The 973,133-nt window shown below is 33.6% G+C and overlaps 10 protein-coding genes across 32 annotated transcripts in view; 3 read left to right on the top strand and 7 right to left on the bottom strand.

Annotated features, from left to right (window-relative positions):
• Window positions 1–811: 811 nt before the first annotated feature.
• Window positions 812–30,287, bottom strand: LOC113519400 (uncharacterized). 5 transcript variants are annotated; one of them, XM_052897194.1, is made up of 17 exons: window positions 30,038–30,287; window positions 16,965–17,067; window positions 15,894–15,968; window positions 14,128–14,241; window positions 12,758–12,907; window positions 12,153–12,239; window positions 11,287–11,476; window positions 10,369–10,503; window positions 9,122–9,163; window positions 8,415–8,484; window positions 7,367–7,530; window positions 6,129–6,872; window positions 5,061–5,335; window positions 4,144–4,355; window positions 3,229–3,396; window positions 2,273–2,394; window positions 812–1,579 (listed from the first exon to the last, which is right to left on the bottom strand). In XM_052897194.1, the coding sequence occupies exons 2-17, from the start codon at window positions 16,995–16,997 to the stop codon at window positions 1,272–1,274; spliced, it is 2,889 nt and encodes a 962-aa protein (XP_052753154.1). In that variant the 5' UTR covers window positions 16,998–17,067; window positions 30,038–30,287; the 3' UTR covers window positions 812–1,271. The 5 variants fall into 5 exon arrangements, with proteins under 5 accessions (XP_052753154.1, XP_052753153.1, XP_052753149.1 ...); XM_052897193.1 differs by having other exon boundaries at window positions 812–1,609; window positions 7,367–7,527; window positions 10,384–10,503; XM_052897189.1 differs by having other exon boundaries at window positions 812–1,609; window positions 30,038–30,286.
• A 3,918-nt stretch (window positions 30,288–34,205) lies between these two features.
• LOC113519408 (collagen alpha-1(I) chain-like) lies at window positions 34,206–64,526 on the bottom strand. 7 transcript variants are annotated; one of them, XM_052896976.1, is made up of 20 exons: window positions 64,377–64,526; window positions 56,913–57,008; window positions 52,670–52,846; window positions 49,541–49,683; window positions 49,217–49,390; window positions 48,583–48,711; window positions 47,985–48,368; window positions 47,568–47,760; window positions 46,458–47,089; window positions 46,069–46,177; window positions 45,420–45,529; window positions 44,521–44,692; window positions 43,334–43,432; window positions 42,506–42,631; window positions 40,137–40,295; window positions 38,586–38,700; window positions 37,448–37,581; window positions 37,031–37,251; window positions 35,957–36,284; window positions 34,206–35,110 (listed from the first exon to the last, which is right to left on the bottom strand). In XM_052896976.1, the coding sequence occupies exons 2-20, from the start codon at window positions 56,980–56,982 to the stop codon at window positions 34,353–34,355; spliced, it is 4,233 nt and encodes a 1,410-aa protein (XP_052752936.1). In that variant the 5' UTR covers window positions 56,983–57,008; window positions 64,377–64,526; the 3' UTR covers window positions 34,206–34,352. The 7 variants fall into 7 exon arrangements, with proteins under 7 accessions (XP_052752936.1, XP_052752939.1, XP_052752940.1 ...); XM_052896979.1 differs by having other exon boundaries at window positions 48,583–48,708; XM_052896980.1 differs by having other exon boundaries at window positions 49,541–49,671.
• A 2,187-nt stretch (window positions 64,527–66,713) lies between these two features.
• On the top strand, window positions 66,714–116,731 carry LOC113519391 (catenin delta-2). The gene is made up of 21 exons (XM_052896950.1): window positions 66,714–67,107; window positions 71,384–71,546; window positions 93,818–93,938; window positions 94,506–94,640; window positions 95,840–96,013; window positions 96,534–96,619; window positions 97,184–97,325; window positions 98,444–98,540; window positions 98,881–99,096; window positions 99,594–99,775; window positions 100,617–100,776; window positions 101,244–101,433; window positions 102,028–102,119; window positions 102,590–102,768; window positions 103,851–103,991; window position 104,030; window positions 104,516–104,688; window positions 105,005–105,170; window positions 105,820–105,948; window positions 108,008–108,144; window positions 109,759–116,731. Exons 2-21 carry the CDS (start codon window positions 71,506–71,508, stop codon window positions 109,882–109,884), a joined length of 2,688 nt encoding a protein of 895 aa, XP_052752910.1. The 5' UTR covers window positions 66,714–67,107; window positions 71,384–71,505; the 3' UTR covers window positions 109,885–116,731.
• A 238,203-nt stretch (window positions 116,732–354,934) lies between these two features.
• On the top strand, window positions 354,935–816,505 carry LOC113519445 (latrophilin Cirl). 8 transcript variants are annotated; one of them, XM_052896947.1, is made up of 25 exons: window positions 563,396–563,443; window positions 601,248–601,305; window positions 631,185–631,618; window positions 778,355–778,544; window positions 786,586–786,692; window positions 787,570–787,781; window positions 788,343–788,487; window positions 788,871–788,996; window positions 789,909–790,050; window positions 791,555–791,709; window positions 792,341–792,451; window positions 793,272–793,402; window positions 794,532–794,691; window positions 795,396–795,563; window positions 795,963–796,085; window positions 797,832–798,019; window positions 798,555–798,682; window positions 799,257–799,497; window positions 800,873–801,038; window positions 801,961–802,175; window positions 802,698–802,795; window positions 803,753–803,921; window positions 805,696–805,869; window positions 808,640–808,933; window positions 813,072–816,505. In XM_052896947.1, the coding sequence occupies exons 3-25, from the start codon at window positions 631,264–631,266 to the stop codon at window positions 813,906–813,908; spliced, it is 4,635 nt and encodes a 1,544-aa protein (XP_052752907.1). In that variant the 5' UTR covers window positions 563,396–563,443; window positions 601,248–601,305; window positions 631,185–631,263; the 3' UTR covers window positions 813,909–816,505. The 8 variants fall into 8 exon arrangements, with proteins under 8 accessions (XP_052752908.1, XP_031765534.2, XP_026760364.2 ...); XM_052896948.1 differs by lacking the exons at window positions 563,396–563,443; window positions 601,248–601,305 and adding an exon at window positions 354,935–355,196 and having other exon boundaries at window positions 788,346–788,487; window positions 799,257–799,482; XM_031909674.2 differs by lacking the exons at window positions 563,396–563,443; window positions 601,248–601,305 and adding an exon at window positions 354,935–355,196 and having other exon boundaries at window positions 788,346–788,487.
• A 2,473-nt stretch (window positions 816,506–818,978) lies between these two features.
• Window positions 818,979–849,591, bottom strand: LOC113519473 (growth/differentiation factor 8). Its single transcript, XM_052896986.1, has 4 exons — window positions 849,379–849,591; window positions 825,015–825,134; window positions 822,597–823,015; window positions 818,979–820,781 (listed from the first exon to the last, which is right to left on the bottom strand). The coding sequence occupies exons 3-4, from the start codon at window positions 822,771–822,773 to the stop codon at window positions 820,398–820,400; spliced, it is 561 nt and encodes a 186-aa protein (XP_052752946.1). The 5' UTR covers window positions 822,774–823,015; window positions 825,015–825,134; window positions 849,379–849,591; the 3' UTR covers window positions 818,979–820,397.
• LOC128201134 (uncharacterized) lies at window positions 838,808–844,632 on the bottom strand. Its single transcript, XM_052896985.1, has 2 exons — window positions 842,393–844,632; window positions 838,808–841,868 (listed from the first exon to the last, which is right to left on the bottom strand). The coding sequence occupies exon 2, from the start codon at window positions 841,861–841,863 to the stop codon at window positions 839,992–839,994; it is 1,872 nt and encodes a 623-aa protein (XP_052752945.1). The 5' UTR covers window positions 841,864–841,868; window positions 842,393–844,632; the 3' UTR covers window positions 838,808–839,991.
• Window positions 849,592–870,017: 20,426 nt separating the features above from the next.
• Window positions 870,018–881,672, bottom strand: LOC113521142 (glycine receptor subunit alpha-2-like). 4 transcript variants are annotated; one of them, XM_052897148.1, is made up of 9 exons: window positions 881,347–881,672; window positions 878,783–878,971; window positions 877,232–877,415; window positions 876,041–876,267; window positions 875,072–875,154; window positions 874,100–874,234; window positions 873,392–873,568; window positions 872,647–872,852; window positions 870,018–871,883 (listed from the first exon to the last, which is right to left on the bottom strand). In XM_052897148.1, exons 2-9 carry the CDS (start codon window positions 878,875–878,877, stop codon window positions 871,710–871,712), a joined length of 1,281 nt encoding a protein of 426 aa, XP_052753108.1. In that variant the 5' UTR covers window positions 878,878–878,971; window positions 881,347–881,672; the 3' UTR covers window positions 870,018–871,709. The 4 variants fall into 4 exon arrangements, with proteins under 4 accessions (XP_052753108.1, XP_052753107.1, XP_052753109.1 ...); XM_052897147.1 differs by having other exon boundaries at window positions 881,426–881,672; XM_052897149.1 differs by having other exon boundaries at window positions 881,452–881,672.
• A 3,974-nt stretch (window positions 881,673–885,646) lies between these two features.
• LOC113519398 (uncharacterized) lies at window positions 885,647–900,473 on the bottom strand. Its single transcript, XM_052897002.1, has 5 exons — window positions 896,268–900,473; window positions 894,406–894,489; window positions 892,413–893,918; window positions 891,199–891,951; window positions 885,647–889,446 (listed from the first exon to the last, which is right to left on the bottom strand). Exons 2-5 carry the CDS (start codon window positions 894,470–894,472, stop codon window positions 888,404–888,406), a joined length of 3,369 nt encoding a protein of 1,122 aa, XP_052752962.1. The 5' UTR covers window positions 894,473–894,489; window positions 896,268–900,473; the 3' UTR covers window positions 885,647–888,403.
• Window positions 900,474–900,546: 73 nt separating this feature from the next.
• On the bottom strand, window positions 900,547–962,370 carry LOC113519472 (endothelin-converting enzyme homolog). 3 transcript variants are annotated; one of them, XM_052897009.1, is made up of 15 exons: window positions 962,181–962,370; window positions 953,086–953,196; window positions 919,641–919,806; window positions 918,265–918,477; window positions 910,663–910,876; window positions 909,583–909,655; window positions 909,130–909,450; window positions 908,143–908,240; window positions 907,297–907,460; window positions 906,637–906,819; window positions 906,012–906,173; window positions 905,046–905,235; window positions 904,305–904,435; window positions 903,474–903,619; window positions 900,547–902,442 (listed from the first exon to the last, which is right to left on the bottom strand). In XM_052897009.1, exons 1-15 carry the CDS (start codon window positions 962,211–962,213, stop codon window positions 902,266–902,268), a joined length of 2,382 nt encoding a protein of 793 aa, XP_052752969.1. In that variant the 5' UTR covers window positions 962,214–962,370; the 3' UTR covers window positions 900,547–902,265. The 3 variants fall into 3 exon arrangements, with proteins under 3 accessions (XP_052752969.1, XP_052752968.1, XP_052752970.1); XM_052897008.1 differs by lacking the exons at window positions 953,086–953,196; window positions 962,181–962,370 and adding an exon at window positions 944,849–945,536; XM_052897010.1 differs by lacking the exons at window positions 953,086–953,196; window positions 962,181–962,370 and adding an exon at window positions 928,106–928,200.
• Window positions 962,371–962,896: 526 nt separating this feature from the next.
• The window catches only part of LOC113519471 (dihydropyrimidinase), a 66,808-nt gene continuing 56,571 nt past the window's right edge, over window positions 962,897–973,133 (top strand). Inside the window, exon 1 of the mRNA XM_052896984.1 lies at window positions 962,897–963,103. Within this exon, the coding sequence (XP_052752944.1) occupies window positions 963,062–963,103 (42 nt within the window). The 5' untranslated portion in view covers window positions 962,897–963,061. The remainder of the gene's footprint in view (window positions 963,104–973,133) is intronic.

The following is a 973,133-nucleotide window of genomic DNA, read 5'->3' as shown; positions in this document are numbered from 1 at the left end:
AGATTTTATCGTCACTTTCAGATATCTATGAACCCATTGTGCGATAAAAAACCACTATAACCCGTCTCATTACATTTTCTTTTTATTTATTTATGGTTCTCTCATTATTACAGCCCGCCTCATCATTGGCATGGTTACCATAACAGATTGCAATTACTATACTTATATAAAAATACATTTTAGTAAATTTTGCTATCTTAGAGAAAAAGATAACAAAATCTTTTGTAACTGTCATTTTCTTAGAAAATATGGAGAAAATAAAGCCACTACCCTAATTACTTGCAAACTGATAAATTCCGATATATAGTTTATATTTGAGACAAGACACTTTAAATTTTTATCTGGATTTACTGATTATGGAAAAAGATGTATAGCTAGCAAAATAAAAGGTTTTGATGCTAATAGAGCTTATTTCTTAGAAAGAACAAACGACGACATGGCAAACGAGTGACGATCAAAATAATAAATTTAGTATATTAAAGATAGAACTCGTGTATGTTCGTGTATCTTGGCGGCATACACTACGAGAGCTTTCGTCCTGTGTGGACAAAACGCTCGACTGTGCATTTTTTCATAATTTAATATGTACTTATATGTTTTTATATATTTATACAATACCTCACCTACCTACCTACATCGTTCCATCTTATTAAGACGCATGTATACGTGTAAGTGTCTTATATTAGATATAGAATAACAAGAAATTATGAAACCTTCATTAAAAGTTCTATGATAAGCATAATTTCCAGCTAATCTACATATCGAGTGGTTTTGTTGCGAGATGGAGGTGTTTCCATTAAAAGAATGAATATAATTCTTGCTTTAATTTAATGATCTTCATGATTAATGGCTCATTAAGGTACAAATGGAACAGCGAGTTATTGGCATCTCGTTTTAATATAGAAAATATAATCTGTCATAACAGGGATATGATTCTAATAAATATATAATATATAACGAATATACATATAATATGCGTTGTGAAACGAAAATAAAAATTAGATAAATTTACAAAGAAATATGATAAATCAAAACGGGGACAGCGAGCTGAGACTGTGCGTGAAAGAATAAAATCAAACTTTCTTTAAATAAAACAAATAGGTTAATTTATTTTACAAATTCCTTTGTTATCATATTTCTCTCGTTAAAATATGCTCTTCTTAATACAAAGATTTATCGATCACATCACCAACGGAAAGAAACAATAATATTACTGAATAGAAAATATAATATCCGCTGTCTGAGACGTATTAACTTTAGATTGCACTCGTTTACTTGGCGTCGATGCACTCGGCGGGGTGCTGAGGGGGCTTTGCGGGGGCGAAGCCCGGGGGCAGGGGGATGTTGTTGTACGCGACGCCACCCCACTGCAGCGGCAGCTTCTGGCTGCCGACACTGTGCCACTGGTGCTGCAGCAGCGGTACCGGCAGCTTGTTCACGCCGTTGGGCTGCACACCCAGCTGGTTGAATTTGGCGAATAGCTCCTGCTGTTGCGCGTTGAGGCTCTGCTGTGGCTGCTGAAGGTTCTTGCCGAAGTTCACTGATGTCGACATGATCGCTGGGTCCATTTGTGTCCAGTCTGAGAACATGGCGCTATTTGAATTGTAACCTGCAATCGATAGGTTTGTTTGACATCAACAATACTGACTTAAGGGTATTTTTTTAATAGACGAAAATTCCTATGGCAATCCCGATTGCCTAATCAGAATATTCTGGTAAGGTACAAGTGAATAATGATAGATGAGGATGCGAACTTAGATCATGAAGCAAGTCAGTTGGTCCATCGTGGCGAATTCACCAAAAATTAACCACGACTTCCAATGGGGATCAAATAGATACTTAAAAAAGAAAGCGACTTAAAAAGAATGATGGCGGTGGGCACGCCGAAATGTCGCCAACATTTTATCAAGTGATTATTCACCACAATGACAAAAACAGTCAACAAATAGCTCCAACTACTCAAATAGGAATTGTAGTTGTAAGAATTTATATATACAGGTGAAACAGAAGTCGTTAGCTATACGTAAAAATTAAGAATGCACCCTAAATATTATATCCATACATGTAATATTCAAAAACGACAAATAATTTTGAACCTCCCATACTAACTGACGAACTGGATGAGTACTGCTTTACTATCAGTGGCCCAAAATTACTCATGTTTCTTTGATTGTGTTCAGTTTGACTGCTAGAATATTCCCTTCGAAGGCATGCTAACGATTTCTATTTCAGCCTGTATAATGGTCTGCGATGTAGTGTGTCGGTGTGTCACCTTGATGTTGCTGGTGGCGCGGCGGCTGGCCGAAGCTGTTGACGGGCCCGAAGCCGGGCGGCGCCATTCTGGCGGCGGCCGCGCCTGGCCCGCCCGCACGCCGCACGCGATCCATACTGTCACTGCAAATACACAATAATTTCATACAACTTGATACATAACTGCAGATGGCTCAGGACCGTTTCTTATGGCAGTCTATGGGGGCAGCCTGTGTTCAGCAATAGACAGTTAATGGCTGAAATAATGATGATGATGATACATACTAGCTTTTGGCCGCGACTTTGTCCACGTGACCTGCATGTGTTCACTGACCAAAATAAAAAGTAGCCTATGTCATTCTCCATCCCGTATAGTACCTGTATACTAAATTTAATTGTAATCCTTTAAGCCATTGAAGCGCCAAGAGGTAAAAACAAACAAATCCACTTTCACGTTTATAAAATTAGTAAAGATAATGATCTTTCTTGAGTAATCACTGTCAGTCAATTGATAGAGTGACTATCTCAAAAATGTCGAAAAGAATTAGGCATTGTGCTTCCCTACTATATTATCGACTAAAACCGACATGATAAGGCTTAATTTTTTTTAGTATTTTGACACATACTTGTATAGATAAAACCATTCCATTTTACCTAAAACTCTAACACGCCAATTCAATAATGTGTATGAACCGGTTATTACAATATGATCATAGTCCATAGGTTTTCTCTACAGACTACAGTATGGGGTTTTTCAAAAAGGGTTAAGGTTTCTTCAGGGTCGACAACGCGCACGTGACACACCTAGTGTTGCAGGCGTACATAAGTTACAATAACTGTTTACCATCAAAAGGACTGTATGATTGATTGCCACCTTCATGGTATATAAAAAAAAGCTGTTTTCCATGGTTTTCAACACTAACAAGACTTAGTTTTTTTCTGCACAATACTTTCTACTGCAACTTTACATGCACTTACCCGCTAGAGACGGTATTCTGCATCATTTCGTTCTCCATGAGCTCCGCGAGGGCCTTCTGTGTCTCCTTGAAGGGGTCAAAATCAAGATCATCGTCCCCGTCGCCAGCGGCACGCGAGCCCGTTCCCATACTCACGCCCATGCCTTCCCCTACTCGCATGTTGTTCATTCTGAAAATGACCGTTTAATTGTTTTAAAATGCTGTTGTAATATGGTTATAGTTAGAAGCGCCGTTTTGTTTAAAAGTTTAAAATAAACAAATTTTAACCCTTAAATACCTGAAGTTACAAATTTGATACCGGGGTTTGCATTGTTTCATTGTTACATAAATTTAAATATTTTGATTACCGTAATGTCTAAAGTATCAAAAAAAAATTTTTTTTTAATAAATATATATAAAAATATCGTTTTGATTTTTTTTTACTACTTTTCCCCATTAGTAAACACAGTAAAGGGTACACTTTTATATATTTTATTTTAATTTGATTTAAAAAAATCAGGCTTTTAAGGGTTAAAAGATGACAGTGATAAGGGACGCTGCTGCCCATCCCTCGCCCTCCCTAAATCGGTTCTTACTACACCCACTGGAAAGGTAGGGGTTCCAGTAATATGTAGTATTATTTATTAATTGGTGAATTATTCTTGCAAAATAAATTTATTATTTAATTAATTCTTGATGGCGTATCAAGATAAAATATACACCACATTTTAAATTAGACCTTCAGGAATGCGACTCTGAAAACCGTATCCCTTTTGCTTCAGAAGTTTTTGCCTGATGCCTGAACCAACATACAGATACACTGATATTTTTTTTTTACATTCCATATTGCTGCCCACGTTGTCTAATTAAAATTTTATCCCGAGTTTGCCATTAATTTTCACCTACAAATACTACACATTCGACGTGCAAACGGTACCTCTGTTTGTGTTCCATCTCAAGCCGTTCAGCACTGAGCATATTGTGATAGAGGGGTTGCGGTTGTGACAATGGTGACGGCTGGTGCTGTTGGTGTGGCTGTGGCTCCACGTAACACTCCTCGGACCGTGACAGCAGTAACCGCCGCTGCTGCGCCTTGTGGAAATCGGTGAAGAACTTGTCCATGTTCTCTGCCAGGTATCTACCCTCGTTCTGTAATAATAACAATATTTATATTTCACAATCTTACATTATGGTTAAGGTTGCCATCTGTCCGGGTTTCCCAGGATGTATCCTAGTTTAGAGGGTATCCTGGAACGTCCGGGTGGGGCTAATACAGGTTTAGAAATTCAAAAACTTGGGTTACTAAGATAACTAAATAAAATGACTTAATTTAATTTTAATATATAAAATTAAATAAAAATGTGATTTATAACATTTTTAACTGTTTTTTATTACACTATGTTTAAAAAAAACTGTTGATATGTCCAGGTTTAGGCTCTTAAGTCTGGGTTTTCACGCGTTTTGTCCTGATTGCCAAATTGCAGATTGTAAATTGAGATGGCAACCCTGATTATGGTAATAATCTAAATATGGTTATAATATAGGGTTTATAACAGATACACTATTCTTAGTTATAATGATATAAATGTTAAAGTGAGATTGTTTGTAACCCCTTAACGTCTTAATAGTTTAACCAATTACTATGAAATTTGGTACACATTATGAGTTGGAGAAGAACATAGGCTATTTTTATCCTAGACTGATCATATCCGGTCACGTGAATGAAGTTGTCACAAGATTTGAATAGGTATATCGTAACTTAACAAATAGGATACTTTGTACTACTGATTCATGCAAGCAAAACTGCGGGTAACAGTTACTAGTGTTATATATATAAAAAAAAAATCAACTTACAGCTGTCTGTGGCCCATCAAATCCATTTACAAGACCTGACTGCAACTGTTGATTTTGCAACAACTGTTGATTGTGAAGCATGAACCCTCCCCCAATTGAGTTGGCTGCCAGCCCCATCGAGTTTGGAACGCCAGCGGCCATATTTCCTATATTAGCTAGGGAACTGGCCGACATTGTGGTCGATAGAGTATTGCCTAGTGAACTTGTGCCCAATGAATTGTCTACCCGCATACCGAACGGTGGAAGCATATTGGGATTTGGATGATAATTAGCACCTGAAAGTAAAAAAGTTTTGGTTTTATTAATCATTTAACAACACATTAAAATCTTACTATACTAAAATATTGTAAAGAGACAGATATACGCCTTATTAGGTCATGTGGTTCCCCCTGGAGATATAGATGAAGGACGATAGCCTAATATTATCATCCATAAAAAAATAAATAAAAAAAACTATACTAAAATAATTGTAAAGAGACAATATTTATGCATGGGACATATAGATAAGGAAATCTAATATTAGGGATCTTAATAAGATCAATAGATGCCAAAACTATTATTTTTCAGAAAATTTGTTTGTCTGTCTTAACATTTGTTTACAGGCATTACGTTAAAACTAAAGCACGAAATAAGATGACGATTTAACAGTTGTTTCTAAAAGTTTAACTTAAAATCTCGAGTATGTTTTATCTTGATAGATCATCTAGAATGGTCTATTTCATTAGTTTACCTACTTTTAAAATTCATGCGTACATAGGTAAAAAATACAGAATGCCTATTTTTATGTTTCTACTACTAAAAAGGTGTCAACTTACATTGCCTTTCTATGTAGCCTTTAGTAGTGTAAACTGTTAAGATTACCACCACAAGGCAAATATACAATGCAATGCAACTATATTAAATAATAAGTATAAAGGCGAGGTAAAAAACAGACCTCGTGGCAAAATGTCGTATATAAGTAAATGCTACTTTTTTTTTTATTTTGTAACTAGAGAGAACATTTTACAAAATATTTCTCAGTGCAGCCCTAGTTATGAAATTACAATAACGATACTCCAAAAGCCTTACCTAACATTTCACTAGAAGACTCGAGTCCTATACTAGAAGCGGGTAGATAGTGTTTGTGCTCTATCGCGCTGCGCTGTCTCGCCAACAGTTCGTTCTGTCTCATTAGCATTTCATTTCTATTCAGTTCTTCCCTTCTCATATCCTTGGGAAGTGTTATTTTTTGACTAATTTGATTAATCTGTCTATCATTACCTAGATAACTGACTGTATCCCTGTCTAATATACCGTAACCATTTAATATAGGGCTCTTCATATGCGGCGGTAAATTATTACTATCCACTAAGCCTGCAAACATTTCTTTGTGCCTCAACATCATGATCACATCATTGTTGCTATCGTTAAGAAGGTTATGGCTGTCGTCGTCTTCTAAGAGGCCGTGGTCACTATTGTCTAACAAGTCGTGATTCTCTAGCAGGCTGTGTCTATCTGATTCCAATTCGTTCAATTCATTTGATAAATAACTTGTGTGATTCTCGTTTTCGAACACTGATTGTTCTTGTGTGCTGTTCTCTGCGGGTTTTGGCTGTGGTTCCGTTTCTGTTTCGATTTCGTTTATACTATTATTGCTACTCTTTTGTTTTTTCTCGGATTTACTCTTTTTTGTTGGTCCATTTGTGCTGTTATCCTTATTGCTTCTGTTCGTTTTGTTCTCTGTGTGCTCCTTGTTGTTTTGTTTCGTTTGAGCCTGTTGTTGTGTGAGTGTGGGACTTGAGGATTCTGATGTGCCGTTTTCTTGTGACTTAACTGTAAAGAGAAGAATATATTTTACAAATTAGCAATCTCTAACACCACATGTAAATTATATTATTATTACAATAGTTACTCAATACAAGAAACAGGGTCAGTCAGAATCAAATGCCAAAAACTTCTGTCCTTACATACATTGCTTACTTCATTTATTTTTATAACTTGTCCTACGAAGAATCTTCACTCCTTTTCAGATACCAAACAGCCTACATACATAATAATATAGTTAATCTGAACTATATTAGTTTATACCTCTTTGACTGCACTTTAGCTGCGTCTTGCCACTTTAGCAATGTATTTCGGTTTTTGTAATTCATCATATCCATACCGCAGTCTAAAAAACTCCCTCCTACCAGTCGTCCAACTAGTATGTCTAGACAGTGTAATGTATCCCAAATGGTAATGTAATCGTTCGGAACTAAAATATTGGACCACTAGTTGTTCTTAATACAAAATATTTTTCTTTAATTCCTTTAGCGAAACATTCTTACCTGTAGACTGTTGTGGCTTAGGACTGGGCTGTTTTCTGGCTGGACTGTCTGATGGTGGCGAGGAACCGAGGCTAGGCCACGCTTCTTTTCCACTACCATTGCCAATTCCATTCGTTCCATTACCGCTACCTTTATCGCTGCCGCTTGCACTGCTACCACTGCTACTATAATAATAATTAATAAAATAATAACAAACTAATTATATAAACAGGTAATTAAATAAACAGGTTTACAACTATAACCTCTAATATGAAGCTTAAGGGGAAGAAGATTATTAATAATAGAGACTAATGACTGCATTGACTTCCACGCAGAAACTATCTTAGTTAATTCCTGAGTTCATTCTCATCTGTCATATGGTACTCCGCCATCGTATACCGATAGCGTAAGCGAGGTAACCACTCTATTTTCATCCCATTAAAAAAAAGGTGAAGCCAGAGGACCCACCATTGTTTTATACAATTCTGCCATGTTATATTAACTAAAATCATCAATCATTGGTGTGATGTTGACCACCACTAGTAGAGGTTCTACAACCTTCCTAATCATTAATTACACAAATGATCTAAACGGATGTTATGATTTGTAAAAAAATAAAATAATTTAATTAAATAATACAGTTTCATTGTAGATAGATGCACTCCCTATTAATACATTCAAAGTGTCATGTCATAAAGCTAGTTTAATCAGTAAATAATTTTGAATAGTACAAAAATAATATGTAGTTGGTATTTAGTCATAAATTATCGTTAAATATCCTGATCATCATCATTAACCCATAATACCCACTGTTAGCAATTATACGCAAATCTTTGCGCCATCTTTGTATGACCTCATCGACGTTAATGGTTTTTTTTTTCGAGAGTATATTTAATTATCACTAACAACTCACCCCGAACGTAGATTCGAGACAATTATATCGATTCCTTTGCAGTCAAATAGGAAGGAGACTTATTAAGCAGAAGAGTAGCAAATAATACAATGCTTAGTGCATTAAAGGAGCTAATCACATAGGTGAACGCGATCCTTGAGATCAAAACATACTCACTTAGATGAATTGACTATGTTTATATTAGATGATGTGACCACTAATGTCGGTGTAACGTTCGACTGATTACCTGCAATTTAAAAAAAAGTCTGCATTAGATTTTACCTCTATTGTTTATTGTTTTAGAGCTTACTAGCGACATTTCTTTTTTTTTTTTGTGTGTGTGTGTATAAGTTTTTTTTGTGTATTCACATTTATACCGATATCAGATTAAAAAGAAAATAACAAGGTACACAGGTGGATCCTTTGAAGGGATTTGTTACAATCAACCTTGAGAACCCAAAAAGAGAAAGTATCTATTATGAATTGTATATAAAGCGTAACATACAGTGAATAAATTATAATTTGTTTAATTGTACTAAAATATTTATCATTATCTACTACTGGCCAGCAGGCACTGTCCTAGCCAAATATCAATACTCAATTATTTTATCGTATAATTTTTTTATTAATCGTATTATTGGGATCAAAATTTCTTTGAAGGTTCCCACCTCCAAAGATATGTTATTAGTTGGGGAATGGGAATTCTTAGTGAAATGAGTGTCCCTTGCACCCATCGTGCCTAATTCTTGGTGCGATCACCTCAATAGGTCAACGAACCTGACTACGTCTTCATCTATCATCCTGTACTAATTTAAAGATTTGAAAAGGACAATTATGATCTGTTAAATTAAATTTAAATTCGTTATATAGTTTGAAATGCTCACCATCTTTTGAACTGCCTTTTTCTGCGCTCGTACTAGAGTTACCTGTGAAGGAGGTAGTTTAAATTATAATAAAGTAGTACAGAATCGACATGAGTAACAATGTTTGTATTTTGCAGATGCTGAAGCCACAACTATTGAAAATTAAGGAAATGTGATTAAACTACTACACCACTAAGATCTTATACTATTCAATAATCTTTTTAGATTACACTATATTCTTTGTTTTATAACCATTATTTACTTGTACCCACTCACTATATGCAGAAATTATAAATAAATAGATATTTATTTTGCAGACATTTACATATGCCAGGTATGGAATCTATAGGTCATTTAAATGTAATTAGGTTTTAACACACTATCACATATTATCATTTGTTTTTATACAATACATGGACAATATCTGTGTGCGTGATAATAACATTATGATAATGTGATAATGATAAGGACTTTGGAATTGATAATAAATGTGTTTACAAACAAACTCATTTGAATATAATGTATCATCATCAGTAGCCGTTAACTGGCCATTGTTGAGCATAGACTTCCACTTATTAAGGGTTTTAGTAATAGTAAATGCCATGCTTAGCTGATTGGCAACCACAGTTATTATTTGGTGTTATTTAAAAAGAAACCCTGCTGCCCATCCCTCCATCCAATACAATGTAAAATAAACCAAAATGTTATCAATTCCAAAAGTTATAAAATGCATTAACTAAATTGTGAAAACCCATAATTTATATATCGTCATAGTCATAGAATACTGACAGATCTATATATGTAATATTTGTCAGATCCGTCAGTATTCTACGACTATGACGATATATATATTTCAATGTAATTCAAAAGCGTAGACGTAGTTATCAATCCATGTTTATAAACTACACTATACCATCAGGCAACCCCTTAAGATTAAATATCATTCTTGTTTACTTATTATTTTACTCTATCACCAATCTACAAGGTGAAATGATAGAAAAGGCGGTGTTATAGCTAAGCTATTCTAGATGGAGGGAAAGAGATTGTTTGTAATGAGGTTTAACTGACCCATTGCCACCAATATACCCTATCAGGTCCACATCCACGTGGTTCCCCCTGGAAACCATCGTAGTTAAATCTAGTGGAATTCGTCACGATGTACTAACTTACCTGAATTAGCGATAGCGCAGTCGGGGTTACCATTACATTATCATCCAATAAAAAAAAGCATGAGACGGTAGACGACTTGCACAAAAAAATATATATACCTGAACTATTATTACATTGTTTGTCATCAGGTTTATCCCGCTGCGCCTGTGATAACTGATTGTGGAGCTTGCGTTCGTAGACTTGATGAAGGCCTGCATGCATCTCCTCCTTAGTAAATGATGCCTTTGGATCACCTGCAACATTCATAATCATTCACCATATCAGTCATTGATATTAATAAAAAACAACTTTAGCATACATGAACCTAATTGTTGGATTTCCTAAAACAAAGGTTTTTTTTTATACAACTTAGAATGGCAAACAAGCTGACGGTCCACCAGATGGAAAGTGATAACCGTCGCCTATAGACATGAGCAGTACCATGGACAAAACAGAGTGTACTGTTTCGCCCAGGATACCCCCATGCGTTGCCATTCCTTAGAACTCAGGTGTTATTCCTCTGTACCCTGTAAATTCACGCCATATTCCACCCTTCAAACCGAAACACAGCCATGCAAACACAACTGCTTCACGGTAGAAACACGAATTGGACAGAGGTACCCAAGCAAACGACTTTTGTACAAAGTCTCCCTCTGGTTGAATGATATGTTGACGCATTTGCTTCGTAAACGAATAATACTTATAGAAACTGGTCTGTTCAAGATTACTATGCCTGATTGTAAAATATAAGCTTTAAAATATATTTTACGGTATATTACAATCATATAATTTCTATTTACAGCCTATACAGATTATAACTTAGCGCAGTATCTAGTGGCGTAAATTAAAAGCTCCACCCCTTAAAACTACCATTGAGTTCCAATGAGGGCCCACGGATCGTGGGCTCTGCAGACTGTCAGTTACGCCACTACAGTACTTAATGGTCTTGAGCAGGTCTTCGAGCATCTCGAGTAAAACATGTCTCCTACTGACAAAAACGATTAAGGTAGAGTGGATTGGGTAGTACGTATATGTACCTAGCTCGTGCAGATACATGCAGTCCGGCTTGGGACAGGGCTGGTTTTTCATGAAGTTGGCGCAGTACTTGGTGGTCCCGAGCGAGCCCTTGAGCACGCGGCCGTCGAGCGTCACGTTGTTGACGCCCTGGATGGCTCGCAACGCGTCCGCCGGTGACACGTACGTCACGTACGCCGACGCCGACGGGCCCTGGACAACAAAGTATCGGTTAGTATCATTACATTATTCAGGAGATCATAAGTCGACACTGCCCTTATATTAGTGAAACTGGAAAATAAATCTATGCAACCACCTAGAATAACCAACACAACAAAATGAATTGTTAAACTATTTACAATAAACCTGTGTGATATTTATTCCAATGGAAAATTTTACACTATAAAAAAGCTAGGCATTTTAATACTTAATAATAATTTCATACAAATGTAATGTTTTAATCCAAGTAATATAGGCCTGAGAATGGTCAATTTATATACATTGTAATAGAGAAGTTTGTGCAAAATTCTGTGAAGTTGGTGCCACATAGAAATATGTTGACAAAACATAATAAATTTTGTCCACATTATAGCACAATAACAACCTCCTTGTAATAAACTGATAGAAAGCTTTCCTATTAAAAGGTAAATACATAGTAATTTACCATGTAATTAATAAGTGTAGTTATATTACGGGTGTTATTTGTGTATCCAACACAGTTTTGAATATAAATTTACAAATTATTTTAATATGTTCAAAGCAATGTTGGGAGGAAAGATATAAAAAAAGAATTAAGGAAATGAACAAGCGAATAAATAAAAAAAAAAAAAAACATTTAATAAAGCAATAATTATTTATGCCACCTACCAAAAGTTGATACGATTACTACCTGTGTCCCTGCATATGCAGTACTTTGGTTTATAACTACTTTGTGAATTTTTCCATATTTGCCAAAGTACTCTTGCCGTTTGAGAATCTGTAACAAAAAATTATCATATTATTTCTATTTTTCAGAAAACACTAATATTGTTGGGAAAATACTTTCGTAAATTGAAGATTTCATAGATATAGAATTTGCATATATTAAGCGTATCCTGCAGAGAACACACTACCGACTGAGAGGAACATATTAGCATAGGCGCATCGCGATTAGGTATAAAATAGCAGATCGCAAATACATTCTCACATTTTTCACGTTATATTGTTTAATTTATTGTAATACAAATAAATATTTCTTTTAGAGATACGTTCACCTATGTTCACATTATAATTCCATTTCACATAAGAAGTCTTAATTTTGAAGGCACTGAAGTCGAATGGAGAAAGGGGAGGAATAGAGAAGGGGCGACGTGAAATTTTCAAAAGTTTATAATTTATTGTAATATCAAATTTAAATTCAGAGAATAATGTGACAGAATCAATCTGAGTGCTGCATTCACAGATAAATATGTGTTTAGTTGTAGCCGATGTATATAATATGCTATAGCCAGATACCTCTGGGTCGGCGAGGCGGACGGGCAGCCCCACGACGAACACGAGGTTGTTCTGTACGACGCGCACGTTGGCGAGCGCGCGCCGCGACTCCATCGTCTTGTTGCGCCGCTTCTGCTCGCGAGCCTTCTTCTCCGTCTTTATTGCCGCCACCTGCACGAACACACACGCAAACATATACATTATATACATATTATAAACCAACCACATTGAGGGAAGTGATTGTCAGGTTAACCTCCAAATTGTTTTTCCTTCGAAACCATCAGGGTTAATTCTTGAAGAATTAGTCACGATGGACCAATGGACCTGCTACTAATTATTCTAATTATTATCCCTCATTGATCAGCCATCAGTGCATAAGGAGGGGGGGGGGATGTTTGTAATATATAATTGTGCGCCACCTACCCTTTGTCTTTTTCTCAATGTCCGCTACCCAAAGGTTGTCTAGAAGAGACTGCTTAGCGATAAAGCCGCCTTTTGTATCACTTCTCATTAATATTTACTGTATTTGTTATTACTCTTTTTACTTGATGCAATAAAGTGTAAATAAATAAATAAATGCTAGCAATATATCCAGTCAGATTAACTTCGACATGGTTCTCCCTGGAATTTATCATGCTTAATTTTAGGTGAATTCATAAAGATAAGCTAAATGATTGCTTTTCATCCTCTCCTATCATCCCTTACTGGTTGCTAGCTAGCGTATATCATTAACGCAGGCGGCGTTACAATTATATTGTCACCCATTAAAAAAAACACTAGTATATACCAACAAACAGTTTTTATTCCATGTCCATATAAAGTTATTAAATAACTTTATGCATCTAACAATCTCGGTACGTCATTTTCTTACGAAACTTTAAATAGTAAACAATTTGTTGGCTTACCTGATGGAAAATGGTACCTCGGGACTTAGTTTACTAAATGTGAGAATTTCTGTTCTTCTATGCTTTTGTTTTTTATCAAAATATGAATTGAATGAATAAAATAGGCGAATAACTAAAAAGTTTTATATTAATTCTATCTATCTACTAGACTAGCATATATCCTACTAGCAATAAGTCCACCTTTTGTACCTTATTGTATGAAGTTATTTAAATAAATATTAACATTATAAGTATGAAAATTTGTAACAATATATGGATATTTGTTACTCTTTCACGCAAAAATTACTCGACAGATTTGAATGAAATTTGATATGCAAGTAGATTAAATCCTAACTTAGAACATAGTATACTTTATATACTAATTTCGGCACGTAAAGCCGCAGGATATAGCCAGTTGATTATATAGTTTAAATAACTAACATCATGTTACAAGCATTTATTAAATATGCAAAATAAAGTAACAGATTGCAGAGTTAGTAAATTTACCTGCTCTTGACTGAGCGGAGTGAAGTCTGCAGGGTTCTCCGGGTACGCCTTCCGACACGCCGGACAGAGGCCGTTCTCGCCTTCCCGTATGCGGTTCCAGCAAAACCGACATATCTGAAACGTCCACATTGCTCTATATATATTTTATTTATTTATTGAAACTTAAATACACAATTATGTAAGTAAATGTACATAAAGCGGATTTGACAACTAACGACGTACTCTATAAATCAGCCACGAGGCAAATAGAAAATCCAGTATAGTAAATATATATATGTAAATATTAATTAGTCCCGCACATTTGCATACTGTACTTTTAACTAATATTCATTCAATTCAATTCAAATATTTATGTGTGAAATGTCCAGTATTAATATTATCATTAAGCGGACAATCATTATATCATATCAGCCTTTAATTGTCCATTGATGAAATTAAGCCCCTTAGGGGGGTTTGCCAATAGTTGCCACGCTTGGCAGACAGATTGGCAACCGCATTATGGCTTTGGAGATGTTTTAAGAGGTACGCTGCTGTCCATTCCTCGTCCTCCCTTAGTCGTCTTTTACGACATCCACGGGAAAGAAAGGGGGGTGAACTATTTCGGGACCACACGGCCAATGTGTAGACAATAATTAATTTTAAATTTCGCGTTGTTTACACATATTTTAAATACTCTATCGAGACTTAATGCGATAAAAAAAAATGTGTATTTAAAATATAGGTAATACGAGGTCTGTCCGGAAAGTTCGTATAAAAGTGTTCTGGAATGCGAGAAAGAGGAGTGGGGAGGCCAGGTAAGCGCAGGACCCCTTCCTTATGTCCCTAACAATGCTTCAGTTCTGGTCTGACCGCCGTGCGGTGCGAACTGGCTTGTCACGCCATCTGTGAAGTTACCTCTTAACGAAACCCCGTCGGCATGGAGCTTCCGTTGAAGAGCAGAATCAAGTTTCCTCGAAACTCGGCAAGAATGGCCGTGAAATTTTTGATCTCAGAACAGTTTATGGGGATGATGCTGTGAAGGAACCAACCGTCCACAAGTGGCTAAAAAGATTCAGAGAGGGCCGAGAAAGCGTTCAAGATGACCCACGTTCAGGACGTCCTTCCACTTCACATTCCGACGAAAACGTGGAAAGAATTCGAACTTGTGTTAATGGGGACCGTCGTTTAACGGTCAGACAGGTGGCTGAAGAGCTTAATTTGGGCAAAACCGTGGTCCACGAAATCAAATATAAAAAATATATAGTAAAAATTCCATTACGGTGACCGAACACCCCCCCCTATTCGCCGGATTTGTATTTAAAATATATTTGGTAATGATAAAAAAAGCTACGACGGGGCAGCTGAGAAACCTACAACCAGAGGACTAATAAAATAAAGTGCATTATGTCACAGGGGGAGTACTAAGGGGATAAAATTGATTTACTGAATAATTGTAAAATAAAATTTTTAAAAAACTTTTATACGTACTTTCCGGACAAACCTCGTATATTCTTAATAATATAATAAAATTGAAACTGAATGATGTCTGTAGATGTAAAAAAATAATTTTAGAAATTTTGGCTGTATGTCTGTTTGTATCTATGTTTGTTCCGGTATCACGCGAAAACTACTGCACCAAATTGGATGCGGTATTCACTATTGTATTTCTGAAGGTCTAACTGAAAAATTTGTGTATGCTTCATAATGAAACGCTATCTAGAAGTAATCTATTTCATTGGTTTTACTATTGCTTATATATAAAAAAAGCTAGTATAGTATAAACATACTTGATAACCACATGTGCACGGGTAGAAGTGAAGGTCGTCCACCTCCAGAGGTTCCATACACAAGGGGCATTCCACCTGAAAATAATATATACATTTTTGTCACAAAATTGAATTTTTTTTTATACAACTTAGAATGGCAAACAAGCTGACGGTCCACCTGATGGAAATTGGTAACCGTCGCCTATAGACATGAGCAGTACCATGGACATAAAAGAGTATACTGTTTCGCCCATGATACCCCCATGCGTTGCTATTCCTGAGGACTCAGGTGTTATTCCTCTGTACCCAGTAAATTCACGCCATATCCCACCCTTCAAACCGAAACACAGCCGTGCAAACACAACTGCTTCACGATTGAAACACGAATGGGAGATAGGTACCCAAGCAATCGACTTTTGTACAAAGTATTACGATTAGATTGAAACACCAATCAAGTAATAATATTCATAAAACTAAACAACTTCAAAGAACAAATTCAAAATTTCTAAATAAGCTTTAAAAGTTCTATCAAGTGACGTGGTCACGTGATCGATTTAGTATTTATTACATTTATTTTATCAGATTTATGGTCGCATGCAGCGCGGTATTGGAGAAACGAACACTTAGGTTATGGAATGAACTCCTTGTCGTTGTTTTTCCAAAAGACTCCAATATGGGGCTCTTCAAAAATGGAGTAGAGGTTTCTTCAAGGTCGGCAACGTGCGCGTAATGGCCCTGTATGGTATTGCTGGCGTTTATAAGCTACGATAACCGCTTACCATCTGGTAGGCCGTACGCTTGCTTGCCACCTCAGTGGTATAAAAAAAAATAAAAAAATATGGATTTTTTTAGACTGACTATTACTTTTGGAGCAACTTTTTAAGTTTCATTAATACTATCATTGAGCTTGGCTTTAGTATAACTTTTATATCTAACCCAGTATATATTTGAGATATTTAGAAAACGTATCTTCATGGCGAAATAGGTAATTTAAAAATTATGACAGTCTTATAATATTAGACAATAATACATTGAACTTAATCAATTAAGACAAAGATAATCGTGTTTAGGAAAAACCAACAATCTCTTTACCTGCTCTTCTCCACTCTGATTCAGCACTGACATCCTAATCCCGAGAGCTCAAGGTTCCGTAACTTCCAGTGAAATGCAAACCAATGTCAGCTTACACTGTAACCTGGAAAAAAAGATTTTATAATACAGATTAGACTATAGAGAATACAGATAAAAATAAAAAAAGTGTTTGGTCATATAAAATATATATGTATTAGGTATCCCACGACTTCACCCGTATGAATCAGTAAAGTAATCCATATTCTAAATTAGAACATAAACTACTCAGTTATCAAAATTAATTTTAATCCTTTTAGTACTTTTTACGTAAAAGAATAACAAACATTCATATCTATTTTTACAAACTTTCACATTTATAATATTAATAACATTTAGTTTTATATTTTCTGCTTTTATCAATTTAGTCCGTATTGATTTTACTATTAGTATTTTCCTCCATTAGTAATCGGATCTTAGATATATCGTCATAGTCGTAGAATACGGACGGATCTGACGAAGATTACATATAAAGATCCGTCAGTATTCTACGACTATGACGATATATGTCCGGTCCGTGTAGCAAATTTTTCGGACTTTCATTATCTTTATTTTATGCAACTTAGAATGGCAAACAAGCTGACGGCCCACTTGATGGAAAGTAGTAATCGTCGTCTATAGACATGAGCAATAGTATGGACATAACAGTATACTGTTTCGCCCATGATACCCCCCATGCTTGAGGACTCAGATGTTATTCCTCTGTACCCTGTAAATTCACTGCCATATCCCACCCTTCAAACCGAAACACAGCCATGCAAACACAACTGCTTCACGATAGAAATACGGATGGTACAAGGGTGCCAAACAAAAGCCTTCTGTACAGAGTCTCCTTCTGATATTTTATGTAGTTATAACACAGCGAATTATAATTAAATAATAAAATATGTACTATTTCTTTCAATAAACATGTGAATGCAATGAGGACTACATTCACAAAGTATCAAAAATAAAAAATCTAATTATATAAATTAATTTAAATTTTATTAATTTCGATTGAAATAAACCAATATTTCAATCGAAAGACCAATACTTCCTAAACTATATTTTGTAATGAACATGCTAAGAACTAGTTTAAAATTCAAATCTTTTTTCTATTATTAGCAGAACAAATTGTAACGTTAAGACAATTCTCAAGTTCAAGGCAACAAACTACTTTGACATTACTGGAGGCTTTGTCATCTTTATTGAGGTGAAATAAGACAGTAGACATTTTAGTTGAAACGGCAAGCTATTGGTGCATTGAAAACGACATTGGTCGAAAAATGTAAACCGTCCACTAATTGATAATTCGTTAACTGATATATTTTAAAATTCAATTTATTTAACAATATTAAAATTATCTTACGCTTCTGTTTACTATTTATATAATTTATACGGTAATATTTTAAAACAAATATAATAATAACACGGCTAGCTAGAAATTTGAATGTTCTTAAATGCTATACATATACGATATGTATGTTATTGCAAGATTAATTTTAGTCTTTTAATAATTACAATTAGAAAATATTTAATTGTATATAAACTCTCTTTTTGAGTCGTGTGGTCCCGGCATAGAAATAGACCACCGCTTTTTTTCCCGTGGGTATCGTAAGAGGCGACTAAGAGAGGGTGTTGGATGGGCAGCATTATCTCTCTCTCAAAACATCTCCAAAGCTTAACTGCGGTTACCAATCCGCATGCCAAGCGTGGCAACTACTGGAAAAACCCCCCAATGGAGAGGCTTATGCTCAGCAGTGGAGCGTTAAAGGCTGATATGGTGGTGGTTGTGGTGATGGTGATGATGATGATGATGATGATTATGATGATAAAACTCTCTTTTATACCGTTCTCTAATTATATATTCAAAATTAGAGGAATATTGCACTAGGCTTAGAGAACAATTTTAGAATAAAAGTTTAAATACACCAGAGAGTCCATTGTTTATTTTTATTCAATTCTGTTATCATTACTACCTAGATCTATTATATATTGTGTATAGTCAGACGCTACCACATTCCAGTAAAGTAAGTTTATTTTTTACCACCAACACAATAATATATAAAATATTTTTTCTAATATAAAATATACAGTATAAACTCTCTATAGTGAACTTCTATTTAATGAAAAACTAATTTTTTTAGGGTCTTTTTCAGATATATTAACCCTATCGTACCCTGAACTGATTTCTCAAATAAAGCTTTATCTACTTTTGCTAAAGAGAGGAATTAATGGGCATCAATAATTTACAGAGATGTTCATAAATTTCTAATTTGGGTTCAGCTAATATAGATTGAAAAAATTGCTAAGGTGTTTGGTTTACATTCTTACCCTTGTATTGAAACAGTATAATAATAATAAATAAATTTATTTCTTTATACAAAGTTAGTTATATTACAGGGTTTGGTATCTCCTGTTAAGCAAAGATTGCTTGTGTTAGGAGAAACCGCTCTTTCATAACAATAATTAAATTTCATAATCATTACAATTTACTTTTTTTTTAAATCAGCATTAAAAATTTTACTTTGTTTTACTTTTATACAATAATGCAAAAAAAATTGTATAGCGTTACAACTACTGTCAATAACGAAACAATACATCGTTATTTGGACCCCAATAAACTGTAGTTTCACTGACCTTGAAGGTCAGTACACAATACAGATAGAATCGTAAATATTTCTTTAAAAAAGAATCTTTTTAACGAAGATCCCACTATATCGCAAGACATGAATAAAAAACAACTGATAATAACGTTGTTATGTAATTTTTTTTTTTCACTTATTTTCTTTATGCAACTAAGAATGGCAAATAAGCTAACGGCCCACCTGATAGAAAGTGGTAACAATCGCCTATAGACATGAGCAGTACCATGGACATAACAGAGGAGTGTTTCGCGCATGATACCCCCATGCGTTGCCATTCCTGAGGACTGTATTTTTTTTTTCAAAATTAAAAGGTACTTATTTGTAAAATTATATTGTTTTTTTTTTACTCTCCGTCTACTCTACGAAAACTACAACGCATTAAAACACCCTGTACCTTCTATTTCGATTTTCTATAGTTATAGAATTGTCACTGTAAATAATATGTAACATTTTAGGACTTCATGTTGCTTTATAATTGATTAGTATGACATGCAAAATGCAATTATTGATCTTATTTCATTATATTGGAGGAGTACCTATTGAAATATATTAGTTTCTTTTTTTGACATTAATTTTGTATAACCATAAAATTATATAATCATAAGGCAATTAAACAGATGACAAAAGCTCTGTCACATGGCCTTTATTACGTTAAATGTCTGTTTAAAGCAAATAAATATTTTATTAATAATTATTTTTAAGCAAAGGATGACACAATTTTAACAAAATGCCCAGTTATAAACTCTGACAACTTGTTAATCACCCAATACTGAATACTTAATCTCTGCTTATAACATTGTTGTCTACTAACACCAAACAAAAACCCATTTATTCTTAAAGATGGCGGCAAAGAACACCTGTTATTGCACATTAGATACAAATATGCTCAGAGAAAAGTATGAATGTTACGTTGACACCAATAACGCTCAATAAAGGTACTGACTACCCCACCTGTGGATTACGTCGTAATGTATATATATAGCGTACAAATATTTACAAAATCAACAACACCAATATGCATAGGCCCGTATCAAATTAGATATTTCAAGTTACGGCACTGATAATGTTAAGTAAAGAGTCGATGATTCTCATTATGTAAGGATTAAATATTAGAAAGGCGGCAGCAAAGGTCACAACGGCTGTTTTGTACGAAAGTTGTAACGTCTTTGCGTATAACACAGTTCTTATTACGAGTCATCGGGTTAAGGCCATGATTGCAGGTGATTAGAGCAAAACAAACTCCTGAGCATGTCGGAATACAGTGTAATATCATTTATATATATATATATATATATATATATATATATATATATATATATATATATATATATATATATATATATATATATATATATATTTTTTGCAATTGTGATATACAACGTTATTGATTAACAGTGGCCAAAATAATTAGCTATCTTATGATTTGTTACACTTTTTTTTAATACTTTATTGTACACACCAATTATACATAAAAATATGACAGAGGTAATCAAATATACAAAGGCGAGATTAACTCTAAAAGAGTTCTCTTCCAGCAAACCCAAAGTGGAAAGGAGTATCAATGTTAGCGGCTAGAGCGGTGTAAAATATTGTGAAAATTTTCAAACAAAGAACTTTATTTTATGAAAAACATAGGCTTGGGAGAGGCCAAATGAGTCGTGCCCACCCGGGATGCGAACAAAGCTTCACAAAGACATGACTGAGAATACATATACGCATATATGGTAGTAAACAAACGAACAATTGAGCCGTCCATATGACAGTCTACTGATATCCAATAATAATAGAAATAAAAAACCGATTAATTGATTCAATGTTTCCATTTATCACTAATTACATTTAGAGAATATTTCCGTCACATAATTTCAACAAAATTTGGTTATGTATTTTGTTGTTGTAGTCAAATAAACTATAAAAATGTTTATTGCATACATTAATATGCAATAAAACATTAAGAAATTATTAAATTTCTTAATATTTTGACTTTATATTAACAAATTAGATAAAAAAAAAACAAAATTGTTTACTAATTGAGCCACGTGTCGATTATAGAGCAAGATATGCATGATGTTAAATGACTAACAAGATATAGAAAAATCGTACGATCTTTTATTTTATTTGCAAACGTTATGAATAAGGGTAAAAATATCACGATGCCAATAAACTGTGGGAAGGAATACTTGACTGTTAATCAAATTTCAGATCAACGTGAAATATAATCACTAATTGCTATGACACGCTCTATTATAGTTTTACCAGTAGTTGCCACGTTTGGCATTCGGGTTGGTAAACGCGGTTAGGCTTTGGTAATGTTTTACGACGGACGCTGCTGCCCATCCCTCTAGTATTAAGTTCCCTTAGTCGCTTCTACGACACCCACGGGAAAAGAAGGGGTGACCCATTCTAAGCCGAGAACACACGTTGATTTGTTACATATAAATTAATATATAACAAATCAACGTGTTATTTCTAATAAGTTAATTATAAGAACTTTTGTAATATTTATTTATATTTTTATTTTTCTAATTCAGAAATGATATTAAAATACTATAACAGTTATTATAATGATTGTTCATTTATCAATAGACTTCAAAATGAAGGAGTTTCTCAATTCGATTGTATTACTTTTATCTTTGTTACCTCATAACTGCGTCATTTTAAATCGATTTAGAAATTTCTTTTTTTATCTGAAAGTATATACTTATCGATTGGCCCCATACAAATTTTATCAAAACCGGTTCATTGTAGTTTTAAATTAAAATAACTGGTTTTATCACAATTGAAGTCAGTTCTTTTTTTATGAATAAAAAATCGCGTCAAATCAACTAAAAGTAGGTAATTTTGTCTTCTAAGTTAGTGTTTTTCAATGTGTTGATTGTGACCCGCGGTCCTAGAGGTCGTAGTTACGATTAGATACGATACAAAGTGCGCAGCTTAATGAGCACCTCCTTCTTTTTAAAGTCGGTTGAAAATAAGTAATTAGCATAAGTCATTTAAGATTTTATTTCACAAAAAACGCAACATCAAAAATTGTGTCTATTATTGAAAAAATAGGTAAATATTTTTTTATTGAAGAAAACTTAATTTTCATCATTTTTAAATATTTTGTATAACTCTATACAAAATATTCAGTAATATTTTGTATAGAGTTATACAAAATATCAATCAAAGTATGGAATTATGGTAGACTTTTCGGCTCCTTCAATTTTACAATTCAGTGCAAGAATAAAATTTAACTATCACTATATTTTCAAACAAATAATAAAAAAAATTATCAAATAAGTACGAAACACCTTAAAATAAAAAATAATCATTAAAATTGGTTCGACATTAAAAAGAGTACCTATGCATAACATAAACATAAAATAATACATTTAGTTCCACAAAAAAAAACTTCAATCGTGGAAAACCCATTTATGTTCATTTGTTTAAATGATTGAACCGACTTTGATGGAATTTTTATGGAATCAATCTGAAAGTATACCCTTTTAGATAAAACAAATATTTTTTTAGTTCTGAGTAATAAACGTAAAACAATATAAGTGAATTGAGAACCTTTTTTCTTAAAACCGGTTAAAAATAGAATATAATTGATAACTTTATTCTTTAATGCCAGTTATAAAAGAACGACAAAATAATGATAAGACTGGAAAACACCAGCAATTTCGCTTACTCGCTTCAATTACTTAAACGTATGTAGGTATGTACTATTTTAAGAGTATTCTGGCAGAATAATAAATAATCATATATCTAATCTCTATACGTAGGGGGAAAGGGATTGTTAGTATTTGAGTTTTAACAGCCTCCGTTGCCAACAATATACCCTATTAGATAGATAGATAGATACTCTTTATTGTTTCCTAAAAAAGATTACAATAGTAAACTTACTACAAACATAAACAATTATACGAAGTAATCACAATTATTATTATACTTATTAGGTCAATTTCCACGTGGAAACTATCGTGTTATTGTGGAATTCGTCACGATGAGCTACATGACATACTTCCATCCTCATCTATCACCACTCACTGGTGTCTATCTAGCGTATACCAATAGCGCTAGTAGGGTTACCATTCCATTATCACCCATCAAAAAAAAAATAGTATTCAGTGTTGAAAGCGTATCAATTCCAAACATAAACATGAAAGCGAATCTTTTAATATATTTATGTATATATATATTTTTTATATTTCTTATCTGAAATCGACCAAATACCTATAAACAGATTACTTAATAGTTACTACGTAACCAATGCCTAATATTTCCGTAGATAATTGATAACTACTTCTGAATTAAGAAATGATAAGATGAGATACGATAATAACATAATATAGTATTATCTTTTGCAAACAAAGACTTTAGATGTTTTATATTGAGCCTGACAAACGTCCGTCTATATACAAATTTTATTTATTATAATACATAAATAACACAGTATAGAATTAGATGGTCACTTATGGTGTTAGTCCATCATGCAAGGGATTTTAACGACCATGTAATTTTAGACATAGTACATTTAAATAAATACACATAATGTTAACAGAAATTTTAAAAAGTAACTGTTTAGTTTCTTGCGGACTCTTCTCAACAGATAACAACCTTCCGAATCCTGCAGTTGATTAGAAATAATGACGATTTAAGTGCTAGTAAACAAGTCTATTTGAATAAGATGATTTGAATTTGATGATTTTGAAATATTTTTGATTAAAATTTTACTGAGTATAGAGGCATAACAACTTTACCCTACTGAACGGCTACGCATGAGTGTTTTTATGGACGTTACGGTGTATTTTATAATGTGCAATATGTTACCACTTTCTATCAAGTACGCTCTCAATATACAAAATGGAACAAAATCACAATTTGACATCCCATATTTGTAATTTTCCAATTTTTATTTAGCAATTAACCAAAGAAATGTAACGTCAAATGTTGTCTTTGATCTAAATAAGAACTTACATAATATAGGCTCTCAAAATTTGACAAGAGTTATCGCAAATGGTGATAAAAATCTTGAAAATTAAAAATGAGCGGATTTTTAATCTGCCATACAAAAGAAAGTTATGTTGATTTAAGATTTTGTTGCACGAAAAGAAAATACCCGTGCCACATAAACATCAACGCCAAAAAGCATAACGTCAAAATTAGTTGTTCCGATTTAAAAACCATGACCCCATGACCTATTTTGATGAAATTGTTACATCCTTTTACATAAAAAAAAAATTTTCCAAACTGATTTATTAAGGTGACGGCCCACCTGATGGAAAGTGGTAACCGTCGCCTACAGACATGAGCAGTACCGTGGACATAACAGAGTATACTGTATGATACCTCCCATGCGTTGCCATTCCTGAGGACTCATATGTTATTCATCTGTACCCAGTAAGTTCATTACCATATCCCAACCATCAAACCGAAATACAGCCAAGCAAACACAACTGCTTTACGGTTGAAACTGGATTGAGAACTCCCTGCTTTACGACCAACTTCAAAAAGAAGGAGATTATCAATACGGTTGTTTTTTTTTTTATGTTTTTCATTTCATAACTCCATCAGTTGTAAACCAATTTGAAAAATATTTTTCTTTTTGACATACTTACAGATTGGTGGAGTAGAAACTTTATCGAAATCGGTTCAGTAGTTTTGTTTAGAAATCACAATAACTCGTTTTCCTATAACTCAAGTCTATTTTTTTCGTGAACACAATTTTAATTTAATGTCGGTTGAAAATTATTCGTAAAAATCAGTAAGGGTTAATTTTGACGCAATCGAATGGGAATCAAACAAAAAATAACAGACTTTTTCCGAGTAAAGGAGATGCTAATCCCTTTGCTAGCATTGTACCCTCAATACAGCCAAGTAACTTAACTTTATCCTCATAGTTTTTTTTTACTAACACCCTATCACCATTTAACCACGATGATTTCTAGAGGAAACTGCATGGAGGTGGACCTGACAGGGTACATTGCTAGAAATGGGACATGGGACAGTTATATCCCATCATTCACAATCCCTTCTCACCGGGGCAAAGAAGTTTCTTCAATATTAATAACGTGCGCGTATTATATCCTCGGTATTGCTGACGTTCAAAAGCTACGTTAAACGCTCACTATCAGGCGGGCCGTATGCTATATCACCCTAGTAGTTAAAAAAAAAATTACGTAAACACGTCAATACCATGTTATTTCAATTTAATCCCAAGGAATGGACGTTTCCATATCGGCACTTACAAATTAATGTGATAATAATTTTAAACTTTGTTCCGTGAAAAATAATACAGGGATTTCAATTATAACAAAAAGAATATTAAATTGAACTAAAAAAAAAAAAAGTTAAATACGTACATTACCGAACCAATTTAGTTTGATTAAACGAAGCTGTTTGACCAGTTGAAAATAATCATGAAGTAACATAGCATAAATAATGAGAAGCCACATCATTAGCTATTACAAGAGCAATTATTAAATTAATAACTTAGCTAATGAAATAATATAATCTGATATTAAAATATATTTGAGGCCACCCACAAACTACCCTTATAAGTGAAATAAGGATTACATTCACCCACGTTCATGCCGTGGGAAATACGTGGGTGTATTCTGTTTCTAACTACTTGTAGAAATCTTTTTCTATACTACAAACATTGATGTATAAAAATTTAAGATCTAACCCGACACTAAAAATCGTTATATATTGTCGATGCTCGTTACATATATATCTACACTTTGAGAAGCTCGTGATTAAATTGTTTCCCTAAGTGAACACCCTGAATAGTATAACTTAGTTAATTGTTGGAGCAATTTCTTAATGATTATAACTAAATCAATTACATTACGATCATTAATAAATTACTCTATCATAAAGCATCAGAATAAAGAAAATAAATAAAAATATATCATCATAGTCATAGTATACTGACGGATCTGACGAATATTACATATATAGATCCGTCAATATTCTACGATTATGACGATATGTGTGTAAACCTTTATGGGATAGTCAGAGGTATCACATATAATACTTGATTTATATTTGCCATTCTCACACTTCACCAAACAATTTATTAAATGGGAAATGTTTACTTCTAGAACTACACTGGTGACTCATACAATATTACATTTTATTGTGCAAACTATCTTAGCTCAAAGAATCAAAGCCTTATATCGAGTGTTAATTATGTCTTTTCTCCTTTACATCTATGTTGTTAAAATAGAAAAGCTGTTACTTTTACAGCAAAATCTTAATATAAAATAGGCAAAGAGAATAAAGTGATAAATGTCTCCTTCCACACATCTTTAATTCTATATATATCTTATGATAATTTATTATAACATATATGATAATTTATGATAAAAGGAAAATTGTAAATAGAAACAATAAGGAAAATAATCTAACATTACATACAGTATAGAAATAAAGGATGCAATTATATACTTTGATATTAATATATATATATATATATATATATATATATATATATATATATATATATATATATATATATATATATATATATATCAGATCATAATTTAATTTTAGCCATTCATTGCCCACTGCTGAAAATAATCCACTCCTATAGACACCACAAGAAATTATCCTAAATAATCTACAGGATGCCAAGTAGATTGGGACTGTGGCGCCTTAATAGTTTTAATAACCTATTTAAGAATCCAGTTATTAAACCCTAATTACCATATTCATTATATTTATACTGTACCTTGTTTAAACTACAGTTATATTTTAAGAAAATAAATTAATTTTATTCCATTTTATATTTATTGATTCCCTGAAACATACATGTGGAGTAGATTTTCTCCAGGGTTAGACAGTACACATATCAAGCAATTCGGACACCAATTTGACCACCCAATAGAGTTGTAACTGGTCATTCTTAATTAGTTGTGAAAATTTACACTTAACTAAGGCTAAGTAATAATTATATACACATCATTCTATTGTATTCAATAATTTCTAAATAACACAATATGACAGATTTACAACAATGTTAATGGCACTTTAATAAAATTTCTACATAATATTTAAATTGTATTTTGTTTTGTTATATTAATATTTATTCAATTCATTGATAGAATTGTAATGAATTAATTTATATTATTTGACTGACATAATCCAAAAGATAAGCGAGCTGAAGTGGCTATGGGCTAATAACATAGCTTGAAGAACCGACAATCAATTGTGAAGAAAGGTTTCTGAGCGATCAATCTGTGTAGGAAAATACTGTATTTGATGACCCTCACCAGATGAAGCAATGACCTCAAATACATTACAGGGAGTCAGTAGATGCAGATGGCTTAGAACTGTTTCTTATGGCTGTCTATGATGGAGGCCTAAGTTCAACAGTGGACAGTTAATGGCTGATATGTCGATGGTTTTGTATGAATTACTATTATTTAATGTATCACCTATTCTAAATATATTTGTAATATTGTATACATTCTGGAGAACCACAGTAAGCTATATGTAATTATTAAATAGTTAATGTAAAACCCAGAGATTTGTTAACAAAAATAAGATGTATAAATAAATAATAAAATAAAAAATATTACTAGATCTCATCACTGGTTATGGTAACTAGATTTTTTTTAGATTTATAATAAATGTTTAATTATCCATTATATAGTTATATGTATTATATTAATATATTATATTATGATGTTTTTGATTATTAGATTAAATTATTATTAGATTTAAAACAATATATAAATAAATCAATAGAAACCAAATTAGTATACAAATGGTAAATGACATAACATGATAATATAATACATTTAACTATATCATGAACAATTTGACATTTATTATAAATTCTCTATAAGATTCACAAAACTACAACATGTTTAAAGAGAATATATGGTCTTCAATATATTGGTCTGTATATAAAGCATACAATCACAGAAAATGCTAAGATTATAATAATACTGTTGTTGTTTATTCAGTTGTAATTTAGAAGCATCTTTCTTAACATTTATTATATAGTTTAATACCTATAGTGATACAGGGTGAGAACAAAATCATTTAAATAATTTTAAGGAAGAATTCTAATAATAAAACTGAACATTTTTCTCTCAGAGGAACATGGCTCAACAAATGACAAAAATGTTTGAGATTCTTACATTAACATGACATGTGAAGCAGTTAAATTATTATGAGAAGATTAAGTTTAAATGCAAAATATAAAAATGCATACACATTTAAATATATTATAAATTAAGTACAATTAATACTAACATATGTGAAAGTTTGTAAAGGTGTTTAGATGTTTCTGTTTGTTACTCAATCACACTTAAATGGCTAAATAGATTTGAATTAAGTTTGGTAGTCAAATAGGTTTTATTTTAACACATAAGATACTTTATATACCGATTCACACAGACAAAGCCTACTACTTTCCTATGAAAAATAATCATATGAAAATATAATGAAGTAAATTAAAATGAAACAGAATAGAATATTGAAATTATGATGATTAAATTAGATTTTTTTCACTATGAATCTATAAATATTATATGGATTTCAAACACATATTCCCATATGTTGGGTTTTTAAAATATATTGCTTCTTTGAAAATTTACATAGTTCATTTATTCTTATATTATACATGTGAAGTATATATTTAATGCCATTATTTTCAGAATAGTTTTAACAATAAGTTAGAAATATTAATATAATACATAATAAAGTTTAATGTGTAAGAATGAAACTATAGTAAACAAAGCACACAAATAGTTAAAAATTATTCATAGATAATGATGTCTATATTATTATAATAAAATATATATCTACCTATAATATTATTATGATTCATTTTAAAACAATGATATATAATAGTCTTTGTCATTAAAAAACATTATTTAAGTATTGTGATGTTAGTAGCATCATAACATGAAAAATCATGACAAGTGAGCTTAGAATGTTATCTTAAAGAAAGTAATTCATATTATAAGATTGGTAAGATAAATAGTTTAAACATTATGTGGGTCTAAAGAGATAAATGGATTGCAACAATGACTCAACCCAGCTTTTGACAAGTCCACAATTTGACATTTTATCAATGGAAAAACAATTCAATCTTCTATTCACTAATGGGTGTGTATACTTTTATAACCAAACGATCACAACCAAAATAAAGAAAATAACATCAATGAATTTACATTGAACGGTTTACGTTGCATATTAGATAGGTACCTACTCTCGTAACTAGATGTACGTCCGTCAGCTGCCATTCGAAAGAATATGTGGCAAAAGTCAAACTTTCATTTCGTACAAGGATGCACTAAAAATACACTATAAACACTCAATACACCACCTCTTACGTATGTAATATCCTAAACTATAATTTTGTCAAACGATTCAAATAAATGAGAAAAAATTAAAATCGATGTTTACCTTGTCTCCTCTTAATGCAAATCTTTTCTATTGCAGAATCGAGACTGCTAACCCTTCCGCAAGAGTTGAAGACGAATCCTTTTCAATTGACCTACAATGCGGTTCACGATTCAATTTAAAATAAAATGCAAAGCTGAAATAAATACAACTGTCCCGAGGATATTTTCTGCGAGTTACTATACATTTGTTTTATGAAATGGCCTAATCTTTTACAAGATTCCGTTCTGTATTTCCATAGACAAGTTTATATTTACTTTTTAATTTCGAATACTAAATTGAATGAGTAATTTTCCGCTTTAGTCAAGGATGCTACTTTCTCTTCATTTTCTTTTTCACATATTGCTGAACAAATAGAAAAATATTTTATTATAATTAATTATAAAACAAAAATATTATAAATTATTTGATAATAATTTAAAAGAATGTCATGCTGGCAACAATATTTATAATTTTTTTTGAGAAATTAATCCTTTTTATTAAAAAAATAATAAATTTATGTTTATTATATATTAAGAAAACAGAATTAAAGTATACTAATTAACTAAAATTTTATACATTTATTTAAATTGTCCTAAATGACAGTTCCAATTGTTTATGGTTTATGGATCGTTTTGAATTTTTCTAGATGGAGCTGTTTGTCAAAACTACAATAACCAATAGATGTCATTATTTAGATATAAACATGTTACTCTTAATATCACTATTATACAAAAGATGGAGCTAACGTAAACAATTCGTTTTTAAATCTGCGCCTGCGAATGAAAAATCTTTCTAGTAACTGCGCTGCTAGTAATATTCCTCAAGGTCAACATCCACGCGGTTCCCTCTGGTCACTATGGTTGTAAAATCCCTGGTTATTCCTGATTCGTCACGATGGACTAACTGATATAACCGTTCTCTTAGAGTGGGGAAAGGGATTGTTTGTAATGGGGTCTAACTGACCCCAACCAGGTCGCGGTTCCCCCTGGAAACTATCATGGTTAATTCCTGATGAATTCATCATGATGGGCTAACTGGCCTGTTTTCATTCTCATCTATCACCCCTCACTGGTGCTCCGCCAGCGTATCCCGTTGGCACAAGCGGGGTTATCATTCCATTTTCACCCATAAAAAAAAAACCATGATGGTTTTTAGAGGGAAGCGCTTGCCACTTGACTACTTGCCACTAGAGGGCCTGACATGTTTTCATCTTATCATCTCTCAATAGTAGAGGCCAGTAAAAGCCAGTAATGCAAGCGGGGCAATAATAATTTTATCATTATTAATAAAAAAAAAAAAACCTTTTGCGATACACAATAAGTTACTACGGATGTGATAATTACGGATTACGAGTATGAATAATTTAATATGTAGACATCGTTTAGCGTATCGTCGGCGGATATCGTGAAGGATACCTAATTATTCATTCCGTCGATGAGGCGTTTCATTACAGGTTATATTATTCTTAATGACAACGACAATATATTTATGTCAATGACACCGATCTCGGTTCCGACAAGGCCTAAAATCTGTAACGTCTTTGGCTTGAATTTAGATGAGAACTGAACTGACTTTCTTTGTTCTCATTTATAAACATCTCTGTTGAATATTTTTCCATGCAATATCATTATATCAGCCTTTAATATTAATTTAATGTCCATTGCTGAACATAAGCCTTCCCCGTGGAGGGGTTTTTCCACGCTTGGAAAGCGGATTGTTAATCGCAGTTACACTTTGGACATGTTTTTAGAGGCATCGTTTTTTTTTTTTTATGGGTGATAATCGAATGGTAACCCGCCTGAGCTATCGGTATACGCTGACGAGACACCAAGCAGGGATGATAGGTGACGATGAAAGCAGGTCAGTTAGCCAAACGTAACGAATTCCACTAGAACTAACCATAATGGTTTCCAGGGAGAACCGTGTGGAAGTCGACCTGATAGGGTGTATTGCTAGCCCTCATCACTAACAATCCCTTTCCCCCTGAGAGGCACTGTTGTACTGTTGTACATCCCCGCCCTCCCTTAGTCGCCTCTTACGACAACCACGTTAAGAGGTGGCCTATTCTATGCGGGACCACAAGGCAAATGCTGTATATAATCTTTACATTATTTTATTTTTCTTGTAATAAAAATATACTTACAATCATAATCTCTAAATAGTAATCAGTTGTGGTGGTGGAAATGGCCTCATTCGCCTTGCATGGCCTCCAAACCTATCCAATTGTCCTTCGGATTTACTATATTGTTTGTTATCCGTGGTGGTATATATATTTCATGGTGTTTTTTATTATTATCGGGGAGTTAGTGGAAATTGAAATTGGAACACAAAAGAGGACGATTCTGAAGCGCCATTTTTCTATATTAAAGGTTAATTTAAATTTAAGAATTTCGCGAAATTACTGTTTTATTGAGCATCACAAACTAAAGTTATAATAATATTGATTTAAATCTATTAAAAAAATTGTTTATATTGGTCCTTGCAATGAAAAGTTTGCTGTGATATCGCTCAGAATTGACCCCAAGTTATTGTGTCGTCCAGATAGTTTTTCAAATTTAGTAAATCCAAATAAAACATGTGTATACAAGCATATCATATATTTTTTTTATAATAATTAAGAATAAATTCTTACATCACGAGTTATAAAATAAATACATTTATTGCCTTAAATTAAGTCCAAAAGTATTCTGTACAATTATTGTTAGCGATGTACAAACGAGAACAAGTAAAAATATCCAAAAAACAAAGTAATAAAAAATAAAAAGGGGACCTTATCGTGAAATTCAGTTAAGTCTTCCACAATTCTCAGTGTGACAAATCTACTGAACAACTTAACAAATTGTGTCATAATCACAACCAATAGTTTGCATCTTAATTTCATTTCTTATCAATATTAGACAAACTATTTTATATCATTGCTCTTCGCTTACCCTAAAACAAGAACCATTCTTTACCTTACAATTATAATTACAATTAAATTAACACTATCTAAACGCTAGCGGGTGTTATAATCTGGACTGTTGTGCTGTTATTCACGAAATTGCCATGCCGTTCGTAATCTCGAGGGTCGTAAAGCGGCAGGCGGGCTGCGTGCAACACTTGGTGTGTCGAGGTGTCAGGCAATCGTGTCGTCGGGCATCGTGTAGTGGAACAGTTCATGTGTCAAAGGCTGCCGCAGCCCGACGCGACTTTACATCGCAACAACGGAGTTTCATTGCTTACAAACAAGGCGACACAAATTGAAGGCCACTGTGACATTCACAATGTGCGACTACTAGCCTAGCATATTAATATGCCCTATGTTCTATGACGTTAAAAATGTGATGATTCCGGTAATATTGGCATTATCATAAAGAAACTGAAAAAATAAATTAAATAGACATAGTTTAAAAATATCACGAAATTAAATTCACGTGGCAAATAATATGGCATCAGATTTTAAGTACTTTTAAATATTAAAAGTAAAGACTACTCGAACTAACCACTGTGTAGTCCGAAGCATATAAGTGGAGTACATTCGCACACCCTTATTGTATTGTAATATTTAAGAGTCTATTAAGGTATTGGAAGACAGAAAAACATTGCTATCAGATCAAAAGTAATAAAAAGTCACAATCTTAAAACTGGTACATTAATTTCAAAGGTTACACTGGCCGTCAGCCGAAATAATAATGATAAACCAATTTCACTAAATAGGATTTAATTAATCTAAAACTAAAATGGACAAATCGTTCATAGTAATGTACTTGTGTGTATTCCGCGTGGAGCGGACGAGGCGAGCGGGCAGTGCGCGGCCGTCGCCTTCACCGCGGGCTCGGGCTCCGTTAATTTCACATTGACTAGATAACTGTGTGCATAGGAATCGTACATAAAAATAGCTAAGTAAAGGAACCGATACACTGAAATTCTGGCATGTCTCTGTAAAAAACCGCTCCTAAACTAATTTATTGCCATAAGCAAACGAATTACGTCTAACCGTACTATAAGTTACGTAGAATACACAGTAACACGTCTAATTTTGTACAATTTGTACAAACGCATCCGCTTTCACTAACATAAAAAAATCATGCTCAGTCGAGAAACCTACGGGAGGGACCTAGTCGTACGACAGTAAACATAGGGGGTCAGCCGGCTTCTAGAACTTCACAATGAATCTCACAACATGCGGACTAACAAAAATCACTAACAAAATATTTGATCTCTCGTTTCACTGACGTACAACGGTACAACGAATTAAGTACATCCGCGGGGAGGCAGCAGACGGTGCAGACGGTGCTGGGCGCGCAGGCTACGAGACGAGCTCGCGGCGCGGACGGTCGCAGCCGCGCGGCTGCCATCACTTGGGCGGCTGGTAGGGCGGGTAGGCCTGGTGCGGCTGCGCGCCGCGGCTGCCGGTCGCGTACAGCTGCTGCTGGAAGTTGTGGAACTGCGCCGCGTACGTGGGGTCGGCCGTGGACTGCATCGCGAAGCCCTGGCCCTTGAAGCCGGGCCCGGGGCCGGCCATCGAGGGCGGCAGCGGCTGCGCGGCGCCCATGCGCACGCCGGGCCCCAGCGCGCCCTTGCCGCCGCGGAAGCCGGGCCCCGGGCCGCAGACGGCGGCCGCGGGCCCGAACGGGTCCATCTTGGGCGGCGAGCCGAAGCCGGCCGGGTAGGGCGCCATGCGCAGCATGCCGGGCCCGCGCAGCACGCCGCGCATGCCGCCCTCGGGCTCCAGCCCGCGCGCGCCCGGGAAGTACTGCACGCCCTTGCCGCCGTCCAGCTGCATGGGGCTCGTCACGCGCTGCAGGAACTCCAGGCTGGGCGGGCCGCGCGGGCCCGAGTTGCACGCCATCTGCGGCCGCGTCGGCAAGTATTGGATCGTGTTGGGCGCGCTGGCCTTCACCTGCACGTTGGCTCCGTTGAAGGGTGGCATCTTGCCGCCGCCGGGCCCACGCGCACCGATCATGCCATCGCCGCCCATCGCGCCCATGCCACCCATGCCGCCGCCGCCCATCTTCGGGCTCAGGTTTATGTCCGGCGGGAATTCGCCGCCGCCCATCATGCCCTCCATGGGCCCGCCCATTCCCGGTCCACCCATGTTGTCCATATGACAGCCTGACAAAAATAATGTTATGCCATACATGATTTATCTTAAGCTATACTCTGTCTATTATCGTATAGTGCATATAATTATTGACGACTTAGTTTTTACTATAAAGGAATGGGCAGAATACCAATATCTATAGAGTTAAAACTAATCTAAAAATCATATTTCTGATATTTTCATTGATATTTCAATTTCATTGATCCATAAGTAACATTTTAATAACAACAAATGCTCTACAAAATCAAATATTTTGTGTGACTTTTAAATAAATTTTACATTTTTATACTAATTCAGTGTCACTGATTAATAGAAATATTTCTTATAAATAAGTTATTATTAAGAAAAACTACAGTTATAAAAAACTTGATTTTAAGTAAAATTTCCAAGAACATAATCTATGTAATGTAAAAACTTAGTCCCACTATCATAGATTCACTTCAATAAATACATATGTAGCAAAAATTGTCTACGATATTTACACAAGGCTAATAGGCCTATATTTGGATTCAATAAAACAGATACTACAAATATATCTTTATGTAAAAGGCAAATTTGATATAGACAGAGCAGTGTAATCTATCATTATTTTGTCGCCGAAGATCAACCCCCCTAGACAAGCGGCAAGCGAATCCATCGATGGAATTGTTATCAGAAGCTAGTCCATGAGTTGGAATGAGACATTCGACGTTGCTATCTCATTCTATCTCACGGAATCGCTAGCGATGTCGATTACATCGATGAATTCGGTTGCCACTTGTCTAGAGGGCTAGTGCTAGATTAAAACAGTTATTTTTACACTAGATCTGTACTATACACGCATCAAATTGTATGTTAAGTATGAAACCAGATCTCACCCAAGTCGTTCATCATCATATGCGGATGCGAGTGTGGATGCATAGGATGATGTGGCAGGTGGTGCGGCTGGGGCGCAAAAGGCCCCATGGGGCCGGGTCCGGGGCCAGAAGCGCCCGGCCCGGGGCCCGGCCCCGGTGCTCCACTCGTGAGCTGTTGCGACATCTGCGCCAACGAGGAGATAGGATCGAAGGACGCGGCTGCGCCCCCCATGGGCCCGCCGGGGCCCTGATTGGGGTTGATGGGGATGTTGTCGGGACGAGTCATGCTGCACGCGCTCGGAAATGGGCCCGGTAAGCTTGTGCTGTTTGGCCCGCCCGATAACGTCGTCTAAAACGAAATTATATTTATAATAACACTCAGATTGTATACATAAGAAGAAGTACATCTATGTGATATTAACAAGTTGGAGGAAAAGGGATTGTTAGTAATGGAGTTAAATAGCCCGATTACTAGCGATATACGCTGTCAGGTCGACCTCCACGTGGTTCCCCCTGGAAACCATCGTGGATAAATCTAGTTGAATTCGTCAGGATGGGTTAATTGACCTACTTTCATCCTCATCAGTCATCTATCACTGGTGCCCCGCCAGTGTATACCGATAGCACAGGCGGGGTTACCATACCATTATCATCCATTAAAAAAAACATACTAACAAGTTAAATTGATATAAGGACAAGTAATCATTTTATCATAGAAATGATGATCATCTCATATTTCATTCCTGTGACAAATGTACTTGAGAACATGGTCATTTCTGTTATTATTGTGACAAAAGATCTGTCAGATGTGATTGACCATTTCTGTTAAATTTCATTCCTATGATTTTAGTCAGAAGAATGGATGAATGCTAACAGATATGATAATCCCCTGACATTTCTCGTCATTCCGGAGACAAAAATCTAACAAATGTGACACATTTATGTCATTTATTCATTCATTTAACAAATGTACTGTTGAACATGACCTTTTCTGTCATTCTTATGTCAAAAATGCTGACAGACGTGACAATCTCTGTCGTATTTTATTTGATCAGTACTAGCAAATGTGATGTCAAATTCTATACTATATCATACCTCACTACTAGGTGTCATATTATCCTCTATACTGCCGCTGGCGGTGGTGGGGGCAGTACTGGAAGCTACACTGCAACTACTCTTGACGCTACCCGCGCACGAAGAGGCAGACGAGGCGGGCGCGTATGGCCCCTGGTTGAGGTTTGAGTCCCGTTGTGGCGTTTTCGATGCACTGTCTTGACTTGATCTATTTGATGACGGACTTGGCCGTGACTTTTCGTCTGTAACAAAAATACACAACAAAATTACTATTTCATTGTACTAATTGTCGTAATAAATAGGACCATTTTAACGTCTAATTTATATTATACTCTGCATATAATTCTATTTAATTAATTAGTATTACTCTAATAAAAGAGAAAAAAATAAATAACCGTTTTATACTTATCTGTATAGTGGCCCACGAGGGTTAATTACCTTGTGCGCATTTAGTAGCCGCCGTGGAGGTGGGTGTCTGGGGATTATTGAACCCAGGACTCTGTTCAAGAGAGAAGCGGCCCGCTCGCTGCTCCGCCAGCGACGAGTGAGGCTCCGGCGTGCCTGGCATCATGCTGCAACACAAGATTATACTCTTACCACATCACCAAACTGGGAAAAATTATTCAAAGTTGCTTGGAGAGTCTTTTTTGTGATATTAGAATAGCAAACAAGATAACAGTGTGTGATAATGTAATAACCCCGATACTTAGTTCTCTCTACATGTTCATACACCTTCAGATCTACGATCCATTGCTACCAAAAATTAGTCAGTCAAATGTCATTTTTAGATGAATATTTTTTTTTATGTATTCATTCAAAAGTGACTTTTGTCTGCAAGTAATATGATTAAAAAATTCACAGTTTAACAGATTAAAATTAAAATTGGGAATAACTTTTTATCCTGTGATATAAATATACATAATATGTACATACTGTATACAAATTTACCACCATTTTGTTTAATGTTAATAAAAACATTATACAAAATGGCGGTAAATTATTATTACTTTAATTACAGGTTCTTCAAAACCTACCGCAAGCTCCAGTCTCTCACGAAATTGGTCTTCATATTAAATTGTACCTCAAGTTGTTACTTTATACTACCTTTTGTGAAAAGAAAATAAACCATTCATTCATTAATTCATTCCAAATATTGTAATATAATTCCTTTTAAGAATAAATCGTTCTATTATTTTAATTAATTTACATATCTTGCCAGATATCAATTAGAAAATAATGAGTGAAGATAAACACTACGATTAATCAATACGCTCTGTTTACCATGTTTTTTAATATAAAAATCTGTCCATTGTTTGTTTTGTCTTAATTACATATATTTAACTTAATCTTACAGATATATTATTCCCACTTGTTTTAGATTATTATAAATTACTAGCCTTTACTAATAACTTAGTGCTGTGTGATTAAGATAAAAAAGGTAGCATATATCCTTGTCCATCCTATATAGTACATGTATACCAAATTCATAGTAATTGGTTAAGCCGTTAAGGCGGTGTAAGGTACCACACAAACCTACATTTTTAATATTAAGATGGATAAAATTCAATATTCTTACCCAGCAGGTGATTTTTGGTTAGAACTCGATTGTGGCGTTTGACCCCCACTATTCGACGGAGGTCCGTTGTCTTTCAACGATGTGTTCGGTTGTTTCTGTATCGTTAACTCTTGACCTATCAGAACAGAAACATTTATACCATACAATTCATCGACCAGTAATAACTAGATTCACGGTCAATTTAGACAAATAATGTTCTGAAATTGTCCAAAAATGTAACAAGTGGCAAGGAACCTATTAATATACGTTTTCGTTACAGCGCGCATAAGAAAGATTATGACGCCGGATATTTCTGCCTCGTTCTATCTTAAGTATGTAGAAGCGAAAACGTATTTATTAGGTAATTCATTTGCAACTTGTCTATGGGGTTGAAAAAGCAATTTCCGGAACGCGAAAAATGACACCACGAGCACCCATATGAGGATGCAATTTCATTAGGAACATTTTTTGTATGCAGATTGTAAACTCTGCTATTGCCGGTCGAAATACACAATATCAATAAAAAAAAAGCATCATTGACTTAGAATGAAAGAACGAATTAGCCATAGAGTATGAAGATACGTATGTTAGCACATTTTCACCAACCACCACCAAAATGAAATAAATAAAAACAGCAAAAAGATCGATTATATCAAAAAGAATAAAAAAAAAAAAATAGATTAAATGTACACTTGTAAATTTTTAAATATTAGCAATATATTAAAAAATATAAAGACACATAACCATGCAAAATTTATATACAATACAATAATGTAAAACATTAAAAGTTTAAAATATTTTGTGTGCGCAATTTTATATTCAGTAACTGAAAGATGGCCATAATGAAATTTAAGTTTTTATTAATTCTGTGTCAAAGTAAACTAGTTCATAAAAATGCCTGCATAAGTATTAGTTTAGTTCTACCAGATATTTATGACTTGGTTAATTAACTCAGAAACTAGGATCCACTTGAAATAATGTTTTGGAACTGAACTGTTGACGTAAAAATTCACAGTCGGTAATTTTTTAAAATAAGTATTAATAATAATAATAATGTGAGACTCCACTACTGATTGTATGAAATCATTAACTTTTTTTATTCATTCATTCAGTCATTTGTGATATAATATATGTATAATGTGGTCAAAATTTTGGCTTCTAATAATATATCTGTTATTAGATTTTTTTTAATTCTACTTCGTTTTATTTATTCTTTCATTACTGTCAGCTACACTTTAGTGTAAATTTAATTACATTGTGCGTGTGGCCATCTTGCAGCGCTCAATATGTAATCAAAAGCATAACAAATATTGTTAACTTTGTAAAGGCTTAACTTCGTGTACAGAAGAAATTATAGTTTAACATTAAAGCTGAGGCCACAAAATAGTAGTTTTGTAACATGCAATGTTGATGTGAAAACTGGAATAACAAAACTTCTTTGTATTAAAATAAATAATTAGATGCGATAGAAATCCTTTACATACAAGTAGTGGCGTCGAAACCTAAACGAACAGAATGTAGTCCCAGCCTAATGTCCATAATTATTTCTGTCGTCAATTTAAGCCAATTTACCTTCAAACTGGTTGAGGTAGGATATTTGCTGCGGGGACGGCACGGGCATCAAACTGGGTTCCTTTGCGTGCGACCCGCCCTGTTGGTTCTTCTGCTGTTGCGCCGCCAAACATTGTAGCGTTCGGACAAACACTCCATCGTCCAACTTCTCTAGTATTTCTTATGAGGCCAATGTTTGATCCAATATTTCAAGTTTTGTCATTGTCAAGCCACGTTTGTTTCGCAAACGATTGGCGGCGGGTCCAATTTTAGGGGCCGCAATTTTAGCGATATTTTCGTTGTTATTCATCACACGATGGGATTTCAAGCATCAAGCGTTTTGCGAGAGGGAGGGGGGAAAACAAAAAATACGCATTACAACTACAGAAAAACAAAATGGAAATAAAAAAAATGCACATCCCACCAATGGCGTTTGGTGTGACGTGTGCAGAAAATAAAAAAAAAAGAAATAAACTCTTGTGGTTGGGAAAATGTCTAACACGTAAACACAGCATGCTTATCTACTTCTATGGCTTCTAATTTCCTAGTGAAAATATTTAGACATGCGATAATTTTCCCTGTTAAACGACTTACCCAATAAGTTCATTATTTTATAATCAATTTGAAGTGTTAAAAGGACGGCTTTGTATAAAGTGTTCAAAAGTGGCAGTGCGCTTGTTAAATTTCAATTATAATCTACAAAGCGACGTTCAAGAATCCCCGCGTATCTGTAATAGGCTCTCGTATACTGGCTACCGAGTGCTTGGGAGCTTTAAATTGATTGCCTCTATATATAGCGATATATAAAGCAATTAAATAAAATTATATATTATGTATCCGATGCAAGTCAAATGACCTGACTGTGCGACGGAATGAAGGGTAATTTGTTTATTACCCTCTGTATGTATTTATGTTTATTTCTTTGTTGAGACCAAATGCGCAGACCGATTTTGATGATTATTATATCATTCGATTTGTTTTAACATTGCGAATGTGACTAAGAAAGGACAGTGATCAAAATTCAATATAGCGACAACCAATCGCCATATTGGTTCTCGCTATACTGAATTTTGATTGAATGCCAATTTTTTTTATACAACTTAGAATGGCAAACAAGCTGACGGTCCACCTGATGGAAAGTGATAACTGTCGCCTATAGACATGAACAGTACCGTGGACATAACAGAGTATACTGTTTTGCCTATGATACCCCCCCTGCGTTGCCATTCCTGAGGACTCAGGTGTTATTCTTCTTCTGTACTCAGTAAATTCACGCCAATTACATTAAGTGAGTTATCATTGAATATCAAATACCTGTGTATTTGACAAACATCTAAAGATCGGTTTTAATTATTTACAACGCCATTTTGAATTACAGTGCAACGGGCGATTTAATAACAAACTGCCATGATTTTAAAAATTACTAAAAACTGTTTATAATGTAGTTTAAATAAAGACCAAAACCGTCCTTCTAATTGGATAAAGACTAAGTGTCTTTAAGGTAGGGAACGGTGAATTAAAATAGGCAATTGTCTCACCGTGGACAAGTAGCGACGATCGAGTTGGGCGAGAGATAGACAAGTCGGTGATGATTAAAAAGGCAGGGTGTTGTTAATATAGTTTGTCAATAGGCTGTGAGGTAATGTGTGAATGGGGCGGGTTATTTCTCGTACTGCTATTACTATCAGTAGCTGATTGTCAAGTTAACAACTGACAGCGATTGTAGTTAAATTACATCATTTTTAAAATATCAAAATAAGCGATTATGAAAACAAGACATATTAATTTAATAGAAACAAACTGGAAATTAAAACGGTAAATTGTCTGGTTAAGTTGATACTAGATCTATAACTAGGCCAATAATCTTTATATTCATTCCCAGTTGTAGAATGTGAGTGGATTGTTATGATAATTATTATTAATTGAGCGACAACATATATTTTTTACGCACAATAATTAATTTTAATTTTATATAGAATTAGCACAGATTTATTTTGAAAGTAAAACCTAATATAAATAAAAAAAAATTGTGAACATACGTCGAAAAATATAGGTACACGCTTTGGTGTATTTAAGATTACTTTCCAGGGAAGCCTGCTCCTTAAAAGAGGCATACATGTAAGTACACTCAGGAATTCTTGTTCGTCTTTGAGAAATTTAGTTCGCTTTTGGGGATGGGTACCAACCATACGATTCTGCGGGACGACACTCGGCTCTCCTCACTAAATATGCTTATGGGTGCACGTCAATCATAGAAACTATCTACTTTATTCAAGTCTGTTTAAAATACAGTCGCGTCTACGTCGGCGGTGAAACAAGTGCCTAATGTTAGGATGATTCGTGTTTGTGAGAGGTACGGTATGAGTAAATAGATAAGGGTGTGGACTCACCAGGCGCTGCCGGGTCCTGCTTAGGCGGCGGCTTGCAATGCGCAGGCGACGATAGAGCAGAGGGCGCTCGAGACGCCTCCGCTGACATCGGCAACTGCACGCCGCCGTGCCCGGGCGACGCGGTCGCTGTGTACGCATACACACACACATGCTCAACCTTCGTGCCAGAGGAGATTGCTAACAAAGAGAACTAGTAGCTCCGTTGCTAGCAATAAACCCTGACAAACCACGCGGTCCCCCTGAAAACCATCGTGCTTAATTTCTGGGGATTTCGTTGCGATTGGTCAACTGACTTTACTTAATCCTCCCGTAACATGTCAGTAAGTTTTTTTTTTTTTTTATGTAACATACATACATTCAAAAACATACATACATTGTTTGTATTTTATTTCAAAATGAAAAAAGTTGAAGCCGTGTATATATATATATATGTATATATATATATATATATATATATATATATATATATATATATATATATATATATATATATATATATATATATAATTATTAAAAACACATTATCCTTAATATAGATTGTATCTTTTGCTGAAAGGAAACATTCTTTGAGATTCTACCGACATACGACTCGCCCCGGCTTCGCACGGGTGCACACTACATCTCATCACATTAGAAATCTCTAAAATTATCATTTTTTCTCTATTACATTATACATATAAACCTTTCTCTTGAATCACTCTATCTATTAAAAAAAAACCACTTCAAAATCCGTTGCGTAATTTTAAAGATTTAAACATACATAGGGACGGACAGACAGCTACAGCGACTTTATTATATACTATGTAGTGATTTGATATCAGTACACACCAATAGGTACTGAGGCGGATCTGTGTAAAGGTGAGGCACCGTACGGCGGCGGCGGTAAACAACCGCCCCGCTCTGAGCACGGAGATTTCACTTGTGTACCTGTAACAAGTTAATTTTTAAAATGAGTACAATGTTTTTTGTACCTTTTACACAAGTCAATTTAAAAACTTCGTCAGTATATAGTATAATTTTACCGCCTTATTCATAAAATCTAAAACCTACTAAAAACTTCTTTAATCTATTGAACTGTTTTGTCACTTTCTATCAAATTGGGAATTTAGCATAAAAGAGAGAGATAAGATGGTTCAATAACTAAAATGGGTTTATGAAACGTTTGACGTTTATATGACTAAGTGCGTTATTACTTTACACATATAAGGGCTAGTGTTACATTCACCGTATTGTTTATTTTATGGTGATAGGACGGTTTATTGGTGATGGAAATAGATGGCGTCATTGCTAGCATTAGCAATGTAGTTCTAATAGGGCTATTTCCACATGGTTTCCCCTAGAAACCATCGTGGTTAATCCCTACTGAATATATTAGGCTGGATCAGCTGATTTCAATATCCTTCACTAGTATCCCTATAAAATGTATGAATATCTCAGACGAGATTACCATTCCATATTTATTTATAAAAATATATGTATATATGTTTTTCTTTGATATTGTAAAATTATTTTTATATAGTTTTTTCTCAAACATGCTTGGAAATATAAGCATTATTTTGACAAACTCATATTTGTCCTGTAATTTAAAAATGGAATGACCTTTTACTTCGAAACATAGCTACCAAGGAGGTAACTAATAAACGGTTTTATTTAAATTTCGAACAGGCTTGCAAATAAAAAACTATTTATTGAAAAAAAAAACAAAGAAACATTATGGCGCCTGAAAAATTATTATTGTTCGTTATTCGTTATTGAACTTAAAAAGTAAAATTGTGTTTTTAATTTCCGCGCATTTGAGAGAAGTACTATACAAGCCTTAGCCACAACTAGGCATTGATGGATTCACGTATGTGTGCCTCGGCTACGCCTCGGCCCACATTTGCACGTTCCTCCATCAATGCCTCAGTTGCTGGCCGCTGCAATAATGTACTATTGTCCACTGTTTGTTGACCTAAATAAAAAGAGGAAAAATGAGCTCTTAAAAAATAAATAAAAAAATAAGCGTAGCAACTGACCGAGTTCAGCGTCCATGGACTTGGGGTCGTCGAAGAACTGGTGGTGCAGCTTCTGCCAGTCGATGTCGGCGGCGGGCGCGGGGCTCTTGGGGCTGCGCAGGCCGCGCGCCGCGCCCGCCGCGCCCGCGCCCAGCCCGCCCGGGCCCAGCCCGCCCGGGTCGCCCGGGCCCATCTGCGTGTAGTGGACACGTATTACAAACTCTATACTCGATGCGCAACATCCTCACTTCCGCCCATCTCCAAATAGTTATCGTCGTAATAATTCGTGGCCTGTGGTATTCCACTGCTGGGCAAACCCCTCCCCTTATTTCCCACATCGTCCGAAACCGTTTGTGATAATCAAAGTAGTAGGTAAAAAAATAATAATTTTAAATTAAATAGTTGAACCCCTCCAGAACTTTATTAATCATAGAATCATCACGATTGTATTAATATACTAAAAGTTAAAATTGTTCATTCCACGATACAGAAAATCTTAAAAATAAAAAAAAAAAAAAAACTTAGTTTCCCGTTGACTATGCAAAAATATCTAACTTTCTTCTATTGCCAATAAACGATCCATTTGCAATAAAACAATAGTGTTGTCAAACAAAACAAAATCTAAGCCTTAAGAAATAGTAATAGAGAAATCTCTAATGATGTTCATAAAGCTGTTCATTTTTATAGACAGTAATTAACAGTAACTCATTTGAACCAATTTCAATAAAAAAAATTCATATTGGAAAAATTTGCTTATAGGGGAAAAAGGAGTATAAAGATACCGTTTGGAAAATATTTTTACTTATTTTTTTGCACTAACTAAGCCGAGTAGAATAAAGAATGTTGCTTATAGAGAGAATACTTATATAGAGCGTTCACTGTACTATCAATTAATAAATGAAGTTAACAAGCATACGTACGTTCCGACCGCGGCCGTATTCGTCGCACATGGGACCGTTGGGTAACGAGTGGTGGTCACCACACTCCCCATGCACCATGCCGCCCATCATACCGTCCATCATTATACCACCTGCAACAAGTATACGCAATTATAATATAATCTGTTTCAGACTGAATGTTTAGATATAGTAGTGAAATTACAACATACGGTGGCATAACAAATTAGTCATCAGGAATGCAACCCATGAGGGATACCATGGGGGTAGTATCACCCTTGAAGGAGGAGGCCTGACATTCAAAGAGTGCCTAGGACCACTCAATAACAAAGGTTCATATTAAAATTTGACATTGGCATTTGACTAAACAACGCAACTCAGTTGCCAAGAGAAACTGTCCAATGAAAGGCATTCGAATACTGGCAATACTGCTTGCTCACTCGACACCTTCCGATGGTTCATTTTTCAAAGTGATCGTGAAAAGTTACCCAGGGGCGCCAAATAAGTTACGACTGACCTGCACTGTTAATTAGAAAGGACTGGTTTGGCAGAAGGCTAAGTAAAATGATGACAAATTGGCCCTGCTGTGTATCAGTATATTCTATGGTGTTCAGATATACTGATTAACGAAATGATTTATAAAATTCTGTATATAGCGAAAATTTCGACTTACCATTCATCGCGTTAATATTAGGCCCTGGCATCATTCTGGGTCCCATATGTGGTCCACCCATCATGCATGGTTTAGGCCCTCCCATACCACCCATTGGATTAGGCATTCGCTGCAAATGCACAAAGTCAATTGTTATAATGTATAATATTAAAAAATATAATAACCTATAATGATGAATGAATAAATATTGTTATATTAATTATGTTATTATGTGTAATTGTTATAATACACAGATAACAATAAAGCAATATAAACTGCACATTAAAACTTATTAGAATTATAATTAAAGTAAAATTATTTGCAAACTACAGTCTGTGTGTGTGTGTGTGTGTGTGTGTATAAGTAAATGTGTGTGATATATATATAACACTCCTAAATGAATAACTTACCCCCATAGGGCCTCCACAACCTCTTCCCATGTGCATATCTGTACACATTCCACCTTTCATATCTGGGCCTCCACAAGCTCCTCTAATTCCTTTCATTCCACAAGGCCCTAAAGGACCCATAGGCCCATTCGGTCCCATTCCTGGCATCATTGGACCGTTTGGTCCCATCATTCCATTAGGCCCCATAGATCCGTGTCCACCCATACCCATGCCACCTGGACCACCCATTCCTCCCATTGGGCCGCCCATAGGACCGTTGGGTCCCATAGGACCACCGGGGCCCATTGGCCCAGGTCCCATGGGTCCACTAGGTCCCATCGGGCCGGCCATGCTACAGCTCGGGCCAGAGTTCATGCTATTCGGCATTGACACCATTGGTCCGTTAGGTCCGGAGCCCATGGGTCCATTTGGACCCATACCAGACATAGGCGGAAAAGGCATGTTCATGTTGCCAGCTGAGTTTGGGGGGTTAACTTCGTTGGAAGGTTGCGTGCCATCGCCTGGGCCTTGATTGGCACTGCTGCCACCACTCTCGGGGAACAACATCTGTTGCATCTTACGAATAGTCGCAAGCTGTTCCTCCCGGTGTGCACGCTGTTGAGGCGTTAAGTTTTCATCTGGTATCTTAACACCTATAAAGAAAGATAAGAAACATGAAGTACCTAGTATCTGATTAGTGAAACTTAGAAAATAAAGACCTTTACCTCTGTAACATCATTTTTGTATAATGTAGTTTGTCCTTAATCTAACCTATGCCATATGTTTAAATAAGTCACTTGAAAAAGGTACATAGTAAATAGTTGTTGAAACTAACAGCAGATACGTGTTCCTTACAGCGTGAATGGGAAAAAACAAAACCTTTGATGTCGCGGTCTTGTTCACTCATACAGTAGTTAGTAAAAATGAAAACATATGAATCAATGAATAGCATTATATTTTATAGCAGCACAGGATATTGTGCGATTTTATCATAACGATATGGCAAGTTTATTCTGGGTCAGAGCGAGACGGTAGATGAGGTCGAAGTTAAGCACCCTGTTATGACAAGTTTACTAGGAATTAGTCATGATAGCGTGTGGACCGTTGGTCCGGGGCGGTGCGTCAGGTTACCTTTGGGCCCCTGCTGGCAGGGCGCATCGGCGGGCGGCGCGTCCTGCGGCGGCGCGTCGGCCGCCTCCGAGCAGGCGGGCAGCCCGGCGCCGCCCGGCCCGCCGCCGCCGCCGCCGCCCACGCCGCTCACGCCGCCCACGCCGCCGACACCGCCACCATTGGCCATGCCGTTCGACATTACTGAGGGGTTTTTCTGCGGAACCAACCGTAATATTCTTTACATACTGATATGCAATATATCAATAGGTCTAATATGTAAATTTATATTTAAATATGAGGTATAAGGATTTTAAACAAACATCTACACTATAACATGCAATTTCAACAAAATCGTCAACATATAATATTATGGATTGACCAAAAAATTCAGTTGAGTCATTTTGAGCTACATTAAAAAAAGAAACAAAAAGTACTTACGGTGTCCCAGGGCATTTCACCATCAGCACCGATGCCGTCCATGACACCACAGGACGGGGTGCCCCCTGGAAACCCATCCATGGGGCCCATCCCCGGACCCATTTGGCCCATGGGACCGGGGCCTCCCTTCATCATCATCATTTGGTTTCCGGGACCGCCCATCCTATTAGGACCCATCATATTAGGCCCCATATGGCCCATTCCGCCGTGACCCATTGGTCCCATGTTGGGGCCCATGGGCCCGCCCATCATGTGTCCCATTTGATTAGGCCCTCCCATCATATTGGGACCACCACGCATGCCTGCCCTTTTCGCCATGGCCATATTATTAAGCCATTGCGCAGGGCTCTGTTTGTTAAACTGACCCATTTTAAGGGGATGTTTCTGTAAATATATTTAAATTAATTAATATAAGCTTTATTAATTTATACAGTTAAATATTTTTAACTAAATAAATAACAATATAGCATCAGTGTAGAAGCTTTAACTATATAAATAAACATAACTATTATTTTGTTTCGTTAGCATTTTTTTAATAGTGGCTCTACACAATATAAGCGAATGAAATAGTATAAATTTGTATACATGTAACTCGTACCTCCAGATATTTCTTAGTGCCTGGTTGAGCGCAATGATACGCTATTATAGAGTGATGCTGTCCAGAAATCACCGCCTCGGCGCCTTTGTTGGCCAGTAACGTTGAGAAAACGAAGATCTGGCTTTGCTGCTGGGATAAAACAGGATGATTTTAGTACATCTTCTCTCAGTATATAAAAAAAGTTGTAAATGTACATAAATAATGCACAAATACTCATAATAGTCATAGCATCGATGGTATACCATTTTTTTATGAAACAGAATAATCTGCTAATATCTATTTTCATTATATTACAATAAATAGAATTTTTATTAAAAGGATAAAATCTTTAATATCAGGCTCAATAATTGTACTGTATCTCAAAATAATATTAAGAATTATAATAATATTAGAATTACTGGAAAAGTTGAATAAGATTAAATTATTAAGTATGGTAATTTATTGAAATAAAAATATTTTTGATTTTTTCTAGGCTCTTTTATTTTAGAATTTATTTTGCAGTATATAATAACAAAGGAAAATTATAATCAAAGATGTGTTAAATCGAAATGTATTTTAAATTAATTAGTTAAAGTTAATATCATTGACTATGATAAGATTTGCGCATATTTTAAACTTTATTCGCCAATGTTACCTCCATGCTGCCTGCCTGTTTGCTGATGACATTAGATGGAAGAGTCTGCGCTTCACTGGCGGACATTGGCCCCATAGATACGCCTGGTCCCATTGGACCCCCACCGCCCCCCATGCGACACGACCCCATGCTCTCTGGTCCTACGTTTGGGTTTCGGCAATTTTGGTTTCCATCCTAACAGTTAAAAAACAATATTTAGTATATTTATAATATATTACTTTATATAATGATTTAATGCATCGTTTGTATAAATAATCTATACAAAAACCCACTCCATTATCATCCGTAAACAAAGAATTATTATGTGTAATAATAAAGGATTACCTGTATATTGCCAGCTGATCCACGTAGACCAGTCTGAGGATCCAATATGTCATTGGAGTCTGATGAAAGGCGTTCTGACTTCAATGATCCAGGGCCTCCTAAGTCGCAAGAAGGTGATTTTGTGGGGTCGCCTGAATGAGGAACTGTGATTAAAATAAATTTTAGAATCGAAAATAAAAAAAACCTTTAGTTGCGTATAATATAGGAACATAAAAATATTGCCATAAAATCCCCTGAATTTTATATCTTATAACGCGATTAATAAGGTGCACATATTATTTTTTACAGATATGAATAGGGTTTGTCTAGAATATCATAAAAAGTAACTAATTCAATATTATAATATGCAAAAATAAATTTCATATTGAAATCAATTCATCAACTTTTGACACAGACTGTACCTAGGCTACCGTCAGCAACTAGTATATGGAGAATAGAAGTAAGGTGAAATATACTTGTGTGTGAAAAACTGTTCCGTCCTTCAAAAGTTAGGGTGGCGCTACAGTAAAAGGTAGGTAGGTAGGTAGTAGTAGTACAAGTAGGTAATTTTTAAATGAAGCATCAAAAATACTATTTAGTATTATATACTACTTTAGTTTTATATACTACAGTTTCATAAACTACAATAGTCATCAAAAATATATTTTTTTTTCAATGGAGTGCATTTTAATCCATTGACAACTGCTAAATTCATTTCTTGCTACACTAGCGCCATTTTGATTTGAAACTGTCACATACAGTTTGCAGCCGGATACTTGCTACTGTCACCCATACGAGAGAGTTCTTCTTATCACTACCCTCCATAATCTAGTAGCTATAGGTGCCAAACATTTGCTCACTCACATAGTACAAAGTAATAGTAGTAACATTATAACATACATTGTTGTTATCTGAAGATATATAAACCTTGGCAATGTATAACTCGCAAATTAGCAAGAAATATAATTTTGTACAGATGAACTAGTTTGTTTTTTACTTATTTATTTTACTAAAAGTTAAAGTTTAAGAAATTATATGGATATTTATTTCTCAATCAAACATAAATCAACGGAATGAGATGAAAATGTAAATGGGCACAAGTATAACTGACGAGACATTGACGGACAATGTTAGGGGACAACCACTTTTATCCCAATATTTTTTTTATGATTACTTTTTTTTATGCAACTTAGAATGGCAAACAAGCTGACGGCCCACCTATTGGAAAGTAGTAACTGTTGTCTATAGACACGAGCAGTACCATAAACATAACAAAGTATTCTGTTTCGCCCATGATGAACGCATGGGAGGCGATGCCATTCCTGAAGACTCAGGTGTTATTTCTCTGTACCCTGTAAATTCACTGCCATATCCCATCCTTCAAACCGAAACACAGTAATGCAAATATAATTGCTTCATGGTAGAAACCCGAATGCGACAGAGGTGCCCAAGCAAACAACTTTTGTACAAAGTCTCCCTCTGGTGAAATTGGTGATTACTTAGAATGACGAACAAACTGCAGGTGTACCTGATGGAAAGTGGCATCCGGCGCCAATAGGCATGTACAGTGCAAAAGATAATAGGATACACTGTAATGCGATGATTATGGTATTCCTTGTGTGATGCCATTCTATAGATTATGCTATTATGCCTCCGTGCTCAGATATAGATCATTTATTCATAAGTTACAAAATTACAAGTCCAGTTTCAATTAATTATGTCATTCCCATAGCAAGTTTGTTATATTTTATTCTAATTTCGATAATATAGCGTTTTCTATATAATAGTAATAATGTTTAAAAGTAATATTAATTTATAATAATAATAATAATAATCATGTCACTGCAAGTTGCTATTACATTAATAAAATTCAGCATTAGAGATTATTTATATTTTAAGAATTCTTCAACAAATAGTAATCCTTCTCGATAAGCCTGTCTTTCAGTTTCTTTTTAAATGAATTTAGACTGCTTGTTCTCTGTAATTTAACTATGCTTTAAGCCTATATACAGCCAGCCATGTAAGTACTTAACGGTAGAAACATTACTAGGAAAGTGGTGTTTCTGTATGGGGAGCCATGCAGATGAGTTTTACAAAGTCCTCCTCTGGTCATATTTTCACGCCAGATATGATACACACATAGATGTCATACAAAAGTATGGGACCAGTTCATTCTATTCTTTCACTATGCTTTTGGTGCAATAAAGAGTTAAATAAATAAATATGGCCAACATGATGGAAGATAGTAAATATTGTCTATAGATTTGAACAATACAGATCTTACTTTCTACAGTGACGGCCATGGTACTTCTCATGAGTTGCCCCTATTGCTTTTCAGATTGAAATACAACAAAGTATCAGTACCATACACAAAGCACAAATAAGTAAGGTAGGTCGTAGTTTAAATTTTATGTGACTCATCTGGTTTTCCCCGAATACAATTTTGTGGTAATTAAAATAACGGCACAGCACAGCCTAGCTTGTTTTTTAACATCTCACAATACCATTCTAATATTTGCCATCTGACAATAATGGACGGTAATTGTTTCGCATAAAGCGTAGCTTTTAGATGTAGATATTAACAGATCCTGGTATGAATGGGTATTGACGTAGTATTTTTTATTCTAATGACCTGTTGGTCATGGTCGCTGGCCAGTTAACTGCCTTTTTCTTTTCAATAAATATAATGACAATATAGAATAGTTCAACTTTTGAAAACAGAACAATCAGTTTTCTTCTTGTGGTGATGAAGTAAGAAAACAATGTGTCTGTTTTCCAGCTGTGCTCCTGGTATGGTAGGTAGGTTTAGGAAATAATAAACAATATGTCACAATGCGAGTCACACGAACACCCGCCAGGACGTCACCCAGAGGAGTGCTGGAGCGGGGGGCTTGCAGTCTAAACTTTAATGAGTACATCACAGTAACTATGGATATGTGATATGTGCCCGCACACACCATGGGGACCCTGAATTTTCATTAAAACCCGATTATTGTGTTATAAGCAGTTATGTTTAATTGACTGGTTAATTAAACATAATGGCTTACTATGATGACGAACCAATTGTCTAGACCTTCCTCTCTCTGCCCCCATTCCTCATCCCAAAAGCCACGGCACTATGTCACAAAATTTATAGCATATTGTACTCACCATCGCTGTCCATGAGGCCATCAATTTCAGTCTTGATCCCGTCGACTGCCAATTCAGCAGTGGAGTCCTCACCACCAGACTGGCTGTGAGGCTCCATTTTGACCCTGTGCTCGTCTGGTTCCTTCTTCAGCGCAGCCGGGGTCGGTAGCGAGGCTGAAGGTGGACGAGATCCATGGCCTGAACATTATTTATTTATTTATTTACACATTATTAAAAATAGTAAATACATTTAATTGTAAATATTATTTACACAAATTCACAACTTCCCCTCTATTATTAATATATTAAGATTATACGTAAAAACCTCTAATCGTAACAAAATTTATATATTATAGGACCAACATAAGAGTAATATTTATAGTAAACTAGCTTTTACCAGCGACTTCGTCCTCGTGATCGAGATATGTTTACTGACCGAGATAAAAAGTAACTCCTGCATCCCGTATAATAGGTATATACCAAATTCCATAATATTTAAAACACTATAAGGTAACAAACAAATAAACACACTTTCACATTTATAATATTAGTAAGGATTGTTGCTATGATAGTTAAAGCGGCGGGAGAACCATTCGTGTAGAAAGGTTTTAATATCTAAATAACACTTTTGTATGTTTGTACTGTCATCATGCAAAAACTTTGTTGTTGCATTCCTTACGGTCGAGTTAAAAATTAAATGTATATATAAAATATACACCAGATTTTATGCACTATCTAGAAGTGTTCTAATACGCACACGAAGTTGTGGGTAAAAGCCAGATGATGATAATAATATAATAACAAACAAACATTTTTCTAACTCGATAAACTAATAAAATTTAACGCGATAAGGTGTTTACATATTGATACATGTGACTGTACAAGGCTAAAATCAGCAATTAGAACATGAGATGGTAAATAAATATAATGAGGGCGGCCTTCTTCAGGGAATTTGTTTTAAAATATTCCGCTCATAGCTTTTCTAGTAAGATAATTAATTATAAATCCTGATATATAAAAATCCTATGTCACGATGTTTGTTCGCGCTAATTTTTGAAACCGATCAACTGATTTTAATAAATTTATATAAAATAAAAATTACATAAAATACTAGCGGCCCGTCCCGTCTTCGCACGGGTGGACATTTTTACATTTTAAAAAGTGGCCATTAAGGCTGCACACGCGACGGAAGCTTAAAAATGGAGCAACTTCTCCCGTTTTCCCAAAATTTCCCTTCACTGCTCTGCTCCTATTGATCGTAGCGTGATGAAAATAATACTATAACCTGCCCAGGAGTATGAAGAATAATTGTACCAAGTTTCGTTAAAATCCGTCGAGTAGTTTTTGTTTCTATAACGAACATACAGATAGAAAGACAGAGAAAATTTTACTGATTGCATTTTTGGCATCAGTATTGATCACTAATCACCCCTTGATAGTTATTTTGGAAATAAATTTCATGTACAGTATTGACCTCTCTACAGATTTATTATAAGTGTAGTAAGTATAGATAGAAGATTAAATATCTTGATAAAAGAAAATTAACCCAGTGAGAATGAAACGTTTCCCGGATTAACTAGTGGACTAATATATTTTTTTTATAACAGCAATAAACGAGCATGCGACTCACCTGATGGGGGAGGGGATTGTTAGTAATGTGGATTACCGCTCCCATTGCTAGCAATGTACCCTAAGGTGGTCCCACCTGGAAACCATCGTGATGAATTCCAGGTGTATTCATCATGATAGGCTAACTGACCTGCCTTTTCATTCTCACGTATCATCCTTCACTGGTGCCCCATCAGTATATACCGTTAGTACAGGCGGGGTTACCATTCCATTATCATCCATAAAAAAAAAAAAACTCACCCGTAAAATGTGTTGCCGGTAGTTTAGAAAGGAATATGCTACCTCCGATAAAGTACCGCCTAATATTGTTTTTTTTTTTATTTAACTTGAAATGGCGAGCAAGCTAACAGCCTACTTAATGGCGAGTTGTAGTATTCACCTATAGACATGAGTAGCACCATAAAAAAGTGAGAGTAACATTAACAGTTTTGTTTTTTTTTTATTTTGATGAGAATTGATTGAATTGAGAATTGCAATACCTACCTTGAGGATTGCAATAAACTAAGTACGTATTTTAAATAATGAATTAAGTCACAAGTAAATTAAAATTATTAAATATTGAATTATTAAACTTAAAAACTGGTACTAACTAAATAGATTCCATATACTCCCTGGTATAGCCAACTTATTTTTACCGGAAAATTAGCACAAACGTCTGCTTGGGTTAACCTATTAAGCAAGCAGACGTTTCCTCTGTATCAGAAGTATTTCTGTTACTAAAAATTTCTGATTACACGTTTTACTTTTAAAAGTGAAATAATAGCAGTGACAGTGGGTACCGAGACAAGACCATAATCTTTAGTAATGGATACTGTAGCGATTAATTCCGCTACCTCTTTTTAGCCGCGCCAACAATTTTGTCGAGGTGTATTAAATGCATATGTTATCGGTTTGTGATCAGTAATAATTGACAAAGGCCTTGCTTCTACCATAAATCGAAAATAGCGAATGGCTTCATAAATGGCCAGCAGTTCACGATCATAGGAACTATATTTCTTTTGCGATGAATTTAACTTTCGCGAAAAAAAAAAGCAAGTGGCTGTGTTCCCGTTTAAAATCTTTACCGTTGCGTTGTTGTAGAACTGCTCCTATCGCAGAATCTGAAGCATCGGTTTGGATAACCAAATCTGCATTCATATTAGGATGTACGAGAAGGCCATGGGCGTCAGAGTGTATGTGTGTCTGTGATGTCCACAGTGCTATTCTAAAGGTGGCGATTATATCATTTAATCATGTGGCCTACATGATGAAAAATGTGCCAGTTGTTTACAATTCAAAGTTCCATAAAAATATCATTGTTTATAAACATATATTTAGGATGGTTATTTCTGTGACTCGTGAACGGAATAATAGATTGCAAAGCGGTTTTTATTTAAACAGCTGGTTTTATTAAGATAGTTTAATGGTAATTTGTGTAACAGTCCCTATATTGTATTTATCAGGTCTATAAAATAAAAAAAAAATTATCATAAAAAACCAAACTTATACATACATAGATATCTGTCTCCCATTAGGGTAGGCAGAGACAATGGAACGCCAAATGTTTCGATTCAAACAAACCTCTTACGCATCTTCCACATTCATCAATATTTTCATACACGCGTGCCCGTTACAGGTTCCTTTAATTTTGACCCTTCTTCAGTACGTCGCCTATTTGGTCAACACACGTCGGTCTAGGGCAGCCCCTATCGACATCTCCATTCATTATTGCTCGATAAATTTCTTTCGTAATTCTTCTCGAAATGACCAAAGCAACGGAACATTTCCATTTTTTTCGAGCACAACAGATAAAATTGCGTTACGCAAGAACGGTCTAATAATTTATGCATAGGTATGTTAGAATTAACAGTAGAGAAGTTTATACTAGTTTCTTTGAAATTATTGGTAATAATAATAAATGAGATGAATAGATTACATGCATCGCTGAGACATACGCAGTTTTGCTTTCACCATTAATTTCATTGCATGGTGAGAAATTGATTAATGGTTGTATGAATATTTTTTTAAATATGTATTCACCCGATTCAAAATTTGTCAATTTTACATATATTATGATGATATGGCAGTGAATGTAGAGACTAACCTCCCCATTACTAACAAACCCTTCCTCCTATTAAAGGGGAAAGGGATTGTTAGGAATGGAGATTGACACCCCTATTGTTAGCAATATACCCTATTAGGTCGACCTCCACGTGGTTCCCCTGGAAACCATAGTGAACAATTCTTATTGAATTCGTCACGATGGGCTAACTGACTTGCTTCATCCTCATCTATCATCCTTCACTGGTGCCCCGCCGGTGTATATCGATAGCGCGGGTGGGGTTACCATTCCATTATCACCCATTAAAAAAAACCTTCCTCCTTAGAGACAGAAGTTGGTCAGAGCTGGCCTTTTAGCTTATTTAAGACAAATCTTTGATGGTAGCCGAAAAAAAACATTGGAGGTGTGAGTGAACAGTTAGTGCTACCACTAAGTTGCGGGATTTTCTTCTAGCAGCATTTGATGTAATTCCTTGCGTACTCTTAGTTCCTTTTAGGTCTCAACGGGCTTGGTCTGCGCATGCCCCCACCCCCTCCCCTTCTTAAAGCCAATACAGTAGTCTTGTAACAATTTGAAAACAATATTTATGCTCACCAGGCTCAGCAGGATCGTTGGGTTCGTCCTTGAGGCGGGCGCCTCCGCCCTTCTCCTTCTCCTTGATCATACCCCTGCGTGCCTTCGCCAACTTGACTGTATTACAATAAACATTGTGTTTAATATAGCAAATATGAATTGTAATACTGTTATTACTAATTATGTGACAGGTGGCGCCCTCTGTCACCATATAACTTTTAGAAACCTTAATAGACATGACAGTTGGGAATTATTTTTATCTTTCTAATTTCAATAAATAAGTAGGACATACTCACTTGTTTACTAAAAATATGTAAACCATTAGATGGATTCCAATTTTTTATTGGAGTTTCTAATGAAAATATAAAAATAAGTGTGAATAAATGAAAATTAAAATATTTAAAAATAATGTACCATAAAAACAATAACAGTGATCCCAAAAATTATCTACATTTTAACAACTATGTGCTATAACATTTTCCACATAATAATACATAATGTTATAAAGCATAGGCATAAAGCATGGTTTCCTAATATATAAAACAAAAAAAAAATCTGTTTCCTGATGGTGTTATTTAAGGTTTGATATTGACTTAATTTTTTTTTTATTTTTAATTGAAGGCTAAATTATGTTAGTGTTTATTTTAACACTTGTTTTTTTTTTTATTATTATTTTTTCATTTACACGATATATAATATGAAATAAGAATAATACAAAAAAGAAACTATCTGTTTAATATTTGTGTTTATAATGTACTCTGTTTTAATTTACCTTTACCTTATATTTTCTTAATTTTTTTAATACTGTACATTAACTTATCACTTGGTACTAAGCGTACTATTCTTTTTATTTTTTTTAGGGTATACTAATTTTCTTCTCATTATCTAAAATTATTTTAATTTACCCTACATGCATACAATTGTAATTGATGTTTTTAATTGTCACTATAGTATTGACATCTGAACTGTTGTCACTGTCAAAGTCACTAATAATAATTATGGCACTTTAGCATTTTGTTTCTGTACAACACTAGTTTCTAATAGCTATTATTGTTCGAGATTAGACTGGATACCCACTATTCTTAAACTTTAGTTATTATTATATTGTATATAATTTTTATTTTATATTTACATACATTCATATAAAATAAAAATAAGAATAAGCAATAACAATGAAACACCAAATGCTACCGATTCAAACAAACCTCTTTCTATTTTCTATTTATATTATATTTTTTATTTTATTGAAATTTGGTTGTATTATGTGTCTAAGTTATTTCTTAGATTCATTTTATATTAACTACATACAGCTACTCTGTTTGTTATAAGTTCAGTCTATCTAGCCAACCTACACAATTAAGGTAAAAGTAATTAATTTTTATTATTGATATTACAAATTAAATCAATATAATTATTACATTGATTTAATATAATTACACAATATAATTACACAATCAATATAATTACACAAATAGACATCTTCATAAAAAAATTAACAGTAAGGTACATTACCTGAATAACTTATTACATACATTGACATGTCGTCATAGTGACATTTTGACATTTTTTGATACTAATAGTTTTATTAGTGATTTTTATTTGACAAAAGATACAATGTATCTTTCTAAATCATCTAAAAATAAAATAGCCACTTTAGTGGCTTATAATATTGACTACATGAACAGTTTACATGGTAAACTTAAACATAAAAATGCTGACATAACAGATAATTCTATTAATATTTGTGACATAAGTACTATGACTGCAGATTTAAACTGCTCACAAAGACAAAGGGAAAGCAATCAGAATTAATAATTGTTCATCAGAACATACAAAGTTTTCCATTATACAATTATTTTTAGAAAAGTATAATATTGATATTGTCCGTTTCACAGAACATTGGCTTAAAGAAAGCAATATGATGTTCAATTTAAATAATTATAACGTTGTCAGCTGCTTCAATAGAAAGTCAGTTAACAGAGGCGGGTCTATGATAATTGCAAGAAATAATATTAAAGTAAAGGAACGTGCTGACATTGTTAGACTTTCTATTGAGTGTTGTATAGAATTATCTTGTATAGAACTAGAAAATTATATCCTTATATGTGTGTACAGGCCTCCTAATAGTGATTACAATGTTTTTGAAGGGGTGATGGAGGATATTTTAAAAAAAGTATTTAATAGTATTAAAAAAATTATTGTATGTGGAGATTTTAACGTTGATATTCTTTGTAACACACCCACATGTACAAAAATTATTAGTTTATTTCAGTCATTTGATTTATGTCATGTCTTTCATGAACCCACTCGTGTAACTGCCACGTCTGCTACTTGTCTTGACAATGTTTTTTGTAACTGCGAGTATACAGAAAAATTCATAATAAATAAACTTCCTTCAGATCACTGTGGTCAAGTTGTTAAGTTTAGCAGTCAAATCAATAAAGTCAACAATAATAAAAAATCAAAAAGACAAATAAACGTTTACAATATTAATAAATACAAAAGCGCGATTAAAAATAAATTGGATTTGCTGTTACAATCTAGTAATAATCCTGATTATCTTTACACCAAGCTAATTAATATTTTATCCGGAGAATATGAACAATTTTTCAAGAAAAAAAGAAGTTCATGTTAAATCTAAATTCACGGAATGGGCAACAGTAGGAATACTTAAAAGTAGAAATATTTTGTTTGATTTATACGATCAAAAAAATATCGATTTGATGACAAATTCACCACTTATGTAAAAAATTATTCTAAAATTTTTAAAAAAGTTTGTATTATGGCTAAGTCTAATTATTTTAATAAACAAATTAAGCAGTCTTCTGACAAAATTAAAACCATCTGGAGCATTATAAATAAAGAAACTGGAAGATCTAAAATAGCCTGTAATCAATTTACATTAAATTATGATAATAAATTAATAACAACAACAAAAGATGTAGTTAATATTTTTGAAGATTTTTTTGCTAATATTCCGATTGATATTACATCTTCTCTGGACTCATCTCAATCTCGAGCAAAAAAATTACTAGAGACTAATATCGGTTGTTGTTCTTTAAGATTTAAATTTTCACATGTTAGCCCCTTTCATATCATAAAAATATTCAAACAGCTAAATTTAAAAAATACGGAAGACCTTTGGGGCATGTCTGTAAAAGTAGTTAGTTCTTTCATAGATATTGTTGCTCCATATCTAGCCACTATTTTTAATAAATGTATTGATAATGGCGTTTTTCCATTTAATGAAATTTAGCAAATTAATCCCACTATTTAAATCAGGAGATAAATTTGAGCCAGGGAACTATAGACCTATATCTATTTTGCCAGTTCTAAGTAAGGTGTTTGAAAAGATAATGTTAAATCAAATGTTACATCACTTCAGGGTTAACGGACTGCTTCACAGTCAGCAATATGGTTTCACCGCCGGCAAGTCTACCACTGACGCAGGTGTTGCGCTAATGACACATATTTTCGAATCTTGGGAGAGGTCACAGGATGCACTCGGAGTTTTTTGTGACCTATCAAAGGCATTTGATTGTGTGGATCATAAAACGCTTTTGTACAAGCTCGAACATTATGGTATAAGAGATAATGATCTAAAATTAATGAGAACTTATTTAGAGGATAGGGTTCAAACTGTAGATATTGACGGTGTAAAATCTAAGGGAGCTAATATTAAGATGGGCGTTCCACAAGGGTCAATCTTAGGCCCCTTTCTCTTTTTAATCTACATAAATGACCTTCCCTTTATGGTAGAGAAAATTGCAGATATAGTGCTGTTTGCGGATGATACTTCGTTAGTGTTTAAAATTGGACGTCAAAGTAATCAATTAGACGATGTAAATTGTGCTATGTCTGCAATATTAAATTGGTTTACATGTAATAACCTATTATTAAATTCCAGCAAAACAAAGTGTATAAAATTTACACTTCCTAATGTAAGACTAATAAATACACAGTTATTGCTTAATGACGAAATAGTAAATTTTGTTAATGATACAGTTTTTTTAGGTATAACAGTGGACTCGAAATTACAATGGGGGCCCCATATTTCAAAATTGGCCAGTAGACTCAGTTCTGCTGCATATGCAATTAGAAGAATTAGGCAATTAACAGACGTGGCGAGCTAAACTTGTATATTTTAGTTATTTCCATAGCATAATGTCTTATGGCATACTGCTGTGGGGTAAAGCAGCCGATATAAATACTATATTTGTTTTACAAAAGAGAGCCATACGTTCTATTTATGGTATGGGTTCAAGAGAGTCATTACGTCAGTGCTTTAAAGACTCAAATATCCTCACAGTTACTTCACAATACATTTATGAAAATATTATGTATACACGGAAGAACTTAGCGAGTTTTAAAAAACTCAAAGACTGTACAAGTAGAAACTTACGCAATATAAATAAGCTTATTTTACCTAAATGCCGTCTGCACAAAATCAGTAATTCATTCTATGGTAATTGCATAAGATTTTATAATAAACTGCCGGAATCTGCATTAAATCTGACAGAGAGGCAATTCAAATCTTATATTAAACAATTTTTATGTAAGAAAGCCTATTACAGGATAGACGAATTCATAGATGACAACATATCAAGTAAATAATTAGTTTATTAGCATACAACGTTATAATTTTTTTTTCTCATTGCTTTCTTGATTTAATTGATTAATTTTAGAAATATGAAAGCGTAGCGGTTTTTTGTATTAATTGCCGCATGCATTCTTATGTAAAATGTGAATACTATAACTATCAGATGGCAATTGTGAGTAGCTTTGACGTGGTCTAGTGTTTTGAGTAGTCATGCTCACTAAAATGTCCAGACTTGTGGCGGCGTGGTGGGCCGGGTCATTTCCCTAAAATATGGTCGAGCGCAGTGATGGCTGGCTCATCCGTCATACTCGTGAACGGGTGCTGCTTGTAGGGACTGGTCTGCTCTAATCACTATGACTGATTTCCTCTTATTAATTGTTTAACCAGTTGGTTATGTATTCAATTTTTTTTTTTTTGAGTATTTAATTGAATTAGTGCTAATTGGTGGTTTGTATTCACACAATTAAACTTAAAAATGTAAAATAATAATAAAATTATTTAAAAGAGCATCACGCAAGTTTCTTGCTCGTTCTTCTTGTGATGAGACAGCTTTCCGAACGAGCAGTAAATTAAAAAAAATGTAATGACTTTTCAAAAGTGCTTCAATGTAAGTTTATTTGAATAAATGATTTCTATTCTATTCTATTATTTATTTTTTAATAAAATATAACACTAAGAAATATAGGTAAAAGGTATACTTTACATCAAACTAATCTTCTGTATCATACTAAAATTATTATAATAGTAATTACTAAATGAAATTACCAGATTTGAGTCAGGATTAGTAAAAATATTGCATGTTATACTTACAAAAAAAAGTCAATTGATATCCTCCTTATTTATGCACTTAGTTATTATTAAAAATAAAAGTAAATAAATGATTTGTTTTTAAGTAATTAAATTATGGAAAAATATAATATTCACATTACTCAATTACATTAATTCAGTTGGTGGATGACATTAAAATGTTTTTATACTTTAGGGATCAACTAACAAATAAATTATTTTATTCTACCAAATTCATAGTCTTTATGTCATTAATGCAATTTTTCTGCATAGACTGTGGCAGTGACAAGAACTTAATCCAACATCATATATTATAGAATATGATTTTATGCTATACTGATAATATTAGTTCAGTTAAAGTTTACCTAAAAATATATATATTTAATTTGCTAAATTTAAAAAAGAGGTTCTCTATATTATGTTTGTTTCAATTATCAATATGTATCCAAAACAAATATATAAAGAGTTGCTATATATATTTTTTGCTTTATACAGGTAATTTTAATTTTAGAAGGAAAGAAAATATTTTCATGTGAAAGTTGTTTGTATATTTTCTACCAACAGTTTCCTTCCTTTTGTGGATAGCTATAATTTTTACTTTATCTATCAAGAATGTTAACAATAATGAAAGGATGGACGTAATTAAGTTACCAAGCCCTATAATTGTATATACAGCTATTATATATACAAATATATAAAAATATATTAAAATTCATAAATTTTATTATATACGAGTTGATTTGATAGTCACAAGCCAATTTTTATTGTTAGTCTATGACAACTCCAATGATAGACTGTTTACCAAAATAAATCAACATATTATTAGTACATATTGCTCCAAAATTCCAGACACACATATACCTGAATATTATTTTCCATTCCATTCTTCAGCAGTTGGATGAAAATATGTACTATAGCTCTGTTAACATTTTATCTATTATTTAAGTATGAATAATTTATTATTTAGTCATGTTAATAATTTTTAGGAGTAAAAGAATTCAAAATTATTCTATTTATCTACTACAAATATTATAAACTATCATTCAGTAGCATGAAAGAGTAACAAATATCCAACCATCTATTTTTAAAAACTTTTGCATTTATTATATTAATAAGATTATCAAATTTATTTGTTTGTCCATCTTATTTATAAAATACCAATTTCTAAAAAAATAGATGTAAGATTGTTTACTATAGCAAAAGTAAAAAAAAAAAACAGTTTATAAGTATTATCACAATTTGTAAATAAACTACAGAATAACAATATATTAAATCATCATAATATGAAGTAAGTATATTATGAGGCCAATCATGTTTTTAATACTGGCTAAGGTTATGATTTTGACATATTAATTTAATTACAATTATTATTTAAATTCATAATTTATAAATATAGCAACTATTGTTGTTATGTTTGGTATGTGATACCAACTCCAAATAACTACTCATATTATTATTATTTGTTTCATGATTTTTGTTGATATTTTGTGACCAACTATGGTTTAATATCAATACCTTTTCCACAGACTCCATATTATTGTAAACATATAAAATGTATGGACGCGCTCTCGTCACGATCACAATTATTGGCACATGTCCCGCAAATTCAAACGGCTCTTCATTACAAGAATGTCATTATACTACACCAAATGATCGAGATTATTATAAATAGAGACGTGAAAAAACCTTGATCCTCGATGGGACGCTAGTCAGGTTGCACGTAGTGGTTCCGCCGCGATGATCAATCGTCACAATACCTGATCGTATCCAGATATTCAATTAAAACGAGAATACGCCGTGAAACCCCATAAAAATTCCTGGCTTATTCTCCATACATAAACAATGAGATAGGTCGGGTGTAGACGGGCGCGAGCACACGAAACGCACGTTTACTATGGCCGATTTATTGCTTGGGGAGTGCTATTCAAGCAAAAACACGCCGCAGGAGAAAGCATATAACATTATTTTATATCATTCGTGTGATCTAATTAAGGTATAACGATGGGTATGCAGTGAGAAACAAAAAATCGGGATCGCTGACATTTTTGTTTATGGTACATCGACGAGATCCAGAATCCACAAATAGCGAATAAACGTACACGATTACCGCCTTCCGACGGATTCACTTGCACTTGATAACACAATACACTGCGTTTCTTCACATTTATGTTAGTTTCATCGTCAAAATAAAGCTGATTTATTTAATTTCTATTCTTTCTATCAGCGTTAACACAAATCACCACGCACACACAACATACAGATACAGATACATAAAATATGTGCACACACATGGACACTGTATAGTGATGCCACTATGATATTAAAATCGATATTCAATGCATTCGATTTATGATACAAAAATATTATATAAGAACACTTGTAATAATATAAATCATAGTTGTCAAATAATAAATCATAGTCAATAGTTGATGAAACAGTTATCTAAAGTATTATATAATTGTTAATTTAATAATTAATAATTCCGTATATTTTATCCACTTTAGCGTAATATGGATGATAACAGAAAATTATGAAATTTTACTGTAAAAATTTTTACTACTGAAATTTCTAGATCACATTATATAATAATTAAAATAGATAATAGAATGTATTTTTTATTTAAAAAACATAATTATATATTATTAGGAGTATAATAAGTCTGTGCAGTTAAAAATTTGCTTTTTTACCTATTTATAGTAATGGAAAATTTTTATTTTTCAAAATAGTTCTTGAAATTATGTAGGATTTTTACTCATTTATCTTGAGATGCTTATCTGGATCGATTTGTTATTTTTGTAATCAGTTAACACAACACTAAGAAGATAAACTAAAGGACTATATACATTGCCTAATTGCGAGTATTAATGAGTGATAATGATATGGTAACCCCGTCTGCGCTATCGGTGTACACTGGCGAGGCATCAGTGATAGATGACTGTTGAGGATGAAAGCAGGTCAGTTAACCCATCCTGACGAATTCAACTAGAATAAACCACGATGGTTTCCAGGGGGAACCACGTGGAGGTCGACCGGATAAGGTATATTGCTAGTAATGGGGCTATTTGACCTCATTACTAACAATCCCTTTCCCCCTAATTGCGAGTACTAGCTGCAAAGAACATTTAATTCTTAAATCTTTGACCAGATGAGAACAAAATAATTAGTGTGATCTATATAACAGTTAACATTTTGACAGTTTTTACTATAAAGTAACTGAGTTAGGTATTTAAACTTTCAGAATCAAAAATAATATTATTATCAGAATTCACTATCAAATATTTTTTTAATTTCTAAATTACGTTTTAGATTATCAAGGATTATTTTATTTATTTACTTATCATCAAAAGAATAAATTAAGATTATTATTAAATAAAGATATTGATGATTACTATGACAATGTCAAATAAATTATTACTATATATTTGTTGATATATTAATGATTTTGATAACTGTAATTGCATCCCATATTTTTGAAAAATACTTTAAGAAATTATTTTTAGGGTTTCATACTTCATAAGGAAAAAACGATCCCTTATAGGGTTACTTTGCCTATTCGCTGGCTAACTAATAGACAGACAGAAAATCTAAAATTATTATCTAATATTCAAGTCTGCAATCTCTTAAAGTTGTGAAAAATTAATTCTTTAAGTCAACACAATTATATGATACGACTATTTATAACGTATATTTTGACATTTGCAAGGAAATCAAAATTTATTTAAAATATATTTGGTAATATCGTGCAGTAAAAGCTTTATTTAAAAAAATCCTAAACTCTTAATTTGTAATTACATGACAAAAAATCATTGCAATTTCTTAAAATTATATTTGTATGGAATCTTTAGTGCGTGAGTTCGACTCGCATTTGGTCGTTTTATATTCAAATGCATAATTATTTAAATGTGATATTATATTATCTAAACAAAGTATAGTTTAGAATCCAATGCTACAAGTTGAGTATTTTCTTTGAAAGAACCCTACTCTATCTTTAATCTTTGGTTACTTATTCTTTATCTATAATTTTGTTTAACATTTAATTCTTGACAAAGAAAAGTCCATGATGCTTTTATTCTTATATTCAAATTATATTTATCATAGATTGATGTCAAAATTAGTTTACCACAGATAATATACATAATATTGTGTTGTTTAACTTACAAGAGCGAATTAAAATAAAGAGGTGTTGCTGCAGATACAATCCCTTTATAAACACTGTACAAAAGCATATCACTTAATGCATCATGTAAATAAATTGGATTCGGGTTAAAATATTTGCTTATGTTGGAATAAGAATTTAAGAAATTTACTTAATCGGTTAACATTATAGTTACGGTTATCTAGTTATGATCTTTTTGGCTGTGTAAGTAGTTTCCATTGCATTCAATTTTAGGAACGTCGTAGAAAAGTATAACTATATTGTCTATGTTTGGTTTACGGTGAAGGGAGGAGGGACTATTCGCTTCGTTGTCGCCCAAATTAATTTCATAGTGATTTACGACATGATCTTCATATGTGAATTAAAATAAATTACATTATTTAGTGCATGATTTGTGTATAAGTGTGAATTTAAAACCTCCTTTACCGCTTGTTTATTGCTACCGATTACATTCCGACCGCTCCCTGCATATAGGTAGTACGTCAGTCGTCAAGTATTTTTCATGCCTGTTTGTACTACTTACTCTAGTAGCGGCCGTAATAGTAAAAGCTGTTGGAAAGTGCATTCGTAGTGGAAATTGTTAGTGTAAAAAAACTATCCCACGCTCCATATAATAACGAGCGTTATGAGGTGATTGTGAGGCTGTGCATTTTGCAAGATTGTAGCCATTTTCGGTGAGTGCCTAGTTTTTCACAGTCTTATTTACGTGTCGATTATTTGATTTATAAGTATCACATGGATAATTTGATTGTAACGAAGAAGTAAATAAATTCGATTGTAATGTCAATAATATTCAACGTATACTACTTTAATGGTAAGCACTATTAGGAACAGGGCTTAAAATATATCAAATTTCAGATTTCTTTTAGATGACGAATATCACACGTTTTATTTTTTACATTTTATTAATAAATGTTTAAAGTTTAGTTAATTAATACATAGTGTCAGAATTCTAAGATTCTAATTGGATATTTAAGCTATTTTTCATAATGACATAGATTTAGAGTTAGAGATTAAAAACAGTATTTGTGACCTCATTGAAATATGAATGCCTCATTCACTGTATTGTGTATCTAGTAGATGTCATTTTCCTATTTATTCAATGTGTATATGAATATAACATGCTTATAAATAATAATTACTAGTATAGAATTTTCTGTGATGCATATAGTATGCTTCATGAAATGACATTTTTAGGTGTTACAGTATTGACCTTTTATATCTAGTGTTTTCATTATAATTTTTTTACAATGAAACTTGAGTAAGTAAACACTGTTTTGTAGTAGAAACATAAATATATAACTATATTTATACTAGGAACCTGGATAGATTTTGTCCGATGACCATATTATTATTTAATCCTGAATTGACCATATGCTGTTCAATTTTGATGAAGGGATCTCTTAAATCATTTAGGAGGGCCATTTAAATTTTGCAGTGTGACGAATATATGACATTAATATAGTATTTTGGGGACACAGACAGTTTTATTCCAAAGTCATCATAGTTTTTGATGGGAGTAATTTCTAGAGGATGGATTATATGCATTTCTTACCATTTATCAAAAAATATCTTAAAGTTTTAATTCAGCTATAAGGCATATATAATACATTAATATTCCACTATATTTATAGTTGCTGTCTATAATATTTTTTTTTTATATTTGCAAAAATTTTAAGTTATCTTTTACAAACCCTTGTGCATGATTACATGTTCAATTCAAAATGAAAGGTTTAATAATTTTACACATTAATCATGTTTCTTAGAGAAATGTGGGAAAGTGTGTATTTACTTTGTTCTATTTTATTAATACTGTTGCTGTGTTGGGATACTCATACTCCTTCCATTGCTCTTTCTATAAACATATTGAGCAAACAAACCAACTAAGACAATCAGCTAAATCATAATTGTATAAATGTGATACTCATTAACTTTATATTGAAATGTATTATGTGTAGAGAAAGTAGTATTGTCTGTGTGTATATAAAAGTTAAAATTTTCTCATGTTGTTTGCACATTTGTATGGTGTGAACTTTATCATTTTTAGTGTCATAGATGATTGTATGATTATGAGAGAAATAAATCATTATTATTTAAGAATTAGCAGTAGTATTTATATAATATATATATATGTTTTATATATATATATATATATATATATATATATATATATATATATATATATATATATATATATATATATAAATATGTGTACTTAATGCAAAATTTTTCTTCCAGTCATCTATAAAACCATTCAAATTATTTTGTGTAATCACATTACTATTACTGATAAAAATACATAGTAAAATTACATATATAAATTTTTAAATTAAATATATATGAATAAGTTGTATAACTTACACATATATCGACATATACTATATTTTTTATATGAAATAACAATATAAAGTACTTACTGATTGGTAAAGTAAAAATTTTATTTTTTTGAAAGACAGTTTAGTCAGTAATCTCTTAATGGCATCAGGAAGCGTGTTCCAAAGTCGTGAAGAATGTAGGAGAAAAGTGTTTGAAGCATAACCAGTATGGTGAGAGGGGAAGGATAATTGGAGAGTATTATTGGAACAAAGGTTATGAAAAAAAACCATTCAAATTATTTTAATCAAATTTTCAACTGACTGCAAAAAAAGGATGTTCTCAATTCAGTTGTATATATTTTTTTAATATTTAACTGATGAGTTCAATAAAAAAAAAATCCATTTTTTTTTTGATTTGAAATGACATACTTACAGAAAACATGAAATTTTATCTAAAATTGGTAATAGTTTTTCCACAATTGAAATCAGTTTTCTATTTGTGAAACATAATTTAAATATGTGAATGTGTATTGTTTCTTTCAACTTGATATTATTGCAAGAGGCAGGGTAGTTTTTATCCCGATATAAACAAATAGATCCTGTAAGAGGCAAAACAATTTTATTGGGTTGACAAGTTTAGCTATGAACAAAAACAACATATTTTACAATAAAGCCAGTAGTACAGAGTACAAATATTTTAAATAATTGCATAATTATAATTAATAGATAAAATTATTTTTTGTATAATTTTATTTTTTGATTGTACCTATAGTTTTTTTTGTATCTATTTTATTTTGAAATGACTAACTAAATTAATACAAGTAAATAATCAAGATTGTATGTGTGTGTCTAGTATAGAAGAATCAAGTTTATATGAATACATGTTTACACTATATAAAATTTGAAGAAAAAGGGGAATCTAGTAAATAAGTTGGGACCAACTTGATTGAAAGTGGTAACTGTAGCTTATATTTATGGATCACCTCATCACTCACTTCTGATCACCATAGATATCACAGAATACACTGATGTCTATGGTATTTATAAACATTGTAATTCCTGAGACCTAATGTGTTATAATTCCATATCAGTTTTCCGGTTACATAGACGAAGTTGTCAGTAAAAAATAGACTAGTTAAGCTAATTTTTTAAATGTGAAAGTCTGTAAATATGTTTGTTATTCAGCAGTCACACTTAATGGCAGAATGGATTTCAATGAAGAGTAAGATACTTTATATACTGATTCACGCGTGAAAAGTCGCAGTAAATAGTTAAAAATAAATAATATATATTCGATATCTAAGATGCAATGCGGAAGTTAGAGGCACGTGATGTAGTCTCGCTATAGCACCGTGGCTAGAACAACGACCGGCAAGTTTAGCACGTGCTGCCATGGTCGCCGGCGATGTACCCACCGATACATTGTTGCTACCGTATCGATTTTAATGTCGAAGGCTATAGAGACTAAGAATAAACGTTCTTCTTAGCTGAAATTAATATAATGAATTTAATACATAAATTTTCTATCCATTTCACCATACCTAAATATCCTATCCTACTTGCATCCATTTTGGTCCCGGCCTGCTGGCAAATTACGAACCATCATTTGGGTGGTCGTCTCTTACCGCAAGTGGGAGGAAGGGATTGTTAGGAATGGGGATCTTACAACTCCATTGCTAGTAATTCTTGTGAATTTCGGTACGGTGGATTAATTGAGCTGTTTTCATCCTCACGTATCGTCCTTCATTGGTGCCCCGCCAATGTGAACCGATAGCGTAGGCGGCGTTCCCATTCCCATATCACCCATTTAAAAAAAATTTACCGCGAGTGAAAGATGGGATTGTTAGTAATGGAGACTAGCGGCCCCATTGCTGGAAATTTACTGTCAGGTCGACCTTCATTGTGGTTTATTTGTGTGTCCTGCTTAAGTATATCAATAGCACAGGCGAGCTGATCATTCCTTACATCTAAAACTGTTGGTCACGTATTTTTTATGGTTTCTTACTTTTACAAGTGAAAAAGCTTCAGCTTCTTTATTCTCCATAGCAGAACTTACGCAGTCCTACATATGTAGAATACTAGTACAATCCATAGAAATAGGGGGAAGGATTTGTTAGAAATGGGATTTAAACTGTCCTATTGTTAGCAATATATACTATCGACTCCAATCAGTCTCCTGAAAACCATCCTGTTTAAATATTGTTTAATGATTCATGATGGGCTAACCTGCATCACTTATCACCCTTAATTGGTACCTCACCAGCGTATAAAGATAGCGCATGCGTTATCACTATTTCATTTTCACTCATAAAAAAAAAAAAAAACTTACTAATACGAGTACTATAAATGTGGAATTGAGTTTGTTTATTTATTACTTTTTTTTTATACCACTGAGGTGGCAAACAAGCATACGGCCCACCTGATGGTTACCTGATTACCTCTTAGGAGCTTAATCAATCACTATAAAATCTGGGATGCACATACTATAGGGGATGAAGAGGGACATAGGTTACTTTTTATTCTAGTCAGTGTACATGTCCTGGTCACTGTGAACGAAGTCGCGGGTAAAAGTTAATACAATACAAAGTACAATGTTTTATGACAGTCGTATCACTGTATTTATTATTTGTTCTAGGTGACCCAAATCAACGTGCAACAGTATTATCAAGAGCAGCTCACAATGACTACTCCCTTTAACACATTAATTGACAATTAAGTAAATAGTGAATTAGACATGATAAGCATAACACAACAGAAATGGACGGCGTGAAGAAAATACATTCCGGAACACTGTATCGGTAAGTTTTTAAATTAAAATATATAGAGAACATTAGCGTGTGTTGCTATGAATAGTGATTGAAATTTTTGCCTGATGAAGTGGTTACTCAGTTGATACCTACTGATTGTTTTCGGTATCGCAAAAATAGTATAAAGTATATATATAGTGCGATAAAATTACTTATGACGATTATAATTACGGTTCGGTGATGGACTGGCTCTCTCTCACGTAGGATTCCAATATGCTTGGTGAAATGTGGGCATGTCTAATAGTAGACTATGTTTTCATATTTAGATCTGATTTTGTCTGAATTTATCTTGAGAAGTAATAGCATTCAGATGATAATCTGAGGGCTTACCATAAAATGTTTTATGAAATTTCCTAACCAAACACAAATTTTATCTTAAAATTACATAATACAAAGCTACGGTTAAAAATATTAAAAATAATATATCGTTCCTTTAGACTATTATAGTAGGATTTATGACGAACGAAATGTCAAGTGTCATTTACTGGATCGATATCGGTATGAACAAAATTGAGTCCTAAAATCCTGAATATGAAGATGGTTGTATTATGCAACATTTTAAAAATGGCGATACGAACTGATTGCTCACCCATTGGAAGGTGGTAACCGTCGTCTAAAGAGATGAACAGCACCATTCCTGGGATACACGGTATGCGATGCTACTTCTGAAAACTATGATGTTATGTTTCCGTACTCTGTAATTTTACTGCCATATCCCAACCTTAAACCCAAACAGTTATCCAAGAACTGTTGCTTTAGCGTCAGAAACACGATGCTCCGATCTGCTCCAAAATTGTCCAAGTATATGACTTTGTACAAAGTTGCTCTTCCTGGTAAAGCTAGTTAGCCCGTAAATACAATGTCATATAACAAAATGATGCGATCCGACGAAATGGTCTCCATATGCTTACTGCCTAATTCACATTCATACGTCGTCTGTAGCGACTCCGCTGGGTATTTGAATTCGGTCAATAAAAATCACATGTGTATATTCTATTTTTTATAGGAAATTGATGTTTTTGTTTGAATGTTTTATGTACACTATTGTTGACAGAGGAATGTTGTAGAACATGGTTTCTCAAATTTATGGTTCTACGTAACTCTATTAGGCTTTTTAAGGGACTCGTCGCGGTATATACATAAAAACGTATAAACTCATCGCGGTATAAACTATCGATTAAAGAAAGAATTCTCAAAAACAGTTCTGTATTGGCGGCTTAATAGACAATTTGTTTTTTATTTATAGAAAAGTATATAAAGGGTTAATTATATATTGTATTTTTAATTCTGTCAACCAATTTGTTGGCAATATAAATTGAAAACCGTCTTTTTTGAAAGTTGTTTAAATTTTACTTCAGTATAATTTTAACGTAATAGTGTGCCAGTACAAATGTTAAGTTTGCGACCAAGACATCTCGCGACTGAATGGATACCGAACGTTATTCAACTCGTGTTACAAACTAGCTTATGAATGCCTACCTCGTCTGAAGGCATATCATGGAAAGGCAAAATGTATTAAGCACCATATTGGCTGATATTGAGTTATATACATACGTCATTTAATAAATTAATCAGTGCAGTTGGTAACCATTTAGCCACTTTTTGCCATCGACTCCCGGTCGTGCAACCCAATAACTTAGAGCCTGGATGGTCGCGTAAAGCGCGGTTTCAGAGATGTTTCCACAGAAACCGTGAAATGATGAACGCTCACGTTATGAAATTAGCTTCCTATCGAGTTTTTCCAAGACATGGAACTTTCAAAAAAAGGGGTATAAACATTTCAGGGTCGGCAACGTGCGCATAATGACCCTCGTATTGCAGGCGTTTATAGGGTATGATAACCTTTCAGGTGGGTCATATGCTTATTTGTCACCTCAGTGCTATATAAAAAGAAAATGTCTTTTCGCTTCGTTTTTTGCTCTTCTGTAAAATTTGCTAAATGGCGCTTATTACGTTTTGCCTTTCCATCATCGATATTTATATTGTAGACGTAGAACGTACAGCTAAGTGCTTCCAGTAACATACGACTAGATATCCTGAGTATTGTATAAAACAAGTTTAAATTAACAACAACAAACTACTCACTGTTGTATTGTTAGTGAGTACTATTTTAAATATGCCATCTTCGAGTACAATAGAGTTCTAAGATTCATTGTTAGGATTTTTTAAAATATATTTATGCTGTATACAGGCTCTTTTTAGGCGACTTTAAAAGGAAATGTGTTCTCATTTGGATGGTTTTTTTTTCGGTGTTTTCTCACCCTTCTGTGTCCTTCTTTTAATAGGAACACGAGGGCATACTATTTATGTACGGGATATTTTCGTCAGTTTTAAATTTGAATTTTACTTTTTTTTATTTTGCAGCCGATGACGTTTACTCTCGAACTGATTCCATACTGAATTGTTTGAATTATTGATTGAAACTTTTTTTTTTGTGGAATGGTATCCTAAAATATAAATTTATTTTTATACAAGCTGTTTCTGCATTCGCATCTAGTATGTATCTCATAAAAAGTAGTCTAGATTATTCACTTTGCCATATATTACGTATATCCCGAACTTTATGAAGATTGGTCGAAGTGAGCTGTTAGGTTACCAAGTAAGTTTATTCCTGTAAAAACGATTATAAAAATCTGTATATTATATACACACAAAAAAAATATAGATGAAATGAGCGTCTTTTCCCGAATCTCCTCCTTTATGAAGTCACCTATAATAAAAAAGACTGAGATGCCTTCTTTTACTAGAATATTAAGAATACCAGCGAACACGAAATATAAAAGCGCTGAAAAATTATTTCGATTCTATTTTTATAGGTACAAATATTATTATGTATTTGTTTGAATTGTAAATCCCTTTGTGTTATATACTTTTGCAATTTACATTCTGTGCTCTTCACAGTGATACCACCCAAGAGGGGTTTTGTTTGAAGATTTTATTTTCTGTTACTGAAATTTTCGCACTTTTTACGACCACGATAAAACGAGAATTTGTACACTAACTCATTCATCACAATCTTGTGGTCAAGCCGTTTGTGCGCTCGTAACATATCTGTACTCGTATCAAGTAAATTTTATACAAGAATACAGGACTTTAATTATCATAAATTTATTTTAAACTTAAATAAACTTAAACACACCGGAAACGAATGTAAAATTTAGAATATAGAGTCGTGAGTATTAGAAGGTTTGTTTTGCAATAATCAGGAGTTTGACTGAATTTCTTGCGTCCTCTGAATAGGGCAGAAGACGTCCACAGTGATCCTCCATTAAGATCGATTTTGAATCAGGATTTACTCGGCAAAAAATATTAATCGACACAAAATTATGGAAGTAAGACGGGCATAAACCTTATTTGTTTGTAAATATAATTATCAAAGTAGCTTGAGAATTGTCAAAGGCTTTGCGTAATTTTTTTTAATGGATAATAATTAAATAGTAACTAATATACTATAATATACTAGTTAATTAAGTATTATTAATAATCCCTCCCCCCCTAGGCCTCACGTAATATAACCACATCGAAATAGAGAAGATTATGAACTACCTTATTTAGGAAATTGTTTAAAAACTAAATACATTTCTTGTTAGAGGAGTCGTGCTACAAAGTAAATAATATATATATTTACTTAACTAGGATTATAAAGAAGAAAGATTTTAATTGTTTTGTAATAGGTAAACTTAATAAATGCTTATTTTAATTTTTTTTTTTCCTATAAAAAGCTGCATTATCAACGAGTAACATGTGCTGTATTCTATTAAAAAAATAAAAAATAAAGATCTATCTATCTACCCGAGCGAAGTCGGGGTTAGTTGCTAGATAGGATTATATATCGTTATATCGTTGTACAAATATACATATCTACTCTGCACTAAACATTTACTATTTATTTACCTGTTATTGAAAACCGTGCAGATAGGTTCTATAAACTGTGCACGCGAGTTCGTATTGAGATCACCTGAATTGCTTTGGGCGTGTAAGTTGTTTCGCGGTGTATTTTCTTTGTAAAAATAGCTCGTGTATCGGGTATATGTTGGGAGGAAAAATGGCCACATCTTTCACCAATGCGTTCTGAAGGTAAGCAATTTGCACACTTATGACGCACAGGTAAATTTCGTAGGTGTTTTCACTTCGATATAGGTAGGATTTGTGTTTGACCTGGTAAACGTTTGTTCCAGATCGTCTCGTTTACTGTTAATCTAGCTCTTGTTATTATATCCATTTGGAGTTTTTTTTATTATGAAGTAGATATTAATAATGTTAGAGGAGATGCTTTTGCGTTCGCGGTGTTTTAAAAAGGTATTCAATAAATAAAATAAATATATAGTATTATTATTTATTCTGTTTCATCAGTTAATCAATATAAATTGTGGTTTCAAAGAAGTTTTCTACCGCGAACGCTTAGGCTGTGAAATCAGCTCCTTGCCGAGGTTTTTCCTAGAGACTACAGTATGGGGTTCTTCAAAAAGTGTATAATAAGATTCCTTCAGGGTCGGCAACACGCACCTGATACTCTTAGTATTGTAGGTGTCCATAGGCTACAGTGGTCGTTTACATTCAGACGGTTTTTATGCTTGTTTACCACCTTCTTGGGATATTTAAAGAAAGGTCAGCTTGTTTTATATTCCCAAAACTATAAGGAAATCACAAAATTTGTTGACTATAACTTAGTAACCACTACTAAAAATTTTTACTGTGTACCAAATTTGTGAAAGAGTCGCTTTTCATACGAAATGTATGGTTTGGTCTATTTGTTATTCTATACACGGATTCATCGATGCGCGAAGTAGCACCCATAAACCGCTTTACACCTGTCCGACAATGAATAGACCACATAGGCACAGATGTGTAGTTCACCAAGGTTGCCCATTGTTAGATAAACTCGTTAACTAATACAAGCTGCCGTGGAAAAAACACATTTTTGCTGAAAATCGTTCAGAGCAAATAAATAGTAAATAAACCTACTATCTAAAAAGAAATCGAAGATTCAATCTTGTATTTGAGCGTTATCTTGACGCCGAGACCTAAAGTGTAGAAGAAATGTTTTTATTCATGTATTTGTTTTTACAAGTCGTTAATTTGGTTTCGGCCCCGTGAAATTTGAAAGTTTGTAATGTTATGTCATACAATATTTTGGTTTGGCCAGATTCAATTTTATGTGCCAATTAAAAAAAAAAAACAATCATTCTAAAAAGATGATGTCTCCAATGTTTTTTTTTTTGCTAGCAGTAGCTGAAAATACAGGGTACATACATAACGCCGTATTTATCAGGAATGGTAACGCATAAGAAATATCATCAGTATTAGATTGTACTTTCTAGGTAGGTACTCTTTATGTTCATAGGCTACGGTTACCACTTTCCATCAGGTGGGTCATCAACCTGTTCGCCGTTCTAAAAAAAGCTATAATAGGGTGAAATCGAAGTCGTTAGCAGTATTTCAAAGCAGTGATGTATCCGTGATATATTATCATTTGAACTAATATTACGTAATAAACGATGCCCGCCTAACCTTGGCAATGTGGAGTTGTATTGCACGCATTGTTGTGTCACGCATTTATAGTAAGACAGTTGTATATATGTACTCAGCCGGGTTACGCAAAAATTCTACCGGTTCGAAATATTTCTTGAATGTTAGTGATAGAATATTGCATTTTTTGTATGTTTGTGTTTGATGTATCACATTAGATGTTTTTTTTTATTGATTTATTGATAATGTATTGGTAACCCCGCCTGTGCTAACGGTGTACGCTGGCGGGATACCAGTGAGGGGTGATAGATGAGGATAAAGCAGGTCAGTTTGCCCATCGTGATGAACTTACTTGGAATTGAACATGATGGTTTCCAGGGGGAACCGCGAGGAAGTCGACCTCGTAGATTATATTGGAGTTGTTAATCCCCATTATTAAAAATCCCTACCCCCCATGTTGGATGTTAGGTACATGTAAGTAATTACTTTGTCTGCGTGATCGGAATATATGGATTGATTGAAATAAAAATAGTTTATGTTCTTCTCTCTCAATTTCATGACAATGTTTTAATCCGTTAAAGCGCCAGGATATTTAGATATTTATAATACGAGTAATTATATTATTAAGGATTTACTTTTTGTAATTTTGTTTAGAGGTGGAAGAGCATTTGCATATTGCATTTTCCCCATGATTTGATGCACTTCCTCTATATTAATGCATGCTTGATAATTTCAAGTACTTTGCATTCATGAGATCAGTAAATTGCAATTGGTTTAACTAGTTTGAATTATGCAGTTGATGGCGTTGGGGCCAATATTGCTACTATCGTACTTTATCATATTTTGAATCATTATCGATTAGATAAAATATATTATAACAATATTATAATTTAGAATATGTAGCGCGTCATTGAAAGTTAGCGCATGTGAATATGCGATGTGAAAGATGTTTTTGTTAACAACGAAGATAGTTTTTGTGAAAAAAGTGCTTTAAAAATGTTGTATAATATAAAGTAAATTGTAATTACAATTCTGGAATTTTCTTTGTCTGTTGCTGTTATGGGGAAATTGATCGATTAGGTTTACGTTTACATTGCCGGGTATATCATTACCGTTGGCAAGTGGCGACCGCACTGTCGTCTCTCGAATTTAATTTTGTCAACGATGTTTAACGTTACTGGAGTGTCGTCGGAAATTTTAATTGACACAAAGTTTTGGTTAATCCATAACCATTGAATGAAGTCTTTCTATTGAGTTTGGTAGTCGACTTACGACTATCGAATTATTTGATTATTATTGTTTACATTTTATGCAAATCTTTTAATCTCATTATTAAAGACTTTCGGAGGTGTTATGTCATGAAAGAAATATATTTGATTTTTTAATCAGAACCTGAATTAAGTTTTGATCAATAAATTACAGGTTTTATGTGAATTTGTATTATTATTGTGTTAAGTCACATCATTTACCCTTCGACGTATCGCAACATGATCCATCTTCTATTCAAACATGATGCAATTTTCCCGTTTTATTGTAAACATTTATTATGGATTGTGTTAAATCAATGTGACAAGGCAGTATAATCCGTGACACCGGTGCCTCCTGCACGAAATAATATAAAATATTCATCGACATTGACTTCATTATTGGGTGGCTGGTGCGAACTTGACACCGGCGTGATTTATAGCGAGAGGAGCGATGTCACTCGGATTTGGACACTTGTTATTTACAATTACTCGTGTCATATATCACACAGTTTGTATTTATCCTCTTATCCTTTTGAACATTATTATTTAAATATATTCTCTTAATTTATCTGATAATCAACACTCCAAGTTACTAACAAAATGGAGAAATGTTGCGTTACACGATTTTGATTGACGACGGTCTGGCAATGCTTTGAGATTTGACAAAGCTTTATGATTCTGCTTTTGGTATTCATATGGTAAATGCTTGTGATGATGTCACGTCTTACATTTTAATATTAGTAATTATATGTATAATTTTAATCTTTTTTTTCATACTATTTATTTAAAATGGAAAACAAGCTAACGACCCATCTAATAGAAAGTGGTAACTGTCGCCTATAGACATGAACATTACCATGGATATAATAGATTGTACTGTGTTACCCAAAATACTCTTTATGCGTTGCTATTCCTGAGGACTGCCTCTGTACCCTGGAATATTTCACATTGAAAATTGTTTTACAATAGAAATACGAATGGGACTAACTCTGCCTGTTATATTAACTATCTTGGATTCACATTCTTTTTACACATCATCTTTATCTCAATTCATACATCTTTGACCTTTCTTTGCCTTCTTATGGCTAACATGCATATTTATTCTTTTAACTCCACAATTTTGTCTTTGTTTACTACCTATTTTCTTCAAATTTTATATCTTGTCTTTATTAATTTAATAAAGTTGTTTTAACTAGAAATACTAATGGGACTAATAAGACTAGTTATATTAACTATCTTGGATGTCCATGTTACTTTTGTCTATATCATCTTTATCTCACTTTCCATCTTTGATCTTTCTTTGCTTGTTTGCTATTCTAATTGTATTCTTTTAAAAAACCAAAATTTTTTTTTTGTTTTGTGTGTCTGTATATTTATTCCGGCAACACGCACAAACTGCTGCACTAACTGGGATACGATTTCCACAGTTGTGTTCTTAAAGGTCTAACATAATATCTGGTGTATGTTCTTCTTAATATGCCATCTAAAAATGGTATATTTTTTTTATTGATTTTCCTATTTCTGAAATCTACGTATACGAAGTAGCGGGCAAAAGGCTAGTTTGGTAATAACTCTTGTTTTGTCATTGTTACCGCGCAAAATTTTCTTATTATTAACATATCATTTTGACCGCTTTAAGTATTAATTCAAATTTATACATTCATTGGTCTTACAACTTCTTGTGTTGATAAATTTTATTTGAAAATTGTGGAATGCTCGAATACCACGAATTTATTATTAGGATAGTTATGATATCTAATTATATATAACATTCGGTTTTGAACAATATAAAACCAACTTCAAATTTATACATTGCTATAATAGGTTATAATGAACTTAACATATAAATAAAGTTGATATTTTTATAATTAAAAAAGTTTAAACTATTAAACCACATTAAAAGCTGTTAATCTGAGTATATTCTTTCTTTTCTTTGCAGTATTCTTGTAATAAGTACAAATAATTTAAGTAATTACATCATCATATCAGTCTTTAACTGTCCACTGCTGAACATAAGCCTTCCCCTTGGGGGTTTTGCCAGTAGTTGTCGCGCTTGGCAGGCGGATTGGTAATCGCAATTAGGATTTAATTAAGAGATGTTTTAAGAGGGACGCTGCTGCCTATCTTTCGCCCTCCCTTAGTCGGCTTTTACGACACCTATGGGCTATTCTATGCCGGGACCACACGGCAATTACATATTTCCACTTATTATGATTTTTATATAGCCGATGCTATGGTGTACATATATTACCATGTTTATATTAAGTGTTGTAACGAGTTGTACGTAACGCTCTCGATGTACCAGTCAATAAATATATAAGACTAAGTAAAATCTTCATACAAGAGCGCATCTGGATTAAGTCTCTTCCTCCATTATTGTTAATTGAAGCGTGGTGTATTTGTAAAATTTATGTGGAATTCTGTCTAGGTTACAATATTCTATAATAATTGCAACTATTTTTGTTTCAAGGTCAACCGATTTGGGATTATGATCCTGCATAAATAAATCATTAAGATCGAATAAAAGGGTTGCAACCTTTAAGTGGTCGGATGTTTTAAAATTAGTTTATCGCCTTCTTGGATAATGGGTTGAAATTAATTAAATCAAATAAGCACTTTCATAATCATGCACATGTTTGCACGCACTGTATACATTATCTTGTAAAGGTCGAGATACGTGCTTTATCATGTTCTGGCCGGCGGAAGAATTTATCTTTTAACCCCATTGTGTTTATAATAGAAAGAGTTAATTTGGATTAATTTATAAAATTTTGGATACTCTTATAGAAAAGATTAGTAAGGATCAATTTATTAATACATGCTAATTAATACTAAAAACCAATATAATATTTTTTAAGTAGGTTCAATGGTAAAAAATATATTCACGAGAGCTTCGAAAAGTGCATCACCATAAACCAGCTTCTCAGAACCTCCAAGTTAATAATGACGCATAGTATTTTTTTTTTATTAAAAATGTAATTGTAACCTCGCTTGCGCTATCGGTACACGCTGGTGGGCCACCAGTGAGAGATGATAGATGAGGATGAAAAAGGTCAGTTAGTCCATAGTGATGAATTCATAAATAACCAAGATGATTTCCAGGGGGAACCACGTGTATGTCGGACTTGACAGGGTATATTGCTAGCAATGTGTCAGTTAGATCCTCATCGCTAATAATTCTTTTTGCCCCTGTTTCAGTATTAGTACTTCAATGCTTAGCTTTTGATTGTGAATACGGCCTAAAATACATTTAGGAATAGGAATAAATATGTAATCTATTGCAATCTAAGTGGCATATAGTTTTTTTTTTTTTTTATTTTCTATTTTAAAAGTTCTATTATACCGTCACGATTAATTATGTGTTATACTGATGATGCAAAATCGATTAAATTTTAATTCCAATACCCCAATGGATCCATTGTTAATTCGGCTTGTCGTTCATGGCTATTAACTGCTCTGTTACAAGGTTGCTTCCGATTGTTTTAATGATTACGGTCGATTTATTTACGATTGTAATTAAAAACATTAATATATTGTTAAGGTATTATTTTTTATGCCTATTATGAACTGGTTTTTGCCCGCAAAGTCATAAGAGTTTATTTTGAACAAACAAATAGATAAAATACTATATATATTAAACTAGCTAGATATTATCAAATTAGCTTTTTGCCCGCTGCTTCGAATACGTGGATTTCAGAAGTAAGAAAATTAATAAAAATTTACGTCTTCTAGATAGCGTATTAAAATGATGATGATGATACACTAGATTTGAAGTTGGAACTTTAGGAACACAATTGTAAAAGCCGTATCCAATTTGGTACATTAGTTTTTACGGGATGCCGAAACAAATATATAGAAGAAATAGAAAAAAAAAACTAAATTGTATTGCTTTTTCTGCTGCTCATATTGAGACCCTTCATATCAATTTTTCTTTAATATCTCTTAAGTGCAGGCATAGTCTATTTGCAATCTTATATGTATATGGGTATGAAATTTAGTTACTGGCTGGCATATAACTTCAACCATGACCTTGATGCGCAGTAGCATATTTTCCTATAAAATTTTACCTGCGCATCATTAGTAGCGCCCAATAAACGCCGGAACTATAGCTGCTTTGAAAATGGATAAATGTTTTTAGGAAGGGAAATTTTAACTAGATCGTGTTTATATTTTCTTTCCCTAAAAACATTCACTAGAACCTTTTTAGCTTCAGTGCCCACACTCGTGTATTTGTAAAAGCAATGATGTTACTTGTTTTTACAAAACTGTTCAAAAAAGAAGTGTGCTGTTTTCAGAGTTTATATATATAATTATGAATTTCTTTAATCCACCATAATTTTTAAATTCCAGAACAGTATGGGTTATTGTTAATCCTCAACATACATCAACCAGAATAACACTGGTTATACATTTTTTAATTAGTAGGACTTTTGGCAGGGCTGCCGTGGTTTTTAATTTGCGGAAAATGTACGCGTAATGGCGAAATATACCTATTTGTTATTATCCGGGTAATTAAATTGATTATGTCATTATGTCGCCAAATTCGTCTGAAATCTACAATTGGAGTCTGGTTTCGATTAAGCAGTTATAATTGTATTCAAATGCCACTCCATTGTTGAGTGCACCTATTTTGTATGATTAAGACATTGCGCTCTCGGGGATTAGTCATGGATTGATCGATAATGATTTAGTAACAAAAGTAACAATATTCTTTATACTCATAAGGTAATTCCAAAAGGCGAGGGTTTCTAATAAGCAGGTATTTTTCTGTGTATTATGCACTAGACTATTATATTGATTTATTAGCTGTATCTCGCGGCTTTATTTGCGTGAATCAGTACGTAATCTTTTATAAGTTAAGGTAGGATACACCATACCCGAATACCAAAAGTCATTTGAATCTGTTCAATCGATTTTGCGTGAAAGAGTAACAAACATTCATCCATCCATCGTTACAAACTTTTGCATTTATAATATTAATAGGATTTATTTTTATAACAAGCTGACTGTTCACCTAATGAAAACTGATAACTGTCACCCATTGAAATGAACAACATCATACATATTTCATGTTATCTCAATTTTCAAATTCAACGAATATTTCTATAGAAACTGTACTTGAACTGGATTTGAATAAAAATTTACTTATTATATCCAGAGCTTTAATATTTTATTGGTTCACACAATTGATATATACAACATCCCACTCTGTCACGCTACGTTGACAATATTACCATCTCTTTTTCACAGATTGACCGCAGTATTTATATAAACCAATTATTGTTGGAATCAAGAGGTATTAGAGCACCCTTCAAGGATAAGATCACATTAATGCTTACAGACTTTGCATAGGTACTATTGAGGTCAATGAAGTTCTGAATGATATTAGGATGAATTAATAATTTTTTAACATCAATTATTTAATTACATAAAATAGATACTTCATCGTGATAATTTTTTTTTGACTAGTAATTTACTATTCTTAATTGAAAACGAATAAAACTTACCCATCCATATACAATGAGATGTTTTTTTGAATTTTAATTCAGAATTCGGAATCTTGTGTGTACAAGTAGATTGTGGTTCGAAGAATGGTTTCAATCGTCACAAAATTAATATGGAACCGATACGGGATTAACCCTACCTATTGTAAATAAATGTTAAATTTAGAACCTCCTCCTAGTTGTAGTGTCTTAATAAATAAGTTTATGATGTTGTTTGTGTAAAACAAAAACTCTCAGAAAGCAGGTAATAAATAGTACAAATTTTTTAGACTTAATCAAAATGGCGATGGCCAAGACGAATTTTATTCTGACTCCACCCCTGCAAATAAACAATTTAAGTGAATTGAAGTTTTGCTTTAGAAGTTTCGTGTCGGTAGGTGAGGATCCCAAATTGGATTGCACAGTTTGAATGCCACAATCCCAAACTCCAAAGTTTTCCGCTGATTCTAAAGAAGTAAAACTCATATTTTTGCACTGTGATTTTGTAAAACGATTACTCTTATCTCTCTTATTTCCTTTCAATATAAAGTGACTATTACTCGGATATACTTGAGTATTAAGTTTATAGGTTTGTGATAAATATATCTCAGACGTATATAAATGTTGGTACAAATATTGTTTAGTTTACTACTGTTTATTCTCGTCGTGCCTGGATTCAATACAGTAAAGTGCTATCGAGAGAACAATACAGTTATCCCAAGTTCGCACTTAGGGATTAATATAGTTTTTCATTACGTTTGATTCTCAAACTTTGTGCAGATAAAAATGTAATGTCTTACGTTTAGTTTTGTGCGTAATTTAATATCTCATCTTTATATGTAAGAACTTGCGAAACCACTGTATAAAAGTATATCCATCGTAATATTTATGCCTCTACTAGAAGTATGTAATGCTAAACGGATTACTTTGCGATTTACTTATTTATTATTGCTATCGTATTCTATGTGTTTAATGGTAATCCTGTATAAATTGTCTCCGAAATCCTTCAAATATAAAATGTGAGACAACCCAATTATGCTCGTAAGCTGGTATTATGAATGTTAACTCTAGAAATGTATTAGTTTTTTTTCTATAGAGGTCATTCGTATTCCAAGATGTGTTATTTGGTAGTCTTTTATTTTACGTACTCTACCGAGTTTATCCCTTATTTTGTTTTGCTTACCATTATTTCACTGTATGCATAGATGTCATTTCAAGCAACCACCAAATAAATGGGGTTTTCAATTCGTCTCATTTTTTTGCGAATGTTACACATTTACCTCGGCAAATCTGGATCAATTTTCACAGAGTACATATTCCAGCCGACAGGGTTTATTCCCGTATTAGTACCATATTATCATCTTTCAATGGTGTATGTGTGTGTGTTTGCATGTGTGTGTGACTTCAAGATTAAAATTGTTTTTTTTTTTTGCGGAGAAAAATGTACTTGTTGAGTAAGAAACTACGAACATATTTGTAGGTATGCCATTAAGTTATGGCGGAGGTAGTTATTTTGACTGTCTAAATGGTTCACTCATTAGTTATCAGGCGCCCCATATTACAAATACCTGGACCCAGCGATGAGTTGTAGTTTGGTCAGGTAGTTGACACCACCATGCTGTACACTTGTCTATTATTCTAGTATATACATATCTAGTGTATTTGTCAGACAGAATTTTTGTGAAGCTTGTAATGGGAAACGAGAGTTGTTAAACTGATGGAAACTGATTACGGTTGAATATAGACACAAACATCAGTATGATGTTTATGTCACGTGGTACTTTGACGATTTGTTCAATTATTTTGTTACCTGCAGTTTACACATGATTAATTCAAATTCAATACATTAAAGCCAATTATAATTTTTATTCATGAACAATTTTTTTAAAAATTTAGAAAATTTAATATAAATTTTTATTATTATAAGAAATTAAGAATATACTTTAAATCTACATAATACAATGTCAGATTTGTAATTTAACTTAATTAATTTCATTCAATGTTCGCCTTAATCCTCAGAAACCTGAGGACTGTTGTGCCTTCGTTACGCCTGTTATGCCTTCGAAACACAGGCATGCTAGCTGGTTATCATTATAGTTTTCAATTCAATTATTTTTATTTAATTTTGCTGTTATTGAAGCGTCATCCATTTGTTAAGCTTTGTAATATTATCCCGAATCTCAAAAGAAAAGCTGCCAACATTTTGGACGCTTCGTTTTTACTAATACAAAGGAAATCTTCGGAAGGAGCCTAAAGTATTTCTTTTTATAGCCGTTTATTATCCATTGACTTCCAAAAACAGATATTATCGTCTTTCCTATTGAAACTCTCAATATAGGTAATGCCCTACACTTTATAACAAGTGTACGAGTACACTTGAACATTCTTAAAAATAAGTTGCCTTCTCATCAAACAAGTCTGATTTATTTTATATAAAATATGTGAATTAAGTATAAATGTTACAATGGAAATATTATTTTCTGTGTTCTATAAAACGTTTGCTTGTTGTAAAGTGTAGGGAACTTGACCATCTTATTTATCTTTGTCATTTCTCTTGTTAATTGTACATTACTGAAGATTACATTACTCGCCCCCCATTTATTTTCAAGGATTCACCTGTATCCATGAATTATGGATATGTCGTGGGCAGATCTTGAAATTGATCACTTCATAATGTGGTCGACTATTTCATGAAATGGTTGTATTTCATGATATGACCACTTAAAACTAATTATATCGGTTAAACGTCACATCATATTTGATTTTGTCATTCTATCTATTAGGAGTATTTTTTGCCATTATTTTGGAAGATTGACTTTGACTTATCACATTCTTCAGTATAAATCATAAATATAGGAGTGGTGTATATACACATCAGCCCCCTGATATGACATGACAAAACTGCGTCAGTATGTCAGTATTTCTATGTTTATATATAACAGCAGGGTAACTTTTTAGTTGGAGCTATCGAATTGGGCTCAAATAAAATTGAATTCACATGAAACAGAGGTCAAATATAAGGATAGGTTACTTTAATTTGACGTCTTCTCGATTTGATTCAATTCGGTCTCGTTAAAGTCCTTCTGTTGATTCACATAGTTGTGAGTAGGTTTGGGTAATATACGGTAAAATCTATACATTTAAGTTACAATATCTGTATACTGGTCCAATGATAAATATGTTAAAAATCTGTTATCTAAAAATAATATTGTATAACAGACGTTTAACATATTCGAAAATAGATATCCGATCGGTATGGACGATGATCTTTTTTCAGCCATCAATGTTTAGAGGAATCCAATATATAGATATTAGATCAGTATCTACCATATATTACCTATGCCTAGTTGATAGCCCTATTGAAGTAGGTATCAAATTACATAGACATACTCATACAACTCGACAATTAGTACTCGCATATTACTAGCCTACTAGCCACGCATCCGAGGACTCTAATTCGAATCTTACGGTAACTAATGAACGCTTAACGGTCACATACTCTATAAAGCGATGTATAGCAAATTAACCAACTACTGCGTTACGTAGATTCAGTTAGCGAGCTAACTTGTTAGGAGCTTTGTTATTTGTGAACTATGGTTTCAGTGATAATCGCAAATAAGTTGCTCTTGTAAAGCGGCAGAGTTACGAATACAGTTTGAGGCGAACGTCTAATAGAATGAGACCTTGTTAGATGAAACGGAATACCCGTATTATTGTACGTTTCTAAGAGTAATGACAAATCTTAAGTACAGAATCTGTTACGAGTTCAATTTTTCAATAGACTTTAAAAGGGAGGTTTTCTATTAGGTTGTACTTTTTTATGTTTGCTATCACAAAACTTCGTCAGTTCCAAATAGATTTGGAAAATTCTTTTTTATTTGCTATAATATACTTACTTCTTGCCCCAATAGAAATTTTATTAAAATTGGTTTAGTAGTTTAGTTTTAGATAAAAATAAATGGTTTTTTCACGATTGAAGTCAGTTTTTTGTGAGTTACAATTTTTAATTATTCTCATAACGTTTAGGAAATGTTCATTTCTAAAGGAGTTGAGGTCAGCACAGATAGATTTTATAATTACGTATCAGGTGGTTATAGAGTCAATGTGTCGTGCTAGTACAAAAAGATGCACTATGTACAGTGAGTACAGTTTTCTCTTGGATTATAAAATAAGTAATAATAATATTGAGGACAATTATGATAAGAAATTAGTTAATTATTACAAGCATTTAGTTTGAACTAGTTCGCAGGCTAAGCTTATAATTGATCTGATCGTGCGTGTGACTTCTCCATTTTAACACCAAGAAAGTTCGTCGAGATAGTCTAGTCAACAGGGCTATTTAACTAAGATAGGGCAAGTAACGTGCCCATTATTCCGCCGTGCGAGTTGTTAATACAATTTTGAATTAACAATTATGTATTTCTACCGCCTTATATATAAAAAATAAAAATTTTAAAAATATGGTGATGACTGAATTCCCTAATGAGATAGAAGCTTTTTTCGAGGATTTTTTCAAATATTATTGTAGTGGTTAACGTAACACTCGGCATACTCAAATTTTGCCGAGCATATTATAATTCCACGTGGAAGTCATTCCATCACTCGGATTTGATTTATTATTGACGGCATATTTACGAAATCATATTGTATTTCTGTATTCGTGCAAATAAAGTTATCAATTATTCATTCATTCATTGTCTATGGTTTATAAGAGACGGGAATTAACGCCATCATTTAAGTAAGCTGTGATAACCTGGGTTCGACCAGGTTGAATCGGCCGTGGTCACGTGTAGACTGTTACAGTAGTCCCTTATACCGCATAAACAACGTAGTGCAAAGGTCTAAAAGTTAATGTCGTCTTTTAGACGCAGACAAAGGCGCGGGAACAATATGTGCTATAAATAAAGTCAGTAGATTGATCATACCATAGTCTGACTGATAAAATTAGCAGCTGCAAGTCTTCTGAAGTCCATTAGGTTAATTATACCCATGACTATATTTAGATGCGGCAGTTTATACCAGTTAATTACAATTGGCGACGGAAATTGGTTATTTTGGTCGATATATTATTGAAATTGTTATAAATTTTCGTGTTCCTTATTGGTTAGACGTTTCTACTGCTTTAGAATGGGGCTCTAAAATTTAAGTTTAGAATAATTAATATTTATCAACACCACTTTTTTACCATATACTTATGTTTTCAATAAATTATAAATAAATATATGAATAACTAAGTAATAAAAGAGTTACACATATACAGACAAAACAAGTTATTTATTACAAACAAATAATCAAATCTTTTCTCTTTAGAATCTTCGTATAGATAGTAATCTAAAAGCTTGTAAAAGCGTTTGTATGTTTGTTGCTTAATCATTTTTAAACGGTTCAACGGATTTATATGAAATTTGGTACACGGATAGATTATATTCTAACTTAAATAGTATGACTGTAGCCATGGTACTCGAGTAACGCTGCCAGTATCTTGGAGACACTGCCACATGATCCAATTTGTTGGTATGTTCAATAAATCCATTATCGTCTCAGCCATTATCTGTCCTAGTGGATATTCAGTAATCTGAATATAGGTTTTTCCCATGTACTGTCATAAGGAACAGTTTTGAGCCACCTACTAAATCCTTACAAATTTTATAAATGTGAAAGTGGGTTTGTTACCTGTTAGCGCCTTAACCAATTACTATGAAATTTGGTATACACGTACTATATGGCATAAAGAAGTTTATAAACTACTTTTTGTCCCGATAAGTGAACATATCCCGGTCACACGGACGAAGTTGCGTGTAAAAGCTGATGTAGAATACATTTACAACTGATTGATTTGCATAGGGAAAATACGTGTAAAACAAATGTATTAAATATTTGAAAATTACTTAAATGGGGCAACCCGTCAGGTAATTATTATTACAATTTTATTGTGGAAGCCTAAAAAGTGATTTAGCAAATAAGATACTAGAAAATACATCATGAAGAACAATATTACATAGATTTTCAGTTTGGCTGTAGTTCTTTCTTTATACGTAAGAAACATACTCATAGGATAAATTCCCTTTAGTGTTAAAATATAATGGCGGATTTCATAAAACTTAAAACGTTATGTATGCATGTATGGTAAATCTTTTTTAATATGTCCAATGTAAAGAATATACAATAACGATTTTACAATACAATACTCATATTAATACTTATAAAAGTTACATTATCGTTATGGGTATAATACAACATTCAAATACGACAGCACGGATTAAGCCCCGAAATTAATATAATTAATAACAAATTTTATGATTGATGGCATCCGATATAAATTAATAAAAGCCGAACGGCCTATAATTTGAACCTTTTAAGCTTTAAATCAGATTCACAAATAGTTCCTTTAATAGAATGTACTAATATGACTATATAAATTGATTCGTTTATTTAAGTGTCAAATGTTTGGTCGTCGCGGGTCGACATTTATTATTCAGAGCCCCAGAGAGTCCGTAATGTGTTCCCGGCTAAATCCACCCGATTGCGTTCTCGTGTCCGATATAAGTTCAAATAGGTTTAGTGGATTTTACACATTTTTCATTATTGCTATTGTTCCCACGAGGGCCAGTGTTGCCCTTGCATGTAGATTAGTAGCGCTATCTGTCCTAACACCAAATGCTATTATCTTCAACAGCACAGCACACACTACTGAGTCAGCAAACTAAAACTTTAGTTTCCATATTCATTCAGTATTTACTAACATAAATTCAAACATATATTCTTATCTTTCAACCTTAGATAATTAAATATTGAGTCTTTAAAAAAAACAGACTTCAATTGAGGCAAAACCAGTTTTGATTTTTAAAACTAAAGTCCTGAACCGATTTTTATAAAATTTCTATAGGACCAATCTGTAAGTATATCCTTTAGGTAAAAAAATTAATTGTTCAAATCGGCTTAAAACTGACGTAGTTAAGAGATATCAAACATTAAAAAAAGGACCGAACCGAGAATCTTCTTCTTTTTAAAGTCTGTTGCAAATAGCTTTAACTGAATTTTTTTTTTTAATTCTTCTAAATTGTATTTTCCATAACCGGAGAATTAAAAAAAAATATAATATATTTTAACATTTTTTTTGTGTCAGCTACGTTCCAACTACCTTACCTAGTGTATCCTACTACATAGGCGAGGAGGTAGGTACCACTGGGTCACAAAATACAAAACAAATAATAACCATTGCACAATTTAGGGCACCAAAATACGTATAGAGTTCAAAGAAAGTATGTTATTTAACAGTAATTACGTTTATAACGCGCTAAAATGAATATACTTGCCCGAATTAATGGCAATTAACGCGTTAATGGCACAATTAAGGTCGGCACGTCACTAGTAGAGTTTAGCGAGTGCATCAAACGGAATCTAGATTTAAAAATATACCAATCAATATTGTTCGTGTTAAAGGGATATTAGGCAAACAAGCTGACAGACCACCTGATAGAAAGTAGTAGGCGACGCTTATAAACATAAATTATTATGGTTTGGGCATAGCTATTCATGTTTATATGCGAGATGACCGTGATATCATGACGGATATGATCAAGATTTCGCAAAACTAGGACTGTGTGTTTGTAATCTACCTTTGTGTATTAGGCGTTAACTGCCCACTGCTGAACATAGCCTCCCCCATAAGGGGGGTTTTGCAAGTAGTTGTCACACATGGTAGGCGGGTTGGTAACCGCAGTTTGGCTTTTGGTGATGATACTGCCCATCCTTCCACTATAAGTTCACTTAGTCGCCTCTTACGACACCCGCGGGAAAGGAAGGGATGGCCTATTCTATGCCGGGACCTACTCGGTACTACAAGAATCAACCTTTATCATAGTTTAAATAATTCAAGAAACAAAGTGGATAGACTATTACTTAGCGCATTTAAGTGGAGTTTCACATGAAATGCAACTACATCGTCATCATTTCTATTTATAACGGCTTGAGTCCGATAAAAATATCAAGTCAATAATATAAGTGCCTTTGTTCACGTATCTAGATATATAATTCGCTTAGCTTATTTGGTTTATTATTTTTAAATTCCAAATAGAATGAAATTTTCAATTGAACGGTATTTTTGGTTACGGAATATTTGGCTACTTTTGATAATTTTACTCCTATTCCATCCAGATATTTTCCATGTTTCTCCCCATAATAATATTACAAAAATCTTAAGTTATTATTAATTTTAATTATAATATTTTTATTAATTTATTTAGTTATTTTTTTGGCAGTCTATGGGGGAGGCCTACGTTTAGCAGTGGACTGATAATGGCTGAGATGATGATTTTAAAATTTCTTTCACCTTTAGAAAGCTACAATATTAACGAATATATCTTCATCATCATATCAGGCGTCGTCTGTCCACTGCTGAACATAGACCTCCCCCATAAGGGGAGTTTTGAACGGGTTGGAATTGGAATTGGTGACGGAATAACATTTATATATATTATTTTCAAAAAGTCTGTCTACCCGTGCGAAGCCGGAACGGTTCACTAGTTCATAATATTATAGGAAGGAGAATAAACACCTTGCGACCCCATCAACATAAGGTCGCGACTCCACCGGGATAAAATTATATTTGGAGCTCTGTAATTTTATTTTTATATTCGGCCATATTCGCAGCCGAGTCTGCCTGTTTACTCGTTCCCGGGACATGTGACTGGGCAAGTGTATCGACGCAGGCATCCCACTCCCACACCAACGCTAAGCCCATTGCCTCGGATACGAGATACACACCGTCCGGTGTTTTAACGGCACTATACTATCTGATGATTATATTAGGAAGAGAACAGATTTGATTGTTTGTTTGTAATGGATAAACTCAAAAACTCAGCTAACTTTGAAAATTCATCCACCAGTCAAGGTTTTTCTAGACTGCAGTATAGGGTTCTTCAAAAAAGGGGTAAACAGATTTCTTCAGGGTCAGCAACGCGGACACAATGGCCCTAAAACTGCAGGCGTTCATAGATTACCGTAAACGCTTACCATAAACTTATAGAAAGCTACTTTACAATATACTTATTATTTATCTATCTACTTACCAGATGGTAGTGAATTTACAGGGTAGAGAGGAATAACACCTGAGTCCTCAGGAATGGCAACGCATGGGGGTATCATGAGCGAAACAGTTATGTCAATGGTACTGCTCATGTATTTAGGCGACAGTTACCATTTTCTATCAGGTGGGCTGTCATCTTGTTTGTCATTCTGTTTGCATAAAAAAAAAGAGCAGCCGGGACGGATTGCTAGTAAAATATGTAAAATTGACGACGAAAATGTTCATTACAATTAGTTTCTTAATTTTCTCCTCGAATTGCTTAAATTAGTTAGCAAGGCTAATTAAATCATAAATGCGTAAGATGTTAATTAATGTGCGTCAGGTAGCTGTTTTTTGTGAGACACATATAAGTTCATACTGTGACATCGCTTCGAATTACAATAATAAGTATTCTTGTTTTGAACCGGCTCAATATTGATAGATTCGTTTATATTAAAAAAAAAACGCGTCTCATTTTATAGACAAGTTGCGATATGCTGTTTTGTTCACTTGAATTGATTTATTTATTTAATAAGGTTCACATACAACTTTTACATTTTACATGCTACTTAACCAATAACACAAAATAATTTTGCCTAATGCAAAAGTCTTTTACAGGCGAACACCACATGCACTATTATAATATTTAATAAATCATTAACAATAACAATAAGATTATTGATATGAATATCCTATGTGTTTATCTAGGATTATTATGGTCCATATGAGTATCAAATTTTATTCAAATCTGTTCTGTCTAAACGTGAATATTAGCAACAATTGTTAAAAGTTTCTTTAGTATAAATTACATTATAACTGTAATAGTGCTCGGACTTTTGAGTAAATTAATTTAGCATTCTCGACAAAAATACACTTAATCCAGTTGTTTTCACAGTTTAAATACTAATAACAATTAACTAAGTATTATAGGTTTTGTCAGTACTGCTATTATTTCTGCAGAGCAGAATTATTTCAAGTATTCCGCTTTTGTTTCAGCAACGGTCCGGTGGAGGGCGCGTACGGTCCGCAACACAGTCCGGTGTCGCGGTCGGACGCCTCCACTGAGGACGCGGAGCTGTCGGCTGCGTTAGCGCATCAGCATCATCTAGCTATGCAGGTCAGTTGGTGATATTGTTAAGTATGTTTATATATATAGGGTGAAGTTGGAATCGTTAGTCTCATGTAAAATTAAGAATCCACCCATGTTATAGACGAGCGTCTCCTGGGCGTGTCGTGTTAACATGGGAGGCTCTAAACTTATTGTCGTTTTACGACCTGTTTCTTTGATGATAATGTTCAGTCTCACTGGTAGAACATCCTTAAAGGAATATTAACAATTTCACCTGTATATAGTTTTTAAGAAGTATCTGCGTGATTTATATATATTAATTGACTGAAAATCAAACTTAGTACTTTTGTAAAGCCATTAGTTAAAATTAAAAGAAAATTGGTTAAAAAAATAAATTTGACAGCTATGGTTTTTTTTTCTGCAATGGACATGAAATTGTTCTTTTATATAATTTTTGAGCATTCAATGTTATGATAGAAATTTCCACCATTATGCAAAGAAGGGTTAAAATAGGTTTGTAATATGTTTTAATTTTTATGAATGAGGAGTTATTCTTTTGCATTAGTTATTACGTCTAACACGAGATTTATGTGGTTATTTTAATTATTTTTAAAGGCTGGCGATTACCAAGTGGGCGGCGGTGTGGGAGTGGGAGTGGACGCTGACTACGGGCAGTATGTCTCCTCGCCGGCCACGCATTACAACCACATGGGACATTTGACTATGGCGCCGTCACAGAAATACCCACACGTGAGTCCGTTCTGACCAGTTGACTGTTTCACAGCGATGATTGAGTCCCAGTTCATGCCTCTATATTTTCTAAATTGATATGTGGGTTATTTAGATTTATATGTAGTCTTAATGATGATCGTCAGACTCCATAATCAGATTTTTATCATTATCTGCCAGCTAACAACTTAGTAATGAGATTATAATTTTATCTAAGTATAATGTTGTTAATATTTTTCATTACATTATTTTTATTAAGATTTTGTTAGTTTGTTTCTGTTATACTATTTTCAACTGACTTTAGAAAAGAGGAACTTCTCAATTCTGTTGTATTTTTTTATGTTTGTTACCTCATAATTCCCTCAGTTCTAAATCGATTTGGAACTGTTTATATCTAAAAGGATGTAGGTATTTACAGATTGGTCCCATTGAAATTTTATCAAAATCAGTTATATAGATAGATAGATAGTTCTGTCTATTGTAATAAATTATATATATATTTGATTTATATGACTAATGAAAAGAAATATAGCGTAGACTAGATAAATTTTTGACATTGTTAATAATTTGCACGCCGACACAGAGGCGGAATGTATACGGGAAATGTAAACCTCTTTCATCGAAAACTACCTATTCTAGCAAAATAAATTAATTTCATTTCATTTTATTTCGGTAGTTCAGTTTTTAAATCTAAATTACTGGTTTTGCACAACTGAAGTGGGTTTTTTCGCGAGACACTTCACACTTTCACAGACATCTTTAATTACGAGTATTCTGCATTCAACGCCATCTAACGGTAGTAATATTATTGTCGTTATTGGCGCTAGATGGTGCTACATATAGAAATTTAGGGTTTAAGAAGACATCAACGGATGATTTTGAAAAGAACAGACTTTTAGTTTATATATATGTATATAATTTCGTATTTTGGATTTTCTTTATGAATGTATAGAGGCTAAGTGCTATATGCATACTAACATAATTTTATACTTACATTATATTACTGTAACTTATAGATTTAACAAATTAGACATGCATGTATTCTATTATTATTATACATTATTATATTTAGAATTTATTTAATAATTTTCTAAGGTCTCCAATGTTTGTTATTTTTTTATAGTCTACTCATGTCCCACAAATAAATAGCAATCTTTTCTTATATATTTTTTTTTATTTAATACATTTGTATTAATGAAAAATTATTCACGCATTTTCAGGTAATGGACTCGGTGTCTGTAAGCGGTGGTGGAAGTTACGGCGGTGCGGGGGGTGCCGGTCATTACGGCACTTACGGACATTATGGAGCCGCGGCGTACCAACCACAGCCAACCTATATGGTTGAGCCACAAATGGTCGACGCTCCACCACAAGTTGCTGCCTATTTGGGACCGGTAAGGGTCTAGTTTCAATTAATTTTTTTTTGCAACAAGGACTTGAAAACAAGCTAATGGTATACCTGATGAAAGTTGGCAACCATTGACTATGGACATGTACAGTGGATATCACAGAATACATTGACACCAATGGTACACTATGTGTTGCTATTTCTAAGGACTCCGTATGTTATGATGCTATTCCCTATAATTTTCTCTGCCATATCTCACCTTTCAACCTGAAACAGTCATGTATGCAGATGCTTTATATGTGGAAAAGAGGTATGCTTTGATAAACAAAATTTCATATGTAAAAAAATCCCAATTTATTACTATAGTTAATGGTTGTAAATTGTAGGTTTGGATACCAAAGGATGTACTTTCTGTTATGTACTTTAGCACCTTAATTGTGTGATTCTCAGATTAGGATATACATATGACTTACTTCAAATTAAACAATGGATTGATTCTACTCAGAACACGGGATCGTATACGTGCAAGCAATATATTTGCTATAATAGTGTCTATTAATTTACAGGAATATGGCGAGGGGGGAGGCAGTGCATCACCTAGAAGTGCATCTCCTGGGGCTTTACCACAACACAATTTACACTTACAACAAAGGTAAGAAACAGTAATAGCTCAACCATATAAAGTCAACTAACTCATTTAGTGGGGCGTGCATACGCTGTCTTTGGAGGGCTAGTATTTTGAAAATAAGGCAAAGTTGACTATTAGAATATTTATACTTGACATATTTGAGGTCATAATGGACGGTTATGTGTTTACAATTTAGCAATTGGGTCTTTTATGGAATATATTAGCGAGAAGGGAGAAATATTCTGATCATTAATCAATTTTAGTTAATAATTATGAAATGTGACGTTTACATTCAGATAAGCTAGGCGTAACAGACGCACGCAAAAAAAACGTTAACCCTATTACAAACCTATTTTTTTTTATACAACTTAGAATGGCAAACAAGCTGACGGCTCACCTGATGGAAAGTGGTAACCGTCGCCTATCGTCTGTTTCATTTATATTGACTGTTTTGTCATTTTCATTTTATATGAATAAGGAGGTATGAAGATACGGCCATTGTGCATATTATCTTAAGGTTGTTATTCGAACTCATATATATTCTAACAATTTAATGGTGTATAAATATGGTGTGCGATGTTTCTGTAGGTACGACTCGGCGTCGCTGGAGCAGCTGGGGCGGCACTACTGCGTCACGTCCCCGCGCGGCGAGTACGCGGCCGACGGCTACGGCTATCAGCATTACCCGGCCGCGTACGACCCGCCCCCGCACCAGCCGCCGCCCTTCAAGGTATCACCACTACCTAGGGTTGCCAATAGTTCCCATGCCAAAGCACAGTATGTTACCTGTAAATAAAAATACCATTAATAACAAGTCACATTCATACATATCACCTTCTCGCTGCTGTGAAAAATAAGCACCCGAAACACTATCAAAATAAATTACGCGTGCCCAGAATTAAATAGCTAGACTAGAGATTTATGCTGTATCAAATCGCAGCTTAAGTCAATTAAGACGCTTAAGCTTAATACTCATCTCTTAATCGCGAACCAAATAATATTGGAAAAAAAAAGCACAATATGTATAGCCTTCCTGCAATTGCCAACAGTCGCAGTTAGACTTTGCATACTAGTGATGGTTTAAGAGCGACACTGCTGCCTATCCCTCAGCCACTAAGTTTCCTTAGTTGCCTCTTATGATACTCATTGGAATGGAAGGGATGGCCCATTCGGGACCACATGGCAATAATTACAATTTATACATACATAATAATATAATCTATACGTTATTGCAATGAAATTTATTACTTCTAATACTATTTACTTTTAAAAAGGTTTTCTTTTATTTACATATAACTAGGTGTTATATGTACGCTCTTTTGTAGTTAATGTTTGAACGAGTATTTAACATCTATTTATCGCATATTTATCTTTTTGTGGTACAGGTTACATAGTGTTATCTCTGTCACTTATTTGAGATATTATTTCGTTAGCAATCATTCGATTATCTCTTTCTAAACATTCAAGATGGACGATTAGAAAAGATCATCACCAACGAATTATATTATTTATTTTTTTAACACGAAACCAAATTTTGTCTCAGGAATCAGAGTATATATTGCACTAAAACATACAGTAACAACAATAAGTTAATAACAATGTTAGCAAAGGTGAACTTATCTATATATATAACTATACTTAGAGTATGATAGGGTTGACTTACCTAAAGAAGGTAAAAGACCTTAAGATATAAAGAAAAATTTAGTGTTTGATAAACTTTGCAACAGATTGGATATTAGTAATGTGTTGACAGTACTAAATAAAAACACTAGATACTGGAAAGGTCATCATATTAAGATGTAAATGTTTATCACTTATTTTTAATATATTTTTCATTTTATTTTACAGGACTCGCAAAATGGACTCAGCCTAGGCAGCGCGGGTGGTCAGTCGATGTATGGTGATGAAGAAGAACTACAGAAGCAAATGGCAGGAATGGCCTTAGGTATGTACATATTACGATTTGTAATTAACATATCAAATCAAACTTCGCCTCGTGTCCTCAACGACCATTTTTGGCATCTATTTAGTCATAGCATTGAAATGGACAAGTGAATATCGTTTTTTTTGTTGAGTAGCTTTTATTTCTTATTAGTTTATTTTAAATATGTATAAAAAATAACGCAAAAGATTAAATTAATAGTTTACTTTCAATTCAAATAAAATTATGCTTTATTATTTAAATTTAAGGTATCTTAATTATCGAAGTAATTTTTAGTAACAATATTGTTATAACTCCAAGAATTGACACAATAAAATAAATAAATGAATGACAAATTTCACAGATTCATATGCAGTGCACGGCGTGGGCGTGGGCGGTGTGGGCGTGGGCGTGGGTGGGCGTGAGGACGGCGGCGGTCTGCAGTGGCGCGACCCCAACCTGCCCGAGGTCATCGGCTTCCTCAATTCGCCCTCTGACGTCGTCAAGGCGAACGCCGCTGCCTACCTCCAACACCTCACATATATGGACGATCCTAACAAGCAGAAGACGAGGAGTTTAGGTGTGTGCATTTTAATTAAAAATTTTTTTTTATGTTTAATATGTTTATGCCAATTCTAAATCGATTTTGATAAATTATTTTTCAATCTATAGGGTTTTCTTTTTTTTTTCGTAGTGATAATTTTGTTTTGAAGTGAAATGAATATTTATTTGTCAAAACATGATGAGTAAATAGTTTTTTAAACAAAGTCAAGCATACAAAAGTCTTGTATGCTGTTGAGACAAAGTGTAATAGAAGTGTGGTAAAAAGCAAAATCCAATGATACTGTTAATGAAATTTAATTTTTAATCAACTATAAAGTATGGAAATTTTATATTGATCAAAAATATGACTGTCATCATGGTAGTATTAAAGATTTTCAAATTCTTTATATATATCATAAATATCTTTAATTTTAAAAATTTATTTAAGTATTTGGTAAATCCACTGTAAGATAGAGCTATAAATCTATTTAAGACATTATATATGTTTAACACGCGACGATGACGTGTGCGCAGGCGGGATCCCGCCACTGGTGCGGCTGGTGTCGCACGAGAACCCGGAGGTGTGCCGCAACGCGTGCGGCGCGCTGCGCAACCTGTCCTACGGCCGCCAGAACGACGAGAACAAGCGCGCCATCCGCGACGCGGGCGGCATCCCCGCGCTCATGGCGCTGCTGTGCCGCGCCGCCGACATGGAGGTGACGCCGCCCACTCGCTACCCGACCGACCCACCGACTGGCCGACTGGCCGATCAATCCATCCACTGGCCGATCAATCGACCAATTGACCAATCAATCGACCGACTGACCAATCAATTGACCGTCTGACCAATCAATCGACCGACTGACCAATTAATCGACCGTCTGAACAATCAATCAACCGACTGATCAATCAATCGACCAGCTAACTGATCAATCAATCGACCAGCTAACTGATTAATCGACAGAATGACCTATCAATTAACTGGCTGATTAACAAATTGACTGAATGACCCACCAATCGATGGATTAGTCAACCTACCTGGCGTACGATGTTCAGAATGATGAGAACAAGAATTTCATCTATAAATTAACGGCATATAGGATCGCATGATGCTTTTACATTGCGTCATTTAACCAACTTATCAATCGATTGACCAATCAACGTGTCGACCAAGTGACTTAACTATCGTCAGATTAACCAATTATTCGACTCACTAATCGAAGAACCTGAGTATACGCACGGCCGTCAGCATGTTAACAAGCTAACGTTTAAGACTTAGAGCAGTAATCAATCAGATCTTAGAACGATTAGAAAAAGCTCATGTAAATCAATTAGAAGACTATAAATTGAAATATTGAATGTTGTTCATCTTGTTGACGTAAAGGTTATTGTCTTGAGAGATAGAGAGAGAAAGAGAATATATTTTACTTGGTGTTACAAATGAGGGTTATAACTTCATTTATATGACTTATTTCTTTCTTATATAATTGTGTGTCATATTTAGAATAATAACGGCCCATCTTTAATGGTATTGATAATAATTTTTCGTTTTATTAGGTGAAGGAGTTGGTGACTGGAGTCATATGGAACATGTCGTCGTGCGAAGATCTGAAACAGTCAATAATAAACGATGCAGCTCAAGTGATTGTCAACAAAGTCATCATACCGCATTCCGGGTGGCATCCCACCAATCCTGGTGACACTTATTGGTCTACAGGTTAGTTGAATTTTTAACAATAGGTATTATAATTTACTTTATTTGCTATTATTTGTCACACTATATTGAGAATTATACTTATACTTAAGGTACTGCTTTCGAATGGTGTAGAATGAACAATTGTAAAAAACTAATAAGTGTTATTTCTCTATACTTTGTAACTTAATTACTATATCCTTTCTTTTAAAACGAGGTACAGTCATGCGAGCATAGCTGCTTCACAGTAAAAACACGAGTGAATCAGGGTTATCCCATATAAATGACTTGTGTACAGTCTCCCTTATTTTAGGTATCTTTAGTCATATGAGTGAGTCTTTATCAACATGAGTAGTCCATGTTGATTGATCTTCGGAGCAATATAATCGCGAGTAATAGTTCGTATGTAACTGGTATCGGCGAAGATATGTGACCGAGGATAGACTTAGTATAGCTGAACCATTAGTGATGGTGTTTGTGTGGGTGCGCAGTGTTCCGCAACGCGTCGGGCGTGCTGCGTAACGCGTCGTCGGCGGGCGAGTACGCGCGGCGGCGGCTGCGCGGGCTGGCCGGGCTCAGCGAGGCGCTGTTGCACGCCGTGCGCACCGCCGTCGCAGTCAATGCCATCGGCACCAAGATCGTCGAGAACTGCGTCTGCGTGCTGCGCAACCTCTCCTACAGGTGCAACATGCAACATGCAACACCGCACGCAACGTGCCACATACAATATCCTTAATAATTGAGAGCAAAATATACGTGGACTTAATACCATATGGTGATAAGTCCGTTTACATTGTCTAGGTATATTAAAATTTAATAAATAAACAAATAAACATGGAGTGGCAAAAAAGCGAATGCCTCACTTGACAAAAAGAGGTAACCGAATTTTATAAAAATGATCAACATCATTCCCTTTTACTTTATGTGTGAATTTCAGATAAAGAAAAACCAATCAAATAGATCTCTTTTAGTTGGGGCATCAAAATAAACGATATGCTACTTTTATGTTTTACTTTCAGGACCACAACTTTGAGAAGCACATTCAATTTGGTACAGTAGTTACATATTGACAGACAGCCAAAATTATTATTTTGGCATTGATTGCTCTTATTAAAACCCCCTATATTAAGTTAAATATTTCCCATATATATACACCATCTAGTTACGTTTTGATTAAATTAGTAAGATTCACCATAAAGACAGCTATCAAGAAATATCTATATTTGATTATCCCATTTTTAGATTACAGTTGTGAACACAATTTTTTATCTATAGATGTCAAGAAATTGAAGACCCGTTTTACGACACAAGAGCACCACCCACACAGTCATCAGGGCAAGCTAGAATACAGGCTAGTGCTTCCAAAGGTAAGTAAATTGGTATACATCACAGATAAAATATTTTGTAGAGACGTTAGACGTCTCTACAAAATATTTTATCTAATGTGTATGTAATCTATGTATATCGTATATATAAGTCATATAAAAATATATTAATTATCGAAATCTTTTATTTAATTAAAATCTGTATTGTAAGATAAAAATATTTTGATCTAGAATATTAAATTAAGAAGGGTGAAATTGAAATCGCCATTTAATAGTAATTTCAAGATAAAGAATCGTTTGTTACGTAATTTTAGTTCTAAATTATTTGAAATTAAAATATGTCCTTACTTTTAAATATTTAAAAAAATACCTATATTTTTTCAATTCTCGGTGTTGTCTTTACGTTATTTAACTTTATAAACTTTTACTGCTGTGATGGTTGTAGGTGCATGGTGTGATTAAATAGTAGATATTTCTGTTAATTGTATATTAATTTTATTTGCATCATGCAGGCGAGAATCTCGGTTGTTTTGGTGGCAGTAAAAAGAAAAAGGAAGGCTCATCATCATCAAACTCGACTAGCCCACTTGGAAAGAGTGAACCGGAGAACCAACCACTGGGGGACACCACACCGGACCCACAGCTCGGGTACAGTGTACCCAAGGGTACTGAAATGCTGTGGTCTCCTGAGGTTAGTTATAAAAAATATTGTACAGTGCCTCAACACTAAACTACATGTTTAGCTTGCTAATTTTCTGTTCATTATCCTGTGTGGAGAAGGGTTGTAATGAAATTTGGTTATTACTTAGTGATCTAGAAATCGCTAAGTTTTGATCCAAATAATATGTAAGTTACAATTGACTTAACAAAAAAGGATGAGAAAATTTTCTGTTACTTCCATCCTTAATAATAATACTTCCATTTTCGTAACCAATGACACTGACAGCTCACTAGCGAAGGACGATAGCTGTGAATAAAGACTGGTCATATGGTTCAATATGACAAATTCACCATAAATTAACCGTGATGGTTTGGACTTAGTGGGGAGTATTTAACATTTAATTGATGGATCCTTTATAATAGATCATGAGAAATGGATATAGTCTACTATTATAAGGTTGACCACGTAGTTTAGTATAGGGTTTAAAATCGAGTTTTTTTTTTTGTATTGGTGTATTGTGCTTTTTTCCCTTAGTCGCCATCTTAAAAACTTTGATGGTGTAGTCGTTTAATATACAGCTGCACTTTTCGATCGTCGCGGGTACGATCTCCGTACAATACAAACATTTATATTCATGAGTATATATGTTCGTGTTGGTGTTTTTTGTGGGTGACAAAGAAAACCAGGAATGGAAATAGGAAATATATGTATTATATTAATTGTTTCATTTTGGGAAATATATTTTTGTAAAAATATAAAGATTAAATTGTTAGATTCATGTTTTGGTATGACAATGCAAGAATAAAGCTGAAGTCAATTACAAGATGGCGGCTAATCGACCGGAAATAATAATTAATAAATTGACAATCAAAAATTAAACGCGCGTGAGGTTCGTAAACTGTCATGTGTTTGATTCGAAGCGTTGACATTAATCAAATAAGTTTAGAAAACCAGGGTTGTGAAGGGGAGTCAAAGGGAGTAATAGAAAGATGTGTCAATTTTAAATTTGGAAGATAATAATATAAAAAACTATATATAAGTGGCCTGTACTCCAGTTTTCTTTTTTTTTTTTTGTAAAATAATAATGTTTTTACTGCATTACTTGCCCGCAGGTGGTACCTCTATATATGGCGCTGCTACAAACGTGCTCGAACCCTGAGACGCTGGAGGCAGCGGCGGGCGCGCTGCAGAACCTCGCCGCCTGTTACTGGCAGCCCTCCATCGACATCCGTGCCGCTGTCAGAAAGAGAAGGGTACGTTATTTTCTAAATAAACATATATATGAATATAGGGTGAAAAAACATTTGCAGTTTAGAATGGTAAAAAAGTTAACTCACTTGAAAGTTGGTTGGGAATATCATACTCTGTGTTACGCATGGTACCCCTTCTGCGTTGCTATTCCTATGGACTATAACGTTATTAACTGAAACAGCCATGCAAACAAGGCTGTTTCTCAGTACAGGTACCCAAGCAGATAAGCGAATATAGCGCCTTCTTTATCTAGTAGCTTTTTATTTTGTATTCATCATTATCATGTCAACCATTAAGTGTCCACTGCTGAATATAGGCCACCCCCAATGGGGGGTTTTGCCAGTAGTTACGTTTGGCAGGCGGGTTGGCAACCGCAGTTAGGTTTTGGTGAAGTTTTAATAAGGACGCTACTGCCCATTCTTTAACTATTAAGTTTCCTTAGTTGTCTCTTATGACACCTATGAGAAAGGAAGAATTTGTTTTATATATATATATAAAGTGTAAACGCTAGCATAATGATGTGCAGGTCTACCAATTCTGGTGGAGCTGCTGAGGATGGAGGTAGACCGCGTAGTATGTGCGGTGGCGACGGCACTGCGCAACCTGGCCATCGACCAGAGGAACAAGGAACTCATCGGAAAGTACGCCATGCGGGATCTCGTGCAGAAACTGCCAAGTGGGAACCAGCAGCATGATCAGGTATCCGCTTCTCACAAGCCACCAATAGTTGTATGTTGTTGTATCAACCGTTAACTGTCTACTGTTGGACATAGTCTCCCCCATAAGGGGGGTTTTGCTAGTAGTTGCCACGCTTGGCATGCGTGTTGGCAACCGTAGGCATTTGGCTTTTGGTGATATTTTATGAAGGACGCTGCTACCCATCCTTCCACCGTAAGCTTCTTTAGTAGCCTCTTACGACATTCACGGGAAAGGAACGGTGGCCAATTCTATGCCGTGACCACAAGGTAGATTCAGCACAGTAATTTATAATAAATCAATGGATTGTTACGCTTAGGGTACGTCCGACGACACGATAGCAGCGGTCCTGGCGACGCTGAACGAGGTGATAAAGAAGAGCGGCGAGTTCTCGCGGTCGCTGCTGGAGGCGGGCGGCGTGGAGCGGCTGCTCAACCTCACCAAGCAGCGCCACCGCCACACGCCGCGCGTGCTCAAGTTTGCCGGTACGTTAATAATTATAACTGGTTTTTTGTCCGCTGTTTTGTACGCGTGGATTCCAGAAGTAGAGGAATCAATAAAATAAATCACTTTTAGTTAGCATATCGAGATAAAATACACCAGTTTTGAAGTTACATCACTTTTAGAGGTTGTCTCAAGATAAAACATCAATTTTTAACTTACATCAGGAGCACAACAGTGAAAATCACATCCAGTTTTATGCAGTAGTTTTTGTGTGACGCCGAAACTAATATACATGTAGACAAAATTTCTAAAAATTATTGTTTTGGCATCTATTGCTTTTATTAAAACTCCTTACATTATTTTTTCTTAAATATCTTCCATGTGCAAACATTACCTGGTTACAATTCTCAACTAACTTCAAAAAGAAGGGTGTTCTCAATTTGATTGTTTTTTTAATGTTGATAAGTCTGCAAGTTATAACCCGATTTGGAAAGTCCCATTTTTTTTATTTGGAAAGATATACTTACAGATTGATTTCATTTTGTAGCATTTGAAGTCAGTTATATATTTTTTTCGAATTCAATCTTATGTCCAGTACTTACGTGAATTTAAAGGTTGTTAACGTAATATTATAATTATAGTTAAGCCCGTTAGTAGTGATGCTGACAAGGGTACGTCATGTGCACACAGGCCAAGTACTAATGACGATGTGGTCGCACGCGGAGCTGCGCGAGGTGTACCGCAAGCACGGCTGGCGCGAGGCCGACTTCCTCACGCCTGCACGCGCCGCGCAACCGAGAGGCTCTTCCAACAGCAGTGGTCAGTATATTATATTATTTTTAAAATTTATTGAGATTTTTTACCAATCTAAACTAATATTATAAAGAGGTCGAGAGAGATTTTTTTTTGTTTGAAATTGATAAACACAAAACATAGTCAACCGATTTTTTATATTGTTTCACCTATAAAAACTACATTTTCGACTAGTAACGTAGGCTGTATTTTGTTAAAAAAAAAAAAAACAATCGGGTACGGGTTGTTAGTAACTAGAAAGAATTTAAAAACAAGCGAATTCGTCGATGAAATCGACATCGCTAGCGAGTCCGTGAATTGGAATGAGACATCCAACGTTGCTATCTCATTTAAGCTCTAATATAATATTATTGGTAAATGGCATATCAACCAGAGACACTTTTGATTAATAAAACTGAACAACATTCCTTAAGAAATACAGTCGGAATATTTTATAGGTAATTGTTTAGATAAACAATTTTAAGTGAAATATATGTAGTTATAAATTCTAATTTTTTTAGATCGGCATAATTCAGACTCAACATAGTGTACGATCACAAAGCGAATCGAAGAACACTTCTTTGTAAATACATTTGCCTGACTCCACTGTTCACGTGTGTAAATGTTGTATCGTGTACAGAATGCCTAGTTTTAACGTGTTCATATCATAACTATATCATAGTCATGCTGATAATCACTCTAACTAGTAACCGCCTAATACAGTAACAAATTTACCTACTTACTTACTATTTAAGTAAACTTTTCCAGGTCTAAACAAAATTGGCCATATTTTATACACACTTGTTTTAAACTCTTGACGACAACAATGTTTAAACGTTGGATAAAAACAGATTTTTCACTTTTAATTCCTGTATAATGTAACATATACGCGTAACTCATAATTTTACCTTTAAGTTTTACTATGGCCATGGAGTCACCTCTAACTTGTCGTACACTTTGTCTGATATTAGGGGTGGGTAATATATAGCAATATCTATATATCTTATATACAATATCTATATACTGGTTCATAACGAACATGTTAGAAGTCTGTCATCCAAAAATTTATATTGGATAACTGACTTTAACATATTCGAAAATAGATATCCGACCGATATTGGCGATATCGAAATGAGTGATGACCTTTTTTCTGCTATCAATGTCCAAAGAAACCCAATATATAGATATCAATCGGTATCTATATTACTCATGCCTATCTGATACAGGTTTTGTAATGAGAGAAAAAGCGAATAATATAAAAGATATATAATTTTCATAGATGAAACATTGCTTTTGAGAATCTTCAAATTTAATTAGTACCGTGATTAGTTTTCTAAGCAAATTTAAATAAATTGTATTAGCTTTTAGTGATTTTATTATTTATTAGATGAAGAATGTGCACTAATGCGTATTATGTTCGCTTTGTCTCGCATTGTTTGACTTGTATTTGCATATATTGTCATTATATTAACCCGTAAAAGGAAACCTCATATAGTCTGGTCGTATTTGTCAAGTTTTCGCATTGAATTTTTAGTTTTGTATCGAATAACGGTATTAAGAGACTTTAATTCCATATAACGAAACTGCGTATTGCACATGTATGGTTAAAAATTTAAGACTGTCAGAACACATGGGTGTTTACCCTAAAGTAAGTAACTAAACTAAGAAGTAGATCGGTTATGACATTTACGGCTAGGCATAGTGTAAGGGTACGTTCAGATGACAGACGTTAAACGCACGTTGAGAGTGTGTTAAGTTGCTGTGTAGTGTATGCCTGCTATTACAGTAAATCTAACATAATAAATAAAAAAACTATTTACGCGTTGATTTACCAACTGTACGTTACATTAAAATATAACTGTACATTAAATCTATGAGTCAACATGCATTAAATTTCGCTAATATGTAGTAATAATACAATGTACGGTAGCTCAGTATCAATAGTTCTGTGTCGAACGCTCGTCGGCATATCGTGAACACCTCTATCATCTGGTTAGTGCGTTCGTTTACCGTCTGTCACGTGAACATGGCTAAATGCCGGATGGCGCTTCGGTTGTACATTGCGCGTGGTGGTTGTACGCGGCAGCAGGGCAGGGCACGCCGTCGTCGGCGGCGGGCGGCGCGCCGCACTCGCCCAGCAACGCCAACAGCACGCTCAGCCGGCCCATGGCCTCCACGGGCGGCACGCGCTACGAGGACCGCACCATACGCAGGCATCGGGAGGTACTGCACACTGGACACCATACACCATACATCGTACAGCAAGCACACGACGACAGAAACACGCACACACTACTACTGGCACGCTCGTCTACACGCAACGCACGTACACGCACGCACCCATGCACGCATGCTCGCACACTAACTTTTAGTAGATACAGTACAGAACAATGTTTTTTTTTTTTATTATTGTTTATGAAGGTATATTAAAGAACAATTATTGGGTTGGAACACATTTTATTTTCCTATTATATCGAGACGATAAAATTGTACGATATCGCTCACGTTATGGTTCATTATATTAACGTATTTTAATGTTCCATAGCTTCTGTCTACTTCTAAAATAGTAGTCAGGTGTGATGTTTTATGTGTATAGAAAAAAAATCTTAGATTGTTAAAAGATAATAGTTTGAATTCTATGAGATCGAGTTAATAATTAAGTGTATTAAAGGATTTTTTTTTAATAATATTGAGAATTTCGAAAATCACAGTTATGCATACAATGTAACATTATTTTATATTCTCAAGCGAGAGATTGAGAGCGCTATGAATCGTATAGCGCAATCTTATTTGCAATCGACTTAGCGTTGCTATTGTGGGCTTTTATCTTTCCTTTTTTATTCGTTTTGTGATGACAGCTATTTGAAGGGTGGGATTCACAGTGCTTTTTTACGTACATGAATATGTTAATGCGTAATAAATAATCTAATTTGTAATCTAATTTTTTTTCTACTATTTTATTTGGTTTTGGTATCGTATTTTACAAATGGTTTTTGCAACGTAAAAAGCAGTGACTTTAATCGTGGCAAAATTAATGTGAGACTAAAACAAAGATTCTGTCGATTGCAAAAATAACTATTAAAATCGGTTTAGGACTGGGGAAGATGTTGTGTTATAAGTACAAGTATTTACTTTGGTGTACTATTTTATTTTTAAACGACTGCTTGCATTAAAAAGACAAGTGAAAGAAAACAGATTAATAGCTACTAAAATCAGATTCATAATATTAATCTATTAATATATAATGGCATGCATGACACTCATACATACATGTACAGCTTCTTGTATAAGATACTCTAAAGATTTCATATGATAGGTACATTGGTAATCAGTTTATTGTATCAAGGTAATATAATGAGCTTAAAATTATGCAGTGATTGCACTTTCCATTAGATGGGCCGTCAGTTTATTTACCATTCGAATTATTAAAAAATAAACACTCAAATTTAACTTTAAGATACATACAGTCTAAAATAAGTACCCTGTGAATAATATGATAGGATTTTTTTTTTCATATAGCGCTACTTTATAGTTATATATTGTTTTCTGGTTTTGCTTCAGCCTTGTGATAATAAAGCATGTTTTGGTTTTTTATTATTGAAATTTTACATTGAAAGACCATATGATCGAATATGGATAAAGTGTTTCATTGTAAACTAGCGAGAAGTCTTCACGTTACCGTGTTGGGCTCGTATTTACATCAAATTGACTTTGCCTTATATTTGACGTTTACTTAATGAATCAATATGAGTATAACATATTCAATTTGATCCCTACACAATTCCGTCAAATGTCACTCCGTTTATTCTTATATAACCAACAAAGAATAATTTCCAGAACGATGACATGCCAGCGATGGACGTGAACAGCTATCAGGACGGACTCGGCATGGGCAACCCCAACGGGCGGCCTATGAACCTTCAGGGCGTCCAGGCACAGATGCCGCCACCGAGCAGCCGTTAGTCTGCACTAGGTGAGCCTCGACCGGCTTAGCTAGTCGCCACTCACTCACAAACGAAATTGAAGGCTTCGCGAGGAGTCCCAACATCCACCATAATTTAATTAAGATTACTCTTAAATTGATGTGCGGTAATTTTTTTTTGTGTAATAAATTATTTTTGTTCCTTCCTGTATCAACGCTGTATGAATTATTAGAAAAAATCTTGTACTTTTACTACGAATTGGAGACAGTTATGCAGAAAACAGCCTTCTCTTATCGGTATCCCAAATAATTTTGTTGTTTTCTATAAAATTAGCTCCAATTGTTAGGTTTATTTGCTGTTATAAATTATACAAAAAAATTGTCATAGAACTCATTGGTTATGTCAATTATTTGATTTTGCCTCTCGAACACCGAGAAAAAACATTTTTAACCTACTACAGATATTTCTAAAAAATAGAAACTAAATAGATGAACATTTGTAATACTCATAAATGACTTGTAATATCTTTAATGATGATATTGACTATGGATATGTAAAGGTAAAAAAAAAAAAATGATATTAATAAATAAGCAATTATTAAAATTACCCCATTAGTCCATTGCGTGCAATGGTACAGTCATTTGTAATAATATGTAAAAACTAAGCCGTTTACCATTAATTTTACTGATAATTCGAAATATTTTCTTATACAGTTGTAATTGTAAACGGCTAAAGCGATACAAGTGTTTAATTGCATGTACACCACACAGGGTTTGTGTTTTTAGATCTTTGTATTGACTATCGTCGGGTACGCAAGCTTAACATATTGTAACCTATAATATCTAGTTCTCTCCAATATTTGATATAGGAGGCATATACTGTAATGCATGTAGTCTTCTTTCCATGTCTATAGTGAGACAAACAAGAGCATATTTATAAACAGGCTGACTAGAGAAGTTGTCGCAAGCTTCAAAAGGATTGCTCCCGAATGAAAGAATTATTTCGCTTCGTGCGCAGTAGCACCTAGGTAGTAGTATATTTTGATTGCCGGCCCTGACTAACATTGTTATGGTGGCCTTTGTTAATGCGTTCCATTTAGAAGACTGTTTTGTTTGCCACTCTATATGAACTCTTGTATGAAGTATCTGCGAATACAGCCTTGTTCAACTTGTGTACCGGACACTGTGGTCCATCCTGTATTTTAATAAATTGTTTTTTTTTATTACTACATAATATTAATTCAAATTTTGCTCATCTGTCTCAAAGTGACTATTGTTTTTCTATATACATTGTTAATGTGGTAATACAATTGCTACCTTTAGATGGTGGGCTTTACGTAAATTTATAAAATCTAAAAGATTTATGGACAAAAACTTTGTGAAAGTGGACATAGTTGCAAAAAATTAAAGTAAAAAAGGAAATAATAATAATAAGGAATTTTTTTATTGATGGTCCGAAAAAAAAGTAAGTAAAAATAAAGGCATTCGAGAACGATACTATTAATTGATGATAGTATCCTTGGGTTTCGAGTGAGTATGCATTTTTTACCACAGTGCCATTCAATAAAACATGTTTTTTTAATTGTCTTTTTTACTTAAATTTTTCATAATTAATATTAATTAATTATTTAAATTGTAAAATTGTAATAAATTTACTATGATTTGTTATATTTTCTCGCGAAGTCATACTATTGAAATTAAATGAGAGGAATTATGCACAAGCATATATTTATGTCATAATTATGACAGTAGTATTTTCCCGATATTTTCCTAACGATGGTAATGGTATGCCTATTCCTGATAGGGTCAAATCACATATGTTTACATCTATTCGCTTTAACTCGCAATTATTTACATTATGTTACCATTTTTATGTGCAAATATCATAAAATTAATATGTTCTATATTGCGTTTAGTTGCTGACACGTGTGTTTTGTCCCTTATTGTACAGTTATTTACAATAATTTCTCAATAATAGATATTGAGCTATAGTAACTAGATATCGCTTTATTTATTTCACACAATGGTATCTTGTGTAATCTTTTAAATTATAAAATTTATGATTATAAGAATCATTCATAAATCATTGTAATGTAATTATTATAAATTTTGGTTTCTGTTGGAAACATTTATAATGAAATTATTGATATGACTGTACTATTAAATATTTAGAGCTTTAATGATACTGTAATTCAATTAGTTTATCTCAGATTATTTAAGGGTTTGCGCAGACGCGACGCAAGTGACAAATCAGTTTAATGACCTTTCCGATGGTCGCGATTTCGATTCTCACACGATTTAATTAATATTTTTTTTTATATTCATGAGTATTTCTGTTTGTATTGGTCTCAGTGTTTATATGATAAGTAAAAAAAAAATTAGTATACTGTTACAATGTCTATTTTGTTTAACCTAAATGACGCTAAGTAATTAGTCCAGTGGCATATATTATAAATATTTTTTTTAAAAAAAACATGAAATTATAAGCTTCTTGGGATCCCCAGACTGGAAGAAGCGTTTTCTATTTTTTATATTGTTGTGGGCAAAAAATAGATAGATAGATACTCTTTATTGTTTCCTCCATAAGATTACTATAGTAAACTTATTATAAATACAAAGAATTACAAGAAAATATTACATTAAGAAAACAATGGGTGGCCTTATCGCTAAGAGCGATAATACGCCGAGGCTTGTCTCTAGTTTGCGCAGACTCTCTATTTATTTATAAAAACTAAAGTATTCTATAAACCTAATTTAACTATTACGTGTTTTGCCACTTTCTTACATGTTAGAAATTTACCTTAAAATAGAAAGGCAAAACAGTTTAACAGTTACAATTAGATTTATTACACGTTAGAGGTTTTTGTAAATAAAGCGGTGAATATGTATTATTAAGGTTCTAAATACCGTGTCCATTTATAGCGTAAAGGCCTAATGTTAAATTCATTTACCGCCATTTTATTTATGGAGCGATCATGTCAATTCCCAATGTATATACTCGTGCCATTCGTGTATTTTTAATATATATAAAACAAATGGGGGTTTCATGTAGTGTTGTTTAACGAATTTTCTATTTGATCGGGACTCATCGGTATTGTAATAGAATACAGGTCGTTCGATATTTCGAACAATACATCCATGGTTTTGTGTATATAATATTATATACACACGAACAATTGTGGTTAACATTTAAACTGTTTGTGTCGAATAGGTATCGCACGGTGTATTCTTAATAACCTCTAAATATAACGATGTAACAAGTTAATAACAATTTATAATATTCGAAATTTGAATATTACTGTTATTATTTATTAACAATTAGTTTTGTAGTGAACACGTAGCCGGAAGCGGTAAATCGAAGGACGTATTTTTTGTCTCGTTCCAACGCTGCGCGCGCGAGGAGTACGGGTAATACGGTCGATTTCGAAGTCAGTGGCTGAATAGTTTATACGATATAGAGTTTTGTAATATTTTGTATCCATTCCATGACCCTTTATGAATAATTGTAATATAGGTGTCTATGTCCTCTTATTGTATTAAGGAATATCCGTCTTATATTTAGCGTAAGATGCATTAATCATGGGACGTTTGTGTAAGCTCTCAGATGTTTCGTTTTTAGGCGGTGTGTGTATTTTGGGAGGGACAGTGCAAAATTAATGCGGCACCCCTACTACGGCGCTGATACGATATGATTGGTCAAGTGGATAGCAAGTGAGAATTGACGTATGGTTATAACGTTAATTATGCAATAAAATTCTTATTAAGCTGGCACTATACATTTGGATTTTGATGGGAAAAATGTATTTTAAAATTTATTAAACAAAATATGAAGTAGGTGCAAAGTTTTTGATGTTAGATTTATATGCAATGTACTTTATGATTTTCGTTGTCGTTCATTAACACAACACTTTTTAAATTATCAATTAGAATTATAGAAAAATGTTTATTTGTCTTTGAAAAATGACAGACGATTCCAACGTTGCCATATTTCGGTAAATTAAATTATGAATGTTCTTAAAGCATAGACAAATATTCGTATCTTATATCGTTTGTTTGTTTGTTACACTTAATAAAGACTTAAATTATAGAATACAAAGGTGTTAAGAAAAGAATGCGTACTATGGCGGACTTATTCCTTAAAGGAATCTCTTCCAGTCAACCTTTGAATGTCTGATAAAATTGTGAATTAACGGAGAGGAGAAAAATAACTAATTAAAAAAAAAAAAAGAAAAATACTTGGTGTTCCATTTACAACACGAGCACAACATTGATACAATCGTCTTTTTTCTTATAAATTGATTCCTTGTATGTACTTAATAAGTTCATCATAAGAGATTATTTGTAAATGCAATTTATTTTACAACACGTAAATAGAAATAAATATTAATTTGTCATATATTTAAAATAGCGTAAATACATATGGAATCTTTGTGTACAAATGTTTATATGCTCTCTAAAGTTTATTTATTCTATTCGAAATACAGTGTTTCGGTTTTGTTTGATATTGCACTTAAAGTGGATATCATCGACTTGAAACTAGTAGGGGCGCCGCAAAAAGCCTTGCATTATTAATCCCAAGAATATGTCATAACGTTGACACTAGGTTATAGTGCAGCTAAACCATATCTACGTGTTATTAAGAGCGTTGCTGATCATGATACGGTTACGCCATTTGTAATATTGTATACCATATTGAGTGAACCTTAAAAACAGTGGTATGTACTAATTCCTTTATTGATAAAAACTTTAAACCTCTTATAAACCTATTTTGGCTATTGTAATGTTTTGTCTTTTTCTTCTGCGCTATTTTCGCCATTTGACAGACACTGACAAAACAGTTTAATAGTTAACATAGGTTTGTAACACGTTTTAGTTTTCATGAATAAGGTGGGTCAAAAATATGCGAAGTTCGGTGCCTGCATTTGACTAGTTTTGATTGAACCCTACCAGTTTTATTTAAATTATTTCTATTTATAAATTTTTGTAAAAGGAGAATATAAAATGGGTAATATAGAGGGCGTAGTCGTGCACTCGTCGCGTTGACAGATGGCGCCACCGTCCCCGCATCGTACCCATGAGCATGATATTGTGAATGCAGCTTTAAAAGTGTTTATTTCGGTTGATTTCCCTCCGTCGTCGGTTTTACTTTTAGTGTAATTATTTATTTTACATTAACGTGTAAGGTTTAAATTTTATTAGATGGTAATAAATATAAGGGTTTTGTGAGGACATTTTTTGGATATATTTTTATGCACAATAATGCATTTTCTATACGTCCGCGGCAGGATGACTTGACTGAGTAACCTGGTACAAACTACCTTCATCCAGTGCATTATAATGATTTAAGTACCCGTGTATGTAAGTTTTTGTATCATATTTTTATTAAAATGTAAGCGAATGTACAACACATCATATACCATATGCTTGCCAGGGCGTCGTCGCTTCTATGAAGTGATTTATAATATAATTTTTCACTGGAATATTTTCCGTGTACTTCGGGTTTTGTGTTAGATTTAAGAGTTATTTAATCACCATTTTTATTTTTTTTTTATTTATCGCCTTTTAGACGTGAGTTAGCAAATGGTAGAGTAGATATATTGTTTCAAAGGTATAAATAGTTTTTTTTTTTATTTTAATATATCATCCGGTTTATGTATGTAAACCCTTGTATAGTGAATCCATGTATTTTATTTAATATTTTTGTTTATTAATATAGAGCTGCCTTTATACAGATCTCTCGAACTTCAAAATTATTTTGTAAGTTGTTGTAGTGTCACCATATTATCCGAGAACTTATCTAGTGTTACACCACGGTTTTAAAATATATAAATGTCTATGGTCAACCATGGGCCATAGTGTTGTTGGAACAGTAATACTCTATTATTTATATTTTATTTAAAATTTTATATTGAAAATTATTTAGCGTGTTCGTTTGTCGTTGCGACATTATAGTAGTAATGTAATGGTTCTTATGTCATGTTGTATGTAGATTTTATAGAGCATTATTCACTCTTGCATAAAGATAATTATTATAATTAAAGAAATATTATTATCACAGAGAATTAAATGAATGATTTTTTTAATTTTCGTTTTCTTTTTTGTTTAACCTTTACTTTTTATTATTTAATTTAGACATATAGGTGATATTATTAAAAAGTGGTTGTTTTAAAAGTTGTATGTATTTTGGAATTTCTAAAATAAGGAGATGTCAATCGGTATTAAAGGATTTGTATGCTTTTATCATCGCAGTATATTTCATAAGTGGCATTATATATATTAACGATTAGTTTAGTTTATCATGGCTTCCATTTTGTTTATTTACCAAAAGTTTCTTTTAAGTAGTCCCCCCCCACACGGTTTTCTAGTTAAAAATTAGGTATTTTTTACCGACTATCGATAATTGGGTACTAGGCAATGTTGTAGTAATATGTACAATTATTATTAATTATTATTATAGTAGTAAAATACGATTTTTTATCTGTTATACTTACCGTGTCATAGAACGAAATGGTACAACGTTGATTTCGTGGTGGAATCGCTTATTGGATTCCATGGTTTTGTGTGAATTATTAAATAAAAAAAAAAATCTTGTACTAATCGAAAATATATGATAAGTGAAATTTCCTATTTGTATGAATGCTCACATTTTATATTTATCAGTAGTGTCCTTAATCAGTTATTGAATTTATAGATGTAATAGGCGTGTTAACCGAGTATGGGGTTAAGTATTAGGGCATGCACGGTTATGGTGATATATATAGGTATCATTTTTTACTCGTACCATCTGACAATGCGGTGTTCTGTTTGCGGACATCGCTAATTACACAACAGTATTATTCAATAATCATGTACCAACGTTGCTAATACACTTACCTACATTTAAATAATTATGCGAGTTTTATTTCTTCCATCCCTTAGATATTGTTATTGTTAATAAATTATTAAATATTATAATAGTGCATGTGGTGTTCGCCTGTAAAAGACTTTTGCATTAGGCAAAATTATTTTTTGTGTTATTAAGTAGCATGTAAAATGTAAAAGTTGTAGGTGAACCTTATTAAATAAATAAATCCACAATGTAATTAAGAACGGTATATAAAAAAACTCGGCAGGTAAATTTAAGTAACATGTTTTGAAATAGGAAGGTAAGGAAGTATAGACGGGGAATAATAAATGGTAATAGTGGGGTCGATTCTGAAGGATAAACCTTTATCTAAAATTAAAATATTAATTTGATATCACAGCGAAATCTTTATTGTGAAAATCAATATCAATTAATTTTCTCATAGTTTTAAGTCAAAATTATTGAAATTGTAATTTGTGATTGTCCATAAAACAATTTCGTGAAATTATCAAATTTATATTTAGGTTATGTAATAGGTTTAGGGAAATGGCGCTTCAGAATTGGTCCTTAATGACATTTGTAGTAAGAGAAGAATGGCAATAAGTACAGAAAAAGGAAAAATAAAAACAAATGCATTCTCAAGTAGGGTTGCCGTCAGGCGTCATATTGGAAGGTAATGGAATGGTAACACCGCCTGCTTTATCGGTATACGCTGGCGAGGCATCAGTGAGTGGTAATAGGTGAGGATAACAACCCGTTCCCCCTGGTTGATTTCAGGTAGGCGGTCGGTTGTAAGACAGTCAAAACAATGAATAATATCGATAAAGTAATATTGCGTCGACTCCAAATATAATAATTGGAGATAAGCAAAATTGTGTCTGCAGATCCAGGCAGTATTGCCGATTAGAGGGTGGCGTGATCAAGATCAAGGTTGTGCAGTATATTTATAAACCCAACATACTGTCATTACTGATTTAAAAAATTGCCCAAAATTTAACCAAACCTAATTTTGTTTTAAGTATTTATTTATCTATTTCAATGGACTAGAAGCTTCGTCTTTGCTATCGATACATCCTGGTACCAGTAAAAGATGATAGGTAAGGATGAAAGTAGGTCAGTTATTCTATCATGATGAATTCAAAAAGAATTAACCACGATGGTTTCCAGGGGTAATGAAGTTCGATCTGATAGGGTATACTGTTAGCAATGGGCGTATTAGAGCCTAATACTAATAATTCCTTTCCCCCTATTCTAAGTAGCTAGGTATATTAAGTACTTAGAATGATTTATTATTATTTATTGCAATTAATAAGTACACGGTATGTAGGTTGGGTTGGGCGTTAGAATTTGATTCACCTCTAAATTACACTTGATAATGTTTATGTTCAAAGGTGTGGTTATGATTTACGCATTAATGCAATATTATTTTGCTAAATGTAAGCAATATAACACACCATATAGAACTATTATAAATCAGCTTGTTTTGCTTTAAACATGGTAAGTGGAATAAATTCCTAAGTCTATTTACGTACATAATGTAAGTACATAAGTAAAGGTTAACATAGTAACGTAAGGGGAAAAAGGGAATGTTAGTAATGGGATCTAACAGTAAGAGTGAGAAATATATAGCAGTATCACCAGAGGGAGACTTTGTACAAAAGTCGATTGCTTGGATACCTCTGTCTCATTCGTGTTTTAACCGTGAAGCAATTGTGTTTGCATGGCTGTGTTTCGGTTTGAAGGGTGGGATATGGCGTGAATTTACTGGGTACAGAGAAATAACACCTGAGTCCTCAGGAATGGCAACGCATGGGGGGCATCATGGGCGAAACAGTATACTCTGTTATGTCCATGGTACTGCTCATGTCTATAGGCGACGGTTACCACTTTCCATAAGGTGGGCCGTCAGCTTGTTTGCCTATATATCTATACATATATTGGCCCAATAACAGATATATTAACTATCGGTTATTATATAATGTCGAAAAGAAGAACCCGCTCATAGTGAATGTAGATATTCTACTGATCTTATCTAGTAGGTATTCGAGTCAGCTGGAGCCGGTACATCACTACTGTCGATTTAGTACTTCGAGCACATCATTACCTAAGTATACGAGTCAACTGGAGTGTGCATATCATTTTTGTGAACTTAGGACCTGATTTAAACTCTTGGATTTTGAATCAGCTATTGAGTGTAAGATTTTTAAGCGATTTTAAAGAACAATATTTTTTAATTTGATTACATTTTTTGTGTGTATGTTATGACGCATCCTAGTCAATTGTAAACCGATTTTGAGAATTATTTTTACAATTAATGGGGCTTACTCTTTTCCTCCAGTTAGTGTTAGGTATATTATTTTTGCTACGACCGACGTGAGTTCTTAAGAGAAAAAAAAATAAAAATATATTGATGATATAGACATATTACAACAAGGTAAGATGACCAAAGAGTGCTTTTACTTCAACTTAGTGAAATTTTTTTTTTGATGCATGATAATGAAATGGTAACTTCACCTTTGCTAACGGTATACGCTGACGGGGCAACAGTGAGGAATGATAGATAAGAATGAAAAAGCAGGTCAGTTTAACCATCGTGATGAATACACCTGGAATTGAGCACGATGATGTCCAGGGAGGAGCACATGGAGGTTTGCTAACAATATACACTTTCAGATCGACAAAGTGAATATTGTTAGCAATGGAATCAGTAGTCCGCATTACTAATAATCTCTTCTATCAACTTAGTGAAGTTGGTATGATAAACCGTGAAATTATACCATAAACTACCCACAAATAATTAAATTCTAATTATCCTCCCCATAAAACTAGCAAAAAGCTGAAATAGCGGTGTGGTGCGAGCAATATTTTCAGGGTAACTGAAGCGGGATTGCAACGTCTTGCCTCGTTTAAACGGATAACTGTTTAAGGTTGTATTTTATTTTTTGCGCAATAAATAACGATGAACCCAACGGGCTAAGCTGCTAAATTAATTATCCTAGAATTGTGATACGCTGTGCGGTGTACAGTTTATTTCTTACTAGTTTTTTAACCGTGATTTTGTTCGCGTGCTCAAGGTATGTTGACGTACAGAGATAAAAAGTAACCTACGTCTTTCTCAACACCAAAAACAACGTGTCTACTAAATTTAATGATAATCAAGAAACACATATCTATTCCTATGTAGGTACCAAGAAGTTTATATTACCTAGTAGGTAGGTATATAGTTTTTTATAATTGATGATAATGGGACGGTAACTCCGCCTACGTTATCGGTATACGCTGGCGGGGTATTAGTGAGGTTTGATAGATGAGGGTGAAAATAGATCCGTTAGCCCATCGTGACGAATTTCACTAGAATTAACCACGATAGTTTCCAATGAGAACCGCGTGTAGGTCGACCTGACCTGATAAATTAGACCCCAATACTAACAATTCCTTTACTTCTAAAAAGGCAGATCAGTTAGTCCATCGTGATGAATACACCTGGAATTTAACGCGATGATTCCCAGGGTGACCACGTGGAGGTTGACCCGACAGGGTATATTGCTAGCAATGGGACTGGTAGTCCACACTAATAATTCCTTCTCCCCTGGTTAGGTAAATTTTTTAGAAAGTCTCTTTTTTAGTCTCTTTTTTTGTTATTTTAGAGGTTTTATTATAACCGGAGAGAAATTTAAGCCGAGTGTTGTCTCTATTATGACTTTATAGCATGAAAAAGCGGGGTAAACGCAAAATCAAATTATGTTATCAAAGAAAAATCCTTCATCTATGCAGGCCATTAACATAATAAAGCAAACGAGATTACAATGGTTCTCAAAGTACCGAGTACAGGTTGCGTTCCGGATTCCACCGCGAACACCTATATATGCCATATTTTATTGATCCTGCAAGCCATAAATAAGCTAGTACATGGCTGTTTGTACAGTTAGCTCGGGGCACCATTAATCTGATCAGGATCTGCGCCGACGATTACGTGCGCCTATAGAAGCCGCCATTAGATCGCGAGATGTTAAAATTACACCTCACTTGCGACTTAAATATACATATATACTTACACATTAATATACTTTAATAATACACGACACGGACGCGATTCGATTCTGTGGAAGTATTGTGGTTTATTGTTAAGAAGGTATTTCTTTAACCGAATTAAAATGTGAGGTTTTTAATTAGATAGATACTCTTTAATGTTTTCTCCAAAAGATTCCAGTAGTAAACGTATAATAGATATAAACAATTACAAGAAATGTTCACATTGAGAAAACAATGGGCGGCTTTATCAATTAGCTTATATTTTTTTGAGCAGTTACACAAAATTGGTTTAAAAATAAATTTTGCATAAATTTCTGGTTGATAGAATTAGCAATGATATCACTCGTATTTTTGTTTAGCAAATCTGTATTTAAAGTTAGAATAAAATACGGATTAGTCAGAATTTAACCATGTGTTTTTAATTACTTATTTTCATCATTACCATTATTAATCTCATATAGGAATTTATTTCAGTCTATTAATAACTTCAAATGATCTGACAGTTTATAGACTACATACCTATACTTACTTAATTTGCTATTTTTTTTAATGGGTGATAATGGAATGGTACCCCCACCCGCGCGATCGGTATACACCGGCGGGACACCAGTGAAGAATGATAGACGAGGATGAAGCAGGTCAGTTAGCCCACCGTGACGAATTCAACAAGAATTGTTCACGATGGTTTCCAGGGGGAACCACGTGGAGGTCGACCTAGTAGCACATATTGCTAGCAATGGGTCTGTCAAATTCCATTGCTAATAATCCCTTTCCCCCCTTAGTTTGCTGTTGTATAAGTGATGGAGTAACGCAAATTAACAAAATAACGGCTCATAAGGTGCATAAAGCATATGCTAAGTTAGGACCAAGCTTTAGATTTTTTTTAAATTCATTCTGTACTTTTTGCGTAAAAGAACTATAAACATTTAATTATCCATCCTTACAAACTTTTTGCATTTATAATATTAATGGGATTGCATTATTTATAAACATTCCCAACGATTGCGTAAAGAGAAAATACATATCGTATAAAGTGTAAAGCTAGTTTACAGAGCAACGGTACGTGGGCGGGTTACGGTATATAAAATGAAATATCGACATATTATGCGGCAAGTCGGACGTCTTAATTATCCTCACGCCAAACCGTCAATGATGGCTGGTGGGCTGCGGTCAGCAAGTGTTAATTATACTCCATTTTTGTAACCTGGTTCACCACAATTTTATTACCTATATGGTTTTTTTTATATCTGATTGCGGAAAACAAGGAGTGTATTGAGACCAGGCTGGTGCTAAATTAAGTTCTTTTTTTTTAAGATGAAACTACTAGAAGAAAAGTAGAAATTAAATTAAGTAATTTGATTATCATGTATGTATTTTTTTTTTTATTTATTTAACACTATTGCGCTAATATTAGTTGGAATTGTTGAAGAATTTTTAATAAGTATAGTATAGTATAAAAGGCGGTCTTATTGCTAAGCAATCTCTTCCAGACAACCTTCGAGTAGAAGGAATTAAAGAATATATATATATATATATATATATATATATATATATATATATATATATATATATATATATATACTTTTTACTTATATATATACTTTTTTTAATGGATGATAATGAAATGGTGACCCCGCCTGCGCTAACGATATACGCTGGCGGGACACCAGTGGGAGATGATAGGTGAGAATGAAAAAGCAGGTCAGTTAGCTCATTGTGATGAATACATCTGGAATTCAGCACAATGGTTTCCAGGGGGAACCGCGTGGAGGTCGACCTGACGGGGTACATTGCTAACAATGGGACTGGTATCCCACATTACTAACAATCCCTTTCCCCCAATATACAATATTAACATACATATATAACATACTTTTGGTATCACATATATAAATTGTACTCATGATGTAATCAAGTAATTTGAAGCAAGTCATGCTTACTATAGGGTTCAGACTGGTGTCGGCATGGTAGGCAGTTTCATTGAGCTCCCTAAAATATGGTTAAACACAATGATAGCTTGTTCATCTGTCAACCCGTGACCGGGTGTAGCTTGGGGGGACTAGTCTGCTCATTTTTGCTTGTTTATTTTTAATGAATAATACATTTAAATAGAAATCAGTGTCAATTATAGTCAGAATGCCCATATAAATATAAAATTACCTTGTACATAAATAAATTGAAAAGAGCAACTGTTGAGTTTCTTGCGGATTCTTCTCAGCAGATAATGACATCCTGAATACAGCAGTAGAATCACAAAACAATGACGATTTAAAAGAGAGAGAGAGATACAAAACAAGTTTATTTTAATAAATATTATTCTATTATATTCTAAATAATAATAGTTCACCATTATACAATAATTTCCATAAAAAATAATAAAAACTTACGGAGACTTCAAGAAACAATTATTTTAATAGCGTTGAGTGGTATTGATTTATTTTAATAGTATTTTTATATTTTTTTGTTTTAGTTTTATTCAATAAAAAAGTGTTTACAATTAAAAATATTTAATTTCAATACATATGTATAAACATATTACGCGAAAGAGTACGTACTTGCACTGTATCTTATAACGCGTGGGCGCCATTATTTCTGTAGGCATCTTTATAACTGCCATTAGACGTGGCTTAAAGGAATAATAAATACATTTTTAATACGGCTGAGTCGTTTATTGTAACCGGCCGAAGCTTGGAACGCTCTTTTATGGAAATTGTGTATTGTGGTCCCACCGTTGCGAGATGTGGTGAAAGGATTAACGCTTACAGAAATCGTAGATAACCTTAGTTACTTTTATATTGCGTGTACTAGTGACCTGACCCGGCTTCACACAGTTTTTTGAAAATATAAATACAGCTTAAATTACTCGTTGATAATGTAAGGAACTCATACAAAATGTTTGGCCTAAGTGATAATAATAGACTATCACTCATCTTCATAAAATCTAAAACGTCCTACAAACCTATTTTAACTATTAGATTGTTTTGTCACCGCCATTCAAATAACGAGTTTAAGTGCAGAAGAAAATTATTAGAAATGGGGTCTAATAGCTTCATTGTTAGCTCCCTGAAAATAATTTTATTTAATTCTTGTTGAATTTATCATGATGGACTAATTGAACTGCTTTCATGCTCACCTATCGTCACCAATGCCTTTTTAGCGTATATAGATGGTACAGGCGAGGTTACCGTTTCATTTTCACCCGTATAAAAGTACAAAAGAACACAGGGTTTAGAAGGTAAATTTTATCAATATTATTAGTTGTATACTGCGATTTTGCTCGTGTGGATCAGGATAAAAAGGACTCCCTAGTACACAGTTTAAGTACCTATATCTCTGTTTTCCCTCCCGGTCAATGAAAATATCTCAGTCACGCGGACGATGACCCGGCCACAGCTACTACAATGTAAGTTAAGCAGAGAAAAATTGTAGTCCATTGTTTTATTTTTATGTTAGTGCTCAAAAGACGAACGAAACGAAGCGTGCGGAATGAGCACGTCCTGAGTAAATTCAAATTCCGAACTCGAGATGTATTCGCGTTCGAAATTCCACGAATGGTGTTGGAGAAAACTTCAAATTTGAATGTGGAACGCTAAACTTTAGAAATGGTGGGACCAGACGAAGATGCTGTAACGGACTCGTGTTGATGTCGTTTGTGTTAAACGTAAATAAAAAACATAAAATGTATTAAAAATATGCTCATGTTTATACGAGTATTATCTACAAACAAGCTATTAATGTATTAAGTATTCTCCGATGACAGATTTTCAGCAATTGGATGTTATTAAAAGTGTATTTAATGAGTCTTATTAATACTGTATTTATATGTATGTTTATTTTATGAATGTTTGTATGTATGCAATTTGCCACATTGTACTAAAATATAAATAAATTTATTATTTAAACAGCCATCGAGTGTCTCTGCACATCCTAAAGGTTGATTGGTAGAGAACGCCTACAGCATTAAGTGCACCATTATCTTGGTCAATAAAGTTTAAATAAAGAAATATATACCTTAATGTTAAGGCATTAGTTTAAAGAAATTCTATAAATATAATATTTTTCAAAAATGTATCCAATGTAGTACTTACAATGTACTATATAAAAAGCCTTGTCCAAATTTTTATTTTTTATTTAGTTATTTGTGAAAATTTGTAAATGACTCTTGAATGAATTAATATACTAAATGTATTCTTTAAGTTAGCTATAAAAATTTTAGTTACTTTAAACAAAATAATTAATTAGATTGAATTCACTGTCCGCAACAGGAGGGACGACGGTGGCAACAATTTAGCGGGAATTAGGGAAGTGGGTCAACACTAGAGCGAACAAGCGCGGCCGAAACGACACCACCACATACAGCACCTACTCGTATCATTGCATTTACAGATGCAATTCTTAACACAAAGTTTTAAATATAGCTGCTCTATAATTTAGTGTGTAATATACATGTTATTGACTTTTTTTTTAATCAACCGCTTAACGTTGGTGCAAATCAAGCATTTATAATATTGTATTCTCTCTCTAGATTCTAAATTTATTTTACAACTAGTTTTTATCCGCAACTTCGTCCGTGTGACGGGGCTGTGTTTACTAACTTTTTCATCGGATATTACTAAATTTGATTGCAATTAGTTAAGCCGCGACTTAATAGTAAAGTAATATACAAGCAAACTCAATTTCAGATTTATAATATTAATCCGTGTGGATCGGGCATAGAATAGGCTACTCAGAGTAACCAGCAAGATTAAGTTATTAAAGGTAAAGTGATTTTTTAAGGAATAGGTGCTCAATTTATGTTTAAAAGCTAGTTTGCTTAGAGTGGGTCTTATGTTACGCGAGACTGAGTTCTAATGTTTTATAACCTGAACAGTGAAGGAATTGGAAATGAAGCCAGAACGATGAGCAGGCGTGTGAAGAAGATTCCAGCAAGGACGAAGTTTATGATTGGTAATGTCCCTATGAAATTGATATTTACACTTAAGGTAGTAGGGAGAATTTGCATCGAATAAAATGGAATGCAGAGTACACAATTTACCAGAGGGAGACTTTGTACAAAAGTCGATTGCTTGGGTACCTCTGTCCCATTCGTGTTTCAAACGTGAAGCAGTTGTGTTTGCATGGCTGTGTTTCGGTTTGAAGGGTGGGATATGGCGTGAATTTACTGGGTACGGAGGAATAACATCTGAGTCCTCAGGAATGGCAACGCATGGGGGGTATCATGGGCGTAACAGTATACTCTGTTATGTCCATGGTACTGCTTATGTCTATAGGCGACGGTTACCACTTTCCATCAGGTGGGCCGTCAGCTTCTTTGCCATTCTAAGTTGTATAAAAAAATAATAATAATAAAAAATATGCGTGTAATTCTACGCAGTCGGATAGGGAGCCACTTAAACTGAGCGCGATAGGGAGAGATTGTTTGAGTTTTAATACTGGCTGTTGACTCTGAGGTTTTTTTTAGAACAATGTATTATTTTTATGTTTGTTCTATATCAGATTTTATATATGACATGTCTCGTATTTTTTTCACTAAACTTATTATTTTATATCACAAATACATATATGTTTTACTACTGCATCCTGCTACTTACAACAGAGATATGGTCATACTTACGAAGATTAAAAATAAAACATATGCTATCGTTGAGAAAATGATCCAATTTGTTTAAGAAGTCTTCTTTGATGTCTGTGCAGAAGACTATCGTAATCAAGTATGGGAAGAATAGGAGACTGTACCAGCAAGATTTTAGTGCTAATAAGGAGAAAATCTTAGACTATATAGATAGTGTTTCTATACAAATGCTTCGAGAAAAGTGGGTCAACTTTTTCATACATTTTTGCATGATAAATAGTTATGAGTGTTTCCTTTATAACTTCTATATTTATTTTGTTAATTTTTACATCTTATTAATGCATAAAAATGTGTTTCGTTTACTTGTATTTTATTTTGTGCAAATTCTAGTGGCTACCAAATTACTATTTAAGTATATAATTATGTATTATTTTAGCTGTTTGTTTGCTTTAAATAAATAAATATATAGAACGTTAATAAAAAAAACGAGTCAGCTAATTAGCGGACAAAATGTTGACCCGTTTTTGAGACTCGATGCTCTATAATGTAAGGAGAGAATATTTAAGTCGGTAAAGATTGTGCAGCGTAAGCGATATTTTAGTGCTAATTTTGTTAATGCAGCCTTTCCCAAAGTGGGCGATAACGCCCCCTTGTGGACGCTGCAGGCCTAAAGGGGGGCAGTAAGAGACCCAGATAATTTGATTAATTTACACAATTTACGCAATAATTGATTAATTTAATTTGAAGTAATAGTAGTTTTTAAGTAGGTGAAAAAATGGGGGCGTTGAAAAATAATTTATTCTCAAATTGGGCAGTAGATAAAATAAGTTTGGGAACCCTTGCGTTAATGTATCAACAACGTTAACCTATCATCGCTCATTTCCTCTTTTCATTTAAAAGATCCTTAAATGACACAAATACACGAAGGAATATTCACATATAACATTTCCAAACCCCATTTCCCAGTCAGCGTCAAAAGCACTGGCTATGTACAAGCATTGATTTCTGCCGACGGTGCGACGGCAGCCGAACGCAAATGAAAGCTGTCGGCCGCACGTCACCGAACATTGTACGCCGGTAACGGATTGCCTGTATGGAAGTGTATATAGGTGACGTACGAAATACCATATCGGTTAATATCAAACACAAATCTTACAAGTCAGATTTTTAGTTGGAAATAATGTTGTACACGGTTTAAGATGGATGGTTATTACGTCTTAAAATAAAGTAAATAATTCCTACTTATGAAAGTGAAATGTCTTACTTATAGATCGCTGTGTGGTCATCTGTTTCTTTCCCGCGAATGTCATAAAAGGTGGTCGAGGGATGGGCAGCAGCGTCCCTCTTAAAACATCACCATAGCCTAATTGCGGTTGCCGACCCGTCTGCCAAGCGTGGCAATTACTGGCAAAGCCAAACACACAGCAAAACTACAGACTATATGCCATATGAAATACAAGACTTGTCTACATTTGCTGTTAGTGATTGCTAAATTGACATCAAAAAAGGAGGTTCTCGATTCGTCCGTGATTTTTTTGTGTAATACCCTTGTCGATTCTGAACCGATTATAATTTTTTTATTTCGAAGGAGTTTATTCCCGTATTGATTTTATATTAACTGTCGCTTGCATTTTAGAATAGAACAGAATAGAATTTTATTGTTAAATATGTACATATAACATTATTACATAGTACATATTATATGTAAAAAATTAAACATTGCTTTGGACTTGACACCAGTATCGACAGTTATACCCTAACGGGCATATAATAAATTTATAATACACAATTAGCAAATATACAATTATTAAAATATTCATAAATATTACGTAGTTGAAAATAAATATGAATTATTTGGCAATACAATTAATATAATATAGAATAATCAAAATTAAATTTTAAGTCAAACATAAAATTATATAAATGCAAGCCAGGTAGATATAATTTCGTTTACTCGTTGTATTTAGTTTGTTTATTGAATATAGAGTTTTAATATTAAAGTATTCATTCAGATTATGAAAAACATTATCAAAAAGCTAGGTTTTGAGTTTAGTTTTAAATATACGCTTGTCTTGACATTTAACGTCTAAGGGAAGATGCTTAAATATTTTATTACCTCTTACAATTACTAAGCACTTTTTCTATAACTATTTTCTCTTGGTAGACAAAAGACAAATATCATATTTGTATTTATTACGCAAATTATTTCGAGTATCGCTTTGCACTCGCAGTGTAGTGTTTCTGGTTTAACCTTTCTTAGCGGACGCTTACTTTATAAAGTAAACTTATGTTTCAAATTTCAGTTTTCTAGACTTAGCAATTTTGGCTGTGCGACAGTCTGGATGAGTACGTGCTCCACCGTGCGTTTTTCAAGACACTTTCTTCGACGCACAACCACTCTTTGGAATCAACTTCCAGCAGCAGTATTTCCGAACCGATACGACAACATAACCTTCAAGAAAAGAGCATATTCCTTTTTCAAAGGCCGGCAGCACACCTGTAATGCCTCTGATGTAGTGGGTAATCATGGGCAGCGGTAGTCACTAATCATAAGGTGAACCGTTTGCTTGTTTTTTTAATGGATGATAATGCTATAGTAACCCTGCTTGCGCTATCGGTATACACAGGCGGGGCACCAGTGAGGGATGACAGATAATGAAGCAGGTCAGTTAGCCCACCGTGATGAATTCCACTAGAATTAATCACGATGGTTTCCAGGGGGAACCGCGTGGAATCGACCGAATAATCGAAAGGTTGTATTGCTAGCAATGAGTCAGTTAGACTACATTACTAACAATCCCTTTTCCCTCGCCGCTTGCTTGTTTGTCTCCTGTGTTATAAATTAAAAAACAAGTGAAGACAAACGATTTAATAAGTATTTAATTTTTCATAACTGAAGTTACAGTTTCTTATAGGACAATATCTAATTGTATTAACCATCTACCGAGTAGTTTATTTAGAACAGTAATTTATTATGTTAGACTAGTTATCTAAATTAGACCCAGATATAGCATTATTCGTACACATTTACCTGCTAACCCTTTGTACGTGAATGTGATGAATGGCCGAGCCACCTCGCAATCGAGCTCACGTCTTGAGCAACCTCTCTTAACTTTGAAACTATTTGCAGTTGTTAATTAGTTGTGCATAATTTGTTTTAGGCACGTATTAACGAGTCGTGTTTTACTGTTTATCTATATCTTTAGGTATTTTTAGTACTTTAAGCTGCTTAGAGTTGCGGATTTCAATACTGTTTTATCAGGCCGTCGGTGGGTTATATTGTTCAAATTGTATGTTTTATGATTCTGAATGCAGAGTTACCATTTAAAAAATATTTTTAAAATTCTTAGTAAAATTTGTTTAAGTGTTGGTGATAACTATTTCCATATACATACACAAGCGCTGCGGGTTCGATTTTGGTATTAGGTTAGTGGGTATTTTTTTTAAATTTTGAAACGTAGCGTCCATATTTGTTAAGACTTTCTATCTTGACATTAGAGAGTGCTACAGTGTAAAAGATAGGTATTTCTAAGATCATGGATACTATTATTTGGTCTATTATAGTGATCTAACTTGGTAAATTTGTTTTAGTTTCCTTGTTGATTTTAGTTAATTAGAGTTAAATACTGTAGAGTGCATGAATCGTCTCATAATCCACCGCGTCTACCTTTGCGAAGATCTAAACTTCGTCAGTAGAAATAATCGTACATTTTCTATTTCTGAAATCCACGCTTACGAAGTAGAGGACAAAAAGCTGTTATGTGTATGTATAAGATAGGAAAATGTCGTGTAAACTTGCTAACAAATCAATTTGAATGTCGCCTTGACAGATTAATCAGACCTCCGTTTAATATCGCACGCGTGTGACACAATTTATTTAATGTCACCGGGAGCGAATTTAATTCTGGCATAAATTATTGTATAACAGTAAAACAATACTTAGCTTTTACTGTAAAATCCTCCATGATCGATGAGTGTGGACGTGCAATGAATAGTTTATTTTCAAACTAATAGATAAATGTCGCACGGTGTGTAGAGTAGAATGATCTGTTCATGTATTTCAGAAAACTTGATTTCTTAGGTCTCAGATCAGGTCGCTCTTCACGTGGTCTCTTCTAGACATAACATAGTGCTGAATCTCAGGTGTATTTATCATGATTGGCTAACTGACCTGCCTTTTTATTCTCACCTATCATCCTTCAGTGGTGCCCTGCCGGCGTAAACTGTTAGTGCGAGCGGGGATGCCATTCCATTATCATCCATAAAAAAATCTGTGTTATATCATTACGTGTTTATTATACTATGTTATTACGACATATCCAGCTGTTAAGTTAATATGGGAGGCCCAAATTTATGATGTTTCGACTCGTGTTTTTTTGGGAAAAATTTTCAGTATCACTGGCAGAGCACACACTTAAAAGAAAACTCGATGATTCTTATATATTAATTTTATTCATACTCTTAGGTCTACCAGATTATCTCTAGACAAATTATTATTCTTATGTGATATTTTTTCTATTAAAAATGTCTGTATGAATTTGATAGTAGACCACCGGCGTGGATTAATGTCGCAGAAGATTACAGCATCGGGCGTATGATTTATACAATACAACAAACCGACGGTGGCTTACTGGATCAGGTAGTACAGGTACAGGGACACTGTGTGGATTGCCCAGGGCAACGCGTGTGGATGATATAGGACCGAAAAATTGGTATAACAATAAAGTACAAACCTTACTATAAATATTAGAAATGTGAAAGTGAGTTTGTTTATTACCACTTTTGAACCTTAATCTTAATTAATTACTATAAAATTTGGTATATCAGTACTATATGTAATAGATAATCATATAAGATTACTTTTTTATCCCAGACAGTGAACATATCCCGGTCAAGGGGGCGAAGTTGCGCGTAAAAACTAATAGAATATTATATGTTAAGATGTATTCTTAAAGATAAAAACTGACTTTAATGCTGAAGACTAGCAAGAGTTTAGGACAGAGTCAAATAAAGTAGATTAAAAAATACTCATTGAAATAGGCAGAGAAGTATGAGTTATTTCAATAGAATATAATAAAAATGTAAAATAAACATTGGAAGAGAACTGTTTTAGAGTTAAGCTCGCCTTTGTACATTTGATTACATCTGACATACTTTTATGTATAATTATTGTACAATAAAGTGTTAAAAAAACGAATGATTAATTTACTAAAAATATAAATAATAAATAAAAAAATATTTATTAATTGAATGTTTTGTTTCTAATTTTATTCAGACAGTATGTCTGTAATGAATTAATCAAACCTTGGCTGCCTTTTCATAAAATTTTATTCTTTTAATTCAAGTATGAATTGAATTAGAATTAAACGATTTCGAAAGGTCCACAAGGTGAAGATTATTGATACGAATGAAATTTTCGAAATTGCAAGAAAAACAAAGTTGTAAACTGAATTTACTTATTTCTTTTAAGAATTTTAAATTAATACAGAATTTTTGATACATATTACATTTGAATTTATCAACAAAATGTTACTAATGTAATAACATTTTAACTAGACTATGTATGTTTAAAAAAAAATGTATAAGAGGTCTTAATAAGACTAAACCAAAACCAAAACAATATTTTTTTAAAGTTTTGTCTCTGTGTATGTATATTTGTTCCGGCATTACGCAAAAATTATTGCCCCAAATTAGATACAGTTTTCACAGTTATATACTTGAAGGTCGAACTCTTTTTTTTTATATAACTTAGAATGGCAAACAAGTTGACAGCCCACCTGATGGAAAGTGGTAACCGTCGCCTATAGACATGAGCAGTACCATGGATATAACAGAGTATACTGTTTCGCCCATGATACCCACCATGCGTTGCCATTCCTGAAGACTCAGGTGTTATTTGTCTGTACCCTGTAAATTCACGCCATATCCCACCCTTCAAATCGAAACATAGCCATGCAAACACAACTGCTTCACGGTAGAAACACGAATGGGACAGAGGTACCCAAGCAATCGATTTTTGTACAAAGTCTCTTTGTGAAGCTGGTGTATGTTTATCTTAATTTGTCGTTTAGAAGTAGTAAATTTCATTGGTTTCTCTATTTCTGAAATTCACGCGAACAGAGTAGCGGGTAGAAAGCTAGTATAATATATATTCATCACTTCCCACTATTCAAGATTATAATTCAAAATTCCATTTACTTGATTGTACAATGTAAGGCGTTGGCAATCGTATCTGAATTACGCGAGATATCTCACAGATCTGATTGACACCACGACCTACCGCTCCCACCGTCGACGGTTTGTTGATACGCTTTCTAAAGGCGACTGCCCTCTTGCGATTAATCGCTGCGATCAGTCGTATCACTAGATAGTAAATATGTCGCTATAAATTGTGATTTAAAACGTCAATTTTAAAACGATTTATACAGGTATATTTACTTACCTTAGTTGCAAAATACGTCTGATTATCTTTTTCATTACGTATTTATTGCTAACCAAACGCTGGCAGCAGTTTTTAAAAGGTATTGTATTTCTAGGGTTAGATGTCGCGTTTAATTGCTTTTAATGATTAATTAAAATGCCAAACTTTTATTTTTATAAATAAACTAATAATAATGTTAAAAAAAGAATAATGGAATTGGGTTCTCAACTTTCAAGTAACACCCTTATTGGATATCGACAATAGCATTTAATTGAATTTAAATTTATCCACATTACTAGCTTTTATTCATGACTTCGTCCATGTGGCCATATGTTTTTACGTGAACGTGAATGTATATTCTCTGAAAAGTAGCTTATGTTCGTTTCCACTCACTCGTTAAGGCACTATGAGATAATAAATAAACAAATTCACTTTCATATTTATAATATTAGCAAGGACGTAAGAATTTGTAAGGATGTACTACTATTCGTACTTACGTAGAGTTTTCTATTTTACGATCGCAGCGATTTGTCGTAGTGTGTGTGGATTACCTAAGATTGCAATAGATATAGCTACTATTAAGTAACTAACGATAAATGCCACGTAAAGGAATGGATTTTATACTAAAATAATCACTCTCAAGCACTTCTTTTGATTTATGATATGTCAGATCGCGATTTGCGTTGGTTCTAGATACTCGAGACTTTTCCCTTAGCTTGCGAGATGCCATCTATTTTATTACGATACTAACTTTTCCCCGCTACTTTGTACAGATGCATTACACAGTAGGAAAACCAATGAAATAGACCACCGCTAGATGGCGTATTAAGATAAAATATACACTAGATTTTATGTTAGACTTTCACTAATGCAACTGTGAAAACCGCATCCAGTTTGATGCAGTAGTTTTTGCGTGATACTGAAACAAAAATACAGACAGATATAAATAAAATATTGTTTTTGCTTATTGAGATTCGTCATATTAATTTTTTTTTAATATTTTTCTTATACATATATTTTATTTTTTAATGAATGATAATGGAGTGGTATAGCCTGTGGTATCGGTATACGTTGGCGGAGCACCAAGTGAGTGATAAAAATCATCGTGACGAATTCCACTAGAATTAACCACGATGGTTTCCAGGTGGAACCGCGTGGAGGTCGACCTGACAGTATATTCCTAGCAATAGGTCAGTTGGACCCCACTACTAACAAACTCTTTCCCCCCATATACATATATTTTCTAGTTATAATTTTATTAGATAGGTATATAAGTGATATTACATCCGTGTTTTTCAACCTTCAATTTACTTTAAAAAAGAAGTTAATATTTAGACTGTACTAGCTGCTAATCGCAACTTTGTCTGTGTGATCGAGATATGTTGTTTCATCATCATCACCATCTCAGCCATTATCTGTCCACTGCTGAACATAGGTCTCCCTCATAGACTGCCATTAGGAACGGTCCTGTTCACCAGAGGGAGACTTTGTACAAAAGTCGATAGCTTGGGTACATCTGTCCTATTCGTGTTTCTACCGTGAAGCAGTTGTGTTTGCATGGCTGTGTTTCGGTTTGAAGGGTGGGATATGGCGTGAATTTATAGGGTACAGAGGAATAACATCTGAGTCCTCAGGAGTGGCAACGCCTAGGGGGTATCATGGGCGAAACATTATATTCTGTTATGTCCATGGTACTGCTCATGTCTATAGGCGACGGTTACCACATTCAATCGGGTGGGCCGTCAGCTTGTTTGCCATTCTAAGTTGTATAAAAAAAAACCTGCATCCACCGATATGTTGATTGACCGTAATATATGCAATATGTCTATTTTCATACTAATCGTATTTAAGGCGCTAAGAGAGAACAAACAAACTCACTGTTACTTTTATAATATTAGTAAGTATATCATCATCATCATTTCAGCCATTATTCGTCCAGTGCTGGACATAAGCACTAGCCACCTGCATCCACTGACTGTAATGAATTTCAGGTCGTCCCTCCATCTAGTGGGGAGTCGTCCTATACTGCGTTTGATCCATACGGGGTCGTCACTCAAGAAATAGTAAGTATATATGTATGTAGTAAAAATTGGGTGATATCTTTGCAAATTTTGGATTCTTCCAATTTAGTGATTCTTTTGCTTGAAAGAGTTTACTCACGTTTTGATCTGATACTTATTTTGGCAAGATTAAAGTCAGTTTTTTATACAACATCAATTATTAAATTATGAAGAACTATAATATAAAGTACAATAATATAATTAATAGATACTTAAAAATAATCTAGTGACCCCGAGGCCATGAATCTTTTCAAAGAGATTTCACGCCGACTGGTAGAAACCTCTGGCGACCAGAAGGCTGGTCTTTACTTTGGTCAACGTATTTCCATAGCTATTCAGAGTGGAAATGCAGCAAGTCTCCTAGGTACCCTATCAGCTGGCAGTGATCTTAAGAAAATTTTTTATCTTTAACTATTTAAATTTATTACATTAGAAACATTTATTTAGATAGGTATCTAGTAATATAATATTCAACGTTGTGTACATGAATAGTTATACCAAATTATTACAGTTATTACTGAATCTAGTAATGTAAATGAACAAAAAATTTTATTAATAAAGTTACTATGTAACATTGTTAATTCTTACAGATCGGTCCTATAGAAATATTATCAATCTAGTAATAGATAGTAATTTATTATTCTTAACAATCTTGTAATTTAAAATTATGTTGTATCATTAAAAAGATGATCATTAAAAATAAGATTAGTACGTTTTGTATAGAAAAACGATATTATCAATATTTTAATTTGGTTACATTCATTTTTACTTATCATTAACTTGATTAATGAACAGTAGCACAGTACTTAATACATTTTTAAGATTAAAATTTATCTATACGATTCCTATGTATACTATTAATATTATAAATAATTACGTAATTAAGAAACTTATCAAATATTCATTGATTGGCCAAAGATACACGATACAATCTCTGGATTCGTGTTAGAGAGGTCTAATTTATGTCCGTATGCAGCGCGGGCTGGTTGCATGCGCTTGCGCAAACATAATCGACGATCTATCGGTTACATCTAAACTTTAACCAGGAAGGGCTCAGAGTGCCTTTTGTGTAAATTGACAAACTAACGGTTTGTCATTTATTACTGGTTTTAACCTGCGACTTTGTCCGCGTGATTGGAATATTTTAATTGACCGCGATAAAATTTAGTTAGTTTAGTTAGTTATGTCCTTTTTCTTCGTCAAATATGTAGTATGTGTATAATAAATTTTATCAATATTGGTCGAGCTCTTAATTTGACACTTTATAATATTACAAACTTTTACTCGCGGCTTCGTCTACGTAACATAGATACTCGTATGTACACTGACTGAGATAAAAAGCAACCAATGCCCTTCTTCATCCCATATATAATAATACGTATACAGCAAAACTTTGCAAATGTTCTCAGCAAATTTTATAGTGATTCGTTACGTTAATTTGTTAAAGCGCTGATAATAGGTTAACAAACAAATTAACTTTCACATTTATAGTATTAGTAAGGATAAATATTTTTTAGAAGTTTCATTCGCGTAATAAAATGTAAGAAAATATTGTTAAAAATACGGATAATGCGATATAAAGGTTCTTAATACGCTTTTTTTAATGATCAGTCCAGATCAGAATCAGATCAGAACGCAGAGATTTACTAGATTAATTTAGTGCATAAACTGATAAGGCAGGAAATGCCGTCATATTGACCCGTGATCGTGACGTCACATCATGATGACGTTAATCTCCGGTCAATCATCAACTGTAGTTCACTATTAATAGACAAGGAATTTCAATATCTACAGATATAATATATGATTTGTTAAAGATTGACAGTGTGAAAGATGATATGGCCAGATTGGGAGTGACTGGAAATGACTGCGAAGACAGAAGAATGGATGAGAAAAATTAAGTCCCGATAGCGTATTTAAAATAATTGTTGTTACTTTTTTTTTAATGGATGATAATGAATGACGATTAATTAGTTATACACTGGCAAATCCACCAGTAATCTCATGATAGGTGGGGATGAAACAGGTCAAAAGTCACCGTGACGAATCTAACAATAAATCAGTCACGATGGTTTCATGGTAAATCAAGAGGAGGTCGACCTGACAGTATTAGTTTGTAGCAATGGGGCTACTATCCCCATACTTACAATCCGTCTCTGCCCCCACTGTTACTTTATTATGTGATCGTGACGTCACATCATGATGACGTTAATCTCCGGTCAATCATCAACTGTAGTTCACTATTAATAGACAAGGAATTTCAATATCTACAGATATAATATATGATTTGTTAAAGATTGACAGTGTGAAAGATGATATGGCCAGATTGGGAGTGACTGGAAATGACTGCGAAGACAGAAGAATGGATGAGAAAAATTTATTATGCCGACCCCAAAATAATAATTGGCGTAAAGACAAAAAGATGACGATTAATTAGTTAAAGTACTTCAAATTTACCAATAATCTCCAGTATTAGAGGGAGACTTAGTGTAAAAGTCATCGGCTTGGGTACCTCTGTTCCACTCGAATTCATGTCGTGAAGTTGCTGTGCTTACATGACTATGTATTAGTTTGTAGGGTGGAATTATCATATCAGCCGTCTGCTGCCCACTGCGGAACATAGGCCTTCCCCAAAAAGGGAATGTTGCCAGTAGTTGCCGCGTTTGGCAGGCAGATAGGCAACCGCAGTTAGTCTTTGGTGATGTTTTAAGAGGGACGTTGCTCCCATCTCTCGTCACTTGAGGTTCCCTTAGTAGTATCCTATGATACCTACGAGAACGGGAAATAATTATGGATTTTCACCCATAAAAAATAACACTTTAGTCCTCAGGTATCAGTAACGCATGAAGGGTATCCTGGGCATCATAGTATACTCTCCATGATGTATATAGTGCTGTTCATGTCTACAGGTACAGGTTACAGTGGTAAAAGTGGTGAAAGTGTTCAATGAGGTGCACCGTTAGAGATACCTATTTTTCTCAGGTTGGCGAATAGAGAATGTCTATAACATAAAGTATTTATAAGGTACGTCATTTTATTACTAAATAAAGTTAAAATAAATAGTTGTTGAACGTACTGTTACTTAGTCACTTTCTCTTTGTTGACACATATTTTAAATACATCATATAGTGTATTTAAAATATTTATAGTATATACATACATATCTGTATATATAGGCAAAAAATGGAACTGTTTCGATTCAAAAATATCCAGTATATGTACATATATTAAAAAAAACTACAACTTCAGCATACTCGTAAATATCCGGTATTATTTACATGCAATTTTTCGTCGTGTTAAGTCCCGATAGCGTATTTAAAATAATTGTTGTTACTTTTTTTTTAATGGATGATAATGGAATGGTAAACCCGCCTACGCTATACGGTATACACTGGCGATCCACCAGTGAGGGATGATAGGTGGGGATGAAACAGGTCACTTAGCCCACCGTGACGAATCTAACAATAAATCAGTCACGATGGTTTCCAGGGTAAATCAAGAGGAGGTCGACCTGACAGAGTATATTGCTAGCAATGGGGCTACTAATCCCCATTACTTACAATCCCTTCTCCCCCCCACTGTTACTTTATTATAATGGAGTGCTTGTGAACTGTAAAGACATGATCAAAATAATGTTGTTATCTACATTTCCCCTTTGCAGTAAGTACAATAAGTGTCAAATTCCTATTAGAAAGTGCACAGGCAGCCATATTGTAATTGCTTTTATAGCGAACTCATATTAATCATTGTTCAATAGAGATGTGCTCTTTTGGGAGCCAAAGTTAAGCATTAAATCCGCCTTGTACCTACACAAGTGCAAGACTTATGTACAAGGCTTAATAATGAATGAAATATAAATATAAAGAAAATATTTATTAAATAATCCTAATTCTTGACCAATATTTTAAATAAGTTTGAAATTATTAAATCACGTTTAACAGTCTCATCATCATTATATCAGCCGTTAACGTCAATGGTTGCTATACTTCGCAGGCGGGTTGGTAACCACAGTTACGTAGACTTTGATGATATTTTAAAAGGTACATTGCTGCCCATCCTTCGACTAATAAATTCCCTTAATCCCTACTTACAACACTTACGGAAAAATAAAGAGGAACTAATATTAATAAAAGAAAATATTTGATAGCGTTTCTGTGATAATCATAACAAAATTTGGTTATCTTTTTATTGAGTTCTGTATCTATCTATTTTGAAACTGTCTACACTAAGTACTAGTATCTTACATCAGATCTGAATGCCATTGGTACATCACTATTAGTCTATTATACCGCGTAATCGACCTAAAATCTTTAGCCGTTGCCCTACGGCCGCAGTTTAGAACCTAAACGATACATTGCCACCAATTTATGGCTAATCTCTTTGCGAATTATGCGCCTACTTATTGGGACAAAGCGTATATACCAATCGGACAAAGTTTACAACGCATTTTATAAACGCATTTCACGAGAAAGTCACTCTTAATACTATAACGGTAAAGACTATTTGAATTTAAATTGAATGGAATTAATATATTCTTAAAATAGTTTATGGAAGGTATTAAATGCGTTTTCTGTGCCCACACCGACCTTTTTGCTCTACCTATTTATATAATTTATCGCTTTTAGCGACTATCTAATTATGGAGGAAATTAGTAAACTGTCATGGCTTCTATTATAGGTTTGACATTGGTATTTATTGTGGACACCTTAATGTATATTATAGAGTATAATTTAGTATGTGATTAGGTATATACAAAAGTCAAAAGTCTGTTGCATCAAACATGTAGATAACTATTCTTCAACGGTAAATTTTTTAATGGAGCGAGTGACTTACTTTACTATACGGAATTCTGTATGATTTCTTCCAAATGTGAGCCGATTTTGATGTTTTACATGTTTTACATGATGTATGACCATGGTACAATATAGTCTATTATATTAATGTCTATAGGCGACGGTTACCACTTTCCATCAGGTGGGCCGTCAGTTTATTTGTCATTCTTTGTTTTTTTTTATGCAATTTAAAATGGCAAACAAGCTGACAATCCACTTGATGGAAGTTGTATAAAAAATATTACATTTAAGGCACAATATATATATGTAGTATTAAATATTACTAACTTAGAATATAATATATAAATTATAATAGAACTAAGTTAAGATCTAAGAAAGCTTAGTTATAAGTTAATAATAATACAAAGGAAAACTTGCCTATATATCTTCAATATTTCGTTATACATAAAACGTCCCACTTCCATTTTAACAAAGACAGGAGAATTCTAAAAATAAACTTAAACTTACATTAAAAAAGAATAATACAAATTGGGTTTAAAATTAGGATGAAATCGGTGTTTTTATGCGAACAAAATATGCGCCAAAAACCTCATCCTTAAATTCTTGAGACATGAAACTAACTTTTAATAATTAAAAGTATTTATACTTTTATACAACATAAAGACATAGTTACGTATATATTCTTATATTTATACTTTCCATTTCAAATTAAGTAATGTAAGAATTTAACCACCGCCGTATGCTTGTTTGTCACCTCAGTGAAATTAAAAAAACTGCGTAAATTAATAAAATCTTTTCCCTCATCAAAAATATTCTATTCACGTTTGCCATTTCTTTCACAGTTCAATACTATCTGACCGGCATATCTATGGTTTTCCTATGCCCTTAAATATACCACATGCAGGAATCTTCTTCATACTTATTAATAAGTATTTAATTTGCCACCATAATAAGCTCTAATAAACCATTAAAATAGCCAAGAGACATAAGAAGCCACTACGTTACTAGTTCTTACTTGCCTCATTAGGAGTATATCATTACGGCATAGCCGCAGGTAGATAGACAGACGTCTGTCAAGATTATTACCTACTTGCTGTTTTTATTTTTACTTTTTTTTTACTCTTGAATTACAATTGTAAAGTATAATCTGTATGGCATATTTAGTAAGCAATCTAGATATGTCTCTTTTTTTCAAAATCGATCATTTAGGTTCACTTTATTCGTTGATAATGTAGTTGTCTTACCAGAGGGAGACTTTGTACACCAGAGGGAGACTTTGTACAAATGTCGATTGCTTGGGTACCTCTGTCCCATTCGTGTTTCAACCGTGAAGCAGTTGTGTTTGCATGACTGTGTTTCGGTTTGAAGGGTGGGATATGGCGTGAATTTACTGGGTATAGACGAATAACACCTGAGTCCTTAAAAATGGCAACGCAATGAGGTATAATGGGCGAAACAGTGTACTCTGTTAAGTCCATGGTACTGCTCATGTCTATAGGCGACGGTTACCACTTTCCATCAGGTGGGCCGTCAGCTAGTTTGCCATTCTAAGTTGTATAAAAAAAATTGTCTATATGTGAAAGATCTTTTTAAATCGATCATATATATATATATATATATATATATATATATATATATATATATATATATATATATATATATATATATATATATATAATTTATCCATTGCAAACAAAAAACCAAATTATTCCTCTCAATAATATTTAGTATAGACAAATAAAGTCTTAAAGTTTTTAAACGATTTTTAAATGACGGAAATTCTTAATTCTTTTTAAACAAAACATACAAAAAGAAATCGTGATATATTCGCGATTCGAGCGCAGTTTATGTTGTTAAGTCATAGATATACCAAATTTAAAAAGAAGATACAGAGTCCTTCTTTTTGATGTCGGTTGAAAATTGCGATATATTGATTCGGGAGCAATTTATACTGTTAAGCCACAGATATACAAAATTTACAAAGAAAAAAAAAACTCTAGATACACAATCCGAGAGCAAAAAATTGCAGTATTTCTTCATTCTTGTCTTGTTTTGTAATTATTTCTTATTTAAGTTCCATAGAGTTTAACTTCTTTGATTATAAAATTTAAAACCTTTTAGTAATCTATGTTAACTATTAGAGTGGTTTGTAACTTTCGAATTTAGAGCAAAAGAAAAAAAAAATATTGCATATACCTAAAATAAATAGGTTTATGAGACGTTTGTCCTTTTATGGATAAGAGTTTTTGTGTTTAACAATGTAAATCTAGGGGGAAAGGGATTGTTAGTAATGGAGACTGAGAATCCCATTGCTAGCAATATACGCAACCAGGTCGTCCTCCACGCGGTTCTCCCTGGTAACTATCATGGTTAATTCCTGATGAATTCATCATGATGGGCTAACTGGCCTGTTTCATTCTCATCTATCACCCTCCACTGGTGCTCCGCCAGCGTATCCCGTTAGCGCAGGCGAGGTTACCATACCATTTTCACCCATAAAAAAAAAAAACAATGTAAATCTGGATTCTTATGTATATCAATGATTTTAATTTTATTATTATTTAGTTGAAAGGAACACCTATAAAACTGTCTATCTATAATTGTTTAAATTAAATTACATATTTATGAGTTTTAACTAGAGAACAGGCAAATAGTTAATAGGTAATTGCACTTACAATGCAAAGTACAGTGATGTCAATCAGTAATATTGTATTCGCTTTTAACAACGTGTTTTGCATTACAACTGGCCGCCACGGAATATTGTAGAGTCAGCGACAAAAGTAGACGAGTTTGTACAAAAGTCGATTGCTTGGGTACCTCTGTCCCAATCGTGTTTTAGCCTGCACAAAAATTTGGAAAATAATTTTCCCACTTTTTTTTTATACAACTTAGAATGGCAAACAAGCTGACGGCCCACCTGATGGAAAGTGGGAACCGTCGCCTATAGACATGAGCAGTACCATGGACATAACAGAGTATACTGTTTCGCCCATGATACCCCCCATGCGTTGCCATTCCTGAAGACTTAGGTGTTATTCCTCTGTACCCTGTAAATTCACGCCATATCCCACCCTTCAAACCGAAACACAGCCAAACAAACACAATGCTTCACGGTTGAAACACGAATGGGACAGAGGTACCCAAGCAATTGACTTTTGTACTTTTGCTTAAATTACTATTATTTATACATTTTAAAGTCATATTGATTATTAATTTTTAAGAAAATATATGTATATTCTTAATTTTTTGCTAACTGTACTACCGACTCGACTCTTGCGCAGGTCGTGCCAATGAGCTTTGCTAGAGCTTGTGACTATGTGACTAAAGAGATTGTCTTTATTTGATAAATAAATGAGAATATTGATACTGTAGGTTCAGAGTATTATATTCTATTGACTTCATCAAGAGCATTTTGCTTCAAAGAAAAAAAAAATTATTAGTGTTCATATAGAAAAATAACAACTTATTTTAGTTTAAAAAGCGTAATTTAAGATTTTGTTCTATAAAAAACAAAACATCGTCTTTAATCGTTTAAACCAGTTATTTTGTTTTATAAACTGAATTACTGAATCGAATTTGATAATTTTTTTATGAAACCAACCTGAAAGTATTGATTGACCACCACTATTATTACTAGAAGTTCCACAACCTTTCATATTAGCTATCAATCTCCGACTGCTACCTTGTTCACGCACGTTTTGTGACATGTGTATGTTGAAAGCAAATTCTTTCAGATAAAAAAACTGGTTCATAAATGATGTAGTTATCAGACAAAAATACGAACGAATTGAGAATTTTCTCCTTTTTTGAAGTCGGTTAAAATATATGGCGGCCTATACAGAAAAGGATCAGATTATGCGACAAAGATATACGAAGCCGTCAAGTTACCCCGTTTGAGTTAATACTATGCCGACAACTAGAGATAGAAACTCAATAATTAAGATATTGTTTGGCCGTAATGAATTGTAACACTTTGATTTATATACTGTGTCCACGGCGGCGGTATTTTCCTGCTTTCAATTCTGTTGTTGTCAACAGAACAAGATCTGTTTGTTATACGATGAATTAATTATGAAATGCCATAGAAAATTTCCTGTGGTATTTTTGTCTTGCCTGGATAAGTAATAATAATTAATTATTTATTGTTTGTACAAAGCATTTAGGTACAGATTTTTTATTTTTTTTAGAAGGCAAGCGAGCATGCTGCTCACCTAATGGTAAGTTATTGTTGTCGCTCTTAGGCATCCACAAAATCAAAAAAATTCAGGTGTGTTGCTGGCCTTTTAGAAAGGAATATATAAAAATAAGAATGAGTATATCTCTTTTTTTTAATGGGTGATAATGGAATGGTAACCCACGCTATCGGTATAATGTGTGATTAAAAACATAACACCTAGTACAGGCTCAACTCAACAAGGTACGAGTACAACTACAAATAATATTGTTAAAATGGTCTGCAACTTATAGGTAATAAATCTTTAATTGTTTGTAGTGAGAAATAAATAAATACCTACTGCGGATTTTTACCACCGTTCAACCCGTCATAAACTAAAGTTCCATCCCAACTATCTAGATGTGTGGCGGTCGTCCACCATGCTTTTTTGAAGGCATTTTCTTCCACACACATCCACTCTTTGGAATAAACTTCCAGCAGCAGTATTTCCGAACCGGTACGACATCATAACCTTCAAGAAAAGAGTATATTCCTTTTTAAAAGGCCAGCAACACACCCGCAATGCCTCTGATGTTGCGGGTGATCATGGGTGGCGGTAGTCACTTACCATCAGGTGAGCCACATGCTGGTTTACCCTTGTAATGTTTAAAAAAATTACAAAGTTTCAATCAATCAATCAAGAAATATAACACTCTCTGGCCTGACTACTAATAATGAATTTGTATATAAGTAAAATCTTTAACATCTTTATTTGTTGAGTGTTCTGGCAGTGAAACTCAAAATATTTTTTATATGGAAACATTTTTATAAAAAATCGAGCCTAAATTGGCGCGTCCAGGTTTTTAATTAGTATGAGAACCTCGCATATTTTCGTTATTTTTCCATACATGTTTCATTGTTATAATATTATGATAAGTAAATAAAAAAAATCTTCATTAAAAATCCCTCAAAGACTTATTTTATTGATAGGCTCGTATGATTGTGCTAAAATTACTGATGTAGTATTGTTTCTGTTTAAGAACCGTGTAATTAATGTATTTAACTATTCAATATTGTATGCCTTAAAAAGGTATATTACGGATGAACTATCTAAATTGTAAGACCTTGTAAAATACACCCATAATGAAGAACACCAATAAAGAATAATACAATTATGTACATAAAGTATGTAGCAAAAAAATTGCAATATTGATGATGTTATGAACAAAAATACTTGGATTTTCTAGTTTACATCACTAAATTATCTATGAAATCGTAAATTTATGTGAATGGCCGCTTTCGCACGTCGTTTATGCAATATAAGGTGTGCTATTCGATTCCGGCGGTAAATATCTTATAGTTGCCTCGGTGCCTTTCACGTGTACGTAAACTAGTGAGCGGGTCGAGCCTAGGGCCAGTCATCCTATTTATAGAGACCTAAGGGCCTATCCTCACCAACTGCATGGACGATATACGATATTTAGTTGAAAAGACTTTAATATCATTGTGTTTAAATGCAAATTAGCTTGTAAGATATTTGCTACAAAACCTAAAATTGTTAAAATTTTAAATTTGATGCTATTTTTATGATTTAAAAGTTAAAGAGCTAGCAAATTTGTTGGTGACTACTGTTATCTATAGGTATCCGAGAAGGAATCTTATGTGCATTGCTGGTTTTTCCGGAAAATGTCTCTCTTCAGATGTACGCTCTTGAATTCGTGCGATTGAGGTCCAGCAGCAGGAAAATATACCTTCGACCTTTCTGAAGATATAAAAATAAAGTATCGGTTCGGAAATACATTTTTTGATTGCCTGGATTTGGTGCGTGGGAGAAAGGTGTACCTTCACTCATTCCAACGGTCGATATGAAACTTATTTATGGATTGTTGTTTGGTGACCAAATTCAATAGCTGGCGTCAGTTTGAATAATTCTTCAGAGTTATTCCACATACTATCTATATACGACAGATTATGTGACAGAAAATGAAAAATTTTACGTTTCAAAAATAGACAAAAATTAATTTAGTATATTAAATTTTTTTTTTTTTTATAAAACAAAACGTTGAAATGAAAAATAGATAATTATGATTTTGGATAGAATGAACCCAAGACAATTAATTATTAAAGATATTTTTAGAGATGAATACAAACAAAACGTTGTATTGAAATGAAAAAGCATCTTTTGATTAAAAATATATAAAAATTATATACATATATACACACATATATACACAATCACATACATATACATATCAATCAAACAAAATTATATAATCCCATGCATATATGTTAAATATGAGAATAATTATGTCTATTTTATATAAATACATAAATAAAGTAATTTTTTTAAATGAAGAAAAAATCAGATAGAGAAAAGATAATCTTTCACTTGTCGTTTGAAAGCATCAATGGATTTTATATGAGTAAAGCTAGCTTTCGATTATGTTTTTTCTTTCTATTTTTATTTGTAACTTGAGATTCAACCGGTAGGTACGTACTAAATTGTGTATTTGATCTTGATTTGCAGACACAAATTAAAATAAAAAAAAGTATTTGATTGTTTTTGGCGTATACAGGTATAAATTTTTCCGAACATATACAATTCAAATAAACCGACAAAGTAAATAGGCGTTGCTAAGTCGTAAAAAAGCCAGATATAAAATTTCTAAAATATTTTTTTATATAGTATCTACATAATTACACAAATGCCTTGGTCTTCTAGCTAGGATGTATGTATGGTAATACATTATGAAGAACTAAGCAAGAATCTTCTGGTGATATAATCCAAGAGCATAAAAGTATTCATAAAAGCATTCTTTTCTAAATTGGCCCAACCGGGAATCGAACTCATAATCCATCAAATCGTTCCGTTATACATTGCGTTAAAAACCCGGGAAAAATTCCTGTTACGAAATATTGGTTTAAGGTTTTTCTATCAAGATTGCTAAGCTAGTAGTTTAATCAAAAACAATGAATAACCGGGAACACAGAGTAGACCACTTAATATTAAGTTCATACAAATAATCCCATTCATCTTCTTTTTTTTTATACCACTGAGGTGGCAAACAAGCATACGGCCCACCTGATGGTAAGCGGTTACTGTTTGAACGCCTGCAATACCAGAGGTTACGCGCGCGTTGCCGACCCTAATATCTCTCGGGAAAACATCATCTCTTACCACTTTCCCTTAACCCCACTATTTACTATCTTACTAATATTATTATAGTTACAGTTCGTAAGTTGTTTAATTACGAATAAACAGTTGGATGGATTTGGGTGAAATTCAGCACATGGATAGACCATATTTCAGATTTAAACAAAATATTATCCAGTCACTACATTCTAATAGGAAATTCACGAAAGAGAAAGTAAGTAGATGCTAAGTATACTATAACTTGAAATTATTATATAATATAAATAACTTAAAGTTATATCATGTCTATAAATTTACTACTTCCTATGCCACTTTCTTAAATAGACAGGAAGAGGTATCTTTTAGAGATAAGTTCACCTTTGTTTACATAGTTTCTAATTGTCATTATTACTGTATGTTATAGTGCAATAAAGAATATTTATTTATTATAAGTCCAACTAAGTTGAAAATTTAAATTACAGCTGCAATACTTAATGGTCGAGGGATTAATAGCAGCGATCCTTTTAAAATACTACCAAAAGCCTAATACAAGTTACTAATCCGCCTATCAAGCGGTAACAACTATTGGAAAAACCTCTTATGGGGAAAGTCTATAGTCAGTGGTGGATTATAGACTTTCCCCATAAGGGGGTTATTATGGCTGATATGATGATGATGATGATGATAGCTATAGGACCCTGTTGTTTTATTATTTCTTAAGATGGACGAAAAAGTATGATTCAGCTACTGAGAAAGGCTTGCGATAATCTATAATGATCGGACAGACTTTGTTGTTTCTAGTATATGGAGTAAGATTCTTAGGAAACAGCGTGTGTTGAGGTTTTATTTGTTACTTTTAAAAATAGAATTTAATTGTTTTCTTTTTTTTTTGTCAATTAATATTTTGTAATAAGAGAACGTCATTTCTAAATATCACTATTATAGTACTAGAAAACAAATTTCTTTATTCAGTATTTTCCAATTTATTGTACTACACGACGAACCCTTTACAGGGTGCATGCATTTTTTTTATTACATAGTTGTAATATGTTTATGCATTACACAGATACAACATAAACCACTATTTTTTTTGTGTATTTCTATATATGTTTGTTGTTATTTGTAAGCAATGCAAATAAATTATATATCTATCTATAACTCAGTTTTACCATGTACCTGAAGTGTATGCGACGTTGTGAAAGTGGGTAAAAAAAAAAAAGTGCGAATATGCAAGCATAGGCAGAAACGGATGTCAATAGCTATTCAGTTTATTCTACTCACATCGCAAGAACCTGAAGTTAGATAAGTTTGGTCGGCTTTAATGTAAAAATAGTATGCCAGTTAAGGAATTAGAAGTATCAAATTAAAATGTGAGCGTTCATTACCTTCAAAATTAAAGCCCATTCTTCTGTAGTAGCATTAATTTTGTCGTATTGTCCTACAGTATAACTTTTATTAATTATAATAACCTACATCCTTATTAACATTGAAATGTGAAAGTGAGTTTGTTTCATACCTCTTGGCTTCATATTTTCTATGTTTATTTAACAATTTTATTATATACATAGATTACTATCTTTTACCCGTGACTTCTTCCTTTATAGTGCGTAGGTATATGTCGAATTTTATAGTGATTGGTTAGGCTGTTGACGTTATATTTATAATACTATTAGATAGATAATAATAAACAAAAAAAAAAGATACAAAAGCAAACTCTCTTTAAAAAAAAAAAAACAAAAACTAAAATTTTTTTCTTCATGCGTGAGCCACAGCAATGCAAAATGGCCACAACTCAGCTTTTTGCTTATTACGTGTATTAAGGAAGCAAAGGATATTTAAATTTCACGCAAAGTTGCGGGTACAACCGCTAGTTTTCTTATATAATAAATAAGATAACGCAAGTCCGATCGTCGGCGGTGGTATTTCGCTTCTATCTCGGTGTTTATCTTCTAAAGCGGTTGTAAATATACTAGCGCCGTGTAATGATATTGTGTTGTGACACTGTGAACCGGGATAGTGTAAATGTTGACACACTAGCGCGTACAGAGGTACATTTAGTCCTAGATTAGCCATTTGTAAGATAGTAAATTTGCTCGGTGTATGTAATAATGCTGTGTCTTGTGTGAGATTACTTGGCGCCAATTTCTATACTTTCATTTCCTATTAAATTCTCTAACATAGGCGTGTTTTAGGAGACTTCTTCTTTAGGCGGTGTCTATGGAAAAATTATATAAAAAAAAGCGTGTTGATTTGTTGGGGACCAAAAGTTAATCCATATATTTTTTGGTAATTAACTAATATTTTGTGTAAACTAAGTATTTTTTCTATTTTTTTTATGCAACTTGAAATGACAAATAAACAGACAGCCCATCTGATGGTAAGTGGTAACTGTCGCCTATAGATGTGAACAGTACCATGAATATATCTATGGTACTGTTCATGTCATGGTTCTGTTATGACAGAGTAGATATATTGTCTCCTAAATTAATTAAATTATTTCAATAATTTGCTTATTAAAGAAACGTTTAAAAATATCCCAGGACTAATAAAAATTGTTGCAGCATTTAGCATTTTTTTATGATACTCAGAAAGGAAAACAAGTTGTCGGTCAAACTGATGGAAAGTGATAATTGTCGTTTATAGACATGAACAGCACTATGGAAATCATAGGCCTCCCGTACCCTGTAATTTCATTGCCACATTCTATCTATCACATCTAAATATAGCCATTTAAGCGCTGCTGTTTTTGGCCGAAACATAGGTGGGACAGAGGTACCCATGTAAATACATTTTGGTTAACAAAAAGTAAATATCATTGGATTATATTACACAGCGCCATCTAACTAAAGTAAAACATATTTTATGGATATTAAACAACTATAGATAGATTAATACATATTTTTTGTAAATATATGTATATTAAACATAAAAAATACCCATTTTACAAATACATATTTTTGTATTATGCAGGGATCCAATTTACGACCATCGGAAGGAAAAGCAGTGTATTAAGACCACCAAAGTCGTTAATGACTATTTCGAAATACGGTCCATAAATACAAAACATCCATAAACAGTAGACTGTGTGATAAGCAGTGTTGCCAGATTGGATTTTTTATTTTTACCCAATTGTCATATATTTTTTCTTCAAATCGATACAATATTTGTTCACAATCTCGGATCGATTTTTCGATTTTCACTACGTTTTGCCATTTAACAACAAATAAAAAGCTTTTAATTTTCTTGCCCTCTATTTTGTTACTTACATTGATGTACTCGTATTTTATTCTATTTACACACCGCTAGACAGTTAACAAATACTGAAGTATCTAAAAAAAACCCAAAATATCTCTAAGCCCATTTAATTTTTCTCCAAAGATTTCTCCAAGCATTGCATTTGTCAAAAATGTATCAATCACAAAAATGTTTACTTAAAATTGCGAAAAAAATATTCAATGTGGCAACACCAGTTGAGCTTGCCCAACATCAGTTACTACAGAGGCAGCATTAACGGATAATTAACACCAAGCCGATAGATTACGTCGCAGACTGATAACTGGCCTGGGGTTACGATAAAACTGGCTACAGCCGCGATTGATTGGTGGTTTGGGCTGGCGTTGCACCGGTGACGCGGCGCGGTGGTTTCGTTCCACCATCGTAACTTATTTATTAACTTTATCGTTTTTATTGATTATTTTTTATATGTATTATTATAATTTTAATTTATTTTTTTTATTATTTACTGAATACTTTATTGCACTAATATTACATGAATTATTGATGGTTATTAAATAGGTATAGGCAATCTCTTTCAGACAATTTTTGGGTGGGGAGGTATTAATAAATAGATGTTGTTATTTATTATTATTAAATAAATAATAATATGTATTCATTAATTCCTATTCCTATTTTTATTGAATAGATGTTACGCGACGAAGTTATTATTTTTAAATGACACTAAATAGTAGGACAATGTTTGTTGGGTTTATGACAGTGTTGCCATTGCAAGGTCGCTGAACCAAAATAAAATGTATAATGTATAAATCTTTTTATTTAAAACTTATGTTAATTTTTTAATAAAACTCCAGTTTTGCATGTGTGTACAAAGTCCTTTATAGTAAGAAAAGATTCAAAATGATTTAGAGAGAGAGAGAGAGAGAGAGAGAGAGAGAGAGAGAGAGAGAAGAGAAATATAATTTTATTGTTAATAAATATAAAATTAAATAATTCTAATTATATAAGGAGCGAAAAGATAAAAAAAAGGAAGGAAAATAGTCATGAAGAGCAATCCCGTGCAACTCATTGTAGGTAAAGGAAAACGATTAGGAATTTAATTCAAAATATTTATGATCACAAATATTTTGAACAATTAGGCATGGGCAATATCGGTACCGCAGAGATATCTATATATTGAGATTCACTCGATATTGATGGTGGAAAAACGGTCATTATCCATATCAAAATCGCACATACAAGTCGGATATCTATATTCATTTAAATTTATTTCTTCATTTTGATATTATATACTGGATAATAAGTTTTAACGTATTCCTTATTGAGCTAATATAAAAATATGGGGGAAAGGGATTGTTGGTAATGGAGACTGAGAATCCCATTGCTAGCAATATAACCAACCAGGTCGACCTCCTTGCGGTTCCCCCTGGAAACTATCATGGTTAATTCCTGATGAATTCATCATGATGGACTAACTGGCCTGTTTTCATTCTCATCTATCCCCCTTCACTGGTGCTCCGCCTGCGTATCCCGTTAGCGCAGGCGGGGTTACCATACCATTTTTACCCATAAAAAAAAAATATATATAAAAATATTCTAATTAAAACATATAGATCATCATATCAGCCTTTAACTGTCCATTGCTGAATATAAACCTCCTCCTTGGGGGCTTTTGCCAGTAGTTGCCACACTTGGCTAGTGTATTGGCAACCGCAGTCAGGGTTTTAGCCCGCCCTCCCTTAGTCGGCTCTTACAAAACGCACGGGAAAAGAAGGGGTGGTTTGTTCTATGCCAGGACCACACGACCAAAACATAGATATTATTACATATTACCCGTCCTTAATTACAATATAATAAAATTAATTTTGTAAACAAATTTTGAACATAATTTTATATGAAAAGTTTTTTAATTACATAGCTTGGCTTTTAAAATGAATCGAATCTCAACTACATTTACTGGTACTGATAAATAAAGCAACTGCTGCTACGCATACTCTTGGATATATTATCACGACTCCTGGTTGCCAAATAAGGACCAGTCTGAATCTAATCTAACATTGGCCCTATAAAGTAGTAAACGTACAGTCAATTAGTTAAATGGATTTTTTTTTTAAATTTTACTACCTTTTCTTTTATTCTACTAAAATTATAAATGAAGATTTTATTTAGCGTTTAGGTAAAGAGATAGTAGTTTCAGATGTAATGCCAAATTATGTTTTTTTTTCTTAATAAGAGAATGGCAAATAAGATAATTTGAAACTTGGAAAGTGATAACCGTTTATAGATATGACCTATAGAATACTTGTAATAATAATATGATGCCTATAGAATACTTTCTTAGCTTTCATACGTTGCTATTCCTGAGGACTATGGTATTATGCTTCAAAAGAAATATACATACTATAGAATACCTATTAAATGTTATATTAGACTTCTGTTCAATATGGCATGTCTAGTATTGTCTAGTGTTATTATTGTTGAGATGGTTGGATAGAAAAATAGATGAGAACTTTTAATATTGCTTATATTTTATTTTAATACATATTTTAGACATGCAACGCATGTGACAGAGGAAATCAGAGAGAGAAATACAATATGGCGTGCGCTGAGTTATTCTCAAAGCGATAACAGCTGGCGCTACGTGTCCCTTTTACATAATACGATTATTGAATTTAACCTAATTACAACAATTATCATCATCATATCAGCCCTTAACTGTCCACTGCTGAACATAAGCCGCCCCCTTGGAAGGTTTTGCCAGTAGTTGCCACGCTTGGCAAGCGGATTGGTAATCGCAGTTAAGTTTTTGATGATGTTTTAAGAGGGATGCTATGCATCCCTCCACTATTAAGTGCTCTTACGTCAACAACGGGAAAGGAGAGGGTGGCCCATTCTATGCCGGGACCAGACGGCAGAAACAGGCTGTAACATATATTATTTATTTAATAAAGTACTTTGATAAAATAAAAATATGCTATTAAAAATGTTGCATAAGTTTGTGAAATTCACTTTTATTCGCGACTGTAATGCGGTATACAGACACTACCAATAGGCATCTACTATCAAGTAGATCTTCGGCGAGTTGAGACGATTTTGATGTTGTTTTAAGTGGCCGATAGACTGAATAGATTGAGTTTCTTATCCTATAAAGGTTATTGCATTCAAATTAGCTTATAAAGTGGTGTAATTTATCTAATGTTTGTATTAATAACTTAACATTGTATTCTATAAAAAAGTGTGGCAAAACCAGTTTTTTAATTTAAAAACTAAACTTATTGAACCTATTTTGATAACATTTCTATGAGATCAAACTGTAAGTATATTCTTTCAGATAAAAAAAATATTTTTTTTATACAACTTAAAATGGCAAATAAGCTGACGGCCCACCTGATGGAAAGTGGTAACCGTCGCCCATAGACACGAGCAGTACCATGGACATAACAGAGTATACTGTTTCGCACATGATACCCCTCATGCGTTGCCATTCCTGAGGACTCAGGTGTTATTCCTCTGTACTCTGTAAATTCACGCCAATGATTTTTCTAAGTCGGTTTATAACTGATATAGTTATGAGGTAATAAACATAAAAAAATACAAACTAATTGAAAACCTCCTTTTTATTAAAGTCAGCTAAAAAGTAAATTCATACTAATAAATAATAATAAATGTTACTGAGGATTATACAGTGTCATCCAGTCCCAGTTTTTTTTAATGGATGACAATGGAATGGTAACTCCGCCAGCACTAACGGTATACGGTGGCGGGGCAACAAAAAAGGTAGGTCAGTTAGTCCATTGTGTTGAATACACTTTGAAGCCAGCACGATGGTTTCTAGGGAGGACCGCGGGGAAGTCGACCTGGTTTGGTATATTGCCAGCAATAGGGCCCTTAGTGCCCTTTACTAACAATCCCTTCCCCTGTCATCTAGTCCCAGTGCGTGACAGAGACCCAAATCTATATCTTTCTTTATCTCATATAGTATATCAAAGTTCATAGTAATTAAGGCGCCTTATATACATTACCTTATAGGTAATAAACAAACTCTTTTTTTTCTTTTTTTTTTCTTATATAATTGCAAATTTGTATACCTCGATAGATGGGGTTGATCCTAGAGGACTTATCTTGTTTTACCATCCACTGTTACTTATGTATCACAAAATAAATAAATAAATAAAACTCACTTTCACATTTATAATATTAGTAAGAATTGTTTGCCACCTTCTGCGGCCTTAACGGCTTAACCAATCGCTATGAAAATTAATAGGTATATAGTTACTATATAGGATGGAGAAGGACATTGACTATTTTTTATTTCGATCACTGTTATACGAATGAAGCCGCGAGAAAAAGCTAGTTGTAGTTAGTTGTTTTTTTTTTACTTTTAAGATTTATCAACAATCAACCTGTATATTATAAGTGTGAATCAATAGAGACTGTTTTTATATAATTCACGCAAAGCACAAGAAACAAAACACTGTTAAATTTTTTATATAACTTGACATAAAAAAATAATTAAAATAGTTCAAAGTTAGCAAACATACAATATGTTATAATTTACACATAGAAAAAAAAAAAAAACAAAAATTTAGAACTTCTTCATTATGAAATCAGTTAAAAGTACTAAGCACATAATAGAATTCACTTTGCATAAACGAAACATATCTCGTAGTGATGAATTCATCAGATTGCGTTTGCGTTAGTGCAATTACAGTATATCAAGATTTTGCAAGTACCTACACAGTGCCCATAATTAGAATGTCCAGTTAATAATAACCGCAGTAAATAGCATTAAGTTTAACGCTAACATTTCTTACAACAAATCAAACGCACCGCAACGTTATCTGCCGGACAATATTGCTTTAAGTAAGGCTGCACATTCACCGACACGATAAATAATCGCAATTCTCTGTCTGGAATAAAGGTAGAAATACAGTACCCGTATTGAAATATTAAATGAATATAGAAAACTAATAAAGTTGTAATTAAAAAAATAAATTAAAAAAGATTCTTTATTTAAGTTCATATACTCATATCATGTAATCATTCTTGTACATTGTTTTTTTTTAACAAGAGTATTTTATAAAGTGTATGCATTGTTTATAAGAATCAATAAACTTAGGAACCTTTATATCCAATGAGCAATGTATAAATACATAAATTCTAGATATATATATACGTAGACAGATATTTTTTTTGGTGGATGAAAATGGAATGGTAACCCCGCCTGCGCTAACGGGATACGCTGGCGGAGCACCAGTGAAAAGTGATCGATGAGATAGAAAACAGGCCAGTTAGCCCATCATGATGAATTCATCAGGATTTAACCATGATAGTTTCCAGGGGGAACCACGAGGAGGTTGACCTGGTTGGGTATATTGCTAGCAATGGGATTTTTCTTTGTCTTCATTACTAACAATCCCTTTCCCCCAAGTAGACAGATATTAGTCATGTGTAAAATGGTCACTGAATGTCAAATATAAAAATATATTTGGCATTTTTAATTACTTCTTTAGTCACGATATTTGTGTCTATACTATATTTTATTTATTTATTTATATTTTATTTATTTACTATATTTTATCATACAATATTAGTCGTTAATTCTTCACTGCTAAACGTAGACTTCCCTCTATTGATGAGTTAGCAATAATTACCACCCTAGGCAGGTGGGTTGATAACCACAGTTAGGTCTTGGAGATGTTTTAAGAGAGACGCTGCTGTCATCTCTTACGATACCCATAGAATAAGTAGGGATGGCCTATTATACGCCGGGACTAGAAGGCAATTTTATTTAGTTATGTAACTTTTATGTACATAACAAAGTTACACATGACGGATTATTTATAAACGGAAGAAAAAATGGGGGTTGCGTTTCAAGCGATAGCTCAAATTCTGTACTAGGTTTGTATTTTAGTCGGATTATAATATTGTTATCGTAACGTGAATGGGTAATACTGTAGGCCCGCGGGAGCGCAGGTCTCTCGCCGCATTCCCGGCAGAACATGCGACGGCTCTTGCCATATTGTAGTGGTAAATTTTACTGCCGGGAACTGGGAATCTTACTGTTACCATCATACTATTTAGGCTCCCAGTGTTTTTTTGTAATAATCTCACAAATATAATGCCAATTTTACTAATATTTTACAAGTAAATGTGAACGTTTGTAAAGATCATAGGATGTTTAAGGCTGAATACACTAGAATGAAGTTTTGAACTATTACAAGTGATGCCGGAATGTTTCTATTAGTGAGTTATTGTGCAAACTCAACTAGTTTACACTCAACAGTTTTGACTTTACGTATGTTCTAAGCATAAATTACATATGTAGATAGTGTATACAATATGTCTATACAGGGGGGGAAGGGATTATTAGTAATGAGGTCTAATGAACCCATTGCTAGCAATACACTATCAGGTCGACCTCCACGTGGTTCCCCCTGGAAACCATCGTGAACAATTCTTGTTAAATTCGTCACGATGGGCTAACTGACCTACTTCATCCTCATCTATCACCCTTCACTGGTGCTCCGCCAGTGTATACCGATAGCGCGGGTGGGGTTACCATTCCATTATCATCCATTAAAAAATAAATGTCTATACACATACTTCCACAAAAACGGGTCAACTTTTTCAAACAATTTTGCGTGATAAATAATTATAAGTATTCCCTTTATAACTTCAATATTTATTTTGTTTAAAATTTTTTAATGCGTACATATTAACTTTATTTATTAAATAAATAAAAATAGATAAGTCAAGATACATTATGTGCGTAAGTATATAAAAGACTGATAAAAAACAAGTCAGCTAATTTCACAATTAGCTGACAAAAAGTTAACCCGTTTTTGAGACTTGATGCTCTATTTATATAATTTAAGATTCTAAGTTTTTTTTAGCACAGAAGCAAAGAAGCATGTTCACTAGAAGGCGACACGATTATAGGGGGTTGTTAGATATATTAGTAAAAATGGGACTAGCGACCCCATTGTTAGCAATGTACTTTTTCACACGGTCCCCTTTGGACACAGTAGTGCTTAATTGTAAGAAACTTCCTTAAACGTAACCTAAACCAATAGAGTAAGCGGATTATTATTTCATTCGTTTATGTCACTTAGAACGGCAAACAAGTTGGCCCACTTGATGGTAACTGGCAACCATCGTTTACAAACATGAATAGTACCATATGGACACCATAAATAACACTATGATGTCCAAGATACCTCTCATGTGCTGCCATTCCGCAGAACTATGGTGTTATCTCCATATCTTGTAATTTCATGCTGTGATTAGAATCACAGCCATGCATACACAATTGCTTTACTTAATTTAATCAATTTTTTAAAATTTACTAATTTATTCAAATGAACTGGGATGTGATGTTGTAAAATAAAAAATCATAAATTTTTTAGCACTGTGGCAACCCCAACCACTCTCTGTTATAGGTCATTCACAAAACTTATTTTATATCATATTCATTACTATAACTTTAAATCGACTCGCGGTAAACTACAGAACGTGACTGTTCTATCTCGCTTGCACAGTATTGCTATCTCGTGCACACATTCCGATCTCTCTACAGATGTGATTGTGCCGATTTTGGGAAATTCGTATCGAAGTGCGATATTATCGTGGCTTAATGCGTTTAGTGTTGCCAGATCAACGGATAGTAATTATGGCCTTCTGCAGTCTTATTGGAGTAAAAATAGCATATCAGATTTGCTATACTATAAGTATTTATTTTTAAGATCACTGAAACAATCAGCATTTCATTAAGGGACTTTTTCTTTTAGAGAAACTAAACTTAGTTTCAAAGAAATGTGAGGCAAAAAACAATAAAATATTTTGAGTCTTTTTACTTATCTAATATAGTGAAACCATGGAGAAAACAGTAAAAAAAAGGTCAAAATTATTGCCATTTTTAAACTCATCTAAAATAATAGACTTATCAGGTGGGCCGTCAGCTTGATTGCCATACTAAGTTATTTAAAAAAATGTAATAATTTAAATAACTCTTTATTCAAATTTATAACTGTAAAATCTAATTTTGTATGAAAAATGCAACAGTCGAGTTTATTAAGCGTTCTTCAACGCTGAAATTGCATTCCGAATAGCGGTAGAATAACAAAAAGTAACTATTTTAAAATGCTTATAATTAAGATTATTTGAATAAAAATCATTCATATTTCTACGGTAAATAAAACTGAACATACTTTGTTCAAATCCACTGATATGAACCTATAGTTTTATTTTAAGATTTATTTTTCTTACGCTAATATATTGTGGATGTATTATTGATGATGGTGAGTAGACGTTGATGATGAGCATGTTTTAAGAAAGGTATTAAGGATGAATGGAGTTTTTTTTAATAAATAATAATGAAATAGCAACCTCGTGTGCGCTGTCAGTATTCACTGGCGGGGCATCAGTGAGGGATGATTGGTAAGGATGAAAAGGAAAGTCAGTTAGCCTATCATGACGAATTCAACGATAAATTAGTTATGGTAGTTGACAAGGGGAATTCCGTGAGGTTTTTTCTTTTTTATGGGTGCTAATGAAATAGTAACCCCACCCGCGCTATCAGTATACAACGGCGGGGCACCAATGAAAGATGATAGATAAGGATGAAGCAGGTCAGTTAACTCATTGTGAAGAATTCAACAAGAATTGTTCATGATGGTTTCCAGGGGGAACCACGTGGAGGTTGACCTAATAGGGCATATTGCTAGCAATTGGGATGTCAAACTCCATTGCTAACAATCCCTTTCTCCTCTCGTGGAGGTTGACCTGATAGGGTATATTGATAACAATTGGGACTAATCTCGCTATTACTAAGTAGTACTAAGTATGGCTATAAAGGTAGAGGAGGACCTAAAAGGATATGGATGGACTGCGTGAAAGATGATATGGCCGAAATGGAAGTGAATGCAGAAATCACTATAAACAGAGAAGAATGGAAGATGAAAACATATTATGTCGACCCCAAATAAATAATTGGGATTGGGTGATGATGACACTGACATATTATGATTCTCGTAGTTTTGCTTTTTTTTGCGATATTTTGAAGACGACAAAGAGTAGTGACTTTGTTTAGTTATTTATTTATAGCACAATAAAACTTTGTATAAGTGGCGAGCTTAATGCCATATTGCATTCTCTACCAGCTAACCATTAGGTAAAAATAGAAAGGGTATGAAGAGCAGATGTGGTGAAAAATATGAGACATAATTATAGTAACATATTAAAATATTTATACATAATAATACATAAGAAATACACATATGATACATACTAATATTTACTTTGTCATTCATTATACTGTAGAAGTTATGGGAAGAGATTCGTGGTCGACAGTAACACATAAATGAGTTATTATAGCATTGTATAATCGAACAGTAATTATATAATCGAATTTGGTTTGAAGGGTGGGATATGGCGTGAATTCACTGGGTACAGAGGAATAACACTTGAGTCCTCAGGAATGGCAACGCATGGGGGTATCATGGGCGAAACAGTATACTCTGTTATGTTCATGGTACTGCTCATGTCTATAGGCGACGGTTACCACTTTCCATCAGATGGGCCGTTAGCTTGTTTGCCATTCTAAGTTGTATAAACAAAAAGAATAATACAGCTATTTGATAAGAAATCTTTTGATTTAAAACTCCAATATTTAAATATAACATTTGTTATGTTATTTCTGAATATTGACAACTGTAAATTATTTAGGCATTGGCAGGGCCAGTAATGCATCAAGAGCGATGATTGTGTCGGTAACCATGGAGGGCGGAGTCGATAAATATGGCGAGTTATGTGTTTTGTATTTTCGATTGTCGAGATCAGTTTTCGAATGTGTTAAGATTTATTTGGGTGGGTGTTGAAATTGATAAGGGGTTCGCATTTCGTTCGATCGTATAAAAGTGTGTATTTATTATGCATTATAATTTTAAAATAAATCAAATTAAATGTATGGTAATTTTTCATAATGGGTGATAATTGAATGGAAACCGCATAATCGGTTATGTTGGCAAGGTACCAGTGAGTGATACTAGGTAAGGATGAAGTGGGAACAGTTGGGCCATTGTGACGAATTCACGAGATATCGACCACGATGATTTTTAGAGGTACCGTATGGAAGTTTTCTAGAACGCATTATTAACGATCCATTTTTTTTATTTAGAAACAGAAATTTTATATACATTGTGACACGCACATCATTTTAAATAAATGAGGTACTGGATTCAATTCCTAGTCGAACAAAATTAGAAAGTGAACTTTTCTATATGGTCCTGGGTTGTGGCCTCTAGATGTTCTTCGACAGATTTTTGCCGTTATACTTTTTTTTTATTATTCTACAAGTTACCACAACCATTTGCATCCCATGGTAACGCCTGTCTGGTTGAGATGGGAGGAGGGTGACATACAATTGGCTTGAATAAATATAAATATAATATAATATTATTTTCTCATAAATTATTTTCTAAGGACAAAGAGGCTGCAGTCTGTTTGGATATGACGACAATTGTAGTATAATACAATTTAATTCTAAATCTTATTTCAAATTCAAATAATCTTTATTTAAAAAGACTTGTTTATAAGCACTTTTATCCTAATCTGTTCGATATATGTAACAATAAAGACAAAACTACTTTCTAGTTTTATATATAGATATATATTACGTATTATAAAGAGAATAGGTATTCCAAAAAATAGAGTTAAGATGTTCTTAAGAACAATTATTAATGTCAGGTTAATGATATATAGTTTTTGACAAATCATTCTAAACAAAATTGCAGGTAGTTGCTGCGTTTGGATTTATTCGTGATTCATCGGCTGCAGTCGGTCTACAAAGAAATGAAATCACAGCAGACGGCCGTCTGAGTCGTATAGAACGAGCGAATAGAGTTTGCTGCATTGCATTAAAGTCTTTATTCACTCGTTCTTATCATAAAAATAATTTTATCATTTTAATAGCAAATGTAACAAGTGTAACATTATGTCATTGCCAGCGAAAATGATTGATGAAATGATAGCATTTGTGATAATACTGTTAATAAAAATAATTATTTCACAAAATAATAATTAATTAAACCTAGCAATAATTTCCATGCTTAGTATGCAGAAGGAATAATGTAGGTGAACGCTGGCGGGGCACCAGTGAGAGATGATGGGTGATGAGAGTTAGGCATTGCTCTTAAAAGCATTAATAATCTGTTACCCGCTACCATCGTCGCTGTCATGAGAACCGCAGCTCCAACCAAGAACCTCAAGCATACAGTGACGTCACAGCTGGGAATTCAATAAACCCAGCGGACGCCATAAATTGAGGGCGCTATCAAAAGCCGGCTGTGTCGTATTTTAACCATCGTGATATAAGATACGTGAAATTAATATCCGAATTTGTGAGACCATCGCTGACAATATCTTTTGATATGTGCGAAGAGATACCGTACGCGATCTGCTGGATATTGTTGCATATGTTTAAACCGGTAATTTATTGTTGTCAACGTGCCATTTGTAGCGTATGACTAGTAAGGGTGGATAATATATAGCAATATCTATATATTTAAGTTACAATACCTATATACTGGTTCAATAATGAATATGATAACAGACTGTTATTTAAAACAAAAAAAATTTTTATACAATTTAGAATGGCAAGCAAGCTAACGGCCTATCTGATGGAAAATGGTAACCGTCGCCTATAGATATGAGCAGTATCATGGACTTAACAGAGTATGCTGTTCCGCTCGTGATACCCCCTACGCGTTGCCATTCCTGAAGACTCAGGTGTTATTCCTCTGTACCCTGTAAATTCACGCCATATCCCACCCTTCCAACCGAAACACAGCCATGCAAACACAACTGCTTCACGATAGAAACACGAATGGGACAGAGGTACCCAAGCAATCGACTATTGTACAAAGTCTCCCTCATTCTTAAAAGAATGTAACCATATGTGAGCAAAGTTCGCGGCCATTGGACATTGTTATTAATATAATTACTTCCACTGTTCACGTTCAATCGATAGACGCACCATATTTTCCAAGTGTTTGCACAGCTTTGAATTATTCCTTATGTGTGAACCGGTGAACTTTGTTTAACATCCCTTCTGATGAGCGAGCATAACTTGGCAATGAGCTAACATGCTACGCAGCAACAATATAACTCAAACCTAACTTAACTGTAAATGAAATACAGAGATGTGTAGAGATGTTACAATATCATCTACGTACACAGCGATGTTCATGTTGCATAAAGTAATTTTGCATTATCTTGTGTCCTGGGTGAGTGCAGCGAGCGATTTTGAAACTATGCTAGGAGTTGTACGTTGGGTAGGAATGCCAAATTTTTGGGGAAACCCGCAAAAATATTTGTGTTATTGTTTAATGTAGTATTATTTAATGAAAAATTAAAAATAAAGGTGAGGGGGGGGGGTGAATGTTAGTAATGGGAACTAGCAACCCAAGTGCTAGTAATATACCTTATTAGGTCTACCTCAATGTGGTTCCTCCTGGAAACTATTGCGGTTAATTTATTGTTCAATTTGTTACATTAGGCCAACTGACCTGCTTTCATCCTCACCTGTCATTACTCACTGGTGCCCCCTATCAGGATATATCTATAAACTTTCTGAGCAGTCTATTCTTATGTTTTACAAATCAATGATTGATTGATGATCCATGTCCAAATACTATGTGTACGCCAAATTCTTTATATAAAATTGAGCGGTTCAGCGCTAATAGGTAAGAAACAAACTTTGATTTTTATAATATTAAGAACACTAGTTATTAACTGCGACTTCGTCCACGTGACTGGATTATGATCACTAATCTATAACTACGAGTATGTCCTTGGTTATAATACTAGTTTATATCCGCAACTTCGTTCATGTGATCGGGTTATGTTCATGACTATGTCGTTCTCCATTTTGTATATTTATTTATACTTTAGTACAGGAAATGTATAATGAATTATATATGATTCATAAGCCGTTAAGGCGATAAGAGATAACAAACAAACTCACTTTCAGATTTATAATATTAATAAATATTATTCAAGTAACAACACATCGCTAGCCCAGCTAGGACAAACCCTTATTACGTTCGCTTCGGCGTTTCGCCTTCGTATAGAGCGCAATGAACTGTACAGCTCTGTACATTACTGCAGTCAGTTATGGCTCCCCCACCAATTAAGATATGCGGGCTTAGTGAATTCTGTGGCTAGAATTCTGATTTTAGATCACAAAAGATGACACAACAATGTTGTTATATCTAATTTGAATGTTTGATCATTTACCTGTGGGAGATGATTTGTCTGCATGGCTAACACTGTCGTATTAACTTGGCTGCTAAGCAACTCATCCCTAGTGTATATTGATAGCGCAACGGGAATGCCATTCCTATCTTATTCATTAAAAAAAAAAAAAATTTGCTCTGCAAAAAAAAATAGTGAATTTGATCATAATAAAATTAAATATAGACTTGTAATGTCACTATTTTCATTCATTAAAATGAATGAAATACACCGGAGGTGGAGGATGGCAATGTATATATTTAGTTTATATAGATAGAGAGCCTCCATACAAATGTCGTCAAAAACAGGTCAAGTTATCTACATCTATGTGTTGGATAACTATGTGTGTGTGAATAGGGTTACCATAATGTACATTTATTACTTAGTTATATGAGAGAATTGTATTGTAGGATTAAATTGAGAAATGAAAACGATATAAAATTACTATGAATATATTTGAAAGAACAAGATAAACAGTACATAATGATTAGTAATGATGCTTACCTTTATTGATTACTTTGTTTTGTTTTTAAATATAGACTTAAATATGTTTTTGTTTTTAATTCGTTGGAAAAAGTCGTTTTATATTTATATTATATTTATAAAATATTAAATCATATTAAAAGGCCGGCATGATTATCTATACACCTACAATGACTATGGTGTTGTGGGTGATCATGGGCGGCAGAAGTCACTTATCATTAGGTGAGCCGCATGCTCGTTTCCCTCTGTGTTATAAAAATATATATAAGGTAAGTAATTCTCAATTCGAATTTAAAACCAATTTGATCTGAAATTTTTTTAATCCAATTACTTGCAACACCGAAAAATGGCGTCCATTATATGTATTTGTTAAAAAGAATATATTTCAAAATTTAGTCAGGCAAAGTGACTTTTATCTGACTGCATTTTGCATTTAGTTTACCTATTTTTATAACTAGATACTCTATCTATATAATTTAAGTTTGACACATCACATTTAAAAAAGAAAATTTGAATTTAGAATTTGGAATCATATGTTTACAAACATATATGGCTGCTTAAGTTTTGACAAAATTATTATGGGTCCGAAACGAGAGTAAACCTTGTCAATTGCAAGAAAAATAATCAAAACAGATCCGCAAATAAATAAATAAGATTATTTTAAACTTATATAACTTTGCTAGAGCGCCAACCATTAAAAATGTAAGCATCCAAACGGACTCTTTAAGAGGGAGCTTCGCGCTTCGCCCCGCATATCCCTGTACCCGGAGTTCCGGGATTGTCCACTCCGAGCCGGCAACTTGTTAGTACTGTTTGTGCTTAATTAGTTAAATTCTCCCTGCGATTCGCTTGATTTCACTGTCTGTTTTTAACTCCCAGTCTGAGCGTTTAGGTAAATAATTTATTAGTTAAAGTACCATTGTTTTGCTCTATATTTTTATATTTTTCTTTTCTTTGTACCGTTTAAAGTTTAATCTATATAGATAAAAATAATGTTTGTTGGAAAGCTTATTACTTGAGTACGGCTGAATTGATTTGACTATTGTTGGCGGATTGATTGAGACGACGAGATTGGAAGAGACTTATTGTTTTTAATGACTTGTGATTAACTTATAACTGACAATATAAACAAATAAAAATTATTTTATATACTGTTGAAGTTTTAATACTGGCTGTTGACATTCAGATTTTTTTAGAACAATGTATTATTTTTAAGTTGGTTCTATGTCAGATTTTTATAATTCTTGTATTTTTTTTATTAAACTTATTATTTTATATCTCAAATACATATATGTTTTATTACTGCATCCTGCTATTTACAACATATACTAAATACAAATATAGGAAATTAGGATAATAATGGTAGGGTGACACATTAACCTAGTACGTGCAGTGCTAAATTAGCAATTATTAAATTTCTTAATAAACAAACAATTTTCTTATTGATAGATATATAATATTAATATTTTTTATATTGGTAATAGCAAAAAAAAGTTATGAAAGATTTTGGGGAATGCAAAATTTGTATGTGGACAGTGTAACGTCTTTCGGGTAAGCTAGTTTTATTTATTTACTTTTAATTGGTTTTATTTTTAACAGCTATTTTCTGCCGCGTGTTTCAGTTCGTATCGTATTGTCCGCGTTCTTCAGAATACAAAGTCACCCTATGTGTTTAGGATATAACTTATCCAAGTACCAAATTCCATTAAAATCCGTTCAGCCGTTTAAGCATGATTGAGTAACAAACATCCAAATATACGTCTTTACAAACTTTTATTATTTATAATATTAATAGAATTTAATTTCTGTTTGTTTGTAGCTTGTTTTAATAGATAGGCACCTAATTAGGATCAAGATTATTCGTACATACTTAATATCTACTACGAAATTAAATAATATTAACAATGCAATAAATAAATTATTATATTGTGAAAACAATCACAAATTTACCTACCAGCTAATCATCATCATGATCAATATTTTAGCCATTCATTATCCCCTGTTAAACATGGGCCCCATAAACTACTACAGGGAACGGTCCTGAGCCATCTTTACTTAAGTATTTATATTTAGAATACGGATAAATAACGTACCTATCTGTAGGCTCTAAAAATATTTTATCCGTTTTAAAGATATATAAGCAATAATGAAACATACTGTGAAGAAATATTCGTTCAGTGATATTCAAGACATTAAGAGGATGTTAAAAATGGTTGGATGTAAATCATTTAGGTACTGTACGGTTGGCATAAAAATACTCATTGCAGAAAAAGTGTAATACATTTATTATCTTTACTTGTTCTCATTCGCAACAAATACACTTATACATTTATAATATTAAATATGAAAGTGAGTTTGTTTGTGTGTCTGTTACTTATTAGCGCCTCAAGGCTTAATTCATCGTTACGTAATTTGGTGCATTTGGGAAGAAGAAGGATATAAATGAGTTACTATCTATCCCGTTCAAACAACGTGTCCTATTTAGATGGACGAAGTCGCTAGTAAAGTCTAGTATTTAAATCCTAATACTATTGTAAATGTGAAAGCTTTTGAGAATGTTTGTATGGGTGGAAATTTATTATTTTTGCAAAAACTACAAAACGAATTTGAAATAAATGTGGTACACGGGTAAGTTATATCCTAAATTAGTAAATAGAATAATTTATATGTTAGTTCTCGCTGACAGAGCCACAGGATACACAATGCTAAAAAACTGGAAAATAGTCCATAAAAATCCATTAACATCCCATTACTAAGTATAAGATATACTCTTTACACACTCTACATTAGTGGAAGATATTAGTTCAGTATTAGCTAGCTAGCTAGATGGCTTAGTTAGAATTTTTTTTTATACATATAACTTAGAATGGCAAACAAGCTGACGGCCCTAATAATGGAAAGTGGTAACCGTCGCCTATAGACATGAGCAGTACCATGGACATAACAGAGTATACTGTTTCGCCCATGATATCCACCCATGCGTTGCCATTCCTGAGGATTAGATGTTATTCCTCTTTACCCAGTTAATTCACGCCATATCCCACCCTTCAAACCGAAACACAGCCATGCATATAAACTGCTTTACGGTTGAAACACGAATGGGACAGAGGTACCCAAGCAATCGACATTGATAACGATGATATCCTGATGATGAATACGAGTGGCGATATATGCTTTCACCGACACTACACGGATAAATAATAATAATAATAATTGTAGTACACAGCGCCATCGAGTCCTAAACTAAGCAAACTATGTACTAGAAAACTTATAGGGAATTGTTATGAACAGAAAAAACACAGACCACAGATATCATGAAGATCATGAAATCAAAAGTCTGTGTTGTTCAGAGATCGAGCACGCGATCACGGAAAGTAAGCCAATGTGTTCAACTGCTATATTAAAATTTAGCTAATTTATAATTTAATTTGCTGACCGTACAACCACAGCCTACGAGACAATGTTACCCGTCTACCATTCCCAGATGTCGATATTTTCAATAACATTAATAATCATCGATACATTACAGAACGACAATTAATAGAATGCGATGGTGGTTTAATAATGTTTTTGCTCTGGAACGATCCAATTAGGTCGAATCCCCGTTCGGCGAGCAACCGATATGAATATGAATAAAAGATGTCCTCATCTGATGAGATAATAAATCTTTGACGAGCGACAGTCGACTTCGTTATAGTTCGGTATAGGAATGTCAATTAATTATCGATAGTGATAATGGATTTTGCATTTACTTCAGCAAGTCTCTGAAATTTTTAGGCGTCGAGAACTTATGAACAAATTCACTTTAACATATTACTAATATAATGAAATTGTAATTAGATGATGTCTGTACATGGGAGATATCTAAGATAAAATGATAAGAGAGATCTTAATGAGATTAAGAAGCCAAAATACTTTTACACGATTAAGCGAAAGTAAATTTTGAGTCATATTGCCTCTTACGTGAAAGAAAGTTTCTATTCTAATCAATTTGCTTGATTTATTTTATTTTTTACTTTGGTAAAGACTATGTTTAGTAGTGGACATTGAATTGCTAAACTGATAAAGATGAAAGTTTAACACGACTTTATCAATAAACCTAAACTACTGTTGTTACCATGGACAAACTAGAGCTATTTATTAATATTGTATTTGTAAAATAAAATCCTATTTTTCAAGCTCTGGTTTAATTAATTTCAGATTCTGGAACATTTGTAAATATTTGTAAATTTTTGTATATATTATTAATAACAAATATTTGTATGTTTCTTGTAATTTCATGTGGAAATATTGATAAAATATTTTGTATTTATTTATTCTTTATTGCACAATAAAACTTTGTACAAATAGAGAGCTTAATGTATGGCATTAAGCTCTCTATTTGTACAAAGTGGCATTCTCAGTATTTTACTCAGTGTATATATAATAGTAAGTCATCGTTGATTTTTATCGATAATACCACTTGAAATCACTATTACACTTGCAAGCCTGTCTTTTCTAGATTCTTTTTACAATCCATATAAAAAAGCAGCATTCGATAATAATGTTATTTAAAACTTAGCCTTTATGAATATTTTTCTTAAAAATAAAGCGTCATAACGCAGGCAGTTTTGCGTTTTACCTTAGCTCATTTAGAAAATTAATAACAGCACCTACCGAAAATTTAATAAAGAAGGACTAGCGGAGTATTTTTCAGGGATTCGTTTGTTGATAGATTAAAACGGGGAATGTTGGTTATTCCTTCGGTTTGTAAACCATAAGATGAGAACAAGTTGTTGGGGTTTCTTCGAATAACTTTTTACCAGAGAGTTTTACCAGAGGGAGACTTTGTACAAAAGTCGATTGCTTGGGTACCTCTGTCCCATTCGTGTTTCAACCGTGAAGCAGTTGTGTTTGCATTGCTGTGTTTCGGTTTGAAATTCATGGGATATGGCGTGAATTTACTGGGTACAGAGGAATAACACAACTGAGTCCTCAGGAATAGCAACGATGGGATCATGGGCGAAACAGTATACTCTGTTATGTCCATGGTACTCCTCATGTCTATAGGCGACTGTTAAACTTTCCATCAGTTGGGCCGTCAGCTTGTTTGTAATTCTAAGTTGCATAAAAAAAGAAGAATAAATATCTATTAAATTCATTATTTTGAAAACAGAATCCCAAAAAGAATATGCCAGATTCACATACGCACGTTTGTCACTACAATTATAGCTTTTTATATATACTTATAAATTATCACATGCACGCTCCCACAATCATACATACACACACGCACGCACATAAAGTACACAAAAAATGCGAAATATTTTTTTACTTGCAGGTGTTTTAATTTATTTATTTATTTAAGACAAACAGACAGCTAGAACAATACATAATTACAAACATATAGTAAAGGAAATACAAAATGAAACAATACTAAATTAACCAAATTAAACAATACTATTGAAAACTACAGCAACATTGTCAATAATAATGCTCAGATGTTAACAAAGCCATCCATTTTTTGAGAACAACACATTATTTGAGAATAATACCTGTATAACTATTAAAAACATATTAAAAAGTAAAGTATGTAAACAAATTTGAATAAAAAAAAAAATAAAAAAAATTAAGACTTCTGATTGTATATTTTTTTTTGATGGGTGAAAATGGTATGGTAACCCCCGCCTGCTCTAACGGGATATGCTGGCGGAGCACCAGTGAAGGATGATAGATGAGAATGAAAACAGGCTAGTTAACCCATCATGATGAATTCATCAGGAATTAACCATGATAGTTTCCAGAGAGAACCGCGAGGAGGTCGACTTGGTTGGGTATATTGCTAGCAATAGGATTCTAAGTCTCCATTACTAACAATCCCTTTCCCCCCTCTGATTGTATATTAAAGAAAAATTATGTAAAAAAGGTATTTTACCTGAGTATATAAATAAATAAATTAAGTAATATTCTTGCAGTGTAATTACTGAATCAATTTGAATGAAATCTACAAGAGAAATCCTGAATGCGAAGATGTAACGTGGTCACAAGTTTTACACTGATGAATGTGTGTTAGTATTGTAATTGTAACAATAACTGGATTTGCTTACATAGATTTGTTGGGAATGCTCGACTAGTTTAGGGACCGGCTGGAACTCCGGGACCCTTATTCATGAGTGACTAAATCGCAGAAACGGGATTTACACAATTAAAACATAAAATATATGTACGGATATATCTTATATTTTAATTATTATATGTTTACGAAATTATAAACAATAAAATGTTTTAATAATGAAATGGATCGGATGTTTTCGGTCATATTACAAAAAATATTCAAAACATTGTTTTTATCCCTATCCCCGTCCCTATGTATGCTTAAATCTTTAAAACTACGCAACACATTTTGAAGCGGTTTTTTTAGCAGATAGAGTGATTCAAGAGGAAGGTTTATATGTATAATACATGCATAATATTGTAGAGAAACACTGATAATTTTAAACGTTTCTAATGTGATGTGATGTAATGTGCACCCGTGTGAAACCGGGGCGGGTCGCTAGTTATTTATAACTTACATTTTCATCCGCAACTTCGACTGCTTGACAAGATAAATACATTGAAAGGTTCCTTACATTCTTTTTCAATCCAAATACAAATTGGTTGAGCCTTTAAGTCATCAAGTGGTATCAAACAATATTGGTAGGAATGTATCTCACTCTTTCTTAATATCGTTTACATTTGAAGGAACCTTGCCATTATAAGCAAAATACACACATGATCGCGTCGGTCATTGTTTTCACAAGTTTTTATATATTCATCGCGTCAAATACTTGACATTGCTATCTCTCGTGCATTTTCATAAACATTCGCGAGGGACAAATTTATGGTACCCGGATAAGAATCTTGAACAAAATGCTTGTAATTTCAACGATTTCTTTTTAAGAGGGATTCCGTTTTGTTGTCTCTGGTCATTCAATGTTCGCTTCAGATGTGTGGATAATTCGACTGCTAAAGGGATATTTGAAATTTTTTTTTATCTATATCATTTAAAGAAGTAAAGAAAAATATTTATTTAGTACTTCATTTGTTATAGCGAATATTATATATTTAAAATTTTATCAACATAAAAATTTGTTACTCTTTAACGAAAAATCTACGAAATGGATTTGAATAAAATTTGGTACAAGGGTAGGTTATATCTTAAATTAGCACATATGATATTTTATGTACCAATTCATGCAGTCGGAGTCGCGGGATACTGTTAGTAATAACGAATTGTTAAAACTAAAACGAAACTGTATATATATTCTTAGTGTTGGCTACATATAATTGTTGTAACAATTTAAACTCGTTTCTTTTTTTAATTCCAAATTATTATGTTCAATCTCATCAATTTCGTGTTACCCACAAATTACACAGTACTAACTGATAAGGGTTGTAATAAAAAAGCCATGAATTTGTCGCAATCCTGAACACTAAGTCCGAGAAATCCGGCCTTCTTACAGCCCTAGTTTTACAAATCAGATAAGCCGTCTGTAGAAATATTTTATCATCGCTTCCCATTTCATGCAATAGAAAGAAAAGTAATAAAAGGGACGCCACATTTAAATCATTGTAGATGAAATTAATGCGACAGTAGGTATCTCGATTGTATAAAATTGCTTCATTAAAACAATCGCCGGCTTTATTAAAATTTCTCTTGTTAAAAAAACGGGACGAATGTGAATAGAACTTGGGCAAATTAAATTATTATCAGTATAAAGTTATGTACAGACGAAGGACAATTTGTATGTCAAGCAATTTCTTTATGTGTAGCTGTGTACTGGTATACAACATGTTTATGTTTTTTTATCTGTAAATGCGTGAATATGGAATGGTGACCCTGCCTGCGCTATCGGTGTACGCTGACAAGGCATTAGTGAGTGAAGATAGACGAGGTTTGAAGCAGGTCAGTTGATCTTGATGAATTCAACAAGAAATAACCACGATGGTTTCTAGGAGGAACCGCATAGAAGATCTGATAGACTATTTTACTAGTAGCGAAATTTATTACTAACAAACGCTTTCCTCCCATACGTTAATTACTATATAAAATGAATAATATTTTAAGAGTTTATTATGATCGGTTAAAATTTATAGCGGGTATTGTATACCTCGGGCCTTAAAACTAGACAAGACTAACGTAAAAGAATTTTTTTCCGCGGATTTAATTTAATTTTTATTAAGATTGGTTAAGTCGTTAAGATGCCAAGTGGTACTAAATAAAATCGCTTTTCTACTATTTTTTTTTATAATATCTACGTGTAGTAAGTATACTATTATTTTTTTAATTATTTTTTTATTTCGTTATTTGTACTATATATAAAGAAATAATAACATAATAAAAATATTAGTATACTGAAGTGACTTACATCACTATAATATTGTATGGCATGATATGAGATTATCGACAATTTTTGCTTTTTTTATGTTAATTTATCGATTGGAATTTTTAGGTACAACATTGTAATCGATACACACAGGTCTGTAATGGAATCCATCGGTTAGTCGACAACCTGATATTATCGAGTGGCGCGAAAAAGCACACAAATCACACCACTAATTCTTGCATATTTTTTTTGAGGCACCGGTAACACGTTTCTGCAGCCAAACAGCTATATATTTTTTCCTTTTTACACGCCTCTTTACAAGTAATCTTTTTTCTCTGGCGTAGTTAAAGTCGCTTAGGCGGTGTAATAACATGTGGGAGGCTTCAAAACTTGTTGTTTAAAACTTATGAACTTTTTGTTTCGTTGTTTAAGCTCCCACTTATTGTTTTGATGGCGTTGGTACCGAAGCATATTGGAATATAGCAACGTTGCCATTATCTGTCAAATTTTAAAGAACAATTGCACATTTTTAAATGTCTTATATATTAAAATGCCGTGTGGTCCCGGTGTAGAATGAACCATTTCTTCCTTTCTCGTGGGAGTCGTAAGAGACGACTAAGGGAAATTAATGTTTGCATCCCCCAAACAGTAGCAATGTAGTAGCATTCCTCTTAAAATATCGCCAAAGTCTAATTTCGGTTGCCAACCCGCCTGCCAAGCGTGGCGTACCCAGTAAGGTAACCCCTCCTGATGAGGGAGGCCTATGTTCAGCAGTGGACAGTTAACGGGAAATATGATGATGATGATATGTATTAAAATGAATAGCTATATGTTTGGAGGTAGTGTGGAAAGGATTGTTGGTATTGCGGACTACCAGTCTCATTGCTAGCAATACACTCTATCAGGTCGACTTCCACATGGTCCCCCCGGGAATCTATCGTGCGGAATTCCAGGTGTATTTATCATCACAGCATCAGCATGACAGTTAACTGACCTGCCCTTTCATTATCACATATCATCCCTCATTGGCGTCCCACCAGCGTTTATCTTCAGCGTAGGCGGGGTTATTTATTTATTATTATTTTATTTTACAGTACTATACTTTATTTTATAGTATAATTACAGTAAATATTAACGAGAAGTGAAACAAAAGGCGGCCTTATCGCCAAGTAATCTCTTCCAGACAACCTTTACTTACCATTATATTATCATCAATTAAAAAATAGCTGAATGTGTAGCTAAGCACAAAACTCGGGACCGACTGGACCAATTCGGCGATTTTTCTTTAAATATTTGTATTACTTTGAGGGAGGGCTTATAAAGAAAGAAAAGAAAAGATGTTTTTTTGAAAAAATGTAAAAATGACATTTTTAATTTTTCCCACAAAATTTGTTCCTATTTCCTAGTTTGTGGTAGGTAGAAATAATTAAAAAAGTGATACTAAATTTAAATACTAATATAAGATAAAACAGTACAGCGCGGTTTCAAAGGAGATTTCTTCCGCGAACGCTCAGGCTGCGGAATGAGTTCCTTGTCGAGGTTTTCACTAGAGACTACAGTTAGGGGTATATTAAGGTACCTTCAAAAAGGGTATGTTAAGATTTCTTCAGGGTCGGTAACGCGCACGTGACACCCCTAGTGTTGCAGGCGTCCATAGGCTACAGTGACTGTATACCATCAAACAGGCTATATGCTTGTTTTGCCACCTTTGCGGTATAAAAAAATAATTATTTTTTAATTTAACTTAACTGTCCACTGCTGAATATAAGCCTCCCCCTTGGGGGGTTTTGCCAGTAGTTACCACGCTTGGCAGGCGGATAAGCAACCGCAGTCAGGCTTTAAAGATGTTTTAAGAGGGACGCTGCTGTCCATCTCTCGCCCTCCCTTAGTCGATTCTTGCGACACCCACGGGAAAGGAAGGGGTGGCTTATTCTATGCTGGTACCATACGGCCATGTTTTTTAATGTTGACAGATAATTTCGGTATTGCCACACTTTAATACAATTTTGATACTTGAGGATGGGATATAGCAGTGAATTTACAGGGTATAGAGGAATAACACCTGAGATCTCAGGAATGGCAACGCATGATATCCTATCATGGGCAAATACTCTGTTATGTTCATGGTACTACTCATGTCTATAGGCGACGGTTACCACTTTCCATCAGGTGGGCCGTCAGCTTGTTTGCCATTCTAAGTTGCATAAAAAAAACATAGAATGTAATGCTTACTTAAGTATATAATTTTGGCTTGTACATTATCTAGACAAATTGCATAAGTCCTTTGTTGTAATGTAAATGCCAATGTTTAACATTCAGTGATATTTGGTGTACCAAGAATCTAGGTGTATAATTATAGGATTACGCCTTTATTTATTTGGGGCCAGTAGAAACAACTGGTCAATACTTGATTCTATTCGGACACACCCTCCCAGTTTATTCTGCAACATTATACTCTTTTCTTCGAATGTCGGATAAAATCAAACAATAAAACAGTACTTCATTAAAAACCTGACGCGATTATAGTTTTCATTAATCATTATTTATCATTAATATCTGGCTGACTAAAGCTGTACACCGGTTATTCCTGTACCAAAAGGTGCATATTAAAATTAAAAAAATCAAACAAAAAGTATATATCAAAATCTTTTATTTGTTTGGATTCCTTTTAAATAAGGCATAAACTTGGTTCCATGTGTTTTACAAGATAAACGTAAGCAATTTATATCATCAATTTTACGACACAGTACACTCGAAGGGAAAAATATGAACTTGTATAGTATTGATATATTTTTTTTTATAATTGTCCATTCATTATCTACGTTTCAGGTTATCCGTCGTTAATGACATGTGTGTTTATGACTCAATCGACTCATCCTAGGGCCTACACTAATGTCGAAGGAAGGAGGGGCGGGGGGGGGGGGATTGGATTAGTAGTAACGGAACTGTTTATTAAATTTGAAATCTATCATTGAACATAATTATCAAGGTATTCTACATTAACCATGCTGTGCTGGCAACTTGGATAAGAATTTATAGTATTTCGAATTCGTGTATTTTCTTTGTTCCTGTAAACGTGTGGTGATTGTTTGTTTTTTCATTATGTAACTGTATAGTAGCTGATTTTATTTCGTATTAACTGTAGCCCATTATACCATTTACAGTGACTAAACTCGTATGGAATGCTAATAATTTGTAGGGTGACAATAGTTTATTAAAATTGCAAATGTTTCTTTTTTTAATTGAAAACTTTTGTGTACTCCTTCTATACTAAATAATTTTATAATAATTACAGTTTTTCACTTTGAAATAAACCTTAAATTATATAAAACAAATTAAACAATTCCTCGACCTTTTTACAAACAATGTGAAGAGTTGTCTGCTATAGACGGAAACAAAGAAAGATATTCAGTTAAAGTAAAGAGTCGTGAAACTAGTTTGCATTTTCAATTTTAAGAAGATTTAAGTTTTAAGTTTCCAGTTTAAGTCACCAAAGATTCCACTGGGGAAGGATTTATCGTTAAATTGTTTCTACGGCTTCTGATGTTAGATAGTAGCGTTGATGGTTCGTGTCTATTATAGTTTCGAATCTTTTGTCCGGGTCAATTTATTGTAGACTATATGGGTACAAATCTTAGATTATATAGATAGAGCATCGAGTCTCAAAAACGGATCAACTTTTTGTCAGTTAATTGTGAAATTAGCTCACTCGTTTTTTAACAGTTTTCTATATATACTTACCATACACATAATGTACCTTGAGGTATCTATATTTAATTATTTAATAAATAAAATTAGTCTTTACGCATTAATACGATATCAAAATTATAAAACGAAATAAATATAGAAGTTATAAAGGAAATACTCGTAACTATTTATCACGCAAAATTGTATAAAAAAGCTGACCTGCTTTTCTCGAAGTATTTGTATGGAGACACTGTCTATATAATCTAAGGTACAAATACATAAATTAGTTTTTTGAAAATTTGGTTAATTTGAAGGGCGTTTGCTTTACGGGATTTTCAGTACGAATTTTTATACACCTGAACTTTGGTATTTATAATATATCTATACTAATATTGTAAGAGAAATGATTTGTTGGTTTGTAATGGATAGACTCAAAAACTACTAATCCGATTTTAAAAATTATTTTACCTACAGAAAGCTACATTATCAGCGCGTTACATAAGCTATATACTATTTTCAAAAATTGTATTTACACATACAAAACCAGGCCGGATCACTGGTAAATAATATAAATGCGATTGTAGTTGTTCGGAGGAAATAAATATAACAACTAACTTTGTCTATTTACATATATTATATACAGAAGGTAAATATTATATACAAAGGAATATGTAGAAAATAATATATAAAAACGGAAGTTAAGAGTGTAAGAGGCGAACGATCGAGATGGAGACAGCAGAAATGAATGTAAGAAGTAAACGTCGCTGTCATGTACGTACGACCAGTCCGAAGGAAAGAAAGAGGTGAAATATCTATGTACAATTTAGCTAACCTACTTGATGGAAAAGAAAGTAATGATGTTGACAAGTGGCTATGAGATGAATATGTACAATATTTGTTTACAGACGCCACACGATGTCGGATTTATTTATAGAAATAAGGCCGACTTCCTTAATTTGTGCTTTTCTGAGATATATTTACAGGTTATAAATAACTAAATAATGGAAATACACCTACCAGATGGATATGCCTATAATACATAGGCGGATATTTTTAACATAAATATTTATTTATTTATTAAACTTTAATACACCTAATAAGTGTAAATGGCGGACTTAACACCATATCGCTTTAACTGCCAGTCGACCTTAGACAGGAATAACAAAAAATATAATTGACAGAGCAACGTAATAAACAATGTTAAATTAAAGCAATAATTAAAACATACATATTATACTCGTATTATTTACATATATATATATATATATATATATATATATATATATATATATATATATATATATATATATATATATATATATATATATATATATATATATATATATATATATATATATATATATATATAAATAATGTATATTTTATAAATATATATTTATGGTAAAAATATCCGCTTAATTAATGGTCACCCACCTACCGTGGGTATTAATTTCTCAAGAACACAACCCAGAAGCTGGCGCCAAAAAGCATCAAGTTTCCAGATTAGCAGTAATTCGCAACAGGTTCCTTGTAAATAAACCGATAATATGCGAAAAAAATAAACTAAACCAATATTATGACGATATTTATAATCATTAGAATTAATCCCCGTCTCTTACCAACTTTTTGCATTACGTGTCATTTTTAAGACGCAATTTTATAAGGTTTTAATATTTAATTCCATGATCGGCAGCTTGCGTCTTTCTTATTATTTAAATCGTATTTTATTAACTTAGTAGGAAATAAGTTATTATTGGACTTGGATCCATTTTAGGGTTCCGTTGAAACGTTATATTCAAGTAAAGAATTAATGTTAGGTATGTATTTATAAATGCCGTGCGATCCTGGCATACAATGGGTCACCACTCCCTTCCCGTAGATATCGTAAGAAGCGACTAAAGGAATTTAATGGTCGAGAGATGGGCAGCAGCTTCCTTTTTAAAACAACATCAAAGCCTAACTGCGGTTGTCAACTCACTTCTCAAGCGTGGCAATTACTGGCATATCCTCTTTTTATAAGAGAGGCCAATGTTCAACAGTGAACAGTTAACGGCTTATATGATGATGATGATGACATAATTCTGTGGTGATCACGGGCCAACTAAATACGCATATGATTTAGGGCTCTTATGGTAGTATTTTTGTTTTTGTTGGGTGAAAATGGTATGGTAACCCTGCCTGCGCTAACGGGATACACTGGCAGAGCACCAGTGAAGGGTGATAGATGAGAATGAAAACAGATCACTTAGCCCATCATGATGAATTCATCAGGAATTAACCATGATAGTTTCCAGGGAGAACTGCGAGGAGGTCGATCTGATTGGGTATATTGCTAGCAATGAGATTCTCAGTCTCCATTACTAACAATCCCTTTCCCCCCTCTTATGGTAGTGTTCATGTCTTAAATTTTCATAAGGTAACCCGTCAGTTTATTTGCTATTAATTAAAAAACTCTCTTATGATGCTGATATTAGTACTACATAGTACATAGTGCACTTACTATTCCGTAAGCAAGCAATGTGACGATGTTCTAGTCGGTAAAATCTACTTAAAAATAGTGTTTTTTTTTTTATTTAAATTAGGTGTTTTTTAAATTAAAGTTTCTATAAATAAATACAATTGTACCGAGAGTTTATATGAGAAGTTACAACTATCGTTAATATTGTCAAGAGAAACGTTTCTAACGAAATGCGTACTGTTAGGTAATCAATAAAAATATTGCAAATAATATAGCACACAATAAATATGTTGCCTTTTAAAAAACCAATCAGGTAAATTATTGCATTCGATTTTCAATTCATAAGATTTTAAATAACTGTTTAATTTTGACAGCTGTCATCCGTCTGGCTGACATTTGAAATTTTTTAATTGTTCACATTAAAAACTTTCACGATTGATTCGCGCAATTCAAATACTATTTATTAAGATTAGATATTGAGTAATGCGTTATTGTAATAAGTACATCATCGTGATTTTGAAAGAGCAAGCAGCATGTTTCGGCGATGTTAGACTTTCTATTTCATTTGTTTAAAAATGTTCGGACAAATTAGTTTGCAGAATCATTCGTTTGATGAACTCAGAGACCTTATGTCTTTAAGCGTAAGGGTTAAATTAATTATAAATATATTTTCTAACAGAAAATATCAGATCAACGTGACATGAAGTGCACTCTTGTCTATGTTGTTGAGTTTCATTTTAACAAGTGGTATTACGATGCGAATGTTGTTTATTAAAAAAGTTGCGTCCATGAGTATTTTCTTTTATTAAAAATTGTAATTATGTAATTTTTATTGTTAATTTCGTTTGTACTTGGATTGTCTTGTAGTTTATTTGTAGATTTTAGTTGTAGTATATTTTAAACTTTGTTTTTTTTATGTTTACTAGCAGTTTATTTTTGTGTGGATATTTTAGTCTATTTCTCCTTTTATTTATTATATAGATTGTAAAATAAAGATTTCTATACATTTTAATTTTTAAAATTTCTAATACAGCATCCATACGAAGTCTGGCAATGTCTGCATAAGTCTATTTAAAAAAAAAGTAACTGATTTCAATATTTCTGAATAAATTTAAAAAATGCTCTGTAAGCGAACTAATACGTTTATCATAGAATATATTGCATATAAATCTAATAATTTTGCAAATATTTTATATTTTGTTGAAGAATATTCAAAATATATTTTTGGTATAGCAATCCTAAATTTCAGTGATAGTTTATTAAGACTCTTATGGCATGAGTAGTTTTTGACATATTCACTAAATAAAAAGTCTTTTCCTATCTCCATATAATATAGTACACGTATACCAACTTTCATAGTGATTGGTTAAGCTGTTAAGGCGCTAAGAGGTAACAAACAAACGAACTAACTTTTACATTTATAATTATTGTTATATATCAGTCATTAACTTATTTATAAATGTCAGTCTTTAACTGTCCATTGCTGAACATATGCCTCCCCCTTGGGGGGTTACCACGCTTGGCAGGCAGATTGGCTTTGGAGTTGTTTTAAGAGAAACGCTGCTGTCCACCTCTCGTTCGTCTTTAGTCACCTCTTACGACACTCACGGGAAAGAAAAGGGCCTATTTTATGCCGGGACCACATGGTCACATTTATAATATTAGTAAGGGTTTCATTATAAGACGTTGTAAATTTCCTATTATGAAACGGCTTTTTAAATAACTATTTAGAAATATTAAACAATGTTTAATTATTATGAATATACAATACAAACGTTGATAATGCAGATGTTCTCAAACTTCAGCGTAAACACTCTTAAGTCCGGTCGTCTATTAAGACGTGAACGTGTTTAATTAAATCAGTTTGGAATGAGTTAGAGGTAACGCTTAACTCATAGTTGAGGGATCTCTGTTTATTATGTGCCATGAAACATAACACGTTAAATTCTGTGATTTTACTCCATAATTTTTAATGAAAATAATTTATTTAAGTTTTATTATAAAATTTGCTGAGTTTCCTCAGACAGACAACAGAAGACTCCTATTACTAATACACACAAGTTGAGGACTCTAACTGGTCATTTGTAAATACACAGTTTACTCACACATTCACATTATAGTTGTTAAACTAGATTTTTGCCTTACTTCGTACACGTGGATTTTAGAAGTAGGAAAAACAATGACATATACCAATTTTAGATGACGTATCAAGATAAAACATAGCTCAAATTTTAAGTTACCATCAGGACCATCAGACTTTCCATCAGGTGGGCCGTCGGCTTGTTTGCCATTCTAAGTGGTAAAAAAAAAATATTTACAGATGTAAATATTATATAAGTAACGTTAACTTTAGAAGAACTTTTTCTAATTAATTTAGACTTGTTAGTAGATATCTAGATATAAGTATTCGGTATTGGTCAGATTTAATCACATATTCATTGAGGTCTTATTTGTTAAAGTAATATTAGTAGACATTATGAAGTATTTGAGCATATATTATCTTTATTTTCAAAAATACAAAAGATTCAATATCTGAGATTCCATTCTCTAAGTTTATCTTTAAAATGAATATTTTAATTTTCTAGTTTCGCAAAAGTACTATATTTAATAACGTTATAAACCCAATTTATTATAATTTTGATTTAAATGTATTAGAAATTTATTTCGTTTTGGTTCTCAGAATAAAAATTTCGCTAATATTTCAAATTTAGAAGATAATTTTAGAAAAAGGCGCTTCAGAAGCGACCTCAGTATTTCTATTCGTATCAAGAACAACAATGATACTCAACTTTGAAAAAATAAATTAATAAATTACTACAACTTCGTCACGATGAGAGACGTGACGTGACAATTTATACAAAGCTCTATTGTGACATTTCAAGGCGTTGCAATAAACATTCTTTAACAATTAGTTTTTGTTACAATTAATCTAATTAGGAATCCATCAGATGTCATCAACGTGAAACATTCCTGTCCTGATATGGAGGAGAGCTATGCGCGTTACACTATGTCTTGCAAAAAGTGCTAATTGACGAGGCTCAGTATATTCCACTTTTAAGAAGGTTTATACTAGGGGTGGGTAATATATAGCAATATCTATATATTTTAGGTACAATATATGTTATACTGGTTCATTAACAAATATATGTTAAAAGTCTGAAAGAAAGTATCCAAAAAATAATATCGGACAACAGACTTTTAAGATATCCGATCGATATCGCGATATCGAAATGGGTGATGACCTTTTTCCTGCACTTAAAGTCTAAAGGAATCCGATATATAGATATCGGATCGGTATTAATATTACCTATGCCTAGTTATCGTAAGATGAAACAGTGGGGTCGATTGTGAGGTGTTAGTTCTCTAAACGAAGTTATCAGGTAACAAACATCTAAAAAATACAACCGTATTGAGAACTTCTTTCTTTTTGAAGTAGATTAAATAGAAAAAAAAACAATTATTTAAATAGTGAAAAATTTTTCCACAGAATATTTCTTTATCACAACATGGAGAAAAACTTTTTAAGTTTCCCATTTATTAAGTGGTCACAGTCTATTTTCATAGAGTACCATTTCTTTGCCATTTTACTGTTCATGCCTAATTTTTACATTAGTTTAAAAAATCAATATTTCTGGTCATTCTAATGCTGGGTGCTTGAAACGTTTCTCACAGTCACAACTGACAATTTTGCTCTAATATTGAATTTACTGACAATTTATTAACTATGTAACCCGGACAGCTATAAATATGAAGTAACTGAGTTATGACCTAACATAAATCTTAGTTTGTAGCTTGTTCGTTTTTATCATAAGTAAAAACATAACTAAATATCTATGCAACACACAGGTTGATACCTGAACATTCTATATATTAGAAAGAAAAAAAAATAAAACCTTATTACTTCGTTCCCGCGCAATTCATTATTTATGTTTTGGCGGGAGATAAAATATGTGGCTTTTGACATAATAGTGTTGATTCGGATAAATTTATTTCTTTGGTGTAATGGCCGTAAATGGATCGTCACTATGGTTAGGTGGTAGAGAATGCCATATGGCATTAAGCTCGCCATTTGTACAAATTTTATTGTTCAATACAGAATAAATAAATTTTAATTAGGTATATAATTAGATAAAAGTGATTCTAAAATTGAAATATTTTCTATTCCTAATATATATATTTTATTATTACAAATATATATATATATATATATATATATATATATATATATATATATATATATATATATTTACAGTCGTTAATTGTCGATTGCAGAACTTTGCAACCCCCCCCCCCCCCCCCTCGCCATAAAGGGTTTTACTAGTAATTGTTACGTTTGCCAGGCAAGTTGGCAATCGCAGTTAGTATTTGGTGGTGTTTTAAGAGGGACGTTGTTGCCTATCCCGCGATCTTTAAAATAACCATTACTTGCCTCTTATACATGGGTAAGGAAGGAGTGACTCATTCTATGCCGCTATCACACGGCTAATATATTATTAATAAAAATGTGGACGGTTCAATCCATCGAATAATAGGTACTAGCTATTCTTAATTTTATAATAGGTAAATTTACTGCTTTTCTTTTTGCAGAGAATAATCTACTCTGTCTAAATGTGCTAAGAGACAGCTAAGAATTCTGAGAGTCTAATTTCTAAAAGCAGTCTTTCGTTGTTGAGCTGCATTTGTGAACAATTTTGTACATTATTCTTGTACTTATTCTAGTTTAAACCTAGTAAGCATTGGATATTTCACAAGTACAATATTAAATTTCATATTAAATGTAAAATCATACCTTTTACTTCGCTTCATATAAATTGTTGTAAGTGACGTTAAAGGACTTTTAAATTATGAATAGTTGCTGCGATCGGATATCATCGTGATCAATCGGCGGTTCTCGGTTAATTTTGCTGGGCAAATTATTGTACTCGTAATAATACAAAAATAACTTCATTAAATGATAATGAACTAAAGGTAACAGCCATTTTCATCTCTAGAATCTAGGTTCCTGTTTGAGCTTTTACATTGTGCTCTTTGTTCTTTAAGTCTAAACCTAGAGGTTCCAGTGGGAATAAATGTAAGAAAATATTCAGATTCCTGGAACATAATAATTATCCTACTTAGGTAATGTTATAAAAAATTCGAAATGTTGTGGTATTAAGGCTATGTTTATATTGATAAGATTTTTTATGGTTGAAATTGAAAAGGTCATCATGTCTGTGCTATTTGTAGATATACGATATGGCAAGGCATTAGTGAGAGATGATGGGTGAGGATAGAAGTAAAGTAGTAGAAATAAAGTAGATCAGTTAGTCCATTGTGACGAATTTCATAAGAATTAAAGGGTTTCCAGGAGGGATCGCGTGAGGGTCATGCTGCAAGCAATGGAGCTGTTAAACCCTATTACTAACAATTCCTCCCCCCCCCCCCTCAGGTGGTTCTGAGCTTATTTACCATTCAGTGTCATAAAAAAATCTCTTTTGATGTTTAAATATATATTTCAAATTAAATCACGCTAAGTGTCTAAAAGTGGCTAAATGGTTTTGGTATATTTGAATCATCTTGGTTGATACATATAGATTACTAAGGATTACTATTTGTCTAAGTTACACGGGCAAAGTTGCGGGACACAGACAAATGTTGTTAAGATTTGGATGTTGCAAGAATAATATAAACAGTGCATTATGTTTCGTAATGATCATATTAGCTTTTACTTGTCCACTGCTGAACATAAGCCTCCCTCTAGGGGGTTATGCCAGTAGTTGCCACGCTTGGCAGGCGGATTGGCAACCGCAGTTAGGCTTTAGAGATGTTTTAAAAGAGACGCTGTTGTCCATTCATCGCCCTGGCTTAGTCGGCTCTTACGACACCCCGGGAAAGGAAGGGGTGGCCTATTCTGTGCCGGAACCACGAGAGTATAATTGATATAAAATAAAATTATTAAAAAAAATACAAAACATATTTATGTTAAGAGTAGATTACATGAGTGAACGAGTGAATAAAACACCAACAGAAAAATAAACCGGCGTTATCTTTAATAGGCAGTGGAAAGACCTTTTACATAGAAACTCCAATAAATTTACCTTCGTACAAACGAGCTGGGTTTTTAAGGATTTCACTCGTTGAAGTGTTGTTTACGCGGTATTCTTATACAGTTCGCGAGTCGCTGGAAATACACGAATAAAACTAGGACAGAAAAATATAACAGACAATCAAAATGAAATGTGTCTCAAGTATAAACGAGGACCGAAATTTTATTTATTTATTTAAACTTTATTGACCAATAAAATATGGTACTAACGGCGAACTTAATGCTATAGGCATTCTCTATCAGTCTACCTTTAATTTTGTGACTTAATTTTACATTATTATTTTTTCCACAGTAAGTTTTTTATAATGGGTCATCCCTACCATGCACCCTAACGCATGGGAGGTATCATGGGCGAAACAGTATACTCTGTTATGTTTATGGTATTGCTTATGTCTATAGGCGACGGTTAGCACTTTTCATCAGGTGGGCCGTCAGCTTGTTTGCCATTCTAAGTTGCATAAAAAAAAATCTATCCATATACAGCAATATATCGCTGTCCTTATTTAAATACACACTAAAGAATCGCATCAAACCACCTGCAGTTGATGATACAAATTCATACAAGCATAAAAAAGTTTGACGGATTATAGCGAAGCATTTCTAGAGAGATTCTTCATCTAAGTATTATTAATCTATGTCTAAGGTATTCCAGTATTGAAATAGGTTTATATTATCTACCATGCTCGACGATTCTAATTGTACCTATACCTAGAATATAATAAACTATTTATATTAGTAATATTGATGTAAATTATTATACTACCTACAGACCTATCCAATTAGATTAACGGATATACTCCCCGGTTGGATCGGGTATTGAACCTAAGACACAAATATAGATAGTGAAGGAAATAGGCACTGCCAAGGAACCCGGCGAGCCAGGTGGCTTTTATAAATTTAACGCTATAAAGGTATGCGGCGGCTGTTTCTTTGATAGCGATAAGCGGTATAATAAATATGAATAATTTAATATACGAGAAAATTATGGGATACAAGAAATATAATTTGCAACCCCGTCGGATTAAATTAATTAATTATCAGAGGGAGATTTTGTACAAAAGTCGTTTGCTTGGGTATCTCTGTCCTATTCGTGTTTCTATCGTGAAGTAGTTGTGATTGCATAGCAGTGTTTCGGTTTGTAGGGTGGGATATGGCAGTGAATTTACAGGGTACAAAGAAATTATATCTGAGTCCTCAGGAATGGCACCGCATGGGGGTATCATGGTATATAGTATATAGTATACTCTGTCATGTCCATAGTACTGCTCATGTCTATAGTCGACGGTTATCACTTTCAATCAGGTGGGCCGTCAGCCTTGTTTGCCATTCTAAGTTGTATAAAAAAACAAATTAAAATGTTGGGAGGTTACATTTTTAACTATTCTAAATCCTGAAGTATGATTTAAGAAAAAATATTTATATAATGCAAGGTATATGTTAATTTTACTTGATCACATATATTTTAGATACATTCTCAAAAAAAATTTTATGTAACTTATCATTCATAAATTTTGTTAAAAACATACCTATTTTCTACTCTGCGTGAATTGTTAATGGGAATACTAGAGTTTATAAAAGGACAAAAGTATATTTGAAGGTTATGTCGAAAAATAACAATAATATAAAATTGTCACGTTTATATTTGAAAGAACGAAGTTGTGACCATTTTGTGTTACTGTGGCACACGCATGAAGGGAAAAATTGTTACTTCTTTTAAGCATTTTTTTTAATTTTTATTGTAATTTTTTCACTGTGCCTCTATGTCTGTTGTTGTTTGTGTGCTGTAAGTAATGCTAATAAATTATCTATCTATCTACCATGTGATCAGGTGAGCCGTATGCTTATTTACCAACTCAGCGGTATATATATATATATATATATACCGCTGAGTTGGTAAATATATTTAGACGATTCTGATAATAATGTGATTAATATATGTGTATTAATTTGTATATATTTACATTACCTGAGAAATATTTTTTTAAAATTAAATTTAAAAAAGTAATCGATCTTGGAAATTTTCAATTAAAATTACTAGCAACATTGAAAAAAGACATGATTTTGTTGACTTAATTTTGACTCCTTTTCGACACTTGATTCTCCATCTTGAGGTGTATGACTTATGTTGTTATGTAAACGCTTGTCGCTTATACTAAGAGGTTGGGCCTTAGTTTGACATTTCAGGCGTGCTCCGAAGGCCGCCGTCACTTTATTCGATTGTTCACCTAATGTGATAGGTCTTATCCTCTTGTCACTGCGTTATTGGCAAATGCACAGACAATTTTTAGCATGAGAACGGCAGTGCCTTCTAAAGATCGAAGGGCTCAGCTAAGGAGTGGTCGTTTGTTTAGTTTCTGGTTGGCATTATGACATTTTGTTTAATATATTCAAGCTATTAATCATAAGGGTGTATATCCGGTTGATTTTGTGAAAATAGTGGATGTTTCGCACGCAAGTGTTACGGGTTTGGTCTCGAAATTTGAGAAAACATTATTTTATTTTACTTTTAATATAAATGTCTTAAATTTAGGTATAAATTGAGTTTAGTACGTGAACCCTTTAGGGTTTCGATTGTTATCATTAAATGGTATTTGTTATTAGTGATAAAGTCACTTTATATGGCAATGTAGTATGCCATATGACCAAAATAGCGATAGTAAGCTATATTGTCAAGAGGAGGGATTCATGCCCAACTGTGGGACGTTAATGAGATGTTATGCAACGTTATGATATGCTCATCATCATCATATTAGGCCATTTTAAAAGGCCGGCAGCACACCTGCAATGCCGCTGGTGTTCTGGGTGATTATGGGCGGCGGTAGTCACTTACCATCAGGTTAGCCGCATGCTCGTTTGCCCACTGTGTTGTAAAAAAAACTGTCCACTGCGGAGCATGTCCCTTATAAGAGGGTTTTTGCCAGTAGTTGCCACGCTTGACAAGAGCGTTAATAATCACAGTTAATCTTTGGTGATGTTTTTATAGTGACGCAGTTGCATATTCTTTGCTAATTAAGTTCTTTTAGTCGCCTTTTACGATAGCCACGGGAAAGGAAGGGGTGGCCTATTCTATGCCGGTACTACACGGCATATGATGGTATAATAAACTGCTAGCGTGTGCTATACAAGTATATCATGCTAGAAAGAGATTTTGTATAAAAGTAGTCTGCAATACCTCGATCTTCGATCGTGCTTACATGACTATGTTTAGTTAAAAAGGTAATATGAGTTTTAATTTATAGGATACTAGCGATCGAGCCTGGCTTCACACGGATAGATAGAATTTTCGAAAATAATATATAGCCTATTGTGAAACAATTTTTAAAATTAATTTAATTATTCCCTCAAATTAAAAAAAAATCGTTCCACTTTATTATATTAGTATAGATGTGGAATAATTTTAGATAAGAGGTAGCCAACTTGACTAGAGCCGACAGCATGGGGTTCTTCAAAAGGGGGGTAAAGAGGTTTCTTCAGGGTCGGCAACGTACGCGTAATACATCTGGTAGTTAGTTAGTAGTGCAGGTATTCATAGGCTACGGTAACCACTTACCATCAGGTGGGCCGTATGCTAGTTCGCCACCTCAGTGGTATAAAAAAAAAGCCAAGATCTACTGTTTACTGACGAAACTCTGTGCGATCTATTAATTACATACTTCTTGAAATCTCTAATGAAACAGCATTTATAATGATTTATAATTTATGTAAATATTGATTTTAACTTCTGTTTAGCACTACTACTGCCCACTCATTACTTCCTATGCCACTGCGTTAGGTTGACTGGAAGAAATCTCTTTTAGAGATAAGTTCGCCTTTGCTAACATTGTTATTAATTTATTGTTGTTACTGTATGTTTTAGTGCAATAAAGAATATTTCACAAAAACATAGTTGAGTACACAATTTATGTATGTAATACTGTATTATTTTTTGTTTAATTATTCTTAGTAACTACTTATTTTTTTTAAAGTGTGAAAATGGCATGGTAACCTCGCCTGCGCTATTGGTATACACTGGCGGAGTACCAGTGAGAGGTGATAAGTGAGGATGAAAAGGCAGGTCAGTTAGCCCATTGTGACGAATTCAAGGATAAATTAGTCACGATAGTTTCCAGGGGAAACCGCGTGGAGGTCGACCTGATAGAGTATATTGATAGCAATAGTCCCTATTACTAACCTCCCCATTACTAACAAACTGTATTACATCTCCGATATCTAGAACTAACAAAATTTTTCATCGTGCCTCCTACTAAATTGTTTATAATTACTCCTTTCCATCCAAAAGTTGCCTGGAAGAGATCGCTCTTAGCGATAAGGTCCCCCATTGTTTTCTCATTGTGATTATTTCTTGTAATTATTTACATTTATAATAAGTTTACTATTGTAATCTTTTGGAGGAAACAATAAAGAGTATCTATCTATCTATCTATCTACCTACCCTTACCCCGTAACTACTTGTTTATATTTGTGTGAGCATTGCGTCTGAGTATCTCCCGCTAGATTAGCAAGATATTATATTTTTGCCTTGCTACATTCGACTAGACTAATAGTCGCGATCGACCAGTCGATCACGATCGACCAACATTAATATAGTTGGAGGGTTAATGCTCAAGAATGGTTTTTTTTTTTTTACAACACAGGGGGCAAACGAGCATGCGGCTCACCTGATGGTAAGTGATTACCGCCGCCCATGATCACCCACAACACCAGCGGCATTGCAGGTGTGCTGCCGGCCTTTTAAAAAGGAATATACTCTTTTCTTGAAGGTTATGTTGTCGTATCGGTTCGGAAATACTGCTGCTGGAAGTTGATTCCAAAGAATGGTTGTGCGTGGAAGAAAGTGCCTTGAAAAACGCACGGTGGAAGACCGCCACTCGTCCAGATGATTGGGATGAAACTTTAGTTTGTGGCGGGTTGTACGGTGGTGAAAATCAGCAGCAGGTATCAATCCGAACAATTCCTCAGAACACTCCCCATGATAAATTCGGTAGAAGATGCACAGAGATGCAACATCTCTGCGCAGTTTCAGTGGATCAAGTCGGACAGTAAGGCGTTGACTATCGATAATTCGAGCCGCCCGACTCTGAATGCGGTCTAACAGAAGGAGTTGGTACTGTGGCGCTCCTGCCCACAGGTGAGAACAGTATTCTATATGCGGCCTGACTTGGGCTTTATATAATTTCAGGCGGTGTTCTGGCCTGAAATATCGTCTCACCCTATTGAGCACTCCTAACTTTTTGGAAGCTATCTTAGCCTTCTCCTCCAGATGACCGCAAAACTGGACGTCGCAAGATATATCAACGCCCAGAATTCCTAGACTCGACTTTTCATCAAGGGAAGTGCCCTGAAAGTGAGGAGATACGACAAACGGCGTCTTTTTTGCGGTAAACGCGCAGACTTGTGTCTTTTTGGGGTTAAATTGGACAAGATTTTGTTCACCCCAGATCGAAACTTGATGGAGTGAAGTTTCGATTTCAGAACAAGTCTATTCCGGCACTCATCGGTATGTGCCCGCGAGATCTTTGCATGACCGGTATATAATGTATCTCCTGTACTGTCGTCTGCATAGCAATGAATATTACTTATCTGTAACATATCATTGATATGCAGAAGAAACAGAGTCGGAGATAGTACACAGCCTTGCGGGACACCAGCATTCAAAGGTTTTAAATCAGAGCATGCTCCGTCGACTATGACCTTAATGCTACGTTCCTTGAGAAAACTGGCGACCCAAATGCACAGTCTCGCAGGCAACCCAAATGAAGGTATTTGAAAGCAGCGCTCTATGCCACACCCGATCAAAGGCCTTCGCAATATCCAGACTAACTGCTAAGGCCTCTCCCTTACTCTCGATTGCCACTGCCCATCGGTGTGTTAAGAAAGCTAAAAGATCACCGGCCGAACGTCCCTGTCGAAAGCCGTACTGGCGATCACAGATCAGCTGGTGCTCTTCTAGGTACCGGAGCAGTTGACGGTTAATGATGGATTCCATAATCTTCGAGAATAAGGAAGTGATAGCTATGGGCCTATAGTTAGCTGGATCTGAGCGATCTCCCTTTTTAGGGATCGGATGCACCAGAGCAGTCTTCCAAAACTTTGGGACTATGCCCGATGAGTAGCTAAGCCGAAAAAGACGCGTAAGAACCGGAGCCAACTCTGGTGCGCACGTCCTAAGCACAATTGGAGGAATACCATCGGGCCCACTCGACGCATGTGGAAGCGTTACAGTTCATGGTGTCTTGTATACATGTGTTAGTTACCATTTACCAATTCCCATCAGTCACTTTATTTGCTAACTTGCATAAAAAAAAGTGTTAATTTAACCCTTTGCACTCCGTTGTCGCCGTATTTGCGACATTAAAATGCTAACATTAAATCCACTGTCGCGGTTACGGCGACGCGATTGTTTTACTGACTCAGCGCCCTTAACACTTAGGTAAACGAAACCGTCTGTGTTTATCCTATAGTATTTGCTAAATGTTTATAATGTTTACATTATAATAAATTATTGTCAAGTTAATGAGTTATTGGTATTCTCTATGAGTTATTGGTATCCTCTATGAGTTACTAGGCTGGAGTGCAAAGGGTTAAAATAATGATGACGTTTTTCTGTCCAGAGAGAGACTTTGTACAAAAGTCGATTGCTTGGGTACCTCTGTCCCATTCATGTTTCTACCGTGAAGCAGCTGTGTTTGCATGGCTGTATTTCGGTTTGAAGGGTGGGATATGGCGTGATTTTATTGGGTACAGAGGAATAACACCTGAGTCCTCAGGAATGGTAACGCATGGGGGGTATCATGGGCGAAACAGTATACTCTGTTATGTCCATGGTACTGCTTATGTCTATAGGCGACGGTTACCACTTTCCATCAGGTGGGCCGTCAGCTTATTTGCCATTCTAAGTTGTATAAAAAAAAACCTAGTAATTCTACTGATATTTCTATATTTCAAAACGGAACAAAGCACTTTTACTTGATTTTAAATACCATATATGTGTGAAACAGAGATTAGCTTGACGACTTTGAATATTACGAAAGCGACAAGTATACGGCCTGTCTGACGGTCAATAACTTACCCTGGAAAACTTAACACAACGAATGAAAATTAAAATGCAATTTGGTATTTTTTTTTCTAATCCGAATCTTGATTTAAAAACTCCGTTTCCGAAAACGCTAACTTTTGGTACATATTACATCTATAATAATGACCGTCACTAGGTTAACATTTACGCGAAATTAATTTAACGGCTTATGGAATAAGGCTCTTTTTTGAATAGTGTTGTTTAAAACTACCATTATTATTTGCATTTCTATGGTTGAATTTTTATATGAAGTAATTTCTTGTAACAGAAGGGTGATACTCGCGTGTAAATATGGTAATTCAACTTTAGGGATGTACCTAATACTAGATTAATTTCACAACTATATTAAATTAATGTAAACGATATTTTAGAATCTTTTGTATTTAATTTTGTAGAATTTTTTGTATTGATCCGCAGATCGTATTTCATATTTTTAATTAAAATAAATGACTTTAATATTGATTTAGGTCTAATATCCGTACTTTCCATGAACTGTTTATATCTATAGACGATGGTTATCAGTTTTCATTACATGTGTTGACAGCTTGTTAGCGAATGCAAATGTATTATATATATGTATAATTAGTATGTATAATATTATCCATCAGATGGGCCGTCAGCTTGTTTGCCATTCTAAGTTGTATAAAAAAAAAACTACTTTGTAAGTAAATAAAAAATAAATAATAATAATTAAAATTAACACACACGCTTCTACAGATACAAGAATATTCTTCAATTTAAAATTGGTTAAGTTTTGATGATTTTATGTTTAAAAGACAAAAAGGATTTAAAGAAATTTTTTTATAAAAAAAACTAATACTTTTTTTATATATTAATTGAAATGGGCAAAGCCACAAAATTCTGTCAGTAGACTGAAGTAGTTTCATCCTTTACTTGATGAACTTACGAACTGACAGAAAGTAAATTCTATATTACCAACAAAACTGAATTATATAAACATTAGAAAATGTCATACATTTTATAATGTTTCTATAATTCAGTTTCTTATAAAATCGTGATTCGTATTATTCGCATTTTTATCTGACGTTTATATACTATAATTATTAGATCCTTTGTGCTAAAGCTTTCTAAAGTAAAAGAAGAAAGAAATAAGCTAAGGACGTTTATTATCTCACAATGAACAAGAACAATTAAATAATAATATCATGAAACTAGAAACATAAATACTATGTATTTTATTTTAACCGTTAATTGTCCACTGCTGGACATAAACCTTCCGTATAAGGGGAGTTTTGCCAGTAGTTGATATGCTTGGCAGGCGAGTTGGCAACAGCAGTTAAGATTCTAGAGATGTTTTAAGAGAGTCGCTACTACCAATCCCTCGCCTTCCCTTAGTCGCCTCTTACGACACTCACGGGAAAGGAAGGGGTGGCCCATTCTATGCTGGGGCACACACGGCGAGTACTATGTATAATTACTTAGTATTATAATATAGGTATAGAATAGTATGTTTAATTTTAACTAGGTATTTTTAAGTTTTATCTTTGGATGTACAATTTTTATTCTCGTACTTTCTATAGTTTTTTTTAGCTTCTCAAAGATTGACTGCAAATGATTTCTCTTTAGGATAAGTTTGCTATTGTATATTAAATCTTTTTATTTTATTTTTTATTTATTCATTAGTACAAATATGTGTACATGGCGGACTTAATGCTAAAAGCATTCTTTCCCAGTCATCCATAGGAAGTGTCAGAATACTCGAATGCGGTACTAGTAATTATTGATATACATACATATTAAAATTACATATATAAACGAATAAATATATATGAATAATACGTATACTTACACATATATGATATATACTATATTATACACGAATTTGGGAATAATATAAAGCACTTATTACTCGGATAAAAATAAAAAGTGAGCGTGAACGCTTTGTTTATCTTTATGTAAAGTATGTAAGTATATAGACATTTTACAATACAATATTTTATACTATGAATATTTTATGAATTATTTACTTCGGGTACCTATAGTTTTGTGAGCTTACGGTGTTTCGACGCAGTTTTAAGTTTCTATTACAAACACGGGCTTAAATGTTTAAATTCCGCGATCTAAGTTTAAAACGGTGTTTAATTATTTATTAACACCATGGGTTTGGATATCTTATTCACATCACTAGCACCGGTACACGAAGGTACAAACCAGTCGGGCGATTCGTCGCGCGACCTGTTTGCCCATTCGTCGTCCAATCGTCCATTAAATTAGCTACAGACGGCATTAAATTTGTTCACGAGCAACAGTACGGCCGAACTGACACTTCTTAATCGTTATTATTTTATTTTCTCATTGGGGAAAAGGTCGTGAACCGATTTGCGACGGTGCGAGTAATATGCTAAAGTGATTAATATTGGGCAATTATATTTTAAGAACAATTTATTATTACATTTATGGTGGTGAAGTAAAATCTCCTTTTCTTTTCCAGGGGTTTTTTTTAATGACTGAAGATGAAATGGTGCATTCACCTATGGTATCGATATACAATAGCGAGCACCAATAAAAGCTAAGATAGGTCAACTGGTCTGAGGTAGTTGACCTATCGTAGCGAATATGATAGGAATTAACTTTAATGGTTTCCAGGGGAGATGGTGTGAGGGCCAGGAGTCAGTTTATCACGATAGGCTACCTGACTTGTCTTTTTATCCTCACCTATCATCACTCACTGGTACCCCGTACATGTATATCGATGGTGCAGGCGGGGTTACTACATTATCACCCGTTAAAAACAACAGGAAGTATTGTTAGTAATGGGAATTAGTGTCTCCATAACTAATAACACCAATCTCGCTTAGAGGAGAGCTTGTTGGGAGCTCTTAAAATGTGACAGTTAAACTGCACTGTAAATTGACATTAAAAGTAAAGATAAAATGGACTCTGGAATGGAGTTTGTACTCACTTGACTTCAAATTGTTTGAAATTTTTCTAGTTTTTTAAATTACGTAATAAGGCTCAAGAATGTCATGACATAATATAAAATAATATATAATACACCAGTGTAGAGGGAAAGAATGGGGTCTAGCTGCTCCATTAATAGCAATAAAACCCTAGATCCACGTGGTTCCCCTGTAAACCATCATGGTTAATTATTGTTCAATTTGTCAGAAAAAGCCAACTGACCTTCGTCGTTACCTGTCGTCTCTCACTAGTGCCCCACCAGCATATATCGATAGCACAGGTGGGATTGTATTTCATTTTCACCCATTAATACATTTGCTGAGTTTTCCAAGTCGGCACTTAATTATGATATCCTAGAAATAAAAAAGAGTAGTGACATACTGTATTATTACTATTTATAGAAATAAAAGAATATATTGCCATCTAAAATCATCATTTAAGGTATCTGTACTTCAATAGACAATTCATGTCTAAAGATGACGATCACCACTTTCTATCAGTTGGTTCAACACCATCCAAGTTATATAGTAAAATTTACCTTGATATCCGTTTGTCTGTCTGCTTGTCTATTCTAGTTTTCTTCGGAAAACCAGCTGTGAGTATTCGGTATTTCTATTATGAAACCGATCACAATAAATGATTTAAATATTACACTGATTAAAATCACAGGATTTATTGTGCAAAAAATAATAATTACAAGATAAGCCACGTTCAACCAGTTCAGATTTTTTTAAGTGACAGACAGACAGAGACAGAGAGCGAGAGCATTAGCCATTACAATGAATTTTGATCTGTGTTGGGTTGCCAACACCAGCTAAAGTTAAATTTCTGTCAAACTAGCTATTACTTGCGACCTCGACTGGAATATATTTACTGACCGGGATAAAAAGAAGCCTATAGCCTTTTCTATCCCATATAGTACATATATATATATATTCTTTATTGCACAAAAACATACAGTAACAACAATAAGTTAATAACAATGTTAGCAAAGGCGAACTTATCTCTAAAAGAGATATATCAAATTTCATAATGATTGGTTAAGCCGTTTGGACGTTACGTGAGGGAGACTTTGTACAAAGGTCGATTGCTTGGGTACCTCTGTCCCATTCGTGTTTCTATCGTGAATCAGTTGTGTTTGCATGGCTGTGTTTCGGTTTGAAGGGTGGGATACGGCGAGAATTTACAGGGTACAGAGGAATAACACCGGAGTCTTCAGGAATCGCAACGCATGGGGTATATCAAGGCAAAACAGTATACTCTGTTATATCCATGGTACTGTTCATGTCTATAGGCGACGGTTACCACTTTCCATCAGGTGGGCCGTTAGCTTGTTTGCCATTCTAAGTCGTATAAAAAAAACTATAGTAACAAACAAACAAACTTACTTTCACATTTATAATATTAGTAAGGATATTAAATATGCATCTAAATTTGATAACTCAGTAATAAAGTGTTATAAACTGGGTAAATTCAAGTTTATAACTTAATTAATAAAAAGTTATGGATTGTCAAATACGTATTTCCTTAGATGGGTTAACTACTTCGTGATTCAGTTTAATAGAACACGCGTTCCAGTCTTTGACACAGCCCTAGATGGGTTTCCACGAATTTTTCGCTTGTTTTGGGTATTGAATTGGGTACAAAGAAAGTATTTATAAGTACTATAAGTAAATTAATGTCTAGCTTAGAATGGGTTACCTCTTCCTTTGCCGCGGGTGTTAAGGCAATTAATGGATCTTTTTTATATAACTTAGAATGGCAAACAAGCTGACGGCCCACCTGATATAAAGTGGTAACCGTCGCCTATAGACATGAGCAGTACCATGGACATAACAGAGTATACTATTTCGCCCATGATACCCCACATGCGTTGCCATTCCTGAGGACTCAGGTGTTATTCCTCTGTACCCAATAAATTCACGCCATATCCCACCTTTCAAACCGAAACACAGCCATGCAAACATAACTGCTTCACGGTTGAAACACGAATGGGACAGAGGTACCCAAGCAATCGACTTTTGTACAAAGTGGGAGACTGGTGAGATAAAAATCACAAATCGCTTTATAACTAACGGAAGTATGAGGTAGCGAATATAAAAAATGCAACACAAATGAGAACATTTTTCTTTTTGAAGTCATTTGAAAAAACTAAGGATAAAAATAAAAGCTTTGTCTTACTTCTCTTTAAGCAGTAAATATTGTTATTGTTCTTGATTTATTAGCCTGTGTTTGAACATAAACACAGTTACAAATATCATTTAACGAGTACTCCGATTTTACTATAATCACAATGTCAAATGTTCATACAATAGCTTTTATGTAGTGGGTGGAGGTGCAGATGTTGAAAAGAACTAGAAGTGACATTTGCAAATAATTTATATACGCGTAAATTAAACTTAGAGGGATTCTTATTACATAATTATTTACTAGAGAGAGAGACTTTGTACAGAAATCGACTGTTTTATGTACATCTATGCCATTCGTGTTTCTGCTGTGAAACAATTATATTTGCGTGGTTATGTTTCAGTTTGAAGGGTGGGATATGGCAATAAAATTACAGAGTACAGAGGCATAATATCTTAGTTCTTAGGAATGACAACGCCGTAAAGGGTATTATGGATAACACAAAACATATTAGGTATGTTCGTGGTACTTTTTTTAATGGATGATAATGGAATGGTAATCCCGCCTGCGCTGTCGGTATACACTGACGGGGTACCAGTGAGGGATGATAGGTGAGAATAAAAGCAAGTCTATACCCATCGTGACGAATGCAACAAGTATTAGTCATTGTGATTACTAGGAGGTGGTTTTCAGGAGGAACACATTGCTAGCAAGATCTATCAGGTCGACCTCACCTGATAGATCTTGCTAGCAATGGTGTCATTAGTCCCCATTAGTAATAATCCCTTTCCTCTGTTCGTGGTACTATTAATATCTATAGACGACGGTTACCTTTTTACCATCAGGTGGGCCGTTTGCTTGTTTGCCATTCTGAGTTGCATAAAAAAGCTTTGTCTTCCAATAGTTGCGAGTTCGATTCTCGTACAATACAAACTAGTCATGAGTATGCCTGCATTTAAAAAAAAAAGATTTCTATCAGTTGTTTCGTTATATCAGCCTTTAACTGTCCACAGCTGAGCTGATCCTCTCCCTTAGGGAGTTTTGCCAGTAGTTGCCATGCTTTGGCAGGTGGATTGGCAACCGCAGTTAGACTTTAGAGATCTTTTAAAAGGAATGGTGCTGCCGATTCATCTACCATTTAGTTCGCTGAGTCGCCTCTTACGACACCCTCGGAAAAGTAAGGGGTGGCCTATTCTATGCTGGGACCACACGACCAAGTCAGTTGTTTAATATCTATTAATTTTGGATCTTCTTCATCCTCGCCTTACGTGTGTAATAATCTAGTATCAAATAAAAACAGAATTGGTGTATTTAAATGTTAAAATGCGCTACTAAAATTATTGTTAAGAAACAAGCATTTAGTGCAGTGTTCAAATTTGACATAGATGGTTTTATTATCTGTATACATATATTATACTCGTGCTATTACAAATTGGATATCTAAGAATTCGTCTAAATTTATTAATGGAGGTGCATTAATAAACACAAATTTTAATTTGAGATAAGCTATGGTCATTAGTAGCTTTCAATATGTTATCTATCGTTCACTAACGTCTAAAACCTGAGTTTTAAAAGATAGTGAAACGTATAAGAACCTCTATTGGTTACTGATCGGACATTTCGAAATGTCAAAGAGGCAAAAGTGTGATAAACAATATGAACATATTAACATTTATTATTAGTTAACTTTTTTTTGAGTGTTTTCGTAGATCTTGGTAACATATGGTTAGAACGAAATGTGGAATATTTTAATAGTTTTTAATATTTAAGTCAAATAAGCAATCGAGAAAGATTATCTCACTTAGTACATAGTTTTACTAAGATCTACACAATTATATTTGAGTATGATCCTAAGGTTGCCTGGAAGAGATCGTTATTTAGCGCATAAGGCCGCCCATTGTTGCCTCTTTATTTTGCTTTTATGTAATTAAGTTTATGTAATTAATTATTCATTTTGTTTGTGTACTTATTGTTAATCTTTATAATCTGTATCATTCATTGAAGGAAACAATAAAGAGTTTTTGTCAATTAATTTATTGTTTTAATTTATTTACACGGTTTTCAAAATTCGTTAAAAAATAACACTGACACTAATATCATTGGCTCAATAGTTAGTAACAAGAAAAGAATGAAAAAACTTTTAACTTTATTACAATATTGTTTGTAAGAGGGGCGTATTCCAGTTCGTGTTAAAGAGTGTTAAAGAAAAGATATGGCAGTGACATGTGATTTCCAAGATACCAAGTAGTTATCGCAGTTCAAGGATTTCATGGACTGTTATAATTACTGATCGTTAATGGTGGTTTGGTTAATTTTAAACTTTTGCGTTTACACACAAATTTAAATACACGATCTGGATTTAACGCGACATGATTTTTTTTTTTATTTATTAAAGGTATACACAACAGGTTACAATCAATAACATTATATAAAGATAATAGTATGAACTGGATTGAGACCCAGACAGGTGTACACACAGCATGGTTAAAGCAGTCGGTAAACAATGTTAAATTATAAAGTTATATAAAGAAAGCATATGAATGTTTACCATATTCATATGCTTTCTTTATATTCATATAACAATGAACGATTTCAGGTAAAAAGTAATTATATAAGTAATTTAAAATCAGGCATGTAGGTAGTATTTGTAATCAGGCCCTGTTAACGTAGGACTACTTAAGGATATGGCTTATTTGCAAATATAAATGTTTTTTTTTGCTAATTGATTTATTTACGTAAGACTATCCGATATAAAAAGCAAATGTTAATTAATACTTAAATATTAATGAACCTAATGAGTTATATCGCTTCGATTCTAGCCTATCAATTTAGTTTTAAATATTCTGACTTCATGCTTAGGAATCAAATTGTTTAGTTAAAATAAATAAATTATAACTACTAAAATAATAAGGTCAGAAAGGAAAAAAATGTTAGGACACTTGATACGACACGACGAACTTATGAACATTATAATAGAAGGTAAGATAGAACGGAGAAGGGAAAGAGGGAGACCAAGGCATAATTACATCAGGTAGATCAAGGAAAAAGTTGCTGTCGTGTCGTATCAAGAGGTAAAGAGACTCGCAGAATATCTTAGTGAGTGGCAAGAGCTCCACCGACAAAAGCGCAGCTCTTAAATAGGATAGATAGATAGAAATAATTAATGGATGCCGTGGGAGTGGCAACTAGTAGTTAAGCTAACACTGTGCATCCGAATTGCAATGCCATCGCAGGAGTAACGTGGACCTAACAAAATATAGACGAATATGGACTCAGATGGAGGAGGTCTTTATACGCAAACGAATGCCCCAATAATTATAATAACAATAATATACTCATACAAACAATATATGAATGCAAAAAAATTATTATTTTTTTCTTTTTTTTTTTATACAACTTAGAATGGCGAACAAGCTGACGGTCCACCTGATGGAAAGTGGTAACCATCACCTATAGACTTAAGCAGTACCATGGACATAACAGAGTATACTGTTTCGCCCATGATACCTCACATGCGTTGCCATTCCTGAGGACTCAGGTGTTATTCTTTTGTACTCTGTAAATTCACGCCATATCCCACCCTTCAAACCGAAACACAGCCATGCAAACACAACTACTTCACGGTAGAAACACGAATGGGACAGAGGTACCCAAACAATCGACTTTTGTACAAAGTCTCCCTAAAATATAAAACATTTAATGTCACATCTAGAATGTTCTATTTCCACACGAGTGAATTCTTTTAATGTCAAGAGTGGGCTTCTCTGCAGGGGACACACAATAATTGCTTAAATCACTTAGGCTCAAGTAGTACGTTCATATTGAACATATATTACTAGTGTTACAGATAATATTTATAAATATTTCTCATTATTATCTATTGTATAAACTATTTATAGAGCAAAACAAACGATAAAAGATATATTTCACAAGAAACAAATTTAAGTGTGTTTCAATCGACATCAAAAAGACGGTTCTGGGAAATAAATAATAAAATTTTCGTTCTACGGTGACGGCGTATATCTATTTTTGTAGAGAATTTATGATCTTTAAACTCTTAAGTCTATTTGGTTGAGTTTACAATTAAATTTCATGTATGGTATACTTACTAAATTTACCTTCATAATAAATAATATCCTCTTAGAGGATAATATCTTATTAGTTTCATTATTTGCCTTATAATTTTTTCCAGGTTGTAAGAGATTGCTTTTAGCGGTAAGGCCACCTTTTGTATATGCACATTCTGTATAAATACTCCTTGTATACATCTCTATTGCGCGCAAAAACTATTATTAATTTTTGGTCTTATTTAGTACAGAAAAAAATCATTTTGTTTATTAAATAAATAAATAAAGATACGTTGTGTGCGTATGTATATAGAATAATAATAATAAAAAAAAAAGAGTGAGCTAATTTGACAGTTTGACAATTATCTGACAAAAAGTTGACCCTTTTTGTCAGCTAATTGACTTGAGACTTGAGGCTCTATCTATACAATTTAAGGATTAATCCTATTAGGCATAATATAAATGCATTTGTTATTCTTTTACATATTAACTACTGGATAAATTTGAATGAAATTTGGTATACGAGTGGGTTATAAAACGACTGTGAATATTAGATACTTTATGTAATTATTCACATGGGCGAAGCTGCAGTACATACCTAGTTAAGTATAAATGTAAAAGCAAGTTTGTTACCTCTTAGCGCCTTAACACTTCACAAGTTATCGTGAAATTTAGAATAAATATAGTATATGAGATAAAGAATAACATAAGATCCTGCTTTATCAATATATTCTAGTAATGAGAACGAAATCGTGGCTGAAACCTTAGAATGGCAAGCTCACGGCTGGACTGATGGAAAATAGTAACCATTGCCTATAGATATAAACAAATTCTAATCATCTAAAAATAATCTATTCAAATAGACTTGTTTACTAGCACTTTTAAAGCATCATTTTCTATGAATCTATTACAGGGTACAGAAATCGTTATCTGCTCAGAAAAAACCTGCAAGAAACATTTAAATCTTTAACATTATATGTATTTATTTAAATGTACTATATCTAAAATTACATGGTCATTAAAAAGCTCGTGAATGTTCAACTAACACCATGCACATTTGTCATTCAGGTAATCGTTTAGTTTGTAATGAGACTTTGTTCAATAAGTGTTATTAAGTTTTTTTAATAAAATTTAAAATGTTATTAAAAAACTTAATAACATTTTAAATTTATTAAACGCTTGATCCAAAATATCCTTCAGTATCTTATTATAACATTTATTACCCATTCCCATAAAAGACTTATTAACTTTTTCTAAACGATATTTCGGAACAGCAAGTATGAATTTCTATCTAGCGTTAAGATTCGCTGTTTTTAAGAAACAGTTGAAAATTCCTGCGTATATACAAAATGTTTGCAAAACAGTACCACTGTAATTACAGAGTATACTGTGACGCCCATAATACCATTCATACGTTACCATTCCTGGGAACTAAGATATTATACCTCTAGTTATAAACTATAAACTTATATATCCTTATAAACTGGTAACAAACTTGAAAACATAACCCTTCTTTCCGTCAGTCGGCTAGAAAGAACAATATACACGAATGATTGCACTATCCACGGCATCTATAGATCAGCCACGGCTTAATTACAGCGATAAAACAATTGAACCTCTCGGGCAGCGTCTTAAACGCTCATTACGTACCATTAATGGGGTTGGCGGGGGCCGATAAATGGCGGTGTCTCGGATAGACGAAATGGCGAAAAATGGCGGGAATAAAAATAGTGGCGTCCACGGAGTGGTTTGAGACGTTTGTCGCTCATAGTATTATCGTTTGCTGATTTAGATGGTCGTTAGTTAGGTATTATGTTATTTCTATAACTAATAACGCAACTTTTAAAATATTTGTTGTCTAGTGTTATTTAATTCATTATAATTGTTACTTTATTTTCTCGCACTGTATAATTATGTTAAAGTAAATGCTGTGAATACCTTTAATAGGCATGTGCATTAATATTGTATCATATTTAATGTTTGTTATATGTGTTATAATGCAATATGCTATTAGTGTTCCTTTAAATAAATAAATATTATGTATTAGAAATTAAAAATTAATAAAAACAATAATTTTATTGTATATTATGATTTTACCTGCGACTTTGTTTGTGTGACGAGGATAAAAAGTAGCCTATATCCTTCTTCAGCTCATAATGAACTTGTATACCAAATTTCATAGTGATTTGTTGACGTTAAGGTTCTATAAAATATATAAATAAATAAAACAAAACAAACAAACTTACTTTCATTTTTACAGTATTAATAAGGATTATTGATATTTATTAAAAAACAATATTTGTATTTACGTGTATTTCGGTAGTAAATGTACTGCCTATTTAATTTTCTGTTTGTTTTATGGTAATAACAATTATAATTATTTCAAAAGGAAATATATATGAAGATAGTACTTTTATTACCATTATTTATAAAATTTATTTTATTTATTTAATAATATTTTTGGTGCATACATACATACATACATATCTGTCACGCCTGTCTCCCATTAGGGTAGGCAGAAACAATGGAACGCCAAATGCTTCATTCAAACAAACCTCGCTACATTCATCAATCTTGTCATACACGCTCGCCGGTATTTAATAAAGTTCTTCAGCACGTTATTTGGTCGACATACGTCCGTTTATTGCACCAAAAAAAAACTTATCTGAATTTAATAATTCTTTCTGCAATTAACTCACATGTCGGATAAATATTTATTTATTTATTTATTACATCAACTGGATGAGCTTTACAGTCTTTCAATACGCTCACCTAGGAAAGCATTAGTACAATGACATATGTATATAAAAAAGGAATAATACATATAAATAAAAGGAATAATGTAAAAAAGATTTAATAGAAAAATGACATTAGAGCCTGAATCTCTGAACACAAACACTCTGTGGTCATCCAATTGTGGATACCGGTCCAAAATATCTTCTTTTTTATATAACTTAGAATGGCAAACAAGCTGACGGCCTACCTGATAGAAAGTGGTAACCGTCACCTAAAGACATGAGCAGTACCATGGACATAACAGAGTATACTGTTTCGCCCATGATACCCCCCATGCGTTGCCATTTCTGAGGACTCAGATGTTATTCCTCTGTACCTTGTAAATTCACTGCCATATCCCACCCTTCGAACCAAAACACAGTCATGCAAACACAACTGCTTTACGGTTGAAACACGAATGCTACAGCGGTACCCAAGCAAACGACTTTTGTACAAAGTCTCCCTATGGTAATCATTGATATTTAATTACAACAGACGAGAATCGAACTCTTAGCACATTTCATAGTGATTGTTTAAGCTGTTATTGTGCTAAGAGGTAAAATAAATAAACAAATACACTTTCACATTTATAGTATTAGTAAAGTTTGTTTGCTAACATTATAAAATTTTATTACGAACATTCTTTCGTTTCTAATAAATTTTTTATAAGCGACGAAGTGAAAATAGTCGATAATAGTATTCGAAATACACCAGTGCTTCCTTCCCAAACTTATTCGAGTGACCTTGAGCTCTGTTAACCGGAAGATATAAATGGGGGAACTGTCTGTCATTGGCTGTTTTATTCATGTAGAAAAGAGATTGGGAGCCCGGGTGATTTAGTGTTAATAGGCCAACTTTATCTACTCTAACCCCCGCGATGACCGCGCCCGCCGACGTACGGAAATGTTCAAGCTATCCTTACCCTAACGTTTAATTTGTATAATCTCTACTAATATTGTTTTCTTCGTGAGTTGTGATGACAAAGTATGAATTCTTACTTCCTTAGTAATATTATAAATATATAAGAGAGTTTGTTTGTAACCTTATAGCGCTTAATTTATTTATATTATACTTTATTGTATACATAAATATATGACAGAGGTAAGTAAATGTACAAAGGCGAGCTTAACTCTAAAAGAGTTCTCTTTCAGCAAACCCAAAGTGGAAAGGAGCATCAATGTTAGCGGGTAGAGTTTTAACGACTTATTCAGTCTGTATGAAATTAAGTATTCATGTGGATGTATGGAATAGCCCCGCCAGTATATACCGTTAGCGCAGGCGGGGTTACCATTAAAAAAAAACTATATGGAATGAACAAGGACGTAGGCTACTTTTTATCCTGGTCAGTAAACATAAGCTAGTACAATATTATACTTTTTTGGAACACACAAAATCATAACATTACTGTAAATATTTTTTTTAGATGCAGAGTTTGTGCAAAAGATTCAGCTTATACTTCTGTTCCAGTTGTATTTATATATGTATAGTAGGGAAATTACCAGGTACAGAGGCACACCGCCATGATCCTCTAGAAAAGCAATGTTTGAGAGGTATCACGGGCGTCAAAGTACAATCTGCGACGTCCATATTGCTGTTCATGTATATAGGCGACGGCTACCACTTTCTATCCACTTGGTAAAAATGTCTGCTTATTTGTCGTTCTCAGACCCATAAAAATATCTCGATTATAAAATGTGTAAAGTAATAAACTGACTACCCCTCAGTTTATTACTTTACGCATTTTACTGTATTGACCAAAGTTCTCTTGTGGTAAAAATTATCAAAATGTGTTCAGAATTGACGACAAAATCAGTTAACATTGTAAAAAAACAATAATGTAAAAATATAGACTTATATAAGAACCTTCTTTTTTTCTGAAATCATCTTAAAATGCATTTACTATTTTACCAAACACAAAAAAAATCATCTGTAAATTGTAAGCCTCATGGTTATGTTATTGTTGTTATGAATGAAATACGGTAAAATAGGTCAAGAGAATCAGGGAGATAATATACATAAATATCGGATCCACACAACAAAGTTACAAAACAATTAATATTAACAAGAACAGACAGCAGGATTTATAAGCAACACCGATAAATTCAACCGACACGTACACTTACGCGCAAAAGTTATATTTGCGTCGCATAAAATTAACCCTGGTCGCGGCACCATATTTATAATGTCCTGTATAAAACAGTAGTAAGTCGAACAAAATATCAATTGGGGCGGTGTTGTCGTTTTTTATAGCGAGCACTGTAAAACATCGGACTCGCGTGTGCAAGGCCTTATGCGTGGTTGGCACGCGATGGGCGCTCGCGTACAAAAGTGATATGCGTTTCTTCCGCAACTATTACCCGCTAATATGCTCATTTGGAGGAATTAAGCATTAATTTTATTGCGCTCGAAATAGAAACGTAATTGTGTTTGTTTTGATGATGTAAGATTAAATATGGGAAATAATAACAGATTATATAAAGCACGAAGAGGTATAAAATTTCCTTCATGGTATTGATTATGTAATTTGTAAACATCGTTTAGATACCAACTTAATGTTTTAGGATGTATTGTGTATTTTGTTATAAGTGTATTATGTTTATTTTGTGTATTGTATTGTGCTTGTTGCTACTATAAAGAAAATATAATTTAAGGATGTGTTCCACGAAAAAAAATCTATTTCAATTGTGGCAAAATAGTTATTTTGATTTAAAAATTAAACTTCTGAATCGATTTTAATATAATTTTTATTACACCAATCTGTAATATTCTTTCTATATTCATTGAGATAAAAATAAATTTTGTAAAACAGCTTACAATCGATTAGAGAACCTTCTTCTTTTCACGTCATTTAAAAAATGAACGATATAATGAACACTGAAATTGTCTGTCCTGAAAAGATCTGGGCCTAATAGTAGAATAAAAACATATATATAATTATGATTGTTCTAATTGTTCCATGGTTATCTGAATAGTCTTCATCCATCATATTTTTTAATTCTTTTTCTTCACATTTATTGCTTTATTTTTTTTACTTTACGTTACTTGAAAACCTCTTTTGTATATCTATACGTTATCAATTGTATTCAAATGTATGATAGTATTTAGAGCTTTTTGATTCTGTCATACATCAAATCTCCATTAAAAAACATAGACCCGTTTTCATATTATCTTTGATATAAATATAAAAAAAAAAAACACAGTTTCTTATTAAATTTTATTAATATGTTAATTAAAATCACTTGTCCAATTAACAGTACTTAAACCCTTTTGTATTTTTTAAAGGCAGCGCCTCAGCCACGAATGATCGAATGCTCCCAAACCATGTTATACATTTAAACTTATCCGATTTGAAATGTAGTAATTTGTTAACTATTTGGAAAACGTTTGTACTTGCAGTAAGTTTCATGACATCACGTAACACGTTGTAGAAATTATAATATTATTTTATTTTATTTTTTAATACACACATTATTTTGGGAGTTACGATATAGAAACTAAAATTAGAAACACAATTCACTACCTTGGTGGTGTTTCATTACCTCGTTTTGAGAAGGTCGCGGGTTCAATTCCCACGCAATAATAGTATTTGTATTCATGTTCATCTGGGCGTTTTCTATGTAGGCATAATTTGTAAGTATTTACAAGAAAAAGTATCAAAGTATATTTATCGGCTTTTATTAGTTCTATAAGTAGGTTATGATAATTATAGGGTATAAGTAGGTCTAAGGTTTGGGACTTTTTTTTATGGGTGAAAATAGTATGGTAACCCCGCCTGCGCTAACGGGATACACTGGCGGAGCACCAGTGAAGGGTGATCGATGAGAATGAAAACAGGCCAGTTAGCCCATCATGATGAATTCATCAGGAATTAACCATGATAGTTTCCAGGGGGAGCCACGAAGAGGTCGACCTGGTTGGGTATATTGCTAGCAATGGGATTCTCAGTCTCCATCACTAACAATCCCTTTCCTCCCGCTTAGTTTGGGACTATATGACGCTGCGTAATGTGTCCTATGATATCAATATACATATATTATTATCATTATTATTGAGAGACGAGCTTTTTCAGGCTGAAAAACCTGTGACACTGCAATCTTCCTATGATCGTTTTTGCTCACCCATTTTCAAAGTTCGCTGCTAATGACTATCAGTGATAGGAATTTTAAGATTTTTTTTGTAATGATGTTTTTTTTTATTTTCTCAGAATATAAAGTATATTTTTCAAAAGATATATTTCGTTTTAGTATAAGTATATTTTTTAATGATAATACATTAGTTAGTATTATTATACATATACCAATTCAAAAGTCCTTATAATAATCGAGATCTTAAACATGCAATATTTAAAATGAGTATTTACCTCTATAATTCTTCATATTTTTATCTGTAAAACTGAAGCTTGAATTTAATATTAGAGCAAAATCAGTTTTACAATAGTATAAACTAAATCTATCGATAAAAGTCAATTATCGAATGAATGTAAGCGCATCACTTTAGAATAGTTGCAATATTTGGTACGAATATTTTTTTTTGTTGTATTTTGTATGAAAGAAAATGTTTGAATAATCTATCTAGCTAGCTTTAAAATAAAATTCAGTAACAACTGTTTTACACTTAATTCTTAGTGATCCTTAACGTAAATATTGAATTAGGTGTCTGAGAATCGAATCGTGTCGTTTGAGTTACGTGTATACTTTATAGCATTGTATGTATTTAAACCTCACATGCCAATATCCTATTAAACAAATGAAAATTGCAATTGGACACCGACAGAATGCCGTGTTGTTGCAACATAACGCGGCGAGAGCTTTAAAACTAATTATTTTTATTTAATTTATTTATTGAGAGATCGCCGCACGCGAGACTTGAACCCGCTCTCACGGCGGGAGTTGCCAAACCTGTTGCTCACAATAAAGGCAAAAATAAAATTGTCGACTTGTACTGAAGTACACTCAGATACGTCCACCTTCTAATCTCTGAAGGCACATGTACTTACTAAGCTATCAAAGGAGTACTTTGTATATAATTAAAAATTGTGCCCCATAACAAAAAAAAAAGATTTCAGTCGTGACGAAATCAGTTTTGTTTTTAAATCTAAAGATTTAAAAACGAAAACTATGGACCGATTTTGATAATTTTTCTATAAGACTAATCTGTAAATATGTCCTTTTTGATAAAAAAAAGTATTTTACAAATTAGGTTAGAACTAACGGAGTTGTGAGGAAATAAAAAAAATACAGCCGAATTGAGGTCGGTTTTGAAGTCCGTTGAAAAGTCATGTACCTATATACCTATATATAGTACCTGTATCCCATTCGTAATTCTGCTGTAAAACAGATGTAGTTTAATAGATGATAATGGAATGGTAACCCCGTCTATGCTAGCGGTGTATCAGTGAAGGATGATAGGTGAGATTGAAAAAGGCAGGTCAGTTAGCCCATCGTGATGAATACACCTTGAATTAAGCACGATGGTTTCCAAGGGAGACGACCTTCAGATTGACCTGATAGGGTATATTGCTAGCAATAGGATTGGTAGTCAGCTTTACTTCCCCCCTCACACTGCAACAGCTGAAGTTGCATGACTGTGTCTCGGTTTGAAGGGTAAAATATGGCATTTAAATTACAGGATATGGAGGCGTAACATCGTTGTCCTCAGGCATACCATGGGCAAATTAGCATATTCTATAAAATCCATGCCAATGGTTTTTTTAATAGATGATAATGGAATGGTAACCTCGCTCGCGCCATCGGTATACACCGGCGGGGCACCAGTGAGGGATGATAAGTGAAAATGAAAGAGCTGGAATTCAGTACGATGGTTTCCAGGGGGGACCACATGGAGGTCAACCTGTCAGGGTATATTGCTAGCAATAAGACTGGCAGTTTGTATAACTAAAAATTCTTCCCCCCATGGCAATAGTTAACACTTTCCATCATCTCATTATGATAATGATAATGAATATCATCAGCATATTTAAAGTTCCTTTATAACTTTGTTTTAACCAATACCTCTAAGTTCTATAATAGTACAAGGTAAGGCGACTATAAGCAATTTGCTTAACTTATTACTGGACTATAAAACACCCACCATCAGTGTTGCTGGCCGGTGTACTTGCGAAAGTGCTGTAATTAAGTGCTTCGTATTACCTACCTATACGATAACGTCGTTACTTGTACACCAACGGTTTATATTAACTGTAGCGTCAAATTGAAGTCTTAATTCTTTTTTAAATTATTTTTACAACACATCTGCTCATATTGATTAAAAGTTTTATTCAAGATCTTTTTGTCTTATGGCTTTGCATAGTAACATATTACATACCGTCTGAAATTATTAGTCATTAGTATCTGTTTAAAGGAATTAATTATTTAATTAATCTGTGACATTGATAATTTGTCCTAAAGAAACATGAATAAAGAGGATTTTATCAGAGGGAGACTTTGTACAAAATTCGTTTTCATGGGTAACTCTGTCTCATTCGTGTTTTAACCATAAAGCAGTTGTGTTTGCATGGCTGTGTATCGGTTTGAAGGGTGGGATATGGCGTGAATTTACAGGGTACAGAGGAATAACACCTGAGTCCTCAGGAATGACAACGCATGGGGGGGTATCATAGACGAAACTACGGGTTGCAGATAGTTGGAGTTTAGATTATTGTAAACCGTTACACATTCCCAGGTGTTCCTTAAAAAAAATTACAGTAAATATTTTTAAAGGTGAAAAAGAAAGAAATAAAGAAATATTTATTTAGTGTTTAATTTCACTCATAGTAACAAAAAAACCTTTAACAATAAACAAAAATAGTGTCACTCAGCTATATGCCATGTTTTTTCGAACATAACGTTGATTTTCAGTGGTACCAATTTGTTAGAGAGATTACTATACAATTTCTTACTACGAGTATCTTCTCATTTAGACTGTGAACAAGCATGTAACAATAAGGAAAGATAAAATAATTTCGGCGACTGTACAAACAGTATGAATAAACATGTCACAAAGACGTCCTGTTTTAATTACAACAAGTTCTTACACACGTTCAGGTCCGATCGCTCGTCCACAATGCGTCTCACATTCCCGTTCGATCACGATCCACAATCTGATCGATAGCGTGATATCCCTCAATATTTGTAATTCAAAATTGTGCACAATGTTCGTATGATATTGATCGGCGCACATTGATGTAGCGTTTGTACTAATTTGTTGTACAGAGGAATGAGAAATGACTTACATTATTACAAAAGATATTTAATTGGAAAAATAATTGTTACTTAATAAATTTAATTCGATATTATATATTTACGATATTATTAAGATAGAAGATTTACTGTCACAACAATTTTTTTATACAACTTAGAATGGCAAACGACTTGACGGCCCACCTAATAGAAAGTGGTAACCGTCGCTTATAGACATGAGCAGTATCATGGACATAACAGAGTATACTGTTTCGCCCATGATACCCCCCATGCGTTGCCATTCCTGAGGACTCAGGTGTTATACCTCTGTACCCTGTAAATTTATAATTTTCAGGGTACAGATTTTTATACAAACAATATTTTATAATTGTTATAATGATTCATTCATTCATATCGGTCATCAACTGCTGAACAAAGGCCTTCCCTTATAAGGGGTTTTGCCAGTAATTGCCAGGCAGTTAAGCTTTGATAATGTTTTAAGAGGGACGCTGCTGCCTATCCCTCGACCATATAGTTCCCTTAATCGCCTCTTACGATATTTACAGAAAAGGAGGGGATGACATCTCATGGTGCTGAGCTGATGATGGAAGGTACAACTCCTCAACGGTTAGGAGTTAGATGATAATTAAAATATATCAACATTTGGAATCTGGAAAATTATAGATATAAGAAATATAAAAATAATAAGATATAGTAGTGAGTTTATTGAATATTGAGAATCAAGGTCTCTATACCTTAAGGATCGATAACAAGCAAGTAACGATTCTGGCTTTAGATTCATTCATGGTCCGAAGCAGTAATTTACCATCAGACGGGCCGTATGCGCTCTACTCTTGATGCACAAAAAATAGTATCATCAATGCAATTCAACGCTTATTTGGAAATCCTGGTGTTGCAGCGGTGGAACACGCCGCTTTATCTACCAGTAGTACGGATTCGACTCCTGTTCAAACATTTGTATTTATATCTGTTTGTGAAGGTATATTACCTTATTATATTATATTACCATATATATATAATATGTATTTACGAAAAAAAGTATTTAAGCATTACTGTCACTTCTCTTGTGCTTATAATACAAGCTCTGTTTATTTTTAAATTTTGGCGTTATTTGCATGTATTTTAAATACACTATAGGAACTTAATGCAATGAACAATTGTTTGCAAGTCAATACTACCTACATACCTGCTTCTTCATTGCCCACGTTTCCTGCTTTACATTACCTGCAAAAAAAAATCTCAATAAATGACGATAGTATATTTAAAATACGCTCTGTTTAGTTTAGGACTAGATGGCGCCATGATGTATGTTCAAGAATTTTCTATATTATTTATTATGTAAATAGGAAAATATTTTACAGACTTAGCGGAGAATGTAACCAGTTTACCATAAAGTGGCATTGTGGAGATTATGGACATTAATGTAAAGCAAGATGATGGATGTTGCATGTGTGCTCCGTGTAGTCACGTGACGAATCACAGCTGGCGGCCGCAGAAAAAGCTTCCTACGGCCACAAAGTTGCAATCCCGGTTTACGTGAATGATATAATTCAAATGGAGGAGGTAACTGACTAGTTAGGTAGTTGACTGTCCGGTTACTGCATTTAGACTTTAGTGATGTTTTAAGAGAGACGCTGCTGCCCATCCCTCAAGCACTAAGTTCTCTTAGTCACCTCTTACGACATTCACGGGAAAGGAAGTGATGGCCTATTTTATGGCGGGACCGCACGGCAATGAAACGATTTAAAATATTATTTTTCTATAATCATATAATAGTTTTTAGACAGAGGGAGACTTTGCACAAAAGTCGATTGCTTGGGTACCTCTGTCCCATTCGTGTTTCAATCGTGAAGCAGTTGTGTTTGTACACACAGGAAAGTCAATAGATATTTAAATTTTATTACCACATCTAAAGACCTTTTCAAAATGTGGATCCATGGTTGCCGGTTCCACATTACCGATCGGCTACGCGCGACGCGAGCTTGCCAACCTTGTAATAATAGCGTAACATACATAATTACTATAATGCCGCATCTAATATACAAATTTAATTTCCTTACTACATCCCGGTTAATATTTTTCTTTTGCTCCTATATTGAAAATAAAAGCTAATATAGTTACCTTTATATTCTTTGTTTCTTTTTTATATATATAACTTGTGGTAGTCTGTATATTTCTGTACCTTTTTTCAAAAATAAAATTTATATTCATTTTTCTATATCTGTTATCGCCAGCGGAACAACCAGAATTAGCAATTTGGCCCAGACCTGGTTTAATTATGATTTTAGGACGATTTCTTAAAGTTTCAAGGTCAGGGAACCGTGGTATTTGGACAGCGTCGTCGGAAATGTACTAAACTGAGTTTACATGAATATAGCTATTTTCGTTTAATTGATTTTTTATACAACTTATAATTAAATTATGTTCCACGAAAACAAAACCACTTTCAATTGTAGCAAAACCATTTATTTTAATGTAAAAACTAAACTACTGAACCGATTTTGGTAAAATTTCTATGAAAACAAACTTATGCTTACAGTTTTCAGATAAGAAAAGAATTTATCAAATCCGTTTATAACTAACGATGTTGTGAGGTAACAAAAGTAAAAACGAAAACCAATTAAATTTGTAATCTTTTTCATTTTAAAGTCGGTTGAAAATGGCAAACAAGTTGACTGCCCACCTAATGAAAAGTCCACGAACACAAATAGAAACATGGAGATTATAGAATACACTGTGACGCCCGTAGTATCTTTCAAACACAGTCATTTTTTATTATTAAAGCTTTGGTACACTGTAATTTCACTGTCATATTATATATATATATATATATATATATATATATATATATATATATATATATATATATATATATATATATATATATATATATATATATATATAAATATATATATATATATATATATATATATTATTACAACTGTCCACTGCTGTACATAGGCCTCCCTATAAAGCGGGTTTTGTTAGTATTTGCCATGCTTAGTAGGCGGGCTAGCAACCGCAGTTAGACTTTATTGAATGAAGCTGCTACCCATCATTTGACTATTAAGTTCCCTTAATCGCCTCTTATGACACTCATGGGAAGGGAAGGATTAGCCCATTTTATGCCGGGACCACACGGTAAACTGCCATATCCTTGAAATAAAGCAAGCACAGCTGCTTGGCAAATGAAATATGAGTATCTATTCTATATAAAAAATATCAATATAAAAAAAAACTGTATAGATTTTTTCAATTCTCTCTAGTTAATAAATTAGGAAAAAAATGTACACCAGGCTTTATACTTGTCTAAAACAAAGGAAACAATTATGAATAGGCACCTATTTTAGGAAATCTTTTTATAAAACTGGACTTAAACGGACTTTGGAGCTCTTCAAATGAGATTCTCAAGGAAAAGGTTATGAAAAATTAAGACGGCACGACTTCGTATACTATAACTGCAAACCGTGACTTTGCCTGTGTAAAATTTTTATGCGTCTGTGCTATGAAGTCGGTACGTATGACGGCTTCAGGGGGAACCCGCCGGAAGTCGACTTGATAGGCTATGTTGCTCATGATGGAATTAGTGTTTCCATTACTAACGATCTCTCTTCTCTCCGTGCCTTCGTGAATTAGTATCCATCCAGTTATCAAATCCTTATGGGTGCTCTATATTTTTTGGCCCCATGTTTCTTTGGTGAAAAGATTTAGTATAAGTTGGTGTTATGACCTTAAAAATAGGTAGATTACGTAGGCATAATTTTTATATACTTTTTCGCTTCATACTTTTTGGATAAAATATTCAGCCCTCCTTGTAGAACTTGAAAAGCGTGATAATGATGTTTTTTTTTTATACAACTTACAATGGCAAACAAGCTGACGGTCCACCTGATGGAAAGTTGTAACCGTCGCCTATAGACATGTGCAGTACCATGGACATAACAGAGTATATTGTTTCGCCCATGATACCCCCCATGCGTTGCCATTCCTGAGGACTCAGATGTTATTCCTCTGTACCCTATAAATTCACGCCATATCCCACCCTTCAAATCGAAACACAGCCATGCAAACACAGCTGCTTCACGGTTGAAACACGAATGGGACAGAGGTACCCAAGCAATCGACTTTTGTACAAAGTCTCCCTCTGGTAAATGATTTTAATTTTTCAAACATTTATTTTATTCTATTCACAATGAATACAATATAAGTAGAGATTACTAATAATAACACTAACGTTACTAATATTGGATATATTAGCTTTTGAATTATTAATACTCGTATTAGACGACGCGTACCCAATAGCGGAGCATAAATAGTTCACTAAGTGGAAAGTTTCACTTATTTCTTTTCGTGAACGGAAACAGTAAATGTCTGGCACAGCGGTTATATTTCCTGTAATAATTTCTAGATTTTCAGCGTAAACAGTTTCAGATTGTTCGCGTTGTGGACTCTGTGCCTAAAGAAAGGAGCTAAGAATCTGTTTTTCGATTATAAACATGAAAGTTTCTTCAATAAGCCAAAATATTAAAAAAAAATACATGTTCTACTTTTTATTTAGAGATAGATTTGCAATTATTAATCTTTTTTTTATACAACTTAGAATGGCAAACAAGCAAACGGCCCACTGATGCAAAATGGTAACCGTCGCCTATAGACATGAGCAGTACCATGGACATAACACAGTATACTGTTTCACTCATGATACTCCCCATACGTTACCATTTCTAAGGACTCAGGTGTTATTCCTCTGTACCCTGTAAATTCAATGCCATATTCCACCCTTCAAATCGAAACACAGCCGAAACATAACTGCTTCACGGTAGAAACACGAATGGGACAGAGGTACCCAAGCAAATGATTTTTGTACAAAGTCTCCCTCTGGTAAATTATTACTATTATTAAATTGTATTTTATTATTAACCAATTTGAAAAAGAGGAGATTCGTAATAAGACAGTAAGATTTTATTTTCTTTATAGGTATATTACCTCGTCTATGGAGGAGGCCTATGTTCAGCAGTGGATATATATATATATATATATATATATATATATATATATATATATATATATATATATATATATATATATATATATAATGGTTGATATAATCATGATGATGATGATTATCTTTTTAAATTAATTAGTAATCTTGTATCACTCAGGTAATCACCCGATTCACACGAGTCAAGATTAAAGTCGATTGTTTAAAAAAAATGCATTCTTCATCCGTTTGAAATTGATTCCTGAGGTATAGTTGCGTGTTACATCTAGTTCATCAGCACTTACTAACGCATGACTGAATAATAGGCAATTATGGCAATATTTTTAAATTTAATTATATCTAGTAATTAATTACTACATAGTTATTACTATTAACATAATTCACAGTAGTTGGATTAGGGTTTTAAAGGAAAGAAAAAAGAATTCGGTCAGAATTACACCTGTTAGTTAGTATTGAATAAAAAGCAAAATTTTTAGCCAATAAACAAATATTTCTCTACAACATTTACAGCCAATAAAACTATCCTTTTATTCGTCTTTTTTTACATACAGCAACATTGCTAGTTGGTACAAAGCTTGTCGGCTCCTTGATGAATGGCGGTATTATCAGCCATTAGCTTGTCACTCAACTGTCAATCTACCGTATTCAGTGTTTCAATCAAACAATACTTGATGCTGACATCAAGAAACTGGTAGATATTTAAAAATAGCAATTACTAGCTACCGTGTAAAACTTTTTTTTTTGTTTTAATATCTACTTCGTTCCTTTTATTCTTTTCTTTTCATTCATTCCAACGTTTGACTGAGGTATCAGGGTCTCAAGATTGAAACGCAGCAGAGACCAGCTTCAGAATTTCCCAAATTTATCGTTCGTTTAAAAATTATTGTCACTTGTATCATGGCTCGGAGGGATCATAAAGCCATTACCTCGTAAGCTACTTCAAAGACCCTCGTGTATGTAATGTAGAATATTGGCCTAGAAATTATATTATCAATTTCATATGGCAATGAAGATAGTTTAAAATTTTGTTCCACAAAAAAAAAAGACTTTATTTGTGGTATAACTTGTTATTTTGATTTAAAAACTAAACTACGCAATTGATTTTGACAAAATGTCTATGAGACCATTTTGTAAATATATCGTTTTTGACAAAAAAAAAAGTTTTTCAAAACAGTTTATAACTGATGGAGTTATGAAGTAATGAACATAAAAAAAATATGTAACTGAGAAGCTTCTTCTTTTTCAAGTCGATTGAAAAGTTAGAAGAATTTAAAACTGTTTTTTGGAAATAATTTTAATTATTCATTTATTACAAATGGCTAATAATCGTTCGGCTAATAATGACAAATTTTAAAATCTTATTGTGACTTAAAGCAAAGACTGCTTTTAGCAATAATATCTCCATTTGTGATTTGCATATTCTGTATCAACTTTCTATGTATTTTGTACGCAATATATACTTTGTTATGTTAAAGTCATCTTTTGCCAACTGAATTGTCTAATCTGAATCTTATACTTAAAAAAAAAATAACTTCTACATTCCCCAATGAACAAAGCCACCGCAGTTGTGAGTTTTTGCAGCGACGCATACCTCGAATAACTATGCAAGCGTGTTTTTGCACCCTGTTGAAACGGACGCCTTAATTAACTAACTAAAATGCCACCGTCATTTTAAATGAGAATATACGGATTTGAAATTTAGGAATAAATAAGATAATTAAATAAAATGTAACGAATAAGAAGCACAAATTCGTTGGCGTTCTTACATCTGACCAACTTGTGTTTTAAAGAAGTAGATGGAGACGCATTGCGAGGACTTCAATCGCGAAGGAGAACCTCATCGACGATCTACTATCATTATAAAAACCACGACCATTCTGCCAAGAGTGTACGACTGAAGAGAGAGAAAGCTATACACTTATTATAGCTATACACTACTGTACAGTTGTTTTGCCTTGAAAGGTGAAGTCATATTTTGTCACAAAGTATGATTTTGCATCATTTGAATTTTGGCCACTTCCATCGTGAAGGGGATATAGTAGTAAAATTTCAGAGCATGTAGGCATTATAACCTTAGTCCTCAATAAGGGCAATGCACGAGGTGTATCTTGGTGTCACAGTAGTTTCCACAATGTCCATGGGGCAGATGCTTCATATCTATAGGCGACGGCTAGCATTTTTTCGTCAGCTTGTTTGTCGTTCCAAGATGTATAAAAATTAGTTATTATCAGCCAATCATTTGATGTTTGTAAGCCTTCAAAGTAGAGTTTTAGTTTATTTCTTTATCTTGGCACGACACATTGACTTCATAACCATCTGCTGGTAATTATGAGATCTATCTGTGTGTGTCACAGGTTTTTTATTTGGTCTTTTAGTGCCTAAACTGCGACTTATACTCTTGCTTCCTAAGATGAAATGTGAAATTAGTACAAAGCAAGAATTTATAATGAGCATTGCGAGCAATGTTTGAAAATTCCAGTTAGCTACAAAGGAAAAGGGCCACTATAAAATAAATGTAATTATGGTCCTCGCAAGGATACTATTCCATTTTTATTAGATGGTTTTCCCGGTCTGTTTGCGAAATTATTTGCTGCACCGACGGGGCAAATTGATGGAGATGTCGTTAGGAAAATAAAATTGTTCCGTCCAAGTGACTGAGAGCTTTCTTCTATTGGTTTTGAATGGTCTGTTTGTCATGCTGTAAAGGCAATTTGTGTTGCTTCAGAATCTGTATTCTAGTTTAAACAAGAAGGGTTTTGTTTTGCAAAAAAACCAGCGACTATAATCGTCAAATGTAAACACTTTGCTGACCGGTGACGTGTAAACTCGTCATTGCACTAGCGTGTAGGTACGTCCTTCTACCACGACGGGCAAGACCGTTTGGATTACCAAGCGTTCATGACTAAAAAATTTTCATTATATTTAGGTTTCTATCAAAATTTTAGTTTAATTCCAAAGATTTCAACCATAACGGAATTCCCGTTCAGCAAAGTGTTAATATGGGTATGAATATACCGTGTAATATACAGACAAAACTATAATCGAATTGAGATCATATTGGAAGTGTCTTAAAAATAAACTCTTCGGTGATGGAAAACGTTAATAGGAAGTAATTTGTCTAAGCATTTCGACATGATTGCACCATTATGGGTCTCATTTACCTGAGTTAAGTACATACAATTTCTGAATTGGACGAATAGGAAATCGAAATTGAAACCTCAATTTTCAATAGCATAAACCTGATTTAGTATAAAGTTTATTTAGTTAAGGAGATTTCCAGGTTAGGTTCTTTTTCTAAATCTGACATTGTGAGCGTTGTCACGTCTAGCACCCATTATTCTCATAATATTATATCCAGTTATCATAATAAACTCTATAATATTGTAGCGATATCTCCAATCAATGTGCCAGATAAGGGATGGTTCACGTACGCTAAATGTGGCAGTGAAAAGGACATAGTGACGTCATCAATCGAGTTAAATTGCAGAGCGACGTGTGTAGACGGCCAATGGAATGCATAAAGGTACAGTCGACGGATAGCGGAGACCGGCCTTTTCGTCCACGGCGTGAATTACTAGGGGATTTTTTGTTGTTACTACAACTTGTACATAACATATTGATAAAGACTTATTATCTCTTAGGCTTTTATACTATGATTTAGGCTAAGATTTTTTTATGAGATAATAATGAAATAATAATCCTGCCTGCCTGCCCAATTGTTATAAAATTGGCACGAGTGAGGCTGAGGATGAAATTAGGTGACAAATTCAATTAACCACTATACTTTTTAAGAGAAGTCACCTGAGCTAGAAACTTTAAAAGTTACTTACATTCTTTTCCAGGGGGGAAATGGATTATTAGTAATGGGTATCTGTGAATATCAAATTTTATGATGATTAAATGAACTATTAAGGTGCCAAGAAATAATTTAAAATTATTCCGCAAAAAGCGACTTAAATTGTGGCAAAACCAATTATTTTGGTTTATTTAAAACAAACCGTTAAGAACCTTCTTTTTTTGAAGTCAGTTGATAACAAATAAACAAACTCACTTTCACATTTATAATATTATTATTATTAACACACAAAATTCTTGTTCTAAATTGTATATACTTTAAATTGGATACATGAAAAACATTTAATATACAATGGCGGACTTATCATTGGATAAGTTGTCGTTCCAAGTATTTTATATTGAAAAGACATATTGGATAAGTCTGCCATTGTATTTTAACAATTTACAGTAGTATTATTATTATACGAAGCGTATATTTTCCGCTATAAGTTGAACCTTACAGTCTGCATAGTTATATAGAGGAGTTACTTTTACCCACACCGCAGACGCGACATGGCGTACATACGACACATAACGAATGTTTCGCTAATGAAAATCAGACTACTAACGTTTCACTACATACAACTAACTAACTAGAAACCATTTTAAATGTAGTGCTAATCATTTTGAGTAGTTCCAGAGAGTTTATTTGGTTCAATTATGTGAGAGTATTGATGAGATTGCGAACACATTGTTATGAGAATTTTGACGGCGATTTTCTAACGAAAATGATTTATTGGTATTTTATTGATACACTAGTGATCCGCCCCGACATCATACATGAAGATACAAGTACTATAAGTTCTTAATTTTTTTTAATAAAATATAGCCACTCACTACATTATGTAGCTTTCTATAGATGAAAAAAATTTCAAAAATAATAATTTTTTTTTATTTATCTGTGGCTCACATTGTAGCACTATATCTGGAAACCGAAACCCTTCAATATATTCATACCTATTAATATTATAAATGTTAAAGTTTCTTTATAACTTTTAAACTGTAAAGTCGATATTGATAAAATTTCTATAGGATCAATGTGAAAGTATATTTATTCAGATAAAAAGAATTTTCCAAAACAGTTTGTAAATAACGGAGTTCTAAAGTGTCCTAAAATATATAAGAATTGAGTACCACTTCCTTTTTTGAAGTCGTTTGAAAATTGTCTACAGGTTAGAACTGATTCTTTCTACGTTTTTATAACTTAAAAAAATTCAGACAGACAAGGAGTTGATTTTGTGACTTTGAACTGAGGACGCGGAATCATTATCTAATCGTGTTATCAGAATATAAAAAAATTTAAACAAAAATCAGACCCAATAACTCTGGATAATTAAAAATATAAAATGTAAATTCATATAGATCATTTTTGTCCTTATTATTATTACATACCTGCCCACTGTGTTTCTTATACATTAACGTTTTGTAAGCGGAGCACACACAGAACGCTAACATTGATTTACGTGTGTCCATTCACAGCGTAATTGCACAGTGGGTTAAAACGCTATCTCCCGGACAATATTGCCAGATACGAAAGAAAAAGTGCCCGATAGGATTGCCTTTACAAAAGTTTTATTTTTCTTTTCTGTTGAGCACACTACCTATTGTTTAAAAAAGCCATTTGACCGATGTGTCCAGACAAAGCGGTTTTCTTATAGCGTATATGACATTATTTCTAATGGAATACGTCATTTGGGAGGTGAGATGTCAGGACAGCTATTACAATAATGGATCTTCATCTATATACTAAAAGTCTTGTGTCTAATACGATTTATCATCAGTGAGTTTCTCATACAAACTTTCGTACACTATTTAAACCTTTTAGAGGATGAAGTAATTCTAATATTATAACTCCTTGTGGTCTTGGAATGCCATGTGGTCCCAACATAGAACATGGTTACCTCTTTCTTTCCCGTGAGTTTTGAAAGGGACGAATAAGGGAACTTAATGGCAGAGCTGCTAAGCTGCTAAGCGTGGCAATACCCTCCTTATGGGTATTATCCTCCTATGTTGCGGGCGGGCAGGGTTACCATTCTATTTTTACACATTAAAAAAACAAATTAATTTAGTATGAAATCTGTATTTGTTAATAAAAATAAGAATGATCTCCATGGCGCAGTGGTCGGGTTCTAGATTGTGACTCCAACTGTTCCTAATAAGACAGGGTTTTTTTATGGATGACAGGAGAATGGTAGTCTCGTTTGCGCTAACGGTATACCTTGGCGAGGCGTCAGTGAGGGATAATAGGTGAGAATGAAAAGGCAGGTCAGTTACCTCATCGTGATGAATACACCTGAACAACTGGAATTCAGCACGATGGTTTCCACGGGGAACCACGTGGAGGTCGATCTGATAACGTATATTATTAGCAATGTTCGCATTACTAGCAATCCTTTCACCCCATAACATAGGGTATCCCAGATTGAGGACAAGACGAATCGTGTGATAGTGTGGAAAAAATATTCTGTTAATTATCCATGGTATGTGGACTGTACGTACCCAGTACTTATACGTGACCGGACTTAGGCCTCATAGAACTTTAAATTAATATAGGTACGTATCTAGGGACTAACTTATTATAACTTTAACTCTCGAAGCCTTATAGAAACTTATTATCTACACTTTGCTGTAACTTAACTACGAATAGGTATATAGATATAAAATTAATGTGTTACGTGCTTATACGACCATATATAACTAGTTTTTGATCGTGATTTCGTACGCGTGGATTGCGGTGTATGTCTTATATATTAAAATTTAATTCCAACCTTCAAAACACGACTGTGATTACCCTATCCAATTTAGTTCAGCAATTTTTGAGTGATGCTGAAAAAAACATACAAATGGATGGAAATTTTAAATATTATTGTTTTGGCTTCTATTGTTTTTATTAAATTCCTATTCTTATTATAACATTCTTTTAAAATATATACAATAAACAGTGCAAGTTAACAACTTGTACTGTTTATTGTTATAATTACATACATACATACATACATATCTGTCACGCCTGTCTCCCATTAGGGTAGGCAGAAACAATGGAACGCCAAATGCTTCGATTCAAACGAACCTCTTTCGCTTCTTCCACATTTATTAATCTTTTCATACACGCTCGCCGGTTACGGGTACTTTTAATTTGGCCCTTCTTCAGCACGTCGCCTATTTGGTCAACATATCTTCATAGTCGTAGAATACTGACGGATCTATATATGTAATATTCGTCAGATCCGTCAGTATTCTACGACTATGACGATATGTCCGTCTAGGGCGACCTCTACCCGACATCTCCATTCATTCTTGCTCGATAAATCTCTTTCGTAATTCTTCTTTCATTCATCCTCTCTAAATGACCAAACCAACGCAACATTCCTTTTTTATTGTCACTAATGTAATAAATTTGTAACTAAATGTCTGTACATGGAACAAATTTGAGAAAATATGATATAAGCTATAATGAATATAAATAATTGTCATTTGGTCCTGTGTATGTGTGTGTGTGTGTGTGTGAAATCTTTCCTATTGGTGTCATAAGAGGTAACTAAGGGACCTTAATGGTCGAGGGATGGGCAACAGCGTCCCTCTTTAAATATCATTAAAGCCAAACTGAGGTTGGCAACCCCGCCTGCCAAGCGTAGCAATTACTAGCAAAACCCCCCAATAAGGGGAGGCCTATGTTTAGCAGAGGACTGTTAACGGCTGGTATGATGATGATGATGATAAGTAAGAGCAATAAAATTTAAAAAAATATTTTTTAGAAATTTCTATCTGTCTATGTATATGTTTGTTTTGGCATTACACCAAATTAAATGCGGTTTTCACAGTTGTGTTCCTAAAAGTCTACCTTAAAATCTAGCGTTTTATTTTGATCTTCGCCATCTAGAAATAGTCCTTGGTTCCCTGGAACTGGTTGGAAATTTACACATACAAAGTAACAGGCAAAGTTAAGTTAAATAAAAATCTGTGGAAGTAGTACAAGTGTTTTCTCACTTATAAAGAGCTTAAATTGTACTTAACTACTAGTTGTTTAATTTAATTCTTCAATAATACTTAAAAGTAAAATGCTTTGTAACGATAATTTGTAAATGACATCGGTTATTACCCGTGTTCTGAGGAAGCGGGTAATTTTATATGTAAACCCGTCTACATTTCTTACCACAATAATTTCACTAAATTACCGAACTAATTTTGTATTAATAACATGAAGGATAGTCCGTCTGTTTCCTTAGAGTAATGATATTTTTGTTATTAAGTACATGTATATTTTGTTAGCTTTAAATACATTTTTATTTTTGTGTGAGTGAATTTGTATGAATATTTGCATTTTATTTATACATTGACTTAGAGATGTAAGGGTATGCTTGAATCTTTACATAGTATAAACAAAGTCGCTTCCCTCCATCTTGTACACTTAGATTTTTCAAACGATTTTGATGCGGTTTTAATCATTCGACAAAGTGATTCAAGAGGGAGATTTATATGTATAATATAATACACAGGATAATATAATTGACAGCACGCATGCAAAGTCGAGGATAACAACTAGTATAAATACTAAAATATTGACAATTACATAAAACTCAGAAAAAGGTGCGTACATTAAAAAAAATAAAGCTTTGACATTATGGTAGCTTAATACTAATTTAAATTAAGTACAATTAAATCAAGAATGTTTACTTGTATTTCTGCCGACATACATACATTAAACTGTAATTGTTAAAATATCAACGGAATAAAGTTTGGACTTAATTCGAGACAACTAAGTAACTAAATCTAAGCTCTTACAAAAGTTTACACGTAAATCTTTTGTTTTGTTCACTTCCTTGGTGACGGACAAAGTTGAGATTTGTTTAAAATTTATTCCCGTGGAAAGTATTCTATTTTGTTTTCCCTTATATTCGTTGTTAGAATTCTAAATGGGCGGGAAAGTTGGAGCAACTTCTTTTAGTCCGACGCGCAAAAAATCCACGTAATGTACACGAAAATTTAATTTAGGAAGTGTGTTTTTTTAATTAAACATTTCTAATATACTTTTTTAATGAGCTGTGTGTTTATTTTTTGTCTATGGATCGATCGACGACTTAGTCGACGATCAAATATACCAGTACGTTCGTAAGTATTACCACCATGCCATGATTGCAATCTTTCACTGTGGTATTATTTTCAATCTATGCCTTTCTTATAAGATGATATATATTCATATTATAAGAAAGGAGGAGGCTTATATCCAGTAGTGGACTATTAAGGGCTGATATGATGATGATGATGGTAGTGGTGATGATAAAACGTATAACACAGCGCCATCTACTCGGCAATTAACTAAGTAGAGGTTGTATTATAGTTACTAAACAATGGACAGACATACCCAGGAACACAATTATACTGTACACGGATCGGATTCGTGACCACCGAAGCATGAGGCAGTATGATAAACCGCTACACCACCAAATTAGTTTTAATAATTATTTTAGTCACTATGGAGAAAATTAGTTTACAGTGGACGTCTGCAATATCAGAGGGCTTCATTCTAATATCAACGCAATTCACCAGTACCTTGAAAGTGCGGAACCGACTCTGTTATTCCTCATTGAGATGTAGATCTCGTGTCCGGCTGATACATCGTACTTTGCCTGTACATCGTACCCAGGTTGCAAACTTGAGCATAAATTTGCTCGTCATGCCGGGATTTGTATGTGTATCCGGACCGACGTTTGTTATCACAGTCTGTATGGCTTTAAAGATAGGGACCTGTCTGTTATATGGACACGTGTAGATTACGGGAACCATACTCGTATCTAAGCGGACATTTACAGGTCTCACAGTGGTGACTTGGATACTTTCCGTTTTTTTGAGCACCTGCAAACGGCGACTGATCAAGTTCTCGAGTTCTCTTTTGCAAAGTTAGTGGATATTAATAATAATAATATTTCTCTATTACAGATTACTAAGATTCCTTTTTGTTAGTAACAATTGGCTTAAACTATGTTAGTAGAAAAAAAAAAAACAAAAATCATTTTATGGCCCCTATAATAATTTTGATCCACAATGAGAGGATCGGGCTATCGTATTTACTACACAATGCCCACAGAATGCTGTTACTGCTGCCACGCAGTTGTTATAAAAGAGATGCGATCCGTTAGCGTCTGGTGGCATAGAAGTCATCTGTCGATGCTGCTGCAAATATTGTGGATGCACTACAAAAACGTGGCAACCGTAACAACACCCTGAAAACATTATTGTATTGAACACGCAGAGCGCTGTATGCCCGCCGTGTACAGTCACAGGCTGCTCGTGTTAAAAGAGTAACAATATGACTTGAACAATATTATTTTGACTTCAGTCGAGCAACGAGCAAACCTGCGCGCCAACATATTACCCCTTACTTGAAGACTTTAATGCTTATCACTCTGAGTGGCTTCGTTCTCGGTCCACTGACTACGCGGGGAAGGCTGCTCATGAATTTGCTCTGACTTACGGTTTCTCTCAGCTGGTCTTTTCTCCAACGAGAATACCAGATATAGAGAATCATACAAGCTCCTTACTGGACCTTCTGCTGACAACATACCCGGATGGATATTCTGTAAGAGTGGATGTGCTACTTGGCACGTCCGACCATTGACTTATCCGGGCTGATGTCTCCAATACGCGACTTAATCCACCTCATCTATCTATTGGGATCTCTATAGGGACGGACTGCAACAATTTTTCGCAGCATCATATCAGCCATTAACTGTCCACTGCTGAACATAAGCCTTTCCCTTCGGGGGTTTTGCCAGTAGTTACTACACTTGGCAGGCGGATTGGCAACCGCAGTTAGACTTTAAAGATGTTTTAAGAGGGCCCTAGTAGGTCGATGTTTTCCCCTGCTGATCTACTTCATCCTCACCTATCATCCTTCACTGGTGCCCCCCTGGTGTATACCGATAGCGCGGGTGGGGTTACCATTCCATTATCACATATTAAAAAAAAACTGTCTATTGCTGAATACAAGCGTCTACAAGAAGAGAGGTCTTTTATTGTTTTAAGAGGGACGACACCGGTAAAGGAAGGGGTAGCCTATTCTATGCCGGGACCACACGGCTGTTATATTTTGGACAAAAGGTGGAAACTCATTACATGCATAGAATCACTAATAATTAAATTTAAGTACCTTAATAGTTATAATCTGGGGGGAGAGGGATTGTTAGTAAAGGGGAAATGCTCCATTGTGAGCAAAATATTCCGTCAGATTGACCTCAATGCAATTCCTGGAAACCAACTTATAATTTTTGATGGAATTCCAATAAAATATGGCAATCCATATTTCGCCTTTTAAAGAGAAATGTACACACAACTGCATGATTTTACTGCATAAATTTACCAAACGAAGATTTTGTATAAAAGTCGTTTGCTTGGACACCTCTGTCCCATTTGTGTTTTTACCGTGAAGCAATTGTGTTCGCATGGCTGTGTTTCGGTTTGAAGGGGATATGGCAGTGAATTGACAGGGTACAGAGGAATAACACCTGAGTCCTCAGGAATGGCAACGCATGGAGGTATCATGGGCAAAACGGTATACTCTGTTATGACCATGTTACTGCTCTTGTCTATAGGTGAAGGTTACCACTTTCCATCAGGTGGGTCGTCAGTTTATTTGCCATTCTAAGTTGCATAAAAAAGCAGTCAACTAGCCGATAGGCAACAAACAAACAAACAAACTCACTTTCATATTTATAATAATTAATAATGATAATGGCCATAAAAAATAAAAAAGACAACTTTTAAGCACTTACTTATTTAATGAATAAATTAAACTCCCAAAAACGGCCTTCTTTGTAAGTATTATACTAAAAATGGTAATTGTTTCAAAGATTTAGTGTTTTCCGCCAAAAGAAAACTTTTCGGGTTTTAAAATTCAACGAAGATAATTTATTCTGGTCATTCCCGTTTAGCGTAATTTTATTACAAGTTATTCATTGACTAGTTGGTTTTTTTGGGTTTCATTTTGGGCACTAGAAATATTAGGGCTCTTAAATATTTATTTCTTTGAGGGAATATAAAAAAGAAAGCTTATGTACTTGTTTTCTTTTAAACCATCAGCTGTATTACACGGTTTTATTCACGTGTATTATAATAAAATATATTGTGTTAAGCTAGCATATATATGTGTACAAAAATGCAATCATATTCTGTTAGTCCTATATGTAAAGTTAAGACATAACCTATCCGTGTAACAATATTAATTCAAATCAGTTTTGCCTTAAATGTGACTGAGTAACATACACCCAAACATCTATACAAACTTTCACATTTACCTGTGTAAATAAAATTAAATCGCTGAATGTATTGCCAAGTTCAATATTTGAGAACAGCTAGGCAAATTCAGCAAATTTTTTTTTAATTATTTGTTGAAGTTCGTGGAAGGTAATTTATATTAATATTATAAAGAGGACAGGTTTGATTTTTTATATATTTGTAATACATAGACTCAAAAATAACGCATACGTTTTGAAAAAATATTCACGTATCAAAATATCAGCGAGTAATATAGGCTTTATATTATTTCCAAAAAATAAAAGATTTAAAGTTAAATTAACCTTTCTATCTACGTATTTACCCGTGCAAAGCCGGGGCAACTAATATGGTAAAAATATGAAAAAATATTAAATTGTCCAGAAAAAAGTGAATTTAAATACATTTTTCTTTTTTTTATACAAATTGTTAGTAAACGGACGGACAGAGTTTAATAACTTCTGACAAAACATCTGTTGGGTCAACAAAATAATCAATCATAATAAATAAATTAATTATTACTTATTATTTTATTAATAATAGTAATAAATAATTATTACTAGTAAAATAATTAATTAATTAAAATAAATGATTTTTTTTTTTAATATTATATAAGCGAGATTATAATAAAGGTTAACCGGTTTAAACAAATTTTTTAATGGTTTAAAATTTATACGAATACAAAGGTATACATCTGGTTCTAGATAACGGTGTGTCTAAGCACTTCCCCACTTACTAGCAATGAAAAGCTCCGTAATAGTCGGTGGGGAAGTAGGAGCCCGTGCGCCATTGTTGGGCCGATGCGTTTTTTTTAAAAGCGCAACAAAGCCACAAGGCGTGCAATGTATACAGCTGATAGACGTCCCTAGACATTCACTACATACAGGCTGTTGTGTGTTTAGAATGTTCAAGAAAATATGCATTGACAAACAAAATTGTAAATACATATAGTCTTCACCAATATTATGAATGTAAAACTGTGTTTGTTTGTTACATCTTGGCATTGTAACAGCTTAAAATCACTTTGAAATTTGATATAGACACACTATATAGAATAGAGAGGAATATAGCTCGGTATTTAAAACTTATGGTTTCCAGGGGAGACCGCATAGAGTAGTAATAATATTTAAATTTAGAACTTGAAATCATATATCTTTAATTTTATTTGGCGAAGCAATTTATGTGTTCTCAGAGAAAAAGTACTTTAATAGTCTTAAAATTAATATGGGAATAAACCTAATCATGTAAGAAGCACTTCAAAAATCGATTCAAAATTGGCGATATATACGTTTAATATATATATAACTGTATTGGTAAAATTGTATATTTCTTTTTTTTATTACATTTTAACACATTTATATATTTGTATACTCTTACCTTAACAAATGAATTAAAATAAATGTCCCTAAGTTTGGGAGCCTGATGATCTGTAAAACGGGTTATCCTAGTTCTGACACCAGTCTCTCACAAAGATTATTTTAAATTATAACCTATGTAGCTGTAAGTTGTATTATGTTGTTAAAGAAATAAATATATATTTACTTATTTGCTTATTACTATTATTTTTAGAATTCAGATATATAACCAGAAACAAACATATGTATATATAAATTGACGAATTAAATTGATATTTTTTTTATTTCGAAAGTCGCTACGTCAATAAATAAATACGTCTACAATGCATTGCGATCTATCCAAATTATTGACAGTGCAAAAAAAATAGTATAGCTTTAAAAATATACACGTAAAAATACAGTTCTGACACTACTATTCCAGAAACATTTCAAAAATTCTAACAACAAACAACGTTCAATTTAAACATCACACATATCAATACCAAAACCGTTATTGTCAATTCTTTTACCGCAACAATCTGTTACGCACACGCTGTATATGGAGCAATAAGCAAAGTGCAGACAGCTTTGTGTCGTATCATTTTAGATACAGGCTGTTGTGATGTGTTGTCATTTTTGTTTTTAATTACGGTGAAAAACGTCGAGCTTTCGCCAATGGAGCGAGGGATAAACGCCTACATTTGGTAACACAACACTTGTGATTATAAAGACTGATGATGGTCTATGATGTTTTTCATATTTTATTAAGGCTACGGACGTTATTATTGTCCTAATTCTATAGCATGGGTAGATTATAAATTTTATATACAATTAATGATTTCACCCTGTATACATTTTACCTTAAAAATATAAACAGTGCTGTTAAGGTGCATATTGTTGACTTGTATAATTGTTACCTTACTAATTATTATATTAGTAATTAGTATTAATATATTATTAATTAGTTATAGTGTTACTATAATATTACATTAGTATTACTATTAGTAATAAATTTTTTTGAAAAGTATAGTCGATTACATAATATTTCACTTTTAGGCTTTTGCACCGCATATTTTATGTGATATAAAAGACAGATATTGGCGTTTAATTAAAATTAAATAATGAAATAATTAATTAATGAAATAAACAATTTAGTTTACCTAAACGATTGTGTAAATACCCGTCTCTTATAAAACATAATTTTATAATTATTCTATAAGTTAGTAAATATTTTTATTATATTTTTTAAATGTAATTATAAAAAAAAAAAACTTGTGTGGATTAAAAAAAAAACAGTAAATCAACCTAATTCCGTGACCGCGACATGTTGATTGTTTGAGATAAAAAATACTTTATATCTTTCTCCATTCCAAATAATAGGTGTACACCAAATTTCTTGATAATTATTACGTTAAAGCGCCAGGCAGTAACAAACAGACTCACATTCACTTTGTAATAAGGATATTAAGAAGGATTGTTATTAACTTACGTTAATAAAAACATAATTCGCTTAAAATTTTTCCTTCACCATTATTAGTTTCGGAAAAAAGGGGGAACATTATTAAAACGAATTAAAAAGCCATGAAAAACCCATGAAGGCCCATGTAATGATATTGTTAATTAAACTACGTTATTTTTTACACTAAAACAGCCAAGAATATACGAGTAAATCCCTTTCGACGTGCGTAAAGCACCCCTCATTTATAGGGGGCGCCATTGTAGCCGGTTGTTTGCGGATTTCTAGCGGATAACAATGCCGGCCGATACCGGGCTTTGTTTTCACTTATCCGGGAATACCGGGTGCTCGTTACTCAAATAGCCCTCGCGATGTGTAGGGTTACCAATAAATTGTGTGCCGCGCGTGACTTGATCCGGTACATATATGTTATATGTTTATTGAAAAATGTTTACTTCAGAAAATGTGGGGCAGAAATATAAAGTGCATTGAAAATAATTCCTTTTACATAAAAATAACTGGTGTGAATAACAGGTACATTATATTCTGCAAGAAAAAGCATTTACCGCAATTATTATTATGTTGTGAACACATGAGCATTAGACGAAATATTTCGTAGAAACATTAGTTTGAAAATATTTAAAATATTTAATTTATTTAATACGGAATCATGTGTCTACAAATATACGAGTATTTTGTTTTACATCAAGTAGCTTTTGCAAGCTTATATTTAATTTGAAATGTATGTTATTTTGTTTAAATTTTCCTTTAGTTCTGGTGACAATACAATATGTAAAATTTTTAATATTGTAATTTATTTAAAATGGCTGCCGTCACAAGATGGCGGGTTATGTAATTTTCTGAACAGTAAAAATTGATAAGTTGGCATTACACTATGGCTGCCACTCTAAGTTATTTTATAAAAGCATGTTATTAAAAGTGTTTTTAAGCAGATTTGTCCTAATATAATTATAAATAATAATAATGTATGTTACGCCCAAATGTATGTATATCATTAGTGATACATTTCATTTGCGAGCAATGTTTAAATCATGGAAAGGAGGTGAGTTTTGTTACAGAGGGGTAGGGTAAGTAGGTAGGCAGGGATGACACTATGCTGTCACGGCTGTCAGAGTTTTCTAACATATTTATATCTCTCTTTATATCTTATTTGTATTTTAGGATTATACTTTTTTTTTTATACAACTTAGAATGGCAAACAAGCTGACGGCCCACCTGATGGAAAGTGGTAACCGTCGCTTATAGACATAAGCAGTATCATGGACATAACAGAGTATACTGTTTCGCCCGTGATACCCCCCATGCGTTGCCATTCCTAAGGATTCAGATGTTATTCCTCTGTACCCAGTAAATTCACGCCATATCCCACTCTTCAAACCGAAACACAGCCATGCAAACACAACTGCTTCACAGTTGAAACACGAATGGGACAAAGGTACCCAAGTAATCGACTTTTGTACAAATTCCCCTTTTGGTTTTGTATTATTATTATTCTGTAGTGCATATTTGTGAATAATACAACTAAACAATTGTACTTATGTTTATATTAAAATTTTAGAATGTATAATTTCAAATTAATTAACAAATATATTTTCATTGGCAAGTAATATTCGTGTTACAGTTCCTAGTAACAAATCAATGATTATCAAGATTATATTAATGTTAATTTTAAAATTCACAAGAACTTCAGTAGAAATTAATTAAGAAACCATGCGAATGGGATTTTTTGCAATCCTATTTGAAACGGATATAGTTTTGTGTACTTGTTGTACATATTACAGTTATCACTTGATATTCCTATTACAATTCTTAGTAGCGCATAAATAATTATTAAGAGAATAAATATCAATTTCAAAATTACCAAGAATTTTAGTGAACGTGAACTAAAAAACCGTGCGAATGGTATTTGTAACAACCCTAGTCGAAATGGGCATAGTTTTGCCGTACTATTATTTAGTTGGCGATTTTGTTTAAACCTATAGATGCTTAGTTATGATGTAAATTCAAAAGCAAATACAGACACTGAAATATTATAAACGATATTCGAGGAATTAAATAATGCTAAATTCTAGAATTATTTCTGTGAGTCGAGTTGAATAAATTTAATTAAAGAATTCATGGAACTGACATCCTTTTCTAATTGTTGTTTTAAAAGTTCTTCCAATATAGACAGACGAAGGACTGAAACCATACAGCCCAGTCTTCTTGTTTTTTTGTTTATAAAATTTAAAATTGGTGACGTATTGTCTTATATTTCATATTCACATGACACTAAATACATATATTAATTGTTTATTAGTCTATATTACATGAAAATTATGACCTTGAACTTTAACGACCTTGACATTTAATAGTTCATATTGTCTTGTTTGTTTGTTTATGAACGTTATTTGTTATAAACCCTGTTATGTACATATAATTTGGCATTTAAACACTTTTGTTATGCTAAGTGGTGGTTTGTGCAAAACGTCAATTGTAACTGAAATACAATAACAATAACATTTACATACATATGTATATATATATATATATATATATATATATATATATATATATATATATATATATATATATATATATATATATGAGTGTAAAGTTCTATAAAGATAATATATTATATGCATGGAGTTAGTATATCGCTATAAATGTTTTGTTAAAAAAAGCATATCTTTTTATACTTGTGTGAGTCAATTTATAATTTATATCATAGACTACACGTAAACTTACGCAATTCGTATGTGTGTGTGTAAATAAATCTTAAATGTAAATAAAAAATTGCCGTGTGGTGGTGGTGTGTCGTAATAGGCAACTAAGAGAACTCAGTGCTAGAGGGATGGGCAGCAGTGTTTCTCTTAATACATCACCAAAGCCTAACTGCGGTTGCCAACCCGCCTGCCAAGTGCGGCAACTATTGGCAACTTTATGGGGGAGACCTATGTTCAGCAGTGGACAGTTAACGGCTGATATAATGCTGATGTCGTGTAAAAAAACAGAATAGAATAGAAATAGTCTTTATTTAAATAGACCTAAGGGTCTACTATGAAATATTTTCCGAAATTTCGGGGATGAACGAAACAGAAATTTGATGTAAAATGACATAATACATGCCGTTTAAAATTATAAAAATGTTAAAATATCGTTCCTCTGGACTATTAGGATAGAATTTTTGATAAACGAAATGATTTATGGTACTGGGTCGATTTTGATACAAACAAAAACACGAAATTGAGCCCGAAAATTCGAAATTTCATTTCATGGTAGACCACCTGATTACAAGCTTTTTTAAATCGTCCAGATTAAAGGTAAAATAATAAGAATAATAACAAAACCGAATTATTACAGTCATTATGGAAAAATCTTATTTTATATAGTTAAAAAAATTTTTACATCAATCTTTAGTTGGTTGACTGTTTTTTAAAACGTTTTTTGATATATCATTTAAGGCGATGAGAGTTAAATAATAGTTCAGATTAATATCTGCTACTGATTTTCACAACCGTACAACCTGCTATGAACTAAAGTTTCACCCCAACTATCTGAACGAGTGACGGTCTACCACCGTGCGTTTTCAAGGCACTTTCTTTCACGTACAACTACTCTTTGGAATCAATTTCCAACAACAGTATTTCCGAACTGATACGACATCATAACCTTCAAGAAAAGAGCATATTCCTTTTTAAAAGGCCGGCAGCACACCTGCAATGCCTTTGGTGTTGTGGATGATCATGGGCGGCGGTAGTCATTTACCATCAGTAGCACAGGCAAGATTACCATTCCATTGTCATCCTTTAAAAAAAAGAACACTTATTTAGTACATAGCTATATTACATTCTTACTTAGTAAGTAGGATGCTTTATATGCATGCATGCGGACAAAGCCGCAGGAAACAGTAAAATAATCATTACTATTTTTACTAGTGTAATAAATGTGACAGTGAATTTGTTTGTTACCTTACAGCGCCTTAACGGCTTAACGAATTACTATGAAATTTGGTATACGCGTACTATATGGGACGGAGAAGCACGAACGCGGACGAAGTCGCGGCTGAAAACTAGTACTTTTCTAAATTTAAAATTGCCCTATCCTAAAATCGGTTTTCTTAAGTCCCACCCCCATTCACAATCCATCAAACATTCTCATCACGCAGCAGACGGGCCATCAACAAATAGTTTAGAATTGCCGCACAATTTTATGCCACATCGTCAGTCTGTCTGTGAATTTTTTATGTAATGGCGTCTGGGACGCACCGTGAATTACATGTTGATGGCGCATCTCGAATGTTATCCAAGATAGCCGCGGCGTATTATAAATAATGAAGTAGAATAATAAAGTCATTTGAATAAAGACTTCAAAAGAAATCGTCATTAATGTTATAATATGAAAAACTGAGTTTGTTTGTTACCTCTTGGCGTCTTGACGGATTAACCAATAGTTTATTTAAAGTGGAAAAGGATAAGATAGATAATGGAAGGAGATGAGATTGTTAGTAATGGATTTAGAAATCTCATTGCTAGCAATATACCTTATTAGGTCTACTTCCACGCGGTGCCCCCTGGAATTCTTCGTGTTTGATTTATTGTTGAATTCGTCAAAATGGGCCAACTGACCTGCTTCATCATCATCCATCATGTGTTATTGGTACCTACATCACTAGTAAATACCAATATTACAGGCAGGGTAATCGTTCCATTATTATCCATTTAAGTATTACTCTCAGTCGCGGGTAAAAGTTAGGATTAAATAAATCCAAGTATATCTATTTAATCCTGCCAAAAACTTACTTTAAACGTGAACACACATACACACAAACATGGTGACAAGATCAATGTACGATGAAATATTTCATAGATATATTAGTATTAAAGTATTTGAATTAAGAACACGGATTCAGGTCAAGTGATCTTGATTCGTAACAAGCAGTTTTTGTTGTCCGCAAATAAATACTCCAGCTTCCATACTCATAGTGCCTCTAATGCTTTACTGTTCTTAAGGACTAAGGTGTTATACCTCCATACACTATAAAGCCACTGTCATATTCCTTTAAAGCGAAACAGGGCATTTTTACTAAATTATCGATTTAACATTTAAATTTTAGAGATATTTTTTTATATACCCCATGTCTAACCCCAGAATTCTGGGGGGAAAGGGATTGTTAGCAATGGATTTTGACAGCCCCATTGCTAGCAATATGCCTTATTAGGTCGACCTCCACGTGGTTACCCCTGGAAACCATCGTGAACAATTCTTGTTGAATTCGTCACGATGGGCTAACTGACGTGCCTCATACTCACCTATCATCTTTCACTGGTGCCCCGCCGGTGTATACCGATAGCGCGGGTGGGGTTATCATTCCATTATCATCCATTAAAAAAAAACCAGAAATCTTTGATGGGTCAGTGGTTTTCTCGACTATTACTTATCAAGGATATATAGATAGATATTCTTTATTGTTTCCTCTAAAACAGTATACGATAGTAAACTTATTATAAATACAAACAATTATAAGAAATGATTGCAGTGAGCAAACATGGGTCGTCTTATTGTTAAACGCGATCTCTTCCAGGCAACCTTTGTATGGAGAGGAATAATTATAAAAAAAAAAGAATAAAATAGAAACAATCTTTGTTCAAATAGATTTGTTCAAAAGCTCTTTTAAATCGTCAATTTTATATGATTGTACTGCTGGGTGTTGTTATCTACTGAAAAGACAAGTTTGATCGGAAGCACGATGTTTTTTTTTTTGATGGATGATGATGGAATGATAACCCGATAACCCCACTTGCGCTATCGGTATATACTAGCGGGGTACCAGTGAGGGACTATTGGTGAGGATGAAAAGGCAGGTCAGTTAGCCCATCGTGACGAATTCAATGATAAATTTGTCACGATGGTTTCCAGGGGGAACTGCGTGGTGGTCGATCTGATAAGGTATATTGATAACGTTGGGGCTAACCTCCCTATTATTAACAATCCCTTTCCCCCGGAAGCACGATGTTAGGTATTTGATTTCATGCCATTTTTTTTTCTTTTCATCTATTTATCCTAGATTAAGAGAACAGTAGGTACCTACCTGATAACTGACCCCATTATATCCAATGCTACATGATAACAATATTACGTTTCAGGAATATAGATACACAACAATATTCCAGAAAGAGCCTCAGGAAAGGAAAGATTTAAAATGAACAAGCTTCGCTGAAAACAAAGCCAATCATTGGCATAACGAACTCTTTTAGTATTTTAATAACAAAACAAGAGAAACATCTTAGAAATGGTGGCATTTATTATTTGGCTGTAAGGGTTCCTGTATACGTGCCGTTGACATTAACAAATAGTTTAACAAATTATTTAGGATATATACATATATAAGAATAAAGTATTAAGATTATGTATAGAGCATAAATTGTCAAAAACAAGTCAATATTTTGTCAGTTAAACGTTTTCAGTATTGCATCTAAATTAATTAAAATTTTTCAAATCAGGTCGGTTTTTTCTTATTTAAATTGGGAACTCTTTTTTCTAATAAGATATAAATGCACAAATTTACATTAGATAATAATTGAACATAAGCATAATTATGTACCATTTAGTATTGTTTTATTAGTACTTTGTATTGTTATATTTTTCAATTTAACCTTACAGTATAAATTTCTCCCACATACTTAGTATTAATTAAACGTTATGGTATCCCAATTTACGCATACATTGATAAAAAATGGCGTGTTTTTTGCGACGCATTTATATTATAGAGACCTCAAATAACGTAAGTGCAAATCAACTGTTACCAAAAACGTACCCTGAAGGGAAAAGTTTTGGTTAATAAGGATATTTATATTGAAATATAAATGTGAATTTTCAAAAAGATAATAATGTTCAATAAATTTCGACGAATTTTTCAAAATGTAATTTAAAAGCAAACAAAAATGTTAATCATAAAATAAGTCGCATACGAGTATTTTATTAGAAAATTTGTATCCACTTTCCATTTTGCTTCAAAAGTTTTCATTTGTTTTATTGCTATAGAATTCCAAATTTTCGGTGACAGCTAAATAAGTAACCAATTTCACGGTTAAAATTACAATTTGCGATCAATTTAAGATGTTTCGATTCACAAGTAATTTCGACGTTCCGTTCGACGATAATTTCGTCATTGGTTTTCTTCCATGTAGTGACGGAATTCTATACAATATGTTACATCTTTTGAATTTTAGAATCTCGTAAGAGGCAATAAATTGAATAAAGCATAAATTAGTAAGAGAAGAAATTCCTGAAATATAGATATATATATATATATATATATATATATATATATATATATATATATATATATATATATATATATATATATATATATATATATATATATATATATATATATATATATAGATAATGAATTTAAAGACATACACATAAAAAGAAACAAAAGAATGAAAAACAAAAAAAGCAACAAAAAAAAAACAAAAAAGCAAAATATATAAAACAACAATTTCCTTCTTTCATGCGTGTGCCATAGTGACACAAAATGGTCACAATTCAGTTTATTGCTTTACCCTCAAAACATAAGTCATCCTGTTGCGGCTAAAATGTATGCGTATATGACACCACTTAACAAATGTAGTATCTAATAGTTGTCTATATCCTACTCTTATGGGTAGAGATCCAAGTCCAGCAATGGGATTAATGTGTAGTTGAAATATTTGTCTATCTGTCGCCCGCGTGCAGACGCCCTAGTGGCTTTTACGTTTTTCCCTAACGAAATAAATTGATTGTCTAGCTCTCTTCCATATTGAGTGGGGGAAATTTCATTATTATGGACTTATTGATGTTATTTACCAGAGATTCTGAAGATGGTTGTGTTCTGAGAGTACTGCGGTTCCATTTTGTAATATTTTATTGGGTTTTATATGTTTCTAGAACATTCTATGTTGGTTTGAGTATGTGGAAATAATGTCGGATAAAAGAAAGACTAAATGGATTTTATATTTACAACTTTTTACCAGAGGGAGACTTTGTACAAAAGTCGATTGCTTGGGCGCCTCTGTCTTATTCGTGTTTCAACCGTAAAGCAGTTGTGTTTGCATGGCTGTGTTTCGGTTTGAAGGGTGGGATATGGCGTGAATTTACTGGGTACAGAGAAATAACACCTGAGTCCTCAGGAATGGTGTCATGGGCGAAACAGTATACTCTGTTATGTCCATAGTACTGCTCATGTCTATAGGCGACGGTTACCACTTTCCATCAGGTGGGCCGTCAGCTTGTTTGCCATTTTAAGTTGTATAAAAAAAAAAAGACTTGGAATGGTAAGCAAGCTGACGGCATTCGGTTGGAAAGTGATAACTCTCTCTCTCTTTCTCCAATAAAAACCTATTCTCTTAAAAACTCAAAATGTTATTAAATTTTTACTATACTTTGAATAAGTTTTATTTTATTTTAGTTTTTTTAATCAAATATTAATAAATATCGATTTTTATATTATTAAGAGTATAGTGATTGAATATTTCTCGAACATACTATATATACTGTTATATAATAAAATATAAAGTAGTTATAAAAATCTACGAATATTAATTTTATTTTATTATGTTGATACTACTGATGGTTGCATAGACTTATTTTCCAGTGTTTTTAATATAGGGCAGTGCCGTCTCTTAATAACATTGTGTTTACATACACAGTGGCTAGGACAACCTATGTAATTTCCGTCATTGTTGCATAAGAAGTAAATAAAACTCGATATAATTATACTTTAAATTTAAAGGTTCCTTTTACCAACAATCAGTTCCTTCCATCATCGAGTACCGTATGCATACAAAAATGAGTTCAAATTTACATTCATAATTTTTTAAGAGCGTTCATAAGAGATGCTGATAAAAAGTGGTAACTGTTGTATATAGATATGAGCATGAGATCCATGGCGCTGTATGGACTTCATAAATTACACTGTAATGTTTATACTATTCTTCATACATTTTTTTAATTGGCGATAAAGAAATGGTAACCCCGCCTGCGCTATCGATATACGCTGGCGTGGCAACAGTGAGAGATGACATATAAGGATGAAACAGGTCAGTTGGCTTATCATGAAGAATTTGACAAAAATTAAACACGATGATTTCCAGGGGGAGCCGTGTGAATGGCGTTTATTATCATCACTGTCACTAACTGTCATTTTCCCCCATCCTTCATGTATTGCAGTTTTGTTTACTTTTCATGACTATGATATCGATTGTTAAAATGCCTAATGTTAATAAGGAATGATATATATATATATGAAATATCTTCTTCTCGTGGTAGGATCCACGTCCAAAAATCAAGCTAAATGCAGAAAATGTAGTACATAATGTTTTAAATTGGATAAATATTGGTGCACTGAACAAATATTGTCAGTGGATGCTATTATTGTATGTCTTCTTAAAAGTAGTAGGTATAGCTATGTTTTCAATATCATATACACCGCACTAGAGTGCCTCGACTTGATACTACTGGTTGTCTAAGCTAAATCATATGGAGATGGCTTCTTGCAAATTGCATTTGATAAAATAATCTAAGATTTTGTTTTACAAAATCTTTGTACAAAAGTCGTTTGATTAGGTACCTCTGTCCCATTCGTGTTTCAACCGTAAAGCAGTTGTGTTTGCATGACTGTGTTTCGGTTCGAAGGGTGGGATATGGCAGTGAATTTACAGGGTACAGAGGAATAACATCCGAGTCCTCAGGAATGGCAACGTATGGGGGGTATCATGGGCAAAACAGTATACTCTGTTATGTTAATGGTACTGCTCATGTCTATAGGCGACGATTATCACTTTCTATCAACGTATAAAAAAAAAAAGAAAAATGAACTCAGTTCTGGCAAAAAATAAATTGATTTAATACATAAATTACTGAACCTATTTTGAAAAAAAAATATGGGACCAGTTTGAAAGTATATCTTTTCAGATAAAAAAGAATTTTCCAAATATTTATATATATATATATATATATATAAGTTTATAAATAACTAAGTTGTGAGGTAACAATAAAAAAAAACTAAATTGAGAACCTCCGTTTTTGAAGTCGGTTGATAAAACCTTAGTATAGAATCCTTAAGCCTGCTATAAAAACAAAAAAGTTAATAAGACTTATTTTTTGTATTTCTTTCTTATAGAGTTATATTTACGTCCACATTGCCATTCTAAGTTGTATAAAAAAAAGACATTTTCTACTGGCTGAGCTATTTTTGTACTAGTATTTTTTGGGTGCGTTGTTTTTATCTTTGTATCGTCACAGCATCTAAGCGGTTAGACCAATATTGACTAATGATCATTAGAATTATGTTACAGTTACGACTAACAATAGATTAAATGAACAACGGTCAAGTGTGCGTCAGCATTGCAAAAAAAAATGGTTGTTTTTTATTTATATTTTAGTTGAGGGTTCAGTACCTAGTACTAACTCTATCAGTACTAACTACCTAGTACTAACTAACAGTATTGTGATCGTCAGTTTGGCAAAGTTTTACAATATTTTTTTAAAAAAATTTTTATCTGTTTTTAAGGCGAATGTTTGTCCCAGCATCACTATTTGTTTCATAAATAATTTAGTATAAAAATTGCAGATGCAGTTATTTTTTTATTAATTGATATCCCTAAAGGAGTATTTGACTTATAAATCTAGTATATATGTTAAAATCTTGATGTTTGTCCTTCTAGTGGTCTATGTTGTTGTGGTCTAGTTTCTCTACTTATGTGATCCACGCGTACAAAGTAGCGAGCAAAAAGCTCTAAAGAGTATATAAGGTAAAGATTCATAATAATCCAAAGAAACAAAGATTTTTGAGAGCTTAAAAACGACCCGAGCGAAGTCGTAGCTGAACGCTAGTATACCACAAATTGTAATTACAATACACAACCATTAGTTGTTTAACAATTGCTTGAACTGACTAAACATGTGGTTGATAAACTTGGGTTCATTATTAGGGTCGATGTGTGTTTGCATGTCCCAAGTCTCCCGGGACGGCGACACGCGGCGCTGGAGTGATTACGTCAGTTATTTATAATTTTAATAGTCCATATCCATAGGTGGTCTGCGTTGTGACTTGAAAATATTCAATCTGTCAATTTATTGGCATGTTCGAAATTGTATACTAATACGACGACTCGTAGATGCAATTAGAAGATTAATTTACAATTTTTATATTGAAGCTAATGGGCTATTTAATTTGTCGGAGCACGGTACGATATCGTACGATTTTAACGTTACGATAATATTATATTAGGAGATTAGAATTAGTGCTGGAAAGGCAAATTGTATTTACTGCTACTTTAGTTGATTTTGAGTTAAGTACATAAACTATTGAATTCAGTTTTTTTCAACCGACTTTAAAAATAAGAAGGTCTCATTTCGGTTACCATTTTTTTGTTTGTTACCTTATAACTTCCTCAGTTCTAAACCGATTTGGAAAATACTTTATATCTAAAAAAAACTTACTGAATAGTCAAAATCAGTACAGTAGTTTAGATTTTAAATCGAAATAAATGGTATCGCCACAATTGAAGTCGTTTTTTTAGAACGCAACCTTTAATAATTGTTTGAATGGTGGTACCCTTGTTAATAAAAGAGAAAATAAGCTTGTTTATTTATTAGCGCGTATTTAATCGTGTACCTTTAGCCATATGGTCCCGGCATAGAAAGGGCCTCGCCTTCCTTTCTCGGGGGCGTCGTAAGAGACTATTAAAGAAATTTTATGGTTAAGGAATTGGCAGCAGTCACCAAAGCCTAACTGGGATTGCCAATTCACCTGCCAAGCGTGGCAACTATTGGTGAAACCCCACAAGGAGATCTATATTCCACAGTGGACAGTTAACGACTTTACCTTTGCCTATCCCTATAATGAAGTACCGCGTTCGTGATTTACTGTTAACCCCAAAGTTTGACTGGTAGAGAATGCTACTAACATTAAGTCCGCCTTTTGTACCATACTTTCTGTTAGTCGGTAAAGTTATTTAACTTAAATATTCTTGTAAAGTTGTCGCTGTATAAATATACAATTTAATAGAAAAAATGTATTTGAAAAATTCTGAAAGAAAACATGAAATGAGTGCTAAGTTTTTAGTGGTTGATTTATATGCAATGTTTTCTATGAACTAACGCTTAGATTAACGTTTTAGTTTTCTAGCAGAGCTATTTTAAATAATCAATCAGAAATTTTGAAAAATTTTCAATTGTATTTTATAAATTACAAATAGTCATACTTCGTTTTGAACTTTATTTTTTTTTTTTTACTAAAACAACTTTATTTTATTTGAAAAGTCGTGCAGAGGATGGTACATAATATTTAAATTTTGTTCACACTTTTCATCAGAGTCTGGCATAAAAAATCATTTAATTGTGCTATGAACACAAAACAAAAACCGAATGTCACACAATACGAGTATATTTACAGTGTCAACATATTTAATTATTATTAAAATAAATCTTAAAGTCCTTCTCCATAATCTCTAACAGCAGCCACAACTCTGTAATTGAAATCGTCTGCCCAGGAAACGTTACAATAGAATTTTCTCGAATGGAAATAAAAAAAAGTGGCAACTGCACGTCTAATTCCAGTGTCCTCTCAGAGGCAGGGAGGCGCTAATTCAGAGTATAAATTGGTTTTTAAATAAAACTCTCCCTGTGCAGGTACAGGCCTATTGGAAAAAATTAAAAAAATATGAAACCCTCGATTTGTTTGTTAATTTAGTGTTGGATATTGCTTTATTTTGTCCGTAATTACCACTCTTGGCAGGCGGGTTGGCAACTGCAGTTAGGCTTTAGAGATGTTTTAAGAGGGACGATACTCCCATCCCTCCCATCCATGCAACCCCTTAAGGCTTATGTTTAGCAGTGATCAGTTAAAGGCTGATATAATGATGATGATGATGATTGCTTTATTATTGACAAAGATTTGTCTTGTAGTCCCGGGATAGAATGGGTTATCCCTTCTTTTCCCGTGGGTATCATAAGAGGCGACTAAGGGAGCGTGACCAATGAACGGGCAGTAGCATCGCAGACAGAACCAAAGCCTAACTCCGGTTGCCAAACCACTTGTCAAGCGTAGCAACAACTGGCAAAATCTCCCTTACGGCGATAGAATAAAATAGATTAAAATAAATTTAAGCAGAGGTTAATAGTTGATATGATAAATTAGAAAAACAGACCACTTTGTTTTGTATTATTTTTATATTAGTTGTTCTACGGTTTTACTTATGAGGTTTATTATAAAAAGGTTATTATAATTTCATGTATTTATTTAGGATATAATCTATTTCTATACCGAATTCCATTTAAATCCGTCCAGCCGTTTAAGTTAAACCACTGTGGTGAATTCTTCACAAGTTTATCACGATAGACCAAATGGCCTATTTTCATTCTTACCTATTGACTTTGATTAGTGTCTCGCTACTATATACCCGCAGCACAGAAAAGAGGTTAGCATTTAATTATTATCACATTTGTCACAGTTGAATTCGATTTTTTTATATGGGACGCAATCTTTAATCATATTAAATACCAAATTATATGAACCATAAATAAATAAATAGGAATAAAACCATACCTACCTCAGGTATGAACATCGATTATGCCTAAATAAAATTTATCTGCTGGAGGTGAATTTTTTATGATTATTTCACGAGGAAATTGTTCATAATAAGCATAGAATGCAAGGGTGTTGTACTAATGACTCAATTGAAAGATAGTGATGCGATAATGGTGATTTATTTGATATATCGAATATCGATAAATTAACTTTTAACTGTAACATCAAACATGAATTGTATATCAATGAATAATCCCTGAAATAATAACAATCAGATATTAGAATTTTAGATATTAAAAAGTATATTTTATACTGTTATTATCAATATATAAGTTAAAAATAAATTCGATTACTTATCCTGTACTCGAAATAAATCGATTTAGTAAGCTTTCTGACCCATTTGATTTTAGTAGATTAATATCCCTTCGTATGCATGAGGAGAATTCATGCGCAGTAAATCAACATTATTAGGTTATTATATATGGATTAAAATTGGTATTAATGAGAGAGAGTACTTTTCTGAAGTTTCTGTTACATTTTTTCAAATATTATGTCATATTTTACATATCTAAAAACGTATTTACTAACTGTTAAATCAATTTAAACAATAAATTATTGAAGCTGCTGGATCTTTATTATAATAACTTTAGGCTATACCTCAATCTGAATCGCTAAGGAATAATTTATGTAAATTCATGTCTTGAAATGGATCTAGTGATACTCGTAGTGGAAATATTAGGTCTAAATTATAAATGTAAACTAACTCATAACTAGTATTAAAGGACAAATCGATATTAACAAAACACAAAATTACTAAGTCTAATACAATGATGTCGATGATGAATGTATGTGTAATTAAAGTCAGATGACAAAGCATATTGGCTCTCCTTTCTTTCTTGAAATGAGACTTGACAGTAAGATACGTAAAGGAAAATATCTGAAAATATACAACAGAAATGATTATGGTATAAAAACTTGTGGATAGTTAGTTTTTTTATTGTACCTATCTGTCCATGAATAATGTCTTAATAAAATTTTCTTACTGCTAAAAACATTTACACACTCGATTCCTATTTTTTATTTCCCTGTAATATTTAACGTAATGTCTATTATTAAAATGTTATACTAACAATAATAATATATTCTAAAAAGTGTGTGACCAATATAAATGATTTTTCTAAAATCGAATAATAAAATATGAGAAAATCGAATAAGAAAATATATAATAGAATCTGCGAAATATTTTGTTAGGCGGATATTTTATATTAAAAAAAATAGTTTACAATTAATATTAAGAAGAATTGGACGCTCTGTTTTGTTTTAAGAAAATATGCGTCAGCGAAAACCACTAATGATTGACTGTTTCTTAGCTCAATTAATTTAATTTAAGAATGTAAGTTATATTTGAATTTAGAATGCGGAATTGGGTATCTCAAAATTTACTTTGATTCACAAGAAGAGATATAACTATACTAAGTAACTTATTACAACATATTGTTTTTTTTTTTATTTATCACAATGTAAAAGGGCGGCTATAATAAGGACCAACAAAGTGCAAATCCTGTCGATGACAAAAAGATGAAAATCGGTATATAATTGGCAATATAAACGCGTAATACAGTCACAAAATAAAAAAAAAAATCAAACGAATTTATAACCTACTTCTTTTGAAAGTCAGTTAATAAAAAGAACTTGGTTAAAATAAACATTATTTATCGACTGGCTGTACTAGCGACATCGTTCGCGTGGCGATTATTCATATTTTTCCATGGGAATGAGACAATTTACCGCAATAAAAAGAATTGTGTATGTTGACCCAGATACTAAGTTATCGCCACACCACATTTATCAAAATCCGTACAGCAGTTTTTGCGTTATGCGTGCACGATATTCGGTTACAATTTTATTATATGTACCGATAGACATAAAAGAAAAGGATCAATATTTCCAAGTATGTTAATTTAGGCGATCAATAATATCTACATCGATATGTGTGACATCACTAGCTTATAAAAATCAAAGTTGTTCGTTTTAGGGCGGCAATTTTGCAATCGTAAAACACCGTACCTGTCGGGCCGGCGTGGGCATGCTAATGATGGCTACAATGTATCGATGCTAATGAGAATTCTCGATTATGTGGTGGAGAAATAGTTCTCCGCTGTACCTGAACTATTAGATATTTTACCATTTAGAACTATTGATATTTAATTTTTTTTTTTACAACACAGGGGGCAAACGAGCATGCGGCTCTCCTGATGGTAAGTGACTACCGCCGCCCGTGATCACCCACAACACCAACGGCATTGCAGGTGTACTGCCGGCCTTTTATTTGTCATAACACTATTGTTTTGTATGTCAAATAATTCGTCATTGGATACTATAAATTTAAAATCTATATCATCATATCAACTGTTAGCTGTCCGCTGCTGAATTGAGAGGTTTTGTTAGTAGTTGCCACGCTTGACAGACGAATAGCAAACGTAGTTACGCTTTGGTGATGTTTTAAGAAGGACGTTGCTACCCATTCCTCGTGTATTAAGTTTCCTTAGTTACTTTTTACAAACACGGGAAAGGAAGGGAATAACTATATATTGTGTAAAAACCCCAATAGGATCTATGTCCAGCAGTGGACATTTAACCACCACCACTGTCATGACAAAGTTAGAAAGTATACAGGCATTATATAGGCTACATTTTATATCTAAAAATTTTCTACATTCCAGCAAAATTAATAAATTTTGTCCATAATAAAAAACTGAATATTTCAAGACGAACCCTCGTTACAGTCTCATAGTTTATTTCACAGTATACCTAGTGTAGCGTGCCTCACAGAAACAGCTATTTTATTCAACTGTAACCCAGTATTGGACACTAGTTAGAACGTTGCATTAAAAATGCAATAATTCAATCGTTCTTCTAGGAAACAAGTCTATTCCTCGGCCTCGAATACACCGCAACTATTGTTTGTTCCATTTATTCAAAATGGCTTGTATAATTCGTTTTATAATTTTATTTGTTGCTTTTTGTTTTGCTCGTTTGATGATTTAACTAAAATTTATTCATTTAATAAATACAATAGGCATAGTTACTAGTTTTACCAGAGGGAGACTTTGTACAAAAGTCGATTGATTAGGTACCTCTGTTTCATTCGTGTTTCAACCGTGAAGCAGTTGTCTGCATAGCTGTGTTTCGGTTGAAAGGGTGGGATATGGCGTGAATTTACAGGGTACAGAGGAATAACATCTGAGTCCTCAGGAATGGTAACGCATTGGATGTATCATGGCCAAAACAGTATACTTTGTTATGTCCATGGCACTGCTCATGTCTATAGGCGACTGTTACCACTTTCCATCAGGTGGGTCGTCAGCTTATTTGCCATTCTAAGTTGTATAAAAAAAAACCTGATTTTACTGTTGCTCCACCAGCGTATATCAATGGGTCATCATTTTACTTCATTAATTATTTAAGAGTGCGTTCAGAAAAACAATCGACATCAATTATGGCAAAATCAATTATTTTAATTTCAAAACTAAATTACTGATTCGATTTCGATAAAATTTCTATGGGAACAATCTATAAGTATATCGTTTCAGAAAAAAAAAAGAATTTTCCAAATCGCTTTGCAATTAACGGAGTTTTGAAATAACAAACATAAAAAAATACAACCGGATGGAGGACCTTTTTTTTTAAAGTCGGTTGAAAAATAACTCAATCTCAATTTAGTTCAATGGTAGTGGTAGAAATAGCGTGAGTGCCGCCGGCCGGTAGGTGGCGTGACCTAGCTTTAATAGTTCGACACCACTGCATTTTGATTGCAATTTCAAAAACATGGATTTATGTCATAGATAGGGTAATTGCACTGATTACCGTCAGTCTTTGCGAATTATGTTAATGTTTCCTTCATTATATCTTATTTTAGGTTCCAAGTATTGGTTGATCAAGCAATATGAGATATTAACTGCTCCCCGCGACTTTGTCCGCGTTAATCAGTATATAAAACCGCTACATTTTAAATTGGGTTAGGATATAATCTTGTCGTGTGGTCCCGGCATAGAATGGGCCAACCCTTCCTTACGTATGGGTGTTGTAAAAGGCAATTAAAAGAAAAAATTAAAAGATTTGCCAAGCTGTCTGCCAAGCGGGGCAAGTACTGGCAAAACCCCTGTTTATGGTGGAGGCCTATATAGACGAAAAAAAATTATTTGAGCAATGTTTCTCAAGGCATATGCAGTTTCACTGCTACTAAAATACTAAGATAGTGTTTATTTGTTAAACATGCAAATGAGTTCCATTTCCCTCGGTATAAATGCATATACTACCTACATATAGCTATAGGTGCATTCTTCAAAACATTCTCATACAATATTCTCACATTATATTATTTTTATTGGCATAAATCTTTGTCAGTGACTCAAGTCCACCGTCACGCTGTGAGGTCGCCGCGGGTGGTCACAAAACCACTATAACTGTACCCCTCAAAGTCATACAAAATCTTCAAAACCGTATTAAATCTAGTAATGAACTTATTCGTCACAGGTCTACTTAAAATGGATATCGAAAACATCGCTTTGAAATACATCGGGAACTCCTGTCAACGAGAATTTTAGCATTCTTTAATAACATTTAAATATAAACTATATTATGGTGATAATAAGATCATTTCTTCAGTGTAGTTCTTGGATTCAGTACATAATTTCTGAGAATCAATTTGGTTAATATGATTATATGAGGTAGACCTGGTTCTGACATTTTTGTCATAATTTAGTATTTACAGTTTGGTATCAAAATAGTAAACTAACTGCCTTAATACGTAATTCATATCTATATATCAGAAATTTCTTCGTCAAGATAGAAAATCTAGGTTTATTACGATGGTTTGTAGGGAGAACGACGTGGAGGTCGATCTGATAGAACATATTGCTAGCAAAGGGGCTGTTATATATATATATATATATATATATATGCGTGTGTGCGTGGGTGCGTGCGTGCGTGAGTGCATGAGTGCGTGAGTGTGTGTGTGCATGTGTGTCTGTGAAAATATTTGTTCGTGTTACTTAATCATATTAAATTAATAGAACAGATTGAAATTTAGTAAACGGATAAGTTGCAGATATCCTAATGTAGGTAAAACCACGGGAAACAACTGCATAATAATATTATATTACTCGTATCTGTTACTAGAGTGGAACCATCATCATAACTATATGGTTCGGGAAGTAATATACGAGGTCTGTCCGGAAAGTTCGTATAAAAGTGTTCTGGAATGCGAGAAAGAGGAGTGGGGAGGCCAGGTAAGCGCAGTGTGTGTGTGCTTCAGTTCTGGTCTGACCGCCGTGCGGTGCGATGTGTGTCTGTGAAGTGAAAATGGAGCCCGCTTCCGTTGAAGAGCAGCGTCGTAATCAAGTTTCTCTCGAAACTCGGCAAGAATATTAAAACAGTTATGATGAGAACAAAAAGATTCAGAGAGGGCCGAGAAAGAGTTCGATGTTCGGGGGATTGTCCATCAAGAATTCGTCTCCAGGCCAGACAGTTGATGGAAAATTCTACGTCGATGTGCTCAGACGCCTCAAAGCTCGTGTGGCACGAGTTCGTCCAGAACGCGAGAGGGGCGTGGATTCTTCATGCCCCTGCCCACACCTCTCTTGTTGTCCGTGAGTTTTTGAGTAAAAATATTATGACCGAACACCCCCCCCTATTCGCCGGATTTGGCCCCGTGTGACTTCTTCTTGTTCCCAAAAACCAAATTGGTACTTCGGGGGCGGCATTTGGGGGACATAAATGAGATAAAAAAAGCTAAACCACAACCAGAGGACTTTCAAGGAGCCTTCTCACATGGAAACGGCGTTGGCACAAGTGCATTATGTCACAGTTTGAAGGATAAAATTGATTTACCTGAATAATTGTAAAATAAAATTTTTAAAAAACTTTTATACGTACTTTCCGGACAAACCTCGTATCTACTAACAGTTCAGATATCACAAGCAACATTGTATGCTAACTTATAGTTGCAATTAATCATGTAATTTATATGCAATGCATAATTTACTACCAAAATGAATTATTTTAATATGTATATCGAAGTTATTAGTTAAATGTGAAAGGCAACTTTTCAACAGGTGTAACGGACCGTCGGCATGTTTTATATTTTAATATAAAAAATTTTTTCATCCGTCATCATTTATAAATACAGGATAAAAATAGAAACAGAAAGATAATAGATATATGAACAAACAAGATTATAGAACAAAGCCGCCGTGTGGGATAACTCATTCTTGTGTGACAGTTGACAGCGGACTCGAAACAGTAAGCGTTGAAAATGTTTTGCGGCCTGTAAAATTGTCTCCAAGCATTCAGAGTTCCACAGATGTTACAATACTATATATTAATATTCAGGGACATTTATGCAAACCCCGCTGTTGATTCCAAAAATCTAAATAAATATTATAAAAAAATAAATAATAAAAATTGATTTTATGTTTGCAATGGATAAAATAAAAAAATAAATAAATAAAAAAAACACAACTGATTTTTAAATTCTTTCGCTTATAGAAAGCTACAATATTAGTGAGTACAGGGTTAGACTGTGCCAGAAGGGCCCGGACGACTGACTACAAGCCCGGGGCCCGAAACTAGATGACGGTAGTTGCACCAGTTGGTAGTGGCACCGCAAACCCCGCAAGCCAGGCCCGTGGGGGGCCCACGCAGGCTGGGAGCCGGCTGGCAATGCCACCTTGACTATATGGCCAGTCCGACGCTGAGTGAGTACATTGCTATTTTTGTATTCTGTTCAATTAATCATAATTTTATACTGGCCAAGATCTCAGTATCTTGTAGTCTATGATCTAGTAAAAAATGTAACTAGGATTGTCTATGATTTGATCTCCTCTTCCTTTGGCGCTCGACAAGCGAGCGTGTCTCAGCGATATAATTCAGAAAATATAAAGATGGATGTGAATTCAGTAATTATTAGTTTCGTTTACGGAACCATTAAAATTGCATATTCCCGCGATCATAATAATTGCATGCACAATGAGCTATATATATATATATATATATATATATATATATATATATATATATATATATATATATATATATATATATATATATATTGGTATGTATGTATATCATATATAATAATTAGTAGTATGCATTCGAGTATTCTGACACTTCCCAATGGTTGACTGGGAGAGAATGCTTTTAGCATTAAGTCCGCCATGTACACATATTTGTACTAATGAATAAATAATATATATATATATGTATATATATATATATATATATATATATATATATATATATATATATATATATATATATATATATATATATATATATATATATATATATATATATATATATATATATATATATACATTATCTATCTATTTAACTACCCAAGCAAAGTCGCTAGTTTTAAAATACATTAAGATGAAAAATGTAATGGCATTCATTTCGTACCTAAGTTTGACAACGTCTGAGTAGCGTCTGTTTTCAGAATTAATTGAACGGTCTACGAGTTTGTAAATAAAAATGAAATACTACTCCTTAGTAAGCACATCACTTGAGAATGAGTCGATTCAGCTATTTTCAACTGACTTTAAAAAGGAGGTTTTCCAACGTTCAAAGAAAAAATGGAATTCTTATAGGATCACTTCGTTGTCTGTTCGTCTGTCTGTCAAGATCCTTTTCCTTAGGAACAAGTGGAGGTATCAAGTTTAAATACTCAGGTCTGCAATCTCTTAAGGCAGTGAAAAATAAGCTTCTAAATCGATGCAATCAAGAAATACTTTTTATGTTCCATTTATATCGCATACTTTGATATTCGCAAAGGGAATCAAGACCTATAGAGTACTTCCTGTTGACCTAGAATCATGAAATTTGGCTAGAAGCAATGTCATGTAGCACAAGTTTGAAAACCGTAAATTGGTAGTTATTTCACAAAAAAAATTGATGATTTTGTACGAAACCCTCATTGCCCGAGCCTGACTTTGATCGGTTTTTTTAGCTTGTTATCTCATAATTCCTTCAGTTGGGGGGAAGGGATTGTTAGTAATGGAATGTAACATCTCCACTACTAGCAACATATCCTCTCAGGTCGAGCTCCATATGGTTCTCTTGGATACCATCCTGGTAAATTCTTATGGAATTCGTCACGATGAACTAACAGACCTGCTTTTATCCTCACCTTATCATATATTACTGGTGTCCCGTCAACGTTAAACGGAATTCAATGTAATTTGTTAAACAAGTAGGTTTTTTTTTAATTGGTGATAATGGAATGGTAACCTCACCTGCGCTATCAGTATACACTGGCGGGGCATCAGTGAGGGATGATAGGTGAAGCAGGTCAGTTAGCCCACCGTGACGAATCTAACAATAAATTAATCACGATGGTTTCCAGGGGGAACCACAAGGAGGTCGACCTGACAGTGTGTATTGCTAGCAATAGGGCTACTAATCCTCATTACTAAGAATCCCTTCTCCCCCCTAAACAAGTAGGTTATATATCATAATTCAGCACATAGGATATTTTATGTGCCGCGCTTAGTTGATTTCCGCGGGCGTAGTCGAGATGTAAGATAGCGAGGAATAAGTATAGTATTTTTTATACTCTAAAATTAAAGTATTCCCTTCCAACTTCCTCCTCCTCAAAAGGAGAGCTTCCTACTATAACGACAGATGACAATTATTAAAATAGTCACCCTATAACTCGATTATACAAAATCCTAGCGACCTTGTCTGAACAAGGACAGCGATACTTAAGCGAAGCGATGGTCTGTGAATGATTTATGCATGCCATTTCGTTCATTCTCCTCTCTCGGAGGGACAATGTGTGAATTGTGATTGTATTTTATTGAATATTCTGTGTATTATCTGCTTTGTTGAAGGCGTGTAATTGTTGTTTAGTTACGTACTATTTACGCTGATATTTTAAACATTTTTATGCATGTTAAAATGGCAAACTGACGGCCCACCTAATGGTAAGTGGTAACCGTCACCTATAGATATGAACAGGATCATATACATACTAGAGTAAGATAAAAAGTCATATTTTTAACCGACTTAAAAAAAGGAGGTTATTAATTCGGTGATATCGTTTTGTGTTTGTTACCTTAGTACTCTTAAAAATTTATTCAAAATCTACTGAGAAATTTTGTTTTAAACACAGAATAACTGATTTTGCCATAATTAAGTCGGTTTTTTTGGGGAAACAGTCTTAAATTATTTGTTCTTTTTTTTCTATATACTTATATAATTTGGAATGACAAACAAGCTGACAGCCCACCTGATCGAAAGTGGTAACCGTCACCTATAGACATGAGCAGTACCATGGACATAACAGAGTATACTGTTTCGCCCATGATACCCCCCATGTGTTGCCATGCCTGAGGACTCAGGTGTTATTATTCCTCTGTACCCTGTAAATTCACGCCATATCCCACCTTTTAAACCGAAACACAGTCATGCAAACACAACTGCTTTACACAACTGCGACTTTTGTACAAAGTCTCCCTCTATTAATTATCTTATTTAATTAGTTAATCTGGTGGTCCTTGTGTAATTTAGAAAAGCATACAAGTTGATGGAATACAGAAGACACTTTCTGTATGCCATCATATTCATCATATATATATATATATATATATATATTATCATCATATATATATATATATGAAAAACAATATGAACATTGCAGAGTATACTGTGCAGTCATGTCCTTCATTCAACGAAATACGGTCATGTAAGCACAGCAGCATGCATCGTAAAAGTACGAGTGTAATATAAAAAGCTGTGCATATTACTTTTGCACATAGTCTCGCATTAATTTTTGCCTACTTGTATACGAGTATGTTTAAATTACTGAATTATTAAATATTTGAATGAATAACTTTATATTTTGTTTCACATGTAAACTTTTAAAAAATTACATTTTCGATTAAAAATATTTTTATTTTATAAAAACTTTGATTTGCAAACAAGTTGAGTGTTCACCTTAAATTCAAATTAAGCACAATATTTTCCAGGAGGAACCACGTGAAGATCTGAACTGACAGAGTATATCGTTAACAATGGGATTTTTAGTTCCCATTACCAACAATCCCTACTCCTCGTGCCTTTTCTGAGTTCTAAAGTGCCTCTGTTGCCTATAATTTCACTGCCATATTCCACTCTCCATAACAGAAATTCGTGTGGGACAGAGGTACCCAAAACAGATGACTTTTGTACAAAGTAAGATAAAATATTACGTATCTGCATACAAAAACTATGCCTAAAATAGAACTTGTAACTTGACTTAACCTTTCGATTGTCCTCGAACTTATATAGTTACTACTTAAGCTCCGGTCTGTTCATTTCCTAATAATTATGCCACGGAAATAGTCCAATCGACTGGCAAATTGTGAATCACATTTTTAACGTTATTAACGGTTAACGTGCTCTCGAGGGTTAATTAACATTTTTCAATTTAATATTTAAAATTCCCTAATTTTTTTAAATTTATACAACGCTTTAGGATTTATCATGTATCAAATTAAATATTACAAAATTACGAGTATTAAGACTTGGAAGAGATACTACAATTACGTCCTGAGTTGTTTGAAAGCAACTTCTTTTTATGCAACGACAATGGGAAAATCTCATGGGAATATCTCACCCTTCAAGCTGAAATACAGCATGCAAGCGTGCAGAAATAGGTGAGAAATACCTTGTGTTTAGATATCTATGTAAAATTCCCACGAATGTAAAATTATGTAATTTTCATAATACATGTACAATTAATGTAAATACTACATGATTTTTTCATGTAGTATTTAAAGACGTAATAGTATTTAGTAGAAACTCATTGCGTAAATGTTCGACCATTTTTGACCAAAATAATTCCTCTTTTAAGAAATCTGTTAAAACAATATTAAACTTATTAAATTAAGAACAAACGTAATATTGAGTATTTCGAATGTATATAGAAAAATACAAACGAAAACATCGCTCGGTTAATCCAACACAATTCATGTCCCAAATAGCTGAACATTTCAGTAACGTTACCCCACTTCCAATACAAGATATCAACGGACCGAAAAAAAATTCGGGCCCTACAATGGCGCGTGGCAAATAAAAATAATAAATGCGCAATTCTTTAGGCAGGGCTGTAAAACTGTCGGTCGCACTCGTGCCCTTCAGTTGTTCGACCCCCGGTTTGGGAGCCCTGCCGATTGATGCGATGTCAGGGCTGTACAATTGTTTAGAATTATGATTTTTTTGTTAGCTTTCTATCGTTTTATTTTCTTTTTAATAATTACGTTTTTTGTTTAATTGAATTTAATTGGCGATTGAATAATGAATGTTTTGTTAGACGTCAAAAAGGAAGTTACTAATTTGGCTGTATTTTTTTATTGTACTATTTATCAGACCCGGCTTCGCACCTGTAGATTGATTTTCGAAAATAATATGTAGCCTGTGTTACTTACAGATAGAGCTTTCTTCCGAGAGAGAGAAAGACATACTGTTGTTTATTAATGCAGTGTATTCTGGCGTGGACGAAGTCGCGGGGAAAAGCTAATATTTTCTTTATACAAGTGAAGGCTCCAATGTGGAAACATGTTTATTATGTGTTCAGTAGTAATTAAGTTTATCCATTACCACAGATAATATAATACAAACAGTCAAATCTTTCCTTTTTATAATATTAATATATGTGGATAAAAATGGCTCGTGCCTATCAATTGTAGTAATTATGATTCTTTTTAGTTCAAGTTATTTTTTTTAAATTTTTTTCTATTAAGCAAATAATTGGACTTACTTGAATTAAAAAAATAAAAATTAAAAGAGTTTGAAAAAATATATAAAAATTACAATGTATTTTTCCTTATGAAGTCAGAATGTAAACACTTATTTTATAATATAATACATATTAAAATATGAATGTGAGTTTGTTTGTCGCCTCTAAGTATCGTAATCGTTCAGTCCAACATAATGAACTTTGTTTAACTATTTGAGATAGAGAAAGACATAGGCTATTATTAATCGCAGTTCATCAACGTATTCCGGTCACGTGGACGAAGTCGCGGAGAAAAGCTAATATTTTCTTTATACAAGCTGAAGGCCCAGTTGTTAGAAAGCGGTAACCGTCGCCTATGGACATAAATAAAACCGTGGACGTAACAGAGTATACTATGTCGTCCATGATACTACTCAAGCGTTGCCGTGGAATAATTTGTTATGTTAAAATAATATATCACAATTATATTATTTTATTTTACTAAAATTATGAACTTTTTTTTAACTTATGTTCTGCTTATGTAGCGCTATACGTCACAGCCTCGTATACAGTGGGTTTATTAATTTCCCATATGTATATCCAATACTGTGATAATTCTCAAATAAATTGTCTGTATACCAGTAACTGATTACTTCAACAAGTTAATTCATTGACACCTCAGTATTTAAGTGGCATATTGAAAATGGGGTCCCTCTGAAGGGTTAAATTTAACTTTTGTAAAAGAACTTCGGTGCCGTCGGGACCTCAACTTTGCTGTTCTGTCAAATAGAATATTTACATTGGCCAAAGTTGGCTGTAACAATATTGAAATAATTCAAAAGATTATTTTTGTCATAATTTTATGACGGAAAATGCGGTTCTTATAAATTGTTATTGTGTTTGCAATTTATATTAATATATTTTTTTTATATATATATATATATATATATATATATATATATATATATATATATATATAATACAGTAAGGTAAAAATTATCCTATTAATTTTATTAGAGACACCGATGTCCAATAGTGGGGTTTAATGGGTTGGTGTGAAATTTTTGATTGCAATTACAAGATATAATAAAGTCATTGAGAAGATATGATGCAGAATCGATATATAACAAAAAAAATATATATTTATATATATATATATAAAAACTGAAAAACACATTTTAAGTAAATTTAAACACAATTGAACTGTATGTGGTTATATAAAAGTTTATATAACTTAAGTTTTTGTTATACAAAAAGAAACCGACTTCAATCGTGACAGAAGCAGTTATTTTGTTTTCAAAACTAAATTTATCAGAGGGAGATTTTGTACAAGAGTCGTTTGCTTGGGCACCTCTGTCCCATTCGTGTTTCTACTGTGAAGCAGTTGTGTTTGCATGGCTGTGTTTCAGTTTGAAGTGTAGGATATGGCAGTGAATTTACAGAGTACAGAGGAATAAAACCTGAGTCTTCAGGAATGGCAACGCATGGGAAGTATCATGGGTGAAACAGTATACTCTGTTATGTCCATGGTACTGCTCATGTCTATAGGCGACGGTAACCACTTTCCATCAGGTGGGCCGTCAGCTTGTTTGCCATTCTAAGTTGTATAAAAAAAAAATTACTGAACTGATTCTGATAAAAATATCTATGGGACCGATCTGAAAACATTCATATAATTTCATATAAAAAAAGACTTTTTTAAATTGGTTTACGAGCATAAATGACGAAGTTATTATTAGGTAACAAACCTAAAATATATACAAGCGATTTAAAAACCTCCTCCTCTTTTGAAGCTGGTAGAAAATTTGTGTAAATGCCGCAAAATTACCTAATCTACCTGCTGAACTCACACGAGGGTGGGGAGTATAAATAGAGCAGCCCCATTGTTAGCAATATGCCATTCTGTTGGTAATAACAAATGGTATATTACTAACAATGGGACGAAAATTCAGATTATATTACCTTTATTATTATATTTTTTTGTTAACGTGTGTAATTTTTGTTTAATTTTAAGTGGTAGCTCTCCCTTTTTAAGAAATTGATGCTACTGAAAATCAACATCACGCCCAAAGATTAAATAGGCTACGTCATGTCAAAAATGACCTGGTACGAGTATATAGCTGAGTGACACCATTTTTGTGCATTTCTTTTTGTTAAGTGCTAAACATATGTATTTTTTTTTAAATTAAGTGTAGAATTAAGTACTAAATGAATAATTATTTTATTTTCTCTCCCAATCCAAAAACCTTGTGAGATCAATTTTCACGGAGTCCTCCCTGTAACCCATTGCATGGTTACACTGCGGCGAAGAATAAATTCGTTAATTATGGGATATAGCAGCTACAAATCCTATCAGGTTGACTTCTATATGGTCCCTCTGAAACCCAAAATGGTTAATTAACGTCGAAGCATTAATTGAGTTGACTTAATCCTCACTTATCATCCCTCTCTTGAATAAACCTATAGAATCAATCCACTTTCATTCATTGAAAAAAAAAAAGAAATACTTTTATCCAAATAAACTTAGATTAAAATATTTTTGAATAGTAATTTTTTTGTTATTATTATTATTACGAATAGGCGATACTATTCGGAACGGGTAAGAAACTCAGCTGTTGCTTTTCTCAAAAGTTTAATTATATAAATAATGAATTTTTTTGAACACAAACTTCTAACCAGTGTCAGAATATAAAATTTAAAATATATAGTATATAATTAAAATTAAAAAAAACTATAAGTTTATATTTATAGACATACAATCCAAGATTATCCAACATAACACAAAAAACTGTATGTGTACAAATACATAGGCGGTTTTTCAAGGTCCGCAAGAAATCATTTAAACCCTAGGTCAGTGGGGCCGACCACAATAAATAGTAATAAATCTAACACTCGACTTTGATAAATGAACACGAAAGTACAGTCCGACACCGTTCAAGTTATAAACGAGACAATGAAACGTAGGAAAACTTTCCTACACTCCGTAGTTACGGGATATGTGTTTTTTCACTGCGATACGTAACGGTAATGAACGTTTTGATCGAGTTTTATTTTTGTTTTCCCAACTTTTCCTTACAGATTTCCTCTTGATCTCCTACTCTGATTAAGAATACTATTTATATCTATTTCTATTCTAACTATTTGATCACGCTTGATTCTTTACAGGATATTTAGAAATAAACGTGGAAATATTGGCATCTAATCTTATATAGAATTGGTAATATAACAGTTACAAAAAATGTTTTTTTTTTCAGTGTGATAATTTGATATTTCAATTTTCAATCGACTTCAACCAGAAAGAGGTTTTCAATCCGGTTTTGTTTGTTTTATGTTAGTTATGTAATATCTCCATCAGTTATAAACCGATTTGAAAAATTCTATTTTATCTAAAAGAATATATTTTTGGTGCCATAGAAATTTTATAAAATTAGTTCAGGAATTTAAAATTAAAGCAGTTATTTTTGCCACAATTGAAGACAGTTTTTTTTTTTATGGACATCAACTCTTTCATTATGTTTAATTAAATTTATAACTAATACAGATGCTCTTGATCTTTTTAATAATATAATCACAATTAAATTTTATTACAGATAACTATGATCTATTTTTGTCAGTAATGTTTGACCTAAAACTATGTTAGTAAAACAAATCATTTTATGGCCCATATAATAACTTTGACCCAAAACGAGTGGATCGGACTGTTGTAATTATTGTATGATGCTTAGAGAATGCTGTAACTGCTACCACACAGTCTGTGTAACAGAGATGCGATCTGTTTCCGTTTGATGGCATAAAAGTCATCTGCTGTCGCATAGAAGTCGATGCTGCTGCAAATATTGTGGACGAAACATGTCAACCATAACAACACCCTAAAATCATCATCATCAGATATGTTGAAGCATAAACCAATCATATATGGTAAAATAATGTCAAATGTGTTAAGAAATCATTATTGTATTTTTTTTTAATGGGTGATAATGGAATAGTAACCCCACCCGCGCTATCGGTATACACCGGCGGGGCACAGTGAAGGTTGATAGCTGAGGATGAAGCAGGTTAGTTAGCCCATCGTGACGAATTCAACAAGAATTGTTCACGACGGTTTCCAGGGGGAACCACGTGAAGCTCGACCTTATAGGGCATATTGCTAGCAATGGGGCTGTCAAACTCTATCGCTAACAATCCCTTTCCCACCTCATTATTGTATTGAACGCGCAGAGCGCTGTATGCCCGCCGTGTATGGTCAACCCACAGTTTTCTCGTATAGAAAGATTAGCACTTCGTCTTGAATAAAGTTATTTTGTTATTTTGTGCCGTGTGGTCTTGGCATAGACTGGGCCACCCTTTTTTTCCCGTGGGTATGAGAGGCAATTAAAGGACCTTAATAGTTGAGGGATGGGCAGCAGCGTCCTTCTTAAAACATCACCAAAGCCTAACTACTGTTCCTAACCCGCTTGCCAAGCGTGGTAACTACTTGCAAAACTACCCTTAATGGGGACGCCTATGTTCAGCACTGGACAGTTAACGGCGGATATGATGATAAACGTTATTTTGAATTCAATTTATTTTTATTTAACATTAGCATATATAAGTTTAATTTCCAGAAGGATGGGGGAATGTAAGCCTCTAAAGAACATTCACAACGTACTCTCGGATATGTTTCTATACATACGCACCACTATGGGGTAGGCACCACACAAATCTGGGATGAGCACAGTCTACCTGGCCCTCCTTTGAATACCTCTATGCTGCTTAATAAATTTACTTAATTCATTTACCATTTAGGTATTTATATCTGGTTCTTTAATTTATACATTTCTTAACCTGTTAATTATGGAGGAGAAAGGGTTGTTAGTAATGCGAATTAACGTTCACATTGCTAGCAATATATATAGCCTGATAAGGCATCAGGTTAACCACACGGTGCACGGTGCCCCCTGGAAACTATTGTGATTGATTTATTGTCGAATTAGTCACGATGGGCCAAGTGCCTCGCTAGTATATATCGATGACGGAGGTAGGATTACTAGTCTATTATCATGCATCCATAAAAAAAATCTTTAATTGTTTCTGGTATTCAGAAATAATTTATTGATTGAGAAATCTATACATGTTTATTTGTTTATTTATAGGAACACCAACAGCATATTACGTTATAACACATATACATAACAAACATTAAATACAAGACAATATTAATGCACATGGCTTTTAAAGGTATTCACAGCATTTGCTTTAACATAATTATACATTAGGTATGAAATGAAGTAAACAATTTTAAAAAATTGAATAAAACTAGACTATAAATATTTTAAAAGTTGCGTTATTAGCTATGGAAATATTCATGTAACCTGAGTTGTGAGTAATATCAGTAAATACTATTATAAGTGAATTAAATTAACAAATTTAAAAAAAATATAGTATTATAATTAGAGTTACTTATTATACGATTATTGTAGAAAGTGTTTCAGCAATTTATTTCTGTAGGAATTCGCACTATTATGCATTATATTAATTTCAGGTAATTTAGCATTAATTTTATTGTATAATGTACAAATCCTGACCAAAAGTTGATGCAAACCTAGGTTAGTTCTGTAGCGCGGTAAGCTAAATGCTCTAGTTATAGGGTGTCGAGGATAATTTAGAGGTATCGCCATTTGGAGTGAACTCAGTAAATCCGCACTATGAATTTTATTATTGAGAATTTTATGAATGAACATTAAATCTGGAATCATACGACGCGTCTTAAGAGAGGTAATGTGAAAGAATGATATTCTTTGTATATAAGGTTAACTATACGATATGTTAGGGGTTATGTAAGCTAGATGTCTAGTGAATGCTCGTTGAATATTGTCTATTCTTTGAGATGAAGAGCTGTAGACTGGATTCCAGGAAACAGAGGCAAACGTCAATCGACTACGTACTAAACTGTTATAAAGAATTAATCTAGTTTGCCTCAATTTAAAACTTTTTAAATAACGTTTGAGGAAACCAAGCATTTGTGCTTCCCGAGTGACAATATTATTTATGTGTACATTAAATTGTATATATGTATTTAAATGTCTATTTTCTTTACAGAGTATTCAGAAATAAATAAGTATTGTAATACGTACAAAGCGCTTATGAGAATACACGTTTTCTGTCCAATACGAAATAACAATAATAAATTATTTCGTTCAGTTTAACATATATTTGCCTTTGTTTTTATTACAGATTGCCTTTGGCTTTTTTTTAACAAATTGATAAATGTTATTCTAGTTTAATACATATATTATATATTGCCTTATCTCTCGCAGGATATCATCATCATATCGTCATCATCATCGTCATATCATCATCATATATCATCGGGGGATAAGGATAAGTATGCAGACATAAGTAAACGCAGAAAACCTTTGATCACACTCAGCGATATCGAGAAATACATGTTTCTTTTTCCAATGCATTTTTAATGAGTTTTTTTTTACAGAATTAATTTTAATCTTGTTTTTCGATTGACTAGCTATTAAAAAAGGAAGTTCTCAATTCGGTTATATTATTTTTATGTTTGTCACCTCAGGGCTCCGTCATTTATAAACCATTTTGGATTTTTTTTTATCTAAAAGGACATACTTTCAGAGTGGTCCCATAGAAATTTCATCAAAATCACTTTAGTAGTTTAGTTTTCAAATTAATTGGTTATGGCATGACATGAGTAGGAGTTTTTTTTTCACGGAACAAAATTAAGTTATCCTTGTTAATCGATTATGAATCTGTTTTAATCATAATACCTTAAAAATATAACTACAATAGCCCCAGCACAGATAGGATGATAAAAAAAAACATTTACCATAAAAATATATATATAAGTATAATATAAAAAATCTAAAAATAAGCGACCCCCACGAGGCGTCCGTAAACGATTTTATTATTTAAAAAATACCCTTACGATATTAAAAATATATTTTGGCAATGCTGACCGAAACACTACCAAAGGGCTGTGCGACAAAGAGTTCACGTTTGCCATTCTAAAACGACCTTTATTGCCTAGACAGTACAGTTTTATGTTAATGGTGCGTTCCGTAATTATTTTCGGCTTTTCACATGTAACACGGATTAACTGTAATTAGACATGTCCTTTTTTAATTTAGAAGCGTTAAAATAAACAAGCGTTCACATTGGATCATGTAGATATAAGTACAAATTGTTTAGCAAAAAAAAAATTGTAATATTTCCCACTGGATTTTCTGAAATGTATATTTGAATTCCTTTGAGACTCTTATAATCTTAGTCTTTCCTCCAATTCTTTCTCACTTCTCATATAATTTCATAAATCTAGTCTTCATTATCTGACTCCTCTATCATCCAAGTTTCACGACTCAGGAATGCACTACCTGATGCAATTCGGAAGCTTTCAAGTAATAATATGTTCAAGAAAAGAGTCCATGCTCACCTTTTGAATTCACTGAAACGACAATAACTAGTCATCTTCTTCCTTTTATACTTTACTAGCTATTACCCGCGACGTCGTTCGCGTGTCCGGGACATATTTACTGACTAGGATAAAAAGTAGCCTATATCTTTTTCCATCCCTTACAGTATGTGCATACTAAATTTCAAAGGGATTGGTAAAGCTATTAAGGTGTTATGCGGTAACAAACAAACAAACTCACTTTCAAATTTATAGGCCTCCCCAAAAAGGAGATTTATTGGAGATGTTTTAAAAGACGCTGCTGCCTGTCCCTCGACCAGTATGTTCCCTAATCGCCTCTTACTACCCACGGGAAAGGAAGGAGTGGCCCATTCTATGCCGGGACTACAGGGCACATAATTATATATAATCTATAAACTGCTAATAAGTCATTTTCTCTTTTCATTTAACCCTTCTTTGTATAATGATGGAAATTTCCATCATACCATTCAACGCCCAAAAATTATATAAAAAAACAAGTTCACTTTAAATTGATCATGTCTGGATACCTTTTTAATGTCCATTGCTAAAAAAAAACATAGCTATCACATTTATTTTTTTAACCATTTTTCCTTTAATTTTTAAAATGAATTATATCACCTTGATTTATTTCACCAATAAAAAAAAATATGCAAGGAAGTGTTAAGAGTTTCATTTTGTCGGTGCAACTAATGCATGCATTTTCCTCCAGCTAGCTCTATCCCATGCCATGTCTTTAAATAAATATTATTTTTCATGAGGAATAAATAAATGTAAAGAGTAGATTACAATAATATCTATTGTGATTTACCGCAAAAGGTATTTTTCATTCGCGCAAATATCTGAAAAAATGGCTGGACCATAAATACACCATAAAATGCATCATAAACTATCGTAGCCACTAGGGAAAGCACTTTAAAAATTATACCTTTTATTGTCGCAGTAAAAAATCCTACAGCTACTTAATAAGTACGTACATACGAACAGACACAATGTCACTGATGTAAAAATAATAAATTTTAGGTAATTTATAGAATGTTACGTAGACATTCATTCAATCACTGGGATTAATTTGATTCATTATCGATGTTTTGATTCTCTTTTTTTTTATACCACTGAGGTGGCAAACAAGCATACTGCCCACCATATGGTTAATCTTTACATCCATTAAAAAAAAAACTACAGCAATCAGATGGTTATTCGCAACTTCGCTATCCGCTAACATAACCTAATGAAAACCTATCAAATATTCTATGAACAACTCGGCGCAAAACTACAAATACAATATTAGCTGGTACCTTCTAGAAATAACTAGAAGCAGAGCCGGCCAATTCATACAACGATCGCGGAGCTGTAACAATATAGTGATTCGACAGTAAAACTGGAAAATTGACTTGTAACAATAAAGTACTCGTATCGAGGCTTATGTACCATTATTTTCAGTTTACAATATTATTAGTACATGGGTATTACAAAGTTTGAAATTTATAATGTTGTTGTAAAACTATATGTGTTATAGACGTGTTGATCGAGCTTGTATAACTGGAAATAAGTTCGCTTAATAATAATAATAATAATAATATATATATATATATATATATATATATATATATATATATATATATATATATACATATGTAGATTATATATGAATATAAATCTACATATGTAAATAAGAATATATATACATATACATATGTTAAATACAACATATAAATATCAAATAAAAGAGAACACAATGATGACAGTCTTTTATATTAAAAAAAAAAATATATTTTAATTTATCAAAAAATGTATTTTTTTTACACCACGAAGGTAGCAAGTTAGGATACTTTTAGTCCATTATTTATTTATAGACCATTTCCTTTCAGGTTTTCTAATTTGTCATTACATGGTAAATAAAAAATGTTACTTAGATAATATTAAGATTAATTATTAATAATTTGTATTATATGACAGTTTTAGGTTCGAAAATGAAATAAATAAATACTAGTAGTTACCCGCGACGTGAGGATTTTAAACAATTAGAACTCTATGCAAGATATAAAAATGTGATGTAAACGGAGAAATACTCTAGTATTTCGTAATACGTATTATTATAAACAAACAGTATTGCAGATGGACCATTCTAAAATTGACTTCAAAACACATCGCTCCATTTAGTTCGGCAATAAAAACGATGACCTATAAATGCATAGTTTATCACATATAAGTATTATTTGCTGAGGTTAATACAAGAGCTGACCTCACTCGTGCACTGTTGTGATATTTTGATATCTTTGTACAAATGTTTTATAGGACGAATGGACTTGTTTCTCTTTATAAATAGAAGATAGACTAACCGATGCTAATGTACTTATAAAAATATATAGGTAAAAAATAATACCCACTAACTTACATATAACCCTATATATATTATAAATGAGAAACATTGTAAAGATGTTTGTATGCTTATTGCATTACATTTCAGCCATTATCCGTCCACTGCTGGACATAGGTGTTGTAAATAGCAGGATGCAGTAGTAAAACATATATATATAAAATAAAAAGTTTAGTGAAAAGATACGAGACATGTCTTATAAAAATCGAACATTGAACAAATTGAAAAATAATACATTGTTCTAAAAAACTCAGTGTCAACAGCCAGTATTAAAACTCCAACAATAAGCCTCCCCCATAGAATACCATAAAGAATGGTCCTGAGCCACCTGAATTCACTGACCCCAATGCAATGCATTTCAGGTCGTCATTCCATCTAGTGAGGGCGGGGTCGTCCTATACTGTGTTTGCCCGTACGGGGTCGCCACTCAAAAACCTTTCTACTCCCATCGGTTATCGGTTCTTCGAGCTATGTGACCAGCTCATTGCCACTTCAGCTTGCTCATCCTTTGGGTTATGTCAGTTATTTTGGTTCTTTTGCTGATATCCTCGTTTATTGTACAATTGCGCTTAAACGGCTGAACGGATTTGAATGGAATTTTGAACACGGATAAATTATATCCTCACCTATCACATATGATACTTACTAATGTACGTTGACAAAGACGTCTAATACGGCTAATATATACATAAAAAATACAGTTCAATTGAACTTCCCCTTTTTGAAGTCGGTTGATGCGTGCAAAATTGTTATCAATGGAGTGGATAATATAATATTTTACGGCTGAAGCGACGGATTAACCTATAATTAAACCGATAATTGCTCAATTTGCCAAGAAATGTAGGGCGAGCTCATTAATTTTTTTCATTTGGCCCTCAAGAAGCGATTGCAGAATTATTTGTCATAAAAGATTTTATGAAAACCCAAGGGAATAACTCTAAGAATATATAAGTCAATATATAATAATATTATTCAATTTTGCACGCTTACAATCTTATGGCAATTAAACAGAGGTTAAAAATTCTATCACATAAGTTATATGATGTTTATTTATTTGTACTTTTTTTTATTTGTTTAATACAAAAATCCACAGCTCTTAAAAAAGAACAACTTACATGCTAAGCCTCTTATAAATACAACCAATAACGGATTTTAATTATACAAACGAAAATTATAATTCTTAAGCAAGGTAGGCAAGTTAGAGTGGGTATGTAAGTAATATAAGTGCATGTATGAAAGAAACTATGTATAACAATGAGTGTCCATAATGTCAGGTTGATTAACATACAAAATAAATAAAATCCATGGTGCTACCGTCAAGATATTTACAGCAATGATTAAGTAATACAATTACATGGCAACTAATTGCAGTAAATTGGACGTGGCTACTTTTGGTCATGATTTGTAAACTTATTTGTTAATTTAAAAAATATATCTTCAGATTGGTCTCATAGAAATCTCATCGAAATCGGTTCAGTAATTGTAATAAATGGTTTCCAAGTGGCTTCAAAATGAAGAAGATTCCCAGTTTCGTTGTATATTTTTTATGTTTGTTACCTCATGAAAGGGATTGTTAGTAATGGAGACTAAGAATCCCATTGCTAGCAATATACCCAACCAGGTCGACCTCCTCGCGGTTCCCCCTGGAAACTATCATGGTTAATTCCTGATGAATTCATCTTGATGGGCTAACTGGTCTGTTTTCATTCTCATCTATCACCCTTTACTGGTGCTCCGTCAGCGTATCCCGTTAGCGCAGGCCATACCATTTTTACCCATCAAAAAAAAACTCAGTGAGTTGTAAACCGATTTGATTCTTTTTATCTGATAGGATATGCTTATAGATTGGTTCTGTAGAAACTTTATCGAAATCGATTAGTTTTTCAATCAAAATAACGGGTTTTGACATAATTGATGTCAATTTTTTGTAGTAATAACCTAATCCTAAATATAATTATAAAAAAAAAATTATTGAATCAAAGGTTTTGTTTTGATTGAAATCCATATTTTTGTGATACAAAATCTACTTTTTTATTTTACAGAAAAAGTATATTTTATGTTTATAAAGTTTGAAATTAGAAAGATCTTTCTGAACTATATTCTGAAACAACTTTTAATATTGTCGAGTACCTACTATGTTTGAACGATTTAAAAAAAAAACAATGCGATTACGAACCGAGCCCGCTAAAGTGAAACTGGCAAGCGCTAATTCTTTTTAATTTCGAATAATTATTTAAATAATCCCACCCCTACTCCGGGCACAATCGTCGCACCGACAATTAACAGGGCTGAGATAAAAACTGGGCAACCCTTTGGCTTTATAAAATTACTTTTTAGGCCTCATTCATATTGAACTAAGTCATTAGGCTAATGGTGTTACAGTACGTATGAGTATATTTATATAATTAGTGGAAACAATCAACTTTAATATTGATCAATTTAGAATGGGAATTGTGAAGCGAATTCTATATTTGAAATGAAATTATGCCATTAACCGCCATGTAATCTCGGCCACACCTTCTTTTACCGTGGGTGTCGTAAGAACTTAATGGTCGAGGGATGGGCCGTTGTGTCCTTCTTAAAACATCGCTAAAAGTCTTACTGCTGTTGCCAATCCGACTGCCAAGCGTGGCAACTATTGACAAAACTCCCATTATGGCTTATGTTTAGCAGTGAATATTTAACGGTTAATCGGATGATACAGCATAAAAGTAAAAAATAGAAAAAGTAAATTTTTCATTCCGAAAAGAATCATTCAAATTGGTTTACTATTAGTGAAGATATTATGTGGCATACATATAAAAAGTGTCTAAAAGTTCAGCTAGTTCATCTTGAGAGGGAAAGAATAAAGATGGTCGTAAAGACAAAACAAGTCGATTCGAAATTACTTACTTTTATGATATTAAAAAAAAATCAATTCGAAATTTGAATTTCGATAAAAGAACAAAAAACGTTTTACGGTAATATCCAGAAAATTGGTATCGATGAAGTAATTTGATAAAACACAACCATCAAACACTCAAGTGGCCATGTAAGACAAGTCACTTACACACAAAACACATCGTTCCTCGAAGAAAAAAAAGGTTCGCTCATTTCGGAAACCATTTTTAGCGGGCAAAACCGAGTTTGTACACAGTTTTACATATATTATCATGTTCCGGTTTTTGCGGACCTCTTTTATTACAATGGCTCTTGAGTCGAGGAAAGGACTTGAGATGGCCCTTCTAACTGCTAGGTAAGATATTATCCTGTAAGTGCTTTACTAGCAATAAAAAAGTGCCATTCAAAATGATATTGAGGAGGTCCGATGATGGAAGTTAAAGGAATTATTACAGTTTTTACTTGAATACCGAAAAATGTGTTTTTTTTTTTTAATATGAAAATTATAAAGGTTGAAATAATAGATTGTCTATGATCAGATCAAAGGTAGGAAAGGTGGGTACAGAGGAATAACACCCGAGTCCTAATGGCAACGCATGGGGGGTATCATGGGCGAAACAGTATACTCTGTTATGTCCATGGTACTGCTCGTGTTTATAGGCGACGGTTACCACTTTCCATCAGGTGGACCGTCAGCTTGTTTGCACTTCTAAGTTGTATAAAAAAAAACACAAAGTTGTCTCCATTGTATATATTTTACACTTTGTGAATCAACATAGATACGTCTGTAACTATGTATTTATGTACAAAAATTTTGAATTGTTTTCACCCATAATTACATTTTTGTATTGCCAAAAGTCGAGAGAATGTTACATAGTAATAAGTCCGCATTTTGTACCAAATATGTTTTGTAATTTGATCAAGAAAGAATAAATAAAATACACTAAAGATACGCCTGATGAAAAGTGGTAACCGTTAAATAGACACTGATGAAATAACATGGAAGTTGGTTTTTGTTGAATAATAACTATCTTCAATCATACTGTATTGTAATTATTTACTCACGTCTTAAAGCCGTGAACTGCGCTCATGAATAAGAGCTCCTATTTAATTCTAGTCTAGATCCTATCGAAACTAGTCTGAAATCCTCAAATTAGAAATAATTACCAATATTAATAATTACATGTCGATTTTTCTTAGCAACAAACAAACTTATTCTGCAAATTATAAAAAAGTTCATTTGTCCCAAAATCAATATAGGACCAACATAGCAATACATGCTGTCAATTACAAAATGAATAAATTAGTTCAAAATTGGCGATACAGTTGTGTAAATACATAGTCATAAAATTATGTTCCATAAAATCGACTTCAATCATGACAAAACCAGTTCATTGATTTAAAAACCACACTGCTGAACCAATTTTGATGAAATTTCATGGGACTAATCTTATAGAAATTATATAACTTTTATATAACTTTTTAAATAAAAACAAAATTTTCTTTATCAATTTATGAATGACGAAGTTCTGGTATAATAAACATACTAGTAAAAAAATAAACAACCATATTAGGAATTTCCTTTTTTTGAAGCCCGTTAAAAATACAAACATAATGTAGTCCTTCTCTTGGAAATCGCTCGATGATAATATTCATAATAACAATATGTGTTTGTTTAGGAATAATATTAAAAACAGTAGCGGAACGATTTTCAAACTTAAATGCCGGGAATAAGGTTAAAAATGATTATCGAGATTTCCAAAGTGCATACGTATATAATGCAACATTTTCATGTGAAGTGTTATTTGAAAAATTTCGAAATGTAAGCATTGAAATTACTATTACTAGGTGAAATTCTGAATTTAGATAAAGCGAGGGTAGAAACAGCCGAATCATTTCCCGCCAATATCTTGGGAGGATTTGTTTAAAATTTATTTTTAATCCCAAGAAATAAGGGGCTCGGGCAAAATCAATTTATATCAGTTTATTTTATCCCCAAGATGGATGGAACGATCTGTTAGGTGTGTCAGGTTTTGGTATGCAAAATGGGTGTTTTTCTAAACTAATATTATATAATAGAGGAAAGATTTTTTGTTTGTAATGGATAAACTTAATAATGTAGGATTTTTTACAATTATTTATGCTTTTCAGAATGTCATATGACAACGAATTAAATGGGCGGTGATGCTTTTTCCAGTAACTGACAAACTGACAAAAAAATATAAATACTCACAATTGTAATCTCTAATAGAGTAATTATAGGAACTTGTCATTTAGAAAGAAGCAGTAGAATAACAATAATAACCTATCTATTCATTATTTAGCAAAAAGATGATGTTCAACAAGAAAAAACCGACTTTAATTGTGACAAAATAGTTTATTTCATTTAAAAACTAAAATGCTGAAACGATTTTGATAAAATTTCTATAAGACCAATCTGTAAGTATATCCTTTCAGATAAATAGGGAATTTTCCAAAGTGGTTAAGAACTGAAGGAGTTTTGAGATAACAAACAAAAAACACAACCGAATAGAAAACCTGCTTTTTTAAGTCGGTTAAAAACAATATGTATCGCCAACATAGATGGAGCGAAGCTAATTGGCCCATCGTGTTCAATTTATTAGAAATGAACCATATTGTTTATCACGTTATTATTCACGATTTTTTAAACTATTCACTAATTTATTATTTTGTTATTTTCAAATTATAAATCAACAGTATCGAAAAAGTCTTTATTTCCACCAAATTAAAATAAATCTCGAAAATAAACAACCCCTGCTTCCCCACTCAAAAAACCAGTCAAAACTTAAGACCTCTGCTATTCTATACTCTGTAATTTTGAATAATGGAACATCAAATCAACTGTTATTCTCTTCTCTCCCTACCATTTAAATTTTAATTCCAACAATTACTGTCATATATAAATTTTAAAAAGTAAATTATTCACTTTACACAAAAGCTCACTGATCAAATTTTCGAGGCTATAAAAAAAATTAATATGACATATAGCGTCGGTCGGACAAACAATGAGTGGACCGTGGAAAATTTAATTTGTTTCAAAGTTGCCAGCCTAATTCGTTTACCCATTCGGGAAATTAAATAGATGGGTAATTTGGCAACCCCATTAGTGGGGTCCGACGGTTGAGAGTGAAGACCTAGGCCAGTCCTAAATCACCCTCGCATTTTGAGGGCCGTGACAAATGTTGTTTATATAATGTTATTAATATATTATAATTATTTAATATAACTGAATTTACGATTGTTTAAAATATTTCGTTTACTTTAAAAGATTTTTTCTTATATTTAATTCATTTTAGGTTTTCAGTGTATACCATATTTGTTTGGAAATGGAATGATAGGTAAACAAGTTTTTTTTTATACAACTTAGAATGACAAACAAGCTGACGGCCCACCTGATGGAAAGTGATAACCGTCGCCTATAGACATTAGCAGTACCATGGACATAACAGAGTATACCGTTTCGCCCATGAGTTCCCCCATGCGTTGCCATTCCTGAGAACTCAGATGTTATTCCTCTGTACTCAGTAAATTCACGCCATATCCCACCCTTCAAACCGAAACACAGCTATGCAAACATAACTGCTTCACGGTAGAAACACGAATGGGACATAGGTACTCAAGCAATCGACATGTTTCGCCTAATAAGAAGTGGTAACTGTAGTTTATAGATGTACCATAAAGAGATAGTCAGGGCCGGATTTTCTATTAGGCAGTGTAAGCAACTGCTTCAAATCGGTTAAAGGGCCGGACAAATTTTTTATAAGAAAATTACTTTAAGCGAAACTTACATTTGAAGAAATGTATCTAACAAACCCATTAATAAATATATTAACAAAACATAATGCATTTCTAGGTGTGTAGAATAATATAAAAGGTTTTTTTTTATTTATAAGCGACATGCTTAATCCGGCCCTGTACCCTATGCGTCTGGCAAGAGCGGCAGCTTTTTGTTATAACACAGAGGAAAACGAACATGCAGATCACCTGATGATAAGGGACTATCGCCGCCCATGATCACCTGCAACACTATAGGCATTGCAGGTGTGCTATCGGCTTATTTAAAAGAGATATGCTCTTTTTTAAAAGTTTATGTTGTATCGGTTCAGAAATACTACTAGAGTAACCCCCAAGGAAGGCCTATGTTCAACAGTGGAGAGTTACGGCTGATACAACGACCCTGTAAGGTACGGAAGTATAATGGAGTGAAAATAAAATTTCTCATAACAGATTCTTTCGAAACACTGCCAGCAAGCGCAGTAAGCAGCAAAAACATGAATGATATACCTAAGCGGAGAAACATTATACAAAGTAAAAATTTTGTATCAGTTCTTCATACTCTCTATTCCAGTCAATAAAAATAAAAATCTATAGCTGGCCGCAGTTTGTCCTCACTGATATAGGACATAAACAGGGATCGGATTTATGCATATACGATTTATGTGATTCGATTCGTTAGTTTTATATTAAATTGGGATCCACCAGTCACTCAGTCTTTCAGTGCTCCAAATGTAATGAACACCATTAATAATGCGACTGAACTGTTTGAATCAAACAATAAAATAAAGCGTCGACTTCTTTTTATATTTTTAAATTGGTTAGTTTAAAATATTGATGTCATTATATATCACTGACAAACCAAATCCAAGTGACGGCGAAAGGACAACATTCGCACCTACCACGTTTGTTTCTAATATATTCGTCGAAATGTGTCGAATGTAGTCACCTACTTCTCACAATGATATCAACTGGTAAATTCTGCGATTCCTATTTTGAATATTTATTCTTGAGGTGTAGTTATGATGCATCAAATCATCATCATCAAATCAGCCTTTACTATCCACTGCTGAACATAAGCCTCCCCCATAAGAGGGATTTTGCAAATACTTGGCACGTTTGACAGGCGAGTTGGCAACCGCAATTAAGCTTTGGTGATATTTTATAAGGGACACTGCTGCCCATCCCTCAACTATAAAGTTCCCTTAGTCGCCTTTTATGATGCCCATGGGAAAGGAAGAGGTGGCCCATTCTAAACTGGGACCACACGATATTAAGTCATATTACATTGCTATTTGAACAGTTTTATTTTTATGCCGAAACGTGGACACTTACAATACTACAAGTCCACCAATTCAAACCCGCTCAGCGAGCTATTAAAAGAGCCATGTTTAGTATTACTCTAAGGGATTGAATCCGAAACGAAATAATTCACCAGAGAATCAAAGTTAGCGACATAGGTCAACAAATTTGCAGAGTCGAGTGACAGTAAGCTGGTCATGTCTGCTGTAGTATTTATAACTTTTGGAGTAAATGTATTTTCGATTAGATCGCGAATTAGCAAATCCTTTATGATTATGATTTTTTTTGTTTTTTACCTCTAAGGTGCCTTAACCAATCACCATGAAATTTAATATACACATGCTGTATGGGATAGAGAAAGAAATAAGTTATTTTTTTATCCTGTTCAGTAAACATGGCCCCGATTATGCAGATGTAGTTGTAGGTAAAAGCTAGTATACTATAGGATGACAAATAATAGATGAAGACCTGAAGATCGTGCCCGTTGCCTTTTTTTATGATATTTAGAATGGTAATTAAGTGGTAGGTCCATTTGATAGAAAGCATCAACGCACAATCAAAACCGCTGAATCTAGAATCTTAAAATTTTGCAGATAGGTTCTTTATGTACGTATACGCACCATAAGAAATAAAATTTGAAAATCAACCCCTAAGGGGATAAAACTTCCAAAATCCATGCGTATGAAGTCGCGGGCAAAAGCTAGGGCAGTCAGTCAGTGATAAATAATCAACATTTACTCTAATGCGGAGACACGACTTAGCAGACACAGTGGCGACTCGTGATTCAGTTTATTTACCGATCATACAGAAACTTGGCACCAAGATGGTGTAGATTGAAATCTAGGCTAAGTTTGTTTTCTTTATTCAAATATACATATGTAGATTTAAACTTAGAACATTTTTACGAGTTATAAATGCGGGAGTGAACTTGTTTCTTTGCATCTTACTTTTTTTTTTACAACACAGGGGGCAAACGAGCATGCGGCTCACCTGATGGTAAGTGACTACCGCCGCCTATAATCACCCATAATATCAGCTGCATTACAGGTGTGCTGTCGGTCTTTTAAAAAGGAATATACTCTTTTCTTGAAGGTTATGTTGTCGTATCGGTTCGGAAATACTGCTGCTGGAAGTTGATTCCAAAGAATGGTTGTGCGTGGAAGATCTCATCCAGATGATTGGGATGAAACTTTAGTTTGTGGCGGGTTGTACGGTGGTCAAAGTCAGCAGCAGGTATCAATCCGAACAATTAATATCTTACTTTTTGATGTCTTAATGGACTTTCACAGGTTTCAACCGATGTATGAATGAAAAAACTGCAATAGGATTTTTAATGAGTAACTAATTTAATGGGTAACTCCAGTTACGCTATTACTATACGCTGGCGGGCACCAGTTTTCACTGAGGTGAGGAAGAAAGCAACTCAGTTGTTTCAGGGTTTTTTTATACTACTATGATGGTATATAAGCAAAGAATCGAAGTGATGGTAAACTGAATGTAACACCAGAGATGTCCCGTGCGCGTTGTCGACTCTTAAGAAATCCTTATAGAAAACCTTTTTAGAAAACCCCATATAATATCTTCGTAATCGTGGGTATAAAACGATATACAAATGGTATACAAAACTATCTTATCACCGTTCATGTAATCATTCATATTTAAGAGCTGCTCTCTTGTTGGAGGATCTCTTGCCACTCACTACGATTTCAGCTAGTACGTTCACATTTTGATACGACACAATAATAATTTTTTCCCATAAATAGCCCGATGTAACTAGATGTCGGTTCTTAAAACATACTATTCTATCACCAGTCAATATAAATAATACATAATCTTCATGATAGGGAATTAGATGAAATAGTATGGCCCACACCTACCTTTTCCATGGGGTTCGTAAAAGACGACTAAGGGTATTTAATAGCCGAGAAGTGGATAGCAGCGTCCGTCTTAAAACATCACTAAAGCTGAACTGCGGTTGCCAAACTGCCTGCCAAATATGGCAACTACTGACAAAATCCCCCCTTATGGAGGAGGCCTATGTTCAGCACTGGACAATAAAGGCTGTTGATGATGATGATGGCTATCGGATATTTTATGGTTTGTTTTTGACGAAAAACATGCTTGATGTATAAAAAAATTAAATCGCTCTCAAGTCATGCACACCTTCATCCAATTTATTCAACTTTTTAAATAGATTACGTGCAAATAAAGTTTTTTTCGTATTTGGTATTCAATGGAAGCATTAATGGAGATGAATAGTATCTGGCGAGACGCCAGAGTGATTGTGTTTCGCTCTTACTATTTGCCATCATTGTGTCATTTTGAATCGATTCGAGTTATATTCGAGTATGACTCAATTTTCTCCATCTCCGCAAATGTAAAAGTCATATATTTTATGGAGGAGTACCAAGTGACGGAAACGATTTACAATTTTATCAATCAATCACGTTTGGTTAGAGGAATGGAATAAGTAATACTAATAAGTAATGGGGACAAATTGCCCCGTTGCTATCAATATAATCAAGTCGATCACCGCGTGGTTCTTCCCAGAAACCAGCGTACTTAATTCTTAAATTCGTCGTTATACACCAACTTACCTGTTTTTATTCTCACCTATCATTCCTCTCCGGTGCCCAACAAAGGTACACCAATAATGGAGGCGGGGTAAATATTTCATCGCCAGCCATTAAAATTCACGTTCGGTTAATAAATTTGACATATTTTTTTTAAATAAAAGAGGACAATAAATTTGAAAACAAATTTTGTTAATTATATCTGTCATTTATCTTAAAACTAAGTACTTTACCAATTGTAATTATTTTTTTTAATTGTAAGAATTTACTTGATTTTATTTTTGTTATTATGTTTCATTTTTACATAGTTCTTTTAATTAATATAAGAAATTAAATAGTAAGAACAATAGTAGTGGATTGTTATTTTCACTTTTTGTTAGCAAAAGACCTTGTTAAACAATTTTATGTGGCGCTGTTCACATCCTCTAGATTGGTATTTCACTAAATGGACGATTAACTGAACTCGTGTCTAGACTAAAAAAAAAACATTACAGGCAATTAATCGCGCGAGAACACCAATAAATTGCCCCTAATAGAAAGCATAAAGGGTAAATTATTAGTATATAATCCCCCAGCCTGATGTCCCTCGCAGATTATGTAGCTTTTTATATGTAAAAGTTTTTTTAAACCGGTAAAGTATATTTTTTGAAATAATCCTTTACAAAATAACAGAGAATTATCATAATAAAATAATTTATTTAAATAATACTAATTCCATTTCATTTATTATAGACATTATATAGAAATATATAAAAAAATAGCACTATTACTAGCAATATACACTGTCAGGTCGACCTCCACGTGGTTCCCCCTGAAAACCATCGTGGTTAATTCTAGTTGAATTCGCCAGGATGGGCTAACTGACCTACTCTCATCCTCATCAGTTATCTATCACTGGTGCTCTGACAGTGTATACCGATAGCGCAGGTGGGGTTACCATACCATTATCACCCATTAAAAAACCCTATTTATACGGCATGGATAAAAAAGTTTACCTGTTTTTAGCATTTGTGTGGAGACACTATATGTACATAATCTAGTTTAATCAATTTTATAAATTTCTATGAGACAAATCTGTAAGTAAATCCTTTCAGATAAAAAAAAATAATTTTTACAACTGACAGTGTTATGGGGTTACAAACATAAAACCTACAATCTAATTCAGAACCTCCTTTTTTCGAATTCGGACGTAAATATATATCTACGTTATACACGTATGTACTTATATACTACAGTTGTGTACTTAGTAAATGACCCAGTTCAAAAGAGGGCACTTTTAGACAAACTACGCGAACTATATCCCAGTTTTCACTCGTTAGTTCCTCTTCGTGAACGAGTGAGTTGAAAACAAACAGCAGCAGGAGTGCAGTTACGCAGTAGCGGATGGTGGAGATCTTCTTTTATAGCTTTCGACTGAGAATTAATGAACTAAAAGAACAACATACTTGTAGTACGCCAAGGGCATTCGAACTGAAGTGACCGCTCTTAACCGCAAATTATATATATAATATAATATAAAAATATACTACGTAACCTGCTCGAATTTTTTTTTTCAAACTTATTAAATACTAGCGGTCCGCCCCGGGTACGCTTAGATAGTTAGATAGCAAGAAGAATTAGTATTTTGTATTAGCTTTATTTTATTTATTTTTTTAATAGGCGTTTTGCCACGCCTGGCCAACTCTCCTTATGGGGAAGGCCTATGTTCAGCAGCGGACAGTTAATGGCTGATATAATAATAATTAATAATAAATTAACTTTAATAGGCAAGTTTTTGATACTTTGAATTACATTAGGGTTAGAAGTTTCGTTGGAATTTCTTATTTTTTTTTAAATAAAATGTAGTCTACATGTTACTTTTTTTTATGCAACTTAGAATGGCAAACAAGCTGACGGTTCCTAATGGAAAGTGATAACTGTCGCCTATAGACATGAGCAGTACCATGGACATAACAGAGTATACTGTTTTACTCATGATACCCCCCATGTGTTGCCATTCTTAAGAACTCAAGTGTAATTCCTCTGTACCTTGTAAATTCACTGCCATATCCCACTCTTCAAACCGAAACACAACCATGCAAGCATAACTGCTTCACGGTAAAACCACGAATGGGACAGAGGTGCTCAAGCAAACGTCTTTTGTACAAAGTCTCCTTCTGTAACTTGTGGATGATGTAGCTTTCTATTGGTAAAAGAATTTTTAAAATCAATTGAGTACTTTTTAAAAAATACGTTATCGGGACTTAACACGACGAAAATTGTAGATAAATATTACCTACATACCATCCGATATATTTAATTAGAACTTTTGATTTGTTTGCAGTGAAGAAGAAAACTTTATTTTGTAATTATTTGGATTGTCACTTGATACGACACAAGATAATGTGTTACATGAACATTATTTTTTAATAGAAGGTTTTTTTTTAAGATAGAAGGAAAAAAATAAAGGGAAAAATTAAACATTATTATTCATCAGGCAATATCATTTATCATTTCACAATGTTGGTGTCGTGTCGTATCAATAAGAAGAGACTCGCTGAATATTTTTTTGATTAATTTTAAGAGCTCCACCGACAATTTTAAATACATTATCTGGATTAAATGGATAGATAAATATTACCACATACCGACACTACATAACATCCATTCTCCCAAAAATCCATAATTATAAAGCATCTAAATGAATCATCTCATTCTTTGTTCGTTTGTTTATTTTACAAGCGTTTCTCTCATTTGTTTATTTCGATATTCAAACAAAACGTCAGGCAAGCTATATGAATAAGTAAAGAATATTCATATCGACAGAATATCATTTGTAATGAAAATTAACGTCATTTAAAATTTACAATAGACACGGCAAGTTTTGACGTGCCAATAAAACCGCCAAATAATATCATGCTGGCAGTTTAATAATTCATTCCAAATTCAAAATTCATCCGTCCGTGACTGTTGGAACAAGCGTACCGGCAATTCATCAGAATTAGCGACGATTGGCGGAGAGAGTGATGACGTCATCAATATGCAACTAACCATTTGACCGATTCGAAATTTGTTTTATAAATTATTTGGTATCGCGGGTAAACATTTGATTTACACAATATCAAATTATAGAATTTATATTTGTTACGTACAAATATGGTTAGATTTAGAATAATAAGTGTAAATATTAAAATGTTAAAATTACGCACACATTGAATCTGTGGAAAAAACGTAAAAACATTCTGAGATACGAGTCAAAGTCTTACAATTTGGTTGTTCATAAATAATACAGCTTTTTTAAAGTGAAGTTTTAATATTTAACAATTACGTACATTAAACACACAATAGGTTTTTAAACATAAACTGTACTACATCAATAATTTTAGTACAATCATACGTAAGAATCATACATACATAGTAAAGTAATAGAGTGTATAAAATTGTATAGTAATATATATTTAAGTAATCTAAAGGAATATCTGAATTTTTGGATGCAAGTTGTAATGGCAAACAATCTGATGGTCCACCAGATGAAATGTGGTCACTGTGATGAAACCGTCACTAACAAATAAGAGCAGCACCACATGTATCACAATACACAAGCTTAACAAGATGAAATTCAAATCTTTAGCGGTCAGAAATTTCGGAGATCAAAAATTTACAGTCGACAAAAAATTTTTATTCTTCCATATTAACTAAACAGATGAAAGACAAATAGTAGGTATGTACATGCCTTGTATTATGTAGTACCCTTGGTACACATACAGGTTGCTCTATTTTAGGAAGATTTTAATTTTTTGTCTTAATAATATAAATATTTTTAAGAAAATATTTTTAAGACCCTATTAATGAATACTAATACCAGTTTTAAAGAATAAATTACGTTTATTAACACACTATATTCTGATTCACGCAGATAGAGCCGCCGGATAGTTACTTCAAAACATACTAAAACAATTCGAAGCATTTGGCTTTTCATTGCTTCTATCTACTCTAAAGGGGGCAAGGCGTGATAGATATGTATGTATGAAACATTCCGCAAGTGTACAAAATTTTTATAAACTAATTTTTCATTGTCATATGAACTTTTTCCAATAAGATCCATTTTGAATCTGTCTATGATTTTAACAATCAAACTTTTGACAGTATCCTAACGATGTCTAGGTACTAGAAACTTCAAGTCACATACGAGTATACAGAAATACGGTGGGATGTCTCAATTGCATTCACAGACTCCATTATAGCAGTTAACGAGTCACAACTCGCGTGCTCAATTATTTATCGTGAACGCGGATTTATAGTTTATGGTGCAATAAATTTTGCTTCGTATTAAGGTTCTTTAATTATTTTGCATCATTACTTGATTAGGTGGGAGTGCGTGTGGCTCCCCTGAGTGGACTTCGCCCTTAGAGCAACAAAAAAGTATGGCTAGAATACTATCAAATTGCAAAGGTAGACAAAGTAGACGTTTCGTAAGCACACTGTATGTACACGACGGCTTGCCAACACAGTCAGTAACACGGCAGATGAAGAGGAAGTCTACAGAGCCCAGCCATTCATACCCGAAGATTTCCGATCGCAGCTTTACTTATCAGCCACGAGCGCCAACGAATTGCGCTCAGCGGGCCAAAGCGCGCAGTCAGGCTCGCAATTGTGTCACAGCTACTCATGATTAAGGGTCTCAAATTGGTCCCGAAACTAATCGAACTCTCTCGTTAAACCGATAGTTATTACATTAAAATAACGTAGAAAACTATCAAATTACAATTTGAAGCCCTGATTTTGGATTTAAGTGTGCAAGTCAATATATGCATTCATTTTTTTTTTATTAATAAAACAATTTACACAGTTTGGAGCAATTTTCATTAATTTAGAAATGGATTTATGATAATTCCGTCTGTGCTGGCAAAGTGCAAGTGAGACATGTGAGAAAAAACCACGGGACCAGTTGTTTCTGTTAGCACAATACTATCAATCTGCAGTCCACGATACTAGTAAGAGTTCTTATGCTATAACAGTCAATAAAGGCCTTTAAAAGGTTTTACAGATTATACGCATATCAAAGCGGCGAGTGTGTAAAGGATTTAAATAATAAAAATTTTATTTTTATTCTACTATACTTAATAATTCCTAAACTAAAACAGCTTAAATTTATCATCCAAAACTGCAATAACTAGTGACGTTTATTACCACTAGCTTATTACTAAATAACTCAACATGATAGCTCGGGTTGGTGGACGGACACAGCGCGCTGCTCTGCGGTTGGTCGGCCGACGCGTATTGATGACGTCATCACTCAGCGCGCCAATCTGCGCCCGCCTCCGTTGAAACTGATTCGAGTTTTAGTTTAGTTCCAAATTCAAATTTGTAACGTGTCTGTTTAGTTTACAACGAACAGTGCAGTTCGGTCATGGAATAAATAATAGCGTTGTGTTATATATTAGTTAAATATATTGTCAGTATGTTTTTATCTATATAGGGTGATATTATTAAAAAAAGATTGTGTCCCACAAATAAAAAGCACTTCAATTGTGACAAAACCAATTATTTTAATCTAAAAACTAAACAACAGAGCTGATTTTGATAAAATTTCTATAGGACCAATTTGTAAGTATATTCTTTCAGATAAAAAAAAAGATTTTTCCAAATGAATTGATGGAGTTATGCGGTAACAAACATAAAAAAGAAGCACATTGCAATTGAAAATCTCCGTTTTTAAAGTCAGTTGAAAATCTTTTTAACAGAATATTGTACTAATAGAACTGAAAGGTTTTCCAAAAAGAGTATAGGCCGACAAAAAGCCAAAAAGTCAAGCTCAAAAATCAATTTAAACTGTTATTCTCTCACATTTTTTGGCATTTTTTATATCTCAATTTAAGAATAACTTAGTTTCACAAACAGCTAAAGATTTCGACTTCAGCCTGTACTCTAATTGTAAAAACATTTAAAAGGAAATACCTTAAATATGTTACCCGTGTGGTCCTGGCATAGAATAGGCCAAACTTTCCTTTCCTGTGAGTATTGTAAGAGGCGACTAATGAAACTTAATGTTTAGGGATGGGCAACAACGACCCTTTTTAAACATCACCAAAGCTTATCTGCAGTTTCCAACCCACATGCCAAGCGTGGCAACTACGGTCCACCTAACAAGGTATATAAGGGGGGAAGGGATTGTTAGTAATGCGGATTATTAGTCCCATTGCTGACAATATACCCTAACAGGTCGACCTCCCCGTGGTCACCCTGGAAACCATCGTGCTGAATTTCAAGTGTATTCATCGCGATGGGCAAGCTGACCTGCCTTTTCATCCTCATCTGTCACCCCTCACTGGTGCCCCGCCAGCGTATACCGTTAGCGCAGGCGGAGTTACCATTTCATTATCATTCATTAAAAAAAACAAGGTATATAACTAACAATCCCTTCCATCCCTCTACATTTATATTTTTGAATTGGCGTGAATTTACTGGGTACAGAGGAATAACACCTGAGTCCTCAGGAATGGCAACGCATGGGGGTATCATGGGCGAAACAGTATACTCTGTTATGTCCATGGTTACATAGTTAATTCCTGATGTCTATAGGCGACGGTTTTTTACCACTTTCCATCAGGTGGGCCGTCAGGCGGGGCTACCATACCATTTTCACCCATCAAAAAAAAAATACTGCAACTATAATAATATCATTATCATTTTTTTTTTCAATGTATGATAATGGAATGGTAATCATGTTCTATTGGTTTGCACTTGTTTGCCATTCTAAGTTGTATAAAAAAAATAATTATAACGATACTTTGAATGCAAGGTAAAATAGGAATAAACCAACTCAGTATAGTAAGACGCTAGACATTTGTTGGTAGGTATTACTTATTATAAAATTGTGAAACTCAGATATAATTGGATGAGCAAGGAACAGTTGACTGACTCACAGACATAACTATATACAATACAAACACACATAACGAACTTTTCTCGACTTACAAGTTTAAAACTTAAAACTCAAAAGTTGGAACAGAGTTGTTCAAACAAGCGATGGTTATGTACTGGAAATACAGAAACTACGTCCGATTTTTTTTTTTTTTTTTTTGTAGTTAATATTTTTGAAGATTTTTGTGCTAATATTCCGATTGATATTACATCTTCTCTGGACTCATCTCAATCTCGAGCAAAAAAATTACTAGAGACTAATATCGGTTGTTGTTCTTTACAACACAGGGGGCATAAAAAATACGAGCATGCTCCATATCTAGCCACTATTTTTAATAAATGTATTGATAATGGCGTTTTTCCACATTTAATCATTTAAATCAGGTAAATGACTACCTATATCTGCCCATGGTCACCCACAACACCTACGGCATTGCAGGTGTGCTGCCGACACATTTTAAAAGAGGTCAATATCATATCAAAGGCATTTGATTGTGTGGATCATAAAACGCTTTTGTACAAGCTCGAACATTGATCCTGTGTATTATAAAATTTTTTTTTTAAATCACCCGTTTATTATCCTCTGCTGAATATAAACCTGGGGGAGGTTTATGTTAGGAGGAGGAGAAGTAGGCCAATTTTATACAACGTCTCCCTCTGTCTTATTATACAGTTATGTCATAAATACTGCAACTGGGGGGAAAGGGATTGTTAGTAATGGAGACTGAGAATCCCATTGCTAACAATATACTTAACCAGGTCGACCTCTTGGCGGTTCCCCCTGGAAACTATCATAGTTAATTCCTGATGAATTCATCATGATGGGCCAACTGGCCTGTTTTTATTCTCATCTATCACCCTTCACTACATATTATGCTCCGCCAGCGTAAAAAACTCAAAGACCAAGTTAGCGCAGGCGGGGTAATTGCTAAGATTTTATAATAAACCATTTTCAGAGAGGCCCATCAAAAAAAAAACAGGATACTGCAACTATAATAATATCATTATCATTTTTTTTTTTTCAATGTATGATTAATTTTAGGAATGGTAATCCCGCATTGTTCTATCGGTTTGCTTTGACGTGGTCTACATGCTCACTAAAATGTCCAGCATTGGACACAATGGCTGATCCGTCATACTCGATAATTGGTCTGCTCTAATCACTATGACTGAAGATGAACCATTTAATTGAATTAGTCAGATGTAAAATAATAATAAAATTATTTAAAAGAGCATCACGCAAGTTTCCCATCGTCGAACGAGCGGTTTAAAAATAAACCAATCACGATTTATTTGGTTTCCTATTAGTGAAGATGAACCAGGTCAGATGGCCCATCGTCGAATTTAATAATAAACCAATCACGATGGTTTCCAAGGGGAACTGGGAGGAGGTCAACCTGTTATAGTACATTGCTAGCAGTAGGGCAGTTGGATCCCATTACTAACAATCCCTTCCCCCTACAAATTGAGGGATTTTAGTAGTTATCATGTTTGGCAGGCGAGTTCGCAACTGTAGTTAGGTTTTGATAATTTTTTAAAAAGGACGTTGCTGTCCATCCCTCAACCATTTAGTCGTTTAGTCCTTTAGTCCATTTACTCCTTTAGTCGTTTTTTATGATAACATATTATCATAATTATTATTAACATCATAACAATATAACAACATCCATCCGAATATGGATCCATCTGAATTTTCATAACAGGAGGATATTTGGCAAAAAAAAAATAGTAAAAAATCCTTTCTCTTTGTAATATTATTATAGGATGGCCATTGAGTGTTTGTGTTCACATAATTAAAATATAAAATATTATTTTTATTATTGTTATATAGTAATTCAGTATTTGTTATTATACTGACGCTGTTCTGGGTGAGCGTATTGGGAGACTGTAAAGTAGGCATGGGTAATATGGATATCGATCCGATATCTATATATTGGGTTCTCCGTGGACATTGATGGTAGAAAAAGGTCATCGATCCAATTGTATTTTTTTGGAAATATATTCGTTATTGGATCAGTGTAAAGATATTGTAATTAAAATATATAGATATTGCTATATATTACACATTTCTACTATAAAGTTTATTCAATTGGTCAAATAAATAAATTAGTTTAGATATAGATCTATGGCCGCAAATAACATTCGTACTGATATTAATCCCAAACAATGCACATACTCTGTTGGAAATTTCAAAATGCAATTAGAGAATTGTAATTACGCATCACAGGGTTATGCGACTAAATAATCAAGGCGAATGGATGCCCCTAATTAAGTGCCAGAGCCGTGATGAATGCAGTTGCAGGGTTGCCAGTTTGCAAATTTACCTACCTATTTGGTAGTTTCGATAGCTTCAGTTGTTATTTCTTGTCGTAATTTATCTGATAATTTCTCCTTGTATATGGCATATAAAAACACGAATGGGACAGAGGTACCAGAGGTTGTACAAAGTCTCCCTCTGGTAAGGTTCTCAATATCATATTATATTTGACTATATTTTTTTAATGTTGTGCATTTTCACGAAACATGAACCAATTAGGATATTGTTTGTTTTTTCAAGAGGTATATCAGCGTTAATCCAAATTATATCTATACACCAGAGAGAGACTGTACAAAAGTCGTTTGCTTGGGCACCTCTGTCCTATCGTGTGTCTACCGTGAAGCAGTTGTGTTTGCATGACTGTGTTTCGGTTTGAAGGGTGGGATATGGCAGTGAATTTACAGGGTATAGAGGAATAATAACTAAGTCCTCAGGAATGACAATGTATGGGGGTATCATAGGTGAAACAGTATACTGGGTTATGCCCATGGTAGTGCTCATGTCTATAGGCGATGGTTACCATTATCCATCAGATGGGCTGTCGGCTTGTTTTCCATTCTAAGTTGCATAAAAAAAATATTATATCTACTGATTTTGTCTAGATAAACAAAAATGAAATTAGTTTGTTTTTGTGAAACAAAATTCATATTCATTCTTATGGCTGTAATTAAAATGTTTTAAAATTAAATATATGTATGGGAATACTTACCATTTTTGTTTTCTTCTATTTTTATATCACACAAATAATTTCCCCTTTTCTTTTCTTTTTCAGAAAACCATTATACATATTTTCAAGGAAAATGTATTTACCTAATATTCCAAAAGCTTTTCTACTATGTAAATCAAAATAAATGATTTCATTTGACGCTAAATATATTGTACTCATTTTCACGAAGGGTTCCGTTTAACGACTTGGAAAAATTTTTGCCCGACCTTTGTAAGGGACGGAAATATTTGTATTTTCGCGTATAGGAAAGAGACAGCTATAGAATAGAGAGTTTCCGTTGAACACTAACCGGCTTATTGATGTCATACATTGTTCTAATGCACGCCAGATGTAGAAGGACGTAATGTTTTTAGATTGTCTTGTCCTGAAAGACTTGTATGGATGTTTGGGACTTTGCCGTATCCAATATAGGTCGCTATGGGGTTTATTACATTGTTAAATATATAGAATCATATAGCTATTATGTATATTGATACAGGATAGTACAGTAAGTGAAACAAATGTTTATCATTAGACTGTGTCCGCGGCTTTGCACGCTTGGTATTGTGTTTTCCCTTGATGTTGAAATTTTCAAATATCCGTTCTTAATGGATTCTTACGTCATAAAGCTATGTTCCGAGTTGCAGCTTGTAAATTTAGTAGTTTTGTAAGTTGATAGTCAGGACAAACGATTTTATAAGTATATCACTATCATCATCATCATCATCATATCATCATCATCATCATCATATCAGCCTTTAACTGTCCACTGCTGAACATAAACCTCCCCTTGGGGGGTTTTGCCAGTAATTGCCACACTTGGCAGGCGGATTGGCAACCGCAGTCAGGCTTTAGAGATGTTTTAAGAAGGACGCTGCTGCCCATCCCTCGCCTTCCCTTAGTCGGTTCTTACGACACCCACGGGATAGGAAGGGGTGGCCTATTCTTTGCCGAGACCACACGGCTATTACTATACCAGAGAAAAAAATATCGATGCTATTACAAAATTTTAAAGAATGTTGTCGAATTAATCCTGCTGTTTTAAATTTATGCGCTTATCAACGATAATCATCATCATCAACAAATCAACTGTTAACTGTCCTTTGCTGCACATAGGGCTCTCCCTAATGGGGGGTTTGCCAGTGGTTCCCATGCTTAGCAAGAGGGTTGGCAACCGCAGTTTGGCTTTTGGTGATGTTTTAAGAGGGACACTACTGCCAATCGTTCAACCATAAGCTTCCATAGTCGCCACCCACGGGAAAGGAAGGGGTGGCCTAATCTATGTCGGAACCTACATGGCTAACTTGCGTACGTTTAAATAAGTAAATATAAAATTACTGTAATAAATATAAGGCAACGTTCAGCAGTGGACAGCTGATACAACAAACGTATGCAATAATGTGTATTCGCATGATTTTTATCATCGCACCGCTCGCCATCGACAGAGGATCCATTCTCACACGCTTGAACCTAAATGGTAGCGTACAGTGCTGTTTCAGAGAAATTTTCTCCCACGAACTGCTGTAGAGAAAGAGGGAGAGTTTGTACAAAAGTCGTTTGCTTGGGTACCTTTGTTCCATTTGTGTTTCAACCGTGAAGCAGTTGTGTTTGCATGGCTGTGTTTCTGTTTGAAGGGTGGGCTATAGCGTGAATTTACAGGGTACAGAGGAATAACACCTGAGTCCTCAGGAATGGCAACGCATGAGGGGTATCATGGGCGAAACAGTATACTCTGTTATGTCCATGTTACTGCTCATGTCTTTAGGCGACGGTTACCACTTTCCATCAGGTGGGCCGTCAGCTTGTTTGCCATTCTAAGTAGTATAAAAAAAAGACTGTAGGATGAGCTCCCTGCCGACATTTTCTCTAGAGACTACAGTATGATGTTCTTCAAAAAAGGAATATTAAGATTTCTTCAGGCTCTTCAAAAAAGGAATATTAAGATTTTTTCAGGCTCTGTAATGCGCACGCGATTTCCCTAGTGTTGCAAGCGTCCATAGGCTACAGTGACCGTTTACCATCAGACGGGCTATATATTTGTGTTATATATTGTTCACATTGCGCTGGGACACTCACAGCATCCGCTGAGCCGGTTCCTTTTGCCGGGTGTGGGACACTTTTTGTATATGTCATTTATATTTTATATTGTAAGTTTACTGGCAATAAATGTTTCTATTCTATTCTATTCTATTCTATATATTAAAAAATATTTTATTTAATTGAAGTATTGTCAAGTAAAATCGCACTCGAATAGAATTCTCACAAATTAATGGCACAACACGTAATTCACAATAAACGCTACATTTAACAATCTCCAATCATAAATTTTTCCATCGTCCATATTCTTTTCAACTAAGATTTAAGCGTCGTTATGGATAAAGAATCTGCTGTAGTGGAAACTTGTCAATTATTCAAATGGTCCTCAGTCGCTTTATCATTAATTCAAGTGTCTAGCTAGACTTGCAGGCAGTACCGTTACAGCGATCCCAATAATAACTTATGTAGGCGCTTAATTAATGGACTAAAATGCATATTATTTTTAACTTAGTTCTTTTCGAGTATACTTTTTTAGTAAGTCTTATTGAGATTGTGTTCCATAAAAATCGACTTAAATTGTAGCAAAACCAATTATATTGATTTAACAACTAAATTACAAATTCGATTTTGATTATAATATTTGTATGGGTTCAATCTGTAAGTATATTCTTACAGATAAAAAAATACAGTTGATTTATTTTTTGTGAACGAATTGTAATATTTAATTTTAACAGTTAATATTATTTTCTATTATCATAATATTTAAAAAACTTTACAATATCTTTTTTTATTTAAAAACCTATTACTGTACAGAAAAAAATCTATGCTATTACGAAATTTTAAAGAATATAGTTAAATTAGTTTAATTATATTAAATTTATTCGCTTATCAACGAAAAGCATCATCGTCTCTGTTCATCAGTGCCGTTAACTGTTCACTGATGAACAGATATCGTCCTCGTGGGTGTCGTAAGAGGCAACTAAGCGAGCATTAAGTTCCTTTAGTCGCCTCATACGATTCCCACGAGAAAGGATGGAGGAAAGAAAAATGTAAAAGTTATTTATTCTTAATAAAATTAAATAACGATTCGAGGGACCATTCCTTATTTGAGACATCAATACATAACATAGGTCACGTTTATCATTATCATCAGTGGGCAAAATAGCTACAAAGATGATTTTTCACACATATTTTTACGTAAATAATGAAATTATCTGATTGAATTGACTGTATAGAAGTTTTTTCATCAGTCATATAAAGACATGACTAATACTAAGAAAAAGATTTTTTTCTAAATTCCCACAGTTACTGCAAATAATGGTCCTCGCTTCGACATTGATGATATCTGGGCAAATCTACATGAATATCCTAAAGTTTAATATGCTAAATATACACTTATATCTGTATATTCGATTATTAATACCAGGAATCAAAATATAAATTGGGTATCACTATCAGACGTGAATTTACAGGGTACAGAGGAATAACATCTCAGGAATGGCAACGCATGGGGGGTATCGTGGGCGAAAAAGTATACTCTGTTATGTCCCTGGTACTACTCATGTCTATAGGCGACGATTGCCACTTTCCATCAGGTGGGCCGTCAGCTTGTTTGCCATTATAAGTTGTATAAAAAAATTTAAAAAAAATCAGTATCCGACAGTATCCGTTACATAAATTATTCCACATATCTCTATTTAGTTTCGATTACCGTTACAATAACTCCGTCAAAATATTTATATAAATCGTCATAGTCGTAGAATACTGACGGATCTGACGAATATTACATATATAGATCAGTCAGTATTCTACGACTATGACGAAATGTCTTCAAACAACAATATCAATTAGATATATATAAATGTGATTAATATCACATTCATATATACTTATTTATATATTATTTATTTATTTATATACACTTTATTTAACCATTTATAAAAACAACAAATACGGTAAATTTTAATGACAAGTGATGCAAATGGCGTCCTTGTCCCTAAGCAATCCCTTCCAAACAACCTTTGGGTAGAGGACATTGAGAAAAAGACAAAGGGTAGGTGGCGCATTATTATATAGATACTGATATATACAAACATATATACATATAAACAAATATATACATAAACGTACACATACTTAATAGCACACATAAAAGAATGAATAAGGAAGATGAAGAGAGAACACAAGAAACTGCCACGGTTCCGTCCACATTAAACAGAGCATAAAGTTTTCTATTTACTAAGTTAGTATATAACCTATCCATGTGTCAAATTTCAGTTAAATTCGTTCAGTAATTTTTGTGTGAAAGAGTAACAAACATATCCATTCATCCATCGTTACAAAATTTTGCATTTATTATATAAATAGAATCTGAAGAGAATAGTCTGTCTGTCTGAGTAGTCCCGGCATAGAATGTGCCCTTCCTTTCGTAGTGTCGTAAGAGGCGATTAACTTACCTTAAAGGTCGAGGGATGGGCAGTAGTGTCCCTCTTAAAACGTTACCAAAGCCTAAGTACAATTACCAACCCGCCTGCCAAGCGTGGCAACTACTAGCAAAGCCCCCTTATTGGAGAGGCTCATGAGCAGTTAATTGATGATAACTAGATGACGATGAAAGCTGATAGGATGATGATGACGAATAGAAATAAAAAAACGTATTTTTCATTCTTCATCACAGAATATTATGTAATTCAAGGAAATGTGTAAATATTATTGAATTCGTATAAATTCTAAATTTAAACTCAATAAATGTTATTTAAATATAAATTCTAAATTTAAAAATATGTTATGGGTTATCACGCGTCATATTGATAAGTAAACATTTGGCGTATTTGTTGTAATGTCAAAGAAATACCTTAACGTACGTGAGGACGGATTTTTTATCGGCAGTTGGAGCATAGCACCAGCTGCGCTCTTGTCGAAGGTTCACAACATCAATAAGCCATTCTGGGGAATGTCCGTAAAGTGGATGTTACATTATACGACCTTAAGTATTCGCTTTATAATACTTAAGTCATCAAACTAAAATGAAAAGATAAATTTCAATTGTAATTTTCGAAAATTGCAATTTAAAATTTGGAAAGTACTTTTTTTAAATAAGTTTAATTGTTTATACTTATTATAGCGAAATATATTTTTAAGTTTCAAGTTTCTTGCCAATTCTCCGCGGCTGAATAAAAGATACAGTTAAAAAAATTTAGGTGTCTAAGTTGCCAAATATGTCCTAAATATATATAAATTATTACGATATCGGGATATTGTCTTGACTTTTCAATTTTTTTATATTTAAATCAACATTTTATTATATTTTAAATAATTTTAATTAAAATATGAAAATTAAATATATATATATATATTATATACACATGTTCTAAATACTATAATTACGTTGGTAATGCCATCTATCCTATAGGTTTATCTTAAAAAGAAATTAAAATTTATTTATTTAAAATAGTATTGACATACTGTTCAGAGTAAACATTTGTAAATAGTATTAAATAATATAAATATTAAATTTAAAATAAACTGTTCATATAAATGGTTATTAAAATTTAAAGTCTCAGAAGGATTTAACATTGACCATCAGTGACGTCATACTTTCAATCATTTATTCAACTAGTCAGAGCTAGACGTCCAGAAATCCCCACAGCATCCTTCTAGCTAAATTGAACTTGGAGTAATGTTGTTTCCCAGGCTTCTAAATAATCCATCATGTTTTAGAAAAGTTATAACAGTAAACACGTTTGTTATCGGTAGATACCTGTAAGTGGATGTATCAGAGGATTCAAGGTCATTGTTATTTTAGTACATTATAGTATGATGTAGAGGTTTAAAGATGCGAATAACAAAGAAAACTTTTGTAGTAGTTATCTGTAGTTGCTTGCATGGCCGTATTTCGGTTTGAAGGCTGGAAATAATATAATTATAAGAAAACTAATTAATTAAATTATTAAATTAAAATAATTAGTTAATTATCATAATATAAATTAATTTTAAAACATATTTTTTATTAAATCTAAATTAACTAATTAATTGTACATTAATTGTGCGTGTGCGTGTGTGTGTATGTATGTTCACGATTGAATGTTCTTATGCGGAGCAAAAGGCATTTCTTATAACCACATTATTACAATAAATTTTATTATTCCATGCCGTATGGTCCCGGCATAGAATGAGACACCCTTTCTTTTCCCGTGGGTGCCGTATGAAGCCGACTAAGGGAACTTAAAAGTCGAAGGCAAGGCAACAGCGTCCCTCATAAAACATCACCAAAGCTAAACTGCGATTGCCAAGTTACCTGCCAAGCTATTGGCACTTTTATGGGTTATGTTTAACAGTGGACAGTTAATTGCTAATATGATAATAAGGATTACAATAAAGAATTATAAAGTGCCTAATAATAATAATAACAAGTATTGTATTAAACGCAGCGTAAGAACACTAGCATGGCGTAAAAGGTTTCAAATGTTGCCCACTTCAAATTTTATCAACCACTCAATAATTATTGAAATATGATTTTAATATTTTTATTGTAATGTATTTTTGCGAGCCGCGTATTGAGCGCGGTGGGTGTGAAAGCAGCTTTACCCTTTCCACTGTATGTTTATTTATAGGGCATTAGAAAAGACGAATACACGTTTTCTGGAAGCCCTGCTTGTTGGGCAGTTACCGTTGTATGGACATACTCAATCTTCACACATACATACGTATTTACTTTGTTTATATACATTTTATTGTCTGATAGTCTAGACGAAATGGAAATAATTTTAATATACTTATAAACTTTGTCGTTTAAAACATTTTTACACTAATATAACGAGAAGAGATCCGATTTTTGTTTGTAATGGATAAACCAAAAATCAATACATATAATTAAATCTTATGTGTACATTGGAACTGTACATTGGAAGATACATCAGAACGGCTTAACCGATTTGGATGCGATTTTCACTAATGTGTTGCGGTTTGCTCCACTTAATATTTGGTAATTTATATTATTTCAATCGGTACATAAATAAAAAAGTTATATCAATCTAAATAACCACATGTAAAATGCTGTAAAATAACCGATCTGTCGAATTCGCTGAAACTTTATGAAGGTATTACGTACATTGCTATCATTTAAGTATATAATACAATATAAGACCGGATTCATGAAGAGTTCCAACAGGAATGATATATGGGAATTACATAGAAGCGGGCAACGTCGCGGGAATTGGCTATTATATATATGTATATACTACTAACGATTTTTTTTTATACAACTTAGAATGGCAAACTGAGCCTGACTGCGGGCCTTATTAATTCAGTTATTGTTTTGATTACTATTGGCTTATATCAATCATTCTTATATATCTATATTAATAATATATAACCCTAGTAAGGATTGGATTTGCCTGATACACAATATTAATAGGTATTTATTGATTACCTATATTATAACCTATGTCTCATAATGTAATATCGAATGCCTTACATTCCCGACATAACCACGGCCTGCGGTTATGGTCGCATACCGTACGAGGATACCTACATGTTTTAATACTTAAACTACTTGTATTTCGCCGCTTTGCCCGCTTAAATAAAAAGAAAATAAGATACTCTGTATTAGGGATGGGTAATATACAGCAATATCTATATATCTTAGTTACAATATCTATATATTGGCCCAATAATGAATATGTTAAAAGTGTGTTATTAAAAAAATTGGATAACAGACTTTTAACATATTTGAAATAAGATATCTGATCGATGAATGAATGGAGATGTCAGTAGGGGCCGCCCTAGACGGACGTATGTTGACCAAATAGGCGACGTGCTGAAGAAGGGCCAAATTAAAAGTACCCGTAACCGGCGAGCGTGTATGAAAAGATTGATGAATGTGGAAGAAGCGAAAGAGGTTTGTTTGAATCGAAACATTTGGCGTTCCATTGTTTCTGCCTACCCTTATGGGAGACAGGCGTGACAGATATGTATGCATGTATGTATCTTATGTATGATATCTGATCGATGTAGGCGATATCTAAATGGCTAATGACCTTTTTTCTACCATCGATGTCTAGAGGAACCCTATATATAGACGTCGGATCGGTATCTATATTACCAATGAGTCTGTATATTGATTTAGAATATAATATATATTATAAATTTCATCACAAACTTGTTCTGCCATTTAACTGTCGTTGAATAATAAATATTTAAATTTCATATTTATACAACCACAAAAATAACTGTAGCTATGTAGATACGAGAGAGAGTCTTTGTACAAAAGTCGATTGCATGGGTACCTCTGTCCCATTCGTGATTCAACCGTGAAGCAGTTGTGTTTGCATGGCTGTGTTCCGGTTTGAAGGGTGGGATATGGCGTGAATTTACAGGGTACAGAGGAATAACACCTGAGTCCTCAGGAATGGCAACGCATGGGGGGTATCATGGGCGAAACAGTATACTCTGTTATGTCCATGGTACTGCTCATGTCTATAGGCGACGGTTACAACTTTCCATCAGATGGGCCGTCAGCTTGTTTGCCATTCTAAGTTGCATAAAAAAAATAGTTACATAGTAAAGTAGATTCACAATTGGTGCAGATATACAAATAAAATATTGGCAGTACAATTAAAAATCTCCTCGGTTTTAAAGTCGGTTAAAGAGACGGTTTAAAAATTAACAAATATTCAGTTAAAGTTTAGTTTTATCTTATCTGACTGTGGAAATTTTTTAAAGAAAGATAAATAGGGGAATTCCCGTATTTAATCTACTGTAAACTATACCAGGAAAAGCATGGTCTGTTATAATACAATTATGACCATAGGCGTATTAAAGGGGAAGGGAAGGGACTGTATTTTTTTAATAGGTGATAATGGAATTGTAACTCCTCCTGTTTGGGGGGAAGGGATTGTTAATAATGGAGACTAAGGACCCCATTGCTAGCAATATATCCAACCAGATCGACCTCCACGTGGTCCCCCCTGGAAAACCATCGTGCTGAATTCCAAGTGTATTCATTACGATGGGCTAACTAACTTGTCTTTTCATTCTCACTTACCGTCACTCACTGGTGCCCCGCCAGTGTACACCAATGGCGCAGGGTTACTATGCCATCATCAATCATTAAAAGAAAATCCTACTGCTCTATCAGTCTACGCTGGTGGGACACCAGTCCAGTCAGATGGTTCGTCGTGACGAATTCCATAAGAATTAACTACGACGATTTGCTGATAGGGTATATTGCTAGCAATGGGGATTAATACCCCCATTACTAACAATACTCATTACTAATAACCCAAATCTATCGGAATTCTTGCTAATTTAGGGATTATGAAAACGAGTTTAATTAGCTGCTAGGATAAATTCCGATATGTTCGGCGCAATGAGAGCCCGAGAGTTCGTTCATAAAAACAGCAACATTCGTCGAATGCCTCTAACCACTCCGTCAGCGGTAACAGTCTTGAGCATTGAGATGTTTATTTGTAAATGACTAGATAGGAACAATCCATTATAACCCTCAAGAAAAGAGTATATTCCTTTTTAAAAGGCCGGCAGCACACCTGCAATGCCTTTGGTGTTGTGGATGATCATGGGCGGCGGTCATTTACCATCAGGTGAACCGCATGCTTGCCCTCTCTGTTATAAAAAAAAATAGTTATGCAGAAAACAGCTATCTTTTTCAGATATTCTAGCAAATGTGGCTGCTTTCTACAGAACTAGTGCCAATTTATCTTGTCATAATACTTGGCTGTTTTATCTTCTGTTTTCTTCTGTGTACCGTCTCAATGGCGGCTGCCACGTTCCACTTGATTAACTAAAGCCTTTAGATGTTGAAAATTAAAGTTTTCCACAACAATAAAACTAAATATCCAGATAGAACCGACATTTTCCTGGACACGATAATAATAATAACGTCAGCGCGCTTTTTTTCGAAATGCTCACAAATTTGGCTCGTTTTTGTTGAATTATTGTAATACTGTAGGTGACCTTTACATTACGCTATTACAGCGTCCCTCTTAAAATATCACCAATGGCCTAACTGCGGTTGCCAACCCGTTTGCTAAGCGTGACAACTACTGGCAAAACCCCTCAATAAGGAGGATGCCTATGTTCAACACTATAGTAGGCGATTGATATAGTGATGATAATTATTAAGTTACTATACGTCGGCCTAATTATCAAAATGTGTAAGTCCTTCTGAATGAACTTTACAGGAGCAAGTAAAAACTGTTTATTTTTACTATACGGGTAAATAATAATATTTCGATGCAATTATGAATCTAGTAGTAAAAATGGTCAAGGAATTCAAAAAGAAGATTCATAATTGCATCGAAATGTTTCCCCCATATAGTAAAAATAAACAGTTTTTACTTGCTCTTGTAAAGTTCATTCAGAAGGACTTACGCATTCTGATAATTAGGCCGACGTATAGCTTCCTTCAGTACAAGTAAATAAATAAATAAAACAAAAGAAGGTAGGTATAGGGATGTCTCTTCTACCCATTCTATTTATTTTTATATCATCAACTGTTCATATGTTGGATTAACGAGTTGAGTGGAGACTTTATTGTTCAATATTTCATTGTCCTACGAGTAAATATATAAAGACAACGTGAATGAAGTCACAGTGTAACTAATAGTATGCTACCTTTGTTCAGTATATCCACTTTGTCTTCTCTCCAACTCCAGTACACCAGTGCAAGGATAAATCGAATATAACTATTACAAACTATGTAGCGATGTGAGAATAGTAGGTTAAATCAGTATCTAGCACGTTAATGTTATTTAAAACTGTACTAATTATAGCTTTTAGTATTACCTAGTTAGTTAATAGCAACTTTTTTGTATGTATTTAATTTCACTATTTATAATAATAACATTCAGTAAAATTACCTTCTAAATTTATTATGATAATCAAATAAAGAAAAATGTAGTAAGTAAATGTAGTAGTCTATTTAGTTTTCTGCCTACGCGAGTGCTTCATTACATCATTTTATCTAATATCTATACATTTATTTATTTACTTATTACATAAACTGGATGAGCTTTACAATCGCCCAATATGCTCACTATATATATATATATATATATATATATATATATATATATATATATATATATATATATATATATATATATATATATATATATATATATATATATATTAGGTATACAACTCAGAATGGCAAACAAGCTGACGGCCCACCTTATGGAAAGTGGTTGGGGTATGGTAGACATGAGCAGTACCATGGACATAACAGAGTATACTATTTCGCCCATAATACCCCCCGTGCGTTGCCGTTGAGGACTCAGGTGTTATTCCTCTGTACTCTGTAACTTTACTGTCATATCCCATCCTTCAAACCGAAACACAGCCATGCAAACACGACTGCTTCACAGTAGAAACATGAATGGGATAGAGGTACTCAAGCAAACGACTTTTGTACAAAGTGTCCCTCTGGTAATCCTCTAGACTAGACATTGATGGTGAAAAAAGGTCATTAGCCATTTAGATATCGCCTATATCGATCAGATATCTTATTTAAAATATGTTAAAAGTCTGTTATCCAATTTTTTTTAATAACACACTTTTAACATATTAAATAGAAACATGAATGTGATAAACGACTTATGTACAAAGTGTTCCTCTGGTATATATATTAGTTGAAGCCCGCAGCTAATAAAACATTCTTGCTCGCGCCGTTCAGCCGCGTGAATAAGTATATAAAATTCCTTATGTGCTACATTATGCTATAACGTACCTGTGTACCAAATTTCATTCAAATCCGTTTAGTAGTGTTTGTGTGTAAGAGTAACACATCCATTTATCATCGTTACACAGTTTCGCATTTATAATATTAAATAGGATTTTTATATGACTACATAGAATTTTAATTATTCCTCTCCATCTTAAGGTTGCCTGTATGAGCTCGTTATTTAGCGATAAGGCCGCTCATTGTTGCCTCTTTAGCTTGCTTTTATACAATTAAGTTTATGTAATTAATTATTAAATTAATTTGTGTGCATATTGTTAATCTTTATAATCTGTATCATTCATTGAAGGGTATAAAGAGGTTTCTTTTTTTTTTACAACACAGGGAGCAAACGAGCATGCGGCTCACCTGATGGTAAGTGACTACCGCCGCCCATGGTCACCCACAACCATACATTATCTGAATGATTAACAATATATTTCACTGTTTTCTTAAATATCTTGAATAATTTGAATCATATTTAACACACAAATTCATTAAAATGTTATAAAATTTTGCGCGCAAATAGTTTCCGACGCGACTGTATATCTGTCACGTCTGTCTCCCATTAGGGTAGGCAGAAACAATGGAACGCCAAATGCTTCGATTCAAATAAACCTCTTTCGCTTATTCACTTATTTCATTTATACATTGATCTATAATATCTACGACTAGCGATCCAACCCGGCTTCGCACGGTTAGATAGAATTTTCAAAAAATAATATATAGTCTATGTTACACGCTGATAATGTAGTTTTCTATAGATGAAAGAATTTTTAAAAGTATTTTTTGAGTTTATTCATTACATGAGCTCCCTGCCGAGGTTTTCCCAAGAGACTATAGCATGGGGTTCTTCAAAAGGGGGGTAAAGAAGTTTCTTCAGGGTCGGCAAAGCGTGCGTAATACCTCTGGTATTGCAGGCGTTCATAGGCTACGGTACCATACTTACCGCTTACCATCAGGTGGGCCGTATGCTTGTTTGCCACCTCAGTGGTATAAAAAAAATAATCAAATCTTTCCTATGTTATAAACATTAGTATAGACAATCGTAGAATCCAAATTAGTTTGTTTTATAGACTTTTACTATTCATTACTGTGCAAGCTAATTTGGAATTTTATGAAATCGTAAAATGAAATTAGTCTCGTCTTTATTTGTAGCTGTGAAAAAAACTGTCTGTAAGTCTATAGGATGGAATCTAAATCATTAGAATTACCTTTAAAAGGTTAAGACAGTGTTTTAAGTTAAACTATACATTTTATCTAAAAAAAACATATGTCTCTGTATGTATAAAAACATGTGGGAGCATATCTCTCATATTGTTGTGGTTGTTCCGCAACAATATGAGAGACATGCTCCCGAGAGACAGTCTTCAATTTTCCCTTTACAATATAATATACGGGGAATTTCAAAAAGTGCCTACAAATATTTAAAAGGCCGGCAACAAACAAGCAACTCCTCTCGTGTTGCAGATGTTCATGGGTGACGGTAGCCGCTTTCCATCAGGTGGACCGTCTGCTCATTTGCCTTTATAACAATAAAAAACTAACCTTAGACTTGAACTTCCTCTGTGTGTTCGTTTCTCTCTTTCTATAGCACTTACATTATCACCACAAATCCAATGAGTCCTTTTTTAATTTACATACATACATACATATCTGTCACGCCTGTCTCCTATTAGGGTAGGCAGAAACAATGGAGCGCCAAATGCTTCGATTCAAACAAACCTCTTTCGCTTCTTCCACATTCATCAATCTTTTCATACACGCTCGTCAGTTACGGGTACTTTTAATTTGGCCCTTCTTCAGCACGTCGCCTATTTGGTCAACATACGTCCGTCAAGGGCGGCCCCTACTGACATCTCCATTCATTCCTTTTTTAATTTATTCCAATAATTAGTACAATTTACAGTCACTTAAAATTTACAATTTCTAATAATTTCAATACAGTTTGAGCCGAATATTCGTATATATATACAAACATACACGACATTTATTTATTTATTTATTCATTAGTACAAATATGTGTACATGGCGGACTTAATGCTAAAAGCATTCTCTCCCAGTCAACCATAGGGAAGTGTCAGAATACTCGAATGCGGTACTACTAATTATTGATATACATACATACTAAAATTATATATAAACGAATATATATATGAATAACAAATATACTTACACATATATGATATATACTATATTATACACGAATTTGGGAATAATATAAAGCACTTATTGCTCGGATAAAAATAAAAAGTGAGCGACATGTATCTACAAAGCATTTTTCACCATTCTTTATGGTTAAATGAAAACGCAACCTGTGTAATTTTATCACAACAGTTTGTAAGTTTCACGTTACAACTTTTGCAGTTAAGGTTCACTAGTTATTAAACTTTACAAGAAAATGCAAATTACATGGCCACCTTTACAAATAGTTTTTACATTAACAACCGTTTAATATTCTTAATGGACCTTCTTATTATAATTTTTTTTATACAACTGAGGTGGTAAACAAACATACGGCCCGCCTGATGGTAAGCGGTTACCGTAGCCTATGAACGCCTGCAATACCAGGGGCATTACGTACGTGTTGCTGACTTTGAAGAAACCTCTTTATTCCTTTTTTAACGAATCCCATGCTATAGTCTCTTGGAAAAATCTCGACAGGGAGCTCATTCCATAACGTGAGTGTTCGTGGCATATTATACACTAATCCTCTTATTTACAATAAATAAAACCTATTTTAATTATTATACTATTTTCTCACTTTCTTTAAAATTTGGAATTCAGAGTAAAAGAAAGAGACAAAACAGTTTAACAGCCAAAATAGGTTTATGATAGGTTTGATATTTTTATGAATAAGGGGGTAACTTTTTTTCACAAAGTATCCTGCATGGTAAATTAATATATAAACTGACTGTGTTCAAATTTCCATTAATATCCGTTCAGCCGTTTGACCGTGAGTAGGTAACAAACATGCAAACATCTTTACAATTTTTCACATTTATAACATTAGTATGAACTGAAATAAATTAGTCACTTAAAATAACGTATACTGTGTCGCAACTGTACTTTTATAAATTTACACTGTGACCCCATTACGCTATGAATTGATTAGAATACGTATGTTCTTATAAATTGTCATAATTCTTCTTTTATAATTTATTAGTTCAACTTCATATTTCTTTAAAATTAATACAAATATTATACAGGATCACAATTGTAAACTAATAGTTTAGTAACAATTGAAGATACCATTTTTCTTTTCAGTACAAAACAATTCTTGATTCGAGGCCATATTTACATAAAACACGCATCTACAACGAATCCCGTGTTCTAGATTCAAATATTTTCAATTCAAGATGGCTACGATGTATTTTATTCATCGATACAGGATTCAAGTTGTGTTTAAGGACTTTTTTATGAAGTAAAATTTATTAATAAGACACAAGATAAATACAAAGAGATTTATATACTATGAACTTACTATAGTTTGTTTCAAAATGACTCAATAAACTCTTGCAAATGAATTATTTCATTTCAAAATTAAAATGTAACCAAATTTTATTGAAATTATCATATAAACGAAATTCATCTCTAAATAAAATCAATAACAAATCGAAACATTGAGTCGATTAATCTAATTTGGATTTGTAGTATCATTTAAAAACAATAGATTGTCTTATAGTCAGATCGATTACTCGTTTATTTTACTACGTGAATTTCCCATACTTTCACATTCCTGCATTTAATTCTGTCAAGAATTATAAACGTAAGCATATTTATTGAAGACGAATCTAACGACAGCCCATTTATAATAATCAATCAGCTCTTTGACACTGCATTACGCTAAAGACATGTATAAACATACATAAATATACCCAAAAAAAATATCTACCCTCCTTCGAGTGTAAAGAATAATTTAAATATGTCACAAGTGATGAAAAAATCGGCAACCCTAGCAAACGTCGCGTCTCAAAGAAATAAAGGAGTATGTGCACAAGATTATCTCGTGCACATTCTCTTAATATTATAATTCGTATTGAAAATCTCAGCGTTCTACCTGTGAACCGTAGCCGAATCCTCTCCCCATCATCCCTTGAGTATGTAAGATATTGATTGGAGTTTTCCCTCTGTTTTCAATACTTTATTCCATCCCCGCAGACCGAATATCCATTGTCTAGCGAGATTGAACTGATACCGCGATGATTAACTTTTTGTTTTTCTTTCCTCTTGTGTATTTTGCCTACGTTATGGCAATCCTTTTATATTAAAATGCAGATTTCTTGTTGATTAATGTATTTGTATTTATCAGGATTAAAGTCATATAATATATATATATATATATATATATATATATATATATATATATAATATATATATATATATGTATGTATGTATGTATGTATATATATATATATATGTATATGTATATATATGTATATAACAAACCAAGGAAATATAAAGAGCAATAAATTAACCGAGCACGTATAATGCTAAATTGACATTTAATAACTAATTAAATTATAATTATGTTCCACAAAGGACAGACTTTAATTGTACCAAAATCAGTTATTTTGTTGTATTAAACTACTAACCGATCATGATAAAATTTCTACGGAACCAATCTGTAAGTATATTCTTTTAGATAAAAAAGAAATTTTCTGAATCGGTTTAAAACTAATAGAATTATGAGGTAACAAACATGTAAAGCAATTCTTCTTTTTGAAGTCGCTTGATAAGTAGCGAGTGCTGTCGCCTTGTATATTATTTAGACTTACATTTTTTATAGATTATAAAGTTCATAGAATCTAATTTGGCTGAGCTTGTTCGAAATGTTCTACTTACTCTTCGGTGGTACGCTATAAAATACTTTATATACTGTTTTATGCAGATGAAGCCACAGAATTCACTTAGTGATTTATAATTTCAGAAATTTAGGCTGAGATTCGATCTTTGCTTTTCCCGGACCGCAATCACGCATTGTCCGACTGAGCTATTATCACCAATGGTCCAGATAAAGAGATGTAATTACAAGACAATCAGCAGCGTACAATAGAAATTTCGTAACTCATCACTCTGCCTCACTTATATCTGATAATCTAAGTACGTCTACTAATATTATAAATATGAAAGTTCGACAATAAAATAAAAAAACATCATTACCTTGTACCTGCATCCAGCATAACAAGGGAAAATGAACGAATGAGAACTCTTTACACAACAGAACAATAAAACGAGACATAATATGGGGACGTAAAGTCAACATTTTATTCAAGAAATCACAACAGAACATCTCGCGTCGTAATAACAATTTGAACAATACAATAAACAATTCGTTCCCATTCAAGCTCTGCTTGAAAACTCGCAACTTAATCGTCATAATTTGTAACCGCATAGCTTAAATTACGGCGACGTAACTCAAGTTATACTAATTCGTGTTAAACAAACGATGCTTGGATTACATACGTGGCATTCCTGAGGTGTAGGTAGCTAAACAATAATAACAATTAGTGGGGCACAGCCCTGAGGTTGCGTGCTAATTTTGCGGTCTAATGGCCGACATGCGAGTGTCAGCAATGGGGACGGATTCAGCTAATCAATAAAATTAAAGTGATTCGCTTTTTGACGATATATGTTACTGACGTAAATTACACGTTCAGCCCAATTCATTTTATGCTCTATATTATTTTTTTATACAACCTATGTTGTATAAACGGCAAAAAAACTTATGAAAATTGATAATGGCAAATATAAATAGCATCATAAATATCACGAAACATACTGTGACATCCATGGTATGGTACCCCGTACGCTTTTCCATTCTAGGGGTTTTATGTCTCCGTATACTGTAATTCCATTGCCATATATCCGACTGTTCAAACCGAAAAACAGCCATGCAAAGTACAACTGCTTCACGGCAGAAACACAAATGTGATAGGAGTGCAGAAGCAGGCGACTTTTATACAAAGTCTCCCTTTGTTTTATTATATAATTATGTTATTAATACTGCAACTATTATTATATCATTATATCAACCCTTATCTGTCCACTGCTAAACATATGCTAATCCCATAAATTGAGGGGTTTTATACATAGTTGCCACGCTTGGCAGGCGGATTGGCAACCGTAGTTTGGTGATATTTTGAGAAGGGTGCTGCTGCACATCTCACGATCATTAAGTTCCCTCAACTCTTACAACACCAACGGTAATGGAAGTGGTGGCATATTCCATACCGGGACCACATGGGAATAAATAATTAGACTTCCAATTGCGTGCAAAAAGTGTTTTGGTCTGCAAAACATTATAAAACTGTATTCCACGGTATTGTTGTGCGTACAACTGACCTTGTAAACTAAACGTAGCCTCTAGCTATGTATATCCCATTCAAAAGTTTTGTACACGTTTTGTTAGTAATTGTCTTTTTTATACTAAATAGATAAACTCTTTATTAGAATATAAGATTTTTTTATTAGAAGATGGGTTTGCGTTTGATCTTATCTCACTTGATGGTAAGCTATGATATTATCTAAGATGGAGAGCGGTTGCCTAAAGATATCATCGATTTGAAAAGTCTCAGATTGTATTTCTCCGGGAACTCAGAAGTAGGAAATACATTCCGTTCTTTAGCAGTTCACATTGTTGCTAACAACAAAAAGTATTTTCAAAAATATGTTTATTTTCAACTAGTGGCGCCACCTGGTGTCGTAATATAGAATTTTCATTGTGATAGTGTCCGTACTCTAAACTGATCGGTCGCTTTGTGTTCAATATTTTTAGCTAATAAATATGTTCAAATACACCAATTTTGTATAATCAGTATTTTAACACAACAAATATACTAAACGCTCTCAAAATACGTTATAAATGACATGAAATTATATTACTTTATGGAATTTTTTTCACTGTTAGATTACGATTCTATTCAAACACGCTATACCTATTATTCGACAGATAGACGTCTCTGATTATGTACTCATAATATTTTTTTAATATAATTTGACCATTAACTTTAAATAATAAAATATAAGATATCGGTACTTATATTATCATTTATCTGTTTAAAAAATGGTGTGGTGTGAAGTGTGGACTGAAAGTCGATGTAGTGACCAAAATCGAAAAAGGAATGTTGCGTTGGTTTGGTCATTTGGAGAGGATGGATGAAAGAAGAATTACGAAAGAGATATCGAGCAAGAATGAATGGAGATGTCGGTAGGGGCCGCCCTAGACGGACGTATGTCGACCAAATAGGCGACGTGCTGAAGAAGGGCCAAATTAAAAGTACCCGTAACCGACGAGCGTGTATGACAAGATTGATGAATGTGGAAGAAGCGAAAGAGGTTTGTTTGAATCGAAGCATTTGGCGTTCCATTGTTTCTGCCTACCCTAATGGGAGACAGGCGTGACAGATATGTATGTATGTATGTATGTTTAAAAAAAAAACAAAAATTATAGAATGTTGTTTGAGATTATTAAATTCCCTGTACATAAATTGAATTACATGGTACCTAGAAACATATTTGATTATTTAATTAACCCAGATTAATTTACCAATTACATCCCTGTTAATCATCACTGAGTAGGGTTGCCACCTATGAAGTAATATTAAATTACTTTTATAAATCATTTAATCGGCATAATACGTAGGAAAAAGGTTGCCAATACGGTTTAACATATAGATCAAAAGATATCAATAGGAAATTGAAAAATCTACATTTATTTCAAATACTTACAGTCCACATTTATTACTTATGCTCATACATTACGTTAACAATAATGATTTTGCTATTGATATGTGGTCCCACCATAGAATAAGCCATCCACGAGCGTCGTAAGAGGCGACTAAAGGAACTTTAAGGTTGAGGGATGGGAAGCAGTGTCCCTCTTAAAACATCACTAAAACCTAGCTGCGTTTGCCAACCTGTCTTCCAAGCGTGGCAACCATTGGCAAAAACCTCAATGAGGGGAGGGGAGGCCTAATAACGGCTGATATGATGATAATGATGATGAGTGGACAATTAACGGCTGATATGATGATAATGATGATGATGAATGGAAAGGTATTTAAATAAAATATTGATCTTGTATTAATTAACCGATTTCAGAAAGAAGTCGGTTGATTAATTTTTAAAAAAAGTTTTTTTTTCTGTTTGTAATCTCATAACTCCGTCAGTCCGGCATGAATTAGTTGCACCGACAAGAGGAAACTCTTAAATAAAAAAAAAAACTCAGTCAGTAGTAAACCGATTTGGGAAATTCTTTCTTTATTTGACAGGTTGTACTTACAGATTGAACTCATCGACATTTTACCAAAATGTTGTAGTTTAGTTTAAAATCAGGGTTCCACAAAGAAAACCTGCTTCAATTGTTGCAAAAACAGTTATTTTGATTTAAAAACATAATTCTGAACGAATTTGAATAATTTTTTTATGATCCAATCTATAAATACTTTTACATCCTTTCATTAAGAAAGAAAAATCCCAATTGGTTTCTAATTGACGGAGTTACGAGATAGTAAACATGAAACAATAGAATCGATTTGAGATCCACTTTCTTTTTAAGTCGCTCGATAACAATAATCAAATTACAAGTAAATGTTATTTTTGTCACGACAGATGTCGCTGTTTTTTTACAGAGCAAATTTCTACTTTATTTATCCGAGTATCGTTAATAATATTCTACACCACTAAATCAATGTTGTTAGCGTCATACATTAATTTAAAAGGTGAACAGGTTCAACCTATTTTTATCTATTGGAATACGTTCATCATTAATCAGTAGGTCATTAGGTTGAGATTGGATACTTGGTACATTGAAGTGTGTTTCTATTAATAAGTAGCTTCTAAATGAACGAATATGTTCTGTGATGAGAGTAATTCATCACCATCATCATCACCTTTGATCGCTATAGTTAATTTATTGGTATTATAACGCATTATCGTGTATGTTATTATGATATTATATCTAAATACGTAAAAAATATTAGTACTTGGTATATTGTATTTCTGTAAGCATTTTTTAAATGGATTATATTGCTAACAATGGGACTAGTACGCATTACTAACAATCCCTTCCCCCCACTATTAAAAGAGGTCTAGGTCGCGAGTGCTTTAAGTATAAATTATCCATATATTTTAACTTGTTTGCCTATATCCCTGAAGTTTTTAATATAAGAGTCTTAATATGCCATTTTTTTCTTAAATATCTGCCATGTACAGCGTTCGTCAAGCAATTTTCAAACATCTTCAAAAAAAGAAGATTGAGAACTCAATTGTTTTTATATTAGTTTTTTTTTATAACTTAAATTATGATCAAGTGACGTTATTGGAATCTGGTAGTCGCCTATAGACATGAGCAGTACCATGAACATAAAGAGTATACTGTTTCAACATACTCCCTATGCGTTGCCATTCCTATGACTCAGGTGTTATTCCTCTGACATAAAATATACCATATCCTACCCTTCAATGAAATACAGCCATGCAAACATTTGCTTCACTAAAAACACGAATGGGACTGAGATGTCCAAGCAAACGTCTTTTGTACAAAGTCTCCCTCTGGTGATACTCATAATTAGGATTGCAGTTTATAATCTATTTAACAATTAAGCAAAGATCTAAAAAATAAGGCCATCTTATAATAATACTTTTTATTGACATAAAATTACAGGTGTTAAATGTGAATTCCCTGATTTCTGAACTAAATAAGAGCTGTGTTTCAGAAGTCAGTGTGAAATTCGTTCATTAGTTTTTACGTTAAAGAGTAACAAACATCTATCCATCTTTAATAAACATTTGCATTTATAATATTAGTTAGTGAGTACGATGTTTTATCATCATCATTTCAGCCATTATTCGTTCACTACTGGACATAGGCCTCCCCCATAGACTGCCATAAGGAACGGTCCTAAAACATCTGCATTACTGACTCCCTGCAATGCATTTGAGGTCATCCCACCATCTTGTGACGATATTAGACATTATTTTAATCTCGCCCTTGTTTATTTTGAGACCTACCTGTTGAGAATCATCATTGACGTCATTGAGCATAGTATTCAGATCCTCCAGGGATTCCGCCATGATTACTGTGTCATCGTGAATGTTTTATGGTGCAATTAAAAATTTATTTACTCATTAAAAATCCTACTATTCAGTTTTGGTTACAATGTAGAGTGACGATTATGGTATGGCCACTAGTTCAACACCCTGCACTTGCTTCAATAGGCGTTGTCATCATAAATTAATGTAAACAATTTGTAGAATATTGAGGGCTGGAGATCATTGACCTCTGCTGTCCGTCACGGATAATGCAATCTCGAGTGTCGTACTTGGCCAGTTGCATTAACGAAAATGATGTGAAAATATGTCATTTTATCTAATGTAAATGTAACATGTATTTTTAGTATGTATTTGTTTATTTTTGCGATAGCGATAAGGCAGTCTGTTTCGGCGTATTTTTTTTTTCTTATTTTTTTTCCAAAGTTCGACTAGTAGAGAATTTCCTTAACATAATATATGTTTTTGGACGACATTTTTTTACTCATTATATCAGCCGTTAACTGTCACTGTTGAACATAGGGATCCCTCTATTGGGAGGTTTTACCAATAGTTGTCAAGCTTGCCAGGCAGGTTGGTAACCACAGTACGGTCGTTGGTCGTGTTCAGTACAGAAGATGCTGCCTCGACCATTAAATTCCCTTAATCGTCTCTTACGACACTCACAAAGAGGGAGGGGTACCGACATTCTATGCCGGGACCACACAGCACAGTATTTTTTGCTTGGCTATCAAAAAATGAAATGTTTTTAGGGTTCATTTGTGTATCTGTGGATTTTTTTATTTCACTTATAGCTGTTCCCGGGACTTAGCTCGTGTGAATCTGTATGTCTATACATTGCCTGTTTCTTCCATGATACCCCTCATACGTTTCCATTCCTGAGGACTCGGGTGGTAAATTCATTGCTCAATTCCACCCTTCAAACCGAAACACAGCCATTTTTTTTTATAACACAAGTCAAACGGGCATGCGGCTCACCTGATGGTAAGTGACTACCGCCGCCCATGATCACCCACAATACCAGAGGCATTGCAATTGCCATGCAAACACAACTGCTTTACTGCTGCTTAACTTACCAATTTATCAAAATTTATTCAAATCCGTTCTGCTGTTTAAGAATGGTTCAGTAACAAATACAGAAACGTCTTTTCAATTGTTACATTTATAATATTAATACGAACTAATGACTGAATAGATTTGGATATATGTGGTAACATTAGGTGCTACATCGTCTCGAGTAACATTGGCAATAAATTTTCAAAAATTGTTCGTTTTTGACAGTGTATTTTAATTTTCCTTGTAAAATGTACTTATTCAGCAGTACTCTTCCTAATCTTTAATGGCTTTGGCATTTAAACAAAATGGTTATTGAAATGTAAATATAAAATATTTTGCACAACATTTTATTCTTACTAATCTTTACTAATATTTAAAATGTGACAGTTCATTAGTAGTTATAGTCATGCATGCGTACCAATCGACTTAAATGTTATAGTTAAAAATAAATAAATAAAATATTATATAAATAAAATAAAATATTATAAATAAAATATCATATGCCCTCTGTCCCATTCGTGTTTCAACCGTGAAACAGTTGTGTTTTCATGGCTGTGTTTCGGTTTGAAGGATGGGATATGGCGTGAATTTACTGGGTATGGAGGAATAACACCTGATTCCTCAGGAATGGCAACGCATGGGGGGTACCATGGGCGAAACAGTATACTCTGTTATGTCCATGGTACTGCTCATGTCTATAGGCGACGTTTACCACTTTCCATCATGTGGGCCGTCAGCTTGTTTGCCATTCTAAGTTGTACAAAAAAAGCAATATTTAAATATTGTTCACACCTTTCACCAGAATCTGACATACACAGTTCATTTAATTGTGTACCGAATGTTACATATTTGCTTATGTCGTCATATATTTTTTTTGATGGGTGAAAATGGTATGGCAACCCCGCCTGCGCTAACGGGATATGCTGGCGAAGCACCAATGAAGGATGTTAGATGAGAATAAAAACATCAGGAATTAACCATGATAGTTTCCAGGGGGAACCACGAGGAGGTCGACCTGGTTGGGTATATTGCTAGCAATGAGATTCTCAGTCTCCATTACTAACAATCCCTTTCTCCCCGTCATATATATATTTGTCAACATATTTACTTATTAATAATACATTATATCAATTACAAATTAATTGAGTCACATTTATATTTAATGCTTTGAAATGATTAGAGTGAGTTTTTTTGTTTATAGTGCCTTAAAGGCTTAACCAATCACATTTTTGAGTACATGCAATGAATTTTGGTATACACATACTATATGTGATGAAGAAGGACATAGGTTACTTTTTATTCTGGTCAGTAAACATAACCCGGTCACATCGACGAAGTCGTGGGTAAAAATGAGTTGGTCAATAAAACTTAAATAAATAAATAAACTCGAATGCGAAATTACTAGTTATTTTCGCAACTGATATTAGTAAATAACGGTCCAGACTAAAAGTCAATATATCGTTATCAAAGAGGCTGATAACATACAACAATATTGTGATACCAACGTCCTCGATAAAATTAATATATATCATACAAATTCAATATTGGACAAATTCACAGAATATGCCGTCGACTTGTGGCAAAGAAAATTATTAAAAATTACTTTTTTTTTTATTTCATTTTGTTTACCACATATACCTATATATATTCAAGATATTAATATAAAATTCAGGTTTAAGAGCATTCATGCCTAAAAAGGCAATATGAGAATTATCTCTCGCTTTTCAAAAGCAATTTAACAACCATATTTAATATTTCTTTCAACATTCCTGATTTATTTTATTTTATTTTTTTATTATAATTATTATATGTCATATAATCCTGAAGTCTAAAGATGAAAATCTTTGCTAAATATGTTATGTGTAGCCAATTATGGGATTTTAAACGCAGTCACATACTGTTAGCTGTATGGGATGTTTCAAGTCGCTCAGTGAGCTATGGAGAGGGCTATGTTTGGATTTTTAATGCATGATAGGATCCGGAACTTTGAAATCCACAAAAAAACTAAATTTTCAAACATAGTCCGAAAAATCTGCAAGCTGAAGTGCCAATAGGCCGGCCATATAGTTCAAGCAACTGATAATCGATGGGAAAGAAAAGTTTCGAGTAGCAACCCCGTGTAGTTGAGTGAAGTATGGAGCGATGCCCTGCGAGATGGAATGGCGATCTCAAATTACAGGATTTGGTGTAAGGATGCAAATAGCGTAGGATCGTAGTGTGTGGCTCAATATAATAAGGCCTATGTTCAACAGTTAATGATGGATAAATTGTACCTGTAATGATGATGATGATGATACAGTCACGCTAACCGCCTGGTCATCAGGCTAGGACACTGTGTGTTAGGAGACACCAGGCATCGAACATCTAGAGGCACAACCCAGAACACTTGAATCAGAGACAATTTCTTTTACTTTAATCGAATTTTGAACCTTACTACGCAAAGCAGTGTTGTTGATGTAAAAATATATTTGGAAACTTCAGAAGCAAAAAATTAATTATATGCAATATTTTTAGTACTAAATTTATTTATGTACAATTCATTATGAAGCACCATACGACAAAATTAGTCCAGCTGCAAACATTATTTTTCCTCGATGCAGCAAAATTGTTTCGTTGGAAACTCCAAATTATCAGAGTAATGTGAAGAAATTTAAGTGTGGAAATTTATATGACATTAAAATAAAGTTACGGAATAACATTTAAATTTTTCCTATTCCTGTATAGTATATGAGGTCTAGAAAGAGTTCGTTTTGATAAACCATTTTAAATAAAACCAAATATGTGTATAAATAAGAAAGTTTTATGTAACGACTAAGCCGTATGCTCGTGACGGAACAACTTTATTATTAGCTTAACCTTGTTTATACCTAAAGATATACGATGAAATGATATTTAAAGCTAACCTTGTACAATATATATGTATTATTATGTATTTATTTTAATATACGTAAGATGGAATGGATGAAAATCCATACTGTATGTTTAGCTGAGTTAATAATTAATATTTTGAACAAAGATTTATTTGAGATCAACGAAAAGTTAGGGCTTAAATTAAATTAAGTCTGAATTAACGATTAGGTATATAACTTAACGTAAACAATAATTAAATTAATAACTTTTTCCTTTTTAAGATCGGTAAAAAATTAATAACGATTGTTTTTATCAGTAATTGAAAATAATATGAACTCCATATTTGATTAATTAATTTTCTCTCTTTCTTCTAAAATGTCAGTTTGAATGAAAGTGACAAATCAGTGTAATAATTAAAATAGGTATATAGGAGGTTTCAGTTTTCTACAAATAAAGGAGTAAATCTATACTTCCGAAATAGTCCTATACAAATTAGCTTTAAATTGAATAGAGCTTTGTTTGACAGAAATAATTATATTTTATGAATATTCGTTGTCACTGTACCACTGGCTTTAATGCAGAGGATCGTAAGCACACGTGGTCACAATATTTACTTGAGGGACGCACTCTGCATATTTTCCGCTTAATTAAAGCTACTATATTATATCTTTATGTGAACTATATGGGAGGAGTAATAAATGTTAACAAGGATAACTTAATTGTTTAATAAGTTTACAGAAATTTTGGGATGAATCTACTTAGCTGTCTTCAACTTAAGTGATTATAAAGATATGCTAATGAAACCGAGTACCGTAGACCTCTATCCATTCCTTAGATACATCTCTTGCTTCATTCAATTTCATAACTAGTCTCGTATATACATATATGCTAGTTTCGGAGACTTGTTCTTTGCAAGGTAAGTATAAAAAATTGAGCGCCAAAAAAAAAAGCGCCTCTATCATTAACTACGACTACATCTCTTGCCTCACCCACTTAGATAAATAATCTCGGACATACGAAAACATGTTGATTTCGAAGACACTTGATTCGTCACTCAGACAGTATACGGTTTATCTGATTGAAAATCTGATAAGAAAATTATAATTTTTATTGAAATCAGATTCGAAAGTCTTATTTTTGCTTTTTATAATTAAATCCATTTTATAACTTGAAAATTTTCTTGTTTAATTCGTGTAAAATTGATTTATCACGTATTGACGTTCTTACGAATCATCATCATGTTATATCAACTGTTAACACTCCATTGCTGAACATAAGCCTTGCCCATAAGGGGAGTTTTACCAATTGCTACCAAACTTGGCAGGCGAGTTGGCAACCATAGTCAGGCTTTTAGAGATATTTTAAGAGGGACGCTGTTACCCATTTCTCTACTATTAAGTTCCTTTAGTCGTCTTATACCACCGGGATCGTAATATACACCCACGGGAAAGGACAGAGTGACCTATTCTATGCCGGGACCACACGGCTTTCTTACAAATATATTTGACAAAATCACTTATTACTTTTTTTGTTAATGAGTTTTAGGGCCCTCGGTTGAGTATATATACACTTACAATAAATTGAAAGTTTTTTCATGCAACTTACAATGACTAGCAAGCTAACAGCTCTCCTGATGGAAAGTGGTAACTGTCGCCTATAGACAAGAACAGTACCATGAATATAACAGAGTATACTATATCGCCCATGATACCAATAAAAGCTAAAAGAAAAAAAAAAATCTTATTTAAGATGCTTTATTAAGAAGATGATAAAATGCTAAGAAGCTTGTTTCTCAAGATGTTTATTCGATATTTTACGAGCTCTCATGAATTTTATACAAGAAAAAATATTCAGAATCCTGCTCTTTATTGAATAAGTATGCTAAATAATAGAGGTAGTTAGTAATTTAGGTCTATTTATAAAATTTTGTGTAATGAAGCCCTTTTTTAATTCAGTTTAGCCTGAAAACATGCCACCGAGCTGGCAACACTGCGCCTAGTTCAGTACAAGTGAGCGGACACTAATCGGTCCACAGCTGCTCGTTCATTCAGTATAAATTATCCGCATTAATCCATCATTTCAATAAATGCCTATTGATTTATCCACGACCCAGGTGCTCGTTCTAACAACGTTACACTAAAATATTTCTACTATAATAAAATGGTAGTGAATCAAGATGTAAAAGGACTCTTAAAATTTATATTTGTCTTTTATTTCATAAAACTAATGGCCTGAGAAGAACAGTTCTGAGCGAGTTCTTTTTATCGCGTGATAGATAGAATGGGACCTATTCTTAGGTGCTATTTCTTTTAGTCTATCTCTAAAATTAAAATTTCAATTTGATATCACAGCGAAGTTTCTGTTCTAAGGAACAATATAAACTAATCTTCTAATAGATTTAAGCAAAAATTATTATAAATTTAGTTTATAAAACAGTAATTTTGCGGAACTTGTCCCATTGGCAAACAAACTGACGGTTCACCTAATGGATAGTGGTAACCATAGATAGAAGCACCATGGAACTTACAGAATATGCTATTATATCCTTGATATACTTGCGTCCAGAAGCTGTAAAGGTCATATGTAAAGAAGTATAATAGCAGCTTGAAACCAAGCCTATGTAAATTCTACCAAGCAATTCCTTAAAACTACGAAATTATGTAGATACTCGTATATAGTTTTTTTTTATACAGCTTAGAATGTTTATACTGTATGACTAGCTTTTACCCGTGACTTTGACGTAACCGAAATATGAATGAACGAATGTGTAATCTAATTCGTTACTCTGTAAACCATGTTTCATAAAAATAAAATTGGTACTTCGGTGTTACGAGTAATCCCCATAACTCTCGCTATCTGAATGATGGACGAGTTTATTATCGAACACCTATTGTGATAATATTCGATTTCGAAGAACTCGTGATATACCCACTCAAAATATATTGCAGCATATTGACGATACTGAAATTATATAAGGTTTATAGCAGTTTATATAGTTATTTTTTTTTCAACTTAGAATAACAAACTAACAGCATGAACTATATATTCACTCTTGCAAGTTTCACCTTGCCTTATAGGAAAGTAAACCATAATTAACGATAGAATTTACTGATAATTCGTCATCATATCAGTCAATAACTGTCCACTGCTGAACATAGGCCTCTTTCTTGGGGAGGTCTGCCAGTAATTGCCATGCTTGGCAGGCGAGTTGACAACTGCAGTTAGGCTTTGGTGATGCTTTAAGGGAGACGCTGCTGCCCTTCCTTCGACTATTAAATTAAAAAAAATATACGTGATCGAATTTTATAACAGAGTAGCATACAAATTTTATCTTATTAGAATACTATTTGATTTTAACAACGCTTATTTAACTTCTATTTCATGATTTTACTAATAAATGTCGTGATTTATACCTTATTTTTATATTATCCTTGAGTTATTGACTTATGTTGCTGGCTGCATATAATTGTTACTTCTTTACTAATAATATAAATATAAAAGTGAATTATGTTTATTTGTTTGTGTGTTACCTTCTATCCATCGTCACGAAGCTTTCTTTTAATGGATGAAAATTGCATAGTATCGCCGCATGCGCTATTGATATATGCTAGCCAAACACCAGTGAAGGATGATAAAAGGAAAGCAGGTCAGTTGACCCCATCATGACGAATTCAATTAGAACTAACCGCGATAGTTTCTAAGAGGAACCGTGTGGAAGTAGACCTGAGAGGATAGGGGAGGGATATTGCTAACAATAGGGCTTTTAGACCTCCATCACTGGCAATCCCTTTCCTCCTTTCCTCACGATGTTTTTTTTTTTAATGAGTGACAATGAAATGATAACTCCGCCTGCGCTAACGGTATACGCTGACAGGGCACCGGTGAGAGATGATAGCTGAGAATGAAGAGGCAGGTCAATTAGCCCATCGTGATGAATACGCCTGGAATTTAGAATGATGGTTTTCAGGAGACCACGTGCAGGTCCTCCCCCTCCCTCCACATCATCGCGATGTTAGTCATAAGTAGAGTGTATGTGATGAAGGAGGCCATAAGCTACTTTTTATCTCCGTTGACCGATATATCCCCGTCACACAGGCGAAGTCGGTATGATTTTTGTTCCAATAAATATTTTATTTCTATTTAATATTTTGTTTTTAATTTTGACTTTTTTTTTGTTATAAAAAAGGCAAAGCAAGACATGTAAAGGTTAAGGTCTTTGACACTCGGTTCCTTCTGTCTACAATACTTGGTAAAAGTCGATACGTTGATAGACTTTCTTCATAAATTTTCTTTAATCAGTTTCACTTCAAAGGCCTTGTGTTCGTATTGGTATAATGTTTCTTGATTACCTTTAATGTACTTTTGATTGGTTCCAAAAGGTTATTATTACAGTGGTACGCTTGTTGCTGTGTAGTTATTTATAAATATATAAATATTATATAGAATGTATTAATATATCATGCGCAGAACTGACAGCCACTTTTTAAAGGAAGTGTTAAGTATGAAAGTGAATTAATTTAAAGGAAGAATGACCAAAGAACAGGTTGGACAACAAACACATATAGACATCACCACCTTACTGACCGACTTGACCCACTGAAACTGCGCAGAGATGTTGCATCTCTGTGCATCTTCTACCGAATTTATCATGGGGAGTGCTCTGAAGAATTGTTCGGATTGATACCTGCTGCTGATTTTCACCACTGTACAACCCGCTCAAACTAAAGTTTCATCCCAATCATCTGGACGAGTGGCGGTCTTCCACCGTGCGTTTTTCAAGGCACTTTCTTCCACGCACAACCATTCTTTGGAATCAACTTCCAGTAGCAGTATTTCTGAACCGATACGACAACATAACCTTCAAGAAAAGAGTATATTCCTTTTTAAAAGGCCGGCAGCACACCTGCAATGCCGCTGGTGTAGTGGGTGATCATGGGCGGCGGTAGTCACTTACCATCAGGTGAGGTTTTTTATAAAAATAACGTTATAATAATAACTACTGTTTTGACATAAAACTTTATCCGTTTCGATCAACGGTTCTCAAAGTGTATTATTGATTAAGTTTCCATACCTACCAGAACAACGATTGTTTAAAAATTTTAAATGTAAATCAGTAATTAGTTAGTCATTGTTAATTTTCTTCGATTCACCTGACGGTAAGTGAATACTCCCGCCCATGATCACCCACAACACCAAAAGCATTGTAGATGTGCTGCCGGCCTTTTAAAAGGAATATGCTCTTTTCTTGAAGGTTATGATGACATATTGGTAAATAAAGTTAATACTGTTGCAGGAAGTCGATTCCAAAGAGTGGTTTTGCTTGGAAGAAAGCGTCTTGAAAAACGCACGGTGGAAGACTGCCACTCATCCTGATGGTTCGAATGTAACTTTAGTTTGTGGCGGGTTTGTACGGTGATGAAAGTCAGCATCAGGAATCAATCCGAACAATTCCTCAGAGCTCTCCTCGGTAGAAAATGCACAGAGATACAACTTCTCTACGCAGTTTCAAAGGGTCGAGTTAGAGGTAGACGTTGATTGAAAATAAGTTTGAGAACCTCTGCATATAAGTAGGGATTACGCGAATAAGATAGAATACTTACAAGTGCAAATAATTCCACTAAGCTCTGCAGTATAGTATTGGTTGTTGGCAGTAGATTAGAAGTATTTATTTCTATGCATTTACGTTTCTATTATTAGCAAGAAAAATGAAAATATGTTGTACTGTCACAGAAGAATACTATTTGTTCTGTGATATGATTAAAGAAAATATCAAAATATTTACTACCTAAGTTTCTTTCTTGGAGGTTTTCTAATAATTTCTTAAAGTATCTCGTCGGGTACATATTTGTTTTTTTTTTGTGTCTAAATATTCAAAAATATATTTATATTGTTACAACTTTAATTATTTCAAACTAGCTTTTATCTGCGACTTTGTCCGCATGACCAGAGCGCCTACCATGAAATGTTATTCGAAATTTCGGAGCCGAACGAAACACAAATTTGATGTTAAATTTACATAATATTTACCGTTTAAAAACATTAAAAATATAAAAATATTATTCCTTTAGACTTTTTTGGTAGGATTTATGACGAACGAAATGTTAAGCTCCACTTTACTTGGCCGATTAAGGTATGAACGAATACACGAAATTGAGTCCGAAATTTCGGAATTCATTTCATTGTAGGCCCCCAGGATATGTTCAATGACCGTTATAAAAAGTAGCCTATGCCTTTCTTCATTCCATATACCTTCACACCATTTATATGTAATATTTACCATATTTCAAGGTCCGTACTGGGTCTTCCTCATCGGTTGTTGGTTCTTCGAGCTATATGACCAGCCCATTGCCACTTCAGCTTGCTTACCCTTCGGGCAGCCGATCACTTTGATTCTTTTGCCAATATCTTCATTTCTAATTCTGTCACTGTTATATTATATGTTCACGGCCGTGTGGTCCCAGCATAGAATAGGCCACCTTTTCCATGGATGTCGTAGGAAGCGACTAAGGAAAGGCGAGAGATGGGCAGCAACGTCCTTTTTTAAACATCTCCAAAGCCTAACAAGTAAAGCAAAGCGGTTGCCATCCGCCTGCCAAGCGTGGCAACTACTAGCAAAATTCCCCTAGGGGGAAACTTATGTTCAAAAGTAGACAGTTAAAGGTTGATATAATGATGATGATATACTCACGGGTAGATCTAGACAAAAACCGATTGCTTGGGTACCTTTGTTCCATTCGTGTTACAACCGTAAAGCAGTTGTGTTTGCATGGCTGTGTTTCGGTTTGAAGGGTGGGATATGGCGAAAAATTTACCGGGTACAGAGAAATAACACCTGAGTCCTCAGGAATGGCAACACATGGGGGGTATCTTAGGCGAAACAGTATACTCTGTTATGTCCATAGTACTGCTCATGTCTATAGGCGACGGTTACCACTTTCCATCAGGTGGGCCGTCAGCTTGTTTGCCATTCTAAGTTGTATAAAAAAACCTCAGTTTAACATATGGTTAATACCTTCATTTTTTCTTGTATGTACTTTACTTAATTCATAAGCACTTTAAACGATGATGAACAATAATAACAGTAATACTTTTCAGGTAACACCACCAGGTCGTTGACCGGTCAATAGCGCTAGGTTTCCATTTACATGGGGTTCCGTCCCTTATTGTTATTGTATCGAATTACGCTATCATTAGCCTCCGATCATTGTGATTGGATTGGCCGGCATCGTTCTGTATTGCCTTACTGGTAAGGGATAACGTTTACAGTAAATATACATTAATGCTTAAAAAAATTAACAGTTATTGACTTTAAAAACAGAGCGAATTACTCTTTTACTTTGAATATTAGGTTTTTTTTTCAATAAATGAAAATAGGGCACAAGTGAGGGATGATAGGGATGAGAGATGAAATGGCAGATCAGTTTTTTTTATGGGTGAAAATGGTATGGTAACCCCGCCTGCGCTAACGGGATACGCTGGCGGAGCACCAGTGAAGGGTGAAAGATGAGAATAAAAACAGGCCGGTTAGCCCATCATGATGAATTCATCAGAAATTAACCATGATCGTTTTCAGGGAGAACCGCGAGGAGGTTGACCTGGTTGGGTATATTGCTAGCAATAGAAATCTCAGTCTCCATTACTAACAATCCCTTTCCCGCCAAAGGCAGATCAGTTAGCCTATCGTGATAAATACACCTGAGATTCAGCACGATGGTTCCCTGTGGAGGTCAACCTGACATGAATATATCCATATTGCTAAGAAGGACAGGGGAGAAAGGGATTGTTAGCAATGGGTGCTCTAGCAGCCCCATTGCTAGCAATATACCCTATCAGATGGGTAACTCTTGAAATAAATTTCAATAAATCGATATTGTAATTGAGAAATTTCGCCCTCTCACATTGCAGTACTAGGGACATAATAGTTCCATATTGTTCTGATAGATGCATGTTAGTGTGACTTGCCAATATGAACTATTGTAAACCGATCCCAGTTATAACCTAATTTCTAACTGTTGTTTCAGAGGTGCAGTATAAAATTGTCATTGGCAATAGATTGGATTGATATGAGATTGAATTGCATGGCTGTGTTTCGGTTTGAAGGGTGGGATATGGCGTGAATTTACAGGGTACAGAGGAATAACATCTGAGTCCTCAGGAATGGCAACGCACGGGGGGTATCATGAGCGAAACAGTATACTCTGTTATGTCCATGGTACTACTCATGTTTATAGGCGACGGTTACCACTTTCCATCAGGTGGGCCGTCAACTTGTTTGGCATTCTAAGTTGTATAAAAAAAAAAAAAACAAAATCTCCACGAGACTCCCCCTTGAAAACCATTGTGGTTAATTCTTGTCAAATTCTTCACGATGGGCCGACTGACCTGCCTTCATCCTCAACTATCATCTATCACTGATGCCCCGTCAGCGTATACCGATAACGTAGACGGGATAATCATTCCATTTTTACACATAAAAAAAAAATAAGGACATAGATTACTTTAATCCAGGTCATGTAAATAAATCCTGGTTAAGCGGATGAAGTCGCAAGTTAAAGCTAGTATAATTAATAAACTAGTTACAATTTGTTTCAATAGAAAATAGAAGGTAACAAAGTTTTGTTAAAATTATTAACATCTTATCTTTAACTGTCTAAATAAAATCTTATTAATATTATAAATGTGAAAGTTTGTAAAGATGTTTGTCACTCAATCACGCTGAAACAGCTGAACAAATTTTAATGAAATTTGGTACCTGGATAGGTTATGTACTAACTTAATACGTAGCATATTTTTTTTACCTACATATTTAATATAGCATATTTTATAGACAAAACCGCAGGAAATAATTTGTGTTCTTGATAATAAATAGATATTATTTTTCAAGCAATATCTGGGAAAATAGAATGCAACTGTTTTATAATTAATCAGGCGGTAAAATGTGCGCTTTGATGATTCAGTCAATCAGGATAAAATCTAGATTTATGTATATTAGGTAGACCAGAATTGATAAGGTCCTGTTATCTCAACAAGCAGATTCTCCGGTGTCTTAATGCAGTCGCAATAGAGCCTTGAGGCGTTAGTGTATTTATATTGGTAGGGTGACCATGCGAGTTTATTACTATAGGATAAAAATAATATTTTTTCAGTTAGCAGTTTATATTTTTTATTATAAAAAATATAAATTAATTGAAAAAAAATACAAAATTGTCTTAATCACTTATTAATTTTTGAGACTTTTACTAATTTTTGTTTTACGTAAGACATATTAAAATCATATCTATGGTCATGTTATGATTGCATATATAATATAATTACAAAAGCTGTATGAAGAAACAAAATTAAACAATTTCAGCGGCATATTGCTAAAAACGTTCTACGTAGTGCAACTAACTATGACAGTGCGGTGCAACTAACTAAAAATTTTAAATTAATTAATTAATTAATGAAGTTAAATTAATGAAATTCCTATAAATGTACTCGTAATTTTTTCCATGTTTTGGAAATTCTTTGTTAAGTATGCAGTGTCATACATTCTATGGATTTATATATTTTATAACTTATTATTATGATATCTATTCTGTAACTAATCAATATAAATAAATAAATGTCTATTTACTAAATCTTAACTATTATTATAAATGTAAAAGTGAGTTTGTTTGGTTCTTCTTAGCACCTTAACTACTTAGACAATCACTATGAAATTTAATATACATCTACTCTTTGAGATGGAGGACATAGGCTACTGATTATCCCAGTTAATCTACACACTCCAATTATGCGGATAAAGTCTTATATAAAAGCTAGTAAGTACATAAATATAGAGAGTCTCATTACAAAATATAACTTGTGGTCCCTCTACACTTTACTTCAGTGGGCGTAGCGTAGGCCTGACTGACGGGGTGTCCATGCTAATGATACTGCTCTGAGCCGCTCCAGTCTTTAATGACCTTTATTTACCACTAAATGGTCGCTTATAGCTTCATACAGGTAACCGTTTAAGGATATTCTAAGCTTAACTTGAAATAAATGTAATGGATGGTTCTCACCTTGTTTCTTGATGCACCAGTATATTTTTTTATACAACTTAGAATGAAACTGACGACCCACCTAATGGAAAGTGGTAACCGTCGCCTATAGACATGAGCATAATGCATAGAGCATGGACATAACAGAGTATACTGTTTCGCCCATGATACCCCCCATGCGTTGTCATTCCTGAGGTCTCAGGTGTTATTCCTCTGTACCCTGTAAATTCACGCCATATCAGCTTGTTTGCCATTCTAAGTTGTATAAAAAAAACAAAAAAATCCATATGGATCAAAACAAAGTACCATATATTAATGCTAAATAAACATCACAATGTTGTTAAAAGTTTTTTTAGCTTTATAAATTTATTTTTGTAAAATTATATTATGTTAAGTTATTAAATTATTATTTCAATTAATTACATAGTTCAATACCTCGTCACGAGATGGCATTAAATCTATTTTACATATATGACGAACCGTCACTATAGTGGCAAAAAAGCATACGGCCCGTCTGATAGTAAACGGGATTACCGTAGCCTGGAACTCCAGGAATGTCACGCGCGCATTGCTAACCCTTAAGAAACCTTAATACGACCTCTTGGAAAAGTTCTCTTGGAAGAACTCCATACTGTAGTCTCTGGGGAAAGTTTATGGAACATCATAAACTAAAATTATAACAATAATGACCTTATAATTTTCGCTGTGATATGAAATTAAAATTTTTATTTCAGAGATAGATTCTAATTCAGAAATGGCGCTTCAGAATTGACGCCAATGTTTGCCTCAATGAGAGCACTAGCATTGAATATAACAGACGACATGCCGTTCGTATTAAATCGCGAGAACATGGCGTCTCTCTGTCAGAACCTTGAACTTATTTAAAAAAAATCAGGTCAGTTGATTTCAGAGGGAACCGCGTGAATGTCAAACTGACAGTAAATTACTATCAGTATCGACTAACACGCCCATTACTAAAAATAACATACGATATGTTCAATTTACTATTTTCATAAATAACAAACCTTCAATTTAGATAAAAATAACATCAAAAACCAATACAATCCCACGGCATTGGAAATAATTGCCTTAATAATCATTAAACCATTAAGCGAATAAAAAATAATATAATTTCCATTAACTTTCGCCTTTATTAAACCGATAGGTACATCACTACATTAATAGTTCTCAGATCGTGATCTTTATAAATAATGTAATGTAAAAATTTATAAAATTAAATCAATACCATCTTCTAGTGGATCAAAAGCGTGACCGGTCAATGATCGGTGCCGTCCCGATGTATCGATATGAATTATCGATGTACAATCTAACGCAAAAACTATTCGACCGTTATCGATATTCAACGGATAGTCAAGGGTCGCATCTAAATGGTTTTGTAAAGGTGAATTTGGAGTAAAAGAATGAAGAGCCCGCAGCAAGAGCTAGTACATTGAACTATAGTTGCGAATTTAGTTGAAAACAAAAAAAAGGACGCGAAATACATATAATCTTTACTAATATAATAGATGTGAATGTCAGTATGTTTGTTTGTATGCTAATAATGGCCTCTTAGCGCTTTAATAGCTTAACCAGCCATTATGAAATTTGTAAGTGGATTTTTAATGTAACATTTAATATTCCCTTAATATAATAAAGTTGTAGGTATATACTAATGTAGAACTGCAGTTGCCAACCTTGCCTGCCAAGCGTGGCAACTAATGGCAAAATCCTCCTTATGGGTGAGGCTATTTTCAGCAGTGAACAATTAATGACTGGTACAATAATACCGGTACATAAGAGATATTTAAGAAAAACTGATACAGGGGTTATAATAAGGGCAACATAAACCATAAAGCACCACCAACGGGGGGAAAGGGATTGTTAGTAATGGAGACTGAGAACCCCATTGCTAGAAATATACCCAACCAGGTCGACCTCCTCGCGATTCTCCCTGGAAACTATCATGGTTAATTCCTGATGAATTCATCATAATGGGCTAACTGGCCTGTTTTCATTCTCATCTATCACCTTTCACTGGTGCTCCGTCAGCGTATCCCGTTAGCGCAAGCGGGGTTACCATACCATTTTCACCCATAAAAAAAAAAAAACAAACCATAACAGTAAGTTTTAAAAATTATTGTCTATTTGCAATTTGTATCTTCGAATTGAATGCAATTTTACCGGTTGTATTTCTAAAGGTCTAATGGTCTGGTGTTTTTTTAATTCGACACATTATTTAGAAGTAGTTAAATACAAAACCAATGCGTACTAAGTTGAGGACAAAGCCTAGTAGGTATGCAATAACAATCAAAAATTCCAGCAATCACTTCTTCCGATTCCATAAAAAAATATCAACAATCATCAGTATTATTATAACACAGAAATATTTTTTTTAAACTATAATCCTTAGTTCATACCTTTAAGTACCTTTTAATTGAACCCACATTGAACCATAGCTATAAATTTGACGCGAGCATTCATTTGTAGTCTATGGTATCTTGACAACACTACGCGAATGACATCACTACAAAAGGTAGATGTAACAAATGATCAAGGCGTCGTAAAAGGATACAATCAAGAGGCACAATGCATTCATTTATGCTTCGTGTCATTTATTTATCATTGATTTACTATAAAGTGATAATAAATGAATCTACATACAACCTTGATAATTCTAGAGTGCAATAATGGTTTCCCGCCAAAAGGTAAAACTGTTTTTTTTATTAACGCGTCATACTACAACGTCTGGAAACTTCTGCATAGAGAATAAGTTGACAGTCTTAATTGAATTTTAAATATTTAAAAAAATTGTCTAAAATATTATTATTTTAAGAAAAACTATAGTAAATAATGAAAAAGTTAATAATTAAAATACTAATTAAAACGTCATCATAGAATAAGTTGGCGTCATATATTTAAATTAAGAACATACAAAAATATTTTTTAATCTAACCTAATTTTTGTACATACTAAATACATATTCATATTTTCATACTCTAATCCGACCATGGAAGTTTTGTTCCGGATTTGCATGAATTTCTGGAAATCATTTGGACCCTATATTCAGAATTTTAAGTTTCTAACCCCAATTGATTGGGGGAAAGGGATTGTTAGCAATGGATTTTGACAGCCCCATTGCTAGCAATATGCCTTATTAGGTCGACCTCCACGTGGTTCCCCCTGGAAACCATCGTGAACAATTCTTGTTGAATTCGTTACGGTGAGCTAACTGACTTGCTTCATCCTCACCTATCACCCTTCACTGGTGCCCCGCCGGTGTATACCGATAGCGGGGGTGAGGTTACCATTCCATTATCACCCATTAAAAAAAAGCCAAATGATTAGACTTTTACTTATTGAGCGATTATTATTATGCGAGTTTTACTTATTTTAATTTCTTTTTATAAGTATTAAATTCTTTTGATTGAGAAATTTCTAAAAACTGCACTGTAGTGAAGCCGAGACATACAAATGTCTAGGCAAGTAACTCATGCAAGTATCTAGGTAGCTTAGAAATAAGATATGATTATGGAGATAATATAATATTATCATCACTCAGTATAGTAACACATTGGCTGCCATAAACAAACTAATCTACGTGCAAATTAATGACATGCACTTTAATTTTTCTTTTACAACATATTTATTGTATGACTACTTATATAATATATTTTTATAACAGAGGGGCAAACGAACATGTGGATCACATGTTATTAACTGCCGTCGCACGTGAGTACCCGCAATACCAGAGGAATTGCAAATATGCTGCCGGCTTTTTAAAAAGGAATATGCTCTTCTCTTGAAGGTTACGATGTCGTATCTGTTCGAAAATCAGCAATATTTCCTGAAAGTTGATTTCAAAGCGTGGTTGTGCGTGGAAGAAAGTGTTTTGGAAAACGCACGGTGGAGGACCGCCACTCATCCAGATGTTTCGGATGAAACTTTATTTCGTGGTATGAGCCCGAACAATTCTTCAGAACATAATATCTAATTAAAATTATGTGCATAACAAAAATTGTACAACTAACTCACATCTGTCACCAATATTGTAGATTTTACACAAAACATATAAACATTATGGTTGATTACTTACGCCCGCTATTTAGCGATTCCTTTCTTTTTTTGAGCTATTGTATTACTTAATAATTTATTTGCGTAAACATAGGTACAGTAAATAGCATATTCCTATTTAAAATGCCGAGAAACACACCTGCATTGCCTCTGATATTGCGGGTACTCAAGGGCAGCGGTAATCACTTACCATCATGTGAGCCACATGCTCGTTTGCCCCCTGTGTTCCAAAAAAATATAACTATTGAACTGTGTTGTCTCTTTCGTTTAATTCCGAATTTGAAAGGAAATGATTAAACAGTGTAATAGTTAAAATAGACTTCTAGAAGGTTTTAGTTTTCATTAATTAAGGGCATTAGTATTTAGATGTTTGTTACTCAATCACCCTTAAACGTCTAAACGGAAATTAATGAAATTAAATACATTGGTAGGCTATATCCAAATTTAATACATGGATGTGTTTCATTCTGATTCACGCGGGAAAAATCGCGGGAAAAAGATAGTAAATAAATAACACTTCAAGTCCAACAAAATTGTTTTCAGCAATAACCCATCGCGCTCAGTGGTCTAGCCCCAAGGTAAATACTGGGGCCATTTTTATCTAAGAATCTAGGTCGCAGGATGGCTCGAGAGTGCAGCAAACAACCTCTAGTGCAATTGTTATATATAGAACGGAAAATTGAAATTTATTTCACTGAGTTTAGAACGATGTGGTATGTGGTAGATACTAGCTACTTATTGTTGTACGAATTACTTAGGCTTATTGAACATTCATCCTTTTTATGGGATGAAAATGGAATAGTAACCCAGCTTACGTTTTTAGTATGCTGCATTGGCAGGACACCAGTGAGGGATGAAGTCACATCAGTTGACCCATGGTACTAGATTCATTAGGTTTCAGAAGCAGGTCGAATTAAAAGTGTATTATACTGGCAATAGGATCGCTATTCCCATATTCTCTTTTTTCTAACATTGAAGATTGAATACAATCCATTTATATAATGAGAGGCGAGGGCCTCTAATAATAATAGGGAGTAGTGCATCCCCGTAATAAGCAATATGTCCTATCAGTTCAACCATGCGGTCCTCTTTAAATATCGTCGAGGTTAATTCCTGGTGAATTTATTGGATTTATCGCTAAGATCCTCATTTTTCGCTGATTCCCCAATAATATAAACCAATAGCATAGGCAGGGTTACCATTCCATTTTATCTATTAAAATAATCCGTTTGAACTTTAATAGTTTTGTTCTAATAAAAAAAACAGTTTCAATTCGGAATAACAGAAAAATCTAAATAAATAAGATGTAGATACCCTCAAATTCTTAGATGGAGACTTTGTAATCGTAAGATATACATCGGATCTCGTCTACACAATAATTAAAGCGGCCACAATGCCTAATGACGTCGGCAAAAAATCCTCTGAATGCTATCCGATGCTAACAAAAAACTGGTTGCCGACCGCCCAAAATAAAATGTCAGAAGCGACATTGAAGTATTTTTCATTTTCCTATTCACATGTGGCTCTCAGAGGTCATCACACGATTGATAATATTTTATAGTAAATTGGCAAATTTATCGACAAGTTGTTTTCAATAAAGTTAATAAAAAAAATTAAATCTTTTTTATTTCTCTATATGTATTTCAAAAATAATGAGCGAAATAGGATGCTCATCTTAGGATCATGTTATTATATGCATGGATGGATGTTTGTTCCTTTTTCACGCAAAAACTTCTGAACGGATTTAAACGGAATTTAGTACACGGATAAGTTATATCCTAACTTAGAACTCAGGATATCGAGTGAAGTCATGGGCACAGCTTATCCTTATATATTTTAGTAAATATGTTATCTAGTTACATACTCTTCTTCAATTAAACTTACTTTACATAAAATTTAAGATTTTATTCCACAAAATAGTAATTAAATTATTTTTATAAGATGGATATTATCCCTATCAATTGAAAAAAGAACTTTGAAAAAAGTTCCAAAACTATGAAAATATTGCATCATATAATAGCACTTTAGCCAACTTTTTCTTATAGGCATATAATCAGGGTTAACAAAATGTCGCATCTATGTTTCAAATGTCATAATCTATGCAGAGTCGTGTACATAAAAACTTTGATATTAAGTAGAGGCGATGTGTTGCGAATGAGATGATTCAGCCTTTTTCTCACTGGCTGGACCCTTGAAAGGGTTCGATAGGCAAACATACGGTCTATTGCCCCATTGTTACTTCAGTTTTATGATATTTCCGCGCCAATTTTCTCGAGGTTATTTTCTTATTCTTACATAGTATTTAATGTTTGACCATAGATAAAGAATAATACCTATTGTATTCTCTATCTATGTATATCTGTAAGAAATATAATTTGGAATTGAAATTATATTCTATTCGACTCCGGTTCGAAACTGAAGAGAGTTAAAGGACGGATAAAGGTTTATTTCTCATATTTTAGCTTTTTAATCAAATCAATGTTATAAATGTTTGCGTGTCGACGTTAAAAAGAGTCATCAAAATCAGATTATAGTTTTTTAATGGGTAAGATTGAAATAGTGACCTCATCTATTGGTATACCTTTTTGGGGCACCAGTTAACGGTAATAGGTAGGATGAAGCAAGTCATTTAGCCCATCGTGATGAATTCAACATTTACTAACTACGACGGTATTCTAGGGGGAATCGCGTGGAGATCGACGTAGCAATGAAGCAGTTGCATGTACGTGTGTGTGCGTGTAGTCGTGTGCGTGTGCGAATGCATGTGTATTTATTTTTGATGGGTGAAAATGGTATGTAACTTCGCCTGCGCTAACGAGATACGCCGGTGGAGCACCAGTGAAGGGTGATAGACGAGAATGAAAACAGGCCAGTTAGCCCATCATGATGAATTCATCAGGAATTAACCATGATAATTTCTAGGGGGAACCGCGAGGAGGTCGACCTGGTTGGGTATATTGCTAGTAATGGGATTCTCAGTCTCCATTACTAACGATCCCTTTCCCCCTATGCATGTGTGTAATAAAGGTGCTTAATGACAGTACTCAGCTCAATTTGCTCAATTTGTACAAATTAATTTGGATTGCTTGATAAATAAATTTATAAATTCGCAACTAAACCGTCTGAACTGAACTATATAATGTGAGTAGGTTTGATTTTAAGAATCGAATGGATCTGTGTCAGTTCGTGTACTTTTCAATTCACACAAATTGTTTGTGTTGTATACACACAAATTGTGTTCATATACCAAATTTTATATATTTCTATCAATTTCAAATTAAAAATTCAAATCATCTTTATTCAAATAGACTTGTTTAGAAGCATTTTTAAATAGTAATTTTTCTATGAATGCAAGATTCGGAAAGTTGTTATCTGTTGAGAAGAGCTCCCGAGAAACTCAACAATTACTCTTTTAAATCTCTGTTAATATTACGTGTATTTATTTAAATGTACTATGTGTGAAATTACATCTATAATTGCATACATAAGCGTAATTAAAGAGTACATTTCTTAGCATTTTAACAAACTTTCACATGTATAATATCACCAGTAAACCGATCCAGCCCTGCTTCGAACGGGTAGATAAAATTTTCGAAAATAATATACAGCCTTTACCCGCGACTTTGTCCACGTGACCAGATTATATTCACTAAGCGAGATAAAAAGTAGTAAAGTACCTTCTCTATTCCATATAGTACGTGTATACTAAATTTCATAGTAAATGAATAAGCCGTTTAGGCGTTAATAAGTAACAAACAAACAAACTCACTTTCATATTTATTATATTAGTTATAATTATGTAATGTTACTCGCCGGTAAGTAACTTTTTATAGGTGAAATAATTATTAAAATCAGTAGAGTAATTTTTGAGTTTATCCATTACAAATGAACAAACTAATATGTCTTCTTTCTAATATTAATACAGATTACTAGGATGGACATTTACAAAAGGTATTTTTATGTAAATATATTTACTATTCTATAAATGGTGCAATATAGTGTAAAATAAATAAATAAATATTTTACACAAACATTATTGTATATTATTATTATTAAAAAGTATATAGAAATATATTGTTGACAGAAATGATAATCTCTGGTCGTCTCAAAACCAGTTCTGTGCACTTGAACTGAGTACTGTAATACATACTTCAAGGTCAGCGTCCGGAGTCATTATGGTACCTTAGCTCATAATCACTGCATTGTGCACCTTATATTACTTATATGTAGTACTTAATTTTACAGTACGACATGAGCCTCTTTATTACAGTGACGGGAATGCCGCCTTTAACCGACTGTAAAAAGGAGGGATCGATTGCACGAATCGAGACAAATGTAACCTCTGATACGGCTTTAAAAGAGCGAATAAGTACAGCTTTGCTAGATTGAGTATTTTACTTTTTTTTTTCAATTTTAAGTTAAAAAAAATGCGTGGAAGAAAATTGAAGAAATACAATTGTTGAGAAGTGTGTGGAGATAAAATTGTGAAGAATTTTGGGTAATTTAGTTTGGAAACTTGTTAACGAAGTATAGAATAGAAACAAAATTTTTTCATAGTTCGTAGTATTGTTAGAAGTAAAGAAATTTTGTAATTTAAATGGTTCATATCTATAGGCGACGGTTCCCATGGGTCGTCAGCTTATTTGCTATTCCAAGTTGCATAAAAATACTTTTTTTTTTTAATATAAAAACATGTGCAACTTAGATCCGAAAGTTTTTTTTATTCAACTTAGAAAGTCAAACAAACTGGCAATGCACCTAATGGAAAGTGGTAACCATCGCTTAGAGACACGAACAGTGTCATAGACGTAACAGAGTATAAAATTTCACATACTTTTTAATGAATTAATTAATTTTATGCAACGTTGTAAATACGTGCAATTTTCCCTTGCTACACATCTGTAATTTTTTGGTATAAATGACTATTTTTCGAACTGTCTCATTCGGACACAATATCTCCTGAATGCTTACGAAGTAGGTTCCTTTAAATAGATATTTCAGACCAAACTGAACCCCTGTATTCCTCCAAAAGTATCCCTAATAGGCCGTCAGGGCCCAATAGTTTTGTGATCTGTATTGAAGACCATTGATCCGTACATTCCCGGATCACTTCTAAACTAAACTAAAGCCGGATAAAGGTGTAGCGAATTCACTTTCTGATTTTGCTACTTTGATTTCACGGTGTAACGACTTTTGGGCCGAGGCTAATCGGGGTATAAAGCACGTGTCGGCAAAGTTACGAAAATCCTTCATTACATTAGAATAAGCTATCAACTAATTAACTATTCTGTTAGTTTTATAGCGGTTTTGCCTGCGTGTGTTTGGACAAAATGTAAATTATGTGTCAATGTAGAACATGGTTGATTTATTTAATTTACACTTTGGTTTAAGCAAATTATATTTAAATAATTAAAAAAAGACTAAATATCTATTCAATAATAATAACTTTATAATGCCGTGTGATCTTGGCATAGAAGAAGCCACCACTTCCTGTCCCATGGGTGTCGTATGAGGCGATTAAGGGAATTTAATGGTCAAGGAATTGGGAGCAGTGTCCCTCTTAAAACATCACCAAAGCCTACCTGCGGTGCCGACCCGCCTGCCAAGGGTGACAATTATTGACAACACCTAAACCTATGTCCAGCAGTGGACAGTTCATAACTGATATAATAATAATAAAACTTTATAAAGTTTCACATTTATAAAATATGCAAAATGATCTGGTTCTCTTATTTATATGCTTTGACCATATATTATAACTTTTGGGTTTTTTTTATACAACTTAGAATGGCAAACAAGCTGACAGCCCACCTGATGGAAAGTAGTAACCGTCGCCTATAGACATGAGCAGTACCATGGACATAACAGAGTATACTAAATTATAGAAATTCTTCAATGGAATGGAAGGTGTGGCCTATTCTATGCCAGGACCACACGGTTACGGAAAAACCTTAATAAAAAAAAAACTATTAATAAATAAGTAAAAAAAAAAAGTATTAATAATTGGTAGTTTTTTTTTTATCAAGTACCTATATTTGTTGAGTATTCTTTCAATACGAATATCATTCGAGGCCGAGACAAAATTAAATGGTATTATCATTTGATATACATATAAATAACGCAATAAGCAATATGTTGTTTGTCTTTATCAACATACTTCTCACACTATGGGTCAATACTGATAACATTTCTGACGTCAGTTTAAAGGACGCAGAACGGACGAACTATTCAAATACAATTTTATCGTTACTAATCTTTACTCGCCGTGTGGTCCCGGCATAGAATGGGTCTTTCTTTTCCGTGGGTATCACTAAAAGGCGACTAAGGGTTTAATATTCGAATGATGGGTAACATTTCTTAAACATCACCGTTAAATACGGTTGCCAATCCGCCTGCCAAGAGCGGCAACTACTGGCAAAATTCCCTAATAGAGGGAGGCTTATGTTCAGCAGTGGATAGTTAATGGCTAATATGGTGAATCCTTACTGATGGGGGAAAGGAATTGTTAGTAATGGAGACTGAGAATCCCATTACTAGCAATATACCCAACCAGGTCGACCTCCTCACGGTTCTTCCTGGAAACTATCATGTTTATTTCCTGATGAATTCATCATGATGGGCTAACTGGCCTGTTTTCATTCTCATCTATCACCCTTCACTGGTGCTCCGCCAGCGTATCCCGTTAGCGCGGGCGGGGTTCCCCATCTATTTTCACCCATAAAAAAAAATAATCATTACTGTCTTTACCATGCTAATATGAAAGTGAGTTTGTTTGTTTTGTTATTAACTCTTAACGCCTTAGTGGTTCAACGATTTATTTTTATTTATTTATATATTCATTAGTACAAATATGTGTTCTGTTGGACTTAATGCTAAAAACATTCTCTCCCAGTCAACCATAGGGAAGTGTCAGAATACTTGAATGCGGTACAACTAATTATTGATATACATACATACTAAAATTACATATATAAACGAATATATATATATATATATATATATATATATATATATATATATATATATATATAATACGGTTACACACATCACGGAATGCCAATAATGTAGACTAGGCTAGTAATCTCACTGGTTCCCCCTGGAAAATCAAATCACTGTGCTTAATGATTATCGTAGCCATTATCTGTTTATTGCTGACCTTATGCCTCCCCCATAAGACTACCATAAGGAACGTACCCTAACTTAACTGTGGTTAATGCCTGATGACTTTATTAATGATGCCTCATTAGAGTATACCGACAGCGTAGGCGGTATTAACTTTCCATCATTATCCACTTATTTTATTATATACTACTTTTAACTAGCTACTAGTTAGCCAGAGGGAGACTTTGTACAAAAGTCGATTGCTTGGGTACCTGTGTACCATTCGTGTTTCAACGGTGAAGCAGCTGTGTTTGCATGGCTGTGTTTCGGTTTAAAGGGTGGGATATGGCGTGAATTTACTGGGTACAGAGAAATAACACCTGAGTCCTCAGGAATGGCAATGCATGGGGGGTATCATGGACGAAACAATATACTCTGTTATGTCCATGGTACTGCTCGTGTCTATAGGTGACGGTTACCACTTTCCATCAGGAGGGTCATCAGCTTGTTTGCCATTCTAAGTTGTATAAAAAAAAACTTCGTTCACGTGGTTTCAAAAGTTGGAGAACCAATGAAGTAAACCAGTTCTAGATGGTGTATATAGATAAAACATACACCAGATAGACCTTCAGACACACAATTATGAAAACCACATTTAATTTGATGTAGCAGTTTTTGCGTGATGCTGAGACGAACATAAAAATACACAGACAATATTTCTAAAAATTATTATTTTGGTTTCTATTGTTTTTATTAAGATCCCTCAAATCAATTTGTCTTCAATAACTCCTATCATATATACATGTATGTATGTATGTCTGTAAATCGTCTAGTTATCTACAATTTTACTATGTATATACAGATGTTAGTATACCTGTCATACCCAAGATTAAGCAATATTTCAATATTTTTTTAGGGAATATGCGAGATTGGCTACAATTTTAAAACGTATTGTGCAGACTACACTTAAAAGATTTAAATCTTGCAGATGTAGTAAATTGGTCGAGTAAGGCAACTCGTGCCAGTACTTCTGACGTTACATTTAGTTATTCAAAGTACATACCGAGTGTTGCTATGTTATTTAATCAGAATGTGTTATGTACAATATTTTTATTGGCTATATATTCTTATGATCGTTTAAAATAAATAAACATAACTGGCTTTTTTCTAACAACTTTTAATATAATATTAAATTACTAGCTTTCTACCCATTGCTTTGGACGTGTGGATTTTAGAAGTAGGTAAACCAATGAGGGTCTCATCATTGAGTAGAGGGGTTTTGCTATTAGTTGCTATGCTTGGCAGGCGGATTACCAACCGCATTTTAGCTTGTGATGATGTTTTAAGACAAAGACTACTGCACATCCCTTCACAATTAGCTCCCTTAGTCGCTTACGACGCCTACGGGAAAGGATATAGCTAAGCCTATTCTATGCCGAGACATACACACAATATACCATGTACTGCTACAAATATGTACTAGACGGGCACACCCATTACAATCCCCCCCCCCCTCCCATCACCGCTTTCTTATGTATCAAGATAGTATTTATTAGTTGTTTAATAGTCATTTAAATATAAAAAAGAAACTTTAAAACAAATTTAACTACATCCTAACTAATACCCGGGTCGTCTTGAGTTGGGATTAAGTTTATATTGTTATTTTATGCATGCAGATTACGCATACAGTTGCCATAATTCAGAGTGTCTCTTATATATCTTAGAGGAAACAGTGACTCCATTTCCCTGCTTATTGTTTCAGCTTCGTTTCTTCGAATGTGTACTTACTATATTTGCATAAAACAATTTTAAAGTTTGTTCCGTAGAAAATAAATCGATTGCAATCGTAGCTATACTGCTACATCGCCAAGGTCATCACAAAGTTAAATGAACAAAGATATGTCTGAATGTGATATAAATACGTGGTGAACGGAAAGTTAGGTAGATAAGATAAAATGCGGACTGTTATCACGGACTGAATGCATATATCTGTATTCATATTGCTGATCTGATATCATAATCTCCAAATCTAAACCCCTCCAAAATATTAGCACTGTTTCCATATAAAAATGAATGAATGAATGAAAATTTATTTCAATAAACCATAACACTTACATATACTTAGATTATAAATATCTTAATACTTACTATTTCTTTCATTTTTTATATAAACATATGTAAGTTATATATAAAAAACAGCGATATTCCTGTTATAGGTGAAGCATACAAATTTGCCGTTTGGGCTCGGCATAGAATAGGCCACTCTTTCCTTTTCCGTGTGTCGTAAAAGACGACTAAGGAACAGCGAGGGTTGAGCAGCAGCGTCCCTCTTAAAATATCTTCAAAGCTTAACTGCTGTTGCCAATCCGCTTACCAAGCTTGCCAACTACTGTCAAAACCAAGAGGAGGGTTTAGTTCAGCAGTGGACAGCTAAAGCCTGATATGATGATGATGATGATACGAATTTGAAAATATTACAATTACTATAAACAATAACTTATAATACATTTGTTACTAAACTTATTATTTGATAATTATATTATTATTAGCTTTTAACCCGCGACTTCGTCCACGTGACAGAAATATGTTAATCGACCGAGATAAAAAGTAGCCTAAGTCCTCCATCCCAAATAGTAAGTGTGTACCAAATTTCATATCATTTAATTAAACCGTCAAAGCGTCGAGAGGCAACAAATAAACAAACTCTGTTTTAAATTTATAATATTAGTATACCTCTTCCCCTCTTTCCCTCTATGTTACCTTCGATTATAAAGTTCATAAGTTCGGCGTGTCGTATCAAGTGTGCTAACATTTTTTTTTCTTTCTGACCTCAGAAGAGAATCTAACCTCAGAGGTCAAAAGAGAAGTAAAACATGTATCGCAAAACGTGCGTGGACTGAATAGCGGTCAGAGATTGATGGCTAATATGGCAGATTATAGAAATTTTTCTTAGTGTTGGCAGTCGCACACATACTAATGGTAGCGAAATTATACACAATAATTCTAATCAACTAATTAGAAATATGAACTTACGCAAAAAAGTCCTAGTTTAGTAAAATAGCCCTAAAAAAAATTACATAAAATATCTTTAAATATAACTAGTCCTTGTAAATGAAATGTTATATTGCCAATTCTGGACTCGTATGGAACACGCAATATTAATTATTTTGTTCGCTTTCTTACAGAGGTGAAATAATAAACGTAAGTAACACATTTAATTAAACCCCTGGGTGGTGTACGGAACCTATATGAACGTTTATTACTGCACTATCTCTAGTGGAACTTTATTTTTAGCCGATGAAAGAGGTTTTCAATCCGTCTGCGTTTTAGTCTTATTGTAAAGGATATTTTTGTCAAAAGTGAAACTGTTTTGATGATTACTTTTTATTAGAGATGGGTAATATACTTATATATCAATATCTATATATTGTAGGTACAGTATCTATATATTCAAATATAAATATAATAATATTTGAAAAGTTGTAGAAATAATTAATGTTACTGTAAAAGCCTGAACATTGACAAATCTTAAATTTAACTAATAAATCTTAGGATTGGCCAATATGAGTTAGTGATCATAAATGTTTTGTTTAAAAAAAATCCTTAATATTAATAAGATAATGTCTATTTTAATATTAATACAACTATGTCTATTTTTTTTTATATTTACCACACTTCTGATGTTGATATAGAAAAGTTTAGATTTACCGCAAGTAACAGACATAATATTTAGACACGTTTCGTGCGCGGTGTTCGTGATAAGAAACGTTACGGTTTGATTTGGTGAAAGCCCATAAAATTATTTTCTATCATAAAATCCTTACATTTGCCAACTCTTAATTTTTTTTATACAACTTAGAATAGCAAACAAGCTGACTTCCCACCTGATGGACAATGGTAACCGTCGCCTATAGACATGAGCAGTATCATGGACATAACATATACTATTTTGCCCATGATACTCCCCACGCGTTGCCATTCCTGAGGACTCAGGTGTTATTCCTCCGTACCCAGTAAATTCACACCATATCCCACCTTCCAAACCGAAACACAGCCATGCAAACACAACTGCTTTACGGTTGAAACACGAATGGGACAGAGGTACCCAAGCAATCGACTTTTGTTGGGAAATCCTAAGATTTACTAATTAAACCTAAGATTCATCAATGTATAGGTTTTTACAGTAACATATATATATATATATATATATATATATATATATATATATATATATATATATCCAATTAGTATATTAATCCTTTATTTTGCGCTTGTTCGAGCAGTTTTAGAGTATAATGCTGTCATATGGTCTCCCCAATATAGCACTCATATTGATAGATTGGAAGCTGTTCAGCGGCGCTTCCTTCGTAATTTAAGTTCAAAGCTTGGCATGAGACGTAAGCTATCTACATATGAAAGTCGACTAAATTTTTTTGGTATTACTACGTTAAAATCTAGACGTTCAATCCAAGATTTGAACACGCTATATAAAATTATAAACGCAAAGTGGGATGCTATCGATCTATTAGGCCATGTTCCGTTTAAAACAGAAGGTAATAAGAGAATATTAAAATTATTTCATGTACCTTATTGTAATAACAATGTAACTTTTAATGATCCTCTCTTCCGTATGTGCAGATTGTACAATAATTGTAATGAATTGGACATTTTTGCTTATAATTTAAATTCTTTTCTTAAAATGGCAAAAGAAGTGTCTGAGTTTAATATATAATTGTTCTCATTTTCTATAGTTATTATATATAGTGTTGAATCTAGTATAAGCTAACGCTGTGCGTAGCAATTAATGGTATACAATTTTAAAACAATTAATTATAAAATTCATTATATTTAATTTAATGTGAATTGTAATACTGTTGCTGTGCCCAAATAAATAAATAAATAAATAAATAAATATATATATATATATATATATATATATATATATGTGTACATATTACATATATGAAGTATAATATATATTATATTATGGTCTTATCGCTTAAGCAATCTCTTCCAGACAATCTTTAATATTATTAGTACAATAATCATTATTATAATTGTCTAAAGCTAAAAAAAATCAAAAACATATTTATCTACTTCCTGTTATACAAAGTTATACCACAATATAAATAATTTTGTCAAATGGGCCCCATTTTACTTCACATATAACACCATAATCCTTATTTACGAGAATAATGGCGGCAACAATCCTAGCCGATCCGGAGCGTTCAAAATTCTGCGGATCAAAGAACGGAACGGTCTCAACTAACGAGGCATTCAGTATGCAATTTATGTCAAATAAAGTAACACGTGCTACAACAATAAATAGATCTTGTCGACGACTAGGGTCATAGTTTGTTAATAGAGCATTCGCGGGAGCGTGAAACATCTCGCCGAGCGAACTGGTACATTGCGAATTCCGATTTAGAAATTAATATGTGACGTTACAATAATAATAATTAATATTTATTTAATTTAAGGCTCATTTTGTTAGTTACAAATTTCTTTAACCTATGTCAGTAAATGAGCAGTCATGACGCTCTTGCACTGATAACCTATCCCGTCCAATATTTTAGGATGGGACAGTCCATTTTACACTGTTTGAATACTAATAATGAATGGCCTTATCAACTCTTCTATTCTTAATAAGAACAAAAAGTGGCGTATGTTCTTTGAGAGACCAAATACTACATATATACCGAACACTTTTACATTCTTATATCTATTATTATTTATATTTATAAATGTGAAAGTGAATTTGATCATCTATTAATTCTTCGTACTTTAACGGCTCAACCAATCGTAATATCTAATACAAATATAATTCTTTTTTTTTTACAAAATTCCTTAAATACTAATAACAATTAAAAGTAATCTCCCAACGCACCACACCGAGGCAGCGTACCCAAGATACTGGCAGCATTACCTCTTTGGATTATCAAACTTATCTTTTGGGCAAAGTAGCTACCAGCTCTTGGGTCACCAGTAACCTCGATGAGGCGCGCTGCGATCGTCCGATAAAAATTCTTTGCATCTTAAAATCAATCATCGTAATATGGAAATTTGATATATATGTAATATTTCAAAAGTATAATTCTATAAACTGAATTTTAACTTTACCCGCATGATAGAGTCGGGGTCAAAATCTAACTGATGATGTTACCAATGATTATATAATAGTATGTATGTCACTATACATATAGCATTATATTAAAACGATGATTAAAACTTAATTATTTTAATTGGTTGCTGTAGAGCCGGTCGTATAGAGAAATAGAGTTTTGCTTTCAGTTAATGAATCCGCTGTCTCTTATACACAATAACCGCACCCGGCGAGTTAGCGAGCGGTCAACAGCTGCCTTCACGAGTGGATTAAAACAATTGATTAATTCAAGTACAACTAGCTGAATGGAGTTTCTGGACGCCTTCCAGATGCCCTCAGACATGCAAGCCTTGTTTATAGTACAGGGTGTGATGTATACGGTACTTGTACAGATATACGGTGTCTTACTATTGTAGGGTGACCAATTTAATTAGTTTTTCGGAGACTAGGATAAAATTATGAAATACATTTGGTTCATTGTTAATCTCTGAAAAGTAACTTATATGTATTATAAATGTGAAAATGAGTTTGTTACGTAAAGAGGTATCTCTTTAAATAACATGCTCATTTTACCAATCCTTATGATATTCGGTTATGCATATGTTGTTTGAGATAGAAGATATAGGCTTCTTTTTATCTCAGTCAAATGATATATCCCAGTTACGCGGACGAAATTGAAAGTAAAAACTAATATTATGTAGGAGAAATTTTTGGAGACACCACGAATGAGCTTAGAATTTTTTGAAAACTTTTCAAGGATCGATTCTCAGGTTAGGAACACTTAAATAATGCAATAATTTTTTAATCTGTACATTATTTTATTTTTAAAGTAATAAGAAAACTAAGGCAATTATTATGTGAAATGTATTTTACCAGCTATAAACTGAATTTGATTGCGTAAACTGGATAAAATGTTATCCTACGTATATTATTACCCTAAGTAATGTAACTAAAAGTTAAAAGTTTTCCTATCATATAAAAATATTACATTTAAATTTATATTATTATTTTCTCTTACATAAAAATATTGTTTGTTTTTGTACATCTATTGCAACGAAAAGTTGGCCACCCTAGCAATCAGTACTATTAAAGTCAGGTATAGTGTAGTAGAGTGATTTATTTTGTTTCTGATCTTAATGTTCTTCTGTGATCTAAATTAACTATAACCTATGTATGGGTATAAATTTTATTATATTTTTGTTCAAATTTGGAAACAGTTTGGATTTTTTTATCTGTACATCTTAACCTTAACACAGGCGAAGAATTTATTATTATGACTTACCTACTGTACATATATTTTTTTATGAAATTTAGAAAGACAAATCTAATGGGAAGCGGTAAGGGTTGCATAGAAGTTTTTATCTGTATTTATTTAATATTCGGTGAGACAGATTATCAATGTAAGAGTGTCTTGACCGCTCATTTACTAACATAAGTTAAATAAATTATAACTAACAAAATGGACCTTATGTTGTCTGAATAAATAAATATTATTATTATTTGTATTTAGCTATTTATTTTTGTACAATTATAATTATTGTCTATATCCTTATTAATATTATTAATCTACTATATAGGATGGAGAAGGATATAGGCTACTTTTTATCGGTGTAACCCTATTGCGGCATCGTGGACGAAGTCACGGGTAATAGTTAGTTATATTATAAAGAGAAAAGTCCTGATTGACTAGCTCATCAACGCACAACCGAAACCATTAGAGGAGGAGGGATTGTTAGTATTTCGGAGTACCAGTTGCATTGCTAGATTTATACCCTATCAGGTAGATCTCCACGTGGGCCCTCCTGGAAACCATCGTGCTGAATTCCAGGTGTATTTATAACGACGGGCTAACTAACCTGCTCTTTCATTTTCACTTATCATCCCTCACTGGTGCCCCGCCAGTGTACATCGATAGTGCAGGCGGGGTTAACATTCCATTATCATCCATTAAAAAAAAACCGAAACCACAACAATTAGAAATACTAAATTTCTTTACAACATAGATGGCAAACGAGTATGCGGCTCACCTGATGGTAAGTGACTACCGCCACCCATGATCACCCACAACACCAACGGCATTGCAGGTGTACTGCCGGCCTTTCAAAAAGGAATATGCTCTTTTCTTGAAGGACTAAATTTTGACAATACATACCTTTTATGACCTACGTAATAATAATGTATGTAAAAATGTATAACATTGGTACTAGCTAGTGAATAGGTTAATAAATAAATTAGATATCACTATTATGAATAAACCATTGTATTCATGTTCTCAATGTCCTGATAGCGACGATATATTTATCAAGCGTGAACGTTCAGTTAACTTAACCTTCGCAAGGTTGTCTAGGACGATTTAAGTGATGGCTAAGTTAACATGTAGTATTTAATGTACTAGTATTTGGCGGGATGGTGACAAAGTATAATTAATATTGTCGTATCAATCAATACATATAATAAAATCGTAATTAGTCACTGTCTGTACATGGAAGATGAGACTTAAGGAACTTAATAGTAGAGGGATGGGTAGCAGCGTTCTCTTTAAAATATCTCTAAAAGCCTAACTGCGGTTGCCAACCCGCCTGCCAAGCGTAGCAACTTTTTTTTATACAACTCAGAATGGCAAACAAGCTGACGGCCCATCTGATGGAATGTGGTAACCGTCGCCTGTAGACATGAGCTACTAACTACTACTATACTATAACTACTGGTAAAACTCCCCTTATGGGGAAGGCTTCAGTCCAACAGTGGACAGTTAGCGGCTGAAATGATGATGATGATATTCCATAACATCCATGATGACCATCATATTACCACTCTCAATGAAGTGGGTTGTTTGCCAAGTTATAAAAAAACTATAACAATGAGCAAAATATAGTTAAAAATATCGTATAACACCCACAAATAATTTTTTTATACAACTTAGAATGGCAAACAAGCTGACGGACCACCTGATGGAAAGTGGTAACCGTCGCGTATAGACATGAGCAGTACCATGGACATAACAGAGTATACTGTTTCGCCCATGATAGGGTATCATGCGTTGCCATTCCTGAGGACTCAGGTGTTATTCCTCTGTACCCAGTAAATTCACGCCATATCCCATCCCCTTCAAACCGAAACACAGCCATGCAAACACAGCTGCTTCACGGTTGAAACACGAATGGGACAGAGGTACCCAAGCAATCGACTTTTGTACAAAGTCTCCCTCTGGTAATTCTGGTAAAAAATATCATTGAATTGAGCAATACCTCATTTTTTTCATAAAATACTTTTAAAAATAGAAGTGCATTCTCTTCATTTAGTTTCCTATTTAATTTTCTAGCGATTCAGCAAAGGAAACGATATCCATAAAACTATAGAGCTACGTCCACTTAGTTACATTTACACAGACAAAAAACTAAAAAGAAACCGGCGCCGTTGGCAACGTAAAGTAAAATTCATTGGACTTAATTTCGTTTATAATTCGTTATTTACAATAAACATATGAGATAGTCAGAGGTGTTTATGGATTCTACTTGAAATCTACGTCATAAAGCCAGAGTTTTTTTTTTTTATAATACTTAGAATAGTAAAAAAGCTGACGGTCCACTTGGTGAAAACAGGAAACCATCACTTATAGACGTAAACAGTACCACGAACGTCACAGAATACACTGCGATACCCATAGTACAATAACCATGGAGGGGGGGGGGGAAGGTATTGCTAGCAATATATCCTGTCAAGTCGACCTCCACGTAGTCCCTCCTGGAAACTATTATGCTGCATTCCAGGTGTATACATCACGATGGATTACCTGACCTACCTTTTTTGTTCTCACCTATCATCCCTCATTGATGCCCCGCCTGCGTATGCGCAGGTGGGATTACCATTTTATTAGCATCTATTAAAAAAAAATTACAATGACCATCATGCGTTGCTGTTCCCAAGGATTAGTGTGATATGCTTTCGTACTCTGTAATGTTCTGAAATATCTCTCATGTACAAACATCGTCTAGGTACATTTTTTTTTTATTTTAGTAAGATAAAATGTTGACAATTTTCAATCGAATATTCATAAAAAAAAATTGCAAACTCCTCAAGTAAAATCTATTAAATATGTATTTTAATATTTATTACACGTAGCGATAATAAAATATTTAATCCCGCTATGTCTCCAAGTTTTATTAATTTCAATAAAAACACGGCTAATGACAGTAAGTTGGGTGATAAAAAATTTTTTTCGACACGAAATTTAATATTCAAATTTTTGCCAATCAAAATTATATTCCTATTTGTTTTATTTCTTTTAATAATTAATGACGTCCATAACTCTCGTCGAACAGGTTATGTATCTATTATTACTTTTCGTAAGCATTTAATATAATTTTTATGATCTGCATTTAAATAAATCGGGTCTTTGAACATTATTTTGATTCAATTTAAACATTTATTGGTCTAAAAATATTTCTAACTCAGTTTAATTTAAAAATTAAATTGTATTACACATATTTTTGTTTGATTCGTTTTCAAATATTTTAATTTTAGATTACAATTTTGTCTCCTGTGTAAAATGAAACAAGGAACGATTCCAATAACAAAAAATATTTATGTTTTCAAATAAAAATATATACACAAAATAAAGCTTAAATCAATAATTCAAGTAGGTACTTAACATTATTTTCACTTAGACATTGAAAAGGTGGATTCTTATTCGTCTATCTAAAATAAAACGTAAACTCATTCCATGAAAAAGAAATGTGTTTTCCAATTAGAAGCGTACAATATATATATAGTTACCGTGTGGTTCCAGCATGGAATAGGTCACCCCTTTCTTTCATGTGGGTGTCGTAAGAGGCGATTAAGAGAGGGCGGGGTATAGGCAGCAGCATCCCTTTTAAAATATCTCCAAAGCCTAACTGCGGTTGCCAATCCGCTTGCCAAGCATGCCAACTACTGGCAGAACTCCGCAAGGAAGAGGCATATGTTCAGCAGTGGACAATTAAAGGCTGATATGATGATAATGAATATATATAGATAAAACAAAGCCTAATTCTTCTTTGCATAATATTGGAAATTTCCGTCATAACATTGAATGTTCAAAAATTACATAAAAGACCAAGTTCACTTTAAGTTAATCGTGTCTGGATATCTTTATAATCTCCATTGCAAAAAAAAAACAAAACATAGCTGTCAAATTTATTTTTTTAACCATTTTTGCTTTAATTTTGAATAATCTTCTGTCAATGTTCTGAAATATCACCTTGATTTATTTCACCAATAAAAAAAACATGCAAAAAAGGGTTAAATCAAAATCATGTACTTGACATTACTTTCAGTTAGAAATCTAAGTAATTTCTTAATGTTTTTAAAAGGAAAATGTTCTTAATTCATCACAAACTAAAATCCCATCCCAATCAATCGGACGAGTGACGATTTTCCACTGTGAGTTTTTTCATGGTGTTTTTTCAACGCACAACCACGGTTTTGGAATTAACTTCCAGCAGCAGTATTTCCGAAATGGTACAACATCATAACCGTTAAGAAATGAGCATATTTCTTTTTAACAGGCCTATAATACACCTGCGATTTCCCAATTCTGAAGATGCGAGTACTCATGAGCGGCGGTAGTCACTTATCATCAGGTGAGCCGCATGCTCGTTTGCCCCCTGTGTTACGAGATAGTCTATAGTTTTTGTAATGTTACGCGATTACGACACTAATTTTGAAACAATTTTAATATTTTTTGTTGTAGTCAATAGGGTTTACTCCTTTGTAGATTGCGACTACTCTTTCAAAAGGGGGGTAAAGAGGTTTCTTCAAGGTCAGCAACGCGCGCGTAATACCTCTGGTATTGCAAGCGTTCATAGGCTACGGTAACCGCTTAGCATCAGGTGGGCCTTATGCTTGTTTGCCACCTCAGTTGTAATAAAAAAATAAAAATCTTTGCGAAGCAATAATAACTGCTCATTTCGAAGTAAATAAACTAAGATTAACTATCATTTAAACTCGAAATACATAAGAATCAAAATAACATCATCATCATCATTTCAACCGTCGACTGTCCACTGCTGAACATAAGCCTTCTACAGGAATTTTGGCAGTAGTTGTCACGCTAAGCAACCGGGTTGTCACGCTTAGCAACCGGGTTGTCACGCTAAGCAACCGGGTTGTCAACCGCAATTAGGCCTTTGGGTGTTTAAAGTGGGAAGCTGCTGCCGATCCCTCAAACATTAAGTTGCCTTAGTCGCCTCTTACGACACGCACGGGAAAGCAAGGGGCGGTCCACTCTATGCTGGGACCACACAGGATCGAGAGAATCAATATAACATAGGGCTCAAAACGTTCACGTCTCAGAATATCTAAGTATTAAAAGATCTAAGACTCAAATTATCTAAATATCAAAAGATCTAAGAGGCTAGCTCAAACGATGGGCATAAGTCTACTATGAGAAGTACAACGTTTTAATTCGTACTAGCTTTTACCCGCGACTTTGCATGACCAGAATATATTCATTGATCGATTGATTCTCCATGCCTTACGTTATGTGTATACCAAATATCCTGATTGGTTAAGCCGTTAAGGTACTACAATATTACGTTTCTAATATTGGTAAGGATTGGTAAGGAGTACGGCCTTGTAATTAGCCGTGTTGTCCCAAGATAGAATAGGCCACTCTTTTCGTTTCTCATTGGTGTTGTAAGAGCGACTAAGGGAATTTAATGCTTTTTTTTTTTTGATGGGTGAAAATGGTATGGTAATCCCGCCTGCGCTAACGGGATATACTGGCGGAGCACCAGTGAAGGGTGATCGATGAGAATGAAAACAGGCCAGTTAGCCCATTATGACGAATTCATCAGGAATTAACCATGATAGTTTCCAGGGAGAACCGCGAGGAGGTCGACCTGGTTGGGTATATTGCTAGCAATAGGATTCTCAGTCTCCATTACTAACAATCCCTTTCCCCCGGAATTTAATGGTTGAGGTTTGGGCAGCAGTGTTCCTCTTAAAACGTTACCAAAGCGGTTGCCAACTCGCCTACCAACCGTGGCAAACTAGTGGTATAACTCCACATATAGGGAAGGCTTATGTTCAGCAACCGGTATTTAATGGCTGGTATGGTATGACGAAGAATTAATAAACAAATCTTCAATTAAAATAGATGAAAAGCCTATCATGTCATAATAAAGCCAGTTTTCGCTCTATACATGCATAGACAGACAGAAATACTCCATAATTGTAGTGTCAATACAAATATGATATTTAAGAGACGAGTAAAGATTTACAGTACTAGTACTTTAGAAGGTAACGAAGATTTATAGCATTATATAACTTAGTGACATACAAACACATATATCATAACCCAGTTAAATTTCCCCAAGTGACTGAGTTCAAACTTTATATAGAGACAATCCAATGCGAATAAAATAATGGTTTACATCTTTTAAACACATTTCGCGAGGGGGGAAGGGTTTGTTAGTAATGGGGATATAAAACAGCTTCATTGCTGCTGCTAGCAATATACCCTGTCAGGTCGACCATCACGCGGTTCACCCTAGAAAACCATAGTGGTTGATTCATATTGAATTCGTCACGATGGACTAACTGAACTGCTTTCATCTTTATGCATATCATCTCTCACTGGTGCCCCGCCAGCGTATACCGATAGCGTAGGCGGAATTGCCATTCCATATTCATCCATTAGAAAAAAACATATTTCGCGGTTCCATAGCTAAAAGAAAGTTTCGTATCCGTCTGTCTATCACTACTTTTTGTCCCAGCAACTACAGTATATACAATTAACATGAAGGGTATTATGGACGTCATAGTAGAGTGTGTGTCGTCCATAATAGTGGATGACATTGGTACTGTTCATGTCTCTTTAGACACACCACCTGATGAAAGTCGTAACGGTTGCGTATATATCACTATTATGAACGTCACAGTACAGTATACTGTGTCGTCCATAATAGTGGATGCCCATGGTTCTGTACATATCTCTATAGACACCACACCTGATAGAAATTTACTTTTCATTTTACATCTTTCCGGTAAGATGTAAAATGAAAAGTATTTTCATTCATATGAAATTACTTTTCATTTTACAGGTGGACCGTCAGCTTGTTTGCCATTCTAAGTGGCATAAAAAAAAACAAACAAACGAATTAACTTTCATATTTATAATATTAGTAATTATGATAGAGATCTATAATTTCCATCATAATGTAATTAATATGTCTGTTCTCGCGATTTGAAACATTTCAGATTCTTAATATAGAATGTTCTAGAACCGATCCGAGGTCTCCGACTTGCCCTTAAAATTTAAGGGTGACCGCGTGTAGGGCGAGGAATATAACCGTAATATTACGTTTCATTATCTTAATGTCTGTGCTTTATTTAAATTTTACTTCATGAATATAGTTTAAAATGTAAAACGTAATCTTGCAGTAATTTTACTTCACTATATAATTGATAAACTATATATATATATATATATATATATATATATATATATATATATATATATATATATATATATATATATATATATATATATATATATATATATATATTTTTTAAAGTATTTTTTTTAAAGTTACTCTGTTTGGTTTGACCGACTTCAAAAATAGCATGAGGTTTTTACCAGAGGGAGACTTTGTACAAAAGTCGATTGCTTGGGTACTTCTGTCCTATTCGTGTTTTAACCGTAAAGCAGTTGTGTTTGCATGGCTGTGTTTCGGTTTGAAGGGTGGGATATGGCGTGAATTTACAGGGTACAGAGGAATAACACCTGAGTCTTCAGGAATGGCAACGCATGGGGGGTATCATGGGCGAAACAGTACAGTCTGTTATGTCCATGCTACTGCTCATGTCTATAGGCGACGGTTACCACTTTCCATCAGGTGGGCCGTCAGCTTGTTTGTCATTCTAAGTTGTATAAAAAAAAATATATCATCATCATAATATCAGCCTTTAACTGTTCACTTGCTGAACAGAAGCTTTCCCTTTGGAGGGTTTTGCCAGTAGTTGCTACATTTGGCTGACGTATTGGCAACCGCAGTTAGGGTTTAGAAATGTTTTAAGAAAAACGCTGCTGTCCATTGCTCGCCTTCCCTTAGTCGGCTCTTACGACACCCACAGGATAGGAAAGGGTGGCCTATTCTATGCTGGGACCACACAGCTATTAATTCACTTATATTTTTTTAAATATGTTACCTCAGAACTCCGTCATATATTTAATAAATCGATTTGGTGAATTCTTTTTTTACTTAAAAAGATATTATACCTTTAGATTGATCCAACAAAAAATAAATCAAAATGGTTTCAATAGTTTGATTTTTTTTTTTTTGTAGCCGGATATATATTTTTTTGCAAAATTAAATCTACTTGTTTAAAAAGCAAAATTTACGTGTAATTCTGACATTTTAAATGCGCATCCACTTCCATTTTGTGGTCGGTTAATGTTCACAGAGAGCAGTCAACATTTACATACAAACAGTGTACTGAACGCGGAAAGGAATCTGACGTAGCGTTGAACCCAAATCCAGGGATTAACTTCAAAGGGTGCTCCGGCAATTCTGAAAATGCGTTTTTATAGAATACCCCCTTTGACGACAAAGATTTCGTCAACGAATTGCTGATAGATAGAAGAATTTGGATGGCTCAGCCGATTCCCTATCCTGTTCAGGAGGTAGGTCATTTCGAGGAATTTGCGATGAGGTCACGGCATATAAAATATAACATCCCATGTGTGGCATGTAAAAGTACGTCCATAAGCAATGCGCACACCATTAAAAATATTCTTTGAACTTGAGATTTGTATTAAGTAAGCATTTTTCTTAGGATTTTTCCACTGAAGGTAATTTTTACATTATAAAAACTAGCTATTTCTTTCTTACATTCTTCTATTAATTTTACAAATAAAGGAAGAAAAAGTAAGAAATAATTTATATAAAGAATCATGCCACTTACACATTAGCGTACAAAATAAGAACAGAACAAAAGAAACAACAAAAGTATACAAAATAAAACCGTTTTCTGTTCAATTGTCAAATTCTAAATTTAAAAATAAACATAAATAGGTTGCAAATTAACGAACAGACAGACTCACCATTTCATATTTATTTCATTAAAGAAATATTACTTCCTCTTTCTTGGCTATTTGAATCCAACAGATAAGGGTGTGTAACTGACGAGTTCTCTGTGGTTACTTCGTTTGTTAACACAATTTTTCTGGTTTTTGAAGGTATAAATTAAAAAAAGAAAAAAAAAAGAACAGGTGACATTCTATTTTTATAACATAGGCCCTATGCAAATCCATCAAATGGGCGTTTAAACCTTTAAAACGCGTTGGAATAGTATAATATCAGGCAGTGTTGCCAAATTTGATATTCGTAATTATGGGTAGAAATGTTTCAGTACGCAAAATTTTGGAATAATGATATTCTTGGAGATATTTGGGTAATTTTTTTTTGTCAATTTTCGTATTTGTAAATCATACAGCTGTACATAAATATAATAAAATATGCCAATAAATTGTTGCCAGGGGTGTACTCCGCTATTGATCTGACAGATTTTAGAATAAGGTCATACAAGTAAACAATCCTGGCCTCTTGAACCACTGCAGTTTCTAATCAATATTCTCTCCGGAACTACAGTGTTCCTTTTTCCTTTTTCCCCTAAATTCTTCCATTTTTTTTTCCAGCATTCTATGCTCACACTTAACGTTCTACTCCTTTTTCCTCTACTTTTTTCTTCACACCATAGATGGCAAATACCACCATTCAATGAATTCCTAAAAAAGGTTGTCAGGCAAGCAACAGGTCGTAAAACCAAAAGCCAAAATCTTGGGCAATATGAATAAAAACACAAATATTACAGCGATATTAATTGGGATAACGGCAGGAAGATGACGAGGAGAATGAAAATGTGCCAATGAAGATAGTAAAATAGCAGGTAAGAGAAGTTAAATATAGAGAAAAGTGTTTAATTCTCGTCGTTCATTTTGCCGTTACGTAGCAAAACGGGACAAGACTAGCTATTTTAATTTAAAAACTATACTAGTGAACCAATTTTGATAAAATTTCTATGAAATCAATCTATAACTGTACCTATCCTTTCAGATAAAAAGAAATTATCCAAATCGGTTTAAAACTAACGAACATATAAAGTAATAAACGTACCATGCAACCCAATTAAGAACTTCCTTGTTTTTTAAATCGATTGAAAATCAGCACAATTTTGTAATTGGGTAAAAGTGAAGATAATCGTATTAATTTGGAGAAAAAATATTTGACATTTGGATAAAAATAAAAAATGGTATGTGGCAACTCTGATATCAGATGCGTGTTGACGATGGTTAATGGACTTGAATATAAAACACCACGTACGCTTGTATGAACATATAATTGTTTTACTAGATCCAAATATGTATTTACCTGTATTTAATTACATACTATCAAATCATCCCGGTTTCGCACGGTTTTTCAATAAATAGTTAAATAAAATGGAACCCGTATTACTCGATGTTACTGGTATGTTACGGTAAAAGTTTTTAAAATCTATTAAGTATTTTTTTAATTTATACATTGCAAACAAAAAAAATCTAATCTTTCTTGTTAATGATATTACTAGCTTTTACCCGCGACTTCGTTCGTGTGACCGGGATATATTTACTGATTAAGGTAAAAAATAAATATTATATTGCCTATTGCCTTTTGTTCAAAATAAAGCCTTTTGTAATAAAACACAGATTGTTTACAATATTGGAGTCCGTCATTATTATTTTTCTCCCACTTTACTTTAACGAATAAAAAAAAAAGTACTGACCGAATGGAGGCGTGTGCTCAGACGCTTGCTCCTGAAAAATAAATATGATTTGTGTTTTGTAAACTGTATGTGCCCTGAAGAACCTGTAAGAACTTGTATGTGCGTGCATATAGAAGTTGAGGAAAAACTGCCGATCACCTACAGCAGAAAAATTCACGAAGCCGATGCCAGGTTAGTCCTCTTCGACAGACAGAGAATCTTTCCCTATTAAACGCTTCCACTGCGGTGTTTTACCTTAAACACCTTTTCTATCCCATATAGTACGTGAATACCAAATTTCATAGTGATTGGTTAAGCCGTTAAGGCGCTATAAGGTAACAAACAAACTCACTTTCACATTTATAATATTAGTTTAAATAAGAACGTTTAACCATCCATGACGATGATGACAGTCTATGAAGGAGGCTTATGTTCAGCAGTGGACAGATAATGGCTGAGATGGTGACAATGAGCAACGACCTAACCTGACCTAACTGGCAATTGTGGGGGAAAGGGATTGTTAGTAATGGAGACTGAGAATCCCATTGCTAGCAATATACCCAACCAGGTCGACCTCCTCGCGGTTTCCCCTGGAAACTATCATGGTTGATTCCTGATGAATTCATTATGATGGGCTAACTGGCTTGTTTTCATTCTCATCTATCACCCTTCACTGGTGTTTTGCCAGCGTATCCCGTTAGCGTAGGCGGGGATATGATACCATACCATTTTCACCCATAAAAAAAAACTGGCAATTGTAAAATAGTTGTAAAAATTATTTCTAACCTAGGTACAATCTTCTTTTCTATGTTACCTAGAGATTTTTTTTAACCAATATGCTAACAATTTATCTTAAAATCAATTCTTTCTGTTTTAATATTAAACTATTTATTAATTAATTTTACAATATGAATGTAAATAATTATAAACTACAGAATATATTAAATAACTATATAATACTAATAACAATTACGATATGAATAGATACACACCAATACTTAAATAATGAATAATAATAACAGTAAGAAAATACGTAACTATCGCGATACAATTTCAATGACTGGATAATATTGTAACAGGTCCTTAGACTATTTCTAAAGTGAAAAAAGTTTTGTCCTCCTCTCTCCTACTTGCTGTGCCCAACGAGGTCCATAATTGGAATGTTATCTACTAATTATATTATGTAATGCAATAAGAAATAAATAAATAAATAATAGTTTCATTGGTTTCTACTACTTACTACATATATAAATGCGAAAATTTGTAAGTACTTTTGAATAGATATTTTTTACTAAAACTACATTCAGACGTTTAAGCGTAATTGAGTAACAGACATATAGACAATATGAATGTTCACAGTTATAGTATTAAATAGAATTAAAAGTATGTACACTTTATTGATTAATATAAGATACGATATGCCTATTGCATCATATTTTTCAAAAAAAAAAATGTGGTATAGTAGACATACAACATTTTATATTGCAATTTATTAATCACTTATCATTATATGTATTTAAATTGCCATGTAGGCCCGGCATAGAATGGGCTGCCCTTCATTTCCTGTGGGTGTCATAAGAGGCGACTAAGGGAACATAATGGTCGAGGAATGGGCAGCAGCGTCTCTCGTAAAACGTTACCAAAGCCTAACTGTAGTTGCTAACCTGTCCGCCAAGCATGGCATCTACTGGCAAAATCTCTCATTATGGGGAAGGCCTATGTTCAACAGTGGGCATTTAACGGCTGATATGACAATGAGGATGGCATTTAAATTATTTATTTTAGCCATTTTCACTAATATTTAGTAATAAAAAGATGTATCACGTAGCATACTGACAACTTTAATTTATGACAATTAATTAATCAAATTATTGAAAGAAACAATAGCCGAGTCTCTTGCATGTTTTTCTTAGCCGAAAATACATTCCGAATGGACAATAGAATCATAGAAATTGACAAAGATTCAGAAATACTCGTATTTAAGTTTACTTGAACAATTTTTTTTCTTTCTTTGTCTATAATTCTGTACAGGCAGGCATTCAGTTTTGTTTGTTGACAAATCTGATAAAACTTATATTGCGTGAAACCTAACGTTGTTAGACTCAAACTTTCCAAAAACTAACTAGCTTTCCTAATCTGACTTCACCTATATTCTTATCAGATTTAAGTTCCATCTAATCATGTCTATCGGTGTTGGTAGACTAATTCTATTAAGGTTCTTTGAAACGTAGATAAGCTTAATGATATAAAATAATCTTTTGATTCAATAATTTCATTAGTGCATAGTAAAAAAAAAAACAATAAATCGATATTTTTTTTGTAACGAACATGAAATAATAAACAAACTGACAGTCCACCTGATGGAAAGTAGTAACCCTCGTCTATAGATATAGATATTTTTAACATGGTTATCAGATAGTATTAGCCATGTGGTCCCAGCATAGAGTAGGTCACCCCTTCTTTTCCTGTTGGTGTCGTAAGAGGCGACTAAGGAAGGGCGAGGGATGGGCAGCAGCGTCCCTCTTAAAACATGTCTAAAGTCTAATTCGGTTATCAATCCGCCAGCCAAGCGTAGCAACTACTGGAACTAGGTACTAGAGAGAAACTATGTATGTACAAAAATCATCTTTTTTATATACAACTTAGAATGGCAAACAAGCTGACGACCCACCTGATGGAAAGTGGTAACCGTCGCCTATAGACATAAGCAGTACCATGGACATAACAGAGTATACTGTTTCGCTGACTCGAGATATATATATATATATATATATATATATATATATATATATATATATATATTTTAATTGTTAAGTTGTATAGTTAGGCCAACAGATCTTCTTTCATCGTTACAAACTCAAGTTATTGGGTGGAGAAGGGATTGTCAATAAAGGAGATTAGACAGAAATATCAGGTCTCACCTCTATACAGTTCCCCCTGGAAACCATCGCAAAAATAGGTTTATTATTTTTAATCAGTGATTACAGAATTCCTTGTATTTTTAAATTATTCATTTTATTTAAAGAAAATATTAATGTATCTTTGTTATCTGTTATCAAATCAAATAAGAAATGCGTGAAGATTGATTCGGAATCGTGAGGGGGTTCCGTACATTTTATATATTTAAACTACTACCGCTTATTATGATTTTTTCAACTTACAAATTTATTAATGTAATATTATAATTTATATTACAATCTTTACTTCTATCTAACGATTTTAGTAAAATCAAAATTGTGATAAAAGAAAGCAACGAAAGAAAACTGTTAGTCTTTTTTCGTTACGTTTAGCTATAAAAAAGTGTAGTTTCAACTGAATTTAAATAAATATCTGCCTAAGGAAAAGCACTAAAATTTGCCTTTTAAATATTCCACTCACATAGTCCACAGTCGGTCCCTCTATCCTTCCTAGCCGCTAATGATAGGTTAGTAAGTACTTAATTATATTTACAGAGACAATCCGTAGAAAATTTAATATTACTTATTGGTAGACTTTTAATTACAAGTTACGTTGTCTAAATATTGTTTAATAGATATTTAGTTGAATATCTAGACCAATCCTAGGTATTTCATAAATACGTGAAATTAAACGCTTATTAAATACCTAAAGGTAATAATTATTTATTCTAATAGGTAGATATTAAATGTCTAAATAATTTAAACTACAAAGAATATTGGGTAGAATAGTATTACAGTATAAGAAATAGTACTACGCACTTGTAACTATTTGTAAAAACTTCAGAAATGCAATGCAAGTAAGCTCTCCTTGATTGTAACGCCTGCAGACAAAGACCCCACATCTTGTCCTACAAATGTGACCGCTGCGATACCTTTCTTGTTACTTTATTAACTTAATCTATCACACCATACATTGCAGTTCAATCATAGATTCTCTCTAGGTTGATGCACTCAAAACACGTGCATTACTCACAAAATATTTTCATAAAACCGACTCGAACTAAACGCAGCACCCGTCTCCTCCCCGCCCCGCGCCCTCGAGCAAAACCAGTTCAGTTTGTGCCGGGCCGCCGTCCGCGTCGCTTGTCGTGTTACACTGAATCTGCGCCGCGTTGTTTTACGAAATAACCATCTTTTGTACCCAAACCAAAACCAGTGTTGTGGATTCCTACAGTGTACGTGTGAGATTGTGCCATTTTCATTTTGTGATGTTGCTACTACATGTTATAGTGGATTTGTGTTGAAGCGAGACGGGTTTGGGTGCCTCCGCCGGTCGCCTCTCCGATCTCGGGATATCATTAAGGTATTTATTGTTACACCGGCTCATTGTTGTAAGGAATTCTTTCTACGACCCTCGTGTGGAGTTAAATCGATAGCCCGATTCGTTTTCGTTTGCTGGTACGGAGGTGCCGCGTTGTAACGCGTCCGTTTTGCTCGATCGTTGATTGTGGATACAGGATTTGCATTGTAGATGTGCTGTGTGCAGTCGGGGTAAACAACGAGCCAGAGAACTGGTTCGAGTCCGGACCCTGGCAATTTGAGTGGGCGAGTATTAATTACGCGGACGATACAACGGTACATCAAAGTTGCTACAAGAGTACATGGGGGTCAAGTAAAGATCTTTTGATAACTTTTGTTGCTGGACTTTCGTTGCGTATTAGTTGAGTCACTGCTTGTTTATGTCAGTTACCTATTTATTCTTACATTTATCGTAGTATAAAAGAACAGCAATGGTAGCTTTATAATAGGTATCTACTTTTATAAATATGAGGGTTAGTAAATATTGTTAATGTTGGCGTTGCGACTCAATGACGCTTAAACGGTTCAACGGATTTGAATGAAACTTGTTACATGGGTCCACTATATATTGATTAATATTGATAATCCTAATTCACGCAGACAAAGCAACAAAACAGGGCTAGTTATCACTGGGGTCAATTCTGAGCAACCATTTCTCTAAAATTTAAAGCTTCAATTTAATATCACAGCGAGATCTTTATTGTAAGGACCAATATGAACTAATAAATACTTTTTTAATAAATTTAACTCAAAATATTATAATTTTAGTCTATTATGGTCTATATAAATAAATCCGAGAACGATTATGAAATTAAAATATTAGATTAAAAGATAAGTTTAAAAAAATGACACATCATAATTGGCCCCATCATCATAGTAAGCCATGGTCTGTGCCATTGGTATACGTTGGCAGGGCACCAGTGAAGACTGATAAGTGAGAACGAAAGGAAATCAATTGGCTCACTGTGACGAATTACACAAGAGTTAATCAGGATGGTTTCCAGAGGGAACCGCGTGGCGGTTGACTTGATAGACTGTATTGCTAGCAATACAGCCCCAGTTAGACCCCATTACTGATAATTTTTTGCCTCTTGATAATATAGTGTTACGTCAATAGGTAAAGCGAGCAAAAAATTACAAATAAACAAATATTAAAATTGGTTGAACGCTTTTAGAGATTGGCATGAACTAACATCGTGACACGGTATTTTTAGATATTAAAATAGGTAACTAGGTCTATTTAGACTAAAAACCTATTCATTCAATTATTAAAGATCTGCAGGTAGTAGGTACCCGCCAAATTAACTTCGGTATGTACAAATGCAAATTTCTATTATTCCAATGTCTCGACAGTCCAGTAGATGGCGTAACTTTCACAAAACAATAGGCTTGACCAATACTTCGAAAGTTATTAAATAAGGGTTTATTGGACTTTTAAATATTTATATAGGATCATTAGTATTTACTAGCTTTTATCCGCGGCTTCGTCCGCGTGTACGCCGTATGACGATTGACGGGGATAAACAATAGTATGGGAAAAGGGCATACCTACTTTCTCCATCCTAATTAGTACCTTCGTGTTTAGCAAATGTTAAGGTATAACAAATAAACAAACTTTCATAATTGTAATATTACTAAGGATATTTATATGGATCAGTGGTGGCTAACCGGTCGATCGCGACTATTAGTCCAGTCGGTCGTGGCAAGGCAAAAAATATAATATTTTGCTAATCTAGCGGAAGATGCTCAGACGCAATGCTCATACTAGTATAAATAAGAAGTTACTAAGAATAACTCAGTTTTATGTTTTCCCTTTTAATAATATAAAAAATACTACAATACTACATAATTGCGTACTGTACTATGTTGTTTCATTTGTGATTTCAAGAAGTATGTAATTGGTAGATCGTTTAGGTTTTCGCCAGTGAACAGTAGATCTTGGGTCTAATCAAGTTGGCAAGTAAGTAAATTTGTAATTTTTTGTGTACAATAAAGAATAAATAATAATAATAAATATATAAGAACCATAACTTTGTGTATTTGGGTTTCACTATCTGTTTGTGCATCTCATTGACATACTCAAAATATGTACTAAAATCCCACGTAACCGATTTTAATGATATCATAAATTCCTCTCAGAAATAACGAATTTCTATTTAAAAATTTGAAATGGTTTTCTTTTTGCGTTGCTGCGGAACTCTAAAAATAATGTAGATATAAAGTTCTCAGTAAAGAAAAAATATCATAAATTATCCTAACATGATAATTATTATCAATGTATGAACAATTATTATACACCTTTATATTATTTGTATAATACGAGTATTTATAATGATACTCAACAAATCAAGTCATCATAACATCTCTATGCCAGTACTAGTTGATATAGTGTGCGCATCTTCAACTGACTTATTTATTATATATATATGTATCATCATCATCATCATCATCTTCCTACCGTTATCCCAATTATTATTTGGGGTCGGCGTAATATGGTTTTATCCATATTACAAGGATTTAGCTTATAATGCATGCAATGTATATTGCATGCATTATAACATATAGGTATAACAAACATTAAATACGATACAATATTAATGCACATGCCTATTATAGGTATTCACAGCATTTACTTTAACACATTAAATTTCTTTTTTATTTTAAGGGAACCCATATACATATACTTACAGATTGGTCCCAAAGATATTTTATCAAAATCGGTTTAGTTTTTAAATCGAAATAATTGGCTTTAACGATGCAATGAATGGTTTTCCATACAGAAATGGTATAGAATCTTGATTTATATGGTTAAAGATTTTGAGTAATGGGAAGTAAAAGCCCTGGGGGACAGGATTATTAACAATGGGGATAAGTGGACCCGTTGCTAATTTCTTGCACCAGTAACCTCATTTTTAGCAATAAATCCTGTCGGGTCGACCTCTCCGCGGTTCCCCTGGAAACCATCTTTGTTAATTCATAGTGAATTCGTCACGATGGGCTAACTGATCTGCTTCCTCCTACCTATCATCCCTTACCGGTGCCTTCGCAACCTATACCAATAGCGCAGATAAGGTCACCATTCCATTATCGCCTTTTACTACCTATCACCAGCAGTTCATTAAAAAAAAATACGATTTAGAACTGCTTATAGCTAAATCTATTTGATTAAAGATTATTTGAGTCTGAATTAAAAAATATATAGGTTAAAACTTTTTTTTTTTTAATTTACGATCTCTCAATGAACTAATATCATAATTTTATACACAATTTAAGGTTTTATTGACAGAGCGACATAGTTGACTCTGTCATAAATAGAGTCATAAATAAAATATTCACGGCGGTCGTGTATCCGATAAAGTTTATTTATTTACACTTTATTGCATCATTTATAAAAATAATAAATACGATGAATTTTAATGAAAAGTGATATAAAAGTAGATATTATGATTAAGTACTTGACTTCCAAAATACTGTATTGTATTATCGAGGAACATACGATTATTAAATAATGTCACAGTAAAATATTTTAAAAGAAAAGTAAAAAAAAAAGTTTATGGATCAATATTTGATTCAATTTGGATGGTAAATGTTGTCCATAATGTATAGTATAACAGAGGGAGACTTTGTACAAAAGTCGATTGTTTGGGTACCTCTGTCCCATTCGTGTTTCAACCGTGAAGCAGCTGTGTTTCGGTTTGAAGGGTGGGATATGGCGTGAATTTACTGGGTACAGAGGAATAACACCTAAGTCCTCAGGAATGGCAACGCATGGGGAGTATCATGGGCGAAACAGTATACTCTGTTGTGTCCATGCCACTGCTCATGTCTATAGATGACGGTTACCACTTTCCATCAGGTGGGCCGTCAGCTTGTTTGCCATTCTAAGTTGTATAAAAAAAAATAGTGATGATTGAGGACAGCACATACTACCTAAAATACAAGCAAGCGAATGGCAAATGTTAATACTGGTATGAGTACATATTAGGGGGGGAAAGAGCTTGTTAGTAGTGGAGACTGAGAATCCCATTGCTAGCAATATATCCAACCAGGTCGACCTCTTCGTGGTTCTCCCTGGAAACTATCATGGTTAATTCCTGATGCATTCATCATGATGGGCTAACTGGCCTGTTTTCATTCTCATCTATCACCCTTCATTGGTGCTCGGCCAGTGTATCCCGTTAGCGCAGGCGGGGTTACCATACCATTTTCACCCATAAAAAAAAGTACACATTAGTACATATATGTATGTATGTATAAAGATATAGATTTAGTATATAGAATTAGTATATAAGTTCATAATTGTTTATAAAGCTGTATGTACAAGAGTGCAAAGATGCAGACAAACTGCAAAGCAGTTTCACAGCACTAAGAATATTGTCTATGTAACTATTTACTTGAAAAAAAAAAAAAAACTACTATGAGTAAGTAAGTACAATTTATGAATGAATGAAACCTCTTTATTGTTCCCTTTAATGAATGATACAGATTATAAAGATTAACAAAATGCACGCAAATTAAATTAATAATTAATTACATAAACTTAATTGTATAAAAGCAAGCTAAAGAGGCAACAATGAGCGGCCTTATCGCTAAACAGCGATCTCTTCCAGGAAACCTTAGGATGGAGAGGAATAATTAAAATTGTGTCTGGTCAAGGCGTAACAGAAAAATAATAAGGCTATAAAGGACTAAAGATAAATTTAAATGCAGTACAAACAGTATAAATAAAAAATATTTACACAATATTAATAGCAAAAGTCGATTGCTTGGGTACCTCTGTCCCATTCGTGTTTCTACCGTGAAGCAGTTGTGTTTGCATGGCTGTGTTTCGGTTTGAAGGGTGGGATATGGCGTGAATTTACAGGGTACAGAGGAATAACACCTGAGTCCTCAGGAATGGCAACGCATGGGGGGTATCATGGGCGAAACAGTATACTCTGTTATGTCCATAGTACTGCTCATGTCTATAGGCGACGGTTACCATTTTCCATCAGGTGGGCCGTCAGCTTGTTTACCATTCTAAGTTGTATAAAAAAAAACTTGCATACATAAATAGACGCAAATAAATAGTACATGCATAATATATGAATATACGTTAGATTATAAAGATAGAGCATCGAGTCTCAAACGGGTCAACTTTTTGTCAGCTAATTGTCAAATTAGCTGACTAGATTTTTTATTAGTATTCTATAATATACTTACGCACATAATGTGTCTTGACGTATCTATATTTAATTATTTAATAAATAAAATGAGTTTTTACGTATTAAAAATATCCAAAAGTGTATAAAACAAAATAAATATAAAAGTTCTTATTCATAACTATGCAAAATTGTATGAAAACTTTGGCCCGCTTTTCTCCAAGCATTTGTATGGATACACTATGTATATAATCTAAGGAATATACATACATAAACTTATACAATGATAAATTTGCTAATATACTGTAATAGGTACTATAACGGAGATGATTTTATTAAATAGTATTTTTTTACTTACAACTTAATATGTAGGATAATATAATATTTAATTTCGTTTCTTTTATATACTAATATTTATATGTAATTACGTTCACATGACAAGAAAAAAGTACTTACTGTGTAACCTATATCCTTTTCCATCGCACTGAATACTTGTTGTTGATAATAAGGGGTAACAAATTTACTTTCACATTCGAGGCCTATAAAATAAAAGGCAACTAAACACTATAAAATCGATTTCATTTTCACTCTGTGCTCAATTTTTTTTTTTACAACACAGAGGGCAAACGAGCATGCGGCTCACCTGGTGATAATTCTATTAAGTAAAATTCTATTTATTACTAATATTCTATTTTATTTAAATTTAGTTTAAAATATAAAATATCGTTCCATATCCTTGACAAAATATTAGTTTGTCTAGTTATCTGGACATTTGACAGACTTGGATTTAGCTGTCTTTAATTTTATAGGCCTCATTTATAAATAGGTGTTATAACAGCGGCTTAAATAAATAAAATAGAAATATATATAAAAAAGAAAATATAAAGTAGCATGCATTTGTAATTTCTATAAATTTAAAATTTTAATTTTATTGATTAATTAATATAAAGGTGGTCCCGAATTTAAAATAACGTAGTAATTATTTCACAGATTAAAATCTGTAACGACGAGTAAAATAGTGCTTTTTTTATTGCATTAAATATATTTTAATTACAGCGCACGTGTCATATTGGTTTGCTGTTAAAAGTTAATTTATGGGTTGAAAAAAAAAACGAAATATGGGTCCGGAAGCGTTCGTGTCGCATTGACAATCGAACACATGTCGACATGTCGTAGCTACTCTGTGGCCGACAGAGTAGTTGCCTAATTGACGACTAAAACGTGAGTTATGTAAGTTACACAGTAAGGGCCGTATTACACTGTCAAATAATCATCATTATGAATTGCGTCATGCTATCTTTTATTCGCGACTTCGTCCGCGTGACCGGTGTATAAAATAACCTATGTCCTTCTCCGTATTATTAAACTTGGTATACACGTACTATACCTGTATATCAAGTTTTATACCGATTAGTTAAGCCGTTAAAATGCAAAGAGTACCTTACACTATAAGGTGCATAGTACCTTATAAAATAAATAGGTTTTTAATGTTTGACAAAATGCTAATCTTGTATTAGGGAATCTCAAAATCTGAAACTTAAAAATTTACCCAGCTCGATCTGACGGGAATCAAACCCGTGTCTTTGAGCTATCTATGTCTAGAGCGTACTCTGTTGTAACTGGGATCGCCCCGGATACACGTGTATTTTAGAATCAGAATGTATATTCTTGGCATCTAAATCTAGAATAGATATGATATCACTAGATGATTAATTACATTTCTGTTTTCCTAAACATTGACTCCGGGAGAACATTATTTTTATAGCATATAGCTCGCCTTTTGTGTTATATATTTTTTTATACATGTAGTCAATTATAAATATGCAAGGGTGAAAGGGATTGTTAGCAGTATACCCAACCAGGTCGACCTCCTCGCGGTTCTCTCTGAAAATTATCATGGTTAATTCCTAATGAATTCATCATGACGGGATAACAGGCCTGTTTACGTCCTCATCTATCACCCTTCACTGGTGCTCAGCCAGCGTATCCCGTTACTGCAGGCAGGGTTACCATAGCATTTTCACCCATAAAAAAATATTATAAATATGCAAGATGTTTGTACGTTTGTTACTCAATTTGTATGCTATAACGGCTAAACGGATTTAAATGAAATTATTTACACGAGTAGGTTATATTCTCATTTAATACATAGAGTATGAAATATGGCCATGTGGTCCAGGCATGGAATAGACCACCTCTTCCTTTCCCGTGGTTGTCGTAAGAGGCGACTAAGGGAGGGCGAGGTATAGGCAGCAGCGTCCCTCTTAAAACATTTCTAAACCCCAACTGCGGTTGCCAATCCGCCTGCCAACCGTGGCAACTACTGGCAAAACCCTTCAAGGGGGAGGCCTATGTTCAACAGTGGATAATTAAAGACTGTTATGATAATGATACTAAATGTACTGATATAATTTAATAATACAATAATTTTTTTTTCTTTATACAACTTAGAATGGCAAACAAGCTGACGGCCCACCTGATGGAAAGTGGTAACCGTCGCCTATAGACATGAGCTGTACCATGGACATAACAGAGTATACTGTTTTGCCCATGATACCCCCCATGCGTTGCCATTCCTGAGGACTCAGGTGTTATTCCTCTGTACCCAGTAAATTCACTGCCATATCCCCACCCTTCAAACCGAAACACAGCCATGCAAACACAACTGCTTCACGGTTGAAACACAAATGGGACAGAAGTACCCAAGCAATCGACTTTTGTACAAAGTCTTCCTATATAATATAGAAAGTGCATCACTCACTGGTTTAATAAATTTAATTCATGGTCCATCATATATCTATGACAGTGTAATAATCCCTAATAGAGGCACGGAGATGGTTGCACTTTGCCACATTCTCCAGTTGGAGGGCGGGTTCGGAATTTGATTTATGACGTAATTCTATAATTTTATGGCGTGTATTTCGGGCGCCGATATTTATGCGTGTTACGCCACCAAACATATATACATTTAAAACATTGATTCTCAAAGTATGCGATAATATTTTTCTGTATGAGTCTACAGAGGGCGGTAGAGAGCTCGCAAAAAAACTGTAATTTTTCCAAATCCTTACATTTCTTCTAATTTTTTCTTGTCGCCTCGATTTTTTATTTGTTGCCTCGTAATTCATTGAGTTTTAAACCGATTTGAAAAAAATATTTTTCTTTTTATCTGAAAAGATATACTTACAGATTGGTCCCAAGAAAACTTTATCTAAATCGGTTCAACAGTTTAATTTTTAAATCAAAATACACGATTGAAATGGTTCTTTTTGTGAAACATAACTGAGACTTGTTATCCTTGTGAGGCGGACGAAATAGTAGGTAAATGCTAGTAACATTCAGTTACGGATAACACCTTAACTGGTGTCGATAGTCAGTTATTGATTTTGTTATTTGAACTAAGTTAATCTTATCTGTTATGGTGATAGCAACGTCAAACTATACAGTTATAGCAGGAGTCATCAAGTATTCATATTGAAGGCAATCATAACAAGGGGGCTCAAAATGACCACTTTACAAATATCCCAAAAATATGTAGGATAACAGAAATGTGGATAATTGGTTAAGTAATAGATAACAAATATACACTTATAATATAATACTGGCGACACATCCCGACTTCGCACGCTTTTTTTTAAATAAAGCCCATATTACTCGCTACCAGAGGGAGACTTTTTATAAAAGTCGATTGCTTGGGTACCTCTGTCTCATTCGTGTTTCAACCGTTAAAGCAGTTGTGTTTGACTGTGTTTCGGTTTAAAGGGTAGAATATGACGTGAGTTTACTGGGTACGGAGGAATAATACCTGAGTCCTCAGGAATAGCAACGCATGGGGGTATTATGGGCGAAACAGTATACTCTGTTATGTCCGTGGTACTGCTCATGTCTATAGGCAACGGTTACCACTTTCCATCAGGTAGGTTGTCAACTTGTTTGCCATTCTAAGTAGTATAAAAAAATTAAAAAAAGAGATAATGTATCTTTTAATAATTAAAAGAATTTTTAAAAAGTATATTTTGAGTTTATCTATTATGAATAAAAAATCAATTCTTTATAATAGATATTAGTTAGATTAAGTAAATTAAAATAAAAAAAAAAAGAAATTGAGATCCGAGTTTCCGAAATTTTAAAAATGGAATCCTCTCATATTCTTAATCGAATTTTCATTGTTGACATTGTCATAGAATATATTAAATGTCAAACGGTACATAAACTGTAAAATCTATATTGTCACATTTACGTCGCGGAAAAACATTGTTGAAATTATTCACCCCGCGGCCGGGAGAGTGTCGGCGTCACGCGTCACGTGTCACGCGTCATGCGTCATGCGTCACGGCTCAATCATGACATGACGCACTCATTATTGTCAGCGGGACGCGTCTGCGATTGATTCAGATGAGATATCGTGAGTAAACGGTTTCGGAACGTGGCTTATGAGAGGTGCTATGAATATGTGGATAAATAACATAGTAAAATTGTAAATATAATTTGTTACAATAGAACAAAATTTGAACAGAGTACTATATTGACCCAACCATAAGACAGTCGGGGGAAAAAGGGATTGTTAGCAATGGAATTCGACATTGCTAGCAATATGTCCTATCAGGGCGACCTCCACGTGGTTCCCCCTGGAAACTATCGTGAACAATTCTTGTTGAATTCGTCACGATGGGCTAACTGACCTGCTTCATCCTCATCTATCATCCCTCAATGGTGCCTCGCCGGTGTATACTAATAGCGCGGGTGGGGTTACCATTCCACTATCACCCATTAAAATAAAACCATAAGACAGTCTGCTAATATCCAATAGTAGTACAAAGTAAATATCTATTACAGAATGTTTTTTAATTATCATCATATCAGCCTTTAACTGTCCACAGCTGCTTTGCCAGTATTTGCCACGTTTGGCAGCCAGATTGGCAACCGCAGTTAGGCTTTGTAGATATTTTTAGAGGAACGCTGCTACTCATACCTCGCCTTCTCTTAGTCCTCTCTTACGACATCCACGGGAAAAGAAGGCGTGGCCTATGACTATGGCTACCCAGGAATTAAAACCGAATGTTTTTATTTGTCACAAATTTATATTTTTGTGATAATTTTAATAAAGTTTTATTTTTTTTTTTATTTAAAAAGAATATATGTATATACATAAGAGATATTTCAGAAAAAAATATATGAGTTGTTTTAATAAGAACAATATAAGCTATAAAGTAAACTTTTAAAAACTGACTGTTTCTCTTTATTTCATTTATTTATGTATTTACTCTTTATTGCATCACAAAAATAATAATACTATATATATATATGTTTTTGTCTATGTCATGTTGTATATGTCTTTCTGTTTGTTACAGCATAACATAAAAACTATCGCATCAAATTGGATGCGATTTTCACAGTCTGTTCCTGAGATTCTTACTTAAATAGCGTACTTATGTTTTACCTTGATATGACATCTAAAAATTACATTCTTATGAACGAAGTTGCGGCTAAAAGCTAGTTACAATGAACACTCAATATAAGCTCTCAGAATGTCATTACATCATAACAATGCGTCATCTGTCAGCCGTCAAACACGCTCATTACCGTCATCGGGACATCCCTCCAATTAAACCAGCTACAGATCTATAAATCATGGATGACAATTCCTATAATTTATTACTGGCGCATATGTGCATTTCTGTAGATATTTCTTTTGCGCCCAACCAAAGTACGGTACTAACTCCCAGCAGCAGTTTTTGAACAAATACAAGATGGAAACCTATTCCTAAGATATATATAGATAGAGCATATTCCTTCTTAAAAGGCCGGCAACACATCTGCAAGTATATACAACTATGGGCGACGGTTATTAGTTACCATCAGGTGAGTCGTCTATCTTACAAAAAAACTGAAGTCTTATTTATTATTTAATACTCAATGCTGAATGAAAGAATGTACTGGTTTGACATTCCGCAATGTTTATGATGCTGCTCTTCATATCTCCTAGTAATATACTTCTAGGTAGACTTCCACAGACTCCCTGGAAACATTGCTCACGTTTGTCACGGTAGACTTTTTTTCTTTTTTTATAGTACAAGGGGCAAACGAGCATGCGGCTCACCTGATGGTAAGTGACTACCGCCGCTCATGTTCACCCACAACACCAAAAAAATTGCAAGTGTGGAATGAGCTCCCTGCCGAGGTTTTCCCAAGAGACTACTGCATAGGGTTCTTCAAAAGGGGGGTAAAGAGGTTTCTTCAGGGTCGACAACGCGCGCGTAATACCTCTGGTATTGCAGATGTTCATAGGCTGCGGTAACCGCTTACCATCAAGTGGGCCGTATGCTTGCTTGCTACCTCAGTGGTATAAAAAAAAAACTTATCATCACTCATTGGTGGCCCGCCAGAATATACCATAGATTAGATAGGGTTAGCATTTCATTTATATATCTGTAAAAAAGGTACAGTTATATTTACCGGCGGAACCTTAAAAACTAGCTTTAATGCGCAATCTCTGATCTCACGTCATTATCAATTAGTGAGTGTATGCATACATAACAGTAATATTCGTCGCCAGCCCTGTCACAATGGCTTGTCAAATTTAATTAATCCTTACTATTAAACAAACAGACATCCCAATCGGTACAAATACGTAATGCGCAGATAGGGTTGCCATTTATAAAATCTAAAAATCGGAATAATAATATCATGGAGTTTTGAGCTTCACCTAGCATATACACATAGGGTTTATTTTATTTATCTCATTTTTTTTTACTAATACTTAGTATGTAATTTATGTATTTAAATCGACAATTTCCTGTGGCATTTTGGACGAACTTTAAATATAAATATTTTTTTATCCAAAATAACTTTAATTTTCAGCATATAATTTTTATTGTTCTATCTTTTTTATTCGTTGATACAGTTTCAACCGAGCAGAACACGTAAGGAACTTGAATGTAGAGCAATACAGAGAAACTTGGACAGGTGACAACCCTATGTGCAGGTAACGGTGACCATAGTCCACTATTTTTTACTGTTAAACGACAATAAGATGGTTTATTTAGATAATCAAGAGATTCGCCGCCATTGCTGAATCGTTGGCAAGTCCAAGGACTCGTTTTCATATCACAATAATTAGTCATAGCTATAAACCACGGTCAAGTGTAAGTTGCGCTATCGCCTGGAAGTTCCGTATTGTTTTAATCAACTTCAGACTATTTTTATGGTTTCGTTACGAAATTGAATCGTTTTGAATTTCGAATTGAATTTTCTTACCTTTAGACACTTTTTATATTTGTATGGCTATCTTAGATGTTTAAAAATGAATAAATATCAAACTAGCGACATGGCTCAGCTTCGCATGGATAGATAGCATTTTTGAAAATGTATACTTTTTTTTTGATGGGTGAAAATGGTATGGTAATCCCGCCTACGCTAACGGGATACGCTGGCGGAGCACCAGTGAAGGGTGATAGATGAGAATGAAAACAGGCCAGTTAGCCCATCATGATGAATAATTCATCAGGAATTAACCATGATAATTTCCGCGAGGTCGACCTGGTTGGGTATATTGCTAGCAATGGGATTCTCAGTCTCCATTACTAACAATCCCTTTCCCCCGGAAAATGTATACTATGCTAAGATATACTATACCTATACCCTTACTAACACATTTATAATAATAAATGTGTGAGTTAGTTTGTTACCTTATATTGCCTTACTGGCTTAACCAATAACTATGAAATTTGATATACACGTACTATATGGGATGGAGAAGGCTACGAGCTACTTATCCCAGTCAGTAAACATATTCATGACACGCAGACAAAATCGCGTGTAAACGCTAGTCGCCTATATTATTCGCTAATAATAGCTTTCTATAGTTGAAAGAAGTTTTAAAATGAATTGAGTAATTTTTATATTTATCCATTGAGAACAATCAAATCTATTCTCATTATAATATTAATATAAATAACCAATAACTGTATCTTTTTAAGTCTTTTTAATTCTGTCCGTTTTTATATTTTCCTAAAGAATTCTAAAATGGTTTTATGGATAAATTTTGTGATAAATACAACTGCACATAAATATACTAACTGTTCTTGCTCTGTATTTAACAAGCAAGCAAATTCATTACATGCCTACTTGATTCTTATTTTAGTCGTATAATAATAACGTGACTTGAATATGTCAAAGATGATAAGTGCAGATGCGTCAAATATATTTAAATAACATCATAATTGTGTCGTAAAATCCTTATTGTACATAATTCACATTGAACACTGATAAATAATTTAATATACAATGACGGACTTATCATATCTCTTACAGTCAACCTTTGAGAAGCTGAAAGAAAACTGTAGAATGTACAAATTTAATAACCGTACAATTAAAGATAAACTAAATAATACCCAGTGAAAAATTGAATATATATTTAATTGTTGATTGCGTGGCAACTACGGGCAACCCCTTATGGGGGTGGCCTATGCTCAGCAGTGGACAGTTACCGGCTGATAAAATGACGGTAATAAGAAATTACTATTCAAAAATGCTTAAATCTAAGTTCACTTGAATAAAAATATTTCTTTCTTTCTGTTTTCTTTGTGATGATAATGAATATATATATATATATATATATATATATATATATATATATATATATATATTGTTATTATTAAGTACATATATATTTTTATGAGAACTTAAAAAGAATGGAACCAATAACATGTAAATTACATCTAACAAAAATCTTAAATTACCAAACTTATCAGCAATGTACAGTTGTTTAAATATTTCTCGAAGCCTACACCGTTGGCGTGTAAAAGCAATTACGATAAGATACACCAGTGGTTCTCAAATGTGTTTAGTTTAGTCTAGCGTCTATTTTTACGATATTTTTTTAAGTATCTCCGAAAATATTAACAGTTTAAAGAACATTGCAACATTGCCTGGAAGAGATCGCTCTTAGCGATAAGGTCGCCCATTGTTTTCTCATTGTGATTATTTCTTGTAATTGTTTATATTTGTAATAAGTTTACTATTATAATCTTTTGGAGGAAACAATAAAGAGTGTCTATCTATAGTAATTTGGATTATAGAGTCCCATATGTGAGGCTTATTTTGTTTTTGAGTTCGAACATAAATTTTAAATCATATACTCTTTCTTTTCTAAGGTATATATAATAAAAAAAAAATAACGAGCAAAACTACTAGTGTATAGCAAAGCTAACACCGCTAGTACCGGGGTGTTAAAACATGGAAAAAGAAGAATACTTCAAGATTTTAACTCCTTAAATTTCACCGGAGCTTTAATCGTCTCTTTGTAAGCTAGCCGCTCACATAGGGGCGTCATCGTACACTTTGAGAACCAACGAGATGCACCAATAAAAAATAGTGAAAATGGTGTCGAGACGTTGAAACCAAGTAAAATGGCTCTCCATATCTTAGAGTTTTAGATATATCCGAGCAATCTCAAGAATCTTTTGTTGTATATTTGTATGTATAATGTTATGGATATTTCACAATCTCCTTACAATAAGATATCAGTATTGAAATTAAGTTATTGCTGTTGGTAATTTAAAATTCTGTATATGCATGTATTATTTTATTTTAGTTACTAGAGGGAGACTTTGTACAAAAGTCGATTGCTTGGGTACCTCTGTCCCATTCGTGTTTAAACCGTAAAGCAGTTGTGTTTGCATGGCTGTGTTTCGGTTTGAAGGGTGGGATATGGCGTGAATTTACTGAGTACGGAGGAATAACACCTGAGTCCTCAGGAATGGCAACGCATGGGGGATATCATGGGTGAAACAGTATACTCTGTTATGTCCATGGTACTGCTCATGTGTATAGGCGACTGTTACCACTTTACATCAGGTGGGCCGTCAGCTTGTTTGCCATTCTAAGTTGTATAAAAAAAAATTACACTAGCTTTTGTCCGCGACAGTGTGCGCGTCTATTTTACTATCCTATTATCATCCATTAAAAAAAAAACTTTATCCATACTTGATACACGTGAATCAGTATGTAAAGTAAAAATATATACTAAGGGTCTTCATGACAAGCTACTAAATTTCATACAATTAGGTATTCAAGTTGAGATTGATTTGTCATTGCCGGGGTACCATCACAAATGACTGCGGAAACGTTTTCTTTGATTGCAAACTGCCGCCATTGCTTTTGAAGACTAATAAAATTCAAATGACTCGAATGAATAATTTATCAGATGTAATTACCAATTCTAGGTCGGCACCATCGCGTTTAGTTCCCATTTATATTTAAGGTTTAGTTTGCGAAACATTAAGTGGAATGCCTATTTTACTTTATTGTTTCCTTTAAAAGTTTTATGCGTTTTATCATTTCTGTTATCTGATAGTTGGTCGAATAAATGCTATCTTTTTTTTTATACAGCTTAGAATGGTAAACAAGCTGACGGCCCATTTGATGGAAAGTGGTAACCGTCGCCTATAGACATGAGCAGTACCATGGACATAACAGAGTATACTGTTTCGCGCATGATACCCCCCATGCGTTGCCATTCCTGAGGACTCTGGTGTTATTCCTCTGTACCCAGTAAATTCACGCCATATCCCACCCTTCAAAACGAAACACAGACATGCAAACACAACTGCTTCACGGTAGAAACACGAATGGGACAGAGGTACCCAAGCAATCGACTTTTGTACAAAGTCTCCCTCTGGTTGAAATTCGCTATCGTATTGATATTATAAATATGCAGTTTGTAAAGGTGTTTGAATATTTGTGTGTTTGTTACTCAATTACGCTTAAACTGCTGAACAGATTTCAATGAGATTTGGTACCTAATAGGTTATGTCCTAACTTAGTGCTTAGGATACTTTATATTGATTTAAGCGGGTAAAACCGCGGGATACGGTTAGTTTAACATATAACTAAGAAACTCAACGTTGCAAATACAATTCTACAACATCGTGAAGCATAAATAAAAAAAAAAGTAAATAAAGTATACTTATTGTATATTTGAGGATAACCACGAAATGGGGGAAAAACCTTTCATAAATATCACAAATACATCAACTGCGTTTCAACACATAAACATAAAACAAGACTATCTAAAGGTAATTAAGAGGTATTTAGATATTTCACTGAATGCACGGCCCAGTGAAAGCTTTTAGTTTTTAGTTAACTTCCCCATAACGTTGAGTCACTCTAGATGGCTATTTAAAGTAGGTATAATACTTCAACGGTTTTTTAGAGGTACTTAAAATATTTCCCTCTCTTCCACTTTAAAAGCAGTGTCCGATATCTTAGAGTTTTTGAAGTGTGGATTTTTTACTAAAATCGTGATATCATTTAGTAATGATATGACTTCAAATAATTACAAAATTAACAATAACTAAAAACTAGGCTTCACAAACATTTTTACTATTTTTTAAAAGGGTCTTTTTTAAATAATATCACCTACATATATAAGGTTATATAGGAAATTCAGCAAAGAAGCCACACTTATATAATAATTATTGTTGTTTTTGTAATAATTCCTGTTGTGGTCATTTTATATCATTATTCATATGGTGTAAAGATAGATAAAAATTCTTAAAGTATTTAAAATGTGGGACTGTAGAAGAATAGAAACGATAAGCTGGTCAAAAGTGGAACGTTCGAAGATGTGTTTTAACAAGAGTAACTAAGAAAGACAACAATACTGATGATAATAATTGAGAAGAGGAGAGGTAAAATTTAGAACAAAAAGAACGTCTTGGAAAAAAGATAGGAGGTAGGAAAGGAAGGAGAAAGATCAAGGAGTAATTGCATGGATAAGGTAAAACAAATGCTAGGTATCATGTCTTATAGGGAGTTAAGATTATTGTTTTGGGACATATATTAGAGAAAGATATGTGAATTAGTAGCTTAACTATTAAATTGCAAAGAGATTTATTCATTACTGTGAAGTAAATATAACCATGGTTAAATCTGGTAGCTTCGTATTTACGATTAAACAATATTTTCAACCGATTTTAAAAGAAGGAGGTTCTTAATTCGTCCGTATTTGTTTATGTATGTTACTTCATAAATCCGTCAGTTCTAAACCAATTTGGGAAATTATTTTTTTTTTAATATAAAAGTGTATATTTACAGATTGGTAGGTATCATAAAATTTTTATCAAAATCGGTTCGATAATTTAATAACTGGTTTTGTTACAATTGAAGTTGATTGTTTTTGTGAGACACAATCTTGTACTTATACTACTCTATTAACATTAATGATTACATTATATTAAAGAAACTTCCAGTCTTACATCAGAACAAGACCTGCGGTATATAATAATACAGCACTGTTTCCGACAATTACTTTAATAGCTAATGATTACACTACATCATTAAATCAATTCTCACCTTTAAGCGACATGCGAAATTTGCTCCGAGCTCCAAAAGCATATTTAAGAGTATTATCTAGACTTCAAGTCGAGTTATCGTCATCCGGGCACCTGTTAATACTACCTTAAGCTGTTAAGAGCAGCAATCTTGCGAGTTTTGCAACATTTTATTGTTTTATTACACCGCGGGCTGGCTTCCGCGGCGGTACGTAAGGAGCCTACATTACGGTATAACCCCGAGGCCGGCTGGTTATAAGAAAGCTATTTTATTGTCTCGTAGGTCTGCCTTGAAAATAATTTCGGTTGCCGTTAGGGTTTCAAGTTGAAAGTTTATTGTGGATTGGAATTGTTTCCAAATTATATACATTTGTTCGTTTTTTATTGTGCTCCATTGACAATGTTGCTTTAATACGGTACATTCAGTAAATTGTGGGTATCAGTTGGGTTAGATCACAAGATTACAAAGCGAAAAGCTTTTCAATCTAGCAATCAGCTGAACAAACGATCGATTCACGTAGCATTGCTTTACGAGCCCCTCCACACTTGGATCCGTCTAGAAGATACGTCGATATCGCTACTGTTGTAACTTGGGATATACTGACTTTTTCGTTGGGAGCTTCAATCGGATTTGCGTGCAGACGGAGAAATGTAACGATAACAGTGAGGGAGTCGCTAAATTAGATTCGCAAGATTAGATGTCATTGGTAAGTGTAACGTCTTACCAGCTGGATTTTACGAGCTTCGTATGACTCCGAAATCGGCTGGAAGGTTATTTCAGGGAACTCATTTGAGAAGTTTGCCGTCATCAAAATTTGGAATCGGCGAGTCATTAAATTAGATCGTGACAGAGATTTCTACGTTGTTACACATTCAGTTTTAATTGGATACATCTCGCCTCGTCATTTTACGAGTATGTATTTTTTTTATGTAAGGAATATCATCAATATTAATCGTTATGTACTATAACTAAGTACTTATCGAATAGTGACATAAATACATACGTTAAATCTATAAATTAATTGTCTATTTTACGTTTATACATTTCATACATAAACGTTACATTATAAACATATGTTAATGCAGCCAAAGCCATTCATAAAATCCTATTAAACTCCATCGAATCAGAATAAAATTGGATACTTGAGAAATGTCGCACACTTTTGTGCCCCTCATAATACCACTGTCAACGCTAGTAATAACATCAGGTAAAAATTGGAGCCCCAACTTGTCCCTTCGTAAACGAGATGGAGATAGTCCTCCCTTTTCCTCTAATTGACCCCGCCGAACAAATTCAGAAAGCCGAAACAGATGGATCACAAAACATTCGTCAGTCGGGAACATTCAGATGGAATTCAAATGCATTTAAAAAAAAAAGAATATGGTGTGTTCAAAATGATTGCGCCCGTTTATTTCCTTCGTTTTCTCCATTGAATACGTTAAACGTAACGCCATCTCTGCTCCGAAGTTAAATTGAGACATTGAATGTTTGCCATTTTCCTTTCCTTCCAATTTCCCGCCAATAGCACAAAGTAAAAAGGCGCCGATACCACCAACATGGCAGGCAATATACGAGTTTCGCGGAGAGAACCATTTCCTTTAATGTTTTCATGAGGCTCGAGAACTAAAGAGCGTGTAACGACGTATCTATTCGTTCGCTTTTAATAGCCTAAGAACCAACAAACTGCTAAGTATTAAGTTTTATCAACCATCTGCACGTATGTCACGTCTTTATTACTACTTATTCTTTGTCTTCATGAATGCAACGAGAGGAATAGACGTATCGTTGTCCCGCTTCGTTCGTTGTAGGGAATCGCGCGTCCCTCTCGTGCATAGGTGTTCAATTCGATAAAAAATGGCGTACGCGAGGTACCTGTGTATCCGCGTCCCCTGACATGTTTATATATTATACATATTTCTTATTGTTGTGTTGAGTTTTTGTTACGGATTTTTCGATTGAGATTGAATCTCTGGCGTTATTAAAAAAGTTTCCTTGGCTTTGGGTAATTCGCGCTGCCATTTCTCTGGATGCCCGCGAATTTTTTGCCAATTTATCGTTTTGCTTTCGCGCGCTTTTATCGAGTTTTTCGCATCAACTTTGATTTATGGTCCATATTTTATTGAGTACATGTGTGACTTTTCTGTGATAAAATAAAAAGTTACCTCAAACAACCGAAACCTATTTCGAGATAAATATTTTATTGCAATCCATTATGTGAGGCCAGTGCGTGGAATTTGAACTGTTCTATAAGTAGAAAGTTAATAAACTGATTTGGAACTTTTCGTAGGCATGAGTTTTCAGACAAGACAAACGTATATTCATATCATTTTTATGATGGTATATAGTAACTAGGTATAAATTATAGATACCTGGAAATTTTTGTATACCTTATTTCTTAGCCGGATAATGTTTGAAATTGACGCGTAGCATCAAGTTATTAAAACTAGTTATCCAATACCTAGTTACTGCTCATAACTATATTAAATATGTGAAACTACATAAATTTTGAAGACACAAAATTAAACTTACTACGTATTCTGTAATCCTATACACTAACCAAGTGATTTAACATTTCACTTCACACAGCAAACAATAATAGAAAACGGAACTTGCAAACAGTTTGTCTATGCTCGCAGTTTAAAAAATAAAAGTACAAAATGGCGGACGCTCGCAGTCACAGCTGATTCAGCACCGCCTTACGTCCACTCGCTATTGTGCCAGTGCCAGTACCTTCGGCTAAGCGTTCGTTCCGATCGTTACGGCGGTATTTTATCTTTCACAATGTACTCATGGCGCCTTGCTACTGGTAAGCGGTAGAAATTGGTAACTGACAAAAGTTTCACTGGTTTTATGACAATGAGGCATTATGATGCATAGAATGAGCGTCAAAGTTTAGTTCTATGTCTGAAATGCCCATTGTTCAAGTCATGCGACGGTTATCATTTTCCATAATTTCGTGGTTTGGTCACTCTGGAGTGATCCGCATTTTGAATGTCAAATTGATCAAAATTTGTCTTTAAAAAGAAACTAAAATGATCAGTTGATGATAAATCGAAAAATATACCTATATTAGAATTTATTGTAGTTACTATTTAATTTTAGGTAACACATTTTATATTAAAATTGTGACATTTAGTCATACCACTATTGTGTGCGGTTGTCATCGCTTGAGACCACCGTGACACTTGTTTTCATTGTTTACATCAATATAACCAATTCCCAATTAATCATTTTCATGATGAATAATAATAATGTCACACATTCACACAAATTGTGTTCCAACTACACTATTATATGAGAAATGTCATACTGAATATCTGGGACTTCATTCAGTATGTACTGACATTGTGACTATTCAGAAACGGCCATTTCCTAAATTGATCAGGCTTAAAATACAACGCAAAAGATTACATTTGTAAAGCTGCACACTTAGCACTATGCTGTTGAGTACACACGCCCTTAGGTTCACGTACAGTAAACATTTTCTTTTAACATATGCAGATACCGTATCCTAACTCCTAACCGTTAGATTTTCGCTACGATTTCACATACAAAGCGAGAGAGCGTTTTAAATAGTAACACATATAGAACCAGCAATTGCGCAACTAGCAGTCTCCACTTCACACGAATGAATGGGGTTCGATTCCGAGATAAGGCGGTTTGGCCGTGCGAGATGTTCTTTTAGTTGCGCAAAACGACTTATGGTTTCTGTAGCGTGTAATTAGAATTTAGAACTAAATTAATGTGATATTGTTCAACCTTTGGTAATTCTTTGAAAACGAAAGGTTTTGAATTCGCCAGTTTTTTTTTCAATTTTGCAACAAATATTACCGTGATTAAAATCAGTAATTTTCGACTTCAAAAAGGAGGTTTTCAATTTGGTTGTATTTGTTTTATGTTTGTTACCTCATAATATCATCACTTATAAACAGATTTGAAAAATTTTTGTACTTACAGATTGTTTTTGTAAAATTTTTATCAAAATTTATTCAATAGTTTAGTTTTATAAATGAAAGTTTACTAACTAATTAATACAATTGAGGTCGGTTTTTTTTTTTGTATAACATAATCTTAAATGATTTTTTGAAGGAAATCTGCTTATTCTGTACTACATAACATTTCCCTTCACTGCTCTGCTCCTATTGATCGTAGCGTGATGAAAAGTATACTATAACCTGCCCAGGAGTATGAAGAATAATTGTACCAAGTTTCGTTAAAATCCGTCTAGTAGTTTTTGTTTCTATAACGAACATACAGATAGACAGACAAAAATATTACTGATTGCATTTTTGGCATCAGTGTCGATCACTAATCACCCCCTGATAGTTATTTTGGAAATATATTTCATGTACAGAATTGACCTCTCTACAGATTTATTATAAGTATAGATTTAATTTCTTTCTATTTTATTTTTGATGGGTGAAAATGGAATGGTAACCTCTCTACAGATTTATTATAAAACAGTATAGATTTAATTTCTTTTTTTTTTTTTTAGTCTCCATTATTAATATTATTAATGTAAGGAACAATACATATTTATAGCACCACTAGGTATAATTTAATGAGTTTACAACGCTTAAATCCGTGTCGGTGAGCGAAGAACACCCGAGGGGTTATTAAACGTGTTAAATCTATGGGGAGTCAGATTATTGCATCTTAATATAAACATTATAAGATAATAGAGACATTAAGGGTGTAATAACACGTGTTTTATCTGTGTCTACCTAAGGACGAGACAAAGGATGTGAATCATAACTGTATTAAGTATGAATTTATAATATGAGTCAATCAAACTTCCGTAATTGTTCTCTCATATCTTACTTATACGGTAAAGTCTCGGTTATATCTTCAACTTTAGTTACAAAGATCATTTTTATTGTTCAAATAACAGCAAGTTAGGAAATAATTAGTTTAAAAATGTAAATGAACGTGTTCCATAAAAAAAAAAAAAACAGATTTCAATTTTAGCAAAACTAGTTTTGATTTTAAAATTAAATTATTGAATCAATGAATGTAACCAATCTGTAAATATATAGTAATATACATATATCAGATAAAAGAGATACAGATAGATAGAATAGACAGATAGATAGACAGATACTCTTTATTGTTTCCTCCAAAAGATTACAATAGTAATAAACTAATACAGTTTACCTCTAACCGTCCTTTAGTACCGATCGTGAATTGAAAATATTGTGCAATCTATTATGTTAATACAGAATGCTTTTTTCAACCGACTTCAAATAGAAGAAAGTTCTTAATTCATTGCTAGTTTTTAATCTTTGTTACCTCATAACTCCGTCGATTATAAACCGATTTGAAAAATTCTTTTTTCATCAAGTATATACTTACAGATTGGTTCTACTGGTAGAAATTTTATCAAAATCAATTCAGTAATTTCGTTTTTAAATCAAAACATCTGGTTTTGCCACAATTGAAGTTTTTTTTTTGTAGAACAAATTTAAATATATAATAATAATATAATATTAATAAAACTTTATTAACAAATACAGGGTTGCACTGTTACATATTTTTTGCCCTAGCTCACAAATTAGGGTAACCTGTGCCTTGTAAGCCAGTTCCTTCCAATACACAAGAACTAATACTTTGTATTTGTACATGCAGAATTAACAATATTAAGCTACAAATATAATAAACATGACGAAAAATAAGGAAAAAAAAAAATAAATTATTGTTTAACTAGAAGATTACAGTTAATTAAATTTTTAAATCTGTAACGTACAGTGTGTGGTGTGAGAGAAGGTGAACAGTGTGAGTGTGTGTATGTTTAAAGTGAGAGGAAGAGTGGTATAAATGTGTATACTATTTTTGTTTGTTCTTATGCTTGTTATGTTTGTTTTGTTTCTTATGTTTGTTCTTATATAAATTCAGTAACTCTATTGGTCTTATCTATATTGAATATATACAATTACGATTATGTATTTTAATATTAATAATAATAATATTTGTATATTAGCTTAGTAAGGGTATTATTACTTAGGCAAAAAAAATCCAAAGATTAACTAATTAAGTCAATTATATCAGTATCACATTTCTTACAATTACAACTTATTAAAATGGTCTTCGAACTTTCCAGTGCACATTCCGATACTCTAATAACATACGGGATACTATCTGTCTATCTCTTTCTTTCAAAGAATAAGAGCAAAAGAGATAGCGCACATCGGGATAATTTAGTCGGCTTTTAGCGAAGTGCTCGTAAATCTTGTATAGTCAATTCGCGTCGATACCGTGCGCCGGCGCACACAGCCCGCACAAAGATGCGCCGACCCCGAAGATAGTGTGAGAAACGAAATAAGTATTGGTATGGTTAAAGGTATCTATAAAGATAAATTATGTTAAGGTAGATAATATTGTGAATATATCAGTATACATTGGTAGGTAATTGGTTTTTTTTTTAGATGAAAATGGAATAGTATTCCCGCCTGTTTAAACGATATACATACATAGTAGGTATGTATGTGTATGTCTTTTTATGGATGATAATGGAATAGTAATCCCACCTGAGTTATTGGTATACTTTGGCGGGGCACCAGTGAGGGATGATAGGTGAGGCAGGAGCAAATCAGTTAGCTCATCGTGACAAAATTAACAATAAATCAATGACGATGGTTTCTTTGGCGAAATCGCGAGGAAGTCGACTTGATAGGGTTTATTGCTAGCTTTCTCTCCCCGGTATGTGTATGTTAGCCTGTGTATTGTTGGGATTGAATGAAGGGATTTTTAATGTATGAAAATGGAATGGTATCCCCGCCTGCGCTATTGGCATGCACTGCCGAGGAATCAGTGAGATATCTATTATATCTATACATGAAGGCAGGTCAGTCAGTTCATTGTGTCGAATTAACCACGGTGGTTTCTAGGAAGAACCACATGGAGATCGATATAGTAGGGTGTATTAATGGCAATGAAGCTGTTAGATTCCATTACTAACAATCCCTTTCTGATACCCACGTGGAGGTCGATCTGACATGGTATATTGCTTATTTATTTAATTACAGCCTTAGTACAGTACGTTTTTTATGCAACTTAGAATGGAAAACAAGCTGACGGCTCATCTTTCATTATATTTGCGTCTAACAAACTAGATGCTACTCTGATGATACGAGAATGATGAAAATAACATAAATATATAAGATTTATGGTTGCGTCGTAAGAAATAATAATTTATCAGATATGAGGCTGATGATAACCTGAAATAGTCGGCCAAGAACGTTGGTAATATGTCGTTGAGGTTTCGTATCCCTTTCATGTTTGCTAATGTCAAGTTATTTTACTAATATAATAAAATTGTAACTAAATATTTTTTGTTCCGGCATCACGCAAAAAGTACAACACCAAATTGCATGCGGTTTTCACAGTTGTATTTCTGTAGGTCTAATTTAAAATCCGGTATATATTTTATCTTGATACGTCATCTAAAATGGGGCCGGTTTAATTTGTTATCCTACTTCTAAAATCCACGCTTACAGAGTAGCTTGTAAAAAGCAAGCCTTTACTAATATTATAAAATTTCATGACGACTTATAACACAAAAAAATGTCATTTTGTTTAAGAAATCTCTTCCAGAAGTTGATGGGTTGCTAAATCTTCGACTTCAAAGAGTTATCCTGTATTGATCCCAAATTAATTTTGTTTTAGATAGAGATATTCTGATTTTTTATGTAATCAATTACAAAAATAATAATTAAAATTCACTCATAAATGACGACGTAATCATGTAACATACACACACATACAAGAAAAATATGAAGTTGAGAACCTTTTTTTTGGTAGTCTTAAATTCTTTGGTTGCGATATTCACACTTTAAAGTATGTGTTGTGCCATTATCACTCATGAAGATTAACGCGTTAGACTTCTATTACAGACTACCTAAGGAACCCTAAAAGGGCGCGACGGCATTCAGCAGAAGTGCTCTGTCAATCTATTAGTTGATTGTATCGCTCGATACAGAAGCAAGATGTCTACACAAGCTGCGCAATAATAAACTATTGTTGTTGTTTTTTTAATCCACGAGAAGGGACAAAGCACCAATGACATACAGCTATCGGTAGCAAAATTTTCGATGCAGTTCCTGGAAATGGTATTCACAATGCTATTTTATGACTTTACAAGTGAAAACTTCTATTTTCAACTTTATGCCGATTGTGATAAAGGTACAATTTGTACGTCATACGGGAGACATAAAATGCTGCTAGGTATTCAAGTTAGAATAGTAGGGCTTTCAGATTTAACCTGTATTGAGATTCGTGTGCAGATCAGTGACTTCATATAATGTTGGGGTATTCGTTTGGTATTCAAGCTATCTACATGCGTTTGCGCCTTATGGCGTCAGCAGAGTTAACTGAGGTCGTATTCTGTTCGGTACTCTATTTTATTAAATGCCTACAAGCAATAAACCCAACTTTATAAGGAGTTGAGTTTATAGCGTGGAGATACCCCCATATTCATAAAAACTAAAACCTTCTACAAACCTATTTTAACTATTGCACTGGTTTGTCACTTTCTTTCTTATTGGGAATTTAGCTTAAAAGAAAGAGGCAAAACTAAAACAAGTTTATGATAGGTTTGACAGTTTTATGAATAAGAGGGTTAAAGTTTGCTGTGCAAAAGTAGCTATTTTTTCGATTGTGATAAACCAGTTATAAACGCCTACAATTGACGAGATGTTTATAGAGACATTAAATTAAAAATATTCCTCTCATCAAATTTTATTCTAATTTATTCAGCCGTTTTGAGCATAATTGAGTAATATCTGAACATCTTTATAATCACATTTATATAAATAAACTGTATCCCGTGACTTTGTCCGTGGTCGTATCGCCATGTTAGATAGCGTATGAACTTCTTCAAGACATGAGCTATCTAATGCAGAAAGATTTTTTCAAATCCGACTGATAATTCCAAAGATTTTCCGCTTTATTATTATTAAAAATAAATATCACTGATCATGTGACAGAGGCAGGGGGAAAGGAATTGTCAGTAATGAGGTCTTATCACCCTTCACTGGTGCTCCGCCGGCGTATCTGAGCACCATCTCACGTTTGTTCATGGATGACTTTCCATAACAACAAGAAAAAAAAATCTAAACTAAGCAAATAGCTACCCTTGCTAGCAAGGGTCTATTGCTCTCAGGTCGACCTTCATGCGGTTCCCCCTGGAAACCATCATGGTTAATTCTTGTCGAATTTATCATAATATGTCAACTGACCTGCATTCATTCTCACCTATCATCTTCCACTGGTGCCTCGACGGTGTATACCGATAGCGCGGGCGGGGTTACTATTCAATTTTTATCTAATAAAAAAAACTCAAGTAGCCTTGCAGGTGTGCTGCCGGCTTTTAAAAAGGAATATGCTCTTTTCTTGAAGATTAAATACATAAAAATTATATTGGTAGAGTACAATGTAATATAACACAAACTCATCCATTAATTAACCGAATAGACATAATTATCTTCTAAGATCTAATTGAATTGTGCCGTAATCTCCCGCAGTTGCGTTCAGATTTAGAAAATAGGTCAGGGGTTCTGTTCCTACTGTGACACAACGGTTTTTTTATAGATAGGTACGTATTGTTTTCTTTTATCCGATTACGTCGAGGCCGAAGGGTTATGTTTTGAGTAGTTATTTGTTCGAGGATAATTTTTAATCCGATTTACAGTTATGGGGTGTTTTGTCACATCTGGAAATAAACGTATAAAATTTTTGAAGTCGAAATAATACTAATCATAATGGATATCTCGTTTTCTTTACTAATATTATAAATGTGAAAGTGAGTTTGTTTGTTTGGTACCTATTAGGTGCGTTAATGGTTTATTAAATCGCTATAAAATTTGGTATACATGTCCTATATGGAACGGAGTGGATGCAGGTGGCTTAGGACCGTTTTTATGGCAGTCTTTAGGGGAGGCCTATGTTCAGCAGTAGACAGATAATTGCTGATATGATGATGGTGATGAGACGGAGATGAATATAGGCTAAGTACTTTTTGTCTCCAAAAATTAATACTATTAAAAACTCTAAATATCATAATAGATTTGGGTTTATGGGGTGTCGTAGAATCCTTACATCTTCGATTAATACTGGCTGTTATTTATTCGAATATATTTCGTTTATGACAGGACAGTTTTGTTTTTTAATTTGCATAGAATGTAGTGCTTTTTTTTTGATGGGTGAAAATGGTATGGTAACCCCGCCTGCGCTAACGGGATACGCTGGCGGAGCACCAGTGAAGAGTGATAGATGAGAATGAAACAGGCCAGTTAGCCTATCATGATGAATTTATCAGGAGTTAACCATGATAGTTTCCAGGGGGAACCGCAAGGAGGTCGACCTAGTTGGGTATATTGCTAGCAATGGGATTCTCAGTCTCCATCACTAACAATCCCTTTCCCCCCTAGCAGGATAGTTGTGTTTTTTAATTTGCATAGAATTTAGTACTTCTTACGAAGATTGAACATATGCTAAAGTCTCAATCTAAGCATAATTAATTCTCAGAACAAAGGGGGCAAACGAGCATGTGGCTAACCTGATGGTAAATGACTACCGCATCTCATGGTCACCCACAACACCAAAGGCATTGCAGATGTGCTGCTGGCATTTTAATAAGAAATATGCTCTTTTCTTGAATGTTACGATGTTCTATCGGTTCGGAAATTGATTCCAAAGAGTGGTTGTGCGTGAAAAAAAGTGTCTTAAAAAACGCACAGTAGAAGAATATACCATTAAACTAAATAAATTGAAGTATGTATCAAATTTAATTAAAATTAGAGGAGTAACTGATTACAATAGCCTTCTCGTATGATAAAATTATAATATTATATATTTAACAATTCCGCTAGGGTAGTAATATTATACTTAATGATTCATGTAACATAATTGCTATACTCGCATACTATGTCAGTAATTATATCTAACTAGTTGTTACTCGCGACTTCGTTTCGTGTTCGTATTATATTGTTTATTGTGCGGCATAAAAAATAGCTTTATGTCCTTTCATTCCAAATACTACATATACCTAATTTTATGATATAGCGTAAATTTTTATCAATATTATGTTAAAGTGAGTTTGTTTATTTGTTACTTATTAGCGCGTTAACGGCTTCACCGATTACTATTAAATTTGGTAGTACGTATCATTATCAGTACATAGTATAAAACAAAGTCGCCTCCCCCTATCTGTCCCTATATATGCTTAGATCTTTAAACCATTTAAATCTTAGATTTTTATGCGATTTTTATTAATAGACAGAATGATTCAAGAGAAAGGTTTATATGTATCATACATGCATAATATAATAGAGAAAACAATGATAATTTTAGATGTTTGTAATGTGATGTCGTAAATAGAGACATTTTTTAGTATTTCATTTGTGCGAATCCGGGGCAGGTCGCTAGTGCTACTACATGAGATGGAAAGGTTATAGGCTATTTTTTATATCAGTGTAGTGAACATATCTCTAGCTAAAAGATGGTAGATAATAAACAAACAAACACTCACTTTCTCTTTTATAATATTATTTAACATTTAATAATTAATATTACTTTGTTTAGATATAGAGGGAAGTCATTATAATATTTAGTCAACTATAAAGTTCTCTTAAATCTGTATAGTTTGGTGTAGGGTTTAAAAAAAAATTTGAGAAAGAACATATCCATATCATACGTATCATTCCTCACTGATGATGATTGATTAGTCATGAATTCATAATCACCCCGATTCTTAAACTATCACACGAAATTGGATAGTTAGGTGCTGATTCGCTCATTCTCCGGCCGGCCGTCGATCAATGTCAACGGATGACGTCATTCTTTTTTTCCTCTTTTTACAACAGGTACCTATTTAGTTAAGGCCATTTGCAACATTGCAAAAAGCTGTTTTTTTACATTCCATAGATAATTATTATTATTTATTTATAATGTATTGTTATATGATTCATGTCTTTGTTTGTTTGTAGACAAAAGTTGCAGTGAAGTGTTTTGATATATAAGTGGATTTAGTACGTTTGTTATAATTTTCCTGTTATGCTTATATGAAGAGTATTGTTTATTGACAAATATGCCATTTATATACATATATGTATGTATGTATATATATATATATATACATACACATACATATATGTATATACATATACGTATGTGCGTGCGTGTGTGTGTACGTGTGCGTGTGCGTGTGCGTGTGTGTGTGTGTGTGTGTGTGTGTGTGTGTGTGTGTGTGTGTGTGTGTGTGTGTGTGTGTGTGTGTGTTAGAGTTTGTTTGTAGTGAACAAACCCTACAATTTGATCAAATATAATCAGAATCAGTTCATAATTGTTAAAGATATGGCGTAAAAAAAAAAAAAAAAAACTAGTCAAATTGAGAGCGTTTCTTTGTAATGTTGGTTGATCAGAAATAAAAGTATCCGTGCAATATTTCATCAATTCGTCAATCTATGACATACCTGTCTGAACTCATATAAGTGAGGCGTAACGCGTCGAGCGTCGGGGCGTACTCGATACATGAACAAATGACGATCTCTTAACGTAACCAAATGTAACGTAAAGTTCAAGTTGCAACGATTAGATTATCGACTAGTATCGATTGCTCAATAATATAACGTAACGCATTCGTGTGTTACAAGTGACGAGCGAAAGCGGAATTGGTTGGGACGGCGGAAGATTCTCATCGAAAAGAGTTGAACAAAATGTCAGTCATATTGTTAGATGTGTGTGATTAATATATCTCAAAATTTTGTTACTCATATTTTTGGGTTCTGTGTTAAAATTCTTTAAAAGTACTTATGCTATGTAACAATTAAACTAACCAGCATTTTTATTTAAAATAGCAGTAACAGTTAAAAATCCATATATGCCTTTAACTAAAAAAAACCTATCCAATTAGAAAATATGGTTGTGAGTTTATTTATTTCTGCAGTAGTTATTTACGCCATACGCCATAGTATATTTATGCTGTTCATGTCTAAAGACAAAGAAAACCATTTTTCAGCACATGGGCTCTCAGCTAGGTTGCTATTCTAATTGCAAAAAAAAGCAATCGGGATCTCTTATGTCTTGGACCAAACAAAGAAAATACCGAGTACAAAATGAGGTCGCAACTAGCGCCTCCCTGTTTCGGATCATTAATTTGACACTCGAAATAGCTCAGAAGTGTTACAATGGCGTTGTGGAACGCCCACAAAGCATCTCCGGGTTAAAGGTTGGCTATCTCTTTAAATGTAGCTTAGAACGTTAGAACAGTTGGGCAACCCTGCTTTTTGTTAATGGAATTGTAATGAGTGAGAGGTCGAACGGACCGACTCGCGATGATAATTGCCGTCTTGTATAACTTTTTAATCTCGTTCTATGAGCTATAATACATTGTCATATATTTGGGGTCAGAGCTAGATACGTTTGTAAAGATCTTAATGCACTTTTAATATAATTTTTAAGGGAAAATTTAATTTTTAATTTACAAAGGAGGAGATTCATTATTCGTCTGTCTCTATTTTAGGTGAACGTTACTCGATATCTTATAATTCCAGACAGGAATTTAATGTATTTTGTATTTGATAGGTTTTACTTACATAAGTATGTAAGTAAAATATATATGTAATTGGAGATTTTGTTTTATTTCGTTAAAAGAAAAATGTTTAAAAATAGTAACGGAATTAATATAGACGAACTTGTGTTGATCCATATATTTTTTCAATATCTTATACATAGCTTAGAAATAATCTGATTAAGACCTTAAAATGTATTTATTACCCATGTTATGATGCACCGTAGTAGGCAATATAAAATTTGGTCTGTTGTAAATGTGTGTGTAACCTGTATAGCTTCATTTTTTTTTATGATGTGTGAAAATGGAATGGTAACCCCGCCTGCGCTAGCGGAATACGCTGGCGAGGCACCAGTGGGGGATGATAGGTGGATAATGAAAAAGCAGGTCAGTTAGCCCGGCGTCATGAATACATTTGGAATTCAGCACGATGGTTTCCAGGGGGAACCGCGTGGAGGTCGACCTGATAGGGTATATTGCTAGCAATGGGAATGGTAGCCAGCATTACTAACAAACCCTGTCCCTCGTATAGCTTCATTTATATATAGACGGATTGTGAATTAATACGAATCATTTATAAATATTTTTGCAGTGACAAAATCCTTCGACCGAATTTACAGGCTAAAAAAATTATAAGTAAAATTTATGACTTGTCCCTTTAACACTTGGGTTGCTAACTTATCAACAAAACTCCAACGATTCCAAAATAAGCTCATTTTACTTTCCGAATGAAATGAGAGAGTAAAATAATAAATGCAGATACAATAGTATACGTTCCAAAAATGTTTTTCTTGCATTCAAGTTAAAATATTTCTATTATAGACCTGAGTAGAGCACTAATTAGACTGAATTACTGAATAAATCTCTCCTATATCATTTATTTAATTGACACATGTCAAACGTGTTAAAAACACGCTTACCATTTCTGTATTGTACTGAAATAAAATATTTTAAATAATATTTATCAAATTTAATTGACATATGTTGGATAAATAATTATAATATTTTTAAACACATTATCATTTTATATTTTCCTTATTTACTCGTATATTCGGTTTGATAATGTGAAAAAAAGATGATTGTATTGGTGGCTTCATGAGTATATAACCGCAGACTCCTAACCTCCCGGCCCCCCCCCCCCCCCGTCATAAAAACTAAAACGTCCTATAAACTTTTTTTTTAACTTTTAGAGTGTTTTGTCACTGTTTGTCAAATTAGAAATTAATTAGAAAGAAAGAAATTAGCCCAAAAGAAAAAGACAAAACCTCTTCACTACGACTAAGGAGGATGAGGGATGAGTTGTAGCGTCCCTCTTAAAACATCCTCAAAGGCCTAACTGCGGTTGCTAACCCGCCTGCCGAACGTGGCAACTATTAGCAAAACTCTCCTTATGGAGAAGGCTCGTGTCCAGCAGTGGATAGTTAATGGCTAAAATAATAATAATAAATAAAGTGTACCTACATTGTCTGAGTGACAAGTCTCCGAAACTAGCATACATGCATGGGACGAGTTTGGAAAATTGATAAACCAAGAGATACTCGTCTAAATGTAAAGAGTGCAGCCTATCAATATTTCTAGAATAAAATCAAATAGAACTATTGATATCAAAATTAAGTTCAGTGCCTGCGGAACTCTAAAAACGAAATACACTAAGCCAATTATGGTTAATAATTTAATAATTATATAACATTGTATAAATCATCGTTTTATGAGATACGTCTTTATTCCCCGGGCGTCGGACGCGAGCGTTTTATGTCGCTACGCAAGCACGCCGTTTTACGATAGGTACAGTCAGCAATGCATGACAGCAAACATACGACGTTATACCTTATTGGACGGCGTTAGAGTTCATTGGTGTTCAGTTACTTTTGCTGTAGCCCGTACCTTTCATACGTTTGATGGCGCTGTTATCGATATGTCGACGTGGTGATGTCCTGATTTCATATACGATATCTGATCTTAAAAGCTATTTGTGATGGTTATTTTATTGTGCGTTATTATTTATAGGTCCTCTTCAGAGAGTTTCGCAGGGTAGCGGTCGTGAGTTGCCTGCCTGAGACCAAACAATGTGCGTCAGTTTTGATATTTTGAAAGATTGATACTTGCTGCTGATTTTCATTACCCAACTGAATGAGTGGCGGTCCTCGTGTTCCACACACAAATACTTTTTGAATCAACTTCCAGCAGCACTATTTCCGAACCGATGCGGCATCGTAACCTTCAAGAAAAGAGGATATTCCTTTTATAAGGCTGGCAGCACACGTGCCTTGTCTCTGGTGTTGCGGGTGCTCATGGGCGGCTGTAGTCACTTACCATCAGATGAGCTGTATGCCCGTTTGTCCCCTGCGTTATAAAAATAAGATAGTGAAAAATCTTTGTCCAAATAATACGAGAGACTCAGAGACTCAGAGCAGTAAGCTTTCTCCCGCCACTTTACATTTTTGACATATGCCCGTTTTTCAACGGTGGAAAAAGACCATATGTTCGCCTGATACGAAGCAATTACTGATACAGCCTGTGCACGCACGAAAAAGTGATGCGCTAATTGACATAATTATAGGCTTCGAGTCCACAATGCTCACGATTATCTTTTTTGAATGTACCTCCGCAAATAGGAGAAAAATAGAACACTGCAAGTTTTTCCCAGACTAGCTATTGGCAGCCTCTGTTAGTTAAAAAAGATACAGCTGGCGCTTCTTTTTAAAATCACTTCGGAAGTACTCCGCTTTTCCTTGTCCTTTAAATATTACTCTACCGTCAATGCATTAAGGACGGCTAATTTTATAATTTACTACAGCATGGTATGATATTGTACAATTTTACCGTTACGATATAATAGATTTCGAACTCATCCAAGGTATCATTCTATTACAAGCGTCCAATTGCCCATTGCGTACATTTTACTATCCTATTGTATCGTGACGATAAAATCATACAATATCGTGCCATGCTATGGTAAATTATATTGTAAAAACGTCCAATATATATGAGCATTCATCGATACCCAAGAAGTCGATCAAAGTGGGATTTGCCTTGAGATCGGGTTCTAACCCCAGTGCGAGGGTTGCTTTACTCTTTCAAATTGAAATTTTGTTTTTATTTATACACTGTGTCAGGTGAGATTTGTCGTGTTGAATACGGAATGTGTAGGCGGAAATTTAAAGGCAATTCACACGCGAAATTCGTTGTAATGAGAATTCGATGTCGCTTCGCGCTGTCTGCATTCGATTTTACAAGCTTTGTTTGATACTACATTAGCGAGGAAAAAAATAAATTCATTTACTTATTAGCAATTCAAATAAATATGTCGTTTTATCATCTGTCCTCATTCCAGTATGGGGTAAACAGTGACAAATATATAATTGGACATAAATATTCATACTCATTATTAGATTTAGACAGATAATAATTGGTGGGACTATTTTTTTCACACCTCTTCTGTATTTATTTGGGAGCCTAATCTTAATCAATATAACATTATAACATGATTAGATGAGCATCGTATTTGCTACATAGAATTTTCTTCCACGGAGGCAAAGGAAGCCAGCCATATAAAGCCAATGAAACTCAATATAAATCTAATTTTATACTTCTTTGCGTTCAGATTGCGTACAAAGTTTTACTCGGTACAACTTGTACTGATGTTCTTTTTACAATGTTATTTAATAGAACTTCAGCCTTGACAAGAGTAAATTTAAAATTATGGCTTTACTGTGGATTTTTCTAATACAAAATATATAAATTTGTGTCAACTTTTCATTATAATTTTTATCCGCAGTCCATTAAATTATTTGCTTCGATTTTTTTAAATTGGTTTCTGGTAATAGATAATTTGGACTGATAATGGCTGATATGATGATGAATAAGGAACTTAGAGTTTAAAAAATATTTTGACAACCCCTTAGTATGGTTTTATGTGTAAGAGCAAAATGTATTTCTTTAGGTGAGTATTCTTTTTTATTTTCAACGGGATATGATTAATTAGTCGTATTTTATAATTTCTTCTGCAGAAAACACTGCATGTTACATATACGAGTATCTTTTTAAATTTGAATTTAGAATAATGTGCATAGAGGTCCGTCTAAGGTTTTGTTATTCTTTTTTAAAAAAATTGAATTTAGAATCTGTACACCAATGACACTACCCCGAGATGTACTTATTGCTAGTTAAACTCCATTACATTTCCGCTGCATCAACCCTAAATGTCGACATCTAAAATCCTTCTGTAGCAACCCTAATCTTTGGCGTCGAAGTCTCTATCGGGTTCCGGGACCGGCTCATTTCCATAAGTATTACTTCTATCTAGGATTCTAAACGCCCGGGTTAGGGGCTTGTTATAAACTTGTGCTTTAGAATTTAGACCGATTCCTTATGGCGCGTCTCGATTTGTAATTCATATATTCATTCATCGTAACGGTCGATCATTCTTTATCGTATAATTGCATGAGTACCATGTCTCCGTCATATATCTTCCCATTACAGACCACGATGGTTTCTAGAGGAACCGTGCGGAGGTCGATCTGACGGGGACGTAAATCCTAAAAACTATACGAAACAGTTGAATCTGATCCTCTCAAGCAGTGTTTGCACGCGGTTGGTAATCTCATTAACATTCACGACCCCCGTCGCTTCGATTTGATTAGACATAAGCTACTTTCAATTCTAAAGGAATATGTTCCCGTTGGATAAGTGCCAAAATACGGGTGCATTCGAATTAAAAAAATAAATTGAAAACAAACATTCACATTGTTTTGGTTTATATATATATATATATATATATATATATATATATATATATATATATATATATATATATATATATATATATATATATATATATATATATAAACTGTCGTCAATAGTAAATAAGTTAATGAAATAGAAAGTATTAAAAGTATGAAAAGCACCAATAGTGTACTGTGCCTGTGTGTGAGGAAAGCAAAAGACTCGCTTTGTTTCTTATCACCACTTCGAATTCATAATTGGAAATATCCTTTCAGCAATTGTCAACTATATATTAATTATTGAAATATATTACAAATGTTATGAAATATATATATGTATATATCGTATATGTATCTATGTTATATTTTAATACTTACAATGTATCTATAAAATATCTCGTCAATATTAATATAACTGTTTTCTTTTTAATTAAAATAAAACACATATGTAGTGTTTTTTTTTCTTGTGGAACAAACCCTCAATTGGTAACACTTGTAAATGGACGAAATAATGTAAATTATTGGTTTGTTTTTATGTTTGTGTGGTTAATTTTATTAGCACTCAGATTATTTATGACACATAATATGTTAAGACAATTGGACTACATTAAAACTATTAAATAATGGTGATGTCAGTCGGAAGTGACACGTATTTGTTATTGCAATCAAAACTCATATACCGCAGCTTAGGCATGGGCTGTATCTGTATTGCTTCAATACCTATATATTAGTTTTCTTTGGTCATTGACTTCTATTTTTAAGTCGGTTAAAACAGAATTGACTATATAATAGTTGTGCACACAAAATATAAACAAATTGACAACCACTTTCTTTTAGACGTCGTTTAAAAACTAACTTCCCGGTAGAGTTTTCAGTATTTTTTTTTTAATTTTTAAGTGTTACCTAACAGTTAACACCGTCAGTCTTTACGTGTCACATGCACTGATAGGGCCACTTAATATCTATCAACAAAACTTTTTTAAAGTAAACCTCATTATATATTTTGTTAACTAGACACCATATGGTTTACTGTATAAACAACTATCATAATATAAACTCATTTCGTCCGGTAATAGAAGCGAAAATCGATTGCCTTTAACCGTAGAGTGAGCTACTTACAACAAAAAGTTTTGCTTCATTTTACAATGTAGCCAATCGATTTTCAACTTTATTTCAACATTGTTAAGACTATAGGAAATATTACATGTTTTCTGGTCGGTTCGTTAAGTAGCAGTTTGTTTGCACGTTGAATGACGAGCGGCAACTGTGGGAGACTGTTTGGTTTAAACTTTTCGTTTGTTAATCGATCGGCTAGTGTGTTACTGGTTTTATAAATATAAACACATAATTTGTTAGTCGCCTTAACAAGAAACTTTCAAACTAAGGATGGGTATAAAATATAGCAATATCTATATATTGTAGTTACAATATCTGTACATGTAATGGGCCACTCATATCATACGCACAACGGCCCAAATGAGAGACTAAGCGCGGAAAATAGAGTCCTATTTACATTACATTTACATTTTACATGGTCCATTAACAGATATATATATTTTTTAATGGGTGATAATGGAATGGTATCCTCACCCGCGCTATCGGTATACACCGGCGGAGCACCAGTGAAGGATGATAGATGAGGATGAAGCAGGTCAGTTAGCCCATCATGACTAATTCAACAAGAATTGTTCACGATGTTTTCCAGGGGAACCACGTGGAGATCGACCTAATAGCGCATATTGCTAGCAATGGGGCTGTCAAACTCCATTGCTAACAATTCCTTTCCCCCCTAACAGATACATTAACTATCGGTTATCTTATATATAATAGAAAAGTCCGCTCGTAATGAATATAGGCATCCAACTGGTATGGTCGCTTCTCCAAAATTTTCTATCGACTCCATCAACTGTCAACCTGTAAATCGTAAAACTCACCATGGTAACTCATCGTCCATCAATCCGCATCAGAAAGGGCATCTTAAAAGTCATGCTCTCAGTACCCACTCAATGTTGAAGCCCAAATCCATCATCCATATTATAAGTCAACCAGCTGCAAACCTTTGCATACGCGAGCGTACACCAAAAGCGCAAACGCAAGTGCTTGTGAACTCAAATCCAATACATAGCACAAAAAAAACTGGTATGGTCGACATCACAATAAGTGGTCATCAGTGTTGAGAAGAAGAAGATTGCTTAGCAATAAGACCACCATTTGTACTTATACTACACTTATCTAAAATTCTGCAACAAATCTTGTAATGTTGGTGCAATAAAGTGTTAAATAAATAAATATCTATATATCAGATATCTAAATATCGGATATTACCCATCTCTATAAACTTTATTTTGAGCTGAAAATGAAAAAAAAACTTTACTTCCTGTTCTCGTGGTTTATTTTCTTTCTTGATAAAATTACTATTATATCGATGGTTATTCAATGCGTTACGTACAAAAAGACAGACTTGTAGATAATAACTGTAGAGGTTGGTTCTATCAATGGATTAGTAATAAAAAAGTTTAGACAATAAAAAAGTCAGCAATCTTATTACTGTATGATAATGAAGGTATAGAAGAATTGCTTTTTTATTTTCAATATTTGACAATGTTGAATATTGGCTGTTAGAATATATACAGCGTCATCTAGTCCAGAACTAAGCATGGTTTGTAATATAAATGCTAGACAATAGATAGGAACATCTAAATACCTTTTTTTGTAAATACATACATACTATATATATATATATATATATATATATATATATATATATATATATATATATATATATATATATATATATATATATATACTTTTCGTCGTTGTATAAATTGTATCCTCCCTTATTCACTACCATTGTCGTCTTAACATCTACGATAAATTTTAAACATTACGCTGGGTCATTCTCTGCGCCCGACTTCCGTATCCCCGATATTGTACAGCATTTATTCTGACTTCGCATTCCCGTTTTTCCCCAAAAACTTTATTTCAGGACAAAAAAGGTACCAGGCAAGGACCACTTAGAAAAAAGGCGAAATAAAGCGCGGTGTCCTACCGGAAGCCGGGCGGCGGAAGTCGCTAGGCTTCCCGGAAACGCTAGAGGGCTCTTGCGAGCGGGCCAAATTGTATTTAATCACAGTATATTGCGACTGTAACGATGGGGAGGCTGAGCAGCAATCGGGAAAGTCGAGTGTGGGACGTAGATTGTTTTAAATTGAAACGTTTTGGTCAGATAAAAAGAGTTTTATTAAATAAAATTTTTTATTCATGACTTTTTATTTGTTGTGTAGGCAAACAAGTAGACGGTCCGCCTGATGGAAAGCGGCCACTGTCGCCCACGAACACTTGCAACACGAGAGGAAGGATGGTTATACTTAAAACAAATTTGCTATAGAACTAGATAGTTCGCGGCAAAATAATCTATTTGAGGTTTTAAGCAATTTATACTCCAATTTGTTTTTGTATTTAGTAATATCGTAAAGGGAGCCTTTGTACAAAAGTCCCCACTTGTGTTTCTATCGCCAAGCAGTTGCCCTGACATGGCTGTATTTCCGTTTGAAGGGTGGGATTTGACAAAGAAATAACAGGGTAGGTAGGTATAACACCTTAGTTCACAGGAATAGCAACCCATAAGGATATCATGGGCGTTACAATTATCCAAGCTGCTGTTCATGTTTTATAAGTTTTTTTTATACTACTATAGTGGTAAACTAGCATACGGCCCATCTGATGGTAAACGGACCCTGAACACCAGAAATGTCACGCGCGCAATGCTGACCCTTAAGAAATATTAATACGCCCTTTTTAAAGAACCCCATGCTGTAATCTAGGAAAAGCTTCGGCAGGAAGATTATTTGAAGTTTCGTTACCACCTTACATCAATTAAATCGTCAGCTTGTTTGTCATTCCGAATGAAAGGAAAATATTTACAGTGGTAAGTAGCAATCACACAAACAGCAGTAATGGTACTTACTATTATTATAAGGGGTAAAACACCATTTTCTACCAACTGTGACCTTGTAACATACATACATAATTACAGTCCCCATCATACCTAGTAATGTACGTCGCACTGTACGAGTTATTTCCCTTAAGAGTATTTTAAAGCCTAACTCGCCCCTGCACATTAAGCTGAGTACATAGTTGCGAATTACGTTAAGACTGTCGTCGCTTCCCTCGAAAACTTTTATAATTTTAACCTTTAGAGACACTGCTCTTTTATTAACGGCCTCGTCGAGTATGTAAGGTTAAAGCTCTTTTCTAGTAAACATTTGCTATATCTGAACTTAAAAGTAAACTGTGGCTGCTGTTCTGAATCTGAAATGTCATTTTCTAAAGCTAGATTGAAATATTACTAATCTTAAAAGCAAACATAGAGTCGTGGTGGGAATTCTAAAATTATATGCTGTAAATTTAAGAAAAATAAGATTTCTTACATTTTATCACACAAATAACTTTGCTTTATATTTTTTTTTATTTCAATTTACCAGAATAAATGATCGCTAAGTAAACTCTGAAGTCAATTTGACTTCATTTATTATGTTTGCACGAAAACATTAATAACATCTGTAATCGTCCTAAAGTCACATGTTTATCTCGTGTTGTACATAAACTCAAAAGGCCACGACCCGGAACACGTTTAAGAGACAGTGATCAAAACAAACAGTCACATCTGTCACACGTAAACCCTGTGCGTAAACCCGTAGACCGTCTTTTAATATTTCGTAATAAAACAGCTTTGAAACGTATAAGCTAATTTCAAATCCGCATATATCAAAACATCTTATATTATTTTTGTTTACATGCATGTCAGACGCAGGCACGATCTGTCACGAGCGAGTACAGCGCCCCTGGCGGCGGGCCAACAGAACTATTCCAAACTATTTGGACTAGACTGTTAATAGTTTTACTGTTGGCGCGCGCGTGTGCGCTAAGCTTAGCAATTAATAATCGGGTTGAAATGGGCTGCGATCCAGTTGTAAAAATGACAGCTTTATATTACAGTAGCCCTGTTGAACTATTTGTGACAATACTAATAGGATTAGTGAATGAAACTGTTTATTAGTGCTGTGAATAATTAAAATGTCTATTAGCAATGAGGTTAACTACCTCTGACTGCTTTTATTGATAAAATACGTAATAATACAAGAAGCTTTTTTTTTCTGTTTATATTTTCTAATTTATCACTAAAGCTAGTATGCAACTCATTCATTTAAATTATTAGTGACTATTATATCTCTTCTAAATTATCGCCTAATCTTTACTAATTAAAATGTAGGATAGAATTTTCTTGTTACATCTTGTCGTTTAATGATTCGACTTATCATTATGAAATACTGTATACGCCTACTAGTTGGGATCAAGAAGGACGAACATAGGTTACATTTTCATGTGTCACGCAGCTGAAGTCGCGTGTAAGAATTAGTCGTAAATAAATGTTTAAAGTAACGTTGTTTTAAATCGGAGTTCAATGGCATTGTTATGAAAATACCTACTCTGTTTCATTTCAGCAAGAATGATAATAAACAACATTAATTAGTTATAATTTTAATTATGGACGAATAAATACGAAATTAAATTTATTGTTTATTTACACATTGCTGAAGTACTAAATTCATAATAGATTAGAGTCTTGACTATTATGATCGGGTAGATTGTGTTCTAGAAGACGAGTTATGCAAGTGCATAAAGCAAGAGATGTATGTAGCAATAGTGTTTTTTTGGCACTCGATTCTCTCTATGTCAACCTGCAAGGGACTGTATGAAAATAAATTAATTTGATTAGTTCCGACCGCAATAGCTCATACTGCTCCCGACACAACCGCGAATCGCGCTCATGAATAGGGGCTCTTATTGAGCGTAAAATTAGTCGAGCATCCCTGAATTTAAAACGTGAATAAAGCCAACATAAATAATTAAAATACAGTGTGACTCATGATAGTAATTTTTACTCTCTCTGTTTAGCGTAATGGTTGACTGGTAGAGAATGCCATCAGGTATTAAGCCCGCCTTGTAGAGATATTTTAATGTGTGTAAAAGTATAAATAAATAAAATAGTTATTATTCACAAAATAAATTCTACTCAAGTGTTGATAAATAAAGATACCAATAATTTAAGTTACCAATTTTTATAGTACATAAAAATGATGAAATTGGCTCACTGATCTACTATATTTGTAAAACATTGTGCTATTGGTAATTCTTTTATTTATTTATTTTTGTGCGGGATCTAATGTACTCAAGTTTTATATTAATTGTATTTAATAAATAAATAAATACTTTATCCGAACTATCAATTTAAAATTTCAATTTTAAATCTTCAGAATTATGCATCTGAATCGAACCCAATGGCAGTATCTTCTCATTTTACTCGACAACAGCGAATCCGAAAGAAGATTATGATTGTATCATTCCATGTATATTCATCTGTTCCCTTATAAATCCTAAACTACTTATCGTATTTTTGCGAACAAGATTTCATTCGATGCGTGTCAAGTCTCCGCGGTGTAAATAAATTCAATATGAAGGATTTTGAGTAATCCTTCTTCAAAATGATTGTGTGTCTCGTGTAGTTTTATTTGCATAACAAATATAAGATTACTGGTTCTGCTGTAAGCCGTGGTATATAACTAGTAATATTATAAAACAGACATTTTTTGAAAATCCTATCAATTTTATAAATTCAAAAAATGTTAAGATGAATGGGTCCATGTGATATAATGTGTTATTTGTGTTCTACTTTTTCATACGAGCAATTATCTTTTTTTATGCAACCTACAATGGCGAAGAAGTTGACGGCCCACCCTGATGGAAAGTGATAACCGTCGCTTTTAAACATGAACAGTACCATGGACATAAGAGAGTATACTGTGAAAGTCTATCGACTAGCTGAATCCCATGGTTGCTCTTGTCGTTATATCGTGATGTTCAGTAGCCTATATCTTTTACAGGAAATGAGCTATTAAATGTGAAGAGAAATTTACAAACCCGATTGAGAGTTTCAAAGATTAGCGCGTTCAAATAAACGAACAATTTTTACCTCTATATTAATTTATTAGTATAGATAGATTCGTTTAGTACGTATAAAGGGGATGGGAAATAAATACCGATTTTTAGATAGTAAAAAATAATAATAAAAATAAACTAAAATCGTAGTGCGTCGCCTACAGTATGTTTACATTAGGCTGGGATATATTGTACTCTTAGTGAATTATCTGCAAACTCGTTTGAGTTTGGTGAAATACCGATAAAAAAGAAGTGGTATCACAACCTAATTAAGGAAAAACACACTTTTTCCTTAACCCTATCTATAATTGCCTGAGGAAATAGGGTGCTTTTTCTCTTTTCTCAACTAAGTCGTGAAACCTGCTCTTGTAGAGCGATATTTCACTGAAACCCAAAGTGAGTTGGCCAGAGGTGGGTTGGTTGGTTCGGCCAGAATTTTGAAATAGATAATTTTGTTTTTATTTTATTAAGTTAAAGTCGTATATAGAATACTAGCTTACACCTACGACTTTGTCCGTGTGACTGAGATAGCTCATTGACTGGGAGAGAAGTAGCCTATATACTCCATCCCAAATAGTACATGTACATCAAATTTAATATACTTTTACATTTATACTTAGTACTTACATAGTATTTTAGAAGTACAGTTAGTGCTTTTACCCGCTACTTTGTCCGCGTAACTAAAATAAAAATAGCTTATGTCCTTTTCTACCCTATATATGTACATATATTAAATTTAATAGTTATTTTGGTTAAGCCGTTAAAATCCTATGAATTAAGAACTAACATATTAACATACTAAAAAAATATAAGATTTAGTTAGTAAGGATTTTTCATCATAAACTTAATTTAGTTACTCAAATTCTTAATTTGAGTTCGTTAACACTCCAAAATGAACCCTCATAAATATTGAACAGTGAATTTAATCGTCCATTAAGTGCATTATCCTTAATGTTTACAAGGAGTAAATATCGTGAAAAAAGTCAGTGACGTGACGACATGACGGGCAAATGGAATTATCTCCTAATGAGTGGGGTGAGTGACCTCGGGAGGAGTGAATTTTGCAACCGCAGTAGTCGCTGTCAAGTTCCCGTCTCTTGTAACTCCCATAGGGTTGCCTGTGCTCAATTATGTTTTTAATTAAAAAAATATTAATTGTATTGACCGTTGCCATTTTTCAATCGACTTCAAAAAGAAAGTTTTCATTTCGGTTGTATTTTTTTTTGTATGTCACCTCATAACTCCGTCAGTTATAAACGGATTTGGATTTTTTTTTATCTGAAAGAATATACTTACAGATTGGTCCCATGGAAATTTAATTAAATTCGGTTCAGTAGTTTAGTTTTAAATCAAAACAATTGGTTTTGCCATAATTGAAGACGGTGTTTTTTGAGGGGTCTTATATTATTCCTTTCATTTTAGTTTATTAATTAAATGAAAAATTTATTATATCCTGGTGCCAGTGGAGTATGAGGCGATGAAGACGAAGTCAGGTCAATTAGTACATTGCGACGAATTCATCAAGAATTAACCACGATAGTTTCCAGAGGGGACAGTGTGGAGGTCGGCTTGATATACGCTATATTGCTAGTGCTGGGGCCGCTAGTCGCCATTACAATTAATCCTTTCTTCCGTTTATTGTCTTTTTTTATAGATGCTAATGGAATTGTTACCTCACCTGCGTTATCGGTATACACTTGCGGGGCACCAGGGAAGGATGGTAGATGATGAAGGAGCAGGTCAGTTGATCCATAATGATGGATTCAAAAATAAATCGATAAAGATGGTTTCCAGGGGAAACCGCGTGGAGGTCGACCTAATAGGATATATTGCTAGCAATGGGATTGCAATTACTAACAATATCTTCTGTTTTATATAGCGTAGGTGAACGATAAGAAGGGAATTTTGAAAATTAAACCCCTAAGGGAGTTACTTACAAAATCCACAGATACGAAGTCGCGGGCAAAAGCTAGTGCCTGATATAATTTGTAATTACAATAGTCGCGTTGATTAGATAGCAAAAGAATTCATAACTTGCTATGCGACGAATAATTCTAATCAAATAACTAGTAGTTTTTTCAAAGCCCATAATTAATAGACTATTTTTAGATATTTGTCAATGTAAAAACATCTTAAATATACAGATAGTATAGTTAAATATGTAATCAGAGTACATAATAAGATAATTTACATTCATAGAAGACAAAGTATGTTACGCAATAATAATTTTCATCAACATATTATGGACGTTTCTAACATTGATAATAAAAGAGTTACTACAAAAAAATATTAAAATTTAATTACAATAATATTAAATATAAATTTGTAAGTATAAGCAAATATTTAAAAAAAATTGTTTTGTTGCAAAAAAAAAACTTAAAAATATGTGGAAAAGTAATTTTGTATAAAGGGTAAGTTACTTTTTAAGTTATTAACTTTACATTCGAGATTTTGCACTAAGTTTTGTTAGTTTTAAATTTTAAATTTTTAATCTATGTAATCTGACTTGTTCATCAGGCGTTAACTGTCCACTATTGAACATAGGCCTCTCCCATAAGGGCAGTTTTGCTAATAGTTGCCACGCTTAGCAGGCGGATTAGCAATCGCAGTTAGGCTTTGGTGATGTTTAAAGAGGGATACTGCTGATTATCTCTCGACTATAAAGTTCCCTCAGTTGCCTTTTTTTTATACAACTTAGAATTGCAAACAAGCTGAAGGCCCACCTAATGGAAGTGGTAACCGTCGCCTATAGACATGAGCAGTCCCATGGACATAACAGAGTATACTCTTTCGCCCAAGATACCCCCCATTCGTTGCCATTCCTGAGGACTCAGATGTTATTCCTCTGTACCCTGTAAATTCACGCCATATCCCACCCTTCAAACCGAAATACAGCCATGCAAACACAACTGTTTCACGGTTGAAACACGAATGGGACAGAGGTATTGGGTACCTTTGCAATCGACTTTTGTACAAAGTCTCCCTCTGGTACGACACCCACGAGAAAAGAAGAGGTGGTCCATTCTATGCCGGGATCACACGGCCATTTGACTTTATAAGATCTATTATTAAGTTTTAAATTGAACAGTTATAATAATATTAAATTTGGACAAGATGCTAAATTAGCGTCTCTCACTGTGGTTGGTATTTGTTTGACTTCTACGCAATTGACAAACACTAGCCGTTATTATTTATTTACTGTTTTAATCATTTTATCTCTTTTTAACCGACTTCAAAAGAGGAGGTTCTCAATACCGTTCTATTCTTTTATGTTTCTTGCGTCATAACTCCGTTATTTTTAATCAGATTTGGATAATTCTTTTTTGTCTCAAAGAGTATGATTTCAGATTGGTTCTCCAGAAATTTTATCATAAACAGTTCAGTAGTTTAGTTTTTAAACAAAACTATTTGTATTTGTCACGATCGAAGTCAGTTTTTTGTGGAACAAATCTTGAATTATAAATTATTTGATAATGTGATAAAGTATATATGAAATGAATAGATGATTAGAATGTGTTGTCATTGTGTTAAGTAATATTTTTTTTTAATTTGATTCACTTTTTTTTTCAGATTTCTATCTTTAGTTAGATAAAAGTGTCATGAAAATATATTGATGAATGTAGCGTAATAAATAAAATATATATTATTCTTTAAGTGGTGCATTAAAGAGTGAATAAATAAATAGCGACGCGACTCTTCAAGGATGAAATCTGTAACCACAGTATGATCAAATTTTGGCTTCTTATCACGTATGATTGGTTTTTAACTTGATTTGAATAATACGATTGATTTTTATTTATAGAATAGAGAATATTATAATGTATTTATAACATTAGGCAAAGAGGTTCAAGTAGCACTAGATGTCAGTGCGTATTATGTATTTAGCTTTATCCAATTTTGCACTTTGGCTTTGAAGACTTTATATTTCTCTCAGGCAATATTTAACGTCTTATTTTTGTATAGTTTATTATGTACAAAAAATGTTACAGAGTTATATTATTAAGATTTAATCTTATCTTAATGGAAATCTCATATAAACTTATAAAAATTAAAATGCTAATTTTTATGTCATTGTTATGCATTGTTAATTACTGACATTGTAACACCTTGAAATCAAGGTAATTATGTGTGTGATTAATACTTTTTGCAGTAAATACATACAAAAACATGATTAATTAACTACGGGAATCATCAAAAGAATTCAAAAGGAAAAAAAAAATGTACAAAAAACACGCGCGGAATTATACTAAACCTATTTCGAGTCACCACAGCGATTTAGCAACATAGATACCTATAAAAAAAGGTGAATATTTTCCAGCCAAAAATTGGGAAACAATAAAGTTGCGAACGTGAGAGTCAATATAACGTTCGTTCAGATAATAAAACACACGTGCGAGCGAAATCCGTAAATCTCCGCATCAAACAAGATTACTAAACAATCAACGTAGATAGAATCAATTATAGCATTGATCCAGTACAAGCGGCGATCGCCTACGCACCTAGGATCGCGCGAAAAAGATTAACACCACTTAACAATTAAGCCCCGAATATTGGAGAGACCTTAAATGGCTTTAAGTAAAAATACGACCGTGTTTTCCATTAGAGGTGACAACCCTGGCGTTCAATATCTAGAGAGCTTTCATCGGCTCTTCCAAATCGCTTACGTCTCCCCCACTTTGCCCGCCCGGGCTCGCCTTGCGCGTGCTCGAGTGCCAAAGAGTACTGAGTATATGTAGGTTTACACTATAAGCATTAGAGTGCGTACGCGTGACAGGAGCATTAAAAATCTTTTATCGGTATTTAGATAAGATTAATTACGCCCGGTCACCATTTACCATTGGTTATTAAGATGCGTTATTTTTATTGTTCCATATTTAAATGTCCATAAATAGGAACGTTGATAATGAAAAATCATTTTGTAATAGTAATATTTCATAATAGTGTTTTGTTTTTTCATTGTATTACAAAATACTGTTAAAATGGTCGAATATTTAGTTGATATTATAGGCAATTCGATGTATTATATTCAAGTTGGTATTATAGTGCAAAAGACATGCACCATACATTGAAACAAATATGGTAGCTCTTTGTTGATTATAAATTTTAATTTTGTCCACTTTCTAATTGTAAAAGTTCAAACCCAATATGTAGTTAGTAAAAAAATGTCTATACTATCTGTACTAATATTCTTAAGAGAAAAGATTTGCTTGCTTATTTTTTTTATAACTCAAAAACTGTTCAACTGGTTTTAAAAATTCTTTTACCTCTAGAAAGCTTTATTATAAGTGAGTAGCAAAGGTTATATTTATTTTGATAAAATAATAGAAATAGCTACGAAAATTACACTAATGCAGCTCAATACATCAAAATATTGCCTTTTGAAGCTAATATAAAATACACATTTATCTTTCTATCTATACGTACAAAGTCGGGGCGGATCGCCAGTATTTAATATACATGATGATATGTCGCCCATTGTTTTCTTATTGTGATTACTTTGTATAATTGTTTATATTTATAATAAGTTTATTATTGTAGTCTTTTTGAGGAAACAATAAAGAGTATCTATTTATCTTTCAATGTCTACTGGAGCAATAACACTTTGACTAAAGGAATATAGTACTTGAAATGATACCCTATGCCAAGCCGACTGGCCCGCATGCTAATATCTACCTCTTGTTACAATATCTATGCTCAGTAGTGAGGCTATAAAGGGTTGTTCTGCATTATCAAAACAATGATACATTGTTTTTAGTACTAAATTGTATTTTGTCAAACGAATTCAATAACAAAGAGATTCCTAATTCCTGAATTCTAAATAACCGGTCTTGCCAGGATCTAATCTATATATAGGTAATCTATATATGTTGAAATTTGAACTTTTCTCTAGTACACCACAACAGTGCAACACAATAATTTTTTTTTAATCGAACCAACTAGCCTTTAGTAATTTTTTTTATTACATATAAAGTTTTCCTAGGAAGCTCTTTCGAATGATTATATTACGGTTGTATGTCTGTTGTACGCTTGTTCTTTGGTGTAGGACTTTCAGAAATGTTGCCAACGCGCACTCAACGTTGTTTAAGGCGAAGTTATGGCTCACTGTGTGTCGTTCCGCCAGTTTTATGTGCGCCATCCGTTGATGTTCTTATGTCTTGTGATTTTTAACCGCCATCTTGGATTGAGATGTACCATATTTATTGCAGATTAAAAAGTATGTTGCAGATATAATTTTTATTTATACGCTTTTGTGCAAACATGGAAAATTATTTAGTTACAATGTATACAATTTCTTTGGTGATTTTACCTACTTCTTGTATAATGAAAGTATGCTTGTTAATCGATAGTGATTTGGGAATGTATAAAGGTAGATGATCTCTCATCCAACTAAAGAGAACTAGGGAATAGATTCTTAACCGATTTTATTGGTTCTTTGTACAACTGATATTTATTTTGACACGATGGAAGTGACTGTTTCTTTGCGAAGCAAATTTGCCAATTAATTCTATAGTGTAATTGGGATTACATTTGCTCTAGCATAAAGATTTAAGTTCGAAGACCGTCTGATCGAGCTATCAGAGAATTATATTTATTAACGTATTATTTGGGATTATGACAACACAGAGTTGTGCGTTTTAAAATATTTTTAAATTTATAATTTTTTTCTCTTTGTATCCGAAATGTAATTGAGCATTTATTATTCCGGTAACTCGCTGCATTATGATATTACAATATAATAACTGTTTAACAAAATTGCTGCCACAAATAAATTATGTATATTTGTTTAAAATAATCTATAAAAAGAAAATCAAAGAACATATTTATCTATTACAGTTAATTCACTAGAACGATATAGACAAAATTCATCATACGAGATTATTAAGTTTTTTAACTATAGTTAGTTCTAGTTTTCATTTTTATCAATTCCAATTTTAACGTCTATTTAAATACGTATGCAATAAATATTTCGAAAACTTATAGACTCAATAGTTATTGTTAAAAAAAAAACATGTGATATTTCAACAAAGGCATTGTGTAGAAACAGTAATTTGGTAAAGTGGTAATACCACCCCTCTCCCATCCGATACGATGGCTTTATCTGTGTACAATGCAGGCGTGGCCCTCTTTCTCGCGAAATTGTTTGTTTCCCTTTTTTCCCAAATTTGTTTATATATACCACGATATTTTGTATTTTTAACCGACATCAAAGAGGAGAAAGTTTTAAATCGTCCATACTTTTTATTATTATTATTATATTCTTAATTGCACTTGTAAATTACATTGTTAATGCATTTATAAATATTGCGAGCCAGGGTGGACTTATCTCTAACAGAGATCTCTTCCAGTCAACCTGATAGAAAGCATGTTGTTAGCGGGTAGCTGAAGTGCTACAACTGTTAATATTTAGAGTACATAAACAAATATACAGTTAAATAAAATATTAAGATACATACACTTTTTATTTATCAAGCAACAAAAAAAAAAAGGTAATAGTTCTCAATTCGGTTGTATTTTTTTGTTTGTTACTTCATAGTTCCGTCATTTATGAATTGATTTTACTTTAGGCAAAGTTATTTTTGTGTCATTGATTAAGTACCATGTAATATGTAACAAGTTGCAGGTGAACCTTATTAAATAAATAAATAATTCTTGTAAGTTCTAAATTCTTTATTATGTGAAAGGATATACTTGAACCAGTTTGGAAAATTCTTTTTATTTACCAGGATATACTTAAAGATTTGTTCTATAAAAAAAATTTCAATATTGATTAATTAATTTAATTTTTAAATAAAAATTACTTTGTTGTGTCACAAATGAAATCGGTTTTTTTTTGTGGGACACATTTTAGTTATTTGCCGAGCATAATGTACTTGCTGGAATTTCTCATCAAAGTATTAAAGAATCTTATCCGATAAATTCATTTTTGCTTTTACAACATCATCAAGTACTCGAGCCGAATTATTATAATCGTATAATCTGTGACCTACATCAAGTTCCGATAAACCTGTCAGGATCACGTGCTGCCATCTATCCTGTCATTACATCTAAAACAGGAATCCTGGCGTTTGCTAAAAGCCCACCGAATGAGGTGTGACAGTTTGCGACGTTACTAAGGGAATTTTAAGGTTTGCCTTCAATACTGTCAGAGGAGGTTTCTGTCAGATGCTGGCATTGATTACTGTATTCGACCAATAACGCGTAACTTTGATTTAACAAATATTAAAAAGGAAAATTGAGGCTGAAGTGGCAATGGGCTGGTCACACAACTAGAAGAACCAACAACTGATGGGGAAGAAAGGTTCTTGAGTGGTGACCCCGTACTGGCAAACACAGTTTAGAACGACCACCCACTAGATGAACCTCAAATACATTACAGTAGATGCAGGTGGGTCAGGACTATTCCTTATTGTAGTCTATGAGGGAGGCCTGAACATATTCAGCAGTGCTCAGATAATGGCTGAGATAGTGATGATGATGATAAATAAAAATAAATACACTCGCGGTTATAATCATTAGTGGAGTAGTTAGAGACATTTACTGATGTTACTTATTTTTAGTGCCTGCCAGATTCGAACTGACGACAATTTATGATATTTGGCGTATATATTTATAAATATTTTGGAAAAAATTTGATTAGTTTCCTGCACCACGCTTAATGGGTGATTTGAATATTTGCTGTACCACAAATAATTTTAACTGTTAATCTCTGTGATGTATTTGTGTTTGATTTTCATTAAAATCCGTTTAATCGTGATTTTATATCTTTATTTTCTATAATATTTTACTTTCTTTATTTTCCAATATTATCATACCTACTTATACAACAATTAAACCATTACCCTAAGGTTGTCTTGAAAAGATTGCTGTCAGCAATAAGACCGCCTTAATGTACTTATACACTTCTATCTTTATATTTATTGTCTGGCTTATTCCTAGTATATTAATTCATTTATCTTTATAAATTTTTTTACTTTTAAAATTTATAGGATAAGATAGAATTAAGATATAATCGTAAATGCAATATCGTGACAGTGATAAAAAAGTATCTTTGTCCTTTTCTATCCCGAATATGGCTTGTGTGATAATTTTTATAACGATTTGTTGAATTGGTATAGCAAAAAGTATTAAACGAACTCACTTTTATTAAGTCATAGTTTATGGTATCCCACTGCTGGGAAGAGGCCTTCTCAACTGCTTCCATCTCGCACAATCACTGACCAAGCCCTACCAGAACTTATAGAACGGGTCACGAATTAATTAAATTTATACTCACATTAATTTAATAACTGTAATACTTTGAGTTCTTAAGTTGACCATTCTGAGATAAGTACTCGTATGAAAGGTATACCCAAACTCGTAGAATCCGAGAATTATCATGTGAGAGTCCGACACAACAGACCAACAAGAATGAAACGTGTAAATTAATAGGACACATCTGCTCTCTGTTTAAGCAGGGTTAGCTAGGGTTGGCAATAACTATTCTACTCGCTCATTGTTATTTATTATAAGCCAGTTCAAGAAGTATATTTTAAATTCGTATATACTTTTTGTTGTGTGTATAGCTTCACCTGCTTTGAAGTTATTATGATTTTTAAATGGTCCTATATTAATTTTGTGACGATAGAAACTGCCTTTTTTTATGGAAATCTTGTTTATTGCACCCAACATCTAATTGTAGAGTTTGATTCTGAGTTCCAATTCTAAATATTTAAACATATTTGTGAAACGATTTAGGTGAAGCTGTAATGCTACAGATGGTAGCCAACAGCAGTGGATTCGTTTAAAAAAAGTCGTTAATACACGAATTTAGAATATGGTTAGTCCAATATTATACAAATTCCAAACTTTATACAAATTCGTTCATCTTTTTAATATTGATTAAGTAATAAATACCCAAACTTTCAGTAACATAATAAGTCCATTTATGTATTTAGTATTTTTTTTTTCTTTTTAAATAGTGTACAATAAAGCTTATAAAAGCAGGCATCTTTACAAACTTTTGTATGTTTAATATTGGTAAAGTTGTGCCAACCCTACGTGTGCCAAACACTTTTTACACAGTGCCGACGGGCGCAGCACCACCAGCAAGCCATAATCCCCAATCTAGTAAGTAAACAAGATTGTTTGCTTCCACTCAACACCGTACCTGGAGTTCTCGTAACCCTCCAACGCTCTTTTCGTCGAATACCGCGTAAATTTAATGTACACACTGCGTATTTTCGTTTATGGTCGTTACCTTAATTTTTCTGTGGTACCGTTATTTTATTTTAATAAAAAATGCCGTGTCATTTGTCTTTATAGTAATTTTTAATTTACTAATTAAATATTACACTTTGTGTATTAGTGATTTCAAATAGTTATATTTCAAAATGTTATGACCATGTATATTAAGACGGTGAGAATCAAGACCTTACCTGAAGTTCTCATAACACTTATAACGCTCGTTTCATCGAATACCGCGTATATTTAATGTATTAATTAGGTATATTTTTATTTTAATAAAAAATGCTCAGTCTTTTGTATTTATTTCTAATGCTTTTTAACTCACCAAGTAAGTTACTTGGTGTAAATAAATTAATTCCAAATAGTTGTAATTACTTATGTATATTAAGATAAAAGCTTAATGTGTGGTCCCGGCCTATAAACGTATTTCAATAGTGTCGCAACTGAATGTTTTTTGTCAAATTATGCTTTAATCAAGCTCAATAGAGCTTAAATTTAAATATAGAGTATTGCATATAATGTGTCCAGAAAATTACGAAAGATGACACGTATATAAGAAAAATTATATTTAGGTAACATAATTAGGTAATCTATAAAAACGAAGTGTCCCTTGTATACGTGTATTTTTGTTTATCTGTTACGTTTACATGATTAATTCATTGGACCAATTTAGATGAAAGTTAGAAAGAACCGCCAAGATGAATAAAAAAGGCCATAGAGTACGAACCGCTACAAAGATATTATCTATATATTAACTGTTAGAAACTACTATATTTACATATATATTACTACCCATGTATATACTATGAGGAACGTTTACAAATTTTAACAGATTTTGTTCTTATTTCCAGGTACTTGTTTGCTGTAAAATCAAATAAACGAGTTGACCATACCGACAATGTAAAATTTGGGTAAATATGTGTTTCTAATTATGGAGGTACCTTTGAAGGAGGACAGTTGAGAATTCCAGTGCGTCGAATTTAACAAGAAAGAAGAGCAATGTTGTTTATAGAACCGCGTAGTTTTCTCAATGTATATTGTATCTTGTTACTGACCCCCCCCCCCCCCCCCCCCTCCTTTCCATCCCATCCCGTCATGCAGGTCAAGATTATATCTATGTGGGGGACTACAAAACATTATTGGGGTAAGACGTTATTTTGATTAAAGTTGTCAGCATTAACCGTGATTAGAATTAACTAATAAATAATTTTCCATTGAACTTTTAATATAGACTATGAAAATTCGATTAAGTGTCTATACGACCATATCGGTCAAAACGGCCATTACTTTTTTTGAAAATTATACAATCACAAATTGAGTCATAAAAAAATCATTGGCAACCAACCGTGCAAACTACTAAGAAAGCAACAATCATTGTAATGTGTCTATTAGTGCGCAGGAGTTCTAACGGGGTTTCACACGAGGGTCAAATTAAAAAGCCATCAGAAACGTATTACTGACACCTCACAGGCCCTGCCTATCCTTAATCTGCTTTACGACTTTCGACCTTCCCACATCGCCATAGGAATTAACTCTAACGACTATTCTACGCGACCATCCATAAGGATGCTCTCTAAGCAATTTTAAACTTAAGCCCTCTTTAACAACGTCGATATTGGTTTGCGATCGGTAATCCCGGAAACGTACCGGCCAGAGGTCCTAAAACAGGTTTCGTTTTATGTTTTTCTTTGAGTGCATATCATGAGTTCAAAAGCGGCGGTCTCGGTTTGTTTTCTACGAGGATTTTTGTGGATATCGTGTTCGGAAATGATATTACTTTAATGATAAAATAGTGGACGTACGTATAATACAATAATATTATGTATCGGACGGTATTGTTGCTGCAACACAAAGAAATCTCGCTGTTGAATACAGACTGCTTTTTAACACGAATACAATAATTAACACTTTTGAAACCAGTTTATAAGAACTTTTTTAAACTTGTACACCATCTCAGCATTGTATAGATAGTAGCATCATGTTAGCAACAAAAAAAAAAGTGTATTGTAGTTTATTGGTAGTAAAAATGTTTCTTAATTTCAATATAAGATTAATTTAAAGTTTTAACTGACAACGATAATTGATTCGAATTTCAAAAAACTTTCATAGTTGTTTTATTTATTAAAAAAAAAAAGTTGTTCTATGTAGTAAAAATATATTAGAATAATTATTTTGTCTTAAACCGTGAATGTACTAGAAATTGTAAATTTTACTGTAATCACGAGCTCGATGAGAAATGGGACCTTGTTGTGCGCACCATAAACTCCATTTTCCTTTGACAAAGGACATTGTTTTTTGCAAAGCGAGTTTTTGCCACATAAATCATCTTTCCGTGTAATAAAATTTAAGCTTTATATTAATCTTAATAAATGTTAATTGTATATCTGCCATTCTATTTTGAGAAATATCGTTGTCACGTCTTTTTTAATCAATTTAAACGTTTTGAATAGAAGGTCAAAGTTATTGCCTATAATATGGAAATTATTTTTGACCACTTGTCTACAGAATATAAGGAATCTCGAGAATAAAGCCGGACTGTGAGTACGATATTATTATTTTCTTTGCTTTCCATTTATTGTTAAGAAACGGAAAATGTACGTATTTAATTTATACCATTTTTTTTTTTTAAAAACCTACTTCACATTTTATTAAAATTTAATAAGCATAGAACTACAAAAGTAGGTCAGTTTCCATTAAAAATAAGTTTACATTAATCGGTAAAGAAGTCTCGATGTTATTAGTGTATATACATAAAAGAAATTCTTCAAATATATACTTTTTTGAAGTTGGTGAAAAATAACTCACGCGAAGAATTCACATCAATTCAATAAGAAACGTGCAGAAAAGCAGATAAACTGAGTGTCATACAAAGTTGTAACCGATGAAGTGTTTCAGTACAACATTTGTTTTTCGCCAACTTCGCTGACACAGCATCGACGTACTTAACTTAGTTGCTCAGTGTTCAGCTCTCCAGAGTTAGGGTGACAACATTATGGGTTTATCCCAGTGGATAATTTGTACATTTAAAATATAATATTCGTATATTGACGTGAAGGTGCGAGTGACCAAAATGTAGTAAATAATCGGACAATTAGATTAATATTTTTATGTTTTTGTATTTTCCTTTATTAACCTTAGATTATTAAATAAATTAATTATGAAATTTAAAAATATAACAAAATGGATTTTTTTCAGCTTCTCTTGGTATTAAGTAAACCACTTGGAGAAGCAAAATCCGATAGGCCTTTTTTACTAAATTATTCGTGGGGTGAGTGGTGCAGTTGGATATTATGAGATACCAAATTATGCGCAGAGTGGGTGGGACAGTTAAGTAATAAGGGGCCAAATTTTGAGAGTCCAGATCCGAGCTTCAACGCGCGCCGTTAACTTAAATTCCATTTATATTTATTTGTTATGTCTTAGTCACTTGACCTAAAAACATCTAAATCGCTCCAATTGCTAAAATTAACTTGGATAATCAATTAGTAAGGAGACTCTGAAACTGCCATAGAATAATAATTGGAAGACCTACAAAGAGCTTGTTAGGATTTCATAAACATAAAAATTATCAATTGTCTTGGAATAATAAATGTACACAAATAGGTAATTACGGATAAGTATGGATTAAAATATTAAAATTTTGCTAATTTCGATCTACAATAACCTGTGTAAATTGATGTTCAATTTATATAAACATGTAATCAACACTGACCGTTAATCTGTTAATTAAAATATTATTTTTAATAGTTCGTAAAAAAAATTTTTATCGGGAACACTTTAGTAGGTACTAATCTGTCAGTCATTATATAGATCGTTAAGAGATAATAAAAATTGTATGATTGGATATAAAAACATATGTATAAGTATAAAAAAAATATGGAGCGTGCATAACATATTAAAAATTTGAACAGACTTTATTCTTTTCAGTTTCGTAACAATAAAAAATCATGAGACTAAAATAGGTCCATTTAAAATTCTAGAAGTTTCTCACGTTTGGAAAATTGTCGTGGCCCTACCAGGGTCCAATGTCCAGGTTTCCACGACCCAAGTTTACGCGCCATTCCTGTTGTACGAAGCTTTGAATTTATACGACCTACTTGACAACATGGCGACGAGCCTTTACTTTGTTTTGTTGGTGCCGCGTTTCAGATTGTGTAGTATTCATTATTATGAGACATGCTGGTTTATGTGAGATTTTACAATATACTGTGGAAATTCAGCCAAGAATAGTTCGCTTGTGTTAACGAGAGGTGCTTTGAGGTGGATATGCTTTGACTGTTACATTATTAAAGGAGGCAACATGTAAAAATTGCTCAGGGTAATTTTTCTAGGTTATATGTATGTTCGGATATTTGCTTCAGTGATTTTATAAAGAGACCATCGTTAGATTTATTTATAGATTAGTCGTTAGATAATTCTTCGTTTTATTTGTGAGAGAGTACTGATTATTTTCATTGGACAATTTTTCCGTATAACATACATTCATACATACAAAACTGTTTTTGTACGTTTTTTTTTTCGGAAAATAATAATAACTAGCAATCCGCTACGGCTTCGCTCAGATACAGATATAAATATAAATTACTATTATATATTAGGTTTAATGGGAAAATTTTTGGTATTTTGTGTTATATTATTGCGATTTTCTTTGAGATCTCTAATTATTTCAAAACATAATATAGTTTAGTTAATCGCTGATAATGTAGTTTTCTATAGGTGAAAGAATTTTAAAATCGATTAAATATTTTTTGTGTATATCCATTAAAAACAAATAAATATAAAAAAAATCACATCTTTTTTAATATTAAATACAATAGCGGAAAAAAAAACACATAATGACAACAGTGCGGATTAACTTTACCATACTTTAACTAAACGTTACACAACTGTTTATTATAATTGTGATTAACATCGAGGTTAATTAGAGTTATGTTATTCGAAATCACGGTAAACAAAGCTTTAAATACCACATGACATGACCTATCAGACTCATCTAACTTTGATACTGTTACAATTAAACAATATTATTCTATTCGCTTAAACCGACCTCCATTACTATGTCCGAGTAATTTATATGGCTTTATCTGTTCATATTTGCATAACACGTAAAAAAAATTATGTTGTAGATGTATTTGTATTGGTGACTGAGAGAACGAGCGGACGCAGGAGCGGATAATTACGCTATTGAATATATCTCTAACCGCATCGAGTTTAATAAGTCTTCATACAATTTTTAAATATTAGCTCATATTATATGTCATATATATCATAAATACTTATGTCCGTTTCCATTCTATATACTAAAAATATAAAATCATAATAAATCTTTTTATTTTAATTATATATACTCATATTTATTGCGATAATAATAAAATTTTCATGAATTATAATTTTAATTATTTTTTTTAATTTATACATTAATTAATAAAATACCTATTAAAATAATTTTCTTATAAATTCTTTTGTCATCAGGTGTGTAGTGTAGAAATACTGTCTTAACAATAGGTTTACTTATTTTCATTAATTTTTCATTAAATTTATAGTACCCAAATACATTCCTGTATATCAAACTTTATACTGATCGGTTAAGCCCGTAAAAAAGTAACAAACAAACACACAATTTCACATCTATAATATTAGTAAAGATTATTAAATTTACCGCTGTCGCGTCCGCTCAGTTACTGTGACTTAAGAACCAAAGTCCATGAACTCGTAAAAGCGTAGTCACATTAGCATACGTTAAATTCGTTATTAAGAGATATGGTCCCGCCTAATTATATGTATTTTTAACGTTAAGGCGAAACACGTTCATGCTTTAAGCATGTTTTGTTAATGTTAAACTGTATAGTTCTACCATTTAATAACTAGATAAACGAATGATAACAATTTGGTTTATATTTTCTATTTATTGTAAACTTGTATTTATTTTATTACGAGTATATTTATTTTAGTATTAATGTGTCATTTTACTTAAGATAATATTTTTATATGGTAAAACTATTTCTCAATAAAGAATTATCATTTATATCAGTTATTAAGTGTCCACTGCCAAACATAGACCTTCCCCTATTGGTGGGTTTTGCCAGAAGTTGCCACGCTTGGCAGGTGGGTTGGCATCCATCGACCATTAAATCCTCTTACTCGTCTCTTACGACACCAATGAGAAAGGAAGGGTGACGCAATCTATGTATGGTCCCATACGGCGTTAATTAATTAACTTTAATTAGTTAAAGTAATTAGTGATAGTCCGCATTATTAATAATCCCTCCCCCCTCCAATTTTGTTTTTATTATATTATGTAACATTTTATCTTTTCATTTCAAAATAAACAAGTAACTAAGAAAGAAAATAGAACTAACTTTTCTCTTTATTACGAATTTAAAATAAGATTTTTTTTTTCTAAAGGAAACTGAAAAAGTTTTTGTATTTTTTAACGAAAAACAATAATACGACTTGCCCTTAAGTATTAATTCGCAACAAATTTGAGTATCGGAGACACTGACTAATATAATCCGAGATTGATAAGCGATTAACCGAATTAAATAATGGTATTCGTAAAACTTGTTTATTAAAGTATTTTTAAAGCACTCTCGAAGGCAGTAAGACACATTTTGTGATAACAAATGTGAATTATTGATATTTCACGTCCATTTTAAGATTTGAACATTTTAAAGCAGAATTTGTTATATGATAATGGATGCGTAGGCTGTTTCAACCGTGGAGACATAACTTGTGCAATCTCTGTGATAAGGAACCAATACCGTAGTGATGCGTTTTGATGTAGTGTATGTATACGTCATTGTATAATCTGTGATAGTTACTACCTTCTATTACATGGCTCGTAAGTTTGATTCTATTTTCAAATTTTATAAAAAAAAAATTATATTATTATTTGACATTAATTTTTTTCTAATTTCTTTTTTTTTTTTGCTCTTGTACGCGTTTCATTGTTTGGCAGTCTTTTGCATCTCTATGCTTCTATTTTAAATTATTTATTTATTGGTTTCACTTTTCATCTTTCGGATGTTATGAGAAAGGGGGGAGGGAGAGATTTGATAATAACGGGGACTAGAAGCCCCGTTGCTAGCAGTACACCTTGTCGATCCCAAACTACATAATGCCCTGCCACTGTAATCCGATTGCGCGGACAGAATTGCCAATCCATTTTGACTAATATTACTATCCTCTTATAGGTATGGATCCGTACCTCCTAGTGGGACATAAGATATGAGTGCCAGCGTTCCCTTTGCTAGCAATATATAACAGTACAACCTTCACATGCTCCTGCTGGAAACCATCGTGAATTCCTAGTAAATTTGTCATGATGAGTTAACTGACCAGACTTCATCACCTAATATCTTCGCCAGCGTATACTGATAAAACAGGCGATCGTTACCATTCCATTTCCACACATTGACTAATAGAGAAACATTAATGGACTCTCATGCTTGTGATGGTAATTGACCCCACTGGTTCAATATTTACAAAATGTAACATGTACATATAGTATGTTATCTCTCAAGTGCCCTTATTACTCGAGAGTGGCAATACAGTTCATTGGCCGTGGGCGTCCCAATGTCTATGAATTCCATTATCTATACACACAGATAACCTGTACGTCTATTTTTATTTATTCAAAATAAATATTGTATTTTATATGAATAACAATTTATTGTTATCGTTACTCAGAAAAAATTGGAGTATATTCGTGTATAATATTCTCCTTACTTTCCCGTGGGTGTCGTAAGAGGCGGGTAAGGGAATCTAATAGTCGAGGGATTGGCAGTAGCGTCCTTCTTCAAACATCAAAAGTTTAACTGTGGTTGCCAACCCGCCTGCCAAGTGTGGTAACTTCTGGCAAACCCCCACTTATGGGGAAGGCCTGTGTCCAGCAGTGGACAGTTAACGGCTGATATGATGTTGATGATTCGTGTAAAATCGACATGTTAGATAAATTGTTGTCAATACATTTCCGTGTAATTTTCAAATTAAGGAGGTTTTAAATCCATACTATGCTTATTTTATTAAAATACTAGCTGACTTGGCAAACGTTGTTTTATCATATACGTTATTTCGAGAACTACACATGAAAAAATATTCTACTACAATAAGATTAAAAAACAGGAGTTGATCGTAAAAGCGTGAAAATTTGAATTTGTATGTATTTTTCAATGCTAAAATAAAAATAATATAAACAAAAATAAAATAAAAATAAAAAAATTGACAAAAAATTAAAAAATAAAAATTTACGGGTGGGTATCATTGAGGGGTATGAAAAATAGATGTTGGCCGATTCTCAGACCTACCCAATATATACACAAAATTTCATAAAAATCGATAAAGCCGTTTCGGAGGAGTTTGGTAACAAACACCATGACACGAGAATTTTATATGTTAAAATATATTGTTAATTAAAGTTTGTTATAATACGTCTCATCGTCTGGAGGTGGGTTTTATTCGTTTTAAGATTACTAGATAATACTATTTCTTGTGAAATCACCGTTATCTTTTTGTGAGGCAAAATTTGCTAAGACAGCAAAAAAAAAAAAAGATTTTTTTCTTAATACTCTATATTGTGATGGCTGAGTACAGTATGAGGATGGCTGAGTACAGTACTACTTTTACACGTTGTTCAGTTAAGTCAACTTAAAAGGCCTTCATGAAATTAAATCTTTTGGATAAAACAAAAAAGAAATGGAAAAAAAAAAAACACTTTTTGTTTCATTTTACATATAAATTGGCGCCACATTTTTCTAATATCGCAAATTTAAAAACAGACATAACCTAAGTAACATTAGGGCGGTTAAGTACCCACAACATAATTTTTACCCGTTGCTAAGTTAAGTCGGCCAAAAAGACCGCATCAAATTAAACCTTTAAAGTTGGCTAGCGATGTTTTTCTACATTTAGATTTATAGCTACACTTACCGCTTTCCCATTTTACCAGGAACACTTAAAAATTTCGCCATTAAAGCCCCAGTCATACTGGGAGAGATATACTGTCTCTCTAGACAACTTATTTTCATTAGGAATTGTATTTAGTATAACAATTTGTATATGCATATATATAATGTATATCTGTGAAGCAAAATGTCAAACGACGCGTCAATTGCTTTGACTTCCAGATGAACTTGTCGCGAACAACAAAAACACAGTAAATTAATTTTCCGTTACATATGTATATAGACATCGAATAAAAAATGAACAAGAGTTTCAAAAATTACATACATATTTACTTTTCACATGATATCTATATTTGATCATATATATCGTACACATATACCTCTATATATATATATATGTACATGTTAAAAAAAGACTCAGAAGTCAGCCAATTGTTGGCTAATTCATCATCGCGTTGTTTATGTACAGTGATTTTCAAATGTCAGAGTGTATGGAAATCTGATATTATAATAATTATTATTAATAATAGATTATGTGGTAAATCGTCAATTGCAAGATTTAAGTTTAAATGACAACAGTACGGTATTTCGAAAAAAAAAATACACTATTAAAAACGCACTTTGGAGGGAAGAGATGAAACCCGATTACTCGATTCGATTTTGGACTCGCTATTCACTCTTGTATTGACCCCATAATAGTGATGATCGTAAACGATTTGTTACGAAGCCTACTGTAACTATCCCGCGTTCTAAATTCAAATTTCCAATTCATTGCATTCATAAAACATGTAATCATTGGCAAACGTTGTCCACGACTGAGCTTGCTATTATTTCGCTGAGCAAAAAGTACTTGTTCTAAATAGGTAATGTTTTGTTTTCCTTTTTTTTTTGCGTACTTAACGTTTCAAAAGTATGCAGCTCAAGTCAACTTGCGAGAAGCTTAGGTGTTTAATTAATTTAAAAGCTCGAGAAAAAGGGGAGCTACCGTACAATGGGATTGTCCTTTTTATGTTCGTTTTGTTTAAAAATTTCAAGATTACCTTTGCTTTGTTCGCGATTAAATTCCTTCTCAGTTGAACAGTAATAGTTTCTATGTATTTTGTTGTGAATGCTGTATCTACTCAATGGGGACTATAATGGACGAAACTGATGCGTATACGATGCCCCATGAAATATGTACTAAATATATTTACCGTATAGTCCAGGCATAAAATAGGCCACCCCTTCTTTTCCTGTAGGTGTCGTAAGATACGACTAAGGGAACTTAATGGTAGAGGAATGGACAACAGCACTAAAAGCCTAACTGTCTTTTTATTTTATATAATTTAGAATGGCAAACAAGCTGACGGTTCACCTGATGGAAAGTGGTAACCGTCGCCTATAGACATGAGCAGTACCATGGATATAACAGAGTATACTGTTTCGCCCATGATACCCCCCATGCGCTGCCATTCCTGAGGACTCAGATGTTATTTCTCTGTACCCAGTAAATTCACGTCATATCCCACCCTTCAAACCGAAATACAGCCATGCAAACACAGCTGCTTCTCGGTTGAAACACGAATGGGACAGAGGTACCCAAGCAATCGACTTTTGTACAAAGTCTCCCTCTGATAAGTAAGGTCTGTCTTTGTCAACCCGCCTGCCAAACGTGGTAACTACTAGCAAAACTCCCTTTAAGAGAAAGGTTTACGTTCAGCTATGGTCGGTTAATAGCTGATATATGATGATATACAAGATTATATCTCAAGATATATCTCAATATCGATCGAGCCAGTTTTGGGGTATGGGAGGCAAATATTTTTTCTCAACTTCGACAGTCAATAAGGAGTGATATTAAGGAGGCAATATGGAGGGCCTTTGAGGTAATTGAATTACAATTTACGACGGTCTTACCGACGCACATACGTTTAAAGTATATATGATAATAAATAAAGGATCAACATTCGTGAATTTCGACTCTTATAAAGTAACATAGAGTTCGTTTTGGCGTGTATCGTTACTTGGTGTTGGGAATGATTGTTAATTTGCATATTTTTATTTAAATATAGTTTTGTTATTTTTATATAATTGGAAATCGTTCGTTTTTGAAAAAAATCTAACTTATTTACGTTCTACATTACGTTTTGGATAATTAAAGATTATTATATATCAAGATTTATATATCATCATCATCATCATCATCATCATCATCATCATCATCATCATATCAGCCTTTAACCGTATATAAGTCTCCCTCTTTACCAGTTAGTAAGTTTTTTTTAATGGATGAAAATGGTATGGTAACCCCGCCTGCGCTAACGGTATACGCTGGCGGAACACAGTGACGAGTGATAGATGAGAATAAAAACAGACCAGTTAGCCCATCATGATGAATGCATCAAGAATTAACCATGATAGTTTTCAGGGGCAACCACGAGGAGGTCGACCTGGTTGGGTATATTGCTAGCAATGGGATTCTCAGTCTTCATTACTAACATTCCCAAATCCAGTTAGTAGGTTTGACCAGTAGTTGCCATGCTTGGCAGGCGGGTTGGCAACCGCAGTTTAGGCTTTAGAGATGTTTTATGACAAACGCTGCTGCCTATGCCTTGCCGTCCCTTAGTCGCCTCTTACGACACCCACAGGAAAAGAAAAGGTGGCCTATTCTATGCCGGGACCACATAGTCATCAAGGTTTATATAAATTATGTATATTTGTGCAAATTAAACTTGAATTTTGAAAATATATCTTCTTGGGTGTGACTTTGTTCGCGTGAACAAGATAGAAAGTAGTTTGTCCTTTTTCATATCAAATGCTAAGTGTACACCAAAACGGTCGAACAGTTAAGACACCAAGAGGTAACAAACTCACTTTCACATTGATAATATACTAGCTGTATCCCGCGGCTTCTTCCGTTCGAACCAGTAAGTACTTGGCTAAAGTATCGCATGGTGCTAAGTTAGAAAGTTAGGACATAACCAAATCGTGTACTAAATTTCATTTAAATCCATTCTGTGGTTTTTGTGTGCACGAGTAACAAACATTCATCCATTTGTCATTAAAAAACTTTCACATTTAAAACATTAAAAAAAAAATAGTAATGATTCATTAACGCCATTGTAATTTTTAAATTTCTTTTAAATATGAATCACCTAGTAATATATATTTCAACCAACATTATAGTGATGCCTTACTTTAAAAAAAAATATTACGAAATAGCTATACTTCTTGCGAGGAACAGAGCAATCTATTTAATATCCTATTCCGTCCTCTAAATCGCAATTAATTATCATCTCTAACAATATGTAATACGGTACATTTTATGTTATAGTGTCTAATTTTTATCAGTACCGTTAAATACCTTTAATTTCCCAATCCAATATGGATTATTAATCCGATTTGACGTATTCAATCCCCGTTTAACAGCGCCATCCCGCGGGAAATCATCGCTACAATACCGGCACTGTGTCCAGGAAATTAATTTTTGGACTGGATAATCGATGGCTAGCGGTGACATTTTGAAAATTAAGTACATAAATTTTAATATTACTAAGAGGAACGCATCATCAAAACGAATATGGCAGCGTGGTTATAATTATATATTAGTTTTTATTGACTTGAACATTATATACTATTCAAAGATCGGAATAAAAGTAGTCTAAGTCCTCCTTCGTTCTAAATACTGATGGGTAATATATAGCAATGGGGGGAAAGGGATTGTTAGCAATGGAGTTAGACAGCCCCATTGCTAGCAATATAGGTCGACCTCCACGTGGTTCCCCCTGGAAACCATCGTGAACAATTCTTGTTGAATTCGTCACAATGGGCTAACTGACCTGCTTCATACTCACCTATCATTCTTCACTGGTGCCCCGCCGGTGTATACCGATAGCGCGGGTGGGGTTACCATTCCATTAACATCCATTAAAAAAAAAAAATATATATATATATATATATATATATATATATATATATATATATATATATATATATATATATATATATATATGGACCAATAACAGATAATGATTTAATAACGAATACGTTTGTTATAAAAAAAATAATATTGAATAACAGACTTTTAACATATTCCAAAATAGATATCCTTTAGGGTGATGACCTTTTATTTCGGAGGAACCCAATATATAGATATCGGATCGGTATCCTTATTACCCATGCCTAACTCCAAATATTGCGTTATACGAAATTAGGCGAGCGGTGTATTAAAAAAAACAACAATAAATTCAGTCCTAACAAAACCAGTTACTTTTGATTTAAATACTAAGCTAGTAAACCGATTTCGATAATATTTCTATAGAAATATTATCGAAATCGGTTTATATTTTTTAAATGACGGAGTTATGAGGTAACAAACATAAAAAAAGCAATAGAATTCCCTTATTTTTTTTAAACACACTTTTACATTTATAAAATCTTCAATCTTCAATCATCATCATCATCATCAACCATTATCTGTAATCTAACATATTTTTTATATAATATATAATATTTTTTTTAATTTTCAGATTAAAAACTGGTTTTTACCTTTTATTTCGTCCATGTAACTGGGACATATTAATTTACCAGAAGAAAATTCTCCATCCCTATTCATGTTCTTAGTACACAATATTACTTGTACTAACTAGAAATGATTACACAAGATTCCGTTACAATTACAGTTCTTCAAAAACAAAAAGAACAACATCGACAAATAATTGCTAAGCTCGTAGAAAAAAGCGATAAACTAACAATTCATTTCGTTAGTCCGTCACGGCTGGATAGCCGATCTTTCATAGAACAGTTGATTTGCCGCCAAAATAAACCGCCAACTAAATTCTTTTACTTTTTTTTTTTCAACGGCTTGGGAATTAGGTCTTGTATTCGTGCCAAGATGTTTTTATGCAAATTGAATAAGGTGTTTTTCTGTATGTTTTTTTTTCTATTTGATTTATTACTCGTTACATTGAACTATATGGCCTTTGAGAGAAATTATTGTAGCTTTTATGTATTTATGTATCATCGAGCCAACTCCCTCGCGGGAAAGACAGAGTGTGTCATAGGCTTTTATTTTCTTTTTTTTTTTTGGTATCTGGAGTTGGTTGATTGAACATCACGTACGAGTTACAGCGTCTTAATATTCATTTATTATTAACTAATAACTACATTCACCTCAGACTTTCGATAAATTATAAGTGTATTCTATAAACTGTGTTATGTGATATCTATTTTCGACTTACAAGTGCATTTAAACAGATATTTCTACGAAAAATTGGAACCTATAAAGTAAAAATACCGTCATTAAAACAATTGTGGAGTGTTTTAGAGAAATGCATAAGCGAGGCGTTGTGCACGGCGCTTACGACCCTTTTCCAGCGAACTCATAATGTACAACTGCATTGTGATTGGAATCCGGATCTTGTTGTTAAGTTTTTTATAAATAAATTGACATTTGTCATCACCTGAGAATTTTTACACATAAAGGCAGAGAACTCATTCTGCACCTCTAGGAGAAACTGTTATCCAGACATCCAATTAATCTTTTTTGTGCATGAACAAACTATGCTCAGTTGCTGAATTGCTAAATAACGTAATTGAATGACTTAAATTCGAGCTGCATACATCGTAAGTAATTTTTTACATATATATATATATATATATATATATATATATAATATGTCATTTTCATTGCATCTCTATCCTATTACTCTTCATTCATTCACTTTCATGACCTATATCATGCATATCATCGTCATATCAGCCGTTTACTGCCCACTGCTAAACATAGCCCACTCCCTTGGCAGGTTTTACCAATAGTTGCCATACTTGGTAGGCGAATTGGCAACCGTGGTTAGTCTGACTCAGCCTTTCCCATAGTGGGCGATAACGCCCCCTTGTGGGCAATGCAGGCCTAAAGAGGGGCAGTAAGAGACACAGAAAAAAATGGGGGCATTGTGTAGAGGCTTGGTGGGTGATTTGTTGATCTTGAAGTAATAGTGGTTTTTAAGTAGGTGAAAAAATGGAGGCGCTAAAAAATAATTTATTCTCAAAGAGTGGCCAGTAGACAAAATAAGTTTGGGAACCTCCGGTCTAACCAATTGATGATATTTTGAGAGGGATATCTTTTTTCATCGGAGATAATATACTTTTAAATTTTATTAAAATTTTATCGAAATCGGTTTAAAAGTTGAGTTTTTAAATCAAAGTAACAAATTTTGCTACAATGAAATTTTTTTTTTATATTTCTGTAGAACACAACCTTAAATTATTAGGTAAGGCTTTTGTATAAAAACATAGACCTATATAGAGCATGAAGCGGGGAAACAAGATCAAGAGCGCGTTGGACAAGTGTTGATAAGGTTCCGTAGAAATCTTTTAATGTGTATATGCATATAATTTTTCTTATCTAAAGATCATGACGGTTTATTTGCTGCACTTTGTATTTACTGAAACTATTTTGATTTAACTCACACTTTTCATTGTGTAATTTCAAAATGTATATACTTTGAGGATTTAAACAAGTATCTCATAGTGGAGATACTTATCAGATATTTTTTTTTTAATTTTGATTGTTTCCATTTGGTACAGCAAAAAGTAAACTTTAATGACTGCAAGGAATCATCAAAGTCGGTTCGCGTAACATCCAAAAAATACATTCGAAATGAGAATTATCTTTTTTTTTAAATCGGATGACAATTTCGAGGTTACAGACAGGTAGTGTTTCGCCCGATTTAAAAAAAATCAGTCGTACATAGAACAACTATTGGAATACGATTTTCACATTTCGATAATTTTTCCCACTAGGATTTCGTTTCCCGTTTGCTTACGGATCCCTAAAAAATTGTACGACAGGGGGCGGTAAAAAATAAATCGTGCCCGTGTGAAACCGAACACTGAGTTGCTTATTTATAATATTTGTAAAGAATACCTACTGATATATTTAGATGATATATTTCTTGTTGAAATATGAGCGTGTACAGGGTGAGTTCAAAATTTTTAGTACTCTTAGGTTGTTTATGCTTATAGGAGCGCTTTACTTATGATTACAGTAACTGTTTACCATTAGACGGGCTGTATGCTAGTCTGCAACCTTCGTGATTTAAAAAAAAATTAAATTACACATTGTCACCAAAGAAACATGCATCGAAAAATAATTGAAAAAAAAAACATTTGAATCTCTCGTATTACTAGGTCGAGTTTAGCTAGGAGTGTCCATATTGTACTGTTTATTTGATTATATATAGAAATATGGTACTGAACTCTTTCTTTTTCTGCAAAATCACACTATTTTGCAGAATTCCATATCATTGGTTATTTAATTAGAATTATTTTGTTTAATTCCGCTACCATCAGTATGTGTGTGAGTAACAACACTCGAAGATTGTCTACTACTATTACTACCCGAAGTTTCACAATCTTAATAGTAATAATAACTATAACCCTATATTAGCCATCAATCTCCGACTGCCATTTTGTTCATGCACGTTTTGCTACACGTGTTTCGCTTTTAAAAGAGGCATTTTCAAGCAAATTAATTGATTGCTTCTTGGAGCCTAATTTCAACCGTTTAGTATCCAAACTGTACAATTCGCAGTTTTTAAAAACAAAGTAGGTAGTAGTCGGAGATTGATGTCTAATATGGAAGGTAATGGAACTTCTGGTAGTAATAGTGGTGGTCGATCTTCGTGTGTTAGCAGTCACACACATACTAATGGTAGCGGAATTAAACAAAATAATTCTAATTAAATAACCAGTGATATAGACTTTTGCTTAATAGTGTTATCTTGCAGAAAAAGATTCTTTAAGATAACACACCTAGTTCAGTAAATTTTTTTCATACTGTACTTAAGTACCATTATTTATACTGTGGTTTTACGTACTGCTAACGATTTTGATTTCATCACCCTGTATATATCGCTGATACTACGCGTGGATGATTCCTCAAATTACTTATAGGAAAAAACTTTTGAAGTGTTTTTCCTTGTAACATTTCAGTGGAATTAAAGAATAAACGCGTTACTGACGTTGTAATTTTTCTTTTCTTTTATTATTAAAACGGTTTGCAATCTTATTTCGACCTTAGAGAAATTAATAAGCTTTCAAAAGAAGGAGGTTGCCAGAGGGAGACTTTGTAAAAAAGTCGATTACTTGGGTACCTCTGTTCCATTCGTATTTCTACCGTGAAGCAGTTGTGTTTGCATGGCTGTGTTTCGGTTTGAAGGATGGGATATGGCGTGAATTTACAAGGTACAGAGAAATAACACCTGAGTCCTCAGGAATGGCAATGCATGGGGGGTATCATGGGCGAAACAGTATACTCTGTTATGTCCATGGTACTGCTCATGTCTATAGGCGACGGTTACCACTTTCCATCAGGTGGGCCGTTAGCTTGTTTGCCATTCTAAGTTGTATAAAAAACAATCTCATATATAATTATTTGATAATATTTTTATTTTTTATATTGTATGAAAAAAAATTGTTCATTTATTATATCTTTTTTTAATGATCTTATCATAAAAATTAGCAAAAACTTTTGCAAGTCAATAAAAAATAATATAACATAAATTGTTATGTCGGGTGTTTTTTTTTAATGGGTGATAATGGAATGGTAACCCGCTTGCGCTATCGGTATACGCTGGCGGGGCACCAGTGAGGGATGATAGGTGAGAATGAAAAGACAGGTAGAGTCAGTCAGATCTCAGGATGCACCATGTTAGCACAGTATAAGTGGTAGTCCTAAAGTAATATTAGTATGGAGGACTCAAAACTATTTTTTTATAAATTAATTTTTATTTGGAACATTTCTGTTTTATTGGTAGAACACTAATTTTTTTCGATTTTAACACATTATTTCGATTTCAGTCTACATTCTTAGACAAATAGTAAATAAATTCGTCGATAGATACGTTATCGCTATTGCGCGCGTGAGATAGAACCAGACAGTGACATCCGAAGTCGTGTTTTTATGCTTGTACTGACGAAAACGTATCTATCGGTAGATTTACTTGCCACTTGTAAATTAGTATGTATTAGCATTCTGAATTAAGATTTATGACCCCCTTGACAACGAAAAGCATGGTAGGTTTAGTTATATGGTTTTATTTCGAGTTTTCCTTCTTGTTGAATTGTACTTTATCCCCTTCGTCCTTTTATGACATCCTAGGGACGACAAGAAAACATTGCATCCCTTATTCCATTACCACACGGAAATAAATTAAACATATTTTAATTCAGCAGCTTATGAGATGGCTTTCTACAAAAAACTTAACCGTAACCGGTGAACGCCAGATGCTTATCATAGTGCAATAACTTAATTTCATTAACAGCACCCTTTGCCAAGTTATGGCGTTTTTATAACCGTTCATTTTATATTACTACAGTTTTTCAAAAATGGATATTTTAACATGTAAATTTCGCAGCTACATCGACTTTGTTACAAGTAGATATTGCTTCGCAAATAACAACAACTTCGATCATGATAAACTATTTGAATTTAGAATGCGGCATCGTATGTATATATTCAAGATTTATAGATTTTACTACATAAGAAAACAGCAATACAACGTCAAATCAGACAATCATGACAAATATTTGAATTTAGAACGCAGAATAGTGCTGTACAAGTGGATTTAAAAATATGACACGCTTTGTTTTCATAGAGATTGACTATTGAAGACTCTTGTGCTGTTTTTTACCTTTTTTATTTATTTTTATTCAACAAACAAATATTTTATTTAGCTACAGTTACATTTTTGGAATAACAGGTTATTTTGGCAAGTAAAGGAAACTTTAGTAGCGCGTTATAGCGGTAGTCTGGTATACCTCTATGTGCTAATAGTATTGTTCCAAGTTTTACGCCATCGGCTCCCAGGAGGCACATCCCGGGACGCGCTTCCCTATCTCTTTACGGTTTTTGGCTAATCGCTTGTTGTGGCTGTTTGGGAACCGTTCGGAAGGGATAAATTGTATGGAAAGTGGGTCACGGTTATTTTGTAAGGAATCTCGTTTGCCGGCAAATTAAATATAGGAAATTGGACATTATACGATCATTCAGCGATGTTTATAAGGATTTCGCAGTGTAATTCGTTTATGGCGACTTTAATTTTGGTTATTTTGGCTTTCTAATCTAGTTGTGATAATATTACAAACGTTTAAGTTGTTGGGAGAAGTAATTAAGTTCAAACAGGAGGAATTTCACAATTTAATTATTTTATTTTATGTTAAAAAAATAAATAGTTATTTTAATCAAACAATAGTGGACTGATGATGATGACTTTTTTATTTGGAATAATAATATCCGTGGATATATCACACAGCGCCATCTAGGACCAAATTAAATAAAGCTTGCACTATTGATACAAGACGAGATAGATATGTAAGTCAAATGTTAAATATATTGTAAACCTAAAAGGAGCTTAAATTTTGAAAATATTGACACTTGATATTATTTTGTACACTTTTGATTCCCAGAATTCCAGATATTTAAATATTTAACAGGAATTTTCTTTCTAGGTTTGTCATTTCCGATAATTGTTTTGACTTCATCCGAAAGACTCATCATTACGGCGCAGCTCAATCATATAAAAGAGAAATAGAATTTAATTTAAATCGTATTTTTTTTTTTATAAATTCGACAGTTAGGTATTCACAAAACGAATATAAGTTTTAAAAATAGAATTCCAGACGTTGAAAGCCCTAATTGATCTGTATCTGAATTCTGAATTTAAAACTTTTTCGAATGCGCGTCTAAATTAGTTTAAAAGCCGTCTATCTATTCTATGGTTCGTTGCAAATCTAATTGAGTACGGCAACTTCTACATTTCGTGTTGCCAACTTTGAAACGAAAGTTTTGGACAACTGAATATTTAGTATTGTTTGATTTATGGCTAAACCAATATTAGAATACGGCGTTGTCCATATTTAGAGATAATAGAATCAACAGTGGCCTATTTGCTGGACGTTCGAGAAAAAGTCGCAAATGAATATCCGTTTTTTGTACTTTTTAATGGATGTATTACGTCAAATGAAAAAATATACGAAACAATATATTAAAACAATAATCTAGTAAGGTTAATAAAACGCAATTAAATTATGCATTAGTTAATTTAGTTATGTCCGGCGGATTTTCCCGCGTGAATCAGTATATAGACTGTCCTATTGATTTAAATAACTTTAATAACCAAAAGAAAATATGGTACAAAAGGCAGAACAGTAGCATTCTCTACCAATCAACCTTTGTAATTCATTATTAGTAGAGGTAATGATAACTAAATAATGTATATAAATTAAGTAATCAATTCTTATATTGTTAGTTTGTTTATATTTTCTTTAGAATCCTTTCACCGACAAGTTAAAAGACTCTAATCTACTTGCAAAGTTAAAATTAACTATCTATGGAAACCAGCATTTGAGTACAACATTAAACTCTCGTTAAACCAAGCTAAACATTTCGTTTTTGTTTTCTTCCTAAATATATATAAGACAAGTTTAAAATTTCACTAAATTGTTTTCGTCGTTATTGTTGGTGAATTTCACTATCTTTATAATTTTACTAATAGTATAAACTAGCTTTCACCCGCGACTTCGTCCGGGATATGTTTACTGACTGGGATTAAAAGTAGCTTACATCCTTCTTTATTCCATATTTCATATAAAGCAAGCACCTATATAAAATAGATAAAATACTATATAAATATAAAGAGAAAACTATAAAAAAAACATATGTTCAATCATATTATATCGTTGTGTTTGTAAATTACCTTGCTTATTTCCTATATTGTACAATGCAGATACAATATACTCATTAATTCATTAATATTTTACAAAACAGAGAACAAGTTTTTTCTAAAGAGTAAATATTTTGTACCAATTGTAAAGTAAAATTGCAGATAACATCCGTCAGATCTACATACATACATATGTGTCACGTCTGTCTCCCATTAGGGTAGGCAGAAACAATGGAATGCCAAATGCTTCGATTCAAACAAACCTCTTTCGCTTCTTCCACATTCATCAATCCGCCAAATCTCATTTTAAGAAACTAAGAATTGTGATGCTTCCTAGCATTACAATCTTCCAGATGGCGTTATGTGCTAGAATAAAAATGGATGACTATAGAATAGAAAATATAGTGACCCATATAAATACCAGATGCGAAACGCTAATAAATTAATAACCGTGCCGCGAACACTTAGTATATCTGTCTGATAGATTGACTCATGTGATGGACCCAGATATATATATATATAAATTATCTGACTGTGCAAGCAGTCTAAATAACTAACCAGAGGAAAGTACTTGCATAAAGTATAGCAAATGGAAAGTTAGGACATGGCTAATCCGTATACCAAATTCCATTTCAATCCGTTCTGTGGTTTTTGTTACTCGTGCACAGCAACAAACATCCATCCATCTGTCATTAAAAAACTTTCGCTATAAATACGAATTTTTTTTTATACAACTTAGAATGGCAAAGAAGCTGACGGTCCACCTGATGGAAAGTGGTATCATCGCCTATGGACATGAGCAGTATCATAGATATAACAGAGTATACTGTTTCACCCATGATACCCCCCCTGCGTTACCTTTCCTGAGGACTTAGGTGTTATTCCTCTGTACCCAGTAAATTCACCGCCATATCCTACCTTACAAACCGAAACACAGCCATGCAAATACAGCTGCTTCACGGTGGAAACGCGAATGGGACAGAGGTACCCAAGCAATCGACTTTTGAACAAAGTCTCTAGTACAAAGTCTAATATTGTAAATTATGAATAAATGATCTGTATCTGATATTAATTGGAAAATTCTTTTTTATTACAGGTAATTATTGAAAACTACACTTACGAGTAAATATTACTGGCCAGTAACTACGAATATAAAAAATAATTTTCAATTAAAACAATTAATATTGGGTATATACCAATTTTAAAACTTTCAACTATCTCCTAACGAAATGTCTCTATATTTTTTTTTACAAATCGTATTAGCAAAGGAATATGAATGAATGCTAATGCAATTCAAAATTTTCATTCTGAATGTACAAAAATAGTTCTAGATGAGTATGAACGCAAAGTTTTCTGTTCAAAATTGCTGGCTCATAGCAAATAGTCGTCTACAACATGTAATGCGCTGAGAACGGCTACATTCACGCCTACTCTTGTAAGCCAGGACTACATTAATAAGATTTCTTTAAGCCTATTATCTGTTCAGCGCATTGAATTATTCCCTCTTTTCCTTTTAGTTCCATGTGGAACAAACGATGCTTATTAAGTATTATGGTGATTGTTCATGTACGTTTGCGTGTTATTTTTCGAACGACTTCAAAAAGGAGGAGTTTCTCGATTCGATTGTGTTTTCTGTTGTGTGTATATTATGTGATATCTTCGCAAATACAAAACCGATTTTAATTTTTTTTTCCAGTCGTTAGGGTTATCTTCCGTATTGATCCTGTATTTATTTCGTCACGGTAAAAGTTTTTTTTTTTTTTTTATGAAAGGATAGTTAAATTATTTTTTTTTATGTGACAGGAATCTAGTAGTGCTATCTTATTATCCATCGTTTAAAAGTATATTACGCATATTTTCCCTTTAAAATTTCAAAACATAAAATAAATTAGCTATTATTATTTAAATATTATTGTTGAGAATTGCCATTAAGTTTAGAACTGTGAAATTTTCGATTGAAATTGGAAATCTTGTTTAGGCGCACAAGTGATGAGCATCAAGCGATTATAAGTGATATATAATCCCATTCTGCCTCAAATGAAAAACAATGCGCACATCTTTTACAAAATTTTATTGTTTTACATAAAATTGATAAATACATTTTGTTTATAATTATTAGATTTAATTGATATGTGATGTAGTAAGTATAATATTTCACCACTTCTTTTCATTCCCAAAATGTAAGAATAAACTACAGGAACAATATAGCAACGCAAGAGAATAAAAATTCAAAATAAAATCTTATACCAACTCGCCTGACAAGTGCGGAATAGTAGGGTAATTCTTATGGTGAAAGATCTGTGTCTGATATTGGGAAATTAAGGTTTTTATGGTTGCGCTACACTAGCAATCCGACTCGGTTTAGCTCGGATGGATAAAATTATTGAAATTAATATATAACCTGTTTTAATAGCTGATAATGTAGCTTTCTATAGGTGAAAGAATATTAAAAAAATCCTTAAAATCGGTTGAATAGTTTTTGAGTTTATCCATTATAAACAAATGACAATACGATCAATTTTTTCCTATGGTATAGATTGTATTAATTAAAACGAAATACGCTTGTGACTTGCACCGCAAACAGTTTAATATTAAGGGGACGCGCGTTTTCGAACTCTCGTACATTGAAGGGTCTCTTGAAGTTTTGAGTGTTGTAATTTAATTACACGCTCGTCGTACTCGAAGTAATCACGCTAGTGATTTACCATCGAACCGATAGTAGGGCCCCGTTATCGATTAAATTTTATTCGCCTTAACGAGATATCAAAAGTTCGAACCTGGGGCATAAATAATACTGGGAACATAGGCGTGGGGCAATTTAGGTACAACGTTACTTAATTTGCCCTCACCGCGAATAATATTCTAGGAGCTCATTTAAGCAATATAGATGTACTATATTAGCTAATAAATATTTAACATATTCCGCTTAATCAACTCAGTTACTCATTACATAAAATTAAGCTAGCTCAATAAAGGTAACAATGTGTAAGTCTTAGATTATATAGATAGAGCATCGAGTGTAAAAGACGTTAGGGTCGGCAACCCGCGCGTAACATTTCTGGTGTTACAAGCATCCATAGGCTACGGTAACCCCGTTTACCATCAGACGGGCTGTATGATTGTTTGCCACCAAGGTAATATAAAAAGTGTCAACTTTTACTTAGCCAAATGTCAAATGGGCTGTCACATTGTTTTTTTTTTATCAAAATGAAAACATTTTTTTTTTCAGTGTTACTAGTAATGCGATTAAATATTCCCCATATATTTTATTTTATTTTATAACTAGAAATGGGAACTATTTTTTTTATATATTATAAATATACAAATGTACAGTAATTTATTTACAAATTAATATTATATATATATATATATATATATATATATATATATATATATATATATATATATATATATATATATATATATATATATATATATATTCAATAATTTAAAAACGATAACATATTATGTCTTACTAATAACTCAATTAATAATACTCAATTATAAATCAAAGTATTTAGTAAAGATAAACGTATTTACGAATTATTATTGATTTGTTTATCTTATTCTTTTAAATGTATTCTAAGAATTTTGTATCGTTTTTACTTTTCGTTTTAACCTTATAACCCAATTTCTGTAACATACTGAGTAATAAATATACATTATGGTAACCCTATTCACGCACACATTGATAAAAAGGTTGACCTGTTTTTGGCATTTGAATACAAATGTATGGGAACACTTTAACTATATAACTAAAGTGTAGGTATTACTTGCTTTAGTAACAATACTAACATTAATATTACTAACGCGATTTATAATCCAACCAATGATACCACAGCGGAAATAAAATCGAGATCCAATCTGAAATCTATAGTTGAGTAGAGAGCTCATCTCACTGAGTTCTGGCTGCGAGCCAACAGACAGACAAACATAAAATATTCCCTTTTAATACCCGAAGAGTTTACGCGATTAGAATGATATACGAGGGCAGAAACAACATCGCGCCAATTTCTTTGCCCTTTTTTAGTTCCCGTTTTCACGGTAATTTCCTGTGTTTATTTTCTTTCAAGGCTCCATTTCTATGATAAATGAACGGGTGTGAAATGAGAAATTATTTGTTAGTACCACTGTTTCATGTAATACTTAATTTAAATTTCGAATGTAGCTGACAATCTACAGATCCAAATTTATATTCTTAAAATTTAAATTTCGAATGTTTTTAAAATATATTCTTTTTTTTATTGATGGAATACATTATAGGTATGTTCCACGACATAGCCAGCGTGAGTCAATGTATAAAATGTCCTATGCCCTAAGTTAACATATAACCTTCCAGTGTAATAAATATTCAAATAATTTTAATAGTTTTCCTGTGAAAAGTAAGAAACGTCCGTTCATACATCCTCACAAACTTTCGCGTTTAATAATAATAATAATTGAAAGAAGATCTTGATCAAACAATAAACATACAAAAATATATAAAATAATATAGCATATAGGTTTCCTGGAAGAGATCTCTATGTAGCAATAAGGCTTATTTTGCTTTTATGTAATTAATTATTCATTTTGTTTGTGTACTTATTGTTAATCTTTATAATCTGTATCTTTGTTTGAAGGGAACAATAAAGAGGTTTCATTTATTCATGTATTATAAAATAGATTATGTCCGTTTACATGCTAATTACTATGTTATATATCAATTTCAATTTTCAATTTATTTTTATTCGTTACAATACTGTATTGTGTTGAATATTTTTACAAGTGACAAGGAGATATCATAAAATATAACAAAACAAAAAAAAAAGTATGAAGCAACAAAATAACCAATAATAATTGTCAAAAATAACATTACAATCAATTTACAAATGTCATTAGTAAGGCATAAAATAGTAAGAGAGTAATCTAAAATTCATCAATTGAGTAGATGCACCTTTCCAACAAAAGAGTATAAAGTTTTATTTTCAAAATTTTCCAATCTTTAATAGTTTTTAATGCAGTGGGTAATTTATTATACAATTTAACCGCTTGAAATTTTGCGCCATGTTTCACTATATTTAGTTTTGGTTAGACATCATATGCAATATCTTTTCGTCTAGAAATCATGCGTATATTTCTCTCTTCTTTCGTTTCATTTGGCAGACGATTCTTAACATAGTCTGTTATCACAATCAATATATACAAACTGTGTATCAATAGTATATGTAATTTGAATAATATGCCATATTGTTTAATTTGCATATATAACATTTCATGGTGATTGGTGAAATCAATACTCCATTAGCTAACAAAAAAAGAAGTCAATTTCACATTTACAATACGAGTATGAATAAAAAAAGAAACCCTTAATAAGTACACTTTGAGTAAATTTCATAAATCCACAATTTTTTTTTCACATTTAAATAACAAGGGTCGATATACCCTATTTAGAAATTGAAAATTTCTATTCATTTATTTCATAAGAAGTTTCAAACATTCTTCCGGGTACATGGAAAAAGTCGTTGATTGTTCGACCCTCAACAAAAGAGGGCAAGGTTAGTCCAAACGCTCGATCCACCTTGATTATATTTTGGTTAAATAGTGATTTGCAGGCATTACACATAGGTCCGGGGAAATTGTCGTTCCGTAATCAACTCTGTTTAAATGTAATGAAAGTGTTGCCAGTTAGAAGAGGCAGGCCGTTTTGTAAGGTTCTAAATAAGATTTAGCGTTAATAGTCGATTCTATAATTTGATTCGAGAAATTAATTTTAATTTAGAATTTATTTATTGGTCGAGGGTTTTTTTTATGCATGATAATGGAATGGTAACCCCACCTGCGCTAACGGTATACACTGGCGGGGCACTGGTGAGGGATGATACGTGAGAATGAAAAGGTAGGCCAGTTAGCCCATCGTGATGAATACACTTGGAATTCAGCACGATGGTTTCCAGGGGGGTCACGGGGAGGTCGACCTGTTAGGGTATATTGTTAGCAATGGGAGTAGTAATCCGCATTACTAACATTCCCTTCCCCCCAATGGTCGAGGGTTGGGCAGCACCGTTTTCTTGAAATATCGCCAAAAGCCTAATTGCGGTTTCCAACCTGCTTGTCAAGCGTGGCAACTACTTGTAAAACACTTCAATAGAAGGAGGCCTATGTCAACAGTGGATAGTTAACAGCTGTCATAATAATTACAGGAACATAGTGTAGGATGATCCCCTACTAGATGGAGTGACGACCTCAAATGCATTGCAGGGAGTCAATGGATTAAAGAAGCTTAGGATCGTTCTTTATGGCAGTCTAAGGGGGAGAGCTATATCCAGCAGTGGACGGATAATGACTGAAATGATGATGATGATGATCATTATAATAATAAATAACTTAAAACCGAAAAACAGCAAGCGTACCTGCTTTACGGTGGAAATACAAGTGTGACAAAGGTCGATACAGTCTCTTTCTAGTAAATATGATTATATAGGAGTAGATATCTAGTGATGTGGGTAGTGAGTATTGGGATGCCTTTCCCGTCGGCTCAATTGGACAGTCTGTGGCTTGATTGGCACTACTACCGTACTTTGCATAATTGTAGTGCGCGCTGGAATGCTTATAGCATGTATGTGTCGATGGATCCACTATCTAATATTAAAATTTAATTTATTAATAATCAAATTCATAAACAAAAATAAACTTGTAATCATTATTGCAAATTGTTTTTAATTGACTTTATACTAACATTATAAAGAGGAATTATTTGATTTCTCATATGATTGTTTGTCAATCAATCAATCCGGGTCTTCTTGCCCGCCTTTAATAGTGTAGGCGGGTGAGGTAGGGGTCTCGGGGTAAACCCCTTTACCCCGGCTGTCGCGGGGTTTTTGAGCCGGCATACACTGGTGGTCTGTGTATGCCGGCGTGGTGTCTTCTTTGTTGTGGCCTCTTCTTCTTTCTTGTATATATATATATATATATTTTTTTTTTTTTTAAATTATAATTTTTTTTTTTTATTTTTATATAAATGTAATTCTCCCCTCTCGCCCGTTCCCAGATATATATAATAGATGTTAATAATAAATAAGTTGTGTTAGTAAGGGTCGACACAAGAAGTGTGTCGGCCCTCCCCCCGCTTGGACGCGGGGGATATAATTACACACTTGGAACGGGCGAGAGGAGGGAATGAGAAAGAAGAAGGGAAATGGGGAAAAAGGGTAGGTAAGTCGTCGTACTGGTAGACGAGGCAATCACGATCACTATTCGCCTGTGCACAGGAGGTCCCTAGGCGTGGGACGGCCGTCCGGTGGACGCGCATGCAGCGGCGCGAGGCCCCTTAAGTGTTGATGGTGTCCGTTGTCGGCACGGGCGAACATTTTGCTCGCCATGTCGACAACGAACCCCTCCACCGTTGGGACCCCTAAGCCGCGGGCGATAACGTCGTTACGGACGTATCTGCCCGCTCCCGTGCACAAGCGGAGAGCGATGTTTTGCTGGGCCTGCAGCCGGCGCCTAAGCGTCGGAGAGCACAGTGCATATATATGTTAACCGTGAACGGACGTAGGTCTTATAGATAGAGACCCGCGTCCGTAACGGCAACCTGGAAGTTAGCACCGGTCGGAGAAAGGCGCGCGCCGCGCGAGCCTGCGCTAACGCGACACCTGCGGCACCATTCTCAACGACCGGTCGATGTCGACCCCTAGGTATCGCACGGTGCTCTCCCACGCGATTTCCTTATTAGGAGCCTTAAGGGCGGCGGCGGTGCTGTACGACTGCGGCGGACAAGTAGCGCGACCGTTTTGTCAACATTGACGGCCATGCGCCACCTGTCCAACCACTCCGGCAGCAGGTCCAGTTGCCGCTGCATTTGAGCGGCGGCTCTCGTCTTCCAGTACGACGACGTGAAAAATCCCGTGTCGTCGGCAAACAGAGCGAGCATGACATCCCGTTCCAGGGCCAGTGTAAAGGGCTGGCTGTCCAGGACAGGGATGTCATTCGTGTACATAAAACTCCGGCGGCCACTGGGCGGGTGTCGGAGCGCGCGTCCTCCATACGGCCCCTGAGAAACGACGCCACCAGTACATTGCTGGTATATTGTAATAATTTGTATACTAGGCCGTCGTGCCAAACACGGTCGAATGCTTTTTCGATGTCTAAGAAGACACCGACCACCACTCGACCGTGGTTGCGCTCGGCGGCCAGGTGGTGCAGCACGCGCGCCAGCTGCAGAGTGGTCGAGTGCCCCGACCGAAAGCCGAACTGTTCGCTCCTATGAAATGTTCGGCCATCCGTCGGAGCAGCAACCTCTCAAACAGTTTGGCTATGTGCGCCAGTAGCGTGATGGGGCGATAGCTTCCTGGCAAACGGCGATCCTTGCCCGGTTTGGGGAGGACGATCACTCTACCCAGTTTCCAGGACTCTGGAAAATGACCTGTGCGGAGGATTCCATTGAAGAGCCTGGTGAGCGCCACCAGGCACCTTCGCGGCAGCTGCATTAACTCGGCGTTGGAAATTCCATCGGGGCCCGGCGCCTTCCTCCTGGGGAGGCGCTCCACGGTCCTCCGCAGCTCAGCAGGTAAGATGAAATCGACACCTGCGAGCGGCGGGGACTCGTGATTGTTTGTAATGGATAAACTCAGAACTACTCAACCGATTTTAAAAATTCATTATCAGCGCATAACATAAAGTATATATAATTTACAAAAAATTTAGAAATCCCTACGAAAATTACAATATAGCTAATATAAAATACTAATTTATCTTTCTATTTACCTGTGCCAAGCCGGAGCGGATCACTAGTCAAAAATAGATAGATAATTTATTTGCATTACTTACAGCACACAAATTACAACATATTATATATAGATATACGTAAAAAGCGAGATAACATAAATGATAAAAAAAATACATAAAGTCGAGTACAATATTTCTTTTGTAAATAAATTCGTAATAATAATTATAATTTGTTTTTATTTAATATAAATAAAAGCTTTTGCTGTTAAAATAATGTAATTATATTATAAACATAACTCATGTATGTCAATGGAAACAATTCAATAATAAAATATTATTTTTGATTATATTCATAAATAAAAATCTTTACTAGTCCTTACTAATGTAATAAATGTGAGTTTGTTACCTCTTAGTGTCTTAACGGCTTAATGAATCACTATGAAATTTGATATATATATGATGAAGGACGTAGATCTTTTATCCCGGTCAATGAACGTATTCCGGTCTCGCGGACCAAGACGCGGTTAAAAGCTAGTAACTTGTAATTATGATTACAAATTATTTTTATTTCTGAATTATTTATATTGTCATAAATGAAAATATAGTTGAAATAACCTTATAAGATTATTGGTAAAAGTTTTATAATAATCAGTATCAAGAGGTAATTTAGTATGTGTGTATTTGTATATAGTATTTTTAAGTTTTTTATTTAATTTAATTTATTAAAGGTTTTAATCTACTGTTCAATGAAAATTTCAAATAAATAAAATTCTATAGAAGAAGGGATGAATAAGATAGAAATATCCAATTAACGGATTACTGACGTGTAGTTAAAAAATGCAATGCGCGGACAATAAAGATCTTCGAGAGAACCTTTATTTCAGAACTTTTCAATAGGTACTTATAATGAAAGATTTTCCACTAACTTTTAATGAACCTTTTAAAATGGGAAACTAGTCGGTATTTCTTGCCAATTGTTCAATCTTTTTCAATTATTCAACGCATTAGAAGTTCTTTCGTATAGTATTTGCACGGTCCGATTGCAAGACGCGATTTATAATCTGTTGTACTGATAATAACCTATGCACGTAAATGATATTTGAAACAAAACGCATCCGAACATCCATTAAACACATTTGCGGTTAACCAAACGATTGTCTCTAATTCGGTTTTAATTTCAATAAAAAAAACGAAACGCCACTTTTTATTGAAATGATAGCCTCCACCTGTTTTAAATTACACGCTCGGGATGTATGGACGTGTGTTGAGGACATTTTTTTTTTCATAAATGGAACGTATCGTTCGAAATTTCAAATATGGATGTATTTCTGTCCCTTTCTCCCTTGTACTCTATCCTAGTAGGATGGTATTTTGCTTGCCGGATCCCAGGGGTGGATTTGTTGATACGAGATCGGTTTTTTTTCAGCCCACAGGCAGGAAGCGCCGTCGCACTGTTGTTTCGGTGTGTTTACATGTTTGTGCCTCGGCTGTTTGGGTAGGTTCTTTTGCTACATTTACGAATACATGCGGTTTTGACGCAAACTCGCCGGATGCTAGGTTTTTTGGTGGCCACTTAAGTGCACTTCAAATATTAGTTTGCAAATATTACTTTTTTTTATATATATATTTGTTTCTCTCTCGTTTACAGAAGCATAATGAAATATAGTTCGTGTTTTAATTATGTTAAATTTTTCATATTTTAAGAAATAATCTATAAAAAAATAAATCAAAATATGACTCGCACTATCTGTGCCTAGTGGAGCAAATAATGTTTTACTGGACAAAAAACATCGTTGTTTTTATCACTAAAGGTTTTCCGTAATGATAGTAAGAAACGGAAATCGTGAGCTCGGCTTAGGTATTTTGCTTTAATCGATGTATTTGTCACGAAATCGGGGTTTCCTTCGCGTGACCTTGTAGTAGTGAAAAAATGCTAAGACTTTCCCTTTGATGTTGTACCACTATAAGTGTTTACTTAGAAGTTTTGTTTCCAGCGGTTTTGCTTTTGAGATATTAAATTACATGCTCCGCATTATGTGTAGGTTGTTTGTGTAGATAGTTTTTGTTTTAAACATTCTTAGGAATTTTGAATTTTCTAATTTTATCTTTATTACTGTTTGTTAATGCCAACATTTTTATATATTTTTATTTATTTACTAATTTCTGATGCACATGTAAGTATCCTACACGATGTAAAGTATTTTATATGTGTTAAGAATGGATATAACCTGACCGCGTACCAAATTTTATTCAAATCTGTTCAGCCGTTTAAGCATGATTGAGAAACTAACATACAAACATTCAGTCTTGACAAACTTTCATATTTATAATTATTGTTAATATTTTTATTTGATTGCGCAATAAAATGTTATATGAAAGGCGGTCTTAATGTTATTGATATTAATCTGTTATTACTATTGATCTTTTGTGAAATAAAATAATTTAATATATCTTAATTGTAAATAACATTTCGTATGTAATTTCTACTACGAATATACTGTACTGTTACCACAATTATGTTATACATATTGACAATTACTGTACATACATATCGTATACGTAAACATGTTTTAAAATTTCATCGACAATGACGTAAAAAAATATACATATCAAAGAACAATACTTAATCTCTATACTTTCATATACTTTGTCCACCATGTTTGAAACACTTTACAAACCATAACAACTGCTCGTCTAATCTTTTAAAAGGTTACCGTTGTTCCAAATGCTTCGGTATTAACTATTAACCACGAACCGAATACCATACGAATAACGGAAATGATCTTAGTCACGTTTTTATCTCATTAATGCTTGAGGACTATTTATCTCAACGTTGGTTGCGAGTCAACCATTAATACATGTCAAAACGGACTTCTCCAGTGTCGACATCTCTCGGGGGACTTTTGTTTCATTTTGTCCAGTTACGTTTCCACTCGGACCACTGTGTTTTGTCTTTTTATAGGGCTCGTTTGCTATTGTACCATAGATTAACTGGCTTTAAACATTTTGTATTTTTGTTTTGCATGCTTAATTTTTATGCGAATGCCTCCGCTTGTATTTTACTTTTTATTTTTTTTGCAATGGAAATATCTTTAATCGTTTTCCTTCGCCGATCGGAGAAGGCATTGATGGAGAGATGTAATTGTTTGATGTCATTGATAAATGATACTATTGTATGGAATTTAAATTGCTTAATCAACATGAATTGTGGATTTACGTATTTAAGTAACTGAGTATTATTTATAATTCTAAACATGTTAAATTACAACACATTTAAGTATTGATATGCTTAACAGTTGGTGTAAATGTTTGTATTACAAAAGAAAATTAAATATTTTGCTATGATATACATTTTAAGAATGATCAAATGACAGTTTAACTGACCACTTAATTTACTATAATACTAAAAATAAATAAAAGAACTATTTATATAACATATCTATTTAAATATTAATCCATTCATATCCCGTCCCCCGCCATTACCTCATGGATGTTTACAATCATAGATGAATAAATTTCACATTAGCAATCTCTGGTTGGTGTTTATTTGTTACCAGAAACGAGGCAACGGAACTGTACCATACAGCTTGTTCATTGAACAATAATTTAAATCCGATTTAATTAATATAAACTTGTCATTAATAAAGAATGTGTGTGTCATAGATAATAAAAAGAGTAATAAAAAACTGGCGAAAGAACGTACCGGGATTTGCATACGCAAATGAGGGGACAAGTAAGCACACACACGGCTCAGCGTGTCTCTGAATTATTTTAATGTTGTCTTCGTATTTATGTACAAAGAGACACAGATCAAATACGTCTAGATGAAACATCGAGCCCAAATAAGCGTCCCAAAAACACGATGTGTATTTTTTTAAAGAAAATATGTCTATTGCGTTTTTGCTAAACGTAATATTGTCTAATTTTTACTTAATGTAAATGGTAACAGTTTTATGCAGGAAAGAAGGCGTTATTCATTTATTTGTCTTTGACATTTTGACTGGATATCTTGTCGGTATTGTTAATTGAAGTAATCATTTAAATTTTTTGAGACAACTGGTAAAACACCTGTCTTTATATAGCAACTCGTCAGTTGTCCATGGGCGGCACAGTTTATTATTCTGTAATATTTAAGATAATTCTTAACAACGATTAGCACTAGAGTGTCAGCTTGTTTGTCATTCTCATATATAAAAAGAAGTTGTAAAACCGTACGGTGCTAATTTACCAAAGCAAAAACTTGCTAAGTATTTTTGACCAATATTTGTATACTAAACAAATTTGATTGAGACTTTTTTGCTTCATTTATTTAGGACAATAAGCTGAGTTATACAGAAGGCTTACATTAAATACGAATGAATTTAAAAACCGCACTTTAATATCTACTAAGTACGCGATTGTTTATCTCAAGGAAAGTAAATTTCAGTACAAAAGCAATTAAGTACTTTAATGAGAAAGTAAATTAGCATATTGTAACCTGTAGCTCTTTAGACTACATCTTTAATTATAACTAGAATAACTGGCATTAAATGCAAACATTATTTTTTTATCATACAAATGAAAATCCATCGTCACCTTTCTGCCGAATTCTGAAGTAAATCAGAAATAAACTTCAAAGACACGCGGTGTACTTGAAGCGAGAATTCTTTAGGGAAACCACCGAATTTCCTTAGCCATTCATGTCGTCATTAAAAAAATATTTCCGGGGGATCATCGTGTGAAATATGGCAATATTAACCGCAGCCGTCGATCTATGCACAAAGGTTCAGGTGTCAAACGCACCGCGTTCGAATCTGTCACTGCGCTATCGAGGTTTTCGCGCGCGCGGGAAAAAATCTACCCTCCTGTTCTCTACAGATAAGAAGATGTAAATTACTTTCTCGAGGGGTGTTTAAACGAATTTACTTGGCTGCTCCTGAACGAAATTAATGTTTCAACAGCAACCGTTAGCCTGGTAATGTTCGATCAAGTTGGGCCATCGTTGCCAGATTAAGTACTTTCGCAATTTTGGGTAAAAATTTTTGTGTTTACCAAATTTTGGAGAAATGCAATTGATGGAGAATAAATGATGTAGGCTTAAGAAATTAAAGTTTTTTTTTTTTATAATTTTCATATAAACTGTGCCTGTATTCCGTATATTTTACCAATTAAAGTACTTTAATGACGTGAGAAGTCGGCGTAGAGAATGACGTTCTTTTTTAATTGACTCCATAATTAGCAGGAGGTACTCAATTCATCAAAAACTTTAATTTATTTTTATGTATGTCCCCCGATTGCTCAAAAACGCCTGGACCCATTCTAAAAATTATTTTTTTAACTGAAAGAATATTATTTCAGATTGATCCCATACAAGTATTACCAAAGTCGATTTGGTAGTGTACGTTTCAAATCAAAATTATTGAACTTTTTTTGTATCGATTGCCAAGATTTAAGTCGGTTTTGTTTTTGTAAAACACAATCTTAAATTATTATTAGTCGTTGGGGGTCTGTGATAAAACTTAGTAGACACATGTTTGTTATTAGGTAAGAGTATAGGAAATTGTATCATGTTGATAATATTAGGACAACATTTATACTTTTCTACAATAAAATTGTTATAATAATTACCTTAATGGTCTAAGGCATATTAAAAGATTGATTTAAAAATTTGTTTACTCCGTGTAATTAATTAAATAATGACTTAAAAATTAGTAGAAATAAGTAGTTAGATCAATTTAAGTAGAAGAAATAAGGCATACTGAAATATTATGAATTTATTTTAAAATGTAATGTTGCTAACGTAGATTAATTATTTCATTATTTAAATCATTACCAATTGGAAGAAAAAGTTATTTGAAAATTTAGGTAGAAATCAAAGATTGCACCTGGCAACACTGAGTTGGACGGACAGCCGACGCGTGTCAGCCGCAATAATTTAACCATACTCTTTGTTTAGGTCGCATAATAAGCTTGTTTAGAGTGGAGTTGCTTAATTTCGCAGGCTGCCACTGAGATTAGTGGAATGCATAATAAATTGAGTAATATCGTTGAGGATTTGCGTTACAGTGAGACGAGTGACTGAGTGCCGACTAACATTTAATGGGGTTTATGAACTTTTCGGCGAATTTGTCCCCTATAAGTTAGATAATTGTGTCATTACAGTTAAGTACATTGTTTATTATGAAAAACTTGCCAAATTCGCTTTTAATTGAACATGATCTATGTATAATATAACTAACAAGTACCGACAAAAGAATATTTCAGTGTAGATGCAAGCTTTAGTACGATTTTTATTCTGTTGTAAATTCTCGAATTTTAGTTTTAATATCGTTCAAGTTTCAAAGTTTTTCAAATGTACACGTCTGTGGGAACCAGAGATCTGCAAAAAAAGTAAAATCTATTATTTTTGTAAACTGGCTACAGCCATTTTATAGGCTTAAAGCTCTGTGTGCATTCGAGGATATAATTGGAACCCGTATGCAAGAGGAATCAGAATGGAAGTAACAAGTATTGGAAATGGCACAATATTGTCTCACTGGCGTAATAAGATATTGTTGTATTGTTACGTGTTGTTATTAGTTAAAAATTATTTATTAATTAGAAGAATAATATAAGGTTGCTAAAAATATATAAAATAATAAAATAAGGTTGATTTTTAAATAAAAATCATATTGGAGTGCGTTGGCCGTACTTAAGAGCTTAAAATACCTAATTTTGAAATTGACATAGTTTTTACTTAGGATGTTGGGAAATACTACAGTAGTAACAATACCAAAACATGCAGAATTACTTCAATTACAATACATTCTTTAAATTTTAGTATATTCGTTAAATAGTTTTTGAGTTATTCGTGAAAAAGTCTTTTTTTTATTTATAAACCAGAATTTTATTTTTAAATCTACTTAGTCTAATAAATAATTATGCCAAGTTCTAAGTTTGCAGCAATTTTTCAATTCCAGATCTATTTTTACTCTACTAAATTATATGTTTTAAAATTATCGACGCTTCGTCTGAAATCTAACTACTAAATAAGAAACAGAAAACCAATAACTTGCAGAAAAAATATATATCTATAGTATATTATTATATAGAGGAGAAATTTTATTATTTGGTTTGTAATGGATAAACTCAAAAACTATTCAACCGATTTTAATAATTCTTTTATAGAAAGCTACATTATTAACGAGTAACTTAGGCGACATATTATTTTCTAAAATTTTATATACCCGTGCGAAGCCGGGCCGTATTGCCAGTATTCTATAAAATATACCTCTCAAGAATTAACCGCACAGCGTATAGAACTGATATGACAGTGTACTGCGTATCTGTGCAACAAATAATTGTTTTAATTCAAACGTTGACTTAGATAAATGTAGGCGGTGTCCGCTCGATCTCGTCTTATCCTGCCTCTTATCTCCGCGTTTACGGATAATGAGCAATTCAATTCGATCGTATTAGTATAAATGTTTAATAGACGACCCGGTATAAAAATCTCACTTGCAAAGGACATCCATCAGAAGACAAGAAAGGCATCTGTTCGTATTTTATAACTTCACTGTCGTATAGCTTTATCACACCTTTATTTCATTAATAGAATAGAATAGAATAGAATAGAAATCATTTATTCAAATAAACTTACATTGAAGCACTTTTGAAAAGTCATTACATTTTTTTTAATTTACCGCTCGTTCGGAAAGCTGTCTCATCACAAGAAGAACGAGCAAGAAACTTGCGTGATGCTCTTTTAAATAATTTTATTATTATTTTACATTTTTAAGTTTAATTGTGTGAATACAAACCACCAATTAGCACTAATTCAATTAAATACTCAAAAAGAAAAAAAAAATTGAATACATAACCAACTGGTTAAACAATTAATAAGAGGAAATCAGTCATAGTGATTAGAGCAGACCAGTCCCTACAAGCAGCACCCGTTCACGAGTATGACGGATGAGCCAGCCATCACTGCGCTCGACCATATTTTAGGGAGCCCAATGACCCGGCCCACCACGCCGCCACAAGTCTGGACATTTTAGTGAGCATGACTACTCAAAACACTAGACCACGTCAAAGCTACTCACAATTGCCATCTGATAGTTATAGTATTCACATTTTACATAAGAATGCATGCGGCAATTAATACAAAAAACCGCTACGCTTTCATATTTCTAAAATTAATCAATTAAATCAAGAAAGCAATGAGAAAATAAAATTATAACGTTGTATGCTAATAAACTAATTATTTACTTGATATGTTGTCATCTATGAATTCGTCTATCCTGTAATAGGCTTTCTTACATAAAAATTGTTTAATATAAGATTTGAATTGCCTCTCTGTCAGATTTAATGCAGATTCCGGCAGTTTATTATAAAATCTTATGCAATTACCATAGAATGAATTACTGATTTTGTGCAGACGGCATTTAGGTAAAATAAGCTTATTTATATTGCGTAAGTTTCTACTTGTACAGTCTTTGAGTTTTTTAAAACTCGCTAAGTTCTTCCGTGTATACATAATATTTTCATAAATGTATTGTGAAGTAACTGTGAGGATATTTGAGTCTTTAAAGCACTGACGTAATGACTCTCTTGAACCCATACCATAAATAGAACGTATGGCTCTCTTTTGTAAAACAAATATAGTATTTATATCGGCTGCTTTACCCCACAGCAGTATGCCATAAGACATTATGCTATGGAAATAACTAAAATATACAAGTTTAGCCGTCGCCACGTCTGTTAATTGCCTAATTCTTCTAATTGCATATGCAGCAGAACTGAGTCTACTGGCCAATTTTGAAATATGGGGCCCCCATTGTAATTTCGAGTCCACTGTTATACCTAAAAAAACTGTATCATTAACAAAATTTACTATTTCGTCATTAAGCAATAACTGTGTATTTATTAGTCTTACATTAGGAAGTGTAAATTTTATACACTTTGTTTTGCTGGAATTTAATAATAGGTTATTACATGTAAACCAATTTAATATTGCAGACATAGCACAATTTACATCGTCTAATTGATTACTTTGACGTCCAATTTTAAACACTAACGAAGTATCATCCGCAAACAGCACTATATCTGCAATTTTCTCTACCATAAAGGGAAGGTCATTTATGTAGATTAAAAAGAGAAAGGGGTAAGATTGACCCTTGTGGAACGCCCATCTTAATATTAGCTCCCTTAGATTTTACACCGTCAATATCTACAGTTTGAACCCTATCCTCTAAATAAGTTCTCATTAATTTTTCATTATCTCTTATACCATAATGTTCGAGCTTGTACAAAAGCGTTTTATGATCCACACAATCAAATGCCTTTGATAGGTCACAAAAAACTCCGAGTGCATCCTGTGACCTCTCCCAAGATTCGAAAATATGTGTCATTAGCGCAACACCTGCGTCAGTGGTAGACTTGCCGGCGGTGAAACCATATTGCTGACTGTGAAGCAGTCCGTTAACCCTGAAGTAATGTAACATTTGATTTAACATTATCTTTTCAAACACCTTACTTAGTACTGGCAAAATAGATATAGGTCTATAGTTCCCTGGCTCAAATTTATCTCCTTATTTAAATAGTGGGATTAATTTGCTAAATTTCATTAAATGTGGAAAAACGCCATTATCAATACATTTATTAAAAATAGTGGCTAGATATGGAGCAACAATATCTATGAAAGAACTAACTACTTTTACAGACATACGGTCTTCCGTATTTTTTAAATTTAGCTGTTTGAATATTTTTATGATATGAAAGGGGCTAACATAAAATTTAAATCTTAAAGAACAACAACCGATATTAGTCTCTAGTATTTTTTTTGCTCGAGATTGAGATGAGTCCAGAGAAGATGTAATATCAATCGGAATATTAGCAAAAAAATCTTCAAAAATATTAACTACATCTTTTGTTGTTGTTATTAATTTATTATCATAATTTAATGTAAATTGATTACAGGCTATTTTAGATCTTCCAGTTTCTTTATTTATAATGCTCCAGATGGTTTTAATTTTGTCAGAAGACTGCTTAATTTGTTTATTAAAATAATTAGACTTAGCCATAATACAAACTTTTTTAAAAATTTTAGAATAATTTTTTACATAAGTGGTGAATTTGTCATCAAATCGATATTTTTTTTGATCGTATAAATCAAACAAAATATTTCTACTTTTAAGTATTCCTACTGTTGCCCATTCCGTGAATTTAGATTTAACATGAACTTCTTTTTTCTTGAAAAATTGTTCATATTCTCCGGATAAAATATTAATTAGCTTGGTGTAAAGATAATCAGGATTATTACTAGATTGTAACAGCAAATCCAATTTATTTTTAATCGCGCTTTTGTATTTATTAATATTGTAAACGTTTATTTGTCTTTTTGATTTTTTATTATTGTTGACTTTATTGATTTGACTGCTAAACTTAACAACTTGACCACAGTGATCTGAAGGAAGTTTATTTATTATGAATTTTTCTGTATACTCGCAGTTACAAAAAACATTGTCAAGACAAGTAGCAGACGTGGCAGTTACACGAGTGGGTTCATGAAAGACATGACATAAATCAAATGACTGAAATAAACTAATAATTTTTGTACATGTGGGTGTGTTACAAAGAATATCAACGTTAAAATCTCCACATACAATAATTTTTTTAATACTATTAAATACTTTTTTTAAAATATCCTCCATCACCCCTTCAAAAACATTGTAATCACTATTAGGAGGCTATAATGTCGTAAGTTAGCGACCTGCTTCGTCTATCCGGTAAATATGTAGATCTCAAAGGTTTCTTTTTTAACTACCACATGTTACTCGTTGTAAATAATATCTATATAGCCTAAGATACTTAATTTATTGATAATATAGCTACCAGAGGGAGACTTTGTACAAAAGTCGTTTGCCTGGGTACCTCTGTCCCATTCGTGTTTCAAACGTAAAGCAGTTGTGTTTGCATGACTGTGTTTCGGTTTGAAGGGTGGGATATGACATGAATTTACTGGGTACAGGGGAATAACACCTGAGTCCTCAGGAATGGCAACGCATGGGGGGTATCATGGGCGAAACAGTATACTCTGTTATATCCATGCTACTGCTCATGTTTATAGGCGACGGTTACCACTTTCCATCAGGTGGGCCGTCAGTTTACTTGCCATTCTAAATTGTATAAAAAAAATCTACAAGGGAAAATATTTTTAAAATCGAAAATAAGAAATGAAATCTTTCCTCTTTATAATATTAGTTTAGATTACGGTTATCAGTTACTTATTTGTGTATCAATTTTAAACTCTACAAATAGGTACATTTTGCTCTTTAAAAAAATAGCAACTTCAATCAGAGTACAACACCAATGAAACATTTATATATTTCATAGACACATTACTTTAAAAATATTTTAAAATGCTGATCATGAATTGGACTGATCATTAATTTTTTTGTTTTTTGTGATACTGTGATTATTAAAGAAAAAAATTTTTTAAAATGTGAAAATGCAAAAAAGTAGAGTCTTTGATTGTTATAAAATTAATATGGAACTAACACGGGTACACCCTGTCAATAACAAAAAGAATCATGATAATCGGTACAGAATTAGCTACGTGATCACATAATCAGAAAAAAATGGAACGAATTTATTGCTCCTTTTTTATGCGACATGGAATAGCGAACAAGCTGACGGTGCACCTGATGGAAAGTGGTAACCGTCGCATATAGACATGAACAGTAAGTACTTCCGTCTATTGATGTCGCTTAAAAATACGGTCTAATTAGGAACATTTTAATTTTTTTAAACAAATTTTCTTTTAAAAATAATATAAGTAATACAAAACACCATTCTCCTAACGACCTACGTTTGCTTGTTTGTAACATTACGAGTATTATAAATGTCTACTAAAATAATTAAGAAACTTCCTGTTCAGTGTTGCCACTTTTAGTAAGACAACTTGTTCAGTTGTTAAATCATTCAGTGTGTAACGTATAGAAGTTTGCAAATAAATTTAGAGTAGTAGCCAAAGTAAATTAACTAGAGTGCCCAAGGTAACCTCAGCTCGACTGACCGCCGAGTTGGGAATGATCCTAAAATAGCTATGGGCGAGCCGTTGCAATATAATTTTCCTATGCTGTATACGGATGAGCGTTTACTGGAGAATTATATTATACTAGCCACGCCCGCGACATTCTTCACGTGGTCGTTGAAGTTATGTATTTTAGAATTAGACGTTCAAAGTTCTACGATACGTGGATAAGTTTGTATGGAAGTCTTAGATTCTCAAACCGTCCCTTTAGAAGCGCGGCTAAGTTTTTGATACAAATTACTGATGTGTAGGTAAACAGTTGAAAAGTCGAATCGTGAAAAGTTGTAATGAATAGACATTTTATTGCTTATTTTGACATCCGTTTGCGTATGTCTGAAGGGTGAAACAACAAATGTAAATTCTAGTACAAGAGAAATACTTATCGATATGGGCGATGCATGAAAATATATACAAATCTAATAAGAACATGCCAGATTTATGGTTCCCAAAAAGCTAAATTGAAAAGAATCTCTCTGTAAATAATTTCAAGTTGGCCTATTATTGGCACATTTTAGATATCCAAAAAGATTACTCCAAATACAGGTAATAGCAAATATGTTTGCCGTATAAAAGAAAAATTTGTACGAATTAAATTCCCAACCGAAAATTTACATGCATCCTGTCAATAGATAATTCGTAGTCAGCGCTTCTAAATATATGTTCCCTTGGCAGCGCACAGTGGGTGCAAACAGCCGATAGCGCGGACAAAAAGATTCCTCCGCATTGTGAGGTGAGCACAATGCGACACCAGCCAGAGAGGAGAACTTGTAATTACTATTTTCCTACCGTCTTTTCAACTTGTATTTTTCACAAAAATGGAATATTCCCGAGCCAATTCTTTGTTGGACCATCTCTCATATCTTCATCATATATTTTGAGCGAACAGAATAAAATATTGTTTATGGCTGTTTATATTTAAATAACAGCGGTGTGAACATCTATATTCAGTGACATTTAGAACCCAATGAAAAAGATATATAGAGTTGTTCAACGCAAAATATAATGGTTTTATAGAGAGAGAAAAAAATTGTTTTATAAATTGTTTAATCGCCTAAAAAGGTTTGAACGATATTCGTGTGGTCTACCATTTATATAGGGCTTATCTGGTTATTCTGCTTTTATAAAGCCTATTTGTTCTATTATAACTATTTAAGTCGGTACTAAATCTATTTAATATAATTAATATTATTAGATAATGAAGTTATTATATAATTTTTATATTATTTGTGTACATTTTTTAGGCAATTTAGGATGGCAAATTAACTGACTGTCCATCGAAAGGAAAATAGAAACCGTCCTCTATAGGGAGTACGGGATTATATTAATAATGAAGTCACAACCTCTCCATTGCTAACAATATGCCTTAACAGGTCGACTTCCACTCGGTTGCATTTGGAAACTATCGTGGTTAATTATTGTTAAATTCGTCACGATGGGCCAACTGATTTGCTTCATTCTCCATCCATCTAGTGTACTCCAGTAGTGCACGGAGTCACTATTTTATTTTTACTCATTAATAAAAAAAAAAACGATCTCTTACAGATATGAATAGCAATACAAATATCAAAAGATGCTGAAACTACATGTGTTGTTATTCCTGAGGATTGGAATGTTATACCATACCCTGTCATATCACGTCCATATCTTACCCTTCAAACTATATTATAGTTTTTAGAATAAATATATCAAAGTGACGAAAAAAACATTTAAAAGTTATTAATTTATTCTTATTATATATCTTTAAGGTTATTGTAGTAGTCATAATAGTTGGATAAAGTCATAAAGTTATAAAACAGTGCGTGCATTTATAAACGTGGCGGGATCGCAAGCAATCGCCATCTCCTGACCGCTAGTATGTTATTACACAAATTGCTAGGTATGAACTATTAGCATATAACGCCGTACTCATCGGTTAGCGTATAATCTCACAAAGGGATCTGCCGCAAATGTAGCCAGCAATTCTCTCAATATTTACCTGAATAAAGTGTTCTTCAAAGAGCAAATGACAGCAATGAGATCTAAGGAGCGAGTGAGAGGCAGCGGCTATTTAGTTCGATGGCACATCTGTAATTATTGTACATCGTATAAGAGAGTTAAAATACCACGCCGTTTTACTTGGAGACTCGACCGGGCGATTCCAGCGCAAACGCCGGAGAAACACAAACGATTATCAACTGTATTGTCTCATTAACGAACAACCACAATTAAGAAAGTTTTCCAAAATATGCCGACATGTTATTTCGAATAATGTTCTATATTTAAATAGTTGGAAGGTGTTAAAACTTTGTTACATGGCTACAATGTGCCTAGTACTCACCGACACTTCAATTTGTAAACCTATTTCTATGCAAAGGTCAAGAGAGACATTGTGTCCGGCCTACCAGCGTGCACCACAAGAAACATCAACAAGCTACTTATTATCAATAAAATTTTGAGAGAACAACGCCTAAGTGCCATTTAAGTGTCAGTCAACTGGTCATTAAGACCTTTCGGCACCGGCGCAGCGCGACGGGCCCGGGGCGGACTGGTTTGAAGCCAAGCCGGTTGGACAAAGTGTAGCGACTTAGTAACTTGGTATGGTTACTCCTTTGTGGGCGCATTCCGATAGATACGAGCCTCGCCGAGTGAAATGCGGATAATGAAGAGCGGTTATTGTGATTTGTGTGGCATCCGACTTGAAAACTAGATGCACATTGCGTTGATACTGTTCAGTCTCGTGTGATCACCCGATTTATGGTCCAGGAGCGCTGTTTAGTCCAACAGACATCGATAAGTAGTCAGTTTAACGTTGTCGGCGCCACGATCTTAAAGTTCCTTTTCTAAAAAAGGAAGTATCCTGTTTTTAGCGCTACGTACTTGAATTGCTAAATGGAATACTTACATGTTTAGCAGTCACAGGAGTTTTTTCTTGATTTTAAATTTGACTCGAAATTTTTAATGTAAATAATTCTTCACTTAAAAATTTAAATTTGTTGAAATCGATGTTCAAATGTAAAATTTTCATGGAAAGTACTGTTTACTTAATCTATGTGGAAAATTAAAAATACTTTCCAGTTCTCGTATTGGTTATTAAAAGCGTTTTCTCTAAGTTATTTAAGTAGAACAATACATGTTTTTGTTACTAATATTTATTTTATAAGATACATAAACAATATTGTCAAATATTTATTTTATAAATGGCAACGCATGATATCATGGGCATAAACAATATTTCCATCAGTCACTTGTTTGCTAATTTTATAAAAAAAAAAAATAATTTAGGTAACATATAAGTCATAAATATGTAACAAAAGTAATCAATTAAAAAAAATTATAATTACAGATTGTATCCCATTAAAAATTCTGATTTCAGTTGTTAAAAAATCAGTTATTTTTATTTGTTTATTTATTTAAGGACAACCAACAAAGCATACATTTATATCTACTTAAAATACATTATAATAAGGTTACATTATAAAATGCTGCCTCAATTAAAAGCCGCTACGACACGCGTGTTCATGATATATATATATATAACTATTTTAATTTAAAAACTACACTACTGAGTCGGTTTTAATAACATTTCTATGCGATCAATCTGTAAGTGTATTTTCTTTGAGATAAAAAAAGGATTTTCCAAATCAGTTTAAAACTGACGGAGTTATGAGATAAGAAATATCAGAAAACACAACCGATTTTGAAGACCTTCTTACTTTTGAAGTCTATTGAAAATTTCATTATCTTATGACTTACTTAAGTAGATTTTTTTTTTATAGTCAGCGAACTTAGGTAAATACAAAGTACTGAATTTGTGAGTGCATAGCCGGTTTTTTATGCGCGAATGCGGTGTGAATCCCGCGTTCCTGTTTTTGGATCGGAACCCCGAAACACGCGAGGGACCAACCGAAATCGGGTGTTTTACGAGCGACAGACTCCGTTATTTATGTCCTGTGTTTTATTTAATAACGTTATCCAAATCAGTGTCGTTAAATACATTAACGTGTGTCGCCTTCCATTCGTCGACCACCTTAAAAGGCGAATTGGTCCCTGTGAATTTGTTTTACCTTTTTATTTTGGCGAATTCCTTTATTTGTTTAGTGAAGTGTAAACAGCAGACTTTGTCAGCAGTAGGTGGAGATGCACAAAAGCTTGTTTTTTTTTTTTTTAAATGTAATTATTTAGGGTGTTATAACAATTATAGTTAAGGTTAGGTTAGGTTAGTGCCGTGATCTAAAACTTTGTAAGCAAACTCCAATAATACCTGCAATCTTTAAATCATCATCAAAAATCGTGATTGCTTGATTAACAGTCAATATTACTAATAATTTTGCAATATTAACGCACGATAAAATTTGCCCTTTTTCAACTATTTTTTATACCTAGTCTATTATTGTGTCCTCAAGCTAGTTCCCAATGCAAGTGTGGATCGTAGAAGTAACGAACGCGTCATAATAGGTAGCATCCTGTTGTTCAGAGTCCTATGTCGTAATACAATTTACTGTAATCGCGTTAAACAGAGTAATGACATCACAGCCTACCCTTTTAACTACTGCTTGTGCTGTTACAATGGTTTTTATAGCTTTGTACATACTATGGGCTGTATAAACTGCAATTGAAGCTGTTTTTATTATTTATTCCAAAATTAAATTTACTTTAATTTTGTATCCTGGGACTTCGTCCGGGTGAATTAGTACAACAAATGTATGTGCTAATGTAGGATATAATCTAACCGTGTGCCAATTTTCATTCAAATGTGATCAGTATTTTTTGTATAAAGGATTTACAAACATATTATGAGGAATAAATATAATAATAATTAAATAGATATAATAATAATAATAATAAAATAGATAGCCACGTTCCTCTTTAAACATTGCAAAAACCTAGCTGCGGTTTCCAACCCGCCTGACAAGATTGCTAGCAAAACTTGCCTCACAGGGAAGGCCTGTGTTCAGGGAGTTTTTCTGTCTGTATTTTACAGCGATTTACTTAACAATTTATTATTTTTAGTACGCAACCGCGAAATAGCTGTTCTCTTTTACATATATTTGTACAGTCTTATAATAGTTTTATAATATTTCAAACCATATTTCCGTAGTTATATAAAAGCGCCGTTTACCTCCATTCACCACATTCAGAACAATTCAACAACTTTTCATCCCATTTCCAGTATTCCGACCATGTTGTTTATCGTACTAAGGCATAACGCAGACGATCGACAAGTTAGTAATACAATTATCAAAATCGCATACATAATGTTTTATCTTTACTGTTGATTTTGCTTAAGTTTAGCAGTAATTAGGTGTATTTAGAAGAATTGTTAAAATAAAAGCTATTTTAGTTAAACAGACTGCAAACAGTACGTGATTTTTTAAAACTTTATATTTTACTAGTTTTTCTCCGCAATTTCGTACTTATACATTTTAGAGGTAGGAAAATCAATGATATAGATAGATCACTAGATGCTATATTCAAATCTCTCACCTATTCCTTTTTCAAATATCTCCCACGTACAGACGTCGTCTAGTTACAATATTATTACATTAGTAAAACGTCAATAGGCTGTATCAAATGGACTTATTTGCCACCTTTAAAATATAATTTTATAAAAAAAAAAAAAAGAACATGAAGAAACATTAAGAAAAATAGTCCCAAAATTTATTTTTCCACATCAATTTCTGAGATAAATTCACCATTTATTTTAGCTAATCATCACGTCGAAACTCATATAGTCCCAGAGGTAAGACAAAGTTGTTACGACTCTCAACGAATTTAATCCGAAAAAGTTAATATAAGTTAGCTAAGAGACTATCTGATGACGTCAGTTTTCCTAGACAAGTGACTAACTAATCTATCGATAAATACGTTTTCGCCGTTTTATGCATGAGATAGAACGAGACAGCAACACCAAATACGAGTATATCTCGTATTCGTTATTAGTTATTGTATCGGATTTTCATGATTCTTTTTTTATTGATGAGGCATATTTTTTATTTATTTGATTGTACAATGTAAGTTATATTTTATATTATATTCGAACACCTTATAATACTATATTATTAAAAAAAATGGAAGCGAATTGAGAATTTTTTGAAAGTCGTATAAAAGTCGATCGTGTACAGTATGCCTAAATAGCTCATGGCGGCATTGTCTTGTACTCCTCGTGGAATGCCCTATCAAAATGCAAAATGCGGTGCTGCAGTGAAATTGATGCACGGTGATAAGATTCAACAAAGGATTACGGGGCCTTTATGTTCATCATGTAACTGTATGACGGCTAATGACCTGAGTATGACGGTTGATATTGATCAATAGATAAAGGGAAACGACAATTATTACGTAATCCACTGTTGGTGTTGTGATTTCTTGATGGAACTTCATTATATCAACTATAGAATATTTTTCGAAATATTTAAATTGTACTAGATTTATACCGCGGTTTCACCAGCGTGAATCACTAAATAAAATATCCTATATGCTGAGTTAGAATATAATCTACCTATATACTAGATTTCATTCAAATCCATTTAGTAGTTTTTGCGTGAAAGAGTAACAAACGTCCGTCCATTCGTCGTTATAAATAATTTAAATTGGGAATTAATAGATTATTATATATACATACATAGTTATAGGGAGAGAGATAGATTATACCAGATGGAGACTTTGTACAAAAGTCGATTGTTTGGGTACCTCTGTCCCATTCGTGTTTTTACCGTGAAGCAGTTGTGTTTGCATGGCTGTGTTTCGGTTTTAAGGGTGGGATATGGCGTGAATTTACAGGGTACAGAGGAATAACATCCGAGTCCTCAGAAATGGCAACACATGGGGGGTAACATGGGCGAAACAGTATACTCTGTTATGTTCATGGTACTGCTCATGTCTATAAGCGACGGTTACCACTTTCCATCAGGTGGGCCATCAGCTTATTTGCCATTCTAAGTTAAGTTGTATAAAAGAAAAAGGCAACTGACTAGAACATTAATAAAAATAATTAATAGAGAATAGAAGACGCAAAATGCTAAACCGTCTTATACGACATGACGATTTTTTTAAAGAGCATAGCAGAAGTAAAAATAGAGGGTCAAAGAAGAAGGGGAAGACCGGGGAATAACTACATGGGACAGATAGAGTAAACACTAGATATCATGTCATATAGGGAGGTCAAAGATACGGACAGGGATAGAGCTGGCTGGAAGAAAAAGTATGAATTAGTTGCACCAACAAGAGGAAACTTTAAATGAAAAGAGAGAGACAACTGTTATACAGACACTTTGTTTTTATTATTGACATGAATGTAAAATTATGTAACGTAACAATGCAGTTGTAATTTTGAAAACATGAATAATATTTGTAATGAAAATTATCATTTAAAAAATGACCAAATTTTTGCATGCCTTCTCAGAGACAATGGCAATGTTAGTCACTTTTATCTGAAAATCTACCTACATTCTTGCAAAATAAATTAATTTTATTTCAAACTATTTGCCAGAAATTTTACCGTCTCTTTAATTGCCATTTAATGGGCAATGCCATTGATTAATCAAGAATACAACATTAGTTATGTAGTTTAATTAAATTCAAATGAGATTCAATCAGATGAGTTATATAGGATGGATAAATGTAATGGAAATACATAACTGTCACCTAAAGAATTAAAAAACATATTTTTTCCAATATAATGAGAAACAATGAAAAAAAGAATATTTTTGGATATACAATTAAGATTCAGTATTGAAATTTAATAAACCCATAATCCTAATATATGTTGACACCATCGTTGATATTATATAAGGAAAATATTAATAGCGATTAGTTAAGGTTTCGAATTGCGACACAGTTCAACGCACCATCGCTTCGTAGGGTTGCCAATCGCAATATTATCATTTCTTGGATATTACGTAGTTAAAATAAAATACTGTGCTATAGAAAAAAAAATATTGGTTAATTATTTGAATAAAAAAGTTAGTGGTAATTTTAATAATAGATCATTAAATTTTAATTTAATAAATATGAAAGCTTTCATATATAGTAACGATGCCGCAGACGAACTAGCTAGGAAAGGCTCAGGAACGAGGGTGGTAGGCCCGTATCCACTCCTTCCTCTTCCATTCTCACAATTTCGAATGTGGATTCGTCAAAGATCCTCTGACATACAAAACCAAAGATGGATACAGGCTACTGATTGCAGACAATCAAAATTGGCCGTACCTATGTTGAATCAACGACTATCAAAACGTTTATTATATCTAGACAGAAAAAACCTCAAAACAATGATAGGGACAATAACGGGTCATTGTCCATTAAACAAACATCTATACACAATAGGAGCCACAGACAGCCCTCTATGTCGAAGCTGTTTCAACGCCGAAGAAACGGCAGCTCACGTAATCCTGGAATGTGAGGCTGTGGCCCATCAACGTTTAGAAATCCTCGGAACGGTGAGGTCGCTCCGTGAGGCCTATGAAGAACCCAGGAAGCTTCTGCGCTTCTGGACGGAGCTAGGTTGGCTGCACTAGCCACGACTCATACGCACAATGGCCCAAATGAGAGGCTAAGTGCGGAAAATGGAGTCCCTTTCACATTCACATTCACATTCACATATCGGGCGTGGTGTTGTAGCTTTGTAAAAAATAAAACTAATTATCGTGAAGTTTGATGAACATACATATGATTCCGGGACACAGGTATGTGGCAACCCTATAACTTTTGTAAAAAAGAAAACTTATTATCGTTAAGTTTGAAGAACGTGCAAATGATTCCGGGACATTGGTATATGTCAACCCTATTATCTTTGTAAAAATACTACTTATCGTTATGTTTGAGGAACGTGCATATGATTTCTGGACATGTGCCACTATGTGCCAACCCTATTCCCGTCAAAGTCACTGAGGCAAATTTTTTTCACCCACACAAGCTGTCTATTTAAACGATAATCCTATTGTGCGCTATTTAAATCCAACACACGTGGTTAGCAGGAAACCATTGTTTCGGTATTTAAAATTCATGTGAAGCAATATTCCGTTGGACATTATGTTAGAAAAGTCATAATGTTTCGGTATCACTGTGCATCTAATATTAAATCGTTAGCGCATTAGTACTTGAATGTAAATTTTGAACAATTTAACGCACTTCAAAGGCGGCGAATGTGGAACAGCGTTTAAATTTTTTATTACGTAGTAAATTAGGGTGACATTTTTTTATGTCTCTCTCTTTAGCATTAGTTCTTAGTATTACTAGTGTGAAGTGTAGGGAAACATGTGGGAAATTATTATAAAAGTTAAATTACTGAGTACGAAAGCATAACAGTTACAGCCTTTTCGTGGTAACCCAGTAATTTACATGAATAACACATGGCACTGTTCGTGTGTGTAACGGTTACCACTTTCCATCACATGTACCATCATTATAGAATCCATGGATAATAATTGATATCCATGGTTGGATGGAAACACACATGTCTTTATATCAGCATTTATATAAACAAAATATAAACAGGAAAGATTTGATTATTATGTAAGTTTGTTTGTTTGTAATGGATAAACTCGAAAACTACTTAATATATTAAAAATTATTTCACTTATAGAAAACTTCGTGGACCTGCAAGCCCCATTTTAGACATCATCGCTTTCTATCAGTTAAAGTCGTCATCAATCGCGGGACCCGTCAGTAGTAAAAAAACTACATTATCAGCAAATATCTTTACTAATATTATAAATGTGAAAGTGTGTTTGTTTGTTACCTTATAGCGCCTTAACAGCTTAACGAGTCGCTATAAAATGTGGTATACGCGTGCTGAATGAAATGGAGAAGTACATAAACTACACAGACATATTTTTATCTCAAACAGGGAACATATCCCAGTCAGGCAGACAAACTCGCGGGTAAAAACTAGTGCGTTATGTAATATTTTCTATCTATCCGTGCGAAGTTGGTGTCGTGTCGTATCAAGAGATGAAGACTCGCTGAAAATCGTAGTGAGTGGCAAGAGCTCTATCGTCAAGAGCGCAGCTCTTAAATAGATAGATAGATAGATCCGTGCGAAGCTGGGGCAAATTATTAATTCGTTATAGAGCCGTTTATATACAGGGTGTACTCATAATAGAACGAATATAACAAGCTGAAATATAGAAACAGTATTTATAAAAAAAAAAAATTATAGTATAAATAAGTGACCAAACTGTAACTTTCATCCATGGAGGGTTTTAGAAAAATATGAAAATATTTCTTTTAACTATCCACGGAAATGGAACCCTCGTGGTCACGTGATCGATTCTAATATTTCTGTCTCCACCGTCGTGGGTACCTACACGTTCCGCCAAACGACGTCATACATCATTCGGACATACGTGAGTGTACACATGTATAAATTCTTAAATTGGATTATATATACTGGGTTACGTTTACCATCAGACGGGCTGTATGCTTGTTTGCCACCATCCTGATGTAAAATATATATATATATATATATACATCTTACCAGAGGGAGACTGTACAAAAGTCGATTGCTTGTTTGCCACCATCAGTTATGTTTGCATGAGAGAAATAATACCTGAGTCCTCAAGAATGGCAAATATATGTATATATATAGGCAGGCTGAAATCGATAAAAAAAAAAGAACAAAAAATCATTAAATTTATTTTTTTTCTAAAGAAACATTGTCCAAATAGTTATACAACTGTAATAAAATCATTCGAAATAACTTCCTAGGGAAAGCTTATTTGTAGAAAAAAATTATTAACGGCTAACCTGAATGGTTAAGAATATTAAATCATTTAGTTATTACACTAGACAATTTTATTTTAATTAAACTACATTAGACTTTAATACACCAAGAAAGTGTAAACAGCGAACTGAACACCACATGGCGTTATCCGTAGAAAGAATAACAGAAAATATAATGGACGATGCAACGTATATAATCAATATTAAATTAAAACAATAAATGACTGAGTTTATAAAGTAATAAACAAGAAAATATTATCGAATTAATATATATGGACAAAACCATCTCCATTTATGAAGATGGTTGTAAAATATTGTACTTCTTATACTAACACGGTGGTATTAGCTGTAAAGTATGGGAAACTCGAATTTTTTGAGTTTTGCGACTTATAATTATTATATTATATTATTATAACAAAAGATTCTTACAAACAAAACTTTCCCTTAAAACGATGCCAATTTATTTGTTTTCCATTTACTTTTGTGGTAACAGCATTATTTAATGTTCAATCAAACTTATTTTGTCCACAAGTTACTTTGTGTGCGCATTGTGCAGCGCATATATTTTATCGTTACCAATTCGCTGAATTTTATTACGGCACGTCAGCATTTCTTTGCAATATCGCTATGTTATTATCCATTGTTATTTGTGACCGCGACGGTAGGTATGGGCAAAATATGCAATTCGATCTAAATACATCATATAAATTGATGTCCGCAAATTTCAATGTTGCACAGCCAATAAATAGTTGCCGTAAGGAATTGATACTCTAATAAAACAATATGTAATAAAATGAAGTCAAAATAGGAATAGAATTGGATGTGGCAGTGAAATTACTGGTCATTTCATCCATGAGGGGTAGCATGGCACTACAATATATATATATTATGTCCAGGATGCTGTTTTGTCTATAAGAATTAATGTATTCATTTATATTATTCATATTGTATTACTAGTTAACCTAACAGACGTTGTTGTTGTTTTTTTTTACAACACGGAGCAGACGATCACCTGATGGTAAATGGCTATGCGCCCATAATCTTCGACAACACCAACGGCATTGCGAGTGTTCTGCCGGCCTTTTAAAAAGGAATATACTCTTTTCTTGAAGGTTACGATGTCATATCGGTTCGGAAATACTGTAATGTAGGAATAATCAGATTAATTAGATAACTAAGGATCCCGGATGGACTCGAAACTAGCTGAGCTTTCTCGACTATAATACACATAATTTAGTATATTTTTTTTTATATTAAAATATAATGCGTAATTACAATACCCTTAATAGTTAAATTAACAATAAAAATGACATTTGTCTCCTTACCGCCACCTATCGTGTTAATTTTTTTTATCGGTATAAAAAGTGCTCTCTCTTTGAAGTTGAAGTAAACAATACCTTTACGAAATTTCGTAATAAACGGTTGAGGAATTTTTAAGAGTAACATGAACGAACGTCGTGTCATGGATTTTTTTACGATGGCATGTCAGCTTTTTTCCATTTCAAGTCATAATAAAATTAGTTAACACAGTTGAAATTACTGTCTTATATATATAATAAGAATTATACGTTAGTTCAAGAAGCGAAAATTTATGCATAAAAATAACATAGCTGTTGTTACTCATTCCTTTATGTGTATTTAATGATAACCGACAAGCACTTAACACGAATAAATTCATTTGTACGTACAAAACCGCAAAAAGCCTCGTATTGTATTCACGAACGGTATTTTATGACTCCAGTTTTATTGTACTCACCATAATACAGATCGACATGGGTATTAAAATTGTAAGAAACAATCACAAATCGGCGTTGCCATCTCGCTCCCACAGGCTGTTTTATTGCGCGCCGGACAGAGATCGGCGTATGATCGCGATTTATAGTCCCAATGGGCCAAGACAAGATCTGTGCAGCCAAAAAACATTTATTACAAGCCATCAATTTTTAAAAACCCATGTAACGTGACACCGGTGAAAACAAACGAATGTGTTCAAGACAACCGTAAACGTGTCCGAAAGCACAGTGGGCCGATAGCTACGCGACATGGACACAACATGTTTTTTATTCACAATCGCTTGATTAAACAAAACTGTTTTGTCCCAACACTAATTCAACATCTTAATACCGCTCCAAATTACGAGTAGTGATTCCAAGTTTAATTTGACACGAATTAAGTTTTAACGTCGTGAAAAGTGCAGAAATAACAGCGGCAGTCGCTCGTAAACTTTAGGTTTTTTTTTTATTTCTCATGGTATCTCTCGGGTATTAACACAAAAGAATTTAATGAGAGCCCGCTGGACGATAATAAACTGATATTATAATACTTTTGCTTTATAATAACCTCTGAGGGAAAATAAAAATAATAGATATGAAGGCATTAATGCGGTTCGACGCGTCGGCGAGCTGTAGGCTATAACGGATAGCCGGGTGAAAAAGCAAAAGAGATAAACTCGACAGCCATATTATATGTAGTTAATAATTTTCATTATTTATAAATGCTTCATAAAATCGATAAATCGATATCGGTTGATATATTTTTCTTTTTAATTTTTGTCCAAAGTAAAAAAATATACATAATAAATATTATTTTAATAAATCGATTTAAGGTGTTATTATATTATAAATTGAGTTAGAATTATCGGGCCGATCTAGGAAACGAACAAAAGTTCGAGGTGTTCTAAGATGGGTCCCCTTGCTGCCTGGCTCTTTATAACACAGGGTATCCAAGCTCGAGGACTAGGCGATCGGTGTGGTACTTATAATAAATCCGAAACCTAATATAAAATTGTAACTTCCTTTATGTTTTCTGGCTATTTTATCTGCAATTTAAAACCTAAATATTGTTTATAATGGTTTATGTAAATGATCAGTTTCACATATTATACCTATATATAAATATAAAACGACTTTTTATATTACTATGGAGGCAAACAAGTTTACTGTCTGTCTGATGGTAAACGGGGTTACCGTAGCCTATGGACGCCTGTAACACCAGAAATGTCACGCGCGCGTTGCTGACACTTAAGAAACCTTATTACGTCCTTATTGAAGAATTCCATGCTGTAGTCTCTAAGGAAAATGTTGGCGGGAATATTAAACAAAAAAATTGTAACATTTAAAACAAAAAATCTTTTCAGTTGTCTTATAAATATTTTTTATCTATGTACATATCACAGATTACTTTATAATATATTCTATATTCATAGATGAATATTAGTAGAGTTGGAAATTCCTAAATCTATTTTCTGAAGACATTATCAAGTATTTATCTTTCACTGCAGCGTCTTTAAAGATCTCATGAAGTCACTTTTGCATTTATCGTAACTATAAAAACTTGCTAGAAGATAAGGAATGTAAAGTGAACCTCCCGTGAGATTATCGTCTGATTATAAACTTGATAAATGCAAAAGATTTCTGTAACAGGATAAGAGAGATCTGTCTTTAAATAAGCGTTGGCAAATAATCGTTTAATTTTATTTTAACAGTCATGGTAATAAATAGCTCACGATATATTACACAGTGCTATTTAGTCATTATTTAATAGTTTGTATAAGTACATACATACTTAACAATTAACAAACATACTTAAGCGGTTAAAGCCTTTAATCGCTATTTGCAGCGCAGTTTTATCTCTAATAGAATGTTGAAACTATTATCAATACAAATCAATCGTCTTTAACTTCTCCAATATTTTTTACAAGATTTTATTTAACTTGCAATGTATGTTAGTTTTTTATTTACGAGGTTTGTCAAAGTACGTATAAAAGTTTTTTAAAAATTTTATTTTACAATTATTCAGGTAAATCAATTTTATCCCCTTCAAAGTTAATGCACTTGTGCCAACGCCGTTTCCACTGTGAGAAGGCTCCTTGAAAGTCCTCTGGTTGTAGGTTTCTCAGCTGCCCCGTCGTAGCTTTTTTTATCTCATTGATGTCCCCCAAATGCCGCCCCCGAAGTACCAATTTGGTTTTTGGGAACAAGAAGAAGTCACACGGGGCCAAATCCGGCGAATAACAATGGAATTTTTACTCAAAAACTCACGGACAACAAGAGAGGTAGGGGCATTGTCGTGGTGAAGAATCCAACGCCCCTCTCGCGCCAATTCTGGACGAACTCGTGCCACACGAGCTTTGAGGCGTTCGACGTAGAATTTTCCATCAACTGTCTGGCCTGGAGGGACGAATTCTTGATGGACAATCCCCCGAACATCGAAAAAAACAATCAACATTGTCTTGACATTTGAGCGGGATTTTCTTGATTTTTTTGTTCGTGGTTCCCCGGATGTCTTCCACTCTTTGCTTTGGGATTTTAATTCGACATCAAATTCGTAGAACCAAGACTCATCTCCAGTGATGACTCGGTTCAAAAAGTCTCTTCGGCTTCCAACCAGTCCTCACAGCAAGCAACTCTTCGTGATTTTTGATCCGGGGACAAAAGCTTGGGAACGATCTTGGCGCAATATTTTTTATTTGAAGTTCGTTTCTTAGAATTTCGTGGACCACGGTTTTGCCCAAATTAAGCTCTTCAGCCACCTGTCTGACCGTTAAACGACGGTCCCCATCATCTTGAACGCTTTCTCGGCCCTCTCTGAATCTTTTTAGCCACTTGTGGACAACAGCATCATCCCCATAAACTGTTCTGAGATCGGCAAAAATTTCACGGCCATTCTTGCCGAGTTTCGAGAGAAACTTGATTACGACGCGCTGCTCTTCAACGGAAGCGGGCTCCATGCCGACGGGGTTTCGTTAAGAGGTAACTTCACAGATGGCGTGACAAGCCAGTTCTGACCAGAACTGAAGATTGTTAACATAAGGAAGGGGTCCTGCGCTTACCTGGCCTCCCCACTCCTCTTTCTCGCATTCCAGAACACTTTTATACGAACTTTCCGGACAGACCTCGTATGTCAAATCTTGCAAGCTAAATTAGAATCACTTCATGATATCTGACGGAGATGAAATTTTGTATGCCTTTCGTTCTGATTAATATAATATACGAATATACCCAATCGTGGTTTTTTTTTAAATGGCTGCCATCACAAGATGGCGGATCAGATATTCTTTTCAACCCTCTTAATGTAAGTATTAAATTAAAGGCCTTGAAAGTAGAAAACGATAAAGTTGTTGACTTTGACATTATACTAAATTCAATACGGCCACCGCTCCAAGATGACAAACTACATTATTTAAAAAAGCTTCATAAAAATGTTTTTAAAGACTTGTTTTATTATTTTGTTTACCTCAGCTAGTAATAATAGTGACTTCAACTAAAAAATTTTAACGATTTTTTTTACTAAAGATTATTCGATGTAAATATTTTATCTATTTATTTAAAGATCAAATTCGTAGCTGTTTTATTACAAAGCGTACTTCTCTATGGATTATAAGAGATGGTAGTCGTTTAGGTAAAATATTATAATTTACCTGAATTGTCTCAACGTTTTGCCCAGGTTACACTAGCCGTGGTCTCGAATAGACTGACGTGACGCTGTCATGTTCCGCTACCGAGGCAGATTTTTTTCTACCCACTTATTTTCATACATTACACAAATTGTGTTCCTATATTGAGGATTTCTGTACACAACACTGATCGTGTCTTTATTCAATACATATTAATTCCAATCTTTTATACTTACTAAAATTATAAATGTGAAAGTGAGTTTGTTTATTTCTTTGTTACCTTGTAGAACTTTAACGACTTAACCAATCACTATGATATTTGGTACATATTCTACTATATGCATGGAGTAGGATATAGTCTACTTCTTATTCCAGTCACGCGAACAAATTCGCGGTTTAAAGCTAGTAAGCTATAAACCATACAGCGCGATAATCTAAAAGTTAATGAAACCTACCTCTAAGTTTGGACTAAAAATCCCTCTTTATTAATCTAATCTAAAATTAAAAGTACAAGAAAAAGTGGTGAACTTTTTTAAAAGCAGAGACCGTAAGCGCTATATGTAACGACTATTATTAGATCTTTTTCCGCGATGGTACGCACAGTGGGCCGACGCCGCAACTCGGCCAGTCATAAAATTTAAGCATAAAAGCGTAATAGCGCAATTACAGGCTTAATTAGCAAAGCTGAAGCGTTTGTCAGGGCAAGAGTTTTACGACATACGTGACTGAACGCGATTGGTAAAAACGATGTCCGAACGCGGCCGACGCTTGGAGGGCACGTGGGATATTTATTTTTGGGGCGAGGGTCTATTTTGTGGTGGAATTAATTACAGATAGGATTCGTAGATAACTATATCTGGCTTTCGTTCCGTGTAAGGGACATATTACACTGTCAAATGAGATCAATTTATGAGGCTATTTATTGCACTTTTTAAGCGTTTATTATATTAAATCAGATTCTAAATTCGTTTTAATTTTTTTATGGCCATGTTACACGATTACGTTGGCTATTATGAACCGACTTAATAATGTAAGAGGTTCCTATTTCGGTTGTATTTTTTTTAAATAATACGGTAACCTCTTAACTCCATCATTTATAAACAAAAATTCTTTTTATCTGTATTTTTTAATTTTGTAATTCTTTTTTCAGAATGGACCCATAGAAATTTTATCAAATTCGGTTCAGTAGTTAAATTTTCAATTAAAGTAACTGGTTTTGCCACGATTAAAGTTCTTTTTTTTTAATGAACAAAATTTTTAATTATCACAATTATTTTTGAAAATCGATTAGGATATTGCTCTCAGTATTTGTTTTGTAATAATCATAAACTGCTGTTTTTCTTTGCGGAGTAAAAAATAAGAATTCAGTGCAGACTAATGCAATGGTAGATATACGACTCCATGTTTCGAATTACAGTATTTTCAATCTAACGAATAAACAAAATAACTATTCGATAATCGGTTTATATTGATCGTCAATTAAAATAAAAACTATCGTCCATTATATTCCATATAATATGTTTTTTCCTACACATCAAAATATCTTCACAAACTGTCATATTCATATACGTATATATATTTGTATGATAGAGATACTACATCTTTGATAGTGTAATACGCCCCTAAGGTATTAAAGTTAAACGCATCATTTGTTTCTCACGTACATTATTGCGATATAAAGACAAATAAACCGTTCATGATTTGGTTATAACGGTCGTGTTATAAAATTAATATTAAACTGAGGTGATAGTAATTTTTTTTATATCACTAAGGTGGCAAACGAGCATACGGCTCACCTGATGGGAAATGGTTTTTTTTAATGGAATGGTAACTCCGACTACGTTAACGGTATACACTGGCGGGGGAACTACGTGGAGGTCGACCTGACAGTATATTGCTAGTAATGGGATTGGTAGTTTGCATTATTAAAAATCGCCGTCAAATTTGAACGCCTGCGATATTAGTGGCCATTACGCACGCGTTGCCGACCTTGAAGAAACCTCTTTATTTCTTTTTTTAAGGACCCCATGCTGAATTATTACGAATTATATATGCATGAAACTATTGAAGAATATAATAGTGTAATTATTTATACATATAACTTTATTTTACTAATAAAATATAAATCCGACATATTAAATAGAGGTTTGATGTTTGTTACTCAATCACGCTCAAACGGCTGGGGCGGACGTGAATGAAACTTAATACTTAGTTAAGCAATATCCTAATATCTTAGATATCAACCTGTTACTTGTCACTTGTCGTGCTTATTTACCAAGCAAAGTCGCAGGATACAGCTAGTGTTTTGTTAAATGTTTTTTTTATTTAAGTTATACTGCGAAAAAGCTTTTTTTTTATACAACTTAGAATGGCAAACAAGCTGGACGGCCCACCTGATGTAAAGTAGTAACCGTCGCCTAAAGACATGAGCAGTACCATGGACATAACAGAGTATACTGTTTCGCCCATGATACCCCCCATGCGTTGCCATTCCTGAGGACTCAGGTGTTATTCCTCTGTACCCAGTAAATTCACGCCATATCCCACCCTTCAACCCGAAAAACAGCCATGCAAACACAACTGCTTCACGGTTGAAACACGAATGGGACAGAGGTGCCCAAGCAATCGACTTTTGTAAAAAGTCTCCCTCTGTTCACCCAATACTTGACTGGTAGAGAACTCCTTTAGGTGTTTTTTTTTTCTAATTGGTGAAAGAGAAATAGTAAGCTCACCTGCGCTATTGGTATACATTGGTGGGGTACTAGTTAATTGATGAAAGGTGAGCATGAATGCAGGACAGTTGGCCCACCATTACGAATTCATAAAGAATTAATCAAGATGGTTTCTAGGAGGAACCATTTGGAGGTCCAACTGATAGGGTACATTGCTAGCAATGGGACTGTTAGACCTCATTATTAATAGTTCTTTCCCTCCTCCTTAAGGTGTGAACTTTAATAAATAATTCATTCTCAACATAATATCAGTCATGCGTCCACTGATTTTGCCAGTAGTTGCCACGCTTGGCAGGCGAATTGTCAGCCGCACTTCGACTTTGATGACATTTTAAGAGGGACACTTATGCCCGTTCCTCGACCATTGAGTTCCCTTAGTCGCCTCTGATGACACTCACGGGAAAGAAGGGAGTGGCTCATTCTATGCCGAAACCACGTGGCGGAATACAAAATGCAAAATAGTTGTGCACAAAAAATTAAACGTAAAAAGCACCTTAACTACAGCATTACGTTCGCTCTAAAAAGCATCAACGCAATATTACTTTGCTATATATAACCGTACGTAACATACTGTACATATGTGATACTAACTAAAACGCTTCGACAAAAAATATACCGTGCGCTTCCAAGTCGCTCTTACATTTAATAATTCTTTAAAAATTCTCTCAACTCTTAGACGTTTAATTAACTTGAGTAGGTAAGGAAGGATCCGAGAGTCGTTTCCGCACTTTATGAACAAACGTGCGCACACGTGAAGGACTTAGACCACTTTTTCCCCAGTTTCCCCCTCAACACGAGTGAAATACTTGTAAGCTGTTCTCGTATGGCGGTGTTTCCGTCTGAAGGGTGGGATACGGCAGTGAAATTACATGGTACAGAGGCATTAGTACCATAGTTCGCAAGAATAGCAATGTTTGAGAGTTACTATGAGTGTCATAGTGATGTTCATATCTATAGGTGACGGTTTTTTTAAGGGCTGACAATGAAATGGTAGACCCTGCTCGTGCTAACGGTATACACTGGCGGGGCACCAGTGAGAGATGATAAGTGAGGATCAAAATACAGATCAGTTTGCCCATCGTAATAAATACACCTAAAATTCACCACGATGATTTCATTTCGATCCAGGGGGGACCACGTGAAGGTCGATCTGGTTGGGTATATTGCTAGCATTTGGACCCTTAGTCTCCATTACTAACAATCCCTTCCCCCCAATATATGCATGGGGTAAAGGGATTGTTAGTAATTGAGTTTAACAGCCCCATTGTTAGCAATCTGGTCGACATCTACACGGTTCCCCCTGGAAACCGTCGTGGTTAATTCTTGTGGAATTTGTCACGGTGGGCTAACTGACCTGCTTTCATCTTCACCTATCATTTCTCACTGGTGTCCCGCTAGCGTATACCGACAGCGCAGGCGGAGTTACCATTCCAGTATCAGCCATTTAAAAAAATCTACCCGTCCCTAATGAATGAGAATAGATCCGTTGTGAACTCTCCATCAGATGTCTACCCCGGAATAACAATATCCTTATTAATATAATAAAATAATAAATAATATAATAAACTAGTCGGAATTTGAAATGATATGAATAAAACCGATAAAAATAATTACAATATAATATTATAAATCAGTAAGTGAGTTTGTCTGTTACTTTTTAGCGTCTTAACGGCTTAACCAGTCACTATGAAATGTGGTATACAGATACTAAATGTTATATAGAAAAACATAAACCACTATTTATTTTAATCAGTGAATATTATACTAGTCACCCGGACAAAATTGCGGTTAAATAATAGTTTAAAAATAAAAATGATATGCCTCTATCATTATTATAATTAGCGCCATAAAATGCACTATGGCATAGCCATAGCTCCATCTATTTCGAGTTTAATTAATAATGCATTGTTATTATGCATTTATGAACTTAGAAGCACGTTACGCCCACTTTGGCGAGCAGTCTACTATAATTTGAATATCAATTGTATTTTTCGTAGATAGATGTACGTGTATGTATGTATGTACTCTTTATTCTAATACCTCTTTTCATACTTCGAAGAACACAATAATTTTGTTGCTTTAATGGAGCAAAACTGACAACGTCTGCAATTATTTATTTACTATATTTCTTTTATATACCACTGAGGTGGCAAACAGGCATATATCGGTTTATAAATAACGGTGTTAGGAGGTAATAAACATGAAAACGTACAACCTTTTTTTGTCATAAGAAAAAGTAAAGAGCGTCGACTTTAAGCTCAATTTTGTATGTTAAAAAGACATTTAATTTCTAACTTATATGCACTAATAATATGTACGCTATTGTAATTACATATGAGTTAATCAGAAGCATTATTATTGTAAATAAAAGATTTGATTTGCGTACATTTTCCGAGCGTAGTATCTAACAGCATCTCTTGGACCATAACGGTGTTTTTCATCATCGGAGAGTAGGTCAAAAATTTAAATTGACGTACTTTTCGTGTCGGCTATATTTAATTCACACGATCATTTTTGTATTGTACCATTTTTTTAATATACTCGGAAATTATACTCATAGATGTAAGGTAGGAAATTAACAAAACAAAAAATAAAATTTAAATCTTTAAGTTTTTGCAATCGCAGTTGAGCTTTGGTGGTGTTTCGGAAGAATCCGCTGTTGCCCATCCCTCGATCATTAAATTTCCTTAGTCACCTCTTATGACACCCACGGGAAAGGAAGGGTTGGTCTATTTCTATGCCGGGACCACACGGCACAAGTAAATATACAAGTTTACTGGGTACGGAGGAGTAACACCTGAGTTCTCAGGAATGGCAACGCATGGGGGGTATCATGAGCGAAACAGTATACTCTGTTATGTCCATGGTACTGCTCATGTCTATAGGCGACGGTTACCACTTTCCATCAGGTGGGCCATTGTTTGCTTTTAAGTTGTAAAAAAAAGAGTAGATTACACCAGTAAAACATTCATCAAAATCGATTTTTAAACACACAAAAAGACACTTTTTAAGTCGAAAAACTAATTTCAGACGTTTTTAAAATTGTAAGTTTTTTTTTGTGTATATGTGTGAATTATATTCGCCATCAGAGTTCGGAATATTGCATGAAACGCACGCCAATTGGCTACAGTAATAAAACGGCATACAATTTGCTCTAATCGATTATTTACACTTTTGAAACGGTACGGCGACTCATAATGTCTCCATGACATCATTGGTCTTTAGACGTTGGATGGGTGACTTTGGCATGATTCAGCACCAGCACACATCAAATTAGCAATTTTTTTTTATATTATATTTTTATTATTATTATTTCAGTCATTAATTGTTCACTGCTGGAAGAGGTTTATACTTACTCCTTGGGGGTAGTCTTTGTCCTTAGCCTTTGTCTGCAGTTGCCAAACTTAGCAGGCGGGTAGGCAGTCGTAGTTAGGCTTCAGTGATCATAAGACGATTTTATATATTATGTACTATTAAACATTAGGCAAATCTTTTATGTATATTCCATGCTAGATTAATTTCCGTATTTTTATTTATACCTCTAGCAAAATGGTGTGAAGATTTGCATAATATAGGACTACAAAGTGGTGCTATTTGGGAGATGTCTATGTCCGGCAGTGGACTACTGTGGGCTGATGATAATTACTGATATATCACTAACTTCCCTTGCATTGGATCATTTCGTCATGCGGTCATAGGTCATTTTGGGCGGATAGTTTTGGAGTTTTATATATGACTCAAAATCAATCGACATCACTAATTTTGTTTTTATAAAATGCATCTCTTTCTAACATTAAACTTTCAAGATTGGTTATAGGCGTATAAGAAATAGTACTAGTCTTTACTACGTTACTATTTTTTTTTTTATATTTGTAAAGGTAAATTCTCTATGTCTATAGTATTTAAAAAACATACATATTGTTACTTATGACTGGATGATGAAATCCTTATCAATATTTAATATTATAAATGTGAAAGTGAATTTGTTCGTTTGTCTTTTAGCGCCTTAACAGTTTAACCAGTCACTATGAAATTTGATGTACACATATTATATGGGATGGAGAAGGATATAAACTACTTTTTATTCCAAATAGTAAACATATCCCAGTCATGCGGACGAAGTCGTGGATACAAGTTAGTTTTATTAAATAAATAAAACAATTCTAATGAATCTAATTATATTTGTATTGTAACTGTACAAATATAAAATTGTTCTGTACATAAATTGTTTTGAAAATAGTCATTCATATGGTTTCTTCTCGGAAAACAACAACGGTCCAAATAGTAATGGTAGATTCATAACAATGTGACGATTTTAAAAAATCTTGTAAACAACTCTATTTAAACTAAGACTAGCTTTTTGCACGCTATTTCACACGCGTAACTTTTAGAAATAGGAAAACGAATTAAATAGACTTTTTCGCCATTTAGTGAATCAAGGACAATTTTAATTATTCCTCTCCATCCTAAGATTGTCTGGAAGAGATTGGTATTGATAAGGCCGCCCATTGTTTCTACTTTATCTTGCTTTTATGTAATTAAGTTTATGTAGTTAAGTATTTTTGTTTGTGTACATATTATTAATCTTTATAATCTGTATCATTCTTTGAAGAGAACAATAAAGAGTCTTCATTCATTCATTCAAGATACAAAATACATAAAATTTTAAGTTAAACCTTCAGAAATACAATTGTAAAGGCCATATGCAGTTTTGCGTGATGACGAAACAAAGGAACAAACAGATAAAGTTTCAAAAAATATTGTTTTGACTTATATTCGTCTTATCCAGATCCCTCATACAAACTTCTTCCTATGTACAGACATCTTCTGGTTACAATTTATTATATGTATTATAATTATATTACAATATATTATTATATAATTATTATATTAGTAAGACTGTATTATAATATATTATTTAACTATAAAAAATATACTTTAAATACAGTAGAAACGTAGTGTCACTCGCGTGATCGACCGGCAACATTCTAATTACCCGTATCTCACAGTCCATCTCGCCCCAATTGGAACCAATTAGACGTTGAATCACTATGAGCGTCCCCAAGTGTCTCCAATCGAGAATAAGGCAGCACTTGTAACGACCGGACATATAAAACGAGTGATCTAAAAATGTTGGGTTGATATGCAAAAATTATTAAATAATAATTGAAATTTTTTGTTACATATAACTCACACGTTATTGGTTTCATTCTTTATAAACTTAAAAAAATACCCTTATTTCATCTGTATTAAATGGTATTGTGGGTGACACTGTACACTCTGTTATGTACATAATACTGTTCACGTCTATATCCGATAGTTACCACTTTCCATCAGGTGATCCCTTAACTTGTTTGTCATTCTAAGTCGTATAAAAGAAAATTATTGTATTTATTATGTGGTATGTTATGTTATTACGTCACGAACTCTGAATCATTTTTAATAATACATTCTGCAATACAGTTTATTCATGTTGATCACATATTAATTTTGCAATGACTGAAGTCCCTGATCGAAGTCGCAGAACAAATTCCAGCTTATTGCGATATAAAATCTGCTTGTATACACATGTATTCACATCTTATTGTTTTCATTGCGTTGGTTTGCCATGAAAACGAAGGGAAATGTATTTGGATTACAGCGTGCAATGCATGCAAATGTTTGGCGGCAGACTTTTGTACAAAATACGAGTTTCATTCTGGAGTCTGCTATAAAGATAGTGGTATTGCTTCTGATTTAATAAACAAGCAGTTTGCGGCATTAATTTTCATTGTCTGCGTAAAGTAATATCTGACTTTGGGAGTGGCGACGGACTTTAATCACTTAGACTTTTTTATATCTTGTTCACGTTATCTATTATATTTTCATGATATTCCTCGTTTTATTATGAGAAACTAAAAAGTTTCCTAATATATCTTCCATAAATACCGTTGGATATTGTTTTATAGTGAACTATAAAACCGAAGGGTGAAGTCGAGAGTTTTTGGAACCAGCGTGTTCGCATGAAACGAGTCGTGAAAGTTGATGAAGTAACGATAGGAGGACACCCCTCAAGACGCCGTGTCATGAATTTAAGATTTATCAGATGAACAAATATCGATATATTTTTCAGAATTTCGCATAATATTAACTGCTAGAAAGTGTTACTAGCATTAAATTAGCTTTTTGTACCATATTTTCTTTTGGTCAGTAAAGTAAATGAAACTAGTTATTCATACATTTGCACACATTAAAAATATTCAATTGAATGTTAATACAATACAAGTAATACAAATTTAATTAATTAATTATCTATCGGTTATAAATTATATGAATAATACAATATACATAATATTAATAGATTTATTAGTAGTTAAGTATTTTTTTTAGTTTTTTCGTCACATGCAAAACAATCTAAACCTCTTTATAATATTAGTTTAAATTAAGTTAACATCCTTTTAAAGTGATCTACCATTGAAAATACATTTTTCTCAAATAAACGTTATTCAAAATAAATAAAAAAATAAAACAAAAACAGAAGAAATCGAATCTCATAAATTAATTTAACAGTTAGACACTCCGTGTTAGTATGGGAGGTTCAAAATTTTTTATCGTTATTATAATTTTCCCAAAGAATGAGCCTTTGGAAAAAATACATACATATTCAGTTACATTGGTGGAACACCCCCCCATAAAAGAACGCCAATAACTTCGTTTACAACCTATATATAACTTCAGTTTGAATATTTTACTGAATCAAGTGTTATTTTGCAATCCATATCACTGGTTAGTTGATTAGAATTATTTTGTTTAATTCCGCTACCATTAGTATGCGTGCCACTGCCAACACTTAAAGATTGTCTACTATTATTATTACTAGATGTTCTACAACTTTCCACGTTATCCATCAATTACCGATAGCCATTTCGTTCAAGCACGTTTTGCAATACGTATTACCTCTAAACGAGACATCTACGGGCAAATTAATTAATTTGCCTAATTAATCAATAATAATAGTAGTCAATTTCCGACTGTTGGCAGTCGCACACATACTAATGTTAGCGGAATTAAACAAAATAATTCTAATTAAACAACTTAAGTTTGATTTTGACAGTATAAAGATATCAAAGGCGATGTAGCACTCACTTGTATGGTTCAATACCCACTGTGCCTTCAAAACTTTCTCCACCCTTAAATCACTCGACTAACAATAGCCAATTACAAATTGATTCTAAAGCCCGTTCACAAAATAACAGTTTAATTTATATTCAAACTTCATCCGGAAACGTTTAGTGTTTCTGTTGCGGTAATTTTTCATTATAATTACTTGTAAAATATTTATAGGCCATTGTGTAACGTTTTTATGGGGCTCCCGCGGCCTTTGGAACGCTGTATTATGGGTTTAGATATAATTGTATAATTTATATCTAATAACTTTGTCTACGACACCGGATGATTTATACAACTGTGAACGCTTGATTTGTAACCGTTTTGGATAACGTTTTGATGCCGAAGTGCAACATTGCTCTGATTCAGTTGCATGGAATTTATACAGTTACATTTTAGTTTTAGTTATTTGTAATTATTAGAATAGCTAAATAAAATAATTTCATTTTATCAATAATTATTACTTTAACAGATACGACAAATAATGTACATACACAATTTAAAAAAATATATTATCTTTGGAAAAAGATTATTTAAAAAAGACTTTCATAAAAATTTGTTAATTTTTACCCGCGGCTCTGTCTGCGTGACTGTAATATATTATCAGATACTCAGGTTTTGTATCTATTAGAATGCATTTATCATCATCATCATCATCAGCCGTTATCATTGCTGGACATAGGGCCATAGACTGTCATAAGGAACGGTCCTGAGCCACCTGCATTGCTGGGAACAGAGGGCTATTTCCTCCTGGTATTTACCATTCGGGGGTTTTGCCACGTTTGCAAATAGTTGCTACGTTTGGCAGATGGGTTGGCAACCGCAGTTAGGCTTCAGTGATGTTTTAAGAGGAACGCTGCTGGCATCCCTCAACCATTAAGTGTCCTTAGCCGCTTCTTATGATACCCACGTGAAAAGAACGTGTGTCCCATTCTATGTCGGGACCTCACGGCATACAATGGGAATAGTGTGCATTTTAGTTCATAATGTAATTCCTATTTTGGTATTTAATACAAATTTCAAATGGCACTAATTGATTCACCATAACTTGAATAGTTAACTGTACAAAGCGCACAGTTAGCCTGATTTCATTGTATAAAATAACACGAATCGATCAGATTCCAAAGCGGAGCATAAAACATTCCTGTTTTGCATTGTGTTAAGTGTTGTTACATTATTTATGGGGTTTTGTTGGGAATAAGCTGATAAGAATATTGTTAAGTATAATACCAATCACTTTATCGTAGCGCCTTAAGGATATTGCATTTGTTTTACCGACTTAAAGAACAGGAGGTTATGTGTTTGACGTGAATGTGTTTATTTTTACATTGATTTATCACAGAAATTTTGTATTGATTTTCATTGTTACTTGTATATCCAGGTGCTATACAGTTACTTTTTATTGTATTATATGTTTAATTTTAACTTAAATAAATAGTTTTGTATTTTATTTGTACGCTTCTTACCATTGAGCATTTTATAGTTTTCTTTTAGCTTCTGTTACTTTAGTTACTGTATTCTCTGTACCCTGTAAATTGATTGCCATATTTCACCCCTTCAAACCAAAACACAGCCATGCAAACGATTGTTTCACGGTAGAAACATGAATAGGACAGAGGTTATATATGAAAGTATATTTGTCTATTACCTCTTGATCATAGAAATGGACATACGCTACATTTTAACCGGATAATTAACTATTAGTCAGCATATTACGGTCACGCGGACAAAGTCAAAGGCAAAAACTGGTAACCAAATAAGTGTACTAAAAGCTTGTTTACAGGTTTGCGGAACTTAATACCTACTCTGATAGGTTAGTTTGAAATAATTATACACTGACAAATGATCTTGATAAATATATTATTGTATTTCGATGTTATTCGAATCAGTTTATTCGAATATTCTATAGGTAATTATGCTATAGACAAATGGTGATAAATATTTCTGTCTATTCTAAACAGAATATCTATTTGCAATTTAATTAATACTGATATAAACAAGTTTTCTCGTAGTCTATGTTATAATTTGATTATGTTAACTAATCAATAGACTTCAAAATTAATATCTATTTGGAAGTCTAATACGGCTATATTTTACAAATGGAAGTTTTCAATTGATTTCAATTATATGTCTAATCAAATAGATTACTTTGCCATTTCTAAACCGATTTTTAAAATCAATATTTCATATAAATATGGTATGATCAAAGATTAAGTTTCACTCATTATAATCATATGTATTATATATAATGTACATAAAAAAATAAATTTAAATATTAACTAATTTTGCAATACACACTATTTAGTCTCGTGTTGGTCTCATATTAATTTTATTACGATTGGAGCGGAGCTGCTGTTTTTGATTACGAAGTAAAATCAACTGGTAACACGCGATTCCGCGTTTTAAATTGTTTTTACAGCTTAAACTAATGTTAAATATATTAAGTTCAAAATATTTAAATTTAGAACATTTTAAAATTTGAATTAAAATAATGTAATGAATACATGGAACTGAATACATTTGAAATTAGAACGCTAATTTAAAATTAGAATAATTTAGAATTTGCATTAAAATATTTTTAATGTAAATAATAGCAAAAAATATTTAAAATTTGTCATTTGTCACTGTGAAATGATTATTATTAATGTAGTTTTCAACTGACATAAAAAAGGAGGGGTTTTTCAATTCGGTTCTATTTTTTATGTTTGTTACTTCATAATTTCGTCATTTATAAATAAATTTCGAATGTTCATTTTTTTATTCGAAAGAATACATTTTCAGATTACTCCCATAAGAATTTTATCAAAAGCGGTACAACAGTTTAGTTGTTAAATTAAAATTATTGCATTTAACATAATTAAAATGGGTGTTTTTATTTGTGATATAAAGTCTTAAACTATTTTACTAAGTAGAACATACTTAGAGGTACGCATAGTAACACGTCTACTGTCGCTAAGGTACCTTAGTACAAACCATGTAGTTAGTTCATCGCAGTCGAAATTTACCTTCTAATTAGGCTGTATGTGGTTAGCAAGTTCATTAATAATAACAAACGTCAAGTGAACACTATTAGGCTTATTATAAATAACGGTTTCCCTTACATGACGCTCCACGCAAAGAAATCACGCCACGCGGGTGTTCTGGTATTGTTTATAATGGCTCTTATATCATTTATGCGTTTATTATATACCAGGCAGGGTCGACTTGAAATACGGTGGACAATATCAGTGTTATATATAAACGTGCTGGCTTCTATTTATTTATTTAAACTTTATTGCACAGTAAAATTCTATGTACATTTGGTGGACTTAATACCGGACGGTGTTCTCTACCAGTCAACCATTGGGCAAACTGAGAAATATGTAGGCGATGTATTATTGAATAGAGGAAAAATAAAGCAATATTGATATATATAATATAAACATATAATGAGACTAATATAAACGTACATCTAATATATTAAATAAATAAATATATACATATAATAAATATTTTATATATTTATATATTACTATATAAAATAATTGAAGAAAACAACTGTAATAGAAGAGCAAATAGCAGTCTATGACACAAACAGAGTAACCAGCAGTAGAAGTTTAGAGGGAAAGAGATTTTTCTAAGAAATAGGTGCGTAATTTGTGTTTAAAAGCTAGCTTTTACTCGCGACTTTGTTCCCGTGACGGGGGTATGTTAATTGACCGGCATGAAAAGTAGTCTATGTCCTACTTCATTCCATATAGTATGTGTACTCGTATATCAAATTTCATAGTGATTGGTTAAGCCATTAAGAGGCTATAAAGTAACAGACAAACAAAATCACTTTCACCTTTGAAATATTAATAAGGATATTATATTCACTAGCTTTTACTTGCAACTTAATAAATTATATTGCTATATAATACCCATCCCTATCAGTCAGCGCTGGCGTAGAATCCGAAATGAGACATCCGCAGAAGAACTAAAGCGACTGACATAGCTCGAAGTATAAGCAAGCTAAAGTGGCAATAAATTGGTCAAAGAACAGGCAGCTGATGGGGAAGAAAGGCACTAAAGTGGTGACCCGGTACAGGCAAACGCAGTGTAGGACGCCTCTCTCGACTAGATGGAGCGACGACTTCAAATATATTACAGGAAGCCAGTGGATGCAGATGGCTCGGGATCGTTCGTTATGGTAGAGTATGGGGGATGACTATGTACAGTAGTGGACAGCTGATCTGATGATCATGATTTTTTTTATTTTTTTTATTTAAATAGCATGCATAAATACATTAAAAAAGAAACTGGATTTTTAGTACCACTTTAACCTCTTGGGCTTGTGTGTGATACTATTTATGTAATTATTATACAATACAATTATGATTAAATGTTATTTATAATTTTAAATTCAAATTTATTCAGTCAAAGATAAAAAAAAAAGCAATCTAATATTACTTTGACTTTGCAATCTATAAAGAAAATAAATTGAGAAATTCAACACGTTTCAAAAGTTTAAAAAGAGATTTTATTTGAATTGGTTATTAGATGAGTAATTAAAACTTGAATGGGTGTCCATTTGTTTTGTTATTGTCTAGTAAAATTGTAGAAATAAAAATTAAATGCTGTTCATTAGTAAACGCGTCTTGGGAAAAAATGGAACGATTAGAAAATAAAAAAAAAAATAGTTTAATCTAAGTAACAATTTTATTTATTTATTTTATTTTACACTTTATTGCACCATTTATAAAATGAAATACTTTACTGAAGTTTAATGTGAGATGACACAAAAGATGACCTTTATGCTAAGCAATGTCTTCCAGACAACGTTTGTATAAAAGAAAGAAAAGAAAAAAAGGACAGCGATGAATCAGTTAGTATTTAGTATTTTAATACGATATTGTAATATGATGGTCTACTTAAGTACTGTGGTCCACTAAGATCCTGAAATGACCTAATGTGTTTATAGAATGGCAAAAGAAAGTCGAAACGTCAATATTTTTAATATGTCAATAGAATAAATGACAGTTTGACAGCTGTCATTAGTTCGATGACAGTCAAAACGCTATTGATTATTATAATCGATGTTTTGTAATTTTTTTGCGGTATTTTGCATTAGACAAAGTATTGGATTATCGTATTGTTAAAGTTTATTTGCGTACGTTTTAAAAAATCAGACATGAATACAAATGTTTGTGTTGAAAGGGAGCCGGAGTGACATTTATTTGCTTTTTTATGCTTTCTTAGAATTTAGAAAAAAGATTTACAGCTATATTTACTTGGGTGTGACTTCATCGCACCTGTCTAAATGTGTAATTGGCGCGAAAACAACTTTTGATCATAGACTAAAAATAATTTCACTATTTCATTGAACACGCTAATGAAAGACTACAGTAACTAAGTCAATTAGTATTTTTAATAGTTTATCTACTGTTAGCTTTTGTATTTTATAAATATATTAACAGTAAATTAATATTATGTAATGCGGCGTTAAATGAGCCACTCCTTCCTTTCCTGTGGGTATCGTGAGAGACGACTAAGAGAACTTAATGGCAGAGGGATAGGCAGCAACGTCCCTCTTAAAACATTACAAAAAGCATAACTCCGGTTGCCAACCCGCCTGCCAAACGTGGCAACTATTGACAAAACTCCCCTTAACGATTAGCGGATTGCTAATTGTCAATTTAATTATGTCAATTAACGGCTGATACGATGTGCCTAAAAAAATGTACAATCGAACACATAACCTTCACCTCCCCTTTTCTGGTAGTCGGCTAAAAACGGGTAAGGCAGAGTAAACGACAAGTGCGTGTTCCCATCACTATCGTGACCCGTGAGATTATAACAGATAATTCGACGCATTTAACCGCCATTTCCTTTACAATCTCAATTTACCACACTGTATAATCACTTAATCACAAAGAACTACTTCAAATTGTTACCTAACACAGCATACTAGTACCGTATATAAAATCTAATCAACCTTCTATTCCATTAAAGTTAATTTTATAATATGCTTATACAAATGTGCAGCGGGCGTGAAGTGCGTGCAAACCACGACATCAAAGTGAGTGAGTGAACGAATGAGTGAGCCGCGAGAGTGAGCGGGTGAATGGATCGGTACGGTCCGCTGGAACTGACCGGGATGTGTATAGATAAACATAGAGGGGCGACGGATTAGAGGCGTTCTTGACGGGATGTGTACGTGTAACTAATTTATAAGCTAATTGAAAGAAAGTGGATTTATTTAGATAAATCCTATAAAACAAATTAGGTTGATCACTAAGTTTGGAATAAGTATTTGTGTAACTTTTTTAAAATCACTCACAATACGGTTTCAGAGGAGCTTCCTCCCGCGAACACTCAGGTTGTGGAATGATTTTCCTGCCGAATCTTTTCCTACTACTTCTTCTTCGTGGTTCTTTAAAAAAGGCGTATTGAGGTTTCTTAAGAGTCGACAACATGCGCGTGACATTTCTCGTGTTACAGGCATCCATAGGCTACGGCGACCCTATTTACCATTAGATGGGCCGTATTCTTGTTTGCCACCAGATTAATATAAAAAAAATACCTGATAAGATCGTGATGTCCTAATTAAATGATTAAATATTTTTAGAAATTTATGTCATGGTTATATACTACATGCGGTGCTGAACAAAAAAGGATGATTTACATTTTTTTTTTCTGAATATGTATTTATCGATTAGTCTCTTTGTGTGCCAGCATTTTACCTATAAACAGCTGAACTGATTGTGATGCAATTTTCACATTATATACGTGTATTTTTTATTTAATGTATTCAGTCATCTATTGTTAAGTAGAATATTGTCTGTAACCACACTATAAATATTAACTTATATTTTAAAACCACATTCAATTTGGTGCAGTAGTCTTTGCGTAATGAACATATATACAGACAGACAAACAAAATCTCTAAAAATTATTGTTTTGACTTTTATTGCTCTTATTAAGACCCCTCACATTAATTTTTGTTGAATATCTCCCATGTGCAAACGTTATCTAGTCACAATTTTATTATATTAGTAAGATATAAAGGTAATAATGAGGACAAAATCGAAAAGTTTTAACTCACACATTGGTGTCCGGTACAATGGACCAAGTAACCCATGAACGAATGAATGAACGAGTGAACGGCTGATTTATTTGTTAGAGCCGATCCCAGCGGAATGGTTTTGCAAGCCAATTGAGGGAACAACAAAGCTTTGTGGGATTCTTGCTTGAAATGGTTAAACATACGTAAATGACTGGCTAGGGTTCAAACGGGACATTTGGCACCCAAATAAATCATGTCTAGATTAACATTTTATGTAAATTTTCAACCCACTTAAAAAAAAAGGAGGTTCTTAATTCGGTTGTAATTTTTTAACGTTTGTTACCATATAACTACGTCAGTTGTAAATCGATTTGGAAAATTCTTTTTTTATCTGAAAAGCTATACTTGCAGATCATGAAAATTTCATCAATCTGTCTTGTACTTAAATTTAAAATGTAAATGACTGGTTTTGCCATGGACAAAGTTTATTTTGTGGACCAAAACCCACTTGTTTTTATTATCTTGCAAAAAAATAGACGTTTTATACAATATCATTATTCAAAGCACTTAACTATCTATTGCTGAACAACTGGTGTTTGCCAGAAGTTGCCACGCTTGGCAGGCGGGACGACAACCGCAGTTTGGTTTTAGTGATATTTTAAAAGGTACACTGCTGCTCTCGATGATTAAATTCCCTAAGTCGCCTCTATAAGGCACCCACAGGAAAGAAAGAGGTGGCCCATTTCTAGCCAGAACCAGACGGCGATATCAATATTCCTTCATAGTTATTATTCATTCATTACACCTAAAATATAGATTGTTTCTAAGAATAAATTTTATTATTATACAAGACATCTTTTGTGATAAGTGGCCTCGACATGAAATTCCTAATTTCATTCATTTATTCTTTTAAGGCTCACACAAAGGACTTGGGAAGGTCGCTTCAGGTGAAAATGTCTTATTAAATAGAATCAGACTAATAGTGTCATACCTAACTTAATTTAACGTACAGTTCCGTATAATAAGTAGCAAAATGTTTTATACTTCAATTACAATCGTAATGAAAATGTGCCTGATGAGAAACGACCAATACTGGGGGAGGGATTGCTGGTAATATCATCACTTGATTTCCACACTGTCCCGCTTGAAATCATCATTGTAGGGGAAGAGATTGTTGATAATGGGTCTTTTTTGATGAATGATAATGGAATGGTAATCCCGCCTGCGCTATCGGTATACGTATCGTCGGCCCGCAAGCCTCATCTTAGACCACATTATCGCTTTCCATCAGTACAGATCGTGATCAATAGCGGAATCCTTCTGTGATAAAAAAAAATATACTGACGGGCTACCAGTGAGGGATGATACATAAGTATGAAAGCAGTTGGTCCATCAAAACGAATTCATCAGGAAATTAACCACGATGGTTTCCAAAGGGACTACGTGGAGGTCGACCTAATAGAGCAGTCTTTCCCAAAGTGGGCAATAACGCCCCTTTGTGGGCACTGCAGGTCTAAAGGGGGGAAGTAGGAGACTCAGAAAAGAAATGGAGGCGTTCTGTAAAGGCTTGGGGGGTGATTTGTTGATCTTCAAGTAATAGTGGTTTTTAAGTAGGTGAAAAAATGGGGGCACTAAAAATAATTTATTCTCAAAGTGGGCAGTAGATAAAATAAGTTTGGGAACCCCTGTAATAGAGTATTTTTCTGGCAATGGGACTGTTGAATATTATTACTGAGAATACCTTTCCGCTAGTTAATAATGGATCTAAAAACCCTATTATTAGCTATATTCCCTAACAGGTCTTTCTCAACGCAGTTTTGTCTAAAAACTATCGTGCTTAATTCTTGTATTTACCACGATGGGTTAATTGATCTGCTTTCATTCTCACTTATCATCTCTTACTAGTGAGGGAGACTAGAGACGGAGTTATGTTGTAAGTATGTATGTGTGTATATATATATAATAGTATATAAGTGTATATAATGAGTAGGGATATATATTTTACGTTATTACATGTATCATATCTCTATATTAAGAAATAATAGAATTTCATCGTGCCTTCGATCAAACTGTTTATAATTACTCCTCTCCGTCCAAAGGTTGCCTGGAAGAGATCGCTCTTAGCGATAAGGTCGCCCATTGTTTTCTCATTGTGATTATTTCTTGTAATTGTTTATATTTATAATAAGTTTACTATTGTAATCTTTTGGAGGAAACAATAAAGAGTATATGTCTAAGTTTCCTTTTTCAATCCTATAAAAACTCCCGTCGCATGTATGAACATATACTATATCTGAAGCATCATGCTTAGCACAAAACATTGGTATGCAATGTACGTATAATATCGCCATCTATTCGAATCTGTGTCAGTGGGCTAAACACCATATGCGTATATACCATATATCAGCCATGAGATGATTTGGAAGGCAGACACAATGAGATTTGTGCTATGTAAAGGTGTAAATGATATCTCATTATATTTTTCAACCGACTTGAAAAAAGGATATTATCAAATCAGTTATATTTTTTTATATGTATTTGTTACCTCACAGCTGCGTCATTTATAAATCAATTTGAAAAAATATTTTTTATCCGATTGGATTTTCTTTCAGAGTCAGATACAAATTTTAATAAAATCGATTCAGCAGTTTAAAAATTACAGTAACTGGTTTGACCACGATTGAAGTCGGTGTTTTTTTTTTTTATGAAAAACCATCTTATATGGATGAATATGGAATAATAAGCTGGCGATATACGCTGGCGGGGCACCAGTAACTGATGATATGTGAGGATGAAATGAGATAAGTTGGATCATTATGACACATTCACGAACAATTAACCACGATGGTTTACTGAGGGATCTGCGTCTCGGATAATTATTGGGGCTACTAGTCTCCATTACTAATAATCCATTTTCCTCTCCCAATCTTATTGCAGTAGTATCAATGGTCGATGGACCACAAAATCGGGTCGGTTACCAATTACAACTTGAACTATACATATATCAGGGTCAGCAAAAAAAGCCGAATCAAAACCGCGTCACTTCCAAGACTCGATACAAGTACGGTGCACAAAAAAGGTAAATGCCGGTGATCTTGCCTCTCAATAGGTTTTACTCTTGAAATGTCTCGCACAAAAGAATCTTTTTCTGTTCTATGTTAAGTAGACGGCGCAAGACTTGAGCGTTGTAACGACAGCAGAATAAACATTAGAAATATATATTATTATGTGAAAAGAGATTATGTGTGTGAGAGAGAGAGAAAATTATATTTTTAATTAAATCGCTGGATAATACTTTTTTAGAATAATTTGTTTTCAAAATCAATTGACAAATTATATGTTGGTTATTTTTTTTTTAGTTAGTTATTAGAAATGAAACAAAATAATTCTAATCAAGTAATCAATGATATGGACTTCTGCAAGATTGCAACTTGTTCAGTAAAAAAAAATTTCTGTGTGTGTATTCTGGTACAGTTATCAATCGGTGTGTTAAACACCGATTTATCTTCCAATGGTCGCGGGTCCGATTCCTGTACAATACAATAACTGGTATTCATGTGCATCTGTTTGTTCTAGGTATTTTCTGTTTATATGTTTTTATAGGGTATACGTATACACAGAAAAAAGAAGTATTTAAGTAATTCCATCCGTGTTCTAGTAACGCTCCATATTTTACGACTAGATGGCGCTTTATTGCTGTTTACACTTATCTGTAATTTGAATGAAAAAAATGGGACATGTTTAAAAATACATAGACATTCTGTTGTTTAAACGTTAAATGGTTGTTTCTCTTACTATACTATGTAATACCTTGGTGTTTTATTAATTTTATATTTTTCCATTTGTTACAGGTCAGTAATTGATTAGAAAAGAAAACAACAATTCAAAATATCTACAATATTATGTTATAAAAAGGGTAAGTAGGTAGAAGACTTGAAAGACATACATAATTTCATTAGTTCATTATTTTAATAAGCGCGCACTTATCGCCGGAGCTTTTACGTATAATAATTGATTTATTTAAAAGCGTTTTATGTACCCGTAATTATTTTTAAAATCTAATTTCAAAATTAATTACAGTTTTGAATATTTATTGTATTTACTCTGTTGCAACTTAAATAATTATATATATATATATATATATATATATATATATATATATATATATATATATATATATAGGTTTGTCCGGAAAGTACGTATAAAAGTTTTTTAAAAATTTTATTTTACAATTATTCAGGTAAATCAATTTTATCCCCTTCAAAGTACTCCCCCTGTGACATAATGCACTTGTGCCAACGCCGTTTCCACTGTGAGAAGGCTCCTTGAAAGTCCTCTGGTTGTAGGTTTCTCAGCTGCCCCGTCGTAGCTTTTTTTATCTCATTTATGTCCCCCAAATGCCGCCCCCGAAGTACCAATTTTTTTTGGGAACAAGAAGAAGTCACACGGGGCCAAATCCGGCGAATATTTTATTTGGAATTTTTACTCAAAAACTATTGCAGGGGCATTGTCGTGGTGAAGAATCCAACGCCCCTCTCGCGCCAATAAATATACATATATATATCAACTGTCTGGCCTGGAGGGACGAATTCTTGATGGACATATATAACATTGTTATATACGGTTGGTTCCTTCACATATATATATTCGGCAAAAATTTCACGGCCATTCTTGCCGAGTTTCGAGAGAAACTACAAACGCGCTGCTCTTCAACGGAAGCGGTTTCGTTATAGCTAAGCCAGGCGGTCAGACCAGAACTGAAGCATTGTTAGGGACATAAGGAAGGGGTCCTCGCTTACCTGGCCTCCCCACTCCTCTTTCTCGCATTCCAGAACACTTTTATACGAACTTTCCGGACAGACCTCGTATATATATATATATATATATATATTTAAGTACAAAAGGCGAATATGAATGATTATTAAAAATACACTGATTGTGAATTAAAATCAATCAATTACCGAAAATTTATATTTAAAAAGAGGGCAAAAAATAGTATATATTTTTAAAATTTAATTATGAAGCAGCCCAAAGTTTTATGTTAGATTTATGTGCATAATGTTCTATGAATAACTTTTTAGTTCACTGTTAAGACCCTTTTTAGATAATTAATCAAAAATATTGAAAATATTTTAATTATTTTTTAAAATTGACAGATCGGTATGAAGGCTCCTAATTTTTGATAATCAAATAGTGATGTTACATTTGTTACCAGTACAGGTTAAAAATCTCATTAGAGTTATTAATGAAGGTTATTATTATTAACCATAAATCAACATGAAATTCAAACCGTTCCAGATTCCCAGTATAAACTTCTTCCTTCGGGACCATTGCGTCATCCCAAATAACTCAAAGTTGAATATCTAACAAAGTCAGTCTTAAACTTAATCTAAACCAAGTTACAGTATAATAATTTCTTACTAAAGTTTTTGTACTCTGCATTTTATTAATAATAAATAGGCTTTAATGAAATTAACTTCATTCTGTATTTAGTGTTTTTTTTTTTTCAAGAAACTGTATGGAAAAGAAACAAATTTCAATTCGGCTGTATTTTAAATTAGACTGAAAGAGTTTAAACATGAAAGTTTATGAAGATGTTTGTATGTTTGTTACTCAATCACGTTTGAACGGATTGGAATAACATTTGGTACACGGGTATGTTATATCCTATGTAGCAAAGTTTTGTTCCCTCATAAGGCCTTAACGATTTAACTAATCACTGTGAAATTTGAAACCAATGACCTTCTCTATCTCATATCTACAGAGAATGACATTGGTTTATTATCCCGATCACGCAAATGGAGTCACGAGTAAAAGCTAGTATAATATAATAATATTAGCAAGCTTTTGAGTTTTCTAACTTAACAGGAATTATAGTAACACACGTAATAAATTAAATTGATCAAACTCATGTAGAACAAGAAATGCCTAACAAAGAAACTCACTTTTGAATTTATTACTTGCGTACATTGAAATTTGTCTGCTGACGCTACTTGAGTCTCGTCAAAGGGCCGGGACCACGTCGAACAAAGGTAGCAGAAACCAATTTGTTACGTGATAATATGCCCCGCGTCCCCCCCAGCCCCCTCTATTATAATGCCGCCCCCCTCTAATTCCAAGACTTTGAATTCAACGTTTCATGCTCTGTCTAAAGTATTTTCTTGTATTTCTATGTTTTTTTTTCTAGATTAAATTTTACAGTAATGTGAGTTTATATTAGTTTATTTTGAACTTCTTGACTTCGCTGAAAATGCATCATTTCATAACTTAGCGATGAGTGGCTATGCCCACGACTTCGTTTGTGTGATCTAAAATTACTACTACTACTACATTGAATGGAAAAAAATACACTATTTTGAATGGAAAAAAGTAGTTAAATAATTTTTTTTTCCATTCAAAATAGTACATGTGTACCAAAGTACATTATATACTGATTAAAATAATTAATATTATTTTATCTAAAAGGATATACGTACAGATTGGTTTACAATGCAATTTTATGAAAATCGGTTCAGTAGTTTAGTTTTTAATTCAAAATAATTGTTTTTGCCACAATTGATGTCAGTTTTTTCGTGGAACACAAACTTGCCATGTGGTCCCGGCTTATCTTGATCCATCCCTTTCTTTACCGTAGGTGTTGTAAAAGGCGACTAAGGTAACTTAATGGTCGAGGGATTGACAGCAGCGTCCCTCTTAAAACATCACTAAAATCCAAAATTATAGTTGCCAACCCGCCTGGCAAGTGTGGGAACTACTGGCAAAACCCTCTTATAGGGGAGGCCTATGTTCAACAGTGGACAGTTAACGTCTGAGATGATGATGATAAGAACAAAAATTACAGACGAATCGAGACCCTTGTTCTTTTTAACGGACCAAGATAAAACACAACTTGATATTTATACAAAACACTCAAATATCAAATTAGCGCCTTATTTTCTCCGCTGCAAAATACATTTTCGGAAATCGAAAAATTCGTCATCGTAATTGGTTATTTCCAGTTCGTTCCAGTAACCATCCCGCTACGCAGAAGTACTCGAGTTCCGAATCAAATGGCGTATAAAATGTCGGCTGCCTGATAACGTGACCCAGGCCTGAACAAATATCGGCGTCATATTTCATAATGGCAATAAACGGCGGGTATTTTTATTATCGAGTGACGATTCGAGCATTTTGAGATGTGTCACTTTATATTTGCGAATCTTATGCTCAGAAGTTTGCATTCGTATTCGAATATTTAATGCTCAATCCAGATGAATCGAGTCATCGGAAGGAACTTTTTCAATCGATTTATAATATTATTTAGGCAAGGTTTACGCATTAAAAGTATTTAAATTTTTTACAAATGTATATCAATATCCATAATAACTGAAAGTTAACGTATCAATTATCAACTTGTCAAAACTTAAGAATACTCTTTCGGAATATTTAATAATTAAAAAAAAAATTGATTTCAGTTATCAAAATCAATTATTTGGCGAGTATTTTTATTATCGATTAACGATTTCAGCATTTTGAGTGTCGCTTATATTTGTTAATCTTATGACTGCTGCTCAAGAGTTTGTATTCGTATTCGAATATTTAAAAAAATCCATTGAATCGAGTCATCGGATGGGTATTTTTACAATCGATTTAAAATTTATGATTCTCAAATGTAAGGTTTACATAAGATAACGTATTAATTATTAACTTGTCAAAACTCGAGAACGCTGTAATAAGAAAGATTCGGGAGAATATTTAATATTTCTTAATTTAATAATACTTCAATCATCAAAATCAGTTGTTTTGATTTAAAAAGTAAAGTACTGAACTGATTCTGATAAAATTTCTGTAGGACCAAACGGCAAATGTAAAAATAGAAAAATAATTTTCTATATCGATTTACAAATTACAGAATTCTAAGGTTACAAACATAAAAAATCAACGGATAAGTCGTTGATTCTACGCCATATCCACTCGTAATATTACAATTATAGCCAAGAGTGATCCTAAGCATGTTGTTTCTAATAATTAAAAAAAAATCTTTAACCATATCTTCGTGACAAATAATCCTTACTCGTCGACTTTCTACGCCATATCTTAAATATTACATGCGTGAATTATTGAGTAAATCTTACCACGAATATTAGAGTCGCTGTACAATGGAAGGTTATAGCCGAGAGTGATCCTAAGTATTCCGAAGTAGAATTTCGAATGTTAAGAAAACCCGTACCTCCTCCCGATATTACGTCTCCAATATTCCATTCAGCCAATATTTGTCGAAAGGCCAAGATCACCTCTATAGGGCAAGTGGGGAGAGCGGTGTACGAAATTGAAATGTTTTGTAGTAGCTACCAGCTAAGCAGTAAATATAAGAGTAGACTACGTTTGGAGTATCAATATTGCTTGTTAAATAGATAGATAGATACTCTTTATTGTTCCCTCCAAAAGATTACAATAGTAAACTTATTATAAATATAAACAATTACAAGAAATAATCACAATGAAAAGACAATGGGTGTAAGTTTTATTATTGTTTCAATAAAAATCAAAATTTTCATTTATTTGGATAAGAATTTGTGCATTCATTTATTTTTTTCGAACACTCAGGTTGTAGAATGAGCTCCCTGCCGAGGTTTTCCCAAGAGACTACAGCATGGGCTTCTTCGAAAGGGGGGTGAAGAGGTTTCTTCAGGGTCGGCAACGCACGCGTAATACCTCTGGTATTGCAGGTGTTCATAGGCTACGGTAATCACTTACCATCAGTTGGTCCGTATGCTTGTTTGCCACCACAGTGGTATAAAAAAAAATTTAATCATCAACAGACTTCAAAAAGAACAAAGTTTCCAATTCGTTCGTATGTTTTTTTTTTAATTTGTCATCTCATAATTCCGTTAGTTCTAAATGATTTACAATTTTTTTAATCTCAAAGTACGAGGTCTGTCCGGAAAGTTCGTATAAAAGTGTTCTGGAATGCGAGAAAGAGGAGTGGGGAGGCCAGGTAAGCGCAGGACCCCTTCCTTATGTCCCTAACAATGCTTCAGTTCTGGTCTGACCGCCGTGCGGTGCGAACTGGCTTGTCACGCCATCTGTGAAGTTACCTCTTAACGAAACCCCGTCGGCATGGAGCCCGCTTCCGTTGAAGAGCAGCGCGTCGTAATCAAGTTTCTCTCGAAACTCGGCAAGAATGGCCGTGAAATTTTTGCCGATCTAATTCGATAAGACATCCGGGGAACCACGAACAAAAAAATCAAGAAAATCCCGCTCAAATGTCAAGACAATGTTGATTGTTTTTTTCGATGTTCGGGGGATTGTCCATCAAGAATTCGTCCCTCCAGGCCAGACAGTTGATGGAAAATTCTACGTCGATGTGCTCAGACGCCTCAAAGCTCGTGTGGCACGAGTTCGTCCAGAATTGGCGCGAGAGGGGCGTTGGATTCTTCACCACGACAATGCCCCTGCCCACACCTCTCTTGTTGTCCGTGAGTTTTTGAGTAAAAATTCCATTACGGTGACCGAACACCCCCCCTATTCGCCGGATTTGGCCCCGTGTGACTTCTTCTTGTTCCCAAAAACCAAATTGGTACTTCGGGGGCGGCATTTGGGGGACATAAATGAGATAAAAAAAGCTACGACGGGGCAGCTGAGAAACCTACAACCAGAGGACTTTCAAGGAGCCTTCTCACAGTGGAAACGGCGTTGGCACAAGTGCATTATGTCACAGGGGGAGTACTTTGAAGGGGATAAAATTGATTTACCTGAATAATTGTAAAATAAAATTTTTAAAAAACTTTTATACGTACTTTCCGGACAAACCTCGTATATACTTACAGACTGGTCTTATAGAAATTTTAACAAAATCGGTTCAGTAGTTTAGTTTTCAAATCAAAATAACTAGTTTTGGCACAATTGAAGTCGTTTTTTTATGGGACACAAAATATTTTATTATTTTAATGTAATTGTAAAGTTTATTTCATTTATAATTATTTTGTTAAAACTTTACATTGTATGAACGAGAATTATAAATTATTTTATTTCAGAAATATTTTGTTGATTCCAAGAACTACTTTATAGGGCAAATGGGAAAATCGATATACGAGATTAAAATGTTTCATAGTAACTAAACAGCTACTCTCTCTTCGTCCACTTCATTACTGAAGATCGTGTCCTTGAAAGGTGTCTGTTGCTTCTCTTAACAGCTAGGTTTAGATTGATAATAGAAAACTTTTATACTTTTGTATTTACATGTATATATTTTTTTTCTGACTTAGCCCACGTAATCAGATTTATTTGTTTTAGAATTTGTACCATTAGTAATTATTTCTTATAGAACAGACAGTGGATAAACTTATTTTAATTTTGAAGCTAATTACAGATTGTAATGTTATGTATTGTATAAGAAACACTATAATTATTATATTAAATAAATATTTATTAAATCCAAGATCACCTTTATAAGGTGATCTTGGATGTGAGGCGGGGTGGATGATGTGCAAAACTGATATGTTAAATCATAGAAGTAAAATGAGCTTGTCTTTATTGCTTTTACTATAAATATTTTAATTAGATCATTAGTAGACAATTTTTGGAGTGTGAACTATGAAATTTTATATGTGTTTTTTCATGTATGTATATACCTATTACTATTGTGTAAGATATTTGATTTATCTATTTAAGAATTTAGTAATTATTTATCGTAGAATAGGAGATAAACTAATTAAAGATTTTAATACAGTTCTGTCATTAATTAAACAAAACATACAATATGTATATTCTATTCAATAAATATTTATTAAATCCAAGATGACCTGTAGGATAAAAGTACAAATATCAGTAATAAATATTTGATATTAATATTTTATTTCTTTTAAAATTTCATATTATTACTCCAATAATATATAATCATCTAAATGTATACAAATTTTAATGCAAATAAAACTATCATGTTTCTCGGTATTTGTATACACGTCAACAATTTTTTATTTCACCATCGTCGTCATCATTTTAGCCATCCACTGTCCATTGCTGAATATAGGCCTCTCTCAAAAGGAGGCTTTTACTAGTAGTTGCCACGCTTGGCAAGTGGATTGGTAACCGCAGTTAGGCTTTGGTGATGTTTTAAGAGGGAAACTGCTACCCATCCCTCGAGTGTTAAGTTTCTGTGGTCACATCCTCCGACAGCCACAGTATATATTCACGTCTGTAACCGTTTATGTACAAGAACTTTCAATTTTTTTCATCGCATAATTAGGTACACTTCTGTTTTTCTAAACGTTGACTGGAAAATAATGATATATAGCATTAAGTCCGCTTTTCCGCTATTTCTTTGTTATGTGGTCAATAAAGAATAAATAAATAAAATAAATATATAAACCTACAACAATCTAAAATTTGAACACTAATTTATTCAATGTGCAATTGTTTTATTGTTTCAACACATTACCTTGAGACAGACAAATAAACTCTTGTATAAATAATAAGCTACAATCGAGCTACCTTAAACAGTGTGAAGACGCACAAAGATAAAATTGTTTGAAACAAAAATAAATACATACAAATTGAACATATGTAGCTATAATAAACCGAACCTGTTTAGATGAGAGTCGGAGATAGACCGAAGGGAGGATTTCCCGTTGAATTCAACATATTTTCCAATACAGGCGCCGATGGGGTTGATATTTGAATGGATGGAAGTGGCTTTATGTATGTTATAATGTTATGTATTTTTACTGTCAATAATAAACTTATTTAAAAAAATAAGATTGTGTTCTATAAACGAAAAAAAAAAAACACTTTAATCGTAAAATCAATTACTTAATGTTAAAAAATCCTGTTATTTTGATTTTAAAACTCATCCTAATTCATTGATTCACTATCGATGTTGATTCCATTGTTTACCACTTGTCTAGGTGGCTGGTCAGGAGACCAGCCACCTAGACAAGTGGTAACCACGCCACAACCACGGACACCACACAGTTCAGGAGGACTAGTAACGAATTTCCTACCTATCTATCAGCGAAAACCTAACTGCATTGGTTACTCATCAGAAAGAACAATACGTAATATTTTATCTCATTCACGCATTTGCGACAACATATCTATCGATATGTTGTCGCAAATACGTTACGGACTATAAAGACGTGGTTAACTGCTATGCCAACAATGATTGGCTGATAATCAATATTTGTTCATTGTAAACACAACTTTAGATAACACATAATGGGCCAATCACGAGGCTAAGTACAGAAATGCTTGGACAAACTCACATCGTAACGTATACATATGAACCTTTTATTTTTAATTGATGAAAATTAGATGGCAAATTGCCTACGCTACCAGTATACTCTGGCAAGGTACCAGGTAGAGGTGATAGGTGAGGATGAACAAGGTCAATTGGCTGATCGTGATGATTTCTTCAAAAATTAACCGCGATGGTTTCTAGAGAAAGTACGTGTGAGGCAGGCGTAATAACTGTTGCTAGTAATATACCCAATAATGGACCTGATGTTACATCTCTTTAGTAACAATTTCTCACCCTTACATGACCTTATTGTATGATATCACTTTTTCATATTCAGCCAATTAAAAAAAAAACAAAAATCACATCCAGTGAATGTAAATCAGTGATCAGTAGATTAATAGATGAAGCGAACTGGGAAATTTCAAAATAAATTCCATGCGAAAGGCATTTATTGACGTCCCCTCTGCATTCATTCGTTTAGCTAATTTTTCCCCGTCTACCCTTTGTGTGTCGGACATAGTTTAGTGAGTTGTCTATTTTTTTATATGATCATTATCAAAATTTAACCAGAGGGAGGCTGTACAAAAGTCGATTGCTTGGGTACCTCTGTCCCATTCGTGTTTCTACTGTGAAGCAGTTGTGTTTGCATGGCTGTGTTTCGGTTTGAAGGGTGGGATATGGCGTGAATTTACAGGATATAGAGGCATAACACTTGAGTCCTCAGGAATGGCAACGCATGGGGGGTATCATGGGCGAAACAGTATACTCTGTTATGTCCATGGTACTGCTCATGTCTATAGGCGACGGTTATCACTTTCCATCAGGTGGGCCGTCAGCTTGTTTGCCATTCTAAGTTGTATGTATATAAAAAAAAAAATTCCTCGATATCTTACTGTATTTTTTTTTCTCTAATACTAACAGATTTTCAAACACACCAATATTTATTCTATTTGTAATCTATACTAATGTTACAAAGAGGAAAAATTTGAAATGTGATCGGGGCACCAGTGATAGATGATAGGTGAAGATGAAGGCAGGTCCGTTAGCCCATCGTGAAGAAATCATAAAGGATTAACCACAATGGTTTCCAGAAGGAACCATGCAGGATGTATTGTTAGCAATGGGCTGTTAGAACCCATTACTAACAATCCCTTTCCCCCTGTAGTCCCTACTAGATGAACTGACGACCTCAAGTGCATTCCAAGGAGTTAATGAATGCAGGTGGCTAAGAACCATTCCTAATGTCAGTCTATGGAGGAAGTCTGTGTTCAGCACTGGACAAAAAATGGCTGAGATGATGATGATGATGAATAGATGAATGAAAATTCTTTCACTTAAAACTACATTATCAGCAAATAACACATATTATCTTCGACAATTCTATTTACCCGTGCGGAGCCGGGTTGATTCATTAGTATCATAAAAAAATGTTTTTAAAATATGAAATTTAATAATTTTCATTTTTGAACAACATTTAGTTTTGAGAATTTTTTTTACTTTTAAATATTTTTGTTAATAGTTCTGAAAAACTAGAGTGATCGAAATATTAAAAAAAAATAGCAAACAATCCTAGTGTAATGAATTAAATGTTTTCAATATTGTTGAAGCAGTTTAGAGGTTTGTTCTCGGTAAACAAATCTGTTTTATATGTGTATGTGTTTTTGTGTCATGTGTCAGTGATAACTGGGTTATAAACTTTACAACTCAAAGTAATATAAAGTCTTGTATGACTACTAAATTTTGAAGTTTACTGCTTAGTATATTGTTAGTTAGTTATATTGGCAAAAAATCTCCTTTTTAAAAGTCGGTTCAATAGAAAAACAACATGATCATGAAAATATTATCTACTAACTTTATCCCGCGGCTTCGCACTCAAATAGTATAAAAGCATCCTATGTTAGAATAACTCTACGTTAGGATATAACCTATCTGTGTACCAAATTTCATACAAATCCGTTCAGTAGTTTTTGCATTAAAGACTAACAAACATTGCCAAAAAATTTCATATTAATATTAGTAATAGGATCTTTAATTATTTACAGGATACGCAGAGAACTAAGAAAGGTACTTATATTAAAATATCTATTCGAAGTACACACAGCTTACATGTACCTTAATATGACGGAAAGCTATTTTACCGCGCGCATTCCCTAAAGTCGACACCCGCAATTTACATAAACGTAAGTAACCGTCACTGGCGGCCACTTAATGGACGCTGGCGCCCTCTGTGTTAATGAAAATGAAACCAACGATCTATTTTTTACCCCTTGATAAGGATCTGCGCTCACTGGTCATGTGTATAAAATAGACAATTAAATATAATGTTAAGATGCTCAGTGTTATAAATAATCGGCTAATTATTATAAATAACTAGTAATCCGCCCCGGCTTCGCACGGGTAAATAAATGAAATGATAATTTAGTATTTTATATTATTTTTAATAGAAAAATTTGGGATACTTTGGATTACATAAATTTAAAAGCAATAATTATTGCTTTTTTTTTTGTACTAATAACTCGTTAATGCTCTCGTCAATTTTCAAAAAGTCTGTAATTCATATATATATATATATATATATATATATATATATATATATATATATATATACACATTTTTATCTATAGTAATTTTAAAATTATATTGCTTCATTTTCATCGAGATTTTTCAAGTGAAATTAATTTCAGAAGCTTTGGAACATCAACAAAGTTTATAACCCAAATACCTATAGCATTTGGTTTACAAACTTTGTCAATGTTCATAAAGTGTCATCTGTGTCCCATGAGGTCACCGCCGTGACAATCGAAATAAGTATAGCGAATTTTAGATTTTAGATAGCGAGATATTAGTGAAAATATTTATATTTTACTAGCTGTATCCCACGTCTTCGCCCGTGTGAATCGGTGTATAAAGTGTCCTATGTGCTAAGTATATATGACATACTCATGTACCATTATATTACCTATAAATATTTATGTTTACCTGCGACTTTGTCCGTGTGACTAGAATATAATATAGCCTATCCTATTCCATATAGTATGTATATATATATATATATATATATATATATATATATATATACCTTTTATTGTGATTAAATAAGCCGTTATGGCGTTAAGAAGTAACAAATAAACAACACACTTTCACATTTATATTATTAATAAGGATTTGTGTATTTCGTAGCCTCTGCGCCCATCGACGTCTTAGTGTACAAGCCTTTAACCACAATGTACTGAGCAACGGGGAATCGCGCAAAAACAAATACCCACGGCGCTGTTCAAATATAATGCCCTTTCGTGTGTGCGCGCCCTACGTTTGAATCTGTCACTATTTGAATAGGGACGCGGGATGTTTTGACGCACGACAAAAAAGGTATTATATTTTTTAATTAAGACCCAAAACGTCACATTGGAGTCTATACTAATATAATAGAAAGGAAAGATTTGTTTGTTAATAATGGATAAATAGAAAAAATGCTCAACATATTAAAAAAAAATTTTTCACTTATGAAACTGCATTGTTAGCGAGTAAGGCCATATATTATTTTTGAAAATTCTATTTAATATATTTACCTTTTAACATATTTTTTTTAATGTATTAAATTTATTATCTTGTATATAATTTATGGAGTTATTATTAATACAATATTTTATATTATGATATCTTTACCAATGTCAAACAGGTCAGTTTGTTTGTTACCTACCTTTTACCGGCGTCTGCGTCTGCGTATTAGTGGCTCACCCAATCCTCATAAAATGTTATGTACTGCTAGTATTTGGAATGGCCAAATCGGAGAAAACTAGTAATAATTTTATTATTTTCAATAAAATAAATTACATTTATTATGTCTATAATATTCTATACTCGTTTACACAAAGACAAATAAATCATGAGTTTTATATTTTTTTACAGTTTATATATTTTTTTTTATAAATTTCTACGCCCTTGTCCTTTTGCTTTGAAGTATTACAATTTCCCCAATGCTCTGTATATTAATAGGTATAATTGCCTACCAGCTACTTACAATGTGACGTCCACGACTCGCTTTATACACACATGCTGTACTTAGCACACTCACATTATATTTATTAGCTACTCGCATTGAATACACAACCAATAATTAAGAGCTCCGACCTTTGATGGCTTTGATCCGTTTTCCTTTAAACTTTCCCCCGTCAATGAGAAGAGGGAGGGTCAGGATGTAATGGTCGCCTAGGGTTCGCCGTCGCCGGCACCCTATGCGTTGTAATATTCGGGAAAACTAAGAATGAAGTAGAATGCACATATTGAAAATATTGTGTTGCAGGACAATTTAATTAAGAAGTTCCGTATTTATTAAGTTACTCGTCGTAACCATTGATATAAAAATGACCAAGATACATTATCGAATACAAAAAATCGACAGAGAAAATAGAGTATTTCTTTACGCTCGTTTTTAGTCATCCAATAACGTTTGCAGTCAATTGTTTTTAACAAATTGACAAAACCGGGTCCTTTTTCAACCCCCTTCAATAATAAAGAGGTTCTCAATTCGATTATATTTTGTTATATTTGTTACCTCATAACTCCTCAGTTAGAAGCGAATTAGATTTTTTTTTTAACTGAAAGGATATACTTACAGATTGATCCGACAGAAGTTTTACCAAAATCAGTTTAGTAGTTATAAAACCAAAATAACTTATTTTGCCACAAACGAAGTTGGTTTTATTTTTTTTTTTTTTTAACATAATTGTATTTTATTTACTATCGAAATAAAAACACATTCTTAATTGTATTTTATTATCGAAATTATAAACTGTAAAGAATAAAAGAAATAAAAACTAACAAAATCTTAATTCTATTTTGTTTAATATCGAAATTAAAATTAGCACAATTCTAATTCTATTATATTTATTATCAGAATAAAATTTCTTAAATTAGACCAAACAATATATTTTACAAATATCATTAGTCTAGGATAATAAATCTTAATAAGATATATTTATATTAAGTTTTTGTGATAATCGAAACTACCTTTGTTCTGCGAAGCAAAAACTGCTTATAGATATTCACTTCCGAGTTAAAAAAATTTAATATTTTGAATACAAAGGTGCTTTTTCCTAAACCTAATGTACTTGTTGAGCCCCCGGTCAAAGTAACAAGTGTGACAAATAAAAATAAAACTGTTGTACGCTATTGTACCTACTAGGGCTGCCAGTGATTTCAAAACAGGACGCTCGTCACTTTAGGGCTTTTTGCATGCAGCCTTGTTGGCAATATCGGCTCGTGTTGTTGCAAACTTGTGTTTGTTTTGCCTAAATATAGTATACGTAAATGTATGTTTAAATTTGTAATTTGGGTTTTTGAATAATTAGTAACTAATGAATCATTATTCAGATGAGGTTTTCAATGTCTCAGGAGTACCAGGCGAAGGTCAATTAATTCAAATTTAATTTTATGTATATTTAGGGCAATGAATTATTAAATTGTTCTAAAAATAACGATATCAAAATTATTAACCAAAACGTGTATGAACCCTATTGATTATAAAAAATCGATATTGATTCTGAAAGGTTTGGAAAAAGGTCTAGCAAAAAACTACATATTTTTTTATAAAAACACAGCTCCTTACGAACACACTTTATCCGCTTATCTGAAATATTCGGTCACGGTCACTGGATAACGTGCACTTTTTTATTTAATACCCCAGCGGTCCCCTCGAATAGTGCAATGTAGTGTGGGCGCAAATTATTGCGTGCTCAGATTTACGTCGCTTCACTTTACGCCCGTGACTGACGGACGCATTTTTACGCTCTTTTTATAACTATTAATATATTATTATTGTACAGATATATACACAAATTACAATAATAATTAGTAATTTTTAAGTGCGATTTTTTTTACCTGTATGTATTGACATAACACCATAAATACTAGGCTTATTCTTCTCCATGTCAAAAACTAAGTGAACACCAAACTTCGTAACTATTAGTTGAGCCGTTAATACACCAAGAGATAACATATAAAAAGATTTACTTTAACATTTACAACAGGTAATAGTTAAACTTAATAAGACGCTTACAGTTCAGTAATTGTACTTAGCATTGTCTATTACAATACTCTATACTATATTCTTCAAATTATATAAAACCCAGTCAATCGCCTATTTGAAATATGCGATCACTCGATAACATGCAGTTTTTTATTTAATTAATTCCCTGGCGGTCCCCCTCGGACGGTGCAATGTAGTGTGGGTGCCAATTATTGCGCGCTCAGATTTACGCCGCTTCACTTTACGCTCGTGATTGACTGACGCATTTTTACGCTCTTTTTTCGCAAACAAGCCCGTTCTAGCGAGAATGTTGCGATGCAACGCACTGCCGGTGTCAAGTTTTTTTTTTTTTTTTTTTTTTTTTTTTTACAATTTATATACAACGAGGAAATATCTGCATTACCATCAGTCCCCAAACTAGGCCAGACCTGTATCTTGGGGACTATGAGTGCGATTACCTATTTATTAGTACACTTTATTTACCAAAAACTAAAATAAATAAATAAATAAGGAAAACTATGTAAAATGGTGAGTACGTGTGTGCGTGCGTGAGTGTGCGTGTGCGTGTGCGTGTGCGTGTGCGTGTGTGCGTGTGTTTGTGTGTGTGTGTGTGTGTGTGTGTGTGTGTGTGTGTGTGTGTGTGTGTGTATATGTTGTGTATGAGTGAGTGAGTGCGTGCGTGCATGCTTGTGCATTCGTGCATAATTAGGTACGTGCGTATATATATGTACACAGTCAGGATCAGGGTTTCATGAAATTCTCAGTTTCCTCATAATTTAATGAAAGTAAATAATTTTTTACAAGTCTATTAGCCTGTGATGAAGTATTATTCTTTATTTGGCAACATTTAAGTATTTTATTGTATATGTAAGGATGAAGAAAACGTGGTAAGCGACTTGCAAATGTGGTTTTAATACAAGGAACACGAATTCTATAAATTCTTTTTGTTAATAGTTTTGGGTGGTCAAGATGACAAAGTGAATTTTTATGACACGATTTAAAAACTTGTAGAATGTATAGCTGACGAACAGTTAGCACAGCAGACAATCTATATAAGTCTGTTGTAGGAAATCGAACAGGTTTTTTAAGCATTACTTTGAGTACAGATCTTTGAGCTCTTTCCAGCAGAATCAAGTGCGTTTTTGCCGCTCCACCCCACACTCTAATACAGTATTGCACAATAGACTGACACATTGCAAAATATATCAATCTGAGAACCTCCTTGTTGGCACTGTGACGTATGAGTTTAAACACATAAATTAATTTCCTGACTCGAGATGCTAAATTTACAATATGTGACCTGAATGATAGGTTTTCATCAATTTGAACACCCAGATATTTTAGGCAATCAGTGTTACTTATGCCATTGCAGTTACACGATCTTGTAACATTGTGCGTTATATGTGCGTTTGACGCTGTACATGACAATGTGTGGACTCTAATTTCTGAGAGTAAAGTAGGTCGTGAAGTGTACGTTTTAAATTATATGTCGTTCTATTACATTTTTATCTCAATTTTATCGTTAGTGATTCTAGTTTCGTTCAAGCGTAATTTATATAAATTCTGTTTATAAGGTCTATCATCCTATAAGATGATGATATATGATATCCGAATGTAAAAAAAAATACTAATTAAATTTAAATTTTTATGTAACTAAAAAACTAATTAATATTCCAAGCCGATTTTAATAATTATTCCTGAAAATCATAGATTAATCTTCCATAGTAGTTTCTTGGTAATTTTATCGCAGTTTTATTAAAATCTTAAATGAGATGATTTTTCTAGTGGTCATTTTAATTATTTTGCGTCAACGTTTACTCTCAAGTATATAACTATATGAATACTCTTTGTTGTCGACTGACGGATTTATATTTTCCGCTGACGTTTCATTACATTTATGCCAATAAAATTCGGACAGCATGGACAAATTAATTAAACAAATTTTGGTAGTGTGTCGAATTATTTATAGTATTTTTCAAAATATAATATTTATTATATTGAAGGTAACCTGTCTATTTATTAACATTTCAAAAGTAAATAAAAGCATTTTGACTAATGGACTCTTTTATAAAAATAAAAGAGTCCATAGTCTTTATGCAATAAATTAAGTTTAAATCATAATTAGTTGAATAAATGCCTATTATTTATTTATACTTTATTGAGCAATACAATATAGTTACGGACTTAATGGCCATTACTTCCATTCTCCACCAGTCAACTTTTAGTATTGTTGTTGGAGATATCTTTTTTATTTAAAAAAATATGAGATTCTTAATACGACTATATTTTTGGTGTGTATAATTTACGATTTGTAAACGATGAAATTGAGTTTATAAAAATATAGATACACATCGGTTTAGTAAAATATAATTAATGAATAATATCACAAAAATATAAAGTCTCATGTCACTTACAATACACGCTCATACATTATATTTTTTCTTAATTATAATAAAAGATTTCAAAAAACAATAGGTTTAATATGTAAGCTATTTTATGAGCACACGACTTTTGTACAAAGTCTGCCTCTGGTGAATGCATACATACCTGTTAGAGATAACAGGTATGTATGCATTCACCAGAGACAGACTTCGTACAAAAGTCCTTTGCTTGGGCATCTCTATCCCATTCGTCTTTCTACCGTAAAGCAGTTGTGTTTGCATGACTGTGTTTCGGTTTAAAGGGTGAGATAGGGCTGTGAATTTACAGGGTGCAGAGGAATAACCTGGGTCCTCAGAAATAGCACCACATGGGGGGTATCATGGGCGAAACAGTATACTCTGTTATGTCCATGGTACTGCTTACCACTTTCCATCAGGTGGGCCGTCAGCTTGTTTGCCTTTCTAAGTTGCGTAAAAAAAATAGACTATCGATTTTGTTTATTTTTATTAAGTTTGATGTAAGTGATATTGTAGGTATTAATTTTGTTAAGATCAAAGATTCTTTTAATCTACGACTAAATTTACATCTTTCATTTTCGTGTTATATTTGATACCCATAAAAAAATCATACGTCTCATAAATCTATTTTAGCTGTTGCACTGCCAGTAGTTGGTCTTTTTCTTTTAAACCAAATTCTCAATATCAAAGAAAACAACAAAACACGAATTGTTAAAAAAAGTTTATACAAGGTTTTATAACTTTAATTAAAAGAAAATTACAAAAGTGTCTTCGTCACATTCTTTCAAGTCAAGAATTTATTCGTAAGAAAGAGACAAAAGATAAAATAGCTAAAGTACGTTTATTATAGACGAGTGAAGGTTGTAATTTAATGAAAATTTTATTGGTATTTAACATTAATTTTTGATCAGTAAAGGGATAGTCTATAAACACAATGCTAATATTATTCTACCAAAAATGATGTTTACAAAAGTTCTTCGGCACCCTCTCACCTAATAAGGGTGGGGGTAAGTGAAGGGTGGAAGATAGGGTTACCATGTCACCTTTGAAAAAAATAGGATCGATAAACAGAAGCTACTTAAAAATATCGTCATCATTATCATATCAGATTGTCGATTACTGATCACAGGCATCCCCCTATGGGGGGTCCAGTGGTTTCATATTTGGCAGGCAGGTTGACAACCTCAGTTTTGATCAAAATCTGTATTTCGTATTGATGGATATTGTATTGTAAAATATTTATTGTACATGCGGACTTATCCCATACAGGGATCTCTTACAGTTGACCTTGGAGAAGCTGAAAGAAAACTATAGAATGTTTAAGGTTTTGTCATAATACACATTTATGTTTTTTGAAAATATAAATTATAATTTTTTTGGAAATTATAAATTACAAAAAGATTACGTCAATATAAAAATACGTTATTAAGGTTTTTTTTTAACACATAATTCGTTTGTTTCAATATCAATGTTAATGTGCATATATGTTGCGCCTGCCTCCCATGGGACCAGGTAGATATGATAAAACGTCAAATACTCCGAAACGAACTGGCTTCTTTTACTTTCTCACTCACGTCATCAATCTTAATACAGACTCATCAATTACAGGTTCTTTTTCTTGGCACTCTTTCAGTATATCCCTAGTTTTATAATCCTAACTAAGAAAATGTGTTTATTTGTCCATTGTAAAATTTGGTATTTACGTCTTCATGAGACAAAGAAGAATATAGGTTACTTTATATCCCAGTCACGCTGCACGCGGTTGAAGTCGCGGGTAAAAGCTAACAATTTATTTTTATTTATTTATTTATACTTTTGTACACATTAAAATATATCTAAAGGGCGGATTTAATGCCTGATGACTTTCTCTACCAGTCGACCATTAAATATTATAGTACATGGGAGTCTGTTTGTTTATTTGTTATCTTCTGACGTCTTAAGGACTCAATTAGTCGTTAAGAAGGTCATATACATTGTATTTGTAACTGAGAAGGGCATAGTCTCCTTTTTATCCCGGTAAATCCAGTCATGTGGACAAAGTCGCGGATAAAATCTAGTTATGTATTTATTTTTTATTTGTCTCATAGAAACAAGAGAAGGGTGGTGACCCTAGTTGGGCGTTAGGGTTGTCGGAAGGACGATATTGGCGTAAATGATCTCAGGCAGATCCAGGGGAGATTGAGATATGTCGAGTGTCTTGGATAGTGTCATCAAATTTATTTACGACACAATATTTTTTCTATTAAAAGCGAATATAAAATATATCTAGCATACATGAAAGTGATCAATAAGATCTAGATGGAGAATCTTACTACAAATATTTCAACAAAAATAGTATAGATTTTTAGTTGTAGAATGGCAACACTTTTTTACAATTGTATTAATCTTTCATATTTATTACTATTATTACTATTATCTTACTACTATCTATTATTATGTTACTATTATCTTTTATATTTGTAGTAATAGTTTCTTTACTGATTATCTATGTTAACCTTCTTATACATTAAAACATCAAACTTCTGATAAACCTATTTTAGGTATTAAACTGTTTTGTCTCTTTTGTGCTAAATTTCTAATTGGAATGAAAGTGACAAAACAGCTTAATAATTATAAAAGGTTTGTAGGTTTTCATTTTTGTAACTAAGAGGGTAATCTTAGATTACATAGATTAATTAATTGTCAAATTAGTTTGTAATTTACGAGTATAAACTCGAAAATTACTCCACTGATTTTGAATACTTACATCTATAGTTACATTATCATCGAATAACATAAGCTATATATTTATTTTCGGAAATTCTCTCAACTCGTGCGAAATCGGACCGAATCGTTAATACATCACTTCTTAAATTTTTTAATTAAATTTTTTAATGTATTCAATTTAAATTATGTACAATAAAGATTTTACAATACAATACGAGTACTTCTGCTTGAATATTCGAAATCGGTTTTAAATATTTTTTTAATATAATTACATTATCTTGACTCGAAGTGCAACTGGCGACTTGTCATTTACATTGAAAGTACATAAATAGTGAAGATGGTACAATAAACTTTTACATTAAGTCTGGCAAGTACTTATAAAGTATATAAGCCTATATACTGTGCCTATATTTACCGTCAAGTTCCCGTTAAAGTTCCCATCAAAGGTGAATACGGGAAAACGGAACGGAAAAAGTCCGTAACGAGAGGCAAGTTCGCCGATAGGCCGATCGGAGATACGATTTGTTGTCATTAATTGTCATTTTGAAGGCTCGCACTCTTCTGCACACTTATTGCTGGATTCTATTGTTTGATCTTTACTTGTTTCCTATGGGTTTGCCCGCGTGAATTGTGATAAAAAAAAATCTTATGCCAATACAGTATTCATAAACACGTTAGACCTCTCATAAAATTATTTTAGCTGTTGAAGTGTTTTGTCCTTTTCTTTTTCTCTACTTTTTCAATTTATAAGACGGTGACAAAACACTAAACAACAAGGTAACAAATAAAGTTGGTTTGTAGTACGTTGGACGTTTTAATTTTTATATGTGGGTATATGCGACATTTGTGTACAAAAGATAATTAATATATATATATATATATACTATACTATACTAACTTTTACTCATGACTGTTTTCTTCGTGTTTGTGATATATTCACTGACGGAATAAAAAGTAACCCCTGCCCTTCTCCACCCAGAATAGTATGTACATATATACCAAATTTCATAGTGATTGATTAAACCGTTAAATCTAGTTATATTTTTTTATATTAGTAAAATCGACCTTCTCTTGCACTTTATTTCTTTATCTTCTTGCAAAAAATTGCATTTCTTTTCAAAATATAAATTATACATGCTACAAAATAAATAAAAGCCAATTTACAACAATAGCACTAATTGCTTTGTATCAGGAATGTTTTCAAATGTAACACACGCACACACAACCAAACAACTACCTGTACTGGTACAGCAACAATATGCATTCAAATTAAGAGTATGACGTCACTGTGTAGTATACACTATACCTACACATTGTGTATGTGTACGTATAGTGCGCTTATGGAAGCTTGCGTTCTGAGCCGGTCTAGATTGCAACATAGGGTTGGTACGCCAACTTCTATGGGCTACCTAATATTAAATAAAATAAATTATTATTTGTTTAAATTAACAAATGTATTAAATTTATTTGTTTGATGTTCGTCAGCCGGTTTCTCATAACACAAGTTATTTAACTTTAGGACCTGTTGATGGTATTGTGGTTCATTCATTTTTATGTATTAAACAGAACTAGATATTATTAAATAGCAGTTAATTGATTTGAGGTACTTTAAAATTAATTCAAATTAAACAAAATTAATTTAAAATTATTAACTGAATTTAATTAAACAAAATAATTCCACACATTTGGAAACTATTCTAGTTCATAATCGAACTCAATGTCAGACTCCCATTAACTTATAATATTTTTAGCCAGTAAAGAATTTTCTTCAAATTTAATCTAGTTTTACACTTTTATTGTAAATTTTAGTATTATTATATAAACAATAAGGACGAACAAATACCCTAGTATTATTAATTGCATAGAGGAAAATAATCAGTCGCTTATATACATATATATTTTTAATTTATATATAATTTATTTTCGTATTACTTTTCACAAATAATTATACTATTGCACATAGGTATAATACTCGGGTAATGTATTTTCAATATTAATTTGATACACACATTGTTTAAAATATCGTAAATATATATTGTATTGTATATTTGATTTATTTTCCCTTGATCTTTTTTTTTTTTTTTTTTACAACACAGGGGGCAAACGAGCATGCGGCTCACCTGATGGTAAGTGACTACTGCCGCCCATGATCACCCACAACACCAGCGGCATTGCAGGTGTGCTGCCGGCCTTTTAAAAAGGAATATACTCTTTTCTTGAAGGTTATGTTGTCGTATCGGTTCGGAAATACTGCTGCTGGAAGTTGATTCCAAAGAATGGTTGTGCGTGGAAGAAAGTGCCTTGAAAAACGCACGGTGGAAGACCGCCACTCGTCCAGATGATTGGGATGAAACTTTATATACGGTGGTGAAAATCAGCAGCAGGTATCAATCCGAACAATTCCTCAGAACACTCCCCATGATAAATTCGGTAGAAGATGCACAGAGATGCAACATCTCTGCGCAGTTTCAATGGGTCAAGTCGGACAGTAAGGCGTTGACTATCGATAATTCGATCCGCCCGACTTTGAATGCGGTCTAACGGAAGGAGTTTGTACTGTGGCGCTCCTGCCCACAGGTGAGAACAGTATTCCATATGCGGCCTGATATATAATTTCAGGCGGTGTTCTGGCATGAAATATCGTCTCACCCTATTGAGCACTCCTAACTTTTTGGAAGCTATCTTAGCCTTCTCCTCCAGATGACCGCAAAACTGGACGTCGCAAGATATATCAACGCCCAGAATTCCTAGACTTGACTTTTTATCGAGGGAAGTGCCCTGAAAGTGAGGAGATACGACAAACGGCGTCTTTTTTGCGGTAAACGCGCAGACTTGTGTCTTTTTGGGGTTAAATTGGACAAGATTTTGTTCACCCCAGATCTAAACTTGATTGCGTGAAGTTTCGATTTCAGAAACAAGTCTATTCCGGCAATCATCGGTATGTGCCCGCGAGATCTTTGCATATATATAATGTATCTCCTGTATTGTCATCCGCATAGCAATGAATATTACTTATCTGTAACATATCATTGATATGCAGAAGAAACAGAGTCGGAGATAGTACACAGCCTTGCGGGACACCAGCATTCAAAGGTTTTAAATCAGAGCATGCACCGTCGACTACGACCTTAATGCTACGTTCCTTGAGAAAACTGGCGACCCAAATGCACAGTCTCGCAGGCAACCCAAATGAAGGTAGCTTTGAAAGCAGCGCTCTATGCCACACCCGATCAAAGGCCTTCGCAATATCCAGACTAACTGCTAAGGCCTCTCCCTTACTCTCGATTGCCACTGCCCATCAACGTGATTATAAATAATTTAACAGTACCGATATATATATATATATATATATATATATATATATATATATATATATATATATATATATATATATATATATATATATAAAAAATTTTGAATGGACGATATTTGTATGTAGGAAATATAAAAAAAAAAAAACTGTATGAGGGTAGTCGGGAAGAGATTTAAAGAGAGAGCTTTATGAGCGATAAGACTTTTGTACTTCATAAGTGTAATATATATGTATATTGGATCTGACAAATATATATATATATATATATATATATATATATATATATATATATATATATATATATATATATATATATATATATATATATATTCCTGTCTTTATATTTATCCCGACATCATACAATCACTACAGTACTGCATAGATTTGGTTGGGGTTTTAGTAGTTGTATTTCAGGAGGTCGAATTAAAAATCTATAGTATTTGATATACATTATCCATTATATGATTTATTTCATTAATTTTTCTTCTTGCTTTACAAAATGTCGTAGCTTCTCTGGAAAAAAATTATAAGGAATAAGGATATATAAAATCTTTTCGAGTTTAAAACTAGCCGAGTATTGTCATTCTAATTAAAAAAAAAATTAGTACATCCGTTATAAATATATTATTATTAATATATAGTGTGACTCACGATAGTTATTATAATAGAATACAAACAATATTTATTAAAATAGAATTACTGATTATGATTCTACAGCTGGTTTCGGAATGTTGTTATCTGCTGAGAAGAACTTGTAAGAATGTTATTTATTTATATATATTTATGTACAAGATAATTTTACATTCTTGTGGATATTGTGACCATAGTAGCCAGTTTTTTTAAGCATAAGTTGCTTAAAACATTTATCTATGCAAACAAGCTGACGGCCCACCTGATGGAAAATGTTAACCGTCGTTGAATATAGACATAAACAGTACCATAGACATAACAGAGTGTACTAAGTCGCCTATAGTACCTTTCATGCGTTGCCTAAGGAGTACCTTAGTCTTCTTACGCATCTTTCAGTTCGCCTCTGAGTCTCCACACTTATGTTGAGTTTAACTTCGAAATCCACGCGTACAAAGTCGCGGACAAAATTTAGTTAACAAATTTGGCAGTGCAGAAAACAGGAACAGTGTCGGATGTCGGCTAACGTCCGAATTGTCTGAAATTAATTTGACTGCTTCGTATAATTGGTAGTCGATACCGTCCGTTATGCACCTGTCAGTAACACGTTTACTACAATAACTTTGTGGATTAAAACCGGCGTAGTAACAAGTATTAACAGATTAATTCGCCATTATTGCATCCAGCCTTTGTTAAAATTATATTCGGGTAGGTACGGTGTTAAAACATGGCTTTTACAAATAATAAGAATATTTATTAAGATAATACAGATTTTACTGGTTATTTTCCTTTATGGACATAATTAAAATTATAATAAACGTGATAGAATTAAAATTTGTATATAGTTTTAATAATTAAAAATAGAACCTTTTTTTTATCCGCTACGGCCCGCCTAATGATAAGCGGTTACCGTAGCCTATGCACGCTTGCAATACCAGGGTCACATTACGCGCGCGTTGCCAATCCTGAAGAAACCTAAAAAGAAATAGGGTTCTTCAGAAAAAGGGGTAAAGCCCTTTTTTTGAAGAACCCTATGCTGTAGTCTTGATAAGGATTATAGGAAGATTTAGAAACAATTATATATATATAATATACTAGCTGTCTCTCACACTTTTGCCTATGTTAGTAGTAATGTTGGGTTTAGTAAAATTGGGATATAAATTACCTCTGTATGTAACCCATATACCCATATATATATATATATATATATATATATATATATATATATATATATATATATATATATATATATATATATATATATATATATATATATATATATATATATATATATATATATATATATATATATATTTAATATTTGTAATATTTATAATTTTAGTAGGAATACAAATTCGGGTTTTCTGCTCTCATTTATAAGATAAATTAAATCTAAACAACTAATAAATAGCAACATTAATTGCAATTACTTGTGTTAGAGATTAGTATGAATCCTTTAAGTAACATCGCCCTATTTAAACTTTCACAATCTCAAGAGGAACTGGCTGTTATTAATCATAGCCGGCTACATCGTTAAAATTCAAAAGAACACGACAAAGGCTGAACATTTTTCCTCTTTTCGTGTCGGGTGTTAAAACTTTTTATTTTGCAAGTTGGCAACCCTATGCGCTTCTTATCTCAGCGACAGGTACGCTTGACGGGGTTGCGTCAATAGACACGAATCTATAGCTCCGCAGCCGCTCGTGTGAACTCCGCGTAAGGCCTCGCCTGTGTGTGCTGTAGTCGTAACTCGTATGCATACAAGATGAATGTGTGCAAAAGGCACAGAATTGAATATAAATAGATGTCGCAACAACATGTACTTTGCGTGTCAATTATGGACCACCAGTGTATATTTGGAGTCCAGCTTTTCAATTCGGCATTCGTGCATGAGATTTATATTGATACAAGTACAGTTTACACTGTCAAAAACAATAACTTCAATTGTGAAAATATTAATATTGACTAATGATTTAACCATATTTTAAAAAATAAAAGCCACCGATGAACAATGGGATATGACGTAAACATATTCGATTGAAAGTAATTTATTTTAGATTTTATTCAAACAGGATTTTTCTTTAAGAAAAAGTAATTTTTTATCATCACAAAACTATTATAATGAACTAAATAGTTATAACGGTATTGATTTCAAAAGGAATTATCAACATTTGTTCGTAACATGACAGCAGTAAGTAGTTTAATAATGACAAATTTACTACCTAATCTATGTAATTATGTATATATATTTTTTTTTATACAACTTAGAATGGCAAACAAGCTGACGGCCCACCTGATGGGAAGTGGTAACCGTCGCCTATAGACATGAGCAGTACCATGGACATAACAGAGTATACTGTTTCGCCCATGATACCCCCCCATGCGTTGCCATTCCTAAGGACTCAGGTGTTATTCCTCTGTACCCAGTAAATTCACGCCAAAAGAAAAAGAAAAGTGCAGTAACTAAAACTACAGAACAATCTAATTATACTAGATGGTTGAGGACGTTATACATAAGAATCTTATGAATTTTTTAATATATTTCGAGGATGTTCAACTGCATAACAACTAAGCATACTGTTAGACCACACAAGTGCGTCGTCTACCTTCATCTATGTCTATGGCAATAGGCTCAGCATACATCGAGCCCGAGATGTATTTGGATTGATCTGTAACGTTTACATGGGATCTGTGAAAACAATACCTGTCTGAAGCAAGCAACTAAAATAACCTTTAAAATAATATGTTTTAAATTTCGAACCCAAAGCAATATTGTTTTATAATTTGTAATTATATTAGAATAACATAAAATAATATTGCAACATCACAACACAAACAGATCGCTAAAAATATTTTTTTTTTACATTTTTTCCGTTATATTTTTATACGCCTCTACCTTGGGAAATTTGATAAAAAGTAATATATCTATTTAAAAAAAAAAACTATTTTCGAGTCTACAGCAATTAACTACGTAAAACACGTCTCGGTAAATCCATTTTTCGTTAGACTTTTAATTTTGTATTTGTATATTTTACAATATTTGTCTTGGTAATTTAGGGCCACATATTTGTTGCAATGTCATTTCGTTCCACATTCATAAAGTTCAAATTCTATACACCATACAAAACATATTACATAGGACAATTATCCTCTTTTCCTCAACAGTCGGGTAAAATGCACCCTTCTGAATTGTTATCATCTCATTAGGGTTTTTTATCTACAAGTAAATTGCTACACAGGTCGTTTATTTCGAAAAGTCAAGTATTCTGCGTTCTATAGAGAGAAGCAAGTAACAGGTAACCGGCTATTTTTGTAACAGCGACTACGTTATGCATATTCTGTTACTAGGTAACGTAAACTCGTTATTTAATAACTAGTTTTATTGTTAAACTCTACTCGCATGTAAACATAAATTTTATACAGCACGATTGTTTTGGTGATTTATAGATATATATTTATAGATTTTTTTTCTAATATTCTGAAATTGTGTGAGTTACAAATAAAACTAGAATTGTAACATGAAGTCATACCGTTTTATGTACGTAATGTAAACATGTAATTTATATTTAATTATTTATTTTAATGCATTCATGTACATAATATCGACTTGTTACACTGTTCTTATGAAAAGTAAGTACATGAACCCTATTTGGGTATAACAAAATTTAATAATATTACAATATGTAATTTGAATCTTATTTCGATTATCATCAATCTATCTTTTCCTTGTAAATTATACAAATTTAAATAAAAAAAAATTAATGGAATTATAAAAAATAAAATGTGTATTTTTACCCATGACTTCGTCCGCGTGAAATGGATAAAAAGCAGAATATATCCTTCTTCATATACAATATTAATTACCATGTAAACCATGGTACGACTAATTACCATGTAAAACATGGTAATACATGGACGATTCGTTGAGCGGTCAAGGCACTAACAATAGTTATTAACAACAGTCACTGTAACAATAATAAAAACAGTTCCAAATCACGCTCCCAGTATCACATGATCGAACCGTTCACAATCTCGACGAAATTGCTCCGAGATTATCTTGAATAAAAATAAAAATTTCTCCTTACAAAAAAGCACCCGAAGCGTGGGTCTCCCGTTTCAGATTAAAAGCACATTCTGCAATATTTCCTACAAAAGGATACCTTAATCCTTAACAAGTGGGGAGTAAGCTGTAGGGGGCAATATTCTGAAATGTTCGCTTTAATTTTCTATTCAAAAGAATGGTGATTGCTCTGTGAAAATGCATGCAATGTTGTCTACAGCCTTTTAGCGTTTTTTTAACGTAGCGTACCAATTGTTAGTCATTTGAGATTAAATAAATCTTGTATTCATTAAAAAAATGCTTACAAAATATCAATTACATATTAAAAAGGTTTTAAATACTCGTAAAATTGTCGCAATGATTACGGTTATTGTCCATTGCTGGGCACGAGTCTCTCAAAAAATTAATATTGACTAAGTGATACTTTTCCTGCTATTACCAAATAATTATATAGCTGTATTATTCCTTAAAATCTATTATAATCCACTGAAGTCTCACTACTGAACACGGAGCTATTGTTAACAACTTCCCAGTTTCTTAATAAGAAACCCTACACTTACTGTATATTTATAACAATTTTGCAATAAAATATTCAAACAAGTTAGTGAAAAGAAATCCAAATCTATCTTAAGACTCTTCAATAAATGTCACTTTAATCACGAAGGTACATAGGTCTTATCAGGAATTTCACGGGTTGACTTTCATTTTGTGCGACCTAAGTAAATACTTGTGTTGACAGGTCCCAACGTTGTCATCAGACGAATAACCGAAATATTTCGCATGCGATAAGCAATTTATTATATCGAAAATAGCACCCTCATTTCTCATTTCAATATTAATATTCCTGGTTTTGTACACACCAAGAGATTTACTTGCTCTCCCGATTGACTACTACTATTACAAAATTGTTGAGTATTTTTTTTTTTTAATTAGAGTGGTCGAGGGCGAGTCTGGATTTTTGTCCTTTGAATTAATTTAGTTTGTAACTGACGTTTGCCAGTTGTATATATTGTAATAATAATAATATAAATAAACAAAAAATATGTTGTATGTATTTATGCAATTTCAAATAGTAATTTGTAATTTCACTCTCATATTTTATCTATGTCTTTACAATATAATCTTATTAATATAATAAATGCGAAAGCTTGTAACAATGGATAGATATCCATCTGTTTGTTACTCTTTTACGCGAAAACTACTGAATGAATTTAAATGAAATGTGGTAAACGGGTAGGTTATACCCTAACTTCGTATATAGGATACTTTACTTATTGATTCACGCGGCTGGAGCTGCGGTATATGCCTTGTCTCCCAAATTAGTATTGAACATCAAATATGCAATTATGCCCTATTCACGCATATGTGTATAAAAAAAATTACCTGTTTTGGCGAAGCATTTTTATGAAAACACTCTATCTGTATAATCTTACCTCCTTATTCATGAAAACTATATATTTTAGCTATTGAACTGTTTTGCCTCTTTCTTTTATGCTAACTTTTCAATTTGTATAAAAGTGACAAAACAGAGCAATAGTTAAAATAGATTCGTAGGAAGTTTTAGTTCTTATGAATAAGGGGTAAGCTTATAAGACTTCATAATTAGTCTCGTTCTCTATTAAAATTTACCTTATTACTACTTTGTTAGTGTAAAGTATGATAAGTTTCATCACTTCAACTCTTTCAAAGTTTCCAAGAACTTCATAATAATTATGGAAAATACGAAAATGTTGATGATGGTAAAATTACGCATTTTATAACAATATAAGTATCTAAACTCTGTCCCATTTAGGGGGACAATTTCACTAAGAAGGGTGAACTAAAACTCGAGTTACACCAAGAGTTAATTCGAGTTAAGTTTTTATGTGGCAATAAAAAACCGTCGTCCACGCTACGTTTAGCATAAATCTGCAATATTTAAAGAAGTTCCGCGCCGGGGAGACAGTTCCAGGCATTCGAATAATATATTTATGCCCGGTGTACCGGCCACCTTATCTTTTCAAGTTTTCAGACTGTGAACTGTTCAAATTTTACTATTATTAAGAACTTGTATAACAACCTCTTCTTTGTAATATCACAAAATTACACGGCATCTTCTACACTAATGGAATAATTGAAAAATGAGATTTTTTATATGTAATATTATATTTATATTAAGTATATAATATAATGATAAGATGAATATTTAAAAATCGTTACAAATTTCTATATTCGGTTTCCTAAAAGCACTACGCCATATATGCCTTTAAAAAAAAACGAAAATTTTTTTGTCAGTGATTTTCAAAATTAATTGAAAAAAAATTGAAATGAAAAATTTTCGAGTTTAGACCCAAAACTAGACTTAGAGCTACAATTAGCTTTCTTTAAAATGTCTCTACGTTGATTTTTCTCCAAGTTACAGCCTATTGAAAATCACCTAAAAATTTGAATTTTTTTATATCTTAATTTTTCCATTAGTGTAGTCTTGTAGATGGCGCTGTTTGATATTATTTTTATAACTATGATGTAATTTTATCGTATACATATTATAGTATATTTATGTATATATTACACTTGATAAACATTAATGAGATTATTTATATGTAATATTATGTTTATATTAAGTATATAAGACGAATATTTAAAAATCGTTACAAATTTCTATATTCGGTTTACTAAAAGCTTTACGCCATATATGTCTTTAATAAAATATCTTTTGTTAAAAAAAAAGAACAAGAAATACGCCACCTTCGATTATTATGTTCTTTAATGTTACTTTATGATCTTGTTTTTTAACTAATTCACTAAAAGAAATCCATTTTACGACTTGATTGATGCAACGTTATACTGGTAGAGACAATTTAAAAGTCCATTTGCAAACTTTTTTGTCGTGTCCATTTATTAATAACTTAATCGCATTAGCATAATGTTGAATTTAATTTATTTAAAACCCATTAGATACAGTTGATGTATATTAAAATGTATTTGAAATATTCGGAGAACATTTTTTTTTTTACCACAAAGGTGGCAAATAAGCCGGACCAATATACAGATCAACAGACCCTGAAGAACCTTTAATATACTCTTTTTGAGGAACGCCATACTGTAATCTGTAGGGAAAACTTTGGCAAAGAGCTCATTCTACAGCCTGAACCTTCGCGGGATGGGAATGGACATTTGACACCGCATACAAATTTATGTTTCTCAAAAAGGTCATATTAAGGTTTCTTCAGAGTCGGTAACACGTACGTGACCCCTAGTATTGCAGGCGTCCTTAGGCTACAGTAACCGTTTACCATCAAACAGGTTGTATGCTTGTTTGTTACCTTTGTGTTATAAAAAAAAATCCTTGCAGTACAATTCTATATTTTGTAATGACGTACAAAAAACGCGCCGAGGACTTTCCACCGTCTCCGCAGATCTCCACTGGACTTGGAAAGGTGCAGTAAAAAAATTAATTACAAAAACTTCGAGGGCCGTACTCTGTAGAGAACAAAAGACTTAAAGCGGTCCTCCGAGTTGTGGAAGGGTGATTTTCTTATTGGAATATAATTAAATGAGGAGGAATCGATTTTCTGCAGCTTTGTGAACACAAAGGGTTGATGGGAGGCTTTTCAATTTGCTTTCATAAGTTGTTTGTTTTGATGGGACCTTTGTTCGTTGTCACATTTTAATATTACCTCCCCCGTCGGTTGTTTCATTGATTTAATAGCCCCGATTGAATATTTCGGATATGACAAGTATAAGATGTACTTACAGGATTATATTTGGCTCCGATCTGTTAATGGATACCCACTTCTTTGTGTGCTACTGTTTTTTTGGTTTGACAAGAAGTGATCTAATTTGGAAATACCGCCTTATTTAAACTAATATTATAAAGGGGAAAGATTTGATTGTTTGTTTGTAATGGATAAACTAAAAAATTACTCAACTGATTTTAAAACTTCTTTCACCTATAGAAAGCTACATTATGAGCGAGTAACATGGATTATATGTATATTACATTCTATCTATTCGTGCAAAGCTGGGCCAGATTACTAGTACGCTATGAAAGTTTACCATGAAAATTAATCGAATAAAAAATGTTTCTCCACTACGTTACAATTAATAGAAAAATCTTAGATTTAATAAAATAACCTTGGTGTGACAGCCCTGGGATTTTGATCTATAAACTTACGCATTATATTAGTAAATAAGTCTGAATGAATATGAATAAGAGAATGAATGAACAGTGAAACAATAAAATAGGCAAACATGGCGGCCGGTGGCGTAGGAAAGTGCTCAAACAGTTTTCTAATTAAAAATTTACATTTTGAAAGGATGTTTGAATTTATTATTAAAATTTCGCGGCTCTAGTCGCTTCAACGAAATAATTCATACAATTTTCTCCTCATAATACATTATCACCTGTGAAGCTGGATTTAGATTCAAATATAGAATCAGGAATATTTACGCGATAATATGTTTAGGGCAACCCTAGGATGTTATCCTTACATTCGCTGTCAAATAGGTATGCAAAAAAAGACAATTAATAATTAAATAAATAAGTAAAAAATTAAATACACAATCGCGACTTAACGCGATGTAAAATCTTTTAGAGGTAAATAATACCTAAATACCTGCTGTAATGTGTTAACAACACGTAAGTTTAAAATAAACTAAAAAAATAAAATTATTTGTGTATAAAAATGTCAAAATTAAAAGTTATGACTATAGCTATGTATATAATTATAGTAATGAAACACTCAAAATAAACAAAATTGAAATATTTATTATTATATCTTTCAGTTTTTGTGAAGAACGAGCGTCGGTCTAGTCTAAATCCACCTTTACAATGAGTATACCCCGCATTGTTTTATTATGTTAACCAACGAAAAGGCCTCATTGTCCTTTAATTCTTCGGGCGGAATCTTTTCTAACTTCTGAATTATGGTGTTTAAGGGTAATTATTTACAGGGCTGGCTCGTTATTTTAATAATAATCTGGATGCCGCAATAAATAACTAAAGTGGAAAAGGTTTTACGTACCGACTGTGCTTTATATTTAGATACACTTCGTTATTTGAATACGAGGCTCATTAAATTTAATTCACTAAAATTAAGATTTTTGTTAAGCTCTACAGAATGTGGGAGCTAATCCAGTCGAGTGCCGAGACGATCAAGCGGCTTGAATCAAGCGCGAAAAATTTTGCGTCTGGTAAATTTTACTTAATACATGTTACTTTTTTAAATGACTTACAAAAGCAGGAAATTTTAAATTTATTCCATAAAATATGTAAAGTCTTAAAGTTAATAGTTTCTTATTTTGTCTGTTATATTTTTTTAAGGCATGTTACGCGATTAAGTCAATTCTGAATCAAGCTTAATAATTCTTTTTTGAAGTTAATTTTTCATTCTTAATTCAAATATCTGTATAATGTGTCTACGAAACATCTCTAATTCGTTTTATTGCGATTGATGTCGCTGTTTTCTTTCTACTAAACAAATATACTCATTAGTTCCTCGTAGTTTTCTGCTATTATCATATAATGACGCTCATCAAGCTGACCTTTTGATATATTTGGACTCATTTATAACCAATATCGCAAACATTTGTATCAAATTATTAAATTATTTGAATGATCTAATGTTTAGAAGCTTTTAATTTGACTTTTGTTTAGATTTTTATTTACCTTTTGTTTTTTCTTTGTTTTAATTTTTATTCCAAATTATTGTTGATATTTTAATGTTAAATTGTTTTTCTTTGTTGCAACGGAATGGCTTTGTTACAGTTGTATTTATATTGGTTCATGCTGTATGCACGCACATGTTGTTATAAATTTACCTGATTAATACCTACATTAACGTACAAGTTATTCTTTCTTTCTCAAGTTCTTTAACCAGTGCGTGTTGCCAATGATGACTTATGGATTTTTTTTTATACAACTTAGAATGGCAAACAAGCTGACGGCCCACCTGATGGAAAATGCTAACCGTCACCTATAGACATGAGCAGTACCATGGTCCTATACGATTGCCCGTATGTAAAAGCTTTAAATTATTCAGCGGGCTATGGAGAGGGCTATAGGGCACTTACCATCAGGTGAGCCGCATGCTCGTTTGCCCCCTGTGTTGTAAAAAAAAGTTTCTTTGCGTGATAGAATTCGAAACGAGGATATCTGCAAAAGAACTTAAATTAACCGACATAGCCCGAAGAATAAGCAATCTGAAGTGGCAGTGGGCTGGACACATCGCTCGAAGAACCGATACTTGATGGGAAAGAAAGGCTCTTGAGTGGCGACCTCGTACGGGCACACGTATTATAGGGCGACCCCCCACTAGATGAAGTGACGACCTCAAATGCATTGTAAGGAGTCAGTGAATGCAGGTGGCTCAGGACCGTTCCTTATGACAGTTTATGGGGGAGGCCTATGTCCAGCAGTGGACAGATAATGGCTGAAATGATCATGATGTCTTGCAAGTTATGTTTTAAGTTTATATTTGTAAATATCTGTTATGTGTGCCAAATAAATAAAATAAATATAAAATATTCTTGGTATTACTGACATGTTTTTATTACGACTATTGCAATAAAATGACAAACCGGTGGCCGTGTAATGCAAAAAACATATAAATTTTATATCAAATGCACATCAGTCACGTAGTTAGTGGCTTCATTCAGGCATCAAGCAAACATTTTAAACGATCAATCAGATTTGACTTCACCATAAAAAATGTACGTGCTTGATTCAAGCTGCTTGACCGTCTTGCAGCTCTCTGTTCGACACAATAGCTATTATTCATAATTACAGACGTGATCTCTTTTATTTTTACTGCTAAGTGACAACTCTAGCGGTGTAATGATCATTGTTTTTATATTTATCATAGCGTAGTTGGAAATTAAAGGGATAAATAGATTGATCGCATTACATACATTTAGTTCTCGTTATATGGGGGCGCGTTTATCTCTATCATGGTTGACTAACTGTGACCCCATGGTTTGCCTGCTCATTAAGTGTTATAATGAATGTCTTTTGTATTTACTTGCGGATCTGTGATTTGTTCTCCCACTGTATGGAGCAGCGATCAGAAATCGGCGAATTGATTAATGTAGTTGACTCAGGATCATTCCTTGTGATAACTATGTGGAGGTCTTTTGATTTATTTCTACGATCACGTACAGGCAAACATTTGCTTGTACGAAGTCATCACTCGATAACTTTCTGCTCTTGCCTGCCACTTCTGCTTGCACATTGTTTATTTAATTGATAACTTTCTTATCGTGTTATGTTTTCTCACCCGACTTCAAAAATTGTGCTAGATATTCTCAATACGAATGTGTATTGTCTATGCATTACGCGATATCTTTACCAATTCAAAACCGATTTTGATGATTCTTTTTGCAATCTATATTGTTTACTATCGTGTTGCTCCCGTCTTAATTTTGAAGTCGTCGTTTTACTTTAAAATCTTACTTGTTGCGAACTAAAATCTATTCAAATACGTTTGTATTTAATGTAATGTGTGTACGAGTATAGCACTATTTATAAAATAGTGTATACAGTTATTTGTAATGAGAAGTGTTATAAAAAGCGGCCTTATCGCTAAGTAATCTCCTCCAGGCAACCGTTGGGTAGAGGATATTGAAAAAAATTATAAAAAAAAAAAATTATCATACATTGATTTTTTAATTTACTTTTTTAAATAAATCACGATGTCGACTATGCACTCGAGCGTTGAATTCACAATATTAACGACACCCAGTGAACTACAGAATCATGATCCTCTCTCTAAATAGGCAATACAGGGGGGAAAGGGATTGTTAGTAATGGAGACTGAGAATCCCATTGCTAACAATATAACCAACCAGGTCGACCTCCTCGCGGTTCTCCCTGGAAACTATCATGGTTAATTTTTGATGAATTCATCATGATGGGCCTGCTTTCATTCTCATCGATCACCCTTCACTGGTGCTCCGCCAGCGTATCCCATTAACGCAGGCGGGGTTACCATACCATTTTCACCCATCAAATAAAAAAAAATAGGCAATACTCATATAATAATCTTACATTCAACAGCTATACAGTCCCTCAGGGTGTATAACATAACGCGTGCCAGCGAAGGATCCGAAATGAAATTTACCCTTCTATTGTAAGTTTTGAATGGTAAGTGAGGGAATCAAAGCCACCTACTTCTTTGTTAAACTCAGTGATATCCGGGATGATCTACCCACACTACCCAAACCCGAGGTTTTGCTTGGCCTTTTTTCACAATTTAAGAGTTTTCTCTTCAGGGACACTAACTCGTTTTCCAACAATTAGAAGTATCTTTAATCGAATGTATATTTGTTTAATTTAATGAGTTTATGCCCATTTTAATTTTGAAAGAATGTATGTAAAATATAGATTTTATATATATTTTTTATTTTAAATATATATTTTCTCTATATAATTAGATTACTCAATTTTATTCTTTTATTAGAGCGTATTTAACGAAGAAAATAAGTGTAATAAAATAATTAATGAAATAAAATGACAAATAATATCCATTATAGTTTATTTCAATATCAATGTCAATATTTTTGAAGTCCATTTGTCTCACTTCTTTACTTTTCCCTTTTCTGTATGATTTCTCAAATATTTCCTTTGATACAAACCTCGTCCTGATAATTACAAATAGCAAATAAACAAAAAATTAGTCAAATAAGAGCAGCCGTTTTAAAGTGATGCGCTTACATACATTTCGACGATTAATTTTTATACTCGTAAACCGACTTCAAAAAAGAAGGAGGTTCCTTTATATAAATCCATGATACGACTAATAAAAATGTATACGAGATATGTGTATACTCATATAAAAATCACAAACAGACACGTCCATTTCGTCCATACTCGTACGTAGCTGGGATTTTGTTTAACTCTTTTGATTTTCGATGCCAAAGTATAAGTTCTTAACGTATCTACTCCCGTTTGAAATAAGCTAAGCCTTTTTTCACTAGAAATAGAGCTGAGAAGTCCTTTTGGAAATCATTTCGTGGCACTGTTATGAATTATTCAGGTGGCATTTAATAACTAGGAGATTCGACCGGGGGCGGACGCGTGTCGCAGATTTTATTTCTCCTCTACCATCTTATCGAAGTAGAAAGAGACGGAGTTACTTCTGAGACGTTGAGCGTTTATTTCTTTTGTTTTACTTGAGCCAGTAATATATTTTTGTACAATACCGCTACTTTGACAGTGGGAGGAGAATACTATACGTTACTTCTGGGTTACTTTAGTCCTTGAAATGTATGTGAATTGTAAATAGTATCGGGTTGATTGTCAAGTACCTAATATTTCGTAAAACAAGTCTCTTTAAAAAATATTTATTTTAATAATGTTTTTGTAATACCACCTTGAGGCTGCGCTCATTTTTAAATGATCACATTTATTTTAACGCTACCTACTCTTCATGCTTTATACTCTTATTAGCATGGTTGACATAATGTACATCACCATTTTCAAAATATTACAATATTGCATTTTATTATTAATAATTACTATAGATATTGATAACAAGACTTAAAATAATAATTAAAGATAAGACATTTCTTTGAGGTTTCAAAAAAATCGGTTAGGAAGAATTGGTTCGTTAATTCAGTTTGCAAGATTAGATCTAAATAAACAATCATTGAAAGTTAAATCTTTTATTTAACTTGTAAAAACTGTGATTTAAATTATGAGAAAATTCCAATGAATGACGCTCGAAATTCAAATTTTATCAATTTAAGAGAGATCGTCTTAAATTGAAAATATTTTAATTTCGAATGTGGTAAAACCGCGCGCTTGAAGTGCCCTCTGCACTCGCCCCTACATGCGTTTGGTGAAGCTGTAAAGGCCATCTGTTGCCAACAACAGTAGAGTAGTCCGAAAATAAAAACAATACATGTATTTAAATGTAGATGTTTCCGATTTCAAAAAAGAAGAGTTTTTCAATTCAACGGTTTTTGCGTTTGTTGTCATTGTGAATTTTAAACCGATTTTAATTGTTTTTATTTTATTTGATAATTTAAATTAAGGTATTTTTTGTGGTACAAAATGTTGAATTCTTGTAGCACAAAATCTGCATTTCTTCACGTTTGTGTCTCCATCTGTTCGCTGCCTAACTTAGAAACTACTTTCTGAAAATAATGACGCCAATTAAGCACTTTCGTCACGTGTTCGGTTCCCGTTTGTTAAATTGCGGGAAATTTTCTTAATTAGCTCAGTTCTAAATTGTACGTATAGATGTTCCTACCTATTATAGTTTTTCGCGTAGTGGTTTTCACTAGCTATTTCCTGCGGCTTTGCCCATATGAATCAGTATAAAAATTCATGTATTAAATTAAGTTTTAACCTGCCCGTGTAGGGGGAAGGGGTTGTTTGTAATACGGACTACCATTTACATTGCTAGCAATATACCCTGTCAGGTCGACCTCCACGTGGTCCCCCCTGGAAACCATCGTGCTGAATTCCTGATGTATTCATGACAACTCACGGCAATGGACCCTCACTGGTGTCCTGCCGACGTATACCGTTAGAGCAGGCGAGGTCAACATTCCTTTGTCATTTATTAAAAAAAAATCTACCCGTGTACAAAATTTCATTAAAGTATATTCAGCCGTTTAAGTATGATTGTATCTATTTATTTATGATTATGTAATAAATAGATTTAGATATTGGTAGAATTATATGCAAGGGGAGAAGTCACCAATCATTGGGACTGGACTTTATACATACATAAAATGAGTTATTTTTTATGTAACTGAGAATGGAAGGTAGTAGCCATCGCCTATACACATGAACGGCACCATGACCATACATTGTGACGCCTATGGTAACGATGAAGACATTTGGTATTCGACATGGCGTGAAGACAGATACTATATAGTTATTTATTTATTTTCGAGACAAATTGGTGAATGTTAAGATTTTTCACGAGCATATTTATATTTACTTTTCGAAAGAATAAAAGTGTTTCTACCGTGAAGCAGTGGTGTTTGCATGGCTGTGTTTCGGTTTGAAGGGTGGGATATGGCGTGAATTTACTGGGTACAGAGGAATAACACCTGAGTCCTCAGGAATGGCAACGCATGAGGGGTATCATGGGCGAAACAGTATACTCTGTTATGTCCAAGGTACTGCTCGTGTCTATAGGCGACGGTTACCACTTTCCATCAGCTGGGCCGTTAGCTTGTTTGCCATTCTAAATTGTATATAAAAAAAAAGAAAAATTTTAAACAAGTAAACCCAAAAACCTCATTTTCCCGTGGTTGTCACCTTAACAGTCTATAGATAATTAATTAATTGGTAACGGAATTAAACAGAATAATTCTATTCAAATAACTAGTTATATGGACTTACGCAAGATAACACCTAGTTCAGTAATTAAGTAATTTACCCCGATCAATGACCGTATCCCGATCACACGGACGAAGTTGCGGGTATTAGCTAGTTATCAATAATTGTACAAATTCCTAGAACGGCCTCTGTTAATTTATGTGATCCTGGTAATCGCCCTTATGAAATCTTATTTCCACTCACTCGGACCTTTTGGAATGAATTATGTACGACTTGTAAACTTATACATTCCTGGTAATGCTAACCTAAGAACCTCATATAACAGCAAAAGTTTGAATTGAAAGTAAACTCTTAATACTAATAACTCCTAATATTTTATAATTACCTAGTAATAAGGGAGCTTAATGGAGCATGAAAGCCTAACTGCGGTTGCCAACATGTCTGCCAAGCGTGGCAACTACTAGCAAAACCCTCCTTTATGAGGAGCATAGGGCATAGGGTTCAGCAGTGGACATTTAATAGCTGATCTGATGACAAAGAAACTCAATAAGCAATTATTTTTTATAATTCTTTCGCTTATTCAAAATACATTTTGAGAAAGACTTTATCTCTCTATTATGATTTTTATAAGACATTTTATAATATAATTCTTTCTTCTTTCCAGGTATGTAACAAAGCAATTCAAAGCAATCTCACGCCAGGTCTGCAGTTCGAATAAGTGGAAAATATCTATTCCATATCAGGATTTTACAATTGAAGTGAGTAATACAATACATCAAGTGTTTTATGGCTGAAGTGAAAATTACAGTGCCTACAGTTATATCATTGCGTCGGACACATTCTGAATAGATTAGTGAACGAATGGGATTTTCCGATGATGACGTGGTTGGCCCCCTGATACATATGAATACCAAGTATATACACAGTGCAAGCGTAAAATAAATTTAAATAAATAAATAAATAAAACGTAGTCAGATTCTAAGTTAGAGCTCTATCTACTCAATAGTAAAATTGCTCAATAGGAATGCATTCGATCAATATTTAATCTTAAATGGAAAAATTCGCCTAAATCAATTTTCATTCCACATAAATTACTGAATTATAAATTACTATTCTGTGTAGTCCTGGCATAGAATAGGCCACCCCTTCCTTTCCTGTGCGTGTCAGTGGGCAGCAGTGTTTCTCTTAAAACTTCTCCAAAGCCTAACTGTGGTTGTCAATTACCCTGTTAAGCATGGCAAGTACTAGCAAAACCCCCCAAGGGGGAGGCATGTGTTCAGTAGTAAACAGTTACTATCGCTGTGCATATTCGAAATGTATAAATTTGTTTGAAAATACTATACAAATTTTGAGAAAGATGAAAAGTATTTATTAAGGATAAAAGGTCGTACAAAAACCGCTTACAGTACTTCGATATAGATTGACATTGTACAACAAAAACTGTTACCATATGGTAGTTAAAATATAATTAATAAATTACCGACAGATTTGGCTTAGTGTGAAATGTTTTTACTAACTTGAAGACTATTTTAATGTAAAATTTTAAGGACAAAATTCAAATTAAATATTTGCACGCCACACTGTTGAATACAGAGATACTGTTTTTATCATTAAATACTTCTAATGTAATAACATGTATTCTAAAAAATTAAGTAATCATTCACTCGTTTATCCGTTAAAATCTTTTTAGACATTTTTATATAATGACGCAATATGCTAAAAGAAAGATGTTAATATTGGAGATTCTACCATGAAATCTAATTCGCGAGTTTCGAATTTCGTGCGTACGATGTAACACGTTTCCAAATCAACCTCGTAGATTGAGATCGCTGCTTTATTCTTCATAAAACCTACCATAAAATGTTCGAACAATCGAATATGTACCATTTTATTAACTATGATAATATACCTGTGTTATCTCGACATTTCGACCAAGTTTTATAGGCCGCGGTCACGAGGGTTGTATGAAAAGACTGATGGATGTGGAGTAAGCGAAAGAGGTTTGTTTAAAACGGAATATTAGGCATTCTATTGTATTTGCTTACCCCAATAGGAGACAGGTTGTGACTTATATGTACATATATGAAGTAATGTAATAAATTATTCACCAATAGTTAATATTTAACACCGCATTATTCCTTCAGTACTTTGACCCGGATTTACGACCAATAAACCGTCACCATAACTTTATTCTAATGACCAATGAGTCTTTAATTTTAATCGTCATCTATAGCTAATAATTTGTTATGATGTATTCATTAAACATGTTTAAAAACAGTTACAGTTATAAATCTTGTGCACCATTTATGTAAAAAAGTTAGGATTTACATAAAAGTTGCTGTTCTGAATTTAAAATAAAAAAGTCAATTATTAATGGTTGGAGGAGAAAGGTTTTATTGTTAATAAGAAACCACATGAATAAACGATATATTTTAAAATGAGTACAAACATTACTGGACGGTTAGAAATGATCGTAAAATGTTAAATCTGACCTATTTTCTTTGATGTTTTTGCATCTTTTTAAATTTATTAATGTATATCAAGAAAAAAAATTTAATGTGACCGTGATATACCCATATTTCTCATTCTAAATTCAAATCGTCTTTAAAAGGTCTTTATTCGTTTTAAAATAAGAATAATGATATTATTAATCAGCGTTAATTTAGTCACAATTGAAGCTTATGTTTTTTTTTTTTTTCTAACAAAATGTACTCGTAAGGCCGAAAGTATTATATAATTGCGACATATTTAAACCCATACGTATAAAGTATACATCTACAATCTCACTAGATCCCCACATAAAGTACCGCACATCTTACCACCTTACCTACACTAAACTTTTTAAAACTTTAAAGCGCTTCTTGTGTGGGACTTGATTAATAGCTCTCTCCGTCGGTCGGAATTCTAAATCGATCTTCACGGCATCTCCCGAGTGGGGTGAGTAGAAAGTAAGTTCACTGAATTCTAAGATAGCAGTCAACATGAAGTTGGTTCACAGTAATACGTTTTATATTGTCGGTTTGTATTTTAGATTGTGAACTTGAGAAGCTGACTGGAACCATTTGTATTGTTGCCGTTTGTTTTTTATATTTATACTAATATTATAAAAAGGAGATATATGATTTTTTTGTATGTTTTTTTTTATAAGAAATAGATATATTAAAAAAACTGTTCAACTGATTTTAAAAAGAGAGTTCCTACATAATTTATAATACCGCAAAGTATCAGAAATTTGCCTATTAAAAGTTTATATAAAAACTCTCTCTTTCTATTTATATAATCATGCAAAGCCGGGGCGGATTATTAGTGGTTAATAAAGTAAAATTAAAAAAAAAATAATTCTAATTCATCTTTATTCAAATATACTTGTTTAGTAGCACTTTATATCGTAATTGTTTTTAAATCTACTGCAGGGTTCGAAACGTTGTTTCCTGCTGAGAAGAGCCCTCAAGAAACTCAGTTCCATTTCTAAATCTTTGTTAACATATACATATTATAAATACACGTATATTTATATAAATTATGCATCAAATAATTATGTATTACTACTATTATTCCGCGTGGTCCCGGCATAGAATAGGCCACCCGTTCCTTTCCCGTGGGTGTCGTAAGAGGCGACTAAGGAAGGGCGAGGGATGAGTAGCACGTCCCTCTTAAAACATAACCAAAGCCTAACTGATGTTGCCAATTCGCCTGCCAAGCGTGGCAACTACTGGCATAACTCCTTGAGGGGGAGGTGTATGTTCAGCAGTGGACAGTTAAAGGCTGATATGATGATGATTATTGTTATTCCCTTTTATATATATCATATATATATTATATGTATGTATATTAAATCTTTAAATGTTTTTTTTTTTTTATACAGCTTAGAATTGCAAACAAGCTGACGGCCCACCTGTTGGAAAGTGGTAACCGTCGCCTATAGACATGAGCGGTACCATGGACATAACAGAGTATACTGTTTTGCCCATAATACCTGCCATGCGTTGCCATTCCTGAGGACTCAGATGTTATTCCTCTGTACTCTGTAAATTCACGCCATATCCCACCCTTCAAACCGAAACACAGCCATGCAAACACAACTGCTTCACGGTAGAAACACGTATGAGACAGAGGTACCCAAGCAATCGACTTTTGAACAAAATCTCTCTCTGGTAAACATAAATTATGTATAATAAAGATTTTACAATACAATACATATTTTTGTGATTGAAAATTTGTATTTACAATGTACATCCACGTAAAACCGGGGCGTGTCACTAGTCGAATATAAATAATTGTAAACGTGACAACAATGATAAATAGACCAATGTTAATGTCCTTTTATCAGATGATGACAGGCGATAAAGCGACCTTGCCAGTACTACAGTACTGTAGTATAGAACAGTCAAAACAAACCACTATCTCTTCATTATCTTATCAAATTCTTCGTGTGAGGTTGTCTGTTCACTCGTATCTCGACAACTTTTACATAATAAAAGATAGTGCTTTTCTATTTATTTATTTTTTTAATAACAATCAAACATATTGGACCATCCGCGTTGTAATTAATATTTGTATCTGAAATCTATTAATTTATTGCGATCTTTTTTTTAATTTTGTTTATGAATTTGTTTACTAGCTCTTAACGACTTAACACCTAAACCAATTATCATGAAATTTAGTAACACATACTCTGTGGAATGGAGAAAGACACTAGGCTGCTTTTTATTCCGGGTTAATATATATCGCGGACGAAGTCGCGGGTAAAAGCTACCACGCTAAGCTGTTTTTTATTATATACCGCCTATTTTATGTTTAAATAAGAGTATATTTAAAGTACTCTATCTTAGCAATAAATTTGTGTGTTGGTTTTTTTTTTCTATTAATTACATTTAATTTTTTTCTACGTTGTGACCAATTAAGATACATTTTTTTTTCACACATTTAAATATATATACTCGTACAGAACGGGCTTAAAGCCTGATGGCATTTTCTACCAGTTAGCCGTTACACTAAACAGAGAGAGAGAAAGTAAATGGCGGTGCATTGGACTAATAAAATCAATTTGTAAATTAAATATTTTGATAGATGACAACATTAATATATTTTAAAATAAATGCAGGTACATACATGTAGAGTAATATATACATATATAAATTACATGCAATACAGTACGTATATAAGTACATGAATAACTAAGTTTGTACATTCTGGAATCATTCCTTTTAACCACAAGATGTCGTAAGTGTATTTCGTATAGAACAAAATTGCTCCGTCTAGGTACTATTAATGTCCGAAATAGCTAAAATTTGTACTAAATATCCGGGTATAATGAAGACAAATTGAGCCGGATAATTGGATTGTATTGTGCGAGTCGCCACAACCGGGTCAACTCTTGCTGCATTCTGCATACGACCCGAAATATTCGCGTAATATTTATTAACTGTATTCCGCATTTACCATTAGGCTCATGACTAAGGATCACGAATTGATCCCTAAACTAGTCGAGCTTTTTCAATCTAGTCACACGTAAGTTAATGCTTTAGTTATTACATTAAACTATAATGTGTGCTTACAAAACTTTTAAGAATAAAAATACCATTAGAATGTTTTGCCAATAGTTGCCACGCTTTTAAGGCAGTTTGACAACCGCAGTTAGTCTTTGAAGTAGTTTTGAGAGGGACGCTGCTGCCCAACCCTCGTCCATTAGGGGGGAAAGGGATTGCTAGTAATGGGAATTAGCAACCCTATTACTAGCAATATACACTATCGGGTCGACCTCCACGCGGTTTTCCCTGTAAAACCAGTGTGACTTGGTCAATTTGTCACAATGAGCTAACTGACCTGCTTCATCTTCACTTAGCATCCCTCACTGGTGCCCCGCCAGTGTATACCAATAGCGCAGCTGGGGTTACCATTCCATTATCATACATTAAAACATAAAATCATCGGCCATTTAGTTCCCTTAGTCGCATCTTACGACACTCACAGGAAAGGAAGGGTGCCCCATTCTATGCCGGGACCACACGGCGATTTAATTAAAACATATTACTCATGTTTTAATTAAATTAAATTAAAAAATACATGTGCATCTCCTTAATGTCATAATAAACTGGGTAAATTGTCATATCTTATGTGTAACAGCTATATACGTAACACTTGAGTGAAATATGAGTTCCTTTATGCACAATGCACCACTATGCGTTGCACTAAGTAGGTCAGGAGCTCCCATTCAGCGACACGTATTTTGCTCAGTGTCGACTTCCGTAAGCCTTCATGAATCCCTAGACAAGTGCTGTGCAGTTAAAACAATGTGTGTATATATATATATATATATATATATATATATATATATATATATATATATATATATATATATATATATATATATATAATCCTGTTAATATTATCATTGTTTATAAAGATTTTGGATGTGTGTATATTTGTTACTCAATCACGTTTAAAAGAGTTATTACACGAGTAGGTTTTTTTGTTAATGGTTGATAACGAAGTGGTAACTTCATCTGCGCTAACGGTATACGCTGGCGGTGCACCAGTGAATGATGGTAGGTGAGGATGAAAAGTTAGTCAGTTAGCCCATGGTTTCCAGGGGGCACCACGTGAAGGTCGATCTGACAGGGTATATTGTTAGCGTTGTGACTGGTTGTTCGCATTACTAACAAACCCTTCCCCCCATACTAGTAGTTTACGTTATATGTTACTAGCTACGTTCAACAGGCTCCATAATGCTCACTATAATAGTATTATGTCAGCAAACATCTATTGTAACATTATGAATTGCAAATAAACAAATATGAATGTCCTAATTTAATACATAGATTACTTTATTATTTTCATTCTTTATTAAAAAAAATATTTGAAATTCGAATGAGCTTAACGGATTCTGAATAATAATAATAATTTTTTATTTGCATTCTTTTCATTACACAATTTAAATTACCCCAAATTAATTTTGTTACGATTGAAGTAGCTGTTTTTATTTCGTGTTCTAAATTCAAATAAATAAAAAATGAATTAACAATAGTTTATTACAAACCAAAACCGAATTCGAAAAAGGAATTGGAGTTGGGATGGCCTTAACGAGCCTGCTCATTGCGCAATTTGGTGTACGAGACGTTAAATCTTTCATGAAAACTCGATTAAGAAGTGAATCGAGTGGAAATATTCATCTCGATAGATACTCGATAAGCCGGATCCAAAGTGCTGGCATAAATAATTTCAATTAAAACATAAAATTTATTATATTTCTCTTATTGTACAAATTTATTCATAGGAAACATTATCATAAATTAAACATTTGCATCTTTGTTGGTGTACAATTTTTAATTGTGTCATTATATCATCTTTTGTATTTTAAATATTTAATTATTTCATTGTAAAATAATAGTTTTTAGATGATACTTTATTTGGAACTTAGATAAATTGATCGACAGAGAGAAAGGGGGTTTTTCAAAAGCGGCGTAAAGAGGTTTCTTCAGGGTTGGCAACGCGCGCGTAATAGCGCTGGTATTTTAGGCATTCTTAGGCTACGATAACTATTTACCATCAGGTAGGCCGTATGTTTGTTTGCCAGCTCAGTGGTATAAAAAAATAGTCTATATCCTCCATTCTACCAACATGATAAGGAAAGTGTTGCTGTCCTATTCTCGCTCTCGTAAACACTCGTAATCTATAACATATCTGTAAATAGAAGATAATTGATAATGGCTCTATACTAGCTTTTACACGCGGCTTCGTCCACGTGACTAGGATGTGTACACAGACCGGGATAAAAGTAGCCTATGATCTCCATCGCATATAGTACGTGGAGTATACTATGTGTATATAAAAAAAAAAACCAATTAACCAATTTTTTAGTCATTGGTTAAGCCCTTAAGACATTACGAGGTAATGAACAAATAAACTCAATTTTTTTTTATACAACTTAGAATGGCAAACAAGCTGTCGGCCCACCTGATGGAAAGTGGTAACCGTCGCCTATAGACATGAGCAGTACCATGAACATAACAGAGTATACTGTTTCGCCCATGTTGCCATTCCTAAGGACTCAGATATTATTCTTCTGTACCCTGTAAATTCACGCCATATCCCAATATCCAAGTAGGTCAGTTAGCCCATCGTGACGATTTCAACAAGAATTAACCACGATGGTTTCCAGGGGAAACCACGTGGAAGTCGACCTAATAGGACATATTGCTAGCAGTGGGGCTGTCAAACCCTATTACTATCAATCCCTTTCCTGTCACTGCATGGAGGTAGAATGTACAAAGTTTTATTGCACAATAAAGAATAAATAAATAAATATGTTTGAGTAAGCTACATATTCTTATATCAGTAATCTGGTTAAGCCTTAATCATTATCCTTTGAGCTATACTAAATACAGTATATAATATATCTAATCTATATATTTTGTAATAACATCGCGTCGTAAATACTTCACAATAAAGATTTCGTTAACTATTAAGGCGCAGTCATAGGGATGAGCGTCAAATTCGATATATTGACTCGATATCTCGCGTTAATATGTTTTTTACGATCTCCCCATATTTTCTATCTACCCCACCCATTACAGTAATAATAATCTGTTTAATCACTAAAGTGGTGCAGTATAGAATGTATTATTAGATTTGGACGTTTATTTTCCATGTTATTGTTACATATAATTTTTGTGTGTGTGAAATTGGAACTGGCTTAATTTCAGTATTACGACAGTTCAAAATAAAAAATAAGTTCTAAATTTGGAATAATTAAAATTTTTAGAATATTTTTAAATATAGAATATCGGGTGGGCCATTAGCTTTTTTGCCATTCTAAGTGTCATAAAAATGTATTGTTTTACTTATCTATATCCAATCTAGATATAAACACTTAATCTTAGACTATTAATTATGTATGTATTCTCGGAAAGTGGTTGGTTTTAATGAATTAAAAATTGAATTTATGTGTATTTTCGTAGTAAGTGAGTTAATTAAAAGATAAATAAATTATTAGAAACAACAGTAAGACACTTTCTCTGTTTAAATTTATGAAAACTAGCCTTTACCCGCGACTTCGTCTGTGACCACAATATATTAATTAACCAAGACGATTGGTTAAGCCGTTAAATCGCTAAAAAGTAACAAACTCATTTTCGTATATAATAATAAGGATTTATTAATTAGATTTAATTATATTACTTCGATTGAATTTATTTCTAAAATTAATACGTACATATAATCGATATAAAGACATCTGAAACAAAACGGTCACGTTTTTAAATAACAACAAAACATCCAAAACTCGTTCACATAACGATTTTAACCGCACCAAGCGCATTTTAATGGCACACACTGCGCCCATAACCGTTCGCACGCGACACCACTCGCGGTCCCCTACGATTTACAATCGAGGCCCCTACGATTAAATTCGAGAAATAAAATGTTTTATCGATCAGAGGGTGACGCCTTAACGCGTACAGTTCGCACGGACAATATTAATGGGTTACCAACAATCGATGTTTCACTACTGCTTATAACAATTTGTGATATCATCATCATCATCATGACAACCGTTATATGTCCACTGTTGGACATAGTCCTTCTCCATAGGCCATTCCTTATGGCAGTTTACCATTGGGGGATTTTGCCAATAGTTACCACGCTTAGCACGCGAATTGGTAACCGTTGTTTGGGTATTGATGATGTTTTAAGAGGAACGTTGCTGCACGTCACTCGATCATTAATTTGTTATATAAATAGGTTTATTTATATTTAGATATACATATTTATAGTTTTGCCACAATTGAAATGTCAGAATAAATTTTAAATAAAATTTAACCAATTTCTATTTGCGCCTTAGAAAAATTTTAATTACTCCGTATATTCACACCAGTTCTGTTATGGGGTAGACAGAGAGAACCCTTTGTGTTTTGAACTCAAGGTATACGTACGCAAAATTGGCAAATGTAATATTAATAATTACAACAAGAGATGCTATTCTATTCTTGAGTCCATGAAACGGACCATAGAGGGCGTCCGTATGAATCATAGCCAATACTTTCGTTTCGCGCATCCCACACTGACGAGACAAAAACGTACCATAGTCTGTGGCCCTTAATAAAGAGCCTATTGTCCGTCCCCCCCGTATTTATTTCATAGATAATCTTTTATGCGCACTCACAATTTATGGTCGCCGTCGAATTTCATTTGTCATTTGACGGCCATTGTATGGATTCCTTTTGTGTATACGATAGTATTTGATTCGATAATCGATATTAGTGATGCGCTGTGATTTAGATACCGTGCAGTTGTAAGTTTAGTTGGCGATTGCATCAAAAATAAGTTTGAGTCATCCGTGACGGTGAAATCCGGGAAATCCTTCATCAACATACCAGTCGTTATCTGTCCACTGCTGAACATAAGTCTCCGCTATAGACTGTCATAAGGAATGATCCCGAATCACCTGCATACATTTCTTATTATAAATATAATAAATGTATTTTAATCTACATTTTAAAATGTTTCCCCTGCAGTGAGAAATTTATCACTTTGAAATAAATATAAGGAACCATTGAAAAAAATATTAAACTTTTTTGTAATAAGTTATTTTAAATATACAAATACGTATATCTTGATATGTGGTCAGAAAAAGTCACATGTTCTTTGAGGGATACCTATATATACACTACAATGTAAGTTGAATAAACATAATTATTAGTATAGACATGTATGTACATGTGTATATGTATGTATGTATATATATGTATGTATATATATGTATGTATATATATGTATGTATATATATGTATGTATATATATATATATATATATGTATGTATATATATATATATATATATATATATACTAATGAGTAGGGATAATATTTATATTATTATATGTATCACATCTCCCATATTTAAAACTAACAAAATTTTTCATCGTGCCTCCCACCAGACTGTTGATAATTACTCCTCTCCATCCAAAGGTTACCTGGAAGAGATCGCTCTTAGCGATAAGGTCGCCCATTGTTTTCTCATTGTGATTATTTCTTGTAATTGTTTATATTTGTAATAAGTTTACTATTGTAATCTTTTGGAGGAATAAATAAAGAGTATCTATCTATTAGTATAGAATTTGTCCAATAGCAAATAATAAATAATTATGGTGAAAGGGAGTTTTGTTTTTGTAATATTTATCAATCAATCATTTATTTTGTAAATAATAGGTACATACATATTATGTGGTGGTAAAACACAATGTGATCCTCTATTATCAATCTTATAGGCATTCAAAATATTATTAAGTTTTTTTTCCTCAAAACATGAAGAGGCACCAGCAAATCGGAAATTTATCCCATATTATTATCATTTGAAAAATCTGCCACATAATAATATATTTTTGATAGCAAAAATTCTTTAAGCCTTTTCTCAAATAAGTGGATGTTATTTATGTCATGCAACACAGCCGGCAATTTATTGTATATTTTTGGAGCCATACAAAAAATACGTTTATTAATAACGTAGTCATATTATTTACATTTTCGTAGTATTTACAATAATAAATTTTCCAAATTCAACATATTCTCTTTTTGAAACTGAATATTTTTCGATTAATTGTGCGTGACTGTCTTTCTTGGCTTAATACCAAATTTCTTACGATCTAGACATGACTGTATAATCTTAGTTCCTTTGCCTGCTAAGTACTCACTACTGTAACATCTTAGAAACAATGTTATTTCACTAGTGCGCCATTTTGCAGCATACAGTTCATTGTCATTCATTTTTATATATGTTATTAAAATATCTATAAATATCGAAATTATAATTTTATAATTAAAGTAATTTATTATTATTACATTTAATATTTTTTTACTGGCAACAAATTATATAAAGATATAAATTGTATGAAAGATTATTGATGAAATTTTCGATACAAATTGATTGCAATAGTTCATGTTATGATTCAAAAACACTTAAAACCAGTTATTGCGAATAATCGAATATGAGTTTACGATTTCGTATCATAATCGATTATGCGATATGTTCGAGTTATCGCGTATGAACGACTCAAGTATTAACGGTTTAATTTGTTTTGTATTTCGTTTATGTCTTAAACGATAATCGATTACAGTTACCATTTGTAAATATTGTTCTACGTATGGCTGGAATATAGGTTAAGAGTGTTTTTGCTTTGTTTTAATTTAATGCCGCTATTTTTAATGTACAATTACGATATTGATAATTTATAACGATTTTTTATAATGGCAAATACACGGAATAGAAAGTGATCACATTTATCTATAGACATCTTGGGTATCACAGTATACACTGTGAAGCCCATAGTACCTCTCATGTGTTACAATTCACACAGTCATGCAAATACAGCTGCTGCAGGTGACTTTTGTGCAAAATCTTCTGAACCATTTTTTATGTTACTTAGAATGGCCAACAAACTGATAACCTACCCGCAGAAAAGTGGCATATATCGCCTATAGACATGAACGATACTATGGACATAACAGAGTATACTGTGTCACCGAAGATTCCTTCATGAGGACTTAGGTGTTATATCTCTGTACTTAGCAATTAAAAAAGAAATAAAAGAATTAATTTAAATATGTAACTTAAAATTGTATATTTTTAAATTACCTAATTATTATTAATTAAATTTATTTTTAAATTTAAAAGGTACCTAATTTAACTATTTTTTTTTATTGTGTAATTGTTATGAAATACATTCACCAATTTGGCGCTGTTTAGTCTTGTTTGTCTTTTAGTCTTTTACCATTTTGAAAAGTAAATGAGTTTGGAACCAGTAAGGGAGATGCCCTTGAAGTTGTTTAATTAATATTTATTTATAAAAATAAATAAATTAGTATTAATAATGGAATAAATATATTTAATTTATTTTAAAAAAAATAGATTGATCTACAAAAATTTCTGGTGAAATAGATTTTTTTAGGCACATCGAAAAATCAAACAAACCGATGATCTACCTGATGGAAAGTGTCACTGTCGTTTATAAACATTAAATGTCACCATTGTGTTCACAGAATATACTGTGACACCTCATACGTTGCCATCCTCGCGGATTAAAAACTTTCACGATCTGTTTATGAGTTCTCAAAATTTATACGTATAACTTTATTTGTTAATCTTCTATTACAAATTAACTCTCTTTCGGCTCGTATAAATACAGTAACTTCTGACCAGTTATTGTTAATTGAAATTTATAGCTCGTTAAATCAATTTATGAGCATAGAAATCATTGGCAAGAAACACCATAAAACCTCGAGCAGTACACAATCAGTCCGCGCTATATTCTATTGTGCTGAGGGCTGTTAATTTATTTCTTTAGGTAAGGTGTCAGATGAGTATTAATCAAGTAAATGCTACATTAACGAAAGGGGTTTGATTGTCGAATTAAAAAAAAAGAAATGCTCAATTTATATTTTTAAGCGACTTTCCGAAATATGGTCTAGATTCTTTATGATTATATTATGCGTACTCACTTCTGAATAATTTTTTATTCTCATTTTGGTGTTATACTAATTTTGTGATGATTAAAGTTCCCATTTGTCTTCAAGGAACAGACACAATTCCGCGTTCTAAATTCAAATGTTTTCACTAGTAACTTTTCCTAATTGCAAAGCAACATTGACTTCAAGATACGAATTCGCATTCTAAATTCAAATACTTTTACTCTAATGTATGCTTATATCTAAGCAAAATTGACTTCTAGGTATGATTCCGTGTTCTAAATTCAAATATTGCATACTCTATATACATTCTACTCGTAATATTTTTACGAAACATCACATCGTTCTTAGGTATGTTTGAAACAAAATATATTTATCTCAAAGTCGTTTTTAAAGTTGATTATGTAAGTGATACGTGATCGCTACTCATTATGATTAGTGATGCGATCTAACAATGTTGTATCATATAACTAGACAATTTTATAGTTCAGCATACATTTTTAGAATAGTAACATACAAACGCACATTTCACTGCATGCACGACACACAAACAAACAACCGGAGAAACTCAATTACCACGAACAAAATGAAACCAAAAAGCAAACAAAGGCGCACTGTGCATTGCACACAAAAACAGTGCTGTACCTACGCAGTGGCTCGTATATCATAATTTTATCGCTAATGTAACCCGAAACAGGTATGTCTGTATGTTAGTTCTCTTTTGCTTCCGTATTGGTATTGTGTACGCTACGCTTGGACGAGCGGCGCGTTTAAGCCTTCGTTCCGTAGGGGTGCTACCACATTCAATATGCAAATTTAGGTACTATTTAGTATAGTTTAATAATAATATAGTTTTTTAATAATATAGTTTTCCAGCGAATTTTGGTTTCATCATTTTTGGATAGTTTAGAATTTTTAATCTTTAAAACTTTTAACATGGAAAAATAGAAATACGGTGGATTTCGAGTATAACGACGATGAAGGGACCATTCTATTTTCGTCGTTATATTCGGAAGTAGTTATAGGCGAAGGTAAAGAAATACAGACACGTACACATGTATAGTTTTTTCTTCGCACAAATCAGCATTGTTTTCGCCGTTTTTCAAATTTGAAATGATTTCCACCTTTTCTTTAACAGTGAATGTGCGTCGAGGCAGTCATACTTATTCAAAAGTTTACTAAATCCAGTTGCTACTCAGAATATTTTGTAACTGAACCATAAATTCAACTCCGAAACGTACACGCTTCCCTACCTACTTAGCTGATATCTATAAACAATAGGTAAAGGTAAACTTGCTGACCATCTGTGTAGATGTAAACAAAAAGTTAGAAATGTTTGTGAAAAAAAGAAATCTTGGTGTCTCTTTGGCGGCCAACTTCGGTTGCAATAAATGCATGGGATTTCTAGGAATTTGTTACAAATGATTCATTAAAAACAATCGCTACACCCGAACTCGGTGTTACATCCAAAGTCGCTATAGCCATATGAATTTTGTACTAAAGCATGCTTTACATTCAAGGGACTTAGATTTAACGTCGCTACAGATAAATAGTCGCTACAACCAAGGTCGTAATAAATGAAGTCCACTGTGTCTGTATACTATTTCTCCCTAAAACGCTGTGACGCGAAGCGTCGTACGCCCCCTGAAGGAGACTTTCGAATGAAGTCGAAATAATTGTCAGAAACGACAAATTTATTTATAAAATTTCCGTTACACGTGTATATGTAAACATCATTAAAAACTAACATAAGTTTTAATTGTATCATCATTACGATTATTTACAATTTACTACTAAACATACATCTTCTTAACAAGCCGCTATAACGGAATGTTGCAAGTAGATAGATAGATAGATAGATAGATACTCTTTATTGTTTCCTCCAAAAGATTACAATAGTAAACTTATTATAAATATAAATAATTACAAGAAATAATCACAATGAGAAAACAATGGGCGACCTTATCGCTAAGAGCGGTCTCTTCCAGGCAACCTTTGGATTTAAAAATAATTAATAATAAAAATAAATAAATTAATTAATAATAATATTATTAATAATAATAAAAATGATATTTTGTCCTTCTGTCTTGATGTGATGCACACACACACACACACACACACACACACACACACACATGAGAAATACACGACACAATTATCTGTTCGTGACCGCTCGATATGTTTCGCGACCTACCAATTTAGTTTAGTTCCACTATCATTAAGGAATCCAAATTACAACGGAAGGAAAACGGACGGGCGCAACGAGTGTAATATAAATAGTCCTTGTTATGTGAACGGTAACCCTTACAAATACCCGCCGCTCGATTAGGGCTGTGATACTACTGGTGTGAGGGTGGTGCCCTCTAGTATTCAAAATTACTAGACGTTACGTAACATTACAAAAATAAAAACAAAATTATACAGAATAGAAAAGAGCTTCTGCCACCCAACTCAATTATCATCACTAGAAGACCACGTCTCACTATCCGGAGGAAGTTTAGGTCCAGCGACCCGGGGATAGTTACCCCCGAAGTTCAAGCCGGGACAAAGGGGTTTGCCCCGAGGCCCCCATCTAATCCTTCTAGAAGGGTCTAGATGACCCGGATTAATTGGAAAGGAATACCTTTGATGCTCGTATGTTGATAGTCATGATTGTCGATGATTATTAAAATTTTGATATTTCGGGCTTTTATTTGATAAATACATTGCTTATTGAAGCGCCGGCAGCACACATGCAGTTCCTACGGTGTTGCGAGTGCTCATAGGTGGTCACTTACCATTAGGCGAAAAGCATGATCGTTTTGTCCTTGTGTTATAAAATAATACACATATTAATATTATGACCTGCCTGCCAAGCGTGGCAACTAGTCACAAAACTTATACTGGACTTACTGCTGGACTTAAACCTTCTCCATATAGGGAAGGTTTAAGTCCAACAGTGGACAGTTAATGGCTGAAATAATAATTGATATTATTATAAAATATTTTTGTTCTCTACCAATTGAAGTCTTACGAAGTTTATCGAACCGAAGTGCGAAACGAGTGGCAGTTTTTCCGACTTCAAAAGAAGGAGGTTCTCATCTAGGCAGTTTTTTTTTTGTTTGTTATTTCAACCTCTGTCAGTTATAAACCAGTTTGAATTTTTTGTTTGAAAGGATATACTTTTAGGTTGGTCCCAAAGACATTGTATCAGAATAGATCTAGTACTAATTTTTAAATCAAAATAACTTGTTTTGATGCTTTTGAATTATTTTTATTTGTGGAACACAATCTTAAATTATTAATTCTGGAACAGTCATGAACTTTAAAAATTTTATTCTTCGACTATCAGCATTTATAGCTGTAATAACGTGTTATACAGGACAGTATTCTTGCATTATTTATCACAGGGAGACATGGGCAGGAAAACTCGTTTCTATGGGTACCTCTGCCTCACTAGTATTTCTGCGTTAAGCGTTTGTGTTTGCATAGCTATACTTCGATTTGAATTGTGGGACCTGTGATGTACTCATTAAAGTTGAGACTGCAAGTCCCCCCGCTCCGGCCACTCCTCTGGGTGACGTCCGGGCGGGTGGTCGTGTGAGTCGCATTGTGACATATTATTGTTTATTATTTCCTACACCTACCTACCATACCAGGAGGACAGCACAAAATTGGCGACGAGGTGAAAATTTGTAAGTAAAAAAATATATATATATATATATGTCATACGACTACAAAATTACCTGTTCTAATCAGTCCAAAGAGTGTGTAACTATCGCGTTGTTATTTTAATGTAACTTGACACGAATAACATTAAACTGTTAAATTTCTAAATTCACAAGGAAGAGAGAAGATAATTTATTAATTCTTAATCAATTTATTAAATATAGAAAAGACTAAAAGCAATTTCAAAAAGAAATAAAGACTTGATTCTATAAATTGTATAGAGAAAGCAAAATATTGATAAAACATATTACGGTGCATAGTACGTTTTGTAATTTAGCGACACACTGTGACTGATTTTAACGCGTTTGCGCATCATAGTCGTACAATAACTTGCTATACATGCCTAAACAAATGGTCGGCGTTTGTTGATGTCTAGGTATACCGTACCGCAAGCTTTCTGTTTATATTTACATCACAGTATAAGTGATTATAACAGTTGAATTCTTAAGATAAGTGGTTCGGGGATACCAGCGAATACTGACTATACATACAACAAAATGTGCCTGCATGTATTAGCCGAGTCGGAGTAATTATTCTGACAAATAAAATACACCGTACAATCCGAATGAGCAAAGCCCATCAAATACATAATTCCACATAAACTGTAATCTATTTAGATACAAGTTTATGCAATTGGTGGTTCCGATTATAGAGGTTGCTTCCATAATAAATAGATTTGTATGTAGGTATAAACCTAATACAAATGTAATTATCGTAAGATAATTATGATATATTCAAACACTTCACATTAACTTCATTATTTGACAGATATTTGGTAAGAGTTGAGGTTACGATTTTATTTTTCTTACAAGGAACCAGCAGAATATTAGCGTTGCCGGTAGTTCTCTGCTTAATTCTGAGTTGGTTACCCTTTCGCCGTTGGGGCACATAAATTTACCTACGTATTTATGTTGGTTTATAAGTTCAAAAGGCTGTGTTTGTAACTGAGAATAATCCATTTATCCACCTGTACAACAAGTACAAGTATTCGCATTTACAATATTGTTGCCTACAATTATAATAGCATACATTATTACGGTAGGTAGGTATATAATCATTTAATAAAAAATAAAATAAAAATAGTCTTTATTCCTGAATTACAGATTCTTTTTTTTAAATTGTAAATATGTGTAAATAATTAATGTTGACATCAGCAACATCTTATTTTTCAGGTTGTTTTAGAACAACCATTTTAGTATAATCATTTATAAACACAAAATTCTCGGAAAAAAATATAATAATAATAACTTATAATATTTTATTCAGATTCAATCCTTGACGGGGTAGTCAGACGCATTTGTTGACTACGATATACGGTTAATATATTTGTTAATAATGGTAACATAATTGGTTATTTGTCGATTATCATTAGTTGACAGTATTTATATAAATACGTATAAATAATGTACCACCCATAAAATTCCCGTTTTGCAAATTGTCTTATTATGACATCTCAATTGTCAAATCGTAGAAAAATGCATTTCCTCAGATCTTAAGTTAAAAGATAATTCTACTAAAATAGAAATAAATATTGTGGAAGCAATTCAATAGAGACTGATGAAAGATCAGTAAAAGGACACCAAAGAAACCAAATCTTGTAAAGAGATTTCAAACGAAAAGAATATACGGTGTATGAAATGCGAGAGTACATATCAAAATAGTTATTTAATGTGTTGCAAGAAATAACTTCTTCTAAAAGTGTGGATTTATAAGCCATTTAGGTCAAAAGCAATATCGCACTAATCGAAATAAGTGCATGAATGTGCTAGCGCTAGTTATATGGCGAAATAAATAGTATAAACCAAATAATCCATCAAGTAAAAAATAAATAAAGTTACCAAACAATCATTCAACTCTCCTATAACTACATTCATACTGAATGTTGAACATACTTTATTCCATTATAAAATATCTTGCCAAAATGGTGAAACCAAATATTAACTATACTCTATTCCACTATAAAATATCTTGCCAAAATAGTGGAACTAAATGTTAACCATACTCTATTCCATTATAAAATATCTTGCCAAAATTGTGGAACTAAATGTTAACCATACTCTATTCCATTATAAAATATCTTGCCAAAATTGTGGAACTAAGTGTAACTCTATTCTATTATAAAATATCTTGTCAAAATGGTGGAACTAAATGTTAACCATCCTCTATTCCACTATAAAATATATATCTTGCCAAAGTGATGGAGTTACATTAAACATACCCATTGATTTGAGTACAAAACTAGTATACCCATAAATTCGGGTACAAAACTAACATACCCATCAATTCGGGTACAAAACTAACATACCCATTAATTCGGGTACAAAAGTAACATACCCATCAATTCGGGTACAAAAGTAACATACCCATCAATTCGGATACAAAACTAACATACCCATCAATTCGGGTACAAAACTAACATACCCATCAATTCGGGTACAAAACTAACATAATAATTGATATAATATTATATACCCATCAATTCGGGTACAAAACTAACATAATAAAGATATAAATCTGTCTGTCAAGGGAAAAGTCCTAAACAAAAAATGTGCATGCTAATCTTGGTAAAAAACATGTTACAATTACTACATAATTAAAATACCTAATATGTATTTACTGCACACACACAACAAGATAAATTTATTTGTTTATGCAAATAAATTTATCTTTATCTAAACCTGGCTTAAAAGATGCTTTTTATCAAATTGAGATTAGAGAGAATGTACTTAACTTTTTTATAACAAGCAAGTGGTTATTTCGTTTCGATTACGAACCTACTACAATAAATAATTAAAACTCTGTTTATTTAAATCTCTGTTTAAAGTGACTAAATATTATATTATTTAGTCTGTGTAACAATGGTACTTGTAATTTAACGTGTCAAAATCTATAAATTATATAAATATAATTTATTACTTTAAGTATCTTTATTTTTAATAACAGAGACTTACCTTAGTTTAAATATAAACAAATATTGGTCACGGTTTTGTAGCAAGACATGAAAACCACCAACTAATAGGTATATTATAATATACACATGAATGTTTTAAATGTAACAATTGGAAATAATCCCAAATAAAGGAAATGAATAAAACACCTAAACATGTATTGAATATCTTACACAAGATTAACTGTTTGTTTGTTAATATTTTAATTTCGAACAAATGATGTAAGGCTAAAACATGTCCTACATCTATTTAAATTCGCGATTCACAACGCGAAAGTTTAAAAATGTGTTCAACGTATTTTAACTTTGTAAGGCAAAATAATATACCTACATATCCGTACACGTAGGTTACAAGTAATGTATTAATAAAGGATTTATGTTCATGTTTAATCAATCGTAAGTAGAATTTTTAGGGCATGAGCTAATCTCAGAAAGTATTACTTGTAAGTCCCTAAAGACTATAGAATCACTTAGAAAACCAATTTTTTTGGAAAATTTTAAAGTTATAAAACTAGTAACCTATATTGAGAAATAAATATGATAATGTGTTATAATAATATTTAGATTTTATGTTTAAATATTTTAGATATATGTATAAAACTCTATATTATCAATATCTTAAATTATAAGTTGTACACAGTCACACTTATCTATCTTTATCAATTTATTGGTACACAATAAAAGAAAATGGACTCAAAATTTGGCTACAATGACTGAACAAATACGTAAAATGTTAAGGCGTAAGCTCGCTAAATATACTGTGTTCAGAGTTCTGGAAAGAAAAGCAAACATTTACAGTAATTCGTAATTTCAAAGCAAAAAGAGTTAGTAAATTGTGGACACTTAAGTTTTATAAGCCATGCAATTAGTAGTTAGATGCTCCCAGGAAAACTGAACCTTAAAGTCAATCATTACAAACTCTTTAAATACGAATTCTGAGTCCTTTATTAATGGTTTTCTATTTTTATTTCATTTGAGATAGCGTAAACGAGCATTCGCTACGACTCATGATAATTATTCTGGCACCCCGGCACTGTTGCCATAAACAGTAGATTATGTATCAAGGTACAAAGGATTGATACCAGTCTCGGTACATATAATAGATGTTGTAATCAATGTTCATGAAGAAATAAAATTTTGTCTACATGACATCTGATCTAAAACAATATATTATGTAACATTCCTAAAATTAATCGATGTCTAAACTATAATAAATGTGACATACTTATGTAAATATTGAGATTATAAATAGTAACGTCTCAAATATTGTCAGTATATGTATTGTAGGAATTATTAATTGGAATTCTGATATACTTAGTATAAGACCATAAATCTTCTTAAAAGTACATAAATAAAAGAAATTTTACAAGACTTGACACTTTATTCAGCACAACATTGGATAACTGCTTAGAATTTGGTATTAAACTATACTATTCGACACCATATTGACCGCAGTAGAACGAAGCAAGTAGAATACAAAAATGTGACATTATAATACGTGTACAAATAAATTAAAACCCAAAATCTGACTGGAGGGATAAACTCCTGCTATACCTCATAAGTTACAATATCATGCCACATTATTGATTTGTCATTAGAGATAAAATCTCTTCTATTGTAAATGCTAAGAATAATGAGATTTATTTAGAATGGCAGAGACAAATCAATAAAAGAACATTTTAAAATTGGAAGGGAAAGATATAGTGACATAGATATTGAAAATAGGAGAAAGTGTATTCGGAATATAATTAAAGAAAATATATATGCGATACTTCAATCCCTGTATACATATATTTATTGGCGCTATATCTATAAGAAAATATGGGACTAGACAAGAATTGAGATAAAATATATACACAATAATATACTTAAGAAGATGGAAGATCAGTAAGAAATTATAAGGATGATGAAACGAAAGATCTCGATGGACTTCGAGAGGAAATAGTCATATAGTTATTTTTATACAAACCAGTCTTATTATATTTAGTTGCCTAAGTTATATTTTGTAACATAATATATATGGTAGTATCATGATATTATTTTAGTTACTTATGACTGTAATGTAAAACTATATTGGTGTAGTTGTATCTATATGAAATTTGTGAGTAATTGTATCCTTTCACATTTTGTTGTAAACTCAATTTTGTTTGAAAAAAGCAACAGCTAAGTTTCTTGCCCGTTCTTCTTAGCTGAAATTGCATTCCGAATGGGCGGTAGATTTATAAAAAAAATGACTATTCAAAAATGCTTAAAAAATAATAATTAAGTTTCCTAGAGTAAAAATATTCATATTCTATTATTAATTTAAAATATTTTGAAAAGGGAGAGATGTGATGTACTCATTAAAGTTGAGACTGCAAGTCCCCCCGCTCCGGCCACTCCTCTGGGTGACGTCCGGGCGGGTGGTCGTGTGAGTCGCATTGTGACATATTATTGTTTATTATTTCCTACACCTACCTACCATACCAGGAGGACAGCACAGGACCTAACAGTGAAATTTCAGGTTACGGAGGATTGGAAGTCACAGTACTTTCCATCTATTTCAATTGTGCTGTTGAAGTTACCTGTTTTGGTCAGTTCAGCATTCCACCTTCCATAATAAAATGATCACTATAAATTATTGTACTGTCCAGAAAAACAATTCCTTCCAGTAATATCTTCGCCGGTAACAGCACGGGCCATTAAAAAGTTACTCCGAAGTGGCAACCCTACACCCATTTAGCGTTTGCGAATGTTGTTAGGGTATAAATCTACGTTTTCTCTGTTTAAGTGCGCGCCCCGGTAAAAGGTGTTTGATTTAGTGCGCTCCGTGAAGTCTGTTGCTATGCTAAGTATGGTTGAATGTACTATTCATCAATGTACTCTCCATATGCATTTAAAAATGTCAAAATTTTCATCGTGCCTCCGATCAAACTGTTCATAATTACTTTTCTTCATCCAAAGATTTTCTAGAAGAGATCACTTTTAGCGACAAGGTCGCCTATTATTTATTTATTTTTTATACCACTGAGGTGGCAAACTTTTAAAGAATCCCATGCTGTAGTCTCTTAGCAAAACCTCGGCAGGGAGCTCATTCCATAATCTGAGTGTTCGTGGTAGAAAACATCTCTAAAACCGCGTTATACGCGACCATTTAGGCTGTAGCTACGACTTTCTCACTGTAACCAATTCTTTGCATTGTTTATAATAAGTTTACTATTGTAATCTTTTGGAGGAAACAATAAAGAATATCTATCTATCTAATAAAAATGTATGATCGTTATATTTATTAGTCATTACACTAAGTCAACAGCATTAATTGAAATCAGCATATTGTTTTCTGTTAAGATATTTATTAAACTTTTCAGAGCAGTATTTTCTGTGGAACAAAGTCGGAGATTTTATTATGGTGATGAATATAGGCCTCTTCCTTGGTGGAAGGGGGGATTAAGTGTGAGTAGTTACCAGGCTTGGCAGGCGGATTAGCAACCGCAGGTGGATTTTGATGATATTTTATAAAGGACACTGATGCCCATTCCTTGACCATTAGGATGTAAAGTCAGATATTTTCATGGAAACAAATAACTTCATTAAAATGTGTCTCTCCTATAATTTCATATCATTGCCATATCCCAGCCTTCAAATTGAAAAACAGTCATGCAAACGCAAGTGCTTCACAACAGAAACATGAATGGGATTATGGAATGAGCTCCCTGCCGAGGTTGTCCCAAGAGACTACAGCACGGGGTTCTTCAAAAGGGGGGTAAAGAGGTTTCTTCAAGGTCGGCGACGCGCGCGTAATGCCTCTAGTATTGCAGGAGTTCATAGGCTACGGTAACCGCTTACCATCAGGTGGGCCGTATGCTTGTTTGCCACCTCAGTGGTATAATATATATATATATATAGTATAAAATAATATGTTAGATATAATATATAATATAGTATAAAATAGAATTGTTATCCACATCTGTCCGTTTCTCCGTTTACTTTTTCTAAATCACCCATTACGAGCTTCACTGTCATTTAGATGTTTTTCTGAAGGTTTGTATATACATACTTCGTAAATCAATGGAGGTATATGCAGGTAATTGTAACCGAAGTCGGAGCGGATTGCTAGTTCATAATGTTAGTAGAACGTAGAATAATTGGATTGCTTATATTTATGTCAAGCACATAACTAAATTTAAAGTTATTCCAAAACTTCTTAGTGCCAGTAAAGTCGTCACAAAGTTCAAAACAGCTGACCCGAAATCGAATCTGAGTTTATTTTTATTTTTCTCTTTTCATATTTGTTTCTGAAAGAAATGTTTACTTTCACAGACTTCGTATTAAATATAACTGGTTTGAAACAAATTTAATTACTTTTTTTGGGTTCCGTAGCTTTTTAATACACAAAATTTTCATAATTTCATATTCTGCACCATTATAAAGTAATGAGAGATGGCTCTAAACACAATCGTATTTCTTTGTATTTTTTCGTACTTACTAAACATGTTTTAATTTTTTGTCTACTTTTTTGATATTTACCAGGTCTCTAATGTAAATATAGAAAATTACAGATTTACCGTAATTCGGAATTTTACAGAATCAGAAATTATTATTGATTTACTAGTAAAATCTAAGATTTACCAATGTACGGGGCTTTACAGTAACATTATACATAGTACCTAATCTACACATCAATCAATTATTTTTACACCTACACACGTGGGTGTAACAATTACAAACTTGTAATCATGTAATATTATAATACTAGCTAATTACATGTCAGGTGGAACGTGTAACATTTTGTGACACCCACGTTGGAAAGGTACCAAGTATCACGTCTCCTAGGCGTCGTACGCAAAAAAATGTCCAACGAAAATTGTGACTGATTATATAGTTGTCAATCATAGTGTACTAACTAGCTTTTACCAGCGACTTCGTCCGTGTGACCGGGATATATTTTCTAAGTGGGATGAAAATTAGCCTATATTTTTCTCCATCCCATATACTATGTGTATAATAAATTGTATTATGATTGGTTAAGTCGTGAAGACTCTGTAAGATAACAAAAACTCACTCACATTTTTAATATTAGTAAGGACAAGAATTATTTCTTATATTATTCATACGTAACATATATATGTAATATATTATACTCGTGTGGTCCCGGCATAGAATAGGCTACCCTTTCCTTTCCGGAGGGTGTCGTAAGAGGAAACTAAGGGAGGCCGAGGGATGGTCAGCAGCGTCCCTATTAAAACATCTGTAAAAGCCTAACTGCGGTTGCCAACCCAAAGGGGAGGCTTATGTTCATCAGTTGACAGTTAAAGGCTGATTTGATGATATATATATATATATATATATATATATATATATATATATATATATATATATATATATATATATATATATATATATATATATATATATATATAATTATATACAAACCATATAGATGCTTTCTCGTTTCGGGTTCTCAAGGTTGACTGGAAAAAATCCTGTGCTTGCTTGCCTGCCACCTCAGCTGTGTAAAAAGAAAACTATTCAATCTTCCATAACTTTCCCGCGATAGTTTTTTTTTACTGAAATACTCTTTAAATTATCTTGCTGTTAATACGAACCCCACATATGCTTATCGCCTACAATAATATACCTCAATTACAATGGGTGGTCCGTTGTGTAATAATATTCCAACGATTGTTTTAATTGTGCAATCCGATTCATTTTCCACGTATACATCACTGTTGGCCATCGAACACGAGATGGCTGGCATTCGGTGACACAGTCACAAGTGTACAGTACTCTCTAGTGCCTTTTAGTACTTTAAAGTGCCTAGGTGTTAGTGTAATAAGTGTTATTACGTAGTGTCGTGCGTATTTTTCATGTATGATTTATGAAAATCTAATTTGTCGCGTACGCGTCAGTGCAACATTGTCGATAAGCGTCAATGTGTCGCCGATCAATCCTGGAATGACAATTATTCAGTGAAAATTTTTCAAGTAGACTGTGTTCTTTACTGGATTACAGTGCGTGGTTTTAGTTTATTTAATTTACTGTTCTTAGTTCATTAAATTTAATTATTTTTAGTTCATTAAAATTAGTGCTTTTAGTTCATTAAATTTAGTGTGTCGTATAAAGTGTTTTTAGTACATTAAAGTGCGTAAGTTTCAGTGCTTTAAATATAGAGTTAAATTAACTAATATAGGTATGTCATAGAAAGCTTTGTCCATGTGACAATTAGAAAAAACTATTTTTAGTTCTATTAATTTATTAGTTAATTTTAATGTTATATGAAGTAAGTGTACATTAACTGACTATTAAGAACTACAAAAATAAAGTAGATTGAAAGAAATAACTTTTTCAATCGTTGTAATTGATACATTATTAGCTTTTACCCTCGACTTCGTTCGCGTGACCGGGATATGCTTACTGACCGGAACATTAAGTAGCCTATATCCTTCTCTGTCCCATATAGTACGTGTATTCCAAATTTCATAGTGATTGGTTAAGCCGTTAAGGCGCTGAAAATCAGTGCTTTGCTTTTAAGCAAAACCATCACTGAGCTGTAGCCTATTTGGATCACTGCGACACACATGGCGAAACCATATATTCATATTTTATCTTTTGTTGTATATTGTAAAAAGTGTAAATAATTGGATTGTATAAACTCATTTGTAAATTTACGTGTGTCATAAATGGGTCAAATAAAAAGTTTATCTATCTATCTATCTATAAGTTAACAAACATACAAACTCACTTTTGCGTTTATAAAATTAGTAAGAATTAAAGTATTTTAACATTATTAAAAGCGTTTACTCGTGACTTCATCCGTGTAACCGCGATATATTTATTAACTTTTTATAGTATTTTGTTAAACTGTTAAAGAGCTAATAGGTAACAAATAAACAAACTTCCCTTCTCATTTATAATATTAGTAAGAAATGAGGAATAGGCTCCCTGCCGAGGTTTTCCCAAGAGACTACAGCATGGGGTCCTTAAAAAGGGGGGTAAAGAGGTCTTCAGTGTCGGTAACGCGTGCGTAATACACCTGGTATTGCAGGCGTTCATAGGCTACGGTAACCACATACCATCAGGTGGGCCGTATGCTTGATTGCCACCTCAGTGGTATAAAAAAAGAAATAATTTTTAACTTTACTTTTTATTACTGAAAGTTGTCATTTCACTCAAATATACTATTTAATTACAATACACTATTTCCAGATTCACGTTACCAATGTGTGCTGTAAGAGAACAAACATATTAAAAGCTCCTGTCGTAATTGGATTCGAGTTACCAATTTCAATTAATTAATTCAATACTACAGTTTGTACCTATTGGTGCGTAATTCAAATATCATTTTTGTTAAAACAAATGTATAAAAATAGTGTTACTTCATATACTAGTTCTAACTAATATAGATAGATAGATACTCTTTATTGTTTCCTCCAAAAGATTACAATATAAATAATTACAAGAAATAATCACAATGAGAATACAATAGGCGACCTTGTCATAAATTATTAATAATAATAAACTATTCTATTCATGCTACGGTAACCACTTATTATCAGGTGGGTCGTATGCTTGTTTGCCACCTCAGTGGTATAAAAAATGTATAAATGGTGCAATAAAGTGTAAAATAAAAATAATATATATTATAGTTATTATATTATAGTATATATAATAGGTACTAAATATATCTGCGTTACTCGTGACATCCATTTTCTTTTAACCTTTTTTTTTATATGTAACTTAGAATGGCAAACAAGCTGACGACCCACGTGATAGAAAGTGGTAACCGTCACCTATATACGTGAACAGTACCAAGGACGTTACAAAATATACTGTGTTGCCCATGATTCCCTTCATGTGTTGCCTTTCCTAAGGATTCAGATGTTGTGTCTCTAATTAATTGTAACCTGTTATATCCTGCCCTTTCCGAAAAGCAGCAATGCAGAAACTGCTTCATGGCAGAAACACGAATGGGACAGAGTTGCCCAAGAAGACGACTTTCTACTAGTCGTAACTTGACGAGCTTTACTCGTGTACTTTTAATTTCATTCAAATCCGTTCATCCTCTTAAAACATCACCAAAGCCTAACTGCGGTTGCCAATTCGCCTGCTAAGCGTGGCAACTACCGGCTTAACTTCCCTTATGGGGAAAGGCTATGTTCAGCAGTGGACAGTTAACTGATTTAATAAATCTGATAGCAAACTGATAGCAGTAACCATTCCATTATCATCAATAAAAAATATATATGTATAAATAATTGTATTAATTATGTTTAAATTTACATATATATCCGTAGACATATGAACCTGCCGGGTTTAAATATACACACCGCAAGCACAAATCAATACTTCATTAATTAAATTTCATACATTGTTGCTGAATATTCTGAAAGTGGCGATTTACCTTCGAATTAATAAGGCATCAACAACCCCGTGTAACTCGTGTTCAGCCCTAGCTTGTCTATCGCATTGTTAGGGTTGTCACCTGCTTGCCATTATTGGAATTCTTGTCATAAAATATTTGACATCAGCCCTCATTGTGTACCAAAGTAATTGTATAATTAGATATAGATGCACGTCGCGACGTTGCGTCCCTGTCAACTAATATTGAATGTTATTTACCTTTATTTACCCTTCAAAGGTAATTAACTTAAAACTGTTCATGTTCCTGTGTAATGTTTATTCGTTTAATATATTCACTAGTTGTGGCCGGCGATGCCGTCTGCGCATCTTAATTTATTTCTTACTAGTTTTTATTCGCGTGACCAAGATACCTTGATTAATCAGTATAGATGTAGCCTATCTCCTTCTTCAAACTAAATAGTGAGTGTTTACTATGTTTCATGTAAAACGAATGAGTTATTGAGGCACCGAGTGGTAATAAACAAACTCACGTTTAAATTTACAATATTAGTGAAGATTTCAGGTAATATCTGATACTCGTTTCGTATGTCTTGTTTTTAGAACCGGGTAGTATAAATTAATTATAGAGAAAGACAGAGTAAGCCTCTAATCATATATATGTATTTAAATAGATGGCGCCACTGTATATACTATGTGTTAATGTTAGAACTTAAATTAGAAAGACAAAACACTCTAATAGGTAAAAGTTCAAGTTCAGTTTTTTTTTAAAAAGGGGGTAAATTTCGAATCATAAATAAAATTTAAAATATGTGTAAATCTTTTTAATGAAACAAAAATGGAATGATGAAGTACTAGTAATATCGGTATATAATATATTGGTAGGGTTAATATGGATGAATTCACCAGGAATTCACGATTCATCCCAGTGGAGATTGCGTGGAGGTCGACCTGATGGGTTTATTAAGTGAAGAAGGGATTGTTAGTATTAGAGATTAGCAATTCTATTGTTAGCAATACCATATACCCTATCAGGTCGACCTTCAAGCAATTCCTGTTGAAATCCTATCATCCCTTACTGGTATCCCGTTAGCGGATACCGATAGCACGGGCGGAGTTACCATTCTGTTATCATTCTTTAAAAAATAGGGTATTTTTTAATATGCTGGCGGGACACCAGTGTAAAATGATAGATGAGAATAAAAAAGCAGGTCAGTACTAGCTAGATGGTTTCCAGGGGAGACCACGTGGAGGTCGACCTAACAGGATATATTGCTGGCAATGAGACTTGTAGTCCGCATTACTAACAATCTTCTCCTCCCCTCTTCTCTTCCCTCAAAGATAGGGTATACTACTAGCAGTGAGCCAGTAATCCTATCATTACTAAAAATTACCTCCCCTCTGCAAATATGTTCACCCGGTTGTGTTTAAGCTAAAACAAAAAAAAAAAAACTGGCTATGTTATTATCTTCCTTTATTCATATTTTATTTGTTCGCAGCATTGTTCGCAAACAAACCAATTTTATGTTTACAAAACAAACTCCAGATGAGCGTGCTGTCTGTTTGTTAGAGCCACTTTCCTCCAGAACAAATAAAAGTTATGCTAACTTGGCATTACAAATAGTTACAGAGCTTATTTGTCCGTTGTTAGGTCACATCGTTTCTAGTAGTATAACACAACGGTTAATATTATTTAACACATTTTTTTTTATTTTAAACGATTTATTAAAGTTACGGGACATCTCTTCCAATTTTGAATGAATTTTAATTATCTAATTAAAAAAAGTTTACTAATTTATTTTTATTAATTTATATAAAATTTTTAAACAGCTTCAAAAAGCAGTAGGTTCTCAATTTAGTTGAATTTTTTTTTGTTTGTTACCTCATAACTCCGTTAGTTCTGAACCGATTTGGAAAATTTCTTTTATTATCTGAAAGGATATACTTGCATATTGGTGTCATATAAATTTTATTAAAATCGGTTCAGTACATTAGTTATAAATAAAAATAACTGGTTCTGTTACAATTGAAGTCGTTTTTTTTTTCTGTTTAACACAGTGTTAATATATTTGATTTTCTATATTCAAATTTCGAATCTTTCAAAAATCTTTTTCTCCTTGGCCAACCCTACGACAAGTCACGTCCCAGGCGTACCAACTTCGACAATTTTGTGTTCCAACTTAGTCCAGTGTCCATCGCATAATGTATTAACCGTGACGAAATATTAATCCTGGCCGTAACGAACCGGGCAATAGTTTGGTGTGCCCGTCATAGAATAACCAGATTGGAACTAAGACTTTTTATGGGCTTTCAGTTTTCTATTTACAAATAAATTTGCGAACTCTTACATATTTTGGAATGGCCTTCTCAGTGACGTGTTCCTGCGTCCTATAACCTCGAGTCTTTTAATCGTAACGTCAAAAAGCAGTTATTGACCCAGCATAGTATAGCCAACTGTTGAATGTAGAACATTCTCTTTAATTTTTTTTTCAATGGGTAATAATGGAATGGTAACACCGTCTGCGCTACCTGTATACGCTGGCAGGACACCAGTAAGTGATAACAGGGAAGAATGAAAGCAGGTTGATTGGCTAATCGTGACGAATTCAAAAAGAATTAACTAAAATGAGTTTCAGAGTCAACCACGTGGAGGTCAACCTGCATATATATATCGGTATATATGACTATCGTCGGTATATGACTTTTTTTTTCTTTTTTTTTATACAACTTAGAATGGCAAAGAAGCTGACGGCCTACCTGATAGAAAGCGGTAACCGTCGCCTATAGACATGAGCAGTGCCATGGACATAACAGAGTATACTATTTTGCCCATGATACTCCCCATGCGTTGCCATTCCTGAGGACTCAGATGTTATTCCTCTGTACCCAGTAAATTCACGCCATATCCCACCCTTCAAACCGAAACACAGCCATGCAAATACAACTAGCAATGATAATAGTGTTAAAGTAAGATCCCTATTATTAACAATCCTTTTCCCCCTCTCTTTTCAGTTAGCATGTACCATATTGCCCTTTCGCTCAGAATGGTGTGGTCATATGTATTATAGAAAAACGAATATTATAAAAAAAAAAAAAAAAACGATGTTAATATGATGATAACGTTTTGCTGATGTCTTGTTATGAGCGCTTAAAAGCTGAGTGTTATTTTGTTACTCACAGAGATTAAATTGAGTTGCCCTGTATATTGACACTAAAAGCATAGATAAAATTGTTCAGTTTCTAATCCCGTGACCTAAACCTGTTTTTCTTTATACCACTGAGGTGGCAAACAAGTATACGACTCCCCCGATGGTAAGCAGTTACCGTAGCCTATGAACGCCTGCAATATCAGTAGCAAATCTGTTGAGTTCTGGAAAGAAGATTCTTTTAAACCATAAACTATACAACGCAAAAGTCTAAGAGTTAAGTTTTTAGAAGTTAACAATAAGTTTTTTAACTTGGAAGTAAACCTGAGTTTTCATGTAATTTAACATCTTACTTGTCTATGTATTCAGCATCACCATTGCAACCTGCCATTGTCCACTGTTGGACATAGGTCTCCCCATATTATGTCCTAAAGTATGATTCTATGTCATTTGCATCCAACAACTCCCTGTAACTTTTAAGATCACTCCATCTCGCAGGGGGTCGTCCCACAACACTACGCTGCACAGGGTCGCTACTCAAGAAATATTCTTATCGATTTCTCCAGCTACGTGACCAGTCCATTACCACTTCAGCCCCCCTAGAGAAGTGTATATGACATGTAAAGAGTCCATGAGTTGGAATGAGACGTCCGATGTTGCTATCTCATTCTATCTCAGGGACTCGCTAGCGATGTCGATTCCATCGATGAATTCGCTTGCCATTTGACTATGTTACAGATGGCAGTATTACTGACTCAAAGTATGTTCATTAACGGTTCCAAATACCATACGTTTAGGAGATTGAGCGGAACAAATGTACACACAATAACTGACGGCTTGAAGGACAAGCGCCTTACTTTATCATATTGACCTCTATCATTTTGTAGTTTGGGTTCTCACTGGGGAATACTAAAATTCATATTAATATAAGCCACGTAAATTGAATTTACGATGTTACGAAAAAGGTATACCTACAGGCTGTCAGGCAGCTACTGATGGTAATGTAGCAATCTCTCCCGGTAATCCCTGGGGATACAGGGAAACAGTAATTTTGTGCGCACTGTCAAGATTAATAAAATAACTAATTAAAATTTGTATTTTATGTGAAAAAATAAAAAAAAAAAAAACTCATTATAGCCGTACCATATGGTTTTATAACGTACTAGCTTTTACCCACGAGTTTGTCTGCGTGACCGGGATATGTTTAATAACCGGGATTAAAAGCCTATATCGTGCTCCATCCCATATTGTTTATATGTATACCAAATTTCATAGTGTTAAGCCGTTAAGATGGTATAAGATACAAACAAACAAACTCAGTTTCACATTTTCATTATTTGTATGGAATATGGCATATATAGTATATATACATGACGTATATAATATTATTCAATACTGATTGGTAATGAGAAAAAAAGACACACAAAATTGTATTATATCATACAATCTTTATCGCATATAATTTACATTGGACACATTAAAAGTTTTAATATACAATGGCGGAATTATCCCATAGTGGTATCTCTTACAGTCAACCTTTGAGACGCTGTAAAAGTGATATAAATAAGAATAGGAACTGCAAGGTAATAAAGGAATCAATTCTTGTTTCTTTAAAACTTGTATTTTTTAACTAAATACTCGTAGAAATAAATTCACTTTGTTTAACAAAATCATCTATTTTATTTTCTAAACAACAGTAAAAATTGTACAAAAATCCTTACGTAGGTAGGATAGCTATTCGTGTTTCTACTATCGAGCAGCAATTGTTTTTTTTTCACGAATCTTTTTTTAAGGTCAAATGGACAAGTTTTTTTTAGGTTTTAAATGGAATACTAACCCCGTTTACGTTATCGGTATCCACTGCCAGGACACTGAAAGATGGAGATGAGAATGAAAGCAGGGCAGATGGACTACATCGTGACGAATTAATTCAACAATGGTTTCCAAGGGCAACTGCATGGTCGACCTGTAAGGATATATTGCTTGCAATGAGGCCGCTAGTCCCCATTACTAAAAACCGACCTTAAAGAAGCCTCTTTACCACTTTTTTTCTGAATAATTCTCTTGGAAAAACCTCGACAGAGAACTCATTGCATAACCTTAGCATTTGTGGGAGAAAACAAATCTGAAACTGCAGTGTACGCGGCCATCTAGGCTCTATGGTAAGAGAATGAATTCCCTGTCGATGGCAAGCAGTACGATGGCCAATTTCTAAGTGGTTATGAGCATCATATTGAACAATTTTCTACCAAATAAGCCATCCACTTCGTTCCAAATTGAATAAATGAGTAAACAACGAGAAAAAATCCTAATTTAAACCGTAAACAATTAACATAAAACTAAACTAAATCCCCTCATTACAACTAAAATGTTTTTTGTCGCCAACTTGTAATTAATTTCACGTAATAAAGCGTCTTGTTACACTATTAACCTAAAGTAAACGGGCTGAATAACTGCGAAACAACTCATTATGTCGGTTCTGTTTTAATTAGAATCCTAATCTGTGACAATGCAGTGTAAAATGGACGATGTATTCATTGCAGAAGTTTATGTTATGGCAGTTAGAAAATGCATTTAAATTTAGAACTAACTATGTTTTATTATTGTAAAGTTATATACAATTTTGCTAATTTAATGCTCGTTATCCCTAGAGACATTGTGACCTCTATATATTTTTTTATGTCTAAAAATGGAATGGTAACCCCGCCTACGCTAGCGGGATACACTGGCGGGGCACCAGTGACCGATGAAAACAAAAACAGACCAATTAGCCCATCATGACGAATCCATCAGGAATTAACCATGATAGTTTCCAAGGGGAACCGCGTGAAGGTCGACCTGGTTGGGTATATTGCTAGCAATGGGATTCTTAGTCTCCATTAATAACTCCTACAAACGTCTCCTATAAGGGAGAAGGGATTGTTAATAATAGGGAGGTTACATTTCCAATGCTAGCAATACCCTCTGGTAATCATCTACGTTAATTCTTGTGGAACTCCTCACGATTGGATAAGTGACTTGTCTTTGTCCTCACCTGTCATTCTTCACTGGTGCCGCGCCAGCGTATACCACTAGTGTGTGCAGGATTAACATTTTATCATCATCCATTTAAAAAAACCGTCACCTATACACGTAGACAGTATCCTAGATTATACTATGTCGCCCATGATATCTCTCATGCATTGGGGGGAAAGTGATTGTTAGTAGTAGGAAATAGTAGCCCCATTGCTAGCAATATACCCTGTCAGGTTGACTTCTACGTGGTTCGTTCTGGAAACCATCATGATTAGTTCTTGTTGAAATCGTCACGATGGACTAAGTGATTTGCTTTCATCCGCTACTGTCATCTCTCACCAGTGCTTCGATAGCATAAACTGGTAGCGCAGATGGGGTTGCCACTCCATTATCATCCCATAAAAAAATTCTCATGCGATGCCATTCATGAGGACTAAAGTGTTTGTCTCACTGACCTCTAATTTCATTACCATATCCCATATACAAAGTACAGCCATGCAAACACAAATTCTTCACTTCAAAAAAACGAATGAGACAGAGGTACCCAAGAAGACGACTTTTGTACAAGTCTCCCTCTAGTATATTGATAATAAGAACATATTCATGCAAAAAAGACATACAAACAAAAAGAAGATCTAATGTACACATATATGAAAAATATGTTATTAATATTTTAATATTAAACTCTCAATATCTCCTCTGCACTTCTAAGTTATCACTTAGTTATTGTAGTTGTTTTACTTAGTCAAACCAATCTAAGTTGTGTTGACAATAATTATAAGTTATGACCATACTTCGGATTGTTTTAATGCCACTTCGCTTCTCGATCTGGTTACTAACTTGACAACCACCACTATTTACTGCTGAACTTCAACTGAAACTTAAATGCCGTGCTTAAAAGTATAAAGCAAACAATATAACATGTTCTAATATTACTATTTAATAAGAAAACATGATTGGTATGTTCAGTCCCACTCACATATATATAAAAATAATTTTACATTTAAAGTATTCTTTTCTTTAAAATTAGTGTAAATGTTTTTCCACTCAATTCTTTCTGTCTACCCTATAATGAGTCCGGCGTGTAGATAGTCAAATTATAGTATTTTTCAAAAGTGGGGTTAAGGGGTTTCTTCAGGGTCGGCAACGTGCGTGTAATGCCTCTGGTATTGCAGGCGTTCATAGGCTACGGTAACCGCTTACCATCAAATGGGCCGTATACTTGTTTGCCACCTCAGTGGTATAAAAAAAATTATATGTTTATAGTGGTAAATTAATGTGCAACATATTCTATGATTAACGTTTTCATTCCTAGTCAGAGCCCTATTTAAATAAGTTAATCTGAAACATTGACAATATTTTAATTGTTTTTGAAAATTGACAGATAATTGCGAGATTGCCACACTATTTGAAGATAAAGTTATGAACTCTCTTAAATCATATACTATCCTGTCATAATACGGTTATTTATAAAAGCATTAAGTACATATACAAATAGAAAAAAAAAATCGTGTCACGATCTTTGTTTATGCTAGTCTCCATAACTGCTCTACTTATTTTAATGATATTGTGTAAATATTTACGATGTAAGACTTGAGAGATAAGATTTTGCTTTTATCCTAAAGAAATATATGTAAAAAAGGATCTCGGTAGATGGCGTTAACGAACAAAACAATTTTTTCCGGATCGGATAGGGAAAGAACAGGAATTTATAACAAATATCAACAAGTATCAATGCGAAGTGTCCATAAAATAAAATAATATCTCAATACGTGAAATGCAAAATGCACAGCGGGGCAAAACACGGTCGACGCTGGTAAAAGTTTGCACCGAAGAAATCACGTTTCCCGCACCATTGTCACCTGCGTCCCGTACCAAAAGTGCATTTCTTCCGAACTGCCCTCCCACCTTAATACCTGAGAGAGTCGGATTTATTTTATTTTATTTTTAACCTGCGCCGTTTGCGAGTTCTCGACGTAGTCTCAACACAAATAGATGTTCAGTTATAAAAAGAAAGTGTAAATGAAATGGCGTGTAAAAATTTTGCTATGCAACATTGTTAACAAGGATATACGGAAACGTATTTTTAATATATAGCTGTTTATGATACATTACATTGTCACTAATTTAGTATTGTCTAAATAATTTAGGATTTAATTTAGTTTGTATAGTAAATTCAGAAAAGAAAAATTTAAAACATATCGAAAGCTAGCAATTGTAATTGCTGTTTTGTCGGCGGCTGTACTTCAAGAAATGTACTGATAGGCAGGAATAGTGTCAGGAAGGCCACTGTATGCAGTGTGATGCCCATAGTACCTCTCGTGTTTTCTAAGGGCTATGATGTGATGCTTCTGTAATTTCACTGCCATATCTTGCCCTTTAAATCGAAACACAGGTATGTAAAGACTGTTCCTTCACAGCAGAAACAAGGGACTGAATACCGATACATATAACTGTTGTACAAAGTCTCCCTCTGGTAAAAATATCTTAAACAACGACTCAAGCCAGATTCCAAGTCAGTCCAGTAAATTTTGCAAACTGCGCGAGCATACTAACAAAAAATATCTTAATCTCCAAATGCAATTATTATAAACCCAGTACATGACTACAAACGTTACAACTCAGCAGATTCTTTGTTAGTGAAAACAACGAGATACCTAAATATAATTCGAGCCAACCAGAGTGGGATAGCAGATGTCTGGAATAGAACAAGTTTAAATTTACGGGCTTAACGGTCACTTTTTTGGCCAACTACCACCCCGGTTCGGAACAGTGGGTGTGTAAAATTCGTGTAATATAAAACTTTGCTTGAATTACTAACTGTACTTGTATGATTAATCTTACCTTTATACAAGGAGGTGGACGGGGTTCGTTGGGGGTGGAAACTTGGGCTATTACCCCGAATGGATCTTTAAATTTCGCAATAAAAGTTTCCGCGAGCTTGTTGTTCCAATCGTATTGTGTGTTTGATATTTTGACAAGGCCTTTGAATTGAAGTTGCCAACTCCGGGAGCCGCTTAATAAACGTCTTCAATACACCTTCAGTAAATAGATATTCGCGGAGTATTTACTAAGTTCGGTGTGACTTCACTGTTTGTATGTTTTGGTGTTATGGTTGGTAGATGAAGTTGTTATTGGATTGGCTAATACTGTGTTGTACTGTGAGTGTGTTTACATATAATTCTTACTAATATTATATTATGATATTGAGTTTGTTTGTTTTTAATTTCTTGATGCTTGACGGAGATGGACATATGCTACTTTTTTATCGCATTAATGCAGACAGTGGCAAGTAAATATACTTCATATTTATATATTTTCAATCGACTTATTATGGGAGGTTATTCTCGAGTGTATTTTTATAAACCTAATCAGTATACTCTGTTCATATCTATAGACGACGGTTACCACATTCCATCAGGTGGGGCGTCTGCTTGTTTTCCATTCTAGTTGAATAAACAAAAAATTGATTTTGATCATTCTTATTACAACCGACAGGGTTTAGAGTGTTACTGTTGTATGTCTTACGAAATCTTCTAAATAAAAAAAAAAACAGTTGTGATGTATTTATTGTATTCTTACTATTTAATAATACTAATTTTGTTTATTTGTTACAGGTAATGACGCCCTATAGTTACAGTCATCAATTGAGTAAAAATGCGGTATGTACATATACGTATAGACATCCATTATATACAATTCTTTAATTTAAACTAGAATACACTTTATTGACTTATTTTTCATAAAGTATATACAAAGATTAAAACAAAAAAGCAAAATAAAAAAAAATGAATAAAAACGTATAAAATAAGTTAAATAAAAAATAAATAAAATGAAACAAAATTTAACAGAAAAACCAACGTAGGCTTCAACTCAACATAAAACTATGATTTATTTACATATTAATTCTCTTTTTATATTTTGTTGTGTCGGTAGTATTTTTATATAAAATTTTAAGTAAATTATTAACAATCTGAACATAAATACATTAATGCTTCTTTCCACTTTGGGTTTGTTGGAAGAGAACTCTCGAGTTCAGCTCGCCTTTGTACATTTACTTACCTCTGTAATATTTTTATGTATTATTAGTGTGTACAATAAACTGTAAAATAAATAAATAAGAACAATAACTTTTTTCTATTTGTTACTGTAACAAAACTAAATTTAAACTGGCTTTATTATGGAATAATAAATATTAAGTTTGTGTAATTTGCAACTTTAACAAAAATTATATATGTAAATATTTACAATTAATATTATTTGAATTTTTCTTGAATTTTCCATACAAACTGCAATCTAAAATATGTTTTGTATGAGTGGTTCAAAATTATTTCTTTGTATTTGATCCATGTTTCTGAAGGAATGTTATTTAGGTACATGAGAACGATTACTGTTTATTAAACCCTTTTTTACAGCCTTTATATATGATTAATTATTTTCTCCGAAAAAAAAAAGATCTTATTTATTAATACCATATATGGATACTCATTTTGAACAAGTTCACAATGCACCAACTTCTATTTATGTAATATCTCTAACGAATCTTGTGATATCCAAACAATACAGTTAGATAGACGCACTACTATTTGATGATAAAATAAGAATTGCAACATTGTAGCAATACAGCGTAACCCTAGCTTCAAATAGTAAATCTCATTCGGTCTTTAAGCAAGTGTTGTCTTAAACCCATAGATTATTACGAGGTAATAAATCGCACATAATTACATTACCTACAAAGGCTGAGGTATTAAGAAAATACCATACGAAAGCTAGGATAGGGGCCCGAATGTTTGCACAAACGTTTGCCACGTTAGTGCCATATCATGTAATGTATATGATTAAATACGCATATATAAAATTATGGGTCATTTGAAATTAAATGTAGTCTTCGCGTTTTCATTAATTTCCTAATATTATAATTAGTAGTATATAGTATCATAGTTCATCATATGTATATATAGGTATAATAATATAAATGAGAGAATATATGTACATATATAAAAATGAATGGAGATGTCGGTAGGGGCCGCCCTAGACGGACGTATGTTGATGTTGACCAAATAGGCAACGTGCTGAAGAAGGGCCAAATTAAAAGTACCCATAACCGGTGAGCGTGTATGAAAAGATTGATGAATGTGGAAGAAGCGAAAGAGGTTTGTTTGAATCGAAGCATTTGGCGTTCCATTGTTTCTGCCTACCCTAATGGGAGACAGGTGTGAGAGATATGTATGAATGAATATATTAATATTTGTTTATTTTATGAATGTTTCTATGCGTGTAATTTACCTTATAATAAAATTAAAAGACTACAACATGGGGTTCTTCAAAAGAAGGATAAAGAGGTTTCTTCAGGGTCGGCAAGGCGCGCGTAATACCTCTGATATTGCAGGCGTTCATAGGCTATTGTTACCGCTTACAATCAGGTGAGCCGTATGCTAGTTTGCCACGTCAGTGGTATAAAAATATATATAAATAATTTTATTTATTAAACCGCCATCGAGTATCTCTGCACATCCTAAAGGTTCACTGGTAGGGAATGATTATAAGTTTAACTGCCTTTTGTACCACATTTTATTATAAAGTTTAAATTAATGAATAATTCTGCCTACCCTAATAGGAGGAAAGACAGTTATGACTGATATGTATGTATGTAATAATTCAATTTAAAAAAATATGGTGATATTTTAACTAGGAATTCAGAAAAAAAATAAAAAAAACACTTAATTTAAAAATTTCCTTTTTATTAGGCTAAGCGTTTTAATGTGATATATTATGTACTTATATATTTACAAATAACATCTAATTAATGTACTTATTTACTTACTAAATATCGTTGTGTAGTATTCATAGTACAATACCTACTTGAACTATGTAATTATTTTGTATTTACGATAAATCTTGGTTAAAATAATAGTACGATATACAAGTATTTATAAAGAATATGTATTGAAGTATGAAAATTCATTGTCTTTATGTACATATATAATAAACATAGTATAGACACTAGAGGGCGTCATCCTCACTTGAGTAGTAGTAGTCGTCTGGTACAAATAAAAAGCCTCTACATATTCTGAAACTATTTGGCACTATCGAATATGCCCCTACATTATTTATGGCCAACATTGGCTCAAACAATTGTCCAACATACGAACTTAAGCTAAGGGTACATACCGTTAGGCGGGGTCAGTACACACCGTTAGTGACACTAGTTGGACGAGGAATGTACGCAATATTCTCGTTAAGAAATATTCGAGCGTCAAATAAAAACTTTATCTGTGTAATAATAATATTCGTATAAATGCTTGTTCATAATTCTCTTTGTCTCTCAGCGTTGTGTGTCCATCGGATTGTGTTCTTACGCAGTTATAAGGCCGTATATACATTGTGTACATTGTAATACAATGGGGTCAATTCTGGAATAACATTAAAACAACTATATTAACAACAAACTGGAATAACATTAAATATAAATAGAAATTTTATGAAAGTGAGTTCTGTAGTTCAGTTTTTAAATCAAAATTACTGGTTTTGCCAGAACTAAAGTAGATTTTTTTATAGAACACAAATTTAATTATGTCATGTCATTGCACTTCTACTGTTAGCTTTTTAATATGATGTATTTTTCTTTTCTTGTACTCGTGTGTACACTTACCTTTACTATTGTCCGTCTCACTAGTTTCTTTTGTATTCTATAACTACGCGTGGAAACCTGTTATTGGATATCTGGTTCTTATTATAATTTATTTTTACTATCTCTTTTGGAAATGCATTGCAGGGAGTCAATGGATGCAGGTGGCTCAGGAGCGTTGTTTACGGCAGTTTATAGGGAAGGCTTATGTTCAACAGTGCACGGATAATGGCTGAAATGATGATGATGATAATGATGATGATCTTCGTTTGAGAAGCTGTTGATGTTCACGCGCGCGCGTGAACATGCGCGCGCGTGCGTGTACACACGCACACACACACGCACGCACACGCACACGCACGCACGCACACACACACACACACACACTACAGTAACATTCTCTAAATGAAGTTAGTAACAAATTAAATCGAAGCTTTTAATCAATTAAAAGGTTTTTTATTTGTACTACTAATAACCATCGGCAGACTGTCTCATGGTCAGGCCAAATATTCCCTTGGTTACATTTTTAATCGACTTCAAAAAAGGAAATTATATATTCCTATAATATATATAAAGTAAAATATACAATATATTTTTATGTATGTCTACCGATTTCTTCGTCAATTGTGGGTCGATCTCAAAAATTGTTTTTATATTCGATGGAGTATACTCCTAAGGTGGTCCCATTGTCACCAGGTCAGGATCTGATGATATGAAATTCTGATGATGAAGTCGAGGGCAATCCTCAATTTTTATAGGCACCATATGTGGTGTTTCACAGTTTTTCAAAATTTATGATAAAATTCTGACTGTTCTACTGACTATTGCATTTTTTTTTATTTTATGATTACAATTCTATTGTATATAAACAAGTTATTTGAATAAAGATGATTTAAATTTTGAATTTAATTTGAATTGAAGCAAATCATACCAATTACGTTATTATCTCCATAAGGAGTATTTATTACCCCATGACTTGATGTTCACGTCAACCTGTTTACCCAAACGGCCGGGTTTCTGCATTCATCTGACACTCACCGCTTGTGGCTATCCAAAAGGTGCACAATCGATACATAAATATGCCTCTTTATGGTATCATATATTTAAATACAATATTTATAGATGTCTGAACTGTGTGTACAGTGCTCATAAATTGTTGAAAAATAATAAAGTATTCATATATTACTAGCTTTTACACGCGGCTTTGTTTTGGTCGTCGGGATATTTTTACTGGCTGAGATAAAAAGTAGCGTGTTGACGTACAAACGGCTCAACCGATTGTCATAAAATTTTGCCATTCGCGTAGTGTTTGGCAGGAAGAAGGACGTAAGACTAATTTTTATATAGCCTTAATTTTCTTACTATAATAAAATTAAATCTAGCCAATTTATGTACATGGAAAATTAATAAGAGCTTATTTATAAAAGCTAAAACAATATTTTGTTCTAAGATTTTGTCTGTCTATGTGTATGTTTATTCAGACGTCACGTGGAAACTACTGCATCAAATTATATGCTGTTTTCACATTTGTGTTCCTTAAGATTTAACTTAAAAACTGGCTATCTTATCTAAATACGCAATCTAGAAGTGCTCATAAACATAAGTTTTTCTTCTTTTAAAATCAACGCATACATAGTAAGGAGCAAAAAGTCACTAGTCAATAAATATCATTACAGTCTCTAGTTGAATTTGTACTTTTTGTTAGATAGATTTGGAAATTTTTAATTATTACTTTTAAACATTTAGAGATTTTAATTTGAAATTACTGAAATGCGTGAATTTACTGGGTACAGAGGAATAACACCTGAATCCTCAGGAATGAGAGGTATCATGGGCGAAACAGTATATACTAATACTCTGTTATGTACATGCTACTGCTCATGTCTATAGGCGACGGTTATCATTTTCCATCAGGTGGACCGTCAGCTTGTTTGCCATTCTAAGTTGTATAAAAAAATAATAAAAAAAAAAACGATTTGCATGATATGTTTTTTTTTTTGTACGATTTATTCGAATTTGTCCACTGGATAATTTATACACATTTTCTTCGTCCCATCCACTAATCACCGCTAAGCCTGGCTAATTACTCAACTAATTTGTTTGTAGAACTGAAGGTGCTCTACTTAGCGAAATTAGTTTGGTTACCGTCACACCTATTACACGGTTTTATTGTTTTTTTTTTTTACTCATATTATAAACTGGCTGTATCTCGCGGCGTCACTCGTGTTGTTGAGTATTATATTCTATATTAATCTCCTAGTTCACTGTTAAACATAAGTTTTCCCCATAAGGAAAGTTTTGTCAGCAGTCGTCGCGCTTGGCAAACGGGTTGGCAACCGCAGTTAGGCGTTTTAGAGATATTTTAAGAAGGATGCTGCTGCCCATTCCTTTACCATTCAGTTCCCTCAGTCGCCTCTTACGACACCCACAGGAAAGGAAGGAGTGGCCTATTTTATACCGGGACCACACGGATGAATAAGATGTGAATGCGTTTAAATTTTTATTACAAATGTTTGTAAGGATGTCTGTTACTCTTTCACGCAAAAATTAATGGACAGATTATATATATACACAAGTAGATTATATCCCAACTTAGAACATGGGATACTTATAATTATACGGATTCATAGAAGCAAAGCCGCGGGATAAAGCTAGTTGATGAATAAAGAAATATGAAATACTTAATAGCATCAAATTAGGTAAACTTTTCACTGAAAATCTACACGTATTAGACGATAAGTACACAGGTAGCGTATGAGCACGTGGCAGGCTAAGTGCGGTCGGGAAACACACCTGGGACGAGGTAGGGTTGCCACAACATAATTAATGAAACGAAAATACGCTTTAGCTGGTGTCGATGTTAACGGTATTCCTTGTCGTACTTTGTAACTTAATTTTCTTTGTTTTTCCTTCTCTTTGAAGTCTTTTTTATTTTACAAAAAAAAATATAATTGACCGTGTGACTTAACTCGATAACCTTATTTTTGTGTTATCATCATCATCATCAATATATCAGCCGTTATCTGTCCACTACTGAAAATAGACTTTCTCTATAAGCTGCTGTAAGAAACACGTTTGCCGTAATACGTTTGAAGTCGTCACTCCATCTAGTGGGCGGTCATCCTACATTGCGGTTGTTAATTCTTCAAGCTATGTAACCAGCTTATAGCCCCTTCAGCTTGCTTATCCTTCAGACTATATTGGTCACTGTGGTTTTTTTGCTGATATCCTCATTTCGGATTCTGTCACGTAAAGAAACTCCGAGCATAACCTTCTTCATAGCTCGTTGAATAACTTGATTTTGCACACAGGCAACCGTGTAGGATCATGTTTCATTTCCATAGGTCTTCACTGGTAACACACACTGGTTAACTTTCGTCTTCAAATTTGAGGCATTATGGATGAGAGGATGTGGCGTAGTTTTTGTGTATATTAAAAGAAACCTTAGCTTTACAAAGGTCGTTTGCTTGTATGGCTGAGTTTGAAAGGTGGGATATGGCAGTGAATTTACAGGGTACAAAGGAGTAACACCTGAGTCCTCAGGAATGGCAACGCATGCGGGGTATTATGAGCGAAACAGTATACTCTGTTATGTCCATGATGCTGCTCATGTCTATAGGCGACGGTTACCACTTTCCATCAGGTGGACCGTCAACTTGTTTGACAGTCTACGTTGCATTAAAAAAAAACAGACTTCGATTGTGGAAAACTTAACTATTTTCATTTCAATACTAAACTATTGATAATATGAACCGATTTTGATAACATTTCTTTGGTATCAATCTGTTAGTATATCATTTCAGATAATAAAAATTACAAATCGATTTATAACTAATGGAGTTATGATTTAAAAAAAACGTATAATAATAAAAGTACAGCCGAATTGAGAACCTCTTTCTTTTAGAAGTCGGTTGAAAATACGAACTTTATTTGTTAAATTAAGATTTAATTAAAAGAAATATTCATGTTTGTATTTCAGTAAGACGACCGTAAATCTTTTCAACTAAAAGTAAATCTTCAAAAAAGATCCTCAATTAGTCAAGATATCGTCTAATACAGACACAGAAAAAATACAGTCCAATTGAAAACTTCATTTTAGAGGTTGGTTGAAAATAGTTTTGGGTTCATTGCCAATTTTTTTTTAGTATAAAATGTATATATATATATATATATATATATATATATATATAAATTATAAATTATCTAAATTAATAATCCAAAAATATTTTTTATAACAGTATATTTTAGGTTTCCAATTACATATCTTCTAATAATAATCTTAATTGTATTACAACAATAATTATTTATCCAGAATAAAAACATTTTTCAGTGATGACAACCCTAGCGCTGGTCATTACCATTCGATCATTAGGTACTACATCACAATATGGGGATAATGTAAAACTCACTCACACCTGTCATATTGGCTCTGAATATTGTATACTGGTCATATAAGGATAATAGAGACCCTATCCTTATTGATGTTATGCATATAAATAATAAATAAATAAATGCTACTGGATATATTCAGGGCCGGATTGCCCATTAAGCGGTATAGGCAACTACCTAAGGGCCCCGTCGACTTGTGACCCAAAAAAATATTATTTTAAAGAAAATTCGAGTCAGCCTGATTCGGGCATGATTTTCTATAAAGAATATCTATCTTCTATATAAACAAAAAGGAATCGCTAAATGTGTTGCTAATCGCAAAACTCGAGTACGGCTGGACCGGACTGGTTTTCTTTTTTAAAATATTCATTGAAGTCCGAGGAATATTCTTATGAAGAATGGAAAACCTTTTAACTCTATTTTCCTTTTACCCATACAAATTGTCCTAGCTGTCAATTCAAACGTTTCAAACATGTATTATTTAACCAATTTGACAAGATTGTTTTTATTCCTATAAGAAAAGATGGAACTGGTGTATGTATGTTGTGTATCAATGAAAACGCCTACAGAGCAAAATTGGCAGAAATTAATTGTGACCTAATTGCATTAGGCATATTACATAATTATTTACACGGTGTGATATGATTTTTTTAAACTTATTTATATAGCAAACATTCCTATAAAATTAAAAAACAGATCATTTTAGCTGTAAAGCCGTCCATTATTTTCTCTGTGTTACCAATTTCTTATAATTTTCGTTTATCAATCTTTATAGCCAAACAGTATAGATTTGATAATTGTGTAAGTAGGTCAATTAAAACAGTGTTAATAGATCTGTGTGGAAAAGAAAATCTTACTAATGTATCATACAAACAAAATATTGTGAATAGTGGATTCGTATAAACGGATACTTTGAAATTTTGTTAAATGTATTTTACTTAAATTTAGGTACTATATCTAAAACAACAAGGTCCTTACAAATTTATACATTTCAATGCCTGTGAAAAACTAACACTATGTAAGTTTATTAAATAATTCTTTATTGTGTAACAAATTGGCTTTGCTTGATGAATAAGATTGCTGACCAACTAGATCTATGTAATTTTATTAACTCATAGCTTAGTCTATACACATTCGTTCTTTCTTACTGTCATATAAATCCAAAGAAAATTTATGATCTTACTCTATAAAGTTAGTATGAGATGTTCTACATATTTTGTCCTTTTTCAATGCATGTGTTTCTTTGGGAAAATATTATTATTTTATTTAACTCTTTATTACACCATATACAAAAATATACAATAACAATTAAATAATTCAAGTGAAATACAGTAACATAAATACAGATTGAAATATATACATAAAGGTACAAAAGGCGGTCTTATTGCTAGGGCAATCTCTTACAGACAACCTTTGGTTAAAGGAGAACAAATAGAAGTGAGTAGGTGGCGCAAGAGTAAATTAGTATTTGTTTCATGATAATTAATTAAAATATTGTTAGTATCACCCCGTAAAAGTATAGTAATGATTTCCACTTCACCTGTATACTTTGCAAGTAAATCGTTTAACATCAGTTACAATTTATATCCATTATTATCAACATCTGCGCAACGCGGCTATAATTACCAACTCTCAATTATTACCAAATTGATTACCTAGCGCCCCCCCGTACATTCGCATCAATCATTCATCTCCGGTCGACCTGCCTTCCGCCAAACGACTGAGATTGCATTAATTATATGCCGGACTACGGATGTGAAACGCATAAATCTTAGAAATGACCTGTAGTTTCGATGTTATGGTAGGTATATACCCTGCCTTATATACATAGAGTGTGAAGAAAACTTGCGAAAAACGAAATAAAACTCGTATATTGGTACTGATTTCTACCCGTGACTTCATTTGCATGGACGGAATATGTGACTGGAATAAAAGAATCTTGTCTTTCTCTCGTCCACTGTTGAACATAGGCTCCGTCTTTTTGGTATTGCCAATAATCGGAGGGAGACTTTGTACAAAAGTCCTTTGCTTGGGTTAAATTTCAATTGTTTTCATGGCTGTGTTTGCATGGCATGAAACACAGCTATGCAAACACAACTGCTTCATAGTTGAAACACGAATGGGACAGAGGTACCCAAGCAATCGACTTTTGTACAAAAGCTCCCTCTGGTATTATCAACTTTTATGGATCTTAGGTTACCATTATCAGGAATGTATTAAGTCGTACATAAAATATTCTATCCAAAACGGGCCGAGTGAGTGGAAATAAGATTTCACTCACGTGCGATTACCAGGATCACATAAATTAACACTGGCCGTTCTAAGAATTTGTACAATTACTGATAACTAACTATTACCCGCAACTTCATTTGTGTGATCTGGATATGGTCATAGAGCGGGATAAATTACTTACTTATTTATTTTACTGAACTAGGTGTTATTATGCGTAACTCCATATAACTGGTTATTTGAATAGAACTATTCTGTTTAATTCTTTAACTAAATTCTTTAAGAAACAAAAAAATTGTACTTTATAGAACATGCGCGTTCGATATTCCTATGGGGTGGATTTTTTTTTAAGATAATTTCTTGTAGACCAATTTAACTCAAACTATACACTACACGTCCATGTTCTCTATCATTGGTGCAAATTTCAACTCTTACTGTTACCGTTTGGGCTGTATATTGTTTGAATCGACTGGATAAAAGTCGAATATTGAGATTGCACTACGTTTAGACAAAATTATAGGTATACATAGTGATAACTGTTTTAGGTATCTCATGACATCATCATCAACATGACACATCACATGACAAATACGACTCGTTTACGGCTTTATTAGTATAACAAATTAATCTAATGAATTTTTGTATCTCATTTTATTATTATCTAGTGACTTGCGACTGTTCTTGAGTAAATTGGAACCATATCAACAAACTTATTAAACAGCATCAGATTCATCCTTCACATTAGTTTTTATATATGGATCGATTATTTTAGTTTTATTTTTAATAAAAGATTCTCTGTTTTAATACTATAAAGTTGTGTTTCAATAATCATTCTTATTGGCAGGTGGAGCCCGTAAGAGTTAACTTACCACTATTGCCTGTACCGGGGTTCCCAAACTTATTTTGTCCACTGCCCACTTTGCGAATAAATTGTTTTTTAGCGATCTCATTTTTGCACCTACTTAAAAACCATTATTACTTCAAATTAAATTAATCAATTATTGTGTAAATTATGTAAATTAATAAATTTTTCCTGAGTCTCTAACCGCCCCCCGTTAGGCCTGCAGCCCACCCCTTGTGGGCGCTGCAGGCCATCGTCGCCATCGCAGCGTCATCGCCCACTTTAGGAAAGGCTGGTTTAGAATTAATGTTTAATCTCCACTAATATAGCTCACAATAATTGATTAATTTCATTTGAAGGTTTTTAAGTAGGTGAAAAAATGAGGGCGCCAAAAATAATTTATTCTCAAAGTGCGCAGTAGATAAAATAAGTTTAGGAACCTCTGCTTTGATAAGATAGATAAGTATGATACAGACGTTTGGCAGTGGTTGTTTGTGATAGACGTGACAAAAAAAATCCCACAATTCATAATGTCCGATCATGTACAAGGAAATGGCAAATGGGTGATGTTTCTCGTGGCTGCAGTGCATCTTTTTTTTAGTGTTGTGATTTACGAAGTAATTTGTTGGCTGTATCGTTCTAATTTTAAATAATTTTATATCAAGATTAACATGTTAAATTAAAAAAAACAAATTGGACTTGCATAAATACAACTGAAGGTTAGTTATCTTAATACATATATAAAAATCCCGTTTCGCAATGTTAATTCACGCTCATCAATTTGACACAATCATATACGGAACTTGGCATATACATACCTTGCCACGATCAGCTTCAATTATTTTTATTATTTAAAAAAGAACAATTGTTTTATTAATCAAGGTAGTGCTTTTGATAATACAGGGCATTTACACCTTTTTTTTTTAAGTAAAAAAAAATTATTTTTTTATAAGTTGACTGATTTTATTGAATATAATAATTAGAAAATTGATCAAATGTAAAAAGAATGTTTCAAATGCGACTGGTACTTTTTTTTATACAACTATGGTGGCAAACAAGCATACGGCTCGTATACGTAAACGGAATTACCGTAACTTGGAATGAGTCATCTAGCGTTTTTTTTTTTTTGATGGGTGATAATGGAATGGTTATCCCGCCCGCGCTATCAGTATACACCGGCGGGGCACCAGTGAAGGATGATAGGTGAGGATGAAGCAGATCAGTTAGCCCGTCGTGACGAATTCAACAAGAATTGTTCACGATGGTTTCCAGGGGGAACCACGTGGAGGTCGACCTAATAGGGCATATTGCTAGCAATGGGGCTGTCAAACTCCATTGCTAATAATCCTTTTCCCCCCATGTCATCTAGCGTTGCTTTATCATTTTATCTCACGGACTCGCTAGCGATGTCGATCCATCGACGAATTCGTTTGCCATTTGTCTTCAGGCCCTGGTATTGCAGGCGTTTATAGGCAACGGTAACCGCTTACAATCAGGTGGGCCGTATGCTTGTTTGCCACCTTTGGTATAAAAATACTCGTAAATATCTTAATACTTATTGTTTCAGGTCATACATAATACATATAGTTCTAAACAAAGAAATACCAACTTCGAAGAAATTATTGCATTACAAGGAAACTGATGCCGCTTACTGTCCTGTGGTCATTAATATTATAAAGAAAGATCTACTTGTCAGTCCATATGTTGGTATATCCTAATATTCCAGTCGTCCATAGGCTACAGTGACCGTTTACTATCAGACGGGCTATATGCCTGTTTGTCACCTTTGCCATATAAAAAAAATGTTACTTTGCACAAGAGTCATCTGCCATTCCACTTGTGATTCTTCCATGATGTAGACGCTTGCATAGTAATGTTTCGGTGTGAATAGTGCGATATTGCAATGAAATGGCAAGTTATGGAGATATTATCCAACCATCTTATCCAATAACGTGACAATTCACACCTTTCTCTAATCGAATTTTCTCTGTAAACTGTTTCTCTCTGTGTGTTTCAATTATTATGGTGATATGTTAGATTGTTGACATGTTAGAAAAAAAAATATCTTATGGTACTGACTGTTGCAGCTATCTATAGGTGATTTTTATAATCTATTAAATAGTTTTTGAGTTTATCCGTTACAAACTAACGATTAAATATTTCCTCTTTATAATATTAGCGTAGAAAAATAAATATGGCTCGAATGCAACTCTATTCTAACCCTATAACGTCCTTTTTAAATGGATTATAGAATCGTCTTTAATGATAATGGAGTGGTAACCCCGCCTGCGCTGTCGGTATATGCTGGTGAGGCATCAGTGAGGGATCAAAAGGCAAGTCTGTTAGATATATTTTTTTTATACAACTTAGAATGGCAAACAAGCTGACGGACTACCTGATGGAATGTGGTAACTGTCGCCTATAGACATGAGCAGTAGCATGAACATAACAGAGTATACTGTTTCGCCCATTATGCCCCCCATGCGTTGCCATTCCTGAGGACTCAGGTGTTATTCCTCTGTACCCAGTAAATTCACGCCATATCCCACCCTTCAAACCGAAACACAGCCATGCAAACACAACTGCTTCACGGTTGAAACACGAATAAGTGACAATGGAATAGTAAGCCCGTCTGCGCTATCCGACACTGGTATCCTGCCAGGGTATACCATTCCATTATCGTCTATTAAAAACAATTGGTTTGGTTTCATTCTCGTCTTATATTCTTTACTGGTATATACCATTTGTGTAAACCAATGGCGCAAATAGGATTATTATTTCATTATTTAGTTCATACTTTGCGAAATGTCAACAAAGGTAATTATCAATGTGACCAACCCATGTGAGATTACATTCGTAAGCATATTTATTTTTAAATTATTGTTAAATTAAATTTATAACGATGTACCGTTACAAAGTATTTCTGGAATTATTACTGAAATGTATGTAATACACAGTAAGATTCAAAAATATAATACTCATACATTGGTATTATCTTATTCTGTAGAAGTTCATATCTCTAGTTAGTTGATAAATATTATTTTGTTTAATTCCGCTATCATTAGAGTGCGTGCAACTGTCAACACTCGACTTGACTACTATTATAATTATCAGAGTATCTACACCCTTTTTAGCCATTAGTCTTCGACCGCTATTCAGTCCACGCACGTTTTGCGACACATGTTTCAGTTCTAAAAGAAGCACCTGCAGGCAAGTTAATAGTTTGTTGCTCGGAACCTAGTGTTAACCGTTCGGTTACTAAACTGCAGTTTGCGCGCCAAACCGTTGTAGAATTACATAAAATGACATCTACTTTAGTAAAGTATTTACTCACATATTAAATACTGGAGGGGGCGAATACGAGTAGTTTCGAACTCAAATGGAGCCCTCATTCGTTTACGGTTGTTTCGAGAGCAGCATTGCACGACCAGCGCGCTGACTTTTGCTGTATGCATGTGGCCAGCAGCGCAGGCAGTAGTGGTTCATAAAAGGACTCCCTCACAGTATATTTTTTAATACAAGATTAAAGCCAATATAAATAATACGATATGGAATAAGAATATAAAATAATAGACTTAATAAATAATAAACAGGTAAAGAATCTATTTAATTAACAAATTCACAAAAAAAAAAAATTGCGTTAGAGCTATCTGTGGATTAGCTCCTATAGAATCATGTAGAAACTATTTTAAAAATATAAAAATATTAACAGTTACGAGTTTAGATATCTTAGAAATTGGAATCTTTGTTAAAAAATACCCACAGTTAATCAAATTTGGGAAAGTAATAAATTTACCAAAACTGCACATGCCTATATGTAAGGGTAGTCTCTATCATAACAATTGTTTTGTAATGTGCATAAAAATTTACAATAAGATTACAATAACAATTTACAATTTACAATGTATCCCAGTCACTTCGTGAAATGCCCTTTAAAATTTTCCGAAGAAAACTATGAAATTGGCTTATTGAAAAATGTTTTTACACGGTAAAAGAATTTGTAAGCCTGAATGGTAAATCAAAAATGCACTTTATGTAATAATATTAATACTTGTAATATGACATGTACAATTTTGATGTGTTTATAACTATAATATCTATATTTTCAAATGTTGACACTTGCAATTAACTAATTAAATTTGACAATTATTATGTATTTAGAATAATTATTTGGACATACGTAATTTATAAATTATTTAAAATGTAACTTTATGTTACTTTAAAATGTAAGTCACTAAAAACTAACTAACATGTGCTAAGACAAAATTTGCATGCCTTTTAGATAAGGCGACATGTGTAGCTCAATTACCATTTAAGACCATTTGTACCACATTTCGAGCAAATAAATTATTATTATTATTTATTTTTATTTAAAACAGAGATTGCTTGTTTAAAATGCTATTGAGATCTGATTTCCTCTATTTTTTTTATTTTTATAAAAGGTGTAATTTTTTTTTTTTTATATTGGTACTCCATTCCATTTTAGGTTTGCTAGAAGAGAATTCTTGTAGAATTAAGCCCACCTTTATCCAATTGCTTACCTCTGTTATATTGTTATGTATTATTAGTGTATACAATAAAGTATAAATAAAATAAATCTCTGCTCTTAATGTATAATTATTTTAAATATAAATGTATTTAATGGCTTGTCTTTTTTATTTTATTAGTTTCTATTGTTAATTAATTAACACTTATTTTTTATAATTAAAAAATATGACATAATTAAAGATGTGTTCCACAAAAAACTGACTTCAGTTGTGGTAAAATCAGTTATTTTGGTTTAAAAACTAAAGTACTGACTTTGTTAAAATTTCTATAAGGTCAACCTGTCAGTATATCCTTTTAGATAAAAATATAGTTTTCAAAATCGGTTTACAACTGACGAAGTTATGAGGTAACAAACAAAAAATACAATTGAATTGAGAACCTACTTCTTTTTGATGTCAGTTGAAAACAATGCAGGTTAAATGACCTCAACCGTGAAAAAATTTAATATACAACGAGATGTTTCGTAGGTAATAATCAAATTTCAAAAAAATAAATCACTACTTCCTATACTACGGTGTTAGGGTGACTGGAAGAAATCTCTTTTAGAGATAAGTTCGCCTTTGCTAACATTATTACTCTATGTTTTAGTGCTATATATATATATATATATATATATATATATATATATCTGTAGTGTTTATAAGTAAATTTTGCTTTATGTTTTACAGACATCAAGAATTGATACTGTTCTTTTCCATTGATTTGTATAATGATATAAGACTAATAGTGCCCGCGATTTTGTCTGCATAATGGGGATAAAAAATAGCTTATATTTTTTCCGTGCCAAATATTATATGCAAATCTCATAACAATCGGTTGAACCGTCAAAGCACCAAGAGGGAACCATACCACACTATATCACCCATTAATTATCCGGTGCTGAACGTAGACCTCTCCCTATTGGGGGGTTTGCCAGTAGTTGCCAAACTTGGCAGGCAGGGTGGCAACCGCAGTTAGGTCTTGGTGATGTTTTAAGAGGGATGCTACTGTCCATTCCCAGATACCAAATACCGGATCCAAAATTCAATAGACTCAACGCATACACAGGAACTTAAAAGTGATCGCTCACTTAAAACTTAATTAAGTAAATTTCCGTATCGCAGCTATAATGTGCCAATTTCGCGCCAAAATTTTCTGACACCAATGGCTGACAGGAATTCATAAAACGTATTCGGAAATGGAAACATTTCGCGGCGTAAAAGGACAAGACAGGCTGACAGGTGCGAAATTAAACTTTATGATATTAATTTAATATTACACTTTGACAAAGATTTGCGACCCCTGACTTTCTGGCTGTTTATTAATTTTTGACGGGGTTGAGAACAATAGGTCCGCTCTAGTTGGCAATGGATTAAATTTTAATCTTTTGTCCTTTTGTTGTTTGTTTGCTGAATTGCAATATTAGTTGATTGATTAGTTTATGTAACAATACAGATAATAACAGCAATTTTAATATACAAAAAAATACATGTCACCTTGTCTCTACACGCTTATCTCTGAAACCGCTTGACCGAGTTCAATGGAATTTTGCGAGTATATTATTTTCAGCTTTTTTTATGTTACTTTAAAATGGATACATTTGCGAGTAAAGGGTAGTATTTTAAAAATCGTTCTATAAACATGACCTGATAATATAGTAGAACCTCTCTTACGACGCCCACGGGAAAGAATGGGTGGCCCATTCTATGCCGGGACTACACGGCGATATATAGGATACGTAATCTATACTAATATATAAGACGTAAGTATATAAAACGTAAGTATATAAAACGAGTAGTTTGTTTGTTTGTTTAACTACCAAATCGGATTTGAAAAATTCTCTTTACATTTACTTAACTCATTTCTTGAGGAAGGCTGAATAGCCTTCCAGTTATTAACTATACGATCACAGCCGAAACCGTTGGACACAATCAGTATTTAATAAGAATAATTTATCTTCAACATTTCAATAAATTATTTCACCTTACAATCCATTCAGATTTCGAAAATAAATATTTAAAGGGATTTCGAATCAAATTGCGCTGGTTTTGCATTACCGCCGCAAGAGAGGAACATGACTGACAGTTGACACTTTACATTATTATTTCTGTTATAAATTCATCCCGATTAGTTCTTGAATTTCCACGGTACGTTATATGTTAAGCCGTGTCTAATGCTATTTGCAGATATGTATGTACGTATATTTTTAATGGACTTTAAAAAGAGAATCTCAATTCGGTTGTATTTTTTTTATATTTATTGCCTCATAACTCCGTCGGATTTAAACCGAAAATACTTTTTTATCTGAAAGGATATTACAGATTGGTGCCATCGAAATTTTATCAAAATCGATTTCAGTGATTTAGTTTTAAAGTAAAGTAACTGATTATGCTACAATTGAAGCGATTTTTTTTATAAGGTTGTCCTGCTGAAATTTCAAATGTAAAATTTTTAAAGGTTTGGTTGTTTCTTCTGAAAGTAATGTTTATTTACACGAAACATGGTATTTATAAAGATGTTGACAAAAATTATGTACATATAGTCCACGGTTCTGTTTTAATCTGGTATGTAGAAATGTCGAGAACAAAAATAAATAGGATTAATAATTTATTTATTTTTAATAATTTGCGTGCCGTGTAGTCTTGGCATAGAGTTGGAATTTCCTACCTTTCCAATGGCTGTCGTAAGAGGCGACTAAAAGAACTTAATGCTCGAAGAACGGGCAGCAGTGTCTCTCTTAAAACATCACAAAAAGCCTACCTGCGGTTGCTAACCACGCTACAAAGCGTGGCAACTACTGGCAAAATCTTCTTTATAAGGACGTATGTTCAGTATTAGATGAAGATAAGCCTCTCTCATCTCATAAGTGATATGATGATGATGAATAATTATTTACCACTTAAAGTACTTGAATTTGAAATTGTTTTCCTTTAAAACATAAAGAATGGAACATCATCTTTTATTACGGTATTTGTTTTGGCCCTCATTACCTCCGGCAAAATATAGACTACAGTCTCCAGATTGATGTAGTAACAAAAAAGAGAAATAACCATATGTCAATCTTTTTGTCCTCTGTGTAGCAGCCGAAATATATTACGTACGCCGTATTTACAATGCAATAAAGATGATAATTGCATGAGCGCTGCAATCGTAACAGAAAATACAGATTTGTATGGATCATGTGTCCCGCTAGCGACGTCGCGGCCAATTTACAAGATACAGAAGGACCGAATGTACATTCGACAACAGAAATCTTTACTGATATTATAAATTTGAAAGTGAATTGTTTGTGTTATTTTTATTATTATTTTTTTTATTTATTACCTTTTGCCTCCTTAACGGCTTAACCATTATAAGGTATGGAGAAGGATATGGAATAATTTTTATGCTGGACGGTGGGCATGTCATTAGTTAGTAAATAATTTACAAAATCGAGAAAATAATAGAGATTTTTAAATGTATTAGTTTTTGGATTCCCAATGCATGTTAACGCATTTACTCTAAACTTGTCTTACTAATATAAATAGATAAATATTGACACTAAATTAATTTAAATATTGACAAGGTGAATGATGTTATCACCTACTATAAATTATAATTGACAAATATGGTGATATTTAAAAATGTCAAATTTGTAAAAAGTACGATACTGTACATATGATGGATTTCAAAATTTATAAATATTGTAGCAAATTTTGTCTCTTGTTTCATTGATATTTTATAAGTCCACACAAACTACTTCATAAATGATTTCACTTGAATGTATAATTTTATAATGTTTTCAGAATTCATGTGTGTGTGTGTGTGTGTGTGTGTGTGTGTGTGTGTTTGTTTTTTTTATTATTATTATTATTATTCCACCATAATTTCTAAATGCTTGAACGGATTTTGATGTATGTCATACCTTTAAAATCCTTACAGTTGTCAATAATGCTTTCTTTCTTTATTTATTTCTTCTTTCTTTCTTTATACATCATTCTGACTAGCACTGTCTATAATTTATTTTAACATAGTTGGTTTTTTGTTTTGCAAACCTGTTTTTTTTTTTCTCTAAATTTGCAACAAAATATATAATATCAGTGGGGAAGAAATCAATAAAATCAAGCACTGAATCTAGCGCTTTATTGATTCTAAAGTGATGTAATATCTGATATCACACGTTTAGGAATTTGACCGGAGTCACGGGTAATTCGTCCTACATATTTTCTCTTCGTCCGTTCAGGCGTGTCGAATTCCATCCCAGCTTTAGCGTATCGTTGTCATAGATGGAATTCGTCGCGATGCAACAAGCATAATTAGAAATTGCTGGCGTAAAGACTTTATTAATCGTCCATACTGCTGGATCTATAATCCTGAAATTATCAATGAAGGGGGTTTTCCCAAGAGACTACAGCATTGGGTTATTCAAAAGGGGAGTAAAGAGGTTTCTTCAGGCTCGGCAATGCGCGCGTAATGCCCCTGGTATTACAGGTGTTCATAGGCTGCGGTAGCCGCTTGCCATCAGGTGGGTCGTATGCTTGTTTGCCATCTCAGTGATATAAAAACAAATCAATCTCACAGAATATCAACGAATCAATCCCGAAAAAATGCCATTATATACTAGCGGTCCGCCCTGGTTTCGTACGGATCAAGAAGCAAATTTTTGATACTTTACGTTGCATTATTGTAATTTTTGTATGGATCTGTATTTTTTTTTTTTTTTTAATAATATATAGATGAAATAATTTTTAAAGCAGTTTTAGAGTTTATCTAATATATTATAATATTCTAATAATAAATTAAAATATTAGTATAGAAAAATAAATATGATCTCTCGAATTAACTAAAATTTATAATAAGTTGTAATTTAATATTGCCATTTTCTTATCGATTGTACCTACGATTAAACTAAAAATAAAACGCGACGACCCTTTTTAATAGCTAGAACAGACGTCGCTTTAACATGTGATATTTATAAACAAACCAGTACACTGTAAATAAAATAGTTCTTTACGAGCTTTGTGGAAATGTTCCTAGAAAAATAGCAATGAAAAAGTTTACGCGACTACTGCACAGTTGTAACTCAACTGCAATGTATATATTTTATGTGCGCGGTCAGCTAAACTTATTTTTTTTATGTTCACACAAAATAACGTGAAAAATGTCTTGTTGAAAATGATATTAAACAAAGGTTTGTTATCTTTAAAATTTTTTTTTTTTTTTCTAAAAAAGAAAAATAATGATAACGTCGTTTTCAGTCATGGTAAATTAGTTAATTTAATGAAATTGCTATAGGACTAATCCGACCATATAATTTTCATATAGAAAAAAAAACAAATTTATTTATATATTATATAACAGAATTCTAAGGTAATAAACATAAAAATAAATATAACTGAATTGAGGTTTTGAGATTTCAGTTAAATTATTATTATTAATTTAATACTTTATTATACACACTAATTACTCATAAAAATATGACAAAGATAATACTTTCTCTTTGAAGTCGGTTGAAATAAATTTAATTTCGATTCAATCGTGGCAAGATAATTTTTTTTATGGGACCTATCTAAACGTACATGCTTTTAAATAATAAAGAATTTTCCAAATTAAAATATATATGACAGATATCTAAGGTAGTAAACATAATACAACTGAATTGAGAACTTTATTTTTTTGAAATCGTTTAAAGGAATTAGGCTCGTTAGTGTTTTCAAGATTCTAACGATTAATTTCTCCTTTTGTTGCATACAAATTGAAAGAGTGCTAAATTATAAGAAGCCACAGATCATTATTATAAAATGAAATATAAAAAAAACCAACTCAAAATGATTGGAAAGAACACTATTTACTTTGTACGCATTGTATGTAATTACGCTATCAAATTTAAAATCAATATCGGCAGCCCTACGTTCTGTGACATGACGGGATCCTTTGATGCTCTACGCAGTGAATTTAGCGCCAAATTGATCGAGCTAGGGTTGCCAACGCACGGTTATTTACTCAAATATGTTTATTTGGACATCCCCTGTTGATTGGAGTGGATCAATCAGTATGATATTGAAAGGGTAGAAGCATTTGAGGTAATAGAATATATGGGGAGTAGTTTAGGCTCTCTGTTAATTAATATACATAATTTTGAATTATATTTTCAACGAATTAGGGATTTTTTATTTTATTTAAATAATAGCATTAGTAATTGTTATAAAACGACCACCATAGTACATCTAATAGGAAACAACTAAATATATCATTAAGTTTTTTTTTTTTTTTTAATTGGGATGCCAAATGAGCAGTCAGTCCGCCTAATAGAAATTTTATAAACATGTTGTTCATGTTTATCATACATTACATATCAATATAGTCTATGATATTCATGTCGTCATGAATATCATAGACTATATTGTGACTTCAATACTTGGACAGTATAATATATTACACAGAAGCTGAAATTTGCCGAGTTCCGAGATGTCAAGTTTAAAACTATAATAAGTTGAAAAGATTTATCGCTTAGTTTCATGTGGGTTTTGCTCAGTCATACAAGAATCTTACCAGAGGGAGATTTTGTACAAAAGTCGTTTTCCTGGGCACTTCTGTGTCATTCGTGTTTCTACCGTGGAGCAGTTGTGTTTGCATGGCTGTGTTTCGGTCTGAAGGGAATTTACAGGGTACAGAAGAATAACACCTGAGTCCTCAGGAATGGCAACGTATGGGGGGTACCATGAGCGAAACAGTATACTCTGTTATGTCCATGGTGCTGCTTATGTCTATAGGCGACGGTTAAACTTTCCATTAGGTAGGCCGTCAGTTCGTTTGCCATTCACAGTTGCATAAAAAAAAAATTTCATAACCAGCAGTAGAATAATATAAAAGTGATTATTTAAAAGAGCTTGTTAACTTGTCTATCTGAATAAACAAGTTTACAAGCTCTTTTAAATAGTCTACTCTGTAGCCAAGTTTATTTAAACAAAATCTAAGCATAACATGTTAGTCTTCAAGAAAGCATTAGGGATATCACGGGAGGGGGGAGGGGAGTATACTCTGTTATGTATATGATACTGTTCATGTCTGTCGGCGACTGTTACCACTTTCCATCAAGTGGACCGTCAGTTTATTTGTATGACTCAAATGTAAGTAACATTTACAACTTCGTATTATCAGCAAATTGTGAGTGAAACCAGACTCTTCGCTAGTACAACGTCATGTTAAAATTCAAAAGTTTATATCCCGAGGCCTTGTTCACGATTGGTTTACTTTGCACAGTGAGAAATAATGACATGTTCCAACTTGGGGTTCTCTTGAATAAGTTCTGATTTATAATCTATGTAAATTGTCACCCTCGGTGCGGAGTGTCTATTCATAACTTAATAATGTAGCTCTGTGAATTTCGGTTTGACTTCCTTGTCTAAAAATTATGTTATGGAATTTTGTATTATATACTTTAAGTAGGTCATTATGATTGACTGGAAGGAAATGCCGCGGACGTATGTCGAACATCGCATCATCGATGTAAGGACCAAGTTTTAAGTATATTATATTGTAATAATTAGAGTTTTAAGTAATGTTCAATGTAATCGAAATAGCTCGACTAGTTTCGGGACCCTTAGTCTTAAGTGGCTGAGACGCGACCACCAAACAGATAAGAAAGATGTCGTTCGGTGAGGCATACTCAGGGTCGCGCTTCCGTCTCAGCTGCTCAAAACTAAGGGTAAAAGAATGGCCCCGAAACCAGCTTTCTCAACTATTACAAGTAAGTTAAACCGGAAATTATTATAGTAAAATATACTTGAAACTTTACCCACAGTACACCATCAATGTCTGACATACGTCCGCCACTTTTTCTTCCAGTCAGTAATAATGACCCATTTAAAGAACATAATACACAATTCCATAACATAATATTTAGACAAGGAATTCAGTCAAACCAAAAAAAACAAAAAATAAAATGCAATCGTCTTGACTGTGACCTCGTTCTATTATCTATACTTGATACGGATAAATATATAAACTGTGTTATCATTCATACGTAACTAAATAATAAGAATTCATTGAACTTACATATATACTAACTATGGTATATCCCGCGACTTCGCCCGCATTTTTAATGATAAATAATAACAAAAGACGACCTTATCGCTGAACAATCTTTTCCAGTCAACCTTTGGGTTGTAAGATATCTTTTCGCCGAGTGGTCCCGGCAAAGAATGTGTTGTAAGACTCTTACGGTAAGAGGCGACTAAGGGAATTTAATGATCGAGGGATGGCAGCAGCGTCTTTCTTAAAACATCACCAAAGCATAACTGCGGTTCCCAACCCACCTACCAAGCGTGACAACTACTGGCAAAACCCTCAATAGGGGGTGGCCTAGTGGATACTAATGGACACTTAACAGCTCGTATAACGTTGATATATTTCTGTAAAATAAAGTTTCTTTCTTTCTTTCTTCTTTCATATATCTTTTCTGTAATATATGAACATCAGAGTCATCATTTTACTACTCTTATCCTAATTATTATTTGGGGTCGACGTAATATGTTTTTCTCTTCCATTCTTCTCCATTCGCTCTTATTTCTGCATTCACTCCTCTCATTCTGGCCATATCATTTTTCACACAGTCCATCCATGTCTTTTTAGGTCTTATTTAAACAGCAGAGTATATCAACATAATACAATGTAAAGTGGACTAATTCTGTGATTTACTTTAGTACAACCACTTAAAGAACAATAACAAAAATAATAAAGAATAGAAGAGGCCAAATGCTGGGCCACCTTTTACGACATGACAATTTTAAAGAGCTTAGTAGAAGGAAAAATAGAGGGCAAAAGAGGAAGGTGAAGACCGAGGAATAACTACATGGGAAAAATAAAGGAAACACTAGATGTCCTGTCATGTAGGGAGGTCAAAGATATGGCCTGGGATAGAGCTAGCTGGAACAAAATGCATAAATTAGTTGCACCGACAAGAGGCAACTTTTAAATGAAAAGAGAGATAACCACTTAAACAGTTCCTTTTATCTAAATCGGATTTGTTAAGTAGTTGTAACATTATCTTTCGAGTATCATTTCAAGTCATCCCTCTAAAGGAAGCCCTTTAATTGTACCTAACCTTAGATAATCTGAACAATAGAAGCTATCCGCTACTTGTTCTAGAATTTAACAATGTACCAATACCGTCAAAACATTTGAACAATAGCTTCACACCCTAATAATGTAAGGGTGTGGGATTAAGTTCATTGACCCTTCAATACTTAAAGGGAACAGGGGAAAATCGATTAAAATATAATAACAAAAGGTGTATTATCCCTTGCGCTTACTTTATGTGATGTTAGAAATTTGATATTATAGAAATTCATACGTTTGTCGAGTGAACCGTTTTGCTGCTTACGTGGTATACTAATATACAGTTTAGGTTTTTTAACAAGCATACAGCTCGTTGTAAACGTTTATAGTAGTCTATGGACGCCTGCAACACCTAACGCTTGCGCCTTGTGAGCCTTGAAAAACCCTTTACCCTTTTTTAAAGAACCCCATGCTATGGTCTCTTGGGAAAACCTCGGCAATGCAGAGTACATATGATAAAAACAGACAATTATCGAATACTAAACTATGTGTGCAAAGAAAAAGATTTTTTTTTAACTAATTTAATAATAATAACATTGTGACTAAAAATCTCCTCTTAAGTCATGTTATCAATGGATTAAAAAAAAGTTATTTCATAACTACGTTAGTACTAAGCCGATTTGGATTTTGGTTTTGTCTAAAATATACATACATACTTACAAATTGGTTCCACAGAAATTTTATCAAAATAGTTTAAGTGGTTTAGTTTGTAACTCAAAATAACTGATTTTGTCACAATTGGAGTCATGTTTTTTTTTTTTTGTTAGACATAATTTTTAATTATTTAGAAAAAACTTATAGAATTGTCAGTCAAAATTATTAATAACCTCATTATCAATTCACATACGTCTTACAATAATGAAGAAAAATATACTTATATAAATTTCTAGTTTCAACCTCTATTTGTTAGAAGTGGAATATGTCTGGACGTTCTAGTATCTAGGAGATTGATATAGAAATTAGCATACGAGATAGCAAGACTACATCAATCTAGGAATTCTCATTCTTATAAAATATTTAGCTATTAAAAAAATATGAAGCATTTTACAAAGATGAAATGTAAAAACGAGTTACGATATTGAGAATCTGTTCCAGAATCTGTTACTACCATTTTACTATATTTTAGATATAAAAAAAAAGAAACTCAACTAGAAAATAAATTTGCCGTTTTATTTCATTCTTTGGGTAACGTCTTATGTTTTATCAAAATGGAAAAAAAATATGAAAATACTGTTACATCATCGCAGATAAAAGTAAGATGATATCACCTATCTAGGAATGCTGGAAAAAGTATCAAGTTTTTTTTCTAAGAATCATATTCAGTAACTCTGAAACGTAATCCAACAGGACGTAACTATATATAGAATATTAACTTTCAACAAAACACTTTTATATGCAATCGAAACATACCAAACGGTAGGCAACCGCTATTTAAACATACACAGCACCATTTTTGAATTTTACATGCAAACAGGAACACCTTAAAAGCCTCCAAAGCGAGGGTTAATGTTCAGGAGCGCAACATCCGGAGGCCGTGTTTCAAACGTTAACTACCCCCGTGAATTCATCCGGATACGTTTCCGGAACGCGTTTAATGTATAAATCTCTCATTCTAGTTGTGTTACGTAAAATGTGAGCGTTTAGACCTACAATAATTAGATTTATTTGAAAACTAGATATATCACGCGGCTACACCTGCGTTTATTGGTACGTAATGTACCCTGTGTGCTAAATTAGGATATAATCCACCCGTGTACTAAATTTCGTTCAAATCCGTTCAGTAGTTTTTGTGTGAAAGAGTAACAAACATCCATCCATTCTTTCATAGTTACAAACTTTCTCTTTTATTGTATTGTTTTCCCAAGAGACTACAGCATGGGGTTCTTCAAAAGGTACCCCCCTAAGAGATTTCAGGGTTGGCAACGCGCGCGTAATACTTCTGGTATTGCAGGTGTTCATAGGCTACGGTAACTATTTACCATCAGGTAGGCCGTATGCTTGTTTGCCACCTCAGCGGTATAAAAAAAATTATTGACTCTGTATTAACTTAATTGTTTTAGAATTAACTTAATTATCTTTGAATTTACAGGTCGAAAATTTTACTTTTTAATCCAATAGGATTCGAACACGCATCTCTCCGCTATCCGATCTGAGTTAAAATATAACCTAGCCGTATACCGAATTTCATACAAATCCATATAAGATTAATTGAGTAACAATATTTAAACATTTTTAAAAGATTTAGTAGGATTTTGCAAAAAATGAAACAAATACCGATTTTAAAATATTCTTATTACTTTTTTTATTTTTCATCAAAATGTATTTGTATGGTTTTTTTTTTTCTTTTAAAATATAAGTTATACATCAAAATAATGTGGAGTATAAAGTGTACCATGTAATAATATAAATAACTACTAAAGACGTACCTAAATATTATATGTCACGTCCCTTTAAAATAAATAATAAGCTTTGTTTAATTCACAAAATATCTCCTTTATTAACTCAAATGAGATTTGGCAACCGCGGTCCCCTCGAAACAATGCTATAATAATTCTGTCTGGTTGTATGTCACATAAAAAGCATAGGCACGGAGCGATTTCTACGTAACTTAACGCACCCCTGTAAAGGCAAATCTCGAGGGATGTGACGCCAAAGATTATAGTAAACAGAAGAGCAATTTGATTGGTGTTGAAAATATTATTCAAGTTTACAAGGAATAGAAGTTAATTTAGTGGATTGGTTCATACAACTTTTATATCTTCTTTTCTTGTAATAATTAAGAAAAAAAAAACCTAAAAACTACATATGTGCAAAATTTTGTCATTCTAGAAGCAATAGTTTTTACAGCAATGGATAGATCGATTAATACATTTATCATTATGTGTTTTAGATGATTGTTATGGTACTTTGATTTCATTTTACTAGAAATTTTCTGTATTCATTAATTTAACCTAACGAATATTCTTCTATTAGAGATTAGTACGTAAAAGTTTAGGATTATACAATTGACATTTATGTCATTGCAATAATACAATAAATTACAGATCGAACTAAACCTATATAAATAATGTAACATAGAAAATTTTAAAACAATTAGAAAAAGGAAAATTTTTGCGTGTTTGTAATAATATTATGTTCTAATTAAGATTGTGTTGTGAAAAAAAAACAGACTTCAATTGTGAGACCACTATTTATTATGATTTAAAAACTAAACTACTAAACCGATTTTGATAAAATTTCTATGGTATTAATTTCAAGTAAGTATATCCTTTCATTAGATAGATTTATAAGATACCTAACAAACATAAAAATTGCAACTGAATTCAAGTTGAACTCCAAGTTGAAATATAGGCATAACGAGTAATAAATTGTTCAGTCACAAATGTGTCTCTGTTACAAGTTTTCATTCCGTCAAATTGTCCTTAAAACTTCCCAGCAACACCGACCAGTAGGTAATCAAAACGCAAAGAACAAACTGGCATTTTAGTCTTTGCCAACTGGCGCAACGTTTTGCGTACTCGTGCAAACAAAATTGACTCTTAACCGACGGTAATAGGATTTAAGTGGCACGCAAATATATCGTTGCAATAATCAGTATTCAGAAACAGTAAGGGATGTCTGATTGGTCGAGCTGGAAGGTTCAAGTTAAAGATTTGCCCTTTGCCGCCACGCTCCAATGGTTAAGTTTAAATTTAATTCTACAGCTTTTAAATCACATTTCTAGAAACTCATTTGGGTATAATAATCGTTATTTTGATATAGCACGTATTTTGTAAATGATTGATGGAGATGAAATATTTATAATATCATTTTATCAACCTCTGATTTAAAATGTTGAAAGCAAGTCGAATGTTTTTTTTATTTTATTTTTTTTTTTTTATTTAGAATAGGTAGGTGATTTTGTATGAGTTATTGGTGTAGTTGTTTTTTAATGCGTTAATTATTACTAGTTCTAACTAATACAGATTGTAAATGTGAAAATTTGTTTGTTTGTTTGTGACATACATCTTAGTGACTAAGAAATTTAATATACTAACATAGTACGGGGTAAAGAACATGAGCTACATTTTACCCCGCTCAGTAAATATATATCGTCATATGAACGAAGTCGCGTGTAGAAGTTATAGTTGAACTAGCTTTTACACGATGAATTACAACTATCAATTTTCAACCGACTTTAGAAAGAAGAAGGTTATATATTTTCTATGTTTATTATCTCATAACTCCGTCAATTATAAACCGATTTGGAAAATTCTTTTTTTTTATTAGAAAGTATATACTTACAGATTGGTTCCAAAAGATGTTTTTCAAAATTGGTTAACTAGTTTAGTTTTTAAACCAAAATAACTAGTTTTGCCTCAATTGTAGTAGTCGCTTTTTTGGTGGAACATAATATTAAATTATCTTCTCTACAAATAGTATTTTGCTTGTTTTTATTATTATTATAAAATCTTTATTATACATCATTTATTGTGGTTTATTTATTTCTGTAATATTATCACATTAAGCTAATATTATTATGACGTATTTGCTCTTAATTTATTTAAAGTATCAATTCTATTTACTTTTTTTTTTTTATTTCAATATCAATATATTTTTAAAAGGTCGCATCTGATATTTAAGCAACTGTCATTTTTCTTTTATCATTACTAAATTTAGCATGGTAAGGGCTGTGAATGTAATCAAGTTAAAAACCACTCAGCACCATACAAAAGGCTTTCCGAAGCACAAAAAGGTAATTTGAATTGTTAGTTTAGGCACTTTGGAATGGCGTTTAATTTATGTAACCTTTACACACTCTGTCGCGTTATCCCCAATCTCCAAGTCCGCTATCTGACCTCAGGGTTATGGTGAAGGTGCTAGCTCAATTACTTCGACACAAATTTATTTATTTATTTTATTATTAACTATCTTTTTAACCGCTACTTTCTACGTGTGGATTTCAGAAGTAGGAAATCTAATGAAATAGACTATTTCCAGTTTATTTATTCAATTTTAGTTTTTCAACAACTTTTCTAAAAAATATTATTGTGACTTCTATTGATCTTATTAAGAATCTTCATATCAAATTATCTTAAATATCTTTTATGTACATATAGATGTTAGGTTATAACGAAAATGTGCACAGGCAGGCTTATTCTTTAAAGGGATTTCTTCCAGTCAACCGTGAGAACCCGAAAAGAGAAAGTACCTATAGGGCTTGTAAATGAAGTATAACATATATTGGAAATAAATAATAGGATAAATAAAAAGGTGTATTATATATCAATATAATATAATAAGGTGTATTATATATCAATATAATTAGTGACTGAATATGGGTAGAACAAATAAATAAAATTAATATAAGAGAGATTGAGATTATTGATTATTGAGATTTCACGCCGGCTGGTGGAAACCTCTGGTGACCAGAAGGCTGGCTTATACTTTGGTCAACGCATTTCTATTGCTATACAGCGTGGAAATGCAGCAAGTATCCTAGGCACCCTACCAGCTGGCAGTGATCTTTAAGAATTTTTTTATCTATATATATATATATATATATATATATATATATATATATATATATATATATATATATATATATATATATATATATATATATATATATATATATATATATATATATATATATATATATATATATATATATATATATATATATATATATATATATATATATATTTTTTTTATAATTATCTCTAATTATATATCTAGATTAACTATCTCTTCTATTTAGATATTTATAGTTAGTTCAATTAGTTCATATTAAAGATATAAACACGAAAAATTAATATATACATATATACATGTAACTCAACTGTCAAGTGTATTGTAAAATCTTTTTGTTTGACCTTTGAAGGCATGAATGATCTTCGCTGTTCTGATAACATTATATGTATATTACTTAAGTACATATTACTAATGCATTTTATTATTACTTACTGTATTTTTATATTATTTTTATACAAATATTTAATTTATTTATATCAACACAAAAATACTTTAATCTTAGTTATTTAAATAATTTTTTGTTTATTTAAAAAAAACGGAGGTAACTACGATAATAATAGTAAAACAGTACGTATTGGTTTCACTATACCACATTGAGTCTATTCGAACAAAGCCAAGCAAATTTCCTTCCTGTATACACTCAAGAAAATGCAAATACTCAAGAAAGAAACGTATTCCGGTAGAATCAAGAGGAGAGATTGCTTCTAGCCAAATCAATTGGAACAGGCATCTTAAATTAACTGCGTAGTACAAACGAACGATTGTAAGCTTTAGCACGTTAGAAATAAAGATGTAATTGAGTAAGAACATAAATTGTCACTTATTATCATTTCCAGGTCGCTGATCGGTAATGTCATTACCGTGACAACTATATTGACAGTCATTAATTTGACAGTTTGACAGTTGCAGATACGATTGTCGTACTTAATGTTAACGTCGATCGAGCTAATTGTTTCTAGGTCATTTGATAAATTTGCTAAAATATGAGGGCAGCTAAGATATTAGCAATATTAATTGTTGCTACGTACCTACCTAATTTTTAGTTAATGTTGAAAACTTTGATTGTATAGATGGAGCATCGAATGTCAAAAACGTGTCAAATTTTGTAATAGCTAAATTGACATTTAGTTGACTCAATTTGACACATTTTTTTAATAAAAAAAAAAACGCATCCTTATTACAATGTTGCAAGTAATTGGAATATTTATATTTTCCAGATCAGGTTGATTTTTTAAATTTTAGTTGCAATATTTTTTTAATTAAGTATATAGATATACGTATTGCTTACAAGTTTATACATGTAATAATAAAAACAGAGGCCATTTTCAATGATTTTGAAAACCAAAACATATTTAACATCTATACTTGGATATAAAACAAAGTAATCACTATATCAAGATGCTTTTGTTAGTTTGTAATGATCTTGCATAACTACGAATCTTCATGCACTGTTTAGTTTGTTCTTTTAAATATGCTCTTTATAGTTTTGCATCGTCTGTATTCTTCAATATAACCTTACAATATATTTTCTCCCTTATACAAAGTAATAAATGTACATTATGGTAACCCTATTCACGCACACATGGATAAAAAGTTGATCTGTTTTTGGCGAAGGATTTGTGTGCAGACACTGTATTTACACTCGTATATTTTCTAATGTTGAAAAACAACAGTACCTACACATAACTCCATTAAACTACAGTGTAGTTTAAATGTAGGTTGTAAATTGAATCACAATATTACATTGTCCAAACAACATTTTTAAGTTTTGTTATCAAAGGAAATTTTAACCGACTTCAAAAAAGGACGAGGTTCATTGCTCGATTAAATATTGTTTTTATGTTTAATTATTTTTGTGGTAAGAGAGTTATCGTTTGTATATATATATATATATATATATATATATATATATATATATATATATATATATATATATATATATATATATATATATATTATTTTTTAATTAATTATCTCTAATTATATATCTAGATTAACTATCTCTTCTATTTAGATATTTATAGTTAGTTCAATTAGTTCATATTAAAGATATAAACACGAAAAATTAATATATACATATATACATGTAACTCAACTGTCAAGTGTATTGTAAAATCTTTTTGTTTGACCTTTGAAGGCATGAATGATCTTCGCTGTTCTGATAACATTATATGTATATTACTTAAGTACATATTACTAATGCATTTTATTATTACTTACTGTATTTTTATATTATTTTTATACAAATATTTGTATGATATATAAATACACTATATTCTTCTATTTCATATTTTTTTTATACAACTTACAATGGCAAACAAGCTGACGGCCCATCTGATGGAAAGTGGTAAACGTCACCTATAGACATGAGCAGTACCACGAACCTAACAGAGTATACTGTTTCGCCCATGATACCCCCCCATGCGTTACCATTCCTGAAGACTCACATGTTATTCCTCTGTACCCTGTAAATGCACGCCATATTCACCCTTCAAACCGAAACAGAGCCATGCAAACACAACTGCTTCACGGTAGAAACACGAATGGGACAGAGGTACCCAAGCAATCGACTTTTGTACAAAATCTCCCTCTGGTTCGTTTCATTATTTCATCATTTCGTTGCATCATCAATTGTATTTATTATTTAAACTTTACATAACGTATCCATCCAAACATTCTGTAACTAAAAACCTTACAATCACGTTTTCACTATAAAAGCTTTAATGACTTTCTTCTATGGAAATACAGATACATTTGAAGTCACAGGAAAACCACTTAACTTGAATACATTTTGAATCAAAAGTAACATCCTCCTGCACCCCCTTTTACCCCCTTTGCGGGTATTTTGATTAATTACCGACTGCTAATTTGAATGGCGTAGTTTTGATACAGTATGAATGGACGTCTCCTTGATTAAATTCAGTTTATGGACAGGAAACGTCATCGCTTCTAATAATTGATCTTTATTTACAGTCTAGGGCGAAACAAGCAATAAAGTATTTATAGCGAATTGTAATTCTGTTATATATTTTTGACCAAATGTTGGCAATATATGGAATATACATTATATTTATTGCCATTTATTGTATACGTTTATACAAACGATAACTCTCTTACCACAAAAATAATTAAACATAAAAACAATATTTAATCGAGCAATGAACCTCGTCCTTTTTTGAAGTCGGTTAAAATTTCCTTTGATAACAAAACTTAAAAATGTTGTTTGGACAATGTAATATTGTGATTCAATTTACAACCTACATTTAAACTACACTGTAGTTTAATGGAGTTATGTGTAGGTACTGTTGTTTTTCAACATTAGAAAATATACGAGTGTAAATACAGTGTCTGCACACAAATCCTTCGCCAAAAACAGATCAACTTTTTATCCATGTGTGCGTGAATAGGGTTACCATAATGTACATTTATTACTTTGTATAAGGGAGAAAATATATTGTAAGGTTATATTGAAGAATACAGACGATGCAAAACTATAAAGAGCATATTTAAAAGAACAAACTAAACAGTGCATGAAGATTCGTAGTTATGCAAGATCATTACAAACTAACAAAAGCATCTTGATATAGTGATTACTTTGTTTTATATCCAAGTATAGATGTTAAATATGTTTTGGTTTTCAAAATCATTGAAAATGGCCTCTGTTTTTATTATTACATGTATAAACTTGTAAGCAATACGTATATCTATATACTTAATTAAAAAAATATTGCAACTAAAATTTAAAAAATCAACCTGATCTGGAAAATATAAATATTCCAATTACTTGCAACATTGTAATAAGGATGCGTTTTTTTTTTTATTAAAAAAATGTGTCAAATTGAGTCAACTAAATGTCAATTTAGCTATTACAAATTTTGACACGTTTTTGACATTCGATGCTCCATCTATACAATCAAAGTTTTCAACATTAACTATAAATTAGGTAGGTACGTAGCAACAATTAATATTGCTAATATCTTAGCTGCCCTCATATTTTAGCAAATTTATCAAATGACCTAGAAACAATTAGCTCGATCGACGTTAACATTAAGTACGACAATCGTATCTGCAACTGTCAAACTGTCAAATTAATGACTGTCAATATAGTTGTCACGGTAATGACATTACCGATCAGCGACCTGGAAATGATAATAAGTGACAATTTATGTTCTTACTCAATTACATCTTTATTTCTAACGTGCTAAAGCTTACAATCGTTCGTTTGTACTACGCAGTTAATTTAAGATGCCTGTTCCAATTGATTTGGCTAGAAGCAATCTCTCCTCTTGATTCTACCGGAATACGTTTCTTTCTTGAGTATTTGCATTTTCTTGAGTGTATACAGGAAGGAAATTTGCTTGGCTTTGTTCGAATAGACTCAATGTGGTATAGTGAAACCAATACGTACTGTTTTACTATTATTATCGTAGTTACCTCCGTTTTTTTTAAATAAACAAAAAATTATTTAAATAACTAAGATTAAAGTATTTTTGTGTTGATATAAATAAATTAAGTTGTAAATTGCTAAAATCGAAAAGGGAATGTTGCGTTGGTTTGTCCATTTGAAGAGGATGGATGAAAGAAGAATTACGAAAGAGATTTATCGAGCAAGAATGAATGGAGATGTCTATAGGGGACGTACTGAAGAAGGACCGAATTAAAAATACTCGTAACCGGCGATCGTCTATGAAAAAGTTGATGAATGTGGAAGAAACGAAAGAGGTTTATTTGAGGACAGAGGTACCCAAGCAAACGACTTTTGTACAAAGGCTCCCTCTGGTAAATAAGCCACTCTAACGTAACATACTTAAACGTTACGATGTAATACCAGTATGTTTAAATCGATTTAATGCCACCCATATAATGGCATCCATTAAATGATTTAAAATTAATGATGATATCTGTAATGCAATGAGAGTAATATCCAAGTGACATTTGATGTACGCTAATGAGAAATGACACATCATTCGTTCTGATGAATTTACACCGTGAAATCGTTTGGAAGGAAATTAAAATTAATAGTTTTTACCATCATATTATTGACATCATGTTATCTCTTTTTATGTAACTTCTAAAAGTAAAAGGTAATCATTTTGTTTTTTTTTTATCAGGGCTTAGTTTGATAATGATTTTTTCGATTGTTAAGGATTAGGATTGCACTCTGTAAAGATTCTGCGTTCTGTAAAGATTAAATACCCCATATTTCTTTAAAGAGCACAATCTTTACGCTATGGTAATCTTTAAGAAAAAAGCATTAATCCTTTTTTAAAATACCGACAGCATATCTGTAATGCCTCTGGTATTGCGGGTACTCATGAACGACGGTAGTCACTTACCATCAAGTGACTGTTCTCGTTTGCTCTATGTGTTATATATATATACAAAATCCTTATGTAATAAAATTATTTATATCAACCGTTCTCTGTCCGCTGCTGAATATAGGACTCCCTTATAGACTACCATAAGAAACAGTCCTCAGCCACCTGCATCTACTGACTCTCTGCAATGCATTTGAATTCGTCACTCTATCTAGTGACGGGATCGTCCTACGCTGCGTTGAAAATTGGATTGCAGACACAATTCCACGTTCTAAATTCAAATCTTTTAAAAAATATTTACTGAATGCCTATAAAATTCTAAACCTGTAAAGCTTTGTTTTGCAATGCGATATAAGAAAGATTTATGAGAAATAAATCTCAAGATTCATACATCCAACAGGGAGTCACTTTCGCCGAATCTCCTATGTTTACGTTCATCATAAATATATTGAATTTTATACCGGGACTGAGACAATAAAAATAAATTGCCGCGCCGTCCGTTTTATTATCCGTCAATACGCAACAAATAAAACAGCAATAACGGGTCCCAACGATAACTTTACAAACAGACACCGATTGTATATGTAATCTGTAACAAAGCGGGGTCGTTTGTGTGAGTGCGCAATTTTCAACTGTCAGCCCCAAGCTTTCAGTACGCGGCATTTGGCAACCACGTAGTAATGGCACAATAAATAGTTTGCAGCCCTCACCCATCTGTCACTTAACTAGTAAAATATACAGACGTCATTCAGAGACCCGCGGTGAAAAATCGCGGCTAGGTTGCGCACCCCTGGCTGGGCGCGTTCCGCGAAACAATCGATGCAGTTCTAAACCTAACATTGCACAGTTTTAGGGTACACTTTCATTCGTGTATTGGAAGGAATAAATTTAAATATTTGTTAACTTAAAATGTAACTCATGTTGCCGGAAATACAGTCTAAATTGCACGGGTGAACATTTGTTTCTTGAGTAGTCGGTTATGACACTTGAATATCGTTTTTATTGCGCACGATTTAAAGTGTAAATTCTGTTCACTTTTTGTTGTCGTTGCCGGTCTGCGTGGGGGTTATTTAACTTTGAAGTTGCTCAAAAGACCCCCGATCTGGGATTCTGGTGGATTTCTTTTTGGATTAAAGGCCCCATGAATATAATGATAATTCGTTTGATGGTTATTAAGGGTGAGACTTCGTCACGTGACGGTCTTTTAATAACATATTTTTCTTTCTTGATAAAAGAATTTTCTTTGCCGTCAATTCCATATCGTTATTTCTAAATCATCATAATATAATAAGATCAGTTAATAATTTAGATTTTTCAAAAATCAAAGTTCTTGATTTGTCAATCCTCGCCTATTTTAATTTTTACTAATATGTACTTATTACAAATACGCTTATCTGACTATCTATATGTTCTCTTAAGTAAAAATTAATGATAACTACGAGTATATATACTTAATACATACATAACCTTGGCTGAATGTATGAATGTTTGTTACTCTTTGATGATGGCTGAAATGATGGTGATGATAATGAACTACCGGTTTAAATTACGTGTAATTTAGTCGATAACGCTCAATTAGTTTCGGAACTATCCGGGGACCCTTAATTTTCAGATACATAATAATTAATAAGTAGAAACTTTACTTAGTTTGTGACTAGATGAATAAAAAATATAGATGTTTAAATAACATTATCTCGTATATGTTTGCATATTATGATATTGTATTCGTACTTACATATTTTTTTCATATAACTAATGAAATATACCCGAATGTAAATTTAGAACAGCTCATGTTCAACTCTTTGTCAACTGTAATAGAATTTACAAATTGTTTATTGACTTGTTGCTAAACATACAAACGTTTGGTTACACGTTCATACATACACGTAGTAATTAATGTTTGCGTACAGCAACAAAAGTTGTCAGGTAACACTTGCGATGAGATAATACGTTTGATCAAATATTTGTGTTGATCACAAACATTTGACAAAACATTTGTATCAGTAATAAAACAATTTTAATTGAAATATGTTCTGTCTTTTCAGTTAAGGCATTTTCAACATACACTTGTCGTACTAACTTAGGATCCAATTCTTCCCTCAACTGAATGTGATCATCTATCTATACTTATAATAAATCTGTAGAGAGGTCAATTCTGTACATGAAATATATTTCCAAAATAACTAAGCCAGTAAGTTTTGCCAGTAGTTGCCACGCTTGGCAGGCGGCAGTTAGGCTTTTACATATTATTATTTTTACAACACAGGGGGCAAACGAGAATGCGGCTCACCTGGTGGTAAGTGACTACCGCCGCCCATGATCACCCACAACACTAATGGCATTGCAGGTGTGCTGCCGGCCTTTTAAAAAGGAATATGCTCTTTTATATGTTTTAAGAAGAATGCTGCTGCCCATCCCTCTACCATATGCTCCCTTAGTCGCCTCTTACGATACTCAACCGTGAAGCAGTCGTTTGCATGGCTGTGTTTCGGTTTGAAGGGTAGAATATGGCGTGAATTTACTGGGTACAGAGGAATAACACCCGAGTCCTCAGGAATGGCAACGCATGGGGGGTATCATGGGCGAAACAGTATATTCTGGTACGTCCATGGTACTGCTCATGTCTATAGGCGACGGTTACCACTTTCCATCAGGTGGGCCGTCAGCTTGTTTGCCATTCTAAGTTGTATAAAAAAAAAAACTCACGGGAATGGAAGGGGTGGCCCATTCTATGCCGGGGCCTACACACTTACCTTACCATAGTATAAATAAACACTTATCTATGAGAGCTGTATACGCCTCTAATTGATATGGTCATCTAGACTAGAACTTACTTATAGCATTGTACTTATTCTGTTTAATTATCGTGAACATATTGTTGGTGTATTTTACATAAATAAATAAATACATTTTTGTTCTAGGTACGGGATGTTGACTTATTGGTGAATTGTCGATGTGACTTTTCGACCGCGTACTAAAGTAAGTAATAAAATAAAACAAAAATAAAATGTTATACTTTTTATTCATACTTTATATTAAGTATAATTTGACAAAAATCATAATTTCTATTCTCGTATAAAAATGTTTTATTTAAATTTTAATAAACATAAAAAATAATAAATATTTTTCGATTGTAAATTAAGGTTACTAAACAATTGTAAATTATACATACACGTATATATGTCTGTCACAATTGTAAATTATATTATATATAAAATGTGGCATGTGGTCCCGGCATAGAATACTCCACCCTTACCTTTCCAGTAGGTATCGTAAGAGGCGACTAAGCGATATACCAACCACCTGCCAAGCGTGCCAACTACTGGCAAAAGTCCCTTTCACGTGGGAGGCCTATGTTCAGCCATGGACAATTAACGGCTGATATAATAGTAATTATAAGTATATATCATATTATAATAATTATAAAATAATAATAATTTGTCTTCATCATCATCATGATCATTATATCAGCCGTCATCTGATTGTCTTGCTATCTAGAAATTGTGTACCAAATGTAAAATGTAGTATATGCAAATTTTTTATATTCATTACTTTATATGGAGGGAAAGCGCACATCCACCGTAATTTAAATGTGAAATTTATGTAAATCACATTCGCACCTTGAGTGTTTCGTGTTCAACCATCGCAGCTGTATCCAGGTTCAGAGATAAACCTGGCTCAAAAGTATTTACTCTCTTACTTTAAGTTGTTTCGATATACTGTGACAGAATCTAGCTTTCATTTCCATACTGTTTAATAACCTAAACGTGTTTCAACAACTTCTGTATGTAATATTTAAAAGATCTAATAATAATAATTTACTTACCAGAAACATACATGCATACATATCTGTCACGTCTGTCTCCCATTAGGGTAGGCAGAAACAATGGAACGGCAAATGCTTTGATTCAAACAGATCACATTCGCTTTCTCTACATTCATAATTTTTTCCACTCTCGCCAGTTACTTCTACTTTTAATTACCAGAAGAAATAGAAACATAGATTATAAATAAACATTGATGAGGAACTAAACTATTATGTAACAAATATAACCAGAATCATCAAGGTCGGTTTAGTACAGTATTCTACACCATTTTGACCACATCAGCTTTCACACAGTCCAAAAATGACTTTTGTTGTGTTCCTTATAGCCTTCCACATTTATACTTACAAGTACTCGTAATACCTTTCTTAAAACTTCTCCTACTCCTTTAATATAGTGTTATAACAACAATAACAAGAAATATATAAATATTTTAAATCAATAGAGTATTCTATATGGATCAAATCAACCTGTTCGTTCAGGATACGTTGATTTACACCAAATCAGATATCGAACATATGTATATATAAAAATGATTAGAAGACTGTCATCATTGTGTTCTCTTGTATTTGATATTTATATGTTATATATATATATATATATATATATATATATATATATATATATATATATATATATATATATATATATATATATATATATATATATATATATATATATATATATATATATATATATGTTGGGTGTCTACTTATCTACTGTATATATTTAATGTATTGTATATTTAATGAATAACAATACCTTGCAAGTTTGTTAATCTCAACTCAAATACTGTGTAATATTGAGATTCAAACTTAAACTCACAATCAACGCGTAGGCTAAGGAAACCTCGTATGTAAATTTGGGAATTTTATACATCGGATGGTATAAGGCATAAGATGTTTTGATTTGTGCAAAAAGTTATAAATTATAGAAAAATAAGTATATTCTTAATATACATATTTAACACTAGCTTTTACCTGTGACTTCGTTCGTGTTACCGGAGGATGTTGATTGATCGGGATTAATAGTAGTCTGCCCTTCTCCATCTCAAATAGTAAGTGTATACCAAGTTTCATGACGACTGGTAGAGCCGTTAAACGCCAATTAACAAAGCAATAAACAAAATTACTTTTGTATTTATATTATTATAAATATTAACAAACAAACAGTGCAACTACAAAATAATACACGTCTTTATTTACTCCATAATCAATATCCTAAGCAATATTTTTTAATTAGAACAATAGAGCGTTAATCATATTTTCGTCGTATGTATTTTAATTAGACGTCAGATAATCGCTAATCTTAATAAATTGCACCATTACACTAAGTACCCGACCAAATCCACGGTCTTCCGATTATGTATATTAGTTAACAAGTGTTGTTAAGTTTCGCATGGTATGACTAAAAGATATTTGAAATAGAGGTACAGCTTAGTAACTCGGAAAACAGCAATTTAAAGGCACTAGTTATTTTAATCATAACTCTAGAGGTGTGCAATTAGGATTCACATGGCGTGGAAAGTAACTGTTACACATTCAATTTAAAACAATGAGGGAGAGAAAGTAAGGCCCCTGCGAAACTCCATCTGTTTCTGTTAAAATTAATTCATTGTATCAATATGAGAAGTATTCTTTATTTTACACAAAAAGTTATTTAAATAGAAAAAAAAAAACAAACATAATAGTGCACAAAGGCTTATCTCTAAAAGAGACTTCTTTCAGCAAACCCAATGATGAGAAAAAGTATTCAAGCAATGCTACTATTATACCAATTTTTATGTGATCTTCATTAGAAACAGATTATCAGATTCATTAAAGAGAGTTCTTTTAGATGTTATGCCATTTCATCGTCAGCTACGAAAAGATTAACTGTATTAGTCCTATATTATCTACCTATCGTCATGTCTTTAGCGTAGTAGGCAGAGAGAACAGTGTGTAAAAGGCCTATATCCCTACATACATCTCTTGCTTTCTGCATTTTGATAGCTCGTCTCAAGCACGTACGCCAGTTCTGGAGTCTTGATTGCCCCATTAGAAAGAACACGGTGTAACTGATCATAATAGATTAATCCAAGTTTACTCCAGTACCTACATTCATCCATTTTTGCGTTAATATATCTGTTTTGTCAACCTTTACCGCCACTGGATTACGAATGTCAACGTTACTCCGCAAATTCTGCATAATTCTATCCTTTTAGTCCTCCAAAAATTTTGTGTGAATTCAAGCTAAAGTGTTCGTTTGTTTACTTATTTAATTTAAGACAACTGCGAAATTTTGCAATCACCGCATCTCAAGATCACTATTTATATCCATTTTACTCTATATAAACATAACACATTTTTTATTTACACTTTTTATTTACTTCTTCGGTTTTTACCATTTCTAGTGTCGCGTTTATTTATTATATTTTCTATAATTTTATTTATTGTATATAAATCCAGTTACTAACAATTCAAATCTCCTTCCTCCATTGGCTGAAACAAATTTTATCAATTACATATTATTGATGTATTTGTGATTTTTCTTACGTGTTTTTTCCTTATACATATTAATATAAATGTATAAATTAATGATTATTAAGTATAATTACTCATTTTTTTAATGTAATAAAGGCAAAGTCTTGATTGCGCGCTGTCAGGATCGAGATTGCGTCACAACCGCTCAAGATTAAGGGTTAGGTAATAAAAGTAGTTATTACATAAAAATATAATGTACGAGTATACTTACGAAAATTTTAGCAATAAAATATTTAATTTATAATTTAAATCAATTGAAATTTAAAACAAATATTTTTTCTTATAATTTCCCCTTTGCAACGGAAATTTTTCCAATAACGGCCTTAATGTAATTGACACCCGGCTTAAAATTTAACTTACCAAGAAACTTAGTTTAGACACTCTAAATTACCCATTATATTAAATTACTGCTCATGAGATTACCTACAATTTGAATATATAAAACTTTGGGTATAAATTATACAACTGATTTTAGTAACAGCAAAAGAAAAATCTAATGTTAATCCTATTTTCGTTTCTTCTGCTTCTATGTTAATTTTCTTCTTCTTCGAAGCTTTACTTCGAAACTGGCCCTCTTATTCAAGAAACCTAAAACTTTAATACAAAACTTATTATAACTATTATAGTTTAAAATATTTATGTTTGAAATTGGCGCAATGGAACAGAACAATACAATGGGTAAAATATATTGACTAGGCATTTTATATTTCTTTCAGAATTATTAGTACTAATATTACAATTATCATGATGTTCCTACTTTTATTCCAGTTATTTATTTTGAATCGTCGTAATACGTTTTTCTCTTCCATTCTCTTCTCTATTGGCAGTCATTTCCGCTTTCATTCCCATTCTGGCCATATCATCTTTCACATAGTCCAACCATGTCTTTTTAGGTCTTCTTCTGCCCTTATAACTATCCACATTCATACTTAATACCTTTCTAAAACATTCTCCTAGTCCTTAAACAGTGTTATAACACTAAAACAAGAAATATATCTATTTATTAAGTCAATAGTTTCGATAGAATTAAATAAAAATGTAAACAAATAATTGGCCCGACCACAAAATAGTCTGTCGATATCCCAAAGAAGTACAAATAAAAAATGGAATAATCGATTGAACTTATTTTTGTGATAATGTTAACAACAACACTAGGTTACGTTTTTATTAAGTTGTTATTGAAGCTGACTATAGTATATAGAAGTCCGAATTATTTATTTGAAAAACAAAACAGTATAAAATTAGTAGTAAAAGCTAGAGAATATGCACACCGATAGGTAATATATGCAAAATAGTAAAAGTACGATAAGTATACGATATCACGCGAAACCGACATTTTGTTAGCATTTATATAAGGCTGGAAACGCCGTGTCGCGATCAGAATGTCCTAAGCCGTTTCTACGGCCATGAGAATTTAAACTCTACGCGAACAGTTATAGAGTTACAATTTAATTAGGTAATAAATTGAGGAGTTCTATTTTAGTTAGAGTAAAAGGAACAGCTAATAATAACAAATGATGGGTCAAGGGTGAATGCAGACGAAGGAATCAAAGAAGAAAATTAGGCGGCGCCACGGCAAATGTGTTGGAATTACAGTTATAACGTCAAATACGAATTCTCAACGGATTTCCTTGTATGTATTTGTATTATTGGTTGTAGTACATTTTCTGGGGTACATTCGTTTCTCTAACAACACCGTGGTTCTAGAGTCAGAAGTCATTAAAGCGAAAATGTTTATAAAATACTGGGATTTTTTTAAGTTTTACTAAACGCGACCGTTTTTTGAATTGTATACATGCGATAGTCGTGATATTGTATAAGATTTTTTTTTTATTTATTTATAGTTTAACAATGATAACTTATAACATTTTTCAATTAACCTAATTTTTATGCGACTACCTATGTTGCGCGTTTATCTCGTCAATTCGCACGCGCGCTTTCCTTTGTGTGTGTGCGCATGTGTACATGCGTGTGTGCATCCGTGTATGCGTGCAGGTTTGTGTGTGTGTGCGTGCGTGCGTGCGTGCGTGCGTGCGTGTGTGCGTTTGTGTGTGCGTGTGTGTGCGTGTGTGTGTGCGTTTGTGTGTGCGTGTGCGTGTGCGTGTGCGTGTGCGTGTGCGTGTGTGTGTGCGTGTGCGTGTGCGTGTGCGTGCGTGTGTGTGTGTGTGTGTGTGTGTGTGTGTGTGTGTGTGTGTGTGTGTGCGTGCGTGCGTGCGTGCGTGTGTGCGTGTGTGCGCGCGCGCGCGCCTGTGCGTGTCTTTCTATGTATCTACGTTTGAAGTAGTTTTTATCTTTTTCACGGAGCAAAATATACCTACTTGTTACCGAGGTCGATAGAACAGATAGATAGATTCAAATACCGACAAATGTTACTTTGTCACACAACTACACAATAACTTATCAAATCGTTTTGCAATAATTGTCTATTTCCTAGAATTCATATTTTATTTTACGGTCCGCATCAAAAAATTATGTACTCTATTACAATACAACAAGGTTTAAAATAGTGTAATTAGCTATTATTTTTAATTTCAGATAAAAACGATAGAATAGCAAATTGCTAGTTGAATAGTTAAATAAGCAATACTTAATAGTATGCTATTATAATTTATTGTTATCTATAACAATACAGAGTTCTATTATCTAAAATTGAATCATAAATTATATTTATTTATATGTATAAAATATTATATAATATTTAAATAATAAATAAACTGCACGTAGCCATCCAAAATATACTTGCAAGCGTAAATTAGAACACAGAGCTTTGAAACATAATATAAAACTTTTATATACCAACTTTTTCAATGTGATGTGTGTTCAAAATATTTCATGTTTCATTGAGTTGTTTTATATTGTCACGATTGGTAACTAAAAAAACATATTTCTTAAAAATCGTTGCGTAGTTGAAATCTTAAATTATGTACTACCAAATTGTATTTACATGGAAACTTTCGAATGGTTCCGCGAGGTTTATAGTCCCGCGTACCTGTAAATCCAAAATCACGGTTGAAACGGGACTGCAGCGCCCTCTAAGGGCCCACATTATCATAAGTTTGTGCCGGTTGAGCCGTTTGAGCCAGTAATCCCGGCTTAAGCTTAGATCAACGGATCTCGCCCATAGCTGTCCCTTCAGACCGCCCTCTGAGTTGTATAAGTAACCTGATGTTTTTAATTATATTCCTTGGCAAGTATATATGTATATTTTACAACACAGGGGGCAAACGAGCATGCGGCTCACCTGATGGTAAGTGACTACCGCCGCCCATGATCACCCACAACACCAGCGGCATTGCAGGTGTGCTGCCGGCCTTTTAAAAAGGAATATACTCTTTTCTTGAAGGTTATGTTGTCGTATCGGTTCAGAAATAGTGCTGCTGGAAGTTGATTCCAAAGAATGGTTGTGCATGGAAGAAAGTGCCTTGAAAAACGCACAGTGGAAGACCGCCACTCGTCCAGATGATTGGGATGAAACTTTAGTTTGTGGCGGGTTGTACGGTGGTGAAAATCAGCAGCAGGTATCAATCCGAACAATTCCTCAGAACACTCCTCATGATAAATTCGGTAGAAGATGTACATAGATGCAACATCTCTGCGTAGTTTCAGTAGGTCAAGTGGGACAGTAAAGCGTTGACTATCAATAATTCGAGCTGCCCGACTTTGAACGCGGTCTAACGGAAGGAGTTGGTACTGTAGCGCTCCTGCTCATAAGTGAGAACAGCATTCTATATGCGGCCTGACTTGAGCTTTATATAAATATATAGGGTAATATCGAAGAGTCCTTGTTCAAACATACACAAATTCACTTATACCAAGACGAGCTCCAGCCAATGCAATCACTCTACTTCCTCGAAGGGATGTATGTTCTCATATTTGCATTTTTATCGATAGAGCAGAGAATAGTGTGGTAATATTGACGGGCGGCTATTATTATTATCAGCACTTTTAAGCGGTTTTATAAATTACATTATTAATTCATTAATCTTTTCAGTCACTATGTGATTATAAAGTGTATTTTGATTTAAGTACTTAATTCTTTTTGCAAAGAGAAATTAGAAATTGCAAATATCAATTTACTCTCATTTGGGTTTCATGTTATTTGTATCACTATTGTAGCAGTTGTTTTTCTTTACGTAATTATGAAAAATTGTATTCTTTTAATTACATCTTCTTCGTATTTGTATATTTTTAATGTAATTTATCTACGAATTACGTTGTCTATTGATAGGTTTTATAATAAGTCACGAGTGTCTTTGTTATCTATACTAATATTATAAAGCAGAAAGATTTGATTGTTTGTTTGTATTGGCCAAGCTCGAAAAATTACTCAACCTATATTAAACATTCTTTATCAGCTCCGTTATCAGCGAGTATCATAGGCATATTATTTTCGAAAATTCTACCTGTCTGTATGAAGTCTGTCCGGATCACTAGTCAATAATAATTCAGAAATAATTGTTTTTGGAAATTCATAAACCAATGCAAATATTGCTTAATTTTGGTATGAAAACTCTTAATATCGATATTTAACTATTTGTAGTTAGTGTATAGATACTTACGTTAAATTCGTGTCCGATTCTAAATATAAATTACTAGTATGTCAATTGTTATAATAGTAACAACTAGCTTTTACATGCGACTACATACGCCTGTATTTTGGATCTCTTGATAAAAATAACACTGATAAATTACAATGCTATATTGCATAAGAAGAAATACCAACAAAATGTACCACTTCCACGTGGACCGATATAAAACGTACAAACTGATTGACAAAAAATATTATGTTGATTTTGTTGCACCTGTTAAGACTCCTTATATGTGAGTACGAGTTACATTTTTATTATCCAAACTATCTAAAATCATATCTAATATCAATATTATAAAAAGGAAAATCATCTGGTTATTTTGTTTGTAATAAGATATATATTCATCTACAGAAAGCTACATTGTCAGTTAGTAACATGGGCTGTATTTTATTTTCGAAAACATAGAGATATACTTATTTACCTAAGCGAAGCCAGAATGGGTCACTTATATATGTATGTATAGAAGACATAAAATATTCCAATTGTTTATAAAAATTGTGAGGAATTACAAGCTTCGGTATGAAAACTCTTAATATCGATATTCCGGCATTGTCAGCCAATCTACAGACGCTCACGTTTAATTCGCACCGGATTCTAAATTCAAATTTCTATTACAATATTAACAATTACAGTCTCTTGACATAGAATTATCGAATTTTAGTTTTAATTGATTTACCCGACCCTTGTTACCCGTGAAAGGTGGCGCTGCTACAAAGGTTACATTCAGTGACATTTCTCTGCCATTTTGATTTCAAATAGCCATTTTGCTGACGTTGAAAATCTCAATAAAATTTATCATTATGTGAAATGAATGATAAATTTGATTTGGATTAGGATTTTTTATACGTGAAATTATTAAGAGTGTATAATTTGCTGCGATGACGACCGTCACGTTTGGACTACATTACCTGCTTACCACCAGGTAGGGAGTGGTCACTTTGGCTGGTGTCTTTAAAAAATGTAATACATAATTGTAATATTATGAACAAGTGATTACGGTAATAGTAATCATTTCATTTTTTTTTTATTTCTTATTGCATTTCATAATGTGGTTGGTAGATAACATTTCAACTTCAATTATGGACTTTGTTGAACACAGTAAGTAGGAGAGAAGACTCCTTATATTTACCATCTAATGTCGATGTACTCTAAGATTTACTGGTTTAACTCAAGACTAACCTATAAACTAACTTTTACACTAACTTTTTTTTATACAACTTAGAATGGAATACAAGCTGACGGCCGCCCTGATGGATAGTGGTAACCGTCACCTATAGACATGTGCAGTACCATGGACATAACAGAGTATACTGTGACGCCCATGATACCCCTCATACTTTGTCATTTCTGAGGACACAGGTGTTATTCCTCTGTATCGTAATGTCACTGCCATATCCCACCCTTCAAACCGAAACACAACTATTTAAACACAACTGCTTCACGATTGAAACACGAATGGGATAGAGGTACCCAAGCAAACGACTTTTGTACAAAGTCTCCCTTTGGTAAAACTTATACAAAGATAATCTCATGTTGATTAAAAAATAAAAATAATATATTCATATTTGAAATTGGCTGAACTATTCTAAGTTAACTTTTCTATTATATATTTCATAAATTGTAATCACAAATAAATTTTTACTCGTATATTAATATAAAAGTAATATAATAAAAGTATTAAGTGTGCTTGAAATAAGGTACTGACCCGAGCAATTTGTATGAATTGTGTATACGGAATGTTCGGAAAATTAAATGCTAAGAGGATTGGAACTGTAATATAAATCACGGTGCCCGAACCCGTAATATGTCAATATATTTTGAAATATGTAAAAATAATTTGTATCTATATTTAAATTTAATTTCGGGACTTAACGCAGCGCGACTACAAGTAAGCGGTACCTACGCATCTTACTTTATTGACTACGTTAATCACAATTTGCCATAAATAGCCCCGGTCCAAGCCAGGAAAATGAAAAATCATTATTTATTATAATAATATACAGAGTGAATAGAATTCGTTGGACATACGTGAATCTAAGAATCTACTTGTGCTAAAAATAGGGCAGAAATTTAGTGAATCCAAGATTTTGGGCCTCCTATACTGACGTAACAGCTGGATGCGGCGTGCTAGTATTAAAATATTTTCAATGGATTACAAAAATGAAGTAGGTTCTCGATTCATTTACACATTATATTTTGATGTAAAAATACTGACGCCAGTACGATCTTGAGTGCGCGCCTCGGCCCGCTGAGCGCTAGCTCGCGTCACAGCCGCTCGTGATTAAGGATAACGAATTGATCGCGAAACTAGTCGAGCTTTATCGATCTAATTATATGTAAGTTAAACCGGTAGTTTTTATGTTTGTTACCTCATAACTCTGACATTTATAAACAGATTTGGAAAATTCTATCTAAAAGGATAAACTTTCGAATTTTTTTAAAGAAAAATGAGTAATTTAGTTTGGTCCCATGATGGTAAGTTATTACCGCCGCTCACAGGTTTTTTGCAACATTTAGAGTACTTGCAGGTGTATTACCGGTTTTTTAAGAAGTAATATGCTTTTCTAAAAGCATAGCTATTCTTCTAGCTATTTCTTGAAGGTTTCTGCCATGAAGTAGCTCGCCTTGCGTGTAAGTGTTGCCAACTTACCAGCCAAACGTGGCAACTACTAGCTAAACACCCCTTTTGGGGGAGACTTACGTTCAGCAGTGGACAGTTAACGGCTGACATGATGGTGACGATGTTGAGGCATAATACCATAATCCTCAGCATTAAGTATTCATGGTGTTGTTCGTACCTGTATTTATTTATTTATTTAATAAGGTTCACATACAACTTTTACATTTTATACATGCAACTTAATAACACAAAAAATAATTTTGCCTAATGTAAAAATCTTTTACAGGCGAACACCACATGCACTATTATAATATTTAATAAATTATTAACAATGTAGGTGATGGTTCCTGTATAAAGTAGACTGTCAGCTTTTTGCCATTCCAAGTATAATAAAAAAAGTTATTATAACATTTAAATATAGTAGTTATTTGTCCGCTACTTTAAAATTCCAACAGTATCTCCTATTTCTTCCATTTCTATATACGTGGACGCCCATTCGATTCCCGGACTCGACTAAACGCAGCCGGTGCGCCAGAAATTTCCATACGTACACAGATCCAAATCCGAGTAAAGTTATTGGCTATCCCTTGGGCGCTTCATATATTCCACTATTTTTATTCAGTGAAAGAAGCTTTCCCGCGTTGACTGCCTGTCTCTCGAAGTCTTGAATTCAGAACGACCGTGGAATACGTTATTGTACGTCACACATACTTATTTAAAGGCTCTCATAACGTAAACAGCTGATGTACTGCAAAATACAATTTATAGTGGCACAAGCGACTCGCAAAACGGTCCTAGGAAAGTTAGTTCGTAAGAGGATTAAAATTAACTTCGAATGTCTATTGGAGAACTATATTACTTATATACTTACCCTTGTGCGACTTCGTATTTATCGTTAATATAATTGTTAAGTCCGTGAATTACAAAATAACGCAGATTAGATATGTCTAGATGGAGCGTCAAATGACAAATAGCGTCCCGAAAATGCGCACAGATTCATAATAGTCATCGTCATATCAGCCGTTAACTGTAAATTGCTGAAGGCCTCCCTTTGTTAGGGGTAAGGGGGGTTGGAATAGTTGTCACGCTTGGCGGGCAGATTGGCAACCAATATAATTATTGGTAAATACAAATGATTAAAATGATAGTTTTTGTTAAAAAAAAAAAAACAAATTTCTAGATTAACATAATTTTAAAAGAGCGTTGTTATAAAAAATTTAGGCTGTTTATTGTCAAAGCATTTGTATAGTCTGTTCTAATATATCTTAATAAAAATATAAACAAGTCTTTATAAATTTATCATAAAAGTACTCTTTTTATGAAATTAGTAAAAAGTGGGAACATTTTTCTTTTATTCTAATATTGAACATCAACAGATATGTTATGATCAGATGAATTATTCATTTGTGTAATTTTCTATTAAGATCTGAGACTATCTAGATATTATTGATAATGTCGTGTATCGTGTCACGATGGTAACAGCGTCGTCTAGGAGATATTGAATTAAAATAATACGCAGCGAAATTGTCGCCTCGTTAAGTCTGTGTAGCAAGCATTAAGATAACTTTCAAAACAATTGTTCACAGGGAAAAAACCCCGCGGTTTTAATTAATAAAAATGGCGGCGCAAAATGTCTGCAATTCAAACATGGCGCGCGAGCTCGGCCAATGAGAGTCTCGCTTTATGTACATATGCTAATGAGTGACAGCCCTATGCGAATGGAATTGTCGTGTAAGGGCTGTCATTACGTTATTCCACTGTGAGGTTACTGAGAGACTGTTATTTTCTGTTATTTTTGCATTTGAATATGTTTCGTACGTTGTCATATCTTATTCAAGTGTGCGTGACTTTTTCATTTTACCGTTTTAATTTCTCTTCCCTTACGGCAGCGGTAATTGTGTTTAAAATGTCACACGTATTAATTAAAATATTCACATTATTATAACGTACGATTGATATACCGTATGAAGGTGAAAATCTTTGATATAGAAACCTATTTCTAAAAACTGAAAGTTTGAGTTTGTTTTAGGTTACTTTCTGATGATTAATATAATATACGGTCTGTGCACGACCATATTTGTATTAGTCTACTCTATTTGGTCATTTAATCAGTCCCACCTATATACATAAAATTAAAAAAAATATATAATACTTCTACATGACGTATATATATATATATATATATATATATATATATATATATATATATATATATATATCACCCGACAGCTGTTCATTGCTGAAAAACCAAAGTATCCAACATAACCTGAAAGATAAACAAGCTGAAGTGGCAAAAGTTTGGTTTAACAGCCAATGGAGAAGAATGATTTCAAATGCATTACAGGAGTAAATGAATGTGGGTGGCTCAGGACCGTTCCTTTTGGCAGTCTATGGGGAAGGCCTGTGTTCTATATGCACCATCTCAAATACTAAATGTATAGCAAACATGATGATTCATTGAAACGCACCAAGAACACAGCAAAAACGAAGTCACTTTCACATTCATAATATCATTAATGTAATGACCATTGTATTAAAAAATCATTTCAATTTGAAAACGATCCTATATCTCGTCACATCTCATTTTCCAACATTCGAAATTACCTCTACTCCTCCATTCGAGGAACGATGGAAAAGAAGCCACCGAATGAAGCCGCACGAATCGAGTTTGCATTTTAAGAGGCCATTTACAACACAAATTCTCTCGCATAAATAAAAACGAGTGAACTTTTTATATTCCCATAAAAAATTCGAAGATGCTCGTGGGTCTAACAAATCGTGTATTTTACCTTTTCCTTCAGCTAACCCGTGTTCAGTTGAAATTCGCGTTTGAAGCGTTAACATCGAATTTATGAAAGGTACAGAGTAGTGTATTGACTTTGCTCACACTACTACCAGTAATATGAAGGTGGTACAAAGCCCTCTTGTGTAAAATTAAGGTAACCCTCATTATGGATAAAAATCTCTGATCGATTTGATGACAGCTATCGTATTCTCTAAGAAACGAAATTAATGCCAATCACAACTTTATTCACAGAGACTTTGCACCAAAGTTGTCTGAATCGGAAACCTACTCGTGCATCTGCCATTAAGGAACTGTACTTGAAGTAAAAGTACTGAATACAGAGTCATAACACCCTAGTTCTCAATTATGGCTTATAATATTTTGTAGGTTCGTGATACCACTAGTGAATGATATAAAATACTATCTCTAACAGAACAGGATAATTCTAATGTATGTATGCAGCAGCGAACAATGTATGCATTTATTTATTGTTGAACAGCGAAGGTTCTAGGGGATAAACATAACAGGGTACTTTGTATTCCTGCACCTCAGGTGTTTGAGATTTACAGTTTAGATGAGGAAATTTAGTTTACAGTAGGATTTTCAAAATTATTTTTGTTATTATGTGTTGAAACTGAACTCTTTATAGCACTGTTTTATTTGTAACATGCTCTTTATACACTCACGTTGGTTTTTCTTAATGGATGATAATAGAATGGTAACTCATCAACGTAGAATGATTACCTACACTATCGGTATACGCTGGCAGGGCTGGCAGATGATATTGCCATATGATATGATATTTTAACGTTAAATTTGAATAAAATACAAATTTGACATTAAAATTAAATAAAACATACCGTTTAAAAAAATTTAAAATTTTATAATACCATTCCTTTAGACTATTATGGTAGTATTTATGACGAACGAAATTTTAAACTCGATTTACTGGGCCGATTTCGGTACGAACAAAAACGCGAAATTGAGCCCGAAAATTGGGAATTTTGTTTCATGGTAGACCTCCAGGTCCTGGCGCATCCTGATAAATTCGGCACGATGGTTTCCAGGAGGAACTGCTTGAAGATCGGTTTGATGGCGTATATTGCTGGTAATGGAGTTAATAATCCTCATTACTAACAATCCATTCTCCACCTTCTATGATTGTACTGCTAGATTCAGGATGATGTTATTTTTGAGAAGAACCCGCATGAAACCAACGGCTCATCACGCCACTACCAGTCAGGACCAGAAACAGTATAGTGAGCATGACTATCTTTAAGTTACTTGAATACATCACAATTACAAACTACGTCAATTCACTACCTAAAAACTATAAACATTGCGGCGCGAAATATGCAACGATATGTTGATTGTCGTCTGTTTGACGTTACGCTTATGTCAATTTACACTTGCCACACCATTGTTGGTGTTGCACTCCAAACAATTGTAAAGCCATTTGTCCATGTCAGCCAACATTCCTAAACATGACACAAACAAAAAAGTTACCCTAATATTGGAAACGCATTCAATTCCGCTTGTTTGTCCGCGACACCACAAACAAGGTCTGGTTTTTTTTTCAACATTAATTAAATAAGAAAATGTTGACAACCGGGACAGTTTAAAGTGTTGAAGGATGGGCAGCAGCGTCCCTCTTAAAATATCTTTAAGGCTTAACTGCGGTTACCAAACCCGCCAATCGTGGCAACTACTGAACCTCCTTCTCCCACCCCCATAGAGGGAAGCCTCTATTCAGTAGTGGCCAATTAATGGCTAGTATGGTATAGTATGATATGGACCCATTACGGTTTCGCATTGGTATTTGGTATTTCATTGCCATGCTTGGCAGGCGGATTGGTAACCACAGTTAGACTTAAGAGATGTTTTAAGAGGCACGCTGCTACCCATCACTCGTCCTTCCTTAGTCGCCTCTTCGACACCCACGAAAAAGGAAGGGATGGCATATTCTATGCCGAGACCACATGGCAAAAACAAAGTATATACCTATTCTTTCATTCGTTATGAACTTTCTTAGTGGCTTAACCAATTATTATGAAATTTTGCATATGAAATTGGAGCATTAAGGTTACTTTTTGTCTCAGTCTTTCGAATTACGCGCTCGTATAGCTACTTCGCAATATTTTCTAAAAGGGCCTCCAATATCGAAAAGTGTTTATTCAACGTTTTGCTGGCGAACAAAATAATGCTGACTTTCCTTGCAATAATGGAATGGTATTGTTCGCAAATTTCGTACTTACGAGGAAACAAAATCCCTTTGATGAGTCCAGAGCTCATTTCGTCGGGTTGCCAAAAATGTCGGCTTCACTTGAATCAGTGGATGCTGTGCTTTTGTTATCTCATAATACTGTTTAGAGTTCTCCATTTTTTATTGAGAGATATATGATTCTTATTGAAAATTGATTCTTCTTGGATTTTGATGAAGGTTGGAAATCTAGAGTGATAATCATCTATACTATTATTATAAATGTGAAAGAGTGTTTGTTTCTTTGCCTTATAGCGCCTTAATTAATTAACCAATCACTATGAAATTTGGTATACACGTACAATATGGAAAAGAGAAGGATATAGGTTACTTTTATCCCGGTCAGTAAGCATATCCCAGTCACGGGGACGAAGACGTGGCTTGTGGCTTGGAAAGTGAAAATTAACAAAAATTCTTAATGTTTAAAATAACGCATGGTCAATAGGGAATATGGTACCTACATGTATAGCTTATGCTCTAATAACTACAATTCTGGTATTGCTGTATTCGTGATGTCTCTCTCTCGCTCTCTCTCTTTCTATTCTATTCTATATGACCTCATCATACTAATACATAATAATACATAAATGTGAAAGCGAGTTTGTTACCTTATAATGTTTTGACAGCTTAATTAATTACTATGAAATTTGGTAGATAAGAAGGATATAGGCTGCTTTTTATGTCGGTCACGCAGACGAGGTCGTGAGTAAAAGCTAGTTTCTAAATAAGACCATCTCAAAAACGTCAACAGACCGAAAAATTACTATCATCGGCCTTTTAGCATGATACCCAAATCAAACCCTGTATCGACTTACCTTACTCTACAAAATGACATTCCTTTGATGTGGAATTTATACATATTTAAATGAATCCGATATTTTCCGACCATCCAAAGCATCTGACATTATATTTTTGTTTATTCTTTTCCCTTCTCGTGCACAGTTCGATGCTTAAGTGTACGTTAAGTTGTTCCAAAGAGGATTACAATGTCCAAGTTTATTTCACAATATTACTATTCTAATAATTCCATCTTAGATAATTAGTTTGTTCAATTAGACGTATATATATGTTGTTGTTGAAATATTATTTTGTTTGTTTTTAACCGACTTCACAAAGGAGATTCTAAATCCAGTCGTATTTTTGTCTTTATGTTTGTTACCCCATAACTCTGTCAGTTATACTCGCTGATAATGTAACTTTCTATAGATGAAAACGTTATTAAAATTGCTTGAGCAGTTTTTTAATTTATCCATTACACATAAACGATCAAATTCTTCCTTCTTTCCTCTTTGTAATATTACTTAGATCATGCAATAAAAAAATTACTGTCAGTTTTTTAATAAACATTAAGCTAGATGTCGCTGTATATGTCCAATGATATCAATTTACCTTTTTAATTTATTTATATTATAACACCGTTTACCAGCAGGTATTTTCCCTTGTTATCCACAAATGACTAGAGTAGGGCGAATGCTACAATTGTCGGCATCCAGGTGCACGGGCAGCAACATTTCTCTGTCAGAATGCAATCTTGTTTTTGCTATACGAACGTTCGTTACATTTGTTATTTTACGCCAAGCGCAAAGTTTTAGTGCCCCAGCGGTTTAGCATGATGCACAAAATATAAATTCTAGTTTTTATCATCGCAGTTGACTTTGCTAGAAAAATATTCGTTAATATCGTACATTCTTGTAAGTATAGAGGAATTTTGTCATATTTTTTTTATATATATTTTCTTATAAATACTCTTTTTATGATACTTAGACAAACTTAGACAAACAAGCTGATGACTCATGATAACTGGGAAGTGGAAACCGTCGTATATAAACATAAATAACATCATGGATATCACAGAATATACTGTGATACCCATGGTTCACATATTGCCATTCCTGAACACTGTGGATACTTCTATGTTATAAATATATTTGATTTTCATTATGTGATTTCAGGATTCAGAATCTCAATTTGCTTGTATTTTTACCCGATTTAAAAAAAAAGGAAGTTCTGAATTTTGTTGAATTCTTTTTGTGCTTTTACCTCAAAACCCGATCATTTACATACCGATTACAAATTGTGCCTATAAAAACTTCATCATAGTTTCAGTAGCTTTATTTTTGTTTAAATAAGAACAACTAGTTCATGATCGTGATTATTAGTTTTAAAATAAAAGTAGTCAAATTAACATTAATTCAGTTTTGCCACAAGTCTGTGGTTTGTTTTTGTGGACCAAACTCTACTTGTTTTTTACGCTTGTTCTGAACTAATGTAACTTAAACGTATTGAACGCAGACTGGACCTAATTTTAAAATTACCGCTTCCTGCATTAGTCCCACCAAGAATCAAATCCACAACATTAAGGTCCTCAAATGCGCTGTATTTTCTCACAAAAGCACTATTCACTTTACACTGCACCGAAATGGACCTATAATAAATCATTCTTGACCGAACCCACGGGAGTCGCTCGCGTTTTAACCCGCATTTCCATCAAATCCCATTAGTTCGGGGCGGTTAATGAGTCTAGCGTTCATTTTGTAGTTTTTCGGTTCGTTTAAGCCAATTAATTTATGCTAAGGTGTTAAATGGTATTGTCATTGTTGATTCAGAATACGAGGTCGTATGCCAGTAAATTTTAACATTGAATGTTCATTAGTCTTTCATATGAAATAAGAGCTTTAAAAAAATTACAAGAATTCTTAAATTTCAAATTATATAAAAATTTTCTTCGCAAAATTGTGGAACCGACATGGGAGTAAACTCTATCGCTTAGTAAAATAATTATCAATACTGTTTCAAAATTACCGAAATTATTTTTAAAATATTATTTTATAATACATAAAGAAAAATACAGACAAATTGATAAATTCCTTTTTGAAACACTTCTTTCATCATGCGTGCCACTAAGGAGTGGAACTCTCCCTGATTATGTTTTTTCATCCAGATATAATGTAAACCAATTTAAAGCAAATGTAAATAGGCTATTTGTAGGTCCGCGAGCCCCATCTTAGACAACGTCATCGTTTTCCATTAGGGGAGATCATGATCAATCGCGGGACCTTTTAATAGTAAAAGAACACCCACACAATTATAAACATTTTGAACTCAATTGACATCTTAGCAAAATACAAAACCAGTGGTCCAACAGAGGGCGACACCCTCACTCAAGTAGTAAGTAGTGATCCATTTTCATTCCAATTGAAAGTATTACTTTAACAAGAAACCGTACGAATAGGCACTTAGGATGTGAAAATTTCATGGCGCACTCAATAGTTGAACGGCGATTTGGCAGGAAGTGCATTCACCGACGTCGATTTACTATGGTCTCGATGATTGGTGCATATACCTTACTACAATAGTAGCTACTACATATGTATTCTGTGGTAGAAGGAATATAAAGAGACATCGAATTTTTAAAATTTAATGCGACATCACTGCTGTCTTAAAATCATTTGTAATATCTGCATGTCGTCATTATGAATCATTTAACATGATACTGTAGTTATTTTATCTCCAATTTACAACTATTTTAAATCCCAAAATGTTTTTTTTTTTTTTACATGGTCTATAATATAATGAAAATCAGACGATCCTTAGTAATATTATAAATATGGAAGTGAGTTTATTTGTTACCTTACAACGCTTTAATAGTTTAACCAATTACTGTGTCTGGTATACATATACTTTATGGGATGGAGAATAATATAGATATTTTTTTGTTGTAGTCAGTAAACATATCCTGGTTATGCAGACGAAGTCGTGAGTAAAAGTTACTATAAAAATAAATGAGTCATCTTTGAAAGATATAAAAAAGTCCTTCTATCTAATATCTAAAATTGTTTATTTAACTATTTCTTTAATAATAGGATAGGTTGACAAAATCTAAAACTATTTCAAATCGATAGCATTAGTAGATGTAGTGTGATAAATAAACGGACGCGTAAAAACGTAACATGGTGTTTTTCGAAAAGGGTGCAATAAAGTTGTTTTGTAATTTAGCATTGCGCGTGTAAAACCCCTGGTATATGGTATGGTATCGTTTACCATCAGACGGGTCGTATGCTTGTTTCCTTAATATAAAAAACTAAAGGTTCAATTGCATGATTTTGGCACAGAAACTAAATAGGATAATAACAGTAAGCGTTAAAATTTGGAACAACAAAGAACACATACTACTAGCTAATATCGAATTTTCTACATAAAAACCGACCACCATTAAAGAGATTTATGGGGCAACACTACGCCTGATTTCCATGCATCTGATAAGCATCAGGACTGGCCACTCACGCCGTATCTAGGTGGTATGTAGTCGTAACTTATCGAGAAAATGGAGTTGGCCAACTGTACTAAGAAAATCATGTTTATCATTGAATCGTTGAACCCTATTTTTGTATTAATATTACAAATATGAAAGTTTGTGGTGATGGATGGATGAAATGGACGTTTGTTTCTCTTTCACACTAAAACTACTGAACGGATTTGAATGAAATTGGACACGGTTAGGTTTTTTAATGGGTGATAGTGAAATAATAACTCCGCCTGCGCTTACGGTATGTGCTGGCGGGACACCAGTGAGGGATGATAGGTGAGGATGAAAGTAAGTCCGTCAGCCAATCGTGACGAATTCCACTAGAATTAATCACGATAGTTTCTAGGGGGAACCGCGTGGAGGTCGACCTGATAGGGTGTATTGCTTGTTATGAGGAAATTAGACCTCATTACTAATAATCCCTTTCCCCTCACACGGGTAGGTTATATCCTAACAGCTTATAGGAATATAATTCCGCGTTCTAAATTCAAATAATTTGTCACGATCGAAGTTTTTTTTTTTGGAAGCAAAAACTTGATAAACGCAGACTATAATCCTTATAGGTACTTAGTCCCATAAAGCAATATACTCATAATTTCTAACATTAAGGCATCTGCGCCTCACTATGGCGAATTAAATTTAAATAAGTGGCTGCAGACAACAAGAGCTAGGGAAGAAATATAAACAGTAATTTATCGTAACAATCCAGAGGTCCATTCCTCTTTAACCCTCCGGAGGGATGGAGCACAGGTGCGTCTTCCCCCCCTCCCTTACCCCCACCCTGTGACGGATTGTTTGTTTCCTCGCTCTAGGTTTTGGCGCTTGTTTTAGCGAGATATTTGCAGCTGCAGCCATTGGCGTATTTAATATTATATCCCAAAGGGGGGAGAGGGGGGTTTCTAAAAAGGCGCAAGTCGTTAGTGAAATTCTAAGATTCTTGTACTATCAAGAACGTGCGGATCATCTGAACTAATCAGTAATCTGTATGTTGAACAATTGCCTTGAATGTATTAAATTATTTATTTAAAAAAAATTACACAATATAAATAAACTTTTTATTTAGTGTTTTTCGCTCTACTAGAAATATATGTATGTATGTACTCTTAGACATGTGTTTGCGAAGCGTCACTCGCATCCTGAAGTGGCCGACCTATATAATATTTCTATACAAAACATAGTGATTGGTTAAAGCGTTGAGACACTAAGAGGTGATAATCAATCAATCACTAATTTATTTCTATAAACCAGGGGTTCCCAACCTTTTTTTGGTTAGGAACCATTTTTATATTATTCTTGTTAGCAGGGACCACTATATAGGTAAAATAAAAATATACTGTAATGAACAAATTGAAACTGTAATTAAAAACTCAATAGGAAATTACATAAGAAGATATAACTAATTGCACGACGACTAACGGTTAACCGCCCACTAAAAATCATTCGCGGACTATATTTTAGCTTTTGCGGACCACTGGTGGTCCATGGACCACAGGTTGGGAACCACTGGTATAAACGAAGGTGCATTTTATCATCACTGGGAGTACAAATTTTTACATAATATTTATTATTTTAATAATATAGACAGTAGATTTGTACATTAAATTAATTTATCATCATTATTCCAGCCATTATTCGTCCACTGCTGGACATAAGCCTCCCCCATGGATAAGAACGGTCCTGAGCCACCTGCATCCACTGACTCCCTGTAATGCATTTCAGGTCGTCACTCCATCTAATGGGGGGTCGTCCTACACTGCGTTTGTAATTAAATTAATTACATTATATTAATTACACAGCGTCAAGTAAGAAAAAATTCTATTTTCAACTGTGATATTAAAATAGTTGATCTGTCAGGAAGATTCCCAAATTATAAATAATAATATTTATTTATTAAAATTCCGCATATACGTAACAAATAAACTCACTTTCATATTTGTAGTGATGATATTAAATTGAAAATAATCTGATTTAGTACACGTGAACACATATAGATACATTAACTATTCGTAGAGTTAAAAATTATAATGAAACCTCAAAACGAACGAACCGTCAAATCCATATGATGAATCCACAGATATTAAGTGAAAGAGAGGACCTATAAAGCCTCGGGTACAACATAAAACGCAATATTCACGGCCAATAAAATTGTAACGTTACCATAACTCACGACATCTGCGAAAGATCTCAAGTCGGACCCACCTGAGTTCCGATGTCCCAGTGGGACAGAAAACAATTTTCAGTTACGATCTCCTCCCCCGCCCCCCACTTTGTCCAGTGACAAGTAAGAACAAATTTCCTTTGGTCGTTAGAAATGAAAATATTGGCGGGACGTGCCACTGATCTTTGTAGTGAACGTGCCGTTTTTCATACGATCGAATTATAATTCGGTACTGGGACATATTTTTATAATGTTTCAAGAATAAAAACGGAACGATTGTAGAATTTGTTTTATACAATTTGTTGCGTAAGTCTTATTATAATTTGGTATGTTACTCGTTGTGAAGTTAACTCGTTACTTTACGCTTAACCTGTAAGGTTAACCTGTAACTTAACTCGTTACTTTACGCGTAACCTGTAAGTTTTTAGCTGACCCTGTAAATTTGTTTTTAATGAAACTATTTTTCACATTTGTTTATTAATGTCACTAACATACTTATATACATTTTTCATATAACATTTATACACCTATGTAATGGTAAATATTGCTGAACAATTGTAATTAATTTTAAGATCTACTTCTAGCATTCACCAATATTTACTAAATAAAATTCATTCATTCATTCATTCATTCAAGTATACATATTTTACTTTACTAACTTACTACTTTACTTAACTACATACGTTTGCAATTCCAAATTATATAAAAATAAATACGTCAAATAACACTTAATCATCATCATGATTATATCAGCTGTACAAAAGTCGATTGCTTGGGTACCTCTGTCCCATTCGTGTTTCTACCGTGAAGCAGTTGTGTTTGCATGGCTGTGTTTCGGTTTGAAGGGTGGGATATGGCGTGAATTTACAGAGTACAGAAGAATAACACCTGAGTCCTCAGGAATGGCAATGCATGGGGAGTGTCATGGGCGAAACAGTATACTCTGTTATGTCCATTGTACTGCTCATGTCTATAGGCGACGGTTACACCTTTCCATCAGGTGGACCGTCAATAAATAAATATAGATTTTTTTCTAATCGATCCCTTTTAAAACTATATTTACCGTTGCCTTATAAACAAAACTAATCGAATAGTGCCCCGGAATTGACGAGGATGTGACAAGGATAAACATATTTTGATAGTAATACTGAAACAAAGACCGCGATAAATAAAAAACACATACCTATATGAACATTTGGATGGTGTTTTAACCGATTGTAATGATAAACGATTGAAGATTAAGACACATAAAATATGCAAACTATGCAAACGTCCATACTAAGTCTTCGGATCAAGAGAATTTAGACTATATTCCTAGTCTTTTTCAGTAGATGATAATGGAGTAATAATCCAGTCTGAGCACCAATGAAGAGTCATTGTTTAAGATCAGTCTAAGCTCAGTTGACCCATTGTAACGAAGTCATCATGGAAGAAAAAGGATTGTTAGTAATAGAGAAGCAAATCCTATTGCTTGCAATATACCTTTATTTTTTTTTTTGGTGGATGATAATGGAACGGCAACCCCGCCTGCGCTATCGGTATATACTAGCGGGGCTCAAGTAAGAGATGATTGGCGAGGATGAAAAGGCAGGTGAGTTAGCTCATCGTGATGAATTCACCGATAAATTAGTCACGATGGTTTCTAGGGGGAACCGCGTGGAGGTCGACCTGATAATATATATTGATAGCGATAGGGACTAACCTCTTTATTACTAACAATCTATTCCCCCTATTAAGTGGACCTGCACGCGGTTTCTCCTGGAAACCATCGTGATTGATTTATTGTTGAATTTATTACGATGGGCCAACCAACCTGCTTCATCATCTGTCATCCCTCACTAGTACTCCGCCAGCTTATACCGACAATGCAGGCGGGGAACAAGTCCATTATAATCCATTAAAAAAAAATCATTACGAATTAACAACTACAGTTTAAGGGAGGTCTGTGTGGAGGTCGACCTGTAGGGTATATTGCTAGCAATGAGATCGGTTGTTTGTCCGATTATCATTTACTGCAACCTCAAGACCAGCTGTTGAGAGCAGAGCATTCTCTTTTCTGTTCATCGCCTTCATGGACTACAGTGTCCCTGTGTTCGCTCAGGATAGTGTAACCATTTCGAGCTATTATTAAAATAATCCCTTCCCCAATCTAGTCTGCGCAGGCCCTAAACCTAAAGTTTATACCTAAACGTTAGAATAGAAGGCGGGCAGGACGTACTAATGCGGCAGGATAAGGCCGCGTCCAACAAGATTAATGGGGCAGCTTTGAGCATTCTACCACTGCACCTGCGTCTGATTCTGCTGCACTTAGAAACTGCATTGTTCCTGTGAAAAACTTCGAGAGATTCTGTTGTTAAATGGGGTAAATGTACGAGTGAATGTTTCTATAGGAAAGTCATTAAAAAATATATAATCGGTTGAATTAGGACCACAATAGGATATGGCATCGTAATACTGATATGAAGCAACTATATAGTTATGACAACTAATGATCAGAGTTCTTTTGTGATTATATGTTTTTATATCTTTCTTAAAAACCTAATCAGAAATGGTGAAGATATAGCGTATATGTTCACCATTTCTGATTAGGTTTTTTCCGTTTGTTTTTCCAATTGACAGGGTTTAGTCCCTTGTTGATGTTACTAATATTGTCCCGATTGAAGTAGATTTTTTATCTCAAACGAAATTTAAAGTTATTTTATTGCACACACACGCTCGCACACACACGCTCGCACACACACGCTCGCACACACACATACACACAAGAACAAGCACATACACGACCGCATTTATTATCATAAATAGTCATTTTTTCTTTTTTTATGATATGTTAATTTTTTTAGTATTATTGTATAAAAGTAAAACAAAGTAAAATTTTATTGCTGATTAAAAAAAAAAGAAAAGAAGTAAATTGTAATGATTATGAAATTTAATTATTGTTGTGAAAGAGCGGTTTCTCCTAACACAAGCAATCTTTGCTTAACAGGAGATACCAAACCCTGTAATGTAACTAACTACCTTTGTATAAAAAAATATATTTATTATTATTATTATTATTTATTCTGTATTATTTATTGCCTATAATTTTTTTATGCAATTTAGAACTGCAGACAAGCTGACGGCCTACGAAATAGTTATATTCGTACTTTCGTATATATATATATATATATATATATATATATGTCTCTGTGTGTGTATGTATATGTATTTATGTATGTAAATTTATTATGTTGTTAAAAATGACGCAAACAATCGGACAAACACTCAACACATAACTCAGCGTTTTACTCTGTAGCACTGAATTTAAATGGTTTAATATTTAATTGCATATCTAAAAATCAGTAAACAAAATAAACCAATTCAAACATATTTGAATTCAACCATTAATTTTGTATATTTCTAAAATAACAAAATAGTGGTTTTTGTTGAAAATAATTCTTTATGTGCATTACGGTTTTACCTACTCGTTGTTAATTAAATTAATATCAACTCTGGATGTTGATATGAGCAAAGCTGTGGCGAACGCATAGTAATTAATAATTTACATGCACTTAGCCCCTTCTCAGGCGTGGGTAGAATCCAAGCATAATATGAAATACAAAGTAGCACGCAAAACCAGTCTGAGATACGTATCTACATACAGTACAGGTGGAATTTCAAGACACAGGACCGTTCCTTGTAACCGTCTATCGGCGAGTTTATGTTTAGCATTTTTTTTTTGTTATACTTAAAATACAAACAACTAACAGTAATCTGATGGAAAGTACACTGTAAACCACATTTAACAACTCCATGGATGTCACAGAATATACTGTGACACTCATAACGCCTATCGTTACTATTCCTGAAGACTATATTATTATACCTCCATTCCCTGTAATATTACTGCCATATCCCACCTATATTTAGCAATTGAATGTATTTGCATATTTTTTTTAACTCATACTGACACACGGACACTGACTAACTGAATTCAGAGGCTCGTCTAAATAATAAAATTAGTGCAGACTAGAGATACATTTCAATATAAATTTTTAAACTAAATATATTTTTTTTTTTATACAACTTAGAATGGCAAACAAACTGACGGGCCATCTGATGGAAAGTGTTAACCGTCGCCTATAGACATGAGCAGTACCATGGACATAACAGAGTGTACTGTTTAGCCCATGTAACCCCTCCTGCGTTGCCATTCCTGAGGACTCGGGTGTTATTCCTCTGCACCCTGTAAATTCACGCCATATCCTACCCTTTAAACCGAAACACAGCCATGCAAACACAACTGCTTCAGGGTAGAAACACGAATGGAACAGAGGTACCCAAGCAATCGACTTTTGTACAAAGTCTCCCTCTGGTAAAATTAAAATATTGTATTTGTAACTGTAAACTGTTTTAGTATCTCGATTCATTAAATAGCGTGATTTAAGCTTTAAAAGTATAAGAATATTAAACAGAAATACATTTCAGTATGAATATAGCAACTGAGGGTATTTGAAAAATAAAATTTAAGCTTATATTGTTTTAATAGCTTAACTAAATGATTAAGACAGTGTAAACTAAGTTTTAAAAGTTTAAGATGGGATTAAACAGAAATACACTTCAGTATAAATGTAACAATTGTCTGAACATTCTATTTTAAGTTGTTCTGTTTTAATGACTTGACTAAATGATTTAAATAGTGTAAACTAAACAGATAGTACAGGTCAGTATTAGACAGAAATACACTTTAATACAAATTTTGCACTTGATAGTGAATGTATCTGAACGCAGATTTAGTGACTCGACTAAATGTTCAGAACAGTGTGAACTAAGTTTTAAAATTTGACAGGACTAAATGTAAATGCACTTCAATATAGACAAGCACTCGTATTGATAACTCTTACTCAATAGAAGCCAACTGTGGGCGCCCCTCATTAGTACAAGTCTAGACCTGTCTTAGTACGCTTCACGAAACAAGTTCACCTCACAGCGAGACTTTATCTCCGTCAGTGGGCCGCAGGTGTATTCTATGCAACCCTTGTCCCCCCCTACACCCTCCCACCGGCCTTAACATCGTACGATAACACACGCTGTCACATCTCTTGATGAATTGCTTATTAGATTGTCGGCAGAGTCAGTGTGTTTTGCACTTATTTTCACGTCAATATCGCCGTCTCTTTTTTCCGATAGGTAGCAAATTTATGGAGCCGGAGTATTGGTGCGTTTACCCTATTAAGTTATTAGGTTTTTGTCGTCAGTGGCGCGTTCGTTTGATTTGAAATAGAAATAAACAAGTCGGACTTACATATTTCAATGCATTTTATACCTGTATATAAAAATATATTAAAATAATTCATAGCTCTACTATTATTTTTACTGCTGTTAAATAATAAAGTTACTGCTTTATTATATACTAGCTTTTACCCGCGACCTCGTCTGCGTGACCGAAATATGTTTACTGACTGGAATAAAATGTGGTCTAATATCCTTCTCCATCCTATGTAGTATGTGTGTAAGCGCTATATGGTAACAAATAAACTTACTTTCACATTAATAATATTAGTAAGTAGTTAGTAATTGTTATTCCTGCTGCCGTTATACGAGGTTTGTCCGGAAAGTACGTATAAAAGTTTTTATTTTATTTTACAATTATTCATAAATCAATTTTATCCCCTTCAAAGTACTCCCCCTGTGACATAATGCACTTGTGCCAACGCCGTTTCCACTGTGAGAAGGCTCCTTGAAAGTCCTCTGGTTGTAGGTTTCTCAGCTGCCCCGTCGTAGCTTTTTTATCTCATTTATGTTTGGGAACAAGAAGAAGTACACGGGGCCAAATCCGGCGATATGTTCGGTCACCGTATTTTTTACTCATTATATTGTCGTGGTGAAGAATCTTTTCTTCGTGCCACACGAGCTTTGAGGCGTCTGAGCACATCGACGTAGAATTTTCCATCAACAATTAACAATTGAAAAAAACAATCAACATTGTCTTGACATATTTTCTTGATTTTTTTGTTCTGGTTCCCCGGATGCTTCCACTCTTTGCTTTCACGCCGCCGAGTTAGAGAAACTACGACGCGCTGCATATACGGGGTTTCGTTATTCCATATATATGAAGCATTGTTAGGGACATTTTTACCTGGCCTCCCCAATATTCCAGAACACTTTTATACAATTTCACAATATACGTATTTCTATATATACTTTTTTAATACAATCAAATTACTATTTGAGCTAGCGTTAACATCTTTTTAAGTAATATGTACTACGTATATAAGTAGTATACCTATATATAGATATCTCAACGGTAACTCCTAAAAGCTCAACGTAATTCAACAGATAAGATTCTAGTCAAACGCGCTCGAACAAAATAAATGATCATCGATGAATGTTCATCATATCAGCTTTTAACTGTCCAGTGCTGAACATAAGCCTCCCCCTTGGGAGGGGGTTCCAGTAGTTGCCACGCTTGGCAGGCGGTTTGGCAACCGAAATAATGCTTTGGAGATGTTTTAAGAGGGACACTGCTGCCCATCCCTCGCCCTCCTTAGTCGCCTCAAACGACACCCACGCTAAAGGAAAGGGTAGCCTATTCTGTACCAGGACCACACGTTAAAATGAAGTATTTGTTAATTATTATAAAAGAGAAATTTTAATCGATTTCACATTAAGTACGTTTTTACAACCTAAATTTCCGATCCCTCGTCCAGATTAATACGTACACAAAAAAAAAGCATACAACAGATGACAAGTTTTATAACAACCTCATAAGCATTGTCAGAAGTATCGCTGTCTCGCTCTGTCGGTGTATGAAATCCCATCGTTAATGGTCAGGTAGCTAGCTGCTACCCGTAGTCATCTCTTAGTTCGCGCTTAACTTTCGACTGATTTAAAACGTTCAATACTAATCAAATATAGTATTCACTATTGATATATATGTTACTTCAATATTGTAAAGTGATTTTGCAATATACATATACGGATTACTTGTTTTGAATAAATAAAAAAAAAATTGTGTATGATTGTTTATAGGTTAGGAAGTGTGTTAATTGGTGTAAATGAAAATTGTTGTTTTAAGTGTTTTTTTTTTTTCAAAGTTATATGTATGTGTGTGTTCTCTTACCAAATAGTTAGTTTTCTGTTCCTTAAAATTGGATTTCTGGTCAATGCCCTTGGAGTTCTTTCTTCTTGAATGGTATTTATACATATATTAATTGAATTAATTATGTTTTAATGTTTACTACATATGTACACGTATTAATATATTGGACCAAAGGTATACTTGTGTAATCTTAGATACCATATGAAATTAACTAGAAAAGTAATTACTTATAATCAAATGTCAGAAAGAAAGTTTAATCAGAGGATTAAAACTACACTATCTTATTATTTGTTAAAAAATAACCTTCAGATAAATGTGATAAATTTGAATGTTCTATCTATTTAACTGATATAATTTAATCAGACTTAACTATTAAACCTTATCTATTAAACAGTACAGTTAAAGTAAATAGGAATGGTGTTTTTATATCTACATCCTAAATTAATAATAAAACTATATAAATAATAAACTTAGACTTAATTAAAATTATATATGTACGTAAAAGCCTATGTTCAGCAGTGGACAGACAGGCTGTGATGATGAGGTTAATACTGTACGTACAATACGTATAATACGTACTCATTGTAAATGCATAAATAATCAGTTATATTAATTGACCTTTTTGTATATTTTATCAATAGTTAAAATAAAACTATTTTATTTTTATATTTCTCTCATATTTTATTAAAACATGTCTTTTTCTCTCTTTCCAGATGCAAACACAAGATGAACCGGCAATTCGACCATAACACGTGAAACCTAACATACTAACCCACAAAACAACCCACAAACATGACGTGGAGACCACCACGCGACTCGGAACCATTAGAAAAGACAATTTCAACCAAAAGGCGGAGTTTACAGGATCTCAAACCCTTACTAGAGGACAGAGGAGGTATAAAAACAAGAAATGTCACGCGGAGTGACTTGGATTGCGGTAGGAGAGCGGAGGAGACGTGTAGCAATAATAGTCTTTACGGCGTAGACAATAAAGTTAGTTTTGCAACTGTTAGTGTTTGCCGAAATACTGTGAAGTGTAACACTAGGTTTGCAAGTGGACGGTGCTTTAGTAGGTTTAAAACAATTGTGTTTGTGTTATTAGTGATCTGTTTGAAGTCGAGGCTGTTGGCTGAGGCGAGAAGTTCAGGTAAGATATTATATTAGTCTAGATTTCTTTTTTATTTAACTTAATATTGCAAACTAGCTGACAGTTCACCTGATCGTAAGTGGTAAGTGTTGTCTAAAAACAAAAAATACCATGGATATTGCTAATGTAATAATGAGGATTAAAGCTTGCTCCTCCACATAAGGGAAACAAGGTTTTTGCCTGCTACTTTTTATACATGGATTTCAGATATAAGAAAAACAATGAAATAAACAACTTTCAGATTTTGAATGATACTGTCAGGAAAACAATTGTGACAACCGCATCCAATTTAGTGCATTAGTTTTTGTGTAATACCAGAACAAACATATAAATAAATAAAATTTCTAAAAAATATTGTTTAGTGTTGTCAGTCACACACTAATGGTAGTGGAATTAAACAAAATAATTATTCAAAATAGTTCTAAACAATTAACCAGTAGTATTGATTTGGCTTGTATGATTCTTATTAAGATAAATTACACAAATAATCTTAATTAATTCAATTTTATTATATTAAGTGTAAAATGCTGTATAATGTACATAACAGTATATTACAAAAAAGCAGGATATAGCCAACTAATATATTATATATATATATATATTGATCTATAGTATATTGATCATTTATAGATATCCCCTTCATCTTTTATGATATATTGGACATAAAAACGAGGGTATTATATTGTCATGCATTTTTACTTCGTCACTACGTGAATGACATCATTCTACATATATATTTTATACGCACTTAAAAGGATAATAACAATTTCGATATCACCCCTATATTAAATAGTATACCTTAAAATATACCTCTAAATATATATATGTGTGTGTGTGTGTGAGTCATATATATGCAATAATAAAAATACTTTTATTAACAAACTTCAGAAAACGGAGAATCTCAATTCGGTTATATTTTTCCTCATGTTTGTTACATCATAACTCCGTCATGTGTAAACCGATTTAGAAGATTCTTTTTTTAAACAAAAGAATGTACTTACAGATTGCTCCTTCATAGAAATTTTGTCAATATCGGTTCAGTAGTTTAGTTTTTAAATCAAAATAACTTGTTTTGAACAATTGAAGTAGGTTTTTTTTGTCACATTCATTTGTTGTTATTCGTTTACCGGAAATATTGTTGGGATCTGTGACGCATTTCTCGGACGTGGCCATCGCCTGCTGAGCATATAATTGGCTATATCACGTCGAAAATTGAGTAATATTGTAGTGAGACATGTCTTTGACCCTTCTGGTGTGGTAGTTATTTGTGGTAGTCCGATGGTCGCAAATTCTGTCCCCGCATAATACAAATATTTGGGGGAAAAGGATTGTTAGTAATGGGGAGGTTAATCCCCATTGCTATCAATATACCCTATCAAGTCGACCTCCACGCAGTTTGCTTTGGAAACCATCGTGACTAATTTATCGTTGAATTCCTCACGATGACCTGCCTTTTCATCCTCAACAATGATCCCTTACTAGTGCTCCGCCAGTGTATACCAATGACGCAAGCAGGCCTATCATTCCATTATCATCTATTAAAAAAAATGCAAACACTTGTTTTGCATGAGTACAAATATATATTTGTATAAATTTTTGTGTTATCTATGTATAATATGTATATGTATATACAAAAAAGTACGTATTTAGGTGTGTTATCTGTAAGTGAATATTTTCAGGAAAAAAAATCCAAATCGGTTTACAACTGACAAAGTTATAAGGTAATAAACATAAGAACCCCTTTTTTTTGGAAGTCGGTTCAAAAGTTTAATCGTACTTGGCCAACCAAATATAACACCAAGTAATTCTGCAACACAACTAAATAACATTACGTACGCATTAGTTAAACCAAAACGAATCGAATTCGCAAAAAAACGTTTATCATAGTCCAACGTGGAAATAAACAAATTGGCAATTTTTACCACTCGTCATCAGTCACCACCCACTGCGATTCGTTTTATTTAACTCAATTATAAACATCAAGATATTAGTACCACAGATAAATTTGTTATTAAAAAAGTTATTCGTTCGATTTTCAAATTATTTTGTTACTAGTTTTTTTACCCACGACATCGTATATGCTATATATATATATATATATATATATATATATATATATATATATATATATATATATATATATATATATATATATATATATATAACATCTGCTGATTTGTTGTCATTTAAAAATTTGTTCAGAAAAATAGTACAATGAGGTAATGAGGTAAAAAACTAGTGTTTTTTGACTGTTTTGTATTTATGTATTTAATAATGTCGAGTGTTGTAGTTATTAATAACGAGATATTTCTTATAGTAGTAATTATTTTCAATATAATGTAGATTGAAAATAATTAATTATATTAAATTATTATTGTTATTTAATTAACGGGCAAACGTAGTGCAGGACGACCCAACTAGATGGAGTAATGACCTCAAATGCATTAAAAATTTTTTTTTCCCCAGAAAATGGTTGCTTGTAACAAAAAAAAAAACTTTGCAATCGCATTATCCTATTAATATATTAAATTCAAAAATGTGTAACGATGGATGGATGGATGGATGAACTGATGTTTGTTACTCTTTAACGCAAAAACTACTGAACGGACTTGAATGAAATTTGGTACACGTATAGGTTATATCTTAACTTAACGCATAGGATATTTTATGTACTGACTCATGTAGACAAAGCCACGAGATACATCTAGTCTTATATATTGCTAAAAAATCAAATTAATGGCGTAACTTAATATGCAAAATAAATACAGACAAATTGAGCACTTTCCTCCTTTTAAGACGCTTAAAATAGGGAAAGCCTAGTGGATAATCTAGTAAAATACATTAATCATCACTTGACAAAAAGCTGAGTCACAGTTAATTCGGTTCAACCGAAAATTAACGTGAATTAACACAATAGATACAAATGAGTAAACCGCAAATTTAGACACACACAAAAAAAGTTATTCGTTAGTAAACTTGAATATGTTTACGGTATGTAATGACTAACATCTTGGTATTAACAATATTTGAAAGGAAAACAACCGAAAAACACTACCCACCTAACTATTGTATGGGAGGGAGAAAAGGGATTGTTAGTAATGGACTGAGAATCCTATTGCTAGCAATATACCCAACCAGGTCGACCTCCTCGCGGTTCTCCTTGGAAACTATTATGGTTAATTCCTGATGAATTCATCATGATGGGCTAACTGGCCTGTTTTCATTCTCACCTATCACCCTTCACTGATGCCTCGCCAGCGTATCCCGTTAGCGCAGGCGGGGTTACCCTATCATTTTCACCAAGCAAAAAAAAAACTATTGTATGGGAAATATTTTACTATTTGAGGGTTGCCAATCGTCCTGTTTTTTCCAGACACGTTCTGTTTTTTCGAATATCCTGAGATGTGATAGTTTTTCAGCAGCGTTCTGAGTTTTTAAAGCGTTCTGGCGTAAGGTACCTAATGGGTTTTTAAAATTCAGTCACATTTTACAATTTCGGAATATTTTTCAAAAAAATGTGTATAATTTTTTTATAAAAAAATAGATTTTATACTAGAATTGCATTTAATCTATTTTTAATCAATTATTGCGTAAACTTATATCGTAGTTTTTATGTTACTATCTTATTTATAAAAAGTCTAACCTCTCATAAACCTGTTTTAGCTTGTGCAGGTGGCTCAGGACCGTTCTTTATGGCAGTCTATGGGGGAGGCTTATGTCCAGCAGTGGACGGATAATGGCTGAGATGATGATGATGATCATTGTATTGTTTATTAGCTTCAATAAATTAAAAAGGAAATAGTGTAAATAAATAAATTAAGGATATATACAGTAGACAAACTTTTCGGTTGTGTTTATCTAATCTATTTTTTTTTGTCTACCTGCCCTTGCAGATTGCTAGTATGATAATGTACATATCTTTTCCCGTTATTTCGTACGCGCGGATTTCAGATGTAAGAAAGCTAATAAAATGACTACTTTTAGATGGCGTATCAAAATAAAACATCTAAATTTTTAAGTTAGACCTTCAAGAACGTTAAAACCGCATTACATATTTTTTTCCTATTAAAACCGCTTACATTTTTTTTATATCTTCCATATACAAACATCGTCCGTGTACAAATTTATTACATTAGTAATATTTTACTGTGCAAAATACCTAATTAGATCATAATAAATTATTGAATATGGAATCGACACGAGAGCAAAATAATTGAATGTACATGTACTACGTAAAGTAAGTTAATATAAATACATAATAACTTCAATTAGCAATTTTTATATATTGCAAAAAGAATTATTAAAATTGGTTTGAAATGGGCAAAGATCGCGTAGCAAGCTAATTGAAGATCCTTTTTATGAGTCGTTTGAGAGTAAAACAAACACGAGATGCTAAAATTGGGGTAAGTGATGAGAATATGTAAAAATACCATTTCACCAGAAGTTTGACAGCAATTTACCCAAATGACGTCACTAATGCAGCACTTAACGCAGCAATATCACAGGTAATGCCAATAAAGTTTTACCACTGTATTCATATTTTTCAGGATGACTGTACCGTCACACAAAGAAACAACAAACTCGGGCGGTCTTAACTGTTATTATAATGGAGTTTGGCTGTTTGTTTGTAATATCGCACCTCAAAAACAACTTCGGGTAATACCTTTTGTATTATGCCATATTTGCCGTTATTCTAAGGGTTGACACCTACAGAAATCATGATGTCATAAACCAAGTTTTGCAACCATTGTAATTATATGAAATGTTGCGCATCGGATATAGAAAAAAATCTCTTATGATAAATAGTAAAATAACTAGTGCAAATCTTTCAACTACTTTCCTATTTTGGTGAAATATATAAAACTTTTTTTATTTAGATCTCTAAAAAATTCAAAATCAATAACTATCAATCGTGAGTTTCAACTTAAATTTCCTTTCCTTTGAGTTTAATTTTGAAAGTTTTGGACGTCGAAGATTCTATGCGGATTGTATTCAGGGTTCGCATTTTAAATATTTTCAAAGAAAATAAAATAATCTCTGACATAAAAGTCATAATGTGTGATAAGTTATCACTGACAACCCTTGAGGGGTACAGTGGGCAACATAAACTAATCTTTATTAATCATATCCCATGTTTACAGATAACAGGAAAATATAAATAGAAGTATTTAGTATAAACAACCAAAAAATTTCTACATCCAATATAAGTTTCTCTTTATTACTTGTTAAAAAATAATATCGATTCCGCAAAACCAAATATTGCCAAAGTTGTAAAATCACATGTAGTACATAATGAAACCTGTATCTGGAAATAATAAAAACATCCATAAAGCTTCTGTGGGAAAGTTGAAAATCGTATAAACAATTAGATATCGATGTAAATGAACCGACCCACGTTTGTTCTACATACCCAAATGATTCACACATTGATCATTAAAAAATTAAGAGAGTTAGTACCTCTATGAATGGCTTTTGTTGTTGAAACAGCGAATTGTGCGAATTTTCGCTGATTATCACGAATCTCTCGGTTTGGGGTGTTAATAACCGTCTATTTCACGAACGGGTTAACATCTATATGATAATAAACAAAGCTTTGGATTTCGTTGCCAAATTTCCTTTTTTGTTTCTTCGGCTGATATAAATACAAAATAAAACAAACATCGAAACAGAACGCTGTAATAAAATTGTTAAGCTTCAATTAACTCATTATGTTATCCCTCCGAAAGAATCGATAGATACACGGCCGCAAAGCAGAATGAGATACAGGAATAAACGGAGCTGATTGGATTAGCAGTAGACACCCAATGAAAAAATTAAATTGCTATTCACCCTAATTGCTCCCCATCCGCAGTTGAAAGGAATAAAACAGTCCCGGTACGACGCGATCCGCTTAATACTTTATAAAAACCAATCTGCCGCGAATTGAAAAAAGTGCAAAATATCCTCAGGTAAACCGAGTGGTCCAATCATACTATAATCCATTAAGATTTTGCCCCGCTTCGGTGCACACACTTCCAAACTCCCGCGAGGTAAATATTTCAACCCCCCCTCCTCACTCTTTCCTACAATAATGTATTCTACGCCACCCCCTCAGACCTCATCTTTCCACCCCTATTTTGCATGAAGGGAGATTTAAATTGTGTAATCTAACTTTCAATTCATTCATACATTCAACGCCATCTCTTGGTGATAAATTGAAACTGGGATAGATTCTTACAGTCATTTAACTGTTGGCCGTTGCAAAGAGCGGACGTTTCCGAGGACCCAGGGATTCATATGTAAATGTGTTTCATAGTGTTTACACGATGTTTTCGTTGCGGTTAAGTTGTTTTGCATAACTTTAAATATTATTTAACATAATGGTAATAGATTTTACATAAACCCTTAAAAATAACAGAAGATAGTTAATGGTTTGTAAATTAAAATAAATAAATAAATATCGGAACGTATACACCAATTAATCTAAGAAAACAAACCTAACAAAATGGTTCTTCTTGCATTTTAAAATACCTTACCTTACCTTTCGTTTCAAATCATATGTAGGATTTTAGCTTCGCATAGGTTACAGATCAGAGTTTTTTTTTTTTATTATAACACGACATGTGACCGCATTATCTTGAACAATCACAGAGACAATATGTTCCATGAATGCGATCACCGGAAATGAGAATGTTCTACTTTAAAAAATTTACTGCACTATGCCAACTCAATAAGTGCTTTTACACGCTACATTTGAAGGATTCGAGGTTATAGGACGAAGGAAACGCGTTACGAAAACATACATTCCACATTGTTTATGATACAGTTACCAATCTAAAAAATATCACAGAAGAAATAGGGATACATACTATTGAATTATGTCACCATAAACTCAGCCATTACCCATCCACTGCTTAATCTATATGAGGCCTATGTCTTTCCCATAGAATGCCCCATAAAAAAGATCCTGACTCCCTGAAATGCATTTGAGGTCATCACTTACAAGTACTTTTTAATATTGAACTACATAGTGCCAGTGAAATTACAATAAATACTACAAATTTGTTTTACCTACATGCTTTATAAAGGTTCTCAACGCATACAAAGATTTTTTTTATACAACTTAGAATAGCAAACAAGCTGACGGTCCACCTGATAGAAAGTGGTAACCGTCGCCTATAAACATGAGCAGTACTGTGGACATAACAGAGTATATACTGTTTCGCCAATGATATCCCCTATGCGTTGCCATTCCTGACAAACCATCGATAAGTGACGATATATTGCTGTTTGAAAGTAATAATGTTTTAAATAAATTGGATCGTTCACATACCGTTACATATGTATAGCTAGCATCAAAAAGTACACTAGTATGTGTATATATATATATATATATATATATATATATATATATATATATATATATATATATATATACAACATTAGGATAAACAATCATCTAAGGTCATAATAATTAATGTATATACAATTTCATATGTTTTTTATTGAGTTCTTTTTTTTATCATAAAATGTTCAACTTTGATACTAACAGTACCATACCTGACTGATTACAGATCTAATAAATTCGTATGTTACATAATATGTAATATGAATGTGGAGACATATACTGGAATATATAAGTAAGGCAATATGGCACTACCCACACGACTCACTTAAAAGACTTCTACAAGACATATTATTTATATGCAAAATAGCGGTTCTAGATACGAAATTGTAATGAAATGACTGACTGTATTTCTGTATTTACATCAATACATATTTATAGAATATGTTTGTCAATTCTGAACCAATATTTAATTCTCTTTAAATGGAAACTAAGGTACAAATTTTGTAAAGGTTGTAATCGATTTTTTGTAGAGCAAACTTTTATGATTGCTCCTCACACTTTGCCATTCCTAAGGACTAAGTATCATCGCCATGGAACATAAAGAAAAATCGTTCGATTATAATCTCTCTAAGTGTAATTTTATTCTTTAATCTTTCAAATGTTTTGGCTGACTGTACCTTTACTTTATCTCCATATACAAGCACATCTCATCTTTTCGCTCTTTATTTTGCTTAGCAACATATTATGAAAGGCGACGAAGCCACGCAGAATTATTATTTTGTAAAGCATGCTCAATTCATTTACGTGCGAGACTAATTAAATCAAATTCGAGTTTAAATGGTAGGTTATTATAATCGCGATGTGTATATGTATGAATAATCATCGTTTCTACGAAGTACTTGACAAATTCTATCAAATCAGATTTTAACATCGTTTGCTGGGAGCTTTATGAGGTTATAAGGGTCTTAAGGGGATGTTACATCAAACGAACAAAAGGCATAGAGCAAGAGCTGAGTCTAATGTAAACGTAAGAACATTTTGAAATGTTAAGATTTTAAAATTGCCAAAACCTCATTCGCCAATAAAAGATTCATAGACAACACTCGTGAAAATTGAACTACTGAAGAGAAAGCTGAGAGCATTCTTTCGTTACTCTGCTACATTCACGAAGACTGTTTGTTATTTAAAATTGACATGTGACTAAAGAAAACTTAGGGAAAAAAGTCTACGTTATAAGAAGGGTATTATACCCTTCGTCCTATATCTTCGGATACTCCAAACATAGTTTGAAAAAGCATTTAGTGAACCAATATAGTATGATCGACCTTTGGGAGCAGAAGATTTTCCTTTCGGTTGATTGCATTCTTGGATCATATTGCCAATATATTTGTTCAGGGTGTGTTACTGTTGTATCATCCGTTAAATATCCACTGCTCAATATAGCCTTCCCCATAAAGGGAGGTTTTACCAGTAGTTGCCACGCTTGGTAGGCGGTTTGGCGTTTTGTGATGTTTTAAGTGTAACTCTGCTCCTTTTCTCCAACATAAGCTCTCTTAGTCACCTCTTACGACACCCGCCAGAAAGGAAGAAGTGGCCTACTCTATGTCAGAACCTATACGGGTGAGGCTCAAAATGGTGTGGTCATATTTATTTATTTATTGAGCACAAGATAAAATGTTATATTACAAACGGAATAAATCATAAGCTTTACGGTTTTTCGGTGTACTATTGTCATGGGCATTTATGTCGTGCTATTGTATTAAAAAAAATACATCGAAATGCTTGCAGCGTATCAGCTGATTACTAATCAGCTGATACGCCGCAAGCTAATAAATAAATAATCTAGCAATGAATCTTGCAATGACATTAATCCTTTCTCAAGAAATCTCAGAAATTTAAGGTAACTTTTGTAAACTAAATTTTGTACGACTAACGTTTAGCCCGCAGTAACAAATTGACTACAGAATATGTTTTTTCGAGGAGACTGTTGACTTGGTAAGATAATATACAGATTTTATGGTTGGCGATCTTTTTATACATTATGTTTACGTCAAGAAATTTGTAGATATACTGCGTTAGTTTATTTTTCATGAACTAAATACACACGTATACAATGTAAAAGCAGTACTCGAAATAATATTATAATAAACTCAATAATTCCATTTCACGTTGTTGTCGAGGCAAATAAATAGCGCAGGTCAATAACCCAGGAGTATTCTAGCAGAGAGTAGAGTTCTTAGAATTATTATAGACTAATGTAATATATAAATAGGGAAAACTTTATTTTTTTTTTCAATTTATAATGGATATAGTTAAACATACTTAACCGATTTTAAAAATTTATTGATGATTTTACTTCTGACACCTACATTCATTCAGTCAGCTAGTAACATAATGGCTGGAGACCGTTTCTTGTCCCAAACTATGAAGGAGGCCTATGTTCAGCAGTGGACAGATAATGGCTGATAAGATATGATAAACATGGGCTGTTTTTTTCTATTTTTAAATAAACTCTTCCATCTATTTACCCGTGTGAGGTCAATGCGAGTCATTAGTCATAAATCTCAAGTAGTTTTTCATACTTGTAACTACTTTGTTCCAGTTCGAAAACTGTTCTAGCTACCTCTTTGTTCGTTTGGTATAACTTCACCTTTAAATCCAATATGGCGAACACGTATGACGACGCAATAATATTTCAATTAATGAATGAGATTTTATTTGCATTATAAAGCACAGAGAATAAAAGAATATAAAATAATTACAAAAAATACATTTGTTGTTATAATAAGCTGACCTTATTGTTGAAAGTACTCTTTTCAAGACAACCTTAGGATAAAGGATTTCATTACCAAACAAGCACGTGTAAAGAAAAAGTAATAATAAAATGAATAAAGGAAGTTAAATATACAAACGAGTTTCAATTAGATAACTTATAATATTATGACATAGAGACAACAAAATTATAACAGTTTTTGTTTTTACCATTTTGTATCAACACCGTAACAAACAGACGTACAAAATCTAATCGTAAAAATTAAATAAAATATAAAAAAAAAAATATAATTTAAATATAAGTTCCATGAATTGTGGACTGTTTATGGCCTTTATATTTTTAATAGTCCATCAATTATTATTAGATCACTTCCACTTGAAATGTTTACGAAAAATACTAAGAAATTGTTGGTCTGATAGTGTACACAATATTGGAGTATTGCGTTGATCCGATATCTGTGATATTGAGGCTTACTTCATACGTCAACCGATTCGGTGATGTGGGCATGTTTCAAGGATAGCGGAGAGTAGTATAGCAAAGCGCTTCTTTTATTCTTAACTGGTCGAGGCCAAACGTAAAGATAGTGGGCAATTTCCCCGTATAAGGATATGCTTAGACGCCATATGATAAATTGAAGTATTGAACCTTCTCAGTGACAGAATTTGGCAGCCAATCGCTCGAACCGGATAGCTCTAGTAAAATACAAGATACGAGGCTTTGAAACCCATCGTTGTCATCAATTTGATGCAAGACGCGATAAACTGAAGGACCGACCGCCAGTGGCCATTGAGTATTGTTGTAACAATAACATCCTTACATGACCAAAATTCATGTTGCCCTTCATAAACAAGGTGGGCTATGCGAGTCACATGAGGGCCCACGCACGTCGAGAGTCCTTGAAGTGGTCGCTGTAACCGGAACGGTTAATATAGAAATAATAATGAGTCCCTTCAATTAAGACAAACGTAACGTTACGTTAATTAAAATTAATAATTTCCTCAAATTTTCGTTCCTTCATACAGAATGCTTTTGTATGCCACACATTATACAAATAATCAGACATATATTCTTGAAAATATAACCCTCCTTCAGTCAGGTAAATGCCAAAGAAAAACATACACAGTTCTGTTCTTTGTAATTGTAAAAGGTAGTAAAGTCTGGAGCCAAAAATAGACTTGTGAGGGTTCGCAGACGTAAAACAGCAATCAACGCTAATGAACGTGGGTCCGTCCGCCTGTTATCATCGAATTAACGGAAAAAGTCTAAAAAGATATCACGAGAAATGTATGCTTCTCTCTCAATGAAATGGTGAGTCTATTTAGTAAATTGTATCTACACACATTACACGTTCACCAATAAATTTACCAGACAAAGTCCTGCATGTGAGTGGGTTGTTCGTCACGATCCACTTTCTCAATCAACAGACATTTTTTCTTGCCCGTAGCCCACTTCTATTCATTTAGGTGGATCATAGGTATGGTTTATGGCTCATAGTTTATCTGTGTTCATTTGGGTAGGGCAAAGGATTTTTTCTTGCCTGTAGTGCACCTTTATTCACATAGGTAAACCAAAAACATTTTCCCCGTAGTCCAACTCTGTTTACTTAGGTGTATCAAGAGTATTTTTTCTTGCCAGTCGTCCAAGTCAATTCACCTGGATAATCCACAGATTCCTGTAATCTATCTTAGTTAATCTTGATATGATGTAAGACTTTTCATTGAAGGAATTGTCGGTTCGTTTGTCTTTGAACAGTACAGAAAAAGTACTGTTTTGACAAAATCGCAAAACAATCTCGACTGTTGAGTTTCGTATACTATACGAGTACACCTAAGTATAAAGTTATTTACAGTCAATTTATATACATAAAAAAAAATCTCTTTCCTTGAGCAGTCGAGTAAAAATCCTAATTCTAATAATATAAGAATAGTGGAGGAAATTTGTATAGGTGCTTGTATTATTTTTAAAACTGGTTAATTTTTTAACGAGACGTCTATATATACATGTATAACAGGAAATCATCGTCATCATCATTATAGCCGTTAACTGTCCACTGCTGAACATAAGCCTTCCTCATAAAGGAAGTTTTGCCAATAGTTACCACGCTTGGCAGGCAGGTCGGCACCCGCAGTTAGGCTTTTAGAGATGTTTTAAGAGGGACGCTGCTGCATTCATTCTTCTACCATTAAGTTTCGTTACCTTTTACGTCACCTTTTGCGTCACTTACAGGAAAGAAAAGGGGTGGCCTACTCTATGCCGGAACTACAACGACGGGAAATGTTATGAACTATTTTTGTCGTTTCCGACAATTATTTCGACTTCGTCCGGAAGTCTGGGGGCGTACGACGCTTTGCGTCACAACGTCTCGTTGCGCGTTGCGAAAACTTAATAAAATTTTCCGTTGTATATATATATATATATATACATATATATATATATATATATATATATATATATATATATATATATGTGTGTGTGTGTGTGTGTGTGTGTATGTTTATTTTACTTATTATCTTAATTACGCCTAAATGACTGAACGGATTAAAATCATATTTAAACATATATGGACCATTATGTGTATTAATATATAAATTCCGCGGGATATAGCTATGTAGATAGAATCTAATAATGGGAATAAGCCTACACAATTTAGTATACGATACGACATCAACCTAAATAATAGTCATAATATGAATACAGTGAAAACATCTAGTGACCCCGTTTTGCTTTTCATAGTTTTTGTTCGTACAATGTAAGCTTTGACAATGCGCTATGGTGTCATATGGCAGACGGGAGATGTTGCGAAACATTGTCATTTGTATTTCGCGTTAACTTTTTTTTTTTACAACAAAGGGATTTGTATTGTCTGTGTGTTATTGTGATAATTTAGATAAATCATTTCCCAATCTGCAATATTGAATAAATATCTGACACGTATATTAATGTATACATTAATATCTGTATCAGAAAATTTGATTTTTCAGACCTTTGACATACATTAATGTCTGTGTCAGAAATTTGTACATTCGATATTCAACGTACGTTAATATTAGTGTTAGATTGTTGAATATAAGTGATATCAATGTCATTAATATATGTGTGTGTCGATTATTTATTCGACATCTGTGTCATACATATCTATCTATATGCCATGTATCTGTATATATATATATATATATATATATCTTTGTTATTCGATAAAACATATGAATATCTCTTAATCTATCTATTATTTTATATCAGATATTAAGTCTATGGCGTATATTAGTATAATCAAACATTTTATATTGGATTTATCGTCTTTATGCAAGAAGTACCTGCTTGGCACATAAGGTATACTGTGAAATTCACTATCAATAAATATTATTAAAGTTTAAATATAAAATCACGTGAGAAGATGTGAAATAAACTAAAAAAAAACCTCCATTAAACATTTCACGTGACAGTATCTTGCTTGGTTCCTACGTTCCTTATAATTGAATCTAGCTGATAATGAGGTGATAAGATGCACTCGATTATCTACCGTAAACCTATAGGGGTAAGTTTCGAAATCGTTTGAAATTTTCCTATTAAAGTTATTGGACATAAATTTTATGATGTGCAGGACAATAGCATTAAAGTGCTAGATAAAGGTCTATAGATTAAAATAGAAGATATAAAGAAGGTATCATGGTTGATGAATTAAGTGTGTATAGTTTTAGAACCAGTTATGTATTATGGATAGTGTCTTCGATTCCCGGATGATGTAGTCTTAGTTAGTAATATTTTAGAATTTGCTTGAATAATTCCTGATCGCAACGCGGTTTCAAAGGAGCTTCGTCCTGTGAACGTCGATGTTTTGGAATGACCTTCCTGCCGAGTTTTTACCTAGACTACTGCACGGGGTTCTTGAAAAAGGGTGTAATGAGGTTTCTTAAGGATCGCAACAATGCGCTCGTGACGTCCCTGGTCTTACAGTGTACATTGTAACCCTTTATTATCAGTCGGGCCGTATGTTTGTTTGTCATTATAGTAGTATACGACAATAGTCACATGCATGTGTCAAATATACAAATAAGGCATTTTTCTGAGAAAAAAAAATACCAAACTAACGACTCGCTCCGGCTTTGCACGGCTAGATTGGTAGATATCTAATATTTTTAAAATAAAATACAGCCTATGCCACAACGACCTTTTTAACTCCCCCTCCCCACTACATCGTGGGAGGAATTGTTAGTAACGGGAATCTAACAGCACCATTACTTTTAATTATTGTGGTATTCATTACGATGGGCCAACTGACCTGCTTTCATCATCTATCATCCCCCACTGGTGCTCCGCCAGCGTATACTGATAGCGCAGGTAGGGTTTCCACCATTCCATTATCACCTATTAACCCCCCTAAATTCATATAATCTAGGGAATTTAATTTTCATTAAAAATTCTTAAATTAAATGACCGTAAAAATCATTAATCCGGAACGTAGTGACCCTTCATAAGTCATATTCAGTAAGAAAAGGTAATATTAAATCTTAACTAAATATTAGACTAAAATTTATTTCATACCTACCTTCGTTACCTGGCCTAAATGTCACGCGGGAGAATAACGAAAGATAATAAAAATGCTTTCATTTGATACAATCACATTAAATACCATCATTCACACGACTCTCCCCCTTAGGACCGGGCGGTTTAAAGACCATTTTCCTACGTCATCGTTAACAAAACAAGCAATTTAGAAGAAAAAAGAGTGCGTTCTCGAGCCGGACATAAATTTTTAAGAAGAAAACTCGACGGATATTCGTTTTGATAACATTCAATTAGGAAAATTTAAAATTAGGAACTGCCGAGGACTAGTAGTAAGGGAGTTATTTTGGTTATTTTTTACGCGACTGCCCAATAAAGGGGTGTAATATTTTCAGGGTTCGTGTGTACGTATATAAGTCTTTATTCCACCGTAACTTTTAAATTCTTAAACAGATCTTGCTTTATAGTAGTTTTTACCCATGACTTTGTCCGCATAATCAGGATATGTTTATTGGTCGGGATAAAAAGTAGCTTCACTATGTTATATAATACCAAGTTTCATAGTGATTGATTAAGTCGTTAGGACGCTAACAAGTAACAAACAGACAAAATATATTTTTAATATTGGTATAGATTATAAGTTCAAGCATATCCTCATCTCGATCGACTTTTGCTATATTTTTTTTAAATAGTTCATTTTTAGACAAGATTATATGTTCAAAATATACTCATTCATAATTGTTATTTATTTATTAATTTCAAATTTAATGCACAATATATAATACAAATAAGTGTACATATGGCGATCTATATATATTTATGTTATTACATAATTTACGTAATCTTCATGATGCAAGTGTTTGGTTTGGATTTAAATATTTTGTGGAGGTTTCTTGATAAATAATGAATGATGACAATTGTTGTGGGTATATTTAATATAAAATTGTAATTAGATGAAGGTAGTTAAATAAATCACTTGTCATACGAACGTCGTTTCAATAACACCTATAACATGGTGTCAGGTGTGGGATACGAACCTACATTTCCTCTCGGGAACTAAAGCTTAAATTTGGAGTTAAAATGTGAGAAGCAAGAAATATTAGAGACGATAAAAAAAATTAGAACAAGGCTCGACCGAAAATCAAGTCGGTATCATTAATGTTGTTAAGGTAAGCTTATGTTATTTCACGATGAAAATTGGCAAAGAATTTGAAACTATCCCAGTAACAATATAACAATGAGATTCGTTTGAATTTCTTACGTTACGCGACATTAAACCAACTTTTCCAACTTGAACGTGGAATTCGAAAGAACAGAAATTCGACGGCAATCGTAAAATTCTCGAAACAAAAGTGCAACAACAGTTTGCTACCGCGCGGTGTGTTCCCGCTTCGTGCATACCCATTCCCTCGGAACTCGCAACGTGTTTATTGCAATAGCCCCGTTGGGAGTGGTCAGCGGCCGGCCTCGAGATAGCTTTTTATTTGTAAACGACTCGACGCGTTCAAATATTGCACAGGAACATATTGAACGTTGTTGAATTAACGGAATTAATGTGAAATGTGTTTTTTAAAGATTGTTTCTTATAAGTTTGTCCAAGTAAATAAAGCACGGGTGTGTTTAGAAGAAACACTTGAGTTTGGTACCTGCCTATTCCGGTCTAATCTAATCATAATTTCTATAGTATTACAAATGATAAAATCGATTAATTGATAGAATGTTATTAATGTTATTCAGAGAAAAAAAATTAATTAAAACATTCTTTTTTGAGATAATTTTTTTGTAATAATTTTAAAAACTTGTGTAATAATTTTGAAAACTTTGTTGCCTTTTCATTAAGTTACATAGCAATATTAAATATCGTATTAGTTATTACAAATATGTACATATGCTCGTTTTAATCACATTTGGATAAGTAAATTAGAATGATTTCGAATCAATTTGGAAAGGGGTGACCTAATGCCGTCTCTGAACTGAACAGATTACCGTATTTAAAATGATAAAGAGATGGAATTTTAAATTTATGTCCAACCAAATCTCCGACAACACTCCTCAGGTACCTATAATGAGAATAATCAAAACTCATTTACGTGGCCACTAAAATTGAAATGGTTGACGTAACATACGCATTATCGAATTAAAATCATTTCTTATGCTACGCTACGGACGTAATGTAAAAACTTAGACTATAATCATAAAAGTTACCCCATACAATCAATGGGGCCCTACCTCTAAAGTACCTTTACGGACCGAATGCCTTTAGGCGATACGGGAATTATCCTCCAGGGACAAACGTACATAATCGACTAACTGTATTATTTTTTTCTGTAATGTTTATTAAGTTTCATATTAATATTATTTGATAAAACGTTTGATTAATTAAGATTATTATTTGTGACAATTCTGAAGAATATCTTTGAAATTTCAATGTACAGTATTATACCTAGATTTTTAAAGTTCCTTCCATTATAATCAGACCCAATGACATATTACCAATTAGAAACTAACATTTGTAATTTTTTTAGTTAAGTGTGTAATATATCCTGTCAGATCGACCTCCACGCAATTTCTCTGGGTCTAGAACCATCGTTGTTAATTCTATAATGTCATCGTTCCAATGAGCCAACTAACCTGCATTCATCCTCACCTACCATCATTGACTGGTGCCCCGCCAGCATATACCGATATCGCAGGCAAGGTTACCATTCCATTACCATCCATAAAAAAAACTGGTTAGTCCGTTGATTGCTTGTATTCTTTAAAATTACGAAGCGTGTTAAATCTAATACGGGTCTTACATTAGGAGGTTAGAAGCAGTGTACAATGGTGTTTATGATGAGTCAGCACAGCTGGTGGTTCACAAGATTCGTATTAGGACCATACCTTGGGAATTTTATTCGGACCATAGAGTAATGTGGTTACAGAATAATCATTTAATATTATAGATTGATCAATAGAAGTTGCTAATCTTATTAATCGATGTCTTATACAAAAAAAAAACATATCGTGACAAAATTTTATCGTTAATTATCGTAGACAGTCTTTCAGCAAGATATTAAAATTGATTGTCCGCACGCAGGATATAAAATGCTTATCTAATTTGTCCAGCAATATATTTATCAAATTAGATAAGAATATTGCTTGTCAAATTCTCTGTATCTCAACAATTCTTGTATTATCTTAAATAAATGTCAAATAATTACGATAATTACAATGAATACAAGTTACTCGTGCAATATAAAAAATAAAAAATAATTTACTATTAATTATAATATAATATGAACTGATACAATTACATAAATGTAATATGAGGGAGGGCAAGAGATGGGCAGCAGCATCCTTCTTAAAACATCTCTAAAGCCTAATTGCCGTTGCCAACCCGCCTGCCAAGCGTGGTAACTACTGGCCCTAATACTAAACTAAGACCCTTCAAGGAGAAGGCTTATTTTCAGCAGTTAAAAGTTGATATGATATGATGATAATGAAATGTAAATATTAAATTTAGTTTTGAATAAACTAATGGGTGATTGTACATCATTATATTTTGTATAATGATGAAACTATAGGGAAATTATTGAAAATTGTATTGGCAAGACTTTTTCTTGTATATAAATAAATAAATAAAATAATTAATTTATCTCTGTATAATACATTACTCTGGCAAATCTGTAGTAGGGCTTTGAACGCGTTGGTACGAAAGTAATGGACTATATCAAAAGCGAGTAAATTTTTACAATGCGCTCCATTTTGTGTATTATGATTGCTTTGTAGGCAAACATTATGGGTTAGGGAAATTGGGTTGGAACGGCACAAAAATTGCATTGATATATAAAAACGTACATATAATGAAATAACCAAAAATAGATTTTGCATAAAGTAAAAAAAATATGCTCACAAATGTAATCCTTAATGGGTTTCTTTAATAGATGAAAATGGAATGGTAACCCCGTCTGCGCTGACGGTATACACCAGCGGGGCATTCAGAGAGAGATGATAGATGAAGATGAAAGCAGGTCAGTTAGTCCATCGTGGCAAATTCCATAAGAATTAACCAAGATAGTTTCCAGGTGGAACGTGTGAAGGTCGACCTGGTAGGGTGCTAAATTTTTAATCGATGATAATAGAATGATAACACCACCTGTTGTACTATCAGTATTTGCTGACGCCCTGTCAGCGAGTAGTGAGTAGTGGTAGGTGAAGTGATTCAATAAGAATCTCGATGGTTTCTACGAAGATTCGCGTGGAGGTCGACCTGACTGGTTATATTGCTATTAATGGGGATTAACGTCCCTGTTATCCTTCTTCCCTCGACCTGATGCTACTAATGACGTTGACTTTCCCCCTCCTCCACCCCCACAGGATAACACTCAACATTCTCACAGTGTTAACATAGGCCTAGGCATAGAATAGCCCCCCCCCCTCCCCCCCTCTTACCCGCGGCTGTCGTAAGAATCGACAAAGGGAGAGTGAGGGACAGGCAGCAGTGTCCCTCTTAAAACATCTCCAAAGCCTAACTGCGGACCCGCCTGCCAAGAGTGGCAACTACTGGCCCTCCAATGGGGAGGATTATGTTTAGCAATCGACACTTATAGGCTAATATGATGATTAATTATTATTATGGATTTATTTATTATTTCAAATACATTACATTGCAATGTAATATCATATAAAATTCCGCCCGAGACTCTATAAAGAAACGAAAAAACAAAATATGATCGTGAGCAATTAATTTTTAAAACGTATTGTCTTTATTATGTATGGAGACCACCCGTGCTTGACCAAATTAATAGAGTTTTAAAACCATATCATAATCTAACTCATTAGTGAGAAATTTAATTTATGGGTGACAGTGGGACAATTTATTGTAAACATGGAGTTACGAATGGGACATCACTGAAGGTGGTACTGATCAAATTAAGTTTTATTTTCATTAGTTACTTGTAGAGGGCAGTGTACTCACCTGCCGCCTTATATGTTTGATGAAATACGACTGTGTCTAGTGTTACACGACATTTGTCATTTAAACATTCCTATGTATATATTCTATATTAATTGTATCTTATTTTTTAATTTACAATACTTACAATAGTAAACAAACTGACAGCTCACCTGATAGGCAGTGGTAGCCGTCGCTTATAAACATGAACAGCACTGTAGACACTGCAGAGTACACTGTGATGCCCATAGAACCCTTCATGTGTTGCCATTCCTGTGTACTAAGATACTACGCCTCCGTTTCCTGTAATTTCACTTAGAATGGTAAATAAATTGACAGCCCACCTAATGGAAAAAGGTAGCCATCGCTGTTATTATTCTTAAAGTGATGGTGAAAGAAAGCATCATGGTCCATTGGTATAATACCCCGAATTATAAACCGCATAGATAGTGGGTTCAAATGTGTCAGAGATGAACAATTTTGTGTGTCAATTTAAATTTCTACTAACTGTCCCGAATGATGGTGGTAAACTCATCCCCTGACACGATGTTTTCTAGAATACTCTGCGAAATGTAACCATGTTACATTCACTACAATGGCAACAATTGACATGTGCCTCTAAGTACCGTTTTTGGGATTATAATCGTGATCTTGTATAAATAAATAGATTTTCGTCAGCAATAATGCCATATCCATCGAATGGTAGCTTCGGTTTCACGCTTCATTGCGGTTCCAGGCATATGACTGTGTACTCATTTAATACTGAGTGATCAATCATGCGCCTACGCCGCGGGAGGTATATGTCTTACCGCGGTTTCTCTCATTTTTATGACTTCCAAAAGGTGGAGGGTCTTAATTCGTTTGAATTTTTTTTTGTTTGTTACGTTACCAATTGTTTTTTATGCAACCTATAATGGCAAACAAGCTAAAACCGATTCTGAATATTCTTTTTAAAATCGATTGGGTTTGCTCAAATGTTAGTTATATGATATTTCTATTTATTATTCATCCAAGTTTTAAACATTATTAATTAACAACCAATATTTAGTGTTTTTCACAGCTACACACAGCTACAGTATAGTAAATACTCACATTTTATAAATTAATGTTAAAGGAACTTTTGTATTTACTACCTTTTCGCGCTTTGATGGATCAATCGATGTGAAATTAAGAAGACTACTTTTTATCTCGATCAATTATTATATTGTCATCACGCGGATGAAGTCGCGGACAAAAACTAGTTTCTGATATTATACGGATCTTTGAAGTTGGTCGCAGAATCAAACCTACTCATTTATTAATCTATGAAAAAGTGCATTCCTAAAGTAATTCCTGAAGCAATTTTAATCGTCCCTCATTTAGCGCATTGCTCCTCGTAACCACGCGGTTTTATGGAGGCCATTTTGAATTAATTTAACGCCAAACAAAATGGCGTCCGTGGCTCGCGTAGCCGAACAATAAAATTTTTATTAATCTACGAGATCTTATGGAAGCGAGAGTAGCAAACCTCAATTGCTATATTAATTTGAGTTTTACATAGCACGCGGCTACGCAACGATTAATTGTTCACATAAAAATTTTAAGAATTCGTAATATTTTATTTATAGAGCTTTAAAAATATGCACTTATTTTAATTTATTTTTGATAGTGTTAAGAGGTAACAAATAATACAACCGAATAAAGAACCTCTTTCTTTTTGAATTCGGTTGAATGTAGGCTATATCCTTTGCCATTATAAACCGTATATGCCAAATTTCGTGACCATTGGTTGAGCCGTTAATGCGTCTTTTTACATTTTTAACATTTTAAAGTATGGATTTAAAATATGCTCCCTACAAATGTATTTTCAGTATACACAATTGTAGTTCACAATTGGGGTCGCTTTTTTGCGGAGCAAAATATGTTTACCGGACAGAATTTAAAATATATGCTTTACATTTTTTTAAGGCTGAAAGGAAAAAAAAACTTCATTCTTACAGGACAATCACTGTCAAATGCACCTTTCCTTCCTGCTAACGTTGCTAAATAATTAAAGGCTTCTCTGTTTGTCATTCATTGCTTTAATTAATAAACGATAAGCGATTATTAGAATTTTATTTATTTATTATCACACCGCTCGCCATAGACAGGGAATTCATCCTTTTTCAGGGTCGACAACGCGCATGTGACAGCCCTAGTGATGCAGTCGTTTACAGGCTATAGTAACCGTTTACCAGATGGGCTTGTTTGCCACCTTCGTGGTATAAAAAAATTATATATATTTTTATTCTGAAATTATGCTTCGTGAAAACCAAGACTTTAATCGTGAATTCACCGACGTACGATGAAATATAAACAGTATAAATAAAAATTATTTTAAATTTATAATCCGGAATAGGGAGGAAGAAATTGTTAGTAATGAGAACTACAAATCCCATTGCTAGCAATGTACTCTATCAGGTCGACTTCCACGTGGTCCCCCTAAGAAACTATCGTACTGAATGCCAGATGCATTCATCACGATGGGCTAACTGATCAGCCTTTTCATTCTCATCTATCATCCCTCATTGATGCCCCGCGAGCGTATACCGTTAGCGCGGGCGGGGTTACCATTTCATTATCATCCATTAAAAAAAACCGGAATCGTTACTGCAAGTAGGTACGTATTATTCAGGCCTGTAGTTTATTTGCGATTCCAAGTTGCACATGATCTTGTGGCTTGTACCATACCCTTATTAACAATTCATAATATCACCGGGCTATTTCTTACAACTGTACCTGGCAATTTATAAAATATACATAAATGGTACTATAATGTAGGATATTTCGAAAACGCCTCGATAAAATGTGTCATAACGCCGACCTGTAATTATCTATGTATATCGTAAAATGTTGACATTTTGTATTGTTAAAATTAGGTTTGGTTAGTAATTTATTAAACCACCTTTTATTATCACTCGTTGTCGTGTGATACGGGCATAGAATGAGCAATCCTTTCTTTTCCCATGGGTGTCATAAGAGGCGACTAAGGGGATTTTCATAGTCGAGGCATGGGCAGCAGCGTACCTCTTTAAACATCACGCAAGCATAATTGCGGTTACCATCCCGTCTGCCAAACGTGGCAACTACTGAAGGGGAGCCTTATGTTCAATAGTGGACAGTTTCGATTTGAAGGGTGGAATATGGCGTGAATTTACTGGGTACAGAGGAATAACACCTGAGTCCTCAGGAATGGCAACCCATGGGATGTATCATGGGCGAAACAATATACTCTGTTATGTCCATGGTACTGCTCATGTTTATAGGCGACGGTTACCACTTTCCATCAGGTGGGCCGTCAGCTTGTTTGCCATTCTAAGTTGTATAAAAAAATAAAAAAAATAACGGCTGATATGATGATATGATTGTCACTCGGTTGCCATTAAATTCATCCTCTTCACAGGCGTATTTAGGGGATCGATTGGACCGTGCCCACCATAAGATGCGAGCAAAGCTTCCCAAAAACATGTATGAGGGTACACTATGCCCTCTTTAAGGGGCCTTTTTTAAGAACTTGTATACTCATGCTTCGTAATACTTCCTACCGAGGTTTTCCTTTGAAACTACAGCATGAGGTTCTTAAATAATTAAAGATTGTTTCCCTCAAAAATAAAATCGACTTCATTTGTGACAAAAACAGTTATTTTAATTTAAAAACTAAACTACAGAACTATATCCTTTCATATAAAAAAAAAATCCAAATCACTTTAAAACTGACGGAATTATGATTTTATTTATACAACTTAAGAATGGCAAACAAGCTGACGGCTCACCTGATAGAAAGTGGTAACCGTCGCCTATAGACATGAGCAGTACCATGGACATAACAGAGTATACTGTTTCGCCTATGATACCCCCTATGCGTTGCCATTCCTGAGGACTCAGGTGTTATTCCTCTGTACCCTGTAAATTCACGCCATATCCCACCCTTCAAACCGAAACACAGCCATGCAAACATAACTGCTTAACGGTAGAAACACGAATGGGACAGAGGTACCCAAGCAATGAACTTTTGTATAAAGTCTCCCTCTAGTATGAGGTTACAATTGTAAAAAAATACAACCGAATTGAGACCCTCCTTTTTTGAAGTCGGTTGAAAATATGCTTTTATCCCGAGTGTTTTGACACTACGTATTTATATTTCAAGGATGTAGGACCATTGCTTTATAAATATCGCGGAAAATCTCGTTCCCCTTGCCCCCAGCTTCACTCACTTTTCCATATAAATATATGAAATCCCACATGTGCCATCCAGTAGAATGTAGCGCAAATATCTCGCTATCTCTCTTGTCACTATGATATACTATTTCTGTAATAGAGCGAATTTGAAGTGCTCCGTTGTATATCTAATAAACACTGTTTGTTTATGTGACAGCAGAGAAACGAAAGTCATCCTTATGTTTGTTTATAGAAAAGTATGGTGTTTCACTCTTGGGGTAAGCCAGAGAGTCTCACATGGGTTTATGTTAATAGATATAAGTGTTTTTGACTGACTAACAAAAACAGGGTAACATTATTCAGGTTACATTATATGTATGCGAATTCAGACTTTTAGCGCATCATTATTTTTCCAAAATCGAAATCGTCAATTTTATGAATTAATTGCAATTCTGAATTTGTCTGAATTTTGTAATTTATTTACTGATTTTCGTAATTACAAAATTGGTAAAGTTTATTTTTTATCTCTATTTTTATTGTTACTAAATTAAAATCAAAGATTTTTTTTTTTTTCGTTGCAAAAAGCTGCTTTTTACGTTGCAAAATCTACTTAATAATAATAATTATAGAATCGATAGTTACTATGGCAGTATCACTATTAACACTTTTATTGTACAAGGGTCCTTGTTACACTGTTCAATATATTTAGGATCATGTTGAGCAAAATAATCTAGCGAGATTATTCCTTATTTTACACTTTAATAAGTCCCTAACACAAAAGTATTCTTTTATACTCATAATATATTATTTTTTTTACAGGTAAGTGAAGTTGACAGAAAAGAAACGAGATGAGGTAACTCTAATAATGGCAGTGTGCGTGAAGCGTGCGTGCGTACGTGCGTGCGTGCGTGCGTGCGTGCATGTGTGCGTGTGTTGCTGAACAGAACAGTCTTTACTTAAGATTTCATATTAACGTTGATAACGTACGATTCACTTAAATAAAACCTTATAGTATATTTAATCAAATTATATGAACATATTACGTGACACACTACACCAAAGTTCAATGAGCATTCTTTATTACCAACCACAAAACATAATTACTTATTATATTATTTTCTAACTTTTACACGCGATTTCATCCACGTGTCCGGGATATCTTTATTGACCGGGATAAATAGTAGCCTATATTTTTCGTCTCAAATAAACTGAGGCATTCATCCTTACCTAATTCCTCACTGGTGCCCCGCCAGCTCATACTGATATCCCATGCAGGATTGTCATTCCATTTTCCACCATTGAAAAGAAATACAAATTTGAAGTCTAGAAACACTTGGCATCCGAGGGCGCCACCGTCACACTAAATCGGCATTATAAATCGTAACCAATTACAGATTAACCGAAAGCACGCACTTTTAATTAACAAATCCGTCGTCCCACACATCCGTATATCACCCAGTAACCACGCGTCTAAGATTTTAATTTGCAGCTCTTACCATACCTACCTATCTTTGCTCTGCAGTGGAGGCACCGCGGCGCTTGTTTGAATTTTCTATTAAACCAGTAAGCACGAGAGACAAAGCGACGTATCTCCGATCTATTAATAAGGCAGTTTAATTTGGAAAACGGCGGGGAGCGTCGGCAAAATAGGCAACGGAATTATTGTAATAAAAATATGGTAAATTTATATGCTAGAACCGTGTAGGTCCCGGCATAGAATAAGCAATAATAATAATAATTACTTGGACCGTCAGCTTGTTTGCCATTCTAAGTTGCATAAAAAGCTACCCTTTTCTTTCCCGTGGGTGTCGTATGGGGCGACTAACGAAGCTTATGGTCGAGGGATAGGCAACAGCGTCCCTCTTAAAACATCATCAAAAGCCAAACTGCAGTTGCCAACCCACCTACCAAGTGTGGCAACTACTGGCAAAACTTCTTTCATGGGGAAGACTATGTTCAACAGTGAATTAACAGCTGATACAAAAAATATATATGCTGAAGTCTCAAATTAGTTGTTAATAGTTTTATTCGGTAGATTTACTTGTACGAATTAAGAAAAAAAATTTGTTTACCTAAGATAAGATTATGAGATGTAAATGATCTTAAATGAAGGTAAACTTGGCTACATATTTACAATAATACTTACACATTTATAATGACTAGCTTTTACCAACGACTTCATATGTGTGACCAGGATAAGTTCGCTGACCAGAATAAAAAATAGCCTTCTTTTCATATATTACGTATATACCAAATTTCATAATGATTTGTTAAGCCGTTAAGGCGTTAAGAAGTAATAAACTCACCTTCACATTTGTAAGATTAGTAAAAACTAGCGACTTATCCCAGCTTCGCAATTTGTACATACACTGTACCTTCCGTAAAAAATACGACAAAGACAACAGTGTTGTTCTGAACATCAAATCAAAACCGCCTGATATTTGAAACACTAATGTTTTTACTCGGTCTCACCGCCGTACATTATGTTACATTTCAAATATATCAAAACTTGAATGTGTTCTTTTGCCGACGCTCCAGCACGTTGTGACAGCCACGAACGAGTCAGATTAATGGTTATATTTAAATTATTCTCGTGTATTTCATGTTTTTGTATTTTTTTTTAATTCAGTCCCTTTATATCGTGCCCTTTGTTTTGTTGGCAACCGCTTTCTCTACTACCGGTAATCTATGCTTGCATTTTTCATTCTGATTATAAATTTACTTTGTTTTCCACCTGATATGCCTGATTCATGATTTATTGTTGCCTTTTTAGCCGTACCAATGGGAAAGTTACTTGGATTTCACATTGATTTATTCATGGACCGTTACAACAAATTGATTCTTTGTAGAAATTGTTCCTAGTAATTTCAGGACTTTATTTGTCCTGTAATTCTACGTAGTAAATCGATTTTATTTTCTAAATAGACTAGAATTCTTGGTGATAAAATGTTATGAATTTATATAAGTTTTGTTCACTTAGGGATCTACAAAGGAGTCGCATCGCACAGTTCCCGTGGTCCCGGCATACAGTAGGCCAGTCTCTTTCTTTCCTATGGGTGTCCTTAGAGGCAACAAAGGAAACTTAAAGTTCTAGGGATGGATAGCAGCGCCCTTCTTAAAATATTACCTAGCTACTTCAAACACCCCCCCCCCCCCCCTTATGCGGGGAGGCCTATGTTCAGCAGTGGGCAGTTAACGGCTGATGTGATAGAAGTAGCATCATCATTGCGAACAGAACATTCATGCTCACATTTCGTCGAAAATATTGGAATGTACCCATAAAAGGCGAGTCTACCTCTCGGAGTCATTAGCTTTCTCAATTACGTTAATTTTTTTATTTCTGAAAAAGATGGTCCGTTATTTCGGATGTTATTATTAAAGTTTTATTATTTAATGTATTATAAGTATATAAATGAAATAGCTTTTACCCGTGACATCGTCCGCGTGATTGACATAAAATTAGTCTATCTCCTTCTCCATCTAATATAGTATTTCATAGCGGAGCAAAGAGCTAACAAACAAACACACAAATTCACTTTTATATTTATAATATTAATAAGGATTAATTAAATAATTAGAATTCTAAATCTTATTAGAATTATAAAATTAAAAAAACGTATCACATTTAGTTCCAAACAAAAGTATCTTTCGTAACAGCGCCGAGTAAATTGTTTCAATCAATTATTCTCTTCAATCACACCTTTAATAATATCCCAACTTACCCGCCGGCGGTAGATAATCCAAAACGAGTTTTAATTGCCACTTTCCCCCTACCTCCCTAGTTATAACCCTTTCCTAGTGTACCCTGATGGCGGCGTCGATTTTGCTACAAATTGATTACATTTTAGAAGGTATATTATTCGTTTTTTTTTTAAATATACTTAAATGTACTTAATACAAACTTTTAATTGTCAAGTCAATAATTTCAAAGTGGATAATAATGAGTGAAAACGAAACATTGAATTAATTATTATAATTTATTTTTTTATTTCTTTTTTTTTTAGGAATTGTTACAGCTGTAATAACTTTCATATATATATGTATGTGTGTATATATATATATATATATACGACGTGAAATTATATATATATATATATGCCGTATACTTTATAATAGAGTTTTGACTCCCATATTAATTTTGTCACGATTGAAGTTTGTTCTTTTTGCAGAGCTAAATCATGTATATAGTTATATATCTACTTACCTCTTATACACTACTCTTCATCACCTTCATCATCATCATCATATCAGCCGTTAACTGTCCACTGCTGAATATAGGCCTTCTTCATTGGGAGGATCTTGCCAGTAGTTGCCATGCTTGTCATGTGAGCTAGCAACTGCAGTTAGGATTTGGTGATGTTTTAACAGCGACATTACTGCTATCCTTTGACTATTAAATTCCCTTAGTCGCCTTTTACGACACCCACGGTAAAGGTAGGGATGACCCATTCTATGTCGGGACCACACGGGATCACTTCACATCACTACTCACTTTAATATATTATATCTCTTTGTGGATTTAAATACAAATGTTAACATACATATCAAACTAAATCAATGAGCTAATTCACTTTCATAATGAACAGCTGACCCGAGTACATACAAGCAAATTATATATTCATACCTTCGCTAGGATTGTACTGAAATTAAATTTTAACTAATGTTAGTTTAGTTTCACCATATCATCATATCAGCCTTTAGCTGTTCATTACTGAACATAAGCTTCCCCCCTGAGGTGTTCTGCTAGCAGTTGCCACGCTTGGTAAGTTGATTAGCAACAGCAATAAGGCTTTGGAGATGTTTTAAGAGGGATCCTGCTGCCCATCTCTCGCCTTCCCTTAACCGCCTCTTACGACTTGCACGGGAAAGGAAATGATGGCCTATTCTATGCCGGGAGACACTCTTATGGCTCTTGAATGGATCATATTATTTTTTCTGAAATCTTTATTTTTTTTTATTTATTTATATCTTTATTGATTACATTATAAAAAAATGTCTGGTACAGAAAACGGACTTAATACTACTGGTATATAGCATTCTCTCCCAGTCAACTTTTGGCAAAACAGAAATTTAATTAAGCGGTGACAAAAATTGAAAATTGTTGCAAATAAATATTTACACGTATGTTACGGGTGCAAACCCCTTCAAAATCATACTACAACATACCAATACATATTGCATAATAGCTGTTCCCACACAAAAATTCCCAGAAAGAATGAAGACACACTTTACAAAGAAAATTGACAAAAGGGAATACCACAGGGCAGTGAGAAGCCAGTATGTTTTAAGTCGCGAACGTACGGTGTATAATTTAGGAATCAATCACGATTCATAGATATAACTATTATTATATAATTACTAATTTTAAATAAAGACTTTATGTTAAATTATATTAAACGACATTTTAAATACAGACTCTGTGTTAAATTATATTAATCGACATTGTAAACTTAAATAGTATTCGTTTTTTAAAAAACCTATCACCGACCGTCACACTCAGAACGTAATTGATATAACTTACTTACAAATCACAACACATACATACAATGGCGAACTACTGCACATAATAATTATATAAATATACTTATTTATTATTATTATATGAATACATTAAACGAATATTACATACTATACACATATAACATATATTTATCTCTTATATACAGTTTTTATATATGTATCTATAATAGATTAATATGTAAATATATATACAAATATGTCGCCCACGTACAAACATTAATTTGTATAATATCCATCATCAGTGTTACATTTTAAGCGATTTAATGACGGTATTGGACCGTGCAGATTTTAATACGTTGAGCATGTTTCATGCATAAAATATTGTATGTTGAAATTATTATAAACTATCCACCCGCCCCGGTTTTACACGGCTGCAAATTGTGCATACAAACCTTACATATAAAATATCTATATGACAGCGAAACTCATATTAAAAAATCAACATAAATCGACACAAAATTAATATGAGATTAGACTACACACGGACGTAGATAATAATGATTGTAAAAAAGAATCATTAAAGTCAATTCAGAGTTGGAATTGGCTACATAATAAGGGTAATGTAGCCCCAAATATACAGACGGTTTGAGAACCTTCTCCTTTTGGAAGTAGTTAAAAAAGTATAAGTATAGATATATTTAGACGGGGGCTGAATGGACCGTGCCAATCCCAGAATACGAGAGAAGCTTCACAAAGATATGCCTGAGAGAACAAATGGATCTTTTTTAAGGAGCCAGTTGCCAAGTAAATAATTTTAAATATGTCAATGACAAGCAATAAAAATATCAATACACTGGAGTGAACTTAAATTCAATTTAAAGAATATTTTTAGATTGCCACCCGTCTCGGGTTACTTCCTTATAAATTCAATATGCCCACAAATATAACACAGCTATGTTATAACGTCATTATATTACCAATAGGATCTAACTCGGAAATTCAAGTCTATATTTGCCAGTATTGGATTTACTTGCAATCCGAATGGTAGTAAACGTGAAGGTATGCACAACGAATGTTTTGGATACGGCATTCTATATTGGTACAATAAAATATTGAAATTACCAATTTAAATCTATATCAGACTTTTTCAATAATTTAGTTGGGTGACCAATTTAATAATACATAATATATTTTTCATTTTATCAAGGGTTTATTAATTTCTGTGAAAATTAAGAAAAACAAGGATTAATTTTATGTTTGAATTTTCCATGTCTTGTACTGATGCACTGCATTGTTCCTATTTGTCGTCTTTTATAATATCACGCTATTCTACCTTTATCATTGCAAGAAGACAGGTCTCTGCTGTCTTTTGTACAGTCAATGAACTGTATAAGTTTTATGGTTTCTTTACACAATGTCTTATTAATATTGTCATAATGATCCATCCTATTCAATGAACAATACACAGAAAATACGTATCAACATTAGAAGTGTGACAGTGAGTTTTTTGTTACCTTTAAATGGCTCAACTAATCGTTATGAAATTTGGTATACTTGTATATACTTTTTATTCTCGTCCATCAACATATCATATCTGTATTAATGTTATTAAATGGAAAGTTTTGATTGTTTGTTTGTAGTGAAAAAACTCAAAAACTACTTAAGCGATTTTAAAAATTCTTTCACCTATCAGAAACTACATTATCACCGAATAAAATGAGCTATATAATATTTTCGAAAATTCTGTCTATCTATACAAAGCCGAGTCGGATCGCTAGGGGATTATAAATATCGCTCGATCGCTGTAGTCACATTGAGCGGTAAAGATGTCTGCAAAATAATAAAGAATTATAAAGTGTTTAGAATATTTCTACCTTACTCGATTCGGTAACAGTCGATATTGATTAAAAAGTTAGGCCCGAATTGATATTTATATATGTTCAGACGATAAAAGTTTAAAATGCAATTTTATAACCATTTTCAGTTATTCATCAATTACAATAATTGTCTTCATAACATTTTTAAATCTTGTTATCAGTTTCAAACTAAACTTGTATAATAAACTTTGATACTTACAAATAGTTGGTAATACAAGTAATTGAGTTAGAAGTTTCTTTTCGAACACCCATTATAGAATCAAAATGGTGCGATGTACGGTATTGAACTCTATTTCAATACTGTAAAGGTCAAATATCGTAAAATATATTTGAGTTACTTTATTATTTATTGAACTTGTATTGGAATTGGTTTAACAGTTTAATAGATAGTGACAATGTATCGTAAAATTGGATTTTTTAAAGATATTTTGTAAGTATATATTTGTTAAAATATTAAGGTAATGTATATTTGTTAAAATACGAGATTTTTCAACTTTGTTTTAATTTGTTCTTGATATATCTAAGTACATTTCTTTGATTTGTCACTTGATTGAAAGCAATTAAGAAGTTGCATTAATTTGACACACTTTGAAAATTAGCAAGTTCTCAATTACGCTTTATTTTTGTTACTAATTTAAAAGGGTTTATGTTGCTCTCATAGTAATTTAAGAGGTTATTTTTTTAAGAAAATAAATATTCTTGATTCTTTTTCTCTTATATTACTTATTAAACATGCCACATCCATTGTCGAATATGTCTTCTAACCTCTTGTAATGGTTCAAATGTCTTGCCTATTGATTTTGTGGAAATAGCGCCACGTCTCGATCCACGTCGACCTGGGAATAATACTTCCACGAAAACCCTCGGCAGACTAAGCATTTGAATGTCTTTTTAAGCTGTCAACCTTAGAACGCTGAATCGTTATGATCTGTCGTTCATAAATGCCGGGTATCTACACAAGAAATAGATTAAACATCTCACTTTTTAAGTAATTGAGATTTTGTTACAATACTCAATATTTATGGATTTGTCCCTTCTGTGTTATTAATAGGTTCTCTTTCTGTCTTTTCTCTTCTCAAAGGTTGTCTGGAAGAGGTCGCTTGAATCTTTGAACAAAAGACACTTACTGTTGGATAAATAAATTCATTGATTTTTACGTCGTATGATCCCAGCATAGAATGGGCTAGCTCTTCCTTTCCCGTGAGTGTCTTAAAAAATGACTACGAGAACTTTATGGCCGAGAAATGGGCAACCACGGTTGCCAATCCACCTGCCAAGCGTGGCACTACAGTGCGTGGCATGTTCAGCAGTGGACAGTTATCGGCTGATATATAAATATGTTATACTTCCTATGTTCTTGCGCTATACTCATAAAGTATAAATATTTCCAGGAAAGATTCTGAGAAAGATTGCTGAGCTATTATAAGGGTATGTAACGGGTGTTGTAAAATTTAAAATTTTTTTTTTTTTTAACCAAATATATTGGACTTGGAAATAAACTATATAGTCAAATCTGGCAGATATTTTAAAATCGAAAGGTTAACAGTAATAATGCTGTAATATTATTACTGTAATAATTTGGTAATTTTTTTTTAAATAAAATCAAAATTATCATAAAGAGGTCTGATATTGAAATATATGTTGACATTATTCATCTGTGAAGCTGTTTATTGACTCAGATCCATCTTACATAGTTGCTTCTGTGGAATCACCGGTTTATTCCATAATATTTCCCTATATACGACTCTTGAAATCTCCGAAGCGCCGTTTGTTGTTTTGAGGGGCAATCATTTACTATGTCGGAGTTGCACGGCACATATATTACTTTTAATAAAAATATCAAGCAGGTCGAACTAACATTGTTATAAAATATGAAAGTGTAGTCAACTGTACTTCCTTTCTCGTTTCGCTGCATGGATTTATTTATTCTGTTCCACCGACTTCAGGTGGGCCGTATGCTTGTTTGCCAACTCAGTGATGTAACAAAACCGACTTTAAAAAGGAAGTTCTCAAGTCGCTGATTTTTTGTTTCCTCGTGTTTTTCACCTCATAACTCCGTCAGTTGTAAACCGATTTACAAAATTCTTTTTTATCTGAAAAGATATATTTACAGATTGGTTTCATAGATATTTTATCAAAATCGGTTTAGTATTTTAGTTTTTATATCAAAATAACTGGTTTTGCTATAATTGAAGTTGTTTTTTTTTTAACTCGATCTTAATTTTTATTACATTAGTGTGATTACTACGCACGCACACATATACACTATTACGTTAGATAAGACGTATCTCTTTGTTGTGTTCTTTCTATATTTTTCTTTGTTTAAATACAGTTTTTTAAGTGATTTCTGAATGAAGAAGGTTATGTGTGAGATGTGTAATATAATGCGATTACGTTGCCAATTCTGAACCGATTTTTATGGTTATTTTTACTATCGATAGTGTTTAATATGGATGATAATAAAATGGTTTCCCTGTCTGCGCATTGGTATACATGGTATAGTATACATGGTCTGGGTACCAGTAATTGATAATTGATAGTATAGGTATATAGATGAAAATAAGTCAGTTGGCCCATTGTAAAGAATTCACCAGGAATTAACCACAATGGTTTCCAGGTGGATCCGAAGAGATCGACCTGACAGAGTATATTAGCAATTGGGATTAACCTCGTCATTACTAGCAATATCTTCTCTCCCATCGTTAGTGTTTACTTTCTGTAAGTTGTAATAGTGAGACCATTGAAAGTGTGATATTGTCCCAATCAATACTTGACCATAATAACTCTTTAACACCCCATTGTTGAGACTCATCTCTTCCCATAAATATTGACCTTTTATGACTAATTTGTCCAAGTGGCTTGATATAGCGTTATATTTCAAACTATCCTAATTCTACACTAGTGTAATGTGCTGTGTTCTCGTAGTCGACTTATGGTGTATTAGGAATGAAAAGAGATGGTGTTATATTGTAATTTTTCCCATCAGAAAACGCACAGCGAGTTTTTAAAAAATATTTCCACTGTTACAATGAGTATGAAACATCACGATTACTTAATATTCAGGACGCAAATTATTATGTACAATCCACTACCACTACGAAGGTTCTCCAGTTGACTGCTGTAACTTACTACATTGTATTAAGGTTCAAAATCGTAGGAGTATATTCCTTTGGACTTTCTACTGTTTGTACATTGACGCTACTAAGATTGTACGTAGCGAATCCATCACTAGGTATAATGACATCATGCATTCGGAATGGCTCATTGAATGCAGTTACTGTCAATAATTTACCGTCAGCCCCATTCCTAGCTTGGTTTGGTATGAATATAATTTCTGCAGTATTCATACTCATCAGCATTTGTGCTTTTAAAATGTCTATAATAAAATGAAAATACACAATAATTTTGAAATTGACTAGTTTAATTAATTTCACACTTTTTTTTTCTAAAAGGAGCGAGTTTTCTCAATAAATAAGTATGGAACCAACGCCGGATTTAAGTTCTTTTCGATTAAAAGAAGAATTATTAAAATCGGATGATACAATGGTAAATCAACCTGTATGTATGTTGCATGCAAAACATACGGTCGAAATTAACCTTTTTTAAACCGATTCCAATAACGAGGACTTTTGGATGTCGGTTGAAAGAGGAAAACAATTTGTAATTTTGCTAACTTACCACCCAACTGTCAGACGCTTGTATTTTATCAGAGACGAATTTGGGACGGCTCATCATGGGCAATGTCTCAACTTTAAGTGCTTGCTTATAATTTCAAATCAGATATAACCGGATAGAAGCAGACTGGACCGCTCGGAACTGGATTACAACCGGGACGAACTAGCATAGAAACCGGATTAATCCGGTAAAGTTGCGCGCATGGTTACGCTGATTTAGAAACTTGTTCTTGTTTGTTTCTTGAGATGTTGGACAGTGGGGATTCTATTGAGAGTTTGTGTCCAATTTCAGAGGAACTAATTTTAGATAACATTAGTTTTGTTTCTTACTGAAACTATCTAACTTACAACTTTAATAAGAAATTTAGATTAATTCGTGAGATTAAGTTATGTGCGCGCACTGCGAACAATTTAATTTTATAGAGGATCCACGGAGGTACGGAGCGAAACTTCCCTTGTACTCGTACAAAGGTCGTTTTTACTTAAATTATGAAATTGGTAATTAACATTTTAATACCTTTTCAAGGCTTTATGTTATCTAAAAGCTCTAAATTACTAAAAAGTATTACACCGAATATATAATAATAATATATCGCTAGACATATTCGTCAAAGTCGAGGAGCGTTAAGTACAATCTCATATTTTATGAAGCTCATACCGCGTCAGATAAACCAAAGTGCCCCCAAAACTGACGATATTTGCCACTGGGTGAGATCTTCCAAGATATAAGCCAGTCGTATAATGTTACACTAACATATTCGTGGAAACTTGATTTTTGACACTACAATGTAGTGCAGGCAGAATAATATTTCTTTGTAGCCATGTATGTAGTTCTCCCAGTGGTAATGGATTCAGAATATATAATATCACCACTCCAATTGTCAATGGTGTAGGCCGTATCAAAAAACAAAACACCAGACACTAAAATCAACGTTTTGCCTGTACATTGATGAGAAAGAAAAATCGAATTTGAAAATACACCAAGTCAGTGTAGTTATAGTAGGCAAATTTTCACAACACATTAAGAGTTATGGGCATCATAGTGTATTCTGTAATGTTTTCGATGCTGTCCATGTCTATCGATGATATAATACAGGAAGGTTTTCAGCAAACTTTTTAATAAACTTATGGAATAATTTATTTTTATAGGCATATGTGAAAATTTAACAATGTGGAGCAAACAGAAAAAAAGTATACTTTTTAATACAATATTTATAGAGGCATAGACCATAATCGTATACAGCCATGGGTGTGAGAGTATGCTCTCACACCCATGGCTTATCTTAGGTAACGACAATCGACAACGATTATCACTCCACCATGTGGATCGTAAGGTTCTTTGTCATTTTAAATAAGGCCGCTTCTGACAGTAAGTGAGACGTTGCTGGATATCAAATGGATATACTCAACTACCACATACATTTCAGTCTTTGATTTTGACTAAGAAATTCAAGATATATGTTTCCACTGAAGCGTCAATTTAGTTTCCATTTGTTCATATTACATCACGTTCATGTTCAGTGTAACATGTTCAATGTAACAGACTGTATATCAGCCACCTCAAAGGTAACCAACAACGAGTCATTCACACGAATACATCAACTAAGTTGTTTGGAGAATCAGTCAAGTGTGAATCGCTTCATTCTCCACTAATTACATACTCAAAGGATGTAATGTGAGGTATCCCGCCTTATATACCTACTTGTTTATTATTTAACTTCGCACTATTCATTCGGTATGTTTAATTGTAGTTTTGTTTGCGTCCGTTACTGTTATTCTCGTATCTCTTATCAATGTTTTAAATGTAATAGTGAGTTTGTTCGTTAATTCTTTTTACTGTGCATTTCGTTCTTTTAAAGGAATACTCTAGCAATGTAACTGGTCTATATTTCATTGGCAAAATATTTCCTAAAATGATTTGTTTCTTGTCTAGCGTTCTATTTTAATGGATCAGAACTTCATCGAATACCAATTACAATCATCTATACAAGCAAGTTAAAACAACTTCTTGTCGACTTCCAAAAAAGATGAGGTTCTTAAAGGACGTTCCCAATTCAATTGTATTTTTATGGATGTTGTCTCGTAATTCCGTTATTTATATACCGATTTAAAAAATTGGTATAGAAATTTCATTAAAGTCGGCTCATTAATTTACTTTTTAAATAAAAAAACTGGTTTGGCTATGATTTACCAGAGTGAGACTTTGTACAAAAATCGATTGCTTGGGTACCTCTCTCCCATTCGTGTTTCAATCGTGAAAATAGCTGTGTTTGCATGGCTGTGTTTTGGTTTGAAGGACGTATAGCGTGAATTTACTTGTACAGAGGAATAACACCTGAGTCCTCAGGAATGGCAACACTTGAGTATCAAAAAACAGTAATATCTGTTATGTTCATGGTACTGCTCATGTTTATAGGCGACGGTTACCACTTTCCATCAAATGGGCCGTCAGCTTGTTTTTCTAAGTTGTATAAAAAAAGTTGTAATCGCTGTTTTTTGATGTAACAAAATTTTTCATTATAATAATGAAAAACTAAACCCACGATATTACGCAAACTATTATGTTGATATAAAAAGATAACCTGTACTTGTATTTTACATTTCGTTTTAATTTCATCTCATATTTTATCGTCTAATGGTTATAAAGTCACAACCCAAGCGTTAACTTTGATACATTACACGACAACTTGGTTATGATTAATTATAATTACTTTAAGAATTGTAACTAATTACAATTTATGTACTCATTATGACTAAATGAGTTGCGAGATTGCGAATAAGATTTTTTATTTGTGTAAATTATATTTAATTAAAATATTTGTGAATTAAACATTTGTATAAACATTTACTATATACACTATAAATTATATATTATATACAATTTATATTTATTTAAGGGTTTAAATTATATTATTTAAAGTAGTATACAAACCTAATGAAAGTGTAAAAAATTTATGGACTTACAAAGTAGGACCTAAAACGTACCCTTGTGATACTCCCGTAACCGCTACCCGTCGCGCTTCCCTACTGACTTCCGTTTCCATTGCGGTTGTAAGAAACATACCCCGGTATTACGTTACAGTTTTCAGTGATACGTACATATATATTTGAGTGAAGATCTGAAGTCACGGAGATTGATAATCACTCTGTTGGAAACATAAGTAAAACCTTTAACTATGTTAAGAGCATTTGCAATGTTTTGATGATAAATTTCATAGTGAATCTTATTTCGGCGTTAGTTGTTCTTTGTAAATCGAAATTAAGTCAGGTTGAACAAAAAAGTAGTTGAAAATATTTAAAAAAAGCTGAAATTTTGAATGTAAAATGCGGTCTTTTTACTCCAGCTTTTTCGTTCATTTTCATAACATTTTAAACTTAACTTTATATAATAATAAAGAATTATTGCAAATAAAAATATACAATTATGAGCAGCAGTAATTTCAAAGTGTTATATATAAGTATAAAATATAACTAATAAAATATATAATTACATTAATGTCTAAACTAGGTCTAGCCTGTATCTTAGATACCAATGCCATCAATTAGATATATATTTTCGTGCGATTTCGGTACATTACCGCAGTGCAAAATTTAATAATGTACTGAATTTTGTTTAAAAATGAGTAATTTTGAAACAATTCAACAAACTCAATTACAACCTTTAATTATTTTTTTTCAAGCAGAATTCAATGTACGAGAGTGTTCCCAATTTCTATTCTAGTATTCTAACTAAAAGTTCTTAAGTAGAAAACATTACCTTTTGATGGGGTATTTTTTGCTGGCTAATATGATTAAATAGTACATAAAACTAAGTACGAATACGCTAAATTCAACCGCAGAACTGCGTACTCGAAGTTATTGCATAGCTTATGCGGTCGAATTATGAAATTTAACCAAGAGGATCGGTCCAACGGACGCGAATATCAAAAGTTTGCGAACAACTTTATAGAAAGTTTGGCAACTTCCACCGCTCGGGTCCGGTGTTTGAAAAATGAATTGTCCACACTTCAGATATATGGTTTTAGTTGTAAACGTGGAAAAATATGAAAAACTCGATTGGGGTTTTGTGGTATGTTTTATTGGGTATTTCACAAGTGGGTACAGTGGGCATGAGAATAAATAAATTGAAAATTGATTTATTAATATACTTTATTCCCCTAAAACATATAGTAGAAATAACATTTAGAAATAATATACGTAAAGGTGAACTTATCTCTAAAAGAAATCCCATATCGTCATAGTCGTAGAATACTGACGGATCTATATATGTAATATTTGTCAGATCCGTCAGTATTCTACGACAATGACGATATTTGTATTTGTAATATACAGTACTAATACATATACAAAATACATTATGTGTTTATTTCGCTCTAAACGTAATAACCAGTGCTTGAGCTAGATAAGAATGTACCAATCCATATATGGTATTAATGTTTTTTCCAAGTCAAATAATAGGTTCAATTATATTGAAAATAAATAGACATACACCAACACCATCTAATGAAAAACGAATTGTTAAAACCTGGAGAATTAGGAACGAGTAACATAGAGAAAAATACAGACGAATTGAGAAACTCCGTCTTTTGAAAGTCATCTAATAATGTATCTTGTTAAAACTTCCTTACAATAATAACAGAATGCTAGTTCTTGTAATTTCTTATACGTATAACTTTATTCGTCGTCGGAATATAGATAAATATACTTACATTTATTATTTTATCTACCTGTGCTCAAGACATCGTTCGTTTAACAAGTTCTTGTATAATAATTGTTGAAACAGGGAACTAAATTGTCATTATATCAAATATTCTCGTAACGCAGGTACGCATAGACTGTATACATTGTTTACTTTTAGTTTCCAATCGACTTCCAATAGAAGGAGCTGTTAGATAGATAGATAAACTTTTTATTTAAGCCATTTATGACACACGTAAATTTACAAATGAGTTTATACAATCAAATTATTGACGCTTTTTTAAATAAAAAACATAAGATATAATACGAAAATATGATACACTATTAAGTATACTATAAAGTATGGTATACTATTCAATTCGGTCGTATTTTTTATATTTGTTACCTCATTTCTGAACCGATTTCGATAATTGCTTCTATATATATATATATATATATATATATATATATATATATATATATATATATATATATATATATATATATATAATGTGTACAATAAAGAAGAAATAAATAAAATAAAAAATATATAAATAATTGTAATTGTTAGTCGGTATATATATTAAACAAAGAATGTATATATATATATATACATATATATAATATAATATAATATAATATAATATAATATAATATCTCACAGATATGAACAATAAATTAAAAAAAATGTCTTGAATTCATCTGATTTTTTTTTCAATTGACTTCAAAAAGAAGGAGGTTCCCAATTCATCTCTCTTTATGTTTGTTACCTTGTAACTCTGTCAAATTTAAACCGATTTCGAGTATTCTTCCTTTATCTTAAGGGAAGGTATATTTCTAAGGTAGATTGACCCTATACAAAATTTATGAAAGTTCATCAATAGTTTAGTTTTTAAAATCAAAATTGTTTTTGTCACAGTTTAGATTTTTTGTGTTGGGTTTTCTTTAATCATCACTACATAGTATAAAACAAAGTCGCTGTCACTGTCTGTCCGTCTTTATGTATACTTAAATTTTTAAAACTACGCAACGGATTTTGAAGCGTTTTTTTAATAGATAGAGTGATTAAAGAGGAAGGTTTTTGTATAGTTTGGAAGTTATTGTAGAGAAATTAATAAATTTAGAGGTTTCTAATGTGACGTGATGTAATGTGTACTCGCGCGAAGCCGGGGCGGGTCGCTACTATTATATGAATTAATGAAGACATAATGAAAATGAGATTACAAAGTACGGAAACATAACATCTTAATTTTACAATACAGTAGTCAGTCCAATATAGAAATGTAGATACAATTTCATCATCTTTCCTTCTGTGTTGTGTATTAAGTATAGATATACGGATATATTTCAAAGTTACGGATAGAGCTGGTGCTTAACTTTGTTAACATTTTAATACAGCTCGCAAACTATCACAATAAATATTAAACGGTTGAGTTGTGACCTCAGATCGTATTTCAGTGACCTGAGACCGTTACAAATTAATGAGGGTTGGTTTACGGCGGCTGTTTTGGTTTCAAGTGCAGTAATTGATATTAAATTAAACAAAAGATATTCATTCCTTACATAATGTCACCGTTTATATGGATGATTTTTCTACGTTATCTCTCTACGATATCTCAGGGATTTTAGAAAACTTACCTACAAACATTTAGAGGGCCGGCAACGCATAAGCGACTCTTTCATGGGCGACGATACCCGTTTTCCATTTTTGTAATGTCTGCTCGTTTGCCTCCCTAATATAAAAAAAAAAAAATCTTACAAGTACATTTTACTCTGCAATAAAAAAAGCGACACAAATTATTGAAAATATTTCAATTTAAAATGCGGAATCGTGTTTACAAGATTCGTTTTGCTACAAAAAGTAGATATTTGCTTCCTAAAGGAAAACGATACACACACACGTTTTTGTCACAACATTAGATCTAGAATGACACGGGAGTAAACCCTGGCGATTGTTACAAAAAAAAACGATGATTGATTGATAGAATTGATGAAATAATCGTGTAACTTATTCGCAATAACAATAATTAGAAATTGTGACCCACAAATGGAAACTGACTTCAAATGTGACAAAACAAGTAACTTTAATTTAAAAACTACTGAATCGATTTCGATAAAATGTCTATATAACCAATCTTTCTATAATAATAACTTTCCAAATAGGTTTAAAATTGACAGAGTTATGAGGTAACGAAAAAAAATACAAACAAATTCAGAGCTAAGTCGAATGAAAAAACAAAAACAGATGAATCTAAAACATTCTTCCGTTAGATGTCGCTTAAAAACTGAATAATTTATTGCTCGTAATATAGAATTCTCAGCTTCAATATAATAGTCATCTAGCACTTGACTGTCTTCCATATAACACCGGGTAACGGCATACCATTTTAGGTGGCGTGCACTATCATGAGATGCATTACATATGCAGGTCGCATCCCGAGCGCAGTTGCAACCTAGCATATGCTAGAGTGGTCTGGTTTATGCTTTCAGACTTAGTTGCTAAACTGGTGTACTGTTTTCTAGCTGCGGTGCTTTCTTGTTAGTGAACTGAAAATGTTTTGGAATTGATCTCTCGTTTTAAGTGGCTTTCAAAGGGAGCAGATTCTCAATTCGTCTGTACATTTTTATTGTGTACAAAGACAATTAAGATTCCGTGTCGATTCATATTTATTTTGCAATATTTGAAACTGCCATTTTATTTTTAAGGCACAAATTTGGTTGCGAATGTAAATTCGCATCTGTGATGACGTGTTATTTAAAATATTTTTAATCTAATGTATCTAACATATAGTTGTTCATTTGTATATTATGATTTAAAACATTAATGTGAATACTATTAGGCGTAAGCAATAAATGTGTAAAATTTACTAAACTATCGTAGCACTTGCGCGCTTGCCATCTTTGCATAGTTTTTTGATAATAAAATGCAGCTAATGTTTTTCACTACAAACGTAGCCTTTGATAGGTGTTTTTAATTTCTGATCAGTATTTTTTTAAGTTTATCTATTAAAAATAAAACAAATTTCCTCTTTATAGTATTTTTTTATTTATAGCAAAACCCCTCTAATGGGGGGGGGGTTCTATATTCAGCAGTGGACGATCAACGGCTGACATGATATGACTATTTGCAATTTTAGAGTAATTGATTATAGAACGAAGTTGCCAATGCTAGCAAGCTACACGTAGTTAAAAAGTAATGCTTCAATATACAGTTCTTTATTATATATATCTTTTCATTGCGAAGACTGCATTAAAAGAAATTGGAGCGTACGTAATGTCTCCCTTAAAATTCATTAAAGGCGAGACTGACATTAAAAATATCATTAAGGTTTGTGATCGCAATAAGTGAAGGGCAAGATAAATGTGGACACGGATAACAGATGAATTTGATTGATAACAGCGAGCCGAATGAATGGTTTTAACTGCGGCGGCGCTGTCGCGGGCCAAAGTTCAATTTAGGAGTCCATGTTTCGTTTTTGTGTCTGCCCCTTAAAAGGAAGGCTGTTGGATATTCGGCGGTTGTATTTCTAACTAAATATTTGCGCAACTTCCTCCGTATTACTGAATAAGTTTGTTTATATCGTTCTCCATTTCATTACTATGTGTATAATGAATATAAATTTAAATATGCACTTCATTCCTTTTTTTTTATACATCTTATAATGGCAAACAAGCTGACGGCCCACCTGATGGAAAGTGGTAACCGTCGCCTATAGGCATGAGCAGTACCATGGACATAACAGAGTATACTGTTTCGTCCATGATACCCCCAATGCGTTGCCATTCCTGAGGACTCAGGTGTTATTCCTCTTTACCCAATAAATTCACGCCATATCCCACCCTTCAAACCGAAACATAGCCATGCAAACACAGCTGCTTCACGGTTGAAACACGAATGGGACAGAGGTACCCAAGCAATCGACTTTTGTACAAAGTCTCCCTCTGGTAATTTCATAGTATTTATTATTAAAATTAAATATAATTGTAAGAGAGTTCACATCACACATATATTTTATAGTTATTTTAAAGTTGTTTGAACCATGAATTATATTAATGTCAATTATATTCACACGTCATCATACCAGCTGTTAACTATCCATCGCTAATTATAGGCCTCCTCCATTAGGGGGGTTTTGCCAGTAGTTGCCACGCTTGGTGGGGCGAGTTGACAACCGCATTTAGATTTTGGTGATGTTTTAAAAGGGACGCTGCTACCCATCCCTCAAACTATATATTCACACATAATTGAAGTTCATTATTTAAACAACTAGTGTGATGGCTTGTATTGATTTCTAAATAAGTATTTGTCACACTGTTTAAAACCTATATCTGATATTGACGTGAATTGGTAATAATACCAGATTTAATCCAATAAAACGATAAATCGACACACCTGTACACACCCACGGATAATATCGATTAAATATATAAACATATATATGTAAATCCATTTCGAAATATGTCCATTAATCATTATTTTATCTCTATTATATGTACCTTTCTTATATATTAATCTTGTCACTATGACAAGTTTTATAAAAAAACAAGCATATTTTTAACTAGTTTTATTATTGTTCTTATTTTAAAATAAATAAAACACATTACTAGTCTACAAAATCTACTGTTGACACATTGTAAAAATATTATAGAATTTTTTATTATTATTAATATAGTAATAAAACACATATTATAGTAATAAAACACATTAATATAGTCTACTTTTGCTGACACATTTGAAAAATACTGTCGAAATTATTGTAATAATTTGGCTGTGTTTTGGTTTGGAAGGTGGGGGGATATGGCAGTGAAGTTACAGGGTTCGGAGGCATAATATTGTAGTCCTCAGGAATGGCATATAATGATGTATTACCATGGGCATAACGGTGTATTTTTTAATGTCCATGGTGCTGGTCGTGTCTATACTATATCATAATGTTGGGTGTTATTTTGTAAAAAAATTTAGTATCATTAAAAAAATTCGATACAGAATTTATTTCGCAATTGCGCAACTCATAAAAAAAACACAGACGACTTGAGAACCTCGTCCTTTTGAAAATCTCTTTACGAATAAGAAAGTTAGTTAGTAGACGCGTAAAGCGTTTGATAGCAGTCGTACCCTTAACAACGGCAGTACGGGGGTCGCATAAATGATTCCAGTTTATTGTTTTGTTTGGAATGTTCAAAATTGGCGGCGGCGGAGTGATTGGAGCCATAAAAAATTTAATCCCCCAACTCCGTTGCTGTGTGAGGTACGTTCTTGTATCGAAAAACTAAGTCCTTTATTGGAGAGTGTGAATTTGATGAAGTCTGTTTCAACGTAACTCAATTAAAATGTAAACAAAAAAAGAATTAAGTATTTATTTCGAATATATGCATGTATCGCCGTGTAGGGCCTAACATAGAATAGGCCACCCCTTCCTTTCCCGTGGGTGTCGTAACAGGCGACTAAAGGAGGGCGAGGGATGGGCAGCAGCATCCCACTTAAAACATTTCCAAAGCCTAACTGCGGTTGCCAATCCGCCTGCCAAGCGTGCCAACTACTGGCAAAACGCCCCAAGGAGGAGACTTATGTTCAGCAATGGACAGTATATATATATATAGACAATACATATATATATATATATATATATATATATATATATATAGTATAATAGTATATTTATGTATATAGGTGTATATATGTACTTTTTTTAACTAGGTATTATTAAGTTTTATCTTTACCTGTACGGTTTTTACCCTTAAACATTTTATAGTTTTCTTTCAACTTTACAAAGGTCGACTATAAAGTGAGATCCCTCTAAAGTGTAAGTCCGCCATTGTATATTAAATCTTTTAATGCGTCCAATGTAAATTATGTACAATAAAGATTTTACAATATAATACTTGTTAGTGTTAACGATTACATTACATAAGCTAATGTAACTATTTTTGAGTCGGCGTTAAACAATCAAAATGATTTATGGCGTAAAACTATAGTGAGAATCTTTGCTCGAGACGTGTCTCTTCTGATAAGCGACAGATAAAAAATATGTTTACAGTTTGTTTCAATAGAACTTCGTTAAAATGTAAACAAACGATTGTTTGACCGCATAAAGGTCTGCTGATATTTATTATTATTATTAATAGTACATATAGATGTTTGAATGTTTCGACTTGTTACTAATTTCATATATTATCCATTTATTTATTTTAATTTTACTATTTACATTTATATAATGTTTCTCTTACTTGATGATTGATGAAAAATGCTGAAATCTAAGTTACATCGTCATCATCATTTCAGCTATTATTCGTCCATTGCTGGACATAGGTCTCCAATAAAGACTGCCGTAAGGAACGGTCCTGAGTCACCTGCATCCTCTGACTTTCTGTAATGCATTTGAGGTCGTCGCTCCATCTAGTGGGAGATCGTCCTACACTGCGTTTACCCGTACGGGATCGCCATTCAAGAACCTTTCTTCCCCATCGGTTATCGTTTCTTCAAGATATGTGACCAGCCCATTGCTACTTTAGTTTGCTTATCCTTCGGGCTATGTCAGATACTTTAGTTGCTTTACGGATGTCCTCGTAAATCTAAGTTTATTTGAATAAACATATTTTCTTTCTTTCTTTCTTGTGATAGTTTCAATGGAACTTAGTTATTTATTCATTAAGTTATTTTTTTTTATATCACTGAGGTGGCAAACAAGCATACGGCCCACCTGATGGTAAGTGGTTACTGTAGCCTATGAACACCTGCAATACCAGAGGTATTATTCAATTCAATGATTCAAATCAAATCAATGTATTCAAACAGACTATAGTTGCTAATTTACAGAACTAAATCGTTCATAAATAGATAAAATGACATTGAAAATCATGTATGCGCGGTATTTTGTAGAAATACTAGTGGAATGAATTAAGAATCAAAACGTCAAATAATTATTGATTAAACCTGAGTGAGGAATAACAGTCGGTCGAGTTAAAGAAAAAAATATCGTGATATGGGACGTCATAAACCCTATTGAGTCGTCTTGTTTTTTATTTCATATTTATTCGTCTCGCAAAATCATATAAAATGTTATGGTTTTTGTATCGGCAAGGCCGCGCGGCGCCGCAGGGCGCGGATAGCTTATAAAGACATTTATATAAGCTCACAGAAGAAAAGGTAATGCAATATTTATTTATACACTTCGGCGGTGACCGTCCAGTGACGGTATGATAATGTATCTAGGGATCCGCTTTCTGAAGCTGGAACCCTTTGATAAAAGAAGTAATTTTAACTATTTTTAAGGTTGTGTGTAAAAGTTACAGAAACGTCTTAGTCTTCAAAAATGGTGTAGGCATCACAGTGTATTTTGTGTAATATGTACTCAGAAATAACAACACATAGATTCATAGATATAGGAAGTCCTGAAAAGAGAAAATGAGAAAAGAATATTAATTAAAATAATAGAGAATAAAAGAGGTAAAATGTTGGGCCACCTTATACGACATGACGATTTTTTTAAGAGCATTGTAGAAGGAAAAATAGAGGGCAAAAGAGGAAGAGGAAGACCGAAGAATAACTACATGGGACAGATAAAAGAAACACTAGGTGTCATGTCGTATAGGGAGATCAAGGATATGGCCTGGGATAGAGCTGGCTGGAAGAAGATGCATGAATTAGTTGCACCGACATGAGGAAATTCTTAAATGAAAAAAAAAATCATAGATATGCTTTACTGGGGTCGGGTGCCATATTATATTGTATGATGTCCATCGTGCTGTTGTCTATAGGCTACGGTCGTATTTTTCTATGAGATAACCTGTTGGCGCTAATTTATCTGATTATTCTAAATTACAAAAAAAAATATTTACACAGTTATTATTTATACTTTAGAACACATTAAAATGTGTCTACAAGGCAGACTTAATGCCTGATGGCATTCTCTACCAGTCAATTGTTACGCTAAACAGAGAGAGAGAAAATGGCAGTGCATTGATCTAAAAAAAATTGTAAATTAAATAAATATTTTGAAAGATAACAACATTAATACATTTTAAGATAAATATATAAATATATATAATAATGTACTTACAAAAATTATACGTTCATAAAACACATTATTGTATGTGTTGTAATAAATATATAAATAACTATACATAATACCTATTAATATAATAAATATATAAGTCATGGCTAATTAGCTATGACTTATATATTTATTATGCAATTGCATAATAGTATACATTGAAACTCTTCATTACTGTAATAATTTGAAGTAATTTTCACGAAGGGACTTTCTTATACATATATTTATAGCAGGATAAATTAATATTATACGGAACTCCCGCGACATACCGCGTCCGTTCTTTCTTTTTCACGTTATCGTAACATGAATAATTCCAGGATGGGTGTCCGGTTTTTTCCCGTTTTCCTTTTAATATACGGGTTTTGAAGATAAATGGGGAGAGACATTCGCTCTGATTGATCGCAGGTTCGTTTAAATTCGAACCTACGAACGTTTTGAGTTTCAAGTGGTTTGTTTTTTTGTCTCGTAAGCTTTCATGAGTTGCGTCAGATAGAAACGCAAAAGAACAAATTAATTTGTAACTATTATCGTTTTAGAAAAAATACAATTTTTTTTTTTTAAATTTCATTATAAAATATCACAAACTTTATTTAAAGCTAAGATGGGAGTAACCCAACATTTAACACCATCATTTAAATGCATAAATAATTAATATTATGTAAAAGCTACAGCATATAGCTTTTCAGTAAAAAAATAGGTAATTATGATAGTCTCTTAAAAATATCATTACTAGTATATATGTATGTATTTCATGTAATAAATACCGGTTTAATTTGTCTGTAATTTGATCGAGAAAGCTCGACTAGTTTCGAGACCATTCGGGACCCGTAATCTTCAGCGGTGTTTATTACATTAAAATATAATTTGTACGTACAAAACTTTTAACAATATGTGAATGTTTGTTTGTTATCTTTCGACGCTTAAATAACTCATCTAGTCGTCACGAAATGCGACGTACATATATACATACATATTTGGTATGGAGAAGTAGAGAAGGGCATAGGCTGCTTATTATTTCGAACAATCCGCATAATCTCAGTTACGCAGACAAAGTCGCCGGTAAAAGCTAGCAATAATACAAACGCGCCAATCTCTACAAGAAACGTATCTTCTTAATTTCAAGATGACGTTTTAGAATATTCATCTATTGAAGCTGCGACGTTCAATTTCCGAGTTGGGCGCGCTGTCACATCCAGATGGAATGTTTTTATATTTATACTTTACGCTTAACGTCGGCGTCATGTCGCCAAGAACAATATTTCTTTGTTTGTTTGTTACCTACAGACGCGTAAATTAAGTTATTACGCTGTGCTTCCTTCGGATTTGGATTTTGTCGTTGATTATTATGGAAATGCCGAAGCATTTTAAATTGGCCGATACTCTCGTTTGCGTTACTGAAAATAGAATGGGTCTTTTCATTTTTTTTTTTTTTATATAAAAAACTCCTTTTTTAATCATAATCTAACTGGCCGCTTCGGTTTCGCACGAGTGTACTAATGAAAAAAATGTGAACAAACAATTTATCAATCTATCGATATTTTTAACCTTCTTCGAAAAGGAGGTTTATTTTTATACAACTTAGAATGGCAAACAAGCTGACGGCCCACCTGATGGAAAGTGGTAACCGTGGCCTGTAGACATGAGCAGTGCCATGGACATAACAGAGTATACTGTTTGCCCATGATACCCCATAATAATTATATTATAAAAAAAGTTAGTTTTTATTCTGATCAATGTATGTATAAATCCCGATCGCGTAAACGATCTCCGAACTCCTCAATCAGAAGGTGTAAAGCTATTTAAATTACATTATTATCTCGCCATAAAATAGCGTCAATACATTATTTACTAGGTAGTAAATTACATACACACAGACATACGTTAAATTAGATTTAAATAAGTGAAGGTTGTTATTCCCATTTTACAGTAACGAATCGATTGGTCACAGTTAAAGGCCACAAAAAAAAACGTCAGCGCCTCGGGCCGTGTGTAAGGTCTTTGACTTGTTACACACGGTTTTTTTCCCTCTGTATTTTTATAAAACATATCTGTATAAAAGAAACTCGGGTTTTTTCATGTTTTAGTAATTTTCAACCAACTTTAAAAAGAAAGAGGTATAGAATGAATTTTATTATTTCAGCCGTTAATTGTCCACTGCTGAGCATAAGCCTTCCCCATAAAGGGAGTTTTGCCAGTAGTTGCCACGCTTGGCAGGCGGGTTGACAACCGCAGTTAGGCTTTTACAGATGTTTTACGAGGGACACTGCTGCCCATCTCTCCACCATAAAACTCCCATAGTCGCCTCTTACGACACCCACGGGAAAGGAAGGAGTAGTCCATTCTATGCCGAGACCTACACGGCGGTATGATAGATACTATAGAATGAATGGAATAGAATAAATGTTTATTGGTAGCTGTACATTATAATAACTCCCAAGGTGTTTATGACGTCTTAAAAGAGATTTACACAGCTTACCCATACATTGAGCGTACAATACAATTACATAACATTGGCGTTAATGATTTTGTACTCATACAATAAAGTTGTAATTAAAGTTCAGAATAGAATAAAATACAATAAATATTAATAATAAATTCACACATTGTCACAATTATATTCAAATAAAATGTATTTATGGTTGTTTTATATTTTAATTATATTATTTATAATGTCAATACTAAAAAGAAAGAAAAAATGACAAGAAGTAAAGAGTTCATTTAAATTTTAAAAAATATTTTCAAATAACTATTTTTTTAATAATAATTGGAATTTATTATTAGATACTAATATTAAAAATATTAGAGTTGGAAGAAGAATAGATATTAAAGAATTTAATCCTAATAATGTTTAAGTAAAAGCTAAGCATAAAAACATTGTTATCAGTGCGATGTAAACTATTTTCTAATTAGAATTTAATATTTAATTGTATTTTTTTAACTATGAGAAAAATTTATTATTGTTTGACATTTATATATATATATATATATATATATATATATATATATATATATATATATATTGTTTGACATTTAAAATTATATATATTTTTTAAAAGTAGTTTCATATGTCGTTAAGGTTCAGTTTTATACTTATTATATTTTTTAAATTATGCGTACCTAATTTGGCGTAATATGTGGACTTCCACCTTTTTCTAACATAATTTTTTTTTTATTTATCTATATGTATTTTCTATATTTACTATCTATATGTGTACTAAATACGTTTGTTGCAAATAAAGATTCGCTTAATCACTTACACTTATTTTACATTACCAGAGGAAAACATCGAAGACACTGTTGAACATAGGCCTCCCCTATAGATTGCCGAGACTATAAGGAACGCTCCCCTTCCTTATGGCAGTTTACCATTGGGGGGATTGTGCCAGTAGTTTTTTAATATAAAAATTATTTTCCTCATTCCTCGCGCAGTGTACTCGTAGTAGGTCTCTTAAAAACGTCGAATCGTTATCGCTCGTCAATTCCGTGATAGAATGTACAAAATCGGGATTATAATTTGAACCCTATGAAATACGTAATATTCTCTCAATAATGGCGCAGGCTTTAATTAGCTAGGATTAGGGCGCGGGTTCGTTCGTACGCGTCGTGGCGTGATCTGGAATAAATTTAATATAAATACAGGCGAAGCCCAATCGAATTGACAGTCGATTAAGAGAAATTCGAGAACACAATATTGTAATTATTAAGAGAATCCTAAAAGAAGGAGACACTCAATTCATTTTTATTTCTTTTTGTGTCTATCTTATTCGATTAAGTCTCCAATTTAAAGTGCACGATTTTTTATTTTGTAATCAATAGACTTTACTAATTCGAGAGGTAATTTATACTCATAGTAATTTACTAAGGCTAATAAGATGAAGATTTTTTTTATTTTATTTATTTATTTACTCTTTATTGTACCACTTAAAGAATAATACGAAGATAAATATATATTATACTTATGAACAAAATTCGGTCTTAACGCTAAAGCAATCTCTTCCAGACAACCTTATGTATGTGTGTGTGTATATATATATGTGGACCATTAAAATTATATAAAAGCAGTACCATGGACATAACACAGTGTACTGTTTCGCCTATGATACCTCACATGCGTTGCCATTCCTGAAGACTTAGGTGTTATTCATCTGTACCCTGTAAATTCACTGCCATATCCCACCCTGCAAACCGAAACACAGCGATGCAACACAACTGCTTCACGATAGAATACATATATGCTACAAGATAGGTGCCCAAGCAAACGACTTTTGTACAAAGTCTCCTTCTGGTAAATATTTTGGTGCAATAAAGAGTTAAATAAATAAGTCTTATTTAAACCCGAATTAAAATTGGACTTTGCAAGTTATTAAACTTTATTCTTGCATTAATACAAATTGTATTAAAATTAAGCTAGTAATTGTAACACGAACACATGTATGTGAATATTTAACGTAATGGGGTCATGTGGCACATAATTTTCCTTCAGTGCGAGCCAACTGTTTCTGTATATTTACTGCAGTTAATATCTAATTACGCCTCCATTGAGGGGGTCACGCTAAAACCTCATTATTCCTATTGTAATAGGGGTTATTTTTCCAAACAACGTTCACTTAATGTGGCAATTCGATTCACATATGACACTGTTGTTACACTTATGGGCGCATATATTAAGAAGATTAGAAAAATATTATGTGTAACATTAAAACCACTGTGTGTGATTGATCATGGGATATTTTTTTTTTTATAATTGAAACTACAATTGGTCAGCCTATCTGATGCATACTATAAAAGCCATGAACTTGCTAGCTCCTAGTTTCTTCGGTCCCTGGTTGCAGGGTTTCGTTGTGAGGCCATATAAATAAAAAAATCGGACTTTCTTTGAATTTATTTGTATTTAAAATATGTACACTTCCTACGATATTGATTGATAGAAGAAACAATGTTACCATATATAAAAAATATAACTATCTTATTATAAATTATTTTTATGTTACCCACATAACCTGATGGAAAATGATGACCGTTGACTAATATTATAAATGTAAAATTGTATAAAGATGTTTGTATGTTTGTCAGTCAATCACGATTATTGATCTTAATGGATTTAAATTAAATTTGGACACGGGTACGTTATGTCTTAACTTCATACATAGTGTGCTTTATATTTATATATTGATTCAAGCGGGTAAAGCCAAAGGAAAATGGCTGGTGTAATAATAATTTTGTTAAGATTGAATTTGTTTTTTTTTATAAATAAATCCTCATTACGATAAATATAAAATGTTACAGTGTGTTCTGTCATGTCCATGGTCTTGATTATGTCTGTAAACAATTTTTTTAAGTAGTTACTACTTCAAATTGTTATATTAAAAAAAACACTATCACATTTAGACGTTACTAGCTGTATCCCGTGGCTGTTCTCACGTGAAGCAGTATGTAGAGGATCCTACGTACTATGTTACGATATAACCTACCCTTGTACCAAACTTCATTAAAATCCGTTTAGTATATTTTGCATGACAGAGTAACAAACATCCATCCATACTTACAAACTTTCGTATTTATAATAGTAATAGGATGCTAATACGTAATATTCAAAAATACAATAATTCATATTGTACATTTCAAAGGATTCTGTGAAAATTTTCCTTTATTAATTAAATAAATGTTAGACAATCCCACAAGCGCAAGGAGAAAACGGGAAAATAAATACACACAAAAATAATGGCGGTCGCATTTGTAAATCTTCGCAATTCTCATTTCACATATCCATTACCGTTTTTATAGGATTTCTGTTCTTGTTGTTGGAGTGTTTTGTTCTTTATTTCACCATTGTTAATAGGGGAAAGATGATTGCTTTATTGTTAACAGTTTCGTAAGTACATATTATATGTATGGTATATGTGATTTGGTTTATTTGTAAATCGATAATTATAATATCCCTGGTGTTACAAGCGTCTATAGGCTACGGTCACCCCATTTACCATCAGACGAGCCATACGCTTATTTGTCCCCATAGTAGTATAAAAAAAATATGTTATAATAAAACGATGTTTGATAACAGAGACTGTAAGTTGTTGTAATTGTAAACAAGCGAATAATTAATTCGACAATAGGCTACAGTAACCGTTTACGATTAGACGGGCTATATGCTTGTATGACACCTTTGTGGTGTAAAAAAGGTAGTCTGCTAATGTTCAATAGTAGCACAAACAAAAAATAGATTAATTGATTTATTATTTCGATTTGTTACTTTGTTTAATTTTAAAAGTGTTTCTATAATTTTATTATGATTATATCAGCCGATTCCTATCTATTGTTGAATATAGGCCTCCCCTAGGGAGGTTTTGCCAATAGTTGCCACGCTTGGCAGGAGAATCGGCAGCCGCAGTTAGACCTTGATGATGTTTTAAGCAGGACGCCTCTGCCCATCCCTTGACCATTTGATTGAAGATATATAAATATTTTTTTGTGCTACAGTATACAAATAACAGCAAATACAGATAGATATCCTCAAAAGAGAGAAAATCCTTAATACTCCCTGTTTGAAGAACCATTGATGATTTAAGAACCTTTTTTGTTATTATTAGAATTTTTTGTTTAAAATAAAACTCGTCCACCTGTAAACCGGTATGTATAAATAAGGTTATGACGTTATTTATTAAGCATAAAAGCATTCACGTGTTTCAATGAAATTAGACTGTTGAGATGACTGTCATATACGAAAACAAAGATAGGTTTTTTTAATATTTCTATAATAATCCGCTTATCAGGATTGCCAGATGCAATTTTTATATTTCCACATAAATTTTAAATTTTCTTTAAACTGATACAATTTCCTTCATTTTAATGGTCACGCACAGTGCGCTTTCAGAGAAACTTCTTTCCACATACACTCAGGTTATGGAATAATCTTCTTGCTGAGGCTTTCCCTAAAGACGTAGGTAGACATCCCTAAAGACATATAGTTCTTCAAAAATGGCGAATTAAGGTTTCTTAAAGGTCGGCAATGCGTGACATCTCTGGTGTTACAAACGTTTATAGGCTACGGTAACCCCGTTTACCATCAGACAGGGCATTTAAAAAAAAAACATGCGTACAAATATTTAAAAGACCGGCAACGCCCAAGGAACTCCTCTCATATTGCAGGTGACCATGGGCGTCAGTAACCGCTTTCCATCAGGTGGACCGTCTGCTTATTTGCTTTTTTAACAATAAAAAAATTCTTTCAATTTTTATTCAATTGGGTAAAAGTAAAGGAAAACGACGAAAACCGGTTTTCGTCTATATTTTGCCATGAAACCGTCACTTGTAAACGTCAAAAAAAAAAACCGCCTTCTCTACTATAGAACCTCATGCTACTGTTTTCAATGGTATGTTCTGTGGATACTGTATACAGTGATAAAAAAAAAGTCTACCCAAATTTCTCCACGCCCGTTTTATTTTTCTCCAAACATTTTTCCAATTATTCTATTTCTCCAACACAAACCCTTTTTTACTCAAAACTGCAAAAAAAGTACCCAATCTGGCAACGCTGCCGTTTACAAATATGAAAATACAGACAAAATATAAAAACGAAATGCAATGGCGCGAAACTTGCTGAGATAATTAAGGTAGATATAAAATAGAATATTCGATACCCCTCTCCAATATCCGGCGGCGGGCGGAAGCGACGCCATTTTGTCCTGTTGCTGTTACATTTCGGATACTTATGTTTCATTTTTATAGTGAGTTCAGTGTATGATTATTTTATTTATTTGTAAGCCAGTTTATAATTAAATAAAATAAATACTATAATATATTGAAACTGTGTAATGCCAGCATAGAATGAGCCACTTTTTCCTTTCGCGTGGGTATTAGATTAGAGGCAACTAAGGGAACATAGCGAGGGATAGGTAGCAGCGTACCTTCTAAAACATCACCAGCCGGCTGGCTTACTAAACGTGGCAACTACTGGGCAATGGCAAAAATCTCTCTTATGGGGGATAGCAATAGATCAGCATTGGATAGTTAACGGCTGAGATGGATACGCTAAGAGTTTTGCTGTGTGGTAAAATCCGAAATAAAAATATCTGCAGAAGAACTAAAGTGACATAGTAACACAATGAAAAATTGAATTTTAATAATAGTGGAATAAAAGTGGTTTTAATGTAAATATAATACAGTACTGTAATTATTTCTTTTACAACTTTTTACAATTTACAATAAAAACTCTTTGGGTTTTGTTATTTGAAACAGAAGATTATGTGTGCCTTATGGTGTCGCAAAAGATTTATATACTTAACTACTCTTAGTTAACTATTACGAAAATCTTAATAAGAATAGAGATCCTATGAAATCCTAAAATGTGAAACTTGTTTAGTTTGTTTGTTACCTCTTGGGACCTTAACGACTTAACCAATTACAAAATTTGGTATATAAGTAGTATATAGGATGAAGAAGTACATAGGGTACTTTTTATTCCGATGTAAACATATTCCGGATACGCGACAAAGTCACAGGTAAAAGCTTGTAATATTCTGCATTATATTTAAAAATCTAAAAGAAAAATATAATTGAATAGCTGTAATTGAAAAATCTAATTTATTATTTTTTTTGTTTCAGGTATGTTGGCTGCAGTTAACATCGACAGGTTTTGTTACTTACTTCAGATTATTAACTTGAATTTCAAAATGCTACCAACATTTCAAACCGACTTCAAAAAAGAGGTTCCTGGTTCGGTTGTACGTATTTTTTTAAATGTTTTCTACCTAATAACTCCGTCATTTGTAAACTGATTTGGAATCGTTATAAAGGTTATACTTACAGATTGAACCCATAGAATTTTTATCAAATTCGATTTAATAGTTCAATTTTTAAATCAAAATACTTAGCTCTACCTACATTGATGTCGGTTTTATGTTTTATTACAAAATTTAATTACAATATAAATACTATAATAATCAAGTTTTTTTTTATACCTTCTGAGGTGGCAAACAAGCACACGACCCACCTGATGGTAAGTAATTATCGTAACCTATGAACGCCTGCAATTCCAGGGGTTTTACGCACGTGCTGCCAACCCTGAAAAAAATTCTTTACCACCGTTTTGAAAAATCCCATTCTGTAGTCTCTTGGGAAAACCTCGGCAGGGAGCTCATTCCATAACCTGAGTGTTCGTGGAAGAAAACGTCTCTAAAACCACGCTGTACGCGACCATTACCAAGTTACACATTACATATCTGTTTTTTAGATAGATAGATAATCTTTATTACCAGTAATAAAAATAAAAAATAAAAAACAATTAATTTTGCTGGTAATAGGAGCCGCCTCAACTGTTGCTATATATGTACAGCTTCAGCAAGATGTACCTACATAGCGCTGATTTTCAGGCGGCCTTTTAATTCATTTACCTTTAGCATGCGTGCAAGTCGCCAGTACATGTCACCATTTTATATTATTCTTTATAAATTTTCGAATTGTTACCTTTTATCGAATGACAAGCACTATTGCTTTCAATGACAACAGTCTGTTGAATCTGAAGGTATTTATAGCAGATAGGAAATATAAAGCACTATACATAGTTTTTAATTACAATACCTATATATTGACTCAGTATCAACCATATTTTATAACAGTAGGCGGCCTTATAAGGCCGCCTACCATTGCCTATTTATCTTAATTTTGTTTAATTAAGTTTTTTTTTATACAACTTAGAATGGCAAACAAGCTGACGGCCCACCTGATGGAAAGTGGTAACCGTCGCCTACAGACATGAGCAGTACCATGGACATAACAGAGTATACTGTTTCGCCCATGATACCCCCCATGCGTTGCCATTCCTGAGGACTCAGGTGTTATTCCTCTGTACCCAGTAAATTCACGCCATATCCCACCCTTCAAACCGAAACACAGCCATGCAAACACAACTGCTTCACGGTTGAAACACGAATGGGGCAGAGGTACTCAAGCAATCGATTTTTGTACAAAGTCTCCCTCTGGTAAATTGTTCTTAATATTCTTCATTCTATTCGTGTTGATATTGTTAATCTTTATGACTAGTATCATTGGTAATAGATAAACTTAATAAACCCTATTATTATTATTATATTAAATATCAGTTATCCAATATAAAATATTGAAGTGTAGAACTCAATCGTAATGAATATAGATATCTGATTGGTATGGGCGATATCGAAATGAGTGATAACCTTTATTTCCGGCATCAATATCCAGAAATGTTTCCAATATCCAATATATTAATATCGAAGCGTGTTTAAAACAATATCAATGAAATAAGTTTTTTTTTTTTTTTTGTAAACTGCAATTGTAATATGTATTTTTTTTTTTTACTTTAATATGTGCTTTGAAGAGGAAAGATTTGCTTGTTTGTTTATAACGGATAAACTCGAGCACTGCTTAACTGATTTTGAAAATTCTTTCGTTTATAGAAAGCTACATTGTCAACTAATAACATAAGCTATATATTATTTTTTTTGAAGCTGGTTTTTTAATTGTTCTAATTATTAAGATAAGGCCTAAGTTGAATTAGTAATAACTTAGTTATAGCAAGATATAAATTTGCACAATCAATATAATTAATCTGGTACAAACTATACAATGTTTATTAAGTAGTCAGCCAGTAATTGCTTATGTACGAGTGTGAGTGGAAATCCACTTAATTCCTTCTATCGTATCTCAAACCACAGCGCCATACGTACAAAATGCCAAAACTACGCAGACACATAAATCAGTGGAAATTTTCGGTGGTGGCAACCTTGATTGAAATGGTACTTGTAGGTTGGTAATTTATTTAAATATTTTAATTCAAAAATTATTTAGTAATATAGGATTTTGTTTCACAAATAAAAACCGACCATTCTGGCAAAATTAGTTGTTTTATTATAAAAACTGAACTACTGAATTTTGATTAAATTAATATAGGATATTAATTATATTAACTTAGAGTTTATCTGTACGTGGTTAAAACGCATTAAAAATACATACAAATTGAGAACTTCCTACTTTTTTTGAAGTCGGGTGTAAGGTACAGGTTAAGTTTGGTTTGGTGAAATTGATCTCTTTTTTTTTTTTTATAAAAGTCTTGCATTTACGATGGACTAAAGGGGTTCTTCAAAAAAGGAGTAAATAGGTTTCGTCGTCCTTTACGCCTGTGCTATCGGTATACATGGGCAGGGTAACAGTGAGTGTATATAGTGTGTGAGTGATAGGTAATGTTTAAAGCAGGTCAATTAGCCCATCTTGATGAATTCAACAAGAATTAACCACGATGGTTTTCAGGGAGAACCGCATATAAGTCGACCTAATAAAGTATATTGATAGCATTAGGGCAGTTAGACCCCATTATTAGTAATCCCTTACCCCCATGATTACCGCTTATCATCAGGCAGGCTGTGTGCTTATTTGCCACTTCAGTGGTATAAACAAAAATTACTGGTTAAACCTAAGATTTACCAGTGTACGGGCTTTTACAATAACATGTACATATATTACATTTCAAACATTTTAACACTTATGAGAACGCGCGGATGGCAAATCAATTGTACATATTTGTGATAAACGAAATCTTAAGCATGATCAGTGAACTGTGGTTAACGTTATTAAACTTAGTCCCGGTACCCCGGGAATCTGAGCACACCGACCCCAAACTAGGGGTGTCAAAACGATTCCGTCTTATAATTAAGGAAATTTGAAAACCGACATCAAATGTGCCCTAACCCGTTACAATCAGATAGGACTGGGGGGATAATGTGCTGGCTCGGGGAGGGGGAGGGGTGGCTACCGTTCATTAATCAAGCAAGTGACAGATCACGAACACCACATGTTCGCTTGTAGATTATAGCTCGTTAGTTTCAACCGTTTGCCACCGCACTCTTTGTGCTCTCTGTCATTATTTGTGTATTAGATTTTGCTGATGTTTATCTTAACATTGTTACGATTTTCGTTTGGTGACAACCCTAGTGGTGACAGTAATTTAATGTAATATTGTTTTGTTATTTTTTTTTTCAATGGCAAATAAGCTGACGGCTCACCTGATGGATAATAGTAACCATCGCTTATAAACAGAACTTTTTTTAATTTTTTTATACCACTAAGGTTGGGAACAAGCATACGGCCCCCTGATAGTAAGCGGTTACCGTAGCCTGTGAACGCCTGCAATACCAGGGGTATTACGTACCCGTTGCCGACCCTGAAGAAACTTCTTTATCACTTTTTTTAAGAAACCCATGCTATAGTCTTTTGGGAAAATCAGAGTACGGAGGAATTGGGCGGCGGTAGTCACTTACCATCAGGTGAGCCGCATGCTCGTTTGCCCCCTGTGTTGTAAAAAAAAAAAAAAAAAAATAATAATACCTGAGCCCTCAGGAATGGCAACGCATGAGGGGTATCATGGGCGAAACAGTATACTCTGTTATGTCCATGGTACTGCTCATGTCTATAGACGACGGTTACCACTTTCCATCAGGTGGGCCGTCAGCTTGTTTGCTATTCTAAGTTTTATAAGAAAAAAATGTCCATTAACAAGTATTTTTGTAGATTTTACGTCGATAGATTTTTTTTTGCCGACAGGGTTTATATATTAATTTTACTATATCTGAATTAGTTTTTTTTAAGGTAGAGAATCTTAAATTAGTATGGAATACTAAAAATATGTAGACTACTGGTATATTCTGGATATTTCCGGTTACGACTGTCACAAACTAGACAGGTTTGCGGATCTATCCATTACCCATGTGCGGTAGCGGATACGGACAAAACAAATTTAAACAAGCCTGAAATATATTTTATTCCACCCTTTTTTGTTCCAACCGTACGAACGTACGTCTCTTTGTTAAGTTTACTTTATGGTATGTGTATTAATATAGAAACATACATACGAATATTTTACTAACAAAATGTTTTACCCAACTTTATTTTAGCATATTATTGATCGTTACTTTTTGAAAAAAATCGAGTTAATGTCCTTTTTTTTAAATCATCATCGTCATACAGTCGTTATTTGATCACTGCTGAACATAGGCCTCCCACATAGATTGCTATAAGTAACAATCCTGACCCACTTTTTTTTTAACGTCTGGGAAATGCTTTATGCAAACCAATACACCTTGTGGGAGGTGAATAGATACTGTGGGAATCCCCCCGTAAAGTGGGGGTGTACCCACTTAAAACCAGACATATACCCTCGAAGTGCCATATGTCGGAGACATGGGTTCGCTTTCGCACTCACCACATCTCCGACGGCAGCGACTCGCCCCCAGATGGTAAGAGCAGGTCTCCTCTCTCAAGATAGGGTGGATGGCGTGCTCACCCTACCACTCGGGGGATGCGCCGGTATTTTAGCACATCCCCCATGACCATTGGGACAATACCTTCCCACAGGTATCACCCCGGCCCCAGTGGGGAGGTATCAACGCATGAGGGGTATCATGGGCGAAATAGTATACTCTGTTACGTCCACGGTACATGGCTCATGTCTATAGGCGACGGTTACCACTTTCCATCAGGTGGGCCGTCAGCTTGTTTGCCGTTCTAAGTTGTATAAAAAAAAGTATCAGTTAGTACCAATGACTATATATTTTTTTCGAAAATTCTATCAACCCGTACGAAGTCTTGGTTTTGAATATTGTTTATTAAAAATGTGAGCGAATTCTTTTGTTTTATTAAAAAGAGTTATAAAAGACTACACTTCACATTTGTCAAAAATATCGTTTCGAAAGTCGGTTAAAAGTTCTATAATAGTTGTTATTACGGTATCAGTATCGATAAATAGTCATTATTCTAGTTATCGAATTCCTAACACTTCAAGGCTGAAGAGTAAAGGATGTATCTGTACAAACAAATAAACAAGTGGTATTATCCAATTAATAATTGATAAGAATTGACCTTTATTGAACCGACCACCCGCGTTATGTGAACTTAGCTCTTATGCGCCGATGATAAAGTTTATAATTGTAATTGTACTTACAATAATTGACATAATTCCCTGTTGTAAATTATTAATAGTAATAAATGCAAGGCATTTATACAAATGACTTAGTAATATATCTATAACAATTTGTGTTACACTGTTGTATTTTAATGACTACCGGTTTAACTTACGTGTAATTAGAGCGAGAAAGCTCAACTAGTTTCGGTATCAATTCGAGATCCTTGTTCATGAGCGGCTGTGACGCGAGCGTGAGCCTGACTACGCGCCTCGGACCGCTGGGCGCGAGTAGTAAAATTAAATATGAAACTAAATAAAAACTATGAAAAATTAAGCATTAAAATATAGATAGATACATAGATACTCTTTATTGTTTCCTCCAAAAGATTACAATAGTAAACTTATTATAAATATAAACAATTACAAGAAATAATCACAATGAGAAAACAATGGGTGACCTTATCTCTAAAAGCGCTCTCTTCCAGGCAACCTTTGGATGGAGAGGAGTAATTATAAACTGTTTGATCGGAGGCACAATGAAGTTCTGTTATTTCTTAATATAGAGCTATGGTACATGTAATAATGTAAAATATATATCCCTACTCATTATATACACTTATATACTATTATATATATAAACACACACATACATACACACATACATATACACATACATATATAGGTGTATAGAAACATCTACACAGATACATAAAAATATATAAATACTGCTTACATATATACATAAAACACTAAGTTATAAAATTTTTAGATATCTGAAAAAATAAGTATGCTAACCAGACAAATGAACAAATTAAAAAGATGACAATATGTGTGCTTACAAAACTTTTAATATATGTAACATGTTTCCAATAGTAGGAGTTTCTCAATTAAACTATACTATCTTCTACCCGTTTCTTTGTCCACGTGACCGTTGTAGCTCATGTCCTTTTCCATCCAATATACAACATGTATACCAAAGTTCATAGAGAACTGTTAAGCCGTTAAAGCACTAAACAAACTAATTTTCATGTTTATAGCATTAGTAAGGATTTGTGTTTATAACTATGTTTAATTCACCAGGTTTCCAGAAGATGGACCTGTACACTTTTTTTTTTAATAAGTGATGATGGAATGGTAACCCCTCTCGCGCTATCAGTATACACCGGCGGAACACCAGTGAAGGATGATAGGTGAGGATGAAGCAGGTCAGTTAACCCATCGTGACGAATTCAACAAGAATTGTTCACGATGATTTCCAGGGGGAACCACGTGGAGGTCGACCTAATAGAGCATATTGCTAGCAATGGGGCTGTCAAACTCCATTGTTAACAATTCCTTTGCCCTCGGTGCTAGCAGTGGGTCCTAGACCCCGTACCAACAATACCTCACTGCAATTGACGCTGCTCCGTGCAAACTGGGACAGAAAGTGCAAACTAACAAAAGCTGTATATACTATATTGGTGTAAATCCAAATAGCTAGAGGTTAATTAAATTAGGATTCCCTGTTTGCTTAGGTCGATCGGTTTACTGGACCTTCGGCTCGCTATTTTAGTTCCAGCTGTTTATATATTGTAATTGAATTTTCTTGGAATAGGTTATAAAAATGCTTATTTTTTTCGAGAAAAAAAGAAAAAGAAAATGGTTATCAGAAAAAGTATTAAAATAAACGTAATTTATTCAAGTTACTGCTTTAATATTCATTTAAAATCAGTTAGTGACCTATGCCATTGACTCAGTGACTTATGCCACTAACTCAGTGACTTATATCATTAACTCAGTTAATGACTTATCACTGAGTTATTATATTTGTATTTATTATTAGTTATTTTGTTTATTGTTATTATATTTTTAGTCATTTATTAGCTTTACAGCTATAGATGGAAATGACCACCGTCCTACTTAGAAATACGAATTATAAAAATCCAAGGACGCGATGTCTTGCGTGCCATATGAATAAATCGTCGACAAAAAATACGTTTTTATTTAAAATTTTCGTGTAATATAAATAATCGTACAAATTTACCAAAGGGAAGATTTATACGTAATTTGTCTGTGTGTAAGTACCTCAGTTCTCTGTCATGCAACCACGACTGATTGTATGGTGTTTCGGTTTAAAGGTGTTTTTATTACATCATAATCATCATATCAGCCGTTAGATATCCACTGCTGAACATTGGCCTCCGTCTGAAATGATTTTGCTGATGAAGAGATGATTATGAGTTTCTGCACGTATTATAGATATTAGACAAGTGATTGAAATACCATACTTAAATGCATTATTTTTTTTGTAAATACATACATATTATACATAGAAAATACTAATATCTATAAATGTGTGTCTGTATTGTGCGGGGATCGAACGCACAACCATCGGAACATGATGCGGTGCTAACATGCGCGAGATACGAGTACAAACTATCCATCTGAGTGTTAAATAAATGCTTATTATCTTTGTCTAAAGTTCATTAGTATTTTTTTTAAAACAGTGAAAATGCCACGCGTTATCGCGTTTCAGTCTTATACCACCGCTGCCAGTTCGATCAGACCTTTAAGTGTAATGGGAGGTCCAGTCATTCATTTGTTGGGCCACGGAGGTAGGTCCATTAGCCGCTGAATGCGTTATATTCACGACTAATTATATGGGGTGAGTGCAGCGCCATAGATTTGGGGGGACCGTGACGATTTTCTTTTGTTACGGCCGTAATTCAAAAGGTGCGAATAGGTCCATTGATCACCAAGTGATATTTTTAAGTGGCCCTTAACTTCTACGTACTAGTGTCGAATATCGCATGGAGCTCGTGTTCGTTCACGTAGCGATTTTATTAATGATCAGCGCATAAAATGTTATGTCCAAATGGTTGCATTTCTGTATGTGTGTACGTAATGTTTTTATTATTCCACAGTTATGTAGATCTGCGTAATATATATTTCTTATCTCTGGTTTATATATCTCAAGCCGCGATTCATACTAATAACACTATTACTACGTTATAAGTTCTTTTTTTTTATGGGTGAAAATGGTATGGTAACCCCGCCCGCACCACTGAAGAGTGATAGGTGAGAATGAAAACAGGCCACTTAGCTCATCATGATGAATTCATCAGGAATTAATCATGATAATTTCCAGGGAGAACCGCGAGGAGGTCGACCTGGTTGGGTATAATGCTAGCAATGGGATTCTCAGTCTCCATTACTAACAATCCCTTTCCTCCCTACGTTATAAGTTACACATGATAAGTTTGTTTAACACCGACTTAAAATTATTTACATTAGCTTAGTAGTTGTTAAGATTAACGATAATATTTTACTATCCTTATTTTAATATAAATAAAACAAACACTGGTAGGCAGCGAGATATTTCATAGACACGTCAAATTAAAGTATATTTGAATTTCGAATTTTCGTATGTTAGAACGGTAAATCTACTATTTACCGTTTTACTTTTATTGTTTTCTAAGTAGTTACTTATATAATAAAATCAACGCTCAGTTGTCAATCTACCGACATCATAGCAAAAAAGCTCATCTAATTGGTTAAAATCACTTGACTATGATGCTACAGAGGCCTAAACCCACTTAAGACCTAATGCAAAACAAAGACACACACCGAGAGACACGCATGCGCCTACAGACACACGCATGCATACACGTACACATATTCGCACACACACGCGCGCGCGTGCGCACACACACCCACGACACACACGTTGACACACGAACACACAACTTCCAGTAAATTATAATTAAATATCTCTTTCTATAAATTATATTTATTACATTGATACATTATATTACAAGTACTTAGTATTGTCATCTCAGGCACCAGTCTCTCACAATTATATTTATAATTTGATTAATATAAGCATTGTATTTCACTGTAATGAATTGTGAAAAGAAATAAATCTGTTTATTATTATTATTATTATGACTTTGCGACTATAAAAATTAGGATGAAATGCAAGATGACAGTAAACTCTGTTGCAAAAATAAAAATAGGTATCAAAATCGATGCAGAGTTGACGAAGGTATCGTATACATACATATATGTAATTCTTCAGACGAGTTAATAAATAAAATTTTATGTCTACATCTATCTATTATAAATAAATCAATGTCTGCGACGGTCTGTGTTCCGAACAAGTGCAACTACCGTTAATTACTCAACATGGGTACCAATGGGACGGAACTTTGACATCCAGCTGTGATTGATCGGCTTGCACTTTGGTCTTACCTCGCCCCTACTTAGAACATGAGGGTCTACCACGAAACGTAATTCGTAAAATTTCGAATCGTATCGAAATTGCAAAGATGATTAAGCAATCTTAAAACCCAGAAAGCATTCATTTTATGTTTATAATATCTATAATACTAGCTAAATACTCTGGCTTCATCCGTATCGTATTATGATGTTCAATAGCCCATACCTGACATTCCTCAAGAAATGACCTATCAAATGTAAAAAGAATTTTTCAAATGCGACTGATGGTTCCAGAAATTAGCGCGTTCGAACAAACAAACAAACAAACTTTTGCTTTATTATATTCAGTATATATTATTACTACTATATATTCGTCGAAATGTAATCATTTTGAGTGTTATGTTCACCATAACGATAACAGTTGATAAATATCTCTGTCTACCCCATTTTTTTAATGGATGACAATGGAATGGCGATCCCATCCACGTTAACGGTATACACTGGCGGAGCACCAATGAAGAATGATAGTTGAGGATGAAAGGAAGTCAGTTAGCCCATCTTGATGATTAAACCTGGAATTCAGCGCAATGTTTTCCAGATAGAACCACGTGGAGGTCGATCTGATTGGGTATATATTGCTAGCAGTAGGGCCCTTAGTCTTCATTGCTAACAATTAACCATTAGGGTTAATAACCATGATAATACTTTTTTAGATACATAGATGCATTTTACAGAAGCATTAAAAGCCAGGAAACCACAACTAGTTTCGATTAAAGTTCGCCCATAACACAATTGAGGCTCATGCATATTTATAGTGGACTTATTCGACTCACTGGCCTCTCGAACACCCTGTATATTTAACCCTGATAATATATTGCTCTGTAGTTCACGAGTTCAATGGGTAATTTGGTACTATTCAGATATATTTTTAACTAGTTATATCCCGCGTATATAACTATATAAAGTATCCTGTGTGTTAAAATAGAATATAACCTACTCGTGTAGCAAATTTCATTCAAATCTGTTCAGTAGTTTTTGCGTGAAAGAGTAAACAAACATCCATAGTTACTAACTTTCGATTTTTTATATGAATTGGATCAAGTACAGTTTTGTCGGAGGAAGACTCGTGGTTTTTCATAGCTAGTGAAAGTGACCACATTCTACCATATTGTAAGTAGGTAATATTGTCCAAATATGAGGATTATCATCACAGCAATTTATACTGTGTTGGCGATGAATGAATGAATATTTATTTGCATTTAATTGACTTATTCTGATCTGTTTTAACCACAAAGCTGTATGTGATAGAGGCCTTTGCCATTTAGTTCTCTTCGCTTGCCTTACATAGAGAATGATGTGTAGAGAGATTTTCCCGCGTATAGTTTTTTTTTTTTTTTTAATTAACTACCCATATGTATAACCTAATAAAACAATCAATAGGGAATAAGTACTTATTTATACCTCAATTTTAAAGTCATATTCTCCATTAGATATTCCATATTATTTTACCAAATAATTAATGAAATATACAGAAATGATTTTAGAAGTGCGGCGCGTGAAATCTAATTATCTTTGTCGCCATGACAGCAAAATTCCCGCGCTTTCCCGCGACTATAGACCAAGGTTGTCACACAATATTCTACATTCTGCTTTATTATTTTTATTTATTATTTATAATTTTATATTTTTTGTACGCATTTGAATGATGTTGATATTGTTGTCATATTGTAATATAATAATGAATAAAATATTCTTGAAGTAATTAGGGTTGTACAATTAAAATGTCATCTTTGTTGACTTGAACAGCTAATAAAACAATGATATTAAACGTACATAATATAATAATGTAAATGTACATAATGTAAATAGTATAAAATAAAGTGAATGTTCTCATTTGTATGTTTTTCGGCTTGTTTCTTCTAACACACGACGGAATTTGATGCAGTATTTTAGTTCTTTTTTTTTATTGAAAGTTGTACCTATGTTCCAATGTAAGACGGTCGCGTTTAAGTCTTACTGATAATATAAATCTGAAAGTGAGTTCGTTTGTTTGTTACCATATAGCATACTTTTGTTCAGATCAATAAACATATCCTGATTATGCGGACGAAATCGCAGGAAAAGCTATAACGTTATAATGAAAATTTTTATTACGATTCACTGTTTATGTTGTCATTGTGTCTTATTAATAAAATTTCATAATGTCGATTGTATGATATTATTTAAAACTAGCTTTTGCCTATTTTTTATAATTTTTCATAAATATCTCCCATGTACAGACATCGTCTATTTTGTTCCATTGCGTGTTATACTGTATTTGTTGAAAAATAACTTTAGTATATACACGCGACCGATTTCGAAACGTTTACCATTCTCAGGTGTTGTTATTGTAACACTATTGTACAGTAGTCTTAAATTATAGAATACAGAGATCGTAAGAAAATAATGAGTACAATGCAATAAATGAAATTTCCTTTAGTCAACCTTTGAATACCTGATGAGAAATTGTGAATTGGTGGAGACAAAAAATAATAATAAGTAAATAATTAAAAAAATATATTTTATTACGTTCACCACAATTCGATAAATGCCTCTGTCTACCTTATTAGAGAATATAGACATGAGCATGAGTATTTATTCCATTTACAAGTGTGTAAAATATTTTGAAGATGGCAACCCTAGCAGAAAATGGCGCTGAATGGAACGGCCCGTCAACAACGTAGCGATATTATGAGGCGAGGACACGTCCGACGACAGCATCTAAGCCTTCGAGCTTCTTATTTATATTTGGAAAAGAAATATGGCCGCCGCATTTTTTTACAGCAAATATGGTTTCGTTTAAGCGTTTGTACAATGTTCATTCATAATTGATACTAATGCTTAGTATTGTTAATTAAAAGGTCCAAGTATAAGTTTATATGTTTGTTACTCTCATAAACATCGGTAAATTAAATCGTTAAGTTTATACTGGTATACAGATCATATTAGAGAAACATATCAGCACTGTCCACTACTAAACTCCCCTTGGGGAGTTTTGCCAATGTTGTCACGCTTGGCAGGTTTGGCAACCGTGTCTCAGAATTCTGGAGATGTTTTAAAAGAAACACTGCCACCCATCCCTCAATCATTAAATCCCCTTTGTCGCCTCTAAAGATACCCACGGGAAAGCAAGGGGTGGCCCATTCTATACCGGGAATACTAACTAGGTTTTACCCGTGATTTTGTCCGCGTTATCGGTATATATTTATTAGTTTGAATAAAAATTACCATATCACATAGCATGTGTGTACCAAATTTCATGGCGTATGTAAATGAAAATAAATGTAAATATCCAATGATAAGCCGTTAAGAGGTGATAAACAAATAAACAAATTTATTTTTACATTTATAATTATTATTATCATGACAGCCTACTGCAGTCCACTGCTGGACATGAGCCTGTCGCAACATTTATAATATTAGTAAGTATTCACGTGGTCAGAGCCGCATAATGCAGCCACTTATAACTATAAAAACGAGCATAACTATATAAAGAAAATGGAGGCGAATTTTTCGCTCAACTTAAATATAAAATTACTATTTTTTAAAACGCCCTCAGTCCCCCTCGAGGGAGCAAATTGATATTAATTGTATTACAAGCCCGGATGACGGTGTACCCCATGTGTTTTTCTTAACAATCAACGCTTGCGCAGTTCTCTACCGTTAATTTACGACGAAACCCAATACATTTTCGTCCTTGCTACATTAAAAATAAATACTTTAATGAAATATTCAAATTTCGAATTCGGTTCATCCGTCTCTTTTTCACATTCTAAAATTGAATTTGGAGCGTGCGAAATACAAATTGTGGCGGTTGTAATCCCATTTTGGTGATATTTAAATTAATCATTTTTGTTTAACGAATGCGGGAAAATACTTTATTGGGGCAACACTGAATGTGTTTATGGCCCTCCCGAGGTTTGTTTCTGAATGAGTGGCCATGTTTTATTGACGTGAGATGTAAATTTAGTTTCGAATTTAAAATAGATCCTCGCAAACTGTTCTACACGTGTACTCGTATTGTTTCACTATGAAATATTTGTACGTCCTAGTCTACTATTATTACAAAAGCGAAGTTTGTGAGGATGGATGACTGTTTGTTGCTCTTTCACTCAAAAACTACTGAACATATTTGAATTTAATTTGTTATATCCTAACTTAATATTTAGGTCATTTTATATACTGAAGTATATCATTCGAAACCACCGTATACAACTAATTAATCCTTACTAATATTATAAATGTGAAAAGTGAGTTTGTTTGTTACCTTATAGCGCCGTAATGGCTTAATCAATCAATATAAAATTTGGTTTACACGTTACTATATATGGGGTGAAGAAGGATAAAGGTTACCTTTTAACATGTACCAGTTACGCGGACGAAGTCGCGGATAAAAGCTAGTTCTTTTATCATTAGTAGTTTTTATTGGTTGAGAAATAAATATGCTTACGACCATAATCGTTTAAAGGTATTCTACGTTTTTTAATGCTGATTGTACATACAATATCTGTCCCGGATATCCACTCTGTTATATCTAATGCACTTACATACTAACAATATACCCTGTCAGGTCGACCCCCCCCCCCCCTCGCGGTCCTTCCTGGAAACCATCGTGCTTAATTCCAGGTGTATTCATCACGATGGGTTAACTAACCTACCTTTTAATTTTCACCTATCATCTCTCATTGGTGCCTCGCCAGCCAAATAGCATACCGAATAGCATAGGCGAGCACCCATTCCATTGTCATTTATTAAAAAAAAATATACATACATATATGCACACATGTAAATATAAATAACGTTATATATTAAAAGAGATACAATTTCTTTGTAGAAAGATAGAAAAAAAAACATTAGTAAATGTCTCATCTGATCCCAGGAGCGACTTCGTCAGACAACACCATTAATTTGAGGGCGAAACACGCTTACCATTATGTGATGCTTAAATTATAAAAGACCGCTTTTTGTATACTGCTCTGTTAAACATAAACAGAAATTAATATTACACTGACTCTACATGTGGGAGGATATTTCTTGGTATCTATTTCTTGCTAGCCTTTACGCACGACTTCGTCTACGTTGCTGAATTACGTTCAGTAGTCGATATAAAAAGTCTATGTCTCTCTTCATCCCATATTGATAGATAGATAGATACTCTTTATTGTTTCCTCCAAAAGATTACAATAATAAACTTATTATAAATATAAACATAAACAATTACAAGAAATAATCATAATGAGAAAACAATAGGCGACCTTATGGCTAAAAGCATATAGTATACTAAATGCTGAGAACTTCGCCATTTGTAAACATATTAAGAATTTTTTTTCCTCAAACAATTAATTCTGATTAATTCCAAAGAAATTTTATCATAATCGATTCAGTGATTTAGTTTTTAAATCAAAATAATTAGTTTCGCCACGATTAGTTACTTTTTGTGCAACAAAATTTGTTTGTTTAAAAAATGTATTTATTATGTATAATAATTAGTTATTGCCCGCGGCTTTGCACACCCATTGTAACGTTTTCCTTTTAAACCGATACGGTGGCTTCCATTATATTAAATTGTTTCACAAAAAAATTACTTCAATTGTGATAGAACCACTTATTTCATATACTTATTTTATTATTTGATTTAAAAACTAAATTTATGAATCGATTTTGATAAAATTTCTATGGAACCAATCTATAAGTATATCCTTTCAAATAAAGAAAGAATATTTCGAATCCACTTACAACTGACAGAGTTATGAGGTAACAAACGTAAAAAAAAATACAACGGAATTGAGAATCCCCTTCCTTTTGAAGTCGCTTGAAAATAAAACTTTGTGCCAAAATTCAGCTTTCTAACCTTGTTAGTTATAGTTGTACATTGATAGACAGTCAGGACAAACGATTTCATAAGTATAAATAACTAGTTGTTAGGTCGAGTACGTGCGACAGAGAAAAAAACAGCGTCAAATATATTATATAATGAGCAAACTTTTCCAATTATTATAGTTCAGTAATAGTGAGAGAGAGAAAAAAAAATCCGACAACTAAGTTTCTCACGTACCTACCAAGTCATGTTTTCTCTTTGTACCGAAGTTTCTTTATGATATTATAAGTATATATTTCATATAATTAATTGACGAAAGTAAAAATATATTTGCAAGACGATGTATTTATATATTAAATATTGTAAGTGGCTCATGTATACCCACGCGTAATTGAAAGATACCAGGTAAAGGCACTAGAGGGAGACTTTTGTACAAAAGTCGTTTGCTTGGGCCTCTGCCCCTTCGTCGCCCACATCTTTTTGACGTCACACAGTTTTTTTTGTTAAATAAAAACGTACATCAAATATTTTCTATATATAATATTAGATTAAACCAGTTTGTGTGGATTGTGTATTTCACCAGTGGATTTTATGTAGCTCAATTAAATATATGTAGTTTTTGTGTTACAAACGAACAAACGTATAAAAATCAAATCTTTCCTCTATATAATATTAGATTAAACCAGTTTTCGACCACACCACCGAACAACCATGTAAACACAACTGCTTCACGGCAGAAACACGAACTGGACAAAGGTACCCTGGACTCTTGTGCACTAGGTTAAATATGGTAATGTATATAATAGTTTTGATTTATTCACTATACTAGTTTATAAAGATAAGCTACGGAGCCCTATTCACGTGTACTGTACACACTTGACCGTTTTTCTTTAATGCTAAAAACATTCAAGTGAAATATCAAAATATGTATGTAATAAACGCTTCACGTGAAAGCTACGTATGGTCAAAATACCACGACATTTCCCTAATATACGGACGCATGACATTTGATAAAGGTCAGTTTATTATCCTAAAATAACATCTATGCTATATAAAACTGGTGGTAGAATTTGGATTCGCTAGGGATGGTATGTGGTACTACCACTATTGATCTACCTATGTAAGATTATTTTCCAAGGCCTGGCGTTTAAAAAAAAAACAAATGTACACTCAGACAGGTTACTACAAAGTGTCGGGTAAAATTGTCTAGTGCTAGACAATTTTAGGGTGGGCACAGTCCAAACAACCCCCCAAGCGTTAAATATGCTAGAGAGTTTATAATAGTTATAGACGGAGATAAAATAGAGATTGTTTTCTTTTAATGCATGAGAATAGAATGGTAGCAAGCGGAGAGCCTTTGCATTCGGTATACACCGGCGGGGCACCAGTAAGAGATAATAGGTGAGGATGAAAGCAGGTTAGTTATCACATCGTGATGAATTTCACAAAAACCTGGATCTTTTCACAAGAAAAGGTCCAGAGAGTACCACGTGGAGCTCCTGATACCTCCTAATATAATAGGGTATACTCCTCCCACCTTTCGGCTCCTGATACTCTTAATAGCAGTACTCGGTCGACAATTCTTAAACTTTGTGCCTCTAGTAACCTATTGTGCCCCAATTAAAACAGTGCATCCATCAGAAAAGGTATCCCGTCACCAGTATCCAATAGTGAGGACGGGATGCCTAAACAAAGCACCTTTAATACCCAAAAAGGAAATAGGTGGTACCTGATAGAGTATATTGCTAGCAATGGGGCTGTTAGACCACATTACTAACAATTCCTTTTCCCTATAGCAATATCATCCTTCTTGATTAAACCGTTAAAGTGTTATAAGGTAACTGACAAACAAACAAACTCACTATCAAATTTGTTATATATATATATATATATATATATATATATATATATATATATATATATATATATATATATATAGGTAAGGATTTCACACGCTAGTAGCTCGTAACTTAATTCCTTCTCTCAACGATGAAACGCCCGTTTGATCTTTTATTTCAAGCTCGAAACGACCAACGAATTACCATTATGTTTACATTTGGCTCATCAAAAGCCTGGGTTTAGACTTGAAATGACTATTTTTGGTAGGTTTAAATTCTAGTGTAAACTTTGACTAGATTTCAAGAGGTCAAACGGAGAAATAGTTTAGTTTTAATTACTCGTTAGTCTACTGTTACCTAAATATCCGATGTTACTATGGGTAATACCTATATTACCTATAAATAGATAGATAGATAGATAATTTATTTGCATTACTTACAGCACATAAATAACAATACAAACATACACATAATACAGACATACACAGTACAAGAGATAAAAGATATATATATATATATATATATATATATATATATATATATATATATATATATATATATATATATATATATATATATCACCCATTTTAATATCACCTACATCGGTGATTTTTCTTTACTGAATGATAATGGAATTATAACTCCATCTGCACTAACGATATACGCTGGCGTGGCACCAGTGAGGAATGATAGGTGAGCAGGTCAACTAGCCCATCAACAATATTATTTTTATGCAACTTAGAATGGCAAACAAGCTGACGGCCCATCTGATGGATAGTGGTAACCGTCGCCTATAGATATGAACAGTACCATGGACATAACAGAGTATACTATTTCGCCCATAATACCTCCCATGCGATGCCATTCCTGAGGACTCAGGTGTTTTTCCTCCGTACCCTGTAAATTCACTGCCATATCCCACTCTTCAAACCGAAACACAGCAAACAACTGCTTCACGGTAGAAACACGAATCCATCAACGTAGAACACCTAGAAGGGGTGGGGGTGCTTTCAACATATGTCTGTGTCGATCAATGAAATTAACTATTTGTCATAAAAGAAAACGAAAAAAATAATTATAGAGCTTCTCTCTATCTGTATATCTAAAAAAATTACGTTATATTTTAATTAACAAAATTAATTTATTCGCTTTTTGTTTCAGGTATGTGTTGGCTATAGTTTATTACACACCGACAGGTATTGTATGCAGAGGGATGAGAGCGAGGAGGGATGAAAGAATTAGCATCCTAGTAAAATACTGTACGATCAAATCGAACATTTGTTCAAAAGTAATTTGTCTTAAAATGCAACAAAAAAACTTGTACCTCCCTCACCGTTGTGAGTGTAGTGAATACAACGTAACTTACGTAACGTAATAAAATTTATTTATTGTAAACACAATAGAACATAGGTACGTCCGTGTGCGGTACGAGAACGGATGGAAGAGAGCTACTATGGAGTACAGGCCACATATATTATTATTGTTTTTATATTATTATTTATCAAATTCGAAATTGGCACATCTTTCTATTGTTACCTTCTGGCTCCCCTTCACGACTTTACTCTTCTAAGTTCCTTCTTATAATATACATATATTTCCAATTTCTATTTCTGGTTTCCTTTGTAACCTAAGGCTACAGTCATAGTGTTAATTACAAACTTCACGTTGAAGTTTCCAACACGTACTAAAAACGTCAATGTTACAAATTTGTATGTGACCTTTTAACTTTTTTTTTATACGACTTAGAATAACAAACAAGCTGACGGCCCACCTGATGGAAAGTGGTAACCGTCGCCTACAGACATGAGCAGTACCATGGACATTTACTATTACCATGGACTGTTAGTTCTAAACCTAAATTTAGAAAATTCTGTTTTTATCTGAAACGTAATACTTACGTATCGATCCCATAGACATTTTATCAATATCGGTTAAGTAGTTTAATTTCTAGAACAAAATAACTGCTTTTGTCACAATTGAAATTGGGTTTTTTCTTTTTGTGGGAGACAATCTTTAATTAAAACGATTAATATTCTGACTCACTCATTGCATAACGTGCTCTTAACATTTCGATAAATCTCTTAGTAAAACTAACCTTAAACTTACGTTACTAATTGATAGATCTATGATGTACGGATATCAATGATTTCACTTCACATCGATAGTCAAAGATACCAGCGACCAGTTAATCTAGAGCCTCCATGTTCGCACCCTCACTTGATATTGTAAGCAAGATGGGAGGCAACTGAATACACGCCAAGTCTCTTGTCAATTTAGACAGTTATATTTCCTAGCTACCTACCGTGTATCGGTATGAGTGTGGTCCAAAGCACGTACTTTGGCGGTTTTTAATTATTATTTTGAGTCTTAATATTTTAAATACACAATCTGGACTTAAAGCGATGTAAAAGCCTAAACAGTAAACAGTACACAGTACCTATATACCTGTTTCTTTATTGTCAACGTTTAAAATATGTATGAATAACACGAAAGTTTAAAATGTAAAACTATTTTGAATCTGCTGACATTTACTAAAATTTTATTTAGTCATAAGCAGCAGTGGTTGTTAAACATTTTAATAGCTAATGCATGCAATGATTACAAAAGAATGTTTACAGATCAAGTGGGACTGAAAAAAACATGAATATATATATATATATATATATATATATATATATATATTTATATTATACAACTTAGAATGGCAAACAAGCTGACGGCCCATCTGATGGAAAGTGGTAACCGTCGCCTATAGACATGAGCAGTACCATGGACATAACAGAGTATACTGTTTCGCCCATGATACCCCCCATGCGTTGCCGTTCCTGAGGACTCAGATGTTATTCCCCTGTACCCAGTAAATTCATGCCATATCTCACCCTTCAAACCGAAACATAGCCATGTAAACACAATTGCTTCACGGTTGAAACACGAATGGGACAGAGGTACCCAAGCAATCGACTTTTGTACAGTCTCCCTCTGGTATTTAATTATAAAAGTAAACGAAGCAAGAAATAGGTATAAAATCAAATAACACTCGGTTTTGTATACTTTATACAGATATATAACATTTTGCAAAATACACCGCCTTCCGCTTTTAGCTCGTGGCACAATTAGATACAACTCAGTCTAAGGCGAGAAATACAGCAACCTGCAGGTGAAATACCAGTCCTAATTAGTCAAGCAGAACAGGGAGCGATAGTTAGATGGCGTTAGTACACTAATGAGGTGAGATTTCCCTCTTATTGGGTCGAGTGTAATATTGAATTGATTTTATGATCGTATTTCTTATGTTCGGAATTAAAATTAAAATTGTAGGTACATAAAATTAAAAACAACTAATACATAAATATATAATACATGTATTAAAGTACTAATATACACGAGTACCTAACTCTGGCTTACGGGGGGGAAAGGTATTGTTAGTAATGGAAACTGAGAATCCCATTGCTAGCAATATACCCTACCAGGTCGACCTCTTCGCGGTTCCCCCTGGAAACTATCATGGTTAATTCCCGATGAATTCATCATGATGGGCTAACTGGCCTGTTTTCATTCTCATCTATCACCCTTCACTGGTACTCCGCCAGCGTATTCCGTTAGCGCAGGTGGGGTTACCATTCCACTTTCACCCATCAAAAAAAAATTCTGGCTTACGAGGGAGAAAGGGGATTGTTAGTAAAAGGGGCTATCAACCCTATTGCTAGGAATAACTGAACAATAACTGAATTACTGAACCAATTTTGAAAAAAAAATCTTTCTAACCAATCTGTAAATATATCCTTTAATATAAGTAATTTTCTGAATCGGCTTAGATCTGATGGAGTTGTGAGGTAAGAAATATAAGAAAAAAACCGAATTAAGAACTTTCTTCGAAGTCGGTTGAAAATGAACATAACCTTAAAAATAATATCTTCGTAATAGGCGATTGGCACGCGTAATATAATTACAAGAAGGTTTTAGCGAATTAGTTGGCTTTCTTTTGGATTTCCCTTGATTTACCAAAATACTTTGCAATACGATGCTTTAAGTAAATTTTATTGTTAAAAGATTCGTAAGCACACATTATATTTTAAATTAATAACTTCCCTGTAATTAGATCAAAAATGCTTGACTAGTTTCGGAATCAATTCGTGATCCTTAGTCAGGAGTGACTGTAAAGCGAGCATGAGCTTTAAGTAAAATACGTAACAGACAAAATGAATTGTTATTAAATCTACAACACATCTGTGGTTTATTGTGTTTTTTTAATTAATTTCGACTCTAAAACGGATCGTGTTACACTTGTGATAAGTCCGGTCCACTTTACCCGTGATATACGACGGCGGTTGTGACCCTACCCGGCGCATATATCATCCAAGAGACAAATACAAATAAGCGCCATAAATTCTGGTTACCACTGAACTGAACGGTTAATCGTCTACCCGGGTATAAAATCAAGGTGTACTTGAATTGGAAAATATTATATTTTTCCTATAATACGCCGTTCAAGTGCGCTACATTCTCTTTATTGGAAACATGAATCCTAAATTGAAAAAAAGTTCAAGTAAATAACACATTTTTGTTTCGTATTTGTTTTTTTATACAACTTAGAATGGCAAACAAGCTGACGGCCCACCTGTTGGAAAGTGGTAACCGTCGCCTATAGACATGAGCAATACCATGGACATAACAGAGTATACTGTTTCACCCATAATACCCGCCCATGCGCACAGTGGGAACTTTGACTCATTTTCATCTCATAAATCTATATCTTCCGTATTAATAAAGATATGTACATGATTTTTTTTTCCTGATAATCTTAAATATATATTCTTTTAAATAATGTATGCTTTGTGAGTAAAAATTTATTTCTAATAGTTATAAATAATATAGGAATACAAGAAATATAAAATTTGTAGACTTACATTTATGTCCTAAGAAGTTTATATAGGAATAAGTAAAAGTATCTGCGTAAAAAACAAAAACTCTTATAAAGATAACTTAGAAGTCACTCAAGAGCTCTTTTACTTCATCAAAAAGTTCTAAATATTTTTTATTGGAAGGTTTTCTTAAACTTGTTATGTTTGGGTCAGAGGTATATAAAAGTGCGTGTAGAACATCTTCGTTAGTGGCTACCCTCGAACATTGTCTTGCATGATGAAGCCTGAACTGTTTATAGTCTTTGTTCCGTGACTCTTGAGCATCTTGAAAATTACCCAAGAGGCAAGACAGAAAAAGTAACGTATCACACTTTCACGATGAAAATACCTTGTGATTTTGGCGGATAGCAAGATTCTGTAACTTCAAATCAACTTGTATGATGGAAACAATAAAATTCTTTGCTATCAAACAACATCATATTTTCATACTGTGCCTTGTTCAGATCCAATACAAAAATGCTAAGATCTTCATCTTTTGAATATAATATTCGACTCATTAAGAAGATTACGGATTTTACGTTTTTTCTGACTTGTGAAAATATCAACGATGAATGCTTCATCTACTTCACCACGTGATAAACCCTGTACATATGAGTTCAGTATGAAATCAAGTCCACAGGTATCAAGCAGTCCCTTGTTTTTCCGTTTCTTTGTACTCTCTGAACTGTCATCGTATCTTTTAGAAGGTCTTCCACTTTTCTCTGTCAAAGTAGAAGGTTCAGGTTCGCATGTAGTTTTCTAGATTTACAGTGAAAATCACATTAAACCAATATTTTGATTTAAAAACACCACATATAGCGTTGACGAAACAGTTAAATTCTAAATACTTGCGATAATTTTTGCTATATTCGCATCTGAAGATTCTATTATTTCGTACATAGTTTTGAGATATAATCGTCTCACTTTCAACAATAAGAGACTTAAGTCGCGTCCGGTACAAAATCATTGCGGAGAGATAAGTAATTAACAATTGAATTGCTTATAAAGAAAATATTTCATATTTGCACTATTTTATACTTAATAATATCATAGACGTGTGCAAAATTACTTGATTTAAAAAATTCATCTTATGTGGTTATGCGGTAAAGAATAGGTCTGTATGGAACTAAATACTGTGTGAAATACTTGTTAAAAGTAACGTAAAAGATAAAATATAAATTAATAATTGAGACAAAATTATTTTTTTGAGTGTCCAGAAAGATAATCTCAAATAAAGAAAAAAATCTTAATATACGTACTTAGAAAAAAACATTCTCACCATGATATTATACTAGATTTAAATATATTACGTAAAACTTCTTTTGCCCTCAAATTACATTATATTTCCTAATAAATTAAACCAAAATCAGAACTTCGGCAAGCTTCGGCAACTGTCAAATCTCCAATTGAAAGTTTGAGAAAAGAAAATAATACATATAACGATATATGGATCTTTGGTTAAGTAATATTGTACTAAACTAAATATATTTTTATTTTATAGTAAAGTACACATTCTAAGCATTTTAAAATGGTATCATACTATATGACTTCTATTGTTTTGATACTATAAAATTATATCAAACGAAATTTAAGTTTCATAATTATTTTTGTATTTTTTTCATTCCTTGACTTTAGATGCCATGGATGAATAGTGATAGATTTGAATCATACTTATAATGATAGAGTAACTCTTTAGCTACAATTTGAGGTATTATATATGCATATCCACAGAGTTTTAGAAAAAGTATTTATGAGATGGCTTTTTTAGGCGAGTTCCCACTGTGATGCGTTGCCATTCCTGAGGACTCGGGTGTTATTCCTCCGTACCCAGTAAATTCACGCCATATCCCACTCTGCAAACCGAAACACAGCCATGCAAACAACTGCTTTACGGTTGAAACACGAATGGGACAGAGGTACCCAAGCAATCGACTTTTGTACAAAGTCTCCCTCTGGAAACTTTTGTACAACTATTAATAAATGATTCTAATTACTTCGTTTAAAAATCTTTAATAAAGCGGACTACTAGCCCCATTGCTAGCAATATACCCTGTCAGGTCAACTTCCACGTGGTCCCCCTTGGAAACCATCGTGCTGAACTCCACGTGAACTCATCACGATAGGCTAACTGACCTGTCTATTCATTTTCAATTATCATCCCTCACTGGTGCATCGTCAGCGTATACCGTTAGCAGGCGAGTTGTCAACCGCAGTTTGGCTCTTCGTAATGTTTTAAGAGAGGTTGCTGCCCATCCCTTTACCACAAGCTCCCTTGATCGCCTCTTACGACACCCACGGGAAGGAAAGGCGAGGCCTATTCTATGCCGGGACCTACACGGCATTAATTTGATTATTACTAATTATTATTACTTTCAATTTATAAAATTATAACGGATTTGATATATTTAATAATGAGTCTTTATTTCAAAGTAATTGAGTAATTAATAAAATTTATAACAGGTATAATAAAATTTTTCTTGTACTGCTTAATATAAATGCGAAAGTTTACGAAGATGGATGAAGAGGTTTGTTATTCTTTTACGCAATAACTACTAAACAGATTTGAATGAAATTTGGTACACAGATAGATTATGTCCTAATTGAGATTACAGCATACTTTATACATTGATTTATACAGACAAAGCTATGCGATAAAGCTAGTATATAAAAATTGATTAGTTTAATATTTTCTCTACATAGCAACTAACTATTATAATCATATATTTTTAGAAATTTATAATTATGCGATAACTTTGCAACAAGCTAACCGTAAAAAACTATGCCTGAATAGTTGCCTACCCGCAGACTACTCGACCAAGTGTAAGTATAAACGAGGCATAACCGGGTGATTTCGGGTCAATGGTCACTCCTCATAATTGCTTATCCGGGCCGTGTCAGTTTTAAACTCGTGTGAAACGGCCCTTATGGTGGCACGATGGAATATTTGTCAAGTGTGTAATCTGGTATTCAGTTCAAAGGAGGTTTGTAAAAAAAAAATAATAATGAAAATATATAGAAAAGTACAGGATAAAGTTTTAAACTTATTAAAAGTTCATAACTAGTTAGGGAATAAGTTTAAAATTGGAATCGGAAAGTGAGCGTTGTTCTAAATACGTTTGAATTTATCAATATGCAAATGCCTAAATGGAACGGAAACAAAGTTTTGATGGGACAGACTTTTTTTTTAATAATACAATCACAGAAATTGCCTAGTATAAAATTTTAGGCGGCTTATTTTTTTGATAATAGTGAAATGGTAATTCCGCCTGCGTTATTATACACTGGCGGGGCACCAGTGAGGTATGATAAGTGAAAATGAATCAGGTCAGCCCAAGGTGAGAAATTCAACAATGAATCAATAATGGTGGTTTCCAGGAAGAACCGCGAGGAGGTCGACCTGATAGCCCATATTGCTAGTAATAGGGTTGCTTATCCCCATTACTAACAATCCTTCCTCCCTTTTTGGGTGGGTTGGACTAGTATATGGAGATGTCGAATTACAAACATCTGGGCTAATATAAAAAAAATTACAAAATTGCTCCAATCAGGAATCGAACTGAGACTGTACCACGACGATTGGCTTGTCTTTGTTCCATGACATTTTTAATATTATATATATATATATATATATATATATATATATATATATAATATATATATACACTATATATATATATATATATATATATATATATACACGAACCTCTATATATATATATAGGTTCGTGCTATTTGTTATTCTCTCGTGGCTACAAGTATTACAAATTCGGTTATTTTAAACTTTACGTAGCTTGGAATACCGGGTCATTATAATAATCATTGCAATTATCTTAACCTAGGGTTGTACATAACAAAACTAAACGTCTTTCTGTACTTATACAATTGTATCGTTATATTTATTAATTGTCTTACTGTTTTTTATCCGGCAGACGTATAAAAACCGTTGTAGATGGTTGCTGCTCCGATAGCATGGATATTAACGCTGGCGTCCCGCACGTGCATATTTATTATTATTCATTGTTATGCGGATGACAGCTACAAGTATCGTATCGTGAAAAATCGAGAGAACACTAACTGGAGTCTCTGATTGGGGACGACAAAACTTCAATTTAACCCCTCTATTTTCACCGCTAAAAAAACCCCATTTGCTGTGGCCCCACAGTTCCAAGGCACGTCTCTTAACATCTCTAAAAGCATTGGGATTTGGTGTCGACATCTCTAGTGACGTACAGTTCCGTGGCCACCTCGAAGATAAGGTGAAGCTGGCATCCAAAAAACTCGGTGTGCTCAATAGAGCGAAGCATATAATATTGCTGTCATCACTCAGTGCAACGACAATTATCTTAACCTAGGTGTTCTACCGCTTATACAACGGATTGTGCTCAGAGAATTATTCAATATGATGCCTACATAACATCGGCAAACCCTCAAACAGCCTCTTTCTCAGGTTATGGAATGACTTATACAATGGGGTGTATTTCTTCAGGGTTATATCTGGTATTAATAGGCTACGGTGCTTACCATCAGGTTATGCTTGTTTGCCACCTATATATAAAAAAAAAAAAAAAACTTATTTCCTATATTTTATAATGCAAATAAAGTATACTCATTCATTCGTTCATTCAAAACTAATATATTCACTATTAAATTACATACTAATATGATATCTCACAAGGTGAACATTTGAAGGTATTCGGATATTTAAACGTTTATTACTCAATAACTTTGAAGCGGCAGAGCGTATTTGAATGAAATCATTAGTATTCAATTTTATGCTATACTAGCTGGTGCCGTTGTTTCGTAAAATAAGTAGCCTATGTCCTTCCTCACAGTTCAGTGGTTTTAATGTAACAGACACATTTCCCTTCACTGCTCTGCTCCTATTGAGCGTAGCGTGATGAAAAGTATACTATAACCAGCCCAGGAGTATGAAGAATAATTGTACCAAATTTCGTTAAAATTCGTCGAGTAGTTTTTGTTTCTATAACGAACATACAGTCAGACAGTAAAAAATTTTACTGATTGCATTTTTGGCATCATTATCGATCACTAATCACCCCCTGATATTTATTTTAGAAATATATTTCATGTACAGAATTTACCTCTCTACAGATTTATTATAAGTATAGATTTAGTAGACAATTTTATGCTAGTAAAGTATTGAGGCTGTACTAAAATAAAAATAAATGTATTTACGCATATTTTATACTGCATTATTTCTTGTTTAATTTAAAAGAGCTGTAATTATAATATTGTAAACGCCATTCGTTGCAGTGGCATGTAAGTTGCTTAAGTTTTTCAATAATGCACTTACCTACATAATAAATACATTCGTTTATTTGCAGACCAATGGATAAACAAATAACTAGAATATTATATAAACTACAAAAGCAACGGTGTTAAATGAACCTGAATTTCAGGCCGACAGCCTAAAGAAAATTGTTACATGAGGCAGAAATATTTCATAACCCGTGTGGGGGAAAGCTGCAGTCAATTTTTTATAGATAAGACCGTTCGTTCAGCTTTCGACAACCCTAACATTAATTAATGAAACGAAAACAGTAAAAGAGCAACCGATCTGGAAAATGTTTTGACAAATATTGGTAAGAAAAGTCTTATAATCAATCAAGGGGTCCGACGGGACCCGGGCCACCTTAAATGAGGTCGTTAACCCCCATTTGGGGACTTCTTGGTACCCCAGATTTGGGATTAATTACAGATGGATGCAATTCGTTATATCTCCCCTCTTAATGAGACAGATTGGTATGAGAAAAAAAAATAATTGATTGATCGGTCGTTCACGGATTATAGAGGTTCCATAAAGTTTATCGGTTCAAATTTACGGGTCATAATCGTCTTTATCTATAGAATAAATTTGGTACTTATATTTATACAGTGTAGTAATAGAAATCATTAAATACTAGCTGCATCCCATCGCTTTGTCCATGGTCGTATCGTGCTGCTACCTATACCTTTCTCAAGAAATAATCTGTCAAATGCAAAAAGAATTTTTGAAATCCAATTAGTAATTATAGACAAACAAACAGACAAACTATTCTGCTTTATATGTTAGTATAGACGACGGACCTATTGTATTGAAGCGAGAGGTTGTTGGCACTTAGTGGAATTGGCTAAATACTTTTTCTTACAGTGATATATGAAACTTCCTCAGTTCGGATCTGTTAAAATAATCTTATTTTCTCCTCTGATCTTTTTATTTCATTTGGCTTGTTTTGTGCTTTTTTCGATTGTAGTCCTTTGTTTGCTTATGTAATCCGATATATTATACCTTATTTCCAAAAATAATTTCTGCTATTCGTCTGGGGAATTCCTCTTTTTTTTAAACGTGCCTCTATTTTTGTATACTATAATAAGGTATCTTCTAATGACTCCTCCTTCAGATACAACAGTACAATCTCTGCCTACCCCATAAAGGATCTGAAGGAATGATCCATATCTGGAACGTGATTATAAAACGAGTCCTTTGTTGTAAAATATTTGTAGCAATCGTGAATGTCTCATGATTACAATATACAATGTCGAACACAAATCTTTGTCTACGTGAGATACAGGAAATTAAACTCAGTCCAGAGGTCGTCCTTTCATTATATATAATATATACATAGATGTTCGCCGGCTAACTAAAGCGCAAGCCACAGTCAGAGCTAAGCTAAGTTAAGCGAAATTTGATTACGCTCACTAGATATTAGCTTAGCGTATATCCAACTATTCGAGTTAAGCAAAGCTATACAAAAACTATCTGGAATCACAAAGGAAACTAAAAATGTAGTAACGCAGGCGTTAGTCTCCCTCAACAATAAAAATAATATTATTTCTCTCATTTCCTCACCACTGAGGCTTGTGACTGCATGAAGTCACTCTCGTCACCATTGCTCTCCAAGCCGTGCGATCTTTAGCCATCTGTATATTACTGTTCGGGGTACTTCATCAGGTCGGTCCATCATGTTGGTGGCTTCCCTTCACTCCGAGTAAAAATGCAACTTAAAACTTAACTGGCATTGGTACCTTCACATAGTTAGGTGCGCTTAGCTTAGCTCCCAGTGTGGCTTACGCTTGAGTTCAGTCGTATACGTATATATCTGATGAGATGTCTTCTATCTGTAATATACTGAAGATTATATAAAGCCTTCAAATCCTGTAATAACTTATTAAACAAAAAACTACAGTTCTTATTTCAAAACGGTTAAAACACACACTGATTAAAAAGAAATATAAAAAACAAAAACCGATTGACTATGACCTATTTAAAATACTTAAAATTAGAACACATTTGTATTTTTCTTGTGCATATGCTGCGATGTATTCTCGCGATTTCTGAACCGATTTCGATAGTTCTCTTTACAATCAATAAGGGTGTTGGATCTGTTTAATGTTGTTATAATGAAGTTGCCACTGATTTTTGTGATGTAACGTAAATTGCATGCACGAGTACTTACAAATATTTATCACTAGCTTTTTTGTTCGCTACTTAGTACACGTTGGTTTCAGAAGTAGGAAAACCAACAAAACAAACCGCTTCTAGATGCATTTCAAGATAAAACATACATCAGATTTGAAGTTATATTTCAGAAATACAATTGTGAAAACTGTATTCAATTTGGTGCGATAGTTTTTACGAGACGCCGGAACAAACATACAGCAGACAAGCGCGAAAAAAATTTCTAAAACTGTTAAGTTTTGGTCTCAATAAAACTCCACATATTAATTATTCTTAAATATCTTTCATGTACAAACAACGTCTAGTTACAATTTCATTATATGCATTTGTTAAATTACTATTTACTAGCTGTAAAAAAAAATCAACTCGATTTGAAACAAAAGTATACCGTACCCTCGTCTAGTAGTTAGCTTATACATAGCAATGCCATATCTCACGCTCCTACTATCTGCGGTCGAGGGGCGTACCTACTAGCCCTTTGTTCACCGCGAAGGCCCATAAATTCCACCTTGCCAAGAGCACTGCCAGTCAAGCATTGTGAACTGAAACTTTCACTTCTTCAAACGGCCTCGACGTCCTTGAAACTGAATAGAATCTGATAAAGCAGGTAATTAATGGCGGTTCTATTGTTGCGTAATTAATTTGTTCATTAGTGTCTTTAACACCTCTCTTTATGGCAAGTAGAATTATGGTTTTTGCAAAGTGAATTTTAGTTGAACGGATCCCTCGGTGGATGTCTCAAAGAATGAATGCGAACAAATTAATCTAACAACGCTCTTTAATAATGTCTGTCGTCATAATTTTCGTCTTATTGTTCAAGAAAAATTATTGAAGTTTACACAAATTTATATGGTTCTTTAAATTGATTTGGTGAATTGAGCGCAGTAGGATGATGCTTGATTGCGATCCGAGGGATCCAAGATCGAATCCCAATATAAACATCTCATTTTTCAAATTCATGTTAGGTTTATTTAAAAAAATATATAATCACTTGTTTTATCAATAGGAGACTATACAAAAATCGCCTGCTTGAGTACCTCTGATCTATTTGCGTTTCTGCTATGAAATAGTTGTTTCGGTTTGAAGGGCCTGAAATTATAGGATACAGAGGCATAACAACCTTATCTGTACTCTGTACTTACATTGCTATATCCCATCCTTCAAACCGAAACACAACCATGCAAACAACTGCTTCACGGCAGAAACACGAATAGGACAGTGGTACCTTAGCAGACGACTTTTGTGTAGTCTTTCTCTGGTAAATATATTATTAAGACATATTTGTTTTTTGATGTTAATACATCTCTTTAGCAAACATCGCGCGATCCGAAAACAAAATCCTCGCTTCTCCCGATGTCCCCACACGAGCTAATCTGAATTCAAAGAGTTCCCGGAACTTTTGCAATTTGCATACGTTCTCTTACTCGTACGCTCAAGTATATTTGGTTACTTGAGGTTGCTCAGTGAACCACACCGCTTTCATTTCAACTTGCCTATTTAGTATTGCTACTATTCTCGCTTTTTGTACGTGAATCTGTTTCATTTTGAACTTTGTTTCTCATTGTTTAACGTTTTGTGGGTTAGATAAACATTAAATCGGATAATGAGGATTATTTTGCAGAGTGTACTTTGTATTTGCGAAAACTTTGTTCATATAGATACATTACAGAGTTACAATGTGTGAAATTAAGAGTGTTTTTAAAAATCTTCGAAATAGTGACACATCCATGTATATACACATACGCACGTATGCAAACATGTGCGCGTCAACGCACGCACGCACGCACGCACGCACAATAGAGATAGAGAATTTAAGATCTTTTTTCATACCACAATATTTTAAGCATCTTGAGAAAACTTCTGAATCAATTTTAAATCTATTTTGGTAATTCTTTTTGCAAAGGATCCAACATTAATATTGTGACCATTGAAATCGCCTTTTTTAGCTAATTAAAATCTCATGTAGGCTCTTATATATTATTGTAAAAACCCATAGATTACTAAATCTAATGTTTTTACCAGCAAATCTTAGGATTTACCAACATGAGTTGGTGAATGTAAAGATTTAATAAAAAAAAAATTTAGGGATAAGAACTCCAAAAATTATCTTTCTTTTTTCCCCAAACTAAATCTAATTTTTTCTTTCTTTCTGACTTTTTTCTTTTTTCTTCTGATCAGGATCACGAACATCATGCACTGAACATCTCTCATAAATGTACTTACATCACTCGTTCAAGTTTAAATTCGTCTTTTATAAATGTTATACTTGAAATTATGAAGAATATTATGTTCAAAATAATTAATTCCAACTCTATTTACAGACCCATAAATTTTATATTTGCATAAGAGTACATATCTACTGAGAAACATTATCTATTACTCTGTTTACATACAATGGGAGACAATACGATGTGATTTCCAATTGCGAGCACACGACAAAGCGAAGGTCGTTAAACTCAGCTTAAATACATATTATACACACGGTCGTTAAAAACGTCTAACTTTGAAACGAGCTTGGTATTCATCAAATGTTGTAAAACGATATAATCTAATTATTAATGACAAAATAGCAAACAGGGACGGGTGATACATGTATACAAATATATAAAACGGAAGGGTTTATTTATTTAAACGCGTTAATCTCTAGAACTACCGAATTTGAAAAAAATGTGTCTGCATTAGATAGCTCATTTTTGAGGAAGGAAACAATATTTATATATTATCCCAAACGTAATGACCTTTTTATTGTCATCAATATTCTGAAAAACCCATTTCATAGGAGTAGATATCGAAATATATAGTTACACTACTGAGATATTAAAATCCAATAATACGAGGTTTGTCCGGAAAGTACGTATAAAAGTTTTTTAAAAATTTTATTTTACAATTATTCAGGTAAATCAATTTTATCCCCTTCAAAGTACTCCCCCTGTGACATAATGCACTTGTGCCAACGCCGTTTCCACTGTGAGAAGGCTCCTTGAAAGTCCTCTGGTTGTAGGTTTCTCAGCTGCCCCGTCGTAGCTTTTTTTATCTCATTTATGTCCCCCAAATGCCGCCCCCGAAGTACCAATTTGGTTTTTGGGAACAAGAAGAAGTCACACGGGGCCAAATCCGGCGAATAGGGGGGGTGTTCGGTCACCGTAATGGAATTTTTACTCAAAAACTCACGGACAACAAGAGAGGTGTGGGCAGGGGCATTGTCGTGGTGAAGAATCCAACGCCCCTCTCGCGCCAATTCTGGACGAACTCGTGCCACACGAGCTTTGAGGCTGAGCACATCGACGTAGAATTTTCCATCAACTGTCTGGCCTGGAGGGACATCTTGATGGACAATCCCCCGTCGAAAAAAACAATCAACATTGTCTTGACATTTGAGCATTTTCTTGATTTTTTTGTTCGTGGTTCCCCGGATGTCTTATCGAATTAGATCGGCAAAAATTTCACGGCCATTCTTGCCGAGTTTCGAGAGAAACTTGATTACGACGCGCTGCTCTTCAACGGAAGCGGGCTCCATGCCGACGGGGTTTCGTTAAGAGGATGGCGTGACAAGCCAGTTCGCACCGCACGGCGGTCAGACCAGAACTGAAGCATTGTTAGGGACATAAGGAAGGGGTCCTGCGCTTACCTGGCCTCCCCACTCCTCTTTCTCGCATTCCAGAACACTTTTATACGAACTTTCCGGACAGACCTCGTATACGGATTTGTTATGTAAGCAATTACAGAAATAAATATAACAGCGTGAACTCTGATATGAATGATATCTTTACTATCATCATCATCAATCACATCAGCTGTTAACTATTCACTGCTAAACATAAGCCTCCCCCATAAGGGGGGAGGGGGTTTCCAGTAGTTGCCGCACTTGGCAACCGGAGTTATGATTTGGTGATATTTTAAGATAAATGCTGCTGCCCATCTCTCGACCATTAAGTACCCTTAGTCGCCTTACATATTTAATCATTAATAATATTATACACGTAAATGTGAAGGTGAGTTTGTCCGTTTACTGTTCTTGGTGCCTTAACGGCTTAACTAATCGTCATGCAATTGAATATACATTTAGTATTTGAATTGGAAAAGGTATAGGCTACTTTTTATACCGGTCTAAATATATACAGTTCGCGCGGACAAAGTCGTGGGTAAAAACTAGTAATAATAATGCACTCGTAGTACTTAATACGATATCACACTTACTTTCCCTTTTTCTCACAGCATGTATTTTAAATTTAAGTTTATTTGAATGAATTATTTATGTTCATCATTTTGTAGCATTCATCCAAATTGATTCGTTTGTTTAACAATGTAGGTAAATGTTACAAACAGATTTTCACATTTATAATCTTTATGTAAGAATAACAAACAAAAATAGATGAAATATTGATATGGGATCCATGTACCATAATATTTGATGGCAGCCATAACTTTTAGAAATAGTGTCTATTTGGAAATTTCCAATAACAGATTACTATAATATATTTAATGTTTTATTTTTAAGCGATTTATAAAAGGATTTCTCAATTTGTCCGTATTTTGTTTTGTGTTTATGTCACAGAATATATTTGTCAATTCGGAATCTTTTTGATATTTTTTCGTCTATCGATAAATTTGTATTCGGTACATACTAGATATGTAATTTTGATGTTATTTTTTTTTGCAAAGTAAAATCATATCTGGACAACGGCCCAACATTGGGTAAATTGTTTAGTAAACAACTATCATATTAATTATGCAATTGTGTCCGTATGTCCCATTGTATCTATATTCATTATTTAATTAGTTTTATTACCAATAAAGCTGTGTGTATAATGAGTGAAACTATTCGGATGTGTAACTCCAGTAAATCAGTGCGGTAGCCCGCTTATCCCATCATCAGTCATCCAACTTATCCGTGGGATGATGATGCATGGCGTTGCTAGTTTAAAACTTATTCCATGTTATGTAAATTAGACACCGACTTACGCGTCTATGGGTGACCTTAAAGTTTTTATATCTGAGATGTAGAGATGATTAAAAATATTCACTCCGAACATTTCAAAATATGGTTCAAGTTCGAAATTCGAATTGCATTTTTTTTATTTAGGGCCATGTTTCACTAGCCCTTCTAAATAGATAGGTTTATTAACAAACTTATTGCAACTGTTAAGAGATTCTTAATTCGGCTATATGTTTTTAATTTGTGCGTATGCTAATGCATTATCTCCTGCAATTCTGATTTTTTTTTTGCAATTATTGGTATTTATTGGTTGCTTGTTAATTTTATCATGGTTAAAGCCGCCCTTTTTTTTGAAGTAAAATTTGAATTATTACACACCTACTTGTACTGTGCGGAATTTTGTAGAATATCAATTATATGAATTGGAATTAAGAATCGTGTTAAGATCATATTATGAGTTACTAAAATAACTAGAGATCGAATTCCATTAAATTTATCTAAAAAATATTATATTTCAATTAGAATTCCTGATAAAAAAATCTTTATATGAAATTTCCTGATAATATTAGTCCTTTATAGCTCCTAGGATCATAGAACATATATACAAATATTTAAAAAAAATTATAATCTTGTTTTTAACATAACATGTTTACATTTATTTATTTCCTTTATTTCTCATCACAAACAAGGACTTTCTACCTATAAATTGCAGAACATTTTAACAATATTATTTGTGGGAGCTGGTGATAAATGTTTTTGTATTACATTCACCAGGAATGTACATTAAAAAATTACTTGACACAATGGTCACCCATCCAAAGGATAATTGCACGAGACACTGCTTAACTTCATTGATCGCAGAGTGCAATCATGAGTGGATATATACCGTACACTATTTTATCCAATCCTTACATCAACTGTAGCCGACAAAAATTAAACATGCAAGTTCCAACCCTATAACACGCTTGAAACAACACAATTATCTACAGGCTGGTGTGGGGGTAATAATTTCCCGCTCTATTTTGCACCGGGATTGAACCCGTACATGGTTCGAGGGGGTTAGGAACAGGTCGCCTGTAAAATGTCTCGCAAGGACCTCCACGTCATGTGCTTGGGTTATTTTTGGTCGGATCGGCGATATAGGGTTACATTTGATATGGGGTTTTGTTTATATTACAAAATGGAATCTGTCAGTCTTAAGGTATTCCATCAAAGTGAAATAACACCTGAAATAAGACTTAGACAGCCTTTTAAAATATACATAATTTATCCTTGTATCCTTTTTTGTCTGGATTCAATTAGATGCGGTTTGGAGTTTAATGACAGAATATATATGCTGCGGATGAGGGTTTAGCTTTATCTAGAATCCCCGTTATATTTTTAAACATTTCAAAAATAAAGTTTTTCAATTTTATATATATTGTATGTAATAGCCCGAAGGATAAGCAAGCTGAAGTGACAATGGGCTGGTCACATAGCTCGAAGAACCGACAACCGATGGGGAAGAAAGGTTCTTAAGTGGCAACCACGTACGGGTAAACGCAGTGTAGGACGACCCCCCACTAGATGGAGTGACGACCTCAAATGCATTGCAGGAAGTCAGTGGCTGCAGATGGCTCAGGACCGTTCTTTATGGCAGTCTATGGGGGAGGCTTATGTTCAACAGTGGGACGGATAATGGCTGAAATGATGATAATGATATATGTAATATACACATACGCTATGTTCTTGTGAATAAATTTTGATGGTTACATTTCAACTAACTTTAAAAAGAAAGAAGTACTCAATTCGGTTGCATTTTTTATGTTTGTTACCTCATGACTTTATCATTCCTAAACCAATTTGAAAATATGCTAATAATTTAGACTGCATGCTGTATAGCTGTTATAAAGTACTCGTAATTCAGTTGTCTAAATGTATGTTATGTAGAGGAAAAATTTTATAATTTATTCGCAATGGATAAACTCGATAAATTGTTAAAAATTATCATATATTACTAATATATTAATAAATTTTAAAAATTCTTTCACCTATTATCATATCATTGCTGTATATCGACCTCCTCCATAAGGGTGGTTTTTCTAGTAGTTAGTGGTAACTTCGTTTTGGTAACTGGTTAGTGGTACCAACCTGGTTGCTAAGCTTGATAATCGCAGTTAGGCTTTTAATAATATTTAAGATGGACGCTGCTGTCCATCCATCGAGCATAAAATCTCCTTAATCGCTTCTTACGACACTCACAGGAAAGAAAGGTGTAGCCTATTCTATATCAGAACCACACGGCAACTTCTTTCACCTATAGAAATAGTACATTACTGCAGCGGCCAACAACTGAGGCATTGATGGACGAACGTGCAAATGTGGGCCGAGGCGTAGCCGAGGCACACATACGTGATTCCATCAATGCCTAGTTGTGACCAATGCTTGTATATAGTACTTTTCCCAAACAATGCGCGGAAATCAAAAACACAATTTTACTTTTTTTTTGTTTTTTGACGAATTTTGTTCAATGACGAATAACGAACAATAATATTTTTTCACGCGCCATAATGTTCCTTTGTTTTTTTTTCAATAAATAGCTTTCTATTTACAAGCCAGTTCGAAATTTAAATAAAACCTTTTATTAGTTATCTTCTTGGTAGCCATGTTTCGAAGTAAAAGGTCATTCCATTTTTAAATTACAGGCCGCTGCCCACATGTATCTGGCCAGTATGGCAATTTTGATTTATCTCGAAGAAGATTGTTAAAATAATGCTCACATTTCCAAGCATGTTTAAGAAAAATACATTATCGGCGAGCGATATGGGCTATATTTTATTTAAAAAAAAAATATATGAAACCGAGTCGAGGCGCTAGTGTTTCAATAAAATCAAATGCTGCTGAACAACAAAGCTTCTACTTCAGACTCTAAGCTGATCGCAAAGCGAATATTTCAATTTTACTAAAAGCCAAAACATCAAAACATTCACCGTGGAACTAGGACACGGTGGAAAGTGCTTGTTTTTAAAGTTATTATGCCTGGAGCAAATAAAACCGAGGTTTAACAATAATTTCATGTAACCAGTGGACGAAACTAACCGTGACTGTAATATCGAAAACCAGAAGGAGACTTTGTACAAAGATCGTTTGCTTAGGCACCTCTATGCCATTTGTGTTTCAACCGTGAAGCAGTTGTGTGTATACCTGTGGTTTCAGTTTGAAAGGTGGGATATGGCAGTGAATTTACAGGGTACAGAGGAATAATATCCTCAGGAGTGACAACGCATAGAGCGTATCATAACAGTATACTTTTCCTCCATGGTACTATTCATGTCTATACATTAGGCGGCCCTTCAGCTTGTTTGACTATTTTGCACAAAAAAGAAACATGTTTTATAATTTTTAAAATAATTTTTTTTTGCATAATATAGAACTGGATAACCGGAATTTAATAAGCTAACTTTATTTGGCACGCGAAGTGTGTGCGGCAAGATGCAGCGACATAAGCGCCGTACTCACCCTGAAGAAGGCTTCCGGATACAATTGAAACAATTATTGTCTGAAACTACAAACATAGTAATTTCATTAAATTCCCGTAATCCAATTATGTATTATACTATCTATTACCTGTGGCTTCGCACATCTGTAGTCGTAGAAACACTTTAAATAAGTTTTTTAATGTAAATTGTTTGTTAAATCGTATGCTACGACAAGAAAGGAGTCTAGGAAAGAAGGAACACAATCTTAATTGAGTAATTAGTAACTTACAGAACCCTGCAGTACATGAAATGAAATATTTATTTGCTTTAAATAGACATTTGACATAATAAAGGCTATGTAACAATATTATGAAGGACGTAAATCGTCAGTACATTCATAAAGAAGCTCTTGTAAACAAGTTTATTTGGTATAAAGGTAATTTTAATTTAAATTTTAACATGATCTGCAAAATGACAGCTGATTATCACTGACGGTGCAATCTTTATCATAGCAATATTTACCATAGTCGGGTGACTGCTACTTTAGGAATGTTCATTGTAATTAACGTTCTTAATTAACATGTGTTACATATATGTAAAATATTGTTGATAACATCATATGTTGTAATAGATATATAATCGTAATGTTGATACAGATAAGTACGTAAATACATAGCATCTTATCAGTTTTTAACTGTCCACTGCTAAATATAAGCCCTTAGAGGGTTTTGCCAGTAGTTGCAGTTGCAGTGCATGCGGATTGGCAACCGCAGTTAGGCTTTAGAGGTGTTTTAAGAGGGCCGCTGCTGCCCATCCCTCGCCTTCCCTTAGTCGCTTTTTACGACACCCACGGGATAGGAACGGGTGGCTTATTCTATGCCGGGACCGTATTGCCACGTAAATACATATGTATCGATATTATCACATTTGTTTTAATCATATATGTACTTATTTTAATACTTACTTCCTTCTTCAACCGACTTCAGAAAGGAGGTTCTTTTTTCGCTCGTATGTTTTTTTTGTTTGTGTTTGTTGCCTCATATTCAGAACTAAAAGTATACGGATAACGTTAGTGGGTTTATCATTCTATTTACATACCATAAAAATCGTGCCCACTACAAAATTTGGCATACTCTTAAAAGAAAGTCACCGACACAGCTTGTATCATTATGTGATTTTTTCTACAAAATATTTGGATAATCTCATTTAAACGACTGAACAGATTTTGATGAAATTTGATACAAAAGATACACAATACCTTGGATTTTTTTTAATGGGTGAATATAGAAAAGTATCATTGCCTGCGTTATCCGTATATGGTAGCGGGGTAACAGTGATAGATAATAGATGAGAATGAAAGCAGGTCCGTAAGCCTATCACGAAAAATTGGAGAAGAATTAACCACGATGGTTTCCAGGGGGAATCGTGTGGACGTGACGAGATAGAGGATATATTGCTAACAATGGGACTGTTAGAATCCATTACTAACAATCTCTTTTCTCCCAATACCCTAGATTAATTCTTTGTACAATAGTACTCTGTTATTACACGTCTTTAAGCGAAATGAGTATTATATTCACCAACTAATTAAATAGTACTCGAGAAGGGCTAAATTCATAAGATACTCAACTTCAGTAATTTCAGATATCTTAATTAACATCTGGCGACCTAAATGTAATAATCTGGATTGAGATTAAGAAACGGAGACAGGCAAATCTACATTTGTAATAACTAGAATTTGAAACTTGTCTGTAGTCGTGTGTATACATACACATATGCAATTAATATTAGTTTTATTAACCCTTAAATACCTGAAATTTCAAATTTGATACCGGGGTTATAAATCGCATTGGGCGCCTACAATCGATTTTATTTTAATATTTGGCTGTTTACATGTTACCAAATGTTTTTTTTTTTTCAAAATAAATATATAAAAATATCGTATTGATTTTTTTTTACTATTTTTTCCCATTAGTAAACACAGTAAAGGGTACACTTATATATTTTTAATTTGATTTAAAAAATCAGGCTTTTAAGGGTTAATACTATAGCGACGTGCCCAGTGTTTGCATGAGTGTAATTGTTCAACCATTATCAATTATTCACTGTATTAATCCATTTATACAAAAGTAAAATGAGGTTTTATTGTACATACAAATATTCTGTAAAAATTAGTATTGTACGACTTCAGTTATGGCAAAACCAGTTATTTTGATTTTAGAAATAAACTGCTGAACAGATTTTGATAAAAATTATACAAATATTTGTATTCTTGACTGTATCTTAATTTTTTCTATCTCTACGAATTAAAAAAAAAAAAGTTATGTGTAAGCTGTATAGTGTAAGTTTGCTCTTTTTGAAGCTACATGGCGTTTCGCAATATGTCAAGTAGCATTTATTCACATTGTTTTTCAATGTTAGAAAAATAAACATTTCCCTAACTCTTTCTATTAAATTTACATCTACGTATAACCTGGTTTTCTAACTAATTGAATGGCACGGTGCAGTATGGCTCAGTGTGCTGTGTGCGAATCACAGAGGGCGCTTGTGTTGTTACAGTTTGCTTTGTTTTGCACTAATAGCGTATTAGGTACGCGTGTCCTTAATAGTTGAATGCACTAATGAGTTCCTTTTATTGTATGTAATTATTTTAATAACAATAAGCAGTTTTTATTTTTAATTTAATTATATCAGTTGTATTATTTTATATATACTAATTACTATGAAAAGGAAAGATTGTTTGTTTGTTTGTTTGTAATGGATAAACTTAAAAACTACTCAACCGATTTTAAGAATTCTTTCATTTATAGAATGATGCATTATTTTTTGTTGCGTGTGATGATTATGTGTTACTATCGGCACCGCCGGTTCGCACTTGTACTGCTCAGTTTGCTCCCACTTATCAGGCTATTTCTCTGCTCAATTCTCTGATTGCTCAGCAGAAAATAGATATATTTTTAAAGTGTTATTTAAAATTTTTAAGTTTGTAGAATAAACCTATGCTCACTATACGTTTTATGATACTGTGTGTGGTGAGTAATTTATAAATAAATAAATTATCAGTAAGTAACATAGGCTATACTTGTATATTATTTTAGGAAATTCTGTCTACCCCTGCGAAGTCAGGCCGCATAGCTAACAATTAGATTAAAAACTGAAACACCCTATTATATTACTAGTTAGTTAAATTGTGTTCCAGGTTAATCTTACTTCAATTGTGGTAAATTGGCGTGAATTTACAGGGTATAGTGGAATAAAACCTGATTCCTCAGGAATGGCAACGCATGGGGGGTATCATGGGCGAAACAGTACACTCTGTTTTGTCCATGGTACTGCTCGTGTCTAAAGGCGACGGTTACCACTTTCCATTAGGTGGGCCGTCAGTTTGTTTGCCATTCTAAGGTGTATAAAAAAAATAACTGATAAAATTGTCAAGACTGACAAATAATAATTTATTATCATTATTTATCAATTTTGACAATTGACTGACACAATCACACTAATTATCTGGTCTTCAAACTAGGATTCCCTTCACACCTAAAACAATTCAGAAATGCTCGTCGCATAAATTGGTCTAACCAGAAATCGAACCGGTGACTGAAGTTACACAAAGCAACGTTCTCGCTGCACTACGGAGGTCGGTGATAAATTTATATGTTCCATTGAAAAATTAGTTAAAATGTCGTAACCGTATATTTTTAGATTATTCTCTAGGTACGAGGAAACAGTTACTTCACGTTACTGGCTTTTAGTGTTAACCTACTTACCCATTATTGTAAACCTTAGCGGGTTAACATATTTTCACGCTATTCTTTACAAAATAGTACCTCGTAAAATTAAAAATAACATTGAACGCTGTGTGGTTCATACAAACTTGCGTTTATATACTAAAATCGCTTCCTGGTAGGTATATATTTCAATGAATCATAAAAATATTTTTATTTATTTATTTATTTATTATTCTCTTGAAATTTGAATATTTTAGTGTTAAAAAAGCATAAGTACCTGTTTCGCCATATATAGGCAAATAAATGTTGGGGTCCTTAATACTAATTTTTATTGTAATATAATCAAATTGTAACCAACTTCTAAAAAGAGGTTACCAATTCGGTTGGATATTTTTTAATGTTTGTTACCTCGTCACTTTGTCAGTACTAAACGGATTTGGAAAATTCTTTTTTTATCTAAAAGGATGAACTTACAGATTACACATGGAAATTTTATTAAAATCTGTTCTGTAGTTTAGTTTTTAAAACAAAATAACTGATTTTGACACAATAGAAGTCAGTTTTTTTCGCGACTAGAATCTAGAACGACAGTGTTATACAGGTTGGTATTGCATTATTAGATCCCTTCCAAAAGCGTGTTCTATCAGTGAAACAACATTTATCCCAAAGAAATAAGGATTGGAAAACGACAGAAAAGTTGAACACCTCTAGAACTTAAACTACTATTATGTATACCAGAGGAAGATTCTACAAAAGTCGTCTGCTTGGGTATCTTTGTCCCATTCATATTTCTGCCATAAATCAGTTGTGTTTGCATGGCTGTGTTTCGATCTAAAGCGTAGGATATCTTATCAACATTGCTATATCACCTATTGTCTGTTGACTGCTACACATAGGCTTCCCATGTGCTGCCATAAGGAACAGTCCTGGGTGCCTCGGGACCCATCCGCATCTACTGATTTCCTGCAATATCTTGGTCAGAAAGGGTATATGACAGGGAATTTACAGGATACAGAGACAACACCGTAGTCCTTAGGAATGGTAACGCATGGGGGTATCATGGGCGAAACAGTATATACTCTGTTATGTCCATGGTACTATTCATGTTTATAGGCGACGGTTACAACTTTCCCTTAGGTGGTCCATCAACTTCTTTTCCATTCTATTATGCAGAAAAAATAGCACTATTACTGAACTTAGTAGTTGAAAAAATTTTTTAGTTTTAGTAACAGAATATTGTCATAAATTTAAGTTTTCCACCAGACAGCGTGATGCAAACACGGCAATTATTATGTTTGTATATATGATATGCGATATCTTCGTAAATCATAAACGTATTATTGTCAAACTATGTAAATCTCAGTTTTGAGACGTTACGACTTAATTCATTGAAATAGCTATCTGAGCATCGTCATATATTATTTTAAGCTATCGAAAAACATTCTGTCACTTATGATATTCTGTTTTCTATTTGTGTAATACTTAATTATGTTTAAAAATAGAAAATCTCAGAATACTGCCTTAATCCGAAGCTTGATAATAACGTTTGGGTTTGTCAAAGTTCCTGAAGTTTTGTAGTGAGACAATTCATAAGTGGTTCGAGATTTTGTAATTTTTTATTGCATATTTTTGATGGACAGATATTTTTTATTGTTCTCTTTAAAAGATTACAGCAGTATACTTATTATAAATACAAACAGTTTCAAGAATAGATCACCCTAAATAAATGGGCAGCCATTTCGCAAAAAAAAAATTAAATTTTTTCGCTAATTACTATAATATATAAAGTAAGTTTTATGTGCGTAAATAAACAAACGTTATTTTTTAATTCAGTATCACAAGTACAATATGATAAAAAAATCTCTCATTTAAAATTTTTATCTTGCAAATTGCTAAAAAAATTCTGAGTAATCTGTGTACATACATCCAAACATGTATGTATGCTGGCAAAAACCACTACATGATGCTGCTTTGCTGGTATGACTGTTTGTATATGAAGAATGGGGAAGGTATACTAACGATGCATGTGTTTATATCACGCAAATGATAGTTGCCGCTATACATCAAGAATTTAACATTCTAATTTGTGTAAAAACCTTTTGTTTTAAAGTCGATGACAGTTACCGTTTTCTATTAGCTTTTTTACTATACTCAAATATGTAAAAAAAAGACATAGTTTTTCCTTTATTACTATTAAGTCTATACAACTCGCTACCTTTTAGTTTTCAGATCCACCATATGTCCGTTGTGATAATATAGATATTGATCCGATATCTATACATATCCTCTAGATATTAAAAGTGAAAAAAAGGTCGTCACCCATTTCGATATCGCCCATATTCATACCTATAGATACTTAAAATTATTCCATGTAGTCCGCTGCCTTCTATGAGTTGTACCAGACCTCAAGTCTGCCACACGCCCCGTTGCGGGTAGAACAAGACATTTTGACACACCCAACGTATAACAATTTGTGCCGCGCCGGATTTTGTATTGAGTTAGTCTGCGTTACACACGCGCCTCCACGGTATTTACTAGTTCAAATTGAAAATATATTTCTTTGTTCCCCATGTACAGGTATTGTCGTTTTATATCTTAAAATAATATGAAAACGAAATGAAAATTTTGTTAAATTTTGAGTTACTGTTTTTATGAGCAGCAGAAAGAGAATGCCATAAAAATTATATGAGCGTATGTATGTAATTCAAAATATAGTATATAATTTAAAATACTTCATTATTAGGGTTGTCAAACACCAGATAATTAAATACCAGAAAATTGAATAAATAATGAAATTTATTTTCTTTTATGATTAATTTGATTAATAATCTATTAATACTGCGAGTAGAATAGAATAAAAAATATTTATTGCCAGGAAAACACAATTACAATAGAAAATACAAAAATATTACATATATAAGAAGTGTCTCATATTACATGTTATCAGATTCTTCATTTAACTATTATATATTACCGATATTTATAATATCTATGGCTGATATTATATATACGTAATCTGTGAACAACGGTTTTGGTTTCACAGTAATTAAAATATTACTACTATTATTATGTACTTTATGTACATTACTGTGTGATTTAATGAATAATTATAAAATTGTTTATTGTCCCAAATAAAATAAATTTAACATATCTGTTATTAAGATAATACATATATATTGTAATTACAATATATAGATATTGTAATACATTACCCACCCCTACAGCTTTTATTGAAATAATTCAAGACATAAACTCGCTATGAGCTATTAATAATTCAATATACGTAATGATCTGTACTAAAATATTCGACGCTGAGGCTTCAGACAAAAGCCTAATATTCGCAATATTCTCAGACAAAGCCACAAAGATGCTATAAGCACATAATAGCCAATAAATATTTACCTACCTTACGGTATTACCCAACTATCCAGGGTTGCCAGATGCGATTTTTTTTTACCCATAATTCAAATATTTTTCTCTATATCGATGCTATTCCTTTCACTTTTTCCCCCCCCCCCCAATCACAAACTTGTGTCAATTTTCCCTACGTTGCATAGTTTTTACTCTTAATTTGCTACCTTCATTTCTATATTGAATATATATATATATATATATATATATATATATATATATATATATATATATATATATATATATATATATATATATATATATATATATATATATATATATATATATCATCATGTCAACCTTTAACTGTCCACTGCTGAACATAAGACACTCCACCTAGGGGGGTTTTGTCAGTAGTTGTCTCGCTTGGAAGACTGTAACCACAGTTAACCTTTAGAGATTTTTTAAAAAGGACGCTGCTGCCCATCTCTTGCCTTTCTTATATATAGATAGTTATAACATTTACAAAAACGCTGTGAACAAAATACCCAAATTTCTCCAAGTTCACCTCATTATTCTCCGAGCAATTCTACAAACATTCGCCAACACATTTTTTTACCGAAAATTGAGAAGAAACTGTTCAATCTGGCAACGCTGCAACTATCATATCGCCTATTAATAAAGGAGAATTCAAGATGGCGTCGAGGAAAATTCTGTATTTATTACGGCCCTCCGTTAATGCCACATATTTCTTTTGACATCTCGGGACGATACTTTCGCGGTTTCTGTGACATATTATGTTATATTCGCCAAGATAATCGTGAAACGAACGTAATTGGTGGACAAAAAGCCGGCCCATATCTAATTGGACTTATATCATCCACATATAATGTGCTTGAAGAGATTTTCCTTATTAATTCGTTCATTACCTGAATGTTAATGGAATGGTAGTTTTTCGGGCTTATGTTTTGTTTGTTACTATCTTTTTTTTATACTACTTTGATGGCAAGCTTACGACTCGTCTGATGGTCAACTTAAAAAAAAAAACTATGGACGCGTATGACATTAGGCATGTAACCGTATTGCCGACCCTTAAGAAACCTTAATAATCCCTTTTTGAAAAATTCATGCTATAGTCTTATCTTATCTATCCCATTTTTTTGGCTTCGCTTCAGGGATTTTGAGACAGTCGATCTTTTTAAGTTATATCAAAAAGAAAGTCTTTTTCGATTCGTCGGCAATTTTTGTCTGTATAATGCGATATCTCTTACTATCACCTCCCATTGACGTCCTCTATTGACCACGGGTATCGACTCGAAAGAAAATATTATGGCCTGTCATCACACTGGCCAGTAAGCTTGGACAAGGCATAAACCTGTAACTCGAATTATACATTTCGAGTTTTACTTCTCTTGTACAAATATATTGCTTTGTCCCCCTAGTCGCCTCGTTTCGATCGACCCCTCTATGCTAAACCTAACTAAATTCAATTCCATTTGAGCTACACACAGTATAATTTAATCATTAATCTCAGTACTATCAAATTGAAACCGAAACGTCACGAGTTTCGACTACTTAGGTTATTTATTCCGAATCCCTTTTGTCCGAAATTGTGCCGAAACTTTTCCTAACTCCGGACACCGTGGCTGGCGTCTTGGTCTATCCCTATCACTGTCCCACTCATTCTACGTTACATACGTTCATTTCACTCGCACGTTTCGTAATTAATAATGTATGAAAGCTACGGAGACGCTATGCATCATTATGATATAGAGCCAACTCTTAACTCGTGTACGGACAACAAAAAAAGTCTAGTAGAATAAACTGGAAATTAATTAATGTTATGAGAACCATTTATATGGATTAGTGTTCGCAATTTATACGTTTTATGACAAATGGAGTTTTGGGGAACGGGTTTTTAATTAATGGCAGCAGGTAAATGCTTTTCGAATAATATGATGAGAGAAAAATGTGCAGCGAAGTGATTTTAATTATGAATTTATTTATGCGTATAATGTATAATGTACATATGTAATTTAACATGTAGATATATTTATTTATGTAAACTTTAATGCACAATGAAGTTCTATGTACATATGGCAGACTTAACACCGGATGGTGTTTTATACTAGTCAACCATTAAGCAAACCGAGAAATAAATATTAAATAGAGGAAATATAAAGTAATATTTAGTATATTTATATATTATAAACATATAATTACCCTAATATAAACATACACACAATATGTTAAATAAATAAATATACATAAAATAATACTATAAAAAAATTGACTGTATTAGAAGAATAAATAAAACAATCTATGATTCAAACAGAGTAACCAGTATGGTTAAGTTTAAAGAGACATTAAGAAAAATAGAAAAATAATAATAAAAAAATAGAATTAATTTATAAAATATATGAGTAGAATAATTGTAAATAAAGATATGTAATTTGTAGTTTAAAAGGAACTATTGTCAAACTTGACATCTTCAATAATGAAGTATGGAATTCCATTTTCTTCTCTAATAAATTTTTTTTTTTATATAACTTAGAATGGCAAACAAGCTGGCGGTCCACATGATGGAAAGTGGTAACCGTCGCCTGTAGACATGAGCAGTACCATGGACATAACAGAGTATACTGTTTCGCCCATGATACCCCCCATGCGTTGCCATTCCTGAGGACTCAGGTGTTATTCCTCTGTACCCAGTAAATTTACGCTAATTTCAATTTATTCAATACAAGTTTATATGTTCAAAATAAATATGATTACAATGACAACCGTACAAATGCTAAAACATCGTATGACAGCTGTCAATGCCTTCCATCCGGTACGTTTCAATGATTCAATAGATGGATGCAGGCATCTTTAATGTATGATTTCGATTGCACTACATACTTTTTGTAGTTTTGTATATTATTCAGGGGGTCTACCATGAAATTTCGGGGTCGAACGAAACACAAATTTCATGTTAAAATTACATAATTCATACTGTATAAAAATATTTAAAATGTTATATCGTTCCGTTGGACTTTTATGGTTGGTTTTATGACCAAAGAAATGTTATGCTCCGTTTACTGGACTGATTTCGGTATGAACGAAAGCACGATATTCATCCGAAAATTCGGAATTTCATTTTATGGTGGACCCTCTGATCTATTTCGAGTTTTCACTTGTTCGTTTTATTATGGAACAAAATCTGAAATAGATGTGATTGTGATTCAAAACATGAAAGTCGATTATGTAGAAAGCTCGACATTATCTAATTGTACTTTTATAGAATATAGTTATGAATTAACAGCTAGACTTGACCCACTGAAACTGCGTAGAGATGTTGCATCTCTGTGCATCTTCTATCGAATTTATCATGGGGAGTCCTCTAAGGAATTGTTCGTATTGATACCTGTTACGGATTTTCACCACCGTACAACCCGCCATAAACCAAATTTTCATCCCAACCATCTGGACGAGTGGCAGTTTTCCACCGTGCGTTTTACAAGGCGCTTTCTTCCACGCACTATCACTCTTTGGAATCGACTTTCAGCAGCAGTATTGCCGAATCGATACGACATCATAACCTTTAAGAAAAGAGCATAATTCTTTTTAAAGGGCCGGCAGTACACCTGCAATGATTTTGGTGTTGTGGGTGATCATAGGTATCGGTAGTCACTTACTATCAGGTGAACTGCATGCTCGTTTGCACCGTGTTGTAAAAAAAAAAAGCTTTTTGCTGTGCTGTGTAGTCTAGGCATAGAATGGGCTACCAAGGGGTAGCTTATTCTATGTCGGCACCACATGGCAATCCCCCATATTAGTTTTTCTTAAATATTTCATCATCATCATTCCCTTGGCTTTTCCCATTTATTTTGGTTTGCCGCAGTATGTCTTATTGATACTTGTCTCATATGCGTATTTAAAAAAATAAGTACACACATATTTTTTTTTATTTCATTATTATTAATTTAATGAAAATTAAAAAAATAATAATTTTTTTTTATTTTGTTACAGGTATGAAGTGAAATGAAAAATTGATTGACTCTTAAGGGTCGGCAACGCCCGCGTACCATTCCTGGTGCTACAGGCGTCTATAGGCTACGGTAACCTCGTTTACCAGACGCGCCGTATGCTTGTTTGCCACCATAGTAGTATAAAAAAATACGTACAAACAGGTAATGCAGAATTAACAGACACAACGACCGTCGATTAATAATTCTATTTTATCATATGAAATACATAAAAGGCGGATTAGTATTGCCCCAATGGTTAGTCAGTTTGTTTGTGGGGAAAGACTTTGTTAGTAATGGGTTCTAATAGTCTTGTCAGGTCGACCTCTACGCGGTTCCTCCTGGAAAGGGAAACCATCGTGGTAAATTCTCGTGGATTTCGACACGATGGGCTAACGGACCTACTTTCATCCCTCCCTAGTACAACCTTCACGTGTATTGATAGCTCAGGCGAGGTTACCATTCTATTTCCACCCATTAAAAAAATCTGTTTGTTCGTTGGACTTTATTTAGATTTTTTTTTATCTTGTATTGTTATAGTGTTTTATTTGAGATTGCTCTTATAAAAATCCTGGAGGTTATAAAAATTATATCGTCATCATGATTACAACCCGTCCATCATCAATAGTTTCCTAAACATAGGTGTCCCCCATATTTCGCCACAAAATATAATCCTATCCCACTTCCATAGTGACTGCCTACTTCGCTTTTGAAATCGCTTCCTTCATTGCGCAAAAATGGTTATTTCTATTTATATCTATATATAATTAAAAATTAATGTCCGAGTTGTTATATGTGCATAATTTCAGAACGGCTGTGTACATTCGGTTAATTATTTTTTATTGTGTTTGTAATTGATCTAGTAAGTGAGACAGAAGACAGTAAAGGGAAGATTTGGTTTCTATTTTTGTCATTGATACAACTCGTACAAAATCAGGACAAGCAGCTAGTTCAGTACAATTTAAATCATATTAATGACCAATAAATGACCAATTTGTTATTTAGCCTTCATTGTTTTGTTTCGTATTATGGATTTTTTTTTAATGGATGATAATGGAATGGTGACCCCGCCTGCACTAACGGTATACACTAGCGGGACACCAATGAGGGATGATAGGTGAGAATGAAAAAGCAGGTTAGTTAGCCCACCGTGACTAAAACGCCTGGAATTCAGCACGATGGTTTCCAGGGGGGACCACGTGGAGGTCGACCTGACAGAGTATATTGGTACTGGTATCCCGCATTACATACCCTTTCCCGCAGTATTGCGGAGTTCCCGGAGTTTGCTAATGCTGTCCACTGCAACTTTAATCCTAACGCTAATTATCTTTCTAATCAATTCCTTAGCTCATTATATCGTTAAAAACATATCCACTTCGAGTGCATTCGAATACCCACCTTGCGGCTATCAATTTACAGCTTAAAATTGATCGCGTTAATTCTCAGATTGATATTACCATAGAGTAGATAAATCTGGTATTAAAATCCGATCGACCATACGTTATCCCATTCCGGGTACACGGGAATCGTTTTAGCTGTTGAATCGCTAAATTTGATACTGAATCCCAAGGATTATAGAGTATTCAATATAATACCGATGGAGATATATTTGATGTCATTGGATATCATCATAGACTTCCCATGATTAGTGGCGGTGGAGCAAGGGAGATTACGAATTGTAATATACTAACTGTAACCCTTGCGAGGTATGGGATAAATACCTTATGTGCTAATCTTGCAAATCTATCTGGTTTATCTGATCACCAAATTTCATCAAAATCGATTAAGCCGTTTAATCGTAACTGGATAATGACCATGCAAATATTTTTATAAACATTTAGATTTTTAATAATAGCTTTATTTCGGCTCTTTTCTCTCAGAAATTGGAATAAAAGTATCTCATATGTTAATCTAAGATATGGTCTATCTGTGTACCGAATATCATTCAATACTGTTTAGCTGAATAATTGAGTTACAAACATCCAAACATTTTTATAAATTTTCACATTTATAATAGTAGTGAAATTAGATACTGGTTATTACTGTTTACAAGCAATATAAGGTTAACTATTGAGAAAGAAAGAGAGAGAGAGAGAGAGAGAAAGACTACACCTTCAAATTATTTTGCAAACCATCCATTGTTGCCCTTACTATTTGTAACAGCTGTTCTCTAGCTGGTCTCTGTGAGATGTTATCGCGGTTCTAACCCTTAATTGCTGTTAGGGGTCATTATTGGTCAGGCTGCTTTTTTTTAAACGGAACTATTTTAATGGCCTGTTACAATGCAAACGTTTAATTAATAACGGAATAGTGATGATAATTTATTCTCAGCTAGATTAGTTCCGCTGATATGAATGGTGATAATTTCTAAATACTGAATAAATTAACTGAGTCAGGAAGTTCCTCCACGTAATCGAAATGCAGTACATGTTATTTTCCATGCACAATACTATGTATATTTTAAATTTAGTGACGTTCATAAAAGCACCAAGAGGTAAAAACAAACTCATTTTCGTGTTTATATATTTTTATACAACTTAGAATGGCAAACAAGCTGACGGCCCACCTGATCGAAAGTGGTAACCGTCGCTGAAACCATTCCTGAGGACTCAGGTGTTATTCCTCTGTATCCTGTAAATTCACGCCATATCCCACCTTTCAAACCGAAACACAGCCATGCAAACACAAAACAGCTTCACGGTAGAAACACAATGGGGCAGAGGTATGCAAGCAATCGACTCTTGTACAATGTTTCCTTCTGGTAAAATATGTCATATATCATATATGTCAAATCAGCTAATTATCAATTAAATTTTTATGTATTTTTTACATTCGATGTTCTATATTTTAGTCAGCCGGTCGTCGATTTAGCTGACTAAATTTTAATTTGTTTTTATAAATCGAAGTTCTGTGTACATTATCTAACTGTACAATGGCTGAATACAAAATAACGACTTTTGCAATTCCTGTACTTTGGAATAGTACAAAATTGGATGGCTCGCGTTTTAATTATATCCAAACAAAATTGCTATCACAATCTCCGCTTATACTCTACCGAAACTGAGGCCAATAGGTTCACTAAAATCACAGATTTCCATTATGAAACACAAACATCTATCTACCTTTGACCCGTGCCTGTTTTGATGCTTTCCATGAATAACGTAAGCGTTTTAGATCCAAATTAAAATTTGAATATAGAGGGAAATCTTCTGGTCAACGTAATTCCGAAAATGTTGGATCTAAAAATGTTTATCACAGCTTTCTTATTTTATATTATGTAAATTACCCACTTATTATGATGTAATATTTTATAAGATGGCCGTGTGGTCCCAGCATACACAGATACATATATACAATCATCTCCAAGTGTCAGGGTCGACTAAGGGAGGGCTGGACAGGTAAAACATCTCCAAAGTCAATCCAATCCGCCTGCCAAGCGCGGCAACTACTGTCAAAACCCCTCGAGGAGAAAGCTTATGTTCTGCAGTGGACAGTTAAAGGCTGATATGATAATGATGTACTAAGAAAATAAGAAAGTAAGAAAATATATATTACGATGGTCAAAAACAAACAGATATACAATGCAAAATTAGAAAATTGGTGATATCAGAGGCAACTTAGGTGAAGACACCTTGATCAGGTAGACCAAGTATCAATGTATATACGACCATAAAAGAACTGAGACATAAGTCTTGGAGCCGGCATGCATGCTTGAACTTTGAAAGTAGATGAATCTAGAACTGTAAATACGGATCGACACCTAAGTAAGGTATTTGTTTATTTATATTTATTCTGTGCTTAACATGTGGATAAGCAAGCACTAAGAAATGATTCCGCATTAGCGAAGATACGGAAACTCTTTATGATAAATAAAAATCTGACCGTTGCCCGTTTTTCGCAGGCTTATAAATGTGTAGTGACGTCATTTTATATATATGCTATGGTTTAAGCTTGGATGCCGTCAAAACTGTTTGTATTCATAGTCGCGAAAATTTTGAATAGAATAGAATAAAATAGTATTAATAACTTTTATTTAACATATTTATATATATGCTATGTGTACATGGCGGACTTAATGCTAAAAGCATTCTCTCCCAGTCAACCATAGGGAAGTGTCAGAATACTCGAATGCGGTAAACTAATTATTGATATACATACATACTAAAATTACATATATAAACGAATAAATATATATGAATAACAAATATATTTACACATATATGATATATACTATATTATATACGAATTTGGGAATAATATAAAGCACTTAAAGCAAGATAAAAAGTGAGCGTGAATGCTTTTTTTGAAAGATGGTTTAGTCGGTAGTCTCTTAATGGCGTCAGGAAGCGCGTTCCAGAGTCGTGAAGAATGTAGGAGAAAAGAGTTTGAAGCAACCAGTACGGTGAGAGGGGAAAGATAATTGGAGAGTATTATTGGAACGAAGGTTACGTTCGTGATCGATAATGGAATTTACATGCAGTCATTATAAAACATCATTATAAAACAGTAATTAGCAATTATATAAATATCAAAACATTTCAGTACATTACGTAATTGAAAATAAATTGAATTATTTGGAAATACAATTAATATAATAAATAATAATCAAAATCAAATTATATGTGAAACACTAAAATTATATAAATGCAAAGCAAACAGACATCATTTTATTTACATTATCATTTAAATTATAAAAAAAAAAAAAAAACATTATCAAGAAGCCAGGTTTTAACTTTAATTTTAAACATACGCCTGTCTTGACATTTAACGTCTTAGGAAAGATGATTAAACACTTTAATACCCATTACAATACTTACGTAATCCTGGAATGTGAAGCTATGGTCCATCAACGTTTAGAAATTCTCGGAACGGTGAGGTCGCTCTGTAAGGCCTGTGAAGATCCCAGGAAGCTTCTGTACTTCTGGGCGGAGCTAGGTTGGATGTACTAGCCACGGCTCAACGACCCAAATGAGAGGCTAAGTGCGGAAAAGAGAGCCTAATCTACATTACATTACAATATCCTTTACAATGGTTTTTTTTATACAACATAGAATGGCAAACAAGCTGACGGCCCACCTGATGGAAAGTGGTAACCGTCGCCTATAGACATGAGCAGTACCATGGACATAACACAGTATACTGTTTCGCCCATGATACCCCCCATGCGTTGCCATTTCTGAGGACTCAGGTGTTATTCCTCTGTACCCTGTAAATTCACGCCATATCCCACCCTTCAAATCGAAACACAGCCATGCAAACAACTGCTTCACGGTTGAAACACGAATGGGACAGAGGTACCCAAGCAAACGACTTTTGTACAAAGTCTCCCTCAACAATGACTATTTATCTTCAAAACGTGACGTTTGGAAATCTGAAAGAAAATATATCTTTTAATATGAATTCTCTCCTTAGGTTTCTTTACTTTTCAAATAGTAATATTGTCTGCTTTATTTTGTGGAAAGTGCGAAATATGCATATCTTTTATGAAAGGTTAATATTATTTGATAGGCATAATATTTGAATCTTTAGATAGGTCGCTCATTCTGTCTCTAATCGCGTTAATGAACCAAATAACTTTCGTATGAATAAGGCTTTTGAATCTGCTTACACATATTAAAGATGTATTTAGCGAACCAATTACAAATAAAATTGCCTAGTCTAGACCAATCGTCTAGACTTGAATATTATCGAAAATGGAATCAGCTGGATGCCTTCGACAATTTAGTCTGATCTAACCACGGCAACCGAAAATTGATTGAAATTGAAAGGTCCCTTTTATTGATACTCGGAAAGCTTATTTTTGTTAATGCCCTCACCCGAATACTATTGACAAATCCCATACAAATCAATTATCATTCGTTAGCATTTGTCAGTGTAACCCTAAAATACCTACGTGAAGCACACCTGAGCGTTTGCAGTTTCCACCTGCAAATGTCGTCTAGAGTTAAGCCGATAATTACGGGATTATGCCCCCTCAGTCTGGATCCCTTTCCTGTCTCGCCCCCCCACTTGAAACCCCCCTCGCACTTTACTTTGCTTCAATGCACAACAGTATGTGTGGTAATGGTTTTTAGGGATATAATTTTTCGTCTGATGGAGTTTTTATGTGAATAATTTGAACGTAATTGTAGGGTAGGGCGTATCATAAAAGTTTCTGTTTGATAATTGCATGGAACTGATTTGTGTAATTGGCGGGTACGACTGCCGAACAGACAGTTATGGCCGGTATTAAATGTTATGAATTACGTTTAATAAAAGTAAATGTATGTGATATGTCTGTATAAGGAGATACAAGACAGATGGATCAATTCACTGCCACAGCAATTCATTTATATAATATTTTAGAACCCGGCAATATTGCTGAGTTCTAAAATATTTGAAAACTCAGTACAGTTTCAACGTGTATAAAAAAGCCACTTTAGTCGTAAATGCACTGATAAAAGAAGTGTCTCATAAACACTCTATATTGTAAATATTGCGTACTCATAAATCGTATTTAATTTTCGAACAAGAAACTTTTACTTTCGCAAAAAAATCTTTTTGTAGCTGCTTTAATCTTTTCAAAATTAAATAGGAACAATACGTAATAAATTCTCTCGATTACAAAAAAAAACACTTCAGAACTGGCGACATTAATCGCATAGCAATCGTGAATATAAAACAAACTGTTTAATGTCTTCTAATCATAACGAAGCGATACGCCTCCTGTCGTGGTAACACGCATCGTCGCCTAATATTTGATCTTACAATATCCTCTAAATACTCATTATTCAGTTACCGGGACCCTCTGACACTGACAGCTTATTTTTGACAGCTGTCAAATTACGCCATTCGCGTATCCAACGTCATTACATCAAATCAAACTTGAACCCGACATTCCGAGCTTCTTGTTACACTCCACGAATCAACATATAAAACTGTGAAAAGTGAGCGTGTTATTTTCTTTTCTGTCAACATTTTACGCGTCGAATTAGAAGAAATTGTGTTTATACTTTGTTGGTACTCGTTTGAATAGATGCTTACTGAACATGCCGAGCTCTTGCGGCTTAAAATTTAAGCAGAAATACAAATAACTGAATTAGAAGGAAAACTCGAGATGCCAAGGTTCCGTATGGTTTTTGTTAATTCACAACAATTCCACGTACAAATATGTGCGTGGGGTGTATGTTTTCTAAAAAAAGATATAGAAATTAACTTTAAAACAAGACTGTCTACAGAATTGTTACTGACTTAATAATATTATAAATGTGAGAAGTTATTTGTAACCTCTTGCTGTTATAATAGCTCAATCAATCAAATTATTTATTAACAAGAAATACAGGTTTCTGTGATGACGCGTTTTATATTATTACTTACATCATCATCATCATATCAGCCATTAACTGTCCACTGGTGTTCATAGGCCTCCCACTTGGGAAGTTTTACCAGTATTGGCGGCTACAGTTAGTTAGACCTTGGTGATGTTTAAGAGAGACGCTGCCGCCCATTTCTCGACCATTGAGTTCCCTTAATTAGATATATTTGGAATAAATTAAGAATTAGAATGTTTTCCGTTTCTCCTGTAAAGTTTTGTTCGTAATAGTTAAGAGATATTGGCGGTTAAATGTCGAAAAGCATCGTATCTACGTTGAGTAAGAGTTCGCTTCACGCTACTGTTGCATGTCGGCCGCTATTCGAGAAACTTTCTTCCCAATTGGTAACTATATGGCGGTCCATTGTCCAAAATATTACTGTGAGGGTATGTTTCATTAAAATGTTGATGGTAGTTTCAGCGTGATTACATACCAGAATGGACAAAACTCTCTTCCAATGTTAATTATATACAGGATGAAAGATAATAATTAGAAGAAATTATAAATTGTTCGTATCCTTTATGAAAGTGTTTTAAAAAATGCTTCCATCTCACACGAGATTGCAAAGTCGATCAATCAGAGTAACGAAGAAAAAATTTTAGGCCTTTTATATATTCTCTGACATTTGGTTAAAATTTTTAATTGCTGGCCGTATATATATATATATATATATATATATATATATATATATATATATATATATATATATATATATATATATATATATATATATATATATATATATATATATATATATATATATATTTTTTTTTTTTTTTTTATTAAACAACTTTTATCTATATACAAATTCTTGTATTAACTTCGAAACTGGATTGGTATTTTAGTTTGGGAGCTAAAATTTCTTTTTTAGTGTTCTGAATTTTTGTTTAATAAAAAAATCTCATAAAAAATTGAACAAGTTAAATTTCGCTTTGTAGTTAGTAATTCCGCGTAATAAATTAAACTGATATTTATTAATTTTCGATTCCTCGCCTTCCTACTTCCGAACGAGCTCCGAACTAGAGACATTATTTCCATTTAGTTAAAGTGTTACCAAACTCAATTAAATTAATGATTATCCAACATTCTATACAAGCGGATCTGACCCCTAAACGTGGAGACAGTAGGGACGAGCAATGTTTATCGATATATCTAAAAGTCGATAACAAGAACCGAATTATCGATATTTTGTTCTCGATATGGGTGTGTTAGGAATATTTTTGAAAAGTATCAACATATTGTTATTCCGGATCAGGATCATAGTAACCATCCTAGTGATTAATTAACATTTAGTAAGAAACAAATATTTTATTATTTATGTGCAATCCGTAGTTGTTAGAATGTATTAAAATTATATTTAAAATATTTTATATCGATATTTTGACGATATAGCTCATTACTAGGAGCCAATGAAATCCTCGCAGGGAGTCTTATTAGACCAACTTGGATTGGATAGTAATTTATTAGGGTTATTGCAAGTTTTGGTGAACGGGTCGCCGAGACCCTGTCGGAACAGTGCGGGTTGACCAAATCGTCGGAAATTAATTTCAATTGTTTTATGTCAATTATTATTTGTATCGTTCTAGTTGTCACTGTTCCCTTGTTTACCTGTTATTCGTAATGAAGAATGTATCCCAAATAAGCAATAATGTAATCGAGAATGTCCTTTTCAACCGACTTAAAAAAGGTGGGTTCTCAATTCAACTCTGTTTTGGTTATGATTATATATAACTCTCATAACTCCGTCAATTCTAAACCGATTTGGAAAACTCTTTTTTTATCTGAAAGTATATTCTTACAGTTTGGTCCAATAGAATTTTTATCAAAATCGGGTCAGTAATTTAGTTTTTAGATCAAATCAATTGGTTTTGTCACAATTGAAGTCTGTTTTTTTTGGTGCACAATCTTTTATTATTATTATCACAATAAATGAATGTTTGTTTTCTTTCACGTTTCATAGAAATAAGGACAAAAGTTAATTATGTATCTAGTAGCTGTATCTCGCGGCTTCATCTACATGAATCACTCTGTGTAGTATCCTATGTTCTAAATTTAGACAGGCCTACCCGTGTATTTAATTTCATTCAACTCTGTAGAGCTAGTTTAGTGTGATTAACTAATAATCTTTGCGTGATAGAATCCGAAACGAGGATATCCGCAAAAGAATCAAAATAACCAATATAGCCCGAAGGATAAGCAAGCTGAAATGGCAATGGGCTGGTCACATAGCTCGAAGAATCGAGAACCGATGGGGAAGAAAGGTTTTTAGGGGGTAATGAATGTAAGTGGTGATAATCGTGGTTGATAGAGTCAGTATGTAAATTAAAGATTTACTTCACTTTGTATAATATACGAAACATTCACACAGAATACTCACAAATCACTTAAATAGCAACCCCGTATGTACAGTGTTGGACGATCCCCCCCCCCCCCCCCCCCCCCACTAGATGAAGTGACAAGCTCAAATGCATTGCAAAGACACAGTGAATGTAGGTAATTCAGGACCGTTCCTTATGGTACTCTATGAGGGAGGCCTATGTTTAGCAGTGGACAGATAATGGCCCAGATGATAATGATGATGATAAATAATAATCATCTTTACAAATTTTCATTTTTAATATTATTAGGATTGTAATTAATGTTTTAATTGTAATTTACAATTAAGACATAACAGTCAATTTCGAAAAATAAAATCTGTGTCTGATCTTTATGTAATTGCTTATTTACTATGAACTTTATTTATTCAAGGTTATTTAAACACAATCCAAGATGGCGTCTGTTTTACCGGGAATGGCAAACAAGGCACATCAAAGCGATATCTAAACATACAAGATACAAATTTAATTATTTTTCTCTTTGCAGTTTCGATTTATGCGTACTTAATGCGGTTTCTGATTTTTTTTTTAAGGGAACTGAGTCACAATTTACAGTAATATGATATACATGTATGGATTTCTTTCTTTTTTTATCTCAGCTTAGTTCGCGTGAGGCAATATACAAAAGTCAGGATATAGCTAAAGTCCAGCAAACTCTGCTCCACTCTGCGTGTTCTACCGCTTGTACAATGGACTGTGCTCAGAGGAATTTTTCAATATGATGCCCACGGCCACTTTCTACCGACGTACGGCATCGACAGGGAGTTCATCCTCATATTCTGCAGCCTCAATGGTTGCGTACAGCGCGGTTTCAGAGATGTTCTCTCCCATGAACACTCGGGTTGTGGAATGACCTCACTGCCCAGGTTTTTCTAAGAACCTACAGCATGGGGTTCTTCAAAAGGGGGGTAAAGAGGTGTCTTCAGGGTCGGCAACGCAGGTGTAATACCTTTGATATTGCAGGTGTTCATAGGCTACGGTAACCACTTAACAGTGGTATAAAAAACCCTGACTCATGGATAATTATAGAAGCGCTTCCAGTATGTGACACGTCTAGTGATGTTAAATCAGTGAAGTTGGTTGGGGGGAAAGGGATATAGGAGGAGGATATACCTAACCAGGTCGACCTCCTCACGGTTCTCCTTGGAAATTATCATGGTTAATTTCTGATGAATCCATCATGATGGGCTAACTGGCCTGTTTTCATTCTCATCTATCACCCTTCACTGGTGCTCCGTCAGCGTATCTCGTTAGCGCAGGCGGAGTTACCATACCATTTTCACACATCAAAAAAAAAATGAGTGAAGTTTTTTATCTGTGTTTTAGTTGTTATAGTGACTAGATGTTCCATTATGACAGTTAAGTGTTCCATAAAATATATTTTTCTTTGCTGATTATTCTCTTTAATATAAACTAAAATGTTAAGTCAGGATGTAGCGAAAGTCTGGACAAGCCATATACCTTAATTATCAGCGGGGTTATGCTGTAACAAATCGCAGCTTAAGTCAACTAAGACGCTTAAGCTTAATACTCATCTCCCAATCGCGAACCAAATAATTTTGGAAAAAAAAGGAAAGAAAGAGAAGAAAACCGATAGATAACCTAACCTACTCTACCCATATACGAATTTTTTTTTAATTTGTTCATCCGTTTTAGCCTGATTAAGTAATAACGACCTTTACAATCTTTCACACTTGTATTGTTATAATAATTTTTTTTTTTTTACAATTATCTCGAAATTCCATAGAGTTCCAGCAATTAATATCATCAATAATAATCAGTGAATATAATAACATGTCAAAAATTATATCGGTGAAGCAAAATGGCGAAAAATAAGTTTTCGCGCCATAAATCCGTGTGGCGCGGTGAAATTATATTAATAGTGGAATTTTCTGGCAATTTATCTCAGGGCGTTTCGTCGCCATAACCTGATTACGACCGCTCGGTCATGTGATGACCTTATTCCAATCCAGAAACATCAATTTACTACATAACTAGCTATACGCCGCAGCTTTGCTTGCCTGAATTTAATGCAAATAGCCGTGGCAAGTCATTTAGATAACGCTCGACTCGGACAAGCGCGGTCGCGACAAGGTTCGAAAATAATGAAGACGTGTAAGTATATAAGTATATAGTAAGTGTATATATATATATAATAACAATAATATGCTGGAGTATCTTCTTACAGATAAAAAGAAATATCCAAATCGGTTTATAAATGACGGTACTCTGAGGTAACAAACATAAAAGAAAAAACAACCTTCTCTTTTTTTTTTTAAACTTTTTTTAAAGGCACTTTTTAGGTATTGAGAACAATATTATTTATTTGCGTTTATTGTTTAGTCAATAGTGTACTTATGGCTTTTTTGTGACATTTTATGATACTGTACGCTCCATCTGGAGATATGTGATCTATGGAGCAGTCCCTGTGGTCCAATTCGTCCTTTCTTAACCCCCTCACGTTTGATACACGATATAAATAAATGCGAGCCATATTTCAATTGTATCACAACGGTAAACGTTACTTGAATTTATTATTTACAGACTTATTACATAGATCGCAAGGTTGATTTTCATCTGAAATATCATATGTAAGTAACAGAAATAATTTCTTTACGTGTAGGTTTTAAGAAGGTTCTGTTATCAAGGCGATATTGCCAGATTCGGTATTTTTTTCGTAATTTATGGGTAAAATTTATTCTGTTCGGAAAATTTTGGGAATGTATAATTCTTGGAAAAAAATTATTTGGGCTTGAAAAAATTTGGGTTAATTTTTGGCAGATTTGCTACTTGTAAAATGTATAGTGGTATATAAAATATATAAATGAAGGCAGCAAAACAAAAGACCGAGGTAAGACAGGTGAAATAAAGACTAAATGTAGGAACATGATTGCGGTTATTTTTTGTTTTTTTTTTCGTTGTTCGCTTTGTAATTCTTGGCAAAACGTAGTGAAAATTGATACAAGTTTAAGGTTAGGTAAAAGTAAAGGAAATCGTATCGATTTGGATAAAAATATAAAATATATCTGGCAAACCTGTATCAAGGGATTCCTTGGAAGGAATTCCACTGTATCGTCCCACGCTGGATTCTTCTATATATAATTCATTGATACACGCGTGACGGCGTTTGTTGAAATGTGATTATTTATAGGTACACTAATTTTTACCCGCCACTTTGTCAACATAACTGAAATATGTAAATTAAATAGTAATATATGTCCTTATCCGTCACAAATAGCACGTTTATATACGATATATACGAAATACAAAATTTCATGAAGATGGGTTGAGCTCGGATTGATGGCAACAGATCTCTTTCAGATGATGTTGAAAATGAGGGTATTATAGCCCACCATTATTTACCAAGCAGCTTTGTAATTGGTATTAGGCTTTATTTCAAGTTTTTCCACTTTTTCATTAATGTAATTATGATTTTTTTTGTTTAAATAGGTACTTTTAATATAATAATATTTATAGTATGTGTCTTTATGTAATATTTTTTTATATATTTTAATATTTCATTTAACTGTATATTTGTTTATGTATTTTAAATATTAATAGTTATAGCACTTCAGCTGCCCACTAACGACATGGTTTTTTCTCGTAACTGTATTGGGTTAACTGGAAGAGATCTCTGTCAGAGATAAGTCTACCTTTGCTTACAATATTTATAAATGCATTAACAATGTAATTTACAAGTGCAATATATATATTGCCACTTCTTATAAATATCTTACAATTATTATAATTAGTAATATATATATATTAATGAACACATTGTTGAGTACCCGTATGCCTAGCAATAGGTACAAACTCAGCTTTTGCTGGACTCATGTGCGTTCAGCGCTGATTTTCAGTTTGCACCTACACGGGGCACCGTTTTATGTACCTATTTGTATCTTATTTTACAAATTATTTTTAACGGTATATATGAAATGGTAATTTTATAAACATACAATGTGTTTCGTTTACAACGAATAGATTGAGCGTCATATAAATTAAGTACTCAAGAACTTTACTATTCTTGATCAATAATACATAGAAGTGTACCTAACTGAAATAGATAAACTTTAAGTCACCAAACAATAAAACAGCCCTTTCCTTTTACATCTTCAAACACATTACAGTTTTATGTCATACAAATGCACTACGTCCCTCATTGAACATAAAACAGACGCGTCCATCAAAAACAATCAACAATATAAACGCACCTAAAATAACCTTAACAAAAACAACGAGAATTTTGTTCTGGATAACACTAAAAGTAGAAAACATAAAAGTCGAACCAGTAACCAAGCACATAAATTGTTTGGAATCGAAGCTATACAGCTTTGTAATCCAGCACTACCATTGTTTTACACTTAATTCTCGATTATGCATCGATTTAAATCGATTATTGTAATACGAATATTTTGTGCACCGCATTACGGTCGACTATAAAGAATTTTTATTTCATGTAAAGATTTATTCACATGATATCAATTCTTTTTTTTTTATTTTGCATCACCGATTTTATTTTTTGTTGAAATAAGTATAAACTATATGGTAAAGAATCCTCCCGACTTGGATTCCGCAAGGGCGGTTTTTTTTGTGGATTTTCAACGTTTAATTTTGAACATTATCCAAAATATCAAATTAATTACATAAATAGAAACAGAACAATAGACTACCGTAGTTGCCTGCATTTATTTATAGCAAAGCTTAATTGTTTATCTACTTAAATATATCTATACACTATTTTATGCTATGAATACTTGGCTCACTCATTAATTCACTAAAATAAGAGTATAGACTGTCCTTCTCTGCATTATTAATGCTAACTCATAATGATATCTAATGTAACTCATGCAATACAACGTATATATCGTGTTTCATCAAATGAAACGTATACTCACCAACTCACTCCTTCATGTCTGGAGTGACTAATAGTAGCGGCACAGCCTCGGCCTAATCGAGTGACGTACAAGAACCATGGGGTAGGAAACACAATTATTTTTATGGCAACACAATTTTCCTCGGCTCATTACATACATACCACGTTATATGTACTAGCAACATTAACATGCCGGGTCTGGGTAGGGCAGACCTAATGCCCCGTGGGCACGCAAACCGGTTTTTGATTATTTCCCCAAAATTATATCCCATTTTCACACCAAAAGTGCGCTGGCGTGTGTGCACGGCTTAAGGCGTTATGATGTTCGTGACCAGAGACAAATGTAGAGAGTCACGGCTCAACATGGCGGGAATTGCGGCCATTTTGTCTTCGCCATTTCTTTTTTCTCCGGAATGTGGTAATTATGTAAGTACATAAGTGATTTTCGGTTTCCCTTTGTCATGTCTTGTAACATTTGTTTTGTTATGTAATTACCAAATGAACTTGTCGATGCTCTTAATGATTATTATTAATTTAAGTAATATTTATTACCTTAGAAAATAAATTATTTTATCTACATAAACAGAATATTTTAATTTTTGCTCCTAATTTGCAAATAATTTACATTTCTCATATTATCATTCTCTATCGCAAATAAATTTTTAACATAAAAAGCCATAATACATAGGAATAGACATTAGTATAAGATTTAAACTGATTTGGTAATAAAATATAAATAAAATATTTGACGAGACAATTTAAATTATTATCATTTACATTCCTGTGTCCATATCATTTCCTTTTTTCCATGTTGAATACTTAGTGCTTGTACGTTTTAAATTTAAATGTACAATCGATTCTTTTCAATTGTTTTGACTTTGTATTACACTATGATATACATATATATTTTTTATTTAATAGTACATTACACCCCTTACAATTATGTAATGTGTACCTCGAATACTAACACAACAATAGTATGTAAAAATTTGTCCTCCTTGTTTATGGTACGATTCAGATAAAGATATTAGCAGTTAAGTACTGCATCAAATTCGGCCAAGCACTCTTTTTATTAGGCATAGTCACGCGACCAAGTTACATGCTTGTGGTATGTTATCGCTTAGATTACTTTTAATATGTACGCTTTACTAGTGTTGTAGCGGTTATAAATTATCGAATTTTGGTGAAATTATGCCTATAATAAAACAAACAGTAACATTTTATTCCACCGCCGAATTGGGCATTTAAATGAAGTTATTACAGTGATTAATATCTGGCATTAATCACCGAACTTGATTGATTATATTATCAAATAAAGATTGTGAATAATACTAGTTGTCAAATGTAATCATTACATTAGTCTTTAGTTGTAAATATTGATTAGATAGTAAAAAACTAGAATTGAATCGATAAGGAGTCATGAATTTATAATATGTACATGGTTCTGTTTATTATATTTTTAGTTTACATGAAAATTCCTCACAAACATCATGAAAGCATAAATATTATAATTGTAATGAAATATTCAAATCTATAATTTCATTTTGAAATAACAATAGCACACTAACGTACACTACTTGTGAAACACCGATTCAAGTGACACATTGACACATCACTATCGCTGTTCGAATTTCAAACGTTTTGGCGGGAACGCTGTTAAGATGGCTGCCGCAGGAAAGCGATATCGCGCCAATTCTTTCGTGCCAACCAACTCGATGGATATATCTTCCTGAATCCCTATTGCGATTCGATTTGAGACGAGTTAATCTTGATATCGTTGTCTTTTATTTTACTGTGCTACCAAACCTTTTAAATTGTTTATATAAGGTAAGCATCCTTTTTATTTTACTACATTAGTCGACGTAATTAACCCACTATATAGAATCAAATGTAAACTCGTATTCTTGAGTAAAGTATAAAAAAATTAAATCCTTAGTTTATAATATTTTAAACTAGCTTTTACCCACAACTTAGTACGGATTTTAGAAGTAGTAAACCCAATTCAGTAAATCATTTTTAGATGTCGTATCAAGATAAAATAAGCACCAATTTCTAAGTATGTCTAGGAATACTGAGAAAATCGCATTTCTGACAGTTTTGTGCAATACTGAAACAAACAGATAGATAGAAAAACAAAAATTATACAACGTACTTTATTTTAGCTTCTATTGCTCTTATACCCATCGTACCATTTTTTAAATATCTCATACGTATTATATAGACATAGTTTAGTAATAATTTTATTATATGTACATAGATATAGATTTGTAGATATAACCAAATGTACGCATAATACTCAGATATTGATTCTACATGCTATTTATTTCCGAATGTGATAAATGCATTGCGTCGTTCGAGTACCTTTCAGCCCGGGGGTGTACTGGATTGAATTACCTTAACGTTAGACTAAGCCCTACCTACCTCCAAACCGGGTGCCCGAGGCGCCCTCTATTACGGCGGGAAAATATTATTCTGCACATTAGTACGACACGCCAACGGTGGTGACAAAGGAAATTATTTTTTTTTCTTCTCGCCCCATTGGGATTTTGTTGTCACTTGTACACATACGTGGCCAAATATTTATTTTTATTGTACCTAAATATTGTTGACAAAAGTTTGGAGTCTGAAATTTTTGCACTTTAACATTGTATCGTTTTATTTATTTAAAAAATAAAACTTAGTATCTGTATACCCTTTGTCTTTTTCTTAATGTCTTTTACCCAAAGGTTGTCTGGAAGAGATTGCTTAGCGATAAAGCCGAGTTGTGTATCACCTTACATTGTAAGTATAAAGTCACTAGTTAGAAGATTATTATTTTTAGTTTATTATTATTACTAGATTTTAATTATTTTTTTTATCTGAAATAATGTACCTACAGATTGATCCCATAGAAATTTTATCAAAATCGGTTCGGTAGTTTAATTTTCGAATCAAAATAAGTGGTTTAGCCACAAATAAAGGCGGTTTTTTTCTTACTTTAATTTTAGTCTTAATTTTTTCATATTAACTTCTGTATATTAAATATACTTTAATAATATTGTCTGTCTGTAATAAATTAACTTAAATTAGATACGCCTCAGAAAACAAAGTTCAGTAACTATACTTAATTATACTTATCTAATTTGCAAGTTGTCATTCGTCTTTAGATATTTTATTAAAAAAAAAAATCATTTTGTGAAATACATTTGTGGCTGACTTATTTGGATTAATTTATTTTTCGTCTTTTCCTTTTTTCTTAATAAATATTTGTCTCTAAATGAAGGTCAAAGCCTAAAGTTATTTGTTTCAGTCTAAACTTTGAAACTGTCCACAATGTTTGTTTAATTAATTCACGAATTTAAACGGTAGCCCTTCACCGCATTACTATTAATTTAACTGTTAAAATATACAACATGTTTGCGTGGGCTACTCAACAGAATAGTAGATTATTTCATATGAAATATAGAGAAATGACATGCTGTTAAGTCTTGACAGTCTTTGTTTTATGACTGTTAGAAATTATGTTACATTATTTTTTTAATATAATTCTCAATATCTAACTGGTTAATCTAACATAGTTTCTCCATCTATGTTACACGATCGTATTTTAAAAGTCGTATGTCATTTTAGTATTGATAACAGTGTGGGCGTTATGGGAATGGTACTCATAATAAAGATTGTGTATTTCTCTCACAGTATTTCTCCTAAACTGGCATAATAGTTACGATATCGTAGTAGGCAATTTATGTAAATTTATAGTTACACTTATTTAGTAATGAATGTGTATTGATGAAAGAATGCTCTATGTAGCACAGTGGGGAAGCACGTTACGTAATTGAGGTCTTGGATTCGAATCTTCGTCGGAACACTTTGGAAATGCGTTTTTCTAAGAATAAGAATATATTTTAATAAAAAAATTATTAGACTGGATTCTGACTTAGCTAGATGGCCTTGAAAAATAGTGTAATTTTATAAAAAAAAAATATATGCACACAGTAGTATGGCTATAGTAAAATCTATTTTATGAAATTCCTTTATTATTCCATAATTTGTTTATGACATAAAGAAAACACAATTATTATTAAACTAGCTGTTTTCTGCGGCTTATAATATATAAATAAATATAAAAATAATCCAAGTAGGCGACGTGCTGAAGAAGCCAAATTGAATGTACCGTAAGCGAAAGATACCTGTTTGAATCGCAGCATTTGGCCTTCATTGTTTTTTTTTTTATTTACTGCCTACCCTAATGTGAGACAGACGTGACAGATATGTATGTATGAAAATAGATATGATGGTGTATATAAGTATCATGTCTGTTTTCTTAAGTACTTCAATTTCCATTCAAATCACACTCTATTTTACTATGTTACTATTTTGAAACAATTGTCGGAAACGACAAACAGTAAGTTCAACCTTATACATATCTATATATTCTCATATGTATATATTGAAACAGAACGTAAATTTTAAAAATAACTATATTAGTAGTTTCAGTTTGACGTTGATAGTCAGTCAGGACAAACGATTTTATAAGGGGGGATAAAGATTGTTAGCAATGGGGATTCGTCGCGATGGGCTAACTGACCTGCCTTTTCGTTCTCACCTATCATCTCTCACCGGTGTCCCGCTTGTGTATACCGATAGCGCGGCCGGGGCTACCATTTTATTATCATCCATAAAAAAAAAAAAACACGATTTTATAAGTATAGGAATGAATGAATGAATGAATATTTATTTGCAAGAAATATGGTAAATATACAGATAGATAAAATAATATTAAATTCACATATTTCGCCACAATTAGGCATGCAAAATTTTAAATACTTAAATATTAAATTGACAATTTTTATAACAAAACAATATGTCAATTACAATTTCATGTCAATTAATGTTACTTCTTAGGTTAACAACACTTACATTTCTATTGGCATATGATAGTGTAATGACCCCTTAATGCGTGTATTATACTATTTATACATAAAGAACAATCCAATAACATGCGAATTAGTAATGTTGGCAAAACACTAATCACACTCGATTAACGATCGCTTTCCTACAGAATCGTACCGGAAGGCTCCGTTACGCTCGAGTTACTATGGATAAGATGAGGGTAGCTTACAATACCGCATTACTATTACGTTATTATCTAAAAATATAATTCATATATCCTATTAATCCTTACTATATTTTTATGATTTTTTTTTTTATTTATTTTTATATATTTATACTGTCCGACTCGACCCACTGAAACTGCGTAGAGATGTTGCATCTCTGTGCATCTTCTACCGAATTTATCATGGGGAGTGCTCTGAAGAATTGTTCGGATTTATACCTGCTGCTGATTTTCACCATCGTACAACCCGCCATAAACTAAAATTTCATCCCAACCATCTGGACGAGTGGCGGTCCTCCACCGTGCGTTTTTCAAGGCACTTTCTCCCACGCACAACCACTCTTTGGAATCAACTGCCAGCAGCAGTATTTCCGTACCGATACGACAACATCACCTTCAAGAAAAGAGCATATTCCTTTTTAAAAGGCCGGCAGCACACCTGCAATGCTGTTGGTGTTGTGGGTGATCATGGATGATCAACTACGGCGGTAGTTACTTACCATCAGGTGAGCCGCATGCTCGTTTGCCCCCTGTGTTGTAAAAAAATTAATGTAAAAATTTTTTTTTAATGGATGAGAATGGAACGGTTACCTCATCTGTGCTATCGGTATACGCTGGCGGGGTACCAGTGAGAAATGATAGGCGAGGATGAAAACAGGTCGGTTAGCCCATCGTGAATAATTCTACGATAACTAACTAACTACAATGGTTTTCAGAGGGAATCGCTTGGAGGTCGACTTGATAGGATACATTGCTTAGCAATGGAACTGTCAGACCCCATTACTAACAAATCCCCCTATGAATGTGAAAGTGAGTTTATTTGTTTGCTACCTCTTGGTGTCTTAACGGCTTAACCATTATGAAATTTGGTATATAGCATGGAAAGTCGCAGATGAAAGCTAGTAATGTTATACATAGTTGCAAAATTTTGTAAGAGGATGGATAGATTGTGTGTGGTATATATACCACTGAGATGACAAACAAGCATACGGCCCACCTAATGGTAAACAGTTACCGTAGCCTATGAACGCCTGCAATAACAGAGCCATTACGCGCGCGTTGCTGACTCTGAAGAAACCTCTTTGTGTATTGTTAAAAAGTGGCAGGTGAAGCCGCCGGATACAGTTAGCACTTTTATAATATCGTCGGCGTATAGGTGGAAAGCTAAGTAACTCAATTTTTGTAATAACAGATCGCGATTGTGTTAAAAATTTCAAAAATAGAGTTATTTAATTCTACACCTACGCCGACGATGTAAGAAATATTATCTACCTAAATATAAAAGTTATTAAATTCATCTCACGGCTAACAGTCGGAAAATTTCTCGAGGAAAACATTCGCATTCGAGATTTAAGAAACCGAAATACGTGACTTCATCGATGCTCGTCACACTTGATAAAAGATGGCGGGCAAGATGGCGACATGTCACGTCAAAAGGCGCCTCTCCCGCCAATTCTCTCTGCATTTATTTTTTTAACCGCACACGCAATTTCCTGCGCTTTTTATTTTTCGCCAGCCCGCCATGCCTGTCCGCCGTTATAAATGGTATTTGCTCCTGTAATGATCACTTAATCGAGGTGAAAGAAAGCAATTTGTTCGCGTTGTTTTTTTAATATATTTTTTTCTACGAGGCCACGATATTTCCTATTTTATGCCTAATGCTAGACTCTTTGGTGAAATATGACCGCGATAAGAGGAATTTCGTTCGCCGTAATTATAATGGCTGTAGGTTATTTATAGAGAAAAAAAAAACTCGTTTACATTTTATTGTGACCACTATATTACGAGGGCGTGACTGACGGTTGCATAGGTTGTAAAATAAGTAAGTCGGTTCTTATCTACACACAGTTGTAACTATTATTTGGATTAGATTATATTTTTTTTTTTATTATTATTTCTTTGTTTTGTACAACGTTTATCATAGACAAGATAGTAGTTCATTTATTAATTTCAGCCATTAAATGTCCATTGCTGAACATAAGCCTTCCCCATAAGGGTAGTTTTACAAGTAGTTGCTACGCTTGGCAGGTAAGTTGACAACCGCAGTTAGACTTTTAAAAATGTTTTAAGAAAGAGAATGTTTACGCTGCTGCCCAATCCTACACCATTAAGTTCCTTACTCGCTTCCTATAATATCCACGGGAAAGGAAAGGGTGGCCTATTCTATGCTGGGACCACACGACCAAAATAGTAGTAACTAATGGTTTAAGGTTAATATTATTTAATTATTGAACAGTTTTATGTATAAGATAATTGTATATAATTATTGTATACATTTATTTTGTAATCAACCAACAAAATAAATAAGCGCGTTAGGTTGGTAACACGATGTAAAATCAGTTACGTTTTTACCATTTATTTACGGAACCCTAAAAACTGGTAAAGGAAAGAAATAAAGCGTACCTGTGTTATTCATGGGGTAACGACTGTGACTATAGATAAGTTTTCTTTCTATTATTCTTCTACATCGCAATTCCGCCATTTTGAAATCCAGACGAGGAATGTAGTTAATGATCGTATAAATGTTCAACTCTCATAAAGCTCATAAAGCTTTCTGCATGAACAGACGGACAACTCGTTTTCTTATCTGTGAAGTGCTTTATTTTTTAAACTTCTGGATAGTTCGTTATTACTACTGCTAAGTACTTTAGTATTTTATACAGTATAACTCAGCCGACTGGTTCCTGTATTCACTGTGTTTCATTTACTTTTTGCAAACAATGTTGGCCCACATTTTTATGTAAATACGTAAACTAATATACATATAAAATTTATAACCTTATAACATATCCTTAATATATTCTTCTCCTTTCTTAATATTATACAATTGAATGTGAGATTGTTTGTTACATCTTGGCGCCTTAGACATAGCCTACATTTTATTACGGTGACGAAGTCACACGTTAGTTTTTTATACAAATAAGGATATGTAATAAGATAGTAAATAGCATATAGTAAAGACTCTTACCTTGTGGTTCTGTCATAGGATGAGCAACCTTTCCTTTCCTGTGGGTGTCGTTAGAAGCGACTAATTTAATGGTAGAGGAATGGGTAGCAATGTCCCACTTAAAACATCAAATCTTCACTTTGATTGCTAACCCGCCTGCCAGGGGGAGAAGGGATTATTAGTAATGGGGATTAGCAACCTCATTGCTAGCAATAAACCCTATTAGGTCGACCTCCACGTGGTTCCCCCTGGAAACCATCATGATTAATTCATTGTTGAATTTGTCATGATGGGCTAACTGACCTGCTTCATTCTCACCTGTCATTCCTCACTGGTGCCCCGCCAGTGTATACCGGTAGCACAGGCGGGGTTACTTATTATTAGTATTATTATTATTTTAGCCCTTAACTGCCCACTGCTGAACATAGGAGGATATAATATATATATATATATATAGGATATAACATCTTCCTCATAAGGAGAGAATTTTGCCAGTATTTGCTGCGCTTGACAGGCGAGTTGGTTACCACAGTTAGGCTTTTACCAGATGTTTTAAAAGGGACGCTGCTGCCTATCATTGTGGAGGACCATAAACTCCCATAGTCGCCCCGTCCACCCACGGGAAAGGAAGGGGTGGTCCATTCTATGCCGGGACCGGCACGGCGGTATGGTATGGAAAATACTAATTTGAGCAATGATTCTGTCTGTCGGTACTCGTTATCTATTGTATATTCTAAATCTGTGTAGGTGTTAATATGGAAGATTCAAATTTAATCTCCATATTAGACTATTATCAGAATTACATACCAACTTCGTAAAACTTCTGACTTGAATATTACGCTTCGTCAACGGAATTTAGAAACTATATACATATATAGCTATTGAAATATAAATACGTTTATTTCAATAAAATTTTCACAAGCATGCGTGGGCGTTCACTGGTTAAGTATGCAAGGTGTAATCAAAATAAGCGCAAATATATTTAGGGCTGGCAGCTGTTATGTTGGAGAAATTTAATGACATTAAAAAAAATATTAAATTTCGTTTTTCAAGGTTACGTACCTCACAATTCGAATATAATAAATTCAAAATTCATGTAGATTGTGAAAGCGTGTGCTATCGTGTACTATTGTGAACTATTTAAAAATAATGGTGAGTGTTAATAAATTTTAATAGCTGTAAGCTTAGGTTATTGCCTTTGCAAATTTCTAAGTACTTTATAGTTAAATCAGTTGTAGAGTGCTTTATAGTATTGTAAGTGTTAATCTGCTCCTTTCAGATGTTTAAGCGTGATTGAATTATAAAAATCAACATAACCTTAAAAACAGTGACCATTTATCATCAGACGGGCTGTATGCTTGTTGGCCACCTTTGTTGTATAAAAAAAAAAAAACATTCGCATTGGTAATTTTAAAAAAAATTATGTTTAGAATCTGGCAAATTGTGTGTAGAATGATATACATATATGTTATATTAATACGAAATATAGTAATAATATCACTCAATGGAAGTAATGTATAAAATATTGGACATAATATTTTTTTTGCAGAACCCTAGACATATTTGTATTTAATTTGATAACAACGCCGTTATTGAAATAAGATATTACGAGAATTTCGTGAAACATTCACGTGGCTTCGTCAAAATGGATGTCTAGACAGGTCTCTTAAGTCTTGATCGACGCCCACCGCACGATTCCGGTCAGTAACCATAGTTTGGTGTCTCGTTACCACCACAGGTTATTCGACTCCATTTCACTGTCTCTACGTCTTTGGCGGTACAATAAAAAAAGAACAAACAAATATAGAAAAAAATGACAATTTAAAAATGTAAATTTTTATAATATTTTGTCAGTGAATACTAAGTTTGCAGCGTGACTGGGAGATATTGATTGACGTAGGTCCTTTAATACGTAAAATATATTGTAAAAAAAAAAGCATTCAGCAGTTTTTTTTACAATATATTTAATCTAACATGTATCGCATGAATTTACCATCGTGAATCAGGATAGAAATATTTATCTGTGTACCACATTTCATTCAAATTCATTCGTAATTATGTATTATTATAGTTGTCTGTTGCCTTAAATAAATAAAATAACCTTTCTCAAAAAATGAACTTATATTAGGACTGCTAGTTTCAGAGATTACCGCGTTCAAACAATCAAATAAATTTTCCGCTTTATTGTATTAGTATAGATTTACCAAACCTAACATGTAGTAGTCAGAGATAACCGAATGCCAAAAGTATTATATAAAAGTTTGTTTTTTATGTAATGGCAAACAAGCTGACGGTTCATCGGTTGGAAAGTGGTAACCGGCGCCTATAGACATGAGCAGTACCATAAACATAACAGAGTTATACTGTTTCGCCCATGATATCCCCACATGCGTTGCAATTGCTGAGGAGTCAGATGTTGTTTCTCTGTACCCTGTATATTCACTGCCATATCCCACCCTTCAAACCGAAACACAGCCATGCAAACCCAACTGCTTCACGGTAGAAACACGAATGGAACGAGAGGTATATACCAAACAAGTGTAAGCAAACGACTTTTGTACAAAGTCTCCTTATGATAAAGTTACTTGCTTTTTTAATTCTTTTATAATTTCTCATAATCTCATGTCTTTATTATTTCAATTTTATTTTATCCTTTCAAGTAATAAAATACGCAACGGATATTCATGTGAAATACTTAAAGTAGCGTAAAATGTGATACATGACACGTTGTGGTCACACTCACTCCATGGGCTTCTAATACCTGTACACAGTTACTTGGTCAAGATTATTGTTATTTCTGTGCTTTATAGCAAAAAGTTCGAGCAAGCGACTTCATCATCATCATCATATCAGCCTTTAACTGTCCACTGCTGAACATAAGCCTTCACACTTGGTGGGTTTTGCCAGAAGTTGCCGGATGCTCGCATGTGAATTGGCAACCGCAATTAGGCTTTGGAGTATATTACGAGGGACGCTGCTGCCCAGCCCTCGCGGTCCATTAGTTTCCTCTTACGATACCCACGGAAAAGGAAGGGGTAGTCTATTCTATGCCCGGACCACACGGCTACCGGAAGCAAGCGACTTACAACAACCATATTCGATTTTTTTTAATGTAATGACTAGTTGCCAGCCCATATAATAGTAAACATGAACAACATGGGCATCACAGAATATACTGTGATCCGTCCCGTCTTTACGTGGTTTATTGAAAATAAAATACAGCCTTTGTTACTCGTAGGGTTCTTTAGGTGATTCTTACCAGATTTTACAGATTTTACAGAGATTTTGAATCGATTGGAATTGTAATGTAATAAATTGGTTTACAAAATTAGGCATACAAGTTCAATTTTTCAAGAAAAAAAAATTGTAAATAAATATATATACGAGGAAAATAGCCCTAAAATATATTTACTTTTACCGCGGCTTTGCACGCGACGTTTTGTCAGAGTTTCCAGGTGATATACGACTGCCCGCCGGACATCCGTCTATATCCGTACATAACCGGAATTAACCGGATACACCGTAGCGCAGCACTAACAGGAACGCTGACAAAAACCTCTTAGCACCTGCAAAGGGTTCCAATGGGGTTCCACCCCAAACACTTCGCCGTCAGAACGAGAAATTTAGTGCACATTGTATATCGCTGTGTACGCTGTTTATTTATTGCAGGGCTGCGCCGCCACAACCTTTAGCGGTTAAAAAATAAGCCACTGAAATAGGGGTGTGCAAAATGTTTGTCACTCTAATAAATTATTACCTGTTTTCAACCTGCTTCAGGAAAGAAAGTTCTTCATTTTACGTGTTTTTTTTTTTGTCTAATTACGTGATATTATTTAAAATACTCAAATGTGTGGAGATTAAAAGATTATGTAAATTTTTACTACTGATATTATTAATGTGAAAGTTTGTAAAGATATTTGGATGTTTGTTACTCAATCACGCTTAAACGGCTAAACTGAATTGATTTAAATTTGACACAAAGACAGGTTATATCCTAAGTTAGCACCTATTATTATGTTATGTTTTGTTTAGAAGCGAAACAAGTGTCGAAAAACATGCGTGGACTGAACAATGGTAGGAGTTTTAATGGCTAATATGGAAGGTTGTAGAACTTTTAATGTAAATAATAGTAGTCAATCTTTGAGTGTTGGCAGTCGCATGCATATTAATGAATTAAACAAAATAATTCTAATCGACTAACTAGAGATATGTATTTCCACAGAATAACAGCTAGTTTAGTAAAATGTTTGACAATTATGTTTGTAATGACGTACTTTGTGATAAGGGCTACTTACTAATTGTATACTTGTCTTTGACAGTGCAATTAGAGCACTGACGTCCAATCAATGTAGGTATCTATATCTACTTACCTATTATTTTAGCTATATATTATTCAACAAACAAACCGAAATGCACCCTATTTTAATGCCGGTAAGATTAGGTTTCCAATATATACTGCTTTATCCACAGGACGCATGGATAACCCTGGAGCCTTTAAGAAAAAAATCTTATTTGACAACCCCCTGCAATTCTCACTTCCCCTAAGTTTGAGTTTTTCACGCTTCCGCAATAGGGGATAGAAATCGCGTGCAATTTTGGGTTGAAAAGAGTGGAGTGAGCTTACCAATAAATCAATATAATGAAAAAAATATACTTAAAAAATCCTATGTTATGATTTTCGTTTACGTTAATCTCTGAAACTGTTTAACCGATTTTTTTTTTATTTGATGATTTAAATCTGTATTGTTTGTTCTAACTTGGGAAACTTCGATAAAGGAGGAGCTTTACAATTCGGTTTCAATTTTTTTTATTTGTTTCCTCATACTCCGTCAGTTGTATAAACCGGTTCGGGAAATTCTGTTTTTGTTTGTACGGCACCATTGAAAGTAGGATTACGAGTACTTTAAGGTTAATAAGATCGGTCCCATAAATTATAGCTAAATTATTAAATTAATTACATATTGGATTTATAAACACAAGGAAGCGTTTCGTTTTTCGGTTGTAAACACCAAACGAATATTACTGTTAAAGATTTATGTAGGGATAACGTCAGTACAGTTGCCGTGTGGTCCCGGAATAGAATGGGCCACCCCTTCCTGTCCCGTGGGTATCGTAAGAGCCGACTAAGGGAACTAAATGAACAAGGGATGGACAGCAGCGTCCCTTTTAAAACATATTTAAAGTCTAATCGCAGTTCCCAACCTGACTGCTAAGCGGGGCAATTATTGGCAAGACTTCTTTTATGGGAGAGGCCTATGACCAACAGTGAACAGTTAGCGATAAATATAATAAACATCAGTACGGTATATTGAAAACAGCCAAAAGAGAATCGTGTTCCACACTGCCCACCCTCTTACGAGCCCAAAAGAAAAATGAAACCGCTTATGCAGGCGGCTACTTCATACGATACGTGACCGGGGGTGCATATATCGACTGTTAAAAAACCCTAAGGACCCTTATATGTACAGTCACCGTAAATAATTTAAGATTGTTTCTTACAAAATACATCGTAACTAGTTATTTTGATTTAAAATCTAAACTACTGAACCGATATTGATAAAATTTCTAAGAGACCAAGCTGAAAGTATATTCTATCAAATTAAAAAAGAATTATCCTAATCGGTTTATAAATAATGGAGATACCAAACGTAAAACATACAATAGATTTGAGAACTTCCTCCTTACTGTCCACATATTATAAATATAAATAGTCATAGTACATACATCATTTACGGCGATTTAGTATATGAAATCACCCCATACATTCATACATGCTAACTTAGGACTTAAAATACTTTATATAATGATTCATGCGAAGTCTCTGGATATGGCTAGTCTATTGAAAAGTACTTCTAATGCTGTAATTTCTTTGAATAGAAGTTACTGTAAGTACAAACAAATAAGTAAGTTACCCGACCATAAGATAGTCTGTTATTATTATATTATTGTCCACTGCTAGACATACCCCATAGCTAGACTCCCCCATAAGGCGGGTGTCGCCAATGGTTACCACGCTTGACCCGACGGGTTGGCAACCGCAGTTAGGCTTTGGTGTTATTTAAAGAAGGAGTCTGCTGCCTATCTCTTGACCATAAAATTCCTTTAGTCGCCTTTTACGACGCCCACGGGAGAGAAAGTGGCGGTCTATTCTATGCCGGGACTACACGGCAATTTAAAATAGATTAGTAAATTTAATGTTTCGAATTGTTACTAATTACCTACATTTAGAGAGTGTTTTTGTGGGAATTTCAACAAAACTTATTTACCTTCTCAATAAGTTCTATTGAGACAGACTAGATGGACGCACATAATCATCAAATTATGTCAGTAACTTTACAAGGTACAAAGGAATAACACCCGAGTCCTCAGGAATGACAACGCATGGGAGGTATCATGGGCGAAACAGTATACTCTGTTATGTCCATGGTACTGCTCATGTCTATAGGCGACGGCTACCACTTTCCAACATTCAAACCACTTACCATCAGCTAGTTTGTCATTCTAAGCTGCATAGAAAAATCTGCTTTGTGATAATTAGCTAAAGTCACTGTGTGGCTTGCACACAATAAAAGCGCTGTAGCAATAAATAAACTGCCATAGCATAATGCCGAGTGCTGGTAACGTTGGCAACTAATTAGTACAAGTTAATATTATTGTCTTTGTTTTTGGTTTTGTTTTGTAAATGCAATTGATTGTTCCCTACCTCCCTCTCCCTCCCTTTCCCTTTTTCTCTTTAATTCTCGTTCTTTCTTTCTCTCTTTCATTCTGATGTTTTACTTTTATTACAAACGTGATAGTTTATGAGGATGTATGTAGATATATTTTTTTTCATAGAACAAATTTGAATGAAGTTAGCATAGCATAGCCGCAGGGTATAGTCAGTTTTTCATAGAGATTCTTAAAATATTTCGTTTTTTCTTCTATTGTTAGGGAAGCAAATATGCAGAAGGTCCACCTAATGGAAAGCAGCTATCGTCGCCCATGCAACTTGCAATACGACAGGAATTGCAAGTTGCATGGGCAACAGTTATTATTAGTATTAGTTATTTTTACGACAATAAAAATGGATCTATTTATTTATTTATTAAACTAATACCTTAAGGTTGTCTTGAAAAGATTTCTCTCAGCAATAAGACCGCCTTACTGTACTTATAAAATTTTATTGTTGTTTTTGTAAATTGCCTTGCTTATTTCTTATATTGTATAATGCAAATAAAGTCTACTCATTCACTCATTCATAATACACCTAGGTAGTTTAAATGGCGGCTTTAACACAGACAGTAGACAGGAATGACAGAAAATATAAAATCGGCGGTGCAACGTGATCAGCAAATAAATGGAAAAATAAAAACAATATACATACATATATTTACTTTTATATAAAAATATAAAACCACCCCGGTTCGCACCATTAACTAATTCCCCCGTCATTCTTGGAGGTCGCAATCCAGGTGCAATTTATGTTACACACTTTCCCTGCTGACTGTACCCAACCCTCCACTTGCAACGATAGCGCGACCGATTTACTCGAAATCTCATAAGACGCGTAAACTTGCCCATACAAACAAATTTATATCTTACTTTTAAAGTATAAAGTTTAAAATCGCGCAATGCGTCCGTTAATGCGCGAAACTTATTGAAACAGGGTAGATGATGTCTCAATTATGTTCAGGTGGCCAGTGGATTGTTATAATCTTGTATGACAGTGAAAAAGTATTGTGTTGACGATAAGATACTTGGAGGCTTATTATATTGTAATTGGATTGTATCCTTGATCAATCTATTAGTTTATGAAGGTATCGATGTTTTTTTAATGAATGATAATAGAATGGTTACCCCGCCTGCGCTAACAGTATACGCTGACGAGGCACCAGTAAGGGGTGATAGGTGAGGATGAAGAGGCAGGTCAATTAGCATGATGGTTTCCAGGGGGAACCATGTGTAGGTCGACCTGATAGTGTATATGGCTAGCAATTAGCAATGGGACTGGTGGTAGTACGCGTTACTAATAATCCCTTCCCCCCACAATTAACGGTTAGAATAATGATGATGACGAAACCGAATAAAATCTGTCAACACTCCTCGTCATGCTAAGGACGATATTTCAGTAATGAATAAGCATTAAGAGGCGATTAGGCCAACAAAGCATATTATACCAGAGCCATTAATATTATCCCCGTATGCAACCAAATGAAACTGAATATATTAACATCGGCTAACGTAATAAATCAAGTTGATGATTAAGTTAATAATGAATGGAATTACTCTATTGTCCCCTTTATTACGCACTGAAAACTGAATTATTTTGCGTGCACAATATTTTTGATATGAAAATACAATTAAATAATAAATAATACCACCGGATTTTGGTTTCAACTGCAATAAAAACTTTTAATTATTATGTAATAAAATCGATTTTTCTCTATAGAAATGTAGCTGTTTCAATTATTTGAATTTCGAACGTAGAACTCATCACGATTACCCTGTAAAGGCCAGAGTTATCATTTTCTATCAGGCGACCTAGCCAGATTTATTAACTACTAGCTTTTACCCGCGTGATAGGCATATTTTCTGGCCGGTATAAAAAGTAGCCTATATCTTTCTATATCCTATAAAGTACGTATATACCAATTTTCATAGTGATTGGTTGACCCGTTAAAGCGCTATAAGGTGACAAACAAACAAACTCACTTTCACATTTACACCTAATATTAGAACTGATTCTAAACAGTAAAATAAAATTAGCTGTAAACTGTTTTTGTGTACCTGATACTCACTGGAATTAGGACCCTGCAAATGCGACATTCGCTTTAAATACCCACTAACCAATGGTTTATTTCTATCAGCCGACCACAAGTCGGCCGTGTTCGACTTGGTATTCGTAGCTCGACAAATCGAGGCGTTTCTGTGCCTCGTAAAACAGGTAGTAAACCGTCTCTTTCGGTTCGGCAAACGATAGGCGACGTCAGGGCGGCTCAGTGGTTCGAACTTGCCGAAGAATTTACTGCTGCACGGTTAAATCTTTTAAATTTCAAATGGGATCCCCCAGCGATTGCAGGGTTGTGTATCTGATATTGATGTTTTATGTTAAAATGTATTACCCTATTGGATATAACAATTTAAGTGCGCGGAACCGGTATGTATTTGTATGTATGGAAAGAATTATGAAAATGTGTGAAGTACTAGTAAGTGATGAGGTTATGTGTAGTCCTAGACGTCTTCGATACACGATTATGTCTACTCATCCTGTAAGAGACGTGAAGATATATAAAATGCCTTTAAAAATAATTAGGTATAAGTTTGCAAAAATAAAGTGGTCTCAAAAAGTTTGCTCATTCTTAGTCATTTTTTGTTTTTTTTTACATACATATTAGCTTTTACCCGCGACTTTGTTCGTGTGACCGTGATATGTTTACTGACTGAAAAGTATATATAATATATCCTTCCCTAACTAAATTTCGTAGTGATTGGTTAAGCCGTAAAGGCGCTATGAGGTAAATAAACTGACTTTCACATAATACTAATAATAATAAGCAATCTGAATTTAATTTTAAATTTGGATAGTGGCTTTAAATAAATAACAATTTAAAAATACAATATACAAATAAAATCTAAAATAAATCATTATTTTAAAAAAGAAAAAAAAAAAGTTCTCTCTACTATTACCGTGAAGATCATCATATTTGGAAATAACAATAAAATTTTATATTTGTATAGTCTCTTTCAATAGAACTTAATAAAAATGTAAACAAACGAACATTTGATCCTATCATAACACAGTCAGCTGATGTTCTACAGTAGTACAAAAAAAAAACAAATATTAATTGATTGAATGTTTCAATTTGTTACTAATTATTAATAATTGTTACCGAGGTTTTCCCAAGAGACTACAGCATGGGGTTCTTCAAAAGGGGGGTAAAGAGGTTTCTTCAGGGTCGGCAACGCGCGCGTAATACCTCTGGTATTGCAGGTGTTCATAGGCTACGGTAACCACTTACCATCAGGTGGGCCGTATGCTTGTTTGCCACCTCAGTGGTATAAAAAAAAATATCATTAGGCGACTTACATACATACATATGTGTCACGCCTGTCTCTCATTAGGGTACGTGAGTACTTCTGTGATAATTTAAACAAAAGTTGGTTAAAATTGCATTAAGTTTTATAGTAACAGATTATAATTATGACATTGTGGAAGTTATTCTAATCATACACATGTATGAAATCATCTCAAATGTATGAAGTGATTGCTATGTATCACAAAAAAATGCTGACACCTTAGAGGTAGAAGAAGGGGCGAGAATCCCTCTCTAGTTTTAACCGATAGAAGTACCCTCTCGAACCCCTCGGGACGTGTAGATCTCCATGACGGATTTCTCTGTATAGGGACGTTGCTTGTTAGAGCGCATGGAGTCCCGGGTTCAATCCAGGGTCGGGTCAATTTAGAAAAAGTACTTTTACAATTTAGTTCGAGTCTATCAGTCAGTCTCGAGTGTTATTAATTCTTCTTCTAGTAACTTCTTGTCTAATTTCTAATACATACGAACAAGAACAAGTTCACTTTAAGTTGATCGTGTCTGGATACTTTTTTAATGTCCATTGCAGAAAAAAAACCATAGCTGACAGCTATGGTTATAATTTTTTTTTTTTTAACCATTTTTCCTTTAATTTTGAACATGAATTATATCACCTTGATTTATTTAATCAATAAAAAAAATCATGCAAAGAAGGGATAATGGATGATAATGAAATTATAGCCCCGCCTGCGCTATATGCTGCATTATACGCTGGCGGGGCACCAGTGAGAGATGATAGGTGAGAATGAATGGGTATATTGCTAGCAATGGGACTGCTAGTAAGCATTACTAACAATCCCTTCCTCCATCCCCCTCGACAACCAGGTAATTCATACGATTTTTTAATGAATGACAATGGAATGATAACTTCGCCTTCGCTATAGGTATACAATGGCGGTGTACCAATGATGAATGAAAGGTTAGAATAAAAGTAAATAAGTTGGTCCGTCGTGATGAATTCACTAAGAATTACATCTACGAGAGTTTCCAGGAGCGACTCCTTGGAGGTCGGCCTGACAGGATATACTGCTAGTAACGACAACGCTAATCTCCATCACTAATAATCCTTTCCCTCTAAGTGTTGTTTTTTTTTTATTGGTTTTATTGGTGGTGATGGTATGGTAACATCGCCTGCGTTAAGGGGATACGCTGGCGGAGCACTAGTAAAGGGTGATAGATGAGAATGAAAACAGGCCAGTTACCCCATCATGATGAATTCATCAGGAATTAACCATGATAGTTTCCAGGGAGAACCGCGAGGAGGTCAACCTGGCTGTGTATATTGCTAGCAATGGGATTCTCAGTCTCCATTACTAACAATCCCTTTCCCCCTAATTGTTGTGATTGTATGGTACTAATTTCTCTTAGAGTAATTTTTTCATTGACATTAGCGAATAAAAATGCGGACAGAAATGGCAGTCGACGGTTACCACCACCACACGGAAAATATGCAAATTTACGTAATTAAAACACTGGAACGTATTTGCCGCCTCAAATTGTGGAACGATTTTATTTCAAAGGAATTATTTTAGTTTTGAAAATTTATCTTAATTATATTATGAAAGTCATATTTCAGTAATTAATGAGTGATTAAAAAAAATGCATACTTGCAACAACAGGCATGCTTGCCGTGTGTTCCCGGCATAGAATGGGCCACCCCTTCCTTTCCCGTAGGTTTGTCGTAAGGGAACTTAATGATCAAGAGATGAGCAGCAACGTCTCTCACAAAATTTCACCAACGGCTTAACTGCGGTTGCCAATCTATGTGCCAAACGTGGCAACTACTGGCAAATTGAATCCTTATGGGAGAGGCCTATGTTCAGCGGTGAGCAGTTAACGACTGATATGATGAAACTAACATGCATGCTTGTTTGACACCACAGCTATTGTTTTACCTTAAAAATGGTTGAGAAAAAATATTCTATATATTTAGATAACTTTCTATATCTGTAAGGATATAATAACACGGAAGAATTTGTTTGTTTGAACGCATTAATCTCAAAGTACTAATCAGATTTATTCTTACCCGCAATTTTTTACATTTGATACCTATTTCAAGAAATGAGTCCTTAAAGGATAAGGCAGGTTTAATCAACAATATAAATTCCCTATGTATAGATAGATAGATAAATAATTATACATATAAAAGTATAATAACAAATTTCATTATGATCGATTGAACCTATTGAACTTAAGGCCACCTAGACAAAGATGGCATAAAACCATGATTATTTTGCCCGATACGTAATTTGATTTTCCAAAAGTTAAAAATATAAATAAGGCTGTTCTCGAGGAAATTGGCAGCATATCACCGGATCGCATAAGCGTCTTCCACTGGGTAGCATCGTAAAATATGCTATAAAATTCCTTTTCAATTTGTCACCTCCATAACAGCAAGACATCGTTGGTCCAGTTTGGTCTGCCGGCAAGGGTTGAATGATAATGCAAATTTTAAATTTAGAATTTTATATCACCCGTATAGATTTTTAATTTAAATTCATGAAATTTCAATTTAAATTTCGAATATTGTTTGTTTTTATAGTTTATACAAAATGGAAAAGGCAAAAGTACAAAGTCCACACAGCTTAATATTTTATTATGTACATATTTATCTTTTGCTTTTAATTTTTTCTCTTACTAAAGTAAAATAAAATACATTCAGGCACAACACTGCCTTTGCAGTATTTGTTTTTTTTTGGCTCGTCTGCATAATTTATTACGACACATACCGCGTCGGCGTACCCATCAACAAAATTATATCACCCTAACAACCCCTAAGATGAAAATCCCCAAAATCATTATAATAACCCCCGTAAAATTCTGCATAATCCATTCGACCACTACGTACTGATGTCGATTAACGACAGACAAAATTAAATTCACCAGGAAACCAATATTGTTACATCTGTGGTCGCAATAACACACACAACTATCAATATACAACTTTATTGCTATTACAATAATGTTTATTTTCTCTTCGAAATTACCGTGGAAATGCAAAGACTTTCGCGCTATTCGGCAGCGGGATATCAAATGACAGCCACATGTATGGCTAACGAGGTTCTCTAATACCGGCCTATTTTGTATTTACAATAATTACGGACGATTTCAAACTCTATGTCCAAGGAATAAGGCACATCCAATGGGCTAATTAAATTTGTATTGTATTTAGGAAAACGTACGAGGTAATTATGGCGTTTGAAAAAGGAATTGTAATGTTTCGTTATTATTTAGATGTGTGCGGGGTAATGTCGTGTGTGTGATGTATATATTTAATGAGATACAATTATGGACCCTTTCAACTTTTGAATTATACGGAGTAATTGGATGTTTATGTTATTCTTAAACCCATTTTATGTCGTCTAGTTTACTGATGTGTTGGTGACATACTTGTATCGACTCACAAACTTAGGTATATAGAAATAGATGACGCAAGTATTTCAACTGTTAAACTATTTGCGGTTGTTTTACAAAAGCAGAGTTATTAATTAGAATACTTAAACCTCTTTTGCACCCAACATTTTGGGAAATACTATTCATAATGCTGTTTGTTAAACTTTTTCTATATAAACAGAAGGGTATTCGAATTGCGAGTCAGCAAAGTTCATATTGGTATTTATAAATCTACAGTAAAAAATAGATACTAAAATGCAGTTGTTATATCTATTTTAAATTCACGTCTGTGTATCAACGCTATTCCAAAATTAGTTTACTTATTTAAGGTATAATAAAAAACAGACAAGGCTTTATTTAGAGTTAGGCCAATTAATGGTACTTGTTGGGTGTAAAATAGGTTGTTGAGTAGGTCACACGTGAAGGCTCGTATCCTCCTCCCCAAATTATGGGGTTGCCGACTTAATGGAAAATGCTAACCATCATAGACATGAAGCTTATGGAATAAGTTAGAAAGCATCTATATACAGGTTAGTGATCGTTTTTTAATGGACTTTTATTAAACGTAAGCGATTCGATTTTGTTTTTAATTAACAATCATTTATAATAGAAAGAAATTCTAAAAATAACGACTAAAGTGTAAAAATAATTAAAAATACATGCTTCTTTTTTAAGTCAATTTAACCTTTAAGAGGATATTCTGAATTTGAATGCATTTTTTTTTTGTATGTATGAAGTATGCGATATCGACGTACAGTTCTATGATTCTTTTTTTTAATGAAATTAAATTTACACCTTACATTATACAAACTAATTTGAACAATATTGATAAATTATCAACTGAGAAATCATTCGCCTGTTATGAATAAATTTTAATATTTTTTATTCAATCCATGAGTATTTCAGCTTGCCTCCATTCTAATTATATTCAAATTGATGTCTGCTTCTTTGATTAAATATCAATTAAGTATAAAGAAAAATGTAAATAGTCCAACAATGCGTATACCATCAAAATTGGAGTCATAAATTCCCCTGTCACTAGCAAATTCTTAACACATTCCTTTCCAAAAAATAATTATCGTACACCCTTTAACAGAATATCTTGTAAATTGTTTTCGACCCTTCATAACAAGGAGGACTGGGCATCTCGTATAAATCATTTTTATTATCCCCCACACCCCACACCCCACTATTAGGGGGGTGACTGGCGATTTAGTCGGTGATACCGAGGCGATATTTTAGAAAGATTTAAAATAGTTTTTCGCGAATCGATTCGATCTCTATAATCGGTATAAATTACAGCTTTGCATGTACACTATATATACTGCATTGATAAAAAAGAAGTTAGTTAGGTACTCGGTAACTGTAACTATTGATCGTTTTGTAATTTAATCACAAATCCATACAATATTTCTCAAAAATTAATGGAAAATATAAAATGAAAATATGATGAGGTGATAAAGGACTTTAGCAGAGGAAGATACATTGAATAGCGACCAAGCAAAAAAGAAGAGGCGTTGTCAAAAAGTATAAAATTAAAATTGCCAATTAAAATACTCTAAAAGGAAATCTGTATAAAAAAAGCATATAATCAAATGTAAATAGTGTCGTCGACTGGTCGCTAATATTAGCTAGATATTAATCATAATAATTTAATAAATAATTCTAATCAAGCAACCAACTAATTAGTCCTTAGAAATGGCAACACTTGAGAGCCATGCGCAGTCTATTACTGTGTTGACAACAGTGTTTATTGTATGTAGGTGATAGTTACTAATTTCCATACATTGGACTTTTAGCTACTTTGTCATTAATTCATGACAGTTACATACAAAAACAATGTAGTGTCAAATCCATAAAAGGGCACATCGATACGTCCATTAGCAAGCGACTAGACTTATTTATAAGCCCTTATGTTTTCAACTACATAATAACAGTATTTAGCTACTCACGAAGAACAAGGTTTTTAAATAATATATGGATTCGCTTTGTTTGTATGAAGTAGATACTTGAGTACGTAAACTCTTATTATGTAGTAATAACTGTTACGCCATCATTTCAAGTGAAGTCCCATTATAATGTTATTGCATAAATAATGAAAATTCGCCGCTTTGATGCTATAGTATAAAAAAAAAAACTTATATGATTGTCAACTGTTTTCATACGTTGAAAATAATTGGCAATCATAATTGTCTATTAAAAACATCGACGTAGATAACAAGGTATTAGTTACACGAGTGTGCGTATAAAGTAAATGTGTGCGTGCAACAGTTTTTGTTTTTTTTATGTAACTTAAAATGAAAAACAAGCTGACGGCCCACTTGATGGAAAGTGGTAATCGTCACAAGACATGAGTAATATAGACATAATAGTGCATACTGTTTCGCCCATGATACCCCCATGTATGAATATTGTATTTGTATATTATATATAATTGTATGAATTTGTATGTTTGTTGTTTGAAACTTCAAAAATAGCAAATGTTTACTTATTTTTTTTATTTTAATTTAAATTCGTGGACGTTCAGAACTGTATTTTGATAAAATTAGATATGTTTTTGTTTAATTAAACTCAACGATGTAAAAAATGTACAATTTTGTAGTTTTTATCTCTAATTTATATTGTATCCAAGTACAATATACTTAATTCGAACATAACTACATTCAATTAAAACTAATTCCACTTCAATACGTAAAAATAATAAGAAATTGTTCATATTCCCCTTAAATCAACTTCGAGCTTATATTGAATAGGTGAGTGTCCTACTCGTCTATCTCGCTTTAACGTACATGTTATTGTGTTTTTTCCTTCTTATTACCAATCTGTATACTTTATAATTTAAATTATTTTTTAATGTATATAGTATATCTTTATGTGTGTGCCTCGGCACAGAATGGGCTGTCCCTTCTTTTCCCGTGGGTGTCGTAAGAGGCGACTAAGGGATGGCGAGGGATAGGCAACAGCGTCCCTCTTAAAACATTTTTAAAAGCCTAACTGCGGTTGCCAGCCCGCCTGCCAAGCGTGCAACTACTGGCAAAACTCCCTTATGAAGAAAGGGAAGGCTTATGTCCACCAGTGGACGGTTGTAGGCTGAAATAATAATGTATATCTTTACGTATTGTAGCATTTTATTTTGAAATCGTGATAAAATTATACAATACAATAATGACTTGACTACATTACGACGCAGGTTATTGAAAATTATAAACGTTCGCCTCATGTTTAAAGTATTAAAGGTTAAAATAATTATTGCGAGGACAAGGGGATTATGGATAATCTGTAGCGATATTAAAATTTCTCTCGAATTTTCTGTTTAAATTGATTTTCATACGTTTTTAATATTTCAATGAATTAATTGTTCCTGATAATTCTGCGGTGCACACAATGTATAGATTAAAATCTCTTTTATAATAAAACATATATTAATTGTGATTAAAAAACGCAACAAAGAAAGCAACGGTTTTAATACTTACAAAATTAATATAAGAACAACACGGCTGTAAACTATATCAATTGTACAAAGTGCACGTATTCTCAAAAATAAAAACGATTTGAAAATCTCTTACTTTTGTGCCTCAATTGTTAAGAAGAAAAGAAAGAAATATTTATTTAGTGTTTAATTTCACAAATAATTACAAAACAAAAAATTTAACAGTAAACAAAAATAAACAAATATAAAAAGAAAATTAATAAAACGGCCACTCAGCTATATGCCATGTTCTTTTGGGCTGAGTGGCACCAATGTGTTGATTGAGTTGGTTGGCTAGATGTGAATGCAATATATATATATATATATATATATATATATATATATATATATATATATTCGATTTATAAAATTATGCTAATAATAATATCAATTGTGTGTTAATTACTTAAATGCTAAAATTTACCTCATATCTGGTAAGTTAAATAGGTATACATATGTTTATATAATGCGATATTGTTTTGAAATTAGCACTTTTGTCTGAACGTTCGCTTATACCCTCATACATATCTGATTTACTCTATCGCTTTATATTATAAGGTGCCCTCGTTCATTCCACGGTATGAGTCGGCGAAAACGCATAAACGATCTGTCAGTACCGTCATTAATTTGCCCAGATTTATTATACCGGATCCTTAGAATATGCACACCTTACACCCCGTTATTTTGCCTATTATAACACCAAGATAAATTTCCCCGTTCACTAGTCCATTGCGCTTTTACTTAGAAGAGGAAACGGCGTATAAGAATACGCGCGTCGATGCGCACTGTACCAAGTGATCGTCAATAATTTCGTACTCCACTAGAAATGTACAGATATTGATTATGAAATGTTGAGTCGACAGTTTTATCGGTTTTGTCTTCCGTTTGGATGTTTGTTTTGAATGGTATTCATTCATTAAATGGCTGATCGGATCAACAATATGGGAACGACCGGATCGGATTTATTTCTAGTTATTGCATGAAAAGATTGATGAATCTGGTGCCAGTGAAATTGGAATATTTGTTATTGTATTGTTTCTATTCGTTTTAATAGTGAACATGTATATGTAGTATTAGTTATAGTTCTGCTTAAATTACTGGTTCTTATTATAAGAAAACAATTTCGTTCTGAAGAAGCTATCAAGTTGTAAACAAGTAGGTAATTTCAATTTTAATGTTTCAGCTTATTATTGATTTGATTTTACTTCGTTAAGGAAAATTTCGACTCCCATAATTGGATTTTCATTATGAATGTATAATTAAATTTCGTTAATTTAACTAATTATTTATATAACTCGTTTACATTAAGAATATCAATTATAAGATTTAAATATTATCTAATTATGTTTTGATTATATTAAATAATTTTCTTGTAAGGCGTCTATTATACATATTACTGTAAAAATTAACGTCAGTTATAAATTACCAATGGAATTGTAATGTGTGGGTTACAATCACACGTCAATAAAATTTACCTAAAACGATCGGTTTTGATTAAAAAAAAAATAATTACTGAACTGTCGTGTAACGAGCATTGTATTTCATTTAATTATATGTTTTCGTTACTGTATCTTATTTTTTTATTATTAAATAGATCCCGAAATAACATTATCCATATAATAACCTAAGGAGATGAATTAATTTTCTTCTTGGACTATCCAGTGCCCGCGACTGCTTCTGGTCAGAAGAAAAGTGGTTTTTGTCCTTTTTCAAGCCAAAATATTTGTATCCTTTCATGACGATAGGTCGCGAAGTTAAGGCGCTACAAGGTTACAAACAAACGAATTTTATTTCACGTTTAGTAAGGATTATTTTTTTTAATTAACATACTTTAATTTTTTTTTATTATATTAATACTTGTTTTCGACATTCAATCATTAAGATTGACGGGCATAAAAAGTATCTAATCCTCTCCTCCATCTAATATACGAGAACCAATTTTAAAACGAGTGACAGAGTCGTTACGGCGCTAAGATGTAACAAATAAACTGACTTTCACGTACCATTAGTAAGAATTGTGATTAAACATTGCCTTTTTGTTTTCAGAACCAAGATACGAGACTGCGTACGCGTGTGAAGGCAAAACGCTTAAAATTGGCTGCGGGGAGGGCTCAGTGATACATTTGATACGAGCCAACTATGGAAGGTTCTCGATCACCATCTGTAACGACCATGGGAACACTGACTGGAGCGTCAATTGCATGTCGACGAGGAGTTTGCGGGTTTTACATAGCAGGTAAGTCTTTTCTATTCATCATCAGACCCTCTAAACAAGGGGCAATGGAATTCATCAATGGCATCGTTACCGCTAGCAAGTCTGTGAGATAGAATGAGATAGTGATATCTGATGTCTCATTCCAACTTATGGATTCGCTAGCTATAATTATTCCATTGATGGATTCTTTTACCACTTGTCTAGGGCACCTTGTCTTATTTCTAACGAGACTTTGTCTAGAGACTAAATAGGTAGATAATCTATTTATATCTACTTAATATACACAAATAACATGGATAGATTAAGCATAGATGAACATACACATAAAAGAGAAAATTGAGATCGTGTTAAACAAAAAAATTTACTTCAATTTTGGACAAACCAGTAATCGATCTAGTTAAAATTTTTATAGGACCAATCTGAAAGTATATCTTTTTAGATAAACAAAGGAATTTTTCAAATCATTTTATAAATGATGGAGTTATGAGGTAACAAACGTAAAAAAGTATAACTGAACTGAGAACGTCTTTATTTTAGAATCGGTTGAAAATGACATACAAATCTTGATCCTTACAATCCCCGGGAGATTCAAATATTTTTGTTGTTTTTGTGTTTTTAATTAACATTATCCCCGTCCTATTATGTTTTAGCATATGTAGATTCTTAGTTTTATCTAGTTCACTGTACTGTTAACGGTTTTATATGCATGCATGCATATATATATATATATATATATATATATATATATATATATATATATATATATATATATATATATATATATATATATATATATATATATATATATACATTACAGTCTGCTCTCTCCCTTTTATGATATCACTAAGGATTACATGAAATAGATACTCTGAAACTTATTATAAAGCATATTGATAATAGTGAACATAATATAATATACGCGAACACCATATTTGCGTTCAAAACTGTCTAGACAGATTATAGTCTGCTTACCCATTGTACCGTAACTACCGTTTATTTTGTTAATTTATACCAAAAATTGCTCTCGAAATTTCTATGTGGCTTTACTAGTTTTGATACTATATTTTGTATGCTTTTGAATTACCCAATATAGTACTATTTTATACCAATAGTTATAGCACTTGTGGCTCTAACAAGTTTTGGGTTAACGGTTAGGGATAATGTGTAATTGTTTTTACTTGGGAGTTAAATTTATTGTATTAATGCAGTAGTAAAAGAGAGGGTGTGAGGTTTAAATTATTTAAATTATTATATATATATATTACATACCCTGTTTAAAATATCTTCACGCCAAGTCTCTTGCGGAGTAGACAGAAAGTAGAATATCTTGTATTTAAATAAATATATGCATATATATACATATGTGTAATTACTATCGCATTGCCAAATTACATAGTTTTTTATGATTATACTAAAATAGTATTTTGCCCAATAGAGTTTATTATCTTCAACGATTACCAAGAAGTCTTCGCGTAAACTTAATATCAGAAGTAGGAATATTAAAGAAATAGCTACTTCTAGATGCCGTATCAAAATAAAACGTACACCAGTTTTTGTTAGATTTTTAGGAACATAACTGTGAAAATCATATCCAATTTGGTGCTGTAGTTTTTGCATAATGCTAGTACAATCATACAGACAGACAAAATTTTTTAATATCATTGTTTTGGTGTGTATTGATTTTATTAAGACTATCTTATCAATATTATTATAATAGATATTGTAATTGTTTCAGACATGTACCTACATGTATATAAATATTCGCTTATTAATTTCATATATCAAACAAATGTGGTAATTTAGGATATATGTATATGTGTCAAAATCAATTCAAATCATTCAAATCCTCTCTGGAGTTTAAATGTGATTCAGTAGTGGACTGTGGTTTTATTTCATCATCATCATCATATTAGCCTTTAGCTGTCCACTGCCGAACATTAGCTTTTCCCTTGGGGAGTTTTACCAGTAGCTGTCACGTTTGGTAGGCGAGTTGGCAACTGCAGTTAGGCTTTAGACATGTTTTAAGAAGGACGCTGTTGCCCATCCATCGCCCTCCCTTAGTCACCTCATAGGACACGCACGGGAAAGGAAGGCCACCCCTTCCTATTCTATCCCAGGACCACACGGCCAATGAACTTATTTCATTGCTAATAAATTTATTGTCCACTTCTTGAAGATAGACCATAATGTATAGCTATTTAAAATTTGATCTAAAATTGGAAATTATAATATAGAATTTTAATTAATATAATCTCTTACCCCCTAGAGAGAGGCCGACCTATTCACATTAAAACAACTGAGAGATCGTCAGTCCCACCGATCCGAATTTACATTCGATGCTCGGTAACAAACGATTATATGTATCGATAAAATATTATTATTGCTCTTAATATCGAACGATGTCTCCAATTAGATGCCGGTGTCGCGTTACACGATTATTTTATCCAATTAATAACGATCAAAACACTTTTATCCGAGTATTGCTTAGGGTTGCCTTCGGATACTAATTGTCTATTAGTTATGTCTTAGCTTTAAATTGCCAATACTATTAATTTCAATTTTATTGTTTACGTATTAAAGCTGGAATTTAAATTGTAGTTTAAGACTCATACAAGCACTCAATATTTATCATCATCGTATATTATTAACGGTACTTTTATTTTGTGAATAATAATGGAATAGTAATCCCGTCTGTGCTATCGGTAGATATATGCTGGTGAGGCACTAGTGACGAAGAAAACAGGTCGATTATCCCGTCGTAACAAATTCATCAGATATTAACCACGATGGTCTCCAGAGAGGATCGAGTGGAGGTTGACCTGATAAACTATATTGCTAGCCAATCATTACTAACAATCCCCGTCCCCCCAACGGCATATTGTTTTTATGAGTAAAAATGAAAATGTGATCCTGTCTGCGTTATAGATGTGCATGGTGTGTGCGGAGAACTAGTGAAGAATGATAGTTGAGGACGAATAATGTGTCTATCGTGCAGAATTAAACAATTATTAATCGCGATGATTTTCATGGGAAATCAGGTGGAGGTCAATCTAACTGGATATATTGCTAGCAATGGAGATTTTAAACCCAAATAAGCAATCTCTTTTCTCCAGGGCATATTATTAAGATATTTAAATTCTAACTTTAATGTGTTGATAATAAAATTGAATTTAAGAGTCTAATGTCTTTATCTTGTAAGGAGAAACCTGGGTCTTTTCATATTATTAACCTTCTAACAGTGTAAGATGGCAGTGTATTGTGTTTTATTCCTTAAATCGTATCCTACGATATCCTGAAGATAAAAAACGAATTACGTTATAACGTATTCAGTCACAACACTAGATTAATGTTTATAAAATAATCAGCTGCCCGTTTCGACTTCGCACGGTTGCACAAATCACGACAATGGCGCCACTTATAACAAGGGACAAAGGCTATCATATCTCTGTAGTTAGAGTAAACGATATATATTTACAAAATTTCATTTATATCGGTTGAGCTATTTTGTAAATCAGTGTAGACAAGGGATTTTTATGTATTGAGATTATCACGTGCGTGAAAAAGCATGAATAAATTACGTACCAAAATTCTGTTTTAAATTAGTAGGACAAAGAGAGATTCGTGGAATACAAAAGTTAAAACAGTTAATAATTCACTGGCAACCCTAAGTGATATTGCATGCTAAAGCTCTTTTGATGATAAAAAAAGTCTTGATCGTCAGCATTATTACGATCGGTCCTTTTAGATCGGATATTAAATTCAAATTTTTGCTTAATTAATTTAAGTGTTATAACTTTATTATATTATACATTTGGAGCTACTGGGGTTATGTATTTCGATGTGTAAATTTGATCATAACTTATTACATAGAGTATAAATTTTATTTTTATAGAGCAACCTTAATTAATTTGCAGGGGGTCGGTAGGTAAAGGTGGCTTAAGGCTTTTTGATACTCTGTTGCCAAGACTCATTATGTACATTAATAGCCAAAATAATGATGTTGACAGTGAAATAGTTACTTACTTTAATTTTTTTACACTAAGTATTCTTTCTGATTTTAAATTAAAATTTATAATTTTAAATTTAAGGGAATAGCTAAATCTTATTACTATTACTCTTGTAAGGTAGCACCCTCTAGTCTCAAGAGTTTCAGGCTACCTTATTCTTTTAAAATACTGAGACTTCAATCGTGTCCAAATTAATTTATTCATTATTAGCTTTTACTCGCGACTTCGTCCGTGTAACTGGGAAATATTCATAGAATAAAATGTAGCCTATGTCTTTTTCTTTTTCTATGTATGTATTATTTATTGTATATAAGTATACATTATTAACTGTTATTTTTTTTTACCTATCCCTATAATGAAGTACCGTATTCATGATTCACTGTTCATTCCAAAGGTAAACTGGTAGAGAATGCTAGTAGCATTAAATTCGCCTTTTGTATTTTATTTTATTTTTGTCAATAAAGTTAATTAAATAAAAAAGTAAATATTAGGAGTACAAATAAGTTTCCGCCGTTTTTTAACACAAATTAAATATTTATTATAGAAGAACGGTAATATAGATTTATATAAAATATTGCCCATCACTTGCAACCACTTTTTCCCATCTCTCAGGCAGCATTCGAATTCCACGTCTGAAGATTTGTCTTTTGAATCCACGAATCAACCCAATTTTTGGTATCCTCATAAGATGTAAACCGCTTCGTCAGAGCATGTGCCATGGACCGAAACAGGTGATAATCGGACGGTGCAATGTCTGGTGAATACGGCGGGTGGGGTAACACTTCCCAATCAAGTGTTTCCAAGTACTTTTTTACGGGAGCCGCAACATGTGGACGAGCATTGTCATGCAGAAGAATAATTTTTTCGTGTCTAGAATAGTATTGAGGGCGTTTTTCTTTCAGAGCTCGTCAATCTCATCAATTGTGTTCGATATCTTTGTTTCGCTCGGATTAAGCAACTCATAATACACTACACCTAGTATATACACAGCATAAGTTTATTTTGAATATTCGGTTTTGCTGTTGATGTTGACGCGTATAATCCCCATGATTTTTTTCTTTTTGGATTGTCATAATTATCCATTCTCATCACCAGTTACGATACGATGTAAAAAACCCTTTTTTTTATGTCTATACATTTCATTAACATAATCGGCGTTAATATCTCTCGGCTTTAATTCGTACGGAACCCAATTTCCTTGTTTATGAATCATTCCTAATGATTTTAAACGATGTGAGACCTATAATGTTAGAAAGTTCTTTTTGTGTTTGAGATGAATCCTCCTTCAATAATTCCTCCATGATTTAAATTTTTGTTCATTTTGTCTTCTAAAATCACCGTTTTTAAACTTTTGAAACCACTCTCGACACGTTCTCTCAAAAGAACCATATGCTTCTACGAGCAATTGATGCGCCTTAGCAGCAGATTTCTTTAAATTAACGAAGTAAATTAATATTTCCCGCAAATGACGCTTATTTGGCTCAAATTTTGACATTTTCATTTATATTATAATCAATAATATTAATAGGTTAAATTAATTAAATAAAAAAAACTAAATATTTATATAATATTTATATGATTAAACATATTTGAACAAAATTTTATTCAGAGATGATCCACAATCCAGGTTCGTACAAATATATTGGATACTAATTACTCTTAAGTTAATTCGCCAGAGTATAGAAGTGAATTGCAGTTAGTTGTTTTAAAAGGTTTGTTTACAGTTCATTTTATACTGTATCACCATGCTCAATCATAACAAAATGGCTCGTTTTTACGATCTCACAGATGCAGGTTTTGTCATAAAAGTAACTATAAAAACTAAAGTTATATTTTGTTAAATATACTCTCATAAGTCACACTTATAAATGTGCATTTAACAAAATATGACTTTAGTTAATAAACTATAACTACATTTTACGAGTTTATTATAAGTGCATATATCTACAATATATTATATACAAACAACTACATAGAAATTACTACAAACGAATTATATTTCTTCAGTTTCCATCAACAAGAATACTTTATAATAATCAGAATCGAGCAAAGCTCCGTTTGGATTAAAAATTTATTCCTTCTTCTTCCGCTGTTGGTACATATCAGAACGAGGATAAAATCAGGTCAGTTCGATGGCCCATCGTTATAAATTCTTCAGTAATTTACCACTATAGTTACCAGAGGAATACGCGTGGAGGCTGACCTGACAGGATATGTTACCAGCCATGGGTTCCTAACCACTATTCTTTGTTAGTAACAATCCCTTCCTCCCAGCAAAGCTCGTTTCATCGGATTTAATGAAAGACCCTTTACAGGTATAGATTTATTCATGAAGTACAAAATCTGGAGTATCAGCTGGAACTCATCATTAACTACATATAATAAAGCAATTTTATTATCTTGCGAGGACAAGAAACTTTTTGTCCATGAACAAAACTTTCCTTTATGTTTGTCTCCTCTTCCTAAGCTTTTAAACACGTTGAGTGACAGTGAGTAAATTTTACTCGGATCATAATCGTTCTTCTCGCGTTGTTTTCGTCGATTATTGAAAGACTTTTCTGCAAAATCACGCTTTAATGATATTTTCCCATCTGTGTCTATCTTTGATATCATGAAGTGCATTCTGGAATCTACTATCTAAAGACGTGCGGGTTTGATCAGCCTATCTTGTAGGTCTATGTTCTTTCAGCCATTTGCCGTCCATCTTGCCAGTCAGTTGTTCAATGTTGTGACCGTCTATCATGGACCAAAGAACTTGGGTGTGGTCAAAGGATGAAGGGGTCCGATTGTAATAAACGCTCAAAATTTGCAAGTTTATAGTCTATACAAAGATAAATTTTGTACACCGTCAAAATGCCCATCCTTTGCGCTGGCCTTATGGTGTTTTATTTTGACGAAAGAAGAATACGCCCAATATTAGTCTGCACAGGCCCTAATATATCTAAACGCTCGCCCGGAAAGTGCCGAGAATTGCCGAAAATTAAATATTCGCTACACCCAAGTTTATCGTGTTAACCCCGCGAGATTGCCAATAAAGTGCACGGCCCCGCGCTCATGGAAATGACGCCTTAAATTGATTGTCTACGCCTTGCGTGACGTCATTATGCTGAGGATTTTTTAGGTCACCGATTTAACCATATTATTAGTTGCATGTGTGCATCTAGCCGGCTTAGAATAGGCCATGCCTTCCTTTCCCGTGGGTGTCATAAGAGGCGGCTAAGGGAGCGCGAAGGACGGACAGCAGCATCCCTTTTAAAACGTCTCCAAAGCCTAACTGCGGTTGCCAATCCGCCTGCCAAGCGTGGCAACTACTGGCAATACCCCCGAAGGGAAGGCTTATGTTTAGCAGTGGACAGTTAAAATCTGATATGATGATGGTGATGATGATGACGATGTGTCACCTAGACTGGTTAATGTGATTATAGTAATGGGTAATATCGAACTCATTGTTAGAAGTCTACTTATGCTGCCTGATCGACCTTTGCCTCCCTGGAAACCATCATACATCAGTGACAGCACCACAGTGTGGTTTCAGAGAAGTTTCCTCCTGCTACAACTTAGATTGTGAAATAAACTTCCTGCCAAGTTTTTCCTAAAGACTACAGCATATAGTTCTTCAAATAGAGTTTATTAAAGGATCTTATGGGTCAGCTATTCCCACGTGCCACTCCTAATGTTTATGGGCTATGATAATCATTTGCCAATAGTCTAATGGCCATGGTCTGGGGCGTATTCTTATCTGTCTCCATTGCAGTATGAAAACTCTATAAACAAAACTGGTACTCAACGAACGTAATCTAATAGCGCAGGCGGAGTTACCATATCATCTTCATCTATGGTATTAAAAAAATAACAGAATTTCTGTGTAATATTGAAGAGATTATGGAAACATTCAGATTTTTTTTTTCATCAAAGATCTACGCTATTCTGCTATGATAGCTTTTAATAATGGAGTGTTAACTTAGGTTAATGTATTCAAGTACTAAAATTTTCATTGATTATTTTGCAGCAATAATTTGCAGAATAGATTATTAATAATTTCTTTTTCTTTACAGATGCAGTATGTACCAGAACTGCAGTATATTAGCAAGCACTAACATGTTCGGGGATCCGTGTCCGAATACGCTAAAATATTTGGAAGCGCATTATCAGTGTGTACCAGGTAAGAATTTGGTGACATTGTAATATTATGACTAGCATTTGGATATAGTTAATATGATTACGTAAGTAATAAAGTACGTATCGAATAAAGATTTTTAAATTTGTAAATAATTTAACAGCCCTGGATTTACCACATAACGCCATCTAGACAATTGATAGACATTTAAAAACCATCGGAAGATGAGGTAGTATGTGTCACCAAAGTTGCAGGTCACATACAGCTTTAAATGTACAAAAAATGAAGGATGCTTACTCTGTCAACATATGCATGTGTTATTTCACGCTTCTACTATTCAAAATATGTCAAATATCTGTAATAAAATTAGGTATATTATGTACTATTTACATGTTTTCACGTCGCGTTAAATCCGGAAAAAAAAAAAAAATTAAATAATGCAATACATGTACAAGTTTTTTTTTTCTTTTTAATAGCAAATAAGTTGATAGCCTACTTGATGGAAAGTGATAATTGTTACCTATAGACATGAATAGCTACATGGAGAATGATAACGCATCAAGGTTACCGTAGGCATTACAGAAAATGCCATAGCTTATCAGTATGGTTTTTTGTCTACGTATCCTAATGTGGGGTACATAACCTATCTTTCTAACCGAAACACACCCATGCAAGCATAGCTGCTTCTCAGCAGAAACATAACTAGGAAAGATTTATTTATACCACTGCGGTAGCAAACAAGCATACGGCTCACCTAATTAGGGTAAGCGTTTACCGTCACCTAAAAAGATATACTTAACTCAAACAAATGTCTTTTGTAGAAAATTTTCCTAGTTAAACATTATCTATTTTCACTTTTTGACTTCATTACAGTATTTTAATAAATTGTCAAAAGAACTACAAGCCAGAATGTTTATTTCAGCATCAACAACAAGCACTACGAACCGGCCATCACCACCATGGCTCATCACATCCCAACCCACGGTATGGCGGTCGACGGCACCACCGATACCCAAAAGTCCAGTGCAAACGCAGCAGGGAGAGAGAAAGAAGCCAACTGTGATCACGCCTCCAACCTTCAGGCCACATATTACTTTACCACCTGAAGTGAAACTGGGTGATATAGCTACTAAGGTATGATTCTTTGTTTTATGAAGATTGTAGTAGAAGTTGCGGGTCTGCCGTTTGAATTGACAGATAGATCTTCAAGAGTTTCTTTCAAAATAAGAAAGTAGACTATGCAAATTGAACTGACAAAGAAGCTAGTGAATCCACCTGATAGAGAGCGGCAATCGTCACCTAAAAAGAAGCAGCTTTTTAGGTGACGATTACCATAGAAACCATAGAGTATCAGTGTATTCTATGATCTCTATAGCAGTGTGAAGTATGCAGGAGAATTAGCGTGGTTGTAACTATACAATTGTACATTGCAACTTCTAAGGGCACAGTATGATGTTACACCCGCGTGTAATTTCACTCCCATATTCCATAATTTAAACCAAAACACAGTAATGTAAGTAATGCTCATCTGCTTAACGGCAGAAACTAGATTGTAATAGAGATACCCATGAAGACGGTTTCTGTACAAAGTCTCTTTATAGTTGAGAATGCGTACCAAATTATACATGGAAAACAATGGGTGATCATCGGCAGACCAAAATTTAAGCATGTGGTTACAAATATCCTTTCTTTCAGAAGACTACGACCCGACAACCGGACTCGTCATCAGAGCGAGAACCACCACAGATACCGCACGACAATAAACCGGAAGTGAAGGAGGAACCACCTAAGGTGGAATCTGAAAGTCCAAGGAACGAGAAGCCAAAGGATGATGATATCGGTGTGTAAGATTGAGTAATATTCAGAGTGAAGTTTTTTTTTTATACAACTTAGAATGGCAAAAAAGCTGACGGCCCACCTGATGGAAAGTGGTAACAGTCACCCATAGACATGAGCAGTATCATGGACATACTCTGTTATGTCTGTACTATACTGTTTCGCCATTCCAAATTTCTTTGTTTAATCATTTTTTTTTTATTTGTTTCTTTGAGAAAAATGTCTTTTTTAGAGACTCTGGTGTCTATACAAGTGAAATTGTAATTATTGGGCATCGCTTTAAGGATTTTTACTCCAATTATTCCATTGAATTTATTGATCGAATACGTATTGACCAATGAATTATTCTCTCAGTGTTCACATTACTAACAACATTTTTTCTTACAGCGGTCACCGAAGAAACGATCCACTGGCCAGTAAAGGACGATTCTGACTCCACAGTATCAGCTCACGTGCCACCAAAGGAAACCCGACCCAATACCGATGTGGATGACCTATTTGATAATGTATATTGTAAGTTCAAACCATTTTAAGCTTTCTAAATTGTCTTTAAAGATCTATTTTTTTATTCATGTACATATATATGTGAATTTACTAGCTTTTACTCTCGAGTTCGTCCGTGTGACAGGGATATGTTTACTGATAGAGATAAAGTATTTTTTTATACAACTTAGAACGCCAAACAAGCTGACGGCCCACCTGATGGAAAGTGGTAACCGTCGCCTATACACATGAGTACCATAGACATAACAGAGTATACTGTTTCGCTCATGATACCCCTCATGCATTGCCATATCTAAGGACTAAGGTGTTGCCTATATTCTTCTCCATCCCATATAATAAGTGAATTCCAATATTTATAGTGTTTGATTACGTTGTTAAGACGTTATAAGTTAACAAACAATCACATGTTTCGCTGTACGGTCCCGGCATAGAATGGCCCACCCTTTCCTTTCCCGTGAGTGTCGTAAGAGACGACTAAAGGAATCAATGGTCGAGGGATGGGTAGCAGCGTTCCTCCTGAAACATCACCAAAGCATAACTGTGGTTGCCAACTCGCTTGCCAAGCGTGACAACTACTGACAATGGGTAAACACAAAACAGAAAAATTATCTTTGCTAGGGACTGGCCTGTTCATGAATACTGTGATTGATTGTAGCTTTTCATTTTTAGCTTTTTTATCTATGCAATGTAGGTAATAATTATTTCTTCCCATCATATTTTTTGTTGCAAACTTAACTTTTATTTGAAAAAAGCAACAGCCGTCTTTCTTGCCCGTTTGTCTCAGCTAGAACTGCATTCCGAACTGGGCAGTGGATTCATAAAAAATGACACTTCAAAATTTTTGTTTCTTTAAATAAAAATAATCTATTATTACTATTATTTTGTAATTATATTAAATTATTGTCAATTTTGTATTTTCAGCAACAATGTCCACATCAAATATTGGAAGGCGCGCGTACTGTCCTCAAGTCAACGCTCGTGGTCTACATTGGAACTGGACTTTGGTGAATACATACAATGTCCAGCCTTGCCCGGGGGGTGCCAGCGGCTTAGCTAAGTGGAAGTGAGTTATAGTAATTTAAACTTTTTGAATTTAACGTCTTTTGGTGATGCAGCAATATAATGTTGCCTCAATTTATAATGGTCGCGGGTTCGATCCCCGGACAATACAAATTTTTGTATTAATATCTGTTTGCAATGGTCTTAGTGTTTTCTATGTAATCTTTGTATATCTTTATAAAAAAAATATAGTATTTTTATTACTTGTCTAGTCTGCTCAGTTTGAGATTAGATAGAGGTATGTAATGTATCAGATAATAAATTTACATAATTGATTTGGCCATTGGTGCTTTCTATCACACGAATAGATATCTTAATAGGCAATATGGATCAAATATTTCGTTTATCCTAACTATACCGTGTGAATATCCGATAACGCTTTTTTATCTTTGTCTAGATAAATTAGGGGTGTAACAATGTCTATATATAGTCAGTATCAGTAAATTTCATGTGTGTTATATTAGTAAGTATAGCGACCTTCTCCGGCTTCGCACGGGAACACATTACGTCACATCACATTAGAAACCTCAGTTATTTAAAAAATTATCAGTATATATATTAAAACGAAAAGTTATAAAAGTTTTTTAAAAATTTTATTTTACAATTATTCAGTAAATCAATTTTATCCCCTTCTACATATATTATGCATGTATTATCTCATTTATGTATATAAACCGGCGAATTTCCGTAATGGAATTTTTACTCAAAAACTAACTGACAAGAAGAGAGGTGTGGGCAGGGGCTTTGTGGTGGTGAAGAATCCAACTCCCCTCTCGCGCCAATTCTGGACGAACTCGTGCCACACGAGCTTTGAGGCGTCTGAGCACATCGACGTAGAATTTTCCATCAACTGTCTGGCCTGGAGGGACGAATTCTTGATGGACAATCCCCCGAACATCGAAAAAAACAATCAACATTGTCTTGACATTTGAGCGGGATTTTCTTGATTTTTTTGTTCGTGGTTCCCCGGATGTCTTCCACTCTTTGCTTTCACGGCCATTCTTGCCGAGTATTGAAAAAAGAGGTAACTTCACATGGCGTGACAAGCCAGTTCGCACCGCACGGCGGTCAGACCAGAACTATTGTTATAAGGAAGGGGTCATGTTTTATACGAACTTTCCGGATGTATATAAACTTTCTTCTTGAATCACTCTATCTATTAAAAAAAACAGCATCAAAATCCGTTGCGTAGTTTTAAAGATCTAAGCATACATAGGGACAAACAGACGGGAAACGACTTTGTTTTATACTATATAGTGATATTACAATAGTAATCTTATCGTGTAAAAGTAGCGCCCTCTGGTGTTGAGAAATTCTAGGCCACATTTATAAAATAGTATGGCGGTGATTACCTCTTGGGACACTACTGAGATATGATAGGTCAACCATACATAAAGGCAAGGCATTTAGCTCATCAGCTCATAGGTTTTGAGAGTAAACCGCGTGCAGTTCAACCTGGCACGTTTGGTAGCAACGAGCCGATTTACTATTTTACGATTATATCCCAGGTGCGTACTAAACCAGTACCAGCCCAGTGAGGAAGAGCGGCCGCTGCGGCGCGGAGCTGGTCTACCATCAGGGGAGAACTACCACGATCTGGGGCTGGACAGCGACAGGCAGGTGCAGTTGATCTCGAGACTTGGCTCCGATGCACTTCTCAAAGGTACGAACAATTTTAATTTAACATTCCATGTTTAATGACGATTTTCCGTGTGGTCCCGGTATGGAATTGTCCATGCCTTCCTTTCCCGTAGCGTTCGTAAGAGGCGACTATGATAGCTTAATGGCCGAGGGATAGGCAACGGTGTCCCTCTTAAAACACCACCAATAGCCAAACTGTGATTGTGATAACTCGCCTACCAAGCGTGGCTACCACTGACAAATCCCCCCCCCCCCCCCCATTGTAAACTCCCATAAGGAACGGTCTCGTTTCTTATGACAGTCTATTTAGGAAGCTTATGATCAGCAGTGGACGGTTGACGGCTAATATGATGAAAATGATTTAATGACCAAAATCACTTTGTGAGTTATTTGAATTATAATGTTTTTCTTTTTGTTCACAAAATGTTCCAGATTTCTTTATTTTAGAAAGACTAAATAATTTTGTAATTTCTTTTGTGTTTAACAAAGTAAGTATTAAATTCGTTTCAATTCAGCTGTTCTATGGCATACTATGGGGGAAGCTTATATCTAATAGTGGACGAATAATGGCTGAAATTGTGATAATGATGATCAGTATAGAGAATACATCGTGTTTAGAACACCTTGTGTATAAATTTCTTGCAAATTTGCAGGACGCGACGGTGACACACCTGACCATATGATCGACTACCGGGGTGGTAACGTACCCGATGGCCAACTACCGTCGAGCCAACACTCTACCAGTAACACTGATGCTATGTACTGTGAGTATTTCACTTTGGTAATCTTTCATATCTCTGTTCTCTTCTGTCTTTGAGGGATAAGACTCGAAATGAAGAGATCGCTCAGAGAACCAAAGTACTCGATATAGTCCTCAGTCTACTAGTTAAAGTAGTATTGGGCTGGTCATATCTGTCAAGTGAGGAATGGCAAATGGGGTAGAATGTTACAATGGATATCGCGTACAGAAATATGCCCCGTGGGCCGATCTCCCTCCAAATGGACTGACGATCTCCGCAAGACAGCGGGAAAACATTTGATGCAAAAAACAGAGGACTGCATTTGTTGGAAGGCTTTAAAAAGGCCTATATCCATTAGTGGATCGAAGCAGGCTTGTAATGAAATATTTCGTATATCTTTTTACAGATATAATATCTAATATGTCTAAAACACGAGAACGACCATATCAGATAGAGAATAAATGCTGTCTGCTTAGTCCCCTCTGTCCCATACGTGTTTCTGCCGAGAAACAGTTGTACTTAGCTAATTGAATGGTTGATTTTCAGTTTGAAATGTGGGATATGGCAGTGAAATTACAGGATTATTATATCTTAGCTATTAACTGTCCACTGCTGAATGAGCCACATGAGCCTCCCCCATGAGCTTGACCTGTAGTTACCACGATTAGCAGGCGTGTTGGTAGACACAGGCTTTGGTGATGTTTAAAGAGGAACTTTGCTGCCCATCCTTCGACAATTATGTGTTTTAATTGCCTCTTACGACACCGATGGGGAAAAAGGGTGGTAAATCTATGCCGGGACCATACGGCGTTGTAGTAATATATCACATTAATTCTAATTTCAGCGGACGCAGTACCAGAATGGCTCGGTGCCACCCCTGACCTCAGCGAGTGTCGGTCAGTGTGGCTGAACAGCTTGGAAGCGCGGGTCAAGGAGGGAGACTCCTTGCTCAGCATCAGCAATGATTTAGCACAGGTGAGACAATATGCTCCTTGACTAAGGGAGGCCCAGTATCCTATGAAGGTTTCACGGTATCATTGAATTAGTCAATACAAAATTGAAAATGCCGAATGTGTTTTTAAAAAATATTGTATGAATGTTTCTAGTCAGAAATTTATAATGTTTTAGTGTTTAATACTAGAAATACTGCTTTAGTGAATAGTAATTTTTTAGGGTTCCGTGATCAATTGGTCTAATCTAAACGGAAGTCTTATTATTTCGAGATATTTATTTAATTGTCTAGTCCATTCGTTATTGAAATTCGATTGCTGTAAAATGATTTAATATATTGTATTTGTATTACGCAATGCAGTGAATAAAATAAAACAATGATATGTCCATAATGATAACCCATCATGTAATAGAAGTTTTAGAAATCCATAAAAAGAAATATTTTTTTTTATATATGTTTAAAATTAGATAAACAGCCTTTTATTGTAATTCGTTGTTATTAAAAGGACATGAATAGATAGAGATACGAATTTGTATTTCTTTTTGATAATCTATCTCCTGAACTATGATATCGACTTTGGTAATTGTTTAGTGCGGTTTGCTGGGCTTATTAATAGTATGGATTGGTAATTAGGTCTTCTCTAATTGTATAATTGTTACTTAGTGTACATTGACGCTTATCTGTGAGAGCTGTATACACCTTTGATTGATGTGTTCATATGGCCTTAAGCTTGGTAGTGAGGAGTGAGAGAGTTTTTGTTCAAGTAAACTTAGATTTAAGCATGTTTGAATAGTAGTTTTTCACTTTTACTTACTTACAACATTGTACATTGCCTGCTTAATTGTTGTGAGGATATTGTTGGTGTGTCTTTTATATATAAATAAATAAAATGAATAAACTACGTGAAGAAAATGGATGTGTATCTATTTATGGCGAAAAATGGTCATCAACCATTTGGATGTGAACCATACTGGTCAAATATCTAATATTAATTTCAGTTGGGTTCTTCATATCTGTATTACATATATACTGGTATTTAATATATTCGTTATTGGACCAATAAATGTATATTGTACTTCAATATCCAATATATATTGCAATATCTATATAAATATATAGATATTGCAATATATAACCTACCTCTAATTACAGGTGACATCGTCGAAGACGTTATACGGCGGTGACATGATGATCACAACCAGCATTATGAAGAAATTGGCTCAGGGAATGGCGCGGAATGTGAAGACGTTCCCTGACGCTAATCAGAGGGAAGCGCTTGTTGCTGACATGTTGCTTGGCGTTATAAAGACAGGTTGCTTATGATATAAAATTTTTAACACATTATTTATTTATTTATTTATTTACAGAAAAACCAGAAGGCCTACTATGAAATGTTTTTTGAAATTTTAGTTAATCTTTACCATCATATTTTCATCATGCATCGCTCCCAAATTAGAATGAAAATTGTAGATCAAACTTAAGTAAGATTGGGCGGGTCACATTAACCATATGGATTCCGATAGTCGGACAAACTCTACTCAGTAGGTGACTACTTATACACAACGTTGTTGAGACCAGCCCAAGAAGCAATAGTGCAAACAAGCTGATGGCCCACCTGATAGAAAGTGGTAACTGTCGCCTATAGACATGACCAGTATACTGTTTCGCCCATGATACCCCCCATGCATTGCCATTCCTGAGGACTCAGGTGTTATTCCTCTGTACCCAGTAAATTCATGCCATATCCCACCCTTCAAACCGAAACACAGCCATGCAAACACAACTGCTTCAGGGAGAAACACGAATGGAACAGAGGTACCCAAGCAATCGACTTTTGTTCAAAGTCCCCCTATACATTGCCATTCCTGAGCACTCAGCTGATATGCATTTAATGGAAACTGGTTTCAGCTATCGCAGAATGGAAATTTTTAGAAGGAAATAGGGACACCTTTGTCCAGCAAAGGGAAATCATAAGTTAGTAATAGAATAGAATAATTAATAATACACGTGTTTCAGGCTCGAATCTTCTAGAAGACAACCAGCGTGCGTCGTGGGCGGATCTGAGCGCAGAAGCACAGAATCGAGCGGCTAGCGCGCTTCTCACACAACTCGAGGAGAACGCGTTCCTTTTAGCCGAGGCGATCACAGAAGAGAGAAACATATTGCAGACTGTCAAGAATATATGTAAGTTCAACTCTCTGATTATATACATAGAACATCGAACCTTAAAAACGGGGCAACTTTTGTCAGCTAATTGTCGAATTAGCTGACTCGTTTTTTTTATTAATATTCTATATACTTACGCACACTATGTATTTTCACGTATCTATATGTAATTATTTAATAAACAAAATGAGTTTTTGCGCATTAGCAAAAGGCGCAGAATTTATAGAGAGAGAGAGAGGAGAGAGAGAGAGAAAGAGAGAAAGAGAGTAGACCTCACAGGGTATATTGCTAGCCATCGCAACAATATCTAACCCCCAAACATATCTTTTTTTTAATTGTGATTTTTTATTATTGTGATGTAAATGTAACTGTATCTCTTGTTAGTATAAATATCTAATATTAAAAATATTGTTACAGGTCTTTCCGTACGTGTATTAGAAGTGAAGAATGTAGAAGACGAGACATTTCCATCGCTCACTGCTCAGGAACAGTGGAAGGGTTCCGAGGACTCCATCACCATACCAAAGGCTGCCTTACATGGTTAGTATATTTTGCCCACTCCAATGGGAGACAGACGTGATGGATAGGTATATACGTATGTATGTATATTCTCTTCGTATTGGCGATTATTGGTATTTATTGGATTTAAAACGTGTGAAGGTAGCAGAAGTATACTCTCTTATGAGTAGATAGATATTGCTTATTGTTCCCTACAAAATATTACTTTAGTAAACTCGACAAAAATAAAGAATTTAGCAAGAAAAAAACACACAAAGAAAACAAGGATGGCTTGGGGGGGGGGATGTAAACATTTAAAAATGTAACAGTTTCTTTTATTTATTTAAACTTTATTGACCAATAAAATGTGATACATAGGCATTCTCTACCAGTCAACCTTTATTAGGTTGTGCAGAGACATTGAAATGTGTATTTTAATGGATGAAAATTGTATGGTACACCTGAAAGATGAACTTGAAGGATGAAATCAGCACAGTTGGCCCATTGTGGCGAATATAATAATAGGAGTTAACCAAGATGGTTTTCAGGAGAATAGTGGTCCCATTACTAACAATTCTTATTTCCTCTAACTCGACTGGTTTAGGTCATGTGCCTACAGAAATAGTTCCATTTAATCTGTCAGGTTTTAAGCGCTCATGCTAAGTCCTAACGCTATCTTTAGCCAATTCATAAATATAATAAAGCATAAATATTACTTGCAAGGCATTTTTGTATAGAAATAGAAATTTATTATTTGACAAGAAACACAAAATTACAAATACAAGATACAATGGTCCCCACACTAGGCGAACCTGTATCGTGGACACGCGACAAAGATTAACAAATAATAATCTGTTATAATAAAAAATACATGTATATGAAGTTACTTTGTTAGGTGGGATTATTTATGCTATTTATTTTATACAATTTGTAATAGCGAACAAGCTGACGGCCCGCCTGGTGGAGAATGGTAAGTAACCGTCACCCGTAGATATACAATAATTCTCACGAATACTCTTTGACTGCACATACTAGGCCCCACAGTGTATACATATCCCGTCACAAAGTATAGGCACTATGTATGTAATAGATGCCACAGTGTATCCGATGCCCCGGCACAAAATATACTCTATGTCCTATGATACCCCTCACACCTTATTTTTGATGGTTTTATATATTATTCTTTATGTATGAGTATGTGTGCATGGCGGACTTAATGGTAAACTCTCCCAGTCATCCTTGGTTTCCCAAGGATTATTATTAGGAATGTTAGAATATTATATTAATTGAGATACATTCATACTAAAATTTATATATATATATATATATATATATATATATATATATATATATATATATATATATATATATATATATATATATATATATATATATTATATATATATATATATATATATATATATATATATATATATATATATATATATATATATATATATATATATACAAATAAATACATATACATAATTTAGTCTAAAATGTAGTCCCGGCACAGAATAGGCCACCCCTTCCTATCCCATGAGTGACGTAAGAGGGGAAGGAGAGCGATGGATGACCAGCAACGTCCATACGTGGAAATTACTGGCACAACCCCCCAACGGGGGGGGAGGGGATGATGAATTGTTAAAAATGGGGATTAGTAGCCCCGCCAACGTATACCGATAGCGCAGGCGGGTTTACCATTCTATTGACTCGAGTAAAGCTGCAGAAAACTGCTAGTATAATATTAACTGTATGAGTCTACAAATTATTATTTCTTTTCCACAGAAAACCGACAAGACGGCCTGGTCAGAATTGTCTTCTTCGCGTTCAACCGTCTCGAACAGATCCTGCCTCCGACCTTCGGCAAGAGTCCTCAGTACGCGGCGTTCGCCTCCGATCCCGTCGCCTCCTCATCCACCAGCATTAACTCTGAACGGGAGAAGAGGAATGTCACCAGGGTCCTCAACTCTAAGGTCAGTACGGGTTTACTTTACAAAGTCGTTATAAACATGAATTAGATTAAAAAGACAAATACAAATAACTTTATTTAGTTTGAAAATGGTAAACAAAATGGTACATAATATTTAAACATTGTTCACACTCTTCACCAGAATCTGGCATACAAATCAGATTTTAAAATCAAAGAGGACAAAATGAACTTAAAAAAAACTTAAAATTTTAATACAATTATTAACTGTCCATTGTGAATCCACATGGGGGGGGGGGGATTTGCCATTAGCTGCCACACCTGGCAGACGGATTGACAGCCACAATTAGGCTTTGGAGATGTTTTAAGAGGGACGCTGCTGCTCATCCCTCGCATTACCTAATCGACTCTTACGACACCTATGGGAATGGAAGGGGTGGCCTATTCTATGCCGGGACCAGACGACTACAAAATAAAACTTTTTGTTCATGCAGTCGTAAAAATAAAAATCTCATAAAAATTGTAAATTAATCCTTTATACAATTAGACTGCCATAATCATGTAACTGATTTCATGTGCAGGTGATATCTGCGAGCTTGGGCAATGGAAGGCACATCCAACTGACGCAAATGGTACGACTTACCATGAAACACCTTCGAACAGAGAACGTTACGAATCCAGCTTGTGTATTTTGGGATTACACATTACAGTGAGTACATTAATCATTTATCTATGTATTTTTATCCTCACACTAGATCATTAAAGGGATAGGCACGTGTACATATATCTATAATAAAATCGCAAACTTAATGCGAACCTCAATCCTTAAATGAAATCAGATAATTAAACCAAAGGCATCAATTCGTTAAATATAATAATTTCAGTTAGAGAAGAATGAGAGACTCGACTGTTGTTTTTCATTTACCAGTTTCAGTTATTACAATTGTTAATTAATCTTCTATTAAGAATTAAATTACATTTAATAATTAAATACCATTAAATAAATAAATTCTATTTAATAATTAAATTATATTTAATAATTAAATTCTATTTAATAATTAAATTCTATTTAATAATTAAATTCTATTTAATAATTAAATTCTATTTAATAATTAAATTCTATTTAATAATTAAATTCTATTTAATAATTAAATTCTATTTAATAATTAAATTACATTTAACAATTAAATCAAACTTAAAAATTAAATTACATTTAAAAATTAAGTTACAATTAAAAAATAAATCGCATTTACAATTCTAATTTTTAATTTATTTCCTTACAGTGGCTGGTCACCAGAAGGTTGTCAAGTAGAATGGTCCAACTCCACTCACACGGGATGCGCGTGCTCCCACCTCACCAACTTCGCGATCCTCATGGACGTCCAGGGGATACCTCTCTCCGGCAAACACGTGCTGGCTCTCCGCCTGATAACCCTGATCGGATGCGCCATCTCGGCGGTCGCCCTCTTCGCCGCCATCATAGTGTTCCAGTGCTTCAAGAATATGAAGGTTTCTGTCTCTGAGGTTATTCATATTTTCCAAGGTCATGCGTAGCCAATTGTGGTAGATGCTTTTTATGGACCCCCAAGGTACTGTGAATCCTATATGTGCAAAATATATAAGTCCACTATCTATACCCTCAACTTCGTTTATATTGTACAGCACTGCTCCATATCTTTAAAGGGTAACAGTTTACCCTTTTTGGAAGTATTTTTGTTTTATAATTTCTATAGCCTATATGTAACTAAATGTATTATATAGTTAGACTTAGAGAAGCCTTTGCTAATTCTTTAACTGTTATATTATAATTTCATTTATAGATATTTTGTGATACGTCGTACTCGTTTAGTATTAATATTTATTTGCACTAATATTTTATTGCTTTTTTGTTATTTTATGAATAGATGTGCAAGGTATATATAAGAAATTTTAAAGTCTACATTTGTATTATAGTTTGTTATTAATTTAATAGATAAACTGTAAAATGGTCAAGGCTTCAGTGCGATACATTTCAATCCCTGCTTTACTATCCAATAGTAATAATTTGCTTTACTGGTAGTCCTTATCAAGTTTTATTGCTATCGAACCCTTCTACTATTTACATGAAAAATATTTCGTTGTGAAGTAGTAACCATTAGTTGTTTCTTCACAACGATTGTGTTGTTTCACAACACAATCGTTGTGAAGAAATGTATTCTAACTCAATTGGGTTGACTGGAAGAGATCTCTGTCAGAGATAAGTCTACCCTTGCTCACAGTATTTATAAATGCATTAACAATGTAATTTACAAGTGCAATAAAGAATATACAAAGGAAAAAAGTATAATAAATAATCTAATATACAGTACCACTCCTAAAGACAAAGGTTTTCTAAATCTTTTTTACCTAATTTAGAATGGCAAGCAAGATAACAGCCCCTCTGATAGAAAGCAGTACCCCTATAGATATGAACAGTACTGTGTACATAACAATATATACTGTGTAGCCTATGATACCTCTTATGCGTTGTCATATCTGAGGGATAAAGTATTATGCCTCTGTACACAAATCATCTTTAGATAGAAAAGAAAATTAGAAAGGACACATATTGAAACAACAAATTCAGGCAAAGCTGAATTCATTGCAGAAATAAGTAATAGGTTAATATTCGCCATTCCCCTATCCCTTGACCCCTTGCCAACTTCTTTTTTTATAAATAAATTAACGGCAAACATGGTAGACAGTGGTCACCATCATTAGACATTACAAAATAGACTGTACTACTGTCCATATTACCTCTCATGCATGTCTAATATGGAATACTAAGTTGTTTTACCCAGTAATTTGCTTAAAGGACAGGTTACTGTTGCTATAAAAACATGATATGTAATCATTAATTGTCATGATTATTTGTTAACAGTCGGATCGCGTGCTAATCCACAAGAACCTATGCTGGTGTCTGCTGGTCGCTGAGGTGGTGTTCATGGCCGGCATAGACCAGACGCAGGACAGGATTCTGTGCGGTCTGATCGCTGGGTTGCTGCACTATTTCTTCTTGGCTGCTTTCGCTTGGATGTTTCTAGAAGGTACACGAAAGATATTTTTTAGACAGAAATGGAAAATAAAGGACATTATTTTATTTTTCAAATAAATTTTAAATATACTTTTAAAACCCCATGATCGAAATAAGACTACCTCTTATAATGATTTTCGATGTAAGGAATTTAGCTTAAAAGAAAGAGACAAAACAGTTCAAGAACTAAAAAAAGTTTATGTGAAGTTTCACGTTTTTATGAATAAGGAGATTAATTCGCTAGCAGAACACTTATTTGAAGAATTAATCGAAAACATTGAAAAATGTCCAATTGTCTTAGAAGAATTCCGAATTTTTTAATGGGTGAAAAGGAAATGGCAACCCCGCCTGCGCAATCGTATACGCTGGCAGTGCACCAGTGAGAGACGATAGGTGAAGATGAAAGCAAGTCAGTTGGGTATCCATCGTGACCAATTCATCAATAATTAAGCACGATGGTTTCCAGGGAGAACCGCGTGAAGGTCGACCTGTAAGGATATATTGCTAATAATGGGGCTGTTAGACCCCATTACTAACAACCCCTTTCCCCCCAAATTGCAAGCGACGTTACCCTACTTCAGTAAACAAAGGAATGAATGCTCATAAATAACAATTCTTTGATGGGGGGAAAGAGATTATTAGTAATGGAGACCGAGAATCCCATTGCGAGCAATATACCCAACCAGGTCGACCTCCTCGCGGTTCTCCCTGACTATTCAAACTATCATGGTTAATTCCTGATGAATTCATCATGATAGGCTAACTGGCCTGTTTTCATTCTCATCTATCACCCTTCGCTGGTGCTCCGCAAGCGTATACCGTTAGCGCAGGCGGAGTTACCATACCATTTTCATCCATCAAAAAAAAAAAAATAACAATTCTATACAAACGAAGTTACGAATATAAGTTGGTTAATAACGATATGTGATCCTCAGGGTTCCACCTGTACGCGATGCTGGTGGAAGTATTCGAGCCGGAGCGTCCTCGCGCACGCTGGTACTTAGCAGGCGCGTACATCGCCCCCGCCTTAGTCGTGCTGGCGTCCGCTGCAGCCTTCCCGACCGGCTACGGTACCTCGCGTCACTGCTGGTTGTCCACCGACCGTCTCTTCGTTATGAGCTTCGTGGGACCCGTCGCACTCGTGCTTGCTGTTAGTTTTTTTTTTTTATACAACTTAGAATTGCAAACAAGCTGATGGTCCACCTGATGGAAAGTGGTAACCGTCGCCTATAGATATAAGCAGTTCTATGGACTTAACAGTGCATACTGTTTCGCCCATGATACCCCCCATGCGTTGCCATTCCTAAGGACTCAGGTGTTATTCCTCTGTACCCAGTAAATTCACGCCATATCCCACCCTTCAAACCGAAACACAGTCATGCAAACAACGTAGGTAAGAATTACTTATCATAAAAATATATTTATATTTCAACCAGATTATTGTTTAATAAATCCAACAGCCCACTTGTTGGAAAGTGGTAACCGTCACATATAGACTTGAATAGTATCGTAAATATAACTAAATTTACTGCCCATAGCATCCCTCATGCGTTCTCATTCTTGAGAACAATGGTGTTATGCCTCTATACACTGTAATTTCTATTCAAATATTTTTTTAACACTAATATAACAATAATATTATATTTTACCAAAATGAATATTTATTTTTCAGGCAAACTGGATATGCCTCAGTATGGTGATTTATATGATGTGCCATCACTCGACGGTTTCTGTCAAGACAAAAGAGAATTCAAAATTATACAAAATAAGGTAATATTTATTCGTGATTTGTTACTATCCGCAACTTTATCCCAGTAACTAGGATATAACAGAACCAAAATAGCCTATGTAAATCTCCATCCCAAATACTACATATGTACCAAATTTCATGATAATTGGTTAAGCCGTTAAGGTTTAAGGTTGTAATCTATATTGTTAGTAAGAATTACGTCGTCAGGTAAGCCACGTCATAGACCATCGTGTATGGCGAAGGTATGTCATTTAGAAATTTTTGACACCAGAGGGCGACACCTTCATATGACTATTGAGATAGATTCATTATTATGAATCTTGTAAATAATAATTATACACAACATAAAATTGTTACATTACCATATTATTTTATATTTAACTAAGTTTTTACCCTCTACTTCGTACGCGTGAATTTAAGCGCAAAAGTGAATTTAATTTATTTGCGCATAAGTAAGAAAACCGAAAAAATAGACTACTTCTAGATAAAATATATATCAAAATAAAAGATATACAAAACTATTAAAACCGCATCTAATTTGGTGCAGTAGTGCTTTTTGCGTGATGTTGGAACAGATGGACAGACAAAATTCCTAATAATTTATGTTTTGTTATCTATTGGTCTTATTAAGACCCCTTATATAAAATTTTATTATAAATATCTCCCATATATAGACAGCGTCTAGTTTACAATTAGAAAGATTACTCACACAAAATAATTTTGTATTTAATTTATTTTTATTTTATTTTATTTTACTTTAAAATGGAAACATACAATACCTGAGACATATAAAATAGTATACACAACCATAACATAAATCAGTCAAGTTTTCACAATAAATCAAACCAAATAATCGAGAGCAGATATTTAACATATAAATATATATAATAGTATATACATATACATACACACACACACACACATATACATATATATAAAGAGTTATATGTATTTATGTCAGTTAATCTCGTTTCCAGGGTGTGGTTACATAGCTCTATGATCCTGGCCTTCCTGCTGGGGTTGACGTGGACCTTCGGACTGCTGTACCTGACGGAGCAAACAGTCGGCATAGCGTACACCTTCACGATATTGAATTCTTTACAAGGACTCTTCATATTCATCTTCCATTGTCTGCAGAATGAAATCGTAAGTATTTTACAGCATATCGTCATAGTCTTAGAACACTGACGGATCTATATATGTAATCTTTGTCAGATCCGTCAGTATTTGACGACTATGACGATATCTATCATTCTCAATGATATAAAAATATACATATATAATCTACCGTCTACGTACGTCTACTGTCGTATCAGTATATATCGGTATATAACACAACCATATGTCATAACCTTCAAGAAAAGAGCATATTCCTTTTAAAAGGCCGGCAGCACACCTGCCATGTCTTTGGTGCTCGTTTACCCCCTATGTTGTAAAAAAAAAACTTAAATCGTCATCTTCATATCAGACGTTATTGTCCAATACTGAACATAAACCTCTCCCATAGATATGGAACAGTCCTAAACCACTTGCATCCACTCTCTACAATGAATTTGAAATTGTTACTCCATCTAGTGCTGTGTAGGTCCCGGTATAGAATAGGTCACCCCTTCTTTAGCCATGGGTGTCGTAAGGGGCGACTAAGGAAGCTTACGGTGGAGGAATGGGCGGCAGCGTCCCTCTTAAAACATCACCAAAAGCCAAACTGCAGTTGCCAACTCACCTGCCAAGTGTGGCAACTACTGGCAAAACCTCCCTTATAGGGCAGGCTATATTCGGCAGTGAATAGTTAATGGCGGATATAACAACAACTCCATCTAGTAGAGGGGTCGTTCTTTACTGCGTTTGCCCGTACGGGCTCTTCACTTAAGAACCTTTCTTCCCCATCAGTTATCGATTCTTCTAGGTATGTGATCAGGTTATTGCTACTTTATTAGCTTTCTTATCTTTCGAGCTATGTTTTTTTTAATGAGTGATAATAGAATGGTAGCCTCGCCTGCGCTATCAGGATACACTGGCGGGGCACCAGTGAGGGATGACAAGTGAGGATGAAAGGGCAGGTCAGTTAGCCCATCGTGACGAATTCCACTAGAATTAACCACGATGGTTTCCAGGGGGAACCGCGTGGAGGTCGACCTGATTGGGTGTATTGCTAGCAATGGGTCAATTAGACCCTATTACTATCCCTTTCCCCCCTTTCGAGCTATGTTGGTCACTTTGGTTCTGTTTGGTTAGTACAAATACGAGCTTTGTACAAAAGTCGATTGCTGTTGGTCACTTTGGTTCTGTTTGGTTGGTACAAATACTTAAATAAAATTAATAAATATTTTATTGCATGTTACTTTATTATTACAACAATTGCTTTTAACTAAAATGTGACTAGTCATATTTAATTAATACACACACGCGTTGCCGACGCTGAAGAAACTTCTTAACCCCCTTTTGAAGAACCCCGTGCTGTAGTCTCTTGGAAAAACTCCGACAGGGAGCTTATTCCATAACCTGAGTGTTCGTGAGAGAAATCATTTTTGAAACCGTGTTGTACGCGACCATTTAGACTGTAGGGTATGAGAGTGAACTCCCTGTCGATGGCGAGCCGTACGATAGTGGAAATCAATATATTTATATCCAATCGTGGTGTTCAACCGATCGGATGGGGGGGAAAGGGATTGTTAGTAATGGGGACTGAGAATCCCATTGCTAGCAATACAACAATACCCAACCAGGTCGACTTCCACGCGATTCCCCCTGGAAACTATCACGGTTAATTCCCGATGAATTTATCATGATAGGCTAACTGGCCTGTTTTCATTCTCATCTATAATCTTTTAGTGGTGCTCCGAGCGTATCCCATTAGCGCAGGCGGAGTTACCGTTACCATACTATTTTCATCCAAAAAAATAAGCAATCGGATGATCAGTTCCAGAAGGAGATGGGCCGCGTGGCGCGCCGCCACCGCTGGCTGGCGTGGTGCGGCGCGCTGGCCGCGGCGCCCGCGTCGCACGTCGACACGCGCCAGGCGTCCGTCAAGAGCCGCCGCTACCACGCGCCCGCGCCCGACTCGGACGACGTCGGCGAGCCGAGGGACGTCACTGTATGTACTGCTTTCTTTACCTATTCCAATGGAATGGCTACCACCGCCATGGTGCACTGGTGCCAGTGGGGATGAAATTAGGTTGGCTTTCCCGTTGTGATGAATCCATCAGAAATTGACTAAAATGGTTACCAAGGGGAACCGCGTGGAGGTCGACCAGACGGAGTATATTGTTAGTAATGGGTACGCCATACCCTCCTACTAACAATCCGCTTCCGCCCTGTATGTACTACTATTTTTATACTTACATAAGTACTCACATACCCCTCAATTGCATCGAAACAAGTGAATGAACCTATCAACACAATAGTATCGGTTAATGCTTGCATGATAAAGAATGAGACACTGGATATCGCCATCTCATTCTATCTCATGGAATCGTTAGCGATAACTGTTCCATCGATAGATTCATTTGCTACTTTTCTATGAGTTGAGAAAGATTAATTTGTCCAGTTATTTTCAATCTTAGTCACGTAATTGTGTCGATATACATGAAAGTAGGTTTAGTTCAGTCTATATAGACTGTTCTAAAAAGTCAGAAAACGGCTAGAAATGCCGCAGACCTGTAAAAGAGATCTTAGTGTTCAGGAAGACTGTGACACATAATAACACAATTTTGTTGTATTAAAATAAATTAAAAGATGGCGATAAAGAAAAAATAAATAAAAAATATAGTAATACAAAATAAAACAATGAATTAAAATCCATATAACATCTTCGATGTAGTTAGATTTTTACCAGTCAAAACTAGAGCAGGTTTTACCGGCAATGTGAAGCCATCTTTTTTTATAATATCACAATGTTATCTGCTAGTTGCCTGCTTATTAAAATTAATCACTTTTTCAAATAACTTTTTTTTTAAATAATGGAATAAAGTTATTAGTTTTCAAACAGCCAGATTGTAATTAATCTTGCTAAAGCGAAAAATATATTAAAAGTATATGATATGATGTCTGAATGTAGAATTATTTAATTCGTTATACATATACATAAATTTAAAATATATTTTAAATATATACACTTTTAATAGTGCAGTACACAACAGATTATATTATTCTCAGATATATTTTAGTTAAAATAATAAATCGTAACATAATCTAATAAATCATTAGCGTAAATTCAATAATTGCTAAGTACTAAGTACCCTTAAGTATAAATGTGGTGGTGGATATATAATGTCAAATCGTGTACATATTATAAATAACATAAATTCTTTACTAATACAAATATACTCTTCAAAAATCCATTTTATTTATATAGTTAGAAAATCTTTTATTCAAACTCTTTTAATTACTATTCATTAAAATTATCAAATTATAAATATTATTTTAATTAAAAAAATATTATTATGTTTTTATTAGTAAAGATATATTAACATGATGTAAATAAGTATAAAATAGAAAGATTAAAATTGATTAACGATTGCATAATAAAAGTACATTGCATTAACAGAGCACAGCGAGCACGTCCGTGTCAGCGTCGACGACAAACAACCTCGTCATCAACAATCTGAACGTTGTTGTGAACAACAACAATCACAACAACAACAATGTTATCAACAACGCCTCTGTCGCGTCACTGGCCGCCGCCGCCGCCGCCCACAGTTACCACTCGAATAGAAACCGTAGGAACTCCCATGAAAATCAAAATTTCGGCCCTTCGACCAACTTCGGTCCCACTCTAAACGCGACAGCGGCTAATTTCCCCCATAACATGTCCGATAGAGAGCCCGCCGCCCCCATGTCCCATTTACGGAACCCATTAAACTCTGGCAGCGGAAGATACCCGCAAGGATACAGACAGAATGTCCAAAGAGGTGCGTACGCATTTTTACGAGATAGGATTACGAACACAAATTTAAATTAAAAAAAAAAGAATGACCACCAAACCACTTTGGCTTTATTTGTAACTAATTAAAGACAGCTCAATTCGTTTCTTTTGTTTATTTGTCTTAACATTGTCTATGTTTTGTTGTGTGACTAACAAATGAAATGTTTCTATTTGAATACATAAAACACAGCGTGAATTGAAACGCAATGGAGTGTTTAATTTTTAATTTCGTCTTTGGACGGTAAGTCATTTTTTTTTTATTAAAAACTAACGCTTCTATAAGTCTTACTAACTACTCGTATATGTTGCAACACTTTCTTCTTCTATTAACCAGCTACTTAGTGGTGTGGTGGTTATAGTATGTACCCAAATGATAACCTGTATTTATATGACATAATAGTTTTAATACGTTAAAGTATCAAAATCCTATCTCTAAGTAATGCGTATGCAAATTCAGCTTTGAGCCTCTATCTCTTCATTTCTTATAACTATTTATATAGGAGAGTGTCAAAATTTGTATTATTCGATTTCAGGTTGTTGATGCAATAGTGTTATGTGTATTTAATACTTATTTACATTCATATATCTTATATATAAGTAATTATATATTTTTAACATGTTTGTTTCGCAGCAAATTAGTAGGTATTTTATCTAAATAGTAGTATTACAGAAACAGCAACCAAAAATTCATGATACCGAGATTAAAACTACTAATTCCAATGCGTAATTACCGATAACAGAAATAAACGATCAATTATAATTCAAGAAGTAATCAAATCTAATTAAACTTTGACAATTATCAGTTTCATATCAAAAAATATATTTTACATTGTTTATCTACTGGCTACAGATATATCTTTAAATATTGTCTCTTAGCTTAAAATAAATAATCTTGAAATCGATTAAATTGTCTATAATTAACATTTAAAAAACTAAACAGAGCTACAACATACAACCGGAGCCGTCAAGATGGAACATACGGCCTTCTGCTCCTATATACGTCCCGAACGACGAAACACGAAGCACCCGTGTGCCCACACCGCAAAATATACCGCATAGTTCATCGCACACGCAAAGCATAGCCTCTATGCATAGCTACAGAAACAATATCGAAGTACCGAACGAATACCAGAATCTGAGATCGCGGTCGCCATCTTGTTTCTCAAACAAATTGGCCGCGTCGATTGGCGCGAACGACTGGGCGCTTATGACGAACGGTGGCAGTGTTTGGAAGGTGAGGGGTGGGCTGTGAATAGCTTGTGTGAGCCCTTAGTGTTATGGTTTGATTTTTAGCGCTTTGGTAAGATCTCTGCAAATTTTTTTATGCGTTGTGTTCAAAGGACTATGTATAACATATTGACCGTAAGTTTAAAAAAAAAGAAAAATATTGAAGACTAAATTTTATATGTGAATTATAAAAGTTTTTTTCTTTTGTTATGCGTTTCGGCCTTTGATGGGACAAGCAATAATCGCGGCTTCGTCATCTTTGAAATAATTGTGCTTCAATTTCAATTTCCTTTAGTAAATAACAATGTACATTTCTAATGTTCCAAATATGAATTTTTAAAGTTCGTGGGCTGGTATTCAATCTCAGCTTGCCATCACCATCTAACTGTCAAATATCTTGAAGAAATATAAAAGTACCATCTATTACGTTTATTAATAAGTATCAAGACAAGTTTATGTAATCTCACTCTATACAATGAAAGTAAAGTAAAATAAGATAATCCACAGAGTTGATCAATCTGGCCGATCTCTCTATATGAAGCCGTACGGCTTTGCCATATTTGAGTTAAATTTCAGATATTAACGATCAACCTAATTTGTTCAAAAACTAAAGTATGTGTAAAGTACTCCAAAGCTGTTTGTGTAATTTTTTATTCAATTTTGTTATAAAAATATTTGCATTGTCTGTTATTGATGATAGTTTAGTCTAAATCTTTATTCTGTTTGATCCATAAATTGACTGACTGATCTATTAACATACAGTTTAAACTGCTTGACTTAGACTTTAAATTTTAAATATAGATTCCTTTTATAACGTTGTATAATTCCCCGTAAAAGATTTAGCAGAATTCTCTAGGGAAGAAGGGATAATATGTTTAATGTGAAGTCGCAGTGAATAGCTAATAATAAATTATAATGCAACTTGTGGGGGATTCTATATAAATATAGAGAGACTTACCTACGTTCAGCAATGCATAATTATAATAAAATCCCGTTCAGTTTTTTATTATGTCCATACTCGTACATTATGTATTTGAAAATATGTTTATGTTTTTTACCACTTCATTACTAATGTTATACCTATATAAATTTAAAACAAAATAACATCATAATATAGGTATCGTACAAATATGTGTTAATAAATTAATATCAATCTAAAAATAAAAAATAAAAACAATCTATCATGAATTTTGTCATATAAATAAATCTAAAATGAGTTCAATTATTAGGGTAATTATTTTATAATAATTATTAAACAATCTGATTTGCTGTTAAATTTATTTTAAAATAATATATTCTGTGATTTTTATAATAAAAATGTAAATGAATAATAGTCACATACAATGCGTCACTGTAGTAAAATATATTTAATATATCTGTCTATATTTTATATTATTTTAAAAACACTGATATACTGTGACTACTACTTAATACTATTATATTTATGTCACATAATTTTATATATTATCTATCAATTTTAAAACAATACGGTGGTGGTATACAATTACGTGTATGTTTAAAAGAGATCTTACAAAAGCATAGAAACCCTACAATTATAACCGCATGTGACCTAACCATAGCATTTGCATGTGATCATCCAACTTCACACAATTACATCAGTACCACCCGTCCCCTTCTATTTAATTACACAACCTATAGTGTTCTCACTTAGTCTATCTAGGGATTCGCATTGATGTTCACTTCAATCACATAGTAAGTAACTACAGAGCTCAAGGTACATACAAAAGGTCCATGAAGGTAGATTCACACATAGTTATTTTTACATATATGTGAGTACTATAGATCGTATTATAATGGAACTGGTGCAAGCCTTCCTAGATAAATGATTTAATAAAAAAATCAATCAATATATACATATGTTATCACTATCGCTTCCATGAGAGAGTAAGACAACATCTGGTATGTAGTTGATACTCATGCGAGCGATAATGAAGCTTATCTATCGACAAATTTGATTGTCATTTGTCTAGGGAAGCTGATCCTACTACAGCGATACGTAATCCTGTCAGTGTGAAAGGAAGTGCCTCCATCGCTGTGCTGTAAATTCTTAAATATTGTACTCTTCAAGTAGGCAAATTATTATTGAACTTTTTAAGACCATTGTGTTTACCCCTAATGAATAATAAAGAGATTTGTATGCACCTGTAATGAATGTCCGTACAACATAATAGATACTTCTATAAAAGATTTACCTACATCTGATTTTTTGTATGAAGCTTGAGCTCTGTAAAAATACTTACTCCTGTATTACAGTAGCGAGAGTGAATGTGAAATGATTTTACTTTTAGATATTCGTAATGTAAATACGCGATTTTGTAGTATATTCACATAACTATTTTATAGTTTTGCCAATTTATAAACAACTCTGTGTTCACAATTTTTTTTGTATAACCTTCATATATTTTTAATCGACTTTTTAAGCAAAATAGTCCCTTTACTTATTTATGTGAAAAAAAGTATATAAAAATCAGCATACTAGAAATGTAGATTTAGAACGTTTTCCTCTTTGAAGTCTGTTAAAAATATAAATGAATACTTTCAATTGATCGTAGATTTTTATTTATAGTACTTAGATAATACTGGTTAACAATTAATAATGTAGCTCATAATGAAAGTGGTGTGATTAAACTAATATATTTATTTAAAATATGTGCGAGTGTATGTTGCATCATTGTTATTGGATTTCGAAACATTGTAAATATGATTTTGTTTATCTTATTTCACTTCATATATTCTCTAAGAAATGTTTATTTTAACAAGCAACTTATAATCGTGATATCTACTAAAGTAGCTTATAATCGAGATATCTACCAAAGTAACTTATAATCGTGATATCCTATTGATCGATCAGTCGGTGTAAAGCAAAAACATTGCTCTATCTGATGCTTTTCTGCCAATAAGCTTGATTGTTTGTCGTATTCTGCTATACAGTGAGATACGATAGTGAAATTATTGGGTACTGGATCTCGAAAGCTTCATGCACCTACGCGCGAGTTACATTTCTTGTCTTGCGAGCGTTTATGGTCATACATTATATAAAAAAATAAAAACAACTGTATCATAATATCTTCTCGCACATCTTTGTGGTAATAGAGTAAGAATATAATGGGTTTGTTTTTTTTTTTTCATCGGTAAGGTTTCGCAAAATGTTAGGGAAATAATACCTCACTGTAAGAGAATAATAATTCGAAATAAAATCCTACACCTAGTCACCTAGCCAGCGTGATAATCTTAGGCTAATATCCTTTCCTTATGGGGAGAGAGACCCCACCAGAACGTTAATGAATTGGCATGGTTATAGCATTCATTAAACTTGTTTATCTAACGGATTGAAGGTTTGAAATTAATATACATAATTTCTTTTTAGGAATGCACGTATTAGTAAACATTTATGATACCTATACTACTCTGTTAATGTTATTCTAAATTAATAACTGACTCTTAGAAGCACGCTGGACTTACTCTTCTAGAAATAGATATTTCAACTAATTAATATCATATTTTAAATTTGTTATTTAAAAAGCCTGATTTATTGAAAATGTTTTACACTGATATTTTGAATAAACTAATCATTATTAGAAAATTTTATACTTTTATGTTTTTAATTTCTCATTTTTTTTTTGTTATTTTTTCCTAATTTTAGATACTTGCTTAAATCATTTTTCCTTAGCTATGTTCTTTATTATACATGTTTTACCAAAAAATCTCCCAATCAGTCAAATATACTTTTAACTGCAAGAAAAATAATAGTCAAAAGATATTCTAACCGGTTAAAACTTCTAACTTAACACAGTTTTAATTATATTTCCATACAAAAGTACATTTGACCAATTCAAAGTTTTAACTGTAATATATATGCACATATTTCTGTTATTTTCTATATTAAAAGAACAAATTGAGCTGTCTCTTTAAATTCTACAAATGCCATACATATAAGTGGACAACGGGAATTTTATGAACTTACTCGATTCCAACTATTGTTTCGACTTCATCTGAAAGTTTTCTTCAATGTGAATACGGAGTTTTCGTCGAAGCGTCTCGCCTTGCACTGACTTCATCAAATTCCCGTTGCCCAGAACGCCATACACTTTAAAAAAATACTGATACATTTCTCGTTTCTACAGAACACTTCTTCTAAGAGTCACTCCAACACAGCGACGCTCCCTCATCACGACACACTCTCCAGGCAGTTGGCCCAGCAGAACCACATCCACGCTCCGTACAGCGAGTGCGACGTCCCCCTCGCCCCTGGCTCCCCTCGTCACGGCATCAAGGATGAGGATAGTCCCCTCCATCACCAAGGGTACCAAACTACCAGAAGCTACAACCATGACTTCAGAAACCCCCATGTTTTCATATCCCAACATTCCCCGGGAAGTCAAGAGATGATCTTTAGGAAACACTACAAGGATGAAGGACGGCGCAAGCATCATCACCACCACGGGAGTCAGAACATCAATCACACGTATTCCGAAATAGGGTCGCAGCAAGGGAGAATATACAGGCGCGGATCTGAACAAGAATTCCGTGTGATACAAGACGATCCGGTGTACGAAGAGATCGAAAGAAACGAGACAATGATGTCTGATGTATCTGACGACAATTCTGGTCCGGATAACTGCAGACAGAACCCTGCGTTGCATGGTTCTTCCGGCTCTAAGTTTTTCGGCGATCATCGACCGCTAATCTCATATAGTCCCGGAGATAGGCACCATCACGAACAGGAGCTTTACGGGAAGTATGGAAAGTGGGATACGGCGGAGCGTTACGACCCTAGACATTACGAGAGCGGGAGATTGATGCATCCTTATCATCAGCCCCAAGAGAGCAACATGAGAGCGCTGGCGGCAGTCCTGAACGGTGAGAACAACGTCGTTTGCCATTTGGAGCCACACAATCCTTACGACGTGTACCAATCTCAAAGCGGTAACCCTAGGACTGTTTCGCAACCAAGTTTCTAAGTTGCAACCCTAAACGTGTTGAAAATCGAATTGAATCAACTCGATATAATGTGATTAATGCGATCGAGTTCATAGTGAGCTCGCGTATATATAATATGAGTGTTAGTGACTTTATAGACTTGAACGGACGGTACTGTACAGATATAGCGAATGAATTTTTCTATGGACGTAGATATAGTATGTCTTAGTGACACGATACATAAGTGATAGCGTTTATTGTAGGAACTTGCCATAACATGGACGTTGAAATAACATATTTATAGTATAGAATGTAAACTTATAATAAAATCACTTTTTCCACTGTGATCCTATTTAAATATAAACGCTCAAGTGACAGTGTTGCGACCACATATTTTACTTTGTACGGGAGAGATTTAGGGCGTTTGCGCACGCGTTAATAGCGCCCCAAAGACAATCTAATTTCCAAATGTTAAAAGCAACGACACGGTGACAGCATACGTGTGTAACCGCCCTTATTCTGTCTAAACATTCTGAGAATTTGTGTAACATAAAAACAAATCGAATATTAGTCAAATGATAATAATTGCAGTTAATATAGTAATAGATTTATTTTTCAACTTGCCCAAGTTCTGAGGATAGTTAGACAGACAGACAGCAATTTTGTATATAAGAATAGCGTTTAGTACTAGACTCATAGTACTTCCGGTGTGCCCTTACTGTTTCTATCAGCGATTTCTTTAGATAAAAAATAAATATCATGGCATTTTCCCTTAATGTAGGTACGATAATCTGTGATGTTTCTTTTGTACACTTTAGATTAAGTTACGCTTGCGCGCCATCTTGGATAATGTACAAAAACACTGCCATTATTAATATTATACAAAATGATGGTTTATTGCTTGCACATTTTTCTCCAATGTATTTAAAACTCGAATATTATTTTGATTACTTTTAGTTTCATTTAAATTCAAATTGACGGACGATGAAGAAACAAGCATTCGAATTATATTTAATAAAAAATAGTAATTTCTTAAAATAAAGATCATTTATGGTGATCATTTTACCTGTGATCATGGTAGATCAAAGTTGTAATAGTTGACATATATTTATTCGAATATATTATTTTACTTTTCAATTTATAGTGACAACTGCTAATAAGAAATGACCTCGAATATTGTACTAAAATTTTTGAAATAAAATTCATACTTTTGCAGAAATTATCATCTGTGGTAACCATTTTACCAGTGATCATCTTCATTCAAAAGTAAAATGGTTGACATTATTTCATTCATTTAATTCATCGTTTTGGTAATAACCAAAAAAAAAATACATTTCTTTAATTAAAAAAACATCATTTACAACATACTTGGTGTTGCAGGCATCTACAGGCCATTAATCATTTACTATCAAATGTACTGTATATTTGTTTGTCACATTTGTGGTAAAAAAATCTGGTATTTACCATAAATGAGAAGTAAATGGTAAATCATCACGCTGTATAATGACTATGTATTCAAAGCACTAGCAGGAGGAGAATCCAAGTAATTACCAGAGAAGTTACATAGAATTTAACCCTATATTTAAATAATAAAGGTTAAGTTTAAAAAATTTCAAAACGAGCGGTATTTCAACTTAATTTTAATGAAATTACTTTTAAAACATACAAGTAATTTAAAAAGAAAGTTGTTTTTGTCATTAAAGTATGTACCTTTATGAAAATCAAACATAAAAATCACAAATTTTTGACAGTTTACTGCCGCCATATTTGTTTTATACTGTCATAAAATACCCTTCAAGTCGTTATGAACGTTGTGATAGTAATACTCCTCCTGATTTGGCTTTATGATATGTATTCATTTGCTAAGCTTTATTGTAGCTATATTTATTTCCAGTGCTTCAGCTTTTTTAATGTTTAAATTTTATTTTTAAAGGAATTTCGGAAAAAATCCATCCAACCTATTATAGACTGACACCATTTGATGTTGTGCACTTTTCTGTACATTAGAAACTAGTGTTATGAAATACTTACTAAAAGAAAAAAAAATATTAAAAATATATATTATACATATATTATTTTTACGAAGGTAAATTTAAATTCTGTTAATGCCATGTAAAAGTTTTTTTTTTTTCTCCATTAAAACAGTAAGTACAAAAGGAATTGTGTTGGCAGAATTGATATTACGTACAATAAAAAAAAAAAGAAGTGTAACAACATTTTTTCATGTATATTTTGAATCGATTAAGCAATATTTTAGACTGGGGTATTGTTATAAATTTTCGGCCATTTTATATTTAATGTAACGGAATAATTTTTAAATAATGTTGTACCGTGGCTGAAATTTATAAAATACTTTAACATAATGCGAGTAATTTGAAATTGTGGGGAAATTTTATTTTTTCTAATTGGGTATACTAGTCCATCTATTTTTCCCACGTCTTAATATAATATTAAGTGTACATTATGTCTTGTGTATTTCTGTTACTAAGTATATATATATTTTTTTGTTTTGATTGTATTTTAAAAACGTTGACAAGTATATAATAAATGTAAAGTAGCAGAAACGAAATGTGTAAATAATTTAAAGTTTATATAAATAAAGAGTGGCTATTCTGTGAGAATATCCACAAATGAAAAATATTTTATTTTATTTCACTTCCTTGTTAAGTGTACACAAGCTTGTAATATACTCACGACTATAATCTCAGATGGGGTAGTCAGCTCTTATTAGCAAATAATTCATTAGCGGGTACCGAAGACATTATAGGTCTTTGTTTTAATAAGAGAAAATGAAATAAGGTAACACTGCCCGCACTATCGATAATACTATCAACGGTATAATACAATAAAAGGTGAGAATGAAAAATCAGTTAATACATCGTGACAAATTCCACAAGAATTACCCAAGATGGTTTCCAAGGAAAACCACATAGATATGATCTGCTATGGTCATTCCTATTGCCAGCAATGGAGTGACGAAATCCACAAGAATTACCCAAGATGGTTTTCAGAGGGAACCCGTGGGGATCGACCTGATAGAGTATATTGCCAGCAATGGGACTGATAGATGTCTATTATTAACATCTCTTTCCTCTGGAAGTAAAAGGTCAAGCCGCGCTCGTACAACCCAAGGTCAAATCAGGAATAATCGTTTAAAATTGGATATTAATTCAATAGAGCTAACAGACGTGTTTCATATTAATAATATTAAGTAGCTTTTTTTTTTATTTTGGAACAACTATTTAAAATATTTAATGAATAATTAAAATCGTTTATCACAAAAAAAAAACCCGACTTAAATTTTTTTATACAACTTAGAATGGCAAACAAGCTGACGGCCCACCTGATGGAAAGTGGTAACCGTCGCCTATAAACATGAGCAGTACCATGGACATAACAGAGTAAACTGTTTCGCCCATGATACCCCCCATGCGGTGTTATTCCTCTGTACCCAGTAAATTCACGCCATATCCCACCCTTCAAATCGAAACACGGCCATGCAAACAGCTGCTTCACGGTTGAAACACGAATGGGACAGAGGTACCCAAGCAATCGACTTTTGTACAAAGTCTCCCTCTCCCTCCTCTTTAATTATAGCAAATCAGATAATTTTTATTTAAAATCTAAACTATTGAGTCGATTTTGATAAAATGGGAGTAATCTATAAGTATATCCTTTCAGATAAAAAAGAATATTCCAAATATGTGTTAACAAGCATAAAAAATACAAACGAATTCAGAACCTCGTTTTTCAAATCGGTTAATAATTAAGTTAAAAAAAGGAAGTTAAGCCTTTAGTACCACATTTTATTGTTATATTTATTGACCAACAAAATCTGGTACGATTACGATGTTTGTTTTTTCAAATGGATTATTAAATTTGTATAAATAAATAGACAATATAGTTCATTGATAGACATATATTTCCATATAAAAAAAGACTTTACACCCACAAAATAATACGAATTGTATAATTGTGAAAATTTATTTCTTAAACTTACAACACGAAATTGTTAGTTATTGCTGACAATAATCAAGTTACGATGATACACTAACACCATAAGCTTATAGTATATTTGTAAAAAAAAAACACGTTAATTTTTCTTTTATTTCAATCCATCCAAAGAATTGGGAGATCTTTGTGAAGGCACAAACACATTTGCCTTGAATGAGATCTATTTTAGAAAATTCTAGCATCCGACATATTTTTCTATAAACTTACATTAAAAAAATATCTTTAAAGAGATATCTATTTATTATTTTAATTACGCCAAAATAATACGTCTCATTACAATTAATATATATATTTATAATTAAAGACTGGGTAGGTACTGATATATTTATTTTTTTACTTTATATAATTAATAAAACGTCACCTATTATTTTAAGCACCACCCGCTAGTTTCCTAATAATATAAAACATATAAAATTTTGAACGAGATCCAAACCATGTCAAAAGGAGTATCAAAACGTACGTAAAACATCGAATTATATAAAAATAAAAAATCTACTTAAAATTACATTTAAATTGTGTAGTTCATATTAATAAGTATAGAGAGCTATTAAGAAGTAGAGTATCTGATATGAATGGATAAGTATCAACAGATATGAGACAGCATAGACATGATTAGGTATACATAAGGAAACAAACCTCGTCAAAATAGGTACACAATTATTCGAAATAAATATTGCGTCTTAGAATACGAATTACATTTTATAAGAAAAACGTCGAAAAGAAGAATAAAATACCTATAAATACAAGGAAAACCTATGATCTTAATTCCCCAGAACTGACAACAATATGCCAACATAATACGTAGTAAATAAATGAAAAATGATCGTATATGCTTATTGTACAATTTACAATATTGAAAGTTGAATGCCACTGAAATGATGCACTTATAGCACTACAGAATAAGACTTATATTGAAAAATAAATGCGGTATTGTGTTGAAAAGAGTTGGCCCAGAAATCTTCTTGTCACATTTCTGCATATTATAAATAATTATGATAATGCATTATCACTTTGAACTTTTATACGTTCCTATCTATTTCATCCATGAGAGTTCACAAGGTTACAGTGATATAAATATTAATGATTATTGATTTAAAAAAATAATAAGTATTCTATTAATCGTACCGATATCGAGTTATTTTAGAACATCCAAATAAATAAGCTAATAAGATAAATTGCTACGTAAAAATCTAAATGCATCGATTGATCATTTTTACAATCGGTTGTTTTTGAAAAAAAAAAAAACCTAATAGAAATATCTCGATCTGTTAGAGCTTATTTGAAAAACCCCTTCATAAAAGGTCAAACTTCTATCAGTTTCTATTAACCTATATTATTCCTGTTTCGTCACTTTCTTTCAAGTGAAATCTTAATTGTAGTGACAATATACACTTTATAATGAAGGTCTCTAGCGAATTTAATAGGGGTTTTAGAGTTATTTTGTTTAAATGTTCTAATCCAGTAAAATGTTTTATAGATTTGTTATCGTTAGATAATATCAAGATTAAATAGTTACAGCTGTGAACCAGACGTCTTATTTAAAATTGAATTTATACTAATAGATGTAGGTACAAATGTAAATAAATTTACATGTCAACACTCACTGCACACAACACAAAAGGTCCACAGTCTCCAACCAAATATATCACAACATAGCGATAGACTACACTAAAGGTGGCTACGAGCGTTTATCAATTTTAAAAATACCAATTGTGTTTAAAACCTGATTGAGTAATTTAATAACTGATATACTTAATTATTGTAATTACATTTTGAATCACAAATACGATGAACACATTTTATGAATATTTCAAGATGAAAACCGGTTTGACATTACGTACATACCTCTATTCCTATTTTTTCGTCAAGAATAATTAATTTCAGGACCATTCGAAGACCCAAAAGCGTATTACTATACTGCCCGAGGTCCCATTCAAGCGGTCGAGATTTTTATTGCGCATATTTACGCAAATGTGGTTATGTAGATAAGCGTGTAAAAATTTGTCCAAGAAGATTCAGTCCAAAATTGTTTAAAATATGCAAATAAGATTACGCACGATAACTTTAAGTGTAGACAGACTATTATTTATATTAATTTATATAGGCGACTATGATACGGAAGTGGGCCAAATATCACCATGGTCATTCGTGAATGAACGACAAAATTGCCTATTGTATTTGTCTCATCTTCCCAGACTTTTAAGTCTGAGGATAGACAAATCGTAGCGCAAATATTTCTTGGCAATAAAACTCTAAAATCACATGCCTTATTGCACATATGCATTACAAGTGCATGATTTATACAAAGAGACAACTCAAGGAGGACTTTAGGTCCCCGAAATAAGTAGTCGAGGATTCTTGTCAAATAAATATACCTAGTTCCAAAAGTCAATCCGGTTTTCATTTGGATTAAAATAGTATTAGACTTAAGGAATTTAATAATAAAATTCTATAAATACCTAATAAATTCTTACAAGTACGTACACTCGTAGCCGATCTATGGTAAGCGGACATTGCTATGAACAGCCACAGCTCTCCACCACCATACCGGGTATTGTCCCATAAATGATGTTCAGGTCATGGTCGAAATACAGCATGGAGATGCTGCTCATTCTTCTTGGAGCACAGCAGGGACCGCCGCTGCCCTGAGGGGCCGCTAAATGGACTATATGAGTGTGGGGGAACTTCTGGAGGAAACTGAACGGGCATTCCCCGCTGCAGTAATTTGCGTCGTATAGTTTAGGAGCTATGATCCAGTCCCAGCCGAACTCTTCGAAATTGACGACGAGGGGATACCGGCAACATCTGACCTCCTTGGTGTTCTCCGTGCAATCCATGCCGATCGTCCGCCTTGTACGTTTGTGTGAATTGTCTCGTAGACTTACTTCTATATATGGCATCTGTAACAAACATGAGTGACACGTAAATAAATTGGCGTACTTAATAAATGTGTATAGAATTTAAAGAAGATCTTGTTTACCAAAATTTGGTGCGGAGGACTGACCTCAAAATAACTCAAATTTTTTATAATATTTTAAAGTTATAAAAAATTTGATGTTATTTTATTTATTCCATATCACTGGTTAGTTAGTATTATTGTTTTTTTTTTTCAATTCCGCTACTATTAGTATGCGAGGGACTGTCCACGTTTTGTAATACCTCTAAATGTCGAACGCATATTAATTGGAACTGGAATTCTAATAATAAATATGAAAGTTTGTAAAGATGTACATCGGTAGACGTTTGTTACCTAATTACGCTTAAACGGATGAACGAATTTTTTTTAAATTTTATTTCAATGAAATTTCTAACTCAGGTAGGTTTTTTTATCGCTAAAAATGGCATGGTAACCCCGCCCGCGCCATCGGTATACACTGGCGGGGCACCAGTGAGATGTGATAGGTGAGGATGAAAAGGCAGGTCAGCCCATTGTCACGAATTCAATAATAAATTAGTCACGATAGTTTCCAGGGGGAACCGCGTGGAGGTCGACCTGATAAAGTATATTGATAGCAATGGGGACTAGCCTCCCCATTGCTAACAATCCCTTCCCCCCAACACAGGCAGGTAAAACTCACTAGCTTTTACCTGCGATTTCGTCTGTGTGCCCGAGATATGTTTACCGGGATAAAAATTCTATATCCTCCTCTATCCCGTATAGTACGTGTATACATATAAATTTTCATAGCGATTGGTTAAGCGGTTAAACCGTTATAACATAACAAACAAAGTCACGTTCACATTTATAATATTAATAATGATACAATCAAGCAAAACCGCGGAAAACAGCTATTGTAGTTAAACAATAATCCTAACCAAGCAACCAATACATAGCGGAATTCTTTTGACCAATTCTTTTGTAAGTCTAAATATCGGACGTCAGACGTTTGAATGAAAATTGTATTGTTATCTTTGTTATGTTTTATATATTTAGAAATCATAAAATTTTATTATGCCATTACGGATATAGGTTACAATTAAAAAAAAAAATTATCAGTGCAGTTCATTGACAGAATGACCTATGTCATCTAATTATGTTGACAAGTGCGATCTATCTCAATTGAGTATGAAATATAATGCGTTTTAATTTATAATATAAATAAAAAAAAAACTAAATATTAATAGACTATATAACATTAGCCGTGTGGTCCCGATATAGAATACCAGAGGGAGACTTCGTACAAAAGTCGTTTGTAGTACCTCTGTGTGTTTCTATCGTGAAGCAGTTATGTTTGCGTGGCTGTGTTTCGGTTTGAAGTGTGGGATATGGCAGTGAACTTACAGGGTACACAAGTATAATACCTGAGTTCTCAGGAATGGTAACACATGGGAGGTATCATGGGGGAAATAGTACAATCTGTTATGACCACGGTACTGCTCATGTTTATAAACGACGGTTACCATTTTCCATCAGGTGGGTCGTCAGCTTTGTTGCCATTCAAGTTGCATAAAATAAAATAATAAAAAAAATTAAAATGGGCTACCCCTTCCTTTCCCGTAGGTATTGTAAGAGGCGACAAAGGAAACTTAATAGACGAGGTATGAGCCGCAGCGTCCGTCTTAAAACATCAAAGCCGTACTGCGGTGGCCAACCCACTGCCAAGCGTGGCATTACCAGCAAAGCCTCCCTTATGGGGGAGGCCCATGTTCAGCTTTGGACAGTTATGATGATGATGATGATGATGAAATTAAATAACACAATTAACACAACTTACCAAAGCATTATTTATTTCTGAAATAGGATGTGGCACAACTAAACTCATCCTATTCTTTGAGTCTTGTACTCTCACAACTATAGCTAGGTTCTCCCTCGGCAGCCTGAAGAATTCCGCGACCATGTTCGTCACATTTATCTTCAGCCACTTCCCAATCCTCAGGTCTCTTCTGGACATCTTCACTGAGTTATCAGTATATGGTACAGAGGCCTTGTTCCCCTGGCTGTTTCTTGTGACCCTGTTAACTTGTAATGTCACGGTGAAATACTCCTCAGGATCGACCGTCGTGTTCTGCCGGGGCTCCAGTTCCTGCAGATGGATGTTGAGGACCGCCTCGTCCACCTCATTCTGGAGTACTTTGTTGGTGAACCGGAAATTGATGACTTTCAGCCCCTTGAAGTGGCTGTGGCGTCTCGTATCTGAGAACAGAAATAAATTAAAAATAAAATTGAGAGAAGTGATAATCTATAATTATTGTATTTTGAAATAAATTTCATAAATACCCTCATATTCATAAAAATTAAAACCAACTAACTTATTTTAACTATTAGAATGTTTTGTCACTATCTTGTAAATTTGTCATCTTCTTTTACACTAACAAAAAAAAAAGAAGGTGGGCATGTGGTCCCAGCATAGAATAGGCCACCCCGCCCTTTCCCGTGGGTGTCATAAGAGGTGACTAAGAGAGGGCGAAGAAGAGACAACAGCTCTTAAAACATCTCTAAAGCCTAACTGCGGTTGCTAATCCGCCTGCCAGGCTTTGGAACCATTGGTAAAACACCCGCAAGGGGGAGGCTTATGTTCTGCAGTGAACATTTAAAGACATTTAAAAACAATAAACATCTCAATATCTAAAACTGGTTTATGGTTTATAAGAGAAAGGGAATTTATACGATTATTTAGGTAAACTATGATATTTTTCCTGAGTTATCTTTACTTTGGTTAATTCCCGTCTGTTATAAACCATATATCATACAACACGAAAGTGTAAAAGGAAATAAAACAGGCTTATGAGATATATGACTTTTTTATGCAATACGAGTATTTACCTTCTACGAGTATATATTGTTTGTAATATATATACATAGAGATGAATATAAGTAAAAATTAATAGTAAAGTTTTATGGCTAAGCAGGGCCGTAGCTAGACCCAAGTTTAAAGTAGAGCAAAATAACAAAATAACTACCCATAATTAAGTGGCCTGAGGCCGAAAAGCAATGCCCTACCTTAAAATGAAAATTTTAAGGTAGGGCATTAGGCGTTTTAAGGTAGAACATTGCCCGTCAATGCCCCCTCCCCCCTAGCTACGACCATGTAGCTACGTGATTATACATTTTATCATTAACAAAAATATGTCTGTCATCATTAAATTATATAATAAAACCTTAGATTCTAAATAAGACGCTATTTTTACCTATTGTACGATATTTTTAAATTAAAATTAAACATAAAAAGTATGAGACGAAATATTTAATAGCTAAAGTAGTTTTATTAGACATTTTAGTTAATATCCTATCTTAGAAGCTAGGTATATAGTTAATTAATTTAATCCATATTTGAATTTTTGTAATAAACGAGCGTAAATTACTAATTTCATTCTAGTAAACGAGAAAAACCTTGCACTACTTTCACAGGATTTCCATAATAATAACTATCGTGAGTCATACTGCATTATAATTATTTAAATCGGATTTACTCAGGTATTAGGGTTTGTCTAACTAATTTAGAACTCAATAGGAAACTTTATACATAATTATGAATGTAGTTGACGCCGGTATTGCATTAAATTAGTTTTTTTTTAATGGGTGGTAATGAAATGGTAACCCCACATGCGCTATGGGTATACACTGGTAAGGCACCAGTGAGAGATATTAGATGATATTCCACAAGGTTTAATCACGATGGTTTCTAGGAGGAATATTGCTAGCAATGGGATTGTTAGATCCCGTTACTAACAATCCCTTCCCCCCGCATTAAATTAGTTAAACAATCCAAGGTTAATACATAAGGAAAATCGATTATAAATAATTATAATTTCAGATTTTATACAATGTTACAAGCCATCCCATTCTACCGTTCAATGGTTTCTTCAAAATATAGCAGTACAGAGCCGCCACTCTGCAAACTATATGTAATCACCCACTCACACATCGCCATACACAGTTTTTGTTAACGTTGTAATAAAATCTGAAACAGATGTTCTCAAACTGAACCTAGGCCTAAATAGTTTTTGTATTGCCTTTCCTGAATTCTAATTTAATTCATATATAAGTATTTACAGCATTTATGACAAGTTTGAAGGGTTTTTTATATGATTCTGTTTTTTTTTTTTTGTTTTAATGATTTATGTCAATTTAAAGAAATAAAATTTTAAGTGTTTGGTTTTTTTTTGGACGCATGTAATTTATTTTCTAATACTTTTGGTATAAGATGGGAACCATCCTTAGAGAATTTGCATCATCGCTATGCATGTAACGGCTTGCTCGATGATAATATTTGTAGCAGTCCTCTCGCGTGCACGTCATATTTGGTGCGAATCTGAAAACAAAGAAAATATTCAATTAATTAAAAGTTACCACAGGTACATTTTGTACGAAAATCGTTTGCTTAGGCACCTCTGTCGTGTTTCTATCGTGAAGCAGTTGTGTTTGCATGGCTGTGTTTCGGTTTGAAGAGTGGAATATGGCAGTGAATTTACAGGGTACAGAGGAATAACACCTGAGTCCTCAGGAATGGCAACGCACTGGTTTTGTCACAATTGAAGTCAGAAGCCCAACCATGAAATGTTTTTACGAAATTTCGGAGCCAAACGAAACAAAAATTTGATGTTAAAATTACATAATACATGCCATTTGGAAATATTAAAAATGTTAAAATATTGTTCCTTTTGACTTTTATGATAGGATGTACGACGAACGAAATGTTAAACTCCATTTATTGGTCCGATTTTGGTATAAACAAAAATACGAAATTGAGTCCGAAATTTCGAAATTTCATTTCATAGTAGACCCATTGTTTTCTTTGTGGGACACAATCTTTATGCTACGTGTCATTTTAGTTTTAAGGTTATACGATAGATAAGGGGATAATGGTATACGATATAAATTGGGTAGTCAACATCGTCGTGTCCCTAGGGACACTAGGCACACTAGTGTTAGTACGTGAACGTATCACTAACACAGTTTACTACTTTAGTAGCTTTAGTAGCTTGCAATCGTTCGTAAACAGTTGCCACCGCTTGCCATTAGACGGGTTGTATACAGATTCATTATATATATAAAAAAAAAGCTTGATAAATACTAAAGAAATTACCACGATACTAAATGTCACCCAATGCGTGTTCGTGCTATAAGGGCACACAATATCACAGGGTGATATAAAATTAATTAACGCCTTATCATTACAGTTGATTAAAAGACACCACACCAACATCATTATGAAAACAAATTAAGTAATGTAGGCATAAAAATACATTTATGCGATATTAATTATTAGTTTTGACCAGATAACTTTATTAATAAACATTGAACTTTATTATAACAAATGCTGTTATAATGTTTTATTTTGACTGCCATTTTAATGTTTCCATAATGGTAGAATTTGGTAGTTTTAACTGCCTAGTTGGTAGTTTTTTTTATAGGTGATAATGGAATGGTGAAAATGAAATAACGGGACAACGGTGAGGATGAAGCAGGTCAGCTGGCTCATCGTGACAACTTCAATAATTATTAACGATGATGGTTTCCGGAGGGAGCCGCGTGAAGGTCAATCTGATAGCTAGCAATGAGGCAGTTTTTTGTTTTGCTAGGGAATACTGTTTCCATAAATATTGAGAACCAGTTACACATCGTTATTGTGATACCAAGTGTAAAAGTAAACTTACTGTTTATTTATTTGGTTTAGTTTGGTCTCAACACTAGTGGGGGATGATAGGTAAGAATGAAAAGGCAGGTCAGTTAGCCCATCGTGATGAATACATCTGAAATTCAGCACTACGGGACTACTAGAATTACGGGAGAATCGACCTATTAGGATATATCGTTAACAATGAGACTGGTAGTGTGCATTACCAACAATCCCTTCCCCTTGGTAATGGAATAGTGTACCGACTTAATGCTAACGGTATACAATAGCAAGGCACCAGGGAAGGATGAAATAATGAGGATGAAGTAAGGTCAGTTGGCCCATCATAGCGAAATTGTGTTTCATATTATAAGCATTTTACAAATAAAAGCTCCCTAACGTTGCGCAGTTGCATTCACGAACAATTTGCTAGATTTAAAAATTTCTCCTTATATCAGTTATATCTAATGAGATTTGAACTTATATCTATTTACTAACCTGGCCAAATGTACTCCTGTTTACACCACGGAAGGAATATTACTAGTTTGCAAATTGCTCTACCAATTTTTCAAACGTCATTAAACCTAACAGAGGCGCCATCTATCGACATTATATGCTAACTACTATCTAATTTTAAATATTGTTTTTGCGTTGTACTTAAAGCTTCTATGTAAACGAGTATGTAGGCATTCGTAAAGATACTAGACTTGACTGATACTAGACTTCTACAAATGCTTAATTGCTAGTACTTAATAAATAGTCTAACATTGTAAATAGTACTATTTTATTGTATTAAACATGTTATTAGTACTTTTGATTATCCCTGTAAATATATTTTAATTATAATTAATTCGGTATTCTTACTGTAATTTCATTTTATAGTTTCAAAATATTGTACATCCTAACAAAACATTGTCACATTATTTGTCATGCTGTCTAATATATCATCATCATGTCACTGCTCCCCCATGAGGGCGGCCTTGCCAGTAGTCGCCACGCTTGGCAGGTGTGTTGCCAATTGCAGTTTTTTTCTTATACAGGTGGCAATCAGGCATACGGCCCATCTGATGGTAAGTGGTTATTGTAGCCTATGAATTTCTACAATACCAGGGGTATTACGTGCGTGTTGCCGATCCTGAAGAAACCTCTTTACCCCCATAAAAATCTGAAGAACTCCATGCTGTACTCTGTAAAAGCTAGACTTTTAGTAATGTTTTAATAAGCACGGACATCCTTCTACCAATAAATTCCCTTAGTCTCCTTCATCGTCATCCACAGAAAAAAGAGGTTGCCTATTCTAAACCGGGATCACACGGTAAAATTATATATATTATGTATACATAATATGCTGGCTGTTTATTTTTTAAGACTTTTCCTCCATCCTAGGTTCGTAATAGACGAAACACGATGGAATTTAACATGTACGTACCGATCAATGTTTGCGATGATCTCAAATGCGAATTCCAATGCCATAAGCCACAAAACTATTTATTATTATATTTAGATACCTTTTGCGCAGCTGATTCGGTACATTTGAGACGAAATTAAAAGTTCGCGGACTGGGCAGGTGTTAAGAAGATATCTAAAAATAATAAGTTCGTTCATCCAGTTGGGAAGGTCGATTGTACACGTGTGCATGTATTCTAATATTTATCTCCCGGAATACACGAACGGTGCAACCATAAATCCTTATTTGACACCTTGTATACATATCCATCGTCGACTGTTTAGAATTAAGTCCTTTTTATTTGTTAATACAAACCAGACACCGGTTTCTTGATAGTGCCAACATTTTCTTTTAAAATAATCAATTGTGTCGTAAAATTTTCTCCTGCACTCTACGAATGCATACATGAGATGTTACAGCCAGTGCGTGTGGGTGTGTGATCTCTTTTTCTATCTGAATGCATGCGTATATAATTAAAAATAATAAAAAAAAATTTTGCTCCGCTAAAATAACTAATTAAATTGCAACAAAACTTATTAACAATTAGCAATATTTCCGAATTGATACGATTTCGTAACCTTCAAGAAAATAGCGTATTCCCTTTTGGAAGACTTGCAGCACACCTGCAATTGCTCTGATGCTGCGGGTGCTTATGGGCGATCACTTATTATCACTTATTATATCGGTAGTCATTTATTGTCAGGTAAAGATTAATAAAAAAAAGTTAAAAAAAAAGTTTACGACGACATATTTCTTAAATGTGTTCGAATAAAAATATTTTAGTTTAGAATATAAAATTTAGAAGCAAATTGTACATATACGCAATAAATTATATTTTGCTTCACAAATAAAAATACCAGTTTCGATCGTTCCAAATTTAAAACGGTACCAACAGAGAATTAAACTCTATTGACAAAGAGATTCGTCAAAATCGATTCAAAATTGGCGAATTAATTGCGCGACATTTGGCAAAAAAAAATACACATGTATTAATTAAAACTCCTCCTTTTGCGAGTCTCCTAAAAAGTCATTATTTATAAGCAGAATGTGGAATGTTTTGTTTATTTGTACCTATAGCTTGTCTTCTTTTGAGATTACAAAGATATCCGCCATGTTTATTTTGGCTATCATGCGAGATTGAAGATGTAGAATGAAGCAGAACGGGTTACTGTCCGAGCGCGTTGCTAATGCTTTGTAGGAGTATTTATTTATAAATAGTATCGAAACTATCTTTATTTTGTTGCTAGGTCTTTTGCATAGTTATCTGCTTGGGTACCACTGTCCCATTCGTGTTTCTGCCATGAAGCAGTTGTGTTTGCATGCATGTTTCGGTTTGAAGGGTAGGATATAAGAATAAAATTACAGGAAACAGAGGCATAAAACCTTTAGTGCTCAGGAATTATAACGCATAAAAGGTATTATAGGCGACACAGTGTACTCTATTACGTCCATGGTCCTATTTATGTCATTAGGTAATGGTTACCACTTTCCATCAGGTGAACTATCAGCTTGTTTACCATTCTAAGTTGCGTAACAAATAATGGTTACTTTAGAGTGATGACCGATTTCGCATAATTTTGAAATAAAATTATGAAAAATCTTACTAATATAGTAAAATTGTAAATACCTAGACGATTTCTGTACATGGGATATATTTAAGAAAAAAATATATGATGTATATAGTTTATAAGTCGGGTAAGAGGTGAAGAGGCTCGCTGAAAATCGTAGTGAGTGGCAAGAGCTCCACCGACAAGAGCGCAGCTCTTAAATAGGATAGATAGATAGTTTATAATAAGGGTGTTAGAAGACAAAAAAATATTTTTTAAGAAAATTGGTCTATCTATTTGTCTGTCTTTATGTTTGTTTGGCATCACACAAAAACTACTGCACCAAATTGGATACGGTTTTCACACTTTTTTACTTAAATATATAAATTTACTAAGATTATGTTTCACAGAAAATCTACAACTGTGTGGCAAAACCAGTTATAATAGTCCCTTTGTCTTAATGGTCGAACGATGGGCAGCAGCGTCCCTCTTAAAATATCACGAAACTATGGTTGCCAACCCGCCTACCAAGCGTGACTATTACTGATATTTTTTTTATACAACTTAGAATGGCAAACAAGCTGACGGCCCACCTGATGGAAAATGGTAACCGTCGCCTATAGGCATGAACAGTACCATGGACATAACAAAGTATACTGTTTCGCCCATAATACCTCCCATGCGTTGCCATTCCTGAGGACTCAGATGTTATTCCTCTGTACCCTGTAAATTCACGCCATATCCCACCCTTCAAACCGAAACACAGCCATGCAAACACAGCTGCTTCACGGTTGAAACACGAATGATAAAACCCGACTTATTGGGGAAGCCTATATTTGGCAGTGAACAGTTAACAGGCAACTGTTAACTATCATATCATGATAATGATGACGATAACCTTTTAAATTGAAACAGTCTTGATGGGTGAAAATGGTATGGTAACCCCACCTACGCTAACGGGATACGCTGGCAGAGCACCAGTGAAGGGTGATAGATGAGAATGAAAACAATCCAGTTAGCCCATCATGATGAATTCATCAGGAATTAACCATGATAGTTTCCAGGGAGAACAGCGAGGTAGACCTGGCTGGGTATATTGCTAGCAATGGGATTCTTAGTCTCCATTACTAACAAACCCTTTTCCCCCAATTGAAACAGTCATGCAAGCATAGCTGCTTCACAGCAGAAATACGACAAACACATAGAAATAAAATAGTTTACATATCACTTCCGTATCTAACGAATTCCACGTACAAACACGATAATGGCGCTCTCACGACAAACTACGAGCAAGCGTATTTTTAACCATTTGACCTTTTTATATATATATAATTATGTAATATAATTTTGTTTGTAATCAGACGAATCCATCTTTATATATATATATATATATATATATATATATATATAAGATAGAAATTAAACAAAACCTATTATCAACACGGAACTTGCTTAATTTTAATGAAACCGCACAATTGAAAGTAAGATCAATTAAATAAATAATTCTGTGTGGTCACGGAATGGGCATACGTGTGACCATTCATTTAGGGGAGAGGGGGAGTAAGGGCTTTTTAGTAATGGGTCCAACATGTCCTCATGTCCTACAGCCTCAATGGTGCGTACTGCGCGGTATCAGAGAGTTTCCTTCCACGAACCTGAGTGGTTGTGGAATGAGCTCCCTGCCGAGGTTTTCCCAAGAGACTACAGCATGGGGTTCTTCAAAAGGGGGTAAAGAGGTTTCTTCAGGATCGGCAATGCACGCGTAATGCCTCTGGTATTGCAGGTGTTCATAGGCTACAGTAACCACTTACCATCAGGTGGGCCGTATGCTTGTTTGTCACCTCAGTGGTATAAAAACAAATAATAATATACCCTATTATGTTGGCCGTGGCCGTGGCCGTATGGTTCCTATCATTGGTCATTGAATAAGCTACCCCTTCCTTTACCGTAAGTGTCGTAAGAGGCGATTAAGGGAAGGCAAGGGATAGGCAGACCGTTTACCATCAGTATGCTTATTTACCACCATCATGATTACTAAAAATTATATTATATTGAAAATAAAATACATTTTATAGCAGAACGTGCAATTATTTCAATCACGACTTCAAACATAAGACAGCAGTGTCAATAGCGAGACTTCCGGATGAAGTCGAAATATTGGTCGAAAACGGCAAACATAGTAAATTAATAAAATTTCACATTATACGCACATATAGAGCTCTAAAAGCCATAAAAGTTACATGAAAAGAACACGAGACTAGAAAACGCATACGCCTGTATAAGTTCTAATCTAATCTAATATTTTATTAAATTAATTTATGAACATTCAACCAAATTAAAACCGGTTAAGAACTGATTTTTATCATTCCTACGTACAGGATTGGAGACATCACGATACGGCTATAGGTCACGAACAGTGCTGCAATTAAAAGAGTTACCTATACGTATGTCTCTGATATAATTAACTCACTGTACCACATGTTTCTTATCAATATTTTTTTATAAAAGTTGTCGTCAAGCCAAAGAGACTATATTTTAAAAGCTATGGAATTTTTTTAATGGACGAAAATTGAATAGTAACATCGCTGCAGGTTTTTTTTTAAATGAATGATGATGGGATGGTAACCCCGCCTGCGCTGAAAGTATACATTAGCGGGGCTCCAGTAAGAGATAATAGGTGAGGATGAAGAGGCAGTCCGAGTCTGCCCATCGTGACGAATTCAATGATAAATTAGTCACTATGGTTTCTAGGAGGAACCGCGTGGATATCTACCTGATAGGGTATATTCATAGCAATAGGAATGAATCTTCCTATTACTAACAATTCCTTACCCCCCCCCCCCCCCCATCCTTTTGGTTATCATAGTAATGTAGGTTACCATTCCATTTTCCGATATACGCTTCCAATACACTAATGAAGGATGTAACAATGAGAGTAAAGTCAAAAGTTTGATGTGTGAAAATGGAATGCCACGGCTGTACTATCAGTGTACTCTGTTGGGGCACCAGTGAGGAATGGTAGGTGAGGATGAAAGCTGAGGGCCTACCATGAAATGTTTTCCGAAATTTCGGAGCCAAACGAAACACAAATTTGATGTTAAAATTACATAATACACGACGTTTGGAAATATCAAAAATGTTAAAATATTATTCCTTTGGACTTTTATGATAGGATGTATGACGAACGAAATGTTAAACTCCATTTATTGGTCCAATTTTGGTATAAACAAAAACACGAAATTGAGTCCGAAATTGCGAAATTTCATTTCATGGTAGACCAGCAGGTCAGTCGCCCCATCGTGACCAATATATTTATAATGTTTATATTATAATATATTCTATTAATATTTATATACTTCTCTTTCTTTGGCAAAAATATTCCGTTTCACTGATAAATCTATCATTTCTTTTTTCATTTCTTTTAAAAGAATTATAATATCGACGTTAACCTGTATAATATCTTGTATTAGATATCCAGTCACCGGGCAACAGACTTGTTTTCACACAGTTAATCGACCATTACTGTGTGGAGCGACTATAACCATCTGCCGCTATCACACATAGCAACTATGGTTTCCTTAATGGTAGGTCATGAACACCATTACAATTTAGAGATAATTAACTCACAGTTCTGGACGTTAATTATCGTTTTTTTTTTTTTCTTTGCGTAATCTTATCGTCAAGTCGAAACTGACTACTTGTTTTAGATAAAGTGTGATTCAAAAGATAGAATGAAGGCTGTTGCATATATTCTTTCAATTTAAGATTTGTAGTATTAATTGATGGATTTTCATTTAACAAATTATTAAGATTGTAATTTTTTTTTATACAAATTTTATGGCAAAAGTGATTTAATTATTTTTAAATACTGATAGGTAAAAAAGTAGTTTTGTTTATATTAATCATAGTCGTCAAATACGTATTTCGTTTATTTAATTAAAAGTTATTGATCATTCAGCCGAATGATACAATGGCAGTATTTATAGTTATATCATGGGCAAAGAAGAAAATGTTATTATTGCCTTTTTAAAATTTTTATTTATATATTCAATTAATCATACCAGAGGGAGACTTTGTACAAAAGTCGTTTGCTTGGATACCTCTGTCCCATTCGTGTTTCAACCGTAAAGCAGTTATTTGCATGATTGTGTTTCGGTTTGAACGATGGGATATGTCATGAATTTACAGGGTATAGAGGAATAACAGCTGAGTCCTCAGGAATGGCAACACATGGTGGGTATTATGGGCGAAACAGTATACTCTATTATGTTCATGTCTATGGGCGACAGTTACCACTTTTCATCAGGTAGGCCGTTAGCTTATTTGCTATTATAAGTTCTATAAAAAAAATATTTATAAAGATATTTGTAGCATATTATTAAATGGGTGTGAGATATAGACAATGACGTAAAAGAAAAAAAAGATACTTGAAGCATTTGAAATGTGGATACGGAGGAGAATGGAGAAGATAAGCTGGACAGAAAAAGTACCGAACGAATAAAACCAATAGAGAATAGAAGACGCAAAATGCTGGGTCACCTTATACGACATGATGATTTTTTAAAAAGCATAACAGAAGGAAGAATAGAGGGCAGAAGAGGAAGGGCAAGACCGAGTAATAACTACATGGGACAGATAAAGGAAACATGTGTTGTACTAGGTGTCATGTCGTATAGGGAGGTCAAAGATATGGCCCGGAATAGAACTGGCTGAAAGAAGATGCATGAATTAGTTGCACCGACAAGAGGAAATTTTTAAATGAAAAAAAAAACTGTCCATTGCTGAATATTGGTCTGTCCCAAAAAGAAATTTAAATAGCTATTAAAGTGAAAAACAAATGAAATTTTCTCAGTAATATTACAAGATTTTAAGCATTCATGAGGTAATATTATTTTTTAATAACACAAGGGGCAAACGAGCATGCAGCTTGCCTAATTGTAAATGACTACCGCCACCTATAAGTGCAAAAGTGCTGCCGGCGTTTTAAAAAGGGATATATTCTTTTTTTGAAGGTTACGAACGTCGTATCGGTTTGGAATTACTGTTGCTGGGAGTTATTTTTCAATTCCAAATAGAGGCCAAAGCCAGGGACTTTTTAGGTCCCCCTTATTTATGGTTTTTTGTGCTTGATATAAATTACACTTCATATCTTTAGCTATTCTAGAGAAAGACACAATTCTGTGTCTTTACAGGCTGGTTAACGATCAACACAGTTATCTTATGACGGTTCAGAGGGTTAAGGTAAGGAACCTTGATAATAATAAAAAAATTCCGCCCTTGACAACAATCCTTGCTTCTTACTAATATAATAAAGGTAATTGTTTGTTTGTTACCTCTTTGCGTTTTAAGAGGATAATTGATATACTATTCGTTTATAAAATCACTAGCTTTTACCCGCGACTTTGTTCATGTGGCCGGGATATGTTGACAGACTGAGACAAAAGTAGCCTATGTCCTTCTTCATCTCATATAGTACATATATACTAAATTTCATAGTGATTGATTATGCCATTAAGGCGTTAAGAGTTTTTAAACGTTTATAAATTAAAATTAATTGTAAAATACTTGATGACTTCAGAACGGTTACACCTATTGGCACATTCTTTTTTGTTGTGTTTGTCAGGACAGGGTTTGTATGAAAGTATATAATATATGCTTGTACGAAAAATCGAAAACTGAAAAATTTGAGTTCAAAAATCTCCGGTTTCGCCAGTAGTTACCACGTTTGGCGGACGGCCTAGCAACTGCAGTTAGGTTTTGGTGATATTTAAAGAAGAACGCTGCTATCTATCCCTCGACCTCGATAAGGAAGTGGTAGCCTATTCTATATATATATATATATATATATATATATATATATATATATATATATATATATATATATATATATATATTATTTATATATATATATATATTATTTATATATAATAGTGCGCCACCTACCCCTTGTTTTTCTTTCTTTTCTCAATGTTCTCTACCCAAAGGTTGTCTGGAAGAGATTGCTTAACGATAAGGCCGCCTTTTGTATCATTTCTTATTACAGTTAAATGTATTTATTATTTTATAAATGGTGCAATAAAGTGTAAATAAATAAATAAATAAGTACAGTAAGGATAAAGATGATTGCTTGACAACAACATTGCACAAAAGACATTCACTGTGGAATCTCCTTCGTAGCTAGGTCAAATATGAAATGAATTGCTCTCTTATCACAGAAATGGGATGACATCATCCACTGCACCAATATGACGAACCGTCTGCTAACACTCGGACAGGACAACCGGAGATACTGTAATTTTTTTAAATGTGTCCATTTCGACATTTTTTTTTTTATTTATTTATGTGTTTCATTAACTCGAATCAATAACATCTAACGACTTCTACTTAGAAAGGTTTTAAAAAAAATGGCTTAATAAAAAGAAATTAAGTGCTCAAAAGTAACTGGTGACCTTTGTCTCAAAAACGCATTTTTTTTTATTATTATCATCAATATTATACATTCAAAATATAATACAAAATTGTCAAAAAGAATTATAATCATCTACTTAAGTAAAAAGAGCAAATTGTACAATGTAAATAAAGAAACAATCTTATTATATTGTTGCTGTCCTAAGGAATCAATATTCTAGTATATGTTATATATTTACAGTTTTAACTTTCGCATTGTTTACACACATTTTAAATACACTATCGGAACTTAACGTGATGCAATTTTTTTTAATAATTGATAATGGAATGGTAAGCCCGCCTGCGCTATCGGTATACGCTGGCGGAGCACCAGTGACGGATGATAGGTGATGATGAAAGCAAGTCAGTTAGCCCATCGTGACGAATTCCGCTGGAATTAACCACGATGGTTTCCAAGGAGAACCGCGTGTAGGTCGACCTGATAAGGTGTACTGCTGGCAATGAATCAGTTAGACCCATTGCTAACAATCCCTTTCCCCCCAACGTGATGCAATTAGGTACAGGTAAATAGTACCTACATACCTGATGACCTTTTCTACGTGGACTGCACCCATAATGTAATGTCAAAGTGAGGGGGGAATGGATTGTTAGTAATGTGGGCTACCAGTCCCATTGCTAGCAATATACCCTGTCAGGTCGACCTCCACATGGTTCCCCCTAGAAACCATCAAGATGAATTCCAGATGTATTCATCACGATGAGCTAACTGACCTGTTTTTTCATTCTCACCTATTATCCATCACTAGAGCCCCACCAGCGTATACCGTTAGCGAAGGCGTAGTTACCATTCCATTATCATCCATTAAAAAAAAATGTCACAGTGATGTTACAATTTGCACCACATAATTAAATTTGTTTTTAGAGGATTATTTAAAATTTCTCAAAACCAGTGCTAGTTAGTAACCTCGTTTTATATTTCTTGTAATATATTTTTTATTTATTTATATAAACTTAATATATATATATATATATATATATATATATATATATATATATATATTTAGCGGACTTAACACCAGACGTTGTTACATTATTATAAAATATTTCATTATACATTTCTAAACTGTAATTATTTCCGATTGATCGATCCATAAACTTCAAGGATAGGGGGGAGGGGTGGATTTATTTCTCACATTTTCAATCGCAACTAAAAGAATTATAAAATAAAAAAAAAATTAAAATATATTATTTCTTGCTGAAATATAATGCTGTGACAGACAGACGAACAGACAGACGAAGTCGCACCATAAGGTATCCTTTATACCTTTTTGCTACGGAACCCTAACAAATCGATTCCACAGAATAAAAAACGGAAAGCTCACAAAGACACGTTCACAGATTATAAACAAGTGTAGTTGTGTTCGCGGAAAGAATTTTGTTTACACGAAAATCTATTCGTTGCAAAGCGAGGCGTCGATCTCACCATGTGACCGAGTAGGTAACTCGACTATTTACAGTCCAACTTGTGTTAGGGTATGGTTCAGTGTGGAATGCTGTACGCGATCAACTGATAATGGGGAGATAAGTGTGAACTGAAGCGCTCTATGTTTATTGTTGCAAATACATACATATTAAGAAGTATAAATAAATAAATAAATAATAATTTTATAATCTGTATTATTTAGATTGCTTAGCAATAAGACCGCCTTTTGTACTACACTATACGTATTGAATATTGTTTAACAAATCATGTTATGTTGATGCAATAAAGTGTTAAATAAATAAATAAATAAGATATTTATAATTGATATTTTAATAAACATATATTTAAATTCACGATCCTAAACAGCACGTACCTATATACGTATCTAAATTAATATATTTTTATATATTTAACACTTTATTTGCACTGTATGATTTTTTTCATTTTATTTATTTAGTACAAAAATCGACAGCTCTTTTAAAAAATAACTTACATGCTAAGTCTCTTATAAATACAGCCAATAACGAATTTTAATTATATAAACGAAAATAATACTGATCTCAAGACGGAGACGACCTTTGGCCAAAAAGAAACACTGCAAGGACCTGGACGCAAGGATTACCGCCAGCAGAAACACAGAGTTACCTACTGTTTTTTTTTTTTATACCACTTAGAATGGTAAACAAGCTGACGGCCCATCTGATGGAAAGTTGTAACCGTCGCCTATAGACATGAGCAGCACCATGGACATAACACATTTCGCCCATGATACCCCCCATGCGTTGCCATTTCTGAGGACTCAGATGTTATTCCTCTGTTCCCTGTAAATTCACGCCATATCCCACCCTTCAAGTCGAAACACAGCCATGCGAACAATTGCTTCACGGTAGAAACACGAATGAGACAGAAGTACCCAAGCAATCGACTTTTGTACAGAGTCTCCCTCTGGTACTGGTACTGGTGGATGCAGCTTACTGCGTAACAGCTAAAGGTCATCCCTCGCCCCTCTTTACGCACATCTCTGATATTCGAACCAGCCCGCAGTGCGTTCATTACAAAACTAATATTGGTTCCCCGCGCTTACGTATAAATTAAATAAAATCTATGCTCCTGCAGTTCAGACTTGTTAAATGAATTCTTAAAGGTTTATATCATCATTCATCATCATTTCAGCCGTTAACTGTCCATTGCTGGAAATAAGACTTCACCAGTGCAAGTGGGGTTAACTTTCATTTTCACCCATTAAAAAAGTCTTAAAATCAGGTTGATAATTTGTTTGTTTACATTTTACAAATGCTTCGTCGTGTGATTCCGACATAGAATAGACAACTAAAGGAATTTAAAGGTATAGGGATGGGCAGCAGCGTCTAGTATTTTCACATCTCTAAAAGCCTAACCGCGGTTGCCAGGGGGAAAGGGATTGTTAGTAATGGAGACTGAGAATCCCATTGCTAACAATATACCCAACCAGGTCGACCTCCTCGCGGTTCCCCCTGGAAACTATCATGGTTAATTCCTTATGAATTCATCATGATGGGCTAACTGGCCTGTTTTCATTCTCATCGATCACCCTTCACCGGTGCCCCGCCAGCGTATCCCGTTAGCGCAGGCGGGGTTACCATTCCATTTTCACCCATCAATAAAAAACTGCGGGTGCCAACCTACCTGCCAAGCGAGGCAACTACTGACAACTCCCCCTTAGGAGGAGGCTTATGTTCATCAGTGAACAGTCAAAGGCTAGATCAAAATTATGATGAAGCACATATCTGTATTTATGTAGTCCTTTATTAAACAGAACAAGATCTTTGTTATCGAAAAATTGATTTTGATCAATAAATCGATTAACTGACGTCATCCGAGTAGGACAAGGATCCTATTCCGAATCGCGGCTCGATTTGAATTTTAAATTTCACCAATTAACGATTTTCTGTTCGAATTACATCCGTTATAATGGAATCCGTCCAACAATCCGACTTCAAATGTACGGAGACTTAAAATCCGTAAATCCGTATTTTTTTTTACTACAACGAATGCAAACAAGCTAACGGTCGCCTATAGATTTATATAGATTAGACACGAAACATATCGTGTCATAGATTATATGAATATAGATAGAGTACCTCTAATTATATGCTTCGCGAGAACCTGACGTGAATACTTGAATAGGGTTATCATAATGTACATTTATTACTTTGTATATGGGCAAAATTGAGGTTAAATTGAAAAGTGATAATAATTAAAAAAATCTTATTTATGATAGAACAAGATAAACAATAAAAAATGATTCGTAATGATGCTTGCCTTTACGAATGATGCTCGATGCTCCATCTATATTATATATCTCATTTTGATTGTAACGGAATAATTAATGCTTCACGACAAAAAATAGGTAAGGTGGGCACGTACATAGAGATGGGCAATCCACCTGGGTGGGTTTAAAGTCTGGTGGGTAAAAACCGGGTGTTTTGGGTTTATTGGGTTTAAACCCCATAAACACCCAAATTTTTGGGTGTTTATGATTTTGTACTTCATCATCGTCATCTCAGCCGCAAGACGTCCACTATACTGGACATAGACAATATTATTATGCAGCCTACAGAATAAAAAACTTTTAATTTGATTTTGAGTTTATTAAGAAAGAGATGAAAGTAAAATGTAAAACTACAGTCAATCACTGTCAGATTCAGAGTTATTACAAGCGATGAATTGTATAGGTTCGATAGGCTCTATTTCGTCTAAACTGTTATGTTCATTTACTTGCTCAATGAAAGCTTCTAAGGTATTTTCTTCATTAAACTGAATGTCCTCGCATTCAGCTTTATGTTTAAGATTCCAGTTATAACAAATGAATGAAATTTTTTCAGTTCTTTCAGTTGTAAGTCGATTTCTTTTGTTATTATGTATGTAGCCTTGGATACTAAAGGAACGCTCAGTGGCTGCCGAAGTACAGGGAGCTGATAGAATACGAATCGCTACTTTGCTTAACTCAGTGGAACCACAAATACCTTTCCACCATATTAGGGGCTCAATGCTATCTAATGAGCTCCATACAAATCCTCTGGCCCAAAAGTTTTCTTTAGCTTTATAACACGCCAAATCTGCCATTACATTTGACAAACTTAAGTGTTGGCTTAAATTGTAGATAAACTCCATACCCTTAAGTTCTTCCTCTTGAGTAAGTTCGACTCCTAGAGTCCTGGGGTCTAGAATATATGCTGCAAAATGTATTGGCCTCATTGCCATATTGCATCTTGAAGATACTGATGTTAGAATCTGCTGTTTGCTTTCTTCGCTCAATGTCGAAATCTCATTTAATGCAAAACGTATCTTAGCTTGTACATCTCTAAATGTAATGTATGTGCGATGCAAACGATTCTGGTCGCTCTCTAAGTAAAATATGCTTTCAGTGACTGGTTCCAAAATACTTATACATTCCCCTGTCTTCGTCCAGAAATCATCACTTAGAATTAAATCTTTAATATCTCTTGAAATTACCACATCTTCTCTAACTGTTAATATTTGCAAAGCTATCTTATTTGCTTTCAAACTTTTTAACGAAGTAACATGACTTCCCCATCTTGTAGCACAAGGCAATTTTAGTGTTTGTGTAGAATCTTCACCCTGCCTTGATTTTATCAACAAGGAACTTAATCGTTGACTCCTTTTAACAGTTTTTATTATATTTATGGCTTGCATAATAAACACAGTTACTTCTTGTATCTTTACAATATCTTGGCACAACAAGTTAAGGATATGTGCACAGCAACCGAGAGGAACAACATGTGGATATTTGAGTTTTGTTAATTCGAATGCCTTTTGTATATTTCTAGCGTTATCGCCAATAAGTACAAGAAACTTATTTGCTCCATACACTTTCATTACTTTTTCAACTTCTTGGCTAAGGTATTCACTAGTGTGAGGATTACTTTCTGTATTCAAACTTTTAACGTATGCAGGTTGAGGTTTTGATATAAGAAAGTTTATTATTCCTTCATTTCTTAAATTAGACCAGCCATCGCACTGAAGGTGTAAGTAACTACAAGCATTTAGTTCCTCATTTAACTCAAAACGCATTTCTCTATATATTTTATCTAAGTATTTTGTCGCTAAAGCTTTACGTGAAGGTATTTTAAATTTTGGTTGCAATTTTTCGAAAAATTGTATCCATAAAGGATGTTGCACCATCGATAATGGCGTCCCTGTTACAAATATAGCTCTCGCTAATTCTGTTTTTATATGATCATCGGTGTCTTGAAACTCAGCATTTATTGTAGTGTTAGCAGACGACGAGGGGCTTATAAAAGAATCATTTGTCTCTATCTCTGACAGTCCAGACATTTTGGTTTTGGACGAGCTATCTTTTATAAGTTTCATAGAGTCTTTTAATGTTTCTGGAGATTTTGGACAAGTGATAAGATGTTGAAGCATTTTGGCAGCATTACTGAATTTGTAGACCTTATTACAAAGCTTGCAAGAAACAGACTTGTTTGGTAAAGTACGGTAGTGCTCCCATATGCGTAAATCTTTAGGTCTCCCCATTGAACCTAAAAAAATGAACGATGATTAGTTGGTCTGACGAAAATTCAACAATAGAGTGCCTATTTTTTTACAATGATTATTTCTTGTTATTTACAATAAATTTATTAAAAAAATAATAAAATAAATACAAAAAACCTTTGTAAAATTACATCTCCTCGGAGGATTAAACGCAGACGCTAGTTTATTATCGTATTGTTCTGTATTTTTCTCAGCAACTTCTTTAATTCGATTAGGTACTTACGCATATTATGTTAAAAATAAATATCTAGTACACATCTTAGGCTATCCACCATTATTATCCAATGACGACTCTCAGCTAACTATGCACTATCATCCAAAATAAACGTGTATGGAAAATTTTATCCCAGTCGGTTGAGGATTGAGGATAATTGCATCAACATACGAACATACCTACATACTTTTATTTACATAACGCAAGCTAAATAAAAGCTTGTAATAATACATCTAATTTTAAGTTAAAATTGTTAAGTGATCATGATATAATTGTATCATTCAAAAATCCACTTACCTTTAATTATTTCTTGTTAAGTATAAATATTATTTCAAATCTGCTCCCTTAATATGCACTTTTTTACTGCTTTTCCTACCTAACACGTTACCAGGAAGTCACGTTACCAGAGTCAGAGTAATAGTGAACACGTTTGACAGTGATTGTCGTCGCCTCATATTCAGCGTCGACGAATAGGGGAATCCCCAGTCATAATGTATTGCATGCGTGGCGGTCTTACTTCAAATCCATAAACAAAGAGATAATTACAGAACTCGATACTAGATGGCGCTGTTTTTGTTTGAAGAAAGTTTGCGGGCTAAAATACATAGAATTTCATCAATGACTTCCACAAAGAACAACATTTCTGTTTTTTCTAAGTCCGTATCTCTTCCGTATATTTCATAAGATATAAGCTTGGGCTACATTGTTATGCAACGTGATTTTGTCGCTGTCTTGCTAGCAGGGTTGACAGATATACGATTTAAATCGTACTCATACTATTATTTGTCTATTTTTTAATGTACGATCGTAAAGATTATGATCGTAATTCGCACAAAAACATACGACTTTTTGGTTACCTGGCAACATTTTTATTATGAAACGAACATGCTCACATCATCAGTCACATGCAACAATTTATTGGGGATTTCCCCTTCACATCTGGCAGTCCTGCTTGCTAGAATATAGGTAAGTCAGCCACAGTTACTGACGATCGATATTTAAAGGGTATTGTTTTTGTGCTAAATATTTCATAAAAACGTTATTTAATACTTTGTGGATTATTAATTTAGTTGATAATCACTGGAAGTAAAATGGATGCTAATTTGAGAGATCAAGATCTTCGTATAAAACAGTTAATAAAAGAAAATCTACGTAAGTACTCTTTTTATACCTAGGTAGGTAAGGTATAATAAACACAAAAGGTACTTAGATCGCGTGTGTTCGAAGCATTTATTCTAATAAATTTAATTTAAAATTGTAGAAAGAAAAAAATGTCTGCCAAGCCGTAGCCGAAGCCGATCTCCAAATATATTTGGCGATAGTGAGACCCAGTGTCCAGATGATTTACCCAGCGTCGTCGCAACAAAGAAAAAAAACGAGGATAAAGTAAAAGAAAATTTACTGAAAGAAGAAACAAACTGTTCTAAATGCTTAATTTATGGAGAAGAGGATAAAAGAAATGAGTATTTCGGACTGTTAGTGGCTCAAGAATTTAAATATATACGGCCATGTGTGCGAACGAGGTGTTATGAAGAAATTTTAAAGTATCTACGGGAAGCAAAAGGCCAACATGTTGATCAACTGCAACATGAAAACACTGAAAATTAATTACTTTCATTTTATTATATATAGATTTTTAAAATTTCCTGAAATATTATTAGTTAACGTTTTATTTAATATTGTAGAATTGATCAATACAATTTATAAAAATAATTTATTGGTATTACTTACATATTTTCAAAAAAATACGTAAAAACCTATTTTTTTGGGTGATTATGGGAGTTTATGGGTGTTTATTGGGTTTTTACCAAAGCACCGGGTTTAAACCCGGTGCTTTGCCCATCTGTACACGTACATAATAATCTACCGCTGAGTAAAATCCTTACTATAATGCTATATATGCGAACGTAAGTTTGTATGTTACTTCTTGGCGCCTAAACTAATCAACTTTTTTATTGTTAACTCTGAGCACAATCCACACAACGGATTGTGCTCATAGGAATTGTTCAATATGATGCCAACGGCCATTTTCTACCATCGTACGGCTCATCATCGACAGGGAGTTCACCCTCATAACCTGCAGTCTAAATGGTCGCGTACAACGCGGTTTTAGAGATGCTTTCTCCCACGAACACTCAGGTTATGGAATGTTTTTTCTGCTGAGGTTTTTTCAAGAGACTACAGCATGGGGTTATTCAAAAAGGGGGTAAAGAGGTTTCTTCAGGGTCGGCAACGCGCGCGTGATACCCTTAGTATTGCAGGCGTTCATAGGCTACGGTAACCACTTACCATCAGGTAAGCCGTATGCTTGATTGCCACCTCAGTGGTTTAGCATAATTGCAAAATTGGCATTTTTTTTTATATAGGTGATGATGATACGGTTTAAATATAAAAATCAACCAGATCAAAATAAAACGTCATACTAGGGGAAAAGGGATTGTTAGTACACCCTATCAGGTCGACCCCCACGCGGTTCCCCTTGGAAATCATCAAGGTTAATGGAATTAAAGTCTAGTGGAATTCGTCACGAAGCTAACAAGCCTGCCTTCATCTCTCATTTTTATGTTCACTTTTTTTTATACAGATTATTTTGAACTAGCGGCTCGTCTCAGCTTCGCACGACTGACATTTTTACATTTTAAAAAGTGGCCATTAAGGCTGTACACGCATTTCCTTACACTGCTCTGCTCCTATTGATCGTAGCGTGATGAAAAGTATACTATAACCTGCCCAGGAGTATGAAGAATAATTGTACCAAGTTTCGTTAAAATCCGTCGAGTAGTTTTTGTTTCTATAACGAACATACAAACAGATAGACAGACAAAAATTTTACTAATTGCATTTTTGGCATCAGTATCGATCACTAATCACCCCCTGATAGTTATTTTGGAAATATATTTCATGTACAGAATTGACCTCTCTACAGATTTATTATAAGTATAGATATAGATAAGTTTTAACTTAAAGTTTCTTAACAACAAAAAATAGTTAACGTCTTTTGAACACTCGCGCTCAATTGAAATTTTATTAATAGGTTAAACAGTTTCGGAAATTAGTGTGAACGAATTTAACGACTCGGGTTTATATATATTAAGATGACGTATCATACCAGATTTTAAGTTAGAACCTTCGGGAACACAACTATGAAAACCGCATATAATTCGATGCAACAGTTTCTGTGTGATGTCGGAACAAACATACAGTGGGACAGACAAACTGATATACAAACAAAAAATTCTAATTTTACTCAAATACTCAGTATTAAGAACTAAAATACAACAATCTATCTATCTCTATGGATTTTACCATCATCATCGTTTTCGTCCACTGCTGGACATAGGCCTCCCCTATAGAGTGCTATAAGGAACGGTCCTGAGCTACCTGCATCCACTGACTCCCTGCAATGCATTTGAAGTCGTCATTCCATCTAGTGGGGGTCGTCCTACACTACTTTTGCCCGTACAGGATTGCCAATCTAGAACCTTTCTTTCTTTCAGAAAAATGGATCTTACGTTTAATATCTATTTTGTCAACAGATCTCCTTTTAAAAGTATACCTTTTTAAATTTATTTATTTATTTATATCTTACACAACAATAATATCGTTATATTTTATTTTAAATAAAAATGTAAAACAGGTGGGCTTAACTTTGTAAGACTTCTAGATTTTATATTTTTCTATTTAGAATATGGCTTTTTATAACTTTTTTTTTACATCATTGATATTTATACAGCTTTGTGAAGGTAATAAAAACTGGTAAGTCTCTAATCATATTTAATTATTGCCGCTCTCCCTCCCTCCTGCCAGCGGAAATGTGAAATTACAAGATACGGTAGCATAACACCTTAGACTTCGAGATTAATAACGCATAAACACGTACAAATGCAAATTCAAATCAGCTTTATTGTTTACAAGCATTTTTAAATCGTAATTTTTTTTTAGTCTACTGCAGGGTTCGGAAAGTAGTTATCTGTTTAGAAAAGCAAACAAGAAACTCAACAGTTACTCTTTAAATCCCTGTTAACATTATGTGTATTTATTTAAATGTACTATGTCTAAAATTACATGGTTGTTATTTTATAATTTATCTCCATATTTAGTTTATAATTCTAAAGCTACAGTTATAATATTCCATCAGGAGGCTTACTATGAGTGATTACAAGCTGACAATATAATTAAAGATTTTGTCCCACAAAAAAATCGACTTTAATTGTGTAAAAACCAGTTATTTTGTTTTAAAAGCTAAACTACTGAACCGATTTTGATGAAATTTCTACGGGACCAATGTGACAGCATATACAAAAATTTTATGGTACAATCTTACTGTTTTTAATATATTGATACTAATTTTAAAAATTTATTGAAAATCGATTGAACAGTTTAGTTTTTTAAATCAAAATGACTAATTTGGTTAGAAGTTTTTCTGTAAAATATTAACTAACTTAATTTGATTTTTTGTTTCTTAATTTAAACAGCCAAACAGGTTTGAATTAAAGGGAAGGGGGTGGGGAGGGATTGTTAGTAATGAGGACTACCACTCCCATTGTTAGCAATATACCTTGTCAGTTCGACCTCTACGTAGTCCCCCTTGGAAACCATCGTACTGAATCCCAGGTGAATCATCACGATAGGCTAACTGACCTGCCTTTTCATTCTCATTTATTACTTCTTCACTGGTGCTCCGCAAGCGTATACCGTTAGCGCAGGCGGGGGTACCACTTCGTTATCATCCATCAAAATAAATCATCATCTATTAAAAAAAAATGTACACAGAGAAATAGTAATTGCTAAGGCAACGATAGATTATAACTGGTTGTAGCGGTTTTCGTAGATCCTTAATCTATTTTTGGCCGTCTCGGTAACAGGACAGTTTTTTAAACCGCCTCACCTTCCGACGGGTTTCGGTTCGATCTGTTATTTCAGTACTTTTTAATTTATTTAATACTTTATTGTACATACTAATTATAATAATATGATAAAAGTAATCAAATTTCTGTAGGGGCAGCCCTAGACGGACGTATGTTGACCAAGTAGGCGACGTGCTGAAGAAGGGCCAAATTAAAAGTACCCGTAACCGGCGAGCGTGTATGAAAAGATTGATGAATGTGGAAGAAGCGAATGAGGTTTGTTTGAATCGAAGCGTTTGGCGCCATTTTCTAAACCTATTTTTACAATTCCAATTTCAATTTAGAATTAAAGTAGATACATTATTCTTAGGATCAATATATATTTACCAGAGAGAGGCTTTGTACAGAAGTCGTTTACTTAGGCACCTCTGTCCCATTCGTGTTTCTATCGTGGAGCAGTTGTGTTTGCATGTGTGTTTTTTCGGTTTGAAGGGTGGGATATGGCAATGAATTTACAGGGTACAGTGGAATAACACCTGAGTCCTCAGGAATGGCAACGCATGGGGGGTATCATGGGCGAAACAGTATACTCTGTTATGCCCATGGTACTGCTCATGTATATAGGCGACGGTTGCAACTTTCCATTAGATAGGCCGTCAGATTGTTTGTCATTCTAAGTTGCATAAAATAAACTCTGTTACTAACTATATATGCTATTAATAAATTAATTTATTACTTATCGTATTATTTTTTGCACCATATATGTTATGTTTTATACACAAACCCTATAAATACTCTCTCCATTTGGGTTCTCAAGATTGACTACAAGAAATCCCTTTAAGGCATAAGTCTGCCTGTGTACATTTTTTTAACCTAATATCTATACTAGGGGGAAAGGGATTGTTTGTAATGGGATCCACTGCTAGCAATATGCCCTAACAGGTCGACCCCCATGGAAACCATCATGGTGACTTCTTGATGAATTCATCACGATGGGCCAATTGATTTGCTTTCATTTTTACCTATCATCTCTCACTGGTGCTCCGCACGCATATACCGATGACGTAGACGTAAATAAATAAATAAATAAATATATAATAACAGTAATTTCGAAAAATTATTAAATTAAAATAATAAATTAAGATAGATTTAGATAAATGGCGTCACAGTATCGACTGATTGATTGACTGATTGACCGATTGATCCCAGTATAAAGATTCGTCTATTTCTATGAATAAAACTATTTTTATATAACTTAGAAAGGCAAACATACTGATGGTCTACCTGTTGGTGTCCGTCGCCTACATATATGAACAGTGCCATGTACATAACAGAGTATACTGTGTCGTCCATATACATTTTCTATTTAATTTAGTAACTTTAAAATCTAAGTAAATGAATTAATATTTTCAATCGTTATTTTCATTGGAAGATGAGACAGTACCATTATCATCATCGTCATATCAACAGTTAATTGTTCGCTGCTTAATTTAGGCTTCCTCCTATTGGGGGTGGGGGGGGGGCTTTTCCAGTAATTGCCACGCTTGGCAGGCGGGTTGGCAACCGCAGTTAGGCTTTGGTGATGTTTTAAAAGGGCGCTGCTGTCTATCCCTCGACTATTAACTTCCCTCAGTCGCTTTTTACGAGACCGACGGGAAACAATAGGACAGTATACTCTACTAAAGCCGTCTTTCCTTTAATATAAATATCATATTTTTTACCAGAATAAACTAAAAAAATAAATTAGGTTAACATAAGCATGAAACCCATGTGTTTGTTATTTCTTGTGGGGTTTGAAAATTTTTAAACCATATTTAATTATTTTAAATGAAAACCACTTGACAAGAGACTTGAAATATTTTTTTCCAAACTCGTCCAGAATCTTTGAAAATTCTTAATAAAAAGTGTTGTTAGGTGACGGTTACCACTTTCCATCCGACGGGCCGTCAGCTTGATTGCTATTCTATATTCCGTAAAAAAAGAACATAATAGTTGATCTACGATATTCTAGAAACCTGCGCTAATAACAAATTTGAGTATAGATCTTACTGACGGCACCAAATCAGTACTAGTATATACAAAATATACACATACATATATACACAACGTCACACTGAAAACCTGAAATATTTCATGGGCCTCTCTCTCTACATTTTGTTGGAAACGCGCGTCCATCCGACGGAAAATAATAACATACAATAAATTTTTATTTTTTATCTCTAAACACTTTCATTTTCCTTATGCTTAAATAACAGTTAATATCATTTCCTTTTTTTCAAATTTAAATATTAATTAAATTTAATATTTGATATTTTTTTAACATATGTTGATTATTAAAATCACACTGTCATCACCTTATAAAATTGAACTGCATATTACTTGTATATTAATAAATAAACAAAATAAACAAAAGTGTACATATTCGAGAATACCCACCAAATCAAGGAGGACCAGTTGAAACAAATGGAAACACAATTTTGGAACACTTTTCACCGAAAACGGAACGTGGCTGGAACGCGACCAGTATGCTGAGTGTGTTTCGAAAAATTACGCATTTCGTAAAATTCGAAATTGGCGAACTCATTCAAATTTGGAACGCGCGCGCTGTTTAACGAGCAATGCCGAACTGATACGCTCAAAAGATGGTGCGAGTCTGTAGTGAAATAAAACGCGTGGGTTCAGTTTAGCTCGCAACCATATAGAATCATGTACCGGCTCATTTATTATTTGCAATAATTTGGACTTTCTGCTCTATGTTTTAAGATCTAATTTGGTAATAAAAAATATGTGTGCGTTCACCCATTTCAATTTTCCTAATTCCTTTTAATTGTGCCATGTATTGTGGTGTGGACTAATGATTTTTTTTCCTGTTCTAAAATGGCGATGTGAAATCAGGAATGACTTTTTTATTCATCTTAATTACTTTTTTAGCAATTAGAGTTATCGGTTTGTCAGTCAAAGCTACGAACTCTACGAAGGTTACATGCTCAATACGCAGTATAAAATATTTTATAAGTATTACAAAAAAGTACTGTCTGTGCCTAATTTTACATTTTAGAATTAAGAATTGAAACGTGAGTAAGATGCGTATTTCTTCATCATGCGTACGGTTAAAGAGTGGGACTCTCTCCCTGTTTATGTTTTTCCATCCAAGTATAGTCTCGACCAATTTAAGGCAAATCTGAATAGGCCCACGAGATCCATCTTAGACCACATCATCGCTTTCCATCAGGTGAGATCGTGATCAATCGCGGGTCCCTTCAACTGTAAAAAAGGGGGGAAGGGAGACTAAAAATCCCATTGCTAGCAATATACTCAACCAGGTCGACCTCCTCGTGGTTTCCTCTGGAAACTATCATGGTTAATTCCTGATGAATTCATCATGATGGGCTAACTGGCCTGTTTTCATTCCCATCTATCACCCTTCACTGGTGCTCCGCCAGCGTTAGCGCAGGCGGGGTTACCATTCCATTTTCACCCATTAAAAATAACACTAAAAAAAAATATTTTGTACATTCTATTTACACTTATTAATTTGAATTTTTGGTCCAGAAAACAAATCAGTCACAGCGTGATGACCTCCGTGTCGCAATAGTAGGCGTATTACTTTTTGTAAATATTGGCTTAATTTAAGAAAGGAGATTTACAGAATTGACTGAGAATTGACTTGTACCCTCAGATAGTCGAGGGGAAAGGGATTGTTAGTAATGTGGACTACTAGTCCCGATGCTAGCAATATACCCTATCCGGTCGACCGCCATCTGGCCCCCCTGGAAACCATTATGCTGACTTCTAGGTGTATTTATCACAATGTAGCGTTATCGTGATCTGCTTCATCCTTATCTGTTATCCCTCACTGGTGTCCCGCCAGCGTATACCGTTAGCGCATGAGTGGTTACTACTCCATTATCATCCATCAACACCCTCAGATGGTAATTACCTGATTCTTCATAATACAACATATATCAAGTGTCATTACATACCAGAGGGAGACTTTGTACAAAAGTCGATTGCTTGGGTACCTCTGTCCCATTCGTGTTTCAACCGTGAAGCAGCTGTGTTTGCATGGCTGTGTTTCGGTTTGAAGGGTGGGATATGGCGTGAATTTACTGGGTACAGAGGAATAACACCTGAGTCCTCAGGAATGGCAACGCATGGGGGGTATCATGGGTGAAACAGTATACTCTGTTATATCCATGCTACTGCTCATGTCTATAGGCGACGGTTACCACTTTCCATCAGGTGGGCCGTCAGCTTGTTTGCCATTCTAAGTTGTATAAAAAAAAAAAATATATAAGTTAAAGTTAACTTTCCCGCAGTCCTTCCTGGAAAGGGGGTAATGGGATTCAAAAAACCGATTTCTAGCAACAGACCCAATCAGATCGACCACCACGAGGTTCTCCCTGGAATCTGCCTTAGTTAAATTTTGTTGAATGCAACAAATTGGTTGATATACCACAATAGATCAACTAACCTGCTTTCATCTTCACTTATCATCCCTCACTGGTGTCCTGCCAGCGTATACCGATAGCGCAGTCGGAGCGACTATTCCGTTTTCACTCATTCAAGAAAAAAAATGGTTTCTATAATGTAATTTTTGAATAGTAGACATTTCCGTACCTCATAATGTCACTGCAATTTCCCACCTTTTAAATACGTTCGAACAATAGCTAGATGAAGCTTGACGAAGTCACAAGTATCTGTTTGAAATTGAAAAACAAACAATTTTAATGTTTTCAATTGATTATTTATAAAGCATTCTGACAGCATACTATAACGTTGATCACGCATTAATATACTTATTAAGCTGTCACTGAAAACTGAAAAAAATCAGGATTACACAATTTTTACAAAAAAAAATATTTTAAAAATTTCAAAGCTAAATATGAATTAGATGCAAAGGTTTTAATCGTAGATATATATAGAAACGTATTTTGTTGTTGTTGTATAAGCCGTTTACTTTCCACTGCTGAATAGCCTCCTCTATAAGGGGGGGTTTTGCCAGTAGTTGCCACGCTTGACAAGCGAGTTGGCAACCGCAGTTCGCCAACTTTTGGAGATGCTTTCCAGGCTTTTGGAGATGTTTCAAGAGGGACGCTGCTGCTCATCCCTTGCTCTACCTTAGTCGCCTCTTACGGCATCCACGGGGAAGGAAAGGGTGGGTTATTTTATACCGGGACCTACACAACTACACGTATATACTTAGAAACGTATTTTATGAGTTAATAATTAAATTCTCTTTAAGAATCAAAGGGTTCTCGAAATTTCTTTATAAATCGAGAGAACGCTTGGTTTTAGTTTATGCGTTTTTAGGAAAAGCTAAACAATCCTTTTGTAATGGCATCGTAATACTACGATATCTATGATGTCATTCGTATTTCATCATCATCATCATATCAGCTTTTAACTGTCCACTGCTGAAAACAAGCCTCAAATTTGCTAGTAGTTGCTATGTTTGACAAGCGAATTGGCAACCGCAGCTTTGGAAATGTTTAAGAGGGACGCTGTTGCCCATCCCTCGCCCCCCCTTAGTTACGATATGACACCCACGGAAACTATGCCGGGACCACACGGCCAGTAGACATTCCTATTTATTGGTAACCACTTTCCATCAGGTGGACCGTCAGCTTATTGGCCATTTCAATTGCATAAAAAGTACCACAGACAATCTTGTTAGATTGTATTAAGATACATAGAACATTTAAACTTACAGGTATAAACATAGAACAAAGTGTTTTGCGTAGAAGGCAAAAAACAATTTACAATTTCCTTCAGGCGCTTAATTTTAATCATCATTTCAGCCGTTATTTGTCCACTGCTGGACATAAGCGTTTCTCATAAGGGGAGTTTTTATGAGTCTAAAGCCATTTAGAATGCAATTTCTTGAAGAAGAAGATAACTGGACGCAGCGTATTTAGGACACGATCTCCTTGGGAACCATCGTAGCTGACGATGCATCACGATCTACTATCAACTTCGCCTATCTTATCTCTAGTAATCCTCTCGTTTCTATCAATGTGAAGACACTTGTAGTACAGTGGTGGGCACGTTACTTCCCGTAAATGAGGTCTTAGGTTCGAATCTCGGATGCGCTGAAGGTTTCTAAATTGGCTTGGCTCTGGATGTTTTGGGTTATACTCCAAGACATTCGTTGTTTTATATCTTACTAGCGACCCGCCCCGGCTTCGCACGGGTGCACATTACAGCACATTACGATAGAAACCTTTAAAATTATCAGTGTTTATCTATAATATTATGCATGTATTATACATATAAACCTTCCTCTTGAATCACTTTACCTTATAAAAAAACCGCTTCAAAATCTGTTGCAGAGTTTTAAAGATTTAAGCATACATAGGGACCGACAGACAGCGACAGCGACTTTGTTTTATACTATGTCATGATAACAGAGGGTATCTTCTAGCTTTACTCGTAGAATCAGAAAATTGGTATAATTGTGTGGCAACAGTATTCTATTCTTATATTAGTTGTATCTCACGGTTTCGTCCGTTTCAATTAGTACATATAATATTATATGTACTAGATTAAGATATAATCTACACGAGTTCTTAATTTCATTTAAAATCCGTTCGGTAGTTTTTGCTTGAAAAGTACCAAATATCCATTCAGCCATACATCTTTACAAGTTTTCTTTCCTTAAAAAATAAATATTAACAAGATTAAAGCAGGCGTGGTTACTATTTCATTTTCATCCTTTAAAAAATGCACTAATATAGTGTAAATTATTCCCAGTGAGACATTACGACGCCAACAGACACATTTATCGTATGCGCTTGCGCAGGCCCCCGCACACTACTGCACTACACTAGCTGCTGTACATTTGTGTGTATGTTTGTTGCATGTTTTGATTGCGGGGTGATTCACATCTCTCAGGAAGCCTGTGGAGATGGCACGACAATGACCTTTGTGTGAGGTGTCCTTCGATAAACTCGGGCGCATCTTGGGCTTACTCTTGAAATGATCAATTGCAACAAATAAAAATAGATCGACGAATCTGATCTCTGATAAATTTGGAATCTAAGAAAATTATATGGATTTTTTATAAAGATTATTACTATCACGTTGAGTAGGTACCGAAACATACGACCGTACTACTGAGGAGAAAAAGATTTTAAGTAATGGGGTATCATAACCCAATTGCTAGCACCCCGGAAACCATCGCAGTTAATTACAGTTGGAATAGGGGGAAAGAGATTGTTAGTAATGCGGACTACCAGTCCCATTGCTAGCAAAATACACTATCAGATCGACCTCTACGTGGTCTCCCTGGAAACCATCGTTCTGAATTCCAGGTGTATTCATCACGGTGGGCTAACTGACCTGCGTTTTCATTTTCACCTATCATCCCTCATTGTTACCTTGTTAGTGTATACTGTTAGCGCAAATGGGGTTACCATTCATTAAATTCTTGTGGAATTCGTCGCGATGGGCTAATTCATCTGCTTTCATTCTCCTTTGTCATATCCGACTGGTGCCCCATCAGCGTATATCAATAGCGCAAACGGAATTACCATTCCATTTTCATCCATTTAAAAAAAAAACAGCATAGTCCTCAGGATTAGTAACGCATTCAAAGTATATGTTATACCCATGGTTATATTTATGTCTTGCTTTATACATGGTTATAGACATGCAAGGTGTAAACAAAGAAGTGTCAAATAGAAGTACTACCCATACAAAAGGCCAATGTCACAATGAAGGGTAAATTTACTATCAGAATTGACTATAGTTACGCAATTACGAATAAGTGGTCATATTTCAGTTACCAAATTGTGTTTTGATACTGTCGTATGGTAGGTATGTAGGTGTGTGTTTATTGAGTGAACGAAATAGTGCATTCAGATTGTTGCTAGGTTTGCATTGCCAGCCAACAATAGAAAATAGACTAGATTTTTCCTCCAGTCCTCAGCAATTCCAACCCATGAGGGTTACGGGTGTACTGATGAAGGAAATGGTGAAAAAACATTTTCCTTTACAGTACGACCATATAATGACGTTTTCCGTACGATTTATCAAACATTTTTATTTCATTCAAACCTTCTCCTAATAATTACAAAACCAGACTTTGTACAAAAGTCGTTTGCTTGGGCACCTCTGTCCGATTCGTGTTTCTACCGTGAAGCAGTCGTGTTTGCATGACTGTGTTTCGGTTTGACGGGTGGGATATGGCAGTGAATTTACAGGATACAGAGGAATAACACCTGAGTCCTCAGGAATTATAACGCATAGAAGGTATCATGGGCGAAACAGTATATCAGAGTATAACAGATTACGTACGGCAGTGCTCATGTCTATAGGTGACGGCTACCATTTTCCATCAGGTGAGTCGTCAGCTTGTTTTCAATTCTAAATTGCATAAAAAAAACAACAAAAATGAATTACCTATATTATATAATTATGAGTTTTTCTTTTATTATTTGTAAATTGACAGAAAATTTCAACATTGCTACACTTCGGTAGCAACGCTCTCAAGTTTGTATTATATTTAACAAATTATCCAGTTACACAATATTCCCAAACGGTTGGGTGAAGAGGTCATTTGTCAAAAAGAGGGAGTTTAGTGGCGGTCAGAGAGTGCAACGTACCTCGTTGTGTCATTTGAGAAGGTTCGTGACCTCTGTAGATGTTGTACAAATCGGGTGGCGATCAAATGTAATCACAAACGACTTTAATAAATAACAAAACAATTCTGTTTTATTTGTAAAACAGGTTTCAACTTGATATGTTTTTGAAATTGTTCATTGTTTAAAAAGCGTTGTTGCATACGGATATATATTCCCTCAAAGGTTACCTGAAACAAAAAGCTTTTAGCGATAAGACAGTCAATGGAAATGAAATTAAATTATGAATTTTTATTTTCTTGTTTGTTTGACGTTGTTTTTTCAGGGTGATCTGTTCTTGTAAGTTTCTTTTTTGTATTTGTACTAAATTTATCACGAGGGAGCAATGAAGAGAATCTATCTGTCTATGTTATATTGTGACTTCAAAAGTGACTGATACCAAAAACTTGAATGTCCATTTGAAATTACTAGTTCTCCGTCGAAAGCAAAGTTAACCAACCAAATTGTGACAAATGGTGAGTTCGCATCTTATCTGTTAGATTCAAATATGCTCGACAAATATAACAATAAATATCAACAAATGCAGACTCATATTTAAATATAAATCTAATATTTTAATTACATTAACATAATAAATGCGCAAGTTTATAACCATGGATCAATAGATGAAGGAAAACTTTTTCACGCAACAACTACTGAACGGATTTGAATAATTGACGATTGAACGATGAATTTGCTACACGGAAAGATTACATTCTAACATAGCATATAGGATGCTGTGGATTCACGCGGGCGGAGCTGCGGGATACAACTAGTATAAAAATATATTTGATAAAAAAAAAATATCGAAGAAATAGCAAATTATTGTTATTTATACAACAATACTTTCTTTGTTGTAGTTAAGGATGCCCAGTTTCGAGATCATTCCCACGGGCAAGGTCCGGATGTTGTCACTACGGTATAAGTCGATTATAGTTTACAATTATCGATATCGACAGATTTTTATCGACTTATGAAGATTATACTATCTAAACTCAAACGTCGAATGTATTTTAATTAAAAACAGACTCCACATTAAAACGATGATATGTATAAATTTTGATAACATGAAGTCTTAAATTACGTTCATTAAGACATAGTCTCTCTACCTTGGTGGTTAAATTTGGGACGTTTAATTAGCACTGAGACAATGCAACCTGCAACCTTCCGCAACCGGGTTCAATCTCTGCAAAATATATACATATATTTCTGTTTACGAATGTATTTAGTTGTCTGTGTGTTTTCTATATATTCACTTCGATTTTTTCCTGTCACCATATAATTTTCATATTTTTAAAATATTACTTAATATGAGACTAGATGGCGCTATATATAAAATGTTGAAAGCTATTTATTATTTATCTATTCAAATAAATTAAACACATTTTACAATCACATGATAGCTTCGTTATAATTCGATAGACAGTATAATTAAATTTTCTATGCCGACAATATTGCCAATAAGATCCATATTAGGTTATCAATCAGAGATCTCAGGTCATTTGCCGTGTCAAGTCTGCGGAGTCGCCGTGTTGTCTGGCCTGACAATATTATTTAATTTAGGTACGTAGTTAGCTAATGCTCTCGTGGACTTTGAACTTTTAGACATATATAAAAATCGCGTGTCACGACAATCGTTTACGTTTCTCTCCGAAATTGCTCCGATTTTAATGAAGTTTTACAAATGTATATTTTATAAAATAGACCCAATAGATTACGGTAAACGGAGAGACGGGTGTAAATAACAAATTTTGACGGGTCAGCTTGTGTCTTTATATTTTTAAATATATTTAAGATAATGAAAATTTTTTATGATTTGAAATTATCTCTCTCTTAAGCCTTACTTTGGATTATCGTTAATCTTGACACCTACCTAACAACTACATTATGTTACACATAAAGCGCCTTCAGAACTAAACACAATTTTAATGATTGCAAAAGAATTAACAAAATCAGTTCAAAATTGGCAACGTAATTAGATAACATAGCCCCAAAAAATTAAACCAATGAAATGTAAACCTCCACTTTTTAAAAATCGTTTAATAAAAAATTGTCTAATTTTATTATACTAGTTATTATAGTTACTATAACTATAAATACCGTTGTATTAAATCTGCGACTTGTTTATATTACTCATTTTTTGTAAATTTTTATTTTTTATCACATAAATGTTTAAGGCCTTAGAAATATCGACATTCATTCTTACATCCCTATTAAGAAATAGGGTCATTCGCCCTGACATAAATTGTCACAAGAAATCATTTTAATTGTCTGTGTATTCACCAATTTTCGTGTTGGGGACATGTCAAAATGCTCGCTCGTGAACATGGCATTGGAAGTCGTTGACCCTGTTAAATAAATTTTTTGCAGCGGTGACACGAAAGGCGCAGGATGCCTCGTTAAGAAATGGGTCAGAAGAAATTTTCAACGGCCAATCGTATTTAGGTCAAACGAAAGTTAACCAATTGAAAACGTTTATTGGAGAGCAATTGGTATGTTTTTACGACTCTTGGTGGCATGCAAAAATCATTCTACACTAGTAGTTCCTTATTTTTTTGTTTTATTCTTAAATATATTAATTGAGTTTCTAGTGATGCAATAATTCCACTCGATACAGCACTAGCGCCAGCAAGAAATTGCGGGTACAACCTCTTCAAAATCGGGGGGAAAGGGATTGTTAGTAATGGAGACTAAGAATCCCATTGCTAACAATATACCCAACCAGGTCGACCTCCTCGCGGTTCCCCCTGGAAACTACCATGGTTAATTCCTGATGAATTCATCATGATGGGCTAACTGGCCTATTTTCATTCTCATCTATCACCCTTCACTGGTGCTCCGCCAGCGTATCCCGTTAGCGCAGGCGGGGTTACTATTCCATTTTCACCCATAAAAAAAAACCTCTTCAAAATCATTTCAATTCCACAATAATTTATTGAAATATGATTTTATATTTTAATAATCATCATCACCAGCCGTTGACTGCCCACTGTTGAACAATTAAGAATTAATTATCTAGGTAAACAAAAGAAAGGTAAAATTTACTTGAAACCCTTTGCTAGGAGTCTATAAAGTATCATCAATATTGTAAAAGCTCTTAACTCTCCACTTCTGAACATAGGCTTCCACTGTAGACTGCAATAAAGAACAGTCCCACCAGCAATGCATTTGGGCTCATTAAGTAATAAAGTATAGCGGTCTTAAATTACCAAAACCAATTAAGTAGCACCACGTTAGTCAATAATATAGAAATCAACTGTCAAAATATTTGCGACTTTATTGTTAACAATAATATTCCTAAAATGTTAAAAAGTATCAAAAAATTTATTAATAAATGATCAAGCAACTATTATCAATACTGGATAGCGCGCCATTTAAAAAAAAATATAAGGGCGTTACTGAACGAATTTATGAGAAAAAAAAATGTGTAAATTTTTAATGTAATTTTTTTTATGATAAAATAAAATGTGATTTATTGAATTAAGTAATAAAATAACCTTCACACAAGTCCAATTTCACACGATTAGTTAATGCAATTCACCCCCGCAATAAATTTCAATGCAACGCATTAAACATAAAGAATGAGCCCGTATATGCGTGTCTGTCCCTGATTGATCCCGCCATCTCGCGAAACGGAGCCAAGGCTAGCGAAGGACAATGGTCCCATCCGGTACACATGAGATTGTACAGTCACCCATCGAAATATTGCAAAATCATTGTCAATATTAATACAAATATGCAAAGTTTACCTTTAAATTGTCGAAAGTATAAGAGGAACACTGTATAAGTTGCATGATTACCTCTAGCTTGCCTTACTTGTAAGGAGACTTTGTACAAAAGTCGATTGCTTGGGTACCTCGGTCCCATTCGTGTTTCAACCGTGAAGCAGTTGTGTTTGCATGGCTGTGTTTCGGTTTGAAGGGTGGGTTATGGCGTGAATTTACTGGGTACAGAGGAATAACACCTGAGTCCTCAGGAATGGCAACGCATGGGGGGTATCATGGGCGAAATAGTATACTTTGTTATGTCCATGGTACTGCTCATGTCTATAGGCGACGGTTACCACTTTCCATCAGGTGGGCCGTCAGCAGTTTGCCATTCTAAGTTGTATAAAAAAAAAAAGATGAAAGCGATTCATCCCGCTGACTCATTTCCTAATTTTTTATAAGGAGATTTATTAATCCAAATTTTTCACTAGTCCTGACAATTACAAAACAAAAAATATTAGCCAAATAAATTAAAATTCAAATATATACTTTGCAATTAGGCCCAGACACTTTTACAGATCATTTAAATATTTCATTAGCCACATTACAGTAAAGTAGTAATAGTTTTTTTTTATTTTTTTTAATGGATGATAATGAAATAGTAACCCCGCTTGCGCTAACGGTATACGGTGGCGTGGCACCAGTGAGGGATGATAGGTGAGGATTGATAGACAGGTCAGTTAGCTCATCGTGATGCATACATCTGGAATTCAGCACGATGGTTTCCAGGGGGACCACGTGGAGGTCGAACTGACAGTGTATATTGCTAGCAATGAGACTGCTAGTCCTCATCACTAACAATCCCTCCCCACCCCCTTCCCTATAATTCAAATCTTAATATTAAATTAACAGCCTACCAAATAACATAAATCAATTGATTTATTGTAGCTGACTGTACAGCCCTACAACGCAGCCACTGTGGTAGGGAGAGGAAGGAACTCCTTTGTTGCAAGATTAATACCAAAGGAAATGTGTTAGTAACTAATAAACAATATTGAGAATTGCCCATGAATGCTATTTAATCTCGGATATTTTACATGAATCCATTGATTGAGTTAATTTATGAATAAATATACAAAAAAAAAATTAAATACCTGCTGACATTGGCTCCTTTCCATATTGGGTTTGCTGGAAGAGAACTCTTTTAGTGTTAAGCTCGCCTTTGTACATTTACTTACCTTTGTCATATTTTTTATCTATAACTAGTATGTACAATAAAGTATTAAATAAAATAAATAAATAAAATATGAAATTAGAAATATTATTTACATATATAAAATAATTTGTCTTGACTAACTTATCAACGCACTAAGTCTAGAAAACTGAAATTCGGAACCTAGGTTTATTTTATAAGGTAGAAAAGATTTATGAACATTTCAACTTAAAAAGGCGGAGGGATGATAGCTAACATGACACCATGGGGGGGAAAGGGATTGTTAGTAATGGAGACTGAGAATCCCAACCAGGTCGACCTCCTCGCGGTTCCCCCTGGAAACTATCATGGTTAATTCCTGATGAATTCATCATGATGAGCTAACTGGCCTGTTTTCATTCTCATCTATCACCCTTCACTGATGCTCCGCCAGCGTATCCCGTTAGCGCAGACAGGGAAGGTTACCATACCATTTTCACACATAAAAAAAAATATGACACCATGCGTACAACGCTGCGGACTACAGCTACTTAAAATATAAAAACCATACTTACTTAATACATTTTTGAGTGACTGCAAAAATTTTGAAGCGTGTGGGATTTAAACCCGCGATGTTCTTGCCACGCCGAGGTCAATGCTATGCAATCATTGCACTGTCTTTTAAAGTTAAAATAACAAAAGTAAAATGTAAAATGTATCCCGTGGCTTTATCCACGTGAATCAGTACACAAAGTATCCTATATACTATGTTAGGATATAACCTTGTCGTGTACCGTATTTCATTCAAATCCGTTCTGTAGTTTTTGCGTGAAAGAGTAATAAACATCTCTCTATCCATACATTGTTACTAACTTTCCCGTGAATATAATAATAATATTAGTAGGATTTAAATTTAAAATATCAAACAGGTCCATTCATGAATTATTACGGAACCCTAAAAAGGAGAATGGGGCAGTTTTTTATTATTATGGCACACGAGAAAAAAAAAACAATATTTACAACATCTGCTAACGTGTGTGGTCTCCAATCAACCCCTATTGTATCGCATCCCATAATGATATACTATGCGGGCGATCCTGATTACATCCGTTCAATCAATAAAGATTTTTAATTTACTTACGTACCGGCTTAGCACGAGTAGATAGAATTTTCAAGAATAATAAAGAATATCTTGTTTTTGGGTTAAAACAGACGTACCTATTCATCGATCCGGTAGATGGCAGTAGATAGCAAAACAACAATTATCAGCTCAGCTAGTCTATTATCGTATCAGCCTTCAAGGAGGGAGGCGTGTTGGCAACTGCAGTTAGGCTTTGGTGATGTTTTAAACAGGACTCTACTACCCACCCCTCGACCATTAACTTTCCTTAGTTGCATCTTACGACACTCACAGGATAGGAAAGAGTGGCCATTCTATGCCGGGACTACACGGCAGTTTACCATTATAAGTTGCATAAAAATCATATTTTTTTTATACAACTTAGAATGGCAAAAAAGCTGACGGCCCACCTGATGGAAAGTGGTAATTGTCGCCTATAGACATGAGCAATACCATGGACATAACAGAGTATACTGTTTCGCCCATGATACCCCCCATGCGTTGCCATTCCTGAGGACTCAGGTGTTATTCCTCTATACCCAGTAAATTCACGCCATATCCCACCCTTCAAACCGAAACACAGCCATGCAAACACAACTGCTTCACGGTTGAAACACGAATGGGACAGAGGTACCCAAGCAATCGACTTTTGTACAAAGTCTCTCTCTGGTTTTTGATGCTTTGGCAAATTCCAATAACTATCCATCCTGTTTCGCAACCGAGAGTAATAAATTTATTATAATACCAAAACGACTATGTCTAATTAATTAAAATTATCTAGGCGTCTGTTGATTCGTTGTAATACAAAATTAACTGCGTATCTATCTGTCATAGGGAGATTTATGGAGCAATAACAATAGAATACTTGCTGTATTTATCCTGATAACAGTTATTTGTGGTATTATTGGACGTATATTTGTAAATTAATTAATATTATTAACTACCTTTCTGTCCGCTAAAACGTACGCGTAGATTTTAGAAATAGAAAAATGAATAGATCACTTACAGTGATATTTTTTTTTATACTAAGAATGGCAAACAAGCTGACGGTCCACCTGATGGAAAGTGGTAACCGTCGCCTATAGACATGAGCAGTACCATGGACATAACAGAGTATACTGTTTCGCCCATGATACCCCCCATGCGTTGCCATACCTGAGGATTTAGGTGTTATTCCGCCGCCATATCCCAGCCTTCAAACCGAAACACAGCCATGCAAACACAACTGCTTCACGGTTGAAACACGAATGGGACAGAGGTACCCAGGCAATCGGCTTTTGTACAAAGTCTACCTCAATATACGAGTGTTTTGAGACACGAACCGCCGAGCAACCGATATTTTACTTTGAGATGAGAGCAGGATTTAAGATACGAGGGATCGCACACTACACCGCTGCCTACGACTCCAACATGCGGGGTGGATGTTGGTCCCTAACAGTTTCACCCACCTCAGACTGACACCTAACAAAAACAACTGAGGTGGTTTCTTGGGAGTACGGATTAATGGCATTTCAATGGGAGAAATAGCTTTGAGATAGGAGCAATTTGACATACGAGCGAGGTTACGGATCGAATTAAACTAGTATATCGAGGTATTACTGTATGTACATAATTTATTTGCATTATATTACCATCATCATATCAGCCTTTTAACTGAACATAAGCGTCCCCCTTGGGGGGTTTGCCAATAGTTGCCACGCCTGGCAGGCGGATTGGCAACCGTAGTCAGGTTAAAATTACTGAGAACAACCTGGAACAAATCTTGAATGACGATGAAACAAGACCGTTTTTCTTGAATTTTGCAAAGACCAACCTCTGAATACTAGGAAAGTCGAACGGAACCAAGAATTTTGATTGAAAATTTTACTGGAACAGATCTGAATGGATTATTATGTTATGTTATGTAATTATATATATTAATAAGTAAAAAAAAAAAAGAATACCTAGACCTTCAATAGCAAAAGAGTTAGCGTATAAAAATTAACGACAGAACACAAAGTTTAAGAAAAAAAAACCGTAGTCAGGCTTTAGAGATATTTTAAATGGTACGCTGCTCCCCATCCTTCGCCCTCCCTTAGGTTCTTACGACACACAAGAAAGGAAGTGGTGGCCTATCCTATGCCGAAACCACACAGCATTTGTGTGTTGCATTACTTACAACACACAAATAACAACAGATATAAATACATACGAAAAAAAAAGAAATATAAGAATGCATATAAAAAAAACCCAAAAGAAATATACGGACGGACGAAATACGCTTCTAGATGGTGTATCAAGACAAAACATTTTTTTTTATTATTTCAACCGTTAGCCCTTCACTGCTGAACATAAGCCTCCCCCTTGAGGGGGGGGGGTCCAGTAGTTACCACACTTGGCAAGCGGGTTGGCAACCGCAGTTAAGCCTTTAAGGCTGTTTTAAGAGGGACGCTGCTGCCCATCCCTCACTCTCATTAGTCGCCTCTTACGACACCCACGGAAAAGGAAGGGGTGGCCCATTCTACGCCGGGGAACACACAGTAACACACTGTGCGAGAATTTCTGCCGATGGTGAACGATGGTGAAAGGTGGACGTATCCCATGCACAGACACCATCTAGTTAGTTTATTACATTAGTTATATTATTTTTATTCCTAAATATCTCATTCCCTTTACAATGTGATCGTTAGAGATACGAACCAACATAAGACAAAAATTTCAAAAATCGAAAATTCTAATTACGACGAAAAATTTTGAGTCTTCCATACTAGTTAAAGGCGCGATATTCGCGTGGAAGGTACAATAATTTAGAAATACTTATCAGAAGTAGAGTTTTGTGCGTTTGGACTTTACCAATTATGCAGACAAGAGCTAGACTGACTGGATGATTTATGTCAATTAAATGATAAGGGACGGAGATAACGTGACGCCTACATCAAAGTACGAAATGGATTTATCTATTTATTTACACTTCATTGCACACAAAGATTATATTAATATAATTTATTTTGATCAAAGATGTACAACAGGTGAGCTTACCTCTGTAAGAGTTCTCTTCCAGCAAACCCTGGGTAGAAAGTTTTTTTAATGGACGATAATGGAATGGTATTCCCCCTGCATGGGGGGAAGGGATTGTTAATAATGAGGCGGTTAGACCCCATTGCTATCAATATACCAGGTCGACCTCTACGCGGTTTCCTCTGTAAACCATCGTGACAAATTTATCGTTAAATTCGTCACAATGGATTTTCATCCTCATCTTTCATCCTGCCTTTTCATCCTCACTTATCATCCCTCACTGGTGCTCCACCAATGTATACCGATAGCGCAGGCGGGGCTATCATTCCATTATTATTCTTAAAAAAAAACCGCCTGCGCTAACGGTATACGCTCGCGGGGCACCAATGAGGGATGATAGGTGAGAATGAAAAGCAGGTCAATTATAAATTTACCTGGATCAGCACGATGATTTCCAGGAAAGACCACGTGGAAGTTGACCTATGTCGACCTATAGTTTTTCCAAGTCGTATGAAAAACAATGGCTGAAACTAGACTTATAATATATATATTTAATATAATCTATGTACCATTTAATATAATGCAATTGTGCACCAGACAGGTCAAGGAGTGAAACAAGGTCAATGTAATATCAGTCGATTGTTCAAATCGAATTTCTATAAATGCAATAAAGTACATGTAATTGTTTATCTGCAACAATTTTCATTTTTTTTTTTCACCGCATAATTAAAATTATTTTTCGCCAAAGGTTGACTGGGAGAGAGTGCTTAATTAAATTTCTGTTTTGCCAAACGTTGACTGGGAGAGAATACTATTATATAGTATTAAATCCGCCTTTTCTACCAGACTTTTTTTTTTTGTAATGTATAATAAATAATAATAAGTAATAAAGAATAAATTAAAAAAAAAGTATCATATCAGCCATTAACTGTTCGCTGCTAAACATAGGTCTCCCCCACAAAAGACGGTATTGCTAGTAGTTGCCACACTTAGCAGATAGGTTTTTTTTTTAATGGATGATAATGGAATGGTTATTCCGCCTGCGTCTGCGCTGTGAGAATAAAAAAAAAGGTAGATTGGTTAGCCCATCGTGTCAAATACTCCTGGAATTGGTTTCCAATGGAATGAGGGAGCATGTGGCGGTCGACCTGCCAGGGTGTATCAATGGGACTAATAGTTTGTATTACTAACAATTCCTTCCCCCCCGCAGGCGGGTTGGCGACCGCAATTATCCTTTGGTGACATTTTAAGAGGGACTCTGCTTTGCGTTCCTCGACCATTAAATTCGGAAAGAAAGAAGTTCTATTCTGTACCAAGACTACACGGCTACATAATAAAAAACATAAAATTTTGTTCTTAACAAAAACATACAGTTATTTTCTTTAGATTACTGCACTATTTTTAGCTCCTGTTGTCTCTTACATCCTTGTGATAAAAAAGATTTGTTAGATGAATTATGTGGTGACATTAAGATGGTGTTAATAAATACGCCTAAACTTTATATGTATAGGTGCCCCATTCTATGCCGTGTGGTGCCGGCATAGAATCAGCCACCCCTTCGTTTTCCGTAAGAGGCGATTAAAGGCACTTAATGATTAAAGGATTGGCAGCAGCGTCTCTCCTAAAACATCACCAAAGCCTGCACCAAAAACTGCGGTTGCCAACCCTCCTACCAAGAGTGGCAACTACTGGCAAAACCCCCTTATGGGGGAGGGCTATGTTCAGCAGTGGACAGTTAATGGATGATTTGATGATGATGATGGTGGTAAATGTATAGTCAGATCCTTTTATAAGTGCATATTTATTGGAAACCAGACGATTGCAAATAACATTTATACGACTTCAGCCGACTTTACAAGTTTATTAACCCCGTGTAGAAATTATTGTGGCGTTGTAAATGTCACTTCAAGGAACGCAATGTGTGGTGTAAGTGATAAAAGGCAGCGGTAATAAAGCACTAACATATTTTTAATAATAAAAAGTACTTTAATGATATCGAGAAATACTACAATACTACATAATTGTGTACTGAACCATGTTGTTTAATTTGAGATTTTAAGAAGTATGTAATTGATAGACCGCGTAGGGTTTCATCAGTAAACAGTAAATTTTGGGTCTAGTTAAGTCGGCCACCCCTAAGCACTCTCATAAAAATCATCTTTTTCAAAATTAGTTATAATAAATATTTTTTTATAACATACGGAGCAAACGAGCATACGGCATCTAATACGGGAACAAATATCGTCTTTATTTTTTAATATATTATATTTTAATTTTAGCCATTACTAGTATACTGCTAGACATAAGTTTCCCCATACATTGCCATAAACAACGGTCCTGCCACCTGCATCCACTTACTTCCTGCAATGCATTTGAGGTTGTCACTCCATCTAGTGGGGGGTCGTCCTACACTGCGTTTGCCCGAACAGGGTCGCCACTCGAGAACCTTATATCATCTTATTACAACTTCATTACATTGATAAGGTAAGATGACCGTGACATTCATGATTTGACCTGCATCATAACTGAAATCCTGTGACTTGTACCATGTAAGGAACTGCATGTAAGGAAAATTTCAGTACGTACTGTGCGGTTTCTGTGTTTTATAATTAGAAGCTAATAAAAGTTGATGCGTGTGTGAAAATGATTTACAGCCGGAGTAATAATCATCTTCTTGTTAATTCTACATTTACAATTAATAATATAAGTACTTTTATATTTTCAAGCATTTTTTAATGATGTAGTTATTATTATTATATAACGCTTTATTGTACCAGAAACATAAAAATATACAATGATAAATAGAAAATTCAAGTGAAATACAATTGCATAAAGTACAGTTTAAAATATATAAATATTTAAAGATACAAAAGGCAGTCTTATCATTAGGTCAATTTCTTACAGATAAACTGTATCTTACTACTCATGTGAAACTTTTTCGGTGTTGTAACAACTTCAAAGGGTATAGAGAGTAGAGTGTCACCGGGATATATTGTTTGACCGTGGTAGATAGTACATTACTGCAGCGGCCATCAACTGAGGCATTGATGGACGAACGTGCAATACGTGAGTCCATCAATGCCTAGTTGTGGCCAAGGCTTGTATAGTACTTTTCTCAAACAACGCGCAGAAATTAAAAATAAAATTTTTCGTTTTTAAATTCAATGACAAATAACGAACAATAATAATTTTTCATGCGCCATAATTTTCTTTGTTTTTTTTTTTTTAAAATAAACAGCTTTCTATTTGCAAGCCAGTTCGAAATTTAAATAAAACCTTTTATTAGTTACCTCCTTGGTAGCCATGTTTCGAAGTAAAAAGTCATTCCATTTTTAAATTACAGGACAGATATGAGTTTACATAGTAATTTATCTGGCCGCAAAACACGACAGATATGGATTTTCATACAACTTTTGCCGGCCGCTACCCGCATGTATCTGGACAGTATGGCAATTTATCTCGAAGAAGATTGTTAAAATAATGTTGTTGAGAAAAAGTTTTTTTATACTACTAAAAATAGGTGACAAACAAGCTGTGTTTCGGTTTAAAGGGTGGGATGTGGCGTGAATTTACAGGGTACAGAGGAATAACACCTGAGTCCTCAGGAATGGCAACACATGGGGGGGGGGGGTATCGTGGACGAAACAGTATACTCTGTTATGTCCATGGTACTGCTTATGTCTATAGGCTCGAATTACTTAATTGTCATTGTAATTTTTGTTTCTGGTGTTAGAAAGGGTTAAATAAATAAATAAGAAGTTACAATCGAACAGACAAACAAACAAATTCACATTCACATTTATAATACAGCTAGTATATCCCACGGTTTTAATATATTTTTTTTATGCAACTTAGAATAGCAAACAAGCTGGCGGCCCACCTGATGAAAACTGGTAACCGTCATCTATAGACATAAGCAGTACCACAGACATAACAGAGTGTACTGATACGCCCATGATACCCCCCCACGTGTTGCCATTCCTGAGGACTCAGGTGTTATTCCCTTGTACCCTGTAAATTTACTACCATATCCCACCCTTTAAACTGAAACACAGCCATGCAAACACAACTGCTTCAAGTATGAAACACGAATGGGACAGAGGTGTCCCATTCGTGTCCAAGTAAACGACTTTTGTACAAAGTCTCCCTCTGGTATATAAAATAAGTATAAGTACGTATAACATTTCTTTTATCAAAACCTGATCTAGCTAACATTGTTTCCTCTATGGCAACGTAGAGGCATTGTCCAAGAAGTCATTGTTCCAAATGAACTGCATCCAACATCTGCATACAGCACACTGCCATTACCCATTCATATCACATACAGTCTAGACGTACACCATATCGTATGCAAATACACGATCGTGGATGCGATTTTCGGCAATCTATTTAGTATTCAGTTCAAAGGTTGGCTTTAAAGCGAATGTTTAATGAAAAAGGGCTTAATTATTCACCCACAACGACGAACTATACAACAATAACAGGTCAACTATAGCAGAAATCCTTTTTTTTATTATTTCAGCCTTAAACTGTCCACTGCTGAACATAAGCCTTCCCCATACGGGGAATTTTGCTAGTAGTTCTCACGCTTGGCTGGCGAGTTAGTAACCGCAGTTAGGCTTTTAGAGATGTTTTAAGAGGGATGGACAGTAACGTCCCTCTTAAAACGAACCTTATTCGCCTCTTACGACACCCACGGGAAAGGAAGGGGTGGCCTATTCATTGCCGAAATACACACGGCGAAATTGTTTTTAATTGTTATAAATTGAATGGTACCTCCACCTGCGTTGTTATTGTTGATTTACTCTGGAAGGGTAGTAGTGAGAGATGTCATGTGAGGTTAAAATCAATTGATCCATAGTGAATTAATTTGCCGTGTGGTTTCAGCATAAAATGGGCCACCCTTTCCCGTGAATATCACGACTAAAACAACTTAATAGTCCATCAGTAGTTTAGTTTTTCAATCAAGTAGTTTCGCCACGACCGAGGTCGGTATTTACATTTTTTTTTTTATATAAAAAAAACTACTTGTTTTCTTTTTTATCAGAACTATTTAAAATTCGAATTTCGAATACGAAGCGACAGCCACTTGGCCTTAATAAAATCATAGTCTAGACTTCGAACAATGACGAATTCAATTGTATGTCTAATTTTGGAGTGAACACTAACGTAGTGTCTACATCTCCTTTTTAATAGTCTATCCTACGATCTAGACACAATACAGACACAGATGGAATTTGTATATGCAAAATTGCAAGTGATTTAAATACAATCACATGTCTATAGATGACTGTGTGTCTGGGTGTAATAAAATAAAATGGGCATAATTATATTTAAGAATTTGTTTATTTTGCAACTGCTTTTACTTATATAATAAACTAATTCTGTTTTCTAACCTATTTGTCTCATTCTAATTAAATTATTATGTTACAGTAATATGCTTTTTATCCATATTGCAAAAAGATTTGGCTTATAGTTTTACGACCGGCTGCCTGCCTGACGTCAACCCTCTTTGGGAATTCTAACCTATTTGTCTATTCTTATTAATATGTTACAGTAAAAACTTCCTAGTATCTAGTTAGAAGGTATATATTTAATGGATGATAATGGAATAGCAACTCAGCCTGTGCTATCGGTATACACTGACGGAGCACCAGTGAGGGATGATAGGTGAGGATGAAGCAAGAAGATAAATTAATCACGATGGTGTCAAGGAGGAATCGCATGGAGGTCGACCTGATAAGGTATATTACTAGCAATTGGGTAGTTAATCCTTATTACTAACAATCCCATTTCCCCCTAGTCAGAGAGTCATGATGTCCATGGTGTTATTCATGACTATAGTTTATAGTTACAACTTTCTATTAGTCTTAATTTTCCATGGGAGAAGAGATTGTTAGTAATGATAATTAATATCCCCATTACTAGCAATCCACTTACCCTATCAGATCGATCATACCAGCCGTTAACTGTTCACTGTTGAACATAAGCTCTCCCTAAAAGATAAGTTTGCCAGTAGTTGCCACGCTTGGCAGACGGATTGGCAACCGCAGTTAGGCTTTTAATGGTGTTTTAAAAGGGGCACTGCTACCCATTCCTCTACCAATAACTTCCCTTAGTTGCCTCTTACGACACCAACGAAAATGCAAGAGGTCCCCTATTCTATCTCACATTCTTCTTGCCGGGACCTACACAGCGATTCCCACTGGAAATAATCATGATCAATTCTTGATGAGTTCCTCACAATGGACCAATAAGCCTGACTTTAACCTCACCTATCGTCCCTCACTAGTAGTTCACCAGTATATACTGTTAGCATAGACGGGAACCATTTTCATCCATTTACACTAATTAGCAATTTGATCCGATTTGTTTAAAAAAATAAAAAGAGCCAATCTTTTTAGTGCTAATCTATTAATACATGGATCATTTAACTTTTCAAATATTTTCTTACATACATACATCAAAGTGAAATATTTAGCATTTAATTTTTAAGTACTTTAAGAGTTTATGACTGTCTGTATGAGTGCTGTGACCTGCCTGTATTTTAAATTTGACTTAGATCTGTTAACACAATTACATAAATTTTCATCAATTTTCTTCTTCATCTATCAAGTCAATAGACAGCCTTTTTTTTATACAACTTAGAATGGCAAACAAGCTGACAGCCCACCTGATGGAAAGTGGTAACCGTCGCCTATAGACATGAGCAGTACCAGGGACATAACAGAGTATACTGTTTCGCCCATGATACCCCCCATGCGTTGCCATTCCTGAGGATTCAGATGTTATTCCTCTGTACCTAGTAAATTCACGCCATATCCCACCCTTCAAACCAAAACACAGCCATGCAAACACAACTGCTTCACGGTTGAAACACGAATGGGACAGAGGTACCCAAGCAATCGACTTTTTGTACAAAGTCTCCCTGTGTCTCAAAGCCTAATTGTATTTAAATCAGAACTTAGCTACATTAGGGCAATCTTAATTTTTTAATCTGCTACTCTGAAGAATGCTACAGTCAAAATGCTCTCGCAGGTTCTTCAACCTGCTTCTTAATAATAATCTTTTGTAGGGAACAATAAAAAGTATCTATCTATCTATGTATACATATATCGTAAATATAAGATCTACAAAAACGTAGACCAATAAACAACGTTGAGAATAAAGAAGGAGAACGGAAAGAAGAATCGTGAGAATCTGTCGATGTAGACGGCCGTCTCCCTTCCGTTGCAGAAGGTCTCGTACTGAGGTATTGACGCTGATGTACTGGCGCGAGGATCAACTGGGTTTGGAAATATATGCTGAAAAATAATAGTCTATTAGTGACGTAAGAATATTTAAAGGCCGTCAGTGTCGGAACTCCTGGTGTGAAATAATCCCCTTTTACTGAATACTAGCTTTCACCCGCGACTTCGTCCTAGTAACCGATGTATGTTCACTGATCAGAAGAAAAAGTAGCCTATAATCGATACCAGTGACACATCTATCTTTATACCAAAATGCATTATGGTCGAGACAGCGGTTTAAGCGTGAAAGCGTAACAAACAAACTCACTTTTACATTTATATTATAATATTAGTTAAAAATTATTATAAAACCATAAAGAATATTAAACCCACAAAAAAGGGGATGGATATGACAGATGGATATGATTTTAAGAGCATTAACTTATATACTATTTCATTTGTTGTTTTAAGTTTCAATTTATTTTTGATTCTCCCCTGTTGGACTTAAGCTTTTCCCATACAGAGAGTTTTACTAGTGGTTGCCATGCTTGGCAGGCGGGTAGGCAACCACAATTAGGCTGTTAAAGATGTTTTAAGAGGGACGCCCATTTCTCTATCTTTAAACTCCTTTAGTTGCCTCTTACGAAACCCACAGGAAAGGAAGGAATGGGCTATTCTATGCCGGGACCACAGTATTAAAATATATTGTGTATTAAGATGTATTTAAATCCGTTCATCCATATAAGCGATATCGAGTAATAAACATCCATAGAATAAAAAATAACTATAATAAGTCAATTGTAGTAGATTAAAGTTTTTTTTTTAACATAAATATTACCTTAAAAGCATCCAGATCTCGGGATAGATCTTCGTCTGAGTAACCCTTCATGGCTTTGGTGGCTACCGGTCCCATATAGTTGTTGACCACCGCAAACTCGAACAGTGACAGAAACACGAACACGGAACATGAAGACATCCATACATCTATGGCTTTGACGTAAGAAACTGGCGGGAGACTCTGCTGAGACTGCGTATTTTGAGTCGCTGGAAGAAGAAGGTACTTTTCATTTGATAACGTTCAATGGGTATTTGTTTCTTCAATTCTATCTCATTTGATAACAATATTAAATTTTTTTTATACCACAAAAGTTGTAAACAAGTATACAGCCCGTCTGATGGTAAACGGTCACCGTAACCTATAAACACCAGGGATGTCAGGTGCGCGTTGCCCACCCTGAAGAAACCTTAATAAACTTTTTGAACTCCCAGTCTCTAAGGAAAACTTTGGCAGGGTGCTTATCCTCATTAATAAACGAGGTATGAGCAGCAGCATTCCTCTTAAAACATCACCAAGGGCTAACTGCGGTTGCCAACTCAACTGCTAAGTGTGGCAACTCCTGGTAAACCCCCGAGTGTGAGTGAAACCCGAGGAAGGGCCTATATAAATAATTACATTAGTTGAATATAAATTATAAAATTTATGATTTTTTTAATACGAATACCAATAATTAATTTCAAAATTGGCATATAATTACAACGTTGCTATAATTTGAAGGCTCTTATTGAAAAATTTTAACACTAACCTAAAGTTAGCAAAGAGGTGACTCCTAGTGTAACTCTAGCTGGTATCGCCTCGGGTTTAATCCAAAACGAGATCCAAGACATCACGACGATCAGTGCCGATGGTATGTATGTGTGAAACAGGTGGTAGCCCAGGCGACGGCGCAGGTTGAACACCACAGCTAGGCAGGTGAAGTTACCTGGAGGTTTTAAATTCTTTTTGTGTAATTTGACAAATGACTGGTATTTCGATAGATGGTTGTAAACGTTGTCTATAGATATGAATATCACAGAATACATTATAATTCCCATAGTACCCTTCACGCGTTGCCATTCCTGGGACCTAAATTGTTATAGGTATTATGCCTCTATATCCAGAAAATTCACTGTCATATTTCAATCTTCTTATAGCATGTGGTCCTGATATAGAATGGGCCACTCCATCCTTTCCCGTAGATGTCATAAGAGGCGACAAAAGGAACTTAATGGTCGAGGCATAGGCAGCAAGATCACCAAAATTTTATCGCAGTTGTCAACTCGCTTGCCAAGCGTGGTAACTACTAGCAAAACAGCCCAATGTGGATAGGCCTATGATCAGCAGTGGACAGTTAACGGCTGATATAATAATAATAAAACTCTAATCTTTAAACCGAACCAGTTGGCCAAGACCTACTTGTACCTACAGCAGCAGAAGCAACGAGCAAAAACTAGTTAGTATATAGGAGGCATACCAGTGGAGTACTCGATAGTACAGTCCGATGTGTAGTTGTTCGAGATGTCAAGTTGTGGCAATTCGATGTCCGGGTTGACGACCAGTGGATCAGTCAGGTTCCATATGAACACCAGGTCATGGACCGTATGCGACACTGTATAATTAAGCATTTATTTTAATCTCCTCCGTGGTGAGCATTTTTATTTAGGTTAATGAAATCCTGGGTTCGATACTTGGTTGGGCCAATTTAGAAAATGAACTTTTCTGAGTTTTTTTCTCAGAATCTATTGTGATCCTGAGATTTTGGAGCAAAAGTGTGTCACTATTGGGATACAACACACAGTGGTGTATATATGGTATGTTTGTTTGTTGTTTTCAGTATAAATTTGTTTAAGTTTCTTTTAAATTACTGAGTTTCCTGAGTTGGCTCGGGTCTGGGTGTCCTGGATCGTGCCCTTAGAAGTTAGCTGTTTCCTCACAACACACAGTTTCATTGCTTGAGGATCAGGCAATTGGCAGTTGTGTACTACTTATTATATTATTACTTAGCTAGTACCGCGGCTTCGCTCACATGTAGCAGAAATTTCCAAATCCGACTAGTAGTTTCAGAGGTTAGCGCGTTCAAACAAGCAAATTCTTTCTTGATATATTAATACATTATATGTATGTATTTATACTGTAATGTATGTATCAACTTCAAAAAGAAGTAGATTTCATTCAATTCAGTTGTATTTTTTTAATGTTTGTTACTTCATAACTCTGTCATTTATAAACCGTTTTGGAAATTTATTTTTTTCCATTTGAAGGGATATACTTATAAATTGGTCCCAGAGAGAGGTTTGGTAGTTGAAAAATCAAAGAAACTGATTTTGTCACAGTTGAAGTCTGTTTTTTTTGGAACAAAATCCTTAATGAAAAGGGTGGTCCTTTTTCAAGGAATCAAGCTGCACTGAAATGAAATTTCAATTACACCAGAGCTGGTCATACTTACAACTTTCGATCATCATGGAACAGCTTTGGGTGTCATGTGGATACGATTCGAACTTCATTGCACACGACAGCACCAGGGTCAACCTTCGGACAAAAATCATACCATTTTATTAAAAGGATTTTAAAGACGAATTATTATGGTCTAACTCTTATTCAGTCATTTTGTATTCATGTTTCATCTTCATGTAGTCTTCATATAGACTGTTTCGTCACTAAATGATACACGTAGCGACATCTAGTTCCAAACTATGCAGAACTTGTACTTAATGTATTTATATATAAAGAACCCAAACATATAAATGATCATATTGTTCAATGAAACGTATATGTAGAATAAAACGTATAAATAACGAAAAAAATACATACATATCTACATACATATTGTTAGCAATATACCCTATCAAATTAGGATCCCCCCCGCGTGTTCCCCCCGGAAATATCATGGTTACATCTAATAAATGAGGAACTCGATAAACCAACTGGCTTGATTACATTCTTCTTCAAAGTTTCATGCCTCACTGATGTCCTGCTATTGTATACCGTTAGCATAGGGGATGCACCATCCTTAAAAAATGCCACCCACATAAAAAGACTCCACGCGGTAATATCTTACTTTAAGCATTACTGATCTTCAGTCCAAATTCTATTTATACATAGGGTTTGTTAAATTGCCCTACTACTAAATACTTATCATTCATCATTAACCATTTTGATTTGCTATTAACGTATTATATTTGTAAATTCCACTAAATGGAGTGATCACCTCAAATGCATCGCAAGGAGTCACTGGATGCTAGTGGTTTAGAACCGTTTCTTATAGCTGTTTATTGGGGAGGCCTATGGCCAATAATGGACGAATAATGGCTGAAATGATGATGATGATTTGTAACTCCATCAGCAGGAAGTAATAGCTCAAGTGAAACTGTCAAAGTATAATTCCATTGTCACTAATTAAAAAAACATAACTTACTTCGACATATAAAGAAGCGTTTTATCATGATACAACCATAAATAATGATTAGGTATGCTCATTTCGTGAAAGGTGACTTTCTTTGCATTCTTGAAAAAGCAATCCGGTCTCCAGATGCTGTTCAACCACTCCACATCCAAGATCCGGTACTCTTCGTGCATGTTCTCTGGTAATCGAAGACGAGGGTCCCGCCAGGATTGAGCTAGAAAGATATCAGCTACGTATGTCTGAAATATTAACAGCTGATCATTTAAGATTTTGTTTCAGTAAAGCTAATTCAATGGCTACATAAATATGGGGTTCGATATTTATGTAGTATAAAACCTTTTATCAAAATCCGTTCAGATTTCGAGTACTATGCATAAAAAATACAGCAGGCAGGGAGCCTACTCCTTATCAAAGGCGATTAAAAATAAACATAATAAAATTAAATAGCAATTAACATTTTCAATGCCTGCAGAGTACTGAGAGTGGCAAGCAATAGGACAGGACAGACAAGCAACTGCCATTCAGTGGTTCCTCTTGTCAGTGACTGATTTTCCAGAACCCTGTAACGCTACCACCAAACTGAATGTTGACATAAGATAATAAATTTCAAAATTCACTGAGTCATCACCACGGAATATAGAGGAGGAGCGACTGTCAATTTAATTTTTTCTTTACAACATAGGAGCAAACGAGCATGCGGCACACCTGATGGTAAATGACTACCGCCGCCCATGATCACTTACAACACCAGTGGCATTGCAAGTGTGCTGCCGGCCTTTTAATAAGGAATATACTCTTTTCTTGAAGGTTATGTTCAATCTTCTTTTTCAATTTCGAATTGAAAAAGAAGGAGATTCACAATTCCTTCGTTTCTTTTGTTTGTTACCTCATAACTCTGTCAGTTTTAAACCGATTTTTAAAGTTATTTTTTTATCGGAAAGGATATAGTTACAGATTGGTCCCATTGAATTTTGGTTCAGTAATATATTTTAATGACCAAAATAACTGGTTTTGTTACAATTGAAGTTTTTTTTTTGTTCTTAAATTACCTTTTGAGTTTCTGTAACTTCTTTCTTATCTAATTCTGCGGTTTAAATGGGTTTAATCTCCTAACAATTTATTGATATAGAAATTAAACACTATAGAGTGAGTTTTTTTAGTTTAAGAGAAATAAAAACTAAATACTTGATAAGTAATACCCACCATACTTTCCTCATTAATGGAGTCAAGTGACAGAACAGTAACGTGGAAGTAGACTATAGTGGGCTGCCCCAGCAGTTTTGGAGCTCTGTTTTTGTCGTAATATTTCGCTTTAACTGGCAAAATGTCACGGAGTGATAAACTCGACTCCGACTTCAATTCTATTTCTTGATACGATGCATTTGTTCTGTTGAACAATAAGATTATTAAATAATTTAATCAATTTTAAATAAATAAACGATTTATTTCTCAAAATTGTTATATATAACACTTAATGTATACCTATTAATTATATTTTAATCGGAGAAAACTAGTGTCTGAGCTATGCAGAAATGAACCAACCTATGTTATAAATCATCAGGCTTCCCCTGCACTTTTTTGAGCTATAGAAAAACTTGATACAAAATATTATACTGTCAATACTTGCTTTTTTTATACAACATAGAATGGCAAACAAGCTGCCGGCCCACCTGATGGAAAGTGGTAACCGTCGCGTATAGACATGGACATAACATTGCTGTATTCTGTACTGAGATAACAATTTTCATTTAAAATAGAATCTGATATTTAGGAAATCACATCAACATAAACACATACTAACGTAGTCAAATAACGTAGATATTAATATTTTACAGTTAAGCTCTATGTGGAGATTGTTGAGTAAAAATACAATCTCTCGCCGAATCTTTTTTAATTCTTTTTCAAAATGATTTAGGATTACAGGCAATAAAGACTTATACAACACTAAATCATTTAAAAAAAAAAAAAAACTCGAAATAAAACTAAGCCCAATCGCCTGGTTTTTGTGCACTTAAAGGCTTTTTGAGTGGATGAAAATGGATTAGTGCACCCTCCTATGCCAACGGTACATAATTCAGGATAAAATAATGAAGATAAAGACAGGTTAGTTCAGCCCACAGTGGCTAATTCTAGAGGAATTAATCATGATGGTCGGGGTAGGGAGGGATTATTAGTAATACGGACTACTAGTCCATTGCTAGCAATAGATCGGCCTGATAGGGTATCAGGCCGATCTACACGTGGTCCCCCCTGGAAACCATCGTGCTCAATACCTGGTGTATTCATCACGGTGGGCTAACTGACCTGCCTTTTCATTGTCATATATCATCCCTCACTGGTGCCCCGCCAGCGTATACCGTTAGCGCAGGCAGGGTTAACATTCCATTATCAGAAATTAATAAAATACTTTTTGTTAGCATAGTTTTTTATAATATATATAACTGTTTGGCGGTCAACCTGATAAGTTGTAATAACAACCTGCCTGCAAATTAAAGGGGGGATTGTTCCCCCCCCCCTGTAATAGCCAGGTCCTTTAGTCAAATAGCAAGCAAATCCAATGATGGTATCGTCATCTCTAACCAGTTCATAATATGGAATGAGATTCGTTTATTACTGGTCTTGGGAGAGGGGGGTCGAGGGGGGCATATGTACTTAGTGGATACCTCAGTGTTTGCAAATAACTAATAAAAAATCAGGACTGACAGTCCAGGTGAAACTTATGCTAAACAGTGGAGAAATGACAGGTATACTTACAAAAAACTCACTGCAGCCTGCACTCTTCCTGCTTCAGTTTTACATAACAATGTAGACACCATTAATATTAGGACTAAAACCATCTTGTGTCCCATGCTGTTACAAATCACTCTCACAAATATTTGAGATCTTACTTATCCATTATTTAGACAAATATTAAGAGGCTTTTCATATGAAGATTGCGGTATCCTGTCGATAATTTCAGGGTTAACATTCTCTACTAACAAAGGAGGTTTTAGGGGATGAGAATGAGATAGTGACCTCGATTGCGTAATTGATATTTACTGATGAAGTACCTTAGGAGATGATGGTGGAGATGCAGTCAGTTGTGACAAATCCACCAGGAATTTATCACCAGAGGGGTAAGAATGAAGGTCAACCTGACACACATGTTACCCCTTTCCCGTGGTTGTCGCAGCATTCCTCTTAAAACAAAGCCTAACTGCGGTTGTAAAACCATATGCCAAACGTGGCAACTACTGGCAAAACCCCCCAAGGGGGAAGTTTATCTTCAACAGTGGAAAATTAAAGGCTGATATAATGATGATGATGATGAAGTCATTATAACACTAATCCTCAGGAGTGGCAACGCATGAGAACGACATAGTATACTCTATTATGTCCATGGTACTGTTCATGTGTATAGTCGACAGTTACCACTTTTCATCAGGTGAGCTATCAGCTTGTTTACTATTCTAAGTTGTATAAAAAATATATACAATCGAACATATAACCTACTCCTTTTTGGAAGTCGAATAAAAATATCTCTCGGTCAAAGCGGGCAAAGTAGCATGTCAAACTATTATAAGAAAAACGCTAAGTATAAAATAAAAGAAGACTTAGAACTGGCAATATCACACCAGTAAGGTGTTTATAACTTATTAAATTTATGTCTTACAACTTATACACATGTAATCTCTTTAAAAGGTTTGTCTATAATCAATTTGTTTCTAGTCACAGTAATAAAAATTATTTGGAAAGCCTGAATGATATAGTAATAAATACATAAGTAAATAAATATAAGAAAATTATTATCAGAGTTGTAAAGAGGGTACATTGATAAAGACAGATAAATAAATAGCCTATGTCTTTCATTACGCACATCATCATAATTCTGTCACATTTGTATTTCTGCCGTGAGGCAATTTTTTTTTTAATAGATGACAACAATAACAAAATGGTAACTCTGCCTACGCTAACGGCATAGTTATGTCGGCGAAACACCAGTGACAGATGATAGGTGAGAATGAAAAAGCATGTTAGATCGTCGTGATGAATACACCTGGCATTCAGCACAATGGTTTTCAGGAGGGACCACGTGAAGGTCGAACTGGCAGGGTATGGTGCTAGCAATCCCTCGACCATTAAGTTCCCTTAGTCGCCTCTTACGACAACCATGGAAAAAAAGGGTGTCCCATTCTATGCCGGAACCACATGGCATTATCTATAATCTAGAACATACTGTATATTATATAAAAACACCTATAACAAAATTCTATTTATACTCGCATCAAACTGAAGCGTGGAGTAGTGAAGCCTTATAAAGTATATTCACATAAGCATCTCCACCTGTACTACCTTAAAGCCGAGGTTAGTACTTTTTTAACCATTCACCGGGTTCCGTATATGAAAAAACATACTCGTAGATTATTATAAAATTATCACAAGCAAAACTCAAAATAACTACATCAAAAAACATGATTTAAATTCCATACTGACTACAGATAAAGTCAAGTGAAACACCCATTTCTTTATAAAATCTAAAACAAAGATATTCATCATATCATCCATTAACTGTCCACTGCTGAACAGAGGTCATCCCCAAGAGGGGGGGGAGGGTTTTTTTTAATGAGTGAAAATGGATTGGTAACCCCGCCCGCGCTATTGGTATACACCGACGAGGCACCAGTGGAAGATGAAAGGTGAGAATGAATGCAGGTTAGTTGGCCCACCATGATGAATTCGACAAGAATTAAACATGATGGTTTTCAGAGGGAACCGCGTGGAGGTCAACCTGAGAGTATATTGCTAGTAATGGGGCTATTAGACCCCATTACTAACAATAGGGGGAGAGGGTTTGCCAGTAGTTGCCACGCTTTGCATTCATTTCAGCAAACGCAGTTAGACTTTGATCCCCTCGATCATTCCCTTAGTTGCCTCTTACGACACCCACAAGAAAGCAATTGGATAAAGATATTAGTTATGTAATATTACTATGACTACCTAGAGGTTTATTATATAAACATATATATCGAATTTAATAGGCCTCACACATAGAGGGCGTGATATCTACAAACTAGTACCTAATAATACAGATTCATCGCCTGCATATACAAAATAAATCATATTTATGACTGACTACATGAATTAGTATATGAGTTAGGACGTAACGTAACAATGAACGAAATCTTTTTCAAGTCCATTCAGCCCTTTAGATGTGAAAGAGTAACAAATATCCATCTCTCCTTTCGCATTTTTAATAGTAATTGCATGTAAAATGGTTTTTTACTCCTTATTTCGCCTAAAAGATTTCGTATTTATTAACAAAATTGCGTTAATCTTACTCTAAAACCACTGCTTCCATGAAAAATAGGTGACAACAATCTTAGACACGTGTACTTTTCACATAACATAAGTATCTACCTTATAATAAATATATTTTTTATTACTTAACTATTTTATATTTAAATTAATCGCTTATAAGCACATTTTTACGCATTATCGACAGTCAATTACCAACACAACAATAATTTTACTAATTAAGTTAAAACACTTAAAATCACTGTCACAAATTGTTCCTATTGAGAATGTTAAATAAAACATTGTTATAATCGAATTGCATTGTACTGTTATTTTCTAGTGGCTTCTTTTACAGCGTGACACATTCGACTGAAGGTTTATAGGCTAGCTTATAAGGCTGTGGTGTAGAGACGAGCGAGCAAACATTTATAAATTATCTAGAAGAGATAAAAATCATCATCCATTATCCGTCCACTGCTGGACATAAGCCTCCCTCATAGACCGCCACAAAGGACGGTCTTGAGCCACCTGCATCCACTGACTCCCTGTTTGTTTGTTTGTTTGACATCATTGTTATCAGCTGTTAACTGTTCACTACTAACATAAACATAAGCCTCCGGGGGGAAAGAGATTGTTAGTAATGGAGACTGAGAATCCCATTGCTAGCAATATATATACCCAACCAGGTCGATATACAAGCGGTTCCCCTGGAAACTATCATGGTTAATTCCTGATGAATTCGTCATGATGGGCTAACTGACCTGTTTTCATTCTCATCTATCACCCTTCACTGGTGCTCCGCCAGCGTATCCCGTTAGCGCAGGCGGGGTTACCATACCATTTTCACACATCAAAAAAAAAAAACATAGGGCTCCCCCATAAAGGAGGGTCGTTGCCACGCTTGGAAGTCGGATTTAAAAACGTAGTTAGACTTTATTAAAATTTCAAGAGAGACGCTGCTGCCCATCCCTCGACGATTAAGTCCCCTTGGTCGCCTCTTACGATATTCACGGGAAAGGGGTAACGCATTCTAAGCCGAGACAACATGACTATATAAATAAAAGTGCCGACGATTATAATCACTGATAATAGGAAGGAATTGTCAGTAACCGGAACTAGTAGCTCATTGCTCACAATATAGGGTATATCTCTTGTAGACCAGGTCAACCTACAAGAGATTCCATCTAGAAATATATTGTGATCAATTTTTTTGAAATCGCTGTGGCGGGTCATCTGACATAGCTTTGTCTTCGCTGATATTTTATTGAAGGAGGTGACTAAAGGAACTAAATAGCAGCGTCCTTCTTAAAACGTCGCTAAAAGCTTAACTGCAGTTGCCAACCTGCATGCCAAGCGTGGCAACTTCTAGCTAAATTCCCCTTATGGGAAGAGCTTATGCACAGTTAAAGGCTGATATAATAAAAAAATAGCATAAAATAAGAAATAAATAATTAGGCAGGTGTTTTTCTATTATAGAATTTTAAGCGATCAATGATTTGTCGCTAATAAACGGACCACACGTTACGATCACTGTTTACAATAAATGACATAGATATAAAATACTTTTTGCATCTTCTAAGTGAACGTTCAAGATAATTATGAAAAGTATGTACTCATGGCAGTTATCACTATTTGATCTATTGGTGAAGGGGGAAAGGGATTGTTAGTAATAGGTTCTAACAGCTCCATTGCTACATATACCCTATCGGGTGAACCTTAACGCGGTTCGCCCTGGAAATCATCAGTGGTTACTTCTCGTCGAATTCTTCACGATGGACCGACTGACATGCCTTCATTGTCATATATTATCTATCACTGGTGCCCCGGAAGCGAATATCAATAATGTAGACAGTATTACCATTCCATTTTCAGGCATTAAAAAAAAGCTATTGGATAAAACATTGGAATGTTGGTCCCCCTGCTATGTACATTACTAAGTCGACTTCCACGCGGTCAATCTGGAAACCATCAATAATTTTTTTTCTTTTATATGTATCAGTAAGCTAAAATGTACATTTATATGTTCACATTATCGTATGTATACTTATTTCTATATGTATTTAAAAAACTAACAGTTTCATGCCTCCAGTCAAACTGTTTATAATTACTCTTCTCCATCCAAAGGTGGCCTGGAAGAAACTATCGCTTATCGCTCTTAGCGATAAGCCTGTTTTTTTTTTATAGCATAGGGGGCTCTCTCAAGACACCTGATGGTAAGTGACTACCGTCTCCCATGATCGCCCACAACACCAACGGTATTGCAGGTGTGCTGCCGGCCTTTTAAAAAGGAATAAGTATGCTCTTTTCTTGAAGGTTACGTTGTCATATTGGTTCGGAAATACTATTTTCTCAGTGTAATATTTTCTTATAATTATTTGTATACGCAATAAGTTTACGAGAAAACAATAAAGAATATTTATCTATATATCTTTTATTTCATTTTTTCCTCCATTTCATCAAACGAATCGTCGACTTTTTCAGCAGTTTCAGTAAAAAAGACTGACAAAACGAATGTACTCGTATGTACTTTAATTCTGCGTAAATATAAAAGGATTAACCTGGAAGCGTGGCTGTGTCAATTGAGACGACCTTGCTCTTGCTCCACTTGATGCCTTTCACCTACTAAAATTACAGAGTTTAATGTTGAAATATCACAGTTTGTAAAACATGAATTTATTGGGGAAAGGGATTGTTAATAATGGAGTTTGACAGCCCCATTGCTAGCAATATTATTATTAGGTCGACCTCCACGTGGTTCCCCTTGGAAACCTTCGTGAACAATTCTTGTTGAATTCGTCACGACGGGCTAACTGACCTGCTTCATCCTCATCTGTCATCCTTCACTGGTTCCCCGCCGGTATATACCGATAGCGCGGGTGGGGTTACCATTCCATTATCACCCATTAAAAAAAACATGAATTTATTTGACATGAATTTATGTAACATATTGATTTACATGTAAATTCAAGTTTTTGCAATTTACGAGTGCTTCCAGACTAGCAGGCGCTTATATACACGTTGTATTATAATAGAGTGTGTGCCTTCATCTGTTAAATACGCATACCTACTATGGGGAAGAGATTTGTTAGTAATGCAAATTACGTCCTATTGGTAGCAATATACCCTGTCAGGTCGACCTCCACGTGATCCCACTGCAAACTATTTGATGAATTGCAGGTGTATCCATCACGTTGGGCTAACTGACCTACTTCGTTCTCACCTATTATCCTTCACTGGTGCTCCGCCGGTGTATACCGATAGCGCGAATGGGGTTACCATTCCATTATTTACCAGAGGGAGACTTTGTACAAAAGTCGATTGCTTAGGTACCTCTGTCCCATTCGTGTTTCAACCGTGAAGCAGTTGTGTTTGCATGGCTGTGTTTCGGTTTGGAGGATGGGATATGGCGTGATTTTATTAGGTACAGAGGAATAACAGCTGAGTCCTCAGGAATGGCAACGCATGGGGGATATCATGGGCGAAACAGTATACTCTGTTATGTCCATGGTACTGCTCATATCTACAGGCGACGGTTACCACTTTCCATCATGTGGGCCGTCAGCTTGTTTGCCATTCTAAGTTGTATAAAAAATCACCCATTAAACAAAAAGACCTGCCTTTTCATTATCACTTATCATCCCTCACTGATGCTCCGCCAGCGTATACCGTTAACGAAAGCAGGGTTCCTATTCCATTATCATACGTTAAAAGAAAATACGAACACTATTAGAATGTATATGTAATAAAAACCATGCGCTTGCGTTAATTCCTTTTTAATTGTTCAATTAATATATATTTTTAAGTTAAAAAGCTCTTGTGATTTGAAATTTGATTTGTTGATATTATAAAGACAGGTACATACATCTTACTCCTCATATTGGCAACTTGTAGTTGGTACCATAGACATTGCAATATATTCTACGATGTGTCGTTCATATCTATAGGTGACGGTTACCACTCTCAATTAGGTGGTACATCAACTTGTCTATGATTCTAAGTATCACAAAAAAAAAGAATTTCCCGAATTAAGTTAGTAATAAAACTAAATCAAAACCACTCAATACATATTATAAATTTAATAGAACAGATAAGATATATGTATAAATACCTAATTACAAGTAAAGACACGTGAAATATAATTTTTGGATTACATAATGTATTTACAAAATTTTAATAAAAATTATAATCTGTAATGCTAAATATTATTCCTCTAATTAGGGGTGGGTAATATATAGGAATAATATATATTTAGGTTACAATATATATATATATATATATATATATATATTATTTTATATATTTATATATATTTATATTTTATTATATATATATATATATATATATATATTGGTACAATAACTAATATATTAAAAGTCTATTATCCAAAAAATATTGGATTACAGGGTACAGAGGAATAACACCTGAGTCCTCAGGAATGGCAACGCATAGGGGGTATTATGGATGAAACAGTATACTCTGTTATGTCCATGGTACTGCTCATGTCTATAGGCGACGGTTACCACTTTCCATCAGGTGGGCCGTCAGCTTGTTTGCCATTCTAAGTTGTATAAAAAAAATATTGGATTACAGACTTTTAAGATATTCGATAATAGATATCTGACCGATATGGACGTTATCGAAATAGGTGATGACCTTTTTTACGCCATCAATGTTTAGAGGAACTCAATATATAGATATTGAATCGATATCCATTTTATCCATGGCATTATTAGTTAAATTGTTTATAATTTTTTTTTTTATTGTAATTTGTGTGCTGTAAGTAATGTAAATAAATTATCTATCTATCTATCTAGTATTTATAATTTTATATATTTATTATTTATTCAGTGTCGATTCTAATACGCCATTATTTAAATCTCTACATTTAAAATTTGATATCGCAGCAAAATATTTTAAGAATCAATATTATATTAATTAAATTTATAATAGATAAGTTAATATTATTATGAATTTAATTAATGTTGGTCTATAAATTATAACAATTTAGCGAAACTATTAAATTATAATATAGTAGAGATAATAAAATAGATACATTTAAAAATAGCAGTAATTATATAAGAAAAACCATCGCAAATTATTCATTAATTAATTTTAATGTTTAGTCTGTTTTTTTATATCAATGAGGTGGCAAACAAGCATACGGCCCACCTGATGGTAAGCAGTTACCGTAGCCTATGAACGCCTGCAATACCAGGGGTATTACGCGCGCGTTGTCGACCCTGAAGAAACCTCTTTAGCTTCCATGTTTTTACATTTATTAATTATCTAGACTGCAAGTAATTTCATTTTAGTTAGTTATGTGTAGTAGCTTTTAATTCGCTAATTGTTGTCATGTATAATTAATTATCAAGTTATTACAACTGTAAACTTTATTCTTTATTGTACACAAAGAGGTTATTAAAATGTAAAAACAAACATAATAGTGCACAAAGGCGAGCTTATCTCCAATAGAGATTTCTTCCAGCAAACCCAATATGAGAAAACTGACAGTTCATTAGTAGTTACAGTCACACATGTGTACCAATCGACTTAAATGTTATAGTAAAAATAAATAAATGTCTTTACAATTGAAAAGACCAATAGGTATAAATAAATAAATAAAAATATATATATATAAGTAAATACATATAAATAGATAGATATATATTATATATAATACACAAATATAATAAGTACGTACATCAGCATTGTGATAATAATTCTTCAGACGTGATTTGAAAATCCCAATGCTTGGGCTATTCCCTCAAAAACTTCCCTCAAAAATAATAAATAAATAATATTAGGTTTAGAGAAATGGTAATCGAACTATTTTACTACATTCGTAAATCGATCAGCCCCTCTAGACTTGCCTAAACGAGGCGAGACCTAAGTTGTAATGAGACATTGGACATCTCTATGGCATTATATCCTATGGACTCGCCAGCAGTGACGAATCCATCAATGAATTCGCTTGCCACTTAGCTAGAGGACTTAACCACAAATCTATGTAGTCTAAATGAACATATTCCTTAACCAACACACAAAAAGAATTTTGTGATATTAAGTACTTACTTTTTAAATTAAAAGTAATACATTATTTAAATGGTACTTTCACAAATTGGATGTAAACCTTCCATTATAGAAGTATAAAGATTGGTAATGTAAAAGAAAGAAAATACAATAATTTGTATGTTAGAGCGAGAGAGACAATAGGATGATAATTTACACAACATATGCTCGAAGCTGTTTTGGCGGGAGTATGAAGTAAATAATTTCTAATCATTTTTATGTATTGAACTCGAATTAGTTTTAAGTGAATGTAGTTAGAATTAAGTGTGTAAGTTATACTAAGTTAATGCTGTAAACTAACATTCAGATTTATCACAAGTGACAAACGAATCTATTGGTACGTATATTAGGCCTTTTAATTAGATTCGTATTTTTTTTTAATTACTGGGTCAATATTGTACTTGCAGGGTTCTGATGAGACCTCTCCCCCATTATATAAGACTAACTGTTCCTCGCGGCTTTACCCGCGTGCATCAATGTAAAAAGATTTCTGTATGTAATTAGGATATGACCAACCTGTGTACTAAATTTCATTCAAATTCCTCTCTCAAAATTCATTAATTAAAAAACATAATTGCATACAAATATTCACTTTTATATATACACTATTAGGGGCCAAATTTTGAAAAATCCTTTCTTAGTAAGTCATAAAAGGAACCTACTGACAAAATTTTGTAATTCTAACTTTAGAAGTTATAGCTGTGCGTTGATGAGTACAAATATACATGTATCTGACTACTTATTTACATAAATGAGATAAAATGAGAAAGAACACAAAGACAAATATTGCCGTCTTGTTCTACAATGTACGTAAAGTAGCGAGACCATATCTAATAATAAATTCGCTTGCCACTTGTCTAGGGACCTCTTATGGGATAAACAGAAACGGCCAAATGTCAACAATATCTGAAGTTAAAATTTTCTTGTATTGAATATAAAACATGTCTTTCCACCCTCTCTTTTTTAAATAATAACTGAATTCTTATATATACAAATTGAAGTTTTTTTTTTTTTAATACTTTACAATATTTTTTAATTATCACCTGACTTTTCTTCCTGTTCGATATTTTTCTTTCCTGTACCATAGATCTGTTGGCATAGATAATAAAACCTCCAACTATTCAAATCTTCTGCACTATCCTTCATCATATTTCTATACTGCGTTCTAATTTCTGACATCTTTTTTGAGCAAGCCAATGGACTTTTCTTGAGCGAATTCGATGCCTGCACCCAAAGATATTTGCGAACGTATTTAGGATTTTTAAATTTCTCCAAATTAACCTGATACCACGTCAACAACTGCTCTACTTCTTCATCAGACCACATATCGTTTTCGCTGTATTCGACCATGGGTTTTTTCTCAAAAGAGCCCTTAAGTGTCTTTTCCTTAGTCACTATTTCCTTTAAAAGTTCGCTAAACAAAGTTTTCCCGCCCGCCACCTCGTCCTTTTCAATATCATAAAATTGCTTCAAATAATTGATTTTATTAAATATCTTTGACACAGGTTCCGATATGAATTTAGCCAATTCTGTCCATAGATATTTCTTATCGTATATTGGATTTAAAAATTCCTCTATATTCAATAAATAGTATTGTAAGCCTTGTTCAACTTTTGCGGCTGGTAACTGAACATCTTTGTAGTGTTTGTCCCCTTGTGCTTCGTGACCGCTCTTAACGAACCTTGGTTTAATTTTTAATATCTTTTCAACTAAAGCATGGTATGGGGTTTTCTTTCCATTCGCATCATCTGTAGACACAGTGTGATCGCTCTTGAGTTTGGCAAACATTTTTCTACACGATAGAGGAGTTTTATCTGGCAATTTCGATGCTATTTCTGCCCACATATCAGCTGAATTAATCTCCCGTCCTTTACGGGCTCGTACGTAATTTAAATATAGTAAAAGTAGCTTTTTCTTGGTCCGTTTAGTCCACCTGAATGTTGGTGGTTTCGATTCAATACTGTCCACTGCATCCATTTGGACTTCTTCACCAGGTTTTTTAATGATGATTTGTGCATTCTCAATATCACTCACATCCTGGCCTTCTGGTATCACAATAATGCACTGATAGTCTTCTGTAAACAATGAATTATATATTTAAATATAAAATAAAAGTTTATTTTTAATAACATTTTACTCTGCTATTATACAGCTGTTATTTGTATGACTGTTTCAGTATGCAGTGTGTAAAGTTAACAGTTAATTTAATGTTCCAGAGGGAGACTTTGTACAAAAGTCGATTGCTTGGATACCTCTGTCCCATTCGTGTTTCAACCGTGAAGCAGTTGTATTTGCATGGCTGTGTTTCGGTTTGAAGGGTGCGATATGGCGTGAATTTACTGGGTACAGAGGAATAACACCTGAGTCCTCAGGAATGGCAACGCATGGGGGTATCATGGGCGAAACAGTATACTGTTATGTCCATGGTACTGCTCATGTTTATAGGCGACGGTTACCACTTTCCATCAGGTGGGCCATCAGCTTGTTTGCCATTCTAAATTATATAAAAAAAAAATTTACTTTAGGAATGACTGTACTATAGGTGCCAGCTACCAATTCCTATATGAGCCCTCGGCTTATTTGTCATGTACAATATATTTACTAGTTCGCTGTGTGGTCCCGGTATAAAATTAATCACCCCTTCCTTTCCCATGATTGTGGTAAGAGACGGCTAAGGGAACTAAATGGTCGGGGGATGAGCAGCTCTTGAAACATCATCAAAGTCTAATTGTGGTTGCCAACCTGCTTGCCAAGCGTAGTAACTGCTGGCAAAACCCCCTTATGAACCCCATAAGGGGGGATTTTGTCAGTAGGCCACCTATGTTTAGCAGTAAACAGTTAACAACTAATATAATAATATCAGTTAAACCACTAAATCATTTTAGATTAAATTTGACAGTTTACTCAACAATATCCATTTCTGGAAAGGAGATAATGCAAAATAATGTCACATTTTTATCCCCGAGATGTAAAATGTTAAATAAACAAGGTACCAAATACTAATGCAAGAGAAGGTTGGGGAGAAAGGGATTGTTAGTAATGGAGACTAAGAATCCCATTGCTGCTAGCAATATACCCAACCAGGTCAATCTCCTCGCGGTTCCTCCTGGAAACTATCATGGTTAATTCCTAATGAATTCATCATGATGGGCTAACTGGCCTATTTTCGTTCTCATCTATCACCCTTCACTGGTGCTCCGCCAGCGTATCCCATTAACGCAGGCGGGGTTACCATTCCATTTTCACCCATCAAAAAAAAAGAAAAAAAATGCAAGAGAAGGTAACCTTGAAATAAAACCCAATACTAAGCTACTGGCCAATATTATAGTAGTAGTCCTCTTATGAGGAAATCCTACTGCCTAGCTCTAAGAGAATATTAAATAGGCTGTTAACGTAATGTCATAAAATTGTTATCTATACTTATAATAAATCTGTAGAGAGATCAATCCTGTATTCGTACGTGAAATATATTTCCAAAATAACTATCAGGGGGTGATTAATGATCGATATTGATGCCAAAAATGCAATCAGTAAAATTTTTGTCTGTCTGTATGTTCGTTATAGAAACAAAAACTACTCGACGGATTTTGACGAAACTTGGTACAATTATTCTTCATAATCCTGGGCAGATTATAGTATACTTTTCATCACGCTACGATCAATAGGAGCAGAGCAGTGCAGGGAAATGTTGGAAAAACGGGGGAAGTTACTCAATTTTTAAGCTTCCGTCGCGTGTGCAACCTTAATAGTCACTTTATTAAAATGTAAAAATGTCCACCCGTGCGACGCCGGGACGGCCGCTAATAAATAATAATATAAAACCTCACCTTCTTGTGAATCATACTTTTCACTTAGTTCCTGGTCATTTTGATCTAACATCTCTACTTCTTGTATTGTTTCTACATTCTCAGATTTGAAACTGTAGATTTGATCAAACAAATTATAATATTTCCATGAGACCTTCACTTGTGGATTGTTTTCTCTCATTGTCTTCAACTTCCTGTAGGACTTCCTCAGGTCCATGAACTTTTGAATGCACGAATCCTCAGATTTTCCAATTACCTCCGACAAATCCGACCACTTTGCCTTCTCTTCTAAATCTTCTGACAAATCATTGAAGTTTTTAGCGAAATAGTTTATAAGCTGTTTAATCTCCTTCGCGGTCCATTCTTCTACGCACTCTGCACTAAATTTATTGTTTTTTAACTTGGATTTTATAGCTCTATAACCAAAGACTTTTTTACATAAAGCATAATAAGGCCATAAGATTGGCATCTCTGGTCTATCTATCTCTCTTTGTACATAACCGGTGTATACTTGTTTTAGATTCCTGAACCTGTGAGCGCACTGTTCAGCTGATAAACCTATTTGGTTGGCGAGAATCTCCCACAGAGCCTGTTTCTTGCGTACTGTTGTTGAAAATTTATCTTTATTCTTCTGATAAAATTCGAGAATTTTAAATGCTTTGGAATCTCCTATACCGCGTTTGGAACGCTTCGTGTACCCTCTCTCGTCATACTCTTCTTCATCTGTGACGTTTTCCATATTGTCAGTGTCAAAATCTATATTGACTTTTTTGACTGAAATTAAAAAAAAATGTAGTTTTATATTTCAATATCAAATATGTAAAAAAGTATATTTGATATTCACTATAGTGTAAGCCAACAAATCGGACCGGGTTCGATTATATTTACATCAATTATACAAGTATTAGGTGGCTAAATAGTTACCACTATACCTACTTCTACAGTAAAACAAAAATACATGTATTGTTATTTTTGCATTCTTTGGAATAATATGATAACCAATGCAGAATCTCTAACACCAAACGAAAACAACTTAGGATTAAGTTATCGCCTGTTCCTAATATGTCTTATAAGCATCACCAATCTATAAATATATAAATAGTATTTAAAAAAATTACTAGGAGTAAAAAAGTCTATATCAGGTCAGTTTTTTCTAATTTTATATATTTATCTTTTATATAGATAACATGTACAACGTAGAATGATCTAGTATTATAAAAAAAGAATATACATACCACTGATCATTTCTGTTTCCTTTTTTTGATGCAAGTCACTAAGTTTCTCATAACCATCCATTAAGGTCATATCCATTCCGTAATCAAATATTCTATCAAACAGTTCTATATACCTCCAATGTATTTGCATATCGGGATTGTCTTTCTTATCTTCTAGAATAGTTCTGTAAAGATTAGTAAGTTCTTCCCACTGTTTCTTGCAGCTCAAAATACTTCTCTTCGACTTCTTACTAACACTTGCCCAGCAAACAAAATAACATACTTGATCCTTAAACATTTCTATATTGTCATAGAAGAAATTCACCAATTCATCTAATTCTTCTTCCTTCCAATTTTCTGCAGGTCTTGAATTATTACACAGCTGTATATCTATCTCTTTTGATATAATATTGTCAAGTACTATATCCAATGGTTTTCGATTACGTATATTGTATCCACCCTCTATATACTTATCCAGATGTACCAATTTTAGGTCTTCAAATTTCTTTTTGCATTGTTCAGGTTTTTTATCTAGCAATCTGCTTACTTCATTCCATAGGAAATCATCGGGTATAGTTGGATCTTGAAATTCATCAAAACAGTCATAGTGATATTTAGCAAGCACTGTCACTTCAGTTTCATCCCAGTCTGTTTTATTTGTAACAATTTGACTATCAGTGATTACAGTTACAGTAGTCTCAGTGTCCTTCCGCCCATATTTACGTTGGAATTCCGAATTGTCAGCAAATATTTCATCAAAGTAGCGTGTATAAGGCCAATTTACGCTATCTTCTCCAGTCTCGGAGCGTTTGCTCAATACTCTTAAATAATGTTGTTTGAAATTCAAGAACCGTTTATGCCAGTACTCTGGATCTTTTTCTTTCATCTCGAAGGCAATGCGCTCCCACAAGTCTTTACGCCAATACTCTTTTTCGAAATCTTTCTTGTATTTCAAATACAACTTCAACATCATCTCTACTTTAGAATCTATAGATCGAGTTGGTTGTTGATTTATATTTTTTACAACAACAATACCATCGTTGTCTGGTTTGGGCTGGATAGGAATATTTGCAATCCTAGAATCATGAGTGATACTTTCAGCTAAAGTCATTTTGACAAAAACATCGTCCTGAAATGCTAAATGGCAAGCGTCATAGAGTGGCCATTTAACCTCAACGCCTTTTTGCTTGTTCAAAAGTAACTGTGAATATTTTCGTTTTAAGTTGCGCAATTTGATGTCACAAGCAGCAGGGGTCTTGCCTGGCAGCATAGTTTTACATGCCACTGCCCATAAATGCTTTCTTTGTGTAGATCTGTTTAAGAATGTTTCCTTGTTATCAACAAAGAACATGAGGAGGCGTTGAGTTTCTTCTTCAAGCCATTTTTCTTTAAATGCTGGATCAATTTGTGAGTTTTCTGTATCGAAAGCCATTTCATCTGCAGTTTCAATTGCATATGTATTAGTGTCATTATATTGCTGAACTTGATCTTCAAGATTATCAATTGTCACAGCTGTTTGTTCACCATCTAATTCAAGAAATAAAAATTGATAATTTTAATTAAAACAATTTGTTAGACTATTATATAATTTACCATCCCAATAACTAATAAATGTAACTGTCTATTCGTCAGATTTTAGAACCACAATTTTTCCGTTAATATTACTTCTTACTAATATAATAAAATTGCGATTAGATGGCATCTATTCATAAAAGATATTTGACAAAAATTGGTAAGAAATATTTTAATAACAGCAATAGAAGCCAAAACAATATTTTCTAGAAATTTCGACTGTCTGTATATTTGTTTCGACATCATCCACTACTGCACCTAATTGAATGTAGTTCAGTTGTGTCCTTGAAGATCTAATTTAAAATAATAATATATAAAATAAAAGAATAAGAGGTCTATTTAATTAATTTTCCTACTTCTGAAATCCATGTGTATAAAGTAGCAGGGAAAGGTTAGTAGCAAAATATAAACTTGTGAAAAAACATAAGATAGTTTATCTCACCGTCAACATAGAACAAGAATATCTCTCCATCTCCCTGCACCTCAGTTTTTACAACCACTTGCTCCATTCTGCCTTATATATTACCTGTTAAACAGAATAATTAAAAAAAAGGAATCATAAACATTAAAACTAAAAAGGAAAAATAGCCACAGTTAAAAATATTATGTTAAAATCCACAACACTTTATTATTAAATAATATTAAAACAATAAGCATATGTATTGTGTAATTCTATTTAAATAAAATAGCAGAGGAATGTAAATAACTTTTCTTGGAAAATTAGTAATTAAAAAATAATAAAAATAAACAAAGTTACTTTCTTGTTTATAATTTTAGTCTGTATAAAGTATAAAGTTAGACCATGATCTGGTTTCACTACATAGAATCGATGTATAAAATCTACAAATGTGACTTAGACCTTTAAATTTTTTTTTTATTCAACTAAAATGGCACACAATCATATTGGCCACCTGATGGAGAGTGGTAACCGTCATCTATAGACATGAACAGTACCATGGACATAGCAGAGTATACTGTTTCGCCCATGATACACCCCATGCATTACCATTCATGAGGGTTAAGGTTTTATACCTCTATATCTTGTTAATTCACTACCATATCACCCCTTTAAACCAAAACACAGCCATGTGAACACAACTGCTTCACGGTAGAAATGTGAATGTGCTAGAAAAACCCAAGTAAACTACTTTTGTATAGTCTCTCGAAACTCTATTGGTAATAAACAAATTTCAACTTAAAAAACTAATTTATTTATTTATAAAATTTTCTATAGATATGTTTTATGGGATAAAAATGGAATGGCAACTACATCTAAACTATTATTATAAGCACGTGAATATTACCAATGAATGATGATATGAGTTTAGTTGACCCATTATAATGAAATCACGGAGAATGAGTTTCCAGAGAGAACTGTGTAGAACTCGATCTAACAGAGCATACTATTAGCAAAGAGCATGCTAGTCTTTTACCAACAATCCCCTCCCCCCATTCATATACATTTGGAAATTTATATACTAATAATTTCTTACACAATTACAATTAAATGGCTGAATAAATTTAAATACATTTGGTACACAGATTGACTGTATCTTATATTAAACATATAAGATACTTTTATATGAATAAAAATTTTATTTCTAATTAATTAGTATTCGCCGTGTGGTCCCCGTATGGAATGGGCTACACCTTCTTTTTCCATAGATGTCAGAGGCAACTAAGTGAACCTAATGATTAAGGGATAGGCAGCAGTGTCCCTCTCAAAATATCAACAAAGGATAACTACAGTTTTCAACCTGCCTGCTAAGCGTAGCAACTACTAGTAAAATCCCCAAGTGAAAGCCTATGTTCAGCTGTGAACAGTGATGATGAATTAATAAGTATAAAATAAATATAAATAAATAATAAATAGATTTATTTTCTCTCCACAATTCATTACAATGAAATACAATGAGACATGCTTATATTAATCAAATTATAAATATAATTGTGAGAGACTGGTGTTTGAGATAGGTATAAGAATACCTGTAATACAGGTATTCTTATACCTGTATTACAGGTATAAGACTCCACTGGTGTCAAAAGTGGGGCTATTGTATACTTACTAAATACTAAAGCTATGTTTATAGTTTATATTTATAGTTTTTAGAGTAAAGAAGAAAAGAATACAAGTTGTTGAATGTTACAATAACACCAATTCATTACTATATTTGTATATTTTCAATACTGTAATTGGATTATCACAGTGGGTATAAAACCAATATTTGTAAATGCATGGTCTTAATGTATACAGAATTGCAGCATTTGAATTAAAGATTAAATTACTAATATTTCTTTACTTACGATACAAAATTATAGATTATCGGGAATTTTTTTGACATTGGCGGCTAAATTGTTATCTTGGTCGGATATCACAATATATTATATTAAATCACACAACTTGAAAGCGCAGCAATGCGTTAAAAGTAAGAGATTCGGTCGGCCATTTTCAGATTAATGATTATGACTTTTAAGTTTTTGAGAATGCGTCTGAAATCGTCACTTGATCTCTCAAATGACAACTGTGACATTGACATTGTCAGTTGTTAATGTCACAGTTGACATTGTTATCAATGGTTGACATGATGTTTTTACGATTGGTCTTGCGATTTTATTGTACATTACATCGAACCTTAGCATCGAACTATCTCTTGTTTACAAACTTGTTCTTAAGTTATATAACTAGTTAGAATATTCTAAAATTGTATCTTTAGACATAGGCTCTCTAATTTTTGGATTATACTCTGCATCGAACGACGAACAGTGTGACCAACTCTTAATAACGAATCAGCCACAGACTGGGCAAAAAATTTCTAAATAGCTGTCAAATTTGCCGTTAAATTGCCAAAAATATTCCTACAAGAATATGGAAAAAAAATACACAACGAATTTAATGAAATTTCAATCAACAAAAATATTTACTCTACGTATCAATATTTACCTCTAAATTTTCGTCTTCATTTTTCAAGTATATACATTTTGAAGATAAGAAGCGAGGGTTGATTCTGAAGCACTATTCTCTAAATTTCAATTTGATATCACAGCGAAATCTTAATTATAAGGCCAAATATGAACTAAATTTTTAATAGATTTGAGTCAAATTTACCATAAAAGTTTATGGTGGTTCATAAATCGAGATGTTTGGAGATGTTTTGGCAAATTTATTACTGGCAGTCGCAAAGTGTGTATAAGACTCAAATCTTGCTTTGGAGTAGAAATACCCATTTCTAATTGGAAAAAAAAAATACTGATATTCATCACGATGGGCTAACTGACCTGCCTTTTCATTCACACCTATCATCCCTCACTGGTGCTCCGCCAACGTATACCTACTGTTAGAATAGGCGGGGTTACTATTCCATCCATTTATTAAAAATTTCAACCAATAATGACAACGTTCAGTGCATAAAAATAGGGTGGCAGGGCTGGCAAAATGCCACGAGCCCCTGACCCAAAAAGGCCCCGGCTTAAGAGGCCGCGAGCTAAGAAATATTTTTTTTTTTTACATTGTACCCGAGTATTTTATTTTACTTGAAAAGTTTTTTTTTTTCTGATAGGACCCCATCAAAGGAATTTGCCACAGGCCCCAAATGGTATAGTTACGCCACTGACTACGTTCTAACTTCGTTCAAAGTAAAGGAAAGTGATCAAGTAAAATATACAACACAGATTACAGTATTTAGAAACACAAGTTTAATTTGTAATTTAAACTCAATACAAATCAGTCAAAAAATAATGTATACATTTGCAATTTAAATAAAAATGTTTGTACCTATTACGTACGTATCGAGACAAAATCTAATATTTTTTTATTTTTTATTTCTGAATATGCAAATTTAATTTCAAATAAATTTTTGTTGCCTCTATAATACGATAATAACTAAAAATATATTTCAATAACAACAGACAATTTATATAAGCCATATTTATATACACATACCTATACATAATATAAAATATCTGCAATATTATTGTTTATATAGGTACTTTATTTATTTAATACTGATTAGTTTGATTCTACAGTTTTAAAATATAAACACCTACTTAGTGACTTAAACATGTTCTCATTGAATAAAACAACAAAAAATCTAAAGAGATAAATATAAAACAATCCTTTGAGGTTATAATAACTTATTATGTTGTCCCATTACCTATTTGGTCTCAAGCTACGCTATGTAATATGTATGCATGTACATTAGTGTATTATTGATAAGAAAATATTCTTCAGACATGTGATTGTAGGAAATGACTTGTATTATACATAATTATGAATAAGTAATATAACATAATAAAATATTCAAAAAATTAAATTTACTTATAGTAAAATAAAATCTAGAATTGACTGTATTTATCTATTAGAAACTTTGATTACTAAACAAAAAATTGGATAATATTTATTTAATATAACATCAGTTGAAGTGTAAAGTGAGTAGCAGAATTCATTACAGAGTTTGTATATGTACGTCTAGAGCTATTTTTTATTAGGTACCTTTGACAACTTCTTTATTATTTATTTCACGCTTAAATTATTTTTTGAGAATTGTTCCAGATTCTAAAGTTTGTCAAAATAAAAATTATACCAATGGTGTGCAGCATTATGGCAGTTTACCAAATGTACAAATGTTACAAATGTACAGTTTACGAAGGAACTATTATGAAAAAAAAAACGTTAGAAAAAAGGCCATTACACAATCATAGGATCAGGGGGTCTACCATAAAATGAGATTCCAAATATTCGGACTCAATTTCGTGTTTTTGTTCATACCAACATCGGCACAGTAAATGGAGCTTAACATTTCGTTCGTCATAAATCCTATCATAATAATTCAAAGGAACGATATCTTACTATTTTTAATATTTTTAAACGTATGTATTATGTAATTCTAACATTAAGTTTGTGTTTCCTTCGGTCCTGAAATTTCGGAAAATATTTTATGGTACGTAGGTTATTAATACATATCATAGTATGTAAGTATATTACAAATAAATTTTATCTAATACTTTCTGTATATAGCAGATTGTGTATGCTGATTACATACTAAGCAGTATAAATTGGGAAACTTTACAATTACAGGATTGGGGACATCGAGAGACAATTATTGTCACTTTTAATATAGTTTTACAAATACTTTTTTTATTCAGCATCTTAATTAGAGAATCCTGCGTCAACTAAGTTTTGCTTTTCCACCACGATTTTAGGTTTACTGACATACGGCGCGGGAGGTAGCGGCTTAGAGCACAGTCATTCTATAGTATTTCCTCTCCATAAAAGTGTTCCTAACTCAATGCGTGGCGTGAATTTACTGGGTACAGAGGAATAACACCTGAGTCCTCAGGAATGGCAACGCATGGGGGGTATCATGGGCGAAACAGTATACTCTGTTATGTCCATGGTACTGCTCATGTCTATAGGCGACGGCTACTACTTTCCATCAGGTGGGCAGTTAGCTTGTTTGCCATTCTAAGTTGTATAAAAAAAAAATATCTAAAAAAAAAAAACTCAATGCAATGAACTAAATATGGGTAATATCCGATATCTATATATTGAGTTTTGGACATTGATGATCACCTATTGCAATATCGCCCGTAGAAGCCGCATATCTATGTATCAAATTCATTACAAACGTATTAATCTTTTCCATATTATATATTGGATAACAGATCGTTAATATATGTGTTATTGCGCTAATATATGTATAGATATTGTAACTCCAATATATAGATATTGCAATATATATATATTGCTCACCCTTATAAGGAACATTACGAAACGAAACGAAAATGACATAAACCAAAAGAGTGTATTGTATTGATGGTTTGACCTTAACATCGAGTACGGTGACGGAATAAATTGAAATAGCCCGATGTCGATGAATTGACCTTAACATCGAGTTCGACGACGGGACAAACTGAAATAGCCCAATGTCGACCTTGACACCAAGCGGGAGCATGAAACAAACCGATATACCCCGACACTGTTGAGTTAATTTTGAACGTCGAGTCTGTTGGCATACTATACACGTCTCTATTCCGCTCCGCACGCCACTCGACTGAAAGTAATGGCCGAATGATTTCCAATAATTTAATGATTTATTGTAATCATATGGTACTTATTATTATCTAAAAGTGTTAATTCGTATTTTTTTACCATTTTTGGGATTGTCACTTTGGAGAGTTTCGATTTTGTTTAATGCATTTTTTTTTAATGTAGTACATAAAATAATTTTAAAAAATATATATAAATATATAAATATTGTATAATACATTTGAACATCTATAAGAAATGCATTTATATTTATATTAGCACATAAAATCTAAATACTAGCTGTATTGAACTATTATGAGGTTATATAAAAATTTGATATACCTTCAGGTTAAATCGACATCGGTAATATCCTTTGAAAAAGGTGTTCTATCAGAGAAAGAGAAAATTTCTACCCCATATTCATTTGATGGTTTTGATTAAACGATTAATAATAATATTATTAGGCGATACTGTTGCTATTTATTGCAATATATATATATATATATATATATATATATATATATATATATATATATATATATATATATATATATATATATATATAAGTATTTTATATATTTTCATGTCAATAAAATGTGATAAAAAAGGAGATACATTACAGCAATGAATAGTTACCAGACATTATTTTTTCTGACTGTACATGCGAATTCTCCTACAAAACATAAAATATACAAATTGTTGACAAGACATTGACTAATATTTACTAAATAATAGAACATAAAGTGGAGCATGTAATAAAAGTAATTTGTCAGTTACAAAATATACTATATTACTTGGAACTTTAAGGTTAATTTTCAGTTAACTACTTTAACTTATTATTTGGCTACGCCATGTTGGGATCAGTCATTACCTTGGATTTGTCATTACGTTTGTTTTCGAATGAGAAAATGAAAAAAAATTCAGAAAAACTCAACTGTTAAATTTAAGTGATTTAGAGTTTACTAACACTATATTTATATATATGTATGTATGTATGTATATATATATATATATATACATACATATATATATATATATATATATATATATATATATATAATACAAACTCAATAATTAACACGAATCGATATCTCATTTACATAAATCCATATAATATGTTCTAAAAATTCAAGTGATAGTAGTAATGCCTCATCTATTCTATTTCTATATTTGTATGAATACTCAGATACAAATAGAACTCAAATCCCATAATCATAATGGAAGACTATGTCCAAATCCCATAGTACCTGTGCTCCCAACATGGCTCAAGTTGTACGTTGGTATTTTTTATGGTCTGTGGTTACACTATATTTCTTAAAAAATGGCACTTGCATTTACCAGTTTTCGCTTAAATTAAGTACGACTAAACATTGCACACATTTACTTAATAATTAATTTTATACTTAAATTATATTACACAGTAAGACATAGTTTAGACTGTGCATACATTTTAGTCGACTTTATATTAACCACTAATTTGATCTATGCTTTGAATATTAGACTAAAATATGAACACAGTGTGAACCAGGCTTTACGTATAATAGTGAACAAAACATTTACTCTGTGAAGCTATTTGAAGGTTACATTTAACGTAAAAAGCATTACAGTTACAGACATCAAAATTTAAGGCTAGGTATCAACATTTTGAATAAGTACCATTGCAAATATAAATTATTATGTTTAACATTGTATTAAAACGGCTGGCATGAAAAAGAACACAAAAAAATTTAAAGTATAGAATTTATAATTAAAATTATTATTCTACATTCATTCAATTTTTCTTTTCGCGCAGCCAGTGTGTATATAACAGCCGTATTACGTGGTCATACACAGCACAATTTATTGGTTCCATAATCGAAACGATTATTGTAATACTACCATTCAATTTTAAAAATCGAACGACGAATCGTTACAATAATCTCACCGTGTATATAGGTCTTTATTCAATTACAACAATATTAAATTTTATTTACTTTTTAATTCGCCTCTATGACCTGATTAAATACCCATAATTCTTAAATATCAACCATTGCTAAGCTCATTATACATACAATATATATATCAAAAGATCTCAATCAATGTTCGCCATTACAAATATAGAATAAAGTAATATGTAACACAGACCAGCTAAAGCAGTATCATGAGATAAATGATCTGTCTCGTTTTATCTATTACTTTAGTCTATGACCTTCAGATTCCATTGCTAAAATTAATATATAGCTGGGCCAAAGCTCTTTAGCAATTATCTCTGTGCCTACAAATTGTAGGTGAAATTGTTTACCATACTTCGCATTTATGCTTGGGGTTCATTTTTGATCCTATGGGACAATGGAATTCGTCAGAAAATTCCTTTAAGTTTGATATGGGGCCGATGACTCTATACTTTGCGACGGTGTGGTCATCTTTTTCTATTTGCATCTTGGTCGATTCCTTAGTCATTGCTGAACACCACACCTGGAAGCAAATATTTTGATACAATGCATTATGAGACCCGTACACGGTCAAACAGCTTCAATCCAGCACGTATCCGTCTTCGTTTATAAGACAAAAGAAAATAAGCTCAAACTAAAACCTGACTATAAAAAATTATGCTCTAAAAATAAGAACCAAAAAAATATTCTAAAATAATTCTAATTTAGTTATGTACAAACTATAAAAATTTATTCTCAATTAACATAAGTAACCAACTTACACATTTTTTATGCAACTTAGAATGGCAAACAGGCTGACGGCCCATCTGGTGGAAAATGGCAACCGTCGCTTATAGACAAGAACAGTACCATGGAAATAATATACTTATTTTTTAATACGTAAGTATGTAATATTCAAAAAGACGTTCAGAAATTAACTGTGGTCGATTACCACCAATCCTAACAAAACAATACATCCATCAACAGTAGGAAGCGATCGTAAGCTTTAAAGCAAGGTACATAAAGAACGCCATATGACGACCATATGTGGACAATTTTGGGTAACTTAATTAAGAATTTTGGAATATGTAAAACATATATTCCTTGTGTTTCCACCTTCAAGCAGCTATGCTTGCATGGTCATGTTTCCGTTTGAAAAGTGTGATATAGCAATGAAATAAACCTTATAAATCTGAAAGCGAGTGTTTGTTACCGGCTTAACTATTCACTATGAAATTTTATACTATATGGGATGGAGAACAAGTCTACATTTCTCTCGGTCATTGAACATATCTTGGTCATACGGAGGAAGTTGGATGTAAAAGCTAATTCCTTATAAAAATTCATAATCATCATATTCCTCCACAAAGGCAGTTTTGCCAGTACCTGCCATGCTTGGCAAGCAGGTTGGCAACTACAGTTAACCTTTCATCGATGTTTTAAGAAAGATGCTGCTGCCCATCCCTCGAACATTAATTCCCCTTAATAGTTTCTTACGACACCCATGGGAAAGGAAGGGGTGACCCATTCTATACCTAAGCCGCATCGGCAATTATAAAAAGTATGAACAAGTACCTGAGCAAAGGATATGAAGAACAACTGTCGGTGGTTGTACTTGAGGCCGGGCAGCGTGAGGTTCACGGCCGTGTCTTTGCTAGAGCTGTAGTCGAGGTATGCATGGAACGAGGCCTTCAAGCCACCATTGTCTGCAATGTTCTCGCCTGTAACAATTTAAAAAAATAACGTATTTTTTTAGAATAATGATAGATTAATACTCTTACCTGGGTTGTAGAGATAAGAATAATTAGATTCTTATGGGGTGTTAATGGATAATAGTGGAGTGATAATCCCGCTAGTGCAATAAAAACACATCAGACCAGGCACCACGAGGGATGGTAGATCAGTCGGCCCATCGTAACGAATTCAACAATAATTAACCACGATGGTTTGCAAGAAAAACTGCGTGGAGGTCCGTCTGACAGGGTATATTATTAGCAATGAAATTGATTATCACCATTCCTAACTATCCCTTTAGGGTCAACTTAATAAACTTAATAAATAAATAAGTTTAAATATCAACTGAGTTTAAACAAAATTTTGAAATAAAATGCAATCTGGCCAGTTTGGTCACAATAGAATTAATCCGTCCCCCTTCCGTGACCAGTAGAGGGACATTAAACGGTTGTCAAGATAAAGTAAGGTCACCTTAAGTACGAAAGTGGGCTCAAAGTAGCAGCTGCAGAATGACAAGAAATTATGAAACTTAATAGGACTTAGGAGGAGAATTAGTAGTAGTACAATAAAAATACCACAAAATTCCGGCGTAAAAGAAGGATACTTATTACTCTAATTCATGTATGCAAAGTCGTCGTTTCTTGCTAGTATTAAATATTTCAATCAACTAACCCAGCGTCTGCTTCCCGTTCAAATGTTGTCCGTCCACTGAGTAGTCGGAGTACTGCTTCTGTATACACTCGGCTCGTTTCTTAAACCGAGCTATAGTTGCGTTGTTCCACCACTTGTTCAAGTTACCAAACCTATAAAAGAAAACATGTATTTCAATACTCTTATATTATAACTAGCTAATCTGGCAAGCAATGTATTGTCCACTATAGATCATTTACAAAATATAGGAATATAAATTTTCTATCTTCTTTGAAGTTGGAGCAAACAAAACACGTTCCCAAAATTAAAACCAACGGGTTGAACGGTTTCGGAGATTAACATTTATGAACATCGTGACAAGATTTTTATATATTAAGATTAACAGTATTATGATATGGTATTACTTTTTGATAATATAGCCCTGAACAAGCACATGAACAGTATGGTCGATGAATACAAACAGAAATACAAAGTCGCAGCTATATTTTATATTGCATTAAAAATCAACTTGGCTAAAAGAAATCTGATAATACAGCACTGTCCATTCTAGGCATAAATTGGCAAGTAATCACTAAATTATAACTTTGAAGAAATAATTTTGCCTATGCATTGCTCTTATGTCTTGTTGTCTCTTACTATATGACATGATCATTTGACATGGCAAATAATGCAAAAATTTGCTATAAGCTACTTTCCAAACATACGTATTTATTCAGCTATTTCTAAGAGCTACATTACAATACATATCTTGGCTATAATCACCTGTCATACTCCCTCCCCTGGTCATCGAACGCATGCGTCAGCTCATGTCCCATCACCACTCCCATGGCTCCGTAATTGACGCATTTGGGATTATCCCCATCATAGAATGGCAGTTGTAGAATGCCGGCGGGAAATACTATTTGGTTCTTGGTTGGAGTGTAGTACGCATTCACGGTGGAAGGTGTCATGCCTGGTAATATTATAAATATTGAATTCATTAGGATGAGACAACGGACAAATATCTCTAATTATCTTACAAGTGTATCTAAGATTGTATGAAGGAGTGAAAAGATTATGTTTTCGATTAATCAAAGCCATACACAGCGAAGAAAATACATACATACATACATACATATCTGTCACGCCTATCTCCCATTAGGGTAGGCAGAAACAATGGAACGCCAAATGCTTCGATTCAAACAAACCTCTTTCGCTTCGAAGAAAATAATAGCGTAGAAATTAAATATTATTATTACATTATGTCATAGCATGTCATGGCATAGTATTATACTATGCCATGCTATTACGCGAATATACACGTGAAGTAACCTAGGCTAGTTCGGAATGGCACCCAATATAGTTAAGTGGGATGAAGAGGGATAGAGCTTTTCGAAGTGGTACCCAATATCATCATCATCATCATCATTATATCAGCCTTTAACCGTCCACCGCTGAACATGAGCCTTTTCCTTGGGGGGTTTTACCAATAGTTGCAACGCTTGGTAGGCGGATCGGCAACCGCAGTTAGGCTTTTAAGATATTTTACGAGCGACGCTGCTGCCAATACCTCACCTTAGGAATGGGGTGGCCTATTCTAAGCCGGGATCACACGGAAACCCGGGAACCGATACCCAATATACTCGTAGTTAAATGTTAGTTTTGTGATAAAAATTGTTCTGAAGACATACCACTGATTTGCCTACTAGAGAGTTAGCAGACATCAGAGTAATTAATTTCTATTCTCACCCCATTTCGTTTTGTTGACAGGCTGATCCAACTTCTTAAGGTCATTCTTGAGACTGAACACGTTGAATGCGATATTATTGTCAAAATATTCATTCGGCTTCACCTGCAATTCCTCGTATTGCTTGTTCAACTCGTCTTTATGCAGGATGTAATCAGGGAAACCTAGTGAAAATAATTTGATTTAATAGGACAATCAAGTTTTATTATGATAGACACTTTACTGGATAATTGCAAATTGATACAGTAATACTATTACAATATGTCAATTAGTTATAAACATTTAATTACATTAGAAGTATTAAAAAAGATGGTGGTCCACTCAATGTTCAGCAGTAACCGGAAATTACACTGTATTTCGAGTTATAGTTTTATAAACGGTCAGTATAGTTTTATATTTTATATACTTTAAAATCTAGCCTAACTAACTAGCTAGTTAACAGCCATGCAATCACGGTTGTAATCGGCAAAATCAGGAGTGAGATAAGGTATTCTTGTCTATATGAGTCTCTATTTTCAGTCTGTACGATTTTTTAACAGATTTTCTTAAGGGTTTTTCTTTTTTTTTTCTTTTGAACCTATTAATGATAATCTTTAGTTTTATAACAGAGAAAATATGATAAATCACCTATCATATCGGTGATAGCATCGGCTTTTGTTTCTGCTGCTTCTCTAGTTTCCGAGTCCATCCAGTCTAAGTTCTTTAGATTTCTCTTAAATGCGTTTCGTATATTGTCAATCATTATCTCGCCTTGTGTCTTTGCTTCACCATGGAATACTTCGCGAACAAACATGGCGCCGACTGCAAAACCTGAGGAATATTTTATATATATATATTTTATATATATATATATATATATATATATATATATATATATATATATATATATATAATAATATGTAATCATCTAAAAATCCATCTCTTTTAAGAACATTAGACTTAAAAGAGATGGATATAAATCTAGTTAAAACATGAGATTTATTTGCTTTATTATCTTCAGCAGATTTATATCTACACTATTAGAATCATCGTCTAAATAAACTATAATGGTATACACTTTACGGATAAAATATTACACAGTTTTCGAATAAACAATGAAAACAGTGTAATTTAACCATAATATTGTCATATCATAAATATACATATATAAATTTTGACTTCATTACCATAAATACCTATATAAATATGTTACAAACAAATTAGTAAAAACCCATGACTAATGTCTAGTGTATCAATTACTAATATGCAAAATTTTATAAGAAAATCTATTTACAAAAATGATCTTACCAATAGCATTGTTGGTATCGGTAACACAATATCTCCAAGATTCTTCGGTACCCTCGGAACCGAAGAGAGCTTTTCTTAATATCTTGGTCGCGTCCCGGAATGACTTTGACAAATATGTGGACAATGACCGCGATACTTGCCACATCATGTAGCTGGTAAGTGTTCTAGAAATAAATGATTTCAATCATAGAGAAAAACTGCTTAAAACAAACCCAACATTAATACTACTGAATTCTTGCTGCTACTTATCATAAATCAGCAAATGTTATCTGATATAAAGGTATAATTAGGCTCTAAAGTATTGAAAAGTTTGCTTTAAAGAACCTTATTAAACTTAATAAAGTTTTAATATAAATATTCCAAGTAATAATTAATTTCAAAATACAGAACTTTAATAAAGTTAAATGAGAAATAAATCACACTCATACATACATACATATCTGTCACGCCTGTCTCTCATTAGGGTAGACAGAAACAATGGAACGCCAAATGCTTCGATTCAAACAAACCTCTTTCGCTTCTTCCACATTCATCAATCTTTACACACTCATAATAATTATTTAAGTGATAATGTATAAGAATAAAATAATGTTATCTAAATTAATACTTGAAATGGAATCGTCAGTAAACAGTATGACTTTATGCAGATTCTTATTTATGTACTCGGTTGTATATAAACACGTTCATTAACATGTACTGATAACCTTAATGCAGCTAGGCTTTTAAAATGTAATTAAACACATAAATAAAGTACCAAGATACTTACAATTATATTGCGATTGCGGGCACATGGCTCTTCGTTTGCGGTGAGAATGGTATATATTTAAACGTAGAATAGGTACTTACTTCTGGTCGTCTTCTGTCTTGCTATATCTTCTTATAACTTTAGTGAGGTTTCTGAAGTACTCGGGTGCATATACAACTATTCTCTCCGTATCAGGTATCTAAAATATTATATAAGACGGCATTATTTCATATTATATATATAAAATTCTTTAAACTTTTGAAATGTATTTTAACAATTATGACTAATATATAGTTCTTATATACAGGGTGGAAGGGACAAGTTGGCTAAAACAAAAACAGCTGATTCAGATGAATGGTCAGAATGAGATAGCAGACTATTTTCTCACCGGAAATACACCACAGCCATATAATTAACGATTCTTAGTTTTGACGCCGCGCAATGTATTTGAAATTTTACGATCCACACAACTTGTAATACCTAAAACGCGCGCTTCTTCGTAGGTATATTTTGTACGCTTGTGGCGTTAACCTTTCACAGCTGAATCTGCGTGTCGCGATAGTATTTTAATAGAAATAATATAATAATTTGATGTTTTTAGTATCACATTAATTATTATTTCATTGTAAAATATTATTATTTCTTTATATTATGAAATAATATTATAGATTACATTATTTTAAATGAAAAATAAAAAAAGGAGAAAGAATTGAAATTTTCCAGAAAGAATTCCCATTGATTTTCAGTTCAGAATAATGGTGTGAATTCTCTGTTTCAGTTTTTACCAACCAGTCGCTTACACCCTTATATATATATATATATATATATATATATATATATATATATATATATATATATATATATATATATATATATATATATATATATATATATATATATATATATATATAAGTATACTATATATATATAAGGTAAGTATAACATATTACTATTATTACAAAAATTTGCTTATTGTGAAAATTTGCAAAATTATGATAAAAACTACGAATAAACTGTTATTTATATTTAATTCTTATTAAAAATATGATTATAATGTACTATATTTTAAATGGTATAATAAAACTTACAGTTCTATTAACCAATTTGAAAGCATCGTTAAAGAACATAGTCCAATTCAAAAATGGCGCTTCCTTCTGCCATTGCCTTATTGTATAAGGGTTATATAGTCCTTCCTCGTCCCTTCTTTCTTCAGAGGGCGTAGTTATATTCGCTAGTTCCGTTTCGAATTGTATAACTTTACTCATTTGTGACCTAGCTTCTGTTTTGTTAGCGCCTAATAATACGCAAACACGAGTCATATAGTCTAGGTATGCATCTAGAACTTTCTTATGCGCTGTTTTGTTGAGGTAGTTGTCTCGAGTTGGAAGATTCAGTCCGCCTTGGTCCAACTGAAATAGTATTTACACTTTAATATAAAATCTACCGTTTGGACATTATTTATAGCTGATGGTTGCTAAATACCATCGATTTTCAAATATAAATATTATTATTTCTTACATCATATGCGGTATGTTACTTACAACTATGACATGCTTGGATGAATTTCTATCATCTTCTGTCACAGCCCAATTAAATAGTCCACCTAAATTGTATCTAAAAACAAAATTTCATTTATTAGTACGTACGTAGTCTTTCAGTACTGAGTACCTACCTAATAGTATTTGTTAGGGGGGAAAGGGATTGTTAGTAATGGAGACTGAGAATCCCATTGCTAGCAATATACCCAACCAGGTCGACCTCCTCGCGGTTCTCCCTGGAAACTATCATGGTTAATTCTAATGAATTCAATGATGGGCTAACCCATTGTCATCTATCACCCTTCACTGGTGCTCTGCCAGCGTATCCCGTTAGCGCAGGCGGGGTTACCATACCATTTTCACCCATAAAAAAAAATAGTATTTGTTAGGGGGAGGGCTTATTAGTAATGGGAAGATTATTCCCCATTGCTATCAATATACCCCATCAAGTCGACCTCCACATGGTTCACCCTGGAAACTATCGTGACTAATTTATTGTTGAATTCCTCACGATGGGCTAACTGACTTACTTTTCCATCCTTACCTATCACCTCTCACTGGTACTCCGTCAGTGTATACCAATAGCACAGGCGGGGTTACCATGCCATTTTTATCCATTAAAAATAATAGTATTTGTTAGATTAAAAATTGAGATAGTATTACAAATAATATTCGCTTTAATTTTTAGCTTGTCAAGATTGATACTAGGATGGTAAGATCTATGGTAAAAGACAATTTAGTTAATAAATTATAAGTCCTTTTGTACGTAGAGAAATTGACGTAGTCAGGATGAGATAACCTCTTACATTATACATCTACCCTCAAAAAACAATCTCAGGATGGAAACTGCATTTTCAAAGTTCAATGTTCTCTTAATATCAGTGGTTTATTCCCTTAATCGTCTGTTCTTATATCCGTGAATGTAAAAGAAATGGTGACACGTGTTTTACATCGTCATCACATGGTTAATAACTAGAAAGATTTGTGCACAGCACTGGGGTGTAAATACTGTAATAAAGCTGTGAGGGGTTGGGGGGCGGACGTGCTCATCTCAGAATTACTTGTTGAGTAAAATTCACTTACGAATTCTGTACATCCTGGAGTAACTTCTGTAAGTCAAACTTAGGCTGTTTGATCATGGTGCTGGGAAGAATGTGCCAGCCGCCTAACTTCTTAATGATATTCACTAGAGGCTTCTCCCCCAACTTCTCTATGGTTTCATTCGTGTCTATGCACGCGTCGTAGTATATCCGGGCCTTCGCTTCAGCATCAGTATTGTCTGTGGTGTTTACTTTTTCTGAAAAGGAAAAAAAAAATATTGTATAATAATATATAGATTAAGAGGGACTGGCTGAAAACCAGCTCTGTGCAGCTGTATAGATTGCACTGTGACACTCGCAGCACCAGCTGAGCTTAATATGAGATATTTCTTATATATCAGGGTATCTAAAATTTTTTGCAGTCATAGACCACTTTCACAATTTAAATAATTCTACGGACCCCTGTCAAAAAATCATTTATTTAGATCCTAAAATTTAGAAACAGAAATAAAAGTTTTAATAGATTCTATTGAATTTTCCGTCTTACGATGCGTCTCGTCGAGTGTAATACACAATATCCTTATAAATATTTTTACAGTTACTACTACCTAGTACGGACCTCTAATAGCCATGCTACGGACCCCTAAGGAGTCCGTGGACCCTACTTATAAAACCCTGTTATACATATATAATAGTAGTACATTTTCTGGCAACAAATATTTTTCTATTCTATTCTTTTCTAAAAAAATGTTAAGAAAAATAATTATACCTACTAATATTATAAATGTAAACGTGAGTTTGTTTGCTTGTTGTCTAATTAAATAAATAAATATCCAAGTAATGTTTGAGACGGAGAAGGACATAGACTACTTTTATCCCTGTCTTTCAATATATCTTGGTCTGAAAAACAAAGACGCTCTTTTACTTTTGTTAAAATAAAATTTGTATATTTGCGTTTGGTCTAATTTAATGTCTTATGCACATTATATAACAATTAAATACAAAGCAATATCAGCCAAGATACCGCACTACATATTAAAAAAAATCTAATAGAAAACCTTCATTTTGAAGTTGGTCAAAAAATCATAATATTTCTACTACAAATAGTAGATATCAGTACGTCTGTACGTGAATTAAAAGCAATAAAATATACAAACATTATCATTTTAAAGGTAACAATCCAATTTTCGTTGTTGTATACACAGAACAAGATCAAATTCACAACAACCATCTAATTTGATATTAGTAGCAATAGCAGCATAGATACAGAGTACAAAGTACAGTTCGCCGCATAAATTGTAGATTTTTCAATTGGCTTCTACCCGCGACTTCGTTCGTGTGGCCGGACTACATCGATTGATTGGTATAAAAAGTTGCTCATCTCTTTCTCCACCTTTTTTTTTAAACTGTGCTATTACGCAGATGTACGCAGATGACCTTTACAACTTCACCAGATGAAAAACACTAGTTGCGACTTAAATAGGCTGAGAGCTTGGTGAGGCAGTTCAAACCTCGGATAAACTGGGGGAAAAGGGATTGTTAGTAATGGAGCCTGAGAATCCCATTGCTAGCAATATATTCAACCAGGTCGACCTCCTCGCAGTTCCCCCTGGAAACTATCATGGTTAATTTCTGATGAATTCATCATGATGGGCTAACTGGCCTGTTTTCATTCTCATCTATCACACTTCACTGGTGCTCCGCCAGCGTAACCCGTTAGCGCAGGCGGGGTTACCATACCATTTTCACCCATCAAAAAAAAACCTCGGATAAGCCGTCGTATCTCGATCCCTACCTAAAGGGATAGGGGGATCGGTCGGACCGGTTTCTCCACGCTAAATAATACTAATACATACACAAACTCTAGTTGGTAAACATGTACCAACCATAACCAACCGTCAAGAAAGAACTTACAAACAAACTCACAATAAGGATTTTGTTCATCAAATTATAATAATACACAATATATATTGTAATACAGAATCATAATGCGAATACGGATACAGGAACTATTTGACAAAATATATTTACGTATTCTTATGGTGTAACTTCACTAAAAGTCGGACGGTATATAAATATAACTGTCAAATTGTATATCCATAATCGTAAAACTGTGCGTTTAAATTTAAATAATCCATTTAATTATATATTAATAATTTTGTCACGATTTAACTCTTTTTTATGGAATAAAGTCGTAAATTATGTATATAAATACTTAGACGTGACCGGGTATATTCACTGACCGGACTCGCATCTCATATTGTGCGTATGTACCAAATTTCATAGTAATTGGTAACAAACAAAGTCACATTTATTATATTAATAACTAGGACAGGCACCAGCTCCCACAAATAATATTGTTAAAATGTTTTGCGAGTTATAGATCCCTAATTGGTTGTGGTGAGAAATAATAATAAATAAATTATTAATATGGATGACAAGACTTTTTCCTAGTTGAGTGTACCCAAATAAATAACTACATTACAGTAATAGGTATAAGTAAATATGTAAATATTAAGATTTCTTATAGCGGCGCTTTTATAAGGAACGATACGTTTACGTTTTGTTTGCTTTAGTTTTTCGAGGTGTTAATTTTTGCAATGTTGTCATGTCAATAATTTGAGATTTTTCCTGATCTTACTCAAAGTCTGTTCAAAGTATAATGAACCTCAGTAATATTAACACTAAGATCATATTAGTACAACTTGGAGGTTTCAGTAACAGAAAGGGTCTCTATGAAGTTCATCATATATACTTGACGATGGCATGAAAAAGTCATATAAATCAGCACTAGCAACTGTAACAAGAGGTGTACCTCAGGGTTCAGTATTAGGCCCAATATTTTTCATAATATTTTTGAATGATTTAATAAATTATATGTACAATTTGTTCTTTGATATTGGGATAGTTATTTTTGCTGACGATACAAATGCAGTAATTTCTGGTAATAATGTAACGGATTTGAGCAATAAGACTAATGCAGTAATGACGGCTTTTAACACGTGGTTTTCAGTAAATAACCTGATACTAAATACATCTAAGACTAATGTCATGGTGTTTAAAACAACAGTTAGAAATAACCAAAGCCTTAGTATACATGTAAATGGAGTAGCTCTCAAAATGGTTGAAACAATGAAATTCTTAGGTATATATTTAGATTCGCTCTTAAATTGGAAAGCTGAAGTAAGTGCAGTAGACGACGCTATAAGCTCTGCATGCTATGCACTTCGTACTCTGAGAGAAGAGCTTACCAGTTGTTGACAATCTATTATGCTTTGGTAGAATCGCGATTACGATATAGCATAAAATTTTGGGGAAATAGCTACAAGTATAACACAAATAGAGCATTTATAGCACAAAAGAGAGCCATTAGAGCCATGGTTCATATTCCTCCCTGGGAATCGTGTGCAGGACATTTTAGAAGACTAAAAATACTAACTGTTCCAAGCCTATATATTCATGTTCTGCTAATAGATTTAATTAAAAATAGACATTTATATGAATCAGAGGATAGAATGAAACAACGATTAATTACAAGAAGGATGGATTTACAAAAGGTTATTATACCCACATTTAACATAGTACAACATTGTCCATGAAACCAAGCGGTGGTATTATTTAATAAGCTGCCTAAGGAATTAAAGTCACTGAATGATTTAAATATCTTCAGGACAAAATTGAAGTCATTACTGCTAGAAAGGTGTCTGTACTCAATTGACGAATTCTAATTATAGTAAATTTGAATATATACCTATATTGTTTATGTTAAGAGATGACTAAGTGACTATAATATTTGTTTTATGCTTGATTTAATTTATATTTTATATAGTGTATGAAATTATTGTATCTACTATAACATTCAAATACAAATTTTTGTTTATGAATAAATAAAATAAAAATAAAATAAATATCATGGATATGTCTCCTCCATACTTTCATATGGATTATTAATATGGGGAAACTCTACAGAAATTTCCAGAGCATTTGTTGTACAAAAGAAGTGTGTTAAAGCTATATGTGGTGCAAAAACTAGAGAAAGTTGTCGCCCTCTTTTTAAGAAATTAAATATTCTTCCACTGCCATGTATGTACATTAGAGACCTTTGTATATTTGTAAAGGAACATGCTGGCTATTTCAAAAGAGTATCGGACTCAAAAATACGTGTAACTCGACCAAATGACAAATTATGTGTACCAAAGTGTAGATTAGATTTACATAAAAGGAATGCATATTGTATGGCTATTAAAGTTTACAATCATCTACCAAATTACATTAGAGAAATAACCAGCTCATACAGTGTTCAAACATAAACTTAGGAATTGGCTGTTATGTAATAATTTTTATACCATCAATGAATATTTAACTAAAAAAAACAAATGTACTTGACAGTCTATAATGGAGACGTGATTGACGCTTTGGCTCTTGTTTTCTTTTCTATTTACTGTAATAAATTATGCGTGTGTTAAGTAGTATGACTAATAAGGGGAAATATAATGTAGAATTCTGTAATTTTTTCATATTATTAATAATTTGCACGCCGACACAGAGGCAGAATGTATATGGGAAATGTAAACCTCTTTTATCGAAAACTACCTACATTCTAGCAAAATAAATTCATTTCATTTCATTTCATTTCATTTCATTTCAAGATAGTTTTTTGCATAAAAAAAAAACTATGGGATAGCAAAAATGCTGACGGCTCACCATATTGATGGAAAGTGATAACTGCCGCTTATAAATATGAATGGCATCACAGAATACAGTGTGATGCATGGCCATAGAGAATGGGCTGACGTCATCAAATACCTCCCATGAATGAACTTGTACTAAAATTATAAGGAGGAAAAATTTGTTCGTAATGAATAAACTCAAAAACTATTTAACTGATTTTCAATTATTTTTATCTATAGGAAGCTACATCAACATATCATCATCATCATGTCAGCCTTTAACTGTCCACTGTTGAACATAAGCCTCCCCATGGGGGGTTTTGCCACATTCGGCAGGAGGATTGGCAACCACAGTTAAGCTTAGAAGATGTTTTAAGAGGGATGCTGCTGCCCATCCCTCACCCTTAGTCGATTCTTACGACACCCACAAGAAAGGAAGGGATGGCCTTTTCTATGCCGGAACCACAAGAAAACATTAACATATAGATATGAACAATACCATGGACATAACAGAGTATACTGTGTCGCTCATAATACACTGCTATGCTACAATGCGTTGCTATTCCTAAGAGCTAAGTTGTTATGCCTCTATACCCTGTAATTTCATTGCCCTTTCCTATGCAGCCATGCAAACAACTGCTTAATGGCAGAAACACGAATGGAATGAAGGTACTCAAGCAGGCGACAAGGCAGGCGACAAGGCAGGCGAGGTTTGTACAAAGTCTATTTCTGGTAATATTTGAAATTACGCACGCGCCCGCTGAAACTGTCAAGATCGTCCATGACCAACAGCAATTACAGCTCAGAAAAAAAAAATTTAAATTATCGCAACGAAATTTAAAATGCATTACGAAATATTTTGAAATATGACATTTTCTCGAGGACTTGTTAGATATGAATCTTCGAATGTAATTTTCACTTAATGACACCTTCTTGAAAAAAAAATTACACGCCGCGGGGCCCTTAACAGATGGGGACTTCCCATCGGCCCCTTAGGCATTTGCTTACACTACCTAATGGACAATTCAGCTTTGTACAGAACATCAAGTCGCTCAGCAATGTCTATATACAGTAGAATCTTCATTATCCGACAATCGGTTATCCGAAGATATCAGATTATCCGGACTTATTCTTCACGGTTCTAATTACCGATTCAGAAATTGTATTATGTATTAATTAGGTAAATTAGGTATGTATTATATAATCCATTATCTTTATAGCTGGTAAGTTTTTAAATATTATATTGTCTAAATCAGAGCTGTGCAAACTATGGCCCGCGACTTGAATTGACGTGGCCCGCTAATTAATTAATCTTTTCTAGCTACTACCAGAGGGAGACTTTGTATAAAAGTTGATTGCTTGGGTACATCTGTCCTATTCGTGTTTCTACCATGAAGCAGTTGTGTTTGCATGGCTGTGTTTCGGTTTGAAGGGTGGGATATGGCATGAATTTACAGAATACAGAGGAATAACACCTTAGTCCTCAGGAATGGCAACGCATGGGGGTATCATGGGCGAAACAGTATACTCTGTTATGTCCATGGTACTGCTCATGTCTATAGGCGACGGTTACCACTTTCCATCAAGTTGGCCGTCAGCTTGTTTGCTATTCTAAGTTGTATAAAAAAAAATAAAAATAAAAAACCAACATTGATGTTAATGTTGACAGAATTGTAATAGATAAATTAATGAAAAAGTAATAAAATAACAAAATAATAACAATAATACAGTTATTTTGTTTCAAAAAATATTTTGCAATCTCAATGGATTTAGTCATTTTTATTGACCTAGATCCTATTTAGTTAGAACAGCCCTAGTCTAAATGACGTATGTAAAACTTTTTACATAATAAAAACAATACATTAAAATTTAAATATATATTGTTTCATTTGACTTTGAAATCGATTATCCGGATTTTAGATTATACGGAATACACCTGGTTTTATCTGATTCGGATAATCAAGATTTTACTGTATCTATAATTGTGGTTGTTTTTATTTATTTATTTATTTATTACATCCACTGGGTGAGCCTTACAGTCCCCCAATACGCCCACCCAGGAAATCATGAATACAACAACATATAAAAAAAGGAATATTACACATATATAACAAGAATAATATAAAAAGACTTAAATAAAAACGTCTGAACACAAATACTCTGTGGTCACCCGACGAAACTCCAGCAAGTTTTTTTTTTTTTTTTATAACAACATAAGTACAATACAATTGGTATGCAGGTTACCTACAAGTTAGTGCTCACATACCCTTGGCATTAACAGACATTACAACAGACAAACAAAAAACTATAGGCATCAATCAGCATTATAAATGAGTTAAACATATTTTATTAGTCTTAGCTCTAGAAGAATTTAAATGTTACATCTAAAATGATATCCGTATTTTAACATGTGTCTACCTATCTACACGGTCTAGTAACAACTTTAAGGATATATTTAAGTATTCCTGTTCAACACGTTTGATTTAATAACGTTAACATTGGGGGGAAAGGGATTGTTAGTAATGGAGACTGAGAATCCCATTGCTAGCAATATACCCAACCAGGTCGACCACCTCGCGGTTCCCCCTGGAAACTATCATGATTAATTCCTGATGAATTCATCATGATGGGCTAACTGGCCTGTTTTTATTCTCATCTATCACCCGTCACTGATGCTCCGCCAGCGTATCCCGTTAGCGCAGGCGGGGTTACCATACCATTTTCACTCATTAAAAAAAGCATAGGGCTCCCCCATAAAGGAGGGTTGTTGCCACGCTTGGAAGTCGGATTTAAAAACGTAGTTAGATTTAATTAAAATTACAATAAAACACAACGTACAATATAAGTAAGCTTAAGGCTAGATGAACATATCAATTACGAGTAGTAGCGTAAATAGCTCTCAATTTGGAGAATGTTTTTGTGATAATCCTACAAAACTTGGTCACGTTTAAGTTTTATAGACTATAATGACTTACCAAGTGCGTAACGTATTGTTAGTTGATTCTGCAACTCGATGTTACTGAAGATCCCCCACGTGGATTTACCCTCGGGGATCGGGTTGTTCCGGATCCATCCGCCGCACGCGAACTCGTAGAAGTCATTACAAGGATCTTGGGTCTCGTCCAATGCCCTGATCACTTCACTTGCTGTGTAAATACACGAACTGGACAGGCACACGCTGGATGCTTCTGAAAATAATTTAAATACAATGTTTAAGATATATGCGATGCTTTCCAGAGGGGGGCACGTGGAGGTTGACCTAATAAGGTATGTTGCTAGCAATGGGGCTGCTATTACTAACAATCCCTTTCTCCCTGATGTGATTTTTTTTTATTGAGTGATAATGAAATGGTAACCCCGCCTGCGCTATCGGAATACGCTGGCGGGATACCAGTGAGGGGTGACAGATAGGAATGAAAAGGCAAAAAGACAAAAAGTCAGTTAGCCCAGCGCGATGAATTCTACTGGAATTAACCACGACGGTTTCCAGGGGGAACCACGTGAAAGTCGACCTGATAAGGTTGATTGCTAGCAATGGGTCAATTAGGTTCCATTACTAACAATCCCTTCCTCCTCCCCTCTGATGTGAATTTAGGTGAAGTAAAATTAAACGTGAAGTGAGTTGCGAAATAAGTTCGCAACTGTATAGAATAGAATAGAATAGATGGTCGTTGTAGGCATACAATATTATTGCCCTAGCAGAACACATAACGGCCCTACGAATCGGCGACAGATGTCTTAATGCGAGCTATAAAAGCAATTGCCGAGTTGGGTGCGTCCGCCTACTCCCTCCTCCTATTTTCCATTGTTTATTTCAATATCAACGAGATACACTTAGAGGGCCTCGATGACCTTACTAATATAACAAATTTGTGACTAGATAAGTAAAATAAAAGTAAATATAAAAGTAAAAATAATACTTTTTTAAAATTTGTCTGCTTGTCTGATGAACCTTGACTTCGGCTTGTTAGTCTAGTGATTTAATACACTACATTACGAGTACTTTCCAATGGTTTTGATCCCCGCACCTTACAAATAATTGTATGTATGAGTATGTGCTTGTATGGGTCTGGGTGTTTTTTATGTATAACATGTATATACATATCATCATCATAATCTCAACCATTGTCTGTCCACTACTTAACATAGGCCTCCCCCATAGACTGTCATAAGGAACGGTAAAAGTGCATTTGCATATGTATGTACATATTCAAAAAATATATTTAATTATATTTATTATTTGTCTAGTACACAATAGTAAAAGTTTTGCTTAGATAAGAACTAGATGGCGCTGTGTTACATTTCCAGTATTTTTTTAATGACAAATAAATACGTATATCTATTTCCTTACCTTTTGGTTCTGGTTGATAACAGGGCGGTACTGGTAGGTAAGAAGGGCCTCTCATAGCAAGAAGGAGGGATGTGGTGAGAAGCACGGCTAGAAGAAGGGCAGCTATCAGGATCAAAAGCACCCGCTCCAACTTCGTACGCTGGTGCCATCCTATGAACGACACGCCCTGGAATAGAATTACACTATTTTATTAAACTTTTACATAAAAAATGTGATAATTTTTAAAGTAGATATGTAATTGGATTTAAATATCGATAATATATAATACGTTAAATATTTTGAACACCCTTTTTTATGATTCTATCGTCCAATGTACAATACAATTGCAGCTGAGAAGAATGACCAAAAAGAAACTCAGGTGTTGATTTTTTTTTTCAAAGAATATATATATATATATATATATATATATATATATATATATATATATATATATATATATATATATATATATATATATATATATATATATATATTTAATTTTAAAATTTAATGAAAATGTAATCGAGTTTTATTAAAAATATTACAGAGCCGAACTCTCTCTAAAGAAGATCAGTAAAATTAGAACAATCAATTGATTAGTTTTTTTTTTTTTTTTATAACATATAACATGTTTTGATTATAATCGGGTCAGTTATTTGTTTATTTCTATGAAATAGATTATAGTAACCTATAATAGTTTACAAAAGTTAAACATCTATCACTTTTCTAGCGCTTCTGCGTAAATCGATATATATATAAAAAAAAGTAGCTCTTTAGTTCTTGTTAGCCGTATGTCGATTTATGTTTATTACCTACACGGTTGATTGATCATGCAATTAATTTATAAGTCGAAAACGTCAGCTGTTTCCTTGTGGCCAGAAAAATTTCAATAGCGTGTGCTCTATAGTGATTTGGAGCTAAAAATACAGTGAGTGTAGAAAGTATTCGTACACCTAGGGTTGTAATAAAAAAAATACGAATTTGATAGACTTTCTTTTATTTATCTAATTTAAATCAATACTATTAAATATTTTAACATTCCCGCACTTTATTTATGATAATTTTTGTTTTTTAATAAAAAAAATTATACAACATAAAAATATTTTTACGTTAACTAAGCAAATAATGACAAACAAAAAGTATTCGTACACTTATAAAATTTATAAGTAAATGAATATAAAAAAAATATTTTGTTGGACTACCGTTAGCATTGATGATAGTTTGGAGTCTCTGCGGCATCGAATCAACTAGTTTGAAAATATAAGAAGACGGTATCAATGCCCATTCTTCGCGAAGCGCAATTTTTAGTGTTTCTTTACTCGAAATTGGTCGATTTCGAATTTTATTATCGAGATAATCCCACACATGCTCTATAATATTAATATCAGGTGATTGAGGAGGAATCTCTAGGTATTTTGGAGCGTTAAACAGGATCCATGCTTTAGTATTCCATGCTTTATGTTTAGGGTCATTATCTTGTAAAAATATCCAATTATTGTTAAAACCCATTTGAGCTGCACTAGAGAGAAGATTCTCTTTTAAAATATTAATATACGTTTTGTAATCCCTAATTCCATCAATAAATGCAAGTTTTCCCACCCCAAAAGCACTCATGCAACCCCATACAAATACTGACCCACCACCGTGTTTTACCGTTGGACATAAATTTTCTTTCTTATATTCCATATTAGGTTTTTTCCATACCATATGATGTCCATCCGATTTGAAAATATTATATTTTGATTCATCTGAGTAAATAACAGTTTGCCAAAAATGATTTTTTTCATTAATATATTTTTTTGCGAATTCTAATCTTTTTTTTCTATTAATATCATTTACCCAATACTTTTTACGCGCAGTTCTTCCATGATAATCGTTACTACGTAATACGTTCCGAACGGTACTGACAGAAATATGGCAATCATTGATATTATTAATTTCTTGTAACACTCGAGGGGCACTAATTTTTGGATTTTTTTTTTTACACAATTTAAAATTTTCCGATCCAATCGAGGCGTGATTTTTGATGGACGCCCCACCTCTGGGTTTGTTTTTTAGTGTTTTAGTAATAGAAAACCGATCAATTACAGTCTGTACGGTTGAACGTGGTCTATTGACAAATTTTGCAATTTCACATAATGATTTGCATTGATTATGCAAATTAATAATTATTTTTCTCTCCTGTTCACTCGTTTTTTTTGCTTTACGACCCATTTTTGTAACTAAACACGTCTATACTTGTCACGAGTGCAACTAAAACGTCTAATATCTATACCTACGTATTAAAATTTGGCATTGTAGGCATATGAAAAATTCAATTGATTAAATGATTTATACAGAATTTCATTTAAAAAAGAATGAATGTACGAATACTTTTTGTTTGTCATTATTTGCTTAGTTAACGTTAAACTATTTTTATGTTGTATATTTTTTTTTTTTAAAAACTAAAATTATCATAAACAAAGTGCGGGAATGTTAAACTATTTAACAGTATTGATTTAAATTAAATAAATAGAGGAAAATCTATCAAATTCGTATTTTTTTTATTACAACCCTAGGTGTACGAATACTTTTTACACTCACTGTATTTATATTCACATCAGAGGATCGTCACTTTTACACGAATATAAATTATAGATAATAAAATTTATACATGTACCCCCCCCCCCCCTTATTCATAAAGCCTGAATCCTTCTACAAACCAATTTTAACTATTACACTGATTTGTCTCTATCAAATTGGTAATATAGTATAAAAGAAAGAGACAAAACATTGCAATAGCTAAAAAAGGTTTATGAGTTGGACATTTTTATAATAAAGGAATATAAAATATAATCTACATAATTGTAAATATATACTTTATACTTAGATTATATAGATAGAGCATCGAACCTCAAAAATGGGTAAAATTTTTGTCAGTTAATTGCTAAATTGTTGTATATACTTACGCATAAAATGTATCTTGACGTATTATTTAATAAATAAAATTAATGTTTACGCATTAAAAAGATGCAGAAATTATAAGACAAAATAAATATAGAAGTTATAATGAAAACACTCATAACTATTTATCACGCAAAATTGTATGAAAAAGTTAATCAGTTTTTCTCTTATTATGATTATATTATGGAGACACTATCTATATAATCTAAGACTTTATATTAATAAAAAAAATATAATATACTTTTTATTCTGCACATAACGTAAACAATTAAACGTCGTTTTTTCTTGTAATTACAAATAAAATCTTATTATAATAATAATTATACAATTATCTACAAAAATAAATATCCCTTTGTACCGCCATAATTATACAGGGGAAAATGGAAATCGTTAGCACTCTATAAATGGAGTGTTCTATTTATATTTACTGGGTACAGAGGAATAACACCTGAGTCCTCAGGAATGGCAACGCATGGGGGGTATCATGGGCTAAACAGTATACTCTGTTATGTCCATGGTACTGCTCATGTTTATAGGCGATGGTTACTACTTTTTATCAGGTGGACCGTCAGCTTGTTTGCCATTCTAAGTTGTATAAAAAAATAAAATAAAAAAAAAACCAAAGAAACATGGGTCGAAAAATATTTTGACGCTCCTAAACATTTGATAGGTTGCGATGTGCGATCTAGAGAGGGGCCAACTAGATTTTTTTCTAACTCGATTTACCCGAGTTAATACGATGTCTAACTCGAATTGGAACTCTACTCATAGTTGACTCGACTCGGTACCTACTTGCGACGTTTAAACCAAGCAGTAGATCTAATACTTACTCCGTATTAACAAAGTAGTTTGTATTAACTGAAGAATATAATTTTGTAAATATATTTAAAAAAAAACCTTTAGTCTTGGTAAAATGACTACCTATGAATATAGTAAATTATACCTATTATCATAGTAAAATAAGTGTTAAGTAAACCAACAAAACTTACATCTCATTGAGTAGTATATAACTAAACTGTAGATAAAAAAAGAATAATGAGTCTACTGGGAAAGGCTTATCCAGAGCCAGGGGACTACAGATATCTTAAACCGCGGGATATCGTTAAGGTAATACACAGGATCTATAAAATAATGGTATAAGGCAGGGGGAAGCACAAAAGATCCCGATGGGTCGACGTGTAATGGCTTAGCTGACCCCACATGCGAATAAAAGATATCCTGTAGAAACTTTCAAAGTATGTTTGAATTTAACCGACAGTTTTGTTAGGTATTGACACAGACCATTTGTTGTTCAAAACCCTTTCAAGAGAAATGTTGTTTTTGATATGTATAGAGATAGTCTAAACAAGCCAAAACTAAAACAATACATGTTAGCAATCAGAGATAACAATCGTGCCGTGTTCTAAATTGAAATTATCGCCATCTATTGATATTAAAATAAACTAGTCGTGGTAAGGTACTTATTTATTCCTAAAATTTTGAGTGCCTGTTTAATGTTATATTTATTTAAACAGGCAATTTATTATATATATTTGAGAAAATTTCAAAAAAAAAAAATAAGAAGGAATCCTCTTATAACAATTATACCCTCTTTTATCGGCTACATACAACTACTTTAAAACAAAGAGAAAATTGTCTATACTTATTCTTTACTAGTATTTATTTTGGAACTAAAATTTCTACATAAATATTTACAATTTCCACATAATAAAACATAGAATTATTTTTTTACTAACACAACTATGGAAACTTATTTATAAAATCGTCAAACCACTATTAAACCAATTTTGGCTAGTGAACTGTTTTGTCTCTTTCTTCTACATTAAATTCTCAATTTGAAAGAAAGTAACAAAATAGTGCAATTATTAATATAGGTTTTAGTTTTTATGTATAAGAGAATTTTTTTATACACAATAATGGTATGGAACACCGCCTGCGCTAACGGTGGACACTGGTTAGGTACCAATGAGTGATGATTGATGAAAAGGCAAGTCAGTAAGCCCAATGTGATGAATTTACTTGGAACTGAGCACGATAGTTTTCAACGAGATCCACGGTTCGTCGCACTGACAGGGTATATTGCTAGCAATGAAACTACTGTATAAGAGGGTTAGGATAAACTAAATTTTTACGTTTCTCTATACGCTAACCGCACACAACAGACGAGATATAATATATGTTTATTTAAACCGCTTTCATAATAAAAACCATTTGAAATACAGTAAAATAGTAAACGAATACTATCCAATAGCATCCAACCTCTATAAACGTTCATTACACTGCTTGGTAATTGAAAACTGGCTATTGTCGCCTTAACTTCAACCCTCTGCAAGCAGAACAGCGTTGGAGGGTTGAGCTGTTTTATTATATCACTTTGTATAGAAATGGGAATAATACCTCGTTACTAGAGGGTTCAATTTATCTAAATACGTTTATTGTACCCCCTGAGACAGAAATAAGCAAGTAATGCTGGCAAAATGAAACAGTATTTTGGATTGTACTATTATGGAATGGTGTACCCATTTTTTTTTTATACCACTGAGGTGGCAAACAAGCATACGGCCCACCTGATGGTAAGCGGTTACCGTAGCCTATGAACGCCTGCAATACCAGAGGTATTTCGCGCGCGTTGCCGACCCTGAAGAAACCTCTTTACCCCCCTTTTGAAGAACCCCATGCTGTAGTCTCTTGGGAAAACCTCGGCAGGGAGCTCATTCCATAACCTGAGTTTTCGTGAGAGAAAGCATCTCTGAAACCGCGTTGTACGCGACCATTTAGGCTGTAAGGTATGAGGGTGAACTCCCTGTCGATGGCGAGCCGTACGATGATAGAAAGTGGTCGTAGGCATATTGAATAATTCCTCTGAACACAATCCAAAAATAAGTGTACCCACTTATGCTAGCATACAATCATTTTACCCGTTGAACATAAGCTTTACCCATAAGAGAAGTTTTGCCATCCCTCATCCATTAAGTTCTCTTAGTCACTTCTTACGACATCCACAGGAAAACAAGAGGTGGCTTATTCTATGCCGGGACCACACAGCCTATATTAATAGCATACAATGACAGGGTCCTATTGATATTTATTTAACGTTTTATTGCACCAAAACATAAAAATAAACAATGGCATATAAACAATTCAACTGAAATACAGTAGCGTGGAGTACAGATCAAAATATACATATAAAGGTACAAGAGGCGGTATTATCGGTAGGGCAATCTCTTACAGACAACCTTCGGTTAAAGGAGAACACATAGAAGTGGGTATGTGACGCAAGAGTTTAGATCAATAATTTTTAAGTATAATGCACAAAAATATCAAATACATATTGTTTATTAGACTACTTATTACAACGAATAGTACATACTACATATACATACACATAAATATATACATAACACAGACTAGATAATGAAAAAAGACAGGTCAGTTTCTGTTGTCTTTAAACTTAATCAGTTTACAGATTTTTTGCATATTATATATTTGCATCCCATATTGGACCCATATTTAAATTTTCATGCAACTTCAAATGGCAATCAAGTTGACAATCGATTTAACAGTAACTAAGCATCACTGATATCACAGAATAGAGTGAGAAGGTGGTGATACCCTTCATGTTTCTCTGTTTCTAAAGATTAAGGTGTTACGTCTCAATATACTGTCATTTCAATCGTTACGGTAGTAGCAGATCTTTTCGGAGCTTAAAATTAAAGTGTTTAACAATAAGAAAAGTTGGTGTAGAATTGGCAAAGATATAATAAAAAATACAGTCCAAAACCTTTTTGTTGTTCACATAAAAAATAAAACGATTCTCAGACCATCATTCGTTTATGACCTAATTAAAAGCCCGAGTGTATCAAAGAACATCTATCGAATGACAATTCACATGCGTACGTTTACAATCAGATGGTTGTGTTCACCAGTAAACAGTGCCAGATGCTTCCATATGGCCCATATGTAGTCGTATCACGTAGTGACGTATGGGAATCGATACCGAAACTGTCAAGACCAAAGCAAACTACGCTAACGTAAGCCATCTGGGGGGATAGGGATTGTTAGTTACGGAGTTTAGCAGCCCCATTGCTAGCAATAAACCCTGTCAGGTCGACTTTCACACGATACCGCGTGGAAAACATCGTGGTAGATTCTTGAATTCGTCACGATACTTTCATTCCTTCTGCTTTCATTCTCATCTCTTACTGGTGTCCACCAGCATATATCGATAGCGCAGGCGAGGCATCAATTTCATTTACATCCATTAAAAAAAAGTAAGCCAATTGGTAGATAAAAGAGAGAAAAGATTCTTGACAATGGTGATAATGGGATCTAACGATAAACATACTAGCAATACACAATGCCTAATCGAGGTTCACGCAGTACCCGCTGGAAAACATCGTGGTTAATTCCTGGCAAACTCACCTTGATGGCCTAATTGACTAGACTTCTGCCTCACCTATCGCTCACTCGCGCAGGTAGGATCATCATCTCATATCTTTAAAATATGTATATACCTGCTTTATTCATAAAAATGTAAAAAGTGTCATAAACCTATTTTAGCTTTTGAACTATTTTGTCTCTTTCTTTTACATTAAATTCCTAATTTGAAAGGAAGTAACAAAACAGTGTAATAGTTAAAGTAGATTTGTAGAAGGTTTTAGATTTTATGAATATGGGGGAATAGTCATTTACATTGCTATTAACCAATGTCGCATGAGATTTTTTTTTTTTATAAAACGAGGATTTATCTAACTGTTTGTTTTTTATAGGACGGGAATAGCATTTAAAGATACGGTTCACCCGGTGGTAAGCAACCAACGAAACCCATCAACTTCTGGAACATTAGAAAGGCTTCACTCGCGCTTAGCGCCATCACAGCGTTGAAGATAATTCAGTAATTAATTACCGCCATAGAAATAACAAGTAAGTAAACTGCTTTACAGTAGACTTATTATGATTTATAAAGACAAAGGTAACTATAGAAAGTAAGTTGAAAATTTTAAAGTTGAAAACATAAATACTTCTTAAAGAGTATACTCTGTTATGTACATGGTACTACTCATGTCTATAGGCGACTGTTATCACTTTCCATCAGGTGGGCTGTCAACTTGTTCGCCATTCTAAGTTGCATCAAAAAAAAATCTGCAGGACTTGACTGTGTCCCTTAACTTTCTAAACTAGGTTTACAATTATGTTTTTGATCGCATCACATACTCATGCTCGATAGTTGAATGCTATATTTTTTACTGTTGTGATTAAAATATCACCACTATGATTTTTAAATTTATTTTTAACAGAAAATATTTTCTGCTTTCTTTCATATTATCTCTTTTGAGATTCCAATTCTAAACTGTCAGTTTTACTAAGTATCTTCAAGACTTAACCTTGAAAAGCGAAATCGGTCAGCTATTTATTGTAACAAATTGTTAAAGAGTACAAATGTAGTAATTAACATACACATCAATTCTCAAATTACCTGCACTTAGACAGAAATTAGGAAACATGTTTATTTACATAAAAAAAAATATGTAGTCAGTACTCACAATGATCAGCTTAGACATTGCAATGGGACAATTATCCGAACTAACGTGCACTTATGTCGATCGCTAACTGTAACAGCAAGATGCATTGTGCCACGATGAGGTACTCAGGTACCTATGAGTGCCCTGACATCACCCCGTTATACTATTCTATTGTGAATTGATCACTGTATGATTTAATAGTTGTGATGCAAATTGAAGACGTATTTATAGACTAGATACTGTCCGAGATACTCATTCAATTTATGGACCAGATTGTTATTTATCTATACAGGTTAAAATCAAAATGGCATTCTTTTAAGGAAGCGAGTGTTCTGCTAAGGCAATTGAAGAACATTATAATATGAGTAATATAAAATATGAGTCGTAAATGAACAAAAGCTTTCGAATCTTCTATACAGCGTGTCCAGCTGTTAATTTACTATGAGTGATTTTCAATTTATTATCATGCCATTTAGACAAAATATCCGATTTCACCAATAGAACCCACTCTTAAATAGTGAAACCCGATGTAAACAGAAGTAATCAAGTGCCAACGATCTAATTCCGAATTTATTTGGACCTATTTGTACCCAAACATCGCGCAAACTATAAAGCACATTCACACCGAAACCAAGCCCCTAGCTAGATGAAGAGAGATATTTTGTTCGTCATAAATCCTGCCGTAAAGAGTCAAAACGACCAAATAGTACGGATTTGATGTCACTTTTTCTTGATTTTATCATTTATTTATATTATTTCAGCCGTTAACTGTCCACTGCTGGACATAAGCCTTCTCCATAAGGGGAGTTTTGCCAGTCGTTGCCACGCTTGGCAGGCGGGTTGGCAACCGCAGTTAGACTTTTAGAGATGTTTTAAAAGGGACGTTGCTGCCTATCCCTCTCTGTACCTTAGTCGACTCTTACGACACCCAAGAGAAAGGAAGAGGTGGCCTATTCTATGCTGGGACTACACGGCGATTTTATCATTACAAAAATAAATTACATTAAAAATAAAATAAAAAATAAGATTCCTTCTTGGTACCTGAAATTTTAAGTACGAATATAATCAAATTGTAGCTAATCGATATCTATATATGGGAGATATTTAAGAAAAAACAATATTATAATATTATATATTGTCAAATACGGTACACGTCATTAAGTGGTAGTATTGTTTAATAAATTACCTGTCCAGTTAAAAATTATTCATAATGTCAATACCTTTAATATTAAACTACGAACCCTTTTATTGGAAAAACATTATTCCGTTAATGACTTTTGTTCTAGTGATTAACGTAAATATTAGAATCGAATATAAATTGACATATATATTATTGACACACAATTCAGACACAATGTACATTGTTTTTTTTTTTTTTTTGTTTCAATGACTAATACAGTTGTTTACTTTTCGCGTTCTTTGCAAAAGATCTTGTCTAAAAGAAACTACTAAAACTATATCCCTGATCGTATACGAGTATGTTGCTTCTAATTGTCGATATCAGTTACAGGATTATTTTACGAACGTCACTGTTTCCACAGTCCATATGAGAATAATATTTGATTGAGCTCAACAAATAGCGTAACAATAAACCAATATAGGAACGTTCTATTTGTACTCGTCCAATAGAATAAAGAAAATTAATATATTATATGTAACAGTTTGGGTGAATATCTATATCAACCATACTTAAATAGGTATAGCAATACAGAAAGGACAGTTAAATGTTTCATATAATTATTATAATATTATATTATCCATATATATTTTATTTATCTTACTAAAATAATAATATTGTAACTACACAACTACACGATTTTTCTCAAATATCTCCCTTGTACTGAACATGGGAGATATTTGAGAAAATAATATAAGAAGTATTAATAAGAGCAATAGATGCCAAAACATTTATTTTTAGGAACTTTGTCTATCTGTCTATCTAAGTATTTAATTAGGTATTACGCAAAAATTACTGCACCAAATTGCATGCGGTTTTCATAGTTGTATTTGTGAAGGTTTAACTTAAAATTTTCATCTCGATACGACGTCTAGGTCTGCTTTATTGCTTTTCCTGCTTCTGAAATTTACACTTACGAGGTAGTGAGCAAAAAGTACTTAATAATATTTTTTTAACGGATTAAAATGGTAAACTTGTCTGCGCTTTCGGTATGCGCTGGCGGGGTACTAATGGTGAGCAAAAAATTAGTTCACTTCACCATCGTGACCTATTTATGAGGAATTATTCACGAGAGGTTTCAGACAGAAATTGACATTAGCAATGCTGCTGTTAGATTCCATTACCAACAATCCCTTTCTCCCTCTCTAAGATTGATTGTTATAAATTAAGTGAAATTAATTAAGTGAACAAGTACTAGTAGTACTTGTTCACTTAACTGTGAGTTTCTCTACAGTTTACATTTAGTATAGTAAGTTTGCAGTTACCATTTATTAGTTGGTACTTGCTAGCAGTGTATTAACTTGGTTATATTAGATCCCATTTACAATAAAGGAGTAATTTACAATCGGAAACCACGCAAGGCTCACAGTCACGCGACCCTACAATGAGAGTTCATAAAAGTTTTAACCAACTTCGAAAAGTTAAACGTTCTCAAATTGCCTGTGTATATTACGTGATTATTTTTTCTTTGTTTTTATTCAAATAGACTTGTTTACAAGCACTTTTACATCGTAATTTTTTATTTACTGCAGGGTTTGAAAACTTGTTATGTGCTGAGATGAGCCCGCAAAAAAACTTAACAGTCACTCTATTTATATATATTATGAGTACACATATATTTATTCAAATGTACTATCCTTCATACATACCATTAGGTTGCCTAAATCGCCTCTTACGACACCCAAGGAAAAGGAAGGGGTGGCTCATTCTAATGGGATAAGCAGCAGCCTTTCTCTTAAAATGTCACCAAAATCTAACTGCGGTTGCCAACCCGCCTGCCAACCGTGGCAACTATTGGCAAAGCCCCTCCTAATGGGGAAGGCCAATGTTCAGCAGTGAACAGATAATTGCTAATATGATGACGATGATAATGATCCCACCCTTCAAACCGAAACACAGGCAAGCAAACAGAACACCTTCATGGCAGAAACATGAACGAGACAGAGGTATCCAAGCAGACGATTTTTGTATATACATAGGATATCCTTTTGGTATCTTTCATCCTCGAGTCATATAAAAAAATTAATCCGCGAACTTTATACCTTCACGTGTCGTCGCAAGATGGTACGAGCGACAATTGATTCCCGATTGACGTTTCCCGTTCATTAACGACCACTTCGTATGCGAACGTCGCCACACGAATCCATCAAAGCACAGCTGCAACATCTATGGTAGTGTTATCTATGGTTTATTGGTGAGATACGCTCATAAACATTAAATCAAAAGATCTATTATTTATATTAGGAACACCATGTCTCTAAATAAGTATATATGGTGAAATAGATACACATAAATAGACGACGTTTGTACATGGGAGATATTTGAGAAAAATCTATATGAGGGATTAATAAAAGCGAAAAAAAGTTATAATTATGATTTTTAGAAATTTTGTGTGTCTGTATGTATGTTTAATCCGGCGTCAAATAAAAACTATAGAACGAAATTGGATGCGGGATTTACAGTTGTATTCCCGAAGGTCTAACTTAAAAACTGGTTTATGTTTTATGAATATACCATAAAGCTTGTTAGTAATAAATGAGGATTAATATCCTGATTGTTAACAATCCTATGTTACTAGCAATGGGTATCCTAGTCCCCATTCATTGGTGATGATGTTTGTTGATGTTGTAAGATTCGTGTTAATTGTGAAAGTGCTATAGACTTTACATTAGTGACGATGATGATAATGACAGTGAAAAAAAAAATTATAGTGATTATAAACTGTAAAAAAATTGTGAAACCCATTTTTTCGGGTTGAGTTTTTTTTTTCAATTTGTCACTTTCTTTTGTTCTCGGTTATGTTTCTTTCTCATTAGAGTTCGCGGAAATATCCATAAGGATGTCGTAACCCATAAAACAATGTTTTTCAAGGGCTGAAAGCGCCGCTTAAGGAAAAAATGTGCCCTTAACTTTCACCATTTGTTATCTCACGCAGTTCCTTAGAAAAGTACTCGTTCAATTTGAATTACAAAAAGTAAAACCCTCCATTGTTTTAATATGGCTTTACGTTATCAAGGTTGAACCATTCATTCATTATATAAGGATACACATCGTATAGTATTAATAAATGAAATTTTGTATGAATAGATAAATTTTGTGTTACTCTTTCACGCAAAAACTACTGATCCCATTCGAATAAAATTTGGTGTACGGATAGGTTATATCCTAACTTAGAATATATACTGATACACGCAAACAAAGCTGCGGGATGTAACTAGTATATAAAATAAGGAAAATATTACGAACGCAGGCAGGATTACTATTCCATTCTCAGCCATTAAAAAAATTCTATGCGTATAATAATATTTATAGCATAGCTTGTTTTGCTTAGAGCACAATAGAAAAACGAGTGGTTATCATGCAGTCGACTTTTGTCCAAAATCACCTCACATTAGCCAGTTATGCAAAAACTGACATCTCTTAAGGATGTTACAGGTAATGTGGGTATTTTTGGTATAACTATCACCAAATTACAGCCTCCATCTTTTTGAAAATGGGCCAAAAATTTCACGCCGTGTAATTTATGATTGGCTATCCTTATTCAGACCTATTCCAGAATAAACCAGTAATGTTATGAAACAGATCAAAAGCGTTACGTAAACAGTTTCAATGGATAGGAATAAGCGCTTACCTAACGTAGCGACATCAAAATAAACAAAATGACGTCATTGTGGAATACAGGAAACACCCATAGGCATAAGCACGTATTTCCGATGGTTTCCAGTTAAGACCGCGCGGAGGTCGACCCGACAGGGTATATTGCTACCGATGAAAATTATACTCCTCATTTTTTTTTGAAGGTTGAAAATGGAATGGTAACGAGATACGCTGGCGGAGCACCAATGAAGGGAAACAGGCCAGTCAGCCCATCATGATGAATTCATCAGGAATTAACCATGATAGTTTCCTGGGGGAACCGCAAGGAGGTCGACCTGGTTAGGTATATTGCTAGCAATGGGATTCCCAATCTTCATCACTAAGAATCCCTTTCCCCCCCAATCCTCCTCATTACTAACAATAACTCTCCGGGGGAAAGGGATTGTTGGTAATACGGACTACCAGTCCCATTGTTAGCAATATACCCTGTCAGGTCGACCTCCCCGTAATCTCCCTGGAAACCATCGTTCTGAATTCTAGGTGTATTCATCACCATGGGCTAACTGACCTGGCTATTCATTCTCACCTATCATCCCTCACTGGTTTCTCACCAGCGTATGCCGTTTACGCAAGCGGGATTACCATTCCATTATCATCCATTAAAAAAAAACAACAATACCTCTACTAATTAGAATATAGTAATGGGATCTAACTGCCCCATTGTTGGCAACATACCAGACGTATCAGGTTGACTTCCACGCGGTTCCCCCAGGAAACCATTGTCATTAATTATTGATGTATTCGTCATGATGGACCAACGACCTGCTTCATCTTCACCTATTACCCCTTACTGGTATCCCACCAGTGTATAACGATAGCGTAGGTGGGATTACTATTTCATTTTACTCAACCAAAATACTCACAAATGTCTTGTATTTTATTACCATTTATAATTAACTTGTCTTGGAGAAATCTTTAATCCTGTAATAGATAGATAGTTCGAATAACTAATGGCTAGTAATGAGAGCTGACCAGGAAAATCTGCATTTTTTTTTCTGAACAAAGCAAACTCATGCTATAATAATCATCTCAGCCATTATCCGTCCACTGCTGAATATATCCCACCCCCATAGACTGACATAAAGAACGGTCCTGAGCCACCTGTATCCACTGCTCCCTGCAATGTACTTGAGGTCGTCACTCTATCCAGTCGGGTGTCGTACTGCGTTTGCCCGTACGGGATCGCCACTCAAGAACCTTTCTTCTCCCATCGGTTATCGATTCTTCGAACTATGTGACCAGCCTATTGCCACTTCAGCTTGCTTATCCTACGGGCTCTGGCGGTAACTTTGGTTCTTTTGCGGATATCCTCATTTCGGATTCTGTCACGCAAAAAGAAATTCGGAGCATAGCCCTGTCTATAGGGAGGGGAAAGGAATCGTTAGCAATGGAGTTTCACAGCCCCATTGATAGCCCTATTAGGTCGACTTCCACGTGGTTCCCCCTGGCAACCATCGTGAACAATTCTTGTTGAATTCGTCATGATGGGCTAACTGACCTACTTCATTCTCACCTATCATCCTTCACTGGTGCCACGCCCGCTGGTGTATACCGTCAGCGCAGGTGGGGTTACCATTCCATTTTCACCCATAAAAAAAAGGCCTCTCCATAGCCCGTTGAGTAATTTGAAGCTTATGCATACGAGCAATCGTGTATGACTATATTTCGGGTTCCATAAGTCATTACTAACAATATGCACTTAAAGACTTTCGTCTCCAAACTTTGAATTATTTTGGATGAAAAGATATGACGTAGTTTCTCGAACAATCCAATAATAATATGGGCCTCAAAATATTTGTCGGCAAAATCAAATTCTTACTGATATCATAAGAATAAACACTGAGCTATTATCACAAATTTGAAAGTGACTTTTATTTGTTTGTTACCTCTTTAACGACTTAACCAATCATTATAAAATTTGGTATACAAATACTTGAATAATATAAATAAAGCTAAAAATATACTATAGAAAAGACCAACTTCAATTGTGACAAAACCAGTTATTTCGGTATAAAAATTAAACCACTGATCCGATTTTGATAAAATTTCCATGGGACCAATCTGTAAGTATATCCTTTCATATAAATAAAGAATTTTGCAAATTTATTTAGAACTGACGGAGTTATAAGGTAACAAACAAAAAAAAACACAACCGAACGGAGAACGTACTTCTTTTTAAAGACTATATAAGAAAAATATTTATAAAACAAAATATCAACATGTTCGCTGTAAATATCTGTCCTTATTTTTAAATGTATTCACTTTACAAACATCGTAATAAATAAATTAAACCAAAACACGAACAAGACGTGACAAAATATTAATACTATCACATGTTTAGTCAACAACCGGTCAACATTTATCGGAGACAAATATCTCCACTACAATTCTAACTTTAGAATGCAACTTATCTAAATCGTCACGTGCGCATGCGCAAGAGATTACACTCTAAACATGTTATCGGTTAATGATGTCTCATTTGTTATCACCAACTAAAGCTTCGGAAAGTAGGGCGGAGGGGGAAAAGGAATTGTTCGCAATTAACGCTAATGTCCCTCTTAAAACATCTCTAAAACCGTTTGCTGTTATTGCCAATCCGTCTGCCAAGCGTAGCAACTATTGCCAAAACTTTCCTTATGGGGAAAGCTTATGTTCAGCAGTGGACAGTTAAAAGCTGATATGATGAACGCTAACGACGCCATTGCTACCAAAAAACGTCCTCTTGGAAACCATCGTAATTAATTATTCACGATGTGCCACCTCTACTATACCTAATTGATGCCCCATCAGCAGATCAAAGCAGGTGGTAAACTATTATTCGATTTATCACTTACTTTCATTCTTTAAAAAAACTTTAAAAACACTTAATCCTGTTCTACTTCTCATTGACGTTTCACTGTAAAGGACAAATCTCTTCCTCTAGAACAGTGTTTTTCAACCTTTTTTGAGGCACGACACTCCCTAGTATCAAAAAATATTGCGCGACCCTTGACTCTTCGCTTTTATATATATATATTTTACTGCGTTAGTTCTTGTGACTTTTAGAAACCCCCTGAGGAGTCGCGACACATGTTGAAAAACACTGATCTAGAAAAATAATATTTAGTACGTAGTACGTTATACTAAATATACGGAAAATATAAGCTTCACACTTATTATTTATTTATATTAATAGATTATATAACAATGTTTATTCAAACATAAACAAGCAAAAAAGGTTCCACATGCAAATGGAATAACAGGAAAATAAAAAAAATAAGGAAAAACTCAAATATTATTTAGAATAAGCGGAATCAGTCCAAGAAAAAGGACAAAGGACATTAGTTTCAATAATCAAAGAAATTACTACGTATTTGAGTTGTCGAGACACTCGAGCAAAACAGATCGATGTCCAGCATAGATTACGTTTCACGGAACAAACTTGTTTGGATTAAAAAAGTAAGTTCAACTTATACAACTATGTGTGTACATGGCGTACCTAAAAGCATTCACTCCCAGTCAACCATAGGGAATGCGGTACTAGTAATTATATTATATATATATATATATATATATATATATATATATATATATATATATATATATATATATATATATATATATATAAACTAAAATTATATGTATAAACGAATAAATATATATAAAATAAGAATAATGTATGGTAGATACTTCTCTGAATAAGTAAAAAAGCGAGCATGAACGTTTTTCTTTTAAAAGACGGATTAGTATTTATTAGATATATGCGATATATTATTTATTCAAAACTATGTATTATAGATGATGATGATGATGATGATGTATTGGATGGATGATTTTGAATTGATTTAAAATAGAAGGAGGTTCTTAATTCGATTATATTTCTTTTTATGTTTGTTACCTCATAACTCTTTGTTGCATTCGTGTTTTTGGCGTGAAGCAGTGTGTTTGCATGGTTGTTTTTGTTTGTAGGATGGTATATGTCAATGACATTACAGGGTACACAGAGGCATTTAATTGTTATTGTTATTGAAAAACTGGTTTTTTCGGGCAAAAAAACCTGTGCCACAGAAGCAATTTTGTCCTCAGGAATGAAGGCAGAATGGAAGGCAACGAATGAGAGGTATCATGGGCGATATAGTATACTTTGTTATGTCCATGGTACAGTTCATGTCTAGAGGTAACTGTTACCACTTACCATTAGGTGGACCGTCAGCTTGTTTGCCATTCTAAATTGCATAAAAAATTATAAATCGATTTGGACAATTATTTTTTTATCTAAAAAGATGTACTTGCGGAATGGTCCCATAGAAATATTATTAAAATTGGTTTAGTAATTTAATTTTAAAATAAAATACTGGTTTGTCAAACAAAAAATAAAAAAATATAATACATATTGCTGGAAATCTGTTCCATTACGCTAAAAACTGCCACTTATTAGATAGATAGATATATTATATGTATATATTTAGACGTGGCAAACATCTCTCTCATCTCAATAGTCGGATATAAATACACATGACAGATTTTAAAGTAGGTTAAATTATTTGGGCCAACTCGATAAGGAGGACGCGTCGTTTCATTCCAAACAAAGACAGGACAGTGCTATAGTCGTTTCTTTTATCTATGACACTGTAATAAAAATCCCACAAATATAAATGTGAAAGTTTCTAAAATGTTTTATACGCACTTTTATTTAGATACTTATTACTCGATCACGCTTAAACGACTAAATGGATTTGAATAAAATTTAATACACGATAGGGGTGGGCAATATATAACAATATCTATTGATATTGTTATATATTACCCATTGCCCCCGTTACATATATTACATACACCATTTTTTACCATAGTCAATAAAGTGACGTTTCTAATCAGTATATTTCTAAGCAACTGAAAGAGTGAAGGTTATCAAATAGTTTTTATAACTACATTACACGATCACGTCGGCAATTCTAAAACTGTTTTTAAGCAATTCATAAGTTTCGCTCCCGTATTGGTTCTACATGCATTCACCAGAGGGAGACTTTGTACAAAAGTCGTTTGCTAGTAGTAGTCGTCCCATTCGTGTTTCAACCGCAAAGCAGTTTTGTTTGCATGGCTGTGTTTCGGTTTGAAAAGTGGTATATGGCAGTGAATTTACAGGGTACAGAGGAATAACACCTGACACCTAACATCCCCCAGGACCATTGGGACAATACTTTCCCAAGAAGAATAACACCTTAGTCCTCAGGAATAGCAACGCATGGGGGGTAGGTATCATGGGCGAAACAGTATACTCTGTTATATTCATGGTATTGCTCATGTCTATAGGCAACGGTTACCACTTTCCATCAGGTGGGGCGTCAGCTTGTTTGTCATCCTAAGTTACATAAATAAAAACATGCCCACATTACGAAATTCCTGGGCCAGTTCCACTGGTCCCTACCAATGTTACCCCACTGGGGAGTCAGAGTAGAATTTTATTCCACCTGTCTGATCACTGAGGTGACAAACAAGCATATAGCCCCTTGATGGTAAGCGGTTACCGTAGCCTATGAACGCCTGCAATTCCAGGGGTATTATGCTCGCGTTGCCAAACCTGAAAAAACCTCTTTACCCGTTTTTTTAAAGAACCTTATCAATGACTTTTTTATGGGTGATAATGGGATAGTAACCCCGCCTGTGCTATCGGTATACACTGGCGGGGCACCAGTGAGGAATGACAGGTGAGGATGAAAAGACAGGTCAATTAGCCCATCGTGATAAATACACTTGGAATTCAGCACGTTGGTTTCCAGGGGAGACCACGTGGAGGTTGACCTGGTTAGGTATATTGCTAGCAATGGGATCCCTCCCCCACAATCTCTCCTCCTCTTCCTTATCAAGAACTATTATTGTGAGTATATATGTTACATCTCAGACATGTAATTACAATGATACTGAATTTTACAAGTTCATTACATGAGTATAATTTAGTTATAACGACCGTACATGATTGCCTATTATTATTGTATATATATTTTTTTATAACAATCTACTTATTTTCTAGTTTCCTGTCGTTAGTTACTTAACCTTTGTTAAACACTTGTCAATGAATCGACAGATTAATGGTTTTTCCTTTACGTATCTTACTTATGTATCTTTTTTATGCTTACACTAGCTCTTACTCATAACTGTAGTCTGCGTTTTTTTTATAGGTGACAATAGTACCCCGCTTACATTATCGGTGTACAACACTGTTGGGGCACCAGTCAGAGATGACAGATGAGGATGAAAGCAGGTCAGTTAGCTCAACCTGAAGAATTCAACTAGAATTTACCATGATGGTTTCCAGAGGGAACTACATGGAGATCGACCTGACAAGTTATATTGCTGGTAATGGAGTTATTTTACTCTATTATTAACAATCCCTTTCCGCTAACTTAGTCCTCGTGACCGGGATATGTGTATTCACCGGGATGAAAAATAGCCTATATTTTTTATAGTACGTGTTTTTATAGTAAGGCACTATACCCATAATGGAGGTTTTGTCAGTAGTTGCCACATTTAGCAAGTGGATTAGCAATTGCAGTTTGGCTTTGCTGCCTGTTCCTCGGCTATTAAATTCCCTTAGTCGCCTCTTACGACACCCACAGGAAAGGAAGTGGTGTGAATATTTTATTCCTTAAGGAATGACAATGCGAGAAAGGAATTATGAGCATTACAATCTGTTTTGTATTATCCTTGGTACTGCTCATGTTTATAGGCGACGGTTACCATTTTCCATCAGGTGGGCCGTCAGCTTGTTTGCCATTCCAAGTTGTATAATAAAAAAAACCCTGACGGCCCACCTGTTGAAAAATGGTAACTGTCGCTTATCTACCCATAGACATAAAGTGCTATGGGTAACACAGTATATACTGTGATGCCTATGGCACCCCTCGTACGTTGCCATTCCCATGGACTAAGATACAATTTATTATCTATTTGTACTAAACATTGCCAAATTCAAAGGAAATATAAAGTAACTCTATATATTTTCTTATATGTTACCTATTTGTATTTTATAAAAAATATATGCATTATCAATAACTGACGTCATCTTTATATATCTAATTTCATCCCACTCGAAGAAATTATTATTATAGTTTTTAAGGAACAACAGGACAAACAAACACACACAAAATAGTAATAAAAATTGTATTTGTAATCTCTACCATGTAAACATGTAGCTACATATCGTATCCTAATCATACTTTTACAAAAGTAGGAAATTAAGAAAAAATCGACTGATATGAGCAATGTGCAATTTGATACCCGGGTATGTTACATCCTAACTTAACAGATAGGACACTCGAACTGGGAACCGGTAGTCAGCAGAGGTCGCCAGTTCGGGGGCCGACCACATACTTTTTTGTTGCAGTATCCGGCCATAGTACCATCCTAATACTCCTCAAATATTGCGTCTAAACTGCGCCCACCATGTACCCTCTTGTATAGGCATTCCGTCACCCGTATCCAATAGCGAGGACGGGATGCTTTAAGTACTGTACCGCAAACCATAAAAAAGGCACTTTACGTAAAGATTAACGCGAGCAAAACCGCGGCAAACAGCTAGTATATTTTAAATATAACAACAATCCTTAGTAAATTAAAAAACTTAGCAATTTACTACAAAGAAATTAGTCACACGCATAGACATTAAACACCATGGATGAACTCATCGCGACTAATTAAATGTAACGAGAGAGGCGAATCAAGGGCACAATTTACGACTATCAACTGGCAGTTTTAGGGTTCCGATGCTCAATAAAAGAACCGTCATCATCATCATTTCAAGCTGTATCGATCTATCGATCCACTTCCTCGATGCCTTCCACTGTGTGCAATTCTCCACTTTTTGTGTACATTCATTTTTATTTACTCAATAACGAATCTATGAGATAATATAAGTTTTCTTGTGCATTTTAGTATGGCAAAACAGCTGACCTGATGGAAAGTGGTAACCGTCGCCTACAGACATGAATAGTACGATATTATATGTTTATCACGATGGGTTAATTAGCATGCCTTTTCATCTTCATGTATCATCACTCAATTCGCCTACCATTCCATTAGCATCCTTAAAAAAAACCGTGGGCCAATAAAGATAGAAAAACCTGAAAGAATTTTAATATTCCAATTGAACTTATAATGTGAGAGAAAAGTCTTCTATGAAACATTATTTATTTTTACGACAGCCATGTTTTTTTTTTAAATTACCTATCCCATGTCAATTGAACTGTCACGAAAATAAATGATGCTTCAATAAACGAAATCCGCCAAATCGTATGGACGCACGTGTACATACATACTCATAGACAGACGCTTATCATATTATGTATATATATATTTATCTTCACGCCAAGTTCCCTATGGGGTAACAAGAATGAATCGAGTTCAACACTCGAATAAATAAGAATTTAAGTATTATAAGTACAACGCATTCTTCATTTATTTTTTATAAATCTTTTGATCCTTACATCCGGATATTAGAGATTTTTTTTTACTTTTACATGAGATGATGATGATATATACAATGAAACACGTTGAACCCTTTCAAGTTTCATACCAAAAAGGTATAAAGGAACCCTTATGATACTACTTTATCCGTCCATCCGTCCGTCTGTCACAGCGCTATAGCTCAAAAACGATTTGAAATTTTGTATAGTTTCACATATTGTCGGCGCACATATATTGCAATGCAAATAATTAAAAAAATATTTTTATTTTCTTTACTAGAGGGTCCAAAGGAGGCACTCAAAATTTATAAAAATTGTCCTATTAGTCCAATTGTGGTATCATATGAAAGGTCTTCATTTATAAGTTTTAAAATAGATTTTAATTTATTTTTATGCTGAGTAATTTATTACTTTTGATTAAAATGTAAGAAAAAAAAGCTATCCAAATTATATGTGAATACGATAGAAAAAGTAAAACGATATTTCTCTAGCATGCATAATTTTTGAGAAATTATCAATAAACCTCAAAAAACAAACTTAGTTATGCGGTCTAGTTTTTTATTGCAATTATAGCCCAAAATAACAAATTAGGAATTGTAGTATGTCTAAACTATTGTAGATTATTTTTACTTACTTTAAAAAAAATACTTACTGTTTCCAAATAAAAAAAAAATCCCCTCAAAATTTTTTCAATAATCACAATGTATAATTATTATATGCGATCAATTAAACATACGGAACATCATTTTATATATCCGGCACACTGTTGACCAGTTTCACGTGCGATAACCGCAACCATCTATTGGAGTGCTTCTAAGAAATATCAACGGCCTATTATCGTATATCTTTGGCGACCTTGGTCCTAACCTTTAATGGTTACAGGTTAGTACACGCAAATATATTTTGTATTCATACGTTGTCTACTCTGTCTACCAGATCGTATTAAATTGTCTATTTATGTACTAAATTTAATGGTATTTATTTTATTTAAGACAACCCAAGCTCACATGTGGTATCCAGTCCTTAAGTCTAAGACTTTTTTATGCAACTTAGAATGGTAAACAGGCTAACGGCTCACCTGATGGAAAGTGGTAACCGTCACCTATAGACATGAGCAGTACCATGGACATAACAAAGTATAATGTTTCGCCCATGATACCCCCCCATGCGTTGCCATTCCTGAGGGCTCAGGTGTTATTCCTCTGCACCCAGTAAATTCACGCCATATCCCACCCTTCAAACCGAAACATAACCATGCAAACACAACTGCTTCACGGTAGAAACACGAATTTGGCAGAGGTGTCCAAGAAAACGACTTTTGTACAAAGTCTCCCGTTGTGTGTTCTACCGCTTGTTTTTTTTTTATAGGAGAAAATGAAATAGTGATCCCGTCTGCGCTATCGGTATACGCTAGCAAAGCACCAATGAATGATAATAGGTAACGATAAAAGCAGGTTAGTTCAGTTAGCTCATCTTGATGTATATATTTAGATTCCAGCACGATGGTTTCTAGAGAGGACTACGTGGAGGTCGACCAGCCAGAGTACATTGCTAGCAATAGGACCGGTAGTCCGTATTACTAATATTCTCCAATTAGGAGTATTTTTTTTGATAGGTGCAAATGGTATGGTAACCCCGCCTGCGCTAACGGGATACGCTGGCACAGCGCCAGTGAAGGATGATAGATAAGAATGAAAACAGGTCAGTTAGCCTATCATGATGAATTTATCAGGAATTAACCATGATAGTTTCCAGGGAGAACCGCGAGATGGTCGACCTGGTTGGGTATATTGCTAGCAATAGAATTCTCAGTCTCCATTACTAACAATCCCTTTCCCCCCCTAAAGTAGGTTAGTTAGCCCATCGTGACGAATTCAACAATTATTGACCACGATGGTTTCCAGGAGGTCGACTTGATAACGTATATTGCTAGCAATAGGGCAGTTAGACTCCGTTACTAACAATCCAGGGGGTCTTCTACCACTTGTATAACGGTTTGTGTTCTAAAAAAACTGTTTAAAATTATGCCTACAGCTATTTTTTCTTACTGCACTGCTTGTCATTGACAGGGAATTCATCGTCACACACTAGAACCTATGTAAATGGTCGCAAACAGTGCGATCCCAGAAGAAGTTTCTCTCACGAATACTCAGGCTGTGGAATGAGCTCCCTGCCGAAGTTTTCCTTAGAGACTACAGTATGGGGTTCTTCAAAATAGGGTGTATTAAGGTTTCTTTAGGATCAGCAACGCGCACGTGACACCCTTAGTGTTGCAGGCGTCCATAGGCTATAGGGACTGTTCACCTTCGTGGTATAAAAAATAATTATAATAAAAAAATAAAATTAATATACCCAGAAGTATAATTCCAAACGAGGTAGTTAGAAATCTCGCACTTAAATATACATATAGCAGCCATATCTACCAATTAGGACATGTAGAATGCATTTATAAACAATTCATTACATTAAATATCCGATTTTCCTTTCAAAATATAGAACTATTGCCAAAGAATTGAATGAAATAATATTGAACTCTAGTATTACAGAAAAGGTTGATTACTTCTGTCATTGAAATACCTTTACTAAGACACATAATTTTAATTTTCATCATGTCCTGTCTTGCCCTTTTTCTATATCTATTATTCGTAGTGTTTTATAGTATAAGAGGTAAATACATATTTTCCAACCTATGGATGAAATATTTGTATTGTATGGGAAGTCCAATGAAAACTTTGAATGGAACAAATTTACGTCATCATATATAATGCTGATTGGATTTATTGCTATACAGACAAATACATATTGGTATTAAAACACCAATATACCTGGGACGCTCCTTTTTCATGCATCACAAAAAGATGTTAATTATTTTTTTCTTTAGATTTTTCATTATTACCATCATATAAACCGTGGACAGTTAGCCAGTAGTTAGCCAACAAGGGACGATTAGTCCAATGCTGAACATAAGGTGGGGTTATGCCAATATTTCCCACGCTTGGTAGCCGGGTTGGCAACCGCAGTTAGAATTTGGTGATGTTTTAAAAGGGACGCTGCTGCCAATCCCTCGACTGATAAGTTTCCTTAGTCGCCTCTTACGACACCCACGGGATTAGAAGTGGCCCATTCTATGCTGGGACCACACGGCGTCTTTTCTTTAACTGTAGTAAACTTTTTTATATATTTTTTTTAATAATTATTTTATTAAAAAAATAAACCCATGTCGTTCATACTATTTTATATGTGCACATATTAATCAATCAGTAGAATTAATTCGCAATAAATTGAACGTATTTATATATTAATATACATTAACTATTAATATTATAAAAATATATATAACATAATTATGCAAATAGCATAGAATATCTTTATAGTAAAAAAAAATGGCTTAAATATTTCTTGGTAACCAACTTCTTGATCACATAGTACCTAAGGTCATAATTTTTATCACAAAAGAATATATAGGTAAGTAATATATAAAAAAATTACCTTGGCGTAGCTTTGATTTGTCGCTTCTGGTTTGGGCGCTGTTTCGAATAAATTTAATCTGGAGTTTTGGAAGAAATCCGTACTAGAATTTTCCCTCGAAAACAATTCCGCAGTGGAGCTCTCCCTCGTCAGCGAAGGTCGTGCTTTCACGAACGGATTATTTCTAGCGGATCTGACTTGTTTTAAAAAGTTGAATTTGGTTACGGCTTCAGGGTCCGGTGACGGCGTTGGGGTACCATCTGGAGTGGCAGACTGAGCTGGAGTTTCTGGTGGAACCGATGCCATTACTGTGTTTTTTTTTCAGTCTTCAAATAAATTAGTTATCGCAATTGAATTTTGCTGTTTATTCGAAACAAATTTAATATATAACTTTATTCTCTTATACATTCACAGTTTTTAATCATCCTTGTCTTCAGGAACTAGTGAAATTTATATTGTCGCGTTTATTCTTCAAAAATAACACAATATATTCCAATAAAATGTTACATTTTCAACGACAACCCTATGGGTTTTTTATAAACGAAATCAAACTATTATTTATTTCATGTCGAATCACAAGGCTGTATACATTATGGTCGAGACGTCAATTTTTTTATACGTAAACAGAATTCACGCATCGAAATATATATAATGTTATTAGGCGACCACGCGCGTAACAGCGCGGCGCAGGACTGTTTGAACTATGATCGAAATCGGCGCGTACGCATACTATTATAGTTTGCAAAATAACAATGTATAGATATTTTGGTGTTTTAGCACACAATTTTAGTGTATTTATTTGAATGCCTTGATACTATTTATAACTTTAATCATACTTATCCGCGACTTCTTTTTTTTTATACCACTGATGTGGCAAACAAGCATACGGCCCACCTGATGATAAATGGTTACCGTAGCCAGACTTCATCTAATAGTAGTAATAAATAAAGTACTTTCATATTATTTTGATACTCTACCTGGACTAATAGGTTCACTGTGAAATTTTGAGTGCCCCTTTTGGGCCCTAGGACACTCAAATAAAATATATTTTTTAAAATTATGTTTATTGTGTCAATCAACGTTATCTAAAACTAATCTAAATTTTAAAATGTTGAGATATAGGGCTATAATAACCCGTGTGATCCCGGAAAAGAATAGGCCAACCCCTCCTTTCCTGTAGATGTCTTAAAAGTCGACTAAGGGCCGGCGAGGGATGGGCAGTAGCGTCTTTCTAAAACAGCTCTAAAGCCTGACTGCGTTGCCAATCCGTCTGCCTAATGTGGCAACTACTGGCTAAACCTCCCAAGAGGGAGGCTATGTTCAGCAGTACTGTTCACTAAGGGCTGATATGATGATGATAATAAGGGCTATATCAAACGGAGGGACTAACAAAGTGTGCATCGTAAGGGATCTTTTATACCACTTTGCTACGGAATCCTAAAAAAAGTAATGGGTGATTCATTATTGAAGTACGTAACATATTTAATAACATGTGTTTCTCATGGTAATTACTCGTTATTATTTTGTTTGTCATTTTATTATGTACTTTTGACGTGGAAACATCTTTGCAGCAGTTATCGGACTACTAGTATTTTTAACTGACTTCCTAAAGTAGGGCTTCTTCATTTCATGTGTTTTTTTTTGCATGAAAGTGGTAGCGATAACGTATCTATCGATAGGTTTGCCGTTTGCCTAGTATAGAAGATACGTCCGCACCTAAGCAGTTATCACAGCCTATGGATATCAGCAAGTGGAAGTTAAAGTCCAATTATTTATCTCCAAATAACTAGAATAAAAATCACTAACCAAGTCTGTCTGTTTCTCCGCTTACATATTATTTATCTATATAAAATATAACTGCCAGTACCTAAGTATATGTATAAAAAAATATATTAAAGGAGTCAGTTTAAAGTCCAAACTGCAACTGCCATTTCTAATTCACGCAACGGATTATACTCGAACGAGGTTCACTCTAGTTTCACTGTTATTCGGATATTTTTTTAAGTGGTACACAATCACATAATTGCCGAAGAATGAGTAGCAGCGTCCCTTGTAAAAAACCCAACTGCTGTAGCAAATTCGCATGCCAAGCGTGGCAACTACTGGCAAAATCCTCCAAAGCCTCCCCTTACACCGTACAGTGGCACGCTGCCACTTTACGGTGGGATACCAGTGAATGAGGACAGACGAGGATGAGGTCCGGTTAGTTGGCCCATTGTATCGAATTCTTCATGCATTAAACATGATGGTTTTTAAGAGAAGTCGCGTGGACGTTGATCTAACAGGATATATTGCTAGCAATCAGACTATTTGCGATCGAATTGCGGGGAGAAATGGATTAGCAGTAATTAGATCTCCATTATTAACAATTCCTTCTCCCTCTCGTCATGCAGGTCACCATTTATCAACATCATCATGATTTCAGCTTTTAACTGTCCACTGCTGTACATAAGCCTCTCCATAGGGCCTAGGAGTTTAGCTAGTAGTTGCCACGTTTGGTAGGCGGATTGGCAACCGCAGTTAGACTTTGTTCATCGTCTGTCCTTCCGTCTGTCAAGACCCTTTTTCTTAAGAACGCGTGGAGGTATCAAGTTAAAATTAATATCATATACCCAGTTCTGCAATCTCTTAAATCAGTGAAAATATCAAGCTTCTAAATCAACGCAATTAAAAGATACGGTCGTTTATGTTTCATTCATTTCGTATATTTTAACATTTGCAAAAGGTATCAAAACCTATAGGGTACTTCCCGTTGACTTAGAATCGCGAAATTTGGCAAGAAGCAATGTCATGTAGCACAAGTAAAGGAAAACATCCGAAAACTGTAAATTTGTGGTTATTTCACAAACAAAAAAATTAAACTTGATGATTTTGTACGGAATCCTCGTTGTGCGAGTGCGACTCGCCGTTAAAATACTTTTTTTTGGAACACAATCTTTCATTATCTTTCAAAATTACTAGTACTTATACGTAGAGCTGACGATTTCGTTTTCACCCTATGTGTTTACATTCTCATCTTACCATAATAATAGCCATTTAAATATTGTCTATAGTGACAATTTATGGCTGATCACCTTCCATATGACGTCATAGTCCACGTGGGTCGTGCGTAACATAACACCTTGCCCGTACTGATTCCGTAAATGATGTGTGACGTGTATTTATTTTGTATGTTTAGACAAAACATGTTTATTGATGATAATATCAGATAGTTTAAAATATTCGTACTTTGTTCTGTAGTTTTTATACCTATAAATAACTACTTACTACTGTTACTAATGCTTCTACTATTGGAAACTTAATATTATAAATATGAAAGTGAGTTTATTTCTTTGTTACCCCTTGGCGTTTTAAGAGCTCAACATGTGTCCCGGTTACGCGGACAAAGTCGCGTTTAAAAGCCAGTATTTTTATGTTGTACACAATTCAAATATTTTTGTCTTCGTAGTATAAACATCTCGTCGCAGTGACTATTTTGTTTTGCAACTATTTTGTTTTTACGTCCTATACAATTATTTTAATTATTTATAATATAACTAGCTCTTACCCGTGACCTCGTCCAGGCTATGTTTATTGATCGAGACAAAAAGTAGCCTATATCCTTATCCATCCGATATTCGTACGTGTATACCTAATTTCATAGCGATTGATTGAGCCGTTAAGGCGCTATAAGATAATAAACAAACAAACATACTTTGATTTTTATTCTTGAACATAATAATTTGAAAAAAAAATTATATTAAATATATGTATTTAGGGGGAAAGGGATTGTTAGTGATGGAGACTAAGACTCCCATTGCTAGCAATATACCCCCAACCAGGTCAAACTCCTCGCGGTTCTCCCTTGAAACTATCATGGTTAATTCCTTGTGAATTCATCATGATGGGCTAACTGGCCTGTTTTCATTCTCATCGATCACCCTTCACTGGTGCTCCGCCAGCGTATCCCGTTAGCGCAGGCGGGGTTACCATACCATTATCACCCATAAAAAAAAATTATGTATTTGATTTCCAAGTATTTGTCAGACCACGATATGTGACGATAAAATTATCGTGCCGTGTTACGGCAAATTACATGTCCAATGGGTCGAAGTGCAGTCTGGCAGATATAAATATATAAAGATAAGAATAGATAAATGAGGTCATAGTGTTAAATACTTTACATAAATACCACTTATAAACAGGATAATATGGATAAAATGTGCCTAAATTATCTACGGAAGTGCAAAGTACATTTTTATATCAAAAATGGATATAAATATGAGATCAAAACACCTATTGTTGATGTTTCTAGCGTTTATTGTACTCGTAGTTGTTACCAGTGTTGCCAGCTTAGGTATTTTTCTCGTAATGTTGGGTAAAAATTTAAATTATTTTAGAGACATTTAGGTGATTTTTTTGGTAATTTTGATATTTGTACAACCGACTTCAAGAAGGAGCTTTTCAGTTTGATTGCATTTTTTTTTTTTTATTGTGTGATACTAAAACAAAAATATAGGCAGACAAAAATTAATATTTTGATTTTGTTTAGATAAAAACTAAAAAATATATTGTTTTGGCTTCATCATCATCATTTCAGCTATTTACTGTCCAATGCTGAATGCTCCCTCTCCTCTCAATAAGGAAGGTTTGCCAATAGTTGCCACGATTGGCAGGCGAGTTGGCAACCGCAGTTAGGCTTTTAATGATGTTTTAAGAGGGACGCTGCTGGCCATTCCTCGATCATTGTTTCTTCATTATTAATTACGTCATACGATACCCACGGGAATGGAAGGAGTGGCCCATTCTATGCCGAGACCACATGGTGTTTGGCTTCTATTGCTCTTATTAAAACGGTACATATTATATCTATACTAATATTATATAGCTAAAGAGTTAGTTTGTTTGAACGTGCTAATCTCAGGAACTACTAGTTCGAATTAAAAAATTCTTTTTGTGTTGCATAGACCATTTATCGAGGAAGGCTTTAGGCTATATGACATCACGCTACGACCAATAGGAGCGAAGCATCAGTGAAAAATGTTGCAAAAACGGGGAAAATGATTCATATTTGTGGGCTTCCGTTGCGTACGCTGCGTAAACGGTTCAAGTTACCCAAAAAATATGTATGAAATAATTATTCCCCTTTAAATAATCTAAAAAAATATCCGCGATGTCTATCTTTTAAGATTGACTCATTATGGTAATCAAATTTAGTCGAAATTAATACATTATTGCCAATTATTTGCCAAAGAGTTTTATCAACATAATTTTCGCAGAAGTACTTTAAAACATATTCTTTTAAACTTCTTAATCGCGATCATAATAACAGAAATTGGCGCGGATGAAGTCGCGGGCAACAGCTAGTATATATCATCTAAGTACAGAGACATAGTATAGTTATAATTTATTTATATTAGTAAGAATATGATACTTGAATATGTGTATTGCAATAACTCAGTCCAAGTAATCATCATTCATTACCTATGGAAATATACTGAAGAACAATAACTTACAGTGCTCCCACTAAAACATATGGCAAACATGTGCCGCTAATAAGACGACTGCGAATCCGTCTGTCCGTCACGGAACGTACGAACAAATATGGAGTGTGAATTTAATATTTTGTATGTAAATAATTGTATTGTTATATACTATAAATATATCATATATTTTGATAAAAAAAATTGTTGTGAGTGAGCACGTATGTATGTGTTTTTGTAGATGTTATAGCGGTCTTTCCCAACGTGGCTCACGCGCCACAGGGGGGCAATTTGATAGTTAAGGGAAGACAATTAAAAAATGGACTCGAAGCGATTTTAACTCTCTTGATCCGAGCCATTTAAATGCAATGCTACGAGTAGATATCGGTGCCAAATTTAACACAAAAAGTGAATAAAAAAATGCTGTAAATATTTATTAGGTATAATTTCGTTTGACGTTATCAAAATATCAACTGGGCGATTAGAGTCGTCAAGTAAACTTTGAATTAATAATTTAAAATTAATTTGAAAAAATTATGTATGGGGGCATAAAATTTTTAGAAATGTTCAAGTAGGGCATGGCACAAAAAAGGTTAGGAAAGTTAGAGGATTTAATTAAACGCTCATATTAATTCATATTTAGTGTTAATTTATAGAAATAATAGATTTTACTCACAACTTTCACTGACTGACAATAAAAATAGACGATCTACTTCTTAGTCCCGTATAGTATATGAACCTATACCAAATTTTAAAGCTATTAGTTAAACCGTTATAGTGCTAAAAACATTTTTACATTTTAAAAAGTGGCCATTAAGCCTTACTTATAATTTACTTTATTTTATAGCCTTACTACATTAAGAGTAACTTCTCCCGTTTTCCCAACATTTCCCTTCACTGCTCTGCTCCTATTAATCGTAGCATGATGAAAATTATACTATAACCTGCCCAGGAGTATGAAGAATAATTGTACCAAGTTTCGTTAAAATCCGTCGCGTAATTTTTGTTTCTATAACGAACATACAGACAGACAGACAAAAATTTTACTGATTGAATTTTTGGCATCAGTATCGATTACTAATCACCCCCTGATAGTTATTTTGGAAATATATTTCATGTACAGAATTGACCTCTCTACAGATTTATTATAAGTATATACGAGTACATATGTATTATTATAATATTGTTTTCGTATTTTAGTCATATATCCTTACCAATATTATAGATATGAAAGTGTGTTTGTTTGTTAGTATGCTTGTATATAGAAAGACAAATAATTTTGTTTCTATGTTTATATTTATTATATAGTATAAATGAATATTAATGTTTTTTTTTTTCGGGTAGGAAAATGGAATGATAAACACGCCTGCGACATTGATATACGTTGATCAGATCTCGGGTATCAGAGAAAGATGATAGATGAAGATGAAGGCAGGTCAGTTGACTTGTCATGACAACTTTTTTTTAAATAAGCACCACACTTTCACAACCATAGCCTAGTCCTCAAGTTAGGATACCCATTTTATGATAATTCAGGCATTAAACATCTAAAGGTACAATCCAGAACACCGATACCTGAGCCAATCCAGAAAAGTTCAATTTCTAAATTAATACGACCGGGAATCGAACTTGAGGTCTCATTTACATAAAATAACGTGCGCTGTGGTTGTCATATTCATTAACCGCGATGGTTTCCAATTTTCAACGGATATCACAAGGAAATATATATTTTGAAAAAAAAAATAGATATAACCTGAGAGAAATTTCAAATGCCAACATACAGAGAAAGGTAAAACAGAATGGAATATAGAGACCTTTCCTGATTCCGTCCTTTCCTTAGGTATTCCACGAAATCCCCCGTATCTTCATTTTCCTGCGACGTGAATATCAGCAAATAGCGTTCGCGCGTATTATTGCCTATCAAGTTTTTCCAGGCGCTAGCGTTACCTATAAAGACGGTACCATACAGTTATATATGTATAGAACTTTATTTAGGTTTATCTATTCCGACATCTGTTACCTTCCATTGTAGAATAAAGTCCTGTCTGACTAATTTATTGTAGTATTATGGAAATGTACCATTCTGAGTCGTTGATAGAATATGTAATTCGTAGGTATCCACTAACACTCGTTCAGACGACTATTTACGTATGTGTTTTTATGTATCTTCCTGTTATTAAACGACTTTTTAAAAATAAGGTTCGCATTACAACTGAATTTAATATAACTACATTACGCAAAAACGTTTCCAATCCGAAACCGATTTTGGTGATTATTTTTTCCTGAGCCATTCCCAGAGCGTTAATACTGAGGAAGTTTATATAGATACATGAATATAAATCTATATTGTATTGTAATCTTGTTAGTGGTTCTAAGTAAATAAAAGGAAGTAATAAAACGAGATAAAGGACCGCCAACAGTTAGAAAAATTTAATCACGTTATTGAAGGAAGAAGCAAGTGTCAAGAATAGAGACATCACACCATTGCTAGCAATATATCGAATAAAGTGGACCTCCATGCGATTCCCCCTGGTAATCGTTTTGGTTAATTCTTGTGAATTCGTCCAATGAACCAACTGTCCTACATTCCTCCTCACCTATCACCATTAGTATCCATTGCCAGCGTATGCTGATAGTGCAGGTAGAGTTACCATTCCATTTTCACCCATTAAAGTGACAGTTACCACATGAGAAACCATGAGGTAAGCCGTCTGCTTCCTTGTCATTCTAAACAACATAAAAGCCCGTGCAAACCATGTTGGTATCCATAAAATCGTTCTTTAACTGACGACTTACCATGTGATACCGTATGTGGGTCCCACCAGACCGGACCCCCTCGTTCAGCTGTATGGAACTGACGCTGCCAGCATCGTCGTCCATGAAACCGGTCTTCTTGTATCTTGCCATCTGTAATGGAATTTATTGATTAATAATTATTGGTGAAACTATTTCATTCATTCTGTATTTTATAATGGATGATAATAGAATGGTAACCCTGTCTATGCTCTCGGTATACACTGACGGGGCACCAGTAAGGAATGATTGGTGAGGATGAAAAGTCAGTTAGCGCATCGTGACGATTTCAACGATAAATTATATTAATTATTTCGTTCATTTTAGATCAAAATAACTCACAATTGAAGTAATTTTTTTTTTTGGAAAAAAGAAATTATTTATACTATTTATTATAGCAAACAAGGAAAGTACACACAGTCTATAGAATACCACAGTCTATAAACATGAACATTACCATAAACATCATAGAACACTATGATGTCCATGGTACACCAAATAAGTAATCCAAACAGAGCCACAGGCAACAATGAGTATCTAATGATGCTTAATTACAACTTGTTGAATCGTTTGATGTTACTATTATAGTTTTATGTATGTATGTATGTATGTCACGTGTCTATAAACAATGGACGAGTAACCATGCAATTAACTGCAGGATACAGCAGTCAGTATTAATTTACTTGCTCCACTACGGAACTATGAGTTAAATATCAGTATACCTATATATACATATTTAACGTTCAGAAAGTATATTTTGTTGTTAAAAGCCAAAAGAAAAGAATTCTCAATTCGGTTGTATTATTTTTTATTCTTTACTGTACACACTAGTTATAAGAATATAACAGAGGTAATCAAAAGTACAAAGACGAGATTAACTCTGATAGAGTTTTCTTCCAGCAACACCCAAAGTGGAAAGGAGCATCAATGTCAGCGGGTAGAGCGGTGTACAGTATTGTGACAATTTTTAAACAGACAAAATTAAATTAATTACATTATATTTAATCGTATAAATACACATATACATATACATAAATACATACCTATATCTATGCATATACTTACACACACATACACATATGCATACAATATACCTACATATATAGATAAATAAATATATGTTCATAGAGATAGAAGATGCTCTTTAGGTCTACTCTTAAAAATATTTAAGGATCGACTCTCACGGATAGATATGGCAAGAGAATTCCATAATCTAGCAGCATGGACGGTAAAAGATCCACTATAGCGCGTAGATGACTGTGAAGGGAGTTTGAGGATAAGAGATTTCGTATCTTTTTAATATTTATTACCTCATAACTCCGTTATTTATAAATCGATTTGGTAAATTCTTTTTTATCTGAAAGCATACTTACAGATTAGTCCTGGATTAGAAATCTTATTAAAATCGATTCAGTAATATAGTTTTGAAATCATAATAACTAGTTTTGCCACAATTGAATTGTTTTTTTTTTGGAAACATAATCTTAAAACATTTTTACTTTTCTTAGTGGGTACATTATATCATCCATTAACTGTCCACTGCTGAACTATCACCCCCCCCCCAGGGGGTTTTTCCAGTAATTGCCACTCTTGGCAAATAGATTGGCAACCGCAGTTCCACTTTGGTGATGTTTTAAAAGTAACGCTGCTACCCATCTCAGTTCCCTTAGTCGCTTTTTACTACATTCACGTGATAGAAGGGGTGGCCCATTCTGTGCCGAGACCATGCTTAGTAGGTACGATAGGGATTTTATAGTGAATTGGTTAAACCTTTAAAGCACTAAGAGGTAACAAACAAACCTATTTTCACATTTATAATATTAATAAGGATTTTGTTATAAAATCAAATAAATATACAAACACGAAAGTGAGTTTGCTTGTTTGCATTTTGTCACTAAGTGCTCAACCAATCAGTATGAAATTTAATTTACACGTAGTATTCGGAATTAAAAAGGATATTAGCCGAGTACTTTTCATCCCGGTTAATGTATATGAACTGGGGGTTTACTCTGAAATTAAATTCCAAAGTACAAACGAAAGATATTTTAATAAACAGTATTTTATATCAAAATTAATTAACAATTATTTAACATCAAATTTTTGTTTCGTTCGGCTCCGAAATTCCAAAAAACGTTTCATGGTAGGCCCCCTGATCACGCGAACGAAGTCGCGAGCAAAAACGCAACTGATTACGATGTTTGACTTGAAAAGCCGTGTTTTGCGTTCACAGACAAAAATAAAGACGAGTTATATAGAACATACTCCGATGTTTTTAAGTCCGTTAGTGACTGTATCGTTACTAATCTATGCACATAAGAACTATAAAGCTAATACAAACAAACAGTAGCTTTATAACTCTATAATGTGCGCACATAAACGTTAAACTCCAAACATCAACCCATGTACACCATGGTATCGAAAATCTTTCTTCAATAACATGCTATAAGCATAGTAAACAGGATGTTCATGAACAGGTAATGTTGTCTTTCAAAATAATTTAAAAATTGTGTTCCAAAAAAAAGCACTGATTTCAAAACCAGCCATTTTGATTTAGAAACTAAACTATAGAACCGATTTTGATAAAATTTCTATGAGACCATCTATATCCTTACAGATAATAAAATAAAAATCGATATCGGTTTAAAACTGACGAAGTTACGAGGTAAGAAACATAAAAAAAAAATACATCCGAATTGTGAACCTCTTTCTTTTTAAAATCTATTGAAAAGTGACTTCAGTCGTGACTACACGTAATATGTTTTGATGACTTTCATTGAAAGAAAATATTTGAATTTAGAACACGGAATAGCGTGTTTACATGTATCTACAACAAATTGCGACGCCCAAACTGGATTTATGTTATTTATATGGCATGCAATAAATAAAAAAACTTGGAAATTAATCCGCAATTGACAACGTATAAATAGAAAGATTTTTTAATGGATGAAAATTGTCACTGCATCTAGGGCAGACGCTGGCGGAGTATCAGTGAAGATAAATAGGATAAAGTCATATCATCCAAGTCATCGTGACGAATTTACTAGAAATTAATCAAGATGGTTTCCAAATAACGATAAATGTATCGAACGCTATTACGTCAATTACAAAGCTCGGTAGTACAATTTTGATATTTAAATGTGGAACACTTTTAAAGTTAATTTAAAAATAGAATCTAGAGTAAAATTTTGAATTTATCGGTGGTATGCTCATGTCTATAAGCGACGGTTACCACTTTCCATCAGGTGGACCGTCAGCTTGTTTGCCAAGTTGTATAAAAAAAAAACCTGCCAAACGTTGAAACTACTGGCATAATATATACTGCTGATATAATAATGATGATGATAAGATTATATGTATTTTATAACTTTCGTAGTTCACAGGAATGATAGGCGTTTTGGAAATGTTGCGGAGCTTCTTCGACGACCTTCGCGATAAGTAGTTGGCATGTGTATGCGATAAGGTCGATCAATTCGCTTCTATATATGCATCAAGCGTTATTAGTTATGTATATATATATACATATATATATCTGTCTCAAACATATCTTTGCATATAGTTGAAATTACTACTCTTGATTCTGAGATGGGAACCAAACAATTCTAGCATGTCATCCCTCCCCCTTAAACAGGTTTATGCCATTCTTAATAAGTAAATGTTACGCACATAGGTGTATTTAAAGGGGAATGGGTGGGCCATACCCACCTCAGACTCATTTGGTGCCCACCCCAGCACATGAGTAAAGCTTCGCGGAGACCGCTCCCCAACACCCGGAAAATAATCTTAAATACGCAAGTGGATACACAATTACCCACATGAAAGACAAATGCAATTATGTGTGCAGCAGACACACGGAGATGATATAGCAATGTAATTTGTCAACGGAAATGATGCTTCGACCTTCCTTCATACTTTACTGTTATTATTCCATCCTTAGATGTAGTATAATATACTCATAATTTATTTTTCAACAGTATTTTAATTTAGAGTGGGAGAGGGATTGTTAGTAATGAAGACTAAGAGCTCAATTGTTAGCAATATACCCAAAGAGGTCAAGCTCCACGTGGTCCCTCTAGGAAACCATCATGCTGAATTGCAGGCTTATTCATCACGACAGGGTTACTAACCCGCCTTTTCATCGTCACCTATCATCATTTACTGGTGCCCCGAGGACGTATACCATTAGCATAGACAGGGTTACCATTCAATTGTCGTAAAAAAAGGTAGTTTAAATACTAGATAAAATGGTACACCACAGGCTTTGCCATTCCTAAGGATTACGTTGCCAAACCTCTGTATCCTGTCATTTCACCGATAAATCTCACCTTTTGACCCAAACCTAAACCATGCAAGCACATACATACTGCTTCACGACAGAAGCAAGAGTGAGACAGAGGTATGTAAAACAAAATTAGAAATTACCTTGATACGGATCCTTTAAATATCGCTTGTATACACTGAAACCATTAAACAGTATATCATGTTCCATTTAATTAATCCCGGATAGACAAATAATGCAGTGATAAACAGTTAATCTTCGGGAGTTTGGGATCAAGAGAGCGTATCCGAGACTCGATTGATTTATTATTAAATGTAGACCCCAATTGGGAGCAGTTGGCGGCGTTCAGAGAAAATAACATGCCATCAAAATTTATTGCTGTAAACGCTGGAATCAATCCACGCAGAAAGCTTTTAGCAATAGAGATAAGATATGGATAAGCACCGCCAGATAGTGAGAGACGAATCAATATGCGAACTGTACGAAACTGATAAAATCCTTTTAATCACACTATCCAGTGATTGAGGTGAAATTTGATTTAGACTGAAAGATAGTCTTTGATAATTAAAATGCCGAAGATGTATCTCTTAGAGGCGTTATGATCCTTACTAATTTTGCAAATGTGACAGTTTGTTATCTCTTAATGTGTTAACAACTTAACCAATCCAATTTGTTGTAGAAGTACTTTTTTCCACGCACAACCACTCTTTGAAATCAACTTCTAGCCGAAGTATTTCCAAACCAATACGACATCATAACCTTGTCATTTGGTCAGTAAAGTTATTTAGATAAAAAAAAATGTGTTGATCATAATTTGCTTTGCTATATTAAATATATTTTTCGTGTCTATGATCTTTCGTAACTTTAGTGGATTAGAATGATTTAAATTCTGCTACTATTAGTATGCGTGCGACTACTATTTGATATAAAGGATCAACTATTATTTGTAGAGGCCCTATGACCTTCCCTGTTAGTCATACATTGCGTCACGTGTTCCACCTATAAACGAAGTATCATTTGGTAACACGACAATGACATTTGCGCTTCCAAAAAGACTTTTTATTACTCCAAAATAACCAAATAATAATCTCATATTATTTAATATACAGGTAGTACGGGACCGTTTTTATAGCAGTCTATGTGGGAGGCCTATGTTCAGCAGTGGACAGTTAACGGCTGATATGATGTTGAGGATTATGAACCTCATATTAAAGTCAGACGTCCTTGAACATCAGTTCATTTACATAGATGACAGTAACTCCATCAGGTGGGTTGTCAGTTGATTTCTAAACTGCTTAAGAGAGTCGCTATAATCTGTCAATATTCAAAAAGAATTTAATACTTTTCAATGTTTTTGATTGCTTGTTAAAAAAATTGCTCTGCTAGCGGACTGCTACGTCAGTCATAAAATACTTTGCATATAAATCTATCAATAAAAACTTTACACCTACTTCATATTTTGTTTCGGAATTTTTCGAATACATTAATGCCATCAAAATTTCAGTGACAATTTAATAATAAATATTATTGTATGATTATCGTTTTAGTTCGGTAGCAGAGCAGTTTTTAAATAATCAAATAGAAATATTGATATTTGTTAAATTGATTATGACAATTGACAGTTAATTGCGACGTTGCTGCACTTTGGTGAACTAAAATTATAAACGCTCTTAAAAATATATTAAAATATCCTAAATGACGTTTTAATATTTTAATATATTTTTTTTTTAATTTAAAAAGTTACTTTGACATAAAAAAGTGCTTCTTTCCATTCAAACAATATTTTTCTCCCCGGAATACATGGAACGATCATCAATAGTGCCACACGAATGAAAATGTGCGTGAAGTTTTGGAATCATAGATAAAATTACCTTGGTATTCAGGTTCAATGTAATAACGGAGTGGAACCATAGATAAAGTAATAGTAGAGCATAGTTATATCTTATCAGTAAGGTTTCTATATAGTCAAGTCTGTTGACACTGAGACTATTAGATCTAATAGCGTGCCATTTATTTACTTTTCTAAGTACATTCGAATGTCGTAAATGAAAGTGAGTTTGTTTCTTACGTCTTAACGGTTGAACCAATTACTATTAAGTTTGATATATTCTTAGTATAAGGGATAAAGGACAAAGGCTGCTTTATCCCGATCAGTGAAGATCTCCCGGTCACACGGACCAAACCGTGGGTAGTAACCTATTATAATTATGTATATGTAAGTTTGTAGAGGTGAGTGCATGGGTGGATATTTGTTAGTCTTTCACGCAAAAATTACTGAAAGGATTTGAATGAAATTTTGTAAAAAGATAGGTTATACCTTGGCTTAGAATATAGAGGATTTTATGTACTGATCTACGCGGCTGAAGCCAGATATATTATACCAGGTACTATATATAGATTTTACATTGTTAATGCATTTATAAATATTGTTAGCAAGAGTGGACTTATCTCTGACAGAGATTTCTTCCAGTCAAACCAATGCAGTTAGAAAGTATGTTGTTAGTGGGTAAATACACGTATAAAGTATATAAAAAAAAAAACAAATAAATAAATAAACAACCACGACGGTTTCTAGGGGGAAACGCGTGGAGGTCGACCCGACAACCCTGTCGGGTTGACCCGTATGGGTAGTAATACACCCGTATTATTAGCAATGGGACAATTAGACACTATCACTAACAATCCCTTTCCGCCTCACCATAAATGTATGATTCATATAGAAACCCTATAGATACATTCTCCTTTCGGGCTCTCAAGGTAGACTGGATGATGTCCCGTCAAGGAATAAGTCCGCCTGTGTAAATTTTCGCTATAACCTGATGTCTATATTAAAAATAATTGTACACAAGCATTTAATAAAATATTTTTTTTAAACGCGACTCTATAAACAACGGTTTCTAGTTCTAGTTATTCCTAGGTACATTAAGGAAACAGATTATATTTCTGTACGTTTACCATTTTCGTTTATTAAACGCTTATGTAAATAAATTTGCGCCGTGTGGCCGCGTGGTTTTTTTTTCTTAATGGTTGACAATGGAATGGTAACCCCACCCGTGCTATCGGTATACACCGGCGGGGCACCAGTGATGATGATAGGTGAGGATGAAGCAGGTCAGTTAGCCCATCGTGACGAATACGACAAGAATTGTTCAGGACGGTTTCCAGGGGGAACCACGTGGAGGTCGACCTAATAGAGTAAGAGGCGACTAAGGGAATTTCATGGTCGAGTGATGAACAGCAGCGTCCCTCTTAAAACATCACAAAAGCCTCACTGAAGTTACCAACCAACCTACCAAACGTGGCAACTATTGGCGAAGCCCTTCTTATGGGAGACGATTATGTCCAGCAGTGGACAGTTAATGGCTGATACAATGATATCATCATCTTCCTACCCTTATCCCAATTATTATTTGGGGTCGGCGTAATATGTTTTCCTTTACGAAAAAAAAAGATTTGACATATAGTTTTACGACCGGCCGCCTGCCTGACGTCAACCCTCCTTGGGAGGGGGGAAAGGGATTGTTAGTAATGGAGACTGAGAATCCCATTGCTAGCAATATACCCAACCAGGTCGACCTCCTCGCAGTTCTCCCTGGAAACTATCATGGTTAATTCCTGATAAATTCATCATGATGGGCTAACTGGCCTGTTTTCATTCTCATCTATCACCTTTCACTGGTGCTCCGCCAGCGTATCCCGTTAGCGCAGGCGGGGTTACCATACCATTTTCACCGATCAAAAAAAAACCCTCCTTGGGAAAGCATTTGTTAGTGGCTTCCGCCACCTACGGTGAAGAACAAAGGATTGAGGAAAAGGAAGGGAATGTTGGAAGTGCGTAAAGGAACATGGTAGGCTGATATAATGATAATATAATGTAATTTTGTGATGATTGGAGTGTTTTTTTTTTTTTTATTACTGAAATTAATATTTATTTCTTCAAAACTTATTCTTTTGTAAATTTCACCCCTGCCTGCGCTATTGGTATACGCTAACGGGACACCATTGAGAGATAATTGGTGAGGATGAAACAAGTCAGTTGGCCCGTAGTCGCGAATTCATAAAAAAATAACCAAAATGATTTCCAAGAAGAACCGCGTGTAGGTCGACGTGATAGGATATATTACTAATAATACCCTCGGGGGAGAGATTGTTAGTAATGGGGAAATTAGTCTCCATTTGCTATCAATATATCAGGTCGACCTCCACGCGGTTCCCCCTAGCCACAATCGTGACTAATTTATCGTTGAGTTTGTCACGATGGACTAACTGACCTGCCTTTTCATTCTCACCAATCATCCCTCACTGGTGCCCTGCCAATGTATACCGATAGCGTTAGCGGGTTACTTATCCATTATCATGCATTAAAAAAAAACTAGGAATGTCCCCTGCGCAGGCGGGGTTATCATTCCATTATAGTAAAAATATAACGATAGTTTTTTAGGGAACCGCAAGGTCAATCTGACATGCTATATAGCTAGCAATGGGGTTGGTAGTTCTCAATACTAACAATATTTTCCCCCCATTAGGTACAAGTAGGTAATATTCACTAAAAGATAAATAAATTCCAGACAAGACCATTCATCCAGACGACGATGTGGTTATGGACAGTTCATTGCGACTTGATTAAATTACCAACCATTTTTCTCTATGAAGCTCTATCATGTTTTCACAAAGAATAAAAACGAATGTCGAGAAAAATAACGAGCTAGCAGATAATAAATTACAGCTTATTTTCATATAAAATGTTTATGTGAATGAGTATACATTTCTATTTATATTACGTGTATTCTCCTGGATTAATTTGAAGACATTGAAAATTTACCGTGATCCCGGGCTTCAGGTGTAATGTGGGCATGTGTACTAACTAAACACGGTGCACTGCACTATTTCACTCCACGGTAAATATTAATTTCAAATATTATTATTATTTATTTTTTCACTGGCCGCGAATAATTCGGGCGCGAAAAATCGGTAGCACCCGACGCATGTTTCGATTGAATGTTTTGGTTCCTCGGTTTTTGTCTTCGTTTCTTGCTAAATATAATGATCGACACCGAAATGTATGATTAACGCCATCTATGAAACTCTACAGGAACAACATATTTAATAAATAAACACGGAGAATTTAATATAAATACATCTTTAATATTAAAATATAAAATAAAATATAAAAATAGCATAGAAATGGAAGTATATTTGTATAAATAAATATAGGTATATAAATGTAATATACACATCTACAAAAATCTACTTAGCCTTTTTATCGTATTAAATCGATTAAAAAGAATATCATTTGTAAATTAAAAACGCTAATAATATAATAGTAAAATTAAAATTTATATTTACATAATTCTTTATTTGTAAAAGAAATTATAATTGTTTAGTTTATTTAAAGAAAATTGCGTAGTTTTAGTTTTTGAACAGTGACATCTATTGATGTTAGATAGAACTACATGTCACTAAATACAACGAATTAAATGAATCGTGCTGCTATTGAGTTGAGACGTAGGGCGAGATTTTACGCATGCGCACAGGAGGGGGAGCGTAGTACAACTCAATGAAATAAGAATAATCAGTGGGCATTCGTCGATAGTGTTTCAAAGTGCGGTCTACACAAAAATATTAGCGAATTATTACCGCGTTCCCGCAACAAATTGGTCTTTTATATATCGTGACAGTGAATTGTGATTGGATTTGGTGATCATGTCTAACGCACCGGTGAAGAAAGTACCCATACATTTGCAGGTAAGTTTACAACACCTGTTGTTTTTCTTTAGATTCGCGATAAAAAATAATTGAACTACAATGCGACCTTCATACAATTGTCAGGACATCGGCCCTTTTTATTTAATGCCAAATTTAAACATACTATACTGTTTTTATTATATTTTAATCTGTGTGAATCATGTATGACCTAATTTTAGCGGATATTTGGGTTGCCGGTGCTTGCAAAATGGGTGTCGGTATGAATAGATTTTCCCACCGGCTTGTTACAGATAACGTGTACAAAAAAAAACAGTTTTAAACTAACGTATATTGTTGTGAATTGTAATTATTATTGGTAACGTGTGTCACGTTAGTGATAGTAAAATTTTATCTCACAGTTTTTTCGACCGTACTAGACGTAGGAGTGTAGGTACTTTATTATTAAGTGAATAAGGCAATTCTCAATAATTGAGAGGGCCTCTTAAAATTTGGCGTCCGTATTTTGTGCTTCGAAGTTCACAATATGGATATCGTTCAGAATATAGGCATGGATATACTAACATTTTGAATATTACCCACCATCTTTTTACTGTATAGTTTATTTGAAGAGAAATTAATAAAAATATAAAGAAACTACTAATTGACTCGATACTAACACTATCACTTATATAGATGGTAGTTGAACGAAAACTTCGATTCGTTTCTAATTTCATTCATTTAGAGGGTGTGTCTGTGATAATTTTATGAAAACTTGGTTACCATTTCATTAAATTTTATTAAAACACGTAATTGTGAGTTTAATTGATACTTCTTCATCGTCGAATATTTTATTGAATCTATATGTAGATATATCTTATAATGGGGCGGGTAGATATATAATTTAAGTAAGGTAGTAGGAATCCTACATAGAAAACATACCTACCTACTATAAGTAGGTAACTAACTTTTAATTTAATGTACCAAAGATATTAATGTAATTAAACTAGCTGTATCCCGCGGCTTCGCCCACGAGAATTAGTACGTAAGACATCCTAAGTTAGAATAGAAATGATCTACCCGTGTGCTAAATTTCTTTCAAATCCTTTTTTCGTGAAAGGGTATCAATCCGTATATCCGTATCCGTCTTTCCATCCTCACAAACGTTCACATTTAATATACTACCGTGACTTCGTCCACGTTACCGAGATATATTTACTGACTGGGATAAAAACTATAACCTATAACTATTTCCATCCCATATAGATGTACTATTGGCGTGAATTTACAGGGTACCGAGGAATAACACCTGAGTCCTCAGGAATGGCAACGCATGGGGGGTATCATGGGCGAAACAGTATACTCTGTCATATCCATGGTACTGCTCATGTCTATAGGCGACGGTTATCACTTTTCATCAGGTGGACCGTCAACTTGTTTGCCATTTTAAGATGTATAAAAAAAAAAACTATATCAAATTTCATAATAATCGATTAAGTATTTAAAAAACTACAAGTTAACTAACAAACACACTATCGCATTTATAATATAGTGAGGGTATTAGGATTAAAAAGATATACAAAAAATATATCATTGTAAAACCCTATCAATTTAAAAAAAAGTAGGTATCAATATATTTTTTTTTTATCTTTTTTATTTAGAGGCTTTTATCCTATAAGGTTATGTCAGCCTCATCATACCCTAATTTTATGGTATAAAATACGTCACATACTTAAAACATTGATACATAAATAAATAATACATAATCAATATATTTAATTCTTCTACAATTACTACAGTAAAACGCAAAAAGAAGATTTTGATGTACGATTTGAGAACAGATTCCTTTTTCAAAAACACAAAGAACAAAACACCGAACTGATTAATTTGACTCAAAATCTCGAAAAACAGCAAAGTAATTCATCACAAAGCTACGAATTATCTTGGTAAGAAAAGTAATATGTAATTTTCGCTCCGGGTTTAAGGTTATGATAAAGTCCGTCCTTGAGCTGTGAATGACCTCAGATACAGTAACTCCCTATAGCTATACGTAACACGCTTGGACCCTTGTTGCCGTCCGTACGTGACATGCGCAGTGGTTCCGGGATTTGCTTGCTAAAGGATAAGTAATAGAATGTTTTTGGCTCATAGGTACTTAAGATCTTTAGATTATATAGACGGTGTCTCCATACAAATGTTTCGAGAAAAGTGGGTCACCTTTTTCATACAATTTTAAGCATGACTATTGTTTTTTTTTTTTATAACTTCTATATTTATTTTGTCTTATAAATTCTGCACCTTTTAAATGCGCAAAAACTAATTTTATACATTAAATAATTAAACATAGATACGTCAAGGTGCATTGTGTGCGGAAGTATATAAAACATTAAAAAAAAAAGAGTCAGCTAATTTGACAATTAGCTGACGAAAAGTTGACCCGTTTTTGAAACTCGAGGCTCTATATATATAGTCTAGTTAAGATCATAGGTACTCTTTTATTTAGTAAGCAGTAACCTGCTCTAGTTTCGTACGCATGCAAATTAGGTTTTCTTTTTTAATGGATGATAATGAAATAGTAACCCTGCCTGCGCTAACGGTATACGCTGAGGGGGCACTAGAAAGGGATGATAGTTGAAAATGAAAAGGCAGGTCAGTTAACCCATAGTTATGAATACACCTATAATTCAGCACGATGGTTCCCAGAAGGGACCGTGTGGAGGTCGACCTCTATCGACCTAACAATCTCTTTTCCCCATGCTAATTAGTTTGTACTGTACATACAATAGTTTGTACGGTACAACCTAAAAAATAAAGAAAACGCGTCTTCAATTGTGGCCAAACCAGTTATTTTGTTTTAAAAACTAAAATACTGAATCGATCGATAATAAAACTCTATGAGACCAATTCGAAAGTATAACGTTAGAGATAAAAAGAGAATTTTTCAAATCGGTTTTATAAATAACACAGTTATAAAGTAACAAACATGATAAATGAACAACCGAATTGAGCAACTCCTTTGTTGAAATCGGTCGAAAAAAACACTTTAATTGTAAATACATACAGATAAATGACAAGATGTTTTACAGTGTTTTGCTCCGCAAGAAAATAATGGCCTCAGCAGTCATAAAATTATTTAAAGGATCAACATAAGAGTAAACCCTATCTATTACATAAAGATGCATGAAAATCGGCCCAAAATCTAGATATAACATACCATACCTACATACATAAAGTACAGAGAAATTGATAAAATCCTCCTTTTAAGTCGTTTAAAAATATATCTAAAAGTTACTTATAATGGTTAAACTAACAAATAGCTAACTAGCAAAGTTAACCTTGGTTTATTAAAATAGATGCATTAACAACGTTTTTGTTTTCAACAGCTCAGCCTAAGCCACATGTGATAAAATTTAAATAGATCAAATTTATGATATGCATTTTCATATAAAAATAGCTACTCATTCGCTTGAATATAAATATTATGTTTTTTTTTATTTATAAATAGTTTAAGGCAGGGGTGGCCAACTAGTCGTTCGCGACTATTAGTCCAGTCGGTCGTGGCAAGGCAATAATTTATTTTATTTGGGATAACAGCTTTATAAAAAAAATCAATACATATTACATTACATTTACTACGTGCTAGCCAATTATAGTTATCCACAGCGTAAAACATAAGAATCCGTTAAGCAAATAAAAAACCATACTTTATAGTAATATAATATTTTGCTAATCTAACGGAAGATGCTCAGACGCAATTCTCACACTAATATAACTAAGTGGTTACCAAGAATAGTTTTTCCTCTTAATAAAATATTTTTTTATGCAACTTAGAATGGCAATCAAGCTGACGCCCCACCTGATGGAAAGTGGTAACCGTCGCCTGTAGACATGAGCAGTACCATGGACATAACAGAGTATACTGTTTCGCCCATGATACCCCCCATGCGTTGCCATTCCTGAGGACTCAGTTGTTATTCCTCCGTACTCAGTAAATTCACGCCATATCGCACCCTTCAAACCGAAACACAGCCATGCAAACACAACTGCTTTACGGTTGAAACACAAATGGGACAGAGGTGCCCAAGCAATCGATTTATTTTGTTTAATTCCGCTACTGTTAATGTGTGTGACTGCCAACATCTGTCCACATATTTCATCAATAATGCAATATGTGGACTTATACCTATTGTTAACATCTATATCGATATATTTATCTATACTTATAATAAATCTGTTTTTTTATGGGTGAAAATGGTATGGTAACCCCGCCTGCGCTAACGGGATACGTTGACGGAGCACCAGTGAAGGGTGATAGATGAGAATGAAAACAGCCCAGTTAGCCCATCATGATGAATTCATCAGGAATTAACCATGATAGTTTCCGGGGAGAACCGCGAAGAGGTCGACCTAGTTGGTGGGATTTTTAGTCTCCATTACTAACAATCCTTTTTCCCCGATATCAAAATTTTTTTTATAATGGGCGATAATGGAATGGTATCCCCACCCGCGCTACATACACCGGCGGGGCACCAGTGAAGAGCAATATACCCAATATTGCTAGCAATGGGATTCACAGTCTCCATTACTAACAATCCCTTTCCCCCCCATAATAAATCTGTAGAGAGGTCAATTCTGTACATGAAATGTATTTCCAAAATAACTATCAGGGGGTGATTAGTGATCGATACTGATGCCAAAAATGTAATTAGTAAAATTTTTATCTGTCTGTCTGTATGTTCGTTACAGAAACAAAAACTACTCGACGGATTTCAACGAAACTTGATACAATTATTGTTCATACTCCTGGGCTGGTTATAGTATATTTTTATCACGCTACGATCAAGAGGAGCAGAGCAGTGAAGGGAAATGTTGGGAAAACGGGAGAAGTTACTCCATTTTTAAGCTTCCGTCGCGTGTGCAATCTTAATGACCACTTTTTAAAATGTAAAAATGTCCACCCGTGCGAAGCCGGGACGGGCCGCTAGTTTATTATAAATAAATATTCATTCATTCATTCACTCTAATAGCAACTCGATTCTGCTTTGCACTGTATTTTTTTTTTTAATAAAATATAACCCTTGTTAATCGCTCAGAATGGAACTTGGACAATTTTTGTAATCAGTTAAGTAATATATTTTTTAACTAGCAACCCGTCCCGGTTTCGCACGGGTGCACACTACATCACATTACATTAGAAATCTCTAAAATTATCAGTGTTTCTATACTATATTATGCATGTATTATACATATAAACGTTTTTTTTTAATCACTCTGTTTATTAAAAAAAACGTATTTAAATCCGTTGCGTATTTCTAAAGATCCAAGCATACATAGGGACTGACAGACGGGAAGCGACTGTTTTATACTATGTAGTGAGTCATCCAAGAGAAACCAAAAATTAATTCTTTCCTCTTTATAATATTAGTAAGTACTATCCTAAGTAAGGATTTATTAATTCTATCATACTTGAAGACGTAAACAATGTGTCAAACCGAGTAAGAAGTCTCCTCATAAAACATGGCGAGCCGATCTATTCTCGCCACATTCATGGGGGACTCTTCCCCTCAGTCCGCACAAAGGACCGTAAACCATGATTTATGTACGCTTTAAAGCAGACATTCCCAACTGGCAAAACGGACGAAATTCAAAATATTTTATGATAGATAATAAATATTTCATCATTATTGATTATAGATGAACTGAAATGCGTGGCAGGGAGTCAGTGGATGCAGGTGGCTCGGGACCGTTCTTTATGGCGGTCTATGGGGCAAGCTTATGTCCAGCAGTGGACGGGTAATGGCTGAAATGATGATGATTGATGATTGATTATAGGCCAATTGAGAAATTCAATTCCTTCCTAAAATCCTTACCAAAATTTATAAAACTAAAAGTAGGTTCGTTTAACTTTTGGCGCCATAACATATAGAAATATCTATATATTTATGTTACAATACCTATATACTGGTACAATAACGAATACGCTGAAAGTCTGTTATCCACAAAATAATATTGAATAACAAACTTTTAACATATTCAAAAATACAAATCCGACCGATACGGGCGATATTGAAATGGGTGATGACCTTTTCTCCCATCAATACCCAGAAAAACCTAATATATAGATATCGGGGGAAAAGGATTGTTAGCAATGCAGTTTGACAGCCCCATTGCTAGCAATATGCGCTATTAGGTCGACCTCCACATGGTTCCCCCTGGAAACCATCGTGAACAATTCTTGTTGAATTCGTCACGATGGGCTAACTGACCTGCTTCATCCTCATCTATCATTCTTTACTGGTGCCCCGCCGGTGTATACCGATAGCGCGGGTGGGGATACCATTCCATTATCACCCATTATAAAAATATATAGATATCGGGGGAAAGGGATTGTTAGTAATGGAGACTAAAAATCCTATTGCTAGCAATATACCCAACCAGGCGACCTCCTCGCTTTTCCCCCTGAAAACTATCATGCTCAATTCCTGAATTCATCATGATAGACTAACTGGCCTGTTTTCATTCTCATCGATCACCCTTCACTGGTGCTCCGCCAGCGTATCCCGTTAGCGCAGGCGGGGTTACCATACCATTATCACCCATAAAAAAAAAATATATAGATGTCGAATGGAGATTCGTATTAGTCATTAATCATTTATTCAAATAACAATGCACGTTGTGTCTGAAATAAGGCATAATCGTACAAAAAAAAGCATCAAATTAAATTTAATAATAAAATAAAATTAATTGAATTAAATTGAATAGTACGCATTCCTTCTTTAAATATAGTATTGTATTATTTACACTGATTGGAAACTGCAGTATATCGGAGGCCGGGGTCGCATAACCGTGCGCCCTCAATCTAGAACCGGAAGAACGACTAAAGGTGATTACGTAGTCATATTTTTACATAAGGAATATATTGTAATACTGTGACACCCACTGACTATCACATTATGTGACCTATATATTTGCGATAGTATTTTATTTCGTTTTTAAGCTTTATGTGGTAAATATAAAAATTATTTTATTTCATATAACGTGCGGCCCGCGACATTGAAATGTTGATCGGTACTGCGTCAAACAGTGAACTGGGGACGTGCAATCGCCTCTTTTCAATATAAATCTTTGAAATGTTTTATTACTTAGAAATTTGCAATGCGTTTGTGTTAGTTTGACGTTAATTATGTGACCACTGGCACTTTAGATTTACATATAATTTTACCAGAGGGAGACTTCGTACAAAAGTCGTTTGCTTGGGCACCTCTGTCCTATTTGTGTTTCTACCATGAAGCAGTTGTGTTTGCATGGCAGTGTTTCGGTTTGAAAGGTGGGATATGGCAGTGAATTTACAGGGTACAGAGGAATAACACCTAAGTCCTCAGGAATGGCAACGCATGGGGGGTATCATGGGTGAAACAGTATACTCTGTTATGTCGATGGCACTGCTCATGTCTATAGGCGGCGGTTACCACTTTCCATCAGGTGGGCCGTCAGCTTGTTTGTCATTCTAAGTTGTATAGAAAAATGTAATTTTACTAAGGTAGCGTTTCATTTTAAATCACTTTGAAAAAAGACATTCTTATCAAGAGTGGGCATTTTTCGTTTACTTCATTATATCAACCGATTTATATAGCCGATCGATTTTTTTTTTTTATAGATATAAAAGATAAGTTTGGCAATCCAAAGAGGTAATGTTGCCAGTATCTTGGGTGCGCTGCCTCGGTGTGGTGCGTTGGGGGATTACTTATAATTAGTATTAGTATTTAAGGAATTTTATATTAACTCTAATTTATTGTTGTATTATAAAATATGATATAGATTAGAAGTAAAACCTGTATTCTTTGACTTCTGTAAAGTTTCGTCTATGTTAGCTGGCGAATAACCATCGACATTGCTAATGTGAACCCTGAAAGAGAACAATATAAGCAAATTGATGGTAATAAGTTAGTTTGCACGTGTAATGAATTACCACTGTGCTGGCCCCGTTACTGTACGAATCTAGACCTAAGTCTGAATGTTACGGTTTTCAAGCAGTCAATGACCGGCGAAAACCTAATTGGTTGTAATGCTCCTAATTGGGGGGGGAGGGATTATTAGTAATGGAGACTGAGAATCCCATAGCTAGCAATATACCCAACCAGGTCGACCTCCTCGCGGTTCTCCCTGGAAACTATCGTGGTTAATTCCTGATGAATTCATCATGATAGGCTAACTGGCCTGTTTTCATTCTCATCTATTACCCTTTACTGGTGCTCCGCCAGCGTATCCCATTAGCGCAGGCGGGGTTACAATACCATTTTCACCCATAAAAAAAAATACTCCTAATTAGGGAATGTCTAGTCTCCATTACTAACAATCCCTTTCTCCCTAATTGTCAGGATTAGGTTTGTATGAAAGAAAATGTATAAATTAAATTATTGTAACATTTGTTTTCAATATTTGCTCGCTTGATCTAAGTAGATTTTGTAAGGTATGTACATTTAATTAATAACATCTAATGTTTTATACTCAAAATTAGAGCAAATAAAATTATTATAATTTTTTTAATTTTTACATAAATTCTCATCTCCCCTCTTAAGGAGAGGAAATGGCAACTAACCCCCGGCAGAAGCACAGTCGGCCGGTGTTCAGGGCCCCAGGGAGAGAAACCGGCGTACAATGCGGGCAGTATCTAAGAGCACCGCTTTCTGCATCTTTCCTGGGAGTGAGCCGCCTCGGAATCCCAGCCGTCTGAGATGTTGTTCCAGACTAGTTAGGATAAGACCTTTCACCGACAAAACGATTGGAATGATTTTGGTGGACATCACCCCCCACATTTCAAGGGAAAAATATGGATTAAGAAACGGGAAAATTATCTTCATTAGTATACCCTAGCGAAGTCGGGGCGAGTAGCTAGTTAATTATAAATATACAGGATATAAGACAAGTAGATGATCATATTTATGAGTTTTCTGGTAACGGTTTCTTTTAATGTCAGTGGCTGCGTGAGAGTTTCATAATATTAGCTCTGTTGATATCTTATACTGTACATACTAGACGCTGGGCCCATAACCTATTGAAGTTAAAAGGAAATAAAACTCATAATTTTACTTCTAAATTTCAAAGAACAACAGTAACATATAATTTGAAAACATTAGTTTGTACTTTAACAAACTTTTCCGTGTTTTTTTGATATACCAATAAAATTAACTTTCTTTCTCCAATAATTGCATCTTACAATTATAGTAAAACCATGAAATGTTATAATTCGTTCACATATTGTACAACAATTCAAAAATAATGTCCGACTTGGAAATTATGGTATGCCGAATTACAATCGTATTGATCTACTACTTACCCGTACAAACTGCTCATGCGTGATAGCTTTCACTTTTTGGCGGGAAATGGAAATTTTTAAGTTTATCTACTCTTTACATGCAATACCTCCCATTAATGAGACATAAGGGCCATCCATATGTACCCGGAACCGAAATATTATGAGTTTTGTTCATGTATGAAATTTTCTCTTTTTTTTTTCTGCAACACAGAGTAACTAATAAGCTGTCAGCTCACCTGATGCAAAATAGTGACTGTCTATAGTAGGTATGTGTAATATCAGTACCGCTCCGATATTCATATATGTATAGGTTCTTTTGGTTTTTGAGGACTGAAAAAGGTCTACACCCATTTAGATATCATCCTATATATATTAGGTATATATTGTTAAAGCAATATTTAATATATCCGTTATTTGGCCAATATATAGATATTGTAACTTAAATATATATATTACCTATCCTTAGTATATGAACAGCACAATGTAAATGCGGTGACAACCTCATGCTGTGCTGTCTAACCAACTGTTGATATATGACGTCACTTAGCCTACAACTGACCCATTGACGTATTTAAAATTATTTCCCTAGTCTTATAAAAAAAAATGTATATACATATGTATATTCTCAGACATGTTTTCAACCGATTTAAAAAAGAAGAATAAAGGAAGGAAGGAAAATACAACCGAATTGAGATTCTCAATTTCGTTTAATGTTCGTCACTTCATAACTCTGTCGGTCCTAAACTGATTTGGAAAAAACATTCTTATAAAAAAATC

This window comes from Galleria mellonella, unplaced genomic scaffold (genome assembly GCF_026898425.1).
Source record: "Galleria mellonella isolate WM207_F2 unplaced genomic scaffold, CSIRO_AGI_GalMel_v1 utg352, whole genome shotgun sequence".
Taxonomy (NCBI): Eukaryota; Metazoa; Arthropoda; class Insecta; order Lepidoptera; family Pyralidae; genus Galleria; species Galleria mellonella.
Note: the sequence above shows the minus strand (reverse complement) of the source record. Positions and strands in the feature narration are given on the sequence as shown.

What these genes read in the sequence shown, in the direction of transcription:
- LOC113521142 (XM_052897148.1), bottom strand. Translation starts at nt 878,877, where the DNA reads ATGGGACACAAGATGGTTTTAGTCCTAATATTAATGGTGTCTACATTG. An exon ending in CAGGCTGCAGTGAGTTTTTT is followed by an intron (nt 877,416 to 878,782) that starts GTAAGTATACCT and finishes ATTGTTCAACAG; the next exon opens with AACAAATGCATCGTATCAAG. An exon ending in TTCCATGATGATCGAAAGTT is followed by an intron (nt 874,235 to 875,071) that starts GTAAGTATGACC and finishes TTAATTATACAG; the next exon opens with TGTCGCATACGGTCCATGAC.
- LOC128201134 (XM_052896985.1), bottom strand. Translation starts at nt 841,863, where the DNA reads ATGGGGAGACCTAAAGATTTACGCATATGGGAGCACTACCGTACTTTA.
- LOC113519473 (XM_052896986.1), bottom strand. Translation starts at nt 822,773, where the DNA reads ATGTCCAGAAGAGACCTGAGGATTGGGAAGTGGCTGAAGATAAATGTG. An exon ending in CAGAAATAAATAATGCTTTG is followed by an intron (nt 820,782 to 822,596) that starts GTAAGTTGTGTT and finishes TGTTTGTTACAG; the next exon opens with ATGCCATATATAGAAGTAAG.
- LOC113519408 (XM_052896976.1), bottom strand. Translation starts at nt 56,982, where the DNA reads ATGATCAAGGAGAAGGAGAAGGGCGGAGGCGCCCGCCTCAAGGACGAA. An exon ending in AATACGGCCGCGGTCGGAAC is followed by an intron (nt 44,693 to 45,419) that starts GTACGTATGCTT and finishes CACTACACGCAG; the next exon opens with ATGGGCCCGGGCGACCCGGG. An exon ending in CTACCTCAACCAGTTTGAAG is followed by an intron (nt 38,701 to 40,136) that starts GTAAATTGGCTT and finishes CTGTTCTGATAG; the next exon opens with GTCAAGAGTTAACGATACAG.
- LOC113519472 (XM_052897008.1), bottom strand. Translation starts at nt 945,133, where the DNA reads ATGGCATCGGTTCCACCAGAAACTCCAGCTCAGTCTGCCACTCCAGAT. An exon ending in AACAATACGTTACGCACTTG is followed by an intron (nt 910,877 to 918,264) that starts GTAAGTCATTAT and finishes TTTCCTTTTCAG; the next exon opens with AAAAAGTAAACACCACAGAC. An exon ending in CATCCAAGCATGTCATAGTT is followed by an intron (nt 909,451 to 909,582) that starts GTAAGTAACATA and finishes ATACTATTTCAG; the next exon opens with TTGGACCAAGGCGGACTGAA.
- LOC113519445 (XM_031909673.2), top strand. Translation starts at nt 631,264, where the DNA reads ATGACGTGGAGACCACCACGCGACTCGGAACCATTAGAAAAGACAATT. An exon ending in GCCAAAGGATGATGATATCG is followed by an intron (nt 788,488 to 788,870) that starts GTGTGTAAGATT and finishes TTTTTCTTACAG; the next exon opens with CGGTCACCGAAGAAACGATC. An exon ending in CTCCGATGCACTTCTCAAAG is followed by an intron (nt 791,710 to 792,340) that starts GTACGAACAATT and finishes GCAAATTTGCAG; the next exon opens with GACGCGACGGTGACACACCT.
- LOC113519391 (XM_052896950.1), top strand. Translation starts at nt 71,506, where the DNA reads ATGGACGGCGTGAAGAAAATACATTCCGGAACACTGTATCG. An exon ending in ACAGGCTAGTGCTTCCAAAG is followed by an intron (nt 102,120 to 102,589) that starts GTAAGTAAATTG and finishes TGCATCATGCAG; the next exon opens with GCGAGAATCTCGGTTGTTTT. An exon ending in CCATACGCAGGCATCGGGAG is followed by an intron (nt 108,145 to 109,758) that starts GTACTGCACACT and finishes AATAATTTCCAG; the next exon opens with AACGATGACATGCCAGCGAT.
- LOC113519400 (XM_052897189.1), bottom strand. Translation starts at nt 16,997, where the DNA reads ATGTCAGTGCTGAATCAGAGTGGAGAAGAGCAG. An exon ending in CATGTATCTGCACGAGCTAG is followed by an intron (nt 10,504 to 11,286) that starts GTACATATACGT and finishes TGAATGTTGCAG; the next exon opens with GTGATCCAAAGGCATCATTT. An exon ending in AAAAGGCAGTTCAAAAGATG is followed by an intron (nt 8,485 to 9,121) that starts GTGAGCATTTCA and finishes TTTAAATTGCAG; the next exon opens with GTAATCAGTCGAACGTTACA.
- LOC113519398 (XM_052897002.1), bottom strand. Translation starts at nt 894,472, where the DNA reads ATGGAGCAAGTGGTTGTAAAAACTGAGGTGCAGGGAGATGGAGAGATA. An exon ending in ATTCTTGTTCTATGTTGACG is followed by an intron (nt 893,919 to 894,405) that starts GTGAGATAAACT and finishes TTCTTGAATTAG; the next exon opens with ATGGTGAACAAACAGCTGTG. An exon ending in GGAAACAGAAATGATCAGTG is followed by an intron (nt 891,952 to 892,412) that starts GTATGTATATTC and finishes TTTTAATTTCAG; the next exon opens with TCAAAAAAGTCAATATAGAT.